This window comes from Pelobates fuscus, chromosome 5 (genome assembly GCF_036172605.1).
Source record: "Pelobates fuscus isolate aPelFus1 chromosome 5, aPelFus1.pri, whole genome shotgun sequence".
Taxonomy (NCBI): Eukaryota; Metazoa; Chordata; class Amphibia; order Anura; family Pelobatidae; genus Pelobates; species Pelobates fuscus.
In genome coordinates this window covers 159,572,770-160,726,202 of record NC_086321.1, presented here as the reverse complement: position 1 = coordinate 160,726,202, position 1,153,433 = coordinate 159,572,770, and the positions used below count along the sequence as shown (strand labels likewise).

Here is a 1,153,433-nt window from a genome sequence, read left to right as displayed (position 1 = left end):
GGATTTTCTGCGATTCTCACTGTAAAAATAACAGTGAGACGACGCTGAACGTCCATAGGAAAGCATTGAGTAATGCTTTCCTATGGGCGGTTTGAATTCGCGCGTGGCTCTTGCCACGCATGTGCATTCGCAGCTGAGAGGCGGATCGGGACGGAGAGATCCCCAGCGCCAAGGGAGCCCGGCGCTGGAGAAAGGTAAGTGCTTTAGACACACACACACACACACACACACTCTCATGAACAGACGCACACATTTACTGACAGACACACACTCAGTGACAGACGCACACAAACATACTCAGTAACAGACACACACACTAACACACACACTAACACTAACACACTCTAACACTAACACACTCACTAACACACACACTAACACACTCACTAACACACACACACTCACTAACACTAACACACACTAACACTAACACAAACTAACACTAACACACACTAACACACTCACTAACACACTCACTAACACAAACTAACACACTCACTAACACTAACACACTCACTAACACAATCACTCACACTAACACACTCACTAACACAATCACTCACACTAACACACTCACTAACACACTCACTAACACAATCACTCACACTAACACACTCACTAACACACTCACACTAACACACTCACTAACACACTCACTCACTAACACTCTCACTAACACACTCACTAACACTCACACACACTAACACTCACACACACTAACACTAACACACTCACTAACACACTCACTAACACACTCACTCTCACTAACACTCTCACTAACACACTCACTAACACTCTCACTTACACACTCACTAACACTCTCACTAACACACTAACTAACACACTCACTTAACACTCTCACTTAACACTCTCACTAACACTCTCACTAACACACTCACTAACACACTCACACGTTTTTTTTTTGTTTTTGTTTTTTAAATTTAATCCCCCCAGCCTCCTTACCTGTGGGAGAGCTGGGGGGATTCCCTGGGGTCCAGTGGTGTTGCTGGCCCTGCTGTCACCCGGCTGGCTGGCGGGCGCGCGAGGGAGCACTGTCCCCTGGGTGCTCCCTCTTCAGCTCCCTCGCTCGCCGCGTACTGATACCGGAGCCGGAAGATGACGTCATCTTCCGGCTCCGGTTTCAGTGCGGCGTGCGAGGGAGCTGAAGAGGGAGCACCCAGGGGACAGTGCTCCCTCGCGCGCCCGCCAGCCAGCCGGGTGACAGCAGGGCCAGCCTCGGGGGGCCCAGAGGTGGCCGGCTCCTGGGCCCCCCAGCAGAAGAGGCTGGCCCTGTGGGTACATACCGGGTCGCAGGGATGGCGACCCCTGCGACCCTGGTATGTACGCCACTGTGTCTGACTACTGCTGGTGTGCTCCTCAAAAGATTCTTTGTTGACATGATGTTATTTGGACAATTTGCATTAATGTACACTGATCAGCCACAACATTAAAACCACTGAAAGGTGAAATGAATAACATGAACATATAGTTACAATGACAGCTGTTAATTATATTAAGTTAGTTCTTAAATTTCAAGTGTTAGAAGCAAGAAAATAAAGGTATGTAATGGTAATACGGTAAGCAAAAACATCTGAATGACTTTGACAAGGGCAAAATCGTGATGGCTAGATGACTTGGTCAGGGCATCTCCAAAACAGCAAGTCTTGTGGGGTGTTCCCGGTATGCAGTATTTAGTACCTACCAAAGGTGGTTAAGGAAGGACAACCGGTGAATTGGCATCTGAGTCATTGGCACCAGAGTAATTGGCACGTGGGGAGTGAAGACTATCCCATTTGGTCTGATTACAAAAAATACCTATGGTAGCTCAAATTGCTTAAAAATATAATGCTGGCCATTAGTGTTGTCGCGAACCCGAAATTTTCGGTTCGCGAACGCCGAACGCGAACTTCCGCAAATGTTCGCGAACCGGCGAACCGCGCGAACCGCCATTGACTTCAATGGGCAGGCGAATTTTAAAACCAACAGGGACTCTTTCTGGCCACAAAAGTGATGGAAAAGTTGTTTCAAGGGGACTAATACCTGGACTGTGGCATGCCGGAGGGGGATCCATGGCAAAACTCCCATGGAAAATTACACAGTTGATGCAGAGTCTGCTTTTAATCCATAAAGGGCAGAAATCACCTAACATTGACACCTGTCCTCAAAGCCCCTGATACACACTGACACAGAGCAGAATAGAGACTGTTCCCCGTCCTCAGAGACCATGATACACACTGACACAGAGCAGAATAGAGACTGTTACCCCTACATAGGGTCACTTGGCAGATATGGCGGGGTCGTGGGAGGGGGAGGATGACTTTCACCTCTTCCCCTGTTAGATTCCCATTGTGCTGTGACATCACCCTTATACGCTGTGTAAAGCATACTATTTAATTTGATCAGCATGGCCACTTGAGTTTTTATAGTTTTCAGGCTGCTTGTAGTTTATATATGGTTCACAAAAATCAAACAAACGATAAAGTAAACATGTAAGGATTCAGAATATTCTTTCAAACACTTACACATTGTGTGTACGTATTTTTTGTCTTAAGTTTGTGGCTTTAAAGAGGTTCACGTTGTTTCTATGATGTGCATAACATGTTCTTGTAAATGTTTGTTACATTTTTCCTGGAATTGTAATTTTTCAATCTGAATAAAGATAGTCAAATCCCTGATACACACTGACACAGAGCAGAATAGGGACTGTTCCCCCTACATAGGGTCACTTGGCAGATATGGATTGACACCTATCCTAATGATCCCTGATACACACTGACACAGAGCAGAATAGAGACTGTTCCCCCTACATAGGGTCACTTGGCAGATATGGATTGACACCTGTCCTCAAAACCCCTGATACACACTGACACAGAGCAGAATAGGGACTGTTCCCCCTACATAGGGTCACTTGGCAGATATGGATTGACACCTGTCCTCAAAACCCCTGATACACACTGACACAGAGCAGAATAGGGACTGTTCCTCCTACATAGGGTCACTTGGCAGATATGGATTGACACATGTCCTCAAAACCCGTGATACACACTGACACAGAGCAGAATAGGGACTGTTCCCCCTACATAGGGTCACTTGGCAGATATGGATTGACACCTGTCCTCAAAACCCCTGATACACACTGACACAGAGCAGAATAGAGACTGTTCCCTGTCCACAGAGACCATAATACACACTTACACAGAGCAGAATAGAGACTGTTCCCCCTACATAGGGTCACTTGGCAGGTATGAATTGACACCTGTCCTCAAAGCCCCTGATACACACTGACACAGAGCAGAATAGAGACTGTTCCCTGTCCACAGAGACCATGATACACACTGACACAGAGCAGAATAGAGACTGTTCCCCGTCCACAGAGACCATGATACACACTGACACAGAGCAGAATAGAGACTGTCCCCCCTACATAGGGTCACTTGGCAGGTATGGATTGACACCTGTCCTCAAAGCCCCTGATACACACTGACACAGAGCAGAATAGAGACTGTTCCCTGTCCACAGAGACCATGATACACACTGACACAGAGCAGAATAGAGACTGTTCACCGTCCACAGAGACCATGATACACACTGACACAGAGCAGAATAGAGACTGTTCCCCGTCCACAGAGACCATGATACACACTGACACAGAGCAGAATAGGGACTGTTCCCCCTACATAGGGTCACTTGGCAGGTATGGATTGACACCTGTCCTCAAAGCCCCTGATACACACTGACACAGAGCAGAATAGAGACTGTTCCCTGTCCACAGAGTCCATGATACACACTGACACAGAGCAGAATAGAGACTGTTCCCCGTCCACAGAGACCATGATACACACTGACACAGAGCAGAATAGAGACTGTTCCCTGTCCACAGAGTCCATGATACACACTGACACAGAGCCGAATAGAGACTGTTCCCCGTCCACAGAGACCATGATACACACTGACACAGAGCAGAATAGAGACTGTTCCCCGTCCACAGATACCATGATACACACTGACACAGAGCAGAATAGGGACTGTTACCCCTACATTTGGCAGGTATGGATTGACACCTGTCCTCAAAGCCCATGATACACACTGGGGGGAGCTACTGTCCTCCCCAACCCCTGCGCGGTGGGTGGGGGCCATAAATCACAATGGGGGGACCTACTGTCCTCCCCCTCGGCCCCCACCCCTGCGCGGTGGGTGGGGGCCATAAATCACAATGGGGGGGCCTACTTTCCTCCCCCCGGTCCCCATCCCTGCGCGGTGGGTGGGGGGCATAAATCACAATGGGACGGACCTACTGATAGGAGTGGAGTATTGTTCATATCAGTTTAATACCTTCCGCGTCTCCTATCAGTGGACATGTATATGGCAGCCATTTTAGGAACCGCACACCTGGGACCCGAGCAAGGTCACCTCTTTCAACAGGCGACATGATTTGGCCCTGTAAAACTATCCTGGATATTCTCTACAATTTCTATGGATATGGCATTGATTTATGTAACAGGGAGATGGAAGAAGATGCTTGGTCGGTCCTCTTACTTGAAATTTGGGGCACTGCGCGGGCAAGCTAATGTGCCACCAGATAGGAGTGGTGAGTTTAGTATTGTTCATATCAGTTTAATACCTTCCGCGTCTCCTATCAGTGGACATGTATATGGCAGCCATTTTAGGAACCGCACACCTGGGACCCGAGCAAGGTCACCTCTTTCAACAGGCGACATGATTTGGCCCTGTAAAACTATCCTGGATATTCTCTACAATTTCTATGGATATGGCATTGATTTATGTAACAGGGAGATGGAAGAAGATGCTTGGTCGGTCCTCTTACTTGAAATTTGGGGCACTGCGCGGGCAAGCTAATGTGCCACCAGATAGGAGTGGTGAGTTTAGTATTGTTCATATCAGTTTAATACCTTCCGCGTCTCCTATCAATGGACGTGTAAATGGCATGGTTTTTAATTGTTAAATTGTTTTAATGGTAAATGGAGATTTTTAATTGTTGAATCACCTCCCCTTTTTAGGCCAAGGTGGGAAGATGCTTAGACCACTGGTATATTGGTTCCATCTTGGAGGATTTTTTTTTGGTTTGGTTTTTGAAGCCACAGTGCTGCACCAGTGGGCCTAAAAATTAGGCATGTACACATGCCTGAAAAATGTGGTATTGTTGCAGCCGCTGCTGTAGCAGCCGCTGCTGTAGCAGCGGCCAGAAAAATTTATGTTTGTTTCACAGGCAGAAAATGCCCTAAAACATGGCGGCTTGAACCCTAGTTGGTGGCGGATAAGTCACGCAAGTCAAACGTCATTCAGAGCTAAAATACAGCAGTGTGTGGACCATTTTTAGCCCAAGGCAGTTCATCTCATCAGGCCTTTTTTAATTGAATGTATCGCCCAGTGTCAGTCCCTTCGGGATCCATCCCTCATTCATCTTAATAAAGGTGAGGTAATCTAGACTTTTTTGACCTAGGCGACTTCTCTTCTCAGTGACAATACCTCCTGCTGCACTGAAGGTCCTTTCTGACAGGACACTTGAAGCGGGGCAGGCCAGAAGTTCTATCGCAAATTGGGATAGCTCAGACCACAGGTCAAGCCTGCACACCCAGTAGTCAAGGGGTTCATCGCTCCTCAGAGTGTCGATATCTACAGTTAAGGCGAGGTAGTCTGCTACCTGTCGGTTGAGTCGCTCTCTGAGGGTGCATCCCGAAGGGCTGTGGCGATGCATAGGACTTAAAAAGGTCCGCATGTCCTCCATCAACAACACGTCTTTAAAGCGTCCTGTCCTTGCCGGCGTGGTCGTGGGAGGAGGAGGAGGATGACTTCCACCTCTCCCCCTGTTAGATTCCCGTTGTGCTGTGACATCACCCTTATACGCTGTGTAAAGCATACTTTTGAATTTATTTTGCAAATGCTGCATCCTTTCCGACTTGTTGTAATTGGGTAACATTTCCGCCACTTTCTGCTTATACCGGGGGTCTAGTAGCGTGGACACCCAGTACAGGTCGTTCTCCTTCAGCCTTTTTATACGAGGGTCCCTCAACAGGCAGGACAGCATGAAAGACCCCATTTGCACAAGGTTGGATGCCGAGCTACTCATTTCCCGTTCCTCCTCCTCACTGATGTCATTGAAGGTATGTTCTTCCCCACAGCCACGTACAACACCATGGGTACCTGATAGGTGACAACGAGCACCCTGGGATGCCTGTTGTGCTTGGTCTTGCTCCTCCTCCTCCTCCTCAAAGCTACAATCCTCCTCTGACTCCTCTTCCTCACAATCCTCTTCCAGCGTTGCCGCAGGTCCAGCAAGCGATGCTGATAAGGCTGTTTCTGGTGGTGATGGTGACCACAACTCTTCCTCTTCCTCTTCACGCTCATCTACAGCCTGATCCAGCACTCTTCGCAGGGCACGCTCCAGGAAGAAAACAAATGGTATGATGTCGCTGATGGTGCCTTCGTTGCGACTGACTAGGTTTGTCACCTCCTCAAAAGGACGCATGAGCCTACAGGCATTGCGCATGAGCGTCCAGTAACGTGGCAAAAAAATTCCCAGCTCCCCAGAGGCTGTCCTAGCACCCTGGTCATACAAATATTCATTAACAGCTTTTTCTTGTTGGAGCAGGCGGTCGAACATTAGGAGTGTTGAATTCCAACGTGTAGGGCTGTCGCAAATCAAGCGCCTCACTGGCATGTTGTTTCGCCGCTGGATATCGGCAAAGTGAGCCATGGCCGTGTAGGAACGCCTGAAATGGCCACACACCTTCCTGGCCTGCTTCAGGACGTCCTGTAAGCCTGTGTACTTATGCACAAAGCGTTGTACGATCAGATTACACACATGTGCCATGCACGGCACATGTGTCAACTTGCCCAACTTCAATGCCGCTATCAAATTTTTTCCGTTGTCACACACCACTTTGCCGATATCCAGTTGCTGCGGAGTCAGCCACTTTTCCACCTGTGCGTTCAGGGCGGACAGGAGTGCTTGTCCGGTGTGACTCTCTGCTTTCAAGCAAATCAAACCCAAGACGGCGTGACACTGCCGTATCCGGGATGTGGAATAGTACCTGGGGAGCTGGGGGGGGTGCCGTTGATGTGGAGCAAGACGCAGCAGCACAAAAGGACTCAGCCGAGGAGGTTATGGAAGAGGATGGAGTAGGAGGAGTAGAGGAGGCGGCAGCAGGACTGCCTGCAAGTCGTGGCGGTGTCACCAACTCCTCTGCAATGCCACGCATTCCTTGCTTGTCAGCCGTCAGCAGGTTTACCCAATGCGCAGTGTAGGTGATATACCTGCCCTGACCATGCTTTGCAGACCAGGTATCAGTGGTCAGATGGACCCTTGCCCCAACACTGTGTGCCAGACATGCCATGACTTCCTTTTGCACAATCGAGTACAAGTTGGGGATTGCCTTTTGTGAAAAGAAATTCCGGCCGGGTACCTTCCACTGCGGTGTCCCAATAGCTACACATTTTTTGAACGCCTCAGACTCAACCAGATTGTATGGTAAAAGCTGGCGGGCTAATAGTTTGGACAAGCCAGCTGTCAGACGCTGGGCAATGGGGTGACTTGGTGACATTGGCTTCTTACGCTCAAACATGTCCTTGACAGACACATGACTGTGGGCAGATGAGCGGGAACTGCTCAAGGCGGGAGACGGAGTGGCGGATCGTTGAGAGGGGGCAAGAAGGACAGCAGTGGTTGACGTGGCTGAAGATGCTAGACCAGGAGGAGGATGGCGGCTTAGAGTAGGCGTGCTGCTTGTACTCATGTGTTGATCCCATAGGCGTTTGTGATGTGAGATCATGTGCCTACGCAAAGCAGTTGTACCTGGGTGGGTGTTGGACCTCCTTTGGCACAGGTTGCAAATGGCATCGCTGTTGTCTGAGGCAGACACACAAAAAAAATGCCACACTGCTGAGCTCTGCAATGACGGCATTCTGATGGTGGACACAGCATGCGTTGATTGGCGTGCTGTCGGGCTGACCCCGGGTGCCAATGCATGCTGTCTGACTGTGCCACTAGCTCCTTGCGACGACCCCCCCCTGCTTCCAACTCGTCTCCTCCTCCTCTCTGTCTCCCCATCTGAACTTTCGCCCTGTTCTTCTTCTTGCCGAGCGGGCACCCACGTGACATCCATGGACGCATCGTCATCATCAACCGCTTTGCTTGTATCTGACAACTCAGAAAAGGAAGCAGCAGCGGGTACAACATCATCATCATCACACCGTACCTCCATGTGTTTAATGCTGCCTGCCTGAGACATATCCCTGTTATCTACATCCTCTAGCAATAATGGTTGCGCATCACTCATTTCTTCAAACGGGTGTGTGAATAACTCCTCTGACATACCAAGTAAAGCGGCTGTGGTGCTAGTTTTGGTGGTGGCGGCAGGCGGGTGAGTGAGTGGTATCTTGAGAGGTGCCTGAAGCTAAGCTGGAGGAGGATGGTGCGTCAAGGTTCCGAGCGGAGGCTGTACAAGATTGGGTGTCCTGTGTAAGCCAGTCAACTATGTCCTCAGAACTTTTCAAGTTCAGGGTACGTGGCTTCTGAAAACTGGGCATTATTCTAGGGCAAATATCTTTGCAAAGACCCCAGACAGTGACAGAATTACTTTAATAAATCAGTTTGGTGAGTAGATGAGCACCTGATGTGTCACAGCTCAATTGTCTGCTATATAGGAGTTAAATCACTTGTATGGCTTTTTATGCAGCCCTAACCTCAACCACCTGGCGGTCTGTGACTCAGCCTGCATGGAAAAATGGTTTCATATTCAAAAGAGGTTTGGATCTCCTGCTCTATAAAATGAACTTTAATTACCCATAGAAGGGTGCTGCAGGTTCTAACAGGCTATTAACATAGTAGCAGATAAAAAAAATCTAAATTAATAAGAGAAACTAAAAACAAAATATTAGATTCTTGTTCAGGAAGTATGTAGGAAGACTCTTTTAATTTCAGCCAAGGGGGTGTTAATAGGGCTGCATAAAGAAAGTGATTTAACCTCTAGTAGGCTGAGCCCTATGCAGTTAGAAATGCAGGGGCATGATTTAAACCAGAAGTGCCCACAAACCAGAAGTCCCCAAATGTTTTAAAACTACACCTTGCATGATGCGTTGTCATTCTAAAGGCATTCTAAAGGCATGCAAAGCATCATGGGAGTTTTAGTTCTAAAACATCTGGGGATCTACCTAATGGGCACCCAAAATCTAAACAACAAAACAACTTAATTAACCCCTTAACCCCTTAAGGACCAAACTTCTGGAATAAAAGGGAATCATGACATGTCACACATGTCATGTGTTCTTAAGGGGTTAAGGACACATGACATGTGTGACATGTCATGATTCCCTTTTATTCCAGAAGTTTGGTCCTTAAGGGGTTAAGCTAAAGTTGTTTTGGTGCTCAGTGTATCCCTTTAAAGAAGTCAGCAAAGGTCATTAAGAGTTAGAGAACATTGTAAACATACACTTACTTAGCTGTGTTTTACAGGAGGCATGACATTTATTTAATTAACAGTTCTTATACAACGCTCTTACCCAGAGCACTTTGCAATTTTTAAAAAACAGAGCATTGGTAATTATACAGACAATATACATAAAATAATATAGGAGGAACAGAGTATCCAGCCCGTGAGAATACAATCTAGCAACTACAGTACTTTTATAAAAAGTACATAGCAAGATAACTAGTGGGCTTACAATATACAGATAATAACAGTGAGTTGAGGGGTTGAGACATGAAATCAAAACAATACAATCTGCTGCTTTATCAATTTGCTTGTATCTCAGTTGGCCTCAATTTTATGTACCATCAATGGTTTGCCAGTGTGTATATGCTCATACAGGTTTTTATGTTGTAATAAACTATGTATGTATCTTTATTGTCATCATTAGCATGTGTTCCTTTTTGGGGGGGGAGTCCATTATGAGGAGGTCACAACTGGAGAATGGCTGAACCTAGTGAGCATTTGGGAAGTATATCATAATTACTTAAAGGTGGAAACTGTACTCTTGTGAAAAGTGGAATAGTTTACTTGTATCTGTGAGTTTGCAATTGCTTATTAAAAATAAATAATTGGACAATAAATAAATAATTTAATCCCCTAGATAAATTATATAAGTAATTGCTTTAAGAGTTGGTATTATAAAATAATGCCGCCATAATGCCCTGAAATATGTGATTTACAATTCTCCAGTCCACATCTCATTCCCTCTATTCTCCTATGCTAGGAATGATTCCCCAAGCAGTGAGCACCTCTCCCAGGACATGTTGACTCCATTACCAATGCATCAGTAGCAGAACAGTATCAGCACAAGATGGCTCACCAGAGAAGGAGAATCACTTGTCTCTCTTTAATCTATGGCATACATGCTATGCCTTTCATTTAGAACTGTATTCTGAGGAATGTTTCTCCAATTTTCTAGCAATTGTATAAAGTAAAAATCACATTTTCTGGCCGCTAACATAAAATAAAATTGTGTGTGCTGTGACAGGCATCATTTTAACCACAAACAATGACACTTTTATAGTAAATGCTATTTTTCTCTTTGCTTTTTGTGCTGTTTTTTTTTTTTTTGGTGGGGGGGGGGGTGTTTCATACGATTTCTGAACACAAGTTTGTAACTAGAGTTGAGCGGACACCTGGATGTTCGGGTTCGCCGGGTTCCCGAACTTGACCCCGAACCCGAACCCCATTGAAGTCAATGGGGACCAGAACTTTTGGGTACTAAAATGGCTCTAAAAAAGTCCTGGAAAGGGCTAGTGGGTGGGGGGGGCTACTGTCCTCCCCCATGCCCCCACCCCTGAGCGGTGAGTGGGGGCCCTAAATAAGAATGGGGGGCCTACTGTCCTCTCCCCGGCCCCCACCCCTGCGCGGTGGGTGGGGGCCCTACATAACAATGAGGGGGGGGGGACCTACAGTCCTTAGGATCCAACTCCATTGCTACATTAATTAAATCGTCGTTAAAACAGAGGACAATTTTTCAGTGCATAAATGAACTGCAATTGTATGAGCCACTGCTTGATCGTTCCACCAGTGTGGGACCATTGGCTTAATTATCTTGCCAAGTTATTCTTGAACTTGGACAGGGCCTTTAGGGATATGTGTCTTCTATCTTGGTCATTTATTAATTCCATTTTAATGCAGATTTCCCTTTCTCCTTCTTCCCTCTCCCTATATGGTGTTACTTTTTTACTTTGATCTTCTATACTGTACATTACTCGGAAATGTTTAATTAAGACACTATGTTCTTGAAATGTCCTCTGCTATACATGCTTTGTTGACATATTCAATGTCTAGATGAGTATATTTGTTTATCTACACACTTTGTCTCTTAAATATGAATAAAAAAATAAAGGCTTCCAGTGCACTGAACCAATACTTAGAAAGTGGAGAATCTTTTTGTAAGTTGGAAATTGTATCAAGCTCAGCCTCCTTGGGATCTGTGTGGTTTCTGAATTCTTTCGTAAGCTAGTGACTTCTCAACAAAAACACATCTCTTTGGTGATTGATTTTTGCAGGCTGTTAAAAACCGTGATTGCATCCACATTTATCTACTTACTAATGTTGCTATATGTAAAAGCATGTCATATTTGGCAATGTATTTTGTATGGTTTTCTTTGGTAGTGCAAGTACAAATAACTTGTTTTCCAAGCCTTACTGCCTTGTGTCTATTGTATATGATGCATCAAAAAACTGCTAAAAAATATATCTAAATGCTCATTAGAGTGCTGTTAGTTTCTCCTTGTTTATCAATATATGTCCATGTAATGCTCACGGGAGAAAATTTGGAACACAACTGCAGATGAAATAGTAAATTTGACACTGTCACTTTAAGAAAATATAATTTATTTAAATAAAGGAAATTAACTTTGGCAGTCTTTTGCAGCAAATAGGTTTTGAAATAATAATGCATGAATGCTTGAAATCTTGTTTCAGAATTGCAACACAAGAATATAGCAATTATAAAAATAAGGAAATGCTTAGTCAGCAGCAAACAATATAGTCCACGTGATTTCAATGAGGGATGCTTAATTAGCAGTAAGTAGTATAGTCCATACATTGGGTGATAGTAACAACCCCTGGATGTTGGGCTAAGGTAACATCCCCAGGACGTACTTGGAAACCAGAGTAATCTGAATGTACCTTTCCTGGTTAAATACTTTGTTATTATCATTATATGACTTCAATAAGGTTGCCAAGCAGGTGACTTATTTAGTACAAAGTATCAGTCTCTTAGTATAAAGAAATAACTTGGTAATTATCCTGGTATGTATAGTGGTTGTAGTTAGTAGGCTCCAATAGCAAAAATGAATACCATTGAGTGATTGGCAAATTGTATTTCAAATAGATATAGCAAGTAGAATCTCAGAGGCAGACTTTGTATAACCCTTATCCTTCCCAGAAACCTGTGGCTAGAACAAATTAGTAAATACAATAATAGGAGAACGTGCCTTTCCTTAGTCAATGATGGGAGTTGAAGTCCTTTCAGAGTAGATTGATTTATGGTTCCTTGAAGTAACTGAAGAGATGCAGGAATCCTAAGTTAAGTCGGTTTCTTGAGTGGCAGAGTAGAATGGAGCATAACCAGGAACAAAGCCAGAGGTTCTGTACACAGGAATTCAAATAAGCAGAGTTCTGCAGTGAAACAGCAACCATGTAGTAAGAAGAGAGAGCACATCATGCCACAGGAGATTGAAAGAGAGACTGATTGAGCACCTGAGATCTGGTGCAGCTTCCTTTTAACAGTCCATAATGAATGCGGTGGCGAGGCTCATCTTCCTGTCTGCCCGCACCTCCTACTCCTCATCCTTCTGTCAGTTCCTACATTGGCTTCCTGTAAGATATAGGGCTCAATTTAAAATTCTTGTTCTTCCTTTCAAATCTCTACATAATGCTGCTCCTCCCTAATACACAAGTATGTCCCATCTAGGCCCTTACGCTCTGCTGAAGACTTACGTCTATTTTCTGTCCATATTTTTGTCTTCAGGACTTCTCGAGGGCTGCACGATTCCTGTGGAACTCACTTCCCTCCTCCGTTAGATGCTCACTCCTTCAGCATATCAATTCAACTGTTAATAGCTCCCGACTAATTCCTCTCTTGCAACTGCCATTAGTCTAATACTATCCTTACCTTTTGTGTCACTTTACCCCACTACCTCTATCATGCAGGGCCCTCAACCTATCTGTTCCTGTGTGTCCAACTTGTCTGATTACAGCTACATGTTTTGTTCGTCCACCCACTGTAAAGCGCTGCAGAATTTGTTGGCGCTATATAAATAATAACACACAAAAATAATAACTCAGGAAGGGATGACATCACAAACATATGGGGCCTGGTTGCTAAATGTCGATCTGGCTGGAATAAAAAATGGAGGAACTCCCAAACAATGTGGGGGAATACTGACATCACATCCAACTTATTGCTAGCCAGCTCATATTCTATTTTAAAAAAAAATCACATTGTCACTTTGAATACCATAACTGCATGTACTCATTGCTTTGTTTATAGTGAAAAGCATTCCATGGCTCCACTCTCCTTTCTCACTGTGGCTTATAAATGCAGAGATTTATAAAACTCTCTCCAACTTTAAGACTGCCCCCTGGATCTATGGTGTCGAACATTTTTCCTGTACCGTTTAAGATGCATCCAACTAGGCAAGAGTGCATTTTATGAGCCACTGCTTCCATCTGAACTGTGCATGCTTACATGAGTGGTCATCAGAATTTGAGATCTCTAAGCACCATCCTGTTCACAGTTTTGGCTACATAAAGCTTACTTAGCAGTTCCACTTGGACTGGACTGCTTAAACTGTAACCTCAGACAACTGTCTGTCTTGTTTCTCTCTCTCCGGGAGAGGGAGATGCTTACCATTTATGCATATGGCAAATTACACTGCATGCTCCAATTGGACAAATTTGAAATAAGCAATCCAGAACTGGGAATTTAAGCATCTGGAGGTTTTTCTTGTATGTGAACAGGGTACTCTCTGCATCATATACTTTTTAATGATGCAAAATTGTTATGGGTCTTGACCTCTTAAATATCCTGTGTACAAACTGCCCAGTGAAATTATATGGGCTAATGCAGTTTATATTGTAGGCATCCAAGTATTGTCCATTATCTAGCTCGCAAGTGAATGGCTGAATGAGTAAGCAATGCGTTTCCAAATGCAGGTACTGTTTGGGCACACAGATTAAAGAACAAAATTAAGAAAGTGCTGTTATAGGCAAGATTATAAATCAAGAAGGTTGTAAAATCGTAAAACACTGAGAAAAGTATTGGCACAATATAAATGCTAATAGTAATAACATATGAGTTATTTATTTATATTTCTTTATTTTGCAAATTTGTATGTTTCAATACAGATTCACAAAGCAATCTTTATACAAAGTTCAAATTAAATAAATGAGAATTAAACAGTACTAACAATGATCATAATAGTACTATAATGTGCATAATATTTAAAGTTGGAATACTGGAAGTAATAGTATGGAGCTATTCCATACTAGAGGACAGTAGATATAAAACTCTTCCACAAATAGAGGCGTGTTTGGTCCTATACTTCCCCAGCTAAATCCCTTCATTCACACTCCATGCATACTAGTCAAATAGTCGGCAGGGGGTTGGCTCGAGCATTGAATCTAATAATCACAGGATCCATTAAATTTAAGCCAGGGATCCCAAACCTCTTCGTATTTATCCGTGGAGAGTCTGTTTGGATAAAAGCCCTTTTCCATTCTATACTGGAGGTTTACCTGGGAAGATATTTCCAACCAGTTTAGAGAACCTATAGTCCTCCAGTTTCTGGCAAAACCTAATTTCGAGGCCAAAAATACATAAGTCAAAAGGCTTTTAGCGTTGATATTATCGGAAGGAAAGCCAATATGAAACAGGAACATATGCACTGTTAGCTTGACTTTCCTCTTAAAAATAAAATTTTGCATTCTGGACAAGATCTCTTTTACTATATCCAACTCATCACAGTGCCACCAGATATGGTGAAGTGAGCCTAGTGCCTTGCCGCATCGCCAGCAATCTGGGGATGCCTGAGAGTCAATTCGAGAAAGACGAGAGGGAACCAAATACCAACGGTAAACAAGTTTATGATCAACTTCCTGTATGTTTACACAATGGATATTTCATTTTACTAGAAAACAGCCCTGTAGCCATTCTTCCAGAGAACCTAGAATATTGGAGTTCTTGTTCCCATTTCATCATTGCCGGAACCATTTTATTTTGGTACGGGTTTTTATAAACCTAGCAAACCTGGAGGCCATTTTATTACTAGAATGTTGAGCAAAGAAATGATCTATAAGAGTTATCCCGGCCAGTGATTTGCTAGTTAGAAAGGATTTAATTCTCAAATAGTTATATAGCTCACTAGAAGGAAGATTTTACGGTAACTGCAATAAGGGAAATGGAAGGATTATTTCAGCATCTAGTATCTCTGAAAGATCTTTCAGTACACGTTTATGCCATTCATGGATATTTAAGTCCTCCATATAGTATTTTAAACATTCTATGGGAGCGTAACACAACATTTTGTGCGTACCAAATTTTTCTCTCGATATTTAACTGTAAGTAATGCTTTAATAATTGGATTATCTGAACTTAGGCTTTTGACAAACTCACTATCACAGCTTATAAGATGAAAAGGTTCTATGTTCTTTAGTCCAGCTTTCTATAGGGCAAGCTCAATTGGTCTGTGAGAGTAAAAGTTATCACAAGATTTAACCTATCTAAGAATTGCTGTATTTTCGGGATGGAGGGGGCTGTGGGATTCAAATTATACAAATTCCTGTAATCCTCTCCAAAAGGGGGATGGGGAGAGATCAAGAAAGGACAGATAGATTTGCGTGTCATCCACATAGAAATGATATTGGAAGCCAAAGGATCTAATGAGTTTACCAAGGGAGGCAGTATAGATGGACAACAGTAGGGGACCAAGGACTGAACCTTGGGGGACAGCAACAGAGAGGAGTTGGGGAGAAGAAGCAGAACCAGAGAAAGAATCCCTGAACGAGCACTGGGAGAGGTAGGAGGAGCACCAGGAGAGAGCAATATCTTGTAGACCGATATTGCGGAGGATTGGATTAGTTGGATTGGGAGTTAGGGTCAAGGTTGGGCTTCGTTAGAATTAGGGTTATAGTTGCATGTTTAAAGAGCGATGGAAATATGCCAGAGGAGAGAGAGAGATTTAGAATTTTAGTGAGAGGTAGAGAAAGAGAAGAAGACAGAGTACGGATGAGATGTGAGGGAATTGGATCTAGTGAGCAGGTGGTGGGGTGGGAGGACTGGAGCAAAGCAGAAACCTCTTCCGTTGTAGCGGGTGCGAATGAACATAGAACAGCAGAGGGAGTGAGGTTAGAGGAAGTAATGTAAGGGGAAGAAGACAGATGAGAGATCTCTTCCCTGATTGTAGAGATCTTGTCAGTGAAGTGAGTTCCAAAGTCTGAGGCGGTCAAGTTAGTAGGTGGAGGAGGAACAATAGGGCGAAGAAGAGAGTTAACTGTATGAAATAGTAGTTTGGGTTCGCAGGAGAGTGTGGTTATGAGGGTATTGAAGTAATTTACTTTTGCAGAGGAAAGATCCAAGCTGTACGAGTGCAGTATAAATTTATAGTGGAGAAAGTCAGATGCACAGTGAGACTTTCTCCAACAGCATTCAGCAGTTCAAGAGCATGTTTGGAGCTATTGAGTCAGCTTGGTGTGCCAAGGTTGTTGTTGGGGGCGCTTGCTGTGTTTAAATATAGGAGGTGCCATGATGTCTAGTTGAGAGGAGAGAGAGGAATTGTAGAATGAGGTTGCAGAGCTAGGACAGGTGAGGTTTGAGATAGGTAAAAGGAGAGTTTGGAGATTAGTGGAGAAATGCTCTAGGTCAAGACATTGGCGGTTTCTGTGAGATTGATGTTCAGACAGTGGTGTCATCTGGGTCTTAGATGTCAAAGATGTCAAAAGTCAGCAGACAGGACCGGTGCTAGGATTTTTAGTTACACAGGCGAAGATGCATTTTGGTGCCCCCCACCCTCGTTTAAAATAAGGTTCATACAAACACAGAAATAATCATACAGAGACATACAGACACAGACAGAGACATACATGCAGGCATATAGACATACATACAGAGGCATACCGTCATACAGACACATACATACATACATACATAGACAGACATACAGAAACATACATACAGAGACATCCAGGCATACAGACACATACACGCATACAGAGACATACCGTCATACAGACACATACATATATACAGGTATACAGAGACATACAGGCATACAGACACATACGTACAAAGACATACAGGCATACAGACACATACATTTGTACATACAGAGACATACAGGCATACGGACACATACATTTGTACATACAGAGACATACAGGTATACAGAAACATACAGACACATACATGCATACAGAAACATACATACAAAGACATACAGGCATACAGAGACCTACATACATACATACATACATACATACATACATACAGAGACATACACAATTACATACTTACATCAGTTCAATCTTGTCCCCTGGATGCATGCTGTCTGGCTCCTTGGAGTCCTGTCCTGCAGCCCAGCCCCATCACAGGGCGCCAGCCGCGCTGTGTGGTACACAGGGAGCAGGGATATGATGTCATTCATATCCTCGCCCCCTCCAACACATGGCGGCGGGCACCTGGTCGCAGGGGTTGCAGGGCTGTGTATGTACGCCAGTGCATGCAGATGCACACACAATTAAAGGACCACTACAGACACCCAGATCACATCAGCTCAATGAAGTGGTCTGTGTGTCAGGTCCCTCTAGTTTTAACCCTGCAGCTGAAAACATAGCAGTTTCAGAGAAACTGCTATGTTTCACCGAGGGTTAATCCAGCCTCTAGTGGATGTCTCACTGACAGCCGCTAGAGGAGCTTCCACTATTCTAAAACACTGAACGTCCATAGGAAAGCATTGAGTAATGCTTTCCTATGGGCGGTTTGAATGCGTGCGCGGCAAGAGCATTCGGAGCTGAGAGGCGGAGGGATCCCCAGCGCCAAGGGAGTCCGGCGCTACAGAAAGGTAAGTGCTGAAGACACACACACACTCTCACGAACAGATGCATACACACCAGCTAACAGACACACACATTTACTGACAGACACACTCAGCGACAGACATACATACACACTCACTTACAAAACATACACTCTCACTGACAAACACACACTCACTAACAGACATCAAACAGACTCACTAATACACACACAAACACACTCAGTAAGAGACCACAGTAACACACTTACTGACACTCACTAGCAGACAAACTCACTGACACTCACTAGCAGACACACACTGACACTCACTAGCAGACACACTCACTGACACTCACTAGCAGACACACTCACTGACACTCACTAGCAGACACACTCACTGACACACTAGCAGACACACTCACTGACACTCACTAGCAGACACACACTGACACACTAGCAGACACACTCACTGACACACTAGCAGACATACTCACTGACACACTAGCAGACACACTCACTGACACACTAGCAGACACACACTGACACTCACTAGCAGACACTCACTAGCAGACACACTCACTGACACACTAGCAGACACACTCACTGACACACTAGCAGACACACTCACTGACACACTAGCAGACACACTCACTGACACTAGCAGACACACTCACTGACACTCACTAGCAGACACACACACTGACACTCACTAGCAGACACACACACTGACACTCACTAACAGACACACACTAACACTAACACTCACACTAACACATTTTTTTTTAATTTAATCCCTCAGCCTCCTTACCTTTTTGGAGTGCTGAAGGGATTCCCTGGGGTCCAGTGGTGCTGCTGGGCTCCTGGGCTGGCTGGCTGGCTCCCTCCCTGGCTGGCTAGCTGGCTGGCTGGCTGGCTAGCTAGCTGGCTGGCTGACTTGCTGACTGGCTCCCGGGCGGGCGCGAGGGAGCACTCTCCCATGTGTGCTTCCTCTTCAGCTCCCTCGCGCACCGCGTAGGGATGCCGGCGCCGGAAGATGACGTCATCTTCCGGCTCCGGTATCAGTATGCGGCGCGCGAGGGAGCTGAAGAGGAAGCACACATGGGAGAGTGCTCCCTCGCGCGCCCGCAGAACCGGGCGCTCGGCCACGCTACAACAGGCCGTCGGTTGGAGGGGAGCGCAGTGCGCTTCCCTCCTTCCGGTCAGCCTGATTTTGCGCCCCCAGGGCCGGTGCGCCCTAAGGCGGCCGCCTGTGCCGCCTTATGGTAGCGCCGGCCCTGTCAGCAGATGATGGTCAGATAGAGGAAAATGGGATATTGGAGACATTAAAGGTGGTACAAAGATTGGTGAAGGCGAGATCAAGAGTGTTTCCCGCTGTATGGGTTGCTAAATTGCACCATTGCGTAAGGCCAAAGGAGGAGGTTACAGAGAGCAGACGAGGGGCATCAGTGCAGTTGGGGTTGTTGATTGGGATATTGAAAGCCACAAGTATAAGGGAAGGAGTGCTATATGAGAGGAAGTGGGGAAGCCAGAAAGAAAAGTGCTCAATGAATAGCCTAGCATGACTGGGGGTGGTAGATGATAGCAATTCTTAATATTAATACTTTACAGAGAGTTCAGAGAAGGGCCACTAAAATGATTCATGGATTGCAGGATAAAACTTACAAGGAAAGGTTAAAGGAACTTAACATGTATAGCTTGGAGGAAAGCCGAGATGGGGGATATGCTAGAAATATTTAAATACATAAAGGGAATCAACACAGTAAAGGGGGAGACTATATTTAAAAGAAGAAAAACTACCACAACAAGAGGACATAGTCTTAAATGAAGGGCAAAGGTTTAAAAATAATACCAGGAAGTATTACTTTACTGAGAGGGTAGTGGATGCATGGAATAACCTTCCAGCTGAAGTGGTAGAGGTTAACACAGTGAATTAGTTTAAGCATGTGTGGGATTGGCATAAGGCTATCCTAACTATAAGATAAGGCCAGGGACTAATGAAAGTATTTAGAAAATTGGGCAGATTAGATGGGCCGAATGGTTCTTATCTGCCGTCACATTCTATGTTTCAATGTTAAAGGAGTAGGTTTATATAGGCGGACAGTGTAAACTTCAAAAGAAAAAAAGATAGGGCAGGGGGAGTTATGATTGGTTGAAAGGTACATTGAGGGGAGACAAGGATGCCTACACCTACACCTACTTTACATTTGAGTCTGGGTGTGTGAGAGAATTGTAGCCCACCAAAACAAAGAGGCAGTAGTAGTGCTAACAGAGGGGGACAGCCAGGTCTCTGTAAGTGCAAGTAGTGTGAGTGAGTTTGAGATATAAAAGTAGTGTATGGTTGTTGATTTTAAATTACTGCAGACAGAGCGGGCGCTCCAGAGCACACACTGAATGTTGGTAAGTGAGGGTAAAGGGTAGGGTATTGTGATGAGGTTTGTGGAGAGAGCGCAGGTAACTTTTTCTTTTCTTTGGTTTTTACTATATATTGGGGCTGATGTATACTGTAGTCATTGCTGCCGGCCCAGTAGTGATGGGAGTGAGCTCAGGACTTATCTTTTTGTATTTGTATTTACTTTGCATCACACAGCCTTGTTACAATGCTGCTGCCCATCCCATATGTTCCTGTATGCTTTAGGAACTAATACAAGAGTAACAGAGTACCAGCAGAGATGCCTGAGAGTTTCATTTTAAACATTACTGTCATTTCCCAGAATGTGACTCTCACCACTGCATATTTCAGCTGCTCCTGCAGCCAATCAATGCTATAGAATAGCAATTTTAGTCCCGAGTAGTACTTCAACTTCTGGGAGTTTATCCTTTCCTCTTTTTCCCCCTTCTTCTTTTTTCACTTTCTCTTCCTTTTCATTTTCTTTCTCCCTCTTTTTCCCTTCTCCTTTCCTAACCTTTTACTCTCAGAGATCCTTTCCCTTCTCTGCTCCTTTCCTCTTAATTTCCCCTTGTTCTGTCCCATAAGGGTTTTGAGGGCTTTTAAGGGCTTTATGACAATGACAATGGAAATGTAGCAAAGAAAAATGACTGCTGTTTTACTCACGGTCCATCCGACTTATTTTTTCAGTATGAAGCATAGATAGTATCTCAAATAATGTCTTACGAACTAATAAGGCACCACTGCCCTCACTGCTCTCTCCAGCAGTCCGAGGGGTCCCCCCTCTCCATTATACACATTTTCAAGGTTCATCCCAAAAGTCCATTGTACAGAAATGCAGGACCGCAGGAACTCAGTGTCCAACCTGTAGTCAGCCGGTTGCTCGGCCCGTTGGTACATTCTCAGCTTTCTCTCTCCACCAGTTTAGCTCCCCTCCAGATAGAGTGTCTCCGACCACGAGGCTCCAGCTCCGGACGCTACTCTCATCACCGTCTCGCTGCCCGGTCCTATTGGCGCGCAGACATGCGGACGTTACATCGTCACGCCTCATTGTTGTGGTAACTGTTTTGATCAGAACATATGAGTTATAATAAACAACTTTATTCTATCATTATTGTGTAAAACAATAAAATATATTTTTGCACAATATATTTTGCTATGCGCATATTTCTAAAGAAAAAGAGACTCGGTGTGGTTTGCAAAGTAGTAAAATCTTTAGTTCTTTGCACTCTCGGATAAAATGTCTTGGATCTGGGATACAAATAAGAAAACAAGGTTCTCAAAATAATCCTTCTGCAAGAGTTAGAAAACCACTAACCATTAACGTTGAGACAAAACAACAAAAGAAGGCATTAACTATTAAGGAGTCTATATCCTTCAAATCCAGGAGCTAATGTTTAAGCCCAGCAATCCTCCACTACTTAAATTGCTTAAATAGAATCCATCTTTTATGTTGTAACATTACATTTATTGTAGTGTAGTGTAATTAAAGCAACCACATATTCTGGTTTTATTGTTCAAGTGCAAATAAAGTACTTCATTTCAACAATATACCTTTATTGTGTGAAAACTAGCACATATTCAATTAGTCACATCCATCATACATTAAAAACTGTAGCACATTGACCAATAACATAAGTGCTTAATGTGAGCAGATAGATCATATAAAGTGCAATAAGGTGTGCACGTAAACTATGTGTGTAAAGTGCAAAATATCAGCAAATATGTGGAAAGTGCAAGATGTGAGCACATAAACCATGTGCATAAGTACAAAATGTGGGCACGTAGATCACGTGCAAAAATATACATAATGCAAACACAGGAACCATGAGCCTGAAGTACAAGTGTGAACACATAGACTGTATAAAGTATAAAATATGAGCACATAATCATATGCATAAAGGTGCAAGATGTGATCCTAACAACCATGTGCATAAAGCACAAATGTGAGCATAGTGGCCATTTACAAAAAGTGTTGTATATTTTTCACAAGCAAAGTGCAAATAAAACAACTAAGTGCAAATTACAAATCAGTATACAAAAGACTTGTGCATAGCCTAATGTTTCCTCCTAAGTAACAGAAGCAATCTAACTAATATAACTAAATCTTAATAAAATTATATTCTTAATTGCTATTGCCTATACATAGAATGTAAAGGTATCATCTCAGAGGGAACCAAACTATTCCTGAATATAGGACTGACAATACAGACTCCTATAACATTAACTGAGTGAAGAAGATTAAATAATTGATTATTAGGATGAAATGTGTACTTAACGATTCCTGTTACTCTCCAGGCACAGCAAAGAGCCTTCCTATCAGCTGCTAAACCGTTACCTTACCCTGATAAAAAAAAAAAAAATTGTCAAAATGCTTTCAATTGTACAGCAGTTTTTAGGCATCAACTAGGTAACTTAAAATGCAACACTGAGTTAGTTATGTGATTGGAGTGTCCCTTTAAATTATATGGTGACTCATTTCATTTAAGTTGAGTATGGCAATTGGAGGGTGCATTTAATCTGTGTAGAATGCTTTTGTTATTTTAATTGTAGAATGTTAAATGGATAATCCAGACATGGACCCCTTTGCTCATTGTGCTTAGAGAGGTGTCAGCTACACCTCGCTGACGAGGCCCAAGGTAGGCTGAAACAATCATCCGGAGTTGCTTTATCTCTTGTGCACAGGGAACTTGCTGGCATTTTGCATCTGGACTGCCTTTATGAGTAGGATCAGTCTGATATGCAAATGGTATAGGTTCACACTGTAATGGTACAAATGAGCAAAAACTAGTTTGAAATTTGAGCGGGGATTTACCGAAGGTCAAGCTAGTTAGTTTCTTTAAGCTTTTGTCTGTTCTCATAGTTTGCATTTCTTTACTTTTGATGCAATGCATTAACTAAGGATCTACTTTAGTTAAAAGGGTAATCCAGATGTAGAACTCGTGCTCACTGTGCCTAGAGGGATATCAGCTACACTTTGCTGATGAGGCCCAAAGAGGGCTGAAACAATTGTCCAGGCTTGCTGTATCTCTTCCAGGCATTGCAGATCTAAACTGCCCTTATGGACGGGTTCAGTCTGATATGCAAGTGGTTAAAACAAAAGGTTTAGGGGGAAAAACTCACATGGAGTTGAACAAGTACTTTGTAATACACAAGTCCTTTGATCAAATGTTTTACACTATGGAGTGCTTCTCTCTTTTATAGCATCTGAAAACCTGCTATACCTCAATTGGGGGTAGGTGCTCTAAAAATATACACCACTATTTTTGCTCCACTTTGTAGGTTGGAGTGGTTTTTCCCCCTAAACCTTTTGCTATATGCATGTCTAGATGTGGGTGAGTGAGGTACCCACTAGAGTGTAGTAGCATAAGTTAATTCAATATGTAAGGTTATAATATTTTCCTTTACTTTCACTTTTTAATTCTGAAATGCAATTAGTATAGGTTCATGCTCTAATGGCACAAGTGAGCAAAATATAGTTCGAGACCTGAGTGGGGATTTACCAAAGTGTTACTCAATAGGGTTTCTCCAATCTAATATTCTCTGGTTGTGTTGCAAAACATGAATAATAGACTTGGGGAAATTTGTTTCGGCCGAACCACTTCTTCCAAAAATATAAAATATCATGGCTTGGTTCAGACGATCGCCCGACCAGCCCAAATTTGGACGAATTCCAGCTTGTAACGACATAAATCCAAGTTTAGTTGTAAGATGCACAGTTCTAAAAAGTGCATGCAAATGTGTACACCAAAATAAAAATATATTCATTTTGTAAGAATATTAGCATAGACCACTCATCTACTAAAATTAAAAAAGTCCTTCGTATCACTAATCTCTTTTGCGATACTGAAAACAGGATTCCCTGCACATACCATTTTATGAGAGTACAAGATTTTTATTTTAAACACACTAATCCACCTATACTTATGTACAAGTAAGGGATATGCAGATATAAGGACACAGTTAACCTTTAGATACGATTCCCCTGTGGTTTAGCCACTTTTATATATATTAATGCTTTGCCAAAGAAACCCACCTGACAATCTACTCTTTTTTTCACTTCAACTTTCTAAATGTGAAAACACTGTTATTTGTTTAGCATAAATATAGTCAACAGTTCCAAGGTCAGTGATAAATCTGGAAATGACATAATAATACTACACTGCATGACAGAATTAATTTAAGATGAGTGATTCCTGGCTGCTTTTAATTCTATTTCCTGCCTCTTCATTTACCTGTTCTCAACTGTAGTTTGCCCTTTTCCATCCTCTTTTTACCCTTTATTGTCATTGGATTTCCCACATGTCATTCATTAACATCCTTGGAACAGGAGGGTCATTACAAAAATAGTGCTGTAGAAAAATACTACCTAAATTTTAAATGGATAACAGAACAACTGTAATACATGCTATAAAGACTCTGAAAAAATCAATTATAGCACTATTTTACCACTGAATCAAATCAGAAAACATTTTAATTTGTTTATTTAGATCTGCTTTAGTTACTCTTCCTGTTTTTTTGTGTGTGTTTGTTTGTTTTCTTGTTTCAGTGTACACAGTGTTTGTTTGTTTTGTGTGTTTGCTCGTAACTGACAAAATAAGGCTTGAAATGGAGCATGTAGCACCACTTTAAAGCCCTATCAATCAAAGAGCGGTGACTTACATCTCCCATTTCAGATTATGTTTAGTGTGCTGGTGTCTAAGGACTTAAAAAGCACTTCCAATCAAAAAGATTGTTTCTCCAATGATTGGTGTCTTTTTGATCATTGGGAATTGTAAGTGTATAACACTGCCCAGAATACCCAGAACCTAAATGAACAGTACTCCTGTAGCCCCATGGAAGGAGCAAAGTTCAGTTGAAAGAGGCCCTGACAGGGCTAGGAGGCGGGCATAGGTGTAGCTGAACAGGATTGGGCTGTTTTCCATTTCCTTTCCCGCTTGGTCACAGTGGCAGGGCTGGTAAGCTGAAGATAAAGGGGGGAAATACCGGTAAGTAAAAATAAATTTAATATATACTTTAGATATATCACAAAATGGACGCCAGACCAGAGGCCTCTGGGGGTGGTTCAGAGGAATTGAACAAAAGCCTTTCTTAAATGTTTTTTTGAAAAGAAAAAAAAAAGACAATATGGTCTCTGGAGTTGAGAAATGAGCAGGGGGTAGATAAGCACAGTTTGTTAAATATAATTTTGGTTATACAGTCGATTATGGTGTTGGGAATTTTCGAATCCGTCGGTGGCACAGAACCTCAGGGTTGTGGGGGTATACCACCACCACTGGTCTGTTAAGTATTTGCACTTTATTGCTTATGTGCTGTATTGTTATATTGTTATTTATGGATGTGGCCCTGTTATTATTTGGGTTATGTTCAAATATTACACGGCAAGGGGTGGGATGACTTTTGTTATGTTAATATATATTATTATATTCATTAAAGCTGTGGACATTTTTTTTCTATACATTAGTAGTGTTGTGTCTTATTCGGGGTGTGGGGTTATGTTTTTTTCTAGGTCAGATTCACCTGCCCTTATGGCGACACTGCACCTGTCATGTACATGGTCAGTCATTGTGCACATAAAGAGCAATATTACCTTATGAGATTCTGTTCACAACCTGACCTCACTGTTAACAAACTGAACAATGAAAGGCATCTCATGACTGTTTACTGAAATATCTCACTTACGGGTGAGCACGTATCTAACTTTAACATACATGTCCTAACACTGTTTTTTAAACAGAGCCCCATTGATTGCCTTTAAATCCTGCACAAACTTGCATTACATTTTCAACCAGCATATAGTACTTATGAAGTCATCAATAGATCACTTTTTTTTTTATTGTGGCTTTGCCCAGAGGCTTTTTAACAAAGGATAATCCATTAGAATAAAAAAAGATGATTTTTTTGTGTATATAGAAAATAGCCATGTAAAAAAAAGACAAAAAAGCTAAAGTATTTAACCCTTAGAGTATCAGATGGCTGAACAACACGTTTACTTCTATTCCGTTGCTATTTATCTATTCAGTGATGTGGAAAGTTAAGTGCAATACAGATTGTATTCGATTTGAATGGATTTAATTGTCTAACTGATGAGTGATGTGTGACTTGGCTGTAAATGAATTAATTGAACAGATGTATAGTGCAGTTACAGTACAAAAATGGCATTTGTATCGTCATCTCAAATCAACAGAAAAAAGATTCTATTGGAATGATAAATACAAGAGAGGGATTTATTGTGGCTGTTAGGAAAACAATATTACCAAGTAAAACGTGTATCCAGTTATCATTTTTTATAATAATAACATAATTATATAAAACAGACAGAAAAAAAAATCAATCTACTTATACAAACAAGTTTAATCTGCTTCAAGTTTAGTACATTTTCCTCTGCAACCTATAAGCAGAGTGTGTATATTGACCTAAAAGCAGTCAGCGGTCTGCTATGTTTGAGCAGTTCTGATGAACTATTTATGGAATGAATTGTGTTGTGTGCTGTCTCTGCTAGATTGTATTAGTAGCTAGTTGGCAAATGTACAGGATTACAGCTAACTATATTATCGCTCATAAGAAAGGGACAGAATAGGGAACAACTACATTATAGATTGTTGTTGTCCTTCATTTAAATACGCTCTAGTTTGCTAGAGGAACAGGCGTGGTTCATGGAACAATACCATTCTTCTATGATGGTGTACCTTAAAGGTGCTCCAGTCAACACAATATTTATTTTGGAAAAAAAGACTGATATACAAGTGTGCTATAAATGTATTGAACACAAATCTAATCATTATTCCTTATTTAACCTTAACCATAAGCCACAGGGTAGTGAGACCAAAACTGTATGTATATATATATTAGGTAGCCCCTAAAGGTAGATCCCGAGATGTTGTAGAACTAAAACTTCCATGATGCTTTTCAAACTTTTATAATTGGTAAGTATCAGGAATATTATAGTTCAAACCATCTGTGGTTCTACAATTAGTGCCTCGCCCCCCCTTGTGCTTTTTTGGTCTTGATTATTTTAAGCAGTCTTATAGCAGAAAGCTTATGTAGCATACCACTGACTGTTTTTTGTATGCCCATTTTGCTTACAGTTTGCAAGCAAGATTTACTCACTGTATAGCACCTCATCTATAGCAGATTACTGACTGTCTTTAGGTCCCAGTACTCAAACTGCTTTTTGGTTCTTGGCAGTGGTGGCTGGAGGAGTTTAAAAATTATGGGATCTTACATCCTTTTACTTGTGTCGTTTTACCCACTTAAACCGGTAAAATGCCATGCCCTGTTCAAAACTATCAAATGGAAGAATAATTTTAGATACCTTTGTTAGAATCATTTTGGACACGCTTGGTGTTGTCTTGGTCAAGGCCAACATATACTTGACTTCATCTGTTTTAAATATGTCACTTGTGCTTTTAAAATAGATAATTGAATAAATATTTATTTTTTTACTAGCACATATATCCTCACAGCAGAGGCATAACAAGAAACAACTGGGCCCTGGTGCGAAAATTGCCCTGCTCCCTACATGTGTCTCATCCCACCCCCGCATCACCTCCATGTGTCTCATTCCCCTACCCTCCTGCATGTGTCTCAAATCCACCTCAGCCCCTCCATGTGTCTCATTCCCCTCAGCCCTTCCATGTGTCCCATTTCCCTCCAGCCCTTTCTTGTGCCTTATCCCCCCAGCCCCTCTGTGTGTCTCATCCCCCCAGGACCTCCATGTGTCTCAAATCCATCCAGACCCCTCGATGTGTCTCATTCCCACCAGACCCTTTATGTTTTACATTCCCCTGCAGAACTCCCCTGTGTCTCATTCCCCCCAGCCCATCTATGTGTCTCTTCCCTCCAGCCCCTCTGAGTGTCTCATCTCCCCAGCCCCTCCATGTGTCTCATTTTCCCTCCCAGCTCCTTCATGTGTTCCAAAAAAAAAAAAGACAAAATATGTCTCACTGTTGTTTGTCACTGCATGGATATAATGCATATGTCCCATCTAGGAAAAGATAAACAAAACCGGTATAGTAATAGACAAAATCTTTCAAGTGTACACTGGAAGAAATAACATTAAATGACATGACTCAATTTTTATTTGCAATGTAGGAGTCACGCAAAAATTAATCGTGTGAATGAAAGTAATCAATAATTAATAGGAATGTCCATTCGCATTGTTGCTAACAAAACAGAAAAAAAATAGTGACAACACAGTTAGATTTGTGCTCTGATGAATCAAACACTTAACCCAATAGTAAAGAAATAGTCCTGACCTGTCAGCATGTCAACACTGGGTCTCCTAATCTGATTTTGTGTTGGGGAAAGCCAACAGCCTTAAAATAATTGCAAGGGTCTCAAGCTCATGTACTGGCAGTAAGGATATTGCTGTTGATCCGAGGTGACATGAAGACAGCCAGAAAAACACAAGCTTGTCTCACCAGCTGCTAAATAGGTAGCAAATTTGCTTCCCAACAGGGATGAAAACCTCAAAGGAAAGATTGCCTATTCAATTTGTTACTTTACTTAAAAGGTTATTTAAATACATTATGCAAGTAGAACATTGTTGACAAGTACAATTACAGGAGCAACAATTTTGGAAAATAATTTGCAGTAAACAAATATAGCATTCGTCTAGCATTCTACTACAATATATAGTGTTTTGAGAATTCAGACCACGCACCAGTATATACTTTTCTCATTTAAAACCGAATATTTAAAATTTCTGAAAAATAGGTTACCAGAAATCAAGAAAAATGAAACTTTATTAAAGTTTTACTTATCACAGACAACAAAGCAGTACAAAATCATACAGCTTTGCAAATACAGTACTGTAAGAAAATGAGTAGTCGCACAATAAATATAACATTGAACATGTTATCATTGTTCGTTAGTTATCTGAGATGCAGAATATAATATATATAACAGGCTACCCAGTTTTGGTGGAATTTATGCTTAATTACTTTTGATAAAAGCTTCCTGATTGCATGAGTATATCACATCTCTTTTTTTTATGTCTCTCAGTGCATTCTGAAATTACGATTGCGTAAAAGTATTCCACATCTCACTTGCCTGTAAGAAGCTTTACCCGTCTGAAATTCGTCTGGCACCATTCTTTCCTACATGCAATTTTCACCTGGTTTATTAGTTCAGTAGGTGACAGGATCGATTTTGATGTCCAATAGCTGGGCATCAATGGCAAAACTGCAATTAATATCTGGGAAGTTAGCTTTCTAGTTGCTTTGTTTGATTGACTCGGTATGCGTAATAGTAAACATAATTCCAGCAATGGGGTAAATGTGACTTTAGTAACCATCGACACTACTTATAAAGCCTTTGACCACCACATGTGTTTCATTGTGCCTATGAATGTCTTGCATCTCCACCATTTATTGTCCATTCCTGGGTCTACATGAGTTAGTCCAGCTGGCACCAGGTACCAACTGTAAATGATTTTTCTTATGAGTTCCAGATGAGAAATGCAGAGGGTAAGGCTTTTGTATATTTAAAATATTTGAGCACAGTCTTTCGGTTATAAATTATACCCTATATCTTTGTGTCAGGAATCAACAAATGCTAAACAACATGGAGATGATAGTTCATTCATCATATTGTAACATATAGATTGCACCTTTTTGGATGGTATATTGTTCAGGCAAAGTTGCTCAAAGTTTGTAAACTGGGGGTTTTCCAGTCTAGGGTTAATGTCAGGTGTAATTTTTCCTAACAGAAATTTAATTTGTAGATTAGACAATATTGTCTCCAAAGTTAGTTGAATCAGGGACAGGAGCTCAGCATATGGCCTCAGAGATCCATTACGAAAAATGTGGTATAAGTATTATATTGGAAGGATTCTATACTCAAGGTGATGGAGTGTATCAGTGCTAATGACCATGGTAAATATTAACATATTTTATCTCTGAGGAGGTGTCACATTTTTAACAGTAAATTTGTAGTGGTAAGTATTGCTGTATTAGTTGGTCGGGGTTTTTCTGGTAGCCAAAATAGATCATTGATATTTGAGCAGTTCACCTAGAAGGACTCTATATGAGGGACCATCGTCGCTAGCAAGGCTGCCCTATGGCATGCTCTCATATTTTGGAGGCATAATTACCCTTGGTTTACTTGTTTGTACATAATACATGTTTTGCTATATACATTTATTAAACAGGGTTTGCAATTATCCTATAAAACGTTTCTATAATGGTATTTGTAGAGTTCTAAATAAATATTGCATTTTTGGAAGCATAATCACATGACAGCTGATGTGAACCAAACACGTTATACATCTGTCCTCCCAACTTTTTGGGTCAGTTCCTTGTATAGTTTTATAAAGTTTTGAAAAAATAATTGCTGGATTTTTCTGGTGAGTTGTATACCTAGGAATGTTAGGATGTCTGATCTCCAGTCGAAATTGAATGCTGTTTTTGGATTATTGAGGAGCGAGGAAGCCAAGGTTATACCTAGTGTCTGGGTTTTCATAATGTTCAGTTTATAGTATCTCTGCAATTGACATAGGGAGATTTGGTAGGGAGATTAATGGCTGGGTGAGTAGAATGTCGTGAATGTGAATGTGAATAAATGCAACTTGTATACAGAGTTGTGAATATATACCCCATGGATATTTGGGCCTGCCTGAATGGCTTCTGCTAGTGGCTCCAAGGCTATAACATAAAGTAGTTGGGACAAAGGGCACCCTTGTTAGGTTCTATTTGTGATGTAAAAGGAATCGGACATGAAGCCCGCATTCATTACGTTTGCTGATGAATGACTATAAAGGGTTTAACTAAAGAGTGAAATTCTTTAGGGAAGTTAAATTTGTGCATGACTCCTTCAAGAAAGCATCAATTAAGGTGGTCAAATGCTTTTTTGGCATCGAACAAGATGTAGGGTGTGCATGGTGTCAAGAACTTTTCTGGAGTTGTTTGCTTCTTGCCTTCTTTTAGTGAAGCCTTCTTGATCATCATAGATGATAAGTGAGAGGATTCTACTCAGCCTAACTGCATAAAGTTTGGTGAAAGGTTTGGCATCTGTGTTTAAGATAATGGTCTAGGATTTTGGCAATGCACTGGAAATTTGTCTGATTTTGCAGTGTAATTGCATGTGCCCTTGGGTACTCAGAAGGAGCATTACCACTCACATCAACAAGATGAAACATGTGGACCATAATGATGTTATTAGGGTGATAAGTCCTTCTACTGTTAGTGGAGCTGTTAGCAATTGCTGTTGTGTAGAGAGCTGGCAAAGTAATATTGCCTAATAGTTGTTTATTACTGTTAATGTACGTTGTGTTTGGGACTGGTCGGTGGTTAAAATATATAGAGAGCTGCATAGTATTTTGTGAACTCATTCGATATATTTTTTGGTTTCATGATTTTTTTATCTGGACAGAGCAAGTAAGGGGTTTTCGGTTTTATTGGATTTTTTTTAGATATGTGGTTAATTTTAATAAAAGACCCTTTAATTACTGGCTTGTGTGCTAGCCGTAGGGTTGCTGGATCTATTTCTGATAATTAGTTTGTCTCAAAGTACTGGGTTATTGCTTTCTTTATTTCTTGTGCAATGGATGGATCATCCACTATGTATAGGTATTGGTCCAAGATGTGGTAAAAGTTCCCACATGTGATCAATATCCCCTCTTGTATATGCTGTAGGTTATAGAGAATTTAATGAAGTAAACGCCTTTGATGGACCTTTCATGAATATACTTTGGCTATGGTGTAAGTAACATTATTAATTAAACATATCAAAAACAGTAATCTTCCACATAGAAGATAAGTGTGAAGTGAAGAAAATATGAAACATAAGAAGAAAAAAAAAAAACACTGTCCACTTTTCCTTTTTCCTCATGTGTCTTCCGAGTTTCACCATGGTTACGGGCCACGATCATGACAGCCTCGCCACATAATCGCGGTCACGTCATCACGTCATCCACGTCATTACGTTCATGTCCTCCCACGGCATTTGAGCACTGTAGAAACACCTGCACTTGGTAAGTCATTATTTTACTTCCTATATAAACACTGTATTTATTGGTATACATATCATGATAAAGACCTACGGGTCGAAACGTTGATCCTTTATTCACAACACAAATCTTTGATTGAACAAAATCCATTGAGTTCTCTCATTTATTCTGTATGTATATATATATATATATAAAGCAATGTGTGTTAAAATGCATATGATGAGCTTGACAACACAACTTCATGAGGTAGTAATTGCCATGTTATTATTATATTCACCCTAAAGAACCCTTATTGCTCAGTAGATGACTTTTTGTTATTTTGTACAGTTATGTTACTGAACAGGTCATAAAAGCTGGTCATAAAGAGCTGCTTGAATTGACCCTGCCTGTATATATATTCAAATGTTTTAAAAAAGGGTGTTTTGTACTTCAAAATCCTCTTTTTTCATAGAGTAATTGACTTCAATATTTCTAGCTTTTCTTCATTACTACTTTACTAAATTATTCTTAAATCTGAGTGGATGACTGATTGCATATTCCCTGGGTCCATTCAATTTGGAACTACTGTTGGTTAGAGCTGCCACATTTAAGGTGATAGTTTGTGCTTATCTTGAGATCTTGGGTTTTGTTTTTTTTTACCATATCTATCAATTCCATCTCACTCTGGGTGACCTAAAGATGAAATGTACCTATGATGGGATATTCCAGGGATCATCATCTTGAAAACCCATACGAAGACAAAATTATCTAAATATGTGAATGCATCATATGCATTTTCTTTATATCACTATTATATGTATGTATGAAAACTAAGGCTGGCAAGCAGGAGTGAGATCAGTTCATTTATTTCAGTACATCAATTTAAACTGCTGTGGACCTTGGAGGAAAACCTACTGAAACACTAAGAAACACCAAGTAAAAGTCCAGGAGATAAACATAGAGGTCCACATTGGTTCTCACTGGCTTAAAAGTCAATGTATAAGATAAACAAGCTACATAGCCTGATTGCTGCAGAAAAAAAGGATAAATCACTGCTACAGCTTAAAAGTTTGACATTGTTTATATTCCACAGATGCAGAATTCTTCCATCGTTTCCTCAGTGAATTGCATACTAGATCTTAGGCCCATATGTGTATGGTTAATGAGGTAGAATGAACTGCACAGAATTTAACACAACCTGCTTAAAAAATAACAAAGACATTTTTATGCAGTAACAGTTTACCACTATATTTTATGTCTCATTGGGTCTCATTATTTTTATAATTTGTGATAATGAGTTCCATAGGTGCAGTATGTTAAACAGGGAATTATTCCTTTAAAGCTACACTGTCACATGGTGATGATGGTGACATTTATTCTTGTGCAGTTTCACCTGGGGAGAGAACAATAATAGCAATATCATTGCCTTAAGCTCTCCTTCCTGAGCACTGCCATGTTCAGGTAAAGTTCTCTCTTCATCTCCTGGCTGCTGTATCTACCGCAACACTCGTGGACTCGTAGTATTTAAACAAGGTGGATGCAAGATCCTACAAGAATGAAGGATCATCCATAGATCTGACAAACACATTTAGATGACATAAGTATGTCTTGTGCGTTCAATAAAACAACGTCTGTTCTCATCTGCCGGTACAAGTGATGTCAAGATGCGGCAGGTGGAAGATGTTTGAAGCTCTGCCTTTGGTACATTTTGCAAGAAACAACACATCTAATGGGATAAAATATTTGGTAGTTTGTAATTGTGTTATTTAAATAAAAAACAATTCATTCTATATGGATTGTTCATAAAGATTGTATCTATCTTTATGAAAAAAACAAAAATGACAGTACATGATATCACATATGTCCTTTATATCAAATGTGCTCCCTACTTAGTGAATGAGGTAGACCAGCACCGGAGAGGTGCTTTTTGTGAACTTTGGTTCTTTCACATTATGACATTTTTTTTTAATATACAACAATTCACATATTTTGAGATTTAGATGTCTTTTGCCTTAAAATACTTAAAACGTGGAAAAAAATACATTCTGCAAGTCAAAAAATGTAACGCAATACACATGTGACTATACATATGATACATTAATATAAATACAAAGCTGTGCACAATTTCTATGCAATTGTCCCAAAATTACCTACAGGGAGAGACTGTCAATTGTAGTTCATTGTTAAAAACATTTTTAAAAATCTTTTTTTTCCCAAAATAAAATATATTTGATTTCTACAAGGTTAAATGCTGTTTTCTTCATCTTCTTAGGTGAAACCTGATATAACAAAAGTATGAATTAAGTCTACAGAAAGAGACCACCCAAGGAATCTGGACAAAATTTCCACACTACAAAATGGTCTATTTTATTCTGAAAGGCTAAGCTTGGACTTTTGTAGAAAAAAAAGGCGCCAAATTGCCCTTTACTGTTTTTTGTTTCTTAAAGACCTGGCTGATGAAAAAGATTTTTTTTATAAACCCACAGTTAATCCACAGCTTGTATTGTACCATCCAACTGCAAATCTCTCAGTCCAATAAACTTTTATGTCAATCCATTTTACACTGATTTGTTCACTTTGAGATCTGCAATTAAGCCACATTCATTTACAATTACTAATAGGAAGGAAACATTTAGTACCATAAATTGTTCCACCTCTGTAATCCCCTGAGAAATGTTACAACAAAGTAAGAGAAATTAAACAAAAATATACACGTGAAGAAAAATGCTATTAAAATATAATTCAACTTTTCTCCCGTTTCATGCTACACATTTCAGTGTCATTGAGTGATAAAAAAATATTCTTCAGAAGTAATGTTTGAAAACACTTATTCTCAGAACACACAGTTGTTTCCATCCTATTTAACCCCTTAAGGACACATGACATGTGTGACACGTCATGATTCCCTTTTATTCCAGAAGTTTGGTCCTTAAGGGGTTAAAGAAATATGGAAGACCAATTATTTGCTTTAATATTGTAATCACTTTTCATTACTCAAGATGAGCATTCATGATTCAGTAAAAGGCTATTAAAAATGGGTAATATTTTAGAAAAAAAAAATATGCTAAAAAAAAAAAGATAAGTGGAACAAAAAAGAGAAGTAAACACAAAATATATTTTTGAAATGCATGATTTGCATCACTGCCCAATCATTGGCAGCCGTATTTATAACAGAAAACTGAACATTTAAAAGGAAATTCCACACACCTCAAGCATATGGCTTGCTGAAGTGCTTCATATGGGAAGAGGGTGTGCTCTTTTTTTTTCCCATTTTACAAAAAGTGCAAACTTCAGTAGAAATTTACATGTCTATAAATTAACCTTCTTAAAACCCCTGGCTGTCAATCAAACTGGTCCCTTTACTTCCTGGTTGTTTACTGGAGCTGAGCAATTGCCTAAAGCACCTGCCTTGCAAATACTTCTAATTGAGCTGTGAGGGGTGGTGTAGCAAGTCTAATTTATAAAATGCCCTCTCTCTTTTGCAATATGCTGATTTTGCAAAATGAAAAAAAAATAGGAAACACTCTTCATACATAACGCACTTCAATAAGACAAAGTGCATTAGGTGTTTTGCGTATTCCTTTAAGTTTACCCTAAACAGCATTTTGTTTTAAATGTGACTTTTTAAATAAATCCCGACATTATTTATCTGTGGTAGTACTACATAAATGCATGCCCATTCCAAAATATCCCGTGACAGATTGCATAGTACAAAGGTCATTCAATCATCATGCCACTTTATGCATGTAAAGCTGTGAAATGCAATCACACAAAGTAAATGATGTATTAAAATGATTGTAGCATGTGGAATCTGAGAGATTTCCTGCTCCTTGAAATCTGATTTGTGCCTATTGACGATTGTACAGATATTCAAACTGCCTTGAGCATGGTTGGGCTGGGACGGGGGGGGCAGAAAGGCCATTTCCCCCCCATGCCGCCCTAAATTCAGTGCCGTCCGCATACAGGACCGCCCGCTTCGAGCAAAAAAAATAAGCCCCCCCCCCATGGGCCTGCCTTAGGGCGCCAGAGGAGGGGGTGCAAAAATCCAGCTGGGGAGTCTGGGAGAAGAGCAGAGGAAGTCACGCCCCCTCCTCCTGATATCATCAGGAGAGGCCGGCCAACTCCATTGACTGCTGTAATTCTCAGGGAGGGTTTTTTTTTTATCCCCCTCCTCAGCCCCTGTCCTCCTTCCTCAGCCCCTGTCACACCTTAGTCAGACCCTGTCCCCCTTTGTGTAGCCCCTGTCATCCTTGCTCAGCCCCTGTCCCTTTGCTCAGCCCCAGTCCTCCTTGCTCTGCCCCAGTCCCCCTTGCTCTGCATGGAAAAAGACACAAAACGCACTGAGGGGAGAGAGCCACAGAAAGGGACTGGGGGGAAGAAAGAGACACGCAAAAAGAAAGGGGGGGGAGAAACACAAAGGAGCTAGAGAAATAAAGAGATACACAAGGGGGGTTATAAGAGACACAAGAGGCTGTAAGACATACTAAAGGGGGGTAAAATAAAGGAGGTTAGGAAAATCTAAAGGGGGGTTACAAGACACAGGTAAAGACGCATTCTTTTTAAGGGGGGCGGCAAAATGCATCTTTGATAAAAAACAAAGGCTGTTTTAAAAGTGCTTAGTGAAAATAAAAATATAATATAAGCAGCTGTATAACACTTAGTGGATACCCCAACATCCACAAAACCAGAAGTTGAATAAAAACAAACACTCAATGTTCAGGTGATGAGCCCCATCACTTAAAACAGAAAAGTACAAAAGTGCAGCTCTTTAAATGAATTTCTTACTTACCCCTCAATTTGTATGGGGTATAAACATGTAAGAAAAAAACAAAACATATACAAATAGTGCAAGGGCATACTTTTGTATAACATTTTCACACATATTACATTATAAAAAAACAATATGCTAACAAAATATGCAAATATATATATATATATATATATATATATATATATATATATATATATATATATAAACCTTATATAGAAAATACCTTTTATTTCCATTAAGGTTCAACTGTTTTTCTTTTACGTTTTTGATTTTATTGGCTTCCTGCATAACTGATTTTTCAAAAGCTACCATTTCATGAGATATGAAATTATTAGGGTAAAAACTTGATTTTTTAAATCTGTATGTACGTATTCTGATTGAGGTCAGATCTTTCATATGTCTTTCAATATGGAATAATGGCTAGTTCTAAAAAAACTACAGAAAGACCAGAATAAAACAATTAAACGAGGAGGATTAGTAGTCATGGAAACTCAATATATGCAGAATATGTATGTACATTAGAGAAGGTCTAAGATTGGTTAACGATGTAAATACATATAGAAAATTACCGGGAGATCCTACAAGGGATATGGTCACAACATTTATGGACTTTTTTGAAAAAGGAATCCTTAATAACCAAGAATATACCGTATATACTCGAGTATAAGCCGACCCGAATATAAGCCGAGGCCCCTAATTTTACCCCAAAAAACTGGGAAAACTTATTGACTCGAGTATAAGACTAGGGTGGGAAATGCAGCAGCTACTGGTAAATTTCTAAATAAAATTAGATCCTAAAAAAAAATATACTAATTGAATATTTATTTTCACTGTGTGTATATAATGAATGCAGTGTGTGTGTGTATGAGTGCAGCGTGTGTATGAGTGCAGCGTGTGTATGAGTACAGCGTGTGTATGAGTGCAGCGTGTGTATGAGAGTGCAGCGTGTGTATGAATGCAGTGTGTGTGTGTATGAGTGCAGCGTGTGTGTATGAGTGCAGCGTGTGTGTATGAGTGCAGCGTGTGTGAGTGCAATGTATGTGTATGAATGCAATGTGTGTGTATGAGTGCAGTGTGTGTGTATATGAGTGCAGTGTGTGTGTATATGAGTGCTGTGTGTGTGTATGAGTTTCCACTCCCAGCTCAGTGATTAATGATGGATTAATAGATTGATATAATATAATTATAATAATGGGTTATTATATTATTATTATATAATGACAGGTTTCCACTCCCAGCTCAGTGATTAATGATGGATATAATATAATATATTTATAATAATGGGTTATTATATATTATTATTATTATTTTTTTTTTTAAATATATATTATTTTATTTTACTAATTATTATTTTTTTCGTCCCCCCTCCCTGCTTGATACATTGCAGGGAGGGGGGCTCTCCTTCCCTGGTGGTCCAGTGGCATTGGCAGTTCAGTGGGGGGGAGAGGGGGGCTGGCAGAGCTGTTACTTACCTGTCCTGCAGCTCCTGTCAGCTCCCTCCTCCTCCGCGCCGGTCCGTGCAGCTCCTCTGTCAGCTCCCAGTGTAAGTCTCGCGAGAGTCGCACTATGACCCCGCGGCTCTCGCGAGACTTACACTGGGAGCTGACCGTGGTGCCGAACGGACCGGTGCGGAGGAGAAGGGAGCTGACAGGAGCTGCAGGAGAGGTAAGAAAGATCTCTGCAGCCCCTACAGCCCCTGTCTGTATTATGGCAATGCAAATTGCCATAATACAGACACTGACTCGAGTATAAGCCGAGTTGGGGTTTTTCAGCACAAAAAATGTGCTCAAAAACTCGGCTTATACTCGAGTATATACGGTAATTACCTCAATATAAAGACACAAAAATACAGGTTTTTTTTTTTTTTTAAATCATCTACCAAAAATACACAAAGACCAGAAAAATCCATCTGGTAGACCGATAGTCTCTGGAATCGATTTGATATCCCAAAGACTATGTGTGTGGAGAGAGCTTGTTGTATTGCTTTGTGTGGTGGGTTCATTGCTATAGTGTTTGGGTGTGAGATGGAGGCTGTAACAAGGGGGGTAAAGGCTTTAATGGGGGATAGGGGCTGTGATGGGGGATAGGGACATTGTTGGTGGGTAGGGGAAGTAGTGAGGGATTGGAACTGTAGATGAGCTGTTCTAGGGGGCATAATGGCTGTGATGGGGGATAGGGCCAGTACTGTGAGGGATAGGGCTGTGCTAAGGTGATACGGGCTGTAATTTGGGGGATAGGGGCTGTGATGTGGAAATGGTGCAGTAGTGGGGGGATGGAGGCTGTGATTGTGATAGGGACTTTGATGTGGAAATGGTGCAGTAGTGGGGGGATGGAGGCTGTGATTGTGATAGGGACTGTGATGTGGAAATGGTGTAGTAGGAGGGTCAAGGTTGTGATTAGGATAAGGGGAGTAAAGGGAATGATAGGGGCTGTCATAAAGGGGATAGCAGCAGTAATATGAGTGATAGGGCCTGTGATAAGGGTAATATGGGCAATAGTATATGGGCAATAGTTGAGGCAGGGGAGGGGTATGAACTGTGATGCAGGATAGAGACTGTGATGTGTGAATTGTACAGTAGTGGGGATAGAGGTTGTGATGGGGCATAGGGGCAGTAGTGGGGGGGATAGGTAAAATATTTTTGGGGGAAAGCCCTTTTTGAGGCTTGCCTTTAGCCAGGCAGGGGGAAATTCTGATCCCTAGTGGTTCAGTGGGACAGTCAGTGGCTGGGACATGAAGCAGAGCATTGCCGTAATTACAAGCATCAACACTCTGATACAGTATGAGGGAGAACAATTTCTCTCTCCTCCCCATCAGCATCTGAGCAACTGTGGATCCTTGTACGGGCTGGCCAGGGAGATCCTTTGATCTCTTCTGTCATCCGTGGCCAAACAGGCATTTGCCAGGTTTGCCCGATGGCCAGTCTGGGCCTGCACTCAGGTCTTTTTGGTTCTTACTAGGGTTAGAATTTATTTTAGAAACATTTTATTTTTATGCAAGTCTAGAAGCAATGTTACATCACAAATAGCAAATAATGTTTCAGTTTCTATGGTTTCCTAAGTAGAAATTTTGCTACATTCTGAACCTTTTGCCGTTTGCCGTCATGGCAAAATGACTCCAGCTGGTAACTAGCATTGTTGCCATGCAGCCAACATTGTTAGTACTGACTCTGGTAAGTCGACCCAATTGTTTAAATCAGTAAAACTTATTTCAAAGATTAATCCCTTACACAGTATAGCTGCATATGATTGTCAAGACACACCATAAGTGAAGAGTTTGGGCATTTCCAATGAAGTTCCGTTGGTGGTTCTGATAAAACGTAAGTAGCAATAGCTCACATGAAAAGTGATGCAGTCATGACAAAGAAAAAAAAACATGTTTTTTTTGTTTGCCACTGTTGTTTTGGCAGACAATTGCTTTAAACAAAATGTTGGTACAGAGATAAAAATATAGAGACTATTGGTGATTTACTCCGGAAATAAATACTATAGTTCCTATCCAGCCCTGATTTGAAGTATAATTTTAAAAAATGCAGAATTGTTTAAAATGCACAATATCAACATATAGACAATTGTTGGTGCTCTGTTTAATAAAATAATGTTTTTATATGACAAGCACGTTACAGCTAAATGTATTCTTTATTTCTATGATCCATGCAATAAACAATAATGAGTGTCTTTTCAAAGTCTTTAAATTAAAGGTTGGGGAACTTGGATAAATTATCTAATTCCTAGTTTCTAGGATAAGCACATTTATTTCCTCTACAGCAGGAGCAGTGTTTCCATATTGCAAAGTAAATAAACAGTAAAGAAAATATTTGCTGAAAATTATATTACATCTGGATGAAAAATAGTCTGCCTCTGTGGTACAATGGTATTTTGTTGAAATGTTCTTTGAATTGATAGATTTATTTTTTTTGTGTTGCATGTTAGAGAAAAAAATAAAAATAAAACAAAATCGATGGCTTGCTGACACAGGCTGAACCAGAAAAGATAGTCAATTGATCAAAAGAAACAAAAAAATTGGAATATTGATCCTCCTGATTTCCAGACAGGGACTAAAAATGATTTGAAGTAAGAGAAAACACCAGTGGTGACCAGGCAAACGGAAAACAAGTAGAAAGGCATATATTTGTGGAGAAATGTTGCTATTATGGGATGTACGTGTACATCTTTTTCTTGCATGACTAAAACTCTTATTATCCTCAAGCACTATGTGGTGCAAAAGTAGAACACTACACTTTTTGTAGCCCCACAGTATTTATTAAAGCATTATATTTTAGTTGTATGTTCCATTAATTGTTTATGTGAGGCATACTCTTCTTTTTTTCAACAGATATAGCAAGGATTTGACTGTAATTTTGGGGTGATTAATCACCAGAATAATCAATATTTATTTTCAGTTGTACGTTAACTTGTTTTATTTGGATATGACCAGGGTAACTCTAAAGCAGTGCTTCCTAAACCAGTCCTCATGGCCCACCAACAATCCAGGACTTATGTATTTCTTTTATATTCCAGTGGAGAAACTTACAAAACCTGGACTGCTGCTGGGTTGTGAAGACTGGTTTGTTAACCGCTGGTTTAAAACAGTGGTTCCGAAACCAGTCCTCAAGACACCCCTAACAGTCCTGAATTTAGGGATTATCAAGTTGTGTCGAAGGTGTTTTTAGAAAGAAAAAAAAAAACACTTCACACCATACCTGTGGAGTTACTCCATAGGCTCCAGTACACGTGAGTGCACATTTCTCCTGCATATCTGCAAGAGAAGCTGCATCCACAAGAACCTCCTATAGAGTCTGTACTCCACCATATCCTCAGGCAAGGATTATTCTGCCAAAGTGTCTAACTTGGAGCTGCACCTAAGTTCTTATAAAGTGTGAGTGCGTATCATTTTATTTACCCTCACCTTACTGTGTTTACATATTTCACTGTCAGTATCCTAGTTCTCCTCCTATTTATGGTTATATAAACACACTCCAAGGTCATTCCAAGCACTGCACCTCCCTCTCTATTTTTAACTGCTTCTCTACGGGACAAGAGAGACTCCTGATTTGGCGACCCTGCTGCCCTTTGGACTGTACCAGTACTGGACAAGCGCTGAATATCCTCTTGCTTTTATACAACTGGGTAATCCCTAAAGTCTTGAGAAAGGCTTGGAAACCACTGGTCTAAAGGGTAACTGTGTTTCACTGACAGTTGCATCTTTCTTACTGAAAACTACTAGATAAAAATGAAAATCTGGGATTGCTATTTGTTTGTGCAGAGTAGCCTTGCATTTCACATTCCTCACAGCATTTTAAATGGACAAAAATACACACTTTAATTTTGATGGCGGAGTTGGGTTGTGGCCATGGATTGGGCTGTTCTGAAATTTTTTATTTATTAATAACAATCTATGTAACCATAATGTAATTTAGAACAAGAACAATGTGTCAGACATATACAAACTGATTTCTAAACAAGTTTATTGTAGTTTATATTATTGATGTGGAGCTCTGTGATGCACTTCGACAATAGTGAGCTACTAGAAAACAGGGACATTCAGATAGAATATCGGAACACTTGGGAGTTATGCTTGTAATTCAGTACATGTTACCAAAGTTAACCTCAAAGTGTTGAATCCAGCTCTGGTTAGCTCTGTTTTTTTTTGCGTTTTCTTTTCTCCGAAGCTTGGATCATGAAGCCTTGGACAAGAGTGACACTGTTAACAGACATGAACAAGCTGAGAAAAATGCAGTCAAATTACATTAGCATGTATGGATAAAAATAAAAGGTGGGATGACAAAACTGGGGACTGGCCATGCTCCGTTTCAATTTGGTAAACAGGGATTAGAGACTTGGGCCCTTTTGTAGATCCAGCAATAAATTAAACATGTTGACAATCAGGATAAGTTTGTCAAATACATTTTAATATTTTTATTTAAGTTAGAAATATCTTGCTGGGCCAAAGCCATTCCACTGCATCGTCAAACATATTATATAACCAGAAGCCTATTTAGTATGACAGAGATGACTGCTAGTTTTATTGAGACATGCCACTGTTCAACTAAAAAATATGTATCACATCTTATTCTGATAAACAGGTATTTCTATGTAACCCTGATTTGTATAACTTGTTTAGTATTGATTCTTCTGATGCCTTATGGGTTGGTTATGTTTTTTGGTTTTATCAGTGCACCCAGTTGCCATACACATGTTCAGATATGTTACTCTCATTGGCAACATTATGAGGTACACCTCTTCACATGTTTATTAATGCAAAAATCTAAGCTGATTATCAGTGGCAACAATTGGAGTCCTAAAAGCATGCAGATATATTAAAGAGGTCCAGTTGTTTAAAGTAAACATAATAAAGGAAAATAAATGTGATACCAGGAACTTTGGAATGATTTTTGGGGCCAGATGTGGTGGTGTGTGAGTATCTCAGAAACTGTTGATCTCTTAGGAATTGCATTCACAGCTACCTGTTAAGTTTACAGAGGACGGTGTGAAAACCAAAAATATATAGTGAGCGGCAATTCTGTGTGTAAAAATGCTTTATTAATAAGAGAGAAAGGCAACTGAAATACCTACTTTTAAGCAGTGCTTTGCATAAGAGCATTACTGCCCACACAACACATTAAACCTTGAAGTGAGTGAGCTACATAAGCTGAAGACCATATGGTTTCCAATCCTTATAGATAAGAATAGGCTGCAAAGGCTAAAAAAAGGCAATTTACCTGGTGAATATTCATTTCTGCTCTGACATGGATATGGCATGGCCAGAATTTGGTATAAACAGCATAAATCCATGTATACATCCAGCCTTGGGTCAATGGCTCAGGCAGTTTGTGGTGTAATGATGGGGAAATATTGACTTTGGCAATCATTAGGCCCTATAATACCAACTGAGCATCATTTAAAAGGACAACCGACCTGATTTCCTTTATGGCTGCAGTCTACTTAAATTCAAATTGCTATTTGCAGCAGGAAGTGCAACATGTCACAAAGTACTCATCAACTCAAGCTAGTTTCATGATCATGACAATGAGTTCAGCGTACTTCAATGTACATCACATCCCCAGATCTCAATCCCCTAGAGCAGTGATCCCCAACCCCCGGGCCGCGGACCGGTACCGGTCCGTGGATCAAACGGTACCGGGCTGCCCGAGGAACTTTAATTTCACTGTGGCGGCCGAGGCACAGAGCATTGCGCCCTCCCGAGTCCACCCATTGTGTGACAATAGCGAATGAAAATTCGCTATTGTTACACTGATCCTCCTCCTGGCCAATCAGGGAGCGGGTCCACCCGCTTCCTGATTGGCCAAAAGGCAAACCCCATGCCATTGGCCGAGGAGGAGGCGCCGCGGGAGGACTGAGGACTCGAGGTCGGAGACGCGGGAACTGAAGAGAAGCTGCCGTGAGGTAAGTGCACAGAGGAAGTGGGTGACAGTGGTGGGTGAAGAGAATCACAGTGTGTATTTCATGTCCCCTACCTAGTGGTTCTTGCATCATACAGCCTGCTATACTTAGTACAGGGTTTGCTCAGGCACCCGTCCTGGGGTCACGTTATGCTACGTCTTGCTAATAAGAAATACGGTGGCTTCCCTGTGTGCTTAAGGGGTAATGTGTCAAGTCACAAAGTATAATACATGCTCAGCATTAAAGGAGAAGTTTGGGGCTCACAAAAGAACAAACATGCATACTCAACCCATGCTGCAGCATCGGTCCAATGCTTCAGCTATCCGCCGCTGGCTCTAAGCCCGAGTGATCACATGACCACAAATCATTCAGTTCTCAGTAAGCTCCAAGCAAGGAGCAGTGACTGTCAGTCACCGCTCTCTTCTCTGCCTCCCCCCATCCCCCTCCGCCACACACTGGAGCACCATACTGGGGAGAAGGCAGGAGCAGCTGGCCTTGGCTCTCAGCCACACACTAATAGCCGGAGCCAGCTATCAATCAGGCATCTGCGTGGATCCTTACAAAATGGTTGGGATCCTTCCAGACCCTGGAGCAGCTCTGTGACGTCAGTTGACAGCGGACTTCAGTCCACTGTTGACTGATTCTGGATCATGAGAGAGCACTGAGTCATGGGAGAGAAATATGGATGGAAACACTTTGGCAATACTTCTCTTTTAACTGCTCAAAATGCTATGGAGTCTGTGTGTCAGGGCAGATAGGAAAAGATCCAGCCAACAGCTGAAGAAGTGGGATGCAGCCATTTTGTGGGTGAGTGTGTGGGGCACAGGTGAAGAGGGAGTCCACAAAGTGTAATGCCCACATGAAGTAAGGAGTTACTTTAATGGTAAAGGTGGCTCTAGAGTCCACGCTGGCATCTCTGTATTGAAAGGGGGCACGATGATCTCTGTATTGAAAGGGGGCACGATGATCTCTGTATTGAAAGGGGGAAAGCTGGCATCTCTGTATTGAAAGGGGCACCAAAGAAAAAAAAAATGTTACTTGCGCTTTTTCCTTAATCCCTATGTATACATAGGGATTAAGGAAAAAGCGCAAGTAACATTTTTTTTTTTTTCTTTGGTTTTTACTATATATTGGGGCTGATGTGTGTTGTAGTCCTTGCTGCTTTAGCGCAGGACTTCTCTTTTTGTATTTGTATTTACTTTGTATCACACAGCCTGGTTACAATGCTGCTACCCATCCCATGTGTTCCCTATTAAGGGTTAATAAGTAAAGGGGTGTATATAAAAAATACCCCTTTCTGTCTCATTAGAGATATCTTTGCCAGAAGCTCAAGGAAGCAGGCTGAAGGGTCAGTGTTAGGACCCGCTTAGGGGGGGTCTGCCTTGACGTTGGCAGGCGGGCATCCCTCCAATGGCCATTGGAGCAACTAAATGACCTCCATTTGTCTAATACATAGGGATTAAGGAAAAAGCGCAAGTAACATTTTTTTTTTCTTTGGTTTTTACTATATATTGGGGCTGATGTGTGTTGTAGTCCTTGCTGCTTTAGCGCAGGACTTCTCTTTTTGTAATTGAAAGGGGCACGATGATCTCTGTATTGAAAGGGGGAACGCTGGCATCTCTGTATTGAAATGGGGAATGCTGGCATCTCTGTATTGAAAGGGGCATGCTGATCTCTGTATTGAAAGGGGGAACGCTGGCATCTCTGTATTGAAAGGTGGAATGCTGCATCTCTGTATTGAAAGGGCATGCTGATCTCTGTATTGAAAGGGGCATGCTGATCTCTGTATTGAAAGGGGCATGCTGATCTCTGTATTGAAAGGGGGAACGCTGGCATCTCTGTATTGAAAGGGGGAACGCTGGCATCTCTGCATTGAAAGGGGGCACAGTCATCTTTTGTGATTTACATTTCTAATTTGAAAACCAGTTATAGAAAAAAACAGAGCTATGAACATTTAACCCCTTAAGGATGCAGCTTCAAAAACTGGACTTACCGGGGGCTTGACTGGCGGGCCGAGCGGACGCATGCAGGGTGAGCTCCTGATTTAAGCTTGCCCTTTATCGCATGCCAACCCACCTGTTTTACCGCAAACCAGCTTGACCACAAAGAGGGGACCCTAAGGATTTGAAGGGTACCAAATAGGGTACTGCCCTGACACAGAACGCCTGCCATCAGCCTCTTGCGGCCTAACAGCCTGACCGGCGTTGGAGGGACGGCCGCTCTCCAGACACCACACCTTGCAACTCAAAGCCGCAAACCCTCCCTCCCCCCAACGAGCCGAGGGGGTCATCTCAGTTCCCAGAACAGACATACCGCTATCACACAGCCCGGATAACTGCAAGCAGAGACGCCACATGGCTTACAAAATGGCGGCGAGCACGTCCGGAGGTCCAGCCGAGGCCTACTACGCAACAACCATAAGCAAACTAGATGACATATTCGCCAAATTCTGGGCAACACTCGAGGCCAGACAACAACATACTCAGCCGACATATCCACAGAACTTGGAGGCACCAATTCCACCAAAGAGTAGACATCGGCGCATCCCGCCTTCCAGAACCCGGGGTAAGCTGCAGAGGCGGAGAGCCTCACTTCCTGCACGGCGGAGGCCAAGGAACCACGGCTCCACACCACAACCAGAGCCCAAGTACCCAACAGCAAAGTCCGCAACCAATCAAGACCTACCCAGCATGAGGAGACTGGGGACAGGGACTTGCTCACCCCCTCAAGATGACGCATACCACACTGGAGACCCATGGGAACACGTGAGCTCCAGCACTACATCGGGACACTTACATAATACTTGTCTCCCTGCGGCACCCCCCGGCGATCATCACCTATTCCCGAGCAGGGGAGTAGGTTGACACTGGTCTCCCCTCCTGGGGCACAAGGCCGTTTCTGAGTGGAAGCTTCTCATACAGCTACCTAAGCCACTCGGGACTCCTGAGCCGATAATCAGAAAAATGTCATCCCTGATTGCAGATTTATTATTATTTTCAAATGTTTAGTGAAGCCATGAGAGGGAAACACAGGTGGCAGGGGTTACTTTTCTTTTCTTATCTTGTATCATACACCAGGTTTTCACCATCGCCTATATACCAGCCACTCTGAGCATGCCTAACCTAGCATGACTCCTTTACTGCATAGAGCTACCTAAAATAACACACCTGGTGGCACATTCAATAGTCTTTAAGCCATCCAGTGTATGTACCTACACTATTTCCCCCATCAGAGTTTATAAGAGCATCGAATACCCTATTCATTTTTGCATGGCCACCAGGCTATCGGTGGAGGGTATAGGTCAAACTCTGTTAGAAACATAGGAGCCATGTAGTGAGAGAGCCTCAGACCCAGGCATAGTGAAGGTTTATTAGTACATACAGTACCTTGGATCACCCAGGGACACTCATATACATCCACCGCTCAGCCAACATTAGCTATTCGTAAAACAATGTACAGCATAAACAGCTTCCGGGCTTACTCAGCATGCTTAATACAGGGGCTAGCTTTTTGCTGAATATTACTTTATATCATTAACCATATAACTGCTTGTACTCGATGAGTTTATCAACACAATATAGGCTCTATGCTGCCCCAATTCAACCTAATATGTCCTACTGATCTTACTATTGTTATTCCTATGATGGCAAAAGTTACACTCGTCTGTCTTACATGTACGAGTTTACTACAATTGCCACTATGCATAATCTTTCACTGTAGACCATGAGTATATATCCTGTTGGAGAAAAACAAAAAATGTGCAACTTAAAATTGTCATGATGTTATGTGCCTTGATACGCCTGTTCCTGCTGTCGTGGCATCGCAGGCCGGTTTGTAAATCCTATTGCACGAAAAATAAAGAATATATAAAAAAAAAAAACTGGACTTACCCTTAAGGACACAAGCAATTTATGTAACTTTTGGCTGTTTGTGTTCAACCTCAGTTTGCATTTTTCTTATTTATTGCACCAACACATATTATATACCGTTTTTTTTCACAGTTATTTTATCTGGCGCAACACTATTTTATGTTTCTATTGTTTCCGATTGTGAGGTGTGAGCACAGTTAAGTGTATGCTGCCGGATTTGTGCACTTTATCTTATTTTTTCACTTTATATTAATATTTATATGTTTTTTTGATACACTGGTCATATATTTATAACACTGATCACATTTTTGCGCTGATAGTTTTTGGATTTACATTCGGATTTAGGTGACGTCTGGAGCTGAGCGGCTGCAAGCAGCAGTGGAGTGAAGAGAAAGAGAAGGTATCACTCTTCTAGCTCTTCTATCTGTTCACTGGTACTCATGTGTGTACTGACGTGTTATTGTGTCTGCTTTAACCCACAAATTAGAAAAAATGAGTATGAAACAGACATCGTTAGAAAGTTTCCTTGGGTAGAAAAAAAGGCCCAGTGAACAGACAGAAGAAGAGCCTTCAACATCAAAGAAACATGCAACTTTTAACAGACAATACCATGAGTCCTATTTGAAATATGGATTTATCAGGACAGGAGATTCCGACGCACCAAAACCGCTCTGCATAGTTTGCGGCGAGAAGCTCTCTAATGAGGCAATGAAACCTTCAAAACTGCTTCGCCACTTGACCGCCAAGCACACTGGCATAAAAGACAAGCCCCTGGAGTATTTTGAAAGAAAAAAACGGGAGCACGAAGCACAGAAGAAATTTATGAGGGCCACCACATCAATAAGGGAGAATGCACTGAGAGCATCATATTTGGTGGCTAACCGCATTGCTAAGAATAAAAAGGCATTTACTATCGGTGAAGAATTGATCTTGCCCTCCACTAAAGACATTTGCCGTGAACTTCTAGGAGAGGCTGCTGTGGAAAAGGTAGCACATGTGCCTTTGTCAGCTAGCACTGTGACTAGGTGCATTGAGGAAATAGCCGAAGACATTGAGGCACAATTGTTGGAGAGGATTAATACATCACCGTGGTATGCACTCCAGGTTGACGAATCTACAGATATCGACAACAAGGCACTACTACTTGTTTATGTGCGATATCTATATCAGGAGGATGTGCATGAGGATTTGTTATGTGCACTATCTTTGCCAACCAACACCACAGGAGCAGAACTGTTCAAGTCACTGGATGGTTATATATCAGGAAAACTGAAATGGTCCTTTTGTGTCAGCATATGCACAGACGGAGCTGCTGCCATGACCGGACGACTGTCTGGTTTAACTGCTCGGATTAAGGAGGTTGCACCTGAGAGTGAATCTACGCATTGTCTCATTCACAGGGAAATGCTGGCAAGCTGAAAAATGTCACCGGAATTTTACAGCGTATTGATGGATGTCGTTAAAGTTATTAACCACATCAAAGCACACGCACTTAACTCGCGCCTGTTTGAGCAGCTTTGTGAGGAGATGGACGCAGAGTACAGATGCCTTCTCTTATACACAGAAATAAGTTGGTTATCCAGAGGAAAATCACTAACCAGAGTATTTGAATTACGAGAGCCATTGCAAAGATTTCTCTCAGAAAAGAAGTCACCGCTGGCAGCACATTTCAGTGACAAGGTATGGGTCGCAAAACTGGCTGTAACTGTGACTTTAACGCCAGGGTTCGTATTGTCGGGAGATAGCATCAGCTTTGACATTACGGTATCCCGGCCTATATGTGATAATGTACGGAAAGCGTGAAAGAAATAAAGACCATCTGGCCTGACGAGAGGACAACCTTTTAGCATCAGCTATTTAGGAGAGATTCTTATGATCAGTTATAACCATGATTTTGTGTCTGGCTCCCTCTTATAAGTACCTCCATTCCTTAAAAGCCATCACAATAGCTAATAGTTCTCTGTTCCCGACGTCGTAATTCTTTCAGAATCAGACAGCCTTTTAGAAAAGTAACAACAGGGATGGAGGGGTTCGGTATGCGATCGTCTTTGTGATAACACCGCTCCTACATCTGATTCAGAAGCGTCAACTTCCATAACAAAGGGAAGGGAAGGATCAGGATGGTGAAGCACAGGGGCAGTGGCAAATGCCTTTTTGAGAGTCTAAAAGGCCTCAAGGGCTTCAGGAGTCCAAACCCTGGGGTGCAAACCTTTTTTAGTCAGCTTCGTGATCGGAGTAATAACTGATGAAATTTTATTAATAAACCTCCGATAATTATTGGCAAACCCTATAAACCGTTGGATTGCCTTAAGTCCTTGGGGAAAAGGCCAAGACAGTATGGCTTCTAACTTAGAAGGATCCATGCTGAATCCCTGTTCAGAAATTACATACCCTAGGAATTGTACAGATTTTTGGTCGAATAAACATTTTTCTAACTTGCAATAAAGACCAAGAAAAGGCAGGAATTCTAAATAACTATTTCTCCTCCGTATATATTAAAGAAGAACCCATGGCAATAGATGTGCAAATGATTGCTACTAAAAACTTGCAGAATAATTGTAATTGGTTAACTCAAGACAATGTGCTGCAGCAACTAAAGAAAGTTAATATAAACAAAGCTCCAGGGCCTGACGGTATCCATCCACGTGTACTTAAGGAACTAAGTGTAGAAATAAGTGAACCTCTGTTTTTAATCTTTCAAGATTCTTTTCTTTCAGGAAGTGTTCCGGAGGATTGGAGGAAGGCAGATGTGGTTCCTATATTCAAAAAGGGTTCAAAATCCTTGCCTGGAAATTATAGACCTGTGAGCTTAACTTCTGTGGCTGGTAAAATATTTGAAAGGTTATTAAGGGATAATATTCAAGAATTCCTTGAGAAGAATATGGTTATCAGCAAAAATCAGCACGGTTTTATGAAGCACAGGTCATGTCAAACTAACTTGATTGCGTTCTACGAAGAAGTAAGTAGAAGTATAGATCAGGGTGTTGCAGTGGATGTGATCTATTTGGATTTTGCCAAGGCATTTGATACAGTTCCACACAAAAGATTAGTGTTCAAACTCAAGGAAATCGGTCTCGATGAAAATGCTTGTTCTTGGGTAGAACATTGGCTTAAAAACAGAATACAAAGAGTTGTCGTTAATTTTAAATTTTCAAGCTGGACAGAGGTGGCAAGTGGTGTCCCTCAGGGGTCTGTTCTGGGACCCCTTCTATTTAACATTTTTATAAATGATCTTGAAGACAGCATTGAAAGTCATGTTTCAGTGTTTGCAGATGACACAAAACTTTGTAAAATAATACAATGTGAGCAAGATATTACTTTGCTGCAGAAGGATTTAGATAGACTGGAGGACTGGGCACTCAAATGGCAGATGAAATTTAATGTTGAAAAATGCAAAGTTATGCACTTCGGCGTAAAGAATACACAAGCAACGTATACCCTTAATGGAAGCGAATTAGGGATAACAACACACGAAAAGGACTTGGGAATTGTTATAGACAACAAACTATGCAACAATGTGCAATGTCAATCAGCAGTGGCCAAGGCCAGTAAGGTATTGTCATGCATGAAAAAGGGCATTCATTCTCGGGACGAGAATATCATTTTGCCTCTCTATAAATCACTGGTAAGACCACATATTGAATATGCTGTGCAATTTTGGGCACCTGTTCTAAAGAAGGATATCATGGCACTAGAAAAAGTGCAGAGGCGGGCTACAAAATTAATAAAAGGAATGGAACATATCAGCTATGAAGAAAGGTTAACAAATTTAAACCTATTTAGTTTAGAAAAACGTCGCCTGAGAGGGGATATGATAACATTATACAAATATATTCGGGGCCAATACAAACCATTGTGTGGAAATCTATTCACAAACCGGACTTTACATAGGACACGAGGCCATGCGTTTAGACTGGAAGAAAGAAGATTTCGTCTAAGGCAAAGGAAAGGTTTTTTTACTGTAAGAACAATCAGGATGTGGAATTCTCTGAATGAAGAAGTGGTTTTATCAGAGTCCATACAGATGTTCAAACAGCTACTAGATGCATACTTGCAAAGACAGAATATTCAAGGATATAATCTTTCAATGTAGGGTAATAACTGCTTGATTCAAGGATAAATCTGACTGCCATTCTGGGGTCAAGATGGATTTTTTTGTCCTAGCTTGTTGCAAAATTGTGCTTCAAACTGGGGTTTTTCTTTTGTTTTTTTTTCTTTTGGATCAACAGCAAAAAACAGGTGTGAGGAAGGCTGAACTTGATGGACGCAAGTCTCTTTTCAGCTATCTAACTATGTAACTATGTAACCGTTCTGCAACAATCTCTTGAGCACCATCCTCACATGATTATGGTGTGACTCCAAATCAGGAGAATATACGAGTATGTCATCAAGATAGACTACGGCACAGATATGCAGTAGATCTCTAAGGACATCATTTATGAGGTCTTGAAACACAGCAGGAGCATTACACAGTCCAAAAGGCATGACTAAATACTCGTAATGTCCACTGCGTGTATTGAATGCTGTTTTCCATTCATCATTTTCTTTTAAACAAACCAGATTATAACCCCCCCTAAGGTCTAGTTTGGTATAATATCTAGAACCTTTAACACAATCAAACAACTCAGTGATGAGAGGGATAGGATAAGCGTTTTTTACCGTTATATTGTTCAGACCCCTGTAGTCTATACAAGGCCTCAAATCGCCCTCTTTCTTAGCAACGAAAAAGAAACAAGCACCAGCAGGAGAGGAGGACCTTCTGATAAAACCTTTACTTAGGGATTCCCATATGTACTCCTCCATAACCTGATTTTCTTTCTCAGAAGCGGGTAGACCTTACCCCTAGGGGGCATAGTACCTGGCAACAGGTTTATGGCACAATCATAATCACGGTGTGGAGGTAGCTTATTAGCCTCCCTTTTTTCAAAAACCAATGCGAGGTCTGCATACACAGAAGGGACAAAAACAGAAAGCGGTTTAGCAGTGGGCACATTAGGTAGACATACAGAACGTACACGGGCCATACAGACTCGTTGACAAGATTCCCCCCTTAGGAGAGTATATCTAAACAACTCCAATCAAGTACTGGGTTGTGTTTAACTAACCAGGGAAAACCCAGAACGATGGGAGTTGTAGGGGAGTCAATTATTTGGAAGGTTAACCTTTCCCTGTGCAAGGCACCAATGGTCATAACAATTTCTTGGGTTTCCTGGGTCACCAGGGTTTTTTTAAGTGGTCTACCATCTATGGCCTCAACGGCCAAGGGTGTGGCCTTTTGGATCAAAGTCAAGGCTGCGGTTTTAGCAAAATTCTCATCCATAAGGTTGACTGCAGCACCTGAATCAATCAAGGCTTTGGTTGTTATAGTGGTTTGATTGACCAAAAGAGTAACCGTAATAAACGGTCTAGAGATGGACACATGAGGGGAAAATGTCATAACACCCTCTCTAGGCCTTAGGTGCTGAAGTTTCCCTGCAGATTAGGGCAGGTTCATCAGAGATGCCCCCTCTTCCCACAATAAAGGCACAACCCCTCCCTTCTGCAATATGCCCTTTCAGCTTCAGTTAACCCTATAGCACCCAATTGCATGGGTTCGGGAGATGGTTGTCTAGGAGGAGGTAAGGCTAGTAATGTGGTACTGGGTAAAGCAGGTAGCACCGGTGTATTCATCCGTCTTTGACTACGCCTCTCTCTAATACGGTTGTCAATAAGAATGACATAATCTATTACATCATGCAGAAGCACAGGCAATTCCCTGGATGCTATCTCATCTAATATCTAATATGTAAGTGGCCAAACCCTCCTGAAAGGCTGTTACGAGGGCGTCGTTATGACATAATCCCCTTACAGCCGCCCGCGGTGCCCTGACAATGATGCCTCATAGAACAAGATTCCTTTGGATCGTTTCTCAGACACAATCTATTCCAGGGTTAAGAGACCTTCGCCAATCCAGATGTTGTGGACTACATCTCTCAGTGATGATTATTATTACTAGAGATGTAGTCTACAACATCTGGAGGGCCAAAGGTTACCAACAACTGATCTATTCCTTAAACATTAGTTAGTTTGTAGGAAGCATATTTGGTGATTCTGGAATAATATATACTTTATTAGAATATGCTAAATTGAGCACTCTATGGACCTGTAATTATCTTGTGTTCTGGACATTCAAGGATTATGCCATCTCTCATTTCTTATTCTTACTTAATCTCATTTCTTATTTTTATGTTTACTTTTTCTGATACAAATTTTTTTGTTACTGGTTTAATGGCGTCTGAACAGACTTATTAAAAAAATATATATTTCATACACACCAATACAAAAGAATTGATCGCTTCATTGCCCTTATATGAAATATACCCTATATTCCATGTATGTCTCTAAGTGAGTGCTCCAAAAGGGATCATGCACAAAGCATACTACTACATTATTATTATTATTTTAAACTCCTGCTGAAAGTTTTTCCACCTCAAATATTCTCCCACGTTTAAATGCTAGAATTAACGATTATATTAATATAGCCTCCGTGACTGTAACCAAGCCAAACCCTGTTCACCTGGAACATTAGTAGCACCTGTAAATCACAGCAAGTTCTAGTTACATTTCATCTGGCGTTTATGTTTACCAAGTCAAATGATGCCACCCACTTCGCCCATATGACTCGACCCTTGGCAATGGCCACTTAGAGCATCTGGTGTACAGCAGGAGTTCTGGAAAATATCAGTGTCCAGCATGTCTGCATATGAATCATAACTAAGTGCTGAATACTTTTTGGAAATGTCTGTGAATACAGCAGTGTCTGTGTGTCAGTCTGAATATGCTTGCTTGTGTGTGAATACATGTCTACTCCTCTAAGTGCCAAAGTCATTAAAATTCATCTAATTGAATTATCATAAATCCAATAAAAATGATTCCACCCAACCAAAATCCTATGTTATTTTGAAATAAGTTTTATATGTTAAAAACAGAACTAGTTCTTAAAAAATAGCTCATTATACTGATTGTTGTATCAAGTATTATTCATGTATTAGCTTTTCCTATATCATCCACATGCAGTATAAGATATAGGCAACCTTCGGCACTTCAGATGATGTGGTCATCATCTCCCCTGATGCTTTGCAAGCATTATGACTGTAAGAGCATTATGGGAGATGCAGTTCACAAAATCTGGAGTGGCAAAGGTCACCTACCCTTGCCCTTATGTTAACAGAAGCATAAGGACAAAGCAGTCCATAAAAAAAACAAAAAGAAAGTTGATTGGTAGAAATTGCTTTCGTCTCAGAAACCCTGTTTTTAGACACCAGAGTAACCAGCATTCTAGATGAATGTTTTTTGACAGTGACCTACATAAATCAAAAGATTGATAGGTACTGTAGATACATGAATACGTGCTAATGTTAAGCAAAAGCCTATACTGTGCTAAATTTTTGTTTCTCAATCTTACGGTATCACAGAGTAATGCATTAATAAATATAGAGTATAATTAGTATGAGTAGTGACAGATATGAAGACCCCAAAAGGTCATCCGCAGTATGATCTTCTATATAAAATATGCCCTCAAATTTTATAAATTGTGTGAAAGTGGCAGTGGCTATGTGTACACCTTCCGTGTATATGAAGGAAAGGATAGCCACCTTGATCCCCCAGGTTGCCAAGATATAGTAGGGACAAGTGGGAAAATTGTCTGGGACTTAATAATGCAATTACTCAACAAAGGTTAGCACTTGTATATTGATCATTTTTATAATAGCATCCCACTTCAGAAATGCTGTACTGCTTCGAGACCTTGGCCTGTGGCACTATTCGGAGGAGTCGCACAGGTTTCCCAAAGGCTCTAGTGGGAAAAAAATAAAAAGGGGGGAAACAGCAGCTCTCTGCCAGAATGAACTGCTGGCACTCAAGTACTGAGATAAAAAGGAGTTTTTCATACTAACCACCATCCATGGTGAAAGCACTCGTAGGGTCGCAGTACGTGGCAGAGAGAATTTAAATGGGTGCCAGTCTGCATACGGCATTACAATCGGCATATGGGGGGAGTTGACCTGTCCAATCAACTGATGCAGCCGTATTTGATCATGCGAAAGACCAGGGCATGGTATAGAAAAGTGGGCATATATATAATGCAGATGGCAATCCACAATGCCTTTGTAATTTAAAAAAAACCAAATGCTGAGCTGAAATGCACATTTCTTTCATTTCAGTTTCAGCTCATTTCTAGGTATCTTGAGTGCCACAGAGGAGGACCATCAGTGGAGCCTAGCAGAAGAATGGAGGCAGGTCACTTCTGATTCAGGATTCCATCAATCCCCAAAAAGGAAAACCCCCAGAAAAGGTGCAGGGTGTATTACAAGAGGGGCATAGGAGCTGAGACCAGTTATAACTGCCCTGATTGCCCCTCTCAGCCCGGCCTATGTATTGGCCACTGTTTTAAAATTTTCCACACCCAGGCCGAATAAGTAGTACAGTTTTGTGGTGTGATATTAGTCATCTGTCTGATTGGTAAACAAATCTTGGCTTTGTCTACTGTTTATCCTGTCTTCTCTGATCCTTGACCTCGGCTTGTCCTATCGTTGTTCCATTTCTCTTTACTCCTTTGATCTCGGCTTGTACCTTGACTATTCTCTGCTTGTATAGCCCGGCCATTCTATGGACGGTATTACAAGTTTCTCTCTCTGTGTTCTCTCTCTTTGTAGTCTGTCAGTGGTTTGGTTTCGGAATCCATGACAGCTTTGCCCTGTAACGCAGATGACTGGGTACTACCTCCTGATAAGTTTACGACAACTATTGCCCCTTTCACAGCAAATAGTATGCACTTATTCATAATTTAAACTGATAAGCTGCTTTTATTTAAAAATAGATGTGGCCTTTGAGAGGTAATTTGGAATCCTGAGCTGCTAAAATGAGACTTGGGCTCAGCATCCACTTTTGAAAAATATGAAAGTGGTGTGTCTCCAATGTGCCCCTTCAACATCCACATATCCCTGAAAAAGGTACACATGGGGGTATTGTTGTACTAAGATGACATAGCTGAGCAACATATTAGGTGTTATACTGCCATAGCACACATAAGGATTGCAAAATATACAGTAACATCTCCAAGTGTGTGTAAAAAAGGCAGAGAAAATGCTAATTGCTACTAGACTTGGTACAAACTAACAAAAAATGCCTTTTGAAATACCCTGGGGTGTCTACTTTAAGAAATGGTAGGACTTTGTGGGGTACTTTGAATTAAAAAATGATCGGAAATTGCCCATGGGCCCAGCGTCAAAATTCAAAGTTTAGTAAAAACTGATATGGCTTGGTCTCCAATGTGCCCCTTCAACATCCACATATCCCTGAAAAAGGTACACATGGGGGTATTGTTGTACTAAGATGACATAGCTGAGCAACATATTAGGTGTTATACTGCCGTAGCACACATAAGGATTGTAAAATATACAGTAACATCTCCAAGTGTGTGTCAAAAAGGCAGAAAAAATGCAAATTGCTACTAGACTTGGTACCAACTAGCAAAAAAATGATCCTACGCTAAGGTTTAAAATATGCCTTTTGAAATACCCTGAGGTGTCTACTTTAAGAAATGGTAGACCTTTGTGGGGTAGTTTAAATTAAAAACCTGCTAAGATGCTCAAAGATTGCACATAGGCCCAGCGTCAAAATTCAATTTTGGTAAAAACTTATATGGCTTGGTCTCCAATGTGCCCCTTCAACAACCACATATCCCTGAAAAAGGTACACATAGGGGTATTGTTGTACTAAGATGACATAGCTGAGAAACATATTAGGTGTTATACTGCTGTAGCACACATAAGGATTGCAATATGTACAGTGACATCTACAAGTGTGTGTCAAAAAGGCAGAAAAAATGCTAATTGCTACTAGACTTGGTACAAACTAGCAAAAAAAATTATCCTACGCTAAGGTTTAAAATTTGCCTTTTGAAATACCCTGGGAACTTTAAGAAATGGGAGCACTTTGTGGGGTTTTTTTGAACAGTCAAATTGCTATAATACCCCAAATTGAAGCATAGGCCCATTAAATTTGTCTCTCAAAATTCTACTGTAAATACTGAAATGGACAGGTATCCTATATGGCACAAAATAGTGCCAAAGACATTCATTGGGGGTATCATTTTACTCAGAAGACTTAGCTGAGCATAATTTTGGGGCTTTGTGTGTCACATATAGTTACATAGTTACATAGCTGAAAATAGACTTGCGTCCATCAAGTTCAGCCTTCCTCACATATGTTTTTGCTGTTGATCCAAAAGAAGGCAAAAAAATTAGTCTGAAGCACTTCCAATTTTGCAACAAACTAGGAAAAAATTCCTTCTTGACCCCAGAATAGCAGTCAGATGTCTCCTTGGATCAAGCAGCTATTACCCCACTAATTAGAAATTATATCCCTGTATGTTATGTTTTTGCAAGTATTTATCCAATTGCATTTTAAACATCTGTATAGACTCTGACAAAATCACCTCTTCAGGCAGAGAATTCCATATCCTATTGCTCTTACTGTAAAAAAAAAAATGATTTGGCTTAGATGAAATCTCCTTTCTTCCAGCCTAAATGTGTGACCTTGTGTCCTATGTATAGCCCTGTTTATGAATAGTTTTCCAGATAAAGGTTTGTACTAGCCCCGAATATATTTGTATAATGTTATCATATCCCCTTTCAGGCGCCGTTTTTCCAAACTAAACAGAATTAAATTCTTTAACCTTTATTCGTTACTAAAATGCTCCATTCCTTTTATCAATTTTGCAGCTCGTCTCTGCACTTTTTCTAGTGCCATGATATATTTCTTTAGAACAGGTGCCCAAAATTGCAGAGCATATTCAAGGTGTGGTCTTACCAGCGATTTATAATGAGGCAAAATTATATTTTCATCCCGAGAATTTATGCCCCTATTTATACATGACAAAACCTTACTGGCCTTAGCAACTGCAGATTGACATTGCATATTACTGTTTAATTTGTTGTCTATAACAATTCCCAAATCCTTCTCGTGTGTGGTTAACCCTAATTCACTACCATTTAGGGTGTAAATTGCTTGTGCATTCTTAACCCCATAATGCATAACTTTGCATTTCTCTATGTTAATTTGTATCTGCCATTTTAGTGCCCAGTCCCCCAATCTATCCAAATCCCTCTGCAGAAAAGCAATATCCTGCTCACATTTTATTACTTTACAAAGTTTTGTGTCATCTGCAAACACTGATACATGGCTTTCAATGCGTATTTCAAGATCATTTATAAATATGCTAACAAAAAAAAGTGGTCCCAAAACAGAACTCTGAGGGACATCACTTACCACTTTTGTCCAGCCTAAAAATTTACCATTAATGACAACTCGTTGTACTCTATCCGTAAGCCAATGTTCTTGGTTTCAAAACACATTTTATTTGCAGATTCGAGGAACGGCGATGGGCACCAAGTTCGCTCCAAGCTATGCCAATCTGTTTATGGCCTACTGGGAGGAATTGTGTGTTTTTCAGGGACACCCATGAGGAGTGAACTTGGTGTCCTACCGCCGTTTTATTGATAACATATTTTTTATTTGGACGGGCACGGATCAAGATTGGGAACTTTTTTTAAATTATCTTAACAGTAATGAATGGAATATTGTTTTATCCACGCAAAAAAGTTTAGAGGAAATTAATTTCCCTGATTTGGAAATCTATATCAAAGAATCACGCATTGGCACTAGAAATCACTTTAAGGAGGTGGATGCCAATGGGTATATTAAGAAAGAGAGTTGCCAGCACAAACCGTGGCTGAACAACATCCCCAGAGGACAATTTCTGCGTATTAGACGAAACTGTTCCGATGATCAAGACTACCTCAATCAAGCAAATCAAATAAAGACCAATTGTAACAACAGGAAAATACACAAAATTATAACAAAATATTGGCACATCTTACAAGATGACCCAATCCTTAGAGCAATCCTACAAATAAAACCTAAAATAATTTATAGGGGAACGTGCAATCTAAAGAGAACCCTCACACAGTTTAAGGAATATAACCCCTTTTAATAGTTTTCTAAATCAAAATAAAGGCTTCTTTGGCTGCGGAACCTGTCTGGCATGTAGAGGGACAAAAAGTAGGAAAAGGCATATACTTGATTTAGAACCCTACACCAATAAAAAGTTTGAAATTAAAGACCACTTATTATGCCACACTAAGGGAGTGATATATCTACTTAAATGCCCCTGCAATCTTCTATACATAGGAAGAACAATCCGCTGTCTTCATACAAGAATAGCAGAACACGTGAGAAACATCAGAAAAGGATTAGAGTCACACAGCGTTTCCAACCATTACAAATTAGCCCATGACCAGAATCCAGAGGGACTCTTTTTTTTTGCAATCAAGCTCGTTAAAATGGATTGGAGAGGAGGGAATTACACCCAAAAAATTGGAATGGAAGAGATGAAGTGTATATTTAATTTCAATACATTGGTCCCCCACGGTTTAAATCAAGATTTCGAATTGTGCCATTTTATAAACTGATACCATATTTTGTATGATTTTAACATCTTTATAAAATGGATACCAATTTCCCCTTTATCTAATTTTTAAGTCATCTTTCTTATATACCTTTTAAGGAAATATTCCTGACTCCCTTTTAAAAGTTTCTTAAATAGGCAGAATATATACAGTCCCATACCTTTTATTACGTTAGTTTATTCATAATATTTTAGGACCTTCTAAATAGAAACCATTAATATACTTTTAAACGTTCCATTTATTGCACTTTAGGACACATATATCTTTTTTGGTGAAATGTCCAAGATTGTTTTTAGAAGTCTTTCCAAGCCAATGTAACCTGCAAGCTTCTACTTTTCTGCCTTTTACACTTATGTACCTTTAAAGTTTATTATTATGGTAGAACCCAGTACAATATGTATGTGTTCAACATCTTATTTTTCAACATCTTATTTATACAATTGATATAATTCCTAGGAGCTAACAAAATTCTTCATTTTTAAGCATATTACTGTCTCCTTAAAATATTGCAAATGGCAATATTAATAGCAGAGTTTTTGTTTTGTTTTTTATATTAATTAATTTAATAAGCAAACCACATAGTCTGAGATTAAATGATAATCTATTATTGGTAGACATATGGGTGTGTATTGAAGCGATCTTATGGAAAATGATATGTGTTTCTACACTAACTAATAAAGTTGCCCTATTCCATATGGTCGGAACGCAAACCGGAAGCAGAAGAACACAAACGCTTGACGATGGAACGCACGTTGCGTTCCAACAGTTTACACCGCTGAAACCCGGAAGTGAGCAAAATACCGGAAATGGAAATTCCGGAACCCGGAACTAAAAAGCAAGTGACTTATTTAACCTCTTAAGGACACATGACATGTCTGACATGTCATGATTCCCTTTTAATCCAGAAGTTTGGTTCTTAAGGGATTAAAGAACAGAAGACAAGGAGAAGACATACAGCCAACTGAGGAAGCCCATTTAAGGGCGAAACGTGTTTTGGACATTCATTGGACTATTTAGTCATCTAGAGACATTTGTATCCGGTATTTATATTTATCTTACTTGCATATTTTTTTAAACATTGCATTTTTAGTGTATATTTATTGTGGATCACCAATAAAAGCAAATTGTTTTTGGAAACTTTGCTGTGGCATCCTATATACACATACCTAATACTGGGAATACTGAATAACCATCATCACTTCAAAAAGCAAAAGGAACCAGGTTTCCAGTAAAGTCACCACAAGAAAGGATTGGACATCCTTAAAGTGTCCACAAGCGCTTACCATCCGAGTCATATGTGGTTTATGACTCCTGACTTGTGAGTGACACTATATATGTCTTTTTATAGATTACTTCTATTACAACAATATTGCGCTATTTGTGCTTTGTATTTATATTATTGCAGATATATACTGAACAACTTATGCAAGAAGCTCCACCTTATGTATGTATGTTTTTTCTGTATCTTGTAGAGGTGGTTTAGGGGATACCACTTAAGGTGTTTGAGCTTCACTTGAAATCTTGTAGACTCCATATTCTGCACCTATTAATTGATAATGTTCTACCCAACAACAAGGATATTCATCTAGACCAATTTCGTTTAGGTTGAAGACTAACCTATTGTGAAGAACCATATCAAATGCCTTGAAAAAATCCAAGTAGATCACATCCACTGCAACACCCTGATCGATACTTCTACTTACTTCTTCGTAGAATGCAATTAGGTTAGTTTGGCATGACCTATGTTTCATAAAACCATGCTGATTATTGCTAATAACAAAGTTCTTCCCAAGGAATTCCTGAATATTATCCCTTAATAGCCCTTCAAATATTTTCCCAGTCACAGAAGTTAAGCTCACAGGTCTATAATTTCCAGGTAAGGATTTTGAACCCTTTTTAAATATAGGAACAACATCTGCCTTCCTCCAATCCTCCGGTACAATACCTGAAACAAAAGAATCTTGAAAAATTAAATACATAGGTTCACTTATATCCCCACTTAGCTCCTTAAGTACTCGTGGGTGAATATCATCAGGCCTCGGAGCTTTATTTACATTAATTTTCTTTAATAGCTGTAGCACCTTGTCTCGAGTTATCCAATCACAAGTTATCTGCAAGTTTTTTGCAGCAATCATTTGTATATCTCTTGCCATAGGATTCTCATTAACATATACTGAAGAAAAATTGTTATTTAAAATGTCTGCTTTTTCCTGGTCTTCATTAGCTAACAAACCCATCTCTGTTTCCAGTGTACCTACACTTTCATTTTTTGTTTTTTTTAGAATTGATGTACTTGAAAACATTTTGGGGGTTGGTTTTGCTTTCTTTGGCTATAAATTTCTCATTTTCTAGTTTACCAACTTTAATTGTCTTTTTGCAAGCATTATTGGCTTCCTTATATCTTATATAGGATGCCTCTAATTTGTCCGATTTAAATGCTTTAAATGCCCTTTTCATATTTTTAATCTCTTGTTTTACTTCTCTACTAAGCCACATTGGTTTTAATTTGTTTCTTTTATATTTATTACCCAATGGTACATACTGAGAAATGTACCCTTCCAATATTTGTTTGAATAGTTTCCATTTATCCTTGGTGTTTTTATCACTAAGGAGTTCATGCCAGTCGATATGTTGTAGAGCTGCCCTAATGTTATTGAGATTGATGTTTTTAAAATTATACGTTTTAGTACACCCCACGTGCTTTCGCTTTTTTGAGTTTATTTAAAAAATTACCATATTGTAATCACTATTTCCCAAATGCTCCCCTATATGAAATATACAAAATGCCCAGCAAAAATGTAATCTGTATGTAAAAAATGCACAAAATTATTTATTACCACATACTATGGCCTATATTGGTGAAAAAAATGGGGGCATGTTAAGGCACAATATGCACCATATGAGATACCCATTGTACTCAGCAGATGTAGCTGAACACAAAATAAAGTTTTGTACAGGAATAGCACACTCCAACTTTACAAAATATACATGAGAAGTTCTTTGTCAAAAACCCCCCAAAAAAAATTTTACTCCAATATTTAGCAGAGATTGGCGGTGAAATCGCTAAGTAGAAAGTGTCAAACCTGTTTACTCCTTGTGTTTTGTGACCTGTAACTACCAAAAGAAACTTACAATCCTAGACACATTATATATTCTGTAAATCAGAACAACTAAATTAATGTATTTTTAATTACTTTCCTTAACCTGCACTAATTATGCACACATTATTATTGCAAAAACTGTAAATAAAAACACACAAAATTGTTCATTTTTTCATTTTTCTGTATTTTTTATAATAAATAAGCATTTATATTTATATATATATATATATATATATATATGTTACATAAAATTAAAACACTTTCTGTCCTTTAAAAAACAGTATATAATATGAGTGCAATAAATTAGTAAAATGCAAATTGCAGTTGAACGCAAACAAAAAAATGCAAAAATTGCTTGTGTCATTAAAGCGGCACTGTCATGCCGAACTTACCTTTCCTCAATCTCTTCCTCTTCTCCCCCTCTCTCGGGATCTGTTATTCTTTTCTTCCTGTCTTCTTTAGTTTTCTTTAAAATCATAAGACAAAGTAGGGACTCTGTCTTATGGAGGATTCCTCCGCTTGACCAGCTCTGACCAGCGGAGGAGCAAAGCGTGCTTCATTTCCGCTGGTTAGAGCAATTTTCCCATGATCCCTAGCTTTCCTCCCAGTTCCCACAATGCTTCCTGTCAGTATTGCCGAACGTCCTGTCACTTAGACAGAACGCCGGCAAAACTGCCGAATTGCATCCTAACAGAATGAGAAGAGTTTCTCCATTGGTGTTAGGATGCAATTCGGTACTTTGTTCGGATCGGAATTTCATTCTAATGAATGAAACTCCGATCCTATTCATTGCTGTGGCTGCATCTTGCAGCCGCTTAGTAGATAACTCCCTAATTCCCACGGTATCAGGGAGCTATCTACTAAAAGGCTGAAAGACCTGAATTGGTCTTTCAGCCAAATTTACTAACACTAAGTAAAAATGACTTGGTATTAGTAAATAATATGCCCCTACTCGCTATACCGCGAGTAGGGGCATGTCTAGTAAGCAGTGAGCAGCCTGTGGCTGCTCACTGTAAAAAATAAAATAAAATAAAAAATTATATTGCCCCCCACCCCTAAACGACGGGTGGGGGCCGTAAAGTAAAACAAGGGAGGGAGACCTATTGTCCCCCCCCCGGCCCCCACCCCTGAGCGGCGGGTGGGGGCCATAATGGTAATAAGGGGGGGGACCTACTGTCCTCCCGGCCCCCACCCCTGGCCGGCGGGTGGGGGCCATAATGGAAATAAGAGGGGGGGGACCTACTGTCCTCCCCCCCGGCCCCCACCCCTGGGCGGCGGGTGGGGGCCATAATAGTAGTAGGGGGGGGACCTACTGTCCTCCCCCCCGGCCCCCACCCCTGGCCGGCTGGTGGAGGCCATAATGGTAATAAGAGGGGGGGGACCTACTGTCCTCCCCCCCCGGCCCCCACCCCTGGGCGGCGGGTGGGGGCCATCATAGTAATAAGGGGGGGGACCTACCGTCCTCCCTCGGCCCCCACCCCTGGGCGGCGGGTGGGGGCCATCATAGTAATAAGGGGGGGGGACCTACTGTCCTCCCCCCCGGCCCCCACCCCTGGGCGGCGGGTGGGGGCCATCATAGTAATAAGGGGGGGGGACCTACTGCCCCCCCCGGCCCCCACCCCTGGGCGGCGGGTGGGGGCCATCATAGTAATAAGGGGGGGGACCTACCGTCCTTCCCCCCGGCCCCCACCCCTGGGCAGCGGGTGGGGGCCATAATAGTATTAAGGGGGGGGACCTACTGTCCACCCCTCCCCCGGCCCCCACCCCTGGGCGGCGGGTGGGGGCACTAAGTAAATTCCCCCCCCCATCAAGGTGACTAGGGGTCCCCAAGCCCCTAGTCACCCACCCCCCACCCAAATAAAAAATGCCCCTACCTACCCCCCTCATCCTAAAAAATAGTGAGGGGGGAATAAAATGTAAAGTAAAATTAAACTTACCATTCGACGTCTTCTTTTTTCTAAAATCTTCATTTTTCAGCCCCCAAAAAGGCCAAATAAAAAAACATGATAGCCGTCGAACTAAAAATAAAATAAAAAACCCGAGCGCAAAAAAAAAAAACCCGACGAAAAAGAAAAAACCCGAGCGCACAAAAAAATAATCCATCTTCACCCATGGAGGGCTCCGCGCAGACTGAGCTCCGCAGGGCGGGGCAAGGCTTATAAAGCTGCTTGCCTCTCTTCCATCTCTGACTGGATGTCGTCACGCTTTCTCAAACTTAACCTCTCTAAAACTGAACTCCTTGTCTTTCCTCCTCCTAATACTGATCCTCCTCTCTCACTCTCCCTTCAAGTCAGTGATATCCACATAAGTCCATCCCTACAAGCGCGCTGTCTTGGCGTCATACTTGACTCTGGTCTCACCTTTGAGTCTCACATCCAGTTTGTTGCCAAATCCTGTAGGTTCCAACTCAAAAACATAGCCCGCATCCGCCCCTTTCTTAAGCAAGATGCTACCAAGGAGCTTGTCCATGCTCTAGTAATTTCCCGCATGGATTACTGTAACCCTCTCCTGATTGGTCTCCCCAAAAGCCGTACTGCCCCGCTACAGTCTTTAATGAATGCTGCAGCTAGACTGATTTTCCTATCCAGTCGGTCCTCTCACACCTCGCCCCTCTGCCAGTCCTTACATTGGCTCCCTGTATCCTATAGGAGTCAATTCAAAGTGCTAACCCATACATTTAAAGCACTGAACAATTCCAGCCCCTCTTATATCTCTTCACTGATCCAGAGGTATGCCCCTCCTCGTACCCTCCGCTCTGCCCGCGACCACCTCCTGACCGCTGCTCGCACCCGTACGGCCAACTCACGCTTGCAGGACCTCTCACGGGCGGCTCCTCTCCTATGGAATAACTTGCCTACTGCCATCAGACTCTCCCCTAGTCTTCAATCATTTAAGAAGGGCCTTAAAACCCATCTCTTCAGGAAAGCGTATGGCCTCCCAGAGTAATCTCTCCCTTACATACCTGTCTCTTGCTCTCCTATGGGATAGTGCTTTGCTCTCTCCTCCAGCTCTGCTTCACTCCTACTTGATATTTCCTATCCTAATGTTTCTAATACCCCACCTCCTATAGACTGTAAGCTCATTTGAGCAGGGTCCTCTTCAACCTATTATTCCTGTAAGTTTTCTTGTAATTGTCTTATTTATTGTTACATCCCCCCTCTCAAAATATTGTAAAGCGCTACGGAATCTGTTGGCGCTATATAAATGGCAATAATAATAATATTTATCCTCCCATAGCCAGTAACCTGTGTTTATTATACATTACCCCCCAAAGCCAGTAACCTGTGTTTATTAAACATTATCCTCCCATAGCCAGTAACCTGTGTTTATTATACATTACCCCCCAAAGCCAGTAACCTGTGTTTATTATACATTATCCTCCCATAGCCAGTAACCTGTGTTTATTATACATTATCATCCCCAAAGCCAGTAACCTGTGTTTATTAAACATTATCCCCCCCACAACCAGTAACCTGTGTTTATTATACATTATCCTCCCATAACCAGTAACCTGTGTTTATTATACATTATCCCCCCACAACCAGTAACCTGTGTTTATTATACGTTATCCCTCCCATAGCCAGTAACCTGTGTTTATTATACATTATTCCCCATAGTCATTTATCGTTGGACCTAGGCAGCATGATGTCTTAGGCCGGCCCAGAGAGTGAGTGAGTGAGTGAATAATATAATATATATGTTCAGAAACATATTAGTAATATATGTAAATCGGGTTCATGCAAAGAGGGTGAAAAGGTATTAAAGAAAAACACACTTATTGCATCAAATTTACAAAGCCAAACTTTTAAAAGCTTTCCTAATTTCTTTCTCGGGATGAGGAATATATCGGTTGTAGACTGAGGATTTCCATCTGCCCAATCTTTTAATAATATGCACTGGAGTGTCAGTGTTGAAGGAGACCGAAGCTGCCCCTATTCTAAATGAAAGACCCGAGACATGGATACAACCCAATCTTAGGAGTAGTGTTCTGATGTAGAAGATGAATTTAGCTGTAGTCAGAGGGATTCAGTGAGAGTAGTGGTGAAATGTGTGTGGCATGACTGAGTGGGGGTAAGTAAGAGTCATGTATTTTAACTGGGCACTAGTTCTAGGTGGGATAAAGTGGTATAGCGGATGGATGAGTAGTTCGGTCCGTTTTAGAGGTTTGTAGAGAAAGTATATAGTGATCATGATTTTTAGCGATATCCAATATTTTTAAGGTGGTCCCAGTGCCACCACTCATATCTGGTGTCACAATAGCTTGCATTTAAAAAACAAAAACACTTTTTTGACTGTAATATAATAGCAGTCAGTTTCCTTCACACGTGTGCGTTTCAGGGCCTGCCAGGGCACAGTGTCACACCAGTGCAACTCATATCTGGTGTAACAGTAGTGTACATTAAAAAAAAACTAGAAATTTGACTGTGAAATAATAGCAGTCAGTTTCCTTCACACGTGTGCGTTTCAGGGCCTGCCAGGGCACAGTGTCACACCAGTGCAACTCATATCTGTTGTAACAGAAGTGTACATTTAAAAAAAAATACAGGGGGCTTGTTGTCACCTTTCGGAGCCCTTGGTGTTGTACGTGGCTGGGTGGAGGAAAAGACCTTCAATGACATCAGTGAGGACAAGGAACGGGACATGGCTAGCTTGGTATCCAACCTTGTGCAAATGGGGAGTTCGCGGTTGTGCAAATGGACTGTTTGCAGTTGTTTGTGGTGCGTTAAACGGGGAGTTTGGTCTGTCACTGTGAAGCGGGCGTAACCCTTACACTACCTGATCGATACAACATCATACCTGATGTTTTAAAACACGTTATTCCAAACAATTTAGGAATGTTAGGTGATTTATGCCCTTTATGGATTAAAACCAGACTCTGCATCAACTATGTAATTTTCCATGGGAGTTTTGCCATGGATCCCCCTCCGGCATGCCACAGTCCAGGTGTTAATCCCCTTGAAACAACTTTTCCATCACTATTGTGGCCAGAAAGAGTCCCTGTGGGTTTTAAAATTCGCCTGCCTATTGAAGTCTATGGCGGTTCGCCGGGTTCGCCCTTTCGCGAACATTTGCAGAAAATTTAATGTTCGCAACATCACTATACATACCCAAACTTTGGAAGACTGCAAAAGTAGTACCTATCCATGAAAGTGATGACAATACTTTGGTATTTAACTATTGCCCGTTATCATTTCTCCCGGTATTGTAAAAAATCTTGTAAAAATGCGTCCACACGCAACTATGTATCAACAATCAATTATCTGACCCCAAATCACTCAACTTCGACTGCCCTCTTAAAAGCTTGCAATGACATCCAAATTGGCATGGAACAAGGAGCTTAACTGAAGCTATTTTCTTTAATTTTGCCAACGCTTTTGACACAGTAGACCATGGCATTCTTTTGCAAAAACTTAAAACCTCAGGCATTGGTGATTGTCCGCTAACCTGGCTTCAATCATATGTTTCAGACCGATTGCAATATGTGGCCATTTTTGATAGCGCCTCCCTCCCTCTGTGGTGTTCCCCAATGCTCCATAGTCGGCCCACTGCTGTTCACATTATTTGTAAATGATCTGCCTAGCGTCTGCAAATCCTCAACTGTATACATGTATGCAGACGACACTGTAATCTATGCTAGTATACAACATCTACTGCCGCTTGAGGCTGTGCATCAAAACCAACCAACCACAGAGGTAAAAAGGTGGATAGCGGTTAACAAACTCTTCCTAAACACTGACAAAACTGTTACAATGATCTCTGGAACTGTACCTAAATTATGTAAAATAAACAACTATGTATCAGAACAAATTCAAATAGCACACTGACAGCAGTCTGTTCTTTCAAATATCTAGGTATGTTGCTAGACCCCAATCTATCCTTTGGCCGTCACATTGAAAAGATCTCTTCAAAACTTTACCCAAAACTAGGTGCCCTGTACAGAAACAAATCCTGCCTAAGCCCTACAATAAGGAAACAGATGCAGTGCAACAAATACTAATGCCGGTGCATTGATTATAGGGATGTAATTTATGCACCTGCATCGCAAACCCAACTTAATAAACCCCATACTTTATCTAATTCATTCTGCAGCTTTGTACTAGAATGTAATTACTTTACCCACCTTTGTGACATGTTAAAAGAGCTAAACTGGCTATTGCTAGAATCCTGATGCGCTCTTCATCTTTCCAGATTTGTGCATAAGAGCATTTCTGGGAAGCTCCCATCCTACCTGAGTAGAATGCTCTCCCCAGCTGTTCCCACCTCCTATAACCTCCGATCCAGTACTAGCACGATATTTGGCATACCGCAATACAAAAATAAAGTGGCTTGATCCTCATTTTCATACAGAGCACCACAATTATGGAATAACTTCAGGGACACAGTCAAATCTTCATTAAATCTAAAATCTCTTAAGAGATCTATGACAATATACCCAGGACATACTTGACAACAAGAGAAATCTCAATGTATTCTGGTAAAATAGTTTATAAATAAATATATAGTCAGCTATGTATGCAATATTTGATAAGGAAGATAATGGGGCTCATCAGTCTGCATGCTAGTTCACCCACATTTCCCAAGGAAGTTAGCTTATATTGTTGTTGGCTGATTTCCATTTGAAAATGGCTTGCAGGTGTGTCAATGGTTGACAAAGCTGACACAGTTTGTCATATCTTCAGCTTCGACTATATGGAGTGGAATGTCAATTTTGTGTTACTGAATTTCGTGAGGAATCATGTGCCTCATGACTACCTTGAGTATATGGAACTGTCAGGATTACTAATTGATCCGCACGTAGAACTGTATCACACCTAGGACTAAGGATAACGTTTAACCAGACCTTAGAATGGCCTGACTTAACGTATCCAAGAATAGTCTGAATACTTGCCGAGGTCAGGGATAGAGAATCAGACACAGCGATGAGAAAAAGCCAAAAGTCAAGGATACCAGAAACAGGGAAGTCAGAACGAAGCCAAAGTCAAATACCAAAAAATCAAGATCAGGAACGCACTCTCGGATTACTATCAAGCAGAAACCACGACAGGGCAATGAGAGAATGTAAAAAAGTAGTTTAAATAGCCCTCCTGTTATTCTGATTGACTGTAACCAGCCTTTAATCCCAAAAGGTGCACGCTTGTGACGTCACCAGGGCCAGCGCTACCTATAAGGCGAACTAGGCAGCCGCCTAGGGCGCCATATAGGAGGGGGCGCCCTGCGCCCCCATCGCCGGCCCTTTAAATGCTGCAGCCGCCTGAGCGCTCTATAGAGCTGCCGTACTGCCTCACCTCCCCTTCTTTGTAGCATGGTCGAGCTCCTCTCCGGTCCGCGACCTGGCCGGACTGACAGGAAGTGCAAACTTAGTGTGCACTTCCTGCCAGTCCGGCTGGGTACAGGAAACAGAAACTCCTGTACCGCGGACCGGAGAGGAGCTCGGCCGAGCTACAGGGAAGGGGAGGTGAGGAAAACAGGGGCGAGGGGAGAAGAAGAAGAGATTAAGGGGGGGAGAAGAGATTACAGGGGAGGGAGAAGAGATTCGAGGGGGGGAGAAGAGATTACAGGGAGGGAGGGGGACAAGAGATTGGGGGAAAGAAGAGATTACAGGGAGGGAGGGGGGAGAAGAGATTACAGGGAGGGAGGGGGAGAAGAGATTACAGGGGGAGAAGAGATTACAGGGGGGAGAAGAGGATACAGGGAGGGAGGGGGGAAGAAGAGATTACAGGGGGAGAGATTAGAGGGAGGGGGAGAAGAGATTATGGGGGGGGAAGAAGAGATTACAGGGAGGGAGGGGGAGAAGAGATTACAGGGGGAGAAGAGATTACAGGGGGGAGAAGAGGTTACAGGGAGGGAGGGGGGAAGAAGAGATTACAGGGGGAGAGATTAGAGGGAGGGGGAGAAGAGATTAGGGGGTGAAGAGATTAGAGGGAGGGGGAAGAAGAGATTACAGGGAGGGAGGGGGAGAAGAGATTACAGCGGGGGGAGAAGAAGAGATTACAGGGAGGGAGGGGGAGAAGAAGAGAAGATTACAGGGGGGAGAAGAAGAGATTACAGGGAGGGAGGGGGGAGAAGAAGAGAATACAGGGAGGGGGAGAAGAAGAGAATACAGGGAGGGAGGGGGGAGAAGAAGAGAAGATTACAGGGAGGGAGGGGGGAGAAGAAGAGAAGATTACAGGGGGAGAAGAAGAGATTACAGGGAGGGAGGGGAGAAGAAGAGATTACAGGGAGGGAGGGGGGAGAAGAGATTACAGGGAGGGAGGGTGAGAAGAAGAAGAGATTACAGGGAGGGGGGAGAAGAGAAGAAGAGATTACTGGGAGGGAGAGAAGATTACAGGGGGGAGAAGAAGAGAAGATTACAGGCAGGAGAAGAGGAGAACACGGGGGAAGAAGAGGAGAACAAGAGAAGAAGGGGAGGAGAACACGGGGGAGAAGACGAGGAGAACGGGGGGATGAGAACACAGGGAGGGGGGTTGAGGAGAACGTGGGGGAGGGAGAGACCACTAAAGGAGGGAGGGTGTGGTGGAGAGACCACTAGGGGAGGGGTGTGAGGAGAGACCGCTAAGGGAGGGTGGGGGGAAAGCAGAGAACACTAAGAGAGGGAGGGGGGGTGTGGAGGATAGACCACTAGGGGAGGGTGGGGTGAGAGTAGAGACCACTAGTGGAAAGGGGGCGTGAGAAGAGACCACTTAGAGTGTGGGGGAGACCACTAATGGAAAGGGGGAGAGGAGAGACCACTAATGCAAAGGGGGGGCAGAGGAGAACAGAGACCACTAAGGGGGAGACGAGAGACCACTAATGGAAAATTGGGGAGAAAAGGAGACCACTAAGGGAGGTGGGGGGAGGAGAGTAGAGACCACTAAGGGACAGGGGAGGAGAGGAGAGACCACTAAGGGGCAGGGGAGATCTCTAAGGGACAGAAGGGAGAGCTCTATAGGACAGTTGGAAGGACAGGGAGATCTTTCACACTACGCACACACACAAAAACACACACACACACAACGCATCTCTATACATACTCAGAAACACACAATGCATCCCTACACACACATAAACACAACATGCTTCCCTTACACACAGAGAAACACACAATGCATCCATTACTCACACACACACACACACACAATGCAACCCTTACACATAAAGACAATGCATCTTTTGCACACATACACACATGCAAACACACTTTGCTTCTCTTACACACACACAGAAACACAATGCATCTTACACACACTCAACGCACCCCATACAGACACACACACTGCATCCCTTACACACACATGCAAACACACATTGCTTCTCTTACACACACACAGAAACACAATGCATCTCTTACACACACTCAACGCACCCCTTACAGACACACACACTGCATCCCTTACATACTCAGAAACACACTTTGCATCCCTTATGCATACAAACACAGATTCACACAATGCATCCCTTACAGACAACGAGAAACACACAATACATCCTCTACACACAAGCACACACTGCTTTCTATCCCTTACAAAAAAACACACTGCTTCCACTACACACAAACACACTGTATCACCTACTGTTGTGGAAATGAAATATTATCCTGATTTCTTTAAAAATAATAAAATGTCTATTTACTTTATATAGCTCTCAATCAGCATTTATCGTTTTATATGATTTACTTAAAATGGCCGCTAGAGCCAGGGAGTTTCCCTTAGTCATCGAATAACACCCTCACTAACAAGATGGCGCTGGAACCTGGGGGAGACCCGCAAGGTACCAGTGACATCACACTCGGTAGGATGTGCAATGAATCAACCACTTAACCCCTTACCAATTATTGATGTATAAATCAATGTTATCTCTGACAATGCTTATGATGTAATTGTGCTTTATAAGAGGTTGCCTGCCCCTCTGAATAAACATTCCTCAAGTTCTTCATTAACCTGAAACTTGTGTCTGGTGTGAATTACTTCAGGGAGCGTGCACGCATTGTTTCTTAATTTGGCCAGGGGCAGATACACAAAATAATCAATTTATTGATTGATTTCCACTTCACCTACACAAACTGGTATCCCTATACACTACATTCCATAAGCACACACATTAGATCCTCTACCATAACACATCCCCTACACACTACACTTCTTGTGAGCGAACATATAGGTGGACTTTATGGGTGGACCTTGTGGGCATACTCACCGTCAGGCCCTGGGGCCCAGACCTTGAGCTGTGTAAGGGGCCCCAAAAAATGGAGCTGCTTCCTGTTCTCCCAGAACATTGAATTTTGTGACCACAGTTACAAACAGCCTCCAGAGATCCTGTTCTACACCAGACCAGTGGAGCCAGACTGCAGCCAGAGCCCATCACCATCCTCATCTGGTTGTAAGTAGGCAATCTAGTATATTATTAGTGACACTAATCTCTAATTTACCTCACATTAAAGGGACACTTTAGTCCCCAGAACCACTGCAGCTTAATGAAGTGGTTCTGGTGTCTATAGTTTGTCCCTGTAGGCTTTTTAATGTAAACACACACTGTGTGCAGCACTGGTGTTAGTTCATATGGCAGATCATATGGGTAGGGCATTGTGATGCCACTGGGGGGGGGGGGTGGCAAATCTTTCTTTTGCCTAGGGCGGCAAAAATCCTTGCACCGGCCCCGGCCCCACACGCAAGCTAACGTCATTATTATCGTGGGCGGCCATGGGACTATAAAGAGGCATAGTTTTGCAGCAGCTGGCGTCCCTAGACATGCTGGCCTGCTGGGTTTATCAGGTATCCGGGCACATGATTGCAGATGGGCACAACTATTCCTGTCAGGATGGTAAATACCCTTATAAACGTTTTTATGTGCAGATGAATCTGTTACAGGAACCTCTAATCCTGCACAAATGGAATAGGAAGTAGAGGTGACAAATCATTAGGTCCCCAGTAGATAAATAGGGATGTGAAAGTTGAAGTTAATATGTCTCTAGATTGTTTTTAATGGGCTACTTCATAAGTCCAACACTTTTGTATTACTTTTTTTTCATATGTTCATGTAAGATGTGCAAAAAGTGGAATAGAGTATTGCTTTGCTGCTCAAACTTACATCATGAGAAGAATTCATTAGTGAAGTATAGTTAATGCAACACATTTGCTGGTTACATTGAATTCTATCTCTTAAATTAAATGTAACGTTAGCTTCACATGTGGAAATACATAGTAAAATAACCTGTGATTCCATTACTTACCTCTTCAGTGTTGGAACAAATATTTCTTTTTGTGTACAAAAAGCTGTTCAGGGCAATTTAAAAATTAGAAAAACGTATTTATATATATATTCATTCATTGTCATTTACAGAAGGAGTGTATGGACCGGTCTTGCAACTTTGTGGGCATTTTCATTTATATTTTTTATAAATCGTTTTCTTAGCTGGAGACAGCAGATATAGACATTAATAAAAATACACTAAAACTAAAATGAATTACATTATAAAAATACCTGTAAAAATAATATTTAAAATGTACATGTCAGATTCATGTTTAAAGAACTGCCATTTGCCTATGACCCATCTTCAGCCAAAAGAAAACTGTTAAAAACATGATAACCCAATGCAGGTGTATAAAAACAATAAATGAAACCTGAAAAAAAATAAAAATTAGAAAAAAAATTGTGAAAAAATAAAAATAATCCCATCTCTTCTTTCTCCTGGTTAGAGGGTTTAAGAATCAAGAGCTCTCCAATTAACAAGGTGTTGCCCATTGCCCCTGTCAGCTTGAAAGGTCTTCAGTTCTCTGCGATTGGTTGGTTTTACAATGACAGTGAATGCACAGTCATGTCTCACTTCTTTGAGGTTTGTCAATTATGTCATTACACATATTAACAATTATATAACTGTGGTAACGGGTAGCTGACGAATAGCCAAAACAACTTACTGTATGATCCAGGGAATTTCTTTCAAAACCATACATGTATATAGCAATGATTGCTAACCTAGGCTTTGCAGATGTTTGCAAACTTTATCATGGATGCCAAAAAGGTAGATCCCCAGATGTTTTAAAACTACAACTACCATGATGCCTTGTCATTCTAAAAGCATGCAAAGCATCATGGGAGTTGAAGTTCTACAACATCTGGGGATCTACCTTTTGGGCACCCCTGTTTCATATGCTACTTAGCAAGCTTAAAGCTTGGTTAGTGATAATTTACCTATTAAACAGTATTGAACAACAATGTGTACTATAATAGGGATTTCTGATTCAATGTAAGTGTTTGTTGGGAACCCCACTGGTAACTTTATAGCTGAATATCTGAATTAGCTAATGCTCAACAAAGTTATTTCGAAACAGTTGGTAATTTTCTTAAGTATACTTTGAATAATATGTTTACCTGTCAATATTGTCAGAGGAATTGCTCTGTCACACCATGTGTTAAGTGTATTTCAATATTCTAAATAAATATGCAGATTGGAATACCGTTGGCATAGCACTGTTGGGAGATATGTTCGTTTCTCTTGGCCCAATTCCAGTGATTGCATATAAATATGACAAGTAAGTGTATCAACAGGGAATATTTTAATATCTCCCAGTTCTTAAATAATTAATTACAGTATTCTTAGGCACAATTACATGCATCTTGCATTTTTGAGATAGTGGGTTTTCAATATATTCTGTAACAATGCCAAAGAGATATTTATTGTGCGGTTTGAATTTTGAAAGCTAAATGTACAATAATATATTTGGAAACAATAATAGTGAAATCTACCAAAAATAAAAGTAAATTAAGATTACGATTCAAAAAGTTTCTTGGCGCAACAGAAACTTTATAGTTCATTTTATTTTTCATGCAATAGGACAATGCGTTAAATTATTCCACAATGATTTTAGTCAAACTAGTATCCCTGACACATAAAAAATGTGAGACTCATTATGTGACAATAAAACATCCATCGCCAGTTCCTGTTGTAGTTCGTCTTAGAGACTGAGGAACAGGAGGTCCCAGCTCTGCCCATCCAATATGAGGAAAACAGTTTTTTATAATGTCCTATTTATGGATAACTGGTTAACACAATTACAAAAGAAAAGCAAGTTATTTATATACCTGCTCATCATAAGCAGAATATATAAATATGATATATAAATGGCATACATGATAAAGAATCAATGCTGAATCCATATGGGGGAGCAGGGCAAATGCTCCCCTCAAGGAACCTACCAGTCATTTTCAGCCACAAACATTTTATACGTACACACACATTTTTACTTAATACAATATTACTACAATGTTACTGCAACATTTCATTAAATAATATATCACAGCATCACTTCTCTTTCCCTGGGTGGATACCTTGGTCTTTGGGGGTGTGAATATTGGTGCATAGTCACCGACTTACCTTTCTTTAGACAAAGCATGCTGAATGGGACTTTACAACGGCTAAGGGGAGCCGAAACATTGTCTACATTTTTGTACTCCACAATAAAGTCTTCCTGCTGAAGAAACTACTGGGTTTGCCCAAACCTACTTTTTGTCTGGGCTGGGGCCTTTTCCTGTTTTGGAGGGAAAAAGTGTGTGTGCAAGATCCTCTGAAGATTCTACAAGGAATGGTAGACCTTGTCACCCTGTGTGACTGAGCACACTATCAGTCTAGGATACACTGAGATTCAAAGGAGTGCCACTGTAACTTTTCAAAAAGATAGAATAGGATTAAACCACATTCTTGGCATATGTCCTAGAGCTAAAAAAAAATATAACATCAATGGCAATAGTGGTGCCATAGATGGAAAAGCATATCAAGAAAGTATATTTCCATACCTAATCTATCCTGCCACCAGCACACAAGCAAACTCATATTAGGGGAGAGAGGGCTTGTTGCACTCAAAAAGCACTGCAGCTTTAAAATTATAAGTACAAAGTCACGTTTTGCAAGGGATCCCACTTTTCTACTTTTCCTAAATTCTTCTATTATTCTGTTATTATTATCATTGCTAATCACACAACAAAAAGCACTCCCCAAATGTGTTACTTAGTATTCTTTTGTAGTTTCTTTACAGTAGCCTAGTATAGATTCTGCTGTGCGCTTACTAACACGATATTGTAGTCAACCTTTAAAAGCAGCTCTGGTCCACTTTTAGAAATGAAAAGAAATAGCATAATTTGCATGAATCTCATTCCATTAAATTTTATATGATTCAATACTTATTCTTCTCCTGACTTTTATTTTATTTACAACTATAATAATTTTCAACTTCCAATTAACACACTTTTTTTGCTAAAAAAAAAATCAATGTTTATTTTAGAAAAACTGTCCAGAATTTTAAAACAGTGGATAAATCAATAGCATTTATTCAGCCAATAAATTATATTAACATACTATTTTAACATATATTGGTAGTTGAGAAGAAATATCTATTTGCCAATTTAAACATTTCTTACACATGCTACGTTTTTATTACAGTGATTAGAAAATTCAATGATAAAGCAATTACAACTTAATCCAGACTTTAAACGAACAAATCAAACCTAGCAAGAAAAACTATTAATTATTCTTTTTCTTTTAAACTAAGCCATTTAATTTTGTTTTGGAAACAGTTCATTATTCAATTATCTGTAATGGGATACATATACACGATCAAACGAATGAGCATATTAGAAATTAGACATTTATTATGAATTGCATTCATTATGTTATTATTATTATTATTATTATTATTATTATTATTATTATATATATATATCAAAGAATTTAACTGCAAACTTCTACAGTTATAAGCACTATAACCCAAAACTAACCACAATAAGAATAATATGTAGCCCAAACAGAGGACAATATCAAAGCCCATTCAAATTAAGAGAGCTAGCGAGCAGTGTCCATGTTTAAAGCAACACTACAAGCACCATAATCACTAAAGCCCAGCAACAATTTGCTTGGGTTTTGGGGAGCTTGTATCTCATCTGGTCTTCTCTGGCAAGAGCAGTCAGATGTCTCAAGAAAAAAACAGAATCTTTATGAAATACTCATTTGACTGGATTGGAATTTCACTGAAATTCCAGCCCATTCAAAATATATACGGAGACAAAGAAGGCAAAAAGTATTTGTCACTGTATTCTCAGGACTCCTAGGAGACCCAACACGCAGGGTGTAATAGAAAAATGTATACTGGACCTTAGAGTGGCCGGACTTTATGTTTGACAGAAAGAGAATAGTCAAGAACAAGCCAGGTTCGAGGGATCCAGAAATCACGAAAACGAGTATACTAGCTGAGTCAGGGAACCAGATATGAGAATAGTTGAGGTACGAGAGCCGAGTCAAGAACAGGAGACTGGAGAGTAGTCAGATAGCCGAGGTCAAGATACCAAAAAGAACGATCCGATAGGAAGCGCTATTGCAAACTAACTAATGAACCACAACAAGGCAAAGTCCTATGTGTAAGTCAGCCTTTTATAGGCTGACTCAGTAAAGTGGAAACCACACCCCCAAAACGTTTGAGTTCGGATGTCATGGCGGGCCGTAACATCATCGGAGGCATGACGTCGGCAGGTACGAGACGTCATTAGCGCCATGACGTCAGCACGAGAGCGCCGCGTAATAAAAGGGGGCGGATTACAGCGGCCGGCGTTGGAACCGTTGGAGTGGAGTCTGGAAGCAGGAATGCGGACAGAAAGGTGAGTGAGTATGACATGTTTATTTCCTATGTCTGACACTTCTAGACGCTGGGTGGAGCCACCACCGCCTACAAGTGTTAGTCCCTCAAGCCATCACCATTGCAGGGAATTGGCTTTGTCTATGGAGAATCCCTCAGTCTTGTGACATCGGCTCTTGGTGCTGAAGCTCCAGGAGCTGAATAGGACCAGCTGGAGGAAGATGGCGGTGTCTGCAAGGGACAGGTTCAGGTAACTAGAATTCTGCAAAGTCCCAAGACGGTGACAGTGACACTTTAAATATGTTTGCAGTCAGGATCAATAAGTCAGATGTCATGGCAAGGGGAAGGCAAGATAATATGTGCTAAGCAGGTTGGACAGAGACGCATGTATATACCCCAAATTCATCCCACAATTACAAGCTTATTTAGCTGCATATTTATACCAAAATAATAATATTATTTAAGGAAAAGTATTTGTATTACTCATATTGCACGCCAATGCTTTTTCATTTAGTCTGACCCAGAATAGAATAAAACTTTTATCCAAGTTAGCATGTTATACCCATGGCATGGGTTTAAAACATTAACGTGTATCTGCAATCTGCAAAAAAATGTTGCAGTTGTTAAGAGATGTGATTTGAAAAAGAAACATTTATAAAAAGGTAGAATTTAAAAACAATGTCTGCAAAGTATCATGCTGTATCCTACCCCACCTTTTATTGAATTTATTTTATCTTGTATTTCCTAAGCTTTGAGTTCCTCTTTTCATGCATTGATAGTTTCAGTACTGTGTAGTTAATATGCTTTCGGAGCACTCTCCACACTAATAAATGAAGAAAGGAGTAGCAATAAATTTATGAACTGCGGATTTAAACAAGACTAGCTCCTTTACTGGTTCTGCACTAGCAGGCTTTACAGCTCATTAATTACCATCTCTAATAAAGTTTGACAAAATTATAACCTTACAGTGCAAAATGCTGTAATATATGTATTTCTCTAACTTTGGAGTATTTCTGCATGTCTGGTCTATAAACCTATAAAATGGTTCAGTAGCTAGTTGTCTACTTTCTTAGTCAAGTAGGAAGAAAGTGGATCATTTTTGTAAAAGTAAACAAATGTGTAATAAACAATCACACACTTATAAGAAATTGATCAAATGTCTGTCTGTAAAATGTTGGACATTTTACAGAGAGAAACAATTCCGGAGGATTGGAGGAAGGCAGACGTTGTTCCTATATTTAAAAAGGGTTCAAAATCCTTGCCTTGAAATTATAGACATGTGAGCTTAACTTCTGTGACTGGGAAAATATTTGAAGGGCTAATAAGGGATAATATTCAGGAATTCATTGGGAAGAACTTTGTTATTAGCAATAATCAGCATGGTTTTATGAAACATAGGTCATGTCAAACTAACCTTATTGCATTCTACAAAGAAGTAAGTAGAAGTATAGATCCGGATGTTGCAGTGGATGTGATCTACTTTTTGCCAAGGCATTTGATATGCTTCCTCACAATAGGTTAGTCTTCAAACTAAAAGAAATTGGTCTAGATAAATATTCTTGTTCTTGGGTAGAACATTGGCTTAAGGATAGAGTACAACGAGTTATCATTAATGGAAACTTTTCAGGCTGGACAAAAGTGGTAAGTGGTGTCCCTCAGGGTTCTGTTCTGGGACCGCTTCTATTCAACATATTTATAAATGATCTTGATATAGGCATTGAAAACCATGTATCAGTGTTTGCAGATGACACAAAACTGTGTAAAGTAATAAAATGTGAGCAGGATATTGCTTTGCTGCAGAGAGATTTGGATAGATTGGGGGACTGGGCACTAAAATGGCAGATGAAATTTAACGTAGAGAAATGCAAAGTTATGTACTTCGGGGTCAAGAATGCACAAGCAACTTACACCCTAAATGGTAGTGAATTAGGGATAACCACACACGAGAAGGATATGGGAATTGTTATAGACAAAAAATTAGGCAGCAATATGCAATGTCAATCTGCAGCTGCTAAGGTCAGTAAGGTTTTGTCATGTATAAATAGAGACATAAATTCTCGGGATGAAAATATAATTTTGCCTCTTTATAAACCGCTGGTAAATCCACACCTTGAATATGCTGTGCAATTTTGGGCACCTGTTCTAAAGAAAGATATCATGGCACTAGAAAAAGTGCAGAGACGAGCTACAAAATTTCTAAAAGGAATGGAGCATTTTAGTTACGAAGAAAGGGTAAAAAATAAAAGCACACCAAGCAAGTCCCCAATGTAGTAATCCAACGCGTTTTGTCCACGGGACTTCCTCAGGGATTGTGAGGAGTCCCGTGGACGAAACGCATTGGATTATTACATTGGGGACTTGCTTGCTGTGCTTTTATCTCCACCTTGTAGTGGATTATATGCTGTTTTTACCTGGACCTTTTGCAAGTGCATTGTGTAATAAATCTTTGAAGTTTTAATTTCATCTGCACTATTATTTGGTTTCTTTATTTTACAAGTGCTAAAGAAGACTTTGCCCATATTACTCTGAAGACGACCTCTGATTAAGGATGATGGGCCTGATATTCACTTATATTTTGTGAGTTTTATATATTCATCCTGTGTGTCTTTATATTTATACTCTTGTCACACTATGTGCCATTTGTATATTTTGTTTGTAGATATTGCCCACCACGCTGTTATACTATAAGGTTGTATATTCTTATTTACACCTTAGAAGTGATTACTCCACCCTTTTTGCATTCCTACTTATCTTTTTTGTTGTATCATTAAGCCATCAAACCTACCCATCCAGTCACATACATACAAATCCATCCACCCATCTACATACTAAGTCATGAAAACTTACTTCTTCAGGAAAGCATTTCAATTAAACTGTCAACAGCGTCCATCCCAACACCCTGATTCCTCTCCAGCAACTGTCATCAAAATAAAACACTAAGCCCTCAATGACTACTATCCTAGCAACCTACATTTCTACCTTTCTACCCTACCCTTACCATTCGTGTTATTATACCCCACTCCCTCTAGCATGTAAGCTCATTAAGCATGGCCCTCAATCCCTCTGTTCCTGTGTGTCCAACTCGTCTACATGTCTGTTAGTCCACCCATTGTACAGCGCTTTGGAATATATTGGTGCTTTATAAATAATAACAGTAATCTTCATCGAGCATGCCTTTTCATCCACCCAACATCTTCCCTTCTCCCAGTTATACATGGTTATATGTATAGCTTAAGTTGTTTCATTAAATTATACAACCGTGTGGATTTACCTTGAAGACATAGCACATCAATTATTTTCTTCCTACATATCTTATAAGTACAAATATAAGTGTTCATAATTTTATGAAGCAAGGCAGAATATATATAGTTAAAGCAGGGCTTAACATTTGAGTCCAATTCCACTAGCCAGGGTTTCAAAGTTATTGCCTACAGCATGCCTGTAGAATATATGGCACACTTGCCAGGGCTAATTATTTACAGCCAATTAGCTAGTGGTGAGTAGAACTTTTGGTTAAAGGATGGAGCAGTGGTTCCCAGTTCTCATGGTGCAGGAACAGTCCAAGATATATATGTTTTTCTTTTCTATTCCAATGGAGATTCTGACTGTTGCTGTGTCATGGGGACCAGTTTGGGAACCACTGGCATAGTGCAGGTATGGCAGGATGTAGGTCTACAAATTCTAAAAGCATTATAAAAATAATCTTGACACAGACTTAATACAAACTACATATATAAGAAATATATATAAACAGTCCTTATAGAGAATGTATAGATTAGTTATAGAAATCACCTACCCATAAAAATTAGAGTTTACCGCACATGTATACAACTATTATACAATATTGCTCAAGTTAAAGAAACCCAAGACATCTTTCTCTTCTTTTCCACTTGCAAGCTTGTCCCTGATTTCAAGCTTAATCCATAACATTCAGAACAAAACGTACAGCTATTATCTCTAATATAATGGATGCCTGAGATCTGAGCAGCTTGTGGTTCACATTAGTCTGTCTCAGATCCCTCATACTATAATTATACAAATTAAAAGGGAATAAAAGACTATAAGAGAGAATCATGGGGAAGGAGAACTATAAGGTAACAACAAAGAAAGAAATAGCCCCAAAGATTATACCATTATCTATACAGAAAGTGAGTTCATGTATGGAGATATGTAATGAAAACATGCAAAAAAAATAGGGAAAAAATAAAACTTTTGGGGGTTTTTAAGTCCTGGTAGTACGTTATCAGTGAAATAGTGAGTTTTTTTGACTATTTATTACTATTTATTACTTTCAGTGCACATGGTAATATGTTCTTTTAACATGCTATTCACTGGAACTGATATTTTGTTAGAGTATTTTCTTTATTATTTATCACAGACATTGTTTTTCTACAAATTTATTTTTTCAGTTGCGGCTGGTTAACCGAAATGGTGCCTGTATTAGAAATGTACTTGAAAGTAAAGGTGTTGGAGGGAAATAGCAGATAGATAACAATTCACAGGAGGGATACAAAGTTGTTCAGTTGTTCAGGGAAATAAGTGATAAAGATGTAAACAGACAGGGATGGGTAACGTATAGATGAAAGATGTTTAGGAATATTCCAGCACAGGGCCTTGTCATCAATAAAGATACAGCCCTAATGCATTGTCCTTCATCATTTACCTAAGTACCATAAATGTATGTGCATTCATTAGATATTTAAGCTATTAACTAGCTCTGATACTTAAAGCGGCACTGTCACTACCCTCCCCTGCAAAATTAGTATTTCATCAAAATAACAGCTTTATGAAATACTCGTACTGACCTTGTTGGAATTTCACAGAAATTCCAACCCAGTGAAAAGTTATACTGAGACAGTAGGGACTACGTTTTCTCAGTATTTTTCATATGCCTGACACTTCTAGACATTGGGAGGAACTACTGCTATCTAGAAGTGTCACCAGTGCATGAAATTAACTCTATCTATGGGGTATCCAACGGTCTCTCTGGACCCTCACTAGGAGCAGAAGAGGAGCAGCCAGAAGAAGATGGTGGTGCCAGCAAGGGACAGGTAAGTTAAACTCTCCTTTGCCTGCCCCTCCCCCATCCACCGGACCACCAGTGGAGATGTCACCGTAGGGTGTCTTTGCAATTTGTGCAAAGTCAACAGAACATGAAAGAGACGCTTCAATTACTTCTTAAAAATTAGAATTTTGTTTCTTGTATTTTTTTTTTTAATCTTATTTAATCCCTTAAGGACACATGACATGTGTGACATGTCATGATTCCCTTTTATTCCAGAAGTTTGGTCCTTAAGGGGTTAAAGGACCACTAAAGTCACCCAGACCACTGCATCTCAATAAAGTGGTCTAGGTGCACTGGTTCTGTCATTTTAGCCCTGCAATGTAAAACATTGCCGTTTTTAGAAACATTGTTAAATACCCCTATAGTTGCTGTCCAGAACTCCAGAACTGAGTGAAACTCGGTCCTGGAATTAAATGCTGCTGATGGCGGTACTTGATTGGAGGAGCGAGGCGTTTGACTGCACATGCATTTCTCTAATCCATTTCTTCTCTATGAGAAGATTGTGGGTGATGCCAGCTTGGATGCTGACATCAATGGAAGAGTAGCCTGAGAAAGCAGCAGAAGTGTCCCAGGGTTGGAAAGAATATGAGTAATCATTAGTTAACTATAATTTGTTGATGCCAAATAGGGGGTCAACAGAAGGGAACCTATAGTCCCGAAATAATGATTGTTAGTGTCGTGTCCCTTTAAAATGTTGAAGATGTTAGTAAGTTCAATTATTTCTACAGACATGAAATACTAGATATATTTTTTTATTTATTTTTTCTTATTTTTTCCAAATGTTGTTTTTGATTTTCCACAAACCAAATAAAAAAAATCCACTTGTTTGTACGAGAAGGGTTGACTGTTGTGTATCTTTAACATTTGCTTAACTTGGCACACATGTTCAAACATCTGAAGGGAATTACCATGGGTGTGGTATAGAAAGCTTTATAAAAGGTGCCAGATAATCGGTTATCAATAACCCATCAAATCGGGTTACTGCCTTTCAGATGTCAGTAACATTTAAGTGAGCAGATGTTTCACCAAAACATGTTGAAAAATGTATATCGTATGACTAGATGCCAACCTATAAAACGCATCATAACTTTTAAATTCATATCCGAAGGCCTAAAGAAGAAGGAAAATTGGAAACACAAGTGTCTGATGCATACCATAATGTTACTATATAAACATTTAATAAGGCAAAAAATATGTTTTGTAGCCAACATTTTGTAAACACATAAAACATCTGTATTTTGTAAGCATTTCTAACGTTTATGTGAAACATTTTTGCATCACCTCACTTTTAATGTGACTGGCAGGCTAAAAGAATGCTTTTAACTGCTTGAACTGCAGTGGAATCTGTAGAAGGGATATTCCAGGGGTCATGTAAAGGCTTTAGTATGCACACCAAGTAAAAGGAAACAATAAAAACTTTATTAATCCTATTTTCCTCTGAACACTTTGTTGAGTGTGTGCTTGGTTTCCATTTCACATTCGTGCTAGTTTGCATAAAATACAATAGGAAAGATGTACAAAGACTCATGCTTTTAAGAAGAAGTTTCTTTGTTATGCGGTCTACCAAACCGCATGCACTACAATAGCAACATATTGTCCAAACAACTATTGAGACCTAGGGGTTTGTTTACTAAATTTAGTCAGCTGTGGAAAATAAAAAAAATAAAAAAATGTAGGCCAAATAGATAATTTATGAAAATGTTTCTAGTTCAGGGGTCTTAATATAAAAAATAAAAAAATTATTGTATTCTAACCCATAACTGAAACGTAACAGTTCCTGCAATTATGAATGTAGGCCACAAACCCCAATACTATTTGCAGGACCTGTGACTTTGTCACCAATAAAATCACATATATGTAAATACCACATGACTGTTATAGATATCCCCAGTATCATTTATAATTAGCATTACTTCATAATTACTTAGAATGATTGAATAGGCTTCGCCAAATTGTCAATGCAGCCCATGGAACAAAATTAGATAAAACCTGCTTAAAACCTGCATACATATATTCTCATTATATTAGCCTACATTTTGCTGTTTGTTTTTTCATTTACACATATTTAGTGTATAGTAAATAATTATGCTATTTAGGAAAGAGATATGCGGTATGTAGAATAAATTTCAGAATCTGGTGACTTGATAAGGTTTTTGCTATATTGAAAAATCCACTGGCAGCCTACTTTATTATGCATTTACATATCTCCCCTTTAAGCCCAGTGTTTGCATCAACATCACTGAAACAAGAATATGTCACTGATGTACTCAATGGGACCTGATTCCATTTGGACCTCATTACTGAATAGTGAAGTAACTGAATTCTACTAAAAATGATCTCTTCATGAGTTCAGACAAAGAGACAATTATTAGCAGTCAAGAAAGCTTAACTATGTGTAGGCCGTTATTATAATATAACAGTTTATAAAGCACATAAACATTCCATATTTACTGCTCAAACCAAGAATAAATTAAAGTAAGTTAAACTTATCAAACATAGAGGGTGCAGTATCTCTACTCACATGCTTGAAGATTCAAACACACAACATTGTGTAACAATATAAGGAAAGCTTCTTATATAAGTCATGCAATGGTCAAGGCTGTTGGTAGCGAAGAATATAATTGAAATGACTGTCTTAGAACATTGAATGTGCAACAATAGTCTGCAAATAAGTAATATTTGTCATTAAGTAATAGTCATTAAGAGTTATTCACTTTCTCCCCATTGTTCCCTGCCACAATCATGCAAGGTTTCTGAGTGTAACACACATTCCCTGTTACACCCTAGCTCCCAACCTGCTCCTACCCTTTTTGCCCTATTTGGAAGCATTTCATTGGACAGTGTTCACCTCCTCAGGACATTGACATGTTTAGTTCATTGTCAGCACTTTGCCAGCAATTTGCCAGTAAAGCAGGACATCTGTCCCCGTTGCTCTTTTCCTCTATCAAAAACGAAACACTTATGCCAGAGGAATATTTAAGTTACTAAAGTTCCAGGGCTGTAGGTATTGTGTTAAAGAGCAGGAGAACAGCTTGTTGGATGGTCATCCTGCTCTCATTGTCACTGAATTCTGTGCATAGACTATCTGAATTTGAGGGAAGGGACCATAACTGTAAAAGGAATTTCAGAAAATCTATGTATTTCCTTGCAGTTTTGCTTGCACAACGTGTAAATAATTTTTTTTGATCTTTCGTTACAGCATAACTTACATGTACACGTGGCAGTAAAACTGTCAGTATATAAGCTTTTTCCACTTTAATTACAACTGTAACCCCTTATTACCCTAAATATCCAAACATGAACACATATGGCTTTAGGTGAATTTTTTGGTCAGTTCTGTTACATAATGATTTATTTTTTGTTTTAACCATTCATCATCAGTGTGTAGGACAAACAGATTTTCAGTACCAGATGTCCTTTGCCACTTTTACAAAACTGCAGGACTGTCACTGAAAATGCACTTTAAATGCACAAATATATTGGCAAACCTGTGGTCACAGAGGTATGCACATCCACCTACGATGGCATTAAATTACCAATCCCCTTTTGGCATCAGCTCTCTGCATTAGAAAATCATCTGGTTTGACAACCAATCCCAGTAGATCGTTAGATTACTAAGAAACTAGCTCCTTGCAGGACTGTCTTTCAGTTATGTGGAATTACCCTCCTCAATCTTAAATATGTTTATAGGCAATATGATGCATCACAATGCTTACAAACATTTCCAGATAATTTGAAGAATATGGCTCTTCAATCCCCATGCATATTTAATATCTACATACCATAGCTCTTGTCTATATTTTTTATCTTTATTTATTTTCCCCTACCTATTTCTTTATTTTCTTCACCTACTCCCTCTCATCCATCCAGTGTGAGATTATCCCCATCCTTCTTCATGATAAACCTAGTATTGCTATCCAACATTTTTCTACAGTTATTCTTATCATTTTTGTTTCTCTTTTTGTGCTACGTACTTGAAAATGTCAGTAAAGTTTTCATGAAACAAAAATGTAGTTTGATAGAGCATTATAGTCAAACCACTGCCATTTGTATACCTCTGAAGCTGCTTTAACTGTAAGCTATCTATGTTGTTTAATTATGGGTTCTATTCCAGAAGTTTTAAAAATAACTGAAATCTATGGAACTATCTCATCATATAAAATTAACAATAAGAAAACTCAGATTATGGTTTTAAATGTGTCTGAGAATGAACTATCTATACTTAAATCTAATTTCGGTTGAATTGGAACCCAGAGTATATTGAGTATCAGGGTATTAAGTTATCTTTTAATATTCAGAATATATTAATATGATAATCTATATTCTTCTATTAATAAGCAAATGTCCAAGTGGACCAAAACTGAGATCTCATGGTTGGGGCGCTTAAATATAGTGAATGTGTATTCTATTCCAAAATTATATTTATTTAGATCTTTATCTTTCAGATTAAGCACTAAGATAGTACAATTCCAAAGATTATTTTTGAATTTTATTTGGGCAAATAAACGCCCAAAAATATCTCAAAAGATCTTACAAAATAACTATGACAAAGGCAGTATCTCATTCCCTGATATTGCAAAATTACAACAAACATGTTTAGTTTCGAATGTAATGTTGTGGTTTAACCCGAATATTCAGAATAGTGCCTGGTACCAAATAGAACAAGAGACCATTTTATGTGGAAACTTAAATAATGTATTCTGGTCAGAAGATCCAATTGAAATTAAGCAAAGAAAACCTCAAAATCAAATAATAGTAGATATGTTAGATGTGCTGTATTGGGGATACATTAAAAGTATTGACCTTTTTGAAGATAAAGTTCTGATTAGCTTTCCATGCTTGAAAACTAAATACAAAGTACCCTTTAGTGATACTTTTCGATATTTAAGGATTAAACACTATCTAAATTAAAAAAAAATATTTTTGAACATCATATCTTCAGATTAGATAGAGTAGGTACTAAAGGTTTAATAACTAGATCTTCTAAACTTTTGGATGGGGAGGATGACATTATAAAAATTTCACCAATAGAAAAATGGGAAAAGGATCTCAATGTAAGCTGCACCCCGTATGAATGGTACCAAACCACTATCAAATAAAAAAAATATATACATTGTATATCCCTGATAGAACTTTATCTAAATATCCTATATTCAGGGTATACTCGAAAAATTTGAATATTGTGCAAAAGTTAATTTATTTCAGTAATGCAACGTAAAAGGGGAAATAAGGAGTAATATATGAGATAGACGCATAACATGCAAAGCAAGACAGTTCAAGCCACGATTTGTCATAAGTGCGATGATTATGGCTTACAGCTTATGAAAACCCCAAATCCACGATCTCAATAAATTAGAATATTGGGAAAAGGTGCAATATTCTAGGCTCACAGTGTCCCACTCTAATCAGCTAAGTAAGCCATAACACCTGCAAAGGGTTTCTGAGCCTTTAAATGGTCTCTTAGTCTGGTTCAGTAGAAATCACAATCAAGTTGTGCAGAAAACCATCATTGACACCCTCCATAAGGAGGGAAAGCCTCAAAAGGTAATTGCGAAGGAAGTGGGATGTTCCCAAAGTGCTGTATCAAAGCACATTAATAGAAAGTTATGTGGAAGGGAATAGTGTTGAAGAAAAAGGTGCACAAGCAGCAGGGATGACCGCAGCCTGGAGAGGATTGTCAGGAAAAGGCCATTCACATGTGTTGGGGACTTTCACAAGGAGTGGACTGAGGCTGGAGTCAGTGCATCAAGAGCCACCACACACAGACGGATCCTATACATGGGCTTCAGATGTCTCATTCCTCTTGTCAAGCCGCTCCTGAACAACAAACAATGTCAGAAGCGTCTTACCTGGGCTAAAGAAAAACAGACCTGGTATGTTGCTCAGTGGTCCAAAGTCCTCTTTTCTGATGAGAACAACTTTTGCATCTCATTTGAAAACCAAGGACCCAGAGTCTGGAGGAAGAATAGAGAGGCACACACTGCAAGGTACTTCATATATGGTATACATGTCTGATACTAAACGACACCGATACATTTATAGTATCCCTGATAGCTGACGTAGTTTACAAAACCATTATACTTACACCTTCCCTTTTATTATTTAATTTAGACTTCCCAATAATGGGAAAAAAAACACAAATACCTAATCGTACATAAACTTTATGCCTTTGAGTTCTCTAGAACTCGTAACTGGAAATCTAGTTTTTCTCCATCCTGCAAATAAATTATAAACCAGATAGACTATCTATCAGTACACAATGGGATGTAACTGTAGTCCTACTTCTGGAAAGTTTATTTCCAATCGCAAATATTGGCACCCTTGGGTGAACTTTAGAAACATTGCAAACTAGCTTGTCATAGGGATGGGACATAGGGACAGGTAAACCAGGGGTTTTTCACTTTCTGGAAATATAAAGAAATACAGTAAAACCAGTGGGATACACAAATATAGAAATAAACCAAGAGATCCTCATACACCTTAGTGAGTACCCTTCGCCCTCACAATAAACGAAATATACATACAATGTAAGGTGGAGTTTCTTCTTGTTTACAATAGATAACAATTAAAATGGGATTTCTTCTTATTAAAAATATTTGATTGAATAATTGAGCCGGAAAACGGCGCGAAATTTGTACTATAAAGGAAGAACACCCACAGCAAGAAATCACAGAAACTGAGGAAGCCTCATCAAGAGGAGAAACGCGTTTTGCTACTAGAGACTATCTCTATAAGACTACCTACAACTGTAAGGTCTTATTTTTTATATTTAACTTGTGCACTTTATTAATAAAGCACTTTATACTATTTGTATCAACCAGTGAGAGGACATCATTCTATTTATTACCTCCTGCACTGATTTGCACTATCACCTCCTGTACTACCTGTGAGAGGACATCATATTACCCATCACCTTCAGGCAGCACAAAGAAGGGAGTGGGAACCTTAATCCCACAACGCTGGAAGATTGAGCCTTATTCCATAGGCTCTCGCTTTGTGAGTTTATTTTCACACATTTCCCTGATATTTATAGAACATTCAGACAATATTGCACTATGATGTGTCCTTCTGTGTTTTATCTCTAGGGTATCTATTTTTAATAAGAAGAAATCCCATTTTAATTGTTATCTATTGTAAACAAGAAGAAACTCCACCTTACATTGTATGTGTTTTTCACTTTCTACTTAGGTCAAATAAGATTCCCTAAATCCTCATGCCTACTTCCGAGCTCCAATGATTGCAGTTACTTTTTATATATATTCTTTATATATTTCCTGTTACATGTACATTACTGCTAATTAGAAATATTTCTATATAAGTCAGGTATGAACGTTTTGTTAATGAGCATTGAAATATGTGTTTAAAAAAAAGAAATAACAAAAATAACAAAAACTAGAAAAGCTACAATTTCTGGGGAAATTGTATGAAGTGTTCTTGCCTCCACCAGTAGTCTACAACTGGAGTGGGCGGAGTAACTGTTATTATTTATTTATATAGCACATTTAATTGCAACGTTGTTGCCCAAAGTGCTTCACAGTTACATTAACCCCTTAAGGACCGAGGACGGTTCAGGACCGTCATCTGCATTTTTGCCTTGCCGACCGCTGACGGTCCTGAACCGTCCTAACGGTCCAATGTACTTACCCGATCGCCGTCGTTCCCCCGGCGGCGATCGGCGTTGGTCCCGGTGTGGGGAGACTGCCTGCAGCCCAGACAGTCTCCCCATGGCGGATTAGGACCCCTGTGGCCATGTGATCGCTCAACAGGGCGACCACATGGTCACAATAGGTGTCCATGCGTCTGCCTGCAGGGGGACTGTCTGTGCTGACAGGCAGTCTCCCTGCTTAGTGTAAAATCATAAAAAAAATAAAGGTTAAAGTTAATAAATAAAAATAATAATTATATATGTGTATATATATGATATATAGACGTATATTATATCATATATATAATATATGTCTATATATCATATATATAATGTCATACTAAGTGTATTTTTATATTAATATGTACATATATTAATATAAAAATACACATATAATTAAATTACACACGTGTATATATATAATATATATAATAACTATATATATGGTATATATATATTATTATAAAATACAAATAATAAGTAATTTAAATTAAATAAAAAAATTTAAAAATAATAATAAAAATTTAAAAAAAAATATTTTTCTATATGAAATTTTATTCTAACTGTATTTCGATATTAATATATATATATATTTATATCAAAATACACTTAGAATGAAATTGTATATATCTATGTATATATAAATAAATAAAAAGAATACGAAATATACATATGTCCATATACAAAATTACATAAATAATTATATAAATATACACGTAGACTTTAAATATATAAATATGCATATATATTTAAATTCTACGTGTGTATTTATGTAATATTTTTACATAATTAAGTAATTTTATTGATTGCAATTTAAGGGACCTGCCTGCCAATCCAGGTCGAAAGTCCAGAGAATTTAATTTGTTAGCACTGAATTTTACCCTGTAACGTTCTACGACACCCTAAAACCTGTACCTGGGGGGTACTGTTTTACTCGGGAGACTTCGCTGAACACAAATATTAGTGATTCAAAACAGTAAATCATATCACAGTGATGATATTGTCAGTGAAAGTGACTTTTTTAATTTTTCACACACAAACAGCACTTTTACTGATGATATAATTGTTGTGATACATTTTCCAGTTTTGAAACACTAATATTTGTGTTCAGCAAAGTCTCCTGAGTATAACAGCACCCCCCATGTACAGGTTTTTGAAAGTTACAGGGTCAAATATATGGGTCAAATATTTTTACATTGAAAATGGCCAGGTTGGTTAGTTGCCTTTGAGAGCGTATGGTAGCCGAGGAATGAGAATTACCCCCATGATGGCATACCATTTGCAAAAGAAGACAACCCAATGTATTGCAAATGGTGTATGTCCAGTCTTTTTTAGTAGCCACTTAGTCACAAACACTGGCCAAAATTAGCGTTCAATTTAGTTTTTTACTTTTTTCACACACAAACAAATATGAACGCTAACTTTGGCCAGTGTTTGCAACTAAGTGGCTACTAAAAAAGTCTGGACATACCCCATATTGAATACCTTGGGTTGTCTACTTTAAAAAAAATATGTACACGTGGGGTGGTATTCAGAGATTTATGACAGATAATAGTGTTACAATGTCACTATTGATACATTTTAAAAATGTATGTTTTGAAACCGCAATATCCTATTTGTACTTATAGCCCTATAACATGCAAAAAAATTGCAAAAAGCATGTAAACACTGGGTATTTTTAAACTCAGGACCACATTTTGAATCTATTTAGCATTTTTTTTCATTCGCTTTTGTAGATGAGTAAAAGATTTTTCACATAAAAGTCAAAAAACTTGTTTTTTTTAAATTTTTCATCATATTTTTTCATTTTTTTTAAATTAAATTACATGAAATTATATAAATAATGGTATGTAAAGAAAGCCCCTTTTGTCCTGAAAAAAATAATATATAATTTGTATGGGAACAGTAAATGAGAGAGCGGAAAACTACAGCTAAACACAAACACCACAAAAGTGTCAAAAAGATGCCTGGTCGCAAATGTACAACATCGCAAAAACAGTCCGGTCCTTAAGGGGTTAAAACATACATTTATAAAAACATTAGCAGGTGTACAAAAGGCCCTGTCTATGACATCACTTGCTGCTGCAGCCTGGCACAGGTCAGAGTATTTTGGCGGTTGCCATCTTCAAACGGTCGTAGTTTGAAAACTATACATCTTACAACGAAGAGCTTTATATTGTGAGAATCACAAGACCCAGACCTACATTTTGATGGATAATATGCCATTAATAATGAAGGCACAGTCGCAATTTAGATATTGCCCTTCAAGTTTGAGCTGGCTAGAGTGGAGTTTCAATGAATGTCAATGGATGGCGTGAGTTGCAAACAAATGGTCATATTGTGAAAACTATCAGGACTATGGCTTAGTCATTGACATTTTTAGTGGCAGCAGGGGTAGCTGAACGTTTTGATATAAGATTTGTGTAGGTGGGCTTGAAAATGAGTGGTGGCAGTTTAGAAATCATGACCTGATTTTTCAGCTTTTGCCAGCTCCCACTTTAGTTTTGAACATTTTGCCATTCATTCCTATGGGACCAATTTCGCCACAAGAACGACGATATTCCGTGAACCATTCGGCGAAACGTTCCACAAAGTAATAGCAATCCAGCATCGGGAACAATCCGCACGTTTCGGTATATTACTGTCTATGTAGTGTAAAAACTGTGGAAGGAGTTAGGGTGGTAAATTTGGCTATAATAAGAATAATAATTATAATCTATGTGAGATAACATTAAGTGGCCTTGCTATGCAAGAACACTTAATAATGCATTCTAGTACTTTAAATTAGATAAATGGGAATGTTCACATGACACATACAATGAGTAAACCAAGTAAATATTATTATATCTACTTGATCACTATAAGTTAGCTATGTGTACTTAGTAATCAAGGTAAAATGGAGGCTTCTTTTGTAGGTTCTTGATCTACACATATTTTTGAAGTTTTGTGGTGTCAAATATTGATCCTTTTTTACTGTGCACTGATGGCTTGGGGCCATCATCAACTCTTTTAATGATTCACAGGCATCAGAGCCTCTGCTAAGCACAAGAGATTAGGCTATGTTTTCTTTTTTTAATTCTTCAAGTGATGGTGGGTCCACTCAGTGATTTCATTTATCTAAGAACCATTGCAGAAAGATAATTAGATTTTTTACACTCAATAATCACTGATACAGATAGAGAATGCATCTGCATTATATTATAAACAAGGAAATCAATAGTTAACTGACAATTTCACTATTTTACATTTCAAAGCTATATTAAGTGGCTGTATATTTTAATTTAAGTCAAATTTATCTTATTCCACTATGTTATCAGAATAATTACATTAAACAATTTCAAATAGCAATTATATTCAGTGAAGGCATTACAATGATTTGAATATAATGATCATTTTAGAAATCAATTGCATTAGAATATAGGAATTTAAAGCATAAAGAAACTTGGATGTTTGAATTAGATGTTATGAAATTGAAGGTTTAATTAGATTATATTGAATAACCAGAAATCAGAAAGATATAGGTTTGCTCTATGCATGCCAGTTAGGATATAAACCTTCTTAAATATATATTATTTGGCAAAAAGTGCACCTTTACAGTATTTGTCATATAAACTATGTACAATAATTTGTAAACATTTAAACACCAGCTATACTGCAATTGTTCTTGAAATTTATATTTTTCATTTCAAGATTTTAAACTAAACTGGAACAGAATATCAGAAGCATTTAAGCACCACAGCATTTGCAGTGCCAATTCGTTATATCCCACATTAACACAGTACTAATTTATTTAATCTAATAATCAGAAGCTAAGCAATACATTTCATATTTACAGAGATTTTATAGTGTTTAGACTTGCTATGAATGGGGAACACAAGGTATTTACGAACAGCTTGGCACACCCATAGTGTTTGTATTTTTCAATTACATGTCCTCAAGCTCTCTAATGTTGTCTTCAGTCAACAGATCCATCATTTTTTCAATTTTGCACACCCTGATTGATAGAGGCCTTGTAATTTACTGATATATTAAAGTTTTTCAAGCCCCAAGCTCCAGTCTGCAGAACAGAGTCATATGCACTGAAATCATAAATGAATGTCAGACATTTGCAAAATAATTAAATGTCAAATACAGAATGAATGTCAGACATTTAGTAGAGTTTCTGTGGAGTAGTTGACATCAAGTGATATTTGGATAGTTGCACCTGTTTTACCTGGCATTTGACTTACCTGGTTACAGAATTATTTCAAGATTAAATATAATGGCATTAGAAATAACAAAGAAGTTGATTACAGATAGGATTCTGATGACTTTCCTTTTTTGTAATCATAACTTTAAAGACACCCATAGCACGTTAACCTTTTCCATGCGACTCTCCGTTTTCCTTTACATTTATATAAGATTTATATTAAGGGAACCTTCCAAGCACCATAAACACTACAGCCTGGCTGCGCACATCGTGCACAGCAGATATTATTACATTTGATGATACCCTTGGCTGTGTATTGAAGGAAGATTAGTTTTATCATATTTGAGTGAGGTTTTTTTATGTTGTGGTTTATGTATTGTACACTGATGGAAGCAAATCCCTGCTTATATTTGTGTTCTACCTAACACATATAGTGTGGGGATGAGGAGACCGCTTTAATCATACATTTTAAAAAATATAAGTATGTTATATATTTATAATATATGTGTAACTGTTCTTTTTCTGAATGGCTGATTGTTGACAGCTGACTTTCAAAGGTATGATGTTTAGAAGCACTGCTCAAAAGAAAAACGGTATCAAAAAAGATTAACATTTATCCAGTTTGATACATTTTTCCCATACTCACCTGTTAGGTGATGCTTAAGTGGTTACTCTAACCCTTTAGGACACATATATTTATTTAATTTAGGCTAAACGAGCTAGGTCCTCACCTTTTTAAAAATAGGAAAAAAATACATTAAAATCTAGCACTGGACAAAGCTCTCAGTGTAGCTCTCAATGCTTCTTCTGATGTCACCATGGGCCTTGCATCCTATAAAGGATGAAGTTTTGTCAGTTTAGGGCACATGCACGTGTGCTGAGCTTGGGGGGGGGGGAGGGTGGGAGGGTGAGGAAGGGCTAAAAAATAAATTTAACCCCTTAAGGATTGAGCCAAATGTACACGTTGTGATCAAAACAAAACGTAAACAAAAACTTGAAATTGCGCTATATGTCTGTTCAGGCGTAATTCACCTCTTTCATATTATGTGCACCCACACTTATTATATATAATTTAATTCAGGGGAAACAGGGCTTTCATTTAACATCAAATATTTAGGTATAAAACAATGTAATATGAATAAAATATAAATAATGGGAGAAAGTAACGTAGTTCTACGTGACATTTTAACTGTGAATGTCATAATACCGTTTTTCTTTTACTGCAATAAAACACACATATTTGTATTCAGCAATGTCTCATGTGTAAAACAGTACCCCCTATGTACAGGTTTTATGGTGTTTTGGGAAGTTACAGGGTCAAATATAGCATGTTACATTTTTCAGTTTATTTCACATTGAAATTTGCCAGATTGGTTATGTTGCCTTTGAGACCATATGGTAGCCCAGGAATGAGAATTACCCCCATAATGGCATACCATTTGCAAAAGTAGACAACTCAAGGTATTGCAAATGGGGTATTTCCAGTCTTTTTTTAGTAGCCACATGGTCACAAACACTGGCCAAAGGTAGTGTTAATATTTGATTGTGTGTGAAAAATGCAAAGAAATAATTTGAATGCCAATTTTGGCCAGTGTTTGTGACTAAGTGGCTACTAAACAAGACTGGACATACACCATTTGCAATACCTTGGGTTGTCTACAATTGCAAATAGTATGCCTTCATGGGGGTAATTTTCATTCCTGGGCTACCATACGGTCTCAAAGGCAACGTAACCAACCTGGCGAATTTCAATGTGAAAAAACTGAACCGCAAGCCTTATATTTGACTCTGTAACTTTTGAAAACACCATAAAACCTGTACATGAGGGGTACTGTTATATTTAGGAGACTTTGTTGAACACAAGTATTAGTGTTTCAAAACAGTAAAATGTATCACAACAATTATATCGTCCGTGTAAGTGCCAATTGTGTGGTAAAAATGCAAAAAATGTCACTTTCACTGACGATATCATCGTTGTAATACATTATACTGTTTTGAAACATTTGTGTAAAGCGAAGTCTTCCGAGTAAAACAGTACCCCCCATGTACAGGTTTTATGGTGTCTTGGAAAGTTACAGGGCTAAATATAATGCTAGCAAATTAAATTCCCTGGACTTTCAGGCTAGGTTGTCAGGCAGGTCCCACAAATTGTAATTAATAAAATTACCTAATTATGTAAAATTATTACATAAATATATACGTAGAATTATTATATATATATATATATATATATATATATATATATATACATGTATATATATATATATATATATATATATATATATAATAATTCTACGTATATATTTATGTAATAATTTTATATTTATATATATATATATATATATATATATATATGTATATATATATGTATATCATTTTTTTAAATTATTTTTATTTATGTATAGGTATATATATATATATATATATATATATATATACTGATATATACATATATACTTATGTAAATAGATATATATATTAATTTATTCTACGTGTATGTTGATATCAATATATATATATATATATATTCATTTTAAAATACAGTTAGAACAAAATTACACATATATTTAATTTTAATTTATTATTATTTTTTTATTTTTTTTAACGTATTTACATATATATTTATTTTATATTATATATAAATATATATATAATTATATATAAAAAATAAGCAAAAAGCCCTGCACTCCTACTGATAGAAAAATGTATAGACCCGGTGCTCGATTGCACTATTAAATATAAAGCAAAAATAATCAGCACTCCCAGGATTCATAAAAAAGAAACAATACTTTACTTCCACAGGTCAACGTTTCAGCTCCACTTGGGAGCTTTCATCAGGACAGCATACAAAAAACTTTTTTGTATGCTGTCCTGATGAAAGCTCCCAAGTGGAGCTGAAACGTTGACCTGTGGAAGTAAAGTATTGTTTCTTTTTTATGAATCCTGGGAGTGCTGATTCATTTTGCTTTATAATTATATATATATATATATATATATATATTTAATCAATATCATTCTACGTCCATGTGATCGCGAGGTCCTCGCAAGGGCTGCCAGGTGAGTCCCACACTGCGATCGCCGGCGTGGGATCGCCGGCAGCCGGGTAAGTAGAGAGGACGGCAGGGACGTGCTAGAGCCAGGTCCCCAAAGACGGCATTGCATGCCCGCCAGCCTTATGGGGTTAAGCTATGGAGGGAGCACACAGAAAGACAGGGGAGGGAGGGGAGAACAAGCTTCCTCTTGCAGGCCCACTACCTTCAAATGAGAAGATTATTATATCTGTCACCAGCATTCTGTGTGTGCTGACGTTAGATGTCGTTTTTTGCACAGATTTGATATTAAGCAGCCAAGAAAACAGCTGCCTAAATCATATGTGCCAAGAACACCCCAACAGATGTTTCTGTTACCCTGTGAATCATTTTCTTTTTCTTAATTATTTGATTTAAATCCAAATGGCTTTAGTTGTGTCCATTTAGCACCTATATTTATTCACAAGACATTCTGAACATAATCTCCTTACAAAAATAACTTATTTAAATGATGGTACATGAAAGACTTATAAGTGATTAACATGATTTCATGTTAAATTCCACCTTAATGCAACATAAAAAAGATAAATGATCACTATGCATTTTATAAAAATAGAACAGATTGTTTTGTTCATTTTGTTTTGATTCATACATTTTACACTAATTTATCATCATATCAACCAGTATCAGTCTTATAGAATATTATCCTATATGCCATCTGAATATGATGTTTGGGGTTATATCTTTTGACTTGAAATTTATTTGATTTTTGGAATAACGAAAAGGGACACAGAATTTACACACCTTAACCCCTTAAGGACCGCTGACGGTTCAGGACCGTCAGCGGTAAAACATGCGTTTGGACCGCTGACGGTCCTGAACCGTCATAACGGTCTTGGGCAACTTACCTGATCGCCGTCGGTCCCACTGCGGCGATCAGCTCTCCTCCCGGTCCAGGGGGACTGCCTGTCTGCCCGGGCAGTCCCCCCTCGGCAGATCAGGACCCCACGGCCATGTGATCACTCGATCACATGACCGCAATAGGGGTCCATGTGTCTGCCTGCAGGGGGACTGTCTGTGCTGACAGGCAGTCCCCCTGCATCTGTAAAATCAAAAATAATGTTAAAAGAAAAACAATCAGTGTAAAAAAAATATAATATGTATATATATATATATATGATATATATACATGTATTATATCTATATATACCTATATATAATATATGTATATATATATCATATATATAATGTCATACTAAGTGTATTTTTATATTTATATATACGTATATTAATATAAAAATACACTTATATTTAAATTACACACGAATATATACAATATATATAATAACTATATATATGGTATATATATATTATTATAAAATACAAATAATATGTTAATAAAAATAAATAACAAAAAATAAAAATAATTTGTAATAATTAAAAAAATATATATATATATGCAATTTTATTCTAACAGTATTTTGATATTGATATATATATATTTATATCAAAATACACTTAGAATGTAATGATATATATATATATGTATAAATAAATAAATAAAAATAATACGAAATATACATATGTCCACATACATAATTACATAAATAATTTCATAAATATACACGTAGACGTCAAATATATAAATATGTATATATATTAAAATTATACGTGCATATTTATGTAATATTTTTACCTAATTAAGTAATTTTAATGATTGCAATTCGAGGGACCTGCCTGCCAACCCAGGCCGAAAGTCCAGATAATTTAATTTGCTAGCACTGTGTTTAACCCTGTAACTTTCTATGACACCCTAAATCCTGTACATGGGGGTACTGTTTTACTCGGGAGACTTCGCTGAACACAAATATTAGTGTTTCAAAACAGTAAAACATATCACAGCGATGATATTGTCAGTGAAAGTGAAGTTTTTTTGCATTTTTCACACACAAACAGCTCTTTCACTGAGGATATTATTGCTGTGATATATTTTACTGTTCTGATACACTAATATTTGTGTTCAGCGAAGTCTCCTGAGTATAACAGTACCCCACATGTAGATGTTTTATAGTGTTTGTGAAAGTTACAGGGTCAAATATAAGGCTTGATTTTACTTTTTTTTTTTTTATTGAAATTTGTCAGATTGGTTAGGTTGCCTTTGAGAGCGTATGGTAGCCAAGGAATGAGAATTAGCCCCATGATGGCATACCATTTGCAAAAGAAGACAACCCAAGGTATTGCAAATGGGGTATGTTCAGCCTTTTTTAGTAGCCACCTAGTCACAAACACTGGCCAAAGTTAGCGTTTTTTGCATTTTTAACACACAAACAAATATAAATGCTAACTTTGGCCAGTGTTTGTGACTAGGTGGCTACTAAAAAAGACTGGACATACCCCATTTTGAATTCCCTGGGTTGTCTACTTTAAAAAAATATGTACATGTTAGGTGTGTTTTGGGCATTTATGACAGATAACGGTGTTACAATGTCACTATTGATACATTTAAAATATATATATATTGAAACAGCAATTTCCTACTTGTATTTATAGGCCTATAACTTGCAAAAAAAAGCAATAAAGCATGTAAACACTGGGTGTTTTTAAACTCGGGACAAAATTTTGAATCTATTTAGCAGTTTTTGTCATTAGCTTTTGTAGATAAGTAAAAGATTTTTCAAGTAAAAGTCCAAAAACATGTTTTTTTTTTTAATTTTTCACCATATTTTTTGTTTGTTTTTTAATACAATATATGACATAATACAAATAATGGTATGTAAAGAAAGCCCTTCTCGTCGTGAAAAAAACAATATCTAACTTGTATGGGAACCGTAAATGAGAGAGCGGAAAATTACAGCTAAACACAAACACCACAAAAGTGTTAAAACTGCTCTGGTCCTTAACGTACAAACATCGCAAAAACAGGCCGGTCCTTAAGGGGTTAAGATATAATGAGATGTAAAATAAATAAAAATAAAAAAGCAAGATTTTGTATCCCTTTGTATATAGCATTTATTTCATTAAAATTTTCATTAACCCTTTAAGTACTAATGACATGCAAGGACGTTCGGGTGTAAATGGATTTGTTTAACCCCTGGTTCTTAATATGAGACTCTTCAACTAATTATTTGCTTATGAGAACGTACACCAAGTTTTTGCATAACTTCCAAAAGAGAGTTTTTAAAGGTATGTATGATGCATACTGTTTTTTCACATGATAATACTTATCACAATATAATAAAATGTGAACTACATATATCACACATTAAGCCACGTCTTAAAAGAAGAAAATTACCACAACAAGTCTTAAATCAGAGTGGAAAGGTTTAAAAATAATATCAGGAAGTATTACTTTACAGAGGGGGTAGTGGACGCATGGAATAGCCTTCCAGTTAGAGTAGTAGAGGTTACCACAGTGAGGGAGTCTAAGAACAGGCATAAGGCTATCCTAGCTATAAGATGCAGCCAGGGACTAATAAAAGTGGTTAGAAAATTAGGCAGACCAGATGGGCCGAAAGGTTCTTATCTGCCGTCACATTCAATGTTTCTATGTTTCTATGTCTATGTATGGTCATATTAAATGAATCAGATTTTTAAAGTGCTGATTTTCATGGATATAGGTTATATTTGCAGCCAGACTTTAGTTTAACAGTGGTAATTTCCCGTGAATGAGAGTGCCCCCCTAGGAGACTGACCTCACCACTCGAAAGCAAAAGGCTTCAATTTGGAAAGAATCAAATTAGACTTCTGTTTGAAAGAAAAGTAGGTCTTTTGTAATGCAAGCTTTCATGAGCGTGTTACAGTTTACATATTTAGCTAATCTTGAAATCTGTCAAGGATCTTAAACAATAATCCACAGTGTTTGATGTTAGCCAGATAAGGCACATTGAAGTAACGGTAAACCCAGGTACATAACATGGTTTGTTTTTGTTAACTTATTCATACAACACAGAAACACCTGGTTCTAGCAGGGATATCTTAAATTCTTCAACCCCTCAGGCATTTAATGTGCCTTGGCACTGCTTGGAAAGAGAGCTGATGCACACCATATTATTAATAGAAATAAATAGCACCATTGATGGATGTTGGAAAAATATAATAATCTTGCAGTCTGACCGATCCCCTGGAACTGTCACTTACAGTGACATACACATGCTATTTTGTTCAGGGGGAACTACAAGCCAAAAGTCCATTGGCAAAAACAACTGATAAGTTGAAGAAGGGGGGGTTACAGATTTACTCACAAATTTATCACAAGTGTGAATTGTGGTGAAATCAAAGTAAATTTAAAGAGAATTTCGCATTATAGACAAAAATAGCAAGAATGAAAACAAAGCTGATTTTGAGTATTTTGCCAATTCAACTATTCATCTAAAATGTTAAATTCCCTTTACATTTATTGATGTTCTTAGGCAGAGATACAATAAGCAACACCATCATGAAACATTGACACGTGCAATAATTCAAAAGCATTTTGTACACTACATATTCTGTCAGAATGAAGGTGGCTAAACGATACAAAATTAACAGATAAACACTACATTAAAAAAATATAAGAAGGCTATATAAATACTTGGTCTCATACATTGCAGCAATAAAGAACAATTCAATGAAGAGCACATCTGGCATCCCCCTGCCCCCGAAGAACATTCCTCCACACCAGCCATCCCCCACTTCCACTTTATTTTTCTCCACAGTGTACAATAACCATGTTAACCACATGGTATCAAATGTGACAATATTGTCAATAAACATTTGTTCATAGATATAGTTATGATTAATTCTTTCTATTAAGCTACGTAACGAAGGAGTCATTGCTTGTTTCCAGTTATGAAATAAGCAATAATGTGGCAAGCTGCTAGTGACACATGTGCATGCACGATTCTATTTGGGAAGACATGAGTAAAAGGTATCTAGAGGGCTTGAAGAGCCTAACTAACATTGTCATCAGCACCTCCTCCACTTTCTAAAAGAGTTGAATTATTTTTCAGGTCCACCAGATATATAACGTGGTAATTTCCATTTCACTGTATCTCTAACAGGTTGGTGAAACCGCCCGGTATTTTTTATGGAGATGAGAAGGAATCAGGTATTATTGATAAACTAGTTTGCAATGAGCTTCCACACGGTGGTAGCACCTCGTCAACCCCTTAAGAGCTCCAAGTGACCCCTCCCAATCCCTGTCAGAGAAATGGCTTCAACATTTCTCCTCCGAACCTTCTCTGGAAGGCAAAGGAGTGGGCAGATAGGGTCTCTACTAGCACTTTATAGCACAATGGTAATGCCTTAGGTTAGTGGATCTCTCCAGCATCTATTTACAAACAGCTGAAATTGAGACAATATAAAGAAAGTAGGGCCTGCCAGGGTAACATGGTGAAAATTAAGTAAACTATTGATCTGCAAGTCTGCAAGTATGGAACAACATAGCTAGGTGGAAGGTTAAAGGTGGCTTGCAGGCAAGGAAATGCCTGCAGTTTACCCTGTGAGAGTAATTGGATTGTGTTTGTAATCCCCACATCCTGCCATCGCTGTAATGCCTACCACGGGAATACAGCTGCCAATGCCATCAAGGGAACCACTGAGAGAAAATGTCTCACTGTCCACTTTGTTTTAAGTACCTGGTCCAAAAGTTTAATTGTAAGTTCTGTGGTAGGGAACAGAGTAAGTTTCATAGGTCTGAGTGAGTTTGGCATCCCTAGTATCTCTAAAAAATGTATACTTTTTAACTGACCTAACTCCATATCGACCCATTACATTGCAATGTACTCTTTGGAGCATGTAGGGATAGCATCGATAGTACCACTGATACTTTATAATGTAAACGTATGTTTGGTATCCCCATCCCTCCCTTCAAAAAGGGAGCCAGAGGAAGTCTAGCATTTCCATTATGGTGAATATCTAAGTAAGAGATGGAGAAATGGACAGTGAAAGTAGTTAAAAACTCAAATATTTTTCCACATTTCTCTATTTTGAAGCTTAATGTATATCTTTTTCCTCTCCACTTCTTATTGTTAAAGGAACACTCTAAACACTATAGCTACAGAGTTTTGGTTATGGTCCCATAACGTCTCTGACTGCATAAGATATCAAACCATTTTAGCAACATTTCTAGGTCCTGCATCCACATCCACCACATCCAATCTTAGCCAACAGGAGAAGCCTATAGAACAAAGCAAGGATATGCAAGATCACACATTAATTGACTGCTTTGAGCCAATGAGCACAGTTCGGAATTGGTTCCCAAACTGTGTGCCGTGATGCCCTGGGGCACACAGGGGTGCCGCGGAATGTTTCCCCGATGCTATGATTATAGCACCGGGGAAACATTACTGCTCAACAGGGACCCGGTTGAGTGCGTGACTGGGCCCCTGTAATGTCGGCCAGCTGGGAGGAAGTCACAGCCTATCACTTCCTCCCTGCGTCATGCAGAGAGACGGTGTGTGAGGCAGAGGAAGCAGGCACTGCATGAGGGGAGAGGAGTATGAAGAGCTCCAGACCCCTTCACTCCCCCCAGCAGGACCAGGACTCCAAGCCACCTTCCTGGACACACAAGGTAAGCCAGCAGGAGGGTGGCTGGAGATATTAAAAAATCACGTGTGTGAGTGTTTGTATGAGTTTGAGTGTGTGTGTGTGTGTGTGTGTGTCTGTGTGTATTAGTGTAAGTGTGTATATTAGTGTGAGTATGAGTGTGTTTATGTGTATGAGTGTGTGTATGTGTTTGAGTGTTTGTATGTGTGTGAGTGTGTGTATATCTATGAGTGTGTGTGTGTGTGTACGTGTTTGTGTGTGTGTATGTGTATGAGTGTATGAGTGTGAGTGTATGTATGAGTGTGTGTATGAGTATGTCTATGAGTGTTTGTGTGTGTATGAGTGTATGTATGAGTGTGTGTATGTGTATGAGTGTGTGTATGTGTATGAGTGCATGTATGAGTGTGTGTGTGTGAGTGAGTATGAATGTGTGTGTCAGGGTGTTTGTGAGTGTATGTATGTCAGGGTGTGCATCTGTGTATGTATATATATATATATATATATATATATACTCATAAATGAAAAAAATCAAAATGCACTCACAGGTCTTCAAATTAGTGGACAAATTGGTGCTTTATTTGGTCATCAAAAAAGTGTACACAAATCAATCGACGTTTCGACCCTGCCGGGTCTTTTTCAAGATTGGATCTTGAAAAAGACCCGGCAGGGTCGAAACGTCGATTGATTTGTGTACACTTTTTTGATGACTAAATAAAGCACCAATTTGTCCACTAATTTGAAGACCTGTGAGTGCATTTTGATTTTTTTCATTTATGAGTATATATATCTGACGCCAGCAATTTGCACCCAGGCACATGTGATATAATTAATTATTTTTGGAGGAGAGTGCCAAGCTTCCATTTGTTTATATATATATATATATATATATATATATATATGTCGGTGTGCTTCTGTGTCTGTGTGTGCGCACACATCTGTTTATGTGCCTCTGTGTGTCAGGGTGTATGTTTTTATGTCAGTGTCTGTATCTTTGTCATGGTGTGAACATGTATCAATGTTTGTGTGTGTCAGGGTGCATGTGTGTATCTATGTGTGTGTATGTGTCGGTGTGTATCTATACGTATGTATGTGTCGGTGTCTATATGAATTTGTGTATATGTGTCGGTGTATTTATATGCATCTGTGTGTTATAGTGCATGAATATCTGTCTAAGTTTGTATGTATGTGGTAGTGTATGTGCTTACATCCAATCAGTCAAACACCAGTACAACATACAAGCACACTTCTGCAATCTAACACAAATATTACATACAAACAAACCCCTGCATTCAAACTCAAAAAATATATAGATACAAACACACCCCTTCACTCAAACACAAATACTACACACAAATGTACATCCACATTTAAAAGAGAACATTACATACAAACACACTCCTGTATTTAAACACAATAAATGTATACAAGCACCCCTTCAAACACCAACACTGTACATTGCACTATAGCGCCAGTAAATACACATACTCTCCTCTAATCTCCCATCTTTTTCACAAACGTTCACAGAGTCTTAAAAACCAGCCTATGAGCAAAACTTTCTTCCACCATCAACTATTTTACCCCTTGCTTACTTAACTGACCTCCACCTCCCCACTCCCTTTTAAATCATCTTCTTACGTCTTGCTGTCTTACTTCTTCACCATGCCTATTACCCTGACCTCTATCTGCCCTTTCCACATTTTCAATACTGGCATAGCTAGAACTCATCTGATACCAATATTCAATATACAATTTAAAATCTATATAATTAATGCATTATTACTAATCAATGCAAGGTGCCCTCAATGAGGTCACTGAGAACAATATGTAAATAAATTATAGGACAAACATTATACTCTAAATTTGTGAACCACAAGTACCTTGTAGGTATCAGATCAAATCTTAATATTTAGATTAAATTACGTCTAGTCAGTACTAGCCATTATCAGTTCAAAAACGTGCTTGTACCTGGTGTTTGACTCACCTTTAATGCAACGTGGCCTTAAAAAGAACCTTGATAAGTTTGACACAGATCATTCTCATATCTCTAATAGCTTGCAATGACACAGCCATAAATCAAAGCTGCTGTGTTTAGACGACACATTAGTCACACGTGCATTTTAAGTGAAACTATATGTGCATATTGTATCTTTGAGGGTCTGTAAATCCCACATTCTCCCTGTAACTTTGTTATGCCCTCAACTGAGTATACAGAGGTCACTGGCTCTCTATTGGATAATTATATCCATGTGGGTTGTCATAGTGCAACTAACAAAAAACAGAAGCTAAAACACTATTTTGCTCAGTCACAGGTCAGAAACGAGATTTATTTTACAATTAGAACAAAAGTTGGTCAGAGTTTATGGAATTTAGCTGTGTTTAAAAGAAACTATGGGTGGTTAGTGTGGTGGGATTGAAAACAGAAAGACGTGTTTTAGTTAAGTACTTAAATATGCACATTAAGAATAATTATTAATATTGGTGGTGGTGGTGTTATTGGTGCTATTATTAATAATAATATTTATAATAATAATAATAATAATAATATTAATAATAATATTTATTTTTTAAAAGTGCCATCCAGTGTATGATTTCAAAAAAAGTCCATGTAACACCAATGCTTTAATGCCATTACTAAAAAAAGTAGTTAAGACATATGGCATTATTTATGTTATCCAGTGCTCTGCCTGTGAAATTTGACCCATGAGCTACCAATGCCAGATTTGTAAATATTCTTCCAGAAGTCCTGTACGTGTCTTCTGCTTCATTCCTTTCTTGTACAATTTACAAATGAAACCATCACTTCATCTCTAATAAGCATGGATTCAAAAGCGACTGAAACTGTGCTGAACTTGTCATGAACTGATTTTTCTGGAGATCTGTGGGCTTGGTTTTCTAGAAAAGTAGCATACATGAGAATTGGGAAAAGAAGGGTAATGTAAATTTTTAAGTGCATGTCAAAACACAGACTCGTGATGTAAAAAGGATTACTTAATCCTGTGCTTCCAACACACAATGGCTTTATGTCTATACCTAGAATGAAAAGCGCCACCTGCTGCCATTTCTATCAGCTAGAATGGGAAAAAGAGGAACAGGGGAAGAACTGAAGGGATATAGCAAGAAGGACTACAACTAACACAGCTCTGATAGAATACACAAAATGAAAATGTTTGCTGGTCCAGTAGTAGAAATTATTCTCTGAACAGCTATTTCTCCATCAAATGTGTCAGACAGAGAAAGATAGATAGATAGATAGATAGATAGATAGATAGTAAGATAGATAGATAGATAGATAGATAGATAGATAGATAGATAGATAGATAGATAGATAGATAGATATAATAGATAGATAGATATAATATATAGATAGATAGATAGATAGATAGATGAAAAAGAAACTAATAATTCCTCGTTCTGGCCATTTGCAGCTCTACAGAATAAATTAAAATTTCCATCTCACCCTTCTCTCTTCCAACAAAGTAAGCAAGTTTTATAAAATAAATATTAAAGCGGCACTTTCACACCCTGCCCCTCCTAAATGAGTATTTTATGAGGATAAATATTTATGAAATACCCACATACACTGTGTTGTCATTTCACTAAAATCCATTGAAGTCAAGATATACTAAGTGAAAAGGTGGAGCTATCTTTGTCAAGTTTTGTCATTTCATCTAGCCAATGCCAGTGACAGCTGTAGGGAAAAAGGCTCTGCCTATGGGGGATCCAACTGTTTTGCAGAGGCATCCATCATAGAGTTCAACACTGATGTGTGCACCTGGCATCTGAAGAGCCAGGAGCCAAAGAGGGCCAGCAGAAAGGCCAGAGATGTTCATGTAACTCTGCAGCCACTGAACACCCAGCAGAGCAGTTACTGTCGGGGGTCTTTACAAAATTTGATGCAATCTAACATGAGGGAGGGCTCTTATGTTCATTACAGGGATTATTTGCAAGGTGCTATAGTCCTGTAAATTATACAGAGTATAAATGTACCTACTGTATGTGGACATTATTGCCATCCATTATTTTATGTTTATATTTTTATGAATCAAAAAGAGCCTGGTGGTATTAATTATATATAGCAATCCCACCTGATAACTACATTCCTCATATAATCAAATACTACATGGTAGTGCAGATTTACCCAAAACACAAAAGACCAGTACAGATTTGGAAGGGATTTTACAGGCCAGCAAATACATCAGCATTGTTGTAAACGTGCAGCTATCAGCAAGAGCTTTTCATTCATTTCTATTGGATTTGTGCAATTTAAAAAAAAAAAAAAATCCCCTCAAGAACTACATGTATATAATCTTAAATATATTTGAATAGGGCCCATCTTACCTTTGCTTCTGTTAACTCTGTCACTTCAATGGTTTTGAAATATTATATAAAAAAGGTCACTGGACATTTGAAGAATGACAAAATATTAAAGTGTAGATGTCCATATTATACCTATGTTTAAGCTCCAAGGTAAGTATACTTAAACACAGAGCAGGATTAACCATCAGGTGACTTTAGGCAGCCGCCTTGGTCCTAAGGGTTAGACAGAGGCCCAAGAACCATGAATATGGTTGGCTTCACTCGCCATTCCTATGTGTAGAATGAAGGGGCCTCAAACGTGTACCCTGCCTATGGCCTGTGGGGTCGTAATACCTAAATGTATTCATTGTGAGTCAGAAATATGTTCTAAAGGGTTAATTTGAGGTTACAGCACTGTGATAATTAAGATGAACAGCTAATTAGGTTAAAAGGTTTTACTAGTTGTAAATATAGTTTAAAGATGCACTAGCATTTTATAGCATACGTTTATATTGTATTTTGCGTAACATTATTGATTACTGAACAGATTTCTTCAGCAATTATTTATTTTTTATCTTTTCACTTTTACTATCTTTATGTAAAAATTTTAGTACAAGTCAACATTAAGTCACCACACCTAATTGTTTAAACTTTTTAAGATTTCATCCCTTAAGGCTATCCATTGGTATAGGCAGTTCTTCTTATTTTGGACATCACTGCAGTTACTCAGTACTTCTATATAACAAAAAAAAGTCTGAAAACAAATTTAAACAGAATTCGGAAAAAAAGGAATACCATGTTAATTAGCCCAATAGACAATTTTGATTTATACATCAGAAAATATACTAGTGGAATGTTATTATCTGGTAGATATAATAATGAATAAAGTCTCCTACTTTGAAAACCAGCCTCTAATTTTAGAGTAGAGTTCACATTCATCACGTAGGACAAAGTGTTGACACTTAAAACAAACCTCTAAATCTTAGCCAAAGGCCAACCTGCTGTTTTTTGTCCTGCAAAAGCCACATTTCCAGCTGAGTTGTGGAACACAGAACAAAAACAAGTAAATTCTGGAAAAAACATTCAACGTTTCTATATCCACAGGAGTCACTAAGTAGCTTTACAATTTACATTCAGGCATTTGGCGTTCGAATTAAGCATACAGTAGAGTGCATACCACAGGCCAAGATGAGCAGTCATTGATCTTTTTAGCACTTCATGTTGGTTTAGGTGTGTTAATCACAGACAAATCTAACTAGAAAACGAAAAATAAAAACAGTCATTAAAGGGACACTTCAGGCACCCAGACCACTTCTGCTGATTGGAGTGGTCTGGGTGCCAACTCCCACTACTCCTAACCCTGCAAGTGTAATTATTGCAGTTTTTTATAAACTGCAATAATTACCTTGCAGGGTTAACTCCACCTCTAGTGGCTGTCTATTAGATAGCCACTAGAGGAAACTTCCTGCTTCATAGCACAGGAAACCTGTGCTAGAGTGTCGCTGGACGTCCCCACGCTGTGTGAGGACCTCCAGCGTCGCTCATATCCCCATAGGAAAGCATTGAAATTGTTTTCAATGCTTTCCTATGGGGAGACGTAATGCGCATGCGCGGCATTGCCGCGCATGCGCATCAGGTCTCCTCGGCCGGTGGGTGGGATCAGTCTCGCCCACTGGCCGACAGAAGAACAGGGAGGAGCGGCGCGGAGGAGGAGACAGCGGCGAGGGACATCGCCGCTGCCTCAGGTAAGTGACTGAAGGGATTTTCACCCCTTCAGTAACCGGGGATTGGTGGGTGGGAAGGAGAGGGACCCTCCAGTGCCAGGAAAACAGATCGTTTTCCTGGCACTGGAGTTTCCCTTTAAGTATGAATCTAATGACTTTTTTTATTTTTATTTTCCTACTTAACATCATTAATGGTAACCACTCACTAAGCGCAGAAGTTAGAGTTTTAAGGGAATTCACTACATTTGCTATCATCTCAATATAGCAAATTAACCTACAAATGAATTATAAGGAGCTCAAAATTGAAAGCCATTCAAATTAATTAGAAATTGTCAAAATCCCACCAAATACCTCCAAACGGGTTCAACTAGCTCTGCAAATATGCAACAAATAAGTTTTAAATTATTATTCTTAAGTGCCTAATTAAAGAAATAAATGGTTGAACAATGGCCCCATTATCTCCCACCAAGCAGTGGGAGCAGTATGAGAATGAATGAAAAGAATACCCCTCCTACTCGTTGCTTTTATTAACCCTGATACTAATGCCCTTGAAATGAGTGAATGTGGGCTTTAAATTTGATAATAAAGGCTTGGGGGTCATTTAGCTAATTATATAGCCATCTATTTTTATTTGTTTCATATGTTCAGACCTTATTTGTTTCCTTGTTTGTTTAGTTTAACCTTTGTGTTTTTCATTTTATTTCTTGCCTTAAAATAGATACAACATATTTTTGATTATTAAACCTACAGATAAGAATTTCAATTTTTTTTAGACGTGGTCTTTTAGCAAATGATAAGTGGTGCCAGGTAACCCCAAATTCATTATCAAGATAACCATGAACTGGAACAAATTAGTATAAATTACTTATAATTTTATAGAGAACAGCTGGATCCATTGCAAACAGGAACTTGCATTAGCAGAGTTTACTGATGAGTTGATGCTGGGGTGAAACTCTGGGCCCTATTAAATTCTATAAGCATTGAAGTTAGCATGGCTCTCAGGAATGTGTCCAATGCAGAATTTAGCCAATTAAATTTGAGAAATATGAACTACTTTGGTCTTAGTGGCTGGAGCACCGGCTGACCTTTAGCACTCATCCTGGCTAAGTATCATTTTGAGGACCAATGGTTGCACTGGCAAAAGCAAAAAAAAAATCTCCCTAGAGAATACATTTTATTTATCACTTATTTCTAAATGTGTGAAAACGGAAACTACCAGTATATGACTGTTTTTACAATATTTTGCAGAATCTGGTTGAACTATTTGTTGCTTACTGTATCAAAAGAATACCATCACATACTATGATCAAAACACCTCCAAGCCAGTCACAATACCTCAGACGTGTAAAGGATGAGCACAGGATGGGAAGTCAAAATCTACAGACCATAATAATTATTCATCTTATCAGCAAAGCCTAACCAATAAAAAGTGGAAAGCTAACTTTACAGATCATTGATAAATGTACTGTGGATCAGTGGCGGATCCAGAGCCTGATCTCGGGAGGGGCACTTGTAGATTATTTAAAGAAATAATCCAGACACAATAACCACTACAGCTCAGTGTAGTGGTTATGGTGTCAATAGTGGCGGGACCCCCTCCCAGAGTAAGTAGTCAAACCGTTTAAGAACAGTTTGACAACTTACCTGAGGACTGCTGGGAACTGGGGCTGTAGTAGGAGTGGTGTGTGTGAGTGGTGCAATGTGTAAGGGGTGCAGTGTGTGTGTGAGGGGGACAGTGTGTGAGCAGTGTGTGTGTGTGAAGGTTGTAGTGTGTGAGTGAGGGCGGCAGTGTATGTGTGAGTGTGGGCAACGTGTGTGTATGGGGCGGCAGTGTATGGGGAGCAGTGTGTGTGTATGGGGTTAGTGTATGTATATAGAGTGTGTGTGTGTGTATGGGGGAGCAGTACGTGTGTATGGGGGCAATATGTGTGTATGGGGCAGTGTGTGTATGGGGGCAGTGTGTGTATGGGGGCAGTATGTGTGTATGGGGGGCAGTATGTGTGTATGGGGGGCAGTGTGTGTGTATGGGGGGCAGTATGTGTGTATGGGGGGCAGTGTGTGTGTATGGGGGGCAGTGTGTGTGTATGGGGGGCAGTGTGTGTGTATGGGGGGCAGTGTGTGTGTATGGGGGGCAGTATGTGTGTATGGGGGGCAGTATGTGTGTATGGGGGCAGTATGTGTGTATGGGGGGCAGTATGTGTGTATGAGGGGCAGTGTGTGTATATGGGGGCAATGTGTGTATGGGGGCAATGTGTGTATGGGGCAATGTGTGTATGGGGCAATGTGTGTGTATGGGGGGCAGTGTGTGTGTATGGGGGGCAGTATGTGTGTATGGGGGGCAGTATGTGTGTATGGGGGGCAGTATGTGTGTATGAGGGGCAGTGTGTGTATATGGGGGGCAATGTGTGTATATGGGGCAGTATGGGGGGCAATGTGTGTGTATGGGGGCAGTATGGGGGGCAATGTGTGTATATGGGGCAGTATGGGGGGCAATGTGTGTATGGAGGCAGTATGGGGGGCAATGTGTGTATATGGGGGCAGTATGGGGGCCAATGTGTGTATATGGGGGCAGTATGGGGGCCAATGTGTGTATGGGGGCAGTATGGGGGGGAAATGTGTGTATATGGGGGCAGTATGGGGGGCAATGTGTGTGTATGGGGGCAGTATGGGGGGCAATGTGTGTGTATGGGGGCAGTATGGGGGCCAATGTGTGTATGGGGGCAGTATGGGGGGGCAGTGTGTGTGTATGGGGGGCAGTGTGTGTGTATGGGGGGCAGTATGTGTGTATGGGGGCAGTATGTGTGTATGGGGGGCAGTATGTGTGTATGAGGGGCAGTGTGTGTGTATGGGGGCAATGTGTGTATGGGGGCAATGTGTGTATGGGGCAATGTGTGTATGGGGGTAGTATGGGGGCAATGTGTGTATGGGAGTAGTATGGGGCAACGTGTGTGTATGGGGCAGTATGGGGGCAATGTGTGTATATGGGGGGCAAGGTGTGTGTATGGGGGCAGTATGGGGGCAATGTGTGTGTATGGGGGCAATGTGTGTGTATGGGGGCAGTATGGGGGGCAATGTGTGTATATGGGGCAGTATGGGGGGCAATGTGTGTGTATGGGGGCAGTATGGGGGGCAATGTGTGTATATGGGGCAGTATGGGGGGCAATGTGTGTATATGGGGGCGGTATGGGGGCAATGTGTGTATGGGGCAGTATGGGGGGCAATGTGTGTGTATGGGGGCAGTATGGGGGGCAATGTGTGTATATGGGGGCAGTATGGGGCAATGTGTGTATGGGGGCAGTATGGGGGGCAATGTGTGTATATGGGGGCAGTATGGGGGCAATGATTGTATATGGGGGCAGTATGGGTGCCAATGTGTGTATGGGGGCAGTATGGGGGGCAATGTGTGTATATGGGGCAGTATGGGGGCAATGTGTGTATGGAGGCAGTATGGGGTGCAATGTGTGTATATGGGGGCAGTATGGGGGCCAATGTGTGTATATGGGGGCAATATGGGGGCCAATGTGTTTATGGGGGCAGTATGGGGGGGCAATGTGTGTATATGGGGGCAGTATGGGGGGCAATGTGTGTGTATGGGGGCAGTATGGGGGGCAATGTGTGTGTATGGGGGCAGTATGGGGGCCAATGTGTGTATATGGGGGCAGTATGGGGGCCAATGTGTGTATGGGGGCAGTATGGGGGGCAATGTGTGTATATGGGGGCAATGTGTGTGTATGGGGGCAGTATGGGGGCCAATGTGTGTATGGGGGCAGTATGGGGGGGCAATGTGTGTATATGGGGGCAGTATGGGGGGCAATGTGTGTGTATTGGGGCAGTATGGGGGGCAATGTGTGTGTATGGGGGCAGTATGGGGGCAGTGTATGTGTGTAGATTGTGTGTGATAAGGGAAGGGGGGCTTTTCTTTTTTAATAATATATATTTTTTTTTTTATTTAATTTAAATAAATATTGATGTCCCCCCTCCCTTCTTACCTTTACCGGGAGGAGGGGGGACATTTCTTGATCCCTGGTGGTCAGAGGGTGATTCCCTGGTGGCCCAGTGGGGAGAGTGAACTCTAGCCCATAGCTCCCGGGCTAGAGTTAACTCTCGCGAGATTTGGAGCGTTGCCGTGGTTACCGCGGCAACGCTCCAAGCTCGCGAGATGAGGACCCGGAGGAGCTGCAGGCAGAGCTCCCGGGTCCTCTCTCCTCCCTCTCCCTCTCCCCTGCCGGCTGTCAGCATAGTGCCTGCGGACCGGGGAGGGAGATCTCTGATCTCCCTCCCCAGTCCGCAGGCACATTGCAGGGCTGGCACCTGCATGTGCTGGCAGGGGTGAGGGAGACCGTCAATTTTCTCAGGGGGGGCAATTGCCCCGTTGCCCCCCCCTGGATCCGCCACTGCTGTGGATGTCAAGTGATTGTGGCCTTTTGGAAGGAATATAAGTATGCATGCATCAAAATTGACTCAGAGCAATTAGAGCAGAGCTGTCCAACCTGCGGCCCCCCAGATGTTGCTGAACTACAACTCCCATGATCCTTTCAATTAAACAGATAGCAAGGGAATCATGGGAGTTGTAGTTCAGCAACATCTGGGGGGCCGCAGGTTGGACAGCCCTGAATTAGAGTATACTGAGAGTATACTCAGGCTTAAATGCACATTAGCTAAAATAACTGATTACAAAGCAGTTTCCCAAAATAGTCCTCAATAGGCTACCATATATCAGGTTCTAGAGATATCTTAAAGGACCAACCAAGTTAGTGGTTAACAGCTTGCTCTTATTTTATAATAGTGCAAATTTCAAGAGAAACCAGCCATTTTTTAAATACACTTGGTAACACCTCCTTGCTGTCAACCAAACAGCCAGCCAGGAGGGTTTTCAGCCTCTCTTGCTTTGAGTGTTCACTCAAAGCCAAAGTGAGGGCTTCTCATAGAGAAGCACTGCATTGATGAGCATAGTGATTACTGTGCATGTGATTTGTGTCTCAATGCTTCTGTCCTGGAAGTGGAGCAGAGCTCCAGTGAAAAGCCAGCCTTGTTATTGTATTAGAGGCGAGGAACTAAATCTAAACTGAAGCAGGAACATTTCAACAATTAAGACTAGCAGGGTTAGATTAAGAGAAAGGACAATTAGGTTTATTCACAAAATATAAATTGTGGCGAATTGAAAGTCATATTGCTAAATTTTGTCAAAAATAGTTCATCTGCAAAAACAAAACAAAAAATCTATTGCAATATTGCAATTGAGTTTTCACTCCAGTTCATTACAATTTGATGTTAAGTTAATAAACTCCAAATATGGTTATTTACTAAAGGGAGAATTGCTAAGGATTCAAAGTTAATGTAGGATTACCTATAAAACAAGTAAAGGTTCATTCCTTGGGTACCTATTCATAGGTATAAACCCTTTTTGATAAATGCCTTAACACAACTGAATCATTTTTTTGCATCTCTATGTATAAACTTCTTACTAAAATATGTCCACGTACACCTTGGTACATACAATTTCCTTTAACCCCTTAAGGACACATGACGTGTCTGACACGTCATGATTCCCTTTTATTCCAGAAGTTTGGTCCTTAAGGGGTTAAAGAGTAATACAATATCATGTTCTATTGAAATTTTCAAATGCAGCAAAATGATACAGCTGAAGTAGTTTGCTATGGAGGCAATCAATATCTTGTCATCAAGTATGAACTAAAGCACATAAGCTCTCATCAACACCTAGGTTAAACATGTTAACTACATTGTTGTACGTTTCCACATATTGTACAACATGGTGATTGATGGCAATGGTAGATACGCATTTGATATATTGCAGTGAAAATGTTTTAACTTGACATTACTTTATATATTTGTTTTAAAGGAATTAATTAATTACAGCATTCCTCCCTATGTAACTGAAATTATTTTTATAGAAGGTAGAATACAAACGTATGATTGTGTAGGAGCACGGAAAAGTCCCTACTTCTACATCCCATCTATCTTCCTTAAAGTTTAAAGGGACATTCCACTGTCCAAATAAAAATAAAAATAACTATTGAGTAAATATACTCCCAATAAAAAAACATGCATTTTTTTGTCTTCGGGGGTATAACTAAACACATCTTGCAAAAGCTGCAGATATCTTGTCTGCACTCTTTGCAAGTCCTCCCCTTCTTACCCCGCCCAGACCTTCTGTTTCTGTCCAATTATACAGACTCCCCAATGAAGCTCAATGAGAAGTCTTTGCAAGACATGTGCTCTGAGCAATTGCTGCGTCTTGAGTTTAGCTCCACTGAGCTAAACAAAAAGAAAATAACAGGGAGAGGCGTAACAAGGTTACTTTATGAAAGTGCCAATTTCTATTGAAATCTGCACTTTTTGTAAAATGAAAAAAGAGGCTACACACTTTACACATAAGCAAGCTAAAGCTCTTCAACCCCTTAAGGACCAAACTTCTGGAATAAAAGGGAATCATGACATGTCACACATGTCATGTGTCCTTAAGGGGTTAAGTGATTAGTGTTTCTTTAATGATTATACTCTCTTGCTTGCCACTTTTTTGATGCTAACATATATATATAGGGTTTGTGACTAAGTGGCTACTAAAAAGACTAGATATACCCCAGTATAAATACCCTGGGTTGTCTACTTTGAAAATGATATGCCATGATGGGGATAATTTTCATAGACATAGAGTCTCCAAGGCAGTATAGGCCCAGTAAACCAAACTGACCAATTTTAATGTGTAAAAACTGAAATGGGCAAGCTCTATATTTGACCCTGTAGCTTTTCCAAAACACCATGAAACCTGTAAATGGGGACATCGTTATAGTCTTGGGACATCACAGCATAAAAACGTGTGTTTTATTGCATGAAAAAAGCTAACAGTATTATGACATTCACAGTTCAAATACCATGCAGATATTGAAAAATAACATTTCTTGATTTGTCACACTTTTTTTAGATTGTATTCACATCAAATGGTATTCCATTTATAAATATTTCATGTGGAATTAAAGCCATATTACTAATGAATAAATGACATATAATAGGCATGTGCACACTTAACATGAAAGAGGTTAATTATAGTTGCACAGACATTTAGTTAAAATTCTAGGTTTTGTTTTGGTCATGTACATGTACAATTGCCTCTGTCCTTAAGGAGTTAAATAAAGTTTATTTTTGGTGACAGAGCTGCTTTAAGTCTTCAGGCTAACTAAAGGAACACTCACTGAACAGAGAAGTACTATAAATCTTACTTACGTTTTACGTTTTCCAAAACTAGAATATCTGCTTTTGGTAAAGTCGTTTGTTTTTTCTCCCTTGTATGTGTGTGTTTCCCACAATATTAAGTGTATTCTGATTTTTACTTAGATAATTAAGCCAACTCCTGATCTCTAGCGTTTCAAAATTGCTGTAAATCGCAAAGAAGCATGGTGTGGGCAGTCCATTTTATTGGTATGTGCGTCCCTATTTTTTATGATTTCGTAATGAAAGGCAAACAACTATTGAACAGTCAATTACAATTGATGTTTTTTCTTATTCATCAAAGACATTTAAAAAAAAATCAGCTAAACTTGCAAAATATTAACTTAAATATTAATTATTTTTATCTCTTAATAATAAAGTATTCAAGACCATCACTTTTCCTGATTTCTATCTTCAGATTATGAGCTAAGACGAAATGTGCATTAGGGATGACAGTTTTGCAACACAATATTGTGTGCCTGCATAACACAGACACACACCTTTTACACACCTTAGCAAACCCATTACTGACACTCTTTATTGAACCCAACATTTTACTTTTTTTTTTCATCTTCTCTTTAACCATTAATTCTTGCACATTTTTCAAAGCTTTTCTCAGAAAAAGGCTTTTCAAAGGACTGGACCATAGCTGCCTGTTTTATATAACACTTTCACATATGGTTTTGGATCGCAGAGCAAGCTTTTATCAAAAAGCATGTGCTTTCATTTTCTGAGAAGATTTGTTATGGTTGGGCTTCTCTCCAGATACAAACCAGCTATTTCATGATTAGTAATTTTCCCATGAACTTACCTGAAAACGGTATCATGGTAGAGCTTTCTGTTGAGTGAACCTTTGGGAGGCTGGACAGCATGCAAAACTAATCAATCCAGCTAATCAATCAGGAAAACAGAAGTAACATAAGGACTCTCAAGGCAAGTAGAGAGTATGCTCCTTCTAGTGATAAAAATCCCTCCAGTTGATATCCAATTCCATTCAACGAATGCTCTGTGATGTGTTAACATCTCTTTAATGACACTATCCCTTTTTGATGTGGCCAAGTGCAAAGCAGACTATGTGCAAGTTTATATGTGTCAATTACCCATCATGAGATTAATACTCTGTGCCAGGGTGAAGAAGACTTAATAAAGCAGCCGCAAGGAACATTATCTTTTGAAAGAATTCCATATAAGTAACATGCTGTGATCATGGCAGACAATAGGTGTGTGGTCCTGGACTCCATGGCAGCAGAGTGTAATTCACATTGCAATCACAGCAAAACACTTGACTAGTTATAAGAAAATCAGAATCCTTCTGCACTAAGTACACATATATAGCAGCATTTTATTAAAAGCTGTTGGTTTCTCTTTGGAAGAGTTATCAAAGTAAGATGGTTTTGTGTAATTTATCATATTCCTGTTTACTGAAATAGTTCTTAGATCCAGTGGCGTCACCTTATAAACTGAGTCAAGAAGTCCATCACACTTTTGTATGATTTAGTGTGGATACCAACAGTATTATTCACTAAACACCAACTTTCTTTTAGGATTGACAGACTGACAATTGCCATATATACTAAAGCCAAATCCAGCCAAAATCTCTACCATTTAGCCGGATGTCATCCTTAATATCAGTGCTTTTTCGCATTTATTATTATGTTATTATTTATATAGCGCCAACAAATTCCGCAGCGCTTTACAGTGGGTAGACGAACAAACATGTAGTTGTAACCAGACAAGTTGGACACACAGGAACAGAGGGATTGAGGGCCCTGCTCAATGAGCTTACATGCTAGAGGGAGTGGGGTAAAATGACACAAAAGGTAAGGATAGTATTAGACTAGTGACAGTTGCAAGAGAGGAATCATTTGAATTCTATATAATGTAAAATGTATAAAGAAGCAATTTTACAGAAATCAGAGACCAAATGCAACAAGAAGGAAGCCTATTCAGGCATTGTAATTCACTTGCTAAGATAATTATACAAATTCTGGTTATTTGCCTGCTGTCAGTGCTACCAGCCAGTGGGCTAGTAGTTAAAAATCCTCATTAACACAAGGGTTAAGTGTCTGGTGGCTGGCTAGTGTTTGTTAGTAACTACAAAAGTAGTAAAAACAAATAAAATAAAACATTTTTAAATAATGTCCAGATTTTGCATCCAGACTGCCTTGTTTGGAACTGAATAGTTTTGCCACCTTCAATATGGGACAAATTGCGCTCAACCTCATCGCTGCATCACTTCTAAAGAATTGATAGAAACTTCTTCTTGTAACTTATCAAACATTTTGTGTGACATGTAAAGACTTTCAGATTAAATCAGATGGAGAGGAATTCTGTTCCACCCTTGAGGAATGGCCAGAAACGGTACAGGAAGTTTATCACTGAGTCCATTCATGTCCTCAGAGGGGAAAATATGCACTATACCATAATACAAAACATTAGATACAGTATAGAGAATGCAGTGCTTTATACAATGATTGTTAGATTGATTTTTTGATGAATTAATTTTAATCATTGTTTTATTATTTTTGGTCCCTGAGGAAGTTCTTGCATAGAACGAAACGCGTAGGACTTGTGGACTTTTTATTTCATTTTTTATGTTGATTTAATTTGTTATTTTGTATTTTGATTTTATTTTATTTATCTATTAAAACTGTTTTTGGGAGCTGTTTGGTGAGGCTGGATATTTGCAACGTCCTAGCAACCGGGGCACCCTGCGGTCATTATTGAAGGAGGTCTTCCATTTCAACCCCCCCATCTATATCGTGGGGAGGCACCTCTAATATGTTTTAAAACGCTTGGAATTTGTGAGTGTAATGTTACACCTTACATTTTTACTGGTTTCAGACAATATTGCACTACGTTTTCTGTCTTTTATTTTAGGCACTTCAGCGATATCCCAAAATCCCTATCTTCCGATATATCTATATTATATGGTTACCAACTGGGAGGCAACCGTGGGATGCTGTTTGTACCTATAAGTTAAGTTATTTTGATATATAACTTGTGTTTGCACTAATCATTTAACTACTGGTGGTTTGCAGTTGTTCTTTTTATACTACTTTATACATAGAGATGGTTTCAGCAACATATCATGAAGATAAGAAAATTTGTAGAAAAGCATTGTCACATTTATTTCTACATATATATGAAGATTCCATATTATATTTTTTATAACTTTCTATTTATTGGAATATGCAGAGTACAAGCATGTATATTTTCATTAAGTTAGAGTAAAATTAAAGGAAAAAAATAAATAAAAAAATAATATAAAATAAACACTTTTATAATAAAACAAACTCTGCTACAAATTTGCAATGCAGTTAACAATGGTGCATCTCAAATATTAAATCTTGTACACCCATGATCTACAAAATATCAATATAAAGCATTTTCAAAAATAACAATGTAAATCTGAAATATGTGAAAATGTACCGATGTTTAGTGAAAATGTAACCTGATACTTGGCTATTTCTTTTCTCTGACTCTAGAGAGAGCCTAGTTCCTGTAACATGATTGCTTTCTGATGTTTATACTTCTGGGATAGACTTTGGACTGTGACCTTGACTTTGTTTGTATATCGTATACCTATGACCTCTTCTTATTTCTCCACTTTTGCCTGATCTCAGGTCCAATAAGGTCTTGTTCTATGTTTTTCACATTAACTACCATTCTCAAAACAAGAACAATATTTGATGTGTCTTCTAAATTTGAAGTCTGCTTGTCGTGACCTCTTCTGTCATCAAATACTAATTCTTGTATATGTTGTTTATACATACAATGCAACGATTTGTTTACCACAGACAAGCAAAGTAATAGACACTTCCTGTAGATTTTAATGAAGTTAGAACTTCTGTTTAGAGATTTAACTATTCATTCAAAAACTCCCTAGTTCCTTTATATTTCTTGTTTTCCACTTGCTGGGGGGCTTTAGGGGGTTGAAGCCCCAAGTCTTCACCTTCTCAGCCCAGGTTCTCTGTCCTCTAACCAGCACCATTACACATATAGAAGATTTGCCTGCAGCCAATGTTATGGACTCAGAAACAGGGCATGGGTGAACTCGCTTTTTTCTCTCTGCAAGAAGCAAGCCCTGTGGATCAGACATTGCACAGACAGAAGATTTGATCTACACTTTGCACACACCTCTGTTACTCTTGTCTTGATTCTTGGCGCTTGCACGAATAGTATAATATTTTATGTCATAACACTGTGTCTTGTTCCGTGGAGCAAAGTAGCAGTTGCACACACCGTTTGTTCAAGACACAAGAGTATCTAGGGCTTTCAAAGCTGGGCATTTCCTCAAGCTCTGTGCCCTAGATGCTGAAATCAATGGAGACAGGCATTGTGTTTATATCTGTGAGAGAATCATAATAGCAATAGATCTCACACAGGAGAAGTTATTATGGACATTATTCGGGGATGTATGGAGGGGTAGGCTGGGGAGGGGAGAGCTCATGATCTGTATCCCATTATTTGTGTGTGTGTGTGTGTGTGTGTGTGTAAATACAAGGAGAGGTCATTTGGGTGCAGGAGGTATCATTAAATTTTACTTTGGGCTCAAACCTCAAGTATTTATTCGACTTGCTAACTTCTATTTTCTGCTACAAATACAATGTTCTATTGGGTCAAAACATGATATTTGTTACTTTTAATAAAATGTAAGCTTAATTTTTCATCTTAGCAAAACTCTTGAGTAGTGTATAGTGTAGATGAGTCACATTTCTTATTTATATATATATATATATATATATATATATATATATATATATATATATATATAGCGGTTTCAAAATAGAGACACCCTGTTATGTTGTTATGTACAGGATTCTGTGTTAAAAAAATAAAGAATTTGAAAGTGGAAAGTTAATCACTTAATTAAACCGTGTAAAACTAACTATCTATCAATGTACAAACAATATAAATAAAAGCAAGCTGTGAAGTCAACATAACGTGTCAATGTTTAAATGTTCCTGCACGCTCTGTCTATCTACATGTCTGTCTGACTGCAGTGGCGACACTAGGGTTGGTGTCACCCGGTGCAGTAACTCACGGTGTCACCCCAGCCCCTCAATGTATAAGCTGTATTGGTTCTGGTGACTACAGTGTCCCTTTAATGTGACGAAAAATAGAGAGTAGTGCCACTAATAACATACTGGATTGCCTACTTACCACCAGATGAGGACAAGAGGATGATGATGGGCTCAGGCTGCAGTCTGGCTCCACTGGTCTAGTGTAGAACTGGCTCTCTGGAGGCTGTTTGTAACAGTGCTCACAAAAATCAATGACAGGAAGCAGCTCCTTTTTTGGGGGCACCTTACACAGCTTAATGTCTGAGTCCCCAGAGCCTGACCGTGAGTATGCCTCCAAGGCCCGCCTATAAGTCCACCTACATGGCCCAACCATGAGTTGGCTCACAGGAAGTGAAGTGTATGTGTGCAGACAGCTGAACGCCACCTTATAACTTCACATTTGTAATTCTGTTGTAACCCTCTTATGGTGATCTCTGTAAACAAATGTTTTGTAAGTAATTTTACAGTTTTCACAGGGCTTATAGTTCACGGTGCTCAAGGTGTTAAAGAGATTAACGTTGGTGGTGTTCAACCATCCTGCACACCTTTGATGCAAAATAATAAAATACTGCACCCGTCAGAAGCTCTCCTCTCATTATTTACTCGATGCCAAAGGGGCCGCTACACCCCACCCCCTTAGTAATCGTCTCCCTAATCCCCCCTTTAGTAGTCCTCACTCTCTTTCATCCCCACACCCCCTTATTGGTGCTCCTCCTCTTCCCTCCCACCTTGTGGCTCCTACCTATGTAATGTTCCCGGGCGGCGTGGTCCGCGGACCGCGGTACAGGGGCTTCTGTTTCCTCTACCCGGCCGGACTGACAGGAAATGCTCTCTCAGTGAGCACTTCCTGTCAGTCCGGCCGGGTACAGGAAACAGATGCTCCTGTATCGTGGTCCGCCGCCTGGCCACGCTACACTGAGTGACTGGCAGGAGGGTGTGCTGTGCGCTTCCCATCTGCCAGGTCACTCAAATCTTGCGCCCCTGGGCCAGTGCACCCTAGGTGACTGCCTAAGACGCCTATAGGACGCGCCGGCCCTGGGTGTCACCCCCCCATGATGCACCCTGGTGTGGTCCGCACCTCCCTTGTAACACGACTGTCTTTCTGTCTACCTATGTATCTATCTTCCTTATTATGCTTCACCTGCTTATTTCCTGAAATACCTGCAATACTATTCTCCAAACATTCACATGATTTAGAACATATTTCAAAAAGCACAGACTGCACTAAAGTTGGGTATATCCCTTTTGCACAAAACAAAATGGATTTAGGTTTAGCAAATGCTTCATGCCATGCACGCCATGACACAATATCTTCATCCCTTTTTCTGTGCATTTGGAGTGCAAATATGGATTAGTCGCAAAAGGCTGCTATATAAGCATGTGCACAACTGCATTATTAGCTTTGATGCATACAACCAATCCTGTGCGACAGTCATTAATATTATAACTGACATTCATAAAGCTCCAACTGTTCTACTTCGCTGTTTCCATCTATATAAGGGTTGTTCCTGGCTAAATCTGCAATAAGGATTTTGTAGAAAGAGTTTAGCATATTTAAATTTCCTAATTATTACCCTTATATTTCTTTACAAGTCTTTATTTATCATTATCATATGTTAATTATGTTAATTATTATCTACCTCATGTTCTGCTACATAATACAAAATAGACTGTATTTGAATACTTGGGACAATCAGTATCTTGTTATGTTCTGCTAACATTAAACTTTGTAAAACTATAGTTCAGGAGAAACATAAATAAAATCGAAATACATTACAAGATAGAGATAGGTGCCGTATAGAGCCAAATGTAATTTTGGAACTACGTGTTAAATATGCATGACCTTATTTTGGCCTATTAGAGGATTTACCAGATTGATCTATTTGATAAATAGAACAATGTACACCGATGCATACAATGCAACATGTATGTATTTCTTTTTTTACTTATTTATTTATTTCTTTGTTTGCTTATTTGTTTATTTGTGTACTTGCTTTGCTATAATGCATGCAATTTGAAATTTCTATCCCATTGAAGGCATCTAAATATGTTACGTAGTCACCTAAAATGTATGCATCATGCAAAACTGACTTTGCAGCAGTACATATAAAGAAGAGAATCCCAATAAGTTGTCCACATGCCCAATTAACCTCTTCAGGACGGAGTCAATAGTGCACGTTCTGATCAAAACAAAATGTAAACAAAAACTGGAATTTGCGCTATATGTCTGTTCACCCGTAGTTCCCCTCTTTCATATTATATGCACCCGCACTTATTATATATCATTTTGTTCAGGAGAAACAGGGATTTAATTTGTCATGAACTATTCATACGTGAAACATAATTTATTATGAATCAAATTAAAAAACTGTGAGAAATTAAATTTTTCACAAAATTTTGTAGTTCCGCCTGACATTTTCGCTATAAATGCCATAATACTGTTAGCTGTTACTGCAATAAAATGCACATATTTGTATTCAGCAATGTCTCACGAGTACAACAGTAGCTTCCTCCCCCCCCCCCCCCCCCCTTCTTTAACAGGTTTTACAGTGTTTTGGAAAGTTACAGGGTCAAATATAGCACATTCCATTTTTCAGTTTTTTTCCCATTGAAATTTGCCAGATTAGTAATGTTACCTTTCAGACCGTGTGGTAGCCCAGGAATTTGATTTGTCGTGGGAGGGCTGTCCGGGCTGTCAGGCAGTCCTCCTGAAGAGGATTGCGGCGGAGGTAAGTCCACCAGAGCTCCTGGAGACTTAAGCCGTTACGGCGTTCTATGCCGCCGCAACGGCTTTAAACCGGACGGCATAGAACGCCGTAATGGCGTTAAGTGGTTAATGTATTGATCCAATATATTCCTGTGCATAAACTGAACTAACCTTATCATACCAACCTTGAATCGTCATTTTTATGCCACTGATTCAAACTAACTGAACAAACTACCCTCTGCCGGACATGAGTTTTAAAGAGAGACCTATTCCTCTCTAGTTCCTTTTATATCTTTACTGGTGACGTTTGAAATAATATTTTATGTCGATATAGAAGCTAAAGGCATGGTAGTTGTTTTGTATATTGCCAGGTGCTATTTGTATCTATATTATCCAATCATATGTTTTGCTTTCAAATCATCAAGTTGGATTTATAGCCTTTATCTTGTTAGAAGTTCAAGTTTGTATTTACATCTGTGCCAAGATGGAATAAGAATGAACTAAGTACAAACAGCATATTTATCATGTGTTATTTACCTTTCTTTAAATTGCTTTAATCAAAGTATTACATGATGACTTTAAAATATGTCGGAGCAGCAGTGCTTCCAAGTACTGTTTAAAGTAAAATGAGTTTGTAACTATCTAGCTTAAATTCAAGCTATTTTTGGTTTAACGAGCAACAATTGCTTCCTATACCTGAGTTTTTCACAGGAAGCCAGGGTCACATTTCTTTTCCATTCAAAACAATCTGGATTATATCTCCATAAAACCATTGCTGCAGCCTGACAGCTGTTGGGAAAGCAGTTCGTTATGCAGTTATGCAATAATCAGACTTAAAGTCTTGGCCTAAAAAGGGTGTGCATACATAGGCCATGGCGCATCATACATTAGTGACAATCGTGTTTCATTTTGTGTTTTTTGCACAAAGGTATACTGGGATTTAAAATGATTTAAGCACATTATATATCTACTGAGGGATTACATGTTTTACTATAAGATTATGTTTTGTCCCTCTAAGTATGTAAATGACTTTGGATGGAGAGATCATTTTCTTCCATTTTCCTGTTTTGTACTTAATTATTTTTCCTAAGTTTTTTTAAAAAAAAATCAATAAAAACTATTTGAAAAGGTTATACAGGAATGTAATAATTTTTTTTGTTTTATATATATATATATAAGTAATACATGCATATCTGCTCACACAATGCATCCCACACACATCCCTACACACACAATGCATCTCTACATACACACACAACACGCATCCCTACACACACATAGTGCATCTCTACACACACACAATGCATCTCTACATACACTACATCACTACACACACACACACACAATGCATCGCAACACACACTTAATGCATCCCTACACACACACAAACAATATGCATCCCTTACACACACACACACACACACACAATGGGGGGGGGAGGCTGGGACAGAGAGAATGACACACAAGGAGGGGCTGGAACAGAGGGAATGACACACATGGGGGGTTGGGATGGAGGAAATGATACACATGGGGGGTTGGGATAGAGGCAATGAGACGCATGGAGGGGCTGGGGGGGGAAATGAGATGCATGGAGGGGCTGGGGGGATGAGACGCATGGAGGGGTTGGGGAGGGGCCCAGGCCAATTTTTGCACCGGGGCCCACTGATTTCTAATTACGCCTCTGTCTCTTGACTAGGTTGGGATTTCAGTGAAATTGCAACACAGTCACAATTAGTTTTTCATAGTGATTCTATATTTAGAATCTTTACAATTCATATTCTACTCATTTTTCAGGAGGGGTGACATTGCTCCCAAGCAAACAATACATAGTACAGCTTTTAAATTAATAAGACAAAGAAATGGTTTATTTTTTAAACTCCAAATTGTAGTGAATTTGAAAATGAATTGCAAAACCTAAGCTAAAATATGCAAGCTGTGACTATAGGAGATTTGGAACATATTTTACAAAGCAGGTATGTATGCCCACATTTTTAATATGGTTTAAAATGCATTGAAGTGGATAGAACCGTTTAGTAAATAAACAACCTTTGAATGAAAAAATAAATAAATTAAATAACTATAATATATACACACACACACACAAAGGAAGTCAGCAGTAGAATCCATTCACTTTCAGCAAAAGTAATTTCTCTTTTAATGAATGAAATAAAAAAGTGGTTTAATAGTGTACATTTGATTTGTGCTCTTTCACAGAACAGGAAGGCTCAAGGGCTTTGCTTGACACTACTATAAAATCTGGATTATTTCACAGGTTTTATTTTCATTAAAGATTAGGAAACACTAATGCCAATTAGATTAAAAGGTGGTAACGCAGGACACAGAAAGATATTATATATATTTTAGTATTATCAGGGGGACCAACTGCCCAGATTACATAATATTAACACTGCTTGGGGCCAGGAAACTGCGCATTCCTGGATTCTCAATGCTAGGGGTTCAGGAGCCTTGTGGGCTAGCTTATCCATTGTTCTTTATTACCTCTGTATCCTAAAATAATAACAAATTGTGAAGGAAAGTAGTGTAAAAATAACTAGCATTCTACTATAATTTTCTCCATCAATCTGCATCACACTCCACCTGACACCTCCTATGGGCTCTGGAGAAATGTGTCCATCTTATTTTTACTCCCTGGGCCTGGAATTGTCCATGTAAGTTGTACCATTCTGGAAAAGTATGGAAAAGAGGATTTCGAAGAGTAGTGCAGGTGCACGGTCATGGAGAAATGAGACAAAGACAGCATCTTGAGGAAGAAGAGGTCTTACATCTGAATGCTGGTAACACATGTGGTTAGTGATAATGTCGTAGCAGATATCAGGGCGGTAACGTTCTACTTCTACACTTTTCACAAACACGTAAAACCTATCTATATGAGGCACTATGCTCTTTAAAAGGAAACTATAGGCTTTCAGATCACTTCATTTCAATGTAACCTTGCAGCTGAAAACATTGCTGTTATGCAAATCGGAGATGTTTTCATTTCATGGTTTAAATCCCTCTAGTGGATGTCACTCAGACAGCCACTAAAGGAACTCCTGAGGAAATATTAGAGTAAAACTCTGCTATTTCTATCAGATGGTCTCAGAGAGACCTTCTGATTGGTGCATCATTTTGCTATGCGTGTGCACTAGCATCCCAATGCTTTCCTGTAGGAAAGCATTGGATTGGCTGAGATCATCAATCTCTACGATCTCAGGCAAGGAGAAAGAGAATCGCACTGCAAGGAAGATAAGGTAAGTCAAATATTTTTTTTGCTTCCTGAAGGACGGGGCTGTTCACCTAAATGGCCAACAGGGCACTTTGTATTTCTTCTGCTATAGTGTTCCTTTAAATTTCCAGTTTCACCCCTTTCCTGACTAATGCATATCTTACTTATCATTTACAGTTCAACTCATGTAATCAAAACCTCATACTTTCTTCCATGCACCAACCTGAAATATACCTGTATGTCTCCCACAGTATCTCTTACTGCACAATATTTTATCTTATCTCCTATTCTAAAACTAACACTTGTTTTGTTGCTCTTTCTATAAACAAATTATCTCTTTTTGGCCTCACTTTTACACCTCAGAACCACTCTATCTCCAAATTCCATTATTTTCACCTTAAAATGCTGTTCTCTTCCACCTTATTTACACAAAACACCAAGGCACTAGTAATCAGGGGAAGGCAGCCTTCGGCACTCCAGGTGTTGTGGATCACATCTCCCTTGATGCTTTGCAGGCATTATGGCTGTAACAGATTCTGGATTGCGGAAGATAGCCTACCCCTGCACTAGTCTGAATTGTTAGAATTCCCCACATTTACGGTAACTCCAATGATCTTATAACATCGCTACAGTCTTTAATGAATGCTGCTGCCAGACTTATTTTTCCATTCACATTTTGCCCCTTTGCCAATCCCAACATTGGTTTACTGTACCTTTTAGAATCAATATAAAAATACCAACACCTAAGGCACAACTAGAAACCACTGGGCCCCAGTGTGAAAATTGCCCTGTTCCCCCCCATATGTCTAATTTCCCTCCCTGCTACTCCATCTCATTCTTCTTCCAATCTCCTCCATGTCTCTCATCCCCCATGTGTCTCCCCCCACCAGATCCTCCATGTGTCTCATCTACCCTCCCAGCTGCTCCATGTGTCTCATCCCCATGTATTTCATTATCTTGCCAGCTCCTCCGTGTGTCTTATCCCCCATGTCTCATTTTCCCCCCACAGCTCCTCCATGTGTCTCATCCCCCCTGTGTCCTAACCTAAAGCTCTTTCATGTCTATCACTACCACATGTGTCTCATACACCCCAGCTCATTCATGGGTCTCATTCCCCCCAACGTCCTTCATGTGTCTCGTCCCTTCAATCCCTCCATGTGTATCATTCTCCCACGGCCCCTCCATGTGTCTTATCCCCTCTATGTGTCTCATTCCTCCTAGCTACTCAATGTGTCTAACTCCCCATGTGTCTCACCCTCCCCAGCCACTCCATGTGTCTCATTCTCCCCCCAAGCTCCTCCATGTCTCTCATCCCCCAATATGTCTCATTCTTCCTCCAGAAGGTCCATATGTTTCACCCCCCCGAGATTCTCCATGTGTCTCATTCCCCCAAGCTCCTCCATGTGTCTCATCCCCTCAATTCCTCCATGTGTATTATTCTCCACCAGCTCCTCTGTGTGTCTTATCCTCCACCAGCTGCTCCGTGTGTCTTATCCCCCCTATGTGTCTCATTCCTCCCAGCTCCTCCATGTGTCTCATTGCCCCTCTTGTAACTGTGACTCCATGTAGCATGGCCGAGCGGCTGACAGGAAGTGCATGTTGATATCAGTGAGCATTTCCTGCCAGACTGCGGTCTGCTCGGCCATGTTACAGTGATTGCAGGAGGGGAGGGCTGTGCTATGGGCTCCTCTCATCCCCGTCACCCCTTGAGTTGTACACTGGCCCTGAAGTTATGCAGGCCCACCAGTCACAGGGGTCAACAGGGTGGTTGGACCCCCTGGAGTGAGGGTCCTGGTTTCAGCTGTGACCCCTGCGACTGTGGTAGTTGTGCCACTAAAACTCAACCGGCAAAGTTCTTAAAGTTACCCCTTACTACATATTTTCAACAATTAAAAGATACACTTTATCTTGGTCAACCCACTACTTGATCAACCTTCTCTTATCCTTTGTCCTTACCTGCACTGGAATTTCTCACAGACAGCTCAATTTCTGCTTCACTATTAGACAGCTGATGTAGTCTTCCGTCCTTAAAGGGACATGCATCACTTTGAGACAATTGTCTCATTAAAAAAAATCAGCTTTAAATGAGACAGGTGCCTCACTCTGCAGGCTGAAAAAGCAGGTAAATATGTAAAAATAAATGTATTTATTTATTTTTTCATGTTTACCTGCTTTTTTTTCTGATGCTTTTCACACCCACTCCAGTGGGGCATTGATCTATCCCTATACCTAGGAATGCTGGAGAAGTGCATTAAGCGTGCCTGGCATATTTACACATGTGCAGTGCTAAGAGCTCTTCACTTTGCAATATCCTGATAGGGGTAGAAGAGAGGAAGTCTGATCAGTATGATTACGCATAGCAAGCTCCAGTGTCAGTTTTCTCACTCTCTTTAGTGGACAGGTCTGAAACTGAGAAGGGTAGGTAAGAGGTAAAGCGGAGTATGATGCTGAAGAAGCACCCTTAGCTGAGAGTCATGTATAGCATTGCAGTCTGACCATGTTTATAAAGGTTTACACACTTTTCAATGTTTTTTTTTTTTTGCTTTAATTTGGTTTGTGTATTTGTTTATAAATGATTGCTTGCTGGTTTATAGAAAAATAATTGTCAAGTGATGCAAGTCCCTTTAACCCCTTAAGGACACATGACATGTGTGACATGTCATGATTCCCTTTTATTCCAGAAGTTTGGTCCTTAAGGGGTTAAAGACATCCCTTAAAATGTGTATTTTTAAGAATGCTAACAAGTCCCTAGGACATATCCATTCCATAAACCTGTCTTTTCTGTCTCTCCTAATGTAATTAGTTTCTCAATCGTCAAGTTTATTGTTTTACCTGTACACTAGGATTCAGAAATCCTTCAAACTTCTTTATATGTAAGTTTATTTAGATATTGGTTTCATTCTTGGCAATCTCCCCAATTTTGCTCTTCCCCACATTTTCTTAAACCTAATTTTCTCTAGACTGTAAGCTCACTTGAGCAGAGCCGTCATTAAACTCTTGTCCCTGTTATCATCAGCATATTTGTTGTTTCTTTTATAATGGCAATGGTAGCAATAATGATGGCAATAATATTGATATAACAAATTAAAAATATATACATTGAGGAAATGAGTGACCCATTATTTTCATTAAATGCCCCATGCTATGTGTATCATGGATTGGAAACAGGGAACTTGTGGACTACACTAGTTGTTCTCTATCTATGTCCTCCTCCTGCTCACCCCCCAAGTTAGTACCCAAGCTGGTACAAGTCTTTTGGGCATTACCACTTTATGGGTCAGTTAGGGAAATATACCTGTCACTGCATCATATGTGGGTCCAATGCATGGTCTTTGCGTTTTTGTTAACTAGTGAATGACTTACAGTTGATTGTAACTTATACAAGAAAACTTGCCCCAACATTCATGTAATTTCTAGCCCTTACCCCAGCTAGACCCAGTAATATCTGATTCCTGTCTGTTCTGAGTCTGCATAGCTAGCATTTCTCCTGCCTGCTACCAAAGTTACCAAGATGTGGAAGATTAAGGAAAAAAGAGGAGGAACATATTGAGAGAATCGAGGCATGTTGGGCGAGTCAATAGAAAACAGTGGGCAAGGCCAATCTCGTTGACCCATCTAACTAAATGTGCTTCTTCAATGACCATCATTCCCTCCAGGTTGCTAGGGTTCTCCAAGCCCCTGCAAGTCCTGTAAATATGTTGATACCTACCCCTTCACAATAATAGCAGTGAGGGGGTCGAATAAATATAAAGCAATAAAACAAAATTCAAGCAGATGGTACAAGATCTCAGGTCTATGGTAAGACATCTTCACACTGGCACAATGAGATTAATGCTACAATTATTAGGGTGAAACTGCAGCAACATTTTTAAGGTTTAACATGCGTCCTCATAATCATGAGTTGGAAACCAATGGTAGACACCTGTCCAGGAATTGAGCCAGTGTGCAAGGTGATAATAAACAGGTCTACCCTGTTATATATATTCAAGTCTTTCAATTCAACAATTGTTTTGTGTTTCTGTATTTTCAGTGTATATGTTGAGAAATGTTCTAATGATTTATTCATTTAGTAATAGTCTTTCGCTGTTCACAATTTTTCAATTACCAATGCAGCCCATCCTAATATCATCAGAATATCAAATTGTGGTGTTTCTATTATGGCAATGATTACAGTATTCCATTATTTGATCTTGATGGGATTAGCAACAACTCCATGTCTTGCCAAATAGACAAAGATTACTTCATTGGTTAATCCATTCCTTGTCACTGGGAGAGATAGCCAGGGAATAACTGAACTGTAGCCATGAAGCTGTGCAGTTGGTTATGAGTGTACTGACATGTAAAATGTTAATAGCTCCCTTGAGTGTGGTGAGAGAAAGATTTACTGTTAAAGGCTGGACCGCATGCTAAGAGCTGCTGCATTTTAGACTGTGCTGTTGCTATGGAGAAAAAAACAAATTCACACCATGAAGTGACTGGTAATTGCCACTCCCCCATAACATACAGAAAACAGCACTCTGCCAGAGCCACCGGTTTTTCAAGTCTTTTCTTTTTCTTTAATGCCTGAACCACTATGAAAGTCTTTTTTTCTTTTCTTTTTTTTTTTTTACTTTCATTGTAATTGTAATAGAAGACATATGAATGTAATGGATTATCTCTCCATGAACTCAATTAATAAAACAAGACAAGGAATGAATAAAAAAATAATAATAATAATAATACATTAATTTCTCTTTTGCTAATAAAACTCCTGTATAAAGCAATTTTTACCCATTTCTGTCTTGATACAAACAAACAAAAACCAAATAGAAATCAGTGTAAAATATGGATTTCCTTCCTATTTATCTCCTTGGGTCATGTACTAACAAGCAAACAAATTGCCTACGCGTATTCCTGACCTTAGTAAGTGTGAAGATGGGGGAGAGACACATGCTTCTTTAATTACTGAACCTAATTAATTAATCCTGTCAAAATCCTATCTTAATATGAGAGCTTAGTCTTAACAGAAGGTGTCAATAAATGGTCCTCTCACTTCATGGATATCAAGTGAGTTGTAAAATGATGTGCATGATGTCTAAAAGCCATACAATGCAATTACTACACTTGAGGCGGACCTGCGGGGATCTAGATGGGTCTCTCTTGTATTTATACCACTGTACATACTTCATACTAGAGCTAGTTTCTTAGCTCTTTCAAACGTGAGTAGGATCATATCAGACCTTTTACCAGCCTGCTACCTGCTTGTTGAATATATTGCGCCATAAGTTGTTTCTTTTATCTCCACATACGGACTTTAAGAACACCCCTACCTTACAGAGCGACTTCCCATTTATAGAACTATTGTTGGCTTTATGTCCAGTCTCTAACAAAAGATTTTACTGAACTCTATTTTTGGAACTCTATCTTCATTTCATTATTATTACATAGTTGCCTTATCTGTATTTATTGGTGCCGCCTCCTCTCTGGGATTTGTTTAACTTCCTGTGCTGCTCCTAAGTGGTACAAGATAGAGGTGGCCCCTGTTTACCACATGTCCACCCACTATTCTTTAGCCCCCTCAGATTTATAGGACAGCACAGATGTTCTGTGTGCATACATAGAGCAACTCTGGAACTTAGGTTTATGATGTCACAACACTACCTACTCCAGACTTCAGGAGACCGCATGTCTGGTAAGTAAATAAAGTGCTGTGTTGCCTGCATAAAAGTGCTTTTTTGTCTGGTAAGTTTGTCATTATAATACCAATGTATTGCTTTTGGGTGGGATGCAATGAAAAATGCACAGGAGAATGTAAAGGAGATGAACAGGGGGAATTTGTCAAAGATGCACGGGAAGATGTGGGGAAATGCATAAGGGGAATGTAAAAGCATGCATGTAGGAAATATGCATTGATGGCATGCATGTGGGGATATGCAGAGGGGTCAGTGACAAATTTGGGGTAGGCACAGGATGTGGAGAGATGAACTAGCAATATGTATGAGTAGAAAACATACTTATATGTCATAATTGGAGCAGAGCTTTGTTATGTAGCTATGGCTTCACAGGTTGTGTTTCACTCATCAAGGAATGGTCAGCACTTTATCCTTGGATCCAGGCAGCACAGGGCTGTCCAATCCTTATTGTCACTTGCTCTTAAATAATACTTTAATATTTCTGGTAGATGTTGACATGTTGTCAAGCACAGGCTTGATTAAAAAAAGAAACACAATAAAGTGTAATAATTAATTAAATAATCTGTATTACAAAAACAACACGGTGCAGCCAGAAAGCAAATGATGAGGGCTTGGAAGAAGTATGTAGAAAGGGAGTATCACAAGATGAGAAGCATTCAGGTATAAAGAATGAAGAGAATATCTGAAGATGAGAATATCTGAAGATGAGAATATCTTTGGGATTCTGGATTCTTGAGAGGGAAATTTGAGAATTGTGCATTTCAATCCATGCTTAAGTTCCAGGTCCCTGAAATCAGCAAATCTCAATGTGCATATTTGTAAGCACATGTAACTGCACGAATTTCCTGTTCCTGTATTAAGAGACCTAGTCTTCTTAGAATTGGAGGCAATGTAAATATTTATGACCTATATCAGGGGTAGGCAACATTAAGCACTCCAGATGTTGTTGACTATATCTCCCATAATGCTTGTACAGCCATAATGCTGGTAAAGCATCATGGGAGATGTAATCAACAGCATCTTGAGTGCCAAGGCTTGTATATGTTTGAGTTTTTTAGAGACTACAGATAAGGCCCATGTTTGGTAAGCTAACCTAATTACATCAATAATATACTTCTTATTTGAGAAGGCGGGAATAAAAGGCAAGAAATTATTAATGCTTCTAAAACATTGAAATAGTAACGTGTGGAGTATAACATTTTAGTTAGGATCATACATGCCAAAATGTAAATGTAGGTCAACACCAACCAAGAATTACATAATAGCAGAAAGTAATGGAGACACATACCGGACCTTAGAGTGTCCAGGTTATTGAAAATATCTCCAAGCAAATATATTGTAGTTTACTGCAATACCTAAAAGGTTTAATCCATTACTGCAAATAAGCCCCTACAATGGTTACTTTAAACAGTGTGTAATGTCATCAACATATACAAAAAATAAAGCAACTTAGGTGCAAAGCAGAATATTTAAAATCGCATTCACTAGTGCCAATTAATTGTTTAATAGAGGTAATAGCAAAGGATAATAAAAACATTTTGTGCAAAAACTCCCTTTATCAATGTACAAATATCAATTGCACAAGAGATCAAACTGTTAAAACAGCAGTACATCCAACTTGGGGGAAGTGGGGGAAGTCACTATTAGTGTAGTGTTTATCAATGAATTGGCCACCTTCCTGAAATCAGGGTTTATGAAGAATAGTTAATTTACTTTAATGTGGCACTGTAACTTTTGGAGTCTTTACAAGGTAGATATGCACTGAAAAGCCACAAGATTAAAACCACTGACAGGTAAAGTGAACATTGATTATAACGTTACAATGGCACCTGTCAAAGAGTGGTATTTAATTTTGTGACTTTGACAAGGCCAAATAGTAATGGCTAGATGACTAGATGACTGGGTCAGAACATTTCCAAAACGGCAAATCTTGTGTACCTACCACAAGTGGTGCAAGGAAGGACAACCGGTAAACCGGCAATAAGGTCATGGGCACCCAAGGCTTATAATAAACATGGGGAGAGCAGCCCAACCTATTTGGTTTAATCACACATAAGAGCTAGTGTAGCTCAAACTGATGAAAAACATAATTCTGGCCATGAAAATAAGGGGTCAGAACACACAGTGTATTACAGTTTGCTGAGTATGGGGCTATGTAGCCACAGACCAGGTAGAGTTCCCATAATGACCCCTGTCCACCACCGAAAGTGCATTATTATTATTATTATTATTATTATTATTATGTTATTATTTATATAGCGCCAACAAATTCCGCAGCGCTTTACAGTTTACGCATTCAATGGGAACGTGAGCATTGTAACTCTACTATGGAATAACGGAAGAAGATTGTCTGGTCTGATGAATCACATTTTCTTTTAGTGCGTATGCATAATTTACCTGTGGAAGAGATGGCAGCAGGGTTCACTATTGGATGAAGGCAGGCCAGTGGAAACAGTGTTATGCTCTGGGCAATGTTCTGCTGGGAAACCTTGGGTCCTGGCATTCATGTGGACGTTACTTTGACACGTAGCATCTACATAGAGATTATTGCAAACCTCGTACGCCCCTTCATGGCAATAATGTTCTCTGATGGCAGTAGCCTCTTTCAACAGGATAATGCACCCTGTCACAATGTCACACTGTCACACTGTCAGGAATGGTTTGACATGACAAACATGACCTTTGCCTTCAAATTCCCCAGATCTCAATCCAATTGAGCATCTGTAGGATGTGCTGGAAGAACAAATCAGATCCATGGAGGCCCCACTTAGCAACTTGCAGGACTTATAAGACCTGCTGCTAATGTCTTGGACACATTCAGAGGTCTTGTGGAGTCCATGTGTTGCTGCATCAGAGCTGTTTTGGCAGCACAAGGCGAACCTACACCACATTAGGCAGGTGGTTTTAAATGTTGTGGCTGATCAGTGTATATACTCTCTCTGCTTGGTACTGCCATGTTCGGATTCTTCTTTATTGGTTCTGCCATCTTCCTCCTTAGTATTCCCTTCTTCTTTCTTTTGCCTTACAGTGGGTAGGCACATAAAAACAAATATATCTGAAACTGCTACAGCATTATAGAAATATGGTACCATTATTGCCATTACACATTCCCTGCAAAGCTGTGTAAAGCTCATGTGTAAAGAATGTGACGGCAATTACAAAAGTTCTGTGATCGCTGTTGAATTAGACTAGAATTGTATATTTTTAGAGAGACCAGCAACAAAATGTCTCACATCAATATTTCTCCAAATTTGAAAACGAGTGGACAGTTTTACACTGAAATATGAGATCAGGATGAAAAAGGCGAAAATAAAGACACATTCTATTTATTTGACTAGCTAAGTGAGACTACAAATTTCAGTCATGCAGCAAAGCTTTTAGGCACATGATTATTTAATTAGTACACAAGCGTTACATGAGACCTCACAAGTCTTTCTGTTCATTATGATTAACAGAGACTATTTTTTACGGTCAGTAACTAAAATACTTCCCAAATCAATATAAGGGAAGGAGACTTGCAGGTGGAACTATTATCGTATAAATGTTATCCACAGCCCTGCACAATGTGTTCCTCCTATCAGAGAAGGACAGGATGCAGATAAATTCTTATACATTTTGTAAAACTCTTCATAGTATTGTGTGTCTTGCGCCGCTCTTCCCAATATCTTCACTCTGTATGAAAGTCTAGTCTCTAGTGTGTCTATATAAAATATACTTATGTCTTTTATGTTCCCCTAGAACGTGTGTTTGGAAATATTTTACTGGCTTTATTCTGACATATTTGTGTATAGAAATTGTGTACCTTGAGGTAAAACAAGATGACAAGATAACTCATGCATGAATACGGTTAGGCCTCCCCAAGCACTGACATGAAATTTCCGTGTCGAGTTATCTATCTTTCACTCATGGAGTAGTCTATGACAGCACTCCTGTTGATCTAGCGCTGGGAGCAGAAGATCTGTAGCTCTGATGGAGCGGGAGTTCTTTGGCTCCATTGGAGCCCATACCACTTTTACTACATTACCAAAGAGATAATCTATCTATTCAGGCTACGTTTGAGGCACCAATTTGCAGAATGAAGACATGTGCCCCTATTTAGGAGGGATGGTCCCTATTTTGGGCTTACATACCTCTGTGCCTATTTTGTGTCCAAATGTCTCTGACTTAAAGGACCACTCCACAATTGGAAAAAAAAAACTATAAATGCATGTATATTTTTATGTATGTATTCATTGGAGTGCAACCTAAAACATCTTGCAAAAGCTACAGTTCTTATGACTGCAGCCTTTGTAAGCCCCTACCCTTTTTCACAGGAAGTGACTTTCAGTCACCCCCCATCCCACCTTGTGTCTTCTCCCCCTGCCCTCCCTGTGTCAAAGCCCCCTCCCCAATCTGTGTCAAAGCCTCCCTCCCTGTGTCAAAGCCTCCCTCCCTTGTGTTTTTTTTTTCTTGATGTGTTTTTATCTTTGTTTATGAATTGATCAATAAAATCTAAAACAAAGTTGACACCCCCCCTCACTGCAGGGGGGGGGGGGGGAATGTTCCAAAGGAAGAAGTTGAGTAGCACAGAGGGAGCAAGTCTGCCATTGGTGCGTGCTTATGACAAATGTCAAATATGCACATATGAACATTAGCCAGCCAAGAGCTCTAGTTTATCATTTAAACACTTACCTCAGGTAATGGAGGCAACCTAATGAGCATGCTCGCAATGCAAAACTACAGGCTGCACAAGGGCCCGTGCAATTACGGGGCCCATCATGTGTTCATGCACTGAGGGCCCGCAATTGGATTGCTGGACAAGGGTGAAGTCAGGTACCGCTGCCCTTTAAGAGCGCGACCGGCCCCCTGTAATAACGATTGCTGGGAGAAAGTGAGAGTCACTTCGTCCCGGCTTGTTTATGTAATTCTGTATGTATGTATGTGTATGTGTGTATGTGCATACATCCCAGCAATCAAACACCAACACAACATGTAAACACAAACATTACATATACACATACCCCTTTATTAAAACGCTAAAATTATATAAAAACACCACTTCATTCAAATGCCAATACTACACACAAAAGCACAACTGCATTTAAAAGCAACACCTCATCCAAACACACCCTTGCATTCAAACACAAACATTACATACAAACACACCCCTGTATTAAAACACATAATTTTTTTACAAACACCTCTTCATTCAAAACTAACACTACACACAAAACCACATCTGCATTTAAAAGACAACACTACACACAAACAAACTCCAGCAATCAAACACTACACACAAGTACACCCCTGCATTTCAATGGGAAAAGCACATACAAATTCACCCTTACATGCACACATATACTCTATACAAAACCACATTCAAACACTGCTCACAAATACAACCCGGCAATGATGGTCAAATTTAGATCCCCAGCTGGCATGCCATCGTGGGAGTTGTATGAGAGATCTAGATCTACCCTTTGTTTACTCCTGTGCTAGAAGTGAGCCTTACAAAAAATGTATCTTCATTAGTTCCGCCACTGTATGCACAGCAAGCGTCACACACACATCAGGCATTCCCCATAGGAAAGCATTGACTCAATTGACTCAATGCAAAGTGTGATGATGTCTAGTGTCATTTCAGGAAGAGCCCACTAGAGGCAGTCTAAACACTGCAATGTAAACATTGCAGTTTTACACTGCAGAGTTAAGTGAACAGGGACACTGCACCAAGATTACTTCAATGACATGAAGTGGTCTGGGTGCCTATAGTGTCCATTTATTTCTCTCTCTCAGTAAATCTCTGTCACTTTCACTAATTAAATTCAATTAGCAAGCAAATCAATAAACATTGCATGTTCACTTTCCTTCCTGCATGCCTAATTCTATTTTCTTTTAATACATTATTATTTGACACAATTTATACTTTAAATTTATCGTCTTTCCATTTCTTCCACAGCTGCTAATACACATGTCCTTTATGTGCCTACATTGATTGCTGAGGCTTTGGAATCAATGAAGGATTAGATTTCATTTCCCCGTATAGATATGTAATAAAGGTTTTGTGGTCAGTTCTTCCATGGTTAAATTGTCTTCTAATGATAGTGACATGTTTATGCGGTCATTATCTGTTTGGATTTTGTTAAGTGACATTTAATTGTTTTTACAAGACATTATGTTAGGAGAGGGATTAATTAGTACAGACCTTTATGAAGGATGAGATAAATTACCCTTTGGTATTTTGTGACAGAAAACTCGTGCATTACTATTTTGGCTTTTATTTACAGAAAACAAAGACACACTGTGGATTTTATGCAGTGTATCTCATCCTCAAAGAAATAGCTCAAGTAGGAAGGCTCAAATTACTACTGCCACTAGGGGCATGGCTGTTCTGGTACATTTAAGATGGCTTTATAATCTACTAATACCCATTTATGCAAGTAAGAAACTATTTGCAACACGATTAAAGCAATGTTTTTACACACACTCAATTTTAAAAATAGTTTCTGTAGATCAAGCATGTCAAACTCAAAGTGTTACGGAATTTGATGGCGATATATAAATAATATAATAATAATAATAATATATCCCCTTTATGACAAGTCACAGTTCCTTTCTTTCATTCGCTGTTTAGCACCGCTTAGTTGATATAGCAGTTCCCTAGCAATTAATCACATGGTCTGTTTACATGTGACTGTGTCTTTTCCAGTATGCATTCGGGCATCTCTCCACACACGCCAGTATTGGTAAGTTCATGTGACATTTTACTATATAGTCTGCTTATTACATATTGCACATTTTAGAATGGCCCTAGAGGCTAAAACATTGATGCTTAATGTAATTTTTTGGATGTGAATACAAGAGCGCTCATTTTTTTGGTTTGTGTATATATATATATATATGTATATATATTATATGTTTTTTTACATTTATTATTTTGTATTATTATTATTATTCAAGTATTTACTAGCTAGTCTCATGCATTCCCCACTAATGACAGGATTGCATAGAGCAGTTTCCTGGCATTCTTATAACTAACATGTTTTTATAGCAGTCATATGCCAACATACTATAATGTTTGTGTAACATCACACAGGAAAAACACAACAACTAGGGGCACTGAATGTTCAATAGGTCTACTCGGCTGTCTGTGAGGCCATACATTTAATAATGAGTCCTCTGACATATCCTAAAGGGCTGCAATCATTTTATGTAGTTAAATTGTTTATATTTTCAGTAACCATACTCCATTACAGGGATATCTTGTTGCCCTAAATTAACAGCACCTAGTAATTAATACTATTTTTTTATATGTTGACAGTAGCCGTAAAATTAATTGAAGGATTTTGTTTCCCTTCCTCAGGCATAATATTTTTCACTTGCAGTTTAGCTTAGATATGGATTAGATATTTTAAATATCCATTCTAACTTTAAAGATATGGTTACATTTAGAACACTGTACACATCCAATTCTGCTTACAGGGTTCACTTACTAGGTAATTATATCATTAAACACAGTGATCCCTCTCAAAGTAATTAAGGGGCAGGTTATATATATGTAAAGCTGTGATAAGTGCATGAGAAGTGATGATATTCCACTTACAACACTAATTTAATCAGCATCCACTAGCAGCTGCCTATCTTTTAAATTGTTCCCTATTTAGGTGCATATTATGCTGTCCAAGTCCTTCCTTTTATTTTGCAGCTATTTTAACAAAGACCTTTCTCAAAATAATTCACATTTACTGCATCACCTTGGTGAGAATTCTTGGCCCGTTCTCAAATAAACTAGTGACATTTGGCATGCAGCATTGTTGACAATTATTAATAATTGTATTTGACCTGGAGTATTTTTTGAATCCTTCCAATTCTAATTATAAAGAACACCTTCCCAATTTTATATTTATTTTATTTGTTTTACCAAAAAGCTACTAGAAGGTGTTCTTTCTTTCCTACAGGTAAAGGTCTAGTTGAAAAGGAACACGCTTAAAAAAAAAAGGAACACGCTAAAAAAAAATAATAATCATATGTGTTTTTTTTATTTTAGTGCTCTCTCTTGATTTTGTAAAAACAAAATAAAAAAAATAGTATAGTTAAAAGTGTATCAGAGGGGCACTCTAAGAAACATAATTAGAAGTGTTCCATTCTTTATTTGAAATTACTGCTAATAACAATGCTAAAAAAATCATATCTGTACTCCAACTCCATGTATTGTTGAGACAGACTCCTCACTGCAGCCCGGTCCGCCTCCAGTCATTTGTTGTGTTGACTTTTGTCCACTTAGATGCGTCTCAAAGAATCATTGAAGACACATGGCTCATGTGTGTCAATCACCAAAATATGCCAATCCAATGATTCTTATTGTTGAGGGAATCAAATAGATTCAATAACAGAATCTGATTTTGTCCAAAGACCTTAGTGACCTACTGTCTGACAGTCACCTGTAGACATAGAGATTGTAAAAAGTAAACAATGCTGTTTCTCATAAAGGTAGCAGAAGAAGGATAGGAAGCATTTATGCTCCAAAATCACTTCATTGAGTGATATTGGTGCTTAGAGTGTAAGTATAGCAATTAGATCCCTGTCTATAATGACATCTGTCTAAACCAGGGTACATGTATGGGTTTTGGGGATTACACTGCTCATTAACTCACAACATTGATTGTTTAATTACCTGTTAATTTGAGTAACTTGTAACTATTTACATATATATATATATATATGTATATATATATATATATATATATATATATATATATATATATAAACCAAGAGGGCTGCACACAAATGAACATGCATATATTATAAGGGTGCTGCTGGGGCCAATTCATATGACGTACAAGATCCAGTGAACTCACTCATTTACTTTGTTGTGGCAGGCTTATGCAGCGTATGATCATATACTGTAACTAAACTCCAATACATTTTGTGACCAATATCTTGAAATCGCTGCTTAGTGAATTAGTGAGTGTGCTGGATCTTGTGTTTTTTATATATATAAGTAAATTACAATGACCAGTTGGGCATTTCTAGCTATGTCCCCTCTTTAAAATCAGAAAAAAAGACTTTAAACTTAAAGGACCACTATAGGCACCCAGACCACTTCAGCTTAATGAAGTGGTCTGGGTGCCAGGGCCATCTAGGGTTAACCCTTTTTTTTATAAACATAGCAGTGTCAGAGAAACTGCTATGTTTACACTGAGGGTTAATCCAGCCTCTAGAGCCTCTAGTGGCTGTCTCATTGACAGCCGCTAGAGGCGCTTGCGTGCTTCTCACTGTGAAAATCACAGTGAGAAGACACCAGCGTCCATAGGAAAGCATTGTAAATGCTTTCCTATAAACTGGCTGAATGCGTGCGCGGCTCCTGCTGTGCATGCGCATTCAGCCGAAGACGTCTCTAGGAAGGAGGAGAGAAGGAGGAAAGCTCCCCGCCCGGCGCTGGAGAAAGGTAAGATTTTTACTGAGTATGTTTTCCTGGCACTATAGTGGTCCTTTAACAGACATCTAGCACCAGCTGTCAACAGGCAACATTTTTGCACAGAATCGATATTTGGTTTCCTGGAACAGACTTCCAAACAGGGCCGGCGCTACCTGTTAGGAGGAGCGCCGGCCCCCTCATGCTGCAGCCGCCCAAGCGCTCTGTAGAGAGCCTCAGGCGGCTGCAGCTTTGCCCGGGCTGGTGCGTCCATGAGGGCGCACCGCCTGGGCGCAGCATGAGGAGAGGGGCTGACAGGAGGGAAGCGCTCAGTGCTCCCTCCTGTCACTCCCTCACTGTAGTGTGACCGAGCCCTGTATGGTCCGCGGGTACAGGGAACATCTGTCTCCTGTACCCGGCCGGACTAACAGGAAGTTCACACTGAGTGTGCACTTCCTTTCAGTCCAGCTGGGTACAGGAATCAAAAGCTCCCTGTACCCACGGATCATACAGAGCTCGGCCACGCTACAATAGAGGTGGGGAGGGGGAGAAAGAGTGACAAGGGACGGAGGGGGAGAAAGAGTGACAAGGGAGGAAGGGAGGGGGAGAAAGAGAGTGACAAGGGAGGGAGGGAGGGGGAGAAAGAGAGTGACAAGGGAGGGAGGGAGGGGGAGAAAGAGAGTGACAAGGGAGGGAGGAAGGGAGGGGGAGAAAGAGAGTGACAAGGGAGAGGGAGAAAGAGAGTTACAAGGGAGGGAGAGAGATTGACATCCATCACACACACACACACACACACACAATCATGCAACCCTTACACACACAGAAACACACAATGCATACCTTACACATACTCAATGCACCCCGTACACACACTCAATGCACCCCTTACAGACGCACACACTGCATCCCGTACATACACAGAAACACACCTTTCAGCCCTTACACATACAAACACAGATTCACACAATGCGTTCCTTACAAACATATCAGGACATCCCCTACACTCTCCACCCCCTGTGAACAAACTCATTGGTGGAACATGAAGGTGGACCCTGGGACCTGTGTAAAGGGCCCCCCAAAAAGGGAGCTGCTTCCCGTTCTCCCAGAACATAGATTTTTTTGACCACAATTACAAACAGCCTCCAGAGATCCTGTTCTACACCAAACCAGTGGAGCCAGACTGCAGCTAGAGCCCATCATCATCCTCATCTGGTTGTAAGTAGGCAATCTAGTATATTATTCGTGGCACTAATCTCTAATTTACCTCACATTAAAGAAACACTATAGTCCCCAGAACACTGCAGCTTAATGTAGTGGTTCTGGTGTCTATAGCCTGTCCCTGCAGGCCTCTTAATGTAAACACGGCGGCACTGCAGCACTGGCGTTAGTTACCATGGCAGATCATATGGGTGGGGCATTGTGATGTCACATGGGGGGGGGTTGGCAAACTTTACTTTTGCCTAGGACGGCAAACATCCTTGCACCGGCCCTGCTTCCAAAGTAACGTGTGCCGAGGGTTTAACTAGCCCCTGGCAAAAAAAAGTGATTATATCTCTTGATGTTCATGATTTCAAGCAGAATCGCTGCACAGCCAGACTTCTACCATCATGACACCTCAAATCACTGCAATGGTCATGGTGGTTAGAAATATTCAAACTCTTGCCAGTCAGGGACTTAAAAGTTTAAACTGGGAAGATTTTGCTGACTGGAAATTGTCACTGGTAGGTAACAGCAGCGTCATCCAGTTTAATGGACATGTGCAGGGTTAAAAATGTGGGTTCTTCCAAAGCACATTGGCAGAATTATTATTATTATTTTTTTACAGGATTACATAATTAAGTAATTAAGTACATGTTGAATTTCAGTAACAAAACAAAATCAGAAAAACTACGCATACAGCCAGAACAGCAGGAAAAAAGGTGACTATGACTATGCAGGCCTATGGTGACATGCGAGAACGGCTACAATATATTGCCTGGTCTAACAACTATGCAATATCAAACATTTTTTGCAATGCCAATTCTGATTTGCCACATTTACATTATTATATATCTGGGTGGAAAAATAGGAAGTGAGGGAGCTTTTTCCTTTTTACTATCTTGTACTTATGAAAAATTAGTCATTTCAGGTTCAAATATTGGACTTAACCAAAAAGGAAATGAAAAGGTCAATGGGCAATTGACCACTCATTCGTCTCTTCCACGTGAGAAGAACAACATTTTACCGTATAACCAGTCTGCAGCATCAATGACCAACCTGCAAATGAGCACTGTAAATTAGTCTGATTCAAAAATCCTTGACAGCAAAAAAGGGCACAATAGTTAAGTTGGCACTTCTTGTGTGCAAAATGGTATTTAGAGTTTCTTCCACTTACTTTTCATGCAAATGACAAGAATTGCTCTTAAAAAGCAAGGATACTCTTTATGGACTTTTAATAGTAGCAAAACCCAGATAAACGTTGAGTAAAGCTCAATGCATCTACTACAGTTTAGAGCTGTGAAAATGCAAGAATAACTTCCCAGAATACTCATGTCTTATAAAATGGTATCAGAGGCTTAGAAATCATAGCGACATGCCCTACATATTGCCCTACAATATGTAGCCATGGTCTTAACTTGCTTGTTGCAAGTGTCTGTGTCTAGTAAATGTGCAGTGCCCAAGAATTCCTATCCATACTGCCCTAAGCTATCCAGTCTTGCTTTTAGCTGCTTTGTTTGACAGAGGACCCAAGGTGACCATTAAGTGTCTCCATTAGCTTAGTGTTCCCAGGAATTATGCCATAGCAAACACATTACACAAAACATGTGTCAATGCTACTGTGCCATAGTTAGAAATAAATATGTCATTGTGATGCAAAGTTGCAAACACCTCCACAGTTTTTGCACAAAACATGTCATAGACTTCTAGTATCAGTTTTAAATCACATGTAAAATACACGCCACATCTGCCAGGAAGATGCATGCTTTTCATTTTTTACTGCTAACTCTAAAGAGGGCTGTTTAGATGCATCGCTAGTAAAAAAAAAAAAAAAAATGTAAAACAGCAATTTTGCACATGGTTTTTGGTTCAAGGATATTTCTATATTAATCTTTAAGTCTTTTCTGGTCTTTTCTCATCACATCCCATCTATCTCCAAATTCTGTAACTTCCACTTCAAAAATATTACACACATTTGCCATTTTCTAACTTGATACAACTAAGGCATTTGTTCATGCACTGATATTTTCCCAACTTGACTATTGCAACTCAGTACTCATCGGCCTTCCAAATTCCCATGGAATTTCCTACTCTGTGCCATCAAACTCTCCCTCAGGCTCAAGTCCTTTAAGAACTCACCTTGTTAGGATAGACTACTAGCTTCCTGGGTTATGCTTCTCTTGTGTCAATAACCTTCCTCAGTTCCCCTGGCTTCCTAAGCTTAGCTCACCTTCTCCACTTTTGCTTGTTTAACAAATCACTTTTACTAGCTTATTTTAATAAACGTGATCAATATTTTAATGTCTTATGCCTTCTTTAAGACACATCTTCAACTGCTCTCTCTCTTCTGGCGTTGTCCCTGCTGACCTTAAACATGCCACTGTAGAGACCTATCCTAAAAAAACATCTCTTGATCCGTCCTCCCCCTCTAACTATCGTCCCATATCCCTGCTCCTTTTGTCCTCAAAGCTTCTGGAAAGACTTGTCTTTACCTGTATGTCTCACTTCCTCAATTCCAACTCTCTCCTTGACCCTCTTCAATCTGGCTTCTGCCCTCTCCATTCTACTGAGACTGCTCTTATCAAAGTTACTAAAAACCTAATCACAGCTAAATCCAAAGGCCACTACCTCATACTAATTCTTCTTGACCTCTCTGCTGCCTTCGACACCGTTGATCATGCTCTCCTTCTTCAAACTCTTCAATCACTCGGTCTCTGTGACTTTCCTCTTGTGTTTTTCCTCTTATATCTCCCTACGCTATTCAGTGTCTCCTTTTCTAACGATACCTCCTCCCCTCGTCCTGTCTGTTGGAGTCCCCCAAGGCTCTGTCTTGGTCCCCTTTTATTTTCTCTTTATACTCCCTTTCTTATTACCTCATTTGGATTCCACTACCACCTGTACGCTGATGACACCCAGATATATCTCTCCTCCCCGTACCTCTCCCCTGCTGTCCTGCAATGAGTCACTGCTTGCCTTTCTTCCATCTCTGACTGGATATCCTCCTGCATTCTGGAACTCAATCTCTCTGAAACTGAGCTCCGTTTCTTTCCTCATCCTAACACTGATCCTCCTCTTTCGCTCTCCCTTCAAGTTAGTGGTATCCACATAAGTCCAAGTATGAGCGCGCTGTCTTGACGTCATACTTGATTCTGGCCTTATCTTCAGTATGTTGCCAAATCCTGTAGATTCCATCTTAAAAACATAGCCCGCATCTGACCATGGGCGTAGGAACCCCAAAAAATCTGGGGGGGATAGCATTTTTACTCGCCAGTTATATTCTTATTCCGTAAACTAGGAGTTGCTTATCCCATTGTACAGCGCTACGGAATTTGCAGTCGCTATATAAATAATTAAATAATAACATTAAAGGGTCACTACAAGGAAGGGGTTTTACTTACCCGGATACAGCGCCGGGATCCTCCTGATTAGAACCACCCCTACCCTTCCCATGAATATTAGAACCACCACTACCCCTTCCATGCACAAAAGAACCCCACCTACCCCTTCCACGCATATTAACCCCCTACCCCTTCCATGCATATTAGTACCCCCCTAACCACTTCCATGCATATTAGTACCCCCTAACCCCTTCCATGCATATTAGAACCCACCCTACCTCTTCCATTCATATTAGTACTCCCCTAAACCCTTCCAATTATTTTTCTACCTACCCCTCTCCCCCTATCCTTATTAGTAGCCCCCCAACCCTTTCCAATTATTTTTCTGCCATGTTAACTAACGCCAGTGCTGGAGTGCCGCCGTGTTTACATTAAAAGGCCTGCAGGGACAGGCTATAGACACCAGAACCACTACATTAAGCTGCAGTGCTTCTGGGGACTATAGTGTTTCTTTAATGTGAGGTAAATTAGAGATTAGTGCCACGAATAATATGCTAGATTGCCTACTTACAACCAGATGAGGATGATGATGGGCTCTAGCTGCAGTCTGGCTCCACTGGTCTGGTGTAGAACAGGCTCTCTGGAGGCTGTTTGTAACTGTGGTCCCAAAAATCAATGTTCTGTGAGAACGGGAAGCAGCTCCATTTTTTGGGGGCCCTTTACACAGCTCAAGGTCTGGGTCCCAGGGTCCACCTTCACGTTCCACCAATGAGTTTGTTCACAGGGGGTGGAGTAGGGGATGTCCTGATATGTGTGTAAGGAATGCATTGTGTGAATCTGTGTTTGTATGTGTAAGGGCTGCAAGGTGTGATTCTGTGTATGTACGGGATGCAGTGTGTGCGTCTGTAAGGGGTGCATTGAGTGTGTGTACGGGGTGCATTGAGTGTGTGTACGGGGTGCATTGAGTGTGTGTACGGGGTGCATTGAGTGTGTGTAAGGAATGCATTGAGTGTGTGTAAGGAATGCATGATTGTGTGTGTGTGCACGGGGTGCATTGAGTGTGTGTAAGGATGAATTGTGTGTTTCTGTGTGTGTAAGGGTGGCATGATTGTGTGATTGTGTGTGATGGATGTCAATCTCTTTCTCCCCCTCCCTCGTCACTCTCTTTCTCCCCCTCCCTCCCTCCCTTGTCACTCTCTCTCTCTCCCTCCCTTGTCACTCTTTCTCCCCCTCTCTCCCTCCGTCCCCCCCTTGTCACTCACTTTCTCCCCCCCTCCCTCCGTCCCCCCTTGTCACTCACTTTCTCCCCCCTCCCTCCCTGTTTCTTTCTCCCCCTCCCTCCCTGTTTCTTTCTCCCCCCTCCCTCCCTGTTTCTTTCTCCCCCCTCCCTGTTCCTTTCTCCCCCCTCCCTGTTTCTTTCTCCCCCCTGTTTCTTTCTCCCCCCTCCCTATTTCTTTCTCCCCCCTCCCTATTTCTTTCTCCCCCCCTCCCTGTCTCTTTCTCCCCCCTCCCTGTCTCTTTCTCCCCCCTCCCTGTTTCTTTCTCCCCCCTCCCTCCCTGTTTCTTTCTCCCCCCCTCCCTCCCTGTTTCTTTCTCCCCCCCTCCCTGTTTCTTTATCCCCCCTCCCTGTTTCTTTATCCCCCTCCCTCCCTGTTTCTTTATCCCCCCTCCCTCCCTGTTTCTTTATCCCCCCCTCCCTGTTTCTTTATCCCCCCTCCCTCCCTGTTTCTTTATCCCCCCTCCCTCCCTGTTTCTTTATCCCCCTCCCTCCCTGTTTCTTTATCCCCCTCCCTCCCTGTTTCTTTATCTCCCCTCCCTCCCTGTTTCTTAACCCCCCCCCTGTTTCTTTATCCCCCCTCCCTCCCTGTTTCTTTATCCCCCCCTCCCTCCCTGTTTCTTTATCCGCACCTCCCTCCCTGTTTCTTCCTCCCCTCCCTCCCTGTTTCTTTATCCCCCCTCCCTCCGTTTCTTTATCCACCCTCCCTCCGTTTCTTTATCCCCCCTCCCTCCCTGTTTCTTTATCCCCCCTGTTTCTTTACCCCCTCCCTCCCTGTTTCTTTCTCCCCTCCCTCCCTGTTTCTTTCTTCCCCCCTCCCCTCCCCGTTTCTTTCTCCCCCCTGTTTCTTTATCCCCCCTCCCCCCCTGTTTCTTTATCCCCCTCCCTCCCTGTTTCTTTATCCCCCCTCCCTGTTTCTTTATCCCCCCTCCCTGTTTCTTTATCCCCCCCTCCCTCCCTGTTTCTTTCTTCCCCCCCTCCCTCCCTGTTTCTTTCTTCCCCCCTCCCCTCCCCTCCCTGTTTCTTTCTCCCCCTCTCCCTCCCTGTTTCTTTACCCCCCTCCCTCCCTGTTTCTTTATCCCCCCTCCCTCCCTGTTTCTTTATCCCCCCTCCCTCCCTGTTTCTTTATCCCCCCTGCCTCCCTCCCTGTTTCTTTCTCCCCTCCCTCCCTGTTTCTTTCTTCCCCCCGTTTCTTTATCCCCCCTCCCTCCCTGTTTCTTTATCCCCCCTCCCTCCCTGTTTCTTTCTTTCCCCCTCCCCTCCCCTCCCTGTTTCTTTCTCCCCATCCTCCCTCCCTGTTTCTTTATCCCCCTCCCTCCCTGTTTCTTTATCCCCCCCTCCCTCCCTGTTTCTTTATCCCCCCTCCCTCCCTGTTTCTTTATCCCCCCTCCCTCCCTGTTTCTTTATCCCCCTCCCTGTTTCTTTACCCCCCCTCCCTGTTTCCTAACCTCCTCCCTCCCTGTTTCTTTACCCCCCTCCCTGTTTCTTTATCCCCCCTCCCTCCCTCCCTGTTTCTTTCTTCCCCCCTCCCCTCCCCTCCCTCCCTCCCTGTTTCTTTCTTCCCCCCCTCCCCTCCCCTCCCTGTTTCTTTCTTCCCCCCTCCCCTACCTGTGTTGTAGCGTGGCCGAGCTCTGTACTGTCCGCGGGTACAGGGAGCTTTTGTTTCCTGTACCCGGCGGACTAAAAGGAAGTGCACACTCAGTGTTCACTTCCTTTTAGTCCGGCCGGGTACAGGAGACAGATGCTCCCTGTACCGGCGGACTATACAGCGCTCGGCCATGCTACATTGAGGGAGTGACAGGAGGGAGCACTGAGCGCTTACCTCCTGTAAGCCCCTCTCCTCTGGCTGCGCCCAGCCCGGGCAGAGCTGCAGCCGCCTGAGGCTCTCTACAGAGCGCTCGGGCGGCTGCAGCAAAAGGGGGGCCGGCGGAGCTGGGGGGGATTTCCCCATTACCTGTCCCCCCCGTATGATTTGCTGGGGGGGATGCGTCCCCCCCATCCCCCCCTGGTTCCTACGCCCATGCATCTGACCCTTTCTTCCGCAAGATGCTACCAAGGGGATTGTCCATGCTCTAGTAATTTCCCACATGAATTATTGTAACCCTCTCCTAATTGGTCTTTCCAAAAGCTGTATTGCACCGCTACAGTCTGTAATGAATGCAGCCGCCAGACTGATTTTTCTCTCAAGTCGGTCCTCTCACACCTGTCAGTCCTTACATTGGCTTCCTGTATCCTATAGATGTCAATTCAAAGTGCTAACCCATACCTATAAAGCACTGAACAATTCTAGCCCCTCTTATATCTCTTCACAGATGCATAGGTATCCTCCTTTTCGGTCTCATCGCTCTGCCTGTGGCCTTCTCCTGTCCACTGCTCGCACCCGTACAGCCTTTTTGGGGCGGTCCTAAATGCCAGTGGGAGCTCAGACAGACCCTCTCTGCCCAATCCAGCCCCCCACAGCCATGTGATTGCGAGGTCCTTGATGTCACATGGCCATAATAGCCGGCTTATGCAGTGCCTGCAGGTGGACTGAGCTCTCAAGCAGTCACCCTAATGCCTGCAAAAAAGTTTTTTAAAGTTAAAAAATGTTAATAAAAAGTTTAATAAAGTAAATAAAAGTACTTGGATCATATATATATTTATCATATTGTATTTTAATATTAATATATATATATGTATATATATATATATATATATATAACTATATTTATATATTAATATTAAAATACATGTAGCATGACATTAATTATATATATATATATATATACATAATGAAAATAATCAATAAATAAATTAAACAAAATGAATATAAAAAAATAAAAACAATAATAAAAATAAACTTTGAAAAAATTATATATGTTTTAATTTGTTCTAACTGTATTTTGATATTAATATACATATATATTAAATTCAATATACATTTAGAATGACATTATAAATACATATATGTATTTATCTATCTATATATATGTATCTATAGCTATATATAAATAAAAAATATTTTTACAAATTATATATATATATATATATATATATATATATATATATATATATATATATATATAAAAGTAAGACTGTACCTTGCACTCAGGCTCCAAAGTAACCAAACCGGGTGCAGCACCAGGGCTTGAACATCCAAATAGAAAAATAGTTGGTTGCACTCTCGGATTTCCATAAAATATTACTTTTATTCCAATGGTTAAAACAGATCAACGTTTCAGTCCATCTTGTGGACTTCCATCAGGATCACCCTATGTATATATATAAATGTATTTATATTTATTTATATATATTTATTTATTTATATATTTATTTATATATATATATATATATATATACACATATACATATATATTTAAATTTTACAAATATATTTATATAATTTTTTTTCATAATCAAGTAATTTTATTAATTACAATTTGAGAGACCTGCCTCACAACTCCGGATAAAAGTCCAGAGAATTGGGCTCACAAGCTCTATATTTAACCCTTTAAACTTTCTAGGACACCATAAAACCTGTACATGGGGGGGGTACGGTTTTACTCGGGAGACTTCGCTGAACACAAATATTAGCATTTAAAAACAGTAAAACAAATCACAACGATGATGTCGTTAGTAAATATGCATGTTTTCGCACTTTTCCAACACAAATGTTATTTCCACTGACGATATAATTGTTGTGATACATTTTTCTATTTTAAAACACTAATATTTGTGTTCGGCAAAGTCTCTTGAGTATAACAGTACCCACCATGTACAGGTTGTATGGTGTTTTCAAAAGCTACTGAGTCAAATATATGGCTTGAGTTTCCTTTTTGTCACATTGAAATTTGCCTGATTGGTCATGTTGCTTTTCAGTCCGTATGGTAGCCCAGGAATGAGAATTACCTGCATGATGGCATACCATTTGCAAAAGTAGACAACCCAAGGTATGTCCAGTCTTTTTTAGTAGCCGCTTAGTCACAAACACTGGCCAAAATTAGCGATCAATTTAGTTTTTTTTTTATTTTTCACTCACAAACAAATAGGAACGCTAACTTTGGCCAGTGTTTGTGACTAAGTGGCTACTAGAAAAGACTGGACATACCCCATTTGTAATATCTTGGGTTGTCTACTTTTGCAATAGGTATGCCATCATGGAGGTAATTTTCATTCCTGGGCTACCATTTGGTCTCAAAGGCAACATAACCAGTCTGGCAAATTTCAATGTGTATAAACTGAAAAATGTAAAGTGCTGTATTTTACCCTGTAACTTTCCAAAACACCATAAAACCTGTACATTGGGGTACTGTTTTAGCCATGAGACATCGCTGAATAAAAATGTGTGTACTTTATTGCAGTAACAGCTAACAGTATTATGACATTCACAGTTAAAATGCCATGCAGAACTAAAAAAAAAATAAAACATTTCTTATTTACTTTATTTTATTTTATTCATAATAAATTATGCTTAAGATACAAATAATTGCTGTGGCATGAAAGCCCTGTTTCTCCTGAACAAAATCATGTATGATAAGTGTGGGTACACATAATTTGAAAGAGGTGAATGAAGCCTGAACAGACATACAGCGCAAATTCAAGGTTTTGTTTTACGTTTTGATTTGATCACAACTTGTACAATTGGCCCAGTCCTTAAGGGGTTAATCCCCAGTCCACCCCGACATGCCGTTTTTCCTATTTTTGTTACCTTATTCTTCCTTGTTTCTTGTATCTGCTATGTTCTGAATGTCAATTACGTGTCCAATATCCCCATTCTTTAATAGTAAAACTCTCCAGTATATAATATACATGCTAATAATAATAAAATTTGCAAAAAACATCTGACTCAAAATAATGGTTATAGCTCCTTAGGTAAACAGAATGAGGCAAAACATTAATAGTTCATGTAGTGAGCCCTTTTGCCAAGGGAGAAACATTAATGAAAAGAGAATCTATATGAGTCTAGGGTAATGCCAATTTAACATCCAGACAGAACATTTTGAAACAAGTTAATACAGGCATCTCATTGATTCTGTCTATGATGGCGAATTCACTTACATAATGGATTTCATGTGCAGGTCTTATGGTAGGGCAAATCATGAAATCATCATGAAATAATATTGATTTAGTTGATAACATTTATAAAATAATTTTTGAGCATTTTCTAGCCTGAATGTCTACATTTAAATTATTGAGGTACAATGTACACCTATTTCTCAAGGACAGAATTATTTAAATAGTGCTAATGTCAGATTTTGCAGTGTTAAATGGCCACTATCTACCTGCAAATTTGGTTCAACCTAATTATTTAATCTTGTTTGATTTGAATTTGTATGCGGAGAGTGGTCAATCCCGCATTCAATTGCATATTTCAATAATTTGGTTACAGATTTCAGGCGATTGAATGCATCCAGATAAAATGAAGTCCAGATTACATTGAGTTGCACTTCCAAATCTGTTTAGCATAATCTGGACATTGATAAAGCTTGTGAACAATGTCTCGATTTTGCAGTCCACGTGCCTCCAGATGGTACCAAGGGTTATTTGGACTTTAGTAAACATTAATTGATTAACACAATAGAAGAATCAAAAACATACATGAAGGGAATTGAAAGATCAGAGATAGCTTTTAAAGTTTACAAAGCAACAAAGCAAACAAAATGTAAAAATTGTAAAATAAAATAAAGTCGAAAAAAATATTTCACCTGGTAGGCAAGATCATTAGAAAGAGTGAAGATAGCAGCAAAGAAAATCATGTACACATTATGTTAATTTTAATTAATTATTTTATTTTATTTATTTATAAAATATTTTATCAGAATTAATAGTGCTCTAAATGGATGGTATTTTAGAAGGCAACTGATGAGATTTTTTTCCATAGAAATTAACCTGTAATAGGTGTCATTTTCCAAGATGATAACCATTACGACAGAAGAAAATTAAACTGATTACATTATGGGACATGGAGTACAGAAATTGTGTTAGCTTCACCAGCAAGACATTACAATGTAAACCAGAAAGACAATGGTGAGAAATTCGGGGTTCTTTCATTAACAGTAGAATCAAAGGAACACTGTAATCACCAGACAGTACAACTTAATATACAACTAAAAGGCAGTTTTCACTTTGCCTCCTATGGCCACCTCTAGCGGCTGTCACTCATACAGTCACTGGAGGGGGTTTCTGGTTGCAGTATTGCACTGACGTACATTGTTTTCATGCTCATCATAGAGACACTGAGCGCTCCCTATAAGGATGCATTGAATCAATGCACCTCTATGATGACATGTGAATAGACAAAGCATGGAGTGCTCACTTACCCCCAATGCTTCCCTATGGGGAAGAATTAGTATTGACGATCTCAGCCAGAGAAGGAGTGGTGGCTGTGGCGAGTCTGGTACACTGCGGCATATAAGAAAAGTTAAAGTATATATTGTAATAACTTGTGCAGGAAGCCTTATTAAATAGCCCGTACATCACTCTAGTATTAGAAAAGCATGTTTTTGTTCCCAACGTTAGAGTGTTCCTTTAAGAGATTCAGACCCGCAAAGAAAATTTCAGTAGAGTCAATATTGACAAAAATTTAAAATATAATTTGTACTGCAGTGAAAAATAAATGTGTTTTAACTGAACAAACCTAAAACCTGCTCAATTATTTTTAGCGCTGGAGTAAGACAAAGCTGTGAAAAGGCTCAGCAGTTAAGGGTTAATGCCCTGCATTAATTTTAATCATACTCAAGTTCTCTCAGCAAGCATAACTAACAGGGAGAACAGTACAGCACGTAGTTTCTGAGTTCAACCTCCGTAGACTTGTCATTAATCTTCTTAGTGTCTGTGCTGGGGGACCCCTGCCAAGGTGGACCTAGTTTAACTTTTGTGACCACACAAGGTGATAATTATTAGGATGTTATCTTCGAATTGTCAGCTTTAGAATGTACTGGTTCTATCAAGAAAGCAAGAACAAGAGATTATATACTACTGAGTTTGACATCTTCCGTCTGTCTACTCTACGTCTAAAGAAATACCCCAAAAATGTATTCATTTACTGTCATTTTTATGTTTATTTTGTAAAACAAAATATATCTTTTAATTTGTTATCTCATAATTATATTAATAATAGTAACGATTTATCTAATTAATAATTAAATCTAATTACATTCTTGTAATGAGTGAGAGAAAAGTTGATGAATATTGTGAAAAATAAAAATGTCAAAAGGTTGTGGCATTTTTTTACAAATAGGAACCCTGGTAGGTAAGCCTGTTCATAATGTGCAAATTATTTGGCCCACCCAGATTCCCACTTTTGAAAAGATAGCATCAATTAAACGCACACACTGTGGGTACAAAGTTTAAATTAAATAAACAGCTGACGGAAGAGCCTCACGTTTATATGGTACTTATTTATCTAAAATCTAATTTTGCTTTATTTTACTAGGAGAAATGTTACAGTAGTATTGCAAAGCATGGTATGTATATTTATTTTTATTTTTTTTCTTTACTTTCAATAAAGTAGTTATCCAAATTATCGTATTAAGTGTTAGTACAGTTATTTATAGTGTCTGGTTCTTTCAGGTCCCAGTATATTGTTCAAATGCAGAAAAAATACCTTTTAAAAATGGATGTACTGTGATGTTTGTTTAATGATATATGGTGTGTAAATTGACTATTTTCATTGAATTAGGTTCGCGTTTTCCAAAAACCTATTTTTTGCATTAACATGAAATCAGAAATTTCATTCAAGGAGGGTATTATCCATCAAAGAGAAACATCAGGGGGCCAACAGAGAAGCAGTGGGAAACTGTACTGCATTTGATACGCATTAGCCAATCAAAGACAAACAGCCTTTAAGTGCTGAAAGACTGAGCCAAGCCACTATTATGTTCTGTGTAATGTGTCTACTGGGGTCTCACTGGGAACATTCCTTGCCTGCTACACTAGACCCTGGTTAAGTCTCTTGGCCAGTCCCTAATTCCATAAATCACAAAAAAGGATACTTCTTAACACCTCAAATTGAGATAAAATACCTTAATTATCTGGCATATTGCTACTTGTCCTGTCCTTAGGCCATATATTATTTGTAAAGGGACCAAACCTAAGTGTAGCCATGTTTTATTGCTCTGTGACTGTGTGCCACATAAGATAAAACTTTTTTTTTTAAACCTTTTCTTCAAGAAAGGTGACTTTCACTAAGCTGTCAATCATATTGTTTTTATAAAGAAAATGTTAACTGCAGGCCTGCTAAGGTCACAAATCAAGAATGAAGAGTTCCCCTCCCTTTTTACCCTGGCTCAGTGCTTAGGACATACTGATTAGGCCAATTATCATTACTTAATGACTTTTCAAATACCCTCCCCTTCAAGCTGAGAACAAAAAGCCTATGATTTACTACAAAGCCACCAGAAGCAACAGCTATTCACTCAATTTCCATTAGACCAGGGGGAAAGTAAATCTGAAATCTTACCAAACTTTGCAAACATTTGCCTTGAAGACGCAAAATAAATAAATGCATGACAATTGGACTATCTCTGATGTGTGAAACAGTTTTAATGTGGGTGCTTCTTTTTACCACGTTTCTTTGCACTCAGAAATAGGTTAACCCTTGAGTTTCTGCCGCTATACTGTTTGTTGGTTTGCATTCTTTCCCGAGAATACTTTCTGAAAAGGAGAGGGTGTTGGGAAGGTCTCTATGCACTAATCCACAGATTTAAGCTTTTGGATAATCCTTTGGCCAGCCCTCCTGCTGCCCAAATCAAACCTCAACACCTGAGCCTATTTTATCCAACAAGCGGCTTGACCTCTGGGTCGTCAAACGGGAGATATTCTGTCCAACGCTAGGACACAGCCCTGAGAAATGAAACAGACAATTATAAGAAGAATGGCTGCAAAGAGGCGAGACAAAGTCCGTCTGCTCATAAGATGAACTTACAACCTACATATACAGGTCTGGTACTCCAGAGATATATAGTATTTACCTTTATCAAAAATATAAATTGCTATTAAATTGTAAAAATTAAAATGGTATGTATGATGTTTTAAAGCAGGATCATAGAGGATAGAACGGGGAGGTGAATATAAAGACTATGGTTCCCTGGTTCAATACTATTTAGGAGTCACTCTGCAGCAGACTTCTGCATTTTGTTTCCTAACAAATTGCAATTTGTACATATTTTGGGTGTTCTGTAACTCCAAATCATCATATGGTCATAGCATAAACTGTTTCATATGATTCATTATTTGGAGTTCCTATGGTGTCAAAATTAGGGTTTTTAAATGGGAAAAAGATGATTGGAAAAAAAAGATCAAAAGGAGGAGCAGTAGAAAAAATAAATAAACAATAAATGTAAAAATATTTATATATATATATATATTAGAGTATTTAAAAAAAAAAATACTGTTCCTTCCTTTTTTCCCTCTATTGTTTGTCTTCTCACTTTATTTGTGAACCAGTTACCCTTGTTCCCCCAGACATCTGCACCAGATTGCCTGCCTCCCTGAGAGTCTGTGCTGGAGCCTGAGTCACAGCTGTGAGCATGGGCACAGGATGGCTCCATCGAATTCTGTGCATATTCCCATTCACAGAAGTGTATATGGGGCTGTCAATAAAATAACAGCAGCCACAATATGACTTTTTGTTTCAAATTACATTACATGTTAAAAGGGTTTTTATTTTTAAAGAACTAATTTGTATTACTAGTCATTTAAGTCACACATCTAGGTTGACATATTTTTGATCTATAAACAACTCAAATGCAAAACATATATCATCAGAGTGACAGAACAACAGAGCTTTTTGCTGCCCAGTTTAAAATCTAATCAAACCAGTTAGTAACAATGGTTTCTCAATTTTCTCATGCACCTGACATTCAAAATTTCTAATCGCCTGCTCTGTAATTTACACCAAATTAGGGCCTGTCTTGAAATAACTTTGATGTTCATGGTTTCTGGATTGAGTCATCAAGTAAACTACAACTTGAATGCTCTTACATATGTAACTATGATGACTAAGTAGAATTCCTTACTAACCCTATTAAGTCATCAGGTATTCATTGAGGCTTTAAAAAGTTTCCCTCAGTGGTGTACTTCAAAGACCAGTGTCTAATACGACAGACTACTCCAGAAACCAGACCCTATGGAATATTTGATTGATTGATTGATTGATTGGAGAGGATGTCCACCACCAAGACCATACATGAATGCCTGGGCAGCTTGGGAAGTTCAAGGTAGGTAGGTAGACTCTGAGTCTCAAGGTCCTGGCCAGTCCTTAAAAGTCCCAGCAAATTTCAACCTCAAAGCGTAAACCACCAACATTTTCCACACCGCTATACAATTTAAATTCAAAAACACACATTTGACTTTCTGGACCAAAATTTTGTGAATGTTCTGCTCAAACAAATTTATAATCTATAGGAGCAATTACAGGAAGTCAAGTACACCTCATCATGGCCTTGAGTTAATATTTTTGGATAAGCATTTTACATTATTTAATATTTTAAGTTTTTATTGGGTTTTGTAATAAATATATAAGAGGAAGAGAGAGAGGTTAAACAAAGAACAAGAGTTGGGAAGGGGTGACAAGGAAATTGCATCAGTACAGTTAAGTCACAACAATGTTGTACATCACAATTCAAAATTCAGAAGGGCTTGTTACATGAACCTTTTGGCACTGTAGAAAAGATAGTAACAGAGTTCTTGTTAATACCATAACCTTAGGTCCTTGGACAAGATAAGCAGACATACACTCCAAAAACCTCAAAATTAATCAAGTTAAAGTAGTATAAATTATCATACATTTAAGGATGTTGAGCCTTGCCTTATCTCCATGTGTCCCACAGAGCCAAGCTTTGTGAATCATTGTGTTAGGTGTGTATATGGACATGAAATTATGCTCATACATGACATTTCTGACAATGAATTGGAGCACTGATTCAATTGGAGTGGGCAAGGGTGATTTCCACTATATCGATATGTGTTGCTGGGCTGTAAGTATAATATTAAGGTGAGTTCTCTTGTCTAGATTAAGAAGTAAGTAAGTTTGTTGGGTGAAGGGTACATCTGATCCTATCGTTCACCTTACTACGTAGTGTATTCATATCCAAAAAGGTTGTATTATAGAGCATGAAAACTAGATATGGATTACATTTTCTAAATCACTAGTAGGTACTATGAACCATCTGTAGAGAATGTGTATGTGTTGTTCAAAGTGTACTGTTGAGCGGGTCAATCAGTTGTGTAGGGTAAATATTTGGTGCCATTGTTCAGGTGAAATAGTGCTATTAAGATTCACTTTCCAATTGAGCTAAGCTTGTGTGTATGAGGGATGCAACGTGTGGAGGAGGGGAGAAGGGAGAAATTAGATGTCTTCTTTATTTATTTATTTTAAAAAGCAAACAAAATACTCTATATCCTCCCTCCCTTTTCTTTACCTTTGCCCAGGGAGAGGGGACATTACAAGCCTTAGTGCTCCAGTGGTATTGAGTGACTATGCTTGCAGGTTGAGTACTCTGCCACATAGATTTTGGAATTACACTGAGAAAACATACTTTTTTTACACAAACAAACATCCCTGCATTAATGTATAGTCATACTACACTTAAATTCCTTGATTCAACCACACTTGCTGATATTGCAAACAAATACACAAGCACATTATACTATATATACAAATAAACGCGTCTTCCTACTGGCACTTCATACGCTCTAAGGAGCCTAGCCATTGCAGCAAGCTGTAGTGGTTGTGGTGCCCCACTTTTATGTCCTATCCCGTCGTCATGTCTTTGGTCACTTTTGGGAGCACATCGTTATTCATGGCACTAGGACCATGCAGATAGGGTTTTACCAAAAGCAGATCAAACAAAGTTTTCCTCCAATTTAAGAATTTGGGACAATTTCCATAAATGGACTTTGGACTTGTTCATATGTAGTTTTAAGATTTTATTTGTATAATCTTTACCCAATATCTACTTAAGTCAGTTTCTTGACACTATGTGGTGTATTGTAAGCTCTGTCATATCATCTTTTTAAAGGATGATGATAATGCCTTGCTAAATTGCTATACATGTAGCATTTATCTGTAGAGTTTGTGCAGTACATTGCTAGGTACTGAACCTTTTTGGTGTATTATTACTTTTATTACCTTTAGTGTATTTTAGGTGAACTGGCCCAACTGCAGCTTGTAAATAACCAAGGAATAGGAGGGTTTGTATAAATGTATTTGTAACTAGACTTTGTTACAATATATTAGACATGTGCAATTCGGTTCGGTCCGAATGAAAATTTGGAAGAATTTCAGGCATTCGGATGCTCCTAACCTAACCCTAATCCAACCCCAACCCTAACCATACTCCTAACCCTACTCCTAACCCAACTCCAACCTTAACCCTACTCCTAACCCAACCCTAACCCTACTCCTAACCCTAACCCAACCCAAACCCTAACCCTACACTTACCCGAAGTGCGGAAGCTCCGAATTCCCAAAGTCCCAAATTTCGGAAGTGCCGAACCGAACCAAAGTGCCAAAGTGCCAAATTGCCGAACCGAACCAAATTGCAAAGTGCCGAATTGCCAAAGTGTCGAATTTCGATATGCGAAACCGAACCAAATTTTTTTGCCCATGCACATCCCTACAGTATATGATCATACATTATCATAATTATCATCCTGGATCAGCACAGAGATACTCAGAGGACAGGATGTCCCAAGTAAGTGAGTTAATCTAGTAAGAGCAGCCATTAGGTTGCTAGAATAGAACTCGCCAAAAATGTGGTACATTTATGTTGTGGCTGATTTATGCCATGTATGATCATATACTGTAACTATATTATTAGAAACGGTTGTCCAAATTCCAAGAAAATAAATGTCTCCTCTCCATGAGCCTATTTAATTAGTATTTTGTATTTTTAAAGTTACACATAAGGATGATAAGACAAGATATTACTTGGATGAAGAAAAAAACGAAGAAGAAGAAAACCAAATACAAAAATTCTTGGCAGACAAAAACAGAAAATAAAATAATTTTTCAAGTGCAACCAGGGTAACTGCTGTAAACACATTCAGTTTGGTTGCTAAACCACATAAATTTTAACTATTGCAGCAGCATTCATCTCGACTACCAAGCACGCATTCCTTGATGTAAGGGGTCGTCTATCTCTCCAGCCAGTGGCGTACATACCGGAGTCGCAAGGGTCGCGGCTGCGACCGGGCCCGGCCCACCAGGGGGCCCGCCCGCCCTGCGACCCGGTATGTACCCACTGGGCCAGCATCTCTCCTGGGGGGCTCAGGAGCCGGCCACCTCAGGGTCCCTCGAGGCTGGCCCTGGTGTCAACCGGTGGGCAGGCTGGCTGGCGGGCGCGAGGGAGCACTCTCCCCTGAGTGCTCCCTCTTCAGCTCCCTCGCGCACCACACTGATACCGGAGCCGGAACATGACGTCATCTTCTGGCTCCGGCATTAGTACGCGACGCGTGAGGGAGCTGAAGAGGGAGCACTCAGGGGAGAGTGCTCCCTCGCGCCAGCCAGCCTGCCCGCCCAGCAACACCACTGGACCCCAGGGAATCCCCTCAGCATTCCCAAAGGTAGGGAGGCTGGGGGATGAAATTAAAAAAAAAAAAACATGTGTGTGTCTGTGTGTGTTAGTGCGTGTGTGTGTGTTAGGGTGTGTGTGTGTGTGTGTGTGTTAGTGTGTGTGTGTGTGTGTGTGTTAGTGTTAGAGTGTGTGTGTGTGTGTGTTAGAGTGTGTGTGTTAGTGTTAGAGTGTGTGTGTGTGTGTGTGTGTGTTGGTGTTAGAGTGTGTGTGTGTTAGAGTGTGTGTGTGTGTGTGTGTGTGTGTTAGTATTAGAGTGTGTGTGTGTGTGTTAGTGTTAGAGTGTGTGTGTGTTAGAGTGTGTGTGTTAGTGTGTGTGTGTTAGAGTGTGTGTGTGTTAGTGTTAGAGTGTGTGTGTTAGTGTGTGTGTTAGTATTAGAGTGTGTGTGTGTGTTAGTATTAGAGTGTGCGGCTGGATTAACACTCAGTGAAACATATCAGTTTCTCTCAAACTGCTTTGTTTTCAGCTGCAGGGTTAAAACTAGAGGGACCTGGCACCCAGACCACTTCATTGAGCTGATGTGATCTGGGTGTGTCAGGGTACCTGAAGTCTCTACCTCGGAGGAGGTTAGACTTTCTAACGGCCGTCCTCTCAGGGGGACTGATTCACCCAATCCTCACAGCTCTCATAACCGTTTACACGCCGGCCGCGATAGCCCCGCTTCCTTTTATGACGCGGCGCTCAGGAGCCGATGTCATGACGGCAATCACGTCCCGACCTGTCAATCTAGTTCCGAACAATGAATCAGGGCTCGGCAGGGGCAGAGTCATCAATCAAAGAGCTAGGTATAAAATAGGGATGTGTGTAATGGTTCATTGCCCTGTCGTGGTTCTAGCTTGTCTTGTCACTCAGTGCTCTTATTACTATTGTCTCTTTGGTTCTGACTTGTACTTTTGTTCCTGCTTATCTCTCGTGTCCTTTGACCTCGGCTCGTCTCTCGCTTACCTGTTCTCTCGTTCCCTCGACCTCGGCTTGTCTCTGACCATTCTTTGCTTTCTCCTTACGTTAGTCCGGCCATTCTAAGGTCCGGTATACGTACCTAGCTCCTGTTTGTATTCTGCGTGTTGGATCCCTGTCCCGATCCTGACATTACGACAGGGCCAATGGATCCTAAAGGTACAAACGCTCAGATTGGTTCTCCTGACTCGAGATTTGAAGCCATGGACCATAGAATGGACCAGATGGCTCTGGCGCTGCAAGCATTACTATCCCATCCTAGTAATCAATCAGAGGAGATGCGTACACCACCCATCTCTCTTGTTAATACAGGCCTAGAGGTAGCCACAGTGGGAGCCTCTTCCCGTGTTACTTCCCCTTTACGCTATGGCGGTTCTCCGGATACCTGTCGAGGTTTCCTAAACCAGATAGGGATTCATTTTGAATTACAACCCCGCGCCTACCCTACAGACAGGGCGAAGGTTGGATTCATAATCTTGTTAGTCATTGACAAAGCTCTTAGATGGGCTAACCCTCTGTGGGAAAATGATAATCCAGTAGTCTATAATTATAATGCATTTGTCACTACTTTTAGGAGGACTTTTGACCCTCCAGGAAGAAAGGCCAGTGCAGCTAGACTACTATTACGTCTTAGACAGCATAGCCTAACCCTTGTGGATTATGCGTTAGAGTTCAGATCCTTGGCGGCAGAGGTCAAGTGGAATGAACAGGCCTATATGGACGTATTTCTGAACGGATTATCAGATGAGATCTTAGACGAGGTTGCCACAAGAGATCTTCCTGAAAATTTGGAAGAATTAATTTCATTTATTTCTCGAATAGATGAACGCATGAGACAAAGGCAGAACACTCGAGATAGAACTCATAGACCTTCCTTAAGACTAGCTCCCGCATTTCAGAATTCTGAATCTACAACTCTAGCTCTCCCAGAACCTATGCAAATAGGTAACACTCGTCTCTCAGAAAGTGAAAGACAATACATTGGTATTTTACACGAGGAGGGTATATCTCTCATGCTTATCTCATCTCCTTCAGTTCCAATAGTCTTGGGGTACCCCTGGCTTAAGAAGCATAACCCTATTATTGATTGGGAACAAGGTGAGATAGTCTCCTGGGGTCAGGGTTGCCAGAGAGGTTGTTTACAGAAAATCTCACCGGTTTGCGTACGTGACACACCAAGTAACTCTAACCAGCCCACAGATTTACGGATACCATCTCAGTACCTGGATTTAAAGGCAGTCTTTGATAAAAAAGAGGGCTGATACTTTACCCCCACACAGGTCCTTTGACTGTAAGATTAGACTCCTGCCTGGTACTATGCCTCCGAGGGGTACTGTATATCCTCTATCCACTAAGGAGAACTTAGTCTTAGAGGAATACATACGGGAGAACCTAGACAAGGGATTTATTAGGAGATCCTCTTCTCCAGCCGGGGCCGGTTTCTTTTTTGTAGATAAGAAAGACGGCACTCTACGGCCTTGCATTGATTATCGGGGCTTGAATAAGATAACGATCAGAAATGCTTATCCTATTCCCTTGATTACTGAGCTATTTGATCGCCTGAAAGGCTCCAAGATTTTTACTAAGTTAGATCTGAGGGGAGCTTATAACTTAGTGAGAATCCAGCAGGGTGACGAATGGAAGACGGCTTTCAATACCCGCTATGGTCACTATGAGTATACGGTAATGCCCTTCGGCCTTTGCAATGCTCCTGCTGTATTCCAGGACCTAATTAATGAGGTTCTTAGGGAATTTCAACATGAATGTGTTATAGTCTATTTGGATGATATACTAATACACTCTAGAGAGCCTGAGACTCACCACAAACAAGTCAGAAGGGTATTGCGTAAGCTTCTACAACATGGGTTGTACTGCAAATTGGAGAAGTGTAGCTTTGACCAATCTCAGATAAACTTTCTTGGTTACGTTATTTCTGGAGACGGGTTTAGGATGGACCCGGTTAAACTCCAATCAATTTTGGATTGGCCATTGCCCAAGGGACTCAAGGCCATTCAGAGGCTTATCGGATTCTCCAATTATTATAGGCGCTTCATTAAGGGGTACTCTTCTATTATTGCTCCTATTACCAATATGACTAGACAGGGTGCTGATACCAAGACCTGGTCTTCTGAGACGCTTGTTGCTTTCAGTACACTCAAGGAACAGTTTGCCTCAGCACCAATATTAGTTCATCCTGACACCTCCTTGCCTTTTTTACTCGAGGTAGACGCCTCAGAGACGGGTATAGGCGATATCTTGTCCCAAAGGCTAGGTTTGAATAAACCGCTGCACCCATGTGTTTTTTTTTCCAAGAAATTGTCTGGGCCTGAAAGCAGATATGATATTGGTGACAGGGAACTATTAGCGGTCATTATGGCTTTAAAGGAATGGAGACATTTGTTGGAAGGGACTTTACACCCGGTTACTATCTTGACGGATCACAAGAATTTGTCCTATATAGGGGAAGCCAAGCGCTTGTCCGCCAGGCAGGCTCGTTGGTCTTTGTTCCTTACTCATTTCAACTACGTGCTCAGTTATAGACCTGGTTCTAAGAACTCTAAGGCTGATGCATTGTCCCGCCAACATGAACCTTCTACTATGTCTGATATGTTTTTTTCTCTGTAGTTCCCAAGTGTAATATTGTTGCCAACACAAGCATCAAGATTCACTCCCCGTTGCTTGCTGAGATCAAGAAAGTACAGCATCTGGCTCCCAGACTTGTTCCTGGGGATCGGTACTTCGTTCCTCCTGAACTCGAACTGGAACTGTTGCAGTGTTTTCATAACAGTAAATTTGCTGGACACCCTGGCATACGCAAGTCGTGTTCTCTGATTTCTAAAGATTTCTGGTGGCCTTCGTTACGTAAGGATGTTAAGGACTTCGTCGGGGCATGTGAGGTCTTTATGAGGACTAAACAACCTCATACGCTTCCATGTGGGCTTTTGCACCCCCTAGAAATTCCCGAGAAACCATGGTCTTGTTTGGCTATGGACTTCATTGTCGATTTGCCTGTTTCTAAAAAACATACTGTTATCCTCACGGTGATTGACAGGTTTACTAAAATGGCTCATTTTGTACCCCTGCCTAAATTGCCCTCTTCTCCCGAATTGGCTGAGATTTTCGCGAGGGAGATTTTTCGTTTACATGGTATTCCTTCTGAAATCGTTTCTGATAGAGGGCCCCAATTTGTTTCCCGGTTTTGGAGGTCCTTCTGTTCTCAATTGGGCATCAAATTGAATTTTTCTTCCGCCTATCATCCCCAGTCCAACGGAGCTGCCGAACGCACCAACCAAAAGGTTGAACAATTTTTGCGTTGTTTTGTTTCTGAACACCAGGACGATTGGGTCGGTCTGATTCCTTGGGCGGAGTTTGCGCACAACAATCTCGTTTGCGATTCTACTCGTTCTAGCCCCTTCTTCATGAATTATGGCTTTCATCCTTCCGTTCTTCCGTCGGTTTCCCCTTCCCAAGGGATACCGTCGGTTGATGTTCATGTTGCCAATCTGAAGAAGTTGTGGGATATGACTCGACGTATTCTTCTTCATAATTCCACGGTGTCCAAACGACACGCTGACAAACGCAGATGGGTGGCTCCGGTTTTTTCCCCGGGTGATAGGGTATGGCTGAGTTCCAGAAACATTCGCTTGAAGGTTCCCTCCATTAAATTTGCTCCTCGTTACATAGGTCCTTACAGGGTTCTGTCTCGTATTAACCCGGTTGCGTATCGTCTGGCTCTTCCGCCTACCCTGCGCATCCCGAATTCCTTTCATGTTTCCTTATTGAAACCTTTGGTTTGTAACAGATTTTCCTCCGCTGTGTCCTCCCCTCGTTCTGTCCAGGTTGAGGGTCAGGAGGAGTATGAAGTCAAGTCCATTCTCGATTCTCGGGTTTCTCGGGGGAGGGTGCAATATCTTGTTGACTGGAAAGGTTATGGTCCTGAGGAAAGGTCTTGAGTGGTCCGGGAAGATGTGCATGCCCCTCGTCTCCTCAGGGCATTTCATGCTCGTTTTCCATCTCGCCCCGGTTCCTTCCGCCCGGTGGGCGTTTCTGAGAGGGGGGGAAATGTCAGGGTACCTGAAGTCTCTACCTCGGAGGAGGTTAGACTTTCTAACGGCCGTCCTCTCAGGGGGACTGATTCACCCAATCCTCGCAACTCTCATAACCGTTTACACGCCGGCCGCGATAGCCCCGCTTCCTTTTATGACGCGGCGCTCAGGAGCCGACGTCATGACGGAAATCACGTCCCGACCTGTCAATCTAGTTCCGAACAACGAATCAGGGCTCGGCAGGGGCAGAGTCATCAATCAAAGAGCTAGGTATAAAATAGGGATGTGTGTAATGGTTCATTGCCCTGTCGTGGTTCTAGCTTGTCTGGTCACTCAGTGCTCTTATTACTATTGTCTCTTTGGTTCTGACTCGGCTTGTACTTTCGTTCCTGCTTATCTCTCGTGTCCTTTGACCTCGGCTCGTCTCTCGCTTACCTGTTCTCTCGTTCCCTCGACCTCGGCTTGTCTCTGACCATTCTTTGCTTTCTCCTTACGTTAGTCCGGCCATTCTAAGGTCCGGTATACGTACCTAGCTCCTGTTTGTATTCTGCGTGTTGGATCCCTGTCCCGATCCTGACAGGGTGTCTGTAGTGATCCTTTAAGTCTATGTGTATTTGCATACACTGGCGTACATACCGCGGTCGCAGGGGTCGCAGCCCTGCGACCAGGTGCCCGCCGCCATGTGTTGACTCTGCGCAGGGGGGGGGGCCACGGATCAGTTTTCGCACCGGGGCCCCATGGGTTGTGTGAATGCCACTGTCTCCAGCTGTACATGCTTCCAGAGCAAGTGAAACAAGTGCATCAATTGCATTCTCTACAAGTTCCTTTGGTGAAATAAGAGAACTAGACCAGATTGATATAAGAAGCGAATCCACTGAGGTTGACTATGTAAATGAGCCTGAACAGCAAGACGAAATCTTTTTAAGTGATATTGGTGATTGGAACATTTCTGACACCTTCCAGGATTTTTTTTTGTCAGGAAGGGGTTGCTGACTGTCAACAATTGAACAGTGATTTCAGAGCCTCAAAAAGATGTGTCCTGGTCAAAATTGTACATGGCATTGTACAAAGTCTGTTTTTCCGAGAATAATTGGATGGTGAAAAAGTTAAACCCGACTTGCAGTGTTATTCTCTTGAAACTGGAAAACTTTTTTGATCTCTTTGCTCTTATTTTTAATAGAAGAAACAACACAGTTGGCATTAACTAGTCATTCAGATTGGAGACATGCAACAAGAGATTTAAGTATGAAAATAGCGCTTCCCATGCAAAATCTCCTATCAGGAGAAAAACATCTAGACAATAAATAGACAAAGGTCTTTTTAGACTGTTTGAAATTCAGAAAAAGTACTGACATCATATACTTCACTGTATCCTGAATCTTATAACGCTGGTTTCCTTGGGAGGTCTTCCTTTTCAAGAAAATTACAAAATTATCAGATCTGCACACACCACAAATTATTTGGGTTGTCTTGCTCTCCTAGCCAAGTATGACCTGTTCCTTGTAGAGCATATTCATAAACACAAAAACAAGGGAAGAGGACATACATCAAACTTGTTATCAACAATATGTGATGAGATTAGTGAATTACTGGCCAGAAAGTAATAACACAATTTTAAAAGCCAAATATTATTATGTTTCTGTTGACTCAACCCTTGACACATCCCATTCTGACTAACTAGCCATTATATTTTGCTATGAACTTCCAAATGGTCCATTAAAGCATCTTACTATACTGCAATATACAGGAATACTGGTATGAAATTTCCAAACACTCTTCTTCAATCACTGGAAGAAAATGGAATTTCCATCTGATCTGCAGGGGTCAATCATATGATAATGCATCTGATATAAGTGGCAACTATAGTGGCATGCAGGCCTTCAAGAAAAAAAATCAACTGGGTGAGTACATTCCATGTTGTGGAAATTCATTAAAATGTGTTGGTCAAAACACATCTGTAAAGCTGCAGTGTCCTTCTTTAATTTTGTTAATCAATTGTATTGTTTTTTTTCTTCATTGATTCATCAGTTGAATCTGCTAACAAACAGTTTCAAACCATGTGGGATGCCAACATTGAAAATATTATATAATATACAGATAAAACATTTTTTTATATTGTATAGGGCAACTTAGAATCATCTATTTAATCAATTTAATCATCTATTTCAGCAAGCAAATATGGGGATTCACTTCCACGATATGGCCATATTGTGTTAAGCCCATCACTACTTCAAAGTACAGTAATATCGGTGGGTCCTACACTAATTCCAACGTGGAAGACAAATTTAAGTGAATGAGTAAATTAGGTGTCTTAGAATTATTTATTATTATTATTATTGCAATTTATATAGCGCCAACAGATTCCGTAGCGCTTTACAATATTATGAGAGGGGATTTAACTATAAATAGGACAATTATAAATAAACTTACAGGAACAATAGGTTGAAGAGGACCCTGCTCGATCGAGCTTACATTCTATAGGAGGTGGGGTGTAAAACACATTAGGACAGGAATTTGCAATCAAATAAGGTGGACTGCCCTTTAGGAGAGGGCAAGAGACAGGTATGTGAGGTATTGGTTAGTCTTGGAGGCCATAAGCTTTCCTAAAGAGATGGGTTTTAAGGCACTTCTTAAAAGATGCAAGACTAGGGGAGAGTCTGATGGCGTTAGGCAGGCTATTCCATAGGAAGGGAGCCGCCCGCGAGAAGTCCTGCAAGCGCGAGTTGGCCGTACGAGTGCGGACAACGGACAGGAGGTGGTCACGGGCAGAGCGGAGAGACCGAGAAGGGACATACCTATGGATCTGTGAGGAGATATAAGAGGGGCTTGAGTTGTTCAGTGCTTTATAGGTGTGAGTTAGTACCTTGAATTGACTCCTATAGCATACAGGAAGCCAATGTAAGGACTGGCAGAGGGGTGAGGTGTGAGAGAAATGACTAAAGAGGAAAATCAGTCTAGCAGCAGCGTTCATTACGGACTGTAGGGGTGCAGTACGGCTTTTGGGAAGACCAATCAGGAGAGGGTTACAGTAATCCATGCGGGAAATTACTAGAGCATGGACAAGCTCCTTGGTAGTATCTGGTGCAAGAAAGGGGCGGATGCGGGCTATGTTTTTAAGATGGAATCTACAGGATTTGGCAACATGCTAGATGTGAGGTTCAAAGGTGAGACCAGAGTCAAGTATGACGCCAAGACAGCGCGCTTGCAAGGATGGACTGATGTTGGTACCACAAACTTGAAGGGAGAGTGAAAGAGGAGGATGAGTATTAGGAGGAGGAAAGACAAGGAGCTCAGTTTTTGAGAGATTGAGTTTCAGAAAGCGGGAGGACATCCAGTCAGAGATGGAAGAAAGGCAAGCAGTGACACGTTGCAGGACGGCAGGGGAGAGGTCCGGGGAGGAGAGATATAGCTGGGTGTCATCAGCGTACAGGTGGTAGTGGAATCCAAAAGAGGTAATAAGTTTGCCAAGAGAGGCAGTATAAAGAGAAAATAGAAGGGGACCAAGGACGGAGCCTTGGGGGACTCCAACCGAGACAGGGCGAGGGGAGGAGGTATCATTAGAAAAGGAGACACTGAATGAGCGCTGGGAGAGATAAGAAGAAAACCACGAGAGGACAGAGTCACAGAGACCAAGCGATTGAAGAGTTTGAAGAAGGAGAGCATGATCAACGGTGTCAAAGGCCGCTGAGAGGTCAAGAAGAATTAGTATGGAGTAGTGGCCTTTGGATTTAGCTGCGATTAGGTCGTTAGTGACTTTGATAAGGGCAGTCTCTGTAGAGTGGAGAGGGCGGAAGCTAGATTGAAGGGGGTCAAGGAGAGAGTTGGAATTGAGGAAATGAGACACACGGGTAAAGACAAGTCTTTCCAGAAGCTTTGAAGAAAAAGGGAGCAGGGATATGGGACGGTAGTTAGAGAGGGTGGATGGGTCGAGGGATGGTTTTTTTAGTATAGGTACTACAGTGGCATGTTTCAGGTCAGCAGGGACGATGCCAGAAGAGAGCGAGCAGTTGAAGATGTGTGTTAGAGAAGGCACGAGACAAGTGGAGAGAGATCTGATAAGGTGAGATGGGACAGGATCGAGCGGGCAAGTGGTGGGGAGAGAGGAGCAAAGAAGAGCAGCCACCTCTTGATCAGTAGCTGGGGAGAATGTCTGAAGGGTAGGAAAGGCATGATCTATGTGTGATTGAGAAACAGAAAGGCAAGGAGGGGAGAATTCTTTCCTTAGCTGTTCAATCTTGTCAGTGAAGTAACATGCAAAGTTATCAGAAGTAAGGTTAGTTTTGAGGGTGGCCACAGCAGGGCGAAGAAGAGAATTAAAGGTGTCAAAGAGACGCCTGGGGTTGCCGGAACATGAACTAATGAGAGAGGAAAAATAGGACTGTTTGGCAAGGGCAAGGGCTGCACTGTATGAACACAATATGAATCTATAATGGAGAAAGTCTGATTGGGTACGAGACTTCCTCCAGGAGCGTTCAGCACAACGGGAGCATCTTTGCAGGTAGCGTGTTGATTTAGTATGCCATGGTTGGGGGCGGGTCCTCCTCGAGGTGCTTGTTTGGAGTGGCGCTGCAGTGTCCAAGGCAGATGTGAGAGTAGAGTTATATATGGAGATGGCCAGTGAAGGACAGGAGAGGGAAGGGATGGACAGCAGTTGTGAGTCAATGTCAGCTGACAACTGTTGGAGATCAAGAGAATTAAGGTCCCTCCTGAGTTGAAGGGGGTTAGGCTGAGGTTGTTGGGTGAAGGGGTACGCAAGAGCAAATGATAAGAGGTGGTGATCAGAGAGTGGATATGGAGTGTTGCAGATATTAGTTACTGTACATGCATAAGTGAAGATTAGGTCAAGGGTATTGCCAGCTACATGGGTGGGAGAATTTGCCCACTGCGATAGCCCGAGGGGACGGTAAATCTTCCAGAGATGATACCTCTGCTCTGAAGATTCAGCAGGACTTGGTTGCTTGGGAGTGCTGGGTGTTAATGCTGTTTTAAGGGGCCCAGTCTGAAATATAAGGTCTGAGGTTAGAAAAAAAAATAAAAAAAAAAATGAAATAAAACACACTATTATGGGTGGGGAGACATGGGGCTATTGAGGTAATTAATTAGAGATGAAAAACTAAAAGGAGAGAACATTTAGGATAAAAAAGATAGGAAGGATCAGATAGGTGAAAGTCATAAACCATGAACATAAATTTACTAGATTATCAGTGAGAGTAGTAACACTAGCTAAACAAACAATTAACAACGAGTCTTAGAGAATGAACATAAAATGACATGATCATACCAGCTTTAAGAAAAACAAATACAGAAGATCAGGATGGGAGATATAGTTATCAATTAAGTAGTGATAGTATAGGGAGGGAGATGGAATAGAACACAATTTTGCAATAAGAGTTTAAAGGAAACGGGTATTCTTGAGTAGATCTTCCAGAGATGATACCTCTGCTCTGAAGATTCAGCAGGACTTGGTTGCTTGGGAGTGCTGGGTGTTAATGCTGTTTTAAAGGGGCACAGTCTCTGCTCTGAAGATTCAGCAGGACTTGGTTGCTTGGGAGTGCTGGGTGTTAATGCTGTTTTAAGGGGCCCAGTCTCTGCTCTGAAGATTCAGCAGGACTTGGTTGCTTGGGAGTGCTGGGTGTTAATGCTGTTTTAAAGGGGCACAGTCTCTGCTCTGAAGATTCAGCAGGACTTGGTTGCTTGGGAGTGCTGGGTGTTAATGCTGTTTTAAGGGGCCCAGTCTCTGCTCTGAAGATTCAGCAGGACTTGGTTGCTTGGGAGTGCTGGGTGTTAATGCTGTTTTAAAGGGGCACAGTCTCTGCTCTGAAGATTCAGCAGGACTTGGTTGCTTGGGAGTGCTGGGTGTTAATGCTGTTTTAAGGGGCCCAGTCTCTGCTCTGAAGATTCAGCAGGACTTGGTTGCTTGGGAGTGCTGGGTGTTAATGCTGTTTTAAAGGGGCACAGTCTCTGCTCTGAAGATTCAGCAGGACTTGGTTGCTTGGGAGTGCTGGGTGTTAATGCTGTTTTAAGTGGCCCAGTCTCTGCTCTGAAGATTCAGCAGGACTTGGTTGCTTGGGAGTGCTGGGTGTTAATGCTGTTTTAAGGGGCCCAGTCTCTGCTCTGAAGAAAACACTTTGATAAATCTAACCAGTTGTTTCAGTTTCTCTTTCTTTTTATAGGCTCCCTCTGTACTGACTACCAGGAGTAAAGTATACAGTAAACAGGAGCAAAGGGCAGAGCCCTTGTTTAACAGGAAGTCCAAATGGTGACACTCAGTTTCAGGACAGCGTTAAATACAGTGCAAATTCCCCCCATTCATGTATGGGGGCTAACAAAAAAAATATTGGGGGACATCTCATCTCCTTGCAACTCCCATACATGAGAGGTTGGTGGAGGATATTAATGTATTAAGGGAGCACATCACATTATCCACACCCATGAGCAGTGTATCGGGGCTATTAATGTAGTAATGGAGACATCCCATTGGGATTTTGTTGGGAATGGCTAAGGGCTTGGTGACCCCTAGCCATTGGGTGGAATAGCCAAAATCTGGGGGAGTAGGCAATAGCATGTCCACCCCCTCCTATGACATTTAATACCCCCACTTGTATCCCATTGGTTTGGGGTGTGGACAATAGTATGCAGGGGCTGGGGGACAATGGGGTGTTCTCCCATTATTCTTTTATTAGCCATGGCTGCTAGCACTACCAGTCAGCAAATAGTTTGGATTTAAAGCATCAGAGCCTGGATTTGAAACATTTTGGTTATCCAAATAATTTTTATCAAATCACATGAAGTAAATTTGTCTGATAAAAAAACGCCATATGGACAATTTCAGTACATCCTGATGAAAATCCTTCTCTGTTTATGGTTTTCTACATACTGACAGTCAGGTGCAAAGAACAGAATGTATTACAATGACAGTGAGCTAAGATGGAGGCGCCCAGTTGCAGGATGAAGAGGTGTGGATTTCTACAAATCTTTACAAGGGTATTGTAAGGGTGGATTTAAAATTTAAGGCCAGAATAGGCATCTTAAGCATAGCTGTCTTGAGAATGTTTCCAGTTTGTCCATATTAGCCTTAAATTTTAAATTCCCTTTGAATTCTCACTTTAGTAAATAACCCTAGTATTTATTAAATATCAGGATAAGTAACATTTTAATTTCAGTTTGCTTTTTATATATATACACATATCTGTATACAGGATGCACACTGTCTGTGACTGTACAATGTAGCTTTTTATTCCCTTTCTAAAACTATATATAATTATTCATAACTTCATAGGTGATGCAATAAACTCCCTCTCTCTGACTAATGATTGCACTATAATTACATGGTGTAAAAACTTAGCTAGCAATTTTGATGACCTGCACTCTTATCAGCAACAGATAATACTTAAAGGTTTTTGTATTTCCACCACTGATTCCCACACTGTTCTTATCATACCCAGACAATAAAGATCAGGAAGGAAGACAGCAACAGTTCCTATGTAAAACGTTTATGGTACATACAACAAACATTAGGCATTAAAGTATTTGTCAACATTCTAAAATGCATCTATTTAAAGGGACATTCCACTGCTCAAATACAAAATCAATAAATATTTTTTTTAACCCCTTAAGACCGCAGCCAAATGTACAAGTTGTGATCCAAAAAAACGTAAACAAAACCTGGCATTTGCACTATATGTCTGTCCAACCATAATTCACCTCTTTCATATTAAATGCACCCCCCATTATTATATATCATTTTATTCAGGGGAAACGGGGCTTTCGTTTAACATCAAATATTTAGGTATGGAACATAATTTAATATGAAAAAAATATTTAAAAAATGGGAGAAAATAAGAATTTTTTACATTTTTTTAGTTCTACGTGACATTCTAACTGTGAATGTCATAATACTGTTTGCTTTTACTGCAATACAATACACATATTTGTATTCAGCGATGTCTCGCGTGTAAAACAGTACCCCCTATGTACAGGTTTTATGGTGTTTTGGGAAGTTACAGGGTCAAATATAGCGTGTTACATATTTCAGTTTTTTTACATTGAAATTCGCCAGATTGGTTACGTTGCCTTTGAGACCATATGGTAGCCCAGAAATAAGAATTACCCCCATGATGGCATACCATTTGCAAAAGTAGACAACCTAAGGTATTGCAAATTGAGTATGTCCAGTCTTTTTTAGTAGCCACTTGGTCACAAACACTGGCCAAAGTTAGTGTTAATATTTGAAAATGCAAAAAACTAATTTGAACGCAAATTTTGGCCAGTGTTTGTGACTAAGTGGCTACTAAAAAAACTGAACATACCCTATTTGCAATACCCTGGGTTGTCTACTATTGCAAATGGTATGCCATCATGGGGATAATTTTCATTCCTGGGCTACCATACGGTCTCAAAGGCAACCTGGCGAATTTTAATGTGAAAAAACTGAAACGCAAACCTTATATTTGACTCTGTAACTTTTGAAAACACCATAAAACCTGTACATGAGGGGTACTGTTATACTCAGGAGACTTCGCTGAACACAAATATTAGTGTTTCAAAACAGTAAAACGTATCACAACAATTATATCGTCGGTGTAAGTGCCATTTGTGTGTGAAAAATGCAAAAAATGTCACTGTCACTGACGATATCGTCGTTGTAATATATTTTACTGTTTTGAAACACTAATATTTGTGTTCAGCGAAGTCTTCCGAGTAAAACAGTACCCCCCATGTACAGGTTTCATGGTGTCTTGGAAAGTTACAGAGTTAAATATAGTGCGAGACAATGTAATTCCCTGAACTTTTGGCCTGGGTTGGCAGGCAGGTCCTGCAAATTGTAATTAATAAAATGACCTAATTATGTAAAATTATTACATAAATATATGCGTAGAATTATTATATATATATGTGTGTATATATATATGTGTGTATATATATGTATATAATTTTTTTTAATTATTTTTATTTATATATAGGTATATACATAGTGATATATACGTATATACTTATGTATATAGATATATATATTATTTCGTTCTACATGTATTTTGATATCAATATATATATATTAATTTTAAAATACAGTTAGAACGAAATTACGCATGTTTATATATTTTTTATCTATTTTTTTTTCATTATTTTTTTATTATTTTTTTATTTATTTTTTTAACGTATTTATATATTTATTTATTTTTTATTATATATAAATATATATATAATGAAAATTATATATATATTTAATCAATATCATTGTACGTGTATTTTGATATTAATATATATATATATAATTATGTATATATTAATATTAAAATACACGTAGACAGTGTATGCATATTTATGTGTATGTGTGTATATGTGTGTATATATATACTTAGATCATATATATAATAAATATATATATGATCTAAGTATATATAATTTATTTTTACACTGTTTTAACATTTTTTATTTGTATTTCAGACAGCAGGGGGAGTACCTGTCATTACAGGCACTCCCCCTGCTGGCAATGCCTTGGACGGCTATGCCGTCCATGTGATCGCGGGGTCCTCGCAAGGACCTCGCGATCACATGGCCCTGGGTGGCTGAAGAGGACGCAGGGGGACTCCCTGGGCTCCCGGGTAAGTCCCCCATACCGCGATCGCCGGCGTGGGATCGCCGGCGACCGGGTAAGTACATAAGATCGCAGGACGTACTATGCCGTCCTGCGGCTTTTAGAGCCACCAAAATAAGGACGGCATAGTACGTCCTGCGGTCTTAAGGGGTTAAACACTGTTTAGTAGATATACCCCAAATGAAAACTTGCATGCATTTAATTATGCATTTTTTTCATTGAGTGTATATTTTAAAAGAGCTTGCAAAACCTACAATTCTCTTGTCTGCTGCCTTTGCAAACTCTCCCCTTCTAAACCTACCCAGACGTTCTGTGGCTGTCCAATCACAGAATTCTCAATGCAGTTCAATGAGAAGTCTTTGCAAGGCAGGTGCTCTTAGTAATTGCTACTCTTGAGCTAACCAAACCAGGAAGTAATAGGACCTGCTGTCAGTTTGAAAGCCAGCAGGTGTAACCAGGTTAATTTACAAAAGGGATAATTTCTACTGAAATCTGCACTTTTTGTAAAATGAAAAAGAGAGGACACACTCTTCACACAGAAAGTTTTCAGCAAGCTAAAGTGCTTTAGGGGTCTGGAGTGTCCCGTTAAGTTTACCACTACACTTACTATACTTTGTAACTTTACTTTTCTAACAGTAAAATAGCAAGAATGTATAAGCATTATTGGAACTATTTTCCTGTATACACCGTGCCTTAAAATAACGATAACATATATGATGGGTATTTTATAGATTATTAAATCCATACTTATATGTTTTAGGTGGTGTGGGGGGGGGGGGGGGGGGGGAGGGAGAGGAGAAGGGGGTTTTTCTTTTTTTCTTTTTTTATTGCAAATAGCTAATAAAAGAATTATATAAGGTCAATTTACCCTAGTCAGCCTTTACACTACCATTTTAAATGATTCATGATTTACCATATTGTTTATACTGTGATACTTCCTTGATATCTTCCTAATAGTTTTATAAATAGAGGGTGAAAAGACCAGAGAGGAATATATTCAAAATAATGTATAAATTGAACACTCATTAACACCCAGCCTTGAAAAACAAAATGTGATTTAACAGAAAGGTCAGTCAGGAACAAAATAAGAAAAATACATAAAAGGTGGCTGAGAGAATAGCTCTTTTGCCCCACTTAGTAAAGGGTATTATAATAATTGGATACCCTCATTTGCAAGGCCTACCTTAAATATTATTGGAACTCTGGTGTTCTGTTGTTTTGTATTTTGTTTGGTTTTGTATACAGTACATGTATCTTTAAGCCATACATGAGCCATAACAGATGCCCTTAACTCAAATAATTTGAAGCCCCAATCAAATATATAAATGTATTCAGGTTTGGTTTTAGTTCAGTACTGTAACCAGAGTACAGCATTGCCTGAATATGTAGGTAAAATTACAGGTATTTATGGAGGTTGTATAAGAAGTAAGGGCATAAGGCCCAACCAATCTAAAACGATAGATAGATAGATAGATAGACGGACAGAACGAACACATTTTCGTTTGTGATTTTAACTTGTTCTGGTATATTTAATCATTTCATTCAAGGAAACATTATGCTTTCCCCTTCAGGTTTTTATTAGCTGTAATTGTAGCCATGATAAAATATTTACGCGTATCAAGACTGCTACAGTCTCTCAGGTGAACTTATTGCTTTTTCAAGTAAGTGGTACAGATGAAACAAGAAAGCTGATAATAGTGTATCAGGTTTACAAGTCAAACGCACAGTAGGGAAATGCACAAAATATTTATATCTGTGCATTTAGACGTGTGATACAGATAAAGCTCGAATTTTTATGGTGTTTTCAAGAAATCTTTTAACTACTTTTGAAAAAAGGTTTGCGATGGACAGTTTATATGAATATCTAAAAAAAAAAAAAGCTTTTTTCGAATGGTAATTGATCTTGTGAATACTCTTCCATATGATTAATGGTTTCATATTACATGTCTAAGGCTTGCACTGACAATGTAACAAGAATACACAGTCATTGCAGTATTACTGCAGAAGTAGTGGGCTCCCACTCCTGACACTAAAAACTAAATATAACCATAACTTTGACAAAGAACTTGTAAGTCTCGTAAAATGGATGAAGCCACTCACTCGGAGATACTCTGTATTATATCATTTTTTCCTACGTTGATTTTATTTGTGTTCACAGAAGATACATGTCCAAAGAGATTTTCTTTTTTTTTTTTTTACATTTTTTATTTTATTAAAGGGACACTCCAGGCACCCAGACCTCTTCTGCTCATTGGAGTGGTCTGGGTGCCAACTCCCACTACCCTTAACCTTGCAAGTGTAATTATTGCAGTTTTTTTATAGACAGCCACTAGAGGTCACTTCCTGCATCATAGCACAGATTATCTGTGCTAGAGCGTCGCTGGACGTCCTCACGCTGTGTGAGGACCTCCAGCGTCGCTCTATTCCCCATAGGGAAGCATTGAAATTAATTTTCAATGCTTTCCTATGGGGTTTTCACCCCTTCAGCAACTGGGGATTGGGGGTTGGGAGGGAGAGGGACCCTCCAGTGCCAGGAAAACGGATTGTTTTCCTGGCACTGGAGTTTCCCTTTAAAGTGCCAGTGAATACGGCGGAGCCTAGCCGTCATGCTGGATAGACGCACCGAGCCACAGCTCCGGCTCACAAGCACCGAAAAACGGGATATTCACCCCAAAAATCCAGAGGAACCACAGCGAGAAGGCAGGCACACAACCAGGGATACCCGGGGACATCCACAGACACCCGACTCACGCTCTATGATGCCCGGGAACCCGAGCAAGCAGCTGGGGCCTAATCACGGTCGAGCCGAGGAGAGGCGGCCGCTCTCTAGTAAGGCGAAACTTGGAACAGGCACCTCAGCGAACCCCCTGCGTATCCCCCCCCCCCTTTGGACCGGTGGGGGTTATCCCGGTCCACGCTGGACATCTGGGGCACCCGACCACAATGTCCCCGGCGATCCAACTCCACGTGGCTCAGGCAAAATGGCGAATGGCGGCATCACGCTTACCCAGCACAAGCCGCAGGAACCACTGGGACTACCGGACCTCTCTCAGCGCTTAGATGCCATCTTCGCTAAGTTCTGGGACAAGCTGCAACAGAGATCCCGTCCCGAGCCGACCCCACCACAGCCGGTCAGGGAGCGGAACCGCAGGTCACGGGAGGCGAAGGGGAAGCCCTCGGGCGCACGACCGCCGCACAAGCCACTTCACCCACACCCTGGCCCACCCGGGCGGCAGACCACAGGGCTGAGAGCCCAGAGGCATCGCCCACACGGGCGGAGGACCAAACCTACCAAACGACAAGCAACTATCAAACCCTCCGTTCCTCCCACAAGTGGAGATTACTCGAACCCAAAGGGCAACCGAGTAAGTGGCCGAGAGATGCCGGACTGCACGCAAGCCTGGGGCTGGAGGGACACTCTTCCTCGCGCCCACAACGCGGTAACCTGCAGAATCCCGCCGGTGAACCCAAGCTGCCTCCTGAGAGAAGGCGTCGGATAATGGAACCACTAACCGACAAACCTTGTTTGTGCCAAGAACCGGGCACTACACAGCATCGACCTTGCCACGCCACTTACCAAGCACACGGACTGTACCGGGCAACTGGACACTCGAGAGACACTTAAGCGAACCCCAGATAACAGTGACTATTTAACATGTGGCTCATCTAAGGCTCACTAACTTCTAGATAACATAATATCTGTTAAACATGTTAGCTAATCTCTACCCAGAATGTCTACCCTGCTTTACCAGCATGCCATTTAAATACTTTAACTCTCATGCACTGTCATATGCCTAGTGATAGCTATTTTAATCTTAATGTTGCCTGAACATGTCTTTATTTAATAAATAGCAACTAAGCGAATTTTGAAGGGCAGAATACAGTAGATAACGCATGCACAGCTTGCTAGAGACTCCCCAATCCCTGGGGTGGACATACTAGACCAACCCTGTTTAATTCGTAGCCTGTAAGAATTAACCCTACGTCGTTTATTGAGTTAGCATGTTCTTATAGTGTGACTTTAACCTATGCGACAGGGAAATCTTGAACCTGATTACTTTTTATATTAACCAAGCTTGTATTAATGTGTTAAAAAAAAAAAAAAATGTGGCAGTTTATCTCAGGGGCGTATTGTACATCATCCTGTCGTCATTTACTCATGTAACCCCACAGTGCCCCCTTTTTCTATTCTGTACCCCATAAAGCACATGCCATAATAAAAGAAAGATTTACAAAAAAAAAAAAAAAAAAAAAAGTGCCAGTGAATACAAACAAGTATGTTATGCCACAACAGCATTGGCAAACTCTGAATTAATATACATTGTGGTAAAATGGCATGTCGAGTAGAGAAAATGCACTTTTTTATAATAATAAAAATATGTCAGTGAGTGAAAATCAAAAGAGGTGAATAACGCAGGTTAAGCGGACTGACGATATGGTTAGTCAAAACAGTAAAGTTTCAAGGGAGACATATTTGAGAGAAAAACTGCCAGGTATAACTCAAACTTATGTTGTCACTAGTGAGATAGCTTTCAACTAACATCAAAAGAGGCAATACAGTTAAATGCAGTGCATCTGAAGAATAATCGGGTAATATGCATCAGACTGTAAAAAAACAACATCATAGTTAAAACTAAAACAAAACTGAGCTATAGCTAGTGCTTAGTAATGCTTGATAGGTGTGATCCCATTGTACACGGAATATGCTGGCGCTATATAAATAATAAAATAATAATAATAATAAGAGACAGTGTCCAGGTTTCAACCAATACCAAGTGGATGAGATAGTTGGGATCTGGTTCTGTGCACAGGTAGGCCATGATTAATAGCTCTACCATCCCCTCCGGGTCACACATGAAGAACGTCCAGGTCTGGAAATCCAACTCAATGCTTTCACTGCTCTGTCACTCCACAAGCCCAGGCCAGTATATAAGCCAGTGCCTATTCACCACTAGGCCCTCCATTTTCAGTGGCAGGGCCACTCTACTGCAGGATCCCACCTTCACTAACAGTCTGACAGGGTTGTGGATGGCTAATGGACCTAACTACCATTATGGCTCTCGGCCCAGAAGTAGAGACGCATTTCAGGACTCTATTGCAGGTTTCCAGAAGAGCATGCGAGGTAAGGAACTGCTGCTGCTGTCGGGATACAATCCGGGCCCAGAATGCCTTGCATAGTGCATCAAATTCTACGTGGAACCTCGATTCCCACGAGGACATCAGTCATTCACTAGGTTTGGTATTCTCAGGCTGTGCCTAGGACCGAGTGTCTGGATCAGTCGAAGCTACAAACCCTATTTATTTTGCGACCCTCTTTAGTCATCCCATATGTAGAATGGGAAGTTGTAAGAAAATCTATGCTGGCAAAGGAAAATTTTCCTCCACCCTTTGGCCTCCAAGTCCTTTGACCTCATTAAAACTTCCCCCACCTCCCACAAAACAGCAGGCTAGGACATGGTTCCAAATGTCACTCCCTTCCTCAAGAATGTTAAGGGTCTCAAAGTGCATGGTTATCAGTCAGGTTTTTGGAGAGTCAGCAATGAAATTCTCTGGCCATGCCGCTATTTGGATCTGGGCACTGCATATGCCTTTAGCCAGTGGTCATTGGACTGGGGTCTTGGGGTCCTCTAAGCCTAGCAGAATTTCCCTTAAACTCCACAAGCCAGCAATGTTTTGCTGTCTGAAGCTGTCATTTTCCACTTCCACAGTGTTTTCTTCCAGTGTAGTGCTTGTCCAGCAGCAGCCAGGAGCAGATATAGTGGTGAAAGTGGTGAGTTATGTTCATAAACCTACCACTTAAGTAATTTTAAGTATAAAAATGCTGCACATATGTAGTTTAGCCCTTTTGCTGCCAGAGGAGAAATTCCCACCTGTGTCAGTGTCATTGGGGCATCATTAGCAAGCCTAGACCAAGAGTTCCAGGCTGGCTAATTATCAATTCTGAGCAAGTTTTCCTGCACAGTGTGCTATTAAGTGGCTAAGAGTAGTATTCTGACGCTCTCAGTCAGTGAATGGACACTGGATCTACTTCTGCACCTTTGAAGAAGCTGGAAGTATGTCACTATATCTGAAAGAAACCTTGGAGCTCAGCGGGGACTCAGGTAAAAGGGCAAATAGTTGCGAAACATTACCGTATACCCTTACCAGAGAACAGGGCCAGGGTACAGCAGGCTGTAGTGGTTACGATGCTTCAGGTTACTCTTTAAATAAATGTATTTAATTTAATGACTTTCATTGGAAGATATCCCAATTAGTAAAATGAGCCCACTGTTCCACAGTGGAATTTATTCACTAAACAGTGAGCGTAAAAAAAATCTTCCTTTGTTAACATGTATTAAGCAATATTAAAGCTCTACTTGTAGAAGGAGCCTGTTGGTAATTGTAATTTGATATTGAATAGATAATTAGATTTTTCAGTTTAAATTAAGTTACCCCAAATTCTGATTTAATAATCAAAATTAATAAATTAATGTAAAAAAAATAATAATTTACCTTTACTAGAATCTCATACTATTTATAGACTGTGCTGTGGTTACACAAGCAATTAACCTTTTTGTATGACTTGTGGACTTGTAAAGTACTATAGCAAATATTGTCAATTTATTTTTTTCTCTATAAATTTGTGGAAGTTTTATCAGCACAATCAAGGTTAGCCATTTACAGAAATTGTTTCAAATGGAGATGGGAATTGTACATTTTAGACAAGCCTCGTCGAATTTAAAATATTTTCCAATTTAGCTATATTCCCAACTTGGCAGACATTTATAATTCCCTGGTTGACTCCTTGTTTGGTGAATAACCCTGCATGTTTAGATTGGATCTATAACCTCCTGAAGGTGAATTTGTCAGCCACACAATTTGTGGATGACAAGTTTATTTTAATCATGTTGAGGGTATTAAAAATCAGAGGGAACTGGTTTGGAAAATGGACAATCATAAGAGTTTTTTGTGAGCCACAAAGTGTGCCACTGAAAAATAAATATATAAAAATTTTAAGCTGAAAGCAAATTTAGTTTTTAAATACAATAATTTAGTAGATGCCCTAGTATCTGGCCTTCCATGAAGCTTGTGGACTACTTTCACATTTCAAACACATATATAATGGATAGCATTTTGGTGACAAAGGTAATGTAAGGCAAATACACTCTGTACAGGAAGCATGGCTTGGTAGCTGACTGAGTAAGATGCAAACTAGAGGTACTCCTCAGCAAAGCTATAATTTAGGTACCTACTGGGAGATTTGGCATTATTTATCTCTATATGCTCGACTCTACCACTGGCATCCATTGTAATCCAAGACTAGACCATACCACTTTAGTTTTTTCAATGTTTTTTGGCCTCCTTCAAATTAAGGCCTACTGACCTGTCACAGTGGGGAAAGCGGTCGATTTCCCACTTCTGAAAAACCTTGCAGAGCCACAAGCCATGTTCCACTGGGCCCAGGGCAGGTGCAAGGATTTTTGACTACACAGGCGATAATGCATTTTGGATTTTGAATGCAGGGGTGTGTTTGTACGTAGTGTTGATATTTGCATGCAGTGGTGTATTTGTGTGTAGTGTTGGCGTTTGAATGCTGAGATGTATGTACATAGACACACTGACACACACACTCACACACACACTGTGATACACATACACGAAGATACACACACTGACACACATGCAGACACACAGATACACATATACAAAAACTGCTACACATTCAGATAGACAGACACACAAATACACACACATATACAGATGCACACAAACACTGACAGACAGACACACTAACAGACATACAGATATATACACACTGACATACAGACACACAGATACATACTGACAGACATACAGATACACACACTTACACACTGATAGATAGACATACAGACACACACATGCATACTGACAGACATACAAATACACACAGAGACACACTGACAGACAGACACAAACACAGATACACACACACACACATGCTGGTCAAAATACACACTTTTCTAACCACCCTCCTGTTTCCTACCTTGTGGGTTTCAGGAGGGTGGCTTACCTGTGATCCAGAGTGCTACCTGAGGTAGTTGAGAGTTGGAGAAGCTGGCCCTGCCCAGCCCCCCTCCTCTCTGCCTTCTCCTGCTCCAGTCTTCGTGGGAGGATATACCTTCCTCCCACACTGATAAGCTGTGCTGTGTGCAACAGAGGGAGCAGAGATATGATGTCTTCATATAACCGCCCTCTCAAAACAGACCACGGCATGCCGAGAGCGGAAGGACTTGCTGGTGCTCTGCCGTGCTACGAGAAGTGCCTGGCCGGTACGGCCTAAGGCGGCTGCCTGTGCCGCTATATGGAAGCGCCGTCCCTGCCCGAGCCCCACTGGAGACGAGCTTGCTACACAGCAAGAAAAGACATCGGAGGAGAATATCTGTACACAAAGCTGACTACATTAGCGATGGCTGACCAATTCACACTCTGCGTGGATGGAGACCTTTAACTAGGCATTTAACAATATATGCAACCAATTCTGGACACAGCTAGCACAACATTCCTTTGTGGCCAATTTTAGTAAATGCCTACTTAGGCCACGAGCCTTGGAGGGTCGATCTCTATTACACTGCTCACATTCTGGGAGATCTAGTCCAGATGGAAACACTGAGGAAGAATATTTACATGCAGAGAGTGGGCAGATCAGTTGGTGATGGGTGCTGGCTCGTATTGGGGCATATTATCTCTAGCTACAGTTTTTATGATCTTGGCCAGTGCGAATAAACATTATTCCACGTTGGGAATTGGGTGCACTGAACCTGAGAGCAAGCATTAAAAGCAAGCATTTGTTTGTTTTTCTTCAGTTGTGGCACCTGTTTATGTTTATATTTATTATTTATTAATTTTATTTAAGTTCCAATGGCTTTTTTATTCATGCATTAAAACTGTAATACTTCTGGCATTTCTTATGCTTTGACAAAGCTTCTGTTTTTTTCAACTAAACTTACTTTACAAAAATCTCTCACGTTATCTTATCGATATTTTCTCTGCTTGACATTTCATTGTTTCGATATTTTGATATATAGCGTGTAAACTATGTGTAACGCATTGTGTTAGATTAAAAAAAAATTAAAAAATACTCCACACATTTTAGTATCATGTATTTTTTTGCACCCTGTAATTGGGGCGTCAATGAAATTGAGAACCAATAGGATCTATTTTTCAGAGACTGCAAATGATGACTCACCGAATCTGAATTAACTTGCACAATAACTCCCAGTCTCTACCATACATATATATTGGACAGCATTCCAATTGTCACTATGGCATGCCCCATGCTTCCTGAGAACTGACTCTACCACCCCATCTTGAAAGAAAAGACATTTGTAAAGAAACATAACCCCCAACTGAGTGAAAATGAAATGGGAATTTAAGTTTGTTTACATTAGAAAACAGATGCCCACAAAGGGACATGACATTTTTAAACCCTTGGGCTGCAATGATTAAACAAGAACCTAATTTTAAATTACAACAACATTTTACTTGTTTTTGCGTTCTTTCTTTCTTCTTCTAACATTTATATATACATAACATTTAGACATTTTATACCTAAGGGTGGATGTGATTATATGGTTTAAAAAAGAGGGTGGATGTGATTATAATATACACAAATATTGTGTATATTATAATCAGTTAAAAATAAAGGGATTTTTTTTTTTATAACAATCTCCCTTTAAACGTGCAACTTCATTATTATAGATTGGTATTCTTAAATGATGTTACTAAGGAATCAATATGCAAACAGACTTTGCAAGTAAGTCTGATACATAAACAAAGAGAAAGCATCTGAATCCCGGGAACCAGACTCATTTCTTGGCAACTTTAAAGAAAACGATTAAACAGGCCTCCTGCATGAGTCTTCTAAATAACTGCATATAGTTTTTGTGAAACCAAATTGATAACGTGTGCTATTTTCTAATGTTTCCAAATGTCTGTGTATTTTTTTATTTTATTTTTTTGTACTTGAAGTTTACAGACAAATTCTTTTTGGATTGGGTAAGCATTATTTTGTCTTATTAAAATGTTCCTGAAAAAATAAACCCATGGAGTGTACTGCTTTAACCTATCCCAGAAATGCATGTTGTCGCTGGCACTGAATGAAATGTTATATTCTTCAGAGTTTAACTATAGACAGTACATTGATCTCAAGTGATTCTACAAGTAGATTAAAAGCAGTTCTTTATGGGATGTGGTACGTTTGCATTTAAGTAATTCTATTTTTGCTTCTGCAGAGGAGTCAGAATTTTTTTTATTTTGTTTAAAAAATCTAAATTAATTTTAAATAGGTCACTTTTAATTTTTTTTAAATATGTGTAGTGCCAGTGCCCTGGAAACAAACATTAATGCTCATTCTACCATATTTACGTAGGTGTTGGCAAAATTATTTATCATTTATGAATCAGAAAGATATATTCCATAGCCATTTTAACTTCTTTCAGGAGCCATGTCAACAGCTTGGTTATCAAGTTCCCTGGCAGCATTGTGGACAATATAAGAACACGCACACAATCAACAGTGCATGAATATAGCATCTTTACTTCATCCAAATGGATGATGAAGGTCTAAATGCTGAAAACTTTGTGTGGTAATGGAATGTAAGCTTTCAATGTGCTCAATCCTTGCAGTTTTTTAATGATTTGATGGTAGTCAACCAACAAAGTAAATTCAAGAGCATAAATAGCCATAGGAAGATGTTTGGGTTTAGCAGAGCCTTTCATAGAAGGCAATATAAATGAATTAGACTTAGACATTTATTTATATTGCCTTCTATACCCAAAACACATTTACAAAAAATATGTAATATGTTTGTAGAAGAAGATATCTAAAATAAATGGCGGTGCAGCCCATGCTACTGCAATCAGACCTGAATGGGTCAAAGGGCCTGCGGTTGGGTGACATAGAGCCCTTTCCAGTGGCGGTGGGATCATTGAAAGTTTAAAAGTCAAAATATAGGAAATTGAACCAAATGAAAAACACACAGAAAACTAAAATCTTCTTTGTGCATAGCCTTCATACTGCAATTCCAATAAAGAGGAGAAGAAAAATAATAATAATTAAGTACACAGTTGTTACTTACTATAGTTGATAACTGATAGTAGACATGTGCAATTCGTTTCGGTCCGAATATGAATTCAGACGAATTTCGGGCAATTCGGACATTCGGGTACTTCCGAATGTCCGAATTGCCGAAGTGCCGAGGTCCCGAAGTTCCGAAATTACCAAATTTCTGAAGTGCCGAAGTTCCGAAGTGCTGAAGTGCCGAAGTTCCGAAGTTGCCGAAGTTCCGAAGTTGCCAAAGTTCCGAAGTGTCAGTATTGCCTAAGTACTAATATACTTACCCAGTGAAAGAAGAAAACTGTTACATTGTATACAATTTTAAATAAAAAGTATACAAACATAGCCAGGATTCACCTGTAAGCATTTGCAACAGTCAATGTAATGACAGGAATGAATAAGTAGATAACTCTCTAATTCCCACGGTATTAGGGAGCTATCTACTAAAAGGCTGAAAGATCTAAATTGGTCTTTCAGCCAAATTTACTAATACTAAGTAAAGATTACTTAGTATTAGTAAATTATGCCCCTACTTGCTATATCGCGAGTAGGGGCATGTCTATTAAACAGTGAGCAGCCTGTGGCTGCTCACTGTTAAAAAAAAACAAACGGTGTCCCCCCTGGCCTCCACCCCTGAGCATTGGGTGGGGCCCTAAATTATAATAAGGGGGGGACCTAATGTCCTCCCCCCTGGCCCCCACCCCATAGCGATGGGTGGGGGCGCTAAATACTAATAAGGGGGGACCTAGTGTCCTCCCCCTGGCCCCCACCCCTGAGCGGTGGGTGGGGGACCCTAAATTATAATAAGGGGGGGACCTAATGTCCTCCCCCCTGGCCCCCACCCCTGAGCGGTGGGTGGGGGCGCTAAATACTAATAAGGGGGGGACCTAATGTCCTCCGCCCTGGCCCCCACCCCAGAGCGGTGGGTGGGGGCCCTGTAGTAAAATAAGGGGGGCCTTATGTCCTCCCCCCTGACCCTGACCCCTGAGCGGTGGGTGGGGGCCCTAAATACTAATGGGGGGACCTAATGTCCTCACCCCTGACCCCCACCCCTGAGCGGTGGGTGGGGGCCCTAAATACTAATAGGGGGGGTCCTAATGTCCTCCCCTCTGGCCCCCACCCCTGAGCGGTGGGTGGGGGCCCTACAGTAAAATAAGGAGGGAACCTAATGTCCTCCTCCCTGGCCCCCGCCCCTGAGTGGCGGGTGGGGGCCCTAAATACTAAAAAGGGGGGACCTAAGGTGCTCTCCCCTGGCCCCCACCCCTGAGCGGTGGGTCGGGCCTTAAATACTAATAAGGGGGGACCTAATGTCCTCCCCCCTGGCCCCCACCCCTGAGCGGTGGGTGCGGGCCCTAAATACTAATAAAGGGGGGGAACTAATGTCCTCCCCACCCCTGAATGGCGGGTGGGGGCCCTAAAAAAAGGTCCCCCCCACAGGTGACTAGGGGTCCCCAAACCCCTAGTCACCCCCTCCCCCCCAAAACAAATTATCCCCTTACCTACCCCCTCACCCTAAAAATAATGAGGGGTGGACCTTTAACTAAGAACCTGTAAAAAAAAAAATAACTTACCATTCGATGTTTTCTTTCTTCTAAAATCTTATTTTTTCAGCCCCAAAAAGGTCAAATAAAAAACCAAAATAACCGACGCAATTAAAAAAATTAAAAAAAAAAAAACAGCACAAAAAAAAATAATCCTTCTTCACCCATGGAGGGCTCCGCGCAGACTGAGCTCTGCAAAAACTTTAATCCACCAATCAGAGAGTTATGAGTCAAATTACACAACGTGGGAAAATTCAAAAGAACTTTCCCACGCTGTGTAAAATTACACAGAGCACTCTGATTGGTGGATTTCAAACCAAGCAATCAGAGTGCTGCGACAGGTAAATGTAGAGACTTACCTGTCAGTCTCTTCATTTACCTGTCAGAGCACTCTGATTGGATGGCTTAAACACACCAATCAGAGTGCTCTGAGCCTAATTGCAGGGCGGGGCAAGGCTTTAAAAGCCTTGCCCCGCCCTGCAGAGCTCAGTCTGCACGGAGCCCTCCATGGGTGAAGAAGGATTATATTTTTTTGGCGCTCGTTTTTTTTTTTGTTTTTTTTGCGTTGGTTATTATGTTTTTTTATTTGGCCTTTTTTGGGGCTGAAAAAATAAGATTTTAGAAGAAAGAAAACATTGAATGGTAAGTTATTTTATTTTACAGGTTCTTAGTTAAAGGTCCCCCCCTCATTATTTTTAGGGTGAGGGGGTAGGTAGGGGGATCATTTTTTTTTGGGGGGGGAGGGGGTGACTAGGGGTTTGGGGACCCCTAGTCACCTGGGGGAGGGATGGGACATTTTTTTAGGGCCCCCACCCGCCGCTCAGGGGTGGGGGCCAGTGGGGAGGACATTAGGTCCCCCCCTTTATTAGTATTTAGGGCCCCCACCCACCGCTCAGGGGTGGGGGCCAAGGGGGAGGAACTTAGGTCCCCCCTTATTAGTATTTAGGGCCCCCACCCGCTGCTCAGGGGTGGGGGCCAGGGGGGAGGACATTAGGTCCCCCCCTTATTAGTATTTAGTGCCCCCACCCACAGCTCAGGGGTGGGGGCCGGGGGGAGGACAATAGGTCCCCCCATCATTTTACTTTAGGGCCCCCACCCGCCGGGGGGCCTATTTTATTTTTTTTTTAAAACAGTGAGCAGCCACAGGCATGCCCCTACTCGCGGTATAGCGAGTAGAGGCAAAATTTACTAATACTAAGTCATTTTTACTTAGTATTAGTAAATTTGTCTGAAATACCAATTTAGGTCTTTCAGCCTTTTGGTAGATAACTCCCTAATACCGTGGTAATTAGGGAGTTATCTACTAAGCGGCTGCAATAGAAGTCCCGAAATTCCGAAGTTCCGAAATGCCGAAGTTCCGAAGTGTCGAAGTGCCGAAGTTGCCGAAGTGCCGAAGTTCCGAAGTTCCGAAGTGCTGAAGTGCCGAAGTTCGGAAGTTGATGAATTTCCGAAGTGTTGAAGTGCCGAATTGCCAAAGTCCCGAATTGCCAAAGTCCCGAATTGCAAAAATTCTGAATTTCGGAATGCCGAACCGAACCGAAAATTTTCCCCATGCACATGCCTAACTGATAGACTCAATGCTGGGCTTCTGGAGCAGGTTTCAAAGTTCCGATTTACATCTTAACCACAATTCCCCCCCCCCCCAAAAAAAAAAAACATTACACTTAGTAATCAGTAAGTTCCAAATCATGTCCACAAGGTGGATCCTTAAAAATACTCAGTTTATTGAATAATGTGCAACATGGTAAAAAAAAAAAAATACACACAGACCTTGTATGTGTCTGTGTGCATATGTGTGCAGTGTATGTATGAATATCTTTGTGTGGCAATGTATATGTGTTTCTGTGTGTGGCATTAAGGATCTTTATATGTATGTGACTGCAGGGCACACAAACTCACCCCTGCAGTCAAACATTGAAATTACAAAATAATGCACCCCTGTGTTCAAACGCCAACTCTCTACAAAAAACCCACCATGTATGCAAACACCAATACTACATACAAGCACACCCCTTAATTCAAAGTCAGCACTACACGTAAATACATTCCTGCATTCTAACATAAGCTGTATACACACCTACACAAACATTCACACGCACATACTCTATTCAAAAACATGATAAGAAAAATAATAAAGAAAAAAGAGTGCGCCTTAAAGAGATAATATTATACGTAAGATAATTGTTAATATTATAAATAAATACATAAGATGATAAATTATAGTCCAGGCAATTTAGCACTAGTCCAGACAAGGTAATCCACCACACTAAGGATACTTCTTTATAGGCCAGCAGATGGGATGGATAGTCACGAGTATAGGCTTGTACTTCGATGGAATATGTGGAGAGGAAACAGAAGAAAAAGGACTCCATTGGTATAGTATATAAAAACACTGGGTATTATAATAAGGAACTACTCACAATATCCAGAGCTTAAATCCAGCTCTGGTATGGAACGCGTGAAGTGGAATAATCCCCACTCACGGATATATAGGGTTCTTCAGGTTTCCAAGTGTATGAAGCAGCAGAGTAGTCCAACCCAAAATAAAAGGGATAATAGAATATAGTGCTCACTGTATCTTTAAGTGAAGAAATAAGAATATGGAATGTACTTACAATATGCCGAGCAGGCTCACTGCTTGGTGTATAGCGTATGGGTAGTATAATCCCCACCTAAGGATTCTTTGTGCTTTTTAGGAACAGTAAAAACGAACTTGGTGACCCCACTCTGTGATTTTACATGGTCATCCACTTCTTGGCTGACTTGCTGCTGTTCCTAAACACTTCCACTTTCCAACTACACTACTTACAACTTACCGTTGGATATCTAGTAGAGATGAAATTTCATGAACTGACTTATGGCAAAGGTGGCATCTTATCACAGTACAACACTTGCATTCACTAAGCTCTTCGGAATGACCCATTTTTTTCAGAATTATTTGTGAATGCAGACTGCATGGCTTGGTGCTTGATTTAATACACCTGTGGCAATGGGTGTGTTTGAAATACCTGAATACAATAGTGTGCATGTAACACAGCTCATAGACATGTGAACCCTGCCTCTTAGTTGATTGAGTTGAGGTCAACTACTCTTTTCCACACATAATTCACTAATTTCATGATATTTAATACATAACAATATAAGCTGAATTTGACTTAGTCAAAGTAAATGTTTTTCAGTAGACGGAAAGTAATTTGATCACCCAAAGCACAAGCCCAGGAAATTAGACACAAGATTAGCTGCTGCTACGGGAGACCCAATGTGAAAGGAATTATGTCTCAAAGTGAACCTGTTCACAGTCAGCATGAACACAGCCTTCGTTTAGAGCAACACTGAATAAAATCATTCTAGGTTTCCTAGAAAAAGAGCAATAATCTACAATTTCACTAAACTATAATATAAACAATTTGAACTATCTATTTATGGGGTTCCATAAATTAGAATGTTAATGGGTCGCTACCGTGGCAAACACGAAAGAATCTTGTGTTGTAGCACTTCAAATTTTATTTCTGTATTTGCTAATAAAATGACTTTTAAATGTTTAAATATAAAAGTTGTACTCGATGTTCCTAGCAGCATACTTCATTTGTCATTTGGGGGCAGGTGGTCGCACGTGAACCGCTCAAATCCATTTCCAGCAGACATGTTGGAAGAGGCATGACTGATCATTAAAAAGCATTTGTTTTTATCTATACCTTTGCTGTTGATTTCACATTACAAAATATATATTAAATATACACCTAACTGCAGAGGATCTTGTAATCTATGTTTTGTAGATAGTAAAGTCCCTTCAAATCATATTAACAAAATTACCTAGTTATACAAATATTGATATACTTTAGATACACCATCGACAGATGAAAAGACATGCTTTAAGTACAGCAATTCATAAAATAAATATGTATGTATAATATACACAGACTAACATTAATTTCACAAAGTACAATATCTAATTTTATCACTTTAGACCAGGGGTAGGCAACCTTCGGCTCTACAGATGTTTTGGACTACATCTCCCATAATGCTTTTACAGCCACATTGCTGGCAAAGCATCAAGGGAGATGTAGTCCACAACATCTGTAGAGCCGAAGGTTGCCTACCCCTGCTTTAGACGTTTGCATTAGACAGTGCGCTATTGAAAACAGGTATTTATTGATCATGCACAATTTTAAGTGTAAATTGACTGAGTGATAATGAAATATTTCTCTCATGGTCCTGCTTTATCATGTAATGTATTACTGGGTGGGGAAAAAAGTCAATTCTGGTAATTTTCTGTCAATCCATCAGTTTCTGACACACTCTGCGGTAGTGAAGAACTTTATGACCTTCCTTCTATCACAGGATATACGATTATGATTTCATTAAAACGATTCTTGAATGTCCCCTTAAAGGGAAAGATCACTTGAAGAAAACAACTTGCAATTGTTTCACAAAATAGCTTTTTTTTAACCACACACAGTTTTCATCCACAAATGCATTTTGTTAATATGTAAAGATCTCAAAGATTCTGTTATAATTTTTTTAATTTATATCCATTAGCCTGCTAGCATGTCTTGGAGGCTCTAGGTCTCACAACCTAACATCCCGAATAAATCTCTCTTTGCTACTCAGGGTAGTGGATTTTATGTCCACACAATTTTTATTGAATCTAAAAACAGAACATTTTAAAAATACCCTATTTTCTTTTTGCCTGACTAAAAGCCTTGCCAGCATCACTAATGGGTTAAGGAATAATCAAATTAAAATAATTTTATTTAAAAAGGACACCCCCGGGGCTGGCCCGTCCATAGGTCCCAGTGGAGCCATGGCTCCAGGTGCCTCTTTGACAGGGGCTCCCACTGGCAAGTAACCCCTTGTATTTTTCATTGACATGAATGTCCCCGCATCCAACACGTAATTTATTCACGGCCTATGTTGAGTTAGGTAAAGGGGGCACTCTCAGTAGCTTTGCTGTCTGTTTGGAGTGCCCCGACGTGTGTTGATGGAGTTGGATGAAGGGGCATCCAAGCAGAATATGGAAAGACCTAAAGAGCAGGGTACACTGAGGGCGCAACATCTAGAAACTGCCACCCCCTGCCCTGTGCATGGAAGAGGAACTACACTACACTACTTAAGAGGTACTGTTTGGGTTTTTTTCAGTGCCTCCATCCCCCACCTGTGTATATAAGCATGGAGATGAGGCTGCTTGGTGTGTATTTGTGTGTGTATGTATGTATTTAGCAGTGTGTGTGTCAATGTATTAAGCAGTGTATGTCTGTTAATGAGACAATGTGTATGTATGCATTAGGTACTGTGTTTGTGTGTTTTGTGTGTATGTATTAGAATGTTTGTGTCTGTATGTGTTAGTCAATGTGTTTGCCTATGATTAGGCAGTGTGTATGTTTGTAGGTATTTATGTATGTATTAGACAGTGTGTGTTGTATTTATTAGGCAGTGTGGATGTATACATGTATGTATTAGGCAGTTTGTGTCTGGATGATCATTATCCTCTACTAGGTCTGACAGGAAGTGCTCGGTGAGAGAACTGAACAGCTTCCTGTCAGTCCAGGTAGAAGAAACAGAACATTTCTGCCGTGATCCACCCAGTCACACTACATAAAGGGAGGTAAGTAGAGGCACAAGGGGGGAAGAGAGAAGGGCAAAGTGGTGATGGGGACAGGCAGGGGCTAGTGAAGGGAAAAATTACAAAAACAGGGACTGGGAAGGAGACAATGACATGCATAGGGAAAGGAGAAGGGGACAATGAAACACAGAGGGGCTGGGGAAGGGGGTAATGAGACACACAGAGGAGCTGGAGAAGGGGTCAGTGACTCATGGAGAGTCTGAGAAGGCTACAATGAGGCACAGAGAGGGTCTGGAAAAGGGTCAATGACACACACATAAGGACTAGGGAAGGGGACAATGTAACACAGAGGGGCTGAGGAAGGGGTTAATGACACACACAGGGGCTGGGAAAGGGGACAATGACATACAAAAGGGACTGGGGGAGAAAGACACACAAAGTGGGTGTAAGACACAAATTAATTAGAGGTAGGTAGTATTGAATTGGGGAGGTGAGGCATTGTATTAATTTGAGGGAGGGATGGGGCAGTGTAATAAATTGGTGGAGAGAGATGGCAGTGTATTAATTTGGGGAAGGGAGGGGTCCAGTGTATTAAATTGGGGAGGAGGGGCAGTGTATTAAATCGGGTCTGCATGGACGTGCTGAACACTCCCCATGGAGATGCTGATTGACCGTGCAGCTTTTTGCTACACATGCTCAGTAGCTTATAGGAAAGCATTGAATTGGTTGAGATCATCAAGTTTGATGATCTCAGCCAAAGTGAAGAACACACTCGTAGGACTTCAAATTCAACAAAGTAATGTAATTTGTTTTTTACAGCTGTGCAACAGCATACATTCACCATTTCAGTCCCATTACCAAACTTTTCTTAATATGTCAAGGTAGTTGGACTGAAACATTGGTTATATGCAAATGCACGTCTCCTTAAAATAAATTAGCTGTTTTGTTTACTTTGAAGCCATGCGAGCTTGAGGACAACCAGTGTCAGTTAGGTAACTTTTTTTATGCTGTACTTTTTGAAATAAGCCTACATTTCTATGAAACTGAAGTTATAGTTTTTTTGTGGCCCACATAAGCTTAAATCTTGTTTATTTGGCCCATGTTAGCCTTCGAGTTTGACATGCTTGCTCTAATCTGATCTAACTGGCTATTCCAACCCTTACATTGATTAGAGAAACACTGTGCTGTCTGACTTTTTATATTTGCACACCAAAGCTCTATTTGTTTGCTTTATCATACAATAAATATTGACAATATCTATGTGATTATAATTCAGTTTCAGTGACTTGATCTGGAACAACTGATGAAATTGTAGGTGCAAAGAGACACGGAAAATAGATACTTTGTATTTATATTATGATATAGATAGTACTTCAAACTGGGGTGTTTTGCCTTCTTTTGGATCAACAGCAAAAAATACATAAGGTGAACAATTGATATCCAGGTAGAACATACATAAAAAGTGCATAGAAATACAAAAGGGTAAACATAAAATAGCATCCAAAACATTATATTAAAGAAAAACAATATGCAGAAGGAAAAGGAAAAGTAATTTTTATCCCAAATTATAGAAAATATTGTTTAATGAACCCTTGGTTTCCTCTCATAAATAGGAAAGGAGTGGCTTAATAACATACCAAAGGGCCAATTACTTAGAATAAAACGCAACTGCATGGAGGAGGAAGTGTTTAAGCAGCAGATGACCTCCTGAATAAATTCAGAGAAAATCAATATCCTGAAGATATTTTAGAAAAAGCTTTAAGAGAGGTTGAACCAATTACGCAAACAGAATTAATCCAAAGAGGTAAAATAATTTAAAAGGGTGAGGATAATCTTAATGAAGTTTTAATAATAAAAGATTGCTAAATTCTGGCCTATACTTAAAACTGAATGGGACTTGAGCAAACTACTACCGCCCAAACCTAAGATCACCTTTCGAAGGTTCCCCTAAATCTAAAGAATTCACTAGTAAGTAGCTATTCAAAGAAGAGTACTAAGAAGCATGTAGGTCATTTTTTAGGAAACTATTGACTTTCATAGATGTAGGATGTGCCGTGCTTGCAAGAATATGCCACACACACAGGGAAATGTAACACTAAAGGACACAGGAAGAGTTTACTATTAGAGAACACATTACTTGTCACAGTAACAATGTCATTTATCTACTGAAGTGAAGTGTCATGTGAATTACAATATGTGGGGAGGACAACACGTAAGGATCAGAGAACACATCTATAACATCAAAAAAGGAGTAGAAAGTAATAGTGAATCAGAACATTTGAAAAGGATGCACGGACAAGACCCAAGTGGATTAGAATGTATAGGCAGAGGGGGGGATTTTATACGGAAGATCGGACGGGAGGAAATTAGATGTATTTTACAATTGGAATCGATGGCCCCGTCCTGTCTCAACAAAGATTTTAAATTATGTAATTTTTATTAAAAATAAATAAATAAATAAATAAGTTAAACATTTTAGCCTTTTTAATTCTTAGATCCCTTCTCCGGTCTCCAAACCTGTTTTTATTATTGTTTTTTGGTGCAATAATTTTAGAGTATTTAGTTTTGTTTTTATTTTTTTAGTTTTGTATTTACCTTCTGGTGATGGTTCAGGTATTTGCTACTATATTTTTGGGTTTATCCATTTATTTCCGGGAAGTGGTTTATATTTTTAACTGACATATTTTAGTTGTTTATTGAAAGATTTCATTTAGACAATCTACCCCATTTTTTATGTATTTTAGGTATTATTTTCCTGGGGTTTTTATCTTAAGATTTTTTTCCTCTGTACTTTTTGGTACTTATTTGCATATATACAATGATTATTAATTTATGTCCAAAAGAGGACTATTGTTTAATGTATTTATTTATTTTCTATAACTTTTTTTCTCTAAGGTGGTTCTTGGAAAAGAACAGATGTCTATTTTCTGTAATTAAGGTTTAGGTAATCGACCCCAACCTCACCTGTGGGGTTCTCATTTAAAGTTTTGAGAACTACTGGCATGTGGTCATATGCATAATATGCTTGATTTTTTTAAAATGTGTTTGAACTGAAATAGACTTTTATGGTTTTGATGTATAATGTATGTTGGGTTTTTATTACATATGAGATTTTTAGGAATTCGTTTTTATTTATATAAAGGACTTGATAGCAGGAATTGTTAATTGGATTTGAGTTACCCATTAGCAGCATGAACTAGTAATTGGAACTTAAGTTCCTGCATAAATAAAGCAAGGAAGAATGGGAGGATACACAGCACGTTTGACAAAGCCCCAAGGGGAGGGGCAAAACGCGTCACGGACCAGGAAGCAGGAAGTACTGTGGACGTTTATCAGCGAAAGCATCCCAGCACAGCGACGAGCAGAGCGGTTTTACAAGCTATCACCATCCATTGCCAAGAGCTGATGAGCTATTGATGGACTGCACAGATTATATGTTTTTAATTGCGACATTGTAATAAAATTTGCACATACATGACATCCTGGTCATCTCTGTATCGTACGGATCCCACGCACACCAGAGGCTGATCCTCCCTGAGTGCTATAGCTGCGAGTGGTGCTTTAACCACTCTGACTTTGTGAGTGAGCTAATTAAAGAGCAATATTTTTCTCATATAGAATTTTTGTATTGTATCACACTAGGAGTTCTCTCTTTCTGTTTTCTTCTTAGATACTTGAATTGATGTCTCACAAGTATAAGCACATGTCTCTTTATATAACCATCACAACTGCACTTTTTAAATGGTTTTTAAACACTGAGATTGCACTTTGGTTTGATACACGTATGCTTATTGATAAAGCCTTCTATATATAAAGCCTTCTGAACTTGATGGACGCAAGTCTCTTTTCAGCTATGTAACTATATAAGATATTGACAGAGAGTGATTATAAGACACTGCGCACCAACACTTTTATGTGTTTTTTCTGTTTAATCTTATTACCAAGATTTTCTTTGTTGGCTGCTGCATTTTTTAAAATTAACCTTAAGTTTTGCGCCAACCTATTCACATATATATTTATAGGGGATTATACTGCTGTACGCCCTTCACACCAGAGCTGGATATAGCTCTTTTAAATGTGAGTGCACTACCTTTTTATACATATATCTTATTCTGGATTCATACTTATTGCACTATTGGTTGTCTCCATATATACACACAAATATTTTAAGACATTTGGACGTACCTATCCCTGTAGAAGAGTCTATACATCTACACTCTATCAAGTACCTACGATCTTCTACTGCTGTTTAAAGTGAGACTTTATTTGGGACTATTCATCCATTTTTCTACTCTCTACTAACTTAGAAGACTCAAATCCAATGCCAAAAAGCCACATTTAATAGACTTCAACTAAATGTAGTGATGCCTCAAAAACTGACTATCAGGTTGGCTGACATTAACAACTTTCAATCTGTAAACATGTCTTTGTATGAGGTTAAAACCCTGGAAGGTTAATTTCCAAATACCAATCCATTAAATGCAGGTTAAGGAACACTGTCCACTCCAACTCAGGAACCAAAAGTCTTTCATCCTTCCACTGGAAAAGAAAATAAACAAACAACTTTGGACAGTTCAGGGAGTCAAGGTACATAAAAAGATTTATAGATTTACAACAAGAGCAACACTAACCCATAAAACTGTGTACTATATGTAATACACTTGATTAGTACAAGTTCATTAACCCTTTGCCTACTACAGGGAAAAACAACAATGTTGTAATTTTGCCTCTGTGGCCCATATAATGAAATGCACTAGAAAAAAATAAGAGTAAAATATTCCCATCTATGTTCTACCCATGGAATCAAGGGTTATATTATGAACCGTTGCTCTCCAGAAGGTGGGAATAATTTCTGGTCTGTGTTAAATACAATCCCCCTGCTTTCCTCTGTCCTTAAAATCTGGAATGCATCCAGACAGGGCTTTGAGTTTGCAAAAAAACTTTACTGTGTAAATTTGTTCTTTGTGTTGAGAAACCTTTGTTTAAACATCATTGTAAGTTTGCTGTGAAAGGAAAAAGGGGGGAGGGAGGAGACATAGAAGGAATTTGAAAAGCCTTGACCTCAGATGAATAAAATCAACCACATTAACACATTCTTCAATAAATTCATGATTTCAGATAAGGTGGAAGTCTAGGGGTTGGTATTTCATTAACCCCTGACTAACCCAAACATTTTGGAGTATTTTGTTAATTCTTTGAGATAATTGGGGCCTTTACTGATGCTCAAGTCCTTCTTAGGAGCAAGGTTATAAAATTATCAATCACAATGTTAATTATTTTACTACTTCTGAACTATTTTGCAAATATATTCCCATTCATTATTTTTTTTTTTTTTTTTTATTCTTTATTTTTTTTTGTGCTGAGGATAACAAACAGCTTTACTTCGCCACGGCAGCTGAAGCAAGCAATGCAGCAAACAATCATGTACATGGCATATCAAAACAGCACATTTTTATATTGTAGGGAATGACAACAGTTTATATCTTAAGACCTGCTTTCAACAGTAAGTTAGGGCAAATAGAGCTGTATCTAAGAAGGCCAAAGGCAAATTAATAAGAATGGTAAGTGACGATTGGATACAAGAGTAAGCCCGCAGGGAGGTCCCAGGCCGGTGACATTCAAAAAGCGGGACATCAATATAATGTTATGTAGGGTTTAGCAGTGGCATCAGGAAACAGGGCCAGTTTGGCGGGATAGCGGAGCAGCGGCCGTCTGTCCCGCTCACTGCCGGAGAAGGCCTCCACCGGGACAACGAAGGTCTCTCCTCCAAGGGACTGCAGCTCAAGGAGCCAGCCTCTCCTCGGATCCAGTGTCCCCCGCTCATCGAGGGCCGCCGCTGCTGGTGAGTATTGCCTTCAAGAATCATGGTTTCATGGCTTAAATTTCGATAAATTGCCGGAGCTGTTCTGTCTTGCGGCCATCCAGCTCGGCGGTCCGGCCCTGCCCCCCCCCACCCATTCATTAATTTTTAAGCTTGTCATGTGCTGTTTTATTTTTAGTGTATTTTACTATTATGATTGACCATAAATCTCATGGATAGAACATAGATGGGAATATTCGGCTCTTATTTTCTCTAGTGCATTTCATTATTTGGGCAGCAGAGGCGAAATTACCATATTGTTCTACAATTATCCTCCAAACCTATTTTTTATTTCTTTCCACAAATGGTAGAAATTACACTGTTCCTGTTAATATGATTAGAGATTTAACCCATTCCTGAGGTGTCAAGATCAGCACAGTATAATGGAATTTGCCTAATTCATCGTCATGAAAAGGTTAAAGAATACTTGAGAAGGCTGTAAAAAGATGTTTCAAATAGAAAGGGCCAAATCTTCTGCCATCTCTAAGGTGGTGAACTCACAGCACCACACCAAAGGGTATTTACAAAGGCAGCTGGAGATGCTTTAGGGAAAACAATGAACAGGCAAATGCTAACTTAATAGCTTTAAACTATTTGAGCTGTTTAATGGGCTATAATCCCTTCATTGTGAATCCAGTTCTAGACATTTAAATATATTTATACTGACGAACGTAGATATTATTGCTACTTTAAACAAAGTGCTATATAAAAACTATATAAAATAAACTATAGATATATCATGCATGTTGTATTTTTTGTATCATCATTTGTGACATCCGATTTTCCATGCTCGCTCCATGGAGTGCAACTTGTGATGCTCGATCCACCACGTTTTCCTGAATATGTATTAACTTGTAATGCTGGTGAAACACACACGGAAAATGCTTCCCTACAGTAAATGTAAATCATATTGCTTTTATTTAATTGGTGGATATCCCTCCTGCAACATACGATTTCTATATATGTCCCATCAGCTTGGAGAAGTGATTAGATGTGAGAAACATGGTGGATGTCTCTCCAGGTAATAAAAGTGCTGTCTATGATTTTACCTGTTTTTTTTAAAAGCATTTGCATTATTACTTTATTCATTGGCAATATTACCACTCAATAATCTAAGGTTTCAAAAGAGCAGCCAACTTGATTTTCTAGCAGACAACATGTTTTAGGGCAAAAGCGTTGGATAACGTCTCCAACCATATGTACCTTAAAGCTGATGTGTCATAAGTCAGATTTAATATAGATCAATTCAAATGTGTTAAAAATAACTGTTGTATTAAATATGCTAAACAGTACAAGTTTGCCTTAGTATCTCTCTGAAAAATGACAACAAAAATGTGGAGATCATCTTACTATCACTTCCTACTGATGCCTGTCCTATGGGTGGAAATTTGCACTGGAGAAAATATGGCCACAGAGTTTTAATTATAGGAATATGTTACAAACCAAATACATTAATATTGATGAGAAAGATCAGCTGTTATCACAAATTTAAACAGCTGCACATCTGAGTCAGGTTTTAATTATTGAACAATTTAATTACCCAGACATTGATTGTGATATTGGGAGTAGAAGTTCAGCTAAGGGAAACACGTCTATATTTTTTAAACCTCAAATATTATGCCTTCATGTCTCAATTAGTATAGGCACCTAGATGCTATCTGGGTTGTTTACAAACTAATAATGCAGAGCTTTTTTTCAAATATTCGAGTAAGGGAGAACTTGGGGAATAGCCATCATAACCATGTGTTGTTTAGATCCATTTAAATTAAATTGATATGGACATCACCAAAACAATTCATTTTAAATATGACAATTCCAACCAGCATTGATATCTGCTGCCTGGAGGTGATAAAGACAAGGCTTCAGATGGAAATAAGGCTTAATTTAAAGTCCCAAATACCAATCATCCTGGCATTTATAATCTGGGATTTAACACTGTTCTTTGTTGTATATACATATATCTAAAATAATCCAATACACTATTCAAAATAAAAGGAATGTTTTAAATCTCCCCAATAAAGTCAACACAATTAACACAAGCTCTCTTTCCTGATCACATTTTTAGTGATCAAATACCATAATTTTTTTACTGATAAGGTAATGCAAGTACAAACTCTCAGTTAGCAGGGATAACACTAAAAGTTATTAGTTATTCTATCATAAGCGAAAATACAGACGTCTCAACAATCCCGGATTTGACGAGACACTTGTAAATTGGAGCTACTGGCACAGAATCCTACGTTTACCACTTCTGGTGCACCATCGAAAGGTACAAGTGTAATATTATATGGGCTGGGCAGACTGAACTCAACAGCTCTTTGTACATGGACTACCCTGAGTGTGGTCAGCATGGAGTTGTAAAGCTGACATGTCCATCTTTTGGCAGAACATGCCTTTATTAGTTATATAGCATCATTGCCATGCCTTCTTGTCACCCATGGAGTTATGTAACTAGCTACAATCAATGTATTTGCTTGACACCGACATTACTCTCCAGCTGCTCTCCCAATACTGAAATGCTTCCTTGGAAACTAAGTGTGACGGACCAACTGCACCCTGACCGGGAACCTCCGTCAATCGCTGCTTCCTAGTACTGACGAGTACAACAAGCACTGTGCTGGAGCACCATAACCACTGCAAACCCCACGAACCGCCACAGCTTGGTTGGGGTCTTGCCGTCTCCTACCCACCCTGGACCTGCGACAAGGCTCCAGGTTCCAGTGGGTGAACCTCTCTCACTCCAGAGAGTCAAGCAGGATCAGCTCTTACAAGAGCTTAGTGATTATACTCATGGGAGTATAGTGATTATAGCAATCCCCAGAGTGTAGTTCTCTAATCCCCCAAACATAAGCCGAAACTTCATGAAGGTGCAAGATGATCTGAGAGTATAATGGTACAGGTTGGATTTTTATATAACTTTTCAGGCCAGAGGAACACCCACTGGACCTGATGGGGCACAGGAACACAAAGGACACAAATCAATCAGAACAAACATACAGTCTGTGACACGCCCATGTACAGCACACGATCCCTACCCTCTGCTCGGGAGATAATGGAGTAAAGTCCTGTAAGTAATTCAATTATCTCCAGGCAGAAAAAACACTTTTTCACAAAGTTCAGAAAGTACCCCAAAACATAACATATCCCCGGATAGCCCTGATCTGGGTGAACAATATATCCAATAATCACCCAGATCAGAGCAGGGGTTCAAAAGTTTCATGGAAGTCTCTTTTTGACCGGCCGCAAGCATGGCTTCATGCCCAAAATAGTTTCAGAGAATTAGGCTGTGCGGCCGGTCTATTTTCAATGATAAAAGTGCACTTCAAATAGTCGAACGGGACCGTTCGTGCACAAAGTCAGGGTTGAAGTGTGTTTGGTAGATTATTTCTACCGAACGGTGCTCTGTTCGTGCATATTTAGCCGAATATAGATGGAGGTGGAAGTCCCAGCGGTGTTTGTGCCGGCGAGTGTCCGATTTCCGTTCTATGAACGCGACGTCAAAACACCGCTGACCGTGTTCGTTTAAACAAGATGGCCGCCGCCACGTGTTCGACTATACGAACTGCGACCACCCAGCCATTAGTCAATTTGGCTGTGGTTAACTCCCAGTCTGGGGGGTAAATGGGCTGCATACTCCACTTGTGTGTGGTCCAACTGTTCGGTTGTTCGGTAAACTAACACCATAAGTAGAATCTATTCGGTAGCCTCATATACCGAACCGCAGAGGGGAAAAGGCACGAACAAAGCCTGTCCACAGTGCTGAAGCTAGGTCTAATACATGGGCCATAGTCCTGGAGCAAGAGGCTGGCAAACAAGCCCCTCCAAAAACTCATGGCAAACTCACAGGAAAAGGAGAGTTTGTCACACTAAGTAATCAGTAAGTGAGCCATAAAAAACAGCCAGGATAATCAGACAGTGAATAAATTGAGGTAAGGTCCACAAAATTATCACTGTGAGTCAATTTTCATTATGAATAGAACATAATGTTAATAAAGCAAAGGGGAACTGCACTCAATAGTTGTTAGTCACGCTTGGTGCTTTGCGGAAAGTAGCGGAACACCTCCAGGCAGTCAATATTTCCAAAGTGAAATCCGAACATTCAAGTCACAATGTTAACAGTTTTTAAGGGTTCACATACTTTTTCTTGCAACTGTATGTATAAATATATAATCTAGATGTAATTTTAAAAAAAATGTAACTTAAAACAAAATAGTGCAATGGTCTATAAGCTAGAAGTAGTGTGATAAAAATCTTTGTGGTGGCCATAAGGCAAAACATAGTATTTTAGTGTTTGCATATTTCGGTGAGAAAAGCCAAAAAGGAAAGAGTGCTTAATTATGTGCAATATTTTCAAATGCAAACATTTAGTATAAGCATGTTTATTATTTTACTTCTATTTTTGTCTTTTTAAAATATTATTACAAAGAGGAGTTACTCCTGATCTGATCTCCTTCAAATTGGTCAAGAACATAAAGTGTGAGAACCATGGGCACTATATGAAGGAAATATATAAGACAGGAGCAATATTTATCTTAAAGCTTTTACGAGGATTAAAATTCCCATTTTGGTAAAACCCACGAGACTGACAGCATATGGGAACTTCAACTTCTACTACATTAATTCCTATTCATTAAGTATGTAGTGTGTTCACTATGTGCCTTCATATGCAGTTTACTTTCTGATAGATGCACAATACATGTCATGTTCAATTTAGCTTTAAACAAAAACTAAATCTAAAAATATATATATGTTTCTCCTGTAAAATAAAGCAGTTTGCTATATCTCCATATATGCATGTAAATAACTAAATGTATTGAGTGCTGTTTAAACAGCAAATACATTTGAAAACATACTTATCTTTAGTCCTCAAAGTATTTTACTGAATACAAGTTTAAGAATAAGAACAAGACAGTAAGTGCATCGTAAAATTCCATCTCTACAGTCTGCTGAAAAACAGAGTGAGCATTTTAAAATATATTGCAGTACACCTGCGAATAACAGATGAAGAGAAAGAGAGAGAGAGGGAGAGAGAGTAAGAATATGTATCAGTGAATGATGTATTATGAGAAAATTATTTCGTACAATTATCCTGGAAACGGGGGCGGGGCCAGACCGCCGAACTGGCTGGTCGCATGTGAGACCAGCTCCTGCGGCCTAACATTAGAAACAGCTATATATCTACGAATTTTGGCACAAAACTTGCCGGCAACGGTGGCCCTCGCCGGGCAGAGAGCCCTGGGATCCAGGGTGAGGCTGGCACAACAGGCTACAGTCCCCTGGAGGAGGCATCCTACCCGACTTTTTCAAGGCCTACTCCGGAGGCGAGCGGGGCGGACGGCCGCTGCCCTGCCGCTTACTGTTCGGGGCTTAGAGTCGGACCCGCGGGGATATACCGGCCCCGTTCCCCCCCCCTCTGGACCGAGGGGGTTATCCCGGTCTACACCCTCGGACCCTATCGCCTACAAGTGAAACGGACGAAGCAGCAGGACCGCTAAGACCCACGCCCCAGGCAGTGTCACCAAAATGGCGGAGGCCATGCGACCGGAACCCTCACAAGCTACTTCTCCACAGAAGCAGTACACAGAGCGGGTTGCACACATCACAGCGTGTGGAAATGCCAGCACTGGCTGGAGTTTCTGGAGACCCGTCGCAAGCCTACTCACCTCAACTCTCGACGGGTGAGTCGCCCAAAGCCTAAACAGGGGCTCACCCCGGGGCTCCCCCCGCATCTCTCCCCCCTTCCGCACAAGCAGCAACATGGGGCACTACAAAAATCGGATGACCACTCATCTAGACAGCCTCCGCTCTCCTCTCAACACCCTACAGTTTCGGCGACGAACAGAGATAGAAGATGGAGGCAGAGAGCCCAGTACTTACCTCACCCATGCAAAGCAGCAAAGCGGAGGAGACTGGAGAAGCCAGGGCCTCCTCGGGTGCACACCACATCAAGAGGGAACCTGCTCCAGCTGCACAGCCCAGCAATTAGACACCAGAAGATCTTACTCAGCGGGACCCATGGACACAGGGAAGGGACTCCCGTCCCAAACTGGGCACGGGGATCGGAGCGGCCCCAGCACTGCCTGTGAGAGAACTCATGCGACACCCGACCAATTCTTGCTCCCAGCGGTACCCAGAGAAGACAAGAGGCTGCTTAGCTGCCGACACAGAGAACTCTCTATCACAGCCAGCATGTGGCGTTGGATGAATGGCGACCGGAGAGGCTACATGTCATTTGTTACTAACAATTATCCTGGAAACATCATAGGCCACCAGATAAACGATGAAGTTCAAATGGTTTATGGATGTCTCCAGAATCACAAAAGTGAATTATTTCCCTTGATGCCCGACCACTGTTACATAAGTTACCAATTCATGTTGGGAATACAGCCCCCAAAAGTCTACAAGCATCTGCCATCATACACTATATAGTTTTCTGCAGTATGTAACTAATGTGCAGTAGTGTGTCTCTCATACTTTGAAAGTACTCTTGGACTTTCCATTCCACAATTCTCTTAGATGACTTTCAGCTCATCAATACCTCGAACCTAATGTGTGAATGCACTTACACCTTTTCCTTAACTTTCCAATATCTCCAACATTATTCTTCGACTCTTTGTTTGCAGTTTACATCACGTATCTCAAGCAACCTAATTCTGAATGTGTACAACTGATCTATCATGTTCCTCTAGTCTAAACTTTTTACTTCTCCATTTTCTTTTGTCACATACTACTAGTGACATTCTTTTGACATTAGTTTATTCTGCCCAAGTTTAGTGTTTATCTTCATATCATTTGACAAACCTCGGTGGGGGGAGAGAAACGCGTCATGCGTGTGAGATGAGACAAGACTGTGAGAGGGGAAAAAAATGAGAAACGATTAAAGAGTTACAGAGAGCCTTTATATTTTATTTTATGAGTGTACACAAGATAAGAAGCGGGGTATACATAGTTGTTATTAAAATTTTCGGTAAAATACGAAAGAAAGAAATATGTCGTCATATGCATTCAACAGTGTATCGAGAAATGGGAAACAAAAGGTACACTTTTTTTTGTGAAAATGAACATAGAAAAGGGGAAAAGGATAAAGGATGACAGAGGTAGGAAATAAGTGGGGAGGGAAAAGGGGGGGGCTGGAGCTAGGGTCTATGGTGGCTGACACAAAGGCTTAGTTTATCATGTTGTATCGTAAAACTTGACAGCCACAGATTTCATAAATCGCCAAATAATTGGGTTATGGGGTTGTGGGGCCATAGACCCACACCAGTGTTTTTTTTTTTTTTTAAGAATTGGTAAGAAAACCTTCTTGGTACTCGGTTTGATTGGGAATGTGGCATACATACAATGTACATTAGTATGTTCCTTCCAAAACTCCTTTGGTGGCCTAATTTGTCTGGCCATTTGTTCGTAGTGTTTAGTGTTTTCTACAAGTTGTATGCAGGATGTTGTAGTTGGAGGGTTTGTCTTCAGTCAATCTCTACCAATGACTGTTAAAAATGCTATAATTTTATGGTATATTAGATATTTTGTTGTTAGGTTAATGTTTTTAGGGAAGAGTTGTAGCAGAAATATATAAGAGCTGTTTGGGAGGGTTACTTCTGTACACTTGTATATCATTGTACTAATATCGGTCCAAAATTGTGTTAATCTTGGGCATGACCACCAGGTGCCTGTGTCCGACAGACATCTACAGCAGTAGGCAGAAGTCTTGGGGTTTCCATGTTTTAATCAGACCAGAACCATGTACCACCAAAGTAGTATTTTCCTTCTGAGTTCTGTATGATTCAGGCACATGGTAAGGGATTTGTATCCTTGTAGGATTCTCTTCCATGAGGGTTCACTTAAGCTGCGCCCCAGATCCCTTTTCCAAGATTTAATAAAGGGGAGTTTGTGGGAATTGTTGTGGGCCCATAGCCCTAAGAATCAGCTGGTTATAGCAGTGGTAATGTGGCCTTATAACTGGGAAACATAGGTTTGATACCCAGTCAGACCACCTTACCAATAAGAGTCCTTGGGCAAAATACTTAACGATATATATCCACTTACTTCAAATTCTCACAGATGGTAACTTGCTTAAACTGGGACCTCTTTATCTCATATATCCCCTTCCTATAATTAAAAAGTGCTGCTGAATATATTGGGCCTATATAAATTCTAATAATGATAAGTACCATTTCAAATCCTCCTGATGTCAATATCATAACCCTACTTTTTCCATAGAGTGACAGGTTTTCTTTTAGACATAAGGGCCATTTAGTTACAATTTTGTTACCTTCAAATGAATCTCAGTGCTGCAATGAGATGATTTTGAAAATAACAGGGACCTACTCAACCAACTCTGAACACAATACACTGAACCTTTTAGGAATTCTAGAAGCCAAACAAAATGATTTGATCTAAATAAAATTTGGCTAAATATGCTGAAATAGGCAAAATGTGTGATTACAAATCAGGCAGTCCAATCTGTATACCTGCTGTTAAACTTTTCTATACTTTTCAAAAATTGTTGGATTTAAAAAAAAAGAAATAATCAAAAAGATTAAACAAATGCACTCCAAAAAAAAAATCACCATTAACATCATATTTATTGTTATTTAATTGTTTGGTAAAACATATACAGATATATACAATATGCATGAATACAGAAGACTGCACTTTACATATTTCTTTAAAAAAAGGAAACTAACACTCAGTTTTATGAGCTATTGTCACAGTCTTCCAAACAAGCATTTAAAAATGGATTGAACAATAGTCATTAAAAGAGTACAGATTGCTTAACACACAGCAGAGTAAAGATTTCATATTTTACATGTGCAATAACATTTTAAGAAGAGTTTGCTAAGCAGTACTGATCACCAGTGTTTTTGTGTTTCTTATAAACCGGATTGTACGAGAAGTCGATTTTTCTCACATATATTTTAAAGCTGTAATATTTGGGAAGAGCGGAATTTGTTAACATTAACATTGCTTAAATGCACAGTTCTGTTTAAGGAAACTGAGGAGAAAGTGGGCCTCCAATCATCCATAGAGACTTGGATATAAAACTTACAAAAGAAAGAATTAAATCACATTAAAATCAAACTGTACCAAAGGCTGACAATAGATGCTTTAGAAAAAAATTATCTTTAAAAAAAAAACAGACAACTGAAACATTTTCTGTATTTCTATGGTCTTCTGAAGATACCGAACAAACTGTACAATCTCAAATATTGAACTAAAAAGATATGTGGGAAAATTACACATATTTAAAAACAGAAAAAAAAAAACTTTAAACATCAGTTATCTTCAGAAGGTTGGCCAAATCTTGAAACTTGGAGAGGGCCTAATTTATAACTGTATAATATAAAACTTTAAAAATGAATCCACATTTCACCAGGAATAGGTGAATACATCAGTCATTAGAGGAACCTTTTGTATATAACAAGAGACATAGTTTAAAAGGTCTAGAGGTGTAATTCTGCAACTATCCATTGCAATTAATCATGGACTTTTTTTGTATAACAGTGAGATTTTCAAGGTCTGGGGGCATGTGGAAAATGCTGCTAAATGTGAACGAATAAGAACAAAAACTATACCTGTTTGTGTGTAGTATAAACATTAACCGTTTGCTCTAGATAAAAGAGAGACAAAAGAGTGTATTCACCAAAATGGGAATTATGACCTTACAGGCCAATATAGGTCAGGTGGAAACTTGCGGAGATGAAAACGTATCCAATTAGCTAGTGGCTATTAAAAATGTTCTTGTAATTTTGTTGCAGTTCCCAATTTAGTCAATGAAGCCCATTACACTTTGCAAATCAATGTTACTGATCTTTCTGGTACAGATTAACAGTTTCACACATAGCAATTGCAGATATATGAAGTTTCAATAAACTTAAGATAATGCATACAATCAACAAGCTTTAATATAAATTCTAAGGAAAAATAAATGTCATTTTCACAAGCGAAAATAAAAACGTAACCTCACATTTTATGAGCTACGTATGTTAAAATCCTGAACATACACATTTCTGAGATGTAAAATTTTCTAACTTGAATAAAAAGAGTCAAAGAGAATGAACAATCTGAAATAAAATAAAAAATGAAAGAAGGATATCATGGTTTTACAGCAGGGAGGCAATATAATGTACCTTTTGTGACATTTTTCTAATTTGGGAATTCATTGTTTATACTTAAAGAACCAGAGGGGTGACCAATGCATTAAATTCCCAGAAATTAGAATTAAAATGCTTGGAAAAGCAGTTTTAGAGAGCTGTAACGTGATATGTTTCACATATGGAATAGAGATTCTACAGTATAGGGGGTAAGTATTTCTTTTAAACCATATTTAAGTAAAAGATCGTGGTATCTTGAGCAGTGGATTACAATCTATAATGAAAGGATTCATTGCTCAAATCTTGGTCCTTAACTCTTAAAATTCTAGATATACCTTCTTGAAAGGTGAAATTAAGTCTTCAGTGTTATTCTGTTTTTTTGTTTGTTTGTTTTTTAATCTAGAACAGTATTTATGAGATTTATTTTTTCTCAAAGTGAGTTCTGGCTCCTTTATTAAAAATTATGCTTGCAATTTCCTTAAAACAATGTTTTATTTGTGTAAATGCTAGCCAGATTGTGACCAGGTAGATAGCTGAATGTGGCCACCCTAGTACAGCTGAAAGCCGGTGATCTAAATATAAGAAAATTAGAGCAAAAATATGCATCACCAAATTCTCAAAATTGTGTGCACTCGAGGTATATCACTGGCCAAAACTGCTGAATTTCTCCCTATGCTCCGAGCTTTTGCTAGCAATCAAAATAATCAGCTTACAAATTCACTAATTATAGGTTTGTTGAATACCAATGGGAATGCAGGACACAAATTAAGTATTTCTTTGTTGACAATTAAATAAACGAAAGCTGTTTACTCTTGAAATGTTTGCTTTATTCCAAACTCCAAACAGTTTTTATGATTATGTAGGAAAACCCACTTCTGTCTCTTACTGAAAAGCAGTAAGAGTGACATAGGACTTATCTAAGAGGTTGATGTGATGTTGGAAGATGAGTGCACATCTTAAAGACAATTACAGTGGTATACACATAAAAATATACATTGGTATTTGGGATAAAACAAAGGTAACATTTTTTGGTTTTCTTTGTAGATACAACGAGGCTGAGTACTACAGCCTCAACCAAAAGTGATGGAATTCTGAACATATACCTTGAAATCTATTCTTGACTACCTTGTTTCATATTTAAACTAATGTTCTAGATGTACACAGGAAAATGCACATGGTTTATCTAACTTCATATGAACAAATGCTTAATTTTAAAAGTATCACATACAATGTTAGGATCCATACATTAGAGGACAATTTTTTTAAAAAATATCAAACAGAAATTGACATCTCAGTTTCTGCAACTTTTTTTGTAAAACTACACTAAAATATGTAAAGTAGCTTTGGTGTAAAGTATATATACATTACATATATGGTTGTATTACCTCATCCTTAACCCCTTAAGGACACATGACGTGTGAGACACGTCATGATTGCCTTTTATTCCAGAAGTTTGGTCCTTAAGGGGTTAAAGGTGAAGTTCCATTTTTTAAATGTATTTCTTGGTAAGAATTTTCTATATCAGAGAAATATACTGTCTGTAAACAAAAATATGATTTAAATCCTGCCTTGTGAAACATTTCAGTCTCCATATTATTTCTAAGTGCCCCTATTTCCTGACATTTAAAGGGAAATTATCGCTTCTCTGGAAATTACCTAATTGAATAAAACAGTGAAAATCATGAAATGCTCCATTCTCTTTTTAGATATCTATTACCAGTTTAACAAATTACATCATAATTCAGTTCAGCCCTGGCACAGCCATGGCAAATAATGCAGATGAGGAGGAGTTTTTGAAATATTGTTAATTCTCCTCTTCTCTGCATGCTTTCTGTGTGAGGACTGCCAGGTGCAAAGGGATGAGCTAAGATGGAGGCGCCCATTTCTGAGAGTGAGCTAAGATGGAGGCGCCCATTTAGCGAATAAAGAGGTGTAAATGTCTGCTTTTAATTTTATTTCTCAAAACTCACAAATATATTTGTTAAATATAGGAATAAGTAAACATAATACTAATAATGCTGAGAAGTGATAATCCCCCTTTAACAGTGTGCCCAATCAGTGACTGGGCCTCAATCAACAAATTATCTTAAATATATAATAGATTATGCAATAACAGCATTCAGATCTTGTCCTGCATGTGAAAAATAGTTAAGTTAATAGTTAATAGTTAAAGTTAATAGTTGGAGGGACAGCACAGTTAATGTAAACATGATATTATTGATACATTGCCACGGATATGAACATTGGAAATTAGAGGTGGCCTAACATACTGACATTATCCCTAGTCTTTCATAAATTGAGTCTGTAGAAAAAAATACACTTTATATAGAAATAGAACATGACTTAGCTAGCTATTGGCATGGTTAGCTATTGATATTTTTGGTATGCATGGCCACTCTTGAGTCGTTTCTTACCTAGAAAATATTGAGATTTGTGGCCACTCTATAATAAGAAACAACTTTAGAAAAAAAAAAGTTATGTTTTGCTCATATTAAAACTTTTATGTCCTCCCGTTCAGTCCTATAGAACAATGTTGCTATAACACAAGCAGCTGTCTCTAACAGTGCTCCATAAATCCAAATAACAGTTTTGAGGGTATCATTTCGCCAGGTTTTCACAGCCCCTAATTAGCTGGATAAATTTTAGGGTTATGCATAAAAAGCAATTTTAGGGCAACGTATGTGAAAGTTGAACAATCACCCTTATTTTTAGAATACTGTTCTTTATACATAACACAATACCAATTACTAGTAGGTTCTAAACCTGCAGAAGCATTTTTATGGTTATACGTGATATCTATAATATCGGATTAAACACGTGTTGAAGAGTTTAAAAAAAAAAAGCTAAATAAAATACCGGTACTGTCTTTTCTTGCATGGCTGTAATGTACATATCCAAAATCTATTCCCAGCATTCAAAAAAAATGTATTTTCAATGGGGAATTTGGTGGACTTGAGTCTTTTGTTCAACCTAGATTACTGTGTAACTATATACACTGTGTTGTTTTAGAATTACCTTAATCATACAATAGTAGAGTCATCAGGGATTCTTTAAAGAGAGTCTACAAATATAAGTAATAATTTGAAAGTACACAGTTGGTGTCACCTGCATAATTGTAAGGATGGAAACTATATTTAAAAAAAAGTGTTAATTTCCCTTAGATTTTCCTGGGTCATGAAGCAATACGCAGATTGCCACTGTCTTGCAAAAACTTTCATAAATTATTTTTGCATCAACATTAATTAAAGAGACACTATAGTCACCAGAACAACTACAGCTTAATGTAGTAGTTCTCATGTCAAGAGCCTGTCACTGTAGGCTGAGCATTGAGCATATCCTGAGAATATGCAGTGTTTGCATTGCAGCCTAAGCCCACTTCTAGTGGCTCTCAGTTAGACAGCCACGGACTTCCTGGGTTAGGTCCTGCACACATTGCAGGATCGGCATTCCGTGTCTTCATGCTGTTAATGAAGACACTGAACATGCCCCGTAGAGATGCACAAGATCAAGATCAGTCAGTGAGAGCGGTGATTTGCAGGCCCAATAATCTAAAGTATTAGTATAAAACTATAGTGTTAGGAATGCATGTTTATATTTCTAACGATATAGTGTTCCTTTAATACATTGGAGCATAAACTTTTTTTTCTCTGCAAAAAGTGTTGAACATAGGCTACATTGATTCTGAGTGATCCCACAAAAATCCCATAATAATAGCTTCCAACTTGATGTGTTTTATTTCACCATGATTTGAATTTCACTTCGTAAGCAAACGTAATAAATTAACTGACGTAATTTTTGTATAATTAAATTGTTTATCCCATTCTATGTTTTTAATTGTGTCTATTTTTCTCTGTACATTATGGGATTATTTCATATTAAGAACATTATTATGGCAATAAAAGGGTCAGCAAGAATGGTAATTACTTTCCTGAGTTTAACTTGACTGACCAATCTCAGGCAGACCTGTTATCAAGTTATACAGCAGAAGTAGCCAATTAACATTTTGGGATGCAACCAGGTAAACACCACGACTGAAGAACATGATTTAACACATATATCTTAATATGGGATGCTTTTTAATGGAAAGAAAATATAGCTATATCTATGACAAATGCTCCTTAAAGGGATACTATAGTCACCAGAACAACTACAGCTTAATGTAGTTGTTCTGGTGAGTATAATAGCTCCCTTCAGGCATTTTCATGTAAACACTGCCTTTTTAGAGAAAAGGCAGTGTTTACATTGCCCTTAGGGACACCTCCAAGTGGTCACTCCTCAGATTGCCACTGGAGGTGCTTCCTGGCTCAGGGCTGCACAGTAAGCAGCCCTGCCTTTCAGCATCCCCACGCTCTGCATGGAGACGCTGAATTTTCCTCATAGAGATGCATTGATTCAATGCATCTCTATGAGGAGGTCCTGATTGGCTAAAACGGCACTTGGCCCCACCCCGTGCCGATTTTAGCCAACAACGCTTTCCCAATGGGAAAGCATTGGATTGGCTAAAAATTGGCCATTTCAATTATGTCACAAAGGGGGGCGGAGCCAGTGCCGGTGGATCCGCGCGGCGTTCGACATAAGGTGAGTTTTATACTTTTATAGAGGGGCTAAAGGGAGCAAGCCACTTAATTGGTGGGTTAAACACTATAGGGTCAGGAATACAGGTTTGTGTTCCAGACCCTATAATAAACCTTTAACAGAGAGCATCATCCTTGAACCTTTGGAAATTTATATAAGTTTCAATAGAAAAACAAACATTGTCTCAGTTAAGTTATAGATTTATTGCACTTTTTTTTTCCAGGCAACGTGTTTAATAACGTAAACATAGATATTTTAAATGTAAAGTTGGGAAAGTTAAGATAACTTTCTTTTTCTTTTCAGATCTTTGATTTTCTGGCATTGATATGGGAAAAAGGGATATTTTGCAAAAGCAAGTAGAGTTCATCTGAAACAAATAAATGTGCAGCAACATTTCATGTAGCTGACATCTCATTAAAATGGATCTGTCACTTTAAAAATGGACATAAATCACTAAACCGTAAAATACTCTGTACACGTTTTTCTCTCTCTTTTTAATGTCTCAGCAATTTCGAAATTTTTTAATAGAGCATATGCAGTTAAACTGCCTGCTTCTTGTTTACATCTGTACCTTATTCTCTCTTCAGATTGGTTGTTCATTTTCCTTGTTTATAAATTTGTGTGTCTTGTTTTGCAACTGGTGCATAAAACAGGAAACACGCATTAGTGATGTGTGCCCATAATGTCCACGGAATAATACCTTTCACAGCAGGTAGTTTGAAAGTTATCATTAAAAACATCTCAAAAACCGCTGAACCGTTTTTAAAAATGTTAACACAACATATAGACAGGTTTTTATACTTTTTATGCTCTACTGCTTAATGTGAAGTGACGAGTGACAGGTCCTCTTTAACTGCACAAAATGACAACTGTTGCAGAGGTGTGCAGAAATGATACTAATATTCATAGCAGATCCACATGATATTATACACAAACACGGGCCTTCCATATGTACGTGCATTGCACCAGTAGTTCTCAACTCAGACACTTAGAGTGCAACAATCTCATGCTTGCTTTGCGTCACACTTCTTAGCAGAATGTATGTGGGTTAGTAGCCAGAAAACAAGCCAGTTTGCAGACTAATAGGTAAGTAACCCAAGTTCTGATTGAGATGTTCACGGTACACCAGTGGTAATTACTGAACTGTTTTAAGTCACGCAGTTTAAAAGCTGAAAACTAAGGCACCATGAAAACCTTTTACACCTCAGAAATGGAGATTTATTCTTTAGATACATTTACAAAAAAATATTATATTGTTGTTTGTACCAAAGTATTACGCTCTTCATGTTATGAATGCTTGAAATAAGTACAGAATAAATAGTACGGCAATATACTTGATATTTTAACGTGTGCAAAATAACAGCAAAACATCCATTTTACAGCGTGATATCCAGTCCCAAAAAGCATCCTTTCAGAAATCAAAATGGTCACCTCCCATATTTGTAAGCATAAATGCATTGCTGAAACATACAGTTTCCATGAATTATGAAGAGATTTGTTTCTTTCCAAAAAGCCAAGAAGATAAGCGTGAGATAAAACAAAATTTTTAAAATGGAAAATAACAACTTCTCCTCAGAAATAATATTTCATGTAGCATTGAGAAAAGCAAAAAAAAAAAGAATATATATATATATATATACCACTTTGACATACAAAAGCCCTTCTCTAACCCAGATAAACAGTAGGCCAAAATTACAGAGTAAAGGGGAGAGGGGTATTAACTAGAAGGAAGGTATAAAGCATAATTAGTGCTGGATGAAGAAGAATTAACACTGGTATCATACTGTGGCAAAAGATTCAAAAATATGAGGTTTACTTTAAATTAACCCTTCCAAGTCCGTACGCCACTAAGCCTGTACCAACCTAAAAAAAAAAAAAATAGTCCACCCTTTTAGAAAATTAAAAAAAAAAAAAAAAACGTATGTTCTTATTTTCTTAAATTTCAAGTGAGGGCAGCAACAAAAGTTCCAAATCTGTTGGAGATATCAGAATGAAGGGATCTCCATGTAGGTACGGGAGTCCTACCCTTTGACTCCCCAATGTCATCTGTGCAGTGAACTGAGAGGCATTGCAAATGGCTTCCATTTTGTGCCGCTGCTGAGGTCTTGTTCTGGGGAAAGTCATGGCCTGCAATAGAAAGAATAAAAGAGGTTAAAAGCCCATTCAACATACTTTTGCTAGAATGTAGAATAGAAAGGAGGCTAAGGAGACAGAACTTTTCAAGACCTGAATAAAAATGTATCTGAGGAGCTAAATTTACAGTTTATCAGTTACTGATTTCTGAGTGTGGGTAATCTTTAAAGGAGCAGCAAAGCCTATTTGTTTTAAAACTAAGATAAGTGAAGTAAATCACTTTTTTAAAGGCAGAAATAGGGCTCCAGTATTGACTGCATTGCTTCCAATGCTATCACCAGTTCAGTAAATAATTTATATTCTACGAAAATCCAGTCAATGACCTTGCAAATATACATTTTGTGAGCCTGCATAGATGCCTATGAAAGTTCAGTCTAGTATTGAACCAGAGTGACTCTGGTTCAATCTATGCCAACGGGAGGTAAGCACGGGCATTACTCAAAGTTACATATAAATTCATGCTGCCATAAAAAAAAATATTAAAAAATAATATACTTAAAAAAAAGAAAACTACAGTAATATTAAAAATAAAAAAAATACATGTATACACCTTTAATAATAAATATGAAAAAAAAAACTAGAAAAGTACTCTCATATCTACCCACAAGGGGCAGATATGATCATAGGTCATCCAAAGAAAGCAGGCCTGTGCTCTAGGCTACTAAGGAGTTAAAGCATATGTAGCTTTGAAACATTTGTTATCTCAGAGCCAGCAGTGATAAATTCATTTTACAGCATCTTTTAAATATGCATGGCATGTAATGTAGCATGGAACTGCAAACGGGAAAGAAAGCCTGAGATAACAGGTTTACAGTGTGAGATATAGTAAGTACTTCTGCTTTTCTGCTCCAATGAACCCAGTGAAAAAATGAATTCCAAAGTAGGCTTGGGAAGTGTACTTCAGTCAATTTCTGTTTAACAAGATTAACTTATTTGATTGTGGTACCATATAATAAATGGGCATGGTCAAAGAAAACCAAATTGTTTGCCAAGTTTAAAGGAAAAACAATTCAATAAATACTCATTTTTTAACACAAATATTGCAGACAGGCAGATTTTTAATTGAACATTTGTAGACATTTGTTCTAACATTAACTTCTAGAGGAAAATGAAAGGGGCACTGTAGGCACTTTAACAACGTCATCTTATTGAAGTTGTTATAGTAATTGCAGTCCTGCATCCCGTCTTATGCTCCAAAACCATTTTTTTTTTCTAATTAGAAGGTTATAAAGCACTACTACGAGCAACGCCTTGAGGTCCTCTGGGTATGAGAGACGAAAATCTAACTTTCCGACTCTCATACCGTAACATACCGTGGTACACGAGCGAATGAGCAGTGCCGTCACGGTTGGCTATAGAGAATCATTGATTTCGTGATTCTTTATGTAGGAATCGTAGGCGTGTCACGGCCCATACAACCCATGAAAGAGGCACTGGAGAAAAAGTGAGTAACTGTTTTTATTTTCATTTATTTCCATTTTATTTTTATACAGTTGTCAGGGGTGTCAAAATGGTAAGGGGCACCAGGACTATAGCGTTAGGCATACAGATTTGTATTCCTAACACCAAAGTGTTCCTTTAAGTATAATTTAACCCCTAAAGGTCCTTATGATAATTTTAACCACGCAACTTTTTTTGCATATATGGAAACTCCTGCTTATGTAGCATATTTGCTGTACGTTCTTAGTAGATAGCTATATGTCTGTGCTTAAGGCTGAATGCAAAAGAAAATGTTTTAGACCAGTTCCCAAAGACCAAACATAGCTCAGAATGTTGCTAACAACCATATTTTTTAGGAAATCCCCAGCCTTGGAATTATATTCCAGTGATTATTATTATTATTTTATTATTTATATAGCGCCAGCAAATTCCGTAGCGCTGTACAATGGGTGGACTAACAGACCTGTAATTGTAACCAGACAAATGGACGCACAGGAACAGAGGGGGTTGAGGGTGCTGCTCAATGAGCTTACATGCTAGAGGGAGGGGGGTATAGTGACACAAAGGGTAAAGGTAGGGGTAATGAAATAGGTTGCTAGAAAACCTTAAGTTATTTTTGACAGTTGCAGGAGTGGTGTAATGGGGGATGGGGGGGAATAAAAACCAGCTAACAGTTTCAAATGATACGCTTTCCTTAAGAATTGTATTTTTGGAAGGAGTGGAGACTAGGTGAAAGTCTAACGGAGAAAGGAAGGGAGTTCCACAGAAAAGGTGCAGCCCTGGAGAAGTCTTGGAGGCGAGCATCCGATGTGGGAGTACGGGCAGAGGATAGACGTAGGTCTTTGGCAGAGCGCAGGGGCCTCTACCCCATACTTGTGTATTAGGGAGGATAGGTAGGTTGGAGCAGCATTATGTAGGGACTTGTAAGCAAGCACCAGAATCTTAAATTGAGCCCTATATCTAACTGGAAGCCAATGCAGGGACTGACAGAGGGGGAGGCGTGGAAGGTGCGGGCGGACAGGAAAATGAGCCTCGCCGCCGCATCCATTATAGATTGCAGCGGTGCAATCTGGGAACACGTAAGACCACTTATGATCACCTACATCTCTTTTTCTCATATTTTAGAATATGTGCTTATAACGAAGTGATCCACTGGCTAAACTGTTGTTGTACGTTTACTACAAATAAAATCAAAATTCCCCACAAAATATCACAAGTTGTGGTTTGTTTTCTTTTTTCCCGGTTCAATTATTTTATACTCATGTCTGCAGACAACTCATTATAACACACTGGTTAGTGACTGAACCTTTAAAGTGCTAATGGAATGTGTCAATTAGAATTTAATGCTGATTAGCCACCCAGCACTTACATGATGATAAGTAGCTTTATGTAGTATCCTAGAGAGAGTGTACTTGCTTTCCTGCTCAAGTGCACCTCTTGATTTGTTCTGCCAGCTTTTCTATGAATGCTCATTGCATAGAAAAACCCAGAGGAAAAGCACTCCTTACAATTTGTTTTTAATTTAGCATTATACACAGTAGCACTATGATATAAGCTTGCATCTAGCAGTGCAGTCTATAAACATATGTTGCAAACTCACGTATTTACCTATTTGTGGCATTAATTTTGAGACAACTGATGAACGACCAATATTAAGCCATTCAACCCAGCGCATTAAAAACAAACAAACGCGTGCATATTGCTGCCTTAAAAGGCCACTTGGGAATGTATTCAGGAAAAAGACAACAATTGATTTAAGGGCAGAAAAGATGAGTTGGACAATAATGCCTAGTGAATGAATCTCTATGGTTTTTTTTTTAATTATTATTATTATTATTATTTTATTTTTTTAATAATAAGGGCAAATTAGATGAATTGAGGAAAAAAAATTCGGAACACTAGTGAATAAACACCTATTTTGTTCGGAGATGTCTGTCTTATCACACACTTTCAGAAACGCAGAAGGTAGAGTAGATCAGGGAAAGCAGCAATCTCAATGGAAAAAAATATTCCAAAGTAACCAAGAGTGCTAATTGGTTAATGGATTGGGATCAAAAGATATCCTGCAAGAGAGCAGTCAAAAGAGATGAAGAGATATACAAACGCAAACTTCAGAGACCATGTGCCAGCATGTATAGAGCCCTGGTGTCACTAAATGATAGTCAATTCATTGTCAGTGTATACAAACCACATTCTTGTAAAAGCAAAAACTATCTTTGGTCTTAAGGGGTTAATAGAATATATTATGCACCGTGAGACTCACTACAGCAATAACTACTGCTGTCCATGAATGTTGTGAAAGCTGCAGGAAAAATCCACAGAGTGATCAGTGCAGAGATTGATGTTTTGTTTAATACGTGAGCCATCCCAAAGGATCATTCTGGGATGCAGCTCAACATATCTAGTGCAGAGACATAGTCACCACACTTTCCCATCAGGCTTCTTGATGTCATAAATCTGCTCTCCATGGCTGCCGAATGAATTATATATTTAATCAGGTCTACATAAGCAGCTAACCAATACTTAGAAAGCGGTATGACTATGGAGATATGTCATTAAATACTAATGTTAGGTTTCACAAGCTCACCCGGAGTAGTGTGATATTGAATAGCATATATCAGCAGGGCAAATGAAAACATCTACTACTAGTAAAAATTTGTATTTATTTATTGAATTCCACATATGGACAACAACAAAAAAATTGACAAAAGCACAAAAGAAAATGGAAATATTTTGTTAAATGTAAGTGCATCCTTATCATTTCCACCAAATAACATTAGTAATAATTATAAAAAAATATGTTCGTCGTAAAAGTAAAGGAAAGCCTTATTGCGATGCTTACAAACACGACACACACACACATACTAAACAGCATATATACAGTGGTACGGTTTCTTAAAATTATATTTCTATTAAATTAGATTACTAAAAACATCTAAGATAAACAGACATGTTTGCGCATTTTCCAATGCTAAGCATCCCTCAACAAGGCCGAAATATATACAGTCAAAGTACTGATGTTGGATTTGCTTATATTGTACTAAAAATATAACAAAAATATTTTTTGTGTAGGGTATAGGGATTGTAAACATCACATTTTTATTAGTCGATGTGCACTGTTTGTCAAAACCCATCAGAATCAAAAGAGAGGGCTCTGAAAAGAGTGCAGCTTCCTAAAGGTCTGGTGAAGAATGGGCTCTATTCTTTCAGCTAGCTTGCAAGATTAAAGTGACAAACAGGAGGTGAGGATCCCTAGAAAGGCTGCTTGCCTCTGGGCTCATTCCTTACACTTCTTCAAAGGCTCTGACAAACCATCAGCTACTGCTCCTTGTCTGCCCAGGCCCCTCACGCAGCGTGGGTCCAGTCTATAGCAGCCATTCCACCAATAAGCAGTCAACCGTGAATCTTTCTGCTAGTGATCTTGTTAAGACAACATCAGTTCATTTGGATCAAATATCTAGAAAGGTCTCGGATAGCAATTAGTATAGTTATACTCCTCATCTCTTTAACTTTGGTTTTTGTTGGAGAAGTTACTAAATTTATAATATGGGTTAAATAAATGAGTCCGTCCAGGAGATTTTTACCCATCTCCATTGCCTTAGGACACGATTTTTTTTTTTATTTTGACAAATCTACAACGTGACAGAATGACATATTGGTCTAGGCAGATAACTTTCTGTGATTTTCTAGAATAGATTTTTTAAAGAAAAAAAATATTTGTTTATCACATAGAAGAAATGCTTATTATAAATGTAACAAACGCACCCTACTCCAAGAGTGTGTGTGACGTAGTTGTGGTGGTAAAAGGGTTAATGTTCACTATTTGTTTGCACTAGACCGGAAGTAATGACAAAATCCCCCTTAACACCACCCACACATAATAATAATAATAATATAACTATCAAGGCAATTTATAAATGGGGTGCCTTGGTCCTCCCGGTCAATCAATAATAAAAACCCACCAAATACAACTTAGGCAAATATTTAAAGAATTGCAAAAATACTAATTAGTCTCTTCAGGTAACATGCTTCTTAACCAGACAAAGGCAGAACGTAATAAATTAATGTTTATTATGAGCAAAAACTAGACAGTGCATACAAAAATATATGATAAACAAATGATTTACACCAACAACAGATAAAACCAAAAGGATAAAATAACAGAAGTCCTAATTATTCACTTATGTTTTAGAAGTAAAACTTCTGCCCAGTGGTTCTCTGGCAAGGAAGGATGATGGTGACTCAATCAAAATTAGATCTTGGCCTCAAGCAAGTACACCCACACCCCTCCAAATCATTGGATATATACCCTGTGGATTATCAAGTCTTACCCAGGGGTGGAGTTAAGGCGTACCTATAGAAATAACAATTGACCACCTACGTTTTTCCAGACCAACGTCAATCCAAATGGAAACATTTGGCTCTATCTTCTCTTATGTACCTGCCCCAGAAATAATAATTGCATCTATGAATTTGTTATTTTTTCCCATAGACACATCGCACGCCCCACCCGCAATCCAATAGGACGGACATCACAATTCCTGCCACACGGTTTAAGTCGTGCAACTCATGTTTAGGCTTTATTAAAATATTGGGCTTGTGTCATTCCAAATATAATAAAAATGAGGCTTAATTATTAAGCTATGGGTAAGTATTAATGTTTCTCTTGGATATGATACTGGAACACAAGGGTCTTCATGAAACTAATATCATTACCATATCTCTAACGTTCCCTAGGGAACCCTAACATCCAGACAGGACAGAGTAGAGAGAATTGCAATACCGATCCTTAAAATGGTCGGGTTATGCAAAAAGGGATAGTCAAAACACAAGCCGAGGTCAAGGAAAACAGAGAGACAGAATAACAAGAGACAAAGCCAAATATTACTAACCAGGAAATCCGAATAACAAGTGCAACACTCAATGGTAAACCAAAGACCACAACAGGGCACTGAGGCAAGGGAGAGGTTAGCTTATATACACACAGGGTGTGTTTTATTGGCTAACCTCCAATTAGTGTTAACCACAACACGTGGGAGGAGTTTCTTCCCTCTTTTGTGGTATCTAAGGTCATCGCTGTGTGCCGGGTCACATGACTGGGTGCAGCACACATATAAAGAAGCTGCCCTGTAGTGTGCAGCGTCAGACACACTGCCAGTCTGGAGGCAGGGACCAGATGATGCTGTTAGACATTCAGGCGACTCAAGTGTAAAATGTCTCACCTTGCAGGGGCTTTGGTAGATCAAAAGGGCAATGTATTTCACACATTGCCGGAGCCCCGATAGATCAAAAGAGCAATTTCTCTCTGCCATTTGTCCTCTACCCAGGGGTCAAATTATTGATGCACTACACAAGTTATATTAAATAGCAATATTCCATAGTGTAATAATAAATTATGCACCCTTGCCGTGACAATAAACATTAAATATTCAGTTTAAAAATACACCACCAGGTGAGATGGAATAATGTAATGTCACAGTTAGCTACAAAAAAATTAGATTTTATTGGTTTAAAAAAAACGTTTTTTTTCATATAGACAACGGTACATTTGCTTTGGATGCTTTCTAAAATCCCATGATTTTGTGCATACAGCTAATGACAAGGCATGCATATGTAAAGAGTCACAGAAGTCTCACAGTTACATAGTAATAAGAAGCTAAAATGGCAGCACAATACCCAACACCAAAGCCATTATGCAACAGATATATGGGTGTTTTAAATTCTAAAAGAGTTATTCTGCAGCACAGTTTACTTTAAGAAATATATTGGTAATGAGATAGAACAACAAATATATGAACTTTTTATTTGCGTGTAAGGGTAGGGGATATATTGTGAGGGGGGATAGGGTGGTGTAATGTGCATGGAGACATAGGGAGTGTGTGTGTGTGTCTGTGTGTGTGTATGAGGATAGGGACTAGCGTGTGTGTAAGGTGGATTGGGGTGCAATGTGTTTGGGATAGGGGCTGTAGTGTTCATGAGGGTTAGAAGCTGTTGTGTGTAAGGTGAGGGGCTGTAGAGTGTGTGGTAGATAGGGGCTATAGTGTGTGTGGTGGTGGAATAGTGGCTGTAGTGTGTATGAGAATATGGGCTGCAGTGCATGTGAAGGAGAAAAGTGTAGGCAATGTAGTTTGTTTGAGGGAGAGATAGCGACGGTAGTGTTTGGTGGCAATACAAGTTGTAGTGTGAAGGAGTGAGGAACTGAAAACATATTGATTATTAATTATTAAAAGAAAAAGAAGAGGAATGTTTATACCCCCTTTTACTTATTTTTGGCTAGAGATGGGAGGCATAATAATCCTTTGGGTTGGATGGGCAGATCTTGAGGTCTACACCTCTGGTGGGTGAACTTATAATACTTCTGTAATTTCCAGCATCTGTGGATGTTTCTACTCCCATGGTAAGCCATAGCAATGCTCTAAAACATTTACAGATGCTAGATTTTGGGATCAATACTAGAGCCCCATGTCATGGAGATCTCTGATCTCTTCTTCAGTCCGTGGTGTGTTAGAGCACCTCTTTAAGCATGTGTTCTGCCATGGGCAAGCTGGGGAGATCCTTTGTCTTCCCAGTCAGCTTCAGCCCATGACCATGGCAGCCCACAATGCATTTGACCTGTTTGCCCAATAGCCAGTCTGAGGCAAACTAAAATTATTATTTTTAAAAGTGCACTTTAAGATATATTTAGGAATAGGAATATTGATATTTTGAAAGCATATACTAGTGTAATCATTTCAATTACTTTCCCAAAACGCAAAATAAAATACATTGGTGTAATAATATAACTGCAGCCACAAAACATAGGCTTTTATCAAACTCTTATTTAGTCCTCCAAAAATAATACAGCAGCATTTTCACTTTCAATAACATGTTAGAAAAAAAACTTAGCTTAAATGATTTATTGAAATTTATAGTAACAAGTTCCCACCGGATGTGGTGTTCAAAGTGTCTTGACAATATCTGCCTCGGATTTTCTCTGTCACTAATAGTATAATGTTCCACAATGTGCCAGAAACAGCACATAATATTGATTTTTCAAAGTTTGTATGGTTCAACAGACAGAAACAGGACTATGTATTTTCTAGAAGACAACGCAGACCTGTTATTTACTGAGCAGCTTCACTCATCGAGACACCTTCCTGAAAGGATTAGCAGATATGCTCTTAATGTCCCATATGAGTAATTAAATAGTAAGATGTTTTCAAACCAGGAAGCTGTTTTATAGCATAAAATCGCTTGGTTAATGTTACACTTTTGGCAAATTTCAAATACTGCGGTTTTATAGTTGGAGATAATGAATTCACACAATCAAGAAAGATATTCATGGATAATCAAAGTGGTTCGTATATTTAACTATCCCAACTGCAAAACTGTTAAAAGTGCATCGAAGATTTAGAGAAGAAAACACAGGGGGTTATTTATTTAAAAGCAACTGTGGTGCAAAAGTAATTAGACACAACATTCCATTAGTCTCCACGGTAACTGCACAAATGATCTTTGCTTTACAATTGCTCTTTATGCCTAAACCAAAATATTACTATCTAATGCCACTTTTTTGCGTTTCTATGGCAAGATTGAAAAAAAAACAAAAAACATATTTTACCATTATAGTGCCAGTAAGCAATATGTTGTATACTATTTTTTATAATAACAAAAGACAATGCAAGTGATAGGACTTAAAATGTCAAGTTCTGCATTACTAGCCAGGCCTAATAAATGACTTGCCACTATAAGCTTGGAGGGTACAAGGCATACTTACCAGAGATGAATTTCCACTTACCAGGGCAAAAAGTTTAACTCGCCAATTGCAAGTGGCAAGTGGAAATTTCTAACCCTGATAGCTGAGTGTTATATTATTCTCCCCAATAAAGCACTTTGATTCAAAATAAATACTGTAATGATTTCACAGACCTTACTGTATTTAAGGACCTTCACTTATAAGATTAGGTTTCTGCAATCAATACAATCAGAGCGGACAAATGATTTAATTTAGTTTAGTTTACAGCCATACTATATAAAAGTACATATAACTAGTTGTTATTAAAAAAAAAAAAAAAAGATTGAAATTGGATGGGCAAATAAAGGCACTGCTTAATAATAGTACACATTTAACAAAATGTAATTAAGGCGTCTATGTCAGTCATTACATGATATTCCATTTTATATTGAAATGTCATGATATTATATTAAGAAATAATATATACGACCAGGGGAAAATTGGGTTGACTACTTACCAATATTTTATCATAATTCTAATAATAGTGCAACAAAATACATTGGCACTCTAAAAGTAAAATACTTACCGTAAAATAGGAAAGTTTCCTCTTTTCTTTTTATTTTTACCAAGGTGATAACCCAAGTGAAATAAATACAGTTAATGACTTGAAACAATAGTATCCAAAGCTATTTAGTCCTATTTATTTTACCTTGAAATATCTCTCAATCCTCTTTAGGGCATGCTTGTAATTTGTATTCCCAGAAGTAGCAACTTCAGCTAGCAGCTATACAGAACCTAGCAAACGTTCTTACCTAAAATTAAAAGGAGTTCAATCAATTTTACCAGTCAGCACAGCAGGATAAAATATATCATCGTACTAACACTAGAAGCAGAGATTTGTATCACAAATTCATTTTTTTTCTGATGTATAATAGAGATGCAGATACAGATGTTACATTTAATCTGTTTCAAAGCAACCGAGTGAACATTACGATAAAGTTTTTTTTTTTTTTCCCGTTAAAGTAATTTAAGTTTAGTGAATACTTTATGGAAGGTAATCTGAAGGTCAATGTTTAAAGATGACCTTAAACGAAAAGAAAGTTATTTCTAATATTGCTGTATTGGGCAGATAAATATATATATATTTACAACATGGCCAAATGGCCAGTTCTTTATACGGAACAGCCTAGAACCCCACACTGAAGGATTAAGTGTTACATCTTCTCGTTTAATAATGTCTCGCCACTTGATAATATATTTAATTTAATAAACACAACACACACTAACCTTCTAGATTATCCTTACTCAAGCTACTAATAAGTGGAGGCCTGAACCTCCAGATACTCTGTGCCTCTTCTGTGACTTTCAAATATGAAAATCCAAATACATGTATTCATAAAGCTATGGGACTGCAACACAATGGTATTCTTATAGTATTTGTCACATTTTGTTTGACTACCAAGACACCGCTATTGGCATTTTTACAAATCAAATTGATAGTAAAAATTGTATCATTAAAATTAAAGGGATACTATAAGCACCAAAACAACCTAAATAAAGCAGTTTGGCTGTGTAGATCATGCCCCTGCAAGCTCACTGCTTAATTCTCTTCCATCACTAAATAATTTTTGTTTCTGTCCATGAAGCCCTAGCCACACCTCCCCTTGCTGTGACTCACACAGCCATCAAGAAATTGGTATTTTTTGGTTTTTTTTAATCTGCAGCGTTTTAAATCTAGACGTTTTATTTCCTGCTCTGTTACTTTAACTTTAATCACACATAGGTGGTTTCTGCATGCTCTAGCTGCTATTAACAGAGTAGGAATTTCTAAATTAAACATACTGTGCAATAAAGGAAGTTTAAACGTTACATTTCTCTTTGCAGGAAGATCACAGCCTACACAAATTATTTAATTCATAAATGACAGAGCATTGAGCAGTGAGACAGCAGGGGCATGATGTATATACCAAAACCACTCCACAAACCTAAAGTTGTTTTGGTGCTTGTAGTTTCCTTTTAAGGCTGCATTCTTACAGAAATTTCCGACCAACCTTCCCACCTAATTAAATATGTTTATTATTATTATTATTGTCTGTATTGTATATTTCACAAACTGCAACTGTTCATAGAACTTATTAGGACTCAAAACTATCTAATAATACATACTAGGAAGATGGTGAGCCATTTAATGTCTTTATATAATGGACATTTGCAGATCTACTCAAGACACATGCAGGTGCGGACTGCACATCCAGACTAGCAGTCAAGGACCAGGGGTGTAAGGATTTGTGAATGAGTTGTAATAAGTCTATAGGGAGTTTAGTTTAACTTTCCAACTGGCACTTAAAAATAAAGGGCTCAAGTGTGACAAATGGAGTTCTAGGAGATATGTGGATATTTCAAATAAGGTGTGGTGAATGGGGTCTTTGCGGGGATATCTATCACGGAAAACGTGTCAATGGACAATGCCTGTCATGTGTGAATATATTAATGTTCACACACAAAAGCAAACAGCCATTGCGCTACATGCAAACACCTTCATACACAAATTAACATTTAGTTGCACCAGAAATAAATACAGGGGTTTTTTTGCATTTTAATGCATTATATAAAGCATTAAGTGGGGGAAAAACACCAGCCTAGTGAGGACCCCTCATAAGCACCAGTCTAGTGAGGACCCCAAGTCCTAATTTTGCGAGTGGCCCCAGGCCGCTATCAGTCCATCTCTTGATACAGGTTTCCAAGTATAGACTTTAGTCAGAAAATAACTCAACTTCAAGAATTAAGTAAGAAAATACGAGATTCGAGTATCCTCAATCTGCAACTGGGAAAAAAAGTATATCTCAGAGAAATATCAAATTACCTTATGAGTTGGAGATATGTGCCAAACTCGTCAAAATTCCTGGTAGGTTGAATTGCCATCAAGAGACATTTTGTCAAATAATATGGCAGGATATTTTGATAAAATTGAGAAATGATAGAGCATTGTATCAAATTGCCAATTTATTTGTCTATTTATTTTGATACAATTCAGCCATCAGAAATTGAGAAGAGCTCTGACACTATTGCAGTTAGATAGCCAGGTTGTTCTTACTACAGATGGGCACATGCGGTAATCACAGAATACATGCAGGTGTAGTCGATAATAAGGTACAAATGTGGCATACAGATTTCCACATGTCTCAAAACATTGGCTCATCATTAAATTGTATATCTTTGGTTGCCTTGTGGGCACATCTGTGTGTATATGTATAGAATCTCTATACACATTTATAAAAGTAAACATATGCCTTTCTGTATGGTTAATATACAAAAAAATTAAAAAAAACTTCACGCAGTTTGGCAGTCTAATGAGTGTTCCCTTTGTGTAGAACACATACTTTATTTTTTTTTATTTTTTTTTTAAATAAAAATAATAAAATCGCTACACCAAGTTCAAACAGACAAATGCAATGCAGCTCTGCAGGATTCATTTTATTTTTTTTCGGTGTGCATATTTGTCTAAATAATAAAATCGCCAAACCAGGTTGAAACAGACAGAATACGAAGTAATTCTATATGATACATTTAACCTCTTATTAGCCAAATGAGTATTCTGCAAGTAAAAGCATTAAACAATTATACACCATTGGGGATTAAAAAAAAAAAAAAAAAATCCTCAGTCACATAGAAATATTTGTATAGTATTTCTTAACATTAATCTGCCCAGGTGGTTACGTCACCTCAAGAACATCGTGGCTCTAATCCACACAGTGTCAACAGGAGGAGTTGAGTTAACACACATTACATTGTACTCCTAATGGGCCCAAACTCCCTAGGGTAATGATGTGTGTTAAATGTAGGAGATTTTTTTTTTATATCTGATACAGCTGCAAAAACAGATTTCTGTGCCTCGCTACAAAGACCCTATAATCTGATATGTCTCACACAGCTATACAACTCAGTGGCTGCAGAACAGCATATGCAGCGGTAATAACAATAGACACAGCATGATCATACAATTAAACTGATGACTTTTTCTACAGTTATAAACTTTCTACTAGTGTCAAAGCGAGACACTGCACTGTTGTAAATATCCATGACTTCTGCTGCTCAACTCAGCAATTAACCCCTTGTGTGCGCAAAGGGAAAGGTGCAATACAATTATTCCTGGCATGCAAATGGATAAATGCAGCCATGGCCCTTCAACTGAAATGGTTAAATAATTCCTTTAAAATACATATCTGATTCCTTATAAAATTCATTATCGATATCCTGAACATCTGTTCACTGATCTTGGGCTAAATAAATCTAGATATATACTGAAGGTAAATAGGCACTGAAGGAACATACTGAGATGGAAAAATAAAATATTAAAGCCATAAAATGAAATCGTCATTTTGACAATGACAAGAAGTATTTCAAGCTGTAACTATGCGTGATGTAAACATATTTTAAAGTCTAATATTGTAATATCACTACAGTTACGTCTAGACTGGAAAATCTTGCAAACTAAATCATACATTTATTTTGTCCTGTGTTTTTTTACAGTTAATGTTGTTTCTTGTGTTTCCGCAGTATTAGAAACTAAAATAATCATAAACAAAATTATCATCTATGTGTTAATGTCTAATTAATAACTGAAATGTATTATTTTTGTAACAAGACAAAAGCACGTAGTTACCTTACGAAGCCCATCACTCGTTTCAATAATGAGAAATGGTCAGCTACAGTTAATTACTATAACATGTGTTATTATTAACCCCATCAAGATATGGAGAATATGGAGAAAGATATGACATCCTCTAATTTGACTAATAACATAGCTCCATCATTTTATTTTTTTTCCAACCCACTAGCATGTGTCTATAAAAAGAACTCAGTACTTTATAATGCTTGCCTCTCATGTCAGATATTTTTTAGAAACTCGTTACCATGTGATCCTAAAAAAGAGCTCCATATATCCTGAGTATTTTTTTTTAGAAGGTTCTATCCACCAGCATGTGGGTCTAAATATAGCACCCCATTCCTTGAGATTACATCATGGTTTTAATAGGTTCAGCCCACCGGGCATGTGATTCCAAAACAGAACTCTATCCTTTCCAGTGGATTACATCATGTTTTTTTTTTTTTTTTGGCCTGGCCCACCAGCATGTCGATCTAAAATAGAACTCTACCCTCTCCAATAGATTAAATGACGGGGCAGAAGGAAAAATCGAAAGAAAGAAAAAAATCGAAAGAAAAAAAATACATTTTAAAAAAGAAGAAAAGTTATAATTACTCTTCTTTTTTTTTTTTTAAATCTAGCTCCCTTTCGTGCCAATGATATAGTGTTTTATTTATTTTCTAAGTGATCAGTTTCCTACCAAGCCTTATGCAGTGAGGGATGCTTCTAGTATAATTTAGTATCTATTCTTGGGAGATGATCTGTTTAGTTATTCATATCAGGACTGCAAGGAGGTCACACACATTTAGTTTTATCACATTGATTTTATTACTTTTGAATATTAATAACAGCTTGAAAGACCCGTAATGTGGTATTATATTTGTTGCTAAAAGGAAAATGGCTTCGGCTTGTAAAACCAACTGGTAATATTATGCAAAAGAGGAAATCCGTGAGCACATTTAACTTTGCATATTATCCAGCTTGTGCTACTGATCTATAGCTTTTCTCAGCCGGGGAGCTAGGCTGGCGTGTAAACAGTTAAGCTTCCGAACAGGTTTCAGGTTTCTCAAGCTAGGGGTTGAAGCTGCCTATGACCTGCTACTCCGCCTTCTGCCTGACCCTTGACATTTCCACTCAGCTTCTTGCTAGCAGACATACACAGCAGTGTTCATCAGTAAAAGGGAAAAAAGCCTGCCCAGTATAACAGCATTTTTTTCTTACACAAAGGCTTACTGATCATTTTAGAATAGGTTGTGGTCAGGACATCAATGTACCTTGGAGACTCAGTGTGTGTAGCTTAGTGAACCTTTCCAAAGTGATAGTTTCAGATTTTTATTGCTTGGTTTTTTTTTTTCATGCATATTTTTTAACTAGAGGTCCGGAGAGATCTAGTTCTTTATTTTTCTGGCATTCCTTAGATACCAAAGTCTGAAATGTTTCTTATAATTAATCACAGATGTTATGTATTAGTAAAACAATATTGTACCTTTTACTTTTTTGTGAAACAGAAATGTCTATATTCCCAATACTAAGCTGTATCTCAGCACAGATTTGCCTATTAATATATAAAACGTAATCAATGGATTAGTTGAGATTATATTATAGGCTAAAAAAAAAAACAGCATTTTAGTAATCCATCTCCTTAAAGGGACACTGTGGTCTGGAGCCGACCCTTCTTTAAATGTGTTAAATAAAATATGAAACTATAAAAAAAATATTTAAAAGTACACTAAAATGCTAGACTTAAAGGATTCATTTTTTTATTCTCTAGTCTCTGAATTGCAGTGAATTGAAATCTGAATCTAGCAACATTTATGCTAAAATAGACGAATTGGGAGAATACCATAAAATGCCAACATATGCCAAGATTTGCAGCTGCTGCAGTGAGCTTTGCCAAGACTAGGAAGCAATTACAAAGATTTCAGCCAATCCAGGCACTCCTTGTATGTTCAGCAACTCTAACATCGCAGAGGTTTATGGGATATGAAGCATTTAAAGATGAACTTAATTTGCAAAGACCCCTGATGGTGATACTGCCGCTTTGGTTCCAGTGGGCAGGGAGAGGCGAGTTTAACTTACCTAAACATGTTCCTCGTGGGTGCCGCTATCCTTTTCCAGCTGGTCCTCTTCTGCATACACGATTGTACAGCCTTATTGTCTATGGAAGATACCGCGGGATCCTCCATAGACAGCGTAAACAGGACAGGAAAATATATAACTTGTAACTTGATTGCTTGAAATAACTCTAAGGCTGCAATTAAACATATTTATTTCTAACCTTGGTGTGTTATTTTACATTGTTTGGACTTGCTGCCCCTTTTTTAAATTAAAAAAAACGACGAAAAAGCCTGGGATGGACACCTCCTCTTGATGGATAATCTTGGTTTAATTTTACGCTTCTCATAAAAAGGCTGTGAGGATTTAATGCATGTGCAGCAAACTCCCCGCAGTGTCAAATTGATACAGTGGTTTTAGTGCTTATTGTGTCCTTTTAAGCGTCCCTTAAAACTTTGTTTGTGGCATCACTGATCATCAGAAGATAAATACAAACCCCTACAATATTAGCACTGCTGACTGGTTGACTAAAATAACATCGTAAATGGCTTACCCCAGAAACTCTTATGATTATTCACTAGACTCATTATTGGAGCAATTTAAAATTCTAATGCAAAATTCAGACTAAAATTTTTTGACTCTAGAGTTGGAGCAATATCCCAGATCATCTATTTTTGCTATTTGGATTTCATTTTGCTATTTGGATTTCATATCACTACAATTCGGAGAATAATGAAGAACACAGTCAAAAATGAATCTTTTAACGTAATATAACTTGATATAACAGTGTAATTATCAACTAATCAAGGACTTGCAAAGACACAACAAAAAACACAAATAGTTGCTAAAGTGCATTGATACGTGAGAAACCAGTGTCACAGGGCAGTCATTTTAGAAAGAGAAAAAAAATACCAGCCATGCTAGTTTGTATAATTAATTATATATGTGTTGCATCATCGGATACGACATCACAGTATGTAAATCACAAGCAGTGACATAAAAACATAATTGGAAAAGGGAAAATGCTCACAAACACACAAAAAGTGCTTACAGTTTGATTCTAATGTATAGAGGGATTGCTCTGCAGTTTGGGAAGATTGGACATGTCTTCTGAGTGGTCACTCAATGGACCCTGCACTAGGCTGTCTGCATCGTAGACAATATATACAAATACACAAGCTTTATTCACCAAACACCAAACTGTAATGAATTACAACCTGAATTGTAAATTGTAGCTTCAAATAGCCAAGCTGTGCCAAGGCTGAATTGCAGAATTTTATCAAATTAATTGTTTTTGTCTATAATTTGCAGTTAATATTTCAATTCACTACATTTCACAGTTTAATGAATAAACCTCTGTACAAAGTTAAGGCCAAAGAAGTGGATTTGAAAAAATTCTCCAGTTCGCTAGAATCTCATTATGGCTATTTATGGCTTGAATTTTGCAATTTGTTTTTGATGTTGCTTTGTGAATGCATTTGTGTATTTTTAGCATGTAGGGGTGAATTTTATAAGGCATGATATAGGCTCACTCCAGATACATAAAGCAATTCAACTTTCCAAAGTGCTTTATGTGTCTGTTGTTTGTAATTTTAAAAAAAACAAAGATCATATAAGTACAGATTGCACAAGAAAATCGTCAACTTTACAAGTGGACATCAAGTGGACATCAAATCACTCAGTTTTCTTCCGCTTCCGTTAGCTCGGTAGAGCACGGCTGCCTTCCACGCTTCTCAATGAGCAGTACTACAGATCATTGAGAAGCATTGGAAAAGCTCGCTCACGTTCCACTGCATGGGTGGCTCCAGTACAGAGGCTTCTCAATGAAGATACTCTGTCTGGAGTATTCCCCAAAATAGACTTAGAATAAGTTCCTGGAAAAGAGGGGGTGGCTTGCAATGGCTACAGACAGCAAGTCCGCAGTTGTGCAGAAAAAAAAAATCATGTTTTTTTTGTTTGTGTGTGGAGGTATATCTACTAAATAGTGGGAGGATCAACTGAGTTTTCCTTTAATTCAGTAATGTATTTTAAAGGATGTCCTCTTATTTTATGTCTCCAAAGTTTAATACCCTTCTCATCCTCTCTTCATCTCTCCTCCCCATATACAACCCCCATCTGTCTCTCTCCACCTTTTATCAACCCCGTTCTGTGTCTCTCCGCCTGTCTAAACCCCCATCTGTCTCTATCATACTGTCCAAACTCCCATCTGGGTCTTTCCACCTGTCCAAATCCCCATCTGTGTTGTCCTCCCGTTAATCTTCACCTGTGTTTCTTCTTCTGTTAACGCTCATGATCTGTGTCTCTGTCCATCTGTTAACCCCCATGGTCTTTGTTTATCTCCACCTCTTATCCCTCATGATCTGTGTCTCTGCTCACCTATTACCCACCATGATCTGTGTCTCTCTCCTCATGTTAACCATCATGATCTGTGTCTCTCTCCTCATGTTAACCATCATGATCTGTGTCTCTCTCCTCATGTTAACCATCATGATCTGTCTCTCTCCTCATGTTAACCCCCATGATATGTATCTCTCCATGTCTCCCAGTCTCACATCCTGTTCTTCCACTTCTCTCCCCTCTTACCTGGTCTGCAGTCTGACTGCAGGGTGGGAGCTGCTGGCTGAAGTTGCTGTGCTCTGTGATGCTTTTTTAGCATCCTCGCAATAAAATACCATTTACTTATAGCTGTAAATTGGGGGGTGGGGGGATCAGGATTATATTTTTTTTTACTAGAAGGCTACAGAAACCTGTCATTATATCTCTCCTCAAGTGTACAATTGGAATTGTATTTCTGTGTATGAAGGTTTAAGTAAAAAATAAAAAGATTATGTATGAGGTCATCTGACAAAACAAGAAGAAACAAGAATGCCTGTGACTAGACAAGGGAGAGGCTAATCTCACAATAATTATCTGCTTACTGTTTTATCAGTTTACTAGCAATCTTGCCTGACATATCCTGACCCACAAGACAATTTAATGGCTACTCACATGCCTATACAAAGAGGAAGTATTTTCTGACTGGGGGCAAATTATGTCTAAAGGGTTACTCCAAGCTCCATGACTACTCTGATTTGAAGTGATCATGTTGCTTGGAGTCTGTATGTGTAGCATTCCACTATGAAACACAGCACATAGTGAGTTTTACCCCTCTGCTGACAGATGTGTTACTCCATGCCCCCCAATAGTCCCAAATTCATCAGTATAACCCCATTTTTTTGTTTCCTGTCCTGTCACCCCGACCAGAAATTGTCCCCATCAATCATAGCACAAGGACATCATTAGGCATGCTCACACTATGATCAGGGCACTAGGACTTTGCAGAGAGCACTAAAACAGTGTGTATTCACACTAGGTTGACCTGCCTTTAAAATAGGCAGATCCACCCCTATTCAGTCTGGGTCGACCCCTTTTGGGTAGATCCAGTGATGTGACTGTGTCACTGGCCCCGTCCCCTTTACTCCCTCCCATAGGCATCCCGACTCCTGTACAGTCGAAATTGGGTGGTATGTAACTCCACCAATGGCAGTGTCATTGGGACATTAGCTAGCCCAGAATAAACATTTGTGGCTGGCTAATGTCACATCTTTGTATATTTGGCATTAGTCATCATCAGCCACTGGCAACAGGCAACCATGTCCTTCCCTCAGCCTGCCATCCTTGCCATCAATCATCTCTAGTGAGAACAAGGGAGAACTTGGACTTGGCTTTGGAACACAGGTGAGTTTTAGCCTTTTTATTTATTTATTTATTTATTTATTTCTGTTTCTGTGGGGGAGGCGGGATCAACTAGGATAGGATGAGCTACACTGGACAAAAACAGTGTTTTCTTAAAGCTTTGTTTTTTAGTTGGAGTAACACTTTAAATGTACAAGGTAATATCGTCAATATCATTTTTGGGTAAAACTTTCATATAAAATATGTATTTTTATTATAAGCAACAGCAGATTCCTTTGTGGAGTACAATATAATAAGGTAATCATAAATTGGTCAATAATAATTCTAATGTGAAATATAACATATGCTTGGATACATATATTAAAATAAAAACAACTGTTGAAAAGATGTAGCCTTCTAGCATAGTTGGCAAACAAAATATAAGAAATAACGTAGGTGCTTCTGAAGTGGAAATAGAGAGGCGAAATAGTGCGATTAGATTTATATTCAAGTTTGAAGATCATTTTCACAGTATCAGATAGTTTATTAGATCTCTTCCCCCTACCTGGGCACAGATTGACAAAGCAGTATTATGAAAGTTTTCCCAAATCCCACTCAGAGCATTAACTAATACATGTAAATCAATATTTAATGCATTCAGATAAAGTGGAAATAATGTATTTTCTTTGATAGGTACTTTGCTTCTTGCAGGTAAAAAAAAAAAAAAAAAAAGGAATTAATGAGTCTATCCACTAAACAGTTGTGGTTGTGGTAATATTTCACAAAATGTTTTTTAAAAAAATAAAAAATAAAAAACGTCAGTTCATCCTAACTGGATATTTTTTTTTTTATTATTATTTGGCTTTTCAAACACATAATCTGAAAAGTAGTTTTAATTTAACCACAAATTGTGTGTAATGACAGAAATGATCAATGCTTTATCAAAATGTATCCGTCATTATAGAAACTAGCACTTCCAAACCCCAGTTTACAGGGAAACTTTCCAGGATTTTAATATGTTCACCGTATGTCTATAAATTAAACAAATATATATTTGTGAAGTGTGAGAAAAAAATAAATGTATAGATACACTCCTTCGTTATCCTGCAACTGGGCAACTCCATCTTAACTCCCTGTCAGTCATTGTTATAAGCTCTGCCCTTTGCACCTGGCAGTTGTCAGAGAGAAAGTATACAAAGAAGAGGAGAAATTGAACAGTATTTCTGTTTCTCCTCTTTATTTGCAGTGCTTGCCCTGTGTTTGCCTTGTCTGAAATGTATTATATTGGAATTTGATTATCTTTGTTGCATGAAAAAAGGTTAAAGGACCACTATAGTGCCAAGAAAACAAACTAGTTTTCCTGGCACTATAGGGTCATTAGGTCCCCCCCACCCTCAGGGACCCCTCCCGCTCGGCTGAAGGGGCTAAATCCCCTCCAGCCATTTACCTTTCTCCAGCGCCGGGCTCCCTCGGCGCTGGTGACCTCTCCTCCCCCTGCCGACGTCAGATACGAATGCGCATGCGCGGCAAGAGCCTTGCGCGCATTCAAACAGCCCATAGGAAAGCATTACTCAATGCTTTCCTATAGACGTCCAGCGTCTTCTCACTGTGAGACAGCCACTAGAGGCTGGATGAACCCTCAGTGAAACAGAGCAGTTTCTCTGAAACTGCTATGTTTCCAGCTGCAGGGTTAAAACTAGAGGGTAAATACAAATACAAAAAGAGAAGTCCTGCGCTTAAGCAGCTAGGACTGCAACACACATCAGCCCCAATATATAGTAAAAACCAAAGAAAAGAAAATGTTACTTGCGCTTTCTCCTTTAATCCCTATGTATATTTAGACAAATGGAGGTCATTTAGTTGCTCCAATGGCCATTGGAGGGATGCCCGCCTGCCAACGTCAAGGCAGACCCCCCTAAGCGGGTCCTAACACTGACCCTTCAGCCTGCTTCCTTGAGCTTCTGGCAAAGATATCTCTAATGAGACAGAAAGGGGTATTTTTTATATACACCCCTTTACTTATTAACCCTTAATAGGGAACACATGGGATGGGTAGCAGCATTGTAACCAGGCTGTGTGATACAAAGTAAATACAAATACAAAAAGAGAAGTCCTGCGCTTAAGCAGCTAGGACTGCAACACACATCAGCCCCAATATATAGTAAAAACCAAAGAAAAGAAAATGTTACTTGCGCTTTCTCCTTTAATCCCTATGTATATTTAGACAAATGGAGGTCATTTAGTTGCTCCAATGGCCATTGGAGGGATGCCCGCCTGCCAACGTCAAGGCAGACCCCCCTAAGCGGGTCCTAACACTGACCCTTCAGCCTGCTTCCTTGAGCTTCTGGCAAAGATATCTCTAATGAGACAGAAAGGGGTATTTTTTATATACACCCCTTTACTTATTAACCCTTAATAGGGAACACATGGGATGGGTAGCAGCATTGTAACCAGGCTGTGTGATACAAAGTAAATACAAATACAAAAAGAGAAGTCCTGCGCTTAAGCAGCTAGGACTGCAACACACATCAGCCCCAATATATAGTAAAAACCAAAGAAAAGAAAATGTTACTTGCGCTTTCTCCTTTAATCCCTATGTATATTTAGACAAATGGAGGTCATTTAGTTGCTCCAATGGCCATTGGAGGGATGCCCGCCTGCCAACGTCAAGGCAGACCCCCCTAAGCGGGTCCTAACACTGACCCTTCAGCCTGCTTCCTTGAGCTTCTGGCAAAGATATCTCTAATGAGACAGAAAGGGGTATTTTTTATATACACCCCTTTACTTATTAACCCTTAATAGGGAACACATGGGATGGGTAGCAGCATTGTAACCAGGCTGTGTGATACAAAGTAAATACAAATACAAAAAGAGAAGTCCTGCGCTTAAGCAGCTAGGACTGCAACACACATCAGCCCCAATATATAGTAAAAACCAAAGAAAAGAAAATGTTACTTGCGCTTTCTCCTTTAATCCCTATGTATATTTAGACAAATGGAGGTCATTTAGTTGCTCCAATGGCCATTGGAGGGATGCCCGCCTGCCAACGTCAAGGCAGACCCCCCTAAGCGGGTCCTAACACTGACCCTTCAGCCTGCTTCCTTGAGCTTCTGGCAAAGATATCTCTAATGAGACAGAAAGGGGTATTTTTTATATACACCCCTTTACTTATTAACCCTTAATAGGGAACACATGGGATGGGTAGCAGCATTGTAACCAGGCTGTGTGATACAAAGTAAATACAAATACAAAAAGAGAAGTCCTGCGCTTAAGCAGCTAGGACTGCAACACACATCAGCCCCAATATATAGTAAAAACCAAAGAAAAGAAAATGTTACTTGCGCTTTCTCCTTTAATCCCTATGTATATTTAGACAAATGGAGGTCATTTAGTTGCTCCAATGGCCATTGGAGGGATGCCCGCCTGCCAACGTCAAGGCAGACCCCCCTAAGCGGGTCCTAACACTGACCCTTCAGCCTGCTTCCTTGAGCTTCTGGCAAAGATATCTCTAATGAGACAGAAAGGGGTATTTTTTATATACACCCCTTTACTTATTAACCCTTAATAGGGAACACATGGGATGGGTAGCAGCATTGTAACCAGGCTGTGTGATACAAAGTAAATACAAATACAAAAAGAGAAGTCCTGCGCTTAAGCAGCTAGGACTGCAACACACATCAGCCCCAATATATAGTAAAAACCAAAGAAAAGAAAATGTTACTTGCGCTTTCTCCTTTAATCCCTATGTATATTTAGACAAATGGAGGTCATTTAGTTGCTCCAATGGCCATTGGAGGGATGCCCGCCTGCCAACGTCAAGGCAGACCCCCCTAAGCGGGTCCTAACACTGACCCTTCAGCCTGCTTCCTTGAGCTTCTGGCAAAGATATCTCTAATGAGACAGAAAGGGGTATTTTTTATATACACCCCTTTACTTATTAACCCTTAATAGGGAACACATGGGATGGGTAGCAGCATTGTAACCAGGCTGTGTGATACAAAGTAAATACAAATACAAAAAGAGAAGTCCTGCGCTTAAGCAGCTAGGACTGCAACACACATCAGCCCCAATATATAGTAAAAACCAAAGAAAAGAAAATGTTACTTGCGCTTTCTCCTTTAATCCCTATGTATATTTAGACAAATGGAGGTCATTTAGTTGCTCCAATGGCCATTGGAGGGATGCCCGCCTGCCAACGTCAAGGCAGACCCCCCTAAGCGGGTCCTAACACTGACCCTTCAGCCTGCTTCCTTGAGCTTCTGGCAAAGATATCTCTAATGAGACAGAAAGGGGTATTTTTTATATACACCCCTTTACTTATTAACCCTTAATAGGGAACACATGGGATGGGTAGCAGCATTGTATCCAGGCTGTGTGATACAAAGTAAATACAAATACAAAAAGAGAAGTCCTGCGCTTAAGCAGCTAGGACTGCAACACACATCAGCCCCAATATATAGTAAAAACCAAAGAAAAGAAAATGTTACTTGCGCTTTCTCCTTTAATCCCTATGTATATTTAGACAAATGGAGGTCATTTAGTTGCTCCAATGGCCATTGGAGGGATGCCCGCCTGCCAACGTCAAGGCAGACCCCCCTAAGCGGGTCCTAACACTGACCCTTCAGCCTGCTTCCTTGAGCTTCTGGCAAAGATATCTCTAATGAGACAGAAAGGGGTATTTTTTATATACACCCCTTTACTTATTAACCCTTAATAGGGAACACTTTTCTTTTTCTTTTCTTTGGTTTTTACTATATATTGGGGCTGATGTGTGTTGCAGTCCTAGCTGCTTAAGCGCAGGACTTCTCTTTTTGTATTTGTATTTACTTTGTATCACACAGCCTGGTTACAATGCTGCTACCCATCCCATGTGTTCCCTATTAAGGGTTAATAAGTAAAGGGGTGTATATAAAAAATACCCCTTTCTGTCTCATTAGAGATATCTTTGCCAGAAGCTCAAGGAAGCAGGCTGAAGGGTCAGTGTTAGGACCCGCTTAGGGGGGTCTGCCTTGACGTTGGCAGGCGGGCATCCCTCCAATGGCCATTGGAGCAACTAAATGACCTCCATTTGTCTAAATATACATAGGGATTAAAGGAGAAAGCGCAAGTAACATTTTCTTTTCTTTGGTTTTTACTATATATTGGGGCTGATGTGTGTTGCAGTCCTAGCTGCTTAAGCGCAGGACTTCTCTTTTTGTATTTGTATTTACTTTGTATCACACAGCCTGGTTACAATGCTGCTACCCATCCCATGTGTTCCCTATTAAGGGTTAATAAGTAAAGGGGTGTATATAAAAAATACCCCTTTCTGTCTCATTAGAGATATCTTTGCCAGAAGCTCAAGGAAGCAGGCTGAAGGGTCAGTGTTAGGACCCGCTTAGGGGGGTCTGCCTTGACGTTGGCAGGCGGGCATCCCTCCAATGGCCATTGGAGCAACTAAATGACCTCCATTTGTCTAAATATACATAGGGATTAAAGGAGAAAGCGCAAGTAACATTTTCTTTTCTTTGGTTTTTACTATATATTGGGGCTGATGTGTGTTGCAGTCCTAGCTGCTTAAGCGCAGGACTTCTCTTTTTGTATTTGTATTTACTTTGTATCACACAGCCTGGTTACAATGCTGCTACCCATCCCATGTGTTCCCTATTAAGGGTTAATAAGTAAAGGGGTGTATATAAAAAATACCCCTTTCTGTCTCATTAGAGATATCTTTGCCAGAAGCTCAAGGAAGCAGGCTGAAGGGTCAGTGTTAGGACCCGCTTAGGGGGGTCTGCCTTGACGTTGGCAGGCGGGCATCCCTCCAATGGCCATTGGAGCAACTAAATGACCTCCATTTGTCTAAATATACATAGGGATTAAAGGAGAAAGCGCAAGTAACATTTTCTTTTCTTTGGTTTTTACTATATATTGGGGCTGATGTGTGTTGCAGTCCTAGCTGCTTAAGCGCAGGACTTCTCTTTTTGTATTTGTATTTACTTTGTATCACACAGCCTGGTTACAATGCTGCTACCCATCCCATGTGTTCCCTATTAAGGGTTAATAAGTAAAGGGGTGTATATAAAAAATACCCCTTTCTGTCTCATTAGAGATATCTTTGCCAGAAGCTCAAGGAAGCAGGCTGAAGGGTCAGTGTTAGGACCCGCTTAGGGGGGTCTGCCTTGACGTTGGCAGGCGGGCATCCCTCCAATGGCCATTGGAGCAACTAAATGACCTCCATTTGTCTAAATATACATAGGGATTAAAGGAGAAAGCGCAAGTAACATTTTCTTTTCTTTGGTTTTTACTATATATTGGGGCTGATGTGTGTTGCAGTCCTAGCTGCTTAAGCGCAGGACTTCTCTTTTTGTATTTGTATTTACTTTGTATCACACAGCCTGGTTACAATGCTGCTACCCATCCCATGTGTTCCCTATTAAGGGTTAATAAGTAAAGGGGTGTATATAAAAAATACCCCTTTCTGTCTCATTAGAGATATCTTTGCCAGAAGCTCAAGGAAGCAGGCTGAAGGGTCAGTGTTAGGACCCGCTTAGGGGGGTCTGCCTTGACGTTGGCAGGCGGGCATCCCTCCAATGGCCATTGGAGCAACTAAATGACCTCCATTTGTCTAAATATACATAGGGATTAAAGGAGAAAGCGCAAGTAACATTTTCTTTTCTTTGGTTTTTACTATATATTGGGGCTGATGTGTGTTGCAGTCCTAGCTGCTTAAGCGCAGGACTTCTCTTTTTGTATTTGTATTTACTTTGTATCACACAGCCTGGTTACAATGCTGCTACCCATCCCATGTGTTCCCTATTAAGGGTTAATAAGTAAAGGGGTGTATATAAAAAATACCCCTTTCTGTCTCATTAGAGATATCTTTGCCAGAAGCTCAAGGAAGCAGGCTGAAGGGTCAGTGTTAGGACCCGCTTAGGGGGGTCTGCCTTGACGTTGGCAGGCGGGCATCCCTCCAATGGCCATTGGAGCAACTAAATGACCTCCATTTGTCTAAATATACATAGGGATTAAAGGAGAAAGCGCAAGTAACATTTTCTTTTCTTTGGTTTTTACTATATATTGGGGCTGATGTGTGTTGCAGTCCTAGCTGCTTAAGCGCAGGACTTCTCTTTTTGTATTTGTATTTACTTTGTATCACACAGCCTGGTTACAATGCTGCTACCCATCCCATGTGTTCCCTATTAAGGGTTAATAAGTAAAGGGGTGTATATAAAAAAATACCCCTTTCTGTCTCATTAGAGATATCTTTGCCAGAAGCTCAAGGAAGCAGGCTGAAGGGTCAGTGTTAGGACCCGCTTAGGGGGGTCTGCCTTGACGTTGGCAGGCGGGCATCCCTCCAATGGCCATTGGAGCAACTAAATGACCTCCATTTGTCTAAATATACATAGGGATTAAAGGAGAAAGCGCAAGTAACATTTTCTTTTCTTTGGTTTTTACTATATATTGGGGCTGATGTGTGTTGCAGTCCTAGCTGCTTAAGCGCAGGACTTCTCTTTTTGTATTTGTATTTACTTTGTATCACACAGCCTGGTTACAATGCTGCTACCCATCCCATGTGTTCCCTATTAAGGGTTAATAAGTAAAGGGGTGTATATAAAAAATACCCCTTTCTGTCTCATTAGAGATATCTTTGCCAGAAGCTCAAGGAAGCAGGCTGAAGGGTCAGTGTTAGGACCCGCTTAGGGGGGTCTGCCTTGACGTTGGCAGGCGGGCATCCCTCCAATGGCCATTGGAGCAACTAAATGACCTCCATTTGTCTAAATATACATAGGGATTAAAGGAGAAAGCGCAAGTAACATTTTCTTTTCTTTGGTTTTTACTATATATTGGGGCTGATGTGTGTTGCAGTCCTAGCTGCTTAAGCGCAGGACTTCTCTTTTTGTATTTGTATTTACTTTGTATCACACAGCCTGGTTACAATGCTGCTACCCATCCCATGTGTTCCCTATTAAGGGTTAATAAGTAAAGGGGTGTATATAAAAAATACCCCTTTCTGTCTCATTAGAGATATCTTTGCCAGAAGCTCAAGGAAGCAGGCTGAAGGGTCAGTGTTAGGACCCGCTTAGGGGGGTCTGCCTTGACGTTGGCAGGCGGGCATCCCTCCAATGGCCATTGGAGCAACTAAATGACCTCCATTTGTCTAAATATACATAGGGATTAAAGGAGAAAGCGCAAGTAACATTTTCTTTTCTTTGGTTTTTACTATATATTGGGGCTGATGTGTGTTGCAGTCCTAGCTGCTTAAGCGCAGGACTTCTCTTTTTGTATTTGTATTTACTTTGTATCACACAGCCTGGTTACAATGCTGCTACCCATCCCATGTGTTCCCTATTAAGGGTTAATAAGTAAAGGGGTGTATATAAAAAATACCCCTTTCTGTCTCATTAGAGATATCTTTGCCAGAAGCTCAAGGAAGCAGGCTGAAGGGTCAGTGTTAGGACCCGCTTAGGGGGGTCTGCCTTGACGTTGGCAGGCGGGCATCCCTCCAATGGCCATTGGAGCAACTAAATGACCTCCATTTGTCTAAATATACATAGGGATTAAAGGAGAAAGCGCAAGTAACATTTTCTTTTCTTTGGTTTTTACTATATATTGGGGCTGATGTGTGTTGCAGTCCTAGCTGCTTAAGCGCAGGACTTCTCTTTTTGTATTTGTATTTACTTTGTATCACACAGCCTGGTTACAATGCTGCTACCCATCCCATGTGTTCCCTATTAAGGGTTAATAAGTAAAGGGGTGTATATAAAAAATACCCCTTTCTGTCTCATTAGAGATATCTTTGCCAGAAGCTCAAGGAAGCAGGCTGAAGGGTCAGTGTTAGGACCCGCTTAGGGGGGTCTGCCTTGACGTTGGCAGGCGGGCATCCCTCCAATGGCCATTGGAGCAACTAAATGACCTCCATTTGTCTAAATATACATAGGGATTAAAGGAGAAAGCGCAAGTAACATTTTCTTTTCTTTGGTTTTTACTATATATTGGGGCTGATGTGTGTTGCAGTCCTAGCTGCTTAAGCGCAGGACTTCTCTTTTTGTATTTGTATTTACTTTGTATCACACAGCCTGGTTACAATGCTGCTACCCATCCCATGTGTTCCCTATTAAGGGTTAATAAGTAAAGGGGTGTATATAAAAAATACCCCTTTCTGTCTCATTAGAGATATCTTTGCCAGAAGCTCAAGGAAGCAGGCTGAAGGGTCAGTGTTAGGACCCGCTTAGGGGGGTCTGCCTTGACGTTGGCAGGCGGGCATCCCTCCAATGGCCATTGGAGCAACTAAATGACCTCCATTTGTCTAAATATACATAGGGATTAAAGGAGAAAGCGCAAGTAACATTTTCTTTTCTTTGGTTTTTACTATATATTGGGGCTGATGTGTGTTGCAGTCCTAGCTGCTTAAGCGCAGGACTTCTCTTTTTGTATTTGTATTTACTTTGTATCACACAGCCTGGTTACAATGCTGCTACCCATCCCATGTGTTCCCTATTAAGGGTTAATAAGTAAAGGGGTGTATATAAAAAATACCCCTTTCTGTCTCATTAGAGATATCTTTGCCAGAAGCTCAAGGAAGCAGGCTGAAGGGTCAGTGTTAGGACCCGCTTAGGGGGGTCTGCCTTGACGTTGGCAGGCGGGCATCCCTCCAATGGCCATTGGAGCAACTAAATGACCTCCATTTGTCTAAATATACATAGGGATTAAAGGAGAAAGCGCAAGTAACATTTTCTTTTCTTTGGTTAAAACTAGAGGGACCTGGCACCCAGACCACTTCATTGAGCTGAAGTGGTCTGGGTGCCTATAGTGGTCCTTTAACACATATTATAGGTGACTTTCAATGTTTTATTTAAAAAAAAAAAACTAGGTACACCTGAGCCTTTGAAAAATGAAAAAAAAATGAAAAAGTATGTACAAATTTCAACATGTACAAATCTAGTAGTTCTAGTAAATTCAAAGAAAAAAAAAAGAATAATCACTAACAAACTCAAAGTCATGTCCTTTTGAAGAGGACTTGTTAGAACAATGGTAAAGTCCCCTTACAACAATTAAGAGGTCTGAACCAGCAGATACAAATTTAAGGATTCTTTCATAAACAAATTGCAAACTTTAGGCCATAGAATCTGATTAGTTGGAGATTTTCTACAACTTACTATATTTTCCTAAAGTGTGTAAGTTGGCTTTCAACTCACCACCATTGTCACACCCTTGTGTGTAAAATTATTAGTCTAAATATTATTAGCAAAAAGTCAAACGGGGGGGCGGGGGGAGGAGGTGGGGTTTAAAATATCTGCTGTAATTGCCAATTCTATAGCAAAAAATAGTCATCTCTATAGGTAAAACCTGACTCTAGTTTTAATTTATGCCCGACAACAGACATATTAAGCAATACCATTAAAAAAGTTTCAGATTTAAAAAATAAAAACACAACAAAGGTCGAATTAGCATGATTTTGCATTGCTGACTATGTGAAGAAGTTACATTTGCATATTGTGTCATCTTTGCCTTCAACACAGAGCACAATCATAGTTGTATTAAGATATACAAATTTTCTGTGATCCCTGCCAGTTACAGTCAGAATAGGTAAACTGATCATATTTAACTATATTTCATATATTGCCACTCTAAGCACTTTTATTGGGGTGCAGAAACCATTTTTTTTTTTTTTTAAGATCTATTTAAGCACTACAGCAGGCCTTTTTAAGATTAGGTCCCAGATGTGTTTATATATATTTTTTTTAAAGTCTAACAATGAACTTTTTGATGCAAACCTACCAATTTAGCACAGTTCTCTAGCACTCCATTCAACTCATTTCAAATTGTCAGATTCTTTTATGCATGACTGTGACACAGATGCTCAATTTCTTGTATCTTATTTAAAATGCAAATACAGTAACACAGTCTGTAGCTAGGAAGAAAAAGCATATGCCACTTGCAGCCTTTGGGTAAGCTTAAGACTTGTACCTGTGGTTCACTGATTAGCTGCAATTGCCTAACAAGTGTCTCAGACTCATTAGCTCTTTGGCTAAAATCCATGGGTAAAAACCTCTGAAAAGGTCACGGATAAAGATTCCTTGGCTATTTTTGTAAAATGTGGTCATGGAACAGATTTGATCTCATCTGGGAGACAAATGCTTCCTCAACGAAGACACCGTAAAGAAACAGAATATAGGTATTCTGATTGCATACATTTGTAATTGTTTTCAAAAAGTTACACCTAAAATAAGTGTAGGGTGCTGCATGTATTTCTTTATTTTTTTGTTACTAACTAAATTATTTTATTGTAAATTTAGTTTGATTACCAAAGTGTGGCCTCTTCATTAGGAGCAAATATAAAAATGCTGCTAGTAGGATTTGAATCATTAAGATGTATTCACTTTGCAATCCTCTCTAGGAGACAAATCAATAAATAATTCTGGATAATGTGACAATTTGTTAGTAATCTTCCTATTATAGTATTTATATGCCTAGCAGTTAACCAAACATCAGGAAGTTCACTTTATTTCCTCTTGGATAATATTGCCGGAAGGATCATAAGTGTTAACAGAGTATGTGCTCACTAACGATGCTTTAAGAAGATGTTCTCATGTCTATTGTATGGTGTGTTTTGTTTTTTCAGTTTATGTTTTGGCTTCTTTGCTTGTGAGTTACACTTCTTTTGGCATTATGTAAAAAAAAAGTGAAAGCAAGGTAATGTTAGGAACGTGGATATGTCACTACAGAAACCATTGAAATTGTCTTTATTTATTCAGTTGGTTTCCATGCTGATTACACCATGCATTTTTGTATTTATCACTGAGATCATGTATTAATTTAAAATTAATATAAACACGAAATTCACACATCAGCGTTGTTCAATAGAATGGAAGAATTGGGGGGGGGGGGTAAAAAATACAAAACTGTTCTCGTGTTGACTATATTTGGCTTAAAAATTCAATTCCACTTTGAATTCTCAACAATTGGCAGTTTATTTATTGACCTTGGTGTGTGATCATCAGCCATGGCTTAACACAAGGAAATACTTAAGTTTTAAAAAGAGATATTATAACAATTTTGTACTGGGCTAATGTAATGTAGGGAGATTTTTGTTTGTCTGTGTGTCCTCGCCCTATACAAAAGTGATTATAGTTTTTGCAATGTGAATTGATTTGTGTCTCAGAAATACCTTGAATTTTTTTCTGTTGTCTATATATACAAAGAATGATAGAAAATAAAAAATGTTCCACATTTGTGTATTGAAAGAACAAAAGAGTGTCAGAAATGTAGAAAAAAAATATTCTAAGATATCAAAATGAATTTTTAAAAAAGCATTTTTAATATATACAGGGTAAAGTCAGACGCAGAAAAAATGTGTCATCAATGGCATCATAAATTTTTGCTGGGGTATATCTTTATATATGAAATTAGCATGTTCCTCCAATGTTTTATTGAAGACACTATATGAGGTCAGTGCACAGGTATTTCTGTTAACTGAAGACGCTTCGAAAGGGAAGCAATGATTTTAATACAACCCATATATTTTCCACTATGCTCTTAGCTGTGATGTGATGTACAGCCATCTATACAGAGATCTTTAATGCATTATGGTTATCTAATCAAATAGAAGAGAAAATAAATCGTTGCTCATAATTCACTGTTGGAAAAGCAGGCCATTCATTAACAGAGAAAATGTAATGATATGGGAATGTGAGTCATGAGTACACACATGCAAATCAAAACCTGTTGTTGAGGGAATAAGGTGACAATGGAACAATAAAATATATAGAATTGAAGATTCTTTCTAAATTGTCTATTTTAAACTCTTAGACACACACCCAAGTTCTCACAAACAAAGGTACCTTGAGATAGTTGTAATTACATGTGTGGTGTTTTGGTGAGTAGGGGAAGAAGACTTAATTCACACGCAAAATTGCATAAACGTGCACTATCCAGGAAGAAATTAGTAAGACTTTAAAGAGCAAATGCAAATTAAAACTACTTGGTTAAATCAGTAATGTCATATCCAACATTTTTCAGTTCTGCCAAAGTTTTTGTTTGTGTGCATGTGTGCGTGTATGTGTGTGTGTGTGTGTGTGTGTGTATAAAGATCTTTTGTTTTGTTTTATACTGAATTCTTTTTTTACTACTAAATTTACTGAATTTCATTTTCTTTTCTTTTTTTGCTATATATTTATTTTGTGTATACATAATGTTATCCTCTACTGAACAATCTTTAATATTATTTTTGCTATATTTCCCTTTTTTATGCTTTAGGAAACTTTGACTAATTCTTATAAAAACATCCTTACATTGTTATGCTAATCAAGTTGTAGATTCACCACAATGTTTATTCTAATATATAAACTAAGGACAGGAAATACCAGTTCTGTGGAGATAGAAGGCTACGGGATTCACACCAAATTGTGTTATACATTTCAACAGCAGAACGTGCAAAGCAACATCATGCTTCTTATGGGTAATGTGGATTTAAGGATGAGTTATATCTTTTCTATTAGTATTAGTTTGAAACATGTAAGACTAACATTTTACATTTGAAATATGCCTGTATCCAAATACTATGCATTAACAATAAGGAACAGTAAAACCATTTTTTTTATGTAATCACGTTTTTCTGTTATACCATATTATTGTTATCGCTCTGTATAATTTAGATTGTAAGCTCACGGGCAGGGCCCCTCTACCTGTTGTATCGGTCCGTTCCTATTGTATTTTGTTTTTTTCCCAATTGTACAACGCTGCGTAATATGTTGGTGCTTTATAAATACCAGTAATAATAATAATAATACAATATATTACCCGAAAAAATATTACATATGTATTACCATAACCCTACCCTGGCTGAAGTTATACATCTTTACCAGGGTTACGTGATTTCTGCATTATAAATACCCACTGTTAGCAATTACAGGACACAGCCACCTTCTAAAATAAAGAACATGCATAGTATACATTTTGGACAGGGTTGTGCCATGGGCTACAGGTATATAAGTGGAGGCTGGTTCAAAGAGGCAAATTGGGTGCCCCCCCCCCCCCCCCTGTACCTCCCAGTTTTTGTTGCAAAAAAATGTATCTATCAGTGTTGTTAGGACTATTGATAAGTGTGTGTTGGAAAAAACATATCTGTCAGCGTTATGTCTGCAGTTTCAATTCTCCTTTTTAATGAGTGGAGATGCAGCTGGGTTTGAATAGGACATGGGAACTCATGGGGTTATGTGGGCAGAACCCAAAAAGTCAGGGGGCAGCACCCCACCAACTTTAGTTTTCACCAGTCGCTAGTGAACTATACATTAGTAGACATACAAACAGGTTGCTGGTATTTTTTTTTAAATCAGCCATGAATTTCTTTATGAAGGACCATGACTACTTAACACACGGGACAGAGTATATTTATTGCTTGAACATCACAGATATATATTTATGTATGCCCTCATTTGCATCTATGCTTTCTAAGTCTCGCGCAAAAAAGATTAGTCTTGTATATATTCCTGCATAAAAGTGAAAAATGAACACACACAGAGAAATGTCTCAGCAATATGTTCAGTTCCGAATATGAAACCAGAGCTACTAGCATGCAGTCAGCATACGCCTTGCTTGCTGACAATTTAATGCACAGCTTAGACTTTTAAAAATGTCTGTTCAGTACGCCAGGAAAATCCACTTGCCAAATTCAGCCACCTATTTATTACGGGGGTAAGCTTTTCACTGACAGCAGGGTGAGGTGAGCTTCATCATTTAGTGATGCCTCCTTCTACTACAGATAAATAACATTGCTTTATAAACAGGAGATTGTGTGCTTTGTAGTTTCAGTATCACTGCAATGGGCTTTTGTTTTTTGTTTCTTTTAAATAAAGCTAGCTAACTAAGTAGATGATAAACACTTTATATTATACAGAAAATGAAAACTAAAAGTCTGAAAACAGTAAACTTTTATAAGATGCGTAGCTATTTAAAGCTTACGTTATATTTAATACATGCCTGTTAAAGAGTTATGAGTGAGTGCTAATATACATATTTCCTGGAATGATGATATGTAGGGATGGATGGTCGGATGGATGAATGGAACCCAACACTCATATACAATAGGAATAAAAGCTTTAAAAATTTGAAGCCTTTCAACTGGTGTACCAAATGAAACCGAAGAAGTGAAAGAAGTCACAGCTTTAGCTTAGAGGGGTTCAATCTCTCTCTCTATAAAGGGTTTTATAATAATATATTTGTGTAATTACGTAGGAGTGCTTCTAATTAATATTTAAAGTGAACATTTACTAATATAAGAAAATGTTTTTTTTCCAACTCAGGAAGTATCAAATACAATTGGACTCAGTTGTCGTTTTTCTGAACACGTCATCACTTACTGATGTTGGGTAGTACAGGAATAGAGATGCCCTGTGAAATATAGTGTTCAAGTTGATGGAAGGAAATCAACTCATTAATCAAGGAGGAACGTGAATCCTCAATTGACTGCTTTTGTATAATTAAGTGATTTTCTTCCAGTAGCGTATGAATGCAATATACTACGATATGTTATAATGGAGCACTTGACATGTGCTTCCATTTGCATGTGAAAGCTTGTTTGAGCATGGCCGACTGTCCAAGAAACATGGCAGCTCTGCTGTTTATTATATCACAAAATGATGCACATCAGACTTGTACCATCCATGTGGGCAGTAGTCACAATTTGGAATACCAGACACAAAGAAAGCAAAGAATGCCTGAGGAGTTTGGTCATCACTGGACACAGTTTGTATTATTTAATGTATGCCTACTCTATCTTTATCTTATTAAATACAGAATGCCAGCAGATCCTCCCTGCACAAGATAATAACATGCACAAGAGATACAGCAACCTGATACGTTTTATCAGTGTGGTACGGCATATGCCCCTCTAGGCACAATACACAAGGCTCTACCTTTTAGACTTAGGGAAACCATAAGTTTGTCTATGGTTCTCACTCAGAGAATCTCAAATGAGTTTTAATTTCCAACTTAATGATGTAGAAGTGTTTTCACAGATGAAGGTGTTTTAATTATATACTTAATAACAAGCTACAGAAATATGTAGGAAAAAAAGTATAGTAATTTATTATTCAAATTGGAGTACTGTTTGCCAAATATCATAATAGAATCGTATTTTTTTTTTTTTTTTTACCAGAGAATGGGTATACTGTACACACACATACACATCATTTTTTAAAAAATTTTATGTTTTAATAGTCTGTCGTACACTGCCAACATGGAAACGCAACCAGACCATTTTTAATAATATTTTACTGTGCATATATCTTTTTTGAATAATGTTTTATTGTCAGGATATTGTGTTGTCACGATATTTTATTGATACAGTTTTATTGCATTTTGATGATGAATTAAATAATGGTTTTAAAATATATATATACATAACTTAGCCAGGGAGCAGTTTTTGTAAACATATTGCAATGAATGTATTGGAATAGTAGGAAAAGGTGACCTATTAAATAAGAACCTATTAATAAGCAAATATGCAGTTACATAGTTGTATATGTTTAAAAAGGCTAAAGACCATCAAGTTCAACTAGGAACATTCTGTTATGCTGTTGGTCCAAAAGAATGCAACAAACCCAAATGTAGCCATTTCCAATTATGCCACAAAATGGTTTTGCCCCCCTCCCTGTTACAGGTGCCTCATCTCAGGTCCCTATTTACCCTTGTACTGCCTCAGATGGAATTTGTTTTCCCCCAAGTAAGTGAGTTATTCACATGAGTAGACATTAGACTGTGAGAGTAGGACCTGCCAAAGATGGGGTAACTAAATCTCCATTATTTTTTGCCTAGATTAGGTGTTTTTAAAAAAAAAAACCTTTAGAAGTTGCTGTTAAGTAGATAGGAGAGTGCGCTGGATCTTGTGTATTGTTTATTGTATAATATGGCCCCCAGCAGCACCCCATTTAAGTATTTTGAGGTGAGTGGAACCACCCCCCCCCCATGTTTCATATGCCACAAAATGGGGGGGGGGGGATTCCTCCTTGGATTTCTCCTTGGATCAACAATAATCCATATATATATATATATCAATTATATCATTGAATATTCTGTTTATGCAAAAAAAAATCCAAGCCATTTTTCAAATTGATATATAGAATCTAGTAAGGCAACCTCTTTAGGCAGAGCAGTCCACATCTTTATAGTTTTTACTGTAAAGAAACGTTTCTGCTGCTGTAAGAAAAAATGCCTTTTTTCCAGCCTCAATGGGTGCCCTCTTGTCTTTTGTATATTCCTGCTAATAAACAGGTTAGTACATAGCGGGTAGTACTGACCCTGATATATTTGTATAGTGCTATCATATCTTGTCTGAGGCGATTTTCTTCTAAAGAAAACAATTCCAATTTTTCTAGCCTTTTCTCATAACTACGATAATGTTTTTCATCTCCTTTATTAGTTTTGTGGCTCGCTTTTGCAGTCTTTCTAGTTTTGAAATATCGTTCCTTAAAAGTGAGGCCTTGCCATGGATTTGTAAACAGGCAAAATTATATTTGGATCTCGTGAATCAATACCCCTTTTTATACACAAAAGCACCTTACTAGCTTTTGCAAAGGCAGACCAGCATTGCATACTGTTGCCTGGTTTGTTGCCTATTGAATCTATTGATCTAGTGAATCTTATCTGCCACTTGCCTGCTCAGTCACCAAATTTATCCAAATCCCACTGTATCATGTTCTGACTGTATTTTCTTACCTAGTTTTGTGTCATCTAAAACACTGACAAACATCCTGATCTATATTTCTACTAACTTCTTCATATAATGCAATTAAGTTAGTTTGGCATGACCCATCTTTCAAAAAACCATGTTGGTTCCTGCTAATTATATTTGTACTCAGAATTAATTCTTGAACATTATCCCTTAACAACCCTTCAAATAATTTCCCAACCACAGATATTAGGCCCACAGGTCTGTAGTTTCCAGGTTGAGCTTTTGAACCCTTTTAAAATATAGCAACCACATCTGCATTTATCCAATCCTTTGGTACAATTCCTGAAAGAAAAGAATCCTGAAGATTTAGAAACAGTAGTATGGAGATTTCTCCACTAAGCTCCCTAAGCACATGTGGGTGAATGCCATCTGACCCTGGGGCTTTTTTTTACAGTAACCTTGTTTAATTTCTAAAGCACTTTATCCTGTGTTAACCAATCACCTGTTTGCTATAAGGATTTTGTAACAGGGATTTGCAAATCTACAGCCATAGATTCTTCTTCCCTATATACTGAAGAGAAATAATTATTTAGAATGTCTGCCTTGTCCTGATCCTCCTTGATTAAATCATTCATCATCAACCAACCTTTTTGACATTAACGTACTTTTAAAAAACTTTTGGGGATAGTCTTGCTTTCGATTGTATTTAATTTTTTTATCTCAAAATCTATTTTTTACCTTTGGAATATCTTGCTATATATTACATAATAAAAGCACAGCTAAGCATTGTCATAAAAAACTAATGGCAATTACAATGAAAACTACGGAGAATGGTAAATGCAAATCTTAGGATTCCTTTTTGTGTACCAATGGTGCCATTTTACTATGAAGTAAAACACAACAGTTATGTCAGCAATTTTAAGGTGAGACAGGGTAAACAAAGCAATTTATCTATAGCATTCGCTACCACCTGAAAACAGCCTCACTGCTGGCAATAACTGCTGTTAACCAGGCTGTATACAAGCTCCTAAAACAGAACTTACCAACTTGTAACATATTTACTTTGGGTTTTCAATTGAACTTGCTTTTAACCCCTTAAGGACCAAACTTCTGGAATAAAAGGGAATCATGACATGTCACACATGTCATGTGTCCTTAAGGGGTTAATTAATTTTACACTAGATGTCATTTGTCTGTCTGATCCCTTGTTTTGAAGAAGGATTACCTTGCCACTGTAAGCTACATAGTGGCAAAAACTATATTATCCTCTCACCAACCATCACTTTGCAAAAATTGCTATTTTAAAAAACACAAATTTTAACATGGGAGACAAATTAAATAGTTCTAGTGCTAAATTAACTAAAGTGTATTTAATTAGTCTGTATTTTGTATAAATTTTGGTCTCTACGACAGCACCACTGCTGAGAAATGCATAATTTTTTCATGAAATATATTCACAATGCTCTTCCAACAGACTAATTAAATACACTTTAGCTATTTTAGCACTAACACTATTTAATTTGTCCCCCAGGTTAAATGAGTGCAGAACTCATCGATATTGGGGTACTGTAACACGATATGACCATCTGGTGGAGCTGAATCCTCATATTGGTTTGCTGCAATTGGTGATTTTAAGTAGCCTTGTGTGTGATGTTTCTTAATCTGTATTTTGTTTAAGTGCTGGTCTCTATGGTAACACTACTGCTGAAAAATTCATATTCTGGGGTTGCCCACAATCCCCTGTTTTTTTTCTGAATCGTATACACAATGTTGGTATATTAAGAACATATCCAAAAATTGTGAGCATTAGTAGTGAAGGGGTTAATGCACTGCTACATGTTAGAGCAAGGTCATTTCCTCTACTTTATCTTTGTTCACTTGAGTGTTGAATGGATATTTCAAGCCCGGCATTTTGGGTTCCTTTATCATTTTGTAAATGTGCATTAATTATACATCGGACCTGCATCATATATCTAACTATACTGTTCTACTAACTGCCATTGATTTGTTTTATTCACACTTGTAATGTGTGCGGATTGTGGATGCAAGGGTTTTTCTGCGCCACATTCATTGTTTTTAAATAAATAGGCAACAGTAATAGCTTACACTGTTTAGAAAACATTAACAATGTTTACAAAACTGCACTGTGACCGAGCACCATGTTATCTGGTATTGGCTAATGGATGCCATAAATTCACTTACATGTGGTTACATGTGTGATCCCTAGACATTTCTCAATCATGCCTCCAAATATTTCAAATGGACAAAGAGGAACACAATAATTTAAGGGTGTAAGTGGGTGTGTGGCCAGGGGAAATTTATGCAACTAAAATTTAATTTAACCCCTTAGTGACCAGAACGCTTTTCAATTTTATTGCCGTTAAGGACCAGGGCTCTTTTTACATTTCTGCAGTGTTTGTGGTTAGCTGTTATTTTCCTCTTACTCATTTACTGTACCCACACATATTATATACCGCTTTTCTCGCCATTAAATTATCTTTCTAATATACCATTATTTTCATCATCTCATATAATTTACTTTTTTTTTTAAAATATAAAATATGATTAAACAATTTTAAAAAAACACACTTTTTTTCTAACTTTGACCCTTAAAATCTGGGTAAAACACCCATCCTAAATAGTTTTTAAATTTTGTCCTGAGTTTTAGAAATACCCAATGTTAACATGTTCTTAGCTTTTTTTGGAAACTTATAGGGCTATAAATACAAGTAGGACATTGCTGTTTAAAAATAAATATTTTTCAAATTTATCAATAGTGACAATGTAACACTGTTATCTGTCATAAATCTCTGAATCAGACCTCACATGTACATATTTTTTTTTAAGTAGACAAAACATGGTATTCAATATGGGGTATGTCCAGTCTTTTTTAGTAGGCACTTGAGTAGTTCTCAGTCCTGGGCTACCATACCCAATCTGGCAAATTTCAATGTGAAAAAACAGGAAACCAGGCCTTATATTTGACCCTGTACCTTTCAAAACACTATAAAAACTGTACATGGGGGATACTGTTCTACTTGGGAGACTTTGCTGAACACAAATATTAGTGTTTCAAAACAGTAAGGGACCCCTCGAGGCAGTCAGCAGACAGGCAGAGCACCAGAATGGCCTGATGGCTTCCGATGCTCTGACTCACTGCTCGGCGCCACTGCGGCCCGGTAGTCAGGGGGGGTATTGTAGGATGCCTCGACATCTAGACATTGTTGCAAAATCCTTAGAGCAACTGAAGGGATCACGATCTCTTCCAACGCTTATATTTGCCACGGACATACAGGGTACTTCGGCGGTCGTTAACAACCTTTATTTGTCTGGCGTATCCTGTATGTCTGCGGTCACTAAGGGTTTAAAGCAGCAACAATGTATCTTATTTCCACAAACTGATTTCTAAACACATTTGTAGTTTGAAGACACATAACTGTGAGCTTTATTGCTGTGAAGCTCTGTTGTACGATTATACACACCAATCTGGAGATCCTAGAAAAAAAGGGACATTAGGACAGAAAAGAGGGACAGAGGGCTCAGAATGGGGACTGTCTCTCCTACAGGGACATTTGGAATGTCTGCTCAAGGCTGGCAATCTAAATCTCAGGAAATGCATTCAAATAATATATTTTAAAAAGCTATTATTATTATAATAAATATGAACAACTCAATATCTCACATATCATTATCAGTAAGCAGCCTCTAACCATTATATATAATATGTATTCATTACTATTCCATAAAACACTGTAAAAGTTTGTACTTATGTACTACTGAAAATTCTCAATAAATAAGATATATTGAAATAATAATTGTTGGCGTTTTTTTTTTTTTATATACTCTGTTGTGCTCATCCTCCCATTTGGCTTATAATAAAAGGAATTGGGAGGCAAACAAAGTTCTAAATCACTTTATGAATCGTAATTATTTTAAAATATATTGGAACGGTTCTGTAGGTAGGGTTGCCATATACACCATGTTTTCCGGGACACATGTCATTTATACAAAAAGTGCTGCCCTGCAGTATGTAGAAGTCAAATGCTGCAGGTAGTAAATCAGGTGATGAATCAGTCAGGAATCCTGAAGCATATACATTATCCATAACACAGGGCAGCATGCTCAAATGGTGAAATTATGTGTGCCCCAGAAAACATGGTGGATATGACAGCCCTATCTAAAGGCATTTTTGGTTGACGATGCACAGAAAAAGCCAGTGGCAATATAAGAATATTAATATATATATATATATATCATATGTATTAACTGGGGCCTATGGTCAATTGGCGCCACAAACAACATTGATTGGATAGTAATACATTTCCCACAGGAATTAAAATATAATTAAAGAGCAAAATGTACCCTGTTTTTACATGCCTTCTGGAAATATCCAGAACATATTAGTTAAAAAAGGTTAAATATTCTTCCCTCTCATCCATCACAAGTATAACTAATTACACAAGCCCTAAAGAGTGGTTTTATATTAGACATTGCTTTACTGCTTTATCGTGTGTAGATGTGTAGAAGTGGTTACACATCTTTTTAGATAGCGAGCCATTGTTAGCTTGAGGCAGTGGCGACTCCCATGATGCATTGCAACCTTATATCCAAAAGTGCATCATGGAAGGTGCTTTTCCATAACATATAGGGATATACCTTTGGCCACCCCTGCCTTAAAGTAATAATAGCTGTAAATCAAAACTAAAAGACCTTTCCTCTTAACAAAAGAAATGAGCATTGCCTTCAAGGCCCTGAAATAAGGTTCCGGACCGCTGCCTGCTTGTTAACCCTCGTTAATTCTCAGGTATGCTCAATATGCATGGAAGGATTTTTCTATCATAATGTTTTTGTACAATAAGATGATTCTACAGGAAATGGCCCTTTAAAAGTTCAGCATTTCGATTTTCTTTTTTAATTATGTGTTTTGTGTTAGTAGTCAGTATGTGGTCATTGAGATAAGTATAAAAAAAAAGTCTCAATCACAGCTGAAGATTTTCATTGTACACAGTAATCAGTCACAATGAATAAATACCATAAGCTGGAGGCAGTATGCATATTGGGCAGAGTATTACAACTCGACATCTGTTGGGCTACCTTTTCAGAAAACCATAATACCTAAATCAATCATTTCCTGCTATTAAAATTCCAGTTTACATAATCCATGACCATCTCACTTCCCTTAATTGTTTCTCGTGCAGATTTAACGCCAACATTAGTCCCTAGGACATTCACAGCAGTCTGCTGCTTGACACTAAGTTTGTGAGTGAGTCACTATGTATTTTTAGACTCAATCTGTAATTAACGTAAAGTGATATGAACCAGTAGGTGTAATATTAATAATAATATTAAAACGTAGGGATTTATTCAACAACCTCCCAAATTCTAGTGGTCTGAAAATTGAATTGCACAATTTAAGTCAACAATAGGCTAGTTGTGATTATAGCTGAGTTGGAAAAAAAGTTTCCAAATGATTTATTTTAACTTAAATATTGCAATTCATTTTTTAGGCGCGCAGCTTCTGCCATAATACTGATGATTTCTGCCTGACAAATCAATTCAATGCCTCCTTCCCCCTGTATGGGTTGCAGGCTTAGCAAGTGGTTGAATGTATGCAGAAATTCTAGAAGGACATAATTGATGTAGAAATTCTAGAAAGACATTAAGGAAGACATAGACGTGGTTATTCATTAAAGCAATCATTCAAAGTGAATTTAAAATGAATTTCAATTTTAAGGCCAAAGTAGACGAACTGACAGCAAGACTGGCATAGAGAAATGTTCTTGTTTAGCTATTTAGACCTTAAAGGACCACTCTAGGCACCCAGACCACTTCAGCTTAATGAAGTGGTCTGGGTGCCAGGTCCCTTTAGGATTAACCCTTTTTATTATAAACATAGCAGTTTCAGAGAAACTGCTATGTTTATAATAGGTTTAATCCAGCCTCCAAATCCTCTAGTGGCTGTCTCATTGACAGCCGCTAGAGGCGCTTGCGTGATTCTCACTGTGAAAATCACAGTGAGAGTACGCAAGCGTCCATAGGAAAGCCTTGTAAATGCTTTCCTATGAGACCGGCTGAATGCGTGTGCAGCTCTTGCCGCGCATGCGCATTCAGCCGAAAGGGAGGATCGGAGGCGGAGAGGAGGAGGAGAGCTCCCCGTCCAGCGCTGGAGAAAGAGGTAAGTTTAACCCCTTCCTCACACCAGAGCCCGGCGGGAGGGGGACCCTGAGGGTGGAGGCACCCTCAGGGCACAATAGTGCCAGGAAAACGAGTATGTTTTCCTGGCACTATAGTGGTCCTTTAACTGTAAAATTCAATGTGAATTTTCACTGATAAACCCCGTTTATGCCTTCTTCAATGTCCTCCTCGAATTTCTACTAGACTACAAAACCACTGATTGCATTCTCTAGAATTACAGGTACATTTTTAAAACCATAACTCCCATGACCTTCAGCCAGCAATTTAACAAATGCCATTCCCTAGTTTGAGCTGAGGGCAATTAGGGACCTTCCCTACAGTGGTTTTTACACAGATCTCACTCGAAAATGCAATGTGTGTAATGATATTGTAATACAACACCTGCCAAGTGATGATAAAATCTCACCTACTTATGTATTCACACTATATTCAATAAGGTGTGCACGGAGGAACTGTGAACCATTTCAAGTTGTGGTGAGATGTAATTAACTAATAATTGTATATTGCTGCATATATTAGCAGTGTTTATTTGCACAGATTAGATGCATAATTTTGCATATATAATTCTAGCTTGAATACAAATTACCATAAACTAAACAGGTAACTTTATATAACTAGTTATAATGGAATTTAACAGAAATACGAGGAATCCCCTTCTCTATAGCTGAATATCTGACATGAAAATGATATGCAAAGGTATTTTTAGATATCGACCTTAGGAATTCTTATTTTCTGCTTGCACTGTGTACTGTATCAAGATAACTGTTAGTCTTACTTCTATATTTTCATTACATATTTTTAGTAACAGTCATATATCTTTAAAGAGGAACTGTCAGTTTTGAGGGAGAGGCATGTCCTAATAACTAACCTAAGGTTAACTATTAGTTATGCTTTTATTATTATTTTAAACAACACCCTCTTTTTTATTTCAGCTTGGATAATATGCACGGATGCTGTGACGCAGCCTGCCATTTTAATTGCACATTTAAAATGTCCCAGGATTCCAAGTTACCGTGTGTGTACTTGCCTCCTCTTTACTACTCAGCCCAGTAAACGCTTCATTATAAAGGTAACTTTTTCAAACCAAAGATGCTAAATTTACATAATCAGGGAGGGACGTGTTAAAGATTTAAGTATGCAATGACTTACGATGGATGGCAGAATAGATCAACGGAAGGAATGGCATTGTTACAATCGCAGGATTCCCAGGAGTGAGGTGGCCAAGTCTCCTAAAATTTTACCTCTGGGGCAAATGTCTATGCAACCTCATATCAATCTGTGAGAATATATCACGTTCTAACTCGTAAAAAAAACACTAGATAGCCTCATATCTCTTCAGCAAAGCTGGCCATCTGTGACTAGACAAGAAGAAAGCCTGCTGATATCCTGGCCGTAAAAAGTCTATTTTCATTCAACTGGAAATATTTCTTTCTCGGGATACTAGTGGGTTAAACATGGAGAGAGGGGGCAAGTCAAAAAAAAAATAAAAAAAAATGAGCAGACTAGTCAGAGTAGATAAGATGGAGAATAGCAAACCAGGCAGGAAAAAGGGAAAAGGTGAAGTAGAGTGATTAGATCAGAGACAAGAAGCGGGATGTTTGTGGTCATTTAGTCAAAAGAGTTTGGTTGCAAGAGAGTGGATATTAAAATGGCATGCTATATAAGATTGATTGCTTCTGTGAGCACTGCCAGTAACAACCAAAAATGGCTTTATACTCCACATTGCACGTCTACATGAAAATCACCCTAATATGGAGAAAAGGATTTATTAAGGAAATACTTCTTCGTGGAGTGCACAGTGCATGTAGTTTTTTTCCGAAGAACTGAGAAAGGCATTTTTGGTATACACAAATTATGTTACATATTGCATAGGCTGTTAGAAATATTCCAAAATGCATCTCAGGAAAAAAAAAAAATATTACTTTTAAAAGAAATTAGAATGGAGATGTCTATCTACCAAAAATACGAAATCGATCTGTGTGGTTGACACATATTACACATGCACAATAAAAGAGTACATGGTCATGCTAAGCCTTATTGTACAAAATCTTCATGATGGGATATACAAACATTCCATTTTGAGGCAAATGATTACAGCAATAATATAGAGGAAGATTGACCTGTTCAGCATGAAATGGACAAGGAAATGCCAGATGTGCCTCATTTGAACCATGACTGTGCTGCTTGTAACCTCCCATCCACTTCTGCAAAACATGGATATACCACAGCCTTGTAAAAACAATGGGGGTTTATTCACAGATCACAGAATTGTAGTGAATCGAACTGCAAAATGTAGACTAAAATAGCCAAACTGTGCCCATAACTATAGCTGATGATTTTTTCTAAATCAGCTATTGTTGCCTAAATTTACAATTTCATTTATTATACGCTACAGTCTACTTATGTCTTTTAAAATTACTTTATAATAGTATATTCCATAATTAGTGTAAAACATGCTCCTACAAGTTCTCCCACACACAATCATGCTAAATATTCTGAGATAAACATTGTACTACGTAGGCCAATAAATGCTTTATCTTGCCAAGCTTCAAGTCATCTCGTTTACAACACAGCAGCATCTGCTTAAATGGATGTATTAATCATGCAAAAGATAGCGCAATTAACACACCGAGGTCAGCTACTTCTGCTGGTTTCAACATACTAACTGTAAAGCAGCCTGTCCACAATCAAAACAATGATATTCACACTGCCCTTGATAAGTACATAGCCTACCAGTTAGGCTGAAAGACTGAGTTAGCTAGTAGCTGTTCCTCTCTACTAGTCTCTACCATCCTTTCTGGATGGCCATTTCATGTATCTTCCACTCTTTCTCTAGAAGATGTGTTTCATGACATTACCACTAAATTGCTCTCATTCCAACTTCATGCCGAGACACTCTTGCACTATATTGTCTGATTGAATTGGTTATAGTGCCTGGAGTCACCCGTTTCCATCTCTTTATTGAGTAAACACCCATTTTTGAATGAGGGACCTACTGGAGATATAACTAATGTGGAGATCCCGCTACACCTTAGCCATACAAATTTGTACCAACAATGGAAAGCTGTGATGGGATGGGCCAACAGTGATCAGCTGACATTCTCAGCTAGTCACTGCTGCCCATCTCTGCTTGGGTGAATTATTCCTCCGTCTGCATGCCCCCTCTGACCATCCTCCCCTATTGGTAGTGTTTCCTCACCTGCTGCAGTAGAACAGCTGTATGTAACTGCTTCACGTACAACTGCACAATCATGAAAAGATACATGGGACGCCTTCGTAGATTTCTACGAGAGAGCTCATACAGCTGCAGAACATGTACAAAATGGTGATTACTTCTTACATCAAAAAATGTGACTGAAGTAGCACAAAATTATACAAAGTGTTCTACAGCTTTTATAACTTTGCTTTAAAATAGCTTAATGTTAGGTAAGCATTAGAAATCTAATTGCAAAGTGGTTCTCCCACCGACTGTACATCTTTCAATCTGAACTATCACCTAAGCTACCATTGTCACAAGCCTCGGTATACAGGATATGTACAATGCTCCTATGGAATGTTATGAGAGCAGTTGAATGATTATTGGTCACATTTTGGCCTTGCTGGAGCTTATTGCAGAAGTTCCAAATGCAGAAAATTCTGTAACTTTTTTTTTGTTGCAGCTTTTGAATTGCATTGTTAATGTTTAATGTGTTGAAAAGGGAAAGGAGTCAACTCCAATCTTAGGTTTCTCTTTAAAAAGACACTACAGGCACCAAAACAACTTTAGCTTAATAGAGCAGTTTTTGTGTATAGATCATGCCCCTACAGACGCACTTAAATTACTTTATTTATGCAGCCCTAGCCACACCTCCGTACGTATGACTTGCACAGCCTTCATAAACATTTCCTGAAACGACAGAGCTAATGTTTAAAGTTCCTTTATTGCAAATTCGGTTTAATTTTTTTTCTCTGTTAATAGCCTTCTAATAGGCTCCTCTGTGTACGTGTGATTAAAGTTTTATTTACAGTGCAGGAGATAAAACTTCTAAAGCAATTTAACATCTGATGATGCCTATATTGTCCTTTTAAGTTGTTGGGAATTTAAGAGCTATTTCTTAATCCTAATGTTGGCATTACAAATAGACACATCGCAGAGTGTAAGAAATAACAAAAGAGTGACTTTAGAAGTCAGCATTCTTACAGAAAAAAATAAAATTTCAGGTATTCTTTGACACTGGGTTGTTACTGCACAGTGCATCACTAGGCATAATTTGTAACCCTCATAAAATAACTGTTGCAGTTTATTTCACTAAATTGTACAATTAGCACAGAGGGAAGTTTCCTAAGTCTTGCTGTTGGGGTGTTATATACTATTATTAATTTCAATGAACCCCTTTGGCATTGCATTTTCTATTTCATTTCGAAACACATTTTCTGATATTGTAAAACCAAATTAATAATATCATGTAGTACAGTAGTCTCTTTATCAACGTACCTATGTAATTAATAAAAAAAAAAAAAAGGATGTCATGATAATTTATTCAGAATAACCTGGGTTACACTTTGATAAGCCAAAAACAAAATATAAACTACGGAACCAAGAATGAGAATGAATCAAACTGTTTAACCGTTATCTGCATGAGATACATAAAAACCAGACAATCCGGCAGTCGTATCTCTAACATATCTCTCTTGCAGGGGGCACCTGTCTAGCACTTTAGTTCTGGACCACCACTCAGGGTGAGAATACTCTGGTGTGCAAACCATGTTGGATCCCCCATTAATGGCACAAAAGAGCTAAAAATGAATTAGGGGGGAAGAGGGCATCCAAAACTAAATCTGTTAAGCTTTTGTTCATTCTCAATGTAGATTTTAATGTGTATACTTGTTCTTCTTTTATAGACTTAACATTAAGCATCATGTACTTTAATCTAAAAAAATGTGTATCACTCAAAAATATGATAAATCATAAGCCATTTAAAATAAAAAATATTTCACATTTGTATATGTGGGTAGTCAAGAATACTGTTTTACCACGCCAGTGCCATTGACATGCAGCGCATGTCTGTAACATTTTATGCATTTGCATGATGTCATGGTACCCTATGTGTATACAAGTGATGTCACAAGGCTTCATGCTTAACGCTGCTTTCATACTTGCGTAGTACACTTAACAAAGGAGGGGAACTTGCAAAAGAAAAACTATTAACCTGCAAAATGTTTAAATTAATCAAATATTTCTTTCTATATATTTTATGCATTTCCTTCAAAAAGTTTTTGAAAGATGGACATTTGAAGCCTAGAAGGTCCATTTAATCAAAATTAAAAACCAGTATTACAGGCCAAGATTATAATTTGAAAGAGGGCACTTGTTTATATATTATGTATATAAAATCTCGGAAAAGACTTCATAGTCTTACACCTCAAGCTATTCTTGTTAAATTAAAGTTTTTATAATTCTAGGACAATCAACATACTTGTGGTTAAATGTAGCCATGCACAGCCATTGGGTCAAGGGTTAATATTTCTAAGCTAGAATGTTTAAATTAATTTCTAAGTACTCTGCTCATCTAAAGACTTTGGATAGTTGTATTCTAGTACTAATTTGAGTAAGAAAACAATATTAATTATTCATACTACCTATAAGGAGTTACTGGACTATAGTATTGATTTTATGTGTTTTAGCACTTATGAGAAAACCATGAGATGAATACATACATTTCTCTAGTATAGATGCCTGTATAATATATTTTCTTTGCAATACTTAAAAATGGATGTGCTGTTTAAGAATGGTACTGCAAACTATGTTTGTTTTATTTCTTAGACTAACACAACACCTTTGAAATTCTTGCTTGTTAGAGGACGCAATCAACTTTCTGGCACAATGTTGCTCTTAAGGGTTAATCCAATTGCCTTTTCTGCATTGGTCTCACTTAGCAGCAAGTACTGAATTAGTTATACATTGAGAGCATTCAGGCATGTCGTACAGTGTTACACCATCTATATTATTCTAGTACTAACACAACATAGCGACACATTGACTTTTCCAGATATTGGATTATTATGCTATAGAATAAAAATTCGAACTGATGGATTCATTTTTGTGGCTATAATTGTTATTATTATTATTATTGTCATTTATATAGTGCCAGCGTATTCCTCAGCGATTTACAATGTTATTTTAGAATTCTTATTCTTTAGAACGGAGCATAACACCCTAGAACTAGCTAGAAGTCTCCTTAGAATTAAATGGTTTAAAAGAATAAAAAAAAAAAAAATATAGAATGATAAATTATTTGGTATGAACTGAAAAATTGATATCTAAGTACTGAACATTGTTGCGTTTTGTCAGAATGTCATGTAACATAGTAGTGTAATCACCTCTTCATACAAACACACTCTAAAGCTATTTACACTATTGATTGGAGCTGAGTGGGTAATGTTTCCCTTATTTTGCAATACTACAATCCCTATAGCAGACCAGTATAGGCAATGGAAAAAGAAACTCTGATCATACAAAGAGAGATGATACTTGGAAAAATAAAGGTCACATTCTTTCTTGTAATCCCTTCTCTGCCATACCTCACCCCTTCCTGGAATTTATAGAAAGAATATAATAAACATAACTGAAGATTAAAGAACTGAGATCTATATGTAAGTGCAATAGTCATTTCTTCTTTATTAAAAAGGTCTGCTTGCAAGTGATAGCAAAAAAATATAAACGTTATTTATTCTTTGTGATTTAAAATACGGTTTTATCAAAGATAAAATGAAGCTGGTATATGCTTCCATATTGCCAACACGTGTCTGTTTTTTTTTTATCCACTTATTGTACAAAAGGCAAATGCTAAATAGATTTTTATGGATAGGTGAGATTTCATCATTTTTATCCAAGGGCAAATTATTTTTCACAATTGAATTGGGGTGGGGGAGGGTCCTAGCAAAATGAATATTTTTATTATGTCTACTAAATAGTTAAATCGACTCTAAAGTCAAATGCCAGGAAGAAGAAAATACACTTTATTTAGATGAGGCAATGTAGAGACAAATGGATTTATTCACTAAACTGCAAATTGGGGTGTTTTGAAAAAAAAGTCTTGTTTGGCTAAAACAGACAATTTGGAAATAACACACGTACTCGAATACAATTTATATTTTTCGCTTTCATATTTCACAGCATTAAGTTTTTTTTAGAGATTCCCCAATGAAATGTCAAACATTTGTTTGAATTGATACAAACGGAATGACAACAGATAATATTTCTGAAATATTAAATACGTATTATATATATTGCTTTTAATTAAAATCAGTGTTTGGGATAACGTAATGAATGCAAAGTTAGTATCACAATGTGTCAGATAATCTTATTTTATTGGTTTGGAGGAATGGAGAATTTGGAAATTTTTACTGTGTACCGTGTACAATGTGATACAAAATGCATAATAGAATAAGGAAATTATTGTCGGTGCATGTAACTGTACAATAGGGCAAACCCATTTGATTGGTACAGAAACATTTTTTCATTTCTATCATATAAATAGTTGTAGAGGCATGGGCTGGCTTCCAGTAGAGGTGGTACAAACTAACATAGTGGGAGGGATCAAGAAAGTTTGGCAAGGGTTCTCCGCACCCAGGGCAAGAAACAAAATCAAGAAAAACACTGTGCTTTGGGGGGGTTACATAGGCTTATTTGCCATCATGTTCTTTGTCTCTATATATGTAATGAATACAATTATACTTGTTTTAGTCCTTTCTTTTCACATATCAGTTACACCATTTAGCCACTATACATGTGACTGTAATTAGCTTCATTCGATCTCTTATTTCAGTTCCAGTCTGCATTGTTTATCCAGGCCAAAGTCACTTACATATACAAACAATTTTAAAACCAAGTGATTTTCCTTTATTTAATAATGTTAACTATATTTCTCATAGAAGGGAAAGATAGCTTTCTTGTCATTAAAGAAAAACTCAGGTTTCCAGAATTAAGGTGTTCAGCGTATTGTATACTGATCTTTGTTTCTTGATGTACAATGAATTCAAGGTATGATATATTTTGGATTTGACAAGTATATATTTCATAACCTAGGCGAACTGGTTAGAATAAGCGGTAACTAAGCCTCTCTAAATAATGTATGGTAATGACATAATAACGTTTACTTATTGTATTTGTTTGCTAAAGTTTGTGATGTCAATCCTGTTAACACTGTATGTGTGCCTTCCAATAAATTATAAAGTGGAAATAATATAAATACAAAATGCAGGAAATATAGAAAGCAACTCTGGCTATTCTTGTTATATCTGATGTGCATATGAAAAAAGAAATACATAAAAACACACATATATATATATATATATATATATATAAAGAGACAAGTGCACTCAGGGGTCTGAAGTAAATGTAAATAGATGCTTTTATTCAGCACAATTGAACATCAATGTTTCAGTCCTGCCTGACTTTTTTCAATATATATGTATACACACACACACACACACTATATATATATATATATATATATATATATATATATATATATAGTATATATATATAATATATGTGTATCCATATAGACATCTGTCTATATATCTTATTTAAAGTGCTACTATAATTATTGTTAAAATAGAACAGCTCGACTCTGGTGCGAATAGTGAGAGACTGTTCTCTATTCCACCCAGTCTGCTCGCTGTAAAGTAAGCAAAAGATTGCAAATATTGATCTTTGACCTTTTTTTTTTCTCTCGCCAGTGATGCATAAATGGGAGGAGAAATGTGTACAAGGTATTGGAGTCACTAAATTCCCAAGAGTACTGTTTATACGTCTGTGAAACAAAATGTGTGTGTGTGAGTATATGTGTGTGTGGATAGATAGATAGATAGACAGACACTATTTATCCACGTACACTGTGAAATATTGTATACATACACACACTCACAGACAATGTGAGTTACATATTTTAAAAACACATTTCAGAAGTTGACAAATAATTCTCTGACCTGAACAAATATCTATTTGTTCTATATATTAGCTGTTTGTTAATCCAGTGGATATTTCTTAAGCAAAACAATATCTAGGCTAATCAACACAAGAATGCCTGTAAGTTACGGCAGTAAGTTCAATGTCAACCCTGGCCCATTAATGTTAATGTACTTTCATGGTTTTACTGCAAGGGTCAATAAATTATATAAAACATGACTACGTGTTGAAAATAAAATCAAATGAATATATAATTAAAGTATACATTGCTACGTTTTCCATTAGCATTATTTGCAGACATTATTAATATTACAAGAAAATGATCTTTAAAGCTATCCGCAATTAAGATGATACATCTAAATAGCTGTCTAAAAAGGCAATACCACTTACTGAAACTGTTATACACCACATTTAAATTTTACGATTAAACTGATAGTTTGCCATTCATCTGAACGCGCTCGTTGTTCAAATATTAGCATAAAAATATTTTGTTTTTTTTCAAGTCAAGGGGTAATGCCTACATTTAAAAATACATTTTTTTAACTCACCTAAATCTGCCATTTTCTGTTGCAGTCTGGAGCACCCCATGTAGTTAGCGGTAACATGTCATTTAAATTGCAAACACTGAATGAGACCATAAGTAATGGAACATTTACTGGTTACACAACACTGGTAGCTTGAAGTTTTTACAATCTTGTAAGCAGACCTAAATGATACATAAACAGGTATGGCCTGATGGGATACTTTATAGAGGTTCTAATTGATTGAGGAATTTAGCAGTGCAAGGCCAAGCATTGAAAGGTGGTTGTCACTACCGTGTTAAAACACTATACTAGAATCGAACCTTTGGAATTGTTCACGTCTCCAGCACTGACAGGGTTAACTGTACTATAGCATATCATTACACAAAGGACCCACCTGCAACATTCTATAGCAACGAAATGGTGTTCTTCAAATGCATACCTTATTACTGCAATACTGAACACTGGATCTATACATGTATCATGTGTTTTGTACAATACAAACCTTTCATCACATGCAGAAGTGTAAAGTTAACAAAGAAATAACTAAACCCATGTCTTAGTTTTTTTTTTTTTTTTTAGTGGCAATACTTGAAATTTTAGCATTGTCTATAGACATCTAGGTTCTTATCATCAAGCGATGGTCGTGATGAATGTAAATGTGTGATAATGTCTAAAATGGCATGTCATAACAGACAGCCTGACAATAGGTAACTCCGAATAAAAATTAGACAGGTGATTTTTCTCGTCTCCCTTTTTTTTTTCTGGGAGAGATTACCTTAAAATGTTCAGTTATTCTCATCTTAGAAGTCAATAAATAAAAAGCAATTTAAATTACATTTAACAGCATTTTTACTAATGACTATAATTTGTCACAGAGTGTGCCCTGCCGCTATTGAAATTTAGACACACTTTAATTGCCCATGGGTTAGATGGCTAATTGCAAAAAAAAAAAAAAAGTCGTTTTTTTTAATGTAGTCATCATATAGTATGACATTAAATAAGAAGAACAAAAATCTCAACTCTCAAATCTACATGGAGAGAATTGTCTATATCTGTTCTTTATTATGCAATCAGCTCATTTACATAATTTATTAACCATATGACAGGCTGGAGTGTCTGTAATAAATTGCTTAGAAATGCCTTAAAAACCCTGGTGACTGCAGGGTTAAGCATATAGAGTAGTTTGCAGGCAAGTCATCACTCTACATAGGTAGAATACATTCAAAAAATTAAAACAAAGAATACCATATAGAGAATTGTTTGCTTCTTTTCAGTGTTAAATAACATTTATATTGCATTTATAATCAGGAAGTGAGTGAGTGAGTGTGTGTGAGTGAGTGAGTGTGTGTGTGAGTTTGTTTGTAAATGCACTTGTTCTTTACACAAAGCGACAATATCGTTTTTTTGTTTATTTTAATACTGTTTACTTGAACTGGAAAGTTATTTCCAATTGAAAATTATTGTGAAAGAAAGCACAATTCTGCTAGATTCCTAATTATGATGAATCATTTATTCCAAGCTTCAACATATTATCTAGTTCTGTACAAGATGATTAGATATAGTTTTCCAAATGCAATACACACAGACAATTAAATATTGTATATTAATATTTAGAATTTTGTCACTGATTTGTGGACATTGGGGGCATGCACAAAAAAAGGTATTTTTTTTTCTTTAAAAAAACACCCAATCGTACACATTCAGGGCAACTTGTATCCATTTACATCTAGCTCGGTTAACACCTGTGTGGTTTTAAGTTACATGTTCCTGTAGAGCAAATGTCAAATAAAGGAATTTGCAGAGACCTTAGGAATTTTCTGGGGAAAGAAAACATAATGGACTTAACTATTAAACTACTGGAACTTTTTTTTTTTCTCAAATCAAAAAAGGCAATATTGGTTTGGAAGAACAAATGTCTATGCCTGGCATGTGAAAATGAATGTAAGTTTTAGAACATAGAACCTTGAAGGAATAACTATAGCTAAGAACTAGAGAGTTGGAGAAGGAAATGACAATAGATAGATAATGATAAAATCAAACTTCACAAAAATTAAAAAAATTTCACATTGGTTTTTTTCATTTATTGACATATTAAAAGAAATTGTAGCTATATGTTTTCTGCAATGCACATAGGTAAGGCACCTTTTTTATTGAATAATGGAATTATTTTTCTTTAAATTAAAGCATGTCACTAAAGTGCAAAGGTTGTGCTGTAAGGTTAAATGCTTGTGGCCAGTTACAATAAATAGTAGAGGTCATCTAGCTTAAATAAAGAGCAATTGTATATTTTTTTTGTGATTTAACAGATTGTATCATATAAACAGCAATCCGGCATCCAAAAATGGGATCTTGAATATAGCGTAACTGTGTTTATTTTTTTTTATTTTTCTACAACAAAAATAGCCTCCTTGAAAAAAGTAGACAGAAAAACGTACTCTTAAATAGTTTTTTTTTTTTCTCATATAATTAGGTTTTTACTATTGGTTATTAACACTCTACATGCCACAGGGGCGTGAAAAACACTTGGTATTATTGCTGGTGCTCACAGCTTTATATTTGCTCACTTACACCTAAAACCTGGGAGAGAAAAAAAAAATCTTAAGTCTAGTTTTGAGCTAAATGGTTCAAAGAAAAAAAAATATTATAAATCACACAGATTTGTAACTAAGAATTTAAAGTACTATAATTTAATCATTGATTAATTTAATCATATATCTCAGAATCCCTTAAATAGTTAATAGAAAAAGTGCAACTGTGCATACGTGTGTAAATATATGTGTGTGTGTGTGTGTATTTGGCTTAAGTTATTAAAATTAAAAAATATATATTTTACATGACATGGTAATACTTAATTCTCATTAAACTATTCAAATTTATTCAAAATTTAATTCCACGTCTCTGGCATATATTCTGTACAAAGGTATGTGAGCATAATTCAGTAGTCTGAATAGTCATACTGTATGGTACATTTGATATTTTACACCCTAATAAATCAACAATGCACTTAAATGCAGATTTTATTAAATAAATATTTTTATTCAAGGCATTTGCTCTAAAAAAAATTAAATGTCTTCCTGGTTCGAACATACTTATTATTTTATTTAAAAAAAAACAAAAAAAAAACAATACAGGGGAATTGATCTTAAAATAATAATAATAAAAAATGAACAAAAATCATTTGTTTTCATGTAAATTTGAGTAGCTGCAGTAAATATCATAATTTTTAAGTGTTATTTTCAAGTACGTTTCAATGGATTGTATGATATTTCAGGAGACTGAAATGCTGTTGTCTCTTATCAATTAGTCAAATACTGTAACGGCAAAATTAAAAAAATAATCTTAAAAAGACACTTCTTTAAGTAACCCCGTTTAAACCTGAGAAAGAAAAGCATCCAAACAGACCAATTTATGCTCTGGCTTGGGCAAAGCATGGGAATACTGATGTGCTATAGAATCTGCTCTGCATGCTAAAGACTCATTCTTCAAATAGTAGCCCTCCTGAGCTGAGCATTAAACAGGGACAAAGAGGCAAACAGCGAACAGTGGGGGCTACTATTCACGCTTCAAAACCCAAAGCTAAAAAGCCAACCAAAACCATGGCCATTAAATATTGCACTTTAAACCGTCTAAACTATTTCCCCCTATAATATTTTCTTTAATTTTTTATATCTTTTTGAATATCTTTTGATCCTATAATGGCCTTCTTCAATAAAGGCCATAGATTAACACTGATTAAAGGTTGGAAACCTTTATTATTGCTATATTGAATTTCACCTTATTACCAAAAATTGGTTTAAGGCAGATTTTTTTTTTTTTTTTTGTTAATCGTTGCATTTAAAGTACAAGATATTTAGGCACCAGTCCTCTCTACACACGCTTACATATCATTTGTTAAATCCCTGTAACTTAAAACTGAATAAAACAAACACAATGAACTAGGAAACTTGTGAAAATAAAGTTATATTCAACTGAATGTAAAGAACATACAGAATATATTGATGCAAAATAAAATTAAAAAATAAATTACAGCAACATACTTCTGAAACTTTAAATATTTTCAAAATAATCAAAACTATTCAACATGAATAAAACATTCAACAAAACATCCCATAGAATCCAGCAACAATAATATTGTTTAATATCATCTATCAATAATATCTATCAATGTATTTCTCTGTATAAATATATATTAGAAAGGGTACAGATTACATACACTGTTGTACAACTTTCTTAACATATAGGGAAGCCTGAACGACAGCATCTTTTCTCTTCGTCATCAACAAATATTTGTTATCCCAAAAAACAACATTAAATAATATTTTTTATGCATAGATTGGTATTTTATGTGTGTATGTATACATAGGCACACACATATCTAGGCATATTAATATAAGAATAAAAAATGTATATGTGTGTGTGTTTCATATATATATATATATATATATATATATATATATATATATATATATATATATGTTACTCACACAGATACATACACATTTAAAACAATCTCACATATAGGTAAAAACAAAGTAGATTCCCTCAATGATAAGAATCTATGTTTCTCTTCCCAGGATTTTAAATTGAACTGTAAACATTGATTACCCTCTGTCCTTGCCCTGCAGGTAGCTCCCATTAATTAACTGATAGCATTTTATCATGACAATAATAGGTAGGCATAGTGGCTCTTTGTTAGGGGGTGAAATGGACTGGATGTTTGCGGTTTAGCTTCAATTTTATTACTAAATCATCCACGTAATATTTATTGTACTGACTCACAGTTTTCCAACTGGGAATTTAGATTTTAGCTTTTAGCTGTATGTAGATGCATAAGGAACAGTTTGCACAGTATTTTAAATGCTTGCTTAGTTAAACCTGAAATTAATTTAGAAGGGGGAATTAGTAAAACTAAGTCACTGCATTTTCTATATGGATGTTTTCATTTCTGGTCACTGGGAACCTAAATAATATATTGAAAGGATATACCATGAACATCGAAATGCTATAAAATTATGTTAACAACTGTAAAAAAATAAGGAAAAATGCATATATTCAATTTATGTAATTAAATATATACCTTCTTTGTTGGTTTGTTGGCTCTTTGATTTTTCCCAAGGTGTAATAGATTTGTCTTCTTCTTCTCCCTCCATCAATGATTTCTCATTAGGCATGTACCAGGTTGAATTATGTTCTGCCATAAGAGAGTCAAGGTCTATAGTACTCATAGAATTTTTGACATTGTCTGAGCAACAACTGTTCAAATCACTGTCCACATTTTGAGAAGTACAGTCATTTTTTTTATTCTTCATCCCCAAGGGCTGGTCCTCAGAAATGCTGAACTGCTGTCTCTGAAGCTGTATCTGTGCTTGGAGAATCTCTAGAGGGTGAATCTCATCCTGGGTAGATGTGCTGGTTGGAGTACGCACCTGTTCCATCCCTGGGGTCCCAGGGTGACCCCCACCAGTGCTACTCAAACCATAACTGTCCGGGAGAGAGGTAGTGTTATTTAGCAAGTTTAGACCCATTGTTTTTTGTCCATTAAGAATTCCATGTTCACCCCGCTGAATTTTTGGAGACCCTGTTACCATAGGACAGCTACTGGGTTTTGATATGTTGTTATCTGAACTAGATGAAACTTCATCTTCATTGCCATAAGTGGTGTTGACATCTTCTGGAAAGTCAACATGAGGTGAGCTGCTGTCAGATTTAGTCACACTTTGAATTCCACTATCCAAAGATGACATGAGGTCAGGTTGGTCACTAAGAAGTAACTCACCCCCTTTTCCCCAAGACGGAGAGGTCAAGGGCTTGTCATTTGGAGTCCCCCCAGCTTCTCCTGGGTTGGCTGACTGACCCTGCTGCCCTGGACTCACCACAGTACCACCACTATCTGCAGAATACTTATCAAAGTAGTTACCTGGACTTACATGTCCACTGTCTCTTTTTCTCCTGCCCCTCCCTCGTCCACCACCAGTCACTGGTTTGCCATCATTCCCAGGAGTGGCTTCAATACTGTAGTTTGGGGATAAACTAGTTTCACCCTGTGTGGGCTGAGCTGCCGCACTTTGCCCTACAGACTTACTGTTGGCATTGGAAGCACCCGGCACCTGGTTGCTCTGGGATGAGCCCCCTGGAAAATAATCTGAACTAGTGTTATTCCCAGTGTTGCTATTTATGTCACTCTCTGTTTGGCTTAATTTTCTCTTTCCTTCTGCTTGACTTTTTTTATTAAATGTTACATTAAGATTTGGAGCACCTAAGCTAGCAATCATATTCTGGCAAGCTGTAGAGAGGGCAGCTAAGCAGCTTTGTCCAAACATATTTTCTTTAGTATTAGATTTACTAAATGAACCAAGGGATAGTGCCCCCAATTTACTGGCTGTGGACCGCTGGCTGGCTTGAAAATCTGATTGTGGTGGATAAGAACCTGGTGAGGAATTTACACCTTGTGGATTGTGTGGGGTTGACTGTCTATTTGACCCAACAAATGGAAATCCTGGCTGCCCCCCTATGGCTGGACCTGTGAAATCTGGAGCCCCCCTCCTGTCTGTCGGGGTACTGTTAATACCCACCCCTCCACCTGGTGACTGCATTTGGGAAAGGTTAGCCATATTATTTCCAAACTGAGAGTGCATTCCGGGAGAATGCAGAGACTGAACGTGTCCTTCTCCCGGTATCCCTAAAGGCTCCTGCATACCTATCCTATTAACACCTGGCCTGAACAGCAAATTTGACCCATTTTGTTGTAAACTAATGTCATGAGATGCAGGATCAGGAGGAAGACTTGACCCACCCATCCTCCTTTGAAGAATATCTCCAGGTGGATGAGGGCCAGGAAACCAGGCATTCTCTTGAGCCACATGTGGGTTTTGGGGGTCAAAATTACCAATCCTGCCCCCTTCTCGATCAAAATTAGGCTGCGGCAGATTCCCCACCTGAGCTCCATGAACAATGCTGTTTTGATTAACATCCCCATGATGGCCCAATTGCTGTAAATTAGCTTGTCTCATTCGTTGCTGCTGGTTTCTGGAAGCCATTTGTTTAATTATCATTGCTGCATTCTGTCTCTGTTGAAGGGATTGATGATCTGAGCTGGGGTGTTGCAGAGTTGGGCCAGGGGGAAAAGTTTCTGGCACTTGAGGAGTATAGTCACCTGGAAGGCCAGTATACGCAGAGGGAGATAAATGACTGTCAATGCCAGCATTGTGAATGCTACTGTTATTCCAAGCAGCACAGTTATCCACACCATGATTATTTGGAAAGTCAAACCTGGGCCTTTTAGTGACATTCATATAAGGAGCATCAAAATGCTGCAATCTTTGATTTGAAGGTTGCTGTGGAGGTCCTTGTTGCATATTGAACATTGATTCTGAATACGGATGCATATTTCTATTCTCCAGTCTATGAATAGGGTATTCAAACTGTGAATGTTGGTTCTGCATTACTGGTCCATTGTCCTGTAAGTTTGGGTTAGAGTTATTGGCTTCTGTTTGCTGTTGCCTGGTAATTGCTGGGGGGCATGAGTTTTGTCTGGCAAGTAAAGCAGACTGCTGTTGCTGCTGCTGCTGCTGCTGTAGGAGGGGATGTCTGGCATTGACTGCAGGCTCAATGCCTGCGGGTATTTTTCGTGACCCCCCAAACCTTTCAAAGAAAACCCCGTGCTGCGGCTGTGGATGCACTTTGGACATTCCGACTATGCCAGGAGGCCTGGGTAAAACAGAAGTGCTAGGGAAGCCACCACTGGGGACCTGCCTTCCGGCCGCATAATGGCCCTCAGATTCTGAAGGAGAGTACACAGGTACCTCAAAGTGTCCAGAAGGGCCATCACTAGGATAATTGTATTCCAAGGGATCAACACTTCCTTGGCTATGGATTCTCCTTTGTTCCAAATTGTGAGAATCAGAGGAGGTGGATGAAGGAAGCCCATGAAAGGATGCAGCACGATTTGGAGACTGGTCTAAAGGAAGACAGGGTGCAGGGACAGCATGATTAGAAGCACTAGAGTTAGGGTGTTGAAAATCAGGAATATTACCTGATCTCTGCTGTCCAAATCCTTCTCCGGAAGATTGATTCTCTGCCATTTGTTCATAGCCCTCACCAAAGGCTTGCTGGTTTCCAAGATTATTGTTGTAACCCATAAGCCGACCACCATGCAAACAAGATGCAGTGGCATCAGGCCCACCAAAACTGCCACTGAAGTGAGGGTGGTGCTGGTGAGAATGAGTATTAGGGTGACCATGGTGATGCTGCTGATTATTGAAGAAACCATGAACAGGCTGTGGTTGCATTCCCCCAGCGTGGATTTCTGAGTGCCCCCTGGCATGGTACCCATAGGGTTCACCGTTTAAGTTGAGATTCATGCCTAACATGGCAGGTTCGTTTAAAGCTCCAATTGCAGGATCCACAGTCCCTGAAGTCCCTCCAGAATGGAATGCAGGGTTTTTGAAATGAGAGCTCATATTCATCCCAGGCTGGGTGAAGTTTCTCTCTCCTTGGCCAGCGCTTCTGCTATTGATCTGTGGCTCAAATTGCTCCAGCCCAAACATAATTCCAAACTGATCAATAAGGCATGACAGTTCTTTCCACCAATAATGCTATTACACTCAGTTCTCCCAATGCCAGAAAATCAAAGCAGGTCTGTTTAAAATAAAAAGGGCAAAGACTCACCAAATGCATACAGATCTCTGCACAGTCTTTGGAGGCTAAATCCGACTGTGAGACGTAGAGGCAATGTTGTGTGCAGTATTCACAGATGAGCTCACATGTTGTAATCTGATAGGGCTTGTGCTGTGAGATCACAAGTAAACACTTTCTTCTTCTTGGGATTTCATGCAGAGCTGGATCGGTTTAAACAGCCGCTTTCACTTCTACTCAACAATAAAAACAGAGATCCAACGTACACCGGGCTAGTCTGAAAAGTGATTGTTCAGCAACACAGAAGTTCTGGTATCGGTAGTCCAAATGAATCTGTGCAAAATACACACGAGATTAAAATAATGAATCTGTGCAGTCCAGTCCCTTGACAGCGTGTGTAGCCAATGCTGCTTTTCTGCAGGGAAGTAGCACTAGCTTTCAGTCACTTGTATATCTCTCCGGAGCTGGATATGTCCAACTGATTGCAACTTTCAGCTTTTCCACCTGCATTGTAGAAATTGTCTAAGCCCCACAATAGCTCTGGCTGCCATCTGGTTTGGAGAGGGGATTTTTGGATATGCAGGTCAAGCTGTAAGCAAAGCTTTCATTCAGTCTATACAAGGAGCATGGATCTGGCTGATGTCCCCAGTGCAGAGACTGATGTTCCAAGTCACACGTTGCTGCCGTATCCTTAGCAGCGAGCACAGTACCTGAGGCACTGGTCTCTGACCCTGAAGCACTGTCTGCTGCCCCCGGAGTACTGTTGTTGCTGTCCCCAGCCAGTGCTAGATCCTCAGTGCACTCTCCATGCACACAGCAGTGTATCCCTTTTGTTGTATGCTGTGCACAATGAACAAGCAACCCTTGTGGCTCCAGGCTTGGAAGCTAAAGTGAGGAGGGAGGGAGGGGGGGCTATGAGGAGTCTGTGTGTTACAGGCAGGAGGATTTTAATGTGAGATCCCTCACTCTGCGAGTCTCCCTTCTCAGATCATCCAGCCCCACAGAGCAGCAACAAGTTTTGCATACAGCAATCAATTTCTCTCACACGCCCCCAACCAATGTCAGAGCAGGGAGGGGGTGCGGCTATCACTTAAGGTGGTCTTGCCACATTACTACAGTAAAACACCTATAAAGATCTGCCATTTATTTCCATCATATAACAATATAGCTGGGTGAAATCAAGCCTGTCCGTCTGTCTTTACGTACATGACCATGTTGTATTCCCAGAAGTGCAGCTGGTTACTGGGAGAGATCAGCTCTGTCTAACAGCAAGCAGTATCCTTTTGTTACGGGCTCCCCCTTCTTTGAGAATCAGACCAAGAACTGGCACAAAGAGAGAAAACAATGTGCTTTTTTTTTTGGGGGGGGGGGGGGGGGGGGGTGGAAGGGGGTTAGAGTGAAGGAGAACAGAGTGGATTGTTTGTGTTAATTATGCCCAGATCTTGCTTGTGTTAGGATTTACCCAGGCTGGGCACATTGCACTTGCTGAAGTTTTTGGTACTGCTAAGTGCATTTGATTATATCTCGGATGTGTACCTTTCTCATTCCCGTATCTGCCTGACAATATGTGTGGATGTATTAATGTTAACGTGTCTTTCAGTCACTACATACATGATTTTCTCATTATATGTATATGTAAGAACATACAGCACGTGTGAAGTCAGGATGTTGCAAAAAATAAAATAATGTTAAGCTGATTAATTATGCAAAATAGGCAGCATGCATTTTGGAAATGTGTTATAAATGTGTATGCAAACTTGTAAACTACACAAAGTTAAATGTTACTTGTGTATATACACATACATACACACACATAAATATATATATATACATACATACATTCATACATATATAAAATTACATTACACATGTCTGTGTATAAACAATATATTATATACACTACACATTTTTTTATGCATGTTTGTGTGTATATACATATATGTATACACACATAAAATAATTGTGAGTGTATGTATGTGTGTGTTTGTGTGTGTGTGTGTGTATATATATATATATATAGAGAGAGAGAGAGAGAGAGAGAGATATACACATTGTTACTGTTATTAAATTAAATTAAAATGCTTTTATTTAGTTTAATATTTAAATCACTTGATATATATATAAAGTGTACGTAACATGCATACATACGTGCACACTATAGTAAAACATTTATTTGAATGTTTGCCTTATTGCGTAAATCATCTGCCTACTTGATCTAACACAAACATGCATGCAGTGTAAGGTTTCCTTTACCCGGCGTACAGGAATATGTAATGGAATGTGCCTTTTACCAAGAGAACTGATATGTTAGCAGAAGACAGAGACATACAATACAGGACAACATGCAATTGTGCTTAAAGTACCTAACTATTGCTGATATTGGGAGTGTGGTGCTATTGCTTCAAACCTCTCCACTGGTCCTGGGATGCTTGTTGTTAGTTTCCTGTTCGATTCTGACATTTACCTAGTACCTACAATATTGTGTTATTAAATAACACGGAGATATGCTTGTTTTAAGCAGCTAAATTGGCTCACAGTGAGTTCAGGCTCCTTAAAGATCAATTAGTCTGGAAAGACTACGAGGCAGGATTGAAATATAAAATCAATAAGTGTAATTTAATATCTGCACTGATCTTTATGAAAAAAATCATCTCACTAATTTTAGTTAAACTATTCAGATTTCTCTCTACACTTTGTGAAATGTACCCTATCAATTATTCAAGGAATTAAGACATTGCAAAAAAAAGCTTAATAGAGACACAGAAAAATAAGTGACACAGATTCTGAGCATGTTAATCAAATGTAAATAGCTCCTATAAAATTCTATCATTTCTTTAATGCTTCAGAACAAATATGATTCTATTGATGCACTCTTCAGAATAAAATACCCTTATAGAAATATTTTGCTGTAGCATTGTTATTTCAAAGTGTTTTTTTTGTTTGTTTGTTTTTTGTAAAAGGACATTTAGCTACTTTTAGAACCATTTATTTTCTAGATATCCAGTGCCCCACAAGTCATTTGTTTCACTGTAAAATAATTTAATTTATGATGTTGACACTTTGTGTGCCAGAGCTGAATGTATATATATATATACCTGTTTGGTTTCTAAGACATCAGTATAAGGTCATCTAAAGAAATGTGTTTTGTCTTCCAAAACAAAACTAATAGGTGAAAATAAAGATAATAAAAATGAGAATGAAAATAATACTAATAATGATAAATAAGGTTGTATTAAGTCCAGGCATGTGTAGATTGAAGGAGGAGGGAGGCCATTTGTATATTGCAGTAGATTTTTAAAAGGATTTTCCTGCAGGATCTGGATGCTGAGCTGTGATTAAATATTGATTTTGTGTAATTAGTTTTCATGTGAACTATCCTCCTCGCTGATGGCTTAGAGATTTCACAAGTAAAAAAAGAAATAGATTTGGTCATGGAAATTATTAGTTTGCAAAGTGTCAGGAACGGGGACCTACAAGGCGCAGATTGGCACCGTTTATATGGGGTGGGGAGAAAGGAGAATCGTGGTGTTTAGTATAGAAATTGGAATTTGGACATAATTTGTAATAATTTATGCATTTCCAAGTTAAATCCATTTCGCCCTTTAAGAGACACAAAGCAGATCTCAAGGGGCATATCTGTTATAATTCACAGACCTTTTATTTATTAGACAAAAGTTCTAAGATGACGCTATCTGAAAACCTGAAGAATTTGATTCATAAAGCTTTTTATTCTTTCATTTTTGTTAAAGATATTTATTTCTGGTGTAGTTAAATAAATTAAATAAATTGTGCCTTCCTTGCTTGTTTTTCTTCTACATAAAAAAAGACAATCTAACACTAATTATCAGTAGCCCAAGTCCAAAGGGGTTGTATCTCATTATATGTAACAATTTAATTTTCATTTTTTTATTTTGCGATTTTTTTTTTAGTTCAAAGTCAGTTCAAGAGGAGTACTTTTTGTGTGAATGCGCAACAGAGCTAGAGGGAAATTCTTTCAAACTGCCACAGTGCCCCCTAGTGGCCATGAAGTCAGTTTAACACAAGAAAACAAGCAATTTATTTATTCTTTTGAAGTATTTATTTACTTGTATATCTATGTATATATATATATATATATATATATATATATATATATATATATATATATATATATATATAAACCAAAGCTATTTTATATACATTTTTTTTTTTAAGTCTAACAAATTCAAATGCTTTTAAGTCAGATGTGTAGGTTGGAAAACAGAAAACTGTACATGAGTTATTCTTTCTCATTTTTGAACCAAGATTGGGGGATCCCTATTCATATTCTAGGAGTTGAACATATCACGTGACTTTATAACTAGGAATTAATTTCAGTATTACAGCTAATTTGCAGATGTAAAACCCAGACAGAAAGAAATTCGACAGATTTACGGTCATAGTTTACTTTTTTGTCCATTTCGTTTTTTATTTTAAATATAGTATAAAACATGATTATGTAAACATAATTAATTATGGTGGACAATTTAAGCTACATCTGAAGTATGTTAGAGAAAATGTTATTTTATTTGATATAGTCTTTAACATAATTTAATGTACAGTAATAAAGAACTAACCATTATTACACGTAATAAAACTGATGATTGATTTACTATATGTTTGCTGCTATGTGTATGAAGTCTCATTCAGCCAACCCAATGCATTATTTAAAACATTTTACATAAAAAAGTTTTAACTAATTTACGAATAAGTTAGTCTTGAGAATTAGCTATTAGAAAATGTTGAGTTTATTACAGCTATCATAGCAATTTACATTTGACAACAACATAGATCTCTGTATGATACTTAATAATTGATCCTTTTTAACAAAAACATATGATGTTGGGGTGGTATCTGAAATAACCTAGATGTTCAAAAATGTACTGAGTAGATTTCTTTAAAACTGCCATAGCGCCCCCTACTGGCTAAAAACAAATGGTATATTGAGTGTATAAACAAGAATCACATCTGTTTATTTATTTTTTTAGTATACTTATTTATTTTCTAAAGCACCTCCTAATCTTAGCTGTAAATTATGTTCTAAGCTCTGTACGTATTTAAAGGGCAGTGATTAAGCCTATCCCCACATAATTAAGCCAAAAAAAAGACACTATATTTCACAAAATAAATGCACTTATTTTACTGCCTTAAATGCAAACAATGCCAGTCTTAGTAGCATTATATATAGCCAAGGTTGCACACACAAAAAGTAAATACTGTTTTTAGACCGTTAATGGCCGCTGTCTATTCTAGTGTATATATTTCTACCTGTAAAAAATGTGAGTATTGTTGCTTACATATTCATATATATAAAAACATTTACATTTAAAATAAAACTATTTTGTTTGTATTTTCAAATTGTTTGTACTGATCTGAAACATTATCTTCTTCTCCACATTTAAAAAATACTTAATGGATTCTCTACATGGAAATTCTACAGATGTCTTTAATAGTTTGTTTTATATACGTTAATGCACAGTGACAGACAGCTAAACATACTTCAGATAAAAAAAAGGTGAAACCTTTAGTACTCATAGGTTTTATGTGGATTATGAATGCTAAGTTATTTCTCCGTGGCATTTAAAAATATTCAAAAAGCCGGTGAGAATGCATGTTTCGATCAGTCTAGTACCTATATGCAGGAAAAACAGGTCGGTGAATTATGTAACAAAACAAGGTTATCGAAACAATATATGTTTACATGTTTTTGGGTGCATAAGGAACTGATTAAAAGGAACATTTTGGATTGCAATCTTGCCTCAATTATCATCACTACTTGGCGTCTTGTTTGATTTTTTTTTTTTTTATGACTGCCCTGTACTTTTTGTTTGCGCCCTATTAAGTGAGCACAGTTTATTAAAGATCCTTTTTGTAACGGTGGATGGAGTGCCCACTGTAAAATTCTTAGTAAACAACTGCTTGCAATAGTAACAAAGTGTGCAACATGCCTTACACTGCATGTACTGTTGAAACTCAAAGAGCTAGACCAAGATAAAGTCATGTTGAGATTTGATGGAAAAAGTCACCACGAGGGGCCCGAAAGGGAGAATCATAAAAATAATTAATTTCTAAAGAAAATATTTTTCTTTCAGTCTTTTCAAATAGTTTTGCCGAATCAACCCACGGTTAACTCGTAGAAATACACAATTTAGTAGAAAAGGAAACTTTTCATTAACTTGATTTATCTTAGGCATGTTTTATGTGATGCCCACCAGACCTAAGACAAATTTGACATTGGATTCTAGAAACAGCAGGGCCTTGTTAATTGTTGTCTACATATGTAAAAACACTGAATGTATGTTTGCCCTTCCTGAAGAAAAAAACATATATAAAAATTCTATTTTTTTTTCTTGTTTTTTAATTCTAAACTGAAGCATTTGGTTCCCAAACCTCAGATAGTTAAAACAGTCTGCTCTTTTGTAATCTTTAGCCTCTATGGATTAGTCATGCTTTGCGAGTTTCAATGAAATAATGGTTTAGAAAAACACAAAAAGGTCACTCTATGACCCCCATTCTTAAAGGAGATATTCTTAATTGTTACCAATAGCCTAAAATCTGCATAACACGTGAAATGAGATTAAATTGCAGAACTTCACAATATTATTTAACTAAAAATATATATTTTTCAAAAATATATTTATAACAAATTGGATATTATTTGTCAATAAAAGTCAATGGATTACCAAACGTGTTTTTTTTTACACCTGGCATATGTATTGGGCTAGCATTTTAATGGAATATTTAGTGAGGATTACTAAAAACCTTTTTTTTTTTTTTTTTATAGAGTTTTTCTTTGCTAAACCTGTTTTTTTAAATTGTACATTTCTACTCAACTTTTTGTTAGTGAAAATTACCATCGATTCCCTGGAAAAATGCTAACATTTACAATAACATAGATAGGTTAAAATAGTATATTAAAATAATATATACACAGGAAAAAAACTCCAATAACCCAAAGAAAAAGTGATGTGCAGAAAGTATTACATGTCTGCTTTTAAACGATTTTCAACGTTAAATTTTAACATACTGTAGGAATTACCTACATGCAATTATCAGCTGCTTGTCTCAAAATATGACTTGTGTGGTGGTGGGGGATAATTAGTAGCTGAGTAATAGAATCTTTTCTATTGATGCTATTAAATGAATATAGAAATTTACAAATGATTCATGTCTACTTTATTTTTTAAGTGCACAAATAAAAATCACTAAGGTATAGAAAATGAAAATTTAAAAAAAACATTTTTTTCTCACAATTGTATTTATAATTGTATCAATGATATAATTAGCAATGAAAGTATATTTATGTTTGATAATGTAATCTTTTCCTATTGTGTTTTTTAAACACACTCTGTTATTTAACTATTGAGTGGCCAAAGATGTAAAAATTATCCAGAAGCGGCACAAGGATTTTATTAATTTAAACTGCGATTAAACAGTTAGCACATTGCTACGTATTTATTATATTATTCATTATAATACTGAAAACCTTGTATCCCTGAAGCCCTCAAGCATAGTTCTCAAGTGAGACCATCAGCCTAATTATGTGCGTCAACCATTATGAACACAAGGAAAACATAGCGTTCAATTAAAGTATGAGTCTCATTTTCCAACCAGAACATGGTTGTGGCCTCATAGATAAAAATTATAAAAGAGCAGTGGTCAAAAACACTGCACTTCTAGTCCGTCATGTGTAAAAATGTAATATCAATGTTTTCCATGATTACTGAAGGAGTGGGAACATTGTGTTCTGTAGTACATATCCAATGTTTGGACTGTGAGTTGAGCATTATTTTGATTAAAAACCTCAGTCGGGCCGTTTTGGCTGGTGGTTGTGAGGACTGCAAAGGCTCTTGTTCTTAAACAACAAATATTAAACAGGTACAATAAGAGCTACCATGAGACCCTGTTGGTCCCACTGTTTATAACTTAATCTCACTTCCACCTGGAGCTGATTCTATATCTGATTTTAATACAAAAGTAATGCATATGTACAAGACTGGCTTCTGTAGCTTTAAATGAATATCGAGATCTCCAGTGGTGTTTGGTTTTGCTCATTCAACTAAGCCAGGAGTAGGCAAGCTTTGGCACTCTAGATATTGTGGACTACATTTCTACTAATGTTCTACAGTCATAATGCTGGCAAAGCATCATGGGAAATGTGTGCAACATCTTGAATGCCAAAGGTCGCCTATCCCTGAACTAGGCTATTATGGTGACCTCAGACTGATTTGCCTATTTGGGCCATGGCAATGTAAACTTTTCCCCCACTGAAATCTATCTTCCTACGTTAAGCTGATCGGGCTACAAGGTCATTTTTCCTCCAGATTTTCTGTGGCTTGCTTTGGTAAGAACTAATGTGGCAATTAATACTAACACAAACAGGCGAGAAAAGACTTCTCTTTTTGTATTTGTATTTACTTTGTATCACACAGCCTGGTTACAATGCTGCTGCCCATCCCATGTGTTCCCTATTAAGGGTTGATAAGTATAGGGGTGTATATAAAAAATACCCCTTTCTGTTTCATTAGAGATATCTTTGCCAGAAGCTCAAGGAAGCAGGCTGAAGGGTCAGTGTTAGGACCCGCTTAGGGGGGTCTGCCTTGACGTTGGCAGGCGGGCATTCCCTCCAATGGCCATTGGAGCAACTAAATGACCTCCATTTGTCTAAATATACATAGGGATTAAGGAGAAAGCGCAGGAAACATTTTTCTTTTCTTTGGTTTTTACTATATATTGGGGCTGATGTGTATTGTAGTCCTTGCTGCTTAAGCGCAGGACTTCTCTTTTTGTATTTGAGAAATAGAATATACTAAATTTATATTTTTATATCATTTAATAAGATGATTCTTTCAACAAGTTATGAAAGGACATGGATGTAAATAAATTAGAAAAACTCATCACTTTAGTATTTGACAGGACTCTTTAGCCATATACATGCACCTTGGGTCTTACAGTGTTTGAAAGCCAACACTCAGTCTGATGAAGTCACTGTAATGTGCAGGAAGTGAAGCAGCGAAGACCATAGAGACTATATAGAGGTTTTCAAACACTGTCTGACCCAAGGTGTATGTATATGGTTGAAGGGTCCCATCATATACTAAATGTAGGGATGAGTTTTTCTTATTTAACTATACATGCTTCATATATAAATATCAATTTCCTTTCAAAACTTGATGAAAGGATCATTATGATAAAACATAGTGTTGAAGTGACAGTTGTCCTTTAAGACTGGAAAGCACTGGAGCACTCGTCTACCAAAATTCTAAAATAAGCATAATTTTGTATGCAACTTCAATGAGAAGCTGCTGAATTTGGATTATCAAAAACTTAAATTGCTCAGATTTTTGACATTGTAATTCTAAATTTGTTTCTGAAATAACTCATCTTGTATAGGAACGTACCTCTGGAACTCGCAAGACCCAAAGTGTCAACATGTCGAGTACGGTTTCAAGTAACTTCACAATAAAGTTAACGTTCTAGGGTGAACCTGAATATGTGGTACTGTCCTTTTAGAAGTTCTGCCTTATTTCCTTACACAAACAAAATGTTTCAAACTTTAAAGGGAAACATATATTGGGCAAGCACTCAGGTTGCTTTCACAGGAAACTTGTCAAGATGTGAAAAAAGGTTGATCACTTTTTCAGTACTGCACAAGTAAAGTTTCTCTATTACAGTAGCGGTATTGTAAATTTTAAAATGCATATTTATTACAACTAAACATATGTTTAGTTTTTATTTATTTTTACATTAAAGGGACACTATTGTCACCAAAACAGCGTTATCTTAAGAAGTGGTTTTGGTGTATAGATCATGCCATTGCAGTCTCACTGCTCAATTCTCTACCATTTAGGATTTGAATCACTTTGTTTATGCAGCCCTGGGCATACCTCGTGCATGTAACTTGTACTGCCTTCCTAAACACGTCCTGTAACGAGAGATCTAATGGTTATATTTCCTTTATTGCACAATCTGTTTAATTTAGAATTTCTTATATCCTGCTCTGTTATTAGCTTGATAGATTCTGCATGAGCCTCCTGTATGAAATTAAAGGGACACTATAGGCACCCAGACCACTTCAGCTCATTGAAGTGGTCTGTGTGCTTAGTCCAAGGTCCCTTAACCCTGCAAAGGTAATTATTGCAGTTTTTAAAAACAGAAATAATTACCTTTGACGGTAGTGATGTCGCGAACATAACATTTTCAGTTCGCGAACCGCGAACGTGAACTTCCGCAAATGTTTGCGAACTGGGCAAACCGCCATAGACTTTAATAGGCAGGTGAATTTTAAAACCCACAGGGACTCTTTCTGGCCACAATAGTTTTTGAAGGGGGGGGAGGAGACCTACTCTCTTTCCCCCCCCCGGCCCCCACCCCTGGGCTGCGGGTGGGGGCTATAAAGATAATGAGGGGGGACCTACTGTCCTCCCCATTTCCGGCCCTCACCCCTGGGCGGCGGGTGGGGGCCATAATAATAATGAGGGGGGGACCTACTCTCCTCCCCCCGGCCCCCACCCCTGGTCGGCGGGTGGGGGCCATAAAGATAATGAGGGGGGACCTACTGTCCTCCCCCTCTCCGGCTCCCATCCCTGGGCGGCGGGTGGGGGTCATAATGGTAATGAGGGGGGGGACCTACTGTCCTCCTCCTCCCAGCCCCCACCCCTGGGCGGCGGGTGGGGGCCATAAAGATAATGAGGGGGGACCTACTGTCCTCCCCCTCTAAGGCCCCCACCCCTGTGCGGCGGGTGGGGGCCCTAAAAATAACAATAAGTGGGGGACATACTGTCCCCCCCCCGGCCCCCACCCCTGAGCGGTGGGTGGGGGCCCTAAAAATAACAATAAGGGGGGACCTACTGTCTCCCCCCAGCCCCCACCCCTGAGCGGTGGGTGGGGGCCCTAAAAATAACAATAAGGGGGGACCTACTGTCCCCCCCGGCCCCCACCCCTGAGCGGTGGGTGGGGGGGCCCTAAAAGTAACAATAAGGGGGGGACCTATTGTCCCCTCCCGGCCCCCACCCCTGAGCGGTGGGTAGGGGCCCTAAATACAAAGGGGGGGACCCTAGTCACCCCCTCCCCCCCAAAAAAAATTATCCCCCTACCTACCACCCTCCCCCTAAAAATAATGAGGGGGGGACCTTTAACTAAAAACCTGTAAAATAAAATTAGATAAAAACAACTTACCATTCGATGTTTTCTTTCTTCTAAAATCTTCTTTTTTCAGCCCCAAAAAAGGGCAAATAAAAAACCATAATAGCCGACGCAATTAAAGAAAAAAAAAAAACAGCGCAAAAAAAAAATTATCTTCACCCATGGAGGGCTCCGCGCAGACTGAGCTCTGCAGGGCGGGGGAAGGCTTATAAAGCCTTGCCACGCCCTGCAATTGGGCTAAGAACACTCTGATTGGCTGGTTTAAGCCAATCAGAGTGCTCTTTGTCATTTTACACAGTGTGGGAAAATTCCCAAAAACTTTCCCACGCTGTGTAAAATGACACAGAGCACTGTGATTGGATGGCTTGAAATCCATCCAATCACAGTGCTCTTTGTCATTTTACACAGCGTGGGAAAGTTCTTTGGAATTTTCCCACGCTGTGTAAAATGACAAAGAGCACTCTGATTGGTGGGCTTGAAATCCATCCAATCACAGTGCTCTGTGTCATTTTACACAGCGTGGGAAAATTCCAAAGAACTTTCCCACGCTGTGTAAAATGACACAGAGCACTCTGATTGGTGGGCTTGAAATCCATCCAATCACAGTGCTCTGTGTCATTTTACACAAGCTGCTCACTGTTTAATAGACATGCCCCTACTCGCGGCATTGCAAGTAGGGGCACAATTTACTAATACTAAGTAATTTTTATTTAGTATTAGTAAATTTGGCTGAAAGACCACAAAAAAAATTGGGGGCGGACCGAACATCGCATATGTTCGCCATCTGTGGCGAACGCGAACACACTATGCTCGCCAGGAACTATTCGCCAGCGAACCGTTCGGGACATCACTATTTAACGGGTAACTCCACCTCTAGTGGCTGTCTACCATATAGCCACTAGAGGGACTTCCTGGTTGTTAGGCAACTTTTGGTCACATGAGCACATACAGTGTATGTAAAACCCCATAGGAAAGCATTATACATGCTTTACTATGGGGGATATACTAATGTGAGCGCGACCATTGCCGCTCATGGGCATTACTCTCCTTCGCCGGTTGACAATGTTTTTAACCCCTTCTGCTCCATGGGTGGAGGGAGGGCACTATAGGGAGCTAAAGTAACAGGAAAACAACTTTTCTGTTTGTGGCCCTATAGTTTTCCTTTAAAGCTCAATTTCAAGAGCAGGAGATATGAACTTTTAAAGTGTCATCTGATTGAAAATTAATCCATTTTGTTTTCATGCAGGCTGTGTCAGTCACAGCCAGGGGAGGTGTGACTAGGGCTGCATAAACAGAAATAAACTTAATTTAACTCCTAAATGGCAGAGAATTGAGCAGTGAAACTTCAAAGGCACGATTTATACACAAAAACTACTTAATTAAGCTAAAATTGTTTTGGTGACTATAGTGTCCCTTTAACCAATGTGCTCAATGTATAAAATCACAAATGCATGCATTGTCCTATAAGTGTGAATAATATGACACAAGTCCATTATGTATTTTATAGTATCTTGGAAAAAAAAATTGAATAGACAAACTAACAGATTAAAGCTAGCTATATTTTTTTCAGCAAGAAATTAATTCAGCAGATATCATTAAATTTTACGAGTAAAATGTTAAATAATTGGTTCCTTATTTTTATTGAGGTGCCAGATTGGATAGTCTCAAATTTTCCCATGTTTGTCCTGAAGACAATTTTAAAAGGGAACCATCACTTTGCATGATTGTTAATATTGTGTTTATTTAACAATTATATTTTACATATTTGTGTTTGCCAGGTTTAAAAAACAAAATAAAATGTAGAATTCAAAACCGCTCTATCCTTAAACTGAGTGCTTTCACCTTAGCTACTTGACATCGGTCATGATTAGCACTGACAGTAAATACTGGTACTACCACTCTTTATCTCCAATTTTGAGTAGTGAAATATTTTAAGCTCAGCTTATTTGTACATTTATATTTAGTCAGATATATTTTATATACAAAAAATGTAAACATTTTTTTTAAAATCACTTAGATGCCTTTTAGAGAAGGAATCCCAATATAAGTTTAGTTGTGATCTATTGGACAGATTTTTTTTCTTTACGAATAACATCCCACTCAGCTTTTCCAATGGCAGAGCATTCTTCTCAGGTAATATATTTTTTATATATATATATATATATAAATAACTGTTGAAAAGTGCCCCAGTTTGTAACTATTGCAATCCTGTGAAGACAGGCCACAATGCTAAGAACTGGGACATACTGTACGCCCATGAGGGATGAATTCTTGACCGTCATTATGTTTCACAGATACCACAGAAGAATGAAGAAAACCAAGGTGTAATGTCTAAATCTGTCTGTCGAGTCTCGGATGGCTGAGGGGAAGTGTAATTGGTACAAGGCAGAGAGAACATCCGGATCTGAGACTGAGTTCAGTATAGCGTGGAGAACTGAGAGCACTGGAGAACACTTAATAAGCAATAATCAGGGGTGGGGGACCTTCGGCCCTCCAGATGTTTTGGACTACATCTCCACTGATGCTTTGCCAGCATTATGGCTGTAAGAGCATTATGCGAAATGTAGTCCAAAACTTGTAGAGGGCCGAAGGTTCCCCACCCCTGCAAAAAAATGTATGAGCAAAGGAGGGACAGAGATTAGGGAAGGACATGTATTCTTTATACTGTGCAAAACAATAGGGGAAACATAACCTGAATAGTATGGATCTTGACTGTTGGAATTGCTCACGATCCTAAGTACAGTGCATAGTGTCTTGTCCTGTGCACAACAGGAAAATCGGAAAACTCTAAAATAACTTGCAAATTTACAATCAGACCTAATTAAGGGTAAATGTTTGTGATATGATTTACTATGGTTTTAGCCATTGTGCTAGGCAAGACACATGCATTCAAAGTCAAAGTCAAACCAAAGGTGGTAAAAATGACACATATCTAAAGATCCATGTGGCTTTACATTGAGAACCCCTTCTGATAGCATCAGCATCTACGTCAGGCTAATCGGCAGTACCAGCCACAGCAGGGTCTGTTTATGGGGAAAATCTCACTGCTCACTTGTGGAGGAAGCCAGTGTTTTTCAGAGAACTTGTAAATGACCCAAGAAAAATACTGAGTGATAGGAATACTAAATACTCTGATAGCTACAGTGATGTATGCAACCTTTTTTTTTACATTTGCTTCTCCGCCCTCTCCCCCTATTCCCCCCGCTTAAATGAGCTGCCATGTCTCTGAATATTTCAGGCTTATTTATTAAATCCAAACAGTAATACTAGTAAAACAAGGTATTCTACTGCCATCTGCTGGGAGACTGCAGTCATTTTCTGCCTCAATGTGTTTTCTTGCAATGGGAAATATAAAAAAATACTGAGCTGATCTGCATCATCCACAGAATACATAACAATGACAAGCTGTATCTTTTGATGTTTCCAAGAGTGTAATTACACATAAATATGGAACATTTAAGTCATCAGGTGCTTGTAATATCGTTCCCTGTTTTCCATAAATTACGATTCCCTGTGCTCCTGCACTAAACCATTCTATTTTGATTCTGAGAGAGACTTTAAATGCAAACATGAACTTATCTCAATCCCACAATGTATTTAACTCTAGAGAGTATTTTCATAAACTAAAATCGCATTGTGTGTGTGTGTATATATACAGTATATAGTTACCAAATCCACCATGTTTTCAGGGACACATATCACATGTGCATATTGATGGGCAGCACATGCAAAGGGTTTCCCTGTAGTATGTAGAATTCAGAGGAAGGTGTGTAACATTAAATAATTAGTCAATTAAGAATCCTGCAGAATATGCATTATGCACACTGCGTTTTCATAAATGTGAAAAAATTATATGTATCCTTGAAAACACTTTGAATACGGTAACCCTATATATATATATATATACACACACACACACACACATAAATATTATATCTACACACATACACAGTTATCACTGGAGGCTGGTCCATAGGGGCAGATGGGATGGCACCAACCCACTAGTTTGTGCTGCAAAAAATAAATAAATCACAATGTATTGTTGTTTCAAGGACTAGTGATAAGTGTGTGTTAAAAAATCAGCAATTTCCCACCCACTTCCCTTCTTTTATTGATGGCTACAGATCCCATGTTTATGTTTTGTTTATGGTATTGAGCAGGAAATTATATCTTGTTACAAAAGAATATACATTATATGGAACAGAGTGCTTTGCAACATGTTAACAAAGTTATTTTTACTATAATTTATCAAGTAGCAACACAATCAGCAATGCTGCATACGTTTTAGGATACAGACATATATACATATCGATACACAAGGAATAGAGAACTCCAGCATTAACTTCAAATCTGCATTTACAGAACTTTTATACAAAAATCTTGGCGATATGGCCCACGAGCTTACAATCCGTATTCAGCAATGTGCAGGCTACAGATTTGCAGCAATAGAGGGACACACTGACCTGAAACACATGTTTTTTTTCTAGGTCAATACTTCTTTTAGAAATATACTCGTTAACACTCAAGATCGCTTTAAGAGATGGAATCATCTTCAAAATTGTTACAAAATAAAGTCTACAATATTTACAAAATACCTACAAATACAATATCTACAAAAATAAAATAAATAAACAAATATATATATATATGTATATGCTAGGGTAAGCGTAAAGACCAGTTACTGAAAAAAAATGTATGGAAGCACGGTCCCAGGGATCACCTTCTTGTCTTGTAAATCTTTCTTACACATCCCATATTCTATACAGAGCCTAGTAAAGGCTAAGTATTTAAGCTGTGGAAGAGTAGTAGCCTTTTACAGCAAGAAAAATGAAAAGAAAAGGGAAAAAAAGAAAATCGGTTTGGTTGAGTCTGAATTTATACACTGCACATTATGTCCAATTGATCAGGGCAGCACAAGATGAGTGTCTCAGCCTCCCTGATCAATATATAATATGACCTAATAACCTTTCCGTGTTTCCAATGGCTTGATTCAAGAAATAGCAAAAAGCAGATGCAGGGATTTGATCCTACAGGCTAGTTCCTTGCGTTAGCCCATTGAGCTTTAGTTAGTACACCTCATAGTGACACAAAATCAATGACAGTGAATTCTGAATTGAGTGACGAAAAGTATTATTTGAGGATACCACATAAATAAAGCTGAGATTCCTGTACAATCGCCTTTACATAATGTCTTAGTTTCCGTAAAGCAATTCTAGTATTAGCTTATCACTACGGCTAATAATAAAGTAAGAATTCAAAGTGAATCTAAAATGTAAGATAAAAATAACCAAATTGGAGCAATTGTCTAATTCAGCTACAGTTTCAGTTGAGCTACTGTGACCTTATATTTAAAAATTCTATTTGAATTCACTTCGAATGCACTTCAAATGCACACAGTAAAAAAAAAAAAAAAACCTGTATAACATACTCAGATAATTTGATTGAGTGATTCCATTAAAGCAGATATTTACATGTAGCCCTTCTGATGTTGCTAAACTACATCTCCTGTGATTCTCTGATCTTTTATTGCATTGAAAGAATTTTGGAAGTTGGCCATCAACATTTCGGAAGCCAGAGTTTGAGATCCCAGCAATACTATCACGGCTTCCAACTCTCACACAGGCCAACTCTCACACCTGATCAGTGTGGTCACGCCGAAAGTATAAAAAAAATTACATACCTGGATCGTGGCAGTACAGTGCTCGATCCTCTTGTGTAGCAGTACCCAGTGTTCTAAGAGACGCCAACCACTGCAGTTCTGTTTAAATAATGACTTACCTCCATCCACAACCAAGACGGCGCCGACGTGCGTGCAATGTCACGTTATCAATGAGCACGCATATTTTGGGGTCAGTGGTCACAATCTAGCTAATCAATGCTTAGAGAGGCATGTTTGAACTCTGAATAGCTTTTCATCAGTGCCCTGTCATGGTTCCTGTGAAAAACTATCCTTTTTTAGGGAGTTTGCCATGAGTCTTTGGTGGGGCCTGCTTGCCAGCCTCCTGCCCTGTGACTATGGGCCCTGCAAAAAGACATGCTAAAAAGTGACTTCCATGGGAAAATGTGACTCTTCCCCTCCCCCTTTTTTCTGTCCTATTGTTTTCCAGCAGGGGGTTGTCCCAGGGACACTGCCAGACCAGTTGAAACTGGCTGCTTTGTCCCTCATCAATCCCTCATCAGCTCTTGCTAATGTCTGACCCCACTCTTCCTTGTAATATAGGGCACTTTAAACATTGGACATAGACCGGCTGCACAGCCTAAATCTGTGGAACTATTTTGGACATGAAAGCCATGCTTGCGGTTGGTCAAAAGAGACAACTTTAACCACATGGCGATCCAACTGTATTCGTGAGATCTGAGCGCTGTTCGGACATAGTGAGCGCTCAGATCCAAGCTATCTGGGGATATGTTGGACATATAGGTTAAACATTGTATTATATCAGTTGTGTATTTTTATGTGGTGTTTGTAACAGTTTTTAGACTTAGAGATACTTCCTGTACCTGGAGATAATTAAGTTACCACAGCCACTTAAGCCAATTATCTCCAGGAGAAAGGAGAATATAGACCGGCCGCACAGCCTAAATCTGTGGAACTTTTTGGGGCATGAAAGCCATGCTTGCTGTCGGTCAAATGTGACTTCCATAAAACTTTTGAACCCCTGCTCTGATCTGGGTGATTTTTGGATATGTTGTTCACCCAGATCAGGGTTATCCAGGGATGTAGGATTTATGGGGATATGTTTGTATTTTGGGGTGTTTTTGGACTGCCTGTGGATAATTCGGTTACTCCATTAGCTAGCTTAATTATATCACAGGCAGAGGGGAGGGATTGGTGACTGTATGTGGGAGTGTTGCTGTACTAATTATTGTTCCTATTGGTCTGTGTCCCTTTTGTCCCAGTTTACCATCAGGTCCAGGGGGTGTGTTTCTGGCCTGAAAATGTGTATATAAGAAATGCCTTTGTGCTCTTTTTGGGGGAATCTGCAACAAGGGATTGCTATGCTCTTCATACTCCCTTGAATAATTACTAAGCTCTTGTAAGAGCTTGTTCCTGTTCCTGCTTCACTCTCTGGGGAAAGAGAGGTTCACCCACTGGAACCTGGAGCCTTGTCGTAGGACCAGGGTGGGTAGGAGACGGCGAGACCCCAATCAAGCTGCGGCGGTTCGTGGGGTCTCTGGTGGAGTGCTTGGAGCCCTCAGGAAGCGCTAGGAGCATCTTTCAAGGTACCCAGTCGGGGTGCCAGGTGATCCACTAGTTGGTTACAAATACAGTTTCCACTAGTTGGTTATCAAAGAGTGTGTTATTTTTCTTGTTCTATTTTGGTATTTGACTTTGGCTTGTATTTTTGACCTTCTCTGTTTTTGGCTAGTTTTCTCGATCTGTCTCTTTCTGTGTCCCTGACCTTGGCTTGTATTTTGACTATTTTCTTTTACGTTAAGTCCGGCATTCTAAGGCCCAGTATATGTTGTCCTTGTTCTTATTCTGGGTTCATATATGTTACATAGTTCTGCGTGTTCGGTTATATAGTATTCGTGAAAATTACACAATATATTGATATGAGCAGAGTAGCAGTAATCTATATGAGAGCCTTGAGTAGAGATTGTAGCCGTATTAGTCCAGTGATGCTAAAGGGACAGTCCAGCTTGCTGGAAAGCTTTATGCGTGAAGAGGGTGTCCTCTTTTTTTTTTAATTTGCAAAAAGTGCAGATTTCAATATATAGTGACACTTTTATAAATTAACCCATTAAAGACAGAGTCAATTGTACAAGTTGTGATCAAAACAAAACGTAAACAAAACCTGGAATTTGCTTTTTTTATTTTGTTCAACCATAATTCACCTCTTTCATATTAAGTGCACCCACACTTATTTGTATATTATTTTGTTCAGGAGAAACAGGGTTTTCATTTCATATCAAATATGTATATATGAAACATAACTGAATGTGAATAAAATCTAAAAAAATATGAGAAATTAAGAAAATGTGTTATTTTTCAAGTTCTGCGTGACATTTTAACTGTGAATGTCGTAATACTGATAGATTTTACTGCAATAAAATACACATATTTGTATTCAACTTACAGGGGTCAAATATAGGGCTTTCCGGAGTGGAGATTGAGGCCTGGGGGAGACGGCCGACCCCCTGGTGTGATACCTGACAAGCGAGCGTTGACTACTGCCTTGCTACCCCCCCCCCTCTCTGGACCGGCGGGGATATCCTGGTCCTCGCTGGGGACGGTTACCCCCGCAAAGCGGACTAATCAAGCAAATAAAACTACACTCAACAGAGATAACGGAAACGCTATCAAGATGGCGGCACTGGTGCACCCGACGCCACAAAGCACTCTCAATCAACCACCCAAGCACACCACAGCCTATGGACAAAGCTCCACACTAAGGGCCGGTCCCTCTACCTCGCCATGAAAGCAGCGGCGGCATGGATTCAGCCGTCTACACGGCGACGCCTGTGCAGTAACCTCCAGCCGGAGACAGAGCCGGGAGGCAAAGTGGCGGGAAAGGAAGAAAGAGCCCTCAGACGCTGATACTCAGCCTCACACGCACCACAGCGAGACCACCAAGCCCACTCACCACACAGCAGCGATGGAAACCGCCCACCAGCGAAAAGCAAAGCCACAAACGAAGACCCGTGCGCTCCAGCCTCATGCCAGCGAGAGCCCCTCCGAAACGAAGGGAGGACGGAGCTCTACAGCGGCACCTACCCCACCGTTGCCCTCGGCTCACCCGCCAAGCCCCCATCGCAGACCGACCAGAACGGGCCGCGCAGAGGATAAACACAGGAATCGGCTGAGTGCTGAAAGGGGCCATCAAGCTGCATCTACCTGAGCGCGAGACACTGAGCTTTGCGGCTGCTAGCTCCATACTATGAAACTCTCGTAAGCCAACCAGATGAAGCATTTAAGCTAGTCGTTATACCCATGTGTTATTATGTATTGTAGCTTAGCCTGGTTACAGTCTAGGATGTCAATATTACATACCCTCACCTAACTTACCTTGAAAGTAGGATTCCACACACCCAACAAGTTAGTTACCAACATACGATTAACAGCTTTGTTTTCGCCTGAGCCCAGTTTATAAACATGTATACCATTGTCAATTAACGTTCTCATGTAACTAGTCATACTGGTCCTACATATGTATGTCTTCAACTAAGCGTGGCTGTCTATTGTTAAAAATATAGAGCTTACCTGATAACAAATCGCTGCATTTTACAATGTTTAAAATGTTTAAAGTACCAATTGATTGATGCCAGACGTAAATACCCAGCATGTATCCCACAAGTCTTTTCAACTTATACAAAAACAAAAGTGTGCTTTATATCTGAATGTCATACAACTGTTATTGAATACCTGTTTTTAATATATCTACGAATGCTGTTGTGGCATTGCTGACATGCTTATGTTATATTGAGCACAACAAAAATAAATAATTAAAAAATATATATATTAAAAAAATAATAAAATATAGGGCTTTCCCCTTTTCCATTGACATTTGCCAGATTTGTTTTTGGGCCTATGTTTCCTTTGAGACCGTATGGTAGTCCAGGAATGAAAATGAACCCCATCTTGGCATACCATTTGTAAAAGACAATCCAGGGTATTCAAAATGGGGTATGTCTAGTCTTTTTTAGTAGTCACTTATTAAAAAACCTGGCCAAAGTTAGCGTTTATATCTGTTTTTTTTTTGCATTTTTCACAAATAATCTGGTCATTTACCTATGATATCAGTATTATACATTGTACTGCTCTAAAACACTCATATTTGTGTAGAGTAATGTCTCAAGAGTACAACAGTTCCCCTCATGCACAGGTTTTATGGTGTTTTGGAAAGTTACAGGGTCAAATATCAGGTTTGCCAATTTCTGTTTTTGCTAATTGAAATTTGCCAGATTGGCTATGATGCCTTTGAGACGGTATGGAAGCCCAGGAATGTGAATTAACCTCACCATGACATACCATTTGAAAAAGTAGCCAAAAGGGGGTCCAGTGTTTTTTAGCAGCCACTTAGTCACAAACACTAGCCAAAGTTAGAGTTCATATTTGCTTTTTGCAGTTTTTACAGAAAAACTGCACTTTTACTGGTGATATCATCGTTGTGATAAGTTTTACTGTTTTATAACACACATATTTGTGTTCATCCCCCATGTCAAGGTTTTATGGTGTTTTGGAAAGTGACAGGGATAAACATATGACTTGCAAATTAAATTATTTGGACTTGCTGCCTGGGTTGTCAGGCTGGTCCCTCAAATTACAATTAATAAAATTACTTAATTATGTTAAAATATTACATAAATATATACGTAGAATTTAAATATATATACATATATATGTATTTAAATCCTACGTGTATATTTATGTAATTATATCTAGTTGTATGTATATATTTTTTATTTATTTTTCTATATATATATATATATAACCAAGAGGGCTGCACTCACCTGAACATGCATACATTACAGGGTGCTGCTGGGGCCAAAATATACAAAAAGAAAACTATTACAATCGCTAATATTTGAAATCATTGTTTAGTGAATAAGCGAATGCGCTGGATTCTGTATTTTGTATATTTTGGCCCCAGCAGCACCCTATAATGTATGCATGTTCAGGTGAGTGCAGCCCTCTTGGTTTCTTTTATATATTTGGGAGTCCAGGCCAACTCCTTGGTTTTGCACCCCTCCCTGTCACAGGTGCTTCATTCCAGGACCCTATTTAGCCTTGACTTGCAGAGAGTTCCAGTAACGAAGTATTTCCCAAGTAAGTGGATTAATCTCATATGAGCAAGCATTAATCTGCTAAAGTAGGACCTGCCAAGAATGGGGTACTTTGACGGTGTGGCAGGCTTATGCAATATTTGATCATATAATGTAACTAAACCCCCATTATTTTTTGCCTAGGTGAGGTGTTTTTAAAGAAAACTATAACAATCTCTAAGATTTGAAATCATTGTTTAGTGAATAAGCGAGTGTGCTGTATTGTGTGTGTGTGTGTGTGTGTGTGTGTGTGTGTGTGTGTGTGTGTGTGTGTGTGTATATATATATATATTATGAAAATACTTTTAGAATGAAATTGCATACAGTTGCAAGAAAAAGTATGTGAACCCTTTGGAATGATATGGATTTCTGCACAAATTGGTCATAAAATGTGATCTGATCATCATCTAAGTCACAACAATAGACAATCACAGTCTGCTTCAACTAATAACACACAAAGAATGAAATGTTGCCATGTTTTTATTGGACACACCATGTAAACATTCACAGTGCAGGTGGAAAAAGTATGTGAACCCCTAGACTAATGACATCTCCAAGAGCTAATTGGAGTGAGATGTCAGTCAACTGGAGTCCAATCAATGAGATGAGATTGGAGGTGTTGGTTACAGCTGCCCTGCCCTATAAAAAACACACACCAGTTCTGGGTTTGCTTTTCACAAGAAGCATTGCCTGATGTGAATGATGCCTCGCACAAAAGAGCTCTCAGAAGACCTACGATAAAGAATTGTTGACTTGCATAAAGCTGGAAAGGGTTATGAAAGTATCTCCAAAAGCCTTGCTGTTCATCAGTCCACGGTAAGACAAATTGTCTGTAAATGGAGAAAGTTCAGCACTGCTGCTACTCTCCCTAGGAGTGGCCGTCCTGTAAAGATGACTGCAAGAGCACAGCGCAGAGTGCTCAATGAGGTGAAGAAGAATCCTAGATTGTCAGCTAAGGACTTACAAAAGTCACTGGCAAATTCTAACATCCCTGTTAGCGAATCTACAATACGTAAAACACTAAACAAGAATGGATTTCATGGGAGGATACCAAAGAGGAAGCCACTGCTGTCCAAACAAAACATTGCTGCACGTTTACAGTTTGCACAAGAGCACCTGGAGGTTCCACAGCAGTACTGGCAACATATTCTGTGGACAGATGAAACCAAAGTTGAGTTGTTTGGAGGAAACACACAACACTATGTGTAGCGAAAAAGAGGCACAGCACACCATCATCAAAACCTCATCCCAACTGTGAAGTATGGTGGTGGGGGCATCATGGTTTGGGGCTGCTTTGCTGCGTCAGGGCCTGGACGGATTGCTATCATCGAAGGAAAAATTAATTCCCAAGTTTATCAAGAAATTTTGCAGGAGAACTTAAGGCCATCTGTCTACCAGCTGAAGCTCAACAGAAGATGGGTGTTGCAACAGGACAATGAGCCAAAGCATAGAAGTAAATCAACAACAGAATGGCTTAAACAGAAGAAAATACGCCTTCTGAAGTGGCCCAGTCAGAGCCCTGACCTCAATCCGATTGAGATGCTGTGGCATGACCTCAAGAAAGCGATTCACACCAGACATCCCAAGAATATTGCTGAACTGAAACAGTTCTGTAAAGAGGAATGGTCAAGAATTACTCCTGACCGTTGTGCACGTCTGATCTGCAACTACAGGAAACGTTTGGTTGAAGTTATTGCTGCCAAAGGAGGTTCAACCAGTTATTAAATCCAAGGGTTCACATACTTTTTCCACCTGCACTGTGAATGTTTACATGGTGTGCTCAATAAAAACATGGCAACATTTCATTCTTTGTGTGTTATTAGTTTAAGCAGACTGTGATTGTCTATTGTTGTGACTTAGATGATGATCAGATCACATTTTATGACCAATTTGTGCAGAAATCCATATCATTCCAAAGGGTTCACATACTTTTTCTTGCAACTGTATATATATACATATATGTACATTTTTATTATTGAATTTATTTATTTAATGTACTCCATAATACATGTATTTTGATATTAATACATATAGAAACATAGAATGTGACGGCAGATGAGAACCATTCGGCCCATCTAGTCTGCCCAATTTTCTAAATACTTTCATTAGTCCCTGGCCTTATCTTATAGTTAGGATAGCCTTATGCCTATCCCACACATACATAAACTCCTTTACTGTGTTAACATCTACCACTTCAGCTGGAAGGCTATTCCATGCATCCACTACCCTCTCAGTAAAGTAACACTTCCGGATATTATTTTTAAACCTTTGTGCCTCTAATTTAAGCTTATGTCCTCTTGTTGTGGTAGTTTTTCTTCTTTTAAATATAGTCTCCTCCTTTACTGTGTTGATTCCCTTTATGTATTTAAATGTTTCTATCATATCCCCCCTGTCTCATCTTTCCTACAGACTATACATGTTAAGATCCTTTAACCTTTCCTGGTAAGTTTTATCCTGCAATCCATGAACCAGTTTAGTAGCCCTTCTCTGAACTCTCTCTAAGGTATCAATATCCTTCTGAAGATATGGTCTCCAGTATTGCGTACAATACTCCAAGTGAGGTCTCACCAGTGTTCTGTACAATGGCATGAGCACTTCCCTCTTTCTACTGCTAATACCTCTCCCTATACAACCAAGCATTCTGCTAGCATTTCCTGCTGCTCTATTACATTGTCTGCCTACCTTTAAGTCATCAGAAATAATCACCCCTAAATCCCTTTCCTCGGATGTTGAGGTTAGGACTCTATCAAATATTCTGTACTCTGCCCTTGGGTTTTTATGTTCAAGATGCATTATCTTGCACTTATCCACATTAAATGTCAGTTGCCACAACTCTGACCATTTTTCTAGTTTACCTAAATCATTAGCCATTTGGCTTATCCCTCCTGGAACATCAACACTGTTACATATCTTGGTATCATCAGCAAAAAGACATACCTTACCATCAAGACCTTCTGCAATATCACTAATAAAAATATTAAAGAGAATGGGTCCAAGTACAGATCCCTGACAGGTAGTCCTCCTGCTGGTAAAATAGTAAAAAAAAAAAAGTTATTAGAGCAACCAGTAAAATAAAAAATACAAATAATATAATATATATATATATATATTTGTAGTCGGGGACAAAAGCCGTATACATGATAAGTTAGATATATGAGCAAGTCGGTTGTGGTGTGCCGAAACCGACGTATCGGGTAGGCCTGTAATAAAAGAGGGCAAAAAGTTGAATAAGATACCTTATTACACATCTTTACGTTGCAAGATTCATAACGGCTTTACCTACTCAACTCTAGCTCTGGTTGTGGTATGTATCTAGTATTATACTGTGGATTTCCAGCGTCCTAATGTTTATGGTGTGAGCAGGGACATTTTTCTGGAAGCAGCTGATGCTGCCCTGATTCTGGAGGAATGTCCCGAAAAGGCATTGGGGTTGAGTCCCCGCCTAGTTAAGAGGGTTCTGAGGTACATTATGAATTTAGCTGTAGTGAGTGGTTTGCCCTGCAGTTAAATAGGGGCATATTGAGATTTTGGTCCTGTGAGTGATAACCTGTAAAGGTCTGACATTTTGACCGGCACCTTATTGCCCGTAGGATTGTCCCTACGTATTACATATGGCAAGAGGATGTGAACTGTTTGGTACTAGGATGGGCACTTAAGACATGGTGTAGCCAGCCAGGTAAGTTTTGTAGTGTTAAGAGAGATTTTATAAATTGTGTGGGCAAAAAGGAGAGGAGTGTCGCAACGGTGACTAGTGAACGAATATTGGTTTTATGGTAATCGGTGGTAAACTTGTTGTAAAGGTGAAATCTCTATTGTATGCTTGTGATGTATAATCAGAGAGGGCAGCTCAATCCAGAAATCTGCCAAATGCCATGAGGCGAGTTAGTGCAGTATTAAGCCATGGAATGTGGGTATAGCCAGCTGCTTTATTGTCAGAAAATCACTTGACTTCCCCTATCCGATCATGCCTCCCCAGGCCTTGTAGGCGGCCACTATGGGACAGATTCCAAAGAAATGTTGACGAGGAATAGAAATTCTTTTTTTTTTTTTTTTTTTTTTTTTAAGAGTCTCAACTGGCCAGGCAACTCAGAACCAAAAGTCACCAAATTGGCTGTGAAATCAGTGTGTGCAAACGCATTGGTCCATGTAACTGGGAAATTATGAGAAATGGCGGGAATAACCTGGCCCCCAATCCAATGTGGTATGAACCTGAGCCATATGTGTAGGTCTGCTAACAACTAGTGCCAGAATGCAACTGTCGGTGGGAAGAAGACTCAGCGGTCGGGAAATAAATGTGCAGAATAATGGCAAACCTCAATGTGCCCAGTAGGACTGTAGATCCATTCTCCCCCCACCCTCCCCGCTTGTTCTTCAGAAGGAAAGGTTCCCAGGACTCCGATGTGCTGTACCTTCTCTGTAGGTGGACATGTTCTGTAGCTTATTAGTGTCAAGATGAATGCCTAAGAAGGTCAGTTTGTGAAAGTGGAACCCATAGTGAGGAAAAGTGCCATCGTCTTGTGAATACTAACCAGAGCGGAGTGAGGGCGTTCTATCGTGAGGAAGTTATCTAAGATAACCGGTGACTGCAGGACATTCGCTAATATTGAGTGTTAGTCAACATAGTGTGTTAGCAAATAAGATAAACAGCTTGGGGTTACTCTTTGCTCTAAAAGTAACACGTGTGGGAAATTCATGACAATCCCTCCATAAAATGCCATGAACATGCCCTTGGGATGGCTGAATAGGTAGAAGCTTGGAGGCATAGGAAATGTCTGTCTTGCCCACCCAAGCTCTGGTCAACCCCTTTGGCATAGTGCTGGGAGAATTCCTTAGAGGAAATCAATGAGTTGAGGCTAGGGGTGGGTAATTAATATGGTTGAATAACTTCTTAAGCAACGTGATTGTGTTGCAGGGTCTATTAATGCAGACAGAAGGTTCTGACACTCGTGAATACCGGACAGGAGTGTGACCAGACCTGTGTGGAACTGGTGTGTGGAAACCTTGATGTAGAAGTCGACTGAGTGACAGAAAGGCTGTGCTTAGAGGTAAAACTCCAGGTTGTCGATGCAAACCTTCTCTATGGTGAGGAGAAGTAGAGCCACTTACATCACAAAAGTCTGAAGGCTAGGATGAATTCTGGGATAGTGAGTTTCTGATTGAGTCTGGGATTCTGGTGTATAGAACGACGTACAGATCATCGTAGTAGTAAGACTTGTACTCTAAGACATCGTGGGAGGCAATCAGTAAGGAGACTAAATTAACCTTTCCAGATGTCTTTGCGTATGGTCAGGGACACAAAGTATGAGGGAGTAATAATGTAAACCGATGTGCTAAGGGAGGGATTTGAAAGGATAACATAACCATGAGAGGGATTTGGGAGTCCTGTGGCTGGGATGTGCATCAGTGCCTGTGGAGATTCCCGTCTCTGTAGTCCATCGTTGATGTTATGTATGGAGGCAAGTAGAGTGGATATCAACGGTTTGACTTCATGTGATTTGGACTAGTGGGCAGGGGCCACTGAAAGGTGTGGCAAGAACGTTGGCCTCTTGGGGACTGTAAAAAGAGTCAATATAAGAGGCCATGCTGGGTGAGGCCCTAACTCGTAACCTGGAGAGGTTGATGTGAGGCGTTAGCTATGTGTTGGGCCGAGGGGCGTGTACCTCCATATGTGGATGAAGATGGGTGTTGGCCTCACGGAACTGATAATGATGAGGCTAGTTACTGGCATAGCTGGGTACCAGGCCGATAGCTGACATAGCGGATCCGAGAATGCGACGGGTAATGGGTAGTAGCGAGGTGGGTAAACATACCTTGCTTGGGGTAGAATGTGGTTTCCTTGCCAGAGGAATGAGATATTGGAGAACCTAAAGGGAAATGATGGTGGGAGGCAAGTTGGAACTGGAATTGGGCTTGACTTACTGTGAACAAAATACGCCTGTATAATCGGGGTGGTTGTTCTTGAGACTGGTCTATGAATAGGTAACCTGAGGACATAGTTGTTAGAATCCTGACCCTACGATGGTGGGTACAAGATTCATAGGACATAAATCAAATATCCCTATAAGTGAGTAGGGTGAGGATCCTAGGCCATTACCAGAGACCATGGGGAGTGTTTAACCAATACTGCGACAATAATGGGGGATAGGCAGAGTCATGAGTGACCGCTAATTGGTCCTGTGACTTCTTTAGCTAAAATACATATAGGGGGATATGGAATACCAAGCTATGATGGCAGTTTTGAGCTATCCCGGTAGGACTTAGAATATTTAATTATGGTCGTGCCAGCATGGGAAGGGGGGTGTATGTGTGGGGAATTAAGGATCCCCGGGCGTGGGCCTGTGTACGGCCTGGCAAAGGAATTGCGTGCCAGCGTTGGCTGATGTAACATAGAACAGTTAGAGTGGAGTTGCTGTAGGTTTAGTGATACAAGGGTCGGTTAGGATGATGAACTTGCTTGAGTAGAATATAGCAGCAATGAGTAAATAACTTTTAGTGCATAATACGTGATTATTTTGACGTAGAGTCAGGGGGAACATATGATGGTATGGTAAAGCCTGGTACACTAGGGTTTGTCCCAGGGAACATGACGATACATATGAACATAGGAGTGTGGCGTGTTACAAAAAAGGTTTAGCGAATAGGTGATCGTCCTCCAAATAAGTAATATACCTATCGTGGGAGCAAGTATACAGATTGGCCATAACACATGGTAACAAATGTGAACGTGATGACTGCCTCAGAACAGTACCAGGTCCATAAGTGATAGAATAAGACATATGCGATATATGATGGTAATGCTATATATGTAGTGAATATTAAATGCTTACCAGAGCTGAATTAGTAATGGGAAACTGACAATATCCATGCACAATTGTAAATAATAACAAGAAACATAGCAAATATAACAGAACTACAGGGGGCATGTAAGGATAACTAGTAGCAGGCTAAAGAACCTGGACATTTCATGTATCAGGGAACAGTGTAAAACTAACGAATTGGTACTATGATTGTGGTGGCCGTTGATGGAAGCATGGAATGGAAGATGGAAGCATGTAATTGAGATAGACTGGAGACTAGTTCGGTAGAAATGTGACGAAAAGAAACTAGCGAATAGGAATGGAACAAAGAGCAGGCAGGAGTAGGTGAACTGACTTAAGTCCTGAACGGGAAAAAGTCCAGAATAGACGGTATGTAAAAACATAAACGTGTGAACAATTGTGTGTTCATGGATTTGGCCCGTACAGGCAGACTCACGGTTCGTGGATTTGACTGGTACAGGAAACAAACGAGAGGTCAGCTATGTGGCTGGAAAGTATCCAGACTTGGTGGACACGGAGGTTTGGTCCAGGAAAAGGCCCGATAAGCCGGTAAGGGGTCTCATAGCGCCAGCGGGAACGAACAGCCAGTTCTGGAGAGGAGGTGAGTAGTCTCTGACTGCGTGTGGCTGGAACAGCGTGATGGGAGTTGTTGGAGCAGGGAAAACTTGGTCCGATCAGCGTGGGAGTCTGACTGCATGTGGCTGGAACAGCGTGATGGGAGTTGTTGGAGCAGGGAGAACTTGTCCAATCGGCTTGGGAGACTTTGACCGTATGTGGCTGGAACAGCGTGATGGGAGTTGTTGGACCAGGGAGAACTTGGTCCAATCATCGTGGGAGTCTCTTACTGCATGTGGCTGGAACAGCATGATGGGAGTTGTTGGAGCAGAGAGAACTTGGTCTGATCATCCTGGGAGTCTCTGACCGCATGCGGCTGGAACAGCGTGATGGGAGTTGTTGGAGCAGGGAGAACTTGGACCAATCAGCGTGGGAGTCTCTGACCGCATGTGGCTGGAACAGCAGGATGGGAGTTGTTGGAGCAGGGAAAAACTTGGTCCGATCGGCATGGGAGCCACAGTAGGCCCAGACCAGCTTGTTTGGAGTTTTTAGGCAGTCTGTGTTGATGACCTTTGAACCGGAAGTAGTCATGAACCAGGCAGCATCAGCCCTGTGGTGTAGGGGGCCTGAGTTTAAATAGCCAGGTAACCCCTCCCACAACTTCAGGCTACGCCTTCCAATATATATAACCCATAATAAGTGCATTTTTATATTGATAGTTATATGAGTGTCCCTTTAACTAAGCTAACAGTAATTAAAATTAGACAGTCTTAGAAAAATCTATTTTTTCAGTTGCATTGCAATCTAACAATAACGGCCACCGAGTGCAGAGTTAATAATGTGACTGCTCTTCTACTGTTCTTGCGATTGTTGTAAGCAAGTGTTGTGAGTCATTTCCGGGATAGGAGTTTGTTACAAGATTAAGCTGAACGGACAGTTAGTCTTTGCCTTATTAAGCACAACCACGGACAATAACAGCAGTCTTCATTTTTGATTATTCGAATGCCTTCAACATTTTTTTAAATCTGAATATCGCGACACGACTGTATCTAAATTAAATTCTACAAAAATCAATTACAAAAATGTTAACGAGGAACTTTACACCTCCCAGCAACACCTTTGCACCTCCCCAGGGGAGTGCAGATGATGTTACCTGGACAATCCTTTTTTGTCCTTTGGTTTGCATTACAAAACCAGCCCAGTCTTGAAATTGTAGAAGGAATAGAAATATATTTATAACTATATTTGCCAATATTTAAATGAAAAAAATATTTAAAAAATTCCAGGGACACTTTGGGGAAGATTTATCAAAACGTCACTGACACTTGTATGTCTAATTTTCTGTGAATATTTGGCATAATCTACAAAATATGTCAGTTTTATTTAATTGGTTGCTTTTCTTGAACCATGACATTTTTAAATATATACCTTCTTTTTAGGGACACAGTAGATTTATCATTCTTCCTGATTCATAAAAAAACATGGGTGTATTCACATATTGACACACAGATGCACTCAATGAGATGAACACAATCTTCACAGACACACATTTATAGCTAAGCTTCTGTTTCTATACCTTTTTGATGCAGGAGGGTGACTTCCTTTGGCTCCAGTGGGACAAGGCAACAGCAGATAAGAGGAGGCTGGAGCTCGCTGCAGCTGATGGGAGTGGGCTGCCACTTGTCTATTTTTGTGTGCAAATGCAGAGTTCCTTTGTTTGTGGAACATTGGGATGTATTTGGGTAGAGTGTGTCTACATTGTATATGAAAGGCAAGTCTGTTGCAGGGTTGTCTTTGTAGGGTGTGTCGCTGATTGTATGAATGCCTGGTGGTGTATTTATATAGAGGTTACTGATAATTTTATCCCACTTTATTTCTCCACATCCCCATCCAATTTAATCTCCCCACCCAACTGCCTCTCTAATCCACATACACACACTTGTCTCACTACCTCTATCCAACACTATTATCTATAATCTATGCAATATGATTAGTATACTCCAGCCATTGCCTATGTGTGTGCCAAAATAAAATGGAAAAAAAATAGGTGCATCTTTAATTCTGTGATAGGTTTTTGTTCTGCATGACCATTCCCTACTTACTGGTCAATATCTGGAGAAGCTTTCTTGTAAAAAAAAATTAAATAAAAAGGGGGACATATTTCAAATGTTTCCAGTTTTGCACATGCCTAATCTTCTTTAAGCAGGAATTTCTTGGACCTCCTATTAAGTTGCCATTTGAGCAGCAGATCCAGCTGCACTTTGCCCTCTCTATCCATGGGCCAGGGGAGGAGTCAAGCTGCCCTCAGGAGAAAGCAGCAAGAAGCCGTCTTGGAAGTAGCGCACAAAGAGCATGGCTCCTTGCCATGCCAAATGTATTTTTCTCTTCCCCAATAGCCTCAGCAAATGCTCAAGGTCTTATAAAGTAAGATAATTTACTAAAAACATAATTAATACATATTTAAAGCCAGAAAATCCAGAGAGGACAAGGGCCATTTCTGCCAGCACTGACGCTATAGTTCCTACTGCACTTTACATAGTGTAGGCTCAGTTCCAAAGTGCCCACTATCTTCTTTAAGGTGCGCAATCATTCTGTAGCTGAGATACTCATGAGATACTCTTATAAAGTTGTGAAGCACCACACTGCAGGACGGGGGCTGTGACTCTAAGGGTTGGGTTGATTCTGATTTCAATCTTTTTCCATCTGTAATGATTGTTGCTTCTGTTAGCCATGTTAGCACCTTGTGCTGCTGAGGGTTATTTAACTATTTGCCCGCTAGCAGTGCTAGTTTTTCAAATGATAAATTTATGATAGTGAACAATAATTTGAGAACCGGTAAGCTACAGGATGCGTTCGGCTTATTGTCGGCCGCTATGCGGTAGTTAACAAATCTGCAATTCCGGTGCTGTATATTGGTTTGGCTGTGGAATTTAGTGATTTCTGAATGCATCGGACTGACCGAATGCTAACTGCATTGGCTTTAGTAAATCTGCGATTTCCCAATGTGATCAGATTTCAGTCATTTTCTTTGTTTTTTCTCCATTCAAACCAAACCCGGTGTTTAGTGAATAATCCTGTATGTTTCTATATCTCCTTGTCGTTTGCAATGCGTGCCCTGGTGGTACTTGTATTGAACTGGATCGTGAAGTCATTTTTTTATAGCTTTAAAATACCTCTCCCCTTTAACCCCTTAAGGACCAAACTTCTGGAATAAAAGGGAATCATGACATGCCACACATGTCATGTGTCCTTAAGGGGTTAATGACCTGGAGCTTAGATGCAAATACAATTCTCCAGTCCTTCTTTTAATAATCTTTGAAGAAAAAATGCAATCTATGGAGTTGAATTTGTGAGATACTAAATATTGTACTATCAACCTTCCAACAAGTCTAGACATAACTATTTTAGAAGGACAGATATCAATATCACAACAGATTATTGGTTTGATAGCATTGCAAACATCAAATTCTCTAATGCACTTCTCATAGGTAGTTCTAAAAAATCTACACGCATGCTTGGATATGTTGATTCCAATGTTACATATAGCTTTTGAGAAAAACTACGTCACAGTTTTTCACATTCAAATACAGTTGGATATTATCACTCTACTCCTCTTGGATACTGTCACAATAAGTCTGCGCCCACCAACCATTTGTTTAGAGATGACTTCCTGCTGATTTATATCCTGCCTGTTCAGGCAGTCTAGCACAAGCATGTCAAACTTGCGGCCTACGGGCCTCATGCAGCCCACAATGGATATATTTGTGGCCAACCTGCCCTGCTAAGACAGGAAAGATATTTCCTGTCTGATTCTTGTCTTCCCTCCCATGGCTGATCGTGTACTCCCGTAGACCAGCCACTCCTCCTTCCCTCCTGCCAGAGGAGCATCTGGCCTGCTTGAGCAGAGAAGAGCAGGACTCATCTTAAAGGACCACTCTAGGCACCCAGACCACTTCAGCTTAATGAAGTGGTCTGGGTGCCAGGTCCAGCTAGGGTTAACCCATTTTTTTTATAAACATAGCAGTTTCAGAGAAACTGCTATGTTTATAAATGGGTTAAGCCTTCCCCCAAATCCTCTAGTGGCTGTCTCATTGACAGCCGCTAGAGGTGCTTGCGTGATTCTCACTGTGAAAATCACAGTGAGAGCACGCAAGCGTCCATAGGAAAGCATTGATAATGCTTTCCTATGTGACCGGCTGAATGCGCGCGCAGCTCTTGCCGCGCGTGCGCATTCAGCGACGGGGCGGAACGGAGGAGGATCGGAGGCAGAGAGCTCCCTGCCCAGCGCTGGAAACAGGTAAGTTTTACCCCTTTTCCCCTTTCCAGAGCCGGGCGGGAGGGGGAGCCTGAGGGTGGGGGCACCCTCCGGGCACTATAGTGCCAGGAAAACAAGTATGTTTTCCTGGCACTATAGTGGTCCTTTAAGGTAGGGGAAGGGAGGTTTGGGGGACCTTCCTGTGTAGTGTACTAGATTGGGAGGGGGGCAGTGTATTAATTTGAGGGAGGAAGGGGGCAGTGTATTAAATTGGAAGAGGGAGTGGGCAGTGTATTAATTTTAGGGAGAGGGCACTGTATTCATTTGGATGAGGGACGGGGCCAATGTATTAAATTGGGGGGAGGGGGCAGTGTATGAAATTGGAGGAGGGAGTGGGGCAGTGTATTAGAGTGGTGGGTGGTGGCAGTGTATTAGTGTGATGGGAGGAGGGGCAGTGTGTTAAAATGGGGGAGGGCAGTGTATTCAATTAGTGTAGGGAGGAGGGGCAGTGTATTAGATTAAGGGGCAGTGTATAAGAAGAGGTGAAGGGGGCAGTGTATTAGAGTGGAGGGAGAGGGGGCAGTGTATTAGTGTGATAAATTGTGGGAGGGCAGTGTCTTAAATTAGAGTGCTGGTAAGGAGGGGCAGTGTATTCAATTAGAGTGGAGGGAGGAGGGGCAGTGTATTAGATTAAGGGGCAGTGTATTTGAGTGGAGGGAGAGAGAGGGGGCAGTGTATTGGATTTGGGGGCAGTGTATTGGATTTGGGGGCAATGTTGGATTTGTGGGCAGTGTATGAGAATTGGGAGATTGGCAGTGTATTGGATTCATGGGCAGTGTATTAGAATTGGCGGAGGGGGCAGTGTAGTAGATTGGGTCTGCATGGAGGCGCTGAATGCTTCTCATGGAGATGCTGATTGACCATGCAGCTTTTTAACACACATGCACAATAACCTCCCAATGCTTTCCTACAGGAGAGATCATCAAGTTCAAGTTTGATGATCTCAGCCAAAAAGAACACACTCGTTGGACTTCAAAATCAACAAGATAATGCAATTTGTTTTTTACAGCTGTGCTACGCATACATTCACCATTTCAGCCCCATTACCAAACTTTTCTTAATATGTCAAGTAGTTGGACTGAAACATTGGTTATGTGCAAATGCACGTCTCCTTAAAATAAATTTGCTCTTTTGTTTACTTTGAAACCCTATGTGCGTGAGGACATCCAGTGTCAGTTAGGCAACTTTTTTTATACACTATTTTCCTAAATAAACCTATGTTTCTATGAAAAAGGTATTAATAAAAACTGTAAAATATAATTATTTTGCAACAGGATTGGTGAGAACTATAAGCAAAATGTATTACACTGCAAACAAAACAAAGTTGTCAGTGAGATACAAGTGGTGAATTATGGTGCACTCCTATTTGAATATAGCACCAAGTGACAAGATGTAGCCCATTAAAGCACAATATAGGCGCTCTGACCACTTCAGCTTATTGAAGTGGTCTGGTGCAGTAACTCTGTCAACTTAACCCTGCAATGTAATTATTGCAGTTTCTGAGAAACTGCAATAATTATATTGCATGGTTAAGACTGAATCTAGTGACTGTCAATTAGGCAAAAGTTGCCTAACTAACGATTGCATGAAGACATCCAGCATCAGTTAAATCCCCAAAGGAAAGCATTGAAGCAATGAGCAGAGGGAAGTATAGTGCTATGAATACAGATTTGTATTCCTTATATCCTAGCACTCTAGTTTCCCTCTAAGCATCCTGATTCACTCCCTCTCAGTAAAAATTACATTACAGTCGCTTTCCAACAATTCTTTGGGCTTAGTTAGCATAAGGAGGATGTCATCTGCATATATTGATATGTGGTGGTCAGTGGGACCTCATGTAATATCTGAAAAATGTGGGTGAGTTTGAATCAGAGGCTCCAAGGCCAAAAGTGGGGGTAGTGGGCAGCCTTGTATTGTACCATCAGCAATCCTAAATGGGGAGGACATAAACACAGAAACAAGAGAGCAGTTGTACAATGCCATTATTACATCACCAAAAGGGGCAGGAAATCCATATTTAATTAGAACTTGTTGCGTATACTGCTTTTAATCTGCCAAAGACCTTTACCACATTATGTGCCAGAAAAAGGCACTGTTCGTTCATCTTTACAATATGTAGTAGTATAAGCAATACTCGTCTTGTATTAGAGCTTGGAGATTTTTGACAAAGTCCGACTGCTCATAGTGTATAAGTAAAGGTAAAAGGAGGGCAAGTGTGTTTGCAACAGCATTAATTTTGTTGACTAACAATTTTAGTCAGATTTTAGTCAGCTTAACTTTTTAAGATTTAGTCGACTAAAACTAGACTAAAACTAAAACAATTCTGATTACTAAAATACGACAAAAATTTATTTTTAGTCAAAAGAAAAGGACTAAAACTAAATTAAAATTTGATGCCAAAATTAACACTAGTTTGCAAGTAGCTTAGCATAAATGTATTATCACTATTTAAATGTGAAATAGGTCTTACATTCTGACAGTAATTGGGTGCCTTTCCCGGATTTTAGCAGAGTTTCAATATGTAAAAACCGAATTTCTGAAGAACCTCTGCAGAAGCTAATGTTAAATAAAGAGCCAAAGTATGTTTAAAAGTTTGGTAGTAAATGATATGGAAGCCATCTGGACCCAGGCATTTTTGAGAAAGTGACTGCTATATCTAAAATCTTTGTATGTCAACAATCTGGGTCATCTACTCATGGTTAGAAGTTAAAAAAGTTGGTACCCTAAGCTATCTCTGTCAGAGTGAGAACATACGTGTCTATGTCATTTTTATAATTATATAGTTTAGTATAGTGTATTTTTTTGTATAGTTTTTCATAGTATTTAGGAAAGGCTGCTGCAATGAGTTTGGGGTGCATGATTTTATCTCCCTTGTTGGAGTAAAAGTAATCTTATTTTGTGTGAGCTTCTTCTTGAATTGGGACACAAGCAGTGTTATGTTCTCTTTTTAGCAAGATGACTGGCATGCTTACGAATGTGTGAACAGACGGGAAGCCAACTCCGCTCCCACGATTGGACAGATCGCCATCAGAACAGCCAATTAGTCTGACTTTCTCCACTATAAATTTATGCTGCGCTCATACAGCTTAGCTCTTTACTCTGCAAAAGTAAATTACTTCAATACCCTCATAACCACACTCTCCTGCGAACCCAAACGACTATTTCACACATTTAACTCTCTTCTTCACCCTATTGTTCCACCTACTAACTTGACCACCTCAGACTTTGCAACTCACTTCACTGACAAGTTCTCTACAATCAGGGAAGCGATCTCTCATCCTTCGTTCCCTTACAATACTTCCCCTAACCTCACTCCTTCTGCTGTTCTATGTTCATTCGCACCCGCTACATCAGAAGAGGTTTCTGCTCTGCTCCAGTCCTCCCGTCCTACCAACCGCTCCCTAGATCCAATTCCCTCACATCTCATCCATACTCTGTCTTCTCTTTTTCTACCTCTCACTAAAATTCTCAATCTCTCTCTCTCCTCTGGCATATTTCCATCGCGCTTCAAACATGCAACTATAACCCCAATTCTAAAGAAGCCCAACCTTGACCCTAACTCCCCATCCAACTACCGTCCTATCTCGCTACTGCCTTTTGCATCCAAGATCCTTGAAACAGTTGTGTATGCGAGACTGACAGACTTCCTCGAGTTCAACTCTCTGCTAGACCTGCTTCAGTCTGGTTTCCACGCTAAGCACTCTGTGGAAACGGCACTGACCAAAGTATCCAATGATCTAGTCGCTGCAAAATCTCGTGGTCACTACTCTATCCTAATTCTCCTTAACCTTTCTGTGGCTTTTGACACTGTTGATCATCAACAGCTTCTTCTCATCCTCCGCAATATTGGTCTACAAGATATTGCTCTCTCCTGGTGTTCCTCCTACCTCTCCCAACGCTCTGTCAGTATTTCTTTCTCTGGCTCTGCTTCTTCTCCCCAACTCCTCTCTGTTGGTGTCCCCCAAAGTTCAGTCCTTGGTCCCCTACTGTTCTCCATCTATACTGCCTCCCTTGTTAAACTCATTAGCTCCTTTGGCTTCCAATATCATTTCTATGCAGATAACACACAAATCTGTTTGTCCTTTCCAGATCTTTCCCCGTCCCTCTTGACTAGTGTCTCTGACTGCCTCTCTGCTATTTCTAACTGGATGGCTGCCCACTTCCTTAAAGCTCAACTTGACCAAAACTGAAAATCTGTCTTTCTCCCTCCAAGTCAAAGGTGCTACCATCAGCTCCACCACACAGGCTTGCTGCCTAGGTGTTCTCTTTGATTCCGACCTCTCCTTCACGCCTCATGTTCAATCTGTCGCCAAATCCTGCTGCTTCCATCTTAAAAACATTGCGCGCATCCGACCCTACTTAACACCAGATGCGACTAAGGTGCTGGTCCATTCCACTGTCCTTTCTCGCCTTGACTACTGTAATCCACTTCTCAGTGGTCTTACGTGCTCCCAATTTGCGCCGTTACAGTCCATAATGAATCTTCCTGATCGCCAACACCTCCCACGCCTCACTCCTCTGTCAGTCCCTACATTGGCTTCCTGTAAAATATAGGGCTCAGTTTAAAATGCTGGTTCTTGCTTTCAAATCTCTACATAATGCTGCTCCCACCTATCTATCCTCCCTAATACACAAGTATGTCCCATCTAGACCCTTACGCTCTGCTGAAGACTTACGTCTATCTTCTGTCCGTACTCCCACCAATGATGCTCGCCTTCAAGACTTCTCGAGTGGAACTGACTTCCCTCCTCTGTTAGATGCTCACCCAGTCTCCACTCCTTCAAAAAATCATTAAAAACCCACTTCTTCATAAAAGCGTATCAATTAAACTGTTAATAGCTCCCGACTGATTCCTCTCTTGCAACTGTCATACTATCCTTACCTTTTGTGTCAATTTACCCCACTCCCTCTAGCATGTAAGCTCATTGAGCAGAGCCCTAAACCCCCTTTGTTCCTGTGTGTCCAACTTGTCTGGTTACAACTACATGTTAGTTCGTCCACTCATTGTAAAGCGGCGCGGAATTTGTTGGCGCTATATATATATAACAACATAATAATAATAATAAAGACCAGTGATTTACATAGAACACCATATTAGGGGCAGGTTATACCGACTGATAAAGATACCAGTTGGCAAAATGCGTCTCTGAAGTCGTAAGGAGTGCCAAAAGACTTTTTGTATTGTATTAATTTTACCATTTGTCTTTAACATTATATGTCTTAATAAATGTACATAGCAACAAATCACGCTGTGGATTCCAAGCCATCGTCTGCTTCTACATCAAAGAGGGGCTACATTCCCCTCTTTTGGTACATAAGCCTTATCACCTAGAAACAGGTCTTAACCCCTTAAGGACCAAACTTCTGGAATAAAAGGGAATCATGACGTGTCACACATGTCATGTGTCCTTAAGGGGTTAAAGGCTCTTCAGATGGTGAGCGGTCATTTGTTTGTTTGTATCATATTTTTTTTATTTATTACACTAGAATTGCTTCTGTTTTTATTTCCTCCTTGAGTGTCCCGGATTGGAAGACATACGAGGGGTAGTGTCACCTGAGTGCACATCTATCTGTGAGATCGGAGCCTGTGAGATAGGCTCTGCTCCATGTGAGTGTATCAATTATATTTTAAATACACCCATTAATTTACAATTTTACACCATATAGGATTGTTCTTTTATTTAGCACTTTAACAGCAGATCTATCTCTCTCTCTATATATATGGATAAGTGCTTTCTGTTCCGCTCCACTGTATTCACTGGTATTGGCTTTTGCCACTCAGTTAATTTATTATTTTTTGCAGGATAGTGTGTCAAGATGGAGGGTGGTAACTGCAGGTTTAATATATATTATTTTATAAAAGTGCCTTTTCACACAGCGCACCTGGTTTTTTTAATAAATTGTACACTTGTTGGATCCAGCCCTTCGTAGACGGCAGTTATGATGTCAATAAGTCAGATGCAGCTGTCTCTCCCTTGGTATATCAGCTGTTATATATGACACTATAAGTAAGACTTATTGTTTTTATTATTTCAATTATTTCTTAATTGTTGCCCTATAAATATGCAAATTATGTTTTTTTTATGTTATGCTTGATAAAGGCTCTACTGCTGAGCCAAAATGTTGATACACAAAGTCTCAGAAACTTTATTCAGAGTGCACTGCACAGGAGTTTGTCTATGATTCCTCCAAGGAGAGTGTGATCGCACTTGGTCCGACCATGAAGTTACACCTAAATTATAAGAGACAACCCTAGGGAACAGGGAGGAGTAAACCAGAAACCATCACTATGGCAATAGAAATCTTTAGCTTGGGAATGGAATATGTGGTCTTGTTTAGGGATATTAATAGTACACCATGGGTCCAAGTAAGGTCAGCAATAACCTGGTTGTTATAGATAGTAGTGGTGTGTGTGAGACCAATTGTGAAAAGGAAGAATCAAGTTAGGTATTTAGAATAAAATTGGTTTCTCTTCTCACTATGTCTGAATCAAAAGTTTGTTCAGAAACTAATTGAAAGCTACACAGTGGGAAGGCCAGTTGGCCACATATATTCAATAATGTACATTGGGAATTATTAATATAGCATTTACTTAAAAGATATCTACCCTCTTTAGCCTCCATCTTCGAGATTAAAGCGAAAGTCAGGTGCCTGCTCACCAGGACAGAACTCCCTAATTTTTTTGATTTTTAACAAACAGAGTAATTAACTTGGTACCGTGTTAAATACAATTTTATCAATAATATATAGGACGAAGAGTCCTCTCTCCGATTTATATCTTCGGGTTAGCCTTACCACAGACGTTATAATAGCCCCTATCCGCTTCAAAGATACTCCTCGGCTGTACACAGCCATTATGATGACTGGCGTATCTTGACCATATACTACACAGTTACTACCTGGCTCACACAGAGATGACAAACTTACCCCTTCACATCCGACTATAAGATGCAGATGTTTGCATATTTGCTACATGTACCGTAACGAAGTTAACGATGTTGCTACTGTACTACCTTCTATTTGTTAATATTGTTTCGGTGTTCATTTCTTTATATTTATATGGCTGCTCCCGCTGTTGCGAGACCTGCGTGTCTCCTATTTTACTATCCTATCTCATTGTTATACATTTTCGGTGACACAAATAAAAGCCGTTTGAACATAAATACAATTTTAGCCGTTTTCCCCATTTAAAATGGGTTTCCCAAGCCTCCTGGAAGATCATGCACTGTTGGTCAGAAAAGTTTACTCCCTTGGCATTTAAAGACATGTAAGGGAGTATTTTGTTTGTTTAAGGTACACTCAGGAGGACCCAAGGTTCAACAATTGCTGCCGACCCAGTCATGGTGAAAATCAAAGAAGCGGATCTCCCAGTCCCTCCCCAGATATGAATTGACCCAGTGGACATCTCAGACTGGAACATAGCCTATGTAGGCTGGGTCAGAACATAGCCTATGTAAGGGGCACCAGATAACCACTCGCTATTTTTGTGTAAGACCTGTTTGTCATATTGGTAGGCAAACAGGTATGCTCAGAGTTAGGTCCATGAGGGGTGCTGCAATAAGCTACGAGAACGTGCTGTATTTTGGGTCAGTCCGTCCGATTTTATTGAACTAAGAATTTTGTATTAAAAAGCTTTCGGGAGAACCTCTGTTTCTCAAGTCTAAAGCATTGGCTCAGAAATGCTTTAGACTTGCGAAAGGGATGTTCTCCGGTAAACTTACAAAATTCTGTTAGTCCAATAAAAAAGGTATTACAAGATACAAATGTAATCTGTTATTCTACATCTTCATCACTAGACTAATACAGCAGCAATCTCTTCTCTAACACTAGATATATATATTTTCTATTTTACAGCAGAAAGGACTGTGCACTAAGTCAGGAATGTATCCAAAGCAGATTTATAGGAGAACAATTACAACATTTTAGCTAACAGGATCTTTAATCAAGCTGTATCAAGTTTATCAAGCTTCATAAAGGCTCCCATGTAAGCCAATACGTTGCGATTTTTCTTCTCCATTAAGTCTGCGTTGGCCCACATTCCTGATATTCTGCACTCCTGTTGTGTCTGAGATGGAGGTATACCATGGGCTTAAACTCAAGATATAGTTCTCATGTTTTTATGTACATTTTCAAATTAGATATCGTCTTTTCAATGCGTGCTTTTGGAGACAGAATTCATATTCCAAAATAAACAGACATTTGATGATCAAATTTATTGGTTACTTAATTGACATTTTGTTTTTAAATACTGTACACAAAACAGACTGCAATTCTAAAACATTTTACATTCATTGTCCCCTGAATTTTTATACCTAAAACATTGCAACTTTTCTTCTTTTGCTTTTGACATTCTGGAATAGTCCTTGTATGAAAAATAACTTGAATCATGATTAAGATACAAATAAAAGGATTCAACTAAACAGCAGAGTTCCATTAGACAAAAGTTTGCAGCTTTCTTTTACCGATATAATGCCTCCAATCCAACTCCCCCAAAATTAGGGCAAAATAGACCAGGAACACATATTTTGGTACACTTATTCCAAGAAATTCTTACAGAGAACTAGAGGGCCACACAATAAGAGAAAAGGCAAGTGTGAACTGAAACTAGATATTTTCATACCATTAAAGTAATTTTTAAATGAACGACTTGGTAAAAATTAAAAAAACAAAACAAACCACATTATGTATTGTTTCTAAAATCATTTCCTTAGGCTCATTTCTAGTGGATTTTCATAGCAACATTGAGCATTTAACATGCACCATTAAAAAATGCAGCCATTTTATGATTATCTACAGTTAGACTCTGGTGGCCAACATTCGCTCACTCGGCAGATAGCATTTGATATGTAGTGACTTTTTGTATTTAAATATATTAATATAAATTAGTTGTACATTTTATTTTAAATGTCTTTTGAATATAATGTGCACTTAGACTGAAAAGCGTAACTTGCTTTAAACTGTAAACAGTTTGCATAGATCCCAAACTGCAGCTCCTGAAATGAGCAAATTCATTGTTTTCATTTGCAGAAATAAAACAAACTCACGAAAACATTCATGGGGACACATACAAAACAAAAAACTAATTTTACATAACAGAATTCTATTGACATATCTCCTGGATACTACAATGCAGTAAGGCTCAGGAATTTTATGCCACACTTATTTGGACAGTGCGGATACAAAAGCTCAATAATCCTTGATGCAAAGTCTTTTGTTTTATTTAAATAAATATGGGGAAATACGACCATCTTCAGCGTTAAACAGACAAATACAGAAAATTATTTCTGAATAATTTGTCAATGTAGCTTGTATTGCCTACTACCAAAAAGTAAAATCTCTACAGTATTAAATTACAAGTTTGTTCTTGATAAAAGATAGAAAGAAAAGTAAAAGCAAGACAAGTGTTACATTAGAGAAGGAGGCTGTACAATAGCATTCTAGAGACATTCAGTAATGTTTGTAAACTATTGGTATGTACAGTAAACGTTCGCCTTTACATTTTTTGTTCATGTCAGAACAGTACACTTCAGCAATTAATGCTCAGTAAAGTGTTTATATAGCTATTCACATACAGGTATATAAACACAATTATAAATGACAAAATAAATTCTGCATGCGATTTGGTCAGTTCCAGCTTCATTCATCATTGGCAGCACTTGTTCCTCTCACTTGACCTTGGTTGCGTAGCTTATAGGAAAACAAAAGAAAAATTACAACAATAATTTTAAACAAGTATATTTTTGGTAGATACAAAATATGTCTGATATAAGTAGTGAAAGGGACACAGAATGCATTTGATAACACAAAATAGAATGCAATAGACTTTTCAAAAGAAAGACTGAAGATAAGAAAAGTGTTAAAAAGCAAGGGGGGGTGGGGGGGAAGCATAAAACTGGACAAATATCTAAAAGGCTGCAGGAGAAACTGACCCAACAAAGACTGCAAATAAACCAATTATATGTATATATTTACCAAAATACTCAGTCCAATAATTGTACTTAACTCCTTAAAGGGACACTCAAGACCCCTTAAGCACTTCAGCTTGCTAAAAAAAAAACTGTGTGTGTAAAGAGTGTGTCCTCTTTTTTCAGTTTGCTAAAAGTGCGAATTTCATTAGAAATGTACACTTTTATAAATTAAAATGGTTATACTCCCTTGGCTTTCAAGCAGACAACAGGTCCTGGTAACTCCTGGTTTTGTTAGCTCAGTGAAGCTAAACTCAATAGTCAGCAATTACCTTGTAAAGACTGCAGACAAGAGAAGGGGTTTTGGAAGCTATTTTCAGATATACTCCAATGAAAAAAATGCACAACTAAATACATTTTCAATAGGGGTATATCCACTAAACAGTGTTATTTTGTATTTTAGCAGTGAAGTCCTTTGAAGGACATAGGCAATTTGAAGGCAATTGTCAAATTCTGAACAAAAACAAAATTAGAATTTGACCTCTGATGTTAAGTGCATCCACTTAGGTAAACATATTTATTTTCATTGTACATGTATAATTGATGTTATTTATATATGATAATTTTATTATTTATATATTAGGGGATCTGACTGTCTTGAATTGGATGGATTGACCGCTGCGGGGCTGCCACGATCGGCGCAGAAGATAAGTATGTGGGCTGGAAGGAGGGCCAGATCTTTATGACATGCTATACTGCCCTAACAGTGTTGAAGTCCTCTTTTTGTAGGACAGCATAGTATGTTCTATCGTCGGCAGAGGATTAAGAGTTCTTGACTTAAATATTTAAATAAATGCAGACACCTCAACCCCCCCACCCACCCAAAAAAAAACTACCTGGTGTTCAGTAGACCAAGTCACAGCACGACCATACTGCCTAAAGGATGGTATGAGAAATAAAAACAAACCTATACATATACAGGGCTCAAAATTTCCACTCATCACTAGTCTGTGGGGAGTGAAAATTTACCCCTGGCGAGTAGAAATTCACCCTTGGATGGTATACTATAGCTTACAGTGGCAAGTAACATGTAAGCCTTGGCTATTAGCATAGGACTACAAATCTTCTATATATATATATAAAAATCAAACAGGCTGCACTCACCTGAACATACATTACAAGAGTGCTGCTTGGCCAGATCATACAACATGCACTCACTCTTTCATTCACTGAATGGCAATTTCAAAGCTCACACAATGCAATAGTCTTCTTTAAAAACAACCAAAACAGATTCAAATAATAGTTACAGTATATGATCATATATTCTTGCATAAGTCTGCCACAATGCCAATGTACTCCAGGTCCTATCCTAGCAACTTAATGTTTGCATTTATGAGATTAATCCATTACTTTGGAAATGCTTTCTGGGACTATCTGCAGGGCTAGGGGTTGTCACTCCTTACAGAGCAATTTATAGATTTCCAATTGACAAATATTGATAATCCAATGTGAAAGATCACAGAAGATAACATCATAATAAATGTCTCATAAGTATGCTGAAGCCATGGAGTCACACATTCCCCACAAACTATGTTGCTCATCAACTTCTTTTGCATAAAATACAACAGTAAAAACCTCCATACAAACACCTGAAAACAGATATCCCCCTCTAGTAAAATAACATGGGTTGCAAATATCACAAGCTAATGATTATCTTTAAAAAGTAGAAATAGCATATCATTGTTTCACAAATAATTACTAAAAAGCAATTGCAGCACAGTCACTGTTTTTGAAAATTTCCTCTGCTAAAATTTTAGAATGAAGCAAAACCCAAACAAACCGTTGGCTAATTTAGATAAAAAATTTAACAAAATGCCAGGACATATAGTAACCGCAAAGGCTTCACTCCTATTATTCCCTAAAATTATGCCGATTACAATTAAAAACATTCTCTAATTGACAATGGTTTCATCAAAAATGGCTTGGTTAACATAATATATAAATAAATGTATTGATATGAATAAATCTATTTTGTACGAGAGCCTGAAAGTATCCAATTTTAGGTAATGAAATTCACACAGCTAACTATATGCCTTGATTTAGTGTGGATGAAGTAAAAGTTATTTAAATCTAAAATATACTTCTCATCTTTCAGGGTCAATAGACACTATACCTGAAAGTATCTACCTACACCTGAAGAAATAAGGCAGGAACACACAACAAAAGTAGAGACAATACAATACAAACTGGATAGACAAATACAAAAGTGGAAATGCACTGAAATCACTTTGTTAGGAAAGTTTAAGCAGGCAAAACATATTTTCAGAGAACAGGATAGGTAATATCAATGTTTTCCACTGCACTGTGTTGAATATGAAGCAGAACAAGCGATTTAAAACAGACCAGCCAATATGCTCCTTAAAAAGCAATAAGCCCATCACCTGTTTTGTCTGCTAAATACATACACACCTCAGTACTGACCCCCTGAACCTAGAGTGGAGTTGCTTAGGAGTCAGCTGCCGAAGTGCCTCGAACAGTACCCTTCTTACGAATCTAAATGTAAAATAAAATTGTGAGCTACTAAAAAAAAAAAAAAAAAAAAAAAAATGGGGAAAAATGAAAATAATCTCTAAAAGTGTGACGATAAATTCATGGTCTCAACAAAGCTTTTATGAAGAAACAAAGTGGAAAAACAAAACATGCAACTAATAATGAGTACGATAAAAAAAACAAAATACAAAATATAAAACAAAGAAAACAATTCAACAATAGCATATACCTAGAAGACTGAATATAATATAACTTTTTAAGTATAAGCACTTTGAAAATTTACCTTTCCAAACAGTGATAGTACCTCAGTTGTATTACATTAAATTCACAGAATCAAATAGTGCACTTATATGGAGATCTAGATCTAAAAAAAATGCCATGAAGTCACTGTAAAAGATAAGAACTGTGCTGTCTTTTTAAGTTAGGAAAGCATTATCATTTAAAAAGTCCTAAAGGGTACAACATGCTAAGATAGAGCTGGCAAGCATTTTATATCTATTGCATTATAAAAATAAATAATGAATTGGACAAGTCATGAAATGTACCGTATATACTCGAGTATAAGCCGAGTTTTTCAGCACATTTTTTGTGCTGAAAAAACCCAACTCGGCTTATACTCGAGTCAGAGTCTGTATTATGGCAATTTGCATTGCCATAATACAGACCGGGGGAGAGGGGGGCTGGCAGAGCTGTACTTACCTCTCCTGCAGCTCCTGTCAGCTCTCTCCTCCTCCGCACCGTCCGTTCAGCACCTCGGTCAGCTCCCAGTGTAAATCTCGCAAGAGCCGCGGCTCTCGCGAGACTTACAGTGGGAGCTGACAGAGGGAGCTGCACAGACCGCGCGGAGGAGGAGAGAGCTGACAGGAGCTGCAGGAGAGGTAAGTACAGCTCTGCCAGCCCCCCTCCCCCCCCCCATTGAACTACCAATGACACTGGACCACCAGGGAAGGAGCCCCCCTCCCTGCCATATATCAAGCAGGGAGGGGGGACGAAAAAAAATTATAATAAAATAAAATAAAAATTAATAATAATTCAATTAAATAATAAATAATAATAAAAAATATATAATAATATTAAAAAATAAAATAATTAATAATATATCAAAATGCCCACCCCCACCAACACATACACAAACACACACTGCATCACACACACTCACACTTCATTCATATACACACACACTGCACTCACACACACACACACACACACACACACTGCACACACACACACACACACACACACTGCACTCACACACACACTGCACTCATACACACACACACTGCACTCATACACACACACACTGCACTCATACATACACACACACTGCACTCATACACATTGCACTCACACGCACTGCACTCACACGCACTGAACTCATACACGCACTACACTCACACATGCACTGCATTCATTATATACACACACTGGAAATAAATATTCAATTAATATATACGCACACACACTGCACTCATACGCACACACACTGCACTCATACGCACACACACTGCACTCATACGCACACACTGCACTCATACGCACACACTGCACTCATACGCACACACTGCATTCATACGCACACACTGCATTCATTATATACACACACTGTAAATAAATATTCAATTAATATAATTTTTTTAGGATCTAATTTTATTTAGAAATTTACCAGTAGCTGCTGCATTTCCCACCCTAGTCTTATACTCGAGTCAATACGTTTTCCCAGTTTTTTGGGGTAAAATTAGGGGCCTCGGCTTATATTCGGGTCGGCTTATACTCGAGTATATACGGGTAATTTATTTTGTGATAAATGCTTATATTAATTAATTTTACTCGTTAGGCTTTTCCTCCCATATGTACATACTTTTACTTTGGCAATTTTCCCTTTTCAAGGGAACTTGATGTCGTAAAAGTAAATATAATAAAGTATATATACAAAATCAAACAATAAAAAAATATATCTACTAAGGCTAAGAGCAAAATAAATGCTTTTACTGACAATGCCCACAAAGGTAAAAAACAAAACAAAACATAACATATTTGTAGTTTCTGTTCAAGTTCCCTTTTAGAAAGTTAGGAGAAAGCTGGCATATAAATTACACAGGGTTGTAAGGTGTGTGCACAGTACATCTACATAGTTTTCCCGTGGACCATCAAAAGGTTTGGTGGTCTTGGAGCTGTAGCAAAATTAGCAAATTGCTGCAGCTATAAAATAGTAGAAATGTGGAAGTTTCATGCATCTATGCAACCAAGACAAGGAGCACATTTGGTTATGATGTTTAAAGTGCCCCAACTGATATAGTTGCATTCCTTTGCGAAGGCACTGAAAGAAGAAGATTTAATAAATTGCATCAACACATTAAAATCATATTTTGGTCACCCTAGTGCTATAGATAAAATATACAAGCTTCTGTTGCATTTCAATGTACAGTACTCAACTATTTGAGGTTTAAAAGTTCTAGAAGACCAACCAAAATCCTAAAAAGAAAACCGAAGAAAGGACATAGTGTTTCATATAGTCTTCAAAGACTAGCACATAAAATTTACATTTTAATTACAGTAAATTTATTTTTTCCTAGGATTACAGGCAGTACAGATCTTTGGGATCTTCAGACATCTTCTACAGGACACACAGCCTAATTTGGATGGAGTGTAACATTTAAATCCCCCCCAGTTTCCTCCCCTCTACAGTAAAACCCCTGTTTACCTCCACATCCCCAGTACATACACAAGCCACAAAAATGCTGCAATATATATTTATTAGAAAGCAGGGAATTTATGTATTGTCTTTTTTTTTTTTTTTTGCGGATAGAGGCAGTAAAGACTATACGGATAAATCAAAGCATAAACGAAGTGAGGAGTGAGGGGGTAGTTAGACTTTACTTAACAGCTTGTTTTAGCCCACAAATTGAGTCTTTATCAAGTTGCCTGATCTTATTTGCACGTCTCTCTTTTGAATTAGATTTCCAAAGTTTCAGAAGGCCAGAAGAACAGCTTTGAATTCATTGTAATTTAAAGAATCTTTTGTCTTGGATTTCCCAGAGATCCTTTACAACCTGATGATCCATATGGGCACCCCATCATGACACTGACGCGTCTGTCACAATAATCTTCCATACTTTTAGTCTGAATGAGAGACCATGGAAGATAGTTGTGATCCACCATCTGAAATTCTTAACCTTTGATTTCCAGAAGGGTATGATGTTGTTGTGATTCCACTCTACCAGAATATTGGCATGCATGGGTCTCCTTGTGACCTTTGCTGTTTGACAGCTGAAATCGCTGATGTCATTAAACCAAGGGACCAAAGCGTAAGGCTCAGAATAGGAAGTGTAGCAACTTCTTCCTTACATTTCTATGCTTGCCAAAAAAACAGGTATATTGAGGTAAGCATGTTTTAAATCTAGTGATCCCAACCAATCTCAGCAGCGTTGAGCTCTAGCCACAGAAAGAACACTGATCAAGTCTTTGCTTTGTGCCACTCCTGCATAAAACAAACACTCTGCAGATGATAGGCAGAGAACTGGAGAAGTAGATTTGTTGTACAAAACTCCATTCGCTAGGTCTGTTTCAGCTTCCTAGGCTTCTACCAAACAAATCTATAGAGCAGCAACGTTGTCCTCAATTCACAGTTTCACAAAACATTAAAAACTGGATGAACTGGGCAGCAATTAAAACCATATACAAAGATCCAATGGCTAGGGTGGTGGGAGTGGATTTGTGTTCATTTGTGTTCAGGTTTCCCTTGGGTAATGGCATCCATCCATCAGGGTTGCCCTCTCTCACCAATACTATATATACCCCATCTATAGAGCCTTTAGCAATAGGAATAAGGTCAAACCCAACCATTAGGGGGATTCCAGTAGCCTCAAAAGTTCTTAAGATGTGTATGTATGCTGATATTATAGTGACCCTGACTGATCCTATTGTTTCCGTTGCTCATCTAATGAATGAGATATCCAAGTACAGTGAGATATCTAATAACACGATAAATATAGATAAATCAGTGGTTATGTTCAAAAACTGTGATTCTGAAATTAAAAATCATATTGGATATGTATGGCTTAGAGAGGCTAAAGGGAGTTTTAAATACTTGGGTGTTGTGATTTTGGACAAAACAGACAGAATTGTAGAAGATAATGTTTTGAAACTGATTAGATCAACAAACCTAACTTTAAAAATAAAAATAAAAAAATTAAATATGTTGTTATTGAGTTGGTTAGGATGAATTATTATTATTAGTTGCCTACATACTCCCCAAGTGGACTTATTTTACAAAAAATGATTCAACTAAAGATACCAGACAGCTGGTTAGAGATTATTCAGAGAAGTTTTAGAAACTTTGTGTGGAGAGGGAAGAGACCCCGTATTAACTTGACCAGTTGACAAATAACCTGGGCCAAGGTGGCCAATGTCAAAAAACACTACGATGCCAATGTAGTCCACCATATTCAAATTTTAACTAAAAAAAAAGAAGTGAGAGACACAGGATGGTTCATATTGGAAACTCAGCCATGGAATAAGAGTGATATAGATAAACTAATTTGGCAAGATAAAGGATATCTGGTACTGAAAGAAGAAAAATTAAGATCTCTCATCTTTCCAATATGGTTCAAATTAAGAAAAAATATGAAAAATAATGAAAAAATGTATGGCTTCATGGAGTTGGAGATATTGGAATCTCTTATAGATTATCTAAATTTAGATCTCTGGGGGGAAAAGAATATTAAATATGTAAATAATATAATGAAGGAGGGAAGAATGAAAATTTTTGCATCATTAGTGCTAGAATATAATTTACAAAAATGTAAAATATTTATTCACCCAAGAGTTAAATCACTTGTTTCAAAACAATTTTAAGAGGTGAAAAGTAGAGATGCTATATACATAAAGTATTTTGCAGCATTTTATGTAGCTTGTGTACGTACTCGGGAAGTAGAGGTAAACATGGGTTTTAGTGTAGATGGGAGGAGACTAGGGAGGAATTTTAAATTCTGTCCAAAATAGGCTACCTGTCCTGCAGGAGACGGCTGAAGATCCCCAAGATCTATACTTCCTCTATCCGTAGGAAAAAATAAAAATATAATAAAAAGCAGTAAAGTAAAATAGATATATTAAGAAGCTTAGCATGCTTTTACTACACTGGTTTATGTGCAGATCTGCCTGTTGTAAGGCAAATATAGACATTTGGTATCCAAATCAATTCATGTCAAAGCCATGTCATTACAAGTGTGTAACCAGTAGTTAATTAGCCAGGCTTTTTATACAGCATAATTCTAGTATTACATACAGGGTTATTCACTAAAGAGAGAATTCAAAGTGACTTTCAAATGTAAGGCCAGAGTTGTCAGTTGGCATAGCTGACTTAGAGAAGGTTTCCGGTTTAGTTATTTTAATCTTCAATTTAAAATTCAAATTTAATTCTCACTTTAGTGAATAATCTGATATCATTTATAGGGAGTTAAAAAAAAAAAATATATAGAAGGGATCATAACTAAATTGTTGGTGATTTTGAGAGGTTATTTTTTAGAAGATATTTAAGATTTAGGATTAATCTAAACACTAAACTACACTAAAGAAAATAATGGTTAAATGGAATGAACTTCTCTTCAAACTATATACAGAGGAGTTTGAATCTCAGAGGGGGATCAGACCTTAGTAAATTACCACCATTTACAAATAACTTAATCAAGGTGGGGACAAATGAATTACTGCCCCACTAGGAGACCAAACTCCCCCAAAAAATTACCACTATTATCTCTAGATAAAAACTAGATAAAAATCAATTCTCCTCAAATTATCAGGGGCTATGTTGAAGAACAAACACGACAGGAATGTCTTGTTACCCTAAATGTTTATAAGTCAGTATTACATAAACAACAGTGAAAGTATTAGAACTGAACAAAAATATTAAAAAAATAAACAATTACCTCAGTGTTCAGGTGATATGTTCCCATATACAAAACACTAACCTGTAAGTGCAGTGCTAATGGTAAGTTTAGTTCAACAAATGGGGGAGTTGGTTCATATACAAAATATGAAAAACTAAACAAAAAAAATAAACACAAAAAGTGTTTTGTATAAGTATATGTATTAAGATAAAGTGCAAACATGTGCTTCTAATATTTTAATATGTCTTTAATATGATCTGACTCTTTATACATACAAATAAAAAGGGTGCGACCCCCTAAGGGGTTTAGAGTGTGTAAATGGAACTTAATAGGGGGTAACCCTAGAAATAGAATATATTATGCAGAAATAAATGACCAATGAACATAAAGTCCAGAGGATACAGTAAAGTCCCTATATGAATATAATGCAATTAAAACTCAATTTATTTATAGATGTTTTATTCTGGCTGAAGTCCGCCCCTTAACATGAGCGGATATCTGCATAAATTATGCGTGAATGATGTGGGAGTGGCATGTGATGCAATTATTCTTAGCCTGCAAACGGACAGGATTAATGGCAGGAATGCTCATGCACACCCCCAGCCATTATTGGCTAATACGGATACAAACCTCACTCTAATCTATTTTAAAAAGCACCACAGCAGGTTAAACATCTCAATGCCTCAGACGAAGGCGCTTTAGCAGCGCCGAAACGCGCGTCAGGCTTACTCTATTTTTATTTTAAACTCACAGCATGATTTTTGTTACCACTATGGTTAGTTGGTGAAGGTTATTGTAGAAATTTTAAGAGGTGAAACTCTGCTTAATGGGGTTTATCATTAGGGCAATTTTTTTTTTTAGCATGGAAGGTTTGCCTTTTGTCTAAAGCATTTTTTTTCTTCTTTTTACGTTTAGCCTTCTTTGCATAATTTTTTGAGACAGCGATCTTGAAGTCAACTAAACATTTAGCAAGTTTAATGAAGGCTCAACTGCAAACTCTCTTCAGAGACCGTATTCTTTCGCAATTTTTTGGTTATATAGTTTGTGTGACATTGTATATATTTCCTTGAGGCATTATTTTATAGGTATTATACTGCTTAGCAACTAAGCTATTGGGTTTAACCTTTCTGTGAGTATATTTTTTCTATTCACCACAACTACCTGATAAACAGACAGATTTACTCTATACTGGTCTCTGTTTTACAACCAACCTAGCTTTTTGTCTTCATTACAATATTTTTCAGACAGCGACCTTGAACTCGATTCAGTGTTTAGCAAGATCAATGAAGGCTTAGCTACATGATGTTTTTCAGAGACATTATCCCTCTGTAATCCTTTGGTTATAGGATTTAATTGCTACATTGTATATATTTCCGTGTTGTACTATCCTATAGGTACCATATTATTCAAACTCTTTGTGAGTATATTTTTTACTCACCATGCCTACCTTGTAACCTATATACGATTAGGATTCATAATTGTCTCGATCTTCTCATTCCTTTTACAAGCAGCCTCCATTGCTCTAAAGCCTTTCTACCCCATTTCTTACTTAGAGCTTATCAGCTCCCCTTTATTTTGTGTTTATAAGTTTTCCTTTTTTTGTGTGTATTTTTTTTGTTCAATTACTGTTCCTTTTAAAACATATATAAATAAATTGAGTTTTAATTACATTATATTCATATAAGGACTTTACTGTGTCCTCTGGACTTTATGCCCATTGGTCATTTCTTTGTGCAAAATATACATACAAGAGTCACTATGTGTTTTTTTTTTTTCCTTCATATTTTTTTTTTTTTTTATATGAACCAACTACCCCATAAGTTGAACTAAGGGTGTAAGCTATTTTTACCACTAAACTGCACTTTTAATGTTTGGAATATGGGAACATATCACCTACGCAATAAAGTAATTGTTTATTCCATATAACCAATATTGTGTGATAAATAGTTGTCCAGAGAGTTCTATAGCTGCTGAACCTATTTTTAAATATATCACAATCATAAAAAAAAGCATCACTTTACTCACACAAACTTTTTGTTTCTGTACATTGAAAAATATATTAAAAACACCTACTGCTTCTAATTCTTTTTGGGTTTCATCTTCCATTCGCCTAATGTCTTCCATCGTTAAACCAATCCATTTGTCAATCCAACAAAACAACTGGCGGTGGAAGTTTGTGAATATTCGTTTTTCTTGCTTAAAAGGAAAACACAAGATAAAATAGTGAAATGGTTAAAGTATATTAAAGTCCTTTATTAATAATAACTATGGAATATTTGAAGGGACACTAAAGTCACCCAGACCACTTCTCAATTAAGTCGTTTAGATAAAGTGGCCCTGTCCTTTTAACCCTGCAATGTAAAACACTGCAGTTTTTTTTTTAGAACATTGCAGAGTTCAATCTACATCTAGTAGCTATCATAATGACAGCCGCTAGAGGCGCTTCTGCTGCACTGACCAAATAAAACTAGGTCATGTGACAGGAAAGCTCATAGTAAAACATGTAATATAATATTTCCTATGAGGAAGCTTGAGTGCACATGCGGCACTCTCCTTGCATGCACATCAAGTCACCAATCAGGAGCATTAGATTTAAACATTGCCAGAGGAGGCAATGCCTTTTAAATTATGTTGTAGAAGTTGGAGATGTGAGCAGCGCCAAGGGAGTCGCAGCACTAGAAAATAGCAAGTAAAGCGTCTATTTTATTAGTTTAGTGTGAAGGGGGGATTTGGAACCTATACTACTGCAACAAACTTAGTCACCATAGACAAAGATCGGTACTTACCTTCTGGATAAAATGTTCTACTTTGTTCTGAAGTCCCCACCATCTAAACTTAATTGTTACTAGTTTGTAAGCACACATACGTGGACAATTTTCTGTGTTGGCCAATTCTTTCTATAGGAAAATATTAACATAGTAAGTGTCAATATGAAAACAGATTACAAAACATACAACACATATACTGGGAATGTCAGCATATTTACTAAGGTTTTACCTAGTTTAGCCAGACAGTTACATACAGAGTCTCAATATGTACTTTTATGACATAGAACTAAATCACATTTACATTTAGTGAACGCTTTCTTTCACTAAACAACCCATAAATAACAAAAATTAAGTTTATACAAATAACCACGTTGGAATATAACTTGTTTGTAGCAAATATGCAACGTCTGTGGAGACTAGGAAGATGAGCATCCTCTGTTTATTGTTTCAAGTAGGAGTGTGCAATTATATGTACGTGTTAAGTAAAACAAAAATAAATACATAGAAAATTGGCTGCATGGCTTATATTCAGATGTTTGTAGCTTTATTTCTGTTTTTTTTGGGGGGGGGGGGGGGGGGAGGGTTCAATAAAACTGCAGCCGTGTCTGTCACAAGTTAGCAGAAAGAAAACCTGCACAAATAATTTTTTCCATTAATATTTCTGAATTCTTTTCTTTCAGGTATTGTACCAGAGGATTGGAGAAAAGCAGATGTGGTTCCTATATTTAAAAAGGGTTCGAAACCCGTGAACATCTGTGGTTGGGAAATTATTTGAAGGGCTGTTAATTCTTGAATATTATCCCTTAACGATCAACAAAAATATCATTAGCAGGAATCAACATACTTTTATGAAAGACAGGTCATGCCAAACTAACTTACCGTATATACTCGAGTATAAACCTGAAAAAGCGCTGAAAAAGCCCACCTCGGCTTATACTCGAGCCCAGGGAGTGCAGAATTATTAGGCAAATTAGTATTTTTACCACATCATCCTCTTTATGCATGTTGTCTTACTCCAAGCTGTATAGGCTCGAAAGCCTACTACCAATTAAGCATATTAGGTGATGTGCATCTCTGTAATGAGAAGGGGTGTGGTCTAATGACATCAACACCCTATATCAGGTGTGCATAATTATTAGGCAACTTCCTTTCCTTTGGCAAAATGGGTCAAAAGGAGGACTGGACAGGCTCAGAAAAGTCAAAAATAGTGAGATATCTTGCAGAGGGATGCAGCACTCTTAAAATTGCAAAGCTTCTGAAGCGTGATCATCGAACAATCAAGCGTTTCATTCAAAATAGTCAACAGGGTCGCAAGAAGCATGTGGAAAAACCAAGGCGCAAAATAACTGCCCATGAACTGAGAAAAGTCAAGCGTGCAGCTGCCAAGATGCCACTTGCCACCAGTTTGGCCATATTTCAGAGCTGCAACATCACTGGAGTGCCCAAAAGCACAAGGTGTGCAATACTCAGAGACATGGCCAAGGTAAGAAAGGCTGAAAGACGACCACCACTGAACAAGACACACAAGCTGAAACGTCAAGACTGGGCCAAGAAATATCTCAAGACTGATTTTTCTAAGGTTTTATGGACTGATGAAATGAGAGTGAGTCTTGATGGGCCAGATGGATGGGCCCGTGGCTGGATTGGTAAAGGGCAGAGAGCTCCAGTCCGACTCAGACGCCAGCAAGGTGGAGGTGGAGTACTGGTTTGGGCTGGTATCATCAAAGATGAGCTTGTGGGGCCTTTTCGGGTTGAGGATGGAGTCAAGCTCAACTCCCAGTCCTACTGCCAGTTTCTGGAAGACACCTTCTTCAAGCAGTGGTACAGGAAGAAGTCTGCATCCTTCAAGAAAACATGATTTTCATGCAGGACAATGCTCCATCACACGCGTCCAAGTACTCCACAGCGTGGCTGGCAAGAAAGGGTATAAAAGAAGAAAATCTAATGACATGGCCTCCTTGTTCACCTGATCTGAACCCCATTGAGAACCTGTGGTCCATCATCAAATGTGAGATTTACAAGGAGGGAAAACAGTACACCTCTCTGGACAGTGTCTGGGAGGCTGTGGTTGCTTCTGCACGCAATGTTGATGGTGAACAGATCAAAACACTGACAGAATCCATGGATGGCAGGCTTTTGAGTGTCCTTGCAAAGAAAGGTGGCTATATTGGTCACTGATTTGTTTTTGTTTTGTTTTTGAATGTCAGAAATGTATATTTGTGAATGTTGAGATGTTATATTGGTTTCACTGGTAAAAATAAATCATTGAAATGGGTATATATTTGTTTTTTGTTAAGTTGCCTAATAATTATGCACAGTAATAGTCACCTGCACACACAGATATCCCCCTAAAATAGCTAAAACTAAAAACAAACTAAAAACTACTTCCAAAAATATTCAGCTTTGATATTAATGAGTTTTTTGGGTTCATTGAGAACATGGTTGTTGTTCAATAATAAAATTAATCCTCAAAAATACAACTTGCCTAATAATTCTGCACTCTCTGTATTATGGCAATTTACATTGCCATAATACAGACCAGAACCGCCGGGCTCATTACAAGCCCAGTGGTCCTGTTGGGGGGCCGGGAGCAAGCTGTTACCTGTGCAGCAGCTCCGTTCACCTCCGTTCCGTTCAGCTCCCTGTGTAAATCTCGCGGTCTGATTGCTGCGCGGAGCGCTGCCACGGTAACCAGTGGCAATGCTCTAACGGCCGCAGGTCTCGCGAGATTTACATAGGGAGGTGAACAGAAACGGAGGTGAACGGATCTGCTGCACAGGTAACAGCTTGCTCCCGGCCCCCCTCCTGCACAGCCCATGCCACTGGACCACCAGGGAATCATATAGCCCCCTCCCTGGCCAGGCAACAAGCAGGTAGGGGGGGACAAAAAAAAAATAAACAAATAATAAAAATAAAATAATTAACAATATTAAAATAATTGAAATAAAATAAAAATATTAAAATAAAAATGCCCTCCCCTCACCCAGTTTACACACACTACACATATACACACACACTCTGCATTCATTATATATATATATATATATATATATATATATATATATATATATATACACACACACACACACACACTGCATTCATTATATACAAACACTGCATTCATTATATACACACACTGTAAATAAATATTCAATTAATGTAAATTTTGGGGGATCTAATTTTATTGAGAAATTTACCAGTAGCTGCTGCATTTCCCACCCTAGGCTTATACTTGAGTCAATAAGTTTTCCCATTTTTTTGTGGTAAAATTAGGGGCCTCGGCTTACATTCGGGTCAGCTTATACTCAAGTATATATGGTAATTGCATTTTATGAATGAAGTTAGTAGACATATAGATCAGGATGATCAAGTGGATATGATCTACTTGGATTTTGCCAAGGCATTTGATACAGCACCACACAAAGTTTACTAGTAAATCAGATATGGTTTAGACATAAAAGTGTGTTCTTAGATAGAACACTGGCTTAACCACTTAACGCAGCTAGGGCGTTCTATGCCGCCCCATAATAATGGGCTTTAAAGCCGTTACGGCGGCATAGAACACCCTAACAGCTTTGAGCTCAGGAGCTAGGCGGTACTCACCTCCGCTGCGATCAGCTTCTGGGGGACTGCAGTCCCCCTTCGTCAATTTAGGCCCCGGGGGCCATGTGATCGCTCTGAAAGAGCGATTACATGGCTGGCATAGCTGGCTTAGGATCTAAACTGACAGGTAGTCCCCCTGCTGGTCAGAAAAGATAAATAATATATACGTACAGTAATTTTATTTTTTTATTTAAATAATATAAATAAATTAATTAAAGGGACACTATAGTCACCAAAACAACTTTAGTTTAACCAAACCGTTTTGGTGTATAGATCTATTCTCTGCCATTTAGGAGTTAAATCACTTTGTTTAAGCAGCCCTAGTCACACCTCCCTGCATGTGACTTGCACAGCCTTCCTAAACACTTCCTATAAAATGTAATCTAATTTTTACACTCCCTTTATTGCAAATTCTGTTTAATTTAGAATTTCTTCTCTCCTGCTCTGCTAATAGCTTGCTAGACCCTGCAGTAATCTCCTGTGTGTGATTAAAGTTCAATTTACAGAGCAGGAGATAAAAACGTTTAAAGTAAGTTACATCTAATCACACAGCCATGGGAGGTTTGACTAGGGCTGCATAAACAGAAACTAAAGTGATTTAACTCCTAAATAGAAGAGAATTGAGCAGTGGGAATGCAGGGACATGATCTATACACCAAAACTACTTAATTAAGAGCTAAAGTTGTTTTGGTGACTATAGTGTCGCTTTAAATATTAAAAAAACATTATACACGTAGAATTTAAATATACATATATAAATATATATACACACACATATACATTTAGATTTAAATTCTACATGTATATTTTTGTAATCTTTTAACATAATTAAGTAATTGTATTAATTATAATTTGAGGTACCAGCCTGACAACCCAGGAAGCAAGTCCAGAGAATTAAATTTGCAAGTCCTATGTTTATCCCTGTAACTTTCCAAAACACCATAAAACCTGGACATAGGGGGTACTTGTGTGCTTGGGAGACTTCGCTGAACACAAATATGAGTGTTAGAAAAACGTAAAACTGATCATGACGATGATATCACCAGTAAAAGTGCAGTTTTTATGTGAAAAATGCAAAAAACAAATATGAACGCTAACTTTGGATAGCGTTCGTGACTAAGTGGCTACTAAAAAACACTGGCCATACCCCCATTTTGAATACCTTCGGTTGTCAACTTTTTGAAATGGTATGCCACAGTGGGGTTAATTTTGATTTCTGGGCTGCCATGCAGTCTCAAAGCCAACATAGCCAATCTCGCAAATTTCAATTTGCAAAAACAGAAATTGGCAAATCTTATATTTGACCCTGTAACTGAACCTAAAACCTGTAGATGAGGGGTTTTGTTGTACTTGTGAGACATTACTCTACACAAATATTAGTGTTTTTGAGCAGTAAAATGTATAATACTGGTATCATCGTTGAAAGGGCAGCTTATTTGTGAAAAATACAAAAAAAAAAAATATATAAATGCTAACTTTGGCCAGGGTTTGTGACTAAGTGGCTTCTGAAAAAAAGACTGAACATACCCTAATTTTCATTCCTGGGCTACCATATGGTCTCAAAGGCAACATAGGCCCAGCAAATCAATCTGGCAAATTTCAATGGAAAAAGGGAAAGCCCTATATTTGACCCCTGCAAGTTTCCAAAACCTCAAAACCTGTACATGGGGGGTACTGTGGTACTCGTGAGACATTGCTAAATACAAATGTGTATTTTATTGCAGTTAAAATGTCATGCAGAACTTGAAAAATGACACATTTTCTTAATTTCTCACACTTTTTTTTCACATTCAATTATGATTATGATTCTTGCATAAATATGTGATATGAAATAAAAGCCCAGTTTCTCCTGAACAAAATGACATATAATTCGTGTGGGTGCACTTAATATGAAAGAGGTGAATTATGGTTTAACAACATATAGCGCAAATTCCAGGTTTTGTTTTGATCACAACTTGTACAATTGGCTCAATCCATAAGGGGTTAAAAACAGAGTGCAGAGGGGGGCAGGGCTTGACATACAAGACGAACAGACGCGTTTCTGCTTAGCTCTGACCTGTCTCTGCACAAAATCAGTCTTAAGTGCTCAATAGCTCAAGGATTTAAGCCACACGAGTGATCTGATCCGACCACAGAGTTGGAACAAGATAATGCCTGATTTGAGCCAGCATTCCAGTCGTCCGACCATAAGGCCTAGCATGTCTAGTGGCCTGGTGACTGGGGGAGGCGGCCGATCTCACAACACAGGGCTAGCTCTCAACGAAGGCCTCGCAACCCACCCCCTCTGGACTGGTGGGTGATATCCCAGGCCCCACTGGGGGAACCTTACCTGCACAAACGGGATCTCCAACCTCGCCGATCACCGCATGGCGAGTCCAAGATGGCCACCGAGCCTGGACATTCATCATCCTCGGAGGGCTTAACGATCCAAGCCTGGAAAGAAGGCTTTGAGGCCAGATTTGACAAGGTGTGTCAGGTTTCTGGGAGCGCATCAGTTGCAGAATCCCCACTATCACTGTCTGCGGAGCAGGTAACCTACGCTCCTAAACAGGATTGACACTATTGCGGGCAGGGGACATGCACGGAAGTCGTGCCTGCTAGCCGGCTCCTCAGCCCGGAATCCACCCCCCTCGGATCCCTGAGCACCCTCAGGCTTGCAATCCAGCTGACTGGTGAGGGAGGAATCCTTCTAAAGGCAGGAGCAGCAGACCCTACCCAGCTTGCAAGCCGCAGCGTGCTACCTGGCTCCACCAAGGTGCTACTGATGGCTACATAACTGGCAGAAACATGAATGGTCTCCTGCGGCATACCTGCGGTGTTGGTTGTTGAGGTGTCTGCCTCCGCAGAGTCTCTGTCATCACCATTGCAGGACTTTCCATGCACTCTATTATTTACCTCCCAACTGAGTCGAATACCCAGTGGCTTCAAAGCAAGCCTCATCTTAACTAGCATGTTGTTTCACTCGCCTTCAAGCCAAGCTTAGCTCACCACTAATCTAACATGCTAAATGTTTATGTATATCCACATCCAGTAAAGTTCAGCTCACAGGTTTCACACTACATATACCTTGAATGCTGTCAGTTACGATAACCAGACCGTAGCTCGCTATCTCACTCAAGTACACTGACACACTCAAAATGATGTTTCCTCTTGCATATATATAGAAAAAAAAAAAGATTTATTGTAGTATTTAGAATCATGTTGTCTCCAAAGTACAGATTGTTCACTAGGTGGCAGCATAGTCAATAATTCAGAGGTCACATGCCCCGATTTATTAAAAGAAAGAATTGTACTTTACATTGTTCAGAAAAATAAAGGCATTTAACATACATTTTACACATATTCAAATATTTCTGGGGCTTCCAGATAGGAAGAAACAAGTGAATAGTCCACACAATCACACAATTTAAAGTCAGGGGTGTCATCTTGTGGGAATTCAGTATATGCACTCACATTCAATTTATACAGATTGAAGAATAAATTAAACATGAAAATATTATATATTACCTTCCAGTTGGGCCCCAGTGGGCCTCGTTTTGTTTTAACGGACTGAAATATTGCTGGATCCTCTTCTGCTTTGTAATCCTATACAATATAAGAAATGGAAGATTGTTATACTATGTGCATCTCAATTATACTCAGTGCTAACATAGCCAAACAATGGGGAAACATTTTTTATAGATATCAGGCCAGACATCCATGTCAGGTACCAGCATGTCCAGTAAAATCATTTTGCCAAGCTTGAGTTTTTCCAGCTAATAAAAACAAAAAACACGGGCAGCCGCCCACTATTTCTGCACCATCAGCTGTAAAATATATGTAGGTTAAGCCCTAGAACATCTTTTACTCCTTATTCTATTATATGACAGAGTGCTGGACCCACAATGAAGTGCGACCACCTGACACAGCAAGCTCAGACAGGATGCCATAAATAATAGTGAGCTTGTATGTGTGTGTACGCCAATAAGTTTGCCTGTAGTGAACTTGTATATGTGTGTTTGCAAGTGAGTTTTTCTATAGTAATTTGTACATGAGCGTGTGTGCCAGGGAGCTTGTCTGCATTGAGTTTGAAGTAAGTGCATTACGTTTGTCACGCCCAGGGCAGCATAAATCGTAAATACATCTCTGCTCAAGGCTATTCACTAAAGTTCAAAATGTAGCAAATTAAAAAATACACATGACATTATAAAGGTTAGGTTTGCTTGAATATTTTGCCATTTTTTAGTTTAGTGAATAATTTCCACTCTAACACTTCACAGAAATACATCCCTACACATCATGGTGCAATGTATGAGATTTAGTAGTGTGGAATATTTTTTATTTTTATTTAAAACCCAAAAACCCCCACAAACAAAAATATATATAACCAAGAGGACCTGCCAAGAATGAGGTACACTGGACAAAAATATTGGGATACATCGCCATTACACCAACAAGGACTTTCATGACATTGCATTCTAAATACATAGACATTAATATGTAGTTGGTCACCCCGTTGCAGCTGTAACTGCTTCCACTCCTCTGGGAAGGCTTTCCTCAAGATTTTGGAGTGTTTCTGTGGGATTCGCCCATTCATTCACTAGAGCATTTGTGAGGTCAGGCACTGATGTTGGACCAAAAAGGCCTAGCTCATAATCTCCATTCTGGTTCATCACAAATGTGTCAATGGTGAGGGGTCAGGGCTCTGAGTGGGCCACTCATGTTCTTCCAAACCATACTCGTTCAACCATGTCCTTGCTTTATTCACTGTGGCACAGTCATGCTGGAATAGAAAAAAAAAGCCTTCCCCACAATGTTCCTATACAGTTGGAAGCATAGCATTGTCCAAAATATCTCAGTCTGATGAAGCATTTAGTTTTCCCTTAACGAGAAGTGGCCGTGCAAAGTCCTTGGAAAAAAAGCCCCATATCATTATCTCTCCTCCACGAATGTGTACAGTTGGCACAATGCAATCAGGCAGGTAATATTCTCCTGGTATCCGCCAAAGCCAGACTCACCCATCACACCCCAGAGAGAGGAAACAATTTCCATTCATATTCACTCTGAATTCTTGTGAGTACATACATTCTTAACCTGTGTCATTTTTTTTTTCTGCCTTCTCGCGGATCAAAGAATATTTATGACCCTCAGGAAGAATGGTGTCCATTTCCTTACCCTAATCACACCTGTGTATTATCTGCATTTTCATGACACTTTAACCGCTGAATCACACACACAACTCCACTTTGAATTCCAGAAAGCTTGCCATTCCACAATTCTGTTAGTCCAGTGCCTTTTCCAATATTGGTTTCTGGATCGGTACTTGATACACTGTTCCAGCCATTTTGTTATAAAATTTAATTTATATTTTCACTACTTGCACCTTAACGCCATTAGGGCGTACCATACCACCCTGTACAATATGTGCTTAGACGCTGTTAGGACAACATGGTATGCCCTAACAGTTTCCAGTCCCCCAAGCCAATTTAACTTGCCTTGCCCAGCGATCCATGCAGTTTCCGTTTTTGGGTGGGGGTGGGGGGGGCACACAGACAAGCACTCGCTTGACCATGTGATTGTGATGATGCCGCGATCACTTGTTCGGAATGGTGGGTTGCATAACTGCCTGAGTTGTCTATAATATGTAATTTACTCATCCCTAATATTCATCAAATAGGTTTTGCAAGGTATTGATAGAATAAAAGGAACTTTGCTTCTTGTCCATCATTAATGTTGCCCTTTTCTGCCATAGCACGTTAAAAAAAAAAAAAATTTTTACTTACCGTAAATTTCTTTTTCCTGAAGATTAGAGGCAGTGCTTTACCAATGGGATTTCTAATCTGGAGGGAAAAAACAGGCAGGCAATTCTCCAAATTTTTTAACACCCTCCCCCTAATTGAATCCTTTCCTTTAAATCCAAACTCACATTGAACAACCCCAGAAAATACACAAGCCAAGTACCTGCCAATCTCTGAGTTTATTAGAAAAAAAAGGGGGGGGGGGGAAATATAGCACTGCCTCTAATCTTCAGGAAAAAGAAATTTACGGCAAGTAAAAATTTATGTTTTTCCCTTCAGAGTAGAGGCAGTGCTTTACCAATGGAATATGACAAAGCAATTACTAAGGGCGGGATTTATTTCACCACTGCTTGAAGCACCTTACGCCCAAAAGCTGCATCTTCTGAGGCCAGTATGTCTAACCTGTAATTTTTCGAGAATGTATGCAGTGAAGACCAAGTAGCCGCTGAACAAATCTGAGAAGGTGTAGCTGCCGCTCGCAGAGCCCAGGACGTAGATATAGCTCTAGTTGAATGGGCCTTTATGGGGCCTGTAATTTCCGCGCCACTTGTGGAATAAGCCAAAAGAATACACTCCTTCAGCCATCTAGCCAGCGAACTCTTTGAAGCCTTCATACCCTTCCTTGTGCCATTGACCAAGACAAAAAGACTGTTATCCATCCTAAAGGATTCAGTAGATTTAAGATATTGCATAAGACATCTCTTCACGTCTAGGCAGTGAAATTTTCTTTCCAAGGTATTAGAAGGATTTTCACAAAAAGTAGGCAAAATAACTTCTTGGTTGATGTTAGAAGAAGTCAGAACCTTAGGGATAAACGAGGGGTCGAGCTTTAAAACCACCTTGTCTTGATGAAAAACCAAAAACGGAAAATTCGCCCGAAGAGCTTGGATTTCACCCACTCTCTTGGCTGATGTGATTGCCACCAAAAATACGTTTTTTAACGATATAATCTTCAGAGACGCCTCCTCTATCGGTTCAAAGGGTGGCTCAGAAAGAGCGGATAAGACTAAATTTACATCCCAGGGTGGACAGGTTTCCCTGATGTTGGGAACCAAATGGGCCAGAGCCCTGAAGAACCTTGATATCAGAATGTTTGAGGCTAAACATCTGAAAGAAAATAAACTGATCGCAGAAACTTGTAATTTTAACTAAGCTGGCTTTAAACCCTTTGCCAATCCCATCTGAAGGAATTTGAGTATCTTCTGGATGGAGGCTGAAACAGGGTTCACTTTAAAACTACAACACCACTGACAAAATTTCTTCCAAATCCTGGAGTAAATTTTAGACGTAGATTCTTTGTTAGTAGCTAATAAAATTTTTATAACCTCAGGATCTAGACCTTTACTCTCTAAAATTTGGAGTTCAGATACCAAGCCGTCAACTGGAATCTCTGAAGGGTTGGAAGAGGCACCATGGCGTGTTCTAAAATTTCTTCTGATAGAGGAAGTTTCCAAAAAGTGGCCCCTGGTACATTTAGAAGAACCGAAAACCAACTTCGTCTTGGCCACCGGGGAAGGATTATGATAATCCTTACTCTTTCCAACTTGATCTTTTGAAGCACTCTGGGAATAAGAACTACTGGTGGGAAGATATATGCAAGGTTGAACTTCCATGGCACTGACAGAGCATCTATGATATCTGGATTGTCTGCAGGGTTCAGAGATGCAAAACGTCTTGTCTTCCTGTTTGTCTTGGAGGCCATAAGGTCTATTTCTGGACAACCGAAGCGGACTGTAATAAGCTTTAAAATTCTGCACGAAAGGGACCAATCTGTTGACGGCTCAGGGCGTCTGCTAATACGTTGAATTTTCCTAAAATGTGAACCGCTGGTTTTTAACGATATAATCTTCAGAGACGAAGGTGAACTTCTGACCATAGCATGATCTTTGAACAGACTTCCCAACTTCGTTGATCTTGTACCTCCTTGTTTGTTCAAAAACGCCACTGTCGTTTGATTGTCTGAACGTATCTGAATATGCTGATCTTTTATCAGGAACTGAAATGCCAAGAGAGCCATCCACACGGCCTTCAATTCCTTGAAATTTGATTAAGTTCTCGCATCCTTTTCTTGCCAACACCCTTGCTTCTTTAGGTCTCCCAAATGCCACCCCCCCCCCCCCAGCCTAGTGCCGAGGCGTCTGTAGTTATTATTCTGAAGGACTTCATCCGGAATGAAAGACCTGCGTGCAGGAATCGAGAAGAGGTCCACCAATGCAGATTTCTCAAAGTTAGATTGTTGAACCTCATAAGCCCCTCTAGGCAGAGTTCCTGTCGATTCCAGACTTGCAGAATGTTTCTCTGTAGAGGTCTCATTCTGGCTTTTGCCCAACCGACTGCCGGGATTGAGGCTGTAAACAGACCCAGTAAGCACATGGCTTCTCTGATCGAAAACACACCTTTTTCTCTGAGGTTCCGGATTAAATGCTTGATCTTTAGTTTCTTCTCTTCTGGCAGGAATAACTTCATAGCGATAGAATCCAAAATTAGACCCAAGAACTGAATCCTTTGAACTGGCACTAGTTCCGATTTGTTGAAATTTATTAGCCAGCCATGATTTTCCAGCGTTTTTATAGCTGTCCCCAGGTCTAACTGTAGCTGATCTTGAGACTCTGCAATCAACAGCCAGTCGTCCAAATAAGGAATGACAGAGATGCCCATACCTCTTAGAAAAGCTGAGACGACTACTAGAAGCTTTGTGAATACCCTGGGCGCTGATGACAGGCCGAAAGGCAGTGCTCTGAATTGGTAATGTCTGGTTACCGATTGGAAGCACACAGCAAACCTTAGAAGTCTTTTGCTGGATTCTGCTATGGGTACATGAAGATAGGCATCTTTTAAATCCAGGGACGCAAACCAACTTTTTGGATGAATAAGCAGAGTAGCTGATTTTACTGTTTCCATGAGGAATTTCTTTTTGATAATCCGCCTGTTTACGGCTTTTAGGTCTAAAATGGGTCTGAACGAGCCATCTGGTTTTGGCACCAAGAAAAGTCTTGAATAGGTGCCTTGATGTCTTTCCTTTAGAGGAACTTCTTCCACCACTCTTTTTTGTAACAGACTTGATACTTCTCGCATCAGAGAGAGTTCCATATCTAGAGAATGAACCTCGGAACATAGAAACATTTTCTTTGGGGTTTGTGATAATTCTAGAGCGTATCCATCCTTTATCACTGCGAGGACCCAGCGATCTGATGTCTTTTTCCAGTGATCTAGGAAGTGACTCAACCTTCCTCCCACAGGCCTGGCGTCATAATTTTTTATTTCTCTTGTCTGTAAATCTTTCCTTCTTCCTATAATCAAAGGCTCTTTTATGTTGACCCCTGAAATAGGTTCTACGAAAGGAACTTCTAAATGAGGGAAGCGTCTCCGATTTCCGGCTTCGAAACTGCTTCCTATGTGACTCCGGTAAAGCTTTTCTTCCTTCCTTCATCTGTTTTAACAGCTCATCCAATTTCGAGCCGAACAGTCTTCCTGGTTCAAAAGCTAGTTCACACAGTGAATTTTTAGATGCCGCATCTGCTGACCAATTTCTAAGCCAAAGCGCTCTTCTGGCGACTGTTGAAATACCCATATTCTTGGCCGATAATTTCAGGCTTTCTGCAGAGGCATCTACTAAAAAATCAGCTGCCATCTTGATATTTTTTAATAGTTTTACCGGATCTTCCTTTGCTTCTCCCGTATAGACCTTTTCTAGCTCTTCCAACCAAAGTTTTTGGGCCTTGGCAACGGATGCCCCCGCAATCAAAGCTTTAGCTTGGGCTGCTGAAGAGATAAACAACTTTTTTAAGGAGGAGTCCATGCGTTTTTCCATGACATCCTTCAGCCCGCTTGAGTCCCCAATCGGTAATGTAGTCTTCTTTCCTATTTGAGCAATAGGAACGTCCACTACAGGGACTGTATCCAGCTTACAGTCTTGTTCCGCTTCTATGGAAAAGAGAGTTTTAAAATGTTTAGAAATAAACGGTTTGTGACTCGGGAATTTCCATTCTTTTAAAATCAACTCCTTAATCTGTGGGTGAAAAGGAAACATTTTGGACTTTTTCCCTGTTTCCTCAATTTCAAAAATGCACTGCACTTCTTTAATCAATTTCCCAATGGCTTCTTCTGGGAATGCAAATTCCTCATCTGATGAGTCACTACCGGAATTTTCACCATAATCAGAACCACTAGTTCCTGAACTAGTATCGGAAACTTCCCAAGATCTCAGTCTTTTCTTAGCATGTTTTACAATCTGTGAATCCTGGGCAACCGAAGCCTGGACTGACTGCAATGCTGCCGACTGCATATCCACAAATGTTTGCTGCATACTCTGTTGCAACCAGCTGAGAAATGTGGACATTTCTGTTCTTTTTGCTTCCTCTGAAGCTTCTTTTGAACACAATGAGCAAAGTTTCTTTTTACAACCATCTGGCATAGGTTGGCCACACACAGAGCACATTAAATGCTTGGCTTTAGATGTACATTTCCCCTTCTCAGCAACTTTATCCAGATTTTCAGGATTAGACATACTGGGAACAGAAAACAAGAAAGGGAAAATAATCAAAATTTTCTCCTTAAAGATTCAGGCTAAAACCATTTAAAATAAAAACTTAATCAGTCTTACCTTAAATGGCCTGAGAGTGTGTTGGAGGGCAGGTGAGAAACACACTTTGCAACCGTTCTGAGAGCTCCTGGCAAACAGAGGTTGCTGCTGGTAATTGCTCCTTTTAAGTCCTGTAACCAAACCAAAACGCCAAGTTCAAATTTGGCGCCTGAATCAAGGTTCGCATTGCACATGTGCATAGCGCTCTGCGACTCCCTGGTGGAACGCAACGCAACCTGTGCGTGCGTTCCACCGACAGGACCTCCCAGCCGACGCACGCCTGCGTCCTTCGTCAGACCAGCACCTGGCACGGCAAGAGACGGCATAAGAAAAAGGCAGGGACCACGCCGTCCGGCGTGTGAAACGCTACTTACCCGGACATAAAGGAAGCAGAGCCTCCCGAGCCTCAGCCCTTCTCACCTGCTTCCTGGAGAACCTCCTGTCTAACCTCCCCTGCCGAAGGCAGGCAAAGAACTGGGTATGTTCAGGAGGAGCTGCTACTTATTGGAAAGGAGGTAATTAGGGGAGGGTTTAAATGTTTGGAGATTTGCCTGCCTGTTTTTTCCCTCCAGATTAGAAATCCCTGTGGTATAAGCACTGCCTCTAATCTGAAGGGAAAAAATATATATAATAATTTGTGAATAAAATGTATCTGTAAATACACTTTTTATGTTAATAAAACCATACACAAATAGATAAGTACCTAGTATAAAATATTAGCCACCACATCTACCTGCCTGCTGGGATACAGCAATGGACATATTGGTGATTTAAAAATAAAAAAAAATAAAAATGTATATACATATATATATATATATATATATATATATATATATATATATATATATATATATAAACACGTGTAATTTAAGCCCTTAAGGACCAAACTTCTGAAATAAAAGGGAATCATGACATGTCACACACATCATGTGTCCTTAAGGGGTTAAGAAAGTATATTTAATCTATATTAATCTAGTATATTTAATCTGTTTCAAAAGGCATAATTAATCCGTTTCATATAAACTACAATTGAAATTACATATTTAGCCAAAGTCCAAAATACAATTGCTCCAGATCATGAATTTCAGAAATTCCATGTTAATAGCTGTGTCGCTGCTCCTTTACGGTGTTCTCATCAAAACATACATTTTAAAATTATATGACAGACTCAGCATAGAGCACACAATTTACAGTTCCCAATTACAGCTGCAAATGAGCAACAGTGTGGAAGAAGACAGCCCCCTGGCTTTCTTAGTATTAAATCTCCTTTAGGATCCCACAGGGAAAGTGGAGCTACTGAAGGCCAGCCTTTGGCTTGTGGTTTATTTTGTTTGCCACCAGCTGTAGACTTCTCATCTCATTAGTTCTGTTAACATACTCTAGGGGAAGACAGCTGTAACCTACTTGAATCTTCTGCTCTAAGGATTTCTGTAGGCAAATTCTGATGTGCAGTTTCTGCAACCCTTGGAAAAAAACCAAAAAACAGTATCCATTGTACATCAATGCACAGTAAAAATAGTCTAAACTTGTGAAGTAGTTTAAATGTGCAACAGTGCTATTGATTCATTCGAGAATGGTAGTTTTTTGAAATATACATTTTAAGCAATGAGCATGTATTTGCATGCAGACAAACGAGTAAATATAAAATAAAAAATAATCCCTGCAAACTAATACACAACAAGTATCCCAGTAAAATGGTCTCTGTTTGCCAATAGGTGCAAAGGCACCCCAGGAACAGGGTCCTTGGTTGTCAATATTCACCTAGGATCCTTAAAGGGACACTACAGGTACCCAGACCTCTTCAGCTCATTGAAGTAGTCTTGGTGCAATGTCCCTGTTCCACTTAATCCTACAATGTAAAACACTGTCACTGGGTTTATTGGTGACAAGCTGCCCTTTACCCCTGGCTGTTGGAGGAGCCTGATTGCCAGCCTCTTAACTGTTGACTATGGTCCCTGGGAGATTTGGCCCTTGAGGTGCAACATTTGGGCATATTGGATTTGTATGGTGCTGCTGCTGGCCCTTTAAAAACCATCCGTGGACATATGACTTTTAGGAACAATGTCCCTTTAAGACTGTGTAGCAGATTGCATTCAGGCTGTCTTTAATATTATGTATGCTATTATGTGTTAGGTAAATTGTAAATGTGTAGGTTCTATGTGATAAATGTAACAGTATGTATTGTTACGTATTTTATTGTCCTTTGTCTGCCATGTGGCTAATGGAGTTTTACCTCTGTCCTTGGAGATAATTGGATTACTTCCCAATTATCTCCAGGATAGAGACTCTGTGGAACTGTTTTGGGAAGAAAAGCCATGCTTCATTTGGTAACAAAGGACTTTCCCTTAACTTTTGAACCACTGGTCTGATTCGCACCATTTTTTAATATGTTGTTCCCCTGAATGGATTGATTGTGAATATGTATTTTGTATAGAGATTGGATGTATGGTTTTAGAGTTATGAAAGTTGGGTAAAAAGTATGTTTTAACTGTAGGTATAATTGAGTTTCCTCTCAGGATAAGGGGAGGGGATATGTGGGATGTAACTGTGATATGATTGGTTGTTTTATCCCTCCCTGTGGGCGGTCCTGTATTTGCAACAACTGTAATAAAAGCCAGACTGGGTGTGCTAGCACCTCAGATCATCTTGTACCTTCATGAAGTTTCGGCTCATGTTTGGGGGATTGGAGAACTACACTCTGGGGATTGCTATAATCACTATACTCCCCAGGGTATCATCGCTGAGCTCTGCTAAGAGCTTGTTCCTGTTCCTGCTCTCTGGAATTCGGAGAGGTCCACCTACTGGCAGCTGGACCCTGGTCTTGGGTCCAGAGTGGGTGGAGTCGGCGAGACCCCAACCAAGCTGCGGCGGTTCGTGGGGTCTGCAGTGGTTATGGTGTCAGGCAGAGTGCTTGGAGACCTCGGAAAGCACTAGGAGCATCCGTCAGCGGAGGGTACCCGGTCGGGGTGCCAGCGGTTCCGTTACAACTACATTGTAGTGCTAAGACAGCCTCTACCAGACAGCAATGAAAGGCGCTTCCGGGAGTTTACCAGACAGTAAAATCCGGCAGTAAAATCCCCATAGGAAAGCTTTGATTCAATGCTTTTCAGTGGGAAGGGTATAATGTGATGCGCATGCGCACCACCCCCCCAGTGGATGACTTCAGAAGTGGCGGAGCACAGGCCCAGCACTGAGGGAGACTGGCGCTGAAATTGGGTAAGCAAATAATCCTTCATTGCTCATGGATTAGGGGGCGGGGGGAATAGAGGAGGAAGGTTTATTGAAGCTGCAATTTTTAAATTGCAGTGTTAAAACTGTCTCTAATGGCTATCTACCAGACTCTGTAGAAGTCCATTAGTGCTGGAATCAGGTAAGTGATTTAAAGCGGTTTTTAATCTTTTCATGGACCGAGGAGGGGAGTTTCTCTAACCTCTATATCACAATATGCCTTTTTTTTCAGAAATGCTTTGGATTGGAAATAAAGGATTTCAAGAAAGCTTTTAATTTCAAACTTCTTAGTCCAATAAAAAGGGTATTCTAAGATAACCAGTCAAGAGGTTCAGTTGGACATCAAAGCAAACATTAAAATAAGAAAATTCTTCCAGACATGGTACTTTCAATTGAGGCCAGGCAGTTTAACCCCTTAAGGACACATGACATGTCATGATTCCCTTTTATTCCAGAAGTTTGGTCCTTAAGGGGTTAATCTTCGATTCATCTGAGTAGAGAATCTTGTTTCTCACAGTAAAATCCTTTAGGTGCTTTTTTGCAAATTCCAAGAGGGCTTTCATGTGTCTCGCAGTGAGGAAAGGAATCTGTCTTGCAGTTCCATGGAGCACTAGAGAGAGGACTGTCCTTCCTCAAGTTTCTCCCATCTCCACACAAACTCTGGAGTTCACTTCTGAATTTCAGGTTCTTCCTCACCTGTATAACCAAGGCCCTTCTCCCCCGATTGTTCAGTTAGCCAGGCAGCCAGAGTCCTGGTTGTTCCAAACTTCTTCCATTTAAGAATTGTCAGTCATTGTGCCCTTTAGAACCTTCAATGCAGTCTAGATTGTTTGTAGCCTTCCCGCACAATCCTATCTCTAGTCTCTGAGTTCTGCAGGCAGTTCCTTTGATCTCATGGCTTGCTTTTTGCTCTAATATGAATTAACCACCATGAGACCTTATATATAGACAGGTGTGTGCCTTTCCAAATCATGTCCAAGCAATTGCATTTGAAACTGGTAAACTCAAAGCAACATGTAGAAACATCTCAAAGATGATCCCAAAAAAATGGGATGCATCTCAGCTAAAATACAAGTTTCGTAGCAAACGGTCTGAGACTTCAGGTTTTTTTTTTTGTTCTTTTTAATACATTGCAAAATGTAAAAAATAATAATACATTTGTTGATCATTATAGGTTATTAGAGGGCTAAGCAGGTATTAACAAGTGAAAATGGCCAAAATGGAAACAGTCATCATAAAATTACTTATACAATTGTAGCATGAAGTCTGCAACGCAAGAAAAAAAATGAATGGGTCTTAATACTTTGTGAATGCACTGTAAATACATTACTAGCTTTTTATATTGACCAAACTTAAATATTGGCTAGTTAAGTGATATTGCTCAATAAATTGTATGCCCTTTCCCACTAAGCGTCAATGATTACACTTTAACTTTCTAAGCAAAAGCACCGCTACCAGTATTTTCTTCATGAGCCATCCAACATCTCTCCCACGTTTGTACAATTCGTTACAAGAAGAATACGTCCTACAGAGTAAACACAATTAGCTGGATTTTTAATAAATGTATTTTATAATTTTATTTTTTTTCGATTTGACAATTTTTATTTCTTACTTTTTTATTTTTTTATTATTTTATATATATATTTATACTATATTTTATAGTATTTTACAATTTTAACATTTATATGTTGAAGAATTACTAGTCACCCAGGCCAGTATATCAACCAGTTATAGTACAACACTGCTGTTTTGCAGAAATGTTTATCTTGAAGGGTGAAACACCGCTGCAATGGCTGTTACACTGATGGCCACTGGAGGCACTTGCGCTACAGAACCCAATAAAACGTTCATGTGTGTTTGCAGCCCCCATAGGAAAGCATTGATTCAAACCATTAATGTGGGAAACTTGGATGCATGTGTGGCGCTAGCCTCACTTGGGCATCAGGTCCCCAATGCTCCTCAATGCAAAGCATTGGATTGGACTGTCGCCGGAGGAGGCTGTGCCTGTTCCACGACGTCATAGGAGGGAGAGAGGTTAGCTGCGCCAAGTGAGCGCTGAAAAAGAGGAGTAAAATCCTTTATTTTATTATTTTTATAGCAGACATGGGTATATCTAGATACAGGGACACTAAAGCATCAGGAATACAGGTCTGTATTTCTAGCCCTTTAGTGTTCCCTTTAAACATTTATATTTAAATAAACGCATATAAAAAAAAAAAAAAAAAATCTTTTCCATATGTGCGCGTGATGGTTGCAGGTATTGTGTGCGTGTTGGTTGCAGGCCGTGTGTATTGTGTGCGTGTTGGTTGCAGGCCGTGTGTAGTGTGTGCGTGTTGGTTGCAGGCCGTGTGTAGTGTGTGCGTGTTGGTTGCAGGCCGTGTGTAGTGTGTGCGTGTTGGTTGCAGGCCGTGTGTAGTGTGTGCGTGTTGGTTGCAGGCCGTGTGTATTGTGTGCGTCTTGGTTGCAGGCCGTGTGTATTGTGCGCGTGTTGGTTGCAGGCCGTGTGTAATGTGCACGTGTTGGTTGCGAGCCGTGTGTATTGTGCGCGTGTTGGTTGCAGGCAGTGTGTATTGTGCGCATGTTGGTTGCAGGCCATGTGTATTGTGCGCGTGTTGGTTGCAAGCCGTGTGTATTGTGCGCGTGTTGGTTGCAAGCCGTGTGTATTGTGCGCGTGTTGGTTGCAAGCCGTGTGTATTGTGTGCGTGTTGGTTGCAAGCCGTGTGTATTGTGTGCGTGTTGGTTGCAAGCCGTGTGTATTGTGTGCGTGTTGGTTGCAAGCCGTGTGTATTGTGTGCGTGTTGGTTGCAAGCCGTGTGTATTGTGTGCGTGTTGGTTGCAAGCTGTGTGTATTGCGTGCATGTTGGTTGCAGGCCCTGTGTATTGTGTGCATGTTGGTTGCAGGCCCTGTGTATTGTATGTGTGATAGTTGCAGGCTGTGTGTAAGTGTGGTATGTCTGTATGTAATGTGTGTATGTGAAAAAAATTTGCTGGCTGTGTGCAATGTAGGTGTGTAGTTTGTGGGTACTTTTGCACCCCCTCATTGACCGGTCTGTGTGACAGGGGCATTGGTTCCTCGGGTGTTAAACTTCCTGCTAGTCAACTGGTGAAGAGCTGTACACTACAGAACTCACTCCTTCACAGTCCTAGAGCTCACTAAGTCAAAGTGCAGGCTGGGAGTATCAGGGCCATGTTTTTAAACCAAACCATGGGCTATGATTCAAAATACCACTGCAAATCACATATTTTTTACCAAACTGTTCACAGTATATTTTCCAAGTACCAGAATACTGCGCTTTGTCTATAATATATGTTAACCGTATTTAAATATATTAAGCTGATGTTTTCTTCAAAAAAAAAAAAAAAAAAAGTATTAACTTGATTCTTTGGTTATGTCACAAGCACTTCAGTGCAAAAACAAAAACAAAATATAACATAAGGAAAAAAAACGTTTCTCTCGGTTCTGCACAGTGAAGAGATGTGAGCTACTCAGCAAGTCACAGATACTGTTGCTGCGTTAGACTAAGTGATGGACAGCCTATGGTATGGGTGGAACTTCTGTCACAGAGTACTTAAAAAGCAATCAGTCCTTTAGGCTCAATTAAATGCTCCATGAACAGGTACTTAATGCCCAAAAGGCCTTATTCTCAGATAATTGGTATATAGTGCATGTAAAGTACTTTAACACTTTGCAGTCGTATACAAAGGAGAACCCCACAAGGGAATAAGGAGCAAGGAACATAGGGACATGAAGCAATGGGGTGTGTGGAGTTTTAACAATTTAGAGTGAAAATAGAAACCGATCAAGTAAGGAAGAAGAGGAGTGATATGTAGTGAAAGAGACAGGAGGAGTCTAACTAAAGGTGGGAAAAGGCGATTGTATAAAAAATAAAAATAAAAATAAAAATTGACAGGGTGATAAAAATAATAATGAAATAAAACTGGAAATAAATGTGAGAAAGAAGGGGGGTTAACGTCCAATCTGGTACAGAAGTGAGAACATAAAACGTGAAGACATAAAACGTAAAGGGGAACAAAAATGAAAACTGAGTGAGCATAAAAAGACACTACCTAGAAAGGGTGTTATGATATGAAGTGATGAACATGCACAAAGGGTGACACAAAGGGGGGATGGTAAGGAAAAGGTAAACATTTATAAATCTGTGTGCTTTCAGCTTGGCTAACTGATTTCTGCACAAGATTTTGCACTTGAGCACAAAAATATGTCATCACTGTCTTTAATTATCAGAGTTTGAAAATTGTGATACAATTCCAATATAACTACCTTGGCACAAATAAAAATAAAAAACATAAAAATACCAACAAGCCATGTACACCTATTTGTTTGCTGCGCCACCTATTTCACAGTGCTGTGAAGATTGTTCTCTATAAATGATAATTGATATTCTGTTAACATAAAATATTTTCATTCCACTGTATGTGTAAATGAGCACAAACAGTACATGACTTAAGTGACAAAGCACTTCATAGTCTGCATGTGTGGAAGTCTGGACATAATGAAAGTCTTCTATTAAACGCAGCGCCTTTAAGGAGAAGCCTGTAGGACTGTTTTTATAATAGCCTCAATCGAATATTTTCCCCTCCCTCCTTCATGCCAGACCTCCTAGTCTTTCTATATTATCATTTATAGCTTTAAGCCTTTGATGAAAAGAACGCTAGATTTGCTAAATTATATCTGAAATTAGCCAACCTGATTTCCATATCCAATATTTCCATATCTTCAATTAAGCAAATTCTAGAACAAGATGCTGGATTACTTACTGCTGGTTCTACTTGAGTTCGATCAGCAATATCAATTTGGACCACTTCCACCGTTTTCCATATATTCGGGTCTAGGCCGTGTACCTGGAAATAACATTTGATATTTCAATAAGAAAAATTATAAAAATTCATATGTATGTAAAAAGGAAAGCTTACAAAATGAGCCTGCGCTGCAAATTGCATTTTTTAAAATAACCATAAGAAAAAAAAATATACAGGGGGACCTCGGTTTACGAATTTAATGCGTTCTCCGGGACGTTTCTTATTGCGAAAAATTTGTAAACCGAAATGCGGCGTCCCATAGGAATGCATTGAAAACCAATGAATCCGTTCTTGAGGTCAGAAAAGTGACAAAATGAGCTGGCATGGAAACCAACCCACAATGCAGAACACATAATAAAAGGCATGCAAACGACGAAGCTCAGCTTCCTACCTTTCCGCAGCTTGAGAAATGCACCAAAAAGTCCCAAAACAACTGCAAAAAATTTCCAGAATGGCTCCAAAACTCGATGCAAAAGCTGCTCCAACACCTCCTCACTCAACACCATGTGCTACCCACAGGCTCCAGCATGCAGGGGCGGTGCTATAAACCTCCCAGGTGCAATGCATCCTGGGGAAACTTGCTTTGTATTGCGAAAAAAGTTTGTAAACCGAGGCATTATTTTCAATGGATTTTCATTTGTAAACCGAAAATTATGTTAACCGAGGAGTTTGTAAACCGAGGTCCCAATGTATATATTTTTTCAAGGATTAAAATTTCAAGTCCTATACTACAATCCAGTTAAGAGTTACTTGCCACTGGCAGTCTACAGGGTCCATGGCATATTCACCAGAACCCCCACCCCACCAGTGTGATTTCTGTTAAGAGGAATTAAGCAGAAATAATCCTATTTTATACAGGATTGGACATGCACACAACTAACAAATAATTAGATATTGGAATCGTCCACAGATTATGGTGCACTGATAGAAACATTGTAACAAAGTTAGGTACATAAAGGTGCAATTAACTCACATTTTCTTGAGTTCCCAAATCTGGTTTGTGCCAGGTTTCAATTTTAATGAAGAAGTCTTCTTTCATATATTCATTCTAAAAATGCAATGATTTTTAAGAGAATTAAACATTTACAGTAATCCTCTTTGAATTCTGTGGTTTAACAGATCAGGCCATGATAATATTATGTGAAATAATACACTAATTTACATACACCGTATGAAATAGTGAGAGTGTGTAGCGCTTGATTTTGTGAACTTACTCCACAGGAGATCCCTCAGAGTATGAAGGGTTGATAATCTATTTAAACAAATAGAAAAAAATATAGTGCACTCTGTGTGAAACGTAGTATTTATACACCACACGATAAAGGACACACTCACGTGGTTTAGAGCCTATTGAGGATTGGCTCTGATCACTTTCGCCTTGTGTCCTTTTAGGTGACACACACCTTACTCTCCAAGTGAAATTTTCCTCAAAAGAGAGAAAGACAGGGGAAAATCGCCCTAGTATTGAAATCTTCAATGTAATCTGACAGCAAATTTAAAAGCACATAGGTGAAGATTGCTTCTCAATCGATTGAGAAAGCCGGACGGAACCGGCGAAACGCGTTTCGGATTCACCTTATATTGTATGTATCATTTGATTTTAAAGCTTATGTAATAAATAGTTATTTTTATTAGAATACATATCTGGTGCATTTTCCATCCTATCAAAGAGGGAAGGAGTCATCCCTAAAAGGACTCACATGCTGATCTACTTTGAGCCAGGTCACAGGCTCTCTCTCAGGTGAGAAGCAATCTTCACCTATGTGCTTTTAAATTTGCTGTCAGATTACATTGAAGATTTCAATACTAGGGCGATTTTCCCCTGTCTTTCTCTCTCTCTTTTGAGGAAAATTTCACTTGGAGAGTAAGGTGTGTGTCACCTAAAAGGACACAAGGCGAAAGTGATCAGAGCCAATCCTCAATAGGCTCTAAACCACGTGAGTGTGTCCTTTATCGTGTGGTGTATAAATACTACGTTTCACACAGAGTGCACTATATTTTTTTCTATTTGTTTAAATAGATTATCAACCCTTCATACTCTGAGGGATCTCCTGTGGAGTAAGTTCACAAAATCAAGCGCTACACACTCTCACTATTTCATACGGTGTATGTAAATTAGTGTATTATTTCACATTGAATTACGACAGGATTGGAGAGTTCCTGGTTTTTGTGTGGGAGCAGCTGTCATATTAGAGCACTTGATATAATTTATGCAAAGCGCCTGAAAACACAGAACACTTTTGTTATACATGATAATATTAGTTGCTTAGCAGGTCATAAAATTAGGTAAATACAAGCTCAGGATGTTTATTTATACAGACTGATGTACAGATCTTTTTAATATATATATATATATATATATATATATATATATATATATATTAAAAAAAAAAGTAAAAGATTACACAGAATATAGAACCAATTGTTGTGAAGAGAAAATGTAAGGAGAGGTATAACACATGTTACAGATTATAACAAGGTTGCTAGATGCATATTAAAGATGTATTTTTTTATTTATTTTTTGGGGGGAGCATGGGGGGAAAAAAAGGTAATGTAGCATACAGCACAAATGTGGTTAAATTAATTTGTATAACACATGCAGAACTGCCAGGCATATAATGCCAATTAAAAAATAAAAACAGTTGATAATTTCAGGACAAAAAAAAAAAAAAAAAGTATATAGGTAACTTTTACTCAGACATCCAGTTGAGCCAAAATCTCAAAGTATATGACCGTTCCAATTTAAAGAAAAGATACTTTGTAATTAAGGAGACACTATGCACCATAACCACTGCAGCTTACTGAAGTGCCAGAATCAATTTCTGCAGCCTTACATTTCATATTATTCTAACACACATATCAAATTAACAAAATATGGTTTTAAATCTGAACGTGTAGCTTCATTTTAAGGCACTGTCAAACTAAGAGTCGGAGTTACACCATCGGGCTCTCGGCACACATAACGTGCTGATGTGCATGGGGACTTGCATGCATTGATCCATAGGATGGAGAACTTGCAAATACAACATTGCTCCTGCTATATGACAACTAGAGCTGGGTGAGCAGCATAACAATTTTAATAAGATGAAGTGTTAATGGTGTCTAGTGTGTCCCTTTAATAACCAGGGCACATGACACAGTAAAAACATTTACGAGGAAATATACGTATCTAAAGAGCACACAAAACATATCAATTATCTCCCATAAATTCTGAAAATCAGGACTCTCTCTTTAGATTAAAATATTACTCATTGATATATGTGTTCTCCTTTGGACCATGCTGCAAAATATAAACGATATAAAGGACAATAGAAAATTAAATATGGTACTATAATAACTATGACCTTCATCCCTGGGCACTTTCCAGTTTCATAATGTGTTTTGTGAACTAGTTCCCTAAAACATATTCAGTAACCAAAGCAAGGTCTAATAAGGTGTGGCACGCTTCCATAGCTACGCTCCCCAGGCATTCTCTGTTTCAGTGCATGCAGAGTTACAACATAATTCAAGAAATACATAATACTAAAAACTCAGTAAAACCACGAGACTTGCTCTAATGAAGATACTACCTGGCTTAAACATAGTAGTTCACTCCCTGGACCAGATTTAGAGTTTAAACTAACAAAGTAATGCATAAAGATGAGAATAATAACAATTAACACCTAAAATGTGTGCTAGACACAATTGTAAATAAAGAGTTTTCATTACTTTAAGGAAGCATCAGTTTTGAAAAATAGAATTATTCACTTAGCTAGGAGTGGGTGACCAAAAACACCCCCAAAAAACACTGCCTATCTATAATCTAACCCTTTTCCCTACCCCACATCAAACCCACAATCCTTCCTATATTCCCACCATCTGGTTCTAATTTCACCCCTCATTATACCTCTCAAGGGATTCCCTCTGCTGATGTCACTACTAACATGAGCAGAGGGATTTCCGAGCTCACATTGTACAGAAGGCCCTCTGCAGGACACAGAGATGAGTGCTGGGCTCTCCTGTCAGTCTGGAGACACTAACTGGCCGAGGGGACACCCAGGTATCAGAAGAAACCTGGGAGGTGGGGGGCTTTTTTGATGCAGGTGGCTGGGGGCAGTGATAGAGATACCACGACTGAGCAAGATCGATTTTCTTAAGGCCTATGTGCAGTGCTCACATTGAGTGCTGAACATAGCTATTCTGTCAGCTAATTTGTCTGCCATTAACTGTGGTCCTAGGTAACACAGGGACCCCCTATTTTCAAAAGGTATCAGCAGTGATTTAACCCCTACTGGTACTTTTACTGCATGACAGTGTATGCTGTCACTAGGCATTAAAGCCCTGCACTGCATGACAGCATAGGCAGTCATGTTGTCATTAAAGGAACACTCCAAGCATCATAACAACTTAATCTAAAACTGGCTTGCAAAAGGTACATGTCTTTCCAAGACAGTTTTGTGAATAGGGAGTCACTGATTGGCTGAGAGCGTCAGTTGACCGCCACTCCATGCTTACTAAAACTGAAATTTTAGAAGCCGGATGCTGCCTGGTGATGGTGAGTAGGGGTTACTCCGTTTAGAGCGTTTTAACCCCTTGAGGCAAGATTGCACCCAGGGTCCTCCTGGCCCAATAACAACCTCAATTAGATGAAGTTGTTGTGGTGCCTTACAGAACCTAAATTGTTTAAGTGGTTAACAGGTAAGCTCAGCAGCTCAACTTAAGTAAACAAGACTGGCTGACTGATATCCTGGTTTGGTGAAAGTTCAATGTAGAAGCTGCAAATGCAGAACTTAACATGTGAATATCTTTTTTTTCCCTTCAAGTTATATATATATTTTTTGCATATTTTCCTACGGTTATAAATAATGCAAAATAGACAAGGCATCAACTGCAACCTGGAGTGTCCCCCTAATTTAGACATAAGCTTGTAAGGGAGGACATTGTGTACTACTTGACAACGTCCTTCGCTTACAATAACTGTGCAATGACTAAAAGACCTGCAAAGAGTGGGGCATCTGAAAGTGGTGTGACAGAAGAAAATGTGGTTCAAAAGGTGATTCCTACATATTACTAGCACACTAAGCAGATGCCTGAGGCAGACATAGAATAGCACAAAAATTTAATCAAAAAAAATATATAACTTACCGTTACAACTGGAGCACAATGAACAGGAACAAACATAGAAGAAAAAGCAAAATGGAATTATTATTAACTTAAATTGATATTTTTTATTAACATAAAATAAATATAAATCTCAACACACACACCAGCCACTAAAAATATATTGACCTGAGAATGGTTATGCAGCACATAAAATGCAAATGCCCTTTTGCCATGTATTTATCCTAAGCTTCACTGTCTTGACAGAGGGTGCAATTTAAAGGGACACTCCACTACCCAAATACTACAAATAAAAAGCACGGTTTAGAAGATATACCCCCAATGAAAATATGCATGCATTTAATGTATTATTTCATTGGGTATATCTAAAAACCATTTGTAAACGATGGAGTGCTCTTGTCTTTAGCCTTTCTAACCCCAGCTATATTTTCTTTTGCTGTCCAATCACAGACTTCCCAATGCCGCACAATGAGAAGTCATAGCAAGACAGGTGCTCTGGACAATTGGTGCCTCTTGAGTTTAGCTCCAGTGAGATAAACTACCAGGAATTAACATAACCAGTTGACTGCTTGAAAGCCAGAGGGTGGAACCAGGTCAATTTATAAAAGTACTCTTCACACATGAAGCTTTACAGCAAGCTAAAGTGCTTTAGCCTTGTTTGCTTGACAAACTTGACAAAAAAAGCCTTAAGCATCACCCTTTGTCAAAATTGTCAAGTGTATGAAAAATTAATGAGAACGTTTTAAAGAGAAATTGATCAGAAATGAAAAAAAAAGAAAAAACGATTATGAAAGAGGACGAGAATAAGATACAATAGGAGAAAGGTAAGACTGAGGTGACAGATACTTTACGCTAAAGTTGTTTTGGTGCTTAGAGTATCCTTTTAAAACAGCATTGTCATGCCAAACTTGCCTTTCTCCTATTGTTCCCTTTTCTCTTCCTCTCTGAGAATCTGTTCACCTTTCCTTATTTCTAATCTAGTTTTCATTAAAACATAAGACAAAGTAGGGACTACATTGTCTTATGTATTTTTCCTACACTTGACTTTCTTTGAACACAGGAGGAGCTCAAGTCAGCTCCAGTTCCTGTGTCAAGGAGAAGGAGGAGTACTTTTTTTTTTACACAGGAAATGGAGCAGATTTACGCTCCTCTTTTGGGCAAGCGTAGGAAAAAATACACGAGACAAGGTAGTCCCTACTTTGTCTTATGTTTTAAAGAAAACTAGATCACAAAGAAAAGAACATACTCTGAGAGAGGAAGAAAAGAGGAAACAATAGGAAAAAAAAATAAGTCCGGCATGACCGTGCCAGTTCAAGTTGTTTAACTAAAGATGAAGAGTTATTTACTTCACTTTAAAGATGATCAAAATATGCGATTTTATCAGAAGTCCACAAAGGTTTGTATACAGGTGTGTAGCCAATACTAATCTGGGGAAGCCAGGGCATGCATGATTCAGCTCTGCCTGAGAATAAATGCACAAAGGTAATCCATATCATGTATGCAGTCCTCCATGCAGTATCTGCCCCATTTTAGAACACAACGTTTACACAGAGTTAAAATGGAGTTGTCCTGCTATCCAGCTAAATCCTGGCAGAGCCATGATAAACATCGCATTAAAAGGAGGAATACACATTTTTTGGGGGGGGGAAGTAACCATTCCCTAAAATGCAAGATAAAGGAGTACATCGGTTATACCATTTGTTCTTATTCCACTGATATTTTTATATCTTAAAACATTTGATATACTGTATTCATCCGTCACAAAGAAAGGTGAAGCGATAAATCACAAACCACGGTATTGCCACCAAAATAATTCTCTGCACAATTTATCAGTTAAAAGGAGGAGAAGACTTGCAGAGGACTGACTGACAACTTAATAACTTGCTTCGAGAGATAAACTGATCAACCAAAACATTAAAACCCCATGACAGGTGAGGTAATAACAGATTATATTGTTACAATGGCAACTGTCATTGGGTTGGATATATAAGGCAGCAAGTGAACAGTCAGTTCTTTAATTTCATGGAAGAAAAATGTACAAGCGAAAAGATCAGAGTGACTTTGACAAGGGATAAATAGTTATGGCTAGACAACTTGGTCAGAGCATTTACACAGCAGGATAAGGCATGCTGCCACACTGCAAAAATTGTTCAGGAACGGACTGAGGAACATGACTACAAGGTGTAGTCTCCAAATCCGATCCATAGAGGCCCCACCTCCCAACTTGTAGGACTCAAAGAAACTGCTGCTAATGTCATTGTGCAGAATACCACAGGACACGTTCAGAAGACTTCTGGAGTTCATGCTTCGATGCATCAGAGCTGTTTTGGCAGCAAGAGGGGGCCTACATTACATTAGTTAGGTGGTTTTAATGTTGTGGCTGATCAGTGTATATGCTTATTAAAAATAAAAAGTGAATTTATGCACGTACGTACTTTGTTATATGAATTTGAAAAACAAGATGAAAGTAAGTAGAAAAAGTAAAGACAGAATTATTAAATCCAAACATAGGTGTAGATCAAGGTTAGGCTACCTATGGCCCATGTTAAAATAAACATCCAATGTAGGTTGGATTTCTAAAAGATACAAACACAACCTGTAGGCTTCCATGTATGACTAAGCTGGTGAATCAGATGCTTTGAAGGACTACTAAAGTCACCTAGACTACTACTTCTCAATGAAGTGGTCTGGATGCAGTGGACCTGTCCTTTTAACCCTACAATGTAAAATATTTTTTATTTTTTTAATTGTAAAGCTCCCAGCGTAGATCTCCCTCCCTTGTCTGATGTCACAGCACAGGGGGGCTTCATGCAGTCCAATCACAGGCTTCTCATAGAGGAGACTGTGATTTAATAGTTTTGCAGGCTCTGAGTACATGCGAGCAATCTGAGGAGACAAACAGAAGGATTTCTAAAATAAAAAACAAAATAATATATATCTATATCTTTATATCTATATCTTTATATCCATGGAGGGAGGCAAGAGGGTCTTCACAGTGGGAGAGAGCAGTCATTCCCCATGCAGCACAGAGCAGAGTTCCAAGGTTGTCTAACAAACATGTGCCGGTGTTGTAACTAGCTCCTGACACACAAGTGCAAATAATTCTGAATGTGCAATGTTTCAAACAAAAACACTACACATCCAGGCTTCTACCTCCATGATCACTTGACATTACTAAAGTGGTCATGGTGGTTGAAGTAATCCTTTAAATCCATCTCTAGTGGCTGTCACACTGACAGCCACAAGAGAGGCTTCCGCTGACCAAGTAAAACTCCATCACATAACCTGGAAGCTCATAGGAAAGCATCAAATTCAATACTTTACTATGGGGAACCTGGTTGTCGCCAGCAGCACTTGCCACACACAAGATTCTCTTTAAGAAGCATTAGATTGCACCAACAATTATTATTATGGTTATATTTATATAGTGCCAACAAATTCCGTAGCGCTTTACAATGGGTGGACTAACAAACATGTAATTGTAGCCAGACATGTTTGAAGCACAGGAACAGAGGGGTTGAGGGCCCTGCTCAATGAGCTTACATGCTAGAGGGAGGGGGGAATAGTGACACAAAAGATAAGGGAAGTATTAAGGAACTAGGAACAATAGAATTCACTGAAGATTTAGTGTGATATATATATATTTTTAACAGTTTAATTGATATGCTTTTGTGAAAAGTTGAGTTTTTAATGTTTTTTTTTTGAAGAAGTGGACCCTGGAGAGTGGCTTACGGAAAAGGTAAGTGAGTTCCACAGGAACGGTGTAGCTCTAGAGAAGTCTTGAATGCAAGCATCAGAGGTAGGAGTACGAACAGAGGCTAGACGTAGGTCTTCAGCAGAGCATTGGGGCCTAGACGGGACATACTTACGTGTTAGGGAGGATAGATAGGTGGGACTAGCATTATGTAGAGATTTAAAAGCAAGAAGCAGAATTCGATATTGAGCCCTATATCTTACGGAAGCCAATGCAGAGACTGACAGAGGAGTGAGGTGTGGGAGGTGCGGGCGGACAGGAAGATGACTGCAGTAGTCAAGGCAGCAGAGGACAGTGGCATGGACCAGCACCTTAGCCACATCTGGCATGGACGCGGCAGGATTTGGCGATCAACTGGACATGAAGGGTGAAGGAGAGTTCGGAGTCAAAGAGAAGACAGTCAGCAAGCCTGTGTAGTGGAGCACCATTAACGTTGAGGAAGACAGAAACAAGAGTAGCAACACTTGAGGGAAGAAAGACCAGAACTTCTGTTTTGGACAAGTTGAGCTCAGGGAGTGGGCAGCCATCCAGTTAGAAATAGCAGAGAGACAGTCGAAGACACTAGTCAAGAGGGACGGGGAGAGATCAGCGGATGAAAGATAGATTTGCATGTCATCCGCATAGAAGTTATATTGGAAGCCAAAGGTGCTGATAAGTTTACCAAGGGAGGCAATATAGATGGAGAACTGTAGGGGACCAAGGACTGAACATTAGGGGACACCAACAGGGATTGGGGAAACAGGGGGGGGGGGGGGGGGGAGAGAGATAGAGCCAGAAAAAGAAAAACTAAAAAAGCACTGGGAGAGGTAGGAGGAGCACCAGGAGAGAGCAATATCTCGTAGACCGAGATTACAGAGTATGGGAAGAAGCTGTTCATGATCAACAGTGTCAAAAGCAGCGGAAAGGTTTTCCACACAGTACTGAGCACGGAAACCAGACTGAAGTGGGTCAAGCAGAGAGTTGGACTCGAGGAAGTCTGTCAATCTCACATACTCAAGTCTTTCAATGATCCTGGACGCAAAAGGCTATAGCGAGATAGGGCTGTAGTAGGATGGGGAGTTAGGGTCAAGGCTGTTTTTTTTTTTGGTTTGTTTGTTTGTTTTTTAGAATCGGGGTTACAGTTGCATGTTTCAAGGGTAATGGAAATATGCCAGAGGCGAGGGAGAGATTGAGAATGTTAGTGAGAGGCAGAGCAAGAGAAGGAGACAGAATACAGGTGAGATGAGAGGTAATAGGATCAAGGGAGCAGGTGCTGTAGAGGGTGCAAATGAACATAGAACAGCAGAGGGAGTGGGGTTGGGGGATGTATTTTAAGGGGAAGGAGAGAGATGAGAGATATCTTTCCTGATTGTAGAGATCTTGTCAGTGAAGTGAGTTGCAAAGTTTGTGGCGGTTAAGTCGGTAGGAGGAGGAGGAGCAACAGGGTGAAGAACAGAGTTAAAAGTGTGAAATAGTCGTTTGTGTTCACGGGAGAGTGTGGTTATGAGAGTATTTAAGTAATTTACTTTTGCAGAGGAAAGAGCCAAGCTGTAAAAGTAGTTATCGAGTCAGCTTGGTGTGCCAAGGTTGTAGTTGGAGGCACCTGCTGCGTTTAAGTGTAGGAGGTGCCATGATGTCTAGTTGCGAGGAGAGGGTGGAATTGTAGAAGGAGGTTGCAGAGCTAGGGCAGGTGAAGTTTGTGATAGGTAAAAGGAGAGTTTGGAGGTTAGTGGCGAGTTGCTCTAGGTCAAGACATTGGAGGTTTCTGTGAGATTGATGTGCTGAGGGTGGTGTGAGTTGGGTCCTGGTTGTGCTGATGTCAAAAGTCAGCAGATGGTGGTCAGACAGAGGAAAAGGAATATTGGAGAGATTACAGAGGCGGTACAGAGGTTGGTGAAGGCGAGACCAAGAGTGTTTCCCGCTGTATGGGTTGCTGAATTAGACCTTTGCTTGAGGGCAAAGGAGGTGGAGGTTACAGAGAGCAGACGAGAGGCATTAGTGCAGCTTGAGTTGTTGATTGGGATATTGAAATCCCCAAGTAGAAGGGAAGGAGTGCTAGGAGAGGAAGTGAGTAGATAGGCATACAGTGTGAACTTAAAAGGAAGTAAAGGGTAGGGCAGGGGAGAATGGTTAAAGGGTACATTGAAGGGAGAGAAGGATGCCGAACACCACTCCCAGACTTACAGTTGAGTCTGGGAGTGTGGGAGAATTGTAGGCCACCGAAACATAGAGATGCAGGAGTAGCACTATCAGAGGGGGAAAGCCAGGTTTCTGTGAGTGCTAGTACTGTGAGTGAGCTAGAGATGAAAAGGTTGTGTCTGGCAGTTGGATTCAGATTGCTGCAGACGGAGCGGCATTCAAGAGTGCACACTGAATGTTGGCAAATGAGTCTAAAGGGCAGGGTATAACAATATAGGTCATGCCTCCTTGATGATGTTGCTGGAAGTGAACAGCACTGAGTGTCTTGGCGCTGGAAAAACATGAGTAAAAAAATAATTGTAATAATTTTTTATGGCAAAAGGAGGGGATCCATATATAATTAGGGACATGAACACTATAGTATTAGGAATACAGATTTGTATTCCTTTAACCCCTTAAGGACACATGACATGTGTGACATGTCATGATTCCCTTTTATTCCAGAAGTTTGGTCCTTAAGGGGTTAACCAACCAAACTTACCTGTTCTCTCCAGGCTTCCAAAATCAAACAGGCCCTGTTATAGGACCACTCATAGCACAATAACCACTACAGCCCATGCCAGGAATGCCCTGCTGCCCACCATCTTTGCTCCCATTATAGGTAGACAAACCATTTTTGAATGGCGACACATCTGTGGGCCAATGGGCTTCTCATACTACCTTTTCTAACCAGAAGCGATCAAATGACAATCTTCGCTAATTAACTAAGCCTGGGGGGGGGTGGGTGCCAGAGTACTCATAGCACCATAACCACTACAATATGCTGTAGTGGTTTATGTTGTTTGGAGTGTTCCTTCAATGAGTAGTGCAGTGGAATGGATATCCACTCTGTCTCCAAATTATTTGCACCAATGACATTTGTAGTCTTTATTAAATGTTAATTTATTTTACAAATAAAACAGAAATCACTTTTTTTTTTTATTCTTTACTTTCGACATGCAGCATAAGAATAACATTGATACACGTTGGTGTCACATCGCGCACCATGCTAGGTAACCTTCGCAGAGGTATCACTGGTTCTCATACAGTCAAACTAAAGTAGGAAAGTGGATAATTGCATTGCGTCGGTTAGATAAAGAAAACATGAAAATACAGCCTAATGGTCTGTTAATTCTAAAGTAGCAATGAATGGTAGTCTCAGACATGGGGCTTATGTTATAGAATAAGCTAACCTAAATCACCAAAGAAGAGGCAACATAAATAGTTCTCAGTCAGCTCTGTGTATTACAACAGATAAGAAACAAGATCATATGGAATAAACATTATCAGATTGTAGTAAAATTAGTGCCCCTTTTGTTTGTTTTTTAAAAAGTAGGAGCACGGTATGCTAAAATATCAAGATGGTAAGGAATGAAAGCGCAAATTCAGAGCCGGCTGAGAACATAAACATAAAATTAAAGTAGGAAATAGTCTATACTGCCTGGGCGGAATAATGCTTCATCCAACATTGGTAGAATTAAGTGTGCAGTTGTAAGACCTCTGAAGCAATTAACTAAACTCCAGAGACATGGAGTGTAGGTAGGAAAGGAGAGATGCTCTGCATCAAGGAACAGGAGCCAGGCTATTTCACGGTGCAGACGCTGCCAGGGTCTCTGCATACTGTCGCTTCAGAATCGGACCTGGTGGTTCAATTAAAGCGTGGACATCTCGAAGCACTCCAGGGGGGTTGTCATCTACATTGGCAGTAGGCTGTAAAATCAAGCAGCTGAAAAATTCCTCAGGTGAGGAAAAGTAGCATTGGCTGCCAGCATGAGTGGCTGTAAGGCCTCTGTGGGGCCCCCATTTGTAGGGCACTCCCCTGTCTCAGAGTACTGCGGTAAAACATGCGCCATTGCAGTGTTTTGAAAGTGTGTAGGTCCCTGTGGTTACCGCTCGTGAGAGCCAAATTAAATTGTTTGGGGTGCAAAAGGAGGCAAAAAAAAATATTGTTAGCTGTCAGGAGCTCCCCCCAGAAATCACTTTTTTGCTATAAATTTGTAAAGAATTTGACTAAAATATGTTTTTGTTAAAATTGTAATAATGCATTTAAAGGCAATAACAATGATGTTAGGAGACCAGAAGTTTATTAACGGAAAGGGACATTCCAAATCCACAATAACCTCATCTCATGAAACCAGACAATTAAACACATAGCCAACAAATCTCTGAATCTTGCTAAAAGACCAAAAGAGTTGCTTACTTGTTCTACAGTACGGATATGCATTCCATGCTTTTTCGTGAAATACTAAGGATCCTTCAGGAGCAAACATCTTTACAAAGCCAGGAACTTTACTGGGAACAGAAGATGGAAAATATGTTTAAAAAAAAACCCCCAAAAAACAAACATAAAAAAACACACATTTTTATTCAGCAAACTTTGCACAAGAAATGTGTACATTTTCCCCTGCAAGTTTGACATGTAGATCTACATTATTTCTGTTTATTAAATTCAGTTTTATTTAAAAAAAAAAAAAAAAATGGAAAGAGCAAGGCTGCATGTTGAAGGGCAGTGTGCTGGAGAGCTAGGTGGTTGATAAAATCCAGCAACAATTGATCAAATTGATCAATTTACTGTACAGGATCTTGATTGTACAGAAAGGAAATCAAAGGTGGCAGGATAACTATAGTTTTGTAAAGGGGTGAATGTTACAGACTTGTCAACATAAATAACAATGCCTCCTCCCCCTTTTTGGTCTGTCATTTCTACAGCATGAACACCCATGTATTGCAATGGAAGAGTCAGGTATATTTGCTGCTAACCATGATTCTGAGAGCACAATGATTTGGGGTTTGTAATAGAAACACCAAGCTTGTAACATACTCTTGGTAGTTCTTTAACTTTACTAAGGTACTCTGACTGTTACAAACATTACTATTATGTATCTTGTAATGTAAAGAATGCATCATCCTATAAAACTATGCATAGAATGCAGCAAATATTATTGTTGGAGTGCAATCTATGCACCATAGCTACTACAGCTATAGTTGAACATAATTGACACGGATGATGGTAGTATGATTATTGAGCGTCAGGGAGAAACCGTTATTTTTGTTTTTTTAAATAAAACTTCTGCCAAAAAGGTTGAATAAAATTAGGGATGGCATGCACAGTCTCTTTGCATCATAACTACAACAATTAACTGTAGTTGTTATGGTGCATAAAATACATTTTGAATCATATGCATTTAAAATACAATACAACCTTATATTTTTATTTTTTAAACACACTCATACATCGTCATGTAACTCACCTTTTTAAATGGTATATTTTGTGTGTATATTGACCCTTTTCCCCATCTTTTTCATAGGGTTCATTCTTTAAGACTTCAATCCCCTCGCCACCACCAGTTTCATTCTTGCTAGCTTCAGCCACAGAATAAAGCTGGCCAACTTGGTACTATAATCAAGTATAGTATTAATTAAATATTATATAAAAAAATGTATTAAAAAAAAGAGACACTACTTTAGATTTCGATAATGTTATTAAAGAAACACTATAGGGTCAGGAACACAAAAACACAAAAACATGTATTCCTGACCCTATAGTGTTAAACCCACCATTTTAGGTGGCTTGCCCCCCCCCCCCACCCCCCCCCCTTTAGAAAGAATTAAGACGCACCTTATTTAAGTCCCCGCCCTGAACCGCCTCCTTGATGACATGCGAATTGTCAATTTTTAGCTAGTCCAATGCTTTCCCAAAGGGAAAAATCAGCAAGGAGGCAGGATGGGGGCGGGGCCAAACGCTATTTTGGCCAATCATCAATGCATCTCTATGAGGAAAATTCAGTGTCCCCATGCAGAGCGTGGAGATGCTGAATGGCACTGCTGCCTACTGTGCACCACTGACCCAGGGAGCCCCTCCAGTGGCCATCTGAGGAGTGGCCACTTGGAGGTGTCCCTAGGGGCAATGTAAACATTGCCTTTTCTTAGAAAAGGCAGTGTGCATGAAAATGTCTGAAGGCAATGATTATGCTCACCATAACAACTACATTAAGCTTAATATTGAGAGCAGCGTGGCTCAACTGGGAGCCAGGTTCTGTGACCTTAAACCACCAGGCAGCTCTCTCACCCATAGTGTTCCTTACCACCCCCCTTCCCCCATAGTGTTCCTTACCACCTCCCTTCCCCCATAGTGTTCCTTACCACCCCCATAGTGTTCCTTACCACCCCCTTCCCGCATAGTGTTCCTTACCACCCCCTTCCCGCATAGTGATCCTCACCACCCCCCTTCCCGCATAGTGATCCTCACCACCCCCCTTCCCGCATAGTGATCCTCACCACCCACCCTCCCCCATAGTGATCCTCACCACCCACCCTCCCCCATAGTGATCCTCACCACCCACCCTCCCCCATAGTGATCCTCACCACCCACCCTCCCCCATAGTGATCCTCACCACCCACCCTCCCCCATAGTGATCCTCACCACCCACCCTCCCCCATAGTGATCCTCACCACCCACCCTCCCCCATAGTGATCCTCACCACCCACCCTCCCCCATAGTGATCCTCACCACCCACCCTCCCCCATAGTGATCCTCACCACCCACCCTCCCCCATAGTGATCCTCACCACCCACCCTCCCCCATAGTGATCCTCACCACCCACCCTCCCCCATAGTGATCCTCACCACCCACCCTCCCCCATAGTGATCCTCACCACCCACCCTCCCCCATAGTGATCCTCACCACCCACCCTCCCCCATAGTGATCCTCACCACCCACCCTCCCCCATAGTGATCCTCACCACCCACCCTCCCCCATAGTGATCCTCACCACTCACCCTCCCCCATAGTGATCCTCACCACTCACCCTCCCCCATAGTGATCCTCACCACTCACCCTCCCCCATAGTGATCCTCACCACTCACCCTCCCCCATAGTGATCCTCAATCTCCTCCCCCGCCCCCCAACCCTTAGTGTCTCTCTCTCTCCCCTCCTTGGTCCCTGCTCCTCAGTGTGTCTCCTGGTATAGATCCTGGTAGATTCAGTCTCCTGTACCCGGCTGGACTGACAGGAAGTGCTCTCTCAGTGAGCACTTCCTTTCAGTCTGACCGGGTACAGGAAACATAAGTTCCTGAACCGCGGTGCGCACTTATCTGTATTGCCAGTGATTATCGTCTGATACCGATACTTACCAAAAAAAAAAAAAATGTGTATGTATGTATGTATATATATATAATGCCAAATAATAGCTGCTCACCGGTCTTGTTAAAATCCAAAAGTTTTATTCAATCATATTTAAAATCTGTGACCAACGTTTCAGTCCCCGCTCGGGACTTTCCTCAGGGTCAGACAAATGTATGTCAATATATAGCCATAACAATAATTAAGAGTGACTCACCCAGGTGCATGGTGTCCTCGGCGTTTCCGCCATTTGTACTTCCGGGTGTGCGCATTAGGTCTCAGCCCAGCTCCGCCCCTTTCCCCTACATGTCGGGGAGCCTGTAAATCAATGGAGAGGGGGTGCGGCATATCAACCGCGCGTGTAGCGTCGGCTATGCTTCCGGGTGTGCGCGAGCACTCAACCCGTTGCTCCACCCTCAGAAATGCACATGACTCATATCGTCACATGACGCGTGCCGTGTTGGTAACCGGCAAGTGGGGCGTTGCTAAGCAACGTAATGCGGACAATCCACCGATAGTGCATAATAGAAACTCCATGTGTGAGTTGTATGAGTGAATATATGTGGATGAAAAAATGAGATATTATAAATGTAATAAGACATGAAAAAAGAAACCCTGTAGAGGTTTATCTTGTGAAGGCATATGGCATATTTGTATGGTGCCACTAGAAACACATACCAATAATGTAACTAGTGTATATCATATTAAAGTGCTATAGAAGATACTACACCAGGTAGTTTTTAAAGTGGTGACGTGCAGTAAATAAAGTGCAAAAAATGGTGCAAAGAACATGCACCCCCTCTCCATTGATTTACAGGCTCCCCGACATGTAGGGGAAAGGGGCGGAGCTGGGCTGAGACCTAATTCGCACACCCGGAAGTACATACGGCGGAAACGCCGAGGACACCATGCACCTGGGTGAGTCACTCTTAATTATTGTTATGGCTATATATTGACATACATTGCAAGTACTATGTGTTGTCCTATCATTTTTTGTCTGACCCTGAGGAAAGTCCCGAGCGGGGACTGAAACGTTGGTCACAAATTTTAAATATGATTGAATAAAACTTTTGGATTTTAACAAGACCGGTGAGCAGCTATTATTTGGCATTCTATGTATCTTTGGAGCCCAGGCTTTGGCACCCGGCATATGAGGAACATTAAAGCGTGAGTGCATGGGATTTTTTATATATATATTATATATATATATATATATATATATATATATATATCAGCCAATAATGTCAGCAAAACCAATAACCGGTCGATCCCTAATCAGAAGTCACTGCTGGCAGCTGTCAGTCTGACAAATAAAGGTTTTTCTTACTTAAAACTTTTGAAAATCCAAAAGTATTTACATTTTGCATTATCACGACACAGAACATGTTCAATACTTCTTATGGAGACGCACTAGATTAATTTTTTTTTCTATGAGATGCATCAGATTAGCGGAACACAGAGTATGCTCCCTACGTCCCCAATGCTTCTCTATGAGGAGTGCTGGACTTGACAAGGAACATGTCCCCTTAACATTACAATGTCAATTATTGCAGTTTCTGAGAAACTGCAATAATTACATTGCATGGTTCAGTCTGGCACTACTTCCTGCTTCACATGCATGAGGACATCCAGTGTCAGTAAAATCCACATAGGAAAGCACTGAAGTCATGCTTTCCTATAGGGAGGATCTAATCCACTTCCCCCCTGTTGGGTGAAGACGGAAGAGGCAGAGCTCCAACAAAGAGAGAAATCGAAGCGGTAAGTAAAGTTTTTTTTTTTATTTGTTTTTAACTTACAGTGTGTGTGTGGGGGTGGGGGGTGCACAAAATGAGCTTTGGTGCTAGGAATACAACTTTGTATTCCAAAGACTACAGTATCCCTTTAATTACCCCAACAAATCATTATCTTTGTCCATTATATTATGTGGGATAAGCAAAGAGTATAACAATGTAGTCATTTAGTCAGACAGGAAAAGGAGGAGTAAAAACAGATAAGAACATAAGCTTATACATTAAACATCAAGTCAGGTACTTGCAAAGAGAATGCTTGTAAAAATTGTATATATTAATTGATGCTGTGTACTTTATTTTTGGAGAGCTTGTAATAATTTTATGTTAATAACATGACATATAAAAATTAGTTTTCATGACAGGTGATTAAAATATCCACATACCTCCTCTACCGAACATGGCAAAACTACTCGGCTGTATAGGAGAGATAGAGAGGGGAGAAAGCACAATTAAGATTTTGTTTACAAAACAGGCTGTTTCGGATGCATTAAAATAAATGTTGTCATTTAATTTAAAGAGCCTCTGCCACCTCAAACTAACCTTTCTCCTATCGTTTCTTCTTCTTCTCTTCCTCTTTCAGAATTTTTTATTTCTAATCTATATCTATTCAAAACAAAAGACAAAGCTTTGTCTACGCTTGATAATTTTGAGCTTGGAGCTTCAGGCAAACTCTACTTCCTTTGTCAAGCTAACAAAGGAAGTGAAGCTTGCCTTAAATGGTTACTGAAACCACCATGACCACTTTAGTGGTTTGAAGTGGTCATGGTGGTAGGAGGATGTAACAACAGTGTTTCTGCTTGAAACACTGCAAACCATTATAAATCTGGACATGCTACCCTGGCAACCCGGAACGAATGTTAATTCTGTGTATAAAAAAGTCAGTCCATTATAGGCAGCTTTTATTTAATTTTTATTTAATTTATTTTTTAATTCCGCCCTCTAACTCCCCATTCTTGCTGATCCTGAGCACGCACATGAGAACAGGTCGTGGAAGTCAGTGCCTTTCCCCCTCACAGGTTATACTGCAATCTGAGTGGTGGGACCTTGTGCATTGTGCCCAAAAGGGCTCCAAAGGGTTAAAGTAATCTCTTGCTATCCATCCTTTGTCAAGATTGGCAAGTGTAGGAATAATTCATAAGACAAAGTGGTCTCTATTTTGTCCTATGTTTTAAAGATAAATAGATCACAGATGAAGAAAACAAGAACATATGATGAAAAAAAATAAAAATAAAAAAACAATCAGAGAAAAGAGGTACCCGTAAGTCTGAGGTGACAGAGCCATTTTAATGCAAAAACCATCAACATGTAAAAATTACAACAGTTAATTAATACATAATAAAACACAATTATAAATTAGCTGCAGAGCATCCCCTAAGTGTTATATTTACTGATGAATTAACTGTAAAAGCAACATGCTAATGTATTCCAACAGGACTTTGGTTTTCTTTGTTAACATAAAGTTATAAACTGTGGAACGGCAGCCAGAATATAAAAGCCCTTGAGCATTTGCAAATTATTAAGTAAGGTTGGATTGTAGAAAGCATAAAACAAACACCAGTCAAATAGAGGAAAAGGAAGAAGCTTCACATTCAAACATGGATTAAAAAAAAACAAAAAAAGAAAGAAAAAAAACGCATCAGGGTTGTGATTTCATTTATCCTTTTTACCAGTACTTTACAAATTTGCTTTGAATCCAAGAAAAAAACAGAAAAGACAGTGTTTACATTGCTCCCTAGGGGCACCTCCAGTGGCAGTCACCCAGACGGCCACTAGAGGTGCTTCCAGGGTCAGTACTGCACAACGTGCTACTTTATGCGCACTTTTGTATGTACCATAAGCCTGCCGATGATACAGCAAATTCCCAATTAGGGAATGACCCGAATCCCACATTGGAATCTATCCTACTTTACAGGCAGGGATACATGTCTACTTGGCTGCTAGCCCGCAGAGCCTACATGCTTCTATACAATTGCACCTCTCTAGCAGGGGCACTATAATGCACCTAGATCCCTAAAACGTCACATACCAAAGGTCATACATACAGGAGGGGCCACAGACACTGCATCACAGATATATTTAAAAAAAAAAAAAAAGTCCACTCAGTCTAGTCTAAGAAAGGGAGTAGTTAAGGAGCCCTGCGTTTACACCATGACAGCGAGACCTCTGTAGTAACAGCTCTGATGAAAATAACCTGACCATACACAACCATTGGAGGCACTCTCAACCACAACCACTGGCTGCCCACTACTAACTGCAGTCCAAAGCCTTATTTTACACAAATGCTAACAAATCACGATTAAGAAGTGGAAGGTGGCAAAGACGTAAGACCAGCTACAATACCTATTCAACAAGTTAATAGACAATTTGTGACTATTATTCAAACTTTACTCCCTACCCAATCCGAAACACACCAGATCACCTTGGGTAAATTCAGGAATACATAAGGGAACACATATAGAAATGACTACATCCAGAGGTTGCAAACTAGCTAGGAAAACCCATTAGAGAGACAGAATTGAAAGCCTTAATTGAAAGCCTCGGATGGCCTGCTCTTATGATACTATAAACAATACGCTGATACACGTTTCCTCACTATGGCAATTAGAGAAGACACGCCATTCCACCCCAAACTCAGGCAGCCAACATATCACTCACACCAAAAAAAAAGGGCAAGGATGTGGAGCAATGTGCAAATTACAGGCCTCTCTCTAATTGTGACCTAAAATAATCTCTGACCACAAAATTCAAACCTGTATCCTTGATGCACTATTCTTGCTTGTCCTCTCAGGGCCTCTTCCTGCTATTGACAGATGTGGAGGAGGCCTTTGATAGAGTGAGCTGGGACTCTTTATTCCAGACACTGGAGAGAGTAGGATGGGTCCCAAAGTTACAGGAATGGACTCAGGCAGTCCATACGTCTCCCTCGGCTAGAATATGTGTCAACGGGACATATACCACCTCTTTACCAATCCTCAACGGTCCACGTCAGGGATGCCCGCTCTCGCCCTTCCCTTTCTTTAATGCAATAAGGAATATCCCTACAATAAAAGGAATATCAGTTGGTTTAAGCACTAAAGGGACAGGCTATACTAAGCTTTAGTGGTTCTGATGATTAGTGTTCGTTTAAGAATTATATTTTAGTCATTAGTTTAAAGGATCACTATAGGGTCAGGAACACAAACATGTATTCCTGACCCTATAGTGTTAAAACCACCATCTAGAAAAACAAGCAGTCTGCTGACTCATCAGAAGTAGCAGCCTGATCCAATCACAGTGCTTCTCCAGACGATTGGCTGAGACTGACAAGGAGGCAGAGCCAGCATGATTCAAACACACAGCCCTGGCTAATCAGCATCTCCTCATAGAGATGAATTGAATCAATGAATCTATGAGGCAAGTTCAGTGTCTGCATGCAGAGGGTGGAGACACAGAATGTTTGAATGCATTTTAGGCAGCCATGACCCAGGAAGGATCTCTAACAGCTACATGAGGAGCGGCCAATGAAGTTATCACTAGACTGTAATGTAAACACTGCATTTTATTTGAAAAGACAGCGTTTACAGCAAAAAGCCTGAAGGTAATGATTCTACTCACCAGAACAAATTCAATAATCTGTAGTTGTTCTGGTGACTATAGTGTCCCTTTAAAGCTTGTTAAAAAAAATAAATGGCTCCTAAGTGTTTTAGCTAGGTCCTAGATTCCAATTTGTTGAGCCCTACTTTAAGGGGTTAAATAAATAAGAGAGAGACAGATGGGTCCACATACTGAGCAATATAGATCTTAGAAGGAACTTGATTAAAAATCTTTCAGTACTGGCAATGATTCTTTCAGCCATTTTATTTTATTTCATGTATGCTCATTTATTCTCCAAAGATGTATCCCTTCTTCATTCTGCATAAACCATACCATAAACAACCCAGAGTGGTCTTTAGAAACTATGTGCTAAAGCCAAAGCATCTGCCAACCCTATATGGTATAAGACGTTTGCCATGTTTGAAATGATCTTTTAATTTCACAATAAATTTCAGTTTGACAACAATGACTACAGCAAACCCCCCCCCAAAAAAGCCATGTAGGTGTTTCCTTGAAGTAATTACTGCAGAGTTTTCAGTGACATAGGTTACGTAGTTACATAGCTGAAAAGAGACGTGCATCCGTCAAGTTTAACCTCTCACATTTGTTTTTGCTGTTTATTCAAAAAAAGGCAAAACAGTTTGAAGAAATTCCAATTTTGCACCAAATCAGGAAAAATATCCTTCTTCATCCCGGAATGGCAGCAAGAAGCTATTTCCGGACCTCCTTCCCCCCTCCCCAGCCTCCCCCCTGTTTATAGCCTGTCAATGCAGGCCTTTCAATGTAAACACCTTTAGTAGTCACTAGGCTCTGTCTAAGTCCTCAGCTGTTTCAGTCTTTAGTCTCACAGATTCCTCTATAGACATATATCAGTAATGTACCCTTGCGCATGGGTGAGTGTACAGCAGTGAAGTCCGCTCCTAGCAGATGAAGCGCCAGGAGCTGAAGAGGACCATGCCAAAAAAGATGGGGGGAGGACAAGAGGTAAATAAAAACTCTTCCCCTGCACCACCACACTGCAAGCACAGCTGTCTCTATCTTGTGCCTTTGCAAAATATTCAAAGACCTCAGAAGATAGCAGAGCTACTTTAACCCCTTAAGGACCAAACGTCTGGAATAAAAGGGAATCATGACATGTCATGTGTCCTTAAGGGGTTAAGGGATAAGTATCACTTCCCATAACTTTTGTAGTTAAACCTTTTTAATAGACCCCCTATGCTTAACAGACATGTTTCTGTGGTCTCAAGAGTCAAAATAAGTTAGAAATTCACACTACTGTATTTACCTCTATCCTTGAGTTGCTTCATCTTAGCTCCCTGTCAGTCATTGTTATAAGTTCTGCTCTTTGCACCTGTCAGCATAGAGAGGAGAGGATAAATAGAAACAATGGGGGAGATTAATCAATGTGTTCTGTTCTAAATATTGGTGCATAAATTGTGAAAGGGGAGAAGTCACCAAAAGGAGTGTGCCTGCGGTTTACATGGTGATTGCCCAACTCTAAACTTTAATGGTGAGTTAAAAAAAACATTTGTTATAAATCTGTAACAAATGTAAATATGCCTTAAATCCAGCACTGAGGTCACATTCTCCACCTTCCATTACATCACTTCCCATTACTGCATGAGATAGGAAATCTAGGAAGCAGGGCTTAGGTCAACACAGAGGTGGGGACTGTGCCACCAATGGACATATGTTGCCAGTATGGCACACATGCTGACAACTGACTTTTTATGACCAGATTTAACATTAGCCGTTCCAGGCAGACTAATTATTCTACCGTTGGTGAACTTACACCTACAGCAGCAACCTCAATGTTTCATACAGGCTTCTTGCACCATGACCACTTCAAAATACGTTTAGTGATCATGATGCTTGAAATAACCCTTTAAGTGCTTTTATCTAGTTTAAAGAACAGAACACTCCTATAAATCTCCCTCAATGTTTCTGTTACTCCTCCATCCAATAAGGTCATTGACTTAATATCTACTGCTATATTTTTAATAATCAATTAAAAGAAACCAAAACGTTAAAAGGAACGCTCCAAGCACTATAACCACCATAGCGTGCTGTAATGGTTAAGATGAAAGGAGTGCCCTGGTGTTACCCTCTCAATGTAAGTAGTCAAATAATTATAGAAATATGTGACTTCTTACCTGGGGCCTGACAAGTGCCATTCCCCGCATCCACTACTTCTGCTAAAGAACTAGATGCTCCTAAGCAAGAGCTATCCGTTAGCTCCTGTGGCATAACCTGTATTGTTGGCATTTTCTCAGACTGAAAGCATCCAACTCTAGTGCATGCATGTCAAACTCAATGGCTAACATGGGTCAAATAAACAAGGTTTAAATTCATGTGGGCTGCAAAAAACAAAAAAAAATTCAGTTTTCATAGAAACATAGGTTTATTTATGAAATTACAGTATTAAAAAAAGTTGCCTAACTGACACTGGATGTCCTCACGCTCGTAGGGATTCAAAGTAAACAAAAGAGCAAATTTATTTTAAGAAGACGTGCATTTGCATATAACCAATGTTTCTGTCCAACTACCTTGACATATTAAGAAAAATTTGGTAATGGGACTGAAAAGGTGAACGTATGCTGTTGCACAACTGTAAAAAAAACAAATGACGTTACCTTGCTGATTTTGAAGTCCTATGACTGTGTTCTTCATTTTGGCTGAGATCATCAAACTTGATGATCTCAACCAATCCAATGCTTTCCCAAAGGAAAGCATTGGGAGGATAGTGTGCATGTGTGCCAAAAAGCTCTGTGGCTAATCAGCATCTTCACATGGAGCATTCAGCACCTCCATAGAGACCCAATCTAATACCCTGCCCACAAATCCAATACAATGCACCCCTCTCTCCACTCTAATACACTGCCGCCCCCCCTCCCTCCACTCTAAATGAATACACTGCCCCCACTCTAATTTAATACATTGCCCTCCCTCCCCCAAATTAATACACTGCTCCTCCTCCCACCACTCTAATACACTGCCCAACTCCCTCCCCCAAATGAATACACTGCCTACTCCCTCAAATTAATACACGGCCCCCCTCTCCAATTTAACAAATTACACAGGAAGGTCCTCCAAGCCTCTCTTCCCCTACCTTAAGATGAGCCGCCCATCCTCCAGTATCAGCCATGCTCTTCACAAGTTGGCCAGGCACTCCTCTGGCACTGTGAGCAAGAGGGAAGGGGAGTGGCTGGCCTGCTCTGCAGACAGAAACTCTGCGCTCTTGCGGCCACAGGAGCACGCGATCGGCCGTGGAAGGGAAGACAAGAATCAGACAGGAAATATATTTCCTGTCTTGCAGCTGGTTGCAACCACAGCACAAAGTGGCCCCAGGGCAGGTGGGCCGCAAGTTTGACATGCTTGCTCTAGAGTAAATTGCGCAGGGAGCAGCACCCAGCGCACGCCAGGTAACATGTCAAATGTAGGCACCAGGGCACTCCTGGCACAATAACAACTGCACATCATGGTTTTTGGTGCTTGAATTGTTGCTTTAACACAATTAGGCATTTTTTTTAAGTTTTATCCAATGGTGTTATTTCCAGAGAAGGAACATTTTACCTTTAAGCTCCATAATCCTGTACTACAGTAGACATAAAGGGACACTATAGGCACCAAAAGACCTTTAACTTAATGAAGCAGTTATGGTGTAATGATCTTGCCCATGTAGTATCACTTTTAATTCTCTGCCATTTCGGAATTAAATCACTTTTTTTTGTCGCCTTAGTCATGCCTCCCTGCATGTGACTTACACAGCCTTCCTAAACACTTACTGTAAAGCGTCATCGAATGTTTACATTTCCTCTATTGCAAATTCAGTTTAATTTAGCATTTATCTGCTGCTCTGTTAATACCTTGCAATATCCTGCAACTTGATTTTCTGGCGCTGGAGTTTCCCCATTTTCAAGGTCACCCCTGTGGTGCAGAACAGGTTAATAAACCCTTCTTTCACTTACCTGGGTCCAGCGTCGATGTCCCTCGGCGCTGACTCAGCTCGACCCGCGCTCTTCCCCCGCCAACGTCTGCAGGTAGGGAAGACCTAATGTGCATGCGTGGCAATGGCTGCTCTCATATTAGGATTTCCTGATAGGAAAGCATTACTTAATGCATAGCGTGAGGACATCAAGGACATCAATCTGGTAGACAGTCACTAGAGGAGGAGTTAACCCTAGCAGGTAATTATTGCCGTTTATAAAAACTGCAAAAATTACCAATCTAGGGTTAAGGGTGATAGGAGTTTGCACCCAGACCACTTCATTGAACTGATGTGGTCTGGGTGCCTAGAGTGTCCCTTTAAAGTTCAATTTACAGAGCAGGCGATAAAAATTTAAATGTTACATCTGATTGAAAATGAAACCATTTTGTTCTCATGCACGTTAAATCAGTCACAGCCAGGGGAGGTGTGGCTAGGGCTGCATAAACAGAAACAAAAAGTGATTTTACTCCTATATGGCAGAGAATTGAGCAATGAGACTGCAGGGACATTATTTATACACCAAAATGGCTTGATTACGCTAAAGTTGTTTTGGTGACTATACTGTCCCTTTAAATTAGATTTGTGTCGTACCTATTTAGCACTGACAAGACTTGCTGTTAGCACAGGTCAGCTCAGTACATAAAAGTGTTGCCCAAATAACCAAACTGATTCAGATGTAGCCCCTAAGGAAATTTATTTTAAGAAAAATTGAAAAAAAAAAAACACACCTCTACACATGTGCTGTATGTTAGTTACTAAATTAATAAAGTTGCCTCCATAGGTTCCACATACAGTATTACATTTCCCACACAAGAAACTGGACGACACTAGTGTAAAGACAAAAAGTATAAAACCAACATACAATGAATGAGCAGTCACTATGTCAATGACAAGTAATTGTTCGAAGTGTATGTTCTGTGAGAGGAGAGCCTGCAGCACCAACGCAGAGCACCAACACAGACAGAGCAGAGCACCAACACAGACAGAGCAGTGCACCAACACAGACAGAGCACCGACAGAGCAGAGCACCGACACAGACAGAGCAGTGCACCAACACAGACAGAGCAGAGCACCAACACAGACAGAGCAGAGCACCAACACAGACAGAGCAGAGCACCAACACAGACAGAGCAGAGCACCAACACAGACAGAGCAGAGCACCAACACAGACAGAGCAGAGCACCAACACAGACAGAGCAGAGCACCAACACAGACAGAGCAGAGCACCAACACAGACAGAGCAGAGCACCAACACAACATGCAGAGTGCAGGTAACTTTTCCTTCTACCAGGTGTCCCTATCCTGCACTGTCAGTGCAGATCAAACATTAAAGCAGAGTGCATTGACCCCCTGTGTGCACAGCACATTCACCCCGGCCCCCTGGGCAGCGCCATGGGATGGTGCCGGCCGGGAAGGTGATGCTAGGTAACACACACAGGCCCTGACAGCGAGGCCGCACTAATTGTCCATATTGGCACAACGACGGTTTGCCATACGGCAGTCAGTGACCGGCCTGAACTGACCGGGGCCAGCTAGCCCGCGCTCCCCCCGCCCGGGACACAAACCAAACTCACAATTCCTTGATGAGCACCATCCTCCGCTCCGAGCGCCGCAGCTTCTGTGCGGCACTGACGTCATACGGCGCTTTCCGGGACAGCGGGCGACGTGCAGAGCCACGCCCTCCCAGACCACATAGCCACGCCCAACCTCACTCTCATTGGTCCGCTGTTAAAACCAGCGCGTATAGTGACACGACGCCCCCGGGCGTTGATTGGCTGCGCCAGTGACAACTGTCAGAGGTTTCCCGCCTCTTGGACTCACTGCGGTATGAGTCGGCCGCTGGGTGAGCGCTCCTGTAATCCGCACAGGGGACTTGGTGAATAGCGCGGGACCGTGTCATGGGAATGCTGCGCTTATATAATCCCTTACTGACAGCTAGCTCGCGGGCGGTATTTTAGTCAGAGTGTGAGGCTTCCAGGAAAGTGCTTCCCGCCTGTCCGCGAAGCTTAGTACATACCTGTAGTGACCGGTCATGTTTCGGACACCGGCGCTTATTCACCGAGCGAGTTATTTACTGAAGGAGGACGTGTTGGAAATTCCCGTGTTAGAAGATACTGGCTAATTAGAAGAGTCAGCTGTCATTACCGTCTGTCCTAAAGTGGGAGACTCACTAAAGTGAGAATGGTTTGGAAATCAAAGTGAATTTAAACTTTTACTTGAAACAGGAGGTCTGTATAAGGCCAGCATGGCTGGCACTAACCGTTCCTTTAGTTGAAGGTCTGTAATTTACAATCCATTACATTACCTAGAAATATTTTATTTATTTTTTGTACTGGTGTAAGGTGTCTAAATAGCTTAATTATTAGTACTTGTGTTTTCAGTCTCGCTTTATTAAGTGTTCTTGCATAGCAAGACCATTTAATGTTATCTCACATATATATTATTATAGCCAAATTTACCACCCTAACTCCTCCCACAGTTTTTACACTACATAGACGGTAATATACCGAAACGTGCGGATTGTTCCGGATCGGATTGCTATTACTTTGTGGAATGGTTCACGAAATAGTCGTTTTTGAGGCGAAATTGGTCCCATAGGAATGAATGGTGGAATGTTCAAAACTAGAGTGGGAGCTGGCAAAAGCTGAAAAATCTGGACATGATTTCTAAACTGCCACCACTCCCTCATTTTCAAGCCCACCTACACAAATCTTATATCAAAACGTTCAGCTATCCCTGCTGCCACTAAACATGTCCACAGCTAAGCCATAGTCCTGATAGTTTTCACAATATGACCATTTGTTTGCAACTCACACGGTGGAATGTTCGAGGGATTTGAAAGCTCTTTACTGCCCTTGCTGTAGAGTGAGTAAACCACACTCCAACCTTTCCACAGTTACTCCGCCCACTCCAGTTGTAGACTACTGGTGGAGGCAAGAACACTTCACACAATTTCCCCAGAAATTGTAGCTTTTCTAGTTTTAAATGACTTTCTCTGCTTTTTTTTTTTTTTGGACCTTGGGATGCCCCCCACCTGCCACCAATGGGTGAGGGTAGGGCTTGTGCAAGGATTTTTGGGTACACAGGAAAAGATGATTTTGGTTCCGCCCCCTACCTCTCTTTTAGTGGTTGTCCCTCCCCTGTCCCTTGGTGTTCCTTCCCCCCATCCTTTAGTGCCCCTCTCCCTCCTCCCCCCTTGGCCTGTAGCGTTGCGTGGCAGAGCGGGCCTCAGTACAGGAGCTTCGGTTTCCTGTACCAAGCCGGACTGACAGGAAGTGTTCTCTCAGTAAGCACTATATGTCAGTCCGGCTAGGTACAGGAAACTGCAGCTCCTGTACCGCAGTCCGCTCCACCTGGCTACACTACAGTGACCGGTAGGTCACTCTAATCTTGCCCTACCCCCTCGCCCAGTGCGCACTAAGGCAGCCACCTTATGGCGATTTCAGCTACGCTGGAGGTCCTCACTTAGCATGAGGACGTCCAGCATTGTTTTAAAACACTTTTTGTGTTTTATGAACACGGAAGTCTCCTCTAGTGGCTCTCATGATTGTGATTCCTACTGAACCAGACTAAGAGACCATTTAAAGGCTCAGAAACCCTTTGCAGGTGTTATGGCTTGTTACGGAAGCCCCTCCATCTGCCACAAGAGCAATACTTTTCTACATTTGGTTACTGTTGCCCCTACTATGGATAATATTTTATCACTTTTTGGATACTTCCCTATTCTCCAATATACGAATGAACAGTGCTACCCATTCATATATACAAACAGCAGACCACCCAGCCCTTGTCGTGTGTCTCCACTTAACCTCAGTCACCTTTCAAACGACCGAAAGACCTAACGAATGATCGACCACCATAACGGCGGAGTGTGCCAACAATTAACTGCCCAGGAGCTGTGTAAACGCTGGCTTCAAATGGGAGGGTATAAGCGTTACTGGGTAGTAAAATCTCTGGAACTGTAATCGGCAATGGAACTGCACGAATCCCCCAAGATTGTATGAACAGACTTGTATATCAGAACTCTGGTACATCGTTCGTGAGATCTGAGCGCGATTCAAACTTCTTGTGCGCTCAGATCTGAGCTATCTGGCGAATGGTCACGCAAACTATTTTCGTATTAAAGTTATATATTTTTATGTTATTTTCTCATGGGTGTGATATGTGGTATTTCAATGTGTTTGGAGATAATTAGGACATTGTAACCGTTAAGGCCAATTATCTCCAAGCTAGGCGGGGACATTTTCAAATGTTGCACTGTGTTTCCATTGGATAAACTGTGTCATTGTCTGTTGTACCATCAGGTCCAGAAGGGGCTGTCCCTTGGTCTGAAAGTTGTATAAATTGTCCCGCCTGAGTGCCATTAAATTCAGTTTGTGTTACCCTCAAATCGCAGCCTCGACTCGTTTTGTAGGGAACAGTGTTAATCCTAGCTGTGCCATAGCTAGTGGGATTATTCTACACTTTCAGGAGAATCTTGTGGATGCTGATAGGAGCAACGTTCTACCTCTCCAACATCGGGAACCAGGATATCCAAGCGGTTCAACCTCCAGCTAGCCCGGAGGTAACCGTAACATGGCTTACGTAGCTGATTAGAGTGGGACACTGAGAGCCTAGAATATTGCACCTTTTCATAATATTCTAATTTACTGAGATTGTGGATTTGGGGTTTTCATGAGCTGTAAGCCATAATCATCGCAATTATGACAAATCACAGCTTGAACTATCTTGCTTTGTATGTAATGGGTCTATCTCGTATATTAGTTTCCCTTTTTATGTTGCATTACTTAAATAAATGAACTTTTGCACGATATTCAAATTTTTTGAGTATCACCTGTATATAGCTGGGTGAAGGGGTGACAGTGTGTGGGGGCTGAAAGTGATTAGGGATGGTGATATTGTATGGAGGGGTTGTCAGTGTGTGACAGGGTGCGTGTATGGGGGAATAACGGTGTGTGAGGGGGCTGTGACAGGGTTTGTTTGGGGGGTGGGGGGGCTGTGAGTAGGTAGAGGTTCTGTAAGGTGGGTTGGGGGGCTTACTGACTGCCAGACACATGCACATCATACACACATTTCCCCCCAACACTCATAGATTATTTTTAATTTAAATCCACCCAGCTCCCTACCTTTGGGAGAGCTGGGTGGCTTTTTTACTTGGGGTCCAGTGGGGCTGCTGGCCGGGCTGTGCTGGTGTTATGGTACTTTTTAGCAGTAAACCAAAATGTTTAAATGTCTATCTGTTCCTGTCCGAATCAATAAAATAAATTGCGTATATACGCTGAAGTAATTAAGTCTGACACACAAGGTTCAGGTTAAAATAACTTCGAGGAAATTTATTGGCAAGTGATTAAAAAGCGGACGCGCAGGTCCTTTTAAGAGACATTTTACGTCATCATTGATTATTAGAATATCAGCAAATAAACATCATTAATTGGATTAATTGTTAAGTGTCGGGATTAATGTCCACCTATCAATATTATTAATTGGCTCAAAAACTAAGTGGTTAGTCCCGTGTCCACCCACCAAGAGGTGGGATTGTTCTGGACACGGGTGGGGGACAAGGGGTCTTGAGCGTCATTTTACACGGTCGGTGATCTCAGGCCTCGTGGCCAGGTGCAAGGTCTCTTATGAATAGAACATTTCATTACTACTGTGTTCTCATGGCCTTCAAACTATACTATGTTGCAAATCTTAAGGAAAAGTCAGCAATTCCTGTGTTAATCATGTCTTTATAGAAAATACAGTCTTTGTTCTATTGTATTAGATGTGCTGGGAAATTCTGTCATGTAAGGTAGTTTTAAAATGAACAAGTTAGGTTATGAGGACAAAATGGAGTATTGAAGAAGTCAGGTTAGGAGGACAAAATGGAGGATTGTCACAGTATAAAGTTAAAATGGAGTTAGTGCAATAATTGAATACACATACAATAAGGTTTTTTAAATAATCCCACATCAGTCCCCCCTATGAAATGTTAGATTCTAAGAGATAAAACTTTATTAAGTTAGTACCAGGAAGACGTGTTAACCCAAAGGCACAGAAACCCCGTGGCCGCTAGCTAGGTGTTAATGCAAAGTGCAAGACTGTCCCTAGATCTGACCCTAATAGGCTAACTCATCCGTCAGTATGGCTCTCGAACACTTCACACCCACGGGTATCCCATGGCAGCTAACCCACCACTTCTCCACACGGGGCCTTTACCATTCACTGACAGATGCTGTCCCTGAGCTAGTCCCTTCCTAGAATTCCTGCACTTTATCAACAAAAGGGATTGTTTGCAACGGCAGACAGGGTGAGTTGATGTCTTGGAAATCTTGGTCATCAACTTCGAGATGGGTGAAAGTGGGTGCCGCTTGGTCAACAGTCTTCATGAGGGATTTTCTCAAACATGGGAGGATACAACAAAAGAGAAGAGCAAAGATAAAAAGAAAAATTAGTATAGCCATACCAATATGCATTAAAGCCTTTTGCCATCCTGTCATCCAACCAAACCATCTTTCCCAGGGATCTTGTATCCCAGAATTCCTTTTCAACTCTATAGACAGGTCATTTAATTTCTCTATGGCTAATGTAACTTTACCATTAGGGCCTGTGTTTTCTGGGATATAGGTACAACATGTCAAGGTGTCGGGCAAAATTTTACAAACCCCTCCTTTTTCGGCTAAGATCATATCTAGGGCCATTCTATTCTGAAAAGCCATTTGGGATGTGGCCTGCAATTGTTCGGCCAATCCCTGGAGGGCGTCTCTGGTATAATTAACAAAACGCTGTTGATTATAATAAATGTAATTTATCCAATTTAAATTCTTGTTTGTGGTAACTATGGCAAAAAGTGATTCAAATCCTGCAGCAACTTCATCTCTTGCTTTAAATTCATTGGGCACCCCCCTAGGCACCCCAATAGCATCAATATAAACATGAGGATCAAAACTTCCTTTCACTGGGGCGTCACGCTTAACTTTAGTGTGCCTGGACTCATGGGTGACGAGGTGTGTGTCAGAGATGATATGTATAGGCATAATAGCTTTAGCCAAAGTACACTCCCCCCACCATTCCTTGTCCATTCTGGATCTCAGCTGTAAATCCCCACACAACCAGTAGATATCTCCTAATGACCTGGTGTGAAACTGCAACAAGTTCATAGAGACACTCCTGTAGGTAGCACAATACCCCTTAGAGAAGTTACCCAAGAATCTACCAATTCCATCATAATTAGCATAACAAGTGTAATTACCTTTATACACGGTAATACCATCTGGGGGTTTGACATCCTTGGTTAGGAGAGGATACTCCTTTGTCCATGCAATACATATGGACCTGTTAAAATCATAGTGATAGGCAAAAAGGCTTAAAACACATTCCTCTACATCTACTGGCAGGATTAGAGGTACAGTACCCAGGTGGGGCCGGGCACCACCACACACATAGCATGCAGTCTTATTATGCTTATTAGCATTATATTTCATCCATTCTAACCATAAATTTACATCATTAAAACCTGTTTCAGCGGCCATGGTATCTTCAAAGGTGGGGTTAGCAATGGCCATCATGTCTTGAAAGGTCTGGATATGAGGTTTTAATGGGTTAGGGACCATATGGGTGGCCCCTTGCCACTCAGAAGAGTTGCACATATCTTTTAAGAAGAAATGCCCTAATTTACGGTAGGAACCCTTTTTCCAATACATTCCCATCACATACTGGTCTGCATCCGTTGGGCTTGGATGCTCAATGTTAAGGATTAATTTCATTGGTGTACCCCCCCCCAGGCTTTCTCAAAGTCATTCTCTGGAGAAGGGATCTACCTTGATCATCTACTTTAGATAAGGCACTTTTTGGTTTGTAACCCCAGGCAGGCCCGGCATTCCATCCCGCCGCCCCCCAATGATTACAATTGTGCCCCCATTGCTTGTCAACTACACAAACATATGGGTCTTTTGAATGAGGGATATCTCTGTAAATACTCTGGATTTGTGATGTGGGGAACGGGCATTCTACAATGTCACAATAGTCAAAGGTGTAAGTAGCCACATGGGTGCATGATGAATTGTACCAGAAGGTATACCCACTAATATCTTTGGTGATGGCTACTTGTTGGGCCTTTATAAGGCTGATTAGGGAGAAGGTGTACCAGAGGTACATGCTTGTGCGGTATCTGCTTCCTCGGGGGCTGGAGACACGTGCTTGAGCTGGACTTGGTTGATGATGGCAGAAATATCATGAGGGGCCAAAACAACCAGAGGGTGGCCAAGGACCAGGTCTGAGGTTCTTTCTATGAGCTCTCTAGCAACAAAAACAGCCCTGAGACAGGAAGGAGTCCCTCTGGCCACAATGTCCAGTTGACATGAGAAATATCCAATAGGCCTCTGGCGGCCTCTTAAGTCATTAGTTTGGGTGAGAACTCCTGTTGCGTGGCCTTGTCTTTCAGAGACAAATAATTTGAAAGGTTTGGAGTAGTCAGGTAGGCCCAAGGCAGGAGCAGAAGCAATGGCACGTTTGAGAGCATTGAAATTGTCCAGAGCTTCATTAGTCAAACAGAAAGGGTCAGACTTAAGTGTGTCATAGAGAGGTTGCATGAGCAGGGAGGCTTCTGGGATCCATGCTCTGCAGTATGAAATGAGGCCTAGGAAGGCATGGAGAGATTTTGAAGTCCTTGGAGTTGGAATATCCAGTACAGCTCTCACCCGGTCCCGGGTAAGATGTCTGGTACCTTGAGATAGGCAATGTCCAAGGAAAATTACTGAGGGTTGGCAGAACTGTAGCTTGATGAGCGAAGCTTTGCATCCTTGTTCTGCCAAATAACAAAGCAGACTAATTGAGCACTTTTCAGTAGTGGGTATATCATCTCCACAGAGCAGCAAATCATCCACATACTGGAGCAGAACAACTTCTGGGTGCTCAGCTTGCCATGGGTCAAGGATGGTGGCCATGGCCTTTGCAAATTGACTTGGTGAATTTTGTGCCCCTTGGGGCATGACAGTCCAGGTATACTGTTGCATCTCATGGGTGAAAGCAAACAGGTATTGGCAGGATGGGTCCAGTGGGACACTGAAAAAAGCATTTGCTAGGTCGATGACTGTGAAAAATTTTGCAGATGGTGGGACTCCAGAGAGCAGAGTATGGGGATTTGGTACAAGAGGGGTGTCCAGGACGGTAGCTTCATTGACAGCACGAAGATCCTGAACCATCCTGTACTTCTCTGGCTCACCTTTTGGAGTTTTCTTTTTCACAGGGAATAATGGGGTGTTGCACTCAGATTTACATTTTACCAGGGCACCCTTCTCCAAGAGTGCCTTGATGTGGGTAGAAATGGCAGCAGCCTGTGCTGGTTTTAATGGATATTGTGGTTTTCTTGGTAATTTAGCTCCTGGAATCAGCTTTACCACCACAGGGGGAACATTTAGGTGACCTATGTCCTCTGGGCCTGAGGACCATAACTTGGCGGGCACCTGTGTTTTTAATGCCTCTGGGAAATTGGACCTTAATTCTGCTGCTTTCTCACGGGGCTTTTCTAAATGCAGCATTAGAGGCAAGGAGCACAAGGCTGAGGTGTCTGATTCAGATAGAGGTGTAGACATTTCTACCTGACCATCTGGGGTAAAGGTGATAGAGGCTTGCAGGCATGAAAGAACATCAGCACCTAACAGGTTAATTGGGCATGTGGAGGATACCACAAAACGAGCAAGCAGGCTAGAGCCAACTCGTAATGGAGTTGTTAAAGGGCTATGTCTTGGCTGGCCATCTACTCCAACACAAGAAACATCAATATTTGACAGAAATGACGGGTCTGGCAGGTCTTGTTCTCGCAGAACACTACGGGCTGCACCTGTGTCAACTAGGAAGGTGGTAGGGTGGCCTTCAATGGGCAAAGTCACTGTGGCAAGTGGCCCCCCCCTATCCCCTGTAGACACTGCCATTACAGGGGTTACAGACACAGGCTTGCCAATTTCCTAATCATCCGGTTCCTCAATTATCGGAACCTGTTTGGTGGCTTTGGGAGCCGGGGCAGGTTTGGAGGGCTTTCTGGGCTCCCTTGGCTCCTTTTTAGGTTCTGGACAGTCACTTCTAAAGTGCCCCTTGGCTCCACAATTAAAACAATGTCCCCCCTCCTCCGGTCTAGTACCTTTTGGGACTGGGGTGGAGCGGGATACCATGAGAGGAGCTGAAGTGGGTCTTCTTGGGGTCTGAGCGGATTCCAAGCCTCTAGCAACTAAAAGTAGGGTGTCCAGGGGAACAACCTTATATTCAGGGCGTGCAGCAATGATTCCCTTGCGTATAGAGTCTTTAACACCTTGGACAAACACACCTGACAGCATTTGTGAATGAATCTTGTCAGTAAGATCAAAACCCAAATCTGTAAACATTTGATACAGTCTTGCATGAAACCTTTCCACTGATTCTCCTTTATCTTGAATAACATCAGTAAGGCCAGCAGCCTGATCTGCAAGTTTGTCCTTAGCCCATTCTCTTAATTGGGTGCAAAAAGTTACTCCAGAGGGGTAGTCAACATCACTGTTGAGCAGATCTGTACTGAGGTGTCGGGCCATGCTTGGCCAATATGCATCCCCTGCTTTAATAGCACAAATGCTCAGTAGATCACGCCATGTGGCTGAATAAGTCTTTTGAATTTGAACTATCCCTCGGTAGAAGGGCATAGGCTGTTTTTCTGGGTCAGGGAGTGATTTCATCAGAGCACTAGCTTGAGTGGGGTTAAAAGCGACATACTTAGGAGGGGCCCGTTCTCCCCGACCCTTGTGGCCGAAGGGATCATCGATAGAACGATGAGTTGGGGCTCCCGCAGCAAGCTCCGATGAGACATGGGACACCCTGTCCTCCTCGTCATCATCGAATTCTATGATATTGGCTCTTCTACGCGGTGCAGGGGCCGCGTGAGGTGAAAGGATCGGTGGTTGGGAATGAGCCCCAGATGCAGGGGTGGCTAGCGAGTCATAACCTGGGGATAGGTAGTCACCGGGGATTACCGGCATCAGGGCTGAACTGGGGGCCGCCATATTGGAGGCGGGGAAAGGAGTTGCTTCAGGATTAAGGGAAGAAGCGGCGGCCATATTTGATATGGGCACTTCCGGGGCAGACTGGGCCGGACTGGGCATGACCGGAACCTGGGGAGTGGCTTGGGGAAAGGGAGGGTAACCGGGGTAGGGCCATGGGATATGGGAAGGGGTAGGGCCAGGCAGGGGAGGGCAGAAGAGTAGGGTGGGCAGGTACGGTTAAGGAGGTAGGATATTGGACTGGGGCGGAGCTGGTTATGGGAGGAGACAGGACGGGATTAGTAGGGATGGATGCAGAAAGAGGAATCGTAGCAAGGGAGGGAGGGGTAGTTAGTTGAGCGGGTGCTGATGGAAGGGGATTAACCATAGAGAGGGATTGCAGGGAGGAGGTGGCAGATGAGATGTTAGGATTAGGCAGCGTGGGGATGGCTGAGGATGATGGGACCGTTAGAGAGGGGGAAGGGGTAAAGAAAGATCCATCAGAATTCAGGACCGGGCAGACAGGGGAGGTGATGGGATGGGATTCGGGAGGATTGGGAGCGGGGAACGTAGTCAGCTGGCTATCACCTATTGCTGACTGAACCTTGGGGATAGACATCCCCTGGGCGCCATTTTGGGGCGCTGGCTGAGGGAAAACCCCAGCAACACAATTCTTATGATACACAAACAATTTCACACCTTTGTGATTTATCTCTTCTTCAACCCAACCTTCTAACTGAATAGCCTTCGCTACTCTGTACCATGCTTCGGCAGTCTTTAATAAACCATTATCTGTAAGCTTGCCTTTCATTTCTGCTAGTAACTTGCGCCAACTTTCTGGTTGCAATCTTCCACATGTCGGTACAGCAATTTTACATACTTTTGCAATCTTTTCAACACCTTTAACCATCTCTTCACCCTCTCTGTTCTCTACTAAATCACATGCTAACCAGCCCTTGCTGGGCTTATCTAAATCCTGTCCCATAGTCCCTTTACCCCTATACCAGCGTCCTAGATATAGAGAGAGAGAAGGAAAATTGAACAGGAACGTCTACAATGCTCGACTGCCACCCGAGAATCGTGGGACTTTCTCAGGTGCGTCTTCCCAAAACGTAGACCAGTCACTGAATCCGCCTACCCGGGGTGGTAGACACGGATTGGAGCGAGGTGAGAAGTGTGTGACCAATCACTTCTCTTTCAAGAGGAATGGGAGTGGATAGTATAATAATATAGAAAGTGTAGAAAAGATGAAAGGCAAGGAAAAATCCTTAGAGACAGACACAGGAGTACATGAGACTCCTATTAAACAAACAAGACAACAATACAGTTGAAATACAGTGCATGCATCACAGTTCAAATGAAATCAACAGTAATTCCTTTCCTTTACTCGTGTGCTTACTCCAAAGTCACCTCCCTCAACCCCGTAGTGTCTCCGCTCGGAGAATGACTTTCATAAGTCTCACTACCAGCGGCCACGGAAAACAACTGACACCGGTCCGAGTTCCGTCAGCCTCCCTCTGCACAGCAGTCCACAAGAATGTGGCCACCTCTATCCTCACTCCCGTAGTGCCCCTATAAAACCCACTTATAAGTCTCACTACCACGTGATGCGGAAAACAAGCAATGCCTACTTGAATCCCCCCAGGAAACAGAGTCCCCTACCACAAGACTAAGTCCCCTACCACAAATAAACAGAAAACTGGAATTCCACCAGCCCCAGCGCTCAGGGTTGTGGTTACCAAAAGAAAACTGGAATCCCCCCAGCCGAAGCTGAGGTTTACCAAAACTGGAATCCCCCCAACCTCGGCACTCGGGACAGTGGTTACCAAACTTGGAATTCCACTAGCCCCAGTACTCGAAACTGTGGGTTACCACGTGCACAATGAGGCTAGCTGGGCTCTCAAAGTGTCACAAGAAGGATCACAGGAAATTATGAGTCTACACAAAATCCACAGTTCCAACAATCCCCTTTTTCCTTACAGCCACAGCCACGAGGCTCCTAAAAGAGGTAAACAGGCAAAGAAGACCCCCAGGAACGCATCCACAGGTCCACCCCCCTTTATCCCAAAAGGGGTAAAATACAAACAGATAAACAGACAAACCGAAGACCCAGGCAAGTCCCCTCAGGTCCACCCCCCTTTATCCCAAAAAGGGGAAAACAAGCAAGACAGAACCCCAGGCAAATCCCCTGCAGGTCCACCCCCCCTTTATCTCAAAATGGGGAAACAGGCAAACAATTCAAACACAATTCAAACACACCCAGGCAACAGATAGACTAAAATGCAGGTAAGCAAATGAGTAACGAGACACCGGGCAAGATATTACCTGTCTTTGATGTCCTCCCGGGAAGCAGTCACAGACACGTGGACGGGTCAATCAAAGGGGCCGGAACATACCGGTGGCTCTGCAGAAGTCTCTACCGTGTACCTGGAGGTGATCAGTCTCCTTTCCTTCCCCCTGGATTCCTCCGTCCACCCTTGTCTTCCTTAGGACGGCTCACCGGCCGGACATAGCCCGATGCCCCACGTTGGGCGCCAAGTTGTTATGGTACTTTTTAGCAGTAAACCAAAATGTTTAAATGTCTATCTGTTCCTGTCCGAATCAATAAAATAAATTGCGTATATACGCTGAAGTAATTAAGTCTGACACACAAGGTTCAGGTTAAAATAACTTCGAGGAAATTTATTGGCAAGTGATTAAAAAGCGGCCGCGCAGGTCCTTTTAAGAGACATTTTACGTCATCATTGATTATTAGAATATCAGCAAATAAACATCATTAATTGGATTAATTGTTAAGTGTCGGGATTAATGTCCACCTATCAATATTATTAATTGGCTCAAAAACTAAGTGGTTAGTCCCGTGTCCACCCACCAAGAGGTGGGATTGTTCTGGACACGGGTGGGGGACAAGGGGTCTTGAGCGTCATTTTACACGGTCGGTGATCTCAGGCCTCGTGGCCAGGTGCAAGGTCTCTTATGAATAGAACATTTCATTACTACTGTGTTCTCATGGCCTTCAAACTATACTATGTTGCAAATCTTAAGGAAAAGTCAGCAATTCCTGTGTTAATCATGTCTTTATAGAAAATACAGTCTTTGTTCTATTGTATTAGATGTGCTGGGAAATTCTGTCATGTAAGGTAGTTTTAAAATGAACAAGTTAGGTTATGAGGACAAAATGGAGTATTGAAGAAGTCAGGTTAGGAGGACAAAATGGAGGATTGTCACAGTATAAAGTTAAAATGGAGTTAGTGCAATAATTGAATACACATACAATAAGGTTTTTTAAATAATCCCACATCACTGGTAGGAAGGCAGGCACGCTGCAGAGTGATGCCAGGAGCCGGTAGAAGAGCTCACAAATCAGCGCTCCCTCGCTGCCCGCCTGGAGCTCAACTGGTCACCTGCCCTGAGGATAACAAGGCAAATGCGTGGGAAAAGTTCCCACGCGTTCCTGCAGGACTCGAGCCCTGACTTAAAGGGACACTATAGTCACCTGAACAACTTTAGCTTAATGAAGCGGTTTTGGTGTATAGAACATGCCCCTGCAGCCTCACTGCTCAATCTTCTGCCATTTAGGAGTTAAATCCCTTTGTTATGAACCCTAGTCACACCTCCCTGCATGTGACTTGCACAGCCTTCCATAAACACTTCCTGTAAAGAGAGCCCTATTTAGGCTTTCTATATTGCAAGTTCTGTTTAATTAAGATTTTCTTATCCCCTGCTATGTTAATAGCTTGCTAGACCCTGCAAGAGGCTCCTGTATGTGATTAAAGTTCAATTTAGAGATTGAGATACAATTATATCATAGCCAGGGGAGGTGTGGCTAGGGCTGCATAAATAGAAACAAAGTGATTTAACTCCTAAATAACAGTGAATTGAGCAGTGAAATTGCAGGGGAATGATCTATACACTAAAACTGCTTTATTTAGCTAGAGTAATTTAGGTGACTATAGTGTTCCTTTAAAGGTACATATGACTGTAGAAAGAAGTCCACATATTAAGTGACATTACAGGTTAATTAGTCAATGCCACTATTGATTGGGCGTCCTAGTGGATTTTTTTAGATTCTCATGATTTTTTTGGCAGAAATAGAAGGCAGCTACTGTGCAGGAAGTAGTAAAAATAGAAAGAAACTCATCTTTATTAACTCCATCATGCAATCCTGTTTGTAGCAAGATTTCCAGTTCGTGCCAATAGTCTGTAGTTTGATTTTTATCTAAGATTTTTATATATATTTGAGTCACCTAAAACTTTTTAAAGCATTGCTTTTCTTTGTCAAATTTGGTTTAAACTTCATATTTGTAATTTTCTCAAAATCTTCTTGAACAAGCTCATTAAAAACATATCTAAATATTAGCTTTTTTTTATGCCCATGGGAAAAATTAGATATGGATTCCCTTCTCCCTCTCCTTGCAACAATCACCCCCCTGGGGCCTCTGTCTTCTGTCCTCCTTTCCATGGATAGCAATCCTACACATTATATGTCCCTGGATTGCTTGTCCTCCATTGCCCAAATAGCATTGGATCAGGGAATCTATTCCCAAGTGACCCATAGTTACTATGGGTCACAGCCACTCATTGATCTGGCAAGGAGTTCCAAGTATTCAGCTGGTTGGTGCCGGCCTGGTTAAAGGTGTTTCTGGGGCCCTATAGAGGCTAGTGCCCCACACGTCCTGGGTACACTGGGATGCCTGTCGACGTTGCTGGTCCTCTGATCAAGGGACTTTGAGACCTCCAGTTAGTCTGACTGGGGTGCACTAAGACTCCGACTGATTTTGTCCGACACATTATGCCAGAAAATATGAACACACTGCAGGTCACATGTAAGAAAAATGGTAACAAAGCCATTTTGATATTAAAAGCTGAAATAGCAAGTAATTTATCGAATTGCAACATATCTCCTCAGAAAAATGAAATGGGGGATTTAATATTGAATGGTCTAACTGGAATTAAATTAGAATATACATTTTAAAGTATGTCTTAAATGCAAAGTATAATTATATTAATTTTGATATCTTCCTAGCATAGCTGATTAGTTTTTTACATATCTATATAGGCTGTAGCCTGGAATTGTGGGAGAGGTAACCTGGCTATTTAAACCCAGTCACAACCCCCTTACCTGGGCTGCTGTCGTTCTCGATTTCATTTTGCTACCTGGGCGACCTGGACATTTCGGGGCACTGCGCGTAGGAAAATGAATGCTTGTTTTGACTCCCAGGTACTGTCCGACACTTACAGGGAAAACGAGATTCATTAGCCCTTGTGCACTTTTTTTCTCAGGCCTCGTATGGCCACAATCAATATCAGCAGGGCTCTGGCAGCACAGTACCTCTGTTCCCTTGGATCGCATGGCGTTTTGGAGGTCCATCAGGAAACTGTATACATCACTGTTTCTTTTCATTCAGCCCTCGTTCTGCCTTTAACTGTGCCATGTGACTGCATATATGTGCACGTCCACATGCGACCATGTTGACATTGGAGGCCATTTGGCCATTTCATGTCATGTTTGGCTTTTTGTCAGAGACCGGGCTACTTCTGTTGTGCCATTCATCTCTCGTTTGGCAAGTTTACTTCCTTTGAAGTTCACACTGTCTGCCTTTTTAAGCCCAGTCCTTTAAGAATTCCAATACTCTACCGCCCCCCCGGTCATCCCAGGCTATTTATTGAACACTCTTCCTGGCTACCCCACTTTCTCTCCTCTAGCACTACTCATTCTTGGGGACTTTAACATCCCAATCAACAACCTCAACTGCCCTGATTCCTCTCGTCTGCTCTCTGTAACCTCCTCCTTTGGCCTCACGTAGTTGTCTACTTCAGCAACCCATACAGCAGGAAACACTCTTGACCTCATCTACACCAATCTCTGCACCGCCTCTAATCTCTCCACTGTTCCATTCCCTTTACCTAACCACCATCTGTTAACATTAGACATCAGCATACCCCGTTCCCAAATCTCACCACCCTCAACTCTCCAATCTCGCAGAAACCTCAACTGTCTTGATCTCCAGCATTTCTCCACCAAATTCTCCTTTTCCCCATCTTAAATCTAACTTGCCCTAACTCTGCAACCTCACTCTACAACTCAATTCTCTGTCCGATATGTCTACACAATGACTCTTGTTAGACAGCATAATTCTAAATATCTATTATGCACTCAGCCACCTAGTGGTCAGGATTTATAATTACTAGCAACACTTCATGCATATCCAATCTCACACAGCCACATCATAAAAATACATTATTCAACTTGTTCTGTCATTTGGCTATATTAATGTATTATATTCTTCACTTTCAACCATCACACAACTATATAATTGTGTGTATACAGTTGTGCTCAAAAATGTGCATGCTCTGGCAGAAATTGTGAAACTTATTTTGAAAATATACCTGATCACGCAAAAAAAAAATTTTTTATTGAAGAATAGTGATCATATAAAGCCATTTATTATCACATAGTTGTTTAGCTCCTTTTTAATCATCATGATAACAGAAATTACTCAATGCCCCTGATCAAAAGTTTACATACCCATAAATGTTTGGCCTTGTTATAGACACACAAGGTGACACACACATGTTAAAATGGCAATTAAAGGTTAATCTCCCACACCTGCGGCTTTTTAAATTGCAATCAGTGTCTTCGTATCAATAGTCAATGAGTTTGTTAGCTCTCATGGGGATTCACTGAGCAGGCTAGATACTGAGCCATGGGCAGCAGAAATGAACTGCCGAAAGACTTGCATAACAAGGTAATTGAACTTTTATAAATATGGAAAAGGATATAAAGAAAGATGAAAAACCTTGGAAATGCAAGTACTGTTCAATTCCTTAAGAGGTGAAAAATTAGGGGATCTCTTCATACCAAACCAAGATCAGGTAGACCAAGAAAGATTTCAGCCACAACTGCCAGAAGAATTGTTTAGGATACAAAGAAAAAACGACAGGGAACCTCAGGAGAAATACGGACTGCTCTGGAAAAAGACAGTGTGGTTGTTTCAAGGAGCACAATACAATGATGCTTGAACAAAAATGAGCTGCATGGTTGAATTGCCACAAAGAAGCCTTTACTGCGCCAATGCCACAAAAAAGCCAGGTTACAATATGCCCGACAACAACTTTATATGCCTCTGGCACATTGTAATTTGGAGTGACAAGACCAAAATAGAGTATGCATACAAAATAGAGCCATTTTGCCAAGACAAATAGGCAGCTATACCGCCTGCAAGAATTAGGGGCCTATTACAAAAGACTGCACCCCTGCTAAAGTAAAGCAATACACAGTCTTAAGAACTAAGGGTATGCATACTTTTTTTTTCTTTTTAGATTATATGTATTTTAATGTAGCATAAAGGTATACGTACAGATTTAAAAGCATAGCTTGCTACATTTTTAAGTGCATTCAAAAACAAGTAATAGACAGCAACATATGACAAAAGACAGTAGTGAATACAGTGCAGTCTAACTGCCAAGAGATGGGACATTATCAGATGGGTAATGCACATTTTTTTATGGTGAGTAGTGTAAACGCTAGCTTCAAATGGGAGGGTATAAGTCTCGAGAGAGAGAGAGCACTTACGTAAGAACACTTTGGTGCAATAGGTGAAAACGCATACAACAAAAGACAAAAGAAATCAACAAACATAAAATCAGTGTATTTTGGGTTATGTACAGCCAAAAGTCAGTCATCTCCAATGGGGTGATAAGCAAAACAGTGTTAACTGGTATTGTAAGGAAAGTCTATGTGCTATGCTTAGGGATGTTGCTCAGCTGCCAGCTGTGTTCGGCTCCACTGCTGCCGATCTGGGTTTCGGGTAAAAAGGTTGAATGCTGCTCACATACCACACTTGGGCCGAAGGTTGGGGGTTTGTACCTGGAGTAGATTTCAGAAAAATATCTAGTAGAGGCAATCCCAGTGCCACGTTTGACTGGTGCAGTAATTGGATTCGCTTCCCATTGTGGAGCACTGATAGTTTGTGGCCAGGTCCCCAATGGTATGCCACTTTATGTTCCCTTAAGTGCTGTGCAACCGGGCAGAGAGATTGTCACCAGACCATGGTGGACCTAGCCAGGTCATTGTAGAATGAGAGATCAGCTCCTTCAAAATGGTACGTGGGTGAGTCACGGACAGCTGCCTGCACAAGTTGCTTACTCCTTACCGACTGGAAACAGAGCAGACTCTAGGGACCCCGGCCGGGGCTCTAGCTGATTTGGGAATCCAAAAATAATTCTCCAGTGAGATAGCTCTAGCCTTGGATGGCGATAGCATGGAGCTTAGTAGGCGTCGGGTGTAACGAGGGACTTCGATGTCTGTGATACGTTGTGGTTACGTTGTCGATTGGAATCTTCAAGCGCTGCAATTCTACCTTCCATGAGGAGGTTTGCTTGCTTGAGCTTGTCGATCTCGGACTGCTGTTCATCCTGTCTGCTTTTTGTAATTTCACCAGAGTCCTCTAGTAATGGCAATCTAGCCGTTATGGCTCCCAAGTCCTCTTGGATTAATGCGATGTTTGCAACAAATAGGGCTTTTATCTCGTTCAACAGGTTTTGAATATCGGCCTTGTTTGCAGGTGTTTGCGCTAGACTGAGGCTGGTTCTTGCCCTGCGACCCACAGGTAGGTGCTCCAGCGGAGGATCAGGGCTTGCCCTTGTTACACTCTGTGTGGTGGGGATATAGTGATGTCCCGAACGGAGCGTGTTCGCGTTTGCCACGGATGGCGAACATATGCAATGTTGGGTCCGCCCCCTATTTTTTTTTTTTTTTTTGTGGTCTTTCAGCCAAATTTACTAATACTAAGTAAAAATTACTTAGTATTAGTAAATTGTGCCCCTACTCGCAATACCGCGAGTAGGGGCATGTCTATTAATAAGTGAGCAGCCTGTGTGTTAAAAAAAAAAAAAAAGGGTCCCCCTTCCCTGAGCGGGTGGGGGCCCTAAAGTAAAAAAAAAAGGGGGGAGGACTTAATAAGGATTAATTTTTTTTGCGCTCTTTTTTTTTTTTTCCAAAGTGCGACGGTTATATTGCCTTTTTATTTGGCCATTTTGGGGGCGGAAGAAAATATATACCGGGGGTCTAGTAGCGTGGACACCCAGAACAGGTCGTTCTCCTTCAGCCTTTTTATACGAGGGTCCCTCAACAGGCACGACAGCATGAAAGACCCCATTTGCACAAGGTTGGATGCCGAGCTACTCATTTCCCGTTCCTCCTCCTCACACAGAGCAGAATAGAGACTGTTCCCCCTACATAGGGTCACTTGGCAGATATGGATTGACACCTGTCCTCAAAGCCCCTGATACACACTGACACAGAGCAGAATAGAGACTGTTCCCCGTCCTCAGAGACCATGAAACACACTGACAAAGAGCAGAATAGAGACCGGGGGTCTAGTAGCGTGGACACCCAGCACAGGTCGTTCTCCTTCAGCCTTTTTATACGAGGGTCCCTCAACAGGCACGACAGCATGAAAGACCCCATTTGCACAAGGTTGGATGCCGAGCTACTCATTTCCCGTTCCTCCTCCTCACACAGAGCAGAATAGAGACTGTTCCCCCTACATAGGGTTACTTGGCAGATATGGATTGACACCTGTCCTAAGGATCCCTGATACACACTGACACAGAGCAGAATAGGGACTGTTCCCCCTACATAGGGTCACTTGGCAGATATGGATTGACACCTGTCCTCAAAGACCATGATACACACTGACACAGAGCAGAATAGGGACTGTTCCCCCTACATAGGGTCACTTGGCAGATATAGATTGACACCTGTCCTAAGGATCCCTGTATTGGTGAATGAACATTGTCGCCCAAACTAATGTATATGCCCATCAATTCTGAGCTACAAATCCGGACTCTTGTTTAGCAAAGATACACACTGTGCCAGAATTTAAAAGATTCTGGGCATTGACTATGCTGATGGGCATCATAAAGAAGCCCTCCATCCGCTCCTACTGGAGCAGTAGCCCCATCTGCTCTACCCCCATTTACTCCCAATGTATGTCGAGGAAGAGGTATGAAATGATTCTGCATTTCATGCACTTCAGCGACAACAGCCTGTGTCCCCCTAGGGAGCATCCCCAGTTTGACAGGCTGTATAAAATCCGCCCCCTGATTACCCACTTTGCTGCCAGGTTTGCAGAGGCTTATACACCTGGAAGGAATATATGCGTGGATGAATCCCTGATGAAGTATAAGGGAAGGCTGGGATTCAAGCAGTATGTTCCTTCCAAGCGCTCTAGGTATGGTGTAAAGATGTATAAGCTCTGTGATAGCGAGACTGGGTATACTCAGGCCTTCCGGGTGTACGAGGGAAAGGATAGCCACCTTGACCCTCCAGGTTGCCCAGAACATATGGGAATCAGTGGCTAGATTTCTGGGACCTTATATTCCCCCTGATGAACAAAGGGTACCACTTGTATACTGACAATTTTTATACAAGTGTCCCTTTGTTCAAGCTACTGTACTGTTTTGATACAGTAGCTTGCAGCACAATTAAAAAGAACAGCACAGGTTTCCCAGGACAACTTGCACGCACCCGGCTACGAAGGGGGGAGACCTCAGCTCGGCGCCAAGAGGAGCTGTTGGCAGTTAAGTACAGAGACAAGAAGGACGTCCTGTAAGCCTGTGTACTTATGCACAAAGCGTTGTACGATCAGATTACACACATGTGCCATGCACGGCACATGTTTCAACTTGCCCAACTTCAATGCCGCCAACAAATTTGTTCTTTTGTGAAAAGAAATTTCGGCCTGGTACCTTTCACTGCGGTGTCCCAATAGCTACAAATTTTTTGAACGCCTCAGACTCCACCAGCTTGTATGGTGAAAGCTGGCGGGCCAATAGTACAGACAAGCCAGCTGTCAGACGCCGGGCAAGGGGGTGACTTTCTGACATTGGCTTCTTACGCTCAAACATGTCCTTGACAGACACCTGACTGTGGGCAGATGAGCAGGCCTGACACACAGACGCTTGGAGACAACTAACTGCTATTCAATCTATAACAGTGAAAAATGTTTTTTGGTTTTTAAATGCAAGCTATTGGGACACCATTCAAGCTGCTCGTTCAAGCTGCTCTGGTTCCTTGATGAGCCAGCTGCCCGTAAGCACTCTGTCCTGTAAAGCCTCACCCAAAAAAATTTAAATAAATAACAGCACTTGGAGTGGTGAGTTTAGTAAATGTTCATATCAGTTTAATACCTTCCGCGTCTCCTATCAGTGGACGTGTATATGGCAGCGATTTTTAATTGTGGAATCATCTTCCCTTTTTAGGCCAAGGTGGGAAGATGCTTAGACCACTGGTATATTGGTGCCATCTTGAAGGATTTCAGTCACTTGGTTGGAGCCGGGCGTGGGCTGAACTTCACTGGTAGTAATTTTTCCCCTTTTAGAAAATGAGGGTGGTGATTGAATTGTATGACTTACTTTGCTTTAAAATATAGAGACGGCTACAGTTCTGCGTCTGTTTATTCAGTGTTTTTTGAGTGGTGGTGCTACTGTAACCTGTGAGTTCGCATGTTTCCTCCATCTGCAGTTTTGCCTCATTGACTTGGGTCAGATTACCATACACACCAGGTTTCTAGAATCGAGCAAGGTGTTTGTTTTTTTTTGTTTTTTTTATCTCCTTCTCTAAAACATGGTTAATTAATTTTACATAGTTAAGTAGTTAGGTAAGGGAATAGACCCGGTGACCGCACACAGCGTGTTAACTAAGAAGGAGACAAAGGGAGATGAGGGGCTTCCGACGTCTATTTCCCCCGTTCTTCTTCCCCTACCATAGCCTGTCCCCAGGTTTACCCCTTCCCATACTCCGGACCAAACCCAGGTTTAGGAGAGAAAGACAACCCTGACATGGTACTAGACCGAAGGCACAAGGGCAGCGGAAAAACTCCCACGAGAATGAATAACCAGTTTGCTCTTGAATGTATAAGATGTGAATAAGATCGATGTACCTTAACCGCTTACCCTCCCTTTCTTCCTTTCTGTATCCCGAACAAGTTCTCTGATAAAATAAAAATTGTCAGATTCAAGTTCTTGTGCCCCACAGTTCAAATTAACATTCAAATGACAATTCATGACAGATCACACAAGTGAATAGCCCTGCCAATGTCGTCTCAGATTTTTTTTGTTATCTAAGAAGAAATAGAAATGCAAGAGCAGAATAGAGACTGTTCCCCATCCTCAGCGACCATGATACACACTGACACAGAGCAGAATAGAGACCGGGGGTCTAGTAGCATGGACACCCAGCACAGGGACTGTTCCACCTACATAGGGTCACTATGTGCCTTTTTTTTTTGGTTTGTTTTTTGAAGCCACAGTGCTGCACCAGTGGGCCTAAAAATTAGGCATGTACACATGCCTGAAAAATTTGGTATTGTTGCAGCCGCTGCTGTAGCAGCAGCCATAAAAATTGATGTTTGTTTCACAGGCAGAAAGTGCCCTAAAACATGGCGGCTTGAACCCTAGTTGGTGGCGGATAAGTCACGCAAGTCAAACGTCATTCAGAGCTAAAATACAGCAGCGTGTGGACCATTTTTAGCCCAAGGCAGCTCATCTCATCAGGCCTTTTTTAATCAAATGTATCACCCAGTGTCAGTCCCTTCGGGATCCATCCCTCATTCATCTTAATAAAGGTGAGGTAATCTAGACTTTTTTGACCTAGGCGACTTCTCTTCTCAGTGACAATACCTCCTGCTGCACTGAAGGTCCTTTCTGACAGGACACTTGAAGCGGGGCAGGCCAGAAGTTCTATCGCAAATTGGGATAGCTCAGGCCACAGGTCAAGCCTGCACACCCAGTAGTCAAGGGGTTCATCGCTCCTCAGAGTGTCGATATCTGCAGTTAAGGCGAGGTAGTCTGCTACCTGTCGGTCGAGTCGCTCTCTGAGGGTGGTGTCAGGATCGGGACAGGGATCCAACACGCAGAGTACAAAGAGTAGAGAGATACGTATACCGGACCTTAGAATGGCCGGACTTAACGTAAGAACTACGTATAGAATGGTTAGAGACAAGCCGAGGTCGAGGGAACGAGAAGACAGGTAAGCGAGAGACAAGCCGAGGTCAAAGGATAACAGAGAAGCAGGAGAGTAATAACAAAGCCGGGTCAGAACCAAAAGACAATCAGGATACAAGAGCACTGTGTGACTAGACTGGCTAGAACCACGACAGGGCAATGAGCAAATGCGGAAAGCTCCATTAAATACCCTGGCTCTAGAGAGTAATCACGCCTCCGACGAGTCCTGATTCGTGTTCCGGACTTGAGTGGCAGGTCGGACTGGATTAGCGTCATGACGTCGGCTATTGAGTAAACGACCGAGGGAACCGCGAGGAACGGGAGAAACAGAGCTTCTGGAAGGAGAAACGTCTAAGTCTCTACCCCTCTCAGAGGTAGAGACTACAGGTAACCTGACAGTACCCCCCCTCTCAGAAACGCCCACCGGGCGGAAGGAACCGGGACGAGACGGAAAGCAGGAGTGAAAAGCCCTGCGAAGACGAGGAGCATGGACATCCTCCTAAGGTACCCAAGTCCTCTCCTCAGGACCATATCCTTTCCAGTCCACCAGGTATTGAACCCTCCCGCGGGAGATACGAGAATCGACGATGGAGTTGATCTCGTACTCCTCCTGACCCTCAACCTGAACAGAGTGAGGAGATGAGACCTTGGAGGAGAATCTGTTACAGATTAACGGTTTCAGCAATGAAACATGAAAAGAATTAGGGATACCCAAAGCAGGAGGAAGCGCTAAGCGATACGCAACTGGATTAATTTGAGTCAGAATCCTGTAGGGCCCAATGTAGCGAGGAGCGAATTTCATAGAAGGTACCTTCAAACGAATGTTTCTAGTGCTCAACCGTACCCTATCCCCAGGCACAAAACTTGGAGCCGCCCTTCTGCGTTTATCAGCGTGTTTTTTGTACAGTAGGGAATTATGTAGGAGAATTTGTCGAGTCTGATCCCACAATTTCCTCAGATTGGCAACATGAACATCAACCGACGGTAACCCCTGGGAAGAGGGGACCGAAGGAAGAATGGAAGGATGAAAGCCATAATTCATGAAAAAAGGGCTAGAGTGAGTTGAATCGCAAACGAGATTATTATGTGCGAACTCTGCCCAAGTAATCAGACCAACCCAATCGTCCTGGTGTTCAGAAACAAAACAACGCAGATATTGCTCAATTTTTTGATTGGTACGTTCAGCAGCTCCGTTAGACTGAGGATGATAGGCAGAAGAAAAATTCAATTTGATGCCTAGTTGAGAACAGAATGATCTCCAGAAACGTGAAACAAATTGGGAGCCTCTATCAGAAGTAATTTCAGAAGGAATCCCATGTAAGCGAAAAATTTCTCTTGCAAATATTTCCGCCAATTCAGGAGAAGTCGGAAGTTTAGGTAAAGGTACGAAATGTGCCATCTTGGTAAACCTATCAACCACCGTGAGGATAACAGTCTGTCTTTTAGAAGCAAGCAAATCTACAATAAAGTCCATAGCCAAACAGTTCCAAGGTTTGTCTGGAATCTCCAAGGAATGTAAAAGACCATATGGAAGCGAATGAGGTAGTTTGGTCTTAGTACAGACCTCACAAGCTCCGATGAAATCCTTAACATCCCTCCGTAAAGAAGGCCACCAGAAATCCTTAGAGATCAAGGAATATGTTTTGCGAATGCCCGGATGACCAGCTACCTTACTCTTGTGAAGACACTGTAAGAGCTCCAGTTGGAGTTCAGAAGGAACGAAGTGTCTTGACGCAGGAGTCTGTCTAGGTGCCAGATGCTGCAACTTCATGATCTTGGCAAGCAGCGGAGAATGGATTTTGAGAGTTGTGTTAGCGATAATATTACACTTGGGTACTATAGAAGACAAAACCGGCTCCGATACAGCAGAAGGTTCATATTGACGAGACAAGGCATCGGCTTTAGAATTCTTAGAACCAGGTCTATATGTGAGTATGTAATTGAAGTGAGTGAGAAATATAGACCAACGAGACTGCCTTGAGGATAATCGCTTAGCCTCCCCAATATAGGACAGTTCTTATGATCCGTTAAGATAGTAACAGGATGCAAGGTCCCTTCCAATAAATGTCTCCACTCCTTTAAGGCCATGATAACCGCTAGAAGTTCCCTGTCACCAATGTCATATCTGCTCTCAGTACCGGACAATTTTTTGGAAAAATACCCACATGGATGTAATGGTTTATCCAGACCTAACCTTTGGGACAGGATAGCACCTATCCCCGTCTCAGAAGCGTCAACTTCGAGTAGGAAGGGCAGAGTAGTATCAGGGTGAACTAAAATTGGTGCGGAAGCAAACAGTTCTTTGAGAGTCTTGAAAGCAAGGAGTGCTTCAGTAGACCAATTCTTAGTGTCAGCCCCCTGTCTGGTCATATTGGTGATAGGAGCAATAATTGAAGAGTATCCCTTAATGAAACGTCTATAGTAATTGGAGAAACCAATAAACCTCTGAATGGCCTTGAGACCCTTAGGTAAAGGCCAATCTAAAATGGACTGGAGTTTCTCCGGATCCATCTTAAACCCCTCCCCAGAAATTGCGTAACCAAGAAAGTTTGTCTGGGATTGGTCAAAGCTACATTTCTCCAATTTACAGTACAAGCCGTGTTGAAGAAGTTTGTGCAAAACCCTTCTGACCTGTCCGTGGTGAGTCTCAATTTCTCTAGAATGTATAAGTATATCATCGAGGTATACAATAACACAGTCATGTTGAAATTCCCTGAGAACTTCATTAATTAGGTCCTGAAATACTGCCGGTGCATTACAGAGACCAAAGGGCATTACTGTATACTCATAGTGCCCATAACGAGTATTGAACGCAGTCATCCACTCGTGTCCCTGCTGAATTCTGACCAAGTTATATGCCCCTCTGAGATCTAACTTAGTGAAGATCTTGGAACCCTTTAATCGATCAAAGAGCTCAGTGATCAAGGGAATCGGATAGGCGTTTCTAATGGTAATTTTATTCATACCTCGATAGTCAATGCAAGGTCTCAAAGTACCATCCTTCTTTTTAACAAAAAAAAATCCAGCCCCAGCAGGGGAGGAGGACCTCCTAATGAATCCCTTGTCTAGGTTTTCACGAATATACTCCTCTAGAACTAAATTCTCTTTCGTAGACAAAGGGTATACATGACCCCTAGGAGGCATAGTACCAGGAAGTAAATTAATCTTACAGTCAAAGGACCTATGTGGAGGTAAAGTATCGGCTTTTCTTTTGTCAAATACCGCCCTTAAGTCCAGGTACAAGGACGGTATTTGTACTTCTGTAGAGTCTGTAGAATTAGTAGGTGTGTTAACTGTGCAAAGTGGTGACACTCTCTTTAAACACTTCTCCTGACAATTCTGGCCCCATGAGACTATCTCCCCTAATTCCCAATCAATAATAGGATTATGTCTCTTAAGCCAGGAGTATCCCAGGACTATGGGAACAGAAGGAGATGAAATGAGTAATAGAGATGTCTCCTCCTCGTGTAGGATACCAGTAGTTAAATTAAGAGGTATGGTTTCACGAAAAATCACAGGCTCAACTAAAGGTCTACTGTAACGGATCACCTGGCACCCCGACTTGGTACCTCCGTTAATGGATGCTCCTAGTGCTTCCTGAGGACTCCAAGCACTCTGGCAGACACCACAATCACCGAATCCGAGAAACCTTTTAAATTCTCCCAAGCATATGAATGCTGTAGACCGTTGAATAGGAACCATACGAATAGGCTTGCACTCCTAGCAGTCAACTGGAACAGCATACAATAAATCCTTCCCCCAATAATGAGACGACACATCACTTTGAGGGTAAAACAGGAACTCTGGACTGCCTCATCCTGCCTGCTTTTATTACAATAATACACATACAGGCCACACCCAGGGGGAGGCATAAAATAACCAATCACATACATGGTTCAGCCCACACATCCCCTCCCCTCAGATAACATTAAACTCAATTATCCGGTACACTTTTCCAGCCAAGTTCTGGATGTACCCCAAAACCCGGGGGTACACCTTTAAATCCAGCATCGCTGGATAGCCCTTATTCAGGGGGACAACATATCCAAAATTCAAGTAATTCGGATGAATGGTTCGTGAGATATGGGGTTCCAAAGATTTGACCGACCGCATGGGTAAAGTATCCGAAAACAGTTCCATGCATTTTGGCCCTGCGGTCGGTCACAAACAAGGGAATGAAAACAGGCGAATTGCCTGTGTTATAGAGCCTGGAGAGGGTTTGAATGAATTCCCTTGTTTATGGGGTTCTTTCTACCGAACGGCGGGTCATTCGGTAGTTTCCATACGAATTTCTGGAAGTATGGAGGTCTCAGCGGTGTTTGCCTAGTCAAGTGTCCGATTTTAGTTCCAGACACTCGACGGCAAAACACCGCTGTTCGGTAGTTTAAGATGGCCGCCGCCACGTGTTTGTTTCCCGAATGGCGGCCACCCAGAGGACAAAGACTACATTACACTGATTGCCAATTACCCGTTTGCAACATTGTTGCAAACTGTAATTGGAGGCACACTTATTCCTGGGTGGTCTGGTTGTTCGGTAGTTTCACTCAATATAATGAATGGAGTGATTCTACCGAACAATCAGATTAATGCTGCATACATATCACCCAGGCTAAACTTAACACATGAATACATATACAATATTACAGGCAGCACACTAGAACATGCTTCACAGTCTTAAAGGGACAGTAGTCCCAAAAGTCCCAATGTGTCCATAGATGCTGTTAAAAGGGCCAGTAGCAGCAATATACAGTACAATATGCCCAAATATAAATCTTTAAGTGTACCAATTTTCCAGGGGCCATAGTCAGCAGGTAAGAGGCAGGCAGCCAGGCCCCTCCAATGTCCAGTGGCGAGGTGGGTTCCGCCACATTTCTCCCCTTTCCCATTTAGACTATCGAGACTCCAGACCTCCAGTCGGTCTGGGGCTCTGATAGTCGGCTGGCTGTCCTTACAGGGGGTAGTTGTCCAGATGGCCCCCTGCCACTCGTGTCCAGTTGTAAGTCCAAGGCTTGGGGAAAAAGTAACCAGGGTGTCCTCTCCCCTGGTTGAACACAGCTGTTGTTGGGAAAAAACGACTGTCTCCCCTTCCGATATTTTGTCTGGCTGTTGTGGACTAGGACCGACTGTCCCTATCCCCAGTGGTGTAGGTGCAGAGACTACGGTCCCATCTGCACGGTTGTGGGGTTTACTGTCTCCCCTTGGTGTGCTAAGCTGCCGCTGGGGAGAGGGTTTGACAAACTCCTCTCCCTGAACCGTAGACTGCCGCTGGGGAGCAAGGACGGCTCCTTCAGCTCCCTGTAACTTGGGCACAGAGACCACGGTCCCATCTGTGCTGTTGTGGGGCTTACTGTCTCCCCTTGGTGAGCTGTGCTGCCGCTGGGGAGAGGGAATAACAACCTCCTCTCCCTGAACCGTAGACTGCCGCTGGGGAGCAAGGACATCTCCTTCAGCTCCCTGTAGCTTGGGCACAGAGACCACGGTCCCATCTGTGCTGGTGTGGGGCTTACTGTCTCCCCTTGGTGTGTTAGGCTGCCGCTGGGGAGGGAGGACGCTGCTCTCCTCTCCCTGCACTTTACTGATCCGCCGCTGGGGAGAGGTGGTAGCAAGCTCCTCTCCCCTACATACTTCTATACTCTGTGGAGGGAGACCGACTGTCTCTACTCCCAATACAGTGTCCTGCTGCTGGGGAAAGGAGACTGGGCTCTCTCTTCCCTGCTGGACACTCTGCTGCCGGGGAATGGAGACTGGGCTCCCAATTCCCAACAAATCACACTGCCACTGGGGAGGGAGGACGGCCCCTTCAGCTCCCTGTAACTTGGGCACAGAGACCACGGTCCCATCTGTGCTGGTGTGGGGCTTACAGTCTCCCCCTGGTACATTAAGCTGCCGCTGGGGAGAGGTGGTAACCAGCTCCTCTCCCATTAGAACACTCTGCCCATTGATGATCCGCCGCTGGGGAGAGGTGGTAACAATCTCCTCTCCCATTAGAACGCTCTGCCCATTGATGATCTGCCGCTGGGGAGAGGAGGTAACAATCTCCTCTCCCATGCCTACTTTCAGTCTTTGTGGAGGGAGACCGACTGTCTCTCCTCCCAATTCAGTGTCCCGCTGCTGGGGAACGGAGACTGGGCTCTCTATTCCCAAAACATCACGCTGCTGCTGGGGGGTAGGACCAACTACCTCTGCCCCCTGTAACTCAGCCTGCCGCTGGGGAGGGAGGACGCTGCTCTCCTCTCCCTGCACTTCACACTGCCGCTGGGGATCTGGGCCGACTGCCCAGCATCCCTGTAGGGCCGGTAGAGAGACTGCAGTCCCATCTCCACCTGCCATCTGTGGGTCTTCCCAGGACCAACCCGTGAGGCCCCTCAACATTTGTGAGTAAGGGCCACCTGCTTCCCCACCTGGCAACTCTGGCTGCTGCTGGGGATCTGGGCCGGTTGCCCAGCATCCCGGTGGAGAGACCTTGGTCCCATCTCTACCTGCCTGTTGTGGTTCCTCACAGGACCAGTCTATGAGGACCCCCACTTCGGGTTCCTCCCGCCGCCTCAGGGAAAGACGGCTAACCTCCTCGGATGCAGCCTCTACTCGGCTGCTGTAACGCTCCTGCTGCTGAGCATACTTCCTCTCTTTCGCCAACCGGAATTCTCGGTCCAGCCTTGTGTTTCGCTCAGCCATGACCTGGTTCCAGATCACCCGGCGTGTCTCCATGGGTATATCATCCCCATACTCGGCCACTCGCTGCCTCACCTCGGCCAGCCAATCATCTCCAGAGCCAGAACCTTCCATACTTGTCTGCTCCCAGGGGCGCTGCACGACTGCTAGCGTTGCCCTCAATTTGTAAATCCAAACAGTGTCTCTGAGCTGCTTTACCTCACACTAGGACGCCATCCCACCGCTTGCCACCAATGTAACGGATCACCTGGCACCCCGACTTGGTACCTCCGTTAATGGATGCTCCTAGTGCTTCCTGAGGACTCCAAGCACTCTGGCAGACACCACAATCACCGAATCCGAGAAACCTTTTAAATTCTCCCAAGCATATGAATGCTGTAGACCGTTGAATAGGAACCATACGAATAGGCTTGCACTCCTAGCAGTCAACTGGAACAGCATACAATAAATCCTTCCCCCAATAATGAGACGACACATCACTTTGAGGGTAAAACAGGAACTCTGGACTGCCTCATCCTGCCTGCTTTTATTACAATAATACACATACAGGCCACACCCAGGGGGAGGCATAAAATAACCAATCACATACATGGTTCAGCCCACACATCCCCTCCCCTCAGATAACATTAAACTCAATTATCCGGTACACTTTTCCAGCCAAGTTCTGGATGTACCCCAAAACCCGGGGGTACACCTTTAAATCCAGCATCGCTGGATAGCCCTTATTCAGGGGGACAACATATCCAAAATTCAAGTAATTCGGATGAATGGTTCGTGAGATATGGGGTTCCAAAGATTTGACCGACCGCATGGGTAAAGTATCCGAAAACAGTTCCATGCATTTTGGCCCTGCGGTCGGTCACAAACAAGGGAATGAAAACAGGCGAATTGCCTGTGTTATAGAGCCTGGAGAGGGTTTGAATGAATTCCCTTGTTTATGGGGTTCTTTCTACCGAACGGCGGGTCATTCGGTAGTTTCCATACGAATTTCTGGAAGTATGGAGGTCTCAGCGGTGTTTGCCTAGTCAAGTGTCCGATTTTAGTTCCAGACACTCGACGGCAAAACACCGCTGTTCGGTAGTTTAAGATGGCCGCCGCCACGTGTTTGTTTCCCGAATGGCGGCCACCCAGAGGACAAAGACTACATTACACTGATTGCCAATTACCCGTTTGCAACATTGTTGCAAACTGTAATTGGAGGCACACTTATTCCTGGGTGGTCTGGTTGTTCGGTAGTTTCACTCAATATAATGAATGGAGTGATTCTACCGAACAATCAGATTAATGCTGCATACATATCACCCAGGCTAAACTTAACACATGAATACATATACAATATTACAGGCAGCACACTAGAACATGCTTCACAGTCTTAAAGGGACAGTAGTCCCAAAAGTCCCAATGTGTCCATAGATGCTGTTAAAAGGGCCAGTAGCAGCAATATACAGTACAATATGCCCAAATATAAATCTTTAAGTGTACCAATTTTCCAGGGGCCATAGTCAGCAGGTAAGAGGCAGGCAGCCAGGCCCCTCCAATGTCCAGTGGCGAGGTGGGTTCCGCCACATCTACCATCTATGGCCTCAACGGCCAAGGGTGTGTCCCTTAACTGGGATGGGATAGCGTGTTTGGTGACAAAAACTTGGTCGATAAAGCTTTCAGCAGCTCCAGAGTCTATCAATGCCATAGTCTCTAGAGTTCCCTTCTCCCAAGTTAAGGAAACGGGTAATAGAAGCCTGTGATCTTTGTAATTATGAGTAGAGGACAAAATAGAAACACCCAAGGCCTGTCCTCTAGAGAAACTTAGGTGCGAGCGTTTCCCGGGCGATTGGGACAATTCAAACGTAAGTGACCTCTGACTCCACAGTACATACACAATCCCTCCCTTCTCCTGTACTGTCTCTCCTCTTCTGAGAGACGAGTATGGCCTATCTGCATAGGTTCTGGAAAAGGTGGTGTTTTGGCCTCAGGACTTTGAAAAGATGGAGCTAGTCTAAAAGAAGATCTACAGGTTCTATCTCGAGTGTTCTGCCTTTCTCTTAGACGTTCATCAATGCGAGAGATAAACGAAATGAAATCCTCCAAATTCTCAGGAAGCTCTCTAGTAGCTACCTCGTCAAGTATTACATCAGATAGTCCGTTTAGAAACACGTCTATATAAGCCTGTTCATTCCACTTAACCTCTGCCGCCAAAGACCTGAACTCTAGTGCGTAATCCACAAGTGTTCGGTTATCCTGTCTAAGGCGCAACAGTAATCTAGCTGCATTGACCTTTCTGCCAGGAGGGTCAAAAGTTATTTTAAAAGCAGCTACAAAGGCATTATAATTGTATACTAATGGATTATCATTCTCCCACAACGGATTAGTCCATCTCAGAGCTTTCTCAACGAGTAAGGTGATAATAAATCCCACTTTCGCTCTATCTGTAGGATAGGAGCGGGGTTGTAATTCGAAGTGGATACTTATTTGGTTTAAAAAACCACGACACCTCTCAGGAGATCCAGCATAATGTACAGGTGGGGTAATTCGGGAAGAAGCCCCTACAGTAGCTACCTCTAGACCTGAACCCACAGGAGAAATAGAAGTATTACGCATCTCCTCTGGTGGATTATTAGGACGAGATAACAACGCCTGTAGCGCTAGTGCCATCTGATCCATTCTGTGTTCCATGGCGTCAAACCTAGGATCAGAAGAACCAAGCTGACTGTTTGTACCTGCAGGATCCATTGGCCCTGTCGTAATGTCAGGATCGGGACAGGGATCCAACACGCAGAGTACAAAGAGTAGAGAGATGCGTATACCGGACCTTAGAATGGCCGGACTTAACATAAGAACTACGTATAGAATGGTCAGAGACAAGCCGAGGTCGAGGGAACGAGAAGACAGGTAAGCGAGAGACAAGCCGAGGTCAAAGGATAACAGAGAAGCAGGAGAGTAATAACAAAGCCGGGTCAGAACCAAAAGACAATCAGGATACAAGAGCACTGTGTGACTAGACTGGCTAGAACCACGACAGGGCAATGAGCAAATGCGGAAAGCTCCATTAAATACCCTGGCTCTAGAGAGTAATCACGCCTCCGACGAGTCCTGATTCGTGTTCCGGACTTGAGTGGCAGGTCGGACTGGATTAGCGTCATGACGTCGGCTATTGAGCGTCGCGTCATAAAAGGAAGTAGCTCCCTCGCGGCCGGCGTGTAAACGACCGAGGGAACCGCGAGGAACGGGAGAAACAGAGCTTCTGGAAGGAGAAACGTCTAAGTCTCTACCCCTCTCAGAGGTAGAGACTACAGGTACCCTGACAGGTGGATCCCGAAGGGCTGTGGCGATGCGTAGGACTTAAAAAGGTCCGCATGTCCTCCATCAACAACACATCTTTAAAGCGTCCTGTCCTTGCCGGCGTGGTCGTGGGAGGAGGAGGATGACTTCCACCTCTCCCCTTGTTAGATTCCCGTTGTGCTGTGACATCACCCTTATACGCTGTGTAAAGCATACTTTTTAATTTATTTTGCAAATGCTGCATCCTTTCCGACTTGTTGTAATTCGGTAACATTTCCGCCACTTTCTGCTTATACCGGGGGTCTAGTAGCGTGGACACCCAGTACAGGTCGTTCTCCTTCAGCCTTTTGATACGAGGGTCCCTCAACAGGCAGGACAGCATGAAAGACCCCATTTGCACAAGGTTGGATGCCGAGCTACTCGTTTCCCGTTCCTCCTCCTCACTGATGTCATTGAAGGTATGTTCTTCCCCCCAGCCACGTACAACACCACGGGTACCAGATAGGTGACAACGAGCACCCTGGGATGCCTGTTGTGTTTGGTCTTGCTCCTCCTCCTCCTCAAAGCCACATTCCTCCTCTGACTCCTCTTCCTCACAATCCTCTTCCAGCGTTGCCGCAGGTCCAGCAAGCGATGCTGATAAGGCTGTTTCTGGTGGTGATGGTGACCACAACTCTTCCTCTTCACGCTCATCTACGGCCTGATCCAGCACTCTTCGCAGGGCACGCTCCAGGAAGAAAACAAATGGTATGATGTCGCTGATGGTGCCTTCGGTGCGACTGACTAGGTTTGTCACCTCCTCAAATGGACGCATGAGCCTACAGGCATTGCGCATGAGTGTCCAGTAACGTGGCAAAAAAATTCCCAGCTCCCCAGAGGCTGTCCTAGCACCCCGGTCATACAAATATTCATTAACAGCTTTTTCTTGTTGGAGCAGGCGGTCGAACATTAGGAGTGTTGAATTCCAACGTGTAGGGCTGTCGCAAATCAAGCGCCTCACTGGCATGTTGTTTCGCCGCTGGATATCGGCAAAGTGAGCCATGGCCGTGTAGGAACGCCTGAAATGGCCACACACCTTCCTGGCCTGCTTCAGGACGGCCTGTAAGCCTGTGTACCTATGCACAAAGCGTTGTACGATCAGATTACACACATGTGCCATGCACGGCACATGTATCAACTTGCCCAACTTCAATGCCGCTATCAAATTTTTTCCGTTGTCACACACACCACTTTGACGATATCCAGTTGCTGCGGAGTCAGCCACTTTTCCACCTGTGTGTTCAGGGCGGACAGGAGTGCTTGTCCGGTGTGACTCTCTGCTTTCAAGCAAGTCAAACCCAAGACGGCATGACACTGCTGTATCCGGCATGTGGAATAGAACCTGGGGAGCTGGGGGGGTGCCGTTGATGTGGAGTAAGAGCAGGAGCAGAAGAGGACTCAACCGAGGAGGTTATGGAAGAGGATGGAGTAGGAGGAGTAGAGGAGGTGGCAGCAGGACTGCCTGCAAGTCGTGACGGTGTCACCAACTCCTCTGCAATGCCACACATTCCATGCTTGTCAGCCGTCAGCAGGTTTACCCAATGCGCAGTGTAGGTGATATACCTGCCCTGACCATGCTTTGCAGACCAGGTATCAGTGGTCAGATGGACCCTTGCCCCAACACTGTGTGCCAGACATGCCATAACTTCCTTTTGCACAATCGAGTACAGGTTGGGGATTGCCTTTTGTGAAAAGAAATTCCGGCCGGGTACCTTCCACTGCGGTGTCCCAATAGCTACAAATTTTTTGAACGCCTCAGACTCCACCAGCTTGTATCGTAAAAGCTGGCGGGCTAATAGTTCGGACAAGCTAGCTGTCAGACGCTGGGCAAGGGGGTGACTTGGGGACATTGGCTTCTTACGCTCAAACATGTCCTTGACAGACACATGACTGTGGGCAGATGATCGGGAACTGCTCAAGGCGGGAGACTGAGTGGCGGATGGTTGAGAGGGGGCAAGGAGGACAGCAGTGGTTGACGTGGCTGAAGATGCTGGACCAGGAGGAGGATGGCGGCTTAGAGTAGGCGTGCTGCTTGTACTCGTGTTGATCCCATAGGCGTTTGTGATGTGAGATCATGTGCCTACGCAAAGCAGTTGTACCTAGGTGAGTGTTGGACCTCCCACGACTCAGTTTCCTTTGGCACAGGTTGCAAATGGCATCGCTGTTGTCAGAGGCAGACACACAAAAAAAATTCCACACTGCTGAGCTCTGCATGACGGCATTCTGGTGGTGGACACAGCATGCATTGATTGGCGTGCTGACGGGCTGACCCCGGGTGCCGATGCATGCTGTCTGACTGTGCCACTAGCTCCTTGCGACAACCCCCCCCCCTGCTTCCAACTCGTCTCCTCCTCCTCTCTGTCTCCCCATCTGAACTTTTGCCCTGTTCTTCTTCTTGCCGAGCAGGCACCCACGTGACATCCATGGACGCATCGTCATCATCAACCGCTTCACTTGTATCTGACAACTCAGAAAAGGAAGCAGCAGCGGGTACAACATCATCATCACACCGTACCTCCATGTGTTTAATGCTGCTTGCCTGAGACATATCCCTGTTATCTACATCCTCTGTCAATAATGGTTGCGCATCACTCATTTCTTCAAACGGATGTGTGAATAACTCCTCTGACATACCAAGTAAAGCGTCTGTGGTGCTAGTTTTGGTGGTGGTGGCAGGCGGGTGAGTGGAATCTTGAGAGGTGCCTGAAGCTAAGCTGGAGGAGGATGGTGCGTCAAGGTTCCGAGCGGAGGCTGTAGAAGATTGGGTGTCCTGTGTTAGCCAGTCAACTATGTCCTCAGAACTTTTCAAGTTCAGGGTACGTGGCTTCTGAAAACTGGGCATTATTCTAGGGCAAAAGGGAATCACAGCACCACGACCACGACGGCCCCTGCGGGGTGGCCTGCCTCTGCCTGTCATTTTTTGGGGGATTAGTGGTGCTTTGCGTGCAAGCTACTGTGAGACCAGATATGAGTGGCAATGTGCACTGGCACCGGTCTGCAGAGCACACGCTGAAGGAAGGCCTGACAGAGCCGCTTGAAGGACACTGACTGGCTGTTATTAGCTTACACTGGAAACCTTTTTTATTTGTAAAAGCACGCTATAGAGATATCAGATATGATTGGCAATGTGCACTGGAACAGTTCTGCAGAGCACACACTGTAGGCCTGACAGAGCCGCTTGAAGGACACTGACTGGCTGCTATTAGCTTACACTGGAAACCTTTTTTCTTTGTAAAAGCACACTATAGAGACACCAGATATGAGTGGCAATGTGCACTGGCACCGGTCTGCAGAGCACACGCTGAAGGAAGGCCTGACAGAGCCGCTTGAAGGACACTGACTGGCTGCTATTAGCTTACACTGGAAACCTTTATTATTTGTAAAAGCACACTATAGATACACCAGATATGAGTGGCAATGTGCACTGGCACCGGTCTGCAGAGCACACACTGTAGGCCTGACAGAGCCGCTTGAAGGACACTGACTGGCTGCTATTAACTTACACTGGAAACCTTTTTTCTTTGTAAAAGCACGCTATAGAGACACCAGATATGAGTGGCAATGTGCACTGGCACCGGTCTGCAGAGCACACACTGTAGGCCTGACAGAGCCGCTTGAAGGACACTGACTGGCTGCTATTAGCTTACACTGGAAACCTTTTTTATTTGTTAAAGCACGCTGAAGAGACACCAGATATGAGTGGCAACTGTCAAAGTACGCTGGCACAGGTCTGCAGAGCACACCCTGAAGGAGGCCTGACACCCAGACGCTTACAGACAACTAACTGCTCTTCTATTACAGTGAAAAAAAAATATTTTTTTTTAAATCTAAAGCTTAAGCTATTGTCACAACAGATATGAGTGGTGGCACTGACTGTGCAAATGGGCACAGCATACAGCCTGACACAGAAGATGGCAGGCAGGCAACTGCAATTACATTACACAGAAAAAAAAAAAGCAGCCTGATGTTATAGCCCTAAAAAGGGGCTTTTTGGGGTGCTGTCCTTACAGCAGAGATCAGATGAGTCCTTCAGGATTGTAGTGGACACTGAATACCCTAGCCTAGCTATCAATTTCCCTATCTAATCAGCAGCAGCTAAACTTTCCCTCCTCTCACTAAGCATGCAGCTTCAGAATGAATCGAAAATGGATGCTGGGAGGGAGGTGGGAGGGTGTGGAAGGGAGGGAGTGGCTGGAATGTGTCTGCTGACCGAGAGGCACAGGGTCAAAGTTTGCTCAATGATGACGAATAGGGGGCGGATCGAACCGCGCATGTGTCCGCCCGCCGCGGTGAACGCGAACACGCTAAGTTCGCCGGGAACTATTCGCCGGCGAACAGTTCGGTACATCACTACATATCAGTGATTTGGTATTAAAGTGTATTATCTGTTGGGGCTCTGAGACTTGTAGGATACTGTAGGTATATGCGGCAACAGGATTACATTAACTGTTGAAGCTATGCTAAGTAGTAATACTTATATGAGAGTATAGGTACATGCTGCAGCTGGAGTGATTTTTTTAAGTTGCTGAATTCTGGTTAACTGAAGTTAACTAAGCAATGGTGTTATTATAAGCACTATATCATCTTAGTGAACACATTTTGGAAAGCAATATATCATTTTGTTGACTGGTATATGAACAGTGGCCACAAAAAGAGCCAAGAGGCAAAGGAAGTAAGGAAGGCAAATGAGGCCAAAAATACTTTAAAAAAAAAAAAAAAAGGATAAAAAGTTCTTTTACATATCAAGTAAAGAGAGAAAAAAATGGCTTGCTTTTTTTCCCTCCACGTAAAAATAAAATCATTTTTTATCAAGTCCCCTGCTCCTGATCTAACCCCCTTGAGTGATGCAGAAATAGTCTACTTCCATGCAACTGGAGGGTAAGACCGGGAGTGGTTCTCACTTGACTCAGGAATATCTCTAGAAATGGAAATTAATGAAAATTTGCTGTCTCTATGGACCAGAGTAATATGATGAAAAATTCAAAAAATATATTTTTTTTACTTGTTTCAATCTACTTGATAAAGCCTTGCAAGGCGAAACGCGTTATAGATATATATTTCATTTTATCTATTTGTACCTTTTAATCCTGGCATCTTGACTCTTGACTTGACTATTTCAATTGAGGACCAAAAGAATCCTAGGTGGGGAATATACCACCAGCGCTCTATTCATCAAGCAGTGAGCCTGCTCAGAAAAATGTGAGTACATTTCCTCCATTTTAAGTATTTTATATTTTATGCCACAGAGAGCACTATATTTGCCATTTTTTACCTTTCTGGTTTTGGAATTATCCCCACTGAAAATATCTGGAGAAACTACATACCACATATATCCCAGAAGTGAGGATTATTTCACTTCGCACTATACACACCAGAGCTGGATATAGCTCTGGTAAATGTGAGTAGAATATATCCCATTTATTTCCATATACATATTGCATTATTTACTGCACCATTGGAGTTCCTTTGTCTTCCTTTGTGTCTTGCATATACCTCTGGAAAGACAAGAATCCCTCAATAACGTTTTATCTCATCAAGATTGGCTGTTCCTCTTAAAGACTTTTTTTTATTTTTTATTTCTATTTTAGTTCACCTGTATTTTATATATTTAACTGGATATTTTATCTCAGATAAATACTTAATATATATCTTTTGGTATATTTTAATTTATATAAGTTTTTTTCAGGACCTATCGGGCTACAACAAGAACAAAAAGATCAGTTTTTGTTTTTTTACTGAAATTTTGAGGAAAAGTCGGATAAGATACAACTGGGGGATCTCTTTAAAAACATTTATGGTAAATACAGAGAGAGAACATACACCCTAAATGCTAAAGATAATGCCAAAGAGTGGATGTCTAAATATGTAAAATAAGCAGGAGAACAAAAGTGCTGCCTTAAAGCACTTATTAATGGACGGGGTCCTGACCGGGGGTCCTTGTAAGGGGAGGGGTTCCCAACTGGGGGGTTTTGGAGGAGGAGATGGGGTTGTGTTTTTGTTTTTTGTCACACATTTAGGTAGGTTCAGCTATACTGTGTATGTAGAAATGTGGGGATAAATGGTATAATATTGTAAATAAATAAGGAAATATTATTGCTATTAAAACGTTATGAATTGAAAATCATCAAGAACACAAGAGGTAGTTTGGGGTTAATTAACGTAAAGTGTAAAACAGTAGGCACAAGTATTAGTCTTATATAAAACACCCAAAGGGATGGGGTAAAATGAATGAAAAGGCATAGTATAGATATGGAAATTCTGTTACTAAGACAAATAGACACTATGGGCACTAAAGATATTGTTTTGACTAAGATCACAGAGTGATTATACTTGATAAATTACTAAAAAATATATGGGAAAGAAAAAAAAGGAGTTATTTAAAGTAAGGAGTATTACAATTGGGACAAGTATTAGTTGGATATAAGTAACCCAATGGGTAATTGTGTAGAGATAAAGTCACGGTTTAGTTATGAGGTACTTATGGTTATTTTTGAAATAGAAAAGAACAAAAAGCATTTGGATAATTTGTAAACATTGACACTAAAGTAAATGTTTCCAAATAAGATCAGTAAAGAAGTGTACCAAAGAGGATATTATGGAAGTACAAATACAATGAAATTCAGTGGACTCATTACTGGATTGTGAGGAGTTATTGTTTTTTTCCCCTTTTCATTTTATAATTCTTTTTTCTCTTCTCACCTCTATTTATCTTTTATAAGTTCCATTTTGGTCAGGGCCTCCCTCTTAAAGTATATAGTTGTTACTATACCTAGAGGTCACTCACTTGTGTAATAGGGGATATGGGTCCTGATAGGTAGACATGGATCCAGGGTATGTTCTTGTGAGCATGTTATATGTGGTGTGTGTTATTTTGTGTTAGTTGCTGGGCAAAATGCAAAATGAGAGTTTTGGGTTTATAATACCATAAATGGCAACAAGGAGATTGGTAAAAGGTGCCAATGGAGAAAAAGGCGTAATATATCCGTAGGAAAAAAAATCGACAATATGAGCACTTTTCCATTTTTGACCCTGAATGTCCAAGGCTTAAACAACCCCCAGAAACATCTGACCATGATAGATATGCTATGTAAAGAAAAGATCGACATTGCAATTCAAAAGACACACTAGAAGATAGCTGACTCATCCCATTTTAATTTTGGGAGATACCCAGTGAGGGAATCATCCATGAAAGATAAATTGTTATACCTGGAATGTAGAATAATTCTCTCTCTTTAACTAGTGGCTCCACTCTAGGTTCTTATGATCAGTACAGATGGTTATTGTTAAGGCCTGCAGTGGTTATGGTACTGCAGTCTTCTATTCCTTTCCCAATAGCTGAGCATAAGTGATTATAACTGCAGTTAGGGTGTAGAGGAATAGTGAAGATGAATGCAGCTTCCAAGACAATTCTCTACAGCAAGTAGAATATTCCCCAAGCATGAGCCTAGACTTCATGAAGGGTGTAACATGAATAACTTTTATTGATGCCACACTGGCTTTTATGACAATCCTCCTGCAAGAGGACCTCCCACAGTAAACAAAGGAAATAACCAATCAGCATACAGATTTACAGTAACCCACTCCCTCTCTCTGCCTGGGAGATATTGAGATAAGTTAAGGAATAACCCAATTATCTCCAGGCAGAGGGCACACAATTTCCCCAAATATTAGAACACCCCTTTATACAACAGGTATCCCCCTGATAGCCCCGATCTGGGAGACCAACATATTCAAATTTCACCCAGATCGGTTCAGGGGTTCTCAAAAAGTGTGGAAGTCATAATTTACCGACCACACACAAGGCTCCTGCCCAAAACAGTTCCACGAATTCAGCGTGTGCGGTCGGTCAATTCAGAAAATGGCATAAAAAGTCACGAATGGATCCTCCTGGCTCATAGGAACGATTGCTCCCCTTGTTCGTATGAAGCAAACTACCGAATGGTAGCATTTGTATGTTTCAGCGGTGGTTCGGGAAGTCGAGTGTCTGATTTTAGTTCCAGACACTCGACGACCAAGTCCCGCTGCCTCCTTTCGTGCAAACAAGATGGACGCCGTTTTCTGTTCCATGTGGCATTCGGCTATACGAACGGCGGCTGCCCAGAGAGCGCTTAATCGACGGTTCTCTTTGAAGTTAATGAGCCAGGAGGGTGGTCGGTGTTCGGTAGTTTTAAACTGCCGAACCAATAAATCCAAAATAAACAAAATGTTGCAGAAAAGCACGAACACAGAAGAAAATGCCGAAACTCAGTCTATTTTCTTCACAGTTATTTCATAAGATGTTCCTTTTAGAAGGTGTCTCCATTCTTCAAAAGCCCTTTTTATAGCCAATAATTCCTTGTCCCTTATGTCATAATCAGATTCAGCTCCAGTTAGTCTTTTCAAATAGAATGCGACGGGGTGAAGGGTATATGTGTGGTTGTCTCTTTGTGACAGGATGGCGCCAGTTGCTATATTAGAGGCATCTACCTCCAAGAAGAAAGGTTTGCATAGTTCTGGTATATGAGGTATGTGTGCCGAGGTGAACATCTGTTTGAGTTTGTCAAATGCTGTTTGTGCTTGTTGGTCCCAGCAACCTTTCACATCTGTCTTAGTAAGATGGGTAAGAGGTTGAATGACTTTGGAAAAATCCTGTATAAAGCATCTACACAAGTTAGCGAAACCCACAAATCTCTGTACTTGTTTCTTTGTCTGGGGTTCTGGCCATTGAAGTATGGCTTTCACCTTGCTTGGATCCAAGTTTTACTTTGCCAGGTCAAATAATGCATCCAAGGAACTCAACAAAAGTTGTCTCGAAGATGCACTTTTCCATTTTTGCATACAACTTGTGTTATCTGATTCGTTTCAAGACCTCTAACATGTGGTATCGATGTATCCACAGATCAGGATAAAAAAGACCAGGTATCATCCAGATAGACAACCACGTATTGATCAAGGAGATCTCTGAAGATGTCTTTGAGAAAGTGTTGAAATGAGGCAGGAGCGTTACAAAGACCATATGGCATGACTCTGCATTCATAGTGTCCATAACAGAACCGGAAGGCTGTTTTCCATTCATTGCCTTGCCTGATACAAAAGAGGTTATAGGCCCCTCTCAAATCCAACTTAGTATAAACAGTTGCAGACTGTAATCTCTCTATTAATTCAGGGAATAGAGGAAGAGGATATTTATTTTTACAGTGATCTGGTTAAGTTCTCTGTAGTCCACACAGGGTCTTAGACCACCATCCTTTTTCCCCATAAAGAAGATGCCCGCTCCTGCGGTGGAAGTAGAAGGTCGGATAAACCCTTTTAGCCAGGTTTTCGTGAATATACTCCTTCAAGATGTTTAACTCTTTTTCAGCTAAGGGGTATATCCTACCATAGGAAATGGAAACTCCATGAAGCAAATCAATGGGACAATCATATTATCTATGCATAGGAAGGGTGTCCACGCCTTTCTTGTTAAGTACATCCAGGTATGCATGATATGGAGAAAGTATATTCATCTCCTGACCTTTGCACATATTGACGTCTAAGATGGAGTGTATACAGGCTTTTGGAATACTGTCGACGAGGCATTGGGATGAGCAGTGATGTTATGGGCAAATGCAAATATTGTATTTCTCAAACTGTGTACTTTGTCTTTAAGAGATATTGCAAACTGACAAGGTGTTAGAGGTGTTAGAAATGGAACATATTGTTTTTCATAACTGTTTCTTTAAGCAATAACCTCTTACCTACCTTCAGTGCATAATATGTTTACGCCATTTTGTCCCAGGCGACATACAATAACAATAATGCATAAACAAGCTTCAAGGCTATGCTACGACTCTTTTAGTACATAATATACTGTGGTAACCCTAAGTAGATAAAGATGTTCAGACTTTAAGATGCCATCTTGACCTGGAAAATTTCCATGATGTATACACCCTTTAGTTATGGCCTTGTATTTTTGCCAAGTTAAGGGAGGTCCTAAAATGAATAAAAGTAAACAAGTTACTTTTTCATACATGAACTATGGTGACCCTAAAATGAAGACACCTAAAGGTATAAATAGGTGTACTTTTAAATGTTAAGGCAGAGGAGAGACTTGGAGACAGACGCTGCTCCCTCTTAAAATGACACAGAGGCTGACATGATGACATGTTCAGGAGGGTTAACCCCTTAAGGACACATGACATGTGTGACATGTCATGATTCCCTTTTATTCCAGAAGTTTAGTTCTTAAGGGGTTAATGATATTTGCAAGCATTTAGTTTAAGCTTATAAACTCTGCTATAAATTGTTGTAATGGATTTTATATGTCTATATTTATATTTTTATATAATAAATATCTAAAAGACAAAACTTTATTGCTTTCAAGACAATCCTTATTTTATATTGTATTCTCAATTATTTATGTATTTTAAATAGAGGATCTCTTACTACCTATATAAAATTTGGCTAAGATATCTGTATGGTTAGCCCTGCTAAGTTCTATGCTTTAAGATGTTATAGTGGTAAATAAGGGAACCAGCCGCGGTTACAGTGAGAAGACGAGAAAGATAAACTTCCTCTGGTCCAGTTGATGGCAGGGTCATGGCTGCGTAACCACGGGATGCCAAGGATGACCGGAAACAGGGGTGAAGGAACAAGATCAAATGCAATAAATTCTACATGTTTTCTGATAGAGACCCGATTCGCTTGAATAGAGGACCTGACTTGTATTTCCAAGGGAGTGCTTTTATTGTTTACAGGTATATTCAATGCAGTAGCCAATGTTACTTCTAGAAAACAGCCACTTGGTCCTGAATCAATCAAGGCTCGGCATTCATAGGTGTTCATGTTCCACTGCAAAGAAAGAGATATGGATAAGGGAGGTGCAGAGGTAACCAGCGTGGAAGGTGGGAGTGATAGGAGTACTCACTTACCCCTAGTGTTTCTGGCTTTTTCAAGGCATGTTCTCACAGAATGATAAGTGTGACCGCAATACAGACAGAGGTTCTCTTTCCTTCTGCGCTGTAGTTCTGCAAGAGGCAGTCGCCCTTGGACCAGTCCTACCTGCATAGGTTCTTCTGGTTGAGCAGTGTAAGAGGAGAATTGATAACCAGGAGAGAACACCGATGGTCTTGGTGGAACGGATAAGGAAGATGCCTTCTCATGGCGTTGCTCATGTAGACGTCTGTCTAGTTGAATTGCTTGTTGCATTAAGTCCTTCAGTGTCTTTGTCGTAAGGCACGTATAGCTGTTTGAGCGGTCTCCTGTCTATCTGGGTCATTATACATAGAAGACATATCAGCTACGAAGGAATCCCAACGTTGGATACAGGGATAATTGGCACAGAAGAGAAAGTGTCCTCATTCCTGAGGAGAACCGGAAAGGAAGTGGTTTCAAGTCGAACATAATTCACAGGCCATAATGAAAGACCTGTATTTTGTTCTATCACCAGAAAAGTTCTCCAGCATAGTATCTGTGGTTCAGGCGCCATTGCTGTGTCTTCAGGGAGAGGAATCAAATGAGCAGCAATCGGTGGTTATGGTACAGCGGGTATAGCCTGGGTTTATAGTTCCTGAACTGCTTGAGTCAAGTTAGAAACTTGTCTCATCAGGGTGTTGAGCATCTCAGCTACTTCTGTGAGTTCCATTTGAATAGCTTAGATATTCTGTTAGGATGCTATTTAGGAGACAGAGGTTCTCTTTCTTTCTTTCTGCTGAAGATGCAGAAAAGGCCTGGAGTAAACCGGAATGCAGTACAAAAGGGTCAGGCAGAGAGTAGTCAGGAAAGCCAGGGGTCAGGATAGGCGGCACAGGATCGTAGTCGAAGGCAAGCAGGAGATGTTAAACCAGGACAGGCACTGAAGGTAGTTAACTCGAAAGGAGCACAGTATATCTGAGCAAAGAGTCAAGGGTCAATGGAGTTTAAATATGGAGAGGAGGCTCCACCTTACCCAACACCCCCTTCACAGACTTCCATCCAATGTCTCTTGAAAAAGCCAGAAACACTAGGGGTTATCTCAGGGAGCAGGGCCGGACTGGGAAAATGTTTTGTCCTGGGCATTTTTCAATCATAGCGGCCCCCTAAGAAAGGGGCGGGGCCAGAGAGGGTGTGTTTTGTCATCACTAATGACAAGCACGCCCCCTCTCAAAGTGTTGGTTCAATGCGCAGAGCCCTGCTGAAGAGCTCTAGCATGAGAAAAAGACCCTGTATTTGTTCTGAGCAGTGCAGCAAATGTAATAACATGCTTGCGCTGCTTGCTTTTAACTTGTCTCTGGTGTCTTCATTAGTTGGATACCAGAGGACAAAAGGGCCAGGAATGCGTATGGTGCATGTGTTTTGCGCCTGCTTGTGGGATTGTGTGTGTGTGTGTGTGTAGAATGAGATGATTGTGGTATTGTGTAAATAGGTCGATTTCATTCGTGTGTATGGTGTAATATATGCAGGGCCGGCGCGTCCATAAGGCGGCACAGGCGGCCGCCTTAGGGCGCACCGGCTTTGGGGGCGCCAGATTTCAGTGACCGGCAGGAGGGAAGCGCTCCCTCCTGCCAGGTCACCTTCTGGACCCCCGGCGGGCGGCAGCGTTCTACTGAGAGGCGGCGAGGGAACTCTAACCTGTCTGCTCTGCTCCCTCGCGCACCGTTTGCTGATTCTGCAGGAGCCGGAATATGACGTCATATTCCGGCTCCCGGCATCAGCAGACAGCTCGCGAGGGAGCAGAGCAGACAGGTTAGAACTCCCTCGCCGCCTCTCAGTAGAACGCTGCCGCCCGCCGAACTTAAGCCCCACTGGACTCCAGGGACACATCCACACCAGCTCTCCAGGTAGGGAGGCTGGGTGGATATTATTAATAATTTGTGTGTGTCTGAAAGTGTATGTGTGAGTGTTTGTCTGCGAGTGTCTGTGTATGTGTTTGTGAGTGTCTGTGTTTGAGTGTTTGTGTCTGTCTATGTTTGTCTGTGAGTGTGTGTGTGTATGTGTTTGTTTGTGAGTGTTTGTGTCTGTGAGTGTGTGTCTGTGTGCGTATGTGTTTGTCTGTGAGTGTGTTTGTCTGTGTATGTGTTTGTCTGTGAGTGTGAGTGTATGTGTCTGTGTATGTGTTTGTCTGTGAGTGTGTGTTTGTCTGTGAGTGTGTGTCTGTGTGAGTGTGTGTCTGTGTATGTGTTTGTCTGTGAGTGTGTGTCTGTAAGTGTGTGTGTGTGTTTATGCATTTGTGAGTGAGTGTGTGTGTGTGTCTGTGAATGATTGTATGAATGTGTGTGTGTCTGTCAGTGTATGAGTGTGTTTTGTCAGTGTGAGTATGTCTCAGTGTGTGTTTGTGAGTGTCTGTCAAATCAGTGAGAGTATGTTTGTGATTGAGTGTGTGTCTGTCAATGAATGAGTGTGTGTCAGATCAGTGAGTCTGTGTCTGTCAGTGACGTCTGTGTGTTTGTCATTGAGTGTGTGTGGCTGTTAGTGTGTATACACCACTCAGTGTAGCGTGGCGGAGCGGAGCGCAGTACAGGAGCTTCTGTTTCCTGTACCCGGCCAGACTGACAGGAAGTGCTCACTGAGAGAGCACTTCCTGTCAGTCCAGCCAGGTACAGAAAACTGAAGCTCCTGTAGAGGATCTGCTCCGCAACGCTACAAGACAGGTAGGAGGCACACCAGGAAGGGGAGTGTGACCGCTAAGAGGGTGGGGGGTGCACCAAGGGACAGAGAGGGGAGGGGAGAGAAACACCAAGGGACAGGGAAAAGAGGGGGGAGGGGAGGGGAGAGGAACACTAAGAGACAGGGAAGAGGGAGGGGCTGGTTAGGAGGCACATAGGTGAAGATGTTAATTTTAGAGGAGTGGGGGGGCGGAAAAATGCATCTTCGCCTATGTACCCCAAAATCCTTGCACCGGCCCTAAATATATGTGGCTAGGGGCTGTAGAGAATGTGTGTATAGGGAGCATAATGTGTATAGGGGATGTAGCAAGTGTGTGTATATAGGTGACGTAGTGTGTGTAGGGGTTGTAGAGAGTGTGTGTTTGCTTACAAGGAATGTAGTGTGTGCATAGGGAATCCAGAGTTTGTATGTCAGGAATGTAGTGTGTGTAGGTGGTTCAGTGTGTGTATAGGGGATCTAGTGTGTAAAGGACCCAGAGTGTGGCAGATCGCCTGGCACCCGATCGGGTACCTCCACCAATCAATGCTCCTAGTGCTCACCAAGTACTCCAAGCACTCCACCTGACATCATCAGCATTGTAGTCCCCACTTCTGTAGTCCTCCACCCACCCTGGACCCAAGACCAGGATCCAGCTTCCAGTGGGTAGACCTCTCCTCCAAGAGAGTGAAGCAATATGCTCTTAGAAGAGCAAGTGATTATAGTCCCATGGGAGTATAGTGATATAGCGATCCCCAGAGTGAATATAGCTGTCCTCTCCACACATGAGACGCGGCTCTATGTTGAGGGTGAAGAGGAACTGTTTAATGGTAGCCACAACTTGCCTTATATTTAGATCCCTCTGGACCTGAGAGTAAACCACAATAGAAACAAATACACAATCACATTGGTTCTGACATCCAGAACACTCCCATACATAATAGGGAGATAACTGAGTCAAGCACTGTATTAACTCAATTATCTCCAGACACAAAAACACACATTTTTATAACGTATTAAAAATACCCCCAAAACACAGGGAAACCCCAACATAGTCATATCTCCTGATAGCCCTGATCTGGGGGACCAACATATCTAAAAATTACCCAGATCGGTTCAGGGGTTCAGCATTTCCATGGAAGTCTTAGTTTGACTGACCGAACACATGGTCCCATGCCCCAAACAGTTCCAGAGAATCAGGATTTGTGGTCGGTCTAGTTCGGTAGTTCACAATATAACAGAAGTACGAATGCAACTAGTTCGTATGTCTACTTAGTCTGTGTCTCTTGTTCGGGAGTAGTGATGTACCGAACTGTCCGCCGGGAACAGTTCCAGGCGAACTTAGCATGTTCGCGTTCGCCGCGGCGGGCGGACACATGCGCAGTTCGATCCGCCCCCTATTCGTCATCATTGGGCAAACTTTGACCCTGTGCCTCTCGGTCAGCAGACACATTCCAGCCAATCAGCAGCACTCCCTCCCTTCCACACCCTCCAACCTCCCTCCCAGCATCCATTTTCGATTCATTCTGAAGCTGCATGCTTAGTGAGAGGAGGGAAAGTTTAGCTGCTGCTGATTAGATAGGGAAATTGATAGCTAGGCTAGGGTATTCAGTGTCCACTACAATCCTGAAGGACTCATCTGATCTCTGCTGTAAGGACAGCACCCCAAAAAGCCCCTTTTTAGGGCTATAACATCAGGCTGCTTTTTTTTTTTTTTTTTTTTCCTGTGTAATGTAATTGCAGGTGCCTGCCTGCCAGCTTCTGTGTGAGGTTCACATTGGATACTGTGCCTACTTGCCCAGTGCCACCACTCATATCTGTTTTAACAATTGGTTAAGCTTTAGATTTAAAATAAATAATTTGTTTTCACTGTAATAGAAGAGCAGTTGCCTGCCTGCCAGCTTCTGTGTCAGGTTGGATGCCTTGCCCATTTGCACAGTCAGTGCCACCACTCATATCTGTTTTAACAATAGCTTAAGCTTTAGATTTTAAAGAAATCATTTTTTTTTCACTATAATAGAAGAGCAGTTGCCTGCCTGCCAGCTTCTGTGTCAGGTTGGATGCCTTGCCCATTTGCACAGTCAGTGCCACCACTCATATCTGTTTTAACAATAGCTTAAGCTTTAGATTTTAAAGAAATAATTTTTTTTCACTGTAATAGAAGATCAGTTAGTTGTCTGCAAGCGTCTGGGTGTCAGGCCTACTTCAGCGTGTGCTCTGCAGACCTGTGCTAGCGTGCTTTGACAGTTGCCAATCATATCTGGTGTCTCTTTAGCGTGCTTTTACAAAGAAAAAAGGTTTCCAGTGTAAGCTAATAGCAGCCAGTCAGTGTCCTTCAAGCGGCTCTGTCAGGCCTTCCTTCAGCGTGTGCCCTGTACAACCCTGCCAGCGTACTTTGACAGTTGCCAATCATATCTGGTGTCTCTTTAGCGTGCTTTTACAAAGAAAAAAGGTTTCCAGTGTAAGCTAATAGCAGCCAGTCAGTGTCCTTCAAGCGGCTCTGTCAGGCCTTCCTTCAGCGTGTGCCCTGCACAACCCTGCCAGCGTACTTTGACAATTGCCACTCATATCTGGTGTCTCTATAGCGTGCTTTTTCAAAGAAAAAAGGTTTCCAGTGTAAGCTAATAGCAGCCAGTCAGTGTCCTTCAAGCGGCTCTGTCAGGCCTTCCTTCAGCGTGTACCCTGCACAACCCTGCCAGCGTACTTTGACAGTTGCCACTCATATCTGGTGTCTCTATAGCGTGCTTTTACAACCAAAATTTTGTTTCCACTGTAATAGAAGAGCAGTTGCCTGCCTGCCAGCTTCTGTGTGAGGTTCACAGTGGATACTGTGCCCTCTTGCCCAGTGCCACCACTCATATCTGTTTTAACAATAGCTTAAGCTTTAGATTTAAAAGAAATAATTTTTTTTCACTGTAATAGAAGATTAGTTAGTTGTCTGCAAGCTCTGCAGAACTGTTCCAGTGCACATTGCCAATCATATCTGGTGTCTCTATAGCGTGCTTTTAAAACCAAAATTTGTTTTTAAAACCAAAATTTGCCTACATTTTGTCATTCAGTTTTCAATTCAGTACAAATAGATGTTCAGTGAATAAACAGCTTAATATGGGGTTGTTGCTTGCTAAAAACAGACAGTTATGCTTTCTTTAGAAAACAATTATTGAACATTTGAAACTCCCATAGAAAGTATGGCTTTCAACTTACTGAGACAAATTAAAATTTCAGCTTTGATGTTCAGCACATTACATGTATTTTTTTCAATATTTCGCTAAAACATAACAGTAAAAAAAAAAAAAAAAACGTAAATATAACAAAACTACAACATTTATGCAAAAGGTTGAGGTCGTGCAGTAAAATGTTGATCAGATAAGAAGTTAGGTCGTATTATTTGTGAAAGCGGGTAAGAGAAGAGATTGGCTGGGTCAATGGACAATGGATTTACTGCATGAGTAGGGGGCAACATACCATGCCAGCCAGGGTAGGCTGCTTCTGGATACAATGGAAAAGATGGATATGGGAGACCTGCTGGAACAGTATTTGGCACATGGAGAGGTGGCATAATATTAGCACCCTGACTCTCTCCTATAATTACAGAGAATTCTCCTGGGACTGAAGGCCATTGCTCAAATTTTGGAGCATATTCATGATCTCAGGCATGCCAACTTCCTCTCCTGTATCCTCAGAATTCTGATTCCACTGCTCAAAATTTGGGAAACCTAGAGGAGGGAGCCCTTGCTCGGCCATTTGTCTCTCCTCTCGTTCAACATCTGCTAATATGTCAGAGAAAATATCATCTGGGATATCCAAACCTTCTTTATGTTTCTTGGAAGATTTTTTGGGATAAGCTGTCCAGGAAGGATGGCTTGGAAGAAGCAAGATCAGAAGCAGAATAGGATGGTTGTCTTCCAAACCTGGACCTCCCAAAGGACGCAATCTTTGAGGGATGGGTTGGCCGGCAGGTAGAGGCACTAGGAACGCCTCCATGCCATGACTTCTGATGATTGCATATCTCAGCTTCCGATTAAGATAAGAATACAGCCGAGCATATGAAACTGCATCACTTGACGTTCTTGGATTCAGTCGGATCACACACATGTCCTTGGTGCACTCTGGCCAGATACGATCCACATATTCCCAAACAGACTCTTGCAAAATGCATCCTTCGGATGTTAACACTTTTGGTAAATCCTGGCAAAGATGACTGGTATAACCAGACTCTGGTGTGGCTGTAACTTTAAACTGCTTTATAGAGAACATGTGAAGGAATCCCTTCCACACACTTGAGTCTGCTGGATCTGTGAGTCTAGTATCTGGATCATACAATTTCTTGTTCTTCTTTTCAATGCATGAAGAATGTTGATTGCCATTAGTTATATGGTGTTTCCATATTTTCTCTGGTTTCTTGGTAATTACCCATTGGCTTAAGTCAGCATCACCTGGGGGGTTTATCAGCCCTTTGCATATAAAGCAGTCCTGATCTAAAAGGTGGCTCTTGTGTTGGGATGTTGTGTCCCTTTTCTCTGAGATGCAATTCTGCTGAGAAACCTGAGGCTGCCACACAGAATCAGACAGATCCTCTAGGGTCAAGTTCTGATCGGGCACGGTATCAATTTCAATTAACCCCTTGTGTGTCAGCTTTGTCATCTGAATCTGGTATGGCTGTCTTTCCTCTTTCTCGATTAGTTCCAGTGCATGTTTTCTCTTTTGAATTCTCCAGTTGGCCAGCTCCTGTGCAGCCATTTCCGTTGCACTCATTAGAACCAAACACTGTGGGGTGATTTCACCAAGGACCACACGACGGAACAGGATCTGATTTTTAGGGTCCTTCAAATTGAAAAGGAGGCTCCGGTATTTATTCTTATATCTGCTGTCAGTACACAGGAAAAGTTTAAATATTTCTTGTTCTTGTTCTCCACGCACCGACTCATCCAATACGTGAAGATCTGGGGTTTCTCTGACTCTCCTCAGTAGTGTATCAAACAGAGTCTGCACTGTGGTAACACGGACATCTTCAGGACATAACTCAACTATTTGCAGATAGGCAGTCTGCAGCTTCTCTTTTTCACCTGTTCTCTTCTTTCTCTTATGCGTATTCTTGTCTATATGCAGGTGGTCTCTTGCCTTTCTTTTAACCAATTCGTTCCTTCCATATGGTTTCAAAAGATCTCTGGCATCATTACTTTCAACGCAAATAACGTCATCATAGTTAGTCTCCTCATTATTCACCGGGAAGAGAGTGTTTGCACTGACTACCCACAGCATGCTCTTGCCATTGCCTACTCCACCTTCAACGACAGGGTGCAAGTCCCAAGGAGAAGGATCATTCACTTTATTATCTGTCTTTATTTCACAAGTAGTGCCTGGAACATCCTCATGGGTCACTAGATGTAAATCTGGACTAATATCAACCCCAGGGTCTGGAAAATCATAAATTTGAAATTTTTCGAATAATCCCAGTGGGCTGCCACATTCTGCCTCCTCTGATGGTATTAAAGTTTGCAGAGATTCACTATGGGGTGGTGTCAAGCATTTTGGAGAACAATTAAGCATCTCCATCCCAATACGTTTCAGATGTCCTATCAGCTCTTCCACCCTATGCGATACTATGGGCAGGCTACCCGTGACGTCATTACTCACGGCCCTATTTCACGCGGAGGACGGCGCCCTTTCAAAACTACGCCACGTGCTCCCTGTCCCCAGTCCACATCCCGCCTCAAGTGCTCATGCGTCCTTTTGAGGAGGTGACAAACCTAGTCAGTCGCAACGAAGGCACCATCAGCGACATCATACCATTTGTTTTCTTCCTGGAGCGTGCCCTGCGAAGAGTGCTGGATCAGGCTGTAGATGAGCGTGAAGAGGAAGAGTTGTGGTCACCATCACCACCAGAAACAGCCTTATCAGCATCGCTTGCTGGACCTGCGGCAACGCTGGAAGAGGATTGTGAGGAAGAGGAGTCAGAGGAGGAATGTAGCTTTGAGGAGGAGGAGGAGGAGGAGCAAGACCAAACACAACAGGCATCCCAGGGTGCTCGTTGTCACCTATCTGGTACCCGTGGTGTTGTACGTGGCTGGGGGGAAGAACATACCTTCAATGACATCAGTGAGGAGGAGGAACGGGAAATTAGTAGCTCGGCATCCAACCTTGTGCAAATGGGGTCTTTCATGCTGTCCTGCCTGTTGAGGGACCCTCGTATAAAAAGGCTGAAGGAGAACGACCTGTACTGGGTGTCCACGCTACTAGACCCCCGGTATAAGCAGAAAGTGGCGGAAATGTTACCGAATTACAACAAGTCGGAAAGGATGCAGCATTTGCAAAATAAATTAAAAAGTATGCTTTACACAGCGTATAAGGGTGATGTCACAGCACAACGGGAATCTAACAGGGGGAGAGGTGGAAGTCATCCTCCTCCTCCTCCTCCCACGACCACGCCGGCAAGGACAGGACGCTTTAAAGACGTGTTGTTGATGGAGGACATGCGGACCTTTTTAAGTCCTATGCATCGCCACAGCCCTTCGGGATCCACCCTCAGAGAGCGACTCGACCGACAGGTAGCAGACTACCTCGCCTTAACTGCAGATATCGACACTCTGAGGAGCGATGAACCCCTTGACTACTGGGTGTGCAGGCTTGACCTGTGGCCTGAGCTATCCCAATTTGCGATAGAACTTCTGGCCTGCCCCGCTTCAAGTGTCCTGTCAGAAAGGACCTTCAGTGCAGCAGGAGGTATTGTCACTGAGAAGAGAAGTCGCCTAGGTCAAAAAAGTCTAGATTACCTCACCTTTATTAAGATGAATGAGGGATGGATCCCGAAGGGACTGACACTGGGCGATACATTCGATTAAAAAAGGCCTGATGAGATGAGCTGCCTTGGGCTAAAAATAGTCCACACGCTGCTGTATTTTAGCTCTGAATGACGTTTGACTTGCGTGACTTATCCGCCACCAACTAGGGTTCAAGCCGCCATGTTTTAGGGCACTTTCTGCCTGTGAAACAAACATCAATTTTTCTGGCCGCTGCTACAGCAGCGGCTGCAACAATACCAAATTTTTCAGGCATGTGTACATGCCTAATTTTTAGGCCCACTGGTGCAGCACTGTGGCTTCAAAAACCAAACCAAAAAAAAAATCCTCCAAGATGGCACCAATATACCAGTGGTCTAAGCATCTTCCCACCTTGGCCTAAAAAGGGGAGGTGATTCAACAATTAAAAATCTCTGCCATTTACACGTCCACTGATAGGAGACGCGGAAGGTATTAAACTGATATGAACAATACTAAACTCACCACTCCTATCTGGTGGCACATTAGCTTGCCTGCGCAGTGCCACAAATTTCAAGTAAGAGGACCGACCAAGCATCTTCTTCCATCTCCCTGTTACATAAATCAATGCCATATCCATAGAACTTGTAGAGAATATCCAGGATAGTTTTACAGGGCCAAATCATGTCGCCTGTTGAAAGAGGTGACCTTGCTCGGGTCCCAGGTGTGCGGTTCCTAAAATGGCTGCCATATACACGTCCACTGATAGGAGACGCGGAAGGTATTAAACTGATATGAACATTTACTAAACTCACCACTCCGAGTGCTGTTATTTATTTAATTTTTTTGTGGTGAGGCTTTACAGGACAGAGTGCTTCTCCACGGGACATGTTAACTCACGGGCAGCTGGCTCATCAAGGAACCAGAGCAGCTTGAACGAGGTGACCTCGCTCAGGTCCCAGGTGTGGGGTTCCTAAAATGGCTGCCATATACACGTCCACTGATAGGAGACGCGGAAGGTATTAAACTGATATGAACAATACTCCACTCCTATCTGTAGGTCCGTCCCATTGTGATTTATGCCCCCCACCCACCGCGCAGGGATGGGGGCCGGGGGGAAGGAAAGTAGGCCCCCATTGTGATTTATGGCCCCCACCCACGGCGCAGGGGTGGGGGCCGAGGGGGGAGGACAGTAGGTCCCCCCATTGTGATTTATGGCCCCCACCCACCGCGCAGTGGTTGGGGAGGACAGTAGCTCCCCCCAGTGTGTATCATGGGCTTTGAGGACAGGTGTCAATCCATACCTGCCAAGTGACCCTATGTAGGGGTAACAGTCCCTATTCTGCTCTGTGTCAGTGTGTATCATGGTCTCTGTGGACGGGGAACAGTCTCTATTCTGCTCTGTGTCAGTGTGTATCATGGTCTCTGTGGACGGTGAACAGTCTCTATTCTGCTCTGTGTCAGTGTGTATCATGGTCTCTGTGGACAGGGAACAGTCTCTATTCTGCTCTGTGTCAGTGTGTATCAGGGGCTTTGAGGACAGGTGTCAATCCATACCTGCCAAGTGACCCTATGTAGGGAGAACAGTCCCTATTCTGCTCTGTGTCAGTGTGTATCATGGTCTCTGTGGACGGGGAACAGTCTCTATTCTGCTCTGCGTCAGTGTGTATCATGGTCTCTGTGGACGGTGAACAGTCTCTATTCTGCTCTGTGTCAGTGTGTATCATGGTCTCTGTGGACAGGGAACAGTCTCTATTCTGCTCTGTGTCAGTGTGTATCAGGGGCTTTGAGGACAGGTGTCAATCCATATCTGCCAAGTGACCCTATGTAGGGGGAACAGTCCCTATTCTGCTCTGTGTCAGTGTGTATCAGGGGTTTTGAGAACAGGTGTCAATCCATATCTGCCAAGTGACCCTATGTAGGGGGAACAGTCCCTATTCTGCTCTGTGTCAGTGTGTATCAGGGGTTTTGAGGACAGGTGTCAATCCATATCTGCCAAGTGACCCTATGTAGGAGGAACAGTCCCTATTCTGCTCTGTGTCAGTGTGTATCAGGGGTTTTGAGGACAGGTGTCAATCCATATCTGCCAAGTGACCCTATGTAGGGGGAACAGTCTCTATTCTGCTCTGTGTCAGTGTGTATCAGGGATCATTAGGATAGGTGTCAATCCATATCTGCCAAGTGACCCTATGTAGGGGGAACAGTCCCTATTCTGCTCTGTGTCAGTGTGTATCAGGGATTTGACTATCTTTATTCAGATTGAAAAATTACAATTCCAGGAAAAATTTAACAAACATTTACAAGAACATGTTATGCACATCATAGAAACAACGTAAACCTCTTTAAAGCCACAAACTTAAGACAAAAAATACGTCTGAAAGAATATTCTGAATCCTTACACGTTTACTTTATCGTTTGTTTGGTTTTTGTGAACCATATATAAACTACAAGCAGCGTGAAAACTATAAAAACTCAAGTGGCCATGCTGATCAAATTAAATAGTATGCTTTACACAGCGTATAAGGGTGATGTCACAGCACAACGGGAATGTAACAGGGGAAGAGGTGAAAGTCATCCTCCCCCTCCCAAGACCCCGCCATATCTGCCAAGTGACCCTATGTAGGGGTAACAGTCTCTATTCTGCTCTGTGTCAGTGTGTATCATGGTCTCTGAGGACGGGGAACAGTCTCTATTCTGCTCTGTGTCAGTGTGTATCAGGGCAGGGCTTTGAGGACAGGTGTCAATGTTAGGTGATTTCTGCCCTTTATGGATTAAAAGCAGACTCTGCATCAACTGTGCAATTTTCCATGGGAGTTTTGCCATGGATCCCCCTCCGGCATGCCACAGTCCAGGTGTTAGTCCCCTTGAAACAACTTTTCCATCACTTTTGTGGCCAGAAAGAGTCCCTGTTGGTTTTAAAATTCGCCTGCCCATTGAAGTCAATGGCGGTTCGCGCGGTTCGCCGGTTCGCGAACATTTGCGGAAGTTCGCGTTCGCCGTTCGCGAACCGAAAATTTCGGGTTCGCGACAACACTATTCGGGAGTGTGTTTTCACCGAACGCCGCTCTTCTCAAGTGAATCCAGTAGAACGAACGAAGAGATGGAAGTCCCAGCGGTGTTCGCGCCGTCGAGTGTCTGATTATTGTTCCATGCACTCGACGACCAAACACCGCTGTATTTGTTCACCCCCGTCTTACCTTTAGCCTGGGAGGGCGGGGGGAGCCGTGCTGCCATGGAGGGGGGGCCGTGCTGCTATCCCTGGTGGTCTTGGTGGCGAGAGTGAACTCTAGCCTGCAGGGCTAAAGTTCACTCTTACGAGATCTGAACTTTGACGTGGTAACCGCGGCAATGCTCCGACCTCGCGAGAGGAACCTGGCGGAGCTGCTAGCTAGAGCTCCCCGGGTCCTCTCCTGCCTCCCTCTGGCCGCATATCAGTGCCTGTGGGCCGGTGAGGGAGATCTTTGATCTCCCCACCGGCCCATGAAGGCACACAGCAGGGCCGGTGCACAGATAGCGCAGGATCTGCATGGACCGACAGTGGAGATCCTGTGATCTCCCCTGTTGGCCTCGGCCCATGGCCATCGCGGCCCACTGGGCATTTGCCCTGTATGCCCGATGGCCAGTCCGGGCATGCCAGGGATATTTTCACAGATAATATGGCCCAATTTGCGAGCAATGAATTTCAAAGTTTTGCTCCTATTAATAACATCAAGCACAAGTTAACTGTGCCGTACCATACAGCGACCAATGGTCAAGCAGTACTGTATGTGCAAACTTTCAAGAACTACTTCAAGGCCACAGTGGCTTAAACTAGCCAGAGGTCCATGTCTCCTCAGAAGTTAGACTCTTTTCCCTTTGCTTACAGGACAACCACATGCTACAACTAGTACAACACCAGCTGAGCTTTTTCTAGACTGACGGCCATGTACTGCTTTTGACATGCTTCATCCTACAACTCTTCATGACCATGTATTGCAATCTCAAGAAAAGATGGTCGACTCCAAAGAGTCTCCCATTTTTGGCCTGGACCCAATCTTATGGATCCTCCAACACTCGGTGGCTTCCAGCCTCAATTGTGAAATCTTTGGCACCTAAGATGTACAGAGTTCGCCTGGAAGATGGTTCCATTACCAGAAGACATGTAGACCAGTCCCATTTCCAGTTACCCGAATCCTTGACCCCAAAGCGTCTTGAGTCCAAATCCAGTGAGACAGCAGACATCTGGAATGGAGTTTGGGTTGACTCTTAATATTTGATTGCTACTTCTGGGGTGGCCTGTTCTTCTGAGCCAGAAGTTCCTCATGCCCCTGCTCCCGTTTTTCCCACCTTGAACTGAGCGCCCTCCACTTCTTCCAGTTCTGCCACCCTGACTCCTTGTGGCCATCTTCAATGAAACTACCACACCTGACCACTTACAACTTCTGGAACGCATACAGGGCTTTCTGAAGACTGGCCTTCTGGCTCCAGCGACACTGTTCCTGTGGATGTACTGTGTTCCTAATGGATTATTATTGTTATTGAGTTTTGGATGTTGTTTTTTTTTGGGGTGTGGGGAGGTTGTCTCTTGTTTTTATTTTTTGTTTGTTTTTTTATACCTGGAGTGTAGGATACTTCTCTCTCACTTTAACTAGTGACTCACAGGTCAGAGAGCATGGCAGCCATGTTAAGTCAGTGAGTGTGATACAGAGGATGTTTTACTCCTGTGTTCCTGTCAGTTATGGTAAACCTGATTATACAGTAAATGTATAGTAATAGAGCAAGGTTGTATGTAATTACTGGCCTCATATGTGAAGCAGTCAGGACCATAACAAAAATAAAGGGAAGTAGCGTTATTCTTCTCAAAATAAGTTAAATATCAACGCAACTTTAAACCATGCGATAGTTCTGGGAGATTGTTTTTTGTAATTTGCAGAATGAGCGATAATTTGTTTTTCATTTTGAATTCATACGCCTTAAACAATACACATGCATACACACGCATACATACATACAAAAACACACACACATATATACACATACACAGACAGACATAAACACACATACACAGACAGGCATACATACAGACATACACACATACATACAGAAACACACACGCCCACATACATACACACACAGACATACATACACACAGACATACATACACATACAGACACACATACATATACATACAGACACACATTTATACAGAAAAACACACACACATATACAAAATATTTTAGCCACCCTGTTTCCTACCTTTTAGATGCCTGAAGGGGACTTCCCCGGGACCCAGTGGTGGCTCAGTCTGATGGGAGTCAGAGTTCCTACTCTGACTCCCTCTTCTCCTTCCTCCCGCGCGGCTCCTCTTGTAAGCTGGGAGGAGTGACAGGGCAGTCACTTCCTCCCAGCGGCTGACATCATCACATGGGGCCCAGTCGCACTATTATGCGCCGCAGCGCTGACCAGGCACCCTGGAAATCCATGCCCTTAACGCGCGGCCCCGGCAGTTACACCTCGCATGCCGGGGCCGCAACACATGGCGGCGGGAACCATGGTCGCAGGGGTCCGCAGGGCGGACGCGCCCCCTGGAGTGATGGGCCCGGTCGCAGCTGCGACCCCTGCGATCACGGTAGTTCCGCCACTGGGCCAAGACAGCTGCAAACCAACTATCTGGGTAAACTAAACTAATTTGGTACTATACCTATATGCAGGGGCCTACCTAGAGTATTTGGCACCCTGGATGGGTCCTATTTTTGGCATCCCCCACTCTAAAATGTAAAAAACAACCACAATTTTTTAAAATGTATTTAGAACTGAGCAGTAGCAGTAGTGTTTGTGTGTTTGAATGTTAGCATGCTTTTGTATGGAGTATGTTTGAGTGAATGTAGGGGTGTGTTTGTATGTAGTGTTGTTGTTTGAATGCAAGCATGCATTTGTGTGTAGTGTGGTTTTTGAATGCAGTGGTGTGGTTATATATAATGGTGGGGTTTGTATGTAGTGTTGACATGCAGGGGTGTATTTGTGTGTGGTGTTTGCGAGATTCTGAGATGTATGCAATTATATACACTGACACACATGCAGATACATATATACTATATGGGGCCACGGTGCAAAATTGTTCCAACCCCCCTCCCCCCAGACAGGCGCACACACACACACATACATACAGACACAGACACATACATACAAACACATACATACATAGAGACACACACATAGAAACATACAGACAGACACATACACACAGACACACACAAGACACACATACATACAAAGACATACAGACACATAGAGACAGACACACACACACATACAAAGACACTTACATACATACACACAGGCACATACACACAAGACACACATACATAAAAAGACACATACATACAAACAGACACACACACATACAGACAGATGCATACACACAGACACATACATACAGACGGACACATACGCATGGACACACATAAAACACACACACAGACTGGTACAGGGTCACAGGGGTCAGCAGGACGGCCAGGCCCCCTGGAGTGACTATATGTACACCAATGATCAGGACCATTTGGGTGATTTCTGTTATCATTATGATTTAAAAGGGAGTCAAACAAATATGTTATAATAAATAGCTTCATATGATCACTATCCTTAAGTAAAATAAAATGTTTTGCATGATCAGTCATATTTTAAAAATCAATGAAAATTTCCCAATTTCTGCCAGGGTATGAGCACCAATGTATGGCCAAACGCATACAACTTTATGTTTGATGGCGATTTAAAGCCGGGTTGGGCCCCTGTGCTACTGACCGAACCCCTCACTCTTAATATCACCGCTTCTGCTGTGACCAAGGATGCCCGCTACACTGAATGAAATCGCTGTATTGCTGTTTGTTAATCCATCCGAATCCTATCAGTGTCCACCACTAGCCACTCAAGGAGAATCGACACTGCCAACTTTACTGACATTGCTCCCTACACCAGGATCACTCTGACTTCCGACCACTCAGCGCCTCACTTCATCCTGTCCCCTGACAAAACAAAACCTTTTGTGATAATCTATACATTTATTGTTCATTAGTAGAAATTAGTAGATTTCTAAACAATATTTTAAAACCAATATTTTAAAACCTTTGTTTACATTTGTCATATCAAAATATCAACATTTTCATATCATGCAAGCTCTGAAATTGTTTTGATTAAAATGATAGATGCGTTCTCAAATCTTTGCTGTAGGAAGAAGAAAAATGTAGAATATTAATACTCTTTGAAAACCTTTTGTATTAATTAACTCTATACATATACATAAGCTCACACATATCTTTACAAGCATTTTATGCATCACACATGTAAACATGATTTAGAAAATTCACAGAATATGTTGTATGTTAGCGAGGGTAAATTATATGTGAGGAAGTGAAAACTTGGCTGGGTTTATTGAACCAAGTTTTTAAAAATATGCTAATCACGTCATCAGTTGTTTAATAAAAATTTGCTAATACTATAAGTCATGTTTGATCAGTGGTTTTGTTTCGTCATAACAATTGTATGTACAAGTTAATGTGTCATTTCTATTTTATGCAGCATGGAGAGGACTGTGAGATAATAAAAAGCTTGTACTTGCCCCTTAAACCACAGCAGAAATCTGACCTGCCAAGTCAGCAAATCTAACAGCAGGGAACTTGTCTTGAGTCTCAACTGAGTGTAACCCAGAAATAGGTTGTTTAGCCTTGGGCTATCAGGGTTCGAGTGTTTAACCCTGAGAATAAACAATCCCCTAAATAGGTTATTATTCCATATGTTTATGCAATGCTGCCCTCTAGTGGCAAAACAAGATAATATCTCTTTAAAAAAAAAAACAAAAAAAAAAACAGATAACATTTGTATCTATGTGTCGTCTTGCTCAGAAATGCTTCAGACTTGAGAAAGGCAGGTTCTCCCGAAAGCTTGTCATTAAAAAATTCTGTTAGTCCAATAAAAAAGGTATTACAAGATACAAATTTTATCTTTTTTTATACATCTACATCACTGGACTAATACGGCTACAATCTCTACTTCAAATTTGATGTGTTCATTTGTCAGAGCAGCTTAAACATTTTGATTTTTTTTTCTATCAGTAATAACACAAGGATCATAATGATGAAAGTGAAAATTGTTCATAAAATATAGCAAAGTTAATATTTACCAGTCAGTTGGATTAAAAGTAAAATAGACAAGATGGTATATTTAAGTATTTATATGTACAGATATTGGCATTGCAGATCAGATGAAGCCGAGCACGTCGGCGAAACGCATCATCACGTTCTGACGTATTACGTCATCACGCTCAACGGCCGTAAGCCCCGCCTCCCGGAACTGTTATTCGGCATCTAGTGTCCTGTATAGCCGGTGCTGGACCTAGTGAACCGATATACCCACAACAGAAGAGGAGGAAGGAAAGAATAAAAGGGGACTTATTTTCATGGCAGCTGTTTTTATTGAAAATAAAGATTTTGATCGTCACCACAGCCTCAAGTCTGCATATCTTGCTAAGAGAAGCCATTACAGTTTAGAGCAGACTATATTGCTCTACCTGTGTGAGTGTTTCAGTTTATTTCTCTATACATTTATTTTTCATGCATATTGCCCTATGAGCTTGTGTCTCCTTTCTTTTTTGGATTGCTGAGACAAGCTTAAGAGTATACCTCATTGCGGGAAAGTTGAGTATATTTTAAACCTATTTTGTGCACTATTTTGTAATATACTATTGCATTACCTAAAGAGTGTTTTTGCACACTTGCACATATGCACCTGGTCACTTTTGTTATATAACAATTGCACGTATTTGCACTTTATCATAATATCTTGTTCAATATATTCGTCTTAAAGGCACAGCGCACTTTATCTTTTGTTTTTACTGTACTAGCATTTGTAACTACTTTGATTTTATGGTGTCTGAGGAAGTTCCAAGTGTTGGACGAAACGCGTAAGACCACAACTACTGCTATTTTATACTACCATTCAGAGTGCTGCGATTCTGCAGGCAGCGGAGGGAGATTTCAGCCCCCCAATTACATCGGGGGAGGCACACTTGAGCGCATTTTACGTATTGTATTACACTATGTTCTATTTATGGTTTTTTTTTTTTTTTTTTTTTTTTTTAGATTTTGCAGCCGTATCCCATTTGTGTTTTGCTTGTATTTTGGTTTAAAAGATCACTACCTGGGAAGTGATCCTTGGGAGGCTGCTCACCTGATTTATCTGATAAGTATATTACATACTTATTTCACACTATTCACACGTGATTGTGGTGATAGTATTGTTTTTGTCTTAGAAAAAAAGAATAGTCAGAATTCGGAAGCTGAGTGAAACCAGAGCACTTGAAAAATATGAAACCTTCATACAGTCTAGAACTATGTAAGTGCACTGACTAAAGAGAGAAGGTGTCATGTAATTGCAGTGTTTCAGTTCCGCAAAGTTATTTCCGCGTTTGGCAGTAAGCTCCTCCCCTAATGATGACGCTCTATTCAATTGCCTTATAGGCAAGCTGCGCCAAACTCAAATTGCTGAGTTATTTTTGGAATCTGGTTCTCTATCGCAGGTACATCGACGACATTTTTTTTATTTGGCGAGGAGATGTGGACACACTTGGATTTTTCATTGATTTTTTAAATTGTAATCACTCGGATATACACATTACCAGTGAACATAGTACTGAAGGCATCAGCTTTCTTGATCTATACATATACATTGAAAACCAAACCATCCAGACCAAGACCTTCTTTAAGAAGGTCGATGTCAATGGGTATATAGATACTTCAAGCTGCCACTATGGCCCATGGCTACATAATATGCCTAACAGTCAATTCTTACGTCTATACAGAAATTGTAGCGACCCAAAATTATTCGATGAACAGGCACAGTTTTTAAAAACTAGATTGGTTGAAAAAAACTATGATGAAAAATCCTTAGACAATTTTATAAGTAAAACTAAAGGAAAAGAACGGAAGGAAATTTTAAATAAAAAAACAGATAATGTAAAAAAGAAGGAAAGTTTCTCAAATGTTCCAATTGTCTTAAATTATAATGAAAATGCTAAACAGATCAAGCACATTATTAACAAATATTGGTACATCCTTAAATCAGAACCAACTCTTGGGAGAATCATAGGAGAAAAACCAGTTATAGTTTATAGAGGAGCAAAAAATCTAAAACAACATCTAACGACTAGTTTTATTAAGGAGAAAAAAGATAATAAAAACCTCTTTAACATTGAGCCGGGTTTTTATCCCTGCAAATCATGTGTTACTTGTAAGAAAACTTTATTTAAAAAACAAAAAATTACCTCCTTTGTTTCCCATTTTAATCATCATACCTTTCCTATCCGTCAGGTTTTGACATGCCATTCTACCAATGTCATATACCTCCTCTGGTGCCCATGTGGCCTGCAATACATAGGGATGACCACTAGAACCTTAAAAACTAGGATTGCGGAACACGTGGGCAATATCCAGAGGGGGTATATGAAACACAGTGTTTCAGCACATTTTGCCAAAAAACATAGAAGTGATCCATCTGTACTGTCCTTCATGGCAATCTTTAAGAAAGGAAAAAATTGGAGGGGTGAAAACAATGTAAAGGAGCTGGCAAAGATAGAGAGCAAATGGATTTTTGATATGGATTGCTTATTCCCTAAGGGTCTAAATTTAGATTTTGAGTTTTCTCATTTTTTATAATATCATTTTTTATAATATTTTTTATCTTATTTATACTTTATTACATATTCCCTTTTTTTTACTATTTCTTTTTTATATTTCCTTTTGACCTATTTTTGGCCGGCTCCTACATCCTACTTATGTGTTTGCCCTACTATGAGCTCTGTTCATTTAAGTGGTTAATGGATATGGAGAGTTAGCAATAATGACAGTTTGATGGCCACTTTTGTGGATCTCTATTTGATATATCATGTTTTATTTACGTATTTTTTCCTTTATATGATCAATTCTTTTTCAAATACAAATTTTTCCGAGACCGGAAACGACTGAACGCTGTATGCGTTCCAGCGTGCGTTCCAACTGACGATACCGGAAATGACATCGTTCGTAATTACCGGAAGTGACGTATGCGGAAGAAAAACACGCACAGGTGATCTGTAATGCCGGGTGCATTTAAGCAAGCCACGAGGATCCGAAAACCAGCACTGGAAGAAGGCTACCAAGCCGAAACGCGTTTGCTGTGACTATATCATTTGATTGTATTTTAGATTTGTTCTTATATTCACTCCTACGGTTTACTTTGTTTGGGGTAAGTGGATACCTTCATTCTATACCATTTGTTGTTTGGGTTCCACCCCCTTGTAACCGGGAGTTTGATTTTTTATTCTTATTTACAAAATAAATCCTTTTTTTACTACGGAATTCTTCATACTTCTGCTTTGGAGTCTCGTTAGCCTGTATTGGCACCTTTGAGCCTGCTATACAGAGCCTGGTATGGCTCTGGTAAATGTGAGTGGTAGTCCATCTTCATATTATTTATATATTTTCAGTATACAGTATACACTATGTTATGTTTCTAATTTATATTTTATAGAGAAGACTCTGCCACTCGCCTGTGTTCAGGTCGTATCTTATGGTTTTTGTTTACCACTACACCTGTTTTGGGGATTTTCACTCCCTATGTGGTCTTTGATACACACTTTTTACTTAAACTCACTCTGATTTAGTGTCTGGGAAACACTGCTGTATCAAACCCTGTTCTACATTTATCTCTGCTGCATTTCAAGAAGCGCCTACTCACTATCTTTTATTTTTATAGGTATATTGTCTAGTCTTTTCGCCACTCGCTCTCAGATACAGGTACTGGTGGCTGTTTGTTTGCATTTTGCCCTATTTTATGTTATTGTATATACCCGAATTAGCTGTATAATGTGGGGTGAGATGATTTTGTCTGTTATATATGTTGCTTTAATAAACCTGTGCTTTTATGGGCACTTCATGTGATATTAAATGGGACAGTTGTTTGTGCAGTGTCCTGATATAATATGGGCCACAAATCAAATCCCTATTTCACTCCTTCCCACACTGCATCCCCTACACATACATGCTGAATCTCCAACACACTACATCCCCTACAAACTGCATTCCCCTACACACACAAGCACTCACTGCATCTGTAAATGTAAAATACATTTAGCTGTGCGTATGATATTGTAATTTAAAGGTGTAATTTAATTTTGCTAGTTTGTCACTGCTATTACATTCCCTGTTTTACAGGAATTATAATTTGCGAGTAACATTAATACAAAAAAACATTACTAAAGTTTCTATATGGTCTGGTACAGGAGGAGGTTGATGGGGGAAGAGATGACACACTGGGTGACACCAGCCTTAGTGATGCAACTGCACAGTATCATCAGCAATCGGTATCCGAAGAGATGTTAGGCACAGATATAATGAACGATCCATGTGGCAACAGGAACCATGAACTAACATATGGTGGAACATTTTGTGTTACAATTCATAAAATAGACTAGGAATGGCTACCAGCCAGTTAGAAAATCATGAGAGCTTTAATTATACAATAGCTCCAGGACTACATTTGCACTATTTACCCTCATCCTCAATCCTCCTGTGGGTCTAGTATTGCAATACCTATGTTGTTAATACCTGTCATAAATGACTAGCTCGTGAGAAGTTACTTTACTTCTACTCCCATTCAATTCAGCATTGGAAGATAGTGAATCCATCTAGGTCAGTGGTTCCCAAACCAGTCCTCAAGTACCCCCTACCAGTCTAGGATTTAGGGATTACCCAGATGTGTCTAAGGTGTTTTTGGAGAAAAGAAAACATTTTAGACGCAACAGGGTAATCCCTAAATCCTGGACTGGTAGGGGGTACTTCAGGACTGGTTTGGGAACCCCTGTTCTAGGTAAATGATATAGGAGTTCCAAAGTCAATTGGCAATACTCATCACCAGTTGAAATGAATGGGATGTGGAAATATCATAATTAAAAGAACATTCTCACCCCATAACAACTTAATCTCAATGAAAGTTATGGTGGCAGGAGGGCCTACTCATGTTCACCCAGTGCCCATCATCACAGTTTCCTCAGTACTTCTCCAGCCTTGGCAGTGATCTGGAAGGTTAATTATGAATTTTGTTATAATGAATTTTGGATCTCATTAATATGATGGAAATGTCTGCATAACCTATGTATGTGATTCCATAACCCCATCATAAGGGTAAATTGATACTTTTAAACTCAATCAGGAATAAGGATAGGAACATTGTAACAATTTACAGAGATTTGTTTAGCACTCTCACTGTTTAGCAAATACTATCATTTTTCAGCAATATATTTGGGAGTATATCAACAGCATTGATTTGTCGACCATATTGCTAAAAAAAAATAGGCTTAGTCAATAAAGTCCTTTTTTCAATTTTAAGCATAGTGCTGATCCTGTAATATACTTGCTAATGGTTCAGTTGGTGGTTAGGTTTAGGAGTAGCCTTATAAGGCTAGTATCACAGTAAGTAATATTATTTTGGAATTTGATTTATTCTGATGGAGATCCTCTCCTGTTCGATTTATATATGAGTCTTTGCTACGTTCCACACAGCATAGGATACTTTAGTTAATTCCAGGTCGCACCTATACTTGTGACAAGGAAAAGTGCCCTCTTTTTTTTTCTTCTAATTTTATATTAGGGTAAGGCCCTGACACACCCCTGGAGTGTCTAACTGCTGTACAGGTTCCAGGTAATATGTTTATCCCGGTCCCTGTACTAGAGTTTCTTTGTTTTTTTTTTACACATTTACATGAAACTGAGTAGAAGATTTGTGATTACCTAACTCACCAGCATTAAGATTCTATAAATATTACCATGGCTGGATGTTGGTAGATCCATTCAGTGAAATACAAGAACTATCTGACCATTAGAGTATCATCTGTTATGAGCACCTCAAGATGTAAACTGCTTTCCCATACAGTCGTATTTGCAACCACTTAAAGGACCACTATAGTGTAAGGAAAACAAAGCGGTTTTCCTGACACTATAGTGCCCTGAGGGTGCCGCCACCCTCAGGGTCCCCCTCCCGTGGCGCTAAAGGGGTTAAAATCCCTTCAGCAGCTTACCTTATTCCAGCTCCGGGCTCCCTCTGCGCTGGTGACCTCTCCTCCTGAGGGACCTGGCACCCAGACCACTTCATTGAGCTGAAGTGGTCTCAGTGACTATAGTGTCCCTTTAAACAGACATGCACGTTACAGCACATTATATTGGAAAGCAATTTATAGAAAGTCATGTACTAGTATTTTTACAAATTGATTTTGTACTCCTTCATCAGACTTATTACAATAAAAATCTAAATGGAACCAACAGTATTCACATTACATATAGCTGTCTACAGCCCATGCATTAATCCACTGGATTTTATTTACATTAAGACGTTATTTTATCAGAAAAAAACTGTGTTTTTCTGTTTAGAAAATTTAAATTTCTGCTGCCTGTAGATCAGAGTTCAATTAAGCATAATAGCATTTCACTTTCTAATTGCTTTATTTGGATCGTCATAATTATTTCATTCATTTAGGGAAACCGCAGCACCATAGAAAAGACAGGTATGGCTTCAACAATGTTTAAGCATTGTCTCCGGGATATGACACATCATATATATTTTCATGCTTTTAATAAACACATAAATCACAAAGAAATAGGCCAAATGCCTTTTTGCAGTTTCAATAAAAAATATGAAATACTTTTTACAAGGTCATTTTATAATATATAAAAAGGTTTAGCGCTGCCCCGGAAAAAAACAACATTGTTTAATTTACAAAATAACTCAAAATAGATCAGACGCACGGATACAGGGAAGTTCGTGAGGACAACAAACTGGTAAAGAAGTCTTGGAAAGTTTTTTCTTTTCTTAACAAACATTCTCTTCACAGAATGTAAAGATCATCCAAAGTTGTCTTTATATTGGACTCGATTAAACCCATTGATACACAAAAACACAGATGTATTTCAAGAGCTTCAATTCACAAAACATGCATGAAGCTCTATTAACAATGTAATTATTTACATATTCTTGGGTTTCACTTAACATCATGAAAAAATTTGCAAATAACTTCACAACAAACCCATTTCTTCAATGGGATTCAAACCTTTTGCATAGGGATATGTGGATACAAGAGTAGTGTTAAGCTCAGAACTACAAAGTACAATTACAAAAGTGATATTGTAAACCGATTAGTGACTATAATATTTCAAGGAAGCAGGGTTTGTTTGTTTTTCCAAATGGGCTCATATAAAAACCTTTTCCAACAGCAAATCACTAGCAGTAACTGCTCTCAGTGGGTAACACATATTTTAAGTTTCACAATCTAGTTATTTTGGTACAAATGCAGTTATTCTGGAAAAAAAAAATAGTGTCAACATTAATTTATGGAAATATGCTTTTATATGCACAAATGGTTTAAATTATGTGGAGTGTGGCAGGAACAAGGCCATTCTTACGAAATATGATTCTGGTTATGATTACATGTAACAGTGATGCAAAATACTGCTTTCTGTGTTAATATAAAACGCATGATTTCTAAAAAAAAAAAAAAATCTGTAAAAAGTGTTTGAAAATCTTAATGTTTCAACTCAGTTCTTGAAGTTTAGATCTATATGTGTTTTAGAGCAAGGATGGCTAAAGGATAAATGTGCAGATGTTGTAGAACTTCAACTACTACAATTATTTGCCAGAATTGACATCATGGGAGTTTCACTTCTAAATCTGGGACATATAATTTCCTGGTTAGTCACTAGACAAGATGTCATTTGAGGACACTTGGCATTTCACACACTTGCTGATAAACTCTCAGCTTGACTGAATGGGGCACCCAATGATTTTGGCTCTGGAGCTCGTGATACATTTTGAGTTAAGCAGCCGAGTAAAGTTTTCTATGCACTTACCATTTAGTTTGTATGTTTCTATGGTTGAAAAAGGCACCAAATCTTTGTTAGTGAAAGACACAAGATTATAATTCTTGCTGCTGTCCAATGGCAATCAGTAGTTACAGTAGTTACCATTATATATCACATCATGCAAGCACTGACTATCACATTTTGTTTGTGAATGATGTTTCAAACTTGGTCACAATCTTGCTCAGTTTATATTTAAAAATCATAAGTGATGAAAGCTTCTTTAGGTAAGTGACAAGTATGGCAGGTGTACACCATTACTGGATCAGACCTTTTTAGAGCAGCTGGATAGTACATCCCATATATAACTGTGTACAAACATTGTAATCATGTATAGATCAAAGCAGGATACAAAATCTGTCAGACATCCCAGGTTTTAGGCCAAGCAGTGCAGTTCTTCATTCATATGTCTCACCCAGCAATCATCTACCATTATATTATTTTTAACAGAACATGACTTGTTTTTTTTAAAGTTTTTTTTATATATTCTCCTATACGATCGTGTTTAATGCTAAAATAAAAGTTATACTATAACCAAAAAAAACTTTCTTTGCATATTGCACTGCCTACTATCTGTCAGATTGAGTTATCCACTCCCTGTTTGTACCTAACCTTCTCACACACAGAACTGTAGCAGCCTAGTTTTTATTTGTAATTATATCTGGGTTGTAAGAAATAATAAGTATATATATATATATATATATATATATATAAAGAGTGAGAGAGAGAGACTTGTTCAACCCCTCTTCAACCTATTGTTCCTGTACGTTTTCTTGTAATTGTCCTATTTATAGTTAAATCCCCCCCTCTAATAATATTGGAAAGCAGAACGGAATCTGTTGGCGCTATATAAATGGCGATAATAATAATAATAGCTATAAATTCTAAATACTTGTACACACGCAGACAGTATAGTTCAATGTCACCATACCCATTAGTGCTTAAAGGATAAAGCCATCTGCTTTACCATGTATGAATAAATTAAACTAATTTTGATTTATTCAGTTAGTTTTCAGAAATTTGTATTTGTGAACTCTTCTTTTTGCCCTTTGATAATGCACCCCATCCTATGTAAAAAGGTTTCCATTTTGTGAAGTAAAGGACGTTGCATACATGAATTCAAGGTTGAACAGGGCTGTTACAGAGATAGTTTGGATAATTTCCCCCTCGTACTCAGTTCACTCAAGCAGAACAATTACTTGAACACCTTTTCTCATTCACACACAGCTCAAAATGCAAAATCTTTGACAGTGTGTATTTTACTGATCCTTCACTTCCCCTTTAAGGGTCCAAATTAACAAATGTTTATCATATTTTAAAAATATTCCAACAAGAATGAGGGTTATGTAGAAAGCAGCACTAATTTTATTTACATAAATCCATAGGAGGTGACAAATGTGATATCTGCCTGCACTGGAATAGCAAAATGAAATCTCAGAAACATATTGAAAAGGGCTTCTTGGGACCAATGCATGTTTATATATTCCTTCCAGATTTAATAAACGTGTCCTTATGTGAAATGCTACCGCTCGAGCCAAACAAATAAAGAAAAGTAGCCTGTTTGATCTCCAAAAAGTAATATAGGCCAAATATCATAATTGCCAGATAGTCTGCTTGCTGTGTGCACGATTTGTAAACATGCACATATTGCTCTGAACACAGAGTCTAGGTGCATGTTCCAATTTATTTCATAATACTTGAAAAAAGAATAGAAGTCTTTTTGGACACTTACGCTGGTGCCAGGACAGTTCGGAGGGATTGCTTGTTATTTGTACTTTAGAAGTACAAAAAGTTTTCACATTGTGTCACAGGTCTTTCTAGCTCTACTGTCCTACCTTTCATGCATGAACCAGAGAAATGGTTTACACTATTTGCAAAATGTTTTCAATGCCCTCTAGATAAATGTTACACGTGGGGGTTAAGCAGTTTTTACCTTTAATAATCAATTATATAATTCATTATTTTATGTTGTCTTTTTTTTTTTTTTAACATCACCTGTCATCTTTCCATGAACCCAAATTAAGGTTACGAAATCTGAATGTTTGAGATTAAAAATGAAGTTATGAGTTATTAAGAATTCCGAATATAACATTGACTTATATACTCCACAGCTTCTTTATCTATCTCAACACATCCATGGAATAATATGTGTGTACATGAATTTGGTGTAAGCATGAATTCCCTCTTTATGCGATATTTATGTGAATTTTAATCAAAAGGACGACCTCCCATGCAGCAAGTCATGGGACATGTTACAAAGGCTGGACTAGGATGACGGGGAGATGGGGGGAGGGGGGGGGGAGGGGGAGTGCAGAGCTAGGTACTACATAATGGACAAAAATTGCCAAATTGTTTGGAATCATTCAACCATGGTCAAAAATAATATCTCTTCCTACAGAGGTACATGTGCATACACTGAAGCTAATTTTAAAAAAAATCTCTGTTCGTGCAGAAATTGGATTAATGTTGCTTCTCAACAATATAACACAAATGATTGTATTTTCATTTTATTTGCCAAGTAAAGGTAATCCATTAACTCTCTTCTTTGTGGTTCTTATCCTGCCAGAATGTTCTGTTTTTTTTTCTAATTGACATGCAAACACTTGACATGAAAATAGGATGTGTTATCCTGAAAATTTGAGTCTGGGACCTTGAGAATGCATTTCTCAAACCTGTATTCAAATGTTATGCAATATCACCATTATTATTTCTAAATGGGTACACAACGTACACAAGTGCAGATTGTGCTGAACTTGTAATGAAATTCATGGCATTTACACCAATATGTAAGCCATTTAGCAACATATGGCAGCCCAAACTGCCTTTCCTACTGGGTAGCCTGTACCCTTGGTACAAATGCAGACTGGGATAACATTACCATTTTTTAGGTAGAAACGTTGTCACTATTGCTAATTGCATCATGGACATTTCTCGCTCTGCCTCACCCACTCCATCTCATGATCTCATACCTCTCAAAGCTAGCAGATCTGTGGACATGTTATATAGATCAAGGACTGGCTAGGAAGGTGAGCTACACACTACACCTCTGACAATTGACCATGTGATTTTTTCTAAATTTGTAAAAAAAAAATTTTTTAAATGCCATTTATTTTCACAAGCATTCTTGTTGAGTCAGCATGTTAATAACTATAGATTAGGTTGATGGAAGTGCTTCTTAAACCATATACAGATCAACAATGAATCGCTGTCCTACAAGATGTATGCTTGTAGATGTAATTCTATAAAATGCACTATTCTTTACAGAGCAGGATCACTGGCAAAACGATGTTACACTTGGCAGACAATTACTCCTTGCAGCCAAGATGAACAATATACAGCCTGAGAGTGATAAGATAAAGTTAAGAGACAGACCCACTTGGCACTGCTGACAAACTGGGTTGACAAGTGAAATCACATTTATTTTCAGAGATTCAATGATTAACACACACATTTTGGGGAGAATCCCCCTTCTATAGTTAAAAAAAAAAATAACTCAGGGCATTATTCTTTATATGTTTTTTTGTACTGCACACTGATGCACTGAAATCAAATAGAATTTCAATGGCATCCCAGTCTGTCACCAGCACCAAATGAATCTCTTTTTGAAATTTTGAAAATGTTAATGATTTTACAACTGATAATGAATAGCAACATTGTAACCTAATAGCGTTATTGCTATAACATTGTAACCTAATAGCGTTATTGCTATAACATTGTAACCTAAGAGCACGATTAACCATTCCTATCTCTTAATGGTACTGCAGTTACCACCTCTTTCTTGTTTTGAAATATTATAGACAGTTATTGTTCTGGACCCATGTTGTTATTACTTCTCTAGGTTTTTGTCAATGCCTTGGTGCCAGACTCCAGTCTCTACCTATACGTACCATTGATAGTGCACACTCACAGGACGTATAACATAAAACAAAAACTGCTTTATTTGTGCAGATAATGACCTGTTTTTGATTTATGATATAAATCCATATAAAGAGAGAGAAAGAGGGGGAAAGAATTAGCTTTGAAAATGCTGTTTAGTAAATAAGTAAACTGGATCTTGCTTGTTGTATATATTGATACATTTTCAAAAGTAGTTACCATTTTTAAATGAGAATAATTGCTGTATGTGAATAAAATATTACACTGATACTATGTTGCTTATCAGCTATGTTTGCTGATCAGTAACTCATTTATGAAGCAACATATAATGAATGCATGTGAATGTATGCATTATTAACTGGTTCATTGGTTAATGGCCACCGACATTCATCAATGGCCGGAGAATTTCAAAGTACTATGCACCAGTGCCGTATGGCAAAATATATCCCCAGGGCTCTATATGTTGTTTAATAACAACTTCTTGTGTTTTATTCCTGTTGTGTTTTGCTCCTGTTTTAGTGTAATAAGTTGGTCCCCTTCATGCCTACCTATATACCTGTATGCGATAACATCACACCAGACCAAATTGGTTCACTTTGATTAAGCCAGTGATGATTTGCCATTGTGTACTTTTGCCAACTCTTGATTTATACAGGATCTGCATCATAAGGATTTTTTTTTTCTTTTAAAGCTTCTTCATTACTCACATATGTAGTTTGCTATTTATAATAACTGCATCTAACATTATGAAGCATTTATAACAACATATCAAAAGAATGCTGTACATCTACACATTAATGTACTTCTTATTTTCAGATTATTAAGCCGAGGATGAAATACCTACCGTTAAAGTAAATTTCTGCTGTAAAGTTTTAAAAAATATTTTCACACCCAGAGAATGGGCAGGTGGTATACTAGGCTTTGACATTCCAGCCCCCCCCCCCCCCCCCCCCCCCGCAGACAGTTTTACAGAAAAATCTGTGGGTTGCATTATGTCTCTTTTAAGATGTTTCAGTGCGCAAGTGATAATAATAACAGAATTTATTGTAATATCAAAACATTTTGTGTATTTCACATTTCGATACATAACACTATTATAAATATACCTAAAGCATGGAAGTACTGACTGCATTTCAATAAAGTTATCTCAGAGCAAATATTCAATGTGATTTTTCAAATCCCACTTGGTATTTTACATCTACGTGTAGTTTTGTTTATTTTTCAGGAAACAACCTCAGTATTATCATAATATAAAATTTAGTAAATTTTCATTACAAATTATATTTCTAAATTTGATACAACTTTGGTATATATGCAATCCATTGTGACCACTGCTTCACATGAAATATTTTAGTCTTTCACTTAATGAAGGCAATTGGACATTGACAAAATACAAATAGCAACAAGGCCGTAAAAGTTGTAAAAAAGACATTTTAACACTTTGAAGATGGAAAAAATCTTCCTGGTGAAAGGAACTTGTACCCATTCCCAGATGCTAACTTTAAATTGCGTATAGTTCCAGGTACATTAATTGATGGTGATGACTGTGCTACATTTGCTACATTAATGTTTTCTGAGTGTTTGTGGCCATTTGGTGGATTTTTTTGCGTGGCATCAACATGCTTTTGCTGAACAGATAATTCTTTCAGTTCAAGGTTATCTGTTGCTTCCTCTTTCTTGCTATGTCGAGGAGACAGGTTCAACAAACTAAGAACGTCTTTCTTTGAAGTCATTGTTCCTGGAGTTCCTCGTAATATTTTGATGGGACCAGATGTATGTTGTGGTGTACTTGTCCAAAACATCTTCAGATTATGAATAGCTTTCACCTTTTCATCAATGGCAGCAAGTTTTAGTTTATCAATATCAGGAGCATCAGCAGGGCTTGAGCGAGCAGATCCAGCAGAAGAGTATGAAAGAGCTGGAGATGATGTGCTTCCTGCAGGAGACTGGTGGCCTGAGCTTGGAGACATGTTTCTTGGCGATCTTGAAATATGAGAGCTGTATGGCGAGCTAGGATATTTCAGTTTAAAACTAGGTGAGTCTGAACTGGGAGAAGGCTGACCACTGTGGAGTCTTCCAGAGTCCTTTAGTGATGTTTCAGAGTTTGCAGGGCTGTTGTATCCTGAGCTCACTTTCTGAAGAGATGAACTTCTTGTTGGAGGCTTTGGTTTCACAGTTACTGGGGAAGGCATTCCTTTCTGAGCAGGTCTACTAAAAGCGCTTGTTTCAGATGACCTAAATGTTGAGCTACCATTTGGAGTGGAAGCACCATCTGGTGAATTATTTGTTTTATTAACCAGACTGCCACTTCTCTGAAGCCGTTCAACTGCAATCAGGTGGCTTTGAGTCTCCTCTAAAATCCTTTGGGCCAGCTCTTCAGGATTAAGCATTGGGTTTGTTTCTTCTTGAGATTTTACTGTACTATCTGTTTCCGTGCTGGATTGATCTGACTCTCCTGTATCTGAACTTACTAGTTTTCCAACTTTTTGGAATGGTGAATTTGGACTTGGAATAAGAGCTAGTTTAACAGGAGAATTTGGTGTGCTTATACTTCCTTTTGAGTTTACTGACACTTGGATTGTTTCCTGAATATTGTCATGTTTGAGGTTAGGATCTGTGTATGACAGAAGAGGTTCGTTGCTTATTATAGAAAACCCATCATACTCCTCCTGCTCCTCCTTGCTTGAAGACATGTTGGTTTGAGGGGAAGACTGACCTCTTGTTGTAGAGGTTCTGTGAGTATATATATTTTTTGGTCTGTCATGATCCAGACGTACCTTGTGTTCTTCTGCTAAGCAATCTGCTTTGGAAACAAAACTCATAGAAGATGCAATTGAGCTCAAACTGTACACTGATATAGCATCTGAGGCCATACCATCAGGGCATGTTGGGGAGAATGGATGACCAGGGTAGCCTTGAGACATTGGGTTGGAAATTGACTGAGCAGATGCCAAGGATTCAAGGGATGAAGAACTGTCAAGACTAAGGCGTTTTGGGAGCTCAGTAGAATCTGCAGAAACACAAAGTGAAATACATTTTATTCTGTAATCAGTGTCATCCCTAACTAATTAACAATACATCTTTAACACTTCTTTAACATTATTTTTTTTTTAATCATATTTGCTCATAAATGTACATTATATTACACAAACAAGATTAAATGTAAAGTCCCCTTATCTAAAAACAAAGCCCACTTGAATTGTTTTTTTTCAGATTAAGGAACAGTGGTTATAAAGCAGATTATTCCTACATACAAGAGCTTCTATTTTAACTGTTATATCAGAACATTTATATGCAGACAATATTGCTTTCATAATCTAAAAAAGTTCTTGAAATAACGGTTTACAGTGCCTTGTTTAAGTATTCACATCCCCTTGTACATTTCCATTTTTGGTAGTCTTACAACCTGGGAAAAGGGGTTTTATTTGGATCTTTAATTATTGATTTCAAACAGTGTATTTTTTATAGAAAAACAGAGAATATAGGAACTCTAAGATAAAGTAAAAGCTTAGAGAAACTAAGTAGCTTGCCCTTTGGTTAGTCCCTGCTCAGGTCTCATAAAAGCAGTACTGAAATGTAATGCCAGCAAGTTCTCTTTGTATGAGAGATAGAGGAACCATGGATGCTTCTAAGTCAAATGTTATAGGTTCTCTTTGTAATGGCCCAAGTGAGCAAAAACATTTTGGATACCTGAGCAGGGACTAACCAAAGGGCAATCTACTTAGTTTCTCTAAGCTTTTACCTGCTTTTAGTGTTCTTGTATTTTCTTTTTTCTTTTTATAAAATAAATAAAATAAGTTAAACATGAAACGTAAATTTGTTGGTATAACTGGAGGAAACAATTATGCAAGGGACTGTACATACTTTTTTAAGTGTAGTAGTTTAATTAACATTTCCATGTTTTCTATAAATAATCACATTCTATATATGGACCCTTCGCTCTCTATACTCTTATTTAGAGAGATAATGATGATTAATGGACAAAGTCCAGGAGAGGCCAGAAAGATAGCCTGGCAAGTATTGTCTGGCTTCTTGTCTCCTTGTGACTGAAGCCAGCTTAATATGGTAAAAGTGTAGGTTTCCTCTGTAATGGCACACATAAGATAAAATTCACATTTGATACTCTTAAATGTGTGTGTGTGAGGGGAGGGGGATAACCATAGGGCATGTTATTCCAGTTTTGTCAGTTTACCAAAGTAGAGGTCTAGGAACTCAATGCTTTCAATCTTGACACACTTTATTGGAACATCTCAAACCAGCAATGTTTTGGTCACTAACTGTGACCTTTCTCGAGCCATGATTTAAGAAAGGTCACAGTTAATAACTGCAATGTTGCCTGTTGAGTTGGAGTGAGTTTTTAATTTGTCATCACTCATGATTTAGTAAATAGACCCCAAAAAGTTTACATTCATCCCTGTATTTTAAAAGATAAAAAGTGGAAATAAAAATAGTAACGATATTTGAGTCCATGTATTAGTCCAGTACTGTAGATGCAAAAAATTATGTACTGCATTTTTTTTTTTAAATTGTTTTTGTTGGAGTAAAAAAAAATTGGAGTGACAAGCTTTTGTGAAATTTTACCTTCATCAAGTCTGAAGCAGTTCTGATCAAAGTGAAACAAGCAAGCTAAAACAGATGTAACGCAGAGGTTAAAACAGTAAAAAAAATAATAAACTATTCCAGGGTGTTGTCTTCCTGACAGCCACTAAAGGCTCATCTGCGACGCTGGATGCGAATTTCACATCTATTGCGCAGAGCGTCCATAGGAAAGCATTAAGAAATGCTTTCCAATGGACACTTTTAATGCGCGTGCGGCACTTGCCGCGCATGCCCATTCGGCTCCACTGACGTTGTACGGGGAAGCTGACGTTGGAGTGGGAGGAGAGGTAACCAGCGCCGAGGGAGCCTGGCGCTGGATAAAGATAAGTAACTGAAGGGGTTTTAACCCCTTCAGTGCCACGGGAGGGGGACCCTGAGGGTGGGGGCACCCTCAGGGCACTATAGTGTCAGGAAAACCGCTTTGTTTTCCTGACACTATAGTGATCCTTTTAATTGTCTTTTAAGTCCTGAGTGCACACCTGGATTATTGGGTTTTGTATATTTACGTAAATGTACTCAGGCAATCATTTTTTCACCTAAAAATAGATTGAATGCAGAGCTTATTTTTGTTGCTATATATATATATATATCACTCTAGTTTGTATATATATATATATATATATATATATATATATATATATATATATATAGATAGATATATGTCTTTGATCCTGATGAAAGTCTCCCCGAGGGACTGAAATGTCGATTTTGATTGGAATTACAATAAGGTATTGAATTTTATTTGATGACCATGAGTGCAGCCACCTTTTTATAGTCTTTGGATAATTTGAAGCCCTGGTAATCGTGCACCCGGCTATGGATTAACATACAGCCTGAGTACAAGGATTTACAGCAATATATATATATATATATATATATATATATATATATATATATATACATACATACATACACACATATAAAGTACATACTAAAAGTCTTCGTTGAGCTCATTTTGAAACGCCTACCCAGAATCCCTTGCAGTAGTGAGAGCACTGTTAAAGTGAGAGTTCTGTGGGAAAAAGCAAGTCTTATGGCTTGGCTGGTGTGTGTACAGTATTTGTGTTTAACTATGTATTACACCCAGATACATATACATACACCAACTTGATGAGAAGGAGCAAGTGCTCATATAAACTACTGTACTGTGCCCAGAAGTCCCAAATCACCTTTAGCCCATTATCTCTAGTGTTGAAGAAAAATACCATTCTGGACTTAAATGGACCATTCTGGACTCTCCTTTATATATTTAGAAGTTCCCTTTGACTATTTTGATTTTAAGATCCTGAATGGAATGGTCATTCTACATAAAATGGTGCCGGATTTCAGAGAAAATAATATGCTTGTCTTTACCATATGTTTACTACTTAACTCATCCCCATATATAGGATGGAGAACTCTATACAACTTTCATTTTTTTTTATGAAATACATACCAAAAAGAGCAAGGAGTGATTGAAGAGCAAACTGCATTGTCCTCTTGTTTGCTTGTTTGCCTGTTTTCAGGATGACCTCTTCTTGGCCAACTTCACACAGGTCAAATCCTGAATGAGTCAAAGATAAATAGATAGGTTTCTAGTGCATCATTATTGTGAACTTTTCACTGATAATTACAGCATATGCAGCAAAGTCCTCCGTGCTGTGTATAAGCTATACAAATTATCACTCTAGTTTGTTTAAAAATATATATATGGGGCATTATACAAATGCTTCAAAACATTATTATGCAGAAATATTATTTTTAGCAGGACTTGCTAAAGGCCTGCCCCAGTGTAAACAGGAAATCACAATATCTAAAACTAGACAATATCACAGGGATGTTGCTAATTAGGCCTGTTTATAGCTATTTAACCAGATGCAGTTTGAATAGTTTTTCTAAGAAAAGATCTAAGCAAAAGTAATATCAAAACAACATGCTAAACAAATTCTTATCTTCTGAACAAAGATTTTGACCCAACGAGTGTTTTACAAAAGTTTAGAATTTAGCTATGGTTAGATTGTCATTTCATTATAACTTTATTTGCAAAACATACCATTTTCCATCAGTACTTGTAAACTAAGAAATGTTTTAATATGTTATTTTCCAGTCTGACGAACTATCTTCTTTATTTAACATAAAATTTAATTTTCACCAGACAACACATTTTGAGCAATGGAACTTTTACGGATATAAAACCAATAATTGTACCTAAAGCTGCCAGAAATTCATGACATCCAGGTAATCTCCAAAGCTGAACGCTGATAGAGACCTGGATCGGCGCTGACGAGAAATCATGTTCTTTGTCTCCTGTCTGAAGTTGAACAAGGACCTGGTGCAACTGAATTATAAAAGTAAGAATTTAGACACTTTAATCATAAAAACCCTACATTCGCCAATCAAGCAGGATCTTCACTAAAATATGTAGTGATTATTTTTTTTACATCAAAACTGTATTACTTTTTGTCAGGATAAATAAATTAAAGCGTATTTATTCAAAACAAAAAGATTACAGCTATCTACAGAGTAATGTAACACATGTCTTAAAATTAAGGGATCTTCTGTAAGGTTGACCCAATCCAATTGTCAATGAACAAAAGCAAACTAAGTATTTAAACTATTACTTGCAGAAAAACAACGTCTTTCCCAAATTTAACAAATTACCTTTTGATACAGTCCATAAACATGTAATGGTGTTCACAGAACATGTGTATGCACTTGTACTAGACCAGGAGTAGGGACTAGGCCACCTTCAGCACTCAGGTGTTGTGGACTATATCTCCCCTGATGCTTTGCCAGCATTATGACCGTAAGAGCTTTGTGCTGGAGGTTGCCTATGTTGGTTTTAGACCAGATTTAAAGCTCACTTTTAGTATGAACCATGTATGGATCACTGCCTAGTTAGGAGTCGCCAAAGCACTTATAAGATTAGAAATATATTATTTATTGATTGTCAGACAAAAATAACTATATTTCTAATCTCTTTCTAAGCTCTAATTCATATTTTCAAGGTATGCAAATGACATGTCTGAAGTCATATATATTTTTTTTAATATTTAAGGTTTGTCATTCTAAGAATTATAAATACTTGTAAAACAATCCAACTGAACATTTTTCTAACTATCTAGAGCACCGGTCACAATGTACTCCTGAATATCAAGGGAAAGCCAAGTTGTATAGTTATCCTCAATTAAATAATTTTTGGTATTCCCCGAAACCTATGTGGCCAATGGCCTGGGAATATCTGGTTTAGAGTATAATGATGTAGTAGACTCCCAGCAGTGCATTGCAAGGGTGACACGAAACGGTAGCAACACTCACCCATGGACTATTTAGGAACCCTTTTAGACATGCAGTGTTAACATTAAATGTATAAAAGCTGCAATATAGTAGACAATCAAAGAGACTATGGCATGCACATTCCAGAGTATGTGGTCAACTCAAGGCTGTTTCTCCAAAAATATTAAGCCAAAAGGAGGTGTGATGTTGCAGGATTAAGTTTGGTTTTGTTAACTTTATTTACTTTTACTGCAGCAAACATAATTTTGGCATGTCTTACAAAAACAAAATAGTCTGATGGTCTTGTTCTTATGTGTGTACTTACCATTCCAACCATATTTTTAACAGCCTTCAGAAGCCAGCAGATAACAAGCAGAAAAATAAAGTTTAGAGCGTGAAAAAGAAAAAAAGAAAACAAGCCTTAAATCTTATGCATAAGATTATTAAGCAGTAAAAGATAATCTTTTAGCTTCAGAGAAATGTATACATAAGTAAGTCTCATGCAGGAAAAATGAGTGCAGCAAGAAAGAAGATTCTATGAAATACACAATGCTCTTGAGTAAAATTATGGGTTTATGTAATAATAACTGGTCACTAGTAATGTATTTTTGTCAAATTTATTTTGATACCGAGGAAAATTTTGGTAGTCAGAATAAGCTGATCTTAAATGAAATAGGAAAGCCTTAAAATATAGAAATAGTTATCCTTTTAAAATATGGTATATGAATCTATATTTGTTATGAGACAGATATATTACTTTGTTATGGACATTGCTACCAATATTTTAATAACTTAAGAGTCTATGGTCTGGAACAGACTCATGATTTTTCCGTTGTCTGAAGGATATCTCAAGATCTAAAAAGAACCTTAATAGCTTATAATATGCCAGCTTTTAGTCCTATTGCATTTTTATTGTACTTTTTCTAGTTAAGAGCCTTAAGTTACATACCAGTACATGTATTTTTCCTGTATCTACTAGATTATTTTTGTTGAGTGTCATGTCACATTTACATAATTTGAATAATATTAGGGAAGTCAGAACATTGACTGTATCTCTAATTTTGGATGATCTAGATCTCTGTTTAGTTTTTTTGTTTTTTTAGTGGATCTAGAGCCAACCATCAGATTTTCCTGAAATTTGACAATAACCCAATCTCTAACTCTGTATTTGCCATATAAGGAGGAAAACAAACTATCTAATTTGTTCCCTGGCATTTAATAATTGGACCAATTTTCTTCCATGCAATATATATATAATTTATATTTGTTCAGAACTTTGAGTGTGAGCACCCTTTGCATGGTCTTTGTATATAGTTCCCACTGATGCCTACTAGATGGTACAGATAAGAGGGGTCACCTCTAATTTCCTATGGTTTAAGCTGTGTTTTTTATTTAGGCTGATTGCTCGGTAGGCAGATTATATTAAGCAGTCAGTACTATCTTTATGGACATTCTGATTTAAGATTAATGCAAAGCCTGACTAAACTGTGTTTGGGTTTAACTGCTTGGATTAACACAAGGACATCTACCAAGAAAATCCTTTTGGTCATTATTTATCATTCAAATGCAATATAAATAACGATAAATGGAACATGTTTACTCATATCATGTGAATAATGTATTCCATGGTACTCATCAAGTTTTCTAGTTGCTCTGGTCAACAACTCCTTGGATGCTTAGTCAGCATTGTAATCAACTAGAACATCCTGTGTTAGGAGTAGGACACCTTTGGCACTCCAATTGTTGTGGACTACATCTCCCCTATGACTCTAACAGCCATAATACCGGGGAAGCATCAGGTGAGATGTAGTCTACAACATCAGGAGTGTTGAAGGTTGCCTACACCTTCACTGCATAGTGTATAGAATCCTAAGTGCGAGAGAATGCCTTTGATCATTCTAAACAAAAGGGGCGTGTATGGATTGAATCCATAGATGAATACAAAGTTGAAAGTACATGAATAGTGTGCTATATCTGTAATCTTTAAATAATTACAGTGGCCATTGCATGTCTTTAATCCCTTAAGGACCAAACTTCTGGAATAAAAGGGAATCACGACATGTCACACATGTCATGTGTCCTTAAGGGGTTAAGTTAATCTATCAAAAACGCATATCTTTTCAAGAGAATGTTGCTAGCGTGCAGATCAGGCAAGCAGTTCATTCTTTCCAGAGGTTTGTTTAGACATTCATAGCATTCTTGAATGAGATCTGCTTTTAGTTTAAAAGAAAACATGCAGCTCATAACACAGGCCAGTTTAAATATAGCATGATGAATGGTACAGCACGGTTACAGGTATATCTCAAATACAAAGAGTATATTACAACTTCTGTATTATTCCTTAGGTTCTGAATCAGGCCAGATCACATTCATGTCAACCTGGGGTTCCAAGGAGTTAGAGCTTTGGGGTAAATTACGATCTAGATCGATAAAGTTTTTGATCGATAATGTTTTCTGACGTTAGGTAAGTAAAACATGAAAGATTTCAGCAAGGTCACAAACCAAAAATGTCATAGTCTTATTCTAATAGTAATACTAGTAAAGTTGGAAATCATTATTAACTTAAAACCGTCTTTTTTTCAATCATTATTTTAATCAAATGATTTTGAGAATTATTCTGAAAAACTCAAGGTTAACAACAAACCTAATGAATCCATTTTGGAATGATCTCACCTGCATGTCTGACCGCTTTTACAAATCAGTGGTTATGATAATAGGTGACATGTCATTAACCTGTGTTTATAATTGACTTTAAAACACCTATTTATGTTACGTTAGCTGTTTTGATGTTGCATTTCTTCTTGGTACTTTATTTGCCTTAACTGATTATCAAGGATTCATTAGTAATGTTTGGTAACATTGTTTCCACATATCATTAACTCAAACATGCACACACTATGGATGTTCGAATGGTCTAGTTAGATTTTTAGAAAGTCGTTTTCTGGGGTTTGTCAAGTCTTCTTTGTATTGAAATTTGCCAAGCGTTCAATGGTAAATGATTCAATAACTCTTGTATGAGTTTTGAGTGCAATACTTGACTGTTTAACGTACAGTGGAGGAGGATCCTTTTTCACCAAACCAATAATGGTAAAACGGATGTTGGAAAAACAATGAGTTGGAGTAGTTTGAGGTTGTGTGAACATAATATGCATCTTATAAGCAGCTGTTAATGTGGGAATAACTATCAAGCAATTATTGTCTTTGAATCCTTTTGTTTATTAAAAATAGCAAAAGGATGGGTTTATTCATTTTAATTGCTAAATTATTCAACAGCTGCTTGTTTTTCCCTACACTATCCACCGTAGTAGCCAATTCCTCAAAAACCACTGATTAGTAAATAAACGTCTTTGATGGCCATTTGCCGTACACTGGGGAGCATGGAGAAACAGACATATCATTCTTCGCCAAGCTAGATTGCCAATTTTTAGTTAAGAAATTAAAGCTATGGATCAGTGATGGTGTTTTCCTGTTGAGAAACTGTTTCTAATTAGAATGAACAGACCGACCAGACCATGCTTACCCGATTAATTAGCTGTTCTCCTGTTTCTGAAGCAGTAATCAGTTTGCAAAGTGCTTGTAGTGCGGCATGAGGCAAACCTACACAACAAAAAACATTATTTTACTGAGTATCGTACGTACATATGCATAATAACACATTTGTTTACATTTCCAAGACAAACGCATTCTCCTTTTTTAAATAGTATATTGTGGCACATTGACCAACTTCCACAGTTATTATAAGATTGCGGTTGATTCAAAAAGGTTCTTAGAGGATATACAACAATAATGCTTTGAAAAGAATGCTGACAATTCTACTAACTCTAAAGCACCACTTTAAATGTGTGAAATAAATGTATTAAACCATAAGACAGAGTAAACACAACAATGTTTCAACCAAATGGATTAGGTCAATTTTAATTGAGCAATCCATACTTCTGCAAGTGAAAAAAGGAGTACTTTTTCTACATTGTCATATAGACCCAGTGATGACATCCATACACAACTCTCCAAGTGCAAAGCATTTCCCATGCGAGAAGCTCATAGAAATGTCCACCTGAGAAATGAGGTCATCAAGTGGAGGAAACAACACAGTTACTTTTATCATTGTCTGTATTGCCCTTCTGCATTAGACCCACACTTCACAGGTAAATTAAATAATAGGCATATTTGTAACACATACACAATAAAATATGTTCTAAATAATTTTCAAGTATACTCGTTAAAAAAAAAAAAGAAGGTAACCCCTTAGTAACCAAGGTATCTCTGGGAGCTTGTGTGTTTGGGACCTCGGTTTCTTCCTATGCGTTCCACCATAATTTAATGCTAACCCTAACAATAGGTATCCGTAACACTAACTAACCCCAACTAACCCTACCTTAAAACGCAATATTTAGTAGATTGACCTGCAGGCTGACTGACAGCTATGAGAGCAAATCATAGTAATGACAAACCTTAACTAACAGTTGGGCTTTTATTACCAGTTATTGGCTCCTTGAGTGATCAGGCAGTCTGAGGGGCAATGAGTCACTATGACCGATTACATTTTTGCTTATTTAGCACTCACACTATTTAATTTGTCTCCCATGTTGGAATTAGTTTTAGACCCACCAATAGTGGGGTACTGTGAAGTAGAGGTGTGCTTGGCACAATGTGGCCACGTGGTGGGACTGAATCCCCATATATATTTGCTGAGATGCGTGAGTTTTAAGTAGCCTTATAAAATATAAGTTGTAGTGTATTGTTTTTTTTTTTTTTACACTGTTCATTTATACTAAAGATGGTGGTGATGTCATTTCCATTTTTGGGGGGGATCTGGTCTATGGTGGCTCCCACACACTGACGGAGGTCTCTTGTTTATGTGAGTATTAATTATATGTGTCTTTCAATTATACTCATTGTTTTACTATATTGGCAATGTGTTCATTATTTCATTTACGCTCTCATTATTAGATTAATTAGGCAGTTGTGTTATGGTATATATATGCACTTGTGATTCTTCTCCCTTTTTTTTAAAATTTTTAAATTTTTTTAGAATTTTTAGATTTGAAAAATGCTCCCGTTTGAACTGAAATGTTGCCTGTTCATTTCCACTAAAAGTCTGCACTTGTATCTATGTGTGCCCAGATATTTCTTTATTATTTTTTAGTAATAGGTCAATGAGAGCTGATCCCATCATGCACTGCGACAGCTAGGTATCAGGATGGCACAGCAATTCTGTGCCACTCAAGTCACAGTCTAAGCAGAGTCCGGTAGTAGCACAGTACATGCGATCATTTGCTATTGTGGCATGCACCATCAAAACTGGAGGTTCTCACAATGTTTGATGTGATTGTGATGATCCAATGTCTGAAGAAAGCTCCAGAATGCTATCTCTGTGATGTCACTTGTGAGATATCCATAAATAGCCTGAGTCTCACTGGCTTTTAAATAGAACTTTTCCCAAAGGATTACAGTGTACATCTTTTGTCACTAGTACATAGTGTAAAGTTATAGATTAGATACCTCGCTGTGAATTTATGAAAAGTCATGGAAATCTTCCTGCTAATGTTGTCCATTGGCTATTTCCATTTCAGCGAAATAAGCAATAAGTAAGAGAATAGCATGATATTTTAATCTTAAAAACAGTACCTAACAGTGACTGGATTGTGGTGCTACACTGCTGTAGGCGGTCACCAGGATCTGAAGTAGGGAAAAACACTGCTGCAGGAAGGCCACTGCTTGGAGGGTCAAGACGAAATCCTACTGCTGTCAACAGGGACTGCCAGCCATGAATTCCACCCACTTTATTCTCCACACTCTGCTGGGAAGTATACATGGAATTCCGCTGTCCATTCTGAATGCGCTGCAAGGACTTTTCAACCTGCAGCACAGTGACATGCATAGAAGAATTATTAGCAGCTATTGATAGAAACGTACAAATATATTCTGTAAATGATAGCATTCTGCTTTACGTAATGGCCACACTGCCTTGTCTTCATAGTGTCCAAGAATATATGGAGTCTGCAGAATTGTCATTTAAAGGGATACCATAGTGCCAAGTATTCCTGGCACTGTAGCTCCCTCTGCCTCCCCCTTCCCCTGCACCTCCCCTCTGGGGTAAATAAAGGTCAAAACCACTTTATTAACTTACCTTTTTCTAGCACCAATGTCCCTCTGCGCTGGGTCGAAGCTCCACCCCGTTCGATGTTTGATGAGCGGCACTAATGCGCATGTGCAGCAAATGCTGCGCGCGCATTAGACCTCCCCATAGGAAAGCATTGAATCAGTGCTTTCCTATGGGGAAAAATCTGACCCTGGAGGTCCTCATGCAGAGCGTGAGGATGTCCAGCGTCAGATACCGGACCAAAGGTTTGTTTCAATCCAGGAAGCCCTCTAGTGGCCACTGGAGGCAGACTTCGAGCTGCTTTCTCTGGAACTGCAGTGTTTTACATTGCAGCACTAAGTGCAAAAAGGACTTGAGAATAATAACTTTTCAAATGTATGGTTACAAAAAATGCAAAATGGAGAAACATTGGCATATTCGAAACACACATACCAGATGTAACAGGACCCTCAGGGCATCTCTTGCCCGGTCTGGATTTTGGAGGATCTCTGACAATGCTTGGCCAATCAGTGATGAGGGGCTGTTGAGCTTCACATCGCTTCCAATAAGCATAAATCCTGTACAGGGTGGTTAGTTAAACAAAAAGGCTGCATAAATACATTTAGAAGCGCATTTATTATTATAATAGTTGTAATTTCAAAATTAAACCAGACAACAAAGAATACTAATAGAGTTACTTTGTTTTCCCCTTTTAAATTATCATTGAATCAGACATTTGGAAGTTTTTTCAGAAAGTGTAAGTTAGAGTCCTTAATACACATGCTCTTCTCTCAGGCTTAGTCAATTTGTCATAGAGGTGCTAATGAAGAAGACCGTAAGAATTAAAGGGACACTGTCACCACCCCCTGAAAAACTAGCATTTCATAAAGATGGAATCTAGGCACTTGTTCTAAAGAAGGATATTATAGCACTAAAACAGTGCAGAGATATATATAAAAGGAATGGAGCATTTTAGTTAATATATTTAAATCTCTAGTTTGTAAAAACGACACCTCAGAGGAAATATAATAGCACTATACAAATATGTTTGGGGCCAATACAACCCATTGTCTGTAAATATATTCATAAACAGGACTATACACAGGACACAAGGAAAGAAAGGAGATTTAGTCTAAGGCAAAGGAAGATGGTTTTTAAAGTAAGGAATTCTCTTCCTGAAGAGGTGGTTTTATCAGTCTATATTGATGTTTAAACAGGAATTGGATGACTTGCAAACACAAAATATTCAGGGATATAATTTTTTTTTGTGGGTTAATAACTTCTTAAACGAAGGAGAGATCGGACTGCCATTCTGGGATCAGGAAGGATTTTTTTCCTAGTTTGTTGCAAAATTGGAAGCACTTTTTTTTTGTTGCCTTCATTGGGATCAACAGCAAAAACAGATGTGATAAAGGCTGAACTTGATGGATGCATGCCTCTATTCAGCTATGTAACTATGTAATTTTGAGTGTGTTGGAATTTCACTGAAATTCCAACCCAGTCAGGAGATATTGCTCCTCTGCCTGCGTTTAAATGTCAATACCGCTGCAGGGAATTGGCTGTGGCTATGGAGGACCTTGGAGGATCCTCCACATGCCTCTATGCTGTACTCTTGCGAATGCGAAAGAGCACAGCTTCGAAGAGGACGCCAGCTCTGAAGAGGACCTGCAGGATCAAGATGCACACGCCCGTGAGGGACAGGGTTAGGTAAGTAAATCCTATCTTTGCTGCACCACACCACCGAAGCCCTAGCAGCGATGTCACGCAGACAGTGACAGTGCCGCTTTAACATGTAGCTATTCATTTCATGACAGCTGCAGGGCACAGTAGTGTAACAGCCGTAAAGAGCAAGGCTGCATAGTATAGGTCAGTAAGGATGAACTCATGGCTATGATTTGTAAGCCATGGCACACATGCTGGGCACATTTGTTTAAGAAATGAATACAGTGGCAAATGATCCTCACATTTTCCTACAGATGTTAGTTGTACTGGACTTTACTCAACTTTAGCCTGCATTTTGTTTCGGTACTGAGCATTTGTGCTTTTTCCCAGCAATCCACGCCATTTGCGTAAGAGATCTATGAGATGCGCAGATATTCCCCAACATGGAAATACCATTTTGCACTCATCTCTACACAATTATGAGCTTTTTTCTACAGACTCTCAATAACTGTCAAACTTGTTATCATGTTTTTATTCTCTTAAAAAAGAAAAGTGTATTGTCTGTTTTATCTTGATCAAATGGTTGGTGGGTCTTACAATTTTTACATTGGTATCTTCAAAACAGAATTAATGGGGTCTTTCTTACTTGCAGCTGTTAAGATTAGCATGCATTAGTTACACTGTTCTTGTCTGACATTAAATACTATGTTTCTGTGCGTTATTTGGCACATCAAGAGCATGCTGAAAACATGTCAGTTAATGACCTTGAGCCAGTGTCTTTTAAGAATGACCAATTTGAGCAGAGTCAGAGATTTTTCGACCGTAAATAACTCACAGAGCACTGTTGGTCTCCAAGTACAGTTATTGGGCACTGGAGACAAATTCATTCTTCAGGGTATCAATAATTAAAACTGGATGAAATTAAACAGTAAATTATCTCGCGTCCACTAAAAGCTGTTAAGACTTTAAATAATTCCAGTAACAATAGGACACATAATTCCACTTAATCCAACCTGACAGCCTGCATCGCACCGTGTTTTAACTTATTTATACTGCAATAGAATATACTCTCTGCAGAAACACAGAAGCAATGTCCGTCTTCCCAATAATTATACATGCCTGGCTAATAGTGTGTTATTATTAATTCTGAAGTCAAATTAATAGCTTATTATTAAGCACTAACCGTAACCTCTCCAGTCCCACTGTCATAGAGAAGGCATGTTTGCATAATATATGAGTATGTCCACAGAACAAACAGAAACGGCTCTGTGGAATATCGGGCACATATTTCAAATGATAAACTTGGATAAGGTACAGTAAGTGCAAATTAATAAGCACTAATGTGGTCAATGTTAGTGTTCAGTTTTATTGTCCATAGCCCATTAATTTAATTACAGTCTGGAAAATGTTTCCAGATCATACTTTAACTCTTTATTGGTTGATAAAGGAGTACCATACAGAGTTGGGTAAAAACATCTAGTTTCTACATGGTAACTATTATCATGCTCAAAGCAATTTTTTCTTCTTATATATTTTGATATTATTAATATTCCTTACTTAGAAGTGTGAACATACCTAAAAATGTCTTATACTTATATATATATGCTGGCTACACATCATTTATAGAAAGAATAAAAATTGCATTTAGTGACTGGCGACTGACACCTCTTCTTCCACACAAGGGAATGACTTTGTGGATCCCCTCTGGGTTTTGTATTAATGTGTCTGTTCATGTTAGAAGACTTACCCTTTAGTAAATACACCCACATACCGTCATTTAAAGAGTCAAATGTAACAAGCCCAAGGGGCATATGGCTAATGAGTAAGTACATCTTTGCAACAATAGCACCAGCCTTTTTATTTCCCTCTTTGAGCGTTTATATAGAGCATAAAAATAAATGTAATTCAACCTGACTATAGATCACATTCCTTATGTAACAAGAGCCCGGTATCTCTGCAGAGCAATAAGAAACTAGCAGTTTTAATAATACACCTGATTGGACCAGACCTGCACAGATTTTCTGATAAATAACACTTAGAAAACACAAAAGAGTTACACTCTAAATGTAAACCTCTGCTGCCATTTCATTTACAGTATCTGTATTACAGCCTCCTATACACTACATGAAGTAATACATTTATATCTCTACAACAAAAAGCTGTATATTGTAATGCAGATTTCCAAAAATGCCAGCCTTCTAAAAGCCCACCCACCTCCACCTGTACAGAGATATCGACTAACCTGGAGAATAAATCAACATACTTTAATCTGCACAGTTCTGGCACTAAGAATTCCACTGAAGTTCTACTATATAATACTTGAGAAATATCTGGTTCTATGTTTGTAATCATTCTGTTGTCAAAGATATTCAGATTAGAGTTTTTCTAGGTAACAGAAGGAAAAACCCGATGACAATTTGAGATATACTGCAAATGTAATGTCAAGCTCTGTACTGAAGTTACAAATGATATGGTTAACAGCTGCATCCTATAAAAATGACATAGAGCGTAGACACAAAGTAATTATTATACCTGCCCAGTTTGATGGATGTGAGTGCTGCTTACTGCTTTGAACAGTTTTCATTGCTTCTGAGAGTGCCGCACTTGCTTTCATGCCATTTAGAAGAGATGAATAGAAAGCGTGTACAAACATTTTTGATGCTGCCACCGGCACAGGCCAAAGAGATACAAGGACACATTGAGCACCGGCAGCCAGGAACGCTCGTGTCAAGCCAATAACACCATCTGCTGTAACTTTGTTGCTGGACTCCTGGTAGGACCCAAGAACCACTAACTTTACAGGGAGCCGGAGATCCAGTACATCTGCGGCTGTTAGAAGAAATTCCTGTAGAGGTGGACAATCTGATATGCTCTCAACATCGCTAGCATCATCCTGCATTTGTAATGACTCTGGAATAGTGTATGTATTGACGAAAGTGCCTTTATTTGTTCCTGATCCACTCTCGCAGTTCGGTGTTAAAATTAGTGCTGCTAGTTTCCATGAGATGTGGGTAGCAAAGTGGACGCATTCGGCTTGAGTAAGTGCACTCATAACTTTTTCCTTTGTCGCTGAGCTGCCCACAAGAGGTTGACATCCAAGTAGCTCAGATACCATATATGCTTCTTCTTCAGCTGAGGGCATTGGCCCCCAAAGCCACCTATCCATCACAGAAGGAGGAAGCTTGGGGTTCCCCACAACAGCAGCCATTGAGGTAGAACTTGAATACATTGCTGCATTTTTGCGTAAATGAGACTATAAAAGAAATATAAAAATACTGTTTCAGTACAGAATAAGAAATCTGCTCTCTTTCATTATAATTAATTTGGGGTAACTTTAACAAAAGGTGAAAAGGTAGAATTTAAATAAAGCTATTAAACAAAAGCATATATAAAAGGAGATCAAATAAATTCAATGTGTGTATACTTATACATTAAACAGCATATTCTGGTAATCTGTAGCAAAAATTAACAAACAGTGCAACACTCAATGCCCCCTGTATAGAAACACAACAAACATTTCAGCTCAGGGGGATCGGGCCCTGGAAATCGTAGGATCCAAATTAACAGGTAACTAAAAGTCCTCACACAGATCACAAAATCGACAAACTCCAACAAAAACTATACTTATCATAGACTTAAATATAACCAGCAAATACCCTATTACATAACCCATTTATTTTTGATCCAGTATTGAAAAGACATACCTCCCAACTCCTGTAAACCGGGAAGCTGGTAGGAGGGGGAAATAAGGCAGGCCAGTGACATGATTGCGTCACTGCCACCACCGAAAGGGTGGACTTGACATAAGGATGGCAGATACACCATCCACACCAGCCCACTGAGGGCAAATCCTGCAGAAAGCACTGATTCAGTACTCTGTGCAGGGTCCTAATGCCCTGAGCATAGTGGGAACACATGTAATGATGCACTCACGCTATGCTTGTTGGGAACAGTTTCCTGGTGTGCCAAAAAGTGGGACACCAGGGAACAAAGTTGAGACAGGGCCTGAAATATGGTACTGTCCAGACAAAATCAAGATGGTTGGGAGGTCTTCAAAAGAGTAAATTGCTAACAATATACATGGACTGATTAGCCACAACATTAAAACCACTGACAAGTGAAGTGAATAAAATGTATTATATCAATACAATGATATTTTAGGCAGCAAGTGACAAGTCAGTTCTTGAATTTCATGTGTTGGAAGCAGGAAAATGGGCAAGTGAAAAGATCTGAGTGACTTTGACATTGACCATATAGTGATGGCTAGATGACTGGGTCAGAACATCTCCGAAACGGCAAATCTGGTGGGTTGTTCCTTGTATACAGTGGTTAGTACCTACCAAAAGTGCTGAAAGGAAGACCAACTAGTGAACTGGTATCAGAGTTATGGGGCCCAAGACTCACTGATGCACATGGGGAGCAAAGGTTGGCACATCTGGTAAATCACACAGAAAAGCTACAGTAGCTCAAAGTGCTGAAAAATATGATGCTGCCATGATAGAAAAGTGTCAGAACACACATTGTATCACAGTTTGCTGCATATGGAACTGTGTAGCCGTAGGCTGATCAGAGTGTAATGTTATGCTCTGGGCGATGTTCTGTTGGGGAAGATTGGGTCTTTGTCTTCACCCCACCTGGAAACTGGAAACTTGCAGGACTTAAAGGATCTGCTGTGAATCATTGGTGATAGATACAACAGGGCACATTCAGAGGTCTTATGAAGTCCATGCTTTGATAAATGAGAGCTGTTTTGACAGCACAAGGGGGGCCTGCATGATATTAGGCAGGTGGTTTTTTGATGTTGTGGCTGTTCAGTGTATGAACTTTGCAAACAAAATACATATGTTTATTGGTAGCCGTATTTGGATACAAATATTGATAGAAAATCGATCAGTACAGGAGAATAAAGAAACCAGCAAACAAAGACTTTAAGGGGTCCATTAAAATGACAAGCTATCTCAATATAGGAGCGATATATCACATATCTCTATATAGGAGTGTGGATTTTTTTTACAGAGAATAGGATAAAAAAAACAAAATACCAGAAAATACTTGAGGATGTTTTTTTATTTATTTATTAAGACATTATAAGTAGTATCCTTTTTATTAAAGAAAACTGCGGTGCAGATTAATATCCCTGTTTCTAGTCCTGTCGAGCAAATTATTCTCTATAACGGATTCAATCAAGTGTTCTGAGTTTGAGGATCTAATAACCACTGTAGGTCCTAGAATGACAAATTACATTTCTAGATATTTCAAAATCTCGGCCAAGCTTCTCTCAAAATAAACTTAGGAATTTTATATTTCATTTTTAACACATATCACCACCTTAATAACAGAGGATGAAGATTTTATTTGGCTTGTGCAGAAATAATCCTACTCTTTTATAGTAATAGTAACATAAAATCAAGCGAAATATGAGCTACACTTTGTAGAAAGAGATACATCAGCGGTTTTTAGAGAGTGAACATGAAATGGCCTTTTTCGTGCTTACCTTGGAATTTACGTTCAGCGAGCGGATGGAAGGAACAGAAATCAGACTGAAACGCTCATAAAGATACTCATTCGATGAGCTTCCCTTCAGCAACGCAAATGGGATGAGGTAAAGTTCCCCTTCTAGAACAAGAACCAGCTGCCTATGTCGCCCAACAGGACCACTGGAATGCATTAGGCCCTTAAAAGAAAAAAGAATGAAAAAAGTTACCTATTGAACAGAATTTTATTTACTTGAACACGAGTCAGTAATTAAGGCTCAGTGATTGTTTTATTCAATGATGTCATCTAGAGAGTTTGGAGGATATAATATAATCCTTATATACTGTAACATAATAGGTCACGGCCATTACACCTTCACTATATAATATATTATTACATGCTGCAGTGTTTAAAACATATTTTTTTAATGAGTGATCCCCTTCAATTTGTCAATCACAACTTTACATCAAATTATGAATGTATTAATAAGTGTATGGATATATTAAATTGACTAGAAAACATGTATTTTAATAGATTTTTCATAAAATATTCCAAACTACCTTGCACTGCGGTAGCTTTTAATGTCACAACCGAAGCGCAACTGTTTCCGTGATTACACAATATGGATCTCATAAATAAGCAATTACAGATTAATACACCAATTACAGCTTTAGAGACACCAGCTAGCAGGTGCATATTGCACTCAGCCAGTTATTATAATTAAAGGGACTCTATAGCCACCAAAACAACATTAGCTTAATAAAGCAGTTTTGGTGTATAGATCATGCCTCTGGTGTTTCACTCATCAATTCACTTCCATTTAGAAGTTAAATCACTTTTGTTTCTGCTTATGCAGCCCTAGCCACATCTCCACTGGAAACAATGGTTTAATTTTCAATCAGATGTAACTGAAAGTCTCCGTGCTCTGTAAATTGAACTTTAATCACACACAGGAGGCTCCTGCAGGGTCCAGCAAGCTATTAGCAGAGCAGGAGATGAGAAATTCCAAGTTAAACAGAATTTGCAATAATGGTAAACGTGTAAACATTACATGTCTCTTTACAGGAAGGCTATTTAAAGGACCACTATAGTGCCAGGAAAACAAACTTGTTTTCCTGGCACTATAGGGTCTTTGGGTCCCCCACACCCTCCCGCCGGGCTCAAGAGGGTTAATTACTCCCTCGGCGCTGGGAGCTCTCCTCCCTCTTCCGACGTAATCCGCCGAATGCGCATGCGCGGCAAGAGCCGCCCGCGCATTCAACCAGTCCATAGGAAAGCATTTCTCAATGCTTTCCTATGGACGGCAGCGTCTTCTCACTGTGAGAAGTGCGGAAGCGCCTCTAGCGGCTGTCCATGAGACAGCCACTAGAGGCTGGAATAACCCTAATGTAAACATAGCAGTTTCTCTGAAACTGCTATGTTTACAGCTGCAGGGTTAACCCTAGATGGACCTGGCACCCAGACCACTTCATTGAGCTGAAGTGGTCAGGGTGCCTATAGTGGTCCTTTAAGTCACATGCAGGGAGGTGTGACTAGGGCTGCATAAACAAAGTTATTTAACTCTTAAATGGCAGAGAATTTAGCAGTGAGACTGCTGGGGCATGACCTATATCCAAAACTGCTTCATTAGGCTAAATGTGTTTTGGGGACTATAGTGTCCCTTTAATAAATCCATATTATCTGTTTATCTAAAATAGAATAACTTTTTCAAGAGCACTATTAAACAACATAAGCCAGTTCCTCCTTATGCCACCATAGCTGAACATTTGGCGTGCTGACATTGGAGTACAGCTCCTATTGCTCACAGACTCTTGCAGCTCATGTAACTATCTGCCTCTTGCAATAGTAGCTGCTCAATAAGTGGTTGTTCTGAAGAATGTCACTGGGAACCAACGTCGATGCAAGGGAAGTGCTGTTAATTAAATGTAAAATATATATATAAACATAAATATATATATATATATATCCATTTCTGATCATTTTGCATCTAAAGACCACATCACTTGCAGTAGAGAAAGAGATCTAGGGTCAGTCATGTTGACATCAAGTTGCCTCAGGAGACCTCACAAGAAACCTCTTCACTTCAATGTGACAAATTGTTTACAAAAAGCAGTGATTCCTTCAGGGAGGCATCCGGAGACCAATGCCTATGGTGAACTTGCTTGTTTTCTCCAAAGCTAAATTTACCAGCATTTGCTCAATCTTGCATTTCCGGCACAGTGTGAGCTGACAAGAAGTATATTCCCACCACTGGAAAGGGCTCTCCAGAAATATTTTCCTTATATATTACGTTTGACTTTGTGCTCTCAAAGCATTAGCTGCAGGTAACTTTTAGCAGCTACTGTAAGTCATAGTGACATGTGCCTAAAAACTTCTCCAATTTGGAAGAAACCCCTGGGGTTAGGATTTGTAGTTTATGGTAGCTCCACGCAAGAAATGTGAAAATGACATAATAATAAACATTTGCATGTTCATTCCACTTACAAATAATACATGAAATGAAATCTTAAAAAATATATTTCAAAACAACTAGAATACTAATAATTATCATAAACCTATAATTAAAACGATGCAAATTCTGGAAAGGCAATATATATATATATAGTCCCAGTTTGCTACTGAATTACACAATATATTACACTGATAATAATAAATAAAAAAAAAAAAAAAGCTCAAACTTAGATATTCATGCAATGCGTTTTAGCTATTGTCTTTGAATTTGCATATTAAAATTGTTTATATTGGGGTTAGTTAAAAATCAGCAGAGATTGTTATGATAATTGTAACTGAAACATAGCATTTTACCTGTTTATTAATGGCTGAATATAAAAACAAATTGCCCTATTTTTTGCCAGGTTGGGATGTGAAAAGCTGCCAGGGGACAGACAGTAAAAGTAAAATTGAAACACTAAGTACCAAAGGTTTTAATAGCTCTTTAACAAAGAACAAACCATAACCGAAACTCCTTCTGACTTCACCCCAAGTGCAGGGGTAATTAAAATCTAAATCTAAAGATCTCCGCACAGATAGTGGGCCCCAGGATTCCCTTTTGAAGGAGAACTCCGTGCACCATAACAATTTCATCACATGAAGTTATGGTGTCAGGAGGTCCTTGACACCAACTTACATTTAGGGGTTAAACAATTCAGGGAAGGTTTAACCCCAAAGGTTGTGCTTCAGCGCCATACAACTATGCACCCTTTCCTTAAACTTTCTAAAAAAATTGGAGGCTCAGGGTTCAGTAGCTGCCTATTTATAAAAACATCTTGAAAAAGGTACATGCCTTCTGTTATGAATAATTTCAGAAAGTGGAAAGACAAATGGAGAGAGCAGAATCGAGCCAGAGCATAGACTTTGGGGTTAAACCATTCATGAACTGTTTAACGTCTAAAGGTAATCCGGTGCCAAGAACTGCCTGGCACCATAACATCTCAGTATTAATGAAGTTGTAATGCCCAAACTGTTTCTTTAACTACGGAGTAGCAAACATATGGATATGGACATCCTGCATGTTTAAGTTAAAAAGCAAACTCTTTTGGTACCTTCCCTAGATGACGTATTTTCCCCAAGGCTTATTTACTTTACATACTGTGAATCTTTTGTCTGTTTTCCTTGTTTAGTTTTGGACACATTTTATTTTCTTGCTACATTTCTACACTTGTACATTTTAACACTGTGGCTGTAATTTTTTTTTTACGGCATTGCAGCCTTAGATGTTCTATGTAGATCTCTACCACATCCTACAGTTTTATATTGTCCTTTATACGTCATCTATATTCAATACGTGTAGTTTATTCATTAAAGCTATATTTATTATATCTATTTGTTTTTTTATTTTTTATAATAGGAGTGCTTATACTACATGTCTATTTAATCTACCTATTTAAGTTGCTTTCTTTACAGCGTGAAGCAGCCCATATTAATTATATTTTGCTTGACCACTTAATTCTGATTTTTATTTTTTTTTACTCCTAAAAAACAAACTCTGTCCTAATTTACCAAGATGACCTTGGACTTTTGCTGTTTTTATTAACAGAACAATGCTATGCATGGAGTGAAGGAAGAAGAGAGAACCAGAAAAACCTTCAAAAATACAAATCAACAACATATATGATACCCAAATACAAGCAACAGTTAAAAGCCTGACATTTATCAATCTACTAAAGATTATGTTCTGCTTGTAAGCACTATCTGTTAAATTTCACTTGAACTTGATCAAACAAATGAAAAATGTCTACAAAGTAGAAGCCCACCACATATCCCACCATCTAAAGGAGTCCACAAATAATCTCTAGCCAATAAAGCTTCCTCCTAAAAAATATTACTTTTTGGGACACTTTTATATAATTCGTATATAGGGTCATAAGATTATTCAATAAAGTGGGAATTGTCAGGAATTCAAACTAAATCTAGATGTTCTACCATTTTGGCAACTTTAGACTTTAATTTGAAATTCGCTTTTAATTTTTAACTCTCATTTTTGTAAATCCCCTGACCATGTTTAACCTTCTGAGTGACATATTACAGTGCTCTAACACATAATGGACCAATCAAGAAGACAACGATCAAGGTCAGAGATGTGTTTTATATTTCTCATTATGCTCAACCAGTCTTATTCCAGCCTTCTTCATAATTGCTTTATATTTATAAGCACCGCATAAAATCTATCAGCGAGAAAAAAAAAGACACATTAAAACACTTAATCAGAAAGTAGGAGTCAAAAGAATGCTGATAAATAATCTGATCTCAACACAAGGAACGGGGATATTTACTAAATTGCAAATTAAAATAGCCGACCTAGAAACATTCTCCAACTCCATCTACGTTCCAGATCAGCTACTCTGGTCTAAAAATGTGCAATTCCCTGGAGAACTCTTAACAATACATGGTTTATTGAGTAACCCTGTAAATATTAAGATAAGCGCATGTTATTAAACATATTATAATATATTTATATAAAACTAATTATGCAGAGCTAATTACATTAACATGGTTGGCTGCAAAAAGCAGATTCATTAGATATTAAGGACCCCATGTGCAAGATCATAATTAAAAGGACACAATTAGTAAAATTCTTATTAATAATAATCTTTCAGTCTACCGCACAGGTTTCTGAGCTCTGGACCACAAAGTGTTGTATTCTATTTATTTATTAATTCCCTTGTTAAATATTGCTGCAATGCTCTGTGTAATAGGTGTTTGCAACATTAGATATAAGGCAAACAATGATTTGAGCACCTGTTTGCCTTTATCAGGATCAGGTAACATAATTTTACTGTGTTCCTCAACTTACTGAAAAAAATCCTTGATTTCCCCCCTTAAATGTGTAGGCTTCTATGCATCCTAGAGTGCCCTTCTGAATTATTCAGTAACTAATTAATTCCTAACAGAGACTGTTTTTGCTGACTGAAGTATATGTGAAACTGTAGCCGTAGATCTGTCATTGGATTTCCTTTAACATGAGTCCATTTTACTCTCCAGTTTTTTTCTCCCAAGAGAACATGTGGAAGGTGAGCACATTGCAGTAATGTGAAAAATGCATATTCATAAAAAAAAAAAAAAAGCCTTGCACATACTGTTCGTTACTTGCACCATGTAATCTGAGAAAACCATGATAATCTTACACAAATCTTTACTTGTTAGAAAATATTAATTATAAAAAAACAACTATCAAATGTATGTGTATTTTTAATATGCGTATCTTGTTTATTTATTTGTTTTGACAGTGTATTTTTAAACGGTTAAAAGGTAGTTAAACTCTCCAGCTATTGATGAACTTAAGCCTCTCAACACTGAACTTATACCGCTCAACAACAGGGACCTGTCACTAATGATGTATCATGGGATAAGTCCCCTAAAATGGGTGGCTTGTTAGACTTTTGCTCATATACCCAAGGCTAACATGCATGCATTGACCAGCCCATTTTTCAAGGGCTAATGCTAAGGCTTGCATGTGCAGAAAAATGCTCAAGCTGTACTTATTGTGGACAAACACAGCAATAAAAAGAAATTCAAAATCAGGACTGTCCAACTGTATCTGGGACAGCTGGGGAGTATGGCTAAGCCAGACTTCCGATGAGCCCCTTTATTCACAGTTAACATTCCCTATGACTGCTACTAACAACCAGAAATACACACTATCCTGTGCCAAGTAGGCCACTGGATTACAATTTATTTATTTATTAATGGGAAATCAGTTTTTTTGCAGGGAGTTAAATGCAAGTTACATTTTACTAGTCTATGTTCTGTCTATATTAGCTTTTTTCTCTTGAGTCTGTTCTCTATTAAAATTTTTTTTTTTTGCTTTGCTCCCTATGTATATAAATTAGATGCGCTTGGTTTGCCAGCCTGTCCGTCTTCCAATCTGCTTTAAAACATCAAATTTTACTTGATCCTGGGGCCAGTTCCCCATTCAGAGCAGACTAATGTCTATTCCTAAAATGCTTGCCATCACAACTACTGTATTCCTGTCTTTTTGAAGATCGTGAACACGATCTGTGCTTAAATTCCAAACAAAAAACAATATGACCAGCTCAACGGTTTTAGTGAATTAAAGAAATTACTGTTTGGCACAAAGCTAAACTCATAGAGACTTACTTAGAGCTGCGAGTCATATCCCTGCATACATACTAATGTTTATTGTGCAAATTAGGGAAGATCCATGCCTTCTATTGTCTTCCTGTGTTTATCTATGTCTGTATTTTAACCACATGAGACATAAATGATTTTCAGTTCATATCCTACAGACAAATATATATATTTTTTTCTCATTTAGATGGTAGAAGCTTTACAACAAAGCTCTGTGTCCTTCAGGGACTAAATGTGATTTGATTTAATTTTTGGTGATTTTTTTGTGTTCTTTTATGCGCCCTTCTTAAAGACGCAGTCAGTGAAAGTGTTGTCTCATTTATGACAGCAAAGGACACTGCGCCTTAAGGACCAACAACACAGATATTACTTAAGGCAAAAATTAAATCAAAATACTGGTGTGCTGCTGGGGGGAGGGGGAGAGTGAAATTATATTTTCATGTTCCATGTCTGCTTTGTAGATCTCTTAACAATCGCCTTTTAGATAACATTAAGGCCACACTTTGATTGATTCAAACTTGAATATCTCACTAGGTTTTACACCTTTAATGTAATACATAAGGATAGCAATTTCATCATCTGAATTCAGAAGATTTATAAATGCTTTAATCACCATACAGCTAACAATTAAAGCAGATCTGTCACTTTCAGGGGTTTTGTATGTTTCACAAAGACCCCTGAAAGTGATAGATCTGGCTTAGATCTAGTAGCTGCGGGGTGCAGGGCATGATAAATGTAACTTTTCTCAAACAGTGCCTCACGTTCGCCAGCATCTTCGTTCTGCAGGAGCTGTGTCAGTGCTGTATTCCTGTGTCAGTGCTGCCCTCCTGCATATATGCGTGAGAGTACAACACTGAAGTCTATGGAGGATCCCTTAGAAGCCTTCATAGACCATGCCTGAATTCCACAGCCATCACTTGTGACTGCTGCTGGGTTTGGACAAAAGTTGATGGCGAAGCTCGGCCTTTAGTTAACTTCTGTCAACCTCTATCTTGTCCGTAAGAATACATAGTCCCAACTGTGTCTTATAGTATCTTTAGATTCTGTTGGAATTTCAAGGAATTTCAATACAGTCTTGATCAGTATTTCATAAAGAATACATCTCTGTGAAATACTGAAAAGTGACAGATCCACTTTAAAATTATCGCACATTACAGGTGAATCAGTTGTACATTTTAATTTTGGGTTATCTATGAAATTTACACAATGATACTTATGCTAATAATAATACACCTTGTAAATAGGGTGATATTGGATTTTTTGCTTGACTCTGTCTTTTCTCAGCTTTTGGAAGATTTATGTGTGCTCTTTTATATTGTATATGTTATTTGTGGTACATATTGCAACACTGTGAAATGAGCAATGTATAAACAGATTTTCCATACTCTGACTGGTAGGTGGTATGCTAGTCCCAAAACCCTCAGAATTATGGGAGTTGTAGAACATGAACATTCAAAGTACTGAGTTGACTGCCCTTGTGAATTAAATAGAAAATGCTTTTTTCCCCATAGGCAATTATTGAAGTGGCACAATCAGTCATCTATATAGGCTATCAGACCTTTCAGTTATTGCTTATGGCAAGAAAAAAACTACTTTCCTGTTTATTGTCTGGAGTACCTTTGTACATCAGAATAAGCCATGAGATGTCAATATTCTTGTTCAGGCATTTCCCTTATTATTCTGGAATCACAGTGAAATATTACATAACAGTATTAACCTACTAGAAGGTAGAAGGGTCTGAGAATTGAACAGACCTTCCACTGGTTACTAAAATACCTGCAAGAGACAAACATGGCTAGCATCTATGTTACAAAGTGAGTTTGATCATAGAATAGCAAACTTTATTCCTGGAATACAATATTTTTTTTTTCAATAGAAGTAAGAACCTGATAAAACCGACACCAGTGAAACTAAGTGGCCTTAGGGGTGTGCAAGCTGTGCGGCCACTTAGGCGCCATAGACCTGTGGCCGACACGGCTCACACATGGCCGGCCAGAATAAAAAAAAATATATATATTTGCGGCGGGGGCGGAGCTTCCCTTGCGATGGGGCAGAGCTAAAAACGCCGGATAACTGCTGCAGAGGAAGCAGGAAGGAGTCCCTGCTTCCCCACCAAACAGTCTCCAGGAGCTGCACTGCCTCCACAATGAACTCCACAGGTAACTGTGTGATTGTCAGTGTGAGTGTGACTGCCTGTGTGTGTGTGTGTGTGTATGACTGCCTGTTTCTGTGTGTATGACTGTCTGACTGTGTCTGTGTGTGTATGACTGCCTGTGTGTGTGTGTGTATGACTGTCTGCCTGTTTGTGTGTATGTGTGTCTGTGTGTATGACTGCCTGTGTGTGTGACTGTCTGCCTGTGTGTGTCTGTGTGTGTGACTGTCTGCCTGTGTGTGTGTGTGTGTGTGTGTGTGTGTATATGACTGTCTGCCTGTGTGTGTGACTGTGTGTGTGTGTGTGTGTGTGTGTGTGTGTGCATGACTGTCTTCCTGTGTGTGTGTGACTGTCTGCGTTTGTTTGGCTTTCTGCCTGTGTGTGTGACTGCCTGCCTCTGTGTGTGTGGATGTCTTCCTGTGTGTGTATGGCTGTCTGACTCTGTGTGTGTGTGGGGGGAGGGGGGTTGTCTGCCTGTGTGTATGTGGCTGTCTGCCTGTGTGTGTGTGTGTGTGTGTGTGGTTGTCTGCCTGTGTGTGTGTGGCTGTCTGCATGTAAGTATGTGTGTGTAAGACTGTATGTGTGTGTGTGTGTGTGTGTGTGTGGCTGTCTGCCTGTAATTGTGTGTTTATCTACCTGTAACTGTGTATGTGTGTTACTGCCTGTACCTGTGTGTTTCTGCCTGATCCTGTGTATGTGACTATCTGCCTGCGACTGTGTGCATGTGGTGGATTTGACCTGCATCTGACAGTGTGCACATAACTCTGCAAAAATATACACCTGCATTCACACACAGGCCTAAATGCATGTTTTTATCTGAATTAAATAACCATCACACACAGCCAATAAACAAAGCACAAATATCACATACAACCAATACACACATATCACACACAGTTAATACACCCATTACAAATATCACACACAGCCAACACATAGCATACATATCATACACAGTCATCACACCTACTATCACATACACAGACAACACAACCATTACATCATACATGGATGATTGGGGGGGGGGGGCTGTGAAGATTTTTCGCACAGGGCGCCTAAAGGCCTAAGGCTGGCCGACCCTGCCCATACTTTTTTCTCTTAAAAACCTTTTCCCATTAAAGAACAAAATAGCTAACGGTACAAATATTACGACTGGCACAAAACTAAGCTAACCTATCTGTTACTCCTAATCAGGGCTGCCATCAGAAATTTTAGGGCCCCTGACACAGCTCAAGATCTGGGCCCCCGGGGCCAGCCCCGAGTCCGCCCACAAGGATGAAGTGTGTGTGTGTGTATAGTGGATGCGGTATGTGTGTCATGGATGCAGTGTGTATAGTGGATGTAGAATGTGTATAGTGGATGCGGTATGTGTGTCATGGATGCAGTGTGTATAGTGGATGCAGTATGTGTGTCATGGATGCAGTGTATATAGTGGATGCAGATTGTACGTTTTGTGTAATGTATGTAATGTTTGTATGCATGCATTAGATGCAGAGTGTGTGTGTAGTGAATGCAGGTGTGTGTATAGTGAATGCAGAGTGTGTGTTTTTGTAGTGGATGTAGTGTGTTTGTAGTGAATGTAGTGTGTTTGTAGTGAGTGAAACATGTGTATAGTGAATGTAGTGTGTGTGTGTGTAGTGCAAAGTGTGTTTAGTGAATGTAGTGTGTGTGTAGTACAAAGTGTGTTTAGTGAATGTAGTGCGTGTGTAGTGCAGAGTGTGTTTAGTGAATGTAGTGTTTGTAGTGAGTGCATAGTGTATAGTGAATGTAGTGCAGAGTGTATAGTGAATGTAGTGCAGAGTGTATAGTGAATGTAGTGCAGAGTGTTTAGTGAATGTAGTGTGTGTGTGTAGTGCATGTAGTGTGTGTGTGTGTAGAGCAAAATGTGTATAGTGAATGTAGTGTGTGTCTGTAGCGCAAAGTGTGTTTAGTGAATGTAGTGTGTGTGTGTGTGTGTAGTGCAGAGTGTGTTTAGTAAATGTAGTGTTTGTAGTGAGTGCAGAGTGTTTTAGTGAATGTAGTGTATGTGTAGTGCAGAGTGTGTTTAGTGAATGTAGTGCAGAGTGTGTTAGTGAATGTAGTGTGTGTGTAGTGCAGAGTGTGTTTAGTGAATGTAGTGTGTGTGTAGTGCAGAGTGTGTTGAGTGAATGTAGTGTGTGTGTGTGTGTGTGTGTAGTGCAGAGTGTGCTTGTAAGGATTCAGTGTGTGTGTAAAATAGGGGGGAAGGGGAGTATTATTTTATTTATTTATTTGTGTATATTTCAATTTTATTCCCCCCTCCCTGGTTCTTACCGTGCCAGGGAGGGGGGAGATCGCATTTCCTGTTGATCCAGTGGCATGGTGGAGGGAGCCAGCCGCGGTACATTGAAGAGGGGGCCCAGCAGCACACATTGTCTTCCTTTCCAGCTCCTCTCTGACTAAATCTCACGAAACAGGCCTGTGTGCTGTGCGGAGCGTTGCCATAGTAACCCGTGGCAACGCTCTGGCAGCCGCAGGGTGCAGGAAAGTTAGACAGAGAGCAGCTGGAAAGGAGGACAGAGTTTGCTGCTGGGCCCCCTCTTCGTCGTACAGGTAGCAGGGGGCCCTCTGCGCACATATATTTATGTGCTTCTCTATGACAAGCGTTCAGCGTCGACATGCAGAGCATGGAGATGTTGAATGTCAGTGCTGCACATTTTGCAACACTGACACAGGAAGCGCCTAGGTGTTCCTAGGCAGCAATGTAAACACTGCATTTTCTCTGAAAAGGCAGTCTTTGCAGCAAAAACCCTGCAGTGGTAGACTATACTCACCAGAACAACTACATTAAGCTGTATAATATAAATTAAGCTGTAGTTGTTCTGGTAACTATAGTGTCCCTTTATGTTTGTGCGTGCAAAGGGGTAGGGACTGCAGAGGGTGCCGAAAGGAAGGGGCTGTAAAGGGTGTGAGTGGAAGGGGCTGCAGAGTGTACAGGGGGGAATAGAGGCTGTAGTGGGTGCAAAGGGTAATAGGAGCTGCAGTGGGAGCAGTTGGGTAGCCCACTAGCCACTACCAAAAGCGAAACCCTACCATTGCGCACAGTGCAGGGGGTAGGGGATGCAGTGGGAGCAGGGGGGTAGGGGATGCAGTGGGAGCAGGGGGTAGGGGATGCAGTGGGAGCAGGGGGTAGGGGATGCAGTGGGAGCAGGGGGGAAGGGGATGCAGTGGGAGCATGGGGGTAGGGGATGCAGTGGGAGCAGGGGGGGTAGGGGATGCAGTGGGAGCAGGGGGTAGGGGGTGCAGTGGGAGCAGGGGATGCAGTGGAAGAAGGGGGGTAGGGGATGCAGTGGGAGCAGGGGGGTAGGGGATGCAGTGGGAGCAAGGGGGGGTAGGGGATGCAGTGGGAGCAGGGGGGTAGGGGATATGCAGTGGGGGCAGGGGGTAGGGGATGCAGTGGGAGCAGGGGGGTAGGGGATGCAGTGAGAGCAGGGGGGTAGGGGATGCAGTGGGAGCAGGGGGTAGGGGATGCAGTGGGAGCAGGGGGGTAGGGGATGCAGTGGGAGCAGGGGGGTAGGGGATGCAGTGGGAGCAGGGGGTAGGGGATGCAGTGGGAGCTGGGGGGGTAGGGGGATGCAGTGGGAGCAGGGGGTAGGGGATGCAGTGGGAGCAAGGGGGGGTAGGGGATGCAGTGGGAGCAAGGGGGGGTAGGGGATGCAGTGGGAGCAGGGGGGGTAGGGGATGCAGTGGGAGCAGGGGGGGTAGGGGATGCAGTGGGAGCAGGGGGCATAGGGGATGCAGTGGGAGCAGGGGGCATAGGGGATGCAGTGGGAGCAGGGGGGTAGGGGATGCAGTGGGAGCAGGGGGATAGGGGGTGCAGTGGGAGCAGGGGGGTAGGGGGTGCAGTGGGAGCAAGGGGGGGTAGGGGATGCAGTTGGAGCAAGGGGGTAGGGGAGATAGGGGATGCAGTAGGAGCAGGGGGGTAGGGGATGCAGTGGGAGCAAGGGGGTAGGGGATGCAGTGGGAGCAAGGGGGGGTAGGGGATGCAGTGGGAGCAAGGGGGGGGGGTAGGGGCTCCCAAAACCCTCCCAAACCTTACCTCTCTGGTGGTCCTCTTCTGAAGGAACCTCACAATGCTGACAGCTGCCTGTAAGTCTGCTCAGGGCAGCTCCGCACAGCTCACTCTGCACTGTGACTGATGATGCCACTTCCTGCAGAACAAGCTGCACGGAGCTGCCCTGAGCAATGTTACAGGCAGCTCAGTGAGGCTGTGTTTGGAGACAGGCACACTGAGGGGCAGCCTAGTGGGGTCTTTGGAAGGCCCCTATAGCTGTCCCTCAGTGTGCCCTGCACGGAGGACATGATTAGTAGCAGCAGGGGCCCGCGGACGGCTGTGCGGGCCCCTTGCTGAGTGCAGGCTGGCTGGGGAGATTGTTTAACTCCCCAGCTCAGCCATTACTTACTGAAGCAGTATGTGGGGCTCGGGGCCCCCCAGGACCGCCGGGCCCATGACAACTGTTATGGTTGTCATGCCCTGATGGCGGCCCTGCTCCTAATGTTACCATAATTTCATGATCATTTCTAATCAGACCATAAAGCAGGGATGGATAAAATACAGTTGATTTTTTTTTTTTTAGCATAAAGCACAGTGCATTGTTGCTTTGAGTGTTGGTTTTAGTATTCTAAAATAGGAAAGACTTATTCATACATAACATTATACAACTTCAAATGAGTCTTCATAAAGTTCCTTTTTATTTTAAAAACCTTCTTATTTTTAGCATATGGCAAAGTAAGCTTGTACAAAATGTGATGCAAACATAAGTAGCAATAATTCCAAATGGCATGACTATAACATGATCTCAGCCAAAGTACATGTGGTATTTCGGAGAGAAAAAAACGACACCTCCTTACTTGTGGTAAATGTAATAAAAGGTCTGCAAGAGCCTGTCATCTTTATTTATGTTAATAATAAAGACATAGCTGATGCTAATGGTAAAGTAAAAAAAAAAAAAAAAAAAAAAAAGCAAAGCTCACTGGACATCTTCTGTTTGTTAAAACCCTTAATACAACAGTGTAGTGTTTAATTCATGAGTTGGGTGCACATGTGATAATCAAAGGGTTACGATTGCCCAAAGGGGTTTGAGTTGAATCATGTAGCATTGATCAGTGTGGCGATTTTGGCCGAATACTTTAAGGGCACAATTTATATCGTCCACTGCTTCTTGAAACAATATGTTTGTATTGATCCAAGAACAGATCTGACTTATACGACTTGGGAAGTAATTTGTTTTTGGTTCCCCTTGTGACTTATAATTGGCAAATGTTACAATGGTTTATTTTCCTTCTCTACAGGGCAATCAATATAAGTATCGGAACACAAATGACTTCAGATACACAGGTGATCTCTACAGACAAGTGTCAGTACTATATCCTGACTGCCACTATTGAAAAATGTGGCTGGGGCCTTGAAAGCAAGCTAACACACTGCATTAATGCTGTAGTAGAAATGCCACTATGAACAGCAAATACTTAATGTCAAGTGCCTTAAGGGACATTAGCGATCATCTTATAAACAAAGAAAACGTTACCTGCGCTCTGGCCTAAATCCCCATGTACATTTAAACAAAATGGAGGCTCTTTAGTTTTATTCAAATGGCCATTTGAATATATAAGCTCACCAGCCACGTCAAGGCAAGCTATGTTGATAGCTGTACTATTGTTTAGTCTAATTCATCGATTTGTAACCTATGGGTCATGATCCATGCTATTTTTATTAAGTACTCAATGCTTGGAACAGATTGATAATATACATCAAATAACTACATATATATTCACAAGCAGTTTTTATAGCAATGCAATCAAGACCCTTGCATTTATTCTTGGAAGAGTATAATCATGGTTTTTGACATATAAAATATATTTTATTAGAAACTAATGATTGTGTAGAGGAGCTCCAATAATCAGCATAAATATCTCTGCTGTAGAATCCTTGTAGCTGAGGAAGCAAGAAGATATCCAAGGCACAATCCCCCCAGTAACTAGACGACACATAGTTCTGGGAGTCAACTGATTTTTATTGAGGCACAGCTAGCTTTTATGCAACTCCCCATGCAAGGGGTTTCTTAACTCATATTCCAGGGGTTTTCCCCAGGTGGACATGAGTGGGGACAAGTAAACAGTTTACAGGGGACAAGGGACAGACCTGAGTGGGGACAAGGGACAAGTAAACAGTTTTCTCCTCTGTGCCAAGGAGATAATTGAGTAAAAACAACTCTTTCATTACATTATCTCCCAGGTACAATATTTATAAACAGCATAAAACACATTTTAATACTTCAGAACCTCACAAAAGAGAAATTTAGGCTTTGACATTTGGCATTCTCACACAAACGCTGATGAAAGCTTCCCCTGGCTGCTAGCATACAAATGTTCCCCCTGTTCGGTAGTTTACGTCTCCCAAATGCCGTTATCCTACTGGTTCGGGAAGTTGAATGGGCAGCGGTATCAGTTAACCGGGTGTTCGCGGAGTAGAGTAGCCGAAATTAGTTCCAGGCCGTCGACGACCATGTACCTCTGCCCACGTTCGAGAGACAAAATGGCCACACAGGGGAAACACTTTCCTTAACAAGCAATTTGTGGTTAGCAGCCATGGGTGGTCGGTTGTTAAATTATGCAAACCCAGAGTCCACACAGATGGGGTTTGGTAAACGAATGGGGGGTACGGACAGCCGAACAAAGGGAATGAAAAAGCGTATAACAACGTTGATTCTGCTACAGATTGGTCACTGAGCTCATTGCTAAGTTGAAGAATAGATTGGCTAAGTCAAAAAAAGGTTGAACAATGTAGGTATTATACAATAAATGGCACTCTAAGCTCAAGTTTGGTGGGTATGTTGCTTGTAGTCTTCGGGGCTGTCTGCCATTGTTTGTCAGACCATATTGAAGTAGTTTGACAAAAACCTGAGCTCTCTCCAGCAGACAATGCAAGTGCAGCCTCTCTGCATCCACTCACAAAATGCAGAAGATTCACTTTGGTGGTAAACGAATGCCACCTCACTCAAAACCTAAGAAGTCATTGTGGCTTCCCGATTGTGAAAAGCATTATTACTAAAAGGACGTCTAAAGCATGACTAGGATTTCAGAGGAAATTTGGTCGGATAGCATTCAATTCGGTCAAAAATTTAAGTACAATTTGGCTGAAATTCAGAGTTAAATTTGCAAGAACAGACACCAAAAGATATATTCGGACTATAGCCAAGGACTTGGGGAATGAAGAAAATAGAGGATTGTGTTTTCCTACTTGTGTTTTTTTACCCTTTAAATAAAGTCTTCTTCAAGTTATCCATCATTTCTGTCTACTTTGTCTGGAGTACCACGGACCTGCAGTATTATAAGTGTAGTCATTACAGTTTGAGAAATGTTACTTGGTGTAACCTCTTACAAAGAAGGACTTATAACCATTTAGTTCACATTATGATCATAACGTATCACTTTGTTTAATTTTGTATATTACAGAGCTATTGAATAAGTGACAATAATCAGTCACAATAGATAATTTATAAAATGCACATTTCATTTTTTTTTATACATTTTTTTTCCCCATCTTAGCAGACATAGCGGTGCATCATATAACATATTGGCTTGCGCAAAAGCCATGTATCACGTCATACAGTTGTTAGATAACATGCCAATTAATGACATTGCATGGTTAACATGCGTGATATCGTCTTCGCCTTCCGCCAAGGATTTTTATTTATCTTAAACAAAACGTAACCAACAATAACTCATAACATTCGGTTCAGGTGCTTGGAACCTTATAGTAAGTTGTCGTTGGCCCCAGAGGAGGCGTAGAGGGAAAAGGTAGAGGACAGAAGGATAGTGCAAGGAAGTGGTTTGGGTCGGGAGCCTTCCGTTGGCATTTTCATTTTAACATTCTTGTTCAGTGCTCCGGCAATCAAAAGGTTCATGAATGCTGCAATATTCATTCCAGCCCTTTACTTGGTTGTGTCCTTTGGCCCTAGCATATTAAAACTGCTAGCGAACCAAAATGTCACTATTATCTAGATGTAATAAAGTCATTCCAATAACATTTCAATGTGTGCTGTTATGATATTGGTGTAGAAGAACAGATAATCCTTACGTCTTTTTATGGCCGAACAATCTTCTCTTCTCTCCCCCCCTCCGCTTACAGGATTGTAGTATTTTTATAGTGCAGATTAAGCTATTTAACAGTGATCATGAAGTGGATTTAAAGTAAAAGGGTAATAAATCTTGCTTATGGCCTCACATTTCCTGAGTTCAAGTCTATTTTCAACCTCCTCTTTCATATGAAGGATCACAATAGACTAAAAAAAATATACAGGATCTGGCTAGTCTACCTAATTTATAAAATTTGTGCATTTACTTATTTCTTTATTCAATATCTAAGGAAGCCAATGTCCGGTTGTTCAAATACTTTACACAACGAGAATACATACTTTATTATTAAAAAGAAAATGCCCGATATTACTATGTTCACGTTACTTTTGTAGATTGATCACGCTTAAAATAATCTATTATCAGTTTACTTTAGAAACTATAATTATAGTTAAAAAAATATATTTCCAATGCAAACACATTGTTTTCTTGTCAATTCTGTGAACCCTGCCTACTTGGAAAATCCATAAAGTTCAAGTATATTGTATTATTGTTTTATGTAGACAAGACCTGCGTCTTACAAAATGAAAAACATTGGTCTGTTTTAACAGATCAATGTGTGTATTGTTCTAATAAATTGATTGATTGTTCCAATTATTTTGCGGGATCAAATATTTCTGACATCCTTGCCTAGAAGCCAGCCAATAAAATCGACATTGAAGAAAATGGGAAAAAAAACTATAAAAACCATCAGCCAAGCAAAGATCATACAAAATATTATTGAGTACATCTTTATTACAACATGAAATTAACTAAAAATAGAAATATAAAAATGGTCAAATACTTGACATATGGTGTTTTGCAAGAAGCCTGATGGCGTTTTTGTTGGTATTTTAGCTTCCTAAAAATACACCCAGAATAGAAAAATAATGATTGTGGGTATATTTTCCACATACAGTCAGTGCAATTACTCCAATACTCTGTACCATACAGGGTTTTGCAAGCTGTTATAGTAGCCTGCAAATACTTAATATATTGCACACAGTAAGCTGATATCTATTCCTCCTTTTATGGATTAGCTGGGAGGGGTTAAAGGGACAATATAGTCACCAGAACAACTACAGCTTATTGAATTTGTTCTGGTGAGTAGAATCATTACCTTCAGGCTTTTTGCTGTAAACGCTGTCTTTTCAGAGAAAATGCAGTGTTTACATTACAGGCTAGTGATATCTTCACTGACCACTCCTCAGATGGCTGTTAGAGATCATACAAGTAAGATTTTACTATCTTTAGGGAGGCAAAGAGGGTCAGGGGGGCTAGATAGTGGTTTTAACACTATAGGGTCAGGAATACATGTTTGTGTTCCTGACCCTATAGTGCCCCTTAATGAAAACAGGGGCTAGGTATGATCTATCCAGCTTTTTTAAAATGTAATATCTTCACAGAAAGGAATTTTCATTTTGACAACTATTCATGTGGAATACTCTCTCATATATATATATATATATATATATATATATATATATATATATATATATATATATATATATATATATATATATATAAATAAAAGAGAGAGAGAGAGAGAGAGAGAGAGATGTGAAAAACAGATATTGGACTAACAGAATTTTGTAATGCCAAGCTTTCGGGAGAACCTCCCTTTCTAAAGGCTAAAGCATTTCTTTAGAGAAAGGGAGGTTCTCCCGAAAAAAGCTTGTCATTACAAAATTCTGTTAGTCCAATAAAAAGGTATTACACAATACAAATGTTATCTGTTTTTTACATCTGCATCACTGGACTAATACGGCTACAATCTCTACTTGAACACTATATATATATGTGTGTAGATATTTTTTTTCCTGGCATTTATAAAGCGCCAACATATTCCACAGTGCTGTACAATTAGGGGGAACATACCATATACACAGACAAATACAAAAGGTAGATAGGGCCTTGCCCGTAAGCTGAGATCTATCCATTGAAGCTCTTTTATAAAAATGATTAGTTAGATAGCCCATGAGCTTACATATTCATATCAATCGATACAGAGAAAGAGCTTCAATGTATATATATTGTATTTGGCTATCCTTAAGTAAAACAGTGTGAATATATTTTTTTCTTTCCTGTACACACTGGTACCATTCATGTGTGACTTTACAAATGTTGCTTAGTGGAAAGAAATTCCCCTTTTACTCCCAATAGATCCCTAAAGAAATTACCTATCTTGTTTCATCTGTTTCTCGCAAGCTGTAAAATTAAAATACACAAGGATCTGTCTTAGTCAGTGATGCAGAGGTAAAACATTAGCCTTTTGACTGCCAGCCCTGTGCTAGTAAACATGACTCCATCATCTGTTTACGAGGTGTACGAAGGTCCTAACTGTATATTGGGTAAGACTAAGAGGTAATTCTAAAACCAGACATCTGTGAATGACAAATGGCTAGATGGAAGACCATAATCAGCTTGTTTGTGTATTAGTTTATCAAACATTCTGTTTCCTATTAAACAAATTAAAAATGTAAATTTATATTTTTTTATACAATACAGCATAAAGTAGGAGAGACGATGGTGAATACAATACTGTGATTTAAAAAATCAAGAAATATAAGCCGAATATCGCATATTCACTCTGATTTCAAGACATGTAAAAATGTATCTGAGTGTCAGATGTCTCATTATTTATTTTTCCAAGTAGAATATTAGTTTTGTCAGTGTTATATTGCAACCAAGGACTTGCAGATGATATCAAGAAATGAAAGACTATATAATGGTTCTAAGATGGAGAGAGTGAATTAGATTTTTAGTGGTACAGCGTTGCGAAATAAATTAATATTTTGAGACTTTTCTTTGTGCATTGTGCAGTACTTCTGTGGAAACTTGAAGCTTCGCTGTGGCTTTTTTTTAATGCCAGGCAAGTCTGCTCCATTTAATGGAATGATGAGATGTTTCTAAGTATAATACAGTAGTTCAGCATGGACTATGCAGAAGTCAGCTTATCACAGAGCCATCTGAGTGTCACCTGAGAATGACTGCCTACCTGTCAGATTACTTTAGATTGCCCAGAGGCACGCAGGCATATGCTCCATTGGTACATGTGCTTGTCCTTAATGTCTATTTACCACAAGCTTTGTATATATGAATCAATCAATGCAAACACTGTAAAGCAGGGGTGCCCAAAAGTGGGATCCCCAGATGTTTTAAAACTACAGCTTTCATGATGCTTTGTCGTTCTAAAATCATTCCAAAGGCATGCAAAGCATCAAGGGAGTTGTAGTTCTACAACTGCTATAAGGGGAAGCACTGACTGAGTCCTTTGTATCAGGCTGCACCAGCTCAGCTCTAGCTTTTAAAGGATCATGTATTCCTGACCCTATAGTGTTAACACCACCATCTAGCCCCTCTGGGCCCCTCATGACTCCATAAATATTGTAAACATCTTACTGTATTCAAGCTAGAAGCTGTAGATCTGCATGCTGTTTGCCAAAAAAAACAACAACAAGCAGTCTGCTGACATCATCAGAAGTGGTAGCCTGATCCAATCACTTTCCTTTCCATAGGATTGGCTGAGACTGACAAGGAGGCAGATCAGGGGCAGAACCAGCATGAGTCAAACACAGCCCTGGTCAATCAGCATCTCCTCATAGAGATGAACTGAATCAATGAATCTCTATGAGGAAAGTTCAGTGTCTGCATGCAGAGGGAGGAGACACTGAATGTTTGGATGCATTTTAGGCAGCCATGACCCAGGAAGGATCTCTAACAGCCATCTGAGGAGTGGCCAGTGAAGATATCACTAGGCTGTAATGTAAACACTGCATTTACTCTGAAAAGATAGTGTTTACAGCAAAAAGCCTGAAGGGAATGATTCTACTCACCAGAACAAATTCAATAAGCTGTAGTTGTTCTGGTGACTATAGTGTCCCTTTAACTGTGTAAACTCTATATGCTATATACACTTAATAAGGAACCATCATGTTGGTTGGTGGTAACCTTTTTTCATGTTATGCTCCTTTTACTTTTAAAATTATTTTAAAGATTTAGCAATAGATTTAGCAACACCATCTAGTTCAGTTCAGGCACAGACAGGGCACACAATGCAAATGGGTAGGAGAAACTAAAACATTGCCAGACAGAAATAAAAGGGTTTATAAGAGTGATTGACAAAAAGCTAAGAGTGTTCATGGTAACCTTAGCCAAAATATCTCTCTGATTTAAATTGACACTAACATAGAGTAGTGGGGAAGACTAATGTGTATGTTGTTCCCATTGCTACTTAATAATGACCACTAGTTGCATCTCTGATCGACTGTAATCTGATTGCGAATATGAACTTTGAAAGAAAATAAACAGCTTCTATAATTGGTATTATATTATTTTTATGTACAGAACATCTGTGTGTACCAGATCCTGGTATCAAATATGTGGCACCAGACAGCTCTAGCAGGTCTGGCTAGAGTTTGCTGGAGTAATTGACCTTCAAATGTCAGTTAACATCAAATCATGCAGTATTTTATACCCAATAAAGTAACTCTGATCCAGAACATAACTTCTGTGTGGCTGAAATACATTCCAATAGAGAGAGCCAAACAATAGGGTAAATTCTCAGATGGAGCATGAAGCAGCCAGCTTTATTTTCTCCAAGTAGATTTCTAAAGGACTGAAATTGAGCCCATTGTCCAATGCTTGGACAGGTAATCAAAGCAATGGTTTAGTTACCTTGATCACGTCACCTATGCAGAAGCTAGCATTTCCTTAAAATGAGCAATGTTCTCCTCCTTGTGAACACTTATGTGAACTGTTGGCTGTGATACAGAAAACATCTGTTTAAGATGTCTCAGATGAGAGTCTAAGACTCTAAATGCTTGAGGACAAAAATAATATAAAGCAATAATTTCATTATTTCATTAAATATATGTTACATTTGCATACCATTTGTTTAATAAATTTGCCCAACAGTCCCAAATTCAGCAGGACAGTCATGATTTGTGGGTCCTGTACCACCATCCCGAATTAGTTCCCTAATGTTCCGCGTTTGGGGACACATAGAACTGTCCCCAGTAATCATATGCGAGTGCATCAGTAGACAAACTCACGCTCATCAGGTTACAGAGAAAGGGCTGGACGGAAAGGTGAGTATTGTGGGAAAAGTTTACTTGACAAAGGAAGTTTGGCTTTCTTAAGAGCCACCCGTTGTCAAGCGTTGACATGCGTAAAAAAAATACATAAGACAGAGTAGTCCCTATTTTGTCCTACATTATTAAAGAAAAATAGATGAGAAAGAAAGGAAAGAAAAACAGATTCTGAAAGGGGTAGAGAAGAGTAAATGATTGTAGAAAGGTAAGTTTGGGGTTACAGAGCCACTTTAAGAATAATACTGTAATATCGTTACTATGTGCCCTGTACAGAAACAAACCCTGCCTAAGTCCTACATTAAAGGAAACGATTGTACAGCAAATGCTGATGCCAATCATTGATTATGGGGATGTAGTATATGTACCTGCACCGCAATCCCACATTAATAAACTCAGTACATTGTATAACCCCCTTTGTGCTTCATCTTTCCAGCCTTGTGTTTAAGAGCTATTCTGGGAAGCTCTCACCCTACCTGAGCAGAATGCTCTCCCCGGCTGTTCCCACCTCTTATAACCTCTGATTCAGTACCAGCACTTTATTTAGTCTACCTCAATACATAAAGAAAGCGTCTCGATCCTCCTTTTCCTACAGAGCACCGCAATTATGGAACGACCTCCCGCACACTTTCAAATCTTCCCCAAGCCTAAAATACTTTTAGAGATCCCTCTCTTCATACCTCAAAACATAATGCACATGTCATGGTTGGTGATACATTTCTTACCTGTTCTATGTTAAATTGTGTATATTTTATTTATAAAATATTTGACCAGGATATTGTGTATTTATGCTGTTTTTGTATTTTATTGCACCCTATTGTATCAATGCAATGTTTTGTGGACCCAGGACATACCTGAGAATGAGAGAAATCTCAATGTATCCTTCCTGGTAAAATATTTTATAAATAAATATATAAACTATTATCATTACTTATGGAATGTCAACATATTCCACAGCACTGAACAAAGAATATCCCTTGGAAGTAAAAAACAAACAAAGGAATTCACGTGTTTTTTTGTTTATTTGTTTCTATAGCAGAGTAACCATGTGGCATTGTACAAAAATACGCTGAATATTTTTTTTATTTCATGACGCCCAGTCAGATGCATGACTACAGCTCAGATATCTGCAGTTTCCCTTTAAAAACTAAATTTACTGGCTACAATTTCTGAAATTGCAGTGGTATTGAAGATTACTTTTTAGAAGAAAATTCTTGCAAAAATAATAATAATACATGTTAAAATATCAAATCTCCTTGTGTCATTATTAAGGTATATTAATAAATAATAATAATTATTATTATTATCTCCTTGAGCATTATTAAGGTAATTATTTGTAGGATTGCTGCATATCGTGTGCTCATTAATCAGGTTTGTTTTCCTCTCCACCCCCCCGGAATACGCTGAACTGTATGAACATTACAAATAAATTACAGCCATAATTATAATAAACTAATAATTCAACCAAGTCATACATTTCCATATGCTCAAACTTCTGGAGACAGTGAGGTAATATAGTCGGAGAGACAAAATATATAATGCACGTGGGGCTAAAATTAATATTTACAAAGATGTATTCAGATTTTTCATTTTAAATGGGACTTCACAATTTTACCAGTATCCCAATAGCAACCTAATATGCAGACTTCTAATATGATGTATAAACATAACTGAAATAAGCACTCATGGTCATGTGTTTTGACCAATGATGTAGTTCGTATCCTAAGGAGATAGAACGTATACTCTTACATGCAAATGGATGTGGTTCTACCCCTTATAGTGAAGTTGCCACTTCCACATGGAGGTAGTCCTGCTTTTAAATGAAAATACATCTATAGGTTTAAGGGTGGAATAGGCGGGCAAGTTGGCAGAGCAATACACCATTCACCCAAGTGGAGCGCTGTTGCTTTACCTGAAGTCTTATTTAGGTCCTGGGTCATACATGGTAGCTGCTATTTTGTGAGGGCCATAAATAGTAAATCTAGATGTTTAAAAAGGTTCTATTTAGAAAACACTTCTACGAGATTGATTTGTTAATGGAGTCACTGGCTGAAAATTAAATAACCATATGAAAGTGTTGCATGTGTATTTTATGTGCTGCAGTATTCCAAACATCTGCAACTTAAAATTCCATTTTGTGCTGTAAATGTTAAAAATGTTAATTCTTCTTGGCACCTCCGAAGCATTGTCCAGGAGCCAGCATTTGTACAGTGAATCACAGGTCCAAAATAGGATTACTAGTGCAAGCTATGCAGTAGATTGAATCATATTTAAAATGGGGAGATAATATGTTCCAAGTTCGAACCTACAAACAATATTTCAAGATGTAGGTGAAAGAGACATTGGCAGAGCAACCCTGGCAAGAGATAAGGCAATATATAACAAGTCCATATTAAGAGTCTTGTGCACAATTTCGGTCACCTAATTATGGGAGAACTTTGCAATGATTTAGAACATTCACTTAAAGAAAACCTTATGTTATTGGCTTATAGGCTGTAAAGCAGAGACTAACATAAAGGTCTCATAAGGGAATGGCGCATAATATTCTGAAGACAAGAAACGTATTGAATAAAATATGTTTCCTTATGCAAGGATCAGTCTGACACAAGATGCAAAGGGTTATATTAAAAAGGGGGATTAACATATACTCTACAAAATAGAGGCAGATTTTCTCAGCACAAAGAATGACTGGAAAATACTGTAGACAGCCAAAATCAACAAAAAAAAGGCTCACTAAGTTGTAGAAAACAAATAGAGAAGATGGAAAACATTTTTGGAAAATGAGGCAATGCAGAAAAAAAAGATGAACAAAATACAATGTACCATCATAAGTGAGATTTCTGTGGTTTGGCTAATGAGAAGTACAGACCAGTCACCAGGAAAGTAATTTTAAGAACGCATTATGGATTTTAGGACAGTTACAATATATTACTTTGAAATTACATTTCTGGTTGCTGTTGTAAGTATCCTGCCAAGAAAGTAAAATAAATCTAAAGTATCTAATATTTTCTACATTCTACAAATAACACAGACTGAAATAGCATACAATATACCCTGTCGTCCTGTTGCCATTTTTGTTATTACAATGTAAAGTTAACAAGAAAACAGGATAATAATAACACAATGGGTAGAATAAACCTCTAATAAGCTAGGGGGCGTGCAGTGCAAACTTGTCTCTGCAAATTTAAAGGGACACTATAGTCACCAGAACAACTACAGCATATTGAATTTGTTCTGGTGAGTAGAATCATTACTGTCAGGCTTTTTGCTGTAAACACTGGCTTTTCAGAGAAAATGCAGTGTTTACATTACAGCCTAGTGATAACTTCACTGGCCGCTCCTCAGATGGCTACTAGAGATCCTTCCTGGGTCATGTCTGCCTAAAATGCATTCACACATTCTGTGTCTCCACCCTCTGCATGCAGACATCGAACTTCCCTCATAGAGATTCATTGATTCAATTCATCTCTATGAGGAGATGCTGATTGGCCAGGGCTGTGTTTGAATCTTGCTGGCTCTGCCCCCATTCTGCCTCCTTCACAGTCTCAGCCAATCCTATGGGGAAGCATTGTGATTGGCTCAAAACAACACTTCTGATGATGTCAGCATACAACTTCAGGCTTGAATTTGAGTAAGATTTCACTATATATAGGGAGGCAAGAGAGGGCCAGGGGGGCTAGATGGTGGTTTTAACACTATAGGGTGAGAAATATATGTTTGTGTTCCTGACCCAATAGTGCTCTTTTAAGAGAAGGCACTCTTATCTACAGATCAGAAGAAGGAAACACATGCAGTAAAACTTCAATAACCAAAACCAAAAATGTGATTTGATGTTGTTAAACATATAATATCATGTATTGGAGTGCATTACCCCACTTTGTATATGTTTAACACCAACAGAAAGCAAGTTTACCAACAATATATTGCAAAAGAACACACATTTAATTAACAAATGAAAACATTTGAAAATAAAATCAAAGTGTGATTCATATATGTGATTTTCAGTGGCTTTCACTAATATTGGCACACATGGTAAATATGAGCAAAGAAGGCTGTGAAAAGTTGTCTTTATTGTTTAAAGGGACACTCCAGACACCAAATAACTTAATCTAAATGAAGTTGTTACGGTGCAAGGAGGCACTCTTACCTCAAGGGGTTAAACCATATGTTGCCAACAGCGCTGATCTCAGCTCCCTGCTGGCGGCATCCGAGTTCAGAATTTTCACATTCAGGAAGCGCGGAGTGCTGTGGGTAGTCAGTTGATGCTCTCAGCCAATCAGTGACTCCCCATTCAATGAACTGCCTCGGAAAAGGTACGCTTCTTTCCAAGTTAATTTTGTGAATTGGGAGTCACTGATTGGCTGGAAGCATCAGCTGAAAGTGAAAATTCTGAAGCTGGATGCCGTCAGCGGAGAGAGCTGAGACCAGTGCTTGAGTCAACTTAGGTGTTAAACCGTTTGAGAACTGTTTAACCGCTTGAGGTAAGAGTGCCTTCTGGCACCATAACAATTTAATTTAGATGAAGTTATTTTGCTGCCTGGAGTGTTCCTTTAACTTTTTGATCTTTAGTTCAAAAAATATGCAGACTTCTTTGCTCATATTTACTAATGGTTGCAATATTAGTGGAGTGCACGGTATATGAGAGACAATTTTTTCTTCACAAATAATCATAATAAATCATTTAACTAGTAAAGGTACATTCGGATTGCATGTTCTTACATGTTCCCAGCTTGCACCGCTGCAATCTATAATGAATGCGGCTGCAAGGCTTATTTTCCTGTCCGGTCGCACCTCCCATGCCTCCACGCTCTGTCAGTCACTGCATTGGCTTCCAGTTAGATATAGGGCCCAATTCAAACTTCTGGCACTTGCTTACAAATCCCTACATAATGCTGCTCCAACATACCTATCCTCCCTCATACACAAGTATGTCCCATCGAGACCCCTGCGCTCAGCCCAAGACCTACGCCTATCCTCTGCCCGGATCCCCACCTCTAATGCTCGCCTTCAAGACTTCTCCAGGGCTGCACCTATTCTGTGGAACTCCCTTCCCTCCTCAATCCGACTTTCACCCACCCTCCACTCCTTCAAAAAATCTTTGAAAAATCACTTCTTCATTAAAGCGTATCAATTACACTGTCAGCAGGTTTCTCATCCCCCACCCCATGACTCCTTTCCTGCAACTGTCAAAAATGACATACCAAGCACTCAATAAACCCTTCTCTAACAAACTATTTAATTCCCCTTCTCTAACCCTTTGTGTCACTATACCCCACTCCCTCTAGCATGTAAGCTCATCGAGCAGGGCCCTCAACCCCCTCTGTTCCTGTACGTCCAGTGGTCTGATCTCAATTATGTGTCTGTTAGTCCACCCATTGTACAGCGCTACAGAATTTGTTGGCGCTATATAAATAATAAAATAAGAATACTAATTGCTCTGGATTCCATGTACGCCCCAGGGAATGTTACTTTTGCCCAACATCCAGGGGATGTTACTATTACCCAATTTATTGGTACTCTTTTTTTATCTACCTCAGAAGGATGAAGGGCTGAGTCAACCCTGCCGGGATTTGTGCTTTATATTTGTGTATTCATATTATAATCAATCTAAAAAACTGTACAGATAGTAAATCCACCTCCATAGTGAAATTGTCGTAGAATGAGTGCATGGCAAAACTGCCAAATAGGCTTTGGTCACAAACACATCACATCTCATCACATCAAAAGACCTTTGGTCCTTAAGGGGTTAAGGACAGTTGTGCCATATATATAACTGGAACATTGGAGGCGACAGAAAGGATTGTATTGAACGAGAGAGAAGCACATCCTATCAAGATGAGAAAAAAAGAGAACTGGAGGCTGCAAAATAAGTTTACATACTATATATACTTATTGCACTCTGCACATCTGTAACTATAATTACAATAACCCAAGGTGAGTATTTTAATAACGAAAATTGACACTCATATGTGCGTTTATGTGGGGGTTTTTATTGGCTCTTTGTTTTTTTGTTTTTATTCCATGGAATCATATATATATATATATATATATATATATATATATATATATATATATATATATATATATATATATATGTGTGTGTGTGTATATATTAGCACAAAAGCCCCATGCAGTTAGTGACATGACCACTGGGTGGCACCTGGTATCATTTGAAACCAGTGTCAAAGTCTGTATTTATGTGCTAATTAGATCTCTTCTGTGCTTCTATCTACACAGCAAATTTGAATGAGAGGTATCAAGCAGTATTTACTAAGTTTGTAACAACTCATTGGATGACCTTGTGTTGGTTAATATGTAGGTTTTTTTTAACCTATGTTTTGATTCTGCTTACCTCTCAACTAAAAGTTAGAGATAATATTGAGAAGAGTGTCTTTGGTTGTTCTTTCTTAATGACTACTACATTAAGAGAAAATGATAGCTGTAGGCAAACATATCAATATAATATCAAAATGTATAATGTTAACTATAAGGAAGCTGTGCATGAGTGCAAGTTTCCTATACCAGCCACCATCTGCAAAGCCACCCTCCTGCTGTAAAAAGGCAGGAAACCAGTAGGGTGGCTAGAAACATGTAATGTATATACCGGTATTTTAAAGTGTGTGTGTATTTGGGTCTGGGAAAGTATATTAGAGTATGTTTGTGTGCATGTGTGGGAATGTGTGATTCTTTTACAATGTTTTTGTGTAAGGGTGTGTGGTGCCCAGCAGCCAGTGGTTAGTAAGAGACCATATAATATCAGATTTCATCCCTGGTTGTGATTCCTTGTGAGATTTATTTTTTTAAGGGACACTCCAAGCACCACAACCACTGCAACATGATGTAGTGGTCATGGTAGAAGGAGTGCCCTGACACCCCCTTTTTCCATTTTAAGTAGCCAAACGGTTTTGAAATGGTTTAACCTTTTTACCTGGGGTCCTTTGGTTTCTGTTACCTGCATTTCTCTGCAGCCAATAATACATGCCTAGCTCAGGATTGCTAATGGGAACTATTAACAAGAGCTTTCAACTCTCAACACTGCATGCAGAGTGGGGATTGATGGACCACCAGTAAGAAAGTCAAACCGTTCGCACATGGTTTGAATACTTAGACTCGAGAGAGAGCCAAGACAATCTTGCCACTATAACCACTACACACACTGCCTCCGTAGAAGTCCAGATAAAGGGCTGCACCAGATATAGGGAAGGACTGATGCCCCTAAGGAAAATGTGTTTTTTTTCCCAGGTGTGGTTGATGCTATAGCAGAGAGGAAAGCAAGTGTGGCTTAACAGGCTACCTTTAGTTTTGTGCAAGCAATACGCAATCTAGCCCATGTAAACAGAGAGTTTGAAGGGAAGTGATAAGGTACACCTATGCACATAATGCACAAATAATGGCGTGTACAATGGAAAAGAAGAGAAGAAGTGGTGCCATGTTATGACAAGTGGGGGATGGAAACGCTTAAAACTTTGCCTGGCACTGGATTCCCAGTACGTTTTTTTTTTTTTTTTTTTGCGTTTCACAGGTTTTAGCACTAAAAATGGTATAGACAACGTTACTGGTGCCCATTATAAATATATTTGGGGCATTATTAATTTTACAAAAATGGGAATAGCATAAAATGTTTGGCTTAACCCTTTAAATAAATAATGAACGTTTGTTCTAAACCTTCCTTTAATTTATTGGTTAGAAGGGATAACAGGCTTGAGCTTTGACCCATATAGAAACGTTTGGATTGTCCAGAGACTTAAGACATCTTTGAACTTTTGGATTGTCCCGAGACTTGAGAAATCTGTACAAAAATCCATCAGATCCGACAACAGTGAGCCGAGCAGTGTGTGTATGCAATGCATAATATTTTGTTCCTTAGCTAATAAATTAGATCCCTGGCTCCCTCTAGAGTTCAATAATAAATGCAAACTGAAATATGTTATTAATAGGAAACCATTTATAAAGCATATTCAACTAAAACTATAAACTCTCTCTATAACACACGCCTAATGTATCAATTTTGTATTTACAACAATCATGAAATAATGTTATGATTTTAATAAATATCTATGTTATACACACACATACTAGGACAAATAAACGGCAGCAGTGAACCAGCAGGACTTCCCAACCTGCTAATAACCAGAAAGTGCAAAAAAACAGAGTGGTAGACCGCACCACAAAGAGTTAGAGAATATTAAATAATGTATACATACATATAAAGTATCCCAACAGTATGTTAGTGGATATAAACCTTGAGGGAAATAAAAAATACAGAACAGATAATAGTGCAATATGCCAATATGAAATCAAATAAATATATCAAATATATGGAAAACCAGTAAAAGGGCTAACTCACACTTTGCAGAGCTACTGAGAGCTCTGCCGTATAGTGCCTGGACGGTATAATCCCCGTTTTAGGATATAATGATGGAATGTAGTATCCAAAGCTCCACGACCATGCGTAAAAAAACACAAATAAAATCCAATGGTATAGTATGTATAATCAATAGTAGTAATATAAGAAGTATGTATCCTACTTACAATTTCCAGAGCAATGACTTGCTCTGGTGATGAAAGCTAGTGGTGGTATAATCCCCACCAAGGGATATAAACAGGATCCAAAGTGCACCAGGCACAGAAATGGACCAAGGAGAAAAATAGGAAAAAAACTGTAACTTTATTACAAAAATATATATTAAAATATAAATAAAAGTCCAGCATCCCATCTCCCACAGTACTTTACGCGTTTCGCCCGAATAAGGGCTATCAATTTCAAGTATCAACTCTTTGTGGTGCGGTCTACCACTCTGTTTTTACACATACTTGTGTACTAGTGATGTCCCGAACAGTTCGCCGGGAACCGTTCGCTGGTCGCGAACACGCGCAATGTTCGGACTGCCCCCTATTCGTCATGGAGGTGGGGGGGTCTGGGAGGGAGGGTCTGCTGCTGATTGGCTGGAATGTGTCTGCTGACTGTGAGGTACAGGGTCAAAGTTTACTCAATGAAGACGAATAGGGGGCAGACCGAACATCGAGTCGCGAACACGCTATGTTCGCCGGCGAACGGTTCCCGGCGAACTGTTCGGGACATCACTATTGTGTACCCTTTCTATTAAAGAAAGACAATACAATGTCATCATTATACATTGTGCAATATAAATTTGTTGCAAACTCATAGAATTCTATTTTCCTTTTTTTTTTTTTTTAAGCAGCTCACAACGTCTATTCATTAGGGTAAATTATTTTCAGGCACTATTTTCTCTTGCAGCACACTTAGTATTGAGGGTTTGATCTGCATGTTCTGTTGGCAGTTACTGTACAGACCCAAACGCAAACTACAAGTAATCATAAGTTGTTTTTTTATAAATACAATTGCTGGCACATTGTAAAGACTCTGCATGTGCTCCCACTGTGAAATCAACTAATAATTGTACTTTCATTGGGATCTGTCATTAATAAAAGGATTTCACCCCTGGACATAATATTACATGTACTGCCGGGCAATATTTTTTATATATTGCCCAATATCATCAGGATGTGCAAAGGAAAACCTATAGGAAGAATAAAGGGAACAAAGCAATTAAGTATATAATTTATTTTTATAAATGATAATGTCATTCTTTTAGGAGATGCTATAACTTAAATGAACGCTCCGGCCTGTAACATCTTTATGAAGTTGTTATGATGCCTGAAGTCTCCATGGACCATTTTTACCTTACAATGTTACCTTATATGTTATATCATACAATCACTAACAATGGGCAGCCAGTGATACACAGAGATCACCTGCTGACACTCACATCCTATCACTGGCAGCCAAGTCAATGCTTCCCTTACTTCCATCTCAGTATTCACCTATTCCATTCTGCTTTACATGTTTAACTAGGTTTGGATCTAAAAACATTTGTATACCCTATGATTATAAACAAAATTCGCTGGCACACTATAAATAAATGACAATAAAAAGGGTTAAATGTGGACTGGTTAAAGATCAGCTAGTTTTTTATTGGATTCAAACACTCCTGGTGCACCCCACATATCCATGTATTCCTATGTTTTATATGTAAAACAGTATTGGTGCTTGCACACCGAAAAACATATAGTATTTGTTAGAGTTTAATATTGGATTCATTTTCTTGATTATTACATTATTTGGCATAAAACAACACTGCCATATGCCAACTCTAAATGCATAACTGTGTGTGTTTCAATTACCTATACAGACATAGTGGGCGCACACTGGGACACAGTGGATATATTTATTGATGCATGCACTTACTGATGCAGCATACACACCACGTATGGATATGCCTGACAAAGCAGACCCATCTGTTGATGCTGGCAAATCCTTCTTAATTGGTTTTGTCAAGAGCTAAGAAGCTATGTTACTTTGGGATATACGGTATGTTTGATTTCCTCTCTGTGACTCTGGCTTGGCTCATATAGCTTATCTAAGAGCCTGTACTTCCTCTGCTGGCTGGCAAAAGCCTGTCTCGCCTGTTTAAACGTTTGTATGTATCTCATCTGAGAGCCGGTGCCTCCTGTCCTGACAATGGTTTGTCCTTTATCTTAAAACCTGTGTAGCCAGACCTAAATTTGGTATACATCTCATACTAGAACCTTTGTTGCCTGCACTGACATTAGTGTATCCTTCATCTGACAACCTGTGCTTCCTCTACTGCCTTTGGTTGGCTTTTGTATCTGAAAATATGTGCTGCCTGTCCTGACTTTGCATTTTACTATTAGAAGGGCTACTTCCCATTAGAAAGTCAGACAATGTAATCAAAAACATGCAAGAATTATGACTTTATTACAACTCTAGCAATGAAGTAAAATCAGTCTGATAAGTAATTTATGATGTAATTTACCCAAAATGTAATTAAAGACTACATAAGACTACATTTTTTTTTATAAATTGACCTATGCTAACATGCCTTCAAAAATTAAAAATGGAGTTTGGTAATCGAACACAATAAAAAGTTGACAGTCTTTCTTTAAATAATGTTTGTACAACCCAGTATACAACTTTGTTGATTAATATTATTATATTTGCAATTCTTAAGTACACGTGGCCAAGATAAAGTGAGAAAAAAGCAGTGATTTATAAAACCTGCGTGACGCAGTTTGCACAGTGAAGGGGTATCGTTAGACATCATTGCATGGATTATGCGTAAGCATCCCTTCACGGTGAAAACCACTTCAAGATTGCTTTATTAATCACTGTTATTTTGCACACTATATTATGAACACTGGTACTGAAAACTGTAAATTATTAAGATGGTTTAACCCCTTAAGGACTGAGCCAAATGTACAAGTTGTGAACAAAACGAAACGTAAACAAAACCTGGCATTTGCGCTATATGTCTGTCCAACCGTAATTCACCTCTTTCACATTAAATGCACCCCCCTTATTATATATAATTTTATTCAGGGGAAACAGGGCTTTCATTTAATATCAAATATTTAGCTATGAAACATAATTTAATATGAAAAAAATGGGAGAAAATAAGATTTTTTTTTATTTTTTTAGTTCTACATGGCATTTTAACTGTCAATGTCATAATACTGTTTGCTTTTACTGCAATAAAATACACATATTTGTATTCAGCAAAGTCTCACGTGTAAAACAGTACCCCCTATGTACAGGTTTTATGGTGTTTTGGGAAGTTACAGGGTCAAATATAGCACGTTACATTTGAAATGGAAATTCTCCAGATTGGTTGCGTTGCCTTTGAGACTGTATAGTAGCCCAGGAATTAAATTTACACCCATAATGGCATACCATTTGCAATAGTAGACAACCCAAGGTATTGCAAATGGGGTATGTCCAGTCTTTTTTAGTAGCCATTTGGTCACTGGCCAAAGTTAGCGTTAGTATTTGTTTGTGTGTGAAAAATGCAAAAAACGCCAATTTTGGCCAGTGTTTGTGACTAAGTGGCTACTAAAAAAGACTGGACATACCCCATTTGCCATACCTTGGGTTGTCTACTATTGCAAATGGTATGCCATCATAGGGGTAATTTTCATTCTTGGGCTACCATAGGGTCACAAAGGCAACGTAAGCAATCTGGCGAATTTTAATGTGAAAAAAATGAAACACGAGCCTTATATTTGACGCTGTAACTTTTGAAAACCCCATAAAACCTGTACATGAGGGGCACTGTTGTACTCGGGAGACTTCGCTGAACACAAATATGTGTGTTTCAAAACAGTAAAAAGTATTGCAGCAATAATATCGTCCGTGTAAGTGCTGTGTGCAGTGTGTGTGTGTATGAATGCAGTGTGTGTGTATGAGTGCAGTGTGTGTGAGTGCAGTGTGTGTGTGTATGAGTGCAGTGAGTATGTATGAATGCAGTGTGTGTGTATGAGTGCAGTGTGTGTATGTATGCAGTGTGTGTATGAATGCAGTGTGTGTGTATGAATGCAGTGTGTGTGTATGAGTGCAGTGTGTGTGTATGAATGCAGTGTGTGTGTATGAGTGCAGTGTGTGTGTATGAGTGCAGTGTGTGTGTATATGAGTGCAGTGTATGTGTATGAATGCAGTGTGTGTGTATGAGTGCAGTGTGTGTGTATGAGTGCAGTGTGTGTATGAATGCAGTGTGTGTGTGTATGAGTGCAGTGTGTGTGTGTGTATGAGTGCAGTGTGTGTGTATGAATGCAGTGTGTGTGTATGAGTGCAGTGTGTGTGTGTATGAGTGCAGTGTGTGTGTGTATGAGTGCAGTGTGTGTGTATATGAGTGCAGTGTGTGTGTGTGTGTTGCAGAGCCTTGGTGGGGGGTGGGCATTTTTATTATTATTTTTTTATTTAATATTTTAATAATTTTGTTTTATTATTATTTTTTATTTTATAAATATTATATTATATTATATTTTTTTTTCGTCCCCCCTCCCTGCTTGATACATGGCAGGGAGGGGGGCTCTCACTCCCTGGTGGTCCAGTGGCATTGGCAGTTCAGAGGAGGGAGGCTGGCAGAGAGCGCTTACCTCTCCTGCAGCTCCTGTCAGCTTCCTCCTCCTCCATGCCGGTCCGGTCAGCTCCCTCTGCAAGACCCTGTGTAAGTCTCGCGGCCGCACTATGACCCCGCGGCTCTCGCGAGACTTACACTGGGAGCTGACAGGGGAGCTGACCGGACCAGCGCGGAGGAGAAGGGAGCTGACAGGAGCTGCAGGAGAGGTAAGTAAACTCTCTGCCAGCCCTCAGTCTGTATTATGGCAATGTAAGTTGCCATAATACAGACATTGACTCGAGTATAAGTTGAGTTGGGGTTTTTCAGCACAAAAAATGTGCCGAAAAACTCGACTTATACTCGAGTATATACGGTACCTTAATCCAGCGCAGGGGCTGCAGGCTGCAGGGTAACAGAGGGGCAGGGGCTGCAGTGTGAGTGGGGGACAGGGGCTGCAGGGTGATGGGGCAGAAGCTGCAGGGTAAGAGAGGGACAGGGGCTGCAAGATAAGAGGAGGACAGGGGCAGCAGGGTAGGAGGGGACAGGGGCTGCAGGGTAACAGGGGGCAGGTGCTGCAGGGTAACAGGGGGCAGGGGCTGCAGAGTAACAGGGGGCAGGGGCTGCAGGGTGATAAGGGAAGATAGGGGCTGCAGGGTGTGAGAGGACATGGGACTTCTGGGTGAGAGGGGAGCAGGGACTCCTGGGTGAGGAAGGGGGACATGGGGCAAATTCTACATATTCCCCCATCCCTCTTCCTTACCTTGATCCTTGGCAAGAGAGGATGCTGGGGAGGTATTATTTTCACTGGTGGTCCAGTGGAATGAGGCATCTGGTCTAGACCCCTTGGCAGGCGCTCTGCTAGCTGCAGGCTGGCGAGAGAGATATTTTATCTCCCCATGGTACAGAGCTCCCTCTATGTGCCGGAGGTCAGGCAGCACCAGCCCTAAAGGGGCACGTCGGGGAGATCCTTTGATCTCCCCTGTCAGCCTCGGCCCATGGCCGTCGCGGCCCACAGGGCATTTGCATTTGCCTGCTTTGCCCAAAGGCCAGCCCAGGCCTGTGTACACAGCTTCAGGGTAGAACCCTTTTTTTTTTTTTTTAAAGCAATGATGCTTTCTAAGCTCGCCAGCGCATATATCAGACATTGTCACACAAGCGATACCACCTGAGCTATGAGTGTGGGTCTGTCTCTACTAAGTAGGCCTCAGAGTTTTACTTAAAAAAAAACTGTTTTTTAATTTGCAGTTTTAAGTTATCTGCACTATTTAGTCATATTTGTAAGTTTTACATGTACTGTGTAAGTCAACCAATTGTTTTGAATTTAAGTATGGCACAATTTCTATCACAGGTGTACAAATAAGGATTGTGTCCTATCTTTTATTGATGTGTTTAGTTTTCTGTGAATGAGATTAGCCCATGGATTCAGTAGCAGTATTCACTCACTATTCTGGTTTTGGTATTGTAAATACCTTTGTTTTGCACCACTTTCGGTTATTCACTACAATTCCATGTGTTGTGATAAACCCCTATTAGTTATTTTTGTAGTTAAATTACTACAAGTAAAGCCCCATATATGTTCTTTGAATTCTTTATTGCTATAGGTCTGATGCTTTATGTTATGATGTGACTGAAACAGAAAGGTATTATCAACAGAACGCAGTGAGGTCGGAGAGCTTACCCCTTCCATTGGAGCCAGGAGTAGATCGTACAAAGCACGCAGTGGTGGTTTACTAAGAGGGCTCTGTTTTCGGGGAAGAGAAGACATGTTGTCCTTCACTGGTGATGTTGGATTACTGAAAAGACTGGTCATACTTTGGCAGCTCCTAAAAAGAGAGCAAAGAAAAGCATTACTGGTGAATTTACCGGATGTCCACTCTTATCAAATTTCCTTACAGGTGCCAACTGATACTTCAAACGTGTAACAATGTTTATTTTATTTATTTATTTTGTGGTGTTCTTTCAGTCCTTTCACTGCAAGTTTTAATTTGAGTGCAACAAATAACTCTGATCAGAATTATGGTACAATAAAAAGGTTGTAAATATTTTACAAGACAAATAAAAAAAAAATAATTAAGGTTACCTTGACAACTAAGGTAGTAATCTTTGAGATGATGTGTGTGTTTGTGTATGTAAAGTTCACTGTTGAAGCACTGCATACACTATTAGGCCATTAAGACTACAAGACAACAGCACAGCTACAAAATGAATAAGTGCTTAACATTTATTCTGGCAGCTAATGGCCCTCCACAGTGGATAATATTCTTTAATTGTCCAACAGTCAACATTGGGTAATATTCTATAATTACACAAAAGAAATAAATTTAGTAACAGAAACAATTTAATGAAAAAAACAAAAACAAAAAAACCTACTGGCATTGCAGTCAAAAATAGCTTTTAGAGCATATTCATTTATTATAATATGAGAAAATTTCACAAGTTGTTCTCTCCGCTTTCATGCTGTTATATGTGGTAATCTCTATGGAATGTCTCAGTTATCACACATATTTACATAAAAGCTTCATAACTCTTATTGCTTTTGGACTGAAATTCCCATGAAACTATGGCAGTTTCCAACAGGTTTGTCATACCTAATGTATCAACTACCTATTGTCCCTGTTACATTTCTTTTATTGTTTCATTTGGTAAATTCCCCTTTTATTGTAAAGGGCTGCGGAATAAGCTGGCGCTATATAAATACCAATAATAATAATAATAATAATAATAATAAAAAAGACTCTGTTATACTTGGTAACCTATGTACTAGTGCATAGAGATTAAAATATCCAACTGATACATAATACAAAAATCACTTTATCTACATGCCAATTAACACCGCTTTTTAAAAGATGCTCTTTTCATATAGATTTCCTTTATATACATCGATTTCAGTGAATATTCACAAAAATCTATATAATTTTAATAACACCATGTAATAGTGTGGCTGTAATTGTCAATTAAAAAAAAAATCCTATAGGCTTCAAAACAACTTTAGCTTAACTTCGTAAGGACAGAGGCAACTGTACAAGTTCTGACCGAAACAAAACTTGAAGTTTTAGCTGTGTGTCTGTCTGTTCATTCAACCATAATATACCTCTTTCATATTGAGTGCACCCAGACTTATTATATATCTTTTTTTTTCAGGAGGAACAGGGCATTCATGTCACACTAAATAGTTATATATGGTAAAGATGAAGGGAGGAACCACACTCACTTCCAGTACCAAGACCCTGCAGTGCATTCTACTTTTGGATATATATATATATATATATATATATATATATATATGTCTCATTTTATTCTAAGTGTTATTCTAATCGGTAATTACAGGGTTGCTGTCTTAAGCCACAATATATCCACCAGTAGTGCACTCCTTCTGGTGTGTGTGTGTGTGTGTGTATATATATATATATATATATATATATATATTATATTGACATCAAAATACACAAAAAATATATTCATTGTTAGTGTGCATTTCAAATTTTGTTTGGGTTGTCAGGTAGTCCCACTGATCGAGATCGCCGCGGAAGGTAAGTATCCAGGTTCCCAGGAGGGCTAAACCATTACGGCGTACTACGTTGCTGTAACAACCTGAAAGCCATCCTTTTTTTAGGACGCCATAGTATGCCATAACAGCGTTATGGGGTTAATGAAGTTTTGGTGCACAGATCAGAGGTGGGCAATCTTCGGCACTCCAGATGTTTTGGACTACATTTCCCTTGATGCTTTGCCAGCACAATGGCTGTAGAAGCATCATGGGAGATGTAGTCCAAAACATCTGGAGTGCTGAAGGTATAGATCATGCACCTGCCGTTTCACTGCCCAATTTTTGTCCATTTAGGAATTAAATCACTATTGTTTCTGTTTCTGCAGCTTTAGTCATTCGGGGACCTACATGAAGTGTTAGACATATGCTCTTAGTGACATACCATCACAATATCATTTTTTATCATTATTGCATTATTCTATTTTGTGGTACAGTTTTTGGTGGAAATGTCACACGTCGATGGGTATGACAGGGAAACACCAACAATTTAAGTGAATGTTTTTTTTTCCATGTTAAGTAGAATCCTGAAACCCTTTTTCGTGAATGTTTCTGCTCTGCTTTATGTTACTGTATATGCTATATAAAACATATACAGATTAGTTTTGTTTTGGTTCGGCCCTCTGTTAAGTACATGATTCATTTCCAGATAAATGTCTTGAGTTAAATAATGGCATAATGTTGAATACTTTTATAGAAAAACATTTAACAAGGCATTATGACTGTATAGCTTTCTCCATAAGTGGAAAAAAAGGTCTATTCTCTTTCTTATCTCAATAAAAAGTGTTCTGGGATAAGTAATGGTTTCTTTTATCTTGAGAGGAGGCTTTATTGCTTCAGTTGCTTTGCTGGTGCTGATACAGCATCTTCTTTGTCTCTAAAGTCAAGTCTACTTTTCTCAAACCGTTATTGATTTTCCTGTACAAACTATAAAGTGGCTCACTGAGTCTATTTTCCTTTCCTAGAGGCTGTAAACTTAAATAGCAGAAAAAAATAGACAGGTAAAATATAATTTAATAGTGATGGATTTTAATATATGTCTGAATTAGACCAAAAATATCCCCAGAGTACAAAGTGATAATGGTTCCGGTTTTATGAACATAAATACATATTTACAGATTCCTTTCCAGTTTAGCTGTGTATTAGACAAAAAAAAAAAAAAACTTTAATTTCCTTAAAAGAAATGCCCTGTACACTGCAATACACGAAAATTATATTTGGTAACATGAACAATTTTCTAAGGATAAACTTGGGCCTTCAGTACTATGTGCAGATATACAGGGTTATAACAATTAAATAGTAGCCATTCTCTTTTTCTAAAGTGACCATATGTGTTTCAATTAACTCATTACACTATTCATGTGTTTACCATGGTGAAGTCTGTAGGAAAGTTTAGCAGAAACAAACAATTGCTCTGACATTTTGACGTAAAAGGCACAGCTATCATCCCAACATTCCCAAGCACACACATTTCTCTATAATTCTCTGGGCTCATATGCATGTTGAAGAAGGGAATTATGGGACCTTGACAGTTGTATTGGATGACATGATTTCAGTGCACATGCAAATTAAGTTAAAAAAGATATTTAAAAGGTCATTTGCAAAAAAAAATCAGCTTTTAGACAGCGATTACAATGTGTCTTAAAGACACAGTTCGTCTTCATTCCCCCTTATACAAAAACGTTCACACTGATGTCTTGATAAAAAAAAAAATCCTCACAACAGCCTAAAACAGTTAAACTAAAGTATTATAGGAATTTTAACGGAGTACAAAAATTAGAGCTTCTTCTCTATACAGATAATAATATAGTGTGGCACAGGTGAAACATTTAGTGTTTATGCACTGTTACACAGTTACATAATACAAGGGCTAACAACAGAGTAATTACTAATGTAGAACAGGAGCTAATTTTTATGTTACGTCATACGAGATAACATTTAGTGATAGTGTGGGTTTTAAGGAGAGGGATTTATTGTAAGGTTAGCCTGGGGCATACATGTCACAGTGCTGCCTGAAATTAATGGGAGTTACAGTTTGAGGTATCAGCCATTTTAACTGCTGTCATTAAAATGGCTGCTGTTTAAACTGCACAGAGGTGTTCCGGGTGTATATGTATATATATATATATTTTTATCCACAAAATAATAAAGCAATATAATAATATTTAACATGCAGATAAAAAAAAAACCAGCAAACATAACAATGAAATTTTAAATGTCATAAGCAAAAAATATCTATGTAACGATCAGGAATAAATGCGATTGTTCGGACACTGTATAAATATACAGCGATGTATGCGGATAATGTTTGTTTACCATCTATCTCATTATGTGCAATAACATGCAGTTAAAATATCAGTGCGATAATATTACATCAATGTAATCAAGTTTAAAACTGCTGTATAAATATATAACCACTCTAATTCCATCCAGTCAAAAGAGGCAGTTTAAAGGTCTGTCATAAATTCTAGTAATTGCTATATGGTGCTGAAAGTGTTTTAAATCATGTTATCTCCCAGAAGATGGCACTGCTCAGCTGAATTCCTGCCATTAAATAATTAAAGCAAAACCATTTATTACCGCAGAATTGATAAGTCTAATCAGTAGAGATTGTTTCATTTTAAAAGAGATGATCACATCATTGTAGCCATGCATTTATCAGCTTGCCTCACCCAAGGATGTTCTTTTATTAGTACAAGTATAGAAGGGCAATATAAATCATCCTCCCCTCTGAGTTTTCTCCTGTCTTATTCACTGAAAAAAAGGAAAGGAAGGAAAGCTGGGGGGGGGGGAAATATTCTCCTTTTTTAATAAATATCAGTCATACTGTGGTTGGGTTTTGCAGGCCCGAGGCCTACCATTGCAGAAGAAGGAAGTATAGAATGTTGGGATTATTATTGCATGCTCTTGAGTTATCCAGGTATACAGGAGTTTCAGCACAGAAGCTATTTGTCAACTGCTAAGTACTTTTCAAAGATCCAAACTAAAAAAAACAATCTATACTTCACTTTGTTGACACTGGCAATCAACAAATGTTGGCCACCATTCAATCAGCAAAGTATCTCCCAATGTTTTGGTAAAAACTGAGTATTTTGGGGCACCAAAGGTAATTTCAGCCCGTAACTGACATATACTGTAAGCAAATGTTGGATTTACTGAATGTAAATCTATATGACTGTATATTTTCCTATTCCAATGTTACAATATAGATATGTATGTAGATTATATACGTAAATAGCCATGTTTGTCCAGTATTTCAGATGCCAAGATAGCCGGATTATTGCAGTACACAGTGATATTTTTTATTGCACTAACAATAAACATGATAATATTTGTAGCTTAAAAAATAAATGATATACTGATTGTTGAGAGTGAGAGATATGGGGGTAGGGAATTGCTTGGCTTATTCTGACTATTTCTTACACACCTATATTCCCACTAATCTCTGTATTCATACTACTAGTCTCAGACAGGACTGAGGCATGTGCGCTGTTATAGTAAAGTTCTCTTCTTAGCTCTTAGCTCTGACTCTGTCATGCAACACTGCCCACAGCTAAGAAGTGGTTGAGGTCATAATTAATCAAGCTCTGACAGATTGGGACATGCATTTATATATATATATATATATATATATATATATATATATATATGCATTATATATACAGTCATGTGTTGGCTTAAACTGTTGAGTTAGGGATTTAATAAAAAAAAAACAACTTGATGACAAATAAACCCTTTATTTGTACCTTGTAAATAAAAGTATATTCCCACATAGGGCAGGCCGCAAGAATAAAAAAAAAAAAAAAAAAAAAAAAAACAGTTTACAAGGGAAAACTGAAATGAATGGTTTATATACCCAGGGAGCAATACACGCAGCTTCAGATTAGGCAATTAACAATGTTTCAGTATGGCATTCTGTTTTTTCTACCAGTCTCTTGAAAGCAACATGTGTGCTATGTGAGAAACAGACACTTGTAACCTGTTTGAAAACAGTAATGGTTCAGTAAGCTTCACTTTGCAAGTCTGCCATGAAGACACTATCCATCACATAGCTATGACTGCAACTATAAGCAGGTCCTGCCACAACATCTCCCTATAGTGCAGGTGTGTTATCGATATATGTACATACACAACTTGTAAGTTGTTATGGTGGATCACTTTGTGAATTAATTTAATGTGATACTAACTTATGTAAATACCTCCTTAAAGGGCTAAAAAGAAGATGTGTATATGAAATAATTCACGAAGCGCTCCACCATAACAACTTCATTATTTTGGATATTTAAAGTTATTTAAATGATAACTTGAGGGTGTAAGAGCAGCTAATTAAAATCACTAGAACGTTTTTACCACTAGAACATATTTTTAAGCACCTTATAACATTTTTAGTCAGTTATCCTTCAGTGATCAGTCTGCAAATCTATAAAACTGCATGTAATAATAAAGATGTGTGTGGCTGCATTGAAACTCAATGTGTGTGTGAGTGTACTGATACACCATATAGTAGTATTTTTATTATGTATACAAGCATGTGGGTATAAGAAATAGCAATTTTGGAAACTTGACTGTAAATATGACATTTTCAACTCTCTAGGATCCGCATGTAAAGAGGGCAATACATAAAAAACAAATACAATCTATTGAATCCACTTCGATATTATTATCTGATTAAATTCTGGTTACAGCTGCATTTATTTCTCCAGCAATTGTAAATGTTTCTATAGAGGGTGTCTATAACACTATGCAGCCAAATACAGCCAGAGCTTGGTATTCCAAACGGAGTAATTACTGTGTACTGTGTTGATCTATTTGTCACCAGCTGCAGCACTGTGTTGGGCTGAACAATTTGTATAAGCATTTGTTGGGTTGGTACATAAAGGGATGTTGAGCTACTACTGGCTTGCAGTCTAGACTTGTATTATTTAGACCAAACTGTTGGCTAAGGACAAAAACAGATGCTAAACCATTATTGCCAAGTCACGTTTTAGTTTTTTTTTTAGTACATGTTAAATATTAAATGAATACATTTGTATATAATATGTTAACATACTGGATGAGTGAATGAGGATTATTAGTCCACCAACAGTCCCAGAATTACCTGGTGGTTATCCTGGCTATGATTTTGCTGATAGAAACGTATTGTATATTATTGCAACAGGGCTAATGAACATGAACCTAGAATCCACAAATCACGTGGATGACAAGTTCACCTTCAGACAGATATACATTCAAACAAAATCGCCAGTGTCTTGCAATGGATGGGGTTGCTGTACGATCATCTTCACCCCAAATGTAGTCTGCAGTATCCAACAATTCCTGACATAGAAACAGGACATGGCAACATCATTTGGGGGCAATGAAGCTGTGTGCAGCCTCTCCTGTACCCCATGTTTGACGTGTTTCTGCTATGCTGTCAGCATGCCAACGGCACACACCGAAGAGGCCATATAACGTATAGTAAAATGACTTTTCAGCTACACATTGGATAACAATTTGAATTGCACAGTTTATATTTTACCCATCTTTTCATTATATACTAATCCCTTGGCGTCATTGGCTCTTTCACCATGGGGTGCCTTGCAGAAGTCTCTGCATAACATGATAGATTCGGACACCTTGCCCTTGAATTATTAAACAAGCAGTGTCTCTACTTAAAGGCTATTTCTTGAGGAACACACTGCAATCAGGTAAGTAGTTCCTTTACATTCAAAATAAAAATAGTCAAAATGACGTAACTCACTTATATTTGACAGGAAAAATAAAAACAAGGTTGCATGCATATTTCACAATTTGAAAATGCAGGGGGTTTGCACTTATTCGCTCAGTTAGAGATGAGCAATACTTTGAATGCTACCAAGGAAAATAATGTTTGAAAAAAAAACTTCTATCCATATTAAATCAATGAAAGACTTTAAGGCATCTGAATATAGAGGCACCCGGCTCTTTTAGAAATCATTTGCCTTAGAATATATACTGAATGCTGTTCTGGAGCTCACGACGGGTGGCCTTTTTCTTAGGATTTGTAAAAGTTTTTCACATTTTTTGGAGGGGTTTCATTTTCTTTTTAATCTTGACATTGGTTTCAATGGTTTTGTTTAAATACTCTCATGTAATATGTCATGGGAATGTTGAAAACACACAAGCTATGGAATGCAAACATACTCTGTAGGCATGTTATCATTTATGTCAAAATGCTTGGGCACTACGAACTATTGTCTTTTGTAATTATTGATTTCATGTGATCAAAATAAAATAAAGAATAAATAAAAAAAAAAGAGAATATCTACATTTGCATGAAACACGTGGATACACTTGGACATTTAAATTGGTACCATATGCAACTTCAATAAAAAACTTTAGATGAACTATGTAAAACCTGCCCTGAATAACTATCTGTATATAGTTGTTGTATGTCCCGGTTAGAGTATTCCAATACACTAGATGGGGCCCTGTATCATTCATATTGGCTATTTGATGTAGTGTCTACTTGAAGTGACTCCGTGCTCTTCCCTTTAACCCCTTAAGGACACATGACATGTGTGACATGTCATGATTCCCTTTTATTCCAGAAGTTTGGTCCTTAAGGGGTTAAAGTTGCAGTCAGGTTACAATCACTGTTTGATCAGAAGGTGGCTGTTTTCACGTTGGTCATAGAAGGTGCACTTTATCATTAAATATTGCCTGTTATGAAAAGAAAGCTGTGGCTGAGACCTAACTGCCTAGAAAGCCTGCTCTCCACTTTCACTGCCCCAAGGATTGACAGGTCTTGGGATAAGAGAAGTACAAGTATCTGCCTCCATTCATGAACAAAGAGTGCTAATTTAAATAGTTGTTTAGATATCAGAGTGGTGTATTATTTTGTGTTAAATTAACTCAGCACGAAAGAGCCTGCTTTAAACAAAAGTGAACGAATAAGCATTTAAAAAAAATAAAGTCTGCTCTTCATTAGCTTTTATCCAGCTGTGAATCTGATTCTTCATTTTACACCAGCCATCTACTGTGTGTAAATTGTCTTCACAACAGAAAACTCAAACAGAGACTCAAGCCAGGCAATTCAAAGGCAGTTTGATATAAATGGCAGACACAGTGAAAAGGAGACTGCTAACAATACAAGGCAGCACTACAGGACAATCTAAAGGGACAATATTTTATGGGAAGCAGTTTAACCCTTTGTGCTGTTAGCCGGCTATGGGCTAAACAGGCGGTATATATACTGGCAACTTACTCCATAAACTTCTTTACCAAAGGAATATAATGGGCATGCAGAAGATGCTCTCCGTATGCCAAGACTTTAGATTTCAAAATACAAGTGCTGTAACGCTCTGTTCAAACAAAACCATACCAAAACACCTGCTGCAGTTTTGAAGTGCGGTTTAATTTGAATTGTGCATTACAATATTCTCAGTTGCTTAGTAATGCCATTTTTTACTATATAAACATTAAAGATGTACACCCAGTCAATGAATTGCTCAGGAATTTAATTTGTATCCATGGTTTCAGGCTGCAGCAGAGTCTGAGATTATCCGATCTCTGGTACCCCTGCCAACATCTGCTATAACTATCAGGATGCCCACCCAGGTTCTTGACTTGGACTACCATTGTCTATGTATGCACCCTGCTGTAACAATGTGTTTTCAAGCAATATTGAAAATATTCTAATATAAAATGTATTAAAGTAGTAAGAAAACAGTGAAAAGAAGAGAAGTAATCGATTTAAAAAAAAAGGAAATAGAAGAGAGGGGAAAAAAATCTATCGCTGTGCAGTAAAACAGATCTTTCGGAGTTGGTCTGGAGGATAAATTGTGATATATAACATCAAAAGACTGGCACAAAATCAATCAATCAATCAATCAAAAGGTTGAGAATCAAAAAATTAAAGCAGGCAAATAAGGGATATGTAAATGAATGGTATTACACAGCTACATTACACTCTATCAGTTAGGCAATTTCACAAGAAATATACACTATTTAAACCCATATCTAAAGAATTGCATTTTCAAAAATATTCACAATAATGCTTTTTTCATTACTGAGATAGCAAGTGAAAGAAAAAATAATACAATAATAATATAATAAGAATCATGATTCTGATTGACAGAAAGAGTGACTGTTAAGCTTTCTTTATTAGGCTCCTAGGAGTAGTACGCGACTAACTCTCAGCAAGGGGCAGTGAATTTTATTATTATTATATATATATATATATATATATATTGTGTGTGTGAATGAATATATGTGTTTGTGCTTTTAGGTCTTTGATATACAATTAGTATAGGTAGGAGATTTCATCAAAAGCATATATATATATATAAGGAAGGGATTTTATAGAATAAAAAATGCTCTCAGGAATCACTGTATATATATGTAAAATCTTCCTTCCTTTTTGTCTTAAAAATGTTCGAATTATGATTGAATTGTAATGTTTTTACATATACCTTATGTAATTTTCCTTTTAATGTTTAATGTCTAATGTCTAATTGTTTTTTTGTTTTTTGTGATATATATATATGTGAAAAAAAAGAGAAAAGAAAGAAAAAAACTTTTCAACAAAGAATAAACATTAAAAAAAAAAAAATAATATAATAAGAAGAATTAGAATACTGCAAAGGGACCTGCGAGTCCGACACCCGTTTTGTTACCTGATTTAACTGAAACCTGTGTGTCGGTCGTACCAGTTTTACCATGCTCAGATGAGACCTGCAAGTCTCTCCAGTCTTCATTACATTCTCCTACCTATAAATCGTACAGTAGAGACCTGCGCGTCCCAGCCTTTTATGAGGCTTGATACTGGCACATGCTTTCCATAGCATGTTGAAATCAATAAATATTATATAAAAAAAAAAAAAAGAATTATAATACTGGAAACATAATAAACCCTGGCAAAAGCTGATGAATAGCACACAGCATTTAGCATACATAATTTGCATCCTATTCTTTTAGTAAACCTCAAGGTGAGCTGGATGCACTACTAATAATGATCTGCTCCTTCCCCAGTCAAGATATAAAAAGAGTAGACCAGAGGAAATGCACAGACCACGAGGTTACTTAACTCCTACATGGCATGTGAGATATGAGTTTGAGACCGCATGTGGAATCATCAGCATCTAAAATTTTTGCATCAACAAAAAACAAAACGAACTAACGAATCAAATCGATTTGTTTCGGAACCATTTTTTTTTTTTTTTTTTTTTACAAGTATAGCAAATTATCTACTAAACAACTGAAAGAGCAAAATCATGAAATTGGCTTTTCTTAACCCCTTAAGGACACATGACGTGCCTGACATGTCATGATTCCCTTTTATTCCAGAAGTTTGGTCCTTAAGGGGTTAAAGGACCACTATAGTGCCAGGAAAACATACTTGTTTTCCTGGCACTATAGGGTCTCTAGGCCCCCCCACCCTTAGGGCCTCCCTCCCGCCGGGCTCTGGGGTGAGGAAGGGGTTAAACACTTACCTTTTCTCCACCGCCGGGCTCCATCGGTGGTGGGGACTCTCCGGTTCCTTTCCCCGTCATCGGCTGAATGCGCATGCGTGGCACGAGCCGTGCGTGCATTCAGCCAGTCCATAGGAAAGCATTCTCAAAGTGGTCTGGGTGCCAGGTCCACCTAGGATTAACCCTTTCTGCTGTAAACATAGCAGTTTCAGAGAAACTGCTATGTTTACCTATGGGTTAATCCAGCCTCTAGTGGCTGTCTCATTGACAGCCGCTAGAGGCGCTTCCGCGCTTCTCACTGTGATTTTCACAGTGAGAAGATGCCAGCATCCATAGGAAAGCATTGGGAGGCTAGTGCACACTATGAGACAATCTGATAAAAATAGCAGAATTTTACTGTGCTTTTACCTTTTAGCCCTGTAATGCAAACATTGCTGTTCTGCAGAATGGCAATGTTTTCAGTTGCAGGGCTAAAATAGGGTGGGGGGGGAGGAGGGGGGGGGGGGGGTATTATCATATATTTAGTAGATAGCATCTTAATTTGATATCCTTAAAAATGGCCATATCATGTAAGTAAAGAAAATTAGGGCGCTATCTACTAAAAAGCTGATAGATCAACAGTAAGAAAAGGGCTTTTTAACAGATAACGCCTTAAATTGCTACTTTGTAATTGCCACCTTCATTCATTCCGAATTTTAGAAAGTAACTATTTTTTGGGGACAAATATTTATAATAAATATTTATTATAAAATCACCTTGGTGTTTTCTGTATTTCTCTTTGTCATTTTACTTTTTGTACACTGGAATTATTAGAGCAAACAATCAGAGAGAGATCGCTTCTGCTATGAAGACTTCGGCAAAGTTGACAGAAAGCATCCCAGCAACCTGGATGTAGGTTGGAATGCTGTGTAGTTTTGGAAAGATGTTGTGTAGACTTTTGTCTCCCAGCCCTTAGTCAGAATACTCTAGGTGCAGGTCAGATAGACAATATTCTAAGTGCAAGGCAGATGGACAATATTTGAAGTTCAGGGCAGATGTGCAAGCTAGGGTAGAGCTATGATACTATTTAGACTCCATATATAGTACCCATCTGTTCTATTCAAAAACTTCCATTACTATCTCTAGCTTCTGAGAGTAAGTCCTTATACCCTCAATAAATAATCTATGCTTAAGTTTAATCGGATTCTTGTTGGGAACACAACATTACTCTCAGCTACCCCTTGAGAGTGTCAGATACAAAAGACAAGTGTTCTAAAACCTCACAAAAACTCTTTGTTTCCTAACATAGAAATAATGGAAAGTCAGGATATACTGTATCTTTCATAAAAATAATTAATTACAATATATTAATAGCCTTTTAGGTTAAACATTAGATCTATGATTCCAGACCCTCTAGAATTCTTTTTGACAACTATACCAGTTCTGCTTGATTTAAACACTATTACTGAATAGATAAGAACTCTATCTCTGGAAGCTGATTTATAGCCTAAAAGAGGTTTTAATTTCCGATGCACTGGTCTGTAAATAAAAACTGTGTTTGACCATGTATATCTCATATGTGATGCACAAATAATCTTTTACCCAAGATATGCTATCATTTGTGATGGATGCAGCATTCAAATCAGATTATTTAAAAACAACCAGCAAACAGTGATGCGCTTTCTCATGTCATGGATTTTAACATTTCTAATCCTTTTGTACTGGTTACTCTAATTAGCTCTCTTGATGAATGCCACAGACCACCCAGTGATGAAACAATATTCTGGAGCATATGTCAAGCCATTAAAGGAAAATCAAACTTCCAAATTCATGTAAAAAAAAACATTCCACAAGGACACATTGTCTTACCCAATAAAGCAAGACAAGAACTGTTACCAATTAAAAGAACAATCTGTTCTAAAAACTGTTTTTTTTTTCATTTCTAGAAAAGGCAGAAAATATATGACATTCAGTAAGAATCACAATAGGCTTAATTTTACTAATTAATAGGAGTAATCTAACAATTCTACCTTCCCAGCATTCATGTGGTCAAAACCCACCAACATTGGCATCCAACGAAGCGGGACACCGGTTGGAGAAGGGTAAAGAGGACTAGCCAGTGATGCAATAGTTACTGGCTCCACCCAATTGGGACAGATCCACGCAGAAAGGGTAGGGGTGCCTAGCGTGAATGATAGCCAGGCTGCCTGTCAATCAAGCAGGTCAGCTCTCTAAGGGCAGACCATGCATGTAATATATGTTCAGTGTATTCTGCAAGTTCCTAGTGCCTTAAGTGCAGTCTAATGGTACACTTTTTGGAGACACTTCCCTAGTGTCCCCAAAAGCAAGACACTGGGTCAGCACCCGAAAATCCTGCCAAAATCGGAATGGCCTGAATGGAAACATTTTAAAAATGCACCCTGCATTCTTCTAAGTAAAACACTGAAGCTCCCTAGCAGATGAGAAATTATGTGTATGTCATGGGATACATTTCTTTTAATCAAGTTTTCTTTTCTTTTAAATCTAGTATCTGTAGAAACCTAAAGGAACATTACAGAATTAGGAATACAAACCTTTGAGGGCCCACCTGTGCACAATAACAATTGCTAAAAATAAAATAAAAAATGTAACTTACTTTTTTCCAGTGCTGAGACACCCTCGGTGCTGCTGCCCGCTCCTTCTTCTGCTACATCACTGTGGAGGTGTTGCTTCCTCCACCATCATCCAACCAACCCTCATAAAGGAGCATTGGGGATGAGATGCGTTCAATCAAATGCATTGAATTCAATTATTTAGTATAAGCTGCATTTGATGACATTCAATGTCCTCATGGACGCGATTGTTCTAGAGGGGGCACCTCTAGTGACTGTCTGGAAGACATGCACTAAAGGTGTGTTTAAGCTTGCAAAGTAAAGTAACAATGAAGTATTTCTACAAAACTCATATGTTTTACATTGCAGTATTAAAAGGACAGGATCACTGCACTCAGGCCACTTCATTGAAGTGGTCTTGGGGCATTTAGTAGCTACATGCCATGCATGCAATTTCACTGACTTCATTTCACCAAACTAAGCCTAAAAAGTATAAACTGGCATTACTCTCATTGAAAATTATTTTTAAAAGTCATAAACGATAAACTTTTTAAGTTATATTTCAATAACCAAAAGTAATCTAGCTGAAATTATACAGGCTGTTAAAGGGATTCAGATGTAATATAATAGTCTTTTATACAGAAATAATGAGGCATCAATCCTCAAATAAATAAAGTCAGTTTCAAGCCCATCACTTCAGTTTTATTATCTTCAATAAATAAAAAGAGCGGATTCACAGGTAACTAGTTTGAGTGATATACTGTGTGGAATGATGTTGAACAAGAGCTGTGTGTGGGTAAACCTAAGGAATTGTAGACACACTCCAGTGCTTATGGATACTCAATGTCACACATGGCTGCTAAGACATATATAGATATATCTCATTGGTCACCTAGTGCATTGAACCTTGGATGACTAATGACAAAATCCTTCTCCCAAATGTATAGACTGTTTAACAAATTTATATCCTCTATGCCTCAAGATCTCTGGGCTGGTCAGCCATTGACCTGTACCACGCATAGCTCAATATATCTTATAATATGCATATCAGATGTTACCATGCCTTTGTTGGGTTTATGGCCAAGCTACATCTCCTACAGTGAAGAATCTGGTTTACAGCATAAGGATTATGGGACATTTAGTCTTTGGAGGGAAGAAGACAAATAACTCTGCAACAAGTACAATGTGTTTGTACAGGTATAGATCTTGCAGTGAATGTCATAGATATGATACATGCTGGTGATGGCAGTTTGTGTAGGATAATGCAAGCTGCCCAGATTTGACATTAATATAATATGCACAGCATTGACATTAGTCTTGCTCCCGGCTGGATGATGATGCCATATGATATTGCTATTTTAGCTTTCAAAATCATGTGCACTTTCTGCTTGCATCATTTTGTAACTGTTGATTTTTATAAAGCTATTGACGATTGCAAAACAGTGAGCACTGCGTTCAGTAGGTTGGTTAAAGGGACACTATAGTCACCCAAACCACTTCAGCTCCATGAAGTGGTCTGGGTGCCAGGTCCCTCAGGTTTTAACCCTTCATTTGGGATTAAGCCAGCCTCTAGTGGCTGTCTTCCGGACAGCCACTAGAGGCGCATCTGCGACGCTGGAGGCATATTATGCCTCCATCACGCAGAGCATCTATAGGAAAGCATTGAGAAATGCTTTCCTATGGACATATTGAATGCACGCACGGCACTTGCCGCGCATGTGCATTCAGCTCTGCTGACGTCAGACGGGGGAGCTGATGTCAGCGGGGGAGGAGAGGTCACCAGCGCTGAGGGAGCCCGGCGCTGAAATAAGGTAAGCTGCTGAAGGGGTTTTAACCACTACAGCGCCATGGGAGGGGGACCCTGAGAGTGGGGGCACCCTCAGGGCACTATAGTGTCAGGAAAACCGCTTTGTTTTCCTGACACTATAGTGATCCTTTACAAATTTTAATATACATTAAGACATGGTATATTAGCACATATAAATCAGATGTATGTTCATCTACTAAACTTCAGTGTATGTGACAATGCCTGTGTTTGGTACCAATCCAAGAGAGGTCAGGCTGAGAATTACGGCACTTACACAGAATCTTCAGTTTTCTTGAATGGAGGTCCCTGATAACTATTGTAGACAGGTACTAAATATCATTAACCTTTACCGGTACAAAACATCCATTGAGGCTGGTCCATTGTGGGAGGTGGGGTAGTTTTTGTTGCAAGAAAATAAATAAAATAATAACATCTATTGCCATTGTAGGGACTACTGATAAGTGTGTGTTCAACAATATGTGCAGGCCATAATTATATCTGCAGTTTCCATTCTCCTGATTGTTGACTGTAGAATCACCTGATTTTGAACAGTGAATGGCATCTAATAGGGTTAAGAGTATAGATCCCATCAAGCACCCCTCCATCTTTAAATGTCACCAGCCTCCACTGAAAAACACTAATTACTATTATCTTAAATATCCCCTAATTCCATGTGCGTCATGCCTGCTCTTTAACCCCTTAAGGACACATGACATGTGTGCCATGTCATGATTCTCTTTTATTCCAGAAGTTTGGTCCTTAAGGGGTTAAACATATGCATCCCTTATTCCTTCCCCAAGTGGTGAAAATTAAGATGGCCCCAGTATGGAGGGCCTTACTTATGGGTTTTTAATGCAGTTCTGCAAGCTATTTAGCTGCAACATTTTGAATTGATTCCTCTAGTATTCTTATTATTGGTTTATAACAAGCGTAAACAATTCAATAACAGAAACAAACAGCACTATCACATTTGTAAGCACAACCTTATTTAATATTTGTATTGTAATTTTCTCAAAATCTCATTAAATGAAGATCAAGTCAAAGGATGTGCACGGCCTTACAGAAAGCACAGCTGTGCTGTCATACTTCTATGTTGTTTAAATAAATTGGCCCATATGGTTAGAATCTTTAGATGGAAATACGTGCCAGCCATGTGGCACTCGCAGAATCATTCCTGCACATCAAGAGATGTTTAATAGAATGTAATCCTCGTTATCCACAAAAAAACATTCTAGGAAAAAGTGCTATGCTCAATTTTTCCCCCCACAGATCTCTAACATTTTAATATCATGGGTTACAGTCCACAACTCTATTGTTTGACAATTGACAAAGTAAATTTTTCAGTTTATAGCAGGCTCTGATAACTTTAAATTTAAGACACATTTAAGACAAATAGTTGAGCTGAAGAATATCTCTTATTAAACTTATTAAAATCTCTTATTTATTCAGACTCGGCAATTTTAGCCCATATTCTCCAATTTGATTGTCAGCTCAACATAACTCACTGTTCAGTCTAATATAAATGTCATGAACTTTAATTTTATTGTTTAGCTAGAGATGAGGGATATCATTCGGCATGCTAAGTAAAGTGGTGAATATTAAGAGTTCCTATTGGTCGTTCCTGCAGACATAGCACAGTTAATACTGTCACAATAGCTATATTTTGTGAAATGGGGGAGGTTTGCAATCCTTGCAAAATGATGCAGAAATCAAATTCTAGCAGTATTTATAGATGATAATGTTTTTGTGTCTGCAAATAAATTTCACGTTCTAGGCGCCTATGCAGTAGTGGATTTAAAAGCAGCGATAGAGGTTTTGGAAATAGACTATTCATGGATATAAATCTGAGCACCTTGTCAAAAGAGAAGACCTGTGAGCATCTGAAACAGAAAGCAGATATAATCTACTGATTTGATATATATCTTGGATTGCTGAGAAAAAGCTATGCATTTCACAGCATTTGTATTTAAAAGCAGATAACCTAGTAAGAAAAAAATGTTAATCTGTGGTGACCGAAAAAAAAAAGTCTGAAAATTGACTTTACCTTAGAGGGGATTACATTTTATCTCGTGGAAAACACTTTAAACAAAGGCACACATTCTATTGTGTGCTGAGCAGCTATACAATGCTGCATAGTTGTGTGCTGGTGTGACTTAGTTCTGGATACCTAGCAAATGAAGGGACAGTGAACCGCTTTATTTTTATGGAGGAATATAGTAAATCATGAAATACATCATAGCTCTGGGTCTTTAAGTCATACTGAACATGTCCCACTGGTGGATCATCTCATTGCACACCTCCTGTGTTTCTCAATCCAGTGATTTACAGGGGCATATTGACCCACATAGGTGATGACCTATGATGGCATAAAGCAAACCGTACCAGTGAACTTGTCGTTTTTAGTAACTGTTCTTGCTTTATATTGAGACAGAAACATCTTATGAAAGAAGTCACCTGCTTCCTTAGTCTAGGTCGCACGCCCATTTTCTCATTTTGGTGCTCCCCATGCCCCAATCCATGAAAACAGCACAGCTGTAGTAATGGCACAATGCTTGTGGACTTCAGCCCTGCTGGTTGCGTAAGTGCCACCTCGAATCAAACTCTTCTCCAACCTAAGTAGGCACTCTGCATGTAAAAATCCTTTTTTATTCTTTAGAAAGAGGCTAAGCAAGTTATAAGAGCTTCCAAATCACACACAGAAGAGAAAATAGCACAGACAGTAAAAAGGGGGGACAAAACTTTTTTTAGATACATAAATGAGAAAAGAAAAGTAAAACAAGGATTAGTTAGATTAAAAACAAAAGAAGGAAGGTATGTAGATGAGGATAAAGGTCTAGCTGACTGCCTCAATGAATATTTTTGTTCGGTATTTACAGCTGAAAATGAAGGAAAGGGACCTCTGTTAAAAAAAAAGGATAAATGAGTCATTTATTACACGTGAGTTTACAGAGGAAGAGGTTCTATTTCAACTGTCAAAAGTAAAGACAAATAAGTCAATGGGACCTGATGGAATACACCCAAAGCTATTAAAAGAGCTTAGTGGTGTACTAGCAAAACCATTAACAGATTTATTTAACCAATCATTGTTAACAGGAGTAGTCCCAGAAGATTGGAAGTTAGCGAATGTTGTGCCCATTCACAAGAAAGGTAATAGGGAGGAGTCGGGCAACTATAGGCCAGTAAGCCTTACTTCAGTAGTGGGGAAAGTGATGGAAACCATGTTAAAGGATAGGATTGTTGAACATCTAAAAACACATGGATTTCAGGATCAGAGACAACATGGGTCTACTTCAGGGAGATCATGCCAAACTAATCTTATTGATTTTTTTGATTGGGTAACTAAAATTATAGATCAGGGTGGTGCAGTAGACATTGCTTACCTAGATTTCAGTAAGGCTTTTGACACTGTTGCACATAGAAGGCTTATCATTAAACTGCAATCTTTGAGTTTGGATTCCAATATTGTTGAATGGGTAAGGCAGTGGCTGAGTGACAGGCAACAGAGGGTTGTAGTCAATGGAGTATATTCGAAGCTTGGGCTTGTCACCAATGGGGTACCTCAGGGATCTGTACTTGGACCCATTCTCTTTAATATTTTTATTAGTGATATTGCAGAAGGTCTTGATGGTAAGGTGTGTCTTTTTGCGGATGATACTAAGATATGTAACAGGGTTGATGTTCCAGGAGGGATAAGCCAAATGGCTAATGATTTAGGTAAACTAGAAAAATGGTCAGAGTTGTGGCAACTGACATTTAATGTGGATAAGTGCAAGATAATGCATCTTGGACGTAAAAACCCAAGGGCAGAGTACAGAATATTTGATAAGAGTCCTAACCTCAACATCTGAGGAAAGGCATTTAGGGGTGATTATTTCTGATTACTTAAAGGTAGGCAGACAATGTAATAGAGCAACAGGAAATGCTAGCAGAATGCTTGGTTGTATAGGGAGATGTATTAGCAGTAGAAAGAGGGAAGTGCTCATGCCATTGTACAGAACACTGGTGAGACCTCACTTGGAGTACTGTACACAGTACTGGAGACCATATCTTCAGAAGGATATTGATACCTTAGAGAGAGTTCAAAGAAGGGCTACTAAACTGGTTCATGGATTGCAGGATAAAACTTACCAGGAAAGGTTAAAGGATCTTAACATGTATAGCTTGGTGGAAAGACGAGACAGGGGGGATATGATAGAAACATTTAAATACATAAAGGGAATCAACACAGTAAAGGAGGAGACTATATTTAAAAGAAGAAAAACTACCACAACCAGAGGACATAGTCTAAAATTAGAGGGACAAAGGTTTAAAAATAATATCAGGAAGTATTACTTTACTGAGAGGGTAGTGGATGCATGGAATAGCCTTCCAGCTGAAGTGGTAGAGGTTAACACAGTGAAGGAGTTTAAGCATGCGTGGGATAGGCATAAGGCTATCCTAACTATAAGATAAGGCCAGGGACTAATGAAAGTATTTAGAAAATTGGGCAGACTAGATGGGCCGAATGGTTCTTATCTGCCGTCACATTCTATGTTTCTATGTTTCTATTTCTTTATCCTTCTTCTACATTTATAAATCCATTGTTTCTTATCTACAGATATGTGTGTGAATGCCTTGTAATTTTTGATGACTGCATCTATATTCACATACATACACGTTATATAAATAATCAAGTGTCTCTTTGAGAAAGTGTATATGGAACGTGTGGGAGTATAGACTTGATTTCGAAATTATGGCAGAAAAATATCATAAATGAATGAACACTGGCATTTATGAGATCTGGGTGACTGTGTATATTTCATATTGCCCTGGAAACAATGAATTGATTACAAATTTAAATGTAGTGTTCCCCTTATTTAGTAATGTTTATATATTTATATTTTGTATTGAATGTTTCACAGGTATAAATATAGGGGTCATGTTAATTTTATTCTGGCGCTCAAGTTAAATTTATGCCAGAATGGTATGTATTAGTTGTGTTTCTTTGCCACTATGCAAACAAAATAATAAGGCTTCAAACCAGAATTAGTAATGAAATAACCATAATCACTTTGCAGATGCATTAGTTCCCGTCCCACTAGCCATAGGGCACCATTCAGGCTAGCTATAGTAGACTGATACATGCATATCTGTCTTCCGTGTTGTAATAATTGCAACATACAGTTAATTGCTTTTAAAAACATCTACATTTTTTATCCGGTTGTACTCTTCATTCAATCTACTTCACTCAAGGTCGATGGAGAGTTGGGTGCAATTCACAGACACCAGAGTTAAGTATGGAGTCCAGAGGACCTCACTTTAAAAAAAATTAATAATAACCCAATCACCAGGCTCACAATGTCCACTAGCTACAAGGCATTGGCATGAGCAAAATTTAGCCCTGGTGAACAGAAATTCACCTCTGGTGAGTATGCCGTGGATGCTCCAATGACTTTGTAGCATAGGAAATTTTAATACATGCACTGAGGATCATCACTGAGCACTGTGGGCTTTAAAGGGACACTATAGTGTCAGGAAAGACACTAAAGTACCCTGAGGTTTCCCCCACCCTCAGGGTCCCCCTCCCGTGGTGCTGAAGGGGTTAAAACCCCTTCAGCTACTCACCCTTTTCCCCCGCCTGGCTCCCTTACCTCTCCTCCCACCGGCGCCGAATGCGCATGCGCGGCACTGCCGCGTGCGCATTCAAAGTGTCCGTAGGAAAGCATTTTTCAATGCTTTCCTATGGACGCTCTGCATGATTGAGGCATAATATGCCTCAATCATTGCCGATGTGCCTCTAGTGGCTGTCCGGAAGACAGCCACTAGAGGCTGGCTTAACCCCAGATGTAAACATAACAGTTTCTCAGAAACTGCTATGTTTACATCAGGCAGGGTTAACCCTAGAGGGACCTGACACCCAGACCACTTAATTTAACTGAAGTGGTCTGGGTGACTATAGTGTCCCTTTAATTGAAGATAGAACAGGAGATGAAACTGGTCTTCAAAAAGAGCCCTTTCAATGTTTATGGAGTCCTTGAACACCACCTACCTATATGAAGATATGACACATAACATCTTAGGCACACTTAGAAAACATAAGACATTTTGGCCATCATGGCAACCAATGTATAAGTATCTTACAGGTAGTAAGAAGGGCTAGAGTGAAGATCACTCATGTTATTATGTGAATCTGGATGCTACTTTATTTCTACGCAAGGATACGACTATCCAGGCATACAATGCTTTAACCTCTACCTTTCTCATGCATGAAACATAAGTAGCTGTATTCTGGCTGTATACACTGCTGCGTATCAAGAATGTATATGATGCACAATGCAATTGTTGATGTTTTTATTTTTTCCTATGTCAATACACAATTATGTCACATTAAAACAAAGCTCCTTGTGTAGAAATTGAGCTCATGACACAATACAGTAAAGTTAGTAGACCCATCTCAGTACATTAAGTTAATTTAGAAATCTTTCATATTGTTACCAGAACATTGTTGTCAGGTGTAACCCTGGCTCTTATAATGCTCTCGTTGCTCATATAAGGCCTATCTCTAAATGGACCAAATGGTTCTTATCTGCTGTCGCATTCTATGTTTCTATGTTTCTCTTATATTGCTCATATAAGGCCTAGCACTTACCGGTATATTGCTATATATGGCAATACCTAAGCCTGTGCCTTGTCAGGCACCTGTTATTCTGCAAAAGCTTGATTCTAAACTCTGTCCTTTAAACTCAAGTGGAGTGAAGACACAAAACAGACATAAGTCACTATGGAGACCTTGCACTGAGGACATCAGGTGTATAATATGGCTGTGACAGTTGTGCATGTCTCGTACATGTTTCCTCTAATTAGCACGTGATACATTTTTATATTGCATGGGTCACAAACCAAACAAAGCATAGTCATTATGCTAAATAAAAGTCTGATAGCTAATTCTCCTTACTGTATCTACACGCCGTTCATCCTTGATTTGTGCATGACTTAATCTATTCTCAGGCCACTTTATGACAAATTTGATTTCTGAAATAGGAAGTCTGAGATAAAAGGATAATTGCCCAGTATGTGTTAAGTGAAGGATTTCATAAGGAAAGAAGTGATAATGGCAGTTTTCCTTTTTTTCTACAAATTACGTGATTAAATAATTATGTGTGAAAATTCTCCATTAAAAAATTCCCATAATCATGAAACGGCTGGATATTTTAGTATTCAGAGACACCTGGCTTTCCTCCAACTAATCTAGTTGTGAGATTCATCAGTAAATCTGCTCTACATGGACATAAACAGCAGATGTTTGCCAGCTGACGTCCAGATACTGTAATTGAATAAACACAAATTCTGATTTATCCCAAAAATTGCAAGTAAAATGTTTGTTCCGGAATCTGCCTTTTGAGGTATTAATGCCTAGACTAAATCCTTGGAGTCTACTTATAAAAAAAAAAAAAGAAGAAGAATGTGTATTGATGCAGCTGTGTTTGCATTGTCTCTAAAGAGATACCCTGAACCATTGAAGATGTTAATGACCAATGTGTCCCATGATGCTTAGCCATCTCTTAGACTAGCTAAACAGTTTGGGAAATGTAGATCTAAAAGATTTGCAGTGTTGTAGAACTGCAGGCACTAATTAAGTGCCGTGCCAGACAGGTGACTATATCTCATCAATGCCTAGTTAACACCTGCCAACCCAGAATCCCAAGAATTGGGAAGCTGGTGGGAGGAGTGTAAAGGGGGTGGGTCAGCGGCACAATTGCATCATAGGCTCCACCCAAAAGGAGCAGGCCCAGAAGAGAAAGGGTGCGGGTCCAACAGAATTACTGTCAGGTCAGTCTGGGGTAAATGCACCCCATTAAATGTACTGACTGCAATAAATGCACTGACTGCCAATCAGTCAGGCCAGCCCACTGATGGAAGATCCTGCAGGGAGGACTGTATCAGTTGGTAGGCCTGCAAGTTAATAGCCACCTCATCACAACAAAACACAGTCAGGGCTATTTACTACAGTGAGAATTGGCAGGAATTCAAAGTAAATTCAATGTGAATTTTAAACTTAAAGCCAAAGTAGCTGAAATGGACACATAGCTGACTCTGAGAATTCTTCCAGTTCCGTTACTTTAGCCTTCAGTTTGAAAATCATCTTGAATTCCCAAAAAGTATCACATTAGGAAAAAACTAAACAAATATATATTGTATGTGGAATTATATGTGGAGTCAACATAAAAAAAATATATATATATATATATATATACACCCAGAAACAGAGCAGATCAAAGTTTGTACATCAGTATTGGTACTTCCCTTTAAGAGATTAGTAAAAGAAAAAATTAGAAACGCAAAAAAGGAGGAAACAAGGGGCATACAGTAAATGGTTCGGGATATCACATGAAGGGATCGTAACAAAAGAGGTCTATCATGAGAACTGACTTGAGACTATTCAAAAAAAGATTGGTAACCAAAACAAATATGACTAGAGCCAACTATACGCTGTATTTAACACTAAGTCTTTGTTCTCTATCTATCTTTAGACTTCTGAAAGGATGTCAGATGTCTGAATAAAGACTAAGCACCACTGGAATTATAGAAAACAGACCTGAAACAAGTAGAAATGCACACAAGAGCCACGTAGATATAAACATGTCCCCATTTCAGGTATGGGTTTTTATGGCGCAAGACATTCCAGCGGAAGTGAACAACAACAACAACTCTCATCAGGGTGACCTATACCTAGACCTATACCTATACCTAGTTTTGAAACAGCACATGCTGGCTGAAAAAAGTGTATCCCCCTAAAAGTAATGAATGGTTCTGTGGCAGGACTGAAATATTTTGGCTTGCTGGTCATGATTGGACTTGTAGTGCTGGTCGTGATTGGAGTTGTAGTACATAGACAATGTAGTAACAGTACATGTCTGTGATTTTTATAGTGAGCATGCCATATTGTAAAAGAGAGCAATGTAACCCATCTCCAGCTAGTGTTTTTTTCAGTACTAACCAGTATATTTTTTATTTCATTCATTAATAAGCTATTACTCAACAAGTTCTCTCCCTTTTGGATTTCTGTAATCACATCAGTGTCAGATTTGGAAAGTTGAGCCTAAACTGTAAAAACTCAACAACCGTAAATGTGAATCACTGACATCTTCATGGTGATAAAGTGAGGAAATAATGTTTAAAATAATGGTTGTGCTTGCATCAACCCTCTGCATTTCTGTTTGAACGTTCCTTTTATTCTTTAGATCTACCTTTAAGGACAGAAAGGGTTAAATGTGACTACATGGACCAATCGGTGAGACAGGTGTAATTTTGCATAGCGCAGACTTGGCTTCTTATTTAGTATGATCCAGACATGACATCTGCTGGTGAGTAGGTTATCAAAGTAGATATCACAGTAGATCATCAATTATCTGAAGATCTAACTTCCATCTTCCTCTGCCGACCACACTTGGCAATTTTTTTGATAAAACTGAATTTGTTATTCCACTGATTTCCACCCAATTAAAACTAAAGACCTATAGTTTCATCAAGGGCTCTTAAGATATTTTTAATTGGCAATTTCTCAGTAACTGTGAAGGGATGGCTCTGCCTTGTGAGACCCCTGCTCCCTTGTAATGCAAAAATCTGATTGAATTTATTTATTTTTTTAGTAGAACAGATTGCTTCTGTATGGTTAATTAGATCTGGCAAGGGAAGTCAATTCCTTTGTGAGTTATATACCGTAGGGCTCTCATAATCGTTGGGAACAAAATCAAAATAAGAATGCCCTTTTCCTTTCATAATGCTGGATAATCTGAACGGAGTCACTCTAATTTAGCCTTGTCATGGAGACTAGAATATAAAATGATTTGGTCGGGGACATAAAATAAGCTGAGAAAGGTTTGACATTGCCTTGAAGATAATAATTGTGGTACAATATAACAGCAGCAGGCATTAATGGACACACTGTTCTTGATCTCCCAGCATGCTCTGCCTGTCACTGTCTAGTTTACTCCAGTAACAAGAAATGGAGAGAAAGTACCTCAGTAGCAGCCTGATGGCACTGTTGCTTTGCACTACAAACATTAAATATATATATAACTTTGTCATAAAAGCAAACACAGAGAGTATTGTTACAATTTCATATTAAGCCCACACTACCTGTTGAAGGTGTTGTTCCTGTTGACCATTCGCAGGAATCCAGTAGGATCTGTGACAGAATTAATTTTATTGTTAATGTCATCGTATTGTTGGTCCATATAGTCTCCGGCCTCGCTTTCAGTCTCACTGCTTGCACAAGTCCTGGAGATGAAACAGAAGGCATTAAAGTTTAAATAGCTGTGCTCTTCCAGGCTTTAATTCCCTTTATTTTAATGACATGCTTATTGGAAATTCTATCATTCTCAGCAGAAAAATCAAAGCATGAAAACCATCAGAAAAATGAAACACCTCCCAATAAATAGGTTACGACTGGGAAAGCAAAGGCGATTGTAAATTGTGATAAGGTTATGGAAAAATAACGCCAATGCTATACAAAATATAAAGGACAGAATTCAGAAGTCAAACACTTTTTTTTGTCATGCAGTAGCAAAAGTTAACCCAACTCATTTATGAAAACGTTTGTGTAACATTTTTATATGGTGCAAGGCTTATCTCATTGGCTGAAAGTAATTAGCCAATGCTCTCAGCCAATGTGCTAGCCCTGCACTGCATGGCTTCTCTCAGAAGAGCTCTTAAACAGGAGCTTCCAATTCTTCTGGCTGCAGAGGTAAGAAGTCAAACTGTTCTAACTTCATCAGGGGTTATGGTGCTTGAAATGTTCTTTTACAGTAAAAGTTTTGTGAGTTGTGCATGCGAGATTAACAGACTTCCTCAAATCCAACTCTCTGCTTGACCCGCTTCAATCTGGATTCCGTGCTCGTCACTCTGTTGAAACAGCTGTGACCAAAGTATCCAATGATCTTATCACTGCTAAATCCCATGGCCACAACTCTATCCTAATTTTCCTCGACCTTTCTGCTGCTGTTGATACTGTTGATCATCAACAGCTTCTTCTCATCCTCCGTAATCTCGGTCTATGAGATATCGCTCTCTCCTTGTGCTCTTCCTACCTCTCCCAGCGCTTATTTAGTGTTTCTTTCTCTGGCTCTGCCTCTTCTCCCCAATGCCTCTCTGTTGGTGTTCCCCAAGGGTCTGTCCTTAGTCCTCTATTGATCTCAATCTAGACTGCCTCCATTGGTAAACTCATGAGCTCATTCGGCTTCCAGTATAATTTCTATGCAGATGACACGCAAATTTATCATTCCTCCCCTGATTTCTCACAAACCCTCTTGACTCGTGTCTCTGACTGCCTCTCTGCTATTTCCTACTGGATGGCTGCTCATTTCCTTAAACTGAACCTGTCCAAAACAAAACTTCTGGTCTTCCATCCCTCAAGTGTTGCTACTTCCTTGTCTGTTTCCCTCCAAGTCAATGGTGATACCATCCGCTCTACCTATAAGGCTCGCTGCCTAGGTGTTCTTTTTGACTCCGACCTCTCCTTCACCCCTCATGTCCAATCAATTGCCAAATCCTGCCGCTTCCATCTCAAAAACATTGCGTGCATCCGAACCTCTTCTACACCTGCTGCTGTCCTCTCTTGCCTTGACTACTGTAATCCCCTTCTCAGTGGTTTTACGTGTTCCCAACTTGCCCCGTTACAGTCTATAATGCCCCTTTGTCAGTCCCTCCATTGGCTTCCTGTAAGATATAGGGCTCAATTTAAGATCCTGACACTTGATGGCAAATCTCTACATAAGGCTGCTCCTACCTACTTATTCTCACTAATTCACAAATTTGTCCCGTCTAGGCTCCTACGCTCTGCCGGAAACCTACATCTAACCTCTGTTCGTACTCCTACCTCTGATGCTCATCTTAAAGACTTATCTAGGGCTGCACCGTTCCTATGGAACACCCTTCCCCTCTCTGTTAGACTCTCACCCAATCTCCACTCCTTAAAAAAGTCTTTGAAAACTTACTTCTTTAGAAAAACATATCAATTAAACTGTGAACAGCTTTCCCTTCCTGCACCCTGATTCTTCTCCTGAAACTATCATTAAAACAAAACACCAAGCCCTCAATGAACACTATCCTAGCAATCTACTTTTCTACCTTACCCTTATCTTTTGTGTCACTATACCCCATTCCCTCTAGCATGTAAGCTCATTGAGCACGGCCCTCAATCCCTCTGTTCCTGTGCGTCCAACTTGTCTGGTTACAAATACAAGTGTCTATTAGTCCACCCATTGTACAACACTAAGAAACTTGTTGGCGCTTTATAAATAATAGTAATAATAATAATACCATGGCATGTTCCATTTATTACTTTTTTCCATTAATAATGACATGGAACATTTTAATTTTCGCTATAGACAGCTTCCTTTTTTGACAATGTGCAAAGGAGTGACCTATTCTGGTGTACTAAGCATATTTGTCAATTAATTATGGATAACTAAGAATTTAATTGCACGTTTGATACCAAAATAGACAGATGGAAAGAAGCAACCCAGTTCAGCTCTTTTTCAGTTTAGCTATTCTGGCCTAAAACCCCTTACCATCCCTTCTCACTTTTTTACAATTCATCAACAGGGATGTTTACTAACCTGGTATCCAACAGACCCCAGATAAGAAATCAGGACATATTGGAGGCCTGCAAGTTAATAGACACATCATCCCAAAATGGTTTAACTACTAACAATGAGGAGGCAACACGGCACTCCAGACATCATAACCACTACTGGACTTTTTATTTAAAGGGACACTCCAGACCCCTAATGCACTTTAGCTTCCTAAAAAAAATGTGAACAATGTGTCCTATTTTTTTTTAATTTTGCAAAAAGTGCAAATTTAAGTAGAAATTGACAATTTTATAAATTAACATAAACGTCATTGTGTCTGTGTCATGGTGAAGGTACGTTTTGTTTGGGAAACTATTTCCATGCAAGGCTTGTTTAGAAGTGAGCGAGACGTAGGTGGGAGCAGGGGGTTTGGCCTTCCGTTAGGGTAACACTCATTGGTCCTGCATGATGGCAGCGCCAGCATTGCAAAGAGAAGGCAAGGAGGTAAGGATTTCACTAGCATCTCCTAATGAAATTAAAAATATAATTTATCTTTTCAAATATTCATTGCTTAAGGAGAAATTATAAATTGAATAAAGTTAAAATGTCAAATGTCATGACAACTTCAATTTGAAATTGTGTTCCCGTGTCTGGTTTTTGACTTTGGCAAATATAGATGTGAAAATTCCAGATGTTTAGGGAATAAATGTTTCACACCTACATCCTTTAGTGATACAATATAGAAATTGGGATACAGCTTAGTATCTAAGAAAAAAAGATAACAAATAATTGTGCAACACTGTTGAAAATCAAAGAGTGGTGTCCCCATTGATTGTGGAACTCACAGACTCCAAATGTTTAAGGCGCCTTAAGGTTGCCTTCCCTCTGTGGGAGGTCAGGATCTTCTGTATGTTGATCGGCCTTTATCTTGGACCGGAAAAAATTAGGATATACGTTTAAATTTATCCTTTTGGGATTCTCTTAATTTCTCTTCTAACGAGTTATTAGGATTGTTTTTCAGAAAGTATCTTTTCACTGTTAAATATCTAATACATTTCTTCAGATCAATAAAAAGATCTAAATGATTAGCTCCCCTGTCTGGGGCAAATTTCATACCCTTTTCTAAGATGGAGATTTCTTGATGGGATAAGGTTAAACCCAATAGTTTAAAAATACCCTTATCTGTTTCTATTTTTGGTAGGATCTGCCCTCTTTCTGGGTGCTTATTAGGGACCTTGGGAAGCTGCAATTTCAAGCTAAGTAGCTTTATCCTTGTTATACATTGGTGTGGTGTAAAGGGATAATTTGTTGTACATTACTACATCCTTTAGTGTTTGTTTTAAGAAGAAGAATGGCTCACTAGCCGGTTCATACTATTCGCTAAGCCAGGGGTAGGTAACCTTTTAGCAGCACTGTGCCGAAATAAGATTGTGATGTCCTATAGCGTGCCGGTCCTATTTTTTTAAATTGAGGTGTGTATGTTGCCGTATTCTGCCTGTGTTATTTATACTGCAGTTGCTTTGCACAGTTGTATTTGTGCATATATGAGCTATTATATTGTATATGTTCACAAGTAGATTGTGATGTTGTGTATGATACGTATAAATGTGGGCTGTATATGGGGGCTGCTTGTGGAATTGTGTGTGGATGGATATGTCACATTGTGTGTTTGGTAGTGTGTATGTATTATTATTATTATTATTATATTATTTTTTATATAGCGCCAACAAATTCAGTAGCGCTGTACAATGTATGTGGCTCCTTGTGGTATTGCGTGTGAGAGGCTGCATGTGGGGTTGTGTGCATGCATGTGGATTGCTAGTGGTGTTGAGTTTGTTGGGATTGTGTGTATGTTTGTGTGTGGGCTGTTGGTATTATTTGTATGAGGGGAGGGTTATTCTGCATTTCTGTGTATATCTAGCAGTTTGGTTGGCTTCCCTGGGTTCCAGTGGGGACCAGGCTGGCCATGTACAGCTCAAGGGCAGGAGCTGCAACAGCAGCTGTGGGCTGCTCTACTACAGTGTGGATTCCCATTCACAATCGCTGGGAGGAAGTGATCACCGTGCTGCAATGCATACATTGAGGATTGTCCTTCACCCCCCTTTTATATTAACCGATATCTGTAGTTTCACTAGGACTCCTGATTGGACAGAGCCTGTTTGGTTCTAGCAGCCTTGAGTGCCGTGCAAAGACACCTCGAGTGCCGTGCATAGCACATGTGCCATAGGTTGCCTACCCCTGCGTTAAGCTGTAGTCAGTCTTTCTTCTGTGTGATGATTCCCCTTTTAAAAAAATTGGCAGCCTCTCAGCTAGTACAAATCCAAAAATGATATGCCATCGAAAAGGCTGAAAAGGGGATTTCGTGGTGAATGCCTTTAACCCCTTAAGGACACATGACGTGTGTGACACGTCATGATTCCCTTTTATTCCAGAAGTTTGGTCCTTAAGGGGTTAAGTCCAAGAGAAAATAGTTGTTTACCTGTTGTCAGTATAAACATATTTTCTGCATCATGTTACTAATAAAGACATTATTCAGTGCAGAACAAGAAGCATGCCTGTCATTGTCAGTTTGGTCATACACAACACAGAAAAGCATTATGTCTAGAAGGTGCTCTAACCACTGTACGGTACCACTTGCAACCAATTTTTCATGGAGTTCTTGGTTTCTTTAACAACACTTGTGTGGAGACATGTGTTTCTACTGATAGTAGGCACGTTTTTGCCACTAGAAGCTTAGGTCACTTATTGATGAAACAGCATCACACAACGCCTCCCAGAGGTCACACACAAGACATAGCAGATGGACTATCAAACAGTTCATGCAATAGAAGTAAAGGATACTCCCTGTTCTGCCTGTAATGGGAATAAGGTCAAAGGAAGTTAAAAAAAAAAGTGTGCTGATACTGCCTCAGGCTGTTTGCACAGGTTTCTGTATTTTCCTCAGCAGGAATAATATTCATAATTACACAAGCAGTATCACAGGAAATGGCTGAGGCAACCCTATATTTTCCAATGAAGCATTCTGACCTTAAAGAGATGAATGTACCAACACAGTAAATGCAGGAAGGAACTCAGAAGAAGAGATTGCATGGCTTCTGAAAGTATGGACTTTTAAGCAGTAAAAAAAAAAAAAAAAAAAACTATACATTTTAACCATGTGGGTCTGGATTTCAGTAATACTGCACCAAATACTGGCTTGTTCTGAGTTAACACTGCAAAATCCGGACATTGTCAAATAGTGGTCCAAATGGCCCAGTACGATGTCGGATGTTTTTGTCCTGTTCGGCACAGAACCGTTCGAACTTTAGTAAATAGACACAAAAGTGTTTTTTATTATCGGGAGCGTTAAGACAGAAAACAAGCAGGCACCTGCCGTAATAACTCCAGGCAATCCGGTAAACAGGCTTCAGTGTGCCCAGCGGAACATGGAACGATGTGGGTGTTGTGGTTGCTTTAAATGCACTCACAAAGCAATGCATTAACGATCCTCTACATGTCTTGATAACATTTCAACCTCAATTAAGAACAAATATGCTGATTTAACACTAACATGGTAATATGTAATTGCATAAATCTTCTCAAAATGTATTGTTAATTACTTAATAACAAAAGGTAAGTAAGTAATCACAAATAAATCCACTGAATAAAGACAGAATTAACGTAATAACTAATTATAAAGTGTTTTATTAAATGAAATCACTAGGTTCATATGACACTGTCTGGTTTAATTAAACTCACAACAGCAGGAATTATGACAGAATAGTGACCTATGTTGACCCACTTGTTTTACATATTGGTGTCAATTTGATGTCAACACAATTTAGTCCATCACTGACAAACTGAGGATTGCAACATGTGAAAGAATCAGGTAATGCAAACAAAGGAAAACGTTTAAAAGGTGTTCTTTGCAAGGAATTTATTACAAGTAGAAAGAAACGTGCTATTCACCAGGGACTCAAAGATTGACTGTATCATATGAAGCTGATTCTCAAGTCATTTCAGAGAACCGCACGATTGTGCCACAATTATTGCATTGGCCAATCCCTGCAGAGTTCACCCAGAGAGAGAGGGGAAACATTAGAATTGCGACACAGCTATCACGGATCTTATGTTTTCCCTGCAATCTCACGAGTACAACGAAACGCAGGAAACACGCTAAGTTATGTATGCAAATAAAAAAAAGGATATAATTTCTGATTCTGCATTATGAATTATACTGGTAATGTAAAAAAAAAAATCTAATCTTTATTTTGGTTTAGAACAATGCAAATGTATATATATTTTTCTAGGTAAGTAGTAATAGTTCTGTTTAATAAATGAATGACTGTGTGTTGAACTGATCACGTCATTCTATTGTGGGATTCCATGTGTACTGTTACTCATTGACTGCTCATACAAGACGGTAATTAACATTTACATATGATATACCTAAAAAAATATTTATTGACTAGATCAGAGTTTACGCATCTTACCCTGTTTCAGATAACGGCAACTGTATTACGGTTTAACACTGCCAATGTTCAGATAAGTATTATTACAATAACCTTTACGAGTGACACTGGTGATGGTGCTTTCTGAGCATTATGGGAAATGGTCACAAATATCTAGAGTGCCACAATGAGCCATCAATATCACAGAATTCACAGGCTGGCTGAGACTTCTGGGGTTTGTAGTTTAACCAACACCGGAGACAGAGCTACCTGTTTATTCCAGGTGAACTAAATTCTATGTTGTAACAACGTCTTGACTTTACAGTGAGTTAGCATACATTGTACTGCCCTAAATGTATCCTTGATTGATTAAAAATAACAACCATTAAGAAAAAAAATAAAAAAATAAGCTTTTAGCTTTCCACTTACAACGTAAATATTGCAAGACTAAACTATGCTAGTCCAAATGTAAAGAATATATTAGCATCTCTGCATGAATACACGCAAGTCAATCAAAATGATTAATTCATTGATTTGTTTTAAGCAAAGGGAACATTCTTAAAATCTGATTTCTTAGAAGCACTTCAAGTCTGGCAGTTTCTAACCTTGTGTGGCACTAATCAATAGGTCAGGCATGTCACTGTGTGCCCTTCTCCCTCCTAGATGGCAGACCTTGCAGTCTTATATCACTTTAAATGAAGCGAGGACCCAACAGATGTACCCTAATTATTCTCAGTTAAGATGTTTAAAGAGGGAACACCTTATCTAGAGAAGTTCTCTCCTTTATACCTTCGTCTTAGATAGGCAAATAAATAACAATGCTAAGGCAGCGTTGGATAGGCTAACTACAGCTAACATCCACATTAAAATAGTGGAATGCTACATTTATCCTTAGTCTAATTTTTTTATCTCAGTATATTTTAAATGGCCAATTAGAGAAAGATTTATTTCTGGAAGATTCTCAAGAAACAGAATTGTGAAAAGAGATGTATTTTGTTAGGTCTGTTTTGCCTCTGATGTTCACACTCCTATTAAGTTAATATCAGCAGGTATTAGTGAGTGTATATTGTGAGTTTTCCGTTATATACTATCTTGAGTTTACTCGTATCAAAGTATGAAAGTAACAGGAGAACACACTGAGGTGGTTGATAGAACTGGCAGAGGTTCCCTTGGTACCTGACAGTGTGCTCTACTTACAGACAGTTTAGGTTACTATATATATATATATATATATATATATATATAGTATATTACAATTTACACATAGTAAAATGGAGCTCTGTGATATGCAAACACACACACACACACACACAAATATTCCAAACCTAGAACCATTCTACAAAAGAAAAAAAAAAGAGAGGGATTCTGTTTTCAGAGAGGAGACTCTTTGCAGATTTGTCTATATCTGAACATTTAGAAAATAGCTCCTCAAACCACTCATAGTGCACTCTGCAGGGTGGCAGGGTGCATTATCCTACTGAAAGAAACCAGTGGCATCAGGAATCAACATTGCTATGAAGAGGTGTACAAGGTGGTACATAGCAAAGTAACATCCACATGACCCAAGGTGTCCAAGGACCAGGACCCAAGGTTTCCAAGCAGAACTTTGCCCAGAGTATAACCACTGCCTCCACTGGCCACTTGTTGCCATCAACGCACAAGTACCCAGTCATCCACCTGATCTAAAACAAAAAAATGTGATTCATCAGATCAGGCAAACTTCTTCCATTGCTTCATGGTCCAGATCTGACACTCATGTCCCCATTGAAGGACACTTTTGGCTGTGGTCAGGGGTCACCATGGGCACTCTCAAACCTGTCTAATATATCTCACCCAGTGACATTGTAACAATATAATCAATGTCATTCATTTCACCTGAGAGGTTTTAATATTGTAGCTGATCAGTGTATAGTGTGTGTATGTATATGCTATAGGGACTGTAAAGTGTGCATAGGGCCTTAGTATATGGGGGATACAGGCTGTGGGGGTGGGATAGGGTCTGCACTGTGTGAGGGCAATTGTGGTTATAAAGTAAAGGGATAGGGGCTGTACCATATCTGGGGTGGGATATGGGCAGTACTGTGAAGGTATATGTGCTGTATTGTGTAGATTGGGATAGGGGCTGTACTGTGCAGAGTAGAAAGGGCTCTACTGTGTGTACGGTGGATAGGCGGTTTGCTGTGTGTGGGGGGATAGAGGCTGCACTGTATTGGTGGATTGGGTTTAAAAGGTATTTTAAAAAAAGTAACAATTATTGTACTAGTTTATTCCCCCTCCATTGGCTTAACTTTGGCCAGGGAAGTTCCCTGGTGGTCCATTGAGTTAGGTCCTGACTTTGCACCTCCACTGCTGGAGACTGCTCTTTTCTGTAGTCGGAAAGTATCATATTGTTGCCATTGTCTAAGGACCCGTTCTGATACCCTTCCTGGTGCAGTTCACCACAAGCTCCCTGGGCCCTCCACCCTGCATTATAGAGGATTGGCTCTTGAGGAAGAGGTTTGATTTACAAACCAGCCGTGGAGCTCCATTTTTGGGTTGGCATTTATCTAGCCTGATGGCCAGCCCAGGCACCTCAGTGGTGAATTTGATTATTTATTTTCAAAAGCATTATATCATTCATAAAAATATATTAAAGAAAATTAGAAGGACGGTGACAGTTGTAGTTATTGCATTTACTAGAAATCGCCATGTTGCTCAGCATTTGAAGTGACAGCTTACTACACCAGGAAGCGATTTTTTTGGCAGTTATAGGGTTTATGTGAGTTGCAGCTGAATTGTCAGTTTTCAAATGAAGAACAATATCAGCTCTCTTAACTCTCAAAAATGATCCTGGCTGACTGACTGACAGATGAAATGTGCAACCTTGTTAGTTTATAAAAGTGAAAATTTATTTTGAAATCAGCACTTTTATAAAAATATAAGGACGAGGCACTATTTTAACCTCAAAAGCACTTCAGCTTGCTGATTTTGGAACATTTCTTTAACTGTAATCTAACTGGCGCAATGTGCTTAAATTAATTGTGTGAATAAAATGTTATCTAATGTGGGAATAGACTGAGAACCTGGGGACCATGTATTGTACATATTTTCAACTAATTTACAACTAATTTTTTTTAATTAATTCCACAATACAAAATAATTGCTTACACCGAGACAAACCTCAACTCTGAAATAAGATTTGAAAACAGTATTTTTGCTCTTGCCTATTAAGTTATATTTATGTTTATGAACACCATTAGAACTGACTAAGGTATTCGTTTTATTTAAACAAGTCAAGAGTTGAAAACTATACATTTTAAATATATAAATAAAAGTTATGTTTTTCATTAGCCATTTGTATTCTAAAATGTCAAATCTTATGCCAGGTTAAATTGTTGGAGAATTCAAAATGTGTTTCCTGCACTTTATGGTACACTTTATTTTGCCTGCAATTTATGGTAAAGACCCTAAAAATAGGTTAAAAAAATACACCTAACACATCTGTTCACCAATTGTATTAACACTACGTGTGCCAAATTGTATTTTACTGTCAATTTTTTTAAATGTATTTTGAAGGCCAAATTCTATTTTAAAAATAACATATGTGGCAGAGAGTTAGTAACACCAAAAGAGCTTTTACATGGTGTTTGTTAAACTTAAAAGAGACGTGCCATATTATCAATACTACCCCATACTTTTTAAAGTTCAGATGAAAATGTCTCCTAAAAAACTTGGCCTGTCGCATAGTTACATACTTATCAATATATATGTGCTATTTATCACCTTTTGGGAATGGCAGCTGAAATAAAAAATCAGGTGTTCTAGGCACAGATTGATGGGTAAATTAAATGTAACAATTGGGAAAAGGCTTTCTGGATGGAGAGAATATCTAGTAGAACTTCGGCCTCTAAATAATTGAGAGTGTCATTTGTGACTGTAAGGTACAAGACAGTTCTAAAAAAGCTATGTTAATGCAGAAAAACAAGGATAACACGGCTTGAAAAAATGGAATCACAACCACAGATATGATTATTTGGTAAGACTGCACTAAATAATAGTTATTGCTGTGTTTGTGAGTAGAGATAATGGTTATGGGCTGACATTCTGGATGTAACACAGGTTTGTCTACAGGAAGAGGGAAGCAAAGGCATAATCTACAAAACCACGATCATTGTTGGGCACCATTGAAATTAAGAGGGGAGGGGGGCTTCCAGTGTGTCCTTGTCTTCTATTTTCTTATGCTGCAGATGCCATAATGAAACAAGGTAGACTGTGAGTTGTCCAGATTTACCATATTCTAAATTAGGCATATTATTTAAAATCTTTTGTGACCCAGTAATTTATTGACTTTAAAGGAGGATCTGGGTGGGGAAGTGTTCCGTAAAGGGAGACACCACTCCTCAAATAAATGGAATCGGAATCACTGTTTAGTAGCTATGCCACGAATGAAAACATGCACAAATGTAATTATGCATGTTTTATTGGGGATATAGTTATAAATAGCAATAACTGTAGATCTCTTCTCTGAAGCTTTTGCTAGCCCTTCCCTTCTAACCCCGCCCAGCCTTTCTGTGGCAGTCCAATCACAGACTTCCCAATGCATCTCAATGAGAAGTCTTTGCAAGGCAAGTGCTCTCAGCAGTTGCTGACTCTTGAGTTTAGCTCCACTGAGTTAACCAAACCAGGAAGTAACAGGACTAGTTATCTGATTGACAGCTAGGGGGTGTAACAAGGTTCATAAAAAAAAAAAGTGTAAGTTTCTATGGAAATGTGTACTTTTTTGTAAAATGAAAAAAGGGGACACACTCCTTACACATAAAGCACTTCAACAAGCTGAAGCGGTTTATGGTTCTGGAGTGTTCCTTTAAGCATGAAGTCAGATAACTACTATGCTGACACTCTGCTTTTTGCTGTGGTTTCGACAAGTAAAGTGTGCACTTTAAACTCTAAGAATAAATCTACAGTGTCAGGTCTCTCAAAATGTACACCAAAAGGTCAAACAAATCCTGCAGAGTACTGGAAAAATACATTTCCACCTGATTACCTGTAAAAATGAATTTTCCTCCTGCAACCTACAAAATAATTTGACTTTCAAATGCATCTTCCCCTTAGTCTCTATAGCGAAGGTAAAGAGCACTTGAAATGCTGTGTTTATGACTAAACTTCTTAAATCAGCAGATGACTTTGGCCTTGAAAATTCAGAGAACTGGTTTGTTTTTATAAACTTGTCATTTTAATTCCGTTCAGAGGCTCTATACTTTTCCTGCGCAATGAGTGGCTGCTGCTGGCAGGACATTAAAATTTAAAATAGAATCTAAAAGTAGACAGAAATGAACATGTCATCTGGTAAACTGTACTGCTAAAAGCAGGCACACAAACAATTTGATTACAGGTCAGTTGTTACAAAAAAAAAAAAATCGAAAAAAAGAATGGCAATGTTTAATTAATTTAGTCCCTGCAAAACAAAGAAAGGGTCATTCGAGCATTGCCCGCCACAGCTGAGCATTAAGATTAACTGCATCAAAATGACACATCATTAAAATATAATTTATCTCTGCCAAAAGATAAGAAAGAATAGTTTATTAAGTGCGGGCGAACCGCATATGTTCCCCATCAGCTTTCATTATTACTACGGATTGATTTAAAAGCAGCGGATTGTACTTTTAGAATTAAGTTTTCATGTTCATTTTTTTTAACAGTCAATGAAAGGGTACAAAATTGAAAAAAAAAAAATAGAAATAAATAGAAAATAGAAACACACTCACACATACCATACTTTCTTTAACTGTATATATTCATAAGAAAATTTTGTTTATATATCCATTCAAGAATCTTCTTGTTGCTGCAGAATTAAAAAAAGCTTTGCTCATTCCTTTAGCCATTAAAGAGTTAAACAGCTGTCAAATAAGCATTTAGTTTTCTAGTTAAATATACAGAGATTTAAACTCATGGATTATATAGGTATCTAAGTTGAGGCTGGCACTCACGGACATTAAAATTCCCAAATCTTTATTCAAGTATCGTTAAAAGACAGGACCAACGTTTCAGTCAGTCCCCTCTCTGGACTTTCATCAGGATCATAACGTAACATTATGATCCTGGTGGAAGTCCTGAGACGGGACTGAAACCTTGGTCCTGTCTTTTAACGATACTTGAGTAAAGATTTTGGAATTTTAAAGTCTGTGAGTGCCAGCCTAAACTTGAATACCTATATCTACACATTAGCTCTGGTGTTGCAGCACCCGGCAATTATATGGATTAAGTCTGAGTGCAGGGAGGGACAACTTGGAATTAAATATATATATATACATATATATATGTATATATATATATATATATATATATATATATATATATATATTTATTAAAATACTTCCCCTCCCTACCACTGATTTACCCCATCAGGGCAAGGTGTTTGGAAATCTTATAAAAGCATGACAGTTGTAATCCAGTATTATCTTTCATGAACAGTTAACCTCTGTTTTCAACAATTTATAAGTGTACTTTGTACTTAGGACAAGAAAATATCCCAGGATTCACTAATATTTGTCATGCAGTAATGCAAACGTATCTCATACAGAGGTGGTCCAGACAATGCTGACAACTCCGTCACTGTTATTTTCATTTTATATTTCAGGTTTATTTCCTGACACGGTGGTCTATTTTGCACAAACATAATTGTGCTTTACTGTTTGTGATTGTGGCATTTTTACAGTGAATCAAAACATATTTTATCTTAACATGAGTGTGCGTGGCAACACTATGTGTACTACCGCACACAAAAAAAATCTAATTCATTGCTTTTTCAAATTCTGTAGGGAATGGGGAATGATTGACAGTTCTGCCACTACCTGGTGATTCAACATGTATGGCATTTCAAACACAGTCCCACTGCTCCCTAGAGTCACGCGGTTTTGGATCTGTGAGCCAGAAAGGATTACAAGTCAGATGGAACAGCGGAAAACAACCTCTTGGCGCAGCAGGTCTGTATGATTTCCAACTTATTTTACGGTCCAACTCCTTATTTGAGATCATCCGAAGCACTTATATACCTGTAACAAACCTTCCTAAATACATACTCCATAAAATGCAAGAGGCACCACTTTGGCACCAAATATTCAATCCATAATTTGCATTTAACTCAGGAATTGAATATATACAGATATGCACATGTGTTTGTCTGTGGAACTGAAATGTAATGCCATAGGTTAGATACATTTCAAAGAATCTATCAATCTATCTTTTCTTGAACATTTATGGCTTTATTCGGCTGTTCTAAAGCTTCAAAATTCTAACCGTAGAATGGGAATGTGCTAAAAATGCAAATATGTATTTCATATGCATAAAATATTTAGCATTTTGTTGCTTGTTCGCACCACTGAGAGCTCTATCAAAGTGGCTCTGTTACTAGCTTTAAGAAACCTTTTTGTCCATGATGTTTAAATGTGTTCAGAAGTGTTGTATAGTAAGTCGACACTGTGCATGATCAAGCAGTCTAAAAACTACTTTTCCGTGATATTGCACAGTGAAAATCTAGGGACCTAATCCTCTTACATGTATAAATTCAAAAGATTTTGATTGGCAGGTTAGATCAGAATTCAGCAGAGCATTGATATTCTTTATTATCTGTAGAAATGTCTTAAACCTAACCCCAAATCTTTCTTTTAGTTCAGCAGTCATGGGTAAAACAAATAAAATAAAAAAATAAAAAATCTGAGCAACTACTAACTGGACTACAACTTTCATAAACTCTAGCACTGAAAACCCCCCACTGATGTGCAGGCTTAATGGGATAAAGTCAGAAAGTTGAAAAGTCCATACAAGAGTATCCTGGTGAATTATTATTATTATTGTATTTATATAGCGCCAACAAATTCCGTAGCACTTTACAATGGGTGGACTAACCAGCATGATTTAGATGTTTTGGCAGAGCAAATTTGCTATTTATTGAAAGCCTAGGAAACTATTGCTGGAACAGCAACACATATGAGTAATTTGTTTATCTTTTATTATTTTGGATTTGTTGATTTTGCTTATTGTTAAAGGAAAAGTATATTGTTATATTGTTATGAAAACAAATATGTACTCCTAACAACACACTGTTGGCTATCTTTTTAGGATCCCCAGCATCTGTGGAAAAAACTGGTGAGCCCAATTACAACCTGGAGTGTCTCTTTAAAATAGCTATGATAGACCTAAGAATATGTTCTATAAAGAAAAGGTATATTACCTTAAGAGGGAACTGGCCACTTGCCCTAAAAGAAATGTGTGTGGTAGATTATTATTTTGGCAATACGTTCTTTGTGCAGTAACGTTTATAACTACAAGTTGGAAATGTCCATGGCTGCAGAAGCAGGACAGTTATCAAGAGATCTGGTTATTATGTACCTTTTGTAAGATCATCTAATAAATATAAATCTGTTTACAGTCTGGTTTTACAAATTTCAATATTGTACCTCTATACATAGTATTGAAACACTAAACAAATAAACACTTGTACTTGTACTAAACAAATAGTATTTTTATTAGCTATATAATCTTACCATAGCATGAGCTTCCTCCAGTAAGTATACCTACCTGAAGATGACCTTGCCATACCGCGGATGGCAGAGTCATGTTAATGGCAAAAGTGGTAGTTGTGTGTTACCTACAATGTATCTATGCTACTTACGGTATGCTCCATCTGCAATATTGCTAGAGTAGAGATATATCAAATAATCCCTCTGTTGAACTGTTCAGTGCACCAGTTATTGAAATCTTCCCTGACATGTGCTTTATTATATTTAACCAATCATGCTGCTTGAATCAAAACCTCATAATATAAATGCTTAAAGGACCACTATAGGCACCCAGACAACTTCAGCTCAATGAAGTGGTCTGGGTGCCAGGTTCATCTAGGATTAACCCTGCCTGCTGTAAACATAGCAGCCTCTAGTGGCTGTCTCATTGACAGCCGCTAGAGGTGCTTCCGCGCTTCTCACTGTGATTTTCACAGTGAGAAGATGCCAGCATCCATAGGAAAGCATAAAGAATGCTTTCCTATGGACTGGCTGAATGCGCGCTTGGCTCTTGCCGCGCTTACGCATTCAGCCGGTGACGTCAGAAGAGGGAAGAGAGTATCCAGCGCCGAGGGCTTGAGAAAGGTGAGTGTTTAACCCCCTTCCTCCCCCTTCAGCCAGGCGGGAGTGGGACCCTGAGGGTTAGGGCACCCTCAGGGCACTATAGTGCCAGGAAAATGAGTTTGTTTTCCTGGCACTATATTGGTCATTTAAAAGCCCCTTAAAACCTTTCATACAGCCTAACAATAAGGAAGCAACAATGCTTGCCATACCCAATTAGTGCAAACCTAGGAGCATTTTGAAAAAGGATTCTACAGGAATTAAAGGTAATCTGTAGTGTTAGGAATACAAAGTTGTGTTTCCAACACTAAAGTACCCTCTGGCCCCCCTCCTTCCTTGTTCCCCCAGAACATAAAGCATAAAAAAAACCTTTATTTACTTGCCACCAGAGGCTGTCTTAGTTTCTCTAAAATGGTAGGACTATAAAGGTAGGACTAAAGGGGACAGGGACATTGCACCCAAACCACTTCAATGAGCTGAATTGGTCTGATTGCCTATTGTGTCCCTTTAAAACAACTTGACCTAAAGCAGTTTTAGTCTTTGGATCATGCCGTTGCAGTCTCACTGTTCAATTCTCAGCCATTTAGGAGTTAAATCACTTTGTTTCTGTTTGTGCAGCACTAGCCACACCTCCCCTGGCTGTGACTCACGCAGTCAACATGAAAAAAAATGGTTTCACTTTCAATCAAAAGTTAACTTGCTTTAGAGGCTTTTAATATTCTGCTTTGTAAATTGAACTTTAATCACACTCAGGAGGCTCCTGTAGGCTCTTAACAGAACAGGGGATAAGACATTCTAGATTAAACAGACTGTGTAATACAGGAATCTAAAATATCTATGTTCTTTTTCAGGAAAGATTTAGGAAAGCAGTGAAAATCACACACAGGCAGTTGTGACTAGGGCTGTACAAACAAAGTAATTTAACCCCTTAAGGGAGGCGGGCGTGTTATGCCATCCTTGGGGACCTGCCTGACAACCCAGGCCGAAAGTCCAGGGAATTTAATTTGCAAGCACTATATTTAACCCTGTAACTTTCCTAGACACCATAAAACCTGTACATGGAGGGTACTGTTTTACGCGGAAGACTTCGCTGAACACAAATATTAGTGTTTCAAAACAGTAAACTGTATTACAACGATTATATTGTGAAAAAAAATTTCACACACAATTGGCACTTACACTGACAATATAATTGTTGTGATACCATACGTTTTACTGTTTTGAAACACTAACATTTGTGTTCAGCGAAGTCTCCCGAGTATAACAGTACCCTCATGTACAGATTTTATGGTGTTTTCAAAAGTTACAGAGTCACAGACAACAAATTAGGTAGCAATATGCAATGTCAATCTGCCGTTGCTAAGGCCAGTAAGGTTTTGTCATGTATAAATAGGGGCATAAATTCTCGAGATGAAAATATAATTTTGCCTCTTTATAAATCGCTGGTAAGACCACACCTTGAATATGCTGTGCAATTTTGGGCACCTGTTCTAAAGAAGGATATCATGGCACTAGAAAAAGTGCAGAGACGAGCTACAAAATTGATAAAAGGAATGGAGCATTTTAGTTATGAAGAAAGGTTAAAAAATTTAAATCTCTTCAGTTTGGAAAAACGGCGCCTTATAGGGGATATGATAACATTATACAAATATATTCGGGGCCAGTACAAACCATTATCTGGAAATCTATTCATAAACAGGGCTATACATAGGACACGAGGTCACTGTCAGGGTACCTGAGGCCTCTACCTCTAAGGGAGGTAGAGACTTGGTGGTTTATCCGTCCAGGCGAGCTGTTTCCTCCGTTCCTCGCGGTTCATCCAGTCACTTAAACACCGGCCGCGAGGAATCCACGTCCTTTTCTAGCAGGACGCTCAATACGTGACGTCATGACGCTATCACGAGCGACCTGTCACTCAAGTGTCCGATATCCAATCGGTACTTGTCAGAGGCGTGATTTCATCCAGAGCCAGGGTATTTAAGCTTACTCCTTACTTCAGCTCATTGCCCTGTCGTGGTTCTAGCTTGTCTAGTCACTCAGTGCTCTGGTATTCTAGTTTGCTCTATTGGTTTTGACTCGGCTCGTTGTACTACCCTGCTTCTCTGTTATCCCTTGACCCGGCTTGTCTTTCGCTTATCTGTCTTCTCGTTCCCTCGACCTCGGCTTGTCTCTGACTATTCTTTATTACTCTCGGTACGTTAGTCCGGCCATTCTAAGGCCCGGTATACGTACCTTTCCTCTCTTTGTACTCTGCGTGTTGGATCCCTGTCCCGATCCTGACATTACGACAGGGCCAATGGATCCTGCAGGTACAAACAGTCAGCTTGGTTCTTCGGATCCCAGGTTTGACGCCATGGAGCATAGGATGGATCAGATGGCTTTGGCACTACAGGCACTTTTGTCTCGTGCTAGTAATCCACCTGAGGAGACACGTACTCCTTCTATTTCTCCTGCAGTCTCAGGTCTAGAGGTAGCCACTGTAGGTGCTTCTTCCCGTATTACCCCACCAGTACGTTATGGCGGGTCACCGGAGAAGTGTCGTGGCTTTCTAAACCAGATTAGCATCCATTTCGAATTACAACCCCGCTCTTATCCTACAGATAGAGCAAAGGTTGGATTTATTATTACTCTACTCATTGAAAAAGCTTTGAGATGGGCCAATCCTTTATGGGAGAATGATAATCCACTAGTCTATAATTATAATGCCTTTGTAGCTGCGTTTAGAAGAACTTTTGACCCCCCTGGCAGAAAGGTCAATGCAGCTAGATTAATGTTGCGCCTTAGACAGGACAATCGAACACTTGTGGATTATGCACTAGAGTTCAGGTCCTTGGCGGCAGAAGTTAAGTGGAACGAACAGGCTTATATAGATGTGTTTCTGAATGGGTTATCAGATGTAATTCTTGACGAGGTCGCTACTAGAGAACTCCCTGAAAATTTGGAGGATTTAATTTCTTTTATATCTCGTATTGATGAACGCTTAAGAGAGAGGCAGAACACTCGAGATAGGACCCGTAGACCCTCCTTTAAACTAGCGCCTACCTTTCAAATCTCTGAGTTCGAAGACTTACGTATTCCTGAACCTATGCAGATAGGCAGTACTCATCTCACTGAAAGGGAGAGACAGTACAGGAGAAGGGAGGGTTTATGTATGTATTGTGGAGTCAGGGGTCATTTACGCCTAAATTGTCCCAATCGTTCGGGAAACGCTCGCACCTAAGTTCCTCTAGAGGACAGGCCTTGGGTGTTTCTACTTTGTCCTCTATTCACAACTACAAAGAGCTCAGGCTTCTGTTACCCGTTTCTTTAAAGTGGGAGAAGGGAGTAGTTAAGACTATGGCACTAATCGATTCTGGAGCTGCTGAGAGCTTTATAGATCAGGGTTTTGCTGCCAAGCATGCTATTCCATCCCAGTTAAAAGAGACACCACTGGCTGTTGAGGCCATCGATGGTAGACCGTTACTTGAGCCTGTTATTTTCCATGAGACCATACCGATTAACTTAACTGTTGGCATCCTACATAGAGAAGACATATCCTTACTGCTCATTTCTTCTCCGTCTATTCCCATAGTTCTGGGGTACTCCTGGTTGAGGAGACATAACCCTATTATTAATTGGGAGTCAGGGGAGATAGTTTCGTGGGGACAGAATTGTCAAGAGAAATGCTTGCGGAAGGTCTCACCTCTCGGCTTAACCAACACATCGGCTAACTCTGACAACCCTACGGAGACACAAATTCCGTCTCAGTATCTAGATTTAAAGGCTGTATTTGACAAAAAGAAAGCCGATACCTTACCTCCACACAGGTCCTTTGATTGCAAAATTAACCTACTCCCTGGTACCATGCCGCCCAGAGGTCATGTATACCCGTTATCTACGAAAGAGAACTCAGTTCTAGAGGAGTATATTCACGAAAATTTAGACAAGGGATTCATTAGAAGGTCCTCCTCCCCTGCCGGGGCTGGATTTTTTTTTGTTAAAAAGAAGGATGGTTCTTTGAGACCTTGTATTGATTATCGAGGCCTAAATAAGATAACCATTAAAAATGCCTACCCGATTCCCTTGATTACCGAACTCTTCGATCGTTTGAAGGGCTCTACGATTTTCACCAAGTTAGACCTCAGAGGGGCATATAACTTGGTGAGAATCCAGCAGGGACATGAGTGGATGACGGCATTCAATACTCGATATGGTCACTATGAATATACTGTTATGCCTTTTGGGTTATGCAATGCACCAGCTGTATTCCAAGATCTGATAAATGAGGTTCTTAGGGAATTTCAGCAAGATTGCGTCATTGTATACCTAGATGATATACTCATTCATTCTAGTGAGATTGAGATTCATCACAAACAAGTCAGGAAGGTTTTGCACAAGCTTCTCCAGCATGGCTTGTACTGCAAGTTGGAGAAATGTAGCTTTGATCAAACCCAGGTAACCTTTCTCGGCTATGTGATCTCTGGGGAGGGATTTAAGATGGATCCGGATAAGCTCCAATCCATTCTAGAGTGGCCTTTACCCAAAGGTCTTAAAGCCGTACAGAGATTTATTGGTTTTTCTAATTATTATAGGCGCTTTATTAAGGGCTATTCTTCCATTATTGCACCTATCACTAACATGACCAAACAGGGGGCTGATACTAAGAATTGGACTACTGAAGCTCTCCTTGCGTTCAAGACTCTCAAGGAGCTTTTCGCTTCCGCTCCAATTTTAGTTCACCCCGACACTTCTCTGCCTTTTTTACTTGAGGTAGACGCATCAGAGACTGGTTTAGGTGCTGTCCTATCTCAAAGGTTGGGTGTTGATAAACCATTACATCCATGTGGATTTTTCTCTAAAAAATTGACCGGTACTGAAAGCAGGTATGACATTGGTGACAGAGAATTACTAGCGGTTATCAAGGCTTTGAAAGAATGGAGACATTTATTGGAAGGTACATTACATCCTGTTACCATTCTGACAGACCACAAAAACTTGTCTTATATCGGAGAGGCCAAGCGTCTGTCCTCCAGGCAGGCTCGTTGGTCGTTGTTTCTTACCCATTTCAATTACGTTCTGACTTACAGACCTGGGTCAAAGAATTCTAAAGCCGATGCGCTATCTCGCCAATATGAGCCCTCTGCTTCAGTTGAACCACTTTTGTCCTCCATTGTACCCAAATGCAATATTATTGCTAATACCAGTCTCAAAATTCATTCTCCGCTACTTGACCAGATCTTGAAGTCACAACATCTAGCTCCCGGAAACACTCCTGAGGGAAGAAACTTTGTTCCTCCTGAACTTCAACTGGAGCTCTTACAATGTTTTCATGAAAGTAAAATAGCTGGTCATCCTGGTATTCGCAAGACATACTCTCTGATATCCAAGGATTTCTGGTGGCCTTCACTTCGAAAAGATATTGAGGAGTTCATCGCAGCTTGTGAGACTTGTGCCAAGACTAAACTACCTCATGCATCTCCATGTGGCCTGTTACACCCCTTGGACATTCCTGAGAAACCTTGGTCCTGTTTGTCCATAGACTTTATCGTTGATTTGCCTGCTTCCAAGAGACAGACTGTTATTCTCACGGTGGTGGATAGATTTACTAAAATGGCCCATTTCGTGCCATTACCTAAACTTCCGACTTCTCCTGAATTGGCGGAGATTTTTGCGAGAGAGGTTTTTCGCCTACATGGGATTCCTTCGGAGATTGTTTCTGATAGAGGTTCTCAATTTGTCTCACGTTTCTGGAGATCCTTTTGTTCTCAAATGGGCATCAAATTGAACTTCTCCTCTGCCTATCACCCTCAGTCTAACGGAGCTGCTGAACGTACTAATCAAAAGATCGAACAGTATCTGCGTTGCTTTGTTTCCGAACACCAGGACGATTGGGTCGGTCTGATTCCTTGGGCGGAGTTCGCACACAATAACCTTGTTTGCGATTCAACTCGCTCTAGCCCTTTCTTCATGAACTATGGCTTTCATCCTTCGATTTTTCCTTCGGTTTCCTCTTCTCAGGGGATACCGTCGGTTGATGATCATGTCGCCAACCTGAAGAAATTATGGGATCAGACTCGGCAAATTCTATTACATAGTTCCTCGCTGTTCAAGAAACACGCTGACAAACATAGAAGAGCGGCTCCTGTTTTTGTTCCTGGGGATAGGGTATGGTTGAGTACTAAGAATATTCGCCTAAAAGTTCCATCTATGAAATTTGCTCCTCGCTACATAGGTCCTTACAGGGTTCTCACTCGTATCAATCCGGTTGCGTATCGCCTTGCTCTGCCACCTGCCTTACGCATTCCTAACTCTTTTCATGTCTCCTTGTTGAAACCTCTTATTTGCAACAAATTCTCCTCTAAGGTCTCCTCGCCTCGTCCTGTTCAGGTGGAGGGTCGGGAGGAGTACGAGGTCAGCTCCATCATTGACTCCAGAATTTCAAGGGGAAAATTGCAATATCTGGTCAACTGGAGGGGATATGGTCCTGAGGAGAGGAGTTGGGTACCTCAGGAGGACGTTCATGCTTCTCGCCTTCGCAGAGCATTTCACCTCCGCTTCCCATCTCGCCCCGGTTCATTCCGCCCGGTGGGCGTATCTGAGAGGGGGGGTACTGTCAGGGTACCTGAGGCCTCTACCTCTAAGGGAGGTAGAGACTTGGTGGTTTATCCGTCCAGGCGAGCTGTTTCCTCCGTTCCTCGCGGTTCATCCAGTCACTTAAACACCGGCCGCGAGGAATCCACGTCATTTTCTAGCAGGACGCTCAATACGTGACGTCATGACGCTATCACGAGCGACCTGTCACTCAAGTGTCCGATATCCAATCGGTACTTGTCAGAGGCGTGATTTCATCCAGAGCCAGGGTATTTAAGCTTACTCCTTACTTCAGCTCATTGCCCTGTCGTGGTTCTAGCTTGTCTAGTCACTCAGTGCTCTGGTATTCTAGTTTGCTCTATTGGTTTTGACTCGGCTCGTTGTACTACCCTGCTTCTCTGTTATCCCTTGACCCGGCTTGTCTTTCGCTTATCTGTCTTCTCGTTCCCTCGACCTCGGCTTGTCTCTGACTATTCTTTATTACTCTCGGTACGTTAGTCCGGCCATTCTAAGGCCCGGTATACGTACCTTTCCTCTCTTTGTACTCTGCGTGTTGGATCCCTGTCCCGATCCTGACAGTCACACATTTAGGCTTGAAGAAAGGAGATTTCATCTCAGGCAAAGAAAAGGTTTTTTTACAGTAAGAGCAATAAGGATATGGAATTCATTGCCGGAAGAGGTGGTTTTGTCAGAGTCTATACAGATGTTTAAGTTGCAATTGGATAAATACTTGCAAAAACATAACATACAGGGATACAATTTCTAATTAGTGGGGTAATAGCTGCTTGATCCAAGGAGACATCTGACTGCTATTTTGGGGTCAAGAAGGAATTTTTTCCTAGTTTGTTGCAAAATTGGAAGCGCTTCAGACTGGGTTTTTTGCCTTCTTTTGGATCAACAGCAAAAGCATATGTGAGGAAGGCTGAACTTGATGGACGCAAGTCTCTTTTCAGCTATGTAACTATGTAACTATGTAACTATATATAAATATAAGGCTTGCGTTTCAGTTTTTTCACATTGAAATTCGCCAGAGTGAATACTGTCAATAGTAGACAACCCAAGGTATTGCAAATTGGGTATGTCCAGTACTTTTTAAAAGCCACTTAGTCACAAACACTGGCCAAAATTGGCTTTCAAATTTGTTGTTTACATTTTTCGCACACAAACAAATACTAACACTAACTTTGGCCAGTGTTTGTGACCAAGCGGCTACTAAAAAAGAGTGGACATACCCCATTTGCAATACCTTGGGTTGTCTACTATTGCAAATGGCAAATGGTATGCCATCATGGGGGTAATTCTCATTCCTGGGCTACCATACGGTCTCAAAGGCAACATAACCAATCTGGTGAATTTCAAGGTGAAAAAACTTGGTTGCATGTAAAATGCTAGATTTGACCCTGTAACGTCCCAGTATTATGACATTTACAAATAAAATGTCATGTAGAACTAAAAAACAGAATGTCTTATTTTTTTAATTTTTTATAGTTTATTCATATTAAAGGACCACTCTAGGCACCCAGACGACTTCAGCTTAATGAAGTGGTCTGGGTGCCAGGTACCTCTAGGATTAACCCTTTTTTTTATAAACATAGCAGTTTCAGAGAAACTGCTATGTTTATAATGAGGGTTAATCCAGCCTCCAAATCCTCTAGTGGCTGTCTCACTGACAGCCGCTAGAGGCGCTTGCGTGATTCTCACTGTGAAAATCACAGTGAGAGCACGCAAGCGTCCATAGGAAAGCATTGTAAATGCTTTCCTATGCGACCGGCTGAATGCGAGCGCGGCTCCTGCCGCGCATGCGCATTCAGCCGATGACGTCGCGATCAAGATGGAGAGGAGGAGGAAAGCTCCCCACCCGGCGCTGGAAAAAGAGGTAAGTTTAACCCCTTCCTCTCTCCAGAGCCCGGCGGGAGGGGGTCCCTGAGGGTGGGGGCACCCTCAGGGTACTCTAGTGCCAGGAAAACGAGTATGTTTTCCTGGCACTAGAGTGGTCCTTTAAATTATGTTTCATAGCTAAATAGTTTATGTTAAATGAAAGCCCTGTTTCCCTTGAATAAAATGATATATAATAAGTGTTTGTGCACTTAATATGAAAGAGGTGAATTACGATTGAACAGACATATAGTCAAATTCCAGGTTTTGTTTACGTTTTGTTTTGATCACAACTTGTACATTTGGCTCAGTCCTTAACCCCATTACATAAATATATACATAGAATTATTATTATTATTATATAACTGGGCTTTGTAGTAGAAAAAATAATTAAATCCAATAGGTATTACATCCACAACGGCCAGCGTCTACCAACATGTTGCAGTAGTCAGGTATACTGACACATGGCCGCTGAGTGCAGATACCGCAAGGTGTGGATAATTATGTTACATAACAGTTGTTAGACAGACAGCTACTAGAGGCTCCTCCTCCTTAAGACTTTCAATTTTCAAAGGCCTTTAAATTTGGCCTTATTATGCACAACATGATGACACCAAATTAATGAATGAAGTATTGTGTTTTGTAGAGTTGAAATGGCAGATTGCGGAGATTGCTGTGCATACGATATAGACCAGCAATAGTTCTCCATGTGAAGCATTGGATAGGACCAAGAGATCATTATTATATTTATATCATCATAACTGATGATTGTATTGTAGGCGGACCGAGTTTCAGAGAGGACACAGCCCTGGCGCTGGATTCCAGGAACATTTTATGGCTTTTTAAATTTATTTATTTTCCAAAGGAGGGACCAGTAATGTACACAACAAAAGGAACACTCTAATCTTAAAAATAAATATATATTTTTTTTAACGTAAGAGTGTTCCTTTAAGTTGAACTCATGAAGCTTAAGACTCTTTGAACTGATAAACACCTGTTTATATAATTGTACCTGTCCCTGATATGTGTTCATTATATTGTGTTATAATTTACCAATGGGTTCAAAGAGAAGTCATCTGCAGCATCACATCAGATTATTGTAATAGGGTCATTATACAACAGATTTTCTATTACCATAATTGCATTTTATCTTAATACCATCCACTGTGTTGTTACCCAGGTACCATGAATTTTTGGTAAACCTTGTCTTATCTGCCTAATGACCAGCAACTGGAACTCACTGAAGCCATATTATGGGAATATTTCAGAAATTCTCCTGATACCTAGGCAACAGTTTCTGGACATGTGTCACCTTGAACTATACGTGTCTTTCACGTAAAATTTGAATTCCACATTTTAGATACAGACATCACAAGCAAACTTTACAAGGACAATTTGCCATTGTTCAGCATAGCCTGAGCTATCAACCGAGGAAGCAGAAAGTTGTTATTAGACTGTATTGATTGTGGTGCTCTGTTACTGTCACAGGGATCATTTGAATCCTCTAATGTTTAGTATATTCATAAACAACACTAAGGTGGGGATAACGACACAGAATCAATTTTTTTGCTGATGCTATCAACTTAAAAAGTGATGTTAATACAGGCAGTACTGATGTTATCATGTTAATATGATGCTCTGAAAGCCAATTGCATAGCTATCAGATTTTGCACCCATATTAAATGGGAAAATGGGATGTTATCAGTAAAACAGTAGAGATAACCAAGACACATGTTTAAATACAACTTCAATACGAATATAAGTCTGTAGAGTTTATGCATTAAGCATATTAGGGGGATTATGTACTTAACCCAAGCAATGCATGATTTGACTGCAAATTCTAATAACACAAAACAATTTCAGATTTTCTTTCTCTTTTCGATTTTGCATGGATTTCTTTTCGGGGGCATTTATAGGGTTACGTTTACATCTACGCTTATTTGAGCACTCATTACAAATATTTACATGTTTTCTTACCAATCATTTTTGATATTCTAATAATTATAATGTTTGCCAAGATTGTGATAGCTTATATAAAAGGCAGATTAATAATAGGAAGAATTATTCATCAACATTTTTTTTTTTTATTTCAGACATTTTAATTGATATGCATTAATACTGTTTAATAATTACTACTCTGTAAATGTAGCAATAAACGTATATGTTCCTATTTTGGATCCCTGATTATATGCTATATTATATACTTGTCTGCCCAGTATACATTTTTCTGTTTTATATAAGGAATATTTATGATACAAAAAAAGTGAAAACAGCTTGTTGGTACTTCACACATATGTATATATATGTACAAAAACAATGGCAATCTTTTATTGTAAATTAGATAAAATACGGCAAAATCCCCTCCTCCATTTTACTACCGAAATGTCTGCAGAACAGTTTGACCCCACCCCTTGGTGATTCTACCAGACTCATCTATGGTGAGAACATCTGTTATCTATGCCCCAGGTGCTAAGGTGTTAGAAACCCATCAATTATAAAATGTTGAATGTTGCATACACACACATTTTAATTAACTGTAAAGAAGCAATTATAGGAGCTCAATCAATTCTATAACATAAAGTAACCATACAAAACATAGGTGTAGCCAAGTTTGTATTGTTGGGTTTCTAGCATTCTTGAGACATTGGACAGTACGCTAGTAACCTGCATAACTATAAAAGGGTTACTTGAACCTTTTTGGGAGGGGAGACCTTCGGGTGTAATATGCCCGACTGGGCACTGTGGAGAAGGTCTTCCCTCTCAATTTGCAAAAAAAAAAAAAAGGTTTTGCGTAACTGGAATCTAGCACCAAGCAAGACAACTAGGCAAGCACCCACAGCAGGTAATTACAAATATATCAGTATGTGCAGTGTTCTAAGCTGAAACAAGGCACATACAGCCTCCTAACACCATGACCACTTCAAATCACTGAAGTAGTCTTGGTGGTTGGAGTAAACCTTTAACTAAGCTCCAAAATATATGTATATCTCAACTTAACAAAATCTGGAAAATCTGTGTCTTAAAATTATTTAAAAAAAAAATAAAAAATAAAAAAAAAAATATATATATATATATATATTCTCATGTTATATGTAATCTAAGCATTTCTTATCCTATTTCTGGAGGAAGTTTGCCCACCTGGTCCAAAGTAGTACATTTATGTTCTGGTCCAAAGTACACTCATAATTAAAATAAATAGACCACTACATGTTGGTCATAAACCAACCTCCTCTTCCCCGAGGTCAATTGAGCATACACATGATCAGACCCCTGTTCCCTAATAAATGTTGAATTTGTTGAATTATAAAGCAGTGCCACCATCAGTGCTGTTGATAGGATATTACAGTATATTTAAAAAAGCATAACTTTTAATTGATATCTACTATTCCATATACGTTCATAAAAAAACTATTTTCATTTCACCTTAGCTCAACCATATAGATTCAATTTTGAAAACGGGGCATCCACTGGCTTATGTTTCACACAACCCTGTCTGAGCCAAAAAATATGTTGCTCCTGCTTGGTTAGTATTACCTCTACTGCCCTGTATATGGAATGGTGATACCAAGAGAAGCCAACACTGACTTTTCATTGATTTTTAGAGAATTAACACTTTGATTAATGTATTTATTCTATAAAGATTTGTCATTAACACTAGCGGATAAACATGTTGTAAATCAAGGTACTGTGGCCTTAACATGCTTTTTAAGTGGGTATTTATATAGCATTATTAAAGCATACCGTTGTCCTGGGGTGAACAGGTGACTGCAGACATGATATGGTAAAGGAAATATTATCCACAATATTTATAGGTGTTTACTATGTGTTATACCTCAAAAGGGTAAAAAGGATTATGCTGTTTTATGTTTATACAGCTGATAATATACAGTTGCAAGAAAAAGTATGTGAACCCTTTGGAATGATATGGATTTCTGCACAAATTGGTCATAAAATGTGATCTGATCATCATCTAAGTCACAACAATAGACACTCACAGTCTGCTTAAACTAATAACACACAAAGAATGAAATGTTGCCATGTTTTTATTGAACACACCATGTAAACATTCACAGTGCAGGTGGAAAAAGAATGTGAACCCTTGGATTTAATAACTGGTTGAACCTCCTTTGGCAGCAATAACTTCAACCAAATGTTTCCTGTAGTTGCAGATCAGACGTGTAATTCTTGACCATTCCTCTTTACAGAACTGTTTCAGTTCAGCAATATTCTTGGGATGTCTGGTGTGAATCGCTTTCTTGAGGTCATGCCACAGCATCTCAATCGGGTTGAGGTCAGGACTCTGACTGGGCCACTTCAGAAGGCGTATTTTCTTCTGTTTAAGCCATTCTGTTGCTGATTTACTTCTATGCTTTGGGTCATTGTCCTGTTGCAACACCCATCTTCTGTTGAGCTTCAGCTGGTAGACAGATGGCCTTAAGTTCTCCTGCAAAATGTCTTGATAAACTTGGGAATTCATTTTTCCTTTGATGATAGCAATCCGTCCAGGCCCTGACACAGCAAAGCAGCCCCAACCAGTTATACTTCACAGTTAGGACGAGGTTTTGATGTTGGTGTGCTGTGCCTCTTTTTCGCCACACATAGTGTTGTGTGTTTCTTACAAACAACTCAACTTTGGTTTCATCTGTCCACAGAATATTTTGCCAGTACTGCTGTGGAACATCCAGGTGCTCTTGTGCAAACTGTAAACGTGCAGCAATGTTTTGTTTGGACAGCAGTGGCTTCCTCTGTGGTATCCTCCCATGAAATCCATTCTTGTTTAGTGTTTTACGTATTGTAGATTCGCTAACAGGGATGTTAGCATTTGCCAGTGACTTTTGTAAGTCTTTAGCTGACACTCTAGGATTCTTCTTCACCTCATTGAGCAGTCTGTGCTGTGCTCTTGCAGTCATCTTTACAGGACGGCCACTCCTGGGGAGAGTAGCAACAGTGCTGAACTTTCTCCATTTATAGACAATTTGTCTTACCGTGAACTGATGAACAGCAAGGCTTTTGGAGATACTTTCATAACCCTTTCCAGCTTTATACAAGTCAACAATTCTTAATCGTAGGTCTTCTGAGAGCTCTTTTGTGCGAGGCATAATTCACATCAGGCAATGCTTCTTGTGAAAAGCAAACCCAGAACTGGTGTGTGTTTTTTATAGGGCAGGGCAGCTGTAACCAACACCTCTAATCTCATCTCATTGATTGGACTCCAGTTGACTGACATCTCACTCCAATTAGCTCTTGGAGAAGTCATTAGTCTAGGGGTTCACATACTTTTTCCACCTGCACTGTGAATGTTTACATGGTGTGTTCAATAAAAACATGGCAACATTTCATTCTTTGTGTGTTATTAGTTTAAGCAGACTCTGATTGTCTATTGTTGTGACTTAGATGATGATCAGATCACATTTTATGACCAATTTGTGCAGAAATCCATATCATTCAAAAGGGTTCACATACTTTTTCTTGCAACTGTATATAATATATATTTTTTAAATATACATTATATTTTACTAGCTTTGATTATTGAAAATCAAAATGTGTTTTTTCAAACTGCTATCTCAATTTATTTTTTATTTTTTTCATCATAGAAGGAACGATGCAATGGCAACCAGTGTATTTGATTATTTGTCATTAGATAGTTATTTTATGTTGTACAAGCTAGACTAACGTTTAACACAGGCATACTGTAATATATCTCCTTTTATATGTTTGGGTGGGTAATACCAAATTAGTATTAACAGACAGTATTATATAGCTTTCACTGGAAGTAAGAAAACAATAACACAAAATTGAAATTCAAGAGTACATGGAATTTATTTTAAATAAAAAATAATAATGCAATCATTGATTTACAAATGGGTAGACAGTAAGGGTTAACACTGACTGAGGAAGACAGTTATTACTGGCGAAACTCAAATCAGATACTGAGAGACTTTTTACCTGCATTTTCTATTCTATTTTATAGTATATTGAATTTTTTTTTATAGATTTTGATATATTAAAGTCGATTTTATTGTTGATCACTCTGACATCTGTTGTGTCTTTTATCCTGGAAAAAAGCGCTGGTTTCACCATTATCAGCCTGGCCATTGAAATCGCCACTACAAAGGTTGAACACAACCACTAAGAGTTTAAGAAGTGCCTTAAAACCCATCTCTTTAGGAAATCTTATGGCCTCCATGACTAACCCCTTCCTCACATACCTGTCTCTTGCCCTCTCCTAAAGGGCAGCCCACCTTATTTGATTGCAAATTCCTGTCCTAATGTGTTTTACACCCCACCTCCTATAGAATGTAAGCTCGATTGAGCAGGGACCTCTTCAACCTATCGTTCCTGTAAGTTTATTTGTAATTGTCCTATTTATAGTTAAATCCCCTCTCATAATATTGTAAAGCGCTACGGAATCTGTGGGCGCTATATAAATGGCAATAATAATAAATAATAATAATAAAGAGTGTTGGAGGTGCAATATATGAGCCTGATCACCTAAAAGGCTCCAACATTTGTGAGTGGCTCTATTTATTATCATACAGGTCATTTTGTTTTATTGCATATTGTCTGTATTACTGTATTTTATTCATTTTGAGGAAAATCGATTACATCATTCCAAGAGGAAAACTACAAATACTGGAACTGTTAACACTACAGAATTTAAGAAGTTATAGAAGAATCTAAATATAAGTATTTTGTATACTTTTTTTTTCTGGCACTTTGCACACAGATGGAATATCTATACTTAAATATGTTTCATGAAGGTTTGTATGGATTATTACTCCTTTTGGTTTTATCACTTTAAAGAATTTAGGTTTTTTTTGCCTTTGCGTGGGGAATGTTTTGCACTTTAGCTCCCATAATATGCTGCATGTGAATGTCTTGCACATCTTTCTTGGCACATCATTTATTTTGGCATATAAGGAGTTAGCTCTTTTGGCACGATATAGTTTTTTGGCACTACTAGTGCTGATATCACATTATTGTATATAGCAAGGTTTAATTGGTTATTTTCTGAATTGAAAATGTATGTTACCATTTGCCATCTGTCACCCTTTGTCATAAACAGAAATGAAAAAAAAAAAGAAAGAAAGAAATACTCATACCACTCAACTCTCCCTATTTAGGATGGATAATCCCTATTTATACCCTAATCCTTCTGTCCCCCTTTTTCATCCTAATGTCCTTGTTTTCCTGACAATAATACGCATAGTAATCTGTCATTAAACTATGATAAATGTGTTTAAAAATCAGACTTTTTAGTTCCATAAGTCATCTAAAATTGCTCAGAACAACCCTGCCTGCTCACTCACACCCCTAAAATTAAACTGTCTCTCTTTTTTCACTTGAAATGTTGGAAGTTATGGATACTTTTAATGTAAATTAATAATTAACCATAATATGTGTTTGTAAGAACAGACTCAAAACAAAAAAATAAATCACAAAATAAATATACAGTGTCCTTTCACCATAACCACATTAATAATCAAAAGTGGTTATGGTATTTAGAACATCCCTTTAAGTTTGTTAAATTTAGGAAACATAATATAAAAAATCTTGGAAAGCAACACATTTTCCTTTAATGTCAAATCTGCATCATTTTAAGATAAAGTAATTACATGTTTTTATTTGCATAATGTTTCCTGGATCACATGTGCAGAAATAAATAAAATGATTTTAAATGGGAAACAAAAGGAAACAATGAGGCACCACTGCAGCCTCCATTTATTTCTACATATCCAGTGAGCGCTCTGTAGCATGTTCCAGTAATGTGATCATTAAATGTTGGCGTGATCGCTGTTTTCTGTATAGCTGATAAGAAGCACAATTATATGATTAGCCTGAAGGGCGCACAGGTCTCTGATAAGCCCCATTCCCAGTGGACACTAAAATATTCTGTATGACTATGTGACAATACACGTCAGGGTTTGTTAAAACCCCTTTATGATTTTGTTCTGTTTAAAGCTACTGGTGTGGAAAGAGTGGGCTCAAAGATCTCCAGTGGAGGTGTTAAAACAATTTGATGGATGATGTAGGCAGATCGGAGCAATATGGCAACGGTAGTTTAATGGCACAAGGCCAAATAGAGCACACACAGAAAGGATAAAAACAGAATAAAGAATGATGTGAACAGTAACAAAAATATGGAGAAAAAAACATGGTAATAGTTTTTTGATTTATCCGATGAATCACAAAAACAATAAGAACAGTTTAATAAAAAGTAGGCATGGCAGTATAAACAGCTGAGACTGATTTCTGGGTCTCATGGAATTTAGCCCCTTCTACCCGTTACAAGTGATTTAGTGAGGGCTGGTGTCTCTGTCATTTGTGTTTCCGTAATAAATGCAGGTCATTGGTTATAACATTATATTAAACTCATTAATTCAGTCAACTTTGATTCAAAATTAGGGAGCACGGAAAAGGAGTAATTCAAATTTATAATAGCAGGCATTAGGTTGCAAGAATAGGACATGACAAAAATTTGGGCACAGTGGCATTGTGGCAGGCTTATGCAATGTATAATCATATACTTTAACTAAATTCCCATTTTTAAAGTCAGGCATTTTTTTTAAAAAAATATTAAATTATGTGAGGTTTAAAGCAGGTACTTAGTGATACGTGTATCCGAAGGATTCCTTATCGTTCATATATACATGAAATCTATCTTTCATAACTATCTGTCTGTCTATCTATCTATCTATCTATCTGTAGCCCCGTTCACTTCCTCCAAGCAATCATCGTGCCGCAAGGGAGGAGGAAGAAGAGGAGGGTGTCAGAGTGGGTACTCTGATTCCCATCAGTTGGAGCCACTGGTCCCCAAAGAAGTCACCCTCCTGCACCTAAAGGTAGGAACCAGGGGGGTGACTAAAACATTCTGCATGTGTGTGTATTTTTTTGTGTGTCTGTATGTGTGTGTCTCTGTATGTATTTGGGTGTGTGAGAATCTGTGTCTGTGCGTATGTGTGTCTGTATGTGTGTGTGTCTATGTATGTGTGTTAGTTTGTGTGTCTGCATTTGCATTTGTGTTAGTGTGTGGATGTGTGTCTGTGTATCAGCATTTGTGTGTGTATCAGCATGTGTGTCTGTGTATGTATCTGTGTAACTGTCACCCTCCCCTCCCCATCCCCCCTACACACACACACACACACACACACACACAGGCACTCCACCACACTCACAATAACTCCCCCAATCCTGTCACTCGCCCATGCCATACTTACCTCCCATCGCTCTGCCAAAGTATAAGTGTTTAATTGTGCCGTTTATACAAAAGAATAATTATTAATGTTTCAGTCCTAACCAAACTGGTATTGAAAAAAGTCCAGCAAGGAGTGAAATGTTGAAATGTTGATGCTCATTCTTCGGTATAAACTGTACAAATAAAGCAGCATTTATTGAAATTAACTTATAAGTATGTGTGTATGAATGAATGGCGACATGAAAAGTTAATGTTACTTGAAGTCAGAAAATTGCGCTCTCTTTTTACCTTGTTTTTTTTTTTTTTTTTTTTTTTTAAAGTGTGAACATCTTGCATATGCTGCTTGTCAGCATAGGCCTGAATACAGAAATAACACCAGATGTGGCAGTAAGTGACACATCACAGTTTGAATGACACAACAGTCAGATGTTCTTTGTTAAAGCTTATGTGCAAATTTACATAATCCTTAAACCAATAAAATGTTTAACAACCTAACAGTGCTTTTCTTTAGGTCTTTTCTGACTATTAAAATGATCTATCCTCACTAATTTCCCTGAGCACGGGATGTTACAAACACTTAAACCAATTGAAAGAGTAATGAAACGTTCCTGATGGTAACAATAATGCATTTTTATGCTAAAAAAAAGTCTGGCTCTGAAATCTGAATTTTAAAGTAGCCTTTGATGTTACACAATATTAGAATAGTACTCTTGAGAAAGAAGAATGTACATAGTAACGCCAGCCATTCTATTATATCTTATGTATTATACATTTACCCAACATTATACAACTTACAGTTTGTGCACAAATATCAACGTGCAGAATTTCTATTACTTCTCCATATTACTGGTATTGACCCACCAGTACACATAACCTACCTAAACAAAAAGTCCAACCTTGTCCACCGTAAAGAAAAACACACATATTGCAGTGCCCTTAGAAAACTTGATAGAGTTCGTCTCACACCTTTTACCCATAGCATCATCAATAAATTTTATGCTCCATAACTATGAACCTGTGGTGTAATTGAAAACCTTTCAAAGGCACCAATTTTGTTTCTCGTCAACTTCACACTGTCGGCCTATTGAGCTTTGATATTGTTTATGTCACCTGAATCGTAATCAATTTGATAAGTCACCAAATACTAGCTGAAAATGTCAGCTGGTGAAGCTTAAAGGGACATGATAGTCACCCAAACAACTTTAGTTTAGTCACTACTCAATTCTCTGCCATTTAGGAGTTCAATTATTTTTGTTTCTGTATGTGCAGCCCTGGTTACACCTCCCCTGGCTGTAAGTCACACAGCATGCATGAATAAATGGTTTTACTTTCAATCAGAGAGAAACTCATTTTAAAAGTCTTTATCTCCTGCTCTGTAAATTTAACTTTAATAACATACAGGAGGCTCCTGCACGGTCTAACATGCTGTCAACAGAGTAGGAGATAAGAAATTCTAAATTAAACAGAATTTGCAATAAAGGAAGTGTAAACATTAGATTACTTTTACAGGAAGTGTTTAGGAAGGCTGTGAAAGTCACATGCAGGGAGGTGTGACTAGGCTGCATAAACAAAGTGATTTAACTGCAAATAACTGAGAATTGAGCAGTGAGACTGTAGGACATAATCTATACACCCAAATTGCTTCATTAAGCTAAAGTTGTCTTGGTTAATCTATTGTCCCTTTAAGGATAGTGGATAGTGGGGCGCTATACTCAACCCCTGGAAAATGACTTTGTCCCTGACTCATTGGGTTCTACCCGCTTAACGCCATGTTCTTAACCATTGGTTAACAGAGATGTTTTGACCTGTTCAACATCATAAACCTTTAGATACATATATTTGAAACAACCACTTTAAAGGGACACTGTAGACACCCACACCCTGCAGCTGAAAACACTGCCATTTTGACATTCATACTGACTGCCACTAGAAGTGCTTCCATAAAACAAAAGGGGAGTAAAACTCTACTATTCCAATCAGATGGTCCATTTATTCACTCCTCACCACTGGCGCAGCATTTTGCCACACAAGAGCATTAGCCTCCCTAAGGGAAAGCATTGGATAGGCTGAGATTCTCAATTTTGATGATCTTAGCATAAAAGGCAGCAGGGGCCTTTTTTATCCAGGCTGCGGGGGACTAGTCGACCAAACGGTGACTAGGGCACTATAGCATTAAGAATACACATCCCCCTAATGCTGTCAATAAATGACTGTTCTGGTCGATAGCACAGTATGCAGACTTTTTTTAAGGCATCCAGTATCTAGAAAAGTCAATAGATGGCATCAGAAATCTTGTTAGAGTACATTAAACATGTGTGGAGGCTTAAAGAGATGCATGTTCATAAAAGATAGACAACAACATAACAGCATTACAACCCACATACACAACCCACTAAATGTTGAGAATTGTAGTCCAACACAGCCACTGAGCTACGTCTTGACTATCTTTAGTTATCGATGCATTCTTTGTAAAAGGGTATTGACTTTGCAATATACTTACCCAATAAGCATCAATAACCGATTACTGATTCACAGTACCATGTCAACTGTGACCCCCACTAAACCAGGAAACAGATATAATTGCTTCATAAAAAAAAAAAAAAAAAACAACAACAGAGAACAGATCCCTAGTAGACCCTTTTAACCCCTTCAGGACCGGCCTGTTTTTGCGATGTTTGTACGTTAAGGACCAGAGCAGTTTTAACACTTTTGTGGTGTTTGTGTTTAGCTGTAATTTTCCGCTCTCTCATTTACGTTTCCCATACAAGTTATATATTGTTTTTTTCACGACAAGAAGGGCTTTCTTTACATACCAGTATTTATATTATGTCATATATTGTATTTAAAAAAAATAATAAAATATGGTGAAAAAAAAACAAAAAAACATGTTTTTGGACTTTTACTTGAAAAATCTTTTACTTATCTACAAAAGCTAATGAAAAAAACTGCTAAATAGATTCAAAATTTTGTCCCGAGTTTAAAAACACCCAGTGTTTACATGCTTTATTGCTTTTTTTTGCAAGTTATAGGCCTATAAATACAAGTAGGAAATTGCTGTTTCAATATATATATATTTTAAATGTATCAATAGTGACCTTGTAACACCGTTATCTGTCATAAATCCCCGAAACACACCTAACATGTACATATTTTTTTAAAGTAGACAACCCAGGGTATTTACAATGGGGTATGTCCAGTTTTTTTTAGTAGCCACTTAGTCACAAACACTGGCCAAAGTTAGCATTTATATTTGTTTGTGTGTTAAAAATGCAAGAAACGCTAACTTTGGCCGGTGTTTGTGACTAAGTGGCTACTAAAAAAGGCTGAACATACCCCATTTGCAATACCTTGGGTTGTCTTCTTTTGCAAATGGTATGCCATCATGGGGCTAATTCTCATTCCTTGGCTACCATACGCTCTCAAAGGCAACCTAACCAATCCGACAAATTTCAATTAAAAAAAAAGTAAAATCAAGCCTTATATTTGACCCTGTAACTTTCACAAACACTATAAAACCTCTACATGTGGGGTACTGTTATACTCAGGAGACTTCGCTGAACACAAATATTAGTGTATCAGAACAGTAAAATGTATCACAGCAATAATATCCTCAGTGAAAGTGCTGTTTGTGTGTGAAAAATGCAAAAAACTTCACTTTCACTGACAATATCATCGCTGTGATATGTTTTACTGTTTTGAAACACTAATATTTGTGTTCAGCGAAGTCTTCCGCGTAAAACAGTACCCCCCATGTACAGGTTTTACGGTGTCTAGGAAAGTTACAGGGTTAAATATAGTGCTTGCAAATTAAATTCCCTGGACTTTCGGCCTGGGTTGGCAGGCAGGTCCCTCAAATTGCAATCATTAAAATTACTTAATTAGGTAAAAATATTACATAAATACACATGTAGAATTTTAATATATATACATATTTATATATTTGACGTCTACGTGTATATTTATGAAATTATTTATGTAATTATGTATATGGACATATGTATATTTCGTATTGTTTTTATTTATTTATTTATACATAGATATATATATCATTACATTCTAAGTATATTTTGATATAAATATATATATATATATATCAAAATACTGTTAGAATAAAATTGCATATATAAATATTTTTTTATAATTATTAAAAAAAAATTTTTTTTTTGTTATTTATTTTTATTAACATATTATTTGTATTTTATAATAATATATATATACCATATATATAGCAATTATATATATTGTATATATTCGTGTGTAATTTAAATATAAGTGTATTTTTATATTAATATACGTATATATAAATATAAAAATACACTTATGACATTATATATATGATACATATACATATATTATATATAGATATAATACATGTATATATATCATATATATATATACACATATTATTATTTTTTTTTTTACACTGATTTTACACTGTTTTTTTTTAACTTTATTTTTTTGATTTTTCACTTGCAGGGAGACTGCCTGTCAGCACAGACAGTCCCCCTGCAGGCAGATACACAGACCCCTATTGCGGTCATGTGATCGAGTGATCACATGGCCGTGGGGTCCTGATCTGCCGAGGGGGGACTGCCCGGGCAGACAGGCAACCCCCCTGGACCGGGTGGAGCACTGATCGCCGCCGTGGGACCCACGGCGATCAGGTAAGTAGCCCCAGACCGTTATGACGGTTCAGGACCGTCAGCGGTCCAAACGCACGTTTTACCGCTGACGGTCCTGAACCGTCAGCGGTCCTTAAAGGGTTAAACAGGAAATCAAAGCAATGTCTTCCTTATTCCCACATCAATGTCACACAACCATATTGTTATGGTCCACATCACACTCTTACACCTGCAGTGGTGAATTAACAGTTTCAACAGCCTAGAGCTGAACATTTTGAATGAGAGCTGCTGAATTCACATTTTCAGTGTCATGATGGCTGTTTTGAACTTCATGCGCAACATAGGAAAAGTACTACTAGTCTATGTGGCCTCTGGATTCTTTCTCCTGTGCAGTTGGGATGCCAAACAGATTTCTTAGAGGTTGTGAACACAACCAGAAACACAGCTACCATGTAAAGTACATGATTCCTATAAAATCTGGGAATCTGGGGATCATCTATCTGTCTAACACTACAATAACAATCATTTAAACCCCTATTTTGCTAAAATGTATCATGTAGGGAAGACCAAGTTGCATGACTGGCAGTGGCAATGTGGGTATAGGGGAACCTATCACCACATGTAGTGTGAAGAGTAGTGTCGCTTTAGGGGGGGATGTTGTCCCATGCCACTTACATTCTACAAAGACCTATGGACCTTGACTTTTCTTGCTTTCAAGGTTTTAGTTCCCACGAGAAGACAATCCTGAGCAAAATTATACTTGCAGTTAGCAGAACCCTTGTCTAGTTTTGGTTAAAAGATTATACCCCTCCACTTGAGACAGGCTCATCTTAACAGCATTATAGGCTCCCCGGGCAAAGCAGTGCATTGGGGCCCTGCCTGCACAACTGCACACAGGAGTGAAAATGTAAATTATCGATAAAATTAAGCTTATATTTATTGATACCTCCAACAAAATCAGTGTTTAAAATTAATAAAAACATGCTTTTCAGCAGAGATTAAACCACACAAACATTTAGTAGGTAGCAGGTGGAGGCAACTGACACGGACTGTTAAAAATATTAGAAAAACTTTATTGTCACTTTATGGCTTAAAAATATGTGTGTTGATTTTGTCGTTTAGCGTGTGCACGTTGTTTTTGTCAAGGTCAAGATATGTATTTGCAACAGAAATATTGAATGTACAGATAACAGCTGATACTGAGGTGGTCAGTCCACCTAAACTTTTTAATAAGGAGGGTTTGAAGGTTCTGAATAAATCTCCTGGAATAATATACTGAAGTGCTGGCAAGTCTATGGGGCCTGTATGCTTGTGGGGATGTCGGGCCCATGTACTAAAAGACAGCCCTGACTTGAAATAGTGAAACATAAAATCAGGGCCAATTTCTTAATAGACAAAATTACAGCACACATTTGCAATTCTCGCCCCGCATTCCAGAAAACTCGTGCTCTGTGGGAAAAATATAAGAAAGGGGACAGCTTGTGAACTTTGGGGTATTGTGTGCTAGCCCCTCACCGATGACGGCAACTCCTCTCTGGCCTCTCCCACACTTTCACCTTCTCACAAGACACTGCTGGCCTATAACCTATATACAAGGTTGGGGTGCATCCTCAAAGTCACAGTACTAGAGAATAATGAAAATTATAATTATGGTCCACTGCAGTTATTAATATGCATGTGATATACCTCAAGTGTGAAGGTTCATTTGCAGGAGTAATTTTCTTCACCCCCAAAGTTGATCATGTCTATATCAATGTAATTATTATTTTGGGCTATTTGTCCCAGTTTAATGTATGAAAATATGCCATATACCGTTTGCTTTACGTCAATGATTATGTGTTTTATGTGTAGCAAGTAAACAATTTAAAAAAATTTTTTTGTCAAATTACAAATCTCAGATGACATCAAGTATAATAAACACCTGACTGTGCCCAAAAGACATGGAAGTAGACTTGTGCACACATGCATTTCAGCTGATATCTTATGAATTGAATAAGGCTCCATAGGTAAATCCCAGATGGATCTATTCGCTCGGACATAGACTAGAAGGAATTTTATTAGTTCGTACCAGCTAAAATGCATTTGTGCATAAGTCTAATGGAAACCAAAAGAAGTGAAAATAAAAGTTAAAAGTAGAAAAAATATGAAATGGTTGGAAAATAAATTTGTACTTTTTTCATTCAATTTATACTGTTTGCCCTTATGTTCACTATTCCAGTCCAATACCTCAAGGGATTGAACATTTTTGGTGGCAATTCGTTTACAATTCAGATGTTGATAAGTTGATAAGCTGAATTGCAGAAATTCTCATGGCAGCTCGGCTCTTTCAACCTAAATGTAAATGAATTGAATATGCAAATTCATGATTGAATGTCAACCAATTTGCATTTAATGAATAGCAGAATTTGAGGGTTTTTAACGATTCAGTTTTTCTACCTGACTGCAGATATGGGTGGAACAGTGTTCCAAAACTATGGCATGCACCTGGCAAGTGAGTTTTTGTACTCATGCACCATCACTTAGCTGGATGCTGGACAGCCCACTGTAGTGATTATAGTGGAAGGAATCCCCTAGCATTGTCCTGGGGTAAATAGTGAAACCATTTTAGTGTGTATTTCCTAATATTGATTTTTTTGTGTGTGCTATTCTCGGCACTCCAAACCTTCTCCTCTGGGTATCCTGTCAATATATCAGATGCAACATTTAGTGGCTGCAGAAATTCAAGGGCTCAATCTATACACTGACTGTGAAGGATAAGACACATCATTAAATCCATTCCTATCTTGCATATTGCATCAGCTTATGTCCTGATTTTATACTACACCATGCTACAGGTATTCCAAATTCTGTAAAATGATAAAGCCATGCTAATATATGTTTATACCCATTTCACTTTAGTGAACAGTAGTTTGGCTTCTGGTAGAAGAGAGAGCTAAATCCAAAATTGTGATGGTGCTTAGAGTGACCCTTTAAGTTTATCAAAATACCTAAGAAATCAATAATTTAGGCGGAAAAAATCTCAAGTCCATCAAGTTACAGTTTTCACAAATTACTGTTGCTACTGTCAATCCAAAAGATGGCAAACAATGAGTCAATTTCCAATTTTACTCCCAAAAGGAAACATTTCTTCCTGACTTAAAAACAACAGTCTGCTTCCTCATTAGATCAATGAACTGATTACCATGGTTCTGCAAGTTTTATAATTCATTCAAGAGAATGACTTTAGATGTTGACGAACACAAATCGGTGAGCTGTTGAGATCAACAATTCCCTTGTGATACATTACTTGTTAATTAGAGAATTCATGTATCAATGGCAGGTCGGCAAACCCTTGAGCTCTGCTAATAAATAAATACCATGATTTATCCAGAGAACACAGCCATCAGATTCTCAGTATGGAAACTGCTGAATTTTGTTGATAAGAGATGACCTATGAACTTCACGGTAAATACAAACATTGTAAATATAACAATAAATCCTGATTGGTTATCTTATAAAAGGATTTCAAAACCTCAGTGAATACTCTGTAATCAACACTGGTGACAGAATACTGTAACTAGTCATCAAAATCATCAAAGTGTTTTATTATTTAAATAATTGATCATTGTAAATATAATCCACCTCTCTGGTTCAGCGTAATGAAATTTAATTGCATGAGACTGTCAGTGGGTGTTTGTCTAGCTCAGTGGTAGTCAACCTTTTTCTACCTACCGCCCACTAATGCATCTTTTTGGTTGAAAAAATGTCCTTACCGCCCACCAGTTTTTGCGCAAAAAGGCCTAAACCTGCTGATACATCCATACTTTCTCCTTGCCATTAGGGACCTCCACCACCTACCACAGAAACCTGATAATCAACACTGATCACCTTGCAGCCTCTACTTCTTCTGTGGTATTGAAAAACCATCAGCCAAGCACTAAGTGATAAATACCTTTCCTAACCTCGTATCCAAAGTCTTACCAAGTCTTTAAGAAAGCACAACACAACAGGAAAACACAGGGTGTAAATGAAATGCAATGCAAACATAATTTATGAAGGGAACAAAAGTAAGGGACTGTTCATATAGAAGAAGAGGTACAGCAGCCAGTTTTAATGGGCCTGATATTGAGGAGGGTGGATGTACACATGTATTTGTTAGGGCGATTATATTAACTTAAAGTTTCCAGTGAGGGAACAACTGCTGGTTTAGCACTGGGGTTACCCAATGGGTAGTGCTGAACATTGGCCCAGTCGGGCACCACAGCCCTTTAATAGTGCGGCTGGGCCCCTTTCACATTGTCGATCCAAGGAGGAAGTAAGAGTCGTCCACTTCCTCTCTGCTATGGGGAGACACGTGCAGAAGAGAAAGGAGGAGGAGAAGGCAGTACAGGCAGCAAGGGGGAGAGAAGAAAAATAGAGTAGCTCTAGACCCCACACTCCCATCAGACACAGCCAGCAGCAACAGGACCACAATCAATTCACCTTCCTGCACGTAAAATATATGCTAAGAGAAGGGTTGCTGCAAATATAAAAATGATAACATGTTTGTGTGTGTGTATGAACCTGTCAGTGTGTGTATCTGTGTGTCAGTGAGGATATGTTTATCTGTGTGTCAAGGTGCGTGTATTTGTCAGTGTGAGTATTAGTGTGCGATTGTATGTGTCAGAGTGTGTATATGTGTGTCAGGGTGTGTGTATGTGTGTGTGTTTATCTGAGTGTGTGTATCTATGTGTGTGTATGTGTCAATGTGTACCTGAATGTGTTTGTAAATGTGTTTATATTTTTGTATATGTGTAAGTATGTATGTATGTCCATACATTCCAGCAATCAAACGCCAACACAACATACAAACACACCATTACAATCAAACACAAACATTACATTTCAATATACCCTTGCATTCAAACTCCAAAATTATATACAAACACATCCCTTCATTCAAACACCAATACTACACACAAATGTACACCTGCATATAAAAGCCAAAAATACATACAAACACACCAGTGCATTCAACGCAAACACTACACACAAGTACACCACTGTTTTCCAATGGCAACAGTACATACAAATACACCCTTACATGCATACCAGTGGTATACCGGGGTGAGCCGGCCCTGCTGTCTGCCTTTTTCTCTCTCACCGGTCTCTTGGCAGTAGGACAAGAGAGACTGCAGGGCAGGAGGAGGACCCGGGGGGCTTTGATTCTCCCACAAACAGGCAGGTCTGAGCGGTGCCGTGTGTTACTATGGCAAAGCTCTCCGACACAGCGCTGTGCTCCCCGGAAGAAAATTGTGAAGTCAGCCTGTAGCCAGAGGAGCAACAGGCTGAAGTGCACTCGCCACCAATGGACCACCAGGAATTGCAGTGATATGTTCCCTTCTTCCAGGCCAGAGGTAAGAAGGGGGGCATAAAGCTTCCCCCTCCCTTCTAAGTAAATAATATAAATGTTTTCCCTGAACCCCCCTTCTACCACAATATTGACCCCTCATACACACTACACCACTTCACACACAGCACCTCTCACACACATACATGGACAAATGGTATATATCCCCAGCTGACATAGGTTTGTGGGAATCTATCTTTTTTGCCACTCTTGCGCTAGAGGGGGCACAAAATAATTTCTTGCATCAGGACCCTTTCTACATGAAACCTACCACTGACTGTATCCATAATTTTATTGGCAAAACTACCTATGACTGATGACTTAACTTCATTAAGAAGTAGGCTGACAATTAACAACAATCAAGTGTTCAGACAAAAACAAAAAGATGCAGAAACTCCTTTATGGTAAAGATTAAGTGGAAAATCTCAAATCTGTCTGTTTTCTTCAAGCAGGTTGAGCTCTCAAAGCAATTTCGAGTCTGTAGTATTTCATCTCATATTGGCAGGTGAACGCTATAAAATAATTACTGAATGGGCCGTTCTATAGTGGAATAGTTGGTGGAATAAATTGTGTGCAATACTGTGATATGAGCTAAGGGGGGGTGGTTTTATATACACATACACACTATACATCCTACAGTGAAGAGATTTATATTGTGAGAATCACAAGATCCAGATCTACATTTTGATGCATAGTATGTCTCTGAAATATTAGAAATGAAGGCACAGTCACAGTTTAGAAATTGCCCTTCAAGTTTGAGCTGGCTAGAGTAAAGTTTCAATGAATGTCAATGGACGGCGTGAGTTGCAAACAAATGGTCATATTGTGATAACTATCAGGACTATGGCTTAGCCGTGGACATGTTTAGTGCCAGCAGGAATAGCTGAACGTTTTGATATACGATTTGTGTAGGTGGGCTTGAAAATGAGGGAGTGGTGGCAGTTTAGAAATCATGTCCTGATTTTTCAGCTTTTGCCAGCTCCCACTCTAGTTTTGAACATTCCGCCATTCATTCATATGGGACCAATTTCGCCACAAGAACGACAATATTCCGTTAACCATTCGGTGAAACGTTCCACAAAGTAATAGCAATCCAGCATCGGGAACAATCCGCACGTTTCGGTATATTACGGTCTATGTAGTGTGAAAACTGTGGGAGGAGTTAGGGTGGTAAATTTGGCTATAATAAGAATAAGAATAATATATATGTGAGATAACATTAAGTGGTCTTGCTATGCAAGAACACTTAATTATATGTACATTACACACAAGTATGCCACTGTTTTTCAACGGCAACAGTACAAACAATACACCCTTACATGCACACACATACTCTACATAAAACATGTTTACATTCAAATGTACAAACACTGTACACAAATACAACCCTGCAATGAAGGACAAATAGTACATCCCCAAGCTGGCATAGAATTGTGGGAATGTACCTTTTGGCCACTCTTGCACTAGAAGGGGGCACACAATAATTTCTTGCATCAAGACCCTTTCTACATAAATCTCACCACTGATTGTGTCCATCATTTTATTGGCAAACTACTTATGACATATGAAAAGAAAGTACACATTTCAAAGTAATTAAAATAGAAAAGCTCTATAAATACACAACATATAAATACATAAGGTGTAGCTGGTATAATAAATATGTATAGATAAAATATAGCAAAAAATAGTGCAATATTGCCAGAACAAATAATTAGGGAGTTGATAAAATCAGGAATATCACTCACAAGTGGAGAGCCATTAACATCATATGGCTCGGATGGAAAGCGTGGAAGGGCACTTAAAGGAGGTACATCTCCTATTACTCCTGGTCTTCTATGTATATCTCTGGTAATCTGAACACAAGACACTGGAGATTTTCTTCTAAAAGGTGCTTTATTGATTGAATAAAATAAAATAAATAAATAAAAATAGATAAAAAAAAACTCATGTGGTATGTGGACTATATAGTCCTAAAATTTAATCAAAATGCCTTTCGCCCCTATGATCGGGCTTCCTCAGTAGGTTGTGATGCTCGTCTGAGTTGTCTTCGTTTTAAATCTGCCACCTTTCCTTTACTTCCGGTTCGGCGTTTTCGGTTTGTCATTTCTGGTTTGTCTCTTCCTTGGAACACATCATGCGTTTCAGACGTCACGTCTGAAGATGATGTATGTGTGCTGCTTGAAAAGTGTCCGTACTTATTAAAGGGAATGAAGAATATATTGCCATAGGAAGTCCAATTTTGTTATGTTATAAATCCCTGCTTCTGAAGTTCAGAGCATATTAACGAAATAGATTTATAGAAGGTTGATAATAATTATACATAGTAAGTAGCAAATATCTGCATTCATTAGGAAACAGAGTCCAATTTCTATAAGTCTTTGCTTCTAGAATTCAAATTATTTAATAAAGTTATATACCTTATTACAAGCATGTATCTAAAGCAAATATATAAAAATTGATATATAAAAATAGGTGACAAATAAACCTGCAAATGATAGTGCTCAAAATGAAAAATAAATGGGGAAGAGGGTAGTACTGGGAATAGTGACTCCAGACCTTTTTTGATGTTCCGCACATGTTCTGCTACCCTTATAGTTACACAACGAATAGTTTTTCCCTATGTATACAAAATTACAGGGGCATTTAAGTGCGTAAATTACTCCTTTAGAGCAACATGTTAAATGGTACTTGATTGTGAATTTTCTGTTTACGTGTGGATTCAAGTCTGTTATATGTCTTTTTTTGTTTTTTGTTCTGCAGGCTAAGTAAAAGCCGCACCTATAGAATCCTGTACTTTGATTCAGAAAACAATTTCTAGGGATTATCGTTTTTTTTACATTTTTTTTTATTCTTTATTTGGTTTCTGACAGTTGTTGCGTTAATACAGTTACATCTCAGTATGTGGCTTTCGCAGAAGCCTGATGTTGCAGCGTATAAGTTCAGTGTCTGTCAGTTTTTTTATTTTTTGGAGTGGAGCAAAAAATAGACAAATGTACGTAAATGAACAAAAGTACAGTATAACAAGGAATGTACAATAAAAAGTACAAGTGAGGTAGAGTATAATGTAGTTCTTTATCAGTAGTTATTGCATTCTAGGTATGATATGTGCGCTCTTTGTTTGCGTGGCAATTCGAAGGGTTGGTACTGTCTTTTCCCCTATACGTGGGAGGAGCCTGCCAGTTGTTTGGTACTGGAGGTGTGTATTCTCTCTCCAGTCCCCTCCGGCCCTCTCCCCGTTCCTGGGTGTGAGTCATTCGTCAAATTGTTCCCATAATGTCCATACCCGTTTGAAGGTAGCCATAGTGTTGCGGACCTGTGCTGTCATTTTATCCATCAAATAATTATCCCTGATTTTGGACAACACCAGGGTCAGTGGGGCATCTCTGGTTGTATCCATTGTTGGGCTAGCACTCGGCGACCTGCTAGATAAAGCATATTTAGTAACCTCTGTTTGTATCTGTCCAGTCCGTCAGTGGGTCGTGACCGTAAGCAGGCCCAACGTTTAGATGTGTGTTTTCTTTGTGGAAGTCGGGAGCCCATATCTACCACCTCCCTCCAGTAGGTGCACACTTTGGTGCAGTGCCACCACATGTGTATGTATGTGCCCTTTTCACCGTATAAGCGACAACAAGTGTCTGTGGGGCTAATTTGCATGTGGCATTGTTTGACTGGAGTTGTGTACCACCTGAACATTGTTTTGTAGGTTTGTTCCTGTAGGGAGGTGCATATAGATGTTTTGGCACATGCTGTCCATATGACTTGCCATTCTGTCCCCTCTAATGTGTCTCCCAGGTCTGCCATCCCCTTGTCTGCGTTTGTTATGGCTCTCCAGGCTCCAGACTCCAGGTGCAAATGTGATTATAGAGCTTAATTTCGTTGGCATGGATTATTTAAAACAGATGTGTTCAACGAAGGTTAATCTTTTAGCTGTCGCTATCTTGACCGCGGGATTATCGGTTTTAAACTGTCGACCAAAGTGCTCTTTAGATTTCTTGCTACTTTGTATATTAGTCTAGGTTTTGGTGGTAAGATTGATTTGAGGATCGGGTCATGCTGTAAAATATGCCAGTATTTGCCTATTGCTCTGTCTATCTTTTCATTGCTACTATTATAATTACAAAGAAATGGGACATCTTTTGTCTTTTATTTTGTACATGAGCAGTTCTTTTCTTGGAATAGTTCTAAGTTTTTCCAGAGCCAATTGTAATTTCTCATCATCATATCCTTTTTCCAAGAATTGGGTTTTTTTCCTTTCTGCTTGGGCAATAGAATCCTGATCATTTGTGCAGTTCCTCCGAATTCTTAGGAATTGGCCTTTTGGAGCATTAATGAGCCATGGGGTATAATGGCAACTTTTCTTCTCTATATATCCGTTTGCATCGACGTCTTTGAATAAATTTTTAGTGATTATACAGGATTAAAATGAATATCTAAAGTGCTAGATTGTGAGGATAAGATGATGTTCCAATTATTCTCAGTAAGATACTTATGACATATATATATATATAAATATATATATATTTGTGTACGGGATTATGGAAGGGGCGCACATTAAACTGTGTGTAATTTTAATATATGAGAGTCGGTTGAGGTGTGCCGAAACCGACGTGAGGTTAGGCCTGCAAAAGAGGGCCCACCCAGGTATAATGATATATGAAGAGGGTGTGGTGGGAGGGAATTTCCGAAATCGTCGCAGACAGGTGAGTAAGGGGATTTGCTGGGTTTAAATAGCCATAAAATCCCTCCCACAATTTCAGGCATACGCCTTATATATATATATATATATATATATATATATATATATATATATATATAATATCTGCTTAATCATTTACAGTGGCATTTGATAGTTTGGACAACTGCCTCATATTTATGTTGTTAAAACCCAAAGGGCTCATTAGCACAAACTAAAATGTCAGCAAAACATGCATATTTTAATTATTATAGACATACGGGGGGTTGAGTTTTAGTGTGGCAGAATCGTTTATACTCTGTCAGTTTTTTGCACCTACGTAGTGGCCCATGTGCTCCAAATAATTTCCCACTGCATCTGCTCTCTAACTTTTTTTTCCTTCTGGCTGTTTTTTGACCTTGGTTTTGGCTCTGTCAATGAGGAAAAAGAGGCACAAAACAGACATTTATTCCTGATAAAATTTACTGCCACTGTTCTAGTGTTGGCTTTTTTTCTGAGAGTTATGAATGCATAAAGAGTAAGTTCCAATTTATGGATAAGAAAAATAGGAAAATAGAATATGCACCAATAAAAACAAGGGGGGGGGGGGGGGGAGAGCAAGCGTTTCTAATAACGATTCCACAACCCCCACCTTTACTACAAACAGATGTATTTTATACATTATTTTGTATTCCCAATATTAAAATTATAATTTCTTCAATTTAAAAAGTATTTGCAAATAATGTAAGACTATGGCTGGCCAAAAATCCCAAACATCCCCAGTGTGATACATATATTTTACATGGACTGGGGTGCCTTTAGGATTTTTACCTAGGGGTGTGTGGAATGTAAATTCTGCCACAGGGGTAGATTCATTAGAGTCACTGTTACATGAAAACAATGTTGCCTATACAAATGTTATTTTAGAGTTGTCCTTTTCAACAAATCCCTTTATCAAGTGCTGAGCCTCTGACAAAACAAATCATATTTCTAGGGGGGCGGGGCCTGACCAGCATGGCGGATGGTCGCAACTTGCAGGAGCTCTCTACCAAACAGCTGTCCTGAGCGTCTTTCCGAGACTCCTGCCACTCACAACCTGCACCAAAGAGGGACTTACCTGTCGTGGACGACGGCTGGAGTGTTCCGGGCTGGAAAACTGGGATGCCGCCCGTCAAAAACTTGAATGAGTGGCTGTGGCCTAGTGGCGGCTCCGGGCGGGAGAAACGTCTGATCTCCCGTCCCCTGTCTGTCCACCCAGCAAAGCTTCAAAGAGTCTCCCCCCCCCCCCTCTGGGCCGTGGGGGATATCCCGGTCCACACCCCACTGACTGCAGAGCGGATAGCTCCTGGCAGCCCACGCATCGAAATAGCGGAGAGTAACCCCACATACAAGATGGTGGACACACTCCCCTGCAACAGCCGAGTCCAGCGAACAAGCACAAACTGCGGTCCGGCACCACAGGAGAGCCTAGAGTCGAAACTTGATGCCATCCTGGAGGCTTTCTGGGCAAAGTTGGCGGCAAGAGAGGCAAGTCCCAAACGGGACCTCGAGGCTAAAACGGAGAGGCGGGAAGCACTAAATGGCCATGGATTACATGGCGGCATGCAACACTATACAGCACCCGCCACTAGAAACAACTGCCTACCTGGACCTGGGGTCACCAAAAGACCAGCTCTCCGGCACCGACCATGCAAGCGGCCCCCGGACAGCGGCTCAGAGAAGAGCACCTCAGCACGGGCCTGGGGCCAGAGAGCTCCATCACCACACCTCCAGCCAAAAATGGGAGTCGGAACCCACAGCTCTTATCCCATCACTGCAGCACTACGCACTCCTGCGCCCCCCATGATTTCCTGGCTGAAAATGGGTATTGGCTGAAGGCTGGTTTACAGAACCCCCTATCTCTAAAAGAGCAAGGTACCAAGGACTCTGTCACTGTTAACCCCAAAGGCCACCGCAACAGAGACACTCAGTGTAAACACCAGTTTGGAAGATGTGCTCGCGATGGGGGGCGGCATGCCACGCTCCAGTAATATTCTTAAGGCACGGACTGTTTTGTTCCTAGATGTGTTAGTCAGTTAGTCATGTAGACTATTTAACGAGGATGACAAGCTACATATGCTTGCACGTTTCAAATATGTTATAACCTGTTCATAGCTTCACCTACCTAACCAGCTCTACCAACGCTGTACTAGCCAGACCTGCTTGAATGTTAGAATTAGACATGTCATAGGCATAGCGTACTCTGTAGTACCTTTATCGAGTTTAATGTAACTTAGTATGACAGTAAAACACTAGTACTACTGCAAATGTTTCATAAGTTGCACTTAATATTATCTAAGCTTGTCTGTAAAATGCCATTGTTAAATGACATAAAACAAAAAATGAGGCATCAATATCACGGAAATGTAGACCAACAATGTTAGCGCTGTATTAATCTTATATTGTATATATTGCTCACACGTTTCCCTTTCTTCATTCTGTACCCCATCGCAAATGCCTTAATAAAAGAAAGATTGACAAAACAAATCATATTTCCAGTCAACGAAATAGGACATTGCCAGAATTATTCACTAAAGTGAGAATTCAAAGTGAATTTCAAATTTAAAGGGACACTATAGTCACCAGAACATCTCTAGCTTAATGTAGTGTTTCTGTCTCCACATTCTGCAAGGAGGCGCAGAATATTCCCCATAAAGATGCATTTATTCAATGCATCTCTATGAGGAGATGCTGATTGGCGTAGTGTGGCATTTTGTCATGCATGCGTAATAGCCTCCCAATGTTTCCTTATGGGAAAGTATTTCATTGGCTGAGATCATAGAGTTTGATGATCTCAGCCATGGAGGTGGAACCAGGAGTGGAGGCAGACCGGTGTGGCTTGGGAGGAAAAGCAAAGGGAGTCAGGGACCAAATTAGTGGGTTAAACACTATAGTGTCAGCAATAGATGTTTTTGTTTCTGACACTACAGTGTTTGTTTAATGCCAAAGAATCCATATCTGACCGATATTTTTTTCAATTTCGGCTACTTGGTTTCTAAATGTCTCCATAAAGTCATATTTTATATTATATGATTTGTGAATCTGTTAGATTATGTTTTAAGTCAGTGTTAAAGCGACACTATAGTCACCTGAACAACTTTAGCTTAATGAAGCAGTTTTGGTGTATAGAACATGCCCCTGCAGCCTCACTGCTCAATCCTCTGCCATTTAGGAGTTAAATCCCTTTGTTTATGAACCCTAGTCACACCTCCCTGCATGTGACTTGCACAGCCTTCCATAAACACTTCCTGTAAAGAGAGCCCTATTTAGGCTTTCTTTATTGCAAGTTCTGTTTAATTAAGATTTTCTTATCCCCTGCTATGTTAATAGCTTGCTTTTTTCATGCAGGCTCTATCAATCATAGCCAGGGGAGGTGTGGCTAGGGCTGCATAAACAGAAAATAAGTGATTTAACTCCTAAATGACAGTGAACTGAGCAGTGAAATTGCAGGGGAATGAACTATACACTAACACTGCTTTATTTAGCTAAAGTAATTTAGGTGACTATAGAGTTCCTTTAAGGATAATGGTTAGTGCTAGCGTTATGTAGGGGTTAACGGTTAATGTAAGGTAGTTTCTGAGTTAATGGTTACATTTAAAGTAGTGTTGGTTTTGATAGTGTATTGTAGGGGTAATCATTAAGGAATAGCATAGTATTGGGGGTTAATATTTAGTGATAGAGTAGTGCAATAATTAATGGAAGGACCTTACTTATAGGGTATATCTGGGGCATACATGTCCCTGTGCTGCCAAAGGTTAGTCCATTGTCTTATTAACTATGATGATTAAGTCAATGATAAAGTAATGCTGTATGAATTAACTTAATGAGCTGTCATTCCATTCTTAGGGGTTTGCTTACTAAACAGCGACTTGAAAACCCAAAATGAAAAATGTAGTCCATAATCATGTATTTAGTGTAATTGGAGCTGTTTTGCCCAAAATGTGCAAATTGTTTTTTAATTTCCTATTTAGGCAGTAAGCCCTATTGCTACTAATATTGCATAGATTGCTGGGGTTTTGTACCTGACATATATGTAGCAGCCTTTATTATAGGATATAACCTAGAATGACTCTTAATAATGGTTTATGGCATCTTTTCTTTCTTGGCCTGTAAGACATGATTCTCTGCAGTTAAAATGTAAATTGAGGCTACCTAGGAGTTGTCCCTAGACAAAACTCAAGGCTTGTCAGTAGTATGCAGGCTTCTGTACATATTTTGCTTTTCAGAATAATGAGCCCATGCTTGATGGGACATAACTCAGACCGAAAGAAAATATATGTAAAATTGTTGAGACAGTTAGCAGGCTGCAATCCAGGGGAAACGTGATGTTGCCTACAGTGCAAGTAAAGGTGGAGAGATGGTGTCATTAAAAATAATAGGGGTAGTTTGCAAAGTGCTTTTGTAAGATATCTCTTTCCTATCCATGTGGATATCACTTTTCTTGATAAAAATCCCCCGGAGGAGTGTCTCACACAGAAGATGTACTGGCTGTCAAGGCCGAACAGCAAATTATGCACTTTTTACTGTCTTTCACTGCATGCTGTCTGTTTGCCAAAAATATTTTGTTTCTGTTTACATTTTAAAAGGCCCTCTCCCTCATTCTGTATTGATGCTGGTGACTTGCACAGGTCATACAGTATTCAGGAGGTATCAAGTGCTGAAAATAACCCTACTAGAACAATTTAATGGAAGATGAAACTTTTCCCTGATGAGCAAGCACTTTGGGTCGTGATGAGCCAGCAATCTGGGTCTTTTCAAGCATTAGGTGAATGGCAGGCTGAGCCCTCTGTATGCCCTATCTGGTCTATTGTATACATGTCAAACAAATCTTTTATTCAACTCTATCACTGGTTGGGAGGGCTGTCTATTTTTTAACTATGGCTGTCTGATATGAAAGCACATTAGGTCCATTGTGTTGCTACGATCATCCACTAGAAGTGCAGTGCCTGGCGTACTTCTGATTAAATGTCTCACTTACTATAAAAAAAAAAATCCATGAAAAACGTTATCAGTTGTCTTTAAAACAATTTCATCCTGTCCAACTTAAAGGACCACTGAAGTCAGCCAGACCATTGGATTTCCACAACCGGCTCAGTATATTTTTCACTAGTAGCATGGCAAATCGAAATAATACTGTACAATTTGCGTTGCAATTTTCCAATGCCAGATGTCTCTACATGAGTTCAGGACTGGTGCTACACAAAATAAGAAGACTCCTGTCCACTTCATACTCATGAGGCTGTAGCCAAGACCTTGACAGCAAGGAAGATGCCTGGTAGAGAGAAACAGCAGCAGTGCATTGTCTCAATGCTAGAAAAGTATTCTGCATGCAAGAGGGAAGCTTCAAGGCAAAGATAATTGAGGGAGAAGGGCACAAATTGTGATTGGGAGGGATAGACACAAGTGGGAATGGGGAAGAAATACAAGTGATGAATTGGGGGAGAAGAGGCACAAGTGTGCACAACTGGGGGGAGAGGCATACATGGGGAATTAGGGAATGGAAGAAGCATACATGGGAAAAGGCACAGTTGTGACATTGGTGGGAGAGACAGAAGTGAGGAATTAGAGAAGGGGTGCACGAGTGGGGAAATAGAGGTGAGGGGCAACATGTGGAGCATTAGAAAGGGAGGAAGCACAATTTCATCAAGGAGGTGCCCAGGGCCTACTTTTACCTCAGATTGCTGTCAGATTGCTGTCAGTTTGCCCTTGAAAAATAGAGTAGATGGTCTATTTAACTTTGCAAAACCACATCTTGCAGCATGTCCCTTTTCTGTCTTCTCCTGCTGCAGCTGGGTCTTTTCCTGGAACCACCAGCCCCTGGAATTGAGTGGTTTTGCTTGTATAGCACAGACACCTCTTTAGTTAAGGTGCTACATGTATCATAACACATGCTTCCTGAAATTAAGCCATCTTCCACAAAAAGGCTAGCAAACCCATGTTTTTACTCTTCTCTTTCAGACATGTTCTAACATTAAGAGTTAACATTAAAAAAAAAAAAAAACTCTAATGCCTTCTCAATGACTAATGGGTGCAATCCTGAACCCATTACTAGACTTGCACATACTTCCCTTGAGAAAGGTACCTGGGGTGCCAAATGTTGGGGGTTCTTTGCATAGGCGTGCGCACGGGGTGTGCCGGGTGTGCCTGGGCACACCCTAATCCCCATGGCACGCACTATGTATAGTTTATTTGAGCAGGAACGCTGTTCCTGCAGGCACTCAGTGCCCCCCAAATGCCCCCTTCCGGACCCATGTTCCCCCTGTCAAGGAGGGGGGGCAAGAGGTGATCGACCCCCCCCGTCGGGTGCCTGTCTTCATCTCAGCCGCGGCGAGGGAGCTGTGTGTTCTGTCTGCTTCCTCTCGCCGCGCGCCGTTTGCTGATGCCGGAGCCGGAATATGATGTCATATTCCGGCTCCCAGCTACAGCAGACAGCCCGCGCGGTGAGAGGAAGCAGACAGCACACACAGCTCCCTCGCCGCGGCTGAGATGAAGACAGGCACCCGACCCACTGGACCCCAGGGACAAGTCCACGCCAGCACTCCAGGTAGGGAGGCTGGGTGGACATTTTTTTATTAAAAGAAAAATAATTTGTATGTGTGTGTCTGTAAGTGTGCCTGTGAATGTATGTGTGTGTGTCTGTAAGTGTGTCTGTCTGTCTGAGTGTGTGTGTGTCTGTGAATGTATGTGTGTGTCTGTAAGTGTGTCTGTCTGTCTGAGTGTGTATGTCTGTAAGTGTCTGTCTGTCTGAGTGTGTGTGTGTGTGTGTGTGTCTGTAAGTGTGTCTGTCTGTCTGAGTGTGTATGTGTCTGTGAATGTATGTGTGTGTGTCTGTAAGTGTGTCTGTCTGTCTGAGTGTGTATGTGTCTGTGAATGTATGTGTGTGTGTCTGTCTGAGTGTGTGTGTCTGTGAGTGTATGTGTGTGTGTCTGTACGGCAACACTCAGATCTTGCGAGAGTTAACTCTAGCTCCGCAGGCTAGAGTTCACTCTCCACTGGACCACAAGGGATGGCGCATGGCAGCAAGGATCCCCCCTCCCTACATAAGGTAGGGAGGGGGGATATTTACTAATCTGCCCCCACCTCCACAATCCCTCCAAACATACAGCCCACACACACACAGCACCTAGACACATACAGCACGCTCACACACACAGTACACTAACCGCACCCTCACAAACACACACAGCACCTTTACAAACACACAACACCCTCACACACAGCACACTAACAGCACCCTCAGAAACACACACACACAAACAGCACCCTCACAAATACACGACACCCACACACATCACACAAACAGCACCCTCACACACACAGCACCCTCACACAGCACAGTAACAGGACCCTAACAAACACACAAACACCCTCACACACAGCACACTACCAGCACCCTCACACACAAACAGCACCCACACAAACACCCTCACCCACATAGCACACTACCAGCACCCTCACACACATCACACTAACAGCACCCTCACACACACACTAACAGCACCCTCACGCCACCCTCACACAGCACACTAGCAGCACACACACACACACACAGCCATGTATGTGTATATGTATATATATATATATATATATATATATACACACATGCGGCGTGTGTTTGTGCTTTAGGGTGCACACCCTAATGCAATAGGCTGCGCACGCCTATGGTTCTTTGTGATTTGTGTGAGGTTCTGGTAGCTGTGTTGCTACAGGTTTACTTTGCAAGCCTTACCATGTTTGTTTGTCCTTTTATATGTTTGCTATATATTATTATATGTGATATATTATTATCAAAAAAGTTATATTTATAGTAGTTTTCTTTGTGGTGTGAATCCTATGTTTAGATTTTTTGTTTGTTTTTGATAGTCTGTGGAGTATCTATTTAGGATTGCACCTGTGCTCTGACATATTGGATACTGCATACCTCTTCTATGAGTATTAATTGTGTCAATACTGAACCCAAACATCTCTCTAGACCAGGGGTTCCCAACCTATCCTCAAGTACCCCCTAGCAGTCCAGGAGTTATTGATTATCCTGTTGTGTCTAAATAGTTTTTTTCCTCTAAAATCACCTTAGACACAACTGGGTAATCCCTAAATCCTGGACTGTTAGGGGGTACTTGACGACTGGGTTGGGAACCCCTGATCTAGACTAATAACAACATTAAATCCTGTCAGGTGCAAGCTGCTCATTAGTGGTTTTATCAGAAAATCTATGTGATGCTGTGCATCTAATAACCAAGAGTGTAAAGGAGTGCATATTTAGATTTTGAATTGTTTTTCTCACTGGACAACAATTTGCATTTACTGTTTCTGTAATACAAAATCTGCGGATAAGATGAGCCTGACATTGAAGTTTCTGGAAGACCCCACATCACTCTGGTGATAAAACAGTATTATCTACGCCCCAAACACTTCACAGAAAGTACGGACTAATAGTGTGACTGAGTTTCTGCCAGCACTAATTTTCTCAATTGCAAATAGCATTGCCGCACTCTCAGAATAATGATACAGTCATGTGAATCTAATGGCTCATTTTGCTAAAGACGTAAGAGTTGCTAATGGTAATTGCGATAGCAAATGGACTGCAACATAGCTCACTGCTTAACCCCTTCCACTTCCAACCACAATTGTTTTTAGCTGCTGGCATAGACAATTCAATGGGTACAAAAACACTTCAGGCAATAGTGAAATATGTCAGAAACCAAATTAACATTTAAGACCATTTTTCCTACAGTTCTACCTAAAATAAAGTCTATTACGGTAGTGCAATTAACATTACAGCTGGGTGATGCTAAGGCACGTCTAGGTCATTGTTAAACTACAGAACAGTCTCTTATGCTATTTGGAAGTTTGGAAACAACAGATACGTGATAGCCAAGACGCTGATTAGCTGATTATCATCTGACTATTTCATACTGATGGACACTCATTGATATTTTTCATACTGATGGACACTCAATTGATATTTCGTAAATTGAAGAATATATACCTGTTAATCTGTGTAAAGTTACCTGATAGGTAACAGATAACATAGTCTTTAAGCATTGTATACCATGACTGCTCCCTGCAGTGGTTATGGTGCCAGAAGATCCCTGATGCTGTCCTCCAGCAGCAAGTCAGTTTGTGAACAGTTTGACCATGCCTGCAAACTGTCTTGATTTCGGTGGGACAGTCCTGATTATCGGGTCCTGTCCTGGCGTACCAACTTAGTTCCCTTATATATCACTTTTGGAGACACCAGGGAACTGTCCCCAGCAAGCATAGTGTGAGCGCATCAGTAGATGTGCTTGTGCTATGTTCAGTCCACTGGGACCCTGCAGGGAGCACTGAAACAGTTTGCCCTGCAGGTTCTGCCCTCAGTGGGCCAGCCTGTGGGATAGGCAGGCAGCCTGTCAGAGCCAGTGATGCAATCACATCACTGGCCTGCAACCTTTACCCCCTCCCACCGGTGTCCCAATTTGTGCACTGCCAGTGTAGGGAGCTATGGTTTCACACTTACCTGGCTCCCCTTAGTCTCCCCAGGTCCTTCCTTTCTTATCAATACAGCCAAAATGTAAGGCCTCATTCCATTTTAGTTATTCCAAATGTGTGTGTGCTGAGAGCTAACACACTAGGATGAATAAAAAGTTGCACAAACATATGGTGCCTGGGAGTGCCCAGTTAAGTGTGAAACTATTCACAGATTTGCATCCTTGTTGGGGACAGGAGATATTTATAGTGCCTCTTTAAGCGATAAATACACATTTTAGCATTGAGATAAATTATAAAATGTATTGCCTTAACTATTATCTTACTTTTTACCCTTTCCCAAGTGCTGTTGTTACTGTCATGGTCTGGGGTTTGTAAGTTTTACACTTATGCAACTCCCTCCAGCAGTTCCCTTTTCTATCATTTGTGATTGGCTCTGCTTGGGAATGCCTGCCCATTAAGGGTACACTGCCTGTTCTGATGCCAACAACATTCATTGACAATGCTACTGTATCTTAGCAGAGTGACTAGTATATTTCTCTAGCAAAAACCAAGACATGGAATAAGGACAATCGCCTGTAGGATGGCTTCCCTTTCATGCATTAGATTTACACCTGTATACTACTGATGGTAGAAGAGAGATGCCTTTTATATATATATATTTATATATATATATATATACACACACAGATTACTGAAAAAGCTGTACACTTACCACCAATTCTGCTAGCAAGGTAAAGGAATGAAAATGTGTATTTTTTTTTATTTCAAATTAAGTTGTGTGTGCCATGACACGAACACTTTAAAGCCCAGTAATGATCTATGTAGTTAAAACAATCTGGTCTTTATAGATCTTGTGATTTCAAGGAATGTATAACTCATTAAGTGACAGCAGGGTTCTGTCAAGGTGCTAATACTAAAAAGATAGGACGTTCCATGTTGCCACAAGGTCTGCACAAACCAGAATACCATGGCAACCAAAAAAAATCTTTATTGGGTGTTATAGGGTTAAATCACAAATTAAACCACTAATAAACAGAAACAAGCATGTGTTAACAAAGCTGTCAAGTAAAAATATAAACCACAATAATGCAACAACTTGTTAGTATGAGTAATGTTGAATGTAAAGTACCTAGTGTAATAAGACTCCACTCCAAGATTCTCTCGGACATTTGCTATGTACTGCTCTATTACCGAGTTATTGGCGCTGTGGAAACCCATACTTCCACATTCATTAAACTCACTGGCATTTTCCATTAATGTGTCTCCCAAATAACATTCATGAAATTTTAATATTCCTGCAAAAGAAGGGAGAAAAAGAATCATTTGAAATGTTAGATTGCTTCCCAAAGTATAATAGCTCTTGAAGTATGCTTGCTTTATGAGTTTGTGACAATAAAAATGGCTCATACTGCATGACAGAGATCCAGTCTCCAATTTATCCGAAATTAAATTGGAATTTTGACTCAAACTAGCTTACAGTAATGATATTATTACAAGATGTCCTGCCTGAGTAGTACAAAGCATTCATCAGTAATAACTATAAAGCATGCAGATTCAGTAATAGAACAAATTACTTAGCCGTGATGTATTCATTTAACAATATTATTAATTTATGTACAGATGGTCATAAAAGTTATCATTAAAATGCCACTAAATGCCTTTTAAAGGGACTCTGTCATCCACAAAACATGCTCTGCCATCCAAAAAGAGAGATGGCATGATTTACCCTCTTAGGGATATATATATATTTACAAAATAAAACTCGACTTGTACATTTACTGATGAACCTTAAATCAAATATATAGATACAAATTTCCCATAATGGCATATTCCAAGCAACCTACAAACACGTTCCCCTTGTATGAGGAAGTCCTTCTCCCTGTCTCTACAAACAAGTGTCATATAAGTGTAAAAAATGATATTATTATAACCCTACCACCCAAATCCAAATGTATAAGAGGGGCATTCATGTTCCTCCTGCCCATGCAATTATTTGTACGTGTACCTACAAGGTGGGCACTTGTTGTGAAAGCTCCGACCTTCTCTTTAATAGATTTCTAGCTTAATGTACAGGATAGGACATATAGGAGTAATACCCAATAAACGATTAAACTGAGAGGAGAGGGGGGAAAAAAGATAGTCATTGTAGACGAGAATTGGCATAGCTGAATTTAAATATAACTGTATTATTATTTATCAGCGAGCATATTGACAACTGTTTGTTTTAAGCATGAACTGAGGCGGTAACTAAATATTGGTTGTACAGTAGTTTCATTCTTGCAATTTCATGGACAAACTGCCGCTAGTGATGGACTTCATATTCTACAGATCCTGCTAGGCAGTGGTTTAGTGAGATATTCTCGGGTAATGGGATAACCAAGGGTGGTTGAAAGTTTCATAATTGCAGAATTCATAGCAACTGCTGCAAATAGCTTTTTCTTATTTTATTTAAGGCGTATTTTATAATGCATCAGATATAAAGCACTGAAGGATGGAAGTAATCTCTAGTCCCGAGTGTCCGTTCTAAATTACTTTACAGAAGAAAAAAATAGGAAACTCTGTATTCTTACAATGGCCTTACTACATATTTTCTAATGCATCAAATAAAGCACTGACGTATGGGAGTCAAATTTAGTCTGGATTGTTCCATTTGGAAAATGAAAAATACAGTATTTTTGTCTATGAGTATAAAATGTCATATGCATTTAAAATATAGATGCCATTTTATCCCCACGCTTCAGATGGGAGAAGGTTGTTCTGTCAACAGTTGCTTCTTTCTGTCACTAGTGAGCTTTTTGTGTAACCAGATATTTTATCTTAACTATAGACGTTTATCTGTATTTTTTGTCTTAAGGTGTTTTGTAAAACTGAAACAATCAATGTTAAATGCGGATTGAATGGGGTTAGAGTAGACAAATAAATTACTTGTCAATAACATTTATTAATGGAATATATAGTTACCTGAACCAGGAGCAAGAAGCCAGCTGTAAAGATAACCAGCAGCTAATGAGTAATATAGCACCAGGCCTCTTTGACTATTTATTGTCTCCAATATTTGATCAATAGTCACAGGTGAATATGGATCAGATTCCTGCTGACCGGTTTGACGTTCTACTAGGAGATCAGCAAATGCCCTCGTTCTCCCTCTTTCTGCCACTGCTAGAGCCTCATCATGATGACCTTAAATACCAATCGGAAAACAAATTGCAGAAATCGTGAGTAACAAGGCAGGTTAAATAATAAAAAGTCTTCAGATGATAAGAAAAGGAAAAAATTGAGCTGAGCATACAGTGCTACAGGGAAACTGTAATGTATTCATGTGTGAAAATGATCTATTATGACTCTCAATAATACAGGAAGTTTGATGCAAAAAAGGAAGAGAAGACACATTTATCAGATTTTGGCAATTGTTGTGAAGCACCGGTTAAACAACTGAATGTCTAGAACGTGTGAAGATATCTGAAGCTGACCTCAAATTGTCTTCCAGGAGATTCGTGTGCCAAAAATGCAAATAAACACCTGGTTCGCACTACCCGTCTGTGGCTGCTCAAATTGTTCAAATGAAAGACGAGTGGATGAAAGAGCGAAGAGAGAAAGATGGTAGAACACGTATCATGTGACTGCAGAATTACTGAGATGTGTCTTAAAAAGCAATTTATGTCAAGAGCTGGCACAAGCAAAGGGACCTTTAGTATTATGGTTTTTTTTTTTTTTTTTTTGTAAATATGATTTTTATTATTTTCAAATAATTTTTCTGCATATGTTAAGTTGCTTGTCGAGACTCGCAGGTCTCCATGAAAATTTTCAATAGGTAGTATCATCGGTTGCATACATTCACAATATATCAAGGGCACATGCGCCTCTGTGTAGTAGGGACTCGCAGGGCCCTTTATGAAATACATATAAACTTTTACAACATTTGGTTCACTTTAGAACTTTAGAATGCGTATGCTCCGGATTCTCAACCCTGATTTGTCTCAGTTTCTTAAATCGGTTAACGCATTTGCCCTCATTAGTCGGTGTATCTCCTGTCCTATGTGTTATGTCTGTGTGTGTGTGTGTGTGTGTATCTGTGTTGTTTGGCCCTCACCTGAAATGTTGCGTGTGGCGGTTCCTGAGACTGCCGGTGTCCAAGCTCCCTCCGTTCCGAGGCCCTGTTTTTTGGTATTCGTTTCTTACGTGTTTCGTTTCTCTTCCTAGGTAGGAGTTATGTGTCTCCTATTCTCTGCTCTAGCAGAGGTCTGATTTACCTGTCGTGTGTGTGTCCTATCCCCTCCTTACAGTGTGTCCCATCTGTCTGGAGGACGTCCCAGGTTTAATCCGTTCTTTGGTAGTATGTGTGGGGTCATTATGTATATAGGTTCTCACCCTTCTATCTAGGTGGGGGTCGGGGTCCCAGTCTCAGCATTTTGGAGTAGTGGTGGGGTATCCCTGTGTTGGGGATTCTTTCCCTCCCGCGGTCAGTATTCGTACGGCCCTTGCACGTTAAGAGTCTGGTAGAGATATAATCATCTCTTGGAAACCTGGCGTGGTAGAATTTAGTATCCAGTGTGTCCATGTATTGAGGTATTTTTGGAAGGTGTCATTTGCTGTGTTATGGAGTTCCTCAAGGGATCTGAGTACCTCCATTTGTGTGAACCATATCTTGAGGGGAGGAGTGACTGGTTGCTTCCAGAATTGAGGTATCAGTGCCTTAGCTACATTTAGAATGCGGATAGTGAGCGATCTTTTGTATGCGTTCTTAGCGATCTGTGTGTGATGTAGCAGCATCGCTGCCGGGGTGAAAGGAGGCGGGTCGTCTGTGTGTTGGCAAATGATTTGGTGTATGGTTTTCCAGTAAGAAGTAATCTTTTTGCATTCCCACCATATATGTAGGAGAGTGCCCTGTTCCTTTTCGCATCTCCAGCATAGTGGGGATTGTGTCGGGATTCGTGTGTGTAGTGTTGCGGGAGTGTAGTACCAGTGGGTCAATAGCTTGTACGCCGTTTCCTGTGTTTTGCTATAGCTTGAACAGTGGTGTGTGAGGTAGCAAATTTTTTCCCAGTCATCTTTATCTATTGTGTGGCCTAGTGTAGCCTCCCATTTCCCCATAAATCGTGGTTGTTCTACTGGCGTATGTGTTAGTAGTAGGGTGTATAAGACAGATATTCCATGTGTCAATGGGTGGGGGTCTATGCAGTGATTCTCAAATGTGGTGGTTGCCCTTGTAAGTATGGGACCCTGAGGGAGGGAGGTTATGTAGCTCCTTATTTGCCTGTATTTGAGGTGTGTTAAGAAGGTGTGTTCCGACTGTCCCCGTAAGTCGTCTATGGTCTTGGGGCCTCTAGGTGTGAGTACGTGTATAAGTCTGGGTAGAGGATCTTGGATTAAGTCCTTGAATGCTCTCGGGTCTGTTCCGGGGGGGAAGTCGGGGTTATAAGTGAGAGGTAGTAGGGGGGTGGGATAGGTGGTGAGACCGTGTTTCCCTTTGGCATGGTTCCATTCCCATAGGGTCGCTTTTGTGTATGGGGAGCGTGTTGTGTGCCCTGTCGATATGTCAGGTGGCAGCCATGGCAGCACTGCGATCGGGATTCCCGCCTCATGTTCCTCCACCTGTTTCCATAATTTTTGTGTACCTGTCTTGGTCCATTCTACTATCCGTAGAAAGTGGCATGCCCTGTAGTACAGAGTGAAGTCCGGCAATGCCAGCCCTCCTCTGTCCTTTGGCTGCGTTAGGAGGGCATGGTTGACCCTGGGTTTTTTCCCATTCCACACGTAGTGAATTATGGCTGTGCGTAGTGTGGCAAAATATGTGCGTGGGATCTGTATTGGGATTGCTTGAAACAGATAGAGCAGGCGCGGTAGGAAATTCATCTTTACCACCTGAATGCGGCCTAGCCATGATATATGGGGGTGCGCCCATTCCTGCATCTCTGTGCTCATTTTCGTTAGTAAGTCAGTAAAGTTTACTTTAAATAGGTCCCCTGCTTTCCTTGTCAACCAAACTCCTAAGTATTTTAGCTTCTGAGTCGCCCATTGGATCGAGTGGTGTTGGCGCAGGGCATCCGCCCGTCGGTCAGGGATGCTTACGTTTAGTATGAATGATTTGTTCAGATTGATTTTTAGATTAGAAAGTCGCCCGTATTCCTGCAATGTTTTGAGTATATTTGGGAGTGAGATTTCGGGGTTAGTCACGTAGAATAGTAGGTCGTCGGCATATGCCGCAACCTTGTGGTGGATCGGTCCCGTCCTCATCCCCGTTATGTCCGGATTGTTTCTAATGGCCACCAGTAGTGGCTCCAGGGCTAGGACGAAGAGGATCGGTGACAGGGGGCATCCCTGGCGCGTACCATTTAATATATCAAATGGTTCCGAAGGGGCTCCATTTACAATCACCTGCGCGGATGGTTGCGCATACAGAGCTTCTATCCAGCTCCTGATGCCCGCACCCAGGCCTATGTGGGCGAGGGTCCGGAATAAGTATTTCCAGCCCACCCTGTCGAAGGCCTTCTCCGCGTCCGTGGATAGCAGGAGAAGGCCACCGGCAGTGCGCGCGCCTCTATGCATCAATGTAAGGGTGCGCATGGTGTTTTCTCGCGCCTCCCTCCCCTGTACAAACCCCACCTGATCTGGGTGTATCAGAGTGGGTATATGTGATTGTAGTCTATTCGCTAATATCTTAGTCAAGAGTTTGAGGTCGCTGTTTATTAGGGAAATAGGGCGGTAACTTCCGCAGTGTTCCCTATCCTTTCCTTCCTTTGGGATAATAGTGATGTGCGCTGCCAGGGATTGCTTGGGGAGTGGGTGATCCTCTTTTATGGCGTTAAACGTCAATATGAGTGGGGCATATAGTATGTCAGCGTACGTCTTGTAATAGCATAGTGGTAAGCCATCTGGGCCCGGGCTTTTGCCCGTTTTCGTCTGTTTCACTGCTGTGGTCAGTTCGTCTAATGTTATCTCCCTGTCTAGTAGGTCAGCCGTATCCCTGTCTATCTTAGGCGTCGAGTGGAGTGTCAGGTATGCGTCGATGGAATCCGTCAATCTTGCGTCTGCCTGGTGTGTGTGTGGCCCGTGCAGTGCGTATAGGTTAGCGTAGTATGCCCTGATTGTGTCCTGTATCTTGCAGGGTAGTCTGTGTAATGTGTTCTTATCATCCCGTATGCGGTCAATGTACGTCTGTTGTCTGCGTTTGGCTAACATTCGTGCCAGTAGCCTACCACTTTTGTTGCCATGTAGTGCGAAAAAGGCGGTATGTCGCAGCGCATCTCTGTGATATTTTGTCTGGAGCATCTTGGTCAGGTCCCTGCGTAGTGTGAGTAGTTGACTTTGCGATTCGGACGTCTGTTTGACTTTGTTCAGGTTATCGATCTCCCTAATTTTTGTCAGAGTGTCTGCCATGGCTGCCTCCCTTTGTCTCTTTAGTTTAGCGCTTTTTTGAATAAAATGGCCCCGAATCACACTCTTGTGTGCTTCCCACATGATCGTCGGGGATGTTTGGGATGGGGTGTTTGTGGCAAAGTAGTCACGGAGAGCCGTGTCGATTTCCGCCTTTACCTCCGGTACTGAGAGCAAGTGTTCGTTGAGTCGCCACTTAGAGACTTTGGGTCTGTAGAGTGGGGATTTTATCGTGAGTGTCACGGGGGCATGGTCCGACCAGGTGGCCGTGCCGTGTTCTACTTTTAGGGCGAGTGGGAGATGGTATTGGGTCATAAAGAAATAATCTATTCTGGTATAGGAATTGTGTGGGTGGGAGTAGAACGTATAATCCCTCTCGTCAGGGTGGTGGGCTCTCCAGCTGTCTACTAGTGTGTATTTGGATATGAGGCGTTTGAGCGTGTTCAGGTGTTGTATGGGTATGTGTGATGTGCCCGTGGACGTGTCCCATTTAGGGTCTAGGGCAATGTTGAAGTCCCCTCCAACTATCAGTGTTCCCTCCGCAAACCCCTGTATCTTGCGGAGTATTCCTGCCAGGAATTTGTGATGCCTCTGGTTGGGGGCATATATGTTGGCGAAGGTGTATGTCTGACCCGCTATCGTTCCCTTGAGGAGAACATATCTCCCCTCCCTGTCCGTCTGTAGGCCCAGTTCCTGAAACGGGATTCCTCTGTGTATCAAAATTGCTGTTCCCCTGGCCTTCCCCCCGTGATAGTCGCTATAGTAGCCTGTGGGATAATGGTGATTATGTAGCTTCGGTCTTGCCCCCTCTTTGAAGTGCGTCTCTTGGATAAATACTACGGATGCCCTAGCGGCGTGAAAATCTTTCAGGGCTGTTGACCTCTTTTCAGGTTTATTCAGGCCTCTCGCATTTACGGTTATAAGTGTGAGGTTGGCCGGGGTCAACGACATTTTGCGCTATGTCTATCCGGTCCGCGGACCCGGCAGTCCCAGGCCGGAAGCTAAATTGAGTGTGTGTAGTGTTTGAGGTGTTTGTGAGTGTACAGTGTGGGGTGTCCGCCGTCTGTTCGGCGTTAGGGTGTTAGCGTCTCGGTGGTCGCGGGGGCTCTCGGCCGCCCCTAGGTGTTAAACTTCGACCCCTTGTGAGTGACGCCTGTCCCTCGTGGGTGTGGCTGGGAGGCCTAGGCCTCAACGTGCGTATGGAAGTGTCCTAGTCGCTCGCTCCGCGAGGCTCCCTCTGGTGTGACCTAGTGTCCCTCACCTAGTCCCTAGGTGTCCCCTTTGTGGCTCTGTACGATCATGTATGCTTCTCGTGTCCTCGCCAGTGTACAAATGTGACAGTAGCAACGTATATCAAATAACATAATAATTAACATAATGGAAAACAGTAACAATGTAAATAACAACATGCATTGTCAGTTATTAGCCTTATGCCCTCTTAGATTATCATCTGCATTCTAATTCCTCCGTTCACCTATGGAGGCATCTATGTGTTGCTTGTCGACCCGTCCCCCACCCCCTGGGATTCCCATTTCCCCCCATCCCTACCCATCGGTTCCCCTTTCTATCTGTTGAGATTCAGGCATATAAAAATACCTCCCGGCTCCTGTGTGACCATCTTATCTTTGAGCCCTTGGGTGGCTGTTTCCCTCTCACCCCCTCCCCTCCCATCACAATGAAGCAGCCCCTCGACTCGTATCCTATTTAGAGATCGTACCCTGCTTGGAGCCTAATTCAGACTGTGTGCATGTGCCAGGGGTCTGAGCGAGGTGGGCCCCCGTCCCTCCAGCCTGCTCCTGTCCAGGTCATCACAAGGCCTTCATGGGGGGGGGACGGTTGCCCATCCCGGTCTTCCCTCCCTTCTCGCCTCCCCTGTAGCTGGTCCCTGAATATCTTCGAGCCCTTGTTATCCGTCCCTCCCACCCTCCTCCCCATGTCCCCACGTTGTGGCATTCATAGGGTAGTTAGCAGTTTGTAAGCAGGGTTACACATGGGCATTAAAAGTCTCTCAGGCCTGTCGGCCAGTAAAGTGGGATACTTGCGGTTAGAGGTGTGAGTCATGGTGCCCATAGCAAAATGTCTTTGCGCCATAGTCCTTGGGTCTGTAACTTGCGAGAGTAGGCCATTTGGCTGCATGTAAAAGGTGCCCTCCCGTGTGACGGGTTACCCCCAGTCTGTGTAGGTCTTGCTGAAGTTCTTCTCGGTCTGTGCGAGTCCGTTGGCGGGGGGGGATGGAGTCCAGCAAGGTGGAGTTTGTTCCCAGTAGGGGGGGTCGAGTCGATTTAAGTCCTGATAATGGCTGGCTGTACCCCTTTTCAGAGGCCACGTGGGCCGGTCGCTTGTTGTCGAGTGATCCTTGGGGGTTGGTTACTTGCCGTTTGTGGTTTCGGGCCCTGGGTGGGTGTATAGAGGACTAGGGGATCTGGCCATTGCAGAGGGGCTGGTGTAATCTGGAGTTCTCTCCCCAGTTCCTCTATATCGGCATAGTCCTTTATCATGTATGGGCCTCTATGCGTGTGAACCTGTAATCCGGTCGGGAAGCACCAGCGGTACTTGATCCTATTGGCCTGTAGTTGTCTAGTAAACGGACGTAGAGCTCTACGATAGGCAAGGGTGGTAGGAGAGAGATCCGGGTATAGTTGGACCTCTGTGTTGCCCAATAATATTCTGTCGGATTCCCTGGCTTTACGTAAAATTTCCTCTTTTAAGTGATAGTCCGTGAGGCAGCATATGGCATCTCTTGGCAGGCTCCCGGGAGGGCCTTTAGGTCTCAGTGCCCGATGTGCTCTCACCATGTGGATAGGTTCTTGCTGGGCGCGGCCCAGTATATTGTTAAAGAGACCCATGAGGGTTTCCTGTATTGGGGCATTTTCATCAGCATCTTCAGGGATCCCCCTGACTCTAATATTCTGTCGTCTTCCTCGGTTATCGAGGTCCTCCAAATGATGTGCCATTTGCTGGAGTCGCTGGGTGGAGAGTTGTATGGCGTCCGTGTTGGCAGACTGCGCCGCCTGCATGTGGTCGCAGTCCGCTTCAATCTGGGAGACCCTTTGACTTAGGCCGCAAAACTCCTCCCGCATGGCCTGTAGTTCCGCAGTGATGGATGCCCGGAGGCTGTTGTTTGCCTCTGTCAGGTCTGCCTTGGTAGGTAAATTGCGGAGGATGGATAGCCATTCCGGGTTCGGCTCTGAGGGGTGATGTAGTGGTTTCTCTACTTGTGTGTCATCCCCACTCCATATCGGTGTCGGGAGGGTCTCTCCCGTGACTAACAGGTCAGTGGAGGCCTGTGTTTCTCCATCGGCTTGATTTGTCAGGAATCGCCGCATGGAGGGGTTCGATGTTCCCCTCGGGGTGTCTGCGGGCTTCGAGGCTTGTGTTGCTTTCTGTGATTTGCCCATTTTCGAGGCAATTGGGTGCTACTGGCGAGGATTTGTTATGAGCCTTGCGGGGAGCTCCGGGTTCACGCCGCCATCTTCCTCGGCTTCCAGGCCACGCCCCTCAGTATTATGGTTTTTTAACTGTGGTGCATATTGGCAACTAATCACACAATTGTGTACTTTCCTATTTCTGTGCTTGCCATGCACACTGGAGCACTAAATGAAAAGTCTCACATAGATCATAAGATGCTTCGACAAACATGGTTCAATTATGGTAAACGGCGCCATGTGTTTTCTAGTTTCTGAGTTATATAGGTGATATGTTATACTTTACTGGCATTTCTCTCCCTAAAATGTATGTATTAATAACATTTCTTTAAAGTAGTCATAATAGAAGATTCAACATTAAAGCAATTACTGAGAAGTCATTTTTCCTATAACCTACACCACCAGGGTTTGATACACTTCTCAAGCGCCTGTGGGCAGAGAAGTCAAAGGTATCCCAACTCTCAGAAATGTTGACACCTCTAATGACCAGACTCAGACATGTCAACATGACAGAAATCCTTCATACCTATAATAAATTAATTAATATCTATATAAAACTAAAGTAAACAGAACTGCATGTAACATATTCTAAACACATAGTATAGAAACACTCTATCCATATAATGGGTGGGCAACTATGGTGGGCACGTCAGCCATATATAAAACTATTGCCACATGAATATGTGAAATGTTTTTTTTTAATTCTTCTCCCATGCATATACATGCATTTAGGTATACAGAAATCGATCTACTTAGGCATTTGTAAGCTGCAGACTACAAAAATCACAATCATTTGTGTTTAAAGAATGCTTGAGGGTGTGTGGATTTGTGTGTGCAGTGCATATGCAAATAGAATGAGAATGCATGTGGGTGTATCTGTTTTGCGACTGTACATTAGGTGAAATGTACTTCTGCACGACTGCATGACTGTATGTGTATTGTGTGTGAATGTATGTGTGTTACAGGACAAGCATTCTAGTAATGTTTATACAAAAATTGTATTGTGTGCGTGTATGTCAGTGAGTGTGTGTGTATGCTTATATTGGTCACTGTGTGTGTCAATGTGTCAGTGTGTTTGCATGGGTTACTATTGTCAGTGAGTATGTATGGTTTACACTGTGTGTCAGTGAGTGTGTATGGTTTACAGCGTGTGTCAGTGAGTGTGTATTGTTCATTGTGTGTCTCAGAAAGTGTATATGTGTCACTAAGTGTGTCAGTAAATGTGTGTGCATGTGAGTTAGTGTGTGTAGGGGTGCTACACTTTTCCTGAGTGTGGCCCACTCATATGACAGACTAGTAAGCTATTGTCTATTCTTGATAAATGGCTAATGGATGCAAAGTATGCAGTGAAGAAGGGGTTGATCGTAATCTCTTAGAAATTGTTTAATTAGTACACAAAATACTGGTATATCAACTGCAGTTGTCTAACTCAAAATGTAACATTTAATCCCACAGAAATAGAATGAAGAATATCCAGTGTTCTACTTTATTGTAATATGAGTCTTTTAAACTAATTTTCCAATAAAACTAGCTTTCTACCACCTGAGCTGCTTGAGCTGTTCTGGCCAATGTAGCTTCATCGGGTGGAAATGTATAGCCACATGAGATAAGTCAACCTTTCAGGCATTGATGCACATGCACGAAGCGGCTTTTGAAAGAGAACTAGCTATCATTCTGTCACGTTCCTACTCTGAATCGACATACGGCACTCTAGCTTTATAAGTGTGCAAAAATGTTATAGAATCTCTGTAAAATAATATGTCTGGCAATTGTAGCCAAGAGTACCATATCCTCAAACCTCCCAAAAAATAACCGCAAATAAATGAATATATTTACTATACCATCATCAGTGCTATCACCATCATCAGAGAGCATAGCAAGTCTTAGAAGCTGTCGGGTAATAATATAATAAGTGAAATGACAGAATAAATGCTAGCGAACGTGCAGTTTAGTGAAAGAAAAGATATATATTCTTCTCTTATCCTCAATGGTTTTCTTACTGTGATTTCACACAGTCTTCCTTATTATGAGTTGATCCCGCAATTGTAGAATAACTGCTGTTTTAAATCAATAAAATACTGACTTCGACTGTAAACGTTCTAGTGTCAACAGCAGCGAAGGCTGCTCTTCCCTGCAGGTAATCTTACCGAGACTGATTAACACACGTTGCAGGGCTTGGTATGATGATGTTTGCAGATCGAAGAGGGAGAGCTTATAATCAGTGCTGAGCTGAACTTCATGTCTTATTGTTTCAAATAACGCTGAGGCTCTGTAAAGCTGAAACCAAGGAAAACAGTTTGTTCATTAAATAGTTGATAACCTCCCTTGTAATCCAAGCCGCCCAGAGGGATTATAGGTATATTAGTCATTTGACAATACTGTGATAGAGCTTGAGTTATACGAGCCATGCTAAGAAAACAGCAGGTGCCGTGCCACGTTTATTTACAGGAAACTGCAGAATATAAATATATATAATTTGATGTAAGTAACACTATCCCCAATTATAATGCCAATTATCCCGTAACAGAAGCAAATATTCGTGTGTTATTTGAACACAATAGCAAGTTATAATAAAGGCATGCAGGCTTAGTCACTAAGTGCGAAATGATTGGGATTCAAATGGAACTCAAGTGCAGACTTTTAATATTCACTTTTAGCAAATATGTAAATAAAGTAAGACAGTTATTTTGTTAATACACTGTGCATTACTGTATCACACCTTAGAGCGGTTACAATCATGCATTAAAAGGGGTATTAATTTGTGATGAAAATATATACGGTATACATCAATTTACTAAACATTAAAAAAAGCACATCACTGCTAAGAAGAGTTGCACGTGGTTTGTAAGCTGCCTTCGGAGTGTAACACAAATCAGCCAGCAGATCCAGTTTCCCAACATCAGTGCAGGCTTAGCATGATGCTTGAAAAATAGATATATAATAAGAGGTGCTTCTATACATAGTTGGGGGGGAAAAATGCAAGCATTATGTACCCGCTGACATGCACGGTGCTATTAACACTCACTGAAAGGGAAAGGGAAATTAATAAATAGGATCTGTGAAATCTCAGCATAGAAGTTGAACCAATCAGCCTTCTTTATTACAAATAAATTAATGATAATTATAAAAACATGAGATACAATGGACCAAGTAGAGGCCTGGTTAAAATGGTTTAATCGAGAACATAACACGCAATCTAATGACACTACAACCACTATATGTGCATGTAGTGGTTATGATGCCTAGATTGCTACATTAAGGGTGCTATCTGAACAAGGCCTAAATATAATACAATTTGTTAGATTTTAACGGGCAGTTTTTTTTCCCTAGTTTAATGTCAAGGTATGACAATTTGAATATATTTATGTATTTAATATAATAAAAGTTTGATTGCAGATATAATTTCACATTAATAAAGCATGTACCTGCTAATGTTAGACAGTTTATTCATCTTGGCTTCATTTGTATAGACAAGGTGTACTTTTATCAGGACAAACAGACACTTGTAAAACTTCAATATTATTGTTTAATAGACAAAAAAAACATCAGCCTATTATTGAAATTTAGAAAGGTTAAGGAGATCTACATGCAAAATATAGAATGCAACCTCAAATTACATTGAAAATATGACATCGTACAGGAAAAACAAAGACAGCAAAGTATATCAACAGACACAGTGTTTAGCTTGGAAAGCAGATTCGGGAAAAGCACAGCTTCAGACATTTCTGAACTGATGTAACTAAAAAGAAATTGGTTGTGCCCATACATATTAAAGAGGCAATGCACTATTAAAGGGTCACTATAGGCACTCAGACCAGACCTCTGCTTCTCATGAAGTGGTCTGGGTGCAGTGAACCTGTTCTCTTAACCATGCATCTGAAAAAATTGCAGATTTAGAGACTTCCTCAAGTGGCTGTCTTTCAGAACTCGACAGTGGACGTCCTCACGCTTTGCAACATCCATGCTTATGGGGAAGACCTTTTGTGCACTTGGCGGCTGACACTTATGCTCATTAGGTTCCTGCACTGACGTTGGAGGATGTAAAAAGGGAGCAAGTACCAAAGGTGCCTAATCACTGGAATCAGGTAAGTGTTTTAAAGGTTTATTAACCTTTTAAATTGCTGTGGGGTGGGAAGGTGCGGCAGAGAGACACTGTAGTGTAAGGAATAAAGCTTTTTATTCCTAACATTATAGTGTACTTTTAATGGGCATAATCTGTGGAAACAAAAGCACATAGGTCGGGGAATGTCTGCCAGCAAGGTATGTTCAACCAAAGAACAAAATGGAGAAGACTAAAAACAGAATTCACTAAACTAATGATACGCTTGGAATAATCCAGCACTGGATGTCATATCACCACATATAGTATTCACAGGTCTCTTAATAATCAAGGAAGCAGCTTGAGAGAAAACTTAGACTCATGCTCCCTCAGAGCGACATTACTACCAACAATGCATACCCCTATACATTTCAAGTAGACATTGAGGGATATTTTAATTCTAGTGGTGTGGCCAGTGCTGCGTGTTTTTTTGAGAAATTTGAGGTGACTTACTAATAATTTATAGAACTAACATAATTTAGAACATAAACAATGTATCTTGTTACACAGGCAGATTAATAAACACATAGCTGTATTATTTTTGTGGACCTCTCTTATAGATTCAGACACACCAGCAATATGGAGCTCCTAGAAAGGAGGGACATTAGGATAGAAAAGAGTGACAGAGGGTATTGGGCCCCAAAAAAACAAGTAGGGACACTTGGGAGGTATAACAACATGAATATTGTAGATAGTTGCCTTGAAGCCACACGAAGTGAATCATATATAAATATATATTAATAATTATGGCTCTGGATAGTGAAAATATATAAATATATATTGTTAGAAATTGCTCTAGATAATGTGAATACACGAAAGTGCACCCAAATTTCGGAGACTGTAGTTGGGTTCCAATTAACCTCAGCATCAATGATTTATTAACATTTTAATTGCCAGAAGGATGAGCAGCATTTTAAGGTGTAAGTGTTTACATTTCTGTGACTGTAAGGTTCACATGCTTCTGAATCATGCAATGTGTTACATTACACATTATCGGAGCTCCCTTCCTAAAACTTGTTAAAATATGCCTTGATGCCAATTGTCACATATAAGGTGTAATATGCATTGATGTATTCTAGCCAAAACCCTACCCTAGGGCTATATATTTACAGTGCTGCATATTGCAATATATTACCAGAAGTCACACCGGCATGCATTTGAGACAACTGAGGTTTCTGTTGCCCTTCCCGTAGCAATCTCATGACAATAAGAGACCAACATGGGACTGAAAACCTTATAAATCCCTTTCACTTGAAGGTAGTTAGAAAAAGATCTTTATTTAACAGACTTTTACAAGATGGTGGAGGCAAAGTAAACTGAGAATATAAACTGATAATAAAGAACTGTGAGTGGCTTTGAGAGAGAACGGAGGCATTTATTTGATTGGATGAAGGAGCTTAGGGCCATTAACTGTCTGTGAGGATTTGTGAACTCTAAACCCTTCGTATCAATATGATAGAATTATTCCCTTATGCTCATCTGGGACTTAAGGACCCATGGTAAAATAATTCTGTAATGGCTTTTGCATCACAGATTGGTTTCACATTTACTGATGAGCTGTGTCACTCGAAATTAACTCTGATGCTTTGCCACAGACCATGGTGTCAATGGTTATTCCCTGAATGAGAGGCAGACCTACACGGTGTGAAAAGTCTACAATAAGACCGCTACAGGTCCCCCTCCCAGTCGGATCTTTCTGTTCAGAGAGTGGGCTGTGCAAGGCTGTGGGGTAGAGGTAAGGTGTTGTGTAGGGTTAGTGTTAGAGGATTTTAGGATAGGGCAAGGAGTGGATTAGGGTTAGGGGAGGTCTAGAGAATTAGTGCTAGGGAATTTTAGGATTGGAGACCTCAGAAGAAGAATGTATAATATTTGTGGATAAAATAAATGCTGAACAATAAAATTATTGTGTAAAAAACATAACAAAATGCTGTTAAGGGGTTAAATGGGTGATGTGGAAATTATGAATATTATGTGGGGCACTAAATAAATGTGGTTACCGTATATTAGTAATTGCTAAAGAGGGGTGACATTGCATACAACTAGTAATTGAAAACAGGACACATTGAATGCAGAGTGTGGTATATGGAAAAGCAAATCACACATACCATTAATGAGGCATAGGTCAGCAGAAACTTACATTTATTACTGGCAATACATAACCATTTACATGCCAGGTGGGCAAGCCGCTAGCTCATAAAGGGTTTTTGTAGACTATGCTCTACCTTGTGAGCAGATTTTAACAGAATCTTAGCATTAACGCATACAGTTTACATTTTCCAGAGCTGAACTAATGTTATAAGGGCATTTTTTTGTAGGTTAATCATTACTTTATACTGAGGCACATGAAAAGTAATTTGAGAGCAAGGAAGGGAGGATACAATCCACGCCATGAGATATAACAGCAGCTCTCTGTGCTTCAGTGAACAAATTAATAAACTAAAGGGATTCAATTGTGCGTTTGCATTATATTTCCATATCAGAGCACTGGATTAGCCACTTCAAAATGACGCATGGACCACAACCCCCTGATAACTTCAGAGGTAATAGATGTGTCACAATAGGTGTGATTTATTAACCCTGCCCACTCAGTTTAGTAGGTACCTGAATCATGCACAGGTTGCGGAATACGAGCAACGATTAATGAATTGTAACTATGCATACTTTAAGAATGCAATATATTTCAATACTAACAATGGGCTGATCCCTGATCACAAGGTTCCTGGGCAAGGACATTAACAATTCTCTGTTATGTGTCTTTATAGTAACATACTGATACATTACTGAGACCTGCAGATGCCCTTGCATTTTTAATTTGTTATTCATAGAAATATAACATTTTGATTAGGGAGTATATTTCAGAATGAATGTAACAAAATGTCATGACTGTGTTGTGGCAAGGATGCTATAAAAGGCGCAGTAATGCTAATTTTTAGTTATGACATTGGGATCTTGCAGTATTACACCTTCAGGGTTCACTAAGTGCATTTCAAATGTAAGGCCAAAATAGCCAAACCAAACACAGAGTTGACTTGGAGAATGTTTCTAAATAGGCTATTTTGCCCTACATTTTCAAATTCACTTTAAATTCACTTTACATTCACATCAACCCTCACTTAAGTGAATAGCCTTGATAGAGAATATAAGGGTTATTCACCAAAGCGCTAATTGTTGGGATTTTAAATCGGGATCAAAGTGAATTTCAAATTAAAGGCCAAAATAGCAGAACTGACTTAGAGATATTTTTCTAGTTCAGCTATTTTGACCGTAAATTCATGAATTCTTTGAATTCATGACAATTCTCACTTTATTGAAAAACCCTGAACGTGCATGTATTTACCGACAGACTTCTAATGTCAGGTTCTTTGATTTTAAACCAGTACTGTTTGTTAAGCAAGGCCAAAATGCAAGCATATCACTTTAATGTGTTAGGTTCTTAAAAAAAAAAAAAAAATTGGCGTAAATTAACTGCCTGAAAAATGATATCAGCACTAACCTGATGCTGAGCTTCTTCCAGGTTTCCGCTAGCCCACAGCGAAAGTCCAAGGCGATGTCTAATTTTGGCCTCATCTTCTCTACGGGCCAGCTGTTCTGCTAACCTCAAGCCTTTAAACAAAACAAACAGCAAGCAGAACGTTAGCAAATGTAGAGATGTATAACCTTTAGAGACATTCTGCAGATCATATGGCTGAGTGCGAACTTTCATTGACTTATTGATTTTAATTTATTAAATAGCCGCAGTAAAATATATTCATACGGAATACAGTATTCATGTAAAAATATTCCTTATTCTGTTCACAGCTAATGCCCTTTTACATAGTTTAATGTGAGTAGAGATGTGCATGGCTGGAATGCATTCCGAGGAATCATCACTAATAAAGGGCCAACATAAAAAAGCCACAAAATCTAAATTTGTTAGTTTAAAATTAAGGTTGCCACCAGTGAACTGCAATATCGCTACCAATAAGCTTGTACAAGTGGAAAGAAAATAATTTGTAGAATTGGCTAGTTTTGCAGTTATGAAAACCATCATTAACTAATCAAATAGAAGCTAGCAGCATCTTCAACAGAAGCTATGATTAAAATCATCGTGCACTTCGAATGCAGAGTGCACAATGGAACATACTACAAGGCTATAATGAAAAAGCATCTTCGAAGTTTCAAGTCTGTTTTACATTGCTCATCCAGTAGCATAATTTTACATGTGTCATCTGTTCATCAAACAAAAGTTAGAAGGTTACTCCAATCACCATGACCAATTCTGCCTTTTGAAGTGGTCATGGTGGTAATAGTCTTTCTGCAGATCCAGAAATATTTTTAATTGTGTGCTGGGAAAGTTGCACATCCAGCGTATGTGAGTTAGGCAGCCCAGAACTCTGTTCAATGCTGCCTAATGTCAATTCTATGCATATTTTATGTCTGTTTGCAGTGTGCACTGCATGCTCCCCACGGACATACCAGCTTGTCTCTTGCAGGCAGAGCTCTAGTCTCCATCCCTCCCTTGCTCCCACACTGCAAGGAGCCCTCCTTCCTATCTACTCTGCTGATATTTTTTGATACCCCACTCTCCCTCCTCCTTTTCTTCCCTACGTTCCTTTCGCCCACCCTTAGCTGGCTCAGGATGTATGCCCTATGAGAAGCCTTTGATTGGACCTTGGCACGGCTCCTGTGACATCAGACAGGGGCGTATCGAGAAGTCCTTGGGAGACTCGCCCGGCATTGGATTAAGGTGAGTGAACTTTATTTAAAAATGCGCTTTGAGTGTTTTTGTAAGGGGGCACTTATTGAATATTGCCAATTCCTTCTATTATAAATGAAAAAGGGTTGGAGAAACCCTTTAATATGCAGCAGGTTAACTCAACACTCTTAGCCTGTTGCCACAAGGCTAATGAAAATATGAAAAGCTTTAGGCATAAGGGGATCAATGGAATTTATCAAATAGCTTGAAACCATTGAATAAACAGAGGTTGGAGTTCAAAGACTGTTGGTTCCATATCCAATAATAGTGAGCAGTAGTGCTTTCTTATGGTGTAGGACAGTGAGGGCTAACCATGACACCATAAATTGTTTCTGGATTACATTTCCCATGATGCTCAGCTAGCTTTTAGACTCTAAACGCTAGCAGAGCATCATGGGAAATGTAGTCCAGAAACAATTTATGGTGTCAAGGTTAGCCATCACCGGTGTAGGACAACACTAACACATGCATTATGATAATATTATAATCACATGTGCATTGTGTCATGTTTACTAAATTCAAGGAAGCACAATTACCACAATTTTTATTTATGTAAATAAAAAATACATCAAGTTTTCTTAAAGGGACACTACAGTCACCAAAACAGCTTTAGCTTAATGAAGCAGTTTTGGTGTATAGAACATGACCCTGCAGTCTCACTGCTCAATTCTCCATTGGAGAATTGCCATTTAGGAGTTAAATCATTCTTTTCTATTTATGCAGTCCTAGTCAAACCTCCCATGGCTGTGACTCACACAGCCTACATGAGAACAATATGGTTTCACTTTCAATCAGATGTAACTTGTTTTAAAAGTATTTATGTATTGCTCTGTAAATTGAACTTGACTCACACACAGAAGGCTCCTGCTGGGTCTAGCAAGTTATTAAAGGACCACTCTAGGCACCCAGACCACTTCAGCTTAATGAAGTGGTCTGGGTGCCAGGTCTTTCTAGGGTTAACCCATTTTTTCATAAACATAGCAGTTTCAGAGAAACTGCTATGTTTGTGAATGGGTTAAGCCTTCCCCTATTTCCTCTAGTGGCTGTATCATTGACAGCCGCTAGAGGTACTTCCGTGATTCTCACTGTGAAAATCACAGTGAGAGCACGCAAGCGTCCATAGGAAAGCATTATGAATGCTTTCCTATGTGACCGGCTGAATGCGCGCGCAGCTCTTGCCGCGCGTGCGCATTCAGCCGATGGGGAGGAGAAGAGGAGGATCGGAGGAGGAGAGCTCTCCGCCCACCGCTGGAAAAAGGTAAGTTTTAAACACTTACCCCTTTCCAGAGCCCGACAGGAGGGGGTCCCTGAGGGTGGGGGCACCCTCAGGGCACTCTAGTGCCAGGAAAACGAGTATGTTTTCCTGGCACTAGAGTGGTCCTTTAACAGAGCAGGAAATAATACATTCAAAATTAAACAGAATATTCAATAAAGGAAGTTTAAACATTAGATGACTCTTTACAGGAAGTGTTTATGAAGGCTGTGATAGTCAAATGCAGGGAGCTGTGACTAGGGCTGCTAAACAAAGTGATTTAACTCCTACATGGCAGAGAATTGAGCAGTGAGACTGCAGGGGCATGATCTATACACCAAAACCTCTTCGGTTGTTTTGATGACTATAGTGTCCCTTTAAGGCGTTTTGTAATTTCATTAGGCAGGAAACGCAATTTTTGGGAGGTTTTTCAATTATTCTCCAACAACTGAATTTGATGCAATGTTGCTTTGTAAATGAGCGTGTCGCCATGGAAACACAGTAGAGAGTGAGATATTGTTTCTTACTGCAGGCACACACTGTCATGGCTGCTCTGGTAACATTTACCTATTAAATTAGAGGGACACTTCATGCACAGCAACCTCTACAGCTTATTACAGCGTTAGTTATGGTGCTAACCTTTTAGGTCTCTCATAATTATTTATTTATTTATTATTTTTTTTTACAAATCTAGCAAAGAGATTCTATGTTGTATCTACTGATGTTACAAGAACAACTCTCGTAGAGAAGCACTGGATTGGAGATACACATACATGGCCAAACACTGCGTTCCTCCAATGAAATGCTGCTATGAGTATTTGTATCAGTATTTGATTGCAGGACAGCGTTTATTGGCTGTCAGAAAGACTGCAACCACTAGAGGTGTATTTGACCAAAACTGTAGGGTTTCCTCGTTAAAATGCGACGACCACTGCACCCAGGCCACTTTAGTGGTTCTATCATTGGAGATAATTTACTATAACCTTAGTTTAGCAAGTCTTACTTGTATAATATGTACATATTACAAGTAATGGTTAAAAAAAGAAAAAGAAAAGAATGAATAAATGAATGAATGAAAAAAAAACACAAAAAGCAAAAGAGTAATCTTTGTACATTATTATTATTATTATTATCGCCATTTATATAGCACCAACATATTCTGTAGCGCTTTACAATATTATAAACGTTTATGTTCACCCGTTTACTATGTTTTTGTTTGGCGTATTTTCTTTATTATTCATATGTCACTGAGCAGATTTTAGTATTTTCTCATATTTCCCAACCTCTTTTAATTGTGTTATTATGGTACCTTTGTAAAATAAATAAAAAATCGAATGACAGTTTCTATCGTTTTAATGTTAAATAATACATCATTGTTATATTTCCTAATTTTTGAATTTCCACATGCATCATATAATCCTTATAAAACACTTTGACTTACCTTCCTGTAGGTACATTACTGCCTGGGAGTAGTTCTGCAAAGCATGGTGAGTTCTCCCTAGGCTACTATAAGCTATGGTCTTAGCCACTAAGTCATTCATTTCTGCTGCAATGCTAAGGTGCTGCTCTTGATAAACCACAGCTCTCTCAAAGTTACCAAGGGATTCATAAGTTAGTCCAAGATTTCCATACGCTCGAGCCTGACAAGATGGATTGTTGGTTTCCTCCGCTATCTGCAAGTCTAGTTGATGGTACTGTAATGCAGTATCGAATTCCCCCATCTGCTGATATACTCCACCCAGACCACAAGCTGCATCACTCTCCAGTATCTGGTCTTTCATTTCCCTGGCAATGTTTAATTGCCGTTCCAGACAGGATATTGCTTGTTCATAATTTCCTAGCTGACTGTGCAAGCTTCCCAGCTCCCCATATGCTTGGGCCTTGTTTGATGTCTCCCCAAGTTCATGAGCAACCACAAGCCTCTTTTCAAAGCACACAAGGGACTGCTGTAAATTTCCCATGGACCTGCAGAGCAAGAAATAAAAATGAGAATAGTATATAGATATTTTTTAATATATTCATCATATTGTACATATTTCAACCAAATGGGCTTTACCTTTAAATAGTTTCCTTAACCCTTTAATATTAACAGGTTTTAAAACGGTCTTACACACTCGCTAACACTCGTAAGGTTAACGCCATATTACCGCAATATGCAATTTAGTGCAGTTTAATAAATCCCTTTGAATTGAATGCAAACAGTTGTATCATAAATAATGTCTATGGACATGTACCTGGTAATAAGAGCACAACATCTCCAAAACAAGCCAAAATGCAAAAGTGGCTAAATAAAATCGAGCAGTAGCAGTAAACTATAATTATGAAATATTAGTAAAAAATATAATTGTGTGTATAAATTACTGTTCACTGATACATAAAAAAATAATTTATGTAAATATGCAGAATTAAATTATTCATGAATTTGTTCATCCTTTGCAGTAAAGTTTAATGTATGTATATAGTGTCCTTTGACTTGTAATCCTTCCATCGGAGCAAGAAAAATTAGAGCAGAAGATCAAATATAAATTTTTAAATACAAGCTTTATATAAACACTTGCATGGTATTCCCAATATACAAATTACTTTGTACATACTTGTCTAAACAAATGTGAAATAAGCATGAGCTGTCGATTGTGCATTCTTCTTGTCAGTTCTGGTGCCTTGCTTGGCATATATTATGTATCACTCTGTATCTGCAACTTTAGGCTGCATAAGCAGTGCTTCACTGCTTGTATGTTTTTTGAAGACACAAATATCGACAAGGCTTCCAAGTATACAGAATTAGTATATTATAATAACTACATAAAGCCCTGAAAATATAAATTTTACAAGGTAAAGATTGGCCCGGTTTGTCAAAGCAGGTGTTCTTTAAAAATTCTAGTAAAAACATTTTCTTACCTGTGTCCATTTCCAAGTCCCCTGTAGGCCTTCGACTGGTCTTGCAAACGATTTAAACTCTGGGCTACAGATAAATACTGCTCGTAATATTTTATTGCTTCTTCATAGTCTCCAAGGGCATCATAACAGTCTCCCAAATTTCCATAAGCCCGACCTCTGTCAAGTATTGATTCATTACCATTCAACTGTTGTAACATGGCTAACTGCTGTTCGAAGTAGCCTATAGCTTCCTCCATTACATTCATGTTCATTTTGGTGATGCCCATGTTTCCATAGACTTGAGCTTCTATGCTAGGATCTTTAAGCTTTTGCCCAAGCTCAAGTTGTTCTTCGTAGCATTTGAAGGCCATAGTGTACTTCTCAAGAGACATATAAACTGCAGCCAGATGGCCATGAGCTCTGCATTCTCCTGGTAACTCATTTAATTCCTGGAAGACCTCCAGCTCTTGCGTATGATACCCCAAAGCTTTGTCATATTTTTGTATCATTCTATAAGCACTTCCTAAGGCAGCATAAGCACTTGCCTCTAGTCTCCTGTCTTTCACTTGATGGGCTAAACTTAACTGCTGCTCGTAAAACTTTATTGCACCATTTACATCTTTCTTAGAGACAAAAATATCACCAAGGTTTCCAAGTGCACGGAATTTTGCTTGGGAATTATTCAAGGACTGTGCCAAAGACAAAAGGTATTTCTGGCAATCCTCTGCTTTATTATAGTTCATTAATGCTTTAAATGCAAGGCCCAAGTTACAGTAAGCCTTGGCTTGGCTCATCTTGTCATGAAGATCCTTTGCCAATGCAAGATCCTGTTCATAATATTTGACAGCTTCCTGGTAATTTCCAAGACAGTAATGGGCATAGCCAAGATTATGACAAACCTTTCCTTCGCCTTCCATATCCTGTAAATCAGGAGATATTCTTAGGTACTGTTCATAGAACGGTACGGCTTGCATATATTCGGCACGGGAGCAATGAAAATTTCCAAGGTTGCTCAGAGCTCGGGCCTCACTCTGTATGTCTCTCAGCTCTCTAGCAATGTTCAGGTGGTTTTGGTAATGCTGCAAAGCTCTGTCATGGGCACCTAAGGCCTGATAGGCTACAGCTAAATTTCCATGCGTAGAAGCTTGCGAAGCTCTGTCATTGACCTCCATTGAAATCTGGAGCTCTTGCCGGTGGTATTTCACAGCTTGGTCGAACATTCCAAGCGCATTGTATGCATTTCCCATGTTTCCATAAGCCCTACCTTGGGCTGCATAATCATTCAGTTCTTGAACGATGGAAAGGTGAGTTTTATGTAGTTTTAGTGCAGTATCAAATTCTCCTTTCATTTGATTAATTATTCCTGAAAATTAGAATAACAAAACATTGATATTAGCTTAGCATATTTAATTGCAAGCAAAATCACTTGTGACATCGTTTTTATATGCATGAAAAATGTGTAAATTATTCTTTTATGGCTCCCTTGAAACATATTTTGAAAGAACCATTTAACTTAGACTGGTCTGCTCCTTCAAGATATTTAATTTTAGCTCAGTTTCTACCTAGTTACACATCATGATCAATGCGCTTATTTAATTAACATGCATATTTTTCTCATGATAGTCTGTCAGAGGGTAGATCATTTTACACCTGTATTGTAAAACTTCTTACATGCATATTAAAATATAACTGTTCACTAATATAAGTTCAAATCAAAGTTCCTCATAGCATTTTAAAATGGCCCAAGTGATACGCTTTAGGGGTGTGGACCTATTTTTAAAAAGTTAAAGGGACACTCCAGGCACCCAGACAACTTCTGCCCATTGGAGTGGTCTGGGTGCCAACTCCCACTACTCTTAACCCTGCAACTGTAAATATTGCAGTTTTTATAAACTGCAATAATTACCTTGCAGGGTTAACTCCACCTCTAGTGGCTGTCTACTAGACAGCCTCTAGAGGGCACTTACGTGTCTCTAGCACAGATTGAGGACCTCCAGCGTCGCTCAATTCCCTATAGGAAAGCATTGAAAAGCAGCATTGCCGCGCATGCACATTAGGTCTCCCCGGCCGGTGGGCGGGATCAGTCTCGCCCACCGGCCGACGTAATGCAGAGGAGGAGCGGCGGCGGAGGAAGAAGCAGCGACCTGGGACATGCCTCTGGTCGCTGCCTCTGGTAAGTGACTGAAGGGGTTTTCACCCCTTCAGCAGCCGGGGATTGGGAGGTGGGAGGGAGAGGGAACCTGCAGTGCCAGGAAAACGGATTGTTTTTCTGGCACTGGAGTTTCCCTTTAAGGTGGATTCATGACCCACAGCTGTTACACAATTCAACAAGTCATTTTGATTAAAGTGTTTTATTTACAAAAACGAACACATTTACTAAATGTAGACATAAGTACGTTTGTACTCAGCAATCATCCAGTTAAGATGGGTATAGTTCATTTTTATTTTTTTTATTAGAAATAAACTCTCTAAATACTATATTTAAAATCAGCAAGGAACATATCTAAATACAGAGTTAGTTTAAATGTTAACCTTAAAAAAAATCCAACATTGCAAAATAGAACAGCGTTGTTCACTGTCTGGTCTTTGGAAAATCAATGACAAGGCAATGAAGCCAAAGATCTGAAGGATTGCCAGATTATGGGTTAAAAAAATTGAACTTCATTTGGATGAAACTTAATCCCTGCTGTCATGTGGGACCCATTTAATTTAAAACACATTAGAACTACTTACAAGAAATAGGGATAAGTAGGAATACTAATTGCATAATGTAAATTAACCTGCAGACATCACAGTTTAATGACTATTTACCAGAAAATATATCTGGTGTACAGTGAACACTTTGAAAAGGCCTCTAAGGTGAAACATGTCAGTGTTTGTATTTGCTACATTGCTTTTAATAATATATTTGTATTTTTTAAGATACGCACTACTTTAATAAACTATATAATTTTATACATTTTACCTATTGAGCCTGAATATTTATCTCCCTGGTGGGGGAGGGCAGCCGTGAGGACAGAGCAAAACCTACTGTTGCTCCACAGATGTGAGTACCTATCCTATTTTTGAAAAAAAAATAATAATTTATACTTATAACAGTAAGCATTATATGTTTTATTTTTATTCTTATTCATATAATACACCACAGGAGCCTCTGCAAGAAATAAGACCCTTAAGTGGGGATTGCCCCACTCTAAGCTGTTTTCTAAGAGCCAGTGGGAGGCTCTATATACTGTGAGTGTATTTCTTTATTTTAATCTTACCTCAGCACTTGGAAATATTGCACTATTTTTGGTTTTATCTCTGTTTATATTGCTTATATTTTGGAGCAGTTACTACTGGGCCAAAAAAGAAAATAGCATATATCCCTGGGCAGGGATTGTACCGCCCAAGCGCACAAAAGTAGAGCTAATTTAAGCTCCAAGCTTAGTAAGTGTATTTCATTCTTTCTTTTATTAATTTGCATCAGCATACTACACCAACGTGTGCCTTACTCTTCCCCTTGTTTCTCATATTGATCTACTTCCCTCCATTTCACATACTTTTAACTGGACTGAAATAGAGAGACTCTGGTTTGGATTGTTTGAGCTGCCTTCTTTATTAACTGTCCACGCTAGAAACCCGCCACTTGTATATTTTTACATTGATGCGGTCTACACAAGATGGTAACAAGATGGTGTGCCAACAGCTGCGAAACAAATAATATCTTATTATCATATGCACATTTCATGAATCAAAATGCAGTTTATTGTATTCCTTTAGGCCAATGTATACATGAATTGGTTTAGGACATAGAAAGCTGTTTTTTTTTTCTCTTTTTATAAATCCTGTATAGGTCGGTAAACTGCAATCAGAAGAACATTTTGGAAAGCAGTGTTTTGCTGTGCCTTATCTACAATAGATGCACATATGCATTCTCATGAATTATATATATATATATAGTCAATCGAATATCCTTGCGCACCTGCCGGGTGCCAGGCTGAGGCCATTTACATAAGAATAGAAAAACGAGGTTTGCACTCACAGCATTAAAATATCAATAAGCATTTATTCAATCGAAGTAGAAGCATCCAAGACTCTGTAACAGCGTTCAAATACCAACAAAACGGGTCAATGTTTCAGTCCCAGTTCGGGACTTTCCTCAGGACAAAGTTGTAAATATGTACAAATCCACAAGGGGCTTGCACTCAGGGATCTAAATAAATCCAGCAAGGAAATGGCAAGCAATCCTGGGTCTTCTTCAATAAAATGTAATTTTTTATTTGTCACCACTCATCGACATCTGTTTCGACCAACCTCATGCTGATGAGCTGCATTAACAGCGAAACAGCTATCCATGAGTGTGGCTCACTGACTTTGCATCTATTCCTAATTTGTGTTTCAAAGCTGTTGTATACAGCAAACACAGACTCAAATGAATCCATGTTTAAAATGGAATGAGGCAAAAATGTGATATTGTTTTTTTTTTTAGCTCATTTGCATATACCTACCAAGAATCCCCTGCAGTAGTGAGAGCACTGTTAAAGTGAGATTTCTGTGGGAAAAGCAAGTCTTATGGCTTGACTTGTGTGTGTATTTGTGTTTAGCAATGTATAACTATCCACTTACTTCAGGTGGAAGGGATTTTCATCCACACTTTTTTCCCCACCACAACTCTATTGGTATATTTATATATATATATATAGGTGTTGGTCCTGATGAAAGTTCCCATGTGGAACTCAAACGTTGATATTTTTCTACACTTTTTCAAGTAAAGGATTTATTTGCGAAATACCTGGGAGTGCTGATTTTCCTGTTCTATATACAAACTGCAATCAAGCACCGGGTCAGAAGACAGTGAGTAGGAGTGAAGGTTTTTTTTCTTTTTATATATATATATATATATATATATATATATATATATACAGAGAGAGAGAGAGCGCGCTATGGCTTACATTAGGACTAAGTATACTGTACACATGTCTAAGCAGAGAAAAGCAGAAGAGAGAAAGAGAGAGGAAAATAATTAACTTATAAAGAAAATAATAAACACATTTTTTCTGTTATGTATATTGTATACTTCATTATACTTTTAGGTCAGATTGTAAGAGTTAAATGGATACTGTAGTCATTAGACCTACTGCAGCTTAATGTAGTTTTTCTAGTGTGTCCCTGAAGGGTTTTCGATGTAAATGCTATCTTTTCAGAGAAAATGCAGTGTTCAAATGGCTGGCTAGGAACACCGCTAGTGGCAGTCACTCAGACGGCCACTAGAGGTGCTTCTAAGTCCAGTGCTGCACAGTGTGCAGCAATGGTGTTCAATGTCTCCATGCTCTGCATGGAGATGGTGCACATTACCCATAGAGATGCATTGATTCATTGAATGAGGAGATGCTGGTTGGCACAGTGCAGTGTTTTGCAGCTTGTGAGCAATAGCCTCCATGATCATCAAGACTGATAATCTCAGCATGGAGTCAGAGACAGTTCGTGCCAGCCGCAGCGAGAACCGCGTGGTGTCGGAGAAAATGAGAGTAAAATCACCTTTTCAGCACAATCGTAGCGAGGACGGTCACCTAAAATGCCACATCAGGATTATAGTGTCAGGAATACATCTTTGTATACCTGACCCTATATTGTTCCTTTAAGGTAATATAGGGTGGTAATAAATAATGTTAGGATACTGTAGAGATTAATGTTTAGACTTATCATATCGTTGGGATTAATGTTTAGTTCTAATATAGTGTAGGGGTAATGAGTAGATTAGTGAGGCATGATATACAGATAACAGACAGACAGATGGATAGACTTGGTAGTATATAGACAAATGTGTAGGTATATATAAATATATATGTATATATATATATATATATATATATATATATGTAAGTATTTATATTTATATATATATATATATATATATATATATATATATATACTCGTAGATATTCACAGATAACTGCTTGCAATGTCCTATTAATAGCTCCTGTGTATGATTTATAGCTGCAGTCATCTCTCCTGCTGGGAGAAATATACCGTAAATAGAACAATGACGTTACAATAGGACCAGCTCCAGTAAATGAAATTGTGAATTAATAACCTTCAGATGAATAAAAATGTTTGAATATCATGTAATAAACTTTTAATTTCCAAGAAAATATTCCACATCGTCTCCACTATCCATAATAACACATAGATTTCGGATATTTTTATTCCCTATATCATCATTATAATAACTGGTAAAGACTTGCCCTGAAACCAGAAGATCTCTATGCTTGTTGTATGAAAATGAATTTTCCTTATTATATTAATTAGACATTAAATGCTCATTAGCCATTAACCCTTTAAAACGTAGTGGCTTATTTGTTTGTTTTTTAATTTGAAAGAAATATGGATTTAATCATAAACTGGTTTGTCATCTCTATGATAAACTGCTGTTATCATTTCAAAACAAAAGGAAGGAAACTGTGATAAGCACATAAAATAACCTTGCAGAGGGAATTATGGGGTCATAGTATGTGAAAAAAATGCATCCTGCCATCGTGTATCCCAAGTAGCTTGCTTCTGCATACATTGGGGAAAAATTATAAATCCACTGTATTTTTCTCATTTTTACTTCTTAGATTTTGCAAAATTTATCTTGCAAAATCTCTTGAACAAATTGTCTGCTAGTGCTTATATTGTTTCATTGACATTCTTATTGGACCAATTTTGTTTTGTCTTTGTAGGCAGCAGATCTGTCAATTTTATTTATTTTTTTACTGTCTTGTTATGTCCATATCCTTCCCCCGGGCAGTCCTGTTTTTTTTGTTTGCCTTAAATAATGAATATTTCTGAAGTTATTCATGAGGAAAAGTAGGGATTACTGTTCCTTATGTATAACCTGTAGACTGGCAAAAGTTGACAAAGACCAAGTCCTTTGTCAACTTTTGCCATTGGTTGTCATGTTCTTGCTCACTTGTTTCCAACAACATTTCACTTCCGACTGAGTTGCGTCATTGACTGTCCGTTCAGACAATCGATGTGTCAGGAAGGCAGAAGAAGCAGTTTAAAGTGACCACCATCTTGGAAACTCCAATATGGCTACATTGAGGAAGAAGACGGGGTGGGACCAGAACAATCAAAGAAATTGTAAGTAGCACCAGTCCTGGGACTATTAATGTTGTGATGGGGGTCAGGAAGGCTTGAGGGAGGGACACATAGGCTTGAGAACAGGAGGAAATTTTTGTGACTGATGCACTTTAAATATTTTAAAAATGCTGCTGTATATACACACCAATTAGATGTGTAATTACTGTGGGCATGTTTATGAACTGATTGCTTTCATTAAAATATGTCTATTTGGTTAAATATTCACTATCAATAGGTACTAGTAAGCATATCTCCCATATGTTCCAAATTAGGAGATGCAATCCCTATTTTGGGCTCAAATCCCCCTGTTCCTCTTGCCTATCCTAATTTATCTATTTTTCTTCTTGCCTCATAATGTTGGTATGTCTGATATATTACAGAGTTCCAGAGATATAATAATCACATAAGTTACATTGTTCTTCTCCTAAATTACATTTCAGTTGCAAATATTTGCTATTAGTAAGTCAACTAAAATATCTCAGAAGAGCCACTGCCCATGACCACACTCCTAAAGTGTTTTTGGAAGCCTCGTGTCCCAGCAACCAATCAAGCTCCCAATCAGACTGGCAATTGTGCATTTATAAGGCCACTAACCTGCACAATTGAAAGTCATTGTCCCCTTTGACTTAAATGTTGATGCACTGAAAGCAGAGTGAAAAGCTGGATAGACAGAAATTTCCCCCTGATTTCAAAAAGGGGCCCCAAGATTTCACACTGGGGTGGTACACTTTTTCACTTGCAATTTAACTGGGTGCCAGCAAATTGAGATGCATCAAAGATTTTATTCATGACTTGATCACTCTCATTCCACACTGTCAGTATACCATTTTTTTATGACTGCAATTGTGTTCTGAAGGCTAGAAGCCAAAGTCCCCTGGTTTTGTTACACAGTAAAATATTTCAATGTTCCCCATTGGAAATCTCCCATTCTGACTTTACATTGTTCAGATATAGTGAAAATCTAGGCAGCAGAGCATTTACAAAAAAAAAAAAGTATCAGTTTCTGGCTTAGGAAACAACTATTGATAAAATCTCACTGCTTAAAAAAATCAAATTTTCTCAAAACGTGGATGAAACCAGTGGCTTATCACACCTTATTTTAATTTTTTATTTTTTTACAAGTATTGATGACTAAAAGCCTTAAAAGCAGAAAAAAACGAATCTATTGGAAAGCAAGTAATAATCTATTTTTTATGAACAGCCACTGTTGTAGTTTTTGGAAGCATAAAAAATTGTTGGAATAAAGCATTCAAACAAGATTGCACAGACGGAAAATCAAATCATCTGCCTGTTTGAACAAATCAATGAAGATTATCAGTGTTCAGAAGTATGTGGCTCATAAAAAAGAGGTCGATTATACAGCTGGCGAGATATGCGACTGTGAAGTTTTAGCAGCAAAACCTTCAGTGATGCAAATCTCCAGATTCGCTATTTAAAATAGATGTAGTTCATCTGCGTGCTTTGAAAGAATTTGTCAATCTGTAGTTCAGGGATCTGAATGTGTTTCTGAAAAAAAAAAAAAATAATCCCTAACAAATCTAGGCTGTGTGTATTTAGGCATTATAGTCATCAGTTACAAACAATTTGAAATGTTTAATGCAATTTGGAGTGCTTATGATTTTTTCAGCCTTCTAGATAGAACAAGACATTCTTTGACTGTGAAAGAATGACAAATATTGTTTTATAGAATGAATCTCTAAAATGTATGGGTACCACTTTATAGAATTTTTACAAACATTTTTTTTTTATCTCCTATGTTTAACAAATATATATTTATAAGGTGTGAAAAATAAAATTTAGTGTGGAAATCCACAGCTCCATCTTTGCTCCCTGACAATCACTGTTACAAGTTCTGACCTTTACATCTGGCAGACAGCAATAAAAAAAAAAAAGCATTCAGAGAACAGGAGAAATTAAACCATGTTTCATTTTAGCCTTCTCATTTGCAATGTGTGCCTTGACTGCACCTGTACTGAACTGGCCTGTGATGTCATTTGTTGATTCTTGCATTTCAATTTTAAAGAAAATTGGGTATCGCATTGAAAAGATAAACACATTACAGGTCATTTTTGTTTTTGTGACACTTCCACTACAAAGATGGAGGACTCTTCACTTAAATAATAAAATATAAATATTGTATAATCATGGAATGTATCTATAAAAGTGGAAGATTGCTGTTTCATAAAATTGGTTTATAAAGAGGAAATGCTACTCATTTATAGAATGGGTAAATAAATGTGATCAATCAATATTTTGTAGAACAGGCACATGAAGGCAAAGGAAATCTATTACCGTATATAGAATGTGAGTGTAAAGATGAGAGGCTACTATTATAGAAGCATCTATAAAGATGATGGCTATTTATTTATAGCACGGGTCTTAGAGAAAGGGCTGTTTTATCTAAAAATAGGCTATAAAACTAGAGAATTCATTGAATTAAATAAACTAGTCCATATTATTGCTAGATGATTCCTGAACCAGAAAAAAAGGGAATGAGGCATGGGCAAATATCGTTTAGCCAGAAGACACATTACAAAATGTATCCTTGTAGTGCAGGGCCTAGCTCAGACAGAGAGCTTTCAGCTCCATCTTTAGAGGCGAAGTTGGGAAGAAGTCAAACCTCTGTAATATAATGTGACTACTTGCAGTGGGGGGAGACGGGAGAGCACCATGACACTCTTTGCATTATATTCACTACAGAAAGCTGTAGGGTCAAAGTTGTACGGACAATGGGACAGTGCACAGTATTAAAGATATGACATATTATTTCTAGGTCTAAAAGCAAGTCCAGAGTAGCCACATAACTGTCATTAATTTATACATACTAGATCAGGGGTTCCCAACCCAGTCCTCAAGTACCCCCTAACAGTCCAGGATTTAGGGATTACCGTGTTGTGTCTAAGGTGGTTTTAAAGAAAAAAAAAACACTTTAGACACAACAGGGTAATCCCTAAATCCTGGACAGGTAGGGGGTACTTGAGGACTGGGTTGGGAACCCCTGTGCTAGTTGATATTGATTCATTACAAGTTATTCTTTCAACTGGGAATTGTCACAAAACTGACTAGGGAACTTCAAACAATAGGACAAAAAACTTAAAAGAAATGACAGCAACAAAGCCATTTTACTAGCACTACAGGGTTAATAGGTCCCCCCCCCCCTCCCTTGCGGCCCCCCTCCCGCAGGCCTGAAGGGGTTAAAACCCCTTGAAACAGAACGTCAACCGGCGTGGGAGACCTAATGTGCATGCACAGCAATGGCCGCACATTAGACCTCCCCATAGGAAAGCATTGTTTAATGCTTTCCAATGGGAAAATCTGACGCTGGAGGTCCGTGAGGACCTCCAATGTCAGATAACGGACAAAAAATCCATTTTGATTCTGGAAGCGCCCCCAGTGGCTGTCTGGTACACAGCCACAGAGGGCAGACTTAGAGCTGCAATGTTCCTTTAAGATGTTGGACAAGGAAATTCACAATTTAGAAATTAATGAAATTCAAGGGGCTACACTGAGTATAGTTCAATGCAGATTTTTTTGGCTCAGTATGGAAACTGAGTCTTTTCAGGATTGAACACGGTCTTGGTTTGAACACTCTCCATTATTCATTCCAATAAATAATTAAGGCACTGGTTTTGTCCCTGGCTCATTTTACCCCCTATATGTTGGCAAATTTACATCAATATCATTTTGGGATTTGGTTAATTTGTTATACATGGCTAGTTGTTTAAACTTACACTACATCGCTCTCAATTTATTTGTTGATCTCCATCCATTTCCCACGTCTTCCAGAAGGCCAAGATAATAAAGTGTGACATTTTAATCACCTGTATAAATGCTCTCGTCTGTTGCTTAATTCATTAGAATTCAACTACATCAAAACACCACCAACAGAAGAGAGAAGCCATGTATTAAATATTAAGTTGACACTTTCATACGCATAATGGCTAGCTTAAAAGGCTATTTCAATGAGAATAACCTAGAACTGAGTCGTGGTTTGTGCTGCATTTAGTCGGCACAGCTGTTACCCAGAGTGTTCGACCTAAATGCCAGTTCCCTTCTGTCTCCTTGCTCAAGGGATTCAAATTGGTTAATCAGCCAGTTCTTAGATTCCACCTGCGCACAATTTTAATTAATGTAACCCTTTATTGCCTATTTTCTCCACTCCCTATGCCAAATATTCACTACATTACAGTAACCCATTCTTCCAAAAACTAAATTAGGAAGGTAAAAGCTTCCATTTCCACTTAGTGAGCTCTATTTGAAATTCAAATTCAAATTCAGATATATTAGATATAGTATAGTTAGAGTGCTAAGTGATATCACATCACTTTAATAACAAGCTACATGGCACAAATGGGTCATTTAATACATTGCTCCTTGTATAATTTATTTCTAGTCAAAAAATGTAATTTATGTTTCTTGATTTCAATTACAGTATCCTCACGGCCAGACGCTCTATAAATGATTACTATAGTAAATGATACACAGAAACACTTCCACATCAATCACACATGTGCATTTTCTATCTATATTAATATAACTATTTCAATTATCAAGTGACATTCCAGAAATCCATAAAAGTTTATAAATGCGTCATTTGCTTAGGAAAATTAAGGTTTTTCAAGAATAACACATCTATTTGGTGAAAAGAATGCCTTTACGGTAATATAAGTTAACCATTGCTTTTTATATGATGGCTATGTAAGCAGAACATGCTACAGGAAAATTGCAAACAAAATGAATATTAAACATTTCATTTTAATTTGCTCTGCTCTCTGCTGATTTAATTTTCATAGAGAAAAATATAACAATTTTATACAAAAGAATACGCTGTTTTTCTTGACAAGAACATATTTGCTCTGGAAAAAAAAGGAGCAGACCTTGGATGAACATGGTTATCCACTATATCCGGATTTGGTTACAATCAGCAAAATGTGTTAAAACGATAAAATTGCTAATTATTTTGAAATTCTAATAGTTACTAAAGAGAGACACAGTTGGAATTCAGTCATATCTCATTTGGTAGTTGTACCATCAGGTGTCTGCTTTGAAATTAGACATGCTCACATAGAAATCCTATGAAATGTTTTACAAACAGCATATTTTAACCAAATTTAACCTATGCATTCACCCGGTGATTGCAGGCAAACCTACCGAAATGTGCCATATTTGTCCAATTGCAGGAAAATGCATTCAGCAGACAAAGGGTTTAAATATGAAAACGTTCTGATGTATCTAAACATTTAGTTGTGTATTTCCATGTTCCGGTTCTGGATTTCAGTCAGTCACTTGTATCAAGTCAGGAAATCTGGCAGGCCTCCCAACAGACCAGATTTAGTCGGGACAGAATCAGATCTTAGGACACTAGGGAAGTGTCCTTGGGGCAGCAAAGCGCAAGTGCATCACTAGATGTGCTCTGATGTGAATGGGCACTATGACCATGCAGAGAATGCTTCAAAGGAACTTTCTGCATGGTTCTGTATGGAAGGGGCTGGTAAGGAGGCTGTTTGTGAGCTTGGCATGCATTGATGCCAGGCTGACATGCCCCATCAGTTGGCAGGCCTGCCTTTTTTCAGGATTTTTTTCCACTGGTGACACACCCCTTTAGAATTGGCCCACCTATTCCCAATCTCATACCTCCATAAGTTGGGAGGCATGATTTGGCATACATTCAATGTAGTTCAGAGGCTGCATTTTAAGAAATCTTGTGAAAGATGTCCAGATTTTGCATCTGAATGCCTCTTCCTGACAATGGATTCTTTTGATAATCTGAGACATTTGGACTTGAGTGAAAAATGTCCATATTCTACCTTAAATGCCTGCAAGATAGTATATTTTTCTGTTTCCTCTAACAGTGTATCCTCTGTAGATCTCCTCTTCACGTACTTTAGACAATCGGAGGTTACTAGACACACGTCGAAGGGACCCATTAGATGGTCCATGCACTTAGAGCCACCCAGTAAGCATGTGTCATCAGGGGCCTGTTGTGTGCAGCTGCTGTTTAACAGCAAACCATACACCTTTCTTATATGGAGCCACCAGTTGTGGGAGGAAGTTAAAGGTTATTTTGTCTACCCTTGCGATGGGGAGGAGAGAGGGGGAGGAACCCAAAATAATTCATGCACCAGGGTCCTCTCTTTGTTAGTTCCACCACAGCTTTAGACCTACCTGGTTCTTTCATGCATTTAGGAGAAGTCTTCACAAAGAAGCACCTGACTAAGCTTTTTGCTTAACCTATTGATAATAGATTAAGCCCTGGACTACAGTGATACCTCCAGGACCCATACATGTTAGTTGCAGTGTTAAAATGCAGTTAGTTAGGTTGGGCGTTTTTGTTATAAATTTACTAATTAGCTTACTTTTTTTTATAATAATTAGCTTTGCTCTATAGGCCCACTCTTTAGGTCACTCACTCCCATCCTGTGGCGTTTACCTTTTTTTTTATCAAAAAAATAACAGATGCACTAAAAGTCACTCATGATATCACCTATTTCAGTGACCTGTAGTTCAGCTGTTATCTTTGTAGAATATAAAGGTGAGAATTGGTTTACATCCCAGAAAACCTCGCTGTGTCCAAAAAACATTCAGCAGTGCTAGAGACATTTATATGAGCCTTATTATTGGCAAAGTCACCTTCTGGTTTGATGCAAGCTCTATTACAAAGTATGGGAAACCGCAGCAAAGGCAGGACATTCAAATTAGCTTTTTATGACCTATTTATGTATTGCTTTTGCAAATATTTTAATGCATTTTCAGTCGAATGCATACAAAATATAATTCAACTTGTTTCCCCATTAAATTTGCAGCGTAGTTTTATAAAAAATTCTCTAGAATAAAGTAAATAGCCGGTACAGCTGGGTATTGTGCCAGCAAAAATAGATCCCATAGATCTGTCCTGTATCTTGAAATCGTCTGACATGGTCTGCCTTGAAGGGACAGGCTGTTAAGGAGTCTCGCCACCTTTTTAAAGGTGGGCTGGCAGTACGATTGGTGCACCTGCCCCTTCGACGAGCAGACCCGCCCCTTTAAAGTGCCCTATATAGTCTGCTCTGTTCAATGGCCACTTCCATCCGGAAAGGGTGTGAAGTGGGTGTGACCCAAAATTACCTACATGGAAAGTGAATTTATATTTTTGTTGGTGATTTGCTAGCACAGTATGTAAATAAAGTGTGTATACAAACCTAAAGCTGGCATCCACAGTTTGTGATATGTCAAATTTAAGACTGCCATTTAGGGGATATTGGGTTTCATTTTGAGTAGCTAAATTGCATGCTAAACTGCATCTTTATAAATTGCATATTGTTTGGATCTTTGAACAGTACAGACCTTTTGGGAACTTATTAGTTACACATTTTGGACTATTTCACCTCTATAGACCTTTGTCATACCTCCATTTTCTCACCCCTTATAATGACGTTCCAATATCTGTGAATAATCACGCAAATCAGGTCAAGATGGATGTCTGCAGTAAAGTAAATAATTAAAAAGATGACAGGTTCATTTTAAGAATAAAGTAAATTTAATGGAAAAGTTGTGTACTTAGAGATGTATGCCTGGCAGAACAGAAACTTGTAATAGTATAAGTTCCTAGAGACGATCCTTGGGGAACTAGAACTTGTATATTCATTAGGTCATTCGCCGTACCTGCCAATTCATTCACAGATGCTGAGAACAGAACAGTCGAAGGGAATAGTAATCCAAGCCAAACAATTCTCAAACCACAAACTTTCAAAGTTTATAATTATAAAGCATGGACAATGATGTGCTATCACACACACAAAAAAACACCACAAATCTGCCAGTTTTCTATTCAGATATAATTTTAGGTCTATTTCAAAGCTTTGATTTTGCTCTGTTTTCGAAAGTCATGTCACCTTTATGAGTGTGTAGGGAGGTGAAGAGCAAGGAGTACCCCCTCCCCTCCTTAAAATCCAATAATTTGTTCTAATGTTGGGATCTTGGCTGGGACTTGTGTTAGGGCTTCTATTTTATTTGCAGCCACAGGCCCTTGTGAAGCAGTAAGCTAAGCTCTTATCCCATTGATTTGTTTTCCACTACCTGGAAATATCTGTGGATGATCATAGTTATAGCTGAATTTACAGTTCATCTCGCCATCTAATTTCATAAACCATAGCTTGCTGTGGTATTGAGGAATGAAGCAGAAGCGTAATGGCTTAGCAAAGAACAGAGCAACCGCCAAGTTTAATGTATGTGCAGGAGCTGCAGATAAAGTCTTCCTATTAGCTGTGTCTCTGGAACACTGGCTGCATCCCCCACAAATCCACCCAAAACTGCAGGGAATTACTTAATAGGATTGTACAGAATTAATCTTTCGACCCGAAGCAATGCCTTTGACATACAGTAAAAGGGCATCAAAAAGATAAGTGACTCCATGTTTATCCTAGGAATTGCAGGAACAAGCAAATATGTTTGTCTAAATTCAGCTTCAGATAATGTGAGTTTTAATAAGTAAGAAAAAAAAATGTAGGCAAATATGTCTCAAATGGAGATTGCCCGGCATGCGCGCAAGGTTACCTTTCAAACCGAAAGTGAAGATACAGGCTTATGGCTAATATAGGCAGCATTGATTATCCATTTCCCATCCAGGAAGCTAGAATAAAGCATTGGGAATTAGGTTTTTGCACTGAAGTCCCAGGGTAGAGGCTGTTGCAAATAAATAGGCTATAAAGAAAAATGAACAGCAGCCTTAGATGGGATTAAGCACATAAAGAACAGTATCTCTCACTGCAGGGATCAGCAGTCATTCCCCGGTTTTCCTTCATTGTAACATTTCCCTTGATCCTATGCTGCTGAGCGGTGTCAATGGCATTTGTAAACTAATATATTTCTGGGCCTACATGTAATGAATGCCACGCTGTAGTGTTGATGAATACAGGTAAAAGTAACACAGAATTAACCCTTTTTTAATGTTACACAAAATATCACGGCAGACCTGGCACCTATCCAAAAACAAAAATGTTTCGTTACGTCCTACTACATAAGCAAGGTCACCGTTTATATGAATTATTTTTAGAGATTTATGGTACATTGTATTATGTTTTGGTGAAGAATATAGAATTCGATTTAAAGAGCAGTAAAATATTTTGTTTTCCTGTAGAGGATTAATTAATGAAAATCAAAAAGGCTTTTATTTGTTTTCATTATTGCCAGGGTTTTAAGAGAACAACCATACAGCAATGTCCTATTTGCTGATTTGTTCATGCGGCTTGTTAGGCTTCTGTGCTGATAAGCAAGAAGGGAAGCTGTAGTCGTTATGGTGCCAGGAGTGCTCAGGCATCTCCAGGGCCGGACTGACCCACCGGGATACCGGGAAATTTCCAGGTGGGCCACTGGACTGGGGCCGGGCAGACAGCCCAAATCATGAGACTAATTTCATTTAAATGATGTTCCCCTCGGACTGTGCCAGCCTGTGTCAGTCCGAGGGGAGTAATAAGGAAAGAGCTGGGGAATGGTGCGGCCCCAATCAGACTGCTGGCGGCCGGAGGGAGACCTGTCAGTCTCCCTGCACTGTTTACCTTAATTTTGGCTGCATGCAGTGGTATATCCTGGTTTTGTGCTGCTCTAGCATGACAAAACTCAGACACCCCAACTTCTAAATACACATACACATTCACTGACAGACACATATCCACTCAGTTCCAGACACACACATTCACTGACAGACACACATACACTAGCTAACAGACATACACACTCACTGACAGACACACATACACACTCGCTAACAGACAATATACACACTTACTAACAGACACACACACACACTCTCACTAACACTAACAGACACATACAGTCACTAACAGACACATACAGTCACTAACATACACACACAGTAACTAACAGACACACACTCACTAACAGACATGCATACACTCTCACTAACAGACATGCATACACACTCAGTAAGACATGCATACACACTAACAGACACACACACTAACACACTCTCTAACAGACACACACACACTAACACATTCACTAACACACACACACACACACACTAACAGACACATACACACAAAGTAACACACTCACTAACAGACACACACACACACTAACAGACACACACATAGTAGCACACTCCCTAACAGACACACACACTAACAGACACACAGACACACTCACTAACACACACACACATTCACTAACAGACACACACACACACAACCACACTCACATTTTTTTTTAAACTTTTTAAAATTCTATCCCTGTGATACAACTCAACTTTGAATTCTATGTGCCGTCTTGCTCAGAAATGCTTCAGACTTGAGAAAGGGAGGTTCTCCCGAAAGCTTGTCATTAAAAAATTCTGTTAGTCCAATAAAAAGGTATTACAAGATACGGATTTTCTGTTTTTTACATCTATATATATCTATATCTTACAGGAAGCCAATGAAGGGACTGACAGAAAGGTGAGGCGTGGGAGGTGTGGGCGGACAGGAAGATGAGCCTCGCCACTGCCTTCATTATGGACTGTAACGGCGCAAGTTGGGAGCATAAATATTATATATATGTTATACTATATATATATATATATATATATATCATAGAGCATATATATGATAGAGCATAATATATATTATAGCATATAGCATATATAATATTTATATAATACACACAATACATGGCACAATGACTTATGGGGCTGGCATAGATTTTTTTTCCAGGGCTGCTTTGTATCCCCAGACCGGCCCTGGGCATCTCCCCCCTCATTGCAAGGAGTCATACTGTTCTAGAACAGTTTGATTTCTTACATAGGGTAAGGGTTAGAACTGAGAGCTGGTAGATCCTACTTAGATGCTTATGATAGTTCTCAGTTCACTGGCTGAGAGTGTCAGCTGATCACTTTCAGCCAAACAGCTAAACCCTATATCACCAGATGGAATTAAGCATGCTCTGTAGTGGTTATGAAACTTAGAGTGTTCATTTAAGACTTTATTCCACACAAAAGGCTATCTTCAGTGTGTAATAAAGTAAGTGCCCAGTCCTTCTGTCAAAAGCATTCTTGAGGTACTAACTATGTACTATTTGGCACCAGGTGATCATTACTTCATTCATTTTGCATATAAAAGGCATCCATTAGGTTAGCATGGGTAAGGAGCCAGTTGAATACAGTGAATCATTTTGCTGTCAATGGGGCCATGTGATAGGCACTCCCTTTGTACTCATATGTTGATCTCACCTGCTGGCTTTATTCATTAAAAAAACACAAATTGACCAACAAGATGGGTAGAGATACAGTCAGTACTCTAGCTTTGTTACCATGAGAAACATTACATAACTGAAAAGCTTAAACAGTAAATCATTGATCTCTGATAAAATGGGGTGCACTGTCTCTTTAAATGCACAGAATTTAATTTGTTCAGGTATCTCAACACATATGTGATAGTCTGTAATGGACACTTTTATAACCTTTATCTAAATGGTCCAGGAGAATTGATTTTTTGTGGCTGTAAAGAACAGTATTTGTATATACATTATTCAGAGCTTCTAACTATCTTTAGTATATGCCATTGTTAACGTATTTGTTTAATTAGGTGCTCAGTTAACTTCTTTATGAAAATGTGGACTGTGAGATTACAGGTATTTCATTCTCTCGACACAAAAGCATTATGTTTCAGAGAACATCTGTAATAACTTTTATTATACTCATTTGATCTCATTTAATGCATGATTTATTTGTTACAATGTACTAAACACCTAAGTGCTATATTTCCTTTTATAGGAGCAATTGATGTAAGGGTAAGATCCACTTTGAAGCAGAGTCTATCGGCAGCTGGAAGATTAAAGACTCCACGGCTGCAAAGAAGCTTAAGGGATCGGAAGATGCAGCACTAATGATTTATTTCCTTCATATCTTAACTGCTCTCACAGCAGCACCGGGCAATGTTACAGAAGAGCGTGTCGTATATGGGACCTCTTGCCGAGTTCTCCACATCTCCAAGGTTGACAATCACATGGAAACTGTCATCTGGTGATGGTATCTGGCGTATCTTCATTTTGTCACTGAGGCAAAAAAGTTGTATGGATTTTAATAGCCAGGTGATACGTAATAAAGACAAAAGCTAAGCTGTAATTGGCACTGACAGTTTGAGTTCATGTCCTGAAGGCTAAGCTTAGTAGGTAGGATAAGTTTCTCTTTCTGCTTTAGATCCAGTATAGTCTTTAAAATCTTTTAAAACCCTAAATTTCACATGAAATGTGTGATTTACGTGTAATCCACACGGTGCATGTGTATGTAATATCTGGGAATAAAATGTTCATCATACATGTATAAATAAGTTAAATGAATGTGATGCGAGTGGTTTGTGATGTGAGATTTGTGTTGTGCATTTGTAGTCTTTAATGTATCCCACATTATAGGTATATCTTCCAGTTCCAGTTGTGACACTAGCTACCTCTTGGCAAATTTCACAAGTTATGTAACTAGCTGTTTTGGTGTTATCCAACCAACCTAACATCGTGGTGATTGACAAGGAACAGACTGCAGTGGTGGTGGATGTGGCAATATCCAGTGACTATAACACCAGGAAGAAGGAACATGAGAAGGTGGACAAATACCAAGGACTGAAAGAGGAGCTAGAAAGGATGTGGAAAGTGAAGGCAGTAGTAGTCCCAGATTTGATAGGAGCACTTGGGGCTGTGACTCCCAAGATGGGGGAGTGACTGCAGCAGATTCCAGTTGGGATATCTGAGAACGCCGTTCAGAAGAGTGCAGTTCTAGGTACAGCTAAATACTGCACAGAGAATGAGCAAATATACATTGAGGAGGGGTGAGAATCTATTTTATAGATAATTAATTTATGTTAATGATACACAAGTAAGTCAAGCAAACTGTAGAGCAGCATTAAGTATAACAAATATGCATATGCTGCAGGATTCTACTGTGACTAAGTACTTATATAGAAACATAGAATGTGACGGAAACATATAAGAACCATTCGGCCCATCGGAAACAGATAAGAACCATTCGGCCCATCTAGTCTTCACAATTTTCTAAATACTGTCATTAGTCCCTGGCTTTATAAATCAATTTTTACATAGCACTTTAGAATCCTACATAATACAGGATAGCAATTTTCATGTGTTGCTCACTTATAAGTTATAGGTGTCCATAAAAACATGTCAATATGGTAACCCTGTGTATGTTTCTGACTTCTTCCATTTGCTCTCACTGGCTAATAGGTGAGTGGGAGGAGCCTGTCATTAGATGTGTTACTTCCCATGATTGTAATTTGCTCTTGCTTAAAATATTATTATTATTTTATACTATATTTATAAAGTACCAACACATTCTACAGAGTACCAACACATTCTGTACATGGGTGCAATTGGTATAAGTTAAAACAAAGAAGTACTGACCGAACCGCTTACAACTATGTTTTTTTTTCCTTTCAAGCTACTTGCATGTAGCAATCGCAGTGTACTGTTTACCTTTTTTGACACACTGAAAAAATAAAGATTGTCAAAAAATAAAAAGTACGATACATCTGAGACAATATAAAATTTGACAAACAAATACAGAAGGATTTGAAGGCCCTATTCTCGTAGAAACTTACAAGCTAGCTGGGTAGGTTGGGTGAGAAACAGGAGGGAGGTGGGGACTGCAAAGTTGAGAAAGAGTGTAATACAGAGTGAGATGAGGGCATTTATTGGTTAAGTGGTATACATTGTTTACTGTGTTGAGTGGCTTCCCTGAACAAGGATGTCTTTAGGGAGCACTTACAGGAAAGGAAACTAGGGGAAAGGCAGTGGCGTACCAACCACGGTCGCAGGGGTCGCAGGGGTCGCAGGTGCGACCGGGCCCCTCACTGCAGGGGGCCTGGCCGCAGCCACGACCCCTGCAACCGTGGGCCGCCTATATACCGCCTCCCATGTTCTTCCTGTCATAGGGGGGCCCAAGAAGTGGCCCACTGGCCACCTAATGGACCCCCCCCAGCGGGCAGGCGGCACAGTTCCTGTCAGACACGGCGAGGGAGCTCTAATCTTTCTGCTTTGCTCCCTCGCGGGATGTCTACTGATGCCGGGAACCGGAATATGATGTCAGAGAGAACACAGCTCCCTCGCCGTGCCTGACAGTAACTCTGCCACCCGCCGCACTGAAGCCCCACTGGACCCCGGGGACATATCCACGCCGGCTCTCCAGGTAGGGAGGCTGGGTGGACATTTAATATTAATAATTTGTGTGTGTCTGTAAGTGTATGTGTGTGTGTGTGTATGAGTGTGTGTGTTTGAGTGTATGTGTGTGTGTCGGTAAGTGTATGTGTGTCTGAGGGTGTGTTTCTGAGTGTGTGTGTCTGTAACTGTATGTGTGTCTCAGTGTGTGTATGTGTGTGTCTGTAAGTGTATGTGTGTCTGTGAGTGTGTGTGTGTCTGTGAGTGTGTGTGTGTCTGTGAGTGTGTGTGTCTGTGAGTGTGTGTCTGCGTGAACGTGTGTATATATGTCTGAGTGTGTGTATCTGTGAGTGTACGTGTGTATGTCTGAGTGTGGGTATACGAGTGTATGCGTGTGTCTCTACATGTGTCTGTATGTATGTCTGTATGTATAGGTCTCTGTGTGTATGTGTGTGTGTGTCTGTATGTATATGTCTGCATGTGTATCTGTTTGTCTGCATGTGTGAAAGGGGTGGGAGGTGGGGACGTGTGGGGTAGGAGGTAGATGTATGGGGGGGGGGACCCAGGGCAATTTTTGCACCGGGGCCCGTGTTTCTAGTTACGCCTCTGGGGAAAACCTAATAGCTTGGGGAAATGTATTCCATAGGATCTGTGCTGCACACGAGAATTCCTGTAGTCTATCATGGGAAGAGGTTCAAATAATAAAAAAATGGGTTTCTAGCATGTACAGTTGAAAAATGGTAGACATCTCAAACACCCAAACCAGAGTCTCTCTGTTCAGGTCCAATAAAAGGTTCGTAGAAGAAGAGGGTGCAGCGCCTTGATATGTTTCTCAGGTAGATGTGTTCTCAGAGGTAGTATGATATGTGGAGACAGAAAGATATAGCAGAATATAATGTAGTATGTCCTGTATCTAAGAGCAAAATAAGAAGTGAAAATGCACTTATAGATCTAAAAGCTAGGATAGTTCTACTTACATGTGCACCACTAGTACAATCCCTGCCTATTAGTTAGTGCTTCTATGCAGGGGACCTCCAACTAGGCTCAAGATGAACTCACAGGGCTGTAGATGAATTGGTAGTATATATAAAAGAACAAAAAGTTAAAAAATATAGTGCTCATTACAGTACTTTACACTAATAAAACAGATTGGAGAGGTCATCACAAGTTAGACTTGCAAGTAAAGTACTGTTTGGTTCCTGCTAGGCAGGAAAACCATAAAAAAACACTTGAAAAAAATATAAAGTACCGACAATGTAGATTGCATTTCTACTTAAGAAAGTTATCTGATAACCATTGCAAAAGCTAATGGACTGGGTATCATCTTCCTCTTTACGTAAGACCACTTCTTTTAGGTACTTCCCCAATCTCATTCAGTGTTCATGAAAATGTTATATAAGCAGAATTTGACCATTAAGATCTGCCAGTCAACAATTTGAGTCAAGTCTGTTGACCTTGTTAAATGCCTGAGTTTGAATCAACTTAATATCCGTAACTAAATTTTCCAATGATTTCCCAAAATGTTTGCGTCAGTGAATTGCTTTTTTGTTTTTGTGCTTTAGTAGAAAAGCCAAGATTTACAGACATTCCTAATTAACATCTGCTAGCCTAACCCCTAGACACTGTCTATAAACTTCACAGTTGTCAATAGACTTAATAGAAAACAAGAGATAAAATGTGAAACTACATGACCTAGGTTATCTGTACTGTGTGGAGGATATACCACTTTATCTATTCTTTTCAAGTGGGTACCAGGACCCAGAATTGTTCGACCGCCATGGAGTTAATCTCTACAGTTGATGATGAAAGGCATTTTAGTTTGTATAGTGATATAAGAGAAATATGTTTTCGCTATAAGTTGTCTTCAAAGGGCCATAAAGGTTTTAAACTTTGCAACTCCAAAAGTTTATTATTTTGAAAAAGTTTGTGCAATGTCTGTTGGCATTTATTATTTCCTCACTTTGTGAACAACAGGGACAGTCTGCGCTGATTGATGGTTTAATAATTGCACAGGTGAAGGCGGGTTGCATTTAGCTTTATATATTTTGTGGTTTTATAGTGCGTAGTTGAGCTGTTGAGAAAAGGGGACAGTGTAAAAGAGAACACGACCAGGATATGTTTTACAATGCTTTGTTTTCCTACCCTGTGTTGCTCGTGTAAAGTAAAAACATTTTTTAACATGGTCTAAAATAAAACACAATGTTATTACAACCCTCTATGGACATTCATTCTAACTACAAAGGTGTATTTAGATTGCTAGCTCGTTTGGAGCCCTATTCATCTACTGTCATGTCAAACATGTTTTGTTAGAATTGTTTGTATTGTTTTAACTATCGTGTAGTAATGTTGAATATGTTGGTGCTATGTAAATAAGTATTATTGTAATTCCTATACGAGGTCTATATGGGGTCTGACATAAAGGAGCTAGAGGCAATGTTTTACATTGCAGGACTAAGCGGGCCAGGGACATTGCACCAAGACCACTTTAATAAGATGAAATAGTCTGGATGCCTATAGTATCTCTTTAGAGAATGAGTAGCCATCCACACTAAACCTGTCTGTAACACTCACTCGTTATATAGCTATATACCTTATGTTTTTACATACACTCTGAGCAAGTATGGCTATATGCTAGCATGTTATTTTACAAAATGTGCAGGTTTAGCGATTGCCATATTCATGTTATCTTCTGTTTGCTGTTATGACTGCTTATTTATGCTGCTGTGGCGATTTCAACGTCTTTGAACTCACCTACACAGCAAAAATTTAAAAAAAGCAGGTAACACTATTATATGTATGTGCATACATTTTGTTTATTTTAATTTTTTTTGGTACAATAAAATTCCTGATAAAGACAACTTCTTCACTTACTGTAATGCTTTCCTTTGTAAACTTATGGTCCCTTTGTGCATGTACTGTACACTACTATCTTTGCTCTGTACTCTGCATTTCTCTTCTGTACTTGTGCAAAAAGTGTCAATAAATATGAAGTTATAAAAAAATATGTGGTGTAGAAGTGTTGTAAGCACAATTTTCAGATTATCTCCCATGTCATTGTTTTATACCACCCCTAAAATTCTCAAAATATTGGGGCAACATGCCACGTGAACATCTACTCCCCTAAGACACCGAGAAATAATGTGATAGGTTGGGAGACATGAGCAACCTTAAGGCAGCACAGGCGAGCTGACTTTTGTCAAGTGCAGACTTTGCATATCTCTCTTGCGAGTTCCGATGGCAACGCTACAACACTATCAGAGAGGTGGAACTCTTAACAAAAATATATATTCTGCATCTTCGCTAGGACAACCTGGGATCTAATATGGTCTGGCATGGAGTGAGATCCCTAGGGGGTGATATCACTGGGTGATTTCAACGCCAGTGATGCCAGTGCCTATGTATTTTGTTATGTTCTGTTCTTGAAGAATTGGTAAAGATAATTCAGTTGAAATTGGTTCAATCAGAACAGTGGTACGCAATTCTGTTTTCAAAGAACACCAATGGTCCAGGTTTGGTCAGTATCCCTGTAGAAGAACTGGGAAATACCAACATTCTATTTATTGACGTGCCTTGAGTACTTCGTTATAAATGACCCAGGTACAACCAGTAACTATTTGCTACTGTATTTTCTAAGCTGTGCAAAGTGAATATAAACATATCTCCGTGAAATAAAAACCAATTAAAATTTCTAATCTAAATATTTTAAATATTTTCAAAGGCCTTTTCTACATCAGTCAAAGATAACCAGGAGGTGTGTTTTTCAGGAACAGAACAGAGTCTAATTCCTCCTGTGGGAGGATTTTCCATGACCTTTCAGTGTTATCAAAGAGTTCACAATACCAACAGAAAGAGTATGTGTGTTGTCCAAAGTTCTGAGATGCTGATTTATTCATATTTTCAGAAAGATACCCAGCCAGAAACCATTTTCTCTTTTTTTTTGTAGGTCGATTGTATTTTAAGAGCCTTCTGTTCAGTTTACTGCATCCTAAGGCAGTTGGGTAGTTTTCTCTGCTTATGACATTATAAATCTTATTTATGTCATGCATTTGGTTCTGTATAATAGCAGAGGTAATGTTTAATGCCTCTATTCTCCTTGCCTTTTCTTGTTTTTATCTAGCCCCATCACCTAAAGCTATAACCAGTGTAGCAGCGGGACATACTTCTCTACTGCAAAAATAATTTGCAATCGAAGGACAAAATATATTATATGACTATATGACACTATGCAATATCATTATACCAAGTGTATTATGTTGTTTTTCAATTACTGGGGGGAAAAGCATCTTTTTGTGTTTTTCTTTTTTAATTTTCTTTCTGTAACTCATGTGGTGCTAAAGATTATAACAGAATAACTTGGTTTAATGAAGTGAGCGTGGAGAAAATTAAAATTGCCATGCTCAGAAAGCTAACCAGGTTTCAGATTCAACAATTCCAGCATGATACTATGTAATTGCAAATGCTATCAACATTTTGAAAAAAGAAAACTGTTTTAATCAAAGGTGGGCTTGTTATATAGATGAAAATTCTGCAAGCTATATTCAAAGACATTTTATCGAATGGTCTAATGTTGTACCACAAAATTAAATGTCTGTTTACTATAATATGTTAATTCACCAACTTACCTATTGTGAGACAGAGGACACTATAGAATCTATTTATAAAATTCCACAAAATGAAAATAAACACTATAGATTATGGTTTGCCCAATATATATATATATATATATATATATATATATATATATATATATATATATTTATTGTATGCATCCCACGTAACAAATACATAACATGCATGCATTCTTACTTTAGAAATGAAAATTAAAAACTGGTAATTAAGTGGTCAACAATATAAGTAGATAAAACTGTGTCATAAGGACCTTAGGAGTCACCATTTCTAGTAATAAACTATGCCTTTTACATCTGGATACATAAGAATAGAGAGGATAGCAGATGTGTCACATCTGATTGATTCATTGCTATGCTATATTATTAAAGTGAACCCTGGAATGGCCATGCTAATAGAAAACTCAACCATTTCATAGTATGTTTCAAACCCGAGGACACGGATTCTTTTTCTGTAAAGTTATTTTTTTTTGTGACGGTTCTCCTTTAGGTCTGATGGGAAGAATAGATCCAGATGGCATTTCTTTGTGCAAGTAGTACAAGATCATGGTAGATGATGAGGTCTTGAATTGATCCTTGTTAAATAAACTTTTACGCAAGAATAAGAGTACCCACATGAAGCTGCCATGGGCTGAAGAAGAAAATGGCAAGAACGAGGTCCATGCGGGTATGTCTATTATTCTCTTCTCCTGGGCGCCATCTTGACAGAAGACTTGGGTGTCTTTGTAAAAAATACAGCGTGAGCTCTTTTTCAAATGTGTGAGCTGGAGTGACATGCTCCTTGCTTACATTACTGGCATGTCCCAATGCCACCCAAGTCACAACCACCTTGTGTCCAGGGATGCACAAAACTGGGTTTTTCTGCACATTCCAGATTACACACAGATGAATTCATAATGTATAACTGTTATTGTTGTTATAGTTGAGTATGTAACATGTACATGGCTACTTGAAGGAATTGCATGCATTATTGAAGTTGAGATCTCAAATAACTGCCTTGATTAACCCCTTAAGGACCAAACTTCTGGAATAAAAGGGAATCATGACGTGTCACACACGTCGTGTGTCCTTAAGGGGTTAAATAAGACTTTTTTTCCCACGGCATATGACTACTACATACTGTGAGGAAGCACTTTTAATGTACTCATCAGTACGTTGAAGTGATATGTCTCCAGGAAAACATGAAAGATCTAGCAACCCTACTGATATAAGTACCATCATGCCATAAGTGCATGACTGGTGAAGTATAAAGAGTCTTAGTGGGAATAGAAATGAATGCATTTTACCATTACTCTGCACTGCTGACATTAAATAAACTCATTAGGTCATTAATACCAGAAAATGCAGTTTAAGGCATAGATTGCCACGACAACAAAGACCATGATCAATCTATAGGAGGCACAAAGATGGTAACGGCATAGTCAGTCGATTGCTTTGGAAGAGGTCATAAAGTAATATTTCAAGGTTTCGGATTGTTTATCATAGTGAATGAGCATTTAAGTATTGCTTGAATGAAGCATCAAATTAAGGCTCATGCATATATGTCAATTAATGGCACTCTGATAATAAGTAACCAAGGGCCAAATGATCAGATTTTACTCATGCAGAAAATAGAACTCTCACATGGTATTCCAGTCTGGAATTGAACATTACATTATAATGCATTGTATAGATACAAAAACAGAAGAATCAATCCAAAATAATAGATAAAATACATTTCCTTTTGACGTTACGTAAAGAAGACTCCAGTGATACATTGATTCAGGAATCTGGAGTGTTATATGGTTTATTTAGATTTCTTGTTCCTGTAAAAAAAAATAGAATATTTACCACTAATCCAGTGTCAAGACAGTCTACACATTGCAGCTCCTCTCCACCCCAGGGAGATTTTTACTGGGAGAAGCTTTACTTTGGGGTTGGAAAGGTACCTTACATCTCCAGGCTTGTTCTGAAGAGAGAGCCACACGTTGCTACATTTTGTTCCTTCGGATACTATTGTCATATCTCCACGCAGCATGTGCATGCTCAGGGTGAAGCTGCGTGGCAGCTCAGGTGTTCTCAGTTGCAGGATCAAGATTAGGCAGACATTGCGCAACATGCAACATAGAGCCTGCGGGTTGCCATGTAACCATAAAAACCCACATGTCGTCCTTAAAGTTAGAGGACACTGCAAATAATTACCTTTTAATAATAATGCCGGGCTCTGGGATGAGGAAAGGGTTAAAACTTACCTTTATTCCAAAGATATGGATACAACAGAAAATAAGCGCTCGCTACACAGTGAGAAAAAGGAATGGGCAGCAGAGAATCTGTGAGACTTCCCTAAAATCTCACCAAGAGAACAAATATAGGTAGACAGAGTGATAAACCGCGCCCTATAAAGTGAATATACAGTGCTAATAGTGCAAACAGAGGTATATATACTTATATATCTGATGACATCAGTGACTCCAAAGTATCTTGAAAAAAACAGAAAAAATATACACAAATAGTGCAATATGTAGCAGCAATATTTAATGTTAGGTAAAGTGTGTAAAGTGTGTACCTAACATTAAATATTTCTGCTATATATTGCACTATTTGTGTATATTTTTTTCTGTTTTTTTCAAGATACTTTGGAGTCACAGATGTCATCAGATATATAAGTATATATACCTCTGTTTGCACTATCAGCACTGTATATTCACTTTATAGGGCGCGGTTTATCACTCTGTCTACTTACCTTTATTCCACCGCCGAGCGGGGAGCTCTCCTCCTCCTCTCCGCCTCCGATCCTCCCTTTCGGCTGAATGCGCATGCGCGGCAAGAGCTGCGCGCGCATTCAGCCGGTCTCATAGGAAAGCATTTACAATGCTTTCCTATGGACGCTTGCGTGCTCTCACTGTGATTTTCACAATGAGAATCACGCAAGCGCCTCTAGCGGCTGTCAGTGAGACAGCCACTAGAGGATTTGAAGGCTGGATTAAACCTATTATAAACATAGCAGTTTCTCTGAAACTGCTATGTTTATAAAAAAAAAAGGGTTAATCCTAGAGGGACCTGGCACCCAGACCACTTCATTAAGCTGAAGTGGTCTGGGTGCCTAGAGTGGTCCTTTCAGCACTGGCCACTCTAAGGTACAGTAATGCATATGCTGCTTCTATTATCACCTTCTGTTCACTTATTGTTTACCTAGTCCCTGCTTTAAAATTAAGCAGATACGGAGTTGAAGACAGATACAGGAACCAGAAACAAACAAAATCTTTTTAAAAAGTGGCACTGAGACAAAGGAGCATTATCTCATGGCTCTCAGCAAGTTAGCTAAGCCCTGTAATGCTGCCTGGGGATTTCTGTTTCTCCAGTATAAGTATTGAGGATGGGGAATGGCTATCTGCTGATCGGGGCAAGAAATAAAAATTGGGGAGCCAGGACACTGGTAGTGGTTATGATGTAGCAGTTATGGTGCTCAAAGTGTTCCTTTCAGACATTTTGTGACATACCATACAGTGTGACCAGCTTTTCCAAAACAGAATCACTCTCATGTTTTTAATTAGCGAATATCATTTTTATTTCAGAATGTTTTGGATTTTTGAAAGCAAAATGTAATTCCTGAATGCAATAAAAAAAGGAAATAATTGTTCACAAGTTGAATTACTGTGGGGTAAAGATAACAGATAGGAGGTGATCAGCGCTTAAGATTATATATACATACGATGCAGATGATATTCTCAGTATATGAATCTATAAGTACAAAGCAAGAAACAGATTATGGTGCAGTACAGTAAATGCCCATTTGTACTCCCTTCACAAACATTTACTGTACTGCACCTGTTTCTTGCTTTGTACTTACAGATTCATATACTGAGAATATCATCTGTATCGTATGTATATATAATCTTAAGCGCTGATCACCTCCTGTCTGTTATCTTTACAGTCCACTTCACAAGGGTGGAGAGAACCCCTTGTTGGTGATTTGCTGCTAATTATAGATATTGAGCACTCATACTCACCAGTTTTTCCAATTATTGTGGGGTGCCTATATCTGAGAGCATCCTTTTACATTTCCAGCTCTTCTGTGACAATTTGATAGCACTAAGCGTCTTCTGCAATACTTACTGCTCCTGGCAGCAGTATATGGCAAGGCGATGACTGGATTTTTAAACAAAATGAATGTTACGCCGTTTCGATTCAATGAACACATCTAAGATTGCATGCATATTTTAAACACACGAGGAAGGGAATCCTATGGGATTAGTGGACAATTAGTAGATATGGTTTTGCAAAAGCTGCTTTCACTATCTACAAATTAAAGTATATTGAAGCAGAGGGAGCAACTTACATTTGGAAAAATGTTTGCTACAGGCTAGAAAGTATCAATTCATACAAAGTTTTACGTATATGTTGTATCTGTTGGTTCAGAAAAATAAATTGGCAATTTACGACTGTATGATTAGTTATATATCAGGTTGACTACATCATGATTGTAAACTAGGATCCTTATAATAAATGCATGTTTTGGGGCTGTAATCAGAAAGCATCAAAAGACAGCCATTGCTCAGCTTAGTCCTAAGGTATACATTTTAATATTTATTCCTGATTAAAATCACTCTACAGATAATGTGTTTCTGGTAAAATGCGTCAACAAAATTATACAATAGCTCATTTAATTTTCAGATGAAATTGTATAACTAAATTGCAAATGTTGTTTATACTGCTGCTGTGTATGGAATGCCATCAGATGCGGGAAAAATGATGCACATGCAAATCACTGAAGTGGTCATGGGTTTTGGAGTAACTCTTTAATATTTTATTCCAGAAGGCTTTGTTTTAAACATCTGTGCAATTTAGTTGCAATCACAAAAACTTGCCAATATCTTCTTAATATCAAAGACACTCTAGACCAGGCTAACCCAAACTCCGTCCCTCCAGATGTTGCTGAACTACAACTCCCATGATTCTATGAATGAAATAGATAGGCTGAGAATCATTGGAGTTGTAGTTCAGCAACATCTGGAGGGCCAGAGTTTTGGGAAGCCTGCTCTAGACTGTAAACCTTCAGTAATATTTTTGTTAGGTTAGGTCACCATAAAAACATTTTTGATCATAAATATTTTATTACCATATCAGAAACATGGTGGTATCTAACTGTATCCTTGTAGTCCATAGGACATCCAAAACGTGCTCCAAATCTGACAATGTTTCAATTAAAATTTCTGCTTAATAGTGAAATGGATTTCCACGTGTTCTCATGGTAGTCATCCTATAATAAACACCCATGAATTACAACCAGCACATTAATAGTTAAGATTTTCACTCGTGATGATTTCCCCAGGTAGTTTCTAGAAGTAGCTCACATCTATACAGTTACTACAAATTCTCCTTCTCGGCACACATCCTGGTGGTATTTGAAATCTAATTAATGTAATGACCATTCTAGCGCAGGTAAAGTCAGGTTCTTCTAATTAAGTGATAGACACCACAAAATACCACACTCTGTAAGGAATACAATTACGTGAAATGTCTGCTCATTAACAGATTCTTTGCACTAATGTATTGGTTGTCTTGGTACACAAATACGTATATTTTTCATGTATATTACTGCAGCCAGGAAACAAAAGCTCATTTTTAAAACTACGAAACATGCTTGTGCATTATTTAAGACTGGATTTTACTAAATATATTTTACAAACAAGAAGCCTAAATACATGTGCGTATTGTAACCCCCCCTCTCCTCGTTTCCATCATGACATCTGTTCTCTTATGCCAATAGCAAGAGATACATCACAGCTGTTTGGCTGACTGCAGTAAGCAAGGTTACCTCCTGACCTCTTAACCCACTGCCCCCCCCCCTCCCCACCACACACTTCTCTATCCCACTCTCACTTTCACAATTCTTAGCTTTATGTTCTTATATCTAGAAAGATTTACATGAATCTTTTACATAATCCGGTTTATTGCTTACAAAGCAAACATTCTCTATCTTCCACGTTTTCTAAACTAAATGATGGAATGGAAAATATAAACCGACTCAAGACACTAGAATCAAAGGGTTCTAGCACTCTGTGTAGGCTACTGTTTGTAGCTTAAAAATGCCTAATCTTAGCCAAGTACCTTGTTTTCCTTATTGCAGTACAGTTGAACCTATGTGGACTGGAACACAATTAGAATTGTGAAGGTCATTCACTAACTGGGAATTGTGAAAAACTAACATAAAAAGCCAACAAGTAACATAGATACATTGGATATTTTTACAATTCAATTGTATTGACATACAATGTTTTCGGTTTACTAAAGGGACACTATAGTCACCTGAACAACTACAGCTTAATGTATTTGTTCAGGTGAAATCTACAGCTCCCTGCAGGCAATCTAATGTAAACACTGTATTTTCAGAGAAAATACAGTGTTTACATTGATTGATAGGAATACCTCCAGTGGCCATCACTCAGATGGCCACTAGAGGCACTTCCTATCACGCAGGGCCCTAAAAAGGCCCTGTACACGTCAGACGTTTGAAAATACGTCTGACGTGTGCAGGAGAGAGAAGGCACTGTGTGCGCGCCTCCTCTCTCCAGCCTGTAGTAGTGCGGTAGTGCGCTGAGGACTTCAGAGGGTGGCATGAATGCCGCTCTCTGAAGTCTGTGCGCATGTGCGGCGAAGCCGCGCATGCGCACAAGGAAGCAATGACGCTTCTAAATGGAAGCGTCTGATTGCTCCCTGCTCGCGCCCGCCTATTTCGTCATTTTGACGAAATAGGGGGCGCGGCTTCACGAGGCTCCCGGCGCTGGAACCAGGTGAGTAAACAGGGGCTGCCTGGAGAGTCCCTTTAAATAACCCTATTGGTCTTTCAAGGAACACTATAGGCAGCTAGACAACTTCATCTCATTGAAGTGGTCTGGGGCCATTGCTCCTTTCCCCTACAAGGTAAAACATTCAGTTTCAGAGAAACTGTAAAGTTTGTATTGTTTTTTATTGCAACGTGGTGCTTCCTGGCTTTTCACGCTTTGCATGACGACATCCAGCATCTTCAAAATCCCCATGGAAAAGTATCAATTCAATGCTTTTCTATGGGGAAGGTCTAATAAGCATGCAGTGCTTGTAGTGCTCTTTTAAGCTGGTCTCTCCTACTAGGCTCTACTAGGAGATGCTAGTAGAATTCTGAAATGCCTTTTTAGACTCTTAGTGTTGGGGGCAATGTAACCTAGCCTAACACAGTTGTCCAAATTTGTACAGAAAATTAGAATATGACATTTCCTTTTATTTTTGTTGACAGCAGCAGAGGTTTTGACCTTTGGATACGGAACGAGACTGATTTTGTCAAACCACTTGAAAATGATTCGGGAAAAAAAAATGATTAAAAAAAAAAGCATTACAATAGTGGATATGTCCAAAAATATATTACAAGAAGTGGAGCGACACTATAAAAAAAATCTCAAACACCATATATACAGATCTGCACCATCATTATTTTTACATTTTTCTTTTTTATATACAACATATGACTTTGAACGTATGACTACTATCCATTGAAGAGTATAAGTATACCTATTCCTTCATTTCTTAATTTTTGGTTGCTTGTGGAAAGAGGCTGATCACCTAATTGTCGCTCCACTTCTTGTAATATATTTTTGGACTATCTATATTGTGTGGTGAAGGGAACACATTGAAGTGTTGTAGCTAGAATATATATTAATTCTGTACATAGTACATTAACAATCTGTAATTAAGTACGGGCTATACTCATTTTTTGGCCCCTATATATATTTTGTATAACTTAGCGCTCCGAGAGTATTTAACTTTAAGTATTTAACTTTAAACATTAGTGGATATGGCTTGGCCTTAAATTGTCCCTTTTATTCAATAGCATATTGAGATACAGCAAAATACTTGGTTTAACAGTAGTATAAATTAGCTACTCCTAGATTGTAAACTCGATTGAGGTGGACTGTATTCAGGTCCTAAATCTGCCAACGTCATTCTGTTTATATACTTGCTATTATGCATCCCCAATGTAATATTGTAAAGCTTTGCATAATATCTTGGCTCTATAAAAAAAAATCTAAATAATGAAATACTCCATATAGAAATAAATGCTTTGATTTATAAGAAGGGATTGAACCCATATACCATGTAAGTAACTAGGGACTTCTAGTCTGTAAAGAAAATATAAAAATTCAAAGGAAAATGCACTTACTTTAAACACCTTTTCCAATACAATACAAAAAAACATTTAAAATAAACATATTTCTCTGGTGCCTTAGCCATAATTTATAGTGACACAACTGAATTGATCTGCTTAACAATAATATGTTCACTGAACCTTACAAATATAATCCTATATAATTCTCATATACTGGAAGGAGAAACCTATTTATTTGATATATTTGTTTCAGACAATAGGCAGATTATATATTTCTGCTAACCTTGAGGACAGTTATTACTATCCTCTCTCTTACAGCTTGTTACATTGTTCCAACGAAGCATCAGAACCAGGACCAGTTATTTATTAACACATTTTACATATGAGCAAGACTTGCTTCTTCAATCAGTTAACTTAATTCATGGCTGGGCCTCTCTATTTTTTTTTTTCATGAATGAACCCTCTTCTGATTGTCGATTTATCTCATAAACGCATGCAAGATACTTTGGTGCTTTAGGGTGTCTGGAGTGTCCCTTTAACATATTTATAACGTTTAGCTTTGTTTTATATATATATATACATATATATAGTGGAACTGTAGTATGTGACCATCAGCCAGGGACGTATTAGCCGCGAGGCAAACAAGGCATTTGCCTTGGGTGGCATTTTCCAGGTGGCGGCAAAAAAAGCCGCCCCCAAATGCCCAGGACAAATGCCTTGTTAGCCTTGCAGCTAACTGACAAGGCAGGCTGATGGGCAGGCGGGCGGCTGACGAGGGAGCATTTCCTCTGAGCTGTCTGCTCAGCTCCCTCGCGCGCCGCCCGCAGAGTGAGGATGGGAGCCAGAATATGACGTCATATTCCGGCTCCCAGCCTCAATCTGCGTGCAGCGCGCGAGGGAGCTGAGCAGACAGCTCAGAGGAAGTGCTCCCTCGTCAGCCGCCCGCCAGTGCCGCCCGACCGCCCAGCAGCCACTGGACCCCCAGGGAGAGAGGGACCCCCCCTGCCCCAGCATTCCCAAAGGTAAGGAGGCTGGGGGGGGGGGGGGGGGGAGGGTTAAATTAAAAAAATAGAAAATGTATTAATGTGAGTGTGTCTGTTAGTGTGTGTGTGTCTGTTAGTTTGTTTTGTCTGTTAGTGTGTGTGTCTGTTAGTGAGTGAGTGTGAGTGTGTCTGTTAGTGTGTGTCTGACTGTGTGTGTCTGTTAGTGTGAGTGTGTTTGCCTGTGAGTGTGTGTGTCTGTTAGTGTGTGTGTGTGTGTGTCTGCTAGTGAGTGAGTGTGTGTCTGTGTGTGTCTGTCAGTGAGTGTGTGTTTGTCTGTTAGTGAGTGTGAGTGTGTCTGTTAGTGTGTGTGTGTGTTTCTGTTAGCGAGTGTGTGTTTCTGTTAGCTAGTGTATGCGTATCTGTCAGTGAATGTGTGTGTGTATTTACATGTTAATGTTAGGTATACATCTTTGTATTTCTAACACTAAAGTGTTCCTTTATCTATTATGTCTGGCAGTGCATCATGACAAAAGTAGTTCAGAAATATCTGAGGTAAAAAGATTAGCTATCATTAAAGTGCATTTGTCATGCATTACCTGACTGGGTGTAACTTTAAACATCATAAAATGTCATCAGTGCATCGTGCTAGCCTAATTGGTAGCAAATGTATAGATGAAATGTTATTTTTACTTCATGGAATTTGACCTTCCTGGGCTTGACTCCTATGCTGACAGCATTACATGCCTCCCTCCCCCACAAATGACACAATCATATCCACAATTCACACTAGTAGCTTTGGGATGTAATTTGCACCTTTTCAGAGTAGGAAGCCTGCATGTACAGCTGTTCCATCCAGCCAGTGTATGGAGGAAGTCTGCAGGGAGCAATTTAGAGTTAAATGGTTACTCCAAAAAAAAAAAAAACATTGTTTTGATAAAACATAGAAAGATAGAAAGTGACGGCAGATAAGAACCATTCTGCTCATCTAGTCTGCCCAATTCTCTAAATACTTTCATTAGTCCCTGGCCTTATCTTATAGTTAGGATATATCTAGGATAGCCTTATGCATATCCCATGCCTGCTTAAACTCTGCCTAGTAGACAGCCACTAGAGGTGGAGTTAACCATGCAAGGTAATTATTGCAGTTACACTTGCAGGGTTAAGAGTAGTGGGAGATGGCACCCAGACCACTCCAATTGGCAGAAGTGGTCTGGGTGCCTGGAGTGTCCCTTATGTTATGGACAAAGTATACCATATCCTGATGCAGCCACCTTGGAAACATTAGGTTGGGGTGCTGAGAAAGAGGACACACAGGGACAAGTAATAGAAGAATAATGGTAAGTAAAGAGGGTCCTGGGTCCAAAAATGTTTGAGGGTAATTCAGGGGTAAAAGATTAATGGATCACAATCGTGACAGATCTGCTTTAAGATCTTACAAATCTGACAAATACCACATACAATTGCAATGATACAATATGATAATGTATTACACAATATCATTTGACAGACAGATAAACAAACATTCAAAAGGTTCCGAGAGCACTGTCTACATCCATGTAATCTATATGAATTATCTGAAGATTTTTCTGGGCTAGTAGTAATGAAACATAATTCCGATGATAGATACTAGCAAATCTAGTTTTGATTATCTAGGTCCCATGTCTCAAATGGTAATTTGTTTTTAATTGTCTTTATTTTTTTTTTATCTGGACAAAGGACACTAACTGTTTAATGGTAAAAGTAAATGGTGTTTCTTCTAAATCCATTCTCAAAATATTATACCATTATTTTGTTTTCTGCCTTTACAGCCGTAACAAATGTTTACCAGTAGCAGGTGTTGATAATCATTATAATGGGATTCAGGGAACAGTAAAAAATGATGATACGTAAATATAAGTTGTTGAACATTCTTTCCAAACTATGCAGATTACTGCTATTTTTAATTAATGTAATTTCCTCCATTTTGGCTGAGAGCTATATCATTTAATTCTTAACAATCTATTGTTCTTTTATTCATTAACTATGATTTAAAAAAAAAAAAAGAAGATATTTAGTTTCTATTGCTTTGTTTATTTTTTTAAATGAAATTGTATACAAAAATGTTATATAAATACAGCAAGCCATTTGTGAATCTCTTCCATAGTGCACTGTTGCTAATTAGTTTATCTTTGATCTTTCCCCATATTACGAAGGATAATGACAGATAGCTTGGCATTTAAAAAAGAATTCAATCCCCAATTTAAACAATCAGATCTTAGTAAACCTGATTAGACTTCCAAGGAACCATGTGTTTTCATCCATCAAATAATAATCCGCAGTTGAAATGAAACAGTTTTGACATCATGGCATAATAAGGCCTGGGAGCTGGACTACAGTTTATATGACCGTGGAGCAGACATACTGAATTTTATCCAGCTACATTTTGAGACGGAAGAATATGGGAGATAAAGAATCACTGCATAAAAATCTTAGCTACATTGGACTAGCTCGAATAAGCATGAACACCGTATTCACTAAACTGGGAAGTGTGGGATATTGACATTAGGGATTGCACATTTTAAACTATGATGGTTGAACCTAAGCAATGTAACATTCTTTACTTAACCCCTTAAGGGCATTTTCCATCATGCTAGCCTTTTACTTCTGAATCTGTATCCTTAAGGAGTTAATAAATAAGCCCAAGTTTCCACTAATGCAATAGAAAAATCCTTGTTATCTATATACGGTACATACATTCAAATTGTAATAAAATGGATAATAAAAATATTACATTACAGTCATTTTCTTATGTATCCGTCCGTACTAGATTTATGATGTAGAAATATGCATCCAATCAAGGGGTTTCTCCAAGCCATAACCACTACATTATTTATTTATTTTTACATATACACTTTGATAAAGCCCAATGTATGGTGAAATATGTTAGTGTACTATTGAACATTGTTTTTGTTTTTTTAAATTACTACCTTACTACTGTTGCCTTCCTCCTTGTATTCTTAGCGGGGGATACAATGCACCTATGAGCTTAGCTATCTGATATTGCTCTTTTCCATGTAAGTACGTTTTTATTTGTTCTATTTTATATCTGCACAGAGAGGGCCTGTGCCATGCCAGAGTTAGGATCATACCACTACATGCTGTACCCTAGGAGCAACTGCTAGGCTCCAGTACATATGAGTGTAATCCTTACTTCTTACCTCTGGGAATGTTAAACATAATATATTACACTAGTACTAATACTATTATATCAGTACTAGTGTATGTTAGTGTTAATGATGCAGGGCGTATCCTGGCTCCATATCCTGATACTAGAGCAATCCATTTTGCCCAAGTTTGACCGCTTACCTTGGTAACTGCATCTGCTACAGAAGCTGGAGATTGATCCCACCAGCCATTCAATGGCTGTGAGTGTCAGCTGGCAACTCTCAGACGATTAATTCAATGTGTAGGATATATGGACAGAATTGACATTAGCCAGCCTGGAACTTGTCCCATGGCGGCTAGTGGAGTCTCAGTGATGCTGCTGGAGGTGGAGTTACATCTCTGACAAGTGGGCTCAACATATGTGCAGCATTTCAAAGCAAATTGCTGCACATACAGACTCCAGGCACCATGACCACTTCAAATCACTGAAGTGGTCATGGTGCTTTGAGTAACCAGTTAATCATAATGCATGAAACAAACATGGTATATGATAAACATATACTCACTAGCATTCTATAGGGCCTTTTAATTTGTGGAAACGTAGCTCAAAATAAACTACGGTAACTTGTGGAATAGCTATAGAAAGCATTTTGCAAGCCTCGGTAGAATCACGTAAACAAACATAATGTATTTTTTTTGTTACACAGCAGTGAATTATGCCTTTTCATATTACAGTAGTAAGTTAGACACCTCTATATACGTAATGTTTCTATACATAAAAAGTGACATATGTAAGAACATCTGTCGTAAAAAAAAAGCATCCATTTAGTGATTTAAAAGGACACTCCAAGAACAAAATTGGGATGCTGGGACTGGACACCAAAATCAGGACTGCCCCACTGGAATCAAAACTTTTAGAGGCTTGCTTTAATTTATCAAATATTAGTATTTCATTCATCTGGCTGAATACATGGGACTCTGGTCAATTTCAATTTTTTTTTACCTTGAATAAACAATATATATTACAATTTTTTTTTTATTATATGTCATTACTGCAATGCGTATATTTTCACTAATCATATCAAGTAGATAAGTCAGTTTATCACAGAGCTGAACAAATGTCAAAGTCGTGAATCCTAACACAGCACATCTGGAGCCTAAATATGATTTTGCATGCATTTCTTCCTAGTTTCTAATAATGAATAAACAAAGCTGACCCCTAAAACATACATAAATCTGTCCAGTACTGAATTACAATGCGTGCTAATGAAATCTATTAATGCTTAATTATTAGACATTTACCGACCCACTGCAATACAGCCAGTCGGGGTAATGTAGTTTTACAAGCCAGATCGTCTACGACCATCTGCTTTCATAATATTGACGGCATGGGTCTCCTGGTTGAAATCCAGACATCTTTGTTGTAAAGGATTTGAAAACTTGCAAAAAGCATCCTAGTCTCTTCTGTACAGCTTTCAGATTCACTGCTTATTACGTCTCCCTTTAGACTACTTCGGCAGCTGTACACTTTTTTCTTTGCATGTTCAATTGTACAATGCACTTGAGATTGAATTTTAAGCGCCATTCCAGCGATTCTCTAAAAGTTTAACTAGATTGTAGCTGTTCTGTCAAAGCTGTTTACTGGCAAAATGTATATAGTGGAGAATGGAACACTATACTGTTTTCTGAATTGTTTAAATACTGAATGCAAGCTTAATTGTTAAAGACTTAAAGACTAATATCCACTGCAAGTATAACTATATCCATTTTATCAACCAGCTAAGACACCATGCCTACTTCAGTTGGTTGAAATGGTTATGGTGCTAAAAGTACGTAGGTCCCAGATGCTGCATCATGGTTTAATGGTTTACTTACCATTTAGCAGGAATGCTCAGTCTCCAATCACCTGCAGCCATTTATAATATGGTGAAGGCAGAATTATACATTGACTTGTGCCATATCAATTCAAAGCAGGGATTGGGGTTGTGATTGCCTGACAGTGCACAGCTTATGCTTACAGGTTATCAATGCCCTACCATCGCCTTTTGGTTTTCGGGGTCTGCAGATTGCCAGGAACTGAGCATCTTTGTTACATGATAAGCAAACTGTTAGACACTATACCTACTTATTCCCTGAGTCCATGGGCACCAGGTTCTGCATCATTGTATGTCATTTGCACACCAATAGTGTATATGTCCCATATATTGATGAAAACCATACTGCACAATAAGTTTGGGTATGGTGAATACATACTCAGGATCCCTCTGGGAAAATCCTGTGTCTGTTTATCTGTGTGTCTGTGTGTCTGCACGTGTTTCAGTGTGTGCCCGTGTATATGTGTATCTGTGTATCGGTCTGTATATCTGCATGCCTGTACCAGTGTATCTGTATGTGTGTCAGTGTTTGTATCTGTTTGTGTGTCTGTATATCTGCATGTGTGTGTATTTGTATTTGTGTCAGTGTGTATCTGTATTTGTATGTGTGTCAGTGTGTATTTATATGTGCTCACATCTCAGCATTCAAACTTCAAAATTACACACAAATATACCCTTGCATTCAAACGTAAAAGCTACATATACACACACCTCTACATTCAAAGGCAAACACTACACACAAGTTACACCTTATATTCACACACACACACACAAACTCCATACAAAACCATGCTTAGATTCAAACACTCAAACACTGCTCAGTTCTAAATACAAGTATGCAAGGATGGGCAAATTGTAGATCCCCAGCTGACAAAGGATTGTAGGACTTTTACAATAGATGGGGATCTACCTATCGCCATCCTTGTGATGGGGAGGGGGGAACTCTTGCACCAGGGCCCTGTCATATGCTCTGTCATTTAGTTTTCCAATTTAGGACAGTGTATTATTTGTGTTGCTTATGTACCAAGTATTTATGTTTCTATTACAGAAAAAAAAAAACTGTCTACAATTCAGTAGAATAATAAATGGTGGCTATTTCTTTATCATGGTAAAACTGAGCATATACCCACTAGCTGTTTTGGGGTACATTTGAAGCGGTTTTAAGGTAAATTTGAAGCTGTAAATATGAAGCTGTTTTGAGGTAAATTTGTACAACTACTACCAGTGTAACCTAGCACTCTGGCCTAGAACACTTTTTATTTGATGAACACGGTCCTATGTATCCCATTTTATGTGTAATTGAATCCTCATTAGATGTGTCATTTCCCCAATAGGCTGATGCTTACATGCTAATGTCTGCTTAACATATTAGTTACACTGAGTTAATGACCACATCAGTGCCAAGTATAACATATTCTACTAACTTTAATTAAAGGTCAGTTCTATGTCCAAAACTGCACTTTTTAATTGTTTATAAATGTATAGAAAAAAACAAAAACAATACTTTAGTGCTGTATTAGTTCAACTGCTTTTTCAAGTATTCTAAAGCATTTTTGCTCTATGAAATTTAATCCAATCCATTAACCCATGTCCGGCAGAGGTTTATGGGATAAATAGTTTAATTCCAAAGTAATTTATCTGATAAAATTAATCAGCAATACTGCAGCTGCTATCAGTTTATACATACCTGGTTTACTGTTTAGAGAATTGGGCTATGATGATTTACTGTAGAAATGCAGTACGCACATACTCATTTTGTGGTTTCAAGAGCTCAGTTCAGGCTGTGGAAACCACATACCATTTTGAAAAATATTGCTATAGATATTCACAAATTACAGATCTGAGAGTGGCTGCAGATACAAACAGCTTTACAATAATTCAGAGTTTATATGGTGCTTAGCGTGACACTTTCGGCAAACTGTGCACAAGTAGTGTAAAGACTCTGGCGCTATTGGAACACAGGCATTGTAGCAACTGAATCCCAATTTTTGCACCATTAAAGGGACACCATAGTCATTAGAAGCTTCTAACATGGGTTTATCCTGGGCTGTAGTCACTGGGCAGCCTGTCACGCAAATAAGGTTTCAATGCCACAATACCTAAGCTAACGTTATTGTACAGATGGCCTCAGAAAGCAAAGCAAAAAAAATGTGAAACTGTACGTAATTGCCCCTTTGTTTGTAATTCTCTTTCTTCTGTAAGAAACTCTAACCTGAACCAAACTATATGTTGTGAATATTGCACAGTGGAATTCCCATGATGGAAATGTTTACTTGAAATCCTGTAATGACTTCACTATTATCTCATTCAGGGCCGGCCTTAGGGGTGTGCGAGCTGTGCGGCCGCACAGGGCGCCATGGAGCAGGGGGCGCCGTGCGGCCGCACAGCCGATTAAAAAAAAAAAAAAAAAAAATTTTTTTTTTTTTTTACATTTGCAGCGGGGGCGGAGCTTACCGTGCGGCGGGGGCGGAGCTAAAAGCGCCGGAAAACTGCTGCAGGGGAAGCAGGAAGGAGTCCTGCTTCCCCACCAGTCACCAGGAGCTGCACTGCCTCTACAATTAACTCCACAGGTAACTGTGTGATTGTCATGTGAGTGTGACTCTCTGCCTATGTGTATGACTGTCTGCCTCTGTGTGTGTGTGTGTGTGTTACTGTCTGCCTCTGTGTGTCTGTGTGTATGACTGTCTGCCTCTGTGTGTGTGTCTGTGTGTATGACTGTCTGCCTCTGTGTGTATGACTATCTGCCTGTGTGTGTCTGTGTGTGTGTGTGTGTGTATGACTGTCTGCGTGTGTGTGTGTATGACTGTCTGCGTGTGTGTGTATATGACTGTCTGCCACTGTGTGTCTGTGTGTATTACTGTCTGCCACTGTGTGTCTGTGTGTATTACTGTCTGCCACTGTGTGTCTGTGTGTATTACTGTATGCCTCTGTGTGTTTGTCTGTGTGTATTACTGTCTGCCTCTGTGTGTGTGACTGTGTATGACTGCCTCTGTGTGTATGACTGCCTCTGTGTGTATGACTGTCTGCCTCTGTGTGTATGACTGTCTGCCTCTGTGTGTATGACTGTCTGCCTCTGTGTGTATGACTGTCTGCCTGTGTGTGTCTGTGTGTGTCTGTGTGTATGACTGTCTGCGTGTGTGTGTGTGTGTATGACTGTCTGCCTGTGTGTGTGTGTATGACTGTCTGCTTGTGCGTGTGTGGATGTCTTCCTGTGTGTGTATGGCCGTCTGACTCTGTGTGTGTGTGTGTGTGTGTCACATACAACCAATACACGCATATCACACACTGTTAATATACCCATTACAAATATCACACATAGCATACATATCACACACAGTCATCACACGTACTATTACATACACAGACAACACAAACATAACAGCATACATGGATGACGGGGGGGGGGGGGGGCGCTGTGAAGATTTTTCGCACAGGGCGTCTAAATGCCTAAGGCCGGCCCTGATCTCATTGTCTACTCCTTTCTGTATTTCTAACTTACCTTGGGAAAAAAAGAACCACTAAAGTTTCATGTAATATTTCAGGTGTCTATAGCCTGCCCCTGCCTGTTCAGAGAAAAAACAGTGTTTACATTGCTGACTAGTAACACCTTTAGTGGTAGTCACTCAGATAACCACTAGAAGTGCTTCCTAGTCCAGTGCTGCACGGTGTGCAGCACTGATATTCAGTGTCTTCACGCTCTGCATGGAGGCACTGAATGTTTCCAATAGAGGAGGTGCTGATTGGCCCAGTGCAAAGTTTTTCTGTACATGTGAAATAGCTTACCAAAGCTTTCCTATGCGAAAGCGCGGTGTGAGAGAAAAGAGGAGTAAAATCACCTAAACAGCCATTTCAGCACTATAGCGCCAGGGTTACATGTGTGCATTCCTTTATCCCCTCCAGTGATCTATAAAGAGTAGTTAGGATTATATATGTAATAGACATATACAAAGTTAATGGCATCTCCAGATTCCCCATCTATTTATATTAATAATAATTGTGTATATTGAAACCCGTGCCACATGTTTAGCTCACACGAATCAATGGGTAAAAGTTTGACTTTGTTTAGTTTTATGGCTCTGTATCATTAGCAAAATGTGATATATTTTAAGTATTACTAAAACAGAATAAAATGCTCTCATTCAAGACAACTAAACACAAGGGTCAACAACTTGACAGTTTTTGATTGTTTCTCTAATTACAATCTAATGATTCTGTAAACTTTGTAGCACATATTATTAAACAATATGTTTAATGGAGCACTGATATGAATACCCAGCCTTCTAGTGACTCCCAGGAGGTAGAAATGAATTTGATGCTAATGAGTACACGGAAATAAAACTTTTTAATATCATGTTTTCAGACACAACTCTAAACTTATATAGAAAAAGCAATACTGATGCTTCTTGGATTCATTAAAAATGAAGTGAAAATCTCATATGGTGCATTTTTAGTCATTTTTTTGTAAAGACATTTATACCCATGTGAGTTTGCAGCTAAAAGCACTTTCAGTATGATCAATAAAAATGATGAGCAGCTAGAGCTGTTAAATTACAGCATCACAATAGTAAGGAAATGTAATGAATAACAAATGTACAGTTTATGCCGTTTTTAAAGAGCATTACATTCTATCTATACATTGTGCTAGCAGATTTACTAGCAAATGTACAGATTGGGAGGAAAGCCAGTTTAAAGTGGCTTTATCACCTTCTGAAGTTAAAGTCCCCCGTTGGTGACATTGCCACTTGGTAAGCTTGGCACCTAAAGTTGTTCCTTACAGCTGCCTCCATATACATCTGAGGGACCATCTTCAGCTCTTGGCACCTCGTCTGCCAGGAGTCCATGTACGTGATCAACTCTCGCACATACAAGACAATGGCAGCCTCCATAAACAATGAGTTTTTGGGCGATCTGACAAAATTTGATGGCAGTAACTCCAGCTTTTGCTAATTTTTTGTCTAGTGGAGGGAGAATACATAAAACAAAGTAATCCCTGCTTTGTCTAATGATATCTTTTAAATGTGTTGAAATTCAGTGGAATTTTTGGGTGATAGGTAGAGGGTGACATAACCGCTTTTAAAACAGGTGTTTCTCCCACCTGTCATTACATTTCCCCAATAGTCTGTTTGTATGAAATACTCTTTTTTTTTGGTAGGGCATAGGATGATGACATAGACCTTTTACAAATATGCCTTTGTAACTCATGTCAATCAATTCTTCGCCAAAAAAACTGTATGCCTAGAGGCGGTCCTTCTGCTCTCCCAAGTATAGGATACACAGTGCGCAGTGTGGTTGCTATTGTAAATCTCGAACCACTGTCACTGCTGTACTCTCATGCACACTCGAGAGTACCGCATCGACGTTTATAGAGTATCCCATGAGACAGCAGGATCCTCCATAGATAAAGCCAATTCACTGCAGCCGTCACTGGCACAAGCGTAGGAAAAAGTGCTTTATCTCAGTATACCTTTTGACTGGGTTTGAATTTCTGCAAAATGTTTGTGAAATTCCAACACACTCAATATGAGTATTTTACAAAGATTCTATCTTTATGAAATACTACTTTTTCATAGGGGGAGGTGGGCTCCACAGGTTTTGTTGCCTTACACCCCTCACAAGTTCCAATACATAATTCCCTCTGCAAAAATCAAGAGCATTCAAAGAGTAGTAAAAAAAATTACATACATATATATTTTAAATGTATTTTATTTTTTAAATCAAATGGTCCATTCCATGGACATAGGCCTGGAGCTTCAGCTTCATAAGAAGCCCTGTTCACCAGCCTGTGATTTCCATGGAGACTTCCGAATAAAACAATTTGTCTCTTGCAGTTTGTAATTATAGGTTTGGGGTCTCATAATGTTGGGATCGTCAGTAAAATGTTTGAGGGATTTCTGGGATTTGAGGGATACTTTGTTACTTTTAACTATATCCTATATATCCTATAAAGAATGTACTTTTAAATACGACAGTTAATGTATTTAAAATCATTTTACATAAAATGCTATATTCCTGATTGTTATATTTACAATTTGTTGTGTTTCTGCTTGTATTTTCAGTGAATTTAAAGGGACACTATAGTCACCAGAACAACTACAGCTTATTGAATTTGTTCTGATGAGTAGAATCATTACCTTCAGGCTTTTTGGCCACTGGCCACTCCTCAGATAGCTGTTAGAGATCCTTCCTGGGTCATGGCTGCCTAAAATGCATCCAAACATTCAGTATCTCCTCCCTCTGCATGCAGACACTGAACTTTCCTCATAGAGATTCATTGATTCAATGTATCTCTATGAGGAGATGCTGATTGGCCAGGGCTATGTTTGAATTGTGCTGGCTCTGCCCCTGATCTGCCTCTTTGTCAGTCTCAGCCAATCCTATTGGAATGCATTGTAATTGGATCAGGCCACGACTTATGATTATGTCAGCAGACAGGTTTTGGCTATTGACTATTCCGAGTCAAACAGCATGCAGAGCTACAGCTTCAGGCTTGAATAAAAGTAAGATTTTGCTATTTTTAGGGAGGCATGAGGGGCCCAGGGGGGCTAGATGGTGGTTTTAACACTATAGGGTCAGGAATACATGTTTGTGTTGCTGACCCTATAGTGATCCCTTAAGACATACACAGATATAGTTTAAAGATCACTGGAATAATACTTTTTCAAAAATAGATGTTTGATTTATTTTTAATTGTGATCATATCTAGCTGTTTTAACTATTTTAATTCACTTATGCTTCTGTAGTGTAAATTGGTTTAGATATTCCCATGGCTTTAGTAAAGCTTAAAGTTGATAATTGGACAAAAATATATAGCTGTAGAGCAACCACGGATAACCTTGATTCTGTAGATGGTTTTAAACTAAGCCTTACTGAGGATTCTTTTATATAAAGAAATGACTAAAATTATATTATTAGTTATTACATAACCAAACCAAATTAACCCCTGATCATATTTTAAAACGTGGTAAAATCTTGCTTAATGGAGTATATCATATAATAGAAACATAGAAACATAGAATGAGACGGCAGATAAGAACCATTTGGCACATCTAGTCTGCCCAATTTTCGAAATACTTTTAATTAGTCCCTGACCTTATCTTAAGTCTAGGATAGCCGTATGCCTATCCCACGCATGCTTAAACACCCTCACTGTGTTAACCTCTACCACCTCAGCTGGAAGGCTATTCCATGCGTCCACTACCCTCTCTGTAAAGTAATACTTCCTGAATTATTTTTAAACCTTTGCCCCTCTAATTTAAGACTATGTCCTCTTGTTGTGGTAGTTTCCCGTCTTTTAAATATAATCACCTCCTTTACTGTGTTGATTCCTTTTATGTATTTAAATGTTTCTATCATACCCCCCCGTCTTGTCTTTCCTCCAAGCTATACATGTTTTTACTGACTGTGCTATTCTCTCTTCTGTGTGTGCTTTGAAGGCTCTTATAACTTGCTTTGCCTCTTTTTGCCTAATCTTATAGATCTGCCCATCTTCCTTACTCCGTGTTTTTTTTTTATAATTACTAAATGCTAACTTTTTGTTTTTTACTATTTTGGCCACTGCTGCCGAGTACCACAGTGGTTTCTTAATTTTTCTGCTCTTCCTGACAAGCCTAATGGAATTTACTGTTGCTTTCAGTAGTGCAAGTTTTAAATAATCCCATTTCTCCTGGACTCCATTTAAATTGCTCCAGTCTGATAATGACTCCTTTACACACATATTCTAATTTTAGAAAAGTCTGTTGTACTATAGTCGAAAACTTTTATTTTTGTGTGGTGTGACTCAGTCACTGTTCTTATATTAAACCACACTGACTGATGATCACTGGATCCTAAACTTTCTCCAACAGTAATATCTGATACCAAATCTCCATTTTTTAACACTAAATCTAGTATGGCCTCTTTACGAGTTAGCTCCTCAACGACTTGTTTTAGAGAAAATCCCAGTAGGGAGTTTAGAATATGTGTGCTGCTGGCACAAGCAGCTATTATGGTTTTCCAATTCACATCAGGAAGATTAAAGTCACCCATGATGATAACTTCCCCCTTCATTTTAGCTATTTCCTCAACTAGTAGATTATCTAACTCTCTCTTATCTATTTGTCCAGGGGGCCTGTAAATCACACCTACACGAGTTACTGTGTGATTTCCAAATTCTAACGTAACCCAAAAGGACTCTGTGTTCGCCTCACTAACTTTTATTAGGCTATATTTTATGCTATCCTTCACATACAGGGGCCACCGCTCCCCCTTTCTTGTCTTCCCTGTCTTTTCTATATAAAGAGTACCCTGGTATTGCTATGTCCCAGTCATTTTTCTCATTATACCATGTCTAAGTAACAGTGACTAAATCTACACTATCAGTTGCCATTATTGCCACAAGTTCATGGATCTTATTCCCTAAACTGCGAGCATTTGTAGACATGACTCTAAGCTTATCATTTCTTAACACACTTGCTATAGTTACTTTCTTACCTTGTTTTGGGGGGGCAATTGGATTGATATTTTATTACCATTTTGTCCTCCCTCCTATTTTAAATACTTCCTAACAAAACCTCTGGACTGCTCGCTGAGAACATTTGTTCCCTTTTGAGAAAGAAGCAAGATATCTTTTTTTGTACAGTTTATTTCTATTCCAAATAGAGCTACCACGAGAAACAAAGCCAATGGTGCAGAGATAATTTCCGTGCCACTTGAATATTACTTTTTGCTTCCATATACATACCTACCTATGTTCTTCATACATAATGTATAACTAAAGGAAGAGTTGACAAATTAAGTGACATTCAACATAAAATTAATACAAAGCAAAATATATGAAACATGCAATGGATAATTATTAATTGAAAAAATATTCAAAAAAAAAACCACAAATACCACTGGTACCCAATGCTCTGGTGTGAAAAGCAGAACGTTGCTTATAAATAATAACACAAAGCCTTCTGTTACTCAGATTCCAAGACACGTCTATTATTGCATTTTATGAATTACAAAGCTCATCATTTTATTAATAGCATGTGGGGCAACCAAATTATATGTAGCAAACTATTCTGTTTAATAATCTCATTTGTAACTCATTTGTTAAATCTATGCATACATATTAGTTGCCAGAGAGAGGTATTATTTAATATTTTTTTTTCTAAATTCACTCCAATGTGAATATATTTTAATGAATTCAAATCAAATTATATTTAACATATTTAGCAAAAGAGATTTGAAAAGCCTATATCATTTCACAAGAATCAAAAGATCTGAATGATCCCAACGTAGTACAATTTGTATGAAGACAAAATATTGTTGTTCTTGTTCACAAGGCAGACAATGACAAGACACACACATTGCAGGGAAGTGTACATACAAATATATATAGTGAAGTGACCTGTAGCTGTAATTATTTATATATTTATATTAAATGTTATTGTAGGTCACTCTAACTGAGATGCACTGAATATTGGTAAATGGGTAAAATATTTACTGTAGCTTTAAATCTTCTTTTACAACCTATTTTCTTTATCTATTTCCAATCTCTTTTCCTCTTAGTTTGTCTTTTGTTGGTGTGTTATTTACATCTGAATTGTGATTTTCTTTTATTTACTATTACTACTTCTTCCAATACTTTGAACATCCTGCACCATTGGTTCCTCTCTTTCTTTCTCTCCACACCCAAGTATTCTGAAATATCCAAGTACCACAAGAACCAAAAAAATTCTGGACTGTGACCTATGGACTTTTTTCAGAATTTTCCTTTCTAATACTAGACATTAGGCACATCCTGTTGCATTTATTTTTTGTTGTTGTTTATCTAAAGGGTTCCCTTTGTCTGTGATTGCTGTTTCTCTAACTAGTGCTTGTCCTCCCATTATTTGTCTGTTTCTTACAATCGTATATTCATGTGACCAAAATTATAAATTATAAAGTTGATCCAGGTGGAATAAAAGGAATGTTTGTCCCACCCCAAGGGGATATATAGGGTGAAACAAGATGTTTTGAAAATTAATAAAAAATCTCCCGCTGTCCCTACATACCTCTGCACAGGACAGAGCTAATGCCTACCTGAACCAGTAACCCTGAACACTCAAAACAAAAATTCAAACGTGCATAGTGCTACCCAAGTGCAAATTGAAAATAAAAGAGCTTGATGCTTGTTTCAGCGTGCTCCTTACAACGGCATCTTAGCACGCTGAAATGCGCGTCGAGCTTTTATTTTTCAATTTGCGATTGGGTAGCACTATGCATGTTTGAATTTTTGTTTTGAGTGTTCAGGGTTACTGCTTCAGGTATGGATTAGATCTGTGCGGTGCCAAGGTATATAGGGACAGCAAGAGATTTTTATTAATGGGGAATTTGTAGTACCTTTATCTTTTTCAACCTCTTGGTTCCCTCTCTGGCGTTTTGGGACACAGTGTACAGGGGAGGTTTGGATGAGTCTAGTTTAAGGATGCAGACGTTCTACCTCTCTTTGTAAATACTCTCTTCCGTACCTGTCCATAGGTGGACACCACCCACCTCTTATACCCCTGTTTTCATACTGTTTATATTTTATTTTTAAGTGGACCATTATTGTTTGTATCATTGAGAATAAAGTTTAAGGTTTTTGTTGGCCAATTATAATACTTTTGTGCTTCCTCCCAGTGTATCCCACAATTTTGGGTGACACTGGGATTTTTGTGAATTTCAAATATTTAAAACTTAGATAAGAAGGCTAGAATTTAAAAGTAAAGGGACACTCACCCAGGTTTGAAGAAGCTCTTCCCTCAGCTGCCCGATCTTTCAGACTTTCTGCAATGCATAGTTGTTGTTCGTGGTATTGTTTAGCTCTCTCCAAATCTTGCATGCACCGTGCAGCATGTCCTAAACCTGCATAGGCTCGCATTTCTATTGACTTGTCTGATAATTCCTGGGCAAGTTCTTGAACATGGTTGTGGTAAGACATTGCCTTGTCAAAATTTCTTCTGTAGTGGAAGGCACTGCCAAGGTTGCTGTAAGCTCGTGCTTCCTCCCGTTTGTTTCCAAGGTCCTTTGCAATTTTTAAATGTTGCTCATGACAATGGACTGCATTTTCAAAGTCCCCCATTGCAATATAGACAGCTCCCATGTTCCCCAGCTCTCTTGCTTCAGACAGTTCATCTTTGGATTGTTTAGCTAGTAGAACACACTGCTTGTGGCTGGCCAGAGCATTGGGGTAATCACCAATAGCTGTGTAGACATGACCCAAACTGCTTAACGCAGATGACGCTGCCTTTAGAGACAAAAAAACAAACAAACAGCACATTTACATAATGTTAAAAAGGTACAATAAAATGAATGCACTGAAGAACTTTTAATTGTACTACTAAAACATCAAGTTAATAAACCCAATTTCAATATTTAATATGGTAAGATATGTCTGGCTGAGCATCCCAGACACTGTAAGGCATGAATTAGCTTTTCATTAACTCAGTGAATCAGTTTACTTACTCTGAGCACCTAATTTGTTATTCAAAGAAACCTGTGGTAAGCTACACGTCATAAAATATACAGGTAAGTGTTGTGGCATAGCATAGGTTGCCCACACCCAGGAAAAGGCAAGCATTGTGCCCCTTAACACCAGACATTCAAAATAAAGGGCATTTATCATGTGTAATATCCTGAAACTCAAGCACACACAATCTGACACACATTGTATGTCAGATTGTGTGTTTGATTTCCGGGATAGTACACATGGTGTGCGGGTGTTCAGGAACCTCATTAAACATGCGGGAGTCTCCCGGACCTACCGCGAGAGTTGGGATGTCTGTAACTCCCCTAAGTCCCTTAACGCTCCTCCTTTCCTATTCGCTTTGTCTTCATGAAGTATGTGACAATGATAGTTGCATTGAGTCATTTTTAAATCCACCTCACGCCTAAAGTCACATGTATAGTCAATTCTCTGCCTTGTTCACCCTTAGTTGGCCAGCCTGCATGACTAGTAGGCTTCCTGGCATGCAATTCTTTGGGCAAACCTGCTCCCCTTCCAGGAATATACATCTCTTTGGTCAGTAATTAATTTGCATCATTGGCCCACCTCCTTTTACCCCACCCACTGAATCCTGCTTCACAGAATGCTGAAGTTAGGGGGTAAGGATTTGCTTGAGAGATGGAAGCGAGAGAACAGCATAGGGTATAAATGCATTATCATAATTGTCAGCACAAGGCCCAATGGACTCTTAATCCAGCCATGGCTATTTCACCCATAGTACTTGCATCCTATTTCTAATATCCGTACTAGAGTTTGCATTGTAAAATGGAGCAATCACGATAGAAAACAAAGAAAATGTTCCACTTGTTTCTACGCTGTTAGAAATTTGCCTCAGGATTACACTTTATATATAACCTGCAAAGTACTGCTGTAGAATTTATACAAATTTCAATTTCATTTAATTCTAACATCTAATGGAAAGAACCTGCCACAAATTATTACAATCCATGAGATTCCCATGTTAAAATACTAATTCAAGGCGTGCACATACCACACAGTTTTTTTTTTATTTAAAATTTGATGTAACATAATATTTTTTCTTTATTTTTCTTAACACTTAATTATTGCCATCACATAAAAGTCATAATTTCTACTATTTCCGTTTAATAGAAGTGTTTAATTTTTATTATTAACTATGAAAAAGAAATGATAAGGAATTCATTGGGCCACTTATTAAAGATATAATTAAAACCTATTTTGTGAAGAATGATTGCACGTTTAGTAGCAGTTACTGAGTTTCGGCTATCATACTTTGATCTTTTATCCTGTGAGTTTGCATAGTATTAGAATACCTTTTTATTTTTACACTACACTATTATCCAATAGTTAATAACGATTTATTGGTATTCAGAATCTTCTCACACAAGGCAGTATTTAAATTTTTACCATACACCAAACATAAATTTGGAATTTCTCATGAACTAAAATGGATCAATTAGCTTTATCTTGAGCTCCTTTGTTAAATGTACGCATTTTTTTACAATAAAGAGGACGGTAGTAAACCAAGCTCAATACCTCATTGTGGACACGTTGCAAGTCAATTTAGAAAATGCTTAGCTGGTGGGACAGTCAGTAATGTTTTCATTAGGAAAGATTAAACAAGTGGTAGAATTGTCAGTTTGGTTATCATAATAACAGTAAAGCTGAAGACATAGTAACACGTCAAGTCTCTATCATTTGTCAATCAATTCCTCGCCAACAGACTATGCCCACAGGCAGTCCTTCTGCGCATTGTCGTTGCTATAGTAACTCCTGAGTTGATGCTGCTAGTGTTGGCTAGGGAATAAAGGAACAGAGTGATTGGCGTCACTTTGTTTGTTCAGATGCCAGCATGCTGAGAATAAAGCCAGCATTGTCGGCATTATAGAGGAGGATTGCCCTCCTTGGATGTGCACCCCCATAAGGTAAATCACAGAAGACTGTTGGTGGAGCACTGGAGGACCGTAGGTGGTTATCACAGAAGTGTAACACCCTACTCTGTGAGGACATGGCAGTGCTGGAGTGGAGGGTGAGATACGTCCTGAACAGACACACTTTACTAATAAGAGAATTATTGTGGGTCCAATAAAGCTGCTTGAAATGATGGGAGTGTCTGGACCACCTTTTTCTTCTGACTAAATGACATTGAGGGATTGACAGCCCTTGTTCAAGAGCACACTAATACTTTTTATATGAGTGCAGCTTCCTTTTCTATTGTGGACTGTTTTCACAAGCAGGGCCGGATTTAGAGACCATACGATGTGCCTAATTATAATGCTGAAGGAAACTCACATGATGCATTTATAAGAATACACATATCCTATGCCAATATCTCGCTTTCATCTCTCAACCAAATCCATATCCCCCAACACTGACATCCTGTGAAGCAGGATGCTGGTGGGTGATGTAAAAGGAGGTGGGCCAGTGATGTGAATCATGTCACTGGCACGGCCCAAAGGGGTAGATCTACCAGAAGAATTAGAAGGTCTGGTGTGAATGCATGCAATCATGCAGGCTAGCCAATGAAGGGCAAATTAAGAAGACAGAGCTGTTTCGCCATTCTAGGCTTGGCTCTAACACATCTAATGATGCACTCGATCTGTGCTTTCTGGGGACAGTTTCCTGGTGTCCCTCTGCACCTATTTGTTCACTCCTCTCCTCCCCTTCTTACTAGTTGGCAGAAGATCCCGATATGCAGTCTGGGAAATAGAAAAGGTTGGAAGTGTAGAATAAAGGGACATGCCTGGGCATGAAAATAGCCCAATGGTTGCAGTCTATCAGAAGCGAGTTTCCATATATCACAAGCACAGCAGAGAGGCTAGTTTTATCAAATTGCTTGGAAATAGGCTGAAACAAATTGGTGAACCCACCCCCCCACAATGTGATGGTGCTTAGAGAGATTGGATTTAAAACATAGAATATTTACAAACAAGGGGCTATATCTATTAACACACTCAAAAACAGATGAAGCTAAGTTTATGGTAAGGAGAAAAACAAAATGACAGCTTTAAGAGTAGAAAGTAAAAAAAGGAGACAATGTGTAACCATCTAAAAGAAAAGTAAATTGATTCTGAACAAAACACTACAATGTATCATGTGTGTATTTTGAAGGTTGTAGGTGGAGTTTTGCACATAATGGCAAAAGTCACTTTCAGACTCTTTGCCCTGTTTTACATATATTGTCTGCCAGGTGTGTCCAGTGGGTAGATCACCAGAAGTTACCAAAGCATCATGGGATATGTAGTCTTACAATAATTGGGTGTCTATGATTTGGCCACCACTGGCAATGGTCGCTGGTGACAAACATTGCAAAATGGGACCCTTCAGAAACACAGCTTTATAACCATAAGCTAAAAGTGAAAAGTAACCACTGATTTGCCTTGTGTTTTGTTTTTTTTATTCTGAGAAATATATCAGATTGGTATAAAGTAAACTTGTACAAGGATATACCCTTTTTCGTCATTTATTTCTAAGTTGCTTAATTCACCATTACCAATTTGCAAAAGGTTTTATTTTCTATTTCTCTTTCTAATAAATTTTTCCTTTAATATATTCAAATATCCAATAAATGAATCACTACTTACACGCAACTAAACATTCATACACCATACTCATTCATTCTGATGCAAGGGGAGGGGTGGGTTGTTCCCAATATCTATTATTCACTCTGGTATTATTGAGTGATTAGAAGCTCCTTAATGGTTAAACAGTTATGAGTGCCGATCAGTTTGTCGAGGGAATATGGAATCTTCCCTCCTAAATATTCTATAGATTTCCAATCCCAGTTAAACTTATCTTTAAGATGGGCCCTATATGGCAAGGATAAACCAAATGTCAAGATCTGGGTCTCAGTAAGATTAATATTTGAGAATTCCCCATACTCTGAGATCACTTTCATCACAGACGGAATAGTTTCTAGGGGATTTGTTAAAGTCCACAAATAAAATTAACTTATGTTTGATTTGGCCAACCCTGATGCCCTGCACTTCCTCCTTTTGTCGAATGAGAGCAGCTAAAGGCTCCATTGCCAGAATATATAGCAAGGGGGGCAAAGGGCATCCCTGTCTTGTGCCATTTTTGATGTTAAAATATTTTGACTCCTTGGCTGGTCCAATAACCCTTGCTGTTGGATTTGTGTATAATATCATAATACTATCTCTGAAATTACAGATAAGTCCGAATTGTTGTAAAACCAAATCTATAAATTGCCAGTTTCGTCTATCAAAAGCCTTTTCGGCATTCAGTGCCAAAAAGGCTGCCTTATGTTTTTTGGAATTATTTCTAAGGATTAGGTCAAGGACTCTGCGGATATTATCTGCTGCACCTCTATTCTTAACAAAACCCGCCTGATCACCATGGGTTAAAGATGGTATTATTTATTTTAGGCGATTTGATAAAATCTTCGACTAGATCTTGACATCCAGGTTTATCAAGGAAATAGGTCTATAACTAGTTGTTTTAGTGGGGTTATGAAATGATTATAAACTTGATGTTGGTATGCATCCATTATATACATCTTATTTAGTTATTGGAATTATTTTGGAATACTACCTATTGCAAATGAATGCTCCTCATCCTTACATAAGAATTGACTCACTAATGTACCCTTTGAAAATGTTATAGAATTAGTGTTAGCTGTCTCTGTTTCAAGCCTAAAGCGTTCTTCTCTTTCATGTTTAGAGTGTTAGTCTCTTTCTTCACAGAATGTAATATGGACCATGATTAGAGTGTTAGTCTCTTTCCTCACAGAATGTAATATGCACCATGTTTAGAGTGTTAGTCTCTTTCCTCACAGAATGTAATATGCACCATGTTTAGAGTGTTAGTCTCTTTCCTCACAGGATGTAATATGCACCATGTTTAGAGTGTTAGTCTCTTTCCTCACAGAATGTAATATGCACCATGTTTAGAGTGTTAGTCTCTTTCCTCACAGAATGTAATATGCACCATGTTTAGAGTGTTAGTCTCTTTCCTCACAGAATGTAATATGCACCATGTTTAGAGTGTTAGTCTCTTTCCTCACAGAATGTAATATGCACCATGTTTAGAGTGTTAGTCTCTTTCCTCACAGAATGTAATATACACCATGTTTAGAGTGTTAGTCTCTTTCCTCACAGAATGTAATATGCACCATGTTTAGAGTGTTAGTCTCTTTCCCCACAGAATGTGATACACACCATGTGTAGAATGTTAGTCTCTTTCCAAACAGAATGTGATAGGCACCGTATATAGCATTGTTGTGTTTATTGGCTCTATGAGAAAAGACAAAGAGCCAATACACACAGTGTTGCATGCAAGGCTGATTATAATACCATCTAACAAGAAAGAGGATTTTAAGAGGAGCAGTGGCTAAATGCATAACAATATGCCAAGAAGACATATGATGGAGCCCTAAGTAGTTAGGACACACACAAATAATTTATTGCCCTGCATAGAAACGTAGAAACATTTCTCATGTAAGGGTCTAAGTGTGCTTAGCTTTTGGAAAGTAACAGATTAATAAACAAACAATCTTCCTGTTGCAAGAAGGAGTGGTAACAGATTAGCTATAAAAAACAATTTATAGCTAATTAAGATACGGAGGATGGCATGATGCACTTCCTCTACCCGCTTCTGGAATTGAAAAACTCTGCAAGGGTTTCCTGAGGCAATTTAATTACAACATAAAAGCTGACAAATTGTAATGACTTACAATGCAGTGAAATCAATATTATTTTAACATCTTTTAGGGTAAAGTGATAGCCTTCCATTCCAATTAAATTATGGCAGAGTAACTTTTAACACAGCTAAGAGGCTGTCATATTGCAGTCCATTTGCACATTTTAAAACTAGGCTTGCTGCTTTTAACTGAATATTAAAGCACCCAATCAAATGCAGAACCAGTAGTCTCCTTTACAGATGACATAGCCACTCGAACAACACTGTGCTTCAGACAATTGAATGGCAACACCCTCTTCAGCTCTGCCATGTCTGGCCACCTCATACCTATTATAAACTGAATAGTAATGACCGAAATGTGGTTTAACGGTCATGGATATTATAACACAGTGTAAGCCGTATGCATGAAAATAAATAACTGCTTCAGGTAAATGTCTATATAACTGAAGACGACTTCACCCTATTAATTTAGTCTACCGTTTATTGGAAGTTGATGTGTTTTTGCTGCTTCCGCAGGACCAATAATTGAATGATGCATTTATGTGATTATTTCTGCTTGTGATAAGAAAGTCCTTATGGATATACATTTGTATATAAGTCACATGGGGAAAAGGTGCAAGCATGGCAATGTAAAGTAGCACATGTGAATCTCTCTCTCACCCGTATGTCATTTCCTTAATTCCAACTCTCTCCTTGACCCTCTTCAATCTGGCTTCCGCCCTCTCCACTCTACTGAGACTGTGCTTATCAAAGGTACTAATCACCTAATCACAGCTAAATCCAAAGGCCACTACTCCATGCTAATTCTTCTTGACCTCTATGCTGCCTTTGACACTGTTGATCATGCTTTCCTTCTTGAAACATTCAATCACTCGGTCTCTGTGATTGTCCTCTCGTAGTTTTCCTCTTATCCCTCCCGACGCTCATTCAGTGTCTCCTTTTCTAATGATACTTCCTCCCTCGTCCTGTCTCGGTTGGAGTCCCCCAAGGCTCTGTCCTTGGTCCCCTTCTAATTTCTGTTTATTCTGCCTCTCTTGGATTACGTTTGTATTACCTCATTCGGATTCCACTACCACCTGTACGCTGATGACAATCAGATATATATCTCCTCCCCGGACCTCTCCCCTGCCATCCTGCTACATGTCACTGCTTGCCTTTCTTCCATCTCTGACTGGATGTCCTCCCGCTTTCTAAAACTCAATCTCTCTAAAACTGAGCTCCTTGTCTTTCCTCCTCCTAATACTGATCCTCCTCTTTCGCTCTCCCTTCAAGTTAGTGGTATCCACATCAGTCCATCCTTGCAAGTGCGTTGTCTTGGCGTCATACTTGATTCTGACTCTCACATCCAGTATGTTGCCAAATCTTGTAGATTCCATCTTAAAAACATAGCCTGCATCCGCCCCTTTCTTACACAAGATGTTACCAAGGGGCTTGTCCATGCTATAGTAATTTCCTGCATGGATTATTGTAACCCTCTCCTGATTGGTCTTCCCAAAAGCCATATTGCCCCCCGCTACAGTCTGTAATGAAGACTGCTTCTCCTCTCTAGTCGGTTCTCTCACACCTAACCCCTCTGTCAGGCCTTACATTGACTTCCTGTATACTATAGGAGTCAATTCAAGGTACTAATTCACACCTATAAAGCACTGAACAATTCTAGCCCCTCTTATATCTCTTCACATATCCATAGGTATGCCCCTTGTCTTCCCGTGACCTTCTCCTGTCCGCTACACGCAACCGTACGGCCAACTCACGCTTGGACTTCTGGCATGCGGCTCCCTTCCTATGGAGTAGCCCGCCTACCCCCATCAGACTCTCCCCTAGTCTTCAATAAGAAGTGCCCTAAAACCAATCTCTTTAGGAAAGCTTATGGCCTCCCAGAGTAACCTCTACCTTACATACCTGTCTCTTGCTCTCTCCAAAAGGACAGCACTTTATTCTCTCCTCCAGCTCTGCTTCACTCCCACCTTAATTGTATTGCTATTTCCTGTCCTAATGTGTTTTATACCCCACCTCCTATAGACTGTAAGCTTGTTTGAGTCCTCTTCAACCTATCGTTCCTCTAAGTTTTCTTGTAATTGTCCTATTTATAGTTAAATCCCCCCTCTCATAACATTGTAAAGCGCTACGGAATCTATTGGTAATATATAAATAGAAATAATAATAATGATAATAATTATAATAATAATTGTATGCTCCTAATGCCAATTGTAGATTTAATACCATGTTCTAGAATCACAGAAAGCATCAAGGAAGATGGTGTCTTCTTTTGTGCATATCTATGTAACTGTTCTACAAACTGCCAACAAGGAGTCATTTCAACAGTCAGAAAGAAGTAAATACAATGAAACAGCAAATAAAAAGAACATTTATAGACAGAATCAGCAGTCTGGTATGTGGAGAATACTCCAACCAGTAAAGATATACTATATTAAATTCCATTTATAAAAATGGTTATTTCATAACTATGTAAATATATTTACAAATCAGACTAGTTTAATATGTTGTCTGACCTAATCTTTAAAACAAAACAAAACACTATTATGTTATCTTTTAATGTTTTTTTTTTACCATATATTTACTATATGCATTTTAGACACATTTTATATTTATATCATAACAGCACAATTTCATCTGCAATATTGCATATATTTGCATTCATTTGTGAGGATTAAACAGTAAATAAGGAAAATGAAATGGAACTTTAATAATTGCAAATAAGAATAAATAAATGTTCACAATCATATTATTTCACTGGAGGCTGGTTAGTAGAAGCCTCCCTTGGCATTCACTTCTTATTTGAGAGAAGTGCCACATAGTGTCTGAATTCTGACATTGTCCAGACATATGTCAGACATATATATAAAAATATATATATATGTTATTCACCAAACGTATGAAATTCAGCAAATAAAGATAACATTAAATATTTACAATGATAACAATATGGATAATACCGAAAACATGCCAATGAGTTTCGTACCTTTCTGAATCTGATTTGGTTTAATGTATCATACAATGATCAATTTATTTTTTTTGTCCTTAAAGGCTCTGACACCTTAAGTGGTGTATATATATCCACCGGATTATGAAAATGTGTATGGCTGTCAGGTTCCATAAAGAAAAAGACATGGCTGTGCATCTAAAATGTCAAGCTGATCATGAGATGTATTGCCAGAAATTATTTATAAGTAAAATTGTGAGGCCACGTACACTGTGTGCATTTCTGTCCCCACCCCGCCTTTCCTGACCATGTAGGCATTAAACATGTAAAATAATTCATAATCATTATACTGTCAGTATAATAAGGGATAATGCTTGATTTCTAAAATGAGATCTAAATACATAACTTATAACCCTTGTTCCCAACCTATTGTTGGTGCAAAAATGTGAACATTACCATGGCAAATTTCCTAAACGCTAAAATGTATTTTTTATCAGTACAACAACATGGCAAATCAAGTTTTAGAGATTGCTGTTTATTTGAAACGTATTTCTTTTTATGTGCTGGCCTGTTTATTGTCTATTATTTATTTGTTTATTTTTTATCATGAAAAATGTAAATCTAAAGATTGAGAATAATTGTAGTTAAATTGTGAGGCGAGCTTACTGGAACTCCTCCAAAGATTGGATACCATGCATTAGAGAATACCGTAAGAGGGCCATTTTCATTTTAAGAGTGAGTGGGGGGGTGGTCAGGGGCAGGGTTGTTCTGAGAAATTTGAGGTGACGTGCTAATAACAATTTATGTAACTAAAATTTAATTTTTGGCAAAACAATATATCTTATTTACTTAGACTAGATTCTAAAAACATGTTTTGTAGTTTAAAGACTCATCACTTTGAGTATTATTGCTGTGCAACCCTTATGTCGGATTTAGGCATTTATTTATTTAAATATGAAAGAAAACACTCAGGCCAAAATAGCTGATCTGTAAAAAAAATACTCTAGCTCAACAATAATCATGACAGGCTATTTGTTTCCTTTCAGATTTAATTTGCAAAGAGTTTTGAAGTTTAGTTTCTCACCCTCTATCCCCATAGTGTGTGGTGGTTTTGGCTGGGTGTTCTGGCTGTTTATGTGTGTGTTGTCTCTATGAAGTGTGGTGTGTGCTGTCTGTATGTTGTGTGTATGTGTCCTGGCTGTATGTTGTGTGTGCTGCCTCTATGTAGTGTTATGCTCTGATATGCTGGGTAAAGTAATCCACAAAAATAGAAAAAATGAGGGTAGCGCAAGCAACTGCAAATATGCACACCCAGTGCTACAAAAGGATTTATTTACAAGGACATAAGGTACAAAGTTTCGGGTTATCCCCTTTATCAATGCACGTCCTTACAAAAACAGAGTGCACTCATTACTAAATTCAAACCAAGTATTAGAGTGTAAATATAAATACAAAATATATACAAAAATCTACAAGGTCTTTCCATCCACTGCAAAGAGGGAGAGAAAGAAGGAGGACCTAGAGGTCCCATCCCCAAGGAGAGGAATATCTGGTAGGATTAAAGAGAAGGTTTAATCCAAAACCAATATCTACAAGCACATAGAAAACAATCATACCAAGACACAAGTATGCATTCACTGAGTCAGAGCACATGTTGGGAGGCTGCTTTGCGCTCTTACTTACTAGAGAGTGCTAGAGCCGCGGATTCAGCATATAGGGTCTACAAGCACTGGAACTATAGCGCTCATACGCTGTGCCCCAAACACTGTCATCCCTCTAGTAGCCCTGCCAAGGGCTAAACGGCAAAACAAACTGCCTGTGCATCAGGCGATGTAGATTTCGCATCCCTGATTGGTCAAGTAATATTCTTCATGTGCATCTTGGATTTTTGCATTTGAATTATACATACAGTGCCTAGGGGATATTTTATATTCTGTGATGAGAGAACACATGAGATGAAAATGCATGCATCATAATAAAGAAACATTTTTTTTTTCATTTAATTTACTTTACCTACTTCAAAACCGTCTTACCATTTTCAATATGTTAAATGCATCTGCATTATGTCTAGGCCCTTTACCAATAAAAATAACATTTTTAAAGTTACTTACGAGGACATGTAACTACTGCTTTCAAATTATTCTTCCAAATGATATCTTAAATAGGCCCCTACAACAATTCGTCAACTGTGTATGGATTATCTATATACACATACGATTCACAAAAAGACAGTGATTATTAGAGCAGAAAAAAAATGCAAAAAACATGCAGAGAAACTTTCAAATGAATTTCAGACTGTCAGCAACTGCTAAGAGCATATATTTCAGCTTCAATTAGTTTGTGTTTTAGAGGAAAAAGTATTCCATAATAATCAGTGTAGCTAATGAATAATGTATGAGAACAGTTTGGTAAACCTCATTGTCAACGAAGAAGGCAATTAAACCAGAAATGTGTAAAACATAAATAAGTGTGTAGCTTTAAATAGAACAGGCTTGGACTAAATTAATTGTAATTATTACATTTTGGCATTTAAATGCTTCCAGTAAGCAATATAAAAAAAATCACAGTCATAACTGTTTAAATATCAGAGCAAAAAAGGAAAACTTTAATTATAATAACTCTTTGTGCAGTAACAGGTCTGCAGTAATGTGCACATTTATTAAATAAATGTCTTACATCAAGTTGGCAAAGTTACATTATCACATATCACAGTTGAAATGTGAGCTTGGTGGTTAGAATTCCAGCTACTCATTGCCAGAGTGGCAGGTTCTATTCCCAAATGGCCCAACTCAACCTTTTACCTATAATTACTACAGCACAGACTAATAATAACATCTACACCTTAGGACATCCTAGAAAACTCACGAAGGCTATATTTATCATGCCTGATTAAATAGGGTAATATTACTATATGAAGAGCCTTAATGGTTTAAAATGCAAACACTAATCATCTTGACAGCATGATGCATGTTGGGGAAATAACCTACCTGTCTTAATATGTAGTTAAAATGCATCTGCTGTCCCCCTGCACTCTGTCCCATTTAAGGGACAGCTTCCATCTCAATAAGAGGTGCATTTTTTATGCAAAATACAACATCTTACATCTTATTCTCTAAAAACTAATTTATATATATATAGGGAGGACTAGATGGAGAATAGGGTTGGTGCCTATCATTCATTTCCGTTATAATTTTTCACAAGAATTACTTCATGCATGCATCCAGGCTTACTAATATTCCCATTCAAAGCTACATGAGACCATCCTTTTGTTATGTATAGTTTATGGATTTATTTAATGCTACAGAGAAACGGGACAAAGAGACACAAGGGTTGGGGGGACAAATAGACACACAGAGGCCTGGAGGGGGACAAGAAACACACAGAGGAACTGGGGAAGGACAAAGAGGCACGGTAAAGTGTCAATGATACATTCAGAGGGACTGGGGAAAGGGACACAGAGACACTTAGAGGGGCTGAAGAAGGTAATTGTGACACACAAAGAGGGGCTGGGGAAAGGGGACAATGACACACAAAGAGGGGTATGGGGAAAAGGACAAAGGCACACACAAAGGGGCTGGGGAAGGGGACACAGAAACACATAGATGGGCTGGGGAAAAGACAAGGCCACATACAGAAGGGCTGTGGAAGGGGAACAATACATGCATGGGGCTGGGGGGAGTGACAAGCAAATGGGCTGGAGGGTGAGAGGCACATAAAAAGACTGGGGTAGGCACACAAAGGATCTGGAGGAGCAATAGGCACACACAGGGTATGGGTGGAGAAGGAGACACATAAAGGGGCTTGGGGGAGAAAGAGATATCCTGATATTTTTCTACTCTTTACCTAAATTGTTTAAGATGTATTAATCTGTGTCGCTTCCTACCTGTAGCACAATCTCTTGCCCCTAATATTTGTAGGGGCATGTAGTCTGTGGCTGAGCTTCTTAGCCAATAAATAAAATAAGCATTGCCTTGACATTCCACGTCCAACTTAGTCCTTCGCTCAGGGACATTTTTACATCTATTATTGGCAGGCAATAATTCCTGGACTGGAGGTGACCTCCTGTTTCAGGATGAATAAAAAGACAATATACTGGAAGAATGAGGCCGTAATATATTTCTTCAAGACCACCATTGTCTTACTAATAAAGCAAGAGCAGCCCTATTTTACTTATTGAGTTCTCTGACATCCAGTTCATAAGATAATTAGGGCTATATACCAAAATGTCTTCAAAATCCCTACTCTGCTTCTTGTGCTAACCTTGACAAACTCAGCTTTGACTTCTTTGCAGTAAAAGCTGTGGTCATAGAAAAGCTCAGAATATCTTTTTCACAACAACTTAATATGTCAAGAAAAAGGTATAAAAATGATAACCCAAACAAGTTTTTATTATATGACATTTTGCTAAATGAATAATAACATGGGGAGCAAGCCAGCCTGGTATAGTGTATTTTCTGAGGATTCAGTTATGTTTTATTACGTTTTAATTATTAAAGGAATGCCTTCCATTTTCCAAAATTAACTGCATTAGTAAATATTTAGTATAGATAAAATAATTAATCCCGTATTTTGATCTTTAATTTCATTATTCACAAATACAATTCACATTATTCTGACACTCACTCGAGCCTCTTTCATTGTCTGTTAAATTCGTATAATCATTTATTGTGTTTTAAACAATGTACAATCTATGCATATGGAATCTACATTTACAAATAACACCCCAGGATAGGAAACGGATATCATGGTAGTATTTTATTTATTTTGCAGATAACTTGCAAGTAAAGGGGTTCACATTAAATTAGATCATTAATGTATAAAATAAAGAGAGCTAATGTTATAGATAATCCAGACTTTGCACTCTGTATGCAACATCTATATTAATTCGGTATGCCTGTTATTGAACTATTTTTCTAGATTTATATATATTTTTTCTAAATAGTTAAATATTTGTTTAATAAAATAGGACTTTTTCTTTGACATATAAATCCTATGGTTGGTTTTGCTTGTTTTTAATTACCTGTACTTTCCATAAGTTACACTTCTTTTGAATTAAAATAGCAATATAAATATCAGAACAAATAAGTTAAGTTTGAAATTGAACACAAACTGGAATGAATGTCAGACATACAACATCTTATTATTCCATGTTCAATTACCGTTGTCTTTAAAATTACATTAACAAATAGTTACATGTTTTTTAACCCACTGATATTTAGTCAAGGCTGACAAAGACCTTTATAAGTAGGGAACCATTGAAATGAGACAACCCCCTCCACCCCCTTCCCCCCCCCCCCCCCCAAAAAGAGGCCTCTTTTCATAAATAGGATTGATACTCTAAGAATTTTAATACCTTTAGACTCCCATAGCATATTATGAAAAAGGAAAATCCTTTTTAAGTCTAGGATTAGGAGTAAAGCAAGATAGAACATTTCATCCAAGACTTAGCTTGCATAACTTAGAACATTTTATTATACACATTGAACAGAAAGCATTGCTGCATAAACCATCTATATAACATTTGGACATTTGTTACATTGAGAGAACAGAGATTAACATGTAATTTAATGTAGGTTATATATTTCCAAACGAATGGTAAAAATCTATATTTTGTGTTGATTTATATTTTGCTATTTGATACACTAAACTCTGATCTATGTACATAGCCAAGACCATTATTCCCAGGTAATATGTTGCCTTTTATGATCTGAATAATATTAACATATGGTTTGACATCTTGACATATTCAGGTTTTCTTCATTGTGAACCCGAAGAAAATACGGGTATGATGGAGCTCAAGACACCTATAGTCTACAAACATTAAGTTTACTTATGACAGACTACATGGGTGAAATGAGATCATGTTCAACTCACCCCTCAATCTGCTGGTTTTTAAGGAGCCGAGTCCCCACACCTCATAAAACGGCCCACATAAATCTTCTTTCTTGAAGTTTCAAAAGCATAAAATCAGAATGTGTGTACAGACATAATCTCTTGCAGGTTTCATCCCCAAGAGAAAATGGGATTTAATCAGAGATTATGATTGTCGATTTAAAAAAAAAACAACAAAAAAAAAAATTGTGTGTTGATGCATCGCATCAGAGATTGGCTGTACAAGGTTTTTGATTTTATTTTTGATGCTTCAAGTAAAAAGATTTATGTGACCTGGAATTTTTTTTGCCACTGCATGAGTGCTAAGATTATAGTCTATTACATTATAAATCCTTGTAAACTATATATATTAAAAAAAAAAAACACAACAAAACTAACTCATGAAAGTATATATTTCTGGTCATGTTAAATGTAGCGGCCAGTGTATGTAGGCATCAAACATTTAGTTAACACATCCTAGAACACAACACAACACAATAAAAAAAACTTTCAATTTAACCTATATCTTAGAGAATCCAACCATTTCATAACGTAAAAAATATGGATCTTTCTCATTAAGGTGTCACATATCATGTAGTTGTTATAGATTATAAAAGCTAGCCAATATTTTTATAAAATCTTACCGCTGAGGTGAAATGTTTTGAGTTGTCCTCTCCAGAACCAGAATTAACACTAGGATACAATTTAAGGAAGTGTGAGTTATTCTTGCCAAGAGACATGAGGACTGCCCATTATATGAGCAAAGGTTTGGGCATCAATGAATATGCACTTTATATATATCACCCACCTGTTTAATATTTTACACAAGCTTTAACAATATTACATGGCTTTCTGTTTGCTTTGTTTCATATTTGTTTGAGAAACAAATGACTCCTTAGATGTAATACAAAGAAAGCACAAATCAGTGCAAAAATTACTAAGTAACATCAATAACTGTAGCATTTTTAGAGCACATTATGTAGCATATCTTCCTACATAATACAGCCCAATATTGCTATTCTAGGCAGCCTGTGTTATATTATACAAATGGACTGATCAAATCTTCTCAATAAATTCAGCACTGGAATATCCATCATTAAATAAAACATTGAAGAGAACCTATAATTTGGGTTTCATGCAATGCTCAATTTTCTGTTAAACTTTAGATTAAAGGATTAAGTAATTAAAATCATGATACAGTTCAGACAAGACAAAGCCAAGGCAAACATTGCTAATGAAGAGAAGAAACAGAAATATTCCCAGTATGATTTTTCTCAGCTGACTTCCAAGTGCAAGATAAAGAGCTTATGACAATGGGGTTAGTGGGGAGCTGTTATATAGTCACTAATTTGAGGGGTACACAGCTGTGTATTTCAATTTTCATATTTGAGTATTTTCATTTAAAATGTCCACACCTCACACATAGATATAGGGACAACTCAACATGATGTTCCGAAACCTGGGAAGTGACAGTGCCCTTTAAATACTTTACACCCACTGTATGGAAACCAATGTGCTCTAGAACTTGCTTGTAAACTATTCTGTATTGTGGACTGTGTCTGTTGTTGTTGTTCTTTTTTTGTGTTCTTTTTGTAAGCAAAGGATATGACAAACCTACTCGTGAAATGCATTTTCTTTTTCAAAGAGAAAAAATGTTTGTTTCCTATGTAAGCTTTTATCAATGCATGTAAAACAGCTAGTGCTAGCACTTCCTCCATGCCAACATTTCCACCTGGCGTCTTTCCCATGCACATGGGCACAGAATAAAAGAAATACTCATTCTGCTTGGCTACTGAAATAGTGGTGATAGCTGTTCCATTTACATACGAGCCTTGTGATATTTATCCTCATGTCTTCCACACTGGCGTCTACACTGGCTGACGATCCAAAATGTACTTGTGTTTGTTTTTTATCTTCTGCTTTGCTCTGCTAGCAAATGTTGCTTAGTTCTCCAAATCCACCCTAAATAATATTAGGTTGCCAAGCTGGGTTAGGATAACCAATCTCTGCTATCATTCTGAGTTAAAGAAATCCAGAGAACATTTTATCCAACCACCTCCAACCAGTTTAAAAGTAGATATAACCATATTATACATAGGATGCCAGCAAGTTATAGTTGTAACTAGATAAATCTAATATTTAGCAAACCCCAAATGGCACAAGATGAGATAATACAAGCTTGAAAAGGCATTGGGATAGCTATGATCATGCTCTTCCTGTAATGTCCTAGTCACCAGATATACGGTACTTGTACACAAAATCCTATTAGACCGATGTGGGTGTCATATAGTGTCTACAAAATAATGATAATTCATTAACAGTTCCTTTGTATAGCAGTTCTGTAGGTCTGTACTTATTCAGATCTCTGTTGGCATGGGACCTTTGGAAACCCAATTAGAAAATGCACAGTGCCATGCACCGGGATTTCTTTCTGATGGTGGTCTGGAAGGAACTCAGCATATTACTATTATTGGCATTTATACAGTGCTTATCACATAGGGCTTTGCCATTTTATAAAGGCGGGGATTAAACAATAAATGAGACAAACTATTAAAAATTTTGACAGGAATCATAGATTGATTAAGACTTTGCTTGAATGAGCTTACAGTCAAGAGATAAGCGTTATGTTGGCGCTTAGGACTATGCCAAAAGCATATTTAATATGATACATGACATACACAGCTCACTGCTAAAACAAAAAAACAGAACATCAGGTATATGCAAATAAAATAAAACTAAATGAAAGTGCTCCATTGTCTAGGACCAGGTAACTAGAATCCAAATCTACTTCATGATTGTGGTTATCTGGTCATTATTTATAGAGCACCAGCAATAATCATTGATTTATTAAATTCTGTCTATTAAAAATAAAAAAATAGCAATCCTGTTAGTAGCCGCCCATTTTAAAAACAGACTAAAATGTAAAATATATGTTAAACACTCATACCAATGGTACTTATATTATCTTTAAAATGAAGAAGCAAAATCACCTTAATGTGTCTCCATTAAGCAAACCACCATCCATGTGCGTAAAACACAATTCTCAATATGAAAACAAAAATTTTGTTGTTGTGGAAAACATATTAAAAAGATCCACGCCATGTGAATCACATATCTATTATTCTAATCATTGCACGTATGTTTTTTTTTTATAAGGTGTTTAACAATTCAGGGTGAGAAAATTCCCACTGTCATCTTCAAAATTGGTGGACCCTCAAGTACCAATATAGACTTGGATAGATCTATGGCTTCTCTTTGATAGCCACATAGTAGAAGTAAATTTGACTCCACTTGCAGACCTCAAGTAAACGTATGACTTTCATTCATTTGATACAATTTTATATCTCTCTATATTACACATATTTGCCCTACCAAATTCCCCAGCCACTCGTTTTCACATTTATCATATTTACTTAAAATCATGTCGACACTACCATCTCAGCCAGTCTGTTTGTGATCTACAATTTTCCTTTTACTTTTTAACATCCCAATGTACTAGAACCTAGATATTAAAGCTCTATTTACACACATCGTTTTGGCAGTAAGGTAACCGCTACCCCTGAATTGCAAATGAAAGGTCAGTCTAACATTGGTAGAAATATTATATACACACAACCAATTATATAAAATAGTGTCTGCTGTTAAAGGAACATCCCAACCACTATAACCACCACAGTGTGCTATAGTAGTTTTGCTAACAGTTCAAGTGCTTATCTGGTGACCACCCAAGCTCTGGTCCCTGTCTATCCCCTTCCAGTAATAAAAAACAGAACCTTCTCCTTAGCACACTGTAGTGGTTATAGTGCTTGGGATTTTCTTTTTAAAATGCTCAGAGATCTCAGTATCGTATGATCTGGAACAGATGAAAACCATGCAGTGTGCCTGACTGGTAACCATACCATAGAGGAACGTATTGTGGTCATATATTATTTTGTATGGGTCTTCCCATTCACACGCATGTATAATATATTAATTAATGAGCTGTATTGCACCTCTTATAACCATCCCTTTTCTGCAATTATGACAATTCCATGAAATACAAGTTAAAACGAAATGAAATGAAAAGGATATCAAATTCTCATTACCATAATGAGAGAGGTAATCATTAGCTGAAGACAGTTCTACCAGACCTACCAGACCAAAAAATGGTTCATCTCTCATTCTTGTCTATGGATTTTTATTAATTTATAAACACCTTTCCAGCAAGAATATGGTTATGGGATATGTAATTAAAAACTCAATTGCCGCTCCACTCACCAGATTTCACGAGTTGATCTGCTAAAACAACCATGAGCAGCCATACCATGATATTCACGCTCTGGAGTCTTAACGTGACTTAATCTTGGACAGCAAAGGAGGAAGTAAAATTAATTTTAATATCCCTTGGAATCTCCTTTGAGAAACTACTGCTGAAATGGATAGTATATTGGTAGTAACTGAAATGCATTGATAGTACCAATCTGCGTATCTCAGTTATGAAAATAATCTCAGCCTTGTATTTAATCAGAAGACAAAGACTCAAATGGTAATGAAGCCTGTGAGGGCCAAACGTCTTTCATGCAATGTCAGAAATCAGCAGCTTGGGACTTGCCCATAGCTTATTGGAAGTCAAAACAAGCTTAATATTCTTTTAATATTCCGCATTGTGCATATATTATGTTAACATTTTTCAAATGGTTCAACACTTTGATTTCAAAAGACTCCAACCTGCTGTGAAAATCATTATGTTATGAGCATATTCTGCACTCATCTAGACCAGCTTCTGTGCAGTTTTATGCTTCGGTTATAAAAACAAATTAGAAGGATTTTAGACTATAGAAAAAGTAAGGGTAACTTTGAAGGCTGCAGATTAGGTAAATCATAATAGAATAGCATTTCATTGTTTAATTATATTTCTATTGGATCATATTTATCATGACATTTGTAATATCTTTTGCAACTCCAGTCTCTCACTAGTAGTTATATCACTTGCAAGATCTGTCAGTCAAAAACTGAACATTTAATAACAAGAATTAAAAAAGAAACAGATGTACTCATGTTATGACTGCTAGCTATATACACTAATTCATACTTACATTGAGTCCCTTACATTAAAGGAACATTGGGGTTGACAATGATGCAGAAGTGTAAATTCTGTATTTATTAATGTGGCCAAGATGAGGGCAGTCCCTGGGCGCCGTGAAGGCACTCAGTTTATATTAAACCATTCTTAATGGTTTGATATTAAACCAAGGGAAGGCACCATGGGACCCTAGGCAGTATAACGACTACAGATGGCTGGATCGTAGCACATCTTCTGACTGACAATGAATGCAGGGGCGCGTCCTGTGCCTGGGGCCATGTCAGTCAAGTGAATTCTGACTGACAGCTACTAGCAAATAGTTGCATGTGCACCAGCATCTAACATATATAGTAGCTTTTATTACCCAGCCACCTTATAAAAAATAATCATAAAAATGAATGATGTATGATAAGGGTCACAATATTTAAACATCAAGCTTTACAGAACAAGATAGTGAATAAAAGTGCAACTCTGACAAATAGTGAATTTCACAAAATCTGCACAATACATTTTTCTTGCACACAACACAGGGCTAATTATTAAAGTCCAAATGGCTCTGTACCAAATAAGGTAAAACCATCCGGTGCTGTACAGAGCCATCCAGACTATAAAATCCAGATGTTGTTCACACTATTTAACAATTCTGCAGAACAGTCTCTGAACAAGCATGAATTGTGCTAGTGCGTGGTGGCTATTAAATATAAAACATTAAGGGGGCATCCTGAAATAGTTGGTACTTTACTTAAAACGTTTTGCTTTTGGGTGTAGAATTTACCTGGAGAATGTTTGAGAAAGAATGGCTAACCTCAAGTGTTACCAGTACTTAAAGACCAATGGTCCAGGTTTTATCAATAGAACAACATTAGGAAAGACTTACGTATCCCCAATAAAGGTATTGAGTCAAGTTACTCCGGTTTTGACCTTTGTGAATACCCAAGGTGATAATGTTTGTGCTGTAACCTAAGTAATTTATGCAGTCTGCAATAAGCCGTATGGAAAAGAAAATACATTCTGACACTCACTGGTTCTTTAAGTTGTAATATATGCACAAAATGACTTTTTAAATATTTAGTACTTGGAATATAGGTCATATTAAAGAAATGCTAGTTCCAGAATATACAAAAATCTCTGAATGTGCAAATATAAATGTCAAGTAAATGTACTTTAACGGAGTGACCCGGGAGTTTTGCGTACCATTTGCAGCAATGTTCTCAATCCTTTAGGAGTAGAGAAATTAATGTGTCAAATAAACGTGAAGACAAATAGTGATAAATGCGTGATTCTCCTTGCAATCCAATAAAACACCTTCAATGAAGATAGAAATGTAATTTAATAAGACTTTTTGCTGAGATATCAGATGTCTTCATCTACAAAGGTTTTAAATTGAGAAAATAAAAATATATCTTATGTGTATAATATATCTAAAACTATTATATATTTATATATATCATTTGAGATATATATATATATTTTTTTTACATGATCTGCCTGTTATTTCATCAAGCAGGTCATATTTTGTGTTGTGTCACACTGCGCCATACAGTATCACCATATTTCACTGTGTAATATGACATTGTGAATCAGGGGTTCCTAAATCTCAGTGCATACAAGTTCTCGGCTATTAGAGAAAAAGGGAGTAAAACCCTCTGGCAGCATTTGTAATTTGCACTTGTGTTAATTCTACCCCACTCCATTGAAATTTTGGATGGGGGGCTGGAGAGTAAGAGGCACCATGACAGTAGAAGTAGTAAATATATCATCAGCATATCAGCTGATGACACTCAGATATACCTCTCCTCCCCAGATCTCTCCCCTGCCGTCCTGCAACGTGTCACTGCTTGCCTTTCTTCCATCTCTGATTGGATGTCCTCCCGCTTTTGAAACTCATTCTCACTAAAACTGAACTCCTTGTCTTTCCGCCTTCTAATACTGACCCCCTCTTTTGCTCTCCCTTCAAGTTGGTGGTACCCAAATCAGTCCATCCTTGCAAGCACGCTGTCTTGGCGTTATACTTGATTCTGGCCTCACACTTGAGCCTCACATCCAGTCTGTTAGCAAATCCTGTAGATTCCACCTTAAAAACATAGCACCCGCACCCTTCTTACACAAGATGCTACTAAGGTGCTTGTTCATGTTCTAGTAATCTCTCACATGGATTATTGTAACTCTCTCCTAATAGGTCTTTCTACAAGTCGTATTACCCCACTAAAGTCTGTAATGAATGCTGCAGCTAGACTGATTTTCCTCTACTGTCGCTCCTCTCACACCTGTCCCCTCTGTCAGTCATTACATTGGCTTCCTGTGTACTATAGGAGTCAATTCAAGGTACTAAACCACACCTATAAAGCACTGACCAATTCTAGCCCCTCCTATATTTTTTCATTGATCCACAGGTATGCCCCTTCTCGATCTCTCCGCTCTGTCCGTGACCTTCTTCTGTCTGCTGCTCGCACCAGTACAGCCAACTCTCGCTTGCAGGACTTCTCGCGGGTGGCTCCTTTCCTATGGAACAGCCTGCCTACAAGCATCAAGCTCTCCCCTAGTCTTCAATCATTTAAAAAGTGCCTCAAAACCCATCTCTTTAGGAAAGCTTATGGCATCCTAGAGTAACCTCTACCTCACATACCTGTCCCTTGCTCTCTCCTAAAGGGCAGCACTCTATTCTCTCCTCCAGCTCTGCTTCACTCCACCTTGTTTGATTGTTACCTCCTGTCCTGTTGTGATTTATGCCCCACTTTCTATAGACTGTAAGCTCGTTTGAGCAGGGCCCTCTTCAACCTATTGTTCCTGTAAGTTTTTGTAATTGTCGCATTTATTGTTAAATCTCCCTCTTATAATATTGTAAAGCGCTACGGAATATAAACACCAGTAATAATAAAAATAATAACATGTCTGATAGGATCTTGGGAAAGGTCTGCCTTCAACACTGTTATTAAAAAAAAAATGTTTCCACAATCTTCCAAAGGTTCTATAATTTATACGCAACAATATATTTAGAATTTGCATAGTGGGGAGTTTAATTGTGTTTGGTCTCACCACAACATATTTGTATTATATAAGTGCATGCATGCATTCAAATGCATATCTGTATTTGAATGTAAATACTAACATGCCTGAATTTGAGTGTAATAATGTACATGTATGAATTTGTGATACCTTACTCCCCCCCCTCTGATTTCCATTGATTAGCTTTGTTATCCTTGATCAGAATATTTATGATCCTCTGTGACTGCTGTTGAGTTTTTATTGCTTACATCCGTGTGAAATCTCCCTCATTTTAACCCCTGAATCACATTTCAAGTTTGATGTGCATATTTTAATTGATATAATTACTTTTACCAAAGACTTGATCAACGGGGCAAAATTTTAAAAGCAAGGCATTCAAAAATGACGTTAGTCCACTGATGCCAGCAGGCATACCTAAATGTATAGCCAAACTAATTTTCCTCACGCTTACTTCAGCTTCCACATTGCTGGCAAAAAAGTGGTAACCCAATTGATTACCTCGACGGCGGAAGTTGTTGCGTTGATCTCCCCTCTCTTGAATATGAGGTGATACTATGGAATAAAAAAAAAATGGGGAACGACAGTACTACAGCGAAAGAGCTGTGGACAGCGTATTTAAGAGGTCAAGGAGTTATGGAATTCCCCTAACAAAACCATTCCAACTATATAACTCACACCAATGTTTAAACACAACACACGGACATCAGGTTAGTAATGGAAAAACAATAAGAGGGCATTATTGTTAAACCCAGTTATATCCCTACCCCTTCTCTTTCCTCAACGGTGAACCAATAAAAGAGAGAATGCATCCTCCTGCCTTCATCTTTACTACATTTAGCTTACGATGCGGACTAATCTCAGAAGATCACTGAAGCATACCACACTTCTGAAACCATAGGGCTACTTCTGGTTCAATAGACTGCTAGTATCTAAGCTACACACAGGCAGGAGCAGATGTTTAGCGTTCGACACAGACAGGGCTAATAACCAACTGGCTAGTCTGTTGGGCCTCCCCCACCCTCCTGGCACATGATGGTTAGACCAGGCAGATATAAGTAACCACCAGAGAACACAGACACAGGCCATCCAAAGACAAGGCTTGAACCACAAAGGTAGACAATCCTATGACAAAAGGCCCTGCAGTCAGGGGAAACACCTAGTCCCATGTAAAGGCAGGGGGAGCAGTTCCCGATGGTGATAGAAATCCCCCATGTGTCGAGAATTCAAGAAATGGTTGACTGTCCACCCCTATCCCCACCCTTTTGTTTTCTGTACCCAACACATATCCCTACTGCACTAAAATCGATATAATGTGTGAATTATGTACATATACAAGATTGTCGAGAAGCTTATGATATTGTACCAACAGCTAACCCCCCCCCCCTTCCCTTTTTTCCTTCTGTATCCCAAAAATTCTAAAAATGGTCAAATTGAAAAAAAATATATCAAGTTAGTCCAAAAGGCTTTACAAGATATTTCTATGAGGGATGGAGGCGTGGATGGATGTTCCTATTTAAAAAGATTATTTATATTTTCTAAAGGAAGAAAAAAGAGCACTTTGATGGAGCCTATTAAAGCCCTGTAAAACTTTTAAACAAAGCATTCCGGGGGTTAGACTGCCCAATTTTTTTATTTGTATACACAATATATATACTGTCTTATCTCTCTAAAACCACACTTGGGAAACACATAACGTATTAAAGCAATTACGGAAAACAGAAGAACTTTTTGCAGGAAGCTGCACGGACACAGAGAGAAAGCCACATTTAGTCCGCCGGCCACCCATTGGATGAAAATGGTATGTATATAGAAACCGTATGTGTTAGTAAAACAATAGGCAGCAACAAAAATTCTATTCTGCAAAACAGGCGTTCACACATGTCCGGGGAGAATGCATTCAATTGCTTTCAGCTTCAAGATGTGGAGAAAACAGTGAAATATTTTAATGGAGACAGCATGTTTCCCTGTAGTGAGACTCCATGAATTATCACTTACACTTCTCACACATAGCTGAAATAGGCAGCATAGCCAGTGTTTCCATTTATCAAGCTGACAGCTTTCCAACAACACCAAAACAGACTGGTGTGCTCAAACCATTTCCCCTCTCTGCTCCAATCACTTACAGTCTTCCTAAATTAGGATTTACATTAGTTATGGATCAATCATCTCACTATTCGATGTTTAGCACAATCCTACTGAAGCATTTGAACAGATTATTTTTGCCATTTATCTGTTTTTTTCACATATTTAGATTTTTTATTTTTTTTTGCAAAAGCAGACAGAGGAGTTTGTTACAGTAAAATTTATTATGTCTAGTAGAGTTGTTCCAGACATACTGCAGCTTCTACTGGGATAATATACGCAAGCTGCAATGTAAGTTAGATCGGAATCCCTGACAGTGTGCACGAATAGATTCACACAATTTACAGGGCTATACACGACTAGTTCATTACAGATTATTTGTCTGTGTGTGAGTGCGTGTTACATTCCACAGCAACTGGAACGGCACGGAACAATCTCTAGTGTTCTAGTTATTATACAACAAAATTCAATCACAACAGTTACACAATATTAAATGAAATATGAAACATGATAAATGAAGAAGCAAGTAGAAAATAAAAAACAATCTCTTGGTTCTGGAGACATACATAAACAACTCAGCCTTCAATAGTTTAAGCAGGTCTCCAGAAACCCCCAATGCTATAATTCATGTTTCATCACGAATATTTTATATTACATGATTTTTTTTTTTTAGACATAGGGTCAAAACTATGATTAGGGCAAATATTAGGGTCATGGCTAAAGTCTCCTTAATTGTGAAAACCGTACTGGGATGTGCTCAAGATTGACAGGTATTACACAACAGGGCAACGGCTGCTCTTTCCACTGCTGACGTTAGTTAAGCCCCTCACCTGCTGAAATGCTTGCAGATTAGCTGTGGAGACAGAATCTGTCCCTTAAACTCAAGTTTCTGTCTCCAAAGCTCCACTCCTGCAATATGATTATTAGGGAAGAGGGCTGAATGAAAATAGTGGCAACTTGAAATAAAAGCTGTTGACTGGTGTCAGTCAAACCATGCATTTCACAGTGATGACCTGCCCACTGAAGAGCAATAAGTAGGATCACAAGGGCTTTTATTGCTGATTTATGTGGGGTCATATATATTGATAACCGGGGCAACCATAAGGCCTGCGGAACAGAAACATTTTAAATGGGTGATTTTGGCACGTTCGATAAAGGTTTTGCAGACAATTTGCAGCAATTGAGCAATTAATTGATGTCTATTTCAGACAAATTTGAGATGACATGTAATATTTGCACGTAACGCAGAAGATCCCTTTAGCTACTCCTGCCAGTTGCTATCAAAAAACCTTTTTCACCGTAGCCCCGAGCCCTGATGATAATAGAAGGATGAGCAATCATAGCCACATCTATACAAAATAAATATTGAAATTATAATAAATTATATTTTAATTCAAGTACAAATGCAAATATCCAGCATGATATTCACAGAAGATCTTGACATAATGCTTTATTCAACAACAAAAAAAGAAAATGCTAATTCCTGTTCTATTGAAGTTAATACTGCAGCATCCTTTCGGTACCTGAAATATGGCTTAGGATCACAGAATGTGTTGGTCTATAAGAAAATATGACATGGTTCTCAACTTTCCAAAAATGATTGTGCCTTTCTCACAAAGCAACTCGTCCTAGCTACACAATGCAGTTGCAGAATTCTCGTCTCTGCATATCTTTAAATCATTAATTCTCCTTCTTGGTTGCACAGCCTGCAGAGAAGATAAATGAAATAAGAGAGATACCAGCAGGAGAAATCTTAGACTTTTCACTTCATTGCTGGTTCTGTATTGACAGCAGCAAGCTGCTCTCTGTTTTAGACACAAGTCTCAAAGGAAAAGGCAAATACCGGAGCCCATGACAAGGCTGCATGACTGGGAGACGTAACCAATCTCTATCCCACTTCCTAAGTGGCAAATGATCCATTGATGATGGTCTTTTTTTTTTTTTTTTTTTTTTAAATTCTTTATTTTTGCGTGCACAAGACTTATACATGGTGCAACATATGCATCGTTTGAGAGGGTAACAGGCTTTAACATTGGGTAAATAATGCATTTGATAAGTTTTAGCACAATTTTTGTTTTTTGTTTAGTATAACATGCGTAAGATCCTAGGTCGAGGTTGGGGTCGTATAGGGGTTTAGTCGTGCAATTCGTCTGCGGGTGCGGTACCTAGGTCATGGGTCAGTGTCGGAGGCGTGACCCAATAAGTGTTAGAAAGTAGTTGCGTGGAGGTGCGTAGTGGTGCTAGGGCCCGTGTGGGTGCACTGGGTGTCGTTTTGTCGGTCAGGTAGTCTGGTGAGTGGTACAGGTGCTCATTTCTACTTTCTGAAGTGGCCTGGTCGTCTAGTTCCACTGGAGACCACTCGTGAGAGGTGGTGGCCCTAACCTAGGGGCTGTTGGGGGGGGGGGGTAGGTTTTGGCTTAGGCTATGGCTTGTGGTCTGGTAATGAGGCATCGCGCCAGCGTCACCGGCTATCTCCTCTAACTTGCGGTAAACGGGTAGTAACGTAAGCTTCAGCATTGTATTGCGGGGAAGGTGGGGAGAATACAGGTTGTGTTAGGCAAGGCATATGGGTATTGCCGTTGAGCGGGCATGGGTAAGAGACCTCTCTCCCCCTGTCCGTCAGGTGGCTTGCGTGTCCATTCTCTGCCCTCTTGGCACAAACGTTTCCGAGACATCTGGATTCCAGACGTGGGGAGTGCCCGGGTTGGGCAAGTTTTGTAGGCCCAATTTTGCAAGCAGTGTAGGGGCCTCAGTCCCTGAGGTGAGTTTATGGGTGGTCCCCTGGTGGGTGATGAGCAAGGAGCGAGGGCTTCCCCATCTATATGGTATCCCCGCTGTGCGTAGGTGGCCGGTTAGTTCTGTCAGCGACTTTCTCCACTGGAGGGTGGCCTTGGATAAGTCCTGATAAAAAGTTAATTGGGCTTCCTCGAAGTCAAGCGGGGTCTTACCCCTGATTGCGCTCATGATGTGCCCCTTGTCTTGGGGTAGGATGCAACGGACGATGACGTCTCCGGCTAGCGTTGCTGCGGCTCTGGGAGGCGTGGGTAGGCGGTAAATCCCTGCAAAGGCGAGTTTCTTTGTTACTGCAGTAGGGAGTAATGATTGTGTGAGTCGCCTCACGTAATGCGGTAGATCCTCTTTGCTCACTGATGCCGGGATGCCTCTAATTTTGATGTGGTTGCGCCGGTTTTTATCCTCCTGCGCCGCCACTTGTATTGCTAAGTGTTGCTGGTCGTGTTGTAGTTGGTGGAACGAGTCTTGTAGCGTAGAGATTTCTCCCTGTATTGTTTTGACTTGGTTTTCAGTGGTTGTCACTTTTTCTGTGATCTGTTGCATGCTAATTTTGAGCGCAGGTAGGTCTGCTGCCAGCAGGCGTTGTATATCCTGCAGCATAGTTTGCATCTGCTGCAGGTCCTGCTTGGTGGCTGGGTCTGCTGTTCCCTGTGGGGGTATGGGTTTAGTGGTTGTGATCTGTATGGGCTGTGGGGTTCTCTGAGTGTCCCCCTGAGTGGTTTGTGCAGGTGAGGTGTCTGCCTGTGGGGGGTCTGAGCCCTGGTCGGGCGCCATTTTGGCTGGGGTTTGTTTCTGTAGCAGTGCCCCTATATCAGGCTGTGCTGTGGCAGTACCTTGGTGTGGTCTTTGTGATCTGCGCCCCATCTCCTCATGGGATTGGTCAGGGTCCTGTGGATGATCGTTGCTTGGGTCTCCCAGGCTCTCTCCGCCCCACAAGTACTCCAGGCCGCGGTAGTTTGGCGTGTAGTAGGCCCGGATTTTCGTTTTGGGCTTTGCCTGCCTCGGATTGTACTTAAATGGCATCGGGCGATGCAGAATGATCTCCCCCGGGCAATGCAAGTATTTATTTGCGTGGATGGCATGTAGTTTTGGTGATGTTTGACGGATTCAGTTTGAGTCGCCCAGAGCTGCTAGAAATGGCGTCCGTCTCGCTCCGCCGGTAAGCCCCGCCCCCGATGGTCTTTTTAATGTATAAAGATGTGATAAAATATCTGAGGATCCTTGAGGCTCCCTTCAGGGCACCTAAAGGCAAAGTAAGATTTAAATAAACAAGAGATGCTTATAAAGGGATGAAAGAATGCTGACTTATATCACGACAAAATGCTGTCGGCAATATGAAGGATTTGTTACTGGTAATTCAAACAACAAACAAGCAAAAATAAATACGAGGGTTAAACCGATACAATAAAATCAACATATTTGCTTTTAACTTGTCTTTAACAATTATGTGTACATATTCATAAAAATAACCATAATGATCAGAGCAGGAATGAAGGCACAATACTGAATTATAGAGAGGGAAGATGTGGAAAAGCAATGTGAGGCAGCATGATATCAGACTGGGTTGAAACAGTCTGTCTACGTAAAGAATGCAGGTATTACTTTTTTCAAACAGTCAGGCTTCCTCGGTTCTTTAATATAAAGACAATTTTGCTTTATGATTGTTCTGAACCAACAGGTAACTCTTTATCTGTTTTTGAACTACATCTCCAATCAGGGCCGGACTGGGAAGAAAATTTGGCCCGGGCATTTTTTAATCACAGCGGTCCACTGAAAAGGGGGCAGGGCCATGTACTGTGTGTTTTGTCATCCCCAAAGAATGTCGGTTCAATTCTCTTCCAGGGCAGACCATGTGCAGAGCTCTGCTGAAGAGCTCTAGCATGAGAAAAGCCCTGTATTTGTTCTGCACAGGGCAAGCAAATGTAATAACATGCTTGCGTTGTGTTTGCTTGAAACTTTTCTCTGGTGTCTCCATAAATCGATTACCAGGAGACAAAAATGTCAGGAAAGAGTACTGTGCATGTGTTTGGAGCCTGCTTATGGAGAGTGAGCTGATTGTGGCGTGGTTTTGTGTTACTAGGTTGGTTTCAGTCATGTCGTGTTTGTTGTGTAATGTAATGTATGTGTGTGTAGGTGCTGTAGAGAGTTTGTGTATAGGGGATGTAGCGAGTGTGTGCATACGGGCTGTAGTGTGTGTGTATAGGTGATGTAGAGTGTGTAGGGGTTGTACAGAGTGTGTGTTTAGGGAATGTAGTATGTGTTTGCTTACAAGGAATCTAGTGTGTGCATAGGGGATCCAGAGTGTGCATGTCAGAAATGTAGTATGTGTGTAGGGGATCTAGCGTGTGTTTAAAGGACCCAGAGTGCGTATAGTAGAGCTAGTGTGTGTGTGTGTTTGGAGGGATTGTGTGTAGGGGGAGGCAGGTTGATGCCAATATATATGTATTTTTTTTTAATAATAAAAAACAAAACAAAGAAACAGGTATTGTATCCCCCATCCCGTTTTACCTTTAGCCTGGCAGGGGGGACCATGCTGCCATCCCTGGTGGTGATAGTGGTGAGTGAACTCTAGCCTTTGTGTCCTTTCTTGTCTCCCTCCCTCCCCAGCCAGCAGCCGCATGCAACTGCCTATGGGCCGGTGAGGGAGATCTCCCCACTGGCCTGTCATGGAACACAGCGGGGCCGGCACTCAGATAGTGCGGGCCCTGCATGGACCAGCTGGGGAGATCCTGTGACCTTGCCAGCAGGCCTCGGCCCATGGCCAACGAGGGCCCACCGGGCACTTGCCCGATGGCCAGTCCGGGCCTGTCTCCCATGATGCATTGCCAGATATTGTCTTTAAATGAACACATGTAAAAACACAATCTAGCCCCCACCCTTTGCCACCGTAAATATAGTAAAATAATACCTTTATTTCAGTCTGTTGCTGCTGGCTCTGCCCCTGACGTTATGATCTCATAGGAAAGCATTGGATCGGCTGAGATTGTCCATTCTGATGATCTCAGGCTGGGGGCGGAGCCAAATGCCTTCCTGGCCAATCTTCATCTCCTCATCAATGCATCTCTATGAGGAAAGTTCAGTGGCTCCATGCAGAGGGTGGAGACACTGCCCAGGGAAACACATCTAGTAGCCATCTGAGGAGTGTCCACTGGAGGTGTCCCTAGACTGTAATGTAAACATTGTCTTTTCTCTTTTGTTTACTGCAAAAATCCTGCAGGGACAGACTGTACTCACCAAAACTAATGATAAGGATATTGCAGGTGGGGGTGGAGGGTTGTTGGGTTGGTTTATTTTTATATCTCTTGTTCAAGCTTTATTTTATTTTTTTATATTTTGTCATTTTTTTCCAAAATGTATGCATATTTATATTTATATTTACTATAGTATGTGTGTGAGAATGACGCAGTAAATAGGCTGTTCCTTGGTGACTGGAGCACATCCAGTGTTTATTAGTCAAAGTGATACGGTCAGGTTACTTAAAGGGGCACTCTTATTACTGTCTCTCCATTTGTATCAAACCATTTTCAAGCACCTAGTTTCTGGACCCACTTAAAGGAGGCCTGAACAGTTTGCAAACAAAAGTGTGGTTTTGTTTTTTGTTTTAATCTTCATCTCCTTTGCATCCTGCATGCTACCTGTTCCTTGATAGAGATCAATTGCATTGTTGTTAGGAATTATTTAGGAGATTGTTAAATTGTGTAAATACTATATGCCATTTTTTGATAAATCACCTCACCCTTTCTAAGCTTTTTTTAACATTTAGTCCTGCTGATGTCTGGAACTTGTTTCTTGTCTCTAGTTCCTGACTTCATTTAACTCCGCAATTAGTGAGTCAGCTGTGCCACTTTGCGCCACACTTAGGAGTTACATTACTGCACATTCATGTAAACAAATTCTGTATATAAACAACTAAACTTTATTTGGGTGATGTGTTTGTTCCTCTGCCCACTGGGACATCGGTGAAAATACAGCCAACGATTTTAATGAGGATAATCCTCACAAACCATCTACAATCCCATAGCTGTTGTGCTCTGATTTCAGTGACTCCCGTCAGCCCATTGTATTTGCTCCTGCCCTGCAGTCCTCTCTACGGACATGATCATTAAAAACATAATAACTAACACAACTATACCACTCGAAACACTATAACTTCATTGTCCATGTAGGTGGCGGGTTATCTGAACTTTAGTCTTCTATGGACATTACCAAACTCTTCATCAAAAAACATGCCTAAAATTGCTAAAATATAGCAACACTATACTGATGTGATATTTAGCAACACTATTTACGAGCAGGGAAAAACTATTCTGTTTTGGTGGTAATAAAAAAAGGACAGTATCATCAGAGCTATTAGTACCTCCATGTACAAGACGTGAAGGTCTTCCAATTATACTGCACATTTATATTAATTTAACTTCTAAAGACTAGTTCCAATTTGGTTTCCATTGAGCCTTTGTTATGCTCTGCATCTTTATCAAAACATACTAAGCCATTTAAGCGGTTTTACCATAAGACTGGAGGCATCCTTTGCTTGACATTTACAGATCTTGGCAGGTTTAGACTTTGCACTGCGTAGTGGTCCACTAGTTTACAAGATAATATTAGTTGTAGGGGTGTATTATCTGCAACAACTGGCAGGGCATTCAAACATCTGCATGTTGTCAGATCATTTAGTAAATAAATGTTGTGACTAGACAAAGATGTTCGGGGACGTTTTTTTTTGCAAGGGTTGCAGATTTGCCCTTTATAAAATCCAAGTATTAATCAACGGAGACAGATGTTTGTTTTTTTCAGACAGCGGCCTTTTGCCAACGATATAGGGCTACTCCTCAAACTATCTCATATAAATGTAAATAAAAAATGTTTCAAGAGTTCAGGCTGCGCACACTATAAAGAGCTGAATGTTCTACCTTTAACCTCGTCAATAGATTGCACTCCAAAAGTTAAAGCAACATTTAAGATTGATCTTTACGAGAGTCGTAAAATTAGCCAGTATGCTTTAATGTCAATGTAAACTATGCAGAGAATCCTCACATCTTTAACTCTTAAGCAAAAACGTGCATGCTGCAAAGTATTTATTGCATAGCCATATATTACAGTGCTAGTACCCGCATGACAGTCCCAAATTAGAATGCTGTGTAGACAGTGAGAGAGAGATAAGGCAAAGGTCCCAACACCCATTGGCTTTAAACTATGCCCATCTGAAGCTTCTATAAATTGTACATCAGACCATGGTACATACTATAAAAATAATCAAACCAAGGATATTACTCGCCTTAAGTTTTTATTTATTAAGGTATTATCATATTATTATCATTTGTATAGTGCCAACACATTCTGCAGCACTTTACAATAGATGCGATGATCACAAAATGTTACAGGAGCAATAGGTTGAGGAGCACCCTTACAATCTAGAAGTAATATATTGCAGTATACTTCAGTCTACACCACTCAGACGTGCAGACCTGATATGGAAGGTATTTTAGCATTATAAAAAGTAAAGGCCTCAATTTGATATTGTTGAAAAGATTTGCAAATGGTTAGCTATTTTGGACAAACTTTTAAAATTATTTAATAGTATGAAAAATATTTTAATATTGTGATATTTTGATATTTTTTTTATATATTATTTATATATATTGTTTGCTATTTTAATAGGTTGAAAAAATAATTTTAACTGTTTATCCAAAAAATATTAAATCATTTGGAAAGCTTATCCAACAATATTATATTGAGGCCAAAGTAAGAAGGTATCTGAATCTGAATCTGAAACTGGGACCCGAGAAGGATTAGGATCTCAGGGGGGCCTAGGTAGGTTACCAGTTGTGGCCCACCTCTTCTTTCTTAATATAAGGATGGTTAATGGGGCCAAGCAAATTCATAGTTGTGGTGCTCCTGTATATCCCCTGGACTCTAGACGGCCACCTAGAGTCACCTTATGGTTATTCCTGCTCTGCTGTACCTCAAGGTATGGATGATTAAAGGACCACTCTAGTGCCAGGAAAACATACTCGTTTTCCTGGCACTAGAGTGCCTTGAGGGTGCCCCCACCCTCAGGGTCCCCCTCCCGCCCGGCTCTAGAAAGGGGAAAAGGGTTAAAACTTACCTTTTTCCAGCGCTGGGCGGGGAGCTATCCTCCTCCTCTCCGCCTCCGTCCCGCCCCGTCGGCTGAATACGCACGCGCGGCAAGAGCTGCGCGCGCATTCAGACGGTCGCATAGGAAAGCATTATCAATGCTTTCCTATGGATGCTTGCGTGGTCTCACTGTGATTTTCACAGTGAGAATCACGCAAGCGCCTCTAGCGGCTGTCAGTGAGACAGCCACTAGAGGATTAGGGGGAAGGCTTAACCCATTAATAAACATAGCAGTTTCTCTGAAACTGCTATGTTTATGAAAAAAAAATGGGTTAACCCTAGCTGGACCTGGCACCCAGACCACTTCATTAAGCTGAAGTGGTCTGGGTGCCTAGAGTGGTCCTTTAATGTTACACGTGATGCTGAACCAGCAACAGTGGAGAATCATGGGAGTGGTAGTTTGCAGGAAATGGAGCGTTAGACTCCTTCAGTTGTCACTGCTATCAGCTTTCAGATTCTTCAAATACTGATCTATGCAATAAAACAATATGTGAAAAAGCATGCGCTGTCATGCAGGCACAATATATTCCTCTAATTTTGTCTTATAATTCTGCTACTTCCCATTTAACATTTGAAAACATTTCCAATTCCATTTTCAACTAGATATACAGTATGTAAAGCAGATGGCCATGTTGGAGTATGTCTCTGCAGCAGTGAGCCAGGCACTTTAACTGCAAATGCAGTGATTAAAAGCACCAATGAACATGTTTTACATCATTCTTCCATGAACAGTTTATCTCTCTCTACCAGCTGAAAAGTCCCTCCTTTTTTGGAACCTGTCACAGTATCCTGCGATTCCGTGATTTGCAGATTTAGCCATTTCTCATGTTTAAATGTTGCTTCTGTCTGTTTGGGTAAAGGGAGATGGATTTAGGAACAACAGGCATTGACAATTACTACTGTGGGCGATGTAATGATAACTATTCATTTAGATATCCTAAACTAAGATGAATACAAAGGTCATATTTTTAAAATAGTAATTGTGGCATTTAATGAGCCTGTCCACCCATAGGCATTTTATATGACCATCTGGGTGCCGCCTATTTCCAAAGATATGGCTCCTGTATAATATTGCAATGTTTTATCATTGAATGCTGTTGGAGTGTGGTTGAAACAATTCTTCATGAAGAATTAATGAGTATTCTTGGGATTAGCTTTACTTTTCACACTGCAGGGGCACAAAGTTTTTTGTTTTTTTCCTCTTAATTTTCACAAGAGGAGTTTCAGGTATAATGGTATTGTTCCAATAAAACTGCTTACCGTTATACCTGAGAATCCTAGACCATATTTATTTTTTGCTATTTATATAGCTCAGATAGTTCGAAAAAATATATACCACATTTTCCATAAAACTTAACTTGCTTTAAGGATCACTATGGTGTCAGGAAAACAAAACGGTTTTCCTGACACTATAGTGCCTTGAGGGTGCCCCCACCCTCAGGGTCTCCCTCCCGTGGCGCTGAAGGGGTTAAAACCCCTTCAGCCACTTACCTTATTCCAGCGCCGGGCTCCCTTGGCGCTGGTGACCTCTCCTCCCCCGCGGACGTCAGCTCCCCCGTCCGACATCAGCGGAGCCGAATGCGCATGCGCGGCAAGTGCGCGCACATTCTTGCTGTTAATAGGAAACCATTTCTCAATGCTTTCCTATGGACGCTTTGCGCGATGGAGGCATAATATGGACTATAGTGTCCCTTTTTTAAAGGCCAAGCATCATGGAATGCATGAAGAATGATATTTGTGTGCAAGTGAATGTGGCATTGTATGTAAAAGTATATTTTTTGTAAATTGAAAAGGTTTACAAATTCAGTCCAAAATAGCTGAATGCATCACATCCAAATTTTGTCCTAAAATCTAAAATTCATTTTGAATTGAATTGGATTTCCAGAATTATCCTGTTTCTCTGTTGGTGGAAAATGTTACTAGATTGGGGCATTTGAAAGGGTGGGTAAATGTGAGTGTGGGAGGAAGCACAATAGAGGGAAAGTATGTGATATGGTGGGTGGTTGTAAATGATTCGGAGGTTCGTGTATGTGACAGGGTGGGTGAATATGCAATATAAAGGATACACAAGGCTGATGATGAAATTTGGATTAAGAGAAAAGGATGCCAACTCGGACTACCTGAGACATTCATAAGCCACCATTCAATAGTACTGCCAGCTCAGTCAAAGTCCAAGAATATGATGGAAACTAATCTTGTAAGATTAAACTCCAGTTATATTCCTTTAGTAAACTAAAACACAACCTTAAAAAAACAAACATTTTATAAGCATACTGTAATTAACTAATCTTGTGAACCATAGGATGTTAAATCTCCCAAGTACATACAGACTCCAGAGTATAAATTAATAGCAAATAAATAGCATCATGGACAATTTTATAATAGAAATTGCTGATGTGTGACACAAAATAAAATGCTATTTAAAAAAAAATAATAATTTAGAAAACATAAGTGAAGTGTAAAATGTGTGTGTTTAGTAAACTGCAGTGGTAGCAAGCAAGAAAACAAGGTGTCAAACTGTTCAAAGCATCAGAACAGTAGCCACACAGTCGGACACAGTGCTAACGGTAATGGAATATGCACCCAGATACAATGCAGTAATCCCATAAGCTAGAAAATGCAAATGTGATCATATTTAATTTTAAGGAAAACAATTAGCAAAAACACAAATAGGCAAAATGTTAAATGGCCATAAAAGAAACTAAATTTACAGATCTCAAGCTGGGTACATCCCTGGAAAAACATTAGAAGTGATGTGACGACGAGCATGCTCTATGTAAACCTTTTATTTCATGTAATAGGAAAAGGAATATAATGTATAATAGAAAATAATACTATTGATTACTAAAATAAGTTATAGAATGCATACTGCACATGGGCTAATTGTCTCAAATTTAGGAAATTGTCCCAAGCAAAATAGGTCATTTAGACCTGTCCCAGCATTTTGAAATCAGCCAGCTTTTAATCAACAGCACTCTGTGAATGGTCTACCTTGGGGGCAGGCTGTCAGTCAGGGGTAAGCTCGACACTTTGACAGGTGGCTCGCCAGTTTGATGGGTGGACCCATCCTTGCAGAGTGCTCTGAGCAGCCTGCCCTCTTCGCTGCCCACCTCTGTTCCAGAAGGTGGAAAGAGAAGATTGGCAAGTATGCCTAACGTGTTCTACATTTCATGACTGCTTAGGAACTTTTTACATTGAACCTGCTTATGAGCATTTTACTTTGAAACTGCTTGCTGTCATTTAACATTTGGCATTGTTGCTGCTGATTTACCCAGTCACATGACTCAATATTATTAGGCTATTAATAATAAACACCTTCATAAAACCCTTCACTACTAAAAAGCACAATTATGAAAACCTTGTGTATAGCTTCCATATTAAAGGGACACAATAGTCACCAGAACAACTACAGCCTAATGTAGTTGTTCGGGTGAGTATAATAGCTCCTTTCAGGCATTTTCATGTAAACACTGTCTTTTCAGAGAAAAGGCAGTGTTTATATTGCCCCTAAGCAGGGGAGGGCCCAGTCAAGTGGCCCATTGCACCAAGAGGAGGGGGGGGGGGAAGCAGTCACCTAAACAGACAATCAATGACAGGCACACACACTTGCTGATTTGGCACACACTAAAAAACACACACTCACTGACAGGCACACGCACACACTCACTGACATGCACACAGACACACACAGAAAGACACATTGCTACAGGCATACTGACTCAGACAGACAGACATACTGACACACACAGGCATAATGGCTGCCACAGACAAATTGGCACACACAGAGACATACTTGCACACAGACATACTGACACACACACAGAGATACATACTGGTACTCACACAGACACACACAGAAAGACACACTGTTACAGGCATACTGACTCAGACAGACAGACATACTGACACACACACACACACAGGCATACTGGCTGACAAACACACAGACATACTTGCACACACGTAGACAGACATACTTGCACACACATAGACAGACATACTGGCACACACACACAGACAGACATACTGGCACACACACACAGACAGACATACTGATGCACACACACAGACATACTGATGCGCACACACACAGACATACTGACATACTAACGCACACACAGACATACTGACATACTGACGCACACACACACAGACATACTGACATACTGACTGACACAGACATACTGACACACACAGACATACTCATACACACAGACATACTCATACACACACACCCAAACTTTACACTTTTAAAACCAGTGGACAGGGGCTGAGTAAGGGGACAGGGCTGTAGTGGGGGACAGGGGGTGGTAGTGGAGGGTATAAGCTGTAATTGGGGGTTTAGGAATTGTACGGGGGGATAGGGGCTGAAGCAAGTTGATGGCTACAATTTGGGAAAGGGGCTGTGGTGTGGGTAATATGGGTTGCAATTGGGGGAGAGGAGCTGTAGTGGGGATGTTATGGGGCTGTGGTGGGGGGCATGGGGCTGAGGAAGGGGGCAGGAGCTGAGAGGGGGGAAAGGAGCAGGGAAAGGGTGGGACAGGGGCTGACCAAGGGGACAGGGGCTGAGGAGGGGGGACAGGGGCTGAGGTAGGGGACAGGGGCTGAGGAAGGGCGACAGGGGATGAGGAGGGGGGGACAGGGGATGAGGTAGGAGACAGGGGCTGAGGAGGGGGGACAGGGGCTGAGGTAGGGGACAGGAGCTGAGGTAGGAGCTGACTAAGGGGACAGGGGCTGACGAAGGGGAGGTGGGGACAGGGGCTGACGAAGGGGATAGGGGCTGAGGTGGGGACAAGGGCTGAGATGGGGACAGGGGCTGAGGAGGGGACAGGGGCTGAGGAGGGGGGGCAGGGGCTGACTAAGGGGACAGGGCTGAGGAAGGGTGACAGGGGCTGAGGTATGGGTCAGGGGCTGAGGAGAGGACAGGGGCTGAGGAGAGGACAGGGGCTGAGGAGGGGGCAGGGGCTGACTAAGGGGACAGGGACTGAGGAGGGGAATAAAAAAAACACTAAAGTGTATTTCCCCCCTCCCTGAGTCTTACCTTCGGCCAGGGAGGGATGGACAGCAGCCAACAGGAGCAGCAACCAGCATACAGTAGCAGCCAGTGAAGTCGTCCTCTCCTGATTATGTCAGGAGGAGGGGCTGTGACTTCCTCTGCTCTTCTCCCAGACTCCCCAGCGGTCCTGTGAGAAGAGCAGTGGAAGTCACGCCCCCTCCTCCTGACATCATCAGGAGAGGCTGGCCGACTCCACTGACTGCAGACTGCAGGAAGAGTGAGGTAAGTTGAAAAATCTGACTCCTCAGCCAGAAGCAGGGGATTCAGATTTTTCATTTTTTTGCTGGGTGTGGGCGGCCCTGGGTTTAGGGCGGCCTGGGGGGCAATTGCCTCCCTGCCCCCATTCCCAGCCCGCCCCTGCCCCTAAGGACACCTCCAAGTGGCCACTCTTCAGATGGCCACTGGAGGGGCTTCCTGGCTCAGTGCTGTACAGTTAACAGCCCCGCCGTTCAGCGTCCCCACGCTCTGCATGGAGACTCTGAATTTTCCTTATTGAGATGCATTGATTCAATGCATCTCTATGAGGAGGTCCTGATTGGCCAAAACGACATTTGGCCTCGTCCCCGTGCCGATTTTAGCCAATCCAATGATTTCCCTATGGGAAAGCATTTAATTGGCTAAAAATCGGCTATTCCGAAGATGTCACAAAGGGGGTGGAGCCAGCCCCGGCAGACCTGCGCGGTGCTGGAAATAAGTTGCGTTTTATACTTTTATAGGGGGTCTAAAGGAGGGGGCAAGCCACTTAAATGGTGGGTTAAACAGTATAGGATCAGGAATACATGTTTGTGTTCCTGACCCTATAGTGATCCTTTAACATGGGATTATAGAAACGGCCTGATTTATTTATTATTATAACTATTGCTATTTAGAATGTACCAACATATTTCACAGATTTGTACGTTAGGTATAATAGCAAACAAATAGTTGCAACAAGACATTTTGAACATACAGAAAAGGAGGGTTTTGAAGATCCAGGTCAACACCCACCTTATATAGATATAAAGTGAGAGTTTTCAACAGACGGTATAGACATAAATGGCTAACGATCCTTTTTTTTTTGCAGTACATAAGTATGCAACAGGCTTGAGGTGCCCCAACAGCAGTACCCAGGTACTTCAACATATATAAAACAGTGGGACATATGATATATGAAGTGACAGGCTAGAAACAGTATTGTTATAATAGATGTCAGTAGAATGGTGAAACAACATGGTGTAGCAATCAGGCTATGTGAACTAACATGGTTATCATAAGTGCTGTGTATTTTAACAAGCTGTAATGTACATGTCTACAGATTTGTGAGTAGTTTGATAGGTAGAATTGGGAAAACTTGTGTGGAGGGTGCAGAGCATGCCACAGAGAGAGCAAAAATATTGAGCAGTACACAGCATTATCTGTGAAGTACGGTGTTTCACTATGTGTTGGTGCATCCATGTGTCAGAGATTGCCACTGGGACTAGGCTTTAGGCTTGGAGTTTTAGGCATTGTAAGCATTTTGGAGGTGAGAGGAAAGTAAAAGGATGACAGGTTAAATCAACTATGACATTAAAGGAGAGTCGGGATCCATCACGCTGCAAAGGTCACCTTTCACCCGATTCCTGAAGTCGGCAGATCATCAGTGTGGATAGGTGGACAGCTAGAGGCCTCCAGGGCAGTGGCGAGCTCCTATGTTGTGGCTGTGTGCTACCGGCTGTGTCCTGCCTCAGGAACAGATCTCCATGCTTGACCACATGTACTGCACTGGTCTTGCTGAGCGGGGACCCTCTGAGTGCGCCGTTTAGGGACTTGTGGCTCTGTGCTGCGCGTGGGAGATCTTCTCAGAGTGTGCCGGGGCCCAGACAAGTGATTGCTGATGTCGGGGCGGTGTCTTCGAAGTCGGAAAGTGCCCTCATCAACCTTTCTCGCGGCCCAAGTTTCAAACTTATGTTTTTGTGCAGGCTTTGATTTAATTGGTGCTGTGGGCTGCCGAGAGATGTACAGAACTGTGTGATGCTGTGCCCTTTCAGCCATCTTAGCCCAGAGCTGTGTCCAGAAATGGTTGAAGGCCTCCGCTATGCGGCCCTTGTGGGGAGCCCAGGAGTCCGGCCTCTCAGTGGTCGCCATCTTTGCTGCGAGCCTGCGGCCCAGTAGGTCCTGTCGTGTGGGCTTGGTAAGCTCTTGGTGCCAGGCAGTTTACACACGGGTACCCAGTGGGGACTGTGATAACCCCCAAAGGTGGGGAGTAGGAGTCCAGGTGAGTCGCTTGGTGAGTAGAGGGGTGGGAAGAGTGGCTGCCTCTCTCCAGCTCCAACTCTAGTAGGCCGCAGCATTCCGGTCTCCCAGTTGCGACCAATTCAAGTGTGGTATCGATTGATTCAGTGTTGTACCCCTGACGTGGATAGTGCACCCTGATAAGATTTGTGGTGAGTGAGCCGCTGAGGGAACCCTGAAATCCGCCAGTTAAGCGGGAGCTCATGCTGCTCGCGTCTGCACTGCTCGGAGGTCAGCCTCCGCCCCCGCTAACTATCCTTTTTACATTTGTAGGAATGCAGCATCCCAAAAAAGTCACTGGGATGTAAAAATAATGTTTAATATAATGCCTATATATTGGTTGGCTACATTAGTGGTAACATCACTGCCTTAGAACGAGGAAACCCACATTAAATTGTCCTAGATTGCAAGCTTGTTTGAGGTGGGCCTTCTTCTCCTCTAAAAATCCTCGTTCTTGAATTTAAAAATACTGTGCAATATGTTGGTACTATATAAATGCTAATAATAATACAGTAGAGTTCCCTTATTTAAAACCAGGCACATGTACTATACAAGGCATTCCAAGTTATTGTTGGACAGTTGCATAGGTTCTCGTGGATGGCTTTTGCAAGTAATAGTCCACTAACAGCTTTGGTTCCGTATTTCACAGTAATCGGTCTCTCATTTCAGGACTTAGTAACATGACGGATCAATTGATACTAACAGGGCCGGACTGGGAAAAAAATTAGGCCCGGGCATTTTTCAATCAGAGCGGCCCCCTAAGAAGGGGGCAGGGCCAGATAGGGTGTGTTTTGTCATCACTAATGACAAGCACACCCCCTTCAAAGTGAGCATGTTGGTTCAATGCGCAGCATTGGCGGATCCAGGGGGGGGGCAACGGGGCAATTGCCCCCCCCGAGATTCTCCCCTGCCGGCTAGTGCAGGGCTGGCATTGCCCAAGCGCCAGCCCTGCAATGTGCCTGCGGACCGGGGAGGGAGATCAGTGATCTCCCTCCCCGGTCCGCAGGCACATTACTGACAGCCGACCGGAAGGGGAGGGAGAGAGGACCCGGGAGCTGTTACCAGCAGCTCCTCCGGGTCCTCCTCTCGCGAGATTTGGAGCGTTGCCGCGGTTACCGCGGCAACGCTCCAAATCTCGCGAGAGTGAACTCTAGCCCTGGAGCGTGGGCTAGAGTTCACTGGAACCACTGGACCACCAGGGATTCCCCACTGGGACCACCAGGGATCCATAAATATCCCCCCTCCTCCTCAATAAAGGTAAGAAGGGAGGGGGGACATAAATATATTTTATTAAATACATTTTTTTTTTTTTAATGAAAAAGCCTCCCTTCCCTCCTCCCCTTCCCCCCATACACACTGCCCCACATACACTGCCCCCATACACACACTGACCCCATACACACACTACACACACTGACCCCATACACACACTACACACACTGACCCCATACACACACTGACCCCATACACACACTGACCCCATATACACACTGACCCCATATACACACTACACACACTGACCCCATACACACACTGACCCCATACACACACTGACCCCATACACTGACCCCATACACACACTACACACACTGACCCCATACACACACTACACACACTGACCCCATACACACACTACACACACTGACCCCATACACACACTACACACACTGACCCCATACACACACTACACACACTGACCCCATACACACACTACACACACTGACCCCATACACACACTGACCCCATACACACACTGACCCCATACACACACTGACCCCATACACACACTACACACACTGACCCCATACACACACTGACCCACAAACACTGCCCCACATACAAACACTACACACACTGCCCCCACATACAAACACTGCCCCCCATACAAACACTGCCCCCATACACACACTGCCCCCCATACACACACTGCCCACAAACACACACTGCCCACAAACACACACTGCCCACAAACACTGTCCCCATACAACACTGTCCCCATACAACACTGTCCCACAAACACTGTCCCCATACAACACTGTCCCCATACAACACTGTCCCCATACAACACTGTCCCCATACAACACTTTCCCCATACACACTGCCCCATACACATACTGCCCCGCACACACTGCACACCTATACACACACAGTGCCCTACACACACTGCTGCCCCCCATACACACATTGCCCCAAACACATACACACAGTGCCCCCCATACACACACTGCCCCACACAGACATACAGTGCCCCCATACACACACTGCCCCCTAACACACACACTGCCACCCTTACGCACTCACACTCACTTCACCGCTCACACACACTGCACCTTTCACACACACTTCACCCCTAACACACACCACTTCTCCTATGCCCTATATCCCAGCAGACCCCAGGTAAGTTGTCAAACTGTTCTTAAACGGTATGACTACTTACTCTGGGGTGGGATCCTGGCACTACTGGCACCATAACTACTACACTGAGCTGTAGTGGTTATTGTGCTAGGATTATTTTTTTTAAATAATCTACAAGTGCCCCTCCCGAGATCAGGCTCTGGATCCGCCACTGATGTGCAGAGCCCTGCTAAAGAGCTCTAGCATTAGAAAAATACCCTGAATTTGTTCTGCGCAGCGCAAGTAAATTTAATAACATGCTTGCACTGAGATGGCTTTTAAATTGTCTCTGGTGTCTCCACAAGTGGGATACCAGAGGACAAAAGGGCCAGGAAAGTGTATGGTGCATTTGTTTGGAGCCTGCTTGTGGGATTGCGTGTGTGTAGAGTGTGGTGTGGTATTGTGTAAATAGGTCAATTTCATTTGTGTTTGTGGTGTAATATGTGTGGCTAGGGGCTGTACAGAGTGTGTGTATATGGGGCATAGTGGTATAGGGGATGTAGCGAGTGTGTGCATACGGGCTGTAGTGTGTGTGTATAGGTGACGTAGTGTGTGTAGGGGTAGTAGAGAGGGTGTGTTTAGAGAATGTAGTATGTGTTTGCTGACAAGGAATGTAGTGTGTGTTTAGGTGGTGCAGTGTGTGTGTGTAGGAGATCTAGTGTGTAAATGACCCAGCGTGTGTATAGGAGATTGTGTGTGTGTGTGTGTGTAGATGATTAAGAGTGCATATAGGGTAAGGGATCTAGCGTGTATCTGGAGTGTAATGTATGTAGTTCTGCTGTGTGAGGGGTGCTGTAGTGTGTGTGTATATATATATATATATATATTTATATATATTTATATGGAAGTATTGTATGTGTGAGGGGCGCAGTGTGTGTGTATGTAAGAGGGGTGCTGTGTGTGAGGGTGTTTTTATCTGCCGTCACATTCTAGGTTTCTAATTTTCTTTGTCTTTTAACTCACTGAGGGTTATTTTATATATTATATATATATGTGTATGTATATATATATATGTATATATATATATGTGTGTGTGTGTGTGTGTGTGAACGAGGGTGCTGTCTGTCTGAGGGTGCTGTGTGTGAGTGAGGGTGCGCTGTGTGTCTGGGTGCTGTGTGTGTCTGAGGGTGCTGTGTGTGAGTGAGGGTGCGCTGTGTGTCTGGGTGCTGTGTGTGATGGTGCTGTGTATGTCTGGGTGCTGTGTATGTCTAGGGGTGCTGTGTGTGTCTGGGTTGCTGTGTGTGTCTGAGGGTGCTGTGTATGTCTGAGGGTGCTGTGTGTGTCTGAGGAAGCTGTGTGTGTCTGGGGGTGCTGTGTGTGTCTGGGGGTGCTGTGTGTGTCTCGGTGCTGTGTGTGTCTGAGGGTGCTGTGTGTGTCTGAGGGTGCTGTGTGTGTCTGAGGGTGCTGTGTGTCTGGGGGTGCTGTGTGTGTCTGAGAGTGCTGTGTGTGAGGGTGCTGTGTGTGTGTGAGGGTGCTGTGTGTGTGTGAGGGTGCTGTGTGTGTCTGGGGGTGCTGTGTGTGTGAGCGAGGGTGCTGTCTGTCTGAGGGTGCTGTGTGTGAGTGAGGGTGAGCTGTGTGTCTGGGTGCTGTGTGTGAGGGTGCTGTGTATGTCTGGGTGCTGTGTGTGTCTGGGGTGCTGTGTGTGTCTGGGGTGCTGTGTGTGTCTGGGTGTGCTGTGTGTGTCTGGGGGTGCTGTGTGTGTCTGGGGGTGCTGTGTGTGTCTGGGGGTGTTGTGTGTGTGAGTGTGAATGTATTTATTTAAATTTAAATATATTTTTTTATTATAAAAAAAAATAAAAAAAATTATATTTCCCCCCCCCTCCCATCTTACCTTTAGCCTGGGAGGGGTGGTGTGCTGCCATGGGGGGGTGCTGTGCTACCATGGGGGGTGGGGGGGGGGCTGTGCTGCTATGCTGGAGCAATTTAAATGGAGTCCAAAAGAAATGGGATTATTTAAAAGTTGCACTACTGAAGGCAACAGAAAATTGCATTAGGCTTGTCAGTAAAAGCAAAAAATTCAAGAAACCACTGTGGTACTTCACAGATGTAGCCAAAATAGTAAAAAACAAAAAGTTAGCATTTAGTAATTATAAAAAAACCCAGAGTGAGGAAGACAGAATGACCTATAAGATTAGGCAGAAAGAGGCTAAGCAAGTTATAAGAGCTTCCAAATCACACACAGAAGAGAAAATAGCACAGTCAGTAAAAAAGGGGGACAAAACCTTTTTTAGATACATAAAGGAGAAAAAAAAAGTAAAACAAGGATTAGTTAGATTAAAAACAAAAGAAGGAAGGTATGTAGATGAGGATAAAGGTCTAGCTGACTGCCTCAATGAATATTTTTGTTCGGTATTTACAGATGAAAATGAAGGAAAGGGACCTCAGTTAAGAAAAAGGATAAATTAGTCATTTATTACACGTGAGTTTACAGAGGAAGAGGTTCTATTTCAACTGTCAAAAGTAAAGACAAATAAGTCAATGGGACCTGATGGAATACACCCAAAGCTATTAAAAGAGCTTAGTGGTGTACTAGCAAAACCATTAACAGATTTATTTAACCAATCATTGATAACAGGAGTAGTCCCAGAAGATTGGAAGTTAGCGAATGTTGTGCCCATTCACAAGAAAGGTAATAGGGAGGAGTCGGGCAACTATAGGCCAGTAAGCCTAACTTCAGTAGTGGGGAAAGTGATGGAAACCATGTTAAAGGATAGGATTGTTGAACATCTAAAAACACATGGATTTCAAGATCAGAGACAACATGGGTTTACTTCAGGGAGATCATGCCAAACTAATCTTATTGATTTTTTTGATTGGGTAACTAAAATTATAGATCAGGGTGGTGCAGTAGACATTGTTTACCTCGATTTCAGTAAGGCTTTTGACACTGTTGCACATAGAAGGCTTATCAACAAACTACAATCTTTGAGTTTGGATTCCAATATTGTTGAATGGGTAAGGCAGTGGCTGAGTGACAGGCAACAGAGGGTTGTAGTCAATGGAGTATATTCGAAGCTTGGGCTTGTCACCAGTGGGGTACCTCAGGGATCTGTACTTGGACCCATTCTCTTTAATATTTTTATTAGTGATATTGCAGAAGGTCTTGATGGTAAGGTGTGTCTTTTTGCGGATGATACTAAGATATGTAACAGGGTTGATGTTCCAGGAGGGATAAGCCAAATGGAAAATGATTTAGGTAAACTAGAAAAATGGTCAGAGTTGTGGCAACTGACATTTAATGTGGATAAGTGCAAGATAATGCATCTTGGACGTAAAAACCCAAGGGCAGAGTACAGAATATTTGATAGAGTCCTAACCTCAACATCTGAGGAAAGGGATTCAGGGGTGATTATTTCTGATGACTTAAAGGTAGGCAGACAATGTAATAGAGCAGCAGGAAATGCTAGCAGAATGCTTGGTTGTATAGGGAGAGGTATTAGCAGTAGAAAGAGGGAAGTGCTCATGCCATTGTACAGAACACTGGTGAGACCTCACTTGGAGTACTGTACACAGTACTGGAGACCCTATCTTCAGAAGGATATTGATACCTTAGAGAGAGTTCAAAGAAGGGCTACTAAACTGGTTCATGGATTGCAGGATAAAACTTACCAGGAAAGGTTAAAGGATCTTAACATGTATAGCATGGAGGAAAGACGAGACAGGGGGGATATGATAGAAACATTTAAATACATAAAGGGAATCAACAAAGTAAAGGAGGAGACTATATTTAAAAGAAGAAAAACTACCACAACAAGAGGACATAGTCTTAAATTAGAGGGACAAAGGTTTAAAAATAATATCAGGAAGTATTACTTTACTGAGAGGGTAGTGGATGCATGGAATAGCCTTCCAACTGAAGTGGTAGAGGTTAAAACAGTAAAGGAGTTTAAGCATGCGTGGGATAGGCATAAGGCTATCCTAACTATAAGATAAGGCCAGGGACTAATGAAAGTATTTAGAAAACTGGGCAGACTAGATGGGCCGAATGGTTCTTATCTGCCGTCACATTCTATGTTTCTATGTTTCTTCCATGCTTCCATGCTTCCTTCCCTGGTGGTCCAGTGGTGAGAGTGAACTCTAGGCTAGAGTTCACTCTCGCGAGATCTGAGCGTTGCCGCGGTTACCGCGGCACCGCTCAGACCTCGCGAGAGGACCCGGCGGAGCTGCTGGCTAGAGCTCCGCCGGTCCTCTCCTCCCTCCCACGCCGGCGGCCGCATCTTAGTGTCTCTGGGCTGGTGAGGGAGATCTTTGATCTCCCCACCGGCCCCCTATGGAGGCACTATAAAGGGCCGGTGCTCGGATAGCGCTGGCCCTGCAGGGGCTGGCAGGGGAGATTCTGTGATCTCCCCTGCCGGCCTCGGCCCCACGGCCATCGCGGCCCACCGGACATTTGCCCGGTATGCCCGATGGCCAGTCCGGGCCTGGATACTAATAATTACTAGATAATAAAACATATAGGAGATCCTAAAAACATATGTAATTCAGATGTATTGAAGATTTAGTTTGACAATATGCCATCATTTCGTCCCCTCATTCCTGTTTTTTTAGGGATGTTGTTAAGCTACATCATCATCCATACAAAGATTACAAGTTAGTAAACCATTTTTTGTGACATTACAACAAGTGTTATTTCACTTTAATTATTGTCTGAAATAATGTTGTAAACCCGTGACAACAAAATGCCAGCCTAGGGGAATTTGATCAACATTCATGGCCAATTAGTTCAAGATTAAAATATAAATCTGATCAGAGCATTGGTCTTTAATCATTTTAAGATAATATTAAGTTAATGCTATGTGGCAAGAATTTAAATCTATTTTACGTTGACTACAATCGCTGTAACATCATTGTATTTCCATATTCTGTTCCTGTGGTTTGGAATACGTGGTTGTACTAATCCCTAGGGATATTTAGTGTGACAGTATATAAATTGCATATTTATTGTTTTTATTATTGCCTTAGATATTACTGTGCCTTGCTGTATGTTATTTTTAGCATGCCTATCATATTAAAGCTGATATTTTTCAGTTTATCACTGCATTCTACTTGTGCCTGAATATACAATATAGCAACAGTGAAATACCCCAGGAATGTAAAAAACTATATCAAAAAATGATTTATATGAAAGAAAATAAACTCGTAGTTCATTATAATATCATAAAAATTCCTATACGAAATTGGGTGGTATTTTGCATTTCCTAAGGATATTCTGGTTTTGGACAATTCAAAATGTAATTTGATTTCATGCATTTTTAGTAATATTGTTTTATTGGTAAGTCTTGTTAGATTATTACTGTGTACAATAATAATGGTTGTATGTTGAAATGTATCACTATATTATCAGACGTACAAATAGAATATCAATATCCGTGTCTGTCCATGAAATAAAATTAGGGTAGTATATTGCCTACATTGTTTTCATATTTATGTAATTTTTTTATGGAAATATATTTATATTTTTTTGTCTAATTTTATTAAATGTGATTTGAGATTTTATTTGGAGTTTTATGTGTTTCACACTTGAATATTTGATTGGCCTTATAAAGCCTCAGTGGCTTCTTCATTATTACATTCTGGTTGGCTTTCTCCAGTATCTGCATAATGGTCACCTACCCGTGTGCATAGCCCTTCTCTTCTGCATACCTTTGGACAGAGAAGAATTAAGATCCCCCCCACCCAATTCTTCATATTGTGATGGTTAATGGATTAATCAAAGTCATATTTGCGGGACATCTGCCCCCCAAGTCGTTGCCTATGGTCTTTTTATTGTCATGTAGAGCAGAACATATCAATATTTTGTATATATATATATATATTTTTTTTTTTTCTTTATGATAGACAGATATAGATGTGCAAATAGGCATAGTTTTATATATAATCATAGTTTATATATGGGATTTGTATTCCAAACGTTAATTCTCAATCATCAAGTTTCTGTGTATTACTTCCTCGCTAATATGTCCTAAATTACCCAAGATAGTTCCTGTTCTGTTACTAAGGATCGGTTCGTTATACTCCTAATATGTGAGATGCTTTATTTTAAAATATATAAAGAAAAACAGCAACTAAAATGTAAAATACAAAGCGGGGAGGGTGTTGGAAGGTTGTGCGAAATTAATCTTAAATCTATTATATATTACGGAATAAGATGTGCTGGTGTGCTTTTTGACTATTGTTAGTATTCAATAACTCTCATTTTAGGCTGTTATTTGATAAGAGCTTAAGGTGGGTCATTCATGCCATTGTTTGCTATGAAGGTCTGTTGTTCCTAGAATCCAAGATGTCATCAATTCATACATCTGTATAGAGTGCACTCTCTGAAGGAGCAAATATGCTTTTCCAGTGATGAGCTATGCTTAACTGCTATCAATATTCAATATTCAGCGTTCTAGTGAAACTCTGGAAATTTATGTAATAAGTAATATTCTGGCAGCCTTCGAGTTGTTGTTGTGAGTCCTCTAATTTTGTCTACAATATCAGTGATATCACACCAAAATTGAGTTAGTATTGAGCATTCCCAAAAAACATGCAAAATTGTCCCCGGGGGCCGATTGGCATCTCCAGCAGATTGGATCATCCTCTTTATACATTTGGGAAATCCTTTGAAGAACCATGTACCAGCGCATTAGCAATTTAGTATGGGCTTCCCAAAGAGATAAGCTATGAGAGGAGGCTTTAGTAAAGCGTATGGCTGATAGCCATTGCTATAAAGTAAATGCTTTATTCAAATATTTTTCCCATGTTTGCATTTAAGGGAGTCTTGAGGTTTACATAAGTTTGCATAGCATTCTGATAAGCACTTCCCTTTGGTTATTCCAAGCATATAAAATCTGCCCATGGCAGAAAGATGTGTAAAATTTGAGAGCCGTATATATTTTGTTGTCAGAATGCTCTTAATGAGGAGGTAAATAAATATATATTTTTGGTCTAGGGAAAATTCTGCCTGTAATACTGGGAATTGTTTTTGTCCCTTGTCATCATGAATAACATACCTTTTTGCAATGCCTTGGGAAAGCCATGGAGTCAAGGGTAGATCAGGGGATATAGCCTTTAGGGCCTGAAGGGGTGCTATCATCAATCAGGAATCTGAATCAATCAGCATATTACTCCAAGCTTTCCATGTTGATATTAGCACTTTAGTACATATCAGACCTTTACTAGATTGCATGGTTGTGTTAGCCCACAGTAATGCAGAGAGAGACAAAGGGGATATACATGCATTTTCTAGAGAGAGCCATACGGGTGTTATTTGTTTAAAAAGAATATCAGTGCCTTGTGCTAAAAAGGAAGCTCTGTAGTAATTACGAATACAGGGGATACCTAATCCTCCTGCCAATGTAGAGAGCCACGACATCTGCTTTGCAACCCGTGGGGGCTTTTTTTTTCTCCAGATATGGGAATTAAGCATTATCTGTAAGCGGTTTAAAAGATGGTTTGGTAATGAAATAGGAATGGTCCTAAATAGGTTTAAATATGTGGCATAGCCATAATTTTAATGGTTTTAATCCTCCTCAGCCACGACACCTCCAGATCTCTCCAACTTTCCAATTGTTTAGATACCTTGTGATTTTACCCAAATAAGATGTTGGGGATGTTTAGTAAGGTTGATCCCTAAGTATGTTAGTGATTTATGTCACCAATCAAAATTATAAGTGATTTCTAATATGCTTACTATCTGCTTAGGGAGATTGATTGTAAGAGCTTGCCTTTTCGAAGTGTTGTTTTTACAAAGATAAATATAACCATACGCCTTTAAACTACGTAAAAAACATGGGATCACGCTGTGAGAACACACCGACCCGAGCCCTTGAGACACCGAGGAGGGAATGGAGATGTGGGGACCCTCAGGCTGCACAGGACACAGACAACACAACACACCCCCAGTCTGCAAATAAAGAGACAGATAGACGACACTAGTAACCGACTTAGTGACGGGGCGACAACCCCCTCGGAACAAAGCCAGAGGGGTTGCTTAAGTCACACGAACTGGGAACTTAATGGGGAAAGAACCGGGACACCAGAAGACCAATAGTAGACAAGACAAAGCTGACGAACTCCCAATGGAACCAGACCCGTCAAACTGACATTCAAGGACTGGGACGTAACCCGGGATTGTAAGCAGCTAGCATCCCACATGACATTCTCAAACATGATAGGTCTCCGACGGCTAAGGGTCAGTTGCCACTGCTAGGGCATACATGAATCCCTAACCACACACCAACAGACGCCTGATGGTATGCTCGGGCTTCCTACAAACCTACCCCACTTCTGCTGAATACCAGCTCTACTCACCCACGATAGAAAACCACATAGCCATACACCCTCAAACCACGGAGAGTCTGACATCATAACCCGATCTCCAATTCGGTACCTACTGCCACGGACTTGCTACGGGGAGCGACACTAGCTACTCAGTTAACTGTAGACACAACGCTGGGGCCGGGTTGTAGGATGACACAGTAACGCCACACCAGACTCCTGTTGAAATGTTTCACTCTTGCACGTCATGGTGTAATATATGACACAACGAAATAGGGACAATCACATGGGGAGAGGGAGGGAATGCAGAGGGGGAACAAACTACGTTATACTTCTTCTATTACTTAACACCCAGTGGCAGCGAGGCAGTTACGACTTCGCTATTTGGCTAACAAGTACACCTTACTATTGCACTCACCTACTTAACACCTTCGTATATACTCATCAGGACTCCCAAAGATGCCAACCCAACGCTTAATGCGTAAGATCAGCCAGTTTTTCTTAAACACAATCTGTATGTATAACATTGTATGCGTGTACTTGTCCTCTTATTCTCAACTCAAAACGAACCACCGCAATCCTATATGGAACTTACAGTAACACTTATTCTGAAACGTATGTCAGATTACCAAGACTATTTACTGTGTATGTTACTGTAATTCACATACAAATGTTGACATCTGTACCACAACCTCATGCTTCAATAAAATTTGATTGACAAAAAAAAACAAAAAACATGGGATAGATTCTATTGGTTTTGTTAGAAAGAGCAAAACATCATCAGTGAAAAGTGCAAGTTTCTTTTCCCCAGTAGGGGTGGACAGCCCTTGAATATAAGTGCTAGCTTTAAGTTGTCTGATTAGAGGCTCTAAACATAGTATAAAAATAAGAGGTGATAGGGGGCAGCCTTGGCGTGTGCCATTAGAGATCGAGAATGCAGAGGATAAGAAGCCAGTGTTGAACACTATAGCGGTTGGACGGGAGTATAGCACCATTATGATCTTAACAAATGCTTCTAAAAATCCCATTTTAAAAATGGTAGCCTCCATATATAACCAGTTAAGTCGGTTAAGTCGGTCAAAAGCTAATAAAATGCCTCTTTGAGAACTGCAATGTGCCCAATCTATTAAATCTATAAAAACCTGTGTTGTCCCCCACTTGTCTCTTTGGCACAAATCCTGCTTGCTCATCTGAAATAAGGGACAGAAGTAGCGGTTTAATGCGTGAAGCCAACAGTTTTGCGCACAATTTAAGGTCAGCAAATATGCACATAAAAATGGAGGTTTATTAGGTTTTGGAAGGGTCACGCCATGAGCTTCCAACATTTCCTGAGGATTTTGCCAGAAGACCGTATGCAATTAAAAAGATTGGTTATATGCAGGGTTAGTATTTTTTTCCAATTTATATAGTAGTAATTAGATAGGCCGTCTGGACCTGGAGCTTTATGTTTGGGCATTGTTTTAATTTCGCTCCGCACTTCTTCTTCAGTAAATGGTGCGTCGAGTTCTAAGGCTTGTTGATTAGTAAGGGATGGAAGTTGCATTTTCCCTACAAACTCCTCAATAGCCCCTCTTGTAGGAATATGAGTGATTGAATTGTCCTTTAAATTATATGATACTTTATAGTATAGTGCCAATTCTTCAACAGTATGTTGGGGATTGTAAAGTTGTGTTCCTGACTTAGAGATAATGTAGGGGATTTTAGTTTGAAGATAATTGAATTTCAATTTTTTGGCTAGCAATTTGCCTGCTCTATTGCCAGACACGTCATATATTTGCTTAAGAGATCTCATTCGTTTCTCAGTAGTGACAATGAATGTAATTCGTGGTTTATTGCATCTATTTTTTTAACCAGAGATTTATTTGGGGCCATTTTATTTTGAGTCTCAAGAGAGGCTAAATTCTGGAGGAGTCGTGACTGGGTTACATTTACTTTCCTCTTAGCAAGAGAACATAATTGTATAAGGACTCTGTGTATAACAGCTTTATGGGCCAGCCACAAACCTTCAGTTTTTGAAGTAGGGATGCTATGTTCACTGAAATAGTTGTTGATTCTCAGGGGGTATCTATCAATACTTCATTTAGCCTTCGCTTGCCTATTCCTCAAGCTGGATGAGGCGGCGTGCGAATGATCTTAATGGGAGCATGGTCTGACCATGTACGTAAACCTATGGTAACATCTGTGACATTGGAAATGGTGGATTTGTCCACAAGGCACATATCTATACGTGAGTATGATATATGTACATGGGAAAAATAAGAGTAATCTCTCGCAGAGAGGTATAAATTACGACATGCATCATACAAATCATTAGTATGAAGTAGGTTCCCTAAATAGCGACTAAGATGAAATTAAGCTGAAGTCGGTTTGTTATGACTTCTCTGTATACCCAATAAGGGATCTAGAGTGCTGTTAAACTCACCACATATAATAAGATGTCCCTTCTTCATCTGAGCGATCTTGCGGAACGCACCTTGAAACGTTTGTTGTGATTCATTGAGTGCGTATAGGTTTCCAATTGTTAGTTGTATGCCATTCAGAATGCCCACTAAGATCAGAGTCCTTCCATTTTTATCATCATATAGTTTTTCAAGAGTGAAGGACCAATCCACATGAAAATAAATAGCAACACCTCTTGATTTATAAGGAGAGTAAGCGTGGAATGACTTAGGGTATAACTGCTATTATTTTAAGATCTATTTATGAGATTGAGAATCCTGAGATAGATGGATCCTATATATATTCTAATTGCGCTTCTAAACATAGCGTTGTGTTTAGCCTACAATTTATCAAAATAGCCAAGTTGGCAGTTGTGTTCATTATTTCCGATAAAGGTATTTTGGACTAATTTTCCCAAATGGGTTGTCAACTGACCGCAACTCAGTGCTTAATGAATAAACACTATCCCTTACAGGTCAATTCGGATCTATATTCTATAATTCTATAACTTCACATTTGAGCAAAATATTTTGCTAACAAAAGGAAGCGAGTTTTCAAGTTAAGGTTCTGAAGATCCAAAGTATAAAACGTAACTGTACAATATTACATGGTATTATTGTAACATGCTAAAATGCTAGCCTTTTAGCACTTTCAACTACTACAGGTAAAAATATAATCATTAACTGTATTATTGAGTTCCCAGAGTTCTTCTGCAGTTTGTACATCATTTTCTACAAGAGACGACTCAGGAGACAGAAAAGCATTTCTGTGTGGTATGCGTGAGCCAAGAATTTAAATGCCACGTCAGTTAGTATTTGAGTACTTGATCGCCAGGGGCATGAGGGGAAAAAAAAACACATTCATTCACTTAACTTCTTGTTCTATTTTTAAATCCATATGGTATTTGTATCCGATATGCTGTGATGCCATGAATTCCTTCTGAACTATTTATTTGTGACATTTAGCAAGAATGTTATTAAAAATTGGGAATTTATACATGCCTGGTGCCAAATGTTCATAGCTGAGGTTAGTGACAGCTGTTCTATTACATTCTATAACATTTATGTACAATACATTGTATACAACATAGGCCTACTACGGTTAAAAGATCTAGAAAACAATGTTCTTTACTGATATCTCTGCCAACAATGAACCTTGCTGTCACTTGGCTTCTAACATTTGCTAAAATATGTGCTGTAGTCATAAGCCAAGAGCTTTTTTTAATAACTTGATTTAAAGCAGTCATCTTTTTTTGGAACGTGGAATGCTAAACTGAGAACACTTTTGAACAAGGGACCCAATATCAGTTATATTATAGCTTGTAACTGTGCCTGTAAAAAAAAGTCAGCCAATCAAATGCTAACGGCATTTCTCTTTCCTGTTGGCTTCCTAGCCGTGATGTGCTGTCATAGCTGGCTCTGTGCCTTTGAACAATTTTTGACACGCACATTATAATCTGCACAAGGATCAAATGCAATTTGTTAGTGTGATATGTGCTATTTTAAAAACACTTCCTTAATCCTTGCCTTACTTTAATCAAACTTTTACATACCTTCAAGATGGATTGGTTGGTATCATCTGATCATTTGGATAGTCTTGCTATGACATTCTTACATAATTGGCGTACTCTTTAGATAATGAACTTTGGGAACTAATTAGGAACAGTGTGGGGCTTACTCGTATCCGTATAACCTTTAATCTACTTATATTAGCCAACAGTTGCATTCACATTGAACATTATGTTTACATCTTACTGAAGGGAGAAGGTGGAGATTCATAGGCATAGCTTTAACCCCTTAAGGACCGCTGACGGTTCAGGACCGTCAGCGGTAAAACGTGCGTTTGGACCGCTGACGGTCCTGAACCGTCATAACGGTTTTGGGCTACTTACCTGATCGCCGTCGGTCCCACGGCGGCGATCAGCTCTCCTCCCGGTCCAGGGGGGTTGCCTGTCTGCCCGGGCAGCCCCCCCTCGGGAGATCAGGACCCCACGGCCATGTGATCACTCGATCACATGACCGCAATAGGGGTCTTTGTATCTGCCTGCAGGGGGACTGTCTGTGCTGACAGGCAGTCTCCCTGCAAGTAAAAAATCACAAATAAAGTTTTAAAATAAAGTAATAAGTGTGAAAAAAATAATAATATGTGTATATATATATGCTATATATACATGTATTATATCTATATATACCTATATATAATATATGTATATATATCATATATATATAATGTCACACTAAGTGTATTTTTATATTTATATATACGTATATAATTATAAAAATACACTTATATTTAAATTACACACGAATATATACAATATATATGGTATATATATATTATTATAAAATACAAATAATATGTTAATAAAAATAAATAACAAAAAATAAAAATAATTTTTAATAATTAAAAAAAAATTATATATATATATTCAGTTTTATTCTAACAGTATTTTGATATTGATATATATATATTTATATCAAAATACACTTAGAATGTAATGATATATATATATATGTATAAATAAATAAATAAAAATAATACGAAATATACATATGTCCACATACATAATTACATAAATAATTTCATAAATATACACGTAGACGTCAAATATATAAATATGTATATATATTAAAATTCTACGTGCATATTTATGTAATATTTTTACCTAATTAAGTAATTTTAATGATTGCAATTTGAGGGACCTGCCTGCCAACCCAGGCCAAAAGTCCAGATAATTTAATTTGCTAGCACTGTGCTTAACCCTGTAACTTTCTATGACACCCTAAATCCTGTACATGGGGGTACTGTTTTACTCGGGAGACTTCGCTGAACACAAATATTAGTGTTTCAAAACAGTAAAACATATCACAGCGATGATATTGTCAGTGAAAGTGAAGTTTTTTGCATTTTTCACACACAAACAGCTCTTTCACTGAGGATATTATTGCTGTGATATATTTTACTGTTCTGATACACTAATATTTGTGTTCAGCGAAGTCTCCTGAGTATAACAGTACCCCACATGTAGAGGTTTTATAGTGTTTGTGAAAGTTACAGGGTCAAATATAAGGCTTGATTTTACTTTTTTTTTTTTTTATTGAAATTTGTCAGATTGGTTAGGTTGCCTTTGAGAGCGTATGGTAGCCAAGGAATGAGAATTAGCCCCATGATGGCATACCATTTGCAAAAGAAGACAACCCAAGGTATTGCAAATGGGGTATGTTCAGCTTTTTTTAGTAGCCACTTAGTCACAAACACCGGCCAAAGTTAGCGTTTTTTGCATTTTTAACACACAAACAAATATAAATGCTAACTTTGGCCAGTGTTTGTGACTAGGTGGCTACTAAAAAAGACTGGACATACCCCATTTTGAATACCCTGGGTTGTCTACTTTAAAAAATATGTACATGTTAGGTGTGTTTCGGGGATTTATGACAGATAACGGTGTAACAATGTCACTATTGATACATTTAAAATATATATATATTGAAACAGCAATTTCCTACTTGTATTTATAGGCCTATAACTTGCAAAAAAAAGCAATAAAGCATGTAAACACTGGGTGTTTTTAAACTCGGGACAAAATTTTGAATCTATTTAGCAGTTTTTTTCATTAGCTTTTGTAGATAAGTAAAATATTTTTCAAGTAAAAGTCCAAAAACATGTTTTTTTTTTTATTTTTCACCATATTTTATTATTTTTTTTAAATACAATATATGACATAATATAAATACTGGTATGTAAAGAAAGCCCTTCTTGTCGTGAAAAAAACAATATATAACTTGTATGGGAACCGTAAATGAGAGAGCGGAACATTACAGCTAAACACAAACACCACAAAAGTGTTAAAACTGCTCTGGTCCTTAACGTACAAACATCGCAAAAACAGGCCGGTCCTGAAGGGGTTAATAAGATGAGGGGAAGATGAGACACATACATATCACAGGACATATAGTGTCATTCATTATACTTTGCATATTATTGTTAAAATAAACAATGACTATATGAGGATACTTTGTTTTAATGTTCCAAATGTGTGATTCTATTAAAGGGACATTATAGTCACCTGAACAACTTTAGCTTAATGAAGCAGTTTTGGTGTATAGAACAGGCCCCTGCAGCCTCACTGCTCAATCCTCTGCCATTTAGGAGTTAAATCCCGTTGTTTATAAACCCTAGTCACACCTCCCTGCATGTGACTTGCACAGCCTTCCATAAACACTTCCTGTAAAGAGAGCCCTATTTAGGCTTTCTTTATTGCAAGTTCTGTTTAGTTAAGATTTTCTTATCCCCTGCTATGTTAATAGCTTGCTAGGCAAGCTCTTAACATAGCAGGGGATAAGAAAATCTTAATTTAACAGAACTTGCAATAAAGTAAGGTAAATTAGGGCATCTGTTTGAAAGTGAAACCAGTTTTTTTTTTCATGCAGGCTCTGTCAATCATAGCCAGGGGAGGTGTGGCTAGGGCTGCATAAACAGAAACAAAGTGATTTAACTCCTAAATGACAGTGATATGAGCAGTGAAATTGCAGGGGAATGATCTATACACTAACACCGCTTTATTTAGCTAAAGTAATTTAGGTGACTATAGTGTTCCTTTAATATTTTAGTCCCTAAATAAATTGTTATGGAATAAATGTTTTAGGAGATTGGTACTTCTTGCCTGGTGCAGTAGTGTAGCTAGGGAACAGCCTCTGCAACCCCTGAGCACTTTTCCTAAACATAATGGTTGAGTTAACCTTATATTGCCTAATTCTCCCTATATAGGATGGACAGTCCCTATGTTGGGCTCAAATCATTCTGTCCCTTATTTCTCTCCCAATGTCCCTCTTTTCTAGGAGCTCCATATTGTTGGTGTCTGAGTGCATAACAGCGCTCCACAGCAATAATACCCACAGTAACGTGTGCTAAAAATATCATAAATGTGTTTACAAATCAGTTTGTACAAATAAGATACATTATTCTTGTTTTAAGTTGCATTTTAGTTCCATAAATTGGAATCAGTAGATAATTTACATTTCTCAGAACCCATCCACTCCCACCCGTAAAATTAAAGTGTCCCTCGTTGTCCACTTAAAATGTTGGAAGTTATGTAATATGGATCATGCCACAAAAACACCACTGCTAATAACATCTTGACATTGAGTCAAACTCATATCTCATATACTTAAGTGGTATTTAATCACTTCATAATGTCCCATGAGTTCATGGAATGAGTTCAGTAACATCATGTGGAAAGGAGTATTTAAATCAAATAGAATTTTTTTTTTTTACATTCCTAAAGGGATACTGTAAGCATGAGATCCTCATTTACCATAACAGCTCAGACTGGAAGAGTGCCCTACAGAAACAGGTACGTTTTAACGTGTTCCTAACAGTTTCCAGTTTATTGTCGGATGGAGCCAGGAGACTCCTGGCACCATAATCACTATAGTACACTGTTGTGGTTATGGTGCTTAGAATTACTCTTTAAATATTTATTTGGAACTCATTTTTCCATGAGACAAAAGTGCCTGCTAGAGAGATCAAAATGTTAACAAATGTCATGGAACATAATATAATATTAAGAAAAATATATTTTATAGACTTTCTATTTGTCTGTGAAATAGTAGTTTGAAAAGCATCAACTGGGAATTATAACATGGAATACAGAGCGCTGCACTGTACCATAAACAACAGTGTATCAATGAGACACTCCCTGTAGTATTAACTAATATAAGGACTGTAAGCTCATTTGAGCAGGGTGCTCATCAACCTATTGTTCCTGTAACATTGTGTAATTGTCTCATTTATCATTAAATGTCCCCCTTTTTATAATATTGCGGAATAAGTTGTCGCTATATAAATGCCAAAAATAATAACAATAAGAGCTATGGGAATTCACTAGAAAATGCAATTTTGAGGACAAAACAGCCAACTTTGAAACATAGCTAACAAATATATATTTGTTATCCAATTTCACTAGGCTGTCCTAAATGTTCCATTCCCTGCTGCATTAGCCTCAAATTTGCAGTTTCCATTTTAGTGAATAATTGTGCATTGTAAAGAAAGCTTGAGACTATAGATCGTGCTGTTCTGTGATCCTTCTCTCCCCATCTTGTGATGTTCGAATCTGATTACTCCCCCACCCCCACAGAGGAAATGAATGAAATAAAGACAGATTTCTCAAAAAATGCTTTTTAACATTTACTGAGTCTGACATATAATGTTGTTCATGAAACAGAAAGTCGATTCATTCTCTCAAGCAAAAAATACAGGATGACATTTCCTTACCAAGAGAGATATAATTTATATAAGCCATTAAGGTTTATCAGGACACCTGTTTTCATCATAAGGGAAAATGATGACTTTGTTTTCCATTTTTTACTAAGATGGCTCTTTTATGCCATTGCAGCTCATGTATTATTTGGCCTGAGAGAAACTGCCTTAAGTGCTGTTTCCATCAGTCTGAGGGGTAAAGATGAATATTGGTGACTGTGTAGTTTTAGATGCATTTCACGTTTGGTTTTTATGATACGGTAAAGGTTTATGGAAGTCAGAGGGAATTTTCCGGGACTAAGTCATCACCAGTTATTTCGGCTTTCTTTTATTACTGGAATCCACAAATAATTGATGGTCACGTTCAGGAAATAAATGTGAATGAATAGCTACGTGTGAAGCAGCATTAAATTTACTTTATATTTATTGTATCACGCCCTTAGAGATAAAAAATAACACAGGTCTGTAAAGCATTGAATTCAAAGTGGAATTCTAATTTGCATACAGATTTCTATTTTATTTAAGGTTACCTTTGCAGATTCTCAATTTAGGAATGTACGTGGTGGCCTCACAAAGTGCTTCCATGCAGTCTTGAGACCTTGTTGAATATATTTGGTTCCATTACACAAATTTTCATACATGGCCAGCTTAGCCAGTCAGAAATATTTCCTAAGCTCACTGCAAACTCCACAAACCTGCAAGTGTTCTTGGGGTCTTTCTCATTGATCAAGATCAGTTATGTGTAAGAACTTGTGTTGGGAAATAAGAGACAAGCCACCACCAAGAAGGAGGAACAGTTAAATGGACACTATTGTCACCAAAACAACCTTAGCTTAATGAAGCAGTTGTGGTGTATAGATCATGCTCCTGCAGTCTCACTGCTCAATCCTCTGCCATTTAGGAATTAAATCACTTTGTTTGTGCAGTCCTAGTTACACCTCCCTGCATGTGACTTACACAGCCTACCTAAACACTTCCTGTAAAGAGTCATCATGTTTACACTTCCTATATTGCAAATTCTGTTTAATTTATAATTTCCTATCTCCTGCTATGTTAATAGCTTGCTAGACCCCGCAGGAGCCTCCTGTCTATAATTAAAGTCCAATTTTTAGAACAGGAGATAAAACCTTTTAAAGTAAGTTACATGAGATCGAAAATGAAACCATTTTGTTTTTATGCAGGCTGTGTCGGTCACAGCCAGGGAAGGTGTGGCTTGGGATTTAAGGGCTAAATGGCAGTGAATTTGAACAGTGAAACGCCAGAGGCATGATGTATACACCAAAACTGCTTTATTAAGCTAAAGTTGGTTTGATGACTACAGTGTCCCTTTAACAGCATTGCATAATTAAAATGGGGTAACAGAGAACAGCAATGGACCAGAAACTTGACAGGATGTTTTTGTTGTTATTCTGTCTCTCACTGTTAAAATACACCTACCATTAAAATTATAGATGGATCATGTCTTTGTCAGTTGGCAAACGTTCAAAATCAGCAGGGGATCAAATACTTTTTTCCCTCACTGTACCTTTTTATCAAGATTCTTGGATATTTTGTAAAGTAAGTGGTAACATATTGATATTTTTAAGCCTAGGTTTCATTGAAATGCTTAACATGCTATCTATAGTAATATTTATTGTGCATTTTTTCTACTGGTCATAGCAGTGGAAATAGTATTATTTTTTTTTTATAAAAAACAGTGTACAAAAAACCCTTATGAGCGCTTTTTCATTTTAAAAAAACTCTACAGCGTTAAGAAACTTCATAACGGTATAGTGTCCTGAACATATATTCAGGGTCCCCAAATGTCAAATTGAAGTAAAAAAAATCCATAAAAAAGCCACGGCTCATTCTAACCAGCCACCCGCTGTGTGTTCCTTTATGGAGACAACCTTATGGAAGTTGTCGCATCTTCGTCTTATCGTCTAATCCAATGCTTCTCCCAAAGAATCATTCGGTACCAGAAGAGCATAGGCGGTCATATCACTGTTTAGTAAATAATGACCAATATGTAATTTTATTCACAGATACATTAGTCTAAATTTCAAAATGGAAGGGACACATATGTATTTACATATAATACATCAACAATCTATAATAACATTTTAGAATTGGCTTAGTGTTCAAAATTGGTTTTAGAAAAAAAAAATCAGTATTTTTCTGATTTTTTTTATTACAAGTAACTATGTAATGAGTTTTAACTTTGACTTGTGTCTGCTAATGCAAGCTTGCAAGAATAGGACATTTGTGTAATTTCTATTTTAAACTTAATTTGACCGAACCATATCATAATTTATTAAAGCATCCAGATATTTAATTTTATTCATACACACCATTTTCCAGCCTACAAATAAAAGTGACTCAAACGCATTTACATATAATGTACCTACAAAGAATATTGATAGAAATTATACCATTGGCTGAGTGCTCATAAATTGGTTTTATATGAATTTTTCAATAATAAAGTTTCACACCCCTGTAGTCATTTGACCTCTGTTTGCTTATACAAGCTTGTACGAATATGCTGTTAGAATGAGCTAAACAAAACTGTGGTATAGAAAATAAAAAAAAAACAGATAAAACAGTAACTCAAATTTAAAAAAAAAAAAAAAAAAAAAAACATTGCTTGTTGTTGAACAATACTGCAGCAATTATAAAATATAAAGAAATGGTTTCCCTCAATAACAAGCATAGCTCCTTGTCAATGATCTGCAGATTTCTAAGCTTTAAGAAGCCAGTTATAGGATATTACTCCCGCTTGATCATAGAGTTGACAGATCACACATTTCTATTTCTTAGTTTAATGTGCTGATATAAAGCGGTAAAGACTCAAATATGTATCCGTCGCACAATTGATGGGAAACTAAGATATAACAAATGCAAAGCTTCCACTCGCCTTTCTTTGTGCTCCAGCTATATCTTTTCATTGTATGTCTGCCATTTCCCCCCCCAAAACTTGAGCTGCTCTGATAATAAGTAGTGTTCCATAAAATAAAGTTCTTACAGGAATGAATTTGTTATTCTCTTCTATTACAAGAAATACATTTAGCATTCTTTACTAGACACACTGTCTAATGAGTTGCCAACATTTGAACTTTGATGATGGGTAATCAATGGTTGACTGGCACATATAAATAGAAGCTACAGTTTGATGGAAATTAAAATGAAAGATCACATTTTAATGTACTCTTCTATGGAGCTTAAGAGGATACTACACCAAAACAACTTTAGTTTAATGACGCAGTTTTGATTTATAGATCATGCCTCTTCAGTCTCATTGCTCAATTCTCTGACATTTAGGAGTTTAATCACCTGGTTTATGGACCCTTGTCACACCTCCCTGCATGTTATTTGCACAGCCTCCCTACACACGTCCTGCAAAGTAACATCTAATGTTTACACTTCCTTTATTGCAAATACGGTGTAATTTAGAATTTCTCACCTCCGCTCTGATAATCGCTTGCTAGACCCTGCAGGAGCCCCCTGTGTGTGATTGAAGTTAAATTTACAGAGCAGGAGACAAAAACTTATAAAGCAAGGTAACATCTGATTAAAAATGAAACATTTTTTATGCAGACTGTGTCAGTCACAGCCAGAAGAGGTGTGGCTAGGGCTGCATGAACAGAAACAAAAACAAAAGGTGCTCTATTCCTTTTCTTGTGTGATTTAACTCCTAAATGATCACACAATAAATGGTATTTAATTGAGCAGTGAGACTACAGGGGCATGATCTATGTACAAAATATTCTTCATTATGCTTAAGTTGTTCTGATAACTATAGTGTCCTTTCAAAGGCACACTTCATGATAGATAATTGTATACTAACATATCATATATTCTGCTTTTGTAGGTGTAACAGTAAGGTCTTATGAGAGCATCACTGCAATAAGGTTCTTCTCTATTTTCATAGTGAGCATGTTTAAGCTATGGAATGTGAATATATTTGCATCTGTTTTTGCATGTCTCATTGTAAGTTGAATGTTGTGTTACTGGAGAAGTATTGGTGAATAAAGTACATTGGGTATTTTTTTTATTTTTTTTATTTGAAAGGATTTCTGCCACTGTCTCCATTTTTTTCTGAAAGTGAAAAACCGGGCAGTGGAATTAGGCAGCATATTGGAAGTAGGAGACTAGAAAGATGAGCTAAGCTATTTGGTTCTTTCATAAATATAAAACCCTGATGAAATACTAATATTGACTCGGTTGGAATTTCATTGAAGTTCTAATTACCTTTAAAAGATTAGGAGCTACTTTGCCCTATGGTACATTACTAAGTAGACAAATCTTGACAAGAAGGCAAAGCTTTCATTATCAAGTTTTATCAGTTCCCACGGCTGTCACTAGCTCGAATCACATTAATATCTCTCTCCATGGTAGAAATAAAATATGGAGACTCCCACCATCTTGCGGTATCCTACATAGAAATCACCGTTGTACTCTTGCACGTGCACAGAGTACAGCACTGCTGTGGCTCTTGGCGGATAAAGCACCGGGAATTGAGAAGAGAAGATAGTGGTGTCTGCAGGGGACAGCTTCAGCTAATTATAACTGCCTTTTCCTTGCATCCACGGACCAATGCAACCCAAGCAGGGATGTCATCTTTGTTGGTGTTTGCACAATAGGCAAATACACACAAAGACAACAGTTTAGGCCACTTTAGGCTAGGTAGTATGGTTCCTCTTTGGCGTGAGAGACCTGAAGGTTTAGGTAGGCCCCATTATCCCTCCATATCGACCATATAGTCAGAAACTTGGGTGTGAGCCATGCTACATGGTAATTCTTGGAACTAAAAACAAAGGAGGCTGATGTAGGCTGCATAGCTTGTCTTGGAAATAAAAGGTCTAGGGATGGAGCTTTCATTTTTATTCCAAAAATAGATAACATTGAGCAAGCATGACATTTTTATTAAAGCATCTGCCTGAAAAATAAGAAGACTTTGTAACACATTCTCTGCCATATAGTAAGTGGTTACCTTCATCTTACAGTATAGGAGAATTCTATTAGGGTGTTTAAGTCTCCTTTGGCCTTAAAGGCACCCAGATCACTTAATCTCATTGAAAATCTACTTAGGAAATCATTAAAACAATGATTTTCTATGGAGAGGGCTTAATGCGCTTGTGGCGCTTGCCATGCATGCGCCTTAGCCTTCCCCCCACATCCCCCCTTTGCCAGGTGATGACGGAGGAGGCCGACCCAGCTGCGAGGAAGATCGGCAATGGAATCAGGTGAGTACAGTAAGGGTTGTTAAAGGGAGCTATAGTGTTTGGAATACAACTTTGTAATTCCCAGCACTATAGTATACCTTTAACATCAATCCACCCCCTCCTATCAGAACGAACATTTGAGTTACAAACTTTTATGTGTTATCACAAAGTGTCTTTTATAATGAGAACTAGCTGAAGATTTCAGTTTGCTACACAGTACCAATCCCCCATATGTTTTCCAGAAGTAGTGGAAAGAACAGCAATTCATTTTTAATGTAACAATTAGGCAAGTTAAAAAGCTATCTCATTACTTCAGTATAAAAAGCACAAATGAAATGGAATTCACATCAGTCAGCAAGGCTTGAACCATGAAGAAAATGCATGCATTATAAAAATGTCTGTTAGGTATGCCAATGACAACAATTTTATATACTTAGGAAGGCTTGTGGTCAAAATGATGTCACCAGAAAGCTCACAACGAATTTCCTATGGTCATATCCAAAAGGGAAATTTAAACGTTTCAACTTTCAAGCAAACTATATCTGTTTGTTGTCAATAATATTTAATTATTATTCCAGGTGTCAAATAATAGTTTACGCTTTGGATTTTTAAGGATACACATTAGAGGCCATTTAATTGCCTATATTCTACTCTGAAATTACAATTATGTAATGGTCAAGGTAATATAAAAAAAAATCTAATTAAAGCAAAACAATATCCAGTAAGGCAAATTCTGAATTATTTCCATTGCACATGCTGCCCCAAGGCCAGTGTCCTCAATGCGCCCCCCGCGATATAGATAAATATATATATATATATATATATATATATATATATATATTCAAAGTTTGGGATATTCATTTGGATGCATTTATAAGACTGGTTTGGGGTATAATTGGATGGTGAAAGTGACTAGGTGGATGATAAGTGGGACAGGGAGAGTGTGTGTGTGTGTGTGTGTGTGTGTGTACGCGCGGGTGCGTGCGCGCACACGCACACACGCAGAGGCTGCTTTTGGTTTCGTATATTTGTTGGAATGCTGCTTGTGGGGTCTAAGTGACTGCTGCAATGTTGCATGTGGTGCTGTAGTGGGACTAGTGGCTATGGTGGGGTGATAGTATCTTTGGCTGGAGTAGAGGGCATAGTGGAGACCATATGATTCAACTTTTTTTTATCATTGTGCAGTGTACATACAAAAACAATAAAACACAGTTGGCCTCTGATCAGAAATACAGTAGTGCTTTATAAAACATACAACAAAATAAAGAATAAAAACTCAGTAATACCTAAGCAATATATTCCCTCAATCATTAATAAAACAACTTTAACAGCCTATTAATACAAATATACATTACACAATAGTGCCACCAATATTATACAATTCAACTAAATAGTCTATAGCCCTAATACAAACTAAAAAATATGGGCTATAGGCTATATAGATGAATCTACTTTTAATCAATCCATTGTTTTGCCCTCTTTTGTGCCCGCCCACAATATCTTTATTTATTTTTTGCCATTCCTGCATTATTGGGAACATACCGTTATTCTTTTTACCACTCTTTCTTGGTTAAAGGGAATAAAATAAAAAGTGAAGTAAAAAAAAATAAAAGGAATAAGCCATTGGCAAAAATTAAAGAGAAGACCGGTAAATATTTCTCATCAAACAGATACAATGACAATTACACTAGAATTCTAGTTTGGAAAACCAGACTTGCGGCACTAGGGAAAATGCAAGGAAATCATCTTAAGTGTTTGTAATCATAAAGGACATAGGGGAAGAATTGGAATACGCACACACATTAAAAAAAACAAGAAAGATGTGGGCCTCCTGCTGCCTTATGACATACACAGTCAAAGCTACAAATCAAAACATGACAAAGGCTGATGTAAAGCATATAGAAGAAAATCAAAGTACTTCGGCAATTCATCTTCTCGTGTGCTTAAATTGTCAAAAAGGCCTCTTACCTCTCTCTCCTTTAGTTTCATGGCAAGGACTAGCTGATGTCTGTGGTTAGTAAGTGCCTCCCGAAAGTTTCCTTTGGAAAAGAATGCAGATCCCAGATTCCCATAGGCTCGGCACTCTCCCGTCTGGTCACCTGGATCACATTGATGCAATATGGTTATTTCATAAGTAGAGCACAATTACCCTTGCTCTTACTTCTGTTTTTATAATCCTTACAGCACATGGAGGGATCGCAGGACACCAATGGAAATTATGGTCTTTGATCTATTACACACATACCTCACTATTGTTTTAGAGCTAAAATTCGTCCTCTATACTTAAATTGTTCAACATGTTCAGCTATTGACTAGAACATATGCTTAAACATGGAGAATATGGATAGCTAACATTTAACCTGGCAACTGGCATGCCAAAGATTAGCCTGAAATGATATAGGAAATTTGTTGCAGTTATACGCGATCTGACGCATATATGTAACTATAATTCAGGAAAGTTAAACAAAACCTTAATTGTTACACATTTTAAATATATTTTTATATTACCCACCTCTGTACCACATACGAGATTAAACTGAAATACAAGTAAGTCAAGATATAAGTTATTAATATTTTTGATTGTTAATGTTGGTAAATATTTTGTGTTTGGTTTATTTTTATGTGACTGGGTTATCTCATTGTCTCTCCATGTCAACAGGATAAACAAGATGTAGATCCCTTGCTCACAGTTCCTAGAGGGGTATCAGCTACACCCAAGAACGTCAAAGCTATTTTTTTTTGGTGACCTTGTATCGTATGAAATTGTCAGCATTCTAGAACTGGATTCCCATTTAGGGTGGTATCATTCTAATAAGCATATGTCATAAGTTTTCAGTGTAATACCAAACATGAGAGAGAGAGAAAGTGGAGAGCTAGCTACTGAATTTGCCCAATCTTGTATTCTTCAAAAACACATTTTTTTTTTTTTGCTTTAGTTTAAAGGAAATTCTATTTCAGATGCCTAGAGGCTCATCTTTAAATTCAAACACAGTTTAAAAGCTGAAAGTAAGACATCGAGATGAAGTTGTTATGGTGGGTACATCTGACGGGAGTGTCCTTTGAGTTGTTTGTGCAAGTCATAATTTTATGAAACCTCTTCAGGATTATTTTTCTTGACTTCAGAGTCTGGTAATCCTGCTTTATTATACAGAAATATAAATAGCGTGTTCAATTACTGGTTAGTTATTCTTCTTATATCAGCTTCATAATTATCCATAGACAATGAACGTGTGCACCGACGATCTACTTAAGAATCATTATGTACACTCATCACTGCTGCTAACTAAGCCTTTTTATAGATCATACTCTATAATGTGAACACATCCCATTGGTTTGGTGACAGATTAGAGAATGGTTTTACCATGTACAAATGCTAATAAAACGCACTCATATAATTACTCATCGAACTTTATCACATCAATATAAACATCATGCAGACACTGCATAAATGTAAATACTGCACGGAATTCTAAATGAACGTATATTTCATTATAAATAATAATGCACTAGTTTGTGACATGCGTCACAGAAATCTGCATTCACGATATGTTAATATATTTAACCTGGAGAAATGCTATACATTTTTTTTTTTATAAATTCCTACTATTAATATTCAAAGCAAGTATAGCATGGATTTGTTTATGAATTGATAATCGACTATACTATATGATAAAATAATATCATTTACATGTTAAATAATAAATGTGATTAAAGAAAACTATGGACAAATGAAAGTTCAATGTCTTATAATAACTCCCTTATTTTCCCTTTTGTGTGTTTTCTTTATGAAAAGCAGAACTAAAGAATAATCTGCCTGATTTTGAGTCAGTCTTCCTGGTTCTAGCATGAGCAGTTTTATAGACTTCAGCCCCTATCTCTTTGACAGACGTCAGCAGTAACCCATTAAAATGCCATTTACTGGCTGCATACACCCAAATCGCACTGATTTGGGTCACTGAAGGTTGACATTTCTACAATAGAAGTTTGTAATGCATGGCTTCTTTAATCCATTTGCATAACCACACAGCTGAATGTAGGAAGAGGAGAGATACAAAATGGTGGTATGTTCTCCTTCAGATAGGAGGGTTTGATCAGGTGACTTGTGTGAAGTGATGATTTAAATTGGAATTGTCATGACTGATAAATTTGAGCATGCCAGTAGCCAAGTAAAAGATATGGGTTGCGCTTTTAACTTTCCCAAAATATTTGGTAGTTTTTTTTAGTTTTTTTAATATTTGCATTACATGTCTGGCTGTCCTGAAAACAGCTGGCAGAGTCTGACTTAAAATATGCAGGTCATGCACAACAGTACATTTTAAATTTGTATCAATCAGTGGCAAGTTGTATTACATTTTGTTCTCGCTCCAAGTTTCTTTAATACTTAGTTATATGCTGCAGATAGACTTCCCATTCAGGACCAGAATCTACCCATGCTGGAGAGTCACAAAAGGGACTGGACAATAAATGGTTTTGGTCCATTGATCCTTTTAGACTACAACCCATGATTTTAGGTTACATTGGAGTATTGATCATTACATCAATACACCAATGCTAAGGGTGGCTGCAGAAATGCAGGATGAAGTTTGAAAAATGATGCCCGTCTCTGCTCATTTGTATATGAAGCAGAGCATTGTGGGAAAATTGTGGAAATCATGATTTCTCAGAAATCTTGCATTAAAGATAGACTTTGGGCAAGGTCAGACTTGCGTCATGTGATAGACAACAATAAACTATGTCTTTTTTTTATTAAGTGGAAGTTATTTATTTAAAAAGGAAATTCTAAGCACCAAAACAACTTAGGCTTAAAAAGCAGTTTTGGTGTGTAGATCGTGCCCCTGCAGTCTCAATGCTCAATTCTCTACCATTTACAAGTTAAATAATTGCTGTTTTATGTATGCAGCCCTAGCCACACCTCCCTTGGCTTTGATTGACAGTTTCATTTTTAATCTGATCTGACACCACAGTGTGTTTACTTTAGAAGTTTTTATTATCTGCTCTGTTCAATTAACTTTAATGACACAAAGGCTCTAGCAGGGTATTAACAGAGCAGGGGATACATTCTAAATTAAACAGACTGTACAATAAAGGAGGTTAAACATTAGATCTCTCTCTTCACAGGGATTGTAAAGTGAGACTGTGTAGGTCACATGTAGGGTAGGTGTGGCTAGGGCTGTATAAACAAAGAGATTTAACTAAATTGCATAGAATGGAGCAGTTAGACTTCCTGGGCATGATCTATACACCAAATTCACTCCATTAAGCAAAAGTTGTAATTATACATAGTTTATATACATAAACCTATCCACATAATCAAATTACAATGAAATGCGTTTTAGATTAAGACCATTTCTTTTTATTACCTGGTTCCGGTACTCTCTTATACTCCTTAGCACTATTTTACAGTAAATTTTTACTTGTAATTTTTATTTTAAGAGTCAGTACTTGTGAGTGACATGGAAATCCTTAAAATACAATTATGTGACAGCACCTAAAATAGTATTTATTTTCTTATACTTTTTATATAATTTAAAAAAAAAATCACATATAAATAAACAGAAATAGAATGATATGTACCTAGAGTCTTTGCTACGTCCAAGTCCTGTTGCATATATCCTGTACTTTTCTCTGTGTTCCCAAGAGACCAGTAAGCACTGCTTAGGGCAGAAAAGACTGATCCCCTCAGTTTTAGACTGCAAGTTCCGATTTTCAGGGCAGCTTCTAGTACAACCACAGACGCTCCATGGTGTCCTGAGGTCAGTAGTTCTTGCCCAATCACTGACACAACCACAAAGGGACTTTTGTCTAGTTTCATTTTCTGGAGTTGCTGATAGGTTGGTTCCAGGGATTCTATGGAAATAATATACAACAAATTAAACATATTAATAATACATTCTTTAGGAACTAAACACAGGGTTCAGAAAGGTTGTTATCTATGCGTATGATCAATTATATAAAAAAAGAAAAGTGTATTTCCCTATGCCACTTTCTTATCTTGGGGAGATAATGGGGAGGATGCTGATCCCTGATTGTCGTTGTAAACATGTAGTCTGCACCTCCAGATGCAAATCACTTTATCCTTTTAATGGTTAATTAGAAGACTGCCATGATAACTCAGGCAATGATCTGTCACATCTAGGGACACCAAAGCATATGGGAGCAATACATGTGGTCTGTACCTGCTAGTGGTACAGACCATATGCTCCTTGGGCATCCTGCATTATTAGAGTGCCAGGCAGGTCAGGAAAATTATGCATTGTTTTTCTGAAATTATCTGATTAGCCAATGACATAATACTAAGAGCACCAAACTGAAGGAACATATGTAAGATATAGTGATATGCATACAACCACAGACACACTCTGTCTGTATATTGAAAAGCAAATAAAATAAATAAACTTAGTTGTTCCACATCACTTGTGTATAATTTTTTACACTTCTTAAAGGAACACTCCAAGCACCATAACCACTACAGCTTAATGTGCTAACCATTGTCAGTAGTCAGATCATTTGACTTCTCACCTGGGGTCTGCTGTATTCCGCTTCCCGTCTCCATCTATCTATCTATAACATCAGCCTGGCATTTAAAATCCCTATTCCCTATGCCCTGCTTATTTGCAATCTGAAGCTTAATCCAACCATGCCAGAATTAAATAAGCGGGACATCCCATTATGATACAGAGTGTATACTAAATCTAAAAGTGACAGTGAAGAATCTACTACTTAATGTAAACGTATATTCATAACGCTATAGTTTATTATTTTACTGTATTCATGTCCACCCGCCATGGGTTGGGATGGTAAGCTCTGAAACTTAATTCCACCAATTCAAACCAAATACAAAAAAATGCTCTATAACAGGTGCCATTTTAAAACTTTGAAATAATGCTCATATTTGCATTAGTAACAGGGAACTTACTTGGAGCTAGGTTGCAAGATTCTGTAGAAAGGCTTTGAGAGTATTGGCCATAGTTTTCTTATCTCTATGTGAATGATCATTCTTTAAAATGGAGTGTGTGCGGTTATTCCTATACCAGCTATGTACAGGTAAGGCCACATTACAGTAAAATAAAAACTATGCACTGGCTATTCTTCAACTAGGCACAATGTAATATTGTATTTTTATTTCTAACACAGTAGCACTACGTTGTTTATAGTCACTGTGAACATTAATATACACGTTGCTTCTTTTTCTATCTTATTACAGAATGCCTTTAATTTATGTAACGGCAAAAGAACCAGTTAAGAGGACATGTAACAATGCTCTCTATACATACAGAAACCCCTGCTATGCTCTGTGTTTTCACTGGATTCTGTAAAAGCATTGTTTAAACATGTTAATAGATTAGCATGTTGACCAGTCTTTTTTGGCAGTTTTGCCAAACACAAATACAAAAGCAATATATTATGTAGATGCCTCTGTTTATGCGTAATAACTTGTGTTCCAACAAAGATTATTACAACAAAACAAAATGTTAGTCTAAAATACACAACACACACACACACACACACTTGATTTATTTTTGGATTAATATATAATTGAAGTCAGTTTATGCACCAACTGGCTCCTAATATTGATACCTTGTGTTATTATGATGCCAGTTTATGTGTGTGATTTATTATTCTAATATAAGTTATAAGGGATTAACAGTGAGCAGTTGTTTGCGTTTTCAATTCATTTTATTACGGGGAATATATTTGCCAAAGAACATAAGATACAGGGCTTGTGATTCCTTTTTCTAAAGCCTTCTTCTTGTTCCCGTCTATGTTTTCATCTGGATTTTGATCTATATATGTGGATCAGTATAATGTTAATTAATAACATTTTGGAAAAGTAGAACTGTGATAGTTTGCAATTGCTAGTTGTCTGTACTTCATCTGAGAATCTCACATGCGTGCAGTAACATCAGAGCAAGCAGAGTTATGTACAGGAAACACAAATCAAAAGAAACACCACATTGAAAGGAAGATCAATTTGAAGTAGCTAATTTACAATTACAAATGCAGTAACAAAGATAAATTATGTTGCCAATTAGAAGGGTGCTGTAAAAAGAAAGGTCTGACAGAGTTTTCAACTAACAAGGTTTTCCAACCTAAAAAGGGCAAATGGTTCTCACCCACATTAAATGTCCGGAAACCGTAATGTTATTTAAAGTTATGATACACGCAAATTAAATTCCATCGATACATTGTGCTAGCATAACTTATACATTCATTCCTCCCCTATCTGTTAATCAATCCTTCAATACATATTTAGCATAGACCTCTATGTTGATCATTTCCTGACAGGGGAGAGCAGGAGAACCATCCTACAGGCAGTTCTGCTTTTTTTGTACAGCAATAAAACTGGATGCACTGTGGTGGCTTTGGTTATTTCTCTGTCAGGTACCGGCAAAGACAAAACAGGGACGTAGAAAAGAAAAAAAAAAAGTAGATGCTCATTTCAGGCAGCAAAGGTTCATAGGTGAATAGGACAAGGCATTGATGAAATACCAGATAGACAACAGGAGTACTAGACTTGACAGCTTGTTCAAAGAATAGGGCGAACAGAACAACTGAGCATAGAATACTTTCTATAGCTTTCCATAGAGGAAAAAGGATATATCCCCACCATGTCATCCTACTACAACCTACCCTACCTTCCTCTATAAAATCTGTTGCATTCGGTGCATGCGCTCCTAGAGTGCCAGAAGGGGGTGCCCTGTCCTCCACCATACATTATAGCAAAGGACGCCGTTAGAAGCAGCTTGTGTGATGCATGCAGCGCTGTATTTAGCACGAGGCTGACAAGGCATTTTCCTTGGGTGGCACTTTCAAGGGGGCAGCTAAAGAAGGCTGCCCCCAAACGCCCCAGCAGATACTTTGTCAACCTTTTGTCCTGGGGGGGCCAAAGAGCTCGTTAGCTGGCCACCTCAGGACACCCCCAAGGTGGGCAGCTGCTCAGTTTGTGGGTGTACAGTAAGGGAGCTGTAATCCTCCTGCTCAGCTCCCTCATGCGCAGTGATGCGAGGGATGTCACTCTGGCCCCGGTATCACTAAGCGGTGTGGGAGGGAGCTGAGCAGGAGGATTATAGCTCCCTCGCCACCTGCACTGACCGCCCGGCAGTGAAAGGATCTCCAGTGGACTAGGGAATCAATGCCAGCACTCCCAAAATTAAAAAAAATAATAACTTGTGAGTGTGTCAGTATCAGTGTGTGTGTGTGTGTGTGTGTGTGTGTGTGTGTGTCTGTTAGTGTGTGTGTATGTATATGTGTCTGTCAAAGTGTGTGTCCGTCACTGAATGTATGTGTGTGTCTGTCACAGAGTGTTTGTTTGTCAGTGAGAGTGTGTGTGTGTGTTTGTCAGTGAGAGTGTATGTCTGACTGAGTGTGTGTGTCTGTCAGTGAATATGTATGTGTGTCTGTCTGTCAATGAGTGTGGTTTTTTTTTTCAGTGAATGTGTATGTCTGTCAGTGTGTTTGTGTCTGTCACTGAGTGTGTGTGTCCATCAGTGAATGTGTATGTGTGTCTGTCAGTAAATGTGTATATGTGTCTATCAGTGTGTGTGTCTGTCAGTGAGTGTGCATATGTGTCTGTCACATTACAGTAAAATAAAAGCTATGTACTTGCTATTCTTCAACTAGGTACAATGTAATATTGTATTTTCATTTCCAACACAGTAGCACTACGTTGTTTATAGTCACTGTGAACATTAATATACACTTTGCTTCTTTTTCTATCTTATTATAGAATGCCTTTAATTTATGCAACAGCAAAAGAACCAGTAAGAGGACATGTAACAATGCTCTCTATATATACAGAAATCCCTGCTATGCTCTGTGTGTCAGTGAGTGTATGTGTGTCTGTGTATGTGTGTCTCTCAGTGTGTGTGTGTCCTACTCTGATTGGGTGTGTGTCTGACTTTGAGTGAGTGTGTGTCTGTCATTGTGTATTTTTCTTCGGTCAGTAAATACGTATATGTATCTATCAGTGTGTGTGTGTCGGAGGTGCCAGAGTTTTGTAATGCCTAGGGCAGCAAAAAAACAAAATACACTACTGGCCACATGTCCACAAAAATTTGTAAAACCCCAGGAGCACCAACCGACATGGGTCTGAGGAAGTCTGACTCCATCGTCCGATGCCTGCAACTACACACTGGCACAGTGAGCTGAGAAGTGGATATGTGGAATGGGAGGACCCAGTAGGTTTCAACTGGAGGGGTGAGACCCTGACATTCTCTAGCATTGGCTAGATGAGTTAATGAAAAGAGTTACTGATGTCACTCCATACAGAAGCTAATTCTCTGGCAATTGAAGAAGTGTTCCCAAGCAGGGACAATTACATCAGAGCAACTAACACACTTAAGGGTACATTAACTAAACTCTGAATTTTAACACGTAGTATTTTAAAAAAATAATGTAAAATAATTCCGCTACAGACAACCATTTACAAATGGAAAAAGTAATATGGTCTGATGAGTGACGATATTGTACTTCAACACATGTTTACATTCAGAGGATGCCAAAAATGCCCTCAACCCACAATTTTTGCTGACCATAATAAATTATGGTGGATAATCGGTACTGGAATAATGGTAGGCAGCAATCTCAAGGGAAGTATAAGGTCTGTTGATGATTCTTTGTGTTTGCAGATTGTAAAGTAATATGAAGCCATATTACAGGACAAGGTGCACCCTGTAAACACAGATAACAATGTTCCATCGTAATAATAATAATATACACACAATTCAGTAGTGATTTTATGATCACAAGGATGAAGTCAAGTGCCTTTTGCTATAGAACATTTATGTTATGTTTGTGAAGCGTTTATTTTTGAGAAATTATGTTATTTCTCAGTCTGTACAGTTTAGGATGTGTTTGGCAGTGTTCCATTTATGTCTGAAGCTGTTTTGCAGGCAGAAGGCGGCTCCTACACCTTATTAGTTTGCTGATAAAAGATGCTCCTGCAGACTAATAGTCAGGAGATAAAAGACGATGAGACATTTACTGCAGGTAATAAATACGCTGTATTTGAACATGGATGTTGCAGTAAGGTTTGATTATTACCTTTGAGTTTGTTATCCTCTAGATAGATAGATAGACAGCCAGATAGATACATACATACATAGATATATACATACATACATACACTGATAAGTCACAACATTAAAAACACCTGCCTAACATATTGTAGGTACCCCCTCGTGTTTTCAAAACAGCTTAACATGTATTGTGGTATCTGGCACCAAGATATTACATTCCTGCAAGTTTCCAAGTCAGGAATCCATGGATCAAATTTGCTGTTCCAGCACATCCCATAGATTTTCAGTCAGATAGAGATCTGGGAAATTTGGAGTCCATGGCAATACCTTGAACTCTTTGTCATGTTCCTCAAACATTTCCTGAACAATTTTTGATGTATCCTGTTGAACGAGGCACTGCCATGAAGGGGTGTGGTCTGCAACAATCTCTAGATAGGTGGTATGTGTCAAAGAGACTTCTCATGAATTCCAGGATCCATGGTTTCGAAACAGATATTGCCTAGAACACAGCCTCCACCGACCTGGCTTCTTCCCATAGTGCATCCTGCTGCCATCTCCCCCAGGTAAAAGACACAGATGCACCCAGCAATCCACCTGATCTAAAGGTAAACATGATACACCAGACCAGGCAACCTTCTTCTAATGCTCCATGTCTAGTTCTGAAGTTCATGTCCCCATTGAATCCACTTTCAGTGGTGGACAGGAGTCATTATGGGCACTCTGACTGGTCTGAAGCTATGCAGCACTACTCACAGCAAATCATGATGCACTTTCTGTCATGAACAGCATTACGTTTTTCAGCAATTTGAACTACAATAGCTCTTCTGTGTAACTGGACCATACGAGCTAGTCTTCACTCCCCACATGCATCAATGAGCCTTAGGCACCCATGAACCTTTCGCTGGTTCACCAGTTGTCCCTCCTTACACCACTTCTGATAGGCACTGACCACTGCATACTGGGAACACCCCACAAACCTTGTTGTTTTGGAGCTGCTCTGCTCAGTTGTCTAGCAATTACTCTTGTCTCCTGTCCAAGTCACTCATGAAATTCAAGAACTGACTGTTTACTCTGTTATATATTACCCCTTGAAAGTCGTCATTGTAACAATAAAAACAATGTTATTCACTTCACCTATCAGTGTTTTTAATGTGGCTGATCAATGTACATTACATAATCAATATTAAAGATTTGAAATATTTATAAAATTCAACTCTATGTCATCGCAGTGTACACATGTATCTAACCAGGGGTTGGGTTTGTCAATGATGCAATCAATATTATTAACAAAGAGTCCACCCATAAAGAAGGCATATTATTCTTATGCGCATGCACAACAGGCACAGAGTTGCAAATACACCAAGCGTGCTATAGCACTCATGTAGGGGCTAAAATCCCTTAATTGCATAACAAGTGCAGTGTAGGCATGGATAATCATTCTATCAGAGCTAGTCTGTTTGGTAATTGAGAGGACAGAGGGAAAAACTGTGTGACACATGGTCAAATCGTTTGAATTGAGAGGTTTGTGCCCATGAGCAAAACAAATATAACATAGCAAATGTTGATTACTTGGTGTTTCACCAAACAATAAAATGGAGAAACTACGTGATCTAAGCATCTTGGATTGTTGCTGCCAGATGTGCAATTTGCAGTAGCTAACATCTGAAATGGCTGACCTCCTGGATTTTCACACTCCACAGACTTTAGCATTTACTAAGAACCCATTCAGTGAACGTCAGTTCTGTTGGTTAAAAAAAAAAAAAATCAAGCTATTGCTTTATCAGATATCAATTCTGGCTCATATAAGTTGAGAAGATGAACAACCACAATTACTCAAATACTCTTTACAACAGTAGTCTGGTATAGAAGAACATCTTAAAATGCACAATATGACAAGTAATTGGCCTGTAACAGAGGAATATGCTGAGTTCCATCCTTGTCAGCTAGGAACAATAAAATGACTCTAAGGTGGTTGCAGAGTGACTGAAATGGGACAGCTCGCCAACAGAAAAATATAATCTGGTCTGACAAATTTCAGCTACTGTTCTAAAAAACACAATCAGAAACTGCAATAAATCAAATAAATGTTTGTATCCACATTACTTAATATGAACACAATTGGCTGCTACTTGGGTAAAATGCATTGTTGCTGACCTTATTCATCCTTTATGGCTACACACTGAAATGTACATAAACAGTCTTTGCAGCGCTGTATTTAGCGTGAGTCTGACAAGGCATTTTCAGGGGAGGCGACAAAAATTTTTGCCCCCTGCCAAATTCCCTGGCAAATGTCTTGCCAGCCTCTTGCCCTGGGGAACCAGAGAGCTGGCCAGCTGGCCTCCTTTGTGTGCCCCCCCAAAGTTGACATGCACTGATGTAGGGGGTGGGTGGCGAGGGAGCACTCTCCCCTGAGCTCTTCCTTCAGCCCCCGCATCACTGAGAAGCACGCGAGGGAGCTGAGCAAGAAGATCAGAGCACCCTCGCCGCCCGCCTCCACTGCTCACCGCGTGACTGCCCACCTGCTGAGCTGCAGCCAGCCCCACTGGACCACAGAAAAATCCACCAAAATGTAAGCAAAAAAATTAACAAATAAAACATTTTGAGTGTGTTAGTGTTAGTGTGTCTGTTAGGGACAGTGTGTGTGTGTGTCTGTTAGTGAGAGTGTGTGCGTCTGTTAGTGAGAGTGTGTGTATCTGTTAGTAAGTGTTAGCATGTGTGTCTGTCACTGAGAGTGTTTATGTGTTTGTCATTGAGAGTGTATGTATGTGTGTTTGTCAGTGTGTGTATATCCGTGTCTGTCACTGAGAGTGTGTGCCTGTCAGCGAATGTGTGTGTCTGACACTGAGTGTATATATGTCTGTCAGTGTGTATCTGTCAGTGAGTATATGTGTGTCTCATTGTGTGTATGTGTGTGTGTGACACTGAGTGAGTGTGCGTCTGTCAGTTAGTATGCATGCGTGTCTTGTCAGAGAGTGTGTATGTGTCTGTCAGTTCATGTATATGTGTGTCTGTCTGTGAATGTGAGTGTGTGTAACTGTGAATGAGTGAGTGTGTATGTCTGTGAATGTGCATGCTTCAGTGAAAGTGTGTGTTGGTTAAACAGTGTGTGTGTGACAATGACTGTGTATCTGTAAGTGAGTTTATGTCAGGGCATGCATCAGTGTGGGTATGTGTGTTTGTCAGGAAGAGAAATTTGGAAGGGGGTGGGGGTGCCTGAGTTTTGTCATGCCTAGGGTAGTACAAATCCAGAATACACCACTAAGTGTAGGTATTTTACTAACCTATCAGCACCGCCCTGCCAGTCTCTGTGCTTCCGTCTGTCTCCTTGACTGACATCATCAATATTAATGATCACCAACCAAACCAATTCTTCACCATAGAGGCTAGCGCGCATCACCAATCAAATGCATCCCTATGAGTTCTCAAATGGGAACTGCCAAAACATTGCCATATCTACTAAACTGCATTGTTTTAGATTGCAGGGTTAAAACTAAAGGGCCACTGGAAACAGGCCACTTCAAAACCTACATATACCATAGCAAAACACCTTGCACTGGTACATATAGCTTTATATCAGAGATCACTATAATTTATCTTTGTTTATTCACATGCATGCTACCATTATAAATAGAGAATCAAGCGGAACAAGTCATTTTAGTATTACCATATTATTGGTGCGCTTAAAGGTATGACCTATTATCAAAATTAAGGAACTCACTAGCTTATAACCTTAGGACCTACAAGGGATTCTGCAACATTACTTACTGTTTTATTTATTTTTAAGATTAACTTTTTTACAGTTTCGATTGAATGTTTGTAATGGTTTAATGCCAGTGATTTTCTGGTTGTTTTGTGTTACCCACTTAAATGGATATTTCAAGCAGGCTAATACATCACCACAAAGCATGAGTAATTTCAAGCTCATTCCAAATGTATGACAGCATCTACAGTTTACGTCAATGGCCTGAACGGAACATAGATCTCAAACCAAGAGAGCACATTTGAGATTACTTTGAATGTATAGCTGAAGAATCTGCAAGAACTGGGAATTCTGTCAAATCAGAACAGACAAAATCCTATGGAATGCTTTTCAACTGCTTTTCAACATCTTGATGAATCCATATTGCAAATAATTTAGTGACTGATTATTAACAATTATATTCACTATATCTCATCAAATACCATCTCACCATCTATTCCTGTCTCTCCAACTATTTCATATAATCTCTCAGATTTCTACATGTGAATGTGTATAGTACACACACAAACACAGCAGTGTCCATAGGAAACTGGCTAATTTGTTTTACAGGACTTTTCTCACTTATACTCCAGTATCACATGTAACTATAAGCTTTACAGTCAGCATCCATTCAAATAAAATATAAACAAACATTTGAAATAAAAAAAAAACCACAAATAAAAAACTTTCATTTAATTTATTCAAAAAGTTACATTTATTTTCAGGGAGACCACTAATGAATACATTTGCACAATGCGTGTAGTTTTAACATCTTACCTGCAGAGCTACACACACCGTGGCCATCAGACACACAGTTGGACAATATACACAACGTCAAACACATAGGCACGGTCAAACACAGGCATAGCCTCATTCTCATTTATACACTTCCAAACACACAGACATGCACATTCACACTCGCTGATGGTCACAGTCTCAAACTGACATACAGCCAGAGATATACGCGCACACACGCACATACATTCCCAGATCCCCAACCTCTTTCATTTACAGTAACCAGCCATACATATCTCCTGCCCCTACCCTTTACTCTTCCCGAGCCAGTCCTACCTCAATGTGCTGAGAGTGGCAATATGAAATGCCCTCTCTATACACTGCCCCATATCTGAGTCTTACCTGCCAGTGATAGCTATGATTTCATACCCTCCAACATTGCCGCCTGTGAGAGAGCTTTGCAGGCTGCTATCTAGTATAGGGAGATATGACTATTTCCCCAACCAGTGCTGTATGTGCTATGGGGCTTCATGTGGGCACCGAGCTGGTACAGGCTGTTTAGCAGTGTGTTGCTTGTCTCCCCCTCCCCCCATGGTTACCCAGCACATATTAGGGTGAAATAATGTTATCTTGGCATTTTAAGCAATTCATAAACCACTCAACCTTCAGTCTTGAAGCTTCGGTCATTGAACTCCTCAATGGCAATTTATTTTATATCTTCGTTAGTATTTATGGCAATACTAGAATGTGAAAACCTAAAGTACCAAAACATGTTACTCTAAATAACATCCATTCATTTGTATCACACTATTTTCCCTCTCTGCTAGGTGGTTTCCTTGAGCATGAATTAGCCTCCTTAATACCAATCGCAGGAAGATAAATGGGAAATCCTGGAGACAAAAGATGGATGAAGTGAAAAAGGAAGTGGAACAATAAAGAAATTGTACAGAGTAAAAGTGTTACATATTGGCAGACAGTGTGTGAGATTTCCAGAGGACTCAAATTAACACTAGGAGCTCTCATATAGTTGTCATGGGCTTGATGTGGTTATTGGGGGCTTGTATAGGTCAACGATTTATTAGAAAGAAAAGCATTTAGCTCATCATAAGTTACTCAATTACAGGACTCACTCCCTCTCCCCTCCTCCCCTCCCCCCTAAAAAAAAAAGCTAAATTAAACTGGCAGCATAGAGAATGATTTATGAAGATGTTAACTATAAACAGAGTGAGCAGGGCAGTAGGTCCTATGTTCGCAAACCCCAAAGGTATTCTAACAAAGCAACATTCCATCAGTTTCCATGGCAACTGCTCAACTTCTAAAACTTTGCCCCACAGTTGCCCTTTATAAAGAACATGTTTTTATATTTGTCTGCTTATTAAATTATTGTCACTGTTCTTAAACATTACATTTTAATGTAAGCTTTATATGTCTTAGAGGAGTGAAAAGAATGCTCCATTTAGAATGTTGCTCAATGATAACTTATAACTGCATGGCCTCTGACTATTTGTCTGACTGGTTGTGTATATATCCCACTTTGTTACCACTTTGCCTTTGCTATTGTGTTACTTTCACAACTGAGATTACGTACTCATATTCCACACCCTGATATTCCCGATATTTGGGGATTTGTGGTTTAGCAATATAAGTGCTGGTTCCACGTTCTTGTTTGTTCCATCGCATTTGATGTCCTAATTTTGAAATGAATCATCCTCTGACGAATTAGTTAATTTGGATTTCTTGTTTCTATGCTGTGTTTGTATTTATTCTTTATACACTGTCTTGTCATAGTCTTAGATGGGTGTAAGTGTGATCTTGTGATCCTTTTTTTTTTTTTCATTTTCACAAAATTAAAGATAATAGCAAATAAAAGTGAAACTTTTGTAAAACACAGACGGCAAATTTCCCAGATTAAGATATAGCTATTTTTTATTTAAGTGTCACACGTTTATTCTTCAATTGAGCACAATTTACTCTTTAGTGAATAAATCTGCATTTCTGCCTTCTTCATTTTTTTCTGGCACTGATCCAATCAATCATATGCTAACTTGTGCTAACTAAATCACTACCTTAAAAAAAACAACAGCATGAAAATCAAACTTGTTGTCCAGTTTAGATTTGTATCTCCCATTTGGGACTCTATAGCCACCCAGATTACTACATCTTCATGAAGTGGTCTGGGTGCAGTCTGCCTATCCTTTTAATCCTGCAAGGTAAAACAACATCTAGAAAATGCAGGGTTAAATCCACCTCTAGTAGCTGTCATAATGACAGCCACAAGAGGTTTTTCTTTGGCACTGGCTGAGTAAAACTTGGTCATGTGATGTGAAAACCCAAAGGAAAGCATTGAATATAATGCTTTCTTTTGGAGAAGCTTGGATGCGCATGTCTCTCAGTGCGTATGCACACCAGTTCCCCAATGCTCCTCTGTGCAGTCTCATTGCTGGTGAAAAATGAATAAATCCTTAAATTAATTTTTAGGGGAGGGGGGACTGTGACGAGAGCCATTTTGCCACTGGGTTTTGGAGGGGACTACTTGCCAGCCTTTTACCCTGTGACTATGGCCACTTTAATTTATTTTGGTTGAGAGACACTATTTGTGGCTATTGGCACTATAAACATTGGTTCTTTGAACTCGCGAACAGTCGAAGTGGACGCCATTCGACCACGTGGTGGCAGCCATCTTGTTCGATGGACTAAAACCGCGAATAGACTTTAGGGGGACTTAACCGCGAATCTATGGAACTGTTTTGGGCATGAAATCCTGGGTTCGCCTGGGCAAAAATATGACTTCCATAAAATTTCTGAAGCCCTGATCTGATCTGGGTGATTTTTGGATATGTTGTTCACCCAGATCAGGGCTATCAGGGGATGTAAGATAACATATTATGGGGATATGTGGTGTTTTCCAGACTTTGTAAAAAATTTATGTTTTTTCTGTTTCGAGTTAATTGAATTAGCCCATTGTCTTTGTTAATTGTATCACAGGCAGAGGGGAGGGATTGTGTACACTGTATGGGAGTGTCTGCATGTAAGACTCTGTTTTTATTGCTTTGTTAATTCTGTGTCCTGTGCCCCACAAGGTCTACCTGGGCATCAACCTTGTGGGGAAAAACTGTATAATAACTCAAGCTGTTCAATAAACCTTCAGACCTTCTTACCCTCAACTCGCAGCCTCATCTCATGTTGTATAATGCTATAATCGCATTGGGGATTGCTATACTCTATCCTGGGTTCTAATCACTAGCTCTTCTAAGAGCTGTTCCTGCTTTGCTCTCTGAAGGAAGAGAGGTTCACCCACTAGAGCCTGGAGCCTTGTCATAGGTCCAGGGTGGGTAGGAGACGGCAAGACCCCAACCAAGCTGTGGCAGTTTGTGCGGTCTGCAGTGCTTATGGTGTCTGGTGCAGTGCTGATGGTCCTTGGTAAGCACTAGGAGCATTGATTGACGAAGGGTCCGTCACAGGAACCTATAAAGAATTAGGAACAGGGGCACTATAGAGTTAAGAATACAGGTTTGTATTTCTAACTCTATAGTGTTCCTTTAACCTGTAGCTAGATAGCTAGTCATTCAAGAACAGCAGGATCTGTTCTGTTCAGTAATAGACTAGCCAAGGGATAGTTGTTGCAATGCAACAATTCCCTTAATGTTTTGCCATCGTCTAGCAAAGCATTGTGGGTGCTGCACTTGTATAACTGCTGCTGATTTAAAACAATCCCTGCCATAAAGCATCACACTGATAACGTGTTTTAGAAGGGGGAGAAACATCCCATTACAAGGACGCAATGGGGAGAAACATCCCTATACAAGGACACAATGTACATTTTTATGCAATGATTTCAGGTCAATTCAACCTTTATAATACTGATTTATACTGTCTGGACTTGACTACAGTTAAAAAGTGTATAGAAAAAAAAATCCATTATAGATTCACTTTATTCATGTATGACAAATCATTTCCACAAATATAGCTGCCAAATTGTGTGTATGGAAGTGAAGAACAGAAAGGTCAGTCATTACTAAATCTCTATACAACTCACATAACTGTCCTAAATGTAGAATACATCACAGCCATATTTTTCCTCTAAAATAAGCATGGTTCACTACCTCTAGGAATATGCTGTAAAAAGTCTTCTCTATGAAAAAGAGAAATATACGTGTTCCTGACTACAGATACCTCTGTTGATGGAAACTCAATTGAGCGTTCGCTCTTCATAGTTACAAGCAATGAGGCATCTACTACCCACATCATGAAGTTCCATCCCATGAATTATTGTTACAGTATATCTTTTTGAGTTAAAGTTCAATAGAAGACATGGTCACTTCTTTTATAATTGATACACTAGTTCTAAATTCCAGTATGAATATTATAAAGGGAATCATCAGAATCCGAATTTCCTAAGACCCAGATTTCACCACCTGGTGCACTGTAAACATAGAAATTGATTTGTCCATGTCCCATGTCTGTATATTTTACATAATTTTACACAATTTGTGCCTTTACTGCCTCTTTTGGGAGGCAGACATTGTTCTCAAATGCTTTTGGCAGCTCTTAATGGTCAAAGTGTACACAAATAAGACATACTGACCATGTAAACCATGGGAGTATGGATCAGATATTCATGCACACACACATCAATACACACACAGACACCACACACACACACACTCATATATGCACGTTCAGACTCATATACACATGTATTCACACAGACTGATATACACATGTAGACTTATACACACATATATTCATGTAGACACATACAGATTAATACATACAATTATTTACATTTTGAATTTGAATGGACCCTCATCCCTGTGGTCTAGTGAGGAGCTGCTGGGATTTCTCTGCTCTGATTGACCAGTACAAGGAGTGTGAGGTAACTGGGCAAACAAACCCCTTTCTGCCTTCTCTGCAGCAAATTACAGTACCAGAGCAAGCATCTGCCATGCAGCACCCCAACCTGTAACTCGCCACTAAGAGGGGTCTGCTCTGGCAAGAGGGGGTTGGTCTGAGCTCCCCAGTCGCCTGTCAACGGGGGCAGATGGCTCCTACCACATCTGGATTAGCACACTACTGCCAGTAGAACCCTGGAGCTGGGTTAACCATCATATTTATGCTTCTCTCACTCTATACAGTCACTTTCTATTTCAGATTATTATCAATACTAAAAATATTAACATGAAACAAACATACCAATTACAGTAATTATAAGAACTATAATAATAACAGAGGCTGGCCGCATAAATAAATGTGACCAGGGGTTTCTCTGGCAGTGGAAGAAACATGTTATAGAATACCTTGACATTATTTAACTGTACCAAATTGTTTGCATATTATAACTGTTAGATAATGTTGAATTTAGAAATAAAACTATTGAAAAAAATGCCTACTTTTATGCCCCACTGTATCATGAACACAAGGGGACCTTTACCATACTGTGTGATGCAGTACACCTCACATATGTGTACAGGATATATTAAATATTATAACATTGGCAATCCTAATATCTGACAAATGAAAAGACAATGGTAGTTTTAATATTATACACTTAACTTGGTCCCAATTGCCTTTTATAAACAAACAAAGGATAAACACTTTACTTTGCTAGAAATTCCATAATGCTCCCCACGGGCCAGTGGCTAGCTAAACATTCCAATTTAGGCATCATTGCTCACCTCTCATTGGCGATTTCATTGCTGCTTCTACCATGCCAAGTAAAAGCTGTAAGCTCTTGGGATCCTGAGCCAAGCCGGAAGCAAAGGCAGCCAGTGCATCCGCATGGCGCCCAAGATACTGAAGGGCAACACCCTGTCGGAAGTATGCCTATAAGGAAAAAAAAAGGAAACATTTATGTCATTGGTTTGTATTAATAATAGAAAGAAAATGTAAACTATAAAAGTAACACATTTTACTATGTATATATGTACACACCAAAAACACTCATTTGTGACCTATGGGGTTCATTATCGGTTTGGGAAGCTTTTATTAAAACAGTATGTTTGTCACTAAAGGAAAAGCTGATGAATTGAAGTTACTATCGCCCAACTTGGGCCTAGAGGTAGCATCAGCTGAGCACTCTCACTGAATGAATGAACCTCCGTGTGTAGAATATGCGCCAAATTAACATTAGCGAGCCCTGAACACTCATTCTAGGTAGGTTAATTAAGGTAACATAAAATATCTCAGTATGTATGTAGACCAGAGGACGGAAGATGTTCTGTATTTTAGAGCATTAACCATGTGAGCCATGTGAGGTGCAGAATTGTTTTTTTATAGAACACAATGTTAAATAGTTGGGGATGCAGTAGAATTATTGGTTAATTAAACAATACTATGCTGCTTTTTATTCAAAAAAATATGAAATACAACATTGAAGTATATGACACAGTTAGAAATTCTAGAGAGTATCAAAGAATGTTCCTCAATCACATTTACAATCTCAGAGCATGAATAAGTTTGGTGGACAATGTATCATGATCATAAAATAAACTGTTGTTTTTTCCCCTTTATCCTCTACATCCCCCATGGTATTAGTTAGCAGGATCTCCTAGGGAAACCCTATTAATCTTATGTTGTATGTAGTTGGCCTTATACAAACAGTTCCCAAGCATTTGTCTTTGACCTTGGCTCAATAGACCCTCCAAAGGTCACTGATAAATATCACATATTATGCTGGTCCCACAGTTTATCCCCATGATACTTAGCTAACAACAATAAGCACACAAACAAACATTCTTTCAGCTTCACACCCTTCTATTTCTCATTTATCAACATCCCAACCAATCAATACTGGAATAAATTCAGCGTGATTCCATTTTATTTACTATATATTTTTTATCTTATCTACGACCTTAGTGACACCTACAAAGATCAGCTTCTTTATCGAAAGAACAGTGGCAGATTCATTTGACACTATCGCCCTTTTGCGAAATTGTATTGAGTGACATCATAATAGCCTTTATCCTCCATGGCCTTAATGAATCTGTCCTGCGAGATTTATTTCATTTCTTACATACTGCTGAAGTTAGTATATTTTACTCCATTTCTTTCATTCCAAATGGTGCTTTTATTCCTTAGTCTGCCAGCTCTATTCTGCTGTAATATTTACCTGCCATACCATACTTAGCATTAAAAAGGGTAACAAATCAATAGAATGAACACTAAGTGTAATAACTGTGATAAAACCAAGCTAAATTGTATTATTTCTTCATCTTAGTATATTATTTGGAATCAGTGTTAATCAAACTTCTACCGGCTTCCAGACATTTGATTTCATACAAGAATAAACCTCCTAAAAACTTGTCACAGCAATTTAAAATATAAAAATAAAATATAAAAAAATACATTGAAATAATGGAGATGATTAAACCTGTCTCTAATAGGAAAAACATGTGGCATTCATTGATAGCTTAGTTACACCACTTGTCCAGTAGGTCCTAAATAAAAGTGGCAGCACTCTCAATTCTAGTGCCACTTGAAGATTTATCTATTAAATACTGAATTATAGAGAATAAAAATAAAAAATTCCTAAATTAGGTTAAAAGTGCTGATTTGGAAAAATAATTCTCCAATTTAGCAATACTCACAGCTTGGCCAACCTAAATTCTACAATTTGATTTTAAGGTCACTACCATTTGGTGTTTAGTGTATATCCTCCATATTGTCACTTGCGTGTCTTTTCAAAGCAAAGGGTTGTTTTTTGTCAAATGTGAGGTTAAAGAACTGTGCTCCTTCTACTCTTTCCTCCATCATAACTTTTTTCATAGGTAATTGACACTTCATTTACTAACTTGACTTTATAAAATGTCACCAATACACAATGCTATGGCAACATCCTCAATCAGTCTGGTTTTGTCACCAAAGAAGGTTAGAGGAGCAGAATGACTCCCAGGTATACAAGTTTGGGGCCCAGCTGAACGTGTATTAATAAAGAACTGTGTAATACCAGTGAGTACATTAATTGAACAATCAGCTTCCATAGTGCGCATGAGGTTAAAGATATTTTTTTGTAATATGTAATGAGACATGATACACAATGTTTTCTATCAAACTATTCATTAGGAAATGCTACACTTCCGATGAGTTCAGTGACTGAAAAGAGGGTAAATCTTAGTCTAAACATAGCGACATCTAAGGTATTAAGAGTGAGATTGCTTCAATGCTACAGCACTTGCGATGCAGTAAGTTAGAACACTCTAATGATGGCCGAATGGTACAGGTAGTCTAGAACGTTTCACGATAAAAGCTTGTTTACTACTGTAACAGAGTTCTATTCCACATATAAATGTCTACTGTGCGCAGCTGCTAGTAAACTAATTAACTCCCATTGTTAACCATTCTTCTCCACTGTAAAGCTTACAATTAGGCCTTTTAATTCAGATTTGGTATACACCGTCTGGAAACCACAAATGAAACAAATAAGAAATAAATAGCTTTCACAGTAGAAGATATCTGTTATCATTAACTTAGCTGTTTTCTGAGAGCCCAAGTTATTTTCTAGCGAACCTAAGAAAGCATGACATTAGTTAAAATCAGAGGTGACAAGACACATTTGTGAACATACATTTCTAATCTGCTTTCCATTAGCAAACAGTGATCAGAGGGCAATTTCTAATTAATTGGATGGAAGTCAAATTTATTCCATTAACCCACAACACTATTGTATCATTATAGTTTAGGCCTAGGAAGCATTGGAAACGCTGGCCGCTAAATTACATTTGTTCTGCTCTATGTCATAAACAAAGAAAACAGCATTTGTACAGCTAAACAGATGGCCACAAATTGAAAATTATAACTAATGAAAAGTGATGTATTATTTGACCTGTGACACATATAGTGGCATTTGCCATACTGAACCGTCTTTAAATTATATCAAACACAGTATCACGTCGCAAATGATGAGCAAACCCACAATCTTTAATTTAAAGTGTAATGTTACAGTTGGATGAAAGTCAAAAGGATGCTGGAGGGGTAAAGGGGGAGTCTGATATATTTAAAGAGATGAACTGGGATGCACGTTCAGAAAGGCTCTTGTAAAAAAAATGATTTGTTACTTTGTATAAAAAAAAAAAAAAAAAGTTCCAACATATTTATTTCATATTTTCACAGTACAATAGTGTGGGTAGAAAACCAAACTTTAATGTTTCCTTTTTATTGTTTATATTAACTTGGGTATGTTTTTTATATTTAAAATTTCTAGTGCCTGTTGTATCTTTCTTAGAAAGGGCAAGTCTTTTTGATAATGTCATATATGGGCTACCCTGCTGCTATTGCATTTACTAGATTCATGTTTACTGCTAAAATTCTGCATATACAACATTTTACATGTTGTGTAATAAAATATTTATTTTTTCCAATAAATTATTTATGAGTGTATCACATTTTTTGTATATATCTGTCTGACCTTAACTGCATGGCCTATTTTCCGAGCTGAAAGTGTTTTTGCTTCATGTTCTAAACTATGTATGTCTTGTTAGAAGTAAACTCATTGCCAACTTTAATTAGCATTTAAAGGAAACCTGTCATTAAAAAATAAAACATAGGCAATCACTAGACATGGTTTCATAAACAAAAACTATACAGACTACCATCAATAATTTTTTTTTCTCCAAAAATAGGGTTCTATTTGACTTTGTACTCTAATGCAATTTTTATATCTATTGAGCTACTGTCCCCATCCTAGAGGATAGAACTGCCTCTGATGTGTTCATAATAATAACAATGGCCAAGGTTTAATAGTCACCCCTGTTTTAAAACAATTGGCTGCCCCCACATTAAGGTTAGCAATTTGCTAAATCAATGTTTTAACGTTACACTGTTGGGCCTGAGTCATGATGTTTTTAATTATGGTTTTAAAATATGTTTACTCATTATTATTCCTTAGCCTTTTATGATTGCAATTCTGCTAACATCCTACAGTAAATCCAGCGGGGAAGAAACAAAACACTTCAATATAATATATAAAAGCAATTATAAACCAATTGGAATCTGTTCTTTTCAATGTATTAATTAACTTGAGGACTTATATACAAAACAGGGAATTAAAAAAAAAACCAACAACTACAAATTGCCAAATTTTACTTCAAAATTGGGTTATTTTGGACATAGTTTTATATATTTGTTTCATGAAAAGTTTTATTTTGTGAAATTACTGTCATATAAGACTTGTGTCTTCTCCATGTCATCATTACAACCACACTACATATGTGTACTTTAACAAGAATAAAAATATTTCTAAAACTGTACAGAAAATATTTACTATAAAAGCCATTACACACTGAAAGAAAAAACATAAAATATATTTAAAAATATATTTGCTGACCGGTCGCAAACAGCTAGTCTGAGCCGCAAAGTTAGAGGTGGCTGTGGCTGATGCTGCAGGCTCCGAGATCGGGAGTCTTGTAGCCCATGGAGGTGATACAGGGCTTCGGGGCCTGCGGCCTACTTGGGGGTGGACGGCCACCACCCTGCTCTCTTCCCCAGCTATCGCTTACCAGCTCCGTGACACTACCGCTGGTCTGTTCCCCCTCCATTTGGGCCGGGGGGAGGGGGGGGAGGGGAGGTCATCCCAGTCCCCACTGTAGGGATCTGACGCTGTGTCTCTAGAGTGTACCTGTTTTCGGATTCAAGCATTCCGGAGTCAAGATGGCTGCCAACCACTTCTGAGGCTGTCTACACTGTATCGCCTGTGGCTTTATTGGGGAAGGAGTGAGCTGACCCCTGATCATCTTCCTGGGTCATGCTTCTGCATTGCACTGCCATCATGATTGTGACACCCCTGCAATCGGAGAAGAGCTGTCGGCTACCTACACTTCCATACCCGGCAATCAAGACTGATCCCTGCAGTCAAAACTCACCAGGCCTGTTTTAGGGGACTTTACATGCCATACACCAAGCCAAGTCAGGGGTGGAAGTAATCTGAGAGGTCACTATGGCTAGTTTATATATCCAGGTTGCTTACCAAGGGGACTCCAGTGGTTTATCCTAGTTTGTTTATCCTAGTTTGTGTACACTTGTACTGATTACAGCACTCAAGTGCTGTCTATGTATAACTACCCAAGTTTGAGCCAATCTATACTACGCATATTATTATTATTATTATTTTATCATTTATATTGCGCCAGCAAAATTCCGTAGCGCTGTGCAATGGGATGACACTACTCTACTGTTATCTTATATATTATTTTACTTCTCAAAAAAAAAAAAATGTGCAGTTAATCATGACATTTTGTGTTCTGATTACCAGACTGAAATTGTGTCTTGTTTTACACCAAATGTCACTGTCAATCTATGTTGCATATCTGCACATCCAAAAATAAAGAATGTTAATATATAAATATATATATATAAATATATTTAAAAAATTCAAAACAGCAGTAAACTAAATCAGAACAAACAAAAAAAAAACAAAATAAATTACACCTACAATAACCAAACTAGCGAATTCCCCTTACAAATATATTAACATTTTAGTAGTCTATGCACAATAATGTAACAAAACAGTCTTCAACAACACTATGTTTCAAATAATGCACTTTCCATAGCATAATATAGCAACAATAATAAAAAACAATGTTTCAGAATTCAATTTCATCAGCATTCCCTGTACGTTACCATGGAAACTAAAGTCAAAATCTGTCTGGACCAAAAGTAAGTGTGCAAAGCTCTAGACTCGCTGGAGCAGGAGCTCTGCACTCACAGGAGCAGGGGATTCCTGCATGGTACACTGGGCAACACATCTCTCTCTTTATTAAGAGAGAGAGAGTGTGTGTGTGTGTGTGTGTGTGTATATATGTCCCAGTTTTGCCCATATTTAATGGTAATTACAGTCCCAGGCAGCACTGAAACTGCAGCACCCACTAATCTCAGGCAGACATGGACATACATAACAAAGATGCATGCACTATGGGGATAGAAATATGACATCACAATCAGCTCATGTAATATATTCTTATATAATAATAGCAATATTGGAGCACAATAGCAGTTCCCTTAGTATGTGATACATTTAACATATTCTAGCAAAATGTACACATTTATCTGCCATACAGATGGTCCATTTCCCAACACATTTTATTTGACATGAGTATATTTGTTGTGTTTCAGCAAAATATTTCCAAGTTAAATGTGATAAGTTTGGTTGCTGTATGTGATAAGCAATCTCCAACATGAAATAAGCTTTATTTTGTTTGGTCACACTTCATAGGGATAGACAGCGCACTATGCACTGTATTCGCATCACCACATAACGTTTAATTGTTGGCTTGCTCAGGCTTTTCTGCCATCTGTCTCTGTCATTCACAAACTTTCCCTATTGTAAATTCTGCTGCTGCCTAATTGATAACATTCTTGTAACAGAGGAACACAATTCAATTTGAAAATGACCTAATTGTATTAGGTTTAACCTGCCACAGCCAGGGGAGGTGTGACTAGGGCCGCATAAACAAAGTGATTTAACTCTTTAATGGCACAGAACTGAGCGGTGAAACTGCAGGGCCATGAGCTATATACACCAAAACTGCTTCATTAAGCTAAAGTTGTCTTGGTGCTTTGTGTGTCCCTTTAATACACAACTGATAATAAAAGAAACAGTACCAAAGTCTCATCCTGGCAATATATAGATCATACTCCAAAAGTCACATAAATACATAAACATCAACTACTTAACTTTGGTGATTCTGAGCCTGCCCCAGGAGAGAAAGAGAGAGGGAGAGAGCGAGAGAGACCCAGGGACTGAAAAAACCTCACTGGCTTTGCCTAAATGCCCTCCTGCCGACAGTAATTTAACTAGGCTTTGCATTTTGGAGTTGCTTTATGAGAACCCTAACAGAGCAATCCCTGATGTGTGAGCTGGCAAATCCCTGTAATGATGTCAGCAGAGGGAATCCCTCTTATTTGAGTTAGGGTTAGCTTTTGGGTTCCTGTTAGCGTTTAGTTTTAGGATAAGGTTATGTGTAAGGTTAGGATAGGGTCACTCTTAGGGTAAGTATTAATGCTGGTTTAGGGTTAGGAATAGTATAGGGTTAAGGTTAGGGTAGGTGATTTGAGTTAGTGAAAGCAAATGGTTAAGGGTTGGCACAGGGTTAGCATTACCAACCAATAATTGATTTTGATCCTAGACCAGGGATAGGCAACCTTCGGCTCTCCAGATGTTGTGGACTACATCCCCCATAATGCTCTTACACACATTATGCTGGCAAAGCATCATGGGAGGTGTAGTCCAAAACATCTGGAGAGCCGAAGGCTCCCCATCCCTGTCCGAGACATATGAAGCCTTTAACAATCAGTACTGATATGTGAATCTATTTTGTTGTTTTTCTTTAGTTGCACTTGATGCATAAAACTTTTTAGCAAAACTGGGAAAACTGTGGGGAGGTGGGTTCGTTTTGTTTGCATTTTATTCATACTTAAGGTAGGTATACATACAGGACATTAAAATAAATCACTTTCTGTCCTTTAAACAATATATCATATGTATATGGGGCAGTAAAAGAGAAGCCTTGAATTACAGTGAAACAAACACATAGTGCAGATTTACAAGTTGGACAATTGTCCCATCCTTAAGGGGTTAACAGCCCAAAATGTATTAACCATGCTGTCCATGTGTGTTTTACCTCTGTTTAAGGAAATAAAGGAATATAGCATTACTTTTAGTTTTTGTATTTAGTTAAAGCCCTAGACCTCAATGCTGTACTCCTGCGCATGTACAAGAATACAGTAGTATCATCGGCTCCTGGTGCTGAAGAGGTCCATTCGGGAAGAAGATGGCGGCACCCGTGTGGGACAGTTTCAGCTAAGTTAAGTTCATTGCATTCCACTCTCTACCATCGGCACCCCTACGGCGAGCATTACTCTGCACGGCGGTTGGCTTAGCTCAGTGCAACTACCTGGAAACTCCTTGTAAAAGCTCCCAGCAGCAGGGCCAGAGTTAGTTGTCAAACTAACACTTGGCACCATAACCACTACAGTGCAGCTAAAGTGGTTATAGAGCATCTAATGTTCCTTTAACCCCCTAACCCTAAGCCTAAAGTGTGACTGCTGAACCCCACAAATCCTTTACAACAGTTTAATAATGCTGACATTTATCATTGGTAAGATTTTTAATACAACTTTTTTAATTAATCATTTAGCTGCCGCTGTCTTGTATGCAAATTTTAAATTCACAATGTTTACAGCACATGAAATGGTACCGGTGGATCATAGGAATAGCTGATTTATGATGGGGAGTCCCGTCATTTATATATCCTGTTTTCTCTTTTGAGTTTGTGACTTTATTAGTTAGCAAAGTGCAGCATATTTCATTTTTCTATATTCTCCAGAAATACACATTAAACTTTGTGACACGATTGTTATTTCCTGGGGTGTCTACAGTGGCTATATTTCCAGAATATAGCAGCTACGTCATGGGGCACCCAAGCGTTTAAAGCATTTTGATTGCCTTCTTCAAAGACATACTCAAGGGCACACGCTCTGACGTACTAGATTAGAAATTCTCACTGAAACCACAGTTACGCTCAGATATATTTTCTTTCTAAAAAGAGCCACAGGAGATAGCGGGTGGATTTGATTATAAAGTATGCCGTCACTAAGTACACAGTAATTTGATCGTGGTCCATACTTAAAAATACAAAATAAAAATCTGCGTCATTATGTACTATAAACTGCAACCACTGAAGTTTAAATAGATCAATGGGCAAATGTAAAAATAAACATTTCTTTTCCACACAGTATGTTTTCTATTTGTTACTAGGAACCAAACTAACATCCACCAAAACCTATTATGGTTTAGAAATACAGTGATGCGTGTGCCTTAAAAAAAATGTTTCCTGTGCTTCCTTCATGACATAAATATAGTACAAACTGGAGAGACTCTTGTTACTTAAGAGTAGTAACCAGGATTTTACTCAGAACTTAGGTACCTAAATTCAATCTGTAAGCTATAAACTAATTAAAAAATGTAAACAAGCTTTTAAAGCAGTTTAAACCACTTCAGTTATATAGTTACTGTTTCAGTATAGCTCCCACAATCCTCTGCAAATAATGACATTGTGGTCGTCTAATAGCTGCTGAGCTGCATGCAGCCCTATTTAGGGTTCTGCCTGTTCTGTCTGTGATTAAAGTATAGCTTAAAGGAACACCATAATGCCAGGAGCACAAACATGTATTCCTGACACTATAGTGGTAAAATTACTGGTTAGGTCCCTTCCCCACTGCCATTACTTTAAAAGGGTGCATTAAGTCACCATTTTTCCAGTGCCGCACTAGTCTTGCCACAACTGACCACGCCTCCTCCATCAATTTGGCGATCTCAGCCATAGGTAGCATTGGGAGGCTACTGTGCATGTGTGGCAAAATGCAGTGCTGCGTCAATCAGCATCTCCTCATAGAGATGCATTGAGTCAATGCACCTCTATGGGAAACAGTCAGCGGGTCCAGGAAGCACCTATAGTGACAGTCTGTGTGACTGCCACTAGAGATGTTAATAGGCATTCATGTAAGCATTGATTTTTCTCTGAAGAGGCAGTGTTTACATTAATATGCCTGCAGGGACACTGAATAGACACCAGAACAACTACATTAAGCAGCAGTGGTTATGGTAACTATATAATAGTCATATTTATATTCATACAAATATTACATGTAAATTGTGGCCTTGTCTCTAGGTGCTTTTTTCCTTTCTTATTTCAAACCAGTTTCCCTTAATTCATTCCTTGTTCTCAACAAACAAACAAACAAAACCAGCTTAAACCTGGCTATGAAAACACACCAAACAAAATAGTAGCATGTTTCTGTGTAAAGAGCTTTTAGTAAATAAAAGTGTATTTTTACTAAATAGAAATGTGCACTTTTTTCCAGCAGCATGTGTGATGGATCTTGATGAGCAGATGTACACAGCTTTTTTGGGGCGGAAAAGGAAAGTTATAACAATAATTTTAAAGGGGAAAAACTATACTTTTTGTTTAATGATTAATTGTTTATATGGATCTTTGATTGGTTGCTTGCCAGGAAGCAGACTGACAAACTATTTGATAACTTAAAGGGACACTCTAGACCCCTACAGTACTTTAGCTTGCTGAAGAACTGCATGTGTGAAAAGTGTGTCCTCTTTTTTTCATTTTGACAAAAAGAAGAGATTTCAATAGAAATTGTCACTTCTATAAATTAACCTGGCTACAACACAGTTATGTGTGGTTATAAATCATGCATCACAGTAGTCTTCCCAATCAGGGTTTTTATCTCTGGTGTCATCAGAAGCAGTGAATAATGATCACAGGTCTCTAATCCCCCTACGGGCACATGATATACAGACAAGGTGTCTTGATATTGCATGTAAAGACTGAGCTCTGAAAGGCACTAATTCGAGCCCAAGTAACACATCAGACAATAACTATGGAATATCTCCACTTCCCTACCTCGTAGTGTAAGGAAAGGGAGTCATTAAGAGATGATTGAAATGTACACTGATGATCTTGGAGGTGAAGATGCTGGATGTGAGGTCCTGGTCTGGTGTGGTTACACGTGGTCTGCGGTTGGATATACTGCCAAATTCTGTGCAATAATCATGCTGTCTAATCAGCATCTTGATATGCCACACCTGTGAGGTGGATGGATTATCTCGGGAGAGGAAAAGTGCTCACTAACACAGATTTTGACAGATTTGTGAACAATTTTTGAGAGAATTGGTCTTTTGTGTACATAGAAAAAGTCTTAGATCTTTGAGTTGAGCTCATGAAAAATGGGGACAAAAACAAAAGTGTTGTGTTTATAATTTTGTTCAGTGTATATATATATATATATATATATATATATATATATATATATATATATATATATATATATGTACAAACATACACAGTTACACCAAAAACTATTATTGCCCTTACATATGTTATCACATACAGTAATAAACCCTGTATTTTGGTAGCCATGATATCAACAAATCAACTACTCTATACATTAAGATATCATAAAAATAAAACAAAGCTCAGCAAGGCACAAATGATATATGGCTGCAAAATAAAACTTGGGAAAAGCTCCAAATGCACATTCATAAACACAAATTATGTATAAACGATAGCATCATTTAAAATAGTAGAAAGAATAGTTATCCTCATCATTGCACCATTAGTCTTACAAACAGCATACGCTAATAAGAACAAGCAGTTTTGTTATATGTGGTTAGCCAAGTGATACATCTATCAAAGCAGTACCTTGGCTGTTGTTTCCCGAAAGGCATTTGCAGTGTTGTTTAGTAATGTGATGATTAAAAAGTGCACCATTTCACTGGCACTTCTCCAAAAAGTACTATTTATCATAATTGGCTGTATTTTATAGACATACCAATATATAACAGTCTTTACATATGATCAATATTTCACAAATACTAAATAATTTTCCATAATGACCACACTAAAGGTTAATTTTGAAAATTCAACTACTACTAAACATAGTGTGTGTACAATGAACATACTGTCAACTTTGTTTTATTCTTTCTGGTGGGAGATTAAAACATGGCCTGAAGTTAAGGGACACTATGGTCACCAAGACAACTTTAGCTTTATTAAGTAATCTTAGTGTATGGATCCTGCCCCTGCAGTCTTACTGCTCAATTCACTGCCATTTAAGAGTTAAATCACTATTGCTTCTGCTAATGCAGCCCTAGCCACAATTTTCCTGACTGTGACTCAAACAGCCTGCATTAAAAAAAGTTTCATGTTCAATCAGATGTTAACTTACTTTAGATGTTTTTAGATGCAGGAATGTGGGCCTATGGCTGTTTAAAAAAGTGATTTAACTCCAAAACGGCAGGGAATCGAAAAGTGTCATCCAGTTGTGTGTGTATAAAATTGTGTCGAGAAGAATAGTTTAATTTAGTTATTATCCAGCTGTCCATGCATTGCATATTGTATATGGCTGTATATGAACATAATGATCACAACCAAAGATAACTTACATTACTAATTTATTTATCAAATATGGGATGCTGCGAGATGGGAAAAGGCCAGATACAAGTCCCAAAGCTAGACTGTTCTAGAAATCATCATTTCAAATGAAAACATAACAGTCACACTGTATCATATTTTTAAATACTTTTTATAGAAGCACTGGAGCATATTCCCAAAACATGCACATTTAAAGCTGCGGCTAAGTTGCTCGAGCTAAAAGTATTATCCCATGGAAAAACAAATGTATATCCTCCAGATCTGCATTTTAATGACTGAATACTTTCCCATTTTCCCATTTTCCACATAAACTATTTGAAATGTTTTAACCTGGCGTAGGATAGCCAAAAACACCACGCTGTGGGATTTATGGAATGTGGACAGGGAGATCAGAAATGTGATTACAAGGAAAATGAACTCACGTTAATGCAAAACATATGCAAACATGTCTATAAATATCTTCCTTGTTCAGTGTTACACAGTTTTTACTGGGACGATCTATATTTTTTTGCCCTTTTCTCTGAATCTAAGGCAAGACGTGCGAGGGAAAAAAAAGTTAAAGATAAAAAGAAAATGTTTTAGAAATAAAATCTGTTTCACTGGTAGAACCATAGATAAGACATACAGTGAGTTGTGTATTTTTTGAGGCAAAGGTTAAATCTCAATAGTTTGCCTTATGTGAATCTTCAAACACATCATTTTGTGCTTCTGTAAACTTGCTTCACTCCCCACTTCACCAGTAATACCAAAATAGGAAATCACGTTGGAGCTTTGAGCATTCTTAATAAAAACGAGAAATCTGAGTCTGTTTGCTTTCAGCTGGATGAGTGTCCCTTTCCTGGCATCAAATATGCATTGCACACAATGGAAAAAAGTTCTCTCTAATGTACTTGGTTATGAAAACGCACCAAACAAAATAGTAGCATGTTTCTCTGTAAAGAGCTTTTAGTAAATAAAAGTGTAGTTTTACTAAATATAAATGTGCATTTTTTTCCAGCAGCATGTGTGATGGATCTTGATGAGCAGATGTACACAGCTTTTTTTGGGGGGGGGAAGAAACATTAAAATAATAAATTTAAAAGGAAAAAACTATACTTTTGTTTAATGATTACTTGTTTATATGGATCTTTGATTTGTTGCTTGCCAGGAAGCAGACTGACAAACTATTTTATGACTTAAAGGGACACTCTAGACCCCTACAGTATTTAGCTTGCTGAAGAACTGCATGTGTGAAGTGTGTCGTCTTTTTTTATTTTGCGAAAAGAAGAGATTTCAATAGAAACTGTCAATTCTATAAATTAACCTGGTTACAATCCCCTGGCAGTCAATCAAACAACCCATTAGTGGCATAGATGGGAGGGGGGGTCATCACAGGAGGCACTTTTTGAGGGAGGCTCTGGAGCATACCCAGCCGAGCCCTGGGTTTCACATGAAAAGTGCCACTGCAAAACCTGAGGTCTGACCGGGCTGTACAGCACTATGCTGATATTGTTTTGAGGTAATTAGGGGCCATTTAATGTTACACCAGACCGGGCTTGTGTCACCTTGTGGGTTTCCCCATGGCCTACTGGGAGGAAATTAGTTCACTTCCTTAGGCCGCCACATGGGGATGAGAGGGAAGTACACAAACAGAGGAGGAGGAGAGAGACTGAGGAATCCTGGTGTCTCAGACTCCCATCAGCCTAGGTAAGTCAGCACCCACTGGACCCCAGGAAAGCCATCTTACTCCACCCAAAAATTACAGAAATAAGAGGGTAGCTACAATATGTCAATTGTTATTTATATATGTTTGTGTATGTGTACCTGTGTCTGTGTTTATACGAGATTGTGCATAATTGTGTGTGTGTCTGTGTTTGTCATTGTGTGTATTTGGTTGGGTGAATCAGTGTGTATGTGTAACTGTGACTGTTTACCTGTGTGTCACTGTGTGTGTGTAACTGTACCTGTGTGTGTGTATGTACCTGTGTCAGTGTGTGTGTGTGTAACTGTATGTATGTGTACCTGTGTGTCTGTGTTTGTGTACCTGTGTATGTGTACATGTGTGTTTGTGTACTTGTTTGTCTGTGTATCTGTGTGTCAGTGAGTATGTGTACCTGCGTATCTGTGCATTATTCCATCATTAACACTAAACACAAGTACATCCCTGCATTCCAAAGCTAACACTGCTTACAAATACACCTCTACATTCCAATACCAACACTGCACACAAATACACCCCTGCATTGGAACGCTAACACTGCAAATACACAGGCTGGGTGGAGGGCACGAGGATATGAATTACGTCTTATCTCTTCTCCTTGTATTATTTACAGCACGGCTGGCGCGGAGGCGCCTTAGTCATGAGGTCAGGTTGAGAGGGGAGGCAAACTCACGGATTGCCCCAGGCAGCAAAAGATCTAGCAACTCCACTGTAACTTGTCCTGTAACTCAGTGGAGCTAAACTCGATTGGCAGCAATTGCTCAGAGCACCTGCCTTGTAAAGACTTCTCATTGAGTTGTATTAGGAAGTCTGTGATTGGACAACCACAGAAAGTCTGGGCGGGGTTAGAAGGGGAGAGCATGCAAATGAAGCAGACAAGAAAACCGCAGCTTTTGCAAGCTGTTTTTAGATATACCACCATAAAAATAACTGCACTATTAACAGCATGTGTTCATGTGGGGTATATCTACAAAACAGTGATGTGTAATTTGTATTTAATTTGTATTTGGGCAGTGGAGTGTCCCTTTAATGTTTATATGTACATATGAAAACAATACACACAGTAGTACTTAGACAAAAAAAATATACACAGGGACGTTTATTGATATATTTTACATTACACTTGAAGACAGTGTCACGCAGAAGCTGAGAGGTCTTCACAAATTTACCATGAATCAAAGCATTATAACAACTACATTTTATTGTATTGTCTCAACTGCTAGAAAAAATCCCTTAAAACTATCTTTCACATTGAGCTATCCAAGTGTCTGTATTAAGAAAGCAGGCATAGCTTGTTCACACTTTTCAAGACAATCTCCTCCAGCAGGAGGACTTCTGCTGTAAGTGTGTACGCTCAGAGTACTGCTTTTCCGAGTAACGGAGACTAACTGAGTAAAGTGAACATGTTTGCCTGGATGGTACGCGTGGAAGAAATAATGGAAATGGCGAAGACATTGTAAGTGTAAGGTTAGTGTTCCTTTAAGTCTACAGATTCTTATGGTTGCTGGGGATTTACAGGTGATCTGATATTGGAGTATGTGTCAAGTCCTTACTTTCAATCATGCTACTTATTAATAAAATGAATATGCCACTTTGGGGCTTGTTTTGCTTTGAGTTTGGTCTTCTGGGTTGTGCTCCTTTATGCTGTGCTGCTGGTGTGTTTCTTTACCAACAACTGTGAAACCTTAGTGAGATCTCCCCAGGTGGAACGCATTCTATAACGCTTTAATCATATTCTTTTGGGGGGGTTTTGTGTCCTTACATGGACATTAGAATCTCACAACCTACAGTGTTAATGAGACACCAAAGTCACCGTAACAAATGAACTTATGATAATGAGCTGTTACCTAGTTTTTTTGTTTGTTTATTTGTGCATACTTTGTTGAACCACCTGCTACAAAAGTCCTACTTCTTAGAAGGATGGTAGCTTACAGTGTATGTTATTGGATGAAGCAGGTTCTCTCAAGAAGTGATCGATGCGTAGTCTCGTAAGCCTTCAATATTTTGTATTAAAATGTACCTTTCTTCTAACCCCAAAGTGTTATTTTGAGAGACCCTGAATAGATAAATGGCGGGTTTAAATATACATCTAGCTTTGCAAATCTGTACTGAAACCAGTGATTTCACGTAAAAAAAAAAAGATACAGCACCAGGAAACCAATACCTCTCATGTCTCAGTAACAAAAAAAAAATTATAGGTGTCATATTTAGGTAAAGAAAATATAAATCAAAAAGATGTGTCATGTGTCATGACTTTAAGTCCCAATGGTCCTAGATGGAATTGTGCATTAGATGCTCTGAATCACTAGCCATCTATTACTGCAAATCACTTGATGACATTTATCTTGATTAATATTTACTGACATCTGTATGAACGTAAAACTTTCTGCGCTATTTTCCATAAATACTGCAGGCACTTGCAACCTTCCAAAGAGTGTGGAGTCAGCTGGAGCAAGACACACTGCATACCATATGCAGAGTTACCAAAAAATCCAGGGTTGTATAGTGACATAATGCTTCCAGTTACACCTGATGTTGAAATCTTTTTAATTAGGAAAATTACATTTTGTTGGGCTTTCCATTTTGTCTAGGTTATTTTAAATTACTTCTGAAAAGAAAGCCTACTGTATATGGCATAATGAGCCTAGTGAGTTAGCTCAGCATATTGCTCTATGGCTTCAGTATAGTAGAGGTTTGATTACTTTTAGTCCAATAAAGGCTTTTAATTTTTTTTTTTTAAATAAAATAAATACAATTAAGTTGGGTAACAATAACGTCTAGACCCCAGAATTTACTTGAAAGCTTAATGTACCCCTACTATTTATATCCTTTGTTATTTTTATTCATTCCTATATAATTGCCCAACAGAAGGATTGTTTCCATTCTTGTCGTTAAAAAGCAGGTATTAGTAATATTATTGCTCACAGCCATAGATCACAACTCAAAAACAGACACCCCTTTCTACAATATATCCATGCTACTCATATTTGCCTTAATATCAGTCACTATCATGATAGACTCATTGTGAGAAATGTGTCTGGGAAGTGATGAGTTAAATTGTGTTGGTGACCTTTTGAAAGTACCCTGAAATAGACAGCAACTAAAGCATATTTTGTTGTGTTTTTTGTAAACCAAATGATTTTAAATAATTTGCAACATGTATCTTATTCTAAGATTGGGTGATCTGTATTAATGGGTCATTATCAGATATGACCTAGAGCTTGTGACGCAACATTACACTTACATTGATTAGTGTAACATAAGTCACACACAGTACCCCTTATATTTTTGTAAATATTTTATTATATCTTTTCATGTGATAACACTGAAGAAATGACACTGCTACAATGCAAAGTAGTAAGTGTACAGCCTGTATAACATTGTACCTCCACTGTGACATACTGTATATATATTGTTCCAGTTTAGGAATATATTGATTGCATTGGAATAATCACATTACTAAAGATACTAACACTATTTATTTAATAAAAAAAACAAAACATGTTTTTGATGGTTGTTAAAGGTACAGTATAGTCACAGGAGGAACTACAGCTTTCTCTTTTCAGAGAAAATGCAGTGTTTACATTACAGCATAGGGATACCTGCACTGGCCACTCCTCAAATGGCTGCTAGAGGTGCATCCTGGGTGTCTCCACCCTCTGCATGTAGATCCTGAGCATTCCTCATAGAGATGCATTGATTCATAAGAGGAGACTGATTGACCAGAGCTGTGTTTGGCTTGTGCTGGCTGTGTCCCAGATCTTCCTACTTGATAAACTCAGCCAATCCGATGTGAAAGCATTGTGATTGGCTTTTGATCAGCACTTCTGATGAAGTCAGCCAAGCAGTTAGATCAGGGGCAGAGCCAGCAGCAGCAGACTGCACTAAAGGTAAGATTTTGCTATATTTATGGGGGAAATGGAGAGAGGGGGGAGAAGGGCTAGATGGTGTTTTTAAAACTATAAGGTCAGGAATAAATGTTTCTGTTCCTGACCCTATAGTGTTCCTTTAAAGTAAATTTGTTGAAATAGCCCATTTCTAACGTGGCCTGCTTGTGTGAGTGGTATCAAAAGGCATTTATCATCACTAATTTGTTTCTAAAGGATCCAGTCTAGTGCAAACAAATATTGATTCTTAACCCTTTCACCCACTGAAGCAAGTCACATACACGCCTGAAGTGGCTTTATTTGTGACAAACTGGTGGTAGCGGTTGGATATTATTTTTTTGTATCAGATTTTAGAGTTGCTGGTTTTGCTAGTGTGTGAATCCTGGCACTGAACGAAATTGTTTCTCAGTTTCCAAAAGATGAACTAATTCTTTTTCTACTCAAGCTCTAAGTTCTTACTAACCTTTTTTTTTTTTTTTTTTTTTTTTGGGATGGTGTAAACTGCAGGTGTTTTGTTTGCAACAAAGTTGAGGCACCTTAATTCTACCTTCCCAGAGAAAAGGATCCCAGGACCATCAATTGCAGGGGATCACCCTGCTGGATCACCATCTTCCGTATTGCTTGTGACAAAATTAGAGAACAGCCACAATGTAAACATGCAGTCTGTCACTGTGAGAACTAAATCAACTGTGGGACTCTGGGAAACATGGAAGAGGTGACTCTTGTGCGTCCAGAGCAAGTAAGCTCTGAGGACTTCATTCCTGGCAAGACGTTAGAAGTGAAAGGATTTGGGAGAGTACATTCTGCAGTGCCAATGGCACAACTGTATCTGGATTGGGAGTGTTCAAAAGACTTTGAGTAGCCTGGTTCATGACACTTACCCCTTACTGTTTTTACCATTAACATATAACGTCTATAAATCTCACACAATTTAGTGATATTTAAGTAAATTTAAAGGAACACTATGGTGTCAAGAATACAAACAAGTACTCCTGACACTATAGTTCTGATATGGCTGATTAGGTTATCGGCCACGCTCCAGCACTGGACTAAGAAGCACTTCATCTGGTCGTCTAAGTGACTGCCACTAAGAGGTGTTAATAGGAACAAAGGGAGGGTTTATATTAAATATTCTGCAGGGACAGGCTGTAAACACCAGAAACATAAATAGTGGTTGTGGTGACTAAAATGTCCCTTTAAGGGAACCTTTAAGAGAATCCTGCTAGAGTTGCTATACCAACACCAGCAGTGTGTATAGTGCCCAGGTACAGTTTCTATGACAACACCAACATGTTTATAGTCCTCTGGCACCATGGCAACTCTAACAGGGGACTCATGTCTTCCAAAATGTGTAATGTTGCTTTCCCAATTGTCTTTACCTGTCTTGTCACAATTGATTACAGTCTTTTCAGCGCCATTTTGTTCTAACCACCATACAGAATGTGTAACTTAACCGCAGGAACAGGAACAGGATATAAACTTTTAAATTCCTTTACAGTGTGTATTTTAGAGGAGATATTTTAATCGCCCTAATGAGTCCATGCAAAGTACCTTGCCCAATGGGTCACTGGGTTGTCTTAGATACTTGATGTGGGCATTCTAACCTGTATCTAAGTCCTCCAAACCATAGACATCATGATAAAAAAAAACTGTCACTGAAAAACAGATTTACTGGTCCTTAACCTATACGGAATAATGGCATTATTTGCCATCATTAATATCTAATCCTTGAAGGATTGATGCCAACATACAATGTCCTTACAATTTAGAATCAGCATCTCTAGAACCCTGCTACCACTAAGTAAAGAGGGCAATACAAGTCAAGTTTCGATCCTTGTTACAATAACATAAACCTGGAATCTATAATACTTGGTAGTATATGTATACCAGGTTCAGCTAAGGCCATTTAAATTGCAGAAGCTTCAAAAATAATGGGCTTTCTATATTCTAAGTACTAATGCCTCAGGAACAGAGAAAGAAATAAAAGCACAATCAATGAAACGTTTTTATTTTTCATTACCAATTCTTTATTTAATACACATTTTTGCTGATCAGTTGAATGCTAGAGTATCTGAAACGACGGTATTTATTTGCAATCCAGGGAGGAACGTAATTTAGCAGGTACTCTAAACTGGATTTATTTTAATAAATTCTTAACATTCACACTCAACAATTTTGTTACAAAATGTTCTAAGACATTTTTAATAAACAGCAAAAAAACAAATATGCATTTTAAAATTCTGCTACCTCCACCAGGAATTAATGCAACTTGTGAACTTGTACCGTAGTAGAGGAGCTGTTAAGAAATACTGGAGCTAGATTATACACTTGATCCCGAGTGCTTTCATATGCCTGCGGTTTCTTAGCATCTCCTTCTCAGCTTATATTTCTGCATAATATATGATTTTGCCCAGCTGACTGTGAAGATTTGTAAATCAAAACAGTTACATGCCACATAACATACATTTCATGCATATTTTCTCAACAGAAGAGGTTTTTTTCCCCCCTCTCCTTCAACTGCTGTGTGTTATATATATGATCAACATACTTAAATTAAATAAAAATGTAATACACATCTTGTGATGGAATTTTAACCCGGGGGGGGGGGGGGGGGGGGGGGGGGGGGATACATATTTCAGGATTCACAGTGTCATCATGAGAATGAATAATGTTGTGTTGTAAATTAGGGGTTATGTGGGTCTTAAATGAAAGAAGTTTGGAATTGCTGCGATGTTGTTCAAATATTGGGTAGCATAAAGGTTTGAAACATTATCAATTTTGGATTGTAATAAAACTAGTGGTATTTGTATAGTATTTATTAGCATGTTCTTTTCGTTTTAAAATAAAGTTAACATAAATACTGAATAAACAGCCAAATATTCTAATGTTTAGATTGTTGTTTAGATGTAAATTTGCATAAATATTATCATTATGCACCGGTTCATTCGTTTTTTCAGAAATATTTTGAGATTATATGGTATATATTCATATTTAAGGCAGACCTTGCTTATAGGTATAGGTAAAAATGGCCCCAGAATCTAAAATTAGTTATGTGGACATAACATCTGCATACATTAAGAACAATTACAACACATATCTACACTGTTCGCTTTTTTTGTTGTTGTCTGGCTCTCTACTTTTGCCCTCCTGGGTGATAAAATCCAGGAGTAAAGACTTACCTACAATTTGATATACCCACAATGAAAAAATGCATCATAAAATGCATACATACTTTCATTGGGGGTATATTTACTAAGCAGTGATTTTTACTTCTGCGTTGTAGTTGTTATTCATAGATTATAACAGAATGTATCAGCATCTAATTTTTCCATCCAAAGAATTTCTTGGTGTTATATAAAATATATATATATACTTATTCACAAGTAATCTCAGTAGATGACAATGAATATGTGATGAAATGTGTAAAATACGCCATATCTGAAATATTGGTTTAACTCGAATGATTCCATTTTTATCTCTTTTATACGTTTATTAAAAGTCTCATCTGAAATGTGAATGATATTGTTTCAACAGAAATGTCCAATCGACTTTTATTTGTATATAATGTTATATATAATGTTGTATATATAGAGTACATCTAACACTGCATCGACTACTAGCAAGTATGAACTATTTTGGTGTTTTCCCACATCAACATTCTTAAACTACCACGAGCATTTATCCCCATCTCTAACTTAGTGTTTTTCAACCAGTATGCCATAGTACAGTGCTGTGTCTCATACCATGAAGTCCTTATAATGTGTGTGTATTCCCATTTGACAAACAATATGAACAAATAAATCGATTCAGCTAGTAGCATGCCTACCTATCAGGTAAGGCTGCAACAAAATAAATTAATAAGCCACTTTATTGAAAAAACAAACAACAACAAAATAGGTACCGTATATACTCGAGTATAAGCCGACCCGAATATAAGCCGAGGCCCCTAATTTTACCCCAAAAAACTGGGGAAACTTATTGACTCGAGTATAAGACTAGGGTGGGAAATGCAGCAGCTACTGGTAAATTTCTAAATAAAATTAGATCCTAAAAAAATTATATTAATTGAATATTTATTTACAGTGTGTGTATATAATGAATGCAGTGTGTGTGTATGAATGCAGTGTGTGTATGAATGCAGTGTGTGTATGAATGCAGTGTGTGTATATGAATAAAGTGTGTGTATATGAATGCAGTGTGTGTGAGTGCAATGTGTGTATGAGTGCAGTGTGTGTATGTGAATGCAGTGTGTGTATATGAATAAAGTGTGTGTATATGAATGCAGTGTGTGTGAGTGCAATGTGTGTATGAGTGCAGTGTGTGTATGTGAATGCAGTGTGTGTATGAATGCAGTGTGTGTATGAATGCAGTGTGTGTATATGAATGCAGTGTGTGTGTATGAATGCAGTGTGTGTGTATGAATGCAGTGTGTGTATGAGTGCAGCGTGTGTATGAGTGCAGCGTGTGTATGAAAGCAGTGTGTGTGTGTATGAGTGCAGTGTGTGTATGAATGCAGTGTGTGTATGAATGCAGTGTGTGTGTGTATGAGTGTAGTGTGTGTGTGTATGAGTGCAGTGTGTGTGTATGAATGCAGTGTGAGTGTATGAATGCAGTGTGAGTGTATGAATGTAGTGTGTGTGTATGAATGCAGTGTGTGTGTATGAATGCAGTGTGAGTGTATGAATGCAGTGTGAGTGTATGAATGCAGTGTGAGTGTATGAATGCAGCGTGTGTGTATGAGTGCAGCGTGTGTGTATGAGTGCAGCCTGTGTATGAGTGCAGCGTGTGTATGAGTGCAGTGTGTGTATATGAATGCAGTGTGAGTGCAGTGTGTGTATGAGTGCAGTGTGTGTGTATGAGTGCAGTGTGTGTGTATGAGTGGTGTGTGTATGAGTGGTGTGTGTGTGTGTGTGTTTGTGTTGCAGAGCCTTGGTGAGGGGTGGGCAATTTTTTTTTTTTTATTATTTTAATTTTTTTTTATTATTATTTATTATTATTTTTATTTATTTAATTTAATTATTATTGTTTTTTTATTATTACTAATTATTTTTTTTTCGTCCCCCCTCCCTGCTTGATACATGGCAGGGAGGGGGGCTCCTTCCCTGGTGGTCCAGTGGCATTGGCAGTTCAGTGGGGGGAGAGGGGGGCTGACAGAGCTGTAACTTACCTGTCCTGCAGCTCCTGTCAGCTCTCTCCTCCTCCGCGCCGTCCGTTCAGCACCTCGGTCAGCTCCCAGTGTAAGTCTCGCGAGAGCCGCGGCAAATTGCAAATTGCCATAATACAGACTATTGACTCGAGTATAAGCCGAGTTGGGGTTTTTTAGCACAAAAAATGTGCTGAAAAACTCGGCTTATACTCGAGTATATACGGTATTCCTTGGACATTTTTTTCTGAAATGTGAATTCGGTAAAAAGGTTTGGTAACCACTGCTCTACTTCACACACGTTCTCTAAGGCTTTCACACTGTTCCGGTCTGAACAATGTCTTCCAATAAAACTTTACCCTAAATTCAAAATCTTTAAAAACAACCCCAAAACATTTCTATTTTCTAATCTCCTTTTAGCAGCCTACCCTTGTTTCACCTTATGCATTTAGACCTCCCACTCTGTAGTACAATATATAGTCAGGACCACAAGAACTGACACAATGACAACCTGTCAGACTTTGTCAAGTCACTCTCACTCAGTAGTATCTCCAGAAATCACATACAGGAGGAAACCAGGGTAGAAATTAGGAAACTACTATAATTGCCAGTGCCTGCTACTAATACAGGAAATCATGAACTTGTGTATTTTATTTTTAGCATACTCCCTTTCCTTTAAATATTTTAGCCCTCTCCAACTTTGAAATTTGTGGATTTCCCCCCTCATTTTTTTCACCATTAAAGGGACTCTATAGTCAACATATAAAAGCAAGAAAGACAGGTCCCCCAGCCTTCCTTCTTGCTTTTATATGAACTTTCATTTATTAAAAATAATTTTCGGAGCGTTTTTATATTAAAAACTTACCTCCGTTCCAGCGCCGAGCTCCCAGCCATGCCGCGCCCCCTTTTTCGTCAAAATGACGAAATCGCGGGGCCCGATAGGACGCTTCTCACAGAGAAGCGTCATCGCGATGGGGTGCGCATGCGGCTTCGCGCTGCACCAAACGCGTTCTTCATAGAGCGGCATTGACAGCCGCCCTATGAAGAACCTCAGCGCTATACCGCGCATGTGCGGTGGGTGGGGGCCCTAAAACTAAACATAAGGGGGGGACCTACTGTCCCCCCCCGGCCCCCACCCCTGAGCGGTGGGTGGGGGCCCTAAAAATAAACATAAGGGGGGGACCTACTGTCCCCCCCTGGCCCCCACCCCTGAGCGGTGGGTGGGGGCCCTAAAAATAAACATAAGGGGGGGACCTACTGTCCCCCACCCCCCGGACCCCACCCCTGAGCGGTGGGTGGGGGCCCTAAATACAAAGGGGGGGGACCCTAGTTAACCCTCCACCCCCCAAAAAAATGATCTCCCTACCTACCCCCCTCACCCTAAAAATAATGAGGGGGGGACCTTTAACTAAAAACCTGTAAAAAAAAAAATGAGATAAAAACAACTTACCATTCGATGTTTTCTTTCTTCTAAAATCTTCTTTCTTCAGCCCCAAAAAAGGCCAAACAAAAAGCCATAATAACCAACGCAATTAAAAAAAAAAAAAAAAAACGAGCGCAAAAAAAACAATCCATGTTCACCCATGGAGGGCTCCGCGCAGACTGAGCTTTGCAGGGCGGGGGAAAGCTTATAAAGCCTTGCCACGCCCTGCAATTAGGCTAAGAACACTCTGATTGGCTGGTTTAAGCCAATCAGAGTGCTCTCTGTCATTTTACACAGCGTGGGAAAATTCCAAAAGAATTTTCCCACGCTTGTAAAATGACACAGAGCACTGTGATTGGATGGATTTCAAGCCATCCAATCACAGTGCTCTGTGTCATTTTACAAGCGTGAATGGTTTTTAGTTAAAGGTCATTATTTTTAGGGTGAGGGGGGTAGGTAGGGAGATCATTTTTTTTGGGGGGGGGGAGGGGAGGGTTAACTAGGGTCCCCCCCTTTGTATTTAGGGCCCCCACCCACCGCTCAGGGGTGGGGGCCGGGGGGGGGACAGTAGGTCCCCCCTTATGTTTATTTTTAGGGCCACCGCTCAGGGGTGGGGGCCGGGGGGGGGGGCAGTAGGTCCCCCCCTTCTTGATAATTTTAGGGCCCCCACCCGCCGCACAGGGGTGGGGGCCGGGGGGGGGACAGTAGGTCCCCCCCTTATTGATAATTTTAGGGCCCCAACCACCGCACAGGGGTGGGGGCCGGGGGGGACAGTAGGTCCCCCCTTATTGATAATTTTAGGGCCCCCACCCACCGCTCAGGGGTGGGGGCCGGGGGGGGACAGTAGGCCCCCCCCTTATTGATAATTTTAGGGCCCCCACCCGCCGCACAGGAGTGGGGGCCAGGGGGGACACAGTAGGTCCCCCCCCCTTATTGATAATTTTAGGGCCCCCACCCGCCGCACAGGGGTGGGGGCCGCCGCCCCCTTATTGATAATTTTAGGGCCCCCACCCGCCGCACAGGGGTGGGGGCCGCCCCCCCCTTATTGATAATTTTAGGGCCCCCACCTGCCGCACAGGGGTGGGGGCCAGGCGGGGCAGTAGGTCCCCCCTTATTTTTAATTTTAGGGCCCCCACCCGCCGCACAGCGGTGGGGGCCGGGGGGGACAGTAGGTCCCCCCCTTATTTTTAGTTTTAGGGCCCCCACCCGCCGCACAGGGGTGAGGGCCGGGGGCGAGAGGAGAGTAGGTCTCCCCCCCCCCCTTCAACCACTATTGTGGCCAGAAAGAGTCCCTGTGGGTTCAGGCTTCAGCTGTCAGCTGAAGCCATGCCCACAGCAGTGCTGACAGGCTCAGCACACAAAGCGCATTCACAGTGCTTTGTGTGCTGATAGCCCGTCTGAAGTATTCACCCATGCGTGAATACGTCAGACGTGAGGCCTTTTTAGGGCCTCTGAACTCGGAAGTCCCTCTGGTGGCCGTCTGATTGACTGCAACAAGAGGTGTTCCAAGCTTCCAATGTAAACACTGCATTTTCTCAGAAAATACAGTGCTTACAAGAAAAAGGCTGCAGGGAGCTGTAGCACTCACCTGAACAACCTCATTAAGCTGAAGTTGTTCAGGTGACTATAGTGTCCCTTTAATATCTTTTTTTCCTCCCTCCTTCTTTCCTTCATCTTCCTTTCTTGTGACATATTTCAGTCTCTGTTTGCCCTGTTAATATTAATGGGATTGTTGACATGCATAGGTCTGTGTTGCTCTACATCTAATTTTAGTTCTCAAAGTATCCCTGTCATACGTAACTCAATCCCCATTTACCGCCTGACAGTCACCCTTAAATTCCTTGATATCAGTCTTCTTACTATAGTAGGGAAGCAGACACTCCCAGATGAAATACTTATTCTGTCCATATAGTAAGAGAAGAAGCCTTCATTATATTCCTTAGGTGAACAAGTGAGACGGGAGATGATTGTGGCATGGATGAGCACTTTATCTGCTTCTGGTGTTAGGTAAGGGTGGATGTGTGTTGTGTTTTAAGATGGAAGGGACAGGATTTGGTGGATTGATTGGATGTGAGGAAGAAAGGAGAGGCTGGATTGAAGAGAACACTAAAGAAGGCGTAGAGTTGATAATAGTGTCATTGACCTGGATGAAGGCAGACATGGGGCAGTCATGCTTGATTGAGGAAACACAAGAAGTTCTGTTTTGGAAAGATTGAGTTAAAGAAAGTGAGCTGTCATCCACTTAGAAAGGGCAAAGACAGTGTCAGTATTACATACGGTAGTTGAAAGCATCGAAAAAATCAAGGGTAGTTAAAAGGGGACGGTGACCCTTTTTTTGCAGAAATTTAATCATTGGACACTTTGGTCAAAACTGTTTCAACAATATGATGAACGTGGAAACCAGACTGAAGATCTGGTCAGGAAGAGTTTGATTCAAGGAAGCTGGTCAGTCTTATTTATTATTAAATTAATTGCTGCTCATTCCATATTTGTTTTGGACATTTCACATCCAAAGCTTTTACTTCTTTTTATTACTCTGAAGCTGTTATAAAAATAAAGATTGTCAAAAATGTCATATTCTAATGATGTGCCTCATGAATAATATGATCATAGTATATGAATATGATATTAACAAATATAAGGACATTGATCAAATCTCATAAGATTCGGGTTTATCACTAGCTGTATATTATTGGACAATAACTACGGACTGTTTTTTTGTGCAAATGCACATTTTAAAACAACGGCAATATAAATATATTTCTTAACTGACACAATACACAATATCCATAAATCCTTTGTGAGCTTGGCCTAATATTTTCTGTAATGATGGCTTTTAAGAGATGCCATACCACCGTATCCCGATGGAGAGATCACTGATGGATCTGGGCAAAGTACTGAAATGTAACATCATTTTTATTGTCTAGGAAGCTGAACTGTAGAATTGCTCTGATATGTTACAAATTTGTGGAATATCTTTTATTCACTGATATAACGCTTTGCATTTTCATTTGTAACTAGGCCTGCTCATTATCCGTTGCAAATCTTCCTTGCCACTTTCTAGATTTTAATGGGAAAAGGAAGATATGCTTTAATGATAATGTTGTCAGTTTACTGAGGCAAAGGGCATATATAGTAGAACCAATCTCTGCTAACAGATATATCACTCCTTAAGAAATAGCCAGGGAATATTTTCTGTCTTGTGCCTTTAATGCAAGAGAACGTTTCTGACTGTCAGTTACATGACAATCAAAGATCGTGTGAACGTGGGTTCGCAACACCATAGCATCAAACCGCTTACGGTTTGCAGCTTGATCGAGTAAAGATGCTGTGTGTGAATTTTCTTTGTTGCAGTAATATTAGATGTCTCAAAGGATTTGGTCATTACTAAGCATACAGTACATACTGGCTATCTGTGTCCATAGAATAGATACTAAAGACATGTGAAGCAAGCAATATGCTGGTGCAGTGTGTGTGTGTGTGTGTGTGTATATATATATATTGCGACTCTGCAGAAGCTATTAATGAGACTGTGGTGCAACGTGAATTCCTGCTCCAGGCATGGAGAGATTTTATTGTTATAATCTTTTATTTATAAGGCGCCAACACATTTTGCTTAGAGGAAAAAAAAAATAGAGATAAAAATAAATAGACCTAAAAACAAACACACATTAACATAATGTAAAATATCCAAATAGAGCAGACAATACAAGAAAGCTTTCTTCAAAGCAGACTTAAACAAAGAGATGAGGATATATGAAGCTAAGATGCAGTACGGGCTGAATAACATTCATTAGATTTTCTATAATATTCCAACATAAAAGGCAGCAAACTGGGAAGATTTCCGTTCTTTTTCTTTTTAATTTCTGCTTGCAGCTGTATGAATTGCATGGAGCTCTTAATGAAGGTCTCGTGCAGTTGATGTTGGCCCTTCAACCTTCACATTTGTCCCACTGGCATGCTACATGTTAATTAGCCTGACTTTAATGTTTTTGAAGGGAGATGGGGGTTAGATTCAAATGATAAGCCAAAAATGGCACATTTACATTTTTTTTTTTTTTTGGATGGGTGGCGAAGTCGAGGACCCCAGCCTTTGCTCAATATTTTGATGTAGAATTGATGGGGATCTATCTTTTGGCCAGTTCTGTTTTAGACACTAATGTATTATATATTTGACTTGTCCTTTGTTTCACCTCTTGAATATTTTTAATACACAAATGTCTTGAAATGCCAATAAAATGCATTTCTTTGCTTCATTTAAATGTCGGGTCAGTTGCCATCCTCTAAATGTAATAAGTTAACATACACTGCGTCAAGTGATGTGAAGATATATATCCCATGTGTATAGACTTTATAGGTGTGCTTAAATCCTTTAGCTATATGATAACTCTTTAATAATGCACCCTCGCTAGTTTTAGGATGTAACACACAGGGGAAGCATTTCTGCACAGTTAGTGTTTAGCCATTGTACCCTTTTTCCTCTCTTTATGCTGTACACTAATTAGGGTAAATCGCGATGCTGTGTTCAGACAATTATAATCAGTGTTTAATAGTGGATGCATTCAAGGGAAGCATACATAATTACACTAACAAAACAAAATTGTACTTTTAAACGGTTTTCTTTACAGTGAAGTGAAAGACAGTAATAAAAAAGGACCCTAGACAGAATCCCGTGTGCTATAGAGTTAACGTTTGTACCAAGACAGAACAGGGACACAGCGTTTACGTCTCTCAGTCTGAAGGTTTATTCCAGAGTGAGTTTAATATATCAGAGGTTTAGGAGTATTAACCCCTTCCCGCCGTTACGACGTGCTATGCCGTCACGGATTAAGTGGGCTTTAAAGCCGTTGTGACGGCATAGCACGCCGTAACGGCTTTAAGCCCTGGAGCGCCCGGGTTACTTACCTTCCCGGCGCTCCGCTTCGGGAGGACTGCCTCACAGCCCAGGCAGCCCTCCCACGGCAAATCAGGCCCCCGGGGGCCATGTGATCGCTCTCAAAGAGCGATCACATGGCCCTCTATAGCTGGCTGTGGATCTGCCAGCAGGGGGACTGTCTAAAATATTAGACAGTCCCCCTGCTGGTGGGAAGTATAAAAAAAATATATTAAACATGTTTAAAAATAAATCAAATGTATTTATATATATATAATATATGTATATATATTATATATATAATATATATGTATATTATATATATTTAGCGTCATACATAGTGTATTTTAATACTAATATAAGTACATATATTAGTATTAAAATACACTTAGAATGACGTTACATATATATAATATACATATATTATATATATAATAGATATATACACATATATTATATATATAAATACGTATAATTACAATAATAAATAAATAAAATAATAAAATTAATAAATAAAATATTCAAACAAAATGTAATATATCCATGCTACATAAGGAAGTGACTCCCTCGCGGCCGGCGTTTATGTGACCGGGTCGACCGCGAGGAACAGGAGAAACCTGGCGTCCGGACGGATAAACGTTTAAGTCTCTACCTCTCTCGGAGGCAGAGACCTCAGGTACCCTGACAGTACCCCCCCTCTCAGATACGCCCACCGGGCGGAAGGAACCGGGACGAGATGAGAAGCGAGCGTGATACACCCTGCGGAGACGAGGAGCATGAACATCCTCTTGAGGTACCCAACTCCTCTCCTCAGGACCATATCCCTTCCAATCGACCAGGTATTGTACCTTCCCCCGGGATATTCGAGAATCAATAATAGAGTTAACCTCATACTCCTCCTGACCCTCCACCTGAACAGAGCGAGGAGGGGCTGTTGTGGAGGAAAATCTGTTGCATATAAGTGGTTTCAGCAATGAAACATGAAATGAGTTAGGGATGCGTAAGGTAGTAGGCAGAGCTAGACGATACGCAACTGGATTGATACGAGTCAGCACCCTGTAAGGTCCAATATAACGGGGAGCGAACTTCATGGAAGGCACTTTTAAACGGATATTCCTTGTGCTCAGCCATACCCTATCACCTGGAACAAAGACCGGAGCCGCCCTTCTACGTTTATCAGCGTGTTTCTTAACCAGCATAGAGTTGTGTATAAGGATTTGTCGAGTCTGATCCCACATCTTCCTCAAATTGGTAACATGAACATCAACCGACGGCACCCCCTGGGAAGGGGAAGCCGATGGAAGAATAGACGGATGAAAGCCATAATTCATGAAGAAGGGGCTTGAATGAGTAGAATCGCAAACGAGATTATTGTGTGTAAACTCCGCCCAAGGAATCAAACCGACCCAATCATCCTGGTGTTCGGAAACAAAACATCGTAAATATTGTTCAATTTTCTGGTTGGTACGTTCAGCAGCTCCGTTAGACTGAGGATGATAGGCAGAAGAAAAGTTCAATTTGATACCAAGTTGCGAACAGAAGGACCTCCAAAAACGGGAAATAAATTGGGAGCCTCTGTCAGATACAATTTGAGAGGGTATCCCATGTAGGCGAAAAATCTCCCTAGCGAATATCTCTGCCAATTCGGGAGAAGATGGGAGTTTAGGCAGAGGAATGAAGTGAGCCATCTTAGTGAATCTGTCAACCACGGTGAGGACAACAGTCTGTTTTTTAGAGATAGGTAGATCGACAATAAAGTCCATGGCCAAACAGGACCATGGTCTCTCTGGAACCTCTAAGGGGTGCAGGAATCCACATGGGAGCGTATGGGGTTGTTTGGTTTTAGTACAAACCTCACATGCAGCGATTAAATCTTTAGTATCCCTACGTAAAGCAGGCCACCAGAAGTCTTTAGAGATCAAAGCATACGTCTTGCGAATACCAGGATGTCCCGCCACTTTGCTGTCATGGAAACACTGCAACAGTTCCAGTTGAAGAGCAGGAGGAACGAAATGTCGACCCGCAGGAGTCTGTTTAGGTGCTAGATGTTGCAGCTTAATGATCTCGGCCAGTAACGGGGAATGAATCCTGAGATTCGTATTAGCAACAATATTGCATTTCGGAACTATAGAAGAAAGAACCGGTTCAGGTACAGTAGAAGGTTCATATTGGCGAGATAAAGCATCGGCTTTAGAGTTCTTAGAACCAGGTCTGTAAGTCAGCACATAATTGAAGTGAGTCAGGAATAAGGACCAACGAGCTTGCCTAGAGGACAAACGCTTAGCCTCCCCAATATAGGACAAGTTCTTGTGGTCCGTCAAAATAGTAATAGGGTGTAAGGTCCCCTCCAATAAATGTCTCCACTCCTTTAGAGCTTTAATGACCGCTAACAGTTCCCTGTCTCCGATGTCATATCTGCTCTCAGGCCCAGAAAGTTTCTTGGAAAAAAAACCACAGGGGTGTAATGGTTTGTCCACCCCTAATCTTTGTGACAAAACCGCACCTACTCCTGTATCAGAGGCATCGACCTCGAGTAGAAACGGCAAAGTCGTATCAGGATGGACTAATATCGGAGCAGAAGCAAAAAGTTCTTTGAGATTCTTGAAAGCAGCGAGAGCTTCAGTAGACCACGTCTTAGTATCCGCGCCCTGTTTGGTCATATGGGTAATGGGCGCAATAATAGAAGAATAACCCTTAATGAAGCGCCTATAATAATTGGAAAACCCAATAAACCTCTGAATAGCCTTGAGTCCCTTAGGCAATGGCCAATCTAAAATAGACTGAAGTTTGTCAGGGTCCATCTTAAAGCCTTCCCCAGAAATCACGTATCCAAGAAAGTCTATCTGGGTCTGGTCAAAACTGCATTTTTCCAACTTACAGTATAAACCGTGTTGCAGAAGTTTGTGTAATACCTTTCTGACTTGTCTATGGTGGGTTTCAATCTCTCTAGAGTGTATGAGTATGTCATCCAGGTAGACAATAACACAATCATGTTGAAACTCCCTAAGAACTTCGTTAATCAAATCTTGAAAAACTGAAGGTGCATTACAAAGACCAAAAGGCATGACTGTGTACTCATAATGACCATAGCGGGTATTAAACGCTGTCTTCCACTCGTGGCCTTGCTGAATTCTCACCAAGTTGTATGCCCCTCTGAGGTCCAACTTGGTGAAAATTTTAGAGCCCTTTAGCCGATCAAAGAGCTCGGTAATCAAGGGGATAGGATAGGCATTTCTGATGGTTATTTTATTCAGGCCTCGGTAATCGATACAAGGTCTGAGTGAACCATCCTTCTTTTTTACAAAAAAAAATCCAGCCCCGGCAGGAGAGGAAGATCTCCTAATGAATCCCTTGTCTAAATTCTCCTGAATATACTCCTCTAAAACAGAATTCTCTTTAGTAGATAGAGGGTATACATTGCCCCTGGGAGGCATGGTACCAGGTAACAGATTAATTTTACAATCAAATGTCCTGTGTGGAGGTAGTGTATCAGCGTTCTTCTTGTCGAACACTGCTTTTAAGTCCAGGTACAGAGGAGGTATCTGTATCCCCGTAGACTGGTTAGAACTGTCTGGTGTGTTAATTACAGCCAAAGGAGATACCCTGCGTAAACACCTCTCCTGACAACCCTGGCCCCATGAGAGTATTTCCCCTCTCTCCCAATCGATATTAGGGTTATGTCTCTTTAACCATGGGTACCCCAGGACTATGGGAACAGAAGGAGACGAAATGAGCATAAGTGATAAGTTCTCCTCGTGTAAGATACCAACCGTTAGGTTCATGGGTATAGTCTCACGAGAGATAACAGGCTCGAGTAGCGGTCTACCATCTATGGCCTCAACGGCCAAGGGTGTATCTCTTAACTGGGATGGGATAGTGTTTTTAGTAGCAAAGGCTTGGTCGATAAAATTCTCAGCAGCTCCGGAATCTATCAAGTCTTTAGTACTCCCTTCTCCCACGTTAAAGAAACTGGTATCAGAAGCCTGTGATCTTTATAATTATGCGTAGAGGACAAAATAGAAACACCCAAGGCCTGTCCTCTAGAGAAACTTAGGTGCGGGCGTTTCCCGAGCGAATGGGACAATTCAGGCGCAAATGACCTCTGACTCCACAATACATACATAATCCCTCCCTTCTCCTGTACTGTCTCTCTTCTTCTGAGAGGCGAGTATTGCCTATCTGCATAGGTTCAGGAAACAGTGGGGTATTGGAATCAGGGCTTAGAAATGCGGGTGCTAATTTAAAGGCAGGTCTCAGGTTCCTCTCTCGAGTGTTCTGTCTCTCTCTTAAACGCTCATCAATACGAGAAATGAACGAAATTAAATCCTCTAAATTCTCAGGAAGCTCCCTAGTAGCAACCTCGTCAAGGATAACATCTGATAGCCCGTTCAAGAATACATCCATATAAGCCTGCTCATTCCACTTGACTTCTGCCGCCAGAGACCTGAACTCTAGTGCATAATCCACTAGTGTTCGGTTCTCCTGTCTCAGGCGCAACAGTAATCTGGCTGCATTGACCTTTCTACCAGGCGGGTCAAAAGTTCTTCTAAAGGCAGCTACAAAGGCATTATAATTATATACCAACGGGTTATCGTTCTCCCATAATGGGTTGGCCCATCTCAGAGCTTTCTCAATGAGTAAGGTGATAATAAATCCAACCTTTGCCCTATCGGTAGGATAGGATCGAGGTTGCAATTCAAAGTGAATACTGATCTGGTTTAAAAAACCACAACACTTCTCAGGTGAACCACCATAGCGTACTGGTGGGGTAATACGGGAAGAGGCACCTACAGTGGCTACCTCTAGGCCTGAACTTACAGAGGAAATTGGAGTAGGACGCGTCTCCTCTGGTGGGTTATTAGCACGAGATAATAACGCCTGTAGTGCTAAGGCCATTTGGTCCATTCTGTGTTCCATGGCGTCAAACCTGGAATCAGAGGACCCAACCTGACTGTTTGTACCTGCAGGATCCATTGGCCCTGTCGTAATGTCAGGATCGGGACAGGGATCCAACACGCAAAGTACAAACAGGTACAGGGTACGTATACCGGACCTTAGAATGGCCGGACTAACGTACGGAGAGTATAGAGAATGGTCAGAGACAAGCCGAGGTCGAGGGAACGAGAGGACAGGTAAGCGAGTAACAAGCCGGGTCAAGGATAACAGAGGTAAACAGAGTAAGACAAACGAGCCGGGTCGGAACCAAAAGGATAACTGAAAAACACCAGAGCACTGTGTGACTAGACAGGCTAGAACCACGACAGGGCAATGAGCAACAGGGCGAAGTATGTTTAAATACCCTGGCTAGAGGGGATAGACACGCCTCCGACGAGTCCTGATTAGTCTCCAATGGATTGAGTGACAGGTCGTTCCGGATTGGCGTCATGACGTCGGTCTCCGGGCGCCATGCTACATAAGGAAGTGACTCCCTCGCGGCCGGCGTTTATGTGACCGGGTCGACCGCGAGGAACAGGAGAAACCTGGCGTCCGGACGGATAAACGTTTAAGTCTCTACCTCTCTCGGAGGCAGAGACCTCAGGTACCCTGACAATGTGGATATCTGACACATTAGTCTGATACACATTTTTATCAGTGCTCTTCTGAGACCACTATTTAGTTTATTTGTTTTTATCTTAGGGGTATTCTAATCACAGTTGTTTTTCCTACTGTATTGTGATCGGGAACACCCCTACTACAACCACAACCTCTTGGATATCGCTGCTTTTTATGTTTTACGCAGATCTATTTTCAACTGATACTTTGTAGCTGAGTGTTGTTTTAGAGTCTTTGGGATTTCAGTTATTGTTTATTTTTACTTGTTCTACAGAGTTGGGATTTGAGAGATCCTATTTATTAATGTTTATTCTTTTATGTATGACATTATGACTTTATAGCATTTTATCTTCTATTTATTTACATGTTCATTTAATACTTATTAAGTTTAACTCTTTTGATATTTGATATGAGAATACTATAGCGATTTTACTGCTAGCAAGTCACTGGTACTTTATATATCAAATATTGAAATATCTCATATTTGAACTTGTCCTTAGGAGTGCTCACATATACTGTATATTTACATTTTTTCCACAACTAAGACACTACCCTATGTGAAGCAGCCTACTTATACCTAATCCTTCCCTCATTGTAGGTGACCTCACTTACAGTTGTTTATTTCTACATCTTCACTGATTTGGCACACTCTGACAGACAGACACACACACACATTCATTCACTCACTCATAGACGCCCACTGACAGCTACACACACACTCACTCACACACACACACACACACACTCTGACACACACACACTCACTGACTGACACACACACACTCTCTGACAGATACACATACACACACTGACAGACACACACACACTGACAGACAGACACACAAATATATGTCTATGCCTAGGAACTGACGCTGTCAGCTAATGAATGAGCACTAATAATTTGAACATTGTCTATCAATTACACTTAATTTCTAGAATTAAACTGGTTCTTCACAAGGTATGGGTACCAAAGGTTGGTAAACTAAGCAATACAGGTGCCTTTAGTATGCAACCGCATGACATTTTTACTCTATTTATAAGCATAGGTATGTTATAATTGCCCCCCTTTTTTTAAAAAAAACACACGACATAAGTAAGACATGTATTCACGAACTGTGTAGTAAGTCGCATTTCGATATCCACGGGGCAGAGGTAAGTCAGAAAGGGCATCTTTCAATTTCAAGACCTTTCTGTAGCCTTAGTATCACAAGACTGAAATGCTTTCCAAGCACAATGTTGCCATTTTTAGAAGCCATGACAGAATAGCGGGGTGGAGAGGGTGGAGATCAGTAAAAGAATAATTAAAGTTCTCAAATAAAGTGATTCCAGTTGGATTTTTTTGTCAATGTATCTGAATGATTCCAAATAATGAATGAGGCCATAATAATGTTGTAAAATATTAAGCATTTTTTTCCTCTATTGCTATTGAAGCTCCATGGCTAACACAGTGATGGCAAATCTTTGCAAACCAACCATTTTTGAACTACATCCACTATCAACAGGATTATTCTAACATTTAGCTGAAAACTTGAAAAAGCAAGCATAGAATGTACATGTATTTATTTATATTACTTGATTACATGTTCTACCCTCTTCAGTAGTACCCATACAAGCTAGCAACAAGGGACACTATAGACACCCATACCACTTCAACTCATTAAAGTGGTCTGGGTGCAATGTCCCATCACCCTTAACCCTGAGCATGAAATTATAGCAGTTTTTAATAAACTGCAAATACGACCTGCCAGGGTTAACTCCTCCTCTAGTGACTGTCTACCAGACAGCCACTTGAGGGACTTTTTGGTCTTTAGATGACTTTTGGTGGCCTAAATGACGCTGGACTTCCTCATGCTATACATGAGGACTTCCAGCATCACCGGAATCCCCATAGGAAAGCATTGATTAATGCTTTCCTATGGGGAAATCTGATGTCGGTGGGGGAGGAGTGATGGTGGACCTGAGCCAGCACCGAGGGACATCATCGCAGGACTCAGGTAAGTGACAGAAGGGATTTTCAACCCCTTCTGCACCATATGGGGTGGAGGGCTTGACAGAGTTTGTTTTCCTGGCACTATAGTTTCCCTTTACTCAAATAGCCACTTTGAAAGAAATGAAATTACATTTTTCGTAGACTAATGCTACGCTACATATTAGACAAAGTGTGAGAATCAACCATCAAACCATCATATTAATGTGTTCAGATTTGTCTTTAATGTATGTCATGTGTTTCATTATTATTCATAGGGAGCCTTGTAACATCTATATAACACAGCTAATTAAGGTATTTACAATCCTGCTGTTAGTTTCATGGAGAGTGGGCAGGTAATTAGAAGAGTGTGATAAATCTACACAGATATCCAGCAGTGAAGCCCCAGCTTAAATCTGCATAACTGCTGATGTGAGATGGTAAAAGGGATAGTTACAGTTACTAAGGAAGATATCACAAGGAGCATTAACCTGGAGGGGTGAAAACTGGGTCAATGCTCAAATGTGTCAACTACTCTCTGCCAGGCTGGTCAATAGCACCAAGCTAGCTGTATGTCATGTACAAGATGGTCTGCGAGATTGAAGAACAGGTTCTGCACTAATGACCAACTGGAGGTCTAATTAAGTTTCAGCAATTAACATTTTATAAGGAAAATTTATACATCTTCAGAACTGTAATAGGCAAGGCCTGAGATCTTCCAAGGAAGCATACCCACAAAAATATTATCTTAAAGCATCACTTGGAAAATTGCTAACATGTAAAATGTAAATCATGAAATTAGTATTCAAGGTTGTTGTTTTTTTTAATATCAGTAAATGTCTTCTAGTAGAATAAATAATTAATTTTTTTCCTACTTTTATGCCACTCTGTCTGATCTATCTATCTGTCTATCTATCCGTTTGTACACGTGAAACAGGACAAGACTGGTCAGTTTTGCTTTAGAAATTGCTAAACATTGCCCGCAGCAGTCTTATTTCAGCTGCATTCTCTCACACCTGTTCATCCTTATTATTCAATGTTATAGATTGTACAACAGCTGGGAATTAGTGTAACAAACATATACTCATTTATCCCACTGTTATCAATGACAAATCTTACTAACCTCTCTAGACAGTAATCCCTCGGTCACCAATAAGACTAGAAACTACTTTCATCATTAACAAATTAAATCCCAAAGGAAGAAAGTCACAATCTTGCAATTTAAGAGCTCTTTTAATAAGTAAAAAGTGGGGTAAAATCAATGCATGAGATCCAAATATACCTAGCAAGGGTTCCTGGGGAATTGTGCTGTAAGGCACGCATCTAGCTTGGAGCTAATGGAAATAAGATATATGTTAGATATACATAATATGTTAGTAGAGGGATGTAGTCGCATTCACAATTTAGAAGTGTCTAGGCACTATTCAATAAAAGGAGAAATATAAAAATAGGAGAAAATATTGGAACACTGTCAGGTCTTAAAGTGCAAAAGAAATAGTGAAACTTTTTATATTAAATAGCAAGTCAACAATCTGTGTTTCAAGCTTCTATAACAATATATAGACCAAAAATGGGGAGAATAACTCACACTAATTACGGTGCAGCCGTAGTATAATCAACAATGCATAGGTGATTTGCGGAGGAAGCAATATAATGTACAATGTACTCACTAGAGGAGAAAGGGAACACATCACAGGACTTTCAAATAGCCATTTAAATATATAGTTTAAATATTTAATCAACATTTTACTCTCAACATTGAAAACCTTTTAAAAATAAATATTCGACTGTTTAAAAACACAGAGAAATTGTTTCCTCTTCTCTTCCTCTGTCAGAATCTGTTCTTCGTTTCTTTATTTCTGATCTAGTTTTCTTTAAAGCATAACCAAAGTAGGGTCTCCTTTGTCTCATGTATTTTTCCTAAGCTTGCCTTTCTTTGACCAAAGGAGGAGCTTAAGTCCGCTCCATTTACTGTGTCAGAGAAAGTACTCACTGTTGACCTTGACCTTGACTTGGGTCAAAGAAAGTCAGCATAGGAGAAGTATATACGACAAAGTTGTCCCCACTTTGTCTTATGTTTTAGAGAAAACTAGATTAGAAATAAAGAAAAGAAGAGCAGATTCTGAAAGAGGAAGAAAAGAGGAAACAACAGGAGAAAGTAAGTTTGACGTGACAGTGCCGCTTGAAGGGCTCATATTCATCCACATATTCAAATGTGGTTTACATGATACAGTGCATAGCAGGTCACAGAGATGCTACAGCTACAGACCATGTGGCTTTAGCACACCACAGGAAACATCTACATAGACGTTTTATCAAGAAGCACAAGATCACAGATATTGTAATACACCATTTTACTCAATCCAAATATCTGAAAATACTTAAGTGGAAGTTTAAAAACATTCAGGAATGAAAAATATTTGAAATTAAAATGTTAACATATTTCTATCCAATAAACAGATGCTGCATACAGTTTTTAACATACTATTGACACTTATAGGAATAACGACATCTATGCATTTTTTTAAAAACTTCTACTGTGACTACATGCACTGAATAGGTATCTCGGTCTGTGCTTTTAATCCCGATAGATTGTAAACTCATGGACAATCAGGCTGTGCACTTTGTAAAGAAGTGCAACACATGCTAGATTTTAGGCTCACGGGCAGGGGACCTCCTTTCCATTTTACCAGTTTATATAATTATGCTCCGTACGATTTTAATTTCCTTCCTTTTGTTAATATACCCATTGTAATACACTGTAAAAAAAATTGGATCTTTGCTAAATAATTATAATAGAAAGAAAAAAACGACTACTAATCTGTACTAGACGAAAATCGCACCTAACCAAGTAGCCTCTGAATGTTTAATGTATTATTTACTACATTCATAAATTCATGATATATGTGTAATATTATTTAGCTGCAGGGATGGACAGGTGCATTCTAAAACATGAAGCATGAATCAATTATTTTCTACACACCCATTGAAAGCTGTTACATTAAAACAAAATCTTTTCCTAAAAAAAACATCAAGCCATCAGCAAATAACAGTATTAGGGAATAATCCATTACCCTCAGGGCAGGTCAGGTTCTGTGATTATTGTTTTATTAAAATATGTCAATTTTAGCTGGAAGCTATTGCATTTGATGTTATGGCAAACACATGTCCCCGAATTCTTTCCTTTATTTGACTGGTTTCAAAGACTAAAGGTAATCTTCAATCTGATATGTTAAAGGGGGGTAGGGGTTGGGGGGAATGGGGGGAGTAACATGCTTTGTTTTTATGAGAATGTTAGATTTGCCTTCTCTAAAGAAGACTCCTTTAAATCCTCAGAGGAAATATATGCATGCGGGACTTAATTTTGATTTAGTAATTTTCAGTAACCTATGCTGGAGTATAATTCAGAAAATGGTTAGTTTTTTTTTTGTTTTATATATTTTTTTATTTATTGCACAAAATAGCCTTCACATTGCAAATTGTTTTGTGCAAATACAAGTATTTTTTTATTTTATTTTTTTACAAAAAAACTCAAGAAGTATACGTAAAATATCAATTAGCAATATCATAAATTCAGAGACATGAATGCTGCTTACATTCTTTTTGTGCTTTGTCATGCTATATCAGTGAGTCCCCAATGGTTGGAACATTGGAACAAGCACATCATATTGATCAGGCAACCAAGGCAACCACCAACAATAAATTCTTAATGTACATGCATTGCCTTTCTCCCCACTGCAGAACAGATTTATATTTATACACAAACACAGACACACACACACACAATGTATTTTCACTGAACATTTAGCTGTGCTACTTTATAAATCTTTTTTTTTTTTTATGTAACTAGGTACAAATGTGGTTGTTTTTTTTTTGTTTGCATTTGATATTTAATTTTATCATTTGTTGGTAAACTGGTCAAATATGCATCAAATATGTATCTGAGAGTAATATAAGTAGTATTTCATATCAGGTCAAGGGATATCTTTTGCAGCCACACATCTCAAGTAGTGTGTGTTAGTAACTGTGTGTATACTGTAATCTCCTAGAAATGTTTTATATTATTATTATTATTATTATTATTATTAACATTTTTACAGTGCCTAGATTTTCCAGATTGCTTTACAATTATTTAATGGGCTTACTTAACATGCAATTGACCAACAGAATAATGCTAAAAGACACAAAAGGTGAAGAATTCTATCCACTATATTGAGCATTGTATCGTCCTGGTATTCTCTTTCAATTGGCCCACCACCATTCATGCAGATTGTTCTTGTTCTCTTTTATGATTTCTTGTTCTTTTTCTTGTTGTGGTCAACCACCTATTCGAACTACTCCCACGTTGCATTGTTTTTATGCTCCCTTTTCACCCACTATTTATTCAATATTCTTGACAAGCACTAATTCATTATTTTAGAAGTCCCTGAACAGAGGTGTCAGCAAGGCCCTTGGGAGATAACCTGAAAGCCACTTTGCTGCTCTCATAGCACAACCAGCTGTCAATCAGCTGAGGCTACGCTCCCTCAACAATGGAAAGATTGAAGTCATCAACCTACAGCACGGAGCAATGCACAGTGGTTTGAAGAACATCAATAGTGCTACTTATTCAGCTACTTATGTTAAAATGTCAAAGTACCCAGGGATAAACGATGGTGAACATCTTCTGGAAAGCTGTCTAATATCATTTAAAGCTCCACTTCCTCCAGTTTCCTTGGAGGTATAAAGAAAAAGCAAACATTTTAAATTAGTATTTTGTTGATTTTCAGTTTGTTGTTTGTTTTTAATGAGAAATTACAGAAATAGCCATTAAACATTTCCAGTAGAAACAATACACAGCACTATTCTAAATGGTAGCTAATCGTTGCGTTTACGGTGACCATATCACTGATTTAACTATCTGACTACTATAAGGGTGATGTTCTTAATAGGGTTTGGACTTCCAAATACGGCTCTTTGATCTTGTTAAAAAAAAGATTTGTTTTAAGTTCATTTAAGTGTTTAACTCCGTGTTTAGTGAACATACCCTACCGGATACAAGTAGTAGATGACATAATATGTTTAGAGTGGTGGAAAAGGTGACTGGTTCTCCCAAGCATACCTTTCATTCCCCCTCACCCCCATCAACTCGCAAACTGCCAAACACAGCTCGAAACTGCAATTCCGTTAAGATAATCAAACAGAACATAGTAACCTTCTGCTCTTGTGATTATGGTAGAGCTAGAAGCTACACAGGAATAATTATTAGATACATCTATCAATTTTATATTAACCTGTTTATTTACTCAGATTTCTACCATATGATTTGTTTTTATGTTGCACAACAATATCCATTTTTTTTTCATTCCCAAACATAGTAATGTAATACATATTAATGCCATCGTTGGTTTTTCACACTATATAGAAAAATAAAATCACTTTCTGGCAGAGCAGCAGGTATGTTAGACGCAGAGCAGCCTAATCAGATGGTTGAGCTTGCAGGAGCACTACAAATGGTCTGCACCCAACGGATGGGCAGGGCATATGCTCCCAGGGATGCCGACATTAGAGTGGGCAGGGATGGTCACGGAGGCCTCCCTTTTGAAATTTTAGAGTGTCCAGTGCACCAGTAATATTGACCCTGCATTGTGCACATGCTTGATATGACTGTGCTTAATATGTACAGGCATTGTTTATATTGGTGTTATTTTTAGAAAGTTGTGTTCCCAGAAATGCCATCAGGTTACAGGATATTTTACCATATTTATCTATTGTTGCACATCTGCTTTTATGCCAATATTTCACACTCCATGTGCACAGTTTTCAGATAATAAAACGGCACATTTATTATATTATGTAGCCTCTGAAACATTAACTCCCCCCCACAATATTTCCATTAAGATTGAACAGATCGATCAAAAATTTAAATGCATTCATTTATGCATTTTTAATGTTTAAGCATCCCTTAATAACAATTTATACCCAACATTGCTATGTCGCTTATTTATGTGTTACCTATGCTCCTTAGTGTATAAAACAAATGCTATCCTATTTTATTTACAGTAAAAGAGCCTGGTAGCGAAGGGGTTTAAGTGAAATATTTTCTGAATGTGAATACTATTTATTCTACATAGCCAGACCTTTTGTATCAAATTAGAAATACAGTTGATAGGCTAGTGGCGTAATGAACAATGAAATTGTAACGCTATATGTGGCAGATCTTCCATTGCTTATTTTCTAACAAACTATTACACAATTTATTGTCATCCCTCTCCATTGAGTGCTGTTTTCATGCTCCTGCCCAGCATGCATTCATAGCATTTAAATGGACAAAATACTGTTGTTCTACAACACTTAGCATTAAAACGTGGATGTTCCAACTGCATGACTACCCATCCTCCCATACAAGCGTAGAAATAAAAAGGACAGCAATCAAACAGTAGCGGCATAATGATTTGTTCAGTCTCACTGATGCTTCACTCCATTCTTTTTTGTTTGAAGGGACCAATAAAACATCTGTTAAAAGTACACCACGTTCTACGAGAATTTCTGAGCTTATTCAATTCACTGCAATATATAGATCACACATACAATAGTTGTTACCTACTGTGAGTAATATATCTTTGGACTGCATACTTCTTATAGGGTATAGAACATTCATAAACACAAACAAGTATTATTGTGATCTACAACAATAGAATAGGACAATATATAGACAGTTGGCAGGGGAGAGATCTGACAGTCATGTAACCATTTTGCAAAACACTTTTTCAAGACTCTACATTCATAATCTATATTCTATAAAATATCCTGCAGATAAATTAGTTGTGATATATATAATAAATATATATGTTTTCCAATTACTTTTTATTAGTCATTTTTGTCAACATACATTACTTTGTATATTAAATGCATTTCCTTACATGTGATATTATAGATCCATTATTACATATGTTTTGCATATATCTTATCCCCAGACATCCCATTCTTTATCTATATATCAAGATACATCACATACATTTAATGTTGACTGTTAACGAATCAACGATTCTTAACCAAAAACCGAGAAAAAAAAAAGGAAGAACAAACAAGCAAACAAACAAAATAAATAATAACAAAATAAAGGAGGGGGGGGGGATGGTTGTCATACAGTAGCTATATCACTATTTATATATTTTAGCTCCACGCTTCATCTATGTGTAATAGATCTATTAATATATTATAATATGGGACATCTGAGATCTCTATCCAGAAGATCGCAGTTCTGGGACCAACAGAGATACTGCGCATAACCATCAGACTCCCAGACTTCTGGAAGAGTACCTGGGAATCAGGAATACATAAAAAATATCAGCCAGAGGGGTGAAAAAAATTATATATAACTTTATATACATACATACACCACAATGAGGAATACTGAGACAACAAAAACCTGAACAAGTTAATAAAAATATAAATTAGAGAATAGGAAGCATAGACCTTCAAGAGGTCAGTAGAAACAATGTTAGAGGTTTTCGTCATTGAGTCTATTGGGTATCACAAACAAAGAAAACAAACAATGTTGCTTTTTGCTGATGAGTCCACCTTAAAGGGACACTATGGTCACCAAAACCACTACAGCTTAATGTAATGGTTTTGGTGTCTATAGCCTGTCCCTTTACACTCAGACATGAAAATCCAATGTTTATATTTCTGCCTAGTAACAGATCTAGGTGCACTCACCGGACAGAGGCACTGAACATTCCCCAAAGAGAAGCATTGATTGAATGCATTTCTATGAGGAGATGATGATTGGCACAGTGCTGCGTTTGCTGCATATGCATAATAGACTCTCAATGCTTTCCTATGGCAATGCTTTCCAATGTTTTTAACCCCTTCAGCTCAGTCGGAGGGGGGCCATGAGGGTGGGGGGGACGGGGACCTAAGGACTAATTAGTGTCAGGAAAACGAGTTTGTTTTCCTGGCACTATAGTGGTCCTTTAAGCTGGGCAATACAGAGGTTTATACACTTATTTTCTATTAGGCTGACTGAGCCTCATAGAAAATGTAGGTAACAAGCATCGCATTGCTTACCCATTATTACTCAAGTTATAATACAGTGTCTCCAAGCAGACGGGGGAGGAAGGTACCGCTTTTGACTGAGCTTCAAATCCCTTTGGTACTGTATGTAAAGTGTTAAGCAGCGGATGGTCAGCAGTATTTTCAGCGCTAAATATGGTTAGTGACATAATGTATTCCTTTACCCAGAGACATGAGACTATTTGTTTTGTTCACAAGTCAGGCAAAGCAGAGGTGTTTCGCTTAGTTGATCACAGACAGATAAGCAGTAAATACTAGAGGACACGCTGAAGATTAAATGTGATTTTAGGATAAATCCCTATGCATGGCTGCAGTCCAGGGAATTTATGGATTTGCTAAAAGTAAGAGCAGGATTGAGGATAGTATTTATGGTGGTTTTAACAGTTTCTTTAAGTGCTCTGGGCCATGTTAGTCCAAACATGATTAATAGGTGTAATGCAAATTGTGTGATAACTACACATATAAAAAGTTTGCTTTTATCATATTTTATCTGCGTAAAAATGCATCAGTTTGCTTTGGTAAGTCTGATATATCTAGTTTATTTAACTTATTTTCAGCAATAAAGTTGAATTTAAGCAACTCAGCAAAACATTTTTTTTTTTTTATGTGCAGGCTTTCCAACTCTAAATTTTCACTGATAGAGACCTGTTAGGGCCAGCCTGCCATATGGACCCTAAAATCCAATTAATACGCAGCCAAATGAGACCAGATGGTCATACATCCTTGTTTATGGTTTACTTCTTCATCAATGATCCTACAGGAAACCCTTATTATTATTATGATTATTTACCCAGAGTCTCTGGATCTGGTACCATGCCCTCCAACAGTTCTGATTTTGATGGGACAGTCTCGTTTTGCAACCCATGTAGTTCTGTTATCCTAATTCTGGAGACACCATAGGAAAGTCTCCAAGAGGTGCAGCATGTCATTAAATGCACTCACGAAGGAGCATGACCATTATTGGGTATATCTGTCCATGCAAGGTTGCAGAGTTCTGGTCACAGGTAAGACTGGTTGCATCACTATGAATGCGAATATAAGGTCATAGTAGCTAAACTCGAAAATCCCCTAAATCAGTTATGCTTCCAGTTTGCTACTTTGGCAAAACGTTGAAATCCACATTGAAGTTTCACATTAGTGAATAACCCTGTTTAGAGGTTCTTACCCTGTAAAGCTGGCTGAACTGCTTTAGGTAAGCTCATTAGAGCAGGTTCCTCATCTACCTATTGTTCCTGTATCATTTTGTAATTGTCTCATTAATTGTTAAATTTCCCCCTTTCAAAATATTGTAAAGTGTTAATAAGGAATAAGTTGGTGCTATAAACATACCAATAATAATAATGTGTGGAGAGTGTGTTCTCTTTTTTTTTCCATTTTACAAAAAGTGCAGATTTCAATTGAAATTGGCGCATTTATAAATTAACCTGGTTACACCCCCTGGCTTTCCATCAGACAACTGGTCCAGTTTCTTCCTTGTTGCTTAGCTCAGTAGCTTAGTGGAGCTGAACTCAAAAGGCAGCAATAGCCCAGAGCACCTGCCTTGAAAAGACTTCTCATTGTGCTGCTGTCTGTGATTGGACAGCCAAAGAAAATCTAGGTTAGGTTAGAAGGTGAAGGCTTAAAAAAGGCTTCAGATAAGAGATCTGCAGTTTCTGCAGGCTGATTTTCGATATATACCCAATAAAATAATGCAGAAGAACTCTTTCTGAGGTTGTCCACCCAACAAAATTTTATTGGGCTGCCTAATGACGCTACAGGAGTTGGAGTTACACCTTAATCTCTGTCTGTGCAGTATTTTAAAGTGACCAGTATTTTAAAGTGACCATTACAAATCAACTAAGTTTTCCTCTCCAGTCGCTCCTCTCACGCCTCTCCCCTCTGTCAGTCCTTACAATGGCTTCCTGTATCCTATAGGAGTCAATTCAAAGTACTAATCCATACCTATAAAGCACTGAACAATTCTAGCACCTCTTATATCTCTTCACTGATCCACAAGTATGCCCCTTCTCGGTCTCTCCGCTCTGTCCATGACCTTCTCTTGTCCATGGCTCACGTCCATATGTCCAGCTCACGATTGCAGGACTTCTCGTGGGTGGCTCCCTTCCTATGGAACAGCCTGCCTACCACCATCAGACTCTCCCCTAGTCTTCAATCATTTAAGAAGTGCCTTAAAACCCATCTCTTCGGGAAAGCTTACGGACTTCAAGAGTAGCCTCTACCTCACATACCTGTCTCTTGCTCTCTCCTAAGGGCAGCACTCTACTCTCTCCTCCAGCTCTGCCTCACTCCCACCTTATATGATTGCTATTTCCTGTCCTATTGTGTTTTGTACCCCACCTCCTCTAGACTGTAAGCTTGTTTGAGGGTCCTCTTCATGCTATTGTTCCTGTATGTTTTTGCAATTGTGTAATTTATTGTTAAATCTCCCCCTCCTATAATATTGTAAAGTGCCACAGAATTTGTTAGGGCTATATAAATGCCAATAATAATAAAATAATAAAAAGTTAAATAGCCCTTTGTACTTGGGCAGTAGAGTGTCCCTTTTAAGTCCCAGTCCCCAAAATCACTTCAGTTTTAACTCCTAATTGGAGTCCTAATTTGAGTTTAGAAAGGGCCTAGTAATATGGATTTATCCATAGGAAGCAGTGAAAGCAAGGAAACATAGATTTTCTATGATAAATCAATGCTAACCTTGTAGCCCAAACCATTTTTGACCATTCATTTACGGATATGAATTTGTTGGTGCTATATAAATAATAAAATAATAATAATAATAACAAACAATAGTGAATGGCCATCAATATGTCTCCAAATTAGCTACAATGATTGAATGACAAATATTCCAAGCTACTGACAAATTCCAATAAATATATTAAAATGTGTTAAAAGCCATTCAAATGGAAAATCTTCTTTGGCAGCATCTTAAAACATAACAAAATAAGAATAAACTATAATCAACATGATTTATTCATTTCATTCTTGTATTTGTTCTTTTTCATTGTGTTCTGGCAACATATTTTTTATTTTTTTGTATCTATGGATGAAAAGGCTGGCCACCAATATACAGACATATTTTCATCAACATCATAAGATAGGAGAACAAGACTACAGACAACAACAGATAACATTTACAATCCTAAAAAAGTACAGGTTTATTGTTCAGCCACCAGGGACAGCTGATTTACGAAAGAAAAAGGCAGATTTCTGCAAAGTAACTTGATTAATGGAGCCTTTCTAGCATGTGAATCGAAACTGTCCTTTAGCCTTTTACCATTACAAATTAAAAACACACTTTTGTAATGAGTCCAACTAAACAATCAACATTTATTTAGTTAACTGTGATGGCTGGTTTAATTTTGTGTTCAAAATGTACACAATAAAACTCATGAAATGTCGATAAAGAGCAATATTTTAACCAAACTATCCTGTATTGTTACTTGACACAAGATCTGACTTGGGATTATCTAAGACAGACTTGTTTAAAGCCAGGAGAACAATCCTATAAGAAAAAAAATACTACCGTATGTGCTACACTTAACTGTGAGCAGGAAAATAGTTTAAAAAAAAAAAAAAAAAAACAACAACAACCAAAAACAGTTCAGGGCTCCTAGGGAGCCTCTCTTAACCAGAAGACAGAAAAGCAACACATCTAAAACACCAAATAATGACTTCGATGTCAATATGCCTCATATTAACCACGGTTCCACATCTACTGTGTAGTGTGGGTTGATACAATAGTGCAGGGACATGTGGATGTGCCTACAAATTTCCAGATATTTGGGCTAGTTCCCCCGTGTTTTGGGCTCAAGTAGTTAAACTGACTGTTTAGGACCCCTGGACACCCAGTTAACCAAGAAGAAGGGTAGGATAACCTGTTGACATCTCACATCATTAGCGGTGGAGTTTATCCCACTCTTGCCTCCATCCCAGCAACAAACAAAACAAAAGTCAGCTAATATAGTATACAATTTACACATTTGCGGTCAGTTCACCATAACTTACTGTTTAATAAACAGCCCACTTTACATTAAACACATTAAATCAGCACAAGAAAGAGTACATATGTGTTGACCTATTCTTAAGAAGAGTATTCATCAGCATTTAGATGTACTGTACCACTTGTGCTGACAAGGATTCTCAGTGAGAATCGAACCTCATCTTCATGAGTTTCTTGTATCTTCACATCTTTCGAACATGAAATATACATGTAACAGGAAAGAGCTCAAAGAGCTCCCAAATGCCTATAGCATTATGTGTTTTGCAGCAGGCAAGCTGAAATCTTACAATCCCTAAACCATTTATAAAAGCATATCACAAAATATTTTATATACTTAGAGATTATTCTCCTAAACAACCCCTGTATGGGGGTGACGTCATTAAACCGGGAATTGTGCAGAATAGATAACTCAGTGTTCTTTTTTTTTCTTGATTAACTGAGTAATAGAACCACTTTGTAATATGGGATGTATCTATAATGGACAACTAGTCCACAGCAACACAGTATTGCACAGCAACAGATAAGTATGAATTATAAGACCTAAGAGGTCTGCCTTGACGTGGCAGGTGGGCATACCCACTCGTGGCCATTGGAGGCAACTAAAAACCTCCATTTGTTTAAATATGCATAGGGATTTGGAAAAGAGCACAGGTAACTTTTTTCTTTGTTTTTTACTGTATGTATTTGGGTTGATGTGTACTATGGTCGTTCCTGCTACCCAGGAGTAATGGGTGTTTGAGCACAGGACTTGTTCTTTAGATATGTATGAATGATACATTATTTTTTTCATTAAATGCATTATTTGTGCCCCTTATAACAGATTCAAGTGTATAACTAACAGCTAGCTATATATTTGTGTTTTAAAATTAATGTGCTGAAAGGTTGCCTTGTTTCAAAGTCATGTTATTCAACACAATAGACTTGACCAAATGCCCTTCCTGGACTTTCACCTTCCTTAATCTGACCATATTCTCTATGCCAATATAAGCTCTGTGCCCCTGAAAGCAGGAGCAGCTGGGTCCTCGCAGATTGTATTTTGTTATCTGACAAATGCCACCTAATTGTGTTTATTGGCAGGAGAGGGCATTTCCAGTAAGATTTATGTCAGCAGGAATGTTTTTTCTGCTTTCAAAGGACCATATCAGGGTTTCAAAGGACCATATCAGGGTTTCCCCAAGTCTTCCCAGTCACACCTGAAATATCTTCTCAGCAGTTTAGTACTAGACTGATTATCTGTTAATGCATTTTAATTATAGAAGGGATGTAAAAAACAGTTCTAAATAATAAATAATCTCAAGACTTCCTGAAAACTGGATGGATGGAGGATCACAAAATCAAATAGATCTGTGCAAGGTGGAACATAGAACACCAATTTCCATACATTTAGTAAATCCTCAGGTAGCTTTGGTCAATAAAGGAGATCTCCTAAGCATGCTGATAAAATACAAATAGAATCAGTAAGAAGGCACTATGAATCAAAGGGACTCTCCGGGCACCATTACAACCTCAACTGATTGAATGCTTAAAATGTTTACATTATTGTTTGGCATTTCGGGTGTATTAAAAAAATAAATAAAAGTATTACAATTTTTAGGTTATTTGAAAACAGGGATTAGTGTACATTCATGGGTCAGAAAGCTTTTAATACAAATTAACCTCCTGCCAAGTTCTAAGTGGGAGAAGGAAAGCACAATCCCCATATGTGAAACTAAATCAACAATAAAGATGCTAAGCAGCTGTTTGGATAGTCCATCAGCGCATATATTAAACAATTAACTAATAAAAGTTAATAGAAACTTTCCCCAACACAAGCTCCAGCACATCTGCAATTACACATTCATTTATCCTTTAAGAACAGGAAAATCTGACTATGAAAAAATATAAAAGTTCATTATTATATCAAAGCCATGGGAACAAGCCTACGTCCCACTCAACCGTATGGATTACAGCCACTGTTACATCTACGGTTGATGTATACAGAGTAAACAGAATATTCAAATATGAGAACACTTTTTTAGTTTGCAGCTCAGCTTGCAGACATGTATGCTCCCCCATAAAAGATGGATTCCACACACACCTACCTCTTCTTTCCCAATACTTACTATTGGATATGCTCCCCTCAAAATTAAAGTATAAAAATAGCCAAGCAATGGACGTTACTTACAGCTGTACCAACCTCCCTAATAGTAAATTCACTGCAATCATCACGAAACTCCAAGCAAATGGTACACATTTTACTAAAAAGTGAGGCCGATCAACTCCTTGTGTTCCCTGTTGTCCATTCCTTATCATTCCTTATCATCCAAATTAAAGGAACATTGTAGTTTCCGGTAACCTAGTGAAGTGTTCTGGGTGCCTATAGAGTCCCTTGAAGGTGTTATTGCTTATTTTGTACAGAGACAACTATTCACTAGGGCTATCATTCAATGACCTGTGCCAGGAACCTAAATGAGGTCTTGCTCGCCAATTGTTAGCTTTACTATGAATCTGGTGTATGGGTCACATTTTTTTTTACTATGTATCCCCAACAGCTGGAAAGTCTTGATTTGCCTGTGTCACTCTGTAATATGTTGTTTGGAAAAAAAACTAAAAAAATATATATACTTGGGGGGGAGGAAGAGTGCAAATGCTCTGTAACACCATTATCTTTTAGTAGACGTTTGTGTTCACAATTTAATTGCAGTCAAAACTTTTATATATCTCATATATTTCCAGTTACCACAGTGGTAGATAATTATAACTATAACTGGTCCAACAAACATGCCCACCCTCACAACATTTCCGAGATATCAGGCAGGGGCTCCCTCCATCAGGCAGGGGCTCCCTCTGTCAGTTTTGGCCAGGTTATACACATTGCATATGCACAGCTTGTGCTGATCTTGCTCTTCTACCCAACAGCCGAGCCACAGTCTGTGTGTATGCCATTTTGGGCTTTGGATTTTGGATGGCTGAAAACAGCTTGGTTCACAAAATTATGAAGATAAGTTTTCAATATATATTTATTACCTAACTGTTTCCCTGTAAGCTAAAAATGCAGATTGCTTTATAACATCACAAAATAAATACAACTAGGTTTCAGATGGTCTATGTAATAAGACAGAAGGAATAAAGTAATGTTTTACAAATATAGCTTGATTTAAAACCTCTTGTCAGTAACATTTTACATTTTTCTTTTTTGGTGTACTCTTTGTAACGTTTAAATTTGTGAGAAAGGAAAAGCTCAGGTAATACACATCTCCAACCTACAGGTAGTCCTATACTTATAAATACAATCCTACACATAAATACTACGGTGATACCATGGTGTCACCCCAAATAGGAGCATCAAAGCACATTGCCGTAAATTATATAATTACTAAACTGAACTCATTCTGTTGACCTCAGAAGAAGGATTAAATCCACTGTCATTCAGGTTAAACATAGATCTTTACAGCAGGTGCATTAACACAGAGCCATCTAATGTAGATCAACTTGACTTAGGCTAGGCTCACACTTGCATCATGCCTCTATCATATATCCAAACTAAAATTACATGTGTCAGACTCCGACTTACATCTCACTATTTTATTTTCTATTAGCACTCAAAGTAATATTGTAAATAGAAAGTGATGTAAAGGGGACAGTGATAATTAGGGCCCAAGTATCTGGTAATACAACAGAACTGGGGGAAATTTCCAATTTGATTATTTTGATAGAAAATATGCAATTCCATTTTGAATGTTTTGTAATTATCAGTTTAGTAAATACATTTTGAAGTATAAATGCATGTCAGGACAGGCAAAAAGGGCATTGTTTTGATGATGTAATGGAACTACCCAGAAATGGGAGGGCTCTGATAAAATGGGTTGTGTCGTGCTGGCCTGGTCCACGCAGGGTGCTGCAGAAGTACTTTCACATGGGCTCAATGCTCAGTGTTTATACATTTCAAACACGTTGGATGATACATTTGAGGAAACCTTAATTTTCTGTCAAGAAAAGGACTCAAATTGGGACTGTCCCACTGAATCGGAGTCTGTTAGAAGGTATGGCAACAGCACCATTAATGGTTGTTTGAATAATGTGTTTAACAGCATTTCCAAATGAAAGTTGGGTATCAGATATCTCCATTTAAATTGTGGCTGGCTCTGTCCTTGTACCCTTACTATTTCCCCAAAATACTTATTCACTGTTCCCCTGGTTCATTACCTTCCCTTCTACAGAATGTTATTGCCAAAGGCGCGCACCCTGGCAGAGGTTTGGCTACCCCAACTCCCGAATGACTCCCAGCGTTACTTGGCCATGAACTTCATGGAACTCTATACGGCTACTTAACCAAGCGGTTCATGGTCCCCTTGACCCAGTGTTCTACCCATCTTACAGACCTGCCAGGAGAGCAGTATTTGGAGGGAAGGCACTACAGAATCATTGGAACAATCGCTCCCAGAGAACCAAGGCGAGCCCCTTTTTGTTTGGCCGCAGGACCTGCCAATATTTGACTGGCAAAAGCCACTTTCGCCCTGGAACTATTTTGGGCTTAGTCCTAGTTTGCAGCCGTTCAAAACTTTTCCCTAGTGGCGATTCGACAATTCTTTATGGATCTGGGCGCTATTTTGCCAAATTGGGCACTCAGACCAGAGCTATCCGGGGATGTATGGTATGTGGGGTTCCTGTGTGTGTTTACTGTATTTTGGGGTGTTTTTATGTTAGGCACTTTGTATCCTGGAGATAATTAGTTTAGCGGGCAGCAACTCAATTATCTCCCGGACACAGAGGTGCGTGGGCGGGCACTGTGTGTATACAAAAGAGACCCCATGTTGGGGGTCTGTGTATAGCAGACCAAGTGTGTGGAATAAAGATCAATTGTACTCCCAGAACTATGTGTCGTCTAGTTACTGGGGGGAGAGTTAAGATCACCGACCAGCGCTTCTTCTAACTTTGAGGAGGATTTAGCGGAGATACCTAGTCGGGGTATTGGAGCTCCGCTACATATAGACTTTATTATATGTAAACATGAAGTCTTACTTGCATATTATATTCTCAATTTTTATTTAAACAGATACAATATATAACTTAAATGACTAAATAAGAGGTACCTATGTAACCCCACTACCAATGTGAAATGCATTTTCTTTGCATTATAAAGCCACTTTGTACCGTCATTCAGTTCAATAATGCTTTGCTACAGTCATATTGATTCAATTTCCAGACAGCTGCATTCTATAATAGTATGTATCCTATAGTATCGCTTTGCAGATGATCAAATCCATTATCTTTGCTTACTAGTCAATGATTTGCATTCAGGAATACTTTGCTGTCAGCTCGTTGTGTCAATCAGGGAATACAATTGTACAGGAAAACAGATGCCAAAATCAGATTTTACTCATTGTTGCCATGGGGCTAGTATGTATGGATACAATTCCCTTCTGAAATGTATTAATCAGCTAAGAGAAAAAGCAATTCTAAGAAATAGATATAATCCACTATGAACAGTTAAAATGATCATGACCATATCCTGAAACATTTCTTTGCAGCAATGACCACAGCTCTATCAACGGTTTTGTGGATTGCCTAGTGCTGATACTAACCCAATTCCATCCACACAAACTGAAGGGAAGCCTCACTTTCTCATTATTTATTAAACACTAGCTGGTGAAGTGACATACGTGTTGCTCCTAATAGAATGGCAATAAAGGAGAGATCCAAAGCCCTGGACCTCACTAGACTTAACTGGTCTCTTCTGGGCTCTTCTCTCAGTGCCCTTGTTGGAAAGAAGGAAGGGCCTCCGTGGTTATCTGTCCAACCCCAGCTCCCTTTTCCAAAGCCACACTCAAACTATTCAGAATAACCCAATCAGTGCCCTTAAATAAAATTATAACTAGCCAGTGAAGTGCACATTTTTGGCAAAACAGATACATTGGAAAAATATATATCTAATTAAGGTCTTTTTCCAGAGTGGTAATGTTGGCCTTTAATTTACAATTCCTGGTCAATTAATGACAATGCTCAGTAAGCAATAACTATCTCGAACTATATTTAGATGTAGTCAATATGAAATATTGTTGAGAAAATATTAAGTATGGTTTAAAGAAAAAAAGAAATGCACAGCATTTTACAGCTTTTAATAAAAGCATCTTGGAAATGTGGATATGAGAAACATTCCACATACTGTTAAGGCTTTAACAAAATGCATATTTCAGCAAAAAATAAATGTAAGGAAATCATACTCTGAAGCTGGTAGGTGGCAGGATAAAGAAATGTAATGAATATAGCTTCCCTGAACATCCTGAGATTGTGTGTAACGTGACTTACATGCCATTTGACACTGTATCTAGCATTGTATATTCTCTAAATATATCTATATATCTGATCGGGCAGAAGGATGATCAGTGCAGTTCATAGTATCTCTCACATTCTCCGTATAACCTATTAACCTCCCTTAAAAATTTCCATTCCCTTGCTGAATAGCCCTTTAACATTATCATAACCTTCTCATTTCCACTTTCATTCATGTGGAATACGCCTGTTTTCCTCGCGCTGAACTTTTCACACGCCTGGGCTAGGTAATTATATGCTGAAATAGGAAAAATTTAAATTAAAATAAAATAATCCTGTTATGCACTTGAGTATCTCTGTGCTTTGATGTCTGATGGTATGGATTGAATGACAGGACCGCACAGCAATAAAACACAGGGTAGTTTCTGTGAAGCTCTCATATACAATTAAACACTGCACACGCATGTACGTGTTAGTCAGAATACAAACATCCCTTCACTACTTACATGCAGCCATAAATTCCCCAGAAATACATACGTGCATTTGTAGGTCAATTGACAGAAGCTTGTCTCATTCTAACCTTACCTTTGCAGTGTAAATTTTAAAAGTGTCGTTTGCAGGGGTGTATTCACAATGCAGCTTTTAGTTATAAGTAACTCCCCAGTGGCAGAGAACCCCAGACTTTTAATATAATTTTTCTTTATGTTTAATTTATGTATACTGATGTATCTTAATTTGGGAGGAGTCTGGGCATTCTGTGTTCACCAGAAATGTAAAGGTGGCCTTGCGTATATCTAGCACCCAAATAGGTACTTACCCTTAAAAAAAGAGGGATACGTACGAGGAGTGGAAATTATAGCATTCAAATATATAGTGTACTATGCTTATTCCTCTGAACGCTCCAAGCAGATATTAGCACGCTCCACTGCAACTAAGCATTCTGTTATTATGGGTAACGCATCCATTAACATCATGTTTAATTCTATTTACGTTTAAACACTGCCTTAATGGTGTCTTAGAACACACTGCTTAATGTATGTGTGCATTTTCTTAAATTCAGCGTTAATTAACTCTAAAGTAACTGAGTTTAAACTATTTATATCCTCAGCCCACCACAAAACCTTTTTTCTTTTTTCATTGTTTTACTGTGTTAAGTAAAACTCTTAAAAACCAATTAGCATTTTCGAGGACAGCCTAGATTTAGAAAGATAGGTATGGTAAATTTCTAGAGCTTAGTTTGCTACACGTCCATTTGGCCAGCACTGTATGCTTTCACTAAGAAAGAACCTTTTAATAGAACCACATGGGATGTTACATTAAAAGCAAGACAGATATACTCTAGAGAGTTGACATTTGCAACAGATAAGACAGCAGGCTGCTGTCTAGGCAACTGTGGGGTGAATTAGTGCCTAACTGTTAAAATGCTATGTATTACCGCACCATAACACAAGATTATGCAATAAATATTAAGTCACTAAAATAATGTTACCAGTATATCTGGAAAAAACGAGACAGTTCAATTTTGGGACCTCATTGAGGTCGAAACGTTGCAATAAACCTGCTTGAAGAACAATCACAGTGAGTGCCTGAGATTCTTTTTATTCAATTTTGGGATTCTGTCATACTGTCTCGGGTTTGTTCACTGCTGTCCAGCTTTTTGGGACACCAGGGCAATGTCCCCAGCAAGTGGCATGGTGAGCTTATCAATAGACACTAAATACAATGAAGGCACTGAGTCCATGGGGGAGAGTTCTTTAACAGAAATGTGCACATGTATTTCCCTGAGTGGGGCTGGCCAGCATGGAGGACATTCATTCACAACAAGCTGACATCTCCTTTTTAGGGAATGCCTCATCACTTTTTATTGAGGGTCGGGGTGCCCATTATGGGCATGTTCCATGGCACAAACTGCATTACTGGCGTGTCCTTGATAAGCCTGTTCTCCCCATTCCACCTTCAGTTTCAACTTGTGTCTAAAAGGGATATGTTGGGCTGGAGATGCATACCATGTATCATTAGCATTAAATGTGCTTTGCATACTGAAGACATAATAGAAAAAATAAATGTAAGAAAAAAAGTCCCTGGTTTTCTGCAAGCATGTAGCTTCTAAAGAGTCAAGAATGTGGTTTATATGTATCATCCAATCCTGGTGCACACGCTTTTATCAAGTAGCTTCACTTCACAGAAGCACATGAATTGTGTTGTTGCACAACCTCCTTCATGTGACTCAAGAAGATGTTTTGCACAGGGTACTCAGTAGTTGAACAGTGTGTGCATGCAAGATCTAGCATACTGTAGGTCCTAGGGAAACCCTTGGGATATTCTAGGAAGTCACACCATTTTGGCTTGACATACAGCTACAGTGATGTAATGTAATCAGTAGAATAAGAGATGGCTAGTACAGGTAGCTCCTTGCTCCATAATGTTTGTGAGGAGTGTAAGGGGTTATGGTTCCGTGGGCAGGCCTTCAGGTAGCTTTCCCAGTAACAGGGCATGATAGTCCTGTTACTGGGGAGAGCATGCAATGCTGACAGTCAGTCCCCGAGCTAGTACCCTATATATGGCACCATGCATAGAGAGCTGCTGGAACATTATCTACATGGTCATAGTGCTCACCGCACAGCATAAACATGTCTAATGATGCGTGTGCACTATGCTGCCTGATGACACCAGGGAACACATAATTGGGATGGAGTGACAGGATCCAAAATTGGGGACTTCTGCCAAAACCTGGACAGTTAGGAGCCCTGTAAATCTAATAGCATCTCTTTATGCACCAGAGATGTGAACCAGCTCTACTGAGTTTTCTTCTGTTGGAACCCCAAAATGTAACTGTAATTGTAAAGGCTACAGTGCATTGGTGCATAATAACAAACGTAGTCCAAGCAGTCAAGCTGTATGTCAACTAGATTATCCTCCAAATTTACACTTCAGACTATACAATGTCATACTTCCACGATGTTTAGAGCTAAAAGACAGTTCAAGAAATTCTAGAAACTCAGAAAAGTCGAGTGTTAAGCCTCCCCCCAACATACACACACAGAATATGCATTTAGAAAATAAAGTTGTCAAAAATATGAATCTTCTTCCATGTGAAGTGGCCTCATCCAGAAGTAGACTTCGTATGCATTATTACAATGAAAGGCTTCTAGAGACAACAGATACAATTGTCCTACTAGGAATTCTCCACATCACTGCACACCTATCAAAGAAAAATAACAAGTACGGTACTTACTTTCATCTCCTTTCCTTGCATAAAAATGTGTTTCCATTTGCACAATAACGGAGACATGCTCTTCAGCAGAATGATTGATCTTTCAAACGCTTAAATATAATTAATTCTCTCAGAACATAATGAATCTTGTCAGACAGTGGTTCTGATCTATTCTTTCCACTCATTGGGAAGGAAAGTAATATTTCCTTTATAAAATAGTGTCAATTTGAGTCAATGAAATATATTAATCACTTAGCTTTTACTGAGCCTGCTCAGAAGTGTCAAGTAAAGTGCACGATGCCCTTGTGTTAGGGCAATGGGTCATAGTTAAAAGAACAGGAATTAGCCCTGTGCTTAACTCCCACAACCCTTAGACGGCAGCAAGAGAACAAATATATATATATATATATATACGTGCACACTATTTCAAACCCAGCATACACTATGTAACAACGTGTTTTATTACCTCACATACCTGTCTCTTGCTCTCTCCAAAAGGGCAGCACTCTACTCTCTCCTCCAGCTCTCATTCACTCCCACCTTATTTGATTGCTATTTCCTGTCCTAATGTGTTGTATGCCCCACCTCCTATAGACTGTAAGCTCGTTTGAGCAGGGTCCTCTTCAACCTATCGTTCCTGTAAGTTTTCTTGTAATTGTCCTATTAATAGTTACATCCCCCTTCTCATAATATTGTAAAGCGCTACGGAATGTGTTGGCGCTATATAAATGGCAACAATAATAATTACCAAAATGGCTATTACAGTGAAACTTTGCTTACCTGCCAACATCAAGGCAAGCCTCATAGGTGAGGATATTTACGTTTTATTTTATTCTAGTTGAATAATTTTGACTATCCGTCCACTGAAAGTGCATTCTCCCCCTAAATATCCTTCGTTTATCTATTTATAAATCTATAAACAAATACCCATCTGCATTCACATTCATGGTACGATACATCATTTTGACGGTAGTTTGCAGTAAGCTTCTACATTCCCACTTCTGGACAGTACTTCACAAGAAAGTATATTCTCCAGCTCACATTATAGGGACATCAAGATGCAGCAAGACACATATTGTTTTATGCAAATTGCACAGACTAGAATCAATTCCTTAAAATGCTTTACCTAATATTCTAAGATGTGCCAGGAATACATTCTTTCAAACAAACTAATTGCAACACTCTAGGCAACATAACACACTTCAGCTTGCGGTAGGGGTTATGTTGCCTATTCCCTTGTCGCCAATCTTTGGTTTATATCAAAACATTTAAGAAGAGTTTGATATAAACATTGTCTCGTCTGAGGGACAGCCCCCAATCTCAGCTGCAGTGATAATGTAGAATTAACACTTAACGTTAAATAATTTAGAATTAACTCTTCACTTTACTAATGTCAGTTTCATTCAATGTGCACAGCACTGATAGGCTGAGTGTACTAGAGCAGGTTTGCCAAATGTTACCAGCCTTTGCCCTATCTGTTATTGTTCATGTTTAGCAGGGATTTGCGTCATAGGAATATGTTGCTCTTGTTGATAGTTTCACTAATGATCTATTCTATCAGCTTGCAGAATAGCTTTGTTTATCTTTTATCATGTTTGAGAGCTGAATCATGGACTCTCTAGAAAGCTATTAGAGATTGTCAATAACACTTATTTGAGCAGGAAAAGCATAACTTCTCCTCTGATACCACTGCGGAGACTTATAAGTTCAGCAATATACATATTAAGGCACTTCACACACACACAAACACACACACACACAATGCAGCTTTAAATCTTATAAGATTACTTAAAGGGATAGTCGCAAAAACAAATTTAGCTTAATGAAGCCATTTTTGTGTATAGATCATGCTTCTAAAATTTCACTGCTCAATTCATCGCCATGTAAGAGTTAAATCACTTTTGTTTCTGGCCATGCAACCCTCCTCTGGCTGTGACTAGCACAGTCTGCATTAAAAAGAAAATGATTTCATTTTCAATCAGATGTAACTTACTTTAAAAGTTTTTTTTTATCTCCTGCTCTGTAAATTGAACTTTAATCACACAAAGGAGGCCCCTGTTGGGTCTAGCAAGCTATTAACAAAGCAGGAGATAAGAAATTAAACACAATTTACAATAAAGGAAGTATAAATATGAAATGAGTCTTTATAGGAAGTGTTTAGGAAGTCTGCACAAGTCACATGCAGGCGAGGTGTGGTTAGGGCTGCATATACAAGGTTATTTAACTCCTAAATGGCAGAGAACTGAGCAGCGAGAGTGCAGGGTCATGCTCTATACACAAAAAACAGCTTCATTAAGCTAAAGTTGCTTTGGTGACTATAGTGTCCCTTTAAAATCACCTATCTTAACAAACAAAATCCCTGAATTCCCCATATTTGTTTGCCAAGATAGATAATTTTAAATTGCCTTGTAAGATTTAAAACTGTATTTTTATGTTCCTTAATCTGTATTTTTTACACTGCTGAGAAATGCATGTTTCAGGTGTACCTCGAATACCCTTTTTTCTGTGTCTAACTACAAGTCTCTTTTTAAATGGTTGCAGCTGTAAGTAGTATATAGCCCTTTAACCCCTTAAGGACCAAACTTCTGGAATAAAAGGGAATCATGACATGTCACAGATGTCATGTGTCCTTAAGGGGTTAAAGATCGATGTTGTATCATCAATATAATCATGTCACTGAAAACATGGATTGTTTTCCTTATTTAACATTGGCAACTATTTACAGGCGGCTGCACAATCCATTTTGAAATAAGATACTAAAAGACTGGATTGTTATGACAGCAGAGACCATCACTGATCTTTAGGAGGTTAATATTGGAAGACAGGGTCAGTGGAGAGTTCCATGAACGATAATCTATATAGGGGGCATAAGTGATTACATAGTATGAAGTGTCCCTTTAAAACATGAGCACTCGTTTGAAATTAAACATATTTCTGAAACATATTTCAGGATACGTGCTCACTGTTATTTGCACATAAATCTTAATCGAATGCACACGTCTTTTGGGAAAACAAGCAGGTTTCTGTAATCAAAAAAGCACATTCTGAAAAGCCATTCCAATGGAATCATATTTTCTCCTTTGTGCACCTGACATCGCATTGTGCTTTAATAAAAGCCGAGCGCCATAAAGAGAAAGCAGACCAGGACTTCCTAAATGCTTGATGAGTCTGTGGTTCTAGATTCCTTCGTTAAGTAATCCCATGAGCTCTAGCTTCAAAGAGCTTCGCAAATAAAACAACTGTTTTACAACAATAATGAAACAAAATAGGTATTGCCTTTTAGTGATTGTTTCAAAGCCACACTTAGGAAATGAGATATACATCCCCATTTTTTTTATCCCTTTCTAAAGAACAAAGAGCTTAGAGGGCGATATGCAGTTGCTACTGTTGAAAAATGGCACTTGTCTTCTATACCAACAGGAGCAATAAAAAACCTATTATAGCTTCAAATATTTATCTTGCCATTTTTTTTCTTCACGGCAGAAACATATTAATTTCCCCAAATAAATGGAAGTGTTGAAATCAAACTTTCTGTGGGGCAGGTAAGGGGGGCTAGCAGCTTTAAAATGTGTTGTTTAGATGGTGGTTCATAAAGATACATAAGAATATAAGCAGCTTTCCGTCTGGGCAAAGAGATGTAACGGTGATGGATGGAGAACCTGTCTTGTGGAAGGATGAATGCAGCTAAAACACTGATGTTTTAAAGGTTCGAGTAGGCTATTATTGCCTCGTGGAAATTGCTTGATACGTTTTAACGTGAAGTGTCGCTCGCTGACCATTTACCATCCTTGGTCTCGGAAGTATCGTCTGCTCAATCTAAAAGGAGTATGACAAAATGAAGTTATTTCTTATTTAATAGTTAGTGGACTGTTTAGTCAGTGGCATAATTAAGCCCTGAGTTTAGGGCTGCCAAATCTACCATGCTTTTCTGTCATGCAGTATAAAGGCAGCAGTTCCTTTGGGATTCCTCCTTGATTAATGAATTACCATTTGTCCTTCATCAAATGAAGTTCCCGTTTTCACATTTGTGATGGGTGTGTGAGCAAGATCTCTTAATCCTAGCTGTGTGCCAATGCTGGAGTGGTGGAATGTGCTGGAGTGGTGTTCTGTCTTAACCGTCTAGTGTAGTATATTATGCTCTTCAATTTCCAAGATGATAAATTAGGAAAAAGGGCTGCAAGTTGAAATAATGTTAGTAGATAAACAGAAAAATAAACAATAGCTACATACACATTTACACAACCCTGATAATAAGACTCAATACTACCTCTCAAAGTGAGGACTGTTTTGCATAGTGCATTTCACTTTGTGCTATTGGGAGGCTCAAGTAAATGTGTGTGAAATATTATATATTTATACTGATCCTGTTTTAGAAGCATACTTAAGAGAATCTTTTTTTTTTTTTTCTTATTCAATTTCATATTCCATCCTACCATTACTGCTCCGAATGGGAATACAGACATATACGAATCGCTAAGGTGGTATTGTAGAACTTGCTATAGCTCTAATAAACATGAGTGCACATCTGTTATAAGTCCAGTTACTAATATTGATTACAGTGATGTACAATGTTTCTTTCTTTCTCTTTTTTCATATTGAATGAGCTACTAGATAAAAAAAAGTGTGTTTGTTTTGTTTTGTCATTAAGGCATACGACCCAATTGTCCCTATTTAAGATGGACAGTCCTATTTTGGTCCAAATTCCCTCTGTCCCTCCTTTCTATCCTAATGTCTCTTTTCTAGGAGCTCTATATTGTTGGTGTGTCTCAATGTAAAACAGAGTTCTACAGCATTAATACTCACAGTAATGTGTCTTGGAATAAATAATAAATGGGCTTGAAAATCAGCCAGTGTAAATAAGATACATTGTTCTAGTTCAACGTTACATTTTAGCTTCATGAATTATTAGTAAGTCACCTAAAAAATCTCAAAATAGCCTCTACCCCTGGCGACACCATATTCAAACCTATGAAATGAAAGCGTCCCTATTGTTTACATTTGAAGTGCAGGTAGGCATGTAAAACATACTTCTTAGCTCCCTTCGTCTGTTTATATGTTCTTATCCATGTCTCCATACTTCTGCATCCTTCAATTAATATCCCCTCCTAATGACCCCCGATGCATCTTGCTAGTAATTCAAGCCATATATTCCCATTTCATCTCCCCAGCCATATTCTTTCAATATGCTAGGCATACTCCTTCAAGTACATTCCAGCCAGTCATATTCCCCTCAAACACACATTGCTCTATATAATCTTCCCCAAGCATCAGAGCCTCTCCTACTAGACATATCCAACCCCAATGCACGTTCACTGCCCCATACACTTCCTCCAGCCGTATCTAGTACATCTGCCAATAGCCACAGCACACCTATGCAACCAGTACATCCCCACACACTTACATACTGACTTACACACAAAGTCACACGTGAAATTCAATCTATTATGGCATAGTATTACTTAACTAACGTACTAATACATTATTACTAGATTAAATGCAAACAATTTTTATTTTTATGTTTTATTAGTACATCTCCCATAGTGTGTTAAATGTTCTTTCTGCAGCTCTCTACAGCCCCACAGATTTGACATTAAAACCTGCTTGGTCCAAGTTCTAAAGGCTTCCTGCCAAGTCCATTCTGCACAGTCCACAGGAATTGTGGCCAAACTGATAATTGTCATTTTATATCTGATGACTATCAGCAGAGAGCAAATCATGATATATTGTAGTAATATCATAAAGAACCACTCAGAGTGCGTTCCCATAAACCAGCGGCCAATCATGGATTGCAGATGTTTGTGAACTACCTTTCCCATGATGCACAGACAGCCTAACTAGACCATTACAATACTCACTTCTGATATAACAGAATTGTTTATTTCGTTTAAATTTGCATATAAAATGTATGATTTCCATCTGATATATGCCCATGACCCCCATTTTATTAAACTATCTCACTGCCACAGACTGTATTAAGTGGGAAGTGAACATATTTCTCAAGCTTGGGAGGTATGAATGTAAAAGGGTGTAGTAGGAGCATGTGATGTACATCACTGGTGATAGGCTAGGGGTGGGCCAGCTCAGAGTGCATGCACTCCAAATTGATCAGCAGCCTCACTCACGGTAGCCCAAGTGCAGACAGCTGTTAAATCGCTTTCTGCCATGTTCTATCTTGATGTTCTCACTCTGCAGTGAGTTTAGACTTTTTCTGTGGTTGCCTTCATAACTAGGACCCCAAAGAATGAACAGATGGGGAAGCAGGACAATGACATTAAATTGTCTTCCAGAATTCAAGATCGTTAGGAGGTGTTAAGTTGATAGTTAAATTAAACATCATGGGAAATGCAGTCTACAAACATCAGCGGTGCTAAAGTTAGCATCACTGTTTCAGGGGAATAAATAACTCTATATTCACTATAGAAATGAGGGAAAATTCAATATGTGTGCTAAAATACCAGCGTGAAAAGAATATAAAGTATTTCAAAGAAGACATCATGAGAACACAATTTTTGCATGCTGTGAGAACAATCACAACAGAAAGTGTCCCAACAATCACACAAACCCAACTGTGCACACAGCGATACAATGCCCCTCTAACAAGTTTGCTATGCAGAGGAAGATAAAGACATTCTTTTATTTTATTTTTTTTAAAAGGAACCTTTATCAGCCCTCTAGGGGTTAACAAGTGTTTGAACATAAAGCAGGCTAATATGAGTAATAAGTGTGTAAACAGAAATGTGCTTGCTTCAGCATAAAACAAAGGCACTCTCTCAGCAATGCTTTCTGACAACCCAGCCTTGGTAAGAAGGGTCAAAAGCACCAGGGAGCTCAACATCTCTTGAGACACTGGAGTCAGGACCTGTGGATGAGTTTTCCTCTTGTCTACATAGAGGGAAGTTAAAAAAAAAAAAAAAAAAAAAAAATCCCATAATGGTGAAATCATTTCCCAGGTGGCCCTGGCTGGCTGTAAAGCTATGAGCTGGCTGCCAACATATACCAGCATACATGTGAGACCAGACTTCATCCTTAACAAAGGGCTCTCGCGGCAGGATTCTATTAAAGTAATTTCTACCCTGAAGGATTAATTTACATAATCAAACCCAGTATATTCCAGAAAGCCTCTCAACAGTCCTGGATCCAGTGAGACAGTCCCTGTTTTGGGGTCCTCTCTCATTGTCCTTAATGTGTTCCCTGAAGTCCTGCATTTGTGGGCTCAAGAGTACGGTCTGCAGCAAAGTGCAATGCAAGCACATAATTAGACCTGGCTCTGGGGGACATTCACGATGAGCTGGAATGACCTCTTTTCAGGAGGACTCAACTCTTTTCTGTCCCGAGTTGGGAGGTGTGAAATTATACAGCAAATGTGTTTTATCTTTTTCCTTTGGTCACTGTTTTCTCGAACAAAAAAAAAAAATCCTAAGAAATATTATAATCCTCTCTCATTAGTGGCATTAGCAAGCTTCAAAGAATGTTACCAGAGACGATTAAATGACATGGTTGGTCTGAAAAATGGCTTTGATGATTGCTTCAAAAACGTAGGGGTCTATTCACTTAACACCAAATGGCAAATGAACAGCAGCAGAAGGATGTTTGGTTGTCACAAGTCTTTTTTTTTTAACCTATTAAGCTATCCACAAAAACTAAATTCAAGTACCATATATACTCGAGTATAAGTCGAGTTTTTCTGCACATTTTTTGTGCTGAAAAACCCCAACTCGACTTATACTCGAGTCAATGTCTGTATTATGGCAACTTACATTGCATAACACACTGCACTCATACACGCACACTGCATTCACATACACACTGCATTCATACACACACTGCATTCATACACACACACTGCACTCATACACACACTGCACTCATACACACACTGCACTCATACACACACTGCACTCAGACACACACTGCACTCATACACACACTGCACTCATACACACACTGCATTCATACACACACTGCACTCATACATACACACACTGCATTTATACACACACTGCACTCATACACACACTGCACTCATACACACACACTGCATTCATACACACTGCACTCATACACACACACTGCATTCATACACACACACTGCACTCATTCATACACACTGCATTCATACATACACTGAACTCATACACACACACTGCTTTCATACACACACACTGCATTCATTATATACACACACACTGTAAATAAATATTCAATTAATATAATTTTTTTAGGATCTAATTTTATTTAGAAATTTACCAGTAGCTGCTGCATTTCCCACCCTAGTCTTATACTCGAGTCAATAAGTTTTCCCAGTTTTTTGGGGTAAAATTAGGGGCCTCGGCTTATATTCGGGTCAGCTTATACTCGAGTATATACGGTATTTCAACAAAATTTTCCATGTAATGGAACCTTGGCTGTATCTTGAAATCTCTATATAAAATGGATGATTCAGAAATCCACAAACAATGAAATTGCAACCAAATTGTCTTCATTCAGATGTTCCAAAATCCCCTGATAAAAAGTAGAGAAACTGTACCTACAACACTAAACCACAATAATTCTTTGTCATTCCAATTCTACCTAATAACTCTATAAGGATACCCCGATCCGAAATTCTTCCCAAAACCTACTTTTATTAGCAGTATTTTTTATTGTAGCAGGCAAATGCAGTCATATGTAATCTGCAATCCCGATAGAATTCATTTGTAATTCAGTTGAGCTATTTTGAAGGGAATCCATTTGAAAACAGTAGGGATCTATTTGGCTCAATTTGGTTATCATTTGGCTGTTAGTGAATACAGCGAACCACACATGAATTTTAACAACCAAATGTAGGAGAAGTGAGCAGAATTCATTTTATAAAGTTTACAAAAGCAAATTTGGCATTTGGTGATTACATGAGGGAACTAAGACACAGTGCTTATAAGCAACACACTTGCATAAACACTATACAGCATGAAATAGCCCTTGTAAAAAAAATACTTTTAAACCAGCAGTTTAAACAAAAGATTCAAACAGGTACGGGGTTTTATATATACATCTCAAACTAGCAAAATGTCTGACATTTGTTACATTTTGTTTTAGACAGAAACAGTAAATGAGCAATTAGTTTTTCCAAAGATATTTGAAGTTTCAATTTTTTGGAACTATTAGGAAACAAATGATGGCTAAGTCAACAGAATGTACATGTGTTTTCAATATTGGTTCTTTTTAATAACTATGAATGGAAATACTGGCACCTTTAATAAACCAGAACCATTTCCTCCCTAAATATTTACAAAACCAGAGGTCAATGCAATGTTTTTGTAATGGAACAGAATGAAATAAATTGTTTGGGTAATGTGTTTTCTGAGACTCCATTGTGTGGCCTCTGGTTACAGTCAAAGGTGCAACATAATAAATGAGTTGTATATTTTTAAAGCCCATGTTGAAGGGACACTATAGTCACCGGAACAACTACATCTTAATGTAGCAGTTCTGGTGTCTATAGCATGTCCTTGATGGCTGCCTTTTCTGAGAAAAGGCGCATGCGCAACAGCCTCCCAATGCTTTGATATGGGTTATTGAGGTTCTTAGCAATGGAGGCAGAGCCAGGCAGGGGCAGCCATGGCAAGACTGGCACAGCATGGGAAAAAAAGTAAGTTTGAACTAATTTTTACTGCGATCTAAGGAGGGCTGTGAACCTAAATATTTGGTTTAACACTATAGTGTCAGGAATTCCTTTAAGTAGTTTAATAAAAAATGCTAACCATGATCAATGCCGGTGAGATAGCTCAGTAGGCTAATGCATCATCAGTAGAATCTGTTCAGCCCTTGGGTTGCAGGTTTGTCTCCCCTCCTTCCGAGGTAGATAAAATGAGTACCATTAAATTGGGTAATAATAACAACTCCTGGATGTTGGGCTAAGGTAAACATCCCCAGGACATACTTGAAAACCAGAGTAATCCAAATGTACATTTCCTGGTTAAATACTTTGCTGTTTTTATTGTTACCTCGTCTTCTGATATTATTTATGACATGATTAAAATTCTCAGTTTCATTTATTACAATATATTTTGCATATACAAAATTTTACAGCAGTTATTAAAACCCCTTAATGACACAACTTCTGGAATAAAAGGGAATCGTGACGGAATATATCCGTCGTCTGTCCTTAAGGGGTTAAACACTTAGACTGTGTTACACTTCTTGTCAGCTACGCATTAAGAGTGGAGCTTACATCTTTATTTCATTTTTGTTTTGCAATAAAAACAAACACATGCCCAGACATCCCAACATGCAAAAAATGCAGTGAGGTGGCTTCACCAACAACTGGTAGTCAGTCAGACAACTGGCCCTATTACTTCTTGGTTTGGTTAGCTCAGTGGAGCTAAACCCCAGAAGCAGCCACTTGCCCAGAGCACCTGCCTTTCAAAGACTTCTCATTAAGCTGCATTTGGAAGTCTGTGATTGGACAGCCACAGAAAGTCTGGGTGGGTTTAGAAGGGGAGGGCCTTCAAAGGCAGCAGACAAGAGATCTGCAGGTTTTTGCAAGCTGTCTTTATTTATATCCCTGATGGTTTTTTACTTTTTTTTGTATTTGAGCAGTGGAGTGTCACTTTAACCTGTACTGCTACGTTAACAGATCCTGGCTTAGATTTAGGAATAAGTCATCCAGAGGGGAAAGTTCTAATCTCAGTGCAATTAATTATATATATTTCAAAATTACATATATAATACCCCCCTGAATACAGTTATACATTTCTAGTGATACTTTGTGCATATCCAGTAAAGTTCTAATACACACATCAATTCCCACCACTCAATTCTATGCAGCCAGGGCTGTGTGGTAGTCAGGCACCTATTTTATATAAAGTGGGATTTATGTCTGATTGATTTATGTGTGTCCTGCGGTGGTTAAAAAATATATATATTTACTGTCAAATTTCATATATGTCCTTTACAATCTGGATTCACAAGATTTTACCCTTGTCCCGCTGTCAGTAATGTAAGATTTCACATTTGTCCTCAGAAATGTACAACTTGATTGCCTTCCCGGACTAATTCTAAGCCCACGATGCACAATCACCAACCTTACAGATATCTTCCCACAGGAGGACGATATATTTGTCTGAGAAAACACCAATATGGAGGATCATGAAAACCTTTTCTCCACTTGGACCTTTTCTAATGCCATCTTCCCCCTTTTAGTTTCTCCTTCACCATATTTCTCAATAATTGCCAAGGCAAAAACTTTGAAGGTTTTTTAAAATTTCACCTATAAGATGTATATTTTGTTTCCTTTATATTTATTGCAGAGATGCACTTACATAAGAAATATTAGGTTTGTTTTCCACACCAGTGCCAGTGATGAATTGGTTCCATTTACCCCATGGAGACGCTGAACATCAGTGCTGCACATTATGCAGCAGTGACCCAGGAAGCACCTCTAGAGGCCACCTGAGTGACTGCCACTGAAGTTGTCCGTAGGCTGTAATATAAACATTATTATTGCATTATATTACAGTGCCTGCAGGGACTGACTATACACACCAAAACACCTACATTAAGCTGCAGTTGTTCTGGTAACTTGAGTTACTATAGTGTCCCTTTAATGCTGATTGTGTGTAAAATCCCATCAGCGTACTTATTCAAAGTTACGTTATTTATTTTTAATGGAAAGGAGTTGGTTCTAGCAAACATTGGATTCCACAACTTAAAATATTTACAGAGTTTCACAAACAACAATTAATATTTATGGGGTTTTATACATTTATATTTAAATGTCACTGCTATTAATGCCCAAGTAACACATCAACTCTGAAAGAGTATTATTTCTTGGCTCACACTGTAGTAAGTAATAACAAATAGTTAGCTTTTTGTCAACAGTGAGTCATTGGACATACAAGTCATGTTATTGGGTCCAGAATCAGGATAACATTTGATGCCATATGTTTTCTTCAGGCTTGCCCCAGCAAGGCATGTAAGACATTAATTTAATAAAGAGAACATATTCTTTTTTGAAAGGTTAAACCTGATTGCCACTAACAATAGGACCATCTGGCGGCTGCCCTATTCTTTGGAAATCAATAAGTCATCAGTAAGTCTTAAGGGTAATTCAAAGATGTGTCTTAATATTAATTAGATAGGGATTTTTTAATTATATGGTTAAGAATTCAAAGAATCCTGAATGTATTTGACCAGAAAGACCAGACCTGACCACCAAAATTACTGGCAAGTCAGCCTGCCATAAATGAACTGTATGCTTGTTGGGGTCAGTCCCCTGGTGTCCTCAAAAGCAAGACACCAGCTTACTACATCTGTAAGAGTCATTGGACATACAATTCATGTTACTGGATCCAGGATCAAGATAACATTTGATGCCTTGTGTTACCTGTAGGCTTGCCCCAGCAAGGCATGTACCACATTAATTAAACTAAGAGAACATGTTCTTTTTTATAATGCCAAACCTGCTTGTCACTAACAATAATACCATCTGGTGGCTGGCCTACAGTTTAGAAATCAATATGCTGTCAGCAAGTCTTAAGAGTAATTCAAAAATGTTTTCTAATATTCAGTAGATAGGGATTTTTTAATGATACAGTTAAAAATTATAAGAATACTAAATGTAGTTGTATTTTTCTGCATAGCCAAATGTCATCTGATAAAACTCTAATTAGCTCATAGTTAAAAAAAAACTTTTTATACTTTTATACTTTTTATACTTTTGTCCAATGAACTCAGTCTATCACAAAATTACACATAAAATCAGTGACTGTCACTTACGAACATTTCATAAAGATTTTTATGGAATACTTGTTATGACTGCATTGGAATGTTATTAAAATTGTAGCACATTCTTAAACCAAACTAGGAACTACTTTGTTTTATGAGCAAAGATTAGGTTGACAAATGGAGCTACCACCATTAACTTTTTGTCACATGTGCATACCTCCCGACTCTGGTATCCCAAGAAGAGGGACAACGATGGGAGGGGTAAAGGGATGGGCCAGTGAACATCTGTGAAACTGACCAGAAAGTGGACAGGTCCACCTAAATTACTGGCCGGTCAGCCAGGTGTAAATAAACACTATCTTTGATGGAGACAGTTCCCTGGTCCCCAAAAGCGAGACACCAGACTACTAAGAAGTGACCCAGAAAATAGGGACTATCCCGCTGAAATCGGAACAGTTGAAAGGCCTGCATGTGCCAGAGAATAGTGATGCAGACTAGCACCAGAATATTGATGCAGGCTAGCACCAGATGTTGGAGTTCGATCCTGCAAGAAAGATGTCAATGTCTGCAAAGGATATCTCCCATTTACTTCCAACCCATAATACTGCACACCAAGCTACCATGTCACTTCTGGGAGAGAACCTTAAAGTGTCAGAGCCTCCTAAAAATGAAACTAAATTGGTATCATCCAAGGTTACCCTTTTGTTAAGCTTTATGGGTGAAACTGACAACGGTCAATACTACTTTCTTTTGTCTAAACTATACCTGAGTTTTACAATTGCATTCACCCGGATGATGACCCTGTTAAACCCTAGATGTACAAGTCTGCTTGTCACAATTCAGATTTATATATTTTACTACATTCTACCTCTCTTGACTCAACTTGGGAATAATATACTAATTATGGCAAATAATGGACAACATAAATGTATTCCACAAACACTGTACATAGGGCTCCATTTTATACACTTTAACCAGCCAGATCATATAAATAGTCACCAAATACACATTAAAAATTAGAAAAATATATAATGTGCTCAGTTTGTTATATTTACCCATCAACCCGATATCTTATATTTATATTATCTGATAATATGTGCATTACAGATATTAATTGCTTACAGGTCACAAAAGTTCAATGTCATGTTATGATTTGCAGAGTCTCATTAAAGCTTACCTGTTACCAAACATATTTTTTAACCCCACTTATTAAGAACATGTTATACTGGATGAATAAACGGTACACGTTCAAATTGACCCCTGGATCTCTTGAAATAGCTCATCCCTCAAACGTTTTCAACCATAATCTGCAAAGTTAACCCAACATACAGACTTGTTTATTACTACTGATTTATAACTGTAACAGGAATACGTTAAGCATGCCCCACATAGATACATCCACAATCTATGACGTTACTTCTACAATGCCACCGAGAGTTTAGACCACATGAATCAATGATATGCATCTACATAGTTAACAGCAAATAGTATTCATTTGATAAGGGAGACAACTGAAGATCACAAGAAGCGTAAACGAAACACCATGGATTAAGATGGGTAACAAACTGTTTATGAATGATTGGCAGTTTGGCTTTTCACCATTTCTGAAACAAGCATGTTGTGTACTTTATGATTTTATTTATAGAATTAAAGGTGGACGGACAACAATATATTCATTTATCGGGAATTACACGTATTCTGCTGTCTGGATTATTGAACACGATAGTTAGTTCTGTAGTTTAAGTGCTGCCAACATTTGTTCATGTCAGGTCTCATTATGCCAATGTTCTCTATCAATACCTCACTCCAGCCAATTTACACCTGCTGTCTCACCAGGGACCCCATTTAACCTTTTTTTCAGCTCTCAACAGAAGAGCTTTTGAAGCTGCATTAAGTAGAGAGACCTCCCTTCCTGAGGCTTACTGGCAGACATTCAAGCTGTCGCTACCCTGTAAATGACCTCCTGCCTTATACAAAATCCTGGGTCTTTGCAACGCCGCAACATGAATTTAGAAGCATGAAATTATAGCAAACACCATTTGGCATTTTTATTCTTTCTTTAAGGACGGATACTGATTGTATTAAATGTAATTATCTGACAGCCTATTCAGACATATGGGATACGCAGCACCCCCCACAGTGCAATCTAGTCAGAACAAAAGGCAACTTTACTAGGTTGTAAGGAGAAATGAAGATCATTTGTGTATTTCTTTAATTTAGGGACTCAAAAAGAAAATAAATTATTTTTGCAGTTCTTGACTAAATAACAATCTATTATATTACCAGCTAAAGACTTCTTTATAAATTGCCATAATGTTAACAGCGGCATATGTGAGCATACAAATCACAAGTTTTTTGTGCTTTTATTTGTCAAAATATTTTCTATAGCATTGGTTCTGTCCAATTTAACAAGCATATATAACGATCAATATACACCTGTACCAATAAATCCCTCAGTCCTGGAATGGAATATTTAGTATTTGCAGAGAAAATATTCATGTATGGTCCATTATAAATAAATGTAATGTATGAGTACCATTAAATTGGGTAATAGTAACATCCCCTGGATATTGGGCAAAAGTAACTTCCCGAGGACGTACCTGGAAACCAGAAAAATTCTGAATGAACATTTCCTGGTTACATACTTTCTCAGTTTTATGTATCTATGCCGAATGGAAATTAATGTAGTTGATAGGTAGCAGTAATTATGTAATGGAAGAACAGGACGGTATGATGCTCAACTGACTATCTGCATCAAGATATTATAATGCATTGTAATTAGAGAGTGAGAAGAATGTGTACGTGCAAGTCTCTAGTAATTTTCAATTGAAGGATTTAGTTCTTTGGAGTGAGTGAAGAAATACAGAAGTGGCTCACACTAAGTGCAAAACTGCTTTAGATTGATTGAGTTAATCAATACAAGTGTGTGACTGGAATGGATAGACTATTTCAACCTCTGCTTGATAGAGTATATTAGCACATCAAGGCATTGGCTCAACTAATGAATGTAAATGTTCACAGAAATGAGTGACTGAGCTAGATCAAATAAAGCATAAAGAGTAATGGATTTCTCTAAGCTCCCCAAATTGTGTATGAACCCTAAGGCTACCTTTCTGTATGCTGTTCTTCGATGTGTGCCTATCTCCTAAAAGTCTATAGCAAAGTGACTGTACAAAGCTACTGCATGAGAACGCAGCATGGATGTGACATGTTACACATCAAAAGATGTTATTAAATGACAACCTAGGTCCAGGGCACCCTAAGCATTTAGAGCGCGTTAATGAAGGTTGAGTGCCTTTATTATTAAAGGGTCACTCTCAGCACCAAAACCACTACATCTTAATAACAGACAGCCACTAGAGCTGATTCTTCATCAAGACCGTCGCTTTTCGGGCTGTTTGTGATGATGCCGAATGCAGCTAATTCTTCTCATATTCTTCGTCAATGCTTCGTCTTGAGAAGCATTGAATTGGTTGATTATGGTGATTGCAGTGCATGTGCCATAGGTCTGTAGTACTTTTCTACCAGAATCATTGAGTTGGACCAGGGATCATCATGATTGATGATCTCAGAGTCAGTGTATTGGGCTGCAGAGAGGAGTCTGCCTCAGCACTGTAGTAAAGTAAGCTTAATTGCTTTCTTAAACTTTATTTTTTCTACAAAGGGGAGCCCAGTAATCTACACTAAAAAAGAAACACTAATGTTAAAAAATATATTTGTTTTTAATGTTAGGGTGTTCTATTTCTTGTGAGCCACATAAAGGAAATAGAAAATCGGAATCTTCTGTACTCAATCTCATTGTTACTAAACAATGACTAATCTATGGACCTATAGCATAACTGCTGGTTGGCTCCATTGCTCATGGATTTGTTTTCTATCAGGGGAAATGTTCTGTAAAGTTCTTTAAACACTAAAAGAGTTGGATGCTTTTGTCTCTTGTTCCTCATACTATGAAGAAGCAAAAAAATATGTATACCTCATACACAGCTTTTAGAATGCTTATCAACTATTACTAATCAATAGACTTGTCCATGGTGGAAAAATTTGGTTTGGTTGAACAAGTTTATCTGAAAATTAAATTTAGTTCAGAAACCTCCGACACTCATTCATTTGACAGTTCGGCCTGTCCATATATCTTCCAATAAAAATGATTTGGACAGACAAAAAAATGAAAATGACGTATAATGTGAATTTCATGTTTAAGTTTTTCATTACACTGATAGTAGCCAATAGAGGGAAAAAGAGGAGGAACAGAAAATAAAATCTATATTTAGTTATTTATTTAAATATGTATTTAATGTATATTATATATATTTTAGAAATTTAAAAATATAGATTTTTTTTTTACTGCTCCTACATTTTTCCCACTTCTCACTGGATCTGTAAATAAAATCAGCATTTAGTCGGTGTTCCCAACCAGAACCCTGAAATTAACATGCTCGTCCATCGCGTTAGTCATTGGCTTGGTTATACATCCATATGGCATTTCAGAGCTATGTAACTCAACTGGACTACTTAATTCAGTCCGGCTTAAATTTAGACAAATTGCAACTCAGCAGAAAGCCATTGCAAAAGTCTACTTACGTACCAGTACCGCAGAGCAGTAATTTTCAACCAGTGTGCCTCAGGCTGCCATGGAGTGTTCCACGAACAAACTGAGTTTAGGATTGTAATAAACTGAATGCAGTCCTTCGGTATGCATTTTTAAAATAAGTGTTGGCAATAAAATTGTGATCACCATCTGGCAATTAATTAAAAATCAATATAAAAAAAATAATACTAATTGAAGTCAATACAGCTAGATGCATGTTGCATATTTCTCTAGCTCCTTGGAAATTTGACCCAAAATACATAACCAAATATTGCAACCATACTAAGAAACTGTAGTAAGGTAGCCTAATTTTAGATGAAATTGATTCAGAAGACCATGTTGGTAAAAAAAATTAGGTTCCTAACTACAGTTGTATGACTTATTTTTTTTAAATGTCCTTTTCTTTTGGAAAAGATAAAACATGCCTATATCTTCCTTTAAGAAGTGCAGTGATTTTTCCAGTGGGAGACAAGACACGCTTGTAAAGTGATATGTAGAAATAAAAGTCCAATACTAGATTAAACATCATTGGAAACAGAGCAATCAAAATGCAAACCTTGAGTACAGCTAGACGAATTGTTCAATAAACAAGTTCTTAGTTGCAAATAGAACTTGTCACCTTAACACTTTTGATGCGTAGGCGAACCTCCATCTCTGTCCTCTGAGTATTACACACTTAGCTTGTGTTATTTTCTTAAAAGTTGCTCATTGGTAAGTAATTTTTTCATTATTTTGCTCTGTTTCAGATGGTTTTAAGCAGTTCACAAAATGAAATCACCACAATCTCATGATTTGTGAATATTTGGGACAGTAAAAATAAAATTAACGTACGTACGCTAATGCACTGTGGTTGAACGGAAAACAAACAAAGCTGTTTTGATTTATTTGAAATAGGTGCTTTATAACTCATTCACGACAAGGGCTGTCCTGTATCTTGAGGACAAAAGCAATATACATTTTTGTTATGTCTTCATTCATCTGAAAAATCTCTTTAGTTCACAAACATGTACATGCTGTTGTTTGTGTTTTTACAGGCGTCATAGGCTACATTGGAGTTTCTTTTTATATCCTATATAAATGTTTAACTCCTCATTTAGCAAGGAAAGACAATGGAAATATTGAACAACTCATTTTATTACAGTTTTACCTATTACTTTGCCCTGATTTCGGGATTACCTTTTATGTCTATGATTATTGCAAATTTTTTATGGTTTTAGATCATATATAAAATGGAGTAAACATCCATGTCATATTCTGATATGTAAGATATCTATGTTTAACTGAACCCAATAATTCTGAATAAAAAAAAAAATATATATATAAATATTTTTAAAGTACACATCTAAGGTAGTTACCTATGGGGCTTTTGATAACTCTATTTCTAACATTTCGACTTTCCCCCAAACACACACACATGTCTGATAAGGCTTCTTCCCGTTCTCAATTCCTTTTTTTTTTTTCTATAATCCAGTTTCTTTCATCGCTGGATTTTAATTACCACCTCAATTCTCTCTTTTCCTTTCCTTTTTCCCTGTCTGTCTTTTCTTATGTCTCTCGTGGATGTGTAAAAACAATAGTGGGCTGTTAAGTAGATCTGCTATGCTGTACTCTCTCTCACGATATAGAGCAGTCACCTACATCTGCCTTTTGGTTAATCAGACAATGCTTCCAGCCCTATGACCCTCTCAAACAGCCTTTTCCACTCGCTTTGTCCAAGTATTCCATTATTCCTTTTAACACTTCGCATGTTTCCCTCCCATTTAATTTTTTCTTCCGGTTCTTTTTACCACTATGACTTCTTTCCCGAAGCTCTCTTTTATCCCTGCCCTCTTTTTTTATTCCTTCTATCTTCTGTACCAATTTCCAGATTCTAATCTTTATTATTTTCCTTCTTTTCTCCCAATAGCTATATATCATTTTAGCTATATAAGATTGCTTGGCACGATGCTATGGTTATCTCACCGGGGGTCTGATAGAAAATCAATACCCTCAGACTTCATTTTGCGTTTTTCCTTATAATCATTAAAACATAAATGTGAGCTTCGAATGAATATTTGCTAAATTTACTAATCATTTATGTATAGATTGCAATCCTCGCATTACTGAACTTTTCATTGTAATTATGTGAGCAAGTCAAGGTTATGTGCTATAAGCTACCGTACAGAAACAGCATTTGAATTATTAAAACTGCAAATATTCCTTTGAAGAACACATTTCTGCATTAAAAAAAAACATTTCTAAAAGGAAGTAAAAAAAAAAAAAAATTTGAAATTCATATGACAAGAGCCAAAATAGGACATAGATGGGCATTTATCAAGTAAAAATTATAAATAGTTTTTGTACCACAAATAGGAAGCATCACAGCACGAACAAAAAACAGTCTACAATCAAAGTCTGCTTTCATCAGAAGATCTCTTACTTCAGCAAGAGACAGTCAAGGTAAAGGAACAAAGCCTTATAATAAAAGATAAAAGACAGATCACATATCATACACCTTTCCACATTGCAACATGCCATTAGATTGTAAGCTCGTTTGAGCAGGGTCCCCAGCTACCTATTGTTCCTGTTACATTTTTTTATTGTCTCATTTGGTATATTCCCCTCTTATTGTAAAGCACTGCGGAAAAAGTTGGCGCTATATAAATACCAATAATAATAATAATAATCAGGTTGAAGGTAAACTGAAAAAACACAATATATTCAGAAATGCTGTTTGCTGGGAAAAAAATAGAAAACAATGGCACTAGTTCTACTTTATGGCTCATTTAGATGTATAAGACCTATTTCCTTTCAATTGTTTAATCACCAGGAGACATCCAAGTGGTGAAGATAATTACCCTCCCCATTGCAATGTGCCACTAATGTGCCAAGCAGCACCAGTAAGTAAAAAGGTATCCAAAAAAAGGATGTACAATATTTTAACGGAGTCTGTGCCTAGGCTGTTAATGACAAAGGATTCGTGTGCACAGTTAATTACACAGTGTTGAAATGCACAAAAACACTGTAGCCAAACTGAGCAAAAGATTGACAAGAATTATAGCGTATTAACAGGTGCTGTCAGGAACCATTATTCATAATGACTGCAACAATGAGAGAGAAATGGCAACAGCTCTGTTTAATCACTACTTGCAATAATGGATAACTACCACCTGCTGTGTGTTGTGACATATCCCCGGCTGAGTGTACGTACTCCACGGATTTCATGCAATCTGCATTGTATATGTTGGCGCAAAGAAACAATAAAGAATAATGACACTTTTCTGGATTGAAAGAAAATCTCTTAAGGATTGCCGTTTCTTTTATGTTCAACATTGCCAAACACTAGTGTTTTCAGTTACATAGAAAGAAAGAGAGGCGAAAAATTGTGGGGCTTTTTAATAGGATTTTTTTTTCCTCAAAAAGACTCCATTTAATTAAGTAGATTTACTTTGTTGCTTTTACCCGTTTTTATTAAACTATGGATTTCACAGGTGTAGTATGTCCTATTGAGTTCTACGTTACGATTGACTATGCGTCTGTGAAAGAGTTTGAATATTCCAAACAGTGGTTCCTTCTAATGTCCCCATGTAAACTGCATAGTGTATCCTATTTATTGTTTATTTACTGGATTGTGCATGTGAGAGATACTACTGATACCACACCCATTACCAAACTTCTACAACTACCTACGTTTCCAAGAATATTTTAAACTTTCTACGAAGGAAAATCACACTTATTAAAATATAAGGTTGTTTTGCAAATACTAACTTGCAAGGATGCTTTGGCTTAAGAACCACTGTTCCTAGTACTCAGACAAATTTTACATAGCAGTTGTTCTCAAATTAGTTTTCAAGGAGCACAAATAGTTCACGATTTAGAGATTAACATATTCTGTTAATGCAGGGATACATATAAAAGCTAGACCAGAGGTGGCCACCGATAGATAGACTCCCTTACACCCGGGGGCGGATCCTGACCACTAAGCTGACTGGAAGCACTTTATGAGAGCTCCTGCTTCACCGACTATATTCCGGGAAGTAACTAAACATAATATGCAGGAATTGACTCACCAGGTTCTTGGAAACCTGTGGGACACCTGGGTGAACCTGCAGACACCATCTTTGTATGCGGATGAACCCAAAACGCAACTTGGAGGCCTACATGTGGCTAAGCTGGGGAGATGAGGCCGGTCTTCTTGCTCTCGACAGTGTTTAATGCTGTAATCTTGTGCACATAATCCCCCACCAGGATGAGTGGGGGATATCCCGTTCCCACTGGACTATTCAACAGGGACCTTACCTCAGTGAATGCATTGCCGGGTCTGTGTAGCTCAAGATGGCGGACGCACACACTAAAATGATGGTGTATGGTGCTGGAAGGTGCAAAACAACAAGGCACCACCTATTATATCCTGGCTTTACTAGAGGCTATCTTTGACCGTTTCAGGGCTCATCTCATGGAACGCTCATCAGCATCACTATCTCCAACTACAGCAAGTGGCGAGAGGCGTCTGAGACTGAATTCAGTAGTGGTCCTTCCAGGAAAAGCAACTGAATGTTCCCATGACAACCTCTCTACCTGCAACTGATCTGGGGCCTCTCCCTGGCAATGTGAAGCTAAATATCTCAGTGGACTTTACCTGCTCCATGGACGCCTGCTTACTGCTGGTGTGGGCTGAGCAGTAGGTTTACCATACATGGTGACCTGCTCTTATTTTAGCATACCTCCCTAATTTGGGCTTTGATTTGTTTTGTTTTTTTTTGTACTTTATCTAGCGACTATGTTCTTACCTGCTCAGTTCCAGTAGTGTTTTTCACATATCTACTTATTTAGCCTGTGTTCTAGTATTATAATCTAGCCTGTAGATAACTTGTTCTGCTAGCTAGCATATATCCCACTACTTCTCTAGACATTTTTTTTAAAAGTGCAGTGTTTCTGACATGTATTATCATGTTATCTCTTTCTGCTGCGACCATTTACAATGTCTATGATTTTCTGTATCAATTACCATGCACTACATAAATAAAGACTCCCTTACAACCATAAGGCTGAAGAAGCATCAAGGAAGTGATTGTCCTACAAGAACGTGGTAGCTACCTTTACCCTTCCGATATGGACCACTTGTGGTCTCTGATAGAACACCTAGAGCAATGAAGGCAGAGAATCCTTGCCTTGGTTGAAATATCTGCATCTACTGCTTTCATCCAAAGCACTGACATCAAATGCTGCAATTCCTAGGTCTTGACAGTGCTTTATATTGCTATTTGTTAAACATAGAATGTTACTGTAATGTGAACACCAAACACTTTATCAAATATAATCCAGCATTGTGAAACAGAACACATATTGCAGATACATGGTACTGCAGGCTACAGACTACCACATTGAACTGGGAAGAAATAATCTGTAACATGAAAAATAAATAATGTAATGTATATTGTATCTTACTCATAATAAAATATTCCAAGTGATTTTGCAAAATATGTATTTTTATACCATATGTTGATTTTTTGGTAGGTTTTGCGTAAAGTATGAGCAACATATGTCAAAACATTAAATGCAGTGTACAAACAAAAAATTTGGTATAGAAGATATGTATATACAGTGAGGGGAAAAAGTATTTGATCCCCTGCTGATTTTGAATGTTTGCCCAGTGACTAAAGAAATGATCAGTCTATAATTTTAATGGTAGGTGTATTTTAACGGTGAGACACAGAATAACAAAAACAAAATCCAGGAAAACGCTTATCAAAAAAAGTATAAATTGATTTGCATGTCAATGAGTGAAATAAGTATTTGATCCCTTTGAATTAGTACTTGGTGGCAAATCCCTTGTTGGCAATTACAGAGGTCACACGTTTCTTGTAGTTGGCCACCAGGTTTGCACACATCTCAGGAGGGATTTTGTCCCACTCCTCTTTGCAGATCCTCTACAAGTCATTAAGGTTTCGAGGCTGACGTTTGGCAACTAAAAACCTTCAGCTCCCTCCACAAATTTTCTATGTAATTAAGGTCTGGAGACTGACTAGGCCACTCCAGGACCTTAGTGTGCTTTTTCTTGAGCCACTCCTTTGTTGCCTTGACTGTGTATTTTGGGTCATTGTCATGCTGAAATACCCATCCAAGACCCATGTTCAATGCCATGGATGAGGGAAGGAGGTTCTCATCCAAGATTTGACGGTACATGGCCCCGTCCATCGTCCCTTTGATGCGGTGCAGTTGTCCCCCAAAGCAAAATGTTTCCACCTCCATGTTTGACTTTGGGGATGGTGTTCTTGAGGTCATAGGCAGCATTCCTCCTCCTCCAAACACGGCAGGTTGAGTTGATGCCAAAGAGCTCGATTTTGGTCTCATCTGACCACAACACTTTCAACCAGTTCTCCTCTGAATCATTCAGATGTTCATTGGCAAACTTCAGATGGGCCTGTACATATGCTTGCTTTTTTTTTTTTATTCTTTTATTTTGTATTGACAAAAATATACAGACAATTGTCAGGTAACAATAATCGGAATACAACGTAAACAGTTTGGGAACATCTGTCACATAAAACTATTCATTGGGCATTGCCCTATCTTATAGGTACGTGTGCTTTCTTGAGCAGGGGGACCTTGTGGGCACTGCAGGATTTCAGTCCTTCACGACATAGTGTGTTACCAATTGTTTTCTTGACGACTATGTTACCAGCTGCCTTGAGATCATTAACAAGATCCTCCTGTGCAGTTCTGGGCTGATTCCTCACCGTTCTCATGATCATTGAAACTCCACGAGGTGAGATCTTGCATGGAGCACCAGACCGAGGGAGACTGACAGTTACTTTGTGTTTCTTTCATTTGCGAATAATCGCACCAACTGTTGTCACCTTCTCATCAAGCTGCTTGACGTTGGTCTTGTAGCCCATTCCAGCCCTGTGTAGATCTACAATCTTGTCCCTGACATTCTTTGACAGTTCTTTGGTCTTGGCCATGGTGGAGAGTTTGGAATCTGATTGATTGCTTCTGGGGACATGTGTCTTTTATCCAGGTAATGAGCTGAGATTAGGAGCACTCCCTTTAAGAGAGTGCTCCTAATCTCAGCTCGTTACCTGTATAAAAGACACCTGGGAGCCAGAAATCTTGCTGATTGATAGGGGATGATATACTCATTTTACTCATTGACATGCAAATTAATTTATAACTTTCTTTACATTCATTTTTCTGGATTTTTTTTTTTTTTATTCTGTCTCTACCATTAAAATTATGGACTGATCATTTCTTCATCAGTGGGCAAACATTCAAAATCAGAAGGGTATAAAATACTTTTTTCCCTTACTGTATGTCTCTGCTCGGACACTCCATTTTTAAATATATACACCTTTTTGCAATGAATTTTACTAATTAGTAGCCAGGACCTGGTTCTTTCTTCCTCGAAACAGCTGGGTTGGAGTCCTGGGTAAATACATTGCATGGACACATGCTATAGACCTGCAGGTAACAATATTACTACATTCTAAACATCTAGTTATCCTCAAAGTATATACGCTGTACGGGTATTAAAAAGGCACTGGTGTATTGGATAAAGTATGCCCTTTTATTGGCTCCTTACCAAGGATTCATTAATTGATAGCTGTATTGAATTATGGAACATAACATTTGAGCGGACATTTGAAAAATGATTAAATATTTATTAAACCATCTGCCCTCTGCGTGGAAGGTTCATTAATGATGAACTAATTTAACCCCTTAAGGACCAAACTTCTGGAATAAAAGGGAATCATGACATGTCACACATGTCATGTGTCCTTAAGGGGTTAAAGAAATCTTCTCAAACATATATTCCTGGCACTATCGTGCTGATGTGGCTGTTTAGGTGACCAGTCCTGCTCCGATCATGCTGAGAGCATCAATCTTGATGATCTCAGCCAATCCAATGCTTTCCCATAAAAAAGCATTGGGAGGCTATTGCCCATGAGCAGAAAAATGCAGCGCTGTGCCAATTAGTGCATCTGTTTGGGGAATATTCAGCATCTCCATGCAGAGTATCGAGACTCTGAACGCCAGTGCACTTTACTAGGAAGCACCTCTAGTGGCTGTCTGAGTGACTGCCACTAGAGATGTTAGAAAGCACCAATGTAAACATTGCCCTTTCTCTGAAAAGGCAGTGTTTAGTTTGAAAAGCATGCAGGAACAGGCTGTACATACCAGAACCACTACATTAAGCTGTAGTGGCTCTGGTGACTATAGTGTCCCTTTGATAACGATCAAGAGGTTACAAGTTTACTAAAAAAAAAAATAAGGGTTATGACTCTACAATAAGGGCCTGTCTCCTAACACTGGGAAGGCTAATATCAGGTTGAGAAGGGGTGGCAGACTACCACACATATAATGTGCTTAAATTGAGGATATTTTCTGATGCCCCTCAACATAGGACAGACAAAAACAATGAGATGGTGGAACAGAGACCACACATAATTTACAATTGAAAGTCATACAGAAGATTCTCAATGACAATCTGATACCTTGGTAAATATGTTTCTACGGGATGATGATAAATTAAATGCATACTTAACATTTGCTTAATAAGATAATTTAGAACACGACTTTTGTGATTATTCTAAATTCAATATTAAAGATTTTTCAGCTTTATTCTTTTTGCAATCATAAGCAGAAATAATTTATTAAAGCCCACTTTCCATTATACCTAGGTGCTTCTAGAAGAGTAAGCTCATTATGCAGACAATGCTGACAAACATTGCAGTGTGCAATATTTGTCTACATCAAATTTGCACAACATGCAAGGGGAGAAGCACAATGTTAGACATATGAATGTGAAAGAAATGTCAGAGAGTCACATTCGTAGGCAAAAAAAATCTAATGAAGGAGTAAGATCAATAATCTTACATTTGTGGTGGTTATGACATCATCAATTAAAATCTTTCCCATTTAAAAGTAAAATTATATTGTGTGATAGAATTATATTGTGATAAAAAGACAAAAATTGCAACGATGCCATAATTCCCTGCATTTTTTGCTCCTCTTTTCCTTGATTAGATAGTGATTAGTGAATGACGGCTAAAATAAAGGGTGCGTTTATTAAGAGTTAATAGTAGAGAAGCTTATATGGTAATAAATGGGAGATGCTAACTCTGCCTGAACTCTGCATCACCCCTTTGTCCTCTAATTTAGAGACAATGGAATGGAGTCTGTTGTAATCTACTCTCTCTACTTCCCCCTATGTTTGCGTATGTGTAGCAGAGACAAGGGGGAATGTGAGATAAAGCCATCACCAAAACTGGGAGCATCTCCGGTAGTAACTATCTCCAGTGAACACCGATTGAAGCCTATTCTATCATGCTATAACACTATCCTGTATTAAAGGTATAGCATCTCAAATGCTTCAGGAAAAAGACTCAACATAACATAATTCTCAGTTAAAGAACAGCTGTCGCTCCCCAATAATTTTTTTCTGTAATAATAATACTTTCATCAAGTTTTGAAAGGAAACTGATTTTTTTTTCTTCAGATTAAGTATCGCATCCCATTAAGGATCCCATCATATACTTACGGTATAGTTAAAAAAACCCCAAAAAAACAGTATATTCTTTCAAAACTCGATGAATTGATTGTTATATTAAAATAATACTTTTTTGAGGTGACAGTTGTTCTTTAAAGCCTTTCCATCAGAAATCAAGCATTGCCGTTGCTTGGATCTGCTGACTCTTTTTTTCTGATATAAGAGGTGCCATATGTAAAATTATATTTTAAAAAAAAAGTGTGTATGTGTGGGTTTTGATAGAAAACGCTTTAGGTTTTTAGCTTCTGTAGATATGTCTGCACAGATGTCAATGCACAGACTGATTGCACGGGGCTAAGAAATTAATGCTCTTCATTTGTTCCGCAGCACAGATTTTGCAGCAAAATCCCTGCTATTTACATGTTATCAGGAGCTGTTGCTGTACATTTAATGGCCACTGTAAAATGATTGCGCTGTTATACATTGTGCCGCAGAGTCACAATTATCTAACAAAGGCTTTTTTTTTTTGCTACTATTGTTTAACAACATCGAATACTGGAAATGAAATACCTGTACTGAATAATATTGCATTTACTTATTTCACTTAACTGTTAAGAGATTAATTTGAAAGCATGCACACTGAAATATCTATCATTCAAAAACACAATCAAATGACAATTATACAACTGCCAATTAGCAAATGATACAACTGCCAATTAGCAGATCCTCCTACTCTAAAAAAAAGAAAAATCCTCTATTATGGAAGTAAATAAAATGCAACAAGACGAGCTATATGCAACCAAGAATGAAGGTATGGCAAATAGCAATTGTGACTCAGCCATACATTTCCAAAAAATACAGAATGATAAAAAAAAAATCCTCTTCAGTCCTCTCATTTTAATAAAAAATAGGGCCAAAAGTGGAAGCACCAACATCAGTTACTCATCCTTCTGCAGTAGTCCAGATTATAAGCATTAGCATTAGGTGAGGTCCGAGTGGGCAAGAGATAGGACCAGGGTGTATAGGATAGGACAAGAGTCAGTGGCCCTGTGCAGTAAGCCATTAACATACATGCACTCTTGCACAATTCCAATCACAGAGCAACATTTTGATTGTCTAAAGTGACCCTTGTCATGGTTTGTTATTCCATTCAGCTCAAGACAAAATCTGTCCCAAAGGCTTTGGACAGCTATGAAACTTGATCCTGATCATAAATTCGTGTCCAAATTCAAACGGTTGACAAGTGTTAAGATATGCCCATTTTAAAAGGGAGCCATAAAATCTGCCCATCCTCGAAGGGGGATACATTTTTAGGTTGCTGTCAATTCTCAATCCACACAGCAAATACAAATGTGGCATCTCCCTTTGGTACTATTTAATGTATTACTTATTTGCCCCATTGCTTTATACATATTCCTGCAGACAACATAATCATATTTTCTAGTTTACAAAACAAAAAGCAAAACAGTGCTGCTTTTGTCCATTTGTTCCCACTATCTATAGCATGTTAGTCACAGTTTCCTTACAAAGAGCACAGTTCAGCTTTGAAGCTCAAAGCTTTGCAGTATATAAACAATGTTTTCTTTCCAAATTAACCATTTATAGTTCTCTCAAAACACAAGCAAAGGAGATTAATCACCAAAACCACTTGAATACATTTGATCCAAGTACGAACAACTAGCACGAAAAATAACAAAATATTTTTGGCTACAAAGCTAAGCTATCATTTGCTAGTTCAGTTGCTCTCTGAAATGGTTTATTATGCCTTAACAGATGATTTTATATGGCTTTAGATCTTAAAATGTCAGATAGTAAAATAAGTGATTTTAGCTCTAAAGTGTCCTAATGTAGTTAAAGAACCCTTGTCTGAGTGATAATCCAGTAAGTATATATTTTACTTCATAAAGTTCATGGTGATTTCTGGCGGTATATTTATGTTCTGACACTATTCGTGAATGTCATGTTAACTTTAAGAAAAGTGGCTAACTATTAAGGTAGTGCTTGAGTAAAAATGGCAAATCTCTAATTTGTAATAATATGTTTTGGGGGTTTTTATTATGACTACAGACGATCTCTATCTATATCTTTATAAAATATTATCTCTGCATTATATATATACTTGGGTAGGGGATAGTGTGTCACACTATTGTTGTGCAAAAGAAAGGACAACTTAAAGAGTAATTTCAGGTGGAAGCTGAACACCATTTTATTTTTATCAGTTAAATCATTGCATTTAAAAATATTCTTGTAAATCCTGTTTTTGCGCAAATCTAACAGATTTTTATATGAAACTCTGCCTGGACTAGTGAGTGACTGGTGCATGTCATCTCCTCTAACCTTCCAAGCTTCTCACTGGGAATACAGAGTACATTATTTAGTTAGCTACTGGGATGTGCAACTCTCTCAAAAGAGACAGTTTCTATTCAAACATAGGCCTTAATTTTGTTAGTATTTTATATATGCTCTTCAGGTACGGGGGAGAAATGCACCCGCCTCTGGGCTCCCTGGATTGAGTACATGGCTCGTAGGCCCGTGGGACAGCCGGAGCGGGGGGCCGAATAGACGGGTAGGCGCTGGAACGCACGGGGTTGGGACGTGGGGTGTAGGGGTGCTGGCGGATTCCCCCATCCCCTCCCCCCCGCCCTGGCCAACATCCCCCTTCCCTTCCTCTCTCACCACCCCCCTTTTTTTTTTCTTTTCCTTTCTCCCTCTCTCCCTTACCATACACGACTGACCTTACACCAACGCAGCCCAGACAGATAATGGTCACTGACTTGTTAACGCAGAGTGCGGGGCCCGGACTCCGGGGCTCGCACTTGAACTGTCCATGACAGCACTCAGGTCATTACCTCAAGCCATAATACATGAGCAGGACGAAGGCGTGGGTAGAGATTAGCTCCCCCCCCCCCCCAAAGTAACGATACCCCTATCCTACCTTCCCTCATAGAGACATACAGAACACGTTATAAAGTTCATTTTGCGCAGTTGCGCTCGGTTGTTGTTAACCACAGAGGCTGGGTGGGGACATACAGGCGGGAAAAGGGGAGTGAGAATTACCATATGTGTGATAATATACTTGATGTCTGTAAGCGTTATGCCTGTTTATTCTCTGTATACACGTATACTGTGCTTCAATAAAAAAGAAGATTGCCAAAAAAATATTTTATATATGCTCTTCAAATAATATTCCTGCATAAACATTTCAAATTAGAATATTTTGAAAATGTTTTTAATATTTTAATATTCTGATTTTTTTTAAAAATACTTTGAACAAAAAAAAAGATACAAGTTTATCTGAAAATATTAAATAATTTCAAAACCTTATTCAAAAATATTAAATGGAGGTGATAGTTGGTGCAGCAATCACTCGGTTTCTTCTTCCAAGACCGCTTCTTTCCTTTTTCTATGATTACCTTTCACTATAAGCGCCTTGCTATAATCCTACTAGAAATACAGCATGCTAGATGTGCGTGTACATAATGCACTGCATTATGTTATACATGATCTTGTATAACATCATCAGTGATGCTTGAGCTACTGAAGACCAATGCAGGACACTTCTGCTAGTTTGAGTCTAACAAGTCCTCATTCCAATGACTGCATGTCACCAGTGATGCACCGGTATGCGCCCATAGGAGGTTTGGGAGAAAAAAATCCCTTTAAAAGTACTTTATTCCTGACCTCCTTTACGCGTAGTCCTTTTTCTGTCCAACCAGTAACCCTGACATGGATAAACACATGCTGCTATTCATTTCTCAATACTGTCTTCACAAACTCTTCCAAAAACTCCCATTCCATTCTCCCTTAAATCAGATGTCATCCCAATATCTTCACTTAGTATATTGCTCAGTGTGTTAATACAGAAAATAAGATATAAGACAAATAGAACTTCTGCAATAGCATGTTTACTTTTAATGGAATTAAATATAATTTGTATATATTTTCATCTGTTAAAAATATAAACCTCTTCCATATGAAAGAGCACAATGTAACATGACTTTAGATGGTTTTCGTGACCCGAAAGTACTAAAATGATTTCATGCATAAGTTCACGACTTTGAATGTTTTCCTACCCTTTATCCCACCTTTGCCTGGCCCATCGTTCCAGACACATTTCTGATTTCACTAACTTACTCCTCCCCTCTTTGTGATGTAAGTGCCACAGCTTCCTGTCTAGCTGCAGGGGCAATGAGCTTGGGTTTCTAATACTAGGGTGATGTCTTTTTTAAACAGCTCAGGTTTACATCTAACTATTGCATATCATTAAAAAAAAAAAACAGATGAGAAGTGTCAAGAGCTTTGTGTGTGTGTCAGTAAGCTAAGGGGGAGATCTTATTAGCTTGCAGATGTTGGTAATCTATTTAATATAATAAATGTGGAAAGTTATGACATTTACTCCCAAATCAAGAGTCAACTTTGCAAAAAAAAAACCTAAACAAAGTGCTTTCTTTTCAGAACACAATGCTACTTCATCTGCCAGTATGAGAAACAGTGTTACAAGCCTACACTACTTTGCAACTTTTTCAGCTGTTTCATAAAGAGAAGGAATAGCCTGATATTGTTAAAGGATCACTATAGTGTCAGGAAAACTCAATGGTTTTCCTGACACTATAGTGCCCTGAGGGTGCCCCCACCCTCAGGGTCCCCCTCCCTGGCGCTGAAGGGGTTAAACCCCTTCAGCAGCTTACCTTTTTCCAGCGCCGGGCGCCCTTGGCGCTGGTGACGTCTCCTGCCCCGCCAACGTCAAAGGAGCCGAATGCGCATGAGCGGCAAGTGCCGCGCTCGCATTCAAAGTGTCCATAGAAAAGCCTTTTTCAATGCTTTAATGCATTAAATACCTCCAGCATCACAGATGTTGTTTGTGACTAAGTGGCTACTAAAAAAGACTGGACATACCCCATTTGCAATACCTTGGGTTGTCTACTATTGCAAATGGTATGCCATCATAGGGGTAATTTTCATTCTTGGGCTACCATAGGGTCACAAAGGCAACGTAAGCAATCTGGCGAATTTTAATGTGAAAAAAATGAAACACAAGCCTTATATTTGACGCTGTAACTTTTGAAAACACCATGAAACCTGTACATGAGGGGTAATGTTGTACTCGGGAGACTTCGCTGAACACAAATATTTGTGTTTCAAAACAGTAAAAAGTATTGCAGCAATAATATCGTCCGTGTAAGTGCTGTTTGTGCGTGACTTCACACTTCAAAACTTCAAAACTTCACTTTTACTGGTGATATCATCGTTGTAATACATTTTACTGTTTTGAAATACTAATATTTGTGTTCAGCGAAGTCTCCCGAGTAAAACAGTACCCCCCATGTACAGGTTTTATGGTGTCTTGGAAAGTTATAGGGTTAAATATAGTGCTAGCAAATTAAATTCCCTATACTTTCGGCATGGGTTGTCAGGCAGGTCCTGCTAATTGTAATTAATTAGGATACCTAATTATGTAAAAATATTACATAAATATATGTGTAGAATTAATATATGTATATATATATATACATATGTGTATATATATACGTATATATATATATCATTTTTTTTATATTTTTATTTATATATTAGGTATATATATAGTGATATATACGTATATATTTATGTATATAGATATATATATTATTTCGTTCTATGTGTATTTTGATATAAATATATATATATTAATATCATAATACAGTTAGAACGAAATAACACACATCTATATATTTTTTAATTATTTATTTGTAATTATTTTTTTAATTTAATTTTTTTACGTATTTACATATTTATTTTTTTATATTATATATAAATATATATATATATATAACAATAATTATATATATATTTAATCAGTATCAGTCTACGTGTAATTTGATATTAATATATATATATAATTATATATATATTAATAGTAAAATACACCTAGTGTATGTGTGTGTATGTATATGTGTGTATATATATATATATACTTAGATCATATATATATAATATATATATATGATCTAGGTATATAATTATTATTTTTTTTACATTTATTTAACTTTTTTTTAATTTGATTTCAGCCAGCAGGGGGACTACCTGTCATTACAGGCAGTCCCCCTGCTGGCAATGCAGCAGGCAGCTATCCCGGCCATGTGATTGTGAGGTCCTCACAAGGACCTCACTCTCACATGGCCGGGGGGGGCTGCTGGAGGGCAGACGTGCCGCGGGGGGCTCCCTGGGAGTCCCCCCAACAGCGATTGCCGGCGTGGGATCGCCGGCGACCGGGTAAGTAAAAAAAAAAACGGAGGGCGTACCTTTATGCCTGGCGGCGTTTAGAGCCGCTTAAAAAAGGACGTAATTGTATGCCCTCCGGTCTTAAAGGTTTAAAGGCTGATACAAACACAACATGAACTGAAGTTTTAAGTGTTAGCCAACAAAATCTTAACTCTGATTGTGATTTCACTATATACACCTATAGCCATGCACTAATATGACTGCAAAAGTAATCTTTTATTAACACAGTTCCACTATTCTGTTTTGAGCATTGAGTTTTTCCCATACCATAATATTTACCAGCACGCCGGCCGACTTTCACTTTCTGGCTTACCGCTCTGTAGCATTCTTTATTATTTTTCTGACTCACTGTAACTTTTGAAAGATACAGGGTTGAGAATATTTTACCTAATGCCATGGTAAATATATCAGATGGGAAACAAGTTTAAAGAAAACAAAAGCAGATTATTTAATAAATAAAAAATTTATAATAATAATTAACACTGATTTTGTGGAATGTTGCAATGTGAATGTTGCAATTATTAAACCAATTGTTATGGCTAATTATAATTGAGAAACACGAGCTGAAAAAACACAGCCCACTGGATACTATGTAATACGAGTATTCTAATGGTCATTACATCTGTGTTCCTGATCGGGAAGATTTTAATGGTATGTGTTGGCAGGTCCACAAGCAGAATATAGGATTGATGGTAGTCTAATGGCAGTAATAACAAGAAAAACTTACCTGGGGACATTATTTCATATGTCTTAGAACTAGTCAAGTAATGGAGCAACGCAGAGGAAAAAGCCAGCAGGAAGACTGACCTCAGGTATTATTTTCACGTTTGTTGGCCTGATCTCCAGAATTACAGAAATAGAGACAGTTCAATGAAGGGCTACACAATCTTGCAAAGCATATATGGAAAAAAAAAAAAACTAAGAAAAAGTTTTTAACACCTGCGTACTTAATAAAATTGAGAACAGAAACCCAGTCTACAATGGAGATTCCACGTTCCGTTTTTAATCCAGAAAGCTTTTTTCTTCTGTTTGGTATACATTTTACCCAATACAGTCCTGAAGTATATATTTTTTATGATCATCACTGATTAAAACAGTGATTTGCTAATGCTTGTTTCTGAAGGTAGTCAATGTCCCTTTACAATTTATATAGTGAGAAAGAGGATCTTGTCGTATGTAGCGGTGATTTACTGACAATAATTGGGAACAGTCTCAATGCATTTTGTGGAATTTAGAAAACACCTTGGCAGGGAATTAAATGACAGGCATCATATCATTTTCCTACCCTAGTGCAATCTGTGTTTTCATGTTTTTATAAATTAATGTATCTTAGCCACATTGAAAATAAAAGAAGTAAGCTGATACACTCAATATTCAAAGCAGGAGGTTTTAATAAATAAATACTATATTTAATAATGATTATTTTTATTGAAAATATGTTGACTTTTTTTTTTTTTTTTAAATTAGAGGGAAAAAAGTAAAACTCAGACGAGGACAGCCAGATGTTTTTACTTGGCACAGGCCATCTGAACTCATTTCCTAGTGAGGTTGCAGTGTATTAGAAGGCTGTGGGAACGTGTAATGTTGCTCCATATTCTTCATTTCCCTTAACAATACGGGCATTAACATTTTGAGGCTACTGGGCAGCATGGTAGAGCTTCACAGCACCTCATTTCTAAATTCTGTAAAACAAAGGAATGCGGGGAAGGTGGAGGCACTGCCTGGTTACATATGGCATTAATTAACAGCATGGCCAACTCAAACTTATCAAATATTCAAAACATATTCAACAACGTTAAACAGAACTGAGAAGGATGTGTTAGAGGGACTGTTCTATTAGAGAAATCGTATTTGTCATCCCACATCTTGAAATCAATAACCTAGAACACACACACACACTTCTCAAGTCATTTGTATATTTATTCACCGCACATGGTGAGCGTACAAATTACCTATGATAAAAATGCAGGCAGTTTTCATATAAATTACACTAATGTCAAAACATCTGGGAGACGAATCAGTTATTTTTCATCTGAACAGCGAATTACACAGAATTTGTAGGCAATACTCTCAATCACGCTGCACTGCCCTAGAGGGGCTTGTCAAAGCAACGTCAAAAAATAAAGGCATACTTCAATACATAATGTAGTTATCAAACCTCAACAATTACGAGAAAGGAGCATGCACCCTGTGTGCTGATGTAATCTTACTTTTTATTCTTGTCCTTATAGCAGTGTGCTTACTCGTAATGGCCTCAAGGCAGAGAGAAACCGCAAGTAATATATACATGCATTTTTTTTAATTCAAATCACTAAAAGGAATTTTGAAATTATGCTAAGACATAGTTTTCAAAAAAATTTGTCTATCAAAAAACTGGAATAATTCAAGAATAGTAATATTATATTATCTTAGAAAAGCTCCTGAAAAGGATGATCTCATGCCCCAGATATCTAAGCATTAAAGGGACACAATTAAGACTAGACTTGAGCATAGCAGGATAATTTGAGTAAAAAAAAAAAAAAAGATTTTTGTGCACATCCTGGTTCATTTCAACAGAATTTCATCATCTAAAAATATATGGGAAATGATTCAGACGAATCAATGTATACATTTGCAGTACAGGCCCAACACATTCCGGGATCAGGGACCTGTGCAGCCAGCCAACAGGTCCCAAAACTCTCTTACTAGAATTCCCAAACAAACCACACCAGACCCACAGAAATTAAAGCACAACACTCTATTTTCACTCAGGAGTAGCCCCAGGCAGAGTTGCAAGGTTCCACAGTCAAATCCACCTAGTTGGTGCAGAACACCAGATGGACAGGAGAGGACACAAAGCAAGACACTTAACAAATGACATTACAATGATACACATTCGGCACCTATAATGGGCACAGGGTAACTTAAACATAACAGTAATCAATGGATCTTCATGAAGTGTCAGTCTTATGCTCCCACTGATGGTGACTAACGTCACACTTGGCTCTACAGACTTGGAAAAATATGTGAATTTAAATAGCCAGCACAGTTTTGAGGTTTTTTTTTTTTAACTTCAATTATGAAAGTGATATGTACTGCGAACAGGCTCCACGACACAAAGTTTGCTCTGGCAATCATATAGAATAAAAAGTGTAGATTTGATGACAATTAATGCGCTCATAAGGTATACAACAAAATCCACAGTACATTTCTGTTTCATTATGTTCAATAACCCAAAACGTATGAATATTGCTGCTTCAAATTCCGGCTAATGTTAATACTTTTGCTACCGTCACTACTAATTGGATAAGGTCTGGTAAATGTTAGATTTATATGTGTGTGTGTGTGTATCACGTGTGGTGATGACAAGCTCGAAAGGAGCATGGGGAGTAGGCCTGAGTCATGTCTGCTTTAATCAAAGACACTAATAGGAAAAACATGCACAAAGGATGTATCAGGTGAAATGTGAAAAGTACACTGCCATTTTCCTATATGCAAATATACTATTCGAGGAGCAAGAAGACGAATGGCTTAAATGAAACCTATAGCCAAAATAACAATTGTTATTTTGGCATTATAGTTTACCCTTATAGTGTTGTGATCACTGTCCACCCCCTTTTGGTGTGTAAAATTTCAGTTAAAGTTTACTAACTTCGTTTCCAGCTCAACGGCTCCTCTGCTCCAACCAGCAGCTACTCCTCCAGTGATGTCAGCATCCACGATGCCATCACTCGCTATCTCCTCCAATCCACTGCTTGTCATAGAAAAGTGATGGAACAGAACTATGCATGAACGGCTTAAAGCCATGCTTCTCCAATCGAATGATTCCAATCAGGAAGAGAGCCACTAGAAGTGTGTTTAACTCTGCAATGGAACCAGTTGAAGTTTCTACAACTTTAAAACTAAAGGAGCACTTAATTGACTGTAATGGTCTTTTAAAACAAGTGTTTACCAAACTGATATTGGATATGAACCCATGCAATGCACCTTGGGTAAGAATGCTATATAAGAAATATAAACGAAATACATGGATTTACATACAATTCACTCTGTGACCTAAGAATACAAATGTGTTCCAAAGAAGTTGAAACTATGACGTCTTTCCGGGGTTGTCTCCAGTGAAATGATTCATTTTAAAAAGTTATTCTTTCTTACTGCAGGAAGTGGACTACAATTTGTGGATTTGTGGAAATTTCCCATGAAGTCTGATTTTGCAACCAAACTGTACAAATACTATCTAGCCAACAATACACAGCGCAAAGGAAAAAGAACAGCTGCAAACTTAACACTTTGCTGGTTAACTGATGTGTAAGGAAAAAGCAGGTCACTTTTCTCAGAAGAATTGCCTTATGTGAAAGTCGCAGACCTACATATCCTTAACCAAGTGTGACAGCTAATGGGTAAAACATGATGCTAACACTGTAATAAAAAAATTAAAAAACAGGTCTGAGCTGCACCTGCACTGTCCTAGGTACTCAGAAAGAAGAAAAATGAAGGTCGTTGATCTCTTTAAAACACAGCCATCATTTTGCCCTGCACAAATAGAAAAATAAATATTGTATTTGACACTATAAATGCTAGAAGCAAACAAATACTTTTAAAAGAGAATATTGAATTTAGGAAAAATAAAATCGAAGATCGCACTTTTATAGCACGCTATAGTACTTTAACGATTGCCACATCCAAGTCCAATTAAAGAGACAAATGAAAGATTTTTGCAAGCCACCATTGTATCTTATATGTTACCTGGAATTGTTCATTTTATGTAGTTTCTTTAATATAGTGGAAATAATGAACATATATTTATATTCGCACAGAGTAGCTTAATTCATGAAAACAATGAATGTAACGACACATGCAAGTTCACAGAATCTGTGACTCCTATTCATTTCTGAAATTAACTTTGTTAGGTTTTTTTTCACATGCAGGTCTGCCATTTTTCCATGCTCCTCCATTAGCATTGTTGTACCTTAAGTATAACCTTCAGAAACTACTTAACCTGTTTACAGTATCAGAGATACTGAGTATGGCTTAGAGCAGTAAAGAAGATATTACAAACTAAATTAATTGGAGAACAAAAATTCATTATTGCACTTTTTTGGCAAGTCCTGCATTATTCACTGATTTTGCTGAACTTATCCCATTCTTCTAACTCCTCCTTCTAAAATTTGCAGGATATATTGGAGCCCACCAAAGGCGTGGAATTCATGAGTGGGTTGGAATAATCATGCAAATGACTGGAAGATGGATGGTGAGCATTTCGAAAGATGAGAGACCCACTTAGAACACCAGTTTTATTGATGAAGCAGGGGTATAATTATATTTATAGCTAATGGAACTTTAATCACTGCATTAATTAAAATGATATTGAAAACAGCCTTTTTTGAACTTAAACATTGTGAATCTGTTTATTTGCAGAGGTGAGGTAGAAACAAAAATGTCCAGCACGGCTTGTTATGTTTTAATAGACTTTTATTAGCACCCGACTATCGGCTGTTATTTGGGCGCCAGTAAAATGATCTTAACACAAATCAAGAAGTGCTGGACATTTTTGATGTGGATTTTAAGTTGGATTCGGCCAATAAACACTCTTGACAGAATACCTACACAGTGCAGACATATAACAAGCTACTTACAAACATCTAGTCTTCCACATACACAAATGCAGAATTGTTTACATGCATCTAATTAGCAACACACATCGACATAAATAATAAACTACTCACATGCACAAGTTACATCCATATAATCACACATACAAACACGCAGATACCGCAAGCACACATACATAAATCACACATATCTACATAGATAGATTAGCATACAGACACATACGAGCACACAGACACCAACCAGCACTTGTACATAGAGGCACTCTAGCACACATCCATAGACACACACATAAATATAAACATACATGATTTGATTAATATCCCCTTATTCCACCCTTAAATATCAAGTGGGAGAGATGGCAGTATAGGGACTCCATGTAGACCCTATTATCTGGTGTTAAGTGATTAAAATAGATGTGCAGTCTGCAACACTACTTTCCCTGCTACCCCTTGACTTGTGTCTATACATTAGACAATCAGAGGATCATGGGACATAACCTCACATGCCCAGAACTCGTTGCCTGTGTGAATGTTACTATGTGATGTTTGAATTTGAAAACGGTTCCTCTGCCAACAACACAGCCTATATTGTATTGCACTGCAGTGTTGAGTAGCCAGTATCTGGACTAGGCAACCGTCAGCACCAGGTAATATCGATGTGAGAGCTGTTAAATTGCAAATGTACTCGATCAGGGTCACAGGATCCAAAAGATTGTCCTATCATATTCCTTATGTTTTTAAATTATGTTGCTGCAATCTTACTTTTTTTTTCATTGAATTCAGTTTGTTTTCAAAGAAACTAAGGCATTTTCCTATTGGTGTTGTTTTCAATTGTTGTCCAACTTTATAAAAACATTATAATCTCCATGCCTTTCTATAGAAACACAAGGTGATTTAAATTTGAGAGACATGCGTGATATTATTTTAAGCACACTGACATCCCTACCTGAAATTATTTTTTTATTTTATAAAGATGGAATCTTTGTGAATTACTTATTTTAAATGTGTTGCAATTTCAATGAAATTTCAACACAGTCACAAGATATACAGAAACAAAGTAGGGTCTACTTTGTGTCTGTATTTCACCTCTGCCTACTTTTTTTAGACTCAGGGTGGAGTTTAAATGTAAATTCCGACAGCCATCACCAGTGACGGCGGCAGGGATTTGGCTGTGGCTATGGAGGACTCTTGGTTACAGCAGTGATGTTGCCTCCGAAGGGGACCCACAGGACCAATATGAACGGACCTGTGAAGGGCAAGTTCGGGTAAGTAAATCTCACCTTTACCTGCCTCCCCTGCCACTGGACCCCCAGCAGAGATGTCACCTTCAGGGGTCTTTACGAAAAAAAGCCCAAAAAACTAAATAAAAGCTTGTGACCAAAACCAACATAAACTAGACCACATGCTGCCCTTGCCCCTCCACTAATGGTTTTAAGCATTGCTGAATAGGTAATAAATATTTGGTTTGGAAGAATTATGGAGTGTATGTAACTACAACCATGATTCGACAAATAATTCTAAAGATGGGCAGATTATGTAGGGGATATATTGTAGCCTATGTTATCACACCCATTTCCATTCTATTCCAGTGATGTTCCATCACTATGTAGTCACGACAGTAGTTTGAGAGATTCCAATTAGTGGTTTTCCTTGTGGAAATAATAGGTTACCATGCATGTTTATTCATCAAATAAATAGTGATGCTTAAATAATATAAATATTGTGCGGAGTATAGAATCAGTCTAGCAGTAGAAGGGTTATTACACATTTGTTTCATTGTATATCATTCACCGAAGCAACTCTGTTAACTGGAAGGACCTATCCATTAAATATAGCCTTTGTTATTGTTAGTTTGATATACACATTTAATAACTGGGCACAATTCGTTTCGCTGCTCTTTCAGCAATCATATCTTGCTGTGCCTTTCTTCCCAGTGACAGAGAAATGAATGTGCCTTTACATTATCACTGAATACTGCGGTGGAAATGGATTACAGTTATAATAAACAGGTCTGATTTAGGTATCACACACATTCCATATTTACTTCCAAGAAAACAGATTATTATAATCAAACCCACTTTCAATCAAAAATGAAAATGCTATTTATTTCCCGAGTTTTATCACAAACATGTATTCATTATGAACAAAGCTATGGCAGCAAGGATCCTATCTAATTCATTCCATTCCATATCTGCCTGTCTGTCTATCATCAGTGATGTTTAAAGAGACACGCCAGGCTGGATTTGACCCTTTCACGTTTTTTTAAATGGTTTAACATAGGCTCATGTAGACCAGGATTAACTACAAGGTTACTTTATGCAGCTGCCTATTGCACAGGGATTAGACAGGGACCCTGGAATCATACATTTGCTTTGACCCATTCACAATCCCTAAGGGATCTTATTCCTTCTCTGGCTTCATGTTACACTTTAAAAGGATACTCTGAGCACCAATACTATTTTAGCTTAATGAAGCAGTTTTGGTGTATAGAACATACCCCTGCAGTCTCAATGCTAAATTCTCTGCCTTTTAGAAGTTAAATCACTTTATTCATGCAGGCCTAGCCATATCTCCCTGGCTGTACGTCACACAGTCACTGTGAAAAAAAAGGTTTCACTTTCAAGCTTACCTTACTGCACATCGTGTTTACTTTAGAATTTCGTATCCCCATCTCTTTTAAATGAAATTTATTAACACACAGGAGGCTGCTGCATGCTCAAGCAGACAAATAACTAAGCAAGAGATAACACATTCAGGAAGTAAATAAATATAGATTTTAATTTTTTTTAGGAAGTGTACAGGATGAGGGGGCACAGGGCCAGCCAGGGAGAGCTTTTTCATCTTGTTGCCAGTTCAAGTAAGCACCCCTCACATTCAGAGCCAGACCTCCATACAGTGGCCACTGTATGAGCCAGGGAGCTGGGCACTAGTCACCAGCCATTGCTGTCTTATGGGTAATCCGGCTCTGATGGAAGGTATGGCTAGGGTTCCATAAACAAAATGATTTAACTCTGAACTTGCTAAAAACACTTAATTAAGCTGTTGTTTTGGAGCTTAGTTTATCTCATAACCATAAGGTCCATTTCTCTTCATCTGATCATAGGTGCATAATGACATGATAAATGTATACATATATTGTATAACTTTAGTATTATATATAATTTTTTTTTCTTCCCCATAAATATGTATATTAGTCTTGTAAATGGAAAGTTGGCTGACCATTAGAAACTACTGGGAAAATTACACTTTTGTCTCATAAAAGCAATTACAATCACTAGCAATAACAATTAAGCTTGCAAAAAGCAGATTAATTTACTGGCAAAAAAAAAATCATGATTATAAGCAATTATCTGGGACAAATGGGAAAGTGCACAACTGTAATTACCAAGGTTTGCATCTCATTATTATTATTATTATTATTATTATTTTTAAATCCAGAACTTGCAAATGTGTTTGTGCATTCATAAAGCTACATGTCTATCTTGCTTTGTGATAATTATATTTTACATAGAGAAACCTATATAATAGTATAAATATGTCTGTGATTCTGAAAGTGTTTTTTTTTTCTTTCTGCCTAGTTTCGATATTATGCTCTTTAGCCGAATTATTTAGCACCCCATTTGGTAAGTGTATGGTGCTCAAGACTGTTAGTAATGTGCTCTTCAATACTCAGTCACTACAAATAGTCAAATAACCATTAATCCCTATATCACAGGGAATTCATAGGATGTCGGGCACTGAAACTACTATTGCTGTGTAATTATTGGGGGTTGCCGATGGTTCCAGTTCTAACTGGACCTGAAACAACATTGTAAGCATATATTGTCAAGGAGATGGAATAGCCGTTATGTATTAAGTGTTGAGCAAGTTAGCAACAACAAGACTAACTCAAGTCAAGTCCTCATGTATACAAAACAAGCATAGCTGACTGTTTCTCAGCTACTGGTTTCGCAAAAAAAGTATTGACTTGTTTATTTGCTCAATAACCTAAAGTATCAGCATTGATTATTTTATGTGTCTCTATAAAGCCTACTGTTAGAGATATACGGATAAAGGATGCACAAGGTTGTACATATTACTTACTCACATATATGCATTTTTTACATTCATATAGATAAATAAATAGATAGATAGACGGACAGATAGATAGATAGATAGATAGATAGACGGACAGATAGATAGATAGATAGATAGACAGACAGCCTGACAAATGGACAGACGCTTAAAGTAAGGAGTCCCATTACATTTAATGAATTTTCTGCCAACAGATTAGTTCATTTTGTCTGCATTACAAATCCAGCAGGTTTGTGAGAGAATGCATACAGGCAGATTTGTAATGTCATGTTTGCATGTTATTACATTCAGACGAAAGGCATCTCTTATACGCATCGAACAGGTAGATATATGCAAATGCCAGGCTTAGGAAAATGGTTATAAGTATTTTAATGCTAGCATTATATCAATCCCAGAACAGGTATGCAAACTGAAGATACGCAGAAACAGTTGCAGAATGAAAAGATCATGACACTGAGAAGTACGAGTAAATGCAATAATGTAATTTATTAGGCCAAACACCAGAAGCAGAGCCACTTAAAGGAACACTATAGTCACCTAAATTACTTTAGCTTAATAAAGCAGTTTTAGTGTATAGATCATTCCCCTGCAATTTCACTGCTCAATTCTCTGCCATTTAGGAGTTAAATCACTTTGTTTCTGTTTATGCAGCCCTAGCCACACCTCCCCTGGCTATGATTGACAGAGCCTGCATGAAAAAAAAAAACTGGTTTCACTTTCAAACAGATGTAATTTACCTTAAATAATTGTACCTCAATCTCTAAATTGAACTTTAATCACATACAGGAGGCTCTTGCAGGGTCTAGCAAGCTATTAACATAGCAGGGGATAAGAAAATCTTAATTAAACAGAACTTGCAATAAAGAAAGCCTAAATAGGGCTCTCTATACAGGAAGTGTTTATGGAAGGCTGTGCAAGTCACATGCAGGGAGGTGTGACTAGGGTTCATAAACAAAGGGATTTAACTCCTAAATGGCAGAGGACTGAGCAGTGAGGCTGCAGGGGCATGTTCTATACACCAAAACTGCTTCATTAAGCTAAAGTTGTTCAGGTGACTATAGTGTTCCTTTAACCCAGTGGTCAATAATTAAATTTTTTGAAAAATCTGCCAGTGCCAGTTTTAATTTAATATAGAATAGATTTGAGTTGTTTTGTTAATTGATTAGTTTTTTTTTTTCACGTTTCTTTTTTTCAAAACATGAGAGTAGAAGCACATTCAGTTGTTGACTTGTATTCCATCATAAATTAAAAGAAATACAGTATTACCAGTGGAACACACATATGCTAAAATAAACCAAGAGATTCTCATACACCTTAGTGAGTACCCTTCGCCCTCACAACAAACAGAATATACATACAATATAAGGTGGAGTGTCTTCTTGTTTAAAACGAATTTAAAACAACCTGGAGATAAAGCAAAAAGAACACATAATAGTGCAATATTGTCTAAAATCTCCTATAAACGTCAGGGAAGTATATGAAAATAAACTCACAAGGCAGGAGCCTATAAAATAAGGCTCAATCTTCCAGCGTTGTGGGATTTAGGTTCCCACTCCCTTCTTTCTACTGCCCAGAGGTGATGAATAAGGTGATGTCTTTTCACAGGTGAGTTGAAATAGTAAAAAGTGCTTTATTGAATAAAGTGCACAATAAGTATAAAAAACACAAGACCTTACGATTAAGGGAAATTAATCGTAAGGTCTTGTGTTTTTTATACTTATTGTGCACTTTATTCAATAAAGCACTTTTTACTATTTCAACTCACCTGTGAAAAGACATCACCTTATTCATCACCTCTGGGCAGTAGAAAGAAGGGAGTGGGAACCTAAATCCCACAACGCTGGAAGATTGAGCCTTATTTTATAGGCTCCTGCCTTGTGAGTTTATTTTCATATACTTCCCTGACGTTTATAGGAGATTTTAGACAATATTGCACTATTATGTGTTCTTTTTGCTTTATCTCCAGGTTGTTTTAAATTCGTTTTAAACAAGAAGACACTCCACCTTATATTGTATGTGTATTCCATCATAGCATAGATGGCTTTGCAAATCACTGTTTACATTGTTTTACACGCACACTTGTGTAGCACTCTTGTATAAAGAGTGATTGACTCAATGCAGTAGATGTGGATATCCCATATTTTTAGACTCCTAGACGAGACATTTATGCTAATATCCTCAATGCAATGTTCTACGTTTGAGTCCCCAGTTGCATCCTACTGGACTTTTATCACCTAGGTTTGGCTCTTTCAAGAGAGATTCAGAAATTTAAAGAAGATATGTCCAGGCTACCGAAAATCTTATATCAAACACCATAACTATATATACCAAATATATCTTGAACACTATACACTCCACCATCTTATACTTACAATAAAGTCTTTTTAAATGATTAGCTGCACATAATAAATAAAATATGCAATTGATAACCATAAATTAACGATTGCCGAATTGCTGAAATGTTTAGAAGGAGATACGATATTTGTTTTTTAATACCATTGGTGCTTTAGGGGGTTTTAATGTTTATGTAACAAAATGTGTATGTGAATGAATAGGTTTTGCATAGTTTGCTAGGTTATTACGTGCATTGCAAAAACATTTTATTTACTTCATTCCCCTACATATACTGCTTATTAAATACATTTTATTGAATGTATCTATAGTTGCTCTGTGATATGCACGTCAATAACAAACATTCGCAACAACTGGAAATGGAATAGGAAAGAAAGGGAAATGTTAGTCCCAAAGGACATCGGGCTTTGGAACCTTTTTTTTTTTTTTTTACATTTGTGTAGATTTGTGAACCAAGTACAGAGAGAGATGAGGAAAACCAGGTAAGGGTAGTCTAATACCCAACATGTAAAACTTAACAAAAATAATATAGACCAGATATCCTAAAACATATTACCGGACTTTAGAATGGCCGGATTTAAAGGGAAATAGAAGGCACGTAAACGGTTTGACAAGCCGAAGATCAAGGGATACAGTAGTCAAAGTACAAACCAAGGTCAAAACGCACAAGAATCAATACAAATAATGCGCTGTCAGATAACAAAACAGGAAACCATGACAGGGCACTGAGAAAAATTATAAACAATATCCTAAGAATGGCCCTGACTGGCCAATGTCACATGATCTCGGAACGTGACGTCAATGTGAGTATTATTATGGGCAGTACTTATGTAGCTGCGACCCCAGAAATCAGCCTGGCTGGTGAAATAGCTCAGTGGGCTAATGCATCAGCAGAATCTGTTCTTGGTCGCAGGTTCAAATCTTGGCAGGGTTGACTCAGCCCTTCATCCTTCTGGGGTAGATAAAATGAGTACTATTAATTTGGGTGATAGTAACAACCCCTGGACGTTGGGCTAAGGTAACATCCCCAGGACGTACTTGGAAACCAGAGTAATCTGAATGTACCTTTTCTGGTTAAATACTTTGTTATTATATCAAGACTCCTGGCTGGGCCCCTACTATATAATTTGTCAGCTGCACAGTGTGAGCATTTCTAATGATGTGATGTCCTGTTGGAAGATAGTTCTCGGATGTCCCTTATCACTGCTCTATTATACGAGTAGATCGTCGCTAGTCATGATCTCCTGGCCAATCCAAAGCTTCTCATACAGAAGCATTGGGATGAAGGACACATGCGCAGAAATAAGAAAGCAATACATCTTTTATGGGAAACCCTCACTCAGCTGTGCTAGGGTATAAAACCGGGAGGAAGACTCTCTGTTATCCCTTAAAGCATTTTATCAAGCTGAAGTGCTTTATGGGTTTGGAGTGTTCCTCTTTACACATCTTTGACAGTCAGGTATACAATATGCATTATAAATTAAAAAATGTTTGACATTTTAATTCAATAATAGTACAACAGAGAGCTTTGCCAAAACCTCAAATGTGACAGCTGATTTTAACTAAAGGACCATGATATTCTGTGCATCATGTAGCAATTGTGGAAACCAAATAAAGATTATAACCATTACTATTCATTAAAAGTAGATTTTTGCTATCAATCTGATTTGTTTTCTAGTTTAGAAAAACAATGTATTTCCTGTGTTTTGCCGCAAAGCGGGCACAGAAAACCATGCAGGTGAGCACTACTGTCCTGGTAAGAGACAAAGCTGCTTCTGTTTGGCACCCTGCCCACCTTCAATGCAATCATCAATCTCACAACGGTTCCTTAAATTAACAAAACTCACATTGCCCAAGGCAGTAAAAGGCATCCCCCACCGATAAGAATGTAGCTTTATATTCCTGATACCAGTATACAGTGTACTGTAATGTATACAAGGCTGGCACTTTACAAATAAATGTAATATGAAATCTAACAAGTACATTACGGTGGATTACATTACTGACAAAATTCAGCTGCATATCGATGTATTTTTGCAATCAAAAAACGAGACTTCCATATCCTTATGGTGTACATAACATTGTTAGCTATTCCGAAACAGCTTCAGTGTTTTTTTTGCTTTGTGAATGTGGTCCACTAATTTGCATGAAAGTATTTCATGCCCGCAGTCATTATGCTAACACAGCAGCCCAATAAACCCCGGTGCAGAATATTCATTGGGGAGTTTTGCTCTTTCATCTTGTTTCATAAGATAAGAGCAATAATGAAGAGCTATGTAAATCATAAAGGGAAACTGCATCTCAGTCTAGCAATAGAATTAAACAATGTAAACATGTGTCACATATACAGGCAAGATCAATGCTGCAGTGTCATGTGTACAGTCTGCACACACATAAAGCATTGATGCTGTACGGTATTTCAGAACTGGATTCCCCCAGCAATTGTTGCACACTGCGAATTCCATCATGTACGACCAAATGAGAAAAACGCTGTAAGATTTATGGTGGAGTAATAAAAATGGGAAGAGCACAGGTTGCTATGCTATAGTGAAAACGTAATACAGTTTGTGGAATAGACAGTGCCTTGAAATGGATGTCAATGAATACAGCAATTTAATAATCATTTAATTCAGCAATATAATAATAAAAGAGTTGTTCCGGGACAGTTTCTACCCACCATCAAGTCACAACAAGTCCAGTAGATGTGTACCTCTTAGAAGAACTTTCATTTGTGATGCAGTGTAGGGAAGCAGTCAGATCTCTCTCTATCTGGCTCTGATGAAGTTGTGAATGCATTGATATATTGTAATAGCCTACACCTTTATTCACTACTAAGAACAGTGTATGAGATCAGAGAAAATAAAGTGCACTTCTCACTCATACATTATTGCACCAAGGATGGTAGCCATGGGAAAGCCACATCCATAACATGGTGGGGGGGTCACACAGGGCTTGGTATGCACAGCATTCCCTAGAATGGGGCCCTTTCCACCTAGTTATTGTTCTACCAGGTTGTTTTTAAACTTGAGTACGCAATGAATCCTGAGATGGCCTAAATTATAACTTAAAGGATTATTTTAGGCACCATAACAACTTCATCAAAATTAAGTATTTATGGTCCCTGGCACTGGCTCAACTTTAGAGTTTCAAACTGTCCAAGAACGTTTTAACCCCAAGTTCTGTGTTCCAGTGCCGGATTGCTCTGCCTCCCTGTCCTTCCGCTATCTGAAATCTTAGATAATGGAAGGCTCAGGCAGAGGTGTCTTTGATTGGCTTAAAAAGCAGCCAGCCAATGCTCTAACCAAATCAGTTGCTCCCCATTCATAAAAAAAGCTACTTACAATTCATGATGTCTCTGCTTGGTGCTGCCCGAGTCTTCCATTATCGAAGGTTACAAAAGGTGGAAGGACATGGGGCATGGTGATCCGGTGATGGAATGCAGACTTTAGGGTTAAACCATTCGTGAGCAGTTAAAAATCCTAACGTGAGCCAGCATTTGGGACCTTCTGGCACCATAACAACTGCACTGCAAATAAGTTGTTAAAGTGCTCAGAGTGTTTCTTTAATTTCTAAAAAGCAATTTTCCGACAAAGCTCTAAAAGTTGCTTCACTTTTAGAACTTTGACCTACAGTTCCTTTTATAAATAGCCTTTAATATTTCTTGTATTCACTGTACCCAAACCACAAAACTATTTTTCCAAACACATTCATCCATGAATTGTAAAAACAGATAACTGGAAACTAAAACTCTGGATCTGTGTTAACTGTTACACTCTAAGATTCCAATGGTTTGAACAAGACATAAATGAGGAATGCATACATTGTATGAGCACACTAGATTTCAAATCAGATTCCTTATTTCTCAAAATTATGTATCATGGTATCAATTATATTTCGAAGGGGTATTTAAACTTAATAACTACTACAGCTCATTGTAGTTGTCATTGTGCTCTGTCTCAACCAGTTTGTGTCAAAATGTTTTAGAGGAGTTTAAAAAAACTTGGGACTTTATATTGTAAGGCACTACAAAAATTGTTTTAATTAAATTGACTCCTGGCACTTACAGACAGTATATGGGTAAATGGTCAATGAAAAAATCCACATATTAGCCACACTTCAGCAGAGAATGGAAGAGCCCCAGTTTTTGTAAAAAATAAACTGAAAATGATGTCACATATATCGTAAGTATTTTGACCCATAACCACTATAATATGCTGTACCGGTTATGTCATTACTATGCACACTTGGACTTTCTATAGAGTTAAACTGAGATCTCGTTGGGCAGACTAGATGGGCCGAATGGTTCTTATCTGCCGTCACATTCTATGTTTGTATCTGCACCTTGGCTTAAACAGACCTCTACTGCATGATTCATCATCCTCTACTTGAGATACTACTGCAGAATCTGCTGGATATAGCATACATAAATTATATTCATCATATTACACTACTTTCTATGCACATGCTTCCAGAGGTTTCCGTCAAGGCCCTTTAGAGGATGTTTAGTCTGAGGAGCAGCAAGTGAGTTAAGGTAAACTGTGCCTGCATATGACCCCATACCTACATAGTCATAGTACCGCAAACAACACTCTACTTCTCTCGGCAGAGAGAGCTGGACCAATCTGAGAGAGACCTGAAAAAAAAGAGAATTTGACTCCCTCACGACAAGATCGAAAGGGAAGATACCTCTCTCCTGCCTGGATGGTCTGTTAACGGTAGTGGGCCTCATAAATGGAATAGGTAGAGTCTTAAAAAGAGTATAAAAGGGAGCCTATGACATCAGCGTATATAAAATTCACACTTAAAGTATACAGGGCATGTTATACAATAGTTCATTACATTCTGTCATAGTGAGTGATATATAATAGAATATTGCACTAGCCCAGCACCATCTTTCTTGTTGACTGGGGCAGACCTGCTTGAACACTAAAGCCATCGTGTAAGCTCAAGTCAGATACAACTCACAACATATGTGAAGGATCATCTCTTTACCAGTTTCTGCTCATTCATAACACTCAATGTAGGCGAGCAAATGCTCACAAGTATTCCCTGATGAATACACTATGTACAGGATAGGGTACTCGAGAAGGCAGCTGAGAGAGTAATTGCAACCTCTGCAAAACTATCACAGGCTTTCCAATAGGAAGAAATAATACTTTGTTTTGGTGGCAACCCAGTGCTATATCCAAATGTTATGTTAACCATTTGAATTCTAAGAACGTACTGCTTGCCCTTTAAACCCTATGCAACGCACCAAGGATTAAAATCATCGAGCATTAAGCACTAGTGGTTACCCTGCCCCCATGTAATACTTTGAGGAAAGGAAGGCATCTAATAGCTTCACTTATGTTAATTGTCTTCAAAGGGCTGTGTCTTCTAAGCAGTGTCACTGGGAATTAAAACAGTCCTTTTTAAACACAGTGTCAAAAACATATTGGGGGAAATGACAGATACATATTAAAGAATCATACAATGGGAATGGGCAGCAATAGGCATTTTCTACAAATTCATAGCATCCTCTAAAACCCCGAATTAGTCTGAAAATGTTTTCTTTTAATGCAAGTTTCTAATTCACACAGGCATTTAAGAGATGATTCTGCCTTTTTCAAAAAAATCAAAGGAACTGAATTACAATTCTAATATTTATCTTTTTTTTACTTTAGCCAAAATATACGATGGTCTTGTTTCTGAACAAATTCACAGAAGAAAAGAGAGCAGGATATCAAGAACTGAATGATAATGGAAATTCTGTTATTTTCGAAGACAGTGCAAACTGAGTCCAGAGGCTATTTAATCGTTTATAGCATATGTTTGTGGTCAGTGTGGATATGCTATTTCTTTCCACTGTACACCCCAATCAAGGTTCATTTCTGAAACACAGTACCACTAATTGGTTTTGCATCACTCACAGACTCTTTAAAGCTATCATAACACAGCATTCGCTTAACAAAGTAAGCATCTTTAGAGCAGACGTTTAACCTTTTTTCCAGCGCTAGTATGTAAGCCAAAAGTGTTAGTCATGCTACTATTTGCTTTAGATCTATTAAGAAAACATATGTTCTATTGTTTCATCTGCTGCTCGCCCCCCAGTGGGCCCCGAGAGGAACTCTCCAAGAAAAAATAAGGACACATTAACTGCTTAAGCTCTCGCTCTCTCTCTGAAATACAATCCTTCATAAGAGTTAACTAACGTTTACAAATCTTTGCCCCATGTGTTTAACTAATTTAGGAAATGATGTCAGTTGCGTGTAAGTGGGCGAAACTGTATTAAACGATAGCTATTAATTCAGCCAAGTAACATTTAATCTGATTTAACAGAATATTGGAAAACAGTTGAGACTATGAATCGAGACGTATGTCTTTTTGAGAGCTTTTTTTTTTTATGTTTCGGTCAAAAATGCTTTGTCTATGGGTTGTTTTGCATTCCCCAATAATAACAAGAAAGATTCCAGTAGATTGCATTTAGGACCCATAGGATTTCTTGCCGAGATGTTTTAGCAAATACAGTGCAATTTCCTTTCCAGCAAAGAGAGGGGGGGTATTTTACTTTTTAATGCAAAAATTCACACAGGTCCTTTTTAAAACGCCCATTCTTTACAGCTTTACAAAAGTTATTTTTTTCACTGATAGTACAACAAAAATTATTTGGTGCCAGCAAGCATTACATATAATCCTCCCCTGATGAGGTCTTCTTAGCGTGAGCTCCTTTTGTACAAACATCAGCTGGACGCCCCTTCTCCACCTCCAGGCATTACACGGATTAAACCGATACATTGCTGAAAATTCACAAGCCCACATCGAACTGCCTGCCAATGGTTCTAATACGGAGAGCAAATTGACACACGTATAAAGTTATCTGGGGTCTGCTACCTACGATCTACAATGAATGGTTGGAATGCATGCCTTCGTGATTTGAAATGGGACAGCTGAAAACTACTGCATCGATAGTAAATCGGAAAAGAAATACGTAAGAGGCGCTCAGCAGAAACTGTACAAAGCATAATCACATACACATAATGATTAGCTCTGCAATATTTCATGCTACATACCTTCTTCCGGGGCTGCCATTTCATCATATTTGTAAGCAAAAATGTTGAGCATCAAGACATATGAGGGATAGTTGTAGACGTGGGAAATTTGCAGTTGTTAAAAGTCATACTTCCTGCCACTTTAAATAGACAGCATATTTTCGTTTCTTTCTGCACAAAATTACCATAAAATAAAAACAGAAAAAAAAATTCAGAAAAGCTTGTTTGTTTTTAAACTGGATCCAAAGAAGAAAATGAAAAGAAAACAAGACTGTTAACGTAATCGAGGGGAAGGTTTTCCTGTAAGACCGAAAATCCAGCGTTTCATTGTGACAATACAAAAATCAAAAACTCGGGACAGGCTTGAATTGCATTATTTTAACCCAGATTTTAGCAATTCTTTTTTGTCGTAAATGCTTGCATCTGCAATCCAAGATCCAGAAGTGTCCTGCGTTCACACAGCACAGCATAGATCTGATTTTGGCATGTCCCCTTCACAATTTACTATGCACAGAAAGCTTTGCAGTTGTGTGCGAAGATTTACAGTCGTCTCCGTGCATCCTTCCACAGAAAAAAGTACATCCCAAGATACAGTTTTCCAAGAAGAAAAAGAAATCTCTCTCTGATGACTGCCTTCGATTTCGTGGACTAGGTACAGGAAGGGTCCTGTGTGAACAATCCTTGTGTCTTAATGAACTGAAAACAGAAACAAAAACAAAAGCTACAGAAAAAAACAAATCCAACACAGAATTTTGGTTGGGAAATGCTGGAAGGAAATCCTGCAACAGCAACAAAATGTACTCCTCTACACTAATGACTTCCTTCCCTTTAGTATATGCAGAGCTTGCACAGTTCTGTTCAAGACATTGCAGCAGCCTTCAGGGTCTTACTGCTAGTCAGTTCAGCTCACATATATCACTTCTAACACTCCAGCCTCAATTCATCATCACATATACACATAGAACACTTCTCATAAAGGCGGAGAGTTATCTTTTTCTTTAAAAAAAAAATTGATCAACTAACATTGTAATGTTTTCTATAATTTTTATAAAAAAAACTTTATTTCATTGAATGAATACCAGATTTGTACAAGGACACATAATATCTAGCTGTAACAAAGACAACAATATGATAGATAAGGCTCTAATGGTGACATGTGAAAATACATTATTGTACATAGTTAAATGATCAGATTTCACAGGAAAACCTTAGTTTTAGCATCGTCATGCACTGCAAAGGTATATTGCAGCCAGCTGTGAAATAAACGTTGAAGAGGGATGAAGATTTATGGATACTAAGATTTCCTATACATCACATTCACTGCTTTAAGTGATATGATAATGGCGATGCCATAATTCCTAGCAGTCCTGGATCTGATGGAACAGTTCCAATGTGGGACATCTCACACTTCTTAAAAACAACAATGCAGCAACGTTATCAAATATACTCATGATCAGCAAGGCAATGCATTTCATTTCTCTACGTTAAAGAGTGGTTTCTCAGTTCTGTGCAACCCTGCCAGGCTGCTATCAAGGCATCCATATCACCTGCCATGTACACTGGGATAAGTGTCCACCTGAAGCAAGCTTGCCACTGGGTGACACAATGCCCTCGCCCTTGCTATGTCAGACTCCTGTTCTGATTTCACAGCTTCCAATGATACGTCAGAGCTATAACATGATTAAACTCTGATAGGGATGTCATTGCTAAGAATTATATTTTAGAATGCAATTCTAATTTCAGAATTTACGAATGCCCTAGGTGATAGTTGTCACGTTATATTTAATATATTCATGATAAGTCGTAGATAGAAAGCAATTGAAGAACTACTAGTCAGCCATTTTAGGATGAATACAGCACACATTTTAATACTCTTTCCTATCAGGATGCACATTAAGCACCTTGGCCACTGGGTCTTAAGACCTACAATCTAGTCACAGGATAACTGGGAGTATAATGCCCCCTGATGACTTAAGAGTTACTTTCAGGTCTAGATTAGTTCCAGTCCCAAGTCACCATAGCTATGTGATGGATTAGGATAGATAGGCTAGATTTATACTCTTTACACATTTTCTCCTACTCGTTATTGATCACTGGCCATCTCAAAGTTCACATTAAATAAAAAAAGTTTGGATTCAGACAAACCTAATTACAGTAACATCAGCACCAAGATCATTGCAGTAATTTTATCTACACTCCCCATCTGTCAGGTCCAATTTCTAGGGTGAGGACAACTACGGAAGATACTTGTGTCAGTAGGACCACATGTATACGTGGGTACTCTAAACTAAATAGACAAATAAAACTTGGTACATAATTATTGGCATTTGCCCCATGATATATTTCATCAAGGTCTTTTTCAAAGCAAATATTTATCAAATAAACCAAAACACAAACTAAAGTAGAATTAACTAAACTTATATTAATTAAACTTTACTAAATACCAACTTACAAATGAGATATGATTCCAATTGCGTGCTATTGTATAGCTAATTTTCACAATATTTATCGGTAATCAGATACCTACTTATCTAATCGACATTGACAACAATACATTATAATAATGCCTACTTGTTACTGCCCTCTAGTGATTCTCTGTCTTGGCTGTTGGCTCCTTCTCTTTACTATAGCCCATTTTGCAGAGTCCCTCTGCCTTGCCTTTTTGATCATATCGTGGAAAAGACGTGTGAAAAGATAAGGGATCAATGTAGACCATGAAAGATGAGTTCAAGAGTATTGAATAAAAGAATAACTATAAAATATTTAAGAATCATGCACCCCAACAGGCCCACTGTTTGGGTCCTGTCCCACCATCCTGCTTTAATTCCCTCATGCAGTGCATCTAAGGACACCACGGAAGAGCCCCTCAGCAGCACACCGCAAGTGCGTTATTAGATGTGCTCACACTGTGCAGCGAACAGCTCCAGCAGTTATCCCTGCTGGTGAGACAGGCTGTCCCAATCCCATCAAGCACTGTCCATGTCCTGGTTGCATACCTCCTAATGTTGGGAGATATGTCGAACTGTTGTCAATAAGAATGCTACAAATGGCCTAGAAGAAGTCAAGAAGTGAGGAAGTCAAGTTTTTCAAAGAAAAGGCGAGAGAGCAGCAATACAGAGAAAAGTGGACACATATATTTCAATATAATGGACTTCAAATGATAAAATGTAGAAGGAAGTGATGGGGAAAACTGTTTTAAAGTAAAACATGGTTAAAGTAAAATACTTCCTCGTCATTCATACTGTCACTAGAAAAGAGGTATGACGAAGGCCATCATACCAGCTTGTGATGTATAAAGCTTGGTGTGGAGAACATTTAGATTGCAAAGTAGCAGATGGTGATCAAACAGTGGAAAAAAACATTAGATAAATTGGGGACGACAATACTATGTGAAGACTATAGAAGAGTTTGAAAAGTTTGGGGAAGTTAGTCCACAGCTTGAGATCAGAGAAGTAACTTATGGAAGTTTCAAAGTCAATTGGAACTGTGAAAACACAAAAGGGTGTTTTAAAATAAATGATGAAGCCAAACATTTCAAAGAAAAATGAGATTGTCAGGAGCAATACATGGAATGTTGGTTTTGAATAGGTGGATAACCTGGAGATCAGACAGGAAACATACAGGAAAGTGGTAGATAAAAACAAAAGTCGGTCGCAATGTAAAGCACGGATAAAGTAGAAGACCTAATCCAATATATTTTCTGTCACCATATCTAGGAGAGTGCATATATCAAAGGCCAGCATACAGAGAAGAGATAAACAGGGTTACAGTGTCAGATGGGCAACAAAATAACATTAAAGTAGGTCTGATATTTCAAAACATACTTAACAGGTCCTCTCAAAGTGCTGCCAGTCACCATTGAGAGTGATGATAAATAAAAAAGCTTGATTGAGTCACCTCTTCAGGGACTCCTTTAACACTTCTTTATGACATTTAGTCAATATATATCAATTTCCCATATGCATTTTCATTGTAAATAGCTAACATATATTGTAGTTCATGGAAAAATTAACCTACATTAAAGTTAATGAATGTCCAAAGATACTCAAAGAAATAACACCAGTGGAACACCGTCATATTTCACTGAAAAATCTGGAAACCCAATAAACACTTTAACCCCTTAAGGACACATGACATGTTTGACATGTCATGATTCCCTTTTATTCCAGAAGTTTGGTCCTTAAGGGGTTAAGGGTGAGTATATTTTTATTTTAACATTTCTATTTCTTTGCATATTTTAATACAATATCTATATACCCTAAAACTCTAAAATAGATTGTTTGTATAAAGTGCTAAAATAGAATTCCTTCATCGGTGGGGGCAAATCAATTTTAGTCTTTGGATGGTTGGGGCAAGTCACCCTTTCACCAAACTATGAGTCTCATTTAAGATGCACTGCCACCTACAGTCTTCTGGTAGAGGGAAGTTACTGGACTGTTAAGATTAAGCCCAAACCCTCACATAAAGGATTTTAGGATGACAGCTAAATAAGGCAATTAAAATAACAACAAAAGGACTGCTTGCATTAAGCAGACAGCTCCTGACCTTTGACCCAGGGGACATAACCTTTCATAGGCCTTCATCTAATCAAGAAAGCAGATACACATGGGCTTCCATTTAATGTTTCATTGGAGCGTAACAAAACAAACATATACATTTGAACACTGCAACAGCATGAAAAATATAGCTGTTTCAATTAGCACTCACACGGAATGCAGGGGGTATGTTGAATGGACATGTGACAGTATCACAGTGCTTTAGCTAGGGTTTCTTTGTGTAGTGTCAGTATCAAATGATACAAGCTATTGTTCTGATTTTAGCTTGTGTGTCTAATTAATTAACAGCATTTTATGCCAGGGTCAGCAACAATCGGATTTGTTTGGATATCTGCCCTGCAATGAAAGAACACTCAATGCGTTGACATATGCCAAGACAATTGTTATACTACTTTACTTATTTTTCAACTGCTTGTCCATTACATTATTCACATACCAACACATAAAGAAACGCGCTCCAGGTTTTAATAACAGAGACTTTATTTAATAGATCTTATATATTTAAATGCACAATTACACTTAAGAATAGAAGAGAAAATGTTTTCAAACAGAAGCTGAATTATAGATTACATGCTCCATTATTCCATGGAACAGGTATATATTTGTTTCCTGTATTATCGAGTTATAGGTACTGCACAGGATTCACTGTATAAAAAGGCTCAGTGGATTGTATTGGTTACTATAAATCAACTGATTCCATTACATTAGGGGTTCCCAACCTGTGGTACGTGTTCTCCCAGGGGTACAATCCAGTGCCCCTGGGGGTACGGCAAAAATAAAGGTAATGGCAGCCTGGGCTGGGAACCGCAGGGTCCATCGGGTGGAACATACACTTAAGGTCACCCGATGGACATGTGTCCTCAGAAACCCGATCTTGCGCTGTAACAATTTAACAGCACGACTGGGCTCCTTCTAATTTGCAGGGAGAGCTGGGAGGAACTAAGGAGAGAGAACCGGGCACTTCCCCCTATCTTACACAGAACCAGAACCAGCCACACAGGAAGAGGGGGGCAGACCTTTCATTGGCAATGCCCTATCCTGATTCCGTACCTTGTAATGTTGGGAGGTATGCTCTTTGTGGTATGTATGGGTCAATGATAATTACCTGGGGTTTAACAATTGTCCCCTTTCTTTTTACCACATCCTGTGGGCTGTGGGATATTGTATAGTACACGTAGGATCCCTTCATAAACAGTCATTGCATTTTGCCTCCTCACAGTAGTTGGGGCCAAAATGTATTCATTCCTCTGTTCCATTAGTTCGCCCTACTAAGGTAGAGCGAAAGAGAGATTAACACAACTACTCCTACCACTAGAAATATACCAGATTATTCTGGCACTATCAAGACCAAACTATTTCCCCAACAATAGTAAATATGCATGGAATATATCATATGCCACTCAGTAAAGATTACAGAATAAAGTATCAGAATTTGTGGAAAGACTGGCTTTAAGTGTCATTGTTCCAAACATGTTGCTTTCACAGATTAAAAAATATGTATAGTGAATCCATATGAATAAAGTCCATTATACATTATGACTAATAATTAAGAAAGAAAGAAAGAAAATTTAAAACATTTTTCCAACATATCTATTAAAAAGAAGAGAAATACTACAACGCAAATTGTTGCATCATTGGTACCTAGTGCCGGACAAATTGCACAAGATATGGCCCAATACCAGCAACATCTGCTGGAGGTATGGGAGAGGAGTGGGCACAATGCTACACATCTGGTGGTCTTGTGATAAACTCAGCATCTTTTGGAGAGAGGTGGCGCAATTACTCCAAAAAATGTTACCTACTCCAAAGTTGGACAACCCACAAGCATGCATCCTGTTCATGCTACCAAGGGGCATTCTGAAACACACTATAATATACCACACTATCATATCAGCAAACTTAATGATTTCCAGGCTATGGAAAAAAAAAACACACCCCCTACACTAGACAATCTGATAAAGCAGGTGGACCAAAATTGGGAGTAATGTCAACAGTACAATTCGGCAAACGCAAAAGCATCAGAGAAGCACACAGGGCATGGGAGGCATGTACAAGGCCCACGACGCGTGAGTCAGATGCCAACCAGCCCACTACCTAGACTAGTGAGTGAACCCCCAACCAAATGATACTGAGGGAAGTATCGACAATTAACTAATAGTAAATGTAAAGAGGCATATCCCCCTCAGCAGAAGCAAACTCCACATTGATGATACCACATCAGAAATGGGCACACACCTCTGATCCTATCCATGGAAACACTCCCGACTAAAAATACCAGAAATTGTATTACACTCAAATGTATATTGCACAAGTACGTCATTATGATTGTATTGAACCGAAAAATTTAAGGCAATTATATAAATGATATGTGTAATATGACGCAAAAATGACCATGTAAAATAACCATGTGATCCCCCATGACCTGTCTCCCCCCCTCTCTCTTCTTTCTGTACCCCAACCCCAACCCCGACCTAATGTTCTTGAAAACTGGAAAATTCCAATTATCCAATTATAAATTATAAATAGAAAAAAAGAAGAGAAATGAAATTCCGTTGGTTATAAAAACACAACCAATTAATTTGAATAACTAAACTGTGTAAGGAATAAAATTGTATGCTGTCTGGGAGATGTATAACAAGTCTTGGCAAATGGTAATATTTAAAAGTGAAAACATCCGATGAAGCATAGATGCAAATTAAGGTAATACCGAGATTCTTAAGACAGACCACAATTAAAAATAATATAATTATGGGCTAAAATACACAATAATAACCCAAAGTGTTTGTCCAGGCAAGGCAAATAGGAGTCAATTCAAGATACCAGATATATGTTAATACCAATAGTATTACCCACATGTATATAAATACAGATTAATACATACACACACATTAACATATACAAAAGCAAACAAACCTGCTCAGAACAAAACCTCCTAAAGTTGAGGGGTGGGCGGTCCTAGAGGGGCATGCTAGTGATGTATCTTGCCTTGCTGGAATTGCCCAACATGGAAACGCCACTCAAGGCAGACCATGCACAAAGCGCCGCTGAAGCACTCGCTACATGGTCCTTCAGCACAGTGAGAGTCCATAGAATGATACACAAGGGCTATTCTGAATGGGGCCGATTGCCTGGTGTCACCAGATATGAGACACCAAGGGCACAAAATTGGATCAGTGGGGCACGAGCCCAAAATCAGGAACAGGCTGAACACAAGCCTCACTTCAATATGTGCAAAGTGTCAGCAGGAGTGGTGAAAGGCCTCTGAAGCTTCTTGGTCTCAGTGCCAGAACTCACAAATGTTCTTTTTGCTAAATGGGCATAAACTCCCAAAGACACAATCTAAATCTTGTGGAAATCCTTCCCTAGAGAGTAGTGGCTCTCACAGCCAAACAGCGGGGGCCAGCTCCATAATAATGCCAAGGGTTTTGGATTGGAATGTCAAGAAAGCAATATAGTGTGTGTGTAAGTCAATGCTTTCTCCTGCTGGTCCACACCCAGACACGTCAGTGCTCTCCATGCCAGCCAGTCCCACATGTCTCTCAAGCAGCACAAGCACAACGCATTAATTAATTATACTACTGGGGAAGCAATGCCCTGAACAAGGAAACACAATTTTAGGGAAATAGGCAGCTGCACTAAAAAGCTGAAAACAAGATAAATTATATTTAATAAATCACCTTTAACACAAATATATCCGGATGATGCACATGTACATTAACATGCAGAAAGGCTATAAATATAAACGATTACTACATGCTGAAGTTTGTCCTACTCTACATACATATTTCTATTGAACTGCAGTAATTCGTCAATTTATGGAGAATATTCAATAAAAGATTCAATCAAGGTCGAGTAATAGTTCACTAATCTTTCAATCTGTCTCGGATAAATTATGAGCAAGTACAAAGTCTCTTAAATAAATATCAGACAGGAGAAGAGACGTGTGATGTCACAAAGTACAGTTCAGGGCCAAGTTAGCATGAGCTAATGGAGCTGCAGCTCCAGGTCCATGGAATAGACCCATTCATCACTATTTACATGCTCTTGCTCTAAAATGTTTTGCAGAAGGAATGGAGAATGGGAACTCTATCTCTAACAGTCTTGTGTCATCATTTGGCAGCTTTAATATTCCATTTTCTCAAAACATACACCTCTTGTTGCTGCTCCTCACTGCTCCCTCGCGCGCAACGTCTGAAGTGAAGCCGGGTGCCGGAATATGATGTCATATTCCAGCACCGGACATCACTAAACCGCGCGAGGGAGCAGTGAGAAACCGGTAGGACCCCAGGGAGATGCCCCACATCAGCTCCATAAGGTAAGGAGCAATAAAGAAAATAATGTGTGTGCAAGAATGTGTAAGTGTGTGTGTGTGTGTGTCTGTTAGTGAGTATGTGTGTGTGTCTGTTGGTGAGTGTGTGTGTGTGTGTGTCTGTCAGTGTTTCTGATGTATATGTCTGTCAGTGAGTATGTGTGTGTGTGTGTGTGTGTGAGTGTGTGTGTCTGTATGTATGTGTCTGTCAGTGAGTATGTGTGTGTGTCTGTCAGTGAGTATGTGTGTGTGTGTGTGCGTATGTGTCTGTCAATGAGTATGTGTGTGTCTGTTAGTGAGTATGTGTGTGTGTCTGTCAGTGTGTGTGTCTGTCAGTGTGTGTGTCTGTCAGTGTCTGTATGTGTGTGTCTGTCTGTATGTGTGTGTGTGTCTGTGAGTATGTGTGTGTCTCTGTCAGTGAGTATGTGTGTGTCTGTCTGTCAGTGCGTGTGTGTCTGTCAGTGAGTATGTGTGTGTGTCTGTCAGTGAGTATGTGCGTGTCTGTTAGTGAGTGTGTGTGTGTCTGTCTGTTAGTATGTGTGTGTGTTTCTGTCTGTGAGTATGTGTGTGTGTCTGTCAGTGAGTATGTGTGTGTGTGTGCGTATGTGTCTGTCAATGAGTATGTGTGTGTCTGTTAGTGAGTATGTGTGTGTGTCTGTCAGTGTGTGTGTCTGTCAGTGTGTGTGTCTGTCAGTGTCTGTATGTGTGTGTCTGTCTGTATGTGTGTGTGTGTCTGTGAGTATGTGTGTGTCTCTGTCAGTGAGTATGTGTGTGTCTGTCTGTATGTGTGTGTGTGTCTGTGAGTATGTGTGTGTCTCTGTCAGTGAGTATGTGTGTGTCTGTCTGTCAGTGCGTGTGTGTCTGTCAGTGAGTATGTGTGTGTGTCTGTCAGTGAGTATGTGCGTGTCTGTTAGTGAGTGTGTGTGTGTCTGTCTGTTAGTATGTGTGTGTGTTTCTGTCTGTGAGTATGTGTGTGTGTCTGTCAGTGAGTATGTGTGTGTGTGTGCGTATGTGTCTGTCAATGAGTATGTGTGTGTCTGTTAGTGAGTATGTGTGTGTGTCTGTCAGTGTGTGTGTCTGTCAGTGTGTGTGTCTGTCAGTGTCTGTATGTGTGTGTCTGTCTGTATGTGTGTGTGTGTCTGTGAGTATGTGTGTGTCTCTGTCAGTGAGTATGTGTGTGTCTGTCTGTCAGTGCGTGTGTGTCTGTCAGTGAGTATGTGTGTGTGTCTGTCAGTGAGTATGTGCGTGTCTGTTAGTGAGTGTGTGTGTGTCTGTCTGTTAGTATGTGTGTGTGTTTCTGTCTGTGAGTATGTGTGTGTCTGTGTGTGTGTGTGTGTCTGTGTGAGTGTGTGTCTGCCTGTCTGTGTGTGTGTGTGTGTCTGTCTGTCAGGGAGTGTGTGTGTGTCTGTGTCTGTCAGCAAGTATGTGTGGGTCTGTCAGTGAGTGTGTTTCTGTGAGTATGTGTGTGTCTGTCTGTGAGTATGTGTGTATGTGTCAGTGTGTCTGTATGTGTGTGTCTGTCAAATCTGATCCTCCCGCTGACACACACACACATATTCACTATATGTGTGTGTGTGTCAGCGGGAGGATCAGATTTGTCACAGGGTTGTAGAGGGGGGTGATGTGGTTTAGTAGAGAGGGGCTGAGATTTAGTAGAGGGTGTGCTGTGGTTTAGTAGAGGGGGATGCTGGGGGGGGTCATACTGTACTTTTAAAAATAAACCTACGTTTCTATGAAAAGTTACAGTGCGGCAGTACCTTGTTTATGTGGCCCAATCCAAACTTTGAGTTTGACATGCTTGATTTACACAGTATGGTCAGCCAGTCCACACAAGTTCCTTTACATTTCTCTTAAGTTAACACACTTAATTCCCCCTGCACAAAGCAAGATCATGTGAAAAGTAAATTAAAAATAGGAAATACATTAGCCTGTATGTTAATCTGGCCCTGAGTTCAGCTCCACAGAGCTAAACAACCAGGAAGTAACAGGACCGTTTGTCTGATTGAAAGACAGAGATGTAACAAGCTTAATTTATAAAAGTGGCAATTTCTATTGAAATCTGTACTTTTTGTGAAATGAAAAAAAAGGGCACACTCTTTATGGGTCTGGACTGTCTGTTTATTCTATTGCAAAATTACTTTCTACTTAGCATAAAAAGAGGCTTACATATGACAAAAGAGCAAAATAAATACTGGTGGGCAAAGCTCACTCTATATTTACAGTGTTCAAAACATGTCAACCATTTTAATTTATGCAGATTATGCTTAAAGTTTAAATATTGAAAATCTACACATCTGCACACTTGCTTTGATTCCAGTACTTTAAATTACTTTTTAAATAATTTATACGCTGTTTTTTTTCCCATTTTTAAAAAATCTTTTATAGGCTCATCGTGAAATATCTGCACAAATAAAACACAAATATTTCAAATCCCCAAATGGCCTTTTAAATTAGGAATCTACCTTTAAAGAACTGGCATGTTCATCCACTAAAATATACTGCTAAGTACAACCAGCTTTTACACAACATGTACAAAGCAAAACCCCACAGGTACCATGTTACACATAACCAAAATATCTCACCAGAAGCAGTTAACTGCACTGTCTGTGCCACTCAGCTGTATACATTAGCGTGACTTTATGCCATTGTAGAAACAAGCAATATATCTAGCAGATTTGTGCACTAAGGTACTGAGTTGCTCCCAGACTCTCCTTGGTGGCAAAAAATAAATAAAAATGTTTTCCTGTATTGCATTGGAAACAAAGGCTTTCAGTGTTGAACATATTTATCTTTTGTTGCACAATCAAATCATTTGGGGATTTTAGACTAATAACACTGTTGGGAAATGGCCCATGAGTTAGGATTACTTGGAAGAGATTTAAAGGCGTATTCATTAAATGAGGATTCAAGGTGAATTCAAAGTGAATTTAAAATTTAAGGCGTAACTGGCCAAAACTGGAAGCATACCTGTCTGGGAGAATTTGTTCAGTTTGGCTATTTTGTGTTTAAATTGAAAATTCACATTGAATTCATCTTGAATTCTCATTTTAGTTTTTTTTTTTTAATATAACCCACACTTCTTTTTGAGACATCTAAATCTACACCATGGGCATCTTTTATTCATCTACACTATGTTTTGTTATTCATCAAAGAGACCAAAATATGTGAGCTGGAAAATGAATGAAAGACTTCTCATTTATATTTTTCCCCTAAAATTTGCAATTCCATTCTCAGTTCTAAACAATTCATGCTTTACAAAAAAATTACCCCCTTGTTTTTCTTGTAATTGCAGGTGTTCACTCATCAAAGCCTAACGCAATATTGTACAAGGCAGCTTGGATATAAATAGCATTTTTCCATAATTTAAGTATTGTAATTTAAGTTTGACCAACACAGGGATAAATTGCTAAAATTATGTAAAAATGTATACAGTTTTTTTTTCTTCCTTTGCAGCAGCTGCATTAACATATGGTGTCCAGGTGGGTACTCCTTAGGTTTATGTCACACGAGAGGCATAGATCATCGTTCTGCCAGTGACTGGAAGGTCTCATACTCGGTTCATTCTTCCACAATCTGCACAGCTGATGTGTCACAGATATTCACATGTCACGCACTCCATGTTTTTTATGTGATAGGAAACACGGACATAACTCACTACTAGATAATTGTTCAAATACCAGCCACTGCATTAATATATATATAAATAAATAAAAACCAAAACACAGCACTATCTAGCTGTAACATCTACAAATTCTCTTGTGGATATGTCCTACAGATGTGGAGTTTACCGGGATGAATATTTGTATTCTACTGAAAAGGTCATACCAGTTCTAAATTATGTGTAAAGTTCCCTTGGTAGATCATTAAATATAGTGACAGGAAGGATTTTACAGACCTCACTTCACCCTGGGGCCTGTTACACCTTCTGTAACAACTACTCTCCTCTCTCACTTGCAAGCGTTCACGAGCTTTCACAATCAGCATCAAAAATAACTCGTGGATTTTCTTCTCGTATGTTTTTAGACATAAATTGTTATGCACTTACCAACATCTGTTACATACTATTTGTTTTTGAATTCTTTTGGAACAAAAGTATGTTTTTTTTTACTGATGGCTCGTAGTTCAGGGGATGTAGGGGTGAATAAAATCTCTATTAGTATTTTTTACAGTGTGAGATAAAGTTAGTCGGATTAGAAAAAGGAGGGGCCAGAGGCAAACTGGATATAAGTGTAGTTGTAGTGAGTACCCGGAAGATGCAGGTTCTCCTCTGCAGCAGGCTCAGAGAAATCCAGGCTCTGCAGAGCTGCAGAAGTTGGATGTCAATCCTGCTGCTCATTCATTGGCTGAGAGCATCAACTAATGAGTCTACTGTAGGTGGAGTTACAGCAATGGCAGCATCATTAAATATCTCTGTATGTGCAGTGTCCAGGGGCGTACCTAAAGCAAAAAAACATGCCTGCAAATGTTTTAATTTTTTTATTTTTGTAAACTTTGTAAAGCCCCTGTCAGCCCCCTTCTACAAAATCCCTGTCCTGCCCCTTTCCTACAAAACCCCTGTCCTGCCCCCCTTCTACAAAGTGCCCTACTATTACGAAACTCCTGCATTCCCCTTCCACAAATCCCCTGCTCAGTCCAACTTATACAAGCCCCCTGTCCCAATCAAAAACCCCTGCCCCCTTTTACAAAATCCCTGCACCTGTCACACACAGCTACAGTCAAACAGTCACACACATAGTTACAGGCACACAGTCACACACACACACACACACAGTTACAGGCAGACAGTCACACACACTCAGTAACAGGCAGACACTCACACACACAGGAACAGGCAGACAGTCACACACACACACACTCAGTAAAAGGCAGACAGTCACACACACAGTTGCAGTCACACACAGGCAGACAGCCACACACACACACACACACACACAGGCAGACAGTCAGGCAGACAGATGGACAGGCACACAGACAGGCAGGCAAACAGATGGACAGACACACAGATGGACAGGCAGACAGATAGACAGACAGGCAGGCAGGCACACGGACAGGCAGGAACACAGACACACATACTGGCAGGCACACAAACACAGGCAGGCACACAGACAGTCAGACAGACAGGCAGACAGACAGACAGGCACACAGGCAGACAGGCACACAGACAGACAGACACACAGACAATTACCTATTTCCATTATGGCTGGAAGGGGGGAATGGAGGCAGTGCAGCTCCTGTAGTCAAGTTGGTGGGGTATCAGGGACTCTTTCCTGCTTCCCACTTCCTGTGCAGCAGTTACCAGGGGTTTCTGGTAAGTATTAGCCCCGCCTCCACCACTGTTTTAGCCCTGCCTCCACCGCCATTTTAGCCCCACCTCCACCTCGCGATAAGATCAGCCCCCCGCTGCTCGGTGAGCTCTGCGCCCGTCCGCCTGACTATTTTGTTCATAGACCCGGGTGGAGAATAATGAAATCCTCCACCCGGGTACCTGCTCTATTTTCCCTCCCTGCACTACTGTCACCCGGCCATGTGTGAGCTGTGTCGGCCACACAGCTTGCACACCCCTAAGTAACCGCCCCCCTACCCCTCACTTTAGTACGCCACTGGCAGTGTCTCATACCAAAACGCTGCACATACAGACTCCAAGCATCATGGCCACTTGGAAACACTGATGTGGTCATGTTGCTTGGTGTAACCCTTTAAAGTGTAAATGTGTCACAGTGTTCATATGAGAAAGGATTAAAAACACTGTTCCCACCAAATCACACCACCCTAAAAACATGGGATATGTGGGACTCGTGGAGATCGCTGCAAATGTACCTACCAAATGGGTGAGACAATGTGGGTCACCATGGAGAGAGAGATGTGGGAGAGATTATCAGACCCCCTACGGGGCTTTACCAAATGTACGTATAAAGCAAAATAACCCCCTTGTCTTCCCTCTTCCTTTCTGTACCCCGTGAATGTTCAAAACAATAAAAATTGTCAAATTGAAAAAAAAAAGTGTTAATCTGTACTACATGACATATTGTGTATAACTACTCAGCCATTCTTACTACTGAGCCGGAAAGAAAAGTTATGCAGATGGATTTCTTGTATTTCGTCTGGTTTGTGTGTATGTATGTGCAAGTGTATGTAAATTAAATTGTTTTGTCTCCTTGTAAATTGAGTTGGTGGGGTGTTGGTGTGTGCAAAACTGATGATGTGTGTGCTTGTGTGCTGATCTGGAAGTTGATGGTAGCTGTGGAAAGGCAATTGGTGGCATGTCCTTGTGTAAAGGCAAATAGTACTGTTTCTGCTCATCATTCCTGCATAATAGTTCTTAGAGTGTGTGAGGGTAAATGAATTGAAGATGTTTGGTTTACATGTGTATCAGTCATGTGAATAACTGTGTGGTATGTAATTTATAGATTATACATATGCTTGCTGTGTTTAACAGTAGAATGCTTTTAATTTTTTTTTGTAGAGTCCATACCGATTCTGCATGCGGTGGAGGGTGATGGGAAATTAATTTGTAATAAGTGACATTTATGTGTGGTGCATAATGCATCTGAAGATTAACATAGGGCCTGAGGGCATCTGCTCCTGGCAACCAATTCTCTAGCTTCTCTTAATACCCTAGTCTTTCTATATACTAAAATCTATAATATCATCCCATCAAAAGCTTCAATGCATTCACAGCTGCAGGCATTTTTCAGTCTCTCTGTTGTCATATATTACATAAGAAATCGTGATATAGGGAGGTTTGGACTGTGTTACAACAGAAGAACAATGTTTGTTCCTGACATATCAGAAGCAAAAAAAAGTGCAGTGAGTTTTGTGTATGCGCCATATGTAGCTTTTTCAACGTCAACGTGATTTTCCCCACTGCTAAACAGTAAATATGAGTGTCAACATTAAAGTTCATTCTTTTGTGACTTTTGAGATTTGGAGGCTTACTTACTGAACTATGAATTTTTGGTAGAGTTTGGTTGGCAAATATTTTATATTGCTTCATTTACCAGCCTCATATTCATTAATTGAATTATGTTTTACTGCATTAGCTGATTTATGGAGTTTTAAAGATTTTTTCGCCTATAAATGATGCGTTTTACTGTTTCTTTTTCTTGCTTTGTTAATAGTGCTACAAACACAATACAAATTGCTAACACATTAAACAAAGAATGAGTAAAATCTAGCCTGGATTGCCCATTTAAATATGTATATAAACTGCTTAACTACCAAGTTCTGTTTATAAAAAAAAATACAGTATAACATTGTTAAAACAGCAGTTTTGTTCATTCCTACATAACAATGATACATTTAAATGTGTAGTTTACAAAAATATTGCTGAGAAACTAACTTCTAGAAATGACATAAAATCCCATATTTCAGGCAGAATTAGATACATTAATTTACAATCAGAAAAAAATATTGTACATACATACAATAGATATGAGGAAAAAAAAGATACACAAATGTGTTAATTTCTGCCATTTGTAAGAAACAATACCATATCTGTGAATTAAACTTCCTAAAAGTGCTTCTAGAATATAGAGGTTTTTTTTGTGAATTGTGAAAGTGTGAATTGTCAGTATTTTAATTTACATTTTTAGGTAAAAATACCAAATTTGTCTGTTGTTGATTTGACCACTTTGGCCCAAAATGGTAGAATCACTTTTAATTTCCTAAACGTCACACTTTAGTAAATAACCCTGTAGAAATTATTGTTATAGTACACCCAATGTGAACAGACCATGTCTTTCTCTTGTGGCTAAAATACAGATTTAACATCTTACCTACAAAAATGTATGGTAGGTCCTCTGCAGTCACAGAAAGAATTAAAGACGGACAAATGATTTTCTTTACAGGGTACAAAACCAGAGCAGCCTCATAGCCAAACTCTCACTAAAAACAATGAATAAGATGATAGGATAACATGTGTCCATTTTAACATGAAGTATATTTTCACATTAAATTGAATTATGTGCTAGTACTTGCCTCTCAACTGTCCCGCTTTAGAAGGGACAGTCACGATTTTGGGATGCTATCTCATCGTCCTGCTTTAGTTTCCATGATGTCCCGCACCTGGGACATCAGTAAACTGTCCCGGGTTAGCCCAGTGCGAACGTTTCAATAAACACACTCCCGCTGTGCAGCAGGCACTAAAACCATACAGTGAGTGCTTCAGCAATGCTCCTTGCATGTTCCTGGAAGCTGGGGGACTTTAGTGAATGACCCTGATAGTCTCTTTACCTCTATGTAGCAGACAGGATTACTCCAAATCTTTTTTCTAGATTAACTTTACCTAATAATTATATGTGACTTTGTCATCTCCTCCACTATTTTTTTTTTAAACTGTAAATTAAGCTTAAAACTTACTTGGAGTTATTTCTCCCAATCCTCTCCATGCCCTGTCCATCCTCACACCACGTCAGTGGTTCCCTATCAAAAACTTCTCATATAGTATCATTGTTAAACCTTGAGCGCAATATGGTACAGCAAATAGGCGCATAGCATCATTAGTGCATTTCTGGACACTGAGATATTATTACATTACACCATACCTCATCCTATCCACACACTGTGTACAATCACTATGCATCAGAACTGCACTAAAGAGACAAAATCACAATCTGTGGGAACACCAGAGATATAAGTACCGTAAATGATAATCGACTGGTTTGGGCCAGTTTACTTGGGTGTGGATTATTTCATCTTATTTCCTCCTCTTATGGGGTGAGGATGGAGAATATATTGGCCCTTAACAAATAAAAGTATTACTGGAAGTTAACAGCTTAATCTTGGCTGTCTTTCAATTACGGTTATTATTTCTGTTCTTTGTACATTTCTATAAGGAAATAGAACATAAAGAAAGGTGGATGTTTCTGATTTTTTCCCCCTCCTCCAATGCATTGTGTGCCCCGTCTGTGCCTAGACTTGAGTTGACTGCTAAATATTTACTATACAAGTAAAAGAGAAAAGAGTCTTGCATAGACAAAAAAAAAGTTATAAGTGCTTTACAATATTCCACTCAATGTGTGTAATTTTCAGGGAAGTGGGGCTTGCCCATAAAGCACCACGTCTGGAGCCTGCAAGGCATGCCTTTGACGTCTGTGGTCAAACATGCTCCTGCTGGGTCACAGGCCCATGAACGGCTGTACATTCTACTTTAGCCTTAATACTCTAATGTGCCTCTTGCTAGTTAAACAGTTTAATCTTTGTTAAAATTACTGCATACTCGTGCCTATTCTACTACCAATATTAAATAAATGTCTCTAATTACATGTAGCAGAGCATTTACCACCAGCAATCCAAGTTTACTATATCCATTATTTTTCTACACCATTAGAAGAATAGGCAGAAGCAGTAACCTGCAGGTCACCACACAGTTGAATGATATTGTTAAATGACACAACAGACAAAATGAAGCAGGTGACCTTTCTCTCCTACAAACCATACATTGCTATATTATACTGATAAGAACAATTTATTTATCATTTAAATACAGTACAAAGTCACAGAGAGTCAAACACTGTATATTTGTATTTAATAAAATATTCACATGTATGCACAGAGCATTACTGAAATCATGGAATCAATAGGTTAAGGACAAACAGTACTCCCGTGCTTTATTAGACATGTAAGAAGCCAATGCAGCCTAACCAATGACTAATCATAGCATTACAAAGGATCAGAGTCATTGAACTAGGAGACATCCTAGAATATATACATTAATACAAATATATAGGGACAAACCTGACTAGAAAACACAGACCCTTCCTATGCGTGTATATAGATATTTAGGGTACGGTAGCCAAGACTTGCTCTCCTCACCAGACAACAAATACAAAGAATAAACAAACTCTGCTGCACACCAATAACGCTTTAGTATATTTATTTTGTTACATAAAATTATATATATATATATACACTTTTTTTTTTTTTTTAATTCTTTATTTTAGTTGTGCACGGAAAGTTACAAACAGCACACTCTGCCATAACAGCTAGGGCATGCTGATCTAGGTTAGGCAATAAAAATCTTAGCACATTTTTATGAATTGGTGTCGCATAACAGAAAGTTGCATCCATTCTTGATATTTCTGAGGGTGATGAAAATGATATATTTTAATTAATCCACAAAATGAATCACACAGTAAATCAGTATATCCTATGGCAATATGAAAATTGCCTATGCATGCCATCCCTTGTCCTTGAAGAAGACAGGTGGAGCCAAAACATTAGGGTGTTGTGCCTACTTTCACTAACCTGTGGTATGTAAATATTAGCCATAAATATATATAGTATATATTTATATAATGGCACTCACCCTTGCTGGTACTTAGATAGTTAATTAGATGCCCTGGTGCAATCCCACGCTAATTATAAATAGTAAATAGAAAAAAGATGCACTCTCCAGTCTTTTAAAGAAAAACAATAATGCTTTAATCCATCAGAGGGTTTACAGCTTTACTGATCAACGTTTCGACTGGTTCGGGTCTTGGTTGATCCTGAGGAAGACCCGAACAGGTCGAAACGTTGATCAGTAAAGCTGTAAACCCTCTGATGGATTAAAGCATCATTGTTTTTCTTTAAAAGACCGGAGCGTGCATATTTTTTCCATTTACTACAAATATATATATTTATATTTCTCTACTTATATCTATTTCAGGTGTGTTATTTGTTACTTGTACCTTTTTGCTTATATTTTCTTTTCTGTGTACATCAGACAAGGAACTTTTCATATTACCATATGATATACTGATTAACTTTGTGATTATTTTTTCTGTATTAAATCAAATGTATAATTTTTATTTGATAAAGGAAATACAGTAAATTCTGTGGTGTGCAGTTTTATTTAAACACCCTTAGAATACTCAAACAATGAAGTATAAATAATTATTGAATCATCATTCACCAAGAAAAATAAACCATTTTCACTCAATTGTGCTGGGAAAATGAAAAGTATGCAGAAATGAAAATGAAAGAAATGAAAGCCCTGTTTCCCCTGAATTAAATGATATATAATAAAGGGGGGGGGGGGGAGGGGGTGCATTTAATATGAAAGAGGTGAATTACGGTTGGACAGACATATAGTGCAAATGCCAGGTTTTGTTTACGTTTTGTTCTGTTCACAACGTGTACATTTGGCTCAGTCCTTAAGGGGATAAAGTGATAAAATGTACCTGCCTGATATAGATGCTGTGCTGCGAATGTATCTCTTGCATGCATGGTACTGTTGGTGGGAACTTGGTGTTATAAAGGTCTGCTCAATAAAGAGAGAATTGCAGAGAATTGAGGTGGGAATTTCAAACTTGAGGTCGATATAATGCAGCTGAATAGGATAATTTTTCCAACTCGGCTACTTTTGGCTTAAAGGGAAACTCCAGTGCCAGAAAAACTATCCTTTTTTCTGGCACTGGAGGGTCCCTCTCCCTCCCACCCACCAATCCCCGGTTATTGAAGGGGTGAAAACCCCTTCAGTCACTTACCTGGGACAGCGGCGATGTCCCTCGCCGCTGTCTCCGCCTCCGCGACGCTCCTCCTAATGATTACATCGGCCGGTGGGCGAGACTAATCTCGCTCACCGGCCGAGGAGACCTAATGCACATGCGCGGAAATTCCGCGCATGCGCATTACGTCTCCCCATAGGAAAGCATTGAAAAATCATTTCAATGCTTTCCTATGGGGTTTTGAGCGACGCTGGAGGTCCTCACACAGCGTGAGGACGTCCAGCGACGCTCTAGCACAGGTTTCCTGTGCTAGAACCCAGGAAGTGACCTCTAGTGGCTGTCTAACAGACAGCCACTAGGGGAGGAGTTAACCCTGCAATGTAAATATTGCAGTTTATGAAAAACTGCAATAATTACACTTGCAGGGTTAAGGGTAGTGGGAGTTGGCACCCAGACCACTCCAATGAGCAGAAGTGGTCTGGGTGCCTGGAGTGTCCCTTTAAGTTGAAAATTACCATCTCAATTCCCTGTAATTCTCTCTTTATTTAGTAGACTCAATAAGAAGCAGTCTTAACCCTGCAACGCAATTATTGGAGTTTCTCAGAAACTGCAATAATTACCATTGCAGTGTTAATAGGACAGGGAACTGCACCAACACCACTTCAATGAGCTGAAGTGGTCTGGTTGCCTTTTTGTGCCCGTTCAAGTGTCTGGACTGCATTGCACGGTTTTACTTTTTTGCTTCTTTCCGAGTTATTAAGAATATTCTGATACTGCTTACTTTTTTTCCATGACATTTGTTGTATTATTGTGCAGTTTAAATCTAACCAAAACACACTATCCATATATCCTGACACCCATTTCAACCAAAAGCAGGAAACATTCTCTTAATGGATTATTTGAGTTAGGATATTATTATATAAAGCTATTGAAATTGACAATGTCACATCTCTTTTTTAATTATTTTTTTTTTAAAAGATAAGGTTTTAGAATGTTTCCGTTCTTCTTTTCCTGTGAACGTCTCATATATTTCTTTAAAAGAAATAAAAGCAGTGGCTCATACACAATACTTTGTATTGGACATTTTACACTGCATTTGTTGAACCTATGAAAATATGATTTATGTTCTGATGCTTACTTAGCTTATTAAACCTTTTCAAAACATGCTGCACATTGCTCGGACATTAGAAGGGTTAATCAATTCACAACACATTAAATTCCCCACGGACCTTTTCCTGACATTGATAAAAAGGCATAGGGCTACTCCTGTTCTATTAAATGGCTATTTTACTGATATTAGCCACTGTACCAGAAAACAAAAATGGCCATAATGGGCAATGTAGGAAAACGACTCCGCTTGAAACACTGCACATACTGATATTTCTTAAATGTGTGCTGTGGGCTAGTTGCAGAGCACCTGCAAGGGAAAGATAGATCTCCCCTCCCACCCTCTCTCCTTGTGGGTGCTCCTTCCTGCCTCCCTTTGTCGCTAATTTTTTTTTTTTTTAAATAAGCTTTCCACCTCTCCACTCCCTCTCTCCGCCTCCCACTATCCCCTGACCAACCCGGAGTGCACACATGCGCTCTGAGCCTACAAATTGATCCAAACATAGGCTTCTTCTATGAGAAACCTGGAAATAGACCGTGCCCTGCCTCAGTTACATAAGGAGGCGGTGTGGAAAAGTAGTGCCGGGAGATTCGCCTGGCACACGATTTCAGGAATGTAAAACCTTTTATACAGTTTTCACAGCACATTGAGAGGGGGGGCCTTCTCCAAAATGCCCAATAGGTCATATTACGCCTGATAAGTTCCCCTCTCAAAAGGGTTATAGAAACTGTAACAGAATATCTGTATTTTGTTTGGTTCTTTGCTTTTGTTTTGCATTTTTGTATTTTTTACATTGTGCGTTTAAATTGCAAGTATACTTAATCTAGTTGTTAGTATACTTTTTTTTTTTTTTTTTAGATATTGTAGCAATTTTCTACTGCTCTTTCCAAAATATATCTTATGGGATGAAACATATTGGATTTGTGTTGGATGTATCCGAAAACTATTAAAAAACAAGCCTTCTGAATTATTCAGCACTCACTGAAGCACCGTTTTTTATTTAATGCTTGCTTTAGATGTCGTATCATAAATTTGTGACCCATATTGATCTAACGTGTAGAAAGCCTCTTTGTGTGTTAATATGAGATTCTGTAGCAGAAGCTGTACATAATACTCACCAATTTCAATATGAAAGAACAGCTTACAGTTGGCACGGAAATAAGATAGAACACGATTATTTTCCATTTTCTATTCCATTCTTCCATCAAAGTTCATTTCAATGGTTAATGACCTGGGTAATGCTGTGCTCTCCCAGAAGATATGGGAATACATTTCCAAACTATGTAGAAAATGTGTGTGTACGAGGCGGTGAGAAAAATCTGTGCAAAATTAAATTCCATTTCATTTTTGTATTTTAAAAGACTTGGTAATTGCACAGCTACTTTACAAACCCCCAGAGCCATTTATTTACATGCATTTAAATTAAGAAATTAGTTGTAAAAATTTCACCATACTGATGCGTCCCCTCCTCCCCGGTTTAATTAAGATCATGAACTCACTGTTTGCACTAGTACTTGAAATGAAGTATGTGACCACATGGTGGTAGCAATTCTTTTACTAAATGATATTTGCATATTCAGTATATATGGTGAACAGTATTAATTCTGCTCATATTATGGCAGATCATAATTAATTATGATGTGATACAAATATATGTATGCTAATAAATGTGTTATATAGTAATAAATATATGTTGTTGGGCTTATGAATCACATTAATCGACCTGATTAATACATTTTGCAATATATTGTTGACTACAATAACACATTACTACTCTCATTTTACACCCCTTTAGCCTTTGTTCCAGACAGCCATATATATGCAGAGGAATTGTGAACAGTGCAATGCCCTATTAACTAAAATATCATGTCCTTCTTAGCAATTTTGGTTTGGACCTAATCAATGTGCATTGCATTAGCTGGTTGACCAATTCTTCAGTTGGAAAATAAAGGGAAACTCCAATTGCCAAATACAAAATAAATTAAAATCAATGTTTAGTAGATATATCCCAAATGGAAACTTGGATGTATTTAATTATGCATTTTTCATTGGAGCTATATCTAAAAAACAGCTTGCAAAACCTACATTCTCTTGTCTGCTGCCTTTCCCAGCCCTCCCCATCTAGCGCCGCCCAGACTTTCTGTGGCTGTCCAATCACAGACATTCTAATGCAGCTCAATGAGAAGTCTTTGCAAGGTAGGAGCTCTGGGCAATTGTTGTCTCTAGAGTTTAGTTCCACTGAGCTAACCAAACCAGGAAGTAACATGACCCATTGTCTGCTTGAAATCCAGGGGGGTGTAACCACGTTATTTACAAAAGTGTAAATTTATATTGAAATCTGCACTTTTTGTAAAATGGAAAAAAAGAGGACAAACTCTTCATATATAAAGCTTTTCAGCAAGCAAAAGTGCTTCAGGGGTCTAGAATGTCCCTTTAACAGACCACTATAGTGCCAGGAAAACAAACTTGTTTTCCTGGCACTATAGGGTCTTTAGGTCCCCCCCACCCTCATGGCCCCCCTCCCGCTGGGCTGAAGGGGGCGAAAGGGGTTAAACACTTACCTTTCTCCTCCCTCAGCCGACGTCAGCGCCAAATGCGCATGCGCAGCAAGAGCCGCGCACGCATTCAAACAGTCCATAGGAAAGCATTTCTCAATGCTTTCCTATGGACGTCCAGCATCTTCTCATTGTGATTTTCACAATGAGAAGCACGGAAGCACCTCTAGCGGCTGTCAGTCAGACAGCCACTAGAGGCTGGATTAACCCTAGTGTAAACAATGCAGTTTCTGTGAAACTTATATGTTTACAGCTGCAGGGTTAACACACTAGAGGGACCTGTCACTCAGACCACTTCATTGAGCTGAAGTGGTCTGGGTGCCTATAGTGGTCCTTTAACTCTGTGACACACTCACTCAATATAATATAAATGACAATAAAACGTGTATCACTTTTACTGTGTTTAGTTGCCTATTTTTATATTTGGGAACGCACTAAAATACATGGTCAACTGTGCGAACAATGTAAAAAAATATAAAAAACAAAACAAAAAAAATGATCAACATCAAATTATAATTTTATCTTTTAATATTACAGTTAATTAGAAAGTGGAAAAAGTCATTTGCACGGTTAATCTTAAATATGTTTATCAGGGCAGGCACATAAAGTATTAAAAATGTATGCATTTATAATCAGGAGAGAAATGCATTTTCATAGAAAGAAAGAACAAAAGAAAGAAACATAGTAAATATATAACTTACATAAGAATATGTAAGCCATTATTTTGCATAAAATAAAAAAGTTTCATACTCAACATATTAATAGAAATGAGTATAACATTCAGTTTTTACCATCACAGTACAATGTTTTAAAAGTGTTTTTTAAATTGTTAGATATGTTAAAGATATTAATGTAACAGGATGCTCCCAGATTGCTGATGTTTTTACACAAAGAGGAAAGCGGGGCAGCATAACCTTGAGTACGCATGGAGAATGTTGGGAATAAGTCAGAATGATGGAAGTCTGAGTCTGCCACAATGTAACCTGAGATTCATGTTATAATATGGGTATCATGTCAATTTTGCTTAAGTAAAGAATTGCATATGTATGTGTATATACATACAGACACAAGGTCTTTCCAGAAAAAATCCAGCCGTTGTTAAAATAACGTGAACACTTTGGGAAACATCAATGTAACCTCCAAACGAAGCAGTGTGGAGTGGAATGCGCATGCATGAACAATGACCACTTCACTGTACTAGTAAGAGGGGGGGTGAAGGGCAAGCCGCCGTTGAGTGAGCATATTGACCGTGTGGCTGTTGCATTCAAAATAACCGAGCAAGTAGAGCAACATCAGTATTCTATAGCGTAAGGAATACAAATATATATATTTCCCTCTGGTCCACATCTGCTTGCCCCAACTCCCCCATGGCACATAAAGGGTTATAAAACCTTTTATTTACTCACCCAATTCCAGATTACCTAACTTGGCAATGGGTCGGTGCTCTGCCTCCTCCGACGTCATTCGACGGGGGGGCTAATGCACATATGCTTTGGGCCCTCCCCATAAGAAAGCACTGCATCAATGCTTTCCTATGGGGATTTTAATGATGCTGGATGTCCTCATGCAGAGTGTCCAGCGTCAGTTAGGAGACCAAAAGTTGGATAGCCACCAGGAAGTACCTCAAGTGGCTGCCTGATTGACAGGCACTAGAGGCAGTCTTAGCCCGGAAATGTAATTATCACAGTTTCTAAAAAAAACTGCAATGATTTACTTTGCAGGAGTAAGTGGCACAGGGACATTGCACCCCGACCACTTCAATGACCTGAAGTGGTCTAGGTGACTACAGTGTTCCTTTAAGCCTTAACATTCCTCCATGGTAACTATTCGGATGATTCAGAAGACTTTCGGGGATGATGCAATGAGTGCAGTGCAAATAAAAGTGTGGCACAAACGCTTCAAAGATGGTCAAGAATCTGTTGAAAGATTTGGCACCTTGCGACTTCTGGCTTTTCCCAAAACTAAAATCCCCATTGAAAGGTGCCTATTTTGAAGGGGACTAAGGCGTCTTTGTCTTATGTACAATGTTTCTTGTATCATGTTCAATAAATGTTTCTATTTTTCATATTACATGGCTGGATACTTTCATATATTTCTGATACACAAAAATATTGAAATTTTCTTTATATTTCGGTTCAATGCAGATAATTATTGACATAGTGTGCAATTTAAAAAAAATCAGGGTGTTGACAGCTTAATTTTGTGCTATTAGTTTTCCTAATGTACAAAGACACTATAAAAATGCTGCTTTTATTCACACGCAGACTATTTCACAAACGTACCGTTAACATTCTCAAGTGCACCCTATCATATTGCCACTTCTGCAAGTCTGGACTTGTGTAATGTTGGCCCAAAGAAGTGACAGTGTGGGCTGCGCTATCATTAACAAATATGAGAACCTTTTTTGGCCTATATCTGTTATTTTCTCATTCTAGTGTTCCAAGCAGCTGGAGACACATTGGTTTAGCAATGCTTGAGGTTTTTAGTCAACTGATACATGTGTTATGTGTATGGGTACTTTTTATAGTGTTGATGAGTTGCGAAATATCGGTTGAAGCACACAAGGATGCTCGTAATCAAGTACACATGTAGAACAGTCACTGCATCACTGTGATTGCCTATTTCCAAAGCAACTATAAAATATAATGCAGTCCATATATGATTCAGAGCAAACATTACCAATAGGTCTTGTTCTCTAAAGATAAAATATCCCCCTTAATAAATCTTGGATTAAATATTTGGGGAGTCAGATCATACTTTAACTTTTCAGTTCCATATCGGTTTGGTATACAGTTGTAAGTTACCATGTTGTATTTCTTTGAAAACCCATTTAAATCTTTCTGTTTTGCTATATATGGTGAATGTCTTGTTTATTGTACAATTACCTTTCTATGTATAGCTTTCTGCTTTTTTTTAATGTAAATATCCCACAATGAATTTAGTGACTAAATTATTGTATCCAATTAAAGCATGCTGACAGGTTCACTTGTTCTTCAACCAAACATTAGAAGAGATCAGAGATTTGATATAAGCAACTATCACAGTGTAATCATTTTGTTGGAACTGTATGAGGTGGTTTCAATGATCTCTGAAACAGATGGTTGCTTAGGTTTGTCCATTAGTAGTTTATGGGACAAGAAGGTTATCCTTTGGCCACTGTTGCACTCATTGCCATTCATTTAGCTGCCATCAGTTCCATTATCACATTATGCATAGTCCACTTCACAGTTTAGAGACCTGGAATATGTGCAGCAATAGATCATTCCCCAATGGAACATGCGCTCAAGCAGTTTGCTTCTGTAGTGGAAGATAGAAATGTACACATAGTGTGAGTATGCTTTATGTGCTATTTAAATCAGCGGTAGGCAACTGTCGACACTACTGATGTTGTAGACTACATCTCAACAGATGCTTTGCCAGCATTATGGCTGTAAGAGCATCATGGGAGATGAAGTCTACAAAATCTGGTGTGCTAACGGTTGCCTACCCCGATTTAGATTATCACACAACAAAGGGACATGAGAGAGCCAGAAGGGCTGACTTATAGCTGCAAACACTTAGTAATAAGCCACTCTGTATAGGGACACTCACTAAACTATAAACTCTGCAAAGATGCAAAGTTGATATTGGTCTTAGAGAAGCCATTTAAATTGGTTCTCCATTTTGCAGTATGTAGGGAAAATACGTGCTATCCACTACCTTTTGCTAAACCATGATCCTTTACTTACAATCTTCCAGAAATCTGGAGGCCGCAGGAGTGAAATATTCTTGGCAGCTCTAGTGTTTTCATGAATGAGATTTGAAATGGAAATAGCTCAGGAAACTCAGGCTCCTTACAGCTGTAATACTGTTAAAGCGATTATCTCCCTTAGGGCCAAACCGTTCCCCTTGCAGTAGTGGTTTTAAGGGGTTACTGCTGCTGAGTGATTGATGTCTTGTTTACAGTATTATTTCACCTGTGATTTATCTCTGTCTTGCGTTCACTTTGCAATTTATTATTATTATTTTTTTTATGGTTACATATTTATTTGAAATCTACACGTTACATGTAGTCTTTGATTTAACATTTTTGTATAAGCCTTTCACATTTTTTTTTTATATTTTTAGATAAACTTTTAAAATGTTTTATTAAAAATATTAAAATGTCAAAAATATATCATACATACAAAATATTCAAATATTATTTTGAAAAGCTAATCCGAAGAAATATTAAATTGAGGTGGTAGATCGAGATACTAGTAATTAACATAAATTTATATCAGGTTCACAAAAACAAAATTTTAAGTGCAATAAAAATAAAAATGTACTGGTGTAGCAAAATGTCTAGGAACAGGATTGGCATAAAGCCAGAGGCTTCCTGCATGAAAACTGAAATTAGTGCCCAAAAAATGGAATTAGTGCTATTATTCTGCCAAAGAATAGAACAGACGTAATGCACCCTCCCTGTGTCTTGCTGTTTTTCTTTTAATACAATTATTTTTTCTACTGCTGACAAAACAAAGGTCCATTTTATACACAGGGACACAAGATGACCTCCTCTCCCTAAGGAGCAAAGTCCTATAGATGTCTCCTCTGTAAGAACATTCGTATTGCTTTAAAGGGGCAGTATGCCCTTCATTTATTTGTGCTAAAGCAAGCAGTTTTTGTATATTTTGTTATTAATCAAATGCCATATAACGCATTTGAAACCTATAGAAAAAGAAATTGTCATATTGCAACTGTTTCCATGAGTATTGAATTCATCACTTTGACCTTGATTTAATATATTTTAACTTTTAAAATGATTTTATATTTTGAAAATGATTTTACTATTTTGATATGTTTGTAAAAATTTTATAATTTTTATATATTCATATTTTGCTTTTTTATGTATCTGAAAATGTAAAATGATTTAAAAAGCGTATCCAAAAATATTGTATTGAGGCATTTGTATGAGACATGATATGGAATGTATAAGGTTTATTAAAACCCTTACTATAGTGTAGCCCACATCAGCCCCTATTATCCAAGGTAGGAAAATGCATTTTAATTCTGTTGTTAAAAGAGTGATGTATAGCACGTTCATCATTTTGAGTAGTCAGATGGAAAGATATATTTTTCTCACATTTGTCATGGAGAAGTAGTTGTTTTCCATACAGCTGATTGGACGAAGGGCTCTAGTATTGGCAGCCTTTCTATTGTTTATAGCAATTTTCTTTGTTCTAAAATTATTTGATGGATGGTTCATATTTTTCAGCAATTTGTCTGAATCTTTTACTGTATGAGTCTGATAAATGAAAGAGAAAAAGAATGGTGCACCTCCATGCATACTCACACTTAACATAACAATATGGTTTCTAGAGACACCTTTGCATTAGGTAGAAGACTTACACAAGCTTGGTAAATGCCTGCTGACCCATTGGATAAAACATACATGCATGCTATAATGTATGTTATGATACATATGTGTCAGTAGTGTTTGTGACAAGTGACAAGAACAAGCATACGGGATATACAGAATGTACAAATATGCAGAGATAGATAGATAGACAGACAGACATACCTGAAAACTTTGCATTACAGGAAAATAATATTATCAAGGTTTCTTGGAGACATCATAATAAACATCAAGAGCAGTGTCATGCCAAAAGCATGAGTTGGTGTTTGATGTGTGTTGAGATATGCTAAGAGTTGTTTTTTGTAAACCTTGGGATGACATTTATTGTGGACTTTGATCTTGCACCAGGCCTAGACCATAAAACATCTAGATAGCCATCACCAGAGCTGGACACAAGGAATTGCATAGAGTGGGCAATAAACTGCCAGACCAACCCCCTCTGATCCCCCCCAGGGGTCTGCCCACTGAGAAACAACTAGTTTAGATATATAATGAGGGTGCAGGACTATCCAGAGAGTTCAGTTATTCATTTTTCTTTTGTCAGTAACTTCTAGGAGATCAATACCATCTAAGACTCCCAGAAGAATTCTATATGGGGTAAATCTATGTAAGGAATTTCTTGTGTTTTCTCCTATTTTATTTTATGTACTGTTTTGCAATGTGTTATCTGTATGCCATTTATTTCTGTATTTTGTACTCAGCACTGTGAATCTTTTTTGTCAGATTAAATGCTTACTTAATCAGCTTGTGTCTCTGTTCTCTATGAGCTTCATTCTCCAGAGGAAAGCTCAGGTAAACACATTACCAAAAAGGGTTAATTATATGCGTTTGATCAGTAATAGTAGAAATGTGATTCTATAATTCTCCTGTGTGTGGGTTAACCTAAGACGCCCGGGTTTAAAAGTCTTGGTGGTGGCAGTAAAGTGTGTACTAGGGGGTTAGTGTAGAAGGGATTGCAGGGGTTAATTGAGTGGTTGCTGGGACTAGCAACAGGTAACCAGGGGTCTGGTGTCATTAACCCTGTCACTTCCACACTCTCCCCACTGTCTCGGCTGGGCCTATAGCCCACGTTCGTGACAAGCAGTTCTTGACTTCTTTTCTCCTTAATACATGTTTAATAGTAATGTATCTTTTGTATTACATGATAGTATTAGGACGAGGTTAATATTAGTGTCAAAGGAACATTATAGGGTCAGGGATACAAATGTGTATTACTGATCCTATACTGTTAAAAACATTTTTTAAGGGGCCGCCCCCTTAAATAGGATAAAACCTCACCTTTGTTTGAGCGCTGGCCCCGCCCCTTATCCGCTTCCTTGCTTGAGACCGTCAAAACTTGCACCAGGGAGCACCTCTAGTGGCTGTCTGAGTAACTGCCACGGTAGGTGTCCCTAGGCAGTAATGTAAACACTGTCTTTTCTCTGAAAAGGCTGTGTTTATATTGAAGGGACACTGTAGGCACTGTGTCTACTTCATCTCATTAAATTGTTTTTTAGTGTCTGGAACTCCCTGGTACCATCATTTCATTTAGCATTAAACAGTTTTTAATGTTTTTATGTGGTGCTTTTAATAAAGAAGTATTAGCCTGAGCAACAATGGACAGCTGTGTTTGGCTGAGAGTGTCAGAGCTCTAAATGATGGAATGAATGGGAAGGAAGTGTGAAATCTGTGCCTTAGCCACATCTCCAGAAGGAGTCAGACTGTGTGTGTGGCCAGAGAGCATTATTTAGTGTTTCTGAACATATATATTATATTATTCACTCACTCACTCACTCTCTCTCTGGGCCGGCCTAAGGCACCATGCTGCCTAGGACCAACGATAAATGACTATGGGGGATAATGTATAATAAACACAGGTTACTGGCTATGGGGGGATAATGTATAATAAACACAGGTTACTGGCTATGGAGGGGGGGGGGGATAATGTATAATAAGCACAGGTTACTGGCTATGGGAGGATAATGTATAATACACACAGGTTACTGGCTATGGGGGGATAATGTATAATAAACACAGGTTACTGGCTATGGGAGGGATAATGTATAATAAACACAGGTTACTGGCTATGGGAGGATAATGTATAATAAACACAGGTTACTGGCTATGGGAGGATAATGTATAATACACACAGGTTACTGGCTATGGGGGAGATAGTGTATAATAAGCACAGGTTACTGGCTATGGGGGGATAATGTATAACAAACACAGGTTACTGGCTATGGGAGGATAATGTATAATAAACACAGGTTACTGGCTATGGGGGGATTATGTATAATAAACACAGGTTACTGGCTATGGGGGGATAAAGTTTAATAAACACAGGTTACTGGCTATGGGGGATAATGTATAATAAACACAGGTTAATGGCTATGGAGGCTAATGTATAATAAACACAAACACAAAAAAATAAAATAAAAATGAATGCAGCTTCAGAATTAATCTAAATTGTATGCTGTCTAGGAGGTGGGAGGGTCTGGGAGGGAGGGTCTGCTGCTGATTGGCTGCAATGTGTCTGCTGACTGTGAGGTACAGGGTCAAAGTTTACTCAATGATGACGAATAGGGGGCGGACCGAACATCGCATATGTTCGCCATCCGTGGCGAACGCGAACACGCTATGTTCGCCAGGAACTATTCGCCAGCGAACCGTTCGGGACATCACTAATGCCTGGATATGTATTTAAAAGCGCCCAATAAAATGTGGATTGCTGATGAACAATTAATTAAAGCCAAAACATTGATTAAAGTCAATAAAGCAAGACATTTTTTTTTCCAACACACACATCATTAATTCTTAAGACCCCAATAGATTTGCTTCTTTGGTCACCAGAAAAGCAAGTCTCCACTGGCTGCAATTAAACGTAAATGTATAAACCCTAATGAAGATAATAAGTAGATGCACCTTGGATATTTGTACCTCTTCTCTGAAATATATATTGCTTGGAAAAAATAAGGCCGAAAACAACTTACTCTTCTCACCATGCCAAGCTATTTCCCAAAAGGCAAAAAAATGTAATGAGCACAAATATCAAAAGCCAATAGCTTTAAAAATCAATATTTACGAGCAATGGGTGGTATGGATGCACAATTGTCAGATGGGTGTATGTCAATGATGGACGGGTCTGTTTGTGAAAGGGACAGGCCAACATGTAAAGTGTGAAGGACAACAATAAGAAAGCTGACAGACACTTGCTTTGGGAACACAATGCTCAGAGGTCTCTCGAAGTGCACTGACCATAATTGTGCTGCCCCGAAGTTGCTCACTGCAGTCTGAGTGTTAATGTTTGTACTTGCACTGCACTGATTGAGGACATTTCTCAATGTACCATTAGATGAGGGACACGAGGCAACAAGCTTGGTACAGTAAGGCAGAACTCTGAAATTGGAATTTCTCAGAATGGAGGCATTCTGGGCTGTAGAAACCACTACCCTATGTGTGGCTCACATTATTGAGATTGACATATAAGCATGTAAAATGGGAATATTTATATACACATTTTTATTCTTGCATTTTCAGAAAAATGGCATCATTTTCACATTTAAAATATAAATCTTTTTTTTAAAAATGTCTCCAACTTCCTGAAAAAGGCTATAAATAAAGAGAACATGTAATGAAGATACAATGCAATAAAGATAACACAATAACACAGCTCTCTAAATTATTTGTATCATTCCAAGTTGTATTTTAATGGCAGAATAATCATCCAATGCTCTACATTAAGGACACTATTCATTTTACTTGTATAAGACAAACCTATCCAATTATGAAACAACAAATGGATTTTAATAAGAAACAAGCACAATAAATTCTTCACAATGATAGACACCAACCCAAGCTCGCTCTTTTAGAAACACGTATACCCCATGTCGATTCACAGCCCAGGATTTGACAGGATACGATTTGCTGTCCTCATTAAGAGCACAGAGAGATGGTTTTGATCCTCTCACTGGGAGCTGCAAAGGCATTTACAAAGATGTAGTAATAATTCTTGCATAAAACAGTGTCCAAATTGGAACTCCCTTTCAGAATAATCTCAAGTGGAAGGTTACATCGCAATGCCTAACAGTAAGTGTAAACTGTCACTAATTATGTGAATGTTCCATCAACACATTCTACTAAAGTGCAATTAGCTTGCTTATGTTAAAATAATAATAATAATAATTGTTCAAAAAATACAATCCATATGCTTAGACTGAACTATCCATATGCTTAGACTGAACTATTTTTACAAAATCAAAAAACGTGGAACACAGATATAAAGTTATATAAATCATCCACACAACAATAAATGTATGTTCTCTTGGAACATTTTAGTGGCCTTGTTGAGTGGCACTCAACCACTTAGTAGGTACCTTTGAAACCTGTGAAAATATTTTATTGGCTTGTCCCTGACTATTCTCTGTTTGCTCTATATTAAGTTCTGGTATAATTTACTCATACTTTAATTTATAATTTACACTCTGCATGTTGGTTCTCCCTATTTGTTGACAAGTCCCAATACAACTGTTGCAGTCTGTACATTATAGAATATAAATAAAACAGATTTACTTTTTCCAATCTTGTGGCTATTCCCCTGTTAAGAAATGTGTTTTCTTCGTTTGTTACAAGTTGAGTCACTGACATGCTCCTCTAAGTCCCCCAGCCCTTGTCCTCAGCTTTTGGATGTATGTTATGTCCTTTCACAACAGGCTGACACACTTCTTCTGTCGTTGGGTCTGCCACATTTCTGGTCTACATTGCCTATTTTGGGCATTGCAGGTGATGCAACAACCCTCTAGACTGACCCCTGTCCCACTGTCATACATAAAGCTGTAAAGTATGTGTATGCAGTTTCCTTGTTTCATATCTCATGTCTTGTTTTCATATCTGCCATTTGTTTCATAACCTGTGCATTGGTTCCCTGTGCTCCATTTGTTTTATGGACTTGCCTTGTTTTCAATAATTAAAATTAAAAAAAAAATGTTTTAAAGCCACCCACAAGCATTATATTCTAATGATACAACAGAAAGCATCCCTGTGAAAGGAGCATACACCGTGGAACCTTGATTGGTATAAAGTGTCATCATGCAGCAATAAGGCATTTTATTCTCCTGTACGAGTGAATTTGCAATTATTAACTCTGATATCAAATAATGCAAAGGGCTTAACTATCTGTGTTTACAATGACCTTTATTTTTATGGTAACCTGAATTCAGTTTCTGAACCTGCTTCCTAACAACCATCCTTATTCTGATCTCCAGGCCATTCCTGGAGATAAGTTCATCTAGGTCTACCCAGGTCATTATTGACCCTTCAATGCTTCCTTGAACTGAGATTTGACACCTCATTACACATTGGGTTAACACAATGGCACTGCACCTCTTGGTGTTTGCAGATGACACAAAACGTTGTAAAATAATACAATGTGAGCAAGATATTACTTTGCTGCAGAGGGATTTAGATAGACTGGAGGACTGGGCACTCAAATGGCAGATTAAATTTAATGTTGAAAAATGCAAAGTTATGCACTTCGGCGTAAAGAATACACAAGCAACGTATACCCTTAATGGAAGCGAATTAGGGATAACAACACACGAAAAGGACTTGGGAATTGTTATAGACAACAAACTATGCAACAATGTGCAATGTCAATCAGCAGTGGCCAAGGCCAGTAGGGTATTGTCATGCATGAAAAAGGGCATTCATTCTCCGGACGAGAATATCATTTTGCCTCTTTATAAATCACTGGTAAGACCACACATTGAATATGCTGTGCAATTTTGGGCACCTGTTCTAAAGAAGGATATTATGGCACTAGAAAAAGTGCAGAGACGGGCTACAAAATTAATAAAAGGAATAGAACATATCAGCTATGAAGAAAGGTTAACAAATTTAAACCTATTTAGTTTAGAAAAACGTCGCCTGAGAGGGGATATGATAACATTATACAAATATATTCGAGGCCAATACAAACCATTGTGTGGAAATCTATTCACAAACCTGACTTTACATAGGACACGAGGTCATGCGTTTAGACTAGAAGAAGATTTCGTCTAAGGCAAAGGAAAGGGTTTTTTTTACTGTAAGAACAATCAGGATGTGGAATTCTCTGCCTGAAGAAGTGGTTTTATCAGAGTCCATACAGATGTTCAAACAGCTACTAGATGCATACTTGCAAAAACAGAATATTCAAGGATATAATCTTTCAATGTAGGGTAATAACTGCTTGATCCAAGGATAAATCTGACTGCCATTCTGGGGTCAAGAAGGATTTTTTTTCCTAGCTTGTTGCAAAATTGGAAGTGCTTCAAACTGGTTTTTTTTTGCCTTCTTTTGGATCAACAGCAAAAAACATATGTGAGGAAGGCTGAACTTGATGGACGCAAGTCTCTTTTCAGCTATGTAACTATGTAACTATGTAACCTCAGTTTAGCTCTTGTATCATTGGTCAATCACTTGCCTCATACTCCTACCCACATCTTTCCATTTGTTAGTAGCTATGAAAGGGTGTCTATCAACCAACCACTGTGACTGCTACACACATTCTAGCACTCACACCATGTAGTCATTCACTTTACAATACACATTATAGGTCAATATATTAATATACATAAATATAATATGAGTGCAATCATTAAATATTATTCATACTATAAAAATAACATATCTATAGCTCTTTTCATAACACACAAACTGTGAGACGGAGACGGTCGGAAAGAAAACTGCTTTTCCACTGACAAACAAATGAGGGAAGTGTCTAAACAATACGTACAATAGATCTCTCTAATTACTCCAGCTGTGGGGTAGGGCTGTCATTAACAGAGCCATTCAGTTTAAACCTCTCCATTGCCCCCTTCACATAGGACAAATAAACAAATTGATCACCTATTGAAGAGTCTAAGCAGAAGGGGGTAATCAGACACATATGTCATAACAAAAGAGGGAGCATGACACAATAAATTATCAAAAATGGCCTGTACATGTCAATAATGTAATCCAATGTTTTATGAGACAGTGAAAACACTGCAGATTCAGTATATTATCAGCACAATAAAGTATATCAGGCTAAAGACAAATATATAATATTTTCTTGCTGCCTAAAATAGGAGCATCTATTTTAACACTTACTAACTACCATCAATTGTATTCATTTTATATTTACCATTAAAGGACCACTCTAGGCACCCAGACCACTTCAGCTTAATGAAGTGGTCTGGGTGCCAGGTCCAGCTAGGGTTAACTAATTGTTTTATAAACATAGCAGTTTCAGAGAAACTGCTATGTTTATCAATTAGTTAAGCCTTCCCCCAAATCCTCTAGTGGCTGTCTCACTGACAGCCGCTAGAGGCGCTTGCGTGATTCTCATTGTGAAAATCACAGTGAGAGCACGCAAGCGTCCATAGGAAAGCATTATGAATGCTTTCCTATGTGACCGGCTGAATGCGCGCGCAGCTCTTGCCGCGCGTGCGCATTCAGCCGACGGGGAGGAACGGAGCGCTGGAAAAAGGTAAGTTTTACCCCTTTTCCCCTTTCCAGAGCCGGGTGGGAGGGGGTCCCTGAGGGTGGGGGCACCCTCAGGGCACTCTAGTGCCAGGAAAACGAGTATGCTTTCCTGGCACTAGAGTGGTCCTTTAAACATAGTCTTAAAATTTTGCTTAGCTGCTTTAAATCATGTAACTTACCCAACCTTTCTGGTCTGTGTTTTCAGCTAGATCTGTAAAATCATTAGTTACCTTATAGTTAGACAGTGGAGAAAGAGTAAAATTGAATGTGATCATTCAACTCGGAGTATAAAACGTATTAATGCTGTCAGTATTTCTATCCTAAAGTATTAGAAGCAAGCTAAACCAAAGATCAAAGATCAGAAGCATGGGGGACAGAAAGGGCAATTGCTAACTTTCTGTATGAACATATTGACATACCGCTTCTCTCAATGAGAGGCCAGTGGTATGTACTATTTCTCTCAATGGACAGCCAGTGTTAGACTAAGTATGTAGCCTGAGAGGATGGAAGCTGTGGAGCAGTGTCAGGCCTAAACATTGGGGTTACATTGTTACAAAACTGTTTAACTCCAGCAGAGCTCCTGTAGTGATGCCAATTGCAAACAGCCGGGATGTGATGTATGTAAGAATGTGTATGAGAATGTGTATGTATGAGTGCAAGGGAAAGTGTGCGTGAGAATGTGTATATGTATATGCATTTGAATGTGTGCACGCAAATGTGTATGTGTGCATTGGAATGGGTATTTATGTAAGTGTGTGTGTGTGTGTATACACATATATGCACACACTATGTGGACAAAAGTATTATGACCTATCCCAACCCCTGAAAAACAGCTTCATACCATTATCCCTCCTCCACCAAACTTTACAGTTTGCACAATGCAGTTGTTCTTTTGGCATCTGCCAAACCCAGGCTCGCCCATCAGACTGTGAAACAGATTCATCACTCCCCATAACACATTACCACTGCTCCAGAGTCCAGTGACACAGTGACTACTTGACGTTTGACATTGAACTTGGTGATGTGAGGCTTGCATGCAGCTGCTTGGCCATGGAAACCCATTCCATAAAGTTCCCACAGCACATTTTATGTGCGGATATTAAATTAAGTTTGGAACTCTTCAGCTATGAAATCAGCAGAGCTCTGGCAACTTTTATGCACCATGCTGCTCAGCACTCAGTGACCTTGAACTGACTTATTGCAAAGGTGGCATCCTATCACAGTACCAAACTTGAATTAACTGATCTCTTCAGAACAACACGTTTTCACGAATGTTTGTAAATGCAAACTGCAAGGTTAGGTGCTTGATATTATACAGCTGTGGCAATCAATGGGTCTGTCTGAAACACCTGAATTCAAGAATTATGAGATGTGTGCGAATGCCTTTGTCCATATAGCATATATTTATTTTTTGGAGTACTGGTACACTTCCTAAAGTAAATCAGACCCTGTGTGAGTCCTGCGAGTGTGGGCGTCACAATTGCGCAGCTCTCACACAACCACTCTTGGAGCTGGACAGAGAGCTTTGTTATACCTGTTTCACAGCCACACAAAGAGGAGTGTGAGGAGTGTGATGGTGGGAGCATCAACATGTATCTTTGTCTATGTAGCCAAAAAAGTCCTGCAACAGTCCTGATGTAATTATTTTTAGATCTTTAATCTGCTGTTCATATGAAATACAATATTTTTTTGCTTTTATTATTGACTTCTGCAGAGTTATAATAACAAGTGAAAGTAATAAAGAAAATGAAAGGTACAAAACTTTTCCTTTATTTTGCTTATTATAATATACAGATGGTGTTAATCTCTTTGTTTGTTGGGGATGATGACAATACAATATTTTTAACCAGAGTGGTGGTTCTTGTACACGGGCAGGGCAAAAGGGAGGACCTTGAGGTCCTATTTCCCAGGGGTCCGGTGACTTGTCAGTCTGCACATGCAGCCCCATTACAACATAAATAAGCATAAGTTAAGCAACAACTTGATTATGTATGTATACATATAATAACGGTGACAAAGCAGAATATTTGAAATCTGAGTTCAGTGCGCACACACTCATTCGCTTAGGCCCCAATTCTGTGGCACACTAGAAGATAAAAGAGAATTTATCTTCTGGTATTAAGTATCAGTATTGGTCATCCTCCAACTTCTAACACATGCTTTGCTTAATTACAGGATACCATTTAGTTTAGACATCCATGGCTGAGAGGTTTAACTATGTAACAAGATTAGTCTAATCCAGCATTAACCTATTTGAGCACTTCACAGTCCAAATGAATCATGTCTAATGAGTAAACCCCACCTGGAACCTCACAATAATCCTAGTTTCGTGACTTATTTCCCAAAATTCAGCTCTATCCTTAATAGTTTTTTTTTTTTTTTTTGCAAATCATTTGCAAGCTGGTCATGAAAATCTGTATAAAAGCCACAGGTCATCATTTTACCTAGGAAGGCACAAGTTGTTTCATGCACAGAAAATAATTAACAATTGACAGTGTAACACAAACTTCTTTAGCAGAAGCAAACCGTATCCGTGCCATGCAGATTAAAGGACCACTATATTGCCAGGAAATCAAACTCGTTTTCCTGGCACTAAAGTCTTAATAAGTCCCCTTTTCCCTCTTGTCCCCTCTCCCGCCGGGCTCCAGAGGGAGGAAGGGGTTAAACGCTTACATTTCTCCAGCGCCGGGCTCCCTCAGCGCTGGGGACTCTCCTCCCTCTTCCGACGTCATCCGCCGAATGCGCATTCAATCAGTCCATAGGAAAGCGTTTCTCAATGCTTTCCTATGGACGCAAGCGTCTTCTCACTTTGAAAATCGTCTGTATCAGCCTCGGCGTCATCTTGAGCTTGACGCTGCTGGTCTTTTTTTTTTACATACCGGGACGGGTCCGTCAATTTTGTCTATTTCAACGGTGGAGTTATGCAGGGGGCGTGTTCGACTTCCGGCGTGAGCGGACGCATGGGGTGAGAGATCCGTTCCAAGCAGAGCCGGTGAAACAGCGTTAAACAAGCCAGAAAGCTAACCAGCGTCTTTCCCCGAAAGGGTCCTGGACACGTTCTAGGGTGAATCATAATCACTGTGACTGTGAGGTGGAAATTAATGACATTTAAAACATTTTTTTTTTATATATATTTTTGTTATTCATTTTATATTACATTTGCTCTAGTAACTAATTCCCTTTATTTATTGTAATATAACATGATGTGGGAAAAAAAACCTGCTTGTAATTTTGCCCCAAAGGTCACAATTTGAATTATTAATTTTAATACATGTGACACTGCTTTTATTAACCCAGTAACCTATTTGAGTTTATAGCTATTGAATATCATGAAGCAACCTTATGATGAAATCAAATACATACACAAGCTTGAATTTCAGATGCCTGCTGGTCATACAATATTCTGGTATTCAGGATGCGAGATAAAGGGCTCGAGTTGCCATGGAAACAAAAGTGATGTATTTGTATAGACAGTATAATAAAGCTATGATGAAAATGTATATATAAAAAAAATAATAAATGAGTAATTTCTGGAACATAAGGATCCTTCCGGCTCCAAAATCAATAACAAGAAAGGAAAGAAGTATATTTCAGCTTGGAGTGAGAATATGTTATTAAAAAATAGTTTACAGTCTGTCAGTAAAAATAAGGAAGTCTATCCAATTAGAGAGTAGACAATAGGTCCTCTGGTTCATGTGCCCAAAATGAGTGCTTTAGTAGAGCCTATGATGTATCAAAGAAAACCGCAAACAATAATAGCTAAATCACATTTACTTTCAGGGCCTTCACACCTAACTAATTAGCGGTTGACTGATATAATTTAGCCATAATGTTTTTATTTAGCAAATTTGTGCTCAAATTTAGCACGTGTAAATTTTACAACTAAAATTAATTATTATAAGCAGTCATTTCAAATTGTGAAAAAAGGTGTTAAAGACAAAGATATTATGCAAATGTTTATGTATAACACAGTTGCACGATGGGTACCTTACACTGATAAACTATTTACCATGTTATATAGGTTACTAAGTAATTTAATAAATGTTAACATATAAGATCCAAAATATAAATAAAAAATAAAGCAAACCTTTTAAACAACTGATGGAGGTATCCATTCTGTTGAGATTAGCCAATTATTTGTGTAATGTACACAATTCTCCATGTGCCACCTGAAAATGATGACATGTCTACTGACGTGCATGTAATATTTATTGAATACATTTCTATCTCATGTAAGGTATGGAAAGTGCAATTAACTTGTGTTCACCTTACCCAACCTTGCTGGATTCTTGTTTTATTTTTATTTTCAGTCTTTGTAGTGATGGATACCCATGTATTGCTAGACTTAAATAGTGTTGAATTGTGATTACTTTGCTTCGGCCAAATTAGATGGAGTTGGATATGCCACAAAGTAAACTGGAATCATTACCTGCCTTCAAAGTATCCTGCCTGGTTTGTACCTCTTAAGACTTACTCTTTTACTTTTTGCTTAAACTCTTTCTTTTGAATCTACTTGTAGCACCATCTCACAATACAATGAATGGGTCTCTATCTAGCATCCATGCTTATGCTCACTGCTTGGGTGAAATTTATAAAATATTGTCACTCTAGCTATTACAGGGCAAGTGTCATCGCCAATTCCAGCAACTGGGCTGTTGCTCATGTGGAGCATCCCTTGATTTCCCAACTGGTGACAAGGTGTAAATAGAGTCTTAACGTTGCTTGACCAAGTACCCTACTCACAGAAACAGTGTACTCAATGTACAATCTTACAGCATCAATAATGAGCATCTGGTCTACTAAGCACACAGATTAAACAGCCTCTGCTGTACGTTCCCTGCTTTCAGCATGCCTGCAGGGTAGGCAAGGAAGGCATGGTGGGTTCTAATAGAATAGGAGTAGGGGGAACAATTCATGTCACAGTTTATAAGCAAGAAACCAACCAGATGCTGCTGCTTTGCAAATTTCCATCTGGATCAATAATTTGAGTAAGTAATTCAGACTAAGCAGAATGCATTTTGCAAGCAGAAGATTGATGATTGATGAAGCAGGTTGGCCCTGACAAGGACCCTTTTATGTCTGTAAATTAAAAAGGTCTTGCCATTGTTTTGAATTATCAGTGGGAACAGAATTTTACAACAACTTAATATCCAACTGTTCAATCACTTATGGCAAAGGTAATTGCAAAGGTTTGTTTTAGAGGTTATAAGATTGGTTGAGTAAGGCACTGTTTACCTCTTGGTTCTGGCGCCATTATTTAATTTACCAATTACCTGCTGTTTTATATCCCCCATTACAAAGCTGTAATGCAATTCAGAACATGTTGGCAGTTTTTAAATGATATTAATAGTAAAAAGACGTGTCGGATATTTTTCAAATTCCAATTAACAATGCAAGCATATGTTTAAACACAAGAGGGTGCTGAAGTATGGCAGATTCGGTTCTATCTGCATACATTAAAATCTGTTTTCTTTCATTGAACAGGGAACAGGCAACGGAAGTGAATTTATTAGTGCTGTAATGCAGTGCTCATCAACCTATTCTCACCCGAGGCACACCTTATCTCTTCCCAGAATTCCACGGCACACCACAAGAAAAAATATAGGAGGAATAAAGTGTATATACAGTTTAGTGTACTTTTCCCCACAGAAAATGCCAGTCTGTTTTCACATTAAAAAACAGTGAGTTTATCCATTAATATATACTACAGTACATTTTCAAAATAATAAACATCATTCAGTTTGCTTATTAAAAACTACTACCCGTTAATAAATGTCACAGTACGTTTGCTAATTAATAAACATCACAGTCAGTTTACCCATTACAAACATACAGTCAGAATGTGTATCTGACTATGTGTATTTCTGAGTATGTCTGGCATTCTCTACCAGTGTATGTACCTGAGAGTGTGTGGCTGACAGTGAGTATCCTTGTGTATGAATGTATGACTCTGTGAGCATCTGTTTGTTTCTGTCTGGGACCATATGTGTGTGGTTTGACTGTGTGTATGATGAATGTCTTCAGGGGTGATTGTGACAGGGGAGTAAAAGTGTAACAGGGCAAAGGGAGGTAAGTGTGGCAGAATTAGTGGGGTTAATGTTAATGTTACATGGTGAGTGTGACATGGCTGAGGGGGTAAGTTTGGTTGGGGTGAATGTGGCATTGTTGGAGGATGAAGTGTTATTGGGCAAGAGGATATGAGTGTGACAGGATTTAAGGGAGTTAATGTGACAGGGTGAGTATGGAAGAATGTGACAGAATTAGAGGTGTTAATGTGACAGTGGGAGTGTAACATGGTTGGAGGAGGGAGTGTAACATGGTAAGAGAAGGGAGTGTGACAGGGCTAGGAGAGGTTAGCATTACCGGATTGGGGAGGGTGGGGTTATGTGACATGGTGAGTGTGGAATGGTTGGGGGTATGAGTATGACAGGATTGGGGGGATTAATGCGATAGGGTTAGTGTGGCAGGGTGAAGAAGCAGTGAGTGTGACACAGTGATAAAGGATGAGTGTGACAGGGTTGGGGGTGAGTGTGACAGGATAAGGAGTTGTAAATGCCATAGGGCAAGTGTGGCAGAGCTGGGGCAGATGTGTGTGGGAGGGAGTAACAGAATAAGGAGGAATCATGTGAGTGTGGTTAGGAAAAGGAGAGGGACAGAATGTAAGTATGTTCGGGTTGTGATAGTGTGTGTGGAGGGTGACAGTCTGGGGCTGGCTGTGTGTGTGGGTGTCAGTTAATGTATGTAGGGTGACCATGTAAAAATACCTTTTTTTATCTAGTACTTGATTCCCTGGTGGTCCAGCGGTCTTCCTTCCTGGTGGTCCTGAAGATCTCACTCCCTGGTGGTCCGGTAGCCTTGCTATCCAGTATGCAGATCTGCAGGGTGCAGACAGGTAATGTGGTACAGGTCTTACAAGCTCCAGCATTTGAAGTGTCAGAGTGATGCCATAGTAACCTGCGGCAACGACCTGACTGGCTGAGCTTGCAAGACCTCTACCACATGGTCTACAACTCTGAACGTGGCGCAGCTGCAGACCAGCGGCAGTGCTGGCCTCTCTCTCCCCAAGGCAGACTGAATGGAGGGGTCCCCATACCTGGCGGCCTATAGGCCAATTTACCAGGCTCCTCCCGGGGTCTGGCCCTCAGTCACAGAATGAGGGCTTGATAGATCAGTCTTCCCTAAGGTCCATTGGGACCAATGCACGGGCTGGCTCTGGGCAGCTACACACCTAGCAATGTGCTGCGGTCAGCCGCGTACACCCGTTGCGGAGGACTGCTGTAATGTATCAGTATTAATGTACTCTTATTTATTTATTTTTTTAATTCTTTATTTATGTTATCAGACTTGGTATTAACAGGAAGTTAGTTAGTAACAATCACATTGCAAGTAATAACCAATCATATCAACTCCTTATCTCCATTCACATAAACATAGTCAAGAACATTTTACATTTAACATATAATATAGGTAACCGAAAGAGTCGGATCGAACAGATCCTCTGATTTACAGACCTGTTGAGGATATCTTTCCACACTCAGTGAATCTAATTACATACGTAACGTTATTAGTTGTTTTCTCATGGATTCGTGTGTATGTCCTTTATTGGAAAGGAATAGCCATAGTGTCTTATCTAACCCTTAGGTATGGGGCTTATTGATTCGTATGGCTAGGCCTTGGTTTGTTGGTAGGGCTTGTAGATTGTTGTAAGGTGCTTCCCTTCTAGCTATACCGATGTCATTTTAAAGTTTCTGTCACATTTGTAGTGGTAGTTATTCCCCCAAGGGTGGGGGAGAGAGATGAGAGATGATAGGATAGAGAAAAAAGTAAGAGGTTAGAAAGGAGTCTAGTGGAGGTGGTGGGGGGGGGGTTAATTTTGAGTTTTGCTTCTATGTTATCCTGATAATTATACGTACATGAGGGGAGGGGCGGAGAGAAGGTGGCCGAAGCGGTGAATGTATGTCTCTGGGTGTCAAGTATCTGTTGATCTGTTGGTCTCTTGGTCGTCATGTTATTGAAAGTATTATGTATCACTCATCCTCATTATGTTCCTAGGGTAATGCACTCTTTTAAAGTTTTCAGGTAACTGTAAAAAGAGGAGGACTTCCAGTCACTCAGGCAGCTTCCTGGATCAGTGCTGCACAACGTCTGCATTGGGCGCTGAAAATCCCTCATAGAGATGCACTGATTTAATGCATTTCTATGAAGAGTTGCTGATTGGCCAGCACAGTGTTTTGCTGCGCCACTACCACTCCTCCTCCTTAGCTGAGATAATCATGAGAAAGTATTGGATTGACTGAGATTGTCAATTCTCATGATGGGAGGGCATGGTATTGGCTAAGATTGTCAACTCTGATGATCTCAGCCAAGGAAGTGGATTGGGAACGGGGCCAGCATTGTAGACTCACCCTGAGTCTCGGCCCTGAAATAAGGGTGAATTTTTATCTTATTTAAGGGGAGCAATCGAGGGCTGCCACCTAAATTGTGTTTTTACCACTGTAGGGTCAGAAATGCCCTATACTGTTCCTTCAAGACTCTTTGTAGACTCAGGCTATAAGTATGGTAAGATTTTTCATACTTAGCACACTATGCATGTGTGCAGGTTAAAAACCCATTTTGTGCTTATTTTTAAAAATCTTAATATAACAAACTGTATGCAACAAAAATGCTTTGTTTAAGACTAATATTTATACAGTTAAATCTTATAATATTAGTCACAGAGTTCATTTGACCACTGACCATTCATTACAGACAATTTTAGGCCATTTCTGGATAAACATTTAAAATGGTATTTTCTAAATATTACAATATGAAGAATATATCAGATACAAAATATATATCAATACTTCAAAAATGATCAAAATATGAAACTTGTAAAATATTTTTAATAATATTAAATAATGAATAAATAAATAAATATTACATATTTTTAATCAAATCATATGTAAAGCTTATCCAGCAATATTAAAGTGAGGCCTTAGTGAATAGTCCGGTTAAAGAGAAGAGTAGAATGCCCCCAAAGACAAATAAGTTCCATAAAAACTGTGGCAGCATTAGTACCCATATAATGTTTCAGGTCTGAATTTATTTAAAAGTTTTTTTTTATTTTTATCTTTTTTTGTTTTATACACTGGTACATTGTTTTATACACTCGTACACTTATCTGTTATTAATCTATTTAAGATTTAAGATATTTTTTTTTTTTACATAGTAGAGTTTTACAGTGTGCAGTATTTAATGATCTATAATCACTAATGTTGCGGACCACGGGTATCCCGACTGGTTACCTCTGCTAATTCCCTTCCTTCAGCCGGTCAGGAACCATGTAAAAGTACAAATCGACCCATTAACTCTCAGTAACCGGACGACACACATTCCTGGAGGTACAACACAAATGTATTGGCCACACACAGCTTTCATGCATAACCCCGTGCAAGGGGTTTTCCACACAAACATATAGGGACACATCCCAAGATCCTCCCTGTCCCTGGGACTCTACCGCGGAAAGGGACTTCCCTTTGTCCCCAAAGCCCGCCACTGTGAACACAGGGTGTCCCACACTAGCCGCCAGGGGGTCCTCTTCCCAGGAGCCTCTGTGCCTGGGAGTCCAGGCGCGGGAAAAAGACACCGTCCCTTGTCTCCTAGGCACAGAAAAGCCCGCTTGCAGGAAAAGAGCTGGTCTCTTTGTCCCTGCAGGCACCAACAAGCCCGCCAACCTAGCCAGTGCCCCATGAGGTTTCCCACCAACCTCAGGGAACCTCACAGTGGCGTCTTCCTCGACCAGGCTCCACTTGCGAGGTCCCTATATTGAACCTTTTGGGATATGAATGCTCCCCTTGGATGGCATTCGTCTATATAAAATGGCAGCCACCCAAGGGAGCACTCATGAATTACTTCCCTCGCAGTTTTCACACTTATGTTGCGAGTGCGAACATTCTGATTAATTGGTGTGAATGTTCCATTGGGGAACCGGGGAAGTCCTCGTTCGGGAGACGAACGAGTTGGGAAACAATCCACGAATGCTCCCCCTGGTGGCGTTCATCTGTACGAATGGCGGCCACCCAGGGAAGCACTCATTAACTGTTTCCCTTTGCGGTTTGACACCTATGTAGCGAGATGTGAATGTTCTAACCTTACATTCTAAAGGTATCGAGGTGGCCCCTGTTCGGATGCTGAATGGATTGCCTTCGTGGAAGAACTCCCGAACGGGGAGCGGGCACAATAAATGGAAGAATGGGGAAAACACACACAATGTAAAGACAGGCAATTCACGGACAGGCAGTGGGTCTGCCACAGCCAACATGTATGAAAAAAATCTCATTGAAGAGAGAATCTTATTTTAGTTTTTAAAATCCCCCCATACCTTCAGCTTGGTTGCTTCATCTAAGTGTTGCTTCTAAGTGTGGTTGGAGATATTCTGGAGAGTTTTACAGAAGCTTCAACTGTCTAAGAGTTGTGCTAAGAGTTTTCTTTTTTACTGTTACAGGTAAGATTCATCTGTAGGAAAAGGTTACTGATTGCACAAGGTTTGATTTCCTGTTGGTAATTATAAGGCATTTGATTTGATTAGGTAGCTACTTGCTATTGATTGCTGTTTAAATTAGCTATTGTTTGCTAATAAGCAGAGGCCTACCCAGGTGTTAAACATTCCTAGTGGGAGGTGATTTTAGGAGTATATAAGGGTAGTTGCAGGGCCCGCCTTAGGCATTTGGGCGCCCTGTGCAAAAAATCTTCACAAGGGACTTTAACTTGTGGCTTGGTGAATGGTGTCGGGAGCAAGGATTTGGCTTTATTGCTCATGGTAGCTCTGTTTGGAATGGAATTAAACTGTACCAAAAAGATGGTTTGCATCTTTCTCAAAAGGGAACAAATGTTCTCAGTGAGCAGTTCAGAGGTTTTGCTAGGATGTATTTAAACTAGGAGGGGGGGGGGGGGCAAAAGGGTGATAAAACATCAATCCAATTGTCCCCCAAAACAAGGACAGAAGGTGCCTGTAGCAAATGTGTTCAAAAATGATAAGCTTAGAGTCATGTCTACAAATGCTCGCAGTTTAGGGAATAAGATCCATGAACTTGTGGCAATAATGGCAACTGATAGTGTAGATTTAGTCGCTGTTACTGAGACATGGTATAATGAGAAAAATGACTGGGACATAGCAATACCAGGGTACTCTTTATATAGAAAAGACAGGGAAGGCAAGAAAGGGGGAGGGGTGGCCCTGTATGTAAAGAATAGCATAAAATCTAGCCTAATAAAGGTTAGTGAGGCGAACATAGAGTCCGTTTGGGTTACGTTAGAATTTGGTAATCACACAGTAACTCGTGTAGGTGTGATTTATAGGCCCCCAGGACAAATTGAAGAGTTAGATAATCTACTAGTTGAAGAAATAGCTAAAATGACAATAAAGGGGGAAGTTATCACCATGGGTGACTTTAATCTTCCTGATGTGAATTGGAAAACAAAAATAGCTACTTGTGCCAGGAGCACACATATTCTAAACTCCCTACTGGGATTGTCTCTAAAACAAGTCGTTGAGGAGCCAACTCGTAAAAAGGCCATACTAGATTTAGTGTTAACAAATGGAGATTTGGTATCAGATATTACTGTAGGTGAAAGTTTAGGATCCAGTGATCATCAGTCAGTGTGATTTAATATAAGAACAGTGACTGAGTCACACCACACAAAAACAAAAGTTTTAGACTTTAGAAAAACAGACTTTTCTAAAATTAGAATATGTGTAACAGAGTCATTATCAGACTGGAGCAATTTAAATGGAGTCCAAAAGAAAGGGGATTATTTAAAAGTTGCACTACTGAAGGCAACAGAAAACTGCATTAGGCTTGTCAGTAAAAGCAAAAAATTCAAGAAACCACTGTGGTACTCCGCAGATGTGGCCAAAATAGTAAAAAACAAGTTAGCATTTAGTAGCTATAAAAAAAACCAGAGTGAGGAAGACAGAATGACCTATAAGATTAGGCAGAAAGAGGCTAAGCAAGTTATAAGAGCTTCCAAATCAAACACAGAAGAGAAAATAGCACAGTCAGTAAAAAAGGGGGACAAAACTTTTTTTAGATACATAAATGAGAAAAGAAAAGTAAAACAAGGATTAGTTAGATTAAAAACAAAAGAAGGAAGGTATGTAGATGAGGATAAAGGTCTAGCTGACTGCCTCAATGAATATTTTTGTTCGGTATTTACAGATGAAAATGAAGGAAAGGGACCTCAGTTAAGAAAAAGGATAAATGAGTCATTTATTACACGTGAGTTTACAGAGGAAGAGGTTCTATTTCAACTGTCAAAAGTAAAGACAAATAAGTCAATGGGGCCTGATGGAATACACCCAAAGCTATTAAAAGAGCTTAGTGGTGTACTAGCAAAACCATTAACAGATTTATTTAACCAATCATTGATAACAGGAGTAGTCCCAGAAGATTGGAAGTTAGCGAATGTTGTGCCCATTCACAAGAAAGGTAATAGGGAGGAGTCGGGTAAATATAGGCCAGTAAGCCTTACTTCAGTAGTGGGGAAAGTGATGGAAACCATGTTAAAGGATAGGATTGTTGAACATCTAAAAACACATGGATTTCAAGATCAGAGACAACATGGGTTTACTTCAGGGAGATCATGCCAAACTAATCTTATTGATTTTTTTGATTGGGTAACTAAAATTATAGATCAGGGTGGTGCAGTAGACATTGCTTACCTAGATTTCAGTAAGGCTTTTGACACTGTTGCACATAGAAGGCTTATCAATAAACTACAACCTTTGAGTTTGGATTCCAATATTGTTGAATGGGTAAGGCAGTGGCTGAGTGACAGGCAACAGAGGGTTGTAGTCAATGGAGTATATTCGAAGCTTGGGCTTGTCACCAGTGGGGTACCTCAGGGATCTGTACTTGGACCCATTCTCTTTAATATTTTTATTAGTGATATTGCAGAAGGTCTTGATGGTAAGGTGTATCTTTTTGCGGATGATACTAAGATATGTAACAGGGTTGATGTTCCAGGAGGGATAAGCCAAATGGAAAATGATTTAGGTAAACTAGAAAAATGGTCAGAGTTGTGGCAACTGACATTTAATGTGGATAAGTGCAAGATAATGCATCTTGGAAGTAAAAACCCAAGGGCAGAGTACAGAATATTTGATAGAGTCCTAACCTCAACATCTGAGGAAAGGGATTTAGGGGTGATTATTTCTGATGACTTAAAGGTAGGCAGACAATGTAATAGAGCAGCAGGAAATGCTAGCAGAATGCTTGGTTGTATAGGGAGAGGTATTAGCAGTAGAAAGAGGGAAGTGTTCATGCCATTGTACAGAACACTGGTGAGACCTCACTTGGAGTACTGTACACAGTACTGGAGACCCTATTTTCAGAATGATACTGATACCTTAGAGAGAGTTCAAAGAAGGGCTACTAAACTGGTTCATGGATTGCAGGATAAAACTTACCAGGAAAGGTTAAAGGATCTTAACATGTATAGCTTGGAGGAAAGACGAGACAGGGGGGATATGATAGAAACATTTAAATACATAAAGGGAATCAACACAGTAAAGGAGGAGACTATATTTAAAAGAAGAAAAACTACCACAACAAGAGGACATAGTCTTAAATTAGAGGGACAAAGGTTTAAAAATAATATCAGGAAGTATTACATTACTGAGAGGGTAGTGGATGCATGGAATAGCCTTCCAGCTGAAGTGGTAGAGGTTAACACAGTAAAGAAGTTTAAGCATGCGTGGGATAGGCATAAGGCTATCCTAACTATAAGATAAGGCCAGGGACTAATGAAAGTATTTAGAAAACTGGGCAGACTAGATGGGCCGAATGGTTCTTATCTGCCGTCACATTCTATGTTTCTATGTTTCTATAACAGAATCCAGAACATCAATAAATTAGCTTCCTGATGCTATTCTCTGCTACAGGAAGGGCAGCTGTGGCTACATTAGTGAATATACTTACTCCAGCTGACTTTGGTTATGCCATCTGTGATAAGACAGAGATTTACAGAATATTTACTCCAGTACGGTATGTTGTAAAGTTAATCCCTTTACTTTTTTGAGAATTTCTCAATCAAAGTAGAAAAAAAGGAGAAATTCTTGAAAGGTTTAGAAAAAGGCAAACTAAATGCTAAAAACAAAACCAGTTTACAATACCTTGATAAACCAACTTCTGAACTGAACTTGCTATACTATAAAACACAAGTATAAAAATATAAAATATGATGCAAGTAAAATATCTGTCATTATGAAATATATTTTGCAGTTTGTTTCCACTTTCTCCCTCACAGTAGCTGCTTTTTATTTATATGTTTGACAGGAGAGGTGGACAGCTGCAACTCCATCAAACACAACGGCAAGAAAAACTATAATCTGTATTTTAATTCCATGCTTATCTGTCCTTGCTTGCCCCTTACATGCATAGTTTATTTTACTTCTATTCCCAAAATGTGTTATCTTTATTCCTTTATCTATGTGCTAACTATGGCATTGATAATAAAATGAACAGTCTAATTGTGTTTTCAATATTCATAACATCCCTAACATCATCTCCAGGGCCGGCGCCACCTGTAAGGCGACCTAGGCAGCCGCCTAGGGCGCAACTTACCAGGGGGTGCCGGATCCCTGTGCCCGGTGTCGCTCCTCATGCTGCGCCGCCTGAGCGCTTTTACAAGTCTCAGGCGGCGCAGCACTGCTGCATGGAGGGCGGCCGGGTTTGAGTGACCGGCAGGAGGGAAGCGCAGAGCGCTCCCTCCTGCCGGTCTCTCCATGTAGCGTGGCCGGGCGGTGCGGAACAGGAACCTCTGTTTCCTTTACCCGGCCGCCGGCGGAATGACAGGAAGTGCTCACTCAGTGAGCGCTTCCCTTCAGTCCGACGGTGGCCGGGTACAGGAAACAGAGGTTCCTGTCCCGCGTTCCGCGCCGCCCGGCCACGCTACATGGGCAGGAGGGGAGGGTAAGGACCACTATGGGAGGGGGGGTATAAGGACCACTATGGGAGGGAGGGGGAGGGGGGGTATAAGGACCACTATGGGAGGGAGGGAGGGGGGGGGGGGGGGGAAAGGACCACTATGGGAGGGAGGGAGGGGGGGGGGGGAAGGACCACTATGGGAGGGAGGGAGGGGGGGAAAGGACCACTATGGGAGGGAGGGGGGGGAAAGGACCACTATGGGAGGGAGGGGGGGGGGAAAGGACCACTATGGGAGGGAGGGGGGTATAAGGACCACTATGGGAGGGAGGGGGTATAAGGACCACTATGGGAGGGAGGGGGGTATAAGGACCACTATGGGAGGGAGGGGGGTATAAGGACCACTATGGGAGGGGGGTATAAGGACCACTATGGGAGGGAGGGGGGGGATAAGGACCACTATGGGAGGGAGGGGGTATAAGGACCACTATGGGAGGGAGGGGGGGTATAAGGACCACTATGGGAGGGAGGGGGGGGATAAGGACCACTATGGGAGGGAGGGGGGCATAAGGACCACTATGGGAGGGAGGGGGGGCATAAGGACCACTATGGGAGGGAGGAGGGGATAAGGACCACTATGGGAGGGAGGGGGGGAAAGGACCACTATGGGAGGGAGGGGGGGGGGGTCCACTATGGGAGGGAGGGGGGATAAGGACCACTATAGGAGGGAGGGGGGGGATAAGGACCACTATGGGAGGGAGGGGGGATAAGGACCACTATGGGAGGGCGGGGGGATAAGGACCACTATGGGAGGGAGGGGGGATAAGGACCACTATGGGAGGGAGGGGGGTATAAGGACCACAATGGGAGGGAGGGGGGGATAAGGACAACTATGGGAGGGAGGGGGGGGATAAGGACCACTATGGGAGGGAGGGGGAGATAAGGACCACTATGGGAGGGAGGGGGGTATAAGGACCACTATGGGAGGGAGGGGGGGTATAAGGACCACTATGGGATGGAGGGGGGTATAAGGACCACTATGGGAGGGAGGGGGGGGATAAGGACCACTAGGGAAGGGGAGGGGGGAGTAAGGACCACTAGGGGAGGGGAAGGTAAGGACCAGTAGGGGAGGGGAGGAGGGAGCAAGGACCACTAGGGGAGGGGTGAGTCAGGACCACTGGGGGAGGGGGGTGAAGGAACACAGGGGGAACGGGGGTGGGGAGGTAAGGACCACTGAGGGAGGAGGAGGGGAGGTCCACTAGGGGTTTGGGAGAGGGAGGACCACTAAGGGGGGGAAGGACCACCAAAGGGGGGTAAGGAGGGAGGACTACTAAGGAGAGGGGAGGAGGGTAAGGACCACTAAGGGGGGGGGATTACCACTAAGGGGGTGGGGGAGGGAGGACCACTAAGGGGGGGAGGGGGGAATGAGAAGACCACCAAGGAGGGACTGCAGAGGGACAGGGGGCCAAGGGAGGGCACTAAGTGACAGAAGGGGAGAACACGGAGGGACAGAAGGGAAGGGGAAATCAATAATTGACTGGAGGGGAGAGCACTATGAATTTTTAAAAAATAAAAAATAAAGAGCTGTTCCCCTCTCAGTCCCTATCCTACCCCACAAACCCTCTCTTTTACACTACACACATACACAATGCATCCCCCCCCCCCCACACACACACACAGAAACATACAATGCATTCCTACTCACTCACAGACACACCCAAAACACACAATGCATCCCTTACGTTCTCTTACATAATTAATGCACCCCTTACAGACACACACTGCATTCAATTACATACACAGAAACAAACCTTGCACCCCTTACACACACACACACACACACACAGAAACATACAATGCATTCCTTACATGCAAACACACACTACATCCCCTATAAACACACTACATCCCTTACACAAATTGCACACTTAAAACCTCCCCAACTCATGGATGAGCCATGTAGATGGATTTATGGGTGGGCATTGTAGGCGTATGCCCCCTGGGGGCCCAGACCTTGAGCTGTGTAAGGGACCCTAAAAAATGGAGCTGCTTCCTGTTCGTTAATTGTTGTGAGCACTGTTAAAAACAGTCTCCAGAGAGCCTCTTCTACACCAGACCTGTGGAGCCAGACTGAGCCCATCATCAGCCTCTTGTCCTCATCTGGTGGTAAGTAGGTAATCCAATATATTATTAGTGGCACTAATCTCTAATTTACCTCACATAAAAGACACTTTGTGAAGACTGGCGTTGGCCCATATGGCAGAGCATATGGGCGGGGCATTGTGATGTCACATGGTGGGCAGGACATATGGGGGGGGGGGGGGGGTGGGGGGGCAAAATTTTCTTTGCCTAGGGCGGCAAAAATCCTTGCACCGGCCCTGATCATCTCCTAAATGTCCTCTTCTTGAACAATGGATCCTGATTAAGTCCTTAAAGACCAATAACTCAGGTTTTGTCAATATCACCATTAACCCCTTAAGGACTGAGCCAAATGTACAAGTTGTGAACAGTACAAAACGTAAACGAAACCTGGCATTTGCGCTATATGTCTGTCCAACCGTAATTCACCTCTTTCATATTAAATGCACCCCCCCTTATTATATATCATTTTATTCAGGGGAAACAGGGCTTTCATTTAATATCAAATATTTAGCTATGAAACATAATTTAATATGAAAAAAATGGTAGAAAATAAGAAATGTTGTTATTTTCTTAGTTCTACATGACATTTTAACTGTCAATGTCATAATACTGTTTGCTTTTACTGCAATAAAATGCACATATTTGTATTAAGCAAAGTCTCACGTGTAAAACAGTACCCCCTATGTACAGGTTTTATGGTGTTTTGGGAAGTTACAGGGTCAAATATAGCGTGTTACATTTGAAATTGAAATTCGCCAGATTGGTTACGTTGCCTTTGAGACTGTATAGTAGCCCAGGAAATAAATTTACACCCATAATGGCATACCATTTGCAATAGTAGACAATCCAAGGTATTGCAAATGGGGTATGTCCAGTCTTTTTTAGTAGCCATTTGGTCACAAACACTGGCCAAAGTTAGCGTTAGTTTGTGTGTGGAAAAAACCCCGCCAATTTTGGCCAGTGTTTGTGACTAAGTGGCTACTAAATAAGACTGGACATACCCCATTTGCAATACCTTGGGTTGTCTACTATTGCAAATGGTATGCCATCATAGGGGTAATTTTCATTCTTGGGCTACCATAGGGTCACAAAGGCAACGAAAGCAATCTGGCAAATTTTAATGTGAAAAAAATGAAACACAAGCCTTATATTTGACGCTGTAACTTTTGAAAACACCATGAAACCTGTACATGAGGGGTACTGTTGTACTCGGGAGACTTCGCTGAACACAAATATTTGTGTTTCAAAACAGTAAAAAGTATTGCAGCAATAATATCGTCCGTGTAAGTGCTGTTTGTGCGTGAAAAATGCAAAAAAAACGTCACTTTTACTGGCGATATCATCGTTGTAATACATTTTACTGTTTTGAAACACTAATATTTGTGTTCAGCGAAGTCTCCCGAGTAAAACAGTACCCCCCATGTACAGGTTTTATGGTGTCTTGGAAAGTTATAGGGTTAAATATAGTGCTAGCAAATTAAATTCCCTATACTTTCGGCATGGGTTGTCAGGCAGGTCCCGTTAATTGTAATTAATTAGGATACCTAATTATGTAAAAATATTACATAAATATATGTGTAGAATGAATATATGTATGTATATATTCATATGTGTATATATACGTATATATATACATAATTTTTTTAAAATATTTTTATTTATATATAGGTATATAAATAGTGATATATACCTATATATTTATGTATATAGATATATATATATTATTTTGTTCTACGTGTATTTTGATATAAATATATATATATTAATATCACAATACAGTTAGAACGAAATAAAACACATCTATATATTTTTTAATAATTTATTTTTAATAATCTTTTTATTTTATTTTTCTACGTATTTACATATTTTTTTTATATTATATATAAATATATATAACAATAATTATATATATATTTAATCAGTATCAGTCTACATGTAATTTGATATTAATATATATATATATAATTATATATATATATTAATATTAAAATACACCTAGACAGTGTATGTGTGTGTATGTATATGTGTATATATATATATATATATATGCTTAGATCATATATATAATATATATATATATATGATCCAAGTATATAATTATTTTTTTGACACTTATTTTAAAAATTTTTATTTGATGCAATGCAGCAGGCAGCTATCCCGGCCATGTGATTGCGAGGTCCTCGCAAGGACCTCACTCTCACATGGCCCGGGGGGCTGAAGAGGACGGAGGTGCTGCGGGGGGCTCCCTGGGAGTCCCCCCAACCACGATCGCCGGCGACTGGGTAAGTAAAAAAAAACGGAGGGCTTACAATTACGCCCGGCGGCGTTTAGAGCTGCTTAAAAAAGGACGTAATTGTACGCCCTCCGGTCTTAAGGGGTTAAAACAGAAGGACTAGTTGAGAACCACTGTTCTAGATCAGTTCTAGATTAGTTCATGCAAGGTGTTGTGTAATACATCTCCCATAATGCTCTTACAGCCATAATGCTGGTAAAGCATCGAGGAAGATATATTCCACAACATCGCGTGCCAAAGGTTGTTTCCTACCCCAGTAAATGTAGATCATAACAGCTGTTCATCCTGGCCTCCTATACATATGCTCATTATTCAAGGAATGGTGGTGCTCTGTGTTAAAAAACTAAGTACCAGAAGTGGCTTTTAAAAACTTTTACTTATATCATGCTAATGTTTGGTTTGCAGACCTTACTGCTGCTGCCGCATCAATATTAATTTAAAGCAGCACATCCACTTTTTTAAACCCCTCCTGACTCCACTACCTGTAATTGCACCCCTAGTCACTCCCAAATGCCCCCAAGCAGACTTTATTTCATGCCCGAACCTAGGTCCTGAGGGACATGTCATCTGCCCACTCTAGACAATGCTGTGAAATTCCAGAGAATGCCCAGTTAAACACTTGGGCATTCACTATTGTCCGTAATTCGGACAGGAATTTTGTCAAGTCATTAATTCATCAATGTCATGGTTCACAATGTGACATCCAGACATGGTTGTCCCAGAAGTGCCAAACAGGGGATTTGAACTGTAGTCCATCTGTGTTCTACTCTTGCTATCTTGCCTCTGTGCCACATTTCAGTTCTTATTTCTGCTTAATGTTTATCCTCGCCTTGTCTACAGCACTGAGGCTGAACTTTTCCTGTGGCTGCTCCTGTCAATCTCAGCCCACCTGCAGCAGATGCCTAATTAGCCAGGTATAAGACACTGCCTCTCCCTGAGGGTAGTATCAGTTCATTGACTCTGGTTCATGTTTTTGGTTCCTGTTTCTGCATATCCATATTGTGATTTCTCCAGTTCGTTCACGGGTCCGGACCTCTGGCTTCCCCTTACTTCGGCTTTCCACTACTACTCTTCTGCTTGTCCTTGCCTGTACTGCGACTTGGAGTTATATCCCTGCACAGCCCCTTTGCACAGACTCACAGGCCAGGTGGATTCTTACCTGGTCACCTTGGTCTGTGTTTATTTGCAAGGGTGCGCATATATATCTGCATACTGGACTCCACATCAGGTAAGACCCCTGACAATTAGAAAGACGAGTGAATTAAAAAAATTTCACGCAAACAAAGGCCGAATGTCAGTGTTCATTTGTTCTGTTTATTACAAGGAGAGATCTACCGGCTCACAGCTCCCTCCTTACAATATGTAAAAAAAAATAATAGAACCGTCAGGGAGCTGTGCTCCCCGCCAGTTCCTAACCCTCCAATGTCCCTCCTCACTTTAAAGAGGATTAATATGATTCTCATTTTAGCATAAGGGAGATTCAAATCTCCAGAATACCCCTACTCACTATGCCAACAACTAAACATTCATTTAAATTAAATTTCGAACCAAACTAAAAGTACCGAATGTCATCCTAACACGAATGATCAAACTATTCCTAACATTCTGTTAGGCTCAAATTCGGTAGTTTCGCTGGTGCTCTGTCTATATGACAGCAAGTTTGGGATTGCTGAAAGTAGGCATCGCAAGATCATGGAGGAAAGGGTGAGTATTGTGTAAACATTTCTTTGACCACAGAAAAATCTGTCAAAGCTGGTCAAGTGTAGGCTTGTCTTTTATGTTTTAAAGAAAACTAGATCAGATAGGAAGAAAAGAACATATCCTGAGAGAGGAAGAGAAGAGGAAGCAATTAGGTTAAGGTAATTTGGATGTTGAGAAAATGTCTTAGCTCCTCAGCCGCCATCTTATTCTTATATCAGTCATGTTTGCTCTCTGTGTGACTTTGTGTGCTTGAAGGGTTAAGTATGAACATGTCTTTGCTCCAAGAAACTGGTATAGCTATTCAATGATCAGAATAGGAATAGGTAAAGGTGGGTTATCACATTAGGGTGAATGGTCAGAAGTGATTGATTCAAAAATAGACTGAACTGACCATAGCAGGATAAGTAGGTTTAGATGCAACTAATTACAGGGTACTGTGTTTTTATTGCATACAACAAGATACTGATCTTTTGTCACTATGCTGTTTCTGGCACGTAAGCTATGTTTAACTGTATATACGTTATGTGTTTTTCATATAGAGGGAGGGCAGTCTTCCTTGACACTCTACTTGTGCATAAGCAATAAAGGAATCTCTGCTTATTAAACTCTTGTGTGAAGAACCTGATGTTTTACGTTTATTGAGCATTTCACAGTAATTCGGCATGACAGTGCCGCTTTAAAGGGACTCTCCAGGCAGAGGACTTTACTCACCTGGTTCCAGCGCCGGGAGCCTCGTGAAGCCGCGCCCCCTATTTCGTCAAAATTACGAAATAGGCGGGCGCGAGCAGGGAGCAATCAGACGCTTCCATTTGGAAGCGTCATTGCTCTCTTGTGCGCATGCGCGGCTTCCCCGCGCATGCGCACATACTTCAGAGGGCATCATTCATGCCGCCCTCTGAAGTCCTGAGCGCACTACCCCTCATACTTCAGAGGGCATCATTCATGCCGCCCTCTGAAGTCCTGAGCTCAGCTCGCTGTCTTTGCCCGCCCCCCTCCTCTGCTGACAGGCTGGAGAGAGAAGGCGCGCACACAGTGCCTTCTCTCTCCTGAACACGTCAGACGTATTTTAATACGTCTGACGTGTACAGGGCCTTTTTAGGGCCCTGCGTGATAGGAAGTCCCTCTAGTGGCCGTCTGAGTGACGGCCACTGGAGGTATTCCTATCAATCAATGTAAACACTGTATTTTCTCTGAAAATACAGTGTTTACATCAGATTGCCTGCAGGGAGCTGTAGATCATACCTGAACAACTACATTAAGCTGTAGTTGTTCAGGTGACTATAGTGTCCCTTTAAGTGTAATTTTGAGAAATCTGAAGGATATTTTATTTCAATTTGTCTATGTTGGACGTTTTAATAATCCTCAACAAACTTTTGCTTTTGACTTATTTTAATTATAAAGATTTAGGACAGAAAAATTTTGTTTTGACCCTTTGGAAATAATGATGATCATACACAGTGAATGCTCCTTCGGTATTAAATTGAAACGACAAAGACAGCAGATGGGGCTTAGAGAGGAAATTTTCATTCTAAATCTCTCTAAACATTACCTTGACAGCCAAGTGACTACACTCTTTGTCTCTTGACTGCAAGTATTATATGCGACATAGAGCACCCCTTTTCAGTGATGATGGGATTTATTTACTGAATCCATAATTGCAGAAACATAACTTTGTGAAAAATGTCTCCTTGAGAAAATAACTGATGAGAAAATAGTTTAGTTGCGTTTTTTTTTTGTAGTTTGGCTATTTATGTGTAAACATTTTTTTCCACAAATTCTGGTTAAATAAATAGTATTACTTTAATATTACTTGTGGTGAAAAAAGTCTAAAGAAAGAAAACAAAAACAGCATGAAACATTTGCAACATTAAAGTAATACTGATGATAAATATGTATAACACAATTGTTATATACCACATTCATTTAGTTATTTATTTAACCAGAATATGTTGTCACATAGCATGAAAATCAGTCCACTATAACCCCATAGCAATTGGATTTATTGGTTTGCAGTGCTGTTACTACTGCAAGGGATTCTGGGTAGGCATATGCAAATGAGTTCAACAAAGAACCACCATTGTGCCTGTGTTTTCAATCACATTTTTCCCTACCAAAACTTTCTTGGTTTGTGCTCTGCAAGTAACGCCAGGCCTCAATAGCAAGCCAGTAGCCAAACTTATGCTGATGACATGCATCAACAATGAAATGGCTGTCCACGAGTGGTTATCTGGCTTTGTATCTCTTCCTGAATTGTGTTTCAAAGCTGTTGTATTCAGCAAACATAAACTCTCAGAAATCCATGTATAAAGTAGAATATTAAGGGTGCAAATGTGGCTCTTTTTAAACTCCTTTGCATATGTCCACCAAGAATCCCTTGCAGTAGTAACAGCACTGCAAATGTGAGATTTCTGTGGGAAAAGCAAGTATTATGGCTTGACTGGTGTGTGCAGATCTGTGTTTAACAATGTACTGAGTATCATATACACAAATAAATTACATAGGTGACATAGGACTTAATGTAATATTTTTGGATAAGCTTTTCAAATGGGTTAATATTTTTGGATACGTTTATCCAAAAATATTAAATGGTTTGAAAAGCTTTTAAAAAAATATTAACTAAAGGTGATAGGTATATAATAAACTATTATTAGGGTTCTTTAATCTTAAGACAGCACTGGATCATGTATTTGGGTGTTTATTTGTGGATGATGCCCTCATCTCAGTTCCTCTCCTGATAATGATATGCCAGCAGAGGAGGTGAGAAGACAGAATGGCACTGTCTCTGCACATCATTTTGAAACCTGGAGGAAAACAAATCTTGGCATATCATTAGTGGGTGATGGGCTCAAATAATAGTAACAGCTGCAAATAGGAGCATCCATCTGGGAGCGTAACTCACACTACTTCATGTATGTCCTCGTGATGCAGTAATATGAGGTATATCACAGGATTGAAAAAAACATGATCTGCTCAAGGCAAACCTGTCACCCACAAGTGAATTAAGCACCACTCATTATTATGGGTGGCCTGTAGGATCAAGGACAGGCATAAGATGGGAAGGAGGAGGAATGGCCGATCGCCTGTCAGTTTAAGGCATGTCTACATGGCCACCTGAACAGACTTACAGTATGTCATCTAACGATTAGCACACTGCATATGCAACAACTGGGTTTATTTGAATGCATGGATACGTCCTAGCAGCAATATTAAGGTGAAATGTTAAGTAATTTTTTAATAACAAGTAAATCTTCCTTTGTTAACACAACCTAGGAACGTTGTAGCAATTTATGACGGATTCGTTTTTTACATAGACATAGGTCTATTATGACTAAAGAGGTCAAAATGGAAATTGTAATATTAGTTGATGTTGATAATGTTGGCAGTGGTGTTGTAGTGTGTTACAGGTTTGTAGAAAAGGAAATACTGCACTTTATAAATAGAGGATTCAGGTTATTCGAATTCCTTGACTTCGTATGAGCCATTAATTGTGAACATTTTACGTGTAATTGCAAATTTCCACCATAAGGAACATGAAGGAGTCTGGAATCCGGTATCAGACAGCAGTCAGATGAATACAGTAAGGTATAATCTATATCACAGCTTTATGTAATAAAATGATTTCACCTCTGTATGAACTTATGGTCTGCACAAGAGCAGACTACAAATGTGCCACTCTACCTCCCCTGGCAGACATCCGTGTAATTCACAGTTTCTTATTTCCCAATAAATTGCTCCCCAGCTTAGTGCAGGCTCCCTGCAGCTTCCCATAGCAACTCTGTGTTGTGTTAAACCGTCCAGGGAAGGCATGTGCGGATTCAGTGTAAAGCAATACAGACTATCATGGTTCTACATGCCAACCAGATACACTTAGCTCATATCTCTTAAAGTAACATATTATCCACATATGTGTTTGACACATTTGCCTGGAAAAGCAGTGTGTGGAAGACAGATAGCAGTGACAAAGAAACACTGCGATGACACATTTGTGCGCAGCACAAGGGAAGGGGGTGTAGATGTGTTGATTGGACTCTGCAAGGCAACATGGATATGCATGTATGTATATACACACCACACTGCAAGGATGATGATATCATACATGAAATTATTCCACATTATAAAATCGTGAATAGGGAACAATTCAATGGGTCAATACTGTGCAGTCTGTGGGCTTTAATCTCAGGCACATTGTCCCAGTTTGTCCAAGATTTGAGGGAATTACACCCACAAAAGGTACCTGCTGCCATTTTAATGGCAGCAGCTGAAATAGCTGGCACCCAGGACTATAACTCCCACTAATTTCACACAGCACAGGAACATTTGCATCCCATTGCTGCCCTTTCTGTAAAGACCTTAGCAAAATCACTTAATTACCATAACTTATTAAACTACACATTAATCCCTACACTACACTAACCATTAACCACTACATTACACATTAACCCCTACAATAAAACACTAAACATCAACCTGTACAGGACCCTAACACAAGCCATTCACCTCTGCACTAGCCTGACACTTACACTAACCTGGAATGTTATGTTATGTAATATAATAAACATAAAGGTGAAGTGTGAGAAATATTGCCAGCTGGGGTTCTAAAACCACTCAGTCTTTGTTCTAGTGTGCATTATGAGGTTTAATATATATGTGTATATGTATATGCTCTTTTTTATTATAGATGTATAGATAAGTAGGTGTGTGGTACATACACGCACAGGAGAACTCAGACAATCTCTTGTTTTCTGATTACAGATACATGGGATGGCTATGTTTCTCTAAATGAGTAATTATAAGATTGTAGAGGGTCCACCATTCCATGCTGCCTGTGGACCCCACAACTAATCATCCAGGAAATGGTTTTGTGATTGTCACCACTGCGTCTGTATTTCCTTCTGACAAATATTTTCATAGCACATAGCAGGATTTTCATCTAAACACTGTCAGTCTCACTGACATCAATGCTTTCATGTAGATAATGCGCGTCTTGCTAGTAGCAGAGATGTGCGCCTATACGAGTATTATGTGTGACTTATCAGCCATAGTAAGTCTGTCCTACAATATGTTTGTCAATCTGACATGACATTCATAACCACTTTCAAAGCTGAAAGACTTGTCCGGTTACACTTGGCTGTGACTATCCATCAAGCTGTACGCATTCAGAACGATGTTCAGCAAATTATGCATTGATTTCAGCAGAGCCTAAGGATCCACGAAGCCCCTCAACGTTTACCTGCTTTATGGACTGAAGAGAGCAGGGCAAATGTTTTGAATACCTGAAAGGTTTTTTGCATATTCTTCAAGTCACCTTAAGAACCTGGTAGATGAAACGTGTTGGCTGAAAACTGAACAACAAAGAGAATAAGTGCCTACCTTTGGCCATTTAGGATTCAGCAAGCGGGCTTTAATAGCGTCATCTAAAGCCTTTTCATACTGCAGAGTTTTCAGAAATGCTGCTGATCTGTTACTATACAAGATGCAGTTTTGAGGATCAACTTGCAAGGTTTCGCTGTAGAGTTCAATGGCCATTTGAAAGTCTCCATTTTTACATGCTTCATTGCTCTGACGGACCTTCTCAATAAATTCTTCTTTACTGAGCATTGCATTCTCAACAACTTGTCCCCCAAAGGCTTTTGCTCCAAAGCCAGCGATCTGCAATAAACAAACATTATATATAAATCCAATAGAACATTTACATGCAGAAATGAATAAAACATAAAATGGATAGAACATGATTCATTTAGAAAAACAAATCATAAGAATTATACTGTGTTATCCCTTATCGTTGACCTTTAAGTAAACAATTTTCTAGGTTAAAACACATACTTTTCAAGCATTATGAAAAAGAGTTAAACTCATAAATGCTCTACTTTTTCTAAGAATTAATTTAGAATTTCCTATTTCCTAAAGGTATCACAACTGTGATCAATCGCTTCATACTAGAGTACAGAGCAAAATATATTTGGTATTGTCGGAATCATGTTTTTGCAGGCCACGATGACTAGTCAAAAATCTTTTAAAGCACCATAACATCTGTGACTGATTTAGCAGTTTTAGTGTATAGACCATGCCCCTGCAGTATCACTGCTCAATTCCCTGCCATTTAGGAGTTAAATAACTTTTTGTTTCTGTGTATACAGCCTTAGCCCCACCTCTCCTGGCTGTGACTCATACAGCTTGCATGAAAGAATGATTTAATTTTCAATTAGATCTAGCAGCACAGTGTGTTTTACTTTAGACGTTCTATCCCCTACTCTGCTAATTGAGCTTTAATAACACACAGTAGACTTGTGTAGCATAAGAAATTCTAAAGTAAATACACTGTTCAATAAAGGATGGTTAACCATTCTCTTTACAGGAAATGTGTAGGGAGATTGTGTAGGTCACACACATAAGAGGTATGGCTAGGGCTGCAAATACAAAGAAATTGAACTCTTAAATGGCAGAGAATCAAGTAGATGGACTACAGGTCATAACCTATACACCAAAACCACTCCGTAAAGCTGAAGTTGTTTTGATGCCTATAGCATTCCTTTAAACTTTAAAAATGTTGATTTATTATATTCGAGTGGCTATTAAAAATAGCAATGTATTTCATAAAAGTAAAGTGAGTTTCAAAGAGTATATGTTAGAAACACACGCCAAGTGTATCATTGCATTTATCATGTTGTCATCAACCCATGTTCCTACAAACCTGAATTTGCTTGACATAATTAATGTGTTTGTTTTAGTGTATCCATTTTGCATTGAAGATGTATATGGTGTGCATTATAATAAAATGGAAATAAAATTGATTATATAGAATTTCAAATCTTCCACAACATTAAAAATGCTTAAACATATAAACCTTTTTAACTGTATGCTATTTGTCATTGAATCCATTCCATTCGGCCAGAGGAAGTACATTGTTATCTATCAACCATCATCTCAATAAATTCATCTTTCCCAGTACATATATTCTCTTTTTTTTTGTATAGTTTCCTTTTTATCTCAACATTATTTCATGTTCTCTTCTTCCCCGTTTTTTTCACTGTTATCATCTTCACCCACTTGGATTTCCCATTCTTTACCTTATACCCTCTTCTTCTATTCCCTTATCTCTTCTTCCTGCCACCTCTAATTTCTCCATGCATCCTCCCTATCTCTGCACTTGCTCTGAACCACTATCATCAACTGATTCTAAATATCTAATCCTTTCCATACCTAACTGTTATATTTAATGTATATTTCAGGCAAATATAAGGGCATCATCTCTGATAGGCCATGGGTGGAATTCGTAGTAAGCACATTCCTAGAGCTTTCTAGTCTTGTGTTACTTGACTTGGATAAAATCAGCAATTAGGGGGATCATTGGAACTACTCTATGCTCAAATGAGGCGCAAACCACATGCCCCCTCAAGACCAACTAGTAAACACCACAACCAACTTGTTCCCATTCTTTAAGCTACTCCTAACTTTTTCACTATCTCTCTATATGGCCCATGTTTGCCCCTAACACAAATACAAATATTATGCCCCTAACTCCAAAAAATTTTTTTTATATATATATATACAGTTGCAAGGAAAAGTATGTGAACCCTTTGGAATGATATGGATTTCTGCACAAAAGTCACAACAATAGACAATCACAACAATAGACAATCACAGTCTGCTTAAACTAATAACACACAAAGAATGAAATGTTGCCATATTTTTATTGAACACACCATGTAAACATTCACAGTGCAGGTGGAAAAAGTATGTGAACCCCTAGACTAATGACATCTCCAAGAGCTAATTGGAGTAAGATGTCAGCCAACTATAGTCCAATCGATGAGATGAGATTGGAGGTGTTGGTTACAGCTGCCCTGCCCTATAAAAACACACACACCAGTTCTGGTTTTGCTTTTCACAAGAAGCATTGCCTGATGTGAATGATGCCTCGCACAAAAGAGCTCTCAGAAGACCTACGATTAAGAATTGTTGACTTGCATAAAGCTGGAAAGGGTTATGAAAGTATCTCCAAAAGCCTTGCTGTTCATCAGTCCACGGTAAGACAAATTGTCTATAAATGGAGAAAGTTCAGCACTGCTGCTACTCTCCCCAGGAGTGGCCGTCCTGTAAAGATGACTGCAAGAGCACAGCGCAGACTGCTCAATGAGGTGAAGAAGAATCCTAGAGTGTCAGCTAAAGACTTACAAAAGTCACTGGCAAATGCTAACATCCCTGTTAGCGAATCTTCAATACGTAAAACACTAAACAAGAATGGATTTCATGGGAGGATACCACAGAGGAAGCCACTGCTTTCCAAACAAAACATTGCTGCACGTTTACAGTTTGCACAAGGGCACCTGGATGTTCCACAGCAGTACTGGCAAAATATTCTGTGGACAGATGAAACCAAAGTTGAGTTGTTTGTAAGAAACACACAACACTATGTGTGGCGAAAAAGAGGCACAGCACACCAACATCAAAACCTCATCCTAACTGTGAAGTATGGTGGTGGGGGCATCATGGTTTGGGGCTGCTTTGCTGTGTCAGGGCCTGGACGGATTGCTATCATCGAAGGAAAAATGAATTCCCAAGTTTATCAAGACATTTTGCAGGAGAACTTAAGGCCATCAGTCTACCAGCTGAAGCTCAACAGAAGATGGGTGTTGCAACAGGACAATGACCCAAAGCATAGAAGTAAATCAACAACAGAATGGCTTAAACAGGGGTGCGGGGCCTGACCTGCAAGATGGCTGGTCGTGTTCCTCAGTAGCTCCCAACGACTATGGCAAATATAAAGCTAACTAAGCTATAAACTTGTGCACCTGTGCCCACCAAGCTACAAAAGGATCACCACTACAACCAGGCACAGCCACCAAGCTCACGCAAGACTACACCGAACCGACCGCCTCTCGGGCCTACAGGACTGTGCACGCACACACCGCTTGCCTCCACAGCCCTGATTCACCCCCCCCCCCCTTTGGACCGGTGGGGGTTATCCCGGTCCCCACTTGGTCGATTTACCTCAGCACCCACTCAGCTTGAACCGCTTGAGACCGCATGGCGCGACCAACATGGCCACCATGCCAGACCTGCTTCAGAGCAACACAAGCCCAGAATGCCGAGAGTGGAGCGATCTCTTCCTCAAAAGATTTGACGCCATCTGCCAGAGGATCTGGCTTCGAATAGAGAGCAGATCCCACGCACTCATCCCTCCCGCCTTAAAAGCGACCCGGAGAGATACCCCAACAGCTCATTCCTCTCCTGGGCCGGGAACCCGAACAGAGAAATCTCCACTTTGCCGTCCGCATACCCGGAGGCCATCTCGGAGGCCAGTGCGCCCACGGGCTCGCGGTCCTGCCGCCTCGACATGAGGATTCCGTGGACTTAGGGTACGGGCTTCCGGACAGACCTGGGGTCGAAGATACGCGGCAAGGCTGTCCTACAGTTCGAGAAGCAATCGGCAGGGTGGTATCCAGTTACACCTAACATGGCTAAAGCCAGAGGGAAGGGATGCTGATCCTGATATGGGGAAGAACTTTCTACCATGGCCCATCCGAGGCATTGGGTGAACAGAACTGTATGATACCTCATGTATTTTTGCTCTTTTTAGTTACACATGTTTTTTCTAATTTTTGTTACCTTAGTTATTGCTCATGACCCAGTGGCATCAAACTCAGGCACACTGACATAGCCTGTATATTATGAATGTGTGCAGCTTACAGCATATAGAGCCTGAACACCTATTTTATATAAGACCATACTCCATGTCTAAATCCTGTTTGATTAGAAAAACATCCCAAGCTGCACTAAAAATTTATAAATGTGTGCCTAGACACAATGTCAGTGTCTTCAAAAACTGATAAAGCTTGTTTATTATCTACTAGTACATCTATTGTTTGTCCTGTATTCTCTCTGGTCTCTCAGACCTATGATTCAACCTGTTAAAAATATAAAAAATGAGCAGTTCTTAACATGCCATGACATTGTATCAACTTGTGATCTTGCAATATGCTTGTCAACGCTGTCGTGGCGTCACAATCCTGTATGTTATACCGTGCACGAAGAAAATAAAGAATTTAAAAAGGGCACTTTAAGCACCAAAAAAAAACAAAAAAAAAAAGAATGGCTTAAACAGAAGAAAATACGCCTTCTGAAGTGGCCCAGTCAGAGTCCTGACCTCAACCCGATTGAGATGCTGTGGCATGACCTCAAGAAAGTGATTCACACCAGACATCCCAAGAATATTGCTGAACTGAAACAGTTCTGTAAAGAGGAATGGTCAAGAATTACTCCTGACCGTTGTGCACGTCTGATCTGCAACTACAGGAAATGTTTGGTTGAAGTTATTGCTGCCAAAGGAGGTTCAACCAGTTATTAAATCCAAGGGTTCACATACTTTTTCCACCTGCACTGTGAATGTTTACATGGTGTGTTCAACAAAAACATGGCAACATTTCATTCTTTGTGTGTTATTAGTTTAAGCAGACTGTGATTGTCTATTGTTGTGACTTAGATGATGATCAGATCACATTTTATGACCAATTTGTGCATAAATCCATATCATTCCAAAGGGTTCACATACTTTTTTCTTGCAGCTGTAAGTATATATATATATATATAATATATATATATATATATGCTTTAGCAAGTGATATCACAATTTGGTTCAGTTCAGGCATAATAAGGGAACGTAATACAAAAGAGGATGAGAACGGGACCAAGATTTCAGTTTCTCCTCTTCTACTAACCTTATAAATGGTAACCTTTATAATGCTGATTGACAGGGAGCCATGATGGTGCTGCCAAGTTCCAAGATATATCTATGGAGTTCTACATTTAATTAGATTTTTCAGAATTCATGTAACATAGTTGGTAATTTTAGGGGATCAGAAAAGAGAAATTTGCAAATCCAGGGATTAGGGTGATCCCCTTGAAAGGATGACTCCCTTTCCCCTTGAATATTTTCTATTTCCATAAAAATTCTAATTATAGGGAATGTAAGAAAACATATATATATATATATATTTTCTCCTTGACTAAAGATTCATTATTTCTGTTAGCTCAGGAGAGCTATAACTATGATTTTATAGATTATCCTTATTATTTAAAGTTGTTAATGAAAGTACATAATTTCCAACAATTTTATGAGGTCTTTTATTAGGATTTACTGGTCCTCTAACAGTTAATACCTAGAGTTAAATAAAATTTTGGCAAACAAAAGCACCAACTTAGTACTTGCACATTTGTAAAGGTTCAATGCCAAAAAGTGCATGTCATCATTCATCAGTAAAGCGAAACTAATAATTAACTTTAAAAAGAAACCCAAAATGTTGTACATATCTTCTAAAATAAGTAAAACCAACAACCATAAGCAAGGATAAAATAACCGTCTGGTCATCCTTTCATCTATGAGAATATTTTGTCACTGTTGGATTTCAAATCTGTAATCATATGAAATGCTTAATTGTTAAAGCCAAATTCCCTTTTAAGTACCAAAATCCCTTCGTCTTTACGGCATTAGCCGAATACCATAAATCCTACCTTACAGATAGCTAATTAATTAGAAACTTCAAAAATCACACTAGTGGAAAAAAACTTAATGGCTTGCCCTTTTGTTAGTCCCCCCTTAGGTTTCAAAAAGTTTTCTGCCTACATATGCCATTGCCGAGAAATCATTAGCTGGTTGCATATCCAATTAATACAACCCACAAATGAGGTGCAGATCTATAATGCTGCAGGGGTCTTTCTGCACAAAAGAGACAGGAAACCATGATGATCATTTTGGCCTTCTTCAGCCTTATCAGTGAGATACAGGCACTGTGAGTATAGGTTCTATGTCTGAATTACCCTTTAAATGTAGGATGACCCAAAGCAATTGCTCTGAAGGAAAGAGAAGATATGGGAACACTGTGAACTAGCATACTTAACAGTTGCCAATTAGGTTATTCCTCGCTCAGAGCTCAAACAAGTTTGCCACTGCACACCATTACACAGATAACTTTATATATATATATATATAAAAAAAAAACACACAGTAAAATGTGGATGTGCACACTACATGTAATGTTTTTGAAGGAATTTTACATTCAAACTATTCAAGACCTGAAAAGGCTCGCTTGACAAAAAGCTAGCTTGACAAAGACCTGAGGGTCGAAACGTTGTACTTTGGTCCAATAAAATTGCCCGTTTTTGGAAGACTTTTGGAGTGCCTGGATTATTTTCTACATTTGGTCCTTCTTGGTACTGGGACCGGTCTGGTCAGCACCCAAGGATTCTTGAGAGGGTTTGAGTGCAGTTCCACTACCTATATATGGATATTCACAATACAAGGACTGGCCCTAAGATCAACATGATGTGTTCATGATGTATATATTAAATAACACTAGCATAACTGTAGTGATGCAAATTGAATAAAAGTAACATATGTTTGGCATGCAAATTTAAATACTGAACTGATTGTTACCAATGGCAATGTTATTAGAAATCATCTATCATTGGTTTATATTTAAGCAACAACAGTAACACTTCACAGGCCTGCATTCGCCAATAGAATACATGTAATCCAATGTGCAGATCATTTTTGTATGTTGTGATGTCACTTTAATGTTTTCAAAGACAACAATCAAAGCAACTTACTATTTTCTTTATAGTTTAAGTGATTTTAATTGATCAGGAAATAGCCTGGCAAAAGTGAATCTGTATGAATGCATTTATTTCTTGACACCAAGAGTGATGGTGCCCAGCTATTGATTACCACTGGCAACTTAGAGGACATGAAGGCTGATTGTCTTACTAATGAGAGAGACTTCCAAACCTAACCCTGGTAGCATATCCTTTTTTTGGGTTTTTTCCTTAACCGTATAACTCTCCTTTGTTATACTTAACACTGTGCAACACTTAAATAAGTTTAGATTTCTATAAAACAGTCATCCCTACAAATTCCATGAATTTATACACCTCAAAAACAGGATAAACACATAGCAAAACAGCTCTAAATAGCAGATAGGCAACTTAATGATTTTCTAATGTTGTAAAGTCTATATTTCCACACTTTGAGTTAGCTCTAGTCAAAGTGATACTATAAGCACCAAAACAATGTGCTCTCTCATTTAGCCGTTTATTCACGTTGTTTCCTGTAGAATTCTAATGTTTAAACTAAGTTTATTGCACATTCATTTTAATTTAGAATATATTATCTCCTGCTGTTGATAGCTTTCTGATCCTGTAGGAGCCTCCTTTTTGTGATCAAATTTCAATTTACAGAGCAGGAGATAAAAAAAAAAATCCTAAAGTTAGTTAACATCTGACTGAAAATAAAAACATGTTTTATGCAGGCAGTATCAGTCACAGCCAGGGGGGTGTAGCTGGGGGGAGCATAAACAGAAACAAAAGTAATTGAACTCCTAAATGGTAGAGAATTGAGCAGTGAGACTGCTGGGGCATGATCTTTACACCAAAACTGCTTCATTGAGCTAAAGTTGTTTTAATGCCTTTAACCCCTTCAGGACGGAGTCAATAGTGCACGTTCTGATCAAAACAAAACGTAAACAAAAACTAGAATTTGCGCTATATGTCTGTTCACCCGTAGTTCCCCTCTTTCAAATTATATGCACCCACACTTATTATATGTCATTTTGTTCAGGAGAAACAGGGCTTTAATTTATCATTAACTATTCATATATGGAACATAATTTATTATGAATAAAAAATTTTTTAAAATGTGAGAAAATAAGATTTTTTTTTACATTTGCATTTCCGTCTGACATTTTAACTGTGAATGTCATAATACTGTTATGTAAAAATGCACATATTTGTAATCAGCGATGTGTCACGAGTTAACAGGTTTTATGTTGTTTTGGAAAGTTACAGGGTCAAATATAGAACATTCCATTTTCAAATTGAAATTTTCCAGATTAGTAATGTTACCTTTGAGACGGTGTGGTAGCCAGGAATGAGAATTACCCCCATAATGGCATAGCATTTGAAAAAGTAGACAAGCCAAGGTATTGAAAGTGGGGTATGTTTAGTCTTTTTTAGTAGCCACTTAGTCACAAACACTGGCCAAAGTTAGCGTTCATATTTGTTTTTGTGTGAAAAAAGCAAAAAACGAATATTTGGCCAGTGTTTGTGACTAAGTGGCTACTAAGAAAGACTGGACATACCCCACTTGCAATACCTCAGGTTGTCTACTTTTGCAAATGGTATGCCATCATGGGGGTAATTCTCATTCCTGGGCTACCATACGCTCTCAAAGGCAACATAACCAATCTGGCAAATTTCAATGTGAAAAAAATGAAATGCAAGCCTTATATGTGACTCTCTAACTTTCCAAAACACCATAAAACCTGTACATGGGGGGTACTGTTATTCTCGGGAGACTTCACTAAACACAAATATTAGTGTTTTAAAACAGTAAAACGTATTACAACAATAATATAGACCATAAAAGTGCTGTTCGCTTGTAAAAAATGCAAAAAACTTCACTTTTACTTAAAATATCATCGTTGTAATACAATTTATCAGTTTGAAACACTAATATTTGAGTTCAGCGAAGTCTCCCGAGTAAAACAGTACCCCCTATGTACAGGTTTTATGGTGTCTTGGAGAGTTACAGGGTCAAATATAGTGCTTGCGAATTAAATTCTCTGCACTTTCTCCCTGTGTTGTCAGGCATGTCAATCAAATTTTAATTAATCAAATCACATAATTACGTTAAATGATTATTTAAATATACACGTAGAATTTTAATATATATGCCTTTATAGGTATTTAAATTCTACGTGTATACTAATGTAATCTTTTATGTAATTATATGTATTTATCTATATATATATATATATATATATATAAATATATATATATATATATATTTGCGGTTATTTGTATTTTATATATAGATAGATATATATAGAATGTCATTCTAAGTGTATTTTGTTACCGATTATTTATATGTGTGTATATATATATATATATATATATATATATATATATATATAATAACAAAATACAGTTAGAATGAAATTACATATGCATATATAATTTATATTAAATTTTGTTTCAATATTTTATTTATTTTATTATTTTATTTATTTTAATTATACGTATTTATATATAATATATATGTACATCTATTATATATATATATAATATATATACATATTATATATATGTAACGTCATTCTAAGTGTATTTTAATATTAATATATATACTTATATTAATATTAAAATACACTTTGTATGACGTTACATATATAATATATATACATATTATATATATATATATATATATATATAAATATATTTAATTTATTTTTACACTTGTTTAATTTATTTTTTTTATACTTTCCTACCAGCAGGGGGACTGTCTGATATTTCAGACAGTCCCCCTGCTGGCAGATCCATAGCCAGCTATAGGGGGCCATATGATCGCTCTTTGAGAGCGATCACATGGCCCCCGGGGGCCTCATTTGCCAGCATTTACTCAGGAGCTAACCCATGAGTAAATGCTGCCATGATTGATCAGGAAAATATATTTAACCCCTTAACGCCGTTACGACGTACCATGCCGCCGCAACGGCTTTAAAACCCTTTTAATGCGGGACGGCATGGTACGTCGTAACAGCGTTAAGGGGTTAAATATATTTTCCTGATCAATCATGGCAGCATTTACTCATGGGTTAGCTCCTCCCCTTACAGCAGAAAGGACAGGAAATAGAACTCTGAAACTGGTATAAATAGATCCTCCCTCTTCCCATCAGGCAGTCTTTTTTCCTGTCCTTCACAGCAGTTTGGAAGGAGTCTGCTTATGCAGGCCTAGATTTTCTTTTATGCTCACCAGGCAATATTTTTGTAGCCCTGCAGGGGTTCAGCCTCTAAGCCCTGAAGACCCAGCAATGCACTATTGTAAAAGTGGCTAGCCTGGGTACCCCCTTTAGTGACCGGGGGTCGAACCCAACCTCTCCCTCAGGGGATGAAAATGGTCCACTGCATGCCAGGGTTCAGCCTCTTATCCCTGAAGACCCAGCAACAGGCCAGCTTGGGTACCCCCTCAGGGGATGAATGTGATATACTGCCTACATGAAGCCAGACCAGGGTTCAGCCTCTTATCCCTGAAGACCCAGCAAACAGCAAGGAGGCATTGTGCAAAAGAGTGCCTGATAATGCAATGAGGCATTGTGAAAAAAAGAGTGTTAATAATGGATATCCTGGCTGTATAAAGTCTGCTGGAATTCCACAGTCCTGAAGACAGAGAAATATCCAAGGTAAGAGAACTTTCCTGGATAACTGATTGAAGTACACACATGTATATGATCGGTTTTAAAACCTAACTCTAAGTCCACACACACACTTATTTCTATCTAGGCTTGTGGCCATTGGCGGATCCAGGTAGGGGGCAACGGGGCAATTGCCCCCCCCCCCCGAGATTCTCCCCTGCCGGCTAGTGCAGGGCTGGCATTGCCCAAGCGCCAGCCCTGCAATGTGCCTGCGGACCGGGGAGGGAGATCAGTGATCTCCCTCCCCGGTCCGCAGGCACATTACTGACAGCCGACCGGAAGAGGAGGGAGAGAGGACCCGGGAGCTGTTACCAGCAGCTCCTCCGGGTCCTCCTCTCGCGAGATTTGGAGCGTTGCCGCGGTTACCACGGCAACGCTCCAAATCTCGCGAGAGTGAACTCTATTATTATTATTATTATTATTATTGCAATTTATATAGCGCCAACAGATTCCGTAGCGCGGGCTAGAGTTCACTGGAACCATTGGACCACCAGGGATTCCCCACTGGGACCACCAGGGATCCAGAAATGTCCCCCCTCCTCCTCAATAAAGGTAAGAAGGGAGGGGGGACATAAATATATTTATTAAATACATTTTTTTTTTTTTTTATTAAAAAGCCTCCCTTCCCTCCTCCCCTCCCCACTGCCCCACTGCCCCACATACACTGCCCCACATACACTGCCCCCATACACACTGCCCCCATACACACTGCCCCACATACACACTGCCCCACATACACACTGCCCCACATACACACTGCCCCACATACACTACCCCCATACACACTGCCCCCATACACACTGCCCCACATACACTACCCCCATACACACTGCCTCACATACACTGCCCAACATACACTGACCCCATACACACACTGACCCCATACACACACTGACCCCATACACACACTGACCCCATACACACACTACACACACACTGACCCCATACACACACTACACACACACTGACCCCATACACACACTACACACACTGACCCCATACACACACTACACACACTGACCCCATACACACACTGACCCCATACACACACTACACACACTGACCCCATACACACACTACACACACTGACCCCATACACACACTACACACACTGGCCCCATACACACACTACACACACTGGCCCCATACACACACTACACACACTGACCCCATACACACACTGACCCCATACACACACTGACCCCATACACACACTACACACACTGACCCCATACACACACTACACACACTGACCCCATACACACACTACACACACTGACCCCATACACACACTACACACACTGACCCCATACACACACTGACCCCATACACACACTGACCCCATACACACACGGACCCCATACACACACTGACCCCATACACACACTACACACACTGACCCCACACACACACTGACCCCATACACACACTACACACACTGACCCCACACACACACTGACCCCACACACTGACCCCATACACACACTACACACACTGACCCCATACACACACTACACACACTGACCCCATACACACACTACACACACTGACCCCATACACACACTACACACACTGACCCCATACACACACTACACACACTGGCCCCATACACACACTACACACACTGACCCCATACACACACTGACCCCATACACACACTGACCCCATACACACACTACACACACTGACCCCATACACACACTACACACACTGACCCCATACACACACTACACACACTGACCCCATACACACACTACACACACTGACCCCATACACACACTGACCCCATACACACACTGACCCCATACACACACTGACCCCATACACACACTACACACACTGACCCCACACACACACTGACCCCATACACACACTACACACACTGACCCCACACACACACTGACCCCACACACACACTGACCCCACACACACACTGACCCCACACACACAAACACTGCCCCCATACACACAAACACTGCCCCCATACACACAAACACTGCCCCCATACACACAAACACTGCCCCCATACACCCAAACACTGCCCCCATACACACAAACACTGCCCCCACACACACAAACACTGCCCCCACACACAAACACTGCCCCCATACACACAAACACTGCCCCCATACACACAAACACTGCCCCCATACACACACTGTCCCCATACACACAAACACTGCCCCCATACACACACTGTCCCATATACACACTGTCCCCATACACACACTGCCCCCATATAAACACTGTCCCCATACACACACTGCCCCACAAACACTGCCCCATACACACACTTCCCCCATACACACACTGACCCCATACACACACTGACCCACAACACTGCCCCCACATACAAACACTACACACACTGACCCCATACACACACTGCCCCCATACACACACTGCCCCCACATACAAACACTGCCCCCCATACACACACTGCCCCACAAACACTGCCCCATACACACACTGCCCCACAAACACTGTCCCCATACAACACTGTCCCACAAACACTGTCCCCATACAACACTGTCCCCATACACACTGCCCCACAAACACTGCCCCATACACATACTGCCCCGCACACACTGCACACCTATACACACACAGTGCCCTACACACACTGCTGCCCCCCATACACACATTGCCCCAAACACACACGACCCCCCCATACACACACTGCCCCACACATACATACAGTGCCCCCCATACACACACTGCCCCACACAGACATACAGTGCCCCCATACACACACTGCCCCCTAACACACACACTGCCACCCTTACGCACTCACACTCACTTCACCGCTCACACACACACTGCACCTTTCACACACACTTCACCCCTAACACACAACACTTCTCCTATGCCCTATATCCCAGCAGACCCCAGGTAAGTTGTCAAACTGTTCTTAAACGGTATGACTACTTACTCTGGGGTGGGATCCTGGCACTACTGGCACCATAACTACTACACTGAGCTGTAGTGGTTATTGTGCTAGGATTATTTTTTTTAAATAATCTACAAGTGCCCCTCCCGAGATCAGGCTCTGGATCCGCCACTGCTTGTGGCATTGATTGCTGTTATCTGTGCATTATCGCAAATAAGCAGGCTTTTGCAGACAGTGGAAGAATATACTGCATTGGAGACCACTGGGTTTTAGTATCTGTACATGAACTGGGTTCTGTTACAGCATCAGTATTCTATTTTATTCATTGGGGACCTGAAAGTTTGGCAATCCCTTGAGTATATGTCAGGGGTGGCATGCTTTTGGTTCTTAAGGAGTTAATGATCAGAATTTTCTCACATATTCCCCTGTTGTGAAAGGGAACATTATAATTTACTTTCTGCAATTATTCTTTTAAGCTCATATACTCCAGGTAATTTTGATGCTGTGCATTGCACGTATTTTAAGGTCTTTCCAGTGCCCAGACCATTCTACCAGGTTTACTATTTCAGGTAAAATTCACCTGCTACCAGCACAATAGAGGAAATCCCTGAACAGGTAGTTCCATTACAGACCTCTCTTCTGATATTCATGGGGATTCTTCTAGGTGTCCTTATATCTGGAATTTGCAAACAATGTGTGACTTTAAGTGGTTGATTCAGCCTGCATGATGACAAACATTTGACTGATATGTTTTACAGGGTCTCTGTACCTAGATCGGTATCAGTTATGGTCACTCCTAACATTGCGTTGATTTAATACTTGTGGATTATATGCTTGGTTTGGTGTTGATATCTTGCAGATATAACAAGCTGCTTACCACATAGGCTTTGCCATAAGTACTTCATCACTATCTGAAGATAAGGTAAGAGTAAGTATGCGGTTGTTTGTTCTCATAAGGATAACTGAATATCTTCTACTATCCTGCTTATTATGTCTGTTGCCACAATGTATCATGTGCCTATTGCATATCTCCTACTCGTGTTACACAACAGTCTCTAATAAATTTGAATATACTGTTTGGCATAATAATCCTATTGATTACTTGTTTGGTGTTTTAAAGTCTTCTAAGGTTTATGCAGCTCAATAATGGTTTTATAGCAATAAGCTGTTTTTGAACTCTGTCCCTCCCTCGATATATACTGCTTGGGTATTACCCATGAGTAAATGCTGCCATGATTATTCATGGCAGCATTACATTCCCACCCATATACTATAAGAGTTGTGAAACTAGTTACAAAGACTGCCTGATGGGAAGAGGGAGGATCTATTTATACCAGTTTCAGAGTTCTATTTCCTGTCCTTTCTGCTGTAAGGGGAGGAGCTAACCCATGAGTAAATGCTGCCATGAATAATGGTCAGAAAAAGAAAATGACGGTAAGTATGAAACAATTTTCCATAATATATCCCCATGTTATATGCTGCTATAAAGTATTGACAGTATCTTCATAATATACTTAAACTCCAGTCACAGCTAAACCTCTTATAAAGAAATAATGAATGCCTGCATCATGTAGATGAGTATCTGTGCCAGTACAGAGTGATTTTTTTTTTTTTTTTTTTGGTATCAGATTGTAGGTTCTACATTAATTTATTAGGAGCTTTACTGAATATATTCATGTATTTAAAACGACATAGACTGAGCAGTAGATAAGGAACTTGCAGTTACACTGATGTGAGTTGTAGGAAATGGACCAGCTCACGAGAAACCTTAGAAACATGAGAGATTTTGAGTGGTTTATTTTTTTTCAAGGGGAAATAGCCTGCTAACCTGTTTTGGGCAGAGAATGCATTAATCTCAGGTATGCAAGTCCCTGCATGTTCTGTTAAGAGATAATCTTAATATGAACAACAAAAACAAGAATTGTTATAACACAGACTAATGGAATACACCGCTGTCTCAAGAATAGCTTTTACAAAATTTGTTTTGGATCTTAAAAAAAATAGATAAAGAAATATTGATCATCTTATCAGTATAATTTGTTTCTTCATGAATACATTTTTTTTTTTATTAAGTTTTATTTTTTTTAATGTTACTGCTTTCTGTGTGTTTAGTATCCCGTGAATTCTGGTCATCAGATAATTTAAAGTATCCCTTCAGCTCATCTCAGTGGTTTAAAACAGGCTATCTGTACATACACAATGAAAAGGATTTGATAAGAATCATAAACATCTTTGGAAGCAATTGCTGCTGATATAAACATCTAGTATTATGTGCTGATTGCACTATTTATCTTTAAGGAAAAATGGTTACATCCAGCAACAGAGTATAAAAAAAAGTATATGAGAACTGTTTTTAATCTTCTACTAACACTGGCTCAGACTGCAACTACACACAACCTCTGCTTGCACTCATTTCCCACTAAATAAATACACTAAGCAGTGGTCAATATAAGCTAAAATACCCTCTAATTAGGAAGAACTGGAATGTTTTATCTAACCTACATCCTACCCATTGCTGCCTCACATGGAGCAAGTAGCTTCCATTAGCTCCACTGAGCTAAGCCCTACTGTGCAGGGCCAGCTCATTGGCTGAAAGCAAAATCTACCTATCGGCCACCCCTGCTCTCCTATATTGGTCGAGGTGAAGATAGCGGAATCTACACCGACACAATGGGAAATGTGGAAAGGTGTTTATATAGGCAGAGGGGAAGGAAGGATTGATTGATTACACGAATGTACCAGAATGGCTGGTGGTCATTTCTGAAAATGTAATTTAACTAACAGTCAATACTTTTCCACTTCTATTGCTCAAAGCTAGAACAAAAGAAATGCAATAATAAAGGAACATTCATTCATCAAAATCATATTTTAGCAACAATAGCACCAACTAATATTGGATACAATGTTCTTCACAATTCTACATAAAGAATAACCTAATTTATGCAGGACAAAGATTTTTCAGCTCAACTTCACCTTTAAAAGATTAAAAATATTTCACAAATAGTTAACTTAAATCCTTGAAGAAACAGATGTGCTTGTTGTTTTGGCAAATGGCTATTTAGATGCAAACACTCTGTTCGAGAAACTCACCTGAAAATGATGAAGAATACATAAAAGCATGCAGCATAATAACTACCGCAATCATTAGTTTATTCTTCAGCCATTCTGTTAGAATGACTTTGTGTTCTTAGTGTCAGCAGAGAAGAATTGTGGCTTAGTCAAACACATGGAAATCCTTGCATGCTTCCAGTGCTAGTTCTAATCAGATCTTCAACAATGAAAGACCCTTTGAAATCCTCATGAAAATAACATATAATTCTACTGAACTGAACGATCACTGTCAGGGCTGTCTTGGAGCGGCATTGCATCAGTGATTTGTGATGTCCTGTGTTGTACTCAAGACTATGTCTTACCAGATTTATTGTATCCAGTTCCATTCTAGTGGATGAATACAGAATCATAAACAATTCATATATAGTGCATTCTGCACTGGGGCCCGCTCATGCTCGAGGGCAAATGGAGAAGGAAGAATTGATAGGCAACCGTACTCGAAGATTTGAAGCATATGCTATGAATTCTAAAGAACACAACCTTCCCCAAAATATAATAGGTGTGTTAGCCTGGAGAAATATACATTATTTAGTGATTAATACCAAGCATTCAATAGTATTTGATAAATATTTACCATTTAATAAAAAATATTTAAAAAAAAAAACACCTAACCATCGTTTGCAAACCCACAACTCTGTTATCTGGTCCTTAGTTCCTCCAAAATATACTTACGCCTTTGAGGGAAAAAAAAACAACTAAATATGCTGCGCTTCATGGTTAATACATTGATACTGTATTATTATTAACCAGTCCATAATCCTGCCTTTTTTCTCATGATTTTGAAGAACCATGTCTCATCATACTTGTCATCTCCAGCTTACAGACAACCCCAAGCTGTCATATCATATCAAGTGAGTCCAGCTTTCTCCTTCACCATCTTCAGTTTTCCACGTAATTCCCATTTCTTTACAACAAAATGCCATATCTCAACACAATCAAAAGATATTGTAGGGAATACTTCATGTTATGAGCAATTGTCAAGGTTAACAAAAGTAAACAAAAGACAACACTTGAAAGGAAATTCCAATGTCAACTGTCTTGTCAATGTCTTTTCCCAGAAGCCTTTACTAGTGACAGCATGACGTGCGAGAATTTCTGTGCAGAATCTCAAGGTCATATCAGATATTCAATTGAACTAGATGACTGTGCCTACAATTGAGAGCTTCTGGTTGACTTCAACCCTAGCCACTAAAGGTACAATCAGGCATGTCACCTTAGAGGCTTTGCCAGATTTGTGTTGAATTACATTGCTGCATTAACGCATAAGTCCCAGACTTATCAGGCCAGTCCTTATTTGGAATCCCCATCCCACAGAGCAGGGATTTTGTACCAGTGGACTGAAACCGTCACCAATGATGCAATGTACAATACTGGCACATACCTCTCTACTAGAAGGTATGAAAATTCTTACTAATAATTTTAGTCCTAACAACTATATCCACACTGAAACAAAACAACACTGATAGTTAGCAGACAGATTCACCTATGCAGGATGCCAGGAGGAATATATTAATATTACAAATCTTTTTGTATAAAGGAATTGGTCTTTTCTATCAGCATCATGAGTGTGCCCAAAAAAGTACACTTAGTGGGAAACAAAAAAAAAAAACATGTTATATGTAAAACCATTTTCTATTTCATTTGCTGCCTTGGCAATATATTAATCATTTAATGACTGAGAGAATATACTCATATTACAGTCAAATGCAGTCAACTGTGAAATGTTTTTTTTGGTTTTTTTTTAAATAACTGGAAAATGTCTGTATAAAATGGCTAGAGTAAACTATTTTTTCTGGTAATTTAATACATTCTCATCTGAATCATTTTTATTACATTGATGCTAATCCAGACCAATTATTGAGCTTCATTTTCTTTCACAATGAAATCCAATAAACTGCCGCAACACAAGTCTATGGGGTATTTATTAAAAAAGTTATTTGGCTCAGAAGTTAGTGTGAATACAGAAATGTAAATCTCACAAAATATAACCTGTAAAAATAGTGGGTATTCCAATAAAAGAAAAGGGAAATTCACAGATAAGACACTCTTTGCCACAGTTGGTTATTTTTAAAAATAATGTGTTAACCAATGCCATGCGCTAGATATAAATGTATTAACCCATTTGCCCTTTTAGAAGCAAACCCCAAGGGACAGAAGAAAAGATTCTCTCAACTTTTGGTCTATTAGTGTCAGATATGCATATATTTTCTTGCATTAAATGAAGATGTTTATGCATATGTCTTTTATTATTAAAAGGGCACTTCAAGCACCATAACCACTGTAGCTTATCATAGTGGCTATGGAGAAAGGCTTCTGTGGGTGCAGTCCCTCCACTCTTAATCAAACTAATCCCTAGAGAATTGACATGATCATAAGGATTAATTTGGACCCAAAGTTGCCACTTAATCACGATTACCAATAAAAATATATTGGATGAATGATTTCAGAGAGTATTTTTTGTGAAATGGTAATGGATAAATAATTCCGATATCTAAGGTGTTGTGACCAAATGTACAGCTCCTCATTTGATGTTAATACGCTTTTTATTAGCATTTATAATGTTAAGCTGTCACAAGTCCACTGGATAAGATTGGGTAGCTATATTATACCTGCAGTTTAACCCCTTAAGGGCACATGTGTGCCATGTCATGATTCCCTTTTATTCCAGAAGTTTGGTCCTTAAGGGGTTAAAAACCATCATTGAAAACAAGAGTTCTTGAAACTGGTAATAAAACATCTTAAATCAGGATAAGGGAGATACGGAATGCTGATAAAAGAATATGTTTGGGGTGTATTCACTAAACAGTGAGCTGTGTTGACCTGACAACTGAATTGCATAATTAAAGGCAAAACAAGGAGATGGAAACATTTTGCTATACATTTATTTAGTTATCCAGCATGGCTAGTTTTTCCAAGATGAAGCAATTCAGTTGTCAATTCACCACAATTCACTGTTCAGTGAATAAACTCCTTAGATTTACTGCATTCTTGAAATTTGCCTCCTGTGTGTTCTACACAATTGATTTCTCTTACGCGTACAATATATGCAAACCGCACTGCTACTGGGAAAATGCAAGTCAAGCCAAGTCTGTGACAGACGGAAGATCATTAACATTTCATTTTCCATATCCTCCATCAAAAATGACTGGTAGCTTAACCAGAGCATTAGTTCTGTACATGGGATTTTACTGTTGCTTGTGGCAGTCATGCCACAGCACTATTCAAGAATTTTTTTTTTCCTACTCGAAAGCTTCTAGAGCAGGCATTGGCAACTTACAATCCATAACTCCTTTTACCCTTTGGCAGCTAATATGTCCATTTTTTAGAACATAAATGGTGAAAAGGTATATATCATGAGCTATTGTGTAACTCCCATGATGCTTTGTCGGTGGTCCTACAACAGCTGGGGTCCTGCATTCTCACAATCTCTGTTCTAGAATCTAATAATGTACTTGTAGAATGCAGGGTATTCAAATCTGACAATTTTAAAGTGTTACAGAAATTGTAAGAAAATGTTGGGGTTTTGGCCAGAGCTGTAGTTAAAGGAACACTATAGTGTTAGGAACACAAAGCTGTATTCATAACACTATAGTGTCCCTCTGCCTCCCCAGTTTTCCTGGCACTATAGGCTCCTGGAGTGCCCCCCTCCCTCGTGCCTCCCCTCCTGCGTGGCTAAAGGAGTTAAAATCCCTTCAGCCACTTACCTGAATCCAGCGCCGATGTCCCTCGGCGCCAGGTCAGGCCCTGTACATGCTCCTAATTATTCAATGCTTTCCTATGGGGAAAATCTGATGCTGGCGTTCAGCGTCAGATAATGGACCCAAAGTCCAATTGGATTCTGGAAGCCCTCTAGTGGCTTTCTGGCAGACAGCCACAGAGGGCAGACTTAGTGCTGCAATGTAAACATTGCAGTTCTCTGGAACTGCAATGTTTAACATTGCAGCACTAAATCCACAGCACCCAGACCACTTCAATTGTACAAGTTGTGATCAAAACGTAAACAAAACCTGGAATTTGGCTTTCATGTCACATCCAATATTTATATATGAAACATAATTTAATATGAATAAAATATAAATAATAAGACATTTTGTTATTTTGGCATTTTAACTGTGAATGTCATAATACTGTTAGTTGTTACTGCAATAAAGTACACATATTTGTATCCAGCAATGTCTTACAAGTAAAACAGTACCCACAAACACTGGCCAAATGTAGTGGTCATATTTGTTTGTATGGGAAAGATGCAAAAACTAAATTGAATGCTAATTTTGGCCAGTGTTTGTGACTAAGTGGCTACTAAAAAAGACTGGATATTCCTTTATTTGCAATACCTTGGGTTGTCTACTTTATTTTGCAAATGGTATGCCATCGTGAGGGTAATTCTCATTTCTGGGCTGCCATACAGTCTCAAAGGCTACATAACCAATCTGGCATATATTAATGTGAAAAAATGGAAATGCAAGCATTATATTTGACCCTGTAACTTTAAAAAACAATCATAAAACCTATACAAGGGGGTTAATGTTATACTCAGAAGACTTAGCTGAATACAAAACAGTAAAATGTATCACAACTATATTGTCAGGTGCAGCCCTGGAGATGGAGAAGTTTTGAAGGTGGGAGTACAGTCGAAGTGGTCTAGGTGCCAATAGTGTCCCTTTAATATCATATATATACATCTTACATTACGTATAAATAAAATGTTAAATGGGACAAAATATAAAACCAAAAAAACAACAACTTTCTTTCACATTTTTATGTGTAATATTTTTTACACAGCAAATGCAATAAAAAAAGAACTAAAAATAGATTCACATTAGTCATGTTTGTTAAATGACTCAAATGTCTAGGATCTAATTTAACTTTAATGTTAACCCTTAACCAACCCATAAACCTGTACAAACCCTACCCCTGTGCTTACACTAACTCTACCCTAACCTTACCTTAACCACACACAATTCCTAACCCTAAAACAGCCTTAACCCTAAGCCAGCATTGACCCGTACCTAGACAGCATTCCTTGAACACGATCTACTGACTGTTTGCAGTTTCCCTTAGGAAGGTCTACTAGGGAAGCTGTCACAAAAAATCCCCATCTACCATGATTTATATACCAAGTTAAGTGATATTTAACACTTCATTTAATGTTCAGTTTTTGATACCTTGCCTATGATCGCTCCATGGACATCTATGTGATTTTAAGTAGTAATCTTGGTCTTACTGGTGTCATATTTGGGCATTCATGTCATTACCAGATGGATGGAAGAACGTGTGTTGTATCCTGCACCAGCTAGAAAGACCGGGAACAGTTCATCTCTGCTCCTTCAGCTGCTGTGGACCAAAGCTTTAATTTTAAAAAGTTTTGAGGTCTAACAAAACATGTAATATAAAATATCCATAAGGTTGACATGTGTTTCCATCGCAGGGCTCAGCATTCATCTATGAGAAATGCATGAAGTTAAATTGTCACTCACATTTTTGAGCCCTGTTAATATGTGCCCCTTCCTTTTGTTACCATTACTGGTGAAGTATTTGCAATGAGTGCATTTGAGTGCTACGGAGGGGCCTACAGTCTGGGAATGAGGATCCTTGCCTTGTTTAAGTCTACATTGTGAGGCTCTCTATACTTCTCTGTGTATCACTGAGAGCAGTGTGAAATGCGTCTTTTATTCATTGTCTGTTACTTGAAAAGCCTTCAATATCATTTCATTTAGGCAGCCGGTTCCAGCTGTCTGCATTTCTAATTTCGACATTTTTAATTTTGTAAAAGTACTATCATTATATTATTTTTAAATGCGGCGATCATTAAACAGAACAACTTGCAAACTGAGTTAAAATATATATGGAATTGTCTCCTTACTGATGTGCAGTTGAAACTCTATTTCCACACTGTAAATCTCTTTTTCAGAGATTTGGAGTGCCAGGTTCCTGATACTCCGGGGAAATAAGAATTGTTGCTTGCAGTGTTACAGCCAGAGTGCAGATGGAAAAGGGTAATAGAGAAATCATTTCATTGCAGGACATTTCCCCTATTCCCTTGGCACTCTCGATCTCATAAACGTTGGGACCAATGAGGTCAATAGGGTATATGTACAAAGATTGTATAAACAAGATTGTTCGAGCTAAACGGGACACAAAATATATAATGTGCGTAACAGTTATGGTTTTTGCATTACACCAAATGCCTGAAGAATTCATTTTCATTTTTATTATGATTACCACACAAGTTATTGTAATGTGAATATAGTCTGCTCTAGCCTCTATATTTATATTTGTATTACACATACAAACACATACAAATTTACACGCGCACACACATAAGATTGCTTTCGGCCTGCATGACAACTTGTGCTTGCAGTTTTATTAGAGTCAACCTTATTGGGATGTTATAAGTGCCAAAACCACAAGTAGTTATGGCTGAAGGAGTCTTTGGGTGGTTTCCGTCCTTTTGTTTTTTACCTTTGTCTTTTTTTGTGCAAAATTTGAACAGAATTTCCCTGAAAACAAAACAAAAACAATCACAGCCATGAAATACAGGAAAGCACCATTTCTTAAGTTCTAGCCATATAAAAATCTTCTTATATGACTTTTGTGTGTAGATAGACAGAGCAAACACATTGTTGGTGTTAATAACGTAGCACTTTAATGTGCCAAATTCATGTAACTGCTATGTTAATCTCAGAATATATATTAAGTGGCTGATTCCATTTAGAAACAACAGGTTTAGACACCATGGTTATCCGGATGCAATGCAAGTCTATGCTGGAAGAGCAATGAAAGAGTTGAAGTATATGACCCCCTGGGTACTTGTAACTAAATGCTTACCCCAGCCATCTTGAAGGATTACCAAAATGAAAGGAAGTTTAAAAAACTTCCAGCAGAAGAGAAAGTTTGAGAAAGGCTCTGTGTAGCCGAAATGTTGCTTTGTATATGTCAATATAAAATCTGCCTGGGATTTGTTTCTTTGGATCACCTTTTATTCATTATAGAAAAAAAAACAAATTACAGTAAATACCATATAGAACAGTATTTTAGTATGAAAACATTACTTTTAGTTTCTTTGGAATAAACACCCAGTGAACAGCTGTCACACATCTGCCTTACAATTGGCTCAACATATGTAACAGGAAGCATACAGCAGGTGATCTAAAGATTTTAGTATCCTTTCCAAGGACAAATGTTCCTGGATAAGTGACATCTGTATCTTCATACTTCTACATCTTTCAGGCCAGGCAATAGCACATTACTGGTGAAATTAGAGTTCAAACTCACACTATTCACAAACATAGTTGAAAAAAGTTGTGGTTCAGGCACCCAAGGATCAGTTTAAACAGCAGATTTATTTGGAAAAGTGCAACGTTTCGATCTCCAGGAGATCTTTCTCAAAAAGAAAGAGATCTTCAGGAACATCTCCTGGTGATCAAAACATTGCACTTTTCCAAATAAAGCTGCTGTTTAAACTGATCCTTGGGTGCCTGGACCACAACTTTATTCAACTATTACGGCAGGGGTAGCCAACCCCAGCTCTGGTTACACCAGAATTCTGATAGGAGTGCAGGATTCCTCCTTTTTTGTTTATATACTATTTGCAAACATGTTACTGACAAGTCCTGCATCAGGTAAGCCATAACATTTAATTGATGCACTGTGCAAAATGTTTAGGTTAAAGCTCATGTATTTTTTTTTTTGCAGTGTATATCAGTTTAACATCCGCTCATGAGGTACCCCAACGGCAATCCTCCAGCGTATTTCATACATATATATATATAACAGTTGGGTCATCTATAATACCTGCACAATTTTATAATTATGTGTTAGGCAAAATCGTTAGTTTCACCGCTTAGCGTATGTGGGCTGGTTTAATCAATAAGCTAGGGCAATTGGTGTGGTATGCCCCAGGGGGCCCTGAAGGTTGTGTGGTGAGGGGTAGAACTGGGCTTTGGCATTCAGTGGGGTATGACAGTGCTGCCATCGAGAGTAAGTTTCCTAGGAGTGAGCTGCTTGATAGAGTGAGTGTCCGATCCGTTTGTGGGTAGCAGGTAGCGCTGTCATACTAGGATAAGTCTCTCTCCTATGTTTCCGATCATCCTATGCCTTGTGTGGGCAGTGTACAGACTTGCACTGGCGGGTGGTGGATCGGGTAGTTCAGGCTGCTTGGTGATGGACCCTCAATATCAGGTTGGTGGGCGGGTGGGCTGATGTGTGTCCGCACGGTTACTTGCCTGTTCGATGTGGCTGTCGCCTTGCTCCTGTTGCCGCCTGATGGGTCTCTGGTCGCCCGCTTTTAATTTCAAGGATTTTTGCCACATATCCAAGCAGTATTTTTCTCCATATTCAAATCTCTTTAGTTTTTGCACCATAACCCCTCCCTAGTCATGGCACCTATTTATATAAAATGTCTTCCAGAAAGGTAGTGTACAATGTATAATCTGAGCTCAGCCAGTAAAAGATCAGTGTGAGCTGAGCTCTTTGTGACAAACTCCCCTTCCCACGTGAGTTTGCCATAAGCTCCTGGGGGAGCCTGCTTGTCAGCTTGCCGAGATTATGGGCCCTGTATGGAAACCTGTAAAAGACTATTTAACTGGCTTAGTTCGTGTGATTCCCCTATGCTGTTCAAGAACCGAACTGTTGCACGAAGTACCTAATCGCAGAGTTCTAATGGTTTGTCTCGGTCGCCACCTTTCGTATGCACGAAAATGTGGTGGCGACCATCTTGTTCGAACGAACGCAGGCAGTGGTGTTCAGTCGTTAAATTCATGAAACTGAAAATGGACATTGAAACTCCAGAACACTGCTGGACTTCCTTGATTGCCTGCATTCGGTTTTATATAACTTAGAAGAACACTGTTTGGTGGGATCGTTCATCTGGATGAATGGAACAAGCTCCACGGTATGGCAAAGGATTCTGTTCAGTAGTTTGTTCTCTTTTAAACTACCGAACTTGACCGACCGCTACCACTTTTTCCCTGGAAATATTTTAGGCAGGAGCCTTGTGTGCGGTCAGTCAAATTATGACTTCCATGGAAATCCCGAACCCCTGAAACGATCTGGGTGATTTTTGGATATGTTGGTCACCCTGATTGGGGCTATCGGGAGATAGAACTTTTGTGGGGGTTTTATGTAGTTAAAAAACTTTTGGGGTGCGTTTAAATTGAGTGTTTTTTGTGCCTGGAGATAATTGAGTTTTGTACAGTTTTGTACTGGGAGGGGAATGGGCTAATAACTACTCCAGCTTGTTCCAGTGTGGAGGATTCAACGGGGAAAGTCCTTGTAAGAACTATAGCTCCCAGGACTGAATGTCGTCCAGTGCCTGGGAGTTAATAGAGAGAGTCCTCATTCGGCTCCAGGACGGAGTACTTCCAGGACCCCTGTCAAGTCACGGCGACTAGGGGCAGGAGTGCTGAGTTTGTCTCCTGTTCCAGCTAGGAAGCAGCCCTTGGCGGAGGTACCCAGCCGGGGTACAGGGAGCTCCGTTACACTCTTGGCATAACTCCACCACACAGCCAATCGCTGCCCTCCTTACCATGACTTTTAAATACTATACAGAGACACAGAGGACAGTGATCGGCTATGGGGCAGATCAAGAAGACTTTTTTCATTAAGCAAAAGTAATTAAAGAAACACTATAGGGTCAGGAACACAAACATGTATTCCTGACCCTATAATGTTAAAACCACCATCTAGCCCCCATGTTCCTCCCCCCTTAAATATATTAAAAATCATACCTTTATTCCAGTCTGTTGCTGCTGGCTCTGCCCCTGAACCGCCTGCTTGGCTGACATCATCAGAAGTGATTCTCTGGCTGAGACTGTCAAGGAGGCAGATCAGGGGCAGAGCCAGCACAAGTCAAACACAGCCATGGCCAATCAGCACCTCCTCATAGAGATGCATTGAATCAATGTATCTCTATGAGGAAAGTTATGTGCCTTCATGCAGAAGGTGGAGAAACTGACTGTCAGTGCTGCACAGTGCACAGCACTGCTCCAGGAAGCACTTCTAGTAGCCGTCTGAGGAGTGGTCACTGGAGGTATCACTAGGTTGTAATGTAAACACTGCATTTTCTCTGGAAAGACAGTGTTTACAGCAAAAAGCCTGCTGGGAATGATTATACTCACCAGAACAAATACAATAAGCTGTAGTTGTTCTGGTGACTGCAGTGTCCCTTTAAATAGTGAGACAAATACAGCATGAATATAACACCAAATAAGTGAAAAATCCAACACTGAGAAAACGACACTCTTAGAAAAAAACTCTCACTAATAGAATAAAAACCCATTTTCAAAAACATATGTACAGCGACCACATATATTTACAAGGGGGGTTACACACGGATACAAGGTTGCCAATATTTAACACTATGCTTAACGGCTGAGAATTCATAAATATTGGCATTGATTTTTGTTTATTAATGTAAATCCTCTTATCCAGTGGTTTTGAAGAATTGTTCCATAAAGTAAAGATGTGATAATTATTACGTAGCAATCTTTTTTTTTTTTTTTTTTTTGCTCAACCACAAAAGTTCAGCATTTGTGGTATGAGAAAAGAGTTTTAATGATAGTATTCTTCAACCATATTTCTAGCCTGTTTTTTTTAATAAGGCCAAAATCTGGCACCATATACTATGACTATGAACACAAAGTAAGCTGACAAATACAATTTTACCTTTATTAATATCCACAGGATTACCGCTACATGTCAACTACGTCCTTTTTGGGTGGTAAATCTGAATTCTTTAAAATCCTATTACATTTTAAACTCTTTGAGTCAGAAAAGTCAATTCTACATACCTACCAAATCTTTTATTATTTAAACATCTTCAATATTTATTATGACTTCAATAATGTCAGACATAAAGCTGTGAGTTTATCTAATGTCAACATATAAAAATGGATAAACCAAGGGTCAGTGCGGGTAATAAAGTGGTTGGCACTCCCTGTGGCTGTTGCACCCATTTTTTTATGCCAAGCTGATCAATCTAAGACCATAAAATAATTGAAGACAAAACAACCGTAAATTGTCTGATAAAAGTTACACGGTCCTTTTATAGAACAGCTTGTTTACAAAATTAAAGAATGGACTGTTAATAACAACGTGTCCATACAATAAATAACACACAAGGGATATGATGTAAGACATAAGCATGTCATTTATACAAAATTTTAACATCTGTGTTTCAGTACACTTTGTTTTTACAAAAACTGTCTAAATACACTTATATTTATAAAACTTCTAAATCCCTGTGCACCTGTGGATGGGTGTGTGCTACAGAATATGTTTGTGCTTTATTATTCACATTAATCCTTTATTAATGATAATTATATCAAAATTACATAATGGAAGTAATGTACAACAGAAAAGGAACAAGCTTTTCATATACATAGACATATATCAACAAGCAACAACAGTAAATGGCACATTCACGGACATGTTGTGATGTGATACATTGTACAAACAAATACAAGTTCAAACGCAAAGTGTGCTTCTATAGTAATGTTTACAGAGAGTGAAACACCAAGACAATCTCCATGATAACAGATTTTTCTATTCCTTTTTTTTAATATTATTATTGAACTATGCTATATTGCTTGGAAATCATATACTGTTACAATCCAATATAAAATGTGCTTTCTAAATGTTCTCAAAGCTGGAGAAAATTCGATTGGGAAACAATTACAAAGGCCTCAGGCTGAATAAGAAGCGTGAAAAGCTCCACACTATGCACCTAATTCAATAGCTTGCTAAGAAAAGTCTGCCTTGCTAGCGTACACAAAAACAACTACAAGTGCTGTCACACAAGTTTCTCATTTATTGTGCACTAAATCATGTGATTTAGTGCACAATATTCAATTGGTTAAAAAAAAAATTGGTTCAAATTCAATTGGTTAGAAAAAAAATGTATGAGCCTACTGCTAATCAGCAAAGGTCTCTGAGAAAATTTAAAATAGTTTTATCATTACTGTAAAAGCCAAATTGTACTCCTAAACTGTCATTAAGGTATTGGGTTTCATGAGGTCCATCTAACAGATTTGCTGAAACTTTAACAGGTTTTCAACAGTGATCCAGTGTCACTGAGCAAGTCAACTTTTTTGTATCTTCCTTATGCAAGTGAGCGGGGTAAATTACATGTTATATGAAAAGGTAAAAATGAATATCGGACGACTCACATTAATTATGTGTGTTATCAGTGGTGTATTCTGGTTTTGTGCTGCTCTAGGCATCACAAAACTTGGCACCCACTTACCCCCTTCCAAATTCCTCTTCCTAACAGACACACACCCTCACTGATGCATGCACTGACATACACTGACTGACAGACACACAGTCATTGCCACACATACTTTTTAACCAACACACACTTTCACTTACACATTCACAGACATACTTACTCATTTAAAGTTACACTCACTCACAGTTACACACACACTCACATTCACCGACAGACACATATGCACAATGACAAACAGGCATTCACTGAAAGACACACACTCCGTGTCAGACACACACACAGACACACATATACTCACTGACAGATATATACTGACAAACACACATACACACTTACTGACAGACATACACATTCACTGACAGATACACATTCACTGACAGACACACATACACTAGCTGACAGACATGCACATTCACTGACAGACACACATAGATACACTGACAGACACGCATACACACACTGACAAACGCTCTCAGTGACAGATACACAGACACTGACAGATGCATACACACTCACTGACAAACACATATGCACGCTCACTGACAAACACATATACACACTCACTGACAGGCACACATACACTCTCACTGACAGACACACATACTCTTTCACAGACACTAACACACACTAACACACTTACTAACAGACACACTCACTATCAGACACACACATTCACTAACAGACACACTAGCACATTCACTAACAGACACACTAGCACATTCACTAACAGACACACTAGCACACTCACTAACAGACACACACACACACACACACTAACACATTGATGCTGGGGCTGGAGTGATGTCATATTCCGGCTCCGGCATTACTGTGGTGAGCGCGAGGGAGCTGAGCAGGCTCTCCAAGGCTTACATCAGTGCATGCCAGCCTTGGAGGGGGGGCCTGAGGTGGCCAGCCGGCCAGCTCCATGCCCCCCAGGACAAGAAGATGGCAAGGCATTTGGGGCATTTGTTTGGGGGTGTCTTTTTTTGTCGCCCCCCTGAAAGTGTTGCCCAAGGCAAATGCCTTGCCAGGCCCGTGCCAGATACAGAATTTTGTGTTATTAGTGGCCCTTAAGAATGACTTTGGAGAGTACCCTCTGTAATGTAATTCTACTGCTGTTGATTAGATTTTAAAAAAATGGATAGACTCAATATGAATAAAAATTTAATATAAAATCAAAGTTAAACACTTAAAGAAGATTAAAGAAATACAGATTAGTTGCTAATCAATGCCGCCATCCTCATGTACCCTCCTGGATTGACCCTGATTATTGCAGTTTTTACATTTATCTCAGGGTGGAAGGCCAAGTCTCAGTAACCTATGTTTGCCTTTTAAGCTTCACATTAAATTAGAGTTGTCTGTGTTATGTTTCAAACTTATTTACAGCTGTCCACTCCACATTACCTTTCCACATTGATTTATTGCTGCTCAAACATCAATGATATTGTTTTTCCCAGTGTAGACGTTTTCAGGTACTGTTAAAATGTGGTAATTTGGTAACCGAAATATTAGTGCACCCAGATATTGCATATTATATGTTGGCCAACTTACTCACAATGCTTTAAAATATTATAAAAAGGGGCATATGTTACAAAAAATGAGACAATTACAAAATGTTACAGGGACAATAAGTTGATGAGGACCCTGCTCTGACGAGCTTACAGTAGAGTATCAGGCTACACCAAACTTTGACAGGGTGCTATACCTGGATGTGTATGTGTGTATGGCTCAATGTGTATGTGTGTATGGCTCAACTCATGACAAACAATGGAAATATTATCCTGTGCATTGAAATCTGGTAATTATCAGGAAGCCAAGCTAGCCCCACAAGTGTATAGTCAATAGGACTCAAATAGTCTTCCTCAACTGAGTGGTGGGGCAGTCTCAACTTGAACTCTCTGACAGACACTCACTGATTTGACACAGACACAAACTGATACTACAAACTGCCTTTCAGAGAGCTGGAGTGGATCAGTTTTGCCAGGGGTCCACAGAGGTGGGGCCAACCGCGATGTCACCAGTACGACGTGAGAAAAAAGTTGACGAAAAACACCTTTCCCATCTGATTGGAGGGGGGCAGGTCACCTAAACATACATACTCACTGGCAGACCCACACACACACCAACAGACTGTCAGGAATATAGAGGGATCCTACATGAAGAGTGTAGCATAATAGTAACGTGTACTAGACCTTAGAATGGCCAGACTAATGTCACAATCAGGAACAAGCAGAGGTCAAAGGAGCAAGAAATTAAGAACAGCGAGGGTACAAAAGCCGAGTCAAAGGGGTACAGAAGGTAGAGTAGTCAATTGAGCCAAAGTCAGAACCAGGAGAAATATACAAAACTTTAATATGCTATTTGGTCTGTAAGAACCACAACAGGGCAATGAGAGATGTCCTGAACTCCCCTTATATACTGAGTTCCTTTAATTTGTCGCCATACCCCAAAAACGGTCGAATTCGAGCGTCTTGGTGGGCTGTGACGTCATCAGCGTCATGATGTTAGCGTTCACACACTGCGTCATAAAAAGAGGCAGGGCAATCGCAGCCAGCACGAGAACTGCTAGAAACATGAGAAGGACTTCTGGACAGGTTCCCAACCTCCTGCGGGATGTCTTTAGAGTGTGGCATAGCCTGTGCCAACACATAAGCAGAGGCGGCTCTAGACTTTATGAGGCCTTAGGCGAAACGCAAACATGAGGCCCCACTAACAAAAAAAGTGTCACATATACACATTGATGCACTGTCTACCTGTGTATGTGCCTGAGAGTGTGTCTGACAAAGAGTATCCTTGTGTGTGTGAATGTATGTCTCTGAACATGTTTGCATTTTTGTCTGAGACCCTATGTGTATGGGGTAGCTGCTTGAAGTGTGTTGTGTGTATAGGGGGGGGGAGAGGCGGGTGATGGTGTGGGGTTGATGGTGAGAGGGGGGTTGATGGTGAGAGGGGGGTTGATGGTGAGAGGGAGAGGGAGAGGGGGGGTGATGGTGAGAGGGAGAGGGGGGTGATGTGAGAGGGAGGGGGGTGATGGTGAGAGGGAGGGGGGTGATGGTGAGAGGGGGTGATGGTGAGAGGGAGGGGGGTGATGGTGAGAGGGAGAGGGGGGTGATGGTGAGAGGGAGAGGGAGAGGGGGGGTGATGGTGAGAGGGAGGGGGGGTGATGGTGAGAGGGAGAGGGGGGTGATGGCGAGAGGGAGAGGGGGGTGATGGCGAGAGGGAGACGGGGGTGATGGTGAGAGGGGGGGTGATGGTGAGAGGGGGGTGATGGTGAGAGGGGGGGTGATGGTGAGAGGGGGGGTGATGGTGAGAGGGAGGGGGGGTGATGGTGAGAGGGAGGGGGGGTGATGGTGAGAGGGAGAGGGGGAGTGATGGTGAGAGGAAGAGGGGGAGTGATGGTGAGAGGAAGAGGGGGGGTGATGGTGAGAGGGAGAGGGGGGGTGATGGTGAGAGGGAGAGGGGGGGTGATGGTGAGAGGGAGAGGGGGGGTGATGGTGAGAGGGAGCGGGGGGTTGATGGTGAGAGGGAGCGGGGGGTTGATGGTGAGAGGGAGTGGGGGGTTGATGGTGAGAGGGAGGGTAATGGTAATGTGAGAGTGAGAGGGGGGTAATGTGAGAGTGAGAGGGGGGATAATGTGAGAGTGAGAGGGGAGATAATGTGAGAGTGAGAGGGGGGATAATGTGTGAGTGAGAGGGGGTGAGGCTGAGGGTGGTGGTGGGGTGATGCTGAGGGGGGTGATGCTGAGGGTGGTGGGGGGTGATGCTGAGGGTGGTGGGGGTGGTGATGCTGAGGGTGGTGGGGGTGGTGAGGCTGAGGGTGGTGAGGGGTGTGATGCTGAGGGTAGTGAGGGGTGTGATGCTGAGGGTGGTGGGGGGTGATGCTGAGGGTGGTGGGTGGTGAGGCTGAGGGTGGTGAGGGGTGTGATGCTGAGGGTGGTGAGGGGTGTGATGCTGAGGGTGGTGAGGGGTGTGATGCTGAGGGTGGTGGGGGGGTGATGCTGAGGGTGGTGGGTGGTGAGGCTGAGGGTGGTGGGGGTGATGGTGAGGGTGGTGGGGGTGATGGTGAGGGTGGTGGGGGGTGATGCTGAGGGTGGTGGGGGTGATGCTGAGGGTGGTGGGGGGGTGATGCTGAGGGTGGTGCTGAGGGTGGTGGGGTGATGGTGAGGGGGGTGAGGGGGGTGATGGTGAGGGGGTGAGGGTGGTGGGGTGATGGTGAGGCTGAGGGTGGTGGGGGGTGAGGCTGAGGGTGGTGGGGGTGAGGCTGAGGGGGATGATGCTGAGGGGGGTGGGGGGCGAGGCTGAGGGGGCTGGGGGTGAGGCTGAGGGGGGCTGGGGGTGAGACTGAGGGGGGTGATGCTGAGGGTGGTGGTGAGGGTGGTGGGGGCTAGGGGTGGTGGGGGGTGACGGTGAGGGTGGTGGGGGCTAGGGGTGGTGAGGCTGAGGGTGGTGGGGGTGAGCGCGAGGGGGACTGGGGGTGAGGCTGAGGGTGGTGGGGGTAGTGGTGAGGGTGGTGGGGGCTAGGGGTGGTGGGGGTGATGGTGAGGGTGGTGAGGGTGGTGGGGGCTAGGGGTGGTGAGGCTGAGGAGGTGGTGGGGGGTGAGGCTGAGGGGGGCTGGGGGTGAGACTGAGGGGGGTGATGCTGAGGGTGGTGGGGGTGGTGGTGGGGGGTGATGGTGAGGGTGGTGGGGGCTAGGGGTGGTGAGGCTGAGGGTGGTGGGGGTGATGGTGGTGGGGTGGTGAAGCTGAGGGTGGTGGTGGGGGGATGGTGAGGCTGGGGGTAAGGCTGAGTGTGGTGATGGTGACTGGGGGGGTGAGGCTGAGTGTGTTGGGGGGTGATGGGGAGGGAGAGCCTACCTTGATTTCCCTGGTGGTCCAGTGGGCTCCCTGGTGGTCCGGTGGCCACTGCTCTCGGTCTGCAGAGCTGCAGACCGGTAGTCTCGCGAGATTTCAGAGCGTTGCCGTGGTAACCTGCGGCAACGCTCTGATTGGCCAATTCTCGCGAGTCACATGGTCTGCAGCTCTGCACACTGCGGAGCTGCAGACCAGTGTCTGCGATGGTGGCCGGGCAGCCAGGAGGGGCCTCGCACCCGGCGGCATACCGGGCAAGCCGACGGGCCCCCTCCTGGTGTCAGGTCCTCGGTCACTGACCGAGGACCTGACACACTCTGCCAACAGGCGGTTTAGGCGGCCGCGAGGCCCCCGCCAGCGCGAGGCCTTAGGCGGCCGCCTAAACCGCCTAATTAGAGAGCCGCCTCTGCACATAAGGTACCCTGACACAGACACACTCACTGAGACACACTCACCAACAGACACATACACACTCACTGACATGCAAACACTCACTGAGACACACACACTCACAGATTTGACACACAAACACTGATACTGCAACACTCGCACTCACAAATTATTACTGTTACATTTTTATTTTAATCAACCCTGCCTCCTTACATTTGGGAGAGCTAGAGTATATTAGCTTTGCCTGGCACCCAGTGGGGCTGCTCTGATAATCTTCCTGCTCTGTTACCTAAAGTGCTGTTTAGTGATGCTGGGTCGGAATGACATGAAAACCCGGCTGCCAGGATCACTGGAGAGCGCGCAAGGGAGTAGAGCAGGGAGAGGACAGTTCCCATGCCATCGCACTTTGTCAGCCATCTGCCCACCTCCCTCCGTCAGCTCTCCATGAGCCGCCCACCTCCCTCCCTCAGCTCTCCATGAGCCGACAGCCCGCCTCCCACCCTCAGTCAGCCACCTGCCTGCCTCAGCCTTCTGTGAGCCAACTGCCTGCCTCCACACTCAGGCAGCCAGTTCTGCCAATGATTTACTATTACCCAGTTAAGATCTAGTAGCCTATAGAATAATCCCACCTGGAATACCTTGGCATGTAACAGTATTGCAATATTCTGCCACTGTATTATTAAAGTATTTTGCTCTCTAACTATGTACATACTCTGCTTTATCTATATGAACATTTTGAAATAATAAAATTAATAAAAATAATTAGGGATAATAAAAATAAATAATTCTAGGGGTAAAGGGTTGGAAACTGACAACTCCACCGTTGGTCCCATATACTCTAGATGCCTTTGCATTGAATGTCCTGCTTGGCGTCCTTGCTGTTATCGTGGTGCGCATGAACACCATGTGGATATTCCTCCATTATGACTAGGTATGCATGTTGTTGGTGATGTGAATTGCATAACTGGCATGTACCCACACACTCTACTTCGGCCCTGGTTTCATACTTGACAAAGTTGTCAAGTATGTAATATCTCTCTGGCAGACAATGAAGCAATGGCAGGCACAACAAATGAATCTCAATGTAGCAGCAACAGTGGGCTAAGGCAGAACCAATTATCTTGTGAAATTTGAAGTACACAGAAAGCCCCTCAGATTTCACATTAATATGGAATATACAACATGGGCACAAAAAAACCCCAACAAATATATTACAATTTACATTATGTTCAAGACTCTGTCTCTGCTTAGTCTGACAGTCAATGTAATGCCCTGGTATACTATGATGCTTGCACAAAGCATCACTAGAATAATGCCTTACATGTGTTTGCATGGATAGCGTCATGGGGAAAAGATGTCCAAGCAACTCTTGGGGCTTCCTGGGAGTATCCTGACATTAGCTCAAAGGATGAAGATAACGTATGAGTGTTTAATACCTACATACCTAAAATGGATGAGTGAAAATTGAAATAAAGGTGGCCACACTTTAACAAGTATCAAACAAATGGTGTGTTTATAGAAAACCCCAAACATAAAATATAAACCATATCTCATATGCTCATGTTCACCATTATATGAACTGACTAGTCTGTTTGATTTTCACTTCAAAACCTTGTTCTCCTACTTAAACCAATGGCATGTGTACTTGAAAGGCATTAGTATCTCTTCACATTTGTTAAAATGCTATGTATACCTCTGAAATAAATGGGACTCCAGGCTACTCTCCTTCATTTGTGTAGATGGTCCTGCACAGTAATAAGAGTACTAAATTACTCTTACTACTTCAATTCAGATGAAACCATGTCAAGGAGCAGAGAGAGAAGGAAATGTAGAAAAGTTTTGTCCTACTTTGACCGATTTACTGGTATGCACTGGCAAACTTGATAGAACCATGTATGACTGCAATTATGGGTCTTTTGGGGTAAGTCTTTACCAGTTTTGCACATCTGAATCCTAAAACATATCCTCCTGAGAAAGTTGTTCAGATTTAGGTCTAAGCTCCGAGTCATTCTAAGAAATCTAAATTATTAGTTTGCAACAACAGTGTTTAGGGTCAATATCCTCGTATGAGGTAAAGCTCCATCCCAATCTCAAATCGTATGCAGAATTAACTATTAGGCTTAATTTTAGAATTGCTCTGTATTTGCCTCCATCTATCTTACTTTCAGTTCTGACCAGCTGCCCAGTCCCTGCATATTAAAAGCATCCCACTTGATTATACTATTAACATGAATCATCATTGGGATGGTGTTCTCGTTGTGATAAATAGAGTTTAGCACCACACACTTCATTTTATTTTTTGCATTTTAGGCCAAAAAGTTTAATACTGGTGTACGTAAGGATTTACCATGTATATGGTAAATATGCCAATAGATTCCATTTTAATTGTTTGATTCCAGTACCACGACATATATTAAATACAATACACATGTTCCAGTGCTCTCAGTCTTTTACCTACAGCATGCATGTCAAACTCGCAGCCCTACTCAGCTCCCCTCAGTGATGCCGGGAGCTGGAATATGAGGTCACTCCGGCTCCCGGCATCACTGAGGCGCGCGTGGGAGCTGAGCAGGGAAAGCTTACACTCAGCGCACCCTCACCACCTGTCCGCCCCCAGCCTGCACACCCGCCTGCCCTGCAGTCCCACTAGACGCCAGGTAAGAAATCCAACCACCTCTCCCTAAGGTAGGGAGGCTGAGTGGATTAAAAATTTTTTTTTTAAATGAGTGTTGGGGGGGGGGGGGAGGGAATGTGTGTTTGCGTGTGTGTGCATGGGTGTGTGTGTATAGTTGTCTGTGTGCATGGCTGTTTGTATGGCTGTCTGTGCCCATGGCTGTGTGTGTATGGCAGTCTGTGTGCATGGCTGTCTGTGTCCATGGCTGTCTGCATGGCGTGTGTGTATGGCTGTCTGTGTGTGTGTGTGTGTGTGTGTGTGTGTGTATGGCTGTCTGTGTGTGTGTGTCTGTGTGTATGTCTGGTTGAATGGATATCTGTTTGTATGGCTGTCTGTGTGCATGGCTGTTTGTATGGCTGTCTGTGTCCATAGCTGTCAGTATGGCTGAATGGCTGTCTGTGTGCATGGCTGTTTGTATGGCTGTCTGTGTCCATGGCTGTCTATGTGGCTATCTGTGAGTGTATGGCTGTCTGTGTGTGTATGGCTGCCTGTGTCCATGGCTGTCTGTATGGCTGAATGGCTGTCTGTGAGTCTGTGTCCATGGCTGTCTGTATGGCTGTCTGTGTGCATGGCTTTGCGTGTGTGTGTCTGTCTGTTTTTGTGTGTGTCTGTTTGTGTGACTGAGTGTATGTATATCAGTGTGTGTCTGTGAGGGAGCCTGTGTGTCTGAGTGAGTGTGTGTTTCTGTGAGTGAGTGAGTCTGTGAGGGAGACTGTGTGTCTGTCAGTGTGTGCCTTTCAGTGAATGTGTGTGTCTGTGAGTGTATGTGTGTGTCGGATTGATTCTGTGTGAATGTCAGTGAGTGCCTGTCAGTGAATAAGTGTGTCTGTGAGTGTATGTGTGTGTCGGAGTTATTCTGTGTGAATGTCAGTGAGTGTGTGTGAGGGTTTCAAGTAGTGGGAGGATCCGCTTTTTTAAAGGTGCAGATGGGGCCATTGGGGGTATACCAGAGGCCAAACTCCAGACACTGCTTGTTGGTTAATGTTTTTTAAACAGGGGCAGGGGTTTAGTAGACGTAGGGACTGATATTTAGTAGACGAGGGGGACTAAGATTTAGTAGACGGGGGGAAACTGGGATTTAGTAGACAAAGGCAGGCTGGGATTTAGTAGACAAGGGGGGACTGGGATTTAGTAGACGAGGGGGGGCTGCGGTTTAGTAGACATGGGACAGGGGGTTTAGTAGAGGGGGTCGCTGTTTTTTTTTTTTATACTGTACTTTTCAAAATAAACCTACGTTTCAATGAACATTTTAGTTTTTGTTTTTTTGTGGCCCACATAAACTTAAACCTTGTTTATTTGGCTAGCCTTTGAGTTTGACATGCTTGACCTACAGCAATTTCAAAGCTCACAGAAAGGAATAGTTTTTTTAAAAAAACACCTGAACTGGGCAAAAATAATTGTGATTTAGTTACTATTTGTCAATTGATTAACATGCATTTGGTTTGTTCAATGCAGATGATTTGTGCACAGGTCTATGATATATATATATATATATATATATATACACATAGAGACATACACACATATACATACACTGTATATATAGTCTGAGTGATCATTTAATGCAACTCTCCCCCCACCCACTCAAGCACTGAAATGTATTGTGATATAGGGTTAAAGAAAAAAATGTCAAGCTCTCCCTCTAGACAAAATAAAAATCTATACTACAAACAGAGACTTGAAAATAAAGGTTAGCCACTCACGTGCCAATCAATGTGAGTAAATAAAAGTAAAACAAGACTAATGGACAGATGAAACAACTGAGACATGCCAAGAAACGTACGAAAGGAAACAATCTAGGGACTAATAGCTGGACATAATACACACTACACATCAAGCATTGGACTTATTCAGGTACATTAAGAAGAAATAGACAAGGCAGATCACTCAGGAATTACATGTTACTAATCTTCAAAAAGATCGACTCCGACTAGGTAGCAATTTAAAAACATAGAAAATTTACTTTTCTGATTACGTAATTGCCCTCTTTGGTCAGAATCAACTACCGGTAGTTTTGAAATCACAATTTGCACCTGAAATCAGGTCAGATTGTATATTTAGGAAAATTGTTGCTTCGGTATGACTTCAGAATGTGCACTCTTAGTTACCTGCATGATCTGTGTCAGTTATTTGCGGTTTCTGAATAAAGAGGACTTAAATGAAAAATGTCACATTAAAACTATATTTTACTATATTAATGTTTTCACCAAGTTTGGAAATTAAATAGATGTTTTTATAATGAAAAATACAAAGCGTGTAAGCACTTGGCCACCTCCATAGACCAAAACATAAAATATCCAAATAAATCCAAATATAGTATTTACTACAGGCAAAGAGATTATTACCCTGCAGGATTTAGCATTGACTAGAACAAAATCTGTGTACATATTTACCCATTGTTTTGGGATTGATGTGGTTGTATATATATACATCAGAACGTTGATAAAGTTAGATAGACTTTTTATATTGGCACTTTATGCACATATTTAGCACTTTGTCCTGGTAGGCACTTGTCACTTTAGGGTCTCTATATCTTCACTCTCCAGATACAGGTATTCCAGAAATATCCAGACATATGGCAATGCTCTGCTAAAAAACTGCATATTTTCAATAAATTTGTAATTTTTGCATTATGTGGGATGCGGTATCATTTTTTGTATTTGGTTTTTAAAATCAAGCATACATAAAAAAAAAATTGAAAAACATATCCCTACCTCTAGCATTTGATAGGATCATTCAAGCATATACACGGACCTTGAGTCATACAATTGTTGAAAGCTAACAGTCTCTATGGTCTTCTCTGTTTCTGAGTAGGGAGGAAGAGACTAACTCTTGGTTTTCAAACACCATCTGACCAAGGTGTATGTATATGGCTAAAGGATTATGTCATATACTAAAGGTTGGAAGGAGTTTTCTATTATTATTATTTTTTTTAAATAAAACTTGATGAAAGACTTGTATTAAAAAAAAAAGTTTTGCTTTAGAGAAGGTAGCTCCTATGAAGCAAATGTAAGACAAATGTATTGTTCATAAGTGCTTTGTACACTATTTTGTACAAGCTGCAGCGGAGGTATTTTATGTAGTTTAGGAGCTACACTATAACAGATAAGCATTTTACTACATCTGATTCCCTCTTTACATATATAAATAAATGACAAAATAATCCACAGACAGATTAGATTACATATAATCTTTAGTTACCAAGAATAACGAAACAATCGCATTGTTCTTTTGACAAAATATGTCACTTGTATTTAGAATCCCATGAATTCCAAGCCGTCCGTCACATTGAAGAGAGAATGAGATCATCCTAATGTATTCAATTTCAATTTACAATACAATCAAGACAATCTATCTAATTTAATCGATGAACAAGTTACATTAATGTACCTTCCTTTGAATGGCTGTCCTCTACATACAAAAGTACAAAAGACAAAGGGCACATTATTTAGGGAAATAGGAAGATGGAGAGGAATTTTAACTATTCCTCAGTGCAAAGTGGCAGGTACATATGGCCTAAATTAGTGCGCTTAGAGCCAGGTTGAAAGTATTCTGTTAAGTCGCAGTAGTTGTGCAAGTACTTAGCGATGTAAGTTGTAATTATGGCGATAAATGTGCCCTGGGTCTTCCTTACCTCCATCTAGCTATCATGCAGCCGTATACTTTAAAAGCCATACACTTACTGTTACATGCTTCTTAGAGTAAGGCAGTAGGACTGATCACAAATCTGGCCGAAAAATCTGTTACTCACAAATACGACAACCAACATAGGAATAAAAGGAGTTTATTTGAATATATTTAATTTTGTATTGCAGTGTAAAGTAAACAACATATATACACACACATGTAGTTATGAACTTAAGATAACACACCTAAAGTTCAATGAGAGATGGCATAGAAAAAGTCTGGAATATAGAAACAGTCACAGAAGAAAAATAAATAAGGGGCATAAGTAAACAGCATTTGATGTGATGAAACATGTACACCTTTAATATCCTTAATTTGTCTTCCTATTATGTCCATTGTAAAGTCTTGATAACCATTAAAGGTTGTTTATGTTGCTAGGTTGAGCTTGCATTCAATACACAAACAAATACGCACGTCAGATGTTTTTAGTGCAATAACTGGCTAACAAATAAACTTGCAAGAAGGACAGCACTTCTGTTCCTTCTGTTAAAAAAAAAATAGATATTTATTTTTGTTTGATATATTACAATTACAATTCTCAATAAAATATAAATCTATGTTAATTATGTGTTCCGTTACGCTGAACACACTGTGATCATAGTGTGTTCATGTTTTATCTGAAAGACATCCTTAAAAACATATTTATATGGGCTGCCACCATCATGATCTGATCTTCTGCCATGGACGTTAAAGCAGCAAAAAAAAAAATAATCTAACTTAAAAATAGTCACTTTAATGAAATTTAGATTCAATTTGTATCCATAAAAATCTTTTAGTCTAGTCTGCCAATGAGTGTGACCCTGCATAGCTCAGTGGAGCTAACCAGATTCTTTTACAAGGAGAATCCGCATGTAAAGGCTGCTACCACGGGCATCTGAGCTTACCTAGGTAATGTTGTCGGACCTACTGGTACAGCACCAGCTCCTATCACCGTAACCACTATTGTGGGCTGCAGTGGTGATGGTGCTTGAACTTTAATTTAGAGACTACATCATATTATATGATGTAATTGTAAAGAACTGGTGAATGTGGCAGATACTATATAAATGAGTGGTATGGTGTCTGCTGTGTCCTTTATAAGTACTGCTAATCAGCATTTTTTTTCAAATGTGGTTCAGTTTTGCATTTTAAGATTTGTTACCTTTCACTGCATTCCAAAAACTTTAACTAAAAACCATAATTAAACAAACAAAAACTGCTCAGATAAATTATTTAGATTTATGTGCAGTACTGCACATGCCCAAATAGCAGGGAAAGGTCTAAATGTAGGCTCTACGTACAGTTTGTACACATCTCATCAGATATCAGTCACTCCTGAATCAGGTAAGGAGGGCTTGCTTTGTTCTCAGACTGTATTAATCAAGGACAACTATTATTATTATTGTTTATAACTAGAACTAAAATTGCATGTTTCAATTAAAATTAAACAATTTATTAGAGATCAATCATAACAAACTCAACAACTCCAAAACAGAACTCCAAAGTATATTTTCTATGTTTCTGCAAATTTCAAAAGTTCACTCACCAATTATTTTTACATCCATAGCATTAAATGACTCTATATTATGTATATATATATATATATATATATATATATATATATATATATATATATATATATATATACACTGAGTGACCACTTTATTTGTAACAACTATTTAGGACTTCCTACCTGTACAGAACTGCTTGAGTTCTTTATATGCTGAAAAAGGCACTGTTAGAGATGTGGGCCCAAACTTAACAGTATGCACACCACTCTCTCCTTCCACATCATCCTAACTTCATGGTCTAAAGTGGTGATTTTTTTAAGAGATGCATTTCTTCACGGGCATTGTAAAAAGTGGTTATTTAAAGAGTTTCTGTCACCCTCTGAGGTCTCTGCATATTTTGTAAAGACCCCTAATGGTGAGGCCTTGGAGTGCAGGTCGAGTAATACCTACCTGATGAAGTCCCCCACAGGTACCACCATATTCAATCCTGCATGCACCTGAGTACAACACTAATTGTGCCTGAAGAATGAGATATTTGTGGTGTAGTTTTTGTGTGTGTGGAGGTGGCTGTTAGAAGTGTAATAGGTGTGCAAAGGGAATGGGAGAGGGTGTCTGAGTCTGTCAGTGATGTAGTAGATACCTGGAGAATACTTATGGTATTGTATATTTGAGCATAGTCTGCTTACGGTGTTGCGTGTGTATAAAGGTTGTTTTTGGTGTTGTGTGTATGTGTAGAGAGTCTGCTTGTCATCTTGTTTATATATATATGGTAACTACTCATGAGATTGTATGCATAGGAGGCATGTTTGTACCTCTGGCAAGTGCAGATCATCTGTGTTGCCTTTGCAAGCTCAAGCATCAGTGGCATCATTTTGATACATTCACAGCTGCCAGAGCTTATGGAGAATAACAAGTGGTCTGCACCCGCTGGTTGTGCAGGCCTCCTGCTCTCTGGAGCTAGACCAGTCAGGGAGATGATCTACCACTCTGGGGCTAGACCAGTCAGGGAAATGATCTACCAGAGCACCCTATTTGGGCTGGCTCACAGTATCATCGGTCCTGCATGGCAGGCTAGGGAGATCCTTTGACCATCCTAGACTGCCTCAGCCCATGGATACCACGGACCACTAGGAACCTGCAGAATACGCTCAGCAAAGCCAAGTAATTAGAAAAAAGCCCATCGCTTCACTATTTGGCAGTTGACTGTAAATACATTACAACATACATGTTTACAATCCAGTATAAACAGTGGCTATCTGATGCACAGTACTTTGGTGAAAAAGTGGGCAAATTCCACATTACAAAAAGTGACAACTATATGACTGAGAACAGTGCCAGGGTATGCCTGGTACATCCCGAATTAATAATACCATATCCAAACCCACATTAGGAGTGTTACTGGTGTCCTGTCCAATGGCCATTAATAAGTAAATACATTACAAGATATATATCAGACCCTCTTTTGAAGGTATCCTGGTTCATTTGGTAGTTGCAAATACAGCTGCATTTGCAGGCACAGTGGCACTTGTGTTGCTTTCACTGAAAAAACAGCTCTTTGTATTATGTTGTAGCCATACAATTGTATAGTTTGCACAGGCTTGGTTTTGATGTCATGGCCACCATGTCACTGACACCACGTGTCCCGTTTTATGACATCCCAGTTACACCTATAGACTTGTACAGAAAAATGTACGCAAAAGGCCTTATTGCTGATGAACCGTGCAGTTTCAAGTAAGAAATTCTGCAGAGGAAGACCATTCTTTTTAATTATTTTGGATTTTTAATCCATTATTTGCATAATGCATTATAAAAATGGGATGGTCAGCACCAGCCTCCAGCGTCTCTCTAATTTATTAGCAATCCATGAGCTATTTGACTTTAGTTTGTGTATAATGTGGTTCAGATGCACTCAGTTTGATTATAATAACATCAATTCACAAGATCATACATGAAAATTAAATGTATTACATTTCAAATACACTCTGTATTATTGAAGGAATACCCCAATCACCATAATCTATAGAGTGTGCTGTAGTGTTTATGGTGCCAAAAATGTCCTGTTGCCTTCCTTCTAAAAGAATCATGCCTTTTTAGAATGGTTTCGCTTCTTACCGGGGCCTGCAAGGTGCTGCTCCCACTTCCACTACCTCAGCCAGAGAGCTCTAAGCTGTCTGCCTGATCTAAGACCAGCTGTGCAGGGCTTCGCTTTCTGGCTGAGAGTGGTAAGAGTTGATGTGCAGGACGGCCGGGCTTTGCTCAGCTAACTGAATCTTCTAAGCAAAGGAAGCAAGAACTGACCCCTGGCAGACCCCAGTTAAGAAGTCAAACTGTTTATAAAGGCGGGTGGGGGGAGTAACACAGCACAAAAGGCACCATAACCACTTCAGTGCGCTGTATGGTTTTGGTTCTTGAAGTGTTTCTTTAAATACATTTATATGATGATGATGATGAGGATTATTCTTTGGTTTATGGTGAACTTTTGGGCTGTATTTACTGTTTTAGAAAAGTCTGTAAAATTGCCCACAAAGTAACTGCTCCTTCTTCAAAGTAAATCTTAATATATCCAGCATCCATCCATCAACAATTCTATTGTAGAAAATTAAGAATATAATGGGCAGAAGAACCCAGATTTCCTGCAGGACTTCAAAAATGTGTTCACAAACAGCCCACCTGCAGCTTTCTATCTATACTAATGTCCCTTTAATTGGGTCTCAGTGTGCACTCTCTGTGACACCTCACCTCCTCGCAATGTAAAAATATCCTCTTTCCTGTCATCTGCCTAATTGTCCCAACTTCCACACTACCCATCCTTTCAAACCCCTCCCACATCACACCTTTCTGCGCTATCCCCAGCCACTGACCTTGGCTGTTCACTAACAGGTCCCAGGACAATCCCAGACATAACTAAGGCTGCTGTGTTATTTCCCTGTCATAACTGTGCTCGGTATTAGCAGCTCCATGCTTCTGCCTGCAGCACTTAAACTTACCAGACCACCACCTAAACTCACAATGAGGCGTCCTCCCCCCTCTGCTTGATAACATGCAGGCCAGAAGGATCAGTCTCTAAAAAGCATGCAGTTATCAAAGCAGACCTATGTGGCCTGATGGCCTGACCTCCGGCAATAACCACTGACCACAGGACTCCAAGAAGGCTTTAGGAAAAATATGATTATGTATTGAGGTTTTATTGTTTCAAGTGAAAGTTTGAGGTGAGGTAGTTGTGAGGGGGGGGGGGGGGCTCAGCTTGTATACAAAGGTATAGGACCCCCCACCCCCACATGTAGTGCAACAAAACGTTCTTATTTAATATGACTTCACAAGTCTTACAAGAGCCAGCCTGGGCTGCACACACTTCTAACACTGCTGAGTGTAAAGCTAGTCTTACTTCCATTACCCCAGCACTTCAGGCGTTAAATAACAAAGTCAACAAAAGTAGATATAACACTTACCCTTTCTTTTCGTTTTACAGCCTGTTGTTCCATTGTTCTTTACACAGTGGGTCCACAGCAGACAATAAAGTCCATGATAATCTGCTGTTTGGTTAAAAAAAAAATCGAACTTTGTGCCTGGGGCTCCCCCAGTGTTCTCCTGAGCTGCTCCCACTATTAGAGCAGGAAAAGTAACGGTTCCTCACTGAGAGTTTCCCAGGAAAAGTTCGCCATGTTTTAACATCCTTTTCTCATAGCCAAGACTCTCCCCCTTTTTTCCAAGGAGGAGGAGGAGGAGGGAAAGAGAGGTTTCAGTTTTCCCTGCAAAGTCAAACAATGAGCTCAGCCCTGCTGGAGTTTGGTTACGTTCAGCATTGAGTAAAAGGCACCAGGGGCAACAGGAGAACTGCTATGGCTCTGCAGGGAAGGTCTGCTAGGAATGCACTCAGCTGCCTGCCAGATACAGTGTTACTAGTATCTGCTGAGTTTCCTATAAAATAATCATGGTAATAATACATGTATCTGCTGGAAGAATGAGAGGAAGAAGATAAGGGGCCCAGTATATCAGGCTGTAATGCAGAGAATGGACTATTATTTACTAACTCCATCATTTCCAGCTATTCTTTAGAGCAGGGGTGTCTGGCACACAGCACACTGGGTGTATTTTATTTGTGTATACAGTGTGTTTATGGTGTGTGTGTTTGCATGCCTTAGAGAATGTACATACTATTTTAGTATCTCTATTGCATTATTAAGTATTCACTTTTGACATTTCTACTTCCTTTTTATAACATGCACAGCTATATTGACGCTGCATTGCAACCTGGGAGATTTCTGCACAATCAAATAGCTAATTAAAGTTTTTTTGCTTTTTTTTAAACTCACTTTATTTTAATTCACATGTTTTGCCCAGCACAACAGGCTCTGCAGTGTTAAGTCGTGTGCAAACTCCACATACAACACTACTGAACAAATGCCCAAGAGCTTGTACTCTATTTCTCCATTGATATTTGACTATGAGCGTGCCCAAACCATCGAGAGTCTCTCTTGTGTCATTTTACCACACTTTCCTTAGGATCTTGCTTGTTTAAGCAGTGCCCACATCGTCACTTCCTGTGTGCCCCGCTTGTCTTGTTGCAACTTATTTATTTGCTTGTCCGGTTATTATACAGCGGTGCACAATTTGTTGGTGCTTTATAAATAATAATAATAATAAATATATATCATTGATCATTTGTACACAACTAGTGTGAAGAACAAAGTACAGACTCGAATTTGGAATATGGGTACTCCTGTCCTGAAGCTGTCTTAAGCACTTATCTACTTTAAGGCACACTGACAACCCTAAATTTCAAAATATTTATATACTACTGTAAATACCCCATATTTTATTTGGAAAGCTACATGTTGACTGTGACTGTATTCAGCACTTTTCATGTAGTAATTTTAAAGTCAATGTTTGCTCACTACAGTTAAATTGACACTAACATTCAATGCATCAGAATTTCTTGTTGCTAAGGTAACAGTTTGATACATGCACACTTGTTGCTATGTTTCCTACTGGCATGGGCACAGAGTGGGAATGCTCAAAAGAAGAGCGTCCTCCAAAGTAATATATCTAGGCCGGGCATAGGCAACCTTCAACAATCCAGATGTTTTGGACTACACCTCTCACGATGCTTTGCCAGCATTATGGGTGCAAGAGCATTATGGGGGATGTAGTCCGCAACATCTAGAGTGCGAAGGTTGCTTCTTACCCCTGATCTAGACCACCTGTACCATGAATTTTATAAGCAGCTCTGGGACTCAAACTACCAAAGGGAAAAGACAGAAAATTCACTCCCTACATTTGATCTATCCATATATAAAACTGACATTAGAAAAGCTGAATATTGGTATCAGTCCAAATTCCTCAAATTACAAATAATGGCTATTCTTTACCGACAGATCTAGGACTGGCCATATACTATACATGGCAGAAACTTCCCTGACGCTCCCTCTTTAGTACTGACTGGCCTGTATCTGTAATATGTCTCCTTAATAAACACATAATTGTGGAATTTTTCACACTTGTTCTCTCTGGCCAATGGGAAGTGACAGTGGATTTACCTACTGGGGCCTTTTCAGTGTGTGGACATGACAGTATGGGGTTTTCAATGTATCTCAGTGTTTTCATCCAGTGCACCTAATATACAGCACCATGTGAGAGAGAGCAACAAGTGTGGGTGTGCATATGGGGTGTACAAGGGTGTGCATAAACATCTTAATGTAGGAACACACAAAAATAACGTGTGCTCAAACTAACACTAATTTTGATCAGCAGAATTGGCTACAGTGTTTATCAGTCCAAATGAATATAACAACAAAACAAAACAAAAAATACTTCTGCACTGTCTCAAATCACCATGTACATGTAAAAACCACATACTGTTTACTGTCCGCTGATTAGATCTCTCTTATGGCATTTGTTTGTGGTTTTGATAAGCTACTCATGTTTTGGAAGAAAAAAAAAAATAACTAATAAATCTGTATGCATCTGGTCATTAGTGCAAAACCTATTTTTTTTTTCCAAAGTAAAGTTTAGATGTTACAGTTACACTAATGTACACCCTAATTGTGCTGTGCATGTTTATGGTAACAAATCTCCATTTCTTGCCTTCATATCACCACCGACAAGGCTGCCACATACTCTTCCCTTCTAAGGACCTTCTTTCTATCACCTTGTTTCACAATCAAACTCATCTGCAGGAAATAAATATTGAAAAACTAGCTCCAGGGCTGGGGAGATTGAAATCGAAAAAGATAATAAATCCTGTGATAACTTCCGGTGACCTTTTTTCCTTATCCATCAGTGACCAGCTTGTGATGCCTTGCCCAATGATCACTCCAATGATAAGCATTGTAGAATGCATGTTCACATTCAAAGTGTTATATCACTATCACAACAAGAGGGCTGGCAAGGATGGCTAACGGGGGAGTTGGGGGGAGGGGGGGGGGCACTTCTCTCAGTGGCCACAAACATATTGAAGTTGTGGGCTGCAACCAAACAGAACAATTTTTCTGCTGATTGAATGCAGATGCAGAAGATGTCCTAGGCTGTCTTTTGGCACAGTATGGAAGGAAGAGGTAATAGCCAGTAATTGAGCATGGCTTTGTCTCATTGCCAGCAATAGCTATGTTCTCCAGGACTAGACTGGGATATTGGGATATTTTTTGGTAAACTGCAGTATGATAACTGATCAGGCAGTCAGACTACAATGATGATGCATAGTGTCCTTGGGAATGTTTGCAAGTGGTACAGAGTTAGGTGAGATAGTGCTCCAGACAGTGAATTTTACCTAGTGTTGCGCACGTCAGATTGATGGAGGCCGCTAGGTTAAATGATGTCATGCATTGTAAATTTAGTAACTACCTTGTTTCAAATGTATACATCACATGCACAGGTTCACTAAGACCATTTACACAGGATCTGTGAGATACACAGACTCTTCTCCATCTCTGTGTCTCAAACATTGATGAAAAAACAGACCGTAGTGAGGAAACACTCTTTATTCCATTGTGACAGACATCATCAGGATAAACTTCCTTGATTATTAAAGGGAATCTGTACTGCTTGCCTTCTTTCCTATGGGGTTTTGCTTGATGCTGGATCTGTTCATGCAAAGCGTGAAGGCAACCAGCATCGTTTCACAGTCAAACTCCGTGCAATTTCAGGAAGTGCCTCTAATGGCTGTCTGGTAGAAAGCCACTAGAGGCAGTCTTAGCACTCTAATGTAAACATTGCAGTTTATCTTACTGCACCCAGACCGTGTCAATAAGATAAAGTGGTCTGGGTGCCTATAGTGTCCCTTTAAATAGATAGCGCTGTCGTTACATTTGACTAAAATCCATCACAAATACTGATTTAAAAATAGTTTGCAATTATTTAGCCTATGTTTAAATTTAAAAAGCATAGCTTTCTTCATAGTAGTGCTTATTTAACATCTCAAGGACTTTTTCTATAGACTTTTATGAAATAAGCAACATTGTTGAGAAGAAAATTGAATGAATGCATTCACTTTTCCTTCACCTTCTTACCTTTCAGGACTTTTAGAATTCTTCATGCATCATTAATCATTTTCATGCGAGCATCCATTTATCATTGTTTGAATGGTTTTGGCCAAATGTCTCTTCTGTTGATCCCAGTATCTAAAGATTAACAGACAAAGACATGGAAGGAAAAAATATATCTAGGAGAAGACAACCCAGTGTTGACCAAGAAAGGGGGTTGGAGGAGAGGAAAAAAGAGACAAAGAATATGGACAAATAGGGTGTAAAAAAGAACAACATAGATGTGAATCAGTCAAAACTGAAGTGTCAGAACGTCACGTGAAACAATGGAGGGGTCAGTGTTTAATTATTATTCATGGTTTAATCCCCCTCGAATTAATCATTTGTCAAAGCCACCCACTGTTGCCGTAAAGTGCCTGCCAATTATCTGCTTCAAGTGTTAGAGAGTTGAAGAGTTGAATTAATTCATATAGCTTGTGACTCTCTTGGTTATGTGAAGAATACAAATTGAATTTTGTATGTTTTTTTATTTTATATTTTATTTTTATTCATCACATTAATATATTATATGCAACAATCTTTACATTCTCTTCTTTTAAGCCTTCATTTACATTAATATAGAAGCTTGAGCGTGAGTTTATTTTATTCTTAATAATCAAAAAATCTGCCTTACAGACAAGGATTTCACACTGAAAAAGTATGCTACATGAAAACACAAAACATAATATTCATCATTGTCCTTTGAAAATAATCCTTAAAATAAATAGTATTTTGTCATTTGTAGGGTGTATCAAACTTGTTTTAGTATAGATCATCCATGATCGTCAGTGGTAACACAATTAATATACGCCAGATTGACAGACTTTCTCGAATCCAACTCTCTGCTTGACCCCCTTCAGTCTGGATTCCGCGCTGGTCACTCTGTCGAAACTGCTGTGACCAAAGTATCCAACGATTTAATTGCTGCTAAATCTCGCGACCAATACTCTATCCTAATCCTCTTTGATCTTTCTGCCGCCTTTGACACTGTTGATCATCAACAGCTTCTTCACATTCTCCGTAACTTTGGTCTATGGGATACTGCTCTGTCCTGGTGCTCCTCCTAGCTCTCCCAGCGCTCTTTCAGTGTCTCTTTCTCTGGCACTGCCTCTTCTCCCCAACCCCTCTCTGTCGGCGTCCCCCAAGGTTCTGTACTCGGCCCCCTACTGTTCTCTATCTATACTGCCTCCCTTGGTAAACTCATCAGCTCCTTTGGCTTCCAAAATCATTTATATGCAGATGACACACAAATCTACCTGTCCTCTCCTGATCTCTCTCCACCCACCTTGACTCGTGTTTCTGACTGCCTCTCTGCTATTTCCAACTGGATGGCTGCTCACTTCCTTAAACTCAACCTGTCCAAAACAAAACTTCTAGTTTTTCCTCCCTCAAGTGCTGCTACTCCTGTGTCTGTCTCCATCCAAGTCAACGGCGCTACTATCAATTCTACCTCGCAAGCTCGCTGTCTAGGGGTTCTTCTTGATTCTAACCTCTCTTTTACTCCTCATGTCCAATCGATAGCCAAATCCTGTCGCTTCCAACTCAAGAACATAGCGCGCATCGGCCCATATCTAACACCGGACGCGGCTAAGATACTGGTTCATGCTGTTGTTCTCTCTCGCCTCGACTACTGCAATCCCCTTCTCACTGGTCTTACATGTTCCCAGCTTGCACCTATGCAATCTATAATGAATGCGGCTGCGAGGCTTATTTTCCGGTCTGCTCGCACCTCCCATGCCTCCACGCTCTGTCAGTCACTGCATTGGCTTCCAGTTAGATATAGGGCCCAATTCAATATTCTGGTGCTTGCTTACAAATCCCTTCATAATGCTGCTCCAACATACCTATCCTCCCTCATACACAAGTATGTCCCACCCTGTGCTCAGCCCAACACCTACGCCTATTCTCTGCCCGTGATCCCCACCTCTGATGCTCGCCTTCAAGACTTCTCCAGGGCTGCACCTCTTCTGTGGAACTCCCTTCCCTCCTCAATTCGACTTTCACCCAGCCTCCACTCCTTCAAAAAATCTTTGAAATCTCACTTCTTCATTAAAGCATATCAATTACACTGTCAGCAGGTTTCTCATCCCCCACCCCATGACTCCTTTCCTGCAACTGTCAAAAATGACATACCAAGCACTCAATAAACCCTTCTCTAACAAACTATTTAATTCCCCTACTTTAACCCTTTGTGTCACTATACCCCACTCCCTCTAGCATGTAAGCTCATCGAGCAGGGCCCTTAACCCCCTCTGTTCCTGTACGTCCAGCGGTCTGATCTCAATTATGTGTCTGTTAGTCCACCCATTGTACAGCGCTATGGAATTTGTTGGCGCTATATAAATAATAAAATAATAATAATAATCCTTCTTAGAGGATTTGAGGCTACTTAGGATGGAATACATACAAAGTTATTAAAAGGGCTTAGTGGTGTACTAGTAAAACCATTAGCAGATTTATTTAACCAATCATTGCTAACAGGAGTAGTCCCAGAAGATTGGAAGTTAGCGAATGTTGTCCCCATTCACAAGAAAGGTAATAGGGAGGAGTCGGGAAACTATAGGCCAGTAAACCTTACTTCGGTAGTGGGGAAAATAATGGAAACCATGTTAAAGGATAGGATTGTTGAACATCTAAAAACATATGGATTATAATATCAGAGACAACATGGGTTTACTTCAGGGAGATCATGCCAAACTAATCTTATTGATTTTTTTGATTGGGTAACTAAAATAATAGATCAGGGTGATGCAGTAGATATTGCTTATTTAGATTTCAGTAAGGCTTTTGACACTGTTGCACATAGAAGGCTCATTAATAAACTGCAATCTTTATGTTTGGATTCCAATATTGTTGAATGGGTAAGGCAGTGGCTGAGTGACAGGCAATAGAGGGTTGTAGTCAATGGAGTATATTCGAAGCATGGGCTTGTTACATGTGGGGTACCTCAGGGATCTGTACTTGGACCCATTCTCTTTAATATTTTTATTAGTGATATTGCAGAAGGTCTTGATGGTAAGGTGTGTCTTTTTGCGGATGATACTAAGATATGTAACAGGGTTGATGTTCCAGGAGGGATAAGCCAAATGACAAATTATTTAGGTAAACTAGAAAAATGGTCAGAGTTGTGGCAACTGACATTTAATGTGGATAAGTGCAAGATAATGCATCTTGTGTAAAAACCAAAGGGCAGAGTACAGAATATTTGATAGAGCCCTAACTTCAACATCTGAGGAAAGGGATTTAGGGGTGATTATTTCTGATGACTTAAAGGTAGGCAGACAATGTAATAGAGCAGCAGGAAATGCTAGCAGAATGCTTGGTTGTATAGGGAGAGGTATTAGCAGTAGAAAGAGGGAAGTGCTCATGCCATTGTACAGAACACTGGTGAGACCTCACTTAGAGTATTGTTTGTAGTATTGGAGTCCGTATCTCCAGAAGGATATTGGTACTTTAGAGAGAGTTCAGAGAAGGGCTACTAAACTGGTTCATGGATTGCAGGATAAAACTTACCAGGAAATGTTAAAGGATCTTAACATGTATAGCTTGGAGGAAAGACGAGACAGGGGGGATATGATAGAAACATTTAACCCCTTAAGGACCAAACTTCTGGAATAAAAGGGAATCATGACATGTCACACACGTCATGTGTCCTTAAGGGGTTAAATACATAAAGGGAATCAACACAGTAAAGGAGGAGACTATATTTAAAAGAAGAAAAACTACCACAACAAGAGGACATGGTCTTAAATTAGAGGGGCAAAGGTTTAAAAATAATATCAGGAAGTATTTCTTTACTGAGAGGGTAATGGATGCATGGAATAGCCTTCCAGCTGAAATGGTAGAGGTTAACACAGTAAAGGAGTTTACGCATACGTGGGATAGGCATAAGCTATCCTAGCTTTAAGATAAGGCCAGGGACTAATGAAAGTATTTAGAAAATTGTGCAGACTAGATGGGCTGAATGGTTCTTATCTGCTGTCTCATTCTATGTTCGTATGTTTCTGTGTAGTGGTGGTAAGTAACCAGTGGGACCAGATTGCCGAGTATACATTTATTTTATCCAAGGTTCCGTAGTATAGTTCTGCTATCGAGTGTAGCTCTTCCATTTGAGCGAACCATACTCGTAGTGTCGGACTGACTGCTTCCAGAACTGAGGAACAATTTGTTTAGCAACATTTAATATTCAACTTGAGATGGATTTCTTGTACCTAGCCAAGTTGATCTCAGTGTGATACCGCATCATGGGGGATAGCTAAAAAGCAGGCTGGGGGATGGTGGTTGTGGAGGGTGAGTCTGAAAACTATCTTAGCATGGAGTGTATCCCTCTCCAGTGGAGTTAGTGTACAGTCCCACCACAAGTGGAAAAGGTTCCCATTCCCGGCACACAATGCCAGCACAACCTTACATAGGATGAAGTATTTGGAGGAGGAAGTGAGCAATGGTGCGTTAAGTCACATTGGGTCTCAGTATATGTTTTCCATGGTCATGTCTCCCATTGACCATAAATGATGGAAATGCTATGGGGAGTTCCGATTTGAGTAGTGAATAAAGATAAAACACTCTATGGGCTAACAGGGCTAACTGCCCTGCAGGACGATTCCAATGAGGTCAGGTCCCTAAACATAGAGGATTTCTGTGGGATAACATTAATATAGCCTCTAAGGTCCTTGTACTGGAAGGACTTCAAGAAATTGTTTTATTTTGTCCCTACAACAGGGAGGCAAATCGTCTTTGGTGTATTCTTGGTAGTGGATGGTGTACCAAGTTAGAAAAGGCCTTGGAGTCCAAACCAGGGGAGAAGTCCTGAATATACAGCAAGAGGAGCAGCAGGGAAGAGAAGGAAGAAATCCCCCCTATCAGGGCAGTTGCATGCTAGACTTGTAAGGTGGCCTTTACATACAGGAACACACCTTTTAACCTCTGTCTAATCTTCTGTGGTAGCCACATAAAGGTGGAGTGCGGGACCACCACCAATACCTCTTCAATGGACTTCCACAACTTGGAGACATCCAGCTTGATCCATTCCAGCACCCTCGGAAAATAACAGCCTGTGTGGTATAACTTGACATCTTGAAAAACCAGACCCTCCTAAGTGCTTGGCCTAGTGAGCTGACATAACCTTTTACAGGGTCTCCTCCCCCACCAGAAAAAAAAAATGATCTCTGTTTTACAATAGGAATTGCCTGGAAGAGATACAAAAGGCAGTGGAGGAGATTCATTTTAACCAGGAGACATGAGGAGAGGACAACTCCACTTTTTTAAAAGTAGCCAACAAGGGGGAACATTTTTTTTAAAACAAATCCGATGGATTGGTCGTAAGCCAAATTCCAAAGTACCTGATTTTCATATCTGACCACTGAAACGCAAATCTCTGGTGGAGCGTGAGGGTATGCCTGCCCAGCACATCAATATTTACATGCTGAGTTTATATTTAGGAGTGAAATCAGGGCGGGGATAAAGTGCTGTAGTCATGTAGCTAACATTTTTGTAAAAAGCTTCAGACCACAATTAAGTAATTGGTCTATAGCAGGATTTCCCAAATCATTTTTCCCGTGGAACTCTTTGACATAGTGTATCAAAACACCTTGACTCACAAATACACACACACACACACACACACTCAGTGACATACACACACTTGCACCCAAAGATACACACTGACACACTCAGATACACACACACACAGGAACATACAAACATACTGATACATACTTAGATGCACACAGTGACACACACACTCTTTGACAGACACATACACACTCTTTGACATAAACACATGCGCTCTCATTGACAAACACACATACACTTTCACTGACAAACACACACTCTTTGACATACACACATACACTCTCACTGACAAACACACACTCTTTGACATACACACATACACTCTCACTGACAAACACACACTGTTCTACAGACACACATACACTCTCACTGACAAACACACTCTTTTACAGACACACATACAATCACATATACACTCTCATTGACAAGAACAGATACATTCTCACTGCCAAACACATACACGCACTGACCAGCACACATTCACCCTCACTGACAAACACACAAACACATACAAACCCTCTAACAGACACACATACAATATATATATTTTTTTACAGTTTACTCCACGCAGCCCCCCTACCTTTAGGAGTGCTGGCATGGAGTCCCTGGGGTCCAGTGGGGCTGCCTGCATGAAGTTCCTGTGGTCCAGTGGGGCTGGCTGCAGCTTAGCAGTCGGGAGGTCTGGCAGACAGGTGAGCGGTGGAGGAGGGCGGCGAGGGAACAGTAAGCTCTGATCTCCCTGCTCAGCTCCCTCGCATGCCTCGTAGTGATGCCGGAGCCAGAGTGACGTCATATTCCGGCTCCGGCATCACTGCTGTGCTCGCGAGGGAGCTGAGAAGGGAGATCACTGCTCCCTCGCCGCCCGCGGCCATTTTTTTCCCATTTTTTGGCGGAATCCCAACTAGTGTTCCTAGGGTTCCGCGGAACACCAATTGGGAAACGCTGGTCTATAGTTCACACACTGCTCAACATCCTTGCCCTCTTTTGGGATAAATGTGATATGTGCAGTCAACATTTGGGTGGGAATCCGATTACCTTCCCATATTGCATTAAATGCACTAACAAATTGGGGGTATGATAGATATGCAAAACACTTATAAAAGCAGTAGGGCAAAGCTTTTACCAGGTTTTGTCGCTTCACCTGCTTCAGCCAATTCCTCGTAGGACACAAGCTCTGTCCATGGTCTCCGTAGATATATTTACATTAAAGGTTAAGTAGTTCTGCATATCTCTGGAGAAGTGCTGTTTTGCATTGTCCGTCTGGGGCTGCAGGAAAGGATATAGGTCTAAATAGTATCTATGTATAATAGAGAGAATTTCTGCAGAGAGATGGAAAGTCTTTTTGGTTTTCTGTGCATCTGCATGTGAGTCATTGTGTGTATCTGTGTATCTGCATGTCTGCCAGTGTGTGCGTTTGTGTGTGTATCTGTGTGTCTGTGTATTTGTATGTGTATTAGTGTGCCTGTATATCTGCATATGTCTCGGTACAGTGACATCTAATGATGGTAATGCTTAAAACACACAGGAATGATCCTGAGATAAGGGCTTTCATAGTGTGGTGCAGGTTACATGACATACATACGTTTGAAGTGGCAATATTAATGAAGTAAAGTGAGACTTCTCCTCAATGGCTTTGGTAGCCTGAAAGGAGTACTCCAACTCCAAAGTATTACTTTACTACAGTAAATGGGAAGCAACCCCACCATACATGAAAAAAATAGCTTACTTCCCTTTTTCTCGCCGCTGCTATGCTCCATTCCAGTGATGACAGTCTCCCATTCCTAGCCAGATGAAATTGGCACCTATCAGATGCGGATATAGAATGTTTCTCATGTGGAAGCTCTAGGCCAGGGGTAGGCAACCTTTTAGCAGCACTGTGCCGATATAGGATTGTGATGTCCCGTAGCGTGCCGATCCTATTTTTTAAATTGAGGTGTGTATGCTGCCGTATTCTGCTTGTGTTATTTTTACTGTAATTGCTTTGTATCGTTGTATTTGTGCGTATATGAGCTATTAATTGTATATGTTCATTAGTAGTTAATGGTATCGTTTATGATACATATGAATGTCGGCTGTGTATGAGGGCTGCTTGTGGAATTGTGTGTGGATGGATAAGTCACATTGTGTGTTTAGTAGTGTGTGGGGGCTGTTTGGGGTAATGCATGTGAGAGGCTGCATGTGGGGTTGTGTGCATGTATGTGGATTGTTAGTGGTGTTGCATTTGTGGGGATTGTGTGTATGTTTGTGTGTAGGCTGTTCGTATTATTTGTATGAGGGAAGGGTTATTCTGCATTTCTGTGTATATCTAGCAGTGTGGGTGGCTTCCCTAGGTTCCAGTGGGGACCAGGCCGGCCAGGTATAGCTCAAGTATAGGAGCTGCAACAGCAGCGGCAGGCTGCTCTGCTACAGTGTGGACTCCCATTCACAAGAGCTGGGAGGAAGTGATCTGAGATCACTTCCTCTTCGTGCTGCAATGCTTAAATTGAGGATTGTCCTTCACCACCTCTTCGTATTAGCAGATATCTGAAGTTTTACTGGGACTCCTGATAGGACAGAGCCTGTTTGGCTCTAGCAGCCTTGAGTGCCGTGCAAAGACACCTCGAGTGCCGTGCATGGCACTAGTGCCGTAGGTTGCCTACCCCTGCTCTAGGCTATTGCTTTCCTATGGAAGCTCTCATTCATACTTGAACGATTGTTCATGCTTAGAGTGAACCAGTAGGCCCTACTGGCTGTGAGTTTCACTATTAGGGGGTTTTCCTAAATTTACTCATTAAAGTGAAGTTTTCTTTTGAAATCAACAGTTTTATGAATTGGGACAATGGGGACCACCTGTTTACCCCTAAATCACTTAAGCAAGATGAAGTGCTTTAGGGTCTGGAGTGTCCCTTGAAGGGCAATCAGCAAATTTTGCAGAGTAGGAAGATCAGATAAGGGGTGAGATAAATGTGTGTGGGTGGCACCAGTCTGTAGCAATAGTTAATAGTATTCTTTTTCTACTCCTTGACCAGCATAGAGGTGGATTTTATTTTTGCTTTAGCCGAATATGTACGGTGGGATAACCTCCTTCCACATGAAAAAGAAAACAAAAAAACAACAGATACTGAATGTTTAAAATGCTGCTAGCACTCTAAGCTAAGGTTTAAGGTTGAGGGAGGGGAAAGGGGACTTGTCAGGTAATACATTAACTCATCAACCCCTATTAGTAGTGCAATTACTTTTGTGATTTACATATAAGCAATGTGAGTAATCAGCATGATTTATAGCTGCATTTAAAACAATATTGGCAGACAATTCAATGCTTAGTTCTAATAGCATGTTTGGAGGCAAAAGGTTAAATCATGTTCTCCTTCCTCTACCAGGAAGTAAGTTACATTCCGATGACAAACAGCTTGATGATTTGGTTGATACCCAATCTTTTTTATCCAATATATTGGAAACAATTGGAGAACATCTGGGCTAGAACATAGGGCAGACACATTTATCACATGAATGGATGTAACAATATTTTTAAGAAAGAGAAATGCATGCAATTGATCATGTATCCCAAGTAATAGTGAAGCAGACTTCATTCATTTTCATAGCCAGTGAGTTGATCTCTTTCAATGAAGTGGTCAGGGTACTGTCCTTTTAACTCTGGCCATTCTACCTGAATGACATTGCGGGAGGTAGTCGCAGTGCTGGAAAAGGGGAAATTTTATTTTATTAATTTTAAAAGTACATGGGGACATGTATAGAACTATGGACAGGGGAACTATTGCATTAGGACAATTTTAGTGAATTTCGTAAGTATTGCACTCAGACTACAGTGAACAATCCAAAAATAGTTGTTAACAGGTCCTGAACGTCAAAAGTTAAATATTGTCAAATTCCCCTTCAGAATTAAATAATAGAAAAAAAACTTCCACTTTTGCAAATAATCAAAATCATTACAAAAAATAAAAAAAAAACATTAAACAAGAGATGCCAGCTGTGTTGGGCACTAGCTACAGTAAAGTTCAAAATAGGAATAAATAGTTTTTAATCTTCTAGCATTCTAAATATATATTAACAAATAAGGTACGCTTTTCTGAAATATAATTTTAAAGGTAAATACTAGGCTTTGAGAAACTTTGTGCTGAAGGCTGCAGTTTATTATGCCAGTACCCTCTCCTGTTGACATCAGTATGTCATCAGTATGACATTGAATGTGAAGTACTACAGTTCAAGAGATACTATAAGCACCAAAACAACTTTAGCTTAATTAAACACTTTTGGATTATAAATCATGTACCTGCAGTCTCAGTGCTCAATTCTCTGTCATTTAGGAGTCAAATCACATGTGTTTCTGTTTATGCAGCTCTAGCCACACTTCCCCTGGCTGTGACAGTCTACATTAAAAAAAATGTTTCATTTTTATTGTCAACTTGCATTAAGAGTTTTTATTTCCTGTTCTGTATATTAACTTTAATCACAAACAGGAGGCTCCTGCTAGAAGGCTATTAACATGGCAAGATATGATAAATTCTAGATTAAACAGACTGTGCAATAAAGGAACATAGAAAATGTAGGTTTCGTTTCAGAAAGTGTTTAGGAAGACTGTGCAAGTCACATGCAGAAAGGTGTGTCTAGGGCTGTATAAACAAAGTGGCTTAACTCCTAAATGGCAGATAAGCAGTGTTACAGAAATGGCATGATCATCTATGACACTAAAGGGCTCTGGAGACATAAAGACAAGTAGCTCATGGATGTTTCAAGAATCGCAGGATGGCATTATTTTTCCATAATTCATTATTCACAGTTGTAGATTTATCTATGTGTGTGTGTGTGTGTGTGTGTTGTGAAAGCTAACAGTATAATGTAATTATTATTAAGTATTATGTAAGTATTATGAAATTCACTGTTCTGTTATGCAGAACTCTAGAAAATAAAATGTCTTCATTTTATTTATATTATATTATATATAATATATAGAAATGTTTATATAATGTATATCTAATGTAAAGAAACCGAGCACATTTGTTTAAAAATTGAAAAATCTTAACGGTGCAACTGCCAGTCAGCTAACACACTCAACAAACAAGACAGTGCACTTACTGGATTTACTGCTTTATTTCATGAAAAAGCAGGCTATAGCATACATTTCAACATTTCAGTCCCACGCACGAGTCTTGTGTGCATAGGCGTGCGCACGGGGTGTGCCGGGTGTGTCTTGGCACACTCTAATCCCCGCGGCACACCTGTGGATTGAGACCGGCATGGGAGATCTCAGGATCTCCCCTGTCGGCTCATGCAGAGTCCGGCACTATCCGAACACCGGCTCTGCTCTAAGTCTCCATGGGCCGGTGGGGAGATCAAAGCATGGAGGGAGGCAGGAGAGGACCCAGGGAGCTCTAACCAGCAGCTCCGCCGGGTTCCTCTCGCGAGATCTGAGCATTGCCGCGGCAATGCTCAGATCTCGCGAGAGTGAACTCTAGCCCCGCAGGCTAGAGTTCACTCTCCAGTGGACCACCAGAGATGGCACATGGCAGCAAGGATCCCCACTCCCTACATAAGGTAAGAAGGGAGGGGGGATATTTACTAATCTGCCCCCACCTCCACCCCCACAATCCCTCCAAACATACAGCACACACACACATACAACACACAAACAGCACCCACACACATACAGCACCCACACACATACAGCACCCTCACACACACACAGCACCCTTACAAACACGCAGCACCCTCACACACAACACCCTCACACACAGCACACTAACAGCACCCTCACAAACACACACATACACACTGCACCCTCACACACAAACAGCACCCTCACACACAGCACACTAACAGCACTCCTCTCCCCTCACTGCTCATTTAAACCTCTACCCACCCCCCTTCTCTCTCTTTCCCATCATTTGAAATACATTCAATTCGCCTTTTCAAACCCTTCTCTGCTAACATTGCCGTTATTTATCGTCCCCATGGTTCCCATCTCCTCTTCCTTCACCACTTTGCTGCCTGGCTACCCTGTTCCTTCTCTTCCCCTAATTCTTGGGGACTTCAATATTCCCATCAACCCACCTTTGACCTCAGCATCCTTCAAACTACTTTCAAGTACTTCCTCCCTATGTAGCTGGCAATACCCTTGACCTAATCTTCTCTTATGCATGTACAGTATCTATCATCTGCAACACTCCATTTCCTCTCTCTGATCACCACCTCTTATCATTTGCTCTCGTGTACACCCTCACCCAATAACCGCAGCCTAACCCCCTTCAACTCAGGAGTAACCTTAATTCTCTTGACCTCCAGCAGAAGTCTTGCACCCAGTCAGACTTTCTCTATTATAGATTCATATTGTGTTCATACAGTGCAGCCCTTGCCCTCGCCAAATAGGCCTACTTTTTCTCTCTCATTAGTTCATGCTCCCGCAATCCCAGGCATCTCTTTGACAACTTTAACTCTCTTCTTCGCCCTGCTGTGCCCTCCCCCAAACGAACCTTACTGCCGATGTTACTTTACCAACAAGATTGAACAGCTAAGGAAAGAATTCTCCCCACCTTGCCGTTCTCTTTCTCAACCACACATATATACCCTTCAGACGTTCTCCCCAGCTACTGACCAAGAGGTGACTGCTCTTCTCTTCTCCTCTCGCCCCACCACTTGCCCGCTCGATCCTGTCCCATCTCACCTTATCAGATCTCTCTCCACTTGTCTCGTGCCTTCCTTAATGCACATCTTCAACTGCTCTCTCTCTCTTCTGGCATTGTCCCTGCTGATCTTAAACATGCCACTGTAGTACCTATCCTGAAAAAAACATCTCTTGACCCGTCCTCACCCTCTAACTATCGTCCTATATCGCTGCACCCTTTTTCCTCAAAGCTTCTGGAAAGACTTGTCTTTACCTGTGTGTCTCATTTCATCAATTCCAACTCTCTCCTTGACCCTCTTCAATATGGCTTCCGCCCTCTCCACTCTACTGAGACTGCACTTATCAAAGTACTAACGAGCTAATCGCAGCTAAAGCCAAAGCCACTACTCCATACTAATTCTTCTTAACCTCACTGCTGCCTTTGACACTGTTGATCATGCTCTCCTTCTTCAAACTCTGTGACTCTGTCCTCTCGTGGTTTTCCTCTTATCTCTCCCAATGCTCATTCAGTGTCTCCTTTTCTAATGACACCTCCTGACCTCGCCCTGTCTCAGTTGGAGTCCCCCAAGGCTCTATACATGGTCCCTTCTATTTTCTCTTTATACTGCCTCTCTTGGCAAACTTATTACCTCTTTTGGATTCCACTGCCACCTGTACGCTGATGACACCCAGATATATCTCTCATCCCCGGACCTCTCTCCTGCCGTCCTGCAACGTGTCACTGCTTGCCTTTCTTCCATCTCTGACTAGATGTCGTCCCGCTTTTTGAAACTCAATCTCTCTAAAACTGAGCTCCTTGTCTTTCCTCCTCCTAATACTGATCCTCCTCTTTCGCTCTCCCTTCAAGTTAGTGGTATCCACATCAGTCCATCCTTGCAAGTGCGTTGTCTTGGCGTCATACTTGATTCTGACTCTCACATCCAGTATGTTGACAAATCTTGTAGATTCCATCTTAAAAACATAGCCCGCATCCGCCCCTTTCTTACACAAGATGTTACCAAGGAGCTTGTCCATGCTCTAGTAATTTCCCGCATGGATTATTGTAACCCTCTCCTGATTGGTCTTCCCAAAAGCCGCACTGCACTGCTACAGTCCATAATGAACTGCCACCAGACTGATTTTCCTCTCTAGTCGGTTCTCTCACACCTCACCCCTCTGTCAGGCCTTACATTGACTTCCTGTATGCTACAGGAGTAAATTCAAGGTACTAATTTACACCTATAAAGCACTGAACAATTCTAGCCCCTCTTATATCTCTTCACAGATCCATAGGTATGTCCCTTCTTGGTCTCTCCGCTTTGCCCATGACCACCACCTGTCCGTTGTTCGCACCCGTACAGCCAACTTTCGCTTGCAGGACTTCTTGCGGGCAGCTCCCTTCCTATGGAATAGCCTGCCTACCACCATCTGACTCTCCCCTAGTCTTGCATTTTTTAAGAGGTGCCTTAAAACCCATATCTTTATGGCCTCCCAGACTAACCTCTACCTCACATACCTGTCTCTTGCCCTCTCCTAAAGGGCAGCACTCTACTCTCCTCCAGATCTGCCTAACTCCCACCTTATTTGATTGCAAATTCCTATCCTATTGTGTTTTACACCCCACCTCCTATAGAATGTAAACTTGTTTCAGCAGGGTCCTCTTCAACCTATCGTTCCTGTAAGTTTTCCTGTAATATTTACATACATACATATACACACGGCATGTGTTTGTGCTTTAGGGTGCACACCCTAATGCAATAGGCTGCGCATACCTATGCTTGTGTGTGAGACTGAAATGTTGAAATGTATGCTATAACCTGCTTTTTCATGATATCAAGCTGTGAAGATTTTTCTACAGCAAATTTCACTTCCTTGTTTGTTGAATTCGAACACACTCAGAGATCTTGAAATTTTTTTTATAATAAATTGAACAATGGAATTGAAGTACAGGTTGTACAGCCCTAACTGGGACTAATATTGGTTCTCGGTTCACAGATAATATATTGGCAAGGAGATTTAATGGTATCACATTTTTTGGATGAACATGCACTGCCGCAAGTGACTCGTCTGGAACTAGTTCAATAAAATTATATAGACACAGTCATTGAAAAGATGCAAGATGATTCTTGTCAGAGGGGCTTTTATTGGCCCTGCAAGACTAAAAAATGTAAATTGTCATGCTAAGTTTTTATCAGTTGGACCAAGCACTATTTAATGCCTTGGATAATAATATGAACACCTGTGCTGAATAAGTCCCACCAGCTCAACATATGTTAAATCAAATTGAGATCAGTTGTACTCCATATGACATTGTAATTTAGGAAGTGTAACTATTGGATCTGCTTTTCTTTCTAGTTCCAATAGTATTATAGTACATATGTAAATTATAATCCTTATATAATCAGTTATGCATTATTACCTTATTACAAAACAGTAGTGATGTCTGACCTAGAGTGCAATAACTTGAGATGAATGGGCATGATTTTTTTTAGAAACTCTGCCTGCACAAGATTCAGGAGAACAAATTTAAAACAGCTTTCCAAAATAACTCCTATTGAATCATTACCCATAACTGATTTCCAGCTGTCTTGTTTATATTTAAATGCACTACCCACCTATACTGCAATCCAGTCCATTATGCACTTCACTACATGGACAGCATACACACTTGACAAATGAATAGAATCTATTGTACCCTCTCATATATATCTTTATTATAAATAACACAAAGTGATTGTTTAGACTCTCACTATTATAGAATCTTAATTGTACCACAACTAAGGGACAAGTTCCCTTCATTTCAGATACCTCTTTTCACATTTTTTAAAATTCAGGGTTACATTAACAGTGACAGGGCCCTTCCCTTGGACTCTCTTGTTTGGAATCCAGATAACTAAAGTTGTATTAAAATGGTCCTGGACCATTCTTTGTTGACTAGCCGTATCCCTACATCACTCCTCACTCTTTCCACTGATGACATTCTCATCGCTGGTATCCACTGAGTTAAAGCCTCCGAACCTAATTTCAAAGTGCAAGGTCTCTCAGTTCTTTACATAGGGGGAGCCCTACATACAATATTTAGACACCCATAATAAAGATCTTATTCACCAAATGTTTCACTTCAGTAGCTGGTATTCTGCATGATTCTGCAATTTGACTTGAATACCAGGAAGGGATGGTACTCTATATATTTCAGACCATAGCAAACATATTGATTGTTTAGTTGGATTACTGTTATTTATTTATTTGTTTATCTTTAATGTCCTTCAACTTGCCAAAGACTGTTTTGTTGACAGTAATCCCAACACCAATTAAGCTATTTTATTCTGCTATAAACTTAATAAAATGCTTTGGGGAAAAAAATAACATTTACAAATATCAATTCAAGATGGTCTTGCTTAATTCAGCTCCTAGTGATTGGGTCAAAGTGGGGTTTATATATAAAGCACAATTCTGGTGCAAAGTTCTAAATGTACAGAAATCAACATTCAACAATGTATTTTGGATTCCAAGGTCAACGATCATCTTTTGGAGTTTTCCACATAATTATTCTTTACACAGAGCCTAAAATCTGCTTCACTAAATAGACATCCATTCTTGCTCCCATCTGTGAATATCCAATAATAACCTACATCATTTTCAGATGACAGCACTTTGATTTTTCAAGTGGATCTGAAGCCCCTTATCACAACAATCAATGAAAGTCTAGACCTCAGGCTATCAGTCCTAGTGGTCATATATCCAAGTTCTTTTCCCAGAACTCTCAGTAATACTCAGCCACATTACAATTTCAGTGGAGTCCATCAGACCTGATGCCAGAAATATGAAAATACAAATACAACAAGCATAGCTTATAATACAGGCCACTAAACGTCTGCGATTACTATCGCAATTGGCCCTCCAACATGCGAATCCAAAATAGCTGTGAAGGTATATATTGATTGAATTCTTTCTCCATACTTCTAAAATACACTCCCTTGTAAATGAATGCCATCAACTGAATGCAAATGGAAAAAAGGAGAAAGAAATCATACTGAATTGTTTTATACCACTTTATTAAGCCTGTCTTTTGTGCCAAACGCTTATTCATTTTTTTTCATAAACACTCATTGCTGTGATGGACTGCTTACCTCCTCCTATCCTGCTATTAAATTGGCTCCGACTCTCATCTATACTTTGCCTAATTTAATTTTTTTTTCCTTCTTGTCTCCTTTCCATTTTTATCTCTTTATCCTCCCTCTCCATATCCTCCCTAGACACATGCAATTCGTTTAGTTCCAAATCGAATTTCGTCCGGTTTGGCAATTCGGAAGCATCCAAATTTCTGGAAACAGAAGCAAAATGAAAACAAATTGATATATAATGACCAGCAGGGGGACATCTTGTGAAAGAAAACAGGGGTACATCTTGTGGTCAGCTGGTGTGGGCTATTAAATATATTTCTGGGGGTACATAGTTAATGGAACTTACACTTGATGAAACTTAATTATGTTATGTTTTAAAATTATGTATATTAATATTTTTGAGAAAATTTCCCTTTTTTATATGGATGAACAGCCATGTTGGATCAGATTCTACTGTTATCTTACCAACTGCTGCACAATCTAACATGCCACTTGCTGCAGTTTTGCATAGAGCTATTACAGCAGCTGGTAAGTTAGGTTGAGCAACAGTTGGTCAGATAACAGATAAAGTGAAACATTTTTTTTTATAATATACATAATTTTTAAAATATCATTAAATTTTATTTAACATTATAAACTACAAAAAAAAAGATGGTAAAAGTCTGATGGCAGTTGTCCTTTAACAGAAAACATTGAACGAAGAGATGTACCTAGGTCAGGGCTGTCTATAACATCACTAGGACCCCGGGCAAAGCATTTTTGGGCCCCGTGAATCCCACCCTCGCCCCCCACTCCCTGGCATGTAATCACACCTTTCACATGCATACTTACACAGACATATACACGGACAGACTTACTGACACATACACTCATAGGCAGACATACTGACACACATATATTCACTGACAGACATACTGACATATTCACAGACACACACAGACATACTGATACACACACTGACAGACATACTGACAAACATACTGACACAACACATACACTGACACACACACACATATATACTGACAAACATATTGACACACATTCAGACAGACACACATGCAGACATACTGAGAGACACATACACACTGACAGACATGCTGACACAGACATACAGTGACAGACATACTGACACACATATACACAAACACACTGACAGGCACACTGACACACACACATACACATATCCTGACAGGCATACTGACACACAGACACACTGACACACACACAAAGACACATACACTGACAGACACACAGATATACACTGACAGACATACTGAAATACCCATTGACAGACATACTGACACACACACACAGACATATACACTGCCAAACATACTGACACACACACACTCACACACACATATACTGACAGATATACTGACAGACACAGAGGCATACTGACTCACACTGACAGACACACAGACATGCTGACATATTCACACACATGCAAAATTCACACTTTTAGATCTACTTCCCATTTCCTACCTTGAAGGATTGCTTCCCTGGTGTCCAGGGTGGTGGCTGAGGCTGTTGGGGGTTGCTGATTGGCAATCCGGCCCAGTCACTCTCCTCTCTGCCTCTCCCACACGGTTCTCTCTGGGAGGAAGTGACTCACGGCATTCACTTCCTCCCATGCTGCCACAAAGCAAGGGGGCCCGGTCGTTCTGTTAAGGTGCCACAGCGCACGACTGGGCCCCTGCTTACAAACACCCACTGGGTGGCCCTTAGTACATGCGCCACCAGGTGGGCCTCCTTAGTGTGCAGGCAACAGGATGCACCAGGGGCCCATGGGGGGGAGTAAGCTGTTGAGGGCAGCGGGGCCCACGGGGCAGATGCCCTGGGCCCCCGAGAAGTAAAAGGGCCTGGGGCAGCTGCCCCATTTGCCCTGCATTAAAGATGGCCCTGAGCTAGGTTCTTTATAATGTGTTCAGGAGTGCCCTCGAAAGGTAAGAATGTTTAGATTGCATCTAGATGAGACAAGCTGTTAAATTGTTTAATCTATATTGCATGCCCATTCTCCAAGACACAACATATTCTTCTCAACCACATCCTCACAGCCGCCAATCTACTCATCCCCATGAAATGGAAAAACCCCAACACTCCATCCATCAGGGAATGAATCACTAAGTAGAAGCTATTAAAACTGTGGAAGAAGTTCATGCCTCCATATCCCACAAATACCCACTCTATCAGGCGGTGTGGGAGATTCATGAACAAACAATAAACCCACCCAATTGGCAACAGCACATCCCCACCAACTCACCATCCCAGATTTGGAACTCACATGATAGGCTTCATTACACCCCCTTCACAACACGCACCGCACAACAATAACATGCCAACTATAAACAACCCCCCCCCAACAAATTAAAACTAAGTTTGCATTACAACCCATTTAAAGTCCTTAAATCTCATATACCTACTCTCCCCCCTCTCCTCCGGTGTCTCCATTCCCGCCTACTCCGCGGTGTATCCACGCCACTGAGAACTAGCTGAAAAACACAGGGAATTCCATGGACCAACTTGGTCTAGCCAATCTCTTTACTGAGTGATGCTAAAGCCCCACCGCATCGCACTGAGCAGAAAAGTCAGGCGATGATACTTAAATACCAAAACCCGACCCTATGATCCCTGTTTTAAACGTTTCTCAAACCTTCCATAGACAATATGTCTTACTACCTCACCATGTCAAACAGATATCTAACTAAGAACAAGAGCGTCTCCACCAACCTGGTGCATGAAGTCACCAATAGTACACATACTTTTCCTGCTCAATTACCCATGAAGGGCACTAAGGATACACGTACTCATGCCACATATATTACCATGGTCCATTGTTATGGAAATGTTCGACCCTGTGAATGTATGGTACACAACTGAAGAAAAGTAAAAGCAAATCCAACTGTGATATGTTGTTTCAATATATAATCTTTCTCCACTTGTTGTTGATTCATGTCATGACAGCCTACTCTTGTAAAACGTGAAATATTGTCATGGAATTGTATATTTTTATACTTTCAATAAAAGTTTAAAAAACACATTTGCACTCATTTGGCAATCTGAATGAGCTGTAAGGATGGTGTACTGTTTTGAAGAAATGGTCAAATGTATAGCCCATCACAAAGAGAAGAATAGTGGTTACAACAAAGAGATGCTGAGATCACATAGGTTGGACAATATAAAATTAAAGTGCAACTATGTCCCAGAAACCTTATTAAGACTTTACTCAGCTAATGCCACAGTCATATTTGTTTATATAATCTAAAAGTTGACTTTGGATGTGAATTGAGTTTCATTATCCAAAATTACTGTGTCTGAGGTTACTGATTGACCCTCATGTACAAAAAATGTGCCATGTATCCCTTAATTATATTGACTTCAGGTGAGTCAGAGAACAGCTCATTTTCTCAAGCATCAGAATAATAATTATCAATTAGTACAAATAGTCAGTTTTATATATAATAAGTTGGTCCATGCTTACAATTTACCATTGGCTGGTAGGCAGCACATGTTTTATTATGGATTCAACCATTGAGTTGACCAACAAATGATTACGATCTCATTTTACCTGTTGGGCCAATGCCAGGTATCATGTGCCTGCCTCTACATATGCCCATATATACATTTTTGAGTCAATATCTAGTCTTGATGATTTTGGAATAACAACTCTTGGCCTCTTGTACAGTATGCCATTCTGAATCCTCTTCTCATTCATGAATGTCCAGTGTTCTCGCACTAGCATAAATCTGGCTGATAAATTGTACTGCTGGATAACCGTCACAAATTTCTATGTGCTGACATATAATAATAACAAAGTATTTAACCAGGAAAGGTACACTCAGATTACTCTGGTTTCCAAGTATGTCCTGGGTCTCTAGAAACTGGTGGTCTATGACTTTAGGAAATAGCCTGATCAACTAGCTCAGAGCATACAGTTCTTGCTGAGCACTGCAAATTGTGTAGAGTGCACTTCTAACATTAGATGTTCCAGCTGCTGTCACACTGCTCAGTATGTTACTGATTGTCATACCTTAGCCAGGCTTATAGACCACATTAAGGCAGTCATTCTGTAATACAAACAACATGATCTAAAGGTATCTGTGTGTGCCCAGAATGGGATGCTTAAAAGTACATAAAAAATAATTAGGTTCTACATTGACAAATTCACACCCAAAGAGGCAAAATTTGAACAGTCTAAATCAAATGCCTGCTTGCAACCTTACTAACAGGCCTGTACAGGTGATCCTACGTCAAGATGGCCACCAGCCATGAGCATCCATTTCAGCAGAGGGAAGTCTCTTACTTACAACATTTCATGAATTGTGCACGCAATTTTGGGAGCATCTCAGTCAATGGCAGATTGTACCTACCACTGAAGCTGATGAAGCTGGGGTGGTTTCCATAGGAACCTCAGCGCCTCATCACCTTCCTGAGTCCAGAGCCATGTCTTTACCCCGGACTCAGTCCACAACCCTCGCCAGGGTGGCTGAGAGTGATGGGAATGTTACTGGGGACAATGCCCTACATGCCAGAAGTGTGGGGGGGGGGGGGGAGGAGGTAGTGGCAGTGGACTCTGGGCTTGGGCTTTTTTCCAGGGCTCAGGGCAGGAGTTGTGGAGCTCTACAATTCTCCTGTGACCTTCCAGCTGTTGCCTTATGAATTCCAACCTTATTACCGCATCCTGGGAGGCCTCTTTCAAGCCTGGGAATCGGCTGAATTTGGTCTGATCAAAGCCCGGCTCGAGGGCTCTGAATGCCATACCATATTTGTGAACATCTTCTGCATTCTACGTGCTTTATTTCTATTGTCTGCTTCTGTTGTTTATTTCAAGTATACCTGAATAAAAAAATGTATTGACAAAAAAAAGATCTCCTCAGTGCCTGGTTCAAAAAGTTTGTATAAATGCAGATTGCTAGGCTTCTTGACAGCAATTGTGTTGTTAGACAGTCATTTGGTTCATGTCAGCATCCTATCCTGACAACTAAAAAATAGTTTGTTTTCTGCTTCTTTTGTTTCCAACAATTCCAGTTTTCACCACTAGTGTCCTCCCTAGCCACTAGTCTAAACCAAGTTCCTCTCATCTGCTTAACATGATCATTTCAAACTACTATAAGAGGACACACCGTGCTAGGCAAATTGCCTTTACATTGATTGTAGTTTGTTTTTCTGATCCAGAGAACACTATTATCCTGGCTCCTACTGCGAAAACCTGATTTATCCTTTCTACCTGCTACATTCCAAATCGGCTTATTGTCAGTAAGCTTGGGTACAATCTGATCCACAATACCAACCTGCTTAATTCAATACTGGACTTTAATTCATTATTGCTACCTACTATTCTCCGACCTAGAACTACGCATCCTACCAGAATTTACAAACATTCCTGAGATTTGCAACTAACCTGAAAGTCCTGTTACTGCAGTACGACCTCTAAACCAAAAAGGCTGATCAACTAAACATATTACTTACCCCTTTATATTTCTTTTTAGTTGTAATTTGTTTACCTGAACCTATAATTTCACTTATAGGTTTTCCTTCTCTTGTTTTACCTATATTTCTCTTATAGGTTTCCTTGTTAACGAATTTCCTGTCTGGGGCATCTTGCCAAACTCCTGATTTCTGTTTTCTCTTCATATACTCACCTATAATTTCACTTATGGGTACTCCTTGCTTCTGCCTATAACTCCATTTATAGGTTTACCTGTTACTTTATATCCTGTCTGAGGCTTATTGTATAAACCCTTTAATTAATAGCCCTCTTCATACTTACCTGTAAATTCTTTTATAGGTTCTGAATTCTCCCTCTGTCCTATATTTTCATTTATAGGCTTTATTTGCTAGCTGACCTGTATTAGACTTATTTTTCTTTTCCCTCTTTTTTTGTATTCTCCTTTTTGCTTTCACTTTCCTTTTAGTCTGGCTACGCAAATCGTTTCAAGTAAAACCTGTCTAAGAATTCTAATAAAGAACCTAAAGATAACCCCAGTTTAAGTCTCATATCTGACCTGATCGGAACCATGACAGTTCACTTATGTGCTCAATGTGTTCGTCTGCCTCACACTTGCCTAGCTGTGCCTTAAAATCTGGTTAAATATTCACCATTATATAGTGCGGTGCACTTTATAGCGGAAGGACACTTACATCAAGGTCAAATTAGACACCATCTGGCACAGATTCCATGGGCCACTAAAAATGATCCTAATATTTATTGGACAGCAATTACAATTATTGTGTCAATGGTCACTTGAAATAATGGTTCATCTTGTGGAAAAGCTGCAGCAATGGAAAATGAGATCAGCCCCAGATGCTCACAAGTTGAGCCAGATGACAATGGCTTCTGGTTGGCTTTCAGAATTTTAAGCACCAGCCTGTGTACCTGTATAGTGTACATTATTTTGAATATTACCTAAGATTCCATCAGCTCACCTGAGCACCACATCATGATTTGTGGTATTTATGTGGGTAGGGCTGTCTGGGATTTTATGTGTATCGATGTAGAGTGGGTTGCCTGTGGGTTGCCTGTTTTGTTATGTATGTGTGGGCTGTCTGTGATGTTAAAAGGGTATGTGAGTTGATGTACAATTTCTGTGTGTGATGAGGGATAACTGTTATATTGTGTGATGGGGCTATATACGGTGTTGTGTGTATGTGATATTGTGCGTGATGGAAGTTGTCTTGGTGTTTGTATGTATGTGAACTGTTTGCAATATTGTGTGTTTATGTGTACTGCCAGTAGCTTTGTGCATGTAAGTGGCCTGTCAATGATGGTAAATGTGTGTGTGTATAGGTTTCCTATACGTGTGAACTGTCTGTAGTATTGGGGGGTGAGGGGTTGTGTGGCTGCCTGTGGTGTTGTGTAGGGCTTGTATGTGGATTGTGTGTGTGTAGGTTATTGCAGGGATCTTTATGCAGAAAATATTTAAATAATAAAATAAAGTTATTATACAGTTTTATGCCCACCTTCATTTTGGCTTCCTTTTGCCGTGTGAGGTATCACAACACTTACAGTTTCACTCAAACTTACTGAATCTAAAATGTTTCTATTCAGAAATGGGTGGAGGAAATTTCTATTGTGCTTTCAGTTCCCTTCCAAATAAAAAAAAAAAAAAAAAAGTAACATTGTTTGAAAACAGTGTTTGACAGTTTTATTTTCTTTGTATATTGTATGTGCTCTGTGATTCTACCACAGAGTAGTGCAATAGAATGCTTAGCAATTCGCTAGTCAAAGAAAGGTTAGTAGACACTGCAAGTAAATGTATTTACTATAGTTATCCTTCTGGTGGACTTCCTGCCTTCTAATAATAATATTAATAATAATACTATATATTTCTTGGTGCCCCCTGCTGGCCATATTGGATATCTGCATATTTTGAAGTTCATAATTTACTGTTATGTGTTATGTGTGAATTGTGGCTCTGTATGGCTGACTGCATGTGTGTTTGTGGTGACAGTATGTATATTGTTTGTGTATGTGTAAAGCTTATTTTTGGACGGGCTGGCTAAAAATTACAGGGTGTTTCAAAATTATGCATCAGGATTCAAAGCAGTATATTTCACAATGACAACATGTTAGAATTTACACCTAAAGTTATACAGGCACCATAGGTTGTGAAACAATGTGAAATTGCTGTGGTGCTTAGAATGACCCTTTAAAGCATATATGCATCCAATGCATATGGCCATCTCATCTTACTGTCAGAGGCTAGCCTCCATTTTGCGATCAGTGGTTAGGTGCCAGTTTCAATCTTGCAGTCATTTAGCCTTTTTTTATTTATTTTTTTTATTTTAGAAAGACAGGGTCAATCCTTCCATATAATAAATAAAAATCAGCACTAACATCTGCCTGGACAAGTCAGAATTGTTCAAAGCAGCATAGCGCTATTAAAGGACAATATCAAAAAAATGTTTAAGTATAATAATCTCTTTATCATGTTTTGAATGGAAATAGATTTTTTTAAAACAAACTTTAAGAAAAAAAAAAACTCCTCCCTACATTTGGTATATGAGAGGATCCTTCAGCCATATATATGCACCTTGGATCGGACTGTGTCACCAGTTAGTCTTTATAGTCTTCCCTGCTCTGTGGTGGGAGTGAAGTATTGAAGATCATGGATATTAAAGGAACACTATAATGTCAGGAATACACATCTGTATTCCGGACACTACCGTATTAAAAATATAATTTAGGTGGCTGAACCACCCCCTTGCCTCCGTTAAAAAGGATAAAACTTAGGACAGGAGTTCTTAGTGTCCGCCTATGCAGATGACGTCCTGTTAACGATTACAGAACCGAAAGACTCCATGGAGGCTCTGCAAGAAGTATTAACACGATTCGGTGAATTCTCCGGTTACAGGGCTAACCTAGAAAAGTCAAGTACCCTAACAATGGGCATGTCCGCGGCGGACACGGCAGAGTTGGGGGACACATATAACATCCCAATAGCTACAGATCACATAAAATACTTGGGGATTCAACTTCCAAAAGACCCGGCCAAACTATACCGCCTAAACTACACCCCGATGCTACGTACCCTCATTCACGATATGGATAAGTGGCTAGATAAACCTATCTCTTGGATAGGGCGTATTCACGCAGTAAAGATGAATGTGCTACCCCGTATTCTATTCCTCTTTCAGGCGCTCCCAGTTAAACTATTAAAATCGGATTTAGCACCGTTGCAAAAGGCAGCCGGGGACTTTATATGGCAGAATAGGCGGCACAGGATATCCCGAAACATATTATATAGACACAAACAGAGAGGAGGGTTGGGACTCCCCCACTTTTACTTTTATTATGTAGCAGCGCAATTAGCGCAGGTAGCCATGTGGCACACACCACCGACGGTAAGGAGATGGGTAGACCTGGAGTCCCTTCTCACCGGCCCAGATCTACCACAATATCATATGTGGGTACCCAGAGGAGACAGGCCAACACTGAGAACCGCTTGTCCAGCCATACATAACTCCTTGAGATTATGGGACGCGTCTGCGTCCAAATATAAACTGGCGACATCCCCTTCCCCACTTACTCCACTTCTACGAAACAGAGCCTTTCCCCCGGGAATGACAGCCAGGGAGTTCGCGAACCTGGAAAAGGTGGGAGTGCAGAGAATATGCCACATGTTTGATGGCAAAAACATTGTTACGTTCGAACAATTAAAGCAAGAAACACATCTCACCCCCAGGGACTTTTTTCGATACATGCAAATCAAAGATTTTGTGCGTAGCCCCCACATACAGAGAGCAGGAACCGCCACACTAACATTCTATGAGAAAATGTGCTTAAAAGAATCCACAACATCAGGCCTCATCACGACACTGTACACACACGTTTGTGCAGAAACAGAGGAATGGGGTACATTAACATACACGGAGACATGGGAGAGGGAACTGGGAGAGGTCCTGGAGGGCGTAGAGTGGAGGGAAATATGGGAAGCAAACACTGCAGTGTCCATATGTGTTTCCCTCCAGGAACAATCCTATAAAACTATGTTTCGGTGGTATACCACCCCGGTGAAACTTTTTCATATGCACCAAACACCGACCGACGAATGCTGGAGAGGATGCGGCCTCAGAGGCACGTATCTCCACATGTGGTGGGAATGCCCTAGGGTACAAGAGTACTGGTCGAAAATATTTGACCTTCTTCAACAGATACTACACAGGGCACCCGAGCTTAACCCCTGGACATATTTATTGAATAGAGCACTGGATAACTGGACCATCAGAGAACAAAAATTAATACACAAAGTAACATTAGCAGCACGTAGAACCATGGCACAGGCTTGGTTAAAGGTAGACATGCCCCCTATTCGGAAGGTAATCTCCAACCTGAAAGACGTACACTTAATGGACAAATTGACGGCCACAGTGAGAGGCTCCATGTCCAGGTTTGAAAAAATCTGGGAACCTTGGACTAGTAGCGAACTCTCCCGAGACATAGACTAGCAGGGGATGACGCGGGGAATCTGGACACCCCCACGCAACTCGGGAATGGCGCACTCCCCCCCCCCCCCCTCCCCCCCTCCCCCCCCCTCTCTACCCAGATCTCCACTCTTATTACTCATCTTAGTTCTCACCTCTTTCTCTTCTTTCTTCTCTTCTTCTTCACACACTTTTTTACATCAGGGGGGGCATTCGGCCCCCAATCCTAGAATACCACAGACAAAATGACCTCTGGCTGGACCAGGACAGCTACACTGGGATTGGTGACCCAACCTCCTACTGAACTTTGAAATTACTTACTTAACAACAGCCTCGTTGGCACAGATAGTTTCTTTAGAGATATATTCTGCTGGTTCGTTACTTTAGTTGTATAAAAATATAAAACGTGTAATGTCTTTGTTGCAATGCGGGCATGATAACAGCGGCCCACAGACATACCTGTAATGCACCAGGAACGATTTCAATATCTGTATCAGCTATACCATGTATAATGTCCGCGAATGTTGCAATGAGACTTTCACACAAAAATAAAGTTTAAAAAAAAAAAAAAAAAAAGGATAAAACTTACCCTTATTACAGCGCTGATGATTTCATACAATCCAAAGCTTCCCCATTGGAAAGCATTGATAGGCTATTGCGCATGTGTGACAAAATGCAGCGCTGTGCCAATCAGAATCTTAGGCACATTGCAGAGAGCACGGCACATGCACCTACATTACCCAATGCTTCTCTATGAGGAGCAATGGATTTACTTGTCATCCTGGCGACATGCCTCCAGGATGGCACAACCAGATGAGGTCACAACCGAATGAGGAGGTCACGGCATAATGCTACAGTATTACTTTAAGCTTCAACCAACAACAGTATCACAATCCACCAGTGTACACAAAGGTCAGTATGCTGACCAACAATTAAAATGAATAAAATTAATTTGGGCTGGATGATTCATGGGTAATTTAAGCTCTTCATAAACATCATGTGTGGTTCTTTTCCCCACTACATCACCAAAATAAACTCACCAGATGGCTGCACCTGTAACACAGTATGACTATCTGCTGCTTTGGCCCAGTATTATTCTATCTACTGGTAGAATAATATAGAACTTGATAAATTATTATAATGCACCATTATTGGTAAATCTAGCAGTAAAATGTTGTAGATTGTGATTGATTTAAAAAAAAAAAAGTATGGAATGCATCCTTTCGTTTGGTCTTTGTTGACCCCTGTGCTGGCTGTCCATTCCCATCCCATATATTAAACATTTTTAAAAAAACAAAAAACTGTTATCTCACAAATCACAAACATTTACACAGTAAACAGCAATGGCCTTAAGAAAAAAAATGTCTCTGGTTTATAAACTGTACGCTTATGCCATCTGCTGGTTACTGGCCCCAATCACAGCTCTTAAGAATCTAGATGAGGACAAAAGTAAAATAATACATTTTTGTTATATTCATTATTTGGGCTAAAGAGTATATAACTCTTAGGTAGTGACTTGGAAATGCCAAACTTATTTGACAATACCTGATATCTAATTGTATAGATCTATTTTTATCCCATTGTACTGCGCTACAGAATCTGATGGCGCTATTTGTATAATAATAATAATAATCTTCATCTACTTCTTCAACAGCTGTTCCATTTGAGTTAACTAGTGTACTGTCTATATCAGTGGTGCCCAAAAGGTAGATCTCCAGGTGTTGTAGAACTACAACTCCTTTAGAATGACAAAGCATCATGGAAGCTGTAGTTTTAACATATATGGGTCTATATCATCATTCTGTATCAATACATCTTATCTACATCTTATCTATACATCTTTTCGGGCATCTTTAGTCTTAAACCACTATGACAGACAGGGCCAGACTGGGAAAAAAATTCGGCCCGGGCATTTTTAAAATCACATCAGCCCACTAAGAAGGGGGCAGGTCAGAGAGGGTGTGTTTTGTCATCACCAATGACAAGAACGCCCCCTCTCGAAGTGAGCATATTGGTTCAATGCTCTTCCAGGGCAGACCATGTGCAGAGCTCTGCTGAAGAGCTCTAGCATGAGAAAAAAGCCCTGTATTTGTTCTTAGCAGCACAAGCATTTTTATTAACATGCTTGCGCTGTGTTTCCTTGCAACTTGTCTCTGGTGTCTCTATAAATGGGATACCAGGAGACAAAAAGACCAGGAAAGAGTATAGTGCATGTGTTTGGAGCCTGCTTGTGGGATTGTGTGTGTGTAGAGTGAGCTGATTGTGGTGTGGTATTGTGTAATATGGTCGGTTTTAGTCATGTTGTGTTTGTGGTGTAATGTAATACATGTGTGGTTAGGGGCTGCAGAGAGTTTGTGTATAGGGGATGTAGCAAGTGTCTTCATAGAGGCTATAGTGTGTGTATGTATATAGGTGATGTAGTGTTTGTATGGGTTGTAGAGAGTGTGTGTTTAGGGAATGTAGTATGTGTTTGCTTACAAGGAATCTAGTGTGTGTATAGGGGATCCAGAGTGCGTATGTCAGGAATGTAGTGTGTGTGTATAGGGGTCTAGTGTGTGTTTGAAGGACCCAGAATGTGTATAGGAGAACTAGTGAGTGTGTGTATATAGCGGATGTGTATATAGCGGATGTATATAGCGGATTCAGAGTGTATATAGAGATCTAGTGTGTGTAGATGATCCAGAGTTGGGTGAGGGATGTAGTGTGTGTCTGGAATGTAATGTGTTTAGGGGTGCAGTATGTGTGTGAGGGGTGCTGTAGTATGTATGTATGTATGTATGTATATATATAAAGGCTTGGCCTGTAGTTGTGGGAGGGGCTTGGTTTCCCTATAAAAGGGCTACCAATCCACTCTCACATTACCATCAATGGTCTGGCGAGTCAGAAACGTTACTTCCGGTTCTGACCGCCATCTTGGATTTCCCCTTACCTGTTCATCGTGGTCTCCGGGTCCGGTGCCCTCCTGAGTGGTCCAGGTTCTCCAGTGCTTTTGCCGCCACCGCTGCTGCCGCCGCCGCTGCCGCCGCCGCTGCCGCCGCCGCCGCCGTCCGCACAGCTTTCCGGTACTCACTGCCGCCAAAATAACCGTAAGTTGGGCCCGCCGTAAAGCAAACCGCTTCACATTCACGGCGGAGCCCCTATTCACTTAACCGCATCCGGAACTATTTTCGCGGCAATCACTCCGCCGCTAAGCAAAATAATCCCTATCTTTAAAACGATTAAAACAATCAATACATTCGTTAATATACTTAAAATTATGCTACTAAACGAAACGGTTTATGTATAAATTAATCACACTATTTAAATCCACTTTTTTTTTTACTCACTATTTATACACGATCCTGCATCCACTTCTTAGGTGGAATCTCGCCCCCTACTGGTCTATAACGATATTACACCTAATAAAAAAAAAAAAAAAATAATAATTTTATGTTACATTTAATTAGATTCCTGATTTCTGACATCTTCCCACAGGTTTTCTGACCAGAATTCATATTAATATTTGGGAACCCTGAGATCGGTATCATTTATATACGTTATAGGTTGGTAACATTGTCATATGACCCATGTTAAATGACCATATAAACATATGATATTAGTTAAAATATAATTTACTCTCCTAGGTTTAGTCATCGGAACGGTAGCTTTTACAAGCAAGAAACCGGTTTCTCTCGCTTATATCTCCTCCGCAGTTATCGGGTAGGTTCTGGTTCTAAGGTCCACGATCTGGCCTAACCACTACCCCAGATTCAGATATTTATATATCATCTTATACCCACAGGTTAACCTACCGACAAAATCACAGATTCTCTTCAATTGAGAGGCAAGCCTGACTCACTTTTCAGGTACTACGCCAGATCCCACTATTTCCAAAATATTATTTGAGGGGTACTGGTCCCAGGTTAGGGGGGCCAATTAGATAAATATTTTCTGGTCTTAATCCATAGGCTAGTGGTCCCGCGAGGCCAACATCCCTAACCTCACACTCGGAGGTGACACGTCCCTCGGGCCAAATCATAGCTAGCCGCCTCGCATCAATGTAAAGAGAGGGCCTCACCTGTCACTCCCAATCTTTCTTATGCTTTATATGACACCGAGAGGCCAACACCCCGCCACAACGTTCGGTGGCCTCAAAACGTCCCCTCGGGCCCACTCATAGATAGTGCCTCTCAAGCCGCTTGGCAACTAGCAGGGCCTCATCTGTCACGTTCAAAAAAGCTTAATTGTTTCACCGCTTGGTATTTTGTTAGCCCACCAGTACCCACCCACAAAACAATTCATACGACTGACTATATATATTTATAATTTCAGTTATGTCACTAACGCCAGATATTCCTGAAGAACTGTCACTACCTAGCACACCCGCTAGGCCTGCCACCCCTGGTCCAAGTACAGACGTGAATAGCCCGGCATCCCTTAGATCGTGGACCATACCACGTCTTACAGCTGAACTAAGAAGACGCTGCATCCCTTTCCCAGCTACAGCTAGAAAGGCGGAGTTGTATAGGCTTCTAAACACTACCACTGACAACTCCGAGGCAGGGGAAGGCCCTAGCGGGTCTCAAGTACCAGCATTTCATACAATGATGACGTCCCTTATGACATCCATGGGGAAAATCACTGACAGGCTGGACAAATTGGAGGCCGGTAGTGCTACTCACTCCACTACAAATACAACGGTCACCACTCAGCCTCTTGCTGATACCTTACCCGGTAATACCCCACCAGCCACGGGTGACATAGAATCTATTGATCCCTCACACATGGTCCCAGCTCACCTTAAGAAGGACATTCTGGAAGGCAAGGACGTTAACCTAGCTTCATTGCTTATTGCCTCCCAGGATGTCCTTGAGAACAGGACCTTTGCTTGTGGGGACATTTCTGTAGTCCTTAAGGCTAGGGACCCTCGCCTGAACAAAAAATTGAATATACCAGAATTTGTGTTAGGTTTTGGCATCTATAGGGACGTATATTGCACTGTATACCCAGGGAAAAGAGCCGAGCTAGATGCGTACATGCACAAGTTGGTGGATTTGGGGCACAAATACGGTGGTACAGCGTTTTACGATTACCACCGTTCCTTCTCTGCAAAGGTGGCCGCAGCTCTGGCTCAGTTCAATTTAAGCATTAAGTGGAATAAGTTGGACACTGAGCTATTCTGTAGGCACTTTGCAGGCCTCAAGCCCCCAACTTGTGCAGTATGCTCATCAGCAACCCACAGCACTAATTTCTGCCCTAATACAGCTGAGGTAGAACAAAACCAAGCAACTACTAACCCCTCAAGGTCAAATAAAGGTTTGAAAGACAAATTAGGAAGAGATATTGTCTTCTTAGGGAAATCCCAGGTATGCAACAATTTTAATGCTGGCAATTGTGGGTTTAGTTCGTGTAGACTAATGCATGTCTGTTCACATTGTTTTAGGGCTCATTCCAAGACAATGTGCCCAAATAAAGCTTTTCCTAAACCCTATCTCACATGCGTGAACCTCAGCTTATTCACCGATTTACTACATCTACACCCATCACGACATTTTAGTGACTACCTCATAACAGGTCTATCGGAGGGTTTTCACACAGGGTTGATACATTTACCTACAGGCACATTGGAATGTGACAACTTACTTTCCACACGAGATGACCCACAGCTGGTACATAAACTTATCACAATTGAGGTGGACCAAGGGTTTTTGCTGGGTCCTTTCCACTCACCACCTTTTACTTCTTGGAGAACCAATCCCATTGGGATTGTCACGGGGAAAAACTCACTTAAACCCAGGTTAATCATTGATTTATCCACACCACATTCCTCTACAGTCCCCAGCTTAAATTCCCTCATACCATCGGAAGAGTTTTCACTGCATTACGCCACCATCGACCATGCCATTGGGGCTATCATTAAAGCAGGCACAGGGGCATGGTTAAGTAAAACGGATGTAGTGAACGCCTTCAAATTACTTCCTATGCACCCTACACTTTGGCACCTTCACGGCATTAAATGGGAAGGGTTATACTATTTTTTCACTCGCCTCACTTTTGGCTCTAAAAGCAGCCCGCGTATTTTCGACACATTTGCAGAGGCCTTATGTTGGTTGTTACTCAATGTATGTAAATGTCCCTCAGTGATTCACTATTTAGACGATTTCCTCACAATTGAGAACAACACACTTCCACCCACAAGTTTAAGACACATGTTGGCATTATTCGAGTCACTTTCTATCCCAGTCTCCCCACATAAGACCCTGGGGCCTGACACTCAGATGCAATTTCTGGGGATACAACTAGACCCAGTACACATGCAGGCTAGCCTCCCTCATGAGAAAATTGAGCGTATCCTGGCAAGCATTGACCATTACCTACAGCAAGGTTGTTGCACAAAAAAAGATCTACAATCATTGCTGGGATCGCTTAATTTTGCAATGAGAATCATTCCTCAGGGGAGATCATTTATTTCACATTTGCTGTCACTATTTCCACAATTTACCTCAGACACATCTTACATTTCATTAGACAACCACGCAACATCCGATTTGCGCATGTGGAGAATTTTCCTCACTTCTTGGAACGGGCGTGCCATGTTTATACCACCTCACTCAGACACTTCACCTACACTATGGACAGACGCTGCAGCAAACACAGGTTTCGCAGCCATATGGGGAGACCAATGGCTTGGGGGGCCGTGGCCAACTGAGGTGAAAGCTCTCACAAAATTCACAGAGACCTCAGCTTTATTTGAGTTGTACCCCATCGTGGCAGCAGCCGTTACCTGGGGCCACCAGTGGTCCGGTCACACGGTTTGGTGCTATTCTGACAATATGGCTACTTGCCATATTGTCAATAAAGGCCGGTCATCATCACTGGTAATTATGAGGCTCTTGAGACGACTCACATGGGTAGCAGCCACTTGTCAATTCTTTCTAACATGTATTCACGTTCCTGGGTGCACAAACATCAGTGCTGATCACTTGTCTCGATTTCGTTTTCAGGAATTCTTCACGACACTGCCCACCGCTTCCAGACTGGCAACACCAGCCCCACTTTTCACAGACATGATAATGGATTAAAAGCCTTGTTAAATCACGCACGTCACATTTCTCACCTTGCACTTTCTGTAAATACAAGAAACACTTACGACAGAGCATTTCACATATTCAGGAAATTTATCACTGATTTCCACATTCACGACATGTTTACGATAGAAGCAATCTTGGGTTTCACTTCTTTTTGCCACATCAACCTAAAACTATCATTCAACACTATTAAATTATACCTCACGGGAATTCAACACCACATGCTTATTCAACAACCCAAAGCCACTAGTTTCTTGTCATCATATCAAATCAAGACAGTTCTTAGAGGCATTAAAAAATTAGACACACATGTCCCAGCAAAACGACTACCTATAGATAACCGTATATTTCATGCACTAAGCAACTTGTTAGATTCCTCCCCGTTTGAGCCCAGGACAAACACGGTCATAAAGACAGCCATATATCTAGCTTTTTATGGATTCCTCCGTCCCAACGAATTCACAACCAGGACTATTACGACCACTGATTACTTAAGAACCTTGGACTTAGAGAAACATAACGACCATTACCTACTCATACTCAAACACTCAAAAACCAGCACCATGGGTCATACCGTTACGATCCCTTTGTACCCTACTCATAACAAATGGTGCCCGGTACAAAATGTTGACAATTATCTGCAATCACTCCACAAACAACCATTACAACCTTTGCTAGAACTGCACGGTAACGTTCTAACTACAGCAAGGTTTATGCTCTATGTAAGATTGCTGTTGACTAGACTCGGCTTGAACCCTAGTCAATTTTCAGGTCATTCTTTCCGAATCGGGGCAGCATCCACAGCCTCTGCTAACCACATACCTCCACACATCATCAAAACAATGGGACGCTGGAAATCTTCCGCTTATACTCTCTATATACCCAATCCTGTTAAAGAATTAAGACTAGCTTTTTGTGACTTATCTAAATAAAGTTTGGTCAACGTATTATGTCTTATGGTATTTATTTTTGCCCACTTTTTACAGGCCTACTGCTCTGTCGGTTTCGGCACACCACAACCGACTAATTCCAACTAATGGGTATTTATGTTATTATATGTTATTATATGTTATGATCTCATATACGGCTATATGGCCACGACCACAAATATAAAGGCTTGGCCTGTAGTTGTGGGAGGGGCTTGGTTTCCCTATAAAAGGGCTACCAATCCACTCTCACATTACCATCAATGGTCTGGCGAGTCACCCCACCCGCCACTCCCTCTATTACAAACACCCTCTAAGGTGGGCCCACTTTTTACAGGCCTACTGCTCTGTCGGTTTCGGCACACCACAACCGACTAATTCCAACTAATGGGTATTTATGTTATTATATGTTATTATATGTTATGATCTCATATACGGCTATATGGCCACGACCACAAATATATATATATATATATATATATATAGAAGTAGTGTGTGTGTGTGTGAGTGATGCAGTGTGTTGGGGGTTCTGTGTGTGTGAGTAAAGAGTGCAGTGGGTGTGTGTGAGGGGTGTAGTGTGTATGTGAGGGGTGCAGTACGTGTGTGTGGGAGAGGTGGTGCAGCGAGGGTGATGTGTGTGTGGGTAATGTGTGAGGGTAATGTGTGTGCAGGGCCGGCCTTAGGCCTTCAGGCGCCCTGTGCGAAACATCTTCACAGCGCCTCCCCCGTCATCCATGTATAGTGTGTGTATAGAAGTGTAGTGATTGTATAGGGGATTTACACACACAGAGTTACAGGCAGAAAGTCACACACACACACACAGTTACAGGCAGACAATTACAAACACACACAGGTACAGATGGACAGTCACATACATACAGCCACATATACAGTGACACACACCGTTACATACAGACAGCCACACACACACAGGCACACACACAGGCAGACAGCCACAGACACAGACACACACACACACAGACACACACACACACAGACTGACACACACACACACAAGCAGACAGCCACACACACACACGCACACACACAGGCAGAGAGCCACGCACATACAGGGGAAGACAGTCACACACACAGTCAGACAGTCACACACACATACACACACATGCAGACAGTCTCTCTCACACACACACACACACAGACACAGGCAGACAGTCACACACACAGAGGCAGACAGTCACTCACACACACACAGGAGGACAGTTACACATACACACACACAGGCAGACAGTCACACGCACACACACAATGAAATCCACCACCCGGGCAGCCGGCAACATGTGAGCTGTGTTGGCTGCAGGGCGCTCCCTGCTCCATGGAGCCCTGTGCGGCCGCACAGCTCGCACACCCCTAAGGCCGGCCCTGTGTGTGTGTGTGAGAGGGAGCTGTGTGTGTGTGTAATGTGTATGTGAGGGTAATGTGTGTGTGAGAGGGAGCTGTGTGTGTGTGTGAGGGTAAAGTGCGTGCGTGAGGGTAATGTGTGTGTGTGTGTGTGAGAGTAGTGTGTGTGTGTGAGAGCTCTGTGTGTGTGAGTGCTCTCTGTGAGGGTAATGTGGGTGAGAGAGTGTTGTATGTGAGAGTGATGTGCGTGAGAGTGCTGTGTGTGTGTGTGGGGGTAATGTGGGTGAGAGTGATGTGTATGTGAGTGATGTGTGTATGAGGGTGCTGTATGTGAGGGTGATGTATGTGTCGATATGTTAGGAGGGATTGTGTGTTGGGGGGAAAAAACAAACCAAAAAAACAGGCATTATATCCCCCCCTCCCTTCTTACCTTCTTACCTTTGGGAGGGAGGGACCGTGCTTCCATCCCTGGTGGTGCTAGTGGTGAGTGAACTCTAGCCAGCGAGGCTAGAGTTCACTCTCGCAAGATCAGGGGCATTGCCATGGCAACATTCCGTATCTCGCAAGAGGAACCCAGAGGAGCTGCAAGATAATAGGATAGATAAGAATAAAAATGTAATGTTATGTGATAACACTGAAGAAATGGTACTCTGCTACAATGTAAAGTACTAATTGTACAGCCTATATACCGGGGAACATTTGCTGTCCCCTCAAAATAACTCAACACACAGCCAATAATGTCTAAACCATTGGCAACAAAAGTGAGTACACCCCTAAGTGGAAATGTCCAAATTGAGTCAAAGTGTCAATATTTTGTGTGGCCACCATTATTTTTCAGCACTGCCATAACCTTCATGGACATGGATTTCACCAAAACTTCACAGGCTGCCACTGGAGTCCTCTTCCATTCCTCCATGATGACATCATGGAGATGGTGAATGTTATAGACCATGACATTCCCACCACCATGCTTGACTGTAGGCAAGACACACTTGTCTTTGTACTCCTCACCTGGTTGCCGCGACACACGCTTGACACCATCTGAACCAAATAAGATTATCTAGGTCTCATCGGACCACAGGACATGGTTCCAGTAATCCATGTCCTTGGTCTGCTTGTCTTCAGAAAACTGTTTGCAGGCTTTCTTGTGCATCATCTTTAGAAGAGGCTTCCTTCTGGGATGACAGCAATGCAGACCAATTTGATGCATTGTGCGGCGTATGGTCTGAGCACTGACAGGCTGACCCCCCACCCCTTCAACCTCTGCAGCAATGCTGGCAGCACTCATACCTCTGGATATGACGCTGAGCACGTGCACTCAAATTCTTTGGTCGGCCATGGCAAGACCTGTTCTGAGTGGAACCTGTCCTTTGACACTGCTATATAGTCTCGCCCACTGTGCTTCAGCTCAGTTTCAGGGTCTTGGCAATATTGGCAATAGCCTAGGCCATCTACTTTATGTAGAGCAACAATTCTTTTTTTCAGATCCTCAGAGAGTTCTTTGCCATGAGTTGCCATGTTGAACTTGAAGTGAACTGTAGGAGAGAGTTTGATAACACCAAATTTAACACACCTGCTCCCCATTCACACCTGAGACCTTGTAACACTAACGCGTCACATGACACTGGGGAGGGAAAATGGCTAATTGGGCCCAATTTGGACATTTCCACTTAGGGGTGTACTCACTTTTGTTGCCAACTGTATAGACATTAATGGCTGTGTGTTGAGTTATTTTGAGGGGGCAGCAAATTTGCACTGCTCTACAGGCTGTACACTTACTACTTTACATTATAGCAGAGTGTAATTTCTTCAGTGTTGTCACATGAAAAGATATAAGAAAATATTTACAAAAATGTGAGATACTGTAAATAACAAGCTAAACATGTTTTAAAGTAGAATAATACAGTCAGGTGATAATACATATAGTTATCATACTTTGCCATTCAGTAGTAGAGTATACTTTACCTAGGAAGTAAGACAAATGTGTGCCTGCATAGGCCTTTGTGTTTGAGATTGTCATGCTTTAGCCCTTTTTATTTTTTATCCCATTTTGCTCATAGTGGATAATATAGAACACCCTTTTAATTTTAATTAGAGCTCTCAAACACTAGCCACGGGTGGGTGAATAGGGGGACACTATGTACACCCCATGTTATTATTTAATTGTAGTGATGTTGGCGCCAGAGTTGCTAGTAGACACTGCCACCGACACAAAAAAAACGGACAAAGTCTGAAATCCCCCTGGACATGAACGTTGCCCTCAAAAAAAGTGTCCTTTTTTTGAGGAATCCGGGCATTTGGTAATTTCAAAGCACATTCCAAATCTGTAACTACACAACACCAGTCAGGAACAATCAAAGTCAAAATTGTCTGAACCCTTTATTTAAAGGGACACTATAGTCACCCAGACCACTTCAGCTCAATGAAGTGGTCTGGGTGCCAGGTCCCTCAGGTTTTAACCCTTCACATGTAAACATAGCAGTTTCAGAGAAACTGCTATGTTTACATAGCAGGGTTAATCCAACCTCTAGTGGCTATCTTCCTGATAGCTGCTAGAGGCGCTTCTGCGATGTTGGATGCGAAATTCGCATGCAACGTGCAGAACATCCATAAGAAAGCATTAAGAAATGTTTTCCTATGGACTGTTAGAATGCGCGTGCGGCATTCCGCTCCACTCGGAAGCTGATGTCGGCGGGGGAGGAGAGGTCACTTAATCCTGGTGATGGATTAAGGTAAGTGGCTGAAGGGGGACCCTGAGGGTCAGGGTCCCCCAAGGATGATATAGTGTCAGGAAAACAAGTTTGTTTTCCTGACACTATAGTGATCCTTTAAACAGCACATTTGGTGGAGAAACAAACGGATATTTTTTCCTTTCCTTTTTTAATGGACTTTATGGGGTCCTTAATTTGTTTTTCTGTTTGGAAAGGGCCTTAGCACCCCTAAATATGTATAAATGGACTATGACACATATATATATGTGTATATATGTATGTATATGTGTATATATATGTGTATTTCATTTCATTTCAGAACTGCTTAAAAATAGTTTTATCTTACAGGTAACTTGGGAAGTCAAATATATATTTACAGGCAATATGGCAATAGATTTCTGCTGACCCTCTCAAAAAAACGATGAGAGGAAAATGTGCCGGGCAAAAACATATTACATTACTCTGTCACTTGCCCAGGGCACTCATGGTTGTTGATTTGGCAGCACTGCATTGCAATCGAATATGAACGTCCAGTTCCCCAGTGTGGTGTTTTTTGTGTTTGCTAGAAATTTTACTGGTTTATCTTTTATTCTGATCACTGACTTGGCTTAATATTATGTTGTTCTGTTATCTGGTTTCTTCTGTTTTGTTATTCACGGTCTAGAACAGAGGTTCCCAACCTTTTTTATCTTGAGTATCCCTTGGCAGACCATTTCCATAAATTGTACCCCTCATATTAGCAAAATGCTTGTAATTAACAAAGTTGTTGTTTAATTCAAATGTATACGTTTTTGTCTTCCCCATTTCCCCTCTTTCTCTGCCCTAGGCTACCCTGCTCAGGGTTGGATTAAGAGCACATTGGGCCTGGTGCTGACAATTATAATGGGCCTAATTACGGAATCTTATCGACCAAAAACAATAAAACAATCATACCTCCCAAGCAGTAGCGTACATACCAGGGTCGCAGGGGTCGCGGCTGCGACCGGGCCCGGCCCACCAGGGGGCCCGGCCGCCCCTGCGACCCGGTATGTAGCCACTTGGCCAGCCTCTTCTCCTGGGGGGCCCTAGAGCCGGCCACCTCCGGGCCCCCCGAGGCTGGCCCTGCTGTCACCCCACGGCCAGTCCTGCGGGTGCACAAGGGAGCACTCTCCCCTAAGTGCTTCCTTTTCAACTCCCTCGCGCACCGCACTGATACCGGAGCCGGAAGATGACGTCATCTTCCGGCGCCGGTATCAGTACGCGGCGCGCGAGGGAGCTGAAGAGGAAGCACTCAGGGGAGAGTGCTCCCTCGCGCGCGCGCCAGCCTGACTGCCAGCCGGGTGACCGCCCCCCCCCCAGGAGCCCAGCAGCACCACTGGACCCCAGGAAATCCCCTCAGCACTCCAAAAGGTAAGGAGGCTGGGGGGATTAAATAATAATAAAAAAAAAATGTGTGTGTTAGTGTGAGTGTGTGTAAGTGTTAGTGTAAGTGTTAGTGTGAGTGTGTGTGTTAGAGTGTTTGTGACTGCTAGTGAGTGTCAGTGAGTGTGTTACTGTGTGTGTCTGTTACTGAGTGTGTTAGTGTGAGTGTTAGAGTGTGTGTGTCTGCTAGTGTCAGTGAGTGAGTGTGTCTGTTGAGTGTGTGTCTGCTAGTGAGTGTCAGTGAGTGTGTTACTGTGTGTGTCTGTTACTGAGTGTGTTTGTGTGTGTGTTAGTGAGTCTGATGTCTGTTAGTGAGTTTGTGTTTGTCAGTGAGAGTGTATGTTTTGTAAGTGAGTGTGTATGTATGTATGTCTGTCGCTGAGTGTGTCTCTGTCAGTAAATGTGTGTGTCTGTTAGCTAGTGTGTATGCGTCTGTTCGTGAGTGTGTGTGTGTCTTCAGCACTTACCTTTCTCCAGCGCCGGACTCCCTTGGCCGCCTCTCAGCTCCGAATGCGCATGCGCGGCAAGAGCCGCGCACGCATTCAAACCGCCCATAGGAAAGCATTACTCAATGCTTTTCTATGGACGTTCTGTGTCTTAGAATCGTTGAAGCGCCTCTAGCGGCTGTCAGTGAGACAGCCACTAGAGACTGGATTAACCCTCAGTGAAACATAGCAGTTTCTCTGAAACTGCTATGTTTTCAGCTGCAGGGTTAAAACTAGAGGGACCTGACACCCAGACCACTTCATTGAGCTGATGTGATCTGGGTGTCTGTAGTGGTCCTTTAAGTGTGTGTGCATCTGCATGCACTGGCGTACATACCGCGGTCGCAGGGTTCGCAGCCCTGCGACCAGGTGCCCGCCGCAATGTGTTGCGGCCCCGGCCCGCCAGAGTAAGCGCGGGGGGTTGGGGGGGGGGGCCACGGATCAATTTTCGCACCGGGGCCCCATGGGTCATGTGTACGCCACTGCTCCCAAGCGTCATGTATCTGATGGAGATGGTGCTGGAGGGAAACTCATAGGATGCAGCTATAAGAAAACACGTACTCTATGCTAATCTCTCTCTAATTTATGCTTTCATCTTTCAAGTAAATCCATAACCCTTAACAGCAGTGTCCAGTGAAGCAGGAAGTCAATGGGCGCAGTAAAATGGTGGCCACTGGTGCGAATCACGTGACCAGACCTGCCAAAAGGAGAGAACATGCCCAAAAAGGGTCTGAACAAAGAATTTGAAGGACAGCCTGGCATGCATGCATATCAGGCTGCCCGCCAATCATGCAGGCTGTCCAACTAAGGGCATACTATGCAGGCAGCACCCTGAGCTTGACATAAATGCGTCTAATGATGCGCTCACTCAATGCTTTCTAAGGACTGTCCCCTAGCACTCGATGTCCACAGAAGTTCCTGTTATATAGTCTGAGACAGATAAAAGGTGTATGTAGTGAGTGTAGAAGAATGGGGACATGCCACAGTGTTACAGAGACCAACGTCTGCATTACCTAAACTAATTTTATTGTCAGCTAGTCCACACAAGTTTTGTTCCCATACATCCCTCTTAAGCTTCCAAACTTAAAGGGACACTATAGTCACCAGAACAATTACAGCTTATTGTATTTGTTCTGGTTAGTAGAATCATTCCATTCAGGCCTTTTGCAGTAAACACTGTATTTTCAGAGAAAATAACTCCACTGGCCACTCCTTAGATGGCTGCTAGAGGTGCTTCCTGGGGCAGTACTGCCTAGTGTGCAGCACTGCCATTCAGTGTCTCCACCCTCGGCATGCAGACACTGAACTTTCCTCATAGAGATGCATTGATTAAATTTATCTTTATGAGGAGATGCTGATTGGCCAGGGCTATGACTTGTGCTGGTTCTGCCCCTGATCTGCCTAGTTGACAGTCTCAGACAATCCTATGGGGAAGTATTGTAATTTGCTCAGACCACCACTTCTGATGATGTCAGCAGACAGTCAGTTCAGAGGCAGAGCCAGCAGCTGCAGACTTGAATTCAAGTTATATTTTACTATACTTAGGGAGGCAAGAAGGGGCCAGGGTGGTGGTTTTAACATAATAGGGTCAGAAATACACGATTGTGTTCCTGACCCTATAGTGCTACTTTAAGCAAGAGTATGTGAAGAGTAGTTAGGGTTGCCACCTTTCTTGGAAAAAAAATACCAGCCTTAATAATTGTATAATCACAATGAGTGACATCAGAGAAAATTCTGTAAAATCACCAACAAACTACTCACAGTTTGATTCTGCTGTATAGATGGATTGCTCCCAGTGTCTCAGTCTCGCAAGTCACCCAGTGTCTCAGTGCCCCTATGTATCACAGTGTCAGTGTCCCCATGTCGCCCAGTCCCCTAGTCTCCCAGTGTCTCAGTGTCCCCATTTCTCCCAATGTCTCAGTATGTCCTCATGTCACTAGGATACTGGGGACACTGAGAGACCAGGGGACACTGAGACCAGGGGACACTGAGAGACCCAGGGACACTGGGAGACATGGGGACAATGAGACATTTAGGGAAACTGGGAGAAATCGGGACACAGACACTAGGGACACAGACACTGGGAGACATGGGGACATTGAAACATTTGGGGACACTGGGAGACTAGGGGACACTGGGAGACCTGGGGACACTGGCTGGGAGACAGACACTTAGGGACACTGGGAGACATGGGGACACTAGGAACACTGAGACACTAGGGACACAGACACTGGGGGACATGGGGATACTGAAACATTTGGGGACACTAAGACACTAGGGATTCAGAGACATGGGGACACTGGGAGACTAGAGGACACTGAGAGACTAGGGGACGCTGGGAGACAGTTTCTTGGGGACACTGGGAGACATGGGGACAGTTGTGGACATAGACATGGGGACACTGGGACATATAGGGACACTGGGACACATGGGGACACTAGGCACACTGAGAGACATGGGACACAGACACTGGGAGACTTGGGGACACTGAGACACTAGCGACACTGGATGGGGGACATGGGGACACTGGGAGAAACAGCGTCCCCATGTGTCTCAGCATCCCCAAGTGTCTCAGTGTCCCCAAGTGTCTCAGTGTTCCCAGGTCTCCCAGTGTCTGTGTCCCCATGTGTCCTAGTGTCTCAGTGTCACCTAGTGTCTGTGTCCCCATGTGTCCCCTAGTGTTTTAGTGTCCCCATATGTTCCCTAGTGTCTCAGTGTCCACATGTGTCTCAGTGTCCCCATGTGTCCCTGCTGCCTTTCCCCCCATCCCTCACTTATCTGAGCTGTAGAGCTGCTGTCTGGACTCTGTGCTGTGTTGCTGGTCCCCACGGATCAGTGAGTAGTAGAGAGAGGCAGGGATATGCATAGACATATAATACCTAGACGGCGCATTGACCGCTACTTCCTATTGGTGCTGATGAGCCACGGGGTCGCCATCTTGGATCGGTCACAGTGTGATCTGCAGTATAGATATATATAGAATATATATGTCTATGATCTGCAGAGCAAGGTGGTTAGTCTTAAAATCCACCTGGAGGGTGTATAGATCCAGTAGCATGATGTTTAATCCTGGGATATTAAATAAAATGAACTGACATTTGCTGCTTTAAGATCTCTGTGGTTATTTACGTTATCGACTAAGTTTACTCAATACATTGAAATTATTTTAATTTCCAGATTGAAACTATGCGTTGCATTTGGATTTAGGTTTGCTAAAATTATAAGTTTAGTGAACTAACCCCACAATCTATCATCTTAATATACATGTTTTAAAGTGGGACTGGATCTTTGCCTGATTTGTAATGTATTTACTTTTCACCTATTTTAACTAATATGGATTTTGGAACTGTGCAAAATAAAATGTAGATATCTACAACTCTTTATTATTGTGAGCTCTGTCTTTTGCACTTTGAAGTCCGCATGGAGATAGCATAAAGAGAATAGGAGAAATCACAATCACAATCACATCACTATTTACTAAAGTGAGATTTGTCACTAAGGCAAAGTAAATTAAAAAAATTAGGGACAGAAGTCCTAATATATAGACATATAATACCACACCAGGTGACTGTCCCAAAACGGCGCCCGCATTTCATGGCCCCCCGAGGTCAATACGGCGTCTAGGTATTATATGTCTATGGGGATATGCTGTAACTTCCTATCCCTGCCTCTCTCCACACGCAGTTACCGCTACTAGCCGGTGCTTGTATTGCAGAGTAATCGCCACTTATTCTGAGAAAAATACCTGCATTTGTATTGCCGGTATTACTGCAATACCGGTACGGCCAGGCAGCCTCAAATACCGGCTGTGCCAGTAAAATACCAGTCAGGTGGCAAACCTAAGAGTAGTGTGTGTGTAAAAAAAATAATATATATATATTTTTTAAATGGGCCTATTCCATGGGCCTGGGCCTGGGCCTGGAGCTGCAGCTCCATCTCCATCAGCCCCTATGTTAATCCGGCCCTGCCCCCTGCTTCTCCTCTGCCCCAGGCTTCCCTTGCTTCTCCACTGCCCCAGGCTACCCTACTCTTTGTCTGGGGGTATGCATGCCAGACAAAGTAATGGGGGGTACTATTTTTTATCTGAGACATTCTTTGAGACTTTCTTTTTTATTAAAAAAAAATAAAAATAATAAACATGCTTTGGGTAAGTGTGTAACTGCTTTGCGTAAGTGTGTAACTATGTCTTAAAAGGGTTTGAAAATTCAAAAAAGCAGACAGATAAGATATTGAATAACTAAAGGAAAAGAGTGCAAGCAAACCTTAAGGGCACAATAGATCTGAATAGTATCCCTGCAGGTTTCTTGTACTGTAACAGCAACCCAAAAATTAATAAAATATAACTTTTAATAAAAAAATATTTTAAAAGAGAGCAGGGTAGCTATATAAAGATAAATAAGAGAAAAACAGAGGGGAAAAATAAAATGGAGATATTTGCCAAAACGTTGTCACCCCTATCGGGTAGTGGCACCGGTGGTACAAGGATTTAAGGGGTAAATGTATAAACAGTATCAATTAACAGAAAGTATAGCCTCCAAACTCCTATCACCCAGTACCACCGTGGTAGCAAAATCCTCAACCCCTCGGCTGTAAGAAAATGTAGCCAAAAATTCTAAGTGGCTGACTTTCTAAATATCAATAAAAACAAAGAGGGTGGCTAAACTAGGAGAGAAATAACAGCTGCAGCATCGTCCCTGTCTAACTCCTCCACCCTCAGCTAATCCTGCCCTCAGCTAATCAACCGAATGTGGCTTACCTTTGCAGCAGCAGCATCTGTAATTGTTATTCAGTTACTTCAATGTTGCCAGATCCACACATTTACATTAGGCATGCTGCTTATCAGTCGTGCAAGGCTTGGATGTGGAATTCATGTGCTCCTGGTGTGAAATCATTCAGTCATGGTAGATATATTTAAGAGTGTGATATGTTGAATAATTTCACATCAAGAGTACACTATGTACTTCTGTGCAGCTTGTCAAAACCTACCATGCAGATCTGTCCCACATAAATTGATATAACTGTCCCACATAAAGTCTATTGATCTTGCAACCCTATGTATGTTAAATCTCGAATATTCAGTGTAGACTGTAATTATATCAACTTCCCCAGCTCTGAGTAACACTATACAGCATGATAGTGGTATCTCTCTAAATTAAAACTCTATTGCCCCCTCAGATTTTTCCTGAAAATATTCCAGTTTCTAAATATATAGTTAATTCTAGGAGGAATTTAATCATCATTGTCTATTTTTTACTACACTATATTTGTGCTGCCTTCTTTTTCCTTTTATATATATTTATCTCAATGTTGTTATTAAATATGTAATCTTTGAGAGTTGCTACAATTGTTTCCCCAGCACTAAAGGATCCACCACTAGGAATGTCTTATAGTCTGTGAAGTTTCAGCTTCTGTCCAGCATGCTTTATGAGACATGTAGTTTATCCTCCACATAGGATGCATGGAACTGCTATACAGCCTGGTTCACAGTTTTGTGAGCCATATTAGGTTCATCAATCTCCTACGTCACTTACTTTGAATATTAATCACCATTGTATGGTAAAAAAGAATGGAGATGGCACTCACTAAACAAGTCAGGAGTAACAACAATAGCAATGCACATTAAAAGGATTCCTGCTGGTGGCACTCACAAACTATATGTAATAAATTCTTACAGGCTCACAGAACAGAACTTTTATACACTTGGGCTCAGCAGGAAAGTTTGGTTCATCCACATAATTTTTCCACAAAATGTTATTTATTTCATACATTTACTTTGTCTGTGAAAAACGATTTGGGGAAAACATTCGAACAGCCAAAAACAGTGTGAAAAGGGTCCTATTAGTGTGCTACAAAGCAAAAATGTCTGCAGTCTAGGCAATGCCAGACATTTCGGAAATGCCAATTCTACACTGTCAACGTGCCATAATTTTATATCTTTATTAAAAAATATATATATGTGACAGAACATAATTTAAAAAATTTTCTTTTGTACTCTTGTATTAATGAATAATGGGGAGAAGCTGCAGCAAGAGTAATTTGAAGTTGAATAAAAGGGAATTATTGAAAAAACTGAAGTAAGATGTCAATGGGATGACACACTCCTTCCACCATGAGAAGAACAAAGCTTTCCCACACATCCAGTATCGTTAGTGACCATCCTTCAGAGTGTATAACAACAGTGCCCGAGCAACAGAAGAAGTAATTTAATTCGAAAAATCAAGATTTAAAAAAAAAAAAATGAAAGGGCAGAATGAGTAAGTGGGTCATCAACTGTCCATTCACTTTTTACTTAAATTATTTGGAAAATCCCCTATTTTTAAATTAAATTACCAATGTTGCTACCCTCCAAGTTATTATAATGCCTTTTATTGTAGTAGATTTGCCCTGCCTGGCTTAGTCTTGTGGATCTTGGGTACCTCTACAGACGCAGTTAAAAGAAGGAGATAGTGCGCTGTTTTTTCCACACTTTATGAGACATGTAGTTTATCCTCAGGGTGGAAGAGGTGTGTGGGCTGTCAATTGGCAATACCCACTCACTTTGTCCTATGAAAAAAAAGTAACAAAACAAAAATACATGTTGGCACACAAACTGTATTACGATGTGGGTATCAAGGTTCCCCACCTATAATGAACCTCAAATTATTCCCAAAAAATTAAGACTGAAACCACACTCCAATAATAGATGCTCAAAGAGATTTTTTATTCATATCTTTCACCAAAAAAAGGAACCACTATGTAAGTGGTATCTACCACATTTCTCCACCCCATACAGGGAAATGCAAACAAATAAAAAAAATACATACACTCAAAGCTGACCATATTCCTAATCACCCTAAATGGTGAGATCCAACCATTATAGACATGTATTTTCTTCTTTGAGTATTCAAAATTGTGCTTGCAATTTTTCTATTTTTTTTTCTTTAAACATTTTTTGTTGTTGTTCATTTTTCTTTTTTTCCCTTTTTTTTCTTTTTTTGGGAAACAGAAGGTGTGTAGAGGGGATTACATACTAATACATCCCACTAATTATAAATGTGCACTTAAAGATGTTGAATGAACTTCTGGGTAAATCAACCTGAACAAGGACTTTTAGAGGATATGTTTTTCTTGCTTATATTTATCTGACAAGTGATTAGGAATATGGTCAGGAGTGAATGTATGTTTTTTTTTATTTTTGTTCGTTTGCATTTCCCGGTATGGGCTGGAAAGTTGTGCTAGATACCAGTTACATGGAAGTGAGTCCTTTTTTGGTGAAAGATATGAATTAAAAATCTCTTTGAGCATCTATTATTGGAGTGCGTTATCAGTCTTTATTTTTTCAATGAAAAAGAAGTGACTGTCTTTCAGTTATTATAAAACAGTGGCCTATCAGCTTATACCAACTGTGTCTTCAGAGGACAGTGAAAGGCATTTTTAAAATGGGGGAACCATAGCAGCAGCTGGAATACATTTTTTTTTTAATCTTTTTTTTTTTCTAATTCACAGGCCGACTTTAGAATACATTACAAATTTTGAAACAATTTTGAAGGGAGAGGTAAGTGGCCAATTGGATCTCAGCTTGCGGATGATGACACCTCAAGTGTTAATGTGAATAACAGTGTAACCCTACTTGGGAAAACTGGACTTGAGGAAGCCTATTAGCTCCATCAGTTTTGGGGACATTGTGAGCATTGTGGATTCAGAATGTTCCCTGTAACAGAAAACACTAGCTCACTAAGGACTCTCAGTGGACATGGCAATAGCTGCTGGGCAACCAGACACAGAGCTAGGCCACACACTATTCTTCTCATTACAGTAACTCAAAGGGTCATCGTTAGGAGGCAATGGATATTCAGACAGAAAAGCTTTGACCACTTCATAGGCATTACTCTCCTTCTGGCTACTAGTTGACACTTTCTCGACCCCTAACTGCCAACTGCCTAACTGCCAATAGCCTCAGCAAAAAAACTGCAAATGCTAACATCTTTAGAATCATCTCTAACATATGAATACATCTGCCCCTCAGTATGTCAGGCTGTTGGATATGAGTGCCATGTTCTCCTTAAATCTAGAATCACACAGGAAAGCTAGCATTGGTTCAGGGCATTTACCAATTCATTCACAAATCTTTGTGACCACTGCTGCTACATCGGTGAGGAGTGTGCCTCGTGGAAGGGGATAACATGTCCCTAACTTGCATTACTGTGGCTCAAAGCTACTGTGACTTCCCCAAATTGATTAAGGACTGCCACTAATTGCCCTATTATTGTCCAATCCTTACATTCCAATGGAGTGGCCAAAACACAGACTATAGTTTGCCTTCTGGTGTTCTAAAATTCTATCCAACATGCCTGAACTGTTCCACCACGTGGATATCCTGTCATAGATGATGTGTGGGAATCCGTCTCTTCTCTTGCTACTGCCTGAAGATTTGGTTAGCCCTCACACTTTGGTGGAAATGCCGAAAGTGAATCGCAAGGGAAGGACATATTGTAGAGTGAAGGCTTTTATCAGTTGCTTAAAGGGCTCCCCTACTATCATGGAAAAAGAAGCCTGCCCTACAGTGATGAGTAGAGCTTATGAAGCCTTCCCACACCCTGCAATTTGACTAAGAGCGCTCTGATTGGTTGGTTTAGGCCAACCAATAAGAGTGTTCTGATAGGTAAATTAGAGCCTTGTCTGATTGGTAACTTGCAAGGCTCAAATTTACTATTAGAGCACTCTTGTTGGTTGGCCTAAACTCTGAGTCAAATTGCAGGATGTGGGAAAGCTTTATAAGCCTTTCTCTGCCCTGCAGAGCTCAGTCTGCGTGGTGCCCTCGCTGGATGAAGATTGATTGTTTTTTTTTATTTTCAAAGTTCGACGGGAATTATGGCTTTTTATTTGGCCTTTTTTGGGGCAGAAAAAGATTTATGAAAAAAGAAGACATCTAATGGTAAGTAGGGGGGTATTTTTTACATTTAGCCCCCATTTGTTGCCAATAGGTAAAGGGTTGGGGGGACAATAGGTCCCCCCCCTTTTGTTACTTTTGGCCCCCACCCTACCTTCAAGGGTGGGGGTGGAGGGGGAACAATTGGTCCACTGCGGTGGGTGGGGGCCGGGGGGGAGACAATAGGTCCACTGCCGTGTTATTATTATTATTTTATTATTTATATAGCGCCATCAGATTCCGTAGCGCTGTACAATGGGTGGTACTAAGTGCCCCATGGTGGGGGCCGGGGGGGGAAACAATAGGTTACACCCCCTTTTTTACTTTTGGCCCCCACCCGCTGCTCATGGCTGGGGACCAGGGGGAGACAATAGGTCCCCCCTTTTGTTTTTTTGGGGGGGACAGGAGTTAATATGATGGTGTGACTGGCAGCTGGAACTGAGTCCCCCAAAGCCTCAAGTACCTTCATTTGGGGAATGTGCAAACCCCCTTAGAATGGCACAAAGCCTACCACCGTCAGAGCCAAGACTTTAAGGCTCTAAAAAAGGTGAGCTTAATACCTATTTACATTTTATCTAAGATATCCTATTTTACACATTGGATGTTTCTATTGTTTTTATCTTCCCGGAGAGAAATTTCAACAAGAAATAGTGGTGGGATGCTGCCCTAAAAAGCATACCAGTCCAGTTTACAGGCTCTTGAAAATGTGAGTGAACCATTTATGTATCTCACCTAAATTGCACAAGTGTTCTATAATCTGCACTATAGTATATATTTTTATTTTTCATATTTGTATGCAACGTATACGATCCAATCAAGATTCTGTTAAGTAATTCCTCAACATTTAGAGCGCTCCACTTGATGTACATATTAATTTTCACCACTAACAAATCTTTTGTAGCACACATTCTCCCAAAAGGAGATTTTTTTATTTTACTTTTTACTTTTGGCTCCCACCTGCAGCTCATGGGTTGGGGCCAGGAGGGAGACAATAGTCCCCCCCCTTTTGTCACTTTTGGCCCCCACCCACTGCTCATGGGTGGGGGCTGGGGGGAGGCAATAGGTCCCCCCCTTTTGTTACTTTTACTGGGTGGGGGCTGGGGGGAGACAATAGGTCCCCCCCTTTCTTACTTTTGGCCCCCACTCGCTGCTCATGGGTGGGGCCTAAAGGGGTGACAATAGGTCACCCCCCTTTGATACTTTTGGCCCCCACCCGCCGCTCATGGGTGGGGGCTGGGTGAAAAAATAGCTCACCCCCTTTTGTTACTTTTGGCCCCTACCCGATTCTCATGGGTGGGGGCCAGGGGGGACGGTAGTTCCCCCTTCAGTTTAATAGCAGGGCCAGGGGGGAGACAATAGGTCCCCACCCTTTTGTTACTTTTGGCCCCCACCCGACGCCCATGGGTGGGGGCTGGGGAGAGACAATAGGTCCTCCCCTTTTGTTACTTTTACTGGGTGGGGGCCGGGGGGGAGACAATAGGTCCCCCCTTTTGGTACTTTTGGCCCCCACCCGCCGCTCATGGGTGGGGCCCGGGGGGGAGACAATAGGTCTCCCCTCTTTGATACTTTTGGCCCCTACCTGCTGCTCATGGATGGGGTCCGGGGGGGGACGGTAGGTCCCCCGTTCAGTTTAATAGCCCCCACTCGCTATTAAGACCCCCTCCCCCACTTCATTATTTAAATAGGGGTGGGGGTCTTTTTTTTTTTTACACAACAGTAAGCAGCCACTGGCTGCTCACTGTATAGTAAACATGCCCCTACATGCCCCTACGCGGTAGAGCGAGTAGGGGCAGAAGGGAGATTTTAATCTCCCTTAATTACTAATACTAAGTAATCTTCTCTTAGTATTAGTAAATTTGTCTGAAAGACCAATATTGGTCTTTCAGCCTTTTAGTAGATATCTCCCTGATACTGTGGGAATTAGGGAGCTATCTACTCGTGGCCCGAATCGTTTAGCATTTCATTCATTCGAATGAAATTCCGATCCGAGCAAAAAGTCCAGAATTTTGCCTAACACGAATGGATAAAATGTTCTCATTCTCTTTGGACGAAATTCTGTAGTTTCGCCAGCGTCCTGTCTATATGACAGGACATTCGGGAATAGTGAAAGCAGGCATCACAAGATCACGGAGGAAAGGGTGATTATTGGGGGAAGATTTTAGCTGGTCAGTCCCTACTTTGTCTTATGTTTTAAAAAAAACTAGATCAGATAGGAAAAAAAGAACAGATCTTGAGAGAAGGAGAGAAGAGGAAGCGATTGGGGAAAGGTACGTTCGGCATGACAGTGCCACTTCAACTGCTAAACTAAGCTGCTTATTTCCCCATAAAAATAAACAAAAAATAAATATATATATATATATATGGAAAAATAATAATAATAATAATCAGCTTCCTCACCTTTCCATGCCAGATATTTATTGCATCTATTGCATATATAAGTGCATGGCCTTTCTCCAGGGGAAGAAACTGAGTTCTGGTCCAGTTTAGTGTACACACGTGTTGGACCAGTCTTAGTTTGCAAAGAAAGAAATAAAACTTCTACTTATATCTCTGCTCCAGTTTCAGGCGTCTTAATACAATATTTTTAATAACAATACATGTAAAGGCTATCTAAGTGAAGATAGGACACACAATTCTCTCTGCCTCATAACTCTTGCAGTGTTGTAAAGTTGTCATTGTGCTAAGAGTGACCCTTTAAAGGACCACACCACATCCATATTTTAACTGCAGTTTATAAAAGTGCCGTCTTCTGTGAGAAATTGGCACTTCTATAAATAAATTATGGAACACCCCCTGGTTTGCTGCCTCCTTCCATTACATCCCCTGAAGTGTTAATTTTGGCGGCAAATTTCAATTTAGTTTTAGTCATAGTATTTTGACTAAAAAGCCATTTTAGTTTTAGTCGGATTTTAGTCATTTGAATTGTTTTAGTTTTAATCTAGTTTTAGTCGACTATATCTCTTGTAAATTTTAGTCGACACAACTAAAATCTAATGGGTTTAGTTAAAGCCTCTGTCTCTTTTGCCCCTTCCCCAGCCCCTCTGTGTCTCTTTGTGTCCCCCCAGCTCCTCTGGATGTCTCCCCCAACCCATGTCTGTCTCTTTTGCCCCTTCCCCAGCCCCCCTGTGGCTCTTTGCCTCCCTCCCAGCCCATCTGTGTTTCTCTTTCTCTCCATAGCCCCATTTGTGTGTCTCTCCCCAAACCCCTCCATGCATCTCCCCCACATTTCTCATTCCTCCAATTGCCCATGTGCCTCAATTCCACCCCTGTCCCTCCAAGTGTCTCATTTCCCCCAAGTCCCTCCATGTGCTCATTCCCCCAAGCCCCTCATGTATCTCGTTCTCCCAGCCTCCTCATGTGTCCTATTCTCCCAACCCCGTAATGTGTCTCATTCTCAAAGCCCCCTCATGTGTCTCATTTCCCCAACTCCTCTATTCCCTCCCCATGTGTCTTAGTTTAGTTTTAGTTTTAGTCATAGTCTTTTGACTAAAAAGCCATCTTACTCATCTGATTGTTTTAGTCCAAAATCTGACTAAAATTGGTAGTTGACAACATTAACACTGATCACCTGAGCTAATGGAAATGGCAGGTGCAATTAATGAGAAACAGGGAGGTGCTGTGGAGGGAAATGAGACACATGGAGGGGCTGCGGGGAATGAAACACATGGAGGGACTGGGGGAATGAGACACATGAGAGGGCTGGGGGAAATGAGACACATGGAGGGGCTGCGGGGAATGAAACACATGGAGGGACTGGGGGAATGAGACACATGAGGGGGCTGGGGGAAATGAGACACATGGCGGGGCTGGGAATTAGACACATTGGGGGAGGAGATGAAATACATGTGTGGGCCTGGGCAATTTTCGCACCGGGGCCCGGCGGTTTCTAGTTATGCCTTTGAGTATACACCAACTTCATACTCCTCACAATACTTTATTAAGATATTGCTATATGGACATACTAACATGATGTGCTGATATGGAGTCTATCCAGTCTAGTAACTCACTTAAAAAACTTAAACTCTAAAAAATACAAAATAAAATAATAATAATAATTAAAAAAATATATTATTATGAGAGGATATAGAAGGATAATTACGGAAATGGCCATTTAACAAGGTCCTCCGATCCCCAAATATTATTAAACAATAAATATATATATTTTTTTAATTCTTTATTTTTCTTGTGCATGTAAAGACAGTTAACATTTGTTCTTGAGATTCCACATCAGCATTGGCAAGCTGATTAGTAACATTGGATTTGATATGGCATGCGATTTGACAGCACATTTTTTATATTATCAGTCTAAAGCTGGAAAGGTTATGTCACAATAAGAGATTTGGGTTTAGACTGAAAGTTCTGTTAATTCAAGCTTAGTCACATGTTAATTAAAAGTTAATTACAAGCATTTGTATCAGTATATGGCAATGTCGCTTTTAAATCTTTAAAATGAGAGAGCTAATTCCTGGAGATAACATAGGTTGGATATAGCTTTAAATCTCATAGTATGTTAGAATAATCTCATTGCTGGGTATGCATTTGTGAGAAACAGCCCTATTCTAGTATCGTGTGGCATGAGAGACTTAATGTGTGGCTAAATTAAAATAAAATAAAAAAAATGTGAGAAAAGAAAACAGTGAAAAAAGAACAAAGAGTTATGCCAGGAGTGGTATTTGCTTGGAGTGTAAAGGTAGCGTTTCAGCTTATATGAATGACAGGAGGGACAGGAGCCATCCCCACTGACAGCTGCTCAGCCCCAGGGAGACACACCCCCAGACGATTCAGGTTTTTCCGACCCCCGCTCTGCTAAGCCTTCGGCATGACAGGGGTGAGTCCTGCACAATGTGTAGAAGTAAGCGTGGTGAGGTTCAGCAAGTAAGGGGTTAATTTGGAACACTGACTTGCAGATACAGAATCTTCCAATGATAAGTTGTACAGCCTGCGAAATTTGCTGGCGCTATATAAATAATAAAACAATAATAAGGATAATAAGTTCACAATTAGTTATTTATTTGTCTGCACATGCCATCATGTCTTTGTAGTTTGTTTTGTTTAAGTGGTGTGAATTCTACCTTGAGAGATGTTAAGACATGAATACACTTATTGTCATGTAAATGATAGGAGAGGTCTGAAAGGGGTTAAACTATGACCTCTTAAAGAGCACTGCGGGTCCAGCAATGGGCATGTGAGCAAAAATAGCTGCAGTCACAAGGAAGACACACAAGTCCCCTTAAAGGCAAACTCTTAAAAAGGTACGTTTAATTGTTGCAACTAATTAAGCATGTTTCCCTACAGCTCAAATGACTGGAATGTAACGCGACTGGACTTTTGGAGTGAAAGCATCTTCTGTTAAATGAGTTGTGCATGATTCATTTTAACATGCATGGTTTATCTGAGTTTTATAAGACAGGATATTGTTTGTAATGGATAAAATGATCTGTAACAGGGTAGCAGCACTTCAGTCCTGACAGAACAGTGCTCTCACTGGCATGGCTGGAGGACCGGAATACCAACCTCTGCTGAGAAAGATACCAGGAAGCAAGGTAAGTGAGCTGCATGGATGTTGTATGCTGGGAGTTTTTTTTTAAACTGACCTCATTTTGGGATCACAAGATGTCACTTAGCGTTAATGATAGAATTCAATGTCCTGGTGTTATCTGCAGAGCATGCCTTACTTTTCTCGAGTTATAAACGGTAGGTTAACTGTTAGAGAAGCTTTCAGAGGTAGAGAGATACATAGGCAGAGTATAGAGAAAGTACTTGTCTTGGATTCCAGTCAAAGAATGTAAACATGCTCTGTACAGATAGGAAACTGCCAAAAATAAGGAATTTAAATACTGTTGCTGCATAAAAAACACAAAATCCTCGATGGTATAGCATTTATAAGGTGGCTTGTAATATGGGCGGATTTTAATTATTACGTTTACAAAATTGATCTTTTGTATTTTGGCTTCTGCGCAAGCCTTCAAGTTGTATCATTCTTGCCTTGCCTATCGTGTGCAAAAATAAAGAATTAAAAAAAAAAAAAGGAAACTGTCAAAGGAAATCTGTAACACAAGTTAAGTCCCTCCTTTATATAAAGTTCTACATGAAGGCGTTAGTAGTATAAAGGGTTATTTAATTTAAAGTGAATTTTTACATTTACATCCAGAGTAGCGGAACTGAAAGCATTGCTGACTCAGACAACTTTCCCAGCTCAGCTATTTGTACCTTAAATTCGAAATTCAATTAGAATTCTCAGTTTAGTGAATAACCCTCTCTATGTTTTGGTATTAGCCTAATCATGTATAAGGTGTTCAGCATTGTTTTCTGTGAGCTATAATTTATTGTGCTTAACTAAAAATAAAACAATAAAGAAAAACTAATTTTGGAGTCAAATGTCATGCTTTAAGCCACTAGCACTATTATTATTATTATTATTATTATTTTTATTGGTATTTATGTAGTGCCAACTAATTCCGCAGCACTTACTACTGTCTGTCTACCTACCTAGTATATAAACCGGGAACTGAAATTGTCTATTTTAGTTGGAAATGGCTGGAAGAACAGCTAACTGCAGATGTTTTCCATGGGGCATTTTGGCATGCAATTTCCTTGTACCAAACTATTACCATTGTTATTATGCGATGTGTATAGGCATAGCACAGCAGTCACTATTGGATAGACCAAGGTGTACTTTTAATGAGAGAATTTATAAAAGACATAGCATTGGAGACAAGACAGGATCACGAAGAGTTAAATGGATTATCTAAAAAGCTTTGAAGCTATGCTTTTTAACCAGGGAAAGATAATAAGAGGATAAGCATCCTACTAAAACATCTGCTCAGATTAGAAGTTTTGAAGAAACTTCATTATTTGATATACAGAGACTGTACATTTGCACATTTTAATCATATACATAATATGTTTAATAATATAATATGGTTTATAGCTTATCTGTTATCACATTCTCTGTTTCTATGGAAAACTACCACAACAAAGGGATATAGTCTAAAATTAGAGGGGCAAAGGTTTAAAAATATTACTGAGAGGATAGTGGACGCATGGAATAGCCTTCCAGCTGAAGTGGTAGAGGTTAACACAGTGAGGACGTTCAAGTGTTTGTGGGATATAAGAGACAAAAGCAAGTATTTCGAAAATTGGGCAGACTAGATGGCCCGAATGGCTATTATTTGCGGTCACATTTGCGGTCACATTCTATGTTTCTAATAAATAAAAGTACACAATATAAACATAACAGGGTAAAGAAAATGAAAACAGGGAAATAAATGGAAGAAATGTGCTTGGTAGAATAGAGGTTGCTGCTATTAGGGTATGAGCAATAATCTTTACAGGGGGTTCTACTTTCTGTGATCATTTCGAATGTGTTATGTCATATTTCCCCATATAGATTCTGAACTTTCCTCAAAAACATTGCAGCATCTCGCATCCATATTGCATCCTTTATCTTAGTTGCATTATTCTATTCCCTATACATGTATCTCTACTAGTCCCTGATGTAACACTGCATTAACCTTGTATGTGCTATCATACAGTAACAAATTCTTCACTTGGAATTAAAGAAGTAGCTTCTCCCTATTATCAGCACAACTTAGAAAATAAAATTCTTACCGATGTATGCATTGGCACCTGGATATCCTGTACTTAACCCCTTAAAGACACATGACATGTGTGACATGTCATGATTCCCTTTTATTCCAGAAGTTTGGTCCTTAAGGGGTTAATAAAGGACCATTAAAGTCATGGCTCAGACTAGTTTATCTCAAAGAAGTGGTTATACTAGTTTATCTCAATGAAGTGGTCTAGGTGCAGTGGTCCTGTCATTTTAACCCTGCAATATAAAACATTGCCGTTTTACTGGCTTAAAGGAACACTCTAGGCACCAAAACAACTTCATCTAAATGTTGTTATGATGTCAGGAAGCCCCTGGAGACACCGTTACCTCTTACCATTTAGATGCAGTTGTATTTGATCCCGGAGTGTCCCTTTAAATACACCTCTAGTGTATCACTTGGATGTTTTCATGATAGCCATCAGAGATGGTACTTCCTCTAGAATCTAATGAAACTCACTCCTGGAATCAAAGAGCATTTGATTGGAGGAGCACAGCTTTTGGCCATGCACGAGTATCTCCAATCTGTTCCTTCTCTACCAAAAGCAATGGATTGATGGAGATTGCGGAAGACATCAAGACGTGCTAACGTGCTTATGTGTATGATGCTGATGTGTTTACAATGATCATTTTTCAGTAGTTTGAATTCTATGTTCTTTCTTTCATTTTTCTTTACGCATGCTTTATATTAATTTCATATGTCAGTCTTCATTAAAAAATGTATGTCAACTCTGTCCTACCATTTGTGTTTTAAGACTATTATTATTCTTTATGACACGTGTTCCTTATTGATAAAACTTTAAATTAAATGAGGTTTGAATAAAATATGTGGAATGTTCTTTAATCTGTATATAATAAAAAAAGTTCTTAAAAAGGCAGATTTCTGCTTTTAAAATGTAGCATTTCCCAACACCCTCATTTTATTATTAATACATTTTTACTTTTATTACAACCTTTGATTTTGGCTCAGCATTTTGCTGCCAGGTTTAATCACCAATCTGGGTTTGAGCAAGAAGATTCATTCTTTTCCATTAAGTAGTTCTGTTGTTTTGCGCACTATAACAATCATCTAGAATAGATTAAAGCATTTGGGTTTATGAAACCATGATTTATGTAGAACTGACAAGAGAGTTGTAAGCCTTAGACTAAAATGACATACAAAATCTTTGGTGATCAAAAAAGCACTTAATTTTTTAAATTTTTTACAACAAACATGCTCTTTTAATTTTATATATAAAGCTGTTCAAAACACCAATGTGTGCCATTTTCAAACACAATGTTTCTATAAGAATTTAAATCCAATAAGTATAGCATGTTATAGGTATACCATCTTTCTATATGTGCCAAAAAAAATAATGAAACAGAATTTTAGAAAATTTACAACAGAACTGCAAATTGTAAGCCAAAATAGCTTAGTTGGAGCACTATATTTACACAAGCTCTTTCTCTTTATGTGCAAAAAAACTACTTTTTGTATAGTGCAATGAATAAAATGCATTAGTGTTAAATGCTTGCCAACCAAATTCACCTGTTTGGGAACAAAATACCACAAAGTACTTTTAATATACTTAAGATCCACAGCTATCTTCTTCTTTCTTCTTCACAGTACAAATAACTTGAACAGAAAACAATAATAAAACACAATAGAGTAACCTTTTAAAATGTGTCTTACAAATTAACTGTGTTAACCACTGCACTCATAATTAACAGAGCCTCCAAAAGTGAACTCTGATACACACAAGCCACTGATTTTGTTAGAAATACCTTTTTCACATAATTGTCTCATATCTGTAGTCTTACAGAAATACAGATATTGCATTTTTTAGTTTAAATCATTTAGATGTACACAACAGATGTACACAAGATAAACTAGCATTACTCACATTGTTCTGAGCCTCCATTCAAGCTCAATTTCAAACACAATGGTGCATATTTGTCAAGTGATATACCTCCTTTGTAGTGGTAGTTCAAAGATCTCTTTTCTAAGGAAACACAAAATATCCAGAAGTTGTGATCAGTCAATATTTATTTACTTATTAAAATATATTAAATTAGAAAATATATTATACAAAAGAGGGTGTAAAATAACAAAAACATGTTTCACCTTTAAAAATGTAGGCTTCCTTAGCCACCTAACAGCATCCACTAAATGTCTACTTTAAATATCCTCAGTTCTATCACCAAAGTCAATGATTGACTGCTCCTTCCAGATTCATTCTATCTACATATTGGTTTGCAGTCCATGAGTTTTACTTTCTTACAAAATAGCTTTCCACGTTCCTTTTTTTTATTCAAGTTTTCATGAGGCTGCACTTGGTTTGTGTTCTATTTCTGTTAAACACTTTCCATTAGAGCTCCATTTCTATACTAGATTTAGTACATTTCAAACAATCTAAAAAATATAACTTTTTCATTATGCTCTCTCAGCATTAAGTTATGAAGATAACAAAGAGCGAATTTGGACAAATATCCAAATGGGAGGAGCAATTATAAAAGTATTATGTTGTGAAAAGAGAGAAAATGTAAAGTATAGTATAACATAAAATAATGAAAAAATACTTTTTGTTTGTGTATACATTAGTTAGAAAAAAAAGAGCAACGTGTATTATAAATAGACGTTGGAATTTATGGTCACAACTTCTGGGTGCTTGGTGTGTACTTGGAAAAGTAATCTTTGAAGCTACCACCAACACAATAGGGTATTAACGGACAAATAGACACCACTATGTTTGAAAGTGAGCATAAAGTAGCAGCTCAGAACTGTGTGAGTAATGCTGGTTTGTCCAATGTGTACAACTAAATGTATTCACTAAATTCAGAATCTTTACAAAGTCATTCTAAATGGCAAAACTGAACTGTTTTACTGTTCAAAAATAATTTGCAAACATTTGGAATAACATTAAAACCCCTTAAGGACACATGACGGAAATATTCCGTCATGATTCCCTTTTATTCCAGAAGTTGTGTCCTCAAGGGGTGATTTAAGGATTATGCCTTAGATCTGTAACTCAGTGATTGAAGGATAATGCATATATGTAAACAGTGTTTACAGATAGTGACATCGGCTGTGAAACCATTTCACCTCCGTGCAGTACAGGTTAGCCTGTTCCCAATATACCGAAGACTGATGGGAGTCGACTTTAATGACACCAGTTGAAATAGATGATATTCTGAACTGCAACTCTCACTGAACTACAGTATTGTCCTCCCTTTAACCTTTATATCACACTATGTGAAAGATTATCCCCTACACTACATTACACTATCACTAAACATTAACCACTACCCCACATGCACTAACCATTAACTCCTATACCTCCCGAAAGTTAATCTTTATCCCTTACAATAACCACTAACCCCTACACTACTACTAACACTAACCCTAGTCTAAAAGTATTGTGTATGGCATCAGGTTATGTAAATGCTATAGTTCTGGATACATTGATCAACCAATTGATCTTGATTATCATGGAAAAAATGCTATGTCTCCAGAACTCTTTTATGGCATGATTTTTCCATAACACATTTCACAGTTTTGTATTGTCTCTCTCTAAGCTTATTGTCTAATGTAATATAGTGTGAACTGCATGCTATATCTGCCTTCCTTCTCAAAGACCTGGGGGAACTTGCTGTCATAGTATGCAAATATAAATTCTTTCCTTTTTTCACTTCTACGCTTTCATAAAATGATTCCTGTATACCACCTAACATTCTACGTTACACCTATAATTTTCCCCTGCTAAAAAAGTGAATCAGGTCATCTGACACAGCCAGCATTAGTTGCATTCATCAAGCCAGTTTCTTCTGCCTTGTTTTTATTCATTGTGATTGTGGAGGAAATCATGAAAATCAGTTCACTTCCATGTTATCCATCCAACTTTGAACTACAGTAAAAGGTTTCAAGTACTTGACTATTCCACTGTAGTTGTTCTGGTGCAAGGAGTGTATGGTGCCCTTCCAGAGTAAGCAGTCAAGTTTGAAAATTTCAATGATGGCTTGACTTACCTAGGGTTCATCTGGTGTCCACCTATGCTTCCTCTACAGCCAGAAGCTCTGCCACTGAATGGAGCCGGGCAGTGCACTCATTTCCTAAGAACACTCAGCTGACTCTTTCAGTCAATGAGTGGACCCTGCGCAGGAGGGCTTAGCTCATTCAATTGGTAATGACCTGTACCCAACAGACAATAAGTCAGTTGTCAAGAAATGATGCCACTTTCAGTAATCTAATAATGTTCCAATCATGAACTTTAAAACCGACAGTGCTTAGATTTTACTTTTTAGCTTTTTATAATGGGAATAATAAAAATTATGGAAAATAAAAAACTCAATTTTTCTCAAATTTATCCTCTTTATTTTGGCCTAAAATGTTCAAATCTGCAGTAAATTTATATAATTTTTCACTTTAGTAAGTAACCCTGCTATAGTCTCAATAATGTGGCTGCTGTAAAGCTGCCAGTTCCTACCATAGTGCTGTGTAAGCAATTTCATGACTTCTTTATTCTTTGTGGATTCCACTAGCAAGTTCTTTTTATGTTCTTCTGATTTACTGTGTATTTAGAAGCAGTTTAGTTTCAGTGTCTCTTGACATTATCATGCTATCTGCTTGTGATGATTTATGCAATTTATGTTTGATGAATCATCACCTTTCGCATCATAATTCTGTGATCTGTAAATGTTAATAATATAATTATTATGATTATAACTATTATTTATATTTTCTTAGTCTGAGAACGGTCATATTTTGCAATAGTAGGCATTTTATGATAATCGTATAAGGTATTCTATCTGAATACCATTAGATTAGATTATTGCATGGCAAAAAGATTTGGCATGTCCAAATATATTCGTCTCAAATATATTTGTTTCAGATTAACCAAATTTCGTCCATGTGACGTTTAAATTCAGATAAATGTAGTCTGTTAGTTTCGGTAAAAACAATTTGGGTAATCCAAACTGATGTGAAAATGCACCTGTCGGTGTACCGCAATACAAAAATAAAAACAAGAAAAAAATCAGCTTCTTCTCCACTCCATTAATATTAGAGCTCCCACCTGACGCTCATGGGTGATTTTCCCCCCCCCCCAATTACTGCCCAGTTGCCTTTAAAAAACAACAACAAGAAAAACATTTAGAAGACATGCCACCACCTGTCATATATCAGTTAGGGGTAATGGAGACAATATTCCCCCATTAAAAAAATAGTGGTTGTGGCGAAAGTAACCTCGTCACTGTTTTTTGGAGGGGCCTGTTTGCCAGATTCCTACCCTGTGACTATGGCCCCTGTGTTAAACCCTGATTAAAATCAACTGTGTGTGCCTTTTTGGACTTGTATGGCCACACTTCGAACTTTCAAAGTGGCACTTCCAATTACCGGACTACCTCACAAACCAGAGACCACCCTGGAGCTTGTTAACACCTATTCACAACTTGGAACGTTTCTCACCGCAGTGTGCTAATTGTTCGTCTGGGTGTCCGCAATTCCTTTGGACAACCACGAGGTGGCGGCCATCTTGTTCACAGGGCATGAATCTCATGGAACTAAAATCAGATACAGAAACTCCCGAACAACGCTGGACTGCCATCATTGCCTGCGTTCGGTTCCATTCAACTTAGAAGGGCACTGTTCGGTGAGATCATTCATCTGGATGAGGGGAACAAGCTCCAGGGTAAGACTTTTGACTCTGTTCAGTAGTTTGTCCGTTTTCAAACTACTGAACTAGACCGACTGCAAGCCCTGATTCTCTGCCAGGGGTCTGTCACAGTGGGATTTTACTGGCACCCCCAAATAATTTAGTTTATTTAAATCTACTTCAATTCTAATTTAAGGTAGAATAAACGTTATGTAGACAGCTTCTCTGAAAATAACACAGAATAGAACTATTTTTTTTTAAATGAGAAAGATTAACTAATAAACAAACATGAAATGTATTTGATTTTTATTTTTAAATACCACATTTAAAGGAACACTAGAATGTTAGGAATACAAAGCTGTATTTGTATTTGCTTCTGTGTCTGGCTGCTAATGCGTGTCTCTTTCTTTGTCTGTTTGTAAATGTCTAAATCTGAATGTGTGTTCAGGAGGGAATATCCTTGCATAAGAATGTTTGGGATTTTGCCTTAATGACCAAAATCACTTTATTAAATTATAATCACAAGTCCACATTAAAAGAAAACAGTGAGGTGAATAAAAAAAAAAGGGTGAGAGCACTATAAGAGAATTTAGCATTTCGATATTTTGCTAAATTAACTGATGAAAGATTATTTTTAGATAGGACAGTCAAAACATACAGAGTGCATCATTAGCATGCTGTTGGTGAATGCACACCCAACAGATAGGCAGATATTGTTGCTTATTTACACAAGGCACAAAGTACCAAAAAAATAGCCCTCTGTATCAAATGTAACTACTTATCTGTTATACTGTTTCAAAAAAGGAGCAGCTACATAAATATACTACAACTGATTTCAGAGTGATATATGCAATGTGTTACTATATTAAATGAAATAAATGGAACAGTCAAGCAGACTGATAGTTTAAGTTGTCCGACACCCACCAAAATGGAGTAAAAAAGGTAGTTTACTTACCTTTTCTCTATCGCTTTGCTGGTCATGCCATGGCTGGCCTCACCTCCAATTTTGATTATCCCAGCCAATCCAATGCTTTGCCATAGAAAAATCACTTTTGTTTCTGTTTATGCAGACCTAGCCACACCTCCCCTGGCTCTGACTGACACAGCCTGCATTAAAACAACATAGATTCATTTTCAATCAGATGTAACTTACCTTAAAAGCATGTATCTCCTGCTCTGTAAATAAAACTTGAATTACATTACAGTGGGCTCCTTCAATGTCTAGCAAGCTATTAACAGAGCAGGAGAGAAGAAATTCTACATTAAACAGAACATGCAATAAAGGAAGTATAAACATTAGATGACTCTTTACAGGAAGTGTTTAGGAAGGCTGTGTAAGTCACATGCAGGTAGGTGTGACAGGGTGTATATACAAAGTGATTTAACTTCTAAATCACCAAGAATTTAGCAGTGAGTCTGCAGGTACATGATCTATACACACAGACTGCTTAATTAAGCTAAAGTTGTTTTGGTGACTATAGTGTCCCTTTAGGCTGTAGTGGTTCTGATGACTATAGTGTCCCATTAACCCCTTAAGGACACATGACATGTGTGACATGTCATGATTCCCTTTTATTCCAGAAGTTTGGTCCTTAAGGGGTTAAAGCTGATTTAGTAAATAACAGAGTGCTAAATAAGTCATCTAACTGGATGGCAGTTTACCCAGTTAATAAGCACTCTCTGGCAAGTGCCCTAGTCTAAATCAGCACTAGAATCTTAACAAAGTATAGAAAATCAAGTAGGATAGGATTAGGCCATAATTTGGTGTATTGACTAAATGGCATTGTGGTGGAAACTGTTTGGAAAAAGTATCAGGAAATAGACCACAGGTAAAGAACCACATGGGTCAGATAGAAGTAAAGAAAACATTAACACTGCTGCTGATTCTAATCACCTACCTTCCTAAGTAAACTCAAAAGTAGTCTCCTTGCTACCCTCCTCCACTGACCTCATGTAACTCCCCCCTAAACTGCAGAGAGTTGGCTAGCTATAGAGTAACATAGCTAGCTTAGTTACTATCAGTACTGAAACGACAGAAGACCCCCCCAGGTTTCCTCACAGCATTCGCTTGAAGTGAATTAAAAACAATAAAAGAACGGTTCAATGTGTATTTAGGCGCAAACAGCTTCTTCATCAGGTATACAATTACCTAGATTGGATGGATGTATAGATAGATTGGATGAATAGATAGATACAGACAGATTGATTGATTGTTTGTTTGATCATAAGGGATACAGCATAGAAATGTATAAGTAACAAAAAAAGAATTGAAAGCTCTACAAACTTTTTAGTTTAAACTTTATAGTTCATATGCAAAATTACCGTTTTGTCCTAGACTTGGGTCACAATACTATGGGACATTAACTGTGCATCCCATGCTTAAAATTAATGATATGCTTATTTTTTTTATAATGAAGGCAACTATGCAGTGATAGAATTAAGGCATAACTGTAACAGTTCCTTCATTCTTCATCCAAGTAAATTATATTACAGTCTTTACGGGGTGAATAATGCAGGGGAGATAAGATAAAAACTTACCTCCTCTGCACGTTTGTTTGCTTGGGCATCTAATAGAGAAAAGCATTGTGTTTACATGTATGGCACAGAAAGTGTTAATTAATTCGCAGATATTGCTTGGTTTTGCCCAAAAAAGCATTTAAATGAAAATAAAATAAACTAGAAATAATGTCAAATTAATGTTAGCACAACCTATTGGAAATGTTTTGTTAGCTATTAGGGTATGAGAAAGTTATGGACTTGACAGTTTCTCTTTTTTTGAAAAATAATATTAGTAGAGAAATTTGCTGTCCCAAGAATGTTTTCATAATCATCACAGTGTTTCTCATCAATAGGATGATTCCCACTCTCCTCTTGCTACATGTGATAATCACAAGATAAACTACAACAGTTACCATTTGTTATACTATATCAAAGCAAACAATATTGGAATGTTTTCTATATGGTTCAGTATTACTGTATTCCTTAAATTTGGTGTTAATGTCTGTACTTTTCCAATTTTCTCTGCATATTAGTCACACACCAAAAGTACATTTATGACTCAGTGATGAATAGTTTCTGATTAAAAGTTGAAATATGAAATATTACACATTTTCTTTTAATTATGATACATTTTTATATTATTTTACCAAACGGATAATTGAATATAATAGAATAGGCAAGGGAACATATTATTTTAAGGCTGATGCAGTCAACATGTATAACTGACAGTCATATATAAGACAAATAAAGAACAAACTATTACTCACAAAGGTACACATGTAGTGTATTGACAAATAAACTTATTTTTATATTTTACCAAAATTAAGATGCAGATATTTGGATCCAGATGGATCTTTTGTATGTAATTTTTAGTTATAAAATTAAAACTAATAATCTATAAAAAAACTAAAAAAAAAACTAAAAAAAAAACTGATAAAATATCAGTTGCCCACTATGTAGAATGTAAAAGTGTAAACATTCAGATTGAAATGTTCTGTAATAACAACTTATCGAACCCTCCTATGTGCAGTGGACTTGGGGCCCAGTTGAGACGATACAGTTTCTAATCAGGTTATAGATTTAAGCAGATTATTAGACACTGTGTCAAAGCAAGCTGGCTTTAGTTGCAATAGCCCCTTTATTAGTCTGGCCCTGCTAAACATGGTGGAAAAAGAAATGGTCCAAGATTAATGTATTTAGAGAGGTAAAATCTTTTGTCACCTTGAGGGAAGCATAAGGAAGAGAATGATATAGCAAAGGGGGTGGAGAGGCTGGAGAGCAATACATTAAGGGATACTGATTACTGACACAATTATAACAGTTTGTAAATTCAAGATTGGGTCATACAGCAAAGGGTCCCATATTTTTATGGCTTTATGCATTTTGATCTCAGCAAAATCTAGATCAAAGGGAATGCTTTTATTTACCAGTATAGATGCAAGTTAACCAAAAGCCAATACATTCACTACCTGGTGTTTACCCAGTGCCAGATGTCAGATTATACATCTATGGACTATTTGATGCCATTAGACTCTAACACAGTAGGGGTTGCCTAGGTTCAGGTGCAGGGTGCTGTTGTGGGGTTTTTACTGCATGCTGGGCTAGCTTGGATTTCATTGTTAGCAAACACTGCCAATGACAACTTATACCAGGAGGAATCCTGTGCACCTTCTCAGAACTCACAGAACTACAGACTGTCAGCATCTGACAGGAACATGTACCCACTAATGCTCCCCATTTGTCCCGCACTGCTGCTGTAGGCACATGCCTACTGGGCATATATAGAATCTTGCTCACATAAAAGAGAGAACATTATTCTATTAGAGCCTCACACCATTCAGCTCCAACCCCTCCCCCCCACTCCCTCCAAATACTACAGCTATTTGCTCTCACACACTCCAGCCTCTATCCACCCACCCTACCTACCCTCTCCACTACTCTCCTACCCTCTCCACTACTCCACCCTACCTACACTCAATCCCTAAACCTCCAAACCCAAATTATTTAGGAAGAACAACCCCCTATTTTAGGCCCAAACCCTCTATCCCTCTTTTCCATCTGAATGTTACTCTTTTCTAGGACCTTCAAATTGTTGGTATGTCTGAGTGTATAACAGAACTTCACAAAAATAATACGCACTGTAATGTGTCTTTAAACTATAATAACTGTGTTTAGTAATCAGTCTGTGTAACTAAGATATATGTATTCTAAATTACATTTTAGTTGCATAAATTGTTATTAGTATGTCACCTAAAATTTCTAAGAACAGCCCTGTTCCTGGTCACATCCCACTCACCCATTTGAAATGTTTGAAGGTATGCAATCTACACACACTCTACAGCACATATACCCCACACACGTCTTCCTCTATCCCCCACATTCTACAGACCCTATCCTTAAACACTACAGTCCTTACACACAAACAAACACACTACACCACAAACAGCCCATCCACACACACACAACCCCACAAGGAGCCTTTTCCCCCACAAGGAGCCTTTCCCGCCACAAGCAAGTAGAATGCCAGTTTCAGGCACCCATACAAGCAACATCCCCCACATTCACATCCACACAAGCAGCCTCCCCACGCACACATAACAGCACAGGTAGCTTACCACAAACATGCAACACCACAAGCATCCACCATCACACACATGCAGCCTTCAAAAAAAGAAAACACCATAGACAGCCTCCCTCACACATAAATACTGCACCCTGTTCCAACCTCTTTTTCACTTGTGGAGACTACAGAGACAATAGGACAAGAAACACAGAACAAACTTGTGTCAGGGTACCTGTGGTCTCTACCTCCGAAAGAGGTAGAGACTTAGCTGTTCCTCCATCCAGACGGCCTGATGGCTCCCTTCCCCACGGTCTATCCGGTCATGCAAGGCCGGCCGCGAGGGAGTGACTGCCTTTTACAGCATCTAGGCAGGAAGTTGTCATCAGGACACTCCTCCGGAACGACCTGTCACTCAATTGCTGCAGGACCAATCAGGACGCCTTGGAGGCGTGGTTACTGCTCTGAACAGGGTATTTAACAGAGCTTCTTTCATTAGCTCATTGCCCTGTCGTGGTTCTAGCTTGTTCTAGTCACTCAGTGCTTGTGTATTCTATTATCCCTTTTGGTTTTGACCCGGCTTGTTTACCTTACTCTGCTTATCTCTGTTACCCTTGATTCGGCTTGTCTCTCGCTTACCTGTCTTCTGTTACCCTCGACCTCGGCTTGTCTTTGACCATTCTATACTGTACTACTTACGTTAGTCCGGCCATTCTAAGGTCCGGTATACGTATCTGGCTACTGTTTGTACTCTGCGTGTTGGATCCCTGTCCCGATCCTGACATTACGACAGGGCCAATGGATCCTGCAAGTACAAACAGTCAGCTGGCTTCTCCTGATCCTAGGTTTGAAGCCATGGATCACAGAATGGATCAGATGGCGCTTGCGCTACAGGCTCTATTATCTCGTGCCAACAACCCACCAGAGGAGATACGTAATACCCCTGTTTCTCCTGTCGGTTCAGGTCTAGAGGTAGCCACAGTGGGTGCTTCTTCTCGCATTACCCCCCCAGTACGCTATGGTGGGGCTCCTGAGAAGTGTCGTGGTTTCTTAAACCAAATTAGTATCCACTTTGAATTGCAACCTCGCTCTTATCCTACAGATAGGGCAAAGGTAGGATTTATTATCACCCTACTTATTGAGAAAGCTCTGAGATGGGCCAACCCATTATGGGAGAACGATAACCCATTAGTTTATAACTATAACGCCTTTGTAACTGCTTTTAGAAGAACATTTGACCCTCCAGGTAGAAAGGTTAATGCAGCCAGATTACTGTTGCGTCTGAAACAGGAGAACCAAACACTGGTGGATTATGCCCTAGAGTTCAGGTCTCTGGCGTCAGAAGTCAAGTGGAATGAGCAGGCGTATATGGATGTATTTTTGAATGGCTTATCTGAAGTAATCCTTGATGAGGTTGCTACCAGAGAACTCCCTGAGAATTTAGAGGATTTAATTTCGTTCATCTCTCGTATAGATGAACGTTTAAGAGAGAGACAGAACACTCGAGAGAGGAACCGGAGACTTTCTTTTAGGTTAGCCCCCGCTTTTCCAAGTCCTGACTCCACGGTATCTTTGCTTCCTGAACCTATGCAGATAGGGTATACCCGCCTCTCTGAGGAGGAAAGACAGTACAGGAGAAGAGAGGGTTTGTGTATGTATTGTGGAGCTAAGGGTCATTTACTCTCGAACTGTTCTAACCGCCCGGGAAACGCTCGCACCTAAGTCTCTCTAGAGGACAGGCCTTGGGTGTTTCTATTTTGTCCTCTACTCCTAATTATAAAGATCACAGGCTTCTGCTACCAGTTTCCTTAACTTGCGGGAGGGAAGTAGTAAGGGCTATGGCTTTGATAGATTCCAGTGCTGCTGAGAATTTTATCGACCAAGCCTTTGCTAGTAAAAACAATTTCCCATCTCAGCTAAAGGAGACACCCTTGGCCGTTGAGGCCATAGATGGTAGACCACTACTAGACCCTGTTATCTTTCGTGAGACCATACCCATTGAGTGAAATGTTGGTATCCTACACGTGGAGAATTTATCTCTTCTGCTCATTTCGTCTCCTTCCGTTCCCATAGTTCTGGGGTACCCATGGTTGAAAGAACATAACCCTATTATCGAATGGGAGTTAGGGGAGATACTCTCGTGGGGCCAGGGCTGCCAGGATCGGTGTTTGTGCAAGGTTTCTCCATTAGCTAATATTAACATACAGGAGAATCCTACTCAGTCCACAGAGAGACAAATACCAGACCTTTACCTAGACTTAAGGGCAGTGTTTGACAAGAAGAATGCCGATTCTTTGCCGCCACACAGGTCATTTGACTGTAAAATTAAGCTTCTACCCGGGACTATGCCTCCGAGGGGCCATGTATATCCTTTGTCTGTTCAGGAAAACTCGGTTCTAGAGGAGTATATTCAGGAGAATTTAGAAAAGGGATTTATCAGGAGGTCTTCTTCTCCGGCCGGGGCGGGGTTCTTTTTCATTAAGAAGAAGGATGGCACGCTGAGACCTTGTATCGATTACCGAGGCTTGAATAAAATAACTGTCAGAAATGCCTATCCTATCCCACTGATTACCAAGTTATTTGATCGTCTTAAGGGCTCCAAAATCTTCACCAAGTTAGATCTCAGAGGGGCTTACAATTTGGTGAGAATCCAGCAAGGTCACGAGTGGATGACGGCATTCAATACCCGGTATGGCCATTACGAATACACTGTTATGCCATTTGGACTATGCAATGCTCCTGCAGTATTTCAAGATTTGATTAATGAGGTACTTAGGGAGTTTCAGCATGACTGTGTCATTGTTTACCTGGACGACATACTAATACACTCTAAGGAGATTGAGACTCACCATAGACAGGTCAGAAAGGTGTTACACAAACTTCTGCAACATGGCCTATACTGCAAATTGGAGAAGTGCAGTTTTGATCAGTCTCAGGTAGACTTTCTTGGGTACGTGATTTCTGGGGAAGGTTTTAAAATGGATCCTGGTAAACTCCAATCTATTTTAGACTGGCCTTTGCCCAAAGGACTCAAGGCTATCCAAAGGTTTATTGGTTTTTCCAACTACTATAGGCGCTTCATTAAGGGTTACTCCTCTGTCATTGCGCCTATTACCAATATGACCAAACAAGGGGCTGATACTAAGTTCTGGTCTGAGGAAGCTCTTGGTGCTTTTAAGACTCTCAAGGAACTTTTTGCCTCAGCTCCCATTCTAGTTCATCCTGATACGACTCTGCCTTTCTTGCTCGAGGTCGATGCTTCTGAGACAGGAGTTGGGGCTGTTCTGTCTCAAAGGTTAGGGGTGGATAAACCGTTACACCCTTGTGGTTTCTTCTCTAAAAAAATTTCTGGGCCTGAGAGCAGATATGACATCGGGGAGAGGGAACTGTTAGCGGTCATTAAGGCTTTAAAGGAGTGGAGACATTTACTGGAAGGGACACTATACCCTGTTACTATTCTAACGGATCATAAGAACTTGTCTTATATTGGGGAGGCGAAGCGCTTGTCCGCCAGGCAGGCTCGCTGGGCCTTGTTCCTCACTCACTTTAATTATGTACTTACGTATAGACCTGGTTCTAAGAACTCTAAAGCCGATGCATTGTCTCGTCAATATGAACCATCCACTATAACTGAACCACTTCTGTCCTCCATAGTTCCTAAGGGGAATATCATCGCGAACACGAATCTCAGGATTCACTCTCCATTGCTTTCGGAGATCATGAAGTTTCAGCATTTGGCACCCAAACAGACCCCTGGGGATCGACACTTCGTTCCTGCCGCTCTCCAACTGGAGGTGCTACGCTGTCTCCATAACAGCAAGGTGGCTGGGCATCCTGGCATCCGCAAGACTTATGCGCTGGTCTCTAAAGATTTTTGGTGGCCTGACTTACGCAAGGATATTAAAGAATTCCCTTACCTAAACTCCCATCTTCGCCCGAATTAGCGGAGATATTCGCCAGGGAGATTTTCCGTTTGCATGGGATACCTTCCCAGATTGTCTCTGACAGAGGCTCCCAATTTGTTTCCCGTTTTTGGAGATCATTCTGCTCCCAACTAGGCATCAAATTGAATTTCTCCTCTGCCTATCATCCTCAGTCCAATGGAGCTGCTGAACGCACTAACCAAAAAGTTGAACAATATTTACGTTGTTTTGTTTCAGAACACCAGGACGATTGGGTCGGTTTGATTCCTTGGGCGGAGTTTGCACATAACAATCTCATTTGTGATTCTACGCATTCTAGCCCTTTTTTCTTGAATTATGGCTTTCATCCTTCCATCCTTCCTTCGGAGTCTTCTTCTCAAGGGATACCGTCGGTGGATGTTCATGTTGCCAATTTAAGAAAGTTGTGGGATCAAACTCGACAAATCCTTCTGCACAATTCTACGCTGGTTAAAAAACACGCTGACAAACGTAGAAGGGCAGCACCGGTGTTTGTTCCAGGCGATAGAGTATGGTTAAGTACTAGAAACATTCGGTTAAAAGTGCCGTCCATGAAGTTTGCTCCTCGATATATTGGACCTTACAGGGTACTGTCTCAAATTAACCCAGTTGCGTATCGTTTAGCGTTGCCTAATGCCTTACGCATTCCTAATTCATTTCATGTTTCCTTGCTAAAACCATTAATATGTAACAGGTTCTCCTCCACGATCGCCCCTCCCCGCTCAGTTCAGGTGGAGGGTCAGGAGGAGTATGAGGTCAATTCCATCGTTGATTCTCGAATCTCCCGGGGGAAACTGCAATATCTGGTCGATTGGAAGGGTTATGGTCCTCAGGAGAGAAGTTGGGTACCTCAGGAGGAGGTGCATGCTCCCCGTCTCCGCAGGGCGTTTCACTCTCGATTCCCTTCTCGCCCTGGTGTATTCCGCCCGGTGGGCGTATCTGAGAGGGGGGGTACTGTCAGGGTACCTGTGGTCTCTACCTCCAAAAGAGGTAGAGACTTAGCTGTTCCTCCATCCAGACGGCCTGATGGCTCCCTTCCCCACGGTCTATCCGGTCATGCAAGGCCGGCCGCGAGGGAGTGACTGCCTTTTACAGCATCTAGGCAGGAAGTTGTCATCAGGACACTCCTCCGGAACGACCTGTCACTCAATTGCTGCAGGACCAATCAGGACGCCTTGGAGGCGTGGTTACTGCTCTGAACAGGGTATTTAACAGAGCTTCTTTCATTAGCTCATTGCCCTGTCGTGGTTCTAGCTTGTTCTAGTCACTCAGTGCTTGTGTATTCTATTATCCCTTTTGGTTTTGACCCGGCTTGTTTACCTTACTCTGCTTATCTCTGTTACCCTTGATTCGGCTTGTCTCTCGCTTACCTGTCTTCTGTTACCCTCGACCTCGGCTTGTCTTTGACCATTCTATACTGTACTACTTACGTTAGTCCGGCCATTCTAAGGTCCGGTATACGTATCTGGCTACTGTTTGTACTCTGCGTGTTGGATCCCTGTCCCGATCCTGACAACTTGCCATTGTGATTGTGATAATTAAACTGCAATTTAAGTAGCTTAATATGGGGTACTAGAAGTAGTAGCTAATGTGTTTTGCTAATATAAGTAATGATTTACTATAAACAACTATTTTACATTATCTGCACAAACTTTATTGTAATTATTTTCAATGTACTTTTTTTTATCTATAACAATATATTTAGTATATAATGATTCATCATTTTAGCGTTGAACACATATATCAAGATTGTTAGTGCAGAGGGTGAAGTGCTAGCTGCAGAAGTGGCTTTGGCTGCTGTAGATGCTGATGACGTTGTTCTTTTTTGACTGCAGTAGAGGAGAGAGATGTCTGTTTCAATAGTTGCAGAGGATGGAGAGATGGTTGTATTGTATTTTCCTAGTCCCCAATACTCACTTCACTTCCTGCCAGTGATAAAGCTACTAGAATACTAGGTCATGGGAGTGAAGGCACTATAACAATTTCATTGAAATGAACTCATCATTAGACCAGAATTGGGGTAGTGGGCTAATTTAAATATTACCATAGAAGTTGGAATATAGTTTTGGTGACATACTGTTGATGTAAGTAGAAATAGTGTATTATCCTAATTATGGGTATTTGTCAGGAACTTTATTTTTAGAAGTGCACCTTCCTAATAATGGAACTAGAATGTAAAAATACTGTTTGTATGTAGGCATAGTGCTCACTTACAGTAGATGTAGTTCTCTTGCATATCTGTATTATAGTGGACTTTGCAGTCTACATCCATGTGATGTAAAATAGCATTGCAGAAGAGGATTAGTGGGAGATGATAAATGGTGAATTCTAAGAAGGGTTAGCCATTTAGACATTACAGGGGTTAATAATGACATCTGGGGCAAGAGCAACCACTAGGCGAACTGGGCAGCAACCTAGGGCGCACTGACCTCGGGGGTTGCAGTCTTCAGTTGGGTGACTGGCAGGAGGGGAGCGCACTGCACAGCTCTCCCCCTCCTGCCGGTCACTGCATGTAGCACGGTTGAGCAGACCATGGTAGAGGGTATTCTGTATCCACTACCTGATTGATTTTAATGATACATAATGTTAAAAAGATGAGTTTTAAAATTATATATTTTATGTATGCTTTACGATTATATATTTAGAAAAAGTAATTTTATTTTTTAGCACCCAACACAGAAACTATTTTGGGCTGCCTGTGCTGTCGGCATTGGAGGAACATTTCAATATGGTTACAGTCTCTCTGTCATTAATGCACCTACAACAGTAAGTTTGTATATTTTGTACATTGTGTTTAATAAGGGAATAGATTTATGCTTACTATTTATGGATTACATTATAATTGTGTCCAATCATCTAATCCAAAGTAAAAAAAAATAGTTAAGTGAGCACTAATGATCAGTCCTCCAAATTTCTCCATGTATCAGTAATCTACCATTAAAATGTCGATCTTGCCCTGTGTATCCTATATTTTGATCATACATCATTTTTTTATCGTATCTATGGATCTCTCATAGAAAACCAAATGTGAGAGATGGGTGTGAATAGAAACAAAAAGACCTTGACAAAGGTTCAGAGTAGAGCTGAAACGTTGCTGGTATGAGGGATGGCTTCAACACAAATTCATTGAGCAAGTGTTTGAAGGTGTGCTGGACCATTACGTCTGTACTTGGCTATTGTCTGGGCACAGCTGGTGTCCCCATCAGTGACAACTGCCCCCTCCCCAGCCTTGCATATGCTGGGCAATATTATAGAATAGTTTGCTTTTATTATCCACACTAAGCAACGGTAGGAATGTTGTTTGTTAATAGCCATAGGAAATTAAATTTGAATGATGGACATATGTAATGTGTTAGTGGTAAACCATGTGTATTTAGTTATAGAGATACAAACTATTAATTCAGAAACTTTATATTTGAAGTACGGTGCTTTTTTTAGTTATTTTAAAATTAACTTTAGAAACACTTTTCAAATGTTGCTCTGCTTTAGCTATATCTAATATCTTCTCATTATTTAAATTAATCATGTTGTATGTATCTTTGTATTTCTTCAGCATATTCTTAAATTTATTAACAACACTTGGCATGACCGCCATCAGACTACTTTAGATGAAGGGTTGCTGACGCTTATTTGGTCAACAATTGTTTCAATATTTACTCTTGGTGGGTTACTTGGCACGTATATTGGTGGAAATATGGCTAATAAACTTGGCAGGTAAGAATATTGTGTAAATCTGTGCTGCTTCATTATGCATTTCCTTTGATCTAGAAGGTCTATGGACTATAGCAGTGACAAAAGTCTTGTTTAATTTACTAACATTTAGGACAATCACAGCAATAATGGGTATTGCACAAATTCTTGAACACACTCCTGTAGCCTTCTTTATGATTTTGCAATTGTTACATATATACATTAACATAGTATTACATACTCAATATGAATTCAACACGTGACTCCTGACATCAAAGGAAAGTGAACTTCCAAGGTAAAAATCACAAAACAAGCCTTCACGGCTTCCTTTAGGAAGAATTTAATTAATATTCGCCTTTTGTGATTCTCTGTTAGTGCCCCCCATTTGTGTCACTCTGCCCTGTCCTCTTTTGCTTCCCTCTGTCCATGCCCCCCCCCCCAAAAAAAACAAAAACAAACTGTATGCAAATACTTTTCCTTGCTTACATTTTCTTTGTTTTATCCTGTAGAAAAAAAACGCTGCTAATAAATAATTTTTTTGCAATTGTTGCTGCTTTTTTCATGGGTCTTGCTGAACCCGCTGGATTGTTTGAACTTTTGATCATTGGGAGATTCTTTATAGGAATTAATGCAGGTAAGATTTTATCTATATGGAAATCTTCTTTTATTGTTGCCAATCTAAATCAGCATATTAGCTGATTTGTTTCTCTTTATAGTTTTTTATTGTTCTTCCAAAGATCTTATATCTAAGAAATTTCTCCTTATTCGTGCCATTTGACTTTTAGGCATGTTGGTTAACCATAACTAATGGTGTTAGATGATACTTTGTATTGCCATGTTACAATGAGTAGGTTTGAAAAATGTCCTAGTATGTAATTGACCTTCCTCTATGTCTAAGGTAAAATCAAGAATGTCAATCTGTTCCCCATGTATAGTAGAAGTGAATGTAGGTTATAAACAAGGCTGTCATGTTCACCTTCCATATGATTAGAATGTCATCTACGTAGCGTCGCCACAAGACAACTCCCCACCCCAGAAAAGCCTCTAGCATTTTCCAATGGGAAACATGAAGGTTGGCGAAACATGGAGCAAACCTTGTCCCTATGGCGACACTATATAGCTGCAAATAAAAACCTGAGAATCAAACCAGAAAAAAAATCCTAGTAAGTACAAATCAAAGCACCTGACTAGAAACTCAACCTGGCTAGATTTTGTTGAATTAATATGTATTGAATGATTTCTAAACCTTTGTTGTGAGGTATATTGATATAAAGTGATATCCAAGATAGGCAAGACTGAGATAGGAAGCAGCTCTAGACGCCATCTGAGGAGTGGCCAGTGAAGTTATCACTAGGCTGTAATGAAAAGACAGTGTTTACAGCAAAAAGCCTTAAGGGAATGATTCTACTCACCAGAACAAATTCAATAAGCTATAGATGTTCTGGTGACTATAGTGTCCCTTTAAGTTTCACACAGGCTTCTGAATGAGCAGTTGTGAGACGGCTTTGAAGCAGATTCGAAATGATCTTCATGAGTGAAAATATTTGCTCACAGATATATATTGACCCAAAGGCTAAAAGCAATGCAAATGCAATTTTCATCAAGCAGATACATTTTTCAGATAGACTGGTCCAACATTGTACAATGGCAGCTGATCTATCTGTGCAATTTTCTTCCAGAGTTTTATGCAGTTCTGCAAATTTTGTTCTCCATAATTCTGATGCCTTCAATTCAATAAGCTGGATTTCAAAAGCATCAAGATCCATTCATTCACAAAGAGTTAACCCAAATGAGGTGGATTCAGTTAAGTCGGGCTTGATAAGGAACGAAAATGTTGGCTCATGGATCTCAAAATCTTGACAGTTCTGTAAACTCTTTTCTGAGCACCCCAATGTACTTCTGCAGTTCTACTGTGTCAAATGGATAATGAGCAGGGCCGGACTGGCCCACCGGGATACCAGGAAATTTCCCGGTGGGCCGTCGACACCTGGGGCCGGGCAGACACCTGGGTCTGCTGGTGGCCGCTGGGGAAGGTCTGCTGGCGGCAGCTGGGGGAGGTCTGCTGACGGCCGCATGTGAAGCTGTGCTGTGCTGGCTCTGCTCCCCAGCGTGCAGCTTAATGAGACCGCGGCCGGAATATGACGTCATATTCCGGCCGCGGCCTCATTCAGCAGCGCGCGAAGGCGGGAGAGCAGAGCCAGCACAGCACAGCTTCACATGCGGCCGCCAGCAGACCTCCCCCAGCGGCCGCCAGACTCCAGCACAAGTCCCCCAGCGGCCGCCAGCACAGTCAGCAGTCTGCACTGCACGGCCCCTGGCAGCCATGTAGGAGTAATGTGTATTATGGTCTGTCTGTCTGTTATGGTCTGTCTGTCTGTCATGGTGTCTGTATGGTGTGTGTGTCTGTCTGTCATGGTGTGTGTGTGTCTGTCTGTATGGTGTGTGTGTGTCTGTCTGTGTCATGGTGCGTGTGTGTGTCTGTCTGTCCGTCATGGTGTGTGTGTGTCTGTCTGTCCGTCATGGTGTGTGTGTGTGTGTCTGTCTGTCCGTCCGTCATGGTGTGTGTCTGTCTGTCTGTCCATCATGGTGTGTGTGTCTGTCCGTCATGGTGTGTGTGTCTGTCCGTCATGGTGTGTGTGTGTGTGTCTGTCCGTCATGGTGTGTGTGTGTGTCTGTCTGTCCATCATGGTGTGTGTGTGTGTGTGTCTGTCTGTCCGTCATGGTGTGTGTGTGTCTGTCTGTCCGTCATGGTGTGTGTGTGTGTGTCTGTCTGTCATGGTGTGTGTGTCTGTCTGTCCGTCATGGTGTGTGTCTGTCTGTCCGTCATGGTGTGTGTGTCTGTCTGTCCGTCATGGTGTGTGTGTGTGTCTGTCTGTCCGTCATGGTGTGTGTGTGTGTGTCTGTCCGTCATGGTGTGTGTGTCTGTCTGTCCGTCATGGTGTGTGTGTCTGTCTGTCCGTCGTGGGGTGTGTGTCTGTCTGTGTCATGGTGTGTGTGTCTGTCTGTCATGGTGTGTGTATGGTGTGTGTGTCTGTCTGTGTCATGGTGTGTGTGTGTCTGCCTGTGTCATGGTGTGTGTGTCTGTCTGTCTGTCATGGGATGTGTGTCTGCCCGTCATGGGGTGTGTGTCATGGTGTGTGTGTGTCATGGTATATGTGTGTTTCTGTGTCTGTCATGGTGTATATGTGTGTTTTAAAAATAATGTTTTTGCTCACCTTTTTTTCCCCCACGTAGCGTGCTGGTCTCCCCTCGACTGGCCCTGCCTCTATGGCTAAGATCATCAAGCTTGATGATCTCAGCCAATCCAATGCTTTGCCATAGGATTGGCTGCAACACACTACACCAATCAGCATCTCCTCATAGAGATGCATTGAATCAATGTATCTCTATGGGGAACGTTCAGCGCCTCCAGAGTGTGGAGGCCCTGAATGTAGGTGCAATGACACAGGAAGCACCTCTAGTGACCGTCTGAGTGACTGTCACTAGCGGTGTCACTTTGAAGCAATGTAAACACTGCCTTTTCTCTGAAAAGTCAGTGTTTACGTTGAAAACCTGTAGAGACATGCTATAGACACCAGTACCACTAGATTAAGCTGTGTGTGTGTGTGTGCGCGTCTGCTAGTGAGTGAGCTTGCTTGTATGTGTGTGCCTGCGAGTGAGTGAGCTTGTGTTATTATGTCAATGAGCTGATGTATAACAGTGAGATTGTTTGTCTATGAGGCTGTGTATCAATGAGCTTGCGTGTGTCAGTGAGATTGTCTGTGTCTGCATGTGAGTATGCTTACTGTATAATTAAATGTTTTACTCTGAAAGGACCAATATTTTATATTAGAAAAATATATAAATATATATATATATATATATATATATATAACTCAATCATCTGTGATCTGGGGTGGTAAGATATAGCCTTACATATTACATACGGCAATATATATCGCAATGACATGGGGCTGGCATAACATTTTTTTCCAGGGCTGCTTTGTATCCCCAGTCCGGCCCTGATAATGAGCCGAATGTGCTTTTACATTGGGAAAATACTTGTATGTCTCAGTAGTGATATCACGACAATACACATTCAGTTTTTCCATGAATCCTTTCCAGTATTCATAAAGATGAAGAACAGTTTGTCCTTCTCTCTGTAACTGTAAATTCAGGACGTTCAGGTGTCCAGTTATATCAACCAGGAACATAAGATTGCAAAGCCAGTTAATATCACTTAGTTCTGGGTTTTCACTGGTGAAACTCTTGATCTCCTCCAAGCATGCTACAAATCTGCATGTATACCTTGCCACGAATGAGCCAACAAACATTGTTATACAGAGGGAGATCAGAATATGAACTCTACAGTTCCTCCAGTAAGGACCTGAACTGTCTGTGGTTTAATGCACAGCGGCTAAAAGTTCAGTGCAGGACGACCATTGTCTTCTTGGAGAAGATTTACAAATCCTTTGTTATTTCCAACCATGGCAGGGGCACCATCTGTAGTTATACAGACTATTTTATTGATATCTCTGGTCTGTTTTTCAAAATGATCAGCAAATGCAGACATAATATCCTCTCCTTTTGTTCCTTCGAGTGATTTCAGACAACACAATTCTTCATAAATGCGATAATTTTCACAGTAACAAGCAACTACTGCGAGGCGAGCCATGTCATTTACATCAACACTTTGATCCACAGCAACACTAAAGACAAGAGCATCTTTTTAAACTTCTTCTCTGCTTATCTTGTATATTATCTGTTATTTTGGTCACTCGTCTTTCTATTGTTCTTGCAGATACTGGTATATCTTTTATCCGAGATCAGATTGTATCTTTATTAGGAAAATCACCAAATAAAACTTCAGCACCGTTTATAAAGGCTTCTTTAATATATTCACCATCTGTGAAAGGTTTCCCTTTTCTTGCTACACACTGAGCAATTTTATAACTACATTCAGTAGCTTTATTCTTTGCTCCAATTACTTTTTTGAATATACTTGTTTGTTTTTTATACCCAGCTACTACTCTTTTCATGGCTTCCATTTTGTCCTCCATGTTATTAAATGACAATTCATGTTTGGTTTGAAAATGTCTTTTGACACCTGACATTCTGCAGACAACACTTTCACAGCATAATGCACACACAGCACGATCCTTCTGCTGTACAACTTCATATTCCTCAATCCATGAAAGCTGAAAAGCGCGGATGTCAAGCTTTTGCTTTTTGGCGGTAGACATTTTAGCAAGTGGAAGTAGGATATGCAATCTAAAGCTGAGAAGGCTGAAAAGGACTGTTTTTTCAAACAATGTGATTGCTCCCTGTGGATCCTGCAAAAAGGCAAATGATACACTGACAAAATGGGCTTCAATAAGAGGGTAAATAAGTACAAAGATCCTTTTTCCATTTTGTTTTTATAATTCTTTATTTTTGTTGTGCATTAAATTACATTTCAACTTTTATCGCCCTAACAGCGAGAAGTAAAAGACACATAAGGCATATAATGAAACGACTGTATGTCATTCTTATATACTGAACAATTTGCTAATAGTAACAGGCTAGGTTTACACGTCTTTGTCTGTTTCAGTAGTAGTGGATGAGCAATCAAAAATAGACATGTAATGACAATTAGATCTAGAAATGCTGGTACACCCAGAAGGCCTCAGTCATAGGCATTAGGGAAAGAGTACTCATGACAGGTAATGCTACAGGTTATAGGAGATATATCAAGAGAAATATCCAAAATTATAGAAACTGTTTACCGAAAGCCTAAACACAAAATAATAATAACATGCAATGAGAAGGCTTCTGGGCTGTCGAGATCCCACTATTAGGAGTCTCTGACTTTTATCAACCTATGCCCCTCTGGGGTAGGCTGCAGTCTTGCTGTGCTGGAGTGCTGAACAGGTCAGTGCCCCAGTTAGAGGTCTAAGCAGTATGCAGCAAATATTTGGAGACAGGCTAAGTTGCTGCAACTTTCGCCCCCCCTGGTGCAGTAGAGCATAACCAGTTTGAATATAGGCATGATGGCGTGTTGCTCCTTCTGACATGTTCGGTTTGGACATGTTGTGCCCACTGCCCTCTGCATCTTCCTGAGTGATAGATACTGTGTGTGGTCGCTGCTGCTGGGGCCAATGGTTCCAGGCAAGCTGCTCTCAAAAGGCGCCAAAGAGCCGATCCTGCACATCCCATTTCCCACTGCTTGGGTCAGAAGCACACACGGTGGCTGTCATTTAAGTTGCCACATGCTGTCGGCTTTGTGGTGGTGTTCTGTGCTCCCAGCTCACTGAGAAACATCCTGGGTCCGGACCGGGATCGCCTCCGCAGGTCCAAAGGGGGGAGGACAGGGCACCAGCTGGCGTTTGACTTGGCACAGGCTGCTCCAGGAGGGAGACCGGCCGCCTCTCCCTTCCACGGTGCACACCAGGCCGCAATATGCTCGGAGCCCCCTCCAGGACCGTTTCATCCACAATCATAGCTTGTCGCCAGTAGTCGGGTAAGCCCAGGTTAGGGCTACTGCAATAGCGATTTAGAGGTGTTCCTTTAATTCCATAATGTTTAATGATTCCACTGTGCACATAAATAGTTAAATCGCATCTCTGCCTGTCCCTAGGTTCTTAAATTGTCCAGTGGAATGAAAAAATAGATTCAATGACATGTTGCCTGTCTATGTATGAGAAAGCAGGGAGGCCCTTAATTTAAATCCAGTTCAGAGTTCTTTTTTAATGTCAGTGATATTTCTAATCTCTTCTCTTATCACCTGCCTTGAGCTTTGAAGTCTTTTATTTATCGAAGAGTAAGGCAAATACATGTTCCTACACAAAATAAATTGTTTCCAAATAAAAAATTTTACTTATTAAACAAGTATCAGAGATTTTCTCTTTTCTAAGGTATCAGAAATATATAACATATTCAGACTACCAAAGTCTCCTAAAATTACTCAAAACAGCCATTGGCCACAACCCCACTTACACCTCTAAAGTTAAAGTGTCCCTCTTCGTCCATTAGAAATGTTGGGAGGCTTACAGATATGCCAGATTTGACTGATGCTCCCAGTCAATGAATTAGATCCAAACATGGGCAAAAGTGTCACACAAAGTGCATTTGCAAAACCAGAAAAGGAGGCTGGACCAGAGGCACATAGGAGATCCAGATCAATGCCAAATATCAGGGAATTCCTGGCAACAAGATCATTACATTGTACTCTAGTGCTTTTGGTACTTAGAGTATCTATTCAAAGATTTTCTGAAGAGTGACAAATAATGACGACTATGATCATATTGTCTAATATTCAGTTACATAGCCAACAATTCTTCACACAATATTGGTTTATGTTTAGAAGTGAGTTGTAATGACTATTTATTTCTCTTTACAGGTATTGGTATTTGTGTTCAACCACTGTATCTTGGGGAAATTGCACCAAAGAGTATAAGAGGCCAGACAACAGTGGCCATCAATGTCTTTTTGACTTTTGGCATCCTGGCTGGACAGATTGTTGGCTTACGGTATAGTCTCATTCAATTTTAAATTGCTGAGCAATGTACTAGAGGTACTTGCATAGGAATGCATACAAATATCATTTACATGTGTTGGTTCAGTGCATTACAGTTAATACAATTACATTTATATATTTTTCTACCTAAATCTTGATATGTGTGATGCAGTTTAGAGAATAATTTGGCTTATTATGGATACTCCTGTAATTCATGCACATGGATGGATAGGTTTACTAGTTAGGATCTACTAGAAGAATACATTAGACATGGTTATTTGCTAAAGTAAGAATTTTAGGGGAATTCAAAGTGAATTAAAAAATGTAAACCAAAATAGCCAAATTTCATTTCAACTATTTTGTACTTAAGTTTGAAATTCACTTTGAATTCTCACTTTACTTTAGTAAATAAACCTGAAAATCCTTTTTTTTATTCTCCATGTAATAGCTTTTATTAACAATACCTGCTCTGAATGCAACTCTTGTAAATTAGGACTGCAGTGAAATGCATTAATAAAATAATAAGCCATTAATATTTCAACTCACTATAAAATAAATCCATAGTATAAGTTCTGGCAGATAGCTTGTTGTCTGTTTACTCGATGAATCAGTTATGTGATATATTTATCATCAACAGGGAAATACTCGGTAGCCAGGATTCTTGGCCATTCTTGTTATCTACATGCTGCATTCCGGCATTTATACAGCTACTGGTACTCCCATTCTTTCCTGAAAGTCCCAGGTACCTTCTAATAGAAGAGAAAAACGAGTACGAATGTCAAAAAGGTAAGCTCTGGAAAAAAAAAATTGCATTAATTTAAGTAGAATAAATGTTCATATGTCTCTGGATTTGAACGTGTTATTTTGTAGGTTGTCCACTAGGTGTGCACAGCAAGTACAAATGACATGGCTAATTGCTGAGTTTGAAGATGTCATGCTGGATGCCCTTTCCCCTGACCCTGAAATTTAAAATAACTCACACCGCCTTGGTGACCAAATGTCCCCTCTTCCTTGATCTCCTACTTTATAATATGCCTCTGTGCTAACCCACATCCACAATATTTACTCTATCCTTGCTGTGTTATTATTACAGAGGTGTGGTCTAACCTACCTAACAATACTTTAAACAATAATAATGTATTTATCTTTTACTGTACTTGATTTAAGTCCTCATCCTCAGCCCATAAAACAGGCCCAAAAAGTATCAAGACGATGATGCAGGTAATGTGAAAAAATACTGAAAACAAAATCTTGGGAGGCCATCAGGAAATGCTTCCCTCTCCCCCAAACTATATATGGTATTTAATTATGGGTATAGGAGCAAAGTGGTGGAAAAGCAAAGCTAAGCACACCGCTCCATCTGCTGTCTGCCAAGGCCATATTTGTGACAGCGTGCTAACATATTTAATAAGACAAAATAAATAAAACTATATATACTATATATACTTTTCTTTTGACAGTATTAAAAACACTTTATGGTCCACAATTCTACCAGACTGAGATGGAGGATATACAAAAAGAATCGCTTGCTTTAAATGGTGAGAAACCATTGAAGGCGCTGGCATTGTTCTCAGACCGTACCATCAGATGGCAGCTTATTATTACAATAATTACAAATGCCGGGCAGCAGCTCTGTGGGATTAATGCAGTAAGTAGATTTATAATATACAGCATAGCCTTTAAAATGTGTCAGCAGTCTGTGTGCACTGACAAATGTTTTGGCACTTCACATAGAAAGCTAAATTGCTAAATAGTGTTTAAAGTTACCGGTAATTCTTTTTTTCTAAATATGTAGTGTGATTATCATTATGTCAAAGAATCTTTTTGTCTATATATCCAAAATAAAGCTTTAACATTATGATTATTATTATTACTGGTATTTATAGAGCGTCAACATATTCCGTAGTGCTTTACAATATTATCAAAGGGGGAGATTTAACAATAAATGAAACAATTACAAAAACTTACAGGAACAATAGGTTTAAGAGGGCCGCGTTCAAATGAGCTTACAGTCTATAGGAGGTGGGGCGTAAAAGAAATAGCTATGGGGACAGGAGATAACAATAAAACAAGGTGGAGTGAAGCAGAGCTGGAGGAGAGAATAGAGTGTTGCCCTTTAGGAGAGAGCTTTAGAGAGAACTCCCCACACTACTGACTTTTATTAAACTATACATTTTTTTTGTTCTCAGATTGTCATAGAAATCCAATGCATTGCCGTATAAATTAATGGAAAAGCATAAATGTTCACTGTTTGGCATGTGTACATGTATTGATTGTATGGGTAAACCATTACAAAAAAGCACAAAAGAAACAACATAAACATCTTAGAAAGATACTTATGAAATATAAATAGTATAATATATATATATATATATATATATATATATATATATATATGTTACATTTAATCTGTACATGTGCAATTATTGATCTGCATTATCTTATGTGTTACAGATTTACTTCTATGCAGAATATGTATTTACAAAAGCTGGGATTCCCACACAAAATATACCTTACGTGACGCTGGGCACTGGTATTTGTGAATGTGCCACTGCTCTGACATGTGTAAGTTAAGATGTTTAGGTAGCCACATAATGCTTAACAGCTTTACATATCCCCCCTCCCTGTTCCCACTGTTTTCCCACTTTACATTCTCCCACATTAATATATTTTACTATTTGATCTTTATTATGACCATAATGATATAATTTAACATGCTCTAATATGTACCTGAAATCCTTGGTTGTATTTTTGAGGAAATTCTATGTGTCTACTTTCCTAGTGTCCTTAGTTTGACAAATAGTTATTTCACTCTTAAAAAGAAATAGCTATGGGTTGCGGGGCTTGGACGCCATACTGGAAGGTCACAGGCAGCTTGAGCTCTGTCTAAACTTAGTTTTTTAGAGGGGGCAAATACCCTGATGCAGAGCATTTCCACACTGACAACCTCATACTGCACTACTGAGGCAACTTTGAAGTAGACTTCAGGCTTATCATTCTTGTAAACCGGCAGCTGTGGCCTCCACCTTGTTGTGGCCTGGTGCTACCCTGACGGGAGAAGCGGACATTCTCTATGTCTTGGGTGACCCGGGCTTTAACTCTTGCGGATAGTCTGAGCCCTGCACTCCCCCTTCTGGGCCGGTGTGGGTTTTCCAAGCCCCCACCAAGCGAGCTCTTACGTCTACACCGCTCCTAGGCAAATCCAGTGAAGGCGGCCTGCACGCAGCCTACCAAAAATGTCCGACAGCAACGCTACACAAGCTCAACTGCAATTCAGAAGATGGGAAGCGGAATTCTTGCAAAGGTTTGACACCATGTGCCAGCAGTATTGGAGAAGCTGAAAGGATCGTCGAAAGCCACCTATGATGTTTGCACCTACAGCACAATCTCCAGTTAGAGGTCCGGTTAGACACCCCCTCCTGGGTGGGGAACACAGAAGTTTCACGTCACTGTCCTTAGTCCACACTCCGGGATATGACACCGTCACTCGGGACTTCGAGGCCCTCCTCCAGGGACAGTGAGAAAGGCCTATGGACGTCAGGAAATGGGTCCTAATAACACCTGTTGCTGTTGTGATGCTGCATGTCGCAGCACCATCGGAGGCGAGAATTCTCTGCTGTACCTGCCTGGCCACCACAGGGATAGACTAAGAGGACTACTTTCATCTTGTCTATGAATGCAACCAGGCTATTTACTTATGTGTTATTGTTGTTTTTGTCTTTCCCTAGCATCTTGATTTTTGTTTGCATTTCTGTGCTACTTCACTTGAAACCAATGTTGAGATTTGATATCTAAGCCCAGTTTGTACATTGCTTGGTGGTCTCACTCTCCAGTATGCTATATTTTGTTATTTTTCTAAAAATGTGCTGATATCTCAAGTGCCATGCATATATTTGCTGTATTTGACACATATGTGCTTGTCTATGCTGTTGTGGCATTGCGAGCGTCTTTGTTCCACCATGCACAGTAACAAAAAAGATTAAAAATAAAGAAAGAAAGAGCAGCTATTATATTATTTCTATAAATGTGCAAATAAATCAAACACTGTGACTGTGTAGAAATCCACACTAATAACGTTTTATTTTAACCATTTTCTATAGGGTCTGCTTATAGACACTGCTGGGAGAAGAGTTCTCATTATTGGAGGATATGCAGCGATGGCACTTTGGTGTGCTCTCTTGACAGTGACATTGACATTTCAGGTAACTGTATCATTTTAATGCTGATAAATACTGTCTGCTCTGTCACAAACCAATCTAAAAAGAAGCAATTTCTCATGCCTATGGTAGTTTAATTAGTGCACACACGTATACAATATTTCCCAACATTCCAACACACCACATTGTATATGGCTTCCATCGACCTATGCCATAGAAAATGTGCTGCTGCCGTCTTTGACATTTTGCATATGCATTAGTGGATGTAAAATTTGCAATGGTTCCTCATAGTACCTGTAGATAAATCTAGAATCAAAAGCAAAACATCTTAGTGAGGTGTTTTATGAAAGAAATGAACTGGGGAGGAAAGCATTATTCCAGAAATGTAAAACACTGTAAGACCAATGAATGGCAATGCATTGTAATTCAGACTACCAAACAGTAGCAAATGGAAGGGATATATTTTTTCATACACTATGCCTATTTCTGAAATCTATTGTGAGTTCTGTACCAGCTGTGACCTCTGTAGTCCTTACTAGTAATTTTGTGAGGTATTCTCGATTGACCAGTGGACAAAAATACCCCAAATTATATTTTCATCCTGGGAATGAAAGCTATTTTGGGGTCTATTTAGAAAAGCTCACTCCTCAGTTCCTCTTACATTGTTGGAACTGGCAAGTGAAAAGCAAAACATGCCAAGTATCCAAGTCAGCCACCTATTTTGCACTAACCTCACTGGCAAAGTCTGGTCTGAGAATTTGGACTGGAAACTAGGATTATATAAGAGGGTGAATACAGAATGCAATGTACACTTTCAAAGCTTGTGATTGATTCAAGGGGCTGCACATTTTATTTTCAGATATACTTTTTAAAGGGACACTCTACCTACTTCTGCTTTTTGAAGTGGTTATCGATTCAAGACCCTAGTCTTGCAGGCTTTTTATTTGACACATTTGTCAGATTGACAGAATAGGACATTAAAGTGGAGCTCACAGCTCTATCTTGAAGACATGTTAATCAAATAGCTGGATGCTACATGACTTGCAGGTGCTACTCCTCCTAAATGAGCATTTGTGAGTACAAAGACTCCTCCTGTCTTGCTGATATTGGCGCTAGGTGTGCATGTCCACAGTCTTTGTACTTGCTAATGCCCGCTGCCAGAAATCAGTGCATGCAGTGACAGTGCTGCATGCCAACTCATTAGTATGACATGGTGGGCTGTTGTGTGTAATTCCTGGCTCTGTCTGTCAGACTTTGAGTCGGAGCTCCACTTTCAAGCCTTCACAATTTGAGAAATTTGTCAAACAAAGCTACCAAAGGACAGGTTCCTGGCACCATAACCAATTCAATCAATTGAATAAGTTATGTTGTGTAAAGTGTCCATAAGTAAATTATTCTCATAGTAGCCATATCATTTATGTTAGGATGTGTAGACTATACATGACCACTATTATTTTATCAGAAGCAAATAATGATTACTGCTATAAAGCCAGTAAAATAAGATATACTTTTCTGTTTCAGGATGCTTTTTCTTGGGTTCCATATTTAAGTATGGCTGCTATCCTTGCTTTCATATTGAGCTTTGGACTTGGACCAGGTAAGGATTTAAAGCATAATATGTACACACATTTGTTGTGCCAGTTGCATGGATTCCATCCATTTAATAAAAGAGAATAATAACAAAAATAAACAAAGTAAATAAAGGTTATTGATACATTTCCCCCATATGCCATTAACCCGCCGCTTATACTATAATCCCTCCAAACCATTTTCCAGAGTCTTATTCTCCACATATTACAATATGCCACATATTGTCACATTGTCTCATATATTGGCTAACACGTAGTCACTGCTACCTACATTAACAACCACATGATGTCACATTACCCCTTAAATGTTGTGACAGCGACCCATTTCACTCCATGGAGAGACACACTAAGAACTATTTTCAATACACATGCTTTGTCAAAGGAATATACATTGATTGAACTTTTTTTGCCTACTGATCCCTGTTGTGCATTTTGTATGAACTTTGATCATTTCAGTAGCAACACCATTAAATAATAAATTTTCTACTAGTGCATTCCGAATATTGTTTTTTGTGTGTATGACCATTGTTTGGGTTAAGCTCTCCACACTTTAACACACAGGATTTCAATGGCAAATGTCTTGATTTTATTTAATGAGAGAATTGCTTAGGGCATATTAGCAATAATTTATTTAAATGATGCAGAAACTGGTATTTATATTCTCTCACGTTAAAATTAAAACTTGGGTGCAGAGGCACTTATATTGGGTTAAATTGGTTAAACAGATGTACTGGTGGGCTTAAAAAATATGGCCATATTATGTGACTAAACCCTTATATATAGATATATTTTTTAGTTCTTTATTTTTGTTGTGCATGCGATAAACAACATATAAGCAATCATGACATTAATTGTTAACATGTTGGATGATCTATGTATCAGCATAAACATGATGAATGATCTGCACATTTTTGTATAATAATAAAAGCATGAGTGGAAAAAAACTATATCTATCACTAGATGAAACTACTGAATTATAAGCCAGTACATCGCTGTATCCATCAGAGCATGATTTAGAATGAGAAGCCAGAAAAAAACAAATCATAAGGATAATTTGCAACTTTATATGATTTTGTGCGGACCGAGGGGTAAGGGCTGGGATCTTATGTAGTGAGATTCACTTGTTGAGATGTCTGGCTTTGGCTGGTTCTCAGACTCGGGAGCTATGATGAGTATAATGCCGATGAGAGGGAAAACAAAAATTAAAATAAAATTAAGAATCAAAATTTACTAAAATGAGAAGACCCAGGCGTAGTGGGCGTGAACTATCACTTAGTTTATGCCTGTGCCCTTACTAACCTTATCAGACCTGGGAAAACAAGAATCGGGGTTTCTCAGGGTGAGAGTATGCTATGAATCTCTGAGTGTGTGCTAAAGGACCAGCATGTTGGAAAATGAACTTCGCAGAGTGGAGATGTTGGTAACTAAATGTGTATGTCTTTCCATAGTTTATTGCAAGTTGACCGGTTAGATGAATTCTTGGGACATAACTTCATGGTATGGGGTAACCTCGGCCACTTAAGCTATACATTTTCCTCTAACCAATGAGGCAGCAGGGGGTAGGGTTTGAATCCCTGTGGTGTAGGTTTGTAGTTGCTGTAATACGGTCATGAACTAAGGACCTGTGCTCTAGCGATGTCTCAGCAGGTGTCATTGGTAGGATCTGCGCATGAGCCTTGGTACCAGAAAATGCAAACAATATACAACAGGTAATGCCAAGAAATAAGGTAAAACTTGCACTTGTAACAGAGAGTGCCAACCGATTGCTTAAGGTCCATTTAGTCTGCATGAGGTAAAGAAGTTTCCAGTCCCAGTCAGGGGATTGGGCTTGTTGACTCCGTAGGTCATGGGAAGAATGGTGCAGAATTGGCAGGGTCCTAGGCCATAGAAGGAACCCATTTGGGTGTGTTGGTAGGTATATTTGTGAGCCCCATCTTAGCAAGCAGTGTGGGTACCTCTGCGTCAGAAGATATCTTGTGAGTCAGTCCGTTGTGGGTGATCATCAGGGATCTCGGTGCACCCCAGCGGTGCACAGCCGGCTTGTGAAGTTGTTCAGGGACTTGCGCCATTGTAATATGGTTCTAGTTAAGTCCTGGAAGAATGATAATTGGGCATTCTCAAAGGTAGGAGGTGTTTTACCTCGAGTTTCAGACGTAGTCTGAAGTGGTTCCAAACCTTAGAGATGGCACAGCATAGGATGACATCCCTTTTGACTATAGTGGGTGAGTTGGGAATGGCTGGGAGTCGGTGCAGTCTATCCAGCATGACTTTCTGGGCAACTGCAGATGGCAAGGAGTCTCCTTATATAATGTGGTAGCTCATCTGCAAAAATGTCAGAGGGTATCACATGGATTTTAATGTGGTGTGTCTTGCAGCTTTGGATGTCCATAATGTCCTCCCCTGTCGCCCGCAAGCAGTCAGTGACATTTTGCATGTTGCTGACAGTCCCCATCCCTGCACATATCTCCTCTCCCTCTGCCTCCTTGACAGTCCCTCTCCCTGCACATATCCCCTCTCCCCCTGCCTTCCTGACAGCCCTCTTCCTCCCCTGCACAGATCCCCTTTCCCCCACCCCTGCCGTGCACAGATCCCCCTCCCTCTCCTGCACACAACCCCTCGTCCCCCTCACTCCCCCTCCCTGCACAGATCCCCTCTCCCCCTGCCTCCCTGCCAGTCTCCCTCCTCTGCACAGCCACCCTCCCTGCACATATCTCCTCTCCCGCTGCCTCCCTGAAAAGTTCACCTCCCTGCACAGATCTCCTCTCCCCCTGCCTCCCCAGCACCCGGATAGTCCCCATGCCTCCTCTGCACAGATCTCTTCTCCCCTGCATCGCCCCCCTCCCTCCACAGATCTCACTTCGTCCCTGCACCCTCCACACACATCCTCCCTCCCAAGAAATAAAAATATATATATATATATATTTTTTTTTTAAAGTAAAAAATGTAATTCAATAAGCTGCGTTTCACTCCTAAGTGTTTATTTTCACACCAATAAAAAGTTAAATATACTAAAGCCTATCATTAACAATAATAATTTAAAGAAACACTGTGCCCAAATGGGCAAACCCACCCCCATAAAATCACTGTTTAGTAGATATGCCCCCAATGTATTCATTGGGTGTATATCTTAATAAAGCTTGAAAAGGTTCTAAACTATGTTAGGCTAGAGTCGTTGAGTACTTAAAGGAGTTATGTCTGGTACAGCCACAGATGTCCGTGACTGCACCGGACATGACATGGATAGGGGTGGTAAAAGCTCTAGCTACCCACTGTTCCCACGTCATTAGCCAGCATTTTCTGGATGTCCTGCACCCAGTTTTGTAGTTCTTGCTTGGTAGCAAGTGTATTGTCGTCTGGTACAGCATGGGTTGGCAACATGGTGGTCTCTGTGTCCAGCTCTGCTTGGGTAGGTGACTGGGCCTGGCGTCAGTGCAGTGGAGGCCATCTTAGGCTGCGCCTGCTGCTGCAATAGGGCTACCGGGATGTTCTGCAGAAGGGCCAGGAATAGACTTTTGTGTGCATCTCCCTATGGCCATAAGGGCATCAGTGTGGTTTGGGTAAAAGTTGCCTTCAGGCTAGGATTCACCATATGTGTAAGTTCCGCCCAAAAGATTCTCCAGGTCGTGGATGGTAAGTAGGTCTGCGTTTCAGCTTTTCAGAGCTTGGTGTGTAAAAGAAAGATGCGGTACACGATCCAGATATCGGTTCTGTGGAATCCATGTCTTTTTTAATTTATATAGGTCATATATGATTTTAAATATTTTTGTAAAAATTATACATGTGTGAATTTCTTTTTACATTATATATATATTTTTTAGAAGCATTGGTCATTTTATCATTACCTACATTAAATAATTAGTATGCTGCATGCTTACAAAAATATTTTTTCCACACATAAATAAATAAAATATTTATTCTGGGAATAAAGGGCACAGTTCTTTTAAAAAAAAATAAAAAATTCTGTTTTCCTAGGCAACATACTTGAATGTACATTTAAATGTTGTGGATTAAAAAATACATAAAACTTTAATAAAATATTATATGATTGTTAAATCTATAGGAGGCGTTACAAATACTTTGACAGCAGAATTATTCACTCAGTCTGCGCGATCCGGAGCTTTCATGATTGGAGGAGCAGTTAGCTGGATAAGCTTTTTTGCTGTAGGAATGATTTTCCCATTCATAGTGGTAAGCATAATGTGATTATGGGCTCACAATCCTTGCAAATATTGGATTATAAGGAAAGGAGTATTGTATTGCCACCCCGATGTTAATTGAATAAAACTCGCAGAAATCTTTGATGTAATAGATGGCCAGAGAAACATGGGACGTATTTGCTGCGAGGCAAACAATGCATTTGCCTTGGGTGGCAATTTCCAGGGGGCGGCAAAAAACACTGCTCCCAAATGCGCAGGCAAATACCTTGTTTGACTCGTTTTATGGGAGCCCAAGAGCTGGCCACCTTTGGGCTCCCCTGGAGCAGGCAGTGGTTTCCTGGGCGGCGCTGGCAAGGAAGCACTTTCAACTGAGCTCTCTGCTCAGCTCCCTTGCGTGACCCACAATTATGACGGGAGACGGAATATGACATCATATTCTGGGTCCTGGCATCACTCTGCGGTGCTTGAGGGAGCTGAGCAGAGAGCTCCGGGGAAAGTGCTCCCTCGCCAGCGCCGCCCAGGAAACCACTGCCCACCTGTATGTCCGGCCGCCTCTGTGCCCAGCAGCCCCACTGGACCCCAGGCGAGAAATCCACCCATCTATCCCAAACGTAGGGAGGCTGGGTGGATTTAAATTAAAAATAATAAAAATAATTGTGAGCGTGGGGAAATGAGTGTGTCAGTGAATGTGAGTTTCAGTGAATATGTTTGTCAGTGAATTTGAGTGTCTGTCAGTCACTGCGTGCGTCTGTCAGTCAGTGCGTGTCTGTTCGTGAGAGTGTGCGTCTGTCAGTGAGTCTGTGTCCGAGTAAGTGTATATGAGAGTGTGCGTCTGTCAGTCAAAGTGCGGCCTTGACAGGAAGAGGTGGGAAAAATTTAAATGGGGGGGGGGGGGGGCGGAGCACCGTCCTGCCTAGGGCAGCACAAAACCTAAATACACCACTGCATACACTAGGAGAGGCTGTGCTAACAAGGTGTGAGGAATTTAGACATCTCCACTAAAATAGCCAATCCAAGAACAGAAGTGGTTCTTCTTACACTCATCCACAGTTTACTATGATGCAAAATAATTGGTAATTCAGCATTATACAAGACAAAATTACAAAACTAGAACTACTGCGTAATAGGACAATTTGGCCAAAACAGTTATTTTGGCCTAAATTGGTCAGTTTAACTTACAATTCACTGTTAAAGGGCCATTAAAATCGCTTAGCCCAATCATCTAAACAAAGTGGCCTGCTTGCAGTGTTCTTTTAGTGTTAACCATGCAATGTGAAACATTGCCGTTTTGTAGAAACTGCAGTGTTTACATTGCTGGGTTAAGTCCACCTCTAGTGAACATGTTCCTGACAGCTACTAGTGGTGCTTCCGTGGGACTCAGTAAAACTTTGTTATGAAACAAAGAAGGCCTCCATAGGAAAGCAATGATTCAACTGTTACGACTTCCTGCTTTGATTGACAATTGTTTAGAGTCCGGCAACCATTGATAATATAAATCGCATCGATGCAGGGAGGGGTATGGAAGTGATCCGGATGGCAGAAACTTCTGAAGGAGGGAGGAAGTAGGATGGCTTACACTGCTTCCTCATAGGCGTTGTAATCAGCTGTTAAAAAAACTGGTAATTCCATTTTATGGATATTAGTATTAACGATTACATTTTCCTTTTTTTTTTTTTAGAATGGATTAAATCAATATTGCTTCCTGTTTTTCCTTGTGGCATGCGCACTTATAGCAGGTTTCATCTACATAGTTGTCCCGGAGACCAAAAACAAATCATTTCTTGAAATTAAAGAGGAATTCCAAAAACTTAACATTGGTCACATTAGTTCCATTTTAAGAGAAGATCGGAGCAAATACCCTACTTTTGCTATGGAAATGTGATCTCAATTATCAAATGTTGTTTCTACAAAAAATGCTAGCATATTTTTTTTAAGCATTAAAACAATTATTTAAAAAACTGTATGGGCATCAAACAATTTCAGCCACATTTCAATATAGAAACCGGAATACATTAATACAATGTATTAATAATTAGTACATTCTGATGACAAGGCCTGTGATAACCGTGCATTTGGCTAACCTTTGCCCTGCACGGTTTACAATAATCAGAGACAGGCTATAGACACCAGAAACACTACATTAAGCTGTAGTGGTTCTGGTGACTATAGTGTCCTTTTAAAGAGGTGGTCTTGGTGACAAGATGCAGTCCCTGCAGTTTGACAAATGTTAGGAATGCTTCTAATAGCTTCAGACAGTCACCAGAGGTGATGATGCCAAATGCAGTATAAATAAATCTCCGCTATAGAGTATAAGGACAATACTTATCTAGGAGGAGATTTTGTGGCTGCAATGCTTCTCTATGAGAAGCATTGAATTGGCCCAAGATCATCTATCTGGACGAGTACATTTGTGGCTGCAATGCTTCTCTATGAGAAGCATTGTATTGGCCCAAGATCATCTATCTGGATGATTTCAGAAGACTGGAGCTGCTAAAACTAAAAAGCGAGTTTACTTTTGTTTTTACAGTGGAACCGGAATCTAAACAACCAGATGAACAATCCATTATAAGTACACATATGTATTTATCACATTAGAGTATACTTTTAAGGAATGTATCATTTTCACCAGTATCATAACTGCAGATGCAACTGGTTTATGTCCAGATTTTTATGGACATTTTCTTGGTAAACGTGGTAAAATTGTTTATAAGGCAACACAATTTTCACAAGTATCGCCCCATTATATTGATCATAAGAATTGCCAACCATAGAAAGGAAACTGTGAAATCCAACGTATGCACACTTTATGTAGTCGGATTTCAACTATAGCTTTACATTTTACAAACTTACCTCTTTCTACAAAATATTAATGGCAGCTTTATTGAGAAACAATTGCTTTGATGAACAGGAAGAAAAAACTTTAAAAATAAGGATTTATTCTTTAGGAGACAGTGAATATTCTGAACATACAAAACTAAAAAAAAAAAAACATGTATTAGCCTTTTCACAGCATTTACATGAATGTGCCATAGTAATTTTTAACAAAATTATTTACACGCATACGAGTTTAACTGAAGTATTTTTTTTTCACTAGAAAAAAAGCTGACAAATAAAATCAGATATCATATACAAAAAGTATTAATTAATTCAGAGATAAACACTAACAATTTGAGCTGGTAATAGGAAATACCAAAACATTATAGAAAGTCAATGCCTGTAGATCAAAAATAGTCTCCTGCAGTTTAGAACTCAAATTATAAATTGAGAAATATAGCTGATTGAGAGTTTTTCTATTCTGAAACACAAGTGAAGGGTTTTCACCAGATTTACATTCGTCAAAATATATCAAAGTGCGCTAACTATGTGAAAATTATGATGTTGCCGTTTCAGATAATGAAATGCTATCACTACGTTGTTCTAAAAAAATAAATTAAAAATGCACGTCTTACTGGCTCATATGTCATGGTTATATTTTCATAAAAAGTTTTCAGCACATAAAAGTCAAATATGTCTGTATAAGAACTCACAGTACTGTATGTGATCCCGGAATTCAATGCATTATCAGAAATAACGATATTTTAACATTGTCAAGGAAAAATTGCAGCATTTATGCACCAAAACCACTGCATTAACATCTATCGACTTTGGTCTTAGAGAGGATTTTAAAAATATAAGACATAATACACAAATGGTTATTGACTAAAGCGAGAATTCAAACTAAATTTCAAATTTAAGACCAAAGTAGCCACACTGGAGGCATAGCTGGCTTAACAGATTTTAAGCCAAGTTTGGCTATTTTGACTTTACATTTGAATTCTCTCTTTCATAAATAACCCTGATAATGGCCTCAATTTAATATTTTTGGAGAAGCTTTTTAAATGGTTAAAACGGTCCCATTTTCACCCAAAATATTAAATATTTTAAAAGTGTATCCACAATTATTACCCAATTTGAAAAGCTTATCAAAATGTATTAAATTGGATCAGAAAACAAGCCTGTGTGAGAACACCGACATACTGGTAACAATACAAAAAAACAAAAATTAGTTCTGCGCTCAAACTCCCAGTACTCTTGGGCGGCAGCAACGACCATAGTACACATCAGCCCCAATACATACAGTAAAAACCAAAGAATGGCCATTGGAGGGAATGCCCACCTGCCACGTCAAAGCTGTTACAATGCTGCCGCCCACCCATCCCATGTGTTCCCTATTAAGGGTTAATAAGCAAGTAGAGGTGTATATAGGGGTCATTTAAATACATAAAGGGAATCAACACAGTAAGGGAGGAGACTATATTTAAAAGAAGAAAAACTACCACAACAAGAGGACAGTCTTAAATTAGAGGGGTAAAGGTTTACAAATAATATCAGGAAGTATTACTTTACTGAGAGGGTAGTGGATGCATGGAATAGCCTTCCAGCTGAAGTGGTAGAGGTTAACACAGGAAAGGAGTTTAAGCATGCGTGGGATAGGCATAAGGCTATCCTAACTATAAGATAAGGCCAGAGACTAATGAAAGTATTTAGAAAATTGGGCAGACTAGATGGGCTGAATGGTTCTTATCTGCCGTCACATTCTATGTTTCTATGTTTCTATATATAACAAATACCCCTCTCTGTCTCAGAGATCTTTGATAGAAGCTTAAGAAAGCAAGGTAAAGGTTTAGTGTTGGACCCCACCTAAGAGGTTTGCCTTGACGTGGCAGGTGGGCATTTCCTCTAATGGCCATTGGAGTAATAAAAAAAATCTCCATTTATTTAAATGTACATAGGGATTTGGGAAAAATGTATTTTTAGTTTTTGTGACCTAGGTTTATCCTGGTCACAATAACAGAACATGGAGTTTTATTTCTCTGCAAAACAATAATAGCTATAGAAATGCAACCATCTAAACTTAACGGTTCAGATAGACAATTCCTTCAACCCTGAATATTAAAAATCAATATACTTATAAATTCAAAAACGTAATTATTTAGCACAAGACATTCTAAATTACACAGAATGTGTCATTTAGATCTGGTTCAAAAATGACTACAATATTTAAAATGCAACCATGTTAGCAAATGTATATATCTGATTTAATTCTAGCAGATTTAAGCTTCATTTCAAAAACTTGATCAATGCTGCATTTTCTTTTTGATTGAACACTGATCAATATTTTTCGCTTATGGACTGAAATCTGATATTCAAACATTTTCAATAAATATGGTTACTCACAAAAGCCATTGTTTATATTCAAACGAGCTTACAACTAGTACTTCTCTCAGTGGTATGCACAAACATTTGAGTCTTTTCAAGAGATACTTGTATAGTACCAACTTCAATACTAATCAATATATTGAACAATCATACATTAAATGTTTGGATTATAAATGAACAAACGTAAAACGGATATCCTCCTTTCCAAATTAATCTGCTTAAGGGATTATTAATTGATAATGTTCTCTAAACTGGGCAGTATATAATAAAGGTCACGTTTTAGATATATTAGATTACATAATTAATACAATTAGTTATTTGTTATGTCCCATAGAGCATTGGTAATGGAAATAAAAGGTTTTATCATCAGGGTTGTAGTAACCCTTTAATACCCATTACATAGAAAACAGAGGAGATCATGATCTGTCCCTCCTAGTTAACATGTGACTCTAAATTTTCATACTTTTATTAACCCCCATATTACTGTGGTGTGGGAAAAGAGATAGCGGAGTGACTGCCTCTGAATATAAGGGATGTTTTGGGAACTCCCAATGTTTGTGGGGTTTTATTCATTTCATTTTTATGTAAGGTACTAGTTATTTAAGTCCACCTAACCTAAACTAATAAGCACATTTATACGTTGGCATTAAAGATGACTTTGCAACTGACCTAGTATTAGTAAATTGCCAAAAATCGAGGCTGTTACATATTATTTTAAACAGGTTGCTGTAAAGTCATACATTTTTTAATATTGAGGTATTATTCTTAAAACTCAGTGTAAGATCCGAAAGTAATGTTTCCATCAGAAATCTATGCAATGGATGCAGGTCCACTAAAATGAATGCAGCAAAATAATAGCTTTAGCTAGAGTTGAGTCAAAACAAGATTCCTCCACTTCCTCTTGATACTCCCGAATCAGCAGACATGTATGTAAATATTTTGCCTCGGCAAATAAAGAGAGAGCACACTGGTAGGTTAAAAAAAAGTTTATGAAATATTAGTAATAAATTGCTACTGAGAAAAACGGTCCACAAAAGCCGCAGCCGCTTTTGTTGGTTGTATGAAAGTGGCAGTCCTTTACAACCAAATGTTCATATCAAACAATATAACTGGCACCTCTAATAGTAGTCTCAATGATACACAGTATCATTTACATTAACAGTAACCTTCTGTTCATCTCACAGACCCGTCCTCCACATAGCAATGATTAGATGGTCAGGTAAACAAGTAATAAATACCATGAATATATGGAACTTCCTTACAAAATACCCGTAAAAGGCCTATAGCTACAGTAGTACTCACGTGATTTATTGAAATGTATAAATTTACAAACTAATTTACATACAAAACACTGATATTATATACATTAGACAAGGTATAGTTTAGCGTAAAGTGTCACATTTTGGCCCTCTTTTCAGGTGTTGCTGTTAACGTCTCTGATTGTTTAGATGTACTTGCTTCATGTTCTTCATGTCCCCGTTTCCGACTTACGGATATCTGTAGATAAAACAATGCAAAAAAAGGTTAAATTAAGTCGGACATGGAGTGTTTGTATAGTGCCATAAGTATTAGATCCATAAATCTCCTTTATACAAACAATACGGTTCACATCTACACTGTTGACATCCATTCTAGAGGTGGCAATAGCAACAAACATACAAAAACATTACATTAACAAGCAAGGATTGTCACAATGTCACGGATTTAGTTAATGATTTGCAGGAGGTCAGAATAGAGTAGATAAAAGTAACTGGGCAGCCAATGTTTTTAGTTTCACACACACTATATTACTTTGTATACACAAAAATAAGCATATTAAATGTCTAAATTAAGTGTGATCAAAACTGGTCACAAGTAAAACAAACGGTATCAGATTAATAGAGGAGCACTGTGTTTTAACTCTGCCTATTATTTCACATGACCCAACCCAAGTATTTTATTATTTTAAATACGTGACAAGGAAATTACTTCAAAAGTGGTAGAGAAGAAATCACAGGGGATATGTGCCGGTATGTCACTTCTCTCACATCATTGAATAAAACAGTACAAATTAGCTGGAATGTGTGTTGACCTTTTTATTTTTTTTCCATGAGATGCTCTGCTTTCTTCTAAACCTATATTAAAAATGTACAATATTACACCATAATCCAGTTTAGATGAAGCCAAGTTGGGGCAAATATTGCATATGAAAAGGATGAATAGAAATGTTGCTTAAATTTTCTCTCTAGCTGACTGCCAGGTACAAGAGACAGAGTTTATAACAATAACTTACCGCCTGCTACAAGTGAACTTGGTTAGGGTAAGGTAGGGTTGCTCCAGCATGCAGAAAGGTGAAAGAAAACAACTTTCATTGATAGATGAAAAAAAATGGTTATCCAAAAAGTATGAATAAAATTAAAATGTGTTTCAGTAAAGTAGCAGCAAAAGGAAGAGACAAATAAAAATAAACTCAAATAGACACTATAGGCACCAAAACACCTTTAGCTGCCCCTGCTGTCTCATTGACCCCCCCCCCACACCCCTCATATGACTCATACAGCCTGCATTAAAAATAAAAGTTACATTTTCAATCAGATGTCAACTTGCTTTAGAAGTTTTTATCTCCTGCTCTGTAAACAGCTTTAATCACAAGCAAAAGGCTCTTGTGTGGCCCTAGAAGGCTATTAACAGAGCAGGAGATATTCTAATTTAAACATAATGCAATAAAGGAAGTTTAAACATTAGATCTGTCTGCAAGAATTGTTCAGGAAGTCTGTGTAGGTCGCATGCAAGGTGGTGTGACAAGGACTGTATAAAAAAAGTGATTTAACTCCTAAATGGCAGAGAAGAGAGCAGTGAGACGACTGCCGGCGCATGATTTATACACCAAAACTGCTGCATTACGCTACAGTTGTTTTGATAATTATAGTGTCCCTTTAAAATTACCTGCTGAGGTGGAAGCATTGTGGCATCACACATTAACCGCTCAGCATCTTTTCTCATTTTGTCATCCTAAACAAAGTAATCACAAATAAAACAAACAATTTACAGTAAATAACCCATATGTTTATATATCTGTAAATACCAATAAAACAAAAATATAAAAAAAAAAATTATATAAAATATGCTTAAAATTCATCGAGGGCACAGTCAGATTTTGGGATAGGCGGAGCAGCACCTTTAGAGGACACTACTGCTTAAACATAATTTGACCTTCTAAAAAAAAAAAAAAAAAAGAGTGTATTTAGAAAACGGAATATATCTGTAGATTTATTCCTTTCATAGCATACTTGGGATTGAGATCAATTAATTATCAATGCATTTTTAGGTCAATGAAGCAGTCTTCTTCCAATTGAAATCAAGCAATCAGAATGCTACTTTCATTTCATTTCCCCATCATGTATCCATGTAGGTCTCTGTATGTAATCCGTCTAAATAAAACCTATAACTGAAAGGTGTTATATTACAAATATATGCCCCAGTCAGTATCCATATAAGTGATCATTTCTAAATGTACTACAAGTGTCATTTATATTTTACATTATCAACCATTTACATGAGAAAAAAAAGGCAGCAGCTTCAGACTTGAATACAAGTAAGATTGTACTATATTTAGGGAGGCAAAGGGGGCTAGATAGCGGTTTTAACACTATAGGGTCAGGAATACATGTTTGTGTTCCTGACCCTATAGTGCTCCTTTAACCCCTTAAGGACACATGACATGTGTGACATGCCATGATTCCCTTTTATTCCAGAAGTTTGGTCCTTAAGGGGTTAAGTCATCAGAACAAGCATCCACATAAGACATATACAATAAACAAAAGGATAGTTGTTTCACAAGAGATTGCATGAATTTCTCCACAACCTAAAAGAAAACAAGATGCATGTTTCCATGTGCCAATCCTTACCTGCAGCCATGGATGTTCCAAAGCTTGCTTAGTAGTTAGTCTCTTTTCCGGGTCAACAACCAGCAACTTTTTAACAAGATCTAAAGCTGAACAGAAAATTGTCTGGATGCAATCAGTAATTTATTGGTTACTAACTAGAAAGAAAAAATAATCACAGAGGAACACCATAGGTAAAAAGAAAAAAGAAAAAAAAAATTGTCCTAAATAAAAACAAAAAAAACACTCAGCCATTACCCTGAATCTTAGTTTCTAGAGAAGGAGCTCTCTGTCTGCTTGACACTCATGTTTAGAATCACATTTGCTCTCAAATACACTGCACTGTTCACTGTACCATGACTGGATTTTAAAGTCACTTTTAAAATAAAGATGCTTACATTTGCTGCCAATATGTAACTTTCTCTGTAAGAAGGTCCTGACAATAAAACAGAAGATGTCATGGCGAGGACAGCTGCCATTAAATTTACACTTCCAACTCGACTCCATTCAGATATTGACAGGAAGGGTACAATTGGTAACATTTAATTTACCGTATATACTCGAGTATAAGTCGAGTTTTTCAGCACATTTTTTGTGCTGAAAAACCCCAACTCGTCTTATACTCGAGTGAGTGTCTGTATTATGGCAACTTACATTGCCATAGTACAGACAAGGACAGCCGCGAGACTTGCAGTGGAGAAGAAGGGAGCTGCACGGACTGGAGGTGAGAGAAGGGAGCTGACAGGAGCTGCAGGAAAGGTAAGTAAACGCTCTCTGCCAGCCCCCTCCTACACAGCCAATGCCACTGGACCACCAGGGAGTGAGAGCCCCCCTCTCTGGCCAGCTAACAAGCAGGGAGGGGGGACAATTAAAAAAAAAAAAAAAAAAAAATATGAAAAAATCTATATTAATATAATATTCTTATCATATGTACAGGGCTCAAAATTTCCATTCACCACTAGCTGTTGGCAAGTGAATTCTTTATTTTAATTTTTAAAAAGGCACCAGGATTGTCACAGAAATCAGTTTCCTTAGAACAAATGATGATTCTGGTACATAACTTTTATACAAGTGAATTACCAGAAAAAAAAACAAAAAAACCACAGAGCTGGTTATTCGTTTTACTTTTCTGTTGTGAGTTGGAAATTGGTAGCCAAGTGGTGCAAAAATATTTATTTTTGAATCATATAATTTTATCGTGACAAAATGACTACATCCAAATAATTTAAATCTATATTGTCTGCTTTAAAAAAATAAAAACATGTATTTCATTGTGTAGTTCTTTAGTAATTTTTGATTTCATGTTTGGGGTCTAGTAATTACTAATACATATATAAAAAAAAAAATCAGCATGTCACTTTGTGACAGATGATAAATCGCATAAAAAAAAAAAAAAAAATAAAAAACACCACACAAAAAAAAAAAAAAACGCATGTTTAATTTAATCCATTGATAGGTGAACGATACAGATACAAAGGTTTTTCAAATAAACAGAAAATGGCAGATTATATACACACCAGGAGGAGAGACATTTTCCCAAGCAGCAGGAATGAAGGTGTAGTTCCCGCCAGCAATCTGATTTTTCAGTGGCATCTTACCATTCTGTTCTGAAAATGGTGGATATCCACTAAGGCTGAAATAAAATAGAAATAGTGAGGTGAAAAAAAACACCACAAAGAAATGAATTGAGAAAGTTGATTGTAATTAGATACAGAAAAAGGCTTTTACCAGACAAACAGAATGACCCCTAGGCTCCAGTAATCCACAGCACTGCTATATCCAGCTGTACCCGCTGTGTTCAACACCTCAGGAGCCAAGTACGTAGGGGTACCACACAACGTTTTCATCAGAGAGGTTTCACCAAGAATTTTGGACTGGCCAAAATCCGTTATCTGTATTTATTCAGAAAAATAAATATCAACACAATATACAAATAAGACTGTTTATTTTAGTGGTTGCATAAACCATTTACTAAATTATTCAGTTTAGAAAGTGCAACTCCAGTTTTATAATAAAGCAATTAAAGGGATACGCTAGGCATCATAACCACTACAGTATGATGTAGTGGATAGGACAGTAGGAGTACCTTGGCCACATTTTGCCCTCTTAGCTGGGTCCAAACCTGGCCCAGAGGCTCCTTGCTGGTCTGGTGACTCACATCCGGCTTCTGCAGAGCTGAAGAAACTGGACGCAAATCTTGTTGCCATTCATTGGAGCATGTTGGTATTCTTATTGCTATAGTGTTCCCTTGAACTGAAATAAATCAGCTTTTCCCATGCACTCTCTGAATGCTAGTCTTTTATTGCTAAGCTTCATTTTACCCTTTATGTCCCTATACCCCACTTCCTCTAGAATGTAAGCTCATTGAGCAGGGCCCTCCACCTCTCTGTTCCTGTACGTCCAGTTGTCTGGTTACAATTACATGTCTGTTAGTCCACCCATTGTACAGCGCTACGGAATCTGATGGCTCTATATAAATAATAAAACAATAATAACTGTGCTTACCATGGTGGCCAGCAATGGCGCTTGCAAAGTGTGCTGCTGGAAATGCAGACCTAGCCATCTGGTTGGCTGTTATATATATATATATATATATATATATATATATTTATTTATTATTTACTGCTCCAATCAGTGGATAAAGCCTGCACAACCTTTAACCAAGCCCCCAAAATAACTATTTTTTATTTAAAGCACTAGAGTTTAAAATACATAAATACATTTATATAGTTTGTATAGTTTCCCTGTAAATAATGGTGTTGCACTGGTGCTTTGCTTAATTTTCATTGAATTGAAAGCTATTTAAACAAATATGCTAATTCCCCTATATATAGCAAACTATATGCATACTGTGTCAGACTGGCAAGGTCACCACATGGTTCAAACATATTATAAAAACCTTGGCAGAACTCCCTTCACTTTAGCAAATATGTATTCAGATCAAATTCATTTCTTTCAAATTCAAGAAGCATTACACATTTATTTTATTTAATTCACATGTTGGTTAGTTTATGTTAATCATTTCCTATTCCATTAAGAATATTCAGAGGGAAATGATTATGTTTTTTTTTTTCCTTTCTTCTCTTTAAGTCACTTGTTCAGGGTTAGGTACATGCAGTGAGATCTTCCCCATTCTAGGTATATGCATAGTATATGACAATATTCACAATACCCACCTTGATGCAGCATTCTTCATTGGTGGATGATAGCAGCACATTTTCAGGTTTAAGATCCCGGTGAATGACTCCATTCTCATGGAGGTACTAGGAGTCAAATTATATTAAACATTGCAACAGAAATAAAACTATTAAACATAACTATGCAAATTGGACATACAGAGTGAAACAAGTCTAAATAAAATAAAAAAAATGTAACCATGCAAAACTGAATAAACAATAACCTGAACAACCTGTTAGTAATTAAAGCAATCACAGCGTTGTAAAATTAACAAAATTAACTACAGCCATGATATGAGACTTTGGATTCAGCAAAGCTTGCTTGCGAGCTTGAATCCAATTTTACACATTCAGTGGAGCTAAACGCAAAAGATGAGTAATGGCCCAGAGCACCTGCTTTGCAAAGACTTCTCATTGAGCTGCATTTGGGAAGTTTGAAACTGGATAGTGACAGAAAGTCTGGGCACTGTTAGAAGGGGAGGACTTGAAAAGGCTTCAGACAAAAGATCTGCGGCATTTGCAAAATGTTTTTAGATATGCTCCCAATGGACAAAAATGCATATTTAAATGCATGCTTTCATTGTGGGTATAGTTACAGTCCTAAAAAGTGACTTTATTTTATTGATTTGGGCAGTGGTGAGTCCCTATTAAGCTATTTAACTTATAGTTGTCACTTGTGTCATCCTTGGTGCATTTTTCAATAACACTCTACAGGATTTTTGGTGGTAACTGGTTTTGCAAAGAGTCAGGGCCTACTAGTTAGACGTGCTATGCTTTTTGTTCCCTACAACACATACAGCTCAATTTTGATTCCAAACACAAGTCACAAATTCCTATACAAATTTGAAATTTCAAACTTCAAAACACTCCAGAAGCCTTTGGGCAAGTAAGTGATAACTCAAAATGAGACAGACACTTTTTTCCCCCTTTTATAGATTGTTGTAGATTCCTTCTAGTAAGCATGTGAAAGTTCCATAGTTAGGATATAGAGATTGTTTACTTATCACATAACTTGGATCGATTACCTGAACAGCTAGCAGCATCTGATAAAAATACAGTTTTGCCGTAGATTCTTTAAGCCTGACGGATGTCACTACTCTGTCAAATAATTCACCTCCTTCCATCCTAGAATAAAATGGATCACTAGGTTACATAAGCGCCCAGCTCCAGTTTTTAAACTCTTTTAGTGAAATATGATTTTGCATCATTGTTTGTGGTTCAGAATACACAGAATCACCCATGTAATTACAGTCAACAGTTCTTTCCTTAAGCAGAGATCTTCATAAAACTGAAACTCTCAGTAAGCTATGGTGATCCTGCAATCCATTAAAAAAAAAAAAAAAAAAAAAAAAAAAAAAAAAAACCACCACAGTGAATTTAAATTACTTACAAAAACAAACTTACAAAAATTTGTGAGACACATACAAAGAGCTCACGACATATATGCCTTGGTGCTTCCAAATGTGGTATATCTTCTTATATCACAAATTCATTGTAAGCTCCAATAAACAAGAGGTGCAAATAATGAGCCAAAATAGAACACAAATAAGTGTTTCTCCATACCTTACATTGGAAACTATTTTTGACACACAAGTGCCAAAAACCCAGCAGAAATATTTTACATGTAGGCTGCCTTTAAAGTAAAAAGCTCAGTTAATGTTAATGTTTCAAACAAAGGGGCCATTTACCTAAAGCGGACAATACATGTATAGACTATAGGAACTACAAATTGTTAAACTAAACTTATTTCTAAAATATACATACACACATATATATATATCTATATCTATCTACTTTACGTCTGGCAGCCAAATGAGAGCAAAGCCACCAGAAGTACTTACAGTTCCAAAACAATGTAATAGAAATCTTCTGAGTCAAAGAAATTTTCAATTCTAATTATGCAAGGCTGCAAAAGGAGACAAAAAAAGGTAAACAAATCACGGAAGAATCCCACGACTATACAAAGTTACATAAAATGATATTCACAATTTACATAGACATATTAGGTTTGTGTTTTGTATTAATCCGTTCTTACTTTTGGGTTAGGCAGAAACAATTTTGGGAACCAATTCATGTATAATATTTTACAAAACACATTTGTTAAGCCAGTCTTGCGAAAGAGCAACGTGATAAGAAAAAAGTGGTTTGCTGTATAGAAAATAAATTAAATAGGAACCCTTTTAGTTTTAAGGCAGGATGGGAACATAGAATTCAAAGAGTCCTTCACCAATAGAGTCTTTCGTCATATCTAAAACCCATGAATATATTAATACTAAATATTGCATACAAATATGTAGAGAATGCCTTAAAAAAAGAAGAATCAGTGTAACTTTGCTATATTGCCTTACATCAAGAGAGCTTAGAGACTAATGGAGCAAGAGGATACATAGGAAGTTATTAAAACTTCTTAAAGTGCCAAAACAAAAGGACATTGCCACGTTTTTACAATTAAAACTACAAAACAAAATATTTTCAAATCACTATATTGAGTGTCTGAAGGAGGCTTCCAAAAGTACCGTTTGCTTATTCGAATAATACATGTAAGAAGTATATAAAAAGAGACACTATAGGCACCCATGTCCCTGTCCCCTTAATCCTGCAGCTGAAGACATTGCAGTTTTAGAGAAACTACAAAGACAGTCACTAGAGGCACTTCCTGCAGTTTCACGGAGGTTAAGTATGTGAAATGACACTGGACATTCACGTCTTGCAAAGTCCCATAGCAAAGCATTGATTCAATGCATTCCTATTGGGAAGGCCTCATGCACAAGCAGCGCATGCGTTTCCCTCGACGCTGATGTCAGGAGGTGGAGACATAACTAGCACCTACAGACCTTGGTGGTGGAATAAGGTAAGAGTTTAAAGATTTTCTAACCCTTTGATTGCTCCGGAGGGAGCCTATGGGGGCAGTGGACACTGTAGTGTTACGAATACAGCTTTGTATTTCTGACATTATAGTGTTCTTAAAACATATTGGATACAACTAAAACAGAAGTATCTGTTTCTTGAAAGACAGAGTGCTCTAGAACAATTGTGCAAAGATGACTTTAGAAAGTAGTCCGACCAATGGAACACCAATACACTTCCTGTTTTGATGATGGGAAATACACACACACAAAAAAAAAAATTAAAAAAAAAAATGTTTATCCATGGACATGTTAAAAAAAAATATATATAAATAGTTTTCTTTTGCTGTTTAGCTAAAACATTTTACTTACGTGATTCAGTTTCTTTAGAATCTCAATTTCTGTATCAAAAGCAATAGGCCTTTCCTATAGGAGAATAAAGATAAAACTCAGCGTGCACCTTTGGTTTGCAATGGCAATCTGTTTATCAATTTGCTGCCAAGATTTCAGAAGAAGGTTTTCAGTTGAAAATTTCAGGGTATTCAGGATTCAGTATAGCTTCACTTAGGTGCAATGTGCAGGTTACGTTACAGTCAGTTCCACTGGGTATTTACCGGCGTATAACACGCGCCGGCGTATAACACGCACCTCTTTTTCAGAAGGAAATTCCAGGAAATTTCCACCCCTCCCATAGTATTCCCCCCCCTCATCCCATAGTGTTCCCCCCCCCTTTCCATAGTATTCTTCCCCCCCTCCCATAGTATTCTCCCCCCCTCCCATAGTATTCTCCCCCCCCCTCATCCCATAGGGTTCCCCCCCTTCCATAGTATTCTTCACCCCCTCCCATAGTATTCTCCCCCCCTTCCATAGTGTTCCCCCCTCATCCCATAGTGTTCCCCCCTCATCCCATAGTGTTCCCCCCTCATCCCATAGTGTTCCCCCCTCATCCCATAGTGTTCCCCCCCTTCCATAGTATTCTTCCCCCCTCCCATAGTATTCTCCACCCCCCATAGTGCCCCTCCCATAGTGTGTCCCCCCTCCCATAGTGTCCCCTAGTGCACTTTCCCTCTGTCCCATATTTACTTACCTGTCTTGAAGCGTGGGCCGGCTTCACAGCGCGCACCGCGGTACTGGAACTTAAATTTCAGGTTCCGGTTTCCGGCGGGACTGAAAGGAAGTGTGCACACAATAGTGTGCACACTTCCTTTCAGTCCCGCCGGAAACCGGAACCTGAAATTTAAGTTCCAGTACCGCGGTGCGCGCTGTGAAGCCGGCCCACACTTCAAGACAGGTAAGTAAATGTGGGATATCGGCGTATAACACGCACCCATGATTTTCTCCCTATTTTCAGGGAGAAAAAGTGCGTGTTATACGCCGATAAATACGGTATTTATTTAAATCTTGTGTTTTCTTTTAAAGGATCACTGTAGGGTCAGGAATGCAAACATGTAATCCTGACCCTATAGTGTTAAAACCACCATCTAGCCCCCCTGGGCCCCTCATGCATCCGTAAATATAGTAAAAATCTTACTGTTTTCAAGCCAGAAGCTGCTGGCTTGGCCCTGTCTGCCAGAAAAAACAAGCAGTCTGCTGACATCAGCAGAAGTGGTAGCCTAATCCAATCACAGTGCTTCCCCATAGGATTGGCTGAGACTGACAAATAGGCAGATCAGGGGCAGAGCCAGCATGATTCAAACACAGCCCTGGCCAATCAGCATCTCCTCATAGAGATGAATTGAATCAATGAATCTCTATGAGGAAAGTTCAGTGTCTGCATGCAGAGGGAGGAGACACTGAATGTTTGGATGTATTTTAGGCAGCCATGACCCAGGAAGGATCTCTAACAGACATCTGAGGAATGGCCAGTGAAGTTATCACTAGGCTGTAATGTAAACACTGCATTTTCTCTGAAAAGACAGTGTTTACAGCAAAAAACATGAAGGTAATGATTCTACTCACCAGAACAAATTCAATAAGCTGTAGTTGTTCTGGTGACTATAGTTTCCTTTTAATGTCTATGGGAATTCCAATCTAAGGTGATTGGGATACTGAATCGCGCTCAGAGTATGTATAGGAAGAAGAAAGAAAAGATATGTGTATCACATATAAGCAGCCTTTGATCTAATCACCTAAGGTGTTAAAATATGAAGCATTTTAAAAATCTGTAGTTGCCAATCAAATATACATAAAAAAATGTAGGTAGTAATGTATACATAAAAAAGTACTAGTATTCCAATGCTGCTCTTAATAGGAGATATCCTTGGTATTTCCTTAATCAACGGTATAATGTTTATTAAAAAATAAATAAAAAGAGCACGAGGGAAGTGAAGCTTGTATATAAATAACACTTTTTTTAGACTGCTAAAAACATATAGAAATACATTAGAATAAATACACATCTACATACTCCTAAAAAATAAAGCATACAAAAAAGAAGAATCAAAATAATATAACATCTGTGTCAAAAGGAGTGTATATTGAATGTATAGAAGTGGGCTAAAGTCCTGAAATATTCACCCAGCTCTTTAGGTGTATATAGTTTGTGAAAATCTCAGATCCCTTAAGATACTGTAAGGTAAGCTTGAGATAAGTGGCCCAAGAATCCTCCTGTGTATCGCAATAATTCTTACTGTGCTGTACTTGGCATGGATCCTGTTAGGTGTGCTTGTCCCTTTGCTTCATCGTCTTTCCAGTTTGAACGTGTGAAAAGTAACCGGAGGATCGTGGCACTGGCACTTAGTCCAAGGACGTGATGCTACTGGTGTTCACTGTATCCTCGCTCCTACAGGTTTTGTGAGCTGTGCACTCACTTCCGCAGGGAGAAAATGTTGACCACCAAATGAATGGGCCTTCTTTTATATAATTTCGTAAATGCCCCACTTACAAATATGTACTGATTTTTCTGGGAACCTTGCGAGTCTTGTGAAGAGTATCGACTCCATTATATTCTTATTATTGTATAAATTTCCTTGCATATATGTGTATTAAAAAAAGGGTGGTTTTGGTATATATTGATTATAAATAAAAAAGAAAATGTAAAAATGTTTCAAAAGCTGCTTATATTTGAATAAAGTAAGATACATTTTGTGCATAAATAAATACCGGTGTTCGTATTGCAAATGGGTTAAAGCAATGGAAACGAAGTCATTAGCAGAAATGTTGTTAGTATTGTTTTTCTATGGCAATGTTTGTATCTGGTAATATATTTCTATTTGTTCTGCATTAATAGTGATACTATGAATTAAGGAGATATCGCACTAGTAAACTTGCCTTATTCTCAGCAGGCAAGTGAAAGTGAGATACAGCTAAAGGGTTAAGAGGGGAACGAGGAAAAAAAATTATATATATATATATATATATATATATATATATATATATACACATATACACATATATATACACATACACACACACACACACACACACACACAGCAAAAATAATCAGCACTCCCAGGATTCATAAATAAGAAAAAAATACTTTACTCCACAGGTCAACGTTTCAGCTCCTCTTGGGAGCTTTCATCAGGACAGCATACAAAACATAAATGAAACTTACATAGCTTAAATAGGAACATCAATCAAATTAAGACTTACATTTCAGGTGTGTAAAAAAGGTGTGCATGCGCTACTGGCTTATCTCTCCTGATCTCCGCATCTGACCCAAGCTCGGGGAGAGGATTTGTCAGCAACCCTTACTTATATGAATATCTATCATGGGATGGATAATAAATAGATATGGGCACATATATACATCTCCTCCTCCTTTCCATATTAACTATATCACTATTACATGTACTGTCAATATTGAATAAGGAAAAAATAAAGTAATTCATCAAAGGGTTACTAACACAGAACAGACCAAAAAGACCTATTAGTGCAATTTATATCTCTTATAGAATCCATATGTAAATGCCTATTTCATACGATAGGACCAATAGTGTTAAGTGACCTACTCATTAGATTCTATGAAATAAAGTGTATATAAAAACAAAACATCCAGAGAAATGTAATTGTAGTCATGTGGCGAGCAGGTGAGAGGAAATCCTACTTGTGATATAAATCGATATCAAAATAGCGTTGAAATTATTAATAAAGTGCCAATGCATATATGATTCTACAGTGATGCACTTAATTTTAAGACATCCATAAGGATGGGTCTATAATCGTGTAACGGGCAAGTAGCAAAAAACCTGCCTGTAATATGAATCAATATCAAAATTGGCACCAATATTTGCAATAAAGTGCAAATGCATACCAACTAAAGTGTGAAACAGTGCTAAAAAATTTCTATCAAATTTAAAGTGATAAGTGCCCAAAGTGCAAAGAAAAACTAACACCATGATAATCAGTGAAACTATATGGTCCAATACACCTTATAGCTCTATGTAAGGAAAGTCCAGACCAAATGATGAGGAGAGATAGACATCCTAATAATCACATTAATACTTGCCCTTAAACGGGAAAGTATCTCACCATGTATGATATTACAAAGACCTGAATTCGAAGTCCCATTAAGAAAAACAAAGCATAAAATGTTCTAAATACTTAAATTCATACAAAAATGTAATGATAATTAAAAATGGAGAAGAATTGAAATAATTGAAAAAGGGGCTGGCATTGTAAGGCAGAAGGCCACATCATATGTTCCACTGTCAATCCTTGTACAGCATATCTCACCCCCTTATCTTTATCATAAGAAAGCAACATATGACAATTTTTCATTAAGTCCATTTGGGGCTAATGTTGCCAATTTTTTAATCCACCACGTTTCTCTTTGTAATAATCGTTCTTGTCTGTTGCCACCTCTTCTTGAGACTGGGACATGGTCTATCGCCACGCATTTCAGTGATGTGAGGGGATGGCCTTTTTCTAGAAAGTGTCGTGCAACTGGTTTGTCAGTCTTACTGTCCCTGTAGGCTAATCTAATGCTGGACCTGTGTCCTCTTATCCTCTCGCAGAGGGCAGTTTCTGTCTTCCCGACATAATTAAGCCCACACGGACAAGACAATTTGTAAATTACAAAGTCAGTACGACAATTGATCCTATGTTGGATTTTGAAAATTTGTCCTGTATGTGGATGATTAAAACTCTTGCACGGAATGAGGTGACCGCAGGTCACACAACCTAGGCATCTTATGCATCCGTTGTTACTTGCATTTTTGTTCACCGGCAAATAGCTTTGGACTGGATCAGTCTGGACTAAAAGGTCCTGCAAGCTTTTGTTGTTTTTATAAGCAAACATTGGTTTATTGCGAAAGCTCTCTGGTAGACTTGTCATTCTCCATGATATGCCAATTTGTATTAATTTCCTGGCAAATTTTAGTAGTAGACACGTTATATGTCATTGGAAAGGGAATTCTAGCCTTGTTATTCCGAGACTGTGTCACACCCCCAGCCATGTAATTCCTAGCTTTTCCAAGTGCTCTATCAAGTATTATTCGTGTATAACCTATCTGTGCAAATTTGTTGTACATTTGCTGTATTTGTTCTTCGCACCAAATGGTGCCCAAATTATTTCTTATAAAACTCTTAAGAACTGAGAGAACGGTAAAGAGTCCTTAACATGTTTGGGGTGGGCACTTTCATAATGGAGCAAGGTATTTCGATCCGTTGGTTTAGTATACATTTGATATTCAATTCTCCCTTGTTCCAATAATATTTCCAGATCCAGAAACTGTATCTTGGGGTCATGAATATGTGATGTTACATGAATAGGAGTATTTGACTCATTAATACCTTCCACTAACTTTAGTGCTTCATCTGTGGTGCCCCTCCATAGGATCAGTATATCGTCTATATACCGAAAGTACTTCAGGATATACCCCGAATGTCTTTTGAAGATATGTTCCTTCTCAAACTGATACAAATACGAATTAGCATACATGGGGGCCATTGCCGCCCCCATGGATGTTCCTGCTTTTTGTAAATACCACTTAGTTTCGAATCTGAAGTAATTGTTCCTGAGGGCTAAAGACCGTAATTCAAGCGTGTATTCGATGGGGGGTCTGTGATAATGCTCCGTTTCTGAGAGCAATTCTCTCATCGCTTCTATTCCCCCTTCGTGAGGTATTACTGTATACAAACTCGAGACGTCTAAAGTAATGAAAATAACTGGTTCATCAATATATTTCAATTTCTTGAGCTCCTCTATTAACTGTGCCGTATCTTTTATGCATGTTGGAATTTCATTAACTGGTGATTTGAACAAAAAAAATCCAGATATTTTGCAATCGGCTCCAGGATCCCGTCCACTGCCGAGACAATCGGTCGTCCGGGGGGGATTCATAGAATCCTTATGGATTTTCGGGAGCGTGTATATGATAGCAGTGCGAGGGTTACTTTTGTTAAGAAATTGGAATAATTGTATGTCGATATATCCTGCTGTTAATCCAAATGTGAAGGTTTCATGTATTTTCTGTGCTATATCCATAGTAGGATCCCCCTTCAGAATTTGGTAGGTATTCTCATCTTCCAGCTGTCTGTATATTTCCAATGCATAATCTTTATAGTTCTGTATCACGATTCCCCCTCCCTTATCTGCCGGTCGTATGGTTATGGTTGCATCTTGTGATAGCTTCTGTACTATGTCCCTCTGTTCCTTAGAGAGGTTGAAGTGTCTTGGATGTCTCCTAGATAGAATGTCCTCCATTTTTGATTTGACTGTTAGAAAAGTCTTAATTTTAGAGTGACAAGAAGGTGGATCAAACTTTCTGGGATTTTTAAATCTGTATCCTTGTAGTTGTTCATGGTCCATTGGTTGGTCCTTCTGTGTTTTATTAAAAAAGTCTTTCAATCTAAGACTCCTCCCAAATTTGAAAAATTCCACATCCCATTGAAAACTATTGGCCATCGTGGTGGGGATAAAAGAGAGACCATTATTCAGAATATCAATTTCCCCTTTGGACAGTTCCCTGTCTCATAAGTTGAAAACGGGAATTATTTCTGGAGAGGAGGTCTGTCCCTGAGACCAATGGGGATGCTCCCTCTGGCCTCTCCTTGTGACTTGTCTCCTCCGTTTCTCCGACTGCTCCTTGTGATCTTGCGTGGCGGGGTTGCCTCTGATGGTTCGCTGACCCCTAAAAAACTAACTGATTTCTGTGTCGTGGTACTCTCATTTTCAGAGGCGGATTCTCCCGAGGTGATATCTATGGTGGAGATATTAGGCTTGACTATTTTCTTACGGAAACACCTTGATCTTTGTCTTTGTCTGTATTAGTAACCCTTTGACGAATTACTTTATTTTTTCCTTATTCAATATTGACAGTACATGTAATAGTGATTTGGTTAATATGGAAAGGAGGAGGAGATGTATATATGTGCCCATATCTATTTATTATCCATCCCATGATAGATATTCATATAAGTAAGGGTTGCTGACAAATCCGCTCCCCGAGCGTGGGTCAGATGCGGAGATCAGCCAGTAGCGCATGCGCCGGCGTTCCCATGACAACTGGGAACGCCGTCATTCAGTACCCGAGAGGAGGATTGTTAGATGCAGATAGCGTCTCGATCTCCATAGCAACGGCATTAAGTGATGACGTCACTTACATCACGTGCTCGCGCTAGTGCAAGTGGGAAGGTGCCGATCTCCGGTGATGCCTGATTAGACGCTCGAGAGGAGGGGAGGTCAGCCCGAGCACCGGGTCTTAACATATTTTTCTATTGGTAGGAGTGCAAGGCTTTCTGTTCATTATATATATATTCTCAATATATACTCCTTTTGAGAAAGATTTTAAATTATTTAGATTTTTTAGGAGAATGTAGACATGTATTTATTCTAATGTAATTCTATATGTTTTTATCATTCTAAATAAAGTGTTTGATTTATATACAAGCTTCACTTCCCTCTGAGCTTTTTGTTTTTTACATTATACCGTTGTTTTTTCTTTTATTTTTAAATAATTATTTTTGCTCCAGAAGACCACCTTTTCTGTCCCTGCCTCCCTACAAGCATTTTATGTTTCCTATTATACACACACACACACACGTTACAATGATAATTAGAGACACTTCAATAGCATGTGAAAAAGCAAGAACAAATTCCTGTCATCCAGGAGTACAGGCACCCACAAAAAAAAAAAAACCATTGTGTTGTATTTGTTTTAAAAGCTGCTGAGTGTTTGGTCTTATTTTATAAAATGACTGGCTAAAAGCCATCAGAGCTTTGCAGGTAAAAACCCACAAAATGATGTGTGTGTATGTAGCACAAATACTTTTGATACAGATTAAAGGCTGCTTGTTTACTTACATAATCACCTGAATTGCTCAGCATAAATTTTCTTTTATTGATTATTTTTACTGCAACCTTCTTACATGTGGATTTTTCAAAAGCTAGTTTGACTTCTCCGCAAGCCCCACTAAGAGTGAAAAATATATAAAAAAAAATTAAACAAGCTGAAGCCTATAGAAGAAAAGGTTATGTAGAAATGATAGACACGGAAAGATTTTAAATATAATAAAGTAATGATGAGGCAGTCTGTGATTAATGGAGCTGTAATTGACTGGGTAATTCAGATACTCTAATATTAATCAGTTACATATTAATCATTGTCTTTTTTGACTTCATGTCCTTCTAAATCGAAAAAGTGCTGGCGCTGTCTTGACGATGTGGGCACCATGCTGCATGTTTGGTGGAATTACCCTAAATAACAAGTCTACTGGCTGAAAGTAAGTTCACTTATTAAGACTCACACTAACCTTACAGTACCTAATACACCTACTTTGCTTTTATTATTTATGTTTCAGGAAACTTACACTAAACCCATCAAATTAGCTGCACTGTCTCGGATAGCCAAATATTGGCTCACTAAGGTCAACCCATCTATGTAAGAATCTCTAAATCAAATATCCCAAGTGACAGCCAGGCAGACTTGGTCAATATGCAATTATTGGACAGATGTTTCCATAAGAACACTATTTAATCTCCTTCAATACGGCATATTGCCAATTGTTCTATTATTTTGTACAAAATACAAGTATATGTTGATGCATTTTTTTTTTATACTGACCAATACAAATCTCTTAATGCATAGTGAACTGGTTTTACTTAAAATACCACACCATCACACAATTCAGGTAAAACCAGTTCATTATGCACAGAGATTTGTGAAGACACTTTGCGATGCAGCATTGCTTTCCAAGCTGTCAATGGTTATTAATATTTTGCCTCACCTTCCAATTGTTTTTGACATAATGAATTTATTTCCAAATTCCTTTGGGTAGACTGTCTGATCATCCACCAACAAATCTGAAAATACAAAAACTGCAGCGCACCTGGGGATATTAATACATTCTTCTAATATATCAAACCCATCATCCTTAAATGAAGGAAACATTTTTTTCACATTTTAAGTAAAAAATGAAGATATGTAATAAACAATGCATTATAAAATGTAGCCCATAAAGTCTAGCTACTTCTCTTTGCTACAGTACTAGTTTTTACTTAGCAGAGAAATCCATTCCTTCCATTTCATTTTAACTGCATGGCAGGGCTATACGGAGATAGAACCACTCAGTATATTAGAAGAATTACTTATAATTTGAGTTAGCAGTTTCCAAATTTTTGGATTAATTGAAGCTGCGGTATTTGCCATTATGCAAAGGATTTCATTTTTTTTTTAAACTTGTCATTCCTACTGTACAGTTGTTAAGACAAAAGTGTCAATACAAAATGATTGACCACAGAATATACAGCATCATTCCAAATAAGTATCACTCATCAGCATAGGAGATATGTGGCAAAAAGCCCCTTTTATGAATTATTTGCATTAACAGATAGACATGAGAAGATACTGATTACATAGACGTTCTGCAATTAGGGGCCAATGGTAAGGCTAAGAGTAACAAATACAAAATGAAGGGTGATATGAGGATTTGTTCAATAGAAGGTTAGTCTAAAATACGTAAGCTGAAAAATAGCAGAGTTAACCATTTGCAGTTCCCTTGACATGTTGCATAATTGCACGGTTTAGCGAGTAAGCACCAAAAGAACGTTTTATATCTTGTAAAAACGGTCTTTGTGATGAAGTATTTCAATTACAGGTATTTCAATAAATTTATGAACAATCCAAAAGTGTTTTATGAGGCCAGTACACATTTTCATTATGAATATGCTGCCACAATTACATTTTACAATCTTTGGGCGTGTGAATATTCTGTTCATAGTAAAGACATGAAAGATAACCATTCATGTAAACGTTTATAATTTATAGGTAACCACAGTGTCCTTTCAATTACATGTCTGTTAGTCCACCCATTGTACAGCGCTATACAAATAATAAAATAATAACTACCCATGGAAACAGAAATGTGTTGCCACCTTGTGGTCAAACTAGGACTTTTTTTTTCATAACTAAATAAGCACTAAAAGGAGGAAGCCTCGCTTCTCAAGAAGTGACAGTCCCTTGTTCCTTCATCAGTAAATACATTTTCAGCACTTTATGCCGTGAATAAAGCAGCGGAAGTTTAAAAAAAAAAAAAAAAGACTTTCCTTTACTGCACTTTTTTTAAATTCTGGTCAACTATGCCACCTCATGAGATTTCGCACACCCTCATGCACTCTCCAGAATATAAATGAAAAAATTCCATACAAAAGCATGCACAATCACCATTTTTCCACAGCAATCCCACACAAGCACAAGTACCGTACTGGTTAACTAATTTGCATACTTTTCTCAGCAAAGCATGTACCGGTAATTAAAATAAAAAATATAAAGAATTGAACTGCGGTCTAAGAAGTAGCTCTGATTTCCCCCCTCTTACATAGTTCACCAAAACATCACATCACCTGTCCTGCACAATAAGGGAAGACAGCCTGGGAGGATCAGAGAATAATGAGCCTAATTAATATTTCTACAAGTAAAAACAGTTATGGTAAAATGGGTAAACCTTGGCATCCCACAAATTTGGAACCATGGCTTACACCCATGTGTGTGGTCAGCATAATGTATTACAAGCAAGAATCTTTTTAAGGTTTATGTGCCAGGTTCTGCACATTCATTAAATCTACTTGGGAGGTTTGATGCTGAAAGTTGTCAGGGAGTTTACTCGTTGTTGGCCTCTCAACATCTGGGGGTTTTCTGCATCCACTCACATATTTTTTTGTAAAAATTTTTTAAAGCCCAGCTGTCAGATGTGTCCAATACTATGACTTTATAAAATCTGTCTGACACACTGCGGTCAGCACAGGAAGAGGCTTCCCCCAAAATTGTTCAAAACTAAGCACAAATAATGTAAGCTGTGACAACAACAGTAGTATTGTAAAAACATTTAACATAAGCAAGGAAGCAGGATTGGTGAATAAACTGAAAATGACTGGAGACTCACAACCACTATTACAGTTCGCAAGAAATTATAAATTGTTCTAATTGATTTTGGAAAGGGAAACTGTCGCTTCCATGGAATGTACACAAGTAAGACCAGTGAAAAATCACTCCTAACTTTTGTTAACCTTATAACATGCAGCACCCGTTTTTGTTTAAAAGGACACTATAAGCACATAGACCTCTTCATCTTAGTGACGTGTTATGGGTGTCATGTCTCCCTCATTTTAACCCTAGTTGTGCAGGAATGGCAATGTTTACGCATTTCATTTAAACCGGATTACTTAAAGGGATCCTATAGTGCCAGGAAAACAAACCAGTTTTCCCGGCACTATAGGCTCCTGGAGTGCCCTCCTCTAAAACCCCATTCAGCCACTTACCTAATCCAGCGCCGATGTCCCTTGGCGCTGGGTCTGGTTCTGCCCACGCCCCCACCGCCATCAGCCAGCAGGGGACCTAATGCGCAATGTGCGGCAATGGCCCGTGCGCCTTTGACCTCCCCATAGGAAAGCATTATTCAATGCTTTCCAATGGGGAAAATCTGATGCCGAAAGTCCGTGAGGACGTCTAGACAGCAACAGAGGGCAGACTTAGAGCTGCAATGTAAACATTGTAGTTCTCAGTGCTGCAATTTAAAACATTGCAGTTCCAAAGTGCAAAAGGGTCACAGCATACAGACTACTTCAATTAGCTGTCCCTTTAATAAAACCCTAGAAGACAACAGACCTGAAAAAGGTTTGTTATGATAGGAAGTGGAGGTGCAGATGAGTATGCTAAGAAAGATGAAGGGGTTGCATGGAGATTGTCAGGTCTAGGCATCACAAAATCTAAATACATAATTGCATACGCGCGCGCGCACGCACACACACACACACACACACACACATAATAGATAGAGATAGGCAATACAATATTTTTGATAGGCCTACCCACAAAACATAAAATCTAAAATGAAATGGAAGACGTAAAATACAATATACAGGGAATGGTGTGTAGAAGACTTTGGGTAAAGACAGATGGATTTATTCACTAAACTCTGAAGTTTAGTGAATTGAAATCCAAATGGCAAAATTTAAACTAAACAAATCAAGATGTGCCTATGGCCAAGTTAGAGAATTTTTCCAAATTGGCTATTTTATTTTTAATATTGCCATTTGAACTTTAAGTTTTGTGAATAAATCCCAGTAGAACTGTGTCAGCAAAATAACTAATATAAAAAAACATGAAAAATAAAAATGAAAATCAAGGTTTTTGGAGTGATGTAGAATCAACTCCAAACACAATTATTAACATTATAATAGACAGAGATACCTTTATTTGACGGTAATGAAAGTGCAATTTCTGCATTATTTGTTAAAGGCAACTTCTTGTCTCTGCCAATGAGCTCTTTGTTTAGGTATGTTCCATTGCCACTCAAATCTTCAATGTATGCAATTGGGGAATGTCCTCCATCCTTGAAAACAAAAAGGTACAAATTTCTGGCATGCAGATCAATAAACGATATTATTACTAAAAGCAAATATATTGTATTATTACTAAAGCAACCCAGACCACTTTATCCTAATCAAGTGGTCAGGGTGCAGTGGTCCTGTACGCTTAACTTCAAGGTTATACAATTCCATATTGCAGAGAAAGCAATGTTTACCTTGGAGGATTAAACAGGCCTTTAGTGGCTATTATGCTTACAGCCATTATGGGTGCTTTCGCTGCAACGACCGAGTAAAACTCTGTCTTGTGACGTTACTGCTCACAGGAAAGCATTGGACTCAATGCTTTCCTATGAGAAGCATAGGATTGGACCAGCAATGGAGGAAGTAACACTTTCTTTGTGATGTTTGCAGGAGGTGGAGAGGTTAACAGTGCTGGAAAAAGGGGTGTAAAACTTTTACACCTCAATATAACTAGGGACAGGGGCACTGTAGCATTGGGATAGAGGTTTGTAGTACTAACACTATAGTGTTCCTTTAATTATAATAATATGAAAAGCATAAACAGCTGACAAGAAAAAGTTACATTCACGGTGAAAGTAGATCTGTAAGATTTACTGAGCTTTTAACTTCAGAACCAGCATTTGTTCCTCCCCATTACAGGATTTTTAACAGTCAGTACAGCCACTTCCCCACTCAAAATTTTAGAAGACACAAATACCTGAAAATGATCAAATTACCTTAATTTAAACACTTACCCTATATATCCGGAAATGTTTTTTGCTGTATGTTTTATATTTTTCAGTTTTGTTTATTATTCGCCTATCAAACGTGTAGTCGCATTGTTTATCTCTTCCAAACACATATTCATTATTCACACAGTCTGGTGAAAGAATAGAGCATAATTCTCACAAAATTCTTTGTAAAACACAGGAAAACTCCAACACATTTTGTTTGAAAAAGCCACCTAAATGGTGGTTAAACACTATCGGGTCAGGGTTACCCATTTGTGTTCATGACCCTATAGTGTTCCTTTAATGGATGTTTCTGGTGGCTCCTAACTTTTAAATATTGTGTACAGATTCCTAGACGTTGCCCAATGAAACCAAAATAAGACCGGCTACCTTAACTATACAAATATCTGTCACACCATGTTGTAATAAATAAATTTGAATGTGCTATTAAATAAAAGACTCAAAACACCATAACCACTACATATGTTTTAGTGGTTGTGGTGCCCTGGCATCGCCCTGGTTTAGAACGGTTTGACTTCTTAGCTGCGGTCCACCAGATGCTGCACCCTGCCTTCACTATAGTCAACAGAGAGCTCCTGCTTTCCGTTTTGAAGCAAGTCCTGCATTGCATGAGCACCTCTACTGAATCCATCAGGCTTGATGAGCATTGTGTCCAGTGAAATCTTCTCATTGAGAAACACTGTGGACATAGTGTGCATGTGTAGCAATCGCCACACTATGCTAATCCAATGCTTCTATAAGTGAAGAACCAAGTCAGACTCCGTTCTCACTGCAGAAGAACCATCTTGTGACTGTCTTCTTAAGCGGTGTTTAACTGTACAATTAAAACATTGTTGCATCTCCAAAACGGCAATGTTCTACACTGTGGGAGATAAACGGCAGGGACACGTCAATCAGACCACTTTATTTAGATGAAGTGGTCTGGATGAGTATACTGCCCCTTTAGAACTTAATGTTCGTCCATCCCAATGTAAGATAAACACACACACAAAATGAAATTGGGTAAGTATTACCATACCATGATTCTCAAAACCCTTTCCAAGAGCCCAAAGACGACCCCATGGCTGAAGAATATCTTCCAGTTCTTGTTCCTCTGGTATTGATGCAATATCCATTAATGGGACTGTCTCCAAAGAACTCATGGTACCAGAGGATGAAGACTGGCTGTAGGTTTGAGGGACACTGGAGGAAGAACTAGAAGTGCCCTGAGATTGTTGGGAATCCCCTTTTGTATCACGTGACATCTTGTAACTAAAAATACACAATTAAATTGCAAAATTAGAATTGTACTTTTTCTCTGCTATAGTGCTGTATACAGAAACATAGCAAAGGAGACAAATACATGCAGATGGGGGATTTCAATAAACCATGAGTTATGGCTGATAAAAATCAATGACACACAAAACAAATGGACATTATTTTTGCTTTTAGTCGGTTTTTATTTTACAGTCGCGATTTGTAAGCCCGCTCCCTTTAAGGCGGGTGGCTAGGAAGCTGTCAATCTTCCTGCTCCCTTGGGCGCCTCTTAGAGATGCCGAGGCCGAAATATGACATCATTCCAGCCCCAGCATCACTAAGCAGCGCGCAAGGCAGCAAATCAAGAGCCAGTTGCCTACAGTACTTGTAGCTGCTAGTCCGCTCACTAGACCCCTGGGAACGCGGATCCTTTCCAGCTATCCCAAAAGGTAAGAAGGTTGGGTGGAATTAAATTGAAATAAAACATATAATTTGTGACTGTGTGTATCTGTCTATCAGTGAGTGTATGTTTAACCCCTTAAGGACCGCTGACGGTTCAGGACCGTCAGCGGTAAAACGTGCGTTTGGACCGCTGACGGTCCTGAACCGTCATAACGGTTTTGGGCTACTTACCTGATCGCCGTCGGTCCCACGGCGGCGATCAGCTCTCCTCCCAGTCCAGGGGGACTGCCTGTCTGCCCGGGCAGTCCCCCCTCGGCAGATCAGGACCCCACGGCCATGTGATCACTCGATCACATGACCGCAATAGGGGTCTTTGTATCTGCCTGCAGGGGGACACTCTGTGCTGACAGGCAGTCTCCCTGCAAGTGAAAAATCATAAAATAAAGTGTAAAACAAAAAAATCAGTGTAAAAAAAATTATAATATGTGTATATATATATGATATATATACATGTATTATATCTATATATACCTATATATAATATATGTATATATATCATATATATAATGTCACACTAAGTGTATTTTTATATATACGTATATTAATATAAAAATACACTTATATTTAAATTACACACGAATATATACAATATATATAATAACTATATATATGGTATATATATATTATTATAAAATACAAATAATATGTTAATAAAAATAAATAACAAAAAATAAAAATAATTTTTAATAATTAAAAAAAAATTATATATATATATTCAATTTTATTCTAACAGTATTTTGATATTGATATATATATATATATATATATATTTATATCAAAATACACTTAGAATGTAATGATATATATCTATGTATAAATAAATAAATAAAAATAATACGAAATATACATATGTCCACATACAAAATTACATTAATAATTTCATAAATATACACGTAGACGTCAAATATATAAATATGTATATATATTAAAATTCTACGTGCATATTTATGTAATATTTTTATCTAATTAAGTAATTTTAATGATTGCAATTTGAGGGACCTGCCTGCCAACCCAGGCCAAAAGTCCAGATAATTTAATTTGCTAGCACTGTGCTTAACCCTGTAACTTTCTATGACACCCTAAATCCTGTACATGGGGGTACTGTTTTACTCGGGAGACTTCGCTGAACACAAATATTAGTGTTTCAAAACAGTAAAACATATCACAGCGATGATATTGTCAGTGAAAGTGAAGTTTTTTGCATTTTTCACACACAAACAGCTCTTTCACTGAGGATATTATTGCTGTGATATATTTTACTGTTCTGATACACTAATATTTGTGTTCAGCGAAGTCTCCTGAGTATAACAGTACCCCACATGTAGAGGTTTTATAGTGTTTGTGAAAGTTACAGGGTCAAATATAAGGCTTGATTTTACTTTTTTTTTTTTTATTGAAATTTGTCAGATTGGTTAGGTTGCCTTTGAGAGCGTATGGTAGCCAAGGAATGAGAATTAGCCCCATGATGGCATACCATTTGCAAAAGAAGACAACCCAAGGTATTGCAAATGGGGTATGTTCAGCCTTTTTTAGTAGCCACTTAGTCACAAACACCGGCCAAAGTTAGCGTTTTTTGCATTTTTAACATACAAACAAATATAAATGCTAACTTTGGCCAGTGTTTGTGACTAGGTGGCTACTAAAAAAGACTGGACATACCCCATTTTAAATACCCTGGGTTGTCTACTTTAAAAAATATGTACATGTTAGGTGTGTTTCGGGGATTTATGACAGATAACGGTGTAACAATGTCACTATTGATACATTTAAAATATATATATATATTGAAACAGCAATTTCCTACTTGTATTTATAGGCCTATAACTTGCAAAAAAAAGCAATAAAGCATGTAAACACTGGGTGTTTTTAAACTCGGGACAAAATTTTGAATCTATTTAGCAGTTTTTTTCATTAGCTTTTGTAGATGAGTAAAAGATTTTTCAAGTAAAAGTCCAAAAACATGTTTTTTTTTTTATTTTTCACCATATTTTATTATTTTTTTTAAATACAATATATGACATAATATAAATACTGGTATGTAAAGAAAGCCCTTCTTGTCGTGAAAAAAACAATATATAACTTGTATGGGAACCGTAAATGAGAGAGCGGAAAATTACAGCTAAACACAAACACCACAAAAGTGTTAAAACTGCTCTGGTCCTTAACGTACAAACATCGCAAAAACAGGCCGGTCCTGAAGGGGTTAAGTGACCAGCCACCGATCGCATGGGAAGAGTGTTTTTATTCCCCCCACACAGTACTGGTGTCCCCGCGGCTGGCCTCTCCTCAATGGCCAAGATCATCAAGCTTTATTATCTCAGCCAATCCAATGCTTTCCCATTGGAAAGTATTGGGAAGCTATTGCACAAGCGCTGTAAAATGCTGTGCCAATCAGCATCTCCTTAGAGATGCATTGAAACCATGCATCTCTATGGGGAATGTTGAGCGCCTCAAGGCAGAGCGTGGAGACACTGAATATAGGTGGATGCACAGTGCGAGTGACTGCCACTAGAGATATCACTAGGCAGCAATGTAAACACTGCTATTTCTTTGAAAAGGCAGTGTTTACATTGAAAAGCCTGCGGAGATGGTTTATTATTAATCTGTAGTGGTCCTGGTGACTATAGTGTCCCTTTAAGAATTGTAAATTTTGTCATTAAAAATAAATTCTTGTAAGATAAAAAAAAATATTGGCTCCTAACTTTTTTAGCTGACTCCTAGTTTCAAGTAAAATTGTCAAGCCCTGCATAAATCTAGTCACAATTTAATGCCCTCTCAGAGGATTCTGTAAGGATATTTTTGACAGTGTTTTAATTTTCATGATATCAAGATATTATCACAGATTCCATTCTCAAAGCTTCGAGGATATTCACTAAAATGTAAATTACAGAGAATCTAAAGTGAATTTCAATATTCAGGCAAAAAGAGTCCGACTGGAAACATTTTCCTGAGTTAGTTATGGTTTTGGTTTGGATATTTGGGTTTAAAAATTGAAATTCAGTTTGAATTCCTGGCAATTCACACTTCAGTAAATAGTAGTGTTTGAAATCCCTTAAAAAAAAATAAAAAAAATAACACTTTAGTGCATAAACTTGTGAGAATGTGTGTCTGCAGAGATTATTATTATTATTGCCATTTATATAGCGCCAACAGATTCCATAGTGCTTTACAATATTATGAGAGGGGATTTAACTAAATAGGACAATTACAAATAAACTTACAGGAACAATAGGTTGAAGATAACCCTGTCTTTTCTTCACAGCAAAAATGCTATAAAATAAAAGTACAGAGTTCAGAAATACTGAACATATACAGTATGTACAGAGAATCCACACTTACCTTTTAAGTGCTAAGTTTCAAGAAATTAAAGAAACAGAAGATTGCTTGGACAGGAAAAGGTCTACACAACGAGGGGTGTGTGAGGAAGGAGGGGCAAGAAGTAGAAATTAAAGGGACACTATAGTCACCAGAACAACTACAGCATATTGAATTTGTTCTGGTGAGTAGAATCATTACCTTCAGGCTTTTTAGTGTAAACACTGTCTTTTCAGAGAAAATACAGTGTTTACATTACAGCCTAGTGATAACTTCACTGGCCACTCCTCAGATGGCTGTTAGAGATCCTCCCTGGGTCATGGCTGCCTAAAATGCATCCAAACATTCAGTATGTCCTCCCTCTGCATTCAGACACTGAACTTTCCTCATAAACATTCATTGATTGGCCAGGGCTGTGCTTGAATTGTGCGGACTCTGCCCTGATCTGCCTCTTTGTCAGTCTTAGCCAATCCTATTGGGAAGCATTGTGATTGGATCAGGCTACCACTTCTGCTGATGTCAGCAGGCAGGTCTAAATGAAACAAGCAGCTCCAGACTTGAATACAAGTAAGATTTACTAGATTTAGGGAGGCATGAGGGGACCAGTGTGGCTAGATGGTGGTTTTAACCCTTTAGGGTCAGGAATACACTTTGTGTTCCTGACCCTATAGTGCTCCTTTAAAGTATTGTTATCGTTGTGTATATAGTATGAGGTGTTTTATTCCCACCATTGAGGAGAAAATAATGGCAGCAGGCTGTACAAGAGTACAACCCAGTCTAAACGGACACTGTAGGCCTTTTAACAAATTCATTTTAATAAAGTTATTCTAATGCCTGCAGTCTTGTCTCTCTGTCCTAACCAATAAAAAACAATATTAAACTAATTAGAGGGCTTAGAAGCAAATCTACAAACCACACCTGCAAGGCCTCTGTATTTGAGAGCTGGAAATCTTCCCGACTCTCATACTACAACATGCAATAGAAAACTCATTGGCACGACCTCCAGTTAGACGCAACTGGAGGAGGCCGCAACAGCACTTTGGCCTGGAGAAAAGAGGAGTTATTAGTTTTGTTTTGGTTATTGTACTATACATATATGAAACAAATTTATTATGAATAAAATCTAAAAACGTTTGAGAAATTAAGAATTTCTTTTAGTTGTGTATGGCATTTTACCTGTGAATGTCATAATACTTTTAGCTTTTACTGCAATAAAAAACATATTTGTTTTCAGTGATGTCCCACAAGTACAACAGTACCCCCCCATGTACAGGCTTTATGGTGTTTTGGAAAGATACAGGGTCAAACATAGCACTTTTTCAGTTTATACACATTGGAATTTGCTAGTTTGAGAATGTTGCCTTTGAGTCCATATGGTAGCCCAGGAATGAGAGTTATCCCCATGATGCATACCACTTGCAAAAGTAGACAACGTATTGCAAATGGTATTTCCAGTCTTTTTTAGTAGCCACTTAGTCACAAACACTGGCCAAAGTTAGCGTTCATATTTGTGTGGAAAGAAAAAAATGCCAGACAACCAGGGCAGTCCCTCCTTCATCCAATACTGCTGATCTGATTCATGTGATCGCGATGACACCAAGACCACAAAACTTGGATCTGTGTGATTGACAGATTAGCTGTAGTGGTAGTGCCTGGGTTGCTAGGCAACCACAGCTATAGTCCCTGCCTGCAGACCCTGATACGTTGTCAAACTATATTAAAACAGTTCAACTACTTACCATAGGCCAGCGCAGGAGCACTCCTGCCACCATATGCACTACAGCACGCAGGAGCAATTATGCTACATATGGAGTGTTCCTTAACAAAGAGAGAGAGATCAGTCCAAGTTGTGCATATGCATACTACACACACAACAAAATTGATTTAAGCAATCTGGAATTGAGTGTTTATGTTACAAGACTAATGGCTCTGGTGGGCTGTCTTATAAGAACAATAAAAAAATTAAAAAAGCTGCAGTTATTAAAAAGCAGAGTGGATGCAGAAAACTCCTTGTAGTATTAAAGGAACACTATAGTCACCTAAATAACTTTAAATAAAGCAGTTTTAGTGTATAGATCATTCCCCTGCAATTTCACTGCTCAATTCACTGTCATTTGTGAGTTAAATCACTTTGTTTCTGTTTATGCAGCCCTAGCCACACCTCCCCTGGCTATGCTTGACAGAGCCTGCATGAAAAAAAAACAAACTGGTTTCACTTTCAAACAGATGTAGTGTACATCTGTAAAGCCTATAAAGCACTGAACAACTCTAGCCCCTCTTATATCTCCTCACAGATCCATAGGTATGTCCCTTCTCGGTCTCTCCGCTCTGCCCGTGACCACCTCCTGTCCGTTGTCCGCACTCGTACGGCCAACTCGCGCTTGCAGGACTTCTCGCGGGCGGCTCCCTTCCTATGGAATAGCCTGCCTACCACCATCAGACTCTCCCCTAGTCTTGCATCTTTTAAGAAGTGCCTTAAAACCCATCTCTTTAGGAAAGCATATGGCCTCCAAGACTAACCCTTACCTCACATACCTGTCTCTTGCCCTCTCCTAAAGGGCAGTCCACCTTATTTGATTGCAAATTCCTGTCCTAATGTGTTTTACACCCACCTCCTATAGAATGTAAGCTCGATTGAGCAGGGTCCTCTTCAACCTATTGTTCCTGTAAGGTTATTTGTAATTGTCCTATTTATAGTTAAATCCCTTCTCATAATATTGTAAAGCGCTACGGAATCTGTTGGCGCTATATAAATTGCAATAATAATACCTTAAATAATTGTATCTTAATCTCTAAATTGAACTTTAATCACATACAGGAGGCTCTTGCAGGGTCTATTAACATAGCAGGGGATAAGAAAATCTTAATTAAACAGAACTTGCAATAAAGAAAGCCTAAATAGGGCTCTCTTTACAGGAAGTGTTTATGGAAGGCTGTGCAAGTCACATGCAGGGAGGTGTGACTAGGGTTCATAAACAAAGGCTGCAGGGACATGTTCTACACACCAAAACTGCTTCATTAAGCTAAAGTTGTTCAGGTGACTATAGTGTCCCTTTAACTTTGAAATAATGCAAAACTATTATTGTGCTCAGTTTGACCATTTAACAGCCTTGCCAGAGTTCTAAAGAACACTCAAAACACCATAACCACTACATACCAATACAGTGGCTACGCTGCTCAAAGTGTTCGGGCATGGTTTGATAACTTCCATGGACCCCTTCCTGCATACCTTCTTTCTTCTTCAGATGTTTCTACAGGGACAAATACAGCAGAAGCAGTTCTGTGCTCAATGACTGAGACAGCTCAGGTGATGATCTCTGCCAGTGAGCGTAGTCCTTTATTGGCCGCGCTTTGTTGTACAGCGCAATCCTGCTTCCCTTGCTGGAGAATACCATATATACCATATCTGGTGCAGGTTGCCAGCGTGACCAAAGCAAGTTGTCAAACTATGATATAGCAGTCTGACATAGTTCCATGGGACAGCAGCGGGGCACTCCTGATACCATAACCACTACAGCAGGCTAGAGGTTTAAAAAAATAAAATAAAACACCTCCCTGCAATAGAAGCTACATCACCTGCTACCTGAAGGCTCTGCAATAAGGAAGTAATGAGTCCATATAAACCCTGCATGCCCATGCCACATCACTACCTGAAAATGCTGCTACACAGTGTGCTGGCAGGGGGTAACAGGCAGGGGGTAACAGGGAGGGATCCCCAGTAATGTATGTGGTTCATACAGTAACACAGCACCCTCCGTGTTACCGCGTGTTACACTGGGGGGCAGGAAGTCCCATGTCCCGGGCCCAGTGCCGGTGACACCCGCTCTCCATCACGGTGCCGTACAGTAACGGGGACCCTCGCGCTCACCTGGTGCGATGCGGCCAACATTAACCGCAATAAGGAGACCCGCAGCGTCTGCTTGCCGCCATCAACAGTCAAGCTGCGGCAGCCAATCACAGCCCGTGACGTCACGGAGCGCCGCGGACCTTTAACCCCAGGGCAGCTGAAGCTCGGCCAGTGTGAGGGCCGGGTCCTCCGAACTGCCATCGCTCTCGAAGGGTTCACAGCGTGACTGGCTGTGTCCTATATGGGGTTAAAGGCCCTGGGGATCCGTCAACATTGTGTGACTTCCGGGCCATGCTTGGTGTTTCTCCCATGGCGGCCATGGAGCCTGTGAGGAAGCTGCTGATAAAGTTTTTTTCCATGGAGAGGCTGGGGCGGGCGCTCACTGACTCACTGTCCCAGAGGTGGGCTAGGCCCCCAGGATGCCGGGCCATGTGTGTATCCCCCAGCCCTGCCTGTGTGGGGGCCAGGCTGCGTGTGAGCATGAGGACAAACATGCAGCCCCTGAGGGCATGGCCAGGGGGCAGTGCCAGTAACCACTACCACCACTGCTGCACAAGGACCTTCTCATTGTCAGCTCAGGGCAGGTTGTGCTGGAGCTGCCAGGCTGCCATGACCATGGATGAACTATTCTGTCCCGCCTGTCACTCCCTGCAGCCCCCTGATGAAACCAAGGATTATTTCCAAGTTCTAGATTGGTAACATATTGATTAATAATCTTGCATGGCTACATCTTGACTTGCTCCATAGTGAACTTGTGTCCTAGAAAAGTACAAGTATGAACTAGTAACAGTGCAAAAATATAAATAAAGCTTTGGGACTTATCCTGTGGTACAATTAAATTACCTTGAAAAGAATACCAGTGTGAAAAAAAAATCTTTAAAATAACCCCTCAAGCACCATAACGACTACAGTGCACTGTAGTGGTTATGGTGCCAAGAATAGTCAAAGAGTAATGGCTTGATTTCTTACCTGTGGATCACTGTTCTCCTCCTCCATTGCATTGGCAGGAGAGCCTCAAGCTCCTACTTAGGTGCTACTGTTCATTCTACTCCGCTAAAGTCTGCTGGGCTAACGCTTTGAAAGCGTCAGTAGATCGCTCGCCTTAATGAGCTAAGCCTTGCACCACATGACTCCGACCAAGAGCTTGCTCTCTGTCAGATTTAGTTGAGACAGGTTGCGTCGCTTAACGTATCCCAGGTAAGAAGTAAATCTGTTCAAAAACAGTCTGACTGTTTACATGTTTGAGGGTTCACAAAAAACATGTAGATCCTTAATATACTGTAGTCATATAGGTTGGACTCAAGGCCATCATGTTCTGGATATTTCACTTGTTCACATACTCACATTTGTTCTGTCTAGTGAGAAAACATTTGACGTCAATATTCAAGAACTGCAAAAAAAATATCGGAACCTTCAACGCTTCCTTCATCCAGATTATTTTAGTCAAAAATCACATGTGAGTAAATTCTTATTTGCTTTTATTTTACGTTAATGCTAAAAGGAGTGGTCACTAAAGCAATTCAATCTGACTCTGTTCAAGTGTATAACTTTAAGGGAACACACCAAGTACCATCACTACTACAGCATGAACTTTGGTAGTGGAGGAGGCACCCGGTGTACTCCAGGTAAGCAGTTAAACCGTTCTTAAAATTATTTGACTACTTAGAATAAAGTGCACTCCTGGCACATTATTTCACTACAGCGCATGTAATGTGGTTGTGCTTGGAATAAATGAGGGGACATACATATGCTGAGACTTGGCTACTGTTTTAATATGTCCAGCTAAGATTAAAAATTGTGCTTAATGAATTGGACAATGTAGGCTGTAGTTGACTCCCCTTTCAATGCATTTATGTATTATGTATCTAATTTTATAACATGACAGGAGGCTTCGTATTTGCTTAAGTCTCTCTTTACTAGAACTCCACAGCAGCACAGAAAACAACCAATCAGAAAAAAGTTAGGTACTATAAAACTCCCCTCCCCATGCATCATTTCCTCTTTCTTTGCTGCTCCGCACCAGTACAGGTCAGAGTACCTCTGCCTCCTGCTAATATTAGTGGGTGGCTGTATGGTTTTTATTATATTTTCAGTGTTTCACTTGTTTATGTGTCTTTCACTTTATTCTCCTCTGCATATTGCTCTGGGGCTTGTGGGGAGTTTGTTTATTTTGGCTTCATTTTCATCTCCCTGGGGATTCTTTCCCTCTCTGTCCCCTTTTATTTTCCCTTCTCTGTTTCCCCTGGACCTCATTCCTCCGGTCGGCGGGGTTCTGTGTTATTGCTCACACCCGCCGGCCGGAGGCTTTCACGTGGCCGCCTGCTGCCTGCCTTGTCTGCGGACCGCATGGCCGCAGGGGGAAGAGGGGACTTTGTCCTGCCCCACCTGTAGTTTTCTTCTTCTCCGGTCGCGGTGTTGTGGTACCGCCGACCGGAGGCTTTGCACATGGCCGCCTGCTTGCAGGTTCGCAAGGGGAAGAGGGGGCTTTCGCTGCCCCACCCGCGGTTTTTCCCCTCCTCCGGTCGCGGTGTTAGGGTACCGCCGACCGGAGGTTTTACACGTGGCCGCCGGTTTGCAGGTCCGGTCGCGGTGTTATGATGCCGCCGACCGGAGTCTCGGCATGTGGTTGCCTGCCCTGGCCGGCTCAATACGCGGCCGCATGTGTCCGCCGGGGGAGGAGAGAGCAATTACAACCCGCTCGCCCCCCCCGACCCCCCTCCTCACGGTCATACCGGTTTCTCGTCTAACCTGATTGTTAGCTCTCCTTTATATGTATTCTTACTAATTCTGTGTTTATGTTAAATGTGCCTTAGTGGCATTTTCTATCTGAGAGTGATGTGTGTTTGTTTGGCACATATACACAGACGCTGTGCATTTTGCTGCTAGGTGTATGACTCAGATTACTGTGGGTTTTTTGCTGACAGTGTAATTCACAGATCGCTGTATGGTTTACTGACAGTGTATTTCTAGATTTAGTTTTTCTACCGTGTGTATGCAGTTTGCTGTGTGTCTGATTGACGCTGTATATCTCAGACTTCGTTTTACTGACAGCGTATATGACAGATGCTTTGAGTTTTTCGCTGACAGTGCATTTCTCAGACCGCTGTGTTTACTGACAGTGTAGTTCAGGATTTGTTTTTTTTTTTCTGACTGTGTATGTCGCCGTTGCTGCGCGTTTGACTGACAGTGTATTTCTAGATTTCGTTTCTGACAGCGTAGGTCTCAGTTGCTGTGTGTTTGCGGTCAGTGTGAATCACAGATCGCTGTGAGTTTGCTGGCAGTGTATTTCTCAGATCACTGAGAAATTTGGACAGTGCATGTCGCCTATTTCTGCGCGTATCACGGAGTTCTGCGGGTTACAGGTGTGTATGTACTCAGCTTGTACAGGCTCTGTACATGCGTAGACAGTGCCAGTTAGCTCTCGGATTCGTTTGCTTCTCAGTATATATTTTTTCTGGTCCAGCTATGAGGTCTCAGATGGGACTGCTCGGGTATGAATTATCTGTCCGTGGCATGTATAGTATGGCTATCAGTCCTGGCTCTGTCTCAAACTGGTATGGGAGGCCAGTCTACGCTGATGCGATACAATTTTATCAGGTTCTCGGGGGAATTCATTAATCCGGCTATGGTTTAGCCCCTCTCCTCGCAGTGTCCGTGATTTCACAACCCCTGCAGGTGGTATGATGATGGTAATCTAGAATACGCCAGAATTCCTACAGATCTGTGAGAGCATATGCTTACCTATTCACAGTTCAAGGACAGTTTCACTCAGTGTATCTTCCATTCACGGGCATGATGGTCGCTGGACTACCTCAGTTTTACCCAATACAGCTGGAATACCACTTTCCCTGCTGGGCACTTGGGGGACCGCCAGTCCCAGTTCAGGTTATTCGCACGGCATTACGCTGTCTAAAAGAATTGGATGGCGCTATATATGTAACGTGTCATAATGATATAACTATATACACGACCCGGGATTGGCCTGATATGTCCGTGCCCCATTGATTGGCCTGCTATGTCTGTGCCCCATTGATAGGCCTGCTCTGTCTGTGCCCCATAAGAATGGCCTGCTCTGTCTGTGCCCCATAAGAATGGCCTGCTCTGTCTGTGCCCCATAAGAATGGCCTGCTCTGTCTGTGCCCCATAAGAATGGCCTGCTATGTCTGTGCCCCATAAGAATGGCCTGCTCTGTCTGTGCCCATAAGAATGGCCTGCTATGTCTGTGCCCATAAGAATGGCCTGCTATGTCTGTGCCCATAAGAATGGCCTGCTATGTCTGTGCCCATAAGAACGGCCTGCTATGTCTGTGCCCATAAGAATGGCCTGCTATGTCTGTGCCCATAAGAACGGCCTGCTATGTCTGTGCCCATAAGAACGGCCTGCTATGTCTGTGCCCATAAGCACGGCCTGCTATGTCTGTGCCCATAAGTACGGCCTGCTATGTCTGTGCCCATAAGTACGGCCTGCTATGTCTGTGCCCATAAGTACGGCCTGCTATGTCTGTGCCCATAGGAACGGCCTGCTATGTCGGTGCCCTTTTATTGGTCCTCCTATGTCGGTGCCTATTTGAATGACCTACTATGTCGGTGCCTATTTGCTTGACCAACTATTCTGTGTCCGTTAGTTTGGCCTGCTGGACCTGCTCTATTGGTGCCGAACCCCCTTTGGCCGCAGGCCTGGGGCTATATCACCGAGGAGAAGCCAGTGCCCACCAGTGACATGGAAATAGGCAGGTGTCCGGACAAGCACCGTTGCCATACTATCCAAGAGGACGCCAATATACGACCATCTGGATATGGTAGGTAGGGTGAAGGCCCTAAACCTCAGACCTGAAGGGCAAGTTTTTCCTATGAAGACCCCGGACACACATCCGCGGTTTGCGCCAGACCGGCGACGGCACATCTCCAAGGAGAACTTTGCACTGGTGAGGACCGGTACTCAGACACCTACAGGAGAACGCGGTGTTTTCCTTGTCTTTAACAACTAACTCCGTATCTGCCCCCCGGTATCCATATAGCTATCGGTAGTTATTCCTGCGTAGGGTTAGCTCCTGGCCCTGTTCGGTGGGGCTTACTTGTCTTGCCTTCCGGCCTGCTTTTGCCTTCTAGCTGAGATAGGATTTGCGTTTTTACTCGTTCTACGTTATTGTTGTCTTTTTCGTTTTCGTGACTTCCTTTTCCTTTCGCTCGGGTCGTCGAGAGGCCTGACTTGACCTCCTCCGACCTCCCGGGTGCTCGTGGATTGCGGAGAACGTCTCCAGCTTTCCTCAGACTACCAACGATCCGCCTGGACCCCGCGCGCGTGCACGGGATCCGGACGGTCAGTTGATAGTTTTCCATCGTTTTCCCGTAGATTCCCTCAGCCTTAGGCTGATACTCGTATTTGGTGTACCCTATAGTTGGTCACCCTGAGTCTCTAGGGACTCTAGCTTGGATCACAGGAGGGTGCGGCCCTCCACCTCTTCGATCCGAGAATATTTATCTTCTGGAACAGTGAGCGTACCCCTCTCAGATACGGAACCGGACACTGATTTGTTATTAGAGGGTGCAGCCCTCCCTCAACCTCAGCCAGAGACTGAGCTGGATACAGGGGTCATGTTTGGAGGAAGCATTCTACTGGAGAGGAACGGTCACCGATGCAGACTCTACCGTTTGGTTATTTGCGGGTGCGGCCCGCTCAGGCTATCAGCCGGACGTTAGCACGATATTTGATCTCATTAGTAGAGAGCGCGGCTCTCTCGTACACTCGACGCTCTACGGTGCCATCCATTTGTTCATCACACAGACTTGTACCTGTGCAAGACATCGATGACTACATGGAGGGGCGTCCCTCCTGCATTCAAGTAGATCTGACGTCCGTGCTACTGATTTCAATATAGAGGACTGCCTGGTCATGCAAGATATCCATACTTAGACTGGATCCCTCTAGCCTACCTCCTGTATGGAGGGATATTCTCACAGGGGTAGAACGAGGGGTGACTCCCACTTATTTATACACATTCCTGGAGATGGTACGGCCATCAGATGGAACCCAGGTATTATGTGAGTGCAGGTTTGGGTATATTCTGCACCATAAAGAACAGAGGATTGCTTTCTGTTTTTGGATATCCAGACCATTGTGGACAACTGCTCAGACAGTTTTTCTCCCATATTTAGGTGGCAGGTGATACGGGGACCTTCATGGAGCATGCGGGCTCTGCCTTGCTCGGGTAGCAGGATTAAGGAGGGCCTATTACCCGCTCTGAAGGTATAAACCGTACGTATGGTTCACATGGTAAGACCGGAAACCCCGGTTTGTCTTGACCTCCCCGGTCCTCAGATCTTGGGATACGATGGCAGGACTGCCCCGTCTCCTCGAAACGCATAACTGGTGATCAGGGTTCGGAGATGGAGGACACTCCATCTATACTCTAGTTATTCCTCACGGGAGCCATTTTGTTGGATTCACGCTACCCTACTTTTCAACTATCATCGAGGAGACCTACGGGACCTTATGGTGGTACCTGGTATGCCCAGACTTCTACACAGACATCTTTCACTCTTGGACGAGGGCATTTCTGGATGGAAATCTGCGTTCCTGTTTGCACTTCCCATTCCTTTGAAGATTTCTGGGATTCCCTATTCCCAGAATAGTCGACCTCCGTTCCTCCACTCAAGTTCAGTTCGGAACCCTGAATGGACGTCTTTTGGAGCCCTTTCTCTACGGCGTCCGAGTTTTTACACAGTCCGTTTGGACTATTGGAATCACTTAGTATACGGCTGGTTTGGACACACTCTCATTGTATGCGTTATGAATTTATGCTCGGATGAGACATCCCACCGGGTAGGACAGGAAGGTACGAAAGCTCCTCCTCGGTTTCTATTGCGATTTTGGTGGTGGTCTTCGGTGCATTCCTTGAGATTGGAGAGCTCCCTGCAAGGCCGCATCACCGAATGGCCCTGGCACGATCGGAGGAGCCGCCTTACGGGTCATGAGTTGAGACTTGGTGTCAGTTTTCTTCTCGCGACCCTAAGTCCTAGATCGGATTTCCAAGTTATACAACTACAGGAATGTGGCTAATAGGTCAGCTTGCCAGCTCATGGACCGACTTCTAGGAAACGGGTTGCTACACCACGTACAATGGATTTACCGGCGGAGGGTGCTTTTTTTCCGTATTTGAAATACTTCGTCGGTTGGCATCTCCTTTGACCCGTCGGCTGTCATTTATCGTATTTGGAATGTCCAATTAGGATTGCTCTGATATTTCCTGGAATAATTACCAGCGACACAAACAGCGTTGGATTGGTGAACTGAGCGTTGAAACAGCAAATACGAAGCCTCCTGTCATGTTATAAAATTGTAGATTATGCTAGCTTTAGTGTACCTATAATCTTAATTTTATTAATGACAGGAGGCGAGTATTTCCCACCCATTCTTGTCCCTCCCTTGTTTAATGTTATAGTTTAGATTATCAGGTACGTATGCAACTCTGTTTGTTGTCTCTGCTACCTGTCGCTTGTTCCTTATGTCTGTTTTTTTCCAAAAGTAGGGTTGGGATATTTTTCATATTAGGTTAATTTGGTTGCTACGTTGAGTACCTACATGTTTATTCAGAGTACATTTCATCGGATAATCAACCTGTTCGATTCTGTTTTTCTCTCGTTTCAGTTTACAGTCCATCTACACTATCTAGTTTGACGGTTACACTTGGATGGTGGACATCGTTATATTCATCGTATCTAGGACTTCGTTTCTTCCCCATGACGTTCTCTGCCTTTTATTCTGTTTTGTCGCAGCTTGAAAGAGGAAATGATGCATGGGGAGGGGAGTTTTATAGTACCTAACTTTTTTCTGATTGGTTGTTTTCTGTGCTGCTGTGGAGTTCTAGTAAAGAGAGACTTAAGCAAATACTCGCCTCCTGTCATTAATAAAATTAAGATTATAGGTACACTAAAGCTAGCATAATCTACAATTTATAATCATTTAGATACAGAAGGCATAAGGAAAGGAAAACAGGGCGTGACAAAAACAAACATACAGGTCTTCTTTAACCCCTTAAGGACTGGACTTTTTTTGCGATGTTGTACATTTGCGACCAGGCATCTTTTTGACACTTTTGTGGTGTTTGTGTTTAGCTGTAATTTTCCGCTCTCTCATTTACTGTTCCCATACAAATTATATATTGTTTTTTTCAGGACAAAATGGGCTTTCTTTACATACCATTATTTATATAATCTCATCTAATTTAATTTAAAAAAAATGAAAAAATATGATGAAAAATTGAAAAAAATACACGTTTTTTGAATTTTATGTGAAAAATCTTTTACTCATCTACAAAAGCGAATGAAAAAAACTGCTAAATAGATTCAAAATGTTGTCCTGAGTTCAAAAATACCCAGTGTTTACATGCTTTTTGCTTTTTTTTTGCATGTTATAGGGCTATAAGTACAAGTAGGATATTGCGGTTTCAAAACATACATTTTTAAAATGTATCAATAGTGACATTGTAACACTGTTATCTGTCATAAATTGCTAAATAACACCCCACATGTACATATTTTTTTTAAAGTAGACAACCCAGGGTATTCAATATGGGGTATGTCCAGACTTTTTTAGTAGCCACTTAGTCGCAAACACTGGCCAAAGTTAGCGTTCATATTTGTTTGTGTGTGAAAAAAGTAAAAAACTAAATTGAACGCTAATTTTGGCCAGTGTTTGTGACTAAGTGGTTACTAAAAACGACTGGACTTACCCCATTTGCAATACCTTGGGTTGTCTTCTTTTGCAAATGGTATGCCATCATGGGGTAATTCTCATTCCTGGGCTACCATACGCTCTCAAAGGCAACGTAACCAACCTGGCCATTTTCAATGTAAAAATATTTGACCTATATATTTGACCCTGTAACTTTCAAAAACGCTATAAAACCTGTACATGAGGGGTCCTGTTCTACTCAGAAGACTTTGCTGAACACAAATATTAGTGTTTCAAAACTGGAAAATGTATCACAACAATTATATCATCAGTAAAAGTGCTGTTTGTGTGTGAAAAATGCAAAAAAAGTCACTTTCACTGACAATATCATCGCTGTGATATGTTTTACTGTTTTGAATCACTAATATTTGTGTTCAGCGAAGTCTCCCGAGTAAAACAGTACCCCCCATGTACATGTTTTAGGGTGTCGTAGAACGTTACAGGGTAAAATACAGTGATAGCAAATTAAATTATCTGGTCTTTCGGCCTGTGTTGGCAGGCAGGTCCCTTAAATTGCAATCAATAAAATAACTTAATTATGTAAAAATATTACCTAAATACGCACGTAGAATTTAAATATATATGCATATTTATATATTTGAAGTCTACGTGTATATTTATATAATTATTTATGTAATTTTGTATATCGACATATGAATAGTTCGCATTCTTTTTATTTATTTAAATATACATAGATATATATACAATTTCATTCTAAGTGTATTTTGATATAAATATATATATATTAATATCAAAATACAGTTAGAATAAAATTTCGTATAGATATATAATTTTTTTTCAATTTTTTATTATTATTTTTAATTTTTTTAATTTAAATTATTTATTATTCGTATTTTATAATAATATATATATATACAATATATAGTTATTATATATATTATATATATACGTGTGCAAATTAATTATAAGTGTATTTTTATATTAATATATGTACATATTAATATAAAAATACACTTAGCATGACATTATATATATATGATATATAGACATATATTATATAGGTATAATATATGTCTATATATCATATATATACACATATATAATAATAATATATATTTTTTTTATTAACTATAACTTTAAATTTTTTTATGATTTTACACATGCAGGGAGACTGCCTGTCAGCACAGACAGTCCCCCTGCAGGCAGAGACTAGGACACATATTGTGACCATGTGGTCGCCCTGTTGGGCGATCACATGGCCCCAGGGGTCCTAAACCGCCATGGGGAGACTGTCTGGGCTGCAGGCAGTCTCCCCACACCGGGAGCACCGCCGATCGCCGCCGGGGGAACGACGGCGATCGGGTAAGTACATTTTAAATTAAGGACGGTTCAGGACCGTCGTCGGTCGGCAAGGGAAAAATGCCGATGACGGTCCTGAACCGTCCTGCGTCCTCAAGGGGTTAAAGGGACACTATAGTCACCAGAACAACCACAGCTTATTGAATTTGTTCTGGTGAGTAGAATCATTACCTTCAGGCTTTTTGCTGTAAAACACTGTCTTTTCAGAGAAAATGCAGTGTTTACATTACAGCCTAGTGATAACTTCACTGGCCACTCCTCAGGTAGCTGTTAGAGATCCTTCCTGGGTCGTGGCTGCCTAAAATGTATCCAAACATTTAGTGTCTCCACCCTCTGCATGCATACACTGAACTTTCCTCCTATAGACTCATTGATTCAATTCATCTCTATGAGGAGATGCTGATTCGCCAGGGCTGTGTTTGAATCATGCTGGCTCTGCCCCTTTGTCAGTCTCAGCCAATCCTATGGGGAAGCACTGTGATTGGATCAGGCTGCTACTTCTGATGAGTCAGCAGACTGCTTGTTTTTCTGAGACAAACATCATGCAGAGTTACAGCTTCAGGCTTGCATACAGTAAGATGTTGCTATATTTATGGAGGCATGAGGGGCCCAGGGGGGCTAGATGGTGGTGTTAACACTATACAGTCAGAAATACATGACCCTATAGTGATCCTTTAACCCAGTGCTTAGTTGAAGCATCTTTGGCAGTAATTACAGCCTTAAAGGGACACTACAGGCAGCCCTCTTTACTCACCTCGTTCCAGCGCTGGGAGCCTTGTGAAACCGCGCCCCCTATTTCGTCAAAATGACGAAATAGGCGGGCGCGAGCAGGGAGCAATCAGACGCTTCCATTCGGAAGCGTCATTGCACCCTTGTGCGCATGTGTGGATTCGCCACACATGCGCACATACTTCATAGGGCGGCATTCATGCCGCCCTATGAAGTCCTGAGCGCACTACCGCGCATGGGTCTTTGCCCGCCCCCTCTCCTCTGCTGACAGGCAGGAGAGAGAAGGCTCGCACACAGTGCCTTCTCTCTCCTGCACACGTCAGACGTATTTTAATACGTCTGACGTGTACATGGCCTTTTTAGGGCCATACATGATAGGAAATTCCTCTGGTGGCTGTCTGAGTGACTGCCACGGGAGGTATTCCTATCAATCAATGTAAACACTATTTTCTCTGAAAATACAATGTTTACATTAGATTGCCTGCAGGGAGCTGTAGATCTCACCTGAACAACTACATTAAGCTGTAGTTGTTCAGGTGACTATAGTGTCCCTTTAAGTCTTTGTAGGTATGATGCAACAAGCTTTGCATACCTGGATTTGGGTAGATTCTCCAATTCATCTTTGCAGATCCTCTTAAGTTCTCTTAGGTTGGATGAGACTGTTGGTGAATAGCCATTTTCTTGGCTCTCCAGAGATGTTAAATTGAGTTCAGTTCTGGGCTCTGGCAGGACCACTCAAGTACATTAATTAAGAGAGTTGCCCCATTGTCTTGACTGTGTGCTTAGCGTTATTGTTCTGGATCAGGTTTACATTACACAATAAATACTGTTTTATTTTGCTGCCTTCAGCTTCTCTAAACCATGACCAGACTCTCTGCTGTGAAGGTGTATTTATTGGACGGTAGGGCACTTTTATGAGGTGTCCTACCCTCCAATAAATACACCTCCAGTACCCGGAGTGTTGCCTGTATTCCCTATTATCTTGGCACAAAGGACAAATCAGTGTAGTGTTGCAGTGATGGTTGTCTATCCGCATGCTTACCTCATCTCCAAATATAATCTGTTGAAATCACCCAGAGTAATCTTTATTTTTTTTTTATTTACCATCTCCCTTATCTCCTGATTGCACGGTTTGGCCAGGCAACCAGAGGGATTGTTCCAAACCTCTTCTATTTAGGAATAATGGAGATCATTATGGTCTTGGAAACCTTCAATGCAGCCAAAACATCTTGAAGCTTTCACCAGATGTGTGCCTTAACACAATCCTGTCTGAGTTCTGCAGGCAGTTGGTTTACCCTCGGGGCTTAGGTTTTTACTCTGATATGCATTTATAGCCCTGGTACCCTATATAGACAGATGCCCCAGTGAATATAAGGCATCTGAGCTAAATACCAAGTGTCATAACAAATGGTCGTGATACTTATGTCAGTGATTTTATTTTTTATTTATTTACAACATCTTTAAAAATTTGTTTTTTGCTTTGCCATTATGTGGTGCTGAGTGTAGTGTAATGCGGAAAAAAACAACAATTAAAGAAACACTATAGTCACCAGAACTACCACAACAGATGCTTAAACAGCAATTGGATAAATACCTGCAAAAAACAGGGATACAGGGATATAACTTCTAATTAGTGGGATAATAGCTGCTTGATCCAAGATGATATCTGACTGCTATTTTGGGGTCAAGAATGATTTTATTTTTTCCTAGTTTGTAGCAAAATTGGAAGCGCTTCAGACTGGGTTTTTTGCCTTCTTTTGGATCAACAGCAAAAACATATGTGAGGAAGGCTGAACTTGATGGACGCATGTCTCTTTTCAGCTATGTAACTCCATATAGTGTCCTAGCCTGTCTCTCTTTTTTTTTTTTTTTTTTTTTTTTTTTTTAATTAGTTATTTATTTTTTAAGGTTATTTGCTTGAAGAAAGGGAAAGTGGGTATAAAGTTAGGTCTGGAAATATTTGGACACTAACACAATTTTCCTAATTGTGTCTATGTACGCCAACACAATGGATTTGAAATTATACAACTGAAATGCAATTGAAGTACAGACTTACAGCTTTAATAATAAAGTATTTAACCAGGTAAGGTACATTCAGATTACTCTGATTTCCAAGTGTGTCCGGGGGACAGGCCCGGACTGGCCATTGGGCACACCGGGCAAATGCCCGGTGGGCCGCGATGGCCGTGGGGCCGAGGTCGGCAGGGGAGATCACAGCTATCTGAGCGCCGGCCCTGCTGTGTCTCCATGGGCCGGTGGGGAGATCAAAGATCTCCCTCACCGGCCCAGAGACACTGTTACATGCGGCCGCCAGCTGGGGTGTGAGGGAGGGAGGGAGGGAGGAGAGGACCGGTGGAGTTCTATCCAGCAGCTCCGCCGGGTCCTCTCGCGAGGTCTGAGCGTTGACGCGGTTACTGCGGCAACGCTTAGATCTCGCGAGAGTGAACTCTAGCCGGCAGGTTAGAGTTCACTCTCACCACTGGACCACCAGGGAAGGCAGCATGGTCCCCCTCCCAGGCAGAACAGCTCCCCCTCCCAGGCAGAACGCCCCACCCTCCCAGGCTAAAGGTAAGAAGGGAGGGGGGATATAACTTTTTTTTTTTTTTTTTAATTATTAATAAAAAAAAATATTTAAATAAAAAATCACATCAACAGCCCCCTCACACACACATCACCCCCAGACACACACAGCACCCAAACACTCTCGGCGCACCCTCACTCACACACATATATATATATATATATATATATATATATATATATATATATATATATATATATAAAATAACCCTCAGTGAGTTAACAGACAAAGAAAATTAGAAACCTAGGATGTGACGGCAGATTAAAACACCCTCACACACAGCACCCCTCTTACATACACACACACTGCGCACCTCACACATACAATACGTCCAAATATATATATATATATATACACACACACTACAGCACCCCTCACACTGCACCACTACACACATTACGCTCCAGATACACGCTAGATCCCTAACCCTATATGCACTCTTAATCCTCTATATGCACACACACACACACACACTCTGGAGCCTTTACACACTAGATCTCCTACACACCCTCTCTACAACCCCTACACACACTACGTCACCTATACACACACTCGCTAAATCCCCTATAACACTATGCCCCCTATACACACACTCTCTACAGCCCCTAGCCACATATATTACACCACAAACACAAATTAAATTGACCTATTTACAAAATACCACACCACACTCTACACACACGCAATCCCACAAGCAGGCTCCAAACACATGCACCATACACTTTCCTGGCCCTTTTGTCCTCTGGTATCCCACTTGTGGAGACACCAGAGACAATTTAAAAGCAAACACAGTGCAAGCATGTTATTAAATTTGCTTGCGCTGCGCAGAACAAATACAGGGCCTTTTTCTAATGCCAGAGCTCTTCAGCGGGGCTCTGCGCATTGAACCAACTTGCTCACTTTGAGAGGGGGCGTGCTTGTCATTAGTGATGACAAAACACACCCTCTCTGGCCCCGCCCCCTTCTTAGTGGGCCGCTCTGATTGAAAAATGCCCTGGCCTAATTTTTTTCCCAGTCCGGCCCTGCCTGGGGATGTTACTTTTGCCCAGCATTCAGGGATGAACAAAAATATCCTATGAAAGGTTTAGGAATTGCAACCATTTTCATGTACAGCCAAAATCACAAAACTACTTTACAGACCTAACTGTATGTAGCTTAAAACTATTACAATAAAAATAAATGGAGTTGAAAAACTAGCTGGAGTAACCTTGTTAGCAATTCTAGCATGTATGCAGCATAAAAAGTGTGACAATGAAGGAGTCTGAATACTTTCTGAATGCACGGTATATATTGATCTCTGCACATATCTTTTTTTTAAATGAATCCAATATTCTCAAAGCTGGTCTTGATTGGTGTGAATAAATCAGAATCTCTGCAATCGCTCAAACATAAAATTAGAGAAGAATCCTATTCCTAGCTATTGATGGTAGCTATTGTTTCTTTATATGTGTTCATTCTTTATATGTGTTCATTTTTGATAGGCAACGTCAGACTTAGAAATATATTTAAACTTTATAACGTGAGTGTACCAGTGTTTTTCTTTTAGTGTTACTGGAGGAGGTCTGGAATTCTTGCATTTCTTGCCACACACCAATCAATGTTACCATGTAGTAATACAAAAGCAAATGTGACGTTCTAGCTCTTGAAACAGTTTTTGTATAAGCCTAAAGAGAGAACTACTTGCCAGGCCAAATGGACACACAAGTATGTGCTCACCAGAAAGCTTTTATTCAGTCCTCCAGACCGGACACCCCTTTAAACAATTGAGGCAACAGAGCAAAATGCCAGAACAAGGTGCCAAATTGGTTTTAAATTTCATCATATAAATCACCATTTCATTATAATCTTTTTTTTTAATTGTAGAAGAGGTGCTAATCAAAAGCGGTTTGTGGATACATGCTTTTATGAGGGCTGGTGATGGCAGCATCAATATAATCTTATAGATGCCGGCCTTGCTGTAGACATTGAGTAAATTGCAGAGCTTTCTTTACGATTACCTAATTGTTGTGATCTCTTTTAGGTGGAGCGGGAAATGTCAGAAAAACAGTCGTCTCTGGTCAACAAAGCCTATAACACACTTCTATCTCCTTTAAGTAGAGGAATATATTTGGTAGGTATTTTGGATCAATTAAAACCATATGCTCTCCTCTTGTCCAGTTACACTGAGAAAAACAAAATGTTTATACTTATTACAGATTCTACAAAAATGCATTTTATTTAAGGAACACATATAATTAGTTTTTCCCCTTGCAATACATTTGATTATTTTATATTATCCATTACATGGCATACTTCAAAGTGCAAGCTACTGAAATTGTGTCTACTTTCATTTTTTTTTCTATTTCTGTAAATTCATTAATCCAATTTGCTTGCAGAAAAATACCTCCTTCATGTCTTTTGGAAGGTCACTGCTTTTTTTTATTTTTTTTAAAAGCAAGGTTTGTGTATAACGGGTTTGTAGGCCTAAATAGCAACACAGTGGCCAATAATATTGTTTAAAGCATATTTAAAAAAAACTATTTTTAATTCCTTGATATACATGTTAAGAACCACCAATAGCTTGTGCAGTTACTTACAGATAATTTTTAACATTAAACTCTTAAATTCACTGCTCTAATCATTGTTCCTAAATAAACTCGTACTTTTTAACCAACAAAGGCATTTTGGGTGTCAATTTTCCGTTGGACAACCCTTTGTTTTCATTAGGCTATTAGCAGCTAACATGTGCAGCTTTGTTATTTCTGTGATCCACTGCATGCTTTAGCTTTCATTTATGTCATGCTAATTGTTATAAGCTGAGCGCAACATTGCAAGGCTATCTCTGCCCTGAGAATAGTCATGCCTTTGCCCAGTTGCCCATTTGTGGTACCTGTGGCAAACCTAGCCACTTCGAGACACAAAAGACTGAGTAATATGTTAATTTTCCTGTGTTCTTCTTTGTCTGCGGTAGGGAGCATTCGAAAGCCGCGAGCATTCATATGGTAGTTTAACGAACAGTACTAAGATTCACTGTTCGTGAAACGAATCAAACCACCGAATGGGAGACCTCACAAGGGGGTCGTGTGTCTCCCATTACCGATGGCAACAATGTATCTACAGTCAATTAATGTGTTTTGTAGGTGACCGCCGTTCGTATGCCGAACACGTGGCGGCGGCCATCTTTTCTCACGAAAGCCCAGCGGTGTTTGGTCGTCGAGTGCCTGGAACTAATATCGGCTACTCGACTTCACGGACACCGCCGGACTTCCATGCCGTTCGGATAAAATATTCTTTCGGCAAATTCACGTACACAGTCCATTATCCCATTGCAATGTATGTTTGTGTAAAATCATCATTCAAATGGCTTTTTGTTTCTAGTGTATGGATCTGAGCGGTATTTCACCAGATCCCAGCTATCCAGCGAGAGGTCATTCTGATAAATCTAACGAATTTTATACAAGTTATGCATTTTTGTGTAAAATGGTGTATTTGGCTGTACGGAGAGATAATTAAATTAACAGTATATTCTTAGGTGATTATCTCTCCAGTACAGCATGGCATGATGGGAAATAGTCCACCTGAGGAAAACCCCATGCAATGTCAGTTTGGAAACCCCTTGCATGGGGACTTGTATAAATATGGTGACAAGTCAATAAAGGCTCAGTTGACTCCCAAACTATGTGTCGTCTAGTTCTTGGGGGAAAGGGATTACTACTACGCTACCTGTATTTTGCATGCTGAATCCGGACTACCAGCGGAGAGACCGTGGATTATACTACTACTCCGCTACAGTACCCTATGCTTTTTTTATTTTTTTTTATTTATTTATTTTTTTACAGTAAATAAACTCTGATTCTATTATTTTCACGGTCTTACCCAATATGACTGTTCATACCAGTGCTATCACCAAAAACAAAAGAAGAGTAATAGTAAAAAATTTTTTTTTTTTTTTAAGTGTCCTATTTGTTTTAAAATGCTTTGTTTCTTTAACCCCTTAAGGACCAAACTTCTGGAATAAAATGGAATCATGACATGTCACACATGTCATGTGTCCTTAAGGGGTTAAAGCTGTTTAACAAATGTTTTACCAAATTTCTACATGTACTCTGTATACCCTATACGGTGGCCAGTTCCCCAGTTTTTCTTGTTTTCTTTCTTTTTCTTCAATTTGGCAGGTTTTGCTTACATTTTACAAGTCTGTTGTAGAGTGAATACATTTTTCTTAATCTTGGGGTAGTGAAGAAAAGCATGGTTTGCATTACTGACCACTAGAATGGATGTAAAATAAAAAATGGGTTGTATTGGCCCATAGCTTAGTTTTGTGTTTGCAAATCACCTACTAAGATTCCTGTTTTAATAATTCATTTGTTTGTGCATTTATTGATATCTATCTTTTCTCTCTAAAGCTGAGCCTCCGTGGTATTACTTTGGAAGAAGGAACAGACAGTGTTGTCGATCCACAATTTCTCTTTGAAATACTGGAAATCAGTGAACAACTTAATGACTGTAACATTAGCAGTGAAATCGAAGATATTGGGAACTTTGTACAAGGTAAAACTTGGTACAAAAAGTGCAGTTTTGTATTTACTGCAGATAATTTATTTGTGTTTTACAGCCTTGACTGTTTTCTTCGGCATATTTGCTAATTCTGGACCACGAGCAATCTAAAGTGAATGTTTTTTTTTTTTTTTTTTTTTTATATTCTTTATTTTATTTGTGCATAAGCAAGACATACAGGGCTGCACAGCCACAACAGCTGGTGCATGCTTAACGTCAGGTAGAGCTTAACAATTGTGTGACATGAGAAATAATGCACATTTTATGTTATTGAGAAATAAGTAATGGAGTCAGAAGAGCAGTTAATAGCAATATAGTTGGCTAGTCTCATGACTCTTAGTGTTAACATGCTTTAAGTATAAATTTTTACCACGCTTATTTTGTAGAGTATCCTCGCAGCGCCATCTATGCATCGCCGCTTTTATGCCCATTTGTGTTAGCTTCTAAGACATTCATTCTATGTAAGCACATCAGGCCTGAGTAGCATAAACACAGAGTAGGTATTAAGATTCCGGACATTTAAAACATTCTCGTTGCTCTGTTTGTATCTATGTAATATACAGCGCAAGTGTAGTGGTGTGTGAAAAAGGTGGTGAGAAACAAAAAGTCAACCTGGGTTCTACAGGCAAGGACAGAACACAGTCCCCTCCGGTATGTGATCTTTGGCACACTCCCGCTGCTGACTTGTGTGCAGGAAGCGATGGCAGGGTTCCAGCAAGTAGGAGAATTCGCTAAATACCACTCCGTCGGTTTAAGCCCTGCTTCTGTATCCGGGGGTCCTGGCTGGGGTGATTCGTCCAGGCGTTGGGTTGCGATGTGCGGAACATTCTCGCACATCTCAATGCCCAGGAGGGCAGCATTGGGGTCGGACCCAATCGCTGGGCACAAAGGCTTGGGCTGCTATTTCCTCTGCTGGTGTGGTTAGACAGTCCAGGGGTGGGTGTTCCAGCCAGCCTGCCGCAGTGTTGTGGTTCCTGTCTGCTGGTAGTCAGCTTTTCTATTTCAGACTGTGGGACCGCCATTTTGTGTAGAAAGCGCGGGTGTCCGGGAGCAGGCTAAGGTTTGTGGGATCTGCTCCTGATGGCGCCGGATCTCTCCACTGTGGACCGGGATAACCCCCCCGGCCCATGGGGGGGGGGACGGGGCCTGTGAGGAATGTCACAGGGCTGCTGTGTGGCTGCTAGAATATAGAGCAGGGTGGCGGCCGTCCACCCTGCTTCTCTCCCGTTTAGGCCGCAGGCTCCAAAGCTGAGTATAACCCTCCGGGTCTCCAAAGCTCCCGATCTTGGGGTCTGCAGTAGTGCCCACAGCTCCCTGCTCACTTTGCTGTACCTCTAGGCTGAGATGAGAAATGTTTTCCATAGTTTTCGGCCCAGATGGCTAGATTTTGCAGGAGCCTCTCCCGCATGCGACCGGTCAGCATGGCGGTCAGGCCCCGCCCCCTAAAGTGAATATGTTAAAACGTGTCTGTTGTAGTACAAGCTGTGCTGTCATCATAAATGTCTACGCCAAGAATTGAGTGACGGGAAGAGCTGGAGAACCTCTCTAAAGGCAGTTCACCTGCACTCTGTCACAGCAACTGCAGTGCATGTAGTTTCTGTACTCCTCTAGAATGTGTGGCTTTCACTTGCAAGTAAAGTTTATGAATGGAGATGTCTGTTCTAACACTGATGTGCTGGCAATGAAAGAGTGTGTGCAGTCATGGAGGAGGACTGGCCCAACCATGGCCAACTCAAAGGGGGGTAGGCCAGACACCTACTGTAAGCAGGATGGATCCCTCTGTTATAGTGGCTTGAGTTTGATGGAGAGTGGGTGAGTGCTAATCTCTCCCAAAGTAATTAAGTTTATAACTACTGTTTTAGGAGTTTTTTTTTTTTGTCTGCCAAAGTGTGTCAGTGTCATAACAATTACCCTTTAAAGCGGCTCGGTCAGCATCTGGGGTTCTTTGCATAATTTGTCTCTGGGGGGGTGCAGGGGACATTATCCTGCTCAATCCACTCTAAACCTTTATTAGTCCTCAAGACTCTTTTACCAAGTCATCAGAAAATAATAGCAAATTTAAAAGCCAGTTTTAAGAGGATTGTAGCATGAGAAAAGACAATTTTATTAAAGACACGGAGGCTCCTATTATGCTTCTCTTTCTTTAATTTTCCCTCAGCAGCGAAAAGAGAAATGAGTGAAAAGAGAAAAAACATATCATTAACATATATACATATTCAACATATTCCACAGTGCTACATAAGGGAACCTCCCCCTTCCAGTATATAAGGTGTAGCACTCTCTTCCTCTTCCTCTTTCTTCGCTGCTCCCTCAGACCAGCTAAGTACCTTTATTGACTATATCATTCTATTGTCATTTGTACCTGCATTGCCTGCAGTTTTTCTGCAGGGCTTGTTTTTTCTGTTTCATTTATTCCTATCATATTTTCAACACTATACTTATTCTATCCTTTGGGGGTGGGCTCTTGCCCCTCTTTCCCCCTGGGCTGTTTTGACCCGACCCGTTTTCACCCGGGTCCCTGGGCTCTTCTGTGCCCCTGGCAATTCCCCCCACCCCCCCCCCCCCCTTACCGTTTTCGGCACCCTTAGAATCCCGCCGGCGGTTTTCCCCAGCGGTTTCTTATCTTCGCCGGTTCCGCCGCGAGCGCGTTCTGCGCATGCGCGGAACACGCGCGGCGGCCATTTTGTTGGTTTCCTTTCGCCGGTAGTGCCGGCGGCCATTTTAAGCCCCATTACTCTGCGTTTTTTTGCTCCGAGGAGGCTGCATGCTCCCTGCTCCTGCTCCTATACCGGGTATTTTCTCTCCTGCTCTGTCCTTTGTGCGTGGGTTAAGCAATCCAGCACCTGTCTCTGTCCTATAGCCTTAGATATTGCTTTACATTATCTGTAATTATGCAGTCTGCCTGTGGTGATTTAATTCCCCACCCTGTTCCCCCTAGGGGTACCACAGCTTCTGACTCCCAGGCTGACCCCAACCTTATAGGCTCTGAGGAGTTCCAAAGCCTCCTGGACACCACTATGTCCACCTCCATTAACAAGGCCATTTCCTCGGCCATGGGAGCTATGTCCTCTAGCATCTCCCTGTCCATCTCTCAGGCCCTTAGGCAGGCCCTCCCTGCCCAGTCTGGGCCAGGACCCTCTCCCATCTCCTCTGACGGGACTACCCCAGGGCGCAAGGCGCCTGGCAAACGTAGACACACTGCTGACCACCCCCATACCCAGGTAAAGCTTGGTTTGAATGACACGCCTCAGGCTGTCGATGATGGCGCGCAACAACCGCGCAGTAGAGCTACTGGCCGGGCTACGGCGGCCAGAGAATGGAAACGGGCACGTGCCCATGATTTATTGTCCGATTCGGACGAGGATGGGGACGAGGAGTCAGACAATCAGTTCTCGGAATCCTACGGGGACGAGGTTTCAGGGGACGATGACCTCCCGGGGCCACAATTCCCTTCCAAGCCAACCCAGACCAAAGCCCTTTCAGGGGCCCATGATGCAGAGCTAACCTCTGACGATAAAGATGCCCTGGCATTTGACCCAGACAACCTCAGGCACCCTTGCTCCGCGGAATGGGAGCCTTCGGACCATATAGCCCGGTACCTGGCCCTTAGGGTCCGTAAATCCCTCTCACAGGAGGGTCGGAACAAACTGAGGGCGGAATGCCCCCGCCCGATCATACCCGATGCGGTAGCCAAGACCCCTGAGGTAGACCCCCAGATTATACAGTTCCTGGGCAAGACTGGTTGGAAACCCAAAAAGGGCCTGGACTACTCCATGCGCAACTGTCAGGACAAATTTCTTGACACCTTGGGCCCAGTCACCAAACTGTATGAGCTGCTAGAAACGGCTCAGTCTAGTGGGGCTCCAATAGATTTTGATGTGGCGTTCGGATGGCTCCAACGTCTAATATGTATGATAGGCAACGCCAATACGGCTATGTCAACGGAACGCAGGAAAGCCATCCTGCTTAAAATTGAGCCCAAGCTCGCAAGCATGGCCTCCAATGAGCCCGGTGCCTCCGCAAAAGGCCTTCTATTTGGGGAGTCCTTCGTAAAGGACCTGGGGTCTTACGTTAAGACCTTCACGGCTTTGGACAAGGCCCAATCCTCCATCAAGCGGGTATTTAGCCCAAAGGTTTTTGGCGGGGCCGGTAGAGGTAGGAGCCGTCTACCCGGCCGCAACCCCCGGGGTTTCTCAAGACCGGGCAGAGGCTCCTTCAGCCAACAGAGACCGACCCAGGAACGGTCCTTCACCCCGTTCTTCCCCTCACGAGGACGGGCTTGGCATACCCGCGGCAGTCGAGGAGCACCCACGGGAAAACGCCCTTATGGTGAGTACCATGTTTCCCCTTTCTTCCCATATACGGGTAGGGGGCAGACTGGCCCTGTTCACTCGGGCATGGACACTGATCACGCCAGACAGTTGGGTGTTACAGACGATAGAGGGCTACCACCTAGAATTGACTGCTCCCCCCATTCAGACCTCTCCCCCAAGGGCGATTCACATGCCGACTGCGCACTTAGACCTCATCTCTACAGAGATCAGAGAATTACAGACAAAGAGAGCCATAGAGGAAGTCCCTCTAGACACACCAGGTTTCGTAAGCAACCTTTTTCTAGTGCCCAAAAAGGGAGGCGGGGTCCGCCCGGTTATCAACCTACGGCCCCTGAATGCCTTCATACAATACCGGCATTTCAAGATGGAAGGCATTCATTGCCTCAGAGACCTGCTCCTACCCGGAGACTGGATGGTCAAATTAGACTTGCAAGATGCTTACCTAACGATTCCCGTAGCCTCAATTCACAGGAACCTACTCCAGTTCTGCTGGGAAGGCAAGAAGTGGCGTTTCACATGCCTACCCTTCGGTCTGTCCTCCGCCCCATGGTGCTTCACAAAAGTACTGAAACCGGTGGTGGCCTTCCTCAGATTACACGGGGTCCGCCTTATCATATACCTGGACGACATCCTCATACTCTCCGGGACTCGATCCCTCTTACTAGAGCACTTAGGGTGGGCCCTACACCTCATACAGAACCTGGGCTTCCTTGTAAACTGGAAGAAATCGGTTCTGATCCCCTCTCAACAAATGGAATTCCTCGGATCTGCCTCCCGGCGGAGAAGACGTCCAACATCAAGAGGGAAATAAGGAAACTTATGCAACGGCTGGACATATCCCTGCGCGGGTCATCGGCCTGTTGGCAGCCTCTATCCAGGCGATTTTCCCAGGCCCGCTACACTACAGAGCCTTACAACGACTGAAAGCGGCCTGCCTACGAAGTGGCCACTCGTACGAATCCCACATTTCCCTGGACACGGAGTCGAGGGAGGAACTGAACTGGTGGCTAACCCACATGGAGGCTTGGAACGGCCGGGCGATCTTCGGGTCCACTCCAGATCTGGTGATCGAATCGGACGCCAGCTTACATGGTTGGGGCGCACGCTGCGACAATATATCCACAGGAGGCAGATGGTCCACGGAAGAGTCCTTCTTACACATAAACTCTCTGGAACTGCTGGCGGCCTCGTTCGCCATTCGCTGTCTATCACCCAAAGGCATCTCATGCTCGATTCTTCTCAAGCTGGACAATGTCTCAGCGGTGCGATACATAAACCATCTAGGGGGAACCAGGTCCCGCATCCTAGCGGTTTTGGCCAGAGACTTCTGGAATTACTGCTTACAGAACAGCATGTCCGTTACCGCGGAACACATCCCGGGCCTGGACAACTACACCGCGGACTGGAACTCCCGCTACTTGAGGGACTCGGGAGATTGGAGACTGCTACCGAGCGTATTCCGCAGAATCTCATCCCTATGGGGACCTTTGAGCATGGACCTGTTCGCATCCAGACTCAACACACAACTACCGAGGTTCTGCAGCTGGCGACCAGACCCAGAGGCCATAGCGACAGACGCTTTCCTCCAAGATTGGTCCGAGGGCAGGGCTTACGCCTTCCCACCGTTCAATCTAATAGCTCGTTGTCTGGCGCACCTCCGACGCTTCAAGAGCTCGTTAGTCCTGATAACCCCGTGCTGGATATCTCAACCTTGGTTCCCACACCTGCTGGAGATGGCGATAGACCACCCAAGGCTACTGCCGGACCATCCATCTCTACTGACCAACCCAGACGGGGAGAACCACTCCCTAGTGGAACAGGGCCTTCTCCGTCTCATGGCATGGCTCCTTTCCGGGGACCCTGGGAGATCACAGAGGTTTCGAGCACGACTATGCAACTCCTGGCAAACGCATGGGCACCTGGTAGACGACAAGCTTATGCTGCGGCATGGAGACAGTGGGCCAATTGGTGCTTGGGACGATCATTGGATCCGGTATCAGCCCCTGTGAAGTCGGTACTAGATTTCCTTACACACCTGTTCGAGTCAGGCAAGGCCTTCCGCACGGTCAATGTATTCCGCTCGGCCATCTCAGCAGGACACGACCAGGTGGACGGCCTCCCACTAGGGCAAAATCCTCTAATTTGTCGCCTGCTCAAGGGAGTCCGTTTCTCACGTCCCCCCACGTCCAGATACGGATCCTTCTGGGACGTCAACTGTGTGTTCAGACTCCTAGATGGCTGGCCCACAAACGTGGAACTTTCACTTAAACAATTATCGGCAAAACTACTTATGCTGCTCTGCCTACTATCCTGTAAACGGGTATCAGATGTGAGAGCCTTGGACTGGCGAGCCCGTACATTCACCCCGGAGGGGGTGTCGTTCGATATCTCACGAAGAACGAAGTCGGCCACCAAACAGGTTTGCTATCCACGAATACCGTGCTTGCCTAACTTATGCCCAATAGCATGCCTAAAAGAGTACGAGTCTCGCACCTCTACACTGCGCCCGTCCAATGACGGCCCTCTGTTCATCTCCTTGAAGAAACCTCATCTACCTGTATCCACGCCGACGCTGGCACGATGGATCAAATGGCTGTTGGCTACGGCCGGGATCGATGTCTCTGTTTTCTCATCACACTCTGTTAGAGGCGCCATGGCCTCAAAAGCATCGGCAGCCGGATGCCGCTTGGAAGACATTCTGAAGGCTGCAGATTGGTCTACGGAATCCACCTTCAGGAACTTTTACTTTAGACCGATACAACATTTTTCAGATAAAGTTATAGCTCAGCTTTAAAAAAGCATAATAGGAGCCTCCGTGTCTTTAATAAAATTCCTAGATTTTACTAGTAGCATGACGTAAAGTCATGATTTTATTAATGACACGGAGGCGAGTATTATTCCCTCCCTCCCTCCCTGGGTTGGAAGTGGTGGTATGTTTTTCTTTTACAACCTGTTATTCTAGACTGACTCACGACTTACACTCATACCTTTAGGACGGGTCTTCCTGGCCCAAGTTTATTGAGTTATGCTTAACTATTTGACGTTCTTTTCCTGGGGACACTGTGACGCCTTTTTCTTTCAGGCATAGTTGACATTAGCTTAATTTGATCTTAACCGTTGCATATCTAATATTATGCCTATTTAATATGACATTTATTTCCTTTTCAGAAGTAAAGGTTACTAGAAATACTGGAATATGTTACACCCAGTTGTCAGTTGAGATTTTACCATATTTCTCCTCTCTTTTTTAGCATGATTCCACAAACCAATGGAACTAACAGGAGCTTCAAGGTTGACTCCGCATTCCCTAGGAAGATATGTTCAACTTCCCAAGATTACAGTTCAAGTTCAAGTTCTGGTTCGGTTTACTGGTCTTCGGATCGCTACGAAAAGAGGAAGAGGAAGAGAGTGCTACACCTTATATACTGGAAGGGGGAGGTTCCCTTATGTAGCACTGTGGAATATGTTGAATATGTATATATGTTAATGATATGTTTTTTCTCTTTTCACTCATTTCTCTCTTCGCTGCTGAGGGAAAATTAAAGAAAGAGAAGCATAATACTCGCCTCCGTGTCATTAATAAAATCATGACTTTACGTCATGCTACTAGTAAAATCTAGGAATTATATAAACATAATACAAAATTCTGAATTGAATATTTCCAAATACTGTAATGTTTGCCTTTTAATTGCTCTAATACAGACTTTGTATTTTACAAATCTTTAGTAATAAGCTGTTTTAGTAAGCAAGCACTTGATAGATGGTAACCAGTTGGCCTTGGTTTAACAAACCCTAAAGGTCATGATGCAATGGCACTTAAAAATTTGCTCTGGCCCAGTTTGTTCGGGAAATGTTCCTGCAGCATTGTGCTCTATCTGTTATTGATGTTTATCTACATACCACATGTGAACAGTAGGCTGCACTGCAGGATAAATATGGATAGAAGGAGGCAGTATTACAGGTGCTATATATGATTTAGTTGTATGTTTTTTGTTATATGGATATCATTGCTCAAGTACATATACAGTATGGTTTATCTACCTAACAATCTGTCTAGATAACATTGAGTGAAAATACTATATTGCTTAGTCTTTTGTGCTTAAAATTAGTTTCCATAGGTCAAAATTTTATTTATTTTTTTACATATTACTGAAACTACTTCACGTATCTGAAAGGACCACTAAAGTTACCTAAACCACTTCATGTCAATGAAGTGGTCTGAGTGCAGTAGTCCTGCCATCTTAACCATGCAGTGTAAATCATTGTATCTGTGTTGTTGTTTTTTTTTGTTATAGGTGTGTGTGTGTGTGTGTGTGTTGTGTTGTGTTTTTATTTATTTATTCATTTTTGTAGCAGACCCCGGGTAACCTGACTGGTCATCTTTGCTAATTCTTTCCTTCAGCTGCTCAGGAACCACTTGTAACGATAAAAGACCCAACGACAGAGTTCTGGAGGTACAACACACTTTTATTGGCCACACACAGCGTTTATGTATAACCCCATGCAAGGGATCTACCACACAACCACACAGGATCCTCTCCCTCACTGCGGTCCTAGCACGGGAAGGTACTCCGTTCCCTTTGTCCCCAAAGCCCGCCATTGAAACCACAGGGTTTTCCACACCAACCGCCAGTGGTCTTCTTCCCAGAGGAGTCCAGGCACGAGAAAAAGGGACCATCCATTTGTCTCCCAGGCACAGAAAAGCCCGCCGGCGGGAAAAGAGCTGGTCTCTTTGTCCCCGCAGGTACCGAAAAGCCTGCCAACTTAGCCATTGGCCCAGAAGTGTCCACACCAACCTAAAGGACCCTCACAGCGGTTTCTTTCTCGACCAGTCTCCGCGCGCGAAGTTCCTGTGTGATATCCTGCAAGGGAAGCGTCTCGTTTCGGGATACAACTGCTCCCCGTGGATAGCCTGGCCACCCAAGGTTACTTATATTGCGAGTGTGAACGTTCTGAGTAATTGGTGTGAATGTAATTGGTGTGAATGTTCTAATGCATCGGGTGACTAACAAGTCGGGAAACAATCTACGCATACTCCCCCTGGTGGACGTTATTCTGTACGAATGGCAGCCACTTGGTGATGCAGTTATTAATTACTTCCCTCTGCGGTTTGAGACTTATTTTGAGAAGTGAGAACGTTTTAACCCAGCGTTCTAAATGGGGTATTGGGGTTGTCCCTGTTCGGGAGGCGAATGGATTCCCTTCACGGAAGCCCTCCCGAACGGGGAGTGGGTACAAAACACGAAAACACAAGGGAAACACATGAAAAGAAACAAGGAAATCCACGAACAGGCAGCGGTTCTTCCACACTTTCATTTTGTTTTTGTGTGTGTGTGTTAAAACTGGAGACAGGGGTACTATAATAGTCCTAACATTATAGGTTTACTTTAAAGTAACAATAAATATACACACACAATATGATTTCATTTATTCATTTCTATACCATTATTTTACAGAAAAATATGATTCTTTGACTGGAGAAGTTAGAAACGCTTTTCAACAAGGTAATTTTTTTTTCTTTGTCTACAAAAAGCTACATCAATTTGAGTGAGAGCCTCCTGCAACAAAGTATCAAAATGAAAAGATCTAGTAGCATCTACCTAGGATACAGTTGCTAACTAAATGAACGTCGAAGAGGAAAAAAGCATTGTTATGCAACACCCAGAGACTTATTAGAGAGCACAGTAGATAAACTAAGCAAAAAAAAAGTAAATATTTGAACAGCGTTAGCGCATCCTATTGTGCCTTCAGGAGCACCTATTTTCTAAATATTAAACCAAATAGGAAGCTCTCTCTTACTAAATATCCATAGTCTCATCAGAGAATAGACCTGAAAGTTTAAAAAAACAAACAAAAAAAAAAAAAAAAAAAATATAGTAATCAAAGCTAAATGAAGTTCAAACTATCCAACAATATTTTCTATGATCAAAAAACTTTGCTGAATTCAGCTATTTAGAAACCTTCGTTATAAATTAAGTGGAAATAAGTGTTGATTAGGAAGCCGTTTAAGATGATGTTGCAGTAGTCAAAAAGGGACATAATGTTTGAGTTAATTTAGATTTCATCAATTGACGTGAGTAAGAAGTCCCTTAGGATTAAAGAAATTGAAGCCTGAAAGTTTGATTTTTGTTACTTTTGTTACCTTCATCATAACAATCAATGCGCATTGATACATGGAAATACATTTGTGTAATTTACTAAAAGCAAATACATTTTTCTCACTAGGTGACCTTCATGGAGCTAAACTGCTTTTAGCAAAGATGAAATACTTCTCAAATATACAAAACCAAGTTAAGAAGAAAATATTACCATAGCTATTTCTACTGATCTAATCCTTACTGTAATATACATGTAGACTACCAATATGCTCTAGAACTTTGCTGCCAATGCTATCAAGTGAAAACACTCATCTCATGCCAATTTGGCAGAAAATCTCTCTCCTCACACCTAACCATGATGGCACACAACTTAACTGGGCATTATATTATGCTTGACTTTTATATGACCTTTGTATTTTGACTAAATGAAATGTAGTTGTGTGCTCTCTATACACCTGGACTGTAGTTTTTAATAAAAAAAAAAAATACAATCTAGCATTAATTTCACTTTAAATGTTTTATCCTATTTATTTGAGGTTTCCTGATTGTTAAAAGTTCAATAATAAAAGTCAGTATATATATTTTTATTTTCTCACACATTTGTGTAAAGCCTCTAGTAAATGTTTTTGCACAAAGGGCCGGTTTGTGTTTTGTAGGTCTGATGTTTGTAGAATCGCTTCAGATTGTTAGAGCTGCATCTTTAAGAAATAATTTGTTTTATTGTAGACGGGAGTGCAGAGACCTTGCAAGGTCTCATCTTTTTAGGCAATAGGAAGGTTCCCAATGAGAATGGCTTAAGCACAAGATTGGCAATTACATATTCTGATTTGATTTCTTACATGGAAATAAACTATTATAACCGGTTATATAGTGTAAATAGAATAGGATGGCGCAGAGGTATGGAGAAGAGAAATTAAATAGATAAATGCAGCAACCTACAAGGGGATCTGATACAATTCACCAAGTAAAACATAAACCATAAAAAGTAGGTGTGCAAAATACATATATCACTTCAACAAAAGAGTGTGCAAAACATGCAGATTTATCTTGCAATTAGCTGTAAAATCGCAGGTATATTCACATGTTGGGAAAACACCATATATCAAGTGATTGGTGGCAAAATCGTAGGTGTGTATATATAATGGGAAAACACCATATATCAAGTGGCTTGTGCAAGCAGGATACACACTGATCAAAGATAATACATAATTAATACTTGCACAGGTCTGCTTAGATGGTCCGATCTGAAAATATAAAAAGACACAGACCTAGTGCAGTATTGTGGAACAGATAAATACAACTATAAAGGAATATTCCAAACTCACAATTGTGGAGTGGTTGTAGTACCACTCCAGACTATCTGGCTCTGGGGTGATCAGTCCCCTGTGGTCGTAGGATCCGATAGGTAGATAACTGGGAACAATCACTCGGTAGCCGGTCCGGTCAGAAGTAGAAATCCATTTTATTTCAACATAAAAATGTGTAAAAAAATAACTTATAAAATATAAAATATAAAATAAGTCTTTCTGTCGCTAGTGTGAGAGTTCAAAAGGTTCAGAGTTGCACTTTCCGAGTAAAACGAAAACGAAAGTAGTAGTTCTTTAACTCTGTCTCCCACGCTCCCAGCCAGCGAAGTTACTTCCGACTTCCGGTTTCCGGTATCACGCAACGCGTTTCGCCCCGCCTCTTGGGGCTTTCTCAAGCGTAAGATGTGAGTGGCTCCCAATGTCCTTTAAATAGTATCTACCCAATTAGCCAAATTGGCATCTTTGCAAGCCTCAAAACTTGAGCCTGTTATATCATACATATAGAGTGCAAGTGTATTTCAAAAACCAACTACCAATGTATCTTTTAGTTTGGTTACAATTAGTTGTAGATACATACATATGCTAAAATGATATCTAAAAAATGTAGGAAGAAAATATATTAATACTTTAAAAAAAATTTTTATACTACAAACATATATATAAAAATAAAAACAACGATAATACTTAAAACAAAATCAGAATGGCTTAGCATAATGTCTACGTACATTTTAAATGAATACATCTTATAGAAAAATTGGAATTTATACATGAGCATAGGTAGAATAAAGACAGCCTGAGATATATTAAGCTATCATCAATTATTCAAAGCCTAAGAAAAGGGGGATATCTACTAAACTCATACCCATCTAGACACATTATTATCTCTATTCAGAACTAAATAAATGCTAGATATTAGCCATACTGATCTTATGACCGGAATAACTGTCAGAGAGGGTTACACACTAGAGGAAAAAAGAGGGTTAAACACTAGAGGAAGTAAGAGAGTAAAACACTAGTGAAAGTTAGAGATAATTATACTAATCATCTGTCTCAAATATACTGATCCTATGTCCAAAATAACTGTCAGGGAAGGTTAAACCCTAGAGGGGGTTAGAAGGTTAAACTGTCAGAGAAGGTTAAACACTAGAGGGGGTTAGAAGGTTAAACACTAGAGGAAGTTAGAGGAAATTATACTGAACATATGTCCCAAATAACTGTCAGAGAAAGCTAAACACAGGAGGAAATTAGAGGGTGAGACACTAGAGGGGTTAGAGGAAATTAAAAAGGTCAAAATCGATATTCAGTCCCATAGGGGATAATGTGTCCATATAGTAGGCCCATTTCATCTCCTCCTGCCCGATTTTCTTAATGAAATCACCCCCTCTCCAATCGTTGTACACTCTTTTAATCCCTATAAACGAAAGGCCTACAGGGTCTTGGTTGTGCATCTCCTTAACCCCTTAAGGACACATGACATGTGTGACATGTCATGATTCCCTTTTATTCCAGAAATTTGGTCCTTAAGGGGTTAAAGTGATTGGAGACACTGTGGCTTGTGACCCCCTTCCGAATATTGCCAGATAGTCTGGAGTGGTACTACAACCACTCCACAATTGTGAGTTTGGAATATTCCTTTATAGTTGTATTTATCTGTTCCACAATACTGCACTAGGTCTGTGTCTTTTTATATTTTCAGATCGGACCATCTAAGCAGACCTGTGCAAGTATTAATTATGTATTATCTTTGATCAGTGTGTATCCTGCTTGCACAAGTCACTTGATATATGGTGTTTTCCCATTATATATACACACCTACGATTTTGCCACCAATCACTTGATATATGGTGTTTTCCCAACATGTGAATATACCTGCGATTTTACACACTCTTTTGTTGAAGTGATATATGTATTTTGCGCACCTACTTTTTATGGTTTATTTATTATAACCGGTTGCTCAGTGGCTCACGGACTGAGACCGATCAACTGAAACCCTTGGCTAAGGAGCTGGCCTGCAAGGCTTTACTCAGGAAGGCTAATGGAAGCTCCTTGCTGGAGTGAGTGCCAGGTGTCTCAAACCACAAGGGGCAAGGGGCAGTGTCTGACAAACCCCAGGTAAGAGGTAGTGTCCCTTTTTATGTAGGGCACATGAAAGAAAAGGGCAACAGGTAACGCATAACTCCTTAAAGGTAAGTTTTGTAAGCTAACTGGAACTAAACATTCATTTCAGCAATATGACTAGATAACAAATTTTGAGAAATCTCCTGCAACCTCAAAAAGTATTGGTTTCTGGGTCTGGCGGTAGAGTTGACAAGAAAATCAATCTGGGTATCTTCATTTTGCATTGCCCATTCTACTTCAACTGAAAAAGTCTTTATTAATGGAAAAAATAAATAAGTTTCTCTATGTAGAGAGGTAAAACAAACCATAAGTGGACCAGCTTTCGCTTCTAAAGACGGACAGACAACACTGAAAGTTGAAGGGTAATTCCAAGCACCATGCCCACCTCCGTGAATAGAAGGGGTCAGAATTCCAGTTCTTATGTGCTGCATTTCAGTTTTCAAAACTGCACATGCACATTCCCCCCTCCCCCCCCCCCCTTTTCGGACTGATATTAAACTCCAACTCTGGCGGCATCATAGGGGCGTCATTAGCCAGCCTGGAACAAGAGTTCCAAGATGGCTACTGTTAATTATGTGTATGTTCCTATAGGCACAGAATTGCACTCATTCTCTGATAGTGGTCAGCTGAAGCTCTCATAGAAAGATTAACGGTTACAGCAGATAACCGTTTGACCCATCTAGTCTGCTCAATTTTCATAATACTTTCATTAGTCCTTGGCCTTATCTTAAGGCTAGAATAGCCTTATCCCTCACTGTGTTAACCTCTATCACTTCATCTGGAAGGCTATTCCATGCATCTGATGTAGAATTATTAAAAATCTTTATTGAACTTGTATTGAATTATTGTACTAACTCCATTTTAACTGCATACTGTGAATCCTCCATTTTGTCCTCCTAACCTGACTTCTTCAATCCTCCATTTTGTCCTCATAACCTAACTTGTTCATTTTAAAACTACATTACATGACAGAATTTCCCAGCACATCTAATACAATAGACAAAGACTGTATTCTCTATAAAGACATGATTAACTCAGGAACTGCTGACTTTACTGACTTTCCCCTAACTTGCAACATAGTATAATTTGAAGGCCACGAGAACACAGTAGTAATGAAATGTTCTATTCATAAGAGACCTTGCACCTGGACATGAGGCCCGATATCACTGACTGTGTAAAATGACGCTCAAGCCCCCCTTTCCACCGAGTAAACCTCATGCTGGGAAAGATGGCGCCTGAGCCTTCTGTCCACACCCTTGTCCAGAACAATACCACCTCCCGGTGGGAGGACACCTAGCTGGTCACTCAAATCCCTGAGCCAATTAATAATATTGATGGGTGGACACTGATATAGTCACATAACGTTTAATCCAATTAATGATGTTTATTTGTTATTATCTGATATTCAATGATGATGTCATTTTGCTTTTAAAAAGATCTACACAACTGTTTTCCAACCAGATTGCATTAAATTTTCTGAAGTGCTTTTAACCTGAACTCCATGTGTCAGTGTGAGCTTACTTCTGCGTATACGCAATTTAATCATCTCAGATTTGGACAGGAACAGATAGACATTTAAACATATTTGTTTATTTCTAAATTAATCTACATCAATTTGGCGCCCAACGTGGGGCATCGGGCTATGACCTCTGGCCGGTGAGCCGTCCTAAGGAAGACAAGGTTGGACGGGGGAATCCTGGGGGTAGGAAAGGAGATTGATCACCTCCAGGTACACGGTAGAGACTTCTGCAGAGCCACCGGTATGTTCCGGCCCCTTTGATTGACCCGTCCACGTGTCTGTGACTGCTTCCCGGGAGGACATCAAAGACAGGTAATATCTTGCCCGGTGTCTCGTTACTCACTTGTTTACCTGCATTTTAGTCTATCTGTTGCCTGGGTGTGTTTGAATTGTGTTTGAATTGTTTGCCTGTTTCCCCATTTTGAGATAAAGGGGGGGTGGACCTGCAGGGGATTTGCCTGGGGTTCTGTCTTGCTTGTTTTCCCCTTTTTGGGATAAAGGGGGGTGGACCTGAGGGGACTTGCCTGGGTCTTCGGTTTGTCTGTTTATCTGTTTGTATTTTACCCCTTTTGGGATAAAGGGGGGTGGACCTGTGGATGCGTTCCTGGGGGTCTTCTGTTACCTGTTTTACTCCTTTTAGGAACCACGGTGCTGTGGTTGTAGGGAAAAAGGGGGGTTGACCTGTGGATGCGTTCCTGGGGGTCTTCTTTGCCTGTTTACCTCTTTTAGGAGCCTCGTGGCTGTGGCTGTAAGGAAAAAGGGGATTGTTGGAACTGTGGATTTTGTGTAGACTCATAATTTCCTGTGATCCTTCTTGTGACACTTTGAGAGCCCAGCTAGCCTCATTGTGCACATGGTAACCCACAGTTTCGAGTACTGGGGCTAGTGGAATTCCAAGTTTGGTAACCACTGCCCCGAGTGCTGAGGCTGGGGGGGATTCCAGTTTTGGTAAACCTCAGCTTCGGCTGGGGGGATTCCAGTTTTCTTTTGGTAACCACAACCCTGAGCGCTGGGGCTGGTGGAATTCCAGTTTTCTGTTTATTTGTGGTAGGGGACTTAGTCTTGTGGCAGGGGACTCTGTTTCCTGGGGGGATTCAAGTAGGCATTGCTTGTTTTCCGCATCACGTGGTAGTGAGACTTATAAGTGGGTTTTATAGGGGCACTACGGGAGTGAGGATAGAGGTGGCCACATTCTTGTGGACTGCTGTGCAGAGGGAGGCTGACGGAACTCGGACCGGTGTCAGTTGTTTTCCGTGGCCGCTGGTAGTGAGACTTATGAAAGTCATTCTCCGAGCGGGGACACTACGAGGTTGAGGGAGGTGACTTTGGAGTAAGCACACGAGTAAAGGAAAGGGATTACTGTTGATTTCATTTGAACTGTGATGCATGCACTGTATTTCAACTGTATTGTTGTCTTGTCTGTTTAATTAGGAGTCTCATGAACTCCTGTGTCTGTCCCTAAGGATTTTTCCTTACTCTTTACCTTTTCTATACTTCCTATATTATTATTCTATCCTCTCCTATTTCTATTGTGAGAGAAGTGATTGGTCACACACTTCTCACCTCCAATTAGTTTCACTGAAGAGTATTAAATGTTGTGTTTTTGTGTCTCTTTGCTTGCAATAATTGTAACGTAACTGTCCTTCCAGCGCTGACATGGTTAAAAAAACTTCATGCTGGCTCTCTCTCCTCACCCCTCCCTCCTTGCCTTCTGTGAGACGCTAGGGGGGAGAGGGAGGGGTGACATTCCTGGTTTTTCAGTTCTGCGTTCAGTAAAATTATTCAGAGGCTGCTGTTAAGACTTAACAATGGAATTTTTTGCTAGAAAATATTCTAATTGTGTAGTTTGTTATTTTAATTGAAGTTGATAGGATCGTGTTGGAGTACAGCTCAGTGTTTATTACGAAGGTTAGGAAAGTGAATCTGATGCAGGGATAGAGAATTATTTGGACGAGTTAAAAATGTAAAGGCAAGTGTGATTTGTTGCAATACTATGCAATGTGGATAGAGGGAATATGCAAAGTTGTTACGTTAGATTATTAAAAAAAAAAAAAAAAAAAAAAAAATTGGTAACATGATGGAAGAGGGGTTATCTTAAAGAATATTTACTAAAAGAAAGTTCTAATAAACCAAGATTTCTTGAACAAATGGTAATACAATTAGGGATTGGTTTCAAAATGTTTTTACTGGATAATGTTTGCCTCCAGATTAAAAGACTGACTAACATAATTTTTGTTGTAAGCCCAGATATTTTATTATTGCATATGCATAGGAATTGAGACTTTGGGCATTATAGTATATTAATTCTAGATCTGTTACTAGCAGCAAGTGCTTAGCCTTATGCCTATCCCACGCATGCTTAAACACTTCTACTGAGTTAACCTCTACCACTACAGTTGGAAGGCTATTCCATGTATCCACTACCCTCTCAGTAATGTAATGCTTCCTGATATCATTTTTAAACCTTTGTCCCTCTATTTTTGAGACTATGTCCTCTTGTTATGGTAGTTTTCCTTCTTTTAAATATAGTCTCCACTTTTACTGTGTTGTTTCCCTTTATGTATTTAAAATGCTTTTATCATCTTTTCACCAAGCTATACCTGTCAAGATCCTTTCACCTTTCCTGGTGAATTTTACCCTGCAATCCATGAACCAGTTTAATAGCCCTTCTTTGAACTCTCTCTAAGGTATCCATATCCTTCTGAAGATATGGTCTCCAGTACTGTATCCAGTACTCTGCACTTCCCTCTTCCTACTGCTAATACCTCTCCCTATGCAACCAAGCATTCTGCTAGCATTCCCTGCTGCTCTATTACATTGTACATTGTCATTAACAGCCAGAAACTGGAGAACAAGAAATGTGAATTAATGTATAGCCATTTATAAGCTTAACAAAATCTCCATTATCTTTTCCATTTATTTTGCAGAAGGCAATGTTATTTGTCTATTTTGTATGTTTTAAAAATACATTATCAGTGAAGAGTAGAATAAATTTTATCCCATTTACGAGACATAAAATTGTGATAACGTATATTTGTGATATAGGTGGGAATTACATTTTGAGATGTTAGATATAAATTATTAAATTAAGAACGAGAGTTAGGGATAGCGTCTGTCTCCGCGGGCACAAGGCCCCGTGTGGAGAAGTGGTGGGCAAGCCATCATGGGCCACCCATGGGAGTGAAACGTTCGAGGCTTGTGGAGACAAGATGAGCATGTTAGCCTTTTATTATTTTTCTCTAGGGAAAGCTTAGGGCCAGTTAATAGTTGTTGTACATGGGCTATTTGCAGCCTCCATTGCATTTCTACCTAGTCTTGATTTCTGATGTATCCTCCATTGCTACATCACCTGTCTGCTCCCTTACCTGCCCACCCCCGCTTATTCCTCCCACCGATCCCTCCCCTTCATCTACAGTCCCCCACTTTCCCCTACTGCCCCTCCCTCTACTCCACCTTCTCCTCCTCCTACTCCTTATTCCTGCTCTTACTCCTCCCTCCTCTTCCTACTCCTCCCTCTACTCCACTTTCTCCTCCTACTCCTTCCTCTACTCCACCTTCTCCTCCTCCTACTCCTTCTTCCTGCTCTTACTCCTCCCTCCTCTTCCTACTCCTCCCTCTACTCCACTTTCTCCTCCTACTCCTTCCTCTACTCCACCTTCTCCTCCTCCTACTCCTTCTTCCTGCTCTTACTCCTCCCTCCTCTTCCTACTCCTCCCTCTACTCCACTTTCTCCTCCTACTCCTTCCTCTACTCCACCTTCTCCTCCTCCTACTCCTTCTTCCTGCTCTTACTCCTCCCTCCTCTTCCTACTCCTCCCTCTACTCCACTTTCTCCTCCTACTCCTTCCTCTACTCCACCTTCTCCTCCTCCTACTCCTTCTTCCTGCTCTTACTCCTCCCTCCTCTTCCTACTCCTCCCTCTACTCCACTTTCTCCTCCTACTCCTCCCTCTACTCCACTTTCTCCTCCTACTCCTTCCTCTACTCCACCTTCTCCTCCTCCTACTCCTTCTTCCTGCTCTTACTCCTCCCTCTACTCCACTTTCTCCTTCTACTCCACCTTCTCCTCTCTCCCCCTACTTCTCCTCTATTCCTCCTTCTCCTCCTCCTACTCCGCCTTCTCCTCCTCCTACTCCACCTTCTTCCCTCTCACTCTATCCACTACTCATTCTTCCATCTCCCCACCACCATATCTATATCCTTCCTCCCTTCTTATTTCTTACCAATTTCCTCCACTCATAGACAACTCTGCCTCTACCTGACAACATTATATTTTGAAGAAAAGTTGCTCTGGCCACTCTTCCGCCACTTCCCAGGGGGGAATACCACACTGAAAGAACTGTTTTGGGCACTCTCAAGGAAATAGTGCGGCCCTGACCCAGATTCCCATGGAAGTAAGGGAGGTGGCTGTCCCTCATGTTTTTTTCTTCACTAAGTCCCCAGAAATCTCATGAAAGGAACTTGACTCATTAGAACAAAACATGAACATTCAATTTACAAATCTCTACAGAGGGGGGTCAGCAAGAGAACTGTGGATAGAAAGGCAAAGTAGCTTTACCAGATCCTGACTCCACTCTGTTTGCGGATAAAGAGGGAAGGTACCATACTGGATTTGCTGTTGCTACAGAAGATCAGGTACGTCAAGCATCTTCACTTTCCTCACTCACATCTGCTCAAGACGCTGAATTGACAGCCTTCTCAGTGGCATACAAAATGCCTGAAGGAAGACATGCCAATACCTACACTGACTCAAGACATGCCCTGGGTGCAGCACATTATTTTGGATCAATCTGGAAGATAAGAAGCACCACTCAGCTGACTAAAAGCTGCCAACCAAGCCACAAGTGCACCAAGGGAAGTGGACAGAATGGTGTCCGCTAAAGAAACTTCTATACTCACCATGTAGATCCTACCTACAGATCTCAAGCTTCTGAAAGAATGACAAAGCAGCTGCTGACCCTGAAGAAATACAAAGCTGGAAAAACAGAAAGGGGCAACCCTTGAAGACGGGCTGTACTCCAACGCTCTTAAGCTCTGTTTACCCAAAAACATGTACTGGGCAGTGAGCCCATGGAACTTTATACCTATCCAAGACCCTCATGAACTCTTTGATCTCTAAAATACCCCTAAGCACCTAGCTAACTCTCAATATCCCTTTCAAGAATCCAGATGACAAAGAGCTACTGGGTCAAATATGCACTAGTTATCATAGACATTTTGTCAGGATGGCCAGAAGCCTAGCCGGTCATCAATGTGACAACCAAGACCATATACCCAATAGTGCATTGTGAAAGTTGCAGAGATCACTCAGTGGATTCATTGTTCCAGATTCAAGACTCTCTCTGCAACATGAGAAGTGACATTTGTTGATTTTGACACACTTTTGACTCTAAAGAAAAAAATGACTTGTTAAATAAAAAGATACCAGCAAGTAGGTGTTTGATGGCCATAATAATGCCTGACCACCTGCCATCGATGGAAAGCCGAGGACCCCAAAAGGAGACCTCGTGAAGCTGAAGGGATCCAAATGCCAAGCTTCCTCAGGATTATTTGCCCATCCTGAGTTTGTGGTGATATTAATATTGACTAAATGATCCGAGTCCACCTACGCTGATGTAGCGTGGGACAGGTTTAATACTACACCCTAGCCAAGGTTATTATGTCAATACACATAATACATGACAAGGTACTCTTGACACACCACATTCATGCTTCAGAACATAAAAAGGAGCACCCCTCTAAAGGGAAAGTTTGATTGATATATATATATATATATATTGATGCCATAGGTGTGCCAAGGGGGGTACCAGATGATTTTGCAGTAAAAGGAAAGTTTGAGTCCATTTTCCCAACCGTCACTGCTAATAATAATAATAATATTTTGATTTGCATTTATTATACCTATTGCAACCAACAACGTTTACCTGTCACCATGACTACTTGTGCCTATATTCCAGATAACACAAGTCCATATGGTAATGTAAGCTTGTCTATTTATGATGTCCCTCTGAAGAACTAAGAAGACTTTAAGAACCGTTAC

At 39.6% G+C, this 1,153,433-nt stretch overlaps 6 protein-coding genes across 11 annotated transcripts; 2 read left to right on the top strand and 4 right to left on the bottom strand.

Annotated features, from left to right (window-relative positions):
* Positions 1-218,032: 218,032 nt before the first annotated feature.
* Positions 218,033-281,713, bottom strand: MN1 (MN1 proto-oncogene, transcriptional regulator). 2 transcript variants are annotated; one of them, XR_010090878.1, is made up of 3 exons: positions 278,058-281,713; positions 230,014-230,116; positions 220,057-220,144 (listed from the first exon to the last, which is right to left on the bottom strand). XR_010090878.1 is itself a non-coding variant. In XM_063454621.1 (2 exons), the coding sequence occupies exons 1-2, from the start codon at positions 281,524-281,526 to the stop codon at positions 219,960-219,962; spliced, it is 3,654 nt and encodes a 1,217-aa protein (XP_063310691.1). In that variant the 5' UTR covers positions 281,527-281,713; the 3' UTR covers positions 218,033-219,959. The 2 variants fall into 2 exon arrangements, 1 of the variants encoding a protein (XP_063310691.1); XM_063454621.1 differs by lacking the exon at positions 230,014-230,116 and having other exon boundaries at positions 218,033-220,144.
* Positions 281,714-323,426: 41,713 nt separating this feature from the next.
* PITPNB (phosphatidylinositol transfer protein beta) lies at positions 323,427-385,483 on the bottom strand. The gene is made up of 12 exons (XM_063454622.1): positions 385,409-385,483; positions 376,657-376,687; positions 372,614-372,759; positions 371,563-371,654; positions 363,476-363,483; positions 359,325-359,399; positions 358,310-358,393; positions 343,451-343,528; positions 336,359-336,469; positions 335,646-335,768; positions 327,607-327,690; positions 323,427-324,919 (listed from the first exon to the last, which is right to left on the bottom strand). The coding sequence occupies exons 1-11, from the start codon at positions 385,426-385,428 to the stop codon at positions 327,643-327,645; spliced, it is 816 nt and encodes a 271-aa protein (XP_063310692.1). The 5' UTR covers positions 385,429-385,483; the 3' UTR covers positions 323,427-324,919; positions 327,607-327,642.
* Positions 385,484-458,966: 73,483 nt separating this feature from the next.
* On the bottom strand, positions 458,967-980,347 carry TTC28 (tetratricopeptide repeat domain 28). The gene is made up of 23 exons (XM_063454614.1): positions 980,223-980,347; positions 934,582-934,860; positions 760,954-761,101; positions 745,361-745,633; positions 741,755-741,885; positions 673,634-674,141; positions 622,945-624,286; positions 621,488-622,011; positions 617,553-617,662; positions 612,108-612,237; positions 602,123-602,341; positions 600,291-600,456; positions 541,386-541,526; positions 515,593-515,737; positions 479,033-479,212; positions 476,071-476,791; positions 472,330-472,454; positions 471,423-471,654; positions 469,315-469,391; positions 466,120-466,143; positions 464,727-464,856; positions 463,975-464,082; positions 458,967-460,950 (listed from the first exon to the last, which is right to left on the bottom strand). Exons 1-23 carry the CDS (start codon positions 980,253-980,255, stop codon positions 459,374-459,376), a joined length of 7,323 nt encoding a protein of 2,440 aa, XP_063310684.1. The 5' UTR covers positions 980,256-980,347; the 3' UTR covers positions 458,967-459,373.
* A 58,246-nt stretch (positions 980,348-1,038,593) lies between these two features.
* On the top strand, positions 1,038,594-1,079,009 carry LOC134612654 (solute carrier family 2, facilitated glucose transporter member 11-like). The gene is made up of 13 exons (XM_063457067.1): positions 1,038,594-1,038,616; positions 1,038,811-1,038,907; positions 1,058,274-1,058,372; positions 1,059,160-1,059,320; positions 1,059,806-1,059,930; positions 1,066,654-1,066,783; positions 1,067,408-1,067,556; positions 1,068,231-1,068,418; positions 1,069,225-1,069,335; positions 1,070,871-1,070,972; positions 1,072,449-1,072,524; positions 1,076,577-1,076,704; positions 1,078,352-1,079,009. The coding sequence occupies exons 2-13, from the start codon at positions 1,038,854-1,038,856 to the stop codon at positions 1,078,553-1,078,555; spliced, it is 1,527 nt and encodes a 508-aa protein (XP_063313137.1). The 5' UTR covers positions 1,038,594-1,038,616; positions 1,038,811-1,038,853; the 3' UTR covers positions 1,078,556-1,079,009.
* A 2,769-nt stretch (positions 1,079,010-1,081,778) lies between these two features.
* Positions 1,081,779-1,115,151, bottom strand: CHEK2 (checkpoint kinase 2). 5 transcript variants are annotated; one of them, XM_063454616.1, is made up of 16 exons: positions 1,114,142-1,114,238; positions 1,112,013-1,112,091; positions 1,106,279-1,106,511; positions 1,105,258-1,105,388; positions 1,104,390-1,104,531; positions 1,100,929-1,101,019; positions 1,100,006-1,100,114; positions 1,092,130-1,092,183; positions 1,090,753-1,090,817; positions 1,089,937-1,090,036; positions 1,088,912-1,088,998; positions 1,087,464-1,087,627; positions 1,087,253-1,087,368; positions 1,085,760-1,085,845; positions 1,084,798-1,084,863; positions 1,081,779-1,083,369 (listed from the first exon to the last, which is right to left on the bottom strand). In XM_063454616.1, exons 3-16 carry the CDS (start codon positions 1,106,502-1,106,504, stop codon positions 1,083,268-1,083,270), a joined length of 1,539 nt encoding a protein of 512 aa, XP_063310686.1. In that variant the 5' UTR covers positions 1,106,505-1,106,511; positions 1,112,013-1,112,091; positions 1,114,142-1,114,238; the 3' UTR covers positions 1,081,779-1,083,267. The 5 variants fall into 5 exon arrangements, with proteins under 5 accessions (XP_063310686.1, XP_063310685.1, XP_063310688.1 ...); XM_063454615.1 differs by lacking the exons at positions 1,112,013-1,112,091; positions 1,114,142-1,114,238 and adding an exon at positions 1,115,090-1,115,151; XM_063454618.1 differs by lacking the exon at positions 1,112,013-1,112,091.
* On the top strand, positions 1,114,329-1,142,965 carry HSCB (HscB mitochondrial iron-sulfur cluster cochaperone). The gene is made up of 6 exons (XM_063454620.1): positions 1,114,329-1,114,815; positions 1,115,480-1,115,576; positions 1,129,504-1,129,593; positions 1,131,869-1,132,013; positions 1,141,810-1,141,857; positions 1,142,579-1,142,965. Exons 1-6 carry the CDS (start codon positions 1,114,412-1,114,414, stop codon positions 1,142,665-1,142,667), a joined length of 873 nt encoding a protein of 290 aa, XP_063310690.1. The 5' UTR covers positions 1,114,329-1,114,411; the 3' UTR covers positions 1,142,668-1,142,965.
* The last annotated feature ends 10,468 nt before the right edge of the window (positions 1,142,966-1,153,433 follow it).

Excerpts from the sequence above, each read along its gene's own strand:
- HSCB (XM_063454620.1), top strand. The coding sequence starts at position 1,114,412 with ATGCTTGGTGTTTCTCCCATGGCGGCCATGGAGCCTGTGAGGAAGCTG. Across the intron at positions 1,114,816-1,115,479 it reads TATTTCCAAGTTCTAGATTG|TGAGAAAACATTTGACGTCA; the intron begins GTAACATATTGA and ends TGTTCTGTCTAG. Across the intron at positions 1,115,577-1,129,503 it reads ATTTTAGTCAAAAATCACAT|GTGGAGCGGGAAATGTCAGA; the intron begins GTGAGTAAATTC and ends GATCTCTTTTAG.
- LOC134612654 (XM_063457067.1), top strand. The coding sequence starts at position 1,038,854 with ATGGCTGGAGGACCGGAATACCAACCTCTGCTGAGAAAGATACCAGGA. Across the intron at positions 1,059,931-1,066,653 it reads CTTTATAGGAATTAATGCAG|GTATTGGTATTTGTGTTCAA; the intron begins GTAAGATTTTAT and ends TTCTCTTTACAG. Across the intron at positions 1,068,419-1,069,224 it reads AGCTCTGTGGGATTAATGCA|ATTTACTTCTATGCAGAATA; the intron begins GTAAGTAGATTT and ends TATGTGTTACAG.
- TTC28 (XM_063454614.1), bottom strand. The coding sequence starts at position 980,255 with ATGGAACAACAGGCTGTAAAACGAAAAGAAAGG. Across the intron at positions 761,102-934,581 it reads TGAATCCTAAATGGCCAAAG|GCATACTTCCGACAGGGTGT; the intron begins GTAGGCACTTAT and ends TTTTCCTTATAG. Across the intron at positions 466,144-469,314 it reads GAGAACAGCTAATTAATCGG|GCTGTTAAAAATATGGTTGG; the intron begins GTAAGCATGGTC and ends TGGCTTCTGAAG.
- CHEK2 (XM_063454615.1), bottom strand. The coding sequence starts at position 1,115,121 with ATGCAATGGAGGAGGAGAACAGTGATCCACAG. Across the intron at positions 1,101,020-1,104,389 it reads TTCATTACCGTCAAATAAAG|TTTTTGTATTTTCAGATTTG; the intron begins GTATCTCTGTCT and ends GGTGCGCTGCAG. Across the intron at positions 1,088,999-1,089,936 it reads AGATGCTGCTAGCTGTTCAG|TACCTCCATGAGAATGGAGT; the intron begins GTAATCGATCCA and ends TTTGACTCCTAG.
- MN1 (XM_063454621.1), bottom strand. The coding sequence starts at position 281,526 with ATGTTTGGGCTGGAGCAATTTGAGCCACAGATCAATAGCAGAAGCGCT. Across the intron at positions 220,145-278,057 it reads CCAACAAACCAACAAAGAAG|GCCATGACTTTCCCCAGAAC; the intron begins GTATATATTTAA and ends TTTCTATTGCAG.
- PITPNB (XM_063454622.1), bottom strand. The coding sequence starts at position 385,428 with ATGGTGCTCATCAAGGAATT. Across the intron at positions 371,655-372,613 it reads AAAATATACCATTTAAAAAG|TAAAGTTCCTGGCTTTGTAA; the intron begins GTGAGTTACATG and ends TTCTGTTCCCAG. Across the intron at positions 358,394-359,324 it reads ATTTGGGAACTCAAGAAAAT|GTACACGGCCTAGACCCGAA; the intron begins GTGAGTTAATTG and ends TGTTATTTCCAG.